Raw genomic sequence first — 1,153,433 nt, 5'->3', positions numbered from 1 at the left:
GAGAGACCAGTATTAGATTCCGATACACCAGTGCAGATTTACTGAATCCCTTGGACCTTGGCATTGCCGATCAAACATAGAAATCGCATCGAAAATGAATACAAAAGGCACAATGCCGACATAAGTATAAGAAGAGTGAATCTTCTAAGAGTTTGTGATTTGAGCGGCTCCTGGGAGACCAGTATTAGATTCCGATGCACCAGTGCAGGTTTACTGTATCCCTTGGACCTTCACATTGACGATGAAACATAGAAATCGCATCGGAATTAAATACAAAAGGCACAATGCCGACTTAAGTATAGGAAGAGTGAATCTTCTAAGAGTTTGTGGTTTGAGCGGCTCCTGGGATACCAGTATAAGATTCCGATGCACCAGTGCAGGTTTACTGTATCCCTTGGACTTTCACATTGACGATGAAACATAGAAATCGCATCGGAATTGAATATAAAAGGCACAATGCCGACTTAAGTACAAGAAGAAAGAATCTTCTAAGAGTTTGTGGTTTGAGCGGCTCCTGGGAGACCAGTATTAGATTCCGATCCACCGGTGCAAGTTTACTGTATCTCTTGGACCTTCACATTGACGATGAAACATAGAAATCGCATCGGAATTGAATACAAAAGGCACAATGCCGACTTCAGTTCTAGAAGAGTGAATCTTCTGAGAATTTGTGGTTTGAGCGGCTCCTGAGAGACCAGTATTGGATTCCGATGCACCAGTGCAGGTTTCCTGTATCCCTTGGACCTTCACATAGACGATGAAACATAGAAATCGCATCGGAATTGAATACAAAAGGCACAATGCCAACTTAAGTACAAGAAGAGTGAATCTTCTAAGAGTTTGTGGTTTGAGCGGCCCCTTGGATACCAGTATAAGATTCCGATGCACCAGTGCAGGTTTACTGTATCCCTTGGACCTTCACATAGACGATGAAACATAGAAATCGCATCGGAATTGAATATAAAAGGCACAATGCCGACTTAAGTACAAGAAGAAAGAATCTTCTAAGAGTTTGTGGTTTGAGCGGCTCCTGGGAGACCAGTATTAGATTCCGATCCACCGGTGCAGGTTTACTGTATCTCCTGGACCTTCAGATTGACGATGAAACATAGAAATCGCATCGGAATTGAATACAAAAGGAATAATGCCGACTTCAGTTCTAGAAGAGTGAATCTTCTAAGAGTTTGTGGTTTGAGCGGCTCCTGGGAGACCAGTATTGGATTCCGATGCACCAGAGCAGGTTTACTGTATCCCTTGGACCTTCACATTGACGATGAAACATAGAAATCGCATCGGAATTGAATACAATAGGCACAATGCCGACTTAAGTACAAGAAGAGTGAATCTTCTAAGAGTTTGTGGTTTGAGCGGCTCCTGGGAGACCAGTATTAGATTCCGATGCACCAGTGCAAGTTTACTGTATCCCTTGGATCCTCACATTGACGATGAAACATAGAAATCGTATCGGAATTGAATACAAAATGCACAATGCCGACTTAAGTACAAGAAGAGTGAATCTTCTAAGAGTTTGTGGTTTGAGCGGCTCCTGGGAGACCAGTATTAGATTCCGATGCACCAGTGCAGGTTTACTGTATCCCTTGCACCTTCAGATTGACGATGAAACATAGAAATCGCATCGGAATTGAATACAAAAGGCACAATGCCGACTTAAGTTCAAGAAGAGTGAATCTTCTAAGAGTTTGTGGTTTGCGCGGCTCCTGGGAGACCAGTGTTAGATTCCGATGCACCAGTGCAGGTTTCCTGTATCCCTTGGACTTTCACATTGACGATGAAACATAGAAATCGCATCGGAATTGAATACAAAAGGCACAATGCTGACTTAAGTACAAGAAGAGTGAATCTTCTAAGAGTTTGTGGTTTGAGACCCTTCTGGGAGACCAGTATTGGATTCCGATGCACCAGTGCAGGTTTACTGTATCCCTTGGACCTTCACATTGACGATGAAACATAGAAATCGCATCGGAATTGAATACAAAAGGCACAATGCCGACTTAAGTACAAGAAGAGTGAATCTTCTAAGAGTTTGTGGTTTGAGCGGCTCCTGGGGGACCAGTATTAGATTCCGATGCACCAGCGCATGTTTACTGTATCCCTTGGCCCTATTAATTGACGATGAAACATAGAAATCGCATCGGAATTGAATACAAAATGCACAATGCCGACTTAAGTACAAGAAGAGTGAATCTTCTAAGAGTTTGTGGTTTGAGCGGCTCCTGGGAGACCAGGATTAGATTCCGATGCACCAGTGCAAGTTTACTGTATCCCTTGGATCCTCACATTGACGATGAAACATAGAAATCGCATCGGAATTGAATACAAAAGGCACAATGCCGACATAAGTACAAGAAGAGTGAATCTTCTAAGAGTTTGTGGTTTGCGCGGCTCCTGGGAGACCAGTATTAGATTCCGATGCACCAGTGCAGGTTTACTGTATCCCTTGGCCCTTCACATTGACGATGAAACATAGAAATCGCATCGGAATTGAATACAAAAGGCACAATGCCGACTTAATTATAGGAAGAGTGTATCTTCTAAGTGTTTGTGGTTTGAGCAGCTCCTGGGAGACCAGTATTAGATTTCGATGCACCAGTGCAGGTTTACTGTATCCCTTGGACCTTCACATTGACGATGAAACATAGAAATCTTATCGGAATTGAATACAAAATGCACAATGACGACATAAGTACAAGAAGAGTGAATCTTCTAAGAGTTTGTGGTTTGCGCGGCTCCTGGGAGACCTGTATTAGATTCCGATGCACCAGTGCAGGTTTACTGTATCCCTTGGATCCTCACATTGACGATGAAACATAGAAATCGTATCGGAATTGAATACAAAATGCACAATGCCGACTTAAGTACAAGAAGAGTGAATCTTCTAAGTGTTTGTGGTTTGAGCGGCTCCTGGGAGACCAGTATTGGATTCCGATGCACCAGTGCAGGTTTACTGTATCCCTTGGACCTTCACATTGACGATGAAACATAGAAATCGCAACGGAATTGAATACAAAAGGCACAATGCTGACTTAAGTATAGGAAGAGTGTATCTTCTAAGAGTTTGTGCTTTGAGCGGCTCCTGGGAGACCAGTATTAGATTCAGATCCACCAGTGCAGGTTTACTGTATCCCTTGGACCTTCACATTGACGATGAAACATAGAAAACGCATCGGAATTGAATACATAAGGCACAATGCCGACTTCAGTACAAGATTAGTGAATCTTCTAAGAGTTTGTGGTTTGAGCGGCACCTGAGAGACCAGTATTAGATTCCGATACACCAGTGCAGGTTTACTGTATCCCTTGGACCTTCACATTGACGATGAAACATAGAAATCGCATCGGAATTAAATACAAAAGGCACAATGCCGACTTAAGTATAGGAAGAGTGATTCTTCTAAGAGTTTGTGATTTGAGCGGCTCCTGGGAGACCAGTATTAGATTCCGATGCACCAGTGCAGGTTTACTGTATCCCTTGGACCTTCACATTGACGATGAAACATAGAAATCGCATCGGAATTAAATACAAAAGGCACAATTCCGACTTATGTATAGGAAGAGTGAATCTTCTAAGAGTTTGTGGTTTGAGCGGCTCCTGGGATACCAGTATAAGATTCCGATGCACCAGTGCAGGTTTACTGTATCCCTTAGACTTTCACATTGACGATGAAACATAGAAATCGCATCGGAATTGAATATAAAAGGCACAACGCCGACTTAAGTACAAGAAGAAAGAATCTTCTAAGAGTTTGAGCGGCTCCTGGGAGACCAGTTTTAGATTACGATCCACCGGTGCAGGTTTACTGTATCTCTTGGACCTTCACATTGACGATGAAACATAGAAATCGCATCGGAATTGAATACAAAGGGCACAATGCCAACTTAAGTACAAGAAGAGTGAATCTTCTAAGAGTTTTCGGTTTGAGCGGCTCCTGGGAGACCAGTATTTGATTCCGATGCACCAGTGCAGGTTTCCTCTATCCCTTGGACTTTCACATTGACGATGAAACATAGAAATCGCATCGGAATTGAATACAAAAGGCACAATGCCGACATAAGTATAAGAAGAGTGAATCTTCTAAGAGTTTGTGGTTTGAGCGGCTCCTGGGAGACCAGTATTAGATTCCGATGCACCAGTGCAGGTTTACTGTATCCCTTGGACCTTCACATTGACGATGAAACATAGAAATCGCAACGGAATTAAATACAAAAGGCACAATGCCGACTTAAGCATAGGAAGAGTGAATCTTCTAAGAGTTTGTGCTTTGAGCGGCTCCTGGGATACCAGTATAAGATTCCGATGCACCAGTGCAGGTTTACTGTATCCCCTGGACTTTCACATTGACGATGAAACATAGAAATCGCATCGGAATTGAATATAAAAGGCACAATGCCGACTTCAGTACAAGAAGAAAGAATCTTCTAAGAATTTGTGGTTTGAGCGGCTCCTGGGAGACCAGTATTAGATTCCGATCCACCGGTGCAGGTTTACTGTATCTCTTGGACCTTCAGATTGACGATGAAACATAGAAATCGCATCGGAATTGAATACAAAAGGAATAATGCCGACTTCAGTTCTAGAAGAGTGAATCTTCTAAGAGTTTGTGGTTTGAGCTGCTCCTGGGAGACCAGTATTGGATTCCGATGCACAAGAGCTGGTTTACTGTATCCCTTGGACCTTCACACTGACGATGAAATATAGAAATCGCATAGGAATTGAATTCAAAAGGCACAATGCCGATTTAAGTACAAGAAGAGTGAATCTTCTAAGAGTTTGTGGTTTGAGCGGCCCCTGGGAGACCAGTATTGGATTCCGATGCACCAGTGCAGGTTTACGGTATCCCTTGGACCTTCACATTGACGATGAAACATAGAAATCGCATCGGAATTAAATACAAAAGGCACAATGCCGACTTAAGTATAGGAAGAGTGAATCTTCTAAGAGATTGTGGTTTGAGCGGCTCCTAGGATACCAGTATTAGATTCCGATGCACCAGTGCAGGTTTACTGTATCCCTTGGACTTTCACATTGACGATGAATCATAGAAATCGCATCGGAATTGAATATAAAAGGCACAATGCCGACTTAAGTACAAGAAGAAAGTTTGTGGTTTGAGCGGCTCCTGGGAGACCAGTATTAGATTCCGATGCACCAGTGCAGGTTTCCTGTATCCCTTGGACTTTCACATTGACGATGAAACATAGAAATCGCATCGAAATTGAATACAAAAGGCACAATGCCGACTTAAGTACAAGAAGAGAGAATCTTCTAAGAGTTTGTGGTTTGAGCGGCTCCTGGGAGACCAGTATTAGATTCCGATGCACCAGTGCAAGTTTACTGTATCCCTTGGATCCTCACATTGACGATGAAACATAGAAATCGTATCGGAATTGAAAACAAAATGCACAATGCCGACTTAAGTGCAAGAAGAGTGAATCTTCGAAGAGTTTGTGGTTTGAGCGGCTCCTGGGAGACCAGTATTAGATTCCGATGCACCAGTGCAGGTTTACTGTATCCCTTGGACCTTCACATTGACGATGAAACATAGAAATCGCATCGAAATTGAATACAAAAGGCACAATGCCGACTTAAGTACAAGAAGAGAGAATCTTCTAAGAGTTTGTGGTTTGCGCGGCTCCTGGGAGACCAGTATTAGATTCCGATGCACCAGTGCAGGTTTCCTGTATCCCTTGGACTTTCACATTGACGATGAAACATAGAAATCGCATCGAATTGAAAACAAATGGCACAATGCCGACTTAAGTACAAGAAGAGTGAATCTTCTAAGAGTTTGTGGTTTGAGCGGCTCCTGGGGGACCAGTATTAGATTCCGATGCACCAGCGCATGTTTACCGTATCCCTTGGCCCTATAAATTGACGATGAAACATAGAAATCGCATCGGAATTGAATACAAAATGCACAATGCCGACTTAAGTACAAGAAGAGTGAATCTTCTAAGAGTTTGTGGTTTGAGCGGCTCCTGGGAGACCAGTATTAGATTCCGATGCACCAGTGCAAGTTTACTGTAACCCTTGGATCCTCACATTGACGATGAAACATAGAAATCGTATCGGAATTGAATACAAAATGCACAATGCCGACTTAAGTACAAGAAGAGTGAATCTTCTAAGAGTTTGTGGTTTGAGCGGCTCCTGGGAGACCAGTATTAGATTCCGATGCACCAGTGCAGGTTTACTGTATCCCTTGGACCTTCACATTGACGATGAAACATAGAAATCGCATCGGAATTGAATACAAAAGGCACAATGCCGACTTAAGTACAAGAAGAGTGAATCTTCTAAGAGTTTGTGGTTTGCGCGGCTCCTGGGAAACCAGTATTAGAATCCGATGCACCAGTGCAGGTTTACTGTATCCCTTGGACCTTCACATTGACGATGAAACATAGAAATCGCATCGGAATTGTATACAAAAGGCACAATGCCGACCTAAGTATAGGAAGAGTGTATCTTCTAAGTGTTTGTGGTTTGAGCGGCTCCTGGGAGACCAGTATTAGATTTCGATGCACCAGTGCAGGTTTACTGTATCCCTTGGACCTTCACATTGACGATGAAACATAGAAATCGCATCGGAATTGAATACAAAAGGCACAATGACGACTTAAGTACAAGAAGAGTGAATCTTCTAAGAGTTTGTGGTTTGCGCGTCTCCTGGGAGACCAGTATTAGATTCCGATGCACCATTGCAAGTTTACTGTATCCCTTGGATCCTCACATTGACGATGAAACATAGAAATCGTATCGGAATTGAATACAAAATGCACAATGCCGACTTAAGTACAAGAAGAGTGAATCTTCTAAGAGTTTGTGGTTTGAGCGGCTCCTGGGAGACCAGTATTGGATTCCGATGCACCAGTGCAGGTTTACTGTATCCCTTGGACCTTGACATTGACGATGAAACATAGAAATCGCAACGGAATTGAATACAAAAGGCACAGTGCCGACTTAAGTATAGGAAGAGTGTATCTTCTAAGAGTTTGTGTTTTGAGCGGCTCCTGGGAGACCAGTATTAGATTCAGATCCACCAGTGCAGGTTTACTGTATCCCTTGGACCTTCACATTGACGATGAAACATAGAAATCGCATCGGAATTGAATACAAAAGGCACAGTGCCGACTTAAGTATAGGAAGAGTGTATCTTCTAAGAGTTTGTGTTTTGAGCGGCTCCTGGGAGACCAGTATTAGATTCAGATCCACCAGTGCAGGTTTACTGTATCCCTTGGACCTTCACATTGACGATGAAACATAGAAATCGCATCGGAATTGAATACAAAAGGCACAATGCCGACATAAGTAAAAGAAGAGTGAATCTTCTAAGAGTTTGTGATTTGAGCGGCTCCTGGGAGACCAGTATTAGATTCCGATGCACCAGTGCAGGTTTACTGTATCCCTTGGACCTTCACATTGACGGTGAAACATAGAAATCGCATCGGAATTAAATACAAAAGGAACAATGCCGACTTAAGTATAGGAAAAGTGAATCTTCTAAGAGTTTGTGGTTTGAGCGGCTCCTGGGATACCAGTATATGATTCCGATGCACCAGTGCAGGTTTACTGTATCCCTTGGACTTTCACATTGACGATGAAACATAGAAATCGCATCGGAATTGAATATAAAAGGCACAATGCCGACTTAACAACAAGAAGAAAGAATCTTCTAAGAGTTTGTGGTTTGAGCGGCTCCTGGGAGACCAGTTTTAGATTCCGATCCACCGGTGCAGGTTTACTGTACCTCTTGGACCTTCACATTGACGATGAAACATAGAAATCGCATCGGAATTGAATACAAAATGCACAATGCCGACTTCAGTTCTAGAAGAGTGAATCTTCTGAGAGTTTGTGGTTTGAGCGGCTGCTGAGAGACCAGTATTGGATTCCGATGCACCAGTGCAGGTTTACTGTATCCCTTGGACCTTCACATAGACGATGAAACATAGAAATCGCATCGGAATTGAATACAAAAGGCACAATGCCAACTTAAGTACAAGAAGAGTGAATCTTCTAAGAGTTTGTGGTTTGAGCGGCCCCTGGGATACCAGTATAAGATTCCGATGCACCAGTGCATTTTTACTGTATCCCTTGGACCTTCACATAGGCGATGAAACATAGAAATCGCATCGGAATTGAATATAAAAGGGACAACGCCGACTTAAGTACAAGAAGAAAGAATCTTCTAAGAGTTTGTGGTTTGAGCGGCTCCTGGGATACCAGTATAAGATTCCGATGCACCAGTGCAGGTTTACTGTATCCCTTGGACCTTCACATAGACGATGAAACATAGAAATCGCATCGGAATTGAATACAAAAGGCACAATGACAACTTAAGTACAAGAAGAGTGAATCTTCTAAGAGATAGCGGTTTGAGCAGCCCCTGGGAGACCAGTATTGGATTCCGATGCACCAGTGCAAGTTTCCGGTATCCCTTGGACCTTCACATTGACGATGAAACATAGAAATCGCATCGGAATTGAATACAAAAGGCACAATGCCGACATAAGTATAAGAAGAGTGAACCTTCAAAGAGTTTGTGGTTTGAGCGGCTCCTGGGAGACCAGTATTAGATTCCGATGCACCAGTGCAGATTTACTGTATCCCTTGGACCTTCACATTGACGATGAAACATAGAAATCGCATCGGAATTGAATACAAAATGCACAATGCCGACTTAAGTATAAGAAGAGTGATTCTTCTAAGAGTTTGTGGTTTGAGCGGCTCCTGGGAGACCAGTATTAGATTCCGATGCACCAGTGCAGGTTTACTGTATCCCTTGCACCTTCAGATTGACGATGAAACATAGAAATCGCATCGGAATTGAATACAAAAGGCACAATGCCGACTTAAGTACAAGAAGAGTGAATCTTCTAAGAGTTTGTGGTTTGAGCGGCTCCTGGGGGACCAGTATTAGATTCCGATGCACCAGCGCATGTTTACTGTATCCCTTGGCCCTATAAATTGACGATGAAACATAGAAATCGCATCGGAATTGAATACAAAATGCACAATGCCGACTTAAGTACAAGAAGAGTGAATCTTCTAAGAGTTTGTGGTTTGCGCGGCTCCTGGGAAACCAGTATTAGAATCCGATGCACCAGTGCAGGTTTACTGTATCCCTTGGACCTTCACATTGACGATGAAACATAGAAATCGCATCGGAATTGTATACAAAAGGCACAATGCCGACCTAAGTATAGGAAGAGTGTATCTTCTAAGTGTTTGTGGTTTGAGCGGCTCCTGGGAGACCAGTATTAGATTTCGATGCACCAGTGCAGGTTTACTGTATCCCTTGGACCTTCACATTGACGATGAAACATAGAAATCGCATCGAAATTGAATACAAAAGGCACAATGACGACTTAAGTACAAGAAGAGTGAATCTTCTAAGAGTTTGTGGTTTGCGCGGCTCCTGGGAGACCAGTATTAGATTCCGATGCACCATTGCAAGTTTACTGTATCCCTTGGATCCTCACATTGACGATGAAACATAGAAATCGTATCGGAATTGAATACAAAATGCACAATGCCGACTTAAGTACAAGAAGAGTGAATCTTCTAAGAGTTTGTGGTTTGAGCGGCTCCTGGGAGACCAGTATTGGATTCCGATGCACCAGTGCAGGTTTACTGTATCCCTTGGACCTTCACATTGACGATGAAACATAGAAATCGCAACGGAATTGAATACAAAAGGCACAGTGCCGACTTAAGTATAGGAAGAGTGTATCTTCTAAGAGTTTGTGTTTTGAGCGGCTCCTGGGAGACCAGTATTAGATTCAGATCCACCAGTGCAGGTTTACTGTATCCCTTGGACCTTCACATTGACGATGAAACATAGAAATCGCATCGGAATTGAATACAAAAGGCACAGTGCCGACTTAGGTATAGGAAGAGTGTATCTTCTAAGAGTGTGTGTTTTGAGCGGCTCCTGGGAGACCAGTATTAGATTCAGATCCACCAGTGCAGGTTTACTGTATCCCTTGGACCTTCACATTGACGATGAAACATAGAAATCGCATCGGAATTGAATACAAAAGGCACAATGCCGACATAAGTATAAGAAGAGTGAATCTTCTAAGAGTTTGTGATTTGAGCGGCTCCTGGGAGACCAGTATTAGATTCCGATGCACCAGTGCAGGTTTACTGTATCCCTTGGACCTTCACATTGACGGTGAAACATAGAAATCGCATCGGAATTAAATACAAAAGGAACAATGCCGACTTAAGTATAGGAAAAGTGAATCTTCTAAGAGTTTGTGGTTTGAGCGGCTCCTGGGATACCAGTATATGATTCCGATGCACCAGTGCAGGTTTACTGTATCCCTTGGACTTTCACATTGACGATGAAACATAGAAATCGCATCGGAATTGAATATAAAAGGCACAATGCCGACTTAACAACAAGAAGAAAGAATCTTCTAAGAGTTTGTGGTTTGAGCGGCTCCTGGGAGACCAGTTTTAGATTCCGATCCACCGGTGCAGGTTTACTGTACCTCTTGGACCTTCACATTGACGATGAAACATAGAAATCGCATCGGAATTGAATACAAAAAGCACAATGCCGACTTCAGTTCTAGAAGAGTGAATCTTCTGAGAGTTTGTGGTTTGAGCGGCTGCTGAGAGACCAGTATTGGATTCCGATGCACCAGTGCAGGTTTACTGTATCCCTTGGACCTTCACATAGACGATGAAACATAGAAATCGCATCGGAATTGAATACAAAAGGCACAATGCCAACTTAAGTACAAGAAGAGTGAATCTTCTAAGAGTTTGTGGTTTGAGCGGCCCCTGGGATACCAGTATAAGATTCCGATGCACCAGTGCATTTTTACTGTATCCCTTGGACCTTCACATAGGCGATGAAACATAGAAATCGCATCGGAATTGAATATAAAAGGGACAACGCCGACTTAAGTACAAGAAGAAAGAATCTTCTAAGAGTTTGTGGTTTGAGCGGCTCCTGGGATACCAGTATAAGATTCCGATGCACCAGTGCAGGTTTACTGTATCCCTTGGACCTTCACATAGACGATGAAACATAGAAATCGCATCGGAATTGAATACAAAAGGCACAATGCCAACTTAAGTACAAGAAGAGTGAATCTTCTAAGAGATAGCGGTTTGAGCGGCCCCTGGGAGACCAGTATTGGATTCCGATGCACCAGTGCAGGTTTCCGGTATCCCTTGGACCTTCACATTGACGATGAAACATAGAAATCGCATCGGAATTGAATACAAAAGGCACAATGCCGACATAAGTATAAGAAGAGTGAATCTTCAAAGAGTTTGTGGTTTGAGCGGCTCCTGGGAGACCAGTATTAGATTCCGACGCACCAGTGCAGATTTACTGTATCCCTTGGACCTTCACATTGACGATGAAACATAGAAATCGCATCGGAATTGAATACAAAATGCACAATGCCGACTTAAGTATAAGAAGAGTGATTCTTCTAAGAGTTTGTGGTTTGAGCGGCTCCTGGGAGACCAGTATTAGATTCCGATGCACCAGTGCAGGTTTACTGTATCCCTTGCACCTTCAGATTGACGATGAAACATAGAAATCGCATCGGAATTGAATACAAAAGGCACAATGCCGACTTAAGTACAAGAAGAGTGAATCTTCTAAGAGTTTGTGGTTTGAGCGGCTCCTGGGGGACCAGTATTAGATTCCGATGCACCAGCGCATGTTTACTGTATCCCTTGGCCCTATAAATTGACGATGAAACATAGAAATCGCATCGGAATTGAATACAAAATGCACAATGCCGACTTAAGTACAAGAAGAGTGAATCTTCTAAGGGTTTGTGGTTTGAGCGGCTCCTGGGAGGCCAGTATTAGATTACGATGCACCAGTGCAAGTTTACTGTATCCCTTGGATCCTCACATTGACGATGAAACATAGAAATCGTATCGGAATTGCATACAAAATGCACAATGCCGACTTAAGTATAAGAAGAGTGAATCTTCTAAGATTTTGTGGTTTGAGCGGCTCCTGGGAGACCAGTATTAGATTCCGATGCACCAGTGCAGGTTTACTGTATCCCTTGCACCTTCAGATTGACGATGAAACATAGAAATCGCATCGGAATTGAATACAAAAGGCACAATGCCGACTTAAGTACAAGAAGAGTGAATCTTCTAAGAGTTTGTGGTTTGCGCGGCTCCTGGGAGACCAGTATTAGATTCCGATGCACCAGTGCAGGTTTCCTGTATCCCTTGGACTTTCACATTGACGATGAAACATAGAAATCGCATCGGAATTGAATACAAAAGGCACAATGCCGACTTAAGCATAGGAAGAGTGAATCTTCTAAGAGTTTGTGGTTTGAGCTGCTCCTGGGAGACCAGTATTGGATTCCGATGCACCAGTCCAGGTTTACAGTATCCCTTGGACCTTCACATTGACGATGAAACATAGAAATCGCATCGGAATTGAATACAAAAGGCACAATGCCGACTTAAGTACAAGAAGAAAGAATCTTCTTAGAGTTTGTGGTTTGAGCGGCTCCTGGGAGACCAGTTTCAGATTCCGATCCACCAGTGCAGGTTTACTGTATCTCTTGGACCTTCACATTGACGATGAAACATAGAAATCGCATCGGAATTGAATACAAAAGGCACAATGCCGACTTCAGCTCTAGAAGAGTGTATCTTCTAAGAGTTTGTGTTTTGAGCGGCTCCTGGGAGACCAGTATTAGATTCAGATCCACCAGTGCAGGTTTACTGTATCCCTTGGACCTTCACATTGACGATGAAACATAGAAATCGCATCGGAATTGAATACAAAAGGCACAGTGCCGACTTAAGTATAGGAAGAGTGTATCTTCTAAGAGTTTGTGTTTTGAGCGGCTCCTGGGAGACCAGTATTAGATTCAGATCCACCAGTGCAGGTTTACTGTATCCCTTGGACCTTCACATTGACGATGAAACATAGAAATCGCATCGGAATTGAATACAAAAGGCACAATGCCGACATAAGTATAAGAAGAGTGAATCTTCTAAGAGTTTGTGATTTGAGCGGCTCCTGGGAGACCAGTATTAGATTCCGATGCACCAGTGCAGGTTTACTGTATCCCTTGGACCTTCACATTGACGGTGAAACATAGAAATCGCATCGGAATTAAATACAAAAGGAACAATGCCGACTTAAGTATGGGAAAAGTGAATCTTCTAAGAGTTTGTGGTTTGAGCGGCTCCTGGGATACCAGTATATGATTCCGATGCACCAGTGCAGGTTTACTGTATCCCTTGGACATTCACATTGACGATGAAACATAGAAATCGCATCGGAATTGAATATAAAAGGCACAATGCCGACTTAACAACAAGAAGAAAGAATCTTCTAAGAGTTTGTGGTTTGAGCGGCTCCTGGGAGACCAGTTTTAGATTCCGATCCACCGGTGCAGGTTTACTGTACCTCTTGGACCTTCACATTGACGATGAAACATAGAAATCGCATCGGAATTGAATACAAAAAGCACAATGCCGACTTCAGATCTAGAAGAGTGAATCTTCTGAGAGTTTGTGGTTTGAGCGGCTGCTGAGAGACCAGTATTGGATTCCGATGCACCAGTGCAGGTTTACTGTATCCCTTGGACCTTCACATAGACGATGAAACATAGAAATCGCATCGGAATTGAATACAAAAGGCACAATGCCAACTTAAGTACAAGAAGAGTGAATCTTCTAAGAGTTTGTGGTTTGAGCGGCCCCTGGGATACCAGTATAAGATTCCGATGCACCAGTGCATTTTTACTGTATCCCTTGGACCTTCACATAGGCGATGAAACATAGAAATCGCATCGGAATTGAATATAAAAGGGACAACGCCGACTTAAGTACAAGAAGAAAGAATCTTCTAAGAGTTTGTGGTTTGAGCGGCTCCTGGGATACCAGTATAAGATTCCGATGCACCAGTGCAGGTTTACTGTATCCCTTGGACCTTCACATAGACGATGAAACATAGAAATCGCATCGGAATTGAATACAAAAGGCACAATGCCAACTTAAGTACAAGATGAGTGAATCTTCTAAGAGATAGTGGTTTGAGCGGCCCCTGGGAGACCAGTATTGGATTCCGATGCACCAGTGCAGGTTTCCGGTATCCCTTGGACCTTCACATTGACGATGAAACATAGAAATCGCATCGGAATTGAATACAAAAGGCACAATGCCGACATAAGTATAAGAAGAGTGAATCTTCAAAGAGTTTGTGGTTTGAGCGGCTCCTGGGAGACCAGTATTAGATTCCGATGCACCAGTGCAGATTTACTGTATCCCTTGGACCTTCACATTGACGATGAAACATAGAAATCGCATCGGAATTGAATACAAAATGCACAATGCCGACTTAAGTATAAGAAGAGTGATTCTTCTAAGAGTTTGTGGTTTGAGCGGCTCCTGGGAGACCAGTATTAGATTCCGATGCACCAGTGCAGGTTTACTGTATCCCTTGCACCTTCAGATTGACGATGAAACATAGAAATCGCATCGGAATTGAATACAAAAGGCACAATGCCGACTTAAGTACAAGAAGAGTGAATCTTCTAAGAGTTTGTGGTTTGAGCGGCTCCTGGGGGACCAGTATTAGATTCCGATGCACCAGCGCATGTTTACTGTATCCCTTGGCCCTATAAATTGACGATGAAACATAGAAATCGCATCGGAATTGAATACAAAATGCACAATGCCGACTTAAGTACAAGAAGAGTGAATCTTCTAAGGGTTTGTGGTTTGAGCGGCTCCTGGGAGACCAGTATTAGATTACGATGCACCAGTGCAAGTTTACTGTATCCCTTGGATCCTCACATTGACGATGAAACATAGAAATCGTATCGGAATTGAATACAAAATGTACAATGCCGACTTAAGTATAAGAAGAGTGAATCTTCTAAGATTTTGTGGTTTGAGCGGCTCCTGGGAGACCAGTATTAGATTCCGATGCACCAGTGCAGGTTTACTGTATCCCTTGCACCTTCAGATTGACGATGAAACATAGAAATCGCATCGGAATTGAATACAAAAGGCACAATGCCGACTTAAGTACAAGAAGAGTGAATCTTCTAAGAATTTGTGGTTTGCGCGGCTCCTGGGAGACCAGTATTAGATTCCGATGCACCAGTGCAGGTTTCCTGTATCCCTTGGACTTTCACATTGACGATGAAACATAGAAATCGCATCGGAATTGAATACAAAAGGCACAATGCCGACTTAAGCATAGGAAGAGTGAATCTTCTAAGAGTTTGTGGTTTGAGCTGCTCCTGGGAGACCAGTATTGGATTCCGATGCACCAGTCCAGGTTTACAGTATCCCTTGGACCTTCACATTGACGATGAAACATAGAAATCGCATCGGAATTGAATACAAAAGGCACAATGCCGACTTAAGTACAAGAAGAAAGAATCTTCTTAGAGTTTGTGGTTTGAGCGGCTCCTGGGAGACCAGTTTCAGATTCCGATCCACCAGTGCAGGTTTACTGTATCTCTTGGACCTTCACATTGACGATGAAACATAGAAATCGCATCGGAATTGAATACAAAAGGCACAATGCCGACTTCAGCTCTAGAAGAGTGAATCTTCTGAGAGTTTGTGGTTTGAGCGGCTCCTGAGAGACCAGTATTGGATTCCGATGCACCAGTGCAGGTTTACTGTATCCTTTGGACATTCACATAGACGATGAAACATAGAAATCGCATCGGAATTGAATACAAAAGGCACAATGCCAACTTAAGTACAAGAAGAGTGAATCTTCTAAGAGTTTGTGGTTTGAGCGGCCCCTGGGATACCAGTATAAGATTCCGATGCACCAGTGCAGGTTTACTGTATCCCTTGGACCTTCACATAGACGATGAAACATAGAAATCGCATCGGAATTGAATATAAAAGGCACAATGCCGACTTAAGTACAAGAAGAAAGAATCTTCTAAGAGTTTGTGGTTTGAGCGGCTCCTGGGATACCAGTATAAGATTCCGATACACCAGTGCAGGTTTACTGTATCACTTGGACTTTCACATTGACGATGAAACATAGAAATTGCATCGGAATTGAATACAAAAGGCACAATGCCGACTTAAGTACAAGAAGAGTGAATCTTCTAAGAGTTTGTGGTTTGAGCGGCCCCTGGGAGACCAGTATTGGATTCCGATGCACCAGTGCAAGCTTATGGTATCCCTTGGACCTTCACATTGACGATGAAACATAGAAATCGCATCGGAATTGAATACAAAAGGCACAATGCCGACTTAAGTACAAGAAGAGTGAATCTTCTAAGAGTTTGTGGTTTGAGCGGCTCCTGGGAGACCAGTATTAGATTCTGATGCACCAGTGCAGGTTTACTGTATCCCTTGGACCTTCACATTGACGATGAAACATAGAAATCGCATCGGAATTGAATACAAAAGGCACAATGCCGACTTAAGTACAAGAAGAGTGAATCTTCTAAGAGTTTGTAAGTTGAGCTGCTCCTGGGAGGCCAGTATCACATTCGGATGCACCAGTGCAGGTTTACTGTACCCCTTGGACCCTCACATTGACGATGAAACATAGAAATCGCATCGGAATTGAATACAAATGGCACAATGCGGACTTAAGTACAAGAACAGTGAATCTTCTAAGAGTTTGTGGTTTGAGCGTCTCCTGGGAGACGAGTATTAGATTCCGATGCACCAGTACAGGTTTACTGTATCCCTTGGACGTTCACATTGACGATGAAACTTAGAAATCGCATCGGAATTGAATACAAAAGGCACAATGCCGACTTAAGTATAGGAAGAGTGAATCTTCTAAGAGTTTGTGGTTTGAGCGGCTCCTGGGAGACCAGTATTAGATTCAGATCCACCAGTGCAGGTTTACTGTATCCCTTGGACCTTCACATTGACGATGAAACATAGAAATCGCATCGGAATTGAATACAAAAGGCACAATGCCGACTTCAGTAAAAGATTAGTGAATCTTCTAAGAGTTTGTGGCTTGAGCGGCTCCTGAGAGACCAGTATTAGATTCCGATACACCAGTGCAGGTTTACTGTATCCCTTGGACCTTCACATTGACGATGAAACATAGAAATCGCATCGGAATTAAATACAAAAGGCACAATGCCGACTTAAGTATAGGAAGAGTGATTCTTCTAAGAGTTTGTGATTTGAGCGGCTCCTGGGAGACCAGTATTAGATTCCGATGCACCAGTGCAGGTTTACTGTATCCCTTGGACCTTCACATTGACGATGAAACATAGAAATCTCATCGGAATTAAATACAAAAGGCACAATGCCGACTTAAGTATAGGAAGAGTGAAACTTCTAAGAGTTTGTGGTTTGAGCGGCTCCTGGGATACCAGTTTAAGATTCCGATGCACCAGTGCAGGTTTACTGTATCCCTTGGACTTTCACATTGACGATGAAACATAGAAATCGCATCGGAATTGAATATAAAAGGCACAACGCCGACTTAAGTACAAGAAGAAAGAATCTTCTAAGAGTTTGTGGTTTGAGCGGCTCCTGGGAGACCAGTTTTAGATTACGATCTACCGGTTCAGGTTTACTGTATCTCTTGGACCTTCACATTGACGATGAAACATAGAAATCGCATCGGAATTGAATACAAAAGGCACAATGCCAACTTAAGTACAAGAAGAGTGAATCTTCTAAGAGTTTGCGGTTTGAGCGGCTCCTGGGAGACCAGTATTAGATTCCGATGCACCAGTGCAGGTTTCCTCTATCCCTTGGACTTTCACATTGACGATGAAACATAGAAATCGCATCGGAATTGAATACAAAGGGCACAATGCCGACATAAGTATAAGAAGAGTGAATCTTCTAAGAGTTTGTGGTTTGAGCGGCTCCTGGGAGACCAGTATTAGATTCCCATGCACCAGTGCAGGTTTACTGTATCCCTTGGACCTTCACATTGACGATGAAACATAGAAATCGCATCGGAATTAAATACAAAAGGCACAATGCCGACTTAAGCATAGGAAGAGTGAATCTTCTAAGAGTTTGTGCTTTGAGCGGCTCCTGGGATACCAGTATAAGATTCCGATGCACCAGTGCAGGTTTACTGTATCCCCTGGACTTTCACATTGACGATGAAACATAGAAATCGCATCGGAATTGAATATAAAAGGCACAATGCCGACTTCAGTACAAGAAGAAAGAATCTTCTAAGAATTTGTGGTTTGAGCGGCTCCTGGGAGACCAGTATTAGATTCCGATCCACCGGTGCAGGTTTACTGTATCTCTTGGACCTTCAGATTGACGATGAAACATAGAAATCGCATCGGAATTGAATACAAAAGGAATAATGCCGACTTCAGTTCTAGAAGAGTGAATCTTCTAAGAGTTTGTGGTTTGAGCTGCTCCTGGGAGACCAGTATCGGATTCCGATGCACAAGAGCTGGTTTACTGTATCCCTTGGACCTTCACACTGACGATGAAATAAAGAAATCGCATAGGAATTGAATTCAAATGCACAATGCCGATTTAAGTACAAGAAGAGTGAATCTTCTAAGAGTTTGTGGTTTGAGCGGCCCCTGGGAGACCAGTATTGGATTGCGATGCACCAGTGCAGGTTTACGGTATCCTTTGGACCTTCACATTGACGATGAAACATAGAAGTCGCATCGGAATTGAATACAAAAGGCACAATGCCGACATAAGTATAAGAAGAGTGAATCTTCTAAGAGTTTGTGGTTTGTGCGGCTCCTGGGAGACCAGTATTATATTCCGATGCACCAGTGCAGGTTTACTGTATCCCTTGGACCTTCACATTGACGATGAAACATAGAAATTGCATCGGAATTAAATACAAAAGGCACAATGCCGACTTAAGTATAGGAAGAGTGAATCTTCTCAGAGTTTGTGGTTTGAGCGGCTCCTAGGATACCAGTATTAGATTCCGATGCACCAGTGCAGGTTTACTGTATCCCTTGGACTTTCACATTGACGATGAATCATAGAAATCGCATCGGAATTGAATATAAAAGGCACAATGTCGACTTAAGTACAAGAAGAAAGAATCTTCTAAGAGTTTGTGGTTTGAGCGGCTCCTGGGAGACCAGTATTAGATTCCGATGCACCAGCGCATGTTTACCGTATCCCTTGGCCCTATAAATTGACGATGAAACATAGAAATCGCATCGGAATTGAATACAAAATGCACAATGCCGACTTAAGTACAAGAAGAGTGAATCTTCTAAGAGTTTGTGGTTTGAGCGGCTCCTGGGAGACCAGTATTAGATTCCGATGCACCAGTGCAAGTTTACTGTATCCCTTGGATCCTCACATTGACGATGAAACATAGAAATCGCATCGGAATTGAATACAAAAGGCGCAATGCCGACTTAAGTACAAGAAGAGAGAATCTTCTAAGAGTTTGTGGTTTGCGCGGCTCCTGGGAGACCAGTATTAGATTCCGATGCACCAGTGCAAGTTTACTTTATCCCTTGGATCCTCACATTGACGATGAAACATAGAAATCGTATCGGAATTGAATACAAAATGCACAATGCCGACTTAAGTACAAGAAGAGTGAATCTTCTAAGAGTTTGTGGTTTGAGCGGCTCCTGGGAGACCAGTATTGGATTCCGATGCACCAGTGCAGGTTTACTGTATCCCTTGGACCTTCACATTGACGATGAAACATAGAAATCGCAACGGAATTGAATACAAAAGGCACAATGCCGACTTAAGTATAGGAAGAGTGAATCTTCTAAGAGTTTGTGGTTTGAGCGGCTCCTGGGAGACCAGTATTAGATTCAGATCCACCAGTGCAGGTTTACTGTATCCCTTGGACCTTCACATTGACGATGAAACATAGAAATCGCATCGGAATTGAATACAAAAGGCACAATGCCGACTTCAGTAAAAGATTAGTGAATCTTCTAAGAGTTTGTGGCTTGAGCGGCTCCTGAGAGACCAGTATTAGATTCCGATACACCAGTGCAGGTTTACTGTATCCCTTGGACCTTCACATTGACGATGAAACATAGAAATCGCATCGGAATTAAATACAAAAGGCACAATGCCGACTTAAGTATAGGAAGAGTGATTCTTCTAAGAGTTTGTGATTTGAGCGGCTCCTGGGAGGCCAGTATTAGATTCCGATGCACCAGTGCAGGTTTACTGTATCACTTGGACCTTCACATTGACGATGAAACATAGAAATCTCATCGGAATTAAATACAAAAGGCACAATGCCGACTTAAGTATAGGAAGAGTGAATCTTCTAAGAGTTTGTGGTTTGAGCGGCTCCTGGGATACCAGTTTAAGATTCCGATGCACCAGTGCAGGTTTACTGTATCCCTTGGACTTTCACATTGACGATGAAACATAGAAATCGCATCGGAATTGAATATAAAAGGCACAACGTCGACTTAAGTACAAGAAGAAAGAATCTTCTAAGAGTTTGTGGTTTGAACGGCTCCTGGGAGACCAGTTTTAGATTACGATCTACCGGTGCAGGTTTACTGTATCTCTTGGACCTTCACATTGACGATGAAACATAGAAATCGCATCGGAATTGAATACAAAAGGCACAATGCCAACTTAAGTACAAGAAGAGAGAATCTTCTAAGAGTTTGTGGTTTGAGCGGCTCCTGGGAGACCAGTATTAGATTCCGATGCACCAGTGCAGGTTTCCTCTATCCCTTGGACTTTCACATTGACGATGAAACATAGAAATCGCATCGGAATTGAATACAAAGGGCACAATGCCGACATAAGTATAAGAAGAGTGAATCTTCTAAGAGTTTGTGGTTTGAGCGGCTCCTGGGAGACCAGTATTAGATTCCCATGCACCAGTGCAGGTTTACTGTATCCCTTGGACCTTCACATTGACGATGAAACATAGAAATCGCATCGGAATTAAATACAAAAGGCACAATGCCGACTTAAGCATAGGAAGAGTGAATCTTCTAAGAGTTTGTGCTTTGAGCGGCTCCTGGGATACCAGTATAAGATTCCGATGCACCAGTGCAGGTTTACTGTATCCCCTGGACTTTCACATTGACGATGAAAGATAGAAATCGCATCGGAATTGAATATAAAAGGCACAATGCCGACTTCAGTACAAGAAGAAAGAATCTTCTAAGAATTTGTGGTTTGAGCGGCTCCTGGGAGACCAGTATTAGATTCCGATCCACCGGTGCAGGTTTACTGTATCTCTTGGACCTTCAGATTGACGATGAAACATAGAAATCGCATCGGAATTGAATACAAAAGGAATAATGCCGACTTCAGTTCTAGAAGAGTGAATCTTCTAAGAGTTTGTGGTTTGAGCTGCTCCTGGGAGACCAGTATCGGATTCCGATGCACAAGAGCTGGTTTACTGTATCCCTTGGACCTTCACACTGACGATGAAATAAAGAAATCGCATAGGAATTGAATTCAAATGCACAATGCCGATTTAAGTACAAGAAGAGTGAATCTTCTAAGAGTTTGTGGTTTGAGCGGCCCCTGGGAGACCAGTATTGGATTGCGATGCACCAGTGCAGGTTTACGGTATCCCTTGGACCTTCACATTGACGATGAAACATAGAAGTCGCATCGGAATTGAATACAAAAGGCACAATGCCGACATAAGTATAAGAAGAGTGAATCTTCTAAGAGTTTGTGGTTTGTGCGGCTCCTGGGAGACCAGTATTATATTCCGATGCACCAGTGCAGGTTTACTGTATCCCTTGGACCTTCACATTGACGATGAAACATAGAAATTGCATCGGAATTAAATACAAAAGGCACAATGCCGACTTAAGTATAGGAAGAGTGAATCTTCTCAGAGTTTGTGGTTTGAGCGGCTCCTAGGATACCAGTATTAGATTCCGATGCACCAGTGCAGGTTTACTGTATCCCTTGGACTTTCACATTGACGATGAATCATAGAAATCGCATCGGAATTGAATATAAAAGGCACAATGTCGACTTAAGTACAAGAAGAAAGAATCTTCTAAGAGTTTGTGGTTTGAGCGGCTCCTGGGAGACCAGTATTAGATTCCGATGCACCAGCGCATGTTTACCGTATCCCTTGGCCCTATAAATTGACGATGAAACATAGAAATCGCATCGGAATTGAATACAAAATGCACAATGCCGACTTAAGTACAAGAAGAATGAATCTTCTAAGAGTTTGTGGTTTGAGCGGCTCCTGGGAGACCAGTATTAGATTCCGATGCACCAGTGCAAGTTTACTGTATCCCTTGGATCCTCACATTGACGATGAAACATAGAAATCGCATCGGAATTGAATACAAAAGGCGCAATGCCGACTTAAGTACAAGAAGAGAGAATCTTCTAAGAGTTTGTGGTTTGCGCGGCTCCTGGGAGACCAGTATTAGATTCCGATGCACCAGTGCAAGGTTACTGTATCCCTTGGATCCTCACATTGACGATGAAACATAGAAATCGTATCGGAATTGAATACAAAATGCACAATGCCGACTTAAGTACAAGAAGAGTGAATCTTCTAAGAGTTTGTGGTTTGAGCGGCTCCTGGGAGACCAGTATTGGATTCCGATGCACCAGTGCAGGTTTACTGTATCCCTTGGACCTTCACATTGACGATGAAACATAGAAATCGCAACGGAATTGAATACAAAAGGCACAATGCTGACTTAAGTATAGGAAGAGTGTATCTTCTAAGAGTTTGTGCTTTGAGCGGCTCCTGGGAGACCAGTATTAGATTCAGATCCACCAGTGCAGGTTTACTGTATCCCTTGGACCTTCACATTGACGATGAAACATAGAAATCGCATCGGAATTGAATACAAAAGGCACAATGCCGACTTCAGTACAAGATTAGTGAATCTTCTAAGAGTTTGTGGTTTGAGCGGCTCCTGAGAGACCAGTATTAGATTCCGATACACCAGTGCAGGTTTACTGTATCCCTTGGACCTTCACATTGACGATGAAACATAGAAATCGTATCGGAATTAAATACAAAAGGCACAATGCCGACTTAAGTATAGGAAGAGTGATTCTTCTAAGAGTTTGTGATTTGAGCGGCTCCTGGGAGACCAGTATTAGATTCCGATGCTCCAGTGCAGGTTTACTGTATCCCTTGGACCTTCACATTGACGATGAAACATAGAAATCGCATCGGAATTAAATACAAAAGGCACAATGCCGACTTAAGTATAGGAAGAGTGAATCTTCTAAGAGTTTGTGGTTTGAGCGGCTCCTGGGATACCAGTATAAGATTCCGATGCACCAGTGCAGGTTTACTGTATCCCTTGGACTTTCACCTTGACGATGAAACATAGAAATCGCATCGGAATTGAATATAAAAGGCACAACGCCGACTTAAGTACAAGAAGAAAGAATCTTCTAAGAGTTTGTGGTTCGAGCGGCTCCTGGGAGACCAGTTTTAGATTACGATCCACCGGTGCAGGTTTACTGTATCTCTTGGACCTTCACATTGACGATGAAACATAGAAATCGCATCGGAAGTGAATACAAAAGGCGCAATGCCAACTTAACTACAAGAAGAGTGAATCTTCTAAGAGTTTGCGGTTTGAGCGGCTCCTGGGAGACCAGTATTAGATTCCGATGCACCAGTGCAGGTTTCCTCTATCCCATGGACTTTCACATTGACGATGAAACATAGAAATCGCATCGGAATTGAATACAAAAGGCACAATGCCGACATAAGTATAAGAAGAGTGAATCTTCTAAGAGTTTGTGGTTTGAGCGGCTCCTGGGAGACCAGTATTAAATTCCGATGCACCAGTGCAGGTTTACTGTATCCCTTGGACCTTCACATTGACGATGAAACATAGAAATCGCATCGGAATTAAATACAAAAGGCACAATGCCGATTTAAGTATAGGAAGAGTGAATCTTCTAAGAGTTTGTGGTTTGAGCGGCTCCTAGGATACCAGTATTAGATTCCGATGCACCAGTGCAGGTTTACTGTATCCCTTGGACTTTCACATTGACGATGAATCATAGAAATCGCATCGGAATTGAATATAAAAGGCACAATGCCGACTTAAGTACAAGAAGAAAGAATCTTCTAAGAGTTTATGGTTTGAGCGGCTCCTGGGAGACCAGTATTAGATTCCGATGCACCAGTGCAGGTTTCCTGTATCCCTTGGACTTTCACATTGACGATGAAACATAGAAATCGCATCGAATTGTATACAAAAGGCACAATGCCGACTTAAGTACAAGAAGAGAGAATCTTCTAAGAGTTTGTGGTTTGCGCGGCTCCTCGGAGACCAGTATTAGATTCCGATGCACCAGTGCAGGTTTCCTTTATCCCTTGGACTTTCACATTGACGATGAAACATAGAAATCGCATCGAATTGAATACAAAAGGCACAATGCCGACTTAAGTACAAGAAGAGTGAATCTTCTAAGAGTTTGTGGTTTGAGCGGCTCCTGGGGGACCAGTATTAGATTCCGATGCACGAGCGCATGTTTACCGTATCCCTTGGCCCTATAAATTGACGATGAAACATAAAAATCGCATCGGAATTGAATACAAAATGCACAATGCCGACTTAAGTACAAGAAGAGTGAATCTTCTAAGAGTTTGTGGTTTGACCGGCTCCTGGGAGACCAGTATTAGATTCCGATGCACCAGTGCAAGTTTACTGTATCCCTTGGATCCTCACATTGACGATGAAACATAGAAATCGTATCGTAATTGAATACAAAATGCACAATGCCGACTTAAGTACAAAAAGAGTGAATCTTCTAAGAGTTTGTGGTTTGAGCGGCTCCTGGGAGACCAGTATTAGATTCCGATGCACCAGTGCAGGTTTACTGTATCCCTTGGACCTTCACATTGACGATGAAACATAGAAATCGCATCGGAATCGAATACAAAAGGCACAATGCCGACTTAAGTACAAGAAGAGTGAATCTTCTAAGAGTTTGTGGTTTGCGCGGCTCCTGGGAGACCAGTATTAGATTCCGATGCACCAGTGCAGGTTTACTGTATCCCTTGGACCTTCACATTGACGATGAAACATAGAAATCGCATCAAAATTGAATACAAAAGGCACAATGCCGACCTAAGTATAGGAAGAGTGTATCTTCTAAGTGTTTGTGGTTTGAGCGGCTCCTGGGAGACCAGTATTAGATTTCGATGCACCAGTGCAGGTTTACTGTATCCCTTGGACCTTCACATTGACGATGAAACATAGAAATCGCATCGGAATTGAATACAAAAGGCACAATGCCAACTTAAGTACAAGAAGAGTGAATCTTCTAAGAGTTTGTGGTTTGAGCGGCTCCTGGGGGACCAGTATTACATTCCGATGCACCAGCGCAGGTTTACTGTATCCCTTGGACCTTCACATTGACGATGAAACATAGAAATCGCATCGGAATTGAATACAAAAGGCACAATGCCGACCTAAGTATAGGAAGAGTGTATCTTCTAAGTGTTTGTGGTTTGAGCGGCTCCTGGGGGACCAGTATTAGATTCCGATGCACCAGCGCATGTTTACCGTATCCCTTGGCCCTATAAATTGACGATGAAACATAGAAATCACATCGGAATTGAATATAAAAGGCACAACGCCGACTTAAGTACAAGAAGAAAGAATCTTCTAAGAGTTTGTGGTTCGAGCGGCTCCTGGGAGACCAGTTTTAGATTACGATCCACCGGTGCAGGTTTACTGTATCTCTTGGACCTTCACATTGACGATGAAACATAGAAATCGCATCGGAATTGAATACAAAAGGCACAATGCCAACTTAAGTACAAGAAGAGTGAATCTTCTAAGAGTTTGCGGTTTGAGCGGCTCCTGGGAGACCAGTATTAGATTCCGATGCACCAGTGCAGGTTTCCTGTATCCCTTGGACTTTCACATTGACGATGAAACATAGAAATCGCATCGGAATTGAATACAAAAGGCACAATGCCGACATAAGTATAAGAAGAGTGAATCTTCTAAGAGTTTGTGGTTTGAGCGGCTCCTGGGAGACCAGTATTAGATTCCGATGCACCAGTGCAGGTTTACTGTATCCCTTGGACCTTCACATTGACGATGAAACATAGAAATCGCATCGGAATTAAATACAAAAGGCACAATGCCGACTTAAGTATAGGAAGAGTGAATCTTCTAAGAGTTTGTGGTTAGAGCGGCTCCTAGGATACCAGTATTAGATTCCGATGCACCAGTGCAGGTTTACTGTATCCCTTGGACTTTCACATTGACGATGAATCATAGAAATCGCATCGGAATTGAATATAAAAGGCACAATGCCGACTTAAGTACAAGAAGAAAGAATCTTCTAAGAGTTTGTGGTTTGAGCGGCTCCTGGGAGACCAGTATTAGATTCCGATGCACCAGTGCAGGTTTCCTGTATCCCTTGGACTTTCACATTGACGATGAAACATAGAAATCGCATCGAATTGAATACAAAAGGCACAATGCCGACTTAAGTACAAGAAGAGTGAATCTTCTAAGAGTTTGTGGTTTGAGCGGCTCCTCGGAGACCAGTATTGGATTCCGATGCACCAGTGCAGGTTTACTGTATCCCTTGGACCTTCACATTGACGATGAAACATAGAAATCGCATCGGAATTGAATACAAAAGGCACAATGCCGACTTAAGTACAAGAAGAATGAATCTTCTAAGAGTTTGTGGTTTGAGCGGCTCCTGGGGGACCAGTATTAGATTCCGATGCACCAGCGCATGTTTACCGTATCCCTTGGCCCTATAAATTGACGATGAAACATAGAACTCGCATCGGAATTGAATACAAAATGCACAATGCCGACTTAAGTACAAGAAGAGTGAATCTTCTAAGAGTTTGTGGTTTGAGCGGCTCCTGGGAGACCAGTATTAGATTCCGATGCACCAGTGCAAGTTTACTGTAGCCCTTGGATCCTCACATTGACGATGAAACATAGAAATCGCATCGGAATTGAATACAAAAGGCGCAATGCCGACTTAAGTACAAGAAGAGAGAATCTTCTAAGAGTTTGTGGTTTGCGCGGCTCCTGGGAGACCAGTATTAGATTCCGATGCACCAGTGCAAGTTTACTGTATCCCTTGGATCCTCACATTGACGATGAAACATAGAGATCGTATCGGAATTGAATACAAAATGCACAATGCCGACTTAAGTACAAGAAGAGTGAATCTTCTAAGAGTTTGTGGTTTGAGCGGCTCCTGGGAGACCAGTATTGGATTCCGATGCACCAGTGCAGGTTTACTGTATCCCTTGGACCTTCACATTGACGATGAAACATAGAAATCGCAACGGAATTGAATACAAAAGGCACAATGCTGACTTAAGTATAGGAAGAGTGTATCTTCTAAGAGTTTTTGCTTTGAGCGGCTCCTGGGAGACCAGTATTAGATTCAGATCCACCAGTGCAGGTTTACTGTATCCCTTGGACCTTCACATTGACGATGAAACATAGAAATCGCATCGGAATTGAATACAAAAGGCACAATGCCGACTTCAGTACAAGATTAGTGAATCTTCTAAGAGTTTGTGGTTTGAGCGGCTCCTGAGAGACCAGTATTAGATTCCGATACACCAGTGCAGGTTTACTGTATCCCTTGGACCTTCACATTGACGATGAAACATAGAAATCGTATCGGAATTAAATACAAAAGGCACAATGCCGACGTAAGTATAGGAAGAGTGATTCTTCTAAGAGTTTGTGATTTGAGCGGCTCCTGGGAGACCAGTATTAGATTCCGATGCACCAGTGCAGGTTTACTGTATCCCTTGGACCTTCACATTGACGATGAAACATAGAAATCGCATCGGAATTAAATACAAAAGGCACAATGCCGACTTAAGTATAGGAAGAGTGAATCTTCTAAGAGTTTGTGGTTTGAGCGGCTCCTGGGATACCAGTATAAGATTCCGATGCAACAGTGCAGGTTTACTGTATCCCTTGGACTTTCACCTTGACGATGAAACATAGAAATCGCATCGGAATTGAATATAAAAGGCACAACGCCGACTTAAGTACAAGAAGAAAGAATCTTCTAAGAGTTTGTGGTTCGAGCGGCTCCTGGGAGACCAGTTTTAGATTACGATCCACCGGTGCAGGTTTACTGTATCTCTTGGACCTTCACATTGACGATGAAACATAGAAATCGCATCGGAATTGAATACAAAAGGCACAATGCCAACTTAAGTACAAGAAGAGTGAATCTTCTAAGAGTTTGCGGTTTGAGCGGCTCCTGGGAGACCAGTATTAGATTCCGATGCACCAGTGCAGGTTTCCTCTATCCCTTGGACTTTCACATTGACGATGAAACATAGAAATCGCATCGGAATTGAATACAAAAGGCACAATGCCGACATAAGTATAAGAAGAGTGAATCTTCTAAGAGTTTGTGGTTTGAGCGGCTCCTGGGAGACCAGTATTAGATTCCGATGCACCAGTGCAGGTTTACTGTATCCCTTGGACCTTCACATTGACGATGAAACATAGAAATCGCATCGGAATTAAATACAAAAGGCACAATGCCGACTTAAGTATAGGAAGAGTGAATCTTCTAAGAGTTTGTGGTTTGAGCGGCTCCTAGGATACCAGTATTAGATTCCGATGCACCAGTGCAGGTTTACTGTATCCCTTGGACTTTCACATTGACGATGAATCATAGAAATCGCATCGGAATTGAATATAAAAGCACAATGCCGACTTAAGTACAAGAAGAAAGAATCTTCTAAGAGTTTGTGGTTTGAGCGGCTCCTGGGAGACCAGTATTAGATTCCGATGCACCAGTGCAGGTTTCCTGTATCCCTTGGACTTTCACATTGACGATGAAACATAGAAATCGCATCGAATTGAATACAAAAGGCACATGCCGACTTAAGTACCAGAAGAGAGAATCTTCTAAGAGTTTGTGGTTTGCGCGGCTCCTCGGAGACCAGTATTAGATTCCGATGCACCAGTGCAGGTTTCCTGTATCCCTTGGACTTTCACATTGACGATGAAACATAGAAATCGCATCGGAATTGAATACAAAAGGCACAATGCCGACTTAAGTACAAGAAGAGTAAATCTTCTAAGAGTTTGTGGTTTGAGCGGCTCCTGGGGGACCAGTATTAGATTCCGATGCACCAGCGCATGTTTACCGTATCCCTTGGCCCAATAAATTGACGATGAAACATAGAAATCGCATCGGAATTGAATACAAAATGCACAATGCCGACTTAAGTACAAGAAGAGTGAATCTTCTAAGAGTTTGTGGTTTGACCGGCTCCTGGGAGACCAGTATTAGATTCCGATGCACCAGTGCAAGTTTACTGTATCCCTTGGATCCTCACATTGACGATGAAACATAGAAATCGTATCGGAATTGAATACAAAAGGCACAATGCCGACTTAAGTACAAAAAGAGTGAATCTTCTAAGAGTTTGTGGTTTGAGCGGCTCCTGGGAGACCAGTATTAGATTCCGATGCACCAGTGCAGGTTTACTGTATCCCTTGGACCTTCACATTGACGATGAAACATAGAAATCGCATCGGAATTGAATACAAAAGGCACAATGCCGACTTAAGTACAAGAAGAGTGAATCTTCTAAGGGTTTGTGATTTGAGCGGCTCCTGGGAGACCAGTATTAGATTCCGATGCACCAGTGCAGGTTTACTGTATCCCTTGGACCTTCACATTGACGATGAAACATAGAAATCGCATCGGAATTAAATACAAAAGGCACAATGCCGACTTAAGTATAGGAAGAGTGAATCTTCTAAGAGTTTGTGGTTTGAGCGGCTCCTGGGATACCAGTATAAGATTCCGATGCACCAGTGCAGGTTTACTGTATCCCTTGGACTTTCACCTTGACGATGAAACATAGAAATCACATCGGAATTGAATATAAAAGGCACAACGCCGACTTAAGTACAAGAAGAAAGAATCTTCTAAGAGTTTGTGGTTCGAGCGGCTCCTGGGAGACCAGTTTTAGATTACGATCCACCGGTGCAGGTTTACTGTATCTCTTGGACCTTCACATTGACGATGAAACATAGAAATCGCATCGGAATTGAATACAAAAGGCACAATGCCAACTTAAGTACAAGAAGAGTGAATCTTCTAAGAGTTTGCGGTTTGAGCGGCTCCTGGGAGACCAGTATTAGATTCCGATGCACCAGTGCAGGTTTCCTCTATCCCTTGGACTTTCACATTGACGATGAAACATAGAAATCGCATCGGAATTGAATACAAAAGGCACAATGCCGACATAAGTATAAGAAGAGTGAATCTTCTAAGAGTTTGTGGTTTGAGCGGCTCCTGGGAGACCAGTGTTAGATTCCGATGCACCAGTGCAGGTTTACTGTATCCCTTGGACCTTCACATTGACGATGAAACATAGAAATCGCATCGGAATTAAATACAAAAGGCACAATGCCGACTTAAGCATAGGAAGAGTGAATCTTCTAAGAGTTTGTGCTTTGAGCGGCTCCTGGGATACCAGTATAAGATTCCGATGCACCAGTGCAGGTTTACTGTATCCCCTGGACTTTCACATTGACGATGAAACATAGAAATCGCATCGGAATTGAATATAAAAGGCACAATGCCGTCTTCAGTACAAGAAGAAAGAATCTTCTAAGAATTTGTGGTTTGAGCGGCTCCTGGGAGACCAGTATTAGATTCCGATCCACCGGTGCAGGTTTACTGTATCTCTTGGACCTTCAGATTGACGATGAAACATAGAAATCGCATCGGAATTGAATACAAAAGGAATAATGCCGACTTCAGTTCTAGAAGAGTGAATCTTCTAAGAGTTTGTGGTTTGAGCTGCTCCTGGGAGACCAGTATTGGATTCCGATGCACAAGAGCTGGTTTACTGTATCCCTCGGACCTTCACACTGACGATGAAATATAGAAATCGCATAGGAATTGAATTCAAAAGGCACAATGCCGATTTAAGTACAAGAAGAGTGAATCTTCTAAGAGTTTGTGGTTTGGGCGGCCCCTGGGAGACCAGTATTGGATTCCGATGCACCAGTGCAGGTTTACGGTATCCCTTGGACCTTCACATTGACGATGAAACATAGAAATCGCATCGGAATTGAATACAAAAGGCACAATGCCGACATAAGTATAAGAAGAGTGAATCTTCTAAGAGTTTGTGGTTTGAGCGGCTCCTGGGAGACCAGTATTAGATTCCGATGCACCAGTGCAGGTTTACTGTATCCCTTGGACCTTCACATTTACGATGAAACATAGAAATCGCATCGGAATTAAATACAAAAGGCACAATGCCGACTTAAGTATAGGAAGAGTGAATCTTCTAAGAGTTTGTGGTTTGAGCGGCTCCTAGGATACCAGTATTAGATTCCGATGCACCAGTGCAGGTTTACTGTATCCCTTGGACTTTCACATTGACGATGAATCATAGAAATCGCATCGGAATTGAATATAAAAGGCACAATGCCGACTTAAGTACAAGAAGAAAGAATCTTCTAAGAGTTTGTGGTTTGAGCGGCTCCTGGGAGACCAGTATTAGATTCCGATGCACCAGTGCAGGTTTCCTGTATCCCTTGGACTTTCACATTGACGATGAAACATAGAAATCGCATCGAATTGAATACAAAAGGCACAATGCCGACTTAAGTACAAGAAGAATGAATCTTCTAAGAGTTTGTGGTTTGAGCGGCTCCTCGGAGACCAGTATTGGATTCCGATGCACCAGTGCAGGTTTACTGTATCCCTTGGACCTTCACATTGACGATGAAACATAGAAATCGCATCGGAATTGAATACAAAAGGCACAATGCCGACTTAAGTACAAGAAGAATGAATCTTCTAAGAGTTTGTGGTTTGAGCGGCTCCTGGGAGACCAGTATTAGATTTCGATGCACCAGTGCAGGTTTACTGTATCCCTTGGACCTTCAAATTGACGATGAAACATAGAAATCGCATCGGAATTGAATACAAAAGGCACAGTGCCGACTTAAGTATAGGAAGAGTGTATCTTCTAAGAGTTTGTGTTTTGAGCGGCTCCTGGGAGACCAGTATTAGATTCAGATCCACCAGTGCAGGTTTACTGTATCCCGTGGACCTTCACATTGACGATGAAACATAGAAATCGCATCGGAATTTAATACAAAAGGCACAATGCCGACCTCAGTACAAGATTAGTGAATCTTCTAAGAGTTTGTGGTTTGAGCGGCTCCTGAGAGACCAGTATTAGATTCCGATACACCAGTGCAGATTTACTGAATCCCTTGGACCTTGCCATTGCCGATGAAACATAGAAATCGCATCGAAAATGAATACAAAAGGCACAATGCCGACATAAGTATAAGAAGAGTGAATCTTCTAAGAGTTTGTGATTTGAGCGGCTCCTGGGAGACCAGTATTAGATTCCGATGCACCAGTGCAGGTTTACTGTATCCCTTGGACCTTCACATTGATGATGAAACATAGAAATCGCATCGGAATTAAATACAAAAGGCACAATGCCGACTTAAGTATAGGAAGAGTGAATCTTCTAAGAGTTAGTGGTTTGAGCGGCTCCTGGGATACCAGTATATGATTCCGATGCACCAGTGCAGGTTTACTGTATCCCTTGGACTTTCACATTGACGATGAAACATAGAAATCGCATCGGAATTGAATATAAAAGGCACAATGCCGACTTCAGTACAAGAAGAAAGAATCTTCTAAGAGTTTGTTGTTTGAGCGGCTCCTGGGAGACCAGTTTTAGATTCCGATCCACCGGTGCAGGTTTACTGTATCTCTTGGACCTTCACATTGACGATGAAACATAGAAATCGCATCGGAATTGAATACAAAAGGCACAATGCCGACTTCAGTTCTAGAAGAGTGAATCTTCTGAGAGTTTGTGGTTTGAGCGGCTGCTGAGAGACCAGTATTGGATTCCGATGCACCAGTGCAGGTTTACTGTATCCCTTGGACCTTCACATAGACGATGAAACATAGAAATCGCATCGGAATTGAATACAAAAGGCACAATGCCAACTTAAGTACAAGAAGAGTGAATCTTCTAAGAGTTTGTGGTTTGAGCGGCCCCTGGGATACCAGTATAAGATTCCGATGCACCAGTGCATTTTTACTGTATCCCTTGGACCTTCACATAGGCGATGAAACATAGAAATCGCATCGGAATTGAATATAAAAGGGACAACGCCGACTTAAGTACAAGAAGAAAGAATCTTCTAAGAGTTTGTGGTTTGAGCGGCTCCTGGGATACCAGTATAAGATTCCGATGCACCAGTGCAGGTTTACTGTATCCCTTGGACCTTCACATAGACGATGAAACATAGAAATCGCATCGGAATTGAATACAAAAGGCACAATGCCAACTTAAGTACAAGAAGAGTGAATCTTCTAAGAGATAGCGGTTTGAACGGCTCCTGGGGGACCAGTATTAGATTCCGATGCACCAGTGCAGGTTTCCTGTATCCCTTGGACTTTCACATTGACGATGAAACATAGAAATCGCATCGGAATTGAATACAAAAGGCACAATGCCGACTTAAGTACAAGAAGAATGAATCTTCTAAGAGTTTGTGGTTTCAGCGGCCCCTGGGAGACCAGTATTAGATTCCGATGCACCAGTGCAGATTTACTGTATCCCTTGGACCTTCACATTGACGATGAAACATAGAAATCGCATCGGAATTAAATACAAAAGGCACAATGCCGACTTAAGTATAGGAAGAGTGAATCTTCTAAGAGTTTGTGGTTTGAGCGGCTCCTGGGATACCAGTATAAGATTCCGATGCACCAGTGCAGGTTTACTGTATCCCTTGGACTTTCACATTGACGATAAAACATAGAAATCGCATCGGAATTGAATATAAAAGGCACAATGCCGACTTAAGTACAAGAAGAAAGAATCTTCTAAGAGTTTGTGGTTTGAGCGGCCCCTGGGAGACCAGTATTAGATTCCGATCCACCGGTGCAGGTTTACTGTATCTCTTGGACCTTCAGATTGCCAATGAAACATAGAAATCGCATCGGAATTGAATACAAAAGGAATAATGCCGACTTCAGTTCTAGAAGAGTGAATCTTCTAAGAGTTTGTGGTTTGAGCGTCTCCTGGGAGACCAGTATTGGATTCCGATGCACCAGAGCTGGTTTATTGTATCCCTTGGACCTTCACATTGACGATGAAACATAGAAATCGCATCGGAATTGAATACAAAAGGCACAATGCCGACTTAAGTACAAGAAGAGTGAATCTTCTAAGAGTTTGTGGTTTGAGCGGCTCCTGGGGGACCAGTATTAGATTCCGATGCACCGGCGCATGTTTACTGTATCCCTTGGCCTTATAAATTGACGATGAAACATAGAAATCGCATCGGAATTGAATACAAAATGCACAATGCCGACTTAAGTACAAGAGAAGTGAATCTTCTAAGAGTTTGTGGTTTGAGCGGCTCCTGGGAGACCAGTATTAGATTACGATGCACCAGTGCAAGTTTACTGTATCCCTTGGATCCTCACATTGACGATGAAACATAGAAATCGTATCGGAATTGAATACAAAATGCACAATGCCGACTTAAGTATAAGAAGAGTGAATCTTCTAAGAGTTTGTGGTTTGAGCGGCTCCTGGGAGACCAGTATTAGATTCCGATGCACCAGTGCAGGTTTACTGTATCCCTTGCACCTTCAGATTGACGATGAAACATAGAAATCGCATCGGAATTGAATACAAAAGGCACAATGCCGACTTAAGTACAAGAAGAGTGAATCTTCTAAGAGTTTGTGGTTTGCGCGGCTCCTGGGAGACCAGTATTAGATTCCGATGCACCAGTGCAGGTTTCCTGTATCCCTTGGACTTTCACATTGACGATGAAACATAGAAATCGCATCGGAATTGAATACAAAAGGCACAATGCCGACTTAAGTACAAGAAGAGTGAATCTTCTAAGAGTTTGTGGTTTCAGCGGCTCCTGGGAGACCAGTATTGGATTCCGATGCACCAGAGCTGGTTTATTGTATCCCTTGGACCTTCACATTGACGATGAAACATAGAAATCGCATCGGAATTGAATACAAAAGGCACAATGCCGACTTAAGTACAAGAAGAGTGAATCTTCTAAGAGTTTGTGGTTTGAGCGGCTCCTGGGGGACCAGTATTAGATTCCGATGCACCGGCGCATGTTTACTGTATCCCTTGGCCTTATAAATTGACGATGAAACATAGAAATCGCATCGGAATTGAATACAAAATGCACAATGCCGACTTAAGTACAAGAGAAGTGAATCTTCTAAGAGTTTGTGGTTTGAGCGGCTCCTGGGAGACCAGTATTAGATTACGATGCACCAGTGCAAGTTTACTGTATCCCTTGGATCCTCACATTGACGATGAAACATAGAAATCGTATCGGAATTGAATACAAAATGCACAATGCCGACTTAAGTATAAGAAGAGTGAATCTTCTAAGAGTTTGTGGTTTGAGCGGCTCCTGGGAGACCAGTATTAGATTCCGATGCACCAGTGCAGGTTTACTGTATCCCTTGCACCTTCAGATTGACGATGAAACATAGAAATCGCATCGGAATTGAATACAAAAGGCACAATGCCGACTTAAGTACAAGAAGAGTGAATCTTCTAAGAGTTTGTGGTTTGCGCGGCTCCTGGGAGACCAGTATTAGATTCCGATGCACCAGTGCAGGTTTCCTGTATCCCTTGGACTTTCACATTGACGATGAAACATAGAAATCGCATCGGAATTGAATACAAAAGGCACAATGCCGACTTAAGTACAAGAAGAGTGAATCTTCTAAGAGTTTGTGGTTTGAGCGGCTCCTGGGAGACCAGTATTGGATTCCGATGCACCAGTGCAGGTTTACAGTATCCCTTGGACCTTCACATTGACGATGAAACATAGAAATCGCATCGGAATTGAATACAAAAGGCACAATGCCGACTTCAGTTCTAGAAGAGTGATTCTTCTGAGAGTTTGTGGTTTGAGCGGCTCCTGAGAGACCAGTATTGGATTCCGATGCACCAGTGCAGGTTTACTGTATCCCTTGGACCTTCACATAGACGATGAAACATAGAAATCGCATCGGAATTGAATATAAAAGGCACAATGCCGACTTAAGTACAAGAAGAAAGAATCTTCTAAGAGTTTGTGGTCTGAGCGGCTCCTGGGATACCAGTATAAGATTCCGATACACCAGTGCAGGTTTACTGCATCCCTTGGACCTTCACATAGACGATGAAACATAGAAATCGCATCGGAATTGAATACAAAAGGAATAATGCCAACTTAAGTACAAGAAGAGTGAATCTTCTAAGAGTTTGCGGTTTGAGCGGCTCCTGGGAGACCAGTATTAGATTCCGATGCACCAGTGCAGGTTTCCTGTATCCCTTGGACTTTCACATTGACGATGAAACATAGAAATTGCATCGGAATTGAATACAAAAGGCACAATGCCGACTTAAGTACAAGAAGAGTGAATCTTCTAAGAGTTTGTGGTTGGAGCGGCCCCTGGGAGACCAGTATTGGATTCCGATGCACCAGTGCAAGTTTATGGTATCCCTTGGACCTTCACATTGACGATGAAACATAGAAATCGCATCGGAATTGAATACAAAAGGCACTATGCCGACATAAGTATAAGAAGAGTGAATCTTCTAAGAGTTTGTGGTTTGAGCGGCTCCTGGGAGACCAGTATTAGATTCCGATGCATCAGTGCAGGTTTACGGTATCCCTTGGACCTTCACATTGACGATGAAACATAGAAATCGCATCGGAATTAAATACAAAAGGCACAATGCCGACTTAAGTATAGGAAGAGTGAATCTTCTAAGAGTTTGTGGTTTGAGCGGCTCCTGGGAGACCAGTATTAGATTCCGATGCATCAGTGCAGGTTTACGGTATCCCTTGGACTTTCACATTGACGATGAAACATAGAAATCGCATCGGAATTGAATATAAAAGGCACAATGCCGACTTAAGTACAAGAAGAAAGAATCTTATAAGAGTTTGTGGTTTGAGCGGCTCCTGGGAGACCAGTATTAGATTCCGATCCACCGGTGCAGGTTTACTGTATCTCTTGGACCTTCAGATTGACGATGAAATATAGAAATCGCATCGGAATTGAATACAAAAGGAATAATGCCGACTTCAGTTCTAGAAGAATGAATCTTCTAAGAGTTTGTGGTTTGAGCGGCTCCTGGGAGACCAGTATTGGATTCCGATGCATCAGAGCAGGTTTACTGTATCCCTTGGACCTTCACATTGACGATAAAACATAGAAATCGCATCGGAATTGAATACAAAAGGCACAATGCCGACTTAAGTACAAGAAGAGTGAATCTTCTAAGAGTTTGTGGTTTGAGCGGATCCTGGGGGACCAGTATTAGATTCCGATGCATCAGCGCATGTTTACTGTATCCCTTGGCCCAAAAATTGACGATGAAACGTAGAAATCGCATCGGAAATGAATACAAAATGCACAATGCCGACTTAAGTACAAGAAGAGTGAATCTTCTAAGAGTTTGTGGTTTGCGCGGCTCCTGGGAGACCAGTATTAGATTCCGATGCACCAGTGCAGGTTTCCTGTATCCCTTGGACTTTCACATTGACGATGAAACATAGAAATCGCATCGGAATTGAATACAAAAGGCACAATGCCGACTTAAGTACAAGAAGAGTGAATCTTCTAAGAGTTTGTGGTTTGAGCGGCTCCTGGGAGACCAGTATTGGATTCCGATGCACCAGTGCAGGTTTACAGTATCCCTTGGACCTACACATTGACGATGAAACATAGAAATCGCATCGGAATTAAATACAAAATGCACAATGCCGACTTAAGTATAGGAAGAGTGAATCTTCTAAGAGTTTGTGGTTTGAGCGGCTCCTGGGATACCAGTATATGATTCCGATGCACCAGTGCAGGTTTACTGTATCCCTTGGACTTTCACATTGACGATGAAACATAGAAATCGCATCGGAATTGAATATAAAAGGCACAATGCCAACTTAAGTACAAGAAGAGTGAATCTTCTAAGAGTTTGTGGTTGGAGCGGCCCCTGGGATACCAGTATAAGATTCCGATGCACCAGTGCATTTTTACTGTATCCCTTGGACCTTCACATAGGCGATGAAACATAGAAATCGCATCGGAATTGAATATAAAAGGGACAACGCCGACTTAAGTACAAGAAGAAAGAATCTTCTAAGAGTTTGTGGTTTGAGCGGCTCCTGGGATACCAGTATAAGATTCCGATGCACCAGTGCAGGTTTACTGTATCCCTTGGACCTTCACATAGACGATGAAACATAGAAATCGCATCGGAATTGAATACAAAAGGCACAATACCAACTTAAGTACAAGAAGAGTGAATCTTCTAAGAGATAGCGGTTTGAACGGCTCCTGGGGGACCAGTATTAGATTCCGATGCACCAGTGCAGGTTTCCTGTATCCCTTGGACTTTCACATTGACGATGAAACATAGAAATCGCATCGGAATTGAATACAAAAGGCACAATGCCGACTTAAGTACAAGAAGAGTGAATCTTCTAAGAGTTTGTGGTTTCAGCGGCCCCTGGGAGACCAGTATTAGATTCCGATGCACCAGTGCAGATTTACTGTATCCATTGGACCTTCACATTGACGATGAAACATAGAAATCGCATCGGAATTAAATACAAAAGGCACAATGCCGACTTAAGTATAGGAAGAGTGAATCTTCTAAGAGTTTGTGGTTTGAGCGGCTCCTGGGAAAGCAGTATAAGATTCCGATGCACCAGTTCAGGTTTACTGTATCCCTTGGACTTTCACATTGACGATGAAACATAGAAATCGCATCGGAATTGAATATAAAAGGCACAATGCTGACTTAAGTACAAGAAGAAAGAATCTTCTAAGAGTTTGTGGTTGAAGCGGCCCCTGGGAGACCAGTATTAGATTCCGATCCACCGGTGCAGGTTTACTGTATCTCTTGGACCTTCAGATTGCCAATGAAACATAGAAATCGCATCGGAATTGAATACAAAAGCAATAATGCCGACTTCAGTTCTAGAAGAGTGAATCTTCTAAGAGTTTGTGGTTTGAGCGGCTCCTGGGAGACCAGTATTGGATTCCGATGCACCAGAGCTGGTTTACTGTATCCCTTGGACCTTCACATTGACGATGAAACATAGAAATCGCATCGGAATTGAATACAAAATGCACAATGCCGACTTAAGTACAAGAAGAGTGAATCTTCTAAGAGTTTGTGGTTTGAGCGGCTCCTGGGGGACCAGTATTAGATTCCGATGCACCAGCGCATGTTTACTGTATCCCTTGGCCTTATAAATTGACGATGAAACATAGAAATCGCATCGGAATTGAATACAAAATGCACAATGCCGACTTAAGTACAAGAGAAGTGAATCTTCTAAGAGTTTGTGGTTTGAGCGGCTCCTGGGAGACCAGTATTAGATTACGATGCACCAGTGCAAGTTTACTGTATCCCTTGGATCCTCACATTGACGATGAAACATAGAAATCGTATCGGAATTGAATACAAAATGCACAATGCCGACTTAAGTATAAGAAGAGTGAATCTTCTAAGAGTTTGTGGTTTGAGCGGCTCCTGGGAGACCAGTATTAGATTCCGATGCACCAGTGCAGGTTTACTGTATCCCTTGCACCTTCAGATTGACGATGAAACATAGAAATCGCATCGGAATTGAATACAAAAGGCACAATGCCGACTTAAGTACAAGAAGAGTGAATCTTCTAAGAGTTTGTGGTTTGCGCGGCTCCTGGGAGACCAGTATTAGATTCCGATGCACCAGTGCAGGTTTCCTGTATCCCTTGGACTTTCACATTGACGATGAAACATAGAAATCGCATCGGAATTGAATACAAAAGGCACAATGCCGACTTAAGTACAAGAAGAGTGAATCTTCTAAGAGTTTGTGGTTTGAGCGGCTCCTGGGAGACCAGTATTGGATTCCGATGCACCAGTGCAGGTTTACAGTATCCCTTGGACCTTCACATTGACGATGAAACATAGAAATCGCATCGGAATTGAATACAAAAGGCACAATGCCGACTTAAGTACAAGAAGAAAGAATCTTCTAAGAGTTTGTGGTTTGAGCGGCTCCTGGGAGACCAGTTTTAGATTCCGATCCACCGGTGCAGGTTTACTGTATCTCTTGGACCTTCACATTGACGATGAAACATAGAAATCGCATCGGAATTGAATACAAAAGGCACAATGCCGACTTCAGTTCTAGAAGAGTGATTCTTCTGAGAGTTTGTGGTTTGAGCGGCTCCTGAGAGACCAGTATTGGATTCCGATGCACCAGTGCAGGTTTACTGTATCCCTTGGACCTTCACATAGACGATGAAACATAGAAATCGCATCGGAATTGAATACAAAAGGCACAATGCCAACTTAAGTACAAGAAGAGTGAATCTTTTAAGAGTTTGTGGTTTGAGCGGCCCCTGGGATACCAGTATAAGATTCCGATGCACCAGTGCAGGTTTACTGTATCCCTTGGACCTTCACATAGACGATGAAACATAGAAATCGCATCGGAATTGAATATAAATGCACAATGCCGACTTAAGTACAAGAAGAAAGAATCTTCTAAGAGTTTGTGGTCTGAGCGGCTCCTGGGATACCAGTATAAGATTCCGATACACCAGTGCAGGTTTACTGTATCCCTTGGACCTTCACATAGACGATGAAACATAGAAATCGCATCGGAATTGAATACAAAAGGAATAATGCCAACTTAAGTACAAGAAGAGTGAATCTTCTAAGAGTTTGCGGTTTGAGCGGCTCCTGGGAGACCAGTATTAGATTCCGATGCACCAGTGCAGGTTTCCTGTATCCCTTGGACTTTCACATTGACGATGAAACATAGAAATTGCATCGGAATTGAATACAAATGGCACAATGCCGACTTAAGTACAAGAAGAGTGAATCTTCTAAGAGTTTGTGGTTGGAGCGGCCCCTGGGAGACCAGTATTGGATTCCGATGCACCAGTGCAAGTTTATGGTATCCCTTGGACCTTCACATTGACGATGAAACATAGAAATCGCATCGGAATTGAATACAAAAGGCACTATGCCGACATAAGTATAAGAAGAGTGAATCTTCTAAGAGTTTGTGGTTTGAGCGGCTCCTGGGAGACCAGTATTAGATTCCGATGCATCAGTGCAGGTTTACGGTATCCCTTGGACCTTCACATTGACGATGAAACATAGAAATCGCATCGGAATTAAATACAAAAGGCACAATGCCGACTTAAGTATAGGAAGAGTGAATCTTCTAAGAGTTTGTGGTTTGAGCGGCTCCTGGGATACCAGTATAAGATTCCGATGCACCAGTGCAGGTTTACTGTATCCCTTGGACTTTCACATTGACGATGAAACATAGAAATCGCATCGGAATTGAATATAAAAGGCACAATGCCGACTTAAGTACAAGAAGAAAGAATCTTCTAAGAGTTTGTGGTTTGAGCGTCTCCTGGGAGACCAGTATTAGATTCCGATCCACCGGTGCAGGTTTACTGTATCTCTTGGACCTTCAGATTGACGATGAAATATAGAAATCGCATCGGAATTGAATACAAAAGGAATAATGCCGACTTCAGTTCTAGAAGAATGAATCTTCTAAGAGTTTGTGGTTTGAGCGGCTCCTGGGAGACCAGTATTGGATTCCGATGCACCAGAGCAGGTTTACTGTATCCCTTGGACCTTCACATTGACGATGAAACATAGAAATCGCATCGGAATTGAATACAAAAGGCACAATGCCGACTTAAGTACAAGAAGAGTGAATCTTCTAAGAGTTTGTGGTTTGAGCGGCTCCTGGGGGACCAGTATTAGATTCCGATGCACCAGCGCATGTTTACTGTATCCCTTGGCCCAAAAATTGACGATGAAACATAGAAATCGCATCGGAATTGAATACAAAATGCACAATGCCGACTTAAGTACAAGAAGAGTGAATCTTCTAAGAGTTTGTGGTTTGCGCGGCTCCTGGGAGACCAGTATTAGATTCCGATGCACCAGTGCAGGTTTCCTGTATCCCTTGGACTTTCACATTAACGATGAAACATAGATATCGTATCGGAATTGAATACAAAAGGCACAATGCCGACTTAAGTACAAGAAGAGTGAATCTTCTAAGAGTTTGTGGTTTGAGCGGCTCCTGGGAGACCAGTATTGGATTCCGAAGCACCAGTGCAGGTTTACAGTATCCCTTGGACCTTCACATTGACGATGAAACATAGAAATCGCATCGGAATTGAATACAAAAGGCACAATGCCGACGTAAGTACAAGAAGAGTGAATCTTCTAAGAGTTTGTGGTTTGCGCGGCCCCTGGGAGACCAATATTAGATTCCGATGCACCATTGCAGGTTTCCTGTATCCCTTGGACTTTCACATTGACGATGAAACATAGAAATCGCATCGGAATTGAATACAAAAGGAATAATGCCGACTTAAGTACAAGAAGAGTGAATCTTCTAAGAGTTTGTGGTTTGAGCGGCTCCTGGGAGACCAGTATTAGATTACGATGCACCAGTGCAAGTTTACTGTATCCCTTGGATCCTCACATTGACGATGAAACATAGAAATCGTATCGGAATTGAATACAAAATGCACAATGCCGACTTAAGTATAAGAAAAGTGAATCTTCTAAGAGTTTGTGGTTTGAGCGGCTCCTGGGAGACCAGTATTAGATTCCGATGCACCAGTGCAGGTTTACTGTATCCCTTGCACCTTCAGATTGACGATGAAACATAGAAATCGCATCGGAATTGAATACAAAAGGCACAATGCCGACTTAAGTACAAGAAGAGTGAATCTTCTAAGAGTTTGTGGTTTGCGCGGCTCCTGGGAGACCAATATTAGATTCCGATGCACCAGTGCAGGTTTCCTGTATCCCTTGGACTTTCACATTGACGATGAAACATAGAAATCGCATCGGAATTGAATACAAAAGGCACAATGCCGACTTAAGTACAAGAAGAGTGAATCTTCTAAGAGTTTGTGGTTTGAGCGGCTCCTGGGAGACCAGTATTGGATTCCGATGCACCAGTGCAGGTTTACAGTATCCCTTGGACCTTCACATTGACGATGAAACATAGAAATCGCATCGGAATTGAATACAAAAGGCACAATGCCGACTTAAGTACAAGAAGAATGAATCTTCTAAGAGTTTGTGGTTTGAGCGGCTCCTGGGAGACCAGTATTAGATTTCGATGCACCAGTGCAGGTTTACTGTATCCCTTGGACCTTCAAATTGACGATGAAACATAGAAATCGCATCGGAATTGAATACAAAAGGCACAATGCCGACTTAAGTACAAGAAGAGTGAATCTTCTAAGAGTTTGTGGTTTGCGCGGCTCCTGGGAGACCAGTATTGGATTCCGATGCACCAGTGCAGGTTTACTGTATCCCTTGGACCTTCACATTGACGATGAAACATAGAAATCGCAACGGAATTGAATACAAAAGGCACAGTGCCGACTTAAGTATAGGAAGAGTGTATCTTCTAAGAGTTTGTGTTTTGAGCGGCTCCTGGGAGACCAGTATAAGATTCCGATACACCAGTGCAGGTTTACTGTATCCCTTGGACCTTCACATAGACGATGAAACATAGAAATCGCATCGGAATTGAATACAAAAGGAATAATGCCAACTTAAGTACAAGAAGAGTGAATCTTCTAAGAGTTTGCGGTTTGAGCGGCTCCTGGGAGACCAGTATTAGATTCCGATGCACCAGTGCAGGTTTCCTGTATCCCTTGGACTTTCACATTGACGATGAAACATAGAAATTGCATCGGAATTGAATACAAAAGGCACAATGCCGACTTAAGTACAAGAAGAGTGAATCTTCTAAGAGTTTGTGGTTTGAGCGGCCCCTGGGAGACCAGTATTGGATTCCGATGCACCAGTGCAAGTTTATGGTATCCCTTGGACCTTCACATTGACGATGAAACATAGAAATCGCATCGGAATTGAATACAAAAATCACTATGCCGACATAAGTATAAGAAGAGTGAATCTTCTAAGAGTTTGTGGTTTGAGCGGCTCCTGGGAGACCAGTATTAGATTCCGATGCACCAGTGCAGGTTTACGGTATCCCTTGGACCTTCACATTGATGATGAAACATAGAAATCGCATCGGAATTAAATACAAAAGGCACAATGCCGACTTAAGTATAGGAAGAGTGAATCTTCTAAGAGTTTGTGGTTTGAGCGGCTCCTGGGATACCAGTATAAGATTCCGATGCACCAGTGCAGGTTTACTGTATCCCTTGGACTTTCACATTGACGATGAAACATAGAAATCGCATCGGAATTGAATATAAAAGGCACAATGCCGACTTAAGTACAAGAAGAAAGAATCTTCTAAGAGTTTGTGGTTTGAGCGGCTCCTGGGAGACCAGTATTAGATTCCGATCCACCGGTGCAGGTTTACTGTATCTCTTGGACCTTCAGGTTGACGATGAAATATAGAAATCGCATCGGAATTGAATACAAAAGGAATAATGCCGACTTCAGTTCTAGAAGAATGAATCTTCTAAGAGTTTGTGGTTTGAGCGGCTCCTGGGAGACCAGTATTGGATTCCGATGCACCAGAGCAGGTTTACTGTATCCCTTGGACCTTCACATTGACGATGAAACATAGAAATCGCATCGGAATTGAATACAAAATGCACAATGCAGACTTAAGTACAAGAAGAGTGAATCTTCTAAGAGTTTGTGGTTTGAGCGGCTACTGGGGGACCAGTATTAGATTCCGATGCACCAGCGCATGTTTACTGTATCCCTTGGCCCAAAAATTGACGATGAAACATAGAAATCGCATCGGAATTGAATACAAAATGCACAATGCCGACTTAAGTACAAGAAGAGTGAATCTTCTAAGAGTTTGTGGTTTGAGCGGCTCCTGGGAGACCAGTATTAGATTCCGATGCACCAGTGCAAGTTTACTGTATCCCTTGGATCCTCACATTGACGATGAAACATAGAAATCGTATCGGAATTGAATACAAAATGCACAATGCCGACTTAAGTACAAGAAGAGTGAATCTTCTAAGAGTTTGTGGTTTGAGCGGCTCCTGGGAGACCAGTATTAGATTCCGATGCACCAGTGCAGGTTTACTGTATCCCTTGGACCTTCACATTGACGATGAAATATAGAAATCGCATCGGAATTGAATAGAAAAAGCACAATGCCGACTTAAGTACAAGAAGAGTGAATCTTCTAAGAGTTTGTGGTTTGCGCGGCTCCTGGGAGACCAGTATCAGATTCCGATGCACCAGTGCTGGTTTACTGTATCCCTTGGACCTTCACATTGACGATGAAACACAGAAATCGCATCGGAATTGAATACAAAAATCACAATGCCGACTTAAGTATAGGAAGAGTGTGTCTTCTAAGTGTTTGTGGTTTGAGCGGCTCCTGGGAGACCAGTATTAGATTTCGATGCACCAGTGCAGGTTTACTGTATCCCTTGGACCTTCACTTTGACGATGAAACATAGAAATCGCATCGGAATTGAATACAACAGGCACAATGCCAACATAAGTACAAGGAGAGTGAACCTTCTAAGAGTTTGTGGTTTTAGCGGCTCCTGGGAGACCAGTATTAGTTTTCGATGCACCAGTGCAGGTTTACTGTATCCCTTGGACCTTCACATTGACGATGAAACATCGAAATCGCATCGGAATTGAATACAAAAGGCACAATGCGGACTTCAGTACAAGATTAGTGAATCTTCTAAGAGTTTGTGGTTTGAGCGGCTCCTGGGAGACCAGTATTAGATTCCGATGCACCAGTGCAGGTTTACTGTATCCCTTGGACTTTCACATTGACGATGAAACATAGAAATCGCATCGGAATTGAATACAAAAGGCACAATGCCGACTTAAGTACAAGAAGAGTGAATCTTCTAAGAGTTTGTGGTTTGAGCGGTTCCTGGGAGGCCAGTATTGGATTCCGATGCACCAGTGCAGGTTTACTGTATACCTTGGACCTTCACTTTGACGATGAAACATAGAAATCGCATCGGAATTGAATACAAAAGGCACAATGCCGACTTAAGTACAAGAAGGGTGAATCTTCTAAGAGGTTGTGGTTTGAGCGGCTCCTGGGAGACCAGTATTAGATTCCGATGCACCAGTGCAAGTTTACTGTATCCCTTGGATCCTCACATTGACGATGAAACATAGAAATCGTATCGGAATTGAATACAAAATGCACAATGCCGACTTAAGTACAAGAAGAGTGAATCTTCTAAGAGTTTGTGGTTTGAGCGGCTCCTGGGAGACCAGTATAAGATTCCGATGCACCAGTGCAGGTTTACTGTATCCCTTGGACCTTCACATTGACGATGAAACATAGAAATCGCATCGGAATTGAATACAAAAGGCACAATGCCGACTTAAGTACAACAAGAGTGAATCTTCTAAGAGTTTGTGGTTTGCGCGGCTCCTGGGAGACCAGTATTAGATTCCGATGCACCAGTGCAGGTTTACTGTATCCCTTGGACCTTCACATTGACGATGAAACATAGAAATCGCATCGGAATTGAATACAAAAGGCACAATGCCGACTTAAGTATAGGAAGAGTGTATCTTCTAAGAGTTTGTGTTTTGAGCGGCTACTGGGAGACCAGTATTACATTCAGATCCACCAGTGTAGGTTTACTGTATCCCTTGGACCTTCACATTGACGATGAAACATAGAAATCGCATCGGAATTGAATACAAAAGGCACAATGCCGACTTAAGTACAAGATCAGTGAATCTTCTAAGAGTTTGTGGTTTGAGCGGCTCCTGAGAGACCAGTATTAGATTCCGATACACCAGTGCAGATTTACTGAATCCCTTGGACCTTGACATTGCCGATGACACATAGAAATCGCATCGAAAATGAATACAATAGGCACAATGCCGACTTAAGTACAAGAAGACAGAATCTTCTAAGAGTTTGTTGTTTGAGCGGCTCCTGGGAGACCAGTATTAGATTCCGATCCACCGGTGCAGGTTTACTGTATCTCTTGGACCTTCAGATTGACGATGAAACATAGAAATCGCATCGGAATTGAACACAAAAGGAATAATTCCGACTTCAGTTCTAGAAGAGTGAATCTTCTAGGAGTTTGTGGATTGAGCGGCTCCTGGGAGACCAGTATTGGATTCCGATGCACCAGAGCAGGTTTACTGTATCCCTTGGACCTTCACATTGACGATGAAACATAGAAATCGCATCGGAATTGAATACAAAAGGCACAATGCCGACTTAAGTACAATAAGAGTGAATCTTCTAAGAGTTTGTAGTTTGAGCGGCTCCTAGGAGACCAGTATTAGATTCCGATGCACCAGTGCAAGTTTACTGTATCCCTTGGATCCTCACATTGACGATGAAACATAGATATCGTATCGGAATTGAATACAAAATGCACAATGCCGACTTAAGTACAAGAAGAGTGAATCTTCTAAGAGTTTGTGGTTTGTGCGGCTCCTGGGAGACCAGTATTAGATTCCAATGCACCAGTGCAGGTTTACTGTATCCCTTGGACTTTCACATTGACGATGAAACATAGAAATCGCATCGGAATTGAATATAAAAGGCACAATGCCGACTTAAGTACAAGAAGAAAGAGTCTTCTAAGAGTTTGTGGTTTGAGCGGCTCCTGGGAGACCAGTATTAGATTCCGATCCACCGGTGTAGGTTTACTGTATCTCTTGGACCTTCTCATTGACGATGAAACATAGAAATCGCATCGGAATTGAATACAAATGCCACAATGCCGACTTCAGTTCTAGAAGAGTGAATCTTCTGAGAGTTTGTGGTTTGAGCGGCTCCTGAGAGACCAGTATTGGATTCCGATGCACGAGTGCAGGTTTACTGTATCCCTTGGACCTTCACATAGACGATGAAACATAGAAATCGCATCGGAATTGAATACAAAAGGCACAATGCCAACCTAAGTACAAGAAGAGTGAATCTTCTAAGAGATTGTGGTTTGAGCGGCCCCTGGGATACCAGTATAAGATTCCGATGCACCAGTGCAGGTTTACTGTATCCCTTGGACCTTCACATAGACGATGAAACATAGAAATCCCATCGGAATTGAATATAAAAGGCACAATGCCGACTTAAGTACAAGAAGAAAGAATCTTCTAAGAGTTTTTGGTTTGAGCGGCTCCTGGGATACCAGTATAAGATTCCGATGCGCCAGTGCAGGTTTACTGTATCCCTTGGACCTTCACATAGACGATGAAAAATAGAAATCGCATCGGAATTGAATACAAAATTCACAATGCCGACTTAAGTATAGGAAGAGTGAATCTTCTAAGAGTTTGTGGTTTGAGCGGCTCCTGGGATACCAGTATAAGATTCCGATGCACCAGTGCAGGTTTACTGTATCCGTTGGACTTTCACATTGACGATGAAACATAGAAATCGCATCGGAATTGAATATAAAAGGCGCAATGCCGACTTAAGTACAAGAAGAAAGAATCTTCTAAGAGTTTGTGGTTTGAGCGGCTCCTGGGAGACCAGTATTAGATTCCAATCCACCGGTGCAGGTTTACTGTATCTCTTGGACCTTCAAATTGACGATGAAACATAGAAATCGCATCGGAATTGAATACAAAAGGAATAATGCCGACTTCAGTTCTAGAAGAGTGAATCTTCTAAGAGTTTGTGGTTTGTGCGGCTCCTGGGAGACCAGTATTGGATTCCGATGCACCAGAGCAGGTTTACTGTATCCCTTGGACCTTCACATTGACGATGAAACATAGAAATCGCATCGGAATTGAATACAAAAGGCACAATGCGGACTTCAGTACAAGATTAGTGAATCTTCTAAGAGTTTGTGGTTTGAGCGGCTCCTGGGAGACCAGTATTAGATTCCGATGCACCAGTGCAGGTTTACTGTATCCCTTGGACTTTCACATTGACGATGAAACATAGAAATCGCATCGGAATTGAATACAAAAGGCACAATGCCGACTTAAGTACAAGAAGAGTGAATCTTCTAAGAGTTTGTGGTTTGAGCGGTTCCTGGGAGACCAGTATTGGAATCCGATGCACCAGTGCAGGTTTACTGTATACCTTGGACCTTCACTTTGACGATGAAACATAGAAATCGCATCGGAATTGAATACAAAAGTCACAATGCCGACTTAAGTACAAGAAGAGTGAATCTTCTAAGAGGTTGTGGTTTGGGCGGCTCCTGGGAGACCAGTATTAGATTCCGATGCACCAGTGCAGGTTTACTGTATCCCTTGGATCCTCACATTGACGATGAAACATAGATATCGCATCGGAATTGAATACAAAATGAATAATTCCGACTTCAGTTCTAGAAGAGTGAATCATCTAAGAGTTTGTGGATTGAGCGGCTCCTGGGAGACCAGTATTGGATTCCGATGCACCAGAGCAGGTTTACTGTATCCCTTGGACCTTCACATTGACGATGAAACATAGAAATCGCATCGGAATTGAATACAAAAAGCACAATGCCGACTTAAGTACAAGAAGAGTGAATCTTCTAAGGGTTTGTGGTTTGAGCGGCTCCTGGGGGACCAGTATTAGATTCCGATGCACCAGCGCATGTTTACTGTATCCCTTGGCCGTATAAATTGACGATGAATCATAGAAATCGCATCGGAATTGAATACAAAATGAACAATGGCGACTTAAGTACAAGAAGAGTGAATCTTCTATGAGTTTGTGGTTTGAGCGGCTCCTGGGAGACCAGTATTAGATTCCGATGCACCAGTGCAAGTTTACTGTATCCCTTGGATCCTCACATTGACGATGAAACATCGATATCGTATCGGAATTGAATACAAAATGCACAATGCCGACTTAAGTACAAGAAGAGTGAATCTTCTAAGAGTTTGTGGTTTGAGCGGCTCCTGGGAGACCAGTATTAGATTCCGATGCACCAGTGCAGGTTTACTGTATCCCTTGGACTTTCACATTGACGATGAAACATAGAAATCGCATCGGAATTGAATATAAAAGGCACAATGCCGACTTAAGTACAAGAAGAAAGAGTCTTCTAAGAGTTTGTGGTTTGAGCGGCTCCTGGGAGACCAGTATTAGATTCCGATCCACCGGTGCAGGTTTACTGTATCTCTTGGACCTTCTCATTGACGATGAAACATAGAAATGGCATCGGAATTGAATACAAATGCCACAATGCCGACTTAAGTTCTAGAAGAGTCAATCTTCTGAGAGTTTGTGGTTTGAGCGGCTCCTGAGAGACCAGTATTGCATTCCGATGCACGAGTGCAGGTTTACTGTATCCCTTGGACCTTCACATAGACGATGAAACATAGAAATCGCATCGGAATTGAATACAAAAGGCACAATGCCAACCTAAGTACAAGAAGAGTGAATCTTCTAAGAGTTTGTGGTTTGAGCGGCCCCTGGGATACCAGTATAAGATTCCGATGCACCAGTGCAGGTTTACTGTATCCCTTGGACCTTCACATAGACGATGAAACATAGAAATCCCATCGGAATTGAATATAAAAGGCACAATGCCGACTTAAGTACAAGAAGAAAGAATCTTCTAAGGGTTTTTGGTTTGAGCGGCTCCTGGGATTCCAGTATAAGATTCCGATGCACCAGTGCAGGTTTACTGTATCCCTTGGACCTTCACATAGACGGTGAAACATAGAAATCGCATCGGAATTGAATACAAAAATCACAATGCCGACTTAAGTATAGGAAGAGTGTGTCTTCTAAGTGTTTGTGGTTTGAGCGGCTCCTGGGAGACCAGTATTAGATTTCGATGCACCAGTGCAGGTTTACTGTATCCCTTGGACCTTCACATTGACGATGAAACATAGAAATCGCATCGGAATTGAATACAACAGGCACAATGCCAACATAAGTACAAGGAGAGTGAACCTTCTAAGAGTTTGTGGTTTTAGCGGCTCCTGGGAGACCAGTATTAGTTTTCGATGCACCAGTGCAGGTTTACTGTATCCCTTGGACCTTCACATTGACGATGAAACATAGAAATCGCATCGGAATTGAATACAAAAGGCACAATGCGGACTTCAGTACAAGATTAGTGAATCTTCTAAGAGTTTGTGGTTTGAGCGGCTCCTGGGAGACCAGTATTAGATTCCGATGCACCAGTGCAGGTTTACTGTATCCCTTGGACTTTCACATTGACGATGAAACATAGAAATCGCATCGGAATTGAATACAAAAGGCACAATGCCGACTTAAGTACAAGAAGAGTGAATCTTCTAAGAGTTTGTGGTTTGAGCGGTTCCTGGGAGACCAGTATTGGATTCCGATGCACCAGTGCAGGTTTACTGTATACCTTGGACCTTCACTTTGACGATGAAACATAGAAATCGCATCGGAATTGAATACAAAAAGCACAATGCCGACTTAAGTACAAGAAGAGTGAATCTTCTAAGAGGTTGTGGTTTGAGCGGCTCCTGGGAGACCAGTATTAGATTCCGATGCACCAGTGCAAGTTTACTGTATCCCTTGGATCCTCACATTGACGATGAAACATAGAAATCGTATCGGAATTGAATACAAAATGCACAATGCCGACTTAAGTACAAGAAGAGTGAATCTTCTAAGAGTTTGTGGTTTGAGCGGCTCCTGGGAGACCAGTATTAGATTCCGATGCACCAGTGCAGGTTTACTGTATCCCTTGGACCTTCACATTGACGATGATACATAGAAATCGCATCGGAATTGAATACAAAAGGCACAATGCCGACTTAAGTACAACAAGAGTGAATCTTCTAAGAGTTTGTGGTTTGCGCGGCTCCTGGGAGACCAGTATTAGATTCCGATGCACCAGTGCAGGTTTACTGTATCCCTTGGACCTTCACATTGACGATGAAACATAGAAATCGCATCGGAATTGAATACAAAAGGCACAATGCCGACTTAAGTATAGGAAGAGTGTATCTTCTAAGAGTTTGTGTTTTGAGCGGCTACTGGGAGACCAGTATTACATTCAGATCCACCAGTGTAGGTTTACTGTATCCCTTGGACCTTCACATTGACGATGAAACATAGAAATCGCATCGGAATTGAATACAAAAGGCACAATGCCGACTTAAGTACAAGATCAGTGAATCTTCTAAGAGTTTGTGGTTTGAGCTGCTCCTGAGAGACCAGTATTAGATTCCGATACACCAGTGCAGATTTACTGAATCCCTTGGACCTTGACATTGCCGATGAAACATAGAAATCGCATCGAAAATGAATACAATAGGCACAATGCCGACATAAGTATAAGAAGAGTGAATCTTCTAAGAGTTTGTGATTTGAGCGGCTCTTGGGAGACCAGTATTAGATTCCGATGCACCAGTGCAGGTTTACTGTATCCCTTGGACCGTCAAATTGACGATGAAACATAGAAATCGCATCGGAATTAAATACAAAAGGCACAATGCCGACTTAAGTACAAGAAGAGTGAATCTTCTAAGAGTTTGTGGTTTGAGCGGCCCCTGGGAGACCAGTATTGGATTCCGATGCACCAGTGCAGGTTTACTGTATCCCTTGGACCTTCACATTGACGATGAAACATAGAAATCGCATCGGAATTGAATACAAAAGGCACAATGCCGACATAAGTATAAGAAGAGTGAATCTTCTAAGAGTTTGTGGTTTGAGCGGCTCCTGGGAGACCAGTATTAGATTCCGATGCACCAGTGCAGGTTTACTGTATCCCTTGGACCTTCACTTTGACGATGAAACATAGAAATCGCATAGGAATTAAATACAAAAGGCACAATGCCGACTTAAGTATAGGAAGAGTGAATCTTCTAAGAGTTTGTGGTTTGAGCGGCTCCTGGGATACCAGTATAAGATTCCGATGCACCAGTGCAGGTTTACTGTATCCCTTGGACTTTCACATTGACGATGAAACATAGAAATCGCATCGGAATTGAATATAAAAGGCACAATGCCGACTTAAGTACAAGAAGACAGAATCTTCTAAGAGTTTGTGGTTTGAGCGGCTCCTGGGAGACCAGTATTAGATTCCGATCCACCGGTGCAGGTTTACTGTATCTCTTGGACCTTCAGATTGACGATGAAACATAGAAATCGCATCGGAATTGAATACAAAAGGAATAATTCCGACTTCAGTTCTAGAAGAGTGAATCTTCTAAGAGTTTGTGGATTGAGCGGCTCCTGGGAGACCAGTATTGGATTCCGATGCACCAGTGCAGGTTTACTGTATCCCTTGGACCTTCACATTGACGATGAAACATAGAAATCGCATCGGAATTGAATACAAAAGGCACAATGCCGACTTAAGTACAAGAAGAGTGAATCTTCTAAGAGTTTGTGGTTTGAGCGGCTCCTAGGAGACCAGTATTAGATTCCGATGCACCAGTGCAAGTTTACTGTATCCCTTGGATCCTCACATTGACGATGAAACATAGATATCGTATCGGAATTGATTACAAAATGCACAATGCCGACTTAAGTACAAGAAGAGTGAATCTTCTAAGAGTTTGTGGTTTGAGCGGCTCCTGGGAGACCAGTATTAGATTCCAATGCACCAGTGCAGGTTTACTGTATCCCTTGGACTTTCACATTGACGATGAAACATAGAAATCGCATCGGAATTGAATATAAAAGGCACAATGCCGACTTAAGTACAAGAAGAAAGAGTCTTCTAAGAGTTTGTGGTTTGAGCGGCTCCTGGGAGACCAGTATTAGATTCCGATCCACCGGTGTAGGTTTACTGTATCTCTTGGACCTTCTCATTGACGATGAAACATAGAAATCGCATCGGAATTGAATACAAATGCCACAATGCCGACTTCAGTTCTAGAAGAGTGAATCTTCTGAGAGTTTGTGGTTTGAGCGGCTCCTGAGAGACCAGTATTGGATTCCGATGCACGAGTGCAGGTTTACTGTATCCCTTGGACCTTCACATAGACGATGAAACATAGAAATCGCATCGGAATTGAATACAAAAGGCACAATGCCAACCTAAGTACAAGAAGAGTGAATCTTCTAAGAGATTGTGGTTTGAGCGGCCCCTGGGATACCAGTATAAGATTCCGATGCACAGTGCAGGTTTACTGTATCCCTTGGACCTTCACATAGACGATGAAACATAGAAATCCCATCGGAATTGAATATAAAAGGCACAATGCCGACTTAAGTACAAGAAGAAAGAATCTTCTAAGAGTTTTTGGTTTGAGCGGCTCCTGGGATACCAGTATAAGATTCCGATGCGCCAGTGCAGGTTTACTGTATCCCTTGGACCTTCACATAGACGATGAAAAATAGAAATCGCATCGGAATTGAATACAAAATTCACAATGCCGACTTAAGTATAGGAAGAGTGAATCTTCTAAGAGTTTGTGGTTTGAGCGGCTCCTGGGATACCAGTATAAGATTCCGATGCACCAGTGCAGGTTTACTGTATCCGTTGGACTTTCACATTGACGATGAAACATAGAAATCGCATCGGAATTGAATATAAAAGGCGCAATGCCGACTTAAGTACAAGAAGAAAGAATCTTCTAAGAGTTTGTGGTTTGAGCGGCTCCTGGGAGACCAGTATTAGATTCCAATCCACCGGTGCAGGTTTACTGTATCTCTTGGACCTTCAGATTGACGATGAAACATAGAAATCGCATCGGAATTGAATACAAAAGGAATAATGCCGACTTCAGTTCTAGAAGAGTGAATCTTCTAAGAGTTTGTGGTTTGTGCGGCTCCTGGGAGACCAGTATTGGATTCCGATGCACCAAAGCAGGTTTACTGTATCCCTTGGACCTTCACATTGACGATGAAACATAGAAATCGCATCGGAATTGAATACAAAAGGCACAATGCGGACTTCAGTACAAGATTAGTGAATCTTCTAAGAGTTTGTGGTTTGAGCGGCTCCTGGGAGACCAGTATTAGATTCCGATGCACCAGTGCAGATTTAATGTATCCCTTGGACTTTCACATTGACGATGAAACATAGAAATCGCATCGGAATTGAATACAAAAGGCACAATGCCGACTTAAGTACAAGAAGAGTGAATCTTCTAAGAGGTTGTGGTTTGAGCGGCTCCTGGGAGACCAGTATTAGATTCCGATGCACCAGTGCAAGTTTACTGTATCCCTTGGATCCTCACATTGACGATGAAACATAGAAATCGTATCGGAATTTTATACAAAATGCACAATGCCGACTTAAGTACAAGAAGAGTGAATCTTCTAAGAGTTTGTGGTTTGCGCGGCTCCTGGGAGACCAGTATTAGACTCCGATGCACCAGTGCAAGTTTACTGTATCCCTTGGACCTTCACATTGACGATGAAACATAGAAATCGCATCGGAATTGAATACAAAAGGCACAATGCCGACTTAAGTATAGGAAGAGTGTATCTTCTAAGAGTTTGTGTTTTGAGCGGCTACTGGGAGACCAGTATTAGATTCAGATCCACCAGTGTAGGTTTACTGTATCCCTTGGACCTTCACATTGACGATGAAACATAGAAATCGCATCGGAATTGAATACAAAAGGCACAATGCCGACTTAAGTACAAGATTAGTGAATCTTCTAAGAGTTTGTGGTTTGTGCGGCTCCTGGGAGACCAGTATTGGATTCCGATGCACCAGAGCAGGTTTACTGTATCCCTTGGACCTTCACATTGACGATGAAACATAGAAATCGCATCGGAATTGAATACAAAAGGCACAATGCGGACTTCAGTACAAGATTAGTGAATCTTCTAAGAGTTTGTGGTTTGAGAGGCTCCTGGGAGACCAGTATTAGATTCCGATGCACCAGTGCAGGTTTACTGTATCCCTTGGACTTTCACATTGACGATGAAACATAGAAATCGCATCGGAATTGAATACAAAAGGCACAATGCCGACTTAAGTACAAGAAGAGTGAATCTTCTAAGAGTTTGTGGTTTGAGCGGTTCCCGGGAGACCAGTATTGGATTCCGATGCACCAGTGCAGGTTTACTGTATACCTTGGACCTTCACTTTGACGATGAAACATAGAAATCGCATCGGAATTGAATACAAAAGGCACAATGCCGACTTAAGTACAAGAAGAGTGAATCTTCTAAGAGGTTGTGGTTTGAGCGGCTCCTGGGAGACCAGTATTAGATTCCGATGCACCAGTGCAAGTTTACTGTATCCCTTGGATCCTCACATTGACGATGAAACATAGAAATCGTATCGGAATTTAATACAAAATGCACAATGCCGACTTAAGTACAAGAAGAGTGAATCTTCTAAGAGTTTGTGGTTTGCGCGGCTCCTGGGAGACCAGTATTAGACTCCGATGCACCAGTGCAAGTTTACTGTATCCCTTGGACCTTCACATTGACGATGAAACATAGAAATCGCATCGGAATTGAATACAAAAGGCACAATGCCGACTTAAGTATAGGAAGAGTGTATCTTCTAAGAGTTTGTGTTTTGAGCGGCTACTGGGAGACCAGTATTAGATTCAGATCCACCAGTGTAGGTTTACTGTATCCCTTGGACCTTCACATTGACGATGAAACATAGAAATCGCATCGGAATTAAATACAAAAGGCACAATGCCGACTTAAGTACAAGATTAGTGAATCTTCTAAGAGTTTGTGGTTTGAGCGGCTCCTGGGAGACCAGTATTAGATTCCGATACACCAGTGCAGATTTGCTGAATCCCTTGGACCTTGACATTGCCGATGAAACATAGAAATCGCATCGAAAATGAATACAATAGGCACAATGCCGACATAAGTATAAGAAGAGTGAATCTTCTAAGAGTTTGTGATTTGAGCGGCTCTTGGGAGACCAGTATTAGATTCCGATGCACCAGTGGAGGTTTACTGTATCCCTTGGACCGCCACATTGACGATGAAACATAGAAATCGCATCGGAATTAAATACAAAAGGCACAATGCCGACTTACGTATAGGAAGAGTGAATCTTCTAAGAGTTTGTGGTTTGAGCGGCTCCTGGGATACCAGTATAAGATTCCGATGCACCAGTGCAGGTTTACTGTATCCCTTGGACTTTCACATTGACGATGAAACATAGAAATCGCATCGGAATTGAATATAAAAGGTACAATGCCGACTTCAGTTCTAGAAGAGTGAATCTTCTGAGAGTTTGTGGTTTGAGCGGCTCCTGAGAGACCAGTATTGGATTCCGATGCACGAGTGCAGGTTTACTGTATCCCTTGGACCTTCACATAGACGATGAAACATGGAAATCGCATCGGAATTGAATACAAAAGGGACAATGCCAACTTAAGTACAAGAAGAGTGAATCTTCTAAGAGTTTGTGGTTTGAGCGGCCCCTGGGATACCAGTATAAGATTCCGATGCACCAGTGCAGGTTTACTGTATCCCTTGGACCTTCACATAGACGATGAAACATAGAAATCGCATCGGAATTGAATACAAAAGGCACAATGCCAACTTAAGTACAAGAAGAGTGAATCTTCTAAGCGTTTGTGGTTTGAGCGGCTCCTGGGAGACCAGTATTAGATTCCGATGCACCAGTGCAAGTTTACTGTATCCCTTGGATCCTCACATTGACGATGAAACATAGATATCGCATCGGAATTGAATACAAAAGGAATAATTCCGACTTCAGTTCTAGAAGAGTGAATCATCTAAGAGTTTGTGGATTGAGCGGCTCCTGGGAGACCAGTATTGGATTCCGATGCACCAGAGCAGGTTTACTGTATCCCTTGGACCTTCACATTGACGATGAAACATAGAAATCGCATCGGAATTGAATACAAAAAGCACAATGCCGACTTAAGTACAAGAAGAGTGAATCTTCTAAGAGTTTGTGGTTTGAGCGGCTCCTGGGGGACCAGTATTAGATTCCGATGCACCAGCGCATGTTTACTGTATCCCTTGGCCGTATAAATTGACGATGAAACATAGAAATCGCATCGGAATTGAATACAAAATGAACAATGGCGACTTAAGTACAAGAAGAGTGAATCTTCTATGAGTTTGTGGTTTGAGCGGCTCCTGGGAGACCAGTATTAGATTCCGATGCACCAGTGCAAGTTTACTGTATCCCTTGGATCCTCACATTGACGATGAAACATAGATATCGTATCGGAATTGAATACAAAATGCACAATGCCGACTTAAGTACAGGAAGAGTGAATCTTCTAAGAGTTTGTGGTTTGAGCGGCTCCTGGGAGACCAGTATTAGATTCCGATGCACCAGTGCAGGTTTACTGTATCCCTTGGACTTTCACATTGACGATGAAACATAGAAATCGCATCGGAATTGAATATAAAAGGCACAATGCCGACTTAAGTACAAGAAGAAAGAGTCTTCTAAGAGTTTGTGGTTTGAGCGGCTCCTGGGAGACCAGTATTAGATTCCGATCCACCGGTGCAGGTTTACTGTATCTCTTGGACCTTCTCATTGACGATGAAACATAGAAATGGCATCGGAATTGAATACAAATGCCACAATGCCGACTTCAGTTCTAGAAGAGTGAATCTTCTGAGAGTTTGTGGTTTGAGCGGCTCCTGAGAGACCAGTATTGCATTCCGATGCACGAGTGCAGGTTTACTGTATCCCTTGGACCTTCACATAGACGATGAAACATAGAAATCGCATCGGAATTGAATACAAAAGGCACAATGCCAACCTAAGTACAAGAAGAGTGAATCTTCTAGGAGTTTGTGGTTTGAGCGGCCCCTGGGATACCAGTATAAGATTCCGATGCACCAGTGCAGGTTTACTGTATCCCTTGGACCTTCACATAGACGATGAAACATAGAAATCCCATCGGAATTGAATATAAAAGGCACAATGCCGACTTAAGTACAAGAAGAAAGAATCTTCTAAGGGTTTTTGGTTTGAGCGGCTCCTGGGATACCAGTATAAGATTCCGATGCACCAGTGCAGGTTTACTGTATCCCTTGGACCTTCACATAGACGGTGAAACATAGAAATCGCATCGGAATTGAATACAAAAATCACAATGCCGACTTAAGTATAGGAAGAGTGTGTCTTCTAAGTGTTTGTGGTTTGAGCGGCTCCTGGGAGACCAGTATTAGATTTCGATGCACCAGTGCAGGTTTACTGTATCCCTTGGACCTTCACATTGACGATGAAACATAGAAATCGCATCGGAATTGAATACAACAGGCACAATGCCAACATAAGTACAAGGAGAGTGAACCTTCTAAGAGTTTGTGGTTTTAGCGGCTCCTGGGAGACCAGTATTAGTTTTCGATGCACCAGTGCAGGTTTACTGTATCCCTTGGACCTTCACATTGACGATGAAACATAGAAATCGCATCGGAATTGAATACAAAAGGCACAATGCGGACTTCAGTACAAGATTAGTGAATCTTCTAAGAGTTTGTGGTTTGAGCGGCTCCTGGGAGACCAGTATTAGATTCCGATGCACCAGTGCAGGTTTACTGTATCCCTTGGACTTTCACATTGACGATGAAACATAGAAATCGCATCGGAATTGAATACAAAAGGCACAATGCCGACTTAAGTACAAGAAGAGTGAATCTTCTAAGAGTTTGTGGTTTGAGCGGTTCCTGGGAGACCAGTATTGGATTCCGATGCACCAGTGCAGGTTTACTGTATACCTTGGACCTTCACTTTGACGATGAAACATAGAAATCGCATCGGAATTGAATACAAAAAGCACAATGCCGACTTAAGTACAAGAAGAGTGAATCTTCTAAGAGGTTGTGGTTTGAGCGGCTCCTGGGAGACCAGTATTAGATTCCGATGCACCAGTGCAAGTTTACTGTATCCCTTGGATCCTCACATTGACGATGAAACATAGAAATCGTATCGGAATTGAATACAAAATGCACAATGTCGACTTAAGTACAAGAAGAGTGAATCTTCTAAGAGTTTGTGGTTTGAGCGGCTCCTGGGAGACCAGTATTAGATTCCGATGCACCAGTGCAGGTTTACTGTATCCCTTGGACCTTCACATTGACGATGATACATAGAAATCGCATCGGAATTGAATACAAAAGGCACAATGCCGACTTAAGTACAACAAGAGTGAATCTTCTAAGAGTTTGTGGTTTGCGCGGCTCCTGGGAGACCAGTATTAGATTCCGATGCACCAGTGCAGGTTTACTGTATCCCTTGGACCTTCACATTGACGATGAAACATAGAAATCGCATCGGAATTGAATACAAAAGGCACAATGCCGACTTAAGTATAGGAAGAGTGTATCTTCTAAGAGTTTGTGTTTTGAGCGGCTACTGGGAGACCAGTATTACATTCAGATCCACCAGTGTAGGTTTACTGTATCCCTTGGACCTTCACATTGACGATGAAACATAGAAATCGCATCGGAATTGAATACAAAAGGCACAATGCCGACTTAAGTACAAGATCAGTGAATCTTCTAAGAGTTTGTGGTTTGAGCTGCTCCTGAGAGACCAGTATTAGATTCCGATACACCAGTGCAGATTTACTGAATCCCTTGGACCTTGACATTGCCGATGAAACATAGAAATCGCATCGAAAATGAATACAATAGGCACAATGCCGACATAAGTATAAGAAGAGTGAATCTTCTAAGAGTTTGTGATTTGAGCGGCTCTTGGGAGACCAGTATTAGATTCCGATGCACCAGTGCAGGTTTACTGTATCCCTTGGACCGTCAAATTGACGATGAAACATAGAAATCGCATCGGAATTAAATACAAAAGGCACAATGCCGACTTAAGTACAAGAAGAGTGAATCTTCTAAGAGTTTGTGGTTTGAGCGGCCCCTGGGAGACCAGTATTGGATTCCGATGCACCAGTGCAGGTTTACTGTATCCCTTGGACCTTCACATTGACGATGAAACATAGAAATCGCATCGGAATTGAATACAAAAGGCACAATGCCGACATAAGTATAAGAAGAGTGAATCTTCTAAGAGTTTGTGGTTTGAGCGGCTCCTGGGAGACCAGTATTAGATTCCGATGCACCAGTGCAGGTTTACTGTATCCCTTGGACCTTCACTTTGACGATGAAACATAGAAATCGCATCGGAATTGAATACAAATGCCACAATGCCGACTTCAGTTCTAGAAGAGTGAATCTTCTGAGAGTTTGTGGTTTGAGCGGCTCCTGAGAGACCAGTATTGGATTCCGATGCACGAGTGCAGGTTTACTGTATCCCTTGGACCTTCACATAGACGATGAAACATAGAAATCGCATCGGAATTGAATACAAAAGGCACAATGCCAACCTAAGTACAAGAAGAGTGAATCTTCTAAGAGATTGTGGTTTGAGCGGCCCCTGGGATACCAGTATAAGATTCCGATGCACCAGTGCAGGTTTACTGTATCCCTTGGACCTTCACATAGACGATGAAACATAGAAATCCCATCGGAATTGAATATAAAAGGCACAATGCCGACTTAAGTACAAGAAGAAAGAATCTTCTAAGAGTTTTTGGTTTGAGCGGCTCCTGGGATACCAGTATAAGATTCCGATGCGCCAGTGCAGGTTTACTGTATCCCTTGGACCTTCACATAGACGATGAAAAATAGAAATCGCATCGGAATTGAATACAAAATTCACAATGCCGACTTAAGTATAGGAAGAGTGAATCTTCTAAGAGTTTGTGGTTTGAGCGGCTCCTGGGATACCAGTATAAGATTCCGATGCACCAGTGCAGGTTTACTGTATCCGTTGGACTTTCACATTGACGATGAAACATAGAAATCGCATCGGAATTGAATATAAAAGGCGCAATGCCGACTTAAGTACAAGAAGAAAGAATCTTCTAAGAGTTTGTGGTTTGAGCGGCTCCTGGGAGACCAGTATTAGATTCCAATCCACCGGTGCAGGTTTACTGTATCTCTTGGACCTTCAGATTGACGATGAAACATAGAAATCGCATCGGAATTGAATACAAAAGGAATAATGCCGACTTCAGTTCTAGAAGAGTGAATCTTCTAAGAGTTTGTGGTTTGTGCGTCTCCTGGGAGACCAGTATTGGATTCCGATGCACCAGAGCAGGTTTACTGTATCCCTTGGACCTTCACATTGACGATGAAACATAGAAATCGCATCGGAATTGAATACAAAAGGCACAATGCGGACTTCAGTACAAGATTAGTGAATCTTCTAAGAGTTTGTGGTTTGAGCGGCTCCTGGGAGACCAGTATTAGATTCCGATGCACCAGTGCAGGTTTAATGTATCCCTTGGACTTTCACATTGACGATGAAACATAGAAATCGCATCGGAATTGAATACAAAAGGCACAATGCCGACTTAAGTACAAGAAGAGTGAGTCTTCTAAGAGTTTGTGGTTTGAGCGGTTCCTGGGAGACCAGTATTGGATTCCGATGCACCAGTGCAGGTTTACTGTATACCTTGGACCTTCACTTTGACGATGAAACATAGAAATCGCATCGGAATTAAATACAAAAGGCACAATGCCGACTTAAGTACAAGAAGAGTGAATCTTCTAAGAGGTTGTGGTTTGAGCGGCTCCTGGGAGACCAGTATTAGATTCCGATGCACCAGTGCAAGTTTACTGTATCCCTTGGATCCTCACATTGACGATGAAACATAGAAATCGTATCGGAATTTAATACAAAATGCACAATGCCGACTTAAGTACAAGAAGAGTGAATCTTCTAAGAGTTTGTGGTTTGCGCGGCTCCTGGGAGACCAGTATTAGACTCCGATGCACCAGTGCAAGTTTACTGTATCCCTTGGACCTTCACATTGACGATGAAACATAGAAATCGCATCGGAATTGAATACAAAAGGCACAATGCCGACTTAAGTATAGGAAGAGTGTATCTTCTAAGAGTTTGTGTTTTGAGCGGCTACTGGGAGACCAGTATTAGATTCAGATCCACCAGTGTAGGTTTACTGTATCCCTTGGACCTTCACATTGACGATGAAACATAGAAATCGCATCGGAATTGAATACAAAAGGCACAATGCCGACTTAAGTACAAGATTAGTGAATCTTCTAAGAGTTTGTGGTTTGAGCGGCTCCTGAGAGTCCAGTATTAGATTCCGATACACCAGTGCAGATTTGCTGAATCCCTTGGACCTTGACATTGCCGATGAAACATAGAAATCGCATCGAAAATGAATACAATAGGCACAATGCCGACTTAAGTATAGGAAGAGTGTATCTTCTAAGTTGTTTGTGGTTTGAGCGGCTCCTGGGAGACCAGTATTAGATTTCGATGCACCAGTGCAGGTTTACTGTATCCCTTGGACCGTCACATTGACGATGAAACATAGAAATCGCATCGGAATTGAATACAAAAGGCACAATGCCAACAGAAGTACAAGGAGAGTGAACCTTCTAAGAATTTGTGGTTTTAGCGGCTCCTGGGAGATCAGTATTAGTTTTCGATGCACCAGTGCAGTGTTACTGTATACCTTGGATCTTCACATTGACGATGAAATATAGAAGTCGCATCGGAATTTAATACAAAAGACACAATGCCGACTTAAGTACAAGAAGAGTGAATCTTCTAAGAGTTTGTGGTTTGAGCGGCTCCTGGGAGACCAGTATTGGATTCCGATGCACCAGTGCAGGTTTACTGTATCCCTTGGACCTTCACATTGACGATATAAACATAGAAATCGCAACGGAATTGAATACAAAAGGCACAATGCCGACATAAGTACAAGAAGAGTGAATCTTCTAAGAGTTTGTGGTTTGAGCGGCTCCTGGGAGACCAATATTAGATTACGATCCACCGGTGCAGGTTTACTGTATCTCTTGGACCTTCAGATTGACGATGAAACATAGAAATCGCATCGGAATTGAATACAAAAGGCACAATGCGGACTTCAGTACAAGATTAGTGAATATTCTATGAGTTTGTGGTTTGAGCGGCTCCTGGGAGACCAGTATTAGATTCCGATGCACCAGTGCAGGTTTACTGTATCCCTTGGACCTTCACATTGACGATGAAACATAGAAATCGCATCGGAATTGAATACAAAAGGCACAATGCCGACTTAAGTACAAAAAGAATGAATCTTCTAAGAGTTTGTGGTTTGCGCGGCTCCTGGGAGACCAGTATTAGATTCCGATGCACCAGTGCAGGTTTACTGTATCCCTTGGACCTTCACATTGACGATGAAACATAGAAATCGCATCGGAATTGAATACAAAAGGCACAATGCCGACTTAAGTATAGGAAGAGTGTATCTTCTAAGAGTTTGTGGTTTGAGCGGCTCCTGGGAGACCAGTATTAGATTTCGATGCACCAGTGCAGGTTTACTGTATCCCTTGGACCGTTACATTGACGATGAAACATAGAAATCGCATCGGAATTGAATACAAAAGGCACAATGCCAACAGAAGTACAAGGAGAGTGAACCTTCTAAGAATTTGTGGTTTTAGCGGCTCCTGGGAGACCAGTATTAGATTCCGATGCACCAGTGCAGGTTTACTGTATCCCTTGGACCTTCACATTGACGATGAAACATAGAAATCGCATCGGAATTGAATACAAAAGGCACAATGCCGACTTAAGTACAAAAAGAATGAATCTTCTAAGAGTTTGTGGTTTGCGCGGCTCCTGGGAGACCAGTATTAGATTCCGATGCACCAGTGCAGGTTTACTGTATCCCTTGGACCTTCACATTGATGATATAAACATAGAAATCGCAACGGAATTGAATACAAAAGGCACAATGCCGACTTAAGTACAAGAAGAGTGATAGTTCTAAGAGTTTGTGGTTTGAGCGGCTCCTGGGAGACCAGTATTAGATTCCGATCCACCGGTGCTTGTTTACTGTATCTCTTGGACCTTCAGATTGACGATGAAACATAGAAATCGCAACTGAATTGAATACAAAAGGCACAATGCGGACTTCAGTACAAGATTAGTGAATCTTCTAAGAGTTTGTGGTTTGAGCGGCTCCTGGGAGACCAGTGTTAGATTCCGATGCACCAGTGCAGGTTTCCTGTATCCCTTGGACTTTCACATTGACGATGAAACATAGAAATCGCATCGGAATTGAATATAAAAGGCGCAATGCCGACTTAAGTACAAGAAGAAAGAATCTTCTAAGAGTTTGTGGTTTGAGCGGCTCCTGGGAGACCAGTATTAGATTCCGATCCACCGGTGCAGGTTTACTGTATCTCTTGGACCTTCAGATTGACGATGAAACATAGAAATCGCATCGGAATTGAATACAAAAGGAATAATGCCGACTTCAGTACTAGAAGAGTGAATCTTCTAAGAGTTTGTGGTTTGAGCGGCTCCTGGGAGACCAGTATTGGATTCCGATGCACCAGAGCAGGTTTACTGTATCCCTTGGACCTTCACATTGACGATGAAACATAGAAATCGCATTGGAATTGAATACAAAATGCACAATGCCGACTTAAGTACAAGAAGAGTGAATCTTCTAAGAGTTTGTGGTTTGAGCGGCTCCTGGGGGACCAGTATTAGATTCCGATGCACCAGCGCAAGTTTACTGTATCCCTTGGCCCTATAAATTGACGATGAAACATAGAAATCGCATCGGAATTGAATACAAAATGAACAATGCCGACTTAAGTACAAGAAGAGTGAATCTTCTAAGAGTTTGTGGTTTGAGCGGCTCCTGGGAGACCAGTATTAGATTACGATGCACCAGTGCAGTTTACTTTATCCCTTGGATCCTCACATTGACGATGAAACATAGAAATCGTATCGGAATTGAATACGAAATGCACAATGCCGACTTAAGTACAAGGAGAGTGAATCTTCTAAGAGTTTGTGGTTTGAACGGCTCCTGTGAGACCAGTATTGGATTCCGATGCACCAGTGCAGGTTTACTGTATCCCTTGGACCTTCACATTGACGATGAAACATAGAAATCGCATCGGAATTGAATACAAGAGGCACAATGCCGACTTAAGTACAAGAAGAGTGAATCATCTAAGAGTTTGTGGTTTGAGCGGCTCCTGGGAGACCAGTATTAGATTCCGATGCACCAGTGCAAGTTTACTGTATCCCTTGGATCCTCACATTGACGATGAAACATAGAAATCGTATCGGAATTGAATACAAAATGCACAATGCCGACTTAAGTACAAGAAGAGTGAATCTTCTAAGAGTTTGTGGTTTGAGCGGCTCCTGGGAGACCAGTATTAGATTCCGATGCACCAGTGCAGGTTTACTGTATCCCTTGGACCTTCACATTGACGATGAAACATAGAAATCGCATCGGAATTGAATACAAAAGGCACAATGCCGACATAAGTACAAGAAGAGTGAATCTTCTAAGAGATTGTGGTTTGCGCGGCTCCTGGGAGACCAGTATTAGATTCCGATGCACCAGTGCAGGTTTCCTGTATCCCTTGGACTTTCACATTGACGATGAAACATAGAAATCACATCGGAATTGAATACAAAAGGCACAATGCCAACTTAAGTACAAGAAGAGTGAATCTTCGAAGAGTTTGTGGTTTGAGCGGCTCCTGGGAGACCAGTATTGGATTCCGATGCACCAGTGCAGGTTTACTGTATCCCTTGGACCTTCACATTGTCGATGAAACATAGAAATCGCATCGGAATTGAATACAAAAGGCACAATGCCGTCTTAAGTACAAGAAGAGTGAATCTTCTAAGAGTTTGGGGTTTGTGCGGCTCCTGGGGGACCAGTATTAGATTCCGATGCACCAGCGCATGTTTACTGTATCCCTTGGCCCTATAAATTGACGATGAAACACAGAAATCGCTTCGGAATTGAATACAAAATGCACAATGCCGACTTAAGTACAAGAAGAGTGAATCTTCTAAGAGTTTGTGGTTTGAGCGGCTCCTGGGAGACCAGTATTAGATTCCGATGCACCAGTGCAAGTTTACTGTATCCCTTGGATCCTCACATTGACGATGAAACATAGAAATCGTATCGGAATTGAATACAAAATGCACAATGCCGACTTAAGTACAAGAAGAGTGAATCTTCTAAGAGTTTGTGGTTTGAGCGGCTCCTGGGAGACCAGTATTAGATTCCGATGCACCAGTGCAGGTTTACTGTATCCCTTGGACCTTCACATTGACGATGAAACATAGAAATCGCATCGGAATTGAATACAAAAGGCACAATGCCGACTTAAGTATAGGAAGAGTGTATCTTCTAAGTGTTTGTGGTTTGAGCGGCTCCTGGGAGACCAGTATTAGATTTCGATGCACCAGTGCAGGTTTACTGTATCCCTTGGACCGTCACATTGACGATGAAACATAGAAATCGCATCGGAATTGAATACAAAAGGCACAATGCCAACAGAAGTACAAGGAGAGTGAACCTTCTAAGAATTTGTGGTTTTAGCGGCTCCTGGGAGATCAGTATTAGTTTTCGATGCACCAGTGCAGTGTTACTGTATACCTTGGATCTTCACATTGACGATGAAATATAGAAGTCGCATCGGAATTTAATACAAAAGACACAATGCCGACTTAAGTACAAGAAGAGTGAATCTTCTAAGAGTTTGTGGTTTGAGCGGCTCCTGGGAGACCAGTATTGGATTCCGATGCACCAGTGCAGGTTTACTGTATCCCTTGGACCTTCACATTGACGATATAAACATAGAAATCGCAACGGAATTGAATACAAAAGGCACAATGCCGACATAAGTACAAGAAGAGTGAATCTTCTAAGAGTTTGTGGTTTGAGCGGCTCCTGGGAGACCAATATTAGATTACGATCCACCGGTGCAGGTTTACTGTATCTCTTGGACCTTCAGATTGACGATGAAACATAGAAATCGCATCGGAATTGAATACAAAAGGCACAATGCGGACTTCAGTACAAGATTAGTGAATATTCTATGAGTTTGTGGTTTGAGCGGCTCCTGGGAGACCAGTATTAGATTCCGATGCAATAGTGCAGGTTTACTGTATCCCTTGGACCATCACATTGACGATGAAACATAGAAATCGCATCGGAATTGAATACAAAAGGCACAATGCCGACTTAAGTACAAAAAGAATGAATCTTCTAACAGTTTGTGGTTTGCGCGGCTCCTGGGAGACCAGTATTAGATTCCGATGCACCAGTGCAGGTTTACTGTATCCCTTGGACCTTCACATTGACGATGAAACATAGAAATCGCATCGGAATTGAATACAAAAGGCACAATGCCGACTTAAGTATAGGAAGAGTGTATCTTCTAAGTGTTTGTGGTTTGAGCGGCTCCTGGGAGACCAGTATTAGATTTCGATGCACCAGTGCAGGTTTACTGTATCCCTTGGACCGTTACATTGACGATGAAACATAGAAATCGCATCGGAATTGAATACAAAAGGCACAATGCCAACAGAAGTACAAGGAGAGTGAACCTTCTAAGAATTTGTGGTTTTAGCGGCTCCTGGGAGACCAGTATTAGTTTTCGATGCACCAGTGCAGGGTTACTGTATCCCTTGGATCTTCACATTGACGATGAAATATAGAAGTCGCATCGGAATTTAATACAAAAGACACAATGCCGACTTAAGTACAAGAAGAGTGAATCTTCTAAGAGTTTGTGGTTTGAGCGGCTCCTGGGAGACTAGTATTGGATTCCGATGCACCAGTGCAGGTTTACTGTATCCCTTGGACCTTCACATTGATGATATAAACATAGAAATCGCAACGGAATTGAATACAAAAGGCACAATGCCGACTTAAGTACAAGAAGAGTGAAAGTTCTAAGAGTTTGTGGTTTGAGCGGCTCCTGGGAGACCAGTATTAGATTCCGATCCACCGGTGCTTTTTTACTGTATCTCTTGGACCTTCAGATTGACGATGAAACATAGAAATCGCAACTGAATTGAATACAAAAGGCACAATGCGGACTTCAGTACAAGATTAGTGAATCTTCTAAGAGTTTGTGGTTTGAGCGGCTCCTGGGAGACCAGTGTTAGATTCCGATTCACCAGTGCAGGTTTCCTGTATCCCTTGGACTTTCACATTGACGATGAAACATAGAAATCGCATCGGAATTGAATAAAAAAGGCACAATGCCGACTTAAGTACAAGAAGAGTGAATCTTCTAAGAGTTTGTGGTTTGAGCGGTTCCTGGGAGACCAGTATTGGATTCCGATGCACCAGTGCAGGTTTACTGTATCCCTTGGACCTTCACATTGCCTATGAAACATAGAAAACGCATCGGAATTGAATACAAAAGGCACAATGCCGACTTAAGTACAAGTAGAGTGAATCTTCTAAGAGTTTGTGGTTTGAGCGGCTCCTGGGAGACCAGTATTAGATTTCGATGCACCAGTGCAGGTTTACTGTATCCCTTGGATCCTCACATTGACGATGAAACATAGAAATCGTATCGGAATTGAATACAAAATGCACAATGCCGACTTAAGTACAAGAAGAGTGAATCTTCTAAGAGTTTGTGGTTTGAGCGGCTCCTGGGAGACCAGTAATAGATTCCGATGCACCAGTGCAGGTTTACTGTATCCCTTGGACCTTCACATTGACGATGAAACATAGAAATCGCATCGGAATTGAATACAAAAGGCACAATGCCGACTTAAGTACAAGAAGAGTGAATCTTCTAAGAGTTTGTGGTTTGCGCGGCTCCTGGGAGACCAGTATTAGATTCCGATGCACCACTGCAGGTTTACTGTATCCCTTGGACCTTCACATTGACGATGAAACATAGAAATCGCATCGGAATTGAATACAAAAGGCACAATGCCGACTTAAGTATAGGAAGAGTGTATCTTCTAAGAGTTTGTGTTTTGAGCGGCTACTGGGAGACCAGTATTAGATTCAGATCCACCAGTGTAGGTTTACTGTATCCCTTGGACCTTCACATTGACGATGAAACATAGAAATCGTATCGGAATTGAATACAAAAGGCACAATGCCGACTTAAGTACAAGATTAGTGAATCTTCTAAGAGTTTGTGGTTTAAGCGGCTCCTGAGAGACCAGTATTAGATTCCGATACTCCAGTGCAGATTTACTGAATCCCTTGGACCTTGACATTGCCGATGAAACATATATATCGCATCGAAAATGTATACAATAGGCACAATGCCGACATAAGTATAAGAAGAGTGAATCTTCTAAGAGTTTGTGATTTGAGCGGCTCTTGGGAGACCAGTATTAGATTCCGATGCACCAGTGCAGGTTTACTGTATCCCTAGGACCGTCACATTGACGATGAAACATAGAAATCGCATCGGAATTAAATACAAAAGGCACAATGCCGACTTAAGTATAGGAAGAGTGAATCTTCTAAGAGTTTGTGGTTTGCGCGGCTCCTGGGAGACCAGTATTAGATTCCGATGCACCACTGCAGGTTTACTGTATCCCTTGGACCTTCACATTGACGATGAAACATAGAAATCGCATCGGAATTGAATACAAAAGGCACAATGCCGACTTAAGTATAGGAAGAGTGTATCTTCTAAGAGTTTGTGTTTTGAGCGGCTACTGGGAGACCAGTATTAGATTCAGATCCACCAGTGTAGGTTTACTGTATCCCTTGGACCTTCACATTGACGATGAAACATAGAAATCGTATCGGAATTGAATACAAAAGGCACAATGCCGACTTAAGTACAAGATTAGTGAATCTTCTAAGAGTTTGTGGTTTAAGCGGCTCCTGAGAGACCAGTATTAGATTCCGATACTCCAGTGCAGATTTACTGAATCCCTTGGACCTTGACATTGCCGATGAAACATATATATCGCATCGAAAATGTATACAATAGGCACAATGCCGACATAAGTATAAGAAGAGTGAATCTTCTAAGAGTTTGTGATTTGAGCGGCTCTTGGGAGACCAGTATTAGATTCCGATGCACCAGTGCAGGTTTACTGTATCCCTAGGACCGTCACATTGACGATGAAACATAGAAATCGCATCGGAATTAAATACAAAAGGCACAATGCCGACTTAAGTATAGGAAGAGTGAATCTTCTAAGAGTTTGTGGTTTGAGCGGCTCCTGGGATACCAGTATAAGATTCCGATGCACCAGTGCAGGTTTACTGTATCCCTTGGACTTTCACATTGACGATGAAACATAGAAATCGCATCGGAATTGAATATAAAAGGCACAATGCCGACATAAGTATAAGAAGAGTGAATCTTCTAAGAGTTTGTGGTTTGAGCGGCTCCTGGGAGACCAGTATTAGATTCCGATGCACCAGTGCAGGTTTACTGTATCCCTTGGACCTTCACATTGACGATGAAACATAGAAATCGCATCGGAATTACATACAAAAGGCACAATGCCGACTTAAGTATAGGAAGAGTGAATCTTCTAAGAGTTTGTGATTTGAGCGGCTCTTGGGAGACCAGTATTAGATTCCGATGCACCAGTGCAGGTTTACTGTATCCCTTGGACCGTCACATTGACGATGAAACATAGAAATCGCATCGGAATTAAATACAAAAGGCACAATGCCGACTTAAGTATAGGAAGAGTGAATCTTCTAAGAGTTTGTGGTTTGAGCGGCTCCTGGGATAACAGTATAAGATTCCGATGCACCAGTGCAGGTTTACTGTATCCCTTGGACTTTCACATTGACGATGAAACATAGAAATCGCATCGGAATTGAATATAAAAGGCACAATGCCGACTTAAGTACAAGAAGAGTGAATCTTCTAAGAGTTTGTGGTTTGAGCGGCTCCTGGGAGACCAGTATTAGATTCCGATCCACCGGCGCAGGTTTACTGTATCTCTTGGAGCTTCACATTGACGACGAAAAATAGAAATCGCATCGGAATTGAATACAAAAGCCACAATGCCGACTTCAGTTCTAGAAGAGTGAATCTTCAGAGAGTTTGTGGTTTGAGTGGCTCCTGAGAGACCAGTATTGGATTCCGATGCACGAGTGCAGGTTTACTGTATCCCTTGGACCTTCACATAGACGATGAAACATAGAAATCGCATCGGAATTGAATACAAAAGGCACAATGCCGACATAAGTATAAGAAGAGTGAATCTTCTAAGAGTTTGTGGTTTGAGCGGCTCCTGGGAGACCAGTATTAGATTCCGATGCACCAGTGCAGGTTTACTGTATCCCTTGGATCTTCACATTGACGATGAAATATAGAAGTCGCATCGGAATTTAATACAAAAGACACAATGCCGACTTAAGTACAAGAAGAGTGAATCTTCTAAGAGTTTGTGGTTTGAGCGGCTCCTGGGAGACCAGTATTGGATTCCGATGCACCAGTGCAGGTTTACTGTATCCCTTGGACCTTCACATTGACGATATAAACATAGAAATCGCAACGGAATTGAATACAAAAGGCACAATGCCGACTTAAGTACAAGAAGAGTGAATCTTCTAAGAGTTTGTGGTTTGAGCGGCTCCTGGGAGACCAGTATTAGATTCCGATCCACCGGTGCAGGTTTACTGTATCTCTTGGACCTTCAGATTGACGATGAAACATAGAAATCGCATCGGAATTGAATACAAAAGGCACAATGCAAACTTAAGTACAAGAAGAGTGAATCTTCTAAGAGTTTGTGGTTTGAGCGGCTCCTGGGAGACCAGTATTAGATTCCGATGCACCAGTGCAGGTTTACTGTATCCCTTGGACCCTCACATTGACGATGAAACATAGAAATCGCATCGGAATTGAATACAAAAGGCACAATGCCGACTTAAGTACAAGATTAGTGAATCTTCTAAGAGTTTGTGGTTTGAGCGGCTCCTGAGAGACCAGTATTAGATTCCGATACACCAGTGCAGATTTACTGAATCCCTTGGACCTTGACATTGCTGTTAAAACATAGAAATCGCATCGAAAATGAATACAATAGGCACAATGCCGACATAAGTATAAGAAGAGTGAATCTTCTAAGAGTTTGTGATTTGAGCGGCTCTTGGGAGACCAGTATTAGATTCCGATGCACCAGTGCAGGTTTACTGTATCTCTTGGACCTTCACATTGACGACGAAAAATAGAAATCGCATCGGAATTGAATACAAAAGGCACAATGCCGACTTATGTACAAAAAGAATGAATCTTCTAAGAGTTTGTGGTTTGCGCGGCTCCTGGGAGACCAGTATTAGATTCCGATGCACCAGTGCAGGTTTACTGTATCCCTTGGACCTTCACATTGACGATGAAACATAGAAATCGCATCGGAATTGAATACAAAGGCACAATGCCGACTTAAGTATAGGAAGTGTGTATATTCTAAGTGTTTGTGGTTTGAGCGGCTCCTGGGAGACCAGTTTTAGATTTCGATGCACCAGTGCAGGTTTACTGTATCCCTTGGACCGTCACATTGACGATGAAACATAGAAATCGCATCGGAATTGAATTCAAAAGGCACAATGCCAACAGAAGTACAAGGAGAGTGAACCTTCTAAGAATTTGTGGTTTTAGCGGCTCCTGGGAGACCAGTATTAGTTTTCGATGCACCAGTGCAGGGTTACTGTATCCCTTGGATCTTCACATTGACGATGAAATATAGAAGTCGCATCGGAATTTAATACAAAAGACACAATGCCGACTTAAGTACAAGAAGAGTGAATCTTCTAAGAGTTTGTGGTTTGAGCGGCTCCTGGGAGACCAGTATTGGATTCCGATGCACCAGTGCAGGTTTACTGTATCCCTTGGACCTTCACATTGACGATATAAACATAGAAATCGCAACGGAATTGAATACAAAAGGCACAATGCCGACTTAAGTACAAGAAGAGTGAATCTTCTAAGAGTTTGTGGTTTGAGCGGCTCCTGGGAGACCAGTATTAGATTCCGGTCCACCGGTGCTGGTTTACTGTATCTCTTGGACCTTCAGATTGACGATGAAACATAGAAATCGCATCGGAATTGAATACAAAAGGCACAATGCGGACTTCAGTACAAGATTTTTGAATCTTCTAAGAGTTTGTGGTTTGAGCGGCTCCTGGGAGACCAGTGTTAGATTCCGATGCACCAGTGCAGGTTTCCTGTATCCCTTGGACTTTCACATTGACGATGAAACATAGAAATCGCATCGGAATTGAATACAAAAGGCACAATGCCGACTTAAGTACAAGAAGAGTGAATCTTCTAAGAGTTTGTGGTTTGAGCGGTTCCTGGGAGACCAGTATTGGATTCCGATGCACCAGTGCAGGTTTACTGTATCCCTTGGACCTTCACATTGACTATGAAACATAGAAAACGCATCGGAATTGAATACAAAAGGCACAATGCCGACTTAAGTACAAGTAGAGTGAATCTTCTAAGAGTTTGTGGTTTGAGCGGCTCCTGGGAGAGCAGTATTAGATTCCGATGCACCAGTGCAGGTTTACTGTATCCCTTGGATCCTCACATTGACGATGAAACATAGAAATCGTATCGGAATTGAATACAAAATGCACAATGCCGACTTAAGTACAAGAAGAGTGAATCTTCTAAGAGTTTGTGGTTTGAGCGGCTCCTAAGAGACCAGTAATAGATTCCGATGCACCAGTGCAGGTTTACTGTATCCCTTGGACCTTCACATTGACGATGAAACATAGAAATCGCATCGGAATTGAATACAAAAGGCACAATGCCGACTTAAGTACAAGAAGAGTGAATCTTCTAAGAGTTTGTCGTTTGCGCGGCTCCTGGGAGACCAGTATTAGATTCCGATGCACCAGTGCAGGTTTACTGTATCCCTTGGACCTTCACATTGACGATGAAACATAGCAATCGCATCGGAATTGAATACAAAAGGCACAATGCCGACTTAAGTATAGGAAGAGTGTATCTTCTAAGAGTTTGTGTTTTGAGCGGCTACTGGGAGACCAGTATTAGATTCAGATCCACCAGTGTAGGTTTACTGTATCCCTTGGACCTTCACATTGACGATGAAACATAGAAATCGCATCGGAATTGAATACAAAAGGCACAATGCCGACTTAAGTACAAGATTAGTGAATCTTCTAAGAGTTTGTGGTTTGAGCGGCTCCTGAGAGACCAGTATTAGATTCCGATACTCCAGTGCAGATTCACTGAATCCCTTGGACCTTGACATTGCCGATGAAACATATAAAACGCATCGGAATTGAATACAAAAGGCACAATGCCGACCTAAGTACAAGTAGAGTGAATCTTCTAAGAGTTTGTGGTTTGAGCGGCTCCTGGGAGAGCAGTATTAGATTCCGATGCACCAGTGCAGGTTTACTGTATCCCTTGGATCCTCACATTGACGATGAAACATAGAAATCGTATCGGAATTGAATACAAAATGCACAATGCCGACTTAAGTACAAGAAGAAAGAATCTTCTAAGAGTTTGTGGTTTGAGCGGCTCCTGGGAGACCAGTATTAGATTCCAATCCACCGGTGCAGGTTTACTGTATCTCTTGGACCTTCAGATTGACGATGAAACATAGAAATCGCATCGGAATTGAATACAAAAGGAATAATGCCGACTTCAGTTCTAGAAGAGTGAATCTTCTAAGAGTTTGTGGTTTGTGCGGCTCCTGGGAGACCAGTATTGGTTTCCGATGCACCAGAGCAGGTTTACTGTATCCCTTGGACCTTCACATTGACGATAAAACATAGAAATCGCATCGGAATTGAATACAAAAGGCACAATGCGGACTTCAGTACAAGATTAGTGAATCTTCTAAGAGTTTGTGGTTTGAGCGGCTCCTGGGAGACCAGTATTAGATTCCGATGCACCAGTGCAGGCTTACTGTATCCCTTGGACTTTCACATTGACGATGAAACATAGAAATCGCATCGGAATTGAATACAAAAGGCACAATGCCGACTTAAGTACAAGAAGAGTGAATCTTCTAAGAGTTTGTGGTTTGAGCGGTTCCTGGGAGACCAGTATTGGATTCCGATGCACCAGTGCAGGTTTACTGTATACCTTGGACCTTCACTTTGACGATGAAACATAGAAATCGCATCGGAATTGAATACAAAAGTCACAATTCCGACTTAAGTACAAGAAGAGTGAATCTTCTAAGAGGTTGTGGTTTGAGCGGCTCCTGGGAGACCAGTATTAGATTCCGATTCACCAGTGCAGGTTTACTGTATCCCTTGGATCCTCACATTGACGATGAAACATAGATATCGCATCGGAATTGAATACAAAAGGAATAATTCCGACTTCAGTTCTAGAAGAGTGAATCATCTAAGAGTTTGTGGATTGAGCGGCTCCTGGGAGACCAGTATTGGATTCCGATGCACCAGAGCAGGTTTACTGTATCCCTTGGACCTTCACATTGACGATGAAACATAGAAATCGCATCGGAATTGAATACAAAAAGCACAATGCCGACTTAAGTACAAGAAGAGTGAATCTTCTAAGAGTTTGTGGTTTGAGCGGCTCCTGGGGGACCAGTATTAGATTCCGATGCACCAGCGCATGTTTACTGTATCCCTTGGCCGTATAAATTGACGATGAATCATAGAAATCGCATCGGAATTGAATACAAAATGAACAATGGCGACTTAAGTACAAGAAGAGTGAATCTTCTATGAGTTTGTGGTTTGAGCGGCTCCTGGGAGACCAGTATTAGATCCCGATGCACCAGTGCAAGTTTACTGTATCCCTTGGATCCTCACATTGACGATGAAACATAGATATCGTATCGGAATTGAATACAAAATGCACAATGCCGACTTAAGTACAAGAAGAGTGAATCTTCTAAGAGTTTGTGGTTTGAGCGGCTCCTGGGAGACCAGTATTAGATTCCGATGCACCAGTGCAGGTTTACTGTATCCCTTGGACTTTCACATTGACGATGAAACATAGAAATCGCATCGGAATTGAATATAAAAGGCACAATGCCGACTTAAGTACAAGAAGAAAGAGTCTTCTAAGAGTTTGTGGTTTGAGCGGCTCCTGGGAGACCAGTATTAGATTCCGATCCACCGGTGCAGGTTTACTGTATCTCTTGGACCTTCTCATTGACGATGAAACATAGAAATGGCATCGGAATTGAATACAAATGCCACAATGCCGACTTCAGTTCTAGAAGAGTGAATCTTCTGAGAGTTTGTGGTTTGAGCGGCTCCTGAGAGACCAGTATTGCATTCCGATGCACGAGTGCAGGTTTACTGTATCCCTTGGACCTTCACATAGACGATGAAACATAGAAATCGCATCGGAATTGAATACAAAAGGCACAATGCCAACCTAAGTACAAGAAGAGTGAATCTTCTAAGAGTTTGTGGTTTGAGCGGCCCCTGGGATACCAGTATAAGATTCCGATGCACCAGTGCAGGTTTACTGTATCCCTTGGACCTTCACATAGACGATGAAACATAGAAATCCCATCGGAATTGAATATAAAAGGCACAATGCCGACTTAAGTACAAGAAGAAAGAATCTTCTAAGGGTTTTTGGTTTGAGCGGCTCCTGGGATACCAGTATAAGATTCCGATGCACCAGTGCACGTTTACTGTATCCCTTGGACCTTCACATAGACGGTGAAACATAGAAATCGCATCGGAATTGAATACAAAAATCACAATGGCGACTTAAGTATAGGAAGAGTGTGTCTTCTAAGTGTTTGTGGTTTGAGCGGCTCCTGGGAGACCAGTATTAGATTTCGATGCACCAGTGCAGGTTTACTGTATCCCTTGGACCTTCACATTGACGATGAAACATAGAAATCGCATCGGAATTGAATACAACAGGCACAATGCCAACATAAGTACAAGGAGAGTGAACCTTCTAAGAGTTTGTGGTTTTAGCGGCTCCTGGGAGACCAGTATTAGTTTTCGATGCACCAGTGCAGGTTTACTGTATCCCTTGGACCTTCACATTGACGATGAAACATAGAAATCGCATCGGAATTGAATACAAAAGGCACAATGCCGACTTAAGTACAAGAAGAGTGAATCTTCTAAGAGTTTGTGGTTTGAGCGGTTCCTGGGAGACCAGTATTGGATTCCGATGCACCAGTGCAGGTTTACTGTATACCCTGGACCTTCACTTTGACGATGAAACATAGAAATCGCATCGGAATTGAATACAAAAAGCACAATGCCGACTTAAGTACAAGAAGAGTGAATCTTCTAAGAGGTTGTGGTTTGAGCGGCTCCTGGGAGACCAGTATTAGATTCCGATGCACCAGTGCAAGTTTACTGTATCCCTTGGATCCTCACATTGACGATGAAACATAGAAATCGTATCGGAATTGAATACAAAATGCACAATGCCGACTTAAGTACAAGAAGAGTGAATCTTCTAAGAGTTTGTGGTTTGAGCGGCTCCTGGGAGACCAGTATTAGATTCCGATGCACCAGTGCAGGTTTACTGTATCCCTTGGACCTTCACATTGACGATGATACATAGAAATCGCATCGGAATTGAATACAAAAGGCACAATGCCGACTTAAGTACAACAAGAGTGAATCTTCTAAGAGTTTGTGGTTTGCGCGGCTCCTGGGAGACCAGTATTGGATTCCGATGCACCAGTGCAGGTTTACTGTATCCCTTGGACCTTCACATTGACGATGAAACATAGAAATCGCATCGGAATTGAATACAAAAGGCACAATGCCGACTTAAGTATAGGAAGAGTGTATCTTCTAAGAGTTTGTGTTTTGAGCGGCTACTGGGAGACCAGTATTACATTCAGATCCACCAGTGTAGGTTTACTGTATCCCTTGGACTTTCACATTGACGATGAAACATAGAAATCGCATCGGAATTGAATACAAAAGGCACAATGCCGACTTAAGTACAACAAGAGTGAATCTTCTAAGAGTTTGTGGTTTGCGCGGCTCCTGGGAGACCAGTATTGGATTCCGATGCACCAGTGCAGGTTTACTGTATCCCTTGGACCTTCACTTTGACGATGAAACATAGAAATCGCATAGGAATTAAATACAAAAGGCACAATGCCGACTTAAGTATAGGAAGAGTGAATCTTCTAAGAGTTTGTGGTTTGAGCGGCTCCTGGGATACCAGTATAAGATTCCGATGCACCAGTGCAGGTTTACTGTATCCCTTGGACTTTCACATTGACGATGAAACATAGAAATCGCATCGGAATTGAATATAAAAGGCACAATGCTGACTTAAGTACAAGAAGACAGAATCTTCTAAGAGTTTGTGGTTTGAGCGGCTCCTGGGAGACCAGTATTAGATTCCGATCCACCGGTGCAGGTTTACTGTATCTCTTGGACCTTCACATTGACGATGAAACATAGAAATCGCATCGGAATTGAATACAAAAGGAATAATTCCGACTTCAGTTCTAGAAGAGTGAATCTTCTAAGAGTTTGTGGATTGAGCGGCTCCTGGGAGACCAGTATTGGATTCCGATGCACCAGAGCAGGTTTACTGTATCCCTTGGACCTTCACATTGACGATGAAACATAGAAATCGCATCGGAATTGAATACAAAAGGCACAATGCCGACTTAAGTACAAGAAGAGTGAATCTTCTAAGAGTTTGTGGTTTGAGCGGCTCCTAGGAGACCAGTATTAGATTCCGATGCACCAGTGCAAGTTTACTGTATCCCTTGGATCCTCACATTGACGATGAAACATAGATATCGTATCGGAATTGATTACAAAATGCACAATGCCGACTTAAGTACAAGGAGAGTGAATGTTCTAAGAGTTTGTGGTTTGAGCGGCTCCTGGGAGACCAGTATTAGATTCCAATGCACCAGTGCAGGTTTACTGTATCCCTTGGACTTTCACATTGACGATGAAACATAGAAATCGCATCGGAATTGAATATAAAAGGCACAATGCCGACTTAAGTACAAGAAGAAAGAGTCTTCTAAGAGTTTGTGGTTTGAGCGGCTCCTGGGAGACCAGTATTAGATTCCGATCCACCGGTGGAGGTTTACTGTATCTCTTGGACCTTCTCATTGACGATGAAACATAGAAATCGCATCGGAATTGAATACAAATGCCACAATGCCGACTTCAGTTCTAGAAGAGTGAATCTTCTGAGAGTTTGTGGTTTGAGCGGCTCCTGAGAGACCAGTATTGGATTCCGATGCACGAGTGCAGGTTTACTGTATCCCTTGGACCTTCACATAGACGATGAAACATAGAAATCGCATCGGAATTGAATACAAAAGGCACAATGCCAACCTAAGTACAAGAAGAGTGAATCTTCTAGGAGATTGTGGTTTGAGCGGCCCCTGGGATACCAGTATAAGATTCCGATGCACCAGTGCAGGTTTACTGTATCCCTTGGACCTTCACATAGACGATGAAACATAGAAATCCCATCGGAATTGAATATAAAAGGCACAATGCCGACTTAAGTACAAGAAGAAAGAATCTTCTAAGAGTTTTTGGTTTGAGCGGCTCCTGGGATACCAGTATAAGATTCCGATGCGCCAGTGCAGGTTTACTGTATCCCTTGGACCTTCACATAGACGATGAAAAATAGAAATCGCATCGGAATTGAATACAAAATTCACAATGCCGACTTAAGTATAGGAAGAGTGAATGTTCTAAGAGTTTGTGGTTTGAGCGGCTCCTGGGATACCAGTATAAGATTCCGATGCACCAGTGCAGGTTTACTGTATCCGTTGGACTTTCACATTGACGATGAAACATAGAAATCGCATCGGAATTGAATATAAAAGGCGCAATGCCGACTTAAGTACAAGAAGAAAGAATCTTCTAAGAGTTTGTGGTTTGAGCGGCTCCTGGGAGACCAGTATTAGATTCCAATCCACCGGTGCAGGTTTACTGTATCTCTTGGACCTTCAGATTGACGATGAAACATAGAAATCGCATCGGAATTGAATACAAAAGGAATAATGCCGACTTCAGTTCTAGAAGAGTGAATCTTCTAAGAGTTTGTGGTTTGTGCGGCTCCTGGGAGACCAGTATTGGATTCCGATGCACCAGAGCAGGTTTACTGTATCCCTTGGACCTTCACATTGACGATGAAACATAGAAATCGCATCGGAATTGAATACAAAAGGCACAATGCGGACTTCAGTACAAGATTAGTGAATCTTCTAAGAGTTTGTGGTTTGAGCGGCTCCTGGGAGACCAGTATTAGATTCCGATGCACCAGTGCAAGTTTACTGTATCCCTTGGATCCTCACATTGACGATGAAACATAGAAATCGTATCGGAATTTAATACAAAATGCACAATGCCGACTTAAGTACAAGAAGAGTGAATCTTCTAAGAGTTTGTGGTTTGCGCGGCTCCTGGGAGACCAGTATTAGACTCCGATGCACCAGTGCAAGTTTACTGTATCCCTTGGACCTTCACATTGACGATGAAACATAGAAATCGCATCGGAATTGAATACAAAAGGCACAATGCCGACTTAAGTATAGGAAGAGTGTATCTTCTAAGAGTTTGTGTTTTGAGCGGCTACTGGGAGACCAGTATTAGATTCAGATCCACCAGTGTAGGTTTACTGTATCCCTTGGACCTTCACATTGACGATGAAACATAGAAATCGCATCGGAATTGAATACAAAAGGCACAATGCCGACTTAAGTACAAGATTAGTGAATCTTCTAAGAGTTTGTGGTTTGTGCGGCTCCTGGGAGACCAGTATTGGATTCCGATGCACCAGAGCAGGTTTACTGTATCCCTTGGACCTTCACATTGACGATGAAACATAGAAATCGCATCGGAATTGAATACAAAAGGCACAATGCGGACTTCAGTACAAGATTAGTGAATCTTCTAAGAGTTTGTGGTTTGAGCGGCTCCTGGGAGACCAGTATTAGATTCCGATGCACCAGTGCAGGTTTACTGTATCCCTTGGACTTTCACATTGACGATGAAACATAGAAATCGCATCGGAATTGAATACAAAAGGCACAATGCCGACTTAAGTACAAGAAGAGTGAATCTTCTAAGAGTTTGTGGTTTGAGCGGTTCCCGGGAGACCAGTATTGGATTCCGATGCACCAGTGCAGGTTTACTGTATACCTTGGACCTTCACTTTGACGATGAAACATAGAAATCGCATCGGAATTGAATACAAAATGCACAATGCCGACTTAAGTACAAGAAGAGTGAATCTTCTAAGAGGTTGTGGTTTGAGCGGCTCCTGGGAGACCAGTATTAGATTCCGATGCACCAGTGCAAGTTTACTGTATCCCTTGGATCCTCACATTGACGATGAAACATAGAAATCGTATCGGAATTTAATACAAAATGCACAATGCCGACTTAAGTACAAGAAGAGTGAATCTTCTAAGAGTTTGTGGTTTGCGCGGCTCCTGGGAGACCAGTATTAGACTCCGATGCACCAGTGCAAGTTTACTGTATCCCTTGGACCTTCACATTGACGATGAAACATAGAAATCGCATCGGAATTGAATACAAAAGGCACAATGCCGACTTAAGTATAGGAAGAGTGTATCTTCTAAGAGTTTGTGTTTTGAGCGGCTACTGGGAGACCAGTATTAGATTCAGATCCACCAGTGTAGGTTTACAGTATCCCTTGGACCTTCACATTGACGATGAAACATAGAAATCGCATCGGAATTGAATACAAAAGGCACAATGCCGACTTAAGTACAAGATTAGTGAATCTTCTAAGAGTTTGTGGTTTGAGCGGCTCCTGGGAGACCAGTATTAGATTCCGATACACCAGTGCAGATTTGCTGAATCCCTTGGACCTTGACATTGCCGATGAAACATAGAAATCGCATCGAAAATGAATACAATAGGCACAATGCCGACATAAGTATAAGAAGAGTGAATCTTCTAAGAGTTTGTGATTTGAGCGGCTCTTGGGAGACCAGTATTAGATTCCGATGCACCAGTGGAGGTTTACTGTATCCCTTGGACCGCCACATTGACGATGAAACATAGAAATCGCATCGGAATTAAATACAAAAGGCACAATGCCGACTTACGTATAGGAAGAGTGAATCTTCTAAGAGTTTGTGGTTTGAGCGGCTCCTGGGATACCAGTATAAGATTCCGATGCACCAGTGCAGGTTTACTGTATCCCTTGGACTTTCACATTGACGATGAAACATAGAAATCGCATCGGAATTGAATATAAAAGGTACAATGCCGACTTAAGTACAAGAAGAGTCAATCTTCTAAGAGTTTGTGGTTTGAGCGGCTCCGGGGAGACCAGTATTAGATTCCGATCCACCGGTGCAGGTTTACTGTATCACTTAGACCTTCACATTGACAACAAAAAATAGAAATCGCATCGGAATTGAATACAAAAGCCACAATGCCGACTTCAGTTCTAGAAGAGTGAATCTTCTGAGAGTTTGTGGTTTGAGCGGCTCCTGAGAGACCAGTATTGGATTCCGATGCACGAGTGCAGGTTTACTGTATCCCTTGGACCTTCACATAGACGATGAAACATGGAAATCGCATCGGAATTGAATACAAAAGGGACAATGCCAACTTAAGTACAAGAAGAGTGAATCTTCTAAGAGTTTGTGGTTGAGCGGCCCCTGGGATACCAGTATAAGATTCCGATGCACCAGTTCAGGTTTACTGTATCCCTTGGACCTTCACATAGACGATGAAACATAGAAATCGCATCGGAATTGAATACAAAAGGCACAATGCCAACTTAAGTACAAGAAGAGTGAATCTTCTAAGCGTTTGTGGTTTGAGCGGCTCCTGGGAGACCAGTATTAGATTCCGATGCACCAGTGCAAGTTTACTGTATCCCTTGGATCCTCACATTGACGATGAAACATAGATATCGCATCGGAATTGAATACAAAAGGAATAATTCCGACTTCAGTTCTAGAAGAGTGAATCATCTAAGAGTTTGTGGATTGAGCGGCTCCTGGGAGACCAGTATTGGATTCCGATGCACCAGAGCAGGTTTACTGTATCCCTTGGACCTTCACATTGACGATGAAACATAGAAATCGCATCGGAATTGAATACAAAAAGCACAATGCCGACTTAAGTACAAGAAGAGTGAATCTTCTAAGAGTTTGTGGTTTGAGCGGCTCCTGGGGGACCAGTATTAGATTCCGATGCACCAGCGCATGTTTACTGTATCCCTTGGCCGTATAAATTGACGATGAAACATAGAAATCGCATCGGAATTGAATACAAAATGAACAATGGCGACTTAAGTACAAGAAGAGTGAATCTTCTATGAGTTTGTGGTTTGAGCGGCTCCTGGGAGACCAGTATTAGATTCCGATGCACCAGTGCAAGTTTACTGTATCCCTTGGATCCTCACATTGACGATGAAACATAGATATCGTATCGGAATTGAATACAAAATGCACAATGCCGACTTAAGTACAAGAAGAGTGAATCTTCTAAGAGTTTGTGGTTTGAGCGGCTCCTGGGAGACCAGTATTAGATTCCGATGCACCAGTGCAGGTTTACTGTATCCCTTGGACTTTCACATTGACGATGAAACATAGAAATCGCATCGGAATTGAATATAAAAGGCACAATGCCGACTTAAGTACAAGAAGAAAGAGTCTTCTAAGAGTTTGTGGTTTGAGCGGCTCCTGGGAGACCAGTATTAGATTCCGATCCACCGGTGCAGGTTTACTGTATCTCTTGGACCTTCTCATTGACGATGAAACATAGAAATGGCATCGGAATTGAATACAAATGCCACAATGCCGACTTCAGTTCTAGAAGAGTGAATCTTCTGAGAGTTTGTGGTTTGAGCGGCTCCTGAGAGACCAGTATTGCATTCCGATGCACGAGTGCAGGTTTACTGTATCCCTTGGACCTTCACATAGACGATGAAACATAGAAATCGCATCGGAATTGAATACAAAAGGCACAATGCCAACCTAAGTACAAGAAGAGTGAATCTTCTAAGAGTTTGTGGTTTGAGCGGCCCCTGGGATACCAGTATAAGATTCCGATGCACCAGTGCAGGTTTACTGTATCCCTTGGACCTTCACATAGACGATGAAACATAGAAATCCCATCGGAATTGAATATAAAAGGCACAATGCCGACTTAAGTACAAGAAGAAAGAATCTTCTAAGGGTTTTTGGTTTGAGCGGATCCTGGGATACCAGTATAAGATTCCGATGCACCAGTGCAGGTTTACTGTATCCCTTGGACCTTCACATAGACGGTGAAACATAGAAATCGCATCGGAATTGAATACAAAAATCACAATGCCGACTTAAGTATAGGAAGAGTGTGTCTTCTAAGTGTTTGTGGTTTGAGCGGCTCCTGGGAGACCAGTATTAGATTTCGATGCACCAGTGCAGGTTTACTGTATCCCTTGGACCTTCACATTGACGATGAAACATAGAAATCGCATCGGAATTGAATACAACAGGCACAATGCCAACATAAGTACAAGGAGAGTGAACCTTCTAAGAGTTTGTGGTTTTAGCGGCTCCTGGGAGACCAGTATTAGTTTTCGATGCACCAGTGCAGGTTTACTGTATCCCTTGGACCTTCACATTGACGATGAAACATAGAAATCGCATCGGAATTGAATACAAAAGGCACAATGCGGACTTCAGTACAAGATTAGTGAATCTTCTAAGAGTTTGTGGTTTGAGCGGCTCCTGGGAGACCAGTATTAGATTCCGATGCACCAGTGCAGGTTTACTGTATCCCTTGGACTTTCACATTGACGATGAAACATAGAAATCGCATCGGAATTGAATACAAAAGGCACAATGCCGACTTAAGTACAAGAAGAGTGAATCTTCTAAGAGTTTGTGGTTTGAGCGGTTCCTGGGAGACCAGTATTGGATTCCGATGCACCAGTGCAGGTTTACTGTATACCTTGGACCTTCACTTTGACGATGAAACATAGAAATCGCATCGGAATTGAATACAAAAAGCACAATGCCGACTTAAGTACAAGAAGAGTGAATCTTCTAAGAGGTTGTGGTTTGAGCGGCTCCTGGGAGACCAGTATTAGATTCCGATGCACCAGTGCAAGTTTACTGTATCCCTTGGATCCTCACATTGACGATGAAACATAGAAATCGTATCGGAATTGAATACAAAATGCACAATGCCGACTTAAGTACAAGAAGAGTGAATCTTCTAAGAGTTTGTGGTTTGAGCGGCTCCTGGGAGACCAGTATTAGATTCCGATGCACCAGTGCAGGTTTACTGTATCCCTTGGACCTTCACATTGACGATGATACATAGAAATCGCATCGGAATTGAATACAAAAGGCACAATGCCGACTTAAGTACAACAAGAGTGAATCTTCTAAGAGTTTGTGGTTTGCGCGGCTCCTGGGAGACCAGTATTAGATTCAGATGCACCAGTGCAGGTTTACTGTATCCCTTGGACCTTCACATTGACGATGAAACATAGAAATCGCATCGGAATTGAATACAAAAGGCACAATGCCGACTTAAGTATAGGAAGAGTGTATCTTCTAAGAGTTTGTGTTTTGAGCGGCTACTGGGAGACCAGTATTACATTCAGATCCACCAGTGTAGGTTTACTGTATCCCTTGGACCTTCACATTGACGATGAAACATAGAAATCGCATCGGAATTGAATACAAAAGGCACAATGCCGACTTAAGTACAAGATCAGTGAATCTTCTAAGAGTTTGTGGTTTGAGCTGCTCCTGAGAGACCAGTATTAGATTCCGATACACCAGTGCAGATTTACTGAATCCCTTGGACCTTGACATTGCCGATGAAACATAGAAATCGCATCGAAAATGAATACAATAGGCACAATGCCGACATAAGTATAAGAAGAGTGAATCTTCTAAGAGTTTGTGATTTGAGCGGCTCTTGGGAGACCAGTATTAGATTCCGATGCACCAGTGCAGGTTTACTGTATCCCTTGGACCGTGAAATTGACGATGAAACATAGAAATCGCATCGGAATTAAATACAAAAGGCACAATGCCGACTTAAGTACAAGAAGAGTGAATCTTCTAAGAGTTTGTGGTTTGAGCGGCCCCTGGGAGACCAGTATTGGATTCCGATGCACCAGTGCAGGTTTACTGTATCCCTTGGACCTTCACATTGACGATGAAACATAGAAATCGCATCGGAATTGAATACAAAAGGCACAATGCCGACATAAGTATAAGAAGAGTGAATCTTCTAAGAGTTTGTGGTTTGAGCGGCTCCTGGGAGACCAGTATTAGATTCCGATGCACCAGTGCAGGTTTACTGTATCCCTTGGACCTTCACTTTGACGATGAAACATAGAAATCGCATCGGAATTGAATACAAATGCCACAATGCCGACTTCAGTTCTAGAAGAGTGAATCTTCTGAGAGTTTGTGGTTTGAGCGGCTCCTGAGAGACCAGTATTGGATTCCGATGCACGAGTGCAGGTTTACTGTATCCCTTGGACCTTCACATAGACGATGAAACATAGAAATCGCATCGGAATTGAATACAAAAGGCACAATGCCAACCTAAGTACAAGAAGAGTGAATCTTCTAAGAGATTGTGGTTTGAGCGGCCCCTGGGATACCAGTATAAGATTCCGATGCACCAGTGCAGGTTTACTGTATCCCTTGGACCTTCACATAGACGATGAAACATAGAAATCCCATCGGAATTGAATATAAAAGGCACAATGCCGACTTAAGTACAAGAAGAAAGAATCTTCTAAGAGTTTTTGGTTTGAGCGGCTCCTGGGATACCAGTATAAGATTCCGATGCGCCAGTGCAGGTTTACTGTATCCCTTGGACCTTCACATAGACGATGAAAAATAGAAATCGCATCGGAATTGAATACAAAATTCACAATGCCGACTTAAGTATAGGAAGAGTGAATCTTCTAAGAGTTTGTGGTTTGAGCGGCTCCTGGGATACCAGTATAAGATTCCGATGCACCAGTGCAGGTTTACTGTATCCGTTGGACTTTCACATTGACGATGAAACATAGAAATCGCATCGGAATTGAATATAAAAGGCGCAATGCCGACTTAAGTACAAGAAGAAAGAATCTTCTAAGAGTTTGTGGTTTGAGCGGCTCCTGGGAGACCAGTATTAGATTCCAATCCACCGGTGCAGGTTTACTGTATCTCTTGGACCTTCAGATTGACGATGAAACATAGAAATCGCATCGGAATTGAATACAAAAGGAATAATGCCGACTTCAGTTCTAGAAGAGTGAATCTTCTAAGAGTTTGTGGTTTGTGCGGCTCCTGGGAGACCAGTATTGGATTCCGATGCACCAGAGCAGGTTTACTGTATCCCTTGGACCTTCACATTGACGATGAAACATAGAAATCGCATCGGAATTGAATACAAAAGGCACAATGCGGACTTCAGTACAAGATTAGTGAATCTTCTAAGAGTTTGTGGTTTGAGCGGCTCCTGGGAGACCAGTATTAGATTCCGATGCACCAGTGCAGGTTTAATGTATCCCTTGGACTTTCACATTGACGATGAAACATAGAAATCGCATCGGAATTGAATACAAAAGGCACAATGCCGACTTAAGTACAAGAAGAGTGAATCTTCTAAGAGTTTGTGGTTTGAGCGGTTCCTGGGAGACCAGTATTGGATTCCGATGCACCAGTGCAGGTTTACTGTATACCTTGGACCTTCACTTTGACGATGAAACATAGAAATCGCATCGGAATTGAATACAAAAGGCACAATGCAGACTTAAGTACAAGAAGAGTGAATCTTCTAAGAGGTTGTGGTTTGAGCGGCTCCTGGGAGACCAGTATTAGATTCCGATGCACCAGTGCAAGTTTACTGTATCCCTTGGATCCTCACATTGACGATGAAACATAGAAATCGTATCGGAATTTAATACAAAATGCACAATGCCGACTTAAGTACAAGAAGAGTGAATCTTCTAAGAGTTTGTGGTTTGCGCGGCTCCTGGGAGACCAGTATTAGACTCCGATGCACCAGTGCAAGTTTACTGTATCCCTTGGACCTTCACATTGACGATGAAACATAGAAATCGCATCGGAATTGAATACAAAAGGCACAATGCCGACTTAAGTATAGGAAGAGTGTATCTTCTAAGAGTTTGTGTTTTGAGCGGCTACTGGGAGACCAGTATTAGATTCAGATCCACCAGTGTAGGTTTACTGTATCCCTTGGACCTTCACATTGACGATGAAACATAGAAATCGCATCGGAATTGAATACAAAAGGCACAATGCCGACTTAAGTACAAGATTAGTGAATCTTCTAAGAGTTTGTGGTTTGAGCGGCTCCTGAGAGACCAGTATTAGATTCCGATACACCAGTGCAGATTTGCTGAATCCCTTGGACCTTGACATTGCCGATGAAACATAGAAATCGCATCGAAAATGAATACAATAGGCACAATGCCGACTTAAGTATAGGAAGAGTGTATCTTCTAAGTGTTTGTGGTTTGAGCGGCTCCTGGGAGACCAGTATTAGATTTCGATGCACCAGTGCAGGTTTACTGTATCCCTTGGACCGTCACATTGACGATGAAACATAGAAATCGCATCGGAATTGAATACAAAATGCACAATGCCAACAGAAGTACAAGGAGAGTGAACCTTCTAAGAATTTGTGGTTTTAGCGGCTCCTGGGAGATCAGTATTAGTTTTCGATGCACCAGTGCAGTGTTACTGTATACCTTGGATCTTCACATTGACGATGAAATATAGAAGTCGCATCGGAATTTAATACAAAAGACACAATGCCGACTTAAGTACAAGAAGAGTGAATCTTCTAAGAGTTTGTGGTTTGAGCGGCCCCTGGGAGACCAGTATTGGATTCCGATGCACCAGTGCAGGTTTACTGTATCCCTTGGACCTTCACATTGACGATGAAACATAGAAATCGCATCGGAATTGAATACAAAAGGCACAATGCCGACTTCAGTTCTAGAAGAGTGAATCTTCTGAGAGTTTGTGGTTTGAGCGGCTCCTGAGAGACCAGTATTGCATTCCGATGCACGAGTGCAGGTTTACTGTATCCCTTGGACCTTCACTTTGACGATGAAACATAGAAATCGCATCGGAATTGAATACAAATGCCACAATGCCGACTTCAGTTCTAGAAGAGTGAATCTTCTGAGAGTTTGTGGTTTGAGCGGCTCCTGAGAGACCAGTATTGGATTCCGATGCACGAGTGCAGGTTTACTGTATCCCTTGGACCTTCACATAGACGATGAAACATAGAAATCGCATCGGAATTGAATACAAAAGGCACAATGCCAACCTAAGTACAAGAAGAGTGAATCTTCTAAGAGATTGTGGTTTGAGCGGCCCCTGGGATACCAGTATAAGATTCCGATGCACCAGTGCAGGTTTACTGTATCCCTTGGACCTTCACATAGACGATGAAACATAGAAATCCCATCGGAATTGAATATAAAAGGCACAATGCCGACTTAAGTACAAGAAGAAAGAATCTTCTAAGAGTTTTTGGTTTGAGCGGCTCCTGGGATACCAGTATAAGATTCCGATGCGCCAGTGCAGGTTTACTGTATCCCTTGGACCTTCACATAGACGATGAAAAATAGAAATCGCATCGGAATTGAATACAAAATTCACAATGCCGACTTAAGTATAGGAAGAGTGAATCTTCTAAGAGTTTGTGGTTTGAGCGGCTCCTGGGATACCAGTATAAGATTCCGATGCACCAGTGCAGGTTTACTGTATCCGTTGGACTTTCACATTGACGATGAAACATAGAAATCGCATCGGAATTGAATATAAAAGGCGCAATGCCGACTTAAGTACAAGAAGAAAGAATCTTCTAAGAGTTTGTGGTTTGAGCGGCTCCTGGGAGACCAGTATTAGATTCCAATCCACCGGTGCAGGTTTACTGTATCTCTTGGACCTTCAGATTGACGATGAAACATAGAAATCGCATCGGAATTGAATACAAAAGGAATAATGCCGACTTCAGTTCTAGAAGAGTGAATCTTCTAAGAGTTTGTGGTTTGTGCGGCTCCTGGGAGACCAGTATTGGATTCCGATGCACCAGAGCAGGTTTACTGTATCCCTTGGACCTTCACATTGACGATGAAACATAGAAATCGCATCGGAATTGAATACAAAAGGCACAATGCGGACTTCAGTACAAGATTAGTGAATCTTCTAAGAGTTTGTGGTTTGAGCGGCTCCTGGGAGACCAGTATTAGATTCCGATGCACCAGTGCAGGTTTAATGTATCCCTTGGACTTTCACATTGACGATGAAACATAGAAATCGCATCGGAATTGAATACAAAAGGCACAATGCCGACTTAAGTACAAGAAGAGTGAATCTTCTAAGAGTTTGTGGTTTGAGCGGTTCCTGGGAGACCAGTATTGGATTCCGATGCACCAGTGCAGGTTTACTGTATACCTTGGACCTTCACTTTGACGATGAAACATAGAAATCGCATCGGAATTGAATACAAAAGGCACAATGCCGACTTAAGTACAAGAAGAGTGAATCTTCTAAGAGGTTGTGGTTTGAGCGGCTCCTGGGAGACCAGTATTAGATTCCGATGCACCAGTGCAAGTTTACTGTATCCCTTGGATCCTCACATTGACGATGAAACATAGAAATCGTATCGGAATTTAATACAAAATGCACAATGCCGACTTAAGTACAAGAAGAGTGAATCTTCTAAGAGTTTGTGGTTTGCGCGGCTCCTGGGAGACCAGTATTAGACTCCGATGCACCAGTGCAAGTTTACTGTATCCCTTGGACCTTCACATTGACGATGAAACATAGAAATCGCATCGGAATTGAATACAAAAGGCACAATGCCGACTTAAGTATAGGAAGAGTGTATCTTCTAAGAGTTTGTGTTTTGAGCGGCTACTGGGAGACCAGTATTAGATTCAGATCCACCAGTGTAGGTTTACTGTATCCCTTGGACCTTCACATTGACGATGAAACATAGAAATCGCATCGGAATTGAATACAAAAGGCACAATGCCGACTTAAGTACAAGATTAGTGAATCTTCTAAGAGTTTGTGGTTTGAGCGGCTCCTGAGAGACCAGTATTAGATTCCGATACACCAGTGCAGATTTGCTGAATCCCTTGGACCTTGACATTGCCGATGAAACATAGAAATCGCATCGAAAATGAATACAATAGGCACAATGCCGACTTAAGTATAGGAAGAGTGTATCTTCTAAGTGTTTGTGGTTTGAGCGGCTCCTGGGAGACCAGTATTAGATTTCGATGCACCAGTGCAGGTTTACTGTATCCCTTGGACCGTCACATTGACGATGAAACATAGAAATCGCATCGGAATTGAATACAAAATGCACAATGCCAACAGAAGTACAAGGAGAGTGAACCTTCTAAGAATTTGTGGTTTTAGCGGCTCCTGGGAGATCAGTATTAGTTTTCGATGCACCAGTGCAGTGTTACTGTATACCTTGGATCTTCACATTGACGATGAAATATAGAAGTCGCATCGGAATTTAATACAAAAGACACAATGCCGACTTAAGTACAAGAAGAGTGAATCTTCTAAGAGTTTGTGGTTTGAGCGGCTCCTGGGAGACCAGTATTGGATTCCGATGCACCAGTGCAGGTTTACTGTATCCCTTGGACCTTCACATTGACGATATAAACATAGAAATCGCAACGGAATTGAATACAAAAGGCACAATGCCGACATAAGTACAAGAAGAGTGAATCTTCTAAGAGTTTGTGGTTTGAGCGGCTCCTGGGAGACCAATATTAGATTACGATCCACCGGTGCAGGTTTACTGTATCTCTTGGACCTTCAGATTGACGATGAAACATAGAAATCGCATCGGAATTGAATACAAAAGGCACAATGCGGACTTCAGTACAAGATTAGTGAATATTCTATGAGTTTGTGGTTTGAGCGGCTCCTGGGAGACCAGTATTAGATTCCGATGCACCAGTGCAGGTTTACTGTATCCCTTGGACCTTCACATTGACGATGAAACATAGAAATCGCATCGGAATTGAATACAAAAGGCACAATGCCGACTTAAGTACAAAAAGAATGAATCTTCTAAGAGTTTGTGGTTTGCGCGGCTCCTGGGAGACCAGTATTAGATTCCGATGCACCAGTGCAGGTTTACTGTATCCCTTGGACCTTCACATTGACGATGAAACATAGAAATCGCATCGGAATTGAATACAAAAGGCACAATGCCGACTTAAGTATAGGAAGAGTGTATCTTCTAAGTGTTTGTGGTTTGAGCGGCTCCTGGGAGACCAGTATTAGATTTCGATGCACCAGTGCAGGTTTACTGTATCCCTTGGACCGTTACATTGACGATGAAACATAGAAATCGCATCGGAATTGAATACAAAAGGCACAATGCCAACAGAAGTACAAGGAGAGTGAACCTTCTAAGAATTTGTGGTTTTAGCGGCTCCTGGGAGACCAGTATTAGTTTTCGATGCACCAGTGCAGGGATACTGTATCCCTTGGATCTTCACATTGACGATGAAATATAGAAGTCGCATCGGAATTTAATACAAAAGACACAATGCCGACTTAAGTACAAGAAGAGTGAATCTTCTAAGAGTTTGTGGTTTGAGCGGCTCCTGGGAGACCAGTATTGGATTCCGATGCACCAGTGCAGGTTTACTGTATCCCTTGGACCTTCACATTGATGATATAAACATAGAAATCGCAACGGAATTGAATACAAAAGGCACAATGCCGACTTAAGTACAAGAAGAGTGAAAGTTCTAAGAGTTTGTGGTTTGAGCGGCTCCTGGGAGACCAGTATTAGATTCCGATCCACCGGTGCTTGTTTACTGTATCTCTTGGACCTTCAGATTGACGATGAAACATAGAAATCGCAACTGAATTGAATACAAAAGGCACAATGCGGACTTCAGTACAAGATTAGTGAATCTTCTAAGAGTTTGTGGTTTGAGCGGCTCCTGGGAGACCAGTGTTAGATTCCGATGCACCAGTGCAGGTTTCCTGTATCCCTTGGACTTTCACATTGACGATGAAACATAGAAATCGCATCGGAATTGAATATAAAAGGCGCAATGCCGACTTAAGTACAAGAAGAAAGAATCTTCTAAGAGTTTGTGGTTTGAGCGGCTCCTGGGAGACCAGTATTAGATTCCGATCCACCGGTGCAGGTTTACTGTATCTCTTGGACCTTCAGATTGACGATGAAACATAGAAATCGCATCGGAATTGAATACAAAAGGAATAATGCCGACTTCAGTACTAGAAGAGTGAATCTTCTAAGAGTTTGTGGTTTGAGCGGCTCCTGGGAGACCAGTATTGGATTCCGATGCACCAGAGCAGGTTTACTGTATCCCTTGGACCTTCACATTGACGATGAAACATAGAAATCGCATTGGAATTGAATACAAAATGCACAATGCCGACTTAAGTACAAGAAGAGTGAATCTTCTAAGAGTTTGTGGTTTGAGCGGCTCCTGGGGGACCAGTATTAGATTCCGATGCACCAGCGCATGTTTACTGTATCCCTTGGCCCTATAAATTGACGATGAAACATAGAAATCGCATCGGAATTGAATACAAAATGAACAATGCCGACTTAAGTACAAGAAGAGTGAATCTTCTAAGAGTTTGTGGTTTGAGCGGCTCCTGGGAGACCAGTATTAGATTCCGATGCACCAGTGCAGTTTACTTTATCCCTTGGATCCTCACATTGACGATGAAACATAGAAATCGTATCGGAATTGAATACGAAATGCACAATGCCGACTTAAGTACAAGGAGAGTGAATCTTCTAAGAGTTTGTGGTTTGAACGGCTCCTGTGAGACCAGTATTGGATTCCGATGCACCAGTGCAGGTTTACTGTATCCCTTGGACCTTCACATTGACGATGAAACATAGAAATCGCATCGGAATTGAATACAAAAGGCACAATGCCGACTTAAGTACAAGAAGAGTGAATCATCTAAGAGTTTGTGGTTTGAGCGGATCCTGGGAGACCAGTATTAGATTCCGATGCACCAGTGCAAGTTTACTGTATCCCTTGGATCCTCACATTGACGATGAAACATAGAAATCGTATCGGAAGCGAATACAAAATGCACAATGCCGACTTAAGTACAAGAAGAGTGAATCTTATAAGAGTTTGTGGTTTGAGCGGCTCCTGGGAGACCAGTATTAGATTCCGATGCACCAGTGCAGGTTTACTGTATCCCTTGGACCTTCACATTGACGATGAAACATAGAAATCGCATCGGAATTGAATACAAAAGGCACAATGCCGACATAAGTAGAAGAAGAGTGAATCTTCTAAGAGATTGTGGTTTGCGCGGCTCCTGGGAGACCAGTATTAGATTCCGATGCACCAGTGCAGGTTTCCTGTATCCCTTGGACTTTCACATTGACGATGAAACATAGAAATCACATCGGAATTGAATACAAAAGGCACAATGCCAACTTAAGTACAAGAAGAGTGAATCTTCGAAGAGTTTGTGGTTTGAGCGGCTCCTGGGAGACCAGTATTGGATTCCGATGCACCAGTGCAGGTTTACTGTATCCCTTGGACCTTCACATTGTCGATGAAACATAGAAATCGCATCGGAATTGAATACAAAAGGCACAATGCCGTCTTAAGTACAAGAAGAGTGAATCTTCTAAGAGTTTGGGGTTTGTGCGGCTCCTGGGGGACCAGTATTAGATTCCGATGCACCAGCGCATGTTTACTGTATCCCTTGGCCCTATAAATTGACGATGAAACACAGAAATCGCTTCGGAATTGAATACAAAATGCACAATGCCGACTTAAGTACAAGAAGAGTGAATCTTCTAAGAGTTTGTGGTTTGAGCGGCTCCTGGGAGACCAGTATTAGATTCCGATGCACCAGTGCAAGTTTACTGTATCCCTTGGATCCTCACATTGACGATGAAACATAGAAATCGTATCGGAATTGAATACAAAATGCACAATGCCGACTTAAGTACAAGAAGAGTGAATCTTCTAAGAGTTTGTGGTTTGAGCGGCTCCTGGGAGACCAGTATTAGATTCCGATGCACCAGTGCATGTTTACTGTATCCCTTGGACCTTCACATTGACGATGAAACATAGAAATCGCATCGGAATTGAATACAAAAGGCACAATGCCGACTTAAGTATAGGAAGAGTGTATCTTCTAAGTGTTTGTGGTTTGAGCGGCTCCTGGGAGACCAGTATTAGATTTCGATGCACCAGTGCAGGTTTACTGTATCCCTTGGACCGTCACATTGACGATGAAACATAGAAATCGCATCGGAATTGAATACAAAAGGCACAATGCCAACAGAAGTACAAGGAGAGTGAACCTTCTAAGAATTTGTGGTTTTAGCGGCTCCTGGGAGATCAGTATTAGTTTTCGATGCACCAGTGCAGTGTTACTGTATACCTTGGATCTTCACATTGACGATGAAATATAGAAGTCGCATCGGAATTTAATACAAAAGACACAATGCCGACTTAAGTACAAGAAGAGTGAATCTTCTAAGAGTTTGTGGTTTGAGCGGCTCCTGGGAGACCAGTATTGGATTCCGATGCACCAGTGCAGGTTTACTGTATCCCTTGGACCTTCACATTGACAATATAAACATAGAAATCGCAACGGAATTGAATACAAAAGGCACAATGCCGACATAAGTACAAGAAGAGTGAATCTTCTAAGAGTTTGTGATTTGAGCGGCTCCTGGGAGACCAATATTAGATTACGATCCACCGGTGCAGGTTTACTGTATCTCTTGGACCTTCAGATTGACGATGAAACATAGAAATCGCATCGGAATTGAATACAAAAGGCACAATGCGGACTTCAGTACAAGATTAGTGAATATTCTATGAGTTTGTGGTTTGAGCGGCTCCTGGGAGACCAGTATTAGATTCCGATGCACCAGTGCAGGTTTACTGTATCCCTTGGACCTTCACATTGACGATGAAACATAGAAATCGCATCGGAATTGAATACAAAAGGCACAATGCCGACTTAAGTACAAAAAGAATGAATCTTCTAAAAGTTTGTGGTTTGCGCGGCTCCTGGGAGACCAGTATTACATTCCGATGCACCAGTGCAGGTTTACTGTATCCCTTGGACCTTCACATTGACGATGAAACATAGAAATCGCATCGGAATTGAATACAAAAGGCACAATGCCGACTTAAGTATAGGAAGAGTGTATCTTCTAAGTGTTTGTGGTTTGAGCGGCTCCTGGGAGACCAGTATTAGATTTCGATGCACCAGTGCAGGTTTACTGTATCCCTTGGACCGTTACATTGACGATGAAACATAGAAATCGCATCGGAATTGAATACAAAAGGCACAATGCCAACAGAAGTACAAGGAGAGTGAACCTTCTAAGAATTTGTGGTTTTAGCGGCTCCTGGGAGACCAGTGTTAGTTTTCGATGCACCAGTGCAGGGTTACTGTATCCCTTGGATCTTCACATTGACGATGAAATATAGAAGTCGCATCGGAATTTAATACAAAAGACACAATGCCGACTTAAGTACAAGAAGAGTGAATCTTCTAAGAGTTTGTGGTTTGAGCGGCTCCTGGGAGACCAGTATTGGATTCCGATGCACCAGTGCAGGTTTACTGTATCCCTTGGACCTTCACATTGATGATATAAACATAGAAATCGCAACGGAATTGAATACAAAAGGCACAATGCCGACTTAAGTACAAGAAGAGTGAAAGTTCTAAGAGTTTGTAGTTTGAGCGGCTCCTGGGAGACCAGTATTAGATTCCGATCCACCGGTGCTTGTTTACTGTATCTCTTGGACCTTCAGATTGACGATGAAACATAGAAATCGCAACTGAATTGAATACAAAAGGCACAATGCGGACTTCAGTACAAGATTAGTGAATCTTCTAAGAGTTTGTGGTTTGAGCGGCTCCTGGGAGACCAGTGTTAGATTCCGATTCACCAGTGCAGGTTTCCTGTATCCCTTGGACTTTCACATTGACGTTGAAACATAGAAATCGCATCGGAATTGAATAAAAAAGGCACAATGCCGACTTAAGTACAAGAAGAGTGAATCTTCTAAGAGTTTGTGGTTTGAGCGGTTCCTGGGAGACCAGTATTGGATTCCGATGCACCAGTGCAGGTTTACTGTATCCCTTGGACCTTCACATTGCCTATGAAACATAGAAAACGCATCGGAATTGAATACAAAAGGCACAATGCCGACTTAAGTACAAGTAGAGTGAATCTTCTAAGAGTTTGTGGTTTGAGCGGCTCCTGGGAGACCAGTATTAGATTTCGATGCACCAGTGCAGGTTTACTGTATCCCTTGGATCCTCACATTGACGATGAAACATAGAAATCGTATCGGAATTGAATACAAAATGCACAATGCCGACTTAAGTACAAGAAGAGTGAATCTTCTAAGAGTTTGTGGTTTGAGCGGCTCCTGGGAGACCAGTAATAGATTCCGATGCACCAGTGCAGGTTTACTGTATCCCTTGGACCTTCACATTGACGATGAAACATAGAAATCGCATCGGAATTGAATACAAAAGGCACAATGCCGACTTAAGTACAAGAAGAGTGAATCTTCTAAGAGTTTGTGGTTTGCGCGGCTCCTGGGAGACCAGTATTAGATTCCGATGCACCAGTGCAGGTTTACTGTATCCCTTGGACCTTCACATTGACGATGAAACATAGAAATCGCATCGGAATTGAATACAAAAGGCACAATGCCGACTTAAGTATAGGAAGAGTGTATCTTCTAAGAGTTTGTGTTTTGAGCGGCTACTGGGAGACCAGTATTAGATTCAGATCCACCAGTGTAGGTTTACTGTATCCCTTGGACCTTCACATTGACGATGAAACATAGAAATCGTATCGGAATTGAATACAAAAGGCACAATGCCGACTTAAGTACAAGATTAGTGAATCTTCTAAGAGTTTGTGGTTTAAGCGGCTCCTGAGAGACCAGTATTAGATTCCGATACTCCAGTGCAGATTTACTGAATCCCTTGGACCTTGACATTGCCGATGAAACATATATATCGCATCGAAAATGTATACAATAGGCACAATGCCGACATAAGTATAAGAAGAGTGAATCTTCTAAGAGTTTGTGATTTGAGCGGCTCTTGGGAGACCAGTATTAGATTCCGATGCACCAGTGCAGGTTTACTGTATCCCTAGGACCGTCACATTGACGATGAAACATAGAAATCGCATCGGAATTAAATACAAAAGGCACAATGCCGACTTAAGTATAGGAAGAGTGAATCTTCTAAGAGTTTGTGGTTTGAGCGGCTCCTGGGATACCAGTATAAGATTCCGATGCACCAGTGCAGGTTTACTGTATCCCTTGGACTTTCACATTGACGATGAAACATAGAAATCGCATCGGAATTGAATATAAAAGGCACAATGCCGACATAAGTATAAGAAGAGTGAATCTTCTAAGAGTTTGTGGTTTGAGCGGCTCCTGGGAGACCAGTATTAGATTCCGATGCACCAGTGCAGGTTTACTGTATCCCTTGGACCTTCACATTGACGATGAAACATAGAAATCGCATCGGAATTACATACAAAAGGCACAATGCCGACTTAAGTATAGGAAGAGTGAATCTTCTAAGAGTTTGTGATTTGAGCGGCTCTTGGGAGACCAGTATTAGATTCCGATGCACCAGTGCAGGTTTACTGTATCCCTTGGACCGTCACATTGACGATGAAACATAGAAATCGCATCGGAATTAAATACAAAAGGCACAATGCCGACTTAAGTATAGGAAGAGTGAATCTTCTAAGAGTTTGTGGTTTGAGCGGCTCCTGGGATAACAGTATAAGATTCCGATGCACCAGTGCAGGTTTACTGTATCCCTTGGACTTTCACATTGACGATGAAACATAGAAATCGCATCGGAATTGAATATAAAAGGCACAATGCCGACTTAAGTACAAGAAGAGTGAATCTTCTAAGAGTTTGTGGTTTGAGCGGCTCCTGGGAGACCAGTATTAAATTCCGATCCACCGGCGCAGGTTTACTGTATCTCTTGGAGCTTCACATTGACGACGAAAAATAGAAATCGCATCGGAATTGAATACAAAAGCCACAATGCCGACTTCAGTTCTAGAAGAGTGAATCTTCTGAGAGTTTGTGGTTTGAGTGGCTCCTGAGAGACCAGTATTGGATTCCGATGCACAAATGCAGGTTTACTGTATCCCTTGGACCTTCACATAGACGATGAAACATAGAAATCGCATCGGAATTGAATACAAAAGGCACAATGCCGACATAAGTATAAGAAGAGTGAATCTTCTAAGAGTTTGTGGTTTGAGCGGCTCCTGGGACACCAGTATTAGATTCCGATGCACCAGTGCAGGTTTACTGTATCCCTTGGATCTTCACATTGACGATGAAATATAGAAGTCGCATCGGAATTTAATACAAAAGACACAATGCCGACTTAAGTACAAGAAGAGTGAATCTTCTAAGAGTTTGTGGTTTGAGCGGCTCCTGGGAGACCAGTATTGGATTCCGATGCACCAGTGCAGGTTTACTGTATCCCTTGGACCTTCACATTGACGATATAAACATAGAAATCGCAACGGAATTGAATACAAAAGGCACAATGCCGACTTAAGTACAAGAAGAGTGAATCTTCTAAGAGTTTGTGGTTTGAGCGGCTCCTGGGAGACCAGTATTAGATTCCGATCCACCGGTGCAGGTTTACTGTATCTCTTGGACCTTCAGATTGACGATGAAACATAGAAATCGCATCGGAATTGAATACAAAAGGCACAATGCAAACTTAAGTACAAGAAGAGTGAATCTTCTAAGAGTTTGTGGTTTGAGCGGCTCCTGGGAGACCAGTATTAGATTCCGATGCACCAGTGCAGGTTTACTGTATCCCTTGGACCCTCACATTGACGATGAAACATAGAAATCGCATCGGAATTGAATATAAAAGGCACAATGCCGACTTAAGTACAAGAAGAGTGAATCTTTTAAGAGTTTGTGATTTGCGCGGCTCCTGGGAGACCAGTATTAGATTCCGATGCACCAGTGCAGGTTTACTGTATCCCTTGGACCTTCACATTGACGATGAAACATAGAAATCGCATCGGAATTGAATACAAAAGGCACAATGCCGACATAAGTATAGAAAGAGTGTATCTTCTAAGAGTTTGTGTTTTGAGCGGCTACTGGGAGACCAGTATTAGATTCAGATCCACCAGTGTAGGTTTACTGTATCCCTTGGACCTTCACATTGACGATGAAACATAGAAATCGCATCGGAATTGAATACAAAAGGCACAATGCCGACTTAAGTACAAGATTAGTGAATCTTCTAAGAGTTTGTGGTTTGAGCGGCTCCTGAGAGACCAGTATTAGATTCCGATACACCAGTGCAGATTTACTGAATCCCTTGGACCTTGACATTGCTGTTAAAACATAGAAATCGCATCGAAAATGAATACAATAGGCACAATGCCGACATAAGTATAAGAAGAGTGAATCTTCTAAGAGTTTGTGATTTGAGCGGCTCTTGGGAGACCAGTATTAGATTCCGATGCACCAGTGCAGGTTTACTGTATCTCTTGGACCTTCACATTGACGACGAAAAATAGAAATCGCATCGGAATTGAATACAAAAGGCACAATGCCGACTTATGTACAAAAAGAATGAATCTTCTAAGAGTTTGTGGTTTGCGCGGCTCCTGGGAGACCAGTATTAGATTCCGATGCACCAGTGCAGGTTTACTGTATCCCTTGGACCTTCACATTGACGATGAAACATAGAAATCGCATCGGAATTGAATACAAAGGCACAATGCCGACTTAAGTATAGGAAGAGTGTATATTCTAAGTGTTTGTGGTTTGAGCGGCTCCTGGGAGACCAGTTTTAGATTTCGATGCACCAGTGCAGGTTTACTGTATCCCTTGGACCGTCACATTGACGATGAAACATAGAAATCGCATCGGAATTGAATTCAAAAGGCACAATGCCAACAGAAGTACAAGGAGAGTGAACCTTCTAAGAATTTGTGGTTTTAGCGGCTCCTGGGAGACCAGTATTAGTTTTCGATGCACCAGTGCAGGGTTACTGTATCCCTTGGATCTTCACATTGACGATGAAATATAGAAGTCGCATCGGAATTTAATACAAAAGACACAATGCCGACTTAAGTACAAGAAGAGTGAATCTTCTAAGAGTTTGTGGTTTGAGCGGCTCCTGGGAGACCAGTATTGGATTCCGATGCACCAGTGCAGGTTTACTGTATCCCTTGGACCTTCACATTGACGATATAAACATAGAAATCGCAACGGAATTGAATACAAAAGGCACAATGCCGACTTAAGTACAAGAAGAGTGAATCTTCTAAGAGTTTGTGGTTTGAGCGGCTCCTGGGAGACCAGTATTAGATTCCGGTCCACCGGTGCTGGTTTACTGTATCTCTTGGACCTTCAGATTGACGATGAAACATAGAAATCGCATCGGAATTGAATACAAAATGCACAATGCGGACTTCAGTACAAGATTTTTGAATCTTCTAAGAGTTTGTGGTTTGAGCGGCTCCTGGGAGACCAGTGTTAGATTCCGATGCACCAGTGCAGGTTTCCTGTATCCCTTGGACTTTCACATTGACGATGAAACATAGAAATCGCATCGGAATTGAATACAAAAGGCACAATGCCGACTTAAGTACAAGAAGAGTGAATCTTCTAAGAGTTTGTGGTTTGAGCGGTTCCTGGGAGACCAGTATTGGATTCCGATGCACCAGTGCAGGTTTACTGTATCCCTTGGACCTTCACATTGACTATGAAACATAGAAAACGCATCGGAATTGAATACAAAAGGCACAATGCCGACTTAAGTACAAGTAGAGTGAATCTTCTAAGAGTTTGTGGTTTGAGCGGCTCCTGGGAGAGCAGTATTAGATTCCGATGCACCAGTGCAGGTTTACTGTATCCCTTGGATCCTCACATTGACGATGAAACATAGAAATCGTATCGGAATTGAATACAAAATGCACAATGCCGACTTAAGTACAAGAAGAGTGAATCTTCTAAGAGTTTGTGGTTTGAGCGGCTCCTAAGAGACCAGTAATAGATTCCGATGCACCAGTGCAGGTTTACTGTATCCCTTGGACCTTCACATTGACGATGAAACATAGAAATCGCATCGGAATTGAATACAAAAGGCACAATGCCGACTTAAGTACAAGAAGAGTGAATCTTCTAAGAGTTTGTGGTTTGCGCGGCTCCTGGGAGACCAGTATTAGATTCCGATGCACCAGTGCAGGTTTACTGTATCCCTTGGACCTTCACATTGACGATGAAACATAGCAATCGCATCGGAATTGAATACAAAAGGCACAATGCCGACTTAAGTATAGGAAGAGTGTATCTTCTAAGAGTTTGTGTTTTGAGCGGCTACTGGGAGACCAGTATTAGATTCAGATCCACCAGTGTAGGTTTACTGTATCCCTTGGACCTTCACATTGACGATGAAACATAGAAATCGCATCGGAATTGAATACAAAAGGCACAATGCCGACTTAAGTACAAGATTAGTGAATCTTCTAAGAGTTTGTGGTTTTAGCGGCTCCTGAGAGACCAGTATTAGATTCCGATACTCCAGTGCAGATTCACTGAATCCCTTGGACCTTGACATTGCCGATGAAACATATAAATCGCATCGAAAATGAATACAATAGGCACAATGCCGACATAAGTTTAAGAAGAGTGAATCTTCTAAGAGTTTGTGATTTGAGCGGCTCTTGGGAGACCAGTATTAGATTCCGATGCACCTGTGCAGGTTTACTGTATCCCTTGGACCGTCACATTGACGATGAAACATAGAAATCGCATCGGAATTAAATTCAAAAGGCACAATGCCGACTTAAGTATAGGAAGAGTGAATCTTCTAAGAGTTTGTGGTTTGAGCGGCTCCTGGGATACCAGTATAAGATTCCGATGCACCAGTGCAGGTTTACTGTATCCCTTGGACTTTCACATTGACGATGAAACATAGAAATCGCATCGGAATTGAATATAAAAGGCACAATGCCGACTTAAGTACAAGAAGAGTGAATCTTCTAAGAGTTTGTGGTTTGAGCGGCTCCTGGGAGACCAGTATTAGATTCCGATCCACCGGCGCAGGTTTACTGTATCTCTTGGACCTTCACATTGACGACGAAAAATTGAAATCGCATCGGAATTGAATACAAAAGCCACAATGCCGACTTCAGTTCTAGAAGAGTGAATCTTCTGAGAGTTTGTGGTTTGAGCGGTTCCTGAGAGACCAGTATTGGATTCCGATGCACCAGTGCAGGTTTACTGTATCCCTTGGACCTTCACATTGACTATGAAACATAGAAAACGCATCGGAATTGAATACAAAAGGCACAATGCCGACTTAAGTACAAGTAGAGTGAATCTTCTAAGAGTTTGTGGTTTGAGCGGCTCCTGGGAGAGCAGTATTAGATTCCGATGCACCAGTGCAGGTTTACTGTATCCCTTGGATCCTCACATTGACGATGAAACATAGAAATCGTATCGGAATTGAATACAAAATGCACAATGCCGACTTAAGTACAAGAAGAGTGAATCTTCTAAGAGTTTGTGGTTTGAGCGGCTCCTAAGAGACCAGTAATAGATTCCGATGCACCAGTGCAGGTTTACTGTATCCCTTGGACCTTCACATTGACGATGAAACATAGAAATCGCATCGGAATTGAATACAAAAGGCACAATGCCGACTTAAGTACAAGAAGAGTGAATCTTCTAAGAGTTTGTGGTTTGCGCGGCTCCTGGGAGACCAGTATTAGATTCCGATGCACCAGTGCAGGTTTACTGTATCCCTTGGACCTTCACATTGACGATGAAACATAGCAATCGCATCGGAATTGAATACAAAAGGCACAATGCCGACTTAAGTATAGGAAGAGTGTATCTTCTAAGAGTTTGTGTTTTGAGCGGCTACTGGGAGACCAGTATTAGATTCAGATCCACCAGTGTAGGTTTACTGTATCCCTTGGACCTTCACATTGACGATGAAACATAGAAATCGCATCGGAATTGAATACAAAAGGCACAATGCCGACTTAAGTACAAGATTAGTGAATCTTCTAAGAGTTTTTGGTTTAGCGGCTCCTGAGAGACCAGTATTAGATTCCGATACTCCAGTGCAGATTCACTGAATCCCTTGGACCTTGACATTGCCGATGAAACATATAAATCGCATCGAAAATGAATACAATAGGCACAATGCCGACATAAGTATAAGAAGAGTGAATCTTCTAAGAGTTTGTGATTTGAGCGGCTCTTGGGAGACCAGTATTAGATTCCGATGCACCTGTGCAGGTTTACTGTATCCCTTGGACCGTCACATTGACGATGAAACATAGAAATCGCATCGGAATTAAATTCAAAAGGCACAATGCCGACTTAAGTATAGGAAGAGTGAATCTTCTAAGAGTTTGTGGTTTGAGCGGCTCCTGGGATACCAGTATAAGATTCCGATGCACCAGTGCAGGTTTACTGTATCCCTTGGACTTTCACATTGACGATGAAACATAGAAATCGCATCGGAATTGAATATAAAAGGCACAATGCCGACTTAAGTACAAGAAGAGTGAATCTTCTAAGAGTTTGTGGTTTGAGCGGCTCCTGGGAGACCAGTATTAGATTCCGATCCACCGGCGCAGGTTTACTGTATCTCTTGGACCTTCACATTGACGACGAAAAATTGAAATCGCATCGGAATTGAATACAAAAGCCACAATGCCGACTTCAGTTCTAGAAGAGTGAATCTTCTGAGAGTTTGTGGTTTGAGCGGTTCCTGAGAGACCAGTATTGGATTCCGATGCACGAGTGCAGGTTTACTGTATCCCTTGGACCTTCACATAGACGATGAAACATAGAAATCGCATCGGAATTGAATACAAAAGTCACAATGCCAACTTAAGTACAAGAAGAGTGAATCTTCTAAGAGTTTGTGGTTTGAGCGGCCCCTGGGATACCAGTATAAGATTCCGATGCACCAGTGCAGGTTTACTGTATCCCTTGGACCTTCACATAGACGATGAAACATAGAAATCGCATCGGAATTGAATATAAAACGCACAATGCCGACTTAAGTACAAGAAGAGTGAATCTTCTAAGAGTTTGTGGTTTGAGCGGATCCTGGGATACTAGTATAAGATTCCGATGCACCAGTGCATGTTTACTGTATCCCTTGGACCTTCACATTGACGATGAAACATAGAAATCGCATCGGAATTGAATACAAAAGGCACAATGCCAACTTAAGTACAAGAAGAGTGAATCTTCTAAGTGTTTGTGGTTTGAGCGGCTCCTGGGAGACCAGTATTAGATTCCGATGCACCAGTGCAGGTTTCCTGTATCCCTTGGACTTTCACATTGACGATGAAACATAGAAATCGCATCGGAATTGAATACAAAAGGCACAATGCCGACTTAAGTACAAGAAGAGTGAATCTTCTAAGAGTTTGTGTTTTGAGCGGCCCCTGAGAGACCAGTATTGGATTCCGATGCACCAGTGCAGGTTTACTGTATCCCTTGGACCTTCACATTGACGATGAAACATAGAAATCGCATCGGAATTGAATACAAAAGGCACAATGCCGACATAAGTATAAGAAGAGTGAATCTTCTAAGAGTTTGTGGTTTGAGCGGCTCCTGGGAGACCAGTATTAGATTCCGATGCACCAGTGCAAGTTTACTGTATCCCTTGGACCTTCACATTGACGATGAAACATAGAAATCGCATCGGAATTAAATACAAAAGGCACAATGCCGACTTAAGTATAGGAAGAGTGAATCTTCTAAGAGTTTGTGATTTGAGCGGCTCTTGGGAGACCAGTATTAGATTCCGATGCACCAGTGCAGGTTTACTGTATCCCTTGGACCGTCACATTGACGATGAAACATAGAAATCGCATCGGAATTAAATACAAAAGGCACAATGCCGACTTAAGTATAGGAAGAGTGAATCTTCTAAGAGTTTGTGGTTTGAGCGGCTCCTTTGATACCAGTATAAGATTCCGATGCACCAGTGCAGGTTTACTGTATCCCTTGGACTTTCACATTGACGATGAAACATAGAAATCGCATCGGAATTGAATATAAAAGGCACAATGCCGGCTTAAGTACAAGAAGAGTGAATCTTCTAAGAGTTTGTGGTTTGAGCGGCTCCTGAGAGACCAGTATTAGATTCCGATACACCAGTGCAGATTTACTGAATCCCTTGGACCTTGACATTGCTGTTAAAACATAGAAATCGCATCGAAAATGAATACAATAGGCACAATGCCGACATAAGTATAAGAAGAGTGAATCTTCTAAGAGTTTGTGATTTGAGCGGCTCTTGGGAGACCAGTATTAGATTCCGATGCACCAGTGCAGGTTTACTGTATCTCTTGGACCTTCACATTGACGACGAAAAATAGAAATCGCATCGGAATTGAATACAAAAGGCACAATGCCGACTTATGTACAAAAAGAATGAATCTTCTAAGAGTTTGTGGTTTGCGCGGCTCCTGGGAGACCAGTATTAGATTCCGATGCACCAGTGCAGGTTTACTGTATCCCTTGGACCTTCACATTGACGATGAAACATAGAAATCGCATCGGAATTGAATACAAAGGCACAATGCCGACTTAAGTATAGGAAGAGTGTATATTCTAAGTGTTTGTGGTTTGAGCGGCTCCTGGGAGACCAGTTTTAGATTTCGATGCACCAGTGCAGGTTTACTGTATCCCTTGGATCGTCACATTGACGATGAAACATAGAAATCGCATCGGAATTGAATTCAAAAGGCACAATGCCAACAGAAGTACAAGGAGAGTGAACCTTCTAAGAATTTGTGGTTTTAGCGGCTCCTGGGAGACCAGTATTAGTTTTCGATGCACCAGTGCAGGGTTACTGTATCCCTTGGATCTTCACATTGACGATGAAATATAGAAGTCGCATCGGAATTTAATACAAAAGACACAATGCCGACTTAAGTACAAGAAGAGTGAATCTTCTAAGAGTTTGTGGTTTGAGCGGCTCCTGGGAGACCAGTATTGGATTCCGATGCACCAGTGCAGGTTTACTGTATCCCTTGGACCTTCACATTGACGATATAAACATAGAAATCGCAACGGAATTGAATACAAAAGGCACAATGCCGACTTAAGTACAAGAAGAGTGAATCTTCTAAGAGTTTGTGGTTTGAGCGGCTCCTGGGAGACCAGTATTAGATTCCGGTCCACCGGTGCTGGTTTACTGTATCTCTTGGACCTTCAGATTGACGATGAAACATAGAAATCGCATCGGAATTGAATACAAAAGGCACAATGCGGACTTCAGTACAAGATTTTTGAATCTTCTAAGAGTTTGTGGTTTGAGCGGCTCCTGAGAGACCAGTATTAGATTCCGATACTCCAGTGCAGATTCACTGAATCCCTTGGACCTTGACATTGCCGATGAAACATATAAATCGCATCGAAAATGAATACAATAGGCACAATGCCGACATAAGTATAAGAAGAGTGAATCTTCTAAGAGTTTGTGATTTGAGCGGCTCTTGGGAGACCAGTATTAGATTCCGGTCCACCGGTGCTGGTTTACTGTATCTCTTGGACCTTCAGATTGACGATGAAACATAGAAATCGTATCGGAATTGAATACAAAATGCACAATGCCGACTTAAGTACAAGAAGAGTGAATCTTCTAAGAGTTTGTGGTTTGAGCGGCTCCTAAGAGACCAGTAATAGATTCCGATGCACCAGTGCAGGTTTACTGTATCCCTTGGACCTTCACATTGACGATGAAACATAGAAATCGCATCGGAATTGAATACAAAAGGCACAATGCCGACTTAACTACAAGAAGAGTGAATCTTCTAAGAGTTTGTGGTTTGCGCGGCTCCTGGGAGACCAGTATTAGATTCCGATGCACCAGTGCAGGTTTACTGTATCCCTTGGACCTTCACATTGACGATGAAACATAGCAATCGCATCGGAATTGAATACAAAAGGCACAATGCCGACTTAAGTATAGGAAGAGTGTATCTTCTAAGAGTTTGTGTTTTGAGCGGCTACTGGGAGACCAGTATTAGATTCAGATCCACCAGTGTAGGTTTACTGTATCCCTTGGACCTTCACATTGACGATGAAACATAGAAATCGCATCGGAATTGAATACAAAAGGCACAATGCCGACTTAAGTACAAGATTAGTGAATCTTCTAAGAGTTTGTGGTTTGAGCGGCTCCTGAGAGACCAGTATTAGATTCCGATACTCCAGTGCAGATTCACTGAATCCCTTGGACCTTGACATTGCCGATGAAACATATAAATCGCATCGAAAATGAATACAATAGGCACAATGCCGACATAAGTATAAGAAGAGTGAATCTTCTAAGAGTTTGTGATTTGAGCGGCTCTTGGGAGACCAGTATTAGATTCCGATGCACCTGTGCAGGTTTACTGTATCCCTTGGACCGTCACATTGACGATGAAACATAGAAATCGCATCGGAATTAAATTCAAAAGGCACAATGCCGACTTAAGTATAGGAAGAGTGAATCTTCTAAGAGTTTGTGGTTTGAGCGGCTCCTGGGATACCAGTATAAGATTCCGATGCACCAGTGCAGGTTTACTGTATCCCTTGGACTTTCACATTGACGATGAAACATAGAAATCGCATCGGAATTGAATATAAAAGGCACAATGCCGACTTAAGTACAAGAAGAGTGAATCTTCTAAGAGTTTGTGGTTTGAGCGGCTCCTGGGAGACCAGTATTAGATTCCGATCCACCGGCGCAGGTTTACTGTATCTCTTGGACCTTCACATTGACGACGAAAAATTGAAATCGCATCGGAATTGAATACAAAAGCCACAATGCCGACTTCAGTTCTAGAAGAGTGAATCTTCTGAGAGTTTGTGGTTTGAGCGGTTCCTGAGAGACCAGTATTGGATTCCGATGCACGAGTGCAGGTTTACTGTATCCCTTGGACCTTCACATAGACGATGAAACATAGAAATCGCATCGGAATTGAATACAAAATTCACAATGCCAACTTAAGTACAAGAAGAGTGAATCTTCTAAGAGTTTGTGGTTTGAGCGGCCCCTGGGATACCAGTATAAGATTCCGATGCACCAGTGCAGGTTTACTGTATCCCTTGGACCTTCACATAGACGATGAAACATAGAAATCGCATCGGAATTGAATATAAAACGCACAATGCCGACTTAAGTACAAGAAGAGTGAATCTTCTAAGAGTTTGTGGTTTGAGCGGCTCCTGGGATACTAGTATAAGATTCCGATGCACCAGTGCATGTTTACTGTATCCCTTGGACCTTCACATTGACGATGAAACATAGAAATCGCATCGGAATTAAATACAAAAGGCACAATGCCGACTTAAGTATAGGAAGAGTGAATCTTCTAAGAGTTTGTGGTTTGAGCGGCTCCTGGGAGACCAGTATTAGATTCCGATGCACCAGTGCAGGTTTCCTGTATCCCTTGGACTTTCACATTGACGATGAAACATAGAAATCGCATCGGAATTGAATACAAAAGGCACAATGCCGACTTAAGTACAAGAAGAGTGAATCTTCTAAGAGTTTGTGGTTTGAGCGGCCCCTGAGAGACCAGTATTGGATTCCGATGCACCAGTGCAGGTTTACTGTATCCCTTGGACCTTCACATTGACGATGAAACATAGAAATCGCATCGGAATTGAATACAAAAGGCACAATGCCGACATAAGTATAAGAAGAGTGAATCTTCTAAGAGTTTGTGGTTTGAGCGGCTCCTGGGAGACCAGTATTAGATTCCGATGCACCAGTGCAAGTTTACTGTATCCCTTGGACCTTCACATTGACGATGAAACATAGAAATCGCATCGGAATTAAATACAAAAGCCACAATGCCGACTTAAGTATAGGAAGAGTGAATCTTCTAAGAGTTTGTGATTTGAGCGGCTCTTGGGAGACCAGTATTAGATTCCGATGCACCAGTGCAGGTTTACTGTATCCCTTGGACCGTCACATTGACGATGAAACATAGAAATCGCATCGGAATTAAATACAAAAGGCACAATGCCGACTTAAGTATAGGAAGAGTGAATCTTCTAAGAGTTTGTGGTTTGAGCGGCTCCTTTGATACCAGTATAAGATTCCGATGCACCAGTGCAGGTTTACTGTATCCCTTGGACTTTCACATTGACGATGAAACATAGAAATCGCATCGGAATTGAATATAAAAGGCACAATGCCGACTTAAGTACAAGAAGAGTGAATCTTCTAAGAGTTTGTGGTTTGAGCGGCTCCTGGGAGACCAGTATTAGATTCCGATCCACCGGCGCAGGTTTACTGTATCTCTTGGAGCTTCACATTGACGACGAAAAATAGAAATCGCATCGGAATTGAATACAAAAGCCACAATGCCGACTTCAGTTCTAGAAGAGTGAATCTTCTGAGAGTTTGTGGTTTGAGTGGCTCCTGAGAGACCAGTATTGGATTCCGATGCACGAGTGCAGGTTTACTGTATCCCTTGGACCTTCACATAGACGATGAGACATAGAAATCGCATCGGAATTGAATACAAAAGGCACAAGGCCTACTTAAGTACAAGAAGAGTGAATCTTCTAAGAGTTTGTGGTTTGAGCGGCCCCTGGGATACCAGTATAAGATTCCGATGCACCAGTGCAGGTTTACTGTATCCCTTGGACCTTCACATAGACGATGAAACATAGAAATCGCATCGGAATTGAATATAAAACGCACAATGCCGACTTAAGTACAAGAAGAAAGAATCTTCTAAGAGTTTGTGGTTTGAGCGGCTCCTGGGATACTAGTATAAGATTCCGATGCACCAGTGCATGTTTACTGTATCCCTTGGACCTTCACATTGACGATGAAACATAGAAATCGCATCGGAATTGAATACAAAAGGCACAATGCCAACTTAAGTACAAGAAGAGTGAATCTTCTAAGAGTTTGTGGTTTGAGCGGCTCCTGGGAGACCAGTATTAGATTCCGATGCACCAGTGCAGGTTTCCTGTATCCCTTGGACTTTCACATTGACGATGAAACATAGAAATCGCATCGGAATTGAATACAAAAGGCACAATGCCGACTTAAGTACAAGAAGAGTGAATCTTCTAAGAGTTTGTGGTTTGAGCGGCCCCTGGGAGACCAGTATTGGATTCCGATGCACCAGTGCAGGTTTACTGTATCCCTTGGACCTTCACATTGACGATGAAACATAGAAATCGCATCGGAATTGAATACAAAAGGCACAATGCCGACATAAGTATAAGAAGAGTGAATCTTCTAAGAGTTTGTGGTTTGAGCGGCTCCTGGGAGACCAGTATTAGATTCCGATGCACCAGTGCAGGTTTACTGTATCCCTTGGACCTTCACATTGACGATGAAACATAGAAATCGCATCGGAATTAAATACAAAAGGCACAATGCCGTCTTAAGTATAGGAAGAGTGTATCTTCTAAGTGTTTGTGGTTTGAGCGACTCCTGGGAGACCACTATTAGATTTCGATGCACCAGTGCAGGTTTACTGTATCCCTTGGACCGTCACATTGACGATGAAACATAGAAATCGCATCGGAATCGAATACAAAAGGCACAATGCCAACAGAAGTACAAGGAGAGTGAACCTTCTAAGAGTTTGTGGTTTTAGCGGCTCCTGGGAGACCAGTATTAGATTCCGATGCACCAGTGCAGGTTTACTGTATCCCTTGGACCTTCACATTGACGATGAAACATAGAAATCGCATCGGAATTGAATACAAAAGGCACAATGCCGACTTAAGTATAGGAAGAGTGTATATTCTAAGTGTTTGTGGTTTGAGCGGCTCCTGGGAGACCAGTTTCAGATTTCGATGCACCAGTGCAGGTTTACTGTATCCCTTGGACCGTCACATTGACGATGAAACATAGAAATCGCATCGGAATTGAATTCAAAAGGCACAATGCCAACAGAAGTACAAGGAGAGTGAACCTTCTAAGAATTTGTGGTTTTAGCGGCTCCTGGGAGACCAGTATTAGTTTTCGATGCACCAGTGCAGGGTTACTGTATCCCTTGGATCTTCACATTGACGATGAAATATAGAAGTCGCATCGGAATTTAATACAAAAGACACAATGCCGACTTAAGTACAAGAAGAGTGAATCTTCTAAGAGTTTGTGGTTTGAGCGGCTCCTGGGAGACCAGTATTGGATTCCGATGCACCAGTGCAGGTTTACTGTATCCCTTGGACCTTCACATTGACGATATAAACATAGAAATCGCAACGGAATTGAATACAAAAGGCACAATGCCGACTTAAGTACAAGAAGAGTGAATCTTCTAAGAGTTTGTGGTTTGAGCGGCTCCTGGGAGACCAGTATTAGATTCCGATCCTCCGGTGCTGGTTTACTGTATCTCTTGGACCTTCAGATTGACGATGAAACATAGAAATCGCATCGGAATTGAATACAAAAGGCACAATGCGGACTTCAGTACAAGATTAGTGAATCTTCTAAGAGTTTGTGGTTTGAGCGGCTCCTGGGAGACCAGTGTTAGATTCCGATGCACCAGTGCAGGTTTCCTGTATCCCTTGGACTTTCACATTGACGATGAAACATAGAAATCGCATCGGAATTGAATACAAAAGGCACAATGCCGACTTAAGAACAAGAAGAGAGAATCTTCTAAGAGTTTGTGGTTTGAGCGGTTCCTGGGAGCCCAGTATTGGATTCCGATGCACCAGTGCAGGTTTACTGTATCCCTTGGACCTTCACATTGACTATGAAACATAGAAAACGCATCGGAATTGAATACAAAAGGCACAATGCCGACTTAAGTACAAGTAGAGTGAATCTTCTAAGAGTTTGTGGTTTGAGCGGCTCCTGGGAGACCAGTATTAGATTCCGATGCACCAGTGCAGGTTTACTGTATCCCTTGGATCCTCACATTGACGATGAAACATAGAAATCGTATCGGAATTGAATACAAAATGCACAATGCCGACTTAAGTACAAGAAGAGTGAATCTTCTAAGAGTTTGTGGTTTGAGCGGCTCCTAAGAGACCAGTAATAGATTCCGATGCACCAGTGCAGGTTTACTGTATCCCTTGGACCTTCACATTGACGATGAAACATAGAAATCGCATCGGAATTGAATACAAAAGGCACAATGCCGACTTAAGTACAAGAAGAGTGAATCTTCTAAGAGTTTGTGGTTTGCGCGGCTCCTGGGAGACCAGTATTAGATTCCGATGCACCAGTGCAGGTTTACTGTATCCCTTGGACCTTCACATTGACGATGAAACATAGAAATCGCAACGGAATTGAATACAAAAGGCACAATGCAGACTTAAGTATAGGAAGAGTGTATCTTTTAAGAGTTTGTGTTTTGAGCGGCTACTGGGAGACCAGTATTAGATTCAGATCCACCAGTGTAGGTTTACTGTATCCCTTGGACCTTCACATTGACGATGAAACATAGAAATCGCATCGGAATTGAATACAAAAGGCACAATGCCGACTTAAGTACAAGATTAGTGAATCTTCTAAGAGTTTGTGGTTTGAGCGGCTCCTGAGAGACCAGTATTAGATTCCGATACTCCAGTGCAGATTTACTGAATCCCTTGGACCTTGACATTGCCGATGAAACATATAAATCGCATCGAAAATGAATACAATAGGCACAATGCCGACATAAGTATAAGAAGAGTGAATCTTCTAAGAGTTTGTGATTTGAGCGGCTCTTGGGAGACCAGTATTAGATTCCGATGCACCTGTGCAGGTTTACTGTATCCCTTGGACCGTCACATTGACGATGAAACATAGAAATCGCATCGGAATTAAATTCAAAAGGCACAATGCCGACTTAAGTATAGGAAGAGTGAATCTACTAAGAGTTTGTGGTTTGAGCGGCTCCTGGGATACCAGTATAAGATTCCGATGCACCAGTGCAGGTTTACTGTATCCCTTGGACTTTCACATTGACGATGAAACATAGAAATCGCATCGGAATTGAATATAAAAGGCACAATGCCGACTTAAGTACAAGAAGAGTGAATCTCCTAAGAGTTTGTGGTTTGAGCGGCCCCTGAGAGACCAGTATTGGATTCCGATGCACCAGTGCAGGTTTACTGTATCCCTTGGACCTTCACATTGACGACGAAAAATTGAAATCGCATCGGAATTGAATACAAAAGGCACAATGCCGACTTAAGTACAAGAAGAGTGAATCTCCTAAGAGTTTGTGGTTTGAGCGGCCCCTGAGAGACCAGTATTGGATTCCGATGCACCAGTGCAGGTTTACTGTATCCCTTGGACCTTCACATTGACGATGAAACATAGAAATCGCATCGGAATTGAATACAAAAGGCACAATGCCGACATAAGTATAAGAAGAGTGAATCTTCTAAGAGTTTGTGGTTTGAGCGGCTCCTGGGAGACCAGTATTAGATTCCGATGCACCAGTGCAAGTTTACTGTATCCCTTGGGCCTTCACATTGACGATGAAACATAGAAATCGCATCGGAATTAAATACAAAAGGCACAATGCCGACTTAAGTATAGGAAGAGTGAATCTTCTAAGAGTTTGTGATTTGAGCGGCTCTTGGGAGACCAGTATTAGATTCCGATGCACCAGTGCAGGTTTACTGTATCCCTTGGACCGTCACATTGACGATGAAACATAGAAATCGCATCGGAATTAAATACAAAAGGCACAATGCCGACTTAAGTATAGGAAGAGTGAATCTTCTAAGAGTTTGTGGTTTGAGCGGCTCCTTTGATACCAGTATAAGATTCCGATGCACCAGTGCAGGTTTACTGTATCCCTTGGACTTTCACATTGACGATGAAACATAGAAATCGCATCGGAATTGAATATAAAAGGCACAATGCCGACTTAAGTACAAGAAGAGTGAATCTTCTAATAGTTTGTGGTTTGAGCGGCTCCTGGGAGACCAGTATTAGATTCCGATCCACCGGCGCAGGTTTACTGTATCTCTTGGAGCTTCACATTGACGACGAAAAATAGAAATCGCATCGGAATTGAATACAAAAGCCACAATGCCGACTTCAGTTCTAGAAGAGTGAATCTTCTGAGAGTTTGTGGTTTGAGTGGCTCCTGAGAGACCAGTATTGGATTCCGATGCACGAGTGCAGGTTTACTGTATCCCTTGGACCTTCACATAGACGATGAAACATAGAAATCGCATCGGAATTGAATACAAAAGGCACAATGCCAACTTAAGTACAAGAAGAGTGAATCTTCTAAGAGTTTGTGGTTTGAGCGGCCCCTGGGATACCAGTATAAGATTCCGATGCACCAGTGCAGGTTTACTGTATCCCTTGGACCTTCACATAGACGATGAAACATAGAAATCGCATCGGAATTGAATATAAAACGCACAATGCCGACTTAAGTACAAGAAGAAAGAATCTTCTAAGAGTTTGTGGTTTGAGCGGCTCCTGGGATACTAGTATAAGATTCCGATGCACCAGTGCATGTTTACTGTATCCCTTGGACCTTCACATTGACGATGAAACATAGAAATCGCATCGGAATTGAATACAAAAGTCACAATGCCAACTTAAGTACAAGAAGAGTGAATCTTCTAAGAGTTTGTGGTTTGAGCGGCTCCTGGGAGACCAGTATTAGATTCCGATGCACCAGTGCAGGTTTCCTGTATCCCTTGGACTTTCACATTGACGATGAAACATAGAAATCGCATCGGAATTGAATACAAAAGGCACAATGCCGACTTAAGTACAAGAAGAGTGAATCTTCTAAGAGTTTGTGGTTTGAGCGGCCCCTGGGAGACCAGTATTGGATTCCGATGCACCAGTGCAGGTTTACTGTATCCCTTGGACCTTCACATTGACGATGAAACATAGAAATCGCATCGGAATTGAATACAAAAGGCACAATGCCGACATAAGTATAAGAAGAGTGAATCTTCTAAGAGTTTGTGGTTTGAGCGGCTCCTGGGAGACCAGTATTAGATTCCGATGCACCAGTGCAGGTTTACTGTATCCCTTGGACCTTCACATTGACGATGAAACATAGAAATCGCATCGGAATTAAATACAAAAGGCACAATGCCGACTTAAGTATAGGAAGAGTGTATCTTCTAAGTGTTTGTGTTTTTAGCGGCTCCTGGGAGACCAGTATTAGATTTCGATGCACCAGTTCAGGTTTACTGTATCCCTTGGACCGTCACATTGACGATGAAACATAGAAATCGCTACGGAATTGAATACAAAAGGCACAATGCCGACTTAAGTACAAGAAGAGTGAATCTTCTAAGAGTTTGTGGTTTGAGCGGCTCCTGGGAGACCAGTATTAGATTCCGATCCACCGGTGCAGGTTTACTGTATGTCTTGGACCTTCAGATTGACGATGAAACATAGAAATCGCATCGGAATTGAATACAAAAGGCACAATGCGGACTTCAGTACAAGATTAGTGAATCTTCTAAGAGTTTGTGGTTTGAGCGGCTCCTGAGAGACCAGTATTAGATTGCGATACACCAGTGCAGATTTACTGAATCCCTTGGACCTTGACATTGCTGTTAAAACATAGAAATCGCATCGAAAATGAATACAATAGGCACAATGCCGACATAAGTATAAGAAGAGTGAATCTTCTAAGAGTTTGTGATTTGAGCGGCTCTTGGGAGACCAGTATTAGATTCCGATGCACCAGTGCAGGTTTACTGTATCTCTTGGACCTTCACATTGACGACGAAAAATAGAAATCGCATCGGAATTGAATACAAAAGCCACAATGCCGACTTAAGTACAAGAAGAGTGAATCTTCTAAGAGTTTGTGGTTTGAGCGGCTCCTGGGGGACCAGTATTAGATTCCGATGCACCAGCGCATGTTTACTGTATCCCTTGGCCCTATAAATTGACGATGAAACATAGAAATCGCTTCGGAATTGAATACAAAAGGCACAATGCCGACTTAAGTACAAGAAGAGTGAATCTTCTAAGAGTTTGTGGTTTGAGCGGCTCCTGGGAGACCAGTATTAGATTCCGACGCACCAGTGCAAGTTTACTGTATCCCTTGGATCCTCACATTGACGATGAAACATAGAAATCGTATCGGAATTGAATACAAAATGCACAATGCCGACTTAAGTACAAGAAGAGTGAATCTTCTAAGAGTTTGTGCTTTGAGCGGCTCCTGGGAGACCAGTATTAGATTCCGATGCACCAGTGCAGGTTTACTGTATCCCTTGGACCGTCACATTGACGATGAAACATAGAAATCGCATCGGAATTGAATACAAAAGGCACAATGCCAACAGAAGTACAAGGAGAGTGAACCTTCTAATAGTTTGTGGTTTTAGCGGCTCCTGGGAGACCAGTATTAGTTTTCGATGCACCAGTGCAGGGTTACTGTATCCCTTGGATCTTCACATTGACGATGAAATATAGAAGTCGCATCGGAATTTAATACAAAAGACACAATGCCGACTTAAGTACAAGAAGAGTGAATCTTCTAAGAGTTTGTGGTTTGAGCGGCTCCTGGGAGACCAGTATTGGATTCCGATGCACCAGTGCAGGTTTACTGTATCCCTTGGACCTTCACATTGACGCTATAAACATAGAAATCGCAACGGAATTGAATACAAAAGGCACAATGCCGACTTAAGTACAAGAAGAGTGAATCTTCTAAGAGTTTGTGGTTTGAGCGGCTCCTGGGAGTCCAGTATTAGATTCCGATCGACCGGTGCAGGTTTACTGTATCTCTTGGACCTTCAGATTGACGATGAAACATAGAAATCGCATCGGAATTGAATACAAAAGGCACAATGCGGACTTCAGTACAAGATTAGTGAATCTTCTAAGAGTTTGTGGTTTGAGCGGCTCCTGGGAGACCAGTATTAGATTCCGATGCACCAGTGCAGGTTTCCTGTATCCCTTGGACTTTCACATTGACGATGAAACATAGAAATCGCATCGGAATTGAATACAAGAGGCACAATGCCGACTTAAGTACAAGAAGACTGAATCTTCTAAGAGTTTGTGGTTTGAGCGGTTCCTGGGAGACCAGTATTGGATTCCGATGCACCAGTGCAGGTTTACTGTATCCCTTGGACCTTCACATTGACTATGAAACATAGAAAACGCATCGGAATTGAATACAAAAGGCACAATGCCGACTTAAGTACAAGAAGAGTGAATCTTCTAAGAGTTTGTGGTTTGAGCGGCTCCTGGGAGACCAGTATTAGATTCCGATGCACCAGTGCAGGTTTACTGTATCCCTTGGACATTCACATTGACGATGAAACATAGAAATCGCATCGGAATTGAATACAAAAGGCACAATGCCGACTTAAGTACAAGATTAGTGAATCTTCTAAGAGTTTGTGGTTTGAGCGGCTCCTGAGAGACCAGTATTAGATTCCGATACACCAGTGTAGATTTACTGAATCCCTTGGACCTTGACATTGCCGATGAAACATAGAAATCGCATCGAAAATAAATACAATAGGCACAATGCCGACATAAGTATAAGAAGAGTGAATCTTCTAAGAGTTTGTTTTTCGAGCGGCTCTTGGGAGACCAGTATTAGATTCCGATGCACCAGTGCATGTTTACTGTATCCCTTGGACCGTCATATTGACGATGAAACATAGAAATCGCATCGGAATTAAATACAAAAGGCACAATGCCGACTTAAGTATAGGAAGAGTGAATCTTCTAAGAGTTTGTGGTTTGAGCGGCTCCTGGGATACCAGTATAAGATTCCGATGCACCAGTGCAGGTTTACTGTATCCCTTGGACTTTCACATTGACGATGAAACATAGAAATCGCATCGGAATTGAATATAAAAGGCACAATGCCGACTTAAATACAAGAAGAGTGAATCTTCTAAGAGTTTGTGGTTTGAGCGGCTCCTGGGAGACCAGTATTAGATTCCGATCCACCGGTGCAGGTTTACTGTATCTCTTGGACCTTCACATTAACGACGAAAAATAGAAATCGCATCGGAATTGAATACAAAAGCCACATTGCCGACTTCAGTTCTAGAAGAGTGAATCTTCTGAGAGTTTGTGGTTTGAGCGGCTCCTGAGAGACCAGTATTGGATTCCGATGGACGAGTGCAGGTTTACTGTATCCCTTGGACCTTCACATAGACGATGAAACATAGAAATCGCAACGGAATTGAATACAAAAGCACAATGCCAACTTAAGTACAAGAAGAGTGAATCTTCTAAGAGTTTGTGGTTTGAGCGGCTCCTGGGAGACCAGTATTGGATTCCGATGCACCAGTGCAGGTTTACTGTATCCCTTGGACCTTCACATTGACGATATAAACATAGAAATCGCAACGGAATTGAATACAAAAGGCACAATGCCGACTTAAGTACAAGAAGAGTGAATCTTCTAAGAGTTTGTGGTTTGAGCGGCTCCTGGGAGACCAGTATTAGATTCCGATCCACCGGTGCAGGTTTACTGTATCTCTTGGACCTTCAGATTGACGATGAAACATAGAAATCGCATCGGAATTGAATACAAAAGGCACAATGCCAGCAGAAGTTCAAGGAGAGTGAACCTTCTAATAGTTTGTGGTTTTAGCGGCTCCTGGGAGACCAGTATTAGTTTTCGATGCACCAGTGCAGGGTTACTGTATCCCTTGGATCTTCACATTGACGATGAAATATAGAAGTCGCATCGGAATTTAATACAAAAGACACAATGCCGACCTAAGTACAAGAAGAGTGAATCTTCTAAGAGTATGTGGTTTGAGCGGCTCCTGGGAGTCCAGTATTAGATTCCGATCGACCGGTGCAGGTTTACTGTATCTCTTGGACCTTCAGATTGACGATGAAACATAGAAATCGCATCGGAATTGAATACAAAAGGCACAATGCGGACTTCAGTACAAGATTAGTGAATCTTCTAAGAGTTTGTCGTTTGAGCGGCTCCTGGGAGACCAGTATTAGATTCCGATGCACCAGTGCAGGTTTCCTGTATCCCTTGGACTTTCACATTGACGATGAAACATAGAAATCGCATCGGAATTGAATACAAAAGGCACAATGCCGACTTAAGTACAAGAAGAGTGAATCTTCTAAGAGTTTGTGGTTTGAGCGGTTCCTGGGAGACCAGTTTTGGATTCCGATGCACCAGTGCAGGTTTACTGTATCCCTTGGACCTTCACATTGACTATGAAACATAGAAATCGCATCGGAATTGAATACAAAAGGCACAATGCCGACTTAAGTACAAGAAGAGTGAATCTTCTAAGAGTTTGTGGTTTGAGCGGCTCCTGGGAGACCAGTATTAGATTCCGATGCACCAGTGCAGGTTTACTGTATCCCTTGGATCCTCACATTGACGATGAAACATAGAAATCGTATCGGAATTGAATACGAAATGCACAATGCCGACTTAAGTACAAGAAGAGTGAATCTTCAAAGAGTTTGTGGTTTGAGCGGCTCCTGGGAGACCAGTATTAGATTCCGATGCACCATTGCAGGTTTACTGTATCCCTTGGACCTTCACATTGACGATGAAACATAGAAATCGCATCGGAATTGAATACAAAAGGCACAATGCCGACTTAAGTACAAGATTAGTGAATCTTCTAAGAGTTTGTGGTTTGAGCGGCTCCTGAGAGACCAGTATTAGATTCCGATACACCAGTGCAGATTTACTGAATCCCTTGGACCTTGACATTGCCGATGAAACATAGAAATCGCATCGAAAATGAATACAATAGGCACAATGCCGACATAAGTATAAGAAGAGTGAATCTTCTAAGAGTTTGTTATTCGAGCGGCTCTTGGGGGACCAGTATTAGATTCCGATGCACCAGTGCATGTTTACTGTATCCCTTGGACCGTCACATTGACGATGAAACATAGAAATCGCATCGGAATTAAATACAAAAGGCACAATGCCGACTTAAGTATAGGAAGAGTGAATCTTCTAAGAGTTTGTGGTTTGAGCGGCTCCTGGGATACCAGTATAAGATTCCGATGCACCAGTGCAGGTTTACTGTATCCCTTGGACTTTCACATTGACGATGAAACATAGAAATCGCATCGGAATTGAATATAAAAGGCACAATGCCGACTTAAATACAAGAAGAGTGAATCTTCTAAGAGTTTGTGGTTTGAGCGGCTCCTGGGAGACCAGTATTAGATTCCGATCCACCGGTGCAGGTTTACTGTATCTCTTGGACCTTCACATTAACGACGAAAAATAGAAATCGCATCGGAATTGAATACAAAAACCACATTGCCAACTTCAGTTCTAGAAGAGTGAATCTTCTGAGAGTTTGTGGTTTGAGCGGCTCCTGAGAGACCAGTATTGGATTCCGATGCACGAGTGCAGGTTTACTGTATCCCTTGGACCTTCACATAGACGATGAAACATAGAAATCGCATCGGAATTGAATACAAAAGCACAATGCCAACTTAAGTACAAGAAGAGTGAATCTTCTAAGAGTTTGTGGTTTGAGCGGCCCCTGGGATACCAGTATAAGATTCCGATGCACCAGTGCAGGTTTACTGTATCTCTTGGACCTTCACATAGACGATGAAACATAGAAATCGCATCGGAATTGAATATAAAACACACAATGCCGACTTAAGTACAAGGAGAAAGAATCTTCTAAGAGTTTGTGGTTTGAGCGGCTCCTGGGATACTAGTATAAGATTCCGATGCACCAGTGCATGTTTACTGTACCCCTTGGACCTTCACATTGACGATGAAACATAGAAATCGCATCGGAATTGAATACAAAAGGCACAATGCCAACTTAAGTACATGAAGAGTGAATCTTCTAAGACTTTGTGGTTTGAGCGGCTCCTGGGAGACCAGTATTAGATTCCGATGCACCAATGCAGGTTTCCTGTATCCCTTGGACTTTCACATTGACGATGAAACATAGAAATCGCATCGGAATTGAATACAAAAGGCACAATGCCGACTTAAGTACAAGAAGAGTGAATCTTCTAAGAGTTTGTGGTTTGAGCGGCCCCTGGGAGACCAGTATTGGATTCCGATGCACCAGTGCAGGTTTACTGTATCCCTTGGACCTTCACATTGACGATGAAACATAGAAATCCCATCGGAATTGAATACAAAAGGCACAATGCCGACATAAGTATAAGAAGAGTGAATCTTCTAAGAGTTTGTGGTTTGAGCGGCTCCTGGGAGACCAGTATTGGATTCCGATGCACCAGTGCAGGTTTACTGTATCCCTTGGAGCTTCACATTGACGATGAAACATAGAAATCGCATCGGAATTAAATACAAAGGCACAATGCCGACTTAAGTATAGGAAGAGTGTATCTTCTAAGTGTTTGTGGTTTGAGCGGCTCCTGGGAGACCAGTATTAGATTTCGATGCACCAGTGCAGGTTTACTGTATCCCTTGGACCATCACATTGAAGATGAAACATAGAAATCGCATCGGAATTGAATACAAAAGGCACAATGCCAACAGAAGTACAAGGAGAGTGAACCTTCTAAGAGTTTGTGGTTTTAGCGGCTCCTGGGAGACCAGTATTAGTTTTCGATGCACCAGTGCGGGGTTACTGTATCCCTTGGATCTTCACATTGACGATGAAATATAGAAGTCGCATCGGAATTTAATACAAAAGACACAATGCCGACTTAAGTACTAGAAGAGTGAATCTTCTAAGAGTTTGTGGTTTGAGCGGCTCCTGGGAGACCAGTATTAGATTCCGATCCACCGGTGCAGGTTTACTGTATCTCTTGGACCTTCAGATTGACGATGAAACATAGAAATCGCATCGGAATTGAATACAAAATGCACAATGCGGACTTCAGTACAAGATTAGTGAATCTTCTAAGAGTTTGTGGTTTGAGCGGCTCCTGGGAGACGAGTATTAGATTCCGATGCACCAGTGCAGGTTTCCTGTATCCCTTGGACTTTCACATTGACGATGAAACATGGAAATCGCATCGGAATTGAATACAAAAGGCACAATGCAAACTTAAGTACAAGAAGAGTGAATCTTCTAAGAGTTTGTGGTTTGAGCGGCTCCTGGGAGACCAGTATTAGATTCCGATGCACCAGTGCAGGTTTACTGTATCCCTTGGACCCTCACATTGACGATGAAACATAGAAATCGTATCGGAATTGAATACAAAATGCACAATGCCGACTTAAGTACAAGAAGAGTGAATCTTCTAAGAGTTTGTGGTTTGAGCGGCTCCTGGGAGACCAGTATTAGATTCCGATGCACCAGTGCAGGTTTACTGTATCCCTTGGACCTTCACATTGACGATGAAACATAGAAATCGCATCGGAATTGAATACAAAAGGCACAATGCCGACTTAAGTACAAGAAGAGTGAATCTTTTAAGAGTTTGTGATTTGCGCGGCTCCTGGGAGACCAGTATTAGATTCCGATGCACCAGTGCAGGTTTACTGTATCCCTTGGACCTTCACATTGACGATGAAACATAGAAATCGCATCGGAATTGAATACAAAAGGCACAATGCCGACTTACGTATAGAAAGAGTGTATCTTCTAAGAGTTTGTGGTTTGAGCGGCTACTGGGAGACCAGTATTAGATTCAGATCCACCAGTGTAGGTTTACTGTATCCCTTGGACCTTCACATTGACGATGAAACATAGAAATCGCATCGGAATTGAATACAAAAGGCACAATGCCGACTTAAGTACAAGATTAGTGAATCTTCTAAGAGTTTGTGGTTTGAGCGGCTCCTGAGAGTCCAGTATTAGATTCAGATACACCAGTGCAGATTTACTGAATCCCTTGGACCTTGACATTGCTGTTAAAACATAGAAATTGCATCGAAAATGAATACAATAGGCACAATGCCGACATAAGTATAAGAAGAGTGTATCTTCTAAGAGTTTGTGATTTGAGCGGCTCTTGGGAGACCAGTATTAGATTCCGATGCACCAGTGCAGGTTTACTGTATCTCTTGGACCTTCACATTGACGACGAAAAATAGAAATCGCATCGGAATTGAATACAAAAGCCACAATGCCGACTTAAGTACAAGAAGAGTGAATCTTCTAAGAGTTTGTGGTTTGAGCGGCTCCTGGGGGACCAGTATTAGATTCCGATGCACCAGCGCATGTTTACTGTATCCCTTGGCCCTATAAACTGACGATGAAACATAGAAATCGCTTCGGAATTGAATACAAAATGCACAATGCCGACTTAAGTACAAGAAGAGTGAATCTTCTAAGAGTTTGTGGTTTGAGCGGCTCCTGGGAGACCAGTATTAGATTCCGATGCACCAGTGCAAGTTTACTGTATCCCTTGGATCCTCACATTGACGATGAAACATAGAAATCGTATCGGAATTGAATACAAAATGCACAATGCCGACTTAAGTACAAGAAGAGTGAATCTTCTAAGAGTTTGTGCTTTGAGCGGCTCCTGGGAGACCAGTATTTGATTCCGATGCACCAGTGCAGGTTTACTGTATCCCTTGTACCGTCACATTGACGATGAAACATAGAAATCGCATCGGAATTGAATACAAAAGGCACAATGCCAACAGAAGTACAAGGAGAGTGAACCTTCTAATAGTTTGTGGTTTTAGCGGCTCCTGGGAGACCAGAATTAGTTTTCGATGCACCAGTGCAGGGTTACTGTATCCCTTGGATCTTCACATTGACGATGAAATATAGAAGTCGCATCGGAATTTAATACAAAAGACACAATGCCGACTTAAGTACAAGAAGAGTGAATCTTCTAAGAGTTTGTGGTTTGAGCGGCTCCTGGGAGACCAGTATTGGATTCCGATGCACCAGTGCACGTTTACTGTATCCCTTGGACCTTCACATTGACGATATAAACATAGAAATCGCAACGGAATTGAATACAAAGGGCACAATGCCGACTTAAGTACAAGAAGAGTGAATCTTCTAAGAGTTTGTGGTTTGAGCGGCTCCTGGGAGTCCAGTATTAGATTCCGATGCACCAGTGCAGGTTTACTGCATGCCTTGGACCTTCAGATTGACGATGAAACATAGAAATCGCATCGGAATTGAATACAAAAGGCACAATGCGGACTTCAGTACAAGATTAGTGAATCTTCTAAGAGTTTGTGGTTTGAGCGGCTCCTGGGAGACCAGTATTAGATTCCGATGCACCAGTGCAGGTTTCCTGTATCCCTTGGACTTTCACATTGACGATGAAACATAGAAATCGCATCGGAATTGAATACAAAAGGCACAATGCAAACTTAAGTACAAGAAGAGTGAATCTTCTAAGAGTTTGTGATTTGATCGGCTCTTGGGAGACCAGTATTAGATTCCGATGCACCTGTGCAGGTTTACTGTATCCCTTGGACCGTCACATTGACGATGAAACATAGAAATCGCATCGGAATTAAATTCAAAAGGCACAATGCCGACTTAAGTATAGGAAGAGTGAATCTTCTAAGAGTTTGTGGTTTGAGCGGCTCCTGGGATACCAGTATAAGATTCCGATGCACCAGTGCAGGTTTACTGTATCCCTTGGACTTTCACATTGACGATGAAACATAGAAATCGCATCGGAATTGAATATAAAAGGCACAATGCCGACTTAAGTATAAGAAGAGTGAATCTTCTAAGAGTTTGTGGTTTGAGCGGCTCCTGGGAGACCAGTATTAGATTCCGATCCACCGGCGCAGGTTTACTGTATCTCTTGGACCTTCACATTGACGACGAAAAATTGAAATCGCATCGGAATTGAATACAAAAGCCACAATGCCGACTTCAGTTCTAGAAGAGTGAATCTTCTGAGAGTTTGTGGTTTGAGCGGCTCCTGAGAGACCAGTATTGGATTCCGATGCACGAGTGCAGGTTTACTGTATCCCTTGGACCTTCACATAGACGATGAAATATAGAAATCGCATCGGAATTGAATACAAAAGTCACAATGCCAACTTAAGTACAAGAAGAGTGAATCTTCTAAGAGTTTGTGGTTTGAGCGGCCCCTGGGATACCAGTATAAGATTCCGATGCACCAGTGCAGGTTTACTGTATCCCTTGGACCTTCACATAGACGATGAAACATAGAAATCGCATCGGAATTGAATATAAAACGCACAATGCCGACTTAAGTACAAGAAGAGTGAATCTTCTAAGAGTTTGTGGTTTGAGCGGCTCCTGGGATACTAGTATAAGATTCCGATGCACCAGTGCATGTTTACTGTATCCCTTGGACCTTCACATTGACGATGAAACATAGAAATCGCATCGGAATTGAATACAAAAGGCACAATGCCAACTTAAGTACAAGAAGAGTGAATCTTCTAAGAGTTTGTGGTTTGAGCGGCTCCTGGGAGACCAGTATTAGATTCCGATGCACCAGTGCAGGGTTACTGTATCCCTTGGACTTTCACATTGACGATGAAACATAGAAATCGCATCGGAATTGAATACAAAAGGCACAATGCCGACATAAGTATAGGAAGAGTGAATCTTCTAAGAGTTTGTGATTTGAGCGGCTCTTGGGAGACCAGTATTAGATTCCGATGCACCAGTGCAGGTTTACTGTATCCCTTGGACCGTCACATTGACGATGAAACATAGAAATCGCATCGGAATTAAATACAAAAGGCACAATGCCGACTTAAGTATAGGAAGAGTGAATCTTCTAAGAGTTTGTGGTTTGAGCGGCTCCTTTGATACCAGTATAAGATTCCGATGCACCAGTGCAGGTTTACTGTATCCCTTGGACTTTCACATTGACGATGAAACATAGAAATCGCATCGGAATTGAATATAAAAGGCACAATGCCGACTTAAGTACAAGAAGAGTGAATCTTCTAAGAGTTTGTGGTTTGAGCGGCTCCTGGGAGACCAGTATTAGATTCCGATCCACCGGCGCAGGTTTACTGTATCTCTTGGAGCTTCACATTGACGACGAAAAATAGAAATCGCATCGGAATTGAATACAAAAGCCACAATGCCGACTTCAGTTCTAGAAGAGTGAATCTTCTGAGAGTTTGTGGTTTGAGTGGCTCCTGAGAGACCAGTATTGGATTCCGATGCACGAGTGCAGGTTTACTGTATCCCTTGGACCTTCACATAGACGATGAAACATAGAAATCGCTTCGGAATTGAATACAAAAGGCACAATGCCAACTTAAGTACAAGAAGAGTGAATCTTCTAAGAGTTTGTGGTTTGAGCGGCCCCTGGGATACCAGTATAAGATTCCGATGCACCAGTGCAGGTTTACTGTATCCCTTGGACCTTCACATAGACGATGAAACATAGAAATCGCATCGGAATTGAATATAAAACGCACAATGCCGACTTAAGTACAAGAAGAAAGAATCTTCTAAGAGTTTGTGGTTTGAGCGGCTCCTGGGATACTAGTATAAGATTCCGATGCACCAGTGCATGTTTACTGTATCCCTTGGACCTTCACATTGACGATGAAACATATAAATCGCATCGGAATTGAATACAAAAGGCACAATGCCAACTTAAGTACAAGAAGAGTGAATCTTCTAAGAGTTTGTGGTTTGAGCGGCTCCTGGGAGACCAGTATTAGATTCCGATGCACCAGTGCAGGTTTCCTGTATCCCTTGGACTTTCACATTGACGATGAAACATAGAAATCGCATCGGAATTGAATACAAAAGGCACAATGCCGACTTAAGTACAAGAAGAGTGAATCTTCTAAGAGTTTGTGGATTGAGCGGTCCCTGGGAGACCAGTATTGGATTCCGATGCACCAGTGCAGGTTTACTGTATCCCTTGGACCTTCACATTGACGATGAAACATAGAAATCGCATCGGAATTGAATACAAAAGGCACAATGCAGACATAAGTATAAGAAGAGTGAATCTTCTAAGAGTTTGTGGTTTGAGCGGCTCCTGGGAGACCAGTATTAGATTCCGATGCACCAGTGCAGGTTTACTGTATCCCTTGGACCTTCACATTGACGATGAAACATAGAAATCGCATCGGAATTAAATACAAAAGGCACAATGCCGAATTAAGTATAGGAAGAGTGTATCTTCTAAGTGTTTGTGTTTTGAGCGGCTCCTGGGAGACCACTATTAGATTTCGATGCACCAGTGCAGGTTTACTGTATCCCTTGGACAGTCACATTGACGATGAAACATAGAAATCGCAACGGAATTGAATACAAAAGGCACAATGCCAACAGAAGTACAAGGAGAGTGAACCTTCTAAGAGTTTGTGGTTTTAGCGGCTCCTGGGAGACCAGTATTAGTTTTCGATGCACCAGTGCAGGGTTACTGTATCCCTTGGATCTTCACATTGACGATGAAATATAGAAGTCGCATCGGAATTTAATACAAAAGACAAAATGCCGACTTAAGTACAAGAAGAGTGAATCTTCTAAGAGTTTGTGGTTTGAGCGGCTCCTGGGAGACCAGTATTGGATTCCGATGCACCAGTGCAGGTTTACTGTATCCCTTGGACCTTCACATTGACGATATAAACATAGAAATCGCAACGGAATTGAATACAAAAGGCACAATGCCGACTTAAGTACAAGAAGAGTGAATCTTCTAAGAGTTTGTGGTTTGAGCGGCTCCTGGGAGACCAGTATTAGATTCCGATCCACCGGTGCAGGTTTACTGTATCTCTTGGACCTTCAGATTGACGATGAAACATAGAAATCGCATCGGAATTGAATACAAAAGGCACAATGCGGACTTCAGTACAAGATTAGTGAATCTTCTAAGAGTTTGTGGTTTGAGCGGCTCCTGGGAGACGAGTATTAGATTCCGATGCACCAGTGCAGGTTTCCTGTATCCCTTGGACTTTCACATTGACGATGAAACATAGAAATCGCATCGGAATTGAATACAAAAGGCACAATGCAAACTTAAGTACAAGAAGAGTGAATCTTCTAAGAGTTTGTGGTTTGAGCGGCTCCTGGGAGACCCGTATTAGATTCCGATGCACCAGTGCAGGTTTACTGTATCCCTTGGACCCTCACATTGACGATGAAACATAGAAATCGTATCGGAATTGAATACAAAATGCACAATGCCGACTTAAGTACAAGAAGAGTGAATCTTCTAAGAGTTTGTGGTTTGAGCGGCTCCTGGGAGACCAGTATTAGATTCCAATGCACCAGTGCAGGTTTACTGTATCCCTTGGACCTTCACATTGACGATGAAACATAGAAATCGCATCGGAATTGAATACAAAAGGCACAATGCCGACTTAAGTACAAGAAGAGTGAATCTTTTAAGAGTTTGTAATTTGCGCGGCTCCTGGGAGACCAGTATTAGATTCCGATGCACCAGTGCAGGTTTACTGTATCCCTTGGACCTTCACATTGACGATGAAACATAGAAATCGCATCGGAATTGAATACAAAAGGCACAATGCCGACTTAAGTATAGAAAGAGTGTATCTTCTAAGAGTTTGTGTTTTGAGCGGCTACTGGGAGACCAGTATTAGATTCAGATCCACCAGTGTAGGTTTACTGTATCCCTTGGACCTTCACATTGACAATGAAACATAGAAATCGCATCGGAATTGAATACAAAAGGCACAATGCCGACTTAAGTACAAGATTAGTGAATCTTCTAAGAGTTTGTGGTTTGAGCGGCTCCTGAGAGACCAGTATTAGATTGCGATACACCAGTGCATATTTACTGAATCCCTTGGACCTTGACATTGCTGTTAAAACATAGAAATCGCATCGAAAATGAATACAATAGGCACAATGCCGACATAAGTATAAGAAGAGTGAATCTTCTAAGAGTTTGTGATTTGAGCGGCTCTTGGGAGACCAGTATTAGATTCCGATGCACCAGTGCAGGTTTACTGTATCTCTTGGACCTTCACATTGACGACGAAAAATAGAAATCGCATCGGAATTGAATACAAAAGCCACAATGCCGACTTAAGTACAAGAAGAGTGAATCTTCTAAGAGTTTGTGGTTTGAGCGGCTCCTGGGGGACCAGTATTAGATTCCGATGCACCAGCGCATGTTTACTGTATCCCTTGGCCCTATGAATTGACGATGAAACATAGAAATCGCTTCGGAATTGAATACAAAAGGCACAATGCCGACTTAAGTACAAGAAGAGTGAATCTTCTAAGAGTTTGTGGTTTGAGCGGCTCCTGGGAGACCAGTATTAGATTCCGACGCACCAGTGCAAGTTTACTGTATCCCTTGGATCCTCACATTGACGATGAAACATAGAAATCGTATCGGAATTGAATACAAAATGCACAATGCCGACTTAAGTACAAGAAGAGTGAATCTTCTAAGAGTTTGTGCTTTGAGCGGCTCCTGGGAGACCAGTATTAGATTCCGATGCACCAGTGCAGGTTTACTGTATCCCTTGGACCGTCACATTGACGATGAAACATAGAAATCGCATCGGAATTGAATACAAAAGGCACAATGCCAACAGAAGTACAAGGAGAGTGAACCTTCTAATAGTTTGTGGTTTTAGCGGCTCCTGGGAGACCAGTATTAGTTTTCGATGCACCAGTGCAGGGTTACTGTATCCCTTGGATCTTCACATTGACGATGAAATATAGAAGTCGCATCGGAATTTAATACAAAAGACACAATGCCGACTTAAGTACAAGAAGAGTGAATCTTCTAAGAGTTTGTGGTTTGATCGGCTCCTGGGAGACCAGTATTGGATTCCGATGCACCAGTGCAGGTTTACCGTATCCCTTGGACCTTCACATCGACGATATAAACATAGAAATCGCAACGGAATTGAATACAAAAGGCACAATGCCGACTTAAGTACAAGAAGAGTGAATCTTCTAAGAGTTTGTGGTTTGAGCGGCTCCTGGGAGTCCAGTATTAGATTCCGATCGACCGGTGCAGGTTTACTGTATCTCTTTGACCTTCAGATTGACGATGAAACATAGAAATCGCATCGGAATTGAATACAAAAGGCACAATGCGGACTTCAGTACAAGATTAGTGAATCTTCTAAGAGTTTGTGGTTTGAGCGGCTCCTGGGAGACCAGTATTAGATTCCGATGCACCAGTGCAGGTTTCCTGTATCCCTTGGACTTTCACATTGACGATGAAACATAGAAATCGCATCGGAATTGAATACAAGAGGCACAATGCCGACTTAAGTACAAGAAGAGTGAATCTTCTAAGAGTTTGTGGTTTGAGCGGTTCCTGGGAGACCAGTATTGGATTCCGATGCACCAGTGCAGGTTTACTGTATCCCTTGGACCTTCACATTGACTATGAAACATAGAAAACGCATCGGAATTGAATACAAAAGGCACAATGCCGACTTAAGTACAAGAAGAGTGAATCTTCTAAGAGTTTGTGGTTTGAGCGGCTCCTGGGAGACCAGTATTAGATTCCGATGCACCAGTGCAGGTTTACTGTATCCCTTGGACCTTCACATTGACGATGAAACATAGATATCGCATCGGAATTGAATACAAAAGGCACAATGCCGACTTAAGTACAAGATTAGTGAATCTTCTAAGAGTTTGTGGTTTGAGCGGCTCCTGAGAGACCAGTATTAGATTCCGATACACCAGTGCAGATTTACTGAATCCCTTGGACCTTGACATTGCCGATGAAACATAGAAATCGCATCGAAAATGAATACAATAGGCACAATGCCGACATAAGTATAAGAAGAGTGAATCTTCTAAGAGTTTGTTTTTCGAGCGGCTCTTGGGAGACCAGTATTAGATTCCGATGCACCAGTGCATGTTTACTGTATCCCTTGGACCGTCACATTGACGATGAAACATAGAAATCGCATCGGAATTAAATACAAAAGGCACAATGCCGACTTAAGTATAGGAAGAGTGAATCTTCTAAGAGTTTGTGGTTTGAGCGGCTCCTGGGATACCAGTATAAGGTTCCGATGCACCAGTGCAGGTTTACTGTATCCCTTGGACTTTCACATTGACGATGAAACATAGAAATCGCATCGGAATTGAATATAAAAGGCACAATGCCGACTTAAATACAAGAAGAGTGAATCTTCTAAGAGTTTGTGGTTTGAGCGGCTCCTGGGAGACCAGTATTAGATTCCGATCCACCGGTGCAGGTTTACTGTATCTCTTGGACCTTCACATTAACGACGAAAAATAGAAATCGCATCGGAATTGAATACAAAAGCCACATTGCCGACTTCAGTTCTAGAAGAGTGAATCTTCTGAGAGTTTGTGGTTTGAGCGGCTCCTGAGAGACCAGTATTGGATTCCGATGGACGAGTGCAGGTTTACTGTATCCCTTGGACCTTCACATAGACGATGAAACATAGAAATCGCAACGGAATTGAATACAAAAGCACAATGCCAACTTAAGTACAAGAAGAGTGAATCTTCTAAGAGTTTGTGGTTTGAGCGGCTCCTGGGAGACCAGTATTGGATTCCGATGCACCAGTGCATGTTTACTGTATCCCTTGGACCTTCACATTGACGATATAAACATAGAAATCGCAACGGAATTGAATACAAAAGGCACAATGCCGACTTAAGTACAAGAAGAGTGAATCTTCTAAGAGTTTGTGGTTTGAGCGGCTCCTGGGAGACCAGTATTAGATTCCGATCCACCGGTGCAGGTTTACTGTATCTCTTGGACCTTCAGATTGACGATGAAACATAGAAATCGCATCGGAATTGAATACAAAAGGCACAATGCCAACAGAAGTACAAGGAGAGTGAACCTTCTAATAGTTTGTGGTTTTAGCGGCTCCTGGGAGACCAGTATTAGTTTTCGATGCACCAGTGCAGGGTTACTGTATCCCTTGGATCTTCACATTGACGATGAAATATAGAAGTCGCATCGGAATTTAATACAAAAGACACAATGCCGACTTAAGTACAAGAAGAGTGAATCTTCTAAGAGTTTGTGGTTTGAGCGGCTCCTGGGAGTCCAGTATTAGATTCCGATCGACCGGTGCAGGTTTACTGTATCTCTTGGACCTTCAGATTGACGATGAAACATAGAAATCGCATCGGAATTGAATACAAAAGGCACAATGCGGACTTCAGTACAAGATTAGTGAATCTTCTAAGAGTTTGTGGTTTGAGCGGCTCCTGGGAGACCAGTATTAGATTCCGATGCACCAGTGCAGGTTTCCTGTATCCCTTGGACTTTCACATTGACGATGAAACATAGAAATCGCATCAGAATTGAATACAAAAGGCACAATGCCGACTTAAGTACAAGAAGAGTGAATCTTCTAAGAGTTTGTGGTTTGAGCGGTTCCTGGGAGACCAGTATTGGATTCCGATGCACCAGTGCAGGTTTACTGTATCCCTTGGACCTTCACATTGACTATGAAACATAGAAAACGCATCGGAATTGAATACAAAAGGCACAATGCCGACTAAAGTACAAGAAGAAATAATCTTCTAAGAGTTTGTGGTTTGAGCGGCTCCTGGGAGACCAGTATTAGATTCCGATGCACCAGTGCAGGTTTACTGTATCCCTTGGATCCTCACATTGACGATGAAACATAGAAATCGTATCGGAATTGAATACGAAATGCACAATGCCGACTTAAGTACAAGAAGAGTGAATCTTCAAAGAGTTTGTGGTTTGAGCGGCTCCTGGGAGACCAGTATTAGATTCCGATGCACCAGTGCAGGTTTACTGTATCCCTTGGACCTTCACATTGACGATGAAACATAGAAATCGCATCGGAATTGAATACAAAAGGCACAATGCCGACTTAAGTACAAGATTAGTGAATCTTCTAAGAGTTTGTGGTTTGAGCGGCTCCTGAGAGACCAGTATTAGATTCCGATACACCAGTGCAGATTTACTGAATCCCTTGGACCTTGACATTGCCGATGAAACATAGAAATCGCATCGAAAATGAATACAATAGGCACAATGCCGACATAAGTATAAGAAGAGTGAATCTTCTAAGAGTTTGTTATTCGAGCGGCTCTTGGGGGACCAGTATTAGATTCCGATGCACCAGTGCATGTTTACTGTATCCCTTGGACCGTCACATTGACGATGAAACATAGAAATCGCATCGGAATTGAATACAAAAGGCACAATGCCAACTTAAGTACAAGAAGAGTGAATCTTCTAAGAGTTTGTGGTTTGAGCGGCCCCTGGGATACCAGTATAAGATTCCGATGCACCAGTGCAGGTTTACTGTATCTCTTGGACCTTCACATAGACGATGAAACATAGAAATCGCATCGGAATTGAATATAAAACACACAATGCCGACTTAAGTACAAGGAGAAAGAATCTTCTAAGAGTTTGTGGTTTGAGCGGCTCCTGGGATACTAGTATAAGCTTCCGATGCACCAGTGCATGTTTACTGTACCCCTTGGACCTTCACATTGACGATGAAACATAGAAATCGCATCGGAATTGAATACAAAAGGCACAATGCCAACTTAAGTACAAGAAGAGTGAATCTTCTAAGAGTTTGTGGTTTGAGCGGCTCCTGGGAGACCAGTATTAGATTCCGATGCACCAATGCAGGTTTCCTGTATCCCTTGGACTTCACATTGACGATGAAACATAGAAATCGCATCGGAATTGAATACAAAAGGCACAATGCCGACTTAAGTACAAGAAGAGTGAATCTTCTAAGAGTTTGTGGTTTGAGCGGCCCCTGGGAGACCAGTATTGGAATCCGATGCACCAGTGCAGGTTTACTGTATCCCTTGGAGCTTCACATTGACGATGAAACATGGAAATCGCATCGGAATTAAATACAAAGGCACAATGCCGACTTAAGTATAGGAAGAGTGTATCTTCTAAGTGTTTGTGGTTTGAGCGGCTCCTGGGAGACCAGTATTAGATTTCGATGCACCAGTGCAGGTTTACTGTATCCCTTGGACCATCACATTGAAGATGAAACATAGAAATCGCATCGGAATTGAATACAAAAGCCACAATGCCAACAGAAGTACAAGGAGAGTGAACCTTCTAAGAGTTTGTGGTTTTAGCGGCTCCTGGGAGACCAGTATTAGTTTTCGATGCACCAGTGCAGGGTTACTGTATCCCTTGGATCTTCACATTGACGATGAAATATAGAAGTCGCATCGGAATTTAATACAAAAGACACAATGCCGACTTAAGTACTAGAAGAGTGAATCTTCTAAGAGTTTGTGGTTTGAGCGGCTCCTGGGAGACCAGTATTAGATTCCGATCCACCGGTGCAGGTTTACTGTATCTCTTGGACCTTCAGATTGACGATGAAACATAGAAATCGCATCGGAATTGAATACAAAATGCACAATGCGGACTTCAGTACAAGATTAGTGAATCTTCTAAGAGTTTGTGGTTTGAGCGGCTCCTGGGAGACGAGTATTAGATTCCGATGCACCAGTGCAGGTTTCCTGTATCCCTTGGACTTTCACATTGACGATGAAACATAGAAATCGCATCGGAATTGAATACAAAAGGCACAATGCAAACTTAAGTACAAGAAGAGTGAATCTTCTAAGAGTTTGTGGTTTGAGCGGCTCCTGGGAGACCAGTATTAGATTCCGATGCACCAGTGCAGGTTTACTGTATCCCTTGGACCCTCACATTGACGATGAAACATAGAAATCGTATCGGAATTGAATACAAAATGCACAATGCCGACTTAAGTACAAGAAGAGTGAATCTTCTAAGAGTTTGTGGTTTGAGCGGCTCCTGGGAGACCAGTATTAGATTCCGATGCACCAGTGCAGGTTTACTGTATCCCTTGGACCTTCACATTGACGATGAAACATAGAAATCGCATCGGAATTGAATACAAAAGGCACAATGCCGACTTAAGTACAAGAAGAGTGAATCTTTTAAGAGTTTGTGATTTGCGCGGCTCCTGGGAGACCAGTATTAGATTCCGATGCACCAGTGCAGGTTTACTGTATCCCTTGGACCTTCACATTGACGATGAAACATAGAAATCGCATCGGAATTGAATACAAAAGGCACAATGCCGACTTACGTATAGAAAGAGTGTATCTTCTAAGAGTTTGTGTTTTGAGCGGCTACTGGGAGACCAGTATTAGATTCAGATCCACCATTGTAGGTTTACTGTATCCCTTGGACCTTCACATTGACGATGAAACATAGAAATCGCATCGGAATTGAATACAAAAGGCACAATGCCGACTTAAGTACAAGATTAGTGAATCTTCTAAGAGTTTGTGGTTTGTGCGGCTCCTGAGAGTCCAGTATTAGATTCAGATACACCAGTGCAGATTTACTGAATCCCTTGGACCTTGACATTGCTGTTAAAACATAGAAATCGCATCGAAAATGAATACAATAGGCACAATGCCGACATAAGTATAAGAAGAGTGAATCTTCTAAGAGTTTGTGATTTGAGCGGCTCTTGGGAGACCAGTATTAGATTCCGATGCACCAGTGCAGGTTTACTGTATCTCTTGGACCTTCACATTGACGACGAAAAATAGAAATCGCATCGGAATTGAATACAAAAGCCACAATGCCGACTTAAGTACAAGAAGAGTGAATCTTCTAAGAGTTTGTGGTTTGAGCGGCTCCTGGGGGACCAGTATTAGATTCCGATGCACCAGCGCATGTTTACTGTATCCCTTGGCCCTTATAGTACAAGAGTACAAGAAGAGTGAATCTTTTAAGAGTTTGTGATTTGCGCGGCTCCTGGGAGACCAGTATTAGATTCCGATGCACCAGTGCAGGTTTACTGTATCCCTTGGACCTTCACATTGACGATGAAACATAGAAATCGCTTCGGAATTGAATACAAAATGCACAATGCCGACTTAAGTACAAGAAGAGTGAATCTTCTAAGAGTTTGTGGTTTGAGCGGCTCCTGGGAGACCAGTATTAGATTCCGATGCACCAGTGCAAGTTTACTGTATCCCTTGGATCCTCACATTGACGATGAAACATAGAAATCGTATCGGAATTGAATACAAAATGCACAATGCCGACTTAAGTACAAGAAGAGTGAATCTTCTAAGAGTTTGTGCTTTGAGCGGCTCCTGGGAGACCAGTATTAGATTCCGATGCACCAGTGCAGGTTTACTGTATCCCTTGTACCGTCACATTGACGATGAAACATAGAAATCGCATCGGAATTGAATACAAAAGGCACAATGCCAACAGAAGTACAAGGAGAGTGAACCTTCTAATAGTTTGTCGTTTTAGCGGCTCCTGGGAGACCAGAATTAGTTTTCGATGCACCAGTGCAGGGTTACTGTATCCCTTGGATCTTCACATTGACGATGAAATATAGAAGTCGCATCGGAATTTAATACAAAAGACACAATGCCGACTTAAGTACAAGAAGAGTGAATCTTCTAAGAGTTTGTGGTTTGAGCGGCTCCTGGGAGACCAGTATTGGATTCCGATGCACCAGTGCACGTTTACTGTATCCCTTGGACCTTCACATTGACGATATAAACATAGAAATCGCAACGGAATTGAATACAAAGGGCACAATGCCGACTTAAGTACAAGAAGAGTGAATCTTCTAAGAGTTTGTGGTTTGAGCGGCTCCTGGGAGTCCAGTATTAGATTCCGATGCACCAGTGCAGGTTTACTGCATGCCTTGGACCTTCAGATTGACGATGAAACATAGAAATCGCATCGGAATTGAATACAAAAGGCACAATGCGGACTTCAGTACAAGATTAGTGAATCTTCTAAGAGTTTGTGGTTTGAGCGGCTCCTGGGAGACCAGTATTAGATTCCGATGCACCAGTGCAGGTTTCCTGTATCCCTTGGACTTTCACATTGACGATGAAACATAGAAATCGCATCGGAATTGAATACAAAAGGCACAATGCAAACTTAAGTACAAGAAGAGTGAATCTTCTAAGAGTTTGTGGTTTGAGCGGCTCCTGGGAGACCAGTATTAGATTCCGATGCACCAGTGCAGGTTTACTGTATCCCTTGGACCCTCACATTGACGATGAAACATAGAAATCGTATCGGAATTAAATACAAAATGCACAATGCCGACTTAAGTACAAGAAGAGTGAATCTTCTAAGAGTTTGTGGTTTGAGCGGCTCCTGGGAGACCAGTATTAGATTCCGATGCACCAGTTTAGGTTTACTGTATCCCTTGGACCTTCACATTGACGATGAAACATAGAAATCGCATCGGAATTGAATACAAAAGGCACAATGCCGACTTAAGTACAAGAAGAGTGAATCTTTTAAGAGTTTGTGATTTGCGCGGCTCCTGGGAGACGAGTATTAGATTCCGATGCACCAGTGCAGGTTTACTGTATCCCTTGGACCTTCACATTGACGATGAAACATAGAAATCGCATCGGAATTCAATACAAAAGGCACAATGCCAACTTAAGTACAAGAAGAGTGAATCTTCTAAGAGTTTGTGGTTTGAGCGGCCCCTGGGAGACCAGTATTAGATTCAGATCCACCAGTGTAGGTTTACTGTATCTCTTGGACCTTCACATAGACGATGAAACATAGAAATCGCATCGGAATTGAATATAAAACACACAATGCCGACTTAAGTACAAGGAGAAAGAATCTTCTAAGAGTTTGTGGTTTGAGCGGCTCCTGGGATACTAGTATAAGATTCCGATGCACCAGTGCATGTTTACTGTACCCCTTGGACCTTCACATTGACGATGAAACATAGAAATCGCATCGGAATTGAATACAAAAGGCACAATGCCAACTTAAGTACAAGAAGAGTGAATCTTCTAAGAGTTTGTGGTTTGAGCGGCTCCTGGGAGACCAGTATTAGATTCCGATGCACCAATGCAGGTTTCCTGTATCCCTTGGACTTCACATTGACGATGAAACATAGAAATCGCATCGGAATTGAATACAAAAGGCACAATGCCGACTTAAGTACAAGAAGAGTGAATCTTCTAAGAGTTTGTGGTTTGAGCGGCCCCTGGGAGACCAGTATTGGAATCCGATGCACCAGTGCAGGTTTACTGTATCCCTTGGACTTCACATTGACGATGAAACATAGAAATCGCATCGGAATTGAATACAAAAGGCACAATGCCGACTTAAGTACAAGAAGAGTGAATCTTCTAAGAGTTTGTGGTTTGAGCGGCCCCTGGGAGACCAGTATTGGAATCCGATGCACCAGTGCAGGTTTACTGTATCCCTTGGACCTTCACATTGACGATGAAACATAGAAATCGCATCGGAATTGAATACAAAAGGCACAATGCCGACATAAGTATAAGAAGAGTGAATCTTCTAAGAGTTTGTGGTTTGAGCGGCTCCTGGGAGACCAGTATTGGAATCCGATGCACCAGTGCAGGTTTACTGTATCCCTTGGACCTTCACATTGAAGATGAAACATAGAAATCGCATCGGAATTGAATACAAAAGCCACAATGCCAACAGAAGTACAAGGAGAGTGAACCTTCTAAGAGTTTGTGGTTTTAGCGGCTCCTGGGAGACCAGTATTAGTTTTCGATGCACCAGTGCAGGGTTACTGTATCCCTTGGATCTTCACATTGACGATGAAATATAGAAGTCGCATCGGAATTTAATACAAAAGACACAATGCCGACTTAAGTACTAGAAGAGTGAATCTTCTAAGAGTTTGTGGTTTGAGCGGCTCCTGGGAGACCAGTATTAGATTCCGATCGACCGGTGCAGGTTTACTGTATCTCTTGGACCTTCAGATTGACGATGAAACATAGAAATCGCATCGGAATTGAATACAAAATGCACAATGCGGACTTCAGTACAAGATTAGTGAATCTTCTAAGAGTTTGTGGTTTGAGCGGCTCCTGGGAGACGAGTATTAGATTCCGATGCACCAGTGCAGGTTTCCTGTATCCCTTGGACTTTCACATTGACGATGAAACATAGAAATCGCATCGGAATTGAATACAAAAGGCACAATGCAAACTTAAGTACAAGAAGAGTGAATCTTCTAAGAGTTTGTGGTTTGAGCGGCTCCTGGGAGACCAGTATTAGATTCCGATGCACCAGTGCAGGTTTACAGTATCCCTTGGACCCTCACATTGACGATGAAACATAGAAATCGTATCGGAATTGAATACAAAATGCACAATGCCGACTTAAGTACAAGAAGAGTGAATCTTCTAAGAGTTTGTGGTTTGAGCGGCTCCTGGGAGACCAGTATTAGATTCCGATGCACCAGTGCAGGTTTACTGTATACCTTGGACCTTCACATTGACGATGAAACATAGAAATCGCATCGGAATTGAATACAAAAGGCACAATGCCGACTTAAGTACAAGAAGAGTGAATCTTTTAAGAGTTTGTGATTTGCGCGGCTCCTGGGAGACCAGTATTTGATTCCGATGCACCAGTGCAGGTTTACTGTATCCCTTGGACCTTCACATTGACGATGAAACATAGAAATCGCATCGGAATTGAATACAAAAGGCACAATGCCGACTTACGTATAGAAAGAGTGTATCTTCTAAGAGTTTGTGTTTTGAGCGGCTACTGGGAGACCAGTATTAGATTCAGATCCACCATTGTAGGTTTACTGTATCCCTTGGACCTTCACATTGACGATGAAACATAGAAATCGCATCGGAATTGAATACAAAAGGCACAATGCCGACTTAAGTACAAGATTAGTGAATCTTCTAAGAGTTTGTGGTTTGTGCGGCTCCTGAGAGTCCAGTATTAGATTCAGATACACCAGTGCAGATTTACTGAATCCCTTGGACCTTGACATTGCTGTTAAAACATAGAAATCGCATCGAAAATGAATACAATAGGCACAATGCCGACATAAGTATAAGAAGAGTGAATCTTCTAAGAGTTTGTGATTTGAGCGGCTCTTGGGAGACAAGTATTAGATTCCGATGCACCAGTGCAGGTTTACTGTATCTCTTGGACCTTCACATTGACGACGAAAAATAGAAATCGCATCGGAATTGAATACAAAAGCCACAATGCCGACTTAAGTACAAGAAGAGTGAATCTTCTAAGAGTTTGTGGTTTGAGCGGCTCCTGGGGGACCAGTATTAGATTCCGATGCACCAGCGCATGTTTACTGTATCCCTTGGCCCTATAAACTGACGATGAAACATAGAAATCGCTTCGGAATTGAATACAAAATGCACAATGCCGACTTAAGTACAAGAAGAGTGAATCTTCTAAGAGTTTGTGGTTTGAGCGGCTCCTGGGAGACCAGTATTAGATTCCGATGCACCAGTGCAAGTTTACTGTATCCCTTGGATCCTCACATTGACGATGAAACATAGAAATCGTATCGGAATTGAATACAAAATGCACAATGCCGACTTAAGTACAAGAAGAGTGAATCTTCTAAGAGTTTGTGCTTTGAGCGGCTCCTGGGAGACCAGTATTAGATTCCGATGCACCAGTGCAGGTTTACTGTATCCCTTGTACCGTCACATTGACGATGAAACATAGAAATCGCATCGGAATTGAATACAAAAGGCACAATGCCAACAGAAGTACAAGGAGAGTGAACCTTCTAATAGTTTGTGGTTTTAGCGGCTCCTGGGAGACCAGAATTAGTTTTCGATGCACCAGTGCAGGGTTACTGTATCCCTTGGATCTTCACATTGACGATGAAATATAGAAGTCGCATCGGAATTTAATACAAAAGACACAATGCCGACTTAAGTACAAGAAGAGTGAATCTTCTAAGAGTTTGTGGTTTGAGCGGCTCCTGGGAGACCAGTATTGGATTCCGATGCACCAGTGCACGTTTACTGTATCCCTTGGACCTTCACATTGACGATATAAACATAGAAATCGCAACGGAATTGAATACAAAGGGCACAATGCCGACTTAAGTACAAGAAGAGTGAATCTTCTAAGAGTTTGTGGTTTGAGCGGCTCCTGGGAGTCCAGTATTAGATTCCGATGCACCAGTGCAGGTTTACTGCATGCCTTGGACCTTCAGATTGACGATGAAACATAGAAATCGCATCGGAATTGAATACAAAAGGCACAATGCGGACTTCAGTACAAGATTAGTGAATCTTCTAAGAGTTTGTGGTTTGAGCGGCTCCTGGGAGACCAGTATTAGATTCCGATGCACCAGTGCAGGTTTCCTGTATCCCTTGGACTTTCACATTGACGATGAAACATAGAAATCGCATCGGAATTGAATACAAAAGGCACAATGCAAACTTAAGTACAAGAAGAGTGAATCTTCTAAGAGTTTGTGGTTTGAGCGGCTCCTGGGAGACCAGTATTAGATTCCGATGCACCAGTGCAGGTTTACTGTATCCCTTGGACCCTCACATTGACGATGAAACATAGAAATCGTATCGGAATTAAATACAAAATGCACAATGCCGACTTAAGTACAAGAAGAGTGAATCTTCTAAGAGTTTGTGGTTTGAGCGGCTCCTGGGAGACCAGTATTAGATTACGATGCACCAGTTTAGGTTTACTGTATCCCTTGGACCTTCACATTGACGATGAAACATAGAAATCGCATCGGAATTGAATACAAAAGGCACAATGCCGACTTAAGTACAAGAAGAGTGAATCTTTTAAGAGTTTGTGATTTGCGCGGCTCCTGGGAGACGAGTATTAGATTCCGATGCACCAGTGCAGGTTTACTGTATCCCTTGGACCTTCACATTGACGATGAAACATAGAAATCGCATCGGAATTCAATACAAAAGGCACAATGCCGACTTAAGTATAGAAAGAGTGTATCTTCTAAGAGTTTGTGTATTGAGCGGCTACTGGGAGACCAGTATTAGATTCAGATCCACCAGTGTAGGTTTACTGTATCCCTTGGACCTTCACATTGACGATGAAACATAGAAATCGCATCGGAATTGAATACAAAAGGCACAATGCCGACTTAAGTACAAGATTAGTGAATCTTCTAAGAGTATGTGGTTTGAGCGGCTCCTGAGAGACCAGTATTAGATTCCGATACACCAGTGCAGATTTACTGAATCCCTTGGACCTTGACATTGCTGTTAAAACATAGAAATCGCATCGAAAATGAATACAATAGGCACAATGCCGACATAAGTATAAGAAGAGTGAATCTTCTAAGAGTTTGTGATTTGAGCGGCTCTTGGGAGACCAGTATTAGATTCCGATGCACCAGTGCAGGTTTACTGTATCTCTTGGACCTTCACATTGACGACGAAAAATAGAAATCGCATCGGAATTGAATACAAAAGCCACAATGCCGACTTAAGTACAAGAAGAGTGAATCTTCTAAGAGTTTGTGGTTTGAGCGGCTCCTGGGGGACCAGTATTAGATTCCGATGCACCAGCGCATGTTTACTGTATCCCTTGGCCCTATAAATTGACGATGAAACATAGAAATCGCTTCGGAATTGAATACAAAATGCACAATGCCGACTTAAGTACAAGAAGAGTGAATCTTCTAAGAGTTTGTGGTTTGAGCGGCTCCTGGGAGACCAGTATTAGATTCCGATGCACCAGTGCAAGTTTACTGTATCCCTTGGATCCTCACATTGACGATGAAACATAGAAATCGTATCGGAATTGAATACAAAATGCACAATGCCGACTTAAGTACAAGAAGAGTGAATCTTCTAAGAGTTTGTGCTTTGAGCGGCTCCTGGGAGACCAGTATTAGATTCCGATGCACCAGTGCAGGTTTACTGTATCCCTTGGACCGTCACATTGACGATGAAACATAGAAATCGCATCGGAATTGAATACAAAAGGCACAATGCCAACAGAAGTACAAGGAGAGTGAACCTTCTAATAGTTTGTGGTTTTAGCGGCTCCTGGGAGACCAGTATTAGTTTTCGATGCACCAGTGCAGGGTTACTGTATCCCTTGGATCTTCACATTGACGATGAAATATAGAAGTCGCATCGGAATTTAATACAAAAGACACAATGCCGACTTAAGTACAAGAAGAGTGAATCTTCTAAGAGTTTGTGGTTTGAGCGGCTCCTGGGAGACCAGTATTGGATTCCGATGCACCAGTGCAGGTTTACTGTATCCCTTGGACCTTCACATTGACGATATAAACATAGAAATCGCAACGGAATTGAATACAAAAGGCACAATGCTGACTTAAGTACAAGAAGAGTGAATCTTCTAAGAGTTTGTGGTTTGAGCGGCTCCTGGGAGTCCAGTATTAGATTCCGATGCACCAGTGCAGGTTTACTGCATGCCTTGGACCTTCAGATTGACGATGAAACATAGAAATCGCATCGGAATTGAATACAAAAGGCACAATGCGGACTTCAGTACAAGATTAGTGAATCTTCTAAGAGTTTGTGGTTTGAGCGGCTCCTGGGAGACCAGTATTAGATTCCGATGCACCAGGTCAGGTTTCCTGTATCCCTTGGACTTTCATATTGACGATGAAACATAGAAATCGCATCGGAATTGAATACAAAAGGCACAATGCCGACTTAAGTACAAGAAGAGTGAATCCTCTAAGAGTTTGTGGTTTGAGCGGTTCCTGTGAGACCAGTATTGGATTCCGATGCACCAGTGCAGGTTTACTGTATCCCTTGGACCTTCACATTGACTATGAAACATAGAAAACGCATCGGAATTGAATACAAAAGGCACAATGCCGACTTAAGTACAAGAAGAGTGAATCTTCTAAGAGTTTATGGTTTGAGCGGCTCCTGGGAGACCAGTATTAGATTCCGATGCACCAGTGCAGGTTTACTGTATCCCTTGGATCCTCACATTGACGATGAAACATAGAAATCGTATCGGAATTGAATACAAAATGCACAATGCCGACTTAAGTACAAGAAGAGTGAATCTTCTAAGAGTTTGTGGTTTGAGCGGCTCCTGGGAGACCAGTATTAGATTCCGATGCACCAGTGCAGGTTTACTGTATCCCTTGGACCTTCACATTGACGATGAAACATAGAAATCGCATCGGAATTGAATACAAAAGGCACAATGCCGACTTAAGTACAAGATTAGTGAATCTTCTAAGAGTTTGTGGTTTGAGCGGCTCGTGAGAGACCAGTATTAGATTCCGATACACCAGTGCAGATTTACTGAATCCCTTGGACCTTGACATTGCCGATGAAACATAGAAATCGCATCGAAAATGAATACAATAGGCACAATGCCGACATAAGTATAAGAAGAGTGAATCTTCTAAGGGTTTGTTATTCGAGCGGCTCTTGGGAGACCAGTATTAGATTACGATGCACCAGTGCATGTTTACTGTATCCCTTGGACCGTCACATTGACGATGAAACATAGAACTCGCATCGGAATTAAATACAAAAGGCACAATGCCGACTTAAGTATAGGAAGAGAGAATCTTCTAACAGTTTGTGGTTTGAGCGGCTCCTGGGATACCAGTATAAGATTCCGATGCACCAGTGCAGGTTTACTGTATCCCTTGGACTTTCACATTGACGATGAAACATAGAAATCGCATCGGAATTGAATATAAAAGGCACAATGCCGACTTAAATACAAGAAGAGTGAATCTTCTAAGAGTTTGTGGTTTGAGCGGCTCCTGGGAGACCAGTATTAGATTCCGATCCACCGGTGCAGGTTTACTGTATCTCTTGGACCTTCACATTAACGACGAAAAATAGAAATCGCATCGGAATTGAATACAAAAGCCACATTGCCGACTTCAGTTCTAGAAGAGTGAATCTTCTGAGAGTTTGTGGTTTGAGCGGCTCCTGAGAGACCAGTATTGGATTCCGATGCACGAGTGCAGGTTTACTGTATCCCTTGGACCTTCACATAGACGATGAAACATAGAAATCGCTTCGGAATTGAATACAAAAGCACAATGCAAACTTAAGTACAAGAAGAGTGAATCTTCTAAGAGTTTGTGGTTTGAGCGGCCCCTGGGATACCAGTATAAGATTCCGATGCACCAGTGAAGGTTTACTGTATCCCTTGGACCTTCACATAGACGATGAAACATAGAAATCGCATCGGAATTGAATATAAAACGCACAATGCCGACTTAAGTACAAGGAGAAAGAATCTTCTAAGAGTTTGTGGTTTGAGCGGCTCCTGGGGTACTAGTATAAGATTCCGATGCACCAGTGCATGTTTACTGTATCCCTTGGACCTTCACATTGACGATGAAACATAGAAATCGCATCGGGATTGAATACAAAAGGCACAATGCCAACTTAAGTACAAGAGGAGTGAATCTTCTAAGAGTTTGTGGTTTGAGCGGCTCCTGGGAGACCAGTATTAGATTCCGATGCACCAATGCAGGTTTCCTGTATCCCTTGGACTTTCACATTGACGATGAAACATAGAAATCGCATCGGAATTGAATACAAAAGGCACAATGCCGACTTAAGTACAAGAAGAGTGAATCTTCTAAGAGTTTGTGGTTTGAGCGGCCCCTGGGAGACCAGTATTGGATTCCGATGCACCAGTGCAGGTTTACTGTATCCCTTGGACCTTCACATTGACGATGAAACATAGAAATCGCATCGGAATTGAATACAAAAGGCACAATGCCGACATAAGTATAAGAAGAGTGAATCTTCTAAGAGTTTGTGGTTTGAGCGGCTCCTGGGAGACCAGTATTAGATTCCGATGCACCAGTGCAGGTTTACTGTATCCCTTGGACCTTCACATTGACGATGAAACATAGAAATCGCATCGGAATTAAATACAAAAGGCACAATGCCGACTTAAGTATAGGAAGAGTGTATCTTCTAAGTTTTTGTGGTTTGAGCGGCTCCTGGGAGACCAGTATTAGATTTCGATGCACCAGTGCAGGTTTACTGTATCCCTTGGACCATCACATTGACGATGAAACATAGAAATCGCATCGGAATTGAATACAAAAGGCACAATGCCAACAGAAGTACAAGGAGAGTGAACCTTCTAAGAGTTTGTGGTTTTAGCGGCTCCTGGGAGACCAGTATTAGTTTTCGATGCACCAGTGCAGGGTTACTGTATCCCTTGGATCTTCACATTGACGATGAAATATAGAAGTCGCATCGGAATTTAATACAAAAGGCACAATGCCGACTTAAGTACAAGAAGAGAGAATCTTCTAAGAGTTTGTGGTTTTAGCGGCTCCTGGGAGACCAGTATAAGATTCCGATGCACCAGTGCAGGTTTACTGTATCCCTTGGACCTTCACATTGACGATATAAACATAGAAATCGCAACGGAATTGAATACAAAAGGCACAATGCCGACTTAAGTACAAGAAGAGTGAATCTTCTAAGAGTTTGTGGTTTGAGCGGCTCCTGGGAGACCAGTATTAGATTCCGATCCACCGGTGCAGGTTTACTGTATCTCTTGGACCTTCAGATTGACGATGAAACATAGAAATCGCATCGGAATTGAATACAAAAGGCACAATGCGGACTTCAGTACAAGATTAGTGAATCTTCTAAGAGTTTGTGGTTTGAGCGGCTCCTGGGAGACCAGTATTAGATTCCGATGCACCAGTGCAGGTTTCCTGTATCCCTTGGACTTTCACATTGACGATGAAACATAGAAATAGCATCGGAATTGAATACAAAAGGCACAATGCAAACTTAAGTACAAGAAGAGTGAATCTTCTAAGAGTTTGTGGTTTGAGCGGCTCCTGGGAGACCAGTATTAGATTCCGATGCACCAGTGCAGGTTTACTGTATCCCTTGGACCCTCCCATTGACGATGAAACATAGAAATCGCATCGGAATTGAATACAAAATGCACAATGCCGACTTAAGTACAAGAAGAGTGAATCTTCTAAGAGTTTGTGGTTTGAGCGGCTCCTGGGAGACCAGTATTAGATTCCGATGCACCAGTGCAGGTTTACTGTATCCCTTGGACCTTCACATTGACGATGAAACATAGAAATCGCATCGGAATTTAATACAAAAGGCACAATGCCGACTTAAGTACAAGAAGAGTGAATCTTTTAAGAGTTTGTGGTTTGCGCGGCTCCTGGGAGACCAGTATTAGATTCCGATGCACCAGTGCAGGTTTACTGTATCCCTTGGACCTTCACATTGACGATGAAACATAGAAATCGCATCGGAATTGAATACAAAAGGCACAATGCCGACTTAAGTATAGAAAGAGTGTATCTTCTAAGAGTTTGTGTTTTGAGCGGCTACTGGGAGACCAGTATTAGATTCAGATCCACCAGTGTAGGTTTACTGTATCCCTTGGACCTTCACATTGACGATGAAACATAGAAATCGCATCGGAATTGAATACAAAAGGCACAATGCCGACTTAAGTACAAGATTAGTGAATCTTCTAAGAGTTTGTGGTTTGAGCGGCTCCTGAGAGACCAGTATTAGATTCCGATACACCAGTGCAGCTTTACTGAATCCCTTGGACCCTGACATTGCCGTTAAAACATAGAAATCGCATCGAAAATGAATACAATAGGCACAATGCCGACATAAGTAGAAGAAGAGTGAATCTTCTAAGAGTTTGTGATTTGAGCGGCTCTTGGGAGACCAGTATTAGATTCCGACGCACCAGTGCAGGTTTACTGTATCTCTTGGACCTTCACATTGACGACGAAAAATAGAAATCGCATCGGAATTGAATACAAAACCACAATGCCGACTTAAGTACAAGAAGAGTGAATCTTCTAAGAGTTTGTGGTTTGAGCGGCTCCTGGGGGACCAGTATTAGATTCCGATGCACCAGCGCATGTTTACTGTATCCCTTGGCCCTATAAATTGACGATGAAACATAGAAATCGCTTCGGAATTGAATACAAAATGCACAATGCCGACTTAAGTACAAGAAGAGTGAATCTTCTAAGAGTTTGTGGTTTGAGCGGCTCCTGGGAGACCAGTGTTAGATTCCGATGCACCAGTGCAAGTTTACTGTATCCCTTGGATCCTCACATTGACGATGAAACATAGAAATCGTATCGGAATTGAATACAAAATGCTCAATGCCGACTTAAGTACAAGATGAGTGAATCTTCTAAGAGTTTGTGCTATGAGCGGCTCCTGGGAGACCAGTATTAGATTCCGATGCACCAGTGCAGGTTTACTGTATCCCTTGGACCGTCACATTGACGATGAAACATAGAAATCGCATCGGAATTGAATACAAAAGGCACAATGCCAACAGAAGTACAAGGAGAGTGAACCTTCTAATAGTTTGTGGTTTTAGCGGCTCCTGGGAGACCAGTATTAGTTTTCGATGCACCAGTGCAGGGTTACTGTACCCCTTGGATCTTCACATTGACGATGAAATATAGAAGTCGCATCGGAATTTAATACAAAAGACACAATGCCGACTTAAGTACAAGAAGAGTGAATCTTCTAAGAGTTTGTGGTTTTAGCGGCTCCTGGGAGACCAGTATTGGTTTCCGATGCACCAGTGCAGGTTTACTGTATCCCTTGGACCTTCACATTGACGATATAAACATAGAAATCGCAACGGAATTGAATACAAAAGGCACAATGCCGACTTAAGTACAAGAAGAGTGAATCTTCTAAGAGTTTGTGGTTTGAGCGGCTCCTGGGAGACCAGTATTAGATTCCGATCGACCGGTGCAGGTTTACTGTATCTCTTGGACCTTCAGATTGACGATGAAACATAGAAATCGCATCGGAATTGAATACAAAAGGCACAATGCGGACTTCAGTACAAGATTAGTGAATCTTCTAAGAGTTTGTGGTTTGAGCGGCTCCTGGGTGACCAGTATTAGATTCCGATGCACCAGTGCAGGTTTCCTGTATCCCTTGGACTTTCACATTGACGATGAAACATAGAAATCGCATCGGAATTGAATACAAAAGGCACAATGCCGACTTAAGTACAAGAAGAGTGAATCTTCTAAGAGTTTGTGGTTTGAGCGGTTCCTGGGAGACCAGTATTGGATTCCGATGCACCAGTGCAGGTTTACTGTATCCATTGGACCTTCACATTGACTATGAAACATAGAAAACGCATCGGAATTGAATACAAAAGGCACAATACCGACTTAAGTACAAGAAGAGTGAATCTTCTAAGAGTTTGTGGTTTGAGCGGCTCCTGGGAGACCAGTATTAGATTCCGATGCACCAGTGCAGGTTTACTGTATCCCTTGGATCCTCACATTGACGATGAAACATAGAAATCGCATCGGAATTGAATACAAAAGGCACAATGCCGTCTTAAGTACATGAAGAGTGAATCTTCTAAGAGTTTGTGGTTTGAGCGGCTCCTGGGAGACCAGTATTAGATTCCTATCCACCGGTGCAGGTTTACTGTATCTCTTGGACCTTCAGATTGACGATGAAACATAGAAATCGCATCGGAATTGAATACAAAAGACACAATGCGGACTTCAGTACAAGATTAGTGAATCTTCTAAGAGTTTGTGGTTTGAGCGGCTCCTGGGAGACCAGTATTAGATTCCGATGCACCAGTGCAGGTTTCCTGTATCCCTTGGACCTTCACATTGACGATGAAACATAGAAATCGCATCGGAATTGAATACAAAATGCACAATGCCGACTTAAGTATAGAAAGAGTGTATCTTCTAAGAGTTTGTGTTTTGAGCGGCTACTGGGAGACCAGTATTAGATTCAGATCCACCAGTGTAGGTTTACTGTATCCCTTGGACCTTCACATTGACGATGAAACATAGAAATCGCATCGGAATTGAATACAAAAGGCACAATGCCGAATTAAGTACAAGATTAGTGAATCTTCTAAGAGTTTGTGGTTTGAGCGGCTCCTGAGAGACCAGTATTAGATTCCGATACACCAGTGCAGATTTACTGAATCCCTTGGACCTTGACATTGCCGTTAAAACATAGAAATCGAATCGAAAATGAATACAATAGGCACAATGCCGACATAAGTAGAAGAAGAGTGAATCTTCTAAGAGTTTGTGATTTGAGCGGCTCTTGGGAGACCAGTATTAGATTCCGACGCACCAGTGCAGGTTTACTGTATCTCTTGGACCTTCACATTGACGACGAAAAATAGAAATCGCATCGGAATTGAATACAAAAACCACAATGCCGACTTAAGTACAAGAAGAGAGAATCTTCTAAGAGTTTGTGGTTTGAGCGGCTCCTGGGGGACCAGTATTAGATTCCGATGCACCAGCGCATGTTTACTGTATCCCTTGGCCCTACAAATTGACGATGAAACATAGAAATCGCTTCGGAATTGAATACAAAATGCACAATGCCGACTTAAGTACAAGAAGAGTGAATCTTTTAAGAGTTTGTGGTTTGAGCGGCTCCTGGGAGTCCAGTATTAGATTCCGATGCACCAGTGCAAGTTTACTGTATCCCTTGGATCCTCACATTGACGATGAAACATAGAAATCGTATCGGAATTGAATACAAAATGCACAATGCCGACTTAAGTACAAGATGAGTGAATCTTCTAAGAGTTTGTGCTTTGAGCGGCTCCTGGGAGACCAGTATTAGATTCCGATGCACCAGTGCAGGTTTACTGTATCCCTTGGACCGTCACATTGACGATGAAACATAGAAATCGCATCGGAATTGAATACAAAAGGCACAATGCCAACAGAAGTACAAGGAGAGTGAACCTTCTAATAGTTTGTGGTTTTAGCGGCTCCTGGGAGACCAGTATTAGTTTTCGATGCACCAGTGCAGGGTTACTGTATCCCTTGGATCTTCACATTGACGATGAAATATAGAAGTCGCATCGGAATTTAATACAAAAGACACAATGCCGACTTAAGTACAAGAAGAGTGAATCTTCTAAGAGTTTGTGGTTTGAGCGGTTCCTGGGAGACCAGTATTCGATTCCGATGCACCAGTGCAGGTTTACTGTATCCCTTGGACCTTCACATTGACTATGAAGCATAGAAAACGCATCGGAATTGAATACAAAAGGCACAATGCCGACTTAAGTACAAGAAGAGTGAATCTTCTAAGGGTTTGTGGTTTGAGCGGCTCCTGGGAGACCAGTATTAGATTCCGATGCACCAGTGCAGGTTTACTGTATCCCTTGGATCCTCACATTGACGATGAAACATAGAAATCGTATCGGAATTGAATACAAAATGCACAATGCCGACTTAAGTACAAGATGAGTGAATCTTCTAAGAGTTTGTGGTTTGAGCGGCTCCTGGGAGACCAGTATTAGATTCCGATGCACCAGTGCAGGTTTACTGTATCCCTTGGACCTTCACATTGACGATTAAACATAGAAATCGCATCGGAATTGAATACAAAAGGCACAATGCCGACTTAAGTACAAGATTAGTGAATCTTCTAAGAGTTTGTGGTTTGAGCGGCTCCTGAGAGACCAGTATTAGATTCCGATACACCAGTGCAGATTTACTGAATCCCTTGGACCTTGACATTGCCGATGAAACATAGAAATCGCATCGAAAATGAATACAATAGGCTCAATGCCGACATAAGTATAAGAAGAGTGAATCTTCTAAGAGTTTGTTATTCGAGCGGCTCTTGGGAGACCAGTATTAGATTCCGATGCACCAGTGCATGTTTACTGTATCCCTTGGACCGTCACATTGACGATGAAACATAGAAATCGCATCGGAATTAAATACAAAAGGCACAATGCCGACTTAAGTATAGGAAGAGTGAATCTTCTAAGAGTTTGTGGTTTGAGCGGCTCCTGGGATACCAGTATAAGATTCCGATCCACCAGTGCAGGTTTACTGTATCCCTTGGACTTTCACATTGACGATGAAACATAGAAATCTAATCGGAATTGAATATAAAAGGCACAACGCCGACTTAAGTACAAGAAGAGTGAATCTTCTAAGAGTTTGTGGTTTGAGCGGCTCCTGGGAGACCAGTATTAGATTCCGATCCACCGGTGCAGGTTTACTGTATCTCTTGGACCTTCACATTGACGACGAAAAATAGAAATCGCATCGGAATTGAATACAAAAGCCACATTGCCGACTTCAGTTCTAGAAGAGTGAATCTTCTGAGAGATTGTGGTTTGAGCGGCTCCTGAGAGACCAGTATTGGATTCCGATGCACCAGTGCAGGTTTACTGTATCCCTTGGACCTTCACATAGACGATGAAACATCGAAATCGCATCGGAATTGAATACAAAAGGCACAATGCCAACTTAAGTACAAGAAGAGTGAATCTTCTAAGAGTTTGTGGTTTGAGCGGCCCCTGGGATACCAGTATAAGATTCCGATGCACCAGTGCAGGTTTACTGTATCCCTTGGACCTTCACATAGACGATTAAACATAGAAATCGCATCGGAATTGAATATAAAACGCACAATGCCGACTTAAGTACAAGAAGAAAGAATCTTCTAAGAGATTGTGGTTTGAGCGGCTCCTGGGATACTAGTATAAGATTCCGATGCACCAGTGCAGGTTTACTGTATCCCTTGGACCTTCACATAGACGATGAAACATAGAAATCGCATCGGAATTGAATACAAAAGGCACAATGCCAACTTAAGTACAAGAAGAGTGAATCTTCTAAGAGTTTGTGGTTTGAGCGGCTCCTGGGAGACCAGTATTAGATTCCGATGCACCAGTGCAGGTTTCCTGTATCCCTTGGACTCTCACATTGACGATGAAACATAGAAATCGCAACGGAATTGAATACAACAGGCAAAATGCCGACTTAAGTACAAGAAGAGTGAATCTGCTAAGAGTTTGTGGTTTGAGCGGCCCCCTGGAGACCAGTATTAGATTCCGATGCACCAGTGCAAGTTTACTTTATCCCTTGGACCTTCACATTGTCGATGAAACATAGAAATCGCATCGGAATTGAATACAAAAGGCACAATGCCGTCTTAAGTACAAGAAGAGTGAATCTTCTAAGAGTTTGTGGTTTGAGCGGCTCCTGGGGGACCAGTATTAGATTCCGATGCACCAGCGCATGTTTACTGTATCCCTTGGCCCTATAAATTGACGATGAAACATAGAAATCGCTTCGGAATTGAATACAAAATGCACAATGCCGACTTAAGTACAAGAAGAGTGAATCTTCTAAGAGTTTGTGGTTTGAGCGGCTCCTGGGAGACCAGTATTAGATTCCGATGCACCAGTGCAAGTTTACTTTATCCCTTGGATCCTCACATTGACGATGAAACATAGAAATCGTATCGGAATTGAATACAAAATGCACAATGCCGACTTAAGTACAAGAAGAGTGAATCTTCTAAGAGTTTGTGGTTTGAGCGGCTCCTGGGAGACCAGTATTAGATTCCGATCCACCGGTGCATGTTTACTGTATCTCTTGGACCTTCAGATTGACGATGAAACATAGAAATCGCATCGGAATTGAATACAAAAGGAATAATGCCGACTTCAGTTCTAGAAGAGTGAATCTTCTAAGAGTTTGTGGTTTGAGCGGCTCCTGGGAGACCAGTATTGGATTCCGATGCACCAGAGCAGGTTTACTGTATCCCTTGGACCTTCACATTGACGATGAAACATAGAAATCGCATCGGAATTGAATACAAAAGGCACAATGCCGACTTAAGTACAAGAAGAGTGAATCTTCTAAGAGTTTGTGGTTTGAGCGGCTCCTGGGGGACCAGTATTAGATTCCGATGCACCAGCGCATGTTTACTGTATCCCTTGGCCCTATAAATTTACGATGAAACATAGAAATCGCATCGGAATTGAATACAAAATGAACAATGCCGACTTAAGTACAAGAAGAGTGAATCTTCTAAGAGTTTGTGGTTTGAGCGGCTCCTGGGAGACCAGTATTAGATTCCGATGCACCAGTGAAAGTTTACTGTATCCCTTGGATCCTCACATTGACGATGAAACATAGAAATCGTATCGGAATTGAATACAAAATGCACAATGCTGACTTAAGTACAAGAAGAGTGAATCTTCTAAGAGTTTGTGGTTTGAGCGGCTCCTGGGAGACCAGTATTGGATTCCGATGCACTAGTGCAGGTTTACTGTATCCCTTGGAACTTCACATTGACGATGAAACATAGAAATCGCATCGGAATTGAATACAAAAGGCACAATGCCGACTTAAGTACAAGAAGAGTGAATCATCTAAGAGTTTGTGGTTTGAGCGGCTCCTGGGAGACCAGTATTAGATTCCGATGCACCAGTGCAAGTTTACTGTATCCCTTGGATCCTCACATTGACGATGAAACATAGAAATCGTATCGGAATTGAATACAAAATGCACAATGCCGACTTAAGTACAAGAAGAGTGAATCTTCTAAGAGTTTGTGGTTTGAGCGGCTCCTGGGAGACCAGTATTAGATTCCGATGCACCAGTGCAGGTTTACTGTATCCCTTGGACCTTCACATTGACGATGAAACATAGAAATCGCATCGGAATTGAATACAAAAGGCACAATGCCGACATAAGTACAAGAAGAGTGAATCTTCTAAGAGATTGTGGTTTGCGCGGCTCCTGGGAGACCAGTATTAGATTCCGATGCACCAGTGCAGGTTTCCTGTATCCCTTGCACTTTCACATTGACGATGAAACATAGAAATCACATCGGAATTGAATACAAAAGGCACTATGCCAACTTAAGTACAAGAAGAGTGAATCTTCGAAGAGTTTGTGGTTTGAGCGGCTCCTGGGAGACCAGTATTGGATTCCGATGCACCAGTGCAGGTTTACTGTATCCCTTGGACCTTCACATTGTCGATGAAACATAGAAATCGCATCGGAATTGAATACAAAATGCACAATGCCGTCTTAAGTACAAGAAGAGTGAATCTTCTAAGAGTTTGTGGTTTGAGCGGCTCCTGGGGGACCAGTATTAGATTCCGATGCACCAGCGCATGTTTACTGTATCCCTTGGCCCTATAAATTGACGATGAAACATAGAAATCGCTTCGGAATTGAATACAAAATGCACAATGCCGACTTAAGTACAAGAAGAGTGAATCTTCTAAGAGTTTGTGGTTTGAGCGGCACCTGGGAGACCAGTACTAGATTCCGATGCACCAGTGCAAGTTTACTGTATCCCTTGGATCCTCACATTGACGATGAAACATAGAAATCGCATCGGAATTTAATACAAAATGCACAATGCCGACTTAAGTACAAGAAGAGTGAATCTTCTAAGAGTTTGTGGTTTGAGCGGCTCCTGGGAGACCAGTATTAGATTCCGATGCACCAGTGCAGGTTTACTGTATCCCTTGGACCTTCACATTGACGATGAAACATAGAAATCGCATCGGAATTGAATACAAAAGGCACAATGCCGACTCAAGTACAAAAAGAATGAATCTTCTAAGAGATTGTGGTTTGCGCGGCTCCTGGGAGACCAGTATTAGATTCCGATGCACGAGTGCAGGTTTACTGTATCCCTTGGACCTTCACATTGACGATGAAACATAGAAATCGCATCGGAATTGAATACAAAAGGCACAATGCCGACTTATGTATAGGAAGAGTGTATCATCTAATTGTTTGTGGTTTGAGCGGCTCCTGGGAGACCAGTATTAGATTTCGATGCACCAGTGCAGGTTTACTGTATCCCTTGGACCGTCACATTGACGATGAAACATAGAAATCGCATCGGGATTGAATACAAAAGGCACAATGCCAACTTAAGTACAAGAAGAGTGAATCTTCTAAGAGTTTGTGGTTTGAGCGGCTCCTGGGAGACCAGTATTAGATTCCGATGCACCAGTGCAGGATTCCTGTATCCCTTGGACTTTCACATTGACGATGAAACATAGAAATCGCATCGGAATTGAATACAACAGGCACAATGCCGACTTAAGTACAAGAAGAGTGAATCTGCTAAGAGTTTGTGGTTTGAGCGGCCCCTGGGAGACCAGTATTAGATTCCGATTCACCAGTGCAAGTTTACTTTATCCCTTGGACCTTCACATTGTCGATGAAACATAGAAATCGCATCGGAATTGAATACAAAAGGCACAATGCCGTCTTAAGTACAAGAAGAGTGAATCTTCTAAGAGTTTGTGGTTTGAGCGGCTCCTGGGGGACCAGTATTAGATTCCGATGCACCAGCGCATGTTTACTGTATCCCTTGGCCCTATAAATGGACGATGAAACATAGAAATCGCTTCGGAATTGAATACAAAATGCACAATAACGACTTAAGTACAAGAAGAGTGAATCTTCTAAGAGTTTGTGGTTTGAGCGGCTCCTGGGAGACCAGTATTAGATTCCGATGCACAAGTGCAAGTTTACTTTATCCCTTGTATCCTCACATTGACGATGAAACATAGAAATCGTATCGGAATTGAATACAAAATGCACAATGCCGACTTAAGTACAAGAAGAGTGAATCTTCTAAGAGTTTGTGGTTTGAGCGGCTCCTGGGAGACCAGTATTAGATTCCGATCCACCGGTGCAGGTTTACTGTATCTCTTGGACCTTCAGATTGACGATGAAACATAGAAATCGCATCGGAATTGAATACAAAAGGAATAATGCCGACTTCAGCTCTAGAAGAGTGAATCTTCTAAGAGTTTGTGGTTTGAGCGGCTCCTGGGAGACCAGTATTGGATTCCGATGCACCAGAGCAGGTTTACTGTATCCCTTGGACCTTCACATTGACGATGAAACATAGAAATCGCATCGGAATTGAATACAAAAGGCACAATGCCGACTTAAGTACAAGAAGAGTGAATCTTCTAAGAGTTTGTGGTTTGAGCGGCTCCTGGGGGACCAGTATTAGATTCCGATGCACCAGCGCATGTTTACTGTATCCCTTGGCCCTATAAATTTACGATGAAACATAGAAATCGCATCGGAATTGAATACAAAATGAACAATGCCGACTTAAGTACAAGAAGAGTGAATCTTCTAAGAGTTTGTGGTTTGAGCGGCTCCTGGGAGACCAGTATTAGATTCCGATGCACCAGTGCAGGTTTACTGTATCCCCTGGACCTTCACATTGACGATGAAACATAGAAATCGCATCGGAATTGAATACAAAAGGCACAATGCCGACATAAGTACAAGAAGAGTGAATCTTCTAAGAGATTGTGGTTTGCGCGGCTCCTGCGAGACCAGTATTAGATTCCGATGCACCAGTGCAGGTTTCCTGTATCCCTTGGACCTTCACATTGTCGATGAAACATAGAAATCGCATCGGAATTGAATACAAAAGGCACAATGCCGTCTTAAGTACAAGAAGAGTGAATCTTCTAAGAGTTTGTGGTTTGAGCGGCTCCTGGGGGACCAGTATTAGATTCCGATGCACCAGCGCATGTTTACTGTATCCCTTGGCCCTATAAATTGACGATGAAACATAGAAATCGCTTCGGAATTGAATACAAAATGCACAATGCCGACTTAAGTACAAGAAGAGTTTGTGGTTTGAGCGGCTCCTGGGAGACCAGTATTAGATTCCGATGCACCAGTGCAAGTTTACTGTATCCCTTGGATCCTCACATTGACGATGAAACATAGAAATCGTATCGGAATTTAATACAAAATGCACAATGCCGACTTAAGTACAAGAAGAGTGAATCTTCTAAGAGTTTGTGGTTTGAGCGGCTCCTGGGAGACCAGTATTAGATTCCGATGCACCAGTGCAGGTTTACTGTATCCCTTGGACCTTCACATTGACAATGAAACATAGAAATCGCATCGGAATTGAATACAAAAGGCACAATGCCGACTTAAGTACAAAAAGGATGAATCTTCTAAGAGTTTGTGGTTTGCGCGGCTCCTGGGAGACCAGTATTAGATTCCGATGCACCAGTGCAGGTTTACTGTATCCCTTGGACCGTCACATTGACGATGAAACATAGAAATCGCATCGGAATTGAATACAAAAGGCACAATGCCGACTTATGTATAGGAAGAGTGTATCTTCTAAGTGTTTGTGGTTTGAGCGGCTCCTGGGAGACCAGTATTAGATTTCGATGCACCAGTGCAGGTTTACTGTATCCCTTGGACCGTCACATTGACGATGAAACATAGAAATCGCATCGGAATTGAATACAAAAGGCACAATGCCAACAGAAGTACAAGGAGAGTGAACCTTCTAAGAATTTGTGGTTTTAGCGGCTCCTGGGAGACCAGTATTAGTTTTCGATGCACCAGTGCAGGGTTACTGTATCCCTTGGACCTTCACATAGACGATGAAACATAGAAATCGCATCGGAATTGAATACAAAAGGCACAATGCCAACTTAAGTACAAGAAGAGTGAATCTTCTAAGAGTTTGTGGTTTGAGCGGCTCCTGGGAGACCAGTATTAGATTCCGATGCACCAGTGCAGGTTTCCTGTATCCCTTGGACTTTCACATTGACGATGAAACATAGAAATCGCATTGGAATTGAATACAACAGGCACAATGCCGACTTAAGTACAAGAAGAGTGAATCTGCTAAGAGTTTGTGGTTTGAGCGGCCCCTGGGAGACCAGTATTAGATTCCGATGCACCAGTGCAAGTTTACTTTATCCCTTGGACCTTCACATTGTCGATGAAACATAGAAATCGCATCGGAATTGAATACAAAAGGCACAATGCCGTCTTAAGTACAAGAAGAGTGAATCTTCTAAGAGTTTGTGGTTTGAGCGGCTCCTGGGGGCCCAGTATTAGATTCCGATGCACCAGCGCATGTTTACTGTATCCCTTGGCCCTATAAATGGACGATGAAACATAGAAATCGCTTCGGAATTGAATACAAAATGCACAATGCCGACTTAAGTACAAGAAGAGTGAATCTTCTAAGAGGTTGTGGTTTGAGCGGCTCCTGGGAGACCAGTATTAGATTCCGATGCACCAGTGCAAGTTTACTCTATCCCTTGGATCCTCACATTGACGATGAAACATAGAAATCGTATCGGAATTGAATACAAAATGCACAATGCCGACTTAAGTACAAGAAGAGTGAATCTTCTAAGAGTTTGTGGTTTGAGCGGCTCCTGGGAGACCAGTATTAGATTCCGATCCACCGGTGCAGGTTTACTGTATCTCTTGGACCTTCAGATTGACGATGAAACCTTGAAATCGCATCGGAATTGAATACAAAAGGAATAATGCCGACTTCAGTTCTAGAAGAGTGAATCTTCTAAGAGTTTATGGTTTGAGCGGCTCCTGGGAGACCTGTATTGGATTCCGATGCACCAGAGCAGGTTTACTGTATCCCTTGGACTTTCACATTGACGATGAAACATAGAAATCGCATCGGAATTGAATACAAAAGGCACAATGCCGACTTAAGTACAAGAAGAGTGAATCTTCTAAGAGTTTGTGGTTTGAGCGGCTCCTGGGGGACCAGTATTAGATTCCGATGCACCAGCGCATGTTTACTGTATCCCTTGGCCCTATAAATTTACGATGAAACATAGAAATCGCATCGGAATTGAATACAAAATGAACAATGCCGACTTAAGTACAAGAAGAGTGAATCTTCTAAGAGTTTGTGGTTTGAGCGGCTCCTGGGAGACCAGTATTAGATTCCGATGCACCAGTGCAGGTTTACTGTATCCCCTGGACCTTCACATTGACGATGAAACATAGAAATCGCATCGGAATTGAATACAAAAGGCACAATGCCGTCATAAGTACAAGAAGAGTGAATCTTCTAAGAGATTGTGGTTTGCGCGGCTCCTGGGAGACCAGCATTAGATTCCGATGCACCAGTGCAGGTTTCCTGTATCCCTTGGACTTTCACATTGACGATGAAACATAGAAATCACATCGGAATTGAATACAAAATGCACAATGCCAACTTAAGTACAAGAAGAGTGAATCTTCGAAGAGTTTGTGGTTTGAGCGGCTCCTGGGAGACCAGTATTGGATTCCGATGCACCAGTGCAGGTTTACTGTATCCCTTGGACCTTCACATTGTCGATGAAACATAGAAATCGCATCGGAATTGAATACAAAGGGCACAATGCCGTCTTAAGTACAAGAAGAGTGAATCTTCTAAGAGTTTGTGGTTTGAGCGGCTCCTGGGGGACCAGTATTAGATTCCGATGCACCAGCGCATGTTTACTGTATCCCTTGGCCCTATAAATTGACGATGAAACATAGAAATCGCTTCGGAATTGAATACAAAATGCACAATGCCGACTTAAGTACAAGAAGAGTTTGTGGTTTGAGCGGCTCCTGGGAGACCAGTATTAGATTCCGATGCACCAGTGCAAGTTTACTGTATCCCTTGGATCCTCACATTGACGATGAAACATAGAAATCGTATCGGAATTTAATACAAAATGCACAATGCCGACTTAAGTACAAGAAGAGTGAATCTTCTAAGAGTTTGTGGTTTGAGCGGCTCCTGGGAGACCAGTATTAGATTCCGATGCACCAGTGCAGGTTTACTGTATCCCTTGGACCTTCACATTGACGATGAAACATAGAAATCGCATCGGAATTGAATACAAAAGGCACAATGCCGACTTAAGTACAAAAAGAATGAATCTTCTAAGAGTTTGTGGTTTGCGCGGCTCCTGGGAGACCAGTATTAGATTTCGATGCACCAGTGCAGGTTTACTGTATCCCTTGGACCGTCACATTGACGATGAAACATAGAAATCGCATCGGAATTGAATACAAAAGGACCAATGCCAACAGAAGTACAAGGAGAGTGAACCTTCTAAGAATTTGTGGTTTTAGCGGCTCCTGGGAGACCAGTATTAGTTTTCGATGCACCAGTGCAGGGTTACTGTATCCCTTGGATCTTCACATTGACGATGATATATAGAAGTCGCATCGGAATTTAATACAAAAAACACAATGCCGACTTAAGTACAAGAAGAGTGAATCTTCTAAGAGTTTGTGGTTTGAGCGGCTCCTGGGGGACCAGTATTAGATTCCGATGCACCAGCGCATGTTTACTGTATCCCTTGGCCCTATAAATGGACGATGAAACATAGAAATCGCTTCGGAATTGAATACAAAATGCACAATAACGACTTAAGTACAAGAAGAGTGAATCTTCTAAGAGTTTGTGGTTTGAGCGGCTCCTGGGAGACCAGTATTAGATTCCGATGCACAAGTGCAAGTTTACTTTATCCCTTGTATCCTCACATTGACGATGAAACATAGAAATCGTATCGGAATTGAATACAAAATGCACAATGCCGACTTAAGTACAAGAAGAGTGAATCTTCTAAGAGTTTGTGGTTTGAGCGGCTCCTGGGAGACCAGTATTAGATTCCGATCCACCGGTGCAGGTTTACTGTATCTCTTGGACCTTCAGATTGACGATGAAACATAGAAATCGCATCGGAATTGAATACAAAAGGAATAATGCCGACTTCAGCTCTAGAAGAGTGAATCTTCTAAGAGTTTGTGGTTTGAGCGGCTCCTGGGAGACCAGTATTGGATTCCGATGCACCAGAGCAGGTTTACTGTATCCCTTGGACCTTCACATTGACGATGAAACATAGAAATCGCATCGGAATTGAATACAAAAGGCACAATGCCGACTTAAGTACAAGAAGAGTGAATCTTCTAAGAGTTTGTGGTTTGAGCGGCTCCTGGGGGACCAGTATTAGATTCCGATGCACCAGCGCATGTTTACTGTATCCCTTGGCCCTATAAATTTACGATGAAACATAGAAATCGCATCGGAATTGAATACAAAATGAACAATGCCGACTTAAGTACAAGAAGAGTGAATCTTCTAAGAGTTTGTGGTTTGAGCGGCTCCTGGGAGACCAGTATTAGATTCCGATGCACCAGTGCAGGTTTACTGTATCCCCTGGACCTTCACATTGACGATGAAACATAGAAATCGCATCGGAATTGAATACAAAAGGCACAATGCCGACATAAGTACAAGAAGAGTGAATCTTCTAAGAGATTGTGGTTTGCGCGGCTCCTGCGAGACCAGTATTAGATTCCGATGCACCAGTGCAGGTTTCCTGTATCCCTTGGACCTTCACATTGTCGATGAAACATAGAAATCGCATCGGAATTGAATACAAAAGGCACAATGCCGTCTTAAGTACAAGAAGAGTGAATCTTCTAAGAGTTTGTGGTTTGAGCGGCTCCTGGGGGACCAGTATTAGATTCCGATGCACCAGCGCATGTTTACTGTATCCCTTGGCCCTATAAATTGACGATGAAACATAGAAATCGCTTCGGAATTGAATACAAAATGCACAATGCCGACTTAAGTACAAGAAGAGTTTGTGGTTTGAGCGGCTCCTGGGAGACCAGTATTAGATTCCGATGCACCAGTGCAAGTTTACTGTATCCCTTGGATCCTCACATTGACGATGAAACATAGAAATCGTATCGGAATTTAATACAAAATGCACAATGCCGACTTAAGTACAAGAAGAGTGAATCTTCTAAGAGTTTGTGGTTTGAGCGGCTCCTGGGAGACCAGTATTAGATTCCGATGCACCAGTGCAGGTTTACTGTATCCCTTGGACCTTCACATTGACAATGAAACATAGAAATCGCATCGGAATTGAATACAAAAGGCACAATGCCGACTTAAGTACAAAAAGGATGAATCTTCTAAGAGTTTGTGGTTTGCGCGGCTCCTGGGAGACCAGTATTAGATTCCGATGCACCAGTGCAGGTTTACTGTATCCCTTGGACCGTCACATTGACGATGAAACATAGAAATCGCATCGGAATTGAATACAAAAGGCACAATGCCGACTTATGTATAGGAAGAGTGTATCTTCTAAGTGTTTGTGGTTTGAGCGGCTCCTGGGAGACCAGTATTAGATTTCGATGCACCAGTGCAGGTTTACTGTATCCCTTGGACCGTCACATTGACGATGAAACATAGAAATCGCATCGGAATTGAATACAAAAGGCACAATGCCAACAGAAGTACAAGGAGAGTGAACCTTCTAAGAATTTGTGGTTTTAGCGGCTCCTGGGAGACCAGTATTAGTTTTCGATGCACCAGTGCAGGGTTACTGTATCCCTTGGACCTTCACATAGACGATGAAACATAGAAATCGCATCGGAATTGAATACAAAAGGCACAATGCCAACTTAAGTACAAGAAGAGTGAATCTTCTAAGAGTTTGTGGTTTGAGCGGCTCCTGGGAGACCAGTATTAGATTCCGATGCACCAGTGCAGGTTTCCTGTATCCCTTGGACTTTCACATTGACGATGAAACATAGAAATCGCATTGGAATTGAATACAACAGGCACAATGCCGACTTAAGTACAAGAAGAGTGAATCTGCTAAGAGTTTGTGGTTTGAGCGGCCCCTGGGAGACCAGTATTAGATTCCGATGCACCAGTGCAAGTTTACTTTATCCCTTGGACCTTCACATTGTCGATGAAACATAGAAATCGCATCGGAATTGAATACAAAAGGCACAATGCCGTCTTAAGTACAAGAAGAGTGAATCTTCTAAGAGTTTGTGGTTTGAGCGGCTCCTGGGGGCCCAGTATTAGATTCCGATGCACCAGCGCATGTTTACTGTATCCCTTGGCCCTATAAATGGACGATGAAACATAGAAATCGCTTCGGAATTGAATACAAAATGCACAATGCCGACTTAAGTACAAGAAGAGTGAATCTTCTAAGAGGTTGTGGTTTGAGCGGCTCCTGGGAGACCAGTATTAGATTCCGATGCACCAGTGCAAGTTTACTCTATCCCTTGGATCCTCACATTGACGATGAAACATAGAAATCGTATCGGAATTGAATACAAAATGCACAATGCCGACTTAAGTACAAGAAGAGTGAATCTTCTAAGAGTTTGTGGTTTGAGCGGCTCCTGGGAGACCAGTATTAGATTCCGATCCACCGGTGCAGGTTTACTGTATCTCTTGGACCTTCAGATTGACGATGAAACCTTGAAATCGCATCGGAATTGAATACAAAAGGAATAATGCCGACTTCAGTTCTAGAAGAGTGAATCTTCTAAGAGTTTATGGTTTGAGCGGCTCCTGGGAGACCTGTATTGGATTCCGATGCACCAGAGCAGGTTTACTGTATCCCTTGGACTTTCACATTGACGATGAAACATAGAAATCGCATCGGAATTGAATACAAAAGGCACAATGCCGACTTAAGTACAAGAAGAGTGAATCTTCTAAGAGTTTGTGGTTTGAGCGGCTCCTGGGGGACCAGTATTAGATTCCGATGCACCAGCGCATGTTTACTGTATCCCTTGGCCCTATAAATTTACGATGAAACATAGAAATCGCATCGGAATTGAATACAAAATGAACAATGCCGACTTAAGTACAAGAAGAGTGAATCTTCTAAGAGTTTGTGGTTTGAGCGGCTCCTGGGAGACCAGTATTAGATTCCGATGCACCAGTGCAGGTTTACTGTATCCCCTGGACCTTCACATTGACGATGAAACATAGAAATCGCATCGGAATTGAATACAAAAGGCACAATGCCGTCATAAGTACAAGAAGAGTGAATCTTCTAAGAGATTGTGGTTTGCGCGGCTCCTGGGAGACCAGCATTAGATTCCGATGCACCAGTGCAGGTTTCCTGTATCCCTTGGACTTTCACATTGACGATGAAACATAGAAATCACATCGGAATTGAATACAAAATGCACAATGCCAACTTAAGTACAAGAAGAGTGAATCTTCGAAGAGTTTGTGGTTTGAGCGGCTCCTGGGAGACCAGTATTGGATTCCGATGCACCAGTGCAGGTTTACTGTATCCCTTGGACCTTCACATTGTCGATGAAACATAGAAATCGCATCGGAATTGAATACAAAGGGCACAATGCCGTCTTAAGTACAAGAAGAGTGAATCTTCTAAGAGTTTGTGGTTTGAGCGGCTCCTGGGGGACCAGTATTAGATTCCGATGCACCAGCGCATGTTTACTGTATCCCTTGGCCCTATAAATTGACGATGAAACATAGAAATCGCTTCGGAATTGAATACAAAATGCACAATGCCGACTTAAGTACAAGAAGAGTTTGTGGTTTGAGCGGCTCCTGGGAGACCAGTATTAGATTCCGATGCACCAGTGCAAGTTTACTGTATCCCTTGGATCCTCACATTGACGATGAAACATAGAAATCGTATCGGAATTTAATACAAAATGCACAATGCCGACTTAAGTACAAGAAGAGTGAATCTTCTAAGAGTTTGTGGTTTGAGCGGCTCCTGGGAGACCAGTATTAGATTCCGATGCACCAGTGCAGGTTTACTGTATCCCTTGGACCTTCACATTGACGATGAAACATAGAAATCGCATCGGAATTGAATACAAAAGGCACAATGCCGACTTAAGTACAAAAAGAATGAATCTTCTAAGAGTTTGTGGTTTGCGCGGCTCCTGGGAGACCAGTATTAGATTTCGATGCACCAGTGCAGGTTTACTGTATCCCTTGGACCGTCACATTGACGATGAAACATAGAAATCGCATCGGAATTGAATACAAAAGGACCAATGCCAACAGAAGTACAAGGAGAGTGAACCTTCTAAGAATTTGTGGTTTTAGCGGCTCCTGGGAGACCAGTATTAGTTTTCGATGCACCAGTGCAGGGTTACTGTATCCCTTGGATCTTCACATTGACGATGATATATAGAAGTCGCATCGGAATTTAATACAAAAAACACAATGCCGACTTAAGTACAAGAAGAGTGAATCTTCTAAGAGTTTGTGGTTTGAGCGGCTCCTGGGAGACCAGTATTGGATTCCGATGCACCAGTGCAGGTTTACTGTATCCCTTGGACCTTCACATTGACGATATAAACATAGAAATCGCATCGGAATTGAATATAAAACGCACAATGCCGACTTAAGTACAAGATGAAAGAATCTTCTAAGAGATTGTGGTTTGAGCGGCTCCTGGGATACTAGTATAAGATTCCGATGCACCAGTGCAGGTTTACTGTATCCCTTGGACCTTCACATAGACGATGAAACATAGAAATCGCATCGGAATTGAATACAAAAGGCACAATGCCAACTTAAGTACAAGAAGAGTGAATCTTCTAAGAGTTTGTGGTTTGAGCGGCTCCTGGGAGACCAGTATTAGATTCCGATGCACCAGTGCAAGTTTACTTTATCCCTTGGATCCTCACATTGACGATGAAACATAGAAATCGAATCGGAATTGAATACAAAATGCACAATGCCGACTTAAGTACAAGAAGAGTGAATCTTCTAAGAGTTTGTGGTTTGGGCGGCTCCTGGGAGACCAGTATTAGATTCCGATCCACCGGTGCAGGTTTACTGTATCTCTTGGACCTTCACATTGACGATGAAACATAGAAATCGCATCGGAATTGAATACAAAAGGCACAATGCCGACTTAAGTACAAGAAGAGTGAATCTTCTAAGAGTTTGTTGTTTGAGCGGCTCCTGGGGGACCAGTATTAGATTCCGATGCACCAGCGCATGTTTACTGTATCCCTTGGCCCTATAAATTTACGATGAAACATAGAAATCGTATCGGAATTGAATACAAAATGAACAATGCCGACTTAAGTACAAGAAGAGTGAATCTTCTAAGAGTTTGTGGTTTGAGCGTCTCCTGGGAGACCAGTATTAGATTCCGATGCACCAGTGAAAGTTTACTGTATCCCTTGGATCCTCACATTGACGATGAAACATAGATATCGTATCGGAATTGAATACAAAATGCACAATGCCGACTTAAGTACAAGAAGAGTGAATCTTCTAAGAGTTTGTGGTTTGAGCGGCTCCTGGGAGACCAGTATTGGATTCCGATGCACCAGTGCAGGTTTACTGTATCCCTTGGACCTTCACATTGACGATGAAACATAGAAATCGCATCGGAATTGAATACAAAAGGCACAATGCCGACTTAAGTACAAGAAGAGTGAATCATCTAAGAGTTTGTGGTTTGAGCGGCTCCTGGGAGACCAGTATTAGATTCCGATGCACCAGTACAAGTTTACTGTATCCCTTGGATCCTCACATTGACGATGAAACATAGAAATCGTATCGGAATTGAATACAAAATGCACAATGCCGACTTAAGTACAAGAAGAGTGAATCTTCTAAGAGTTTGTGGTTTGAGCGGCTCCTGGGAGACCAGTATTAGATTCCGATGCACCAGTGCAGATTTACTGTATCCCCTGGACCTTCACATTGACGATGAAACATAGAAATCGCATCGGAATTGAATACAAAAGGCACAATGCCGACATAAGTACAAGAAGAGTGAATCTTCTAAGAGATTGTGGTTTGCGCGGCTCCTGGGAGACCAGTATTAGATTCCGATGCACCAGTGCAGGTTTCCTGTATCCCTTGGACTTTCACATTGACGATGAAACATAGAAATCACATCGGAATTGAATACAAAAGGCACAATGCCAACTTAAGTACAAGAAGAGTGAATCTTCGAAGAGTTTGTGGTTTGAGCGGCTCCTGGGAGACCAGTATTGGATTCCGATGCACCAGTGCAGGTTTACTGTATCCCTTGGACCTTCACATTGTCGATGAAACATAGAAATCGCATCGGAATTGAATACAAAAGGCACAATGCCGTCTTAAGTACAAAAAGAGTGAATCTTCTAAGAGTTTGTGGTTTGAGCGGCTCCTGGGGGACCAGTATTAGATTCCGATGCACCAGCGCATGTTTACTGTATCCCTTGGCCGTATAAATTGACGATGAAACATAGAAATCGCTTCGGAATTGAATACAAAATGCACAATGCCGACTTAAGTACAAGAAGAGTTTGTGGTTTGAGCGGCTCCTGGGAGACCAGTATTAGATTCCGATGCACCAGTGCAAGTTTACTGTATCCCTTGGATCCTCACATTGACGATGAAACATAGAAATCGTATCGGAATTTAATACAAAATGCACAATGCCGACTTAAGTACAAGAAGAGTGAATCTTCTAAGAGTTTGTGGTTTGAGCGGCTCCTGGGAGACCAGTATTAGATTCCGATGCACCAGTGCAGGTTTACTGTATCCCTTGGACCTTCACATTGACGATGAAACATAGAAATCGCATCGGAATTGAATACAAAAGGCACAATGCCGACTTAAGTAGAAAAAGAATGAATCTTCTAAGAGTTTGTGGTTTGCGCGGCTCCTGGGAGACCAGTATTAGATTCCGATGCACCAGTGCAGGTTTACTGTATCCCTTGGACCGTCACATTGACGATGAAACATAGAAATCGCATCGGAATTGAATACAAAAGGCACAATGCCGACTTATGTATAGGAAGAGTGTATCTTCTAAGTGTTTGTGGTTTGAGCGGCTCCTGGGAGACCAGTATTAGATTTCGATGCACCAGTGCAGGTTTACTGTATCCCTTGGACCGTCACATTGACGATGAAACATAGAAATCGCATCGGAATTGAATACAAAAGGCACAATGCCGACTTAAGTACAAGAAGAGTGAATCTTCTAAGAGTTTGTGGTTTGAGCGGCTCCTGGGAGACCAGTATTAGATTCCGATGCACCAGTGCAAGTTTACTTTATCCCTTGGATCCTCACATTGACGATGAAACATAGAAATCGTATCGGAATTGAATACAAAATGCACAATGCCGACTTAAGTACAAGAAGAGTGAATCTTCTAAGAGTTTGTGGTTTGGGTGGCTCCTGGGAGACCAGTATTAGATTCCGATCCACCGGTGCAGGTTTACTGTATCTCTTGGACCTTCAGATTGACGATGAAACATAGAAATCGCATCGGAATTGAATACAAAAGGAATAATGCCGACTTCAGTTCTAGAAGAGTGAATCTTCTAAGAGTTTGTGGTTTGAGCGGCTCCTGGGAGACCAGTATTGGATTCCGATGCACCAGAGCAGGTTTACTGTATCCCTAGGACCTTCACATTGACGATGAAACATAGAAATCTCATCGGAATTGAATACAAAAGGCACAATGCCGACTTAAGTACAAGAAGAGTGAATCTTCTAAGAGTTTGTTGTTTGAGCGGCTCCTGGGGGACCAGTATTAGATTCCGATGCACCAGCGCATGTTTACTGTATCCCTTGGCCCTATAAATTTACGATGAAACATAGAAATCGCATCGGAATTGAATACAAAATGAACAATGCCGACTTAAGTACAAGAAGAGTGAATCTTCTAAGAGTTTGTGGTTTGAGCGTCTCCTGGGAGACCAGTATTAGATTCCGATGCACCAGTGAAAGTTTACTGTATCCCTTGGATCCTCACATTGACGATGAAACATAGAAATCGTATCGGAATTGAATACAAAATGCACAATGCCGACTTAAGTACAAGAAGAGTGAATCTTCTAAGAGTTTGTGGTTTGAGCGGCTCCTGGGAGACCAGTATTGGATTCCGATGCACCAGTGCAGGTTTACTGTATCCCTTGGACCTTCACATTGACGATGAAACATAGAAATCGCATCGGAATTGAATACAAAAGGCACAATGCCGACTTAAGTACAAGAAGAGTGAATCATCTAAGAGTTTGTGGTTTGAGCGGCTCCTGGGAGACCAGTATTAGATTCCGATGCACCAGTACAAGTTTACTGTATCCCTTGGATCCTCACATTGACGATGAAACATAGAAATCGTATCGGAATTGAATACAAAATGCACAATGCCGACTTAAGTACAAGAAGAGTGAATCTTCTAAGAGTTTGTGGTTTGAGCGGCTCCTGGGAGACCAGTATTAGATTCCGATGCACCAGTGCAGATTTACTGTATCCCCTGGACCTTCACATTGACGATGAAACATAGAAATCGCATCGGAATTGAATACAAAAGGCACAATGCCGACATAAGTACAAGAAGAGTGAATCTTCTAAGAGATTGTGGTTTGCGCGGCTCCTGGGAGACCAGTATTAGATTCCGATGCACCAGTGCAGGTTTCCTGTATCCCTTGGACTTTCACATTGACGATGAAACATAGAAATCACATCGGAATTGAATACAAAAGGCACAATGCCAACTTAAGTACAAGAAGAGTGAATCTTCGAAGAGTTTGTGGTTTGAGCGGCTCCTGGGAGACCAGTATTGGATTCCGATGCACCAGTGTAGGTTTACTGTATCCCTTGGACCTTCACATTGTCGATGAAACATAGAAATCGCATCGGAATTGAATACAAAAGGCACAATGCCGTCTTAAGTACAAGAAGAGTGAATCTTCTAAGAGTTTGTGGTTTGAGCGGCTCCTGGGGGACCAGTATTAGATTCCGATGCACCAGCGCATGTTTACTGTATCCCTTGGCCGTATAAATTGACGATGAAACATAGAAATCGCTTCGGAATTGAATACAAAATGCACAATGCCGACTTAAGTACAAGAGGAGTTTGTGGTTTGAGCGGCTCCTGGGAGACCAGTATTAGATTCCGATGCACCAGTGCAAGTTTACTGTATCCCTTGGATCCTCACATTGACGATGAAACATAGAAATCGTATCGGAATTTAATACAAAATGCACAATGCCGACTTAAGTACAAGAAGAGTGAATCTTCTAAGAGTTTGTGGTTTGAGCGGCTCCTGGGAGACCAGTATTAGATTCCGATGCACCAGTGCAGGTTTACTGTATCCCTTGGACCTTCACATTGACGATGAAACATAGAAATCGCATCGGAATTGAATACAAAAGGCACAATGCCGACTTAAGTAGAAAAAGAATGAATCTTCTAAGAGTTTGTGGTTTGCGCGGCTCCTGGGAGACCAGTATTAGATTCCGATGCACCAGTGCAGGTTTACTGTATCCCTTGGACCGTCACATTGACGATGAAACATAGAAATCGCATCGGAATTGAATACAAAAGGCACAATGCCGACTTATGTATAGGAAGAGTGTATCTTCTAAGTGTTTGTGGTTTGAGCGGCTCCTGGGAGACCAGTATTAGATTTCGATGCACCAGTGCAGGTTTACTGTATCCCTTGGACCGTCACATTGACGATGAAACATAGAAATCGCATCGGAATTGAATACAAAAGGCACAATGCCAACAGAAGTACAAGGAGAGTGAACCTTCTAAGAATTTGTGGTTTTAGCGGCTCCTGGGAGACCAGTATTAGTTTTCGATGCACCAGTGCAGGGTTACTGTATCCCTTGGATCTTCACATTGACGATGAAATTTAGAAGTCGCATCGGAATTTAATACAAAAAACACAATGCCGACTTAAGTACAAGAAGAGTGAATCTTCTAAGAGTTTGTGGTTTGAGCGGCTCCTGGGAGACCAGTATTGGATTCCGATGCACCAGTGCAGGTTTACTGTATCCCTTGGACCTTCACATTGACGATATAAACATAGAAATCGCATCGGAATTGAATATAAAACGCACAATGCCGACTTAAGTACAAGAAGAAAGAATCTTCTAAGAGATTGTGGTTTGAGCGGCTCCTGGGATACTAGTATAAGATTCCGATGCACCAGTGCAGGTTTACTGTATCCCTTGGACCTTCACATAGACGATGAAACATAGAAATCGCATCGGAATTGAACACAAAAGACACAATGCCAACTTAAGTACAAGAAGAGTGAATCTTCTAAGAGTTTGTGGTTTGAGCGGCTCCTGGGAGACCAGTATTGGATTCCGATGCACCAGAGCAGGTTTACTGTATCCCTTGGACCTTCACATTGACGATGAAACATAGAAATCGCATCGGAATTGAATACAAATGCACAATGCCGACTTAACTACAAGAAGAGTTTGTGGTTTGAGCGGCTCCTGGGAGACCAGTATTAGATTCCGATGCACCAGTGCAAGTTTACTGTATCCCTTGGATCCTCACATTGACGATGAAACATAGAAATCGTATCGGAATTTAATACAAAATGCACAATGCCGACTTAAGTACAAGAAGAGTGAATCTTCTAAGAGTTTGTGGTTTGAGCGGCTCCTGGAAGACCAGTATTAGATTCCGATCCACCGGTGCATGTTTACTGTATCTCTTGGACCTTCAGATTGACGATGAAACATAGAAATCGCATCGGAATTGAATACAAAAGGAATAATGCCGACTTCAGTTCTAGAAGAGTGAATCTTCTAAGAGTTTGTGGTTTGAGCGGCTCCTGGGAGACCAGTATTGGATTCCGATGCACCAGAGCAGGTTTACTGTATCCCTTGGACCTTCACATTGACGATGAAACATAGAAATCGCATCGGAATTGAATACAAATGCACAATGCCGACTTAAGTACAAGAAGAGTGAATCTTCTAAGAGTTTGTGGTTTGAGCGGCTCCGGGGGGACCAGTATTAGATTCCGATGCACCAGCGCATGTTTACTGTATCCCTTGGCCCTATAAATTTACGATGAAACATAGAAATCGCATCGGAATTGAATACAAAATGAACAATGCCGACTTAAGTACAAGAAGAGTGAATCTTCTAAGAGTTTGTGGTTTGAGCGGCTCCTGGGAGACCAGTATTAGATTCCGATGCACCAGTGAAAGTTTACTGTATCCCTTGGATCCTCACATTGACGATGAAACATAGAAATCATATCGGAATTGAATACAAAATGCACAATGCCGACTTAAGTACAAGAAGAGTGAATCTTCTAAGAGTTTGTGGTTTGAGCGGCTCCTGGGAGACCAGTATTGGATTCCGATGCACCAGTGCAGGTTTACTGTATCCCTTGGACCTTCACATTGACGATGAAACATAGAAAACGCATCGGAATTGAATACAAAAGGCACAATGCCGACTTAAGTACAAGAAGAGTGAATCATCTAAGAGTTTGTGGTTTGAGCGGCTCCTGGGAGACCAGTATTAGATTCCGATGCACCAGTGCAAGTTTACTGTATCCCTTGGATCCTCACATTGACGATGAAACATAGAAATCGTATCGGAATTGAATACAAAATGCACAATGCCGACTTAAGTACAAGAAGAGTGAATCTTCTAAGAGTTTGTGGTTTGAGCGGCTCCTGGGAGACCAGTATTAGATTCCGATGCACCAGTGCAGGTTTACTGTATCCCTTGGACCTTCACATTGACGATGAAACATAGAAATCGCATCGGAATTGAATACAAAAGGCACAATGCCGACATAAGTACAAGAAGAGTGAATCTTCTAAGAGATTGTGGTTTGCGCGGCTCCTGGGAGACCAGTATTAGATTCCGATGCACCAGTGCAGGTTTCCTGTATCCCTTGGACTTTCACATTGACGATGAAACATAGAAATCACATCGGAATTGAATACAAAAGGCACAATGCCAACTTAAGTACAAGAAGAGTGAATCTTCTAAGAGTTTGTGGTTTGAGCGGCTCCTGGGAGACCAGTATTGGATTCCGATGCACCAGTGCAGGTTTACTGTATCCCTTGGACCTTCACATTGTCGATGAAACATAGAAATCGCATCGGAATTGAATACAAAAGGCACAATGCCGTCTTAAGTACAAGAAGAGTGAATCTTCTAAGAGTTTGTGGTTTGAGCGGCTCCTGGGGGACCAGTATTAGATTCCGATGCACCAGCGCATGTTTACTGTATCCCTTGGCCCTATAAATTGACGATGAAACATAGAAATCGATTCGAAATTGAATACAAAATGCACAATGCCGACTTAAGTACAAGAAGAGTGAATCTTCTAAGAGTTTGTGGTTTGAGCGGCTCCTGGGAGACCAGTATTAGATTCCGATGCACCAGTGCAAGTTTGCTGTATCCCTTGGATCCTCACATTGACGATGAAACATAGAAATCGTATCGGAATTTAATACAAAATGCACAATGCCGACTTAAGTACAAGAAGAGTGAATCTTCTAAGAGTTTGTGGTTTGAGCGGCTCCTGGGAGACCAGTATTGGATTCCGATGCACCAGTGCAGGTTTACTGTATCCCTTGGACTTTCACATTGACGATGAAACATAGAAATCACATCGGAATTGAATACAAAAGGCACAATGCCAACTTAAGTACAAGAAGAGTGAATCTTCGAAGAGTTTGTGGTTTGAGCGGCTCCTGGGAGACCAGTATTGGATTCCGATACCCCAGTGCAGGTTTACTGTATCCCTTGGACCTTCACATTGTCGATGAAACATAGAAATCGCATCGGAATTGAATACAAAAGGCACAATGCCGTCTTAAGTACAAGAAGAGTGAATCTTCTAAGAGTTTGTGGTTTGAGCGGCTCCTGGGGGACCAGTATTAGATTCCGATGCACCAGCGCATGTTTACTGTATCCCTTGGCCCTATAAATTGACGATGAAACATAGAAATCGCTTCGGAATTGAATACAAAATGCACAATGCCGACTTAAGTACAAGAAGAGTTTGTGGTTTGAGCGGCTCCTGGGAGACCAGTATTAGATTCCGATGCACCAGTGCAAGTTTACTGTATCCCTTGGATCCTCACATTGACGATGAAACATAGAAATCGTATCGGAATTTAATACAAAATGCACAATGCCGACTTAAGTACAAGAAGAGTGAATCTTCTAAGAGTTTGTGGTTTGAGCGGCTCCTGGGAGACCAGTATTGGATTCCGATGCACCAGTGCAGGTTTACTGTATCCCTTGGACCTTCACATTGACGATATAAACATAGAAATCGCATCGGAATTGAATATAAAACGCACAATGCCGACTTAAGTACAAGAAGAAAGACTCTTCTAAGAGATTGTGGTTTGAGCGGCTCCTGGGATACTAGTATAAGATTCCGATGCACCAGTGCAGGTTTACTGTATCCCTTGGACCTTCACATAGACGATGAAACATAGAAATCGCATCGGAATTCAATACAAACGGCACAATGCCAACTTAAGTACAAGAAGAGTGAATCTTCTAAGAGTTTGTGGTTTGAGCGGCTCCTGGGAGACCAGTATTAGATTCCGATGCACCAGTGCAGGTTTCCTGTATCCCTTGGACTTTCACATTGACGATGAAACATAGAAATCGCATCGGAATTGAATACAACAGGCACAATGCCGACTTAAGTACAAGAAGAGTGAATCTGCTAAGAGTTTGTGGTTTGAGCGGCCCCTGGGAGACCAGTATTAGATTCCGATGCACCAGTGCAAGTTTACTTTATCCCTTGGACCTTCACATTGTCGATGAAACATAGAAATCGCATCGGAATTGAATACAAAAGGCACAATGTCGACATAAGTACAAGAAGAGTGAATCTTCTAAGAGATTGTGGTTTGCGCGGCTCCTGGGAGACCAGTATTAGATTCCGATGCACCAGTGCAGGTTTCCTGTATCCCTTAGACTTTCACATTGACGATGAAACATAGAAATCGTATCGGAATTGAATACAAAATGCACAATGCCGACTTAAGTACAAGAAGAGTGAATCTTCTAAGAGTTTGTGGTTTGAGCGGCTCCTGGGAGACCAGTATTAGATTCCGATGCACCAGTGCTGGTTTACTGTATCCCTTGGACCTTCACATTGACGATGAAACATAGAAATCGCATCGGAATTGAATACAAAAGGCACAATGCCGACTTAAGTACAAAAAGAATGAATCTTCTAAGAGTTTGTGGTTTGCGCGGCTCCTGGGAGACCAGTATTAGATTCCGATGCACCAGTGCAGGTTTACTGTATCCCTTGGACCGTCACATTGACGATGAAACATAGAAATCGCATCGGAATTGAATACAAAAGGCACAATGCCGACTTATGTATAGGAAGAGTGTATCTTCTAAGTGTTTGTGGTTTGAGCGGCTCCTGGGAGACCAGTATTAGATTTCGATGCACCAGTGCAGGTTTACTGTATCCCTTGGACCGTCACATTGACGATGAAACATAGAAATCGCATCGGAATTGAATACAAAAGGCACAATGCCAACAGAAGTACAAGGAGAGTGAACCTTCTAAGAATTTGTGGTTTTAGCGGCTCCTGGGAGACCAGTATTAGTTTTCGATGCACCAGTGCAGGGTTACTGTATCCCTTGGATCTTCACATTGACGATGAAATATAGAAGTCGCATCGGAATTTAATACAAAAAACACAATGCCGACTTAAGTACAAGAAGAGTGAATCTTATAAGAGTTTGTGGTTTGAGCGGCTCCTGGGAGACCAGTATTAGATTCCGATGCACCAGTGCTGGTTTACTGTATCCCTTGGACCTTCACATTGACGATGAAACATAGAAATCGCATCGGAATTGAATACAAAAGGCACAATGCCGACTTAAGTACAAAAAGAATGAATCTTCTAAGAGTTTGTGGTTTGCGCGGCTCCTGGGAGACCAGTATTAGATTCCGATGCACCAGTGCAAGTTTACTTTATCCCTTGGACCTTCACATTGTCGATGAAACATAGAAATCGCATCGGAATTGAATACAAAAGGCACAATGCCGTCTTAAGTACAAGAAGAGTGAATCTTCTAAGAGTTTGTGGTTTGAGCGGCTCCTGGGGGACCAGTATTAGATTCCGATGCACCAGCGCATGTTTACTGTATCCCTTGGCCCTATAAATTGACGATGAAACATAGAAATCGTTTCGGAATTGAATACAAAATGCACAATGCCGACTTAAGTACAAGAAGAGTTTGTGGTTTGAGCGGCTCCTGGGAGACCAGTATTAGATTCCGATGCACCAGTGCAAGTTTACTGTATCCCTTGGATCCTCACATTGACGATGAAACATAGAAATCGTATCGGAATTTAATACAAAATGCACAATGCCGACTTAAGTACAAGAAGAGTGAATCTTCTAAGAGTTTTTGGTTTGAGCGGCTCCTGGGAGACCAGTATTAGATTCCGATCCACCGGTGCAGGTTTACTGTATCTCTTGGACCTTCAGATTGACGATGAAACATAGAAATCGCATCGGAATTGAATACAAAAGGAATAATGCCGACTTCAGTTCTAGAAGAGTGAATCTTCTAAGAGTTTGTGGTTTGAGCGGCTCCTGGGAGACCAGTATTGGATTCCGATGCACCAGAGCAGGTTTACTGTATCCCTTGGACCTTCACATTGACGATGAAACATAGAAATCGCATCGGAATTGAATACAAATGCACAATGCCGACTTAAGTACAAGAAGAGTGAATCTTCTAAGAGTTTGTGGTTTGAGCGGCTCCTGGGGGACCAGTATTAGATTCCGATGCACCAGCGCATGTTTACTGTATCCCTTGGCCCTATAAATTTACGATGAAACATAGAAATCGCATCGGAATTGAATGCAAAATGAACAATGCCGACTTAAGTACAAGAAGAGTGAATCTTCTAAGAGTTTGTGGTTTGAGCGGCTCCTGGGAGACCAGTATTAGATTCCGATGCACCAGTGAAAGTTTACTGTATCCCTTGGATCCTCACATTGACGATGAAACATAGAAATCGTATCGGAATTGAATACAAAATGCACAATGCCGACTTAAGTACAAGAAGAGTGAATCTTCTAAGAGTTTGTGGTTTGAGCGGCTCCTGGGAGACCAGTATTGGATTCCGATGCACCAGTGCAGGTTTACTGTATCCCTTGGACCTTCACATTGACGATGAAACATAGAAATCGCATCGGAATTGAATACAAAAGGCACAATGCCGACTTAAGTACAAGAAGAGTGAATCATCTAAGAGTTTGTGGTTTGAGCGGCTCCTGGGAGACCAGTATTAGATTCCGATGCACCAGTGCAAGTTTACTGTTTCCCTTGGATCCTCACATTGACGATGAAACATAGAAATCGTATCGGAATTGAATACAAAATGCACAATGCCGACTTAAGTACAAGAAGAGTGAATCTTCTAAGAGTTTGTGGTTTGAGCGGCTCCTGGGAGACCAGTATTAGATTCCGATGCACCAGTGCAGGTTTACTGTATCCCCTGGACCTTCACATTGACGATGAAACATAGAAATCGCATCGGAATTGAATACAAAAGGCACAATGCCGACATAAGTACAAGAAGAGTGAATCTTCTAAGAGATTGTGGTTTGCGCGGCTCCTGGGAATCCAGTATTAGATTCCGATGCACCAGTGCAGGTTTCCTGTATCCCTTGGACTTTCACATTGACGATGAAACATAGAAATCACATCGGAATTGAATACAAAAGGCACAATGCCAACTTAAGTACAAGAAGAGTGAATCTTCTAAGAGTTTGTGGTTTGAGCGTCTCCTGGGAGACCAGTATTAGATTCCGATGCACCAGTGAAAGTTTACTGTATCCCTTGGATCCTCACATTGACGATGAAACATAGAAATCGTATCGGAATTGAATACAAAATGCACAATGCCGACTTAAGTACAAGAAGAGTGAATCTTCTAAGAGTTTGTGGTTTGAGCGGCTCCTGGGAGACCAGTATTGGATTCCGATGCACCAGTGCAGGTTTACTGTATCCCTTGGACCTTCACATTGACGATGAAACATAGAAATCGCATCGGAATTGAATACAAAAGGCACAATGCCGACTTAAGTACAAGAAGAGTGAATCATCTAAGAGTTTGTGGTTTGAGCGGCTCCTGGGAGACCAGTATTAGATTCCGATGCACCAGTACAAGTTTACTGTATCCCTTGGATCCTCACATTGACGATGAAACATAGAAATCGTATCGGAATTGAATACAAAATGCACAATGCCGACTTAAGTACAAGAAGAGTGAATCTTCTAAGAGTATGTGGTTTGAGCGGCTCCTGGGAGACCAGTATTAGATTCCGATGCACCAGTGCAGATTTACTGTATCCCCTGGACCTTCACAGTGACGATGAAACAAAGAAATCGCATCGGAATTGAATACAAAAGGCACAATGCCGACATAAGTACAAGAAGAGTGAATCTTCTAAGAGATTGTGGTTTGCGCGGCTCCTGGGAGACCAGTATTAGATTCCGATGCACCAGTGCAGGTTTCCTGTATCCCTTGGACTTTCACATTGACGATGAAACATAGAAATCACATCGGAATTGAATACAAAAGGCACAATGCCAACTTAAGTACAAGAAGAGTGAATCTTCGAAGAGTTTGTGGTTTGAGCGGCTCCTGGGAGACCAGTATTGGATTCCGATGCACCAGTGCAGGTTTACTGTATCCCTTGGACCTTCACATTGTCGATGAAACATAGAAATCGCATCGGAATTGAATACAAAAGGCACAATACCGTCTTAAGTACAAGAAGAGTGAATCTTCTAAGAGTTTGTGGTTTGAGCGGCTCCTGGGGGACCAGTATTAGATTCCGATGCACCAGCGCATGTTTACTGTATCCCTTGGCCGTATAAATTGACGATGAAACATAGAAATCGCTTCGGAATTGAATACAAAATGCACAATGCCGACTTAAGTACAAGAAGAGTTTGTGGTTTGAGCGGCTCCTGGGAGACCAGTATTAGATTCCGATGCACCAGTGCAAGTTTACTGTATCCCTTGGATCCTCACATTGACGATGAAACATAGAAATCGTATCGGAATTTAATACAAAATGCACAATGCCGACTTAAGTACAAGAAGAGTGAATCTTCTAAGAGTTTGTGGTTTGAGCGGCTCCTGGGAGACCAGTATTAGATTCCGATGCACCAGTGCAGGTTTACTGTATCCCTTGGACCTTCACATTGACGATGAAACATAGAAATCGCATCGGAATTGAATACAAAAGGCACAATGCCGACTTAAGTAGAAAAAGAATGAATCTTCTAAGAGTTTGTGGTTTGCGCGGCTCCTGGGAGACCAGTATTAGATTCCGATGCACCAGTGCAGGTTTACTGTATCCCTTGGACCGTCACATTGACGATGAAACATAGAAATCGCATCGGAATTGAATACAAAAGGCACAATGCCGACTTATGTATAGGAAGAGTGTATCTTCTAAGTGTTTGTGGTTTGAGCGGCTCCTGGGAGACCAGTATTAGATTTCGATGCACCAGTGCAGGTTTACTGTATCCCTTGGACCGTCACATTGACGATGAAACATAGAAATCGCATCGGAATTGAATACAAAAGGCACAATGCCAACAGAAGTACAAGGAGAGTGAACCTTCTAAGAATTTGTGGTTTTAGCGGCTCCTGGGAGACCAGTATTAGTTTTCGATGCACCAGTGCAGGGTTACTGTATCCCTTGGATCTTCACATTGACGATGAAATTTAGAAGTCGCATCGGAATTTAATACAAAAAACACAATGCCGACTTAAGTACAAGAAGAGTGAATCTTCTAAGAGTTTGTGGTTTGAGCGGCTCCTGGGAGACCAGTATTAGATTCCGATGCACCAGTGCAGGTTTCCTGTATCCCTTGGACTTTCACATTGACGATGAAACATAGAAATCGCATCGGAATTGAATACAACAGGCACAATGCCGACTTAAGTACAAGAAGAGTGAATCTGCTAAGAGTTTGTGGTTTGAGCGGCCCCTGGGAGACCAGTATTAGATTCCGATGCACCAGTGCAAGTTTACTTTATCCCTTGGACCTTCACATTGTCGATGAAACATAGAAATCGCATCGGAATTGAATACAAAAGGCACAATGCCGTCTTAAGTACAAGAAGAGTGAATCTTCTAAGAGTTTGTGGTTTGAGCGGCTCCTGGGGGACCAGTATTAGATTCCGATACACCAGCGCATGTTTACTGTATCCCTTGGCCCTATAAATTGACGATGAAACATAGAAATCGTTTCGGAATTGAATACAAAATGCACAATGCCGACTTAAGTACAAGAAGAGTTTGTGGTTTGAGCGGCTCCTGGGAGACCAGTATTAGATTCCGATACACCAGTGCAAGTTTACTGTATCCCTTGGATCCTCACATTGACGATGAAACATAGAAATCGTATCGGAATTTAATACAAAATGCACAATGCCGACTTAAGTACAAGAAGAGTGAATCTTCTAAGAGTTTGTGGTTTGAGCGGCTCCTGGGAGACCAGTATTAGATTCCGATCCACCGGTGCATGTTTACTGTATCTCTTGGACCTTCAGATTGACGATGAAACATAGAAATCGCATCGGAATTGAATACAAAAGGAATAATGCCGACTTCAGTTCTAGAAGAGTGAATCTTCTAAGAGTTTGTGGTTTGAGCGGCTCCTGGGAGACCAGTATTGGATTCCGATGCACCAGAGCAGGTTTACTGTATCCCTTGGACCTTCACATTGACGATGAAACATAGAAATCGCATCGGAATTGAATACAAATGCACAATGCCGACTTAAGTACAAGAAGAGTGAATCTTCTAAGAGTTTGTGGTTTGAGCGGCTCCTGGGGGACCAGTATTAGATTCCCATGCACCAGCGCATGTTTACTGTATCCCTTGGCCCTATAAATTTACGATGAAACATAGAAATCGCATCGGAATTGAATACAAAATGAACAATGCCGACTTAAGTACAAGAAGAGTGAATCTTCTAAGAGTTTGTGGTTTGAGCGGCTCCTGGGAGACCAGTATTAGATTCCGATGCACCAGTGAAAGTTTACTGTATCCCTTGGATCCTCACATTGACGATGAAACATAGAAATCGTATCGGAATTTAATACAAAATGCACAATGCCGACTTAAGTACAAGAAGAGTGAATCTTCAAAGTTTTGTGGTTTGAGCGGCTCCTGGGAGACCAGTATTGGATTCCGATGCACCAGTGCAGGTTTACTGTATCCCTTGGACCTTCACATTGACGATGAAACATAGAAAACGCATCGGAATTGAATACAAAAGGCACAATGCCGACTTAAGTACAAGAAGAGTGAATCATCTAAGAGTTTGTGGTTTGAGCGGCTCCTGGGAGACCAGTATTAGATTCCGATGCACCAGTGCAAGTTTACTGTATCCCTTGGATCCTCACATTGACGATGAAACATAGAAATCGTATCGGAATTTAATACAAAATGCACAATGCCAACTTAAGTACAAGAAGAGTGAATCTTCTAAGAGTTTGTGGTTTGAGCGGCTCCTGGGAGACCAGTATTAGATTCCGATGCACCAGTGCAGGTTTACTGTATCCCCTGGACCTTCACATTGACGATGAAACATAGAAATCGCATCGGAATTGAATACAAAAGGCACAATGCCGACATAAGTACAAGAAGAGTGAATCTTCTAAGAGATTGTGGTTTGCGCGGCTCCTGGGAGACCAGTATTAGATTCCGATGCACCAGTGCAGGTTTCCTGTATCCCTTGGACTTTCACATTGACGATGAAACATAGAAATCACATCGGAATTGAATACAAAAGGCACAATGCCAACTTAAGTACAAGAAGAGTGAATCTTCTAAGAGTTTGTGGTTTGAGCGGCTCCTGGGAGACCAGTATTGGATTCCGATGCACCAATGCAGGTTTACTGTATCCCTTGGACCTTCACATTGTCGATGAAACATAGAAATCGCATCGGAATTGAATACAAAAGGCACAATGCCGTCTTAAGTACAAGAAGAGTGAATCTTCTAAGAGTTTGTGGTTTGAGCGGCTCCTGGGGGACCAGTATTAGATTCCGATGCACCAGCGCATGTTTACTGTATCCCTTGGCCCTATAAATTGACGATGAAACATAGAAATCGCATCGGAATTGAATACAAAATGCACAATGCCGACTTAAGTACAAGAAGAGTGAATCTTCTAAGAGTTTGTGGTTTGAGCGGCTCCTGGGAGACCAGTATTAGATTCCGATGCACCAGTGCAAGTTTACTGTATCCCTTGGATCCTCACATTGACGATGAAACATAGAAATCGTATCGGAATTTAATACAAAATGCACAATGCCGACCTAAGTACAAGAAGAGTGAATCTTCTAAGAGTTTGTGGTTTGAGCGGCTCCTGGGAGACCAGTATTGGATTCCGATGCACCAGTGCAGGTTTACTGTATCCCCTGGACTTTCACATTGACGATGAAACATAGAAATCACATCGGAATTGAATACAAAAGGCACAATGCCAACTTAAGTACAAGAAGAGTGAATCTTCGAAGAGTTTGTGGTTTGAGCGGCTCCTGGGAGACCAGTATTGGATTCCGATACCCCAGTGCAGGTTTACTGTATCCCTTGGACCTTCACATTGTCGATGAAACATAGAAATCGCATCGGAATTGAATACAAAAGGCACAATGCCGTCTTAAGTACAAGAAGAGTGAATCTTCTAAGAGTTTGTGGTTTGAGCGGCTCCTGGGGGACCAGTATTAGATTCCGATGCACCAGCGCATGTTTACTGTATCCCTTGGCCCTATAAATTGACGATGAAACATAGAAATCGCTTCGGAATTGAATACAAAATGCACAATGCCGACTTAAGTACAAGAAGAGTTTGTGGTTTGAGCGGCTCCTGGGAGACCAGTATTAGATTCCGATGCACCAGTGCAAGTTTACTGTATCCCTTGGATCCTCACATTGACGATGAAACATAGAAATCGTATCGGAATTTAATACAAAATGCACAATGCCGACTTAAGTACAAGAAGAGTGAATCTTCTAAGAGTTTGTGGTTTGAGCGGCTCCTGGGAGACCAGTATTGGATTCCGATGCACCAGTGCAGGTTTACTGTATCCCTTGGACCTTCACATTGACGATATAAACATAGAAATCGCATCGGAATTGAATATAAAACGCACAATGCCGACTTAAGTACAAGAAGAAAGACTCTTCTAAGAGATTGTGGTTTGAGCGGCTCCTGGGATACTAGTATAAGATTCCGATGCACCAGTGCAGGTTTACTGTATCCCTTGGACCTTCACATAGACGATGAAACATAGAAATCGCATCGGAATTCAATACAAAAGGCACAATGCCAACTTAAGTACAAGAAGAGTGAATCTTCTAAGAGTTTGTGGTTTGAGCGGCTCCTGGGAGACCAGTATTAGATTCCGATGCACCAGTGCAGGTTTCCTGTATCCCTTGGACTTTCACATTGACGATGAAACATAGAAATCGCATCGGAATTGAATACAACAGGCACAATGCCGACTTAAGTACAAGAAGAGTGAATCTGCTAAGAGTTTGTGGTTTGAGCGGCCCCTGGGAGACCAGTATTAGATTCCGATGCACCAGTGCAAGTTTACTTTATCCCTTGGACCTTCACATTGTCGATGAAACATAGAAATCGCATCGGAATTGAATACAAAAGGCACAATGCCGACATAAGTACAAGAAGAGTGAATCTTCTAAGAGATTGTGGTTTGCGCGGCTCCTGGGAGACCAGTATTAGATTCCGATGCACCAGTGCAGGTTTCCTGTATCCCTTGGACTTTCACATTGACGATGAAACATAGAAATCGTATCGGAATTGAATACAAAATGCACAATGCCGACTTAAGTACAAGAAGAGTGAATCTTCTAAGAGTTTGTGGTTTGAGCGGCTCCTGGGAGACCAGTATTAGATTCCGATGCACCAGTGCTGGTTTACTGTATCCCTTGGACCTTCACATTGACGATGAAACATAGAAATCGCATCGGAATTGAATACAAAAGGCACAATGCCGACTTAAGTACAAAAAGAATGAATCTTCTAAGAGTTTGTGGTTTGCGCGGCTCCTGGGAGACCAGTATTAGATTCCGATGCACCAGTGCAGGTTTACTGTATCCCTTGGACCGTCACATTGACGATGAAACATAGAAATCGCATCGGAATTGAATACAAAAGGCACAATGCCGACTTATGTATAGGAAGAGTGTATCTTCTAAGTGTTTGTGGTTTGAGCGGCTCCTGGGAGACCAGTATTAGATTTCGATGCACCAGTGCAGGTTTACTGTATCCCTTGGACCGTCACATTGACGATGAAACATAGAAATCGCATCGGAATTGAATACAAAAGGCACAATGCCAACAGAAGTACAAGGAGAGTGAACCTTCTAAGAATTTGTGGTTTTAGCGGCTCCTGGGAGACCAGTATTAGTTTTCGATGCACCAGTGCAGGGTTACTGTATCCCTTGGATCTTCACATTGACGATGAAATATAGAAGTCGCATCGGAATTTAATACAAAAAACACAATGCCGACTTAAGTACAAGAAGAGTGAATCTTCTAAGAGTTTGTGGTTTGAGCGGCTCCTGGGAGACCAGTATTAGATTCCGATGCACCAGTGCTGGTTTACTGTATCCCTTGGACCTTCACATTGACGATGAAACATAGAAATCGCATCGGAATTGAATACAAAAGACACAATGCCGACTTAAGTACAAAAAGAATGAATCTTCTAAGAGTTTGTGGTTTGCGCGGCTCCTGGGAGACCAGTATTAGATTCCGATGCACCAGTGCAAGTTTACTTTATCCCTTGGACCTTCACATTGTCGATGAAACATAGAAATCGCATCGGAATTGAATACAAAAGGCACAATGCCGTCTTAAGTACAAGAAGAGTGAATCTTCTAAGAGTTTGCGGTTTGAGCGGCTCCTGGGGGACCAGTATTAGATTCCGATGCATCAGCGCATGTTTACTGTATCCCTTGGCCCTATAAATTGACGATGAAACATAGAAATCGTTTCGGAATTGAATACAAAATGCACAATGCCGACTTAAGTACAAGAAGAGTTTGTGGTTTGAGCGGCTCCTGGGAGACCAGTATTAGATTCCGATGCACCAGTGCAAGTTTACTGTATCCCTTGGATCCTCACATTGACGATGAGACATAGAAATCGTATCGGAATTGAATACAAAATGCACAATGCCGACTTAAGTACAAGAAAAGTGAATCTTCTAAGAGTTTGTGGTTTGAGCGGCTCCTGGGAGACCAGTATTAGATTCCGATCCACCGGTGCAGGTTTACTGTATCTCTTGGACCTTCAGATTGACGATGAAACATAGAAATCGCATCGGAATTGAATACAAAAGGAATAATGCCGACTTCAGTTCTAGAAGAGTGAATCTTCTAAGAGTTTGTGGTTTGAGCGGCTCCTGGGAGACCAGTATTGGATTCCGATGCACCAGAGCAGGTTTACTGTATCCCTTGGACCTTCACATTGACGATGAAACATAGAAATCGCATCGGAATTGAATACAAATGCACAATGCCGACTTAAGTACAAGAAGAGTGAATCTTCTAAGAGTTTGTGGTTTGAGCGGCTCCTGGGGGACCAGTATTAGATTCCGATGCACCAGCGCATGTTTACTGTATCCCTTGGCCCTATAAATTTACGATGAAACATAGAAATCGCATCGGAATTGAATACAAAATGAACAATGCCGACTTAAGTACAAGAAGAGTGAATCTTCTAAGAGTTTGTGGTTTGAGCGGCTCCTGGGAGACCAGTATTAGATTCCGATGCACCAGTGAAAGTTTACTGTATCCCTTGGATCCTCACATTGACGATGAAACATAGAAATCGTATCGGAATTGAATACAAAATGCACAATGCCGACTTAAGTACAAGAAGAGTGAATCTTCTAAGAGTTTGTGGTTTGAGCGGCTCCTGGGAGACCAGTATTGGATTCCGATGCACCAGTGCAGGTTTACTGTATCCCTTGGACCTTCACATTGACGATGAAACATAGAAATCGCATCGGAATTGAATACAAAAGGCACAATGCCAACAGAAGTACAAGGAGAGTGAACCTTCTAAGAATTTGTGGTTTTAGCGGCTCCTGGGAGACCAGTATTAGTTTTCGATGCACCAGTGCAGGGTTACTGTATCCCTTGGATCTTCACATTGACGATGAAATATAGAAGTCGCATCGGAATTTAATACAAAAAACACAATGCCGACTTAAGTACAAGAAGAGTGAATCTTCTAAGAGTTTGTGGTTTGAGCGGCTCCTGGGAGACCAGTATTAGATTCCGATGCACCAGTGCAAGTTTACTGTATCCCTTGGATCCTCACATTGACGATGAAACATAGAAATCGTATCGGAATTTAATACAAAATGCACAATGCCGACTTAAGTACAAGAAGAGTGAATCTTCTAAGAGTTTGTGGTTTGAGCGGCTCCTGGGAGACCAGTATTGGATTCCGATGCACCAGTGCAGGTTTACTGTATCCCTTGGACCTTCACATTGACGATATAAACATAGAAATCGCATCGGAATTGAATATAAAACGCACAATGCCGACTTAAGTACAAGAAGAAAGACTCTTCTAAGAGATTGTGGTTTGAGCGGCTCCTGGGATACTAGTATAAGATTCCGATGCACCAGTGCAGGTTTACTGTATCCCTTGGACCTTCACATAGACGATGAAACATAGAAATCGCATCGGAATTCAATACAAAAGGCACAATGCCAACTTAAGTACAAGAAGAGTGAATCTTCTAAGAGTTTGTGGTTTGAGCGGCTCCTGGGAGACCAGTATTAGATTCCGATGCACCAGTGCAGGTTTCCTGTATCCCTTGGACTTTCACATTGACGATGAAACATAGAAATCGCATCGGAATTGAATACAACAGGCACAATGCCGACTTAAGTACAAGAAGAGTGAATCTGCTAAGAGTTTGTGGTTTGAGCGGCCCCTGGGAGACCAGTATTAGATTCCGATGCACCAGTGCAAGTTTACTTTATCCCTTGGACCTTCACATTGTCGATGAAACATAGAAATCGCATCGGAATTGAATACAAAAGGCACAATGCCGACATAAGTACAAGAAGAGTGAATCTTCTAAGAGATTGTGGTTTGCGCGGCTCCTGGGAGACCAGTATTAGATTCCGATGCACCAGTGCAGGTTTCCTGTATCCCTTGGACTTTCACATTGACGATGAAACATAGAAATCGTATCGGAATTGAATACAAAATGCACAATGCCGACTTAAGTACAAGAAGAGTGAATCTTCTAAGAGTTTGTGGTTTGAGCGGCTCCTGGGAGACCAGTATTAGATTCCGATGCACCAGTGCTGGTTTACTGTATCCCTTGGACCTTCACATTGACGATGAAACATAGAAATCGCATCGGAATTGAATACAAAAGGCACAATGCCGACTTAAGTACAAAAAGAATGAATCTTCTAAGAGTTTGTGGTTTGCGCGGCTCCTGGGAGACCAGTATTAGATTCCGATGCACCAGTGCAGGTTTACTGTATCCCTTGGACCGTCACATTGACGATGAAACATAGAAATCGCATCGGAATTGAATACAAAAGGCACAATGCCGACTTATGTATAGGAAGAGTGTATCTTCTAAGTGTTTGTGGTTTGAGCGGCTCCTGGGAGACCAGCATTAGATTTCGATGCACCAGTGCAGGTTTACTGTATCCCTTGGACCGTCACATTGACGATGAAACATAGAAATCGCATCGGAATTGAATACAAAAGGCACAATGCCAACAGAAGTACAAGGAGAGTGAACCTTCTAAGAATTTGTGGTTTTAGCGGCTCCTGGGAGACCAGTATTAGTTTTCGATGCACCAGTGCAGGGTTACTGTATCCCTTGGATCTTCACATTGACGATGAAATATAGAAGTCGCATCGGAATTTAATACAAAAAACACAATGCCGACTTAAGTACAAGAAGAGTGAATCTTCTAAGAGTTTGTGGTTTGAGCGGCTCCTGGGAGACCAGTATTAGATTCCGATGCACCAGTGCTGGTTTACTGTATCCCTTGGACCTTCACATTGACGATGAAACATAGAAATCGCATCGGAATTGAATACAAAAGACACAATGCCGACTTAAGTACAAAAAGAATGAATCTTCTAAGAGTTTGTGGTTTGCGCGGCTCCTGGGAGACCAGTATTAGATTCCGATGCACCAGTGCAAGTTTACTTTATCCCTTGGACCTTCACATTGTCGATGAAACATAGAAATCGCATCGGAATTGAATACAAAAGGCACAATGCCGTCTTAAGTACAAGAAGAGTGAATCTTCTAAGAGTTTGCGGTTTGAGCGGCTCCTGGGGGACCAGTATTAGATTCCGATGCATCAGCGCATGTTTACTGTATCCCTTGGCCCTATAAATTGACGATGAAACATAGAAATCGTTTCGGAATTGAATACAAAATGCACAATGCCGACTTAAGTACAAGAAGAGTTTGTGGTTTGAGCGGCTCCTGGGAGACCAGTATTAGATTCCGATGCACCAGTGCAAGTTTACTGTATCCCTTGGATCCTCACATTGACGATGAGACATAGAAATCGTATCGGAATTGAATACAAAATGCACAATGCCGACTTAAGTACAAGAAGAGTGAATCTTCTAAGAGTTTGTGGTTTGAGCGGCTCCTGGGAGACCAGTATTAGATTCCGATCCACCGGTGCAGGTTTACTGTATCTCTTGGACCTTCAGATTGACGATGAAACATAGAAATCGCATCGGAATTGAATACAAAAGGAATAATGCCGACTTCAGTTCTAGAAGAGTGAATCTTCTAAGAGTTTGTGGTTTGAGCGGCTCCTGGGAGACCAGTATTGGATTCCGATGCACCAGAGCAGGTTTACTGTATCCCTTGGACCTTCACATTGACGATGAAACATAGAAATCGCATCGGAATTGAATACAAATGCACAATGCCGACTTAAGTACAAGAAGAGTGAATCTTCTAAGAGTTTGTGGTTTGAGCGGCTCCTGGGGGACCAGTATTAGATTCCGATGCACCAGCGCATGTTTACTGTATCCCTTGGCCCTATAAATTTACGATGAAACATAGAAATCGCATCGGAATTGAATACAAAATGAACAATGCCGACTTAAGTACAAGAAGAGTGAATCTTCTAAGAGTTTGTGGTTTGAGCGGCTCCTGGGAGACCAGTATTAGATTCCGATGCACCAGTGAAAGTTTACTGTATCCCTTGGATCCTCACATTGACGATGAAACATAGAAATCGTATCGGAATTGAATACAAAATGCACAATGCCGACTTAAGTACAAGAAGAGTGAATCTTCTAAGAGTTTGTGGTTTGAGCGGCTCCTGGGAGACCAGTATTGGATTCCGATGCACCAGTGCAGGTTTACTGTATCCCTTGGACCTTCACATTGACGATGAAACATAGAAATCGCATCGGAATTGAATACAAAAGGCACAATGCCGACTTAAGTACAAGAAGAGTGAATCATCTAAGAGTTTGTGGTTTGAGCGGCTCCTGGGAGACCAGTATTAGATTCCGATGCACCAGTGCAAGTTTACTGTTTCCCTTGGATCCTCACATTGACGATGAAACATAGAAATCGTATCGGAATTGAATACAAAATGCACAATGCCGACTTAAGTACAAGAAGAGTGAATCTTCTAAGAGTTTGTGGTTTGAGCGGCTCCTGGGAGACCAGTATTAGATTCCGATGCACCAGTGCAGGTTTACTGTATCCCCTGGACCTTCACATTGACGATGAAACATAGAAATCGCATCGGAATTGAATACAAAAGGCACAATGCCGACATAAGTACAAGAAGAGTGAATCTTCTAAGAGGTTGTGGTTTGCGCGGCTCCTGGGAGACCAGTATTAGATTCCGATGCACCAGTGCAGGTTTCCTGTATCCCTTGGACTTTCACATTGACGATGAAACATAGAAATCACATCGGAATTGAATACAAAAGGCACAATGCCAACTTAAGTACAAGAAGAGTGAATCTTCTAAGAGTTTGTGGTTTGAGCGGCTCCTGGGAGACCAGTATTGGATTCCGATGCACCAGTGCAGGTTTACTGTATCCCTTGGACCTTCACATTGTCGATGAAACATAGAAATCGCATCGGAATTGAATACAAAAGGCACAATGCCGTCTTAAGTACAAGAAGAGTGAATCTTCTAAGAGTTTGTGGTTTGAGCGGCTCCTGGGGGACCAGTATTAGATTCCGATGCACCAGCGCATGTTTACTGTATCCCTTGGCCCTATAAATTGACGATGAAACATAGAAATCGCTTCGGAATTGAATACAAAATGCACAATGCCGACTTAAGTACAAGAAGAGTTTGTGGTTTGAGCGGCTCCTGGGAGACCAGTATTAGATTCCGATGCACCAGTGCAAGTTTACTGTATCCCTTGGATCCTCACATTGACGATGAAACATAGAAATCGTATCGGAATTTAATACAAAATGCACAATGCCGACTTAAGTACAAGAAGAGTGAATCTTCTAAGAGTTTGTGGTTTGAGCGGCTCCTGGGAGACCAGTATTAGATTCCGATGCACCAGTGCAGGTTTACTGTATCCCTTGGACCTTCACATTGACGATGAAACATAGAAATCGCATCGGAATTGAATACAAAAGGCACAATGCCGACTTAAGTACAAAAAGAATGAATCTTCTAAGAGTTTGTGGTTTGCGCGGCTCCTGGGAGACCAGTATTAGATTTCGATGCACCAGTGCAGGTTTACTGTATCCCTTGGACCGTCACATTGACGATGAAACATAGAAATCGCATCGGAATTGAATACAAAAGGCACAATGCCAACAGAAGTACAAGGAGAGTGAACCTTCTAAGAATTTGTGGTTTTAGCGGCTCCTGGGAGACCAGTATTAGTTTTCGATGCACCAGTGCAGGGTTACTGTATCCCTTGGATCTTCACATTGACGATGAAATATAGAAGTCGCATCGGAATTTAATACAAAAAACACAATGCCGACTTAAGTACAAGAAGAGTGAATCTTCTAAGAGTTTGTGGTTTGAGCGGCTCCTGGGAGACCAGTATTGGATTCCGATGCACCAGTGCAGGTTTACTGTATCCCTTGGACCTTCACATTGACGATATAAACATAGAAATCGAATCGGAATTGAATATAAAACGCACAATGCCGACTTAAGTACAAGAAGAAAGAATCTTCTAAGAGATTGTGGTTTGAGCGGCTCCTGGGATACTAGTATAAGATTCCGATGCACCAGTGCAGGTTTACTGTATCCCTTGGACCTTCACATAGACGATGAAACATAGAAATCGCATCGGAATTGAATACAAAAGGCACAATGCCAACTTAAGTACAAGAAGAGTGTATCTTCTAAGAGTTTGTGGTTTGAGCGGCTCCTGGGAGACCAGTATTAGATTCCGATGCACCAGTGCAGGTTTCCTGTATCCCTTGGACTTTCACATTGACGATGAAACATAGAAATCGCATCGGAATTGAATACAACAGGCACAATGCCGACTTAAGTACAAGAAGAGTGAATCTGCTAAGAGTTTGTGGTTTGAGCGGCCCCTGGGAGACCAGTATTAGATTCCGATGCACCAGTGCAAGTTTACTTTATCCCTTGGACCTTCACATTGTCGATGAAACATAGAAATCGCATCGGAATTGAATTCAAAAGGCACAATGCCGTCTTAAGTACAAGAAGAGTGAATCTTCTAAGAGTTTGTGGTTTGAGCGGCTCCTGGGGGACCAGTATTAGATTCCGATGCACCAGCGCATGTTTACTGTATCCCTTGGCCCTATAAATGGACGATGAAACATAGAAATCGCTTCGGAATTGAATACAAAATGCACAATGCCGACTTAAGTACAAGAAGATTGAATCTTCTAAGAGTTTGTGGTTTGAGCGGCTCCTGGGAGACCAGTATTAGATTCCGATGCACCAGTGCAAGTTTACTTTATCCCTTGGACCTTCACATTGTCGATGAAACATAGAAATCGCATCGGAATTGAATTCAAAAGGCACAATGCCGTCTTAAGTACAAGAAGAGTGAATCTTCTAAGAGTTTGTGGTTTGAGCGGCTCCTGGGGGACCAGTATTAGATTCCGATGCACCAGCGCATGTTTACTGTATCCCTTGGCCCTATAAATGGACGATGAAACATAGAAATCGCTTCGGAATTGAATACAAAATGCACAATGCCGACTTAAGTACAAGAAGATTGAATCTTCTAAGAGTTTGTGGTTTGAGCGGCTCCCGGGAGACCAGTATTGGATTCCGATGCACCAGTGCAGGTTTACTGTATCCCTTGGACCTTCACATTGACGATGAAACATAGAAATCGCATCGGAATTGAATACAAAAGGCACAATGCCGACTTATGTATAGGAAGAGTGTATCTTCTAAGTGTTTGTGGTTTGAGCGGCTCCTGGGAGACCAGTATTAGATTTCGATGCACCAGTGCAGGTTTACTGTATCCCTTGGACCGTCACATTGACGATGAAACATAGAAATCGCATCGGAATTGAATACAAAAGGCACAATGCCAACAGAAGTACAAGGAGAGTGAACCTTCTAAGAATTTGTGGTTTTAGCGGCTCCTGGGAGACCAGTATTAGTTTTCGATGCACCAGTGCAGGGTTACTGTATCCCTTGGATCTTCACATTGACGATGAAATATAGAAGTCGCATCGGAATTTAATACAAAAAACACAATGCCGACTTAAGTACAAGAAGAGTGAATCTTCTAAGAGTTTGTGGTTTGAGCGGCTCCTGGGAGACCAGTATTAGATTCCGATGCACCAGTGCTGGTTTACTGTATCCCTTGGACCTTCACATTGACGATGAAACATAGAAATCGCATCGGAATTGAATACAAAAGGCACAATGCCGACTTAAGTACAAAAAGAATGAATCTTCTAAGAGTTTGTGGTTTGCGCGGCTCCTGGGAGACCAGTATTAGATTCCGATGCACCAGTGCAAGTTTACTTTATCCCTTGGACCTTCACATTGTCGATGAAACATAGAAATCGCATCGGAATTGAATACAAAAGGCACAATGCCGTCTTAAGTACAAGAAGAGTGAATCTTCTAAGAGTTTGCGGTTTGAGCGGCTCCTGGGGGACCAGTATTAGATTCCGATGCATCAGCGCATGTTTACTGTATCCCTTGGCCCTATAAATTGACGATGAAACATAGAAATCGTTTCGGAATTGAATACAAAATGCACAATGCCGACTTAAGTACAAGAAGAGTTTGTGGTTTGAGCGGCTCCTGGGAGACCAGTATTAGATTCCGATGCACCAGTGCAAGTTTACTGTATCCCTTGGATCCTCACATTGACGATGAAACATAGAAATCGTATCGGAATTGAATACAAAATGCACAATGCCGACTTAAGTACAAGAAGAGTGAATCTTCTAAGAGTTTGTGGTTTGAGCGGCTCCTGGGAGACCAGTATTAGATTCCGATCCACCGGTGCAGGTTTACTGTATCTCTTGGACCTTCAGATTGACGATGAAACATAGAAATCGCATCGGAATTGAATACAAAAGGAATAATGCCGACTTCAGTTCTAGAAGAGTGAATCTTCTAAGAGTTTGTGGTTTGAGCGGCTCCTGGGAGACCAGTATTGGATTCCGATGCACCAGAGCAGGTTTACTGTATCCCTTGGACCTTCACATTGACGATGAAACATAGAAATCGCATCGGAATTGAATACAAATGCACAATGCCGACTTAAGTACAAGAAGAGTGAATCTTCTAAGAGTTTGTGGTTTGAGCGGCTCCTGGGGGACCAGTATTAGATTCCGATGCACCAGCGCATGTTTACTGTATCCCTTGGCCCTATAAATTTACGATGAAACATAGAAATCGCATCGGAATTGAATACAAAATGAACAATGCCGACTTAAGTACAAGAAGAGTGAATCTTCTAAGAGTTTGTGGTTTGAGCGGCTCCTGGGAGACCAGTATTAGATTCCGATGCACCAGTGAAAGTTTACTGTATCCCTTGGATCCTCACATTGACGATGAAACATAGAAATCGTATCGGAATTGAATACAAAATGCACAATGCCGACTTAAGTACAAGAAGAGTGAATCTTCTAAGAGTTTGTGGTTTGAGCGGCTCCTGGGAGACCAGTATTGGATTCCGATGCACCAGTGCAGGTTTACTGTATCCCTTGGACCTTCACATTGACGATGAAACATAGAAATCGCATCGGAATTGAATACAAAAGGCACAATGCCGACTTAAGTACAAGAAGAGTGAATCATCTAAGAGTTTGTGGTTTGAGCGGCTCCTGGGAGACCAGTATTAGATTCCGATGCACCAGTGCAAGTTTACTGTTTCCCTTGGATCCTCACATTGACGATGAAACATAGAAATCGTATCGGAATTGAATACAAAATGCACAATGCCGACTTAAGTACAAGAAGAGTGAATCTTCTAAGAGTTTGTGGTTTGAGCGGCTCCTGGGAGACCAGTATTAGATTCCGATGCACCAGTGCAGGTTTACTGTATCCCCTGGACCTTCACATTGACGATGAAACATAGAAATCGCATCGGAATTGAATACAAAAGGCACAATGCCGACATAAGTACAAGAAGAGTGAATCTTCTAAGAGGTTGTGGTTTGCGCGGCTCCTGGGAGACCAGTATTAGATTCCGATGCACCAGTGCAGGTTTCCTGTATCCCTTGGACTTTCACATTGACGATGAAACATAGAAATCACATCGGAATTGAATACAAAAGGCACAATGCCAACTTAAGTACAAGAAGAGTGAATCTTCTAAGAGTTTGTGGTTTGAGCGGCTCCTGGGAGACCAGTATTGGATTCCGATGCACCAGTGCAGGTTTACTGTATCCCTTGGACCTTCACATTGTCGATGAAACATAGAAATCGCATCGGAATTGAATACAAAAGGCACAATGCCGTCTTAAGTACAAGAAGAGTGAATCTTCTAAGAGTTTGTGGTTTGAGCGGCTCCTGGGGGACCAGTATTAGATTCCGATGCACCAGCGCATGTTTACTGTATCCCTTGGCCCTATAAATTGACGATGAAACATAGAAATCGCTTCGGAATTGAATACAAAATGCACAATGCCGACTTAAGTACAAGAAGAGTTTGTGGTTTGAGCGGCTCCTGGGAGACCAGTATTAGATTCCGATGCACCAGTGCAAGTTTACTGTATCCCTTGGATCCTCACATTGACGATGAAACATAGAAATCGTATCGGAATTTAATACAAAATGCACAATGCCGACTTAAGTACAAGAAGAGTGAATCTTCTAAGAGTTTGTGGTTTGAGCGGCTCCTGGGAGACCAGTATTAGATTCCGATGCACCAGTGCAGGTTTACTGTATCCCTTGGACCTTCACATTGACGATGAAACATAGAAATCGCATCGGAATTGAATACAAAAGGCACAATGCCGACTTAAGTACAAAAAGAATGAATCTTCTAAGAGTTTGTGGTTTGCGCGGCTCCTGGGAGACCAGTATTAGATTTCGATGCACCAGTGCAGGTTTACTGTATCCCTTGGACCGTCACATTGACGATGAAACATAGAAATCGCATCGGAATTGAATACAAAAGGCACAATGCCAACAGAAGTACAAGGAGAGTGAACCTTCTAAGAATTTGTGGTTTTAGCGGCTCCTGGGAGACCAGTATTAGTTTTCGATGCACCAGTGCAGGGTTACTGTATCCCTTGGATCTTCACATTGACGATGAAATATAGAAGTCGCATCGGAATTTAATACAAAAAACACAATGCCGACTTAAGTACAAGAAGAGTGAATCTTCTAAGAGTTTGTGGTTTGAGCGGCTCCTGGGAGACCAGTATTGGATTCCGATGCACCAGTGCAGGTTTACTGTATCCCTTGGACCTTCACATTGACGATATAAACATAGAAATCGCATCGGAATTGAATATAAAACGCACAATGCCGACTTAAGTACAAGAAGAAAGAATCTTCTAAGAGATTGTGGTTTGAGCGGCTCCTGGGATACTAGTATAAGATTCCGATGCACCAGTGCAGGTTTACTGTATCCCTTGGACCTTCACATAGACGATGAAACATAGAAATCGCATCGGAATTGAATACAAAAGGCACAATGCCAACTTAAGTACAAGAAGAGTGTATCTTCTAAGAGTTTGTGGTTTGAGCGGCTCCTGGGAGACCAGTATTAGATTCCGATGCACCAGTGCAGGTTTCCTGTATCCCTTGGACTTTCACATTGACGATGAAACATAGAAATCGCATCGGAATTGAATACAACAGGCACAATGCCGACTTAAGTACAAGAAGAGTGAATCTGCTAAGAGTTTGTGGTTTGAGCGGCCCCTGGGAGACCAGTATTAGATTCCGATGCACCAGTGCAAGTTTACTTTATCCCTTGGACCTTCACATTGTCGATGAAACATAGAAATCGCATCGGAATTGAATTCAAAAGGCACAATGCCGTCTTAAGTACAAGAAGAGTGAATCTTCTAAGAGTTTGTGGTTTGAGCGGCTCCTGGGGGACCAGTATTAGATTCCGATGCACCAGCGCATGTTTACTGTATCCCTTGGCCCTATAAATGGACGATGAAACATAGAAATCGCTTCGGAATTGAATACAAAATGCACAATGCCGACTTAAGTACAAGAAGATTGAATCTTCTAAGAGTTTGTGGTTTGAGCGGCTCCTGGGAGACCAGTATTAGATTCCGATGCACCAGTGCAAGTTTACTTCATCCCTTGGATCCTCACATTGACGATGAAACATAGAAATCGTATCGGAATTGAATACAAAATGCACAATGCCGACTTAAGTACAAGAAGAGTGAATCTTCTAAGAGTTTGTGGTTTGGGCGGCTCCTGGGAGACCAGTATTAGATTCCGATCCACCGGTGCAGGTTTACTGTATCTCTTGGACCTTCAGATTGACGATGAAACATAGAAATCGCATCGGAATTGAATACAAAAGGAATAATGCCGACTTCAGTTCTAGAAGAGTGAATCTTCTAAGAGTTTGTGGTTTGAGCGGCTCCTGGGAGACCAGTTTGGATTCCGATGCACCAGAGCAGGTTTACTGTATCCCTTGGACCTTCACATTCACGATGAACAATAGAAATCGCATCGGAATTGAATACAAAAGGCACAATGCCGACTTAAGTACAAGAAGAGTGAATCTTCTAAGAGTTTGTTGTTTGAGCGGCTCCTGGGGGACCAGTATTAGATTCCGATGCACCAGCGCATGTTTACTGTATCCCTTGGCCCTATAAATTTACGATGAAACATAGAAATCGCATCGGAATTGAATACAAAATGAACAATGCCGACTTAAGTACAAGAAGAGTGAATCTTCTAAGAGTTTGTGGTTTGAGCGGCTCCTGGGAGACCAGTATTAGATTCCGATGCACCAGTGAAAGTTTACTGTATCCCTTGGATCCTCACATTGACGATGAAACATAGAAATCGTATCGGAATTGAATACAAAATGCACAATGCCGACTTAAGTACAAGAAGAGTGAATCTTCTAAGAGTTTGTGGTTTGAGCGGCTCCCGGGAGACCAGTATTGGATTCCGATGCACCAGTGCAGGTTTACTGTATCCCTTGGACCTTCACATTGACGATGAAACATAGAAATCGCATCGGAATTGAATACAAAAGGCACAATGCCGACTTAAGTACAAGAAGAGTGAATCATCTAAGAGTTTGTGGTTTGAGCGGCTCCTGGGAGACCAGTATTAGATTCCGATGCACCAGTGCAAGTTTACTGTATCCCTTGGATCCTCACATTGACGATGAAACATAGAAATCGTATCGGAATTGAATACAAAATGCACAATGCCGACTTAAGTACAAGAAGAGTGAATCTTCTAAGAGTTTGTGGTTTGAGCGGCTCCTGGGAGACCAGTATTAGATTCCGATGCACCAGTGCAGGTTTACTGTATCCCCTGGACCTTCACATTGACGATGAAACATAGAAATCGCATCGGAATTGAATACAAAAGGCACAATGCCGACATAAGTACAAGAAGAGTGAATCTTCTAAGAGTTTGTGGTTTGAGCGGCTCCTGGGGGACCAGTATTAGATTCCGATGCACCAGCGCATGTTTACTGTATCCCTTGGCCCTATAAATTGACGATGAAACATAGAAATCGCTTCGGAATTGAATACAAAATGCACAATGCCGACTTAAGTACAAGAAGAGTGAATCTTCTAAGAGTTTGTGGTTTGAGCGGCTCCTGGGAGACCAGTATTAGATTCCGATGCACCAGTGCAAGTTTACTGTATCCCTTGGATCCTCACATTGACGATGAAACAAGAAATCGTATCGGAATTTAATACAAAATGCACAATGCCGACTTAAGTACAAGAAGAGTGAATCTTCTAAGAGTTTGTGGTTTGAGCAGCTCCTGGGAGACCAGTATTGGATTCCGATGCACCAGTGCAGGTTTACTGTATCCCTTGGACTTTCACATTGACGATGAAACATAGAAATCACATCGGAATTGAATACAAAAGGCACAATGCCAACTTAAGTACAAGAAGAGTGAATCTTCGAAGAGTTTAAGGTTTGAGCGGCTCCTGGGAGACCAGTATTGGATTCCGATGCACCAGTGCAGGTTTACTGTATCCCTTGGACCTTCACATTGTCGATGAAACATAGAAATCGCATCGGAATTGAATACAAAAGGCACAATGCCGTCTTAAGTACAAGAAGAGTGAATCTTCTAAGAGTTTGTGGTTTGAGCGGCTCCTGGGGGACCAGTATTAGATTCCGATGCACCAGCGCATGTTTACTGTATCCCTTGGCCCTATAAATTGACGATGAAACATAGAAATCGCTTCGGAATTGAATACAAAATGCACAATGCCGACTTAAGTACAAGAAGAGTTTGTGGTTTGAGCGGCTCCTGGGAGACCAGTATTAGATTCCGATGCACCAGTGCAAGTTTACTGTATCCCTTGGATCCTCACATTGACGATGAAACATAGAAATCGTATCGGAATTTAATACTAAATGCACAATGCCGACTTAAGTACAAGAAGAGTGAATCTTCTAAGAGTTTGTGGTTTGAGCGGCTCCTGGGAGACCAGTATTAGATTCCGATGCACCAGTGCAGGTTTACTGTATCCCTTGGACCTTCACATTGACGATGAAACATAGAAATCGCATCGGAATTGAATACAAAAGGCACAATGCCGACTTAAGTACAAGAAGAGTGAATCATCTAAGAGTTTGTGGTTTGAGCGGCTCCTGGGAGACCAGTATTAGATTCCGATGCACCAGTGCAAGTTTACTGTATCCCTTGGATCCTCACATTGACGATGAAACATAGAAATCGTATCGGAATTGAATACAAAATGCACAATGCCGACTTAAGTACAAGAAGAGTGAATCTTCTAAGAGTTTGTGGTTTGAGCGGCTCCTGGGAGACCAGTATTAGATTCCGATGCACCAGTGCAGGTTTACTGTATCCCCTGGACCTTCACATTGACGATGAAACATAGAAATCGCATCGGAATTGAATACAAAAGGCACAATGCCGACATAAGTACAAGAAGAGTGAATCTTCTAAGAGATTGTGGTTTGCGCGGCTCCTGGGAGACCAGTATTAGATTCCGATGCACCAGTGCAGGTTTCCTGTATCCCTTGGACTTTCACATTGACGATGAAACATAGAAATCACATCGGAATTGAATACAAAAGGCACAATGCCAACTTAAGTACAAGAAGAGTGAATCTTCTAAGAGTTTGTGGTTTGAGCGGCTCCTGGGAGACCAGTATTGGATTCCGATGCACCAGTGCAGGTTTACTGTATCCCTTGGACCTTCACATTGTCGATGAAACATAGAAATCGCATCGGAATTGAATACAAAAGGCACAATGCCGTCTTAAGTACAAGAAGAGTGAATCTTCTAAGAGTTTGTGGTTTGAGCGGCTCCTGGGGGACCAGTATTAGATTCCGATGCACCAGCGCATGTTTACTGTATCCCTTGGCCCTATAAATTGACGATGAAACATAGAAATCGCATCGGAATTGAATACAAAATGCACAATGCCGACTTAAGTACAAGAAGAGTGAATCTTCTAAGAGTTTGTGGTTTGAGCGGCTCCTGGGAGACAAGTATTAGATTCCGATGCACCAGTGCAAGTTTACTGTATCCCTTGGATCCTCACATTGACGATGAAACATAGAAATCGTATCGGAAATTAATACAAAATGCACAATGCCGACCTAAGTACAAGAAGAGTGAATCTTCTAAGAGTTTGTGGTTTGAGCGGCTCCTGGGAGACCAGTATTGGATTCCGATGCACCAGTGCAGGTTTACTGTATCCCTTGGACTTTCACATTGACGATGAAACATAGAAATCACATCGGAATTGAATACAAAAGGCACAATGCCAACTTAAGTACAAGAAGAGTGAATCTTCGAAGAGTTTGTGGTTTGAGCGGCTCCTGGGAGACCAGTATTGGATTCCGATACCCCAGTGCAGGTTTACTGTATCCCTTGGACCTTCACATTGTCGATGAAACATAGAAATCGCATCGGAATTGAATACTAAAGGCACAATGCCGTCTTAAGTACAAGAAGAGTGAATCTTCTAAGAGTTTGTGGTTTGAGCGGCTCCTGGGGGACCAGTATTAGATTCCGATGCACCAGCGCATGTTTACTGTATCCCTTGGCCCTATAAATTGACGATGAAACATAGAAATCGCTTCGGAATTGAATACAAAATGCACAATGCCGACTTATGTACAAGAAGAGTTTGTGGTTTGAGCGGCTCCTGGGAGACCAGTATTAGATTCCGATGCACCAGTGCAAGTTTACTGTATCCCTTGGATCCTCACATTGACGATGAAACATAGAAATCGTATCGGAATTTAATACAAAATGCACAATGCCGACTTAAGTACAAGAAGAGTGAATCTTCTAAGAGTTTGTGGTTTGAGCGGCTCCTGGGAGACCAGTATTGGATTCCGATGCACCAGTGCAGGTTTACTGTATCCCTTGGACCTTCACATTGACGATATAAACATAGAAATCGCATCGGAACTGAATATAAAACGCACAATGCCGACTTAAGTACAAGAAGAAACACTCTTCTAAGAGATTGTGGTTTGAGCGGCTCCTGGGATACTAGTATAAGATTCCGATGCACCAGTGCAGGTTTACTGTATCCCTTGGACCTTCACATAGACGATGAAACATAGAAATCGCATCGGAATTCAATACAAAAGGCACAATGCCAACTTAAGTACAAGAAGAGTGAATCTTCTAAGAGTTTGTGGTTTGAGCGGCTCCTGGGAGACCAGTATTAGATTCCGATGCACCAGTGCAGGTTTCCTGTATCCCTTGGACTTTCACATTGACGATGAAACATAGAAATCGTATCGGAATTGAATACAAAATGCACAATGCCGACTTAAGTACAAGAAGAGTGAATCTTCTAAGAGTTTGTGGTTTGAGCGGCTCCTGGGAGACCAGTATTAGATTCCGATGCACCAGTGCTGGTTTACTGTATCCCTTGGACCTTCACATTGACGATGAAACATAGAAATCGCATCGGAATTGAATACAAAAGGCACAATGCCGACTTAAGTACAAAAAGAATGAATCTTCTAAGAGTTTGTGGTTTGCGCGGCTCCTGGGAGACCAGTATTAGATTCCGATGCACCAGTGCAGGTTTACTGTATCCCTTGGACCGTCACATTGACGATGAAACATAGAAATCGCATCGGAATTGAATACAAAAGGCACAATGCCGACTTATGTATAGGAAGAGTGTATCTTCTAAGTGTTTGTGGTTTGAGCGGCTCCTGGGAGACCAGTATTAGATTTCAATTCACCAGTGCAGGTTTACTGTATCCCTTGGACCGTCACATTGACGATGAAACATAGAAATCGCATCGGAATTGAATACAAAAGGCACAATGCCAACAGAAGTACAAGGAGAGTGAACCTTCTAAGAATTTGTGGTTTTAGCGGCTCCTGGGAGACCAGTATTAGTTTTCGATGCACCAGTGCAGGGTTACTGTATCCCTTGGATCTTCACATTGACGATGAAATATAGAAGTCGCATCGGAATTTAATACAAAAAACACAATGCCGACTTAAGTACAAGAAGAGTGAATCTTCTAAGAGTTTGTGGTTTGAGCGGCTCCTGGGAGACCAGTATTAGATTCCGATGCACCAGTGCTGGTTTACTGTATCCCTTGGACCTTCACATTGACGATGAAACATAGAAATCGCATCGGAATTGAATACAAAAGGCACAATGCCGACTTAAGTACAAAAAGAATGAATCTTCTAAGAGTTTGTGGTTTGCGCGGCTCCTGGGAGACCAGTATTAGATTCCGATGCACCAGTGCAAGTTTACTTTATCCCTTGGACCTTCACATTGTCGATGAAACATAGAAATCGCATCGGAATTGAATACAAAAGGCACAATGCCGTCTTAAGTACAAGAAGAGTGAATCTTCTAAGAGTTTGCGGTTTGAGCGGCTCCTGGGGGACCAGTATTAGATTCCGATGCACCAGCGCATGTTTACTGTATCCCTTGGCCCTATAAATTGACGATGAAACATAGAAATCGTTTCGGAATTGAATACAAAATGCACAATGCCGACTTAAGTACAAGAAGAGTTTGTGGTTTGAGCGGCTCCTGGGAGACCAGTATTAGATTCCGATGCACCAGTGCAAGTTTACTGTATCCCTTGGATCCTCACATTGACGATGAAACATAGAAATCGTATCGGAATTTAATACAAAATGCACAATGCCGACTTAAGTACAAGAAGAGTGAATCTTCTAAGAGTTTGTGGTTTGAGCGGCTCCTGGGAGACCAGTATTAGATTCCGATCCACCGGTGCAGGTTTACTGTATCTCTTGGACCTTCAGATTGACGATGAAACATAGAAATCGCATCGGAATTGAATACGAAAGGAATAATGCCGACTTCAGTTCTAGAAGAGTGAATCTTCTAAGAGTTTGTGGTTTGAGCGGCTCCTGGGAGACCAGTATTGGATTCCGATGCACCAGAGCAGGTTTACTGTATCCCTTGGACCTTCACATTGACGATGAAACATAGAAATCGCATCGGAATTGAATACAAATGCACAATGCCGACTTAAGTACAAGAAGAGTGAATCTTCTAAGAGTTTGTGGTTTGAGCGGCTCCTGGGGGACCAGTATTAGATTCCGATGCACCAGCGCATGTTTACTGTATCCCTTGGCCCTATAAATTTACGATGAAACATAGAAATCGCATCGGAATTGAATACAAAATGAACAATGCCGACTTAAGTACAAGAAGAGTGAATCTTCTAAGAGTTTGTGGTTTGAGCGGCTCCTGGGAGACCAGTATTAGATTCCGATGCACCAGTGAAAGTTTACTGTATCCCTTGGATCCTCACATTGACGATGAAACATAGAAATCGTATCGGAATTGAATACAAAATGCACAATGCCGACTTAAGTACAAGAAGAGTGAATCTTCTAAGAGTTTGTGGTTTGAGCGGCTCCTGGGAGACCAGTATTAGATTCCGATGCACCAGTGCAGGTTTACTGTATCCCCTGGACCTTCACATTGACGATGAAACATAGAAATCGCATCGGAATTGAATACAAAAGGCACAATGCCGACATAAGTACAAGAAGAGTGAATCTTCTAAGAGATTGTGGTTTGCGCGGCTCCTGGGAGACCAGTATTAGATTCCGATGCACCAGTGCAGGTTTCCTGTATCCCTTGGACTTTCACATTGACGATGAAACATAGAAATCACATCGGAATTGAATACAAAAGGCACAATGCCAACTTAAGTACAAGAAGAGTGAATCTTCTAAGAGTTTGTGGTTTGAGCGGCTCCTGGGAGACCAGTATTGGATTCCGATGCACCAGTGCAGGTTTACTGTATCCCTTGGACCTTCACATTGTCGATGAAACATAGAAATCGCATCGGAATTGAATACAAAAGGCACAATGCCGTCTTAAGTACAAGAAGAGTGAATCTTCTAAGAGTTTGTGGTTTGAGCGGCTCCTGGGGGACCAGTATTAGATTCCGATGCACCAGCGCATGTTTACTGTATCCCTTGGCCCTATAAATTGACGATGAAACATAGAAATCGCTTCGGAATTGAATACAAAATGCACAATGCCGACTTAAGTACAAGAAGAGTTTGTGGTTTGAGCGGCTCCTGGGAGACCAGTATTAGATTCCGATGCACCAGTGCAAGTTTACTGTATCCCTTGGATCCTCACATTGACGATGAAACATAGAAATCGTATCGGAATTTAATACAAAATGCACAATGCCGACTTAAGTACAAGAAGAGTGAATCTTCTAAGAGTTTGTGGTTTGAGCGGCTCCTGGGAGACCAGTATTAGATTCCGATGCACCAGTGCAGGTTTACTGTATCCCTTGGACCTTCACATTGACGATGAAACATAGAAATCGCATCGGAATTGAATACAAAAGGCACAATGCCGACTTAAGTACAAAAAGAATGAATCTTCTAAGAGTTTGTGGTTTGCGCGGCTCCTGGGAGACCAGTATTAGATTTCGATGCACCAGTGCAGGTTTACTGTATCCCTTGGACCGTCACATTGACGATGAAACATAGAAATCGCATCGGAATTGAATACAAAAGGCACAATGCCAACAGAAGTACAAGGAGAGTGAACCTTCTAAGAATTTGTGGTTTTAGCGGCTCCTGGGAGACCAGTATTAGTTTTCGATGCACCAGTGCAGGGTTACTGTATCCCTTGGATCTTCACAATGACGATGAAATATAGAAGTCGCATCGGAATTTAATACAAAAAACACAATGCCGACTTAAGTACAAGAAGAGTGAATCTTCTAAGAGTTTGTGGTTTGAGCGGCTCTTGGGAGACCAGTATTAGATTCCGATGCACCAGTGCAGGTTTACTGTATCCCTTGGACCTTCACATTGACGATGAAACATAGAAATCGCATCGGAATTGAATACAAAAGGCACAATGCCGACTTAAGTACAAAAAGAATGAATCTTCTAAGAGTTTGTGGTTTGCGCGGCTCCTGGGAGACCAGTATTAGATTCCGATGCACCAGTGCAGGTTTCCTGTATCCCTTGGACTTTCACATTGACGATGAAACATAGAAATCGCATCGGAATTGAATACAACAGGCACAATGCCGACTAAAGTACAAGAAGAGTGAATCTGCTAAGAGTTTGTGGTTTGAGCGGCCCCTGGGAGACCAGTATTAGATTCCGATGCACCAGTGCAAGTTTACTTTATCCCTTGGACCTTCACATTGTCGATGAAACATAGAAATCGCATCGGAATTGAATTCAAAAGGCACAATGCCGTCTTAAGTACAAGAAGAGTGAATCTTCTAAGAGTTTGTGGTTTGAGCGAATCCTGGGGGACCAGTATTAGATTCCGATGCACCAGCGCATGTTTACTGTATCCCTTGGCCCTATAAATGGACGATGAAACATAGAAATCGCTTCGGAATTGAATACAAAATGCACAATGCCGACTTAAGTACAAGAAGATTGAATCTTCTAAGAGTTTGTGGTTTGAGCGGCTCCTGGGAGACCAGTATTAGATTCCGATGCACCAGTGCAAGTTTACTTCATCCCTTGGATCCTCACATTGACGATGAAACATAGAAATCGTATCGGAATTGAATACAAAATGCACAATGCCGACTTAAGTACAAGAAGAGTGAATCTTCTAAGAGTTTGTGGTTTGGGCGGCTCCTGGAAGACCAGTATTAGATTCCGATCCACCGGTGCAGGTTTACTGTATCTCTTGGACCTTCAGATTGACGATGAAACATAGAAATCGCATCGGAATTGAATACAAAAGGAATAATGCCGACTTCAGTTCTAGAAGAGTGAATCTTCTAAGAGTTTGTGGTTTGAGCGGCTCCTGGGAGACCAGTTTGGATTCCGATGCACCAGAGCAGGTTTACTGTATCCCTTGGACCTTCACATTGACGATGAACAATAGAAATCGCATCGGAATTGAATACAAAAGGCACAATGCCGACTTAAGTACAAGAAGAGTGAATCTTCTAAGAGTTTGTTGTTTGAGCGGCTCCTGGGGGACCAGTATTAGATTCCGATGCACCAGCGCATGTTTACTGTATCCCTTGGCCCTATAAATTTACGATGAAACATAGAAATCGCATCGGAATTGAATACAAAATGAACAATGCCGACTTAAGTACAAGAAGAGTGAATCTTCTAAGAGTTTGTGGTTTGAGCGGCTCCTGGGAGACCAGTATTAGATTCCGATGCACCAGTGAAAGTTTACTGTATCCCTTGGATCCTCACATTGACGATGAAACATAGAAATCGTATCGGAATTGAATACAAAATGCACAATGCCGACTTAAGTACAAGAAGAGTGAATCTTCTAAGAGTTTGTGGTTTGAGCGGCTCCTGGGAGACCAGTATTGGATTCCGATGCACCAGTGCAGGTTTACTGTATCCCTTGGACCTTCACATTGACGATGAAACATAGAAATCGCATCGGAATTGAATACAAAAGGCACAATGCCGACTTAAGTACAAGAAGAGTGAATCATGTAAGAGTTTGTGGTTTGAGCGGCTCCTGGGAGACCAGTATTAGATTCCGATGCACCAGTGCAAGTTTACTGTATCCCTTGGATCCTCACATTGACGATGAAACATAGAAATCGTATCGGAATTGAATACAAAATGCACAATGCCGACTTAAGTACAAGAAGAGTGAATCTTCTAAGAGTTTGTGGTTTGAGCGGCTCCTGGGAGACCAGTATTAGATTCCGATGCACCAGTGCAGGTTTACTGTATCCCCTGGACCTTCACATTGACGATGAAACATAGAAATCGCATCGGAATTGAATACAAAAGGCACAATGCCGACATAAGTACAAGAAGAGTGAATCTTCTAAGAGTTTGTGGTTTGAGCGGCTCCTGGGGGACCAGTATTAGATTCCGATGCACCAGCGCATGTTTACTGTATCCCTTGGCCCTATAAATTGACGATGAAACATAGAAATCGCTTCGGAATTGAATACAAAATGCACAATGCCGACTTAAGTACAAGAAGAGTGAATCTTCTAAGAGTTTGTGGTTTGAGCGGCTCCTGGGAGACCAGTATTAGATTCCGATGCACCAGTGCAAGTTTACTGTATCCCTTGGATCCTCACATTGACGATGAAACAAGAAATCGTATCGGAATTTAATACAAAATGCACAATGCCGACTTAAGTACAAGAAGAGTGAATCTTCTAAGAGTTTGTGGTTTGAGCAGCTCCTGGGAGACCAGTATTGGATTCCGATGCACCAGTGCAGGTTTACTGTATCCCTTGGACTTTCACATTGACGATGAAACATAGAAATCACATCGGAATTGAATACAAAAGGCACAATGCCAACTTAAGTACAAGAAGAGTGAATCTTCGAAGAGTTTGTGGTTTGAGCGGCTCCTGGGAGACCAGTATTGGATTCCGATGCACCAGTGCAGGTTTACTGTATCCCTTGGACCTTCACATTGTCGATGAAACATAGAAATCGCATCGGAATTGAATACAAAAGGCACAATGCCGTCTTAAGTACAAGAAGAGTGAATCTTCTAAGAGTTTGTGGTTTGAGCGGCTCCTGGGGGACCAGTATTAGATTCCGATGCACCAGCGCATGTTTACTGTATCCCTTGGCCCTATAAATTGACGATGAAACATAGAAATCGCTTCGGAATTGAATACAAAATGCACAATGCCGACTTAAGTACAAGAAGAGTTTGTGGTTTGAGCGGCTCCTGGGAGACCAGTATTAGATTCCGATGCACCAGTGCAAGTTTACTGTATCCCTTGGATCCTCACATTGACGATGAAACATAGAAATCGTATCGGAATTTAATACAAAATGCACAATGCCGACTTAAGTACAAGAAGAGTGAATCTTCTAAGAGTTTGTGGTTTGAGCGGCTCCTGGGAGACCAGTATTAGATTCCGATGCACCAGTGCAGGTTTACTGTATCCCTTGGACCTTCACATTGACGATGAAACATAGAAATCGCATCGGAATTGAATACAAAAGGCACAATGCCGACTTAAGTACAAAAAGAATGAATCTTCTAAGAGTTTGTGGTTTGCGCGGCTCCTGGGAGACCAGTATTAGATTTCGATGCACCAGTGCAGGTTTACTGTATCCCTTGGACCGTCACATTGACGATGAAACATAGAAATCGCATCGGAATTGAATACAAAAGGCACAACGCCAACAGAAGTACAAGGAGAGTGAACCTTCTAAGAATTTGTGGTTTTAGCGGCTCCTGGGAGACCAGTATTAGTTTTCGATGCACCAGTGCAGGGTTACTGTATCCCTTGGATCTTCACATTGACGATGAAATATAGAAGTCGCACCGGAATTTAATACAAAAAACACAATGCCGACTTAAGTACAAGAAGAGTGAATCTTCTAAGAATTTGTGGTTTGAGCGGCTCCTGGGAGACCAATATTGGATTCCGATGCACCAGTGCAGGTTTACTGTATCCCTTGGACCTTCACATTGACGATATAAACATAGAAATCGCATCGGAATTGAATATAAAACGCACAATGCCGACTTAAGTACAAGAAGAAAGAATCTTCTAAGAGATTGTGGTTTGAGCGGCTCCTGGGATACTAGTATAAGATTCCGATGCACCAGTGCAGGTTTACTGTATCCCTTGGACCTTCACATAGACGATGAAACATAGAAATCGCATCGGAATTGAATACAAAAGGCACAATGCCAACTTAAGTACAAGAAGAGTGAATCTTCTAAGAGTTTGTGGTTTGAGCGGCTCCTGGGAGACCAGTATTAGATTCCGATGCACCAGTGCAGGTTTCCTGTATCCCTTGGACTTTCACATTGACGATGAAACATAGAAATCGCATCGGAATTGAATACAACAGGCACAATGCCGACTTAAGTACAAGAAGAGTGAATCTGCTAAGAGTTTGTGGTTTGAGCGGCCCCTGGGAGACCAGTATTAGATTCCGATGCACCAGTGCAAGTTTACTTTATCCCTTGGACCTTCACATTGTCGATGAAACATAGAAATCGCATCGGAATTGAATTCAAAAGGCACAATGCCGTCTTAAGTACAAGAAGAGTGAATCTTCTAAGAGTTTGTGGTTTGAGCGGCTCCTGGGGGACCAGTATTAGATTCCGATGCACCAGCGCATGTTTACTGTATCCCTTGGCCCTATAAATGGACGATGAAACATAGAAATCGCTTCGGAATTGAATACAAAATGCACAATGCCGACTTAAGTACAAGAAGAGTGAATCTTCTAAGAGTTTGTGGTTTGAGCGGCTCCTGGGAGACCAGTATTAGATTCCGATGCACCAGTGCAAGTTTACTTTATCCCTTGGATCCTCACATTGACGATGAAACATAGAAATCGTATCGGAATTGAATACAAAATGCACAATGCCGACTTAAGTACAAGAAGAGTGAATCTTCTAAGAGTTTGTGGTTTGGGCGGCTCCTGGGAGACCAGTATTAGATTCCGATTCACCGGTGCAGGTTTACTGTATCTCTTGGACCTTCAGATTGACGATGAAACATAGAAATCGCATCGGAATTGAATACAAAAGGAATAATGCCGACTTCAGTTCTAGAAGAGTGAATCTTCTAAGAGTTTGTGGTTTGAGCGGCTCCTGGGAGACCAGTATTGGATTCCGATGCACCAGAGCAGGTTTACTGTATCCCTTGGACCTTCACATTGACGATGAAACATAGAAATCGCATCGGAATTGAATACAAAAGGCACAATGCCGACTTAAGTACAAGAAGAATGAATCTTCTAAGAGTTTGTTGTTTGAGCGGCTCCTGGGGGACCAGTATTAGATTCCGATGCACCAGCGCATGTTTACTGTATCCCTTGGCCCTATAAATTTACGATGAAACATAGAAATCGCATCGGAATTGAATACAAAATGAACAATGCCGACTTAAGTACAAGAAGAGTGAATCTTCTAAGAGTTTGTGGTTTGAGCGGCTCCTGGGAGACCAGTATTAGATTCCGATGCACCAGTGAAAGTTTACTGTATCCCTTGGATCCTCACATTGACGATGAAACATAGAAATCGTATCGGAATTGAATACAAAATGCACAATGCCGACTTAAGTACAAGAAGAGTGAATCTTCTAAGAGTTTGTGGTTTGAGCGGCTCCTGGGAGACCAGTATTGGATTCCGATGCACCAGTGCAGGTTTACTGTATCCCTTGGACCTTCACATTGACGATGAAACATAGAAATCGCATCGGAATTGAATACAAAAGGCACAATGCCGACTTAAGTACAAGAGGAGTGAATCATCTAAGAGTTTGTGGTTTGAGCGGCTCCTGGGAGACCAGTATTAGATTCCGATGCACCAGTACAAGTTTACTGTATCCCTTGGATCCTCACATTGACGATGAAACATAGAAATCGTATCGGAATTGAATACAAAATGCACAATGCCGACTTAAGTACAAGAAGAGTGAATCTTCTAAGAGTTTGTGGTTTGAGCGGCTCCTGGGAGACCAGTATTAGGTTCCGATGCACCAGTGCAGGTTTACTGTATCCCCTGGACCTTCACATTGACGATGAAACATAGAAATCGCATCGGAATTGAATACAAAAGGCACAATGCCGACATAAGTACAAGAAGAGTGAATCTTCTAAGAGATTGTGGTTTGCGCGGCTGCTGGGAGACCAGTATTAGATTCCGATGCACCAGTGCAGGTTTACTGTATCCCTTGGACTTTCACATTGACGATGAAACATAGAAATCACATCGGAATTGAATACAAAAGGCACAATGCCAACTTAAGTACAAGAAGAGTGAATCTTCGAAGAGTTTGTGGTTTGAGCGGCTCCTGGGAGACCAGTATTGGATTCCGATGCACCAGTGCAGGTTTACTGTATCCCTTGGACCTTCACATTGTCGATGAAACATAGAAATCGCATCGGAATTGAATACAAAAGGCACAATGCCGTTTTAAGTACAAGAAGAGTGAATCTTCTAAGAGTCTGTGGTTTGAGCGGCTCCTGGGGGACCAGTATTAGATTCCGATGCACCAGCGCATGTTTACTGTATCCCTTGGCCCTATAAATTGACGATGAAACATAGAAATCGCTTCGGAATTGAATACAAAATGCACAATGCCGACTTAAGTACAAGAAGAGTTTGTGGTTTGAGCGGCTCCTGGGAGACCAGTATTAGATTCCGATGCACCAGTGCACGTTTACTGTATCCCTTGGATCCTCACATTGACGATGAAACATAGAAATCGTATCGGAATTTAAGACAAAATGCACAATGCCGACTTAAGTACAAGAAGAGTGAATCTTCTAAGAGTTTGTGGTTTGAGCGGCTCCTGGGAGACCAGTATTAGATTCCGATGCACCAGTGCAGGTTTACTGTATCCCTTGGACCTTCACATTGACGATGAAACATAGAAATCGCATCGGAATTGAATACAAAAGGCACAATGCCGACTTAAGTACAAAAAGAATGAATCTTCTAAGAGTTTGTGGTTTGCGCGGCTCCTGGGAGACCAGTATTAGATTCCGATGCACCAGTGCAGGTTTACTGTATCCCTTGGACCGTCACATTGACGATGAAACATAGAAATCGCATCGGAATTGAATACAAAAGGCACAATGCCGACTTATGTATGGGAAGAGTGTATCTTCTAAGTGTTTGTGGTTTGAGCGGCTCCTGGGAGACCAGTATTAGATTTCGATGCACCAGTGCAGGTTTACTGTATCCCTTGGACCGTCACATTGACGATGAAACATCGAAATCGCATCGGAATTGAATACAAAAGGCACAATGCCAACAGAAGTACAAGGAGAGTGAACCTTCTAAGAATTTGTGGTTTTAGCGGCTCCTGGGAGACCAGTATTAGTTTTCGATGCACCAGTGCAGGGTTACTGTATCCCTTGGATCTTCACATTGACGATGAAATATAGAAGTCGCATCGGAATTTAATACAAAAAACACAATGCCGACTTAAGTACAAGAAGAGTGAATCTTCTAAGAGTTTGTGGTTTGAGCGGCTCCTGGGAGACCAGTATTGGATTCCGATGCACCAGTGCAGGTTTACTGTATCCCTTGGACCTTCACATTGACGATATAAACATAGAAATCGCATCGGAATTGAATATAAAACGCACAATGCCGACTTAAGTACAAGAAGAAAGAATCTTCTAAGAGATTGTGGTTTGAGCGGCTCCTGGGATACTAGTATAAGATTCCGATGCACCAGTGCAGGTTTACTGTATCCCTTGGACCTTCACATAGACGATGAACCATAGAAATCGCATCGGAATTGAATACAAAAGGCACAATGCCAACTTAAGTACAAGAAGAGTGAATCTTCTAAGAGTTTGTGGTTTGAGCGGCTCCTGGGAGACCAGTATTAGATTCCGATGCACCAGTGCAGGTTTCCTGTATCCCTTGGACTTTCACATTGACGATGAAACATAGAAATCGCATCGGAATTGAATACAACAGGCACAATGCCGACTTAAGTACAAGAAGAGTGAATCTGCTAAGAGTTTGTGGTTTGAGCGGCCCCTGGGAGACCAGTATTAGATTCCGATGCACCAGTGCAAGTTTACTGTATCCCTTGGCCCTATAAATTGACGATGAAACATAGAAATCGTTTCGGAATTGAATACAAAATGCACAATGCCGACTTAAGTACAAGAAGAGTTTGTGGTTTGAGCGGCTCCTGGGAGACCAGTATTAGATTCCGATCCACCGGTGCAGGTTTACTGTATCTCTTGGACCTTCAGATTGACGATGAAACATAGAAATCGCATCGGAATTGAATACAAAAGGAATAATGCCGACTTCAGTTCTAGAAGAGTGAATCTTCTAAGAGTTTGTGGTTTGAGCGGCTCCTGGGAGACCAGTATTGGATTCCGATGCACCAGAGCAGGTTTACTGTATCCCTTGGACCTTCACATTGACGATGAAGCATAGAAATCGCATCGGAATTGAATACAAATGCACAATGCCGACTTAAGTACAAGAAGAGTGAATCTTCTAAGAGTTTGTGGTTTGAGCGGCTCCTGGGGGACCAGTATTAGATTCCGATGCACCAGCGCATGTTTACTGTATCCCTTGGCCCTATAAATTTACGATGAAACATAGAAATCGCATCGGAATTGAATACAAAATGAACAATGCCGACTTAAGTACAAGAAGAGTGAATCTTGTAAGAGTTTGTGGTTTGAGCGGCTCCTGGGAGACCAGTATTAGATTCCGATGCACCAGTGAAAGTTTACTGTATCCCTTGGATCCTCACATTGACGATGAAACATAGAAATCGTATCGGAATTGAATACAAAATGCACAATGCTGACTTAAGTACAAGAAGAGTGAATCTTCTAAGAGTTTGTGGTTTGAGCGGCTCCTGGGAGACCAGTATTGGATTCCGATGCACCAGTGCAGGTTTACTGTATCCCTTGGACCTTCACATTGACGATGAAACATAGAAATCGCATCGGAATTGAATACAAAAGGCACAATGCCGACTTAAGTACAAGAAGAGTGAATCATCTAAGAGTTTGTGGTTTGAGCGGCTCCTGGGAGACCAGTATTAGATTCCGATGCACCAGTGCAAGTTTACTGTATCCCTTGGATCCTCACATTGACGATGAAACATAGAAATCGTATCGGAATTGAATACAAAATGCACAATGCCGAATTAAGTACAAGAAGAGTGAATCTTCTAAGAGTTTGTGGTTTGAGCGGCTCCTGGGAGACCAGTATTAGATTCCGATGCACCAGTGCAGGTTTACTGTATCCCCTGGACCTTCACATTGACGATGAAACATAGAAATCGCATCGGAATTGAATACAAAATGCACAATGCCGACATAAGTACAAGAAGAGTGAATCTTCTAAGAGATTGTGGTTTGCGCGGCTCCTGGGAGACCAGTATTAGATTCCGATGCACCAGTGCAGGTTTCCTGTATCCCTTGGACTTTCACATTGACGATGAAACATAGAAATCGCATCGGAATTGAATACAAAAGGCACAATGCCGTCTTAAGTACAAGAAGAGTGAATCTTCTAAGAGTTTGTGGTTTGAGCGGCTCCTGGGGGACCAGTATTAGATTCCGATGCACCAGCGCATGTTTACTGTATCCCTTGGCCCTATAAATTGACGATGAAACATAGAAATCGCTTCGGAATTGAATACAAAATGCACAATGCCGACTTAAGTACAAGAAGAGTGAATCTTCTAAGAGTTTGTGGTTTGAGCGGCTCCTGGGAGACCAGTATTAGATTCCGATGCACCAGTGCAAGTTTACTGTATCCCTTGGATCCTCACATTGACGATGAAACATAGAAATCGTATCGGAATTGAATACAAAATGCACAATGCCGACTTAAGTACAAGAAGAGTGAATCTTCTAAGAGTTTGTGGTTTGAGCGGCTCCTGGGAGACCAGTATTAGATTCCGATGCACCAGTGCAGGTTTACTGTATCCCTTGGACCTTCACATTGACGATGAAACATAGAAATCGCATCGGAATTGAATACAAAAGGCACAATGCCGACTTAAGTACAAAAAGAATGAATCTTCTAAGAGTTTGTGGTTTGCGCGGCTCCTGGGAGACCAGTATTAGATTCCGATGCACCAGTGCAAGTTTACTGTATCCCTTGGACGGTCACATTGACGATGAAACATAGAAATCGCATCGGAATTGAATACAAAAGGCACAATGCCGACTTATGTATAGGAAGAGTGTATCTTCTAAGTGTTTGTGGTTTGAGCGGCTCCTGGGAGACCATTATTAGATTTCGATGCACCAGTGCAGGTTTACTGTATCCCTTGGACCGTCACATTGACGATGAAACATAGAAATCGCATCGGAATTGAATACAAAAGGCACAATGCCAACAGAAGTACAAGGAGAGTGAACCTTCTAAGAATTTGTGGTTTTAGCGGCTCCTGGGAGACCAGTATTAGTTTTCGATGCACCAGTGCAGGGTTACTGTATCCCTTGGATCTTCACATTGACGATGAAATATAGAAGTCGCATCGGAATTTAATACAAAAAACACAATGCCGACTTAAGTACAGGAAGAGTGAATCTTCTAAGAGTTTGTGGTTTGAGCGGCTCCTGGGAGACCAGTATTGGATTCCGATGCACCAGTGCAGGTTTACTGTATCCCTTGGACCTTCACATTGACGATATAAACATAGAAATCGCAACGGAATTGAATACAAAAGGCACAATGCCGACTTAAGTACAAGAAGAGTGAATCTTCTAAGAGTTTGTGGTTTGAGCGGCTCCTGGGAGACCAGTATTAGATTCCGATCCACCGGTGCAGGTTTACTGTATCTCTTGGACCTTCAGATTGACGATGAAACATAGAAATCGCATCGGAATTGAATACAAAAGGCACAATGCGGACTTCAGTACAAGATTAGTGAATCTTCTAAGAGTTTGTGGTTTGAGCGTCTCCTGGGAGACCAGTATTAGATTCCGATGCACCAGTGCAGGTTTCCTGTATCCCTTGGACTTTCACATTGACGATGAAACATAGAAATCGCATCGGAATTGAATACAAAAGGCACAATGCCGACTTAAGTACAAGAAGAGTGAATCTTCTAAGAGTTTGTGGTTTGAGCGGTTCCTGGGAAACCAGTATTGGATTCCGATGCACCAGTGCAGGTTTACTGTATCCCTTGGACCTTCACATTGACTATGAAACATAGAAAACGCATCGGAATTGAATACAAAAGGCACAATGCCGACTTAAGTACAAGTAGAGTGAATCTTCTAAGAGTTTGTGGTTTGAGCGGCTCCTGGGAGACCAGTATTAGATTCCGATGCACCAGTGCAGGTTTACTGTATCCCTTGGATCCTCACATTGACGATGAAACATAGAAATCGTATCGGAAATGAATACAAAATGCACAATGCCGACTTAAGTACAAGAAGAGTGAATCTCTAAGAGTTTGTGGTTTGAGCGGCTCCTGGGAGACCAGTATTAGATTCCGATGCACCAGTGCAGGTTTACTGTATCCCTTGGACCTTCACATTGACGACGAAACATAGAAATCGCATCGGAATTGAAAACAAAAGGCACAATGCCGACTTAAGTACAAGAAGAGTGAATCTTCTAAGAGTTTGTGGTTTGCGCGGCTCCTTGGAGACCAGTATTAGATTCCGATGCACAAGTGCAGGTTTACTGTATCCCTTGGACCTTCACATTGACGATGAAACATAGAAATCGCATCGGAATTGAATACAAAAGGCACAATGCCGACTTAAGTATAGGAAGAGTGTATCTTCTAAGAGTTTGTGTTTTGAGCGGCTACTGGGAGACCAGTATTAGATTCAGATCCACCAGTGTAGGTTTACTGTATCCCTTGGACCTTCACATTGACGATGAAACATAGAAATCGCATCGAAAATGAATACAATAGGCACAATGCCGACATAAGTACAAGAAGAGTGAATCTTCTAAGAGTTTGTGATTTGAGCGGCTCTTGGGAGACCAGTATTAGATTCCGATGCACCAGTGCAGGTTTACTGTATCCCTTGGACCGTCACATTGACGATGAAACATAGAAATCGCATCGGATTTAAATACAAAAGGCACTATGCCGACTTAAGTATAGGAAGAGTGAATCTTCTAAGAGTTTGTGGTTGGAGCGGCTCCTGGGATACCAGTATAAGATTCCGATGCACCAGTGCAGGTTTACTGTATCCCTTGGACTTTCACATTGACGATGAAACATAGAAATCGCATCGGAATTGAATATAAAAGGCACAATGCCGACTTAAGTACAAGAAGAGTGAATCTTCTAAGAGTTTGTGGTTTGAGCGGCTCCTGGGAGACCAGTATTAGATTCCGAACCACCAGTGCAGGTTTACTGTATCTCTTGGACCTTCACATTGACGAAGAAAAATAGAAATCGCATCGGAATTGAATACAAAAGCCACAATGCCGACTTCAGTTCTAGAAGAGTGAATCTTCTGAGAGTTTGTGGTTTGAGCGGCTCCTGAGAGACCAGTATTGGATTCCGATGCACGAGTGCAGGTTTACTGTATCCCTTGGACCTTCACATAGTCGATGAAACATAGAAATCGCATCGGAATTGAATACAAAAGGCACAATGCCAGCTTAAGTACAAGAAGAGTGAATCTTCTAAGAGTTTGTGGTTTGAGCGGCCCCTGGGATACCAGTATAAGATTCCGACGCACCAGTGCAGGTTTACTGTATCCCTTGGACCTTCACATAGACGATGAAACATAGAAATCGCATCGGAATTGAATATAAAACGCACAATGCCAACTTACGTACAAGAAGAGTGAACCTTCTAAGAGTTTGTGGTTTGAGCGGCTCCTGGGAGACCAGTATTAGATTCCGATGCACCAGTGAAAGTTTACTGTATCCCTTGGATCCTCACATTGACGATGAAACATAGAAATCGTATCGGAATTGAATACAAAATGCACAATGCCGACTTAAGTACAAGAAGAGTGAATCTTCTAAGAGTTTGTGGTTTGAGCGGCTCCTGGGAGACCAGTATTGGATTCCGATGCACCAGTGCAGGTTTACTGTATCCCTTGGACCTTCACATTGACGATGAAACATAGAAATCGCATCGGAATTGAATACAAAAGGCACAATGCCGACTTAAGTACAAGAAGAGTGAATCATCAAAGAGTTTGTGGTTTGAGCGGCTCCTGGGAGACCAGTATTAGATTCCGATGCACCAGTGCAAGTTTACTGTATCCCTTGGATCCTCACATTGACGATGAAACATAGAAATCGTATCGGAATTGAATACAAAATGCACAATGCCGAATTAAGTACAAGAAGAGTGAATCTTCTAAGAGTTTGTGGTTTGAGCGGCTCCTGGGAGACCAGTATTAGATTCCGATGCACCAGTGCAGGTTTACTGTATCCCATGGACCTTCACATTGACGATGAAACATAGAAATCGCATCGGAATTGAATACAAAAGGCACAATGCCGACATAAGTACAAGAAGAGTGAATCTTCTAAGAGATTGTGGTTTGCGCGGCTCCTGGGAGACCAGTATTAGATTCCAATGCACCAGTGCAGGTTTCCTGTATCCCTTGGACTTTCACATTGACGATGAAACATAGAAATCACATCGGAATTGAATACAAAAGGCACAATGCCAACTTAAGTACAAGAAGAGTGAATCTTCTAAGAGTTTGTGGTTTGAGCGGCTCCTGGGAGACCAGTATTGGATTCCGATGCACCAGTGCAGGTTTACTGTATCCCTTGGACCTTCACATTGTCGATGAAACATAGAAATCGCATCGGAATTGAATACAAAAGGCACAATGCCGTCTTAAGTACAAGAAGAGTGAATCTTCTAAGAGTTTGTGGTTTGAGCGGCTCCTGGGGGACCAGTATTAGATTCCGATGCACCAGCGCATGTTTACTGTATCCCTTGGCCCTATAAATTGACGATGAAACATAGAAATCGCTTCGGAATTGAATACAAAATGCACAATGCCGACTTAAGTACAAGAAGAGTGAATCTTCTAAGAGTTTGTGGTTTGAGCGGCTCCTGGGAGACCAGTATTAGATTCCGATGCACCAGTGCAAGTTTACTGTATCCCTTGGATCCTCACATTGACGATGAAACATAGAAATCGTATCGGAATTGAATACAAAATGCACAATGCCGACTTAAGTACAAGAAGAGTGAATCTTCTAAGAGTTTGTGGTTTGAGCGGCTCCTGGGAGACCAGTATTAGATTCCGATGCACCAGTGCAGGTTTACTGTATCCCTTGGACCTTCACATTGACGATGAAACATAGAAATCGCATCGGAATTGAATACAAAAGGCACAATGCCGACTTAAGTACAAAAAGAATGAATCTTCTAAGAGTTTGTGGTTTGCGCGGCTCCTGGGAGACCAGTATTAGATTCCGATGCACCAGTGCAGGTTTACTGTATCCCTTGGACCGTCACATTGACGATGAAACATAGAAATCGCATCGGAATTGAATACAAAAGGCACAATGCCGACTTATGTATAGGAAGAGTGTATCTTCTAAGTGTTTGTGGTTTGAGCGGCTCCTGGGAGACCAGTATTAGTTTTCGATGCACCAGTGCAGGGTTACTGTATCCCTTGGATCTTCACATTGAGGATGAAATATAGAAGTCGCATCGGAATTTAATACAAAAAACACAATGCCGACTTAAGTACAGGAAGAGTGAATCTTCTAAGAGTTTGTGGTTTGAGCGGCTCCTGGGAGACCAGTATTGGATTCCGATGCACCAGTGCAGGTTTACTGTATCCCTTGGACCTTCACATTGACGATATAAACATAGAAATCGCAACGGAATTGAATACAAAAGGCACAATGCCGACTTAAGTACAAGAAGAGTGAATCTTCTAAGAGTTTGTGGTTTGAGCGGCTCCTGGGAGACCAGTATTAGATTCCGATCCACCGGTGCAGGTTTACTGTATCTCTTGGACCTTCAGATTGACGATGAAACATAGAAATCGCATCGGAATTGAATACAAAAGGCACAATGCGGACTTCAGTACAAGATTAGTGAATCTTCTAAGAGTTTGTGGTTTGAGCGTCTCCTGGGAGACCAGTATTAGATTCCGATGCACCAGTGCAGGTTTCCTGTACCCCTTGGACTTTCACATTGACGATGAAACATAGAAATCGCATCGGAATTGAATACAAAAGGCACAATGCCGACTTAAGTACAAGAAGAGTGAATCTTCTAAGAGTTTGTGGTTTGAGCGGTTCCTGGGAAACCAGTATTGGATTCCGATGCACCAGTGCAGGTTTACTGTATCCCTTGGACCTTCACATTGACTATGAAACATAGAAAACGCATCGGAATTGAATACAAAAGGCACAATGCCGACTTAAGTACAAGTAGAGTGAATCTTCTAAGAGTTTGTGGTTTGAGCGGCTCCTGGGAGACCAGTATTAGATTCCGATGCACCAGTGTAGGTTTACTGTATCCCTTGGACCTTCACATTGACGATGAAACATAGAAATCGCATCGGAATTGAATACAAAATGCACAATGCCGACTTAAGTACAAGATTAGTGAATCATCTAAGAGTTTGTGGTTTGAGCGGCTCCTGAGAGACCAGTATTAGATTCCGATACTCCAGTGCAGATTTACTGAATCCCTTGGACCTTGACATTGCCGATGAAACATATAAATCGCATCGAAAATGAATACAATAGGCACAATGCCGACATAAGTACAAGAAGAGTGAATCTTCTAAGAGTTTGTGATTTGAGCGGCTCTTGGGAGACCAGTATTAGATTCCGATGCACCAGTGCAGGTTTACTGTATCCCTTGGACCGTCACATTGACGATGAAACATTGAAATCGCATCGGAATTAAATACAAAAGGCACTATGCCGACTTAAGTATAGGAAGAGTGAATCTTCTAAGAGTTTGTGGTTTGAGCGGCTCCTGGGATACCAGTATAATATTCCGATGCACCAGTGAAGGTTTACTGTATCCCTTGGACTTTCACATTGACGATGAAACATAGAAATCGCATCGGAATTGAATATAAAAGGCACAATGCCGACTTAAGTACAAGAAGAGTGAATCTTCTAAGAGTTTGTGGTTTGAGCGGCTCCTGGGAGACCAGTATTAGATTCCGAACCACCAGTGCAGGTTTACTGTATCTCTTGGACCTTCACATTGACGACGAAATATAGAAATCGCATCGGAATTGAATACAAAAGCCACAATGCCGACTTCAATTCTAGAAGAGTGAATCTTCTGACAGTTTGTGGTTTGAGCGGCTCCTGAGAGACCAGTATTAGATTCCGATACACCAGTGCAGGTTTCCTGTATCCCTTGGACTTTCACATTGACGATGAAACATAGAAATCGCATCGGAATTGAATACAAAAGGCACAATGCCGACTTAAGTACAAGAAGAGTGAATCTTCTAAGAGTTTGTGGTTTGAGCGGCCCCTGGGAGACCAGTATTGGATTCCGATGCACCAGTGCAGGTTTACTGTATCCCTTGGACCTTCACATTGACGATGAAACATAGAAATCGCATCGGAATTGAATACAAAAGGCACAATGCCGACATAAGTATAGGAAGAGTGTATCTTCTAAGTGTTTGTGGTTTGAGCGGCTCCTGGGGGACCAGTATTAGATTTCGATGCACCAGTGCAGGATTACTGTATCCCTTGGACCGTCACATTGACGATGAAACATAGAAATCGCATCGGAATTAATACAAAAGGCACAATGCCAACAAAAGTACAAGGAGAGTGAACCTTCTAAGAGTTTGTGGTTTTAGCGGCTCCTGGGAGACCAGTATTAGTTTTCGATGCACCAGTGCAGGGTTTCTGTATCCCTTGGATCTTCACATTGACGATGAAATATAGAAGTCGCATCGGAATTTAATACAAAAGACACAATGCCGACTTAAGTACAAGAAGAGTGAATCTTCAAAGAGTTTGTGGTTTGAGCGGCTCCTGGGAGACCAGTATTGGATTCCGATGCACCAGTGCAGGTTTACTGTATCCCTTGGACCTTCACATTGACGATATAAACATAGAAATCGCAACGGAATTGAATACAAAAGGCACAATGCCGACTTAAGTACAAGAAGAAAGAATCTTCTAAGAGTTTGTGGTTTGAGCGGCTCCTGGGATACTAGTATAAGATTGCGATGCACCAGTGCATGTTTACTGTATCCCTTGGACCTTCACATTGACGATGAAACATAGAAATCGCATCGGAATTGAATACAAAAGGCACAATGCCAACTTAAGTACAAGAAGAGTGAATCTTCTAAGAGTTTGTGGTTTGAGCGGCTCCTGGGAGACCAGTATTAGATTCCGATGCACCAGTGCAGGTTTCCTGTATCCCTTGGACTTTCACATTGACGATGAAACATAGAAATCGCATCGGAATTGAATACAAAAGGCACAATGCCGACTTAAGTACAAGAAGAGTGAATCTTCTAAGAGTTTGTGGTTTGAGCGGCTCCTGGGAGACCAGTATTAGATTCCGATGCACCAGTGCAGGTTTCCTGTATCCCTTGGACTTTCACATTGACGATGAAACATAGAAATCGCATCGGAATTGAATACAAAAGGCACAATGCCAAGTACAAGAAGAGTGAATCTTCTAAGAGTTTGTGGTTTGAGCGGCCCCTGGGAGACCAGTATTGGATTCCGATGCACCAGTGCAGGTTTACTGTATCCCTTGGACCTTCACATTGACGATGAAACATAGAAATCGCATCGGAATTGAATACAAAAGGCACAATGCCGACATAAGTATAAGAAGAGTGAATCTTCTAAGAGTTTGTGGTTTGAGCGGCTCCTGGGAGACCAGTATTAGATTCCGATGCACCAGTGCAGGTTTACTGCATCCCTTGGACCTTCACATTGACGATGAAACATAGAAATCGCATCGGAATTAAATACAAAAGGCACAATGCCGACTTAAGTATAGCAAGAGTGTATCTTCTAAGTGTTTGTGGTTTGAGCGGCTCCTGGGAGACCAGTATTAGATTTCGATGCACCAGTGCAGGTTTACTGTATCCCTTGGACCGTCACATTGATGATGAAACATAGAAATCGCATCGGAATTAATACAAAAGGCACAATGCCAACAGAAGTACAAGGAGAGTGAACCTTCTAAGAGTTTGTGGTTTTAGCGGCTCCTGGGAGACCTGTATTAGTTTTCGATGCACCAGTGCAGGGTTACTGTATCCCTTGGATCTTCACATTGACGATGAAATATAGAAGTCGCATCGGAATTTAATACAAAAGACACAATGCCGACTTAAGTACAAGAAGAGGGAATCTTCAAAGAGTTTGTGGTTTTAGCGGCTCCTGGGAGACCAGTATTGGTTTCCGATGCACCAGTGCAGGTTTACTGTATCCCTTGGACCTTCACATTGACGATATAAACATAGAAATCGCAACGGAATTGAATACAAAAGGCACAATGCCGACTTAAGTACAAGAAGAGTGAATCTTCTAAGAGTTTGTGGTTTGAGCGGCTCCTGGGAGACCAGTATTAGATTCCGATGCACCAGTGCAGGTTTACTGTATCCCTTGGATCCTCACATTGACGATGAAACATAGAAATCGTATCGGAATTGAATACAAAATGCACAATGCCGAGTTAAGTACAAGAAGAGTGAATCTCTAAGAGTTTGTGGTTTGAGCGGCTCCTGGGAGACCAGTATTAGATTCCGATGCACCAGTGCAGGTTTACTGTATCCCTTGGACCTTCACATTGACGACGAAACATAGAAATCGCATCGGAATTGAAAACAAAAGGCACAATGCCGACTTAAGTACAAGAAGAGTGAATCTTCTAAGAGTTTGTGGTTTGCGCGGCTCCTTGGAGACCAGTATTAGATTCCGATGCACCAGTGCAGGTTTACTGTATCCCTTGGACCTTCACATTGACGATGAAACATAGAAATCGCATCGGAATTGAATACAAAAGGCACAATGCCGACTTAAGTATAGGAAGAGTGTATCTTCTAAGAGTTTGTGTTTTGAGCGGCTACTGGGAGACCAGTATTAGATTCAGATCCACCAGTGTAGGTTTACTGTATCCCTTGGACCTTCACATTGACGATGAAACATAGAAATCGCATCGGAATTGAATACAAAATGCACAATGCCGACTTAAGTACAAGATTAGTGAATCTTCTAAGACTTTGTGGTTTGAGCGGCTCCTGAGAGACCAGTATTAGATTTCGATACTCCAGTGCAGATTTACTGAATCCCTTGGACCTTGACATTGCCGATGAAACATATAAATCGCATCGAAAATGAATACAATAGGCACAATGCCGACATAAGTACAAGAAGAGTGAATCTTCTAAGAGTTTGTGATTTGAGCGGCTCTTGGGAGACCAGTATTAGATTCCGATGCACCAGTGCAGGTTTACTGTATCCCTTGGACCGTCACATTGACGATGAAACATTGAAATCGCATCGGAATTAAATACAAAAGGCACTATGCCGACTTAAGTATAGGAAGAGTGAATCTTCTAAGAGTTTGTGGTTTGAGCGGCTCCTGGGATACCAGTATAAGATTCCGATGCACCAGTGCAGGTTTACTGTATCCCTTGGACTTTCACATTGACGATGAAACATAGAAATCGCATCGGAATTGAATATAAAAGGCACAATGCCGACTTAAGTACAAGAAGAGTGAATCTTCTAAGAGTTTGTGGTTTGAGCGGCTCCTGGGAGACCAGTATTAGATTCCGAACCACCAGTGCAGGTTTACTGTATCTCTTGGACCTTCACATTGACGACGAAATATAGAAATCGCATCGGAATTGAATACAAAAGCCACAATGCCGACTTCAATTCTAGAAGAGTGAATCTTCTGACATTTTGTGGTTTGAGCGGCTCCTGAGAGACCAGTATTGGATTCCGATGCACGAGTGCAGGTTTATTGTATCCCTTGGACCTTCACATAGACGATGAAACATAGAAATCGCATCGGAATTGAATACAAAAGGCACAATGCCAACTTAAGTACAAGAAGAGTGAATCTTCCAAGAGTTTGTGGTTTGAGCGGCCCCTGGGATACCAGTATAAGATTCCGACGCACCAGTGCAGGTTTACTGTATCCCTTGGACCTTCACATAGACGATGAAACATAGAAATTGCATCGGAATTGAATATAAAACGCACAATGCCGACTTAAGTACAAGAAGAAAGAATCTTCTAAGAGTTTGTGGTTTGAGCGGCTCCTGGGACACTAGTATAAGATTCCGATGCACCAGTGCATGTTTACTGTATCCCTTGGACCTTCACATTGACGATGAAACATAGAAATGTCATCGGAATTGAATACAAAAGGCACAATGCCAACTTAAGTACAAGAAGAGTGAATCTTCTAAGAGTTTGTGGTTTGAGCGGCTCCTGGGAGACCAGTATTAGATTCCGATGCACCAGTGCAGGTTTCCTGTATCCCTTGGACTTTCACATTGACGATGAAACAGAGAAATCGCATCGGAATTGAATACAAAAGGCACAATGCCGACTTAAGAACAAGAAGAGTGAATCTTCTAAGAGTTTGTGGTTTGAGCGGCCCCTGGGAGACCAGTATTGGATTCCGATGCACCAGTGCAGGTTTACTGTATCCCTTGGACCTTCACATTGACGATGAAACATAGAAATCGCATCGGAATTGAATACAAAAGGCACAATGCCGACATAAGTATAAGAAGAGTGAATCTTCTAAGAGTTTGTGGTTTGAGCGGCTCCTGGGAGACCAGTATTAGATTCCGATGCACCAGTGCAGGTTTACTGTATCCCTTGGACCTTCACATTGACGATGAAACATAGAAATCGCATCGGAATTAAATACAAAAGGCACAATGCCGACTTAAGTATAGGAAGAGTGTATCTTCTAAGTGTTTGTGGTTTGAGCGGCTCCTGGGGGACCAGTATTAGATTTCGATGCACCAGTGCAGGATTACTGTATCCCTTGGACCGTCACATTGACGATGAAACATAGAAATCGCATCGGAATTAATACAAAAGGCACAATGCCAACAAAAGTACAAGGAGAGTGAACCTTCTAAGAGTTTGTGGTTTTAGCGGCTCCTGGGAGACCAGTATTAGTTTTCGATGCACCAGTGCAGGGTTTCTGTATCCCTTGGATCTTCACATTGACGATGAAATATAGAAGTCGCATCGGAATTTAATACAAAAGACATAATGCCGACTTAAGTACAAGAAGAGTGAATCTTCAAAGAGTTTGTGGTTTGAGCGGCTCCTGGGAGACCAGTATTGGATTCCGATGCACCAGTGCAGGTTTACTGTATCCCTTGGACCTTCACATTGACGATATAAACATAGAAATCGCAACGGAATTGAATACAAAAGGCACGATGCCGACTTAAGTACAAGAAGAAAGAATCTTCTAAGAGTTTGTGGTTTGAGCGGCTCCTGGGATACTAGTATAAGATTCCGATGCACCAGTGCATGTTTACTGTATCCCTTGGACCTTCACATTGACGATGAAACATAGAAATCGCATCGGAATTGAATACAAAAGGCACAATGCCAACTTAAGTACAAGAAGAGTGAATCTTCTAAGAGTTTGTGGTTTGAGCGGCTCCTGGGAGACCAGTATTAGATTCCGATGCACCAGTGCAGGTTTCCTGTATCCCCTGGACTTTCACATTGACGATGAAACTTAGAAATCGCATCGGAATTGAATACAAAAGGCACAATGCCGACTTAAGTACAAGAAGAGTGAATCTTCTAAGAGTTTGTGGTTTGAGCGGCCCCTGGGAGACCAGTATTGGATTCCGATGCACCAGTGCAGGTTTACTGTATCCCTTGGACCTTCACATTGACGATGAAACATAGAAATCGCATCGGAATTGAATACAAAAGGCACAATGCCGACATAAGTATAAGAAGAGTGAATCTTCTAAGAGTTTGTGGTTTGAGCGGCTCCTGGGAGACCAGTATTAGATTCCGATGCACCAGTGCAGGTTTACTGTATCCCTTGGACCTTCACATTGACGATGAAACATAGAAATCGCATCGGAATTAAATACAAAATGCACAATGCCGACTTAAGTATAGGAAGAGTGTATCTTCTAAGTGTTTGTGTTTTGAGCGGCTCCTGGGAGACCAGTATTAGATTTCGATGCACCAGTGCAGGTTTACTGTATCCCTTGGACCGTCACATTGACGATGAAACATTGAAATCGCATCGGAATTAATACAAAAGGCACAATGCCAACAGAAGTACAAGGAGAGTGAACCTTCTAAGAGTTTGTGGTTTTAGCGGCTCCTGGGAGACCAGTATTAGTTTTCGATGCACCAGTGCAGGGTTACTGTATCCCTTGGATCTTCACATTGACGATGAAATATAGAAGTCGCATCGGAATTTAATACAAAAGACACAATGCCGACTTAAGTACAAGAAGAGTGAATCTTCAAAGAGTTTGTGGTTTGAGCGGCTCCTGGGAGACCAGTATTGGATTCCGATGCACCAGTGCAGGTTTACTGTATCCCTTGGACCTTCACATTGACGATATAAACATAGAAATCGCAACGGAATTGAATACAAAAGGCACAATGCCGACTTAAGTATAAGAAGAGTGAATCTTCTAAGAGTTTGTGGTTTGAGCGGCTCCTGGGAGACCAGTATTAGATTCCGATCCATCGGTGCAGGTTTACTGTATCTCTTGGACCTTCAGATTGACGATGAAACATAGAAATCGCATCGGAATTGAATACAAAAGGCACAATGCGGACTTCAGTACAAGATTAGTGAATCTTCTAAGAGTTTGTGGTTTGAGCGGCTCCTGTGAGACCAGTATTAGATTCCGATGCACCAGTGCAGGTTTCCTGTATCCCTTGGACTTTCACATTGACGATGAAACATAGAAATCGCATCGGAATTGAATACAAAATGCACAATGCCGACTTAAGTACAAGAAGAGTGAATCTTCTAAGAGTTTGTGGTTTGAGCGGCTCCTGGGAGACCAGTATTAGATTCCGATGCACCAGTGCAGGTTTACTGTATCCCTTGGACCCTCACATTGACGATGAAACATAGAAATCGTATCGGAATTGAATACAAAATGCACAATGCCGACTTAAGTACATGAAGAGTGAATCTTCTAAGAGTTTGTGGTTTGAGCGGCTCCTGGGAGACCAGTATTAGATTCCGATGCACCAGTGCAGGTTTACTGTATCCCTTGGACCTTCACATTGACGATGAAACATAGAAATCGCATCGGAGTTGAATACAAAAGGCACAATGCCGACTTAAGTACAAGAAGAGTGAATCTTTTAAGAGTTTGTGGTTTGCGCGGCTCCTGGGAGACCAGTATTAGATTCCGATGCACCAGTGCAGGTTTACTGTATCCCTTGGACCTTCACATTGACGATGAAACATAGAAATCGCATCGGAATTGAATACAAAAGGCACAATGCCGACTTAAGTATAGAAAGAGTGTATCTTCTAAGAGTTTGTGTTTTGAGCGGCTACTGGGAGACCAGTATTAGATTCAGATCCACCAGTGTAGGTTTACTGTATCCCTTGGACCTTCACATTGACGATGAAACATAGAAATCGCATCGGAATTGAATACAAAATGCACAATGCCGACTTAAGTACAAGAAGAGTGAATCTTCTAAGAGTTTGTGGTTTGAGCGGCTCCTGGGGGACCAGTATTAGATTCCGATGCACCAGCGCATGTTTACTGTATCCCTTGGCCCTATAAATTGACGATGAAACATAGAAATCGCTTCGGAATTGAATACAAAATGCACAATGCCGACTTAAGTACAAGAAGAGTGAATCTTCTAAGAGTTTGTGGTTTGAGCGGCTCCTGGGAGACCAGTATTAGATTCCGATGCACCAGTGCAAGTTTACTGTATCCCTTGGATCCTCACATCGACGATGAAAGAAATCGTATCGGAATTGAATACAAAATGCACAATGCCGACTTAATTACAAGAAGAGTGAATCTTCTAAGAATTTGTGCTTTGAGCGGTTCCTGGGAGACCAGTATTAGATTCCGATGCACCAGTGCAGGTTTCCTGTATCCCTTGGACTTTCACATTGACGATGAAACATAGAAATCGCATCGGAATTGAATACAAAAGGCACAATGCCAACAGAAGTACAAGGAGAGTGAACCTTCTAATAGTTTGTGGTTTTAGCGGCTCCTGGGAGACCAGTATCAGTTTTCGATGCACCAGTGCAGGGTTACTGTATCCCTTGGATCTTCACATTGACGATGAAATATAGTAGTCGCATCGGAATTTAATACAAAAGCCACAATGCCGACTTAAGTACAAGAAGAGTGAATCTTCTAAGAGTTTGTGGTTTGAGCGGCTCCTGGGAGACCAGTATTGGATTCCGATGCACCAGTGCAGGTTTACTGTATCCCTTGGACCTTCACATTGACGATATAAACATAGAAATCGCAACGGAATTGAATACAAAAGGCACAATGCCGACTTAAGTACAAGAAGAGTGAATCTTCTAAGAGTTTGTGGTTTGAGCGGCTCCTGGGAGACCAGTATTAGATTCCGATCGACCGGTGCAGGTTTACTGTATCTCTTGGACCATCAGATTGACGATGAAACATAGAAATCGCATCGGAATTGAATACAAAAGGCACAATGCGGACTTCAGTACAACATTAGTGAATCTTCTAAGAGTTTGTGGTTTGAGCGGCTCCTGGGAGACCAGTATTAGATTCCGATGCACCAGTGCAGGTTTCCTGTATCCCGTGGACTTTCACATTGACGATGAAACATAGAAATCGCATCGGAATTGAATACAAAAGGCACAATGCCGACTTAAGTACAAGAAGAGTGAATGTTCTAAGAGTTTGTGGTTTGAGCGGTTCCTGGGAGACCAGTATTGGATTCCGATGCACCAGTGCAGGTTTACTGTATCCCTTGGACCTTCACATTGACTATGAAACATAGAAAACGCATCGAAATTGAATACAAAAGGCACAATGCCGACTTAAGTACAAGAAGAAGGAATCTTCTAAGAGTTTGTGGTTTGAGCGGCTCCTGGGAGACCAGTATTAGATTCCGATGCACCAGTGCAGGTTTACTGTATCCCTTGGATCCTCACATTGACGATGAAACATAGAAATCGTATCGGAATTTAATACAAAATGCACAATGCCGACTTAAGTACAAGAAGAGTGAATCTTCTAAGGTTTTGTGGTTTGAGCGGCTCCTGGGAGACCAGTATTAGATTCCGATGCACCAGTGCAGGTTTACTGTATCCCTTGGACCTTCACATTGACGATGAAACATAGAAATCGCATCGGAATTGAATACAAAAGGCACAATGCCGACTTAAGTACAAGAAGAGTGAATCTTCTAAGAGTTTGTGGTTTGCGCGGCTCCTGGGAGACCAGTATTAGATTCCGATGCACCAGTGCAGGTTTACTGTATCCCTTGGACCTTCACATTGACGATATAAACATAGAAATCGCAACGGAATTGAATACAAAAGGCACGATGCCGACTTAAGTACAAGAAGAAAGAATCTTCTAAGAGTTTGTGGTTTGAGCGGCTCCTGGGATACTAGTATAAGATTCCGATGCACCAGTGCATGTTTACTGTATCCCTTGGACCTTCACATTGACGATGAAACATAGAAATCGCATCGGAATTGAATACAAAAGGCACAATGCCAACTTAAGTACAAGAAGAGTGAATCTTCTAAGAGTTTGTGGTTTGAGCGGCTCCTGGGAGACCAGTATTAGATTCCGATGCACCAGTGCAGGTTTCCTGTATCCCCTGGACTTTCACATTGACGATGAAACTTAGAAATCGCATCGGAATTGAATACAAAAGGCACAATGCCGACTTAAGTACAAGAAGAGTGAATCTTCTAAGAGTTTGTGGTTTGAGCGGCCCCTGGGAGACCAGTATTGGATTCCGATGCACCAGTGCAGGTTTACTGTATCCCTTGGACCTTCACATTGACGATGAAACATAGAAATCGCATCGGAATTGAATACAAAAGGCACAATGCCGACATAAGTATAAGAAGAGTGAATCTTCTAAGAGTTTGTGGTTTGAGCGGCTCCTGGGAGACCAGTATTAGATTCCGATGCACCAGTGCAGGTTTACTGTATCCCTTGGACCTTCACATTGACGATGAAACATAGAAATCGCATCGGAATTAAATACAAAATGCACAATGCCGACTTAAGTATAGGAAGAGTGTATCTTCTAAGTGTTTGTGGTTTGAGCGGCTCCTGGGAGACCAGTATTAGATTTCGATGCACCAGTGCAGGTTTACTGTATCCCTTGGACCGTCACATTGACGATGAAACATTGAAATCGCATCGGAATTAATACAAAAGGCACAATGCCAACAGAAGTACAAGGAGAGTGAACCTTCTAAGAGTTTGTGGTTTTAGCGGCTCCTGGGAGACCAGTATTAGTTTTCGATGCACCAGTGCAGGGTTACTGTATCCCTTGGATCTTCACATTGACGATGAAATATAGAAGTCGCATCGGAATTTAATACAAAAGACACAATGCCGACTTAAGTACAAGAAGAGTGAATCTTCAAAGAGTTTGTGGTTTGAGCGGCTCCTGGGAGACCAGTATTGGATTCCGATGCACCAGTGCAGGTTTACTGTATCCCTTGGACCTTCACATTGACGATATAAACATAGAAAAAGCAACGGAATTGAATACAAAAGGCACAATGCCGACTTAAGTATAAGAAGAGTGAATCTTCTAAGAGTTTGTGGTTTGAGCGGCTCCTGGGAGACCAGTATTAGATTCCGATCCATCGGTGCAGGTTTACTGTATCTCTTGGACCTTCAGATTGACGATGAAACATAGAAATCGCATCGGAATTGAATACAAAAGGCACAATGCGGACTTCAGTACAAGATTAGTGAATCTTCTAAGAGTTTGTGGTTTGAGCGGCTCCTGTGAGACCAGTATTAGATTCCGATGCACCAGTGCGGGTTTCCTGTATCCCTTGGACTTTCACATTGACGATGAAACATAGAAATCGCATCGGAATTGAATACAAAATGCACAATGCCGACTTAAGTACAAGAAGAGTGAATCTTCTAAGAGTTTGTGGTTTGAGCGGCTCCTGGGAGACCAGTATTAGATTCCGATGCACCAGTGCAGGTTTACTGTATCCCTTGGACCCTCACATTGACGATGAAACATAGAAATCGTATCGGAATTGAATACAAAATGCACAATGCCGACTTAAGTACATGAAGAGTGAATCTTCTAAGAGTTTGTGGTTTGAGCGGCTCCTGGGAGACCAGTATTAGATTCCGATGCACCAGTGCAGGTTTACTGTATCCCTTGGACCTTCACATTGACGATGAAACATAGAAATCGCATCGGAGTTGAATACAAAAGGCACAATGCCGACTTAAGTACAAGAAGAGTGAATCTTTTAAGAGTTTGTGGTTTGCGCGGCTCCTGGGAGACCAGTATTAGATTCCGATGCACCAGTGCAGGTTTACTGTATCCCTTGGACCTTCACATTGACGATGAAACATAGAAATCGCATCGGAATTGAATACAAAAGGCACAATGCCGACTTAAGTATAGAAAGAGTGTATCTTCTAAGAGTTTGTGTTTTGAGCGGCTACTGGGAGACCAGTATTAGATTCAGATCCACCAGTGTAGGTTTACTGTATCCCTTGGACCTTCACATTGACGATGAAACATAGAAATCGCATCGGAATTGAATACAAAATGCACAATGCCGACTTAAGTACAAGAAGAGTGAATCTTCTAAGAGTTTGTGGTTTGAGCGGCTCCTGGGGGACCAGTATTAGATTCCGATGCACCAGCGCATGTTTACTGTATCCCTTGGCCCTATAAATTGACGATGAAACATAGAAATCGCTTCGGAATTGAATACAAAATGCACAATGCCGACTTAAGTACAAGAAGAGTGAATCTTCTAAGAGTTTGTGGTTTGAGCGGCTCCTGGGAGACCAGTATTAGATTCCGATGCACCAGTGCAAGTTTACTGTATCCCTTGGATCCTCACATTGACGATGAAAGAAATCGTATCGGAATTGAATACAAAATGCACAATGCCGACTTAAGTACAAGAAGAGTGAATCCTCTAAGAATTTGTGCTTTGAGCGGTTCCTGGGAGACCAGTATTAGATTCCGATGCACCAGTGCAGGTTTACTGTATCCCTTGGACCGTCACATTGACGATGAAACATAGAAATCGCATCGGAATTGAATACAAAAGGCACAATGCCAACAGAAGTACAAGGAGAGTGAACCTTCTAATAGTTTGTGGTTTTAGCGGCTCCTGGGAGACCAGTATCAGTTTTCGATGCACCAGTGCAGGGTTACTGTATCCCTTGGATCTTCACATTGACGATGAAATATAGTAGTCGCATCGGAATTTAATACAAAAGCCACAATGCCGACTTAAGTACAAGAAGAGTGAATCTTCTAAGAGTTTGTGGTTTGAGCGGCTCCTGGGAGACCAGTATTAGATTCCGATCGACCGGTGCAGGTTTACTGTATCTCTTGGACCATCAGATTGACGATGAAACATAGAAATCGCATCGGAATTGAATACAAAAGGCACAATGCGGACTTCAGTACAACATTAGTGAATCTTCTAAGAGTTTGTGGTTTGAGCGGCTCCTGGGAGACCAGTATTAGATTCCGATGCACCAGTGCAGGTTTCCTGTATCCCGTGGACTTTCACATTGACGATGAAACATAGAAATCGCATCGGAATTGAATACAAAAGGCACAATGCCGACTTAAGTACAAGAAGAGTGAATGTTCTAAGAGTTTGTGGTTTGAGCGGTTCCTGGGAGACCAGTATTGGATTCCGATGCACCAGTGCAGGTTTACTGTATCCCTTATACCTTCACATTGACTATGAAACATAGAAAACGCATCGAAATTGAATACAAAAGGCACAATGCCGACTTAAGTACAAGAAGAAGGAATCTTCTAAGAGTTTGTGGTTTGAGCGGCTCCTGGGAGACCAGTATTAGATTCCGATGCACCAGTGCAGGTTTACTGTATCCCTTGGATCCTCACATTGACGATGAAACATAGAAATCGTATCGGAATTTAATACAAAATGCACAATGCCGACTTAAGTACAAGAAGAGTGAATCTTCTAAGGTTTTGTGGTTTGAGCGGCTCCTGGGAGACCAGTATTAGATTCCGATGCACCAGTGCAGGTTTACTGTATCCCTTGGACCTTCACATTGACGATGAAACATAGAAATCGCATCGGAATTGAATACAAAAGGCACAATGCCGACTTAAGTACAAGAAGAGTGAATCTTCTAAGAGTTTGTGGTTTGCGCGGCTCCTGGGAGACCAGTATTAGATTCCGATGCACCAGTGCAGGTTTACTGTATCCCTTGGACCTTCACATTGACGATGAAACATAGAAATCGCATCGGAATTGAATACAAAAGGCACAATGCCGACTTAAGTATAGGAAGAGTGTATCTTCTAAGAGTTTGTGCTTTGAGCGGCTACTGGGAGACCAGTATTAGATTCAGATCCACCAGTGTAGGTTTACTGTATCCCTTGGACCTTCACATTGACGATGAAACATAGAAATCGCATCGGAATTTAATACAAAAGGCACAATGCCGACTTAAGTACAAGATTAGTGAATCTTCTAAGAGTTTGTGGTTTGAGCGGCTCCTGAGAGACCAGTATTAGATTCCGATACACCAGTGCAGATTTACTGAATCCCTTGGACCATGACATTGACGATGAAACATAGAAATCGCATCGGAATTGAATACAACAGGCACAATGCCGACTTAAGTACAAGAAGAGTGAATCTGCTAAGAGTTTGTGGTTTGAGCGGACCCTGGGAGACCAGTATTGGATTCCGATGCACCAGTGCAGGTTTACTGTATCCCTTGGACCTTCACATTGACGATGAAACATAGAAATCGCATCGGAATTGAATACGAAAGGCACAATGCCGACATAAGTATAAGAAGAGTGAATCTTCTAAGAGTTTGTGGTTTGAGCGGCTCCTGGGAGACCAGTATTAGATTCCGATGCACCAGTGCAGGTTTACTGTATCCCTTGGACCTTCACATTGACGATGAAACATAGAAATCGCATCGGAATTGAATACAAAAGGCACAATGCCGACTTAAGTATAGGAAGAGTGTATCTTCTAAGTGTTTGTGGTTTGAGCGGCTCCTGGGAGACCAGTATTGGATTCCGACGCACCAGTGCAGGTTTACTGTATCCCTTGGACCTTCACATTGACGATGAAACATAGAAATCGCATCGGAATTGAATACAAAAGGCACAATGCCAACTTAAGTACATGAAGAGTGAATCTTCTAAGAGTTTGTGGTTTGAGCGGCTCCTGGGAGACCAGTATTAGATTCCGATGCACCAGTGCAGGTTTCCTGTATCCCTTGGACCTTCACATTGACGATATAAACATAGTAATCGCAACGGAATTGAATACAAAAGGCACAATGCCGACTTAAGTACAAGAAGAGTGAATCTTCTAAGAGTTTGTGGTTTGAGCGGCTCCTGGGAGACCAGTATTAGATTCCGATCCACCGGTGCAGGTTTACTGTATCTCTTGGACCTTCACATTGACGATGAAACATAGAAATCGCATCGGAATTGAATACAAAAGGCACAATGCGGACTTCAGTACAAGATTAGTGAATCTTCTAAGAGTTTGTGGTTTGAGCGGCTCCTGGGAGAGCAGTATTAGATTCCGATGCACCAGTGCAGGTTTCCTGTATCCCTTGGACTTTCACATTGACGATGAAACATAGAAATCACATCGGAATTGAATACAAAAGGCACAATGCCGACTTAAGTACAAGAAGAGTGAATCTTCTAAGAGTTTGTGGTTTGAGCGGCTCCTGGGATACCAGTATAAGATTCCGATGCACCAGTGCAGGTTTACTGTATCCCTGGACTTTCACATTGACGATGAAACATAGAAATCGCATCGGAATTGAATATAAAAGGCACAATGCCGACTTAAGTACAAGAAGAGTGAATCTTCTAAGAGTTTGTGGTTTGAGCGGCTCCTGGGAGACCAGCATTAGATTCCAATGCACCAGTGCAGGTTTACTGTATCACTTGGACCTTCACATTGACGATGAAACATAGAAAACGCATCGGAATTGAATACAAAAGGCACAATGCCGACTTAAGTAGAAGAAGAGTGAATCTTCTAAGAGTTTGTGGTTTGAGCGGCTCCTGGGAGACCAGTATTAGATTCCGATGCACCAGTGCAGGTTTACTGTATCCCTTGGATCCTCACATTGACGATGAAACATAGAAATCGTATCGGAATTGAATACAAAATGCACAATGCCGACTTAAGTACAAGAAGAGTGAATCTTCTAAGAGTTTGTGGTTTGAGCGGCTCCTGGGAGACCAGTATTAGATTCCGATGCACCAGTGCAGGTTTACTGTATCCCTTGGACCTTCACATTGACGATGAAACATAGAAATCGCATCGGAATTGAATACAAAAGGCACAATGCCGACTTAAGTAGAAGAAGAGTGAATCTTCTAAGAGTTTGTGGTTTGCGCGGCTCCTGGGAGACCAGTATTAGATTCCGATGCACCAGTGCAGGATTACTGCATCCCTTGGACCTTCACATTGACGATGAAACATAGAAATCGCATCGGAATTGAATACAAAAGGCACAATGCCGACTTAAGTACAAGATTAGTGAATCTTCTAAGAGTTTGTGGTTTGAGCGGCTCCTGAGAGACCAGTATTAGATTCCGATACACCAGTGCAGATTTACTGAATCCCTTGGACCTTGACATTGCCGATGAAACATAGAAATCGCATCGAAATTGAATACAATAGGCACAATGGCGTCATAAGTATAAGAAGAGTGAATCTTCTAAGGGTTTGTGGTTTGAGCGGCTCCTGGGATACCAGTATAAGATTCCGATGCACCAGTGCAGGTTTACTGTATCCCTGGACTTTCACATTGACGATGAAACATAGAAATCGCATCGGAATTGAATATAAAAGGCACAATGCCGACTTAAGTACAAGAAGAGTGAATCTTCTAAGAGTTTGTGGTTTGAGCGGCTCCTGGGAGACCAGTATTAGATTCCGATGCACCAGTGCAGGTTTACTGTATCACTTGGACCTTCACATTGACGATGAAACATAGAAAACGCATCGGAATTGAATACAAAAGGCACAATGCCGACTTAAGTACAAGAAGAGTGAATCTTCTAAGAGTTTGTGGTTTGAGCGGCTCCTGGGAGACCAGTATTAGATTCCGATGCACCAGTGCAGGTTTACTGTATCCCTTGGATCCTCACACTGACGATGAAACATAGAAATCGTATCGGAATTGAATACAAAATGCACAATGCCGACTTAAGTACAAGAAGAGTGAATCTTCTAAGGGTTTGTGGTTTGAGCGGCTCCTGGGAGACCAGTATTAGATTCCGATGCACCAGTGCAGGTTTACTGTATCCCTTGGACCTTCACATGGACGATGAAACATAGAAATCGCATCGGAATTGAATACAAAAGGCACAATGTCGACTTAAGTACAAGAAGAGTGAATCTTCTAAGAGTTTGTGGTTTGCGCGGCTCCTGGGAGACCAGTATTCGATTCCGATGCACCAGTGCAGGATTACTGTATCCCTTGGACCTTCACATTGACGATGAAACATAGAAATCGCATCGGAATTGAATACAAAAGGCACAATGCCGACTTAAGTACAAGATTAGTGAATCTTCTAAGAGTTTGTGGTTTGAGCGGCTCCTGGGAGACCAGTATTAGATTCCGATGCACCAGTGCAGGTTTACTGTATCCCTTGGACCTTCACATTGACGATGACACATAGAAATCGCATCGGAATTGAATACAAAAGGCACAATGCCGACATAAGTATAAGAAGAGTGAATCTTCTAAGAATTTGTGGTTTGAGCGGCTCCTGGGAAAACCAGTATTAGATTCCGATGCACCAGTGCAGGTTTACTGTATCCCTTGGACCTTCACATTGACGATGACACATAGAAATCGCATCGGAATTGAATACAAAAGGCACAATGCCGACATAAGTATAAGAAGAGTGAATCTTCTAAGAATTTGTGGTTTGAGCGGCTCCTGGGAAAACCAGTATTAGATTCCGATGCACCAGTGCAGGTTTACTGTATCCCTTGGACCTTCACATTGACGATGAAACATAGAAATCGCATCGGAATTAAATACAAAAGGCACAATGCCGACTTAAGTATAGGAAGAGTGAATCTTCTAAGAGTTTGTGGTTTGAGCGGCTCCTGGGATACCAGTATAAGATTCCGATGCACCAGTGCAGGTTTACTGTATCCCTTGGACTTTCACATTGACGATGAAACATAGAAATCGCATCGGAATTGAATATAAAAGGCATAATGCCGACTTAAGTACAAGAAGAAAGAATCTTCTAAGAGTTTGTGGTTTGAGCGGCTCCTGGGAGACCAGTATTAGATTCCGATCCACCGGTGCAGGTTTACTGTATCTCTTGGACCTTCAGATTGACGATGAAACATAGAAATCGCATCGGAATTGAATACAAAAGGAATAATTCCGACTTCAGTTCTAGAAGAGTGAATCTTCTAAGAGTTTGTGAATTGAGCGGCTCCTGGGAGACCAGTATTGGATTCCGATGCACCAGAGCAGGTTTACTGTATCCCTTGGACCTTCACATTGACGATGAAACATAGAAATCGCATCGGAATTGAATACAAAAGGCACAATGCCGACTTAAGTACAAGAAGAGTGAATCTTCTAAGAGTTTGTGGTTTGAGCGGCTCCTGGGGGACCAGTATTAGATTCCGATTCACCAGCGCATGTTTACTGTATCCCTTGGCCCTATAAATTGACGATGAAACATAGAAATCGCATCGGAATTGAATACAAAATGAACAATGCCGACTTAAGTACAAGAAGAGTGAATCTTCTAAGAGTTTGAGGTTTGAGCGGCTCCTGGGAGACCAGTATTAGATTCCAGTGCACCAGTGCAAGTTTACTGTATCCCTTGGATCCTCACATTGACGATGAAACATAGAAATCGTATCGGAATTGAATACAAAATGCACAATGCCGACTTAAGTACAAGAAGAGTGAATCTTCTAAGAGTTTGTGGTTTGAGCGGCTCGTGGGAGACCAGTATTAGATTCCGATGCACCAGTGCAGGTTTACTGTATCCCTTGGACTTTCACATTGACGATGAAACATAGAAATCGCATCGGAATTGAATATAAAAGGCACAATGCCGACTTAAGTACAAGAAGAAAGAGTCTTCTAAGAGTTTGTGGTTTGAGCGGCTCCTGGGAGACCAGCATTAGATTCCGATCCACCGGTGCAGGTTTACTGTATCTCTTGGACCTTCACATTGACGATGAAACATAGAAATCGCATCGGAATTGAATACAAAAGGCACAATGCCAACTTAAGTACAAGAAGAGTGAATCTTCTAAGAGTTTGTGGTTTGAGTGGCTCCTGGGAGAGCAGTATTAGATTCCGATGCACCAGTGCAGGTTTCCTGTATCCCTTGGACCTTCACATTGACGATGAAACATAGAAATCGCATCGGAATTGAATACAAAAGGCACAATGCCGACTTAAGTACAAGAAGAGTGAATCTTCTAAGAGTTTGTGGTTTGAGCGGCCCCTGGGAGACCAGTATTGGATTCCGATGCACCAGTGCAGGTTTACTGTATCCCTTGGCCCTATAAATTGACGATGAAACATAGAAATCGCATCGGAATTGAATACAAAATGAACAATGCCGACTTAAGTACAAGAAGAGTGAATCTTCTAAGAGTTTGTGGTTTGAGCGGCTCCTGGGAGACCAGTACTAGATTCTGATGCACCAGTGCAGGTTTACAGTATCCCACGCACCTTCACATTGGCGATGAAACATAGAAATCGCATCGGAATTGAATAGAAAAGGCACAATGCCGACATAAGTATAGGAAGAGTGAATCTTCTAAGAGTTTGTGGTTTGAGCGGGTCCTGGGAGACTAGTATTAGATTCCGATGCACCAGTGGAGGTTTACTGTATCCCTTGGACCTTCACATTGACGATGAAACATAGAAATCGCATCGGAATTGAATACAAAATGCACAATGCCGGCTTAAATACAATAAGAGTGAATCTTCTAAGAGTTTGTGGTTTGAGCGGCTCCTGGGAGTCCAGTATTAGTTTCCTCTGCACCAGTGCAGGTTTACTGTATCCCTCGCACCTTCACATTGGCGATGAAACATAGAAATCGCACCGGAATTGAATACAAAAGGCACAATGCCGACATAAGTATAGGAAGAGTGAATCTACTAAGTGTTTGTGGTTTGAGCGGCTCCTGGGAGACCAGTATTAGATTCCGATGTACCAGTGCAGGTTTACTGTATCCCTTGGACATTCACGTTGACGATGAAACATAGAAATCGCATCGGAATTGAATGCAAAAGGCAGAATGCCGTCTTAATTACAAGAAGAGTGAATCTTCTAAGAGTTTGTGGTTTGAGCGGCTCCTGGGAGACCAGTATTAGATTCCGAAGCACAAGTGCAGGTTTACTGTATCCCTTGGACCTTCACATTGACGAGAAAACATAGAAATCGCATCGGAATTGAATACAAAATGCACAATGCCGACTTAAGTACAATAAGAGTGAATCTTCTAAGAGATTGTGGTTTGAGCGGCTCCTGGGAGACCAGTACCAGATTCCGATGCACCAGTGGAGGTTTACTGTATCCCTTGGACCTTCACATTGGCAATGAAACATAGAAATCGCATCGGAATTGAATACAAATGGCACAATGCCGACTTAAGTATAGGAAGAGTAATTCTTCTAAGAGTTTGTGGTTTGAGCGGCTCCTGGGGGACCAGTATTAGATTCCGATGCACCAGTGCAGGTTTACTGTATTCCTTGTTCCTTCACATTTACGAAAAAGCATAGAAATCGCATCGGAATTCAATACAAACGGCACAATGCCGACTTAAGTACAAGAAGAGTGAATCTTCTAAGAGTTTGTGGTTTGAGCGGTTAATGGGAGACCAGTATTAGATTTCGATGCACCAGTGCAGGTTTACTGTATCCCTTGGACCTTCACATTCACGATGAAACATAGAAATCGCATCGGAATTGAATACAAAAGGCACAATGCCGACTTAAGTACAAGAAGAGTGAATCTTCTAAGAGTTTGTGGTTTGAGCGTCTCCTGGGAGACCAGTATTAAATTCCGAAGCACCAGTGCAGGTGTACTGTATCCCTTGGACCTTCAAATTGACGATGAAACATGGAAATCGCATCTGAATTGAATGCAAAAGGCACAATGCTGACTTAATTACAAGAAGAGTGAGTCTTCTAAGAGTTTGTGGTTTGAGCGGCTCCTGGGAGACCAGTTATAGATTCCGATACACCAGTGCAGGTTTACTGTATCCCCTGGACCTTCACATTCACGATGAAACATAGAAATCGCATCGGAATTGAATACAAAAGGCACAATGCCGACTTAAGTACAAGATTAGTGAATCTTCTAAGAGTTTGTGGTTTGAGCGGCTCCTGGGAGACCAGTATTAGATTCCGATCCACCGGTGCAGGTTTACTGTATCTCTTGGACCTTCACATTGACGACGAAAAATAGAAATCGCATCGGAATTGAATACAAAAGCCACAATGCCGACTTCAGTTCTAGAAGGGTGAATATTCTGAGAGTTTGTGGTTTGAGCGGCTCCTGGGATACTAGTATAAGATTCCGATGCACCAGTGCAGGTTTACTGTATCCCTTGGACCTTCACATAGACGATGAAACATAGAAATCGCATCGGAATTGAATACAAAGGGCACAATGCCAACTTAAGTACAAGAAGAGTGAATCTTCTAAGAGTTTGTGGTTTGAGCGGCTCCTGGGAGACCAGTATTAGATTCCGATGCACCAGTGCAGGTTTACTGTATCCCTTGGACCTTCACATTGACGATGACACATAGAGATCGCATCGGAATTGAATACAAAAGGCACAATGCCGACATAAGTATAAGAAGAGTGAATCTTCTAAGAATTTGTGGTTTGAGCGGCTCCTGGGAAAACCAGTATTAGATTCCGATGCACCAGTGCAGGTTTACTGTATCCCTTGGACCTTCACATTGACGATGAAACATAGAAATCGCATCGGAATTAAATACAAAAGGCACAATGCCGACTTAAGTATAGGAAGAGTGAATCTTCTAAGAGTTTGTGGTTTGAGCGGCTCCTGGGATACCAGTATAAGATTCCGATGCACCAGTGCAGGTTTACTGTATCCCTTGGACTTTCACATTGACGATGAAACATAGAAATCGCATCGGAATTGAATATAAAAGGCATAATGCCGACTTAAGTACAAGAAGAAAGAATCTTCTAAGAGTTTGTGGTTTGAGCGGCTCCTGGGAGACCAGTATTAGATTCCGATCCACCGGTGCAGGTTTACTGTATCTCTTGGACCTTCAGATTGACGATGAAACATAGAAATCGCATCGGAATTGAATACAAAAGGAATAATTCCGACTTCAGTTCTAGAAGAGTGAATCTTCTAAGAGTTTGTGAATTGAGCGGCTCCTGGGAGACCAGTATTGGATTCCGATGCACCAGAGCAGGTTTACTGTATCCCTTGGACCTTCACATTGACGATGAAACATAGAAATCGCATCGGAATTGAATACAAAAGGCACAATGCCGACTTAAGTACAAGAAGAGTGAATCTTCTAAGAGTTTGTGGTTTGAGCGGCTCCTGGGGGACCAGTATTAGATTCCGATTCACCAGCGCATGTTTACTGTATCCCTTGGCCCTATAAATTGACGATGAAACATAGAAATCGCATCGGAATTGAATACAAAATGAACAATGCCGACTTAAGTACAAGAAGAGTGAATCTTCTAAGAGTTTGAGGTTTGAGCGGCTCCTGGGAGACCAGTATTAGATTCCGATGCACCAGTGCAAGTTTACTGTATCCCTTGGATCCTCAGATTGACGAAGAAACATAGAAATCGTATCGGAATTGTATACAAAATGCACAATGCCGACTTAAGTACAAGAAGAGTGAATCTTCTAAGAGTTTGTGGTTTGAGCGGCTCGTGGGAGACCAGTATTAGATTCCGATGCACCAGTGCAGGTTTACTGTATCCCTTGGACCTTCACATTGACGATGAAACATAGAAATCGCATCGGAATTGAATACAAAATGCACAATGCCGGCTTAAATACAATAAGAGTGAATCTTCTAAGAGTTTGTGGTTTGAGCGGCTCCTGGGAGTCCAGTATTAGTTTCCTCTGCACCAGTGCAGGTTTACTGTATCCCTCGCACCTTCACATTGGCGATGAAACATAGAAATCGCACCGGAATTGAAAACAAAAGGCACAATGCCGACATAAGTATAGGAAGAGTGAATCTACTAATTGTTTGTGGTTTGAGCGGCTCCTGGGAGACCAGTATTAGATTCCGATGTACCAGTGCAGGTTTACTGTATCCCTTGGACATTCACATTGACGATGAAACATAGAAATCGCATCGGAATTGAATGCAAAAGGCAGAATGCCGTCTTAATTACAAGAAGAGTGAATCTTCTAAGAGTTTGTGGTTTGAGCGGCTCCTGGGAGACCAGTATTAGATTCCGAAGCACAAGTGCAGGTTTACTGTATCCCTTGGACCTTCACATTGACGAGAAAACATAGAAATCGCATCGGAATTGAATACAAAATGCACAATGCCGACTTAAGTACAATAAGAGTGAATCTTCTAAGAGATTGTGGTTTGAGCGGCTCCTGGGAGACCAGTACCAGATTCCGATGCACCAGTGGAGGTTTACTGTATCCCTTGGACCTTCACATTGGCAATGAAACATAGAAATCGCATCGGAATTGAATACAAATGGCACAATGCCGACTTAAGTATAGGAAGAGTAATTCTTCTAAGAGTTTGTGGTTTGAGCGGCTCCTGGGGGACCAGTATTAGATTCCGATGCACCAGTGCAGGTTTACTGTATTCCTTGTTCCTTCACATTTACGAAAAAGCATAGAAATCGCATCGGAATTCAATACAAACGGCACAATGCCGACTTAAGTACAAGAAGAGTGAATCTTCTAAGAGTTTGTGGTTTGAGCGGTTAATGGGAGACCAGTATTAGATTTCGATGCACCAGTGCAGGTTTACTGTATCCCTTGGACCTTCACATTCACGATGAAACATAGAAATCGCATCGGAATTGAATACAAAAGGCACAATGCCGACTTAAGTACAAGAAGAGTGAATCTTCTAAGAGTTTGTGGTTTGAGCGTCTCCTGGGAGACCAGTATTAAATTCCGATGCACCAGTGCAGGTGTACTGTATCCCTTGGACCTTCAAATTGACGATGAAACATGGAAATCGCATCTGAATTGAATGCAAAAGGCACAATGCTGACTTAATTACAAGAAGAGTGAGTCTTCTAAGAGTTTGTGGTTTGAGCGGCTCCTGGGAGACCAGTTATAGATTCCGATACACCAGTGCAGGTTTACTGTATCCCTTGGACCTTCACATTCACGATGAAACATAGAAATCGCATCGGAATTGAATACAAAAGGCACAATGCCGACTTAAGTACAAGATTAGTGAATCTTCTAAGAGTTTGTGGTTTGAGCGGCTCCTGGGAGACCAGTATTAGATTCCGATCCACCGGTGCAGGTTTACTGTATCTCTTGGACCTTCACATTGACGACGAAAAATAGAAATCGCATCGGAATTGAATACAAAAGCCACAATGCCGACTTCAGTTCTAGAAGGGTGAATATTCTGAGAGTTTGTGGTTTGAGCGGCTCCTGGGATACTAGTATAAGAATCCGATGCACCAGTGCAGGTTTACTGTATCCCTTGGACCTTCACATAGACGATGAAACATAGAAATCGCATCGGAATTGAATACAAAGGGCACAATGCCAACTTAAGTACAAGAAGAGTGAATCTTCTAAGAGTTTGTGGTTTGAGCGGCTCCTGGGAGACCAGTATTAGATTCCGATGCACCAGTGCAGGTTTACTGTATCCCTTGGACCTTCACATTGACGATGACACATAGAGATCGCATCGGAATTGAATACAAAGGGCACAATGCCGACATAAGTATAAGAAGAGTGAATCTTCTAAGAATTTGTGGTTTGAGCGGCTCCTGGGAAAACCAGTATTAGATTCCGATGCACCAGTGCAGGTTTACTGTATCCCTTGGACCTTCACATTGACGATGAAACATAGAAATCGCATCGGAATTAAATACAAAAGGCACAATGCCGACTTAAGTATAGGAAGAGTGAATCTTCTAAGAGTTTGTGGTTTGAGCGGCTCCTGGGATACCAGTATAAGATTCCGATGCACCAGTGCAGGTTTACTGTATCCCTTGGACTTTCACATTGACGATGAAACATAGAAATCGCATCGGAATTGAATATAAAAGGCATAATGCCGACTTAAGTACAAGAAGAAAGAATCTTCTAAGAGTTTGTGGTTTGAGCGGCTCCTGGGAGACCAGTATTAGATTCCGATCCACCGGTGCAGGTTTACTGTATCTCTTGGACCTTCAGATTGACGATGAAACATAGAAATCGCATCGGAATTGAATACAAAAGGAATAATTCCGACTTCAGTTCTAGAAGAGTGAATCTTCTAAGAGTTTGTGAATTGAGCGGCTCCTGGGAGACCAGTATTGGATTCCGATGCACCAGAGCAGGTTTACTGTATCCCTTGGACCTTCACATTGACGATTAAACATAGAAATCGCATCGGAATTGAATACAAAAGGCACAATGCCGACTTAAGTACAAGAAGAGTGAATCTTCTAAGAGTTTGTGGTTTGAGCGGCTCCTGGGGGACCAGTATTAGATTCCGATTCACCAGCGCATGTTTACTGTATCCCTTGGCCCTATAAATTGACGATGAAACATAGAAATCGCATCGGAATTGAATACAAAATGAACAATGCCGACTTAAGTACAAGAAGAGTGAATCTTCTAAGAGTTTGAGGTTTGAGCGGCTCCTGGGAGACCAGTATTAGATTCCGATGCACCAGTGCAAGTTTACTGTATCCCTTGGATCCTCACATTGACGAAGAAACATAGAAATCGTATCGGAATTGAATACAAAATGCACAATGCCGACTTAAGTACAAGGAGAGTGAACCTCCTAAGAGTTTGTGGTTTGAGCGGCTCGTGGGAGACCAGTATTAGATTCCGATGCACCAGTGCAGGTTTACTGTATCCCTTGGACTTTCACATTGACGATGAAACATAGAAATCGCATCGGAATTGAATATAAAAGGCACAATGCCGACTTAAGTACAAGAAGAAAGAGTCTTCTAAGAGTTTGTGGTTTGAGCGGCTCCTGGGAGACCAGCATTAGATTCCGATCCACCGGTGCAGGTTTACTGTATCTCTTGGACCTTCACATTGACGATGAAACATAGAAATCGCATCGGAATTGAATACAAAAGGCACAATGCCAACTTAAGTACAAGAAGAGTGAATCTTCTAAGAGTTTGTGGTTTGAGTGGCTCCTGGGAGAGCAGTATTAGATTCCGATGCACCAGTGCAGGTTTCCTGTATCCCTTGGACCTTCACATTGACGATGAAACATAGAAATCGCATCGGAATTGAATACAAAAGGCACAATGCCGACTTAAGTACAAGAAGAGTGAATCTTCTAAGAGTTTGTGGTTTGAGCGGCCCCTGGGAGACCAGTATTGGATTCCGATGCACCAGTGCAGGTTTACTGTATCCCTTGGCCCTATAAATTGACGATGAAACATAGAAATCGCATCGGAATTGAATACAAAATGAACAATGCCGACTTAAGTACAAGAAGAGTGAATCTTCTAAGAGTTTGTGGTTTGAGCGGCTCCTGGGAGACCAGTACTAGATTCTGATGCACCAGTGCAGGTTTACAGTATCCCACGCACCTTCACATTGGCGATGAAACATAGAAATCGCATCGGAATTGAATAGAAAAGGCACAATGCCGACATAAGTATAGGAAGAGTGAATCTTCTAAGAGTTTGTGGTTTGAGCGGGTCCTGGGAGACTAGTATTAGATTCCGATGCACCAGTGGAGGTTTACTGTATCCCTTGGACCTTCACATTGACGATGAAACATAGAAATCGCATCGGAATTGAATACAAAATGCACAATGCCGGCTTAAATACAATAAGAGTGAATCTTCTAAGAGTTTGTGGTTTAGGCGGCTCCTGGGAGTCCAGTATTAGTTTCCTCTGCACCAGTGCAGGTTTACTGTATCCCTCGCACCTTCACATTGGCGATGAAACATAGAAATCGCACCGGAATTGAATACAAAAGGCACAATGCCGACATAAGTATAGGAAGAGTGAATCTACTAAGTGTTTGTGGTTTGAGCGGCTCCTGGGAGACCAGTATTAGATTCCGATGTACCAGTGCAGGTTTACTGTATCCCTTGGACATTCACATTGACGATGAAACATAGAAATCGCATCGGAATTGAATGCAAAAGGCAGAATGCCGTCTTAATTACAAGAAGAGTGAATCTTCTAAGAGTTTGTGGTTTGAGCGGCTCCTGGGAGACCAGTATTAGATTCCGAAGCACAAGTGCAGGTTTACTGTATCCCTTGGACCTTCACATTGACGAGAAAACATAGAAATCGCATCGGAATTGAATACAAAATGCACAATGCCGACTTAAGTACAATAAGAGTGAATCTTCTAAGAGATTGTGGTTTGAGCGGCTCCTGGGAGACCAGTACCAGATTCCGATGCACCAGTGCAGGTTTACAGTATCCCACGCACCTTCACATTGGCGATGAAACATAGAAATCGCATCGGAATTGAATAGAAAAGGCACAATGCCGACATAAGTATAGGAAGAGTGAATCTTCTAAGAGTTTGTGGTTTGAGCGGGTCCTGGGAGACTAGTATTAGATTCCGATGCACCAGTGGAGGTTTACTGTATCCCTTGGACCTTCACATTGACGATGAAACATAGAAATCGCATCGGAATTGAATACAAAATGCACAATGCCGGCTTAAATACAATAAGAGTGAATCTTCTAAGAGTTTGTGGTTTGAGCGGCTCCTGGGAGACCAGTATTAGATTCCGAAGCACAAGTGCAGGTTTACTGTATCCCTTGGACCTTCACATTGGCAATGAAACATAGAAATCGCATCGGAATTGAATACAAATGGCACAATGCCGACTTAAGTATAGGAAGAGTGATTCTTCTAAGAGTTTGTGGTTTGAGCGGCTCCTGGGGGACCAGTATTAGATTCCGATGCACCAGTGCAGGTTTACTGTATTCCTTGTTCCTTCACATTTACGAAAAAGCATAGAAATCGCATCGGAATTCAATACAAACGGCACAATGCCGACTTAAGTACAAGAAGAGTGAATCTTCTAAGAGTTTGTGGTTTGAGCGGTTAATGGGAGACCAGTATTAGATTTCGATGCACCAGTGCAGGTTTACTGTATCCCTTGGACCTTCACATTCACGATGAAACATAGAAATCGCATCGGAATTGAATACAAAAGGCACAATGCCGACTTAAGTACAAGAAGAGTGAATCTTCTAAGAGTTTGTGGTTTGAGCGTCTCCTGGGAGACCAGTATTAAATTCCGATGCACCAGTGCAGGTGTACTGTATCCCTTGGACCTTCAAATTGACGATGAAACATGGAAATCGCATCTGAATTGAATGCAAAAGGCACAATGCTGACTTAATTACAAGAAGAGTGAGTCTTCTAAGAGTTTGTGGTTTGAGCGGCTCCTGGGAGACCAGTTATAGATTACGATGCTCCAGTGCAGGTTTACTGCATCCCTTGGACCTTCACATTGACGATGAAACATAGAAATCGCATCGGAATTGAATACGAAAGGCACAATGCCGACTTAAGTACAAGAATTGTGAATCTTCTAAGAGTTTGTGGTCTGAGCGGCTCCTGGGAGACCAGTATTAGATTCCGATGCACCAGTGCAGGTTTACTGTATCCCTTGGACCTTCACATTGACGATGAAACATAGAAATCGCATCGGAATTGAATACAAAAGGCACAATGCCGACTTAAGTACAAGAAGAGTGAATCTTCTAAGGGTTTGTGGTTTGAGCGTCTCCTGAGAGACCAGTATTAGATTCCGATGCACCAGTGCAGGTTTACTGTATCCCTTGGACCTTCACATTGACGATGAAGCATAGAAATCGTATCGGAATTGAATACAAAAAGCACAATGCCGACTTAAGTACAAGAAGAGTGAATCTTCTAAGAGTTTGTGGTTCGAGCGTCTCCTGGGAGACCGGTATTAGATTCCGATGCACCAGTGCAGGTTTACTGTATCCCTTGGACCTTCACATTGACGATGAAACATAGATATCGCATCGGAATTGAATACAAAAGGCACAATGCCGACTTAAGTACAAGAAGAAAGAATCTTCTAAGAGTTTGTGGTTTGAGCGGCTCCTGGGAGACCAGTATTAGATTCCGATGCACCAGTGCAGGTTTACTGTATCCCTTGGACCTTCACATTGACGATGAAACATAAAAATCGCATCGGAATAGAATACAAAAGGCACAATGCCGACTTAAGTACAAGAAGAGTGAATCTTCTAAGATTTTGTGGTTTGAGCGGCTCCTGGGAGATCGGTATTAGATTCCGATGCACCAGTGCAGGTTTACTGTATCCCTTGGACCTTCACATTGACGATGAAACATGGAAATCGCATCGAAATTGAATACAAAAGGCACAATGCCGACTTATGTACAAGAATTGTGAATCTTCTAAGAGTTTTTGGTTTGAGCGGCTCCTGGGAGACCAGTATTAGATTCCGATACACCAGTGCAGGTTTGCTGTATCCCTTGGACCTTCACATTGACGATGAAGCATAGAAATCGCATCGGAATTGAATACAAAATGCACAATGCCGACTTAAGTACAAGAAGAGTGAATCTTCTAAGAGTTTGTGGTTTGAGCGGCTTCTGGGAGACCAGTATTAGATTCCGATGCACCGGTGCAGGTTTACTGTATCCCTTGGACCTTCACATTGTCGATGAAACGTAGAAATCGCTTCGGAATTGAACACAAACGGCACAATGCCGACATAAGTATAAGAAGAGTGAATCTTCTAAGAGTTTGTGGTTTGAGCGGCTCCTGGGAGACCAGTATTAGATTCCGATGCACCAGTGCAGGTTTACTGCATCCCTTGGACCTTCACATTGACGATGAAACATAGAAATCGCATCGGAATTGAATACGAAAGGCACAATGCCGACTTAAGTACAAGAAGTGTGAATCTTCTAAGAGTTTGTGGTCTGAGCGCCTCCTGGGAGACCAGTATTAGATTCCGATGCACCAGTGCAGTTTTACTGTATCCCTTGGACCTTCACATTGACGATGAAACATAGAAATCGCATCGGAATTGAATACAAAAGGCACAATGCCGACTTAAGTACAAGAAGAGTGAATCTTCTAAGGGTTTGTGGTTTGAGCGTCTCCTGAGAGACCAGTATTAGATTCCGATGCACCAGTGCAGGTTTACTGTATCCCTTTGACCTTCACATTGACGATGAAGCATAGAAATCGTATCGGAATTGAATACAAAAAGCACAATGCCGACTTAAGTACAAGAAGAGTGAATCTTCTAAGAGTTTGTGGTTCGAGCGTCTCCTGGGAGACCGGTATTAGATTCCGATGCACCAGTGCAGGTTTACTGTATCCCTTGGACCTTCACATTGACGATGAAACATAGATATCGCATCGGAATTGAATACAAAAGGCACAATGCCGACTTAAGTACAAGAAGAAAGAATCTTCTAAGAGTTTGTGGTTTGAGCGGCTCCTGGGAGACCAGTATTAGATTCCGATGCACCAGTGCATTTTTACTGTATCCCTTGGACCTTCACATTGACGATGAAACATAAAAATCGCATCGGAATAGAATACAAAAGGCACAATGCCGACTTAAGTACAAGAAGAGTGAATCTTCTAAGATTTTGTGGTTTGAGCGGCTCCTGGGAGATCGGTATTAGATTCCGATGCACCAGTGCAGGTTTACTGTATCCCTTGGACCTTCACATTGACGATGAAACATGGAAATCGCATCGAAATTGAATACAAAAGGCACAATGCCGACTTATGTACAAGAATTGTGAATCTTCTAAGAGTTTGTGGTTTGAGCGGCTCCTGGGAGACCAGTATTAGATTCCGATACACCAGTGCAGGTTTACTGTATCCCTTGGACCTTCACATTGACGATGAAGCATAGAAATCGCATCGGAATTGAATACAAAATGCACAATGCCGACTTAAGTACAAGAAGAGTGAATCTTCTAAGAGTTTGTGGTTTGAGCGGCTTCTGGGAGACCAGTATTAGATTCCGATGCACCGGTGCAGGTTTACTGTATCCCTTGGACCTTCACATTGACGTTGAAACATAGAAATCGCATCGGAATTGAATACAAAATGCACAATGCCGACTTAAGTACTAGAAGAGTGAATCTTCTATGAGTTTGTGGTTTGAGCGGCTCCTGGGAGACCAGTATTAGATTCCGATGGACCAGTGCAGGTTTACTGTATCCCTCGCACCTTCACATTGGCGATGAAACATAGAAATCGCATCTGAATTGAATACAAAAGGCACAATGCCGACATAAGTATAGGAAGAGTGAATCTTCTATGAGTTAGTGGTTTGAGCGGCTCCTGGGAGACCAGTATTAGATTCCGATCCACCAGTGCAGGTTTACTGTATCCCTTGGACCTTCACATTTACGAAGAAGCATAGAAATCGCATCGGAATAGAATACAAAAGGCACAATGCCGACTTAAGTACAAGAAGAGTGAATCTTCTAAGAGTTTGTGGTTCGAGCGGCTCCTGGGAGACCAGTATTAGATTCCGATGCACCAGTGCAGGTTTACTGTATCCCTGGGACCTTCACATTGACGATGAAACATAGAAATCGCATCGGAATTGAATACGAAAGGCACAATGCCGACTTATGTACAAGAAGTGTGAATCTTCTAAGAGTTTGTGGTTTGAGTGGCTCCTGGGAGACCAGTATTAGATTCCGATGCACCAGTGCAGGTTTACTGTATCCCATGGACCTTCACATTGACGATGAAGCATAGAAATCGCATCGGAGTTGAATACAAAAGGCATAATGCCGACTTAAGTACAAGAAGAGTGAATCTTCTGTGAGTTTGTGTTTTGAGCGGCTCCTGGGAGACCAGTATTAGATTCCGATGCACCAGTGCAGGTTTACTGTATCCCTTGGACCTTCACATTGACGATGAAGCATAGAAATCGCATCGGAATTGAATACAAAATGCACAATGCCGACTTAAGTACAAGAAGAGTGAATCTTCTAAGAGTTTGTGGTTTGAGCGGCTTCTGGGAGACCAGTATTAGATTCCGATGCACCGGTGCAGGTTTACTGTATCCCTTGGACCGTCACATTGTCGATGAAACGTAGAAATCGCATCGGAATTGAACACAAACGGCACAATGCCAACTTAAGTATAGGAAGAGTGAATCTTCTCAGAGTTAGTGGTTTGAGCGGCTCCTGGGAGACCAGTATTAGATTCCGATGCACCACTGCAGGTTTACTGTATCCCTTGGACCTTCACATTGACGTTGAAACATAGAAATCGCATCGGAATTGAATACAAAATGCACAATGCCGACTTAAGTACTAGAAGAGTGAATCTTCTATGAGTTTGTGGTTTGAGCGGCTCCTGGGAGACCAGTATTAGATTCCGATGGACCAGTGCAGGTTTACTGTATCCCTCGCACCTTCACATTGGCGATGAAACATAGAAATCGCATCTGAATTGAATACAAAAGGCACAATGCCGACATAAGTATACGAAGAGTGAATCTTCTATGAGTTAGTGGTTTGAGCGGCTCCTGGGAGACCAGTATTAGATTCCGATCCACCAGTGCAGGTTTACTGTATCCCTTGGACCTTCACATTTACGAAGAAGCATAGAAATCGCATCGGAATAGAATACAAAAGGCACAATGCCGACTTAAGTACAAGAAGAGTGAATCTTCTAAGAGTTTGTGGTTCGAGCGGCTCCTGGGAGACCAGTATTAGATTCCGATGCACCAGTGCAGGTTTACTGTATCCCTGGGACCTTCACATTGACGATGAAACATAGAAATCGCATCGGAATTGAATACGAAAGGCACAATGCCGACTTATGTACAAGAAGTGTGAATCTTCTAAGAGTTTGTGGTTTGAGTGGCTCCTGGGAGACCAGTATTAGATTCCGATGCACCAGTGCAGGTTTACTGTATCCCATGGACCTTCACATTGACGATGAAGCATAGAAATCGCATCGGAGTTGAATACAAAAGGCATAATGCCGACTTAAGTACAAGAAGAGTGAATCTTCTGTGAGTTTGTGTTTTGAGCGGCTCCTGGGAGACCAGTATTAGATTCCGATGCACCAGTGCAGGTTTACTGTATCCCTTGGACCTTCACATTGACGATGAAGCATATAAATCGCATCGGAATTGAATACAAAAGGCACAATGCCGACTTAAGTACAAGAAGAGTGAATCTTCTAAGAGTTTGTGGTTTGAGCGGCTCCTGGGAGACCAGTATTAGATTCCGATGCACCAGTGCAGGTTTACTGTATCCCTTGGACCTTCACATTGACGATGAAACATAGAAATCGCATCGGAATTGAATACGAAAGGCACAATGCCGACTTAAGTAAAAGAAGTGTGAATCTTCTAAGAGTTTGTGGTTTGAGCGGCTCCTGGGAGACCAGTATTAGATTCCGATGCACCAGTGCAGGTTTACTGTATCCCTTGGACCTTCACATTCACGATGACACATAGAAATCGCATCGGAATTGAATACAAAAGGCACAATGCCGACTTAAGTAGAAGAAGAGTGAATCTTCTAAGAGTTTGTGGTTTGAGCGTCTCCTGGGAGACCAGTATTAGATTCCGATGCACCAGTGCAGGTTTACTGTATCCCTTGGACCTTCACATTGACGATGAAGCATAGAAATCGCATCGGAATTGAATACAAAAGGCACAATGCCGACTTAAGTACAAGAAGAGTGAAACTTCTAAGAGTTTGTGGTTTGAGCGGCTCCTGGGAGATCAGTATTAGATTCCGATGCACCAGTGCAGGTTCACTGTATCCCTTGGACCTTCACATTGACGATGAAACATAGATATCGCATCGGAATTGAATACAAAAGGCACAATGCCGACTTTAGTACAAGAAGAGTGAATCTTCTAAGAGTTTGTGGTTTGAGCGGCTCCTGGGACAACCGTATTAGATTCCGATGCACCACTGCAGGTTTACTGTATCCCTTGGACCTTCACATTGACGATGAAACATAAAAATCGCATCGGAATAGAATACAAAAGGCACAATGATGACTTAAGTACAAGAAGAGTGAGTCTTCTAAGTGTTTGTGGTTTGAGCGGCTCCTGGGAGACCAGTATTAGATTCCTCTGCACCAGTGCAGGTTTACTGTATCCCTTGGACCTTCACATTGACGATGAAACGTAGAAATCGCATCGGAATTGAATACGAAAGGCACAATGCCGACTTAAGTACAAGAAGTGTGAATCTTCTAAGAGATTGTGGTTTGAGCGGCTCCTGGGAGACCAGTACTAGATTCCGATGCACCAGTGGAGGTTTACTGTATCCCTTGGACCTTCACATTGGCAATGAAACATAGAAATCGCATCGGAATTGAATACAAATGGCACAATGCCGACTTAAGTATAGGAAGAGTGAATCTTCTAAGAGTTTGTGGTTTGAGCGGCTCCTGGGGGACCAGTATTAGATTCCGATGCAACAGTGCAGGTTTACTGTATCCCTTGTTCCTTCACATTTACGAAAAAGCATAGAAATCGCATCGGAATTCAATACAAACGGCACAATGCCGACTTAAGTACAAGAAGAGTGAATCTTCTAAGAGTTTGTGGTTTGAGCGGTTAATGGGAGACCAGTATTAGATTCCGATGCACCAGTGCAGGTTTACTGTATCCCTTGGACCTTCACATTCACGATGAAACATAGAAATCGCATCGGAATAGACTACAAAAGGCACAATGCCGACTTAAGTACAAGAAGAGTGAATCTTCTAAGAGTTTGTGGTTCGAGCGGCTCCTGGGAGACCAGTATTAGATTCCGGTGCACCAGTGCAGGTTTACTGTATCCCTGGGACCTTCACATTGACGATGAAACATAGAAATCGCATCGGAATTGAATACGAAAGGCACAATGCCGACTTATGTACAAGAAGTGTGAATCTTCTAAGAGTTTGTGGTTTGAGTGGCTCCTGGGAGACCAGTATTAGATTCCGATGCACCAGTGCAGGTTTACTGTATCCCATGGACCTTCACATTGACGATGAAGCATAGAAATCGCATCGGAGTTGAATACAAAAGGCATAATGCCGACTTAAGTACAAGAAGAGTGAATCTTCTGTGAGTTTGTGTTTTGAGCGGCTCCTGGGAGACCAGTATTAGATTCCGATGCACCAGTGCAGGTTTACTGTATCCCTTGGACCTTCACATTGACGATGAAGCATATAAATCGCATCGGAATTGAATACAAAAGGCACAATGCCGACTTAAGTACAAGAAGAGTGAATCTTCTAAGAGTTTGTGGTTTGAGCGGCTCCTGGGAGACCAGTATTAGATTCCGATGCACCAGTGCAGGTTTACTGTATCCCTTGGACCTTCACATTGACGATGAAACATAGAAATCGCATCGGAATTGAATACGAAAGGCACAATGCCGACTTAAGTAAAAGAAGTGTGAATCTTCTAAGAGTTTGTGGTTTGAGCGGCTCCTGGGAGACCAGTATTAGATTCCGATGCACCAGTGCAGGTTTACTGTATCCCTTGGACCTTCACATTCACGATGACACATAGAAATCGCATCGGAATTGAATACAAAAGCCACAATGCCGACTTAAGTACAAGAAGAGTGAATCTTCTAAGAGTTTGTGGTTTGCGCGTCTCCTGGGAGACCAGTATTAGATTCCGATGCACCAGTGCAGGTTTACTGTATCCCTTGGACCTTCACATTGACGATGAAACATAAAAATCGCATCGGAATAGAATACAAAAGGCACAATGATGACTTAAGTACAAGAAGAGTGAGTCTTCTAAGTGTTTGTGGTTTGAGCGGCTCCTGGGAGACCAGTATTAGATTCCTCTGCACCAGTGCAGGTTTACTGTATCCCTTGGACCTTCACATTGACGATGAAACGTAGAAATCACATCGGAATTGAATACGAAAGGCACAATGCCGACTTAAGTACAAGAAGTGTGAATCTTCTAAGAGATTGTGGTTTGAGCGGCTCCTGGGAGACCAGTACTAGATTCCGATGCACCAGTGGAGGTTTACTGTATCCCTTGGACCTTCACATTGGCAATGAAACATAGAAATCGCATCGGAATTGAATACAAATGGCACAATGCCGACTTAAGTATAGGAAGAGTGAATCTTCTAAGAGTTTGTGGTTTGAGCGGCTCCTGGGAGACCAGTATTAGATTCCGATGCACCAGTGCATGTTTACTGTATCCCTCGCACCTTCACATTGGCGATGAAACATAGAAATCGCACCAGAATTGAATACAAAAGGCACAATGCCGACATAAGTATAGGAAGAGTGAATATTCTAAGAGTTTGTGGTTTGAGCGGCTCCTGGGGGACCAGTATTAGATTCCGATGCACCAGTGCAGGTTTACTGTATCCCTTGTTCCTTCACATTTACGAAAAAGCATAGAAATCGCATCGGAATTCAATACAAACGGCACAATGCCGACTTAAGTACAAGAAGAGTGAATCTTCTAAGAGTTTGTGGTTTGAGCGGTTAATGGGAGACCAGTATTAGATTCCGATGCACCAGTGCAGGTTTACTGTATCCCTTGGACCTTCACATTCACGATGAAACATAGAAATCGCTTCGGAATTGAATACAAAAGGCACAATGCCGACTTAAGTACAAGAAGAGTGAATCTTCTAAGAGTTTGTGGTTTGAGCGTCTCCTGGGAGACCAGTATTAAATTCCGATGCACCAGTGCAGGTTTACTGTATCCCTTGGACCTTCACATTGACGATGAAACATAGAAATCGCATCTGAATTGAATGCAAAAGGCACAATGCTGACTTAATTACAAGAAGAGTGAATCTTCTAAGAGTTTGTGGTTTGAGCGTCTCCTGGGAGACCAGTATTAGATTCCGATGCACCAGTGCAGGTTTACTGTATCCCTTGGACCTTCACATTGACGATGAAACATAGAAATCGCATCTGAATTGAATACAAAAGGCACAATGCCGACATAAGTATAGGAAGAGTGAATCTTCTAAGGGTTTGTGGTTTGAGCGTCTCCTGAAAGACCAGTATTAGATTCCGATGCACCAGTGCAGGTTTACTGTATCCCTTGGACCTTCACATTGACGATGAAACATAGAAGTCGCATCGGAATTGAATACAAAAGGCACAATGCCGACTTAAGTACAAGAAGAGTGAATCTTCTAAGATTTGTGGTTTGAGCGGCTCCTGGGAGATCGGTATTAGATTCCGATGCACCAGTGCAGGTTTACTGTATCCCTTGGACCTTCACATTGACGATGAAACATGGAAATCGCATCGAAATTGAATACAAAAGGCACAATGCCGACTTATGTACAAGAATTGTGAATCTTCTAAGAGTTTGTGGTTTGACCGGCTCCTGGGAGACCGGTATTAGATTCCGATACACCAGTGCAGGTTTACTGTATCCCTTGGACCTTCACATTGACGATGAAGCATAGAAATCGCATCGGAATTGAATACAAAATGCACAATGCCGACTTAAGTACAAGAAGAGTGAATCTTCTAAGAGTTTGTGGTTTGAGCGGCTTCTGGGAGACCAGTATTAGATTCCGATGCACCGGTGCAGGTTTACTGTATCCCTTGGACCTTCACATTGTCGAATGAAACGTAGAAATCGCATCGGAATTGAACACAAACGGCACAATGCCGACTTAAGTATAGGAAGAGTGAATCTTCTCAGAGTTTGTGGTTTGAGCGGCTCCTGGGAGACCAGTATTAGATTCCGATGCACCACTGCAGGTTTACTGTATCCCTTGGACCTTCACATTGACGATGAAACATAGATATCGCATCGGAATTGAATACAAAAGGCACAATGCCGACTTAAGTACAAGAAGCGTGAATCTTCTATGAGTTTGTGGTTTGAGCGGCTCCTGGGAGACCAGTATTAGATTCCGATGCACCAGTGCAGGTTTACTGTATCCCTCGCACCTTCACATTGGCGATGAAACATAGAAATCGCATCGGAATTGAATACAAAAAGCACAATGCCGACATAAGTATAAGAAGAGTGAATCTTCTAAGAGTTTGTGGTTTGAGCGGCTCCTGGGAGACCAGTATTAGATTCCGATGCACCAGTGCAGGTTTACTGTATCCCTTGGACCTTCACATCTACGAAGAAGTATAGAAATCGCATCGGAATTGAATACAAAAGGCAAAATGCCGACTTAAGTACAAGAAGAGTGAATCTTCTAAGAGTTTGTGGTTTGAGCGGCTTCTGGGAGACCAGTATTAGATTCCGATGCACCGGTACAGGTTTACTGTATCCCTTTGACCTTCACATTGTCGATGAAACGTAGAAATCGCATCGGAATTGAATACAAAAGGCACAATGCCGACTTAAGTACAAGAAGAGTGAATCTTCTATGAGTTTGTGGTTTGAGCGGCTCCTGGGAGACCAGTATTAGATTCCGATGCACCAGTGCAGGTTTACTGTATCCCTCGCACCTTCACATTGGCGATGAAACATAGAAATCGCATCTGAATTGAATACAAAAGGCACAATGCCGACCTAAGTACAAGAAGTGTGAATCTTCTAAGTCTTTGTGGTTTGAGCGGCTCCTGGGAGACCAGTATTAGATTCCGATGGACCAGTGCAGGTTTACTGTATCCCTTGGACCTTCAAATTGACGATGAAACATAGAAATCGCATCGGAATTGAATACGAAAGGCACAATGCCGACTTAAGTACAAGAAGTGTGAATCTTCTAAGACATTGTGGTGTGAGCGGCTCCTGGGAGACCAGTATTAGATTCCGATGGACCATTTCAGGTTTACTGTATCCCTTGGACCTTCACATTCACGATGAAACATAGAAATCGCATCGGAATTGAATACAAAAGGCACAATGCCGACTCAAGTAGAAGAAGAGTGAATCTTCTAAGAGTTTGTGGTTTGAGCGGCTCCTGGGAGACCAGTATTAGATTCCGATGCACCAGTGCAGGTTTACTGTATCCCTTGGACCTTCACATTGACGATGAAACATAGAAATCGCATCGGAATTGAATACGAAAGGCACAGTGCCGACTTAAGTGCAAGAAGTGTGAATCTTCTAAGAGTTTGTGGTCTGAGCGGCTCCTGGGAGACCAGTATTAGATTCCGATGCACCAGTGCAGGTTTACTGTATCCCTTGGACCTTCACATTGACGATGAAACATAGAAATCGCATCGGAATTGAATACAAAAGGCACAATGCCGACTTAAGTACAAGAAGAGTGAATCTTCTAAGGGTTTGTGGTTTGAGCGTCTCCTGAAAGACCAGCATTAGATTCCGATGCACCAGTGCAGGTTTACTGTATCCCTTGGACCTTCACATTGACGATGAAACATAGAAATCGCATCGGAATTGAATACAAAAGGCACAATGCCGACTTAAGTACAAGAAGAGTGAATCTTCTAAGATTTGTGGTTTGAGCGGCTCCTGGGAGATCGGTATTAGATTCCGATGCACCAGTGCAGGTTTACTGTATCCCTTGGACCTTCACATTGACGATGAAACATGGAAATCGCATCGAAATTGAATACAAAAGGCACAATGCCGACTTATGTACAAGAATTGTGAATCTTCTAAGAGTTTGTGGTTTGAGCGGCTCCTGGGAGACCAGTATTAGATTCCGATACACCAGTGCAGGTTTACTGTATCCCTTGGACCTTCACATTGACGATGAAGCATAGAAATCGCATCGGAATTGAATACAAAATGCACAATGCCGCCTTATGTACAAGAAGAGTGAATCTTCTAAGAGTTTGTGGTTTGAGCGGCTTCTGGGAGACCAGTATTAGATTCCGATGCACCGGTGCAGGTTTACTGTATCCCTTGGACCTTCACATTGTCGATGAAACGTAGAAATCGCATCGGAATTGAACACAAACGGCACAATGCCGACTTAAGTATAGGAAGAGTGAATCTTCTCAGAGTTTGTGGTTTGAGCGGCTCCTGGGAGACCAGTATTAGATTCCGATGCACCACTGCAGGTTTACTGTATCCCTTGGACCTTCACATTGACGATGAAACATAGATATCGCATCGGAATTGAATACAAAAGGCACAATGCCGACTTAAGTACAAGAAGCGTGAATCTTCTATGAGTTTGTGGTTTGAGCGGCTCCTGGGAGACCAGTATTAGATTCCGATGCACCAGTGCAGGTTTACTGTATCCCTCGCACCTTCACATTGGCGATGAAACATAGAAATCGCATCGGAATTGAATACAAAAAGCACAATGCCGACATAAGTATAAGAAGAGTGAATCTTCTAAGAGTTTGTGGTTTGAGCGGCTCCTGGGAGACCAGTATTAGATTCCGATGCACCAGTGCAGGTTTACTGTATCCCTTGGACCTTCACATCTACGAAGAAGTATAGAAATCGCATCGGAATTGAATACAAAAGGCAAAATGCCGACTTAAGTACAAGAAGAGTGAATCTTCTAAGAGTTTGTGGTTTGAGCGGCTTCTGGGAGACCAGTATTAGATTCCGATGCACCGGTACAGGTTTACTGTATCCCTTTGACCTTCACATTGTCGATGAAACGTAGAAATCGCATCGGAATTGAATACAAAAGGCACAATGCCGACTTAAGTACAAGAAGAGTGAATCTTCTATGAGTTTGTGGTTTGAGCGGCTCCTGGGAGACCAGTATTAGATTCCGATGCACCAGTGCAGGTTTACTGTATCCCTCGCACCTTCACATTGGCGATGAAACATAGAAATCGCATCTGAATTGAATACAAAAGGCACAATGCCGACATAAGTATAGGAAGAGTGAATCTTCTATGAGTTAGTGGTTTGAGCGGCTCCTGGGAGACCAGTATTAGATTCCGATGGACCAGTGCAGGTTTACTGTATCCCTTGGACCTTCACATTTACGAAGAAGCATAGAAATCGCATCGGAATTGAATACAAAAGGCACAATGCCGACCTAAGTACAAGAAGTGTGAATCTTCTAAGACTTTGTGGTGTGAGCGGCTCCTGGGAGACCAGTATTAGATTCCGATGGACCATTTCAGGTTTACTGTATCCCTTGGACCTTCACATTCACGATGAAACATAGAAATCGCATCGGAATTGAATACAAAAGGCACAATGCCGACTCAAGTAGAAGAAGAGTGAATCTTCTAAGAGTTTGTGGTTTGAGCGGCTCCTGGGAGACCAGTATTAGATTCCGATGCACCAGTGCAGGTTTACTGTATCCCTTGGACCTTCACATTGACGATGAAGCATAGAAATCGCATCGGAGTTGAATACAAAAGGCATAATGCCGACTTAAGTACAAGAAGAGTGAATCTTTTGTGAGTTTGTGTTTTGAGCGGCTCCTGGGAGACCAGTATTAGATTCCGATGCACCAGTGCAGGTTTACTGTATCCCTTGGACCTTCACATTGACGATGAAGCATATAAATCGCATCGGAATTGAATACAAAAGGCACAATGCCGACTTAAGTACAAGAAGAGTGAATCTTCTAAGAGTTTGTGGTTTGAGCGGCTCCTGGAAGACCAGTATTAGATTCCGATGCACCAGTGCAGGTTTACTGTATCCCTTGGACCTTCACATTGACGATGAAACATAGAAATCGCATCGGAATTGAATACGAAAGGCACAATGCCGACTTAAGTACAAGAAGTGTGAATCTTCTAAGAGTTTGTGGTTTGAGCGGCTCCTGGGAGACCAGTATTAGATTCCGATGCACCAGTGCAGGTTTACTGTATCCCTTGGACCTTCACATTCACGATGAAACATAGAAATCGCATCGGAATTGAATACAAAAGGCACAATGCCTACTTAAGTAGAAGAAGAGTGAATCTTCTAAGAGTTTGTGGTTTGAGCGTCTCCTGGGAGACCAGTATTAGATTCCGATGCACCAGTGCAGGTTTACTGTATCCCTTGGACCTTCACATTGACGATGAAGCATAGAAATCGCATCGGAATTGAATACAAAAAGCACAATGCCGACTTAAGTAAAAGAAGAGTGAAACTTCTAAGAGTTTGTGGTTTGAGCGTCTCCTGGGAGATCAGTATTAGATTCCAATGCACCAGTGCAGGTTCACTGTATCCCTTGGACCTTCACATTGACGATGAAACATAGATATCGCATCGGAATTGAATACAAAAGGCACAATGCCGACTTTAGTACAAGAAGAGTGAATCTTCTAAGAGTTTGTGGTTTGAGCGGCTCCTGGGACAACCGTATAAGATTCCGATGCACCACAGCAGGTTTACTGTATCCCTTGGACCTTCACATTGACGATGAAACGTAGAAATCGCATCGGAATTGAATACGAAAGGCACAATGCCGACTTAAGTACAAGAAGTGTGAATCTTCTAAGAGTTTGTGGATTGAGCGGCTCCTGGGAGACCAGTATTAGATTCCTCTGCACCAGTGCAGGTTTACTGTGTCCCTTGGACTTTCACATTGACGATGAAACATACAAATCGCATCGGAATTGAATATAAAAGGCATAATGCCGACTTAAGTACAAGAAGAGTGAATCTTCTATGAGTTTGTGGTTTGAGCGGCTCCTGGGAAACCAGTATTAGATTCCGATGCACCAGTGCAGGTTTACTGTATCCCTTGGACCTTCACATTGACGATGAAACATAGAAATCGCATCGGAAATGAATACGAAATGCACAATGCCGACTTAAGTACAAGAAGTGTGAATCTTCAAAGAGTTTGTGGTTTGAGCGGCTAATGGGAGACCAGTATTAGATTCCGATGCACCAGTGCAGGTTTACTGTATCCCCTTGGACCTTCACATTGACGATGAAACATAGAAATCGCATCGGAGTTGAATAAAAAAGGCACAATGCCGACTTAAGTAGAAGAAGAGTGAATCTTCTAAGAGTTTGTGGTTTGAGCGGCTCCTGGGAGATCAGTATTAGATTCCGATGCACCAGTGCAGGTTCACTGTATCCCTTGGACCTTCACATTGACGATGAAACATTGATATCGCATCGGAATTGAATACAAAAGGCACAATGCCGACTTAAGTACAAGAAGAGTGAATCTTCTAAGAGTTTGTGGTTTGAGCGGCTCCTGGGAAACCAGTATTAGATTCCGATGCACCAGTGCAGGTTTACTGTATCCCTTGGACCTTCACATTGACGATGAAACATAGAAATCGCATCGGAAATGAATACGAAATGCACAATGCCGACTTAAGTACAAGAAGTGTGAATCTTCAAAGAGTTTGTGGTTTGAGCGGCTCCTGGGACACCCGTATTAGATTCCGATGCACCACTGCTGGTTTGCTGTATCCCTTTGACCTTCACATCGACGATGAAACATAAAAATCGCATCGGAATAGAATACAAAAGGCACAATGCCGTCTTAAGTACAAGAAGAGTGAGTCTTCTAAGTGTTTGTGGTTTGAGCGGCTCCTGGGAGACCAGTATTAGATTCCGATGCACCAGTGCAAGTTTACTGTATCCCTTGGACCTTCACATTGACGATGAAACATAGAAATCGCATCGGAATTGAATACGAAAGGCACAATGCCGACTTAAGTACTAGAAGTGTGATTCTTCTTAGAGTTTGTGGTTTGAGCGGCCCCTGGGAGACCAGTATTAGATTCCGATGCACCAGTGCAGGTTTACTGTATCCCTTGGACCTTCACATTGACGATGAAACACAGAAATCGCATCGGAATTGAATACAAAAGGCATAATGCCGACTTAAGTACAAGAAGAGTGAATCTTCTAAGAGTTTGTGGTTTGAGCGGCTCCTGGGAGACCAGTATAAGATTTCGATGCACCAGTGCAGGTTTACTGTATCCCTTGGACCTTCACATTGACGATGAAGCATAGTAATCGCATCGGAATTGAATACAAAAGGCACAATGCCGACTTAAATACAAGAAGAGTGAATCTTCTAAGAGTTTGAGGTTTGAGCGGCTCCTGGGAGACCAGTATTAGATTCCGATGCACCAGTGCGGGTTTACTGTATCCCTTCGACCTTCACATTGACGATGAAACAGAGATATCGCATCGGAATTGAATACAAAATGCGCAATGCCGACTTAAGTACAAGAAGAGTGAATCTTCAATGAGTTTGTGGTTTGAGCGGCTCCTGGGGGACCAGTATTAGATTCCGATGCACCAGTGCAGGTTTACAGTATCCCACGCACCTTCACATTGGCGATGAAACATAGAAATCGCATCGGAATTGAATAGAAATGGCACAATGCCGACAGAAGTATAGGAAGAGTGAATCTTCTAAGAGTTTGTGGTTTGAGCGGCTCCTGGGACACCCGTATTAGATTCCGAAGCACCACTGCAGGTTTACTATATCCCTTGGACCTTCACATTGACGATAAAACATAAAAATCGCATCGGAATAAAATACAAAAGGCACAATGCCGACTTAAGTACAAGAAGAGTGAATCTTCTAAGAGTTTGTGGTTCGAGCGGCTCCTGGGAGACCAGTATTAGATTCTGATGCATCAGTGCAGGTTTACTGTATCCCTGGGACCTTCACATTGACGATGAAACATAGAAATCGCATCGGAATTGAATACGAAAGGCACAATGCCGACTTAAGTACAAGAAGTGTGAATCTTCTAAGAATTTATGGTTTGAGTGGCTCCTGGGAGACCAGTATTAGATTCCTCTGCACCAGTGCAGGTTTACTGTATCCCTTGGACCTTCACATTGACGATGAAGCATAGAAATCGGATCGGAGTTGAATACAAAAGGCATAATGCCGACTTAAGTACAAGAAGAGTGAATCTTCTGTGAGTTTGTGTTTTGAGCGGCTCCTGGGAGACCAGTATTAGATTCCGATGCACCAGTGCAGGTTTACTGTATCCCTTGGACCTTCACATTGACGATGAAGCATATAAATCGCATCGGAATTGAATACAAAAGGCACAATGCCGACTTAAGTACAAGAAGAGTGAATCTTCTAAGAGTTTGTGGTTTGAGCGGCTCCTGGGAGACCAGTATTAGATTCCGATGCACCAGTGCAGGTTTACTGTATCCCTTGGACCTTCACATTGACGATGAAGCATAGAAATCGCATCGGAATTGAATACAAAAAGCACAATGCCGACTTAAGTACAAGAAGAGTGAAACTTCTAAGAGTTTGTGGTTTGCGCGGCTCCTGGGAGATCAGTATTAGATTCCGATGCACCAGTGCAGGTTCACTGTATCCCTTGGACATTCACATTGACGATGAAACATAGATATCGCATCGGAATTGAATACAAAAGGCACAATGCCGACTTTAGTACAAGAAGAGTGAATCTTCTAAGAGTTTGTGGTTTGAGCGGCTCCTGGGACAACCTTATTAGATTCCGATGCACCACTGCAGGTTTACTGTATCCCTTGGACCTTCAAATTGACGATGAAACACAGAAATCGCATCGGAATTGAATACAAAAGGCATAATGCCGACTTAAGTACAAGAAGAGTGAATCTTCTAAGAGTTTGTGGTTTGAGCGGCTCCTGGGAGACCAGTATAAGATTTCGATGCACCAGTGCAGGTTTACTGTATCCCTTGGACCTTCACATTGACGATGAAGCATAGTAATCGCATCGGAATTGAATACAAAAGGCACAATGCCGACTTAAATACAAGAAGAGTGAATCTTCTGAGAGTTTGAGGTTTGGGCGGCTCCTGGGAGACCAGTATAAGATTTCGATGCACCAGTGCAGGTTTACTGTATCCCTTGGACCTTCACATTGACGATGAAGCATAGTAATCGCATCGGAATTGAATACAAAAGGCACAATGCCGACTTAAATACAAGAAGAGTGAATCTTCTGAGAGTTTGAGGTTTGAGCGGCTCCTGGGTGACCAGTATTAGATTCCGATGCACCAGTGCGGGTTTACTGTATCCCTTCGACCTTCACATTGACGATGAAACAGAGATATCGCATCGGAATTGAATACAAAATGCGCAATGCCGACTTAAGTACAAGAAGAGTGAATCTTCTATGAGTTTGTGGTTTGAGCGGCTCCTGGGGGACCAGTATTAGATTCCGATGCACCAGTGCAGGTTTACAGTATCCCACGCACCTTCACATTGGCGATGAAACATAGAAATCGCATCGGAATTGAATAGAAAAGGCACAATGCCGACAGAAGTATAGGAAGAGTGAATCTTCTAAGAGTTTGTGGTTTGAGCGGCTCCTGGGACACCCGTATTAGTTTCCGAAGCACCACTGCAGGTTTACTATATCCCTTGGACCTTCACATTGACGATAAAACATAAAAATCGCATCGGAATAAAATACAAAAGGCACAATGCCGACTTAAGTACAAGAAGAGTGAATCTTCTAAGAGTTTGTGGTTCGAGCGGCTCCTGGGAGACCAGTATTAGATTCTGATGCACCAGTGCAGGTTTACTGTATCCCTGGGACCTTCACATTGACGATGAAACATAGAAATCGCATCGGAATTGAATACGAAAGGCACAATGCCGACTTAAGTACAAGAAGTGTGAATCTTCTAAGAATTTGTGGTTTGAGTGGCTCCTGGGAGACCAGTATTAGATTCCTCTGCACCAGTGCAGGTTTACTGTATCCCTTGGACCTTCACATCGACGATGAAGCATAGAGATCGCATCGGAGTTGAATACAAAAGGCATAATGCCGACTTAAGTACAAGAAGAGTGAATCTTCTGTGAGTTTGTGTTTTGAGCGGCTCCTGGGAGAACAGTATTAGATTCCGATGCACCAGTGCAGGTTTACTGTATCCCTTGGACCTTCACATTGACGATGAAGCATATAAATCGCATCGGAATTGAATACAAAAGGCACAATGCCGACTTAAGTACAAGAAGAGTGAATCTTCTAAGAGTTTGTGGTTTGAGCGGCTCCTGGGAGACCAGTATTAGATTCCGATGCACCAGTGCAGGTTTACTGTATCCCTTGGACCTTCACATTGACGATGAAGCATAGAAATCACATCGGAATTGAATACAAAAAGCACAATGCCGACTTAAGTACAAGAAGAGTGAAACTTCTAAGAGTTTGTGGTTTGCGCGGCTCCTGGGAGATCAGTATTAGATTCCGATGCACCAGTGCAGGTTCACTGTATCCCTTGGACATTCACATTGACGATGAAACATAGATATCGCATCGGAATTGAATACAAAAGGCACAATGCCGACTTTAGTACAAGAAGAGTGAATCTTCTAAGAGTTTGTGGTTTGAGCGGCTCCTGGGACAACCTTATTAGATTCCGATGCACCACTGCAGGTTTACTGTATCCCTTGGACCTTCACATTGACGATGAAACATGAAAATCGCATCGGAATAGAATACAAAAGGCACAATGCCGACTTAAGTACAAGAAGAGTGAGTCTTCTAAGTGTTTTTGGTTTGAGTGGCTCCTGGGAGACCAGTATTAGATTCCGATGCACCAGTGCAGGTTTACTGTATCCCTTGGACCTTCACATTGACGATGAAACGTAGAAATCGCATCGGAATTGAATACGAAAGGCACAATGCCGACTTAAGTACAAGAAGTGTGAATCTTCTAAGAGTTTGTGGTTTGAGCGGCTCCTGGGAGACCAGTATTAGATTCCTCTGCACCAGTGCAGGATTACTATGTCCCTTGGACATTCACATTGACGATGAAACATAGAAATCGCATCGGAATTGAATATAAAAGGCATAATGCCGACTTAAGTACAAGAAGAGTGAATCTTCTATGAGTTTGTGGTTTGAGTGGCTCCTGGGAGACCAGTATTACATTCCGATGCACCAGTGCAGGTTTACTGTATCCCTTGGACCTTCACATTGACGATGAATCATATAAATCGCATCGGAATTGAATACAAAAGGCACAATGCCGACTTAAGTACAAGAAGAGTGAATCTTCTAAGATTTTGTGGTTTTAGCGGCTCCTGGGAAACCAGTATTAGATTCCGATGCACCAGTGCAGGTTTACTGTATCCCTTGGACCTTCACATTGACGATGAAACATAGAAATCGCATCGGAAATGAATACGAAATGCACAATGCCGACTTAAGTACAAGAAGTGTGAATCTTCAAAGAGTTTGTGGTTTGAGCGGCTCCTGGGAGACCAGTATTAGATTCCGATTCACCAGTGCAGGTTTACTGTATCCCCTTGGACCTTCACATTGACGATGAAACATAGAAATTGCATCGGAATTGAATACAAAAGGCACAATGCCGACTTAAGTAGAAGAAGAGTGAATCTTCTAAGAGTTTGTGGTTTGAGCGGCTCCTGGGAGATCAGTATTAGATTCCGATGCACCAGTGCAGGTTTACTGTATCCCCTTGGACCTTCACATTGACGATGAAACATAGAAATCGCATCGGAATTGAATACAAAAGGCACAATGCCGACTTTAGTACAAGAAGAGTGAATCTTCTAAGAGTTTGTGGTTTGAGCGGCTCCTGGGACACCCGTATTAGATTCCGATGCACCACTGCTGGTTTACTGTATCCCTTTGAGCTTCACATCGACGATGAAACATAAAAATCGCATCGGAATAGAATACAAAAGGCACAATGCCGTCTTAAGTACAAGAAGAGTGAGTCTTCTAAGTGTTTGTGGTTTGAGCGGCTCCTGGGAGACCAGTATTAGATTCCGATGCACCAGTGCAAGTTTACTGTATCCCTTGGACCTTCACATTGACGATGAAACATAGAAATCGCATCGGAATTGAATAGGAAAGGCACAATGCCGACTTAAGTACAAGAAGTGTGAATCTTCGTAGAGTTTGTGGTTTGAGCGGCTCCTGGGAGACCAGTATTAGATTCCGATGCACCAGTGCAGGTTTAATGTATCCCTTGGACCTTCACATTGACGATGAAACATAGAAATCGCATCGGAATTGAATACAAAAGGCATAATGCCGACTTAAGTAAAAGAAGAGTGAATCTTCTAAGAGTTTGTGGTTTGAGCGGCTACTGGGAGACCAGTATAAGATTTCGATGCACCAGTGCAGGTTTACTGTATCCCTTGGACCTTCACATTGACGATGAAGCATAGAAATCGCATCGGAATTGAATACAAAATGCACAATGCCGACTTAAATACAAGAAGAGTGAATCTTCTAAGAGTTTGAGGTTTGAGCGGCTCCTGGGAGACCAGTATTAGATTCCGATGCACCAGTGCGGGTTTACTGTATCCCTTCGACCTTCACATTGACGATGAAACATAGATATCGCATCGGAATTGAATACAAAATACACAATGCCGACTTAAGTACAAGAAGAGTGAATCTTCTATGAGTTTGTGGTTTGAGCGGCTCCTGGGGGACCAGTATTAGATTCCGATGCACCAGTGCAGGTTTACAGTATCCCACGCACCTTCACATTGGCGATGAAACATAGAAATCGCATCGGAATTGAATAGAAAAGGCAGAATGCCGACAGAAGTATAGGAGGAGTGAATCTTCTAAGAGTTTGTGGTTTGAGCGGCTCCTGGGAGACCAGTATTAGATTCCGATGAACCAGTGCAGGTTTACTGTATCCCTTGGACCTTCACATTGACGATGAAACATAGTAATCGCATCGGAATTGAATACAAAAGGCACAATGCCGACTTAAGTACAAGAAGAGTGAATCTTCTAAGAGTTTGTGGTTTGAGCGGTTAATGGGAGACCAGTATTAGATTCCGATGCACCAGTGCAGGTTTACTGTATCCCTTGGACCTTCACATTGACGATGAAACATAGAAATCGCATCGGAATTGAATACAAAAGCCACAATGCCGACTTAAGTATAGGAAGAGTGAATCTTCTAAGAGGTTGTGGTTCGAGCGGCTCCTGGGAGACCAGTATTAGATTCCGATGCACAAGCGCAGGTTTACTGTATCCCTTGGACCTTCACATTGACGATGAAACATAGAAATCGCATCGGAATTGAATACAAAATGCACAATGCCGACTAAAGTACAATAAAATTGAATCTTCTAAGAGTTTGTGGTTTGAGCGGCTCCTGGGAGACCAGTATTAGATTCCGATGCACCAATGCAGGTTTACTGTATCCCTTGGACCTTCACATTGACAATGAAACATAGAAATCGCATCGGAATTGAATACAAAAGGCACAATGCCGACTCAAGTACAGGAAAAGTGAATCTTCTAAGAGTTTGTGGTTTGAGCGGCTCCTGGGAGACCAGTATTATATTCGGATGCACCAGTGCAGGTTTACTGTATCCCTCGCACCTTCACATTGGCGATGAAACATAGAAATCGCACCGGAATTGAATACAAAAGGCACAATGCCGACATAAGTATAGGAAGAGTGAATCTACTAAGAGTTTGTGGTTTGAGCGGCTCCTGTTAGACCAGTATTAGATTCCGATGTACCAGTGCAGGTTTACTGTATCCCTTGGACCTTCACATTGACGATGAAACATAGAAATCGCATCGGAATTGAATACAAAAGGCACAATGCCCACTTAAGTACAAGAAGAGTGAATCTTCTAAGAGTTTGTGGTTTGAGCGGTTAATGGGAGACCAGTATTAGATTCCGATGCACCAGTGCAGGTTTACTGTGTCCCTTGGACTTTAACATTGACGATGAAACATAGAAATCGCATCGGAATTGAATATAAAAGGCATAATGCCGACTTAAGTACAAGAAGAGTGAATCTTCTATGAGTTTGTGGTTTGAGCGGCTCCTGGGAGACCAGTATTAGATTCCGATGCACCAGTGCAGGTTTACTGTATCCCTAGGACCTTCACATTGACGATGAAGCATATAAATCGCATCGGAATTGAATACAGAAGGCACAATGCCGACTTAAGTACAAGAAGAGTGAATCTTCTAAGAGTGTGTGGTTTGAGCGGCTCCTGGGAAACCAGTATTAGATTCCGATGCACCAGTGCAGGTTTACTGCATCCCTTGGACCTTCACATTGACGATGAAACATAGAAATCGCATCGGAAATGAATACGAAATGCACAATGCCGACGTAAGTACAAGAAGTGTGAATCTTCAAAGAGTTTGTGGTTTGAGCGGCTCCTGGGAGACCAGTATAAGATTTCGATGCACCAGTGCAGTCTTACTGTATCCCTTGGACCTTCACATTGACGATGAAACATAGATATCGCATCGGAATTGAATACAAAAGGCACAATACCGACTTTAGTTAAAGAAGAGTGAATCTTTTAAGAGTTTGTGGTTTGAGCGGCTCCTGGGACACCCGTATTAGATTCCGATGCACCACTGCTGGTTTACTGCATCCCTTTGACCTTCACATCGACGATGAAACATAAAAATCGCATCGGCATAGAATACAAAAGGCACAATGCCGTCTTAAGTACAAGAAGAGTGAGTCTTCTAAGTGTTTGTGGTTTGAGCGGCTCCTGGGAGACCAGTATTAGATTCCGATGCACCAGTGCAGGTTTACTGTATCCCCTTGGACCTTCACATTGACGATGAAACATAGAAATTGCATCGGAATTGAATACAAAAGGCACAATGCCGACTTAAGTAGAAGAAGAGTGAATCTTCTAAGAGTTTGTGGTTTGAGCGGCTCCTGGGAGATCAGTATTAGATTCCGATGCACCAGTGCAGGTTTACTGTATCCCCTTGGACCTTCACATTGACGATGAAACATAGAAATCGCATCGGAATTGAATACAAAAGGCACAATGCCGACTTTAGTACAAGAAGAGTGAATCTTCTAAGAGTTTGTGGTTTGAGCGGCTCCTGGGACACCCGTATTAGATTCCGATGCACCACTGCTGGTTTACTGTATCCCTTTGACCTTCACATCGACGATGAAACATAAAAATCGCATCGGAATAGAATACAAAAGGCACAATGCCGTCTTAAGTACAAGAAGAGTGAGTCTTCTAAGTGTTTGTGGTTTGAGCGGCTCCTGGGAGACCAGTATTAGATTCCGATGCACCAGTGCAAGTTTACTGTATCCCTTGGACCTTCACATTGACGATGAAACATAGAAATCGCATCGGAATTGAATAGGAAAGGCACAATGCCGACTTAAGTACAAGAAGTGTGAATCTTCGTAGAGTTTGTGGTTTGAGCGGCTCCTGGGAGACCAGTATTAGATTCCGATGCACCAGTGCAGGTTCAATGTATCCCTTGGACCTTCACATTGACGATGAAACATAGAAATCGCATCGGAATTGAATACAAAAGGCATAATGCCGACTTAAGTAAAAGAAGAGTGAATCTTCTAAGAGTTTGTGGTTTGAGCGGCTACTGGGAGACCAGTATAAGATTTCGATGCACCAGTGCAGGTTTACTGTATCCCTTGGACCTTCACATTGACGATGAAGCATAGAAATCGCATCGGAATTGAATACAAAATGCACAATGCCGACTTAAATACAAGAAGAGTGAATCTTCTAAGAGTTTGAGGTTTGAGCGGCTCCTGGGAGACCAGTATTAGATTCCGATGCACCAGTGCGGGTTTACTGTATCCCTTCGACCTTCACATTGACGATGAAACATAGATATCGCATCGGAATTGAATACAAAATGCACAATGCCGACTTAAGTACAAGAAGAGTGAATCTTCTATGAGTTTGTGGTTTGAGCGGCTCCTGGGGGACCAGTATTAGATTCCGATGCACCAGTGCAGGTTTACAGTATCCCACGCACCTTCACATTGGCGATGAAACATAGAAATCGCATCGGAATTGAATAGAAAAGGCAGAATGCCGACAGAAGTATAGGAGGAGTGAATCTTCTAAGAGTTTGTGGTTTGAGCGGCTCCTGGGAGACCAGTATTAGATTCCGATGAACCAGTGCAGGTTTACTGTATCCCTTGGACCTTCACATTGACGATGAAACATAGTAATCGCATCGGAATTGAATACAAAAGGCACAATGCCGACTTAAGTACAAGAAGAGTGAATCTTCTAAGAGTTTGTGGTTTGAGCGGTTAATGGGAGACCAGTATTAGATTCCGATGCACCAGTGCAGGTTTACTGTATCCCTTGGACCTTCACATTGACGATGAAACATAGAAATCGCATCGGAATTGAATACAAAAGCCACAATGCCGACTTAAGTATAGGAAGAGTGAATCTTCTAAGAGGTTGTGGTTCGAGCGGCTCCTGGGAGACCAGTATTAGATTCCGATGCACAAGCGCAGGTTTACTGTATCCCTTGGACCTTCACATTGACGATGAAACATAGAAATCGCATCGGAATTGAATACAAAATGCACAATGCCGACTAAAGTACAATAAAATTGAATCTTCTAAGAGTTTGTGGTTTGAGCGGCTCCTGGGAGACCAGTATTAGATTCCGATGCACCAATGCAGGTTTACTGTATCCCTTGGACCTTCACATTGACAATGAAACATAGAAATCGCATCGGAATTGAATACAAAAGGCACAATGCCGACTCAAGTACAGGAAAAGTGAATCTTCTAAGAGTTTGTGGTTTGAGCGGCTCCTGGGAGACCAGTATTAGATTCGGATGCACCAGTGCAGGTTTACTGTATCCCTCGCACCTTCACATTGGCGATGAAACATAGAAATCGCACCGGAATTGAATACAAAAGGCACAATGCCGACATAAGTATAGGAAGAGTGAATCTACTAAGAGTTTGTGGTTTGAGCGGCTCCTGTTAGACCAGTATTAGATTCCGATGTACCAGTGCAGGTTTACTGTATCCCTTGGACCTTCACATTGACGATGAAACATAGAAATCGCATCGGAATTGAATACAAAAGGCACAATGCCCACTTAAGTACAAGAAGAGTGAATCTTCTAAGAGTTTGTGGTTTGAGCGGTTAATGGGAGACCAGTATTAGATTCCGATGCACCAGTGCAGGTTTACTGTGTCCCTTGGACTTTAACATTGACGATGAAACATAGAAATCGCATCGGAATTGAATATAAAAGGCATAATGCCGACTTAAGTACAAGAAGAGTGAATCTTCTATGAGTTTGTGGTTTGAGCGGCTCCTGGGAGACCAGTATTAGATTCCGATGCACCAGTGCAGGTTTACTGTATCCCTAGGACCTTCACATTGACGATGAAGCATATAAATCGCATCGGAATTGAATACAGAAGGCACAATGCCGACTTAAGTACAAGAAGAGTGAATCTTCTAAGAGTGTGTGGTTTGAGCGGCTCCTGGGAAACCAGTATTAGATTCCGATGCACCAGTGCAGGTTTACTGCATCCCTTGGACCTTCACATTGACGATGAAACATAGAAATCGCATCGGAAATGAATACGAAATGCACAATGCCGACGTAAGTACAAGAAGTGTGAATCTTCAAAGAGTTTGTGGTTTGAGCGGCTCCTGGGAGACCAGTATAAGATTTCGATGCACCAGTGCAGGTTTACTGTATCCCTTGGACCTTCACATTGACGATGAAACATAGATATCGCATCGGAATTGAATACAAAAGGCACAATACCGACTTTAGTTAAAGAAGAGTGAATCTTTTAAGAGTTTGTGGTTTGAGCGGCTCCTGGGACACCCGTATTAGATTCCGATGCACCACTGCTGGTTTACTGCATCCCTTTGACCTTCACATCGACGATGAAACATAAAAATCGCATCGGCATAGAATACAAAAGGCACAATGCCGTCTTAAGTACAAGAAGAGTGAGTCTTCTAAGTGTTTGTGGTTTGAGCGGCTCCTGGGAGACCAGTATTAGATTCCGATGCACCAGTGCAGGTTTACTGTATCCCTTGGACCTTCACATTGACGATGAAACATAGAAATCGCATCGGAATTGAATACAAAAGGCATAATGCCGACTTAAGTACAAGAAGAGTGAATCTTCTAAGAGTTTGTGGTTTGAGCGGCTCCTGGGAGACCAGTATAAGATTTCGATGCACCAGTGCAGGTTTACTGTATCCCTTGGACCTTCACATTGACGATGAAGCATAGAAATCGCATCGGAATTGAATACAAAAGGCAAAATGCCGACTTAAATACAAGAAGAGTTAATCTTCTAAGAGTTTGAGGTTTGAGCGGCTCCTGGGAGACCAGTATTAGATTCCGATGCACCAGTGCGGGTTTACTGTATCCCTTCGACCTTCACATTGACGATGAAACATAGATATCGCATCGGAATTGAATACAAAATGCACAATGCCGACTTAAGTACAAGAAGAGTGAATCTTCTATGAGTTTGTGGTTTGAGCGGCTCCTGGGGGACCAGTATTAGATTCCGATGCACCAGTGCAGGTTTACAGTATCCCACGCACCTTCACATTGGCGATGAAACATAGAAATCGCATCGGAATTGAATAGAAAAGGCACAATGCCGACAGAAGTATAGGAAGAGTGAATCTTCTAAGAGTTTGTGGTTTGAGCGGCTCCTGGGAGACCAGTATTAGATTCCGATGAACCAGTGCAGGTTTACTGTATCCCTTGGACCTTCACATTGACGATGAAACATAGAAATCGCATCGGAATTGAATACAAAAGGCACAATGCCGACTTAAGTACAAGAAGAGTGAATCTTCTAAGAGTTTGTGGTTTGAGCGGTTAATGGGAGACCAGTATTAGATTCCGATGCACCAGTGCAGGTTTACTGTATCCCTTGGACCTTCACATTGACGATGAAACATAGAAATCGCATCGGAATTGAATACAACAGCCACAATGCCGACTTAAGTATAGGAAGAGTGAATCTTCTAAGAGTTTGTGGTTTGAGCGGCTCCTGGGAGACCAGTATTAGATTCCGATGCACCAGTGCAGGTTTACTGTATCCCTTGGACCTTCACATTGACGATGAAACATAGAAATCGCATAGGAATTGAATGCAAAAGGCACATTGTCATCTTAATTACAAGAAGAGTGAATCTTCTAAGAGTTTGTGGTTTGAGCGGCTCCTGGGAGACCAGTATTAGATTCCGATGCACAAGTGCAGGTTTACTGTATCCCTTGGACCTTCACATTGACAATAAAACATAGAAATCGCATCGGAATTGAATACAAAATGGACAATGCCGACTTAAGTACAATAAGAGTGAATCTTCTAAGAGATTGTGGTTTGAGCGGCGCCTGGGAGACCAGTATTAGATTCCGATGCACTAGTGCAGGTTTACTGTATCCCTTGGACCTTCACATTGACGATGAAACGTAGAAATCGCATCGGAATTGAATACGAAAGGCACAATGCCGACTTAAGTACAAGAAGTGTGAATCTTCTAAGAGTTTGTGGTTTGAGCGGCTCCTGGGAGACCAGTATTAGATTCCTCTGCACCAGTGCAGGATTACTGTGTCCCTTGGACTTTCACATTGACGATGAAACATAGAAATCGCATCGGAATTGAATATAAAAGGCATAATGATGACTTAAGTACAAGAAGAGTGAATTTTCTATGAGTTTGTGGTTTGAGCGGCTCCTGGGAGACCAGTATTAGATTCCGATGCACCAGTGCAGGTTTACTGTATCCCCTTGGACCTTCACATTGACGATGAAACATAGAAATCGCATCGGAATTGAATACAAAAGGCACAATGCCGACTTAAGTAGAAGAAGAGTGAATCTTCTAAGAGTTTGTGGTTTGAGCGGCTCCTGGGAGATCAGTATTAGATTCCGATGCACCAGTGCAGGTTCACTGTATCCCTTGGACCTTCACATTGACGATGAAACATAGAAATCGCATCGGAATTGAATACAAAAGGCACAATGCCGACTTTAGTACAAGAAGAGTGAATCTTCTAAGAGTTTGTGGTTTGAGCGGCTCCTGGGACACCCGTATTAGATTCCGATGCACCACTGTTGGTTTACTGAATCCCTTTCACCTTCACATCGACGATGAAACATAAAAATCGCATCGGAATAGAATACAAAAGGCACAATGCCGTCTTAAGTACAAGAAGAGTGAGTCTTCTAAGTGTTTGTGGTTTGAGCGGCTCCTGGGAGACCAGTATTAGATTCCGATGCACCAGTGCAAGTTTACTGTATCCCTTGGACCTTCACATTGACGATGAAACATAGAAATCGCATCGGAATTGAATACGAAAGGCACAATGCCGACTTAAGTACAAGAAGTGTGAATCTTCGTAGAGTTTGTGGTTTGAGCGGCTCCTGGGAGACCAGTATTAGATTCCGATGCACCAGTGCAGGTTTACTGTATCCCTTGGACCTTCACATTGACGATGAAACATAGAAATCGCATCGGAATTGAATACAAAAGGCATAATGCCGACTTAAGTACAAGAAGAGTGAATCTTCTAAGAGTTTGTGGTTTGAGAGGCTCCTGGGAGACCAGTATAAGATTTCGATGCACCAGTGCAGGTTTACTGTACCCTTTGGACCTTCACATTGACGATGAAGCATAGAAATCGCATCGGAATTGAATACAAAAGGCACAATGCCGACTTAAATACAAGAAGAGTGAATCTTCTAAGAGTTTGTGGTTTGCGCGGCTCCTGGGAGACCAGTATTAGATTCCGATGCACCAGTGCGGGTTTACTGTATCCCTTCGACCTTCACATTGACGATGAAACATAGATATCGCATCGGAAATGAATACAAAATGCACAATGCCGACTTAAGTACAAGAAGAGTGAATCTTCTATGAGTTTGTGGTTTGAGCGGCTCCTGGGGGACCAGTATTAGATTCCGATGCACCAGTGCAGGTTTACAGTATCCCACGCACCTTCACATTGGCGATGAAACATAGAAATCGCATCGGAATTGAATAGAAAAGGCAGAATGCCGACAGAAGTATAGGAAGAGTGAATCTTCTAAGAGTTTGTGGTTTGAGCGGCTCCTGGGAGACCAGTATTAGATTCCGATGAACCAGTGCAGGTTTACCGTATCCCTTGGACCTTCACATTGACGATGAAACATAGAAATCGCATCGGACTTGAATACAAAAGGCACAATGCCGACTTAAGTACAAGAAGAGTGAATCTTCTAAGAGTTTGTGGTTTGAGCGGTTAATGGGAGACCAGTATTAGATTCCGATGCACCAGTGCAGGTTTACTGTATCCCTTGGACCTTCACATTGACGATGAAACATAGAAATCGCATCGGAATTGAATACAAAAGCCACAATGCCGACTTAAGTATAGGAAGAGTGAATCTTCTAAGAGTTTGTGGTTTGAGCGGCTCCTGGGAGATCAGTATTAGATTCCGATGCACCAGTGCAGGTTCACTGTATCCCTTGGACCTTCACATTGACGATGAAACATAGAAATCGCATCGGAATTGAATACAAAAGGCACAATGCCGACTTTAGTACAAGAAGAGTGAATCTTCTAAGAGTTTGTGGTTTGAGCGGCTCCTGGGACACCCGTATTAGATTCCGATGCACCACTGCTGGTTTACTGAATCCCTTTCACCTTCACATCGACGATGAAACATAAAAATCGCATCGGAATAGAATACAAAAGGCACAATGCCGTCTTAAGTACAAGAAGAGTGAGTCTTCTAAGTGTTTGTGGTTTGAGCGGCTCCTGGGAGACCAGTATTAGATTCCGATGCACCAGTGCAAGTTTACTGTATCCCTTGGACCTTCACATTGACGATGAAACATAGAAATCGCATCGGAATTGAATACGAAAGGCACAATGCCGACTTAAGTACAAGAAGTGTGAATCTTCGTAGAGTTTGTGGTTTGAGCGGCTCCTGGGAGACCAGTATTAGATTCCGATGCACCAGTGCAGGTTTACTGTATCCCTTGGACCTTCACATTGACGATGAAACATAGAAATCGCATCGGAATTGAATACAAAAGGCATAATGCCGACTTAAGTACAAGAAGAGTGAATCTTCTAAGAGTTTGTGGTTTGAGAGGCTCCTGGGAGACCAGTATAAGATTTCGATGCACCAGTGCAGGTTTACTGTACCCTTTGGACCTTCACATTGACGATGAAGCATAGAAATCGCATCGGAATTGAATACAAAAGGCACAATGCCGACTTAAATACAAGAAGAGTGAATCTTCTAAGAGTTTGTGGTTTGCGCGGCTCCTGGGAGACCAGTATTAGATTCCGATGCACCAGTGCGGGTTTACTGTATCCCTTCGACCTTCACATTGACGATGAAACATAGATATCGCATCGGAAATGAATACAAAATGCACAATGCCGACTTAAGTACAAGAAGAGTGAATCTTCTATGAGTTTGTGGTTTGAGCGGCTCCTGGGGGACCAGTATTAGATTCCGATGCACCAGTGCAGGTTTACAGTATCCCACGCACCTTCACATTGGCGATGAAACATAGAAATCGCATCGGAATTGAATAGAAAAGGCAGAATGCCGACAGAAGTATAGGAAGAGTGAATCTTCTAAGAGTTTGTGGTTTGAGCGGCTCCTGGGAGACCAGTATTAGATTCCGATGAACCAGTGCAGGTTTACCGTATCCCTTGGACCTTCACATTGACGATGAAACATAGAAATCGCATCGGACTTGAATACAAAAGGCACAATGCCGACTTAAGTACAAGAAGAGTGAATCTTCTAAGAGTTTGTGGTTTGAGCGGTTAATGGGAGACCAGTATTAGATTCCGATGCACCAGTGCAGGTTTACTGTATCCCTTGGACCTTCACATTGACGATGAAACATAGAAATCGCATCGGAATTGAATACAAAAGCCACAATGCCGACTTAAGTATAGGAAGAGTGAATCTTCTAAGAAGTTGTGGTTTGAGCGGCTCCTGGGAGACCAGTATTAGATTCCGATGCACCAGTGCAGGTTTACTGTATCCCTTGGTCCTTCACATTGACGATGAAACATAGAAATCGCATCGGAATTGAATACAAAATGCACAATGCCGACTTAAGTGCAATAAGAGTGAATCTTCTAAGAGTTTGTGGTTTGAGCGGCTCCTGGGAGACCAGTATTAGATTCCGATGCACCAATGCAGGTTTACTGTATCCCTTGGACCTTCACATTGACAATGAAACATAGAAATCGCATCGGAATTGAATACAAAAGGCACAATGCCGACTCAAGTACAGGAAAAGTGAATCTTCTAAGAGTTTGTGGTTTGAGCGGCTCCTGGGAGACCAGTATTAGATTCCGATGCACCAGTGCAGGTTTACTGTATCCCTCGCACCTTCACATTGGCGATGAAACATAGAAATCGCACCGGAATTGAATACAAAAGGCACAATGCCGACATAAGTATAGGAAGAGTGAATCTACTAAGAGTTTGTGGTTTGAGCGGCTCCTGGGAGACCAGTATTAGATTCCGATGTACCAGTGCAGGTTTACTGTATCCCTCGCACCTTCACATTGGCGATGAAACATAGAAATCGCATCGGAATTGAATACGAAAGGCACAATGCCGACTTAAGTACAAGAAGTGTGAATCTCCGTAGAGTTTGTGGTTTGAGCGGCTCCTGGGAGACCAGTATTAGATTCCGATGCACCAGTGCAGGTTTACTGTATCCCTTGGACCTTCACATTCACGATGAAACATAGAAATCGCATCGGAATTGAATACAAAAGGCACAATGCCTACTTAAGTAGAAGAAGAGTGAATCTTCTAAGAGTTTGTGGTTTGAGCGTCTCCTGGGAGACCAGTATTAGATTCCGATGCACCAGTGCAGGTTTACTGTATCCCTTGGACCTTCACATTGACGATGAAGCATAGAAATCGCATCGGAATTGAATACAAAAAGCACAATGCCGACTTAAGTAAAAGAAGAGTGAAACTTCTAAGAGTTTGTGGTTTGAGCGTCTCCTGGGAGATCAGTATTAGATTCCAATGCACCAGTGCAGGTTCACTGTATCCCTTGGACCTTCACATTGACGATGAAACATAGATATCGCATCGGAATTGAATACAAAAGGCACAATGCCGACTTTAGTACAAGAAGAGTGAATCTTCTAAGAGTTTGTGGTTTGAGCGGCTCCTGGGACAACCGTATAAGATTCCGATGCACCACAGCAGGTTTACTGTATCCCTTGGACCTTCACATTGACGATGAAACGTAGAAATCGCATCGGAATTGAATACGAAAGGCACAATGCCGACTTAAGTACAAGAAGTGTGAATCTTCTAAGAGTTTGTGGATTGAGCGGCTCCTGGGAGACCAGTATTAGATTCCTCTGCACCAGTGCAGGTTTACTGTGTCCCTTGGACTTTCACATTGACGATGAAACATACAAATCGCATCGGAATTGAATATAAAAGGCATAATGCCGACTTAAGTACAAGAAGAGTGAATCTTCTATGAGTTTGTGGTTTGAGCGGCTCCTGGGAAACCAGTATTAGATTCCGATGCACCAGTGCAGGTTTACTGTATCCCTTGGACCTTCACATTGACGATGAAACATAGAAATCGCATCGGAAATGAATACGAAATGCACAATGCCGACTTAAGTACAAGAAGTGTGAATCTTCAAAGAGTTTGTGGTTTGAGCGGCTCCTGGGAGACCAGTATTAGATTCCGATGCACCAGTGCAGGTTTACTGTATCCCCTTGGACCTTCACATTGACGATGAAACATAGAAATCGCATCGGAGTTGAATAAAAAAGGCACAATGCCGCCTTAAGTAGAAGAAGAGTGAATCTTCTAAGAGTTTGTGGTTTGAGCGGCTCCTGGGAGATCAGTATTAGATTCCGATGCACCAGTGCAGGTTCACTGTATCCCTTGGACCTTCACATTGACGATGAAACATTGATATCGCATCGGAATTGAATACAAAAGGCACAATGCCGACTTAAGTACAAGAAGAGTGAATCTTCTAAGAGTTTGTGGTTTGAGCGGCTCCTGGGAAACCAGTATTAGATTCCGATGCACCAGTGCAGGTTTACTGTATCCCTTGGACCTTCACATTGACGATGAAACATAGAAATCGCATCGGAAATGAATACGAAATGCACAATGCCGACTTAAGTACAAGAAGTGTGAATCTTCAAAGAGTTTGTGGTTTGAGCGGCTCCTGGGACACCCGTATTAGATTCCGATGCACCACTGCTGGTTTGCTGTATCCCTTTGACCTTCACATCGACGATGAAACATAAAAATCGCATCGGAATAGAATACAAAAGGCACAATGCCGTCTTAAGTACAAGAAGAGTGAGTCTTCTAAGTGTTTGTGGTTTGAGCGGCTCCTGGGAGACCAGTATTAGATTCCGATGCACCAGTGCAAGTTTACTGTATCCCTTGGACCTTCACATTGACGATGAAACATAGAAATCGCATCGGAATTGAATACGAAAGGCACAATGCCGACTTAAGTACTAGAAGTGTGATTCTTCTTAGAGTTTGTGGTTTGAGCGGCCCCTGGGAGACCAGTATTAGATTCCGATGCACCAGTGCAGGTTTACTGTATCCCTTGGACCTTCACATTGACGATGAAACACAGAAATCGCATCGGAATTGAATACAAAAGGCATAATGCCGACTTAAGTACAAGAAGAGTGAATCTTCTAAGAGTTTGTGGTTTGAGCGGCTCCTGGGAGACCAGTATAAGATTTCGATGCACCAGTGCAGGTTTACTGTATCCCTTGGACCTTCACATTGACGATGAAGCATAGTAATCGCATCGGAATTGAATACAAAAGGCACAATGCCGACTTAAATACAAGAAGAGTGAATCTTCTAAGAGTTTGAGGTTTGAGCGGCTCCTGGGAGACCAGTATTAGATTCCGATGCACCAGTGCGGGTTTACTGTATCCCTTCGACCTTCACATTGACGATGAAACAGAGATATCGCATCGGAATTGAATACAAAATGCGCAATGCCGACTTAAGTACAAGAAGAGTGAATCTTCTATGAGTTTGTGGTTTGAGCGGCTCCTGGGGGACCAGTATTAGATTCCGATGCACCAGTGCAGGTTTACAGTATCCCACGCACCTTCACATTGGCGATGAAACATAGAAATCGCATCGGAATTGAATAGAAATGGCACAATGCCGACAGAAGTATAGGAAGAGTGAATCTTCTAAGAGTTTGTGGTTTGAGCGGCTCCTGGGACACCCGTATTAGATTCCGAAGCACCACTGCAGGTTTACTATATCCCTTGGACCTTCACATTGACGATAAAACATAAAAATCGCATCGGAATAAAATACAAAAGGCACAATGCCGACTTAAGTACAAGAAGAGTGAATCTTCTAAGAGTTTGTGGTTCGAGCGGCTCCTGGGAGACCAGTATTAGATTCTGATGCATCAGTGCAGGTTTACTGTATCCCTGGGACCTTCACATTGACGATGAAACATAGAAATCGCATCGGAATTGAATACGAAAGGCACAATGCCGACTTAAGTACAAGAAGTGTGAATCTTCTAAGAATTTATGGTTTGAGTGGCTCCTGGGAGACCAGTATTAGATTCCTCTGCACCAGTGCAGGTTTACTGTATCCCTTGGACCTTCACATTGACGATGAAGCATAGAAATCGGATCGGAGTTGAATACAAAAGGCATAATGCCGACTTAAGTACAAGAAGAGTGAATCTTCTGTGAGTTTGTGTTTTGAGCGGCTCCTGGGAGACCAGTATTAGATTCCGATGCACCAGTGCAGGTTTACTGTATCCCTTGGACCTTCACATTGACGATGAAGCATATAAGTCGCATCGGAATTGAATACAAAAGGCACAATGCCGACTTAAGTACAAGAAGAGTGAATCTTCTAAGAGTTTGTGGTTTGAGCGGCTCCTGGGAGACCAGTATTAGATTCCGATGCACCAGTGCAGGTTTACTGTATCCCTTGGACCTTCACATTGACGATGAAGCATAGAAATCGCATCGGAATTGAATACAAAAAGCACAATGCCGACTTAAGTACAAGAAGAGTGAAACTTCTAAGAGTTTGTGGTTTGCGCGGCTCCTGGGAGATCAGTATTAGATTCCGATGCACCAGTGCAGGTTCACTGTATCCCTTGGACATTCACATTGACGATGAAACATAGATATCGCATCGGAATTGAATACAAAAGGCACAATGCCGACTTTAGTACAAGAAGAGTGAATCTTCTAAGAGTTTGTGGTTTGAGCGGCTCCTGGGACAACCTTATTAGATTCCGATGCACCACTGCAGGTTTACTGTATCCCTTGGACCTTCAAATTGACGATGAAACACAGAAATCGCATCGGAATTGAATACAAAAGGCATAATGCCGACTTAAGTACAAGAAGAGTGAATCTTCTAAGAGTTTGTGGTTTGAGCGGCTCCTGGGAGACCAGTATAAGATTTCGATGCACCAGTGCAGGTTTACTGTATCCCTTGGACCTTCACATTGACGATGAAGCATAGTAATCGCATCGGAATTGAATACAAAAGGCACAATGCCGACTTAAATACAAGAAGAGTGAATCTTCTGAGAGTTTGAGGTTTGGGCGGCTCCTGGGAGACCAGTATAAGATTTCGATGCACCAGTGCAGGTTTACTGTATCCCTTGGACCTTCACATTGACGATGAAGCATAGTAATCGCATCGGAATTGAATACAAAAGGCACAATGCCGACTTAAATACAAGAAGAGTGAATCTTCTGAGAGTTTGAGGTTTGAGCGGCTCCTGGGTGACCAGTATTAGATTCCGATGCACCAGTGCGGGTTTACTGTATCCCTTCGACCTTCACATTGACGATGAAACAGAGATATCGCATCGGAATTGAATACAAAATGCGCAATGCCGACTTAAGTACAAGAAGAGTGAATCTTCTATGAGTTTGTGGTTTGAGCGGCTCCTGGGGGACCAGTATTAGATTCCGATGCACCAGTGCAGGTTTACAGTATCCCACGCACCTTCACATTGGCGATGAAACATAGAAATCGCATCGGAATTGAATAGAAAAGGCACAATGCCGACAGAAGTATAGGAAGAGTGAATCTTCTAAGAGTTTGTGGTTTGAGCGGCTCCTGGGACACCCGTATTAGTTTCCGAAGCACCACTGCAGGTTTACTATATCCCTTGGACCTTCACATTGACGATAAAACATAAAAATCGCATCGGAATAAAATACAAAAGGCACAATGCCGACTTAAGTACAAGAAGAGTGAATCTTCTAAGAGTTTGTGGTTCGAGCGGCTCCTGGGAGACCAGTATTAGATTCTGATGCACCAGTGCAGGTTTACTGTATCCCTGGGACCTTCACATTGACGATGAAACATAGAAATCGCATCGGAATTGAATACGAAAGGCACAATGCCGACTTAAGTACAAGAAGTGTGAATCTTCTAAGAATTTGTGGTTTGAGTGGCTCCTGGGAGACCAGTATTAGATTCCTCTGCACCAGTGCAGGTTTACTGTATCCCTTGGACCTTCACATCGACGATGAAGCATAGAGATCGCATCGGAGTTGAATACAAAAGGCATAATGCCGACTTAAGTACAAGAAGAGTGAATCTTCTGTGAGTTTGTGTTTTGAGCGGCTCCTGGGAGAACAGTATTAGACTCCGATGCACCAGTGCAGGTTTACTGTATCCCTTGGACCTTCACATTGACGATGAAGCATATAAATCGCATCGGAATTGAATACAAAAGGCACAATGCCGACTTAAGTACAAGAAGAGTGAATCTTCTAAGAGTTTGTGGTTTGAGCGGCTCCTGGGAGACCAGTATTAGATTCCGATGCACCAGTGCAGGTTTACTGTATCCCTTGGACCTTCACATTGACGATGAAGCATAGAAATCACATCGGAATTGAATACAAAAAGCACAATGCCGACTTAAGTACAAGAAGAGTGAAACTTCTAAGAGTTTGTGGTTTGCGCGGCTCCTGGGAGATCAGTATTAGATTCCGATGCACCAGTGCAGGTTCACTGTATCCCTTGGACATTCACATTGACGATGAAACATAGATATCGCATCGGAATTGAATACAAAAGGCACAATGCCGACTTTAGTACAAGAAGAGTGAATCTTCTAAGAGTTTGTGGTTTGAGCGGCTCCTGGGACAACCTTATTAGATTCCGATGCACCACTGCAGGTTTACTGTATCCCTTGGACCTTCACATTGACGATGAAACATGAAAATCGCATCGGAATAGAATACAAAAGGCACAATGCCGACTTAAGTACAAGAAGAGTGAGTCTTCTAAGTGTTTTTGGTTTGAGTGGCTCCTGGGAGACCAGTATTAGATTCCGATGCACCAGTGCAGGTTTACTGTATCCCTTGGACCTTCACATTGACGATGAAACGTAGAAATCGCATCGGAATTGAATACGAAAGGCACAATGCCGACTTAAGTACAAGAAGTGTGAATCTTCTAAGAGTTTGTGGTTTGAGCGGCTCCTGGGAGACCAGTATTAGATTCCTCTGCACCAGTGCAGGATTACTATGTCCCTTGGACATTCACATTGACGATGAAACATAGAAATCGCATCGGAATTGAATATAAAAGGCATAATGCCGACTTAAGTACAAGAAGAGTGAATCTTCTATGAGTTTGTGGTTTGAGTGGCTCCTGGGAGACCAGTATTACATTCCGATGCACCAGTGCAGGTTTACTGTATCCCTTGGACCTTCACATTGACGATGAAGCATATAAATCGCATCGGAATTGAATACAAAAGGCACAATGCCGACTTAAGTACAAGAAGAGTGAATCTTCTAAGATTTTGTGGTTTTAGCGGCTCCTGGGAAACCAGTATTAGATTCCGATGCACCAGTGCAGGTTTACTGTATCCCTTGGACCTTCACATTGACGATGAAACATAGAAATCGCATCGGAAATGAATACGAAATGCACAATGCCGACTTAAGTACAAGAAGTGTGAATCTTCAAAGAGTTTGTGGTTTGAGCGGCTCCTGGGAGACCAGTATTAGATTCCGATTCACCAGTGCAGGTTTACTGTATCCCCTTGGACCTTCACATTGACGATGAAACATAGAAATTGCATCGGAATTGAATACAAAAGGCACAATGCCGACTTAAGTAGAAGAAGAGTGAATCTTCTAAGAGTTTGTGGTTTGAGCGGCTCCTGGGAGATCAGTATTAGATTCCGATGCACCAGTGCAGGTTTACTGTATCCCCTTGGATCTTCACATTGACGATGAAACATAGAAATCGCATCGGAATTGAATACAAAAGGCACAATGCCGACTTTAGTACAAGAAGAGTGAATCTTCTAAGAGTTTGTGGTTTGAGCGGCTCCTGGGACACCCGTATTAGATTCCGATGCACCACTGCTGGTTTACTGTATCCCTTTGACCTTCACATCGACGATGAAACATAAAAATCGCATCGGAATAGAATACAAAAGGCACAATGCCGTCTTAAGTACAAGAAGAGTGAGTCTTCTAAGTGTTTGTGGTTTGAGCGGCTCCTGGGAGACCAGTATTAGATTCCGATGCACCAGTGCAAGTTTACTGTATCCCTTGGACCTTCACATTGACGATGAAACATAGAAATCGCATCGGAATTGAATAGGAAAGGCACAATGCCGACTTAAGTACAAGAAGTGTGAATCTTCGTAGAGTTTGTGGTTTGAGCGGCTCCTGGGAGACCAGTATTAGATTCCGATGCACCAGTGCAGGTTTAATGTATCCCTTGGACCTTCACATTGACGATGAAACATAGAAATCGCATCGGAATTGAATACAAAAGGCATAATGCCGACTTAAGTAAAAGAAGAGTGAATCTTCTAAGAGTTTGTGGTTTGAGCGGCTACTGGGAGACCAGTATAAGATTTCGATGCACCAGTGCAGGTTTACTGTATCCCTTGGACCTTCACATTGACGATGAAGCATAGAAATCGCATCGGAATTGAATACAAAATGCACAATGCCGACTTAAATACAAGAAGAGTGAATCTTCTAAGAGTTTGAGGTTTGAGCGGCTCCTGGGAGACCAGTATTAGATTCCGATGCACCAGTGCGGGTTTACTGTATCCCTTCGACCTTCACATTGACGATGAAACATAGATATCGCATCGGAATTGAATACAAAATACACAATGCCGACTTAAGTACAAGAAGAGTGAATCTTCTATGAGTTTGTGGTTTGAGCGGCTCCTGGGGGACCAGTATTAGATTCCGATGCACCAGTGCAGGTTTACAGTATCCCACGCACCTTCACATTGGCGATGAAACATAGAAATCGCATCGGAATTGAATAGAAAAGGCAGAATGCCGACAGAAGTATAGGAGGAGTGAATCTTCTAAGAGTTTGTGGTTTGAGCGGCTCCTGGGAGACCAGTATTAGATTCCGATGAACCAGTGCAGGTTTACTGTATCCCTTGGACCTTCACATTGACGATGAAACATAGTAATCGCATCGGAATTGAATACAAAAGGCACAATGCCGACTTAAGTACAAGAAGAGTGAATCTTCTAAGAGTTTGTGGTTTGAGCGGTTAATGGGAGACCAGTATTAGATTCCGATGCACCAGTGCAGGTTTACTGTATCCCTTGGACCTTCACATTGACGATGAAACATAGAAATCGCATCGGAATTGAATACAAAAGCCACAATGCCGACTTAAGTATAGGAAGAGTGAATCTTCTAAGAGGTTGTGGTTCGAGCGGCTCCTGGGAGACCAGTATTAGATTCCGATGCACAAGCGCAGGTTTACTGTATCCCTTGGACCTTCACATTGACGATGAAACATAGAAATCGCATCGGAATTGAATACAAAATGCACAATGCCGACTAAAGTACAATAAAATTGAATCTTCTAAGAGTTTGTGGTTTGAGCGGCTCCTGGGAGACCAGTATTAGATTCCGATGCACCAATGCAGGTTTACTGTATCCCTTGGACCTTCACATTGACAATGAAACATAGAAATCGCATCGGAATTGAATACAAAAGGCACAATGCCGACTCAAGTACAGGAAAAGTGAATCTTCTAAGAGTTTGTGGTTTGAGCGGCTCCTGGGAGACCAGTATTAGATTCGGATGCACCAGTGCAGGTTTACTGTATCCCTCGCACCTTCACATTGGCGATGAAACATAGAAATCGCACCGGAATTGAATACAAAAGGCACAATGCCGACATAAGTATAGGAAGAGTGAATCTACTAAGAGTTTGTGGTTTGAGCGGCTCCTGTTAGACCAGTATTAGATTCCGATGTACCAGTGCAGGTTTACTGTATCCCTTGGACCTTCACATTGACGATGAAACATAGAAATCGCATCGGAATTGAATACAAAAGGCACAATGCCCACTTAAGTACAAGAAGAGTGAATCTTCTAAGAGTTTGTGGTTTGAGCGGTTAACGGGAGACCAGTATTAGATTCCGATGCACCAGTGCAGGTTTACTGTGTCCCTTGGACTTTAACATTGACGATGAAACATAGAAATCGCATCGGAATTGAATATAAAAGGCATAATGCCGACTTAAGTACAAGAAGAGTGAATCTTCTATGAGTTTGTGGTTTGAGCGGCTCCTGGGAGACCAGTATTAGATTCCGATGCACCAGTGCAGGTTTACTGTATCCCTAGGACCTTCACATTGACGATGAAGCATATAAATCGCATCGGAATTGAATACAGAAGGCACAATGCCGACTTAAGTACAAGAAGAGTGAATCTTCTAAGAGTGTGTGGTTTGAGCGGCTCCTGGGAAACCAGTATTAGATTCCGATGCACCAGTGCAGGTTTACTGCATCCCTTGGACCTTCACATTGACGATGAAACATAGAAATCGCATCGGAAATGAATACGAAATGCACAATGCCGACGTAAGTACAAGAAGAGTGAATATTCAAAGAGTTTGTGGTTTGAGCGGCTCCTGGGAGACCAGTATAAGATTTCGATGCACCAGTGCAGTCTTACTGTATCCCTTGGACCTTCACATTGACGATGAAACATAGATATCGCATCGGAATTGAATACAAAAGGCACAATACCGACTTTAGTTAAAGAAGAGTGAATCTTTTAAGAGTTTGTGGTTTGAGCGGCTCCTGGGACACCCGTATTAGATTCCGATGCACCACTGCTGGTTTACTGCATCCCTTTGACCTTCACATCGACGATGAAACATAAAAATCGCATCGGCATAGAATACAAAAGGCACAATGCCGTCTTAAGTACAAGAAGAGTGAGTCTTCTAAGTGTTTGTGGTTTGAGCGGCTCCTGGGAGACCAGTATTAGATTCCGATGCACCAGTGCAGGTTTACTGTATCCCCTTGGACCTTCACATTGACGATGAAACATAGAAATTGCATCGGAATTGAATACAAAAGGCACAATGCCGACTTAAGTAGAAGAAGAGTGAATCTTCTAAGAGTTTGTGGTTTGAGCGGCTCCTGGGAGATCAGTATTAGATTCCGATGCACCAGTGCAGGTTTACTGTATCCCCTTGGACCTTCACATTGACGATGAAACATAGAAATCGCATCGGAATTGAATACAAAAGGCACAATGCCGACTTTAGTACAAGAAGAGTGAATCTTCTAAGAGTTTGTGGTTTGAGCGGCTCCTGGGACACCCGTATTAGATTCCGATGCACCACTGCTGGTTTACTGTATCCCTTTGACCTTCACATCGACGATGAAACATAAAAATCGCATCGGAATAGAATACAAAAGGCACAATGCCGTCTTAAGTACAAGAAGAGTGAGTCTTCTAAGTGTTTGTGGTTTGAGCGGCTCCTGGGAGACCAGTATTAGATTCCGATGCACCAGTGCAAGTTTACTGTATCCCTTGGACCTTCACATTGACGATGAAACATAGAAATCGCATCGGAATTGAATAGGAAAGGCACAATGCCGACTTAAGTACAAGAAGTGTGAATCTTCGTAGAGTTTGTGGTTTGAGCGGCTCCTGGGAGACCAGTATTAGATTCCGATGCACCAGTGCAGGTTCAATGTATCCCTTGGACCTTCACATTGACGATGAAACATAGAAATCGCATCGGAATTGAATACAAAAGGCATAATGCCGACTTAAGTAAAAGAAGAGTGAATCTTCTAAGAGTTTGTGGTTTGAGCGGCTACTGGGAGACCAGTATAAGATTTCGATGCACCAGTGCAGGTTTACTGTATCCCTTGGACCTTCACATTGACGATGAAGCATAGAAATCGCATCGGAATTGAATACAAAATGCACAATGCCGACTTAAATACAAGAAGAGTGAATCTTCTAAGAGTTTGAGGTTTGAGCGGCTCCTGGGAGACCAGTATTAGATTCCGATGCACCAGTGCGGGTTTACTGTATCCCTTCGACCTTCACATTGACGATGAAACATAGATATCGCATCGGAATTGAATACAAAATACACAATGCCGACTTAAGTACAAGAAGAGTGAATCTTCTATGAGTTTGTGGTTTGAGCGGCTCCTGGGGGACCAGTATTAGATTCCGATGCACCAGTGCAGGTTTACAGTATCCCACGCACCTTCACATTGGCGATGAAACATAGAAATCGCATCGGAATTGAATAGAAAAGGCAGAATGCCGACAGAAGTATAGGAGGAGTGAATCTTCTAAGAGTTTGTGGTTTGAGCGGCTCCTGGGAGACCAGTATTAGATTCCGATGAACCAGTGCAGGTTTACTGTATCCCTTGGACCTTCACATTGACGATGAAACATAGTAATCGCATCGGAATTGAATACAAAAGGCACAATGCCGACTTAAGTACAAGAAGAGTGAATCTTCTAAGAGTTTGTGGTTTGAGCGGTTAATGGGAGACCAGTATTAGATTCCGATGCACCAGTGCAGGTTTACTGTATCCCTTGGACCTTCACATTGACGATGAAACATAGAAATCGCATCGGAATTGAATACAAAAGCCACAATGCCGACTTAAGTATAGGAAGAGTGAATCTTCTAAGAGGTTGTGGTTCGAGCGGCTCCTGGGAGACCAGTATTAGATTCCGATGCACAAGCGCAGGTTTACTGTATCCCTTGGACCTTCACATTGACGATGAAACATAGAAATCGCATCGGAATTGAATACAAAATGCACAATGCCGACTAAAGTACAATAAAATTGAATCTTCTAAGAGTTTGTGGTTTGAGCGGCTCCTGGGAGACCAGTATTAGATTCCGATGCACCAATGCAGGTTTACTGTATCCCTTGGACCTTCACATTGACAATGAAACATAGAAATCGCATCGGAATTGAATACAAAAGGCACAATGCCGACTCAAGTACAGGAAAAGTGAATCTTCTAAGAGTTTGTGGTTTGAGCGGCTCCTGGGAGACCAGTATTAGATTCGGATGCACCAGTGCAGGTTTACTGTATCCCTCGCACCTTCACATTGGCGATGAAACATAGAAATCGCACCGGAATTGAATACAAAAGGCACAATGCCGACATAAGTATAGGAAGAGTGAATCTACTAAGAGTTTGTGGTTTGAGCGGCTCCTGTTAGACCAGTATTAGATTCCGATGTACCAGTGCAGGTTTACTGTATCCCTTGGACCTTCACATTGACGATGAAACATAGAAATCGCATCGGAATTGAATACAAAAGGCACAATGCCCACTTAAGTACAAGAAGAGTGAATCTTCTAAGAGTTTGTGGTTTGAGCGGTTAATGGGAGACCAGTATTAGATTCCGATGCACCAGTGCAGGTTTACTGTGTCCCTTGGACTTTAACATTGACGATGAAACATAGAAATCGCATCGGAATTGAATATAAAAGGCATAATGCCGACTTAAGTACAAGAAGAGTGAATCTTCTATGAGTTTGTGGTTTGAGCGGCTCCTGGGAGACCAGTATTAGATTCCGATGCACCAGTGCAGGTTTACTGTATCCCTAGGACCTTCACATTGACGATGAAGCATATAAATCGCATCGGAATTGAATACAGAAGGCACAATGCCGACTTAAGTACAAGAAGAGTGAATCTTCTAAGAGTGTGTGGTTTGAGCGGCTCCTGGGAAACCAGTATTAGATTCCGATGCACCAGTGCAGGTTTACTGCATCCCTTGGACCTTCACATTGACGATGAAACATAGAAATCGCATCGGAAATGAATACGAAATGCACAATGCCGACGTAAGTACAAGAAGTGTGAATCTTCAAAGAGTTTGTGGTTTGAGCGGCTCCTGGGAGACCAGTATAAGATTTCGATGCACCAGTGCAGGTTTACTGTATCCCTTGGACCTTCACATTGACGATGAAACATAGATATCGCATCGGAATTGAATACAAAAGGCACAATACCGACTTTAGTTAAAGAAGAGTGAATCTTTTAAGAGTTTGTGGTTTGAGCGGCTCCTGGGACACCCGTATTAGATTCCGATGCACCACTGCTGGTTTACTGCATCCCTTTGACCTTCACATCGACGATGAAACATAAAAATCGCATCGGCATAGAATACAAAAGGCACAATGCCGTCTTAAGTACAAGAAGAGTGAGTCTTCTAAGTGTTTGTGGTTTGAGCGGCTCCTGGGAGACCAGTATTAGATTCCGATGCACCAGTGCAGGTTTACTGTATCCCTTGGACCTTCACATTGACGATGAAACATAGAAATCGCATCGGAATTGAATACAAAAGGCATAATGCCGACTTAAGTACAAGAAGAGTGAATCTTCTAAGAGTTTGTGGTTTGAGCGGCTCCTGGGAGACCAGTATAAGATTTCGATGCACCAGTGCAGGTTTACTGTATCCCTTGGACCTTCACATTGACGATGAAGCATAGAAATCGCATCGGAATTGAATACAAAAGGCAAAATGCCGACTTAAATACAAGAAGAGTTAATCTTCTAAGAGTTTGAGGTTTGAGCGGCTCCTGGGAGACCAGTATTAGATTCCGATGCACCAGTGCGGGTTTACTGTATCCCTTCGACCTTCACATTGACGATGAAACATAGATATCGCATCGGAATTGAATACAAAATGCACAATGCCGACTTAAGTACAAGAAGAGTGAATCTTCTATGAGTTTGTGGTTTGAGCGGCTCCTGGGGGACCAGTATTAGATTCCGATGCACCAGTGCAGGTTTACAGTATCCCACGCACCTTCACATTGGCGATGAAACATAGAAATCGCATCGGAATTGAATAGAAAAGGCACAATGCCGACAGAAGTATAGGAAGAGTGAATCTTCTAAGAGTTTGTGGTTTGAGCGGCTCCTGGGAGACCAGTATTAGATTCCGATGAACCAGTGCAGGTTTACTGTATCCCTTGCACCTTCACATTGACGATGAAACATAGAAATCGCATCGGAATTGAATACAAAAGGCACAATGCCGACTTAAGTACAAGAAGAGTGAATCTTCTAAGAGTTTGTGGTTTGAGCGGTTAATGGGAGACCAGTATTAGATTCCGATGCACCAGTGCAGGTTTACTGTATCCCTTGGACCTTCACATTGACGATGAAACATAGAAATCGCATCGGAATTGAATACAACAGCCACAATGCCGACTTAAGTATAGGAAGAGTGAATCTTCTAAGAGTTTGTGGTTTGAGCGGCTCCTGGGAGACCAGTATTAGATTCCGATGCACCAGTGCAGGTTTACTGTATCCCTTGGACCTTCACATTGACGATGAAACATAGAAATCGCATAGGAATTGAATGCAAAAGGCACATTGTCATCTTAATTACAAGAAGAGTGAATCTTCTAAGAGTTTGTGGTTTGAGCGGCTCCTGGGAGACCAGTATTAGATTCCGATGCACAAGTGCAGGTTTACTGTATCCCTTGGACCTTCACATTGACAATAAAACATAGAAATCGCATCGGAATTGAATACAAAATGGACAATGCCGACTTAAGTACAATAAGAGTGAATCTTCTAAGAGATTGTGGTTTGAGCGGCGCCTGGGAGACCAGTATTAGATTCCGATGCACTAGTGCAGGTTTACTGTATCCCTTGGACCTTCACATTGACGATGAAACGTAGAAATCGCATCGGAATTGAATACGAAAGGCACAATGCCGACTTAAGTACAAGAAGTGTGAATCTTCTAAGAGTTTGTGGTTTGAGCGGCTCCTGGGAGACCAGTATTAGATTCCTCTGCACCAGTGCAGGATTACTGTGTCCCTTGGACTTTCACATTGACGATGAAACATAGAAATCGCATCGGAATTGAATATAAAAGGCATAATGATGACTTAAGTACAAGAAGAGTGAATTTTCTATGAGTTTGTGGTTTGAGCGGCTCCTGGGAGACCAGTATTAGATTCCGATGCACCAGTGCAGGTTTACTGTATCCCCTTGGACCTTCACATTGACGATGAAACATAGAAATCGCATCGGAATTGAATACAAAAGGCACAATGCCGACTTAAGTAGAAGAAGAGTGAATCTTCTAAGAGTTTGTGGTATGAGCGGCTCCTGGGAGATCAGTATTAGATTCCGATGCACCAGTGCAGGTTCACTGTATCCCTTGGACCTTCACATTGACGATGAAACATAGAAATCGCATCGGAATTGAATACAAAAGGCACAATGCCGACTTTAGTACAAGAAGAGTGAATCTTCTAAGAGTTTGTGGTTTGAGCGGCTCCTGGGACACCCGTATTAGATTCCGATGCACCACTGCTGGTTTACTGAATCCCTTTCACCTTCACATCGACGATGAAACATAAAAATCGCATCGGAATAGAATACAAAAGGCACAATGCCGTCTTAAGTACAAGAAGAGTGAGTCTTCTAAGTGTTTGTGGTTTGAGCGGCTCCTGGGAGACCAGTATTAGATTCCGATGCACCAGTGCAAGTTTACTGTATCCCTTGGACCTTCACATTGACGATGAAACATAGAAATCGCATCGGAATTGAATACGAAAGGCACAATGCCGACTTAAGTACAAGAAGTGTGAATCTTCGTAGAGTTTGTGGTTTGAGCGGCTCCTGGGAGACCAGTATTAGATTCCGATGCACCAGTGCAGGTTTACTGTATCCCTTGGACCTTCACATTGACGATGAAACATAGAAATCGCATCGGAATTGAATACAAAAGGCATAATGCCGACTTAAGTACAAGAAGAGTGAATCTTCTAAGAGTTTGTGGTTTGAGAGGCTCCTGGGAGACCAGTATAAGATTTCGATGCACCAGTGCAGGTTTACTGTACCCTTTGGACCTTCACATTGACGATGAAGCATAGAAATCGCATCGGAATTGAATACAAAAGGCACAATGCCGACTTAAATACAAGAAGAGTGAATCTTCTAAGAGTTTGTGGTTTGCGCGGCTCCTGGGAGACCAGTATTAGATTCCGATGCACCAGTGCGGGTTTACTGTATCCCTTCGACCTTCACATTGACGATGAAACATAGATATCGCATCGGAAATGAATACAAAATGCACAATGCCGACTTAAGTACAAGAAGAGTGAATCTTCTATGAGTTTGTGGTTTGAGCGGCTCCTGGGGGACCAGTATTAGATTCCGATGCACCAGTGCAGGCTTACAGTATCCCACGCACCTTCACATTGGCGATGAAACATAGAAATCGCATCGGAATTGAATAGAAAAGGCAGAATGCCGACAGAAGTATAGGAAGAGTGAATCTTCTAAGAGTTTGTGGTTTGAGCGGCTCCTGGGAGACCAGTATTAGATTCCGATGAACCAGTGCAGGTTTACCGTATCCCTTGGACCTTCACATTGACGATGAAACATAGAAATCGCATCGGACTTGAATACAAAAGGCACAATGCCGACTTAAGTACAAGAAGAGTGAATCTTCTAAGAGTTTGTGGTTTGAGCGGTTAATGGGAGACCAGTATTAGATTCCGATGCACCAGTGCAGGTTTACTGTATCCCTTGGACCTTCACATTGACGATGAAACATAGAAATCGCATCGGAATTGAATACAAAAGCCACAATGCCGACTTAAGTATAGGAAGAGTGAATCTTCTAAGAGTTTGTGGTTTGAGCGGCTCCTGGGAGATCAGTATTAGATTCCGATGCACCAGTGCAGGTTCACTGTATCCCTTGGACCTTCACATTGACGATGAAACATAGAAATCGCATCGGAATTGAATACAAAAGGCACAATGCCGACTTTAGTACAAGAAGAGTGAATCTTCTAAGAGTTTGTGGTTTGAGCGGCTCCTGGGACACCCGTATTAGATTCCGATGCACCACTGCTGGTTTACTGAATCCCTTTCACCTTCACATCGACGATGAAACATAAAAATCGCATCGGAATAGAATACAAAAGGCACAATGCCGTCTTAAGTACAAGAAGAGTGAGTCTTCTAAGTGTTTGTGGTTTGAGCGGCTCCTGGGAGACCAGTATTAGATTCCGATGCACCAGTGCAAGTTTACTGTATCCCTTGGACCTTCACATTGACGATGAAACATAGAAATCGCATCGGAATTGAATACGAAAGGCACAATGCCGACTTAAGTACAAGAAGTGTGAATCTTCGTAGAGTTTGTGGTTTGAGCGGCTCCTGGGAGACCAGTATTAGATTCCGATGCACCAGTGCAGGTTTACTGTATCCCTTGGACCTTCACATTGACGATGAAACATAGAAATCGCATCGGAATTGAATACAAAAGGCATAATGCCGACTTAAGTACAAGAAGAGTGAATCTTCTAAGAGTTTGTGGTTTGAGAGGCTCCTGGGAGACCAGTATAAGATTTCGATGCACCAGTGCAGGTTTACTGTACACTTTGGACCTTCACATTGACGATGAAGCATAGAAATCGCATCGGAATTGAATACAAAAGGCACAATGCCGACTTAAATACAAGAAGAGTGAATCTTCTAAGAGTTTGTGGTTTGCGCGGCTCCTGGGAGACCAGTATTAGATTCCGATGCACCAGTGCGGGTTTACTGTATCCCTTCGACCTTCACATTGACGATGAAACATAGATATCGCATCGGAAATGAATACAAAATGCACAATGCCGACTTAAGTACAAGAAGAGTGAATCTTCTATGAGTTTGTGGTTTGAGCGGCTCCTGGGGGACCAGTATTAGATTCCGATGCACCAGTGCAGGTTTACAGTATCCCACGCACCTTCACATTGGCGATGAAACATAGAAATCGCATCGGAATTGAATAGAAAAGGCAGAATGCCGACAGAAGTATAGGAAGAGTGAATCTTCTAAGAGTTTGTGGTTTGAGCGGCTCCTGGGAGACCAGTATTAGATTCCGATGAACCAGTGCAGGTTTACCGTATCCCTTGGACCTTCACATTGACGATGAAACATAGAAATCGCATCGGACTTGAATACAAAAGGCACAATGCCGACTTAAGTACAAGAAGAGTGAATCTTCTAAGAGTTTGTGGTTTGAGCGGTTAATGGGAGACCAGTATTAGATTCCGATGCACCAGTGCAGGTTTACTGTATCCCTTGGACCTTCACATTGACGATGAAACATAGAAATCGCATCGGAATTGAATACAAAAAACCACAATGCCGACTTAAGTATAGGAAGAGTGAATCTTCTAAGAAGTTGTGGTTTGAGCGGCTCCTGGGAGACCAGTATTAGATTCCGATGCACCAGTGCAGGTTTACTGTATCCCTTGGTCCTTCACATTGACGATGAAACATAGAAATCGCATCGGAATTGAATACAAAATGCACAATGCCGACTTAAGTGCAATAAGAGTGAATCTTCTAAGAGTTTGTGGTTTGAGCGGCTCCTGGGAGACCAGTATTAGATTCCGATGCACCAATGCAGGTTTACTGTATCCCTTGGACCTTCACATTGACAATGAAACATAGAAATCGCATCGGAATTGAATACAAAAGGCACAATGCCGACTCAAGTACAGGAAAAGTGAATCTTCTAAGAGTTTGTGGTTTGAGCGGCTCCTGGGAGACCAGTATTAGATTCCGATGCACCAGTGCAGGTTTACTGTATCCCTCGCACCTTCACATTGGCGATGAAACATAGAAATCGCACCGGAATTGAATACAAAAGGCACAATGCCGACATAAGTATAGGAAGAGTGAATCTACTAAGAGTTTGTGGTTTGAGCGGCTCCTGGGAGACCAGTATTAGATTCCGATGTACCAGTGCAGGTTTACTGTATCCCTCGCACCTTCACATTGGCGATGAAACATAGAAATCGCATCGGAATTGAATACGAAAGGCACAATGCCGACTTAAGTACAAGAAGTGTGAATCTCCGTAGAGTTCGTGGTTTGAGCGGCTCCTGGGAGACCAGTATTAGATTCCGATGCACCAGTGCAGGTTTACTGTATCCCTTGGACCTTCACATTGACGATGAAACATAGAAATCGCATCGGAATTGAATACAAAAGGCATAATGCCGACTTAAGTACAAGAAGAGTGAATCTTCTAAGAGTTTGTGGTTTGAGCGGCTCCTGGGAGACCAGTATAAGATTTCGATGCACCAGTGCAGGTTTACTGTATCCTTTGGACCTTCACATTGACGATGAAGCATAGAAATCGCAACGGAATTGAATACAAAAGGCACAATGCCGACTTAAATACAAGAAGAGTGAATCTTCTAAGAGTTTGAGGTTTGAGCGGCTCCTGGGAGACCAGTATTAGATTCCGATGCACCAGTGCGTGTTTACTGTATCCCTTCGACCTTCACATTGACGATGAAACATAGATATCGCATCGGAATTGAATACAAAATGCACAATGCCGACTTAAGTACAAGAAGAGTGAATCGTCTATGAGTTTGTGGTTTGAGCGGCTCCTGGGGGACCAGTATTAGATTCCGATGCACCAGTGCAGGTTTACAGTATCCCACGCACCTTCACATTGGCGATGAAACATAGAAATCGCATCGGAATTGAATAGAAAAGGCAGAATGCCGACAGAAGTATAGGAAGAGTGAATCTTCTAAGAGTTTGTGTTTTGGGCGGCTCCTGGGAGACCAGTATTAGATTCCGATGAACCAGTGCAGGTTTACCGTATCCCTTGGACCTTCACATTGACGATGAAACATAGAAATCGCATCGGAAATGAATGCAAAAGGCACAATGCCGTCTTAATTACAAGAAGAGTGAATCTTCTAAGAGTTTGTGGTTTGAGCGGCTCCTGGGAGACCAGTATTAGATTCCGATGCACAAGTGCAGGTTTACTGTATCCCTTGGACCTTCACATTGACAATAAAACATAGAAATCGCATCGGAATTGAATACAAAATGGACAATGCCGACTTAAGTACAATAAGAGTGAATCTTCTAAGAGATTGTGGTTTGAGCGGCGCCTGGGAGACCAGTATTAGATTCCGATGCACTAGTGCAGGTTTACTGTATCCCTTGGACCTTCACATTGACGATGAAACGTAGAAATCGCATCGGAATTGAATACGAAAGGCACAATGCCGACTTAAGTACAAGAAGTGTGAATCTTCTAAGAGTTTGTGGTTTGAGCGGCTCCTGGGAGACCAGTATTAGATTCCTCTGCACCAGTGCAAGATTACTGTGTCCCTTGGACTTTCACATTGACGATGAAACATAGAAATCGCATCGGAATTGAATATAAAAGGCATAATGATGACTTAAGTACAAGAAGAGTGAATTTTCTATGAGTTTGTGGTTTGAGCGGCTCCTGGGAGACCAGTATTAGATTCCGATGCACCAGTGCAGGTTTACTGTATCCCCTTGGACCTTCACATTGACGATGAAACATAGAAATCGCATCGGAATTGAATACAAAAGGCACAATGCCGTCTTAAGTACAAGAAGAGTGAGTCTTCTAAGTGTTTGTGGTTTGAGCGGCTCCTGGGAGACCAGTATTAGATTCCGATGCACCAGTGCAAGTTTACTGTATCCCTTGGACCTTCACATTGACGATGAAACATAGAAATCGCATCGGAATTGAATACGAAAGGCACAATGCCGACTTAAGTACAAGAAGTGTGAATCTTCGTAGAGTTTGTGGTTTGAGCGGCTCCTGGGAGACCAGTATTAGATTCCGATGCACCAGTGCAGGTTTACTGTATCCCTTGGACCTTCACATTGACGATGAAACATAGAAATCGCATCGGAATTGAATACAAAAGGCATAATGCCGACTTAAGTACAAGAAGAGTGAATCTTCTAAGAGTTTGTGGTTTGAGAGGCTCCTGGGAGACCAGTATAAGATTTCGATGCACCAGTGCAGGTTTACTGTACCCTTTGGACCTTCACATTGACGATGAAGCATAGAAATCGCATCGGAATTGAATACAAAAGGCACAATGCCGACTTAAATACAAGAAGAGTGAATCTTCTAAGAGTTTGTGGTTTGCGCGGCTCCTGGGAGACCAGTATTAGATTCCGATGCACCAGTGCGGGTTTACTGTATCCCTTCGACCTTCACATTGACGATGAAACATAGATATCGCATCGGAAATGAATACAAAATGCACAATGCCGACTTAAGTACAAGAAGAGTGAATCTTCTATGAGTTTGTGGTTTGAGCGGCTCCTGGGGGACCAGTATTAGATTCCGATGCACCAGTGCAGGTTTACAGTATCCCACGCACCTTCACATTGGCGATGAAACATAGAAATCGCATCGGAATTGAATAGAAAAGGCAGAATGCCGACAGAAGTATAGGAAGAGTGAATCTTCTAAGAGTTTGTGGTTTGAGCGGCTCCTGGGAGACCAGTATTAGATTCCGATGAACCAGTGCAGGTTTACCGTATCCCTTGGACCTTCACATTGACGATGAAACATAGAAATCGCATCGGACTTGAATACAAAAGGCACAATGCCGACTTAAGTACAAGAAGAGTGAATCTTCTAAGAGTTTGTGGTTTGAGCGGTTAATGGGAGACCAGTATTAGATTCCGATGCACCAGTGCAGGTTTACTGTATCCCTTGGACCTTCACATTGACGATGAAACATAGAAATCGCATCGGAATTGAATACAAAAGCCACAATGCCGACTTAAGTATAGGAAGAGTGAATCTTCTAAGAAGTTGTGGTTTGAGCGGCTCCTGGGAGACCAGTATTAGATTCCGATGCACCAGTGCAGGTTTACTGTATCCCTTGGTCCTTCACATTGACGATGAAACATAGAAATCGCATAGGAATTGAATACAAAGGCACAATGTCGTCTTAATTACAAGAAGAGTGAATCTTCTAAGAGTTTGTGGTTTGAGCGGCTCCTGGGAGACCAGTATTAGATTCCGATGCACAAGTGCAGGTTTACTGTATCCCTTGGACCTTCACATTGACGATGAAACATAGAAATCGCATCCGAATTGAATACAAAATGCACAATGCCGACTTAAGTACAATAAGAGTGAATCTTCTAAGAGTTTGTGGTTTGAGCGGCTCCTGGGAGACCAATATTAGATTCCGATGCACCAATGCAGGTTTACTGTATCCCTTGGACCTTCACATTGACAATGAAACATAGAAATCGCATCGGAATTGAATACGAAAGGCACAATGCCGACTCAAGTACAGGAAAAGTGAATCTTCTAAGAGTTTGTGGTTTGAGCGGCTCCTGGGAGACCAGTATTAGATTCGGATGCACCAGTGCAGGTTTACTGTATCCCTCGCACCTTCACATTGGCGATGAAACATAGAAATCGCACCGGAATTGAATACAAAAGGCACAATGCCGACATAAGTATAGGAATAGTGAATCTACTAAGCGTTTGTGGTTTGAGCGGCTCCTGGGAGACCAGTATTAGATTCCGATGTACCAGTGCAGGTTTACTGTATCCCTTGGACCTTTACATTGACGATGAAACATAGAAATCGCATCGGAATTGAATACAAAAGGCACAATGCCGACTTAAGTACAAGAAGAGTGAATCTTCTAAGAGTTTGTGGTTTGAGCGGTTAATGGGAGACCAGTATTAGATTCCTCTGCACCAGTGCAGGTTTACTGTGTCCCTTGGACTTTCACATTGACGATGAAACATAGAAATCGCATCGGAATTGAATATAAAAGGCATAATGCCGACTTAAGTACAAGAAGAGTGAATCCTCTATGAGTTTGTGGTTTGAGCGGCTCCTGGGAGACCAGTATTAGATTCCGATGCACCAGTGCAGGTTTACTGTATCCCTTGGACCTTCACATTGACGATGAAGCATATAAATCGCATCGGAATTGAATACAAAAGGCACAATGCCGACTTAAGTACAAGAAGAATGAATCTTCTAAGAGTTTGTGGTTTGAGCGGCTCCTGGGAAACCAGTATTAGATTCCGATGCACCAGTGCAGGTTTACTGTATCCCTTGGACCTTCACATTGACGATGAAACATAGAAATCGCATCGGAAATGAATACGAAATGCACAATGGCGACTTAAGTACAAGAAGTGTGAATCTTCAAAGAGTTTGTGGTTTGAGCGGCTCCTGGGAGACCAGTATTAGATTCCGATGCAGCAGTGCAGGTTTACTGTATCCCCTTGGACCTTCACATTGACGATGAAACATAGAAATCGCATCGGAATTGAATACAAAAGGCACAATGCCGACTTAAGTAGAAGAAGAGTGAATCTTCTAAGAGTTTGTGGTTTGAGCGGCTCCTGGGAGATCAGTATTAGATTCCGATGCACCAGTGCAGGTTCACTGTATCCCTTGGACCTTCACATTGACGATGAAACATAGATATCGCATCGGAATTGAATACAAAAGGCACAATGCCGACTTTAGTACAAGAAGAGTGAATCTTTTAAGAGTTTGTGGTTTGAGCGGCTCCTGGGACACCCGTATTAGATTCCGATGCACCAGTGCAGGTTTACTGCGTCCCTTTGACCTTCACATCGACGATGAAACATAAAAATCGCATCGGAATAGAATACAAAAGGCACAATGCCGACTTAAGTACAAGAAGAGTGAATCTTCTAAGAGTTTGTGGTTTGAGCGGTTAATGGGAGACCAGTATTAGATTCCGATGCACCAGTGCAGGTTTACTGTATCCCTTGGACCTTCACATTGACGATGAAACATAGAAATCGCATCGGAATTGAATACAAAAGCCACAATGCCGACTTAAGTATAGGAAGAGTGAATCTTCTAAGAGTTTGCGGTTTGAGCGGCTCCTGGGAGACCAGTATTAGATTCCGATGCACCAGTGCAGGTTTACTGTATCCCTTGGACCGTCACATTGACGATGAAACATAGAAATCGCATAGGAATTGAATGCAAAAGGCACAATGTCGTCTTAATTACAAGAAGAGTGAATCTTCTAAGAGTTTGTGGTTTGAGCGGCTCCTGGGAGACCAGTATTAGATTCCGATGCACAAGTGCAGGTTTACTGTATCCCTTGGACCTTCACATTGACGATGAAACATAGAAATCGCATCGGAATTGAATACAAAATGCACAATGCCGACTTAAGTACAATAAGAGTGAATCTTCTAAGAGTTTGTGGTTTGAGCGGCTCCTGGGAGACCAGTATTAGATTCCGATGCACCAATGCAGGTTTACTGTATCCCTTGGACCTTCACATTGACAATGAAACATAGAAATCGCATCGGAATTGAATACAAAAGGCACAATGCCGACTCAAGTACAGGAAAAGTGAATCTTCTAAGAGTTTGTGGTTTGAGCGGTTCCTGGGAGACCAGTATTAGATTCCTCTGCACCAGTGCGGGTTTACTGTATCCCTCGCACCTTCACATTGGCGATGAAACATAGAAATCGCACCGGAATTGAATACAAAAGGCACAATGCCGACATAAGTATAGGAAGAGTGAATCTACTAAGAGTTTGTGGTTTGAGCGGCTCCTGGGAGACCAGTACTAGATTCCGATGTACCAGTGCAGGTTTACTGTATCCCTTGGACCTTCAAATTGACGATGAAACATAGAAATCGCATCGGAATTGAATACAAAAGGCACAATGCCGACTTAAGTACAAGAAGAGTGAATCTTCTAAGAGTTTGTGGTTTGAGCGGTTAATGGGAGACCAGTATTAGATTCCGATGCACCAGTGCAGGTTTTCTGTATCCCTTGGACCTTCACATTGACGATGAAACATAGAAATCGCATCGGAATTGAATACAAAATGCACAATGCCGACTTAAGTACAATAAGAGTGAATCTTCTAAGAGATTGTGGTTTGCGCGGCTCCTGGGAGACCAGTATTAGATTCCGATGCACCAGTGCAGGTTCACTGTATCCCTTGGACATTCACATTGACGATGAAACATAGAAATCGCATCGGAATTGAATGCAAAAGGCACAATGCCGTCTTAATTACAAGAAGAGTGAATCTTCTAAGAGTTTGTGGTTTGAGCGGCTCCTGGGAGACCAGTATTAGATTCCGATGCACAAGTGCAGGTTTACTGTATCCCTTGGACCTTCACATTGACAATAAAACATAGAAATCGCATCGGAATTGAATACAAAATGGACAATGCCGACTTAAGTACAATAAGAGTGAATCTTCTAAGAGATTGTGGTTTGAGCGGCTCCTGGGAGACCAGTATTAGATTCCGATGCACCAGTGCAGGTTTACTGTATCCCTTGGACCTTCACATTGACAATGAAACATAGAAATCGCATCGGAATTGAATACAAAAGGCACAATGCCGACTTAAGTATAGGAAGAGTGAATCTTCTAAGAGTTTGTGGTTTGAGCGGCTCCTGGGAGACCAGTATTAGATTCGGATTCACCAGTGCAGGTTTACTGTATCCCTCGCACCTTCACATTGGCGATGAAACATAGAAATCGCACCGGAATTGAATACAAAAGACACAATGCCGACTTAAGTACAAGAAGAGTGAATCTTCTATGAGTTTGTGGTTTGAGCGGCTCCTGGGAGACCAGTATTAAATTCCGATGCACCAGTGCAGGTTTACTGTATCCCTTGGACCTTCACATTGACGATGAAACATAGAAATCGCATCTGAATTGAATGCAAAAGGCACAATGCTGACTTAATTACAAGAAGAGTGAATCTTCTAAGGGTTTGTGGTTTGAGCGGCTCCTGCGAGACCAGTATTAGATTCCGATGCACTAGTGCACGTTTACTGTATCCCTTGGACCTTCACATTGACGATGAAACGTAGAAATCGCATCGGAATTGAATACGAAAGGCACAATGCCGACTTAAGTACAAGAAGTGTGAATCTTCTAAGAGTTTGTGGTCTGAGCGGCTCCTGGGAGACCAGTATTATATTCCGATGCACCAGTTCAGGTTTACTGAATCCCTTGGACCTTCACATTGACGATGAAACATAGAAATCGCATCGGAATTGAATACAAAAGGCACAATGCCGACTTAAGTACAAGAAGAGTGAATCTTCTAAGAGTTTGTGGTTTGAGCGTCTCCTGAGAGACCAGTATTACATTCCGATGCACCAGTGCAGGTTTACTGTATCCCTTGGACCTTCACATTGTCGATGAAGCATAGAAATCGCATCGGAATTGAATACAAAAAGCACAATGCCGACTTAAGTACAAGAAGAGTGAATCTTCTAAGAGTTTGTGGTTCGAGCGTCTCCTGGGAGACCAGTATTAGATTCCGATGCACCAGTGCAGGTTTACTGTATCCCTTGGACCTTCACATTGACGATGAAACATAGATATGGCATCGGAATTGAATACAAAAGGCACAATGCCGACTTAAGTACAAGAAGAGAGAATCTTCTAAGAGTTTGTGGTTTTAGCGGCTCCTGGGAGACCAGTATAAGATTCCGATGCACCAGTGCAGGTTTACTGTATCCCTTGGACCTTCACATTGACGATGAAACATAAAAATCGCATCGGAATAGAATACAAAAAGCACAATGCCGACTTAAGTACAAGAAGAGTGAATCTTCTAAGAGTTTGTGGTTTGAGCGGCTCCTGGGAGATCAGTATTAGATTCCGATGCACCAGTGCAGGTTCACTGTATCCCTTGGACCTTCACATTGACGATGAAACATAGATATCGCATGGGAATTGAATACAAAAGGCACAATGCCGACTTTAGTACAAGAAGAGTGAATCTTTTAAGAGTTTGTGGTTTGAGCGGCTCCTGGGACACCCGTATTAGATTCCGATGCACCAGTGCAGGTTTACTGCGTCCCTTTGATCTTCACATCGACGATGAAACATAAAAATCGCATCGGAATAGAATACAAAAGGCACAATGCCGACTTAAGTACAAGAAGAGTGAATCTTCTAAGAGTTTGTGGTTTGAGCGGTTAATGGGAGACCAGTATTAGATTCCGATGCACCAGTGCAGGTTTACTGTATCCCTTGGACCTTCACATTGACGATGAAACATAGAAATCGCATCGGAATTGAATACAAAAGCCACAATGCCGACTTAAGTATAGGAAGAGTGAATCTTCTAAGAGTTTGTGGTTTGAGCGGCTCCTGGGAGACCAGTATTAGATTCCGATGCACCAGTGCAGGTTTACTGTATCCCTTGGACCGTCACATTGACGATGAAACATAGAAATCGCATAGGAATTGAATGCAAAAGGCACAATGTCGTCTTAATTACAAGAAGAGTGAATCTCTTAAGAGTTTGTGGTTTGAGCGGCTCCTGGGAGACCAGTATTAGATTCCGATGCACAAGTGCAGGTTTACTGTATCCCTTGGACCTTCACATTGACGATGAAACATAGAAATCGCATCGGAATTGAATACAAAATGCACAATGCCGACTTAAGTACAATAAGAGTGAATCTTCTAAGAGTTTGTGGTTTGAGCGGCTCCTGGGAGACCAGTATTAGATTCCGATGCACCAATGCAGGTTTACTGTATCCCTTGGACCTTCACATTGACAATGAAACATAGAAATCGCATCGCAATTGAATACAAAAGGCACAATGCCGACTCAAGTACAGGAAAAGTGAATCTTCTAAGAGTTTGTGGTTTGAGCGGTTCCTGGGAGACCAGTATTAGATTCCTCTGCACCAGTGCGGGTTTACTGTATCCCTCGCACCTTCACATTGGCGATGAAACATAGAAATCGCACCGGAATTGAATACAAAAGGCACAATGCCGACATAAGTATAGGAAGAGTGAATCTACTAAGAGTTTGTGGTTTGAGCGGCTCCTGGGAGACCAGTACTAGATTCCGATGTACCAGTGCAGGTTTACTGTATCCCTTGGACCTTCACATTGACGATGAAACATAGAAATCGCATCAGAATTGAATACAAAAGGCACAATGCCGACTTAAGTACAAGAAGAGTGAATCTTCTAAGAGTCTGTGGTTTGAGCGGTTAATGGGAGACCAGTATTAGATTCCGATGCACCAGTGCAGGTTTTCTGTATCCCTTGGACCTTCACATTGACGATGAAACATAGAAATCGCATCGGAATTGAATACAAAATGCACAATGCCGACTTAAGTACAATAAGAGTGAATCTTCTAAGAGATTGTGGTTTGCGCGGCTCCTGGGAGACCAGTATTAGATTCCGATGCACCAGTGCAGGTTCACTGTATCCCTTGGACATTCACATTGACGATGAAACATAGAAATCGCATCGGAATTGAATGCAAAAGGCACAATGCCGTCTTAATTACAAGAAGAGTGAATCTTCTAAGAGTTTGTGGTTTGAGCGGCTCCTGGGAGACCAGTATTAGATTCCGATGCACAAGTGCAGGTTTACTGTATCCCTTGGACCTTCACATTGACAATAAAACATAGAAATCGCATCGGAATTGAATACAAAATGGACAATGCCGACTTAAGTACAATAAGAGTGAATCTTCTAAGAGATTGTGGTTTGAGCGGCTCCTGGGAGACCAGTATTAGATTCCGATGCACCAGTGCAGGTTTACTGTATCCCTTGGACCTTCACATTGACAATGAAACATAGAAATCGCATCGGAATAGAATACAAAAGGCACAATGCCGACTTAAGTATAGGAAGAGTGAATCTTCTAAGAGTTTGTGGTTTGAGCGGCTCCTGGGAGACCAGTATTAGATTCGGATTCACCAGTGCAGGTTTACTGCATCCCTCGCACCTTGACATTGGCGATGAAACATAGAAATCGCACCGGAATTGAATACAAAAGGCACAATGCCGACATAAGTATAGGAAGAGTGAATATTCTAAGAGTTTGTGGTTTGAGCGGCTCCTGGGAGACCAGTATTAAATTCCGATGCACCAGTGCAGGTTTACTGTATCCCTTGGACCTTCACATTGACGATGAAACATAGAAATCGCATCTGAATTGAATGCAAAAGGCACAATGCTGACTTAATTACAAGAAGAGTGAATCTTCTAAGGGTTTGTGGTTTGAGCGGCTCCTGCGAGACCAGTATTAGATTCCGATGCACTAGTGCAGGTTTACTGTATCCCTTGGACCTTCACATTGACGATGAAACGTAGAAATCGCATCGGAATTGAATACGAAAGGCACAATGCCGACTTAAGTACAAGATGTGTGAATCTTCTAAGAGTTTGTGGTCTGAGCGGCTCCTGGGAGACCAGTATTATATTCCGATGCACCAGTGCAGGTTTACTGAATCCCTTGGACCTTCACATTGACGATGAAACATAGAAATCGCATCGGAATTGAATACAAAAGGCACAATGCCGACTTAAGTACAAGAAGAGTGAATCTTCTAAGAGTTTGTGGTTTGAGCGTCTCCTGAGAGACCAGTATTACATTCCGATGCACCAGTGCAGGTTTACTGTATCCCTTGGACCTTCACATTGTCGATGAAGCATAGAAATCGCATCGGAATTGAATACAAAAAGCACAATGCCGACTTAAGTACAAGAAGAGTGAATCTTCTAAGAGTTTGTGGTTTGAGCGTCTCCTGGGAGACCAGTATTAGATTCCGATGCACCAGTGCAGGTTTACTGTATCCCTTGGACCTTCACATTGACGATGAAACATAGATATCGCATCGGAATTGAATACAAAAGGCACAATGCCGACTTAAGTACAAGAAGAGAGAATCTTCTAAGAGTTTGTGGTTTTAGCGGCTCCTGGGAGACCAGTATAAGATTCCGATGCACCAGTGCAGGTTTACTGTATCCCTTGGACCTTCACATTGACGATGAAACATAAAAATCGCATCGGAATAGAATACAAAAGGCACAATGCCGACTTAAGTACAAGAAGAGTGAATCTTCTAAGAGTTTGTGGTTTGAGCGGCTCCTGGGAGATCAGTATTAGATTCCGATGCACCAGTGCAGGTTCACTGTATCCCTTGGACCTTCACATTGACGATGAAACATAGATATCGCATCGGAATTGAATACAAAAGGCACAATGCCGACTTAAGTATAGGAAGAGTGAATCTTCTAAGAGTTTGTGGTTTGAGCGGCTCCTGGGAGACCAGTATTAGATTCCGATGCACCAGTGCAGGTTTACTGTATCCCTTGGACCGTCACATTGACGATGAAACATAGAAATCGCATAGGAATTGAATGCAAAAGGCACAATGTCGTCTTAATTACAAGAAGAGTGAATCTTCTAAGAGTTTGTGGTTTGAGCGGCTCCTGGGAGACCAGTATTAGATTCCGATGTACCAGTGCAGGTTTACTGTATCCCTTGGACCTTCACATTGACGATGAAACATAGAAATCGCATCGGAATTGAATACAAAAGGCACAATGCCGACTTAAGTACAAGAAGAGTGAATCTTCTAAGAGTTTGTGGTTTGAGCGGCTCCTGGGAGACCAGTATTAGATTCCGATGTACCAGTGCAGGTTTACTGTATCCCTCGCACCTTCACATTGGCGATGAAACATAGAAATCGCACCGGAATTGAATACAAAAGGCACAATGCCGACATAAGTATAGGAAGAGTGAATCTACTAAGAGTTTGTGGTTTGAGCGGCTCCTGGGAGACCAGTACTAGATTCCGATGTACCAGTGTAGGTTTACTGTATCCCTTGGACCTTCACATTGACGATGAAACATAGAAATCGCATCGGAATTGAATACAAAAGGCACAATGCCGACTTAAGTACAAGAAGAGTGAATCTTCTAAGAGTTTGTGGTTTGAGCGGTTAATGGGAGACCAGTATTAGATTCCGATGCACCAGTGCAGGTTTTCTGTATCCCTTGGACCTTCACATTGACGATGAAACATAGAAATCGCATCGGAATTGAATACAAAATGCACAATGCCGACTTAAGTACAATAAGAGTGAATCTTCTAAGAGATTGTGGTTTGCGCGGCTCCTGGGAGACCAGTATTAGATTCCGATGCACCAGTGCAGGTTCACTGTATCCCTTGGACATTCACATTGACGATGAAACATAGAAATCGCATCGGAATTGAATGCAAAAGGCACAATGCCGTCTTAATTACAAGAAGAGTGAATGTTCTAAGAGTTTGTGGTTTGAGCGGCTCCTGGGAGACCAGTATTAGATTCCGATACACAAGTGAAGGTTTACTGTATTCCTTGGACCTTCACATTGACAATAAAACATAGAAATCGCATCGGAATTGAATACAAAATGGACAATGCCGACTTAAGTACAATAAGAGTGAATCTTCTAAGAGATTGTGGTTTGAACGGCTCCTGGGAGACCAGTATTAGATTCCGATGCACCAGTGCAGGTTTACTGTATCCCTTGGACCTTCACATTGACAATGAAACATAGAAATCGCATCGGAATTGAATACAAAAGGCACAAAGCCGACTTAAGTATAGGAAGAGTGAATCTTCTAAGAGTTTGTGGTTTGAGCGGCTCCTGGGAGACCAGTATTAGATTCGGATTCACCAGTGCAGGTTTACTGTATCCCTCGCACCTTCACATTGGCGATGAAACATAGAAATCGCACCGGAATTGAATACAAAAGGCACAATGCCGACATAAGTATAGGAAGAGTGAATATTCTAAGAGTTTGTGGTTTGAGCGGCTCCTGGGAGACCAGTATTAAATTCCGATGCACCAGTGCAGGTTTACTGTATCCCTTGGACCTTCACATTGACGATGAAACATAGAAATCGCATCTGAATTGAATGCAAAAGGCACAATGCTGACTTAATTACAAGAAGAGTGAATCTTCTAAGGGTTTGTGGTTTGAGCGGCTCCTGCGAGACCAGTATTAGATTCCGATGCACTAGTGCGGGTTTACTGTATCCCGTGGACCTTCACATTGACGATGAAACGTAGAAATCGCATTGGAATTGAATACGAAAGGCACAATGCCGACTTAAGTACAAGAAGTGTGAATCTTCTAAGAGTTTGTGGTCTGAGCGGCTCCTGGGAGACCAGTATTATATTCCGATGCACCAGTGCAGGTTTACTGAATCCCTTGGACCTTCACATTGACGATGAAACATAGAAATCGCATCGGAATTGAATACAAAAGGCACAATGCCGACTTAAGTACAAGAAGAGTGAATCTTCTAAGAGTTTGTGGTTTGAGCGTCTCCTGAGAGACCAGTATTACATTCCGATGCACCAGTGCAGGTTTACTGTATCCCTTGGACCTTCACATTGTCGATGAAGCATAGAAATCGCATCGGAATTGAATATAAAAAGCACAATGCCGACTTAAGTACAAGAAGAGTGAATCTTCTAAGAGTTTGTGGTTCGAGCGTCTCCTGGGAGACCAGTATTAGATTCCGATGCACCAGTGCAGGTTTACTGTATCCCTTGGACCTTCACATTGACGATGAAACATAGATATCGCATCGGAATTGAATACAAAAGGCACAATGCCGACTTAAGTACAAGAAGAGAGAATCTTCTAAGAGTTTGTGGTTTTAGCGGCTCCTGGGAGACCAGTATAAGATTCCGATGCACCAGTGCAGGTTTACTGTATCCCATGGACCTTCACATTGACGATGAAACATAAAAATCGCATCGGAATAGAATACAAAAGGCACAATGCCGACTTAAGTACAAGAAGAGTGAATCTTCTAAGAGTTTGTGGTTTGAGCGGCTCCTGGGAGACCGGTATTAGATTCCGATGCACCAGTGCAGGTTTACTGTATCCCTTGGACCTTCACATTGACGATGAAACATAGAAATCGCATCGAAATTGAATACAAAAGGAACAATGCCGACTTATATACACGAAGTGTGAATCTTCTAAGAGTTTGTGGTTTGAGCGGCTCCTGGGAGACCAGTATTAGATTCCGATACACCAGTGCAGGTTTACTGTATCCCTTGGACCGTCACATTGACGATAAAACATAGAAATCGCATAGGAATTGAATGCAAAAGGCACAATGTCGTCTTAATTACAAGAAGAGAGAATCTTCTAAGAGTTTGTGGTTTTAGCGGCTCCTGGGAGACCAGTATAAGATTCCGATGCACCAGTGCAGGTTTACTGTATCCCTTGGACCTTCACATTGACGATGAAACATAAAAATCGCATCGGAATAGAATACAAAAGGCACAATGCCGACTTAAGTACAAGAAGAGTGAATCTTTTAAGAGTTTGTGGTTTGAGCGGCTCCTGGGACACCCGTATTAGGTTCCGATGCACCAGTGCAGGTTTACTGCGTCCCTTTGACCTTCACATCGACGATGAAACATAAAAATCGCATCGGAATAGAATACAAAAGGCACAATGCCGACTTAAGTACAAGAAGAGTGAATCTTCTAAGAGTTTGTGGTTTGAGCGGTTAATGGGAGACCAGTATTAGATTCCGATGCACCAGTGCAGGTTTACTGTATCCCTTGGACCTTCACATTGACGATGAAACATAGAAATCGCATCGGAATTGAATACAAAAGCCACAATGCCGACTTAAGTATAGGAAGAGTGAATCTTCTAAGAGTTTGTGGTTTGAGCGGCTCCTGGGAGACCAGTATTAGATTCCGATGCACCAGTGCAGGTTTACTGTATCCCTTGGACCGTCACATTGACGATGAAACATGGAAATCGCATAGGAATTGAATGCAAAAGGCACAATGTCGTCTTAATTACAAGAAGAGTGAATCTTCTAAGAGTTTGTGGTTTGAGCGGCTCCTGGGAGACCAGTATTAGATTCCGATGCACAAGTGCAGGTTTACTGTATCCCTTGGACCTTCACATTGACGATGAAACATAGAAATCGCATCGGAATTGAATACAAAATGCACAATGCCGACTTAAGTACAATAAGAGTGAATCTTCTAAGAGTTTGTGGTTTGAGCGGCTCCTGGGAGACCAGTATTAGATTCCGATGCACCAATGCAGGTTTACTGTATCCCTTGGACCTTCACATTGACAATGAAACATAGAAATCGCATCGGAATTGAATACAAAAGGCACAATGCCGACTCAAGTACAGGAAAAGTGAATCTTCTAAGAGTTTGTGGTTTGAGCGGTTCCTGGGAGACCAGTATTAGATTCCTCTGCACCAGTGCGGGTTTACTGTATCCCTCGCACCTTCACATTGGCGATGAAACATAGAAATCGCACCGGAATTGAATACAAAAGGCACAATGCCGACATAAGTATAGGAAGAGTGAATCTACTAAGAGTTTGTGGTTTGAGCGGCTCCTGGGAGACCAGTACTAGATTCCGATGTACCAGTGCAGGTTTACTGTATCCCTTGGACCTTCACATTGACGATGAAACATAGAAATCGCATCGGAATTGAATACAAAAGGCACAATGCCGACTTAAGTACAAGAAGAGTGAATCTTCTAAGAGTTTGTGGTTTGAGCGGTTAATGGGAGACCAGTATTAGATTCCGATGCACCAGTGCAGGTTTTCTGTATCCCTTGGACCTTCACATTGACGATGAAACATAGAAATCGCATCGGAATTGAATACAAAATGCACAATGCCGACTTAAGTACAATAAGAGTGAATCTTCTAAGAGATTGTGGTTTGCGCGGCTCCTGGGGGACCAGTATTAGATTCCGATGCACCAGTGCAGGTTCACTGTATCCCTTGGACATTCACATTGACGATGAAACATAGAAATCGCATCGGAATTGAATGCAAAAGGCACAATGCCGTCTTAATTACAAGAAGAGTGAATCTTCTAAGAGTTTGTGGTTTGAGCGGCTCCTGGGAGACCAGTATTAGATTCCGATGCACAAGTGAAGGTTTACTGTATCCCTTGGACCTTCACATTGACAATAAAACATAGAAATCGCATCGGAATTGAATACAAAAGGCACAATGCCTACTTAAGTACAATAAGAGTGAATCTTCTAAGAGATTGTGGTTTGAGCGGCTCCTGGGAGACCAGTATTAGATTCCGATGCACCAGTGCAGGATTACTGTATCCCTTGGACCTTCACATTGACAATGAAACATAGAAATCGCATCGGAATTGAATACAAAAGGCACAATGCCGACTTAAGTATAGGAAGAGTGAATCTTCTAAGAGTTTGTGGTTTGAGCGGCTCCTGGGAGACCAGTATTAGATTCGGATTCACCAGTGCAGGTTTACTGTATCCCTCGCACCTTCACATTGGCGATGAAACATAGAAATCGCACCGGAATTGAATACAAAAGCACAATGCCGACATAAGTATAGGAAGAGTGAATATTCTAAGAGTTTGTGGTTTGAGCGGCTCCTGGGAGACCAGTATTAAATTCCGATGCACCAGTGCAGGTTTACTGTATCCCTTGGACCTTCACATTGAAGATGAAACATAGAAATCGCATCTGAATTGAATGCAAAAGGCACAATGCTGACTTAATTACAAGAAGGGTGAATCTTCTAAGGGTTTGTGGTTTGAGCGGCTCCTGCGAGACCAGTATTAGATTCCGATGCACTAGTGCAGGTTTACTGTATCCCTTGGACCTTCACATTGACGATGAAACGTAGAAATCGCATCGGAATTGAATACGAAAGGCACAATGCCGACTTAAGTACAGGAAGTGTGAATCTTCTAAGAGTCTGTGGTCTGAGCGGCTCCTGATAGACCAGTATTATATTCCGATGCACCAGTGCCGGTTTACTGTATCCCTTGGACCTTCACATTGTCGATGAAGCATAGAAATCGCATCGGAATTGAATACAAAAAGCACAATGCCGACTTAAGTACAAGAAGAGTGAATCTTCTAAGAGTTTGTGGTTCGAGCGTCTCCTGGGAGACCAGTATTAGATTCCGATGCACCAGTGCAGGTTTACTGTATCCCTTGGACCTTCACATTGACGATGAAACATAGAAATCGCATCGGAATTGAATACAAAAGGCACAATGCCGACTTAAGTACAAGAAGAGAGAATCTTCTAAGAGTTTGTGGTTTTAGCGGCTCCTGGGAGACCAGTATAAGATTCCGATGCACCAGTGCAGGTTTACTGTATCCCTTGGACCTTCACATTGACGATGAAACATAAAAATCGCATCGGAATAGAATACAAAAGGCACAATGCCGACTTAAGTACAAGAAGAGTGAATCTTCTAAGAGTTTGTGGTTTGAGCGGCTCCTGGGAGACCGGTATTAGATTCCGATGCACCAGTGCAGGTTTACTGTATCCCTTGGACCTTCACATTGACGATGAAACATAGAAATCGCATCGAAATTGAATACAAAAGGAACAATGCCGACTTATGTACACGAAGTGTGAATCTTCTAAGAGTTTGTGGTTTGAGCGGCTCCTGGGAGACCAGTATTAGATTCCGATACACCATTGCAGGTTTACTGTATCCCTTTGACCGTCACATTGACGATGAAGCATAGAAATCGCATCGGAATTGAATACAAAATGCACAATGCCGACTTAAGTACAAGAAGAGTGAATTTTCTAAGAGTTTGTGGTTTGAGCGGCTTCTGGGAGACCAGTATTAGATTCCGATGCCCCAGTGCAGGTCTACTGTATCCCTTGGACCTTCACATTGTCGATGAAACGTAGAAATCGCATCGGAATTGAATACAAAATGCACAATGCCGACTTAAGTATAGGAAGAGTGAATCTTCTCAGAGTTTGTGGTTTTAGCGGCTCCTGGGAGACCAGTATTAGATTCCAATGCACCAGTGCAGGTTTACTGTATCCCTTGGACCTTCACATTGACGATGAAACATAGAAATCGCATCGGAATTGAATACAAAAGGCACAATGCCGACTTAAGTACAAGAAGAGTGAATCTTCTATGAGTTTGTGGTTTGAGCGGCTCCTGGGAGACCAGTATTAGATTCCGATGCACCAGTGCAGGTTTACTGTATCCCTCGCACTTTCACATTGACGATGAAACATAGAAATCGCATCGGAATTGAATACAAAAGGCACAATGCCGACTTAAGTACAAGAAGAGTGAATCTTCTAAGAGTTTGTGGTTTGAGCGGTTAATGGGAGACCAGTATTAGATTCCGATGCACAAGTGCAGGTTTACTGTATCCCTTGGACCTTCACATTGACGATGAAACATAGAAATCGCATCGGAATTGAATACAAAAGGCACAATGCCGACTTAAGTATAGGAAGAGTGAATCTTCTAAGAGTTTGTGGTTTGAGCGGCTCCTGGAAGACCAGTATTAGATTCAGATGCACCAGTGCAGGTTTACTGTATCCCTTGGACCTTCACATTGAAGATGAAACATAGAAATCACATCGGAATTGAATACAAAAAGCACAATGCCGACTTAAGTACAAGAGGAGTGAATCTTCTAAGAGTTTGTGGTTCGAGCGTCTCCTGGGAGACCAGTATTAGATTCCGATGCACCCGTGCATGTTTACTGTATCCCTTGGACCTTCACATCTACGAAGAAGCATAGAAATTGCATCGGAATTGAATACAAAAGGCAAAATGCCGACTTAAGTACAATAAGAGTGAATCTTCTAAGAGTTTGTGGTCTGAGCGGTTAATGGGAGACCAGTATTAGATTCCGATGCACCAGTGCAGGTTTACTGTATCCCTTGGACCTTCACATTGACGATGAAACATAGACATCGCATCGGAATTGAATACAAAAGGCACAATGCCGACTGAAGTATAGGAAGAGCGAAAATTCTAAGACTTTGTGGTTTGAGCGGCTCCTGGGAGACCAGTATTAGATTCCGATGCACCAGTGCAGGTTTACTGTATCCCTTGGACCTTCACATTGACGATGAAACATAGAAATCGCATCGGAATTGAATGCAAAAGGCACAATGCCGACATAAGTATAGGAAGAGTGAATCTTTTAAGAGTTTGTGATTTGAGCGGCTCCTGGGAGACCAGTATTAGATTCCGATGCACCAGTGCACGTTTACTGTATCCCTTGGACCTTCACATTTACGAAGAAGCATAGAAATCGCATCGGAATTGAATACAATAGCCACAATGCCGACTTAAGTACAAGAAGAGTGAATCTTCTAAGAGTTTGTGGTTTGAGCGGTTAATGGGAGACCAGTATTAGATTCCGATGCACCAGTGCAGGTTTACTGTATCCCTTGGACCTTCACATTGACGATGAAACATAGAAATCGCATCGGAATTGAATACAAAAGGCACAATGCCGACTTAAGTATAGGAAGAGTGAATCTTCTAAGAGTTTGTGGTTTGAGCGGCTCCTGGGAGACCAGTATTAGATTCCGATGCACCAGTGCAGGTTTACTGTATCCCTTGGACTTTCACATTGACGATGAAACATAGAAATCGCATCGGAAATGAATGCAAAAGGCACAATGCCGTCTTAATTACAAGAAGAGTGAATCTTCTAAGAGTTTGTGGTTTGAGCAGCTCCTGGGAGACCAGTATTAGATTCCGATGCACCAGTGCAGATTTACTGTATCCCTTGGACCTTCACGTTGACGATGAAACATAGAAATCGCATCGGAATTGAATACAAAAGGCACAATGCCGACTTAAGTACAAGAAGAGTGAATCTTCTATGAGTTTGTGGTTTGAGCGGCTCCTGGGAGACCAGTATTAGATTCCGATGCACCAGTGCAGGTTTACTGTATCCCTCGCACCTTCACATTGGCAACGAAACATAGAAATCGTATCTGAATTGAATACAAAAGGCACAATGCCGACATAAGTATAGGAAGAGTGAATCTTCTAAGACTTAGTGGTTTGAGCGGCTCCTGGGAGACCAGTATTAGATTCCGATGCACCAGTGCAGGTTTACTGTATCCCTTGGACCTTCACATTGACGATGAAGCATATAAATCGCATCGGAATTGAATACAAAAGGCACAATGCCGACTTAAGTACAAGAAGAGTGAATCTTCTAAGAGTTTGTGGTTTGAGCGGCACCTGGGAGACCAGTATTAGATTCCGATGCACCAGTGCAGGTTTACTGTATCCCTTGGACCTTCACATTGACGATGAAACATAGATATCGCATCGGAATTGAATACGAAAGGCACAATGCCGACTTAAGTACAAGAAGTGTGAATCTTCTAAGACTTTGTGGTTTGAGCGGCTCCTGGGAGACCAGTATTAGGTTCCGATGCACCAGTGCAGGTTTACTGTATCCCTTGGACCTTCACATTCACGATGAAACATAGAAATCGCATCGGAATTGCATACAAAATGCACAATACCGACTTAACTACAAGAAGAGTGAATTTTCTAGGAGTTTGTGGTTTGAGCGGCTTCTGGGAGACCAGTATTAGATTCCGATGCACCAGTGCAGGTTTACTGTATCCGTTGGACCTTCACATTGTCGATGAAACGTAGAAATCGCATCGGAATTGAATACAAAAGGCACAATGCCGACTTAAGTATAGGAAGAGTGAATCTTCTCAGAGTTTGTGGTTTGAGCGGCTCCTGGGAGACCAGTATTAGATTCCAATGCACCAGTGCAGGTTTACTGTATCCCTTGGACCTTCACATTGACGATGAAACATAGAAATCGCATCGGAATTGAATACAAAAGGCACAATGCCGACTTAAGTACAAGAAGAGTGAATCTTCTATGAGTTTGTGGTTTGAGCGGCTCCTGGGAGACCAGTATTAGATTCCGATGCACCAGTGCAGGTTTACTGTATCCCTCGCACTTTCACATTGGCGATGAAACATAGATATCGCATCTGAATTGAATACAAAAGGCACAATGCCGACATAAGTATAGGAAGAATGAATCTTCTAAAAGTTTGTGGTTTGAGCGGCTCCTGGGAGACCAGTATTAGATTCCGATGCACCAGTGCAGGTTTACTGTATCCCTTGGACCTTCACATTTACGAAGAAGCATAGAAATCGCATCGGAATTGAATACAAAAGGCACAATGCCGACTTAAGTACAAGAAGAGTGAATCTTCTAAGAGTTTGTGGTTTGAGCGGTTAATGGGAGACCAGTATTAGATTCCGATGCACCAGTGCAGGTTTACTGTATCCCTTGGACCTTCACATTGACGATGAAGCATAGAAATCGCATCGGATTTGAATACAAAAGGCACAATGCCGACTTAAGTATAGGAAGAGTGAATCTAATAAGAGTTTGTGGTTTGAGCGGCTCCTGGGAGACCAGTATTAGATTCAGATGCACCAGTGCAGGTTTACTGTATCCCTTGGACCTTCACATTCAAGATGAAACATAGAAATCACATCGGAATTGAATACAAAAAGCACAATGCCGACTTAAGTACAAGAAGAGTGAATCTTCTAAGAGTTTGTGGTTCGAGCGTCTCCTGGGAGACCAGTATTAGATTCCGATGCACCAGTGCAGGTTTACTGTATCCCTTGGACCTTCACATCTACGAAGAAGCATAGAAATCGCATCGGAATTGAATACAAAAGGCAAAATGCCGACTTAAGTACAATAAGAGTGAATCTTCTAAGAGTTTGTTGTCTGAGCGGTTAATGGGAGACCAGTATTAGATTCCGATGCACCAGTGCAGGTTTACTGTATCCCTTGGACCTTCACATTGACGATGAAACATAGAAATCGCATCGGAATTGAATACAAAAGGCACAATGCCGACTTAAGTATAGGAAGAGTGAATCTTCTAAGAGTTTGTGGTTTGAGCGGCTCCTGGGAGACCAGTATTAGATTCCGATGCACCAGTGCAGGTTTACTGTATCCCTTGGACTTTCACACTGACGATGAAACATAGAAATCGCATCGGAATTGAATGCAAAAGGCACAATGCCGTCTTAATTACAAGAAGAGTGAATCTTCTAAGAGTTTGTGGTTTGAGCAGCTCCTGGGAGACCAGTATTAGATTCCGATGCACCATTGCTGATTTACTGTATCCCTTGGACCTTCACGTTGACGATGAAACATAGAAATCGCATCGGAATTGAATACAAAAGGCACAATGCCGACTTAAGTACAAGAAGAGTGAATCTTCTATGAGTTTGTGGTTTGAGCGGCTCCTGGGAGACCAGTATTAGATTCCGATGCACCAGTGCAGGTTTACTGTATCCCTCGCACCTTCACATTGGCGACGAAACATAGAAATCGCATCTGAATTGAATACAAAAGGCACAATGCCGACATAAGTATAGGAAGAGTGAATCTTCTAAGACTTAGTGGTTTGAGCGGCTCCTGGGAGACCAGTATTAGATTCCGATGCACCAGTGCGGGTTTACTGTATCCCTTGGACCTTCACATTGACGATGAAACATAGAAACGCATCGGAATTGAAAACAAAAAGCATAAGGCCGAATTAAGTACAAGAAGAGTGAATCTTCTAAGAGTTTGTGGTCTGAGCGGCTCCTTGGAGACCAGTATTAGATTCCGATGCACCAATGCAGGTTTACTGTATCCCTTGGACCTTCACATTGACGATGAAGCATATAAATCGCATCGGAATTGAATACAAAAGGCACAATGCCGACTTAAGTACAAGAAGAGTGAATCTTCTAAGAGTTTGTGGTTTGAGCGGCTCCTGGGAGACCAGTATTAGATTCCGATGCACCAGTGCAGGTTTACTGTATCCCTTGGACCTTCACATTGACGATGAAACATAGAAATCGCATCGGAATTGAATACGAAAGGCACAATCCCGACTTAAGTACAAGATGTGTGAATCTTCTAAGGTTTACTGTATCACTTGGACCTTCACATTCACGATGAAACATAGAAATCGCATCGGAATTGAATACAAAAGGCACAATGCCAACATAAGTAGAAGAAGAGTGAATATTCTAAGAGTTTGTGGTTTGAGCGTCTCCTGGGAGACCGGTATTAGATTCCGATGCACCAGTGCAGGTTTACCGTATCCCTTGGTCCTTCAAATTGACGATGAAGCATAGAAATCGCATCGGAATTGAATACAAAAAGCACAATGCCGACTTAAGTACAAGGAGAGTGAAACTTCTAAGAGTTTGTGGTTTGAGCGGCTCCTGGGAGATCAGTATTAGATTCCGATGCACCAGTGCTGGTTTACTGTATCCCTTGGACATTCACATTGACGATGAAACATAGATATCGCATCGGAATAGAATACAAAAGGCACAATGCCGACTTAAGTACAAGAATAGTGAATCTTCTAAGAGTTTGTGGTTTGAGCGGCTCCTGGGACACCCGTATTAGATTCCGATGCACCACTGCAGGTTTACTGTATCCCTTGGACTTTCACATTGACGATGAAACATAAAAATCGCATCGGAATAGAATACAAAAGGCACAATGCCGACATAAGTACAAGAACAGTGAATCTTCTATGAGTTTGTGGTTTGAGCGGCTCCTGGGAGATAAGTATTAGATTCCGATGCACCAGTGCAGGTTTACAGTATCTCTCGCACCTTCACATTGGCGATGAAACATAGAAATCGCTTCGGAATTGAATACAAAAGGCACAATGCCGACATAAGTATAGGAAGAGTGAATCTTCTAAGAGTTTGTGGTTTGAGCGGCTCCTGGGAGACCAGTATTAGATTCCGATGCACCAGTGCAGGTTTACTGTATCCCTCGCACCTTCACATTGGCGATGAAACATAGATATCGCACCGGAATTGAATACAAAAGGCACAGTGCCGACATAAGTATAGGAAGAGTGAATATTCTAAGAGTTTGTGGTTTGAGCGGCTCCTGGGAGACCAGTATTAAATTCCGATGCACCAGTGCAGGTTTACTGTATCCCTTGGACCTTCACATTGACGATGAAACATAGAAATCGCATCTGAATTGAATTCAAAAGGCACAGTGCTGACTTAATTACAAGAAGAGTGAATCTTCTAAGAGTTTGTGGTTTGAGCGGCTCCTGGGAGACCAGTATTAGATTCCGATGCACTAGTGCAGGTTTACTGAATCCCTTGGACCTTCACATTGACGATGAAACATAGAAATCGCATCGGAATTGAATACAAAAGGCACAATGCCGACTTAAGTACAAGAAGAGTGAATCTTCTAAGAGTTTGTGGTTTGAGCGTCTTCTGAGAGACCAGTATTAGATTCCGATGCACCAGTGCAGGTTTACTGTATCCCTTGGACCTTCACATTGACGATGAAGCATAGAAATCGCATCGGAATTGAATACAAAAAGCACAATGCCGACTTAAGTACAAGAAGAGTGAATCTTCTAAGAGTTTGTGGTTCGAACGTCTCCTAGTGACCAGTATTAGATTCCGATGCACCAGTGCAGGTTTACTGTATCCCTTGGACCTTCACATTGACGATGAAACATAGATATCACATCGGAATTGAATACAAAAGGCACAATGCCGACTTAAGTACAAGAAGAGTGAATCTTCTAAGTGTTTGTGGTTTTAGCGGCTCCTGGGAGACCAGTATTAGATTCCGATGCACCAGTGCAGGTTTACTGTATCCCTTGGACCTTCACATTGACGATGAAACATAAAAATCGCATCGGAATAGAATACAAAAGGCACAATGCCGACTTAAGTACAAGAAGAGTGAATCTTCTAAGAGTTTGTGGTTTGAGCGGCTCCTGGGAGACCGGCATTAGATTCCGATGCACCAGTGCAGGTTTACTGTATCCCTTGGACCTTCACATTGACCATGAAACATAGAAATCGCATCGAAATTGAATACAAAAGGCACAATGCCGACTTATGTACACGAAGTGTGAATCTTCTAAGAGTTTGTGGTTTGAGCGGCTCCTGGGAGACCAGTATTAGATTCCGATGCACCAGTGCAGGTATACTGTATCCCTCGCACTTTCACATTGGCGATGAAACATAGAAATCGCATCTGAATTGAATACAAAAGGCACAATGCCGACATAAGTATAGGAAGAGTGAATCTTCTAAGAGTTTGTGGTTTGAGCGGCTCCTGGGAGACCAGTATTAGATTCCGATGCACCAGTGCAGGTTTACTCTATCCCTTGGACCTTCACATTTACGAAGAAGCATAGAAATCGCATCGGAATTGAATACAAAAGGCACAATGCCGACTTAAGTACAAGAAGAGTGAATCTTCTAAGAGTTTGTGGTTTGAGCGGTTAATGGGAGACCAGTATTACATTTCGATGCACCAGTGCAGGTTTACTGTCTCCCTTGGACCTTCACATTGACGATGAAACATAGAAATCGCATCGGAATTGAATACAAAAGGCACAATGCCGACTTAAGTATAGGAAGAGTGAATCTTCTAAGAGTTTGTGGTTTGAGCGGCTCCTGGGAGACCAGTATTAGATTCAGATGCACCAGTGCATGTTTACTGTATCCCTTGGAACTTCACATTGAAGATGAAACATAGAAATCACATCGGAATTGAATACAAAAAGCACAATGCCGACTTAAGTACAAGAAGAGTGAATCTTCTAAGAGTTTGTGGTTCGAGCGTCTCCTGGGAGACCAGTATTAGATTCCGATGCACCAGTGCAGGTTTACTGAATCCCTTGGACCTTCACATCTACGAAGAAGCATAGAAATCGCATCGGAATTGAATACTAAAGGCAAAATGCCGACTTAAGTACAATAAGAGTGAATCTTCTAAGAGTTTGTGGTCTGAGCGGTTAATGGGAGACCAGTATTAGATTCCGATGCACCAGTGCAGGTTTACTGTATCCCTTGGACCTTCACATTGGCGACGAAACATAGAAATCGCATCTGAATTGAATACAAAAAGCACAATGCCGACATAAGTATAGGAAGAGTGAATCTTCTAAGATTTAGTGATTTGAGCGGCTCCTGGGAGACCAGTATTAGATTCCGATGCACCAGTGCAGGTTTACTGAATCCCTTGGACCCTCACATTGACGATGAAATATAGAAATCGCATCGGAATTGAATACAAAAGGCATAAGGCCGAATTAAGTACAAGAAGAGTGAATCTTCTAAGAGTTTGTGGTTTGAGCGGCTCCTGGGAGACCAGTATTAGATTCCGATGCACCAGTGCAGGTTTACTGTATCCCTTGGACCTTCACATTGACGATGAAGCATAGAAATCGCATCGTAATAGAATACAAAAGGCACAATGCCGACTTAAGTACAAGAAGAGTGAATCTTCTAAGAGTTTGTGGTTTGAGCGGCTCCTGGGAGACCAGTATTAGATTCCGATGCACCAGTGTAGGTTTACTGTATCCCTTGGACCTTCACATTGACGATGAAACATAGAAATCGCATCGGAAGTGAATACAAAAGGCACAATGCCGACTTAATTATAGGAAGAGTGAATCTTCTAAGAGTTTGTGATTTGAGCGTCTCCTGGGAGACCAGTATTACATTCCGATGCACCAGTGCAGGTTTACTGTATCCCTTGGGCCTTCACATTGACGATGAAACATAGAAATCGCATCGGAATTGAATGCAAAAGGCACAATGCCGTCTTAATTACAAGAAGAGTGAATCTTCTAAGAGTTTGTGGTTTGAGCGGCTCTTGGGAGACCAGTATTAGATTCCGATGCACCAGTGCAGGTTTACTGTATCCCTTGGACCTTCACATTGACGATGAAGCATATAAATCGCATCGGAATTGAATACAAAAGGCACAATGCCGACTTAAGTACAAGAAGAGTGAATCTTCTAAGAGTTTGTGGTTTGAGCGGCTCCTGGGAGACCAGTATTAGATTCAGATGCACCAGTGCAGGTTTACTGTATCCATTGGACCTTCACATTGACGATGAAACATAGAAATCGCATCGGAATTGAATACGAAAGGCACAATGCCGACTTAAGTACAAGAAGTGTGAATCTTCTAAGACTTTGTGGTTTGAGCGGCTCCTGGGACACCAGTATTAGAATCCGATGCACCAGTGCAGGTTTACTGTATCCCTTGGACCTTCACATTCGCGATGAAACATAGAAATCGCATCGGAATTGAATACAAAAGGCACAATGCCGACTTAAGTAGAAGAAGAGTGAATCTTCTAAGAGTTTGTGGTTTGAGCGTCTCCTGGGAGACCGGTATTAGATTCCGATGCACCAGTGCAGGTTTACTGTATCCCTTGGACCTTCAAATTGACGATGAAGCATAGAAATCGCATCGGAATTGAATACAAAAAGTACAATGCCGACTTAAGTACAAGAAGAGTGAAACTTCTAAGAGTTTGTGGTTTGAGCGGCTCCTGGGAGATCAGTATTAGATTCCGATGCACCAGTGCAGGTTTACTGTATCCCTTGGACCTTCACATCTACGAAGAAGCATAGAAATCGCATCGGAATTGAATACAAAAGGCAAAATGCCGACTTAAGTACAATAAGAGTGAATCTTCTAAGAGTTTGTTGTCTGAGCGGTTAATGGGAGACCAGTATTAGATTCCGATGCACCAGTGCAGGTTTACTGTATCCCTTGGACCTTCACATTGACGATGAAACATAGAAATCGCATCGGAATTGAATACAAAAGGCACAATGCCGACTTAAGTATAGGAAGAGTGAATCTTCTAAGAGTTTGTGGTTTGAGCGGCTCCTGGGAGACCAGTATTAGATTCCGATGCACCAGTGCAGGTTTACTGTATCCCTTGGACTTTCACACTGACGATGAAACATAGAAATCGCATCGGAATTGAATGCAAAAGGCACAATGCCGTCTTAATTACAAGAAGAGTGAATCTTCTAAGAGTTTGTGGTTTGAGCAGCTCCTGGGAGACCAGTATTAGATTCCGATGCACCATTGCAGATTTACTGTATCCCTTGGACCTTCACGTTGACGATGAAACATAGAAATCGCATCGGAATTGAATACAAAAGGCACAATGCCGACTTAAGTACAAGAAGAGTGAATCTTCTATGAGTTTGTGGTTTGAGCGGCTCCTGGGAGACCAGTATTAGATTCCGATGCACCAGTGCAGGTTTACTGTATCCCTCGCACCTTCACATTGGCGACGAAACATAGAAATCGCATCTGAATTGAATACAAAAGGCACAATGCCGACATAAGTATAGGAAGAGTGAATCTTCTAAGACTTAGTGGTTTGAGCGGCTCCTGGGAGACCAGTATTAGATTCCGATGCACCAGTGCGGGTTTACTGTATCCCTTGGACCTTCACATTGACGATGAAACATAGAAACGCATCGGAATTGAAAACAAAAAGCACAATGCCGACTTAAGTACAAGGAGAGTGAAACTTCTAAGAGTTTGTGGTTTGAGCGGCTCCTGGGAGATCAGTATTAGATTCCGATGCACCAGTGCTGGTTTACTGTATCCCTTGGACATTCACATTGACGATGAAACATAGATATCGCATCGGAATAGAATACAAAAGGCACAATGCCGACTTAAGTACAAGAATAGTGAATCTTCTAAGAGTTTGTGGTTTGAGCGGCTCCTGGGACACCCGTATTAGATTCCGATGCACCACTGCAGGTTTACTGTATCCCTTGGACTTTCACATTGACGATGAAACATAAAAATCGCATCGGAATAGAATACAAAAGGCACAATGCCGACATAAGTACAAGAACAGTGAATCTTCTATGAGTTTGTGGTTTGAGCGGCTCCTGGGAGATAAGTATTAGATTCCGATGCACCAGTGCAGGTTTACAGTATCTCTCGCACCTTCACATTGGCGATGAAACATAGAAATCGCTTCGGAATTGAATACAAAAGGCACAATGCCGACATAAGTATAGGAAGAGTGAATCTTCTAAGAGTTTGTGGTTTGAGCGGCTCCTGGGAGACCAGTATTAGATTCCGATGCACCAGTGCAGGTTTACTGTATCCCTCGCACCTTCACATTGGCGATGAAACATAGATATCGCACCGGAATTGAATACAAAAGGCACAGTGCCGACATAAGTATAGGAAGAGTGAATATTCTAAGAGTTTGTGGTTTGAGCGGCTCCTGGGAGACCAGTATTAAATTCCGATGCACCAGTGCAGGTTTACTGTATCCCTTGGACCTTCACATTGACGATGAAACATAGAAATCGCATCTGAATTGAATTCAAAAGGCACAGTGCTGACTTAATTACAAGAAGAGTGAATCTTCTAAGAGTTTGTGGTTTGAGCGGCTCCTGGGAGACCAGTATTAGATTCCGATGCACTAGTGCAGGTTTACTGAATCCCTTGGACCTTCACATTGACGATGAAACATAGAAATCGCATCGGAATTGAATACAAAAGGCACAATGCCGACTTAAGTACAAGAAGAGTGAATCTTCTAAGAGTTTGTGGTTTGAGCGTCTTCTGAGAGACCAGTATTAGATTCCGATGCACCAGTGCAGGTTTACTGTATCCCTTGGACCTTCACATTGACGATGAAGCATAGAAATCGCATCGGAATTGAATACAAAAAGCACAATGCCGACTTAAGTACAAGAAGAGTGAATCTTCTAAGAGTTTGTGGTTCGAACGTCTCCTAGTGACCAGTATTAGATTCCGATGCACCAGTGCAGGTTTACTGTATCCCTTGGACCTTCACATTGACGATGAAACATAGATATCACATCGGAATTGAATACAAAAGGCACAATGCCGACTTAAGTACAAGAAGAGTGAATCTTCTAAGTGTTTGTGGTTTTAGCGGCTCCTGGGAGACCAGTATTAGATTCCGATGCACCAGTGCAGGTTTACTGTATCCCTTGGACCTTCACATTGACGATGAAACATAAAAATCGCATCGGAATAGAATACAAAAGGCACAATGCCGACTTAAGTACAAGAAGAGTGAATCTTCTAAGAGTTTGTGGTTTGAGCGGCTCCTGGGAGACCGGCATTAGATTCCGATGCACCAGTGCAGGTTTACTGTATCCCTTGGACCTTCACATTGACCATGAAACATAGAAATCGCATCGAAATTGAATACAAAAGGCACAATGCCGACTTATGTACACGAAGTGTGAATCTTCTAAGAGTTTGTGGTTTGAGCGGCTCCTGGGAGACCAGTATTAGATTCCGATGCACCAGTGCAGGTATACTGTATCCCTCGCACTTTCACATTGGCGATGAAACATAGAAATCGAATCTGAATTGAATACAAAAGGCACAATGCCGACATAAGTATAGGAAGAGTGAATCTTCTAAGAGTTTGTGGTTTGAGCGGCTCCTGGGAGACCAGTATTAGATTCCGATGCACCAGTGCAGGTTTACTCTATCCCTTGGACCTTCACATTTACGAAGAAGCATAGAAATCGCATCGGAATTGAATACAAAAGGCACAATGCCGACTTAAGTACAAGAAGAGTGAATCTTCTAAGAGTTTGTGGTTTGAGCGGTTAATGGGAGACCAGTATTACATTTCGATGCACCAGTGCAGGTTTACTGTCTCCCTTGGACCTTCACATTAACGATGAAACATAGAAATCGCATCGGAATTGAATACAAAAGGCACAATGCCGACTTAAGTATAGGAAGAGTGAATCTTCTAAGAGTTTGTGGTTTGAGCGGATCCTGGGAGACCAGTATTAGATTCAGATGCACCAGTGCATGTTTACTGTATCCCTTGGAACTTCACATTGAAGATGAAACATAGAAATCACATCGGAATTGAATACAAAAAGCACAATGCCGACTTAAGTACAAGAAGAGTGAATCTTCTAAGAGTTTGTGGTTCGAGCGTCTCCTGGGAGACCAGTATTAGATTCCGATGCACCAGTGCAGGTTTACTGAATCCCTTGGACCTTCACATCTACGAAGAAGCATAGAAATCGCATCGGAATTGAATACTAAAGGCAAAATGCCGACTTAAGTACAATAAGAGTGAATCTTCTAAGAGTTTGTGGTCTGAGCGGTTAATGGGAGACCAGTATTAGATTCCGATGCACCAGTGCAGGTTTACTGTATCCCTTGGACCTTCACATTGGCGACGAAACATAGAAATCGCATCTGAATTGAATACAAAAAGCACAATGCCGACATAAGTATAGGAAGAGTGAATCTTCTAAGATTTAGTGGTTTGAGCGGCTCCTGGGAGACCAGTATTAGATTCCGATGCACCAGTGCAGGTTTACTGAATCCCTTGGACCCTCACATTGACGATGAAATATAGAAATCGCATCGGAATTGAATACAAAAGGCGTAAGGCCGAATTAAGTACAAGAAGAGTGAATCTTCTAAGAGTTTGTGGTTTGAGCGGCTCCTGGGAGACCAGTATTAGATTCCGATGCACCAGTGCAGGTTTACTGTATCCCTTGGACCTTCACATTGACGATGAAGCATAGAAATCGCATCGTAATAGAATACAAAAGGCACAATGCCGACTTAAGTACAAGAAGAGTGAATCTTCTAAGAGTTTGTGGTTTGAGCGGCTCCTGGGAGACCAGTATTAGATTCCGATGCACCAGTGTAGGTTTACTGTATCCCTTGGACCTTCACATTGACGATGAAACATAGAAATCGCATCGGAAGTGAATACAAAAGGCACAATGCCGACTTAATTATAGGAAGAGTGAATCTTCTAAGAGTTTGTGATTTGAGCGGCTCCTGGGAGACCAGTATTACATTCCGATGCACCAGTGCAGGTTTACTGTATCCCTTGGGCCTTCACATTGACGATGAAACATAGAAATCGCATCGGAATTGAATGCAAAAGGCACAATGCCGTCTTAATTACAAGAAGAGTGAATCTTCTAAGAGTTTGTGGTTTGAGCGGCTCTTGGGAGACCAGTATTAGATTCCGATGCACCAGTGCAGGTTTACTGTATCCCTTGGACCTTCACATTGACGATGAAGCATATAAATCGCATCGGAATTGAATACAAAAGGCACAATGCCGACTTAAGTACAAGAAGAGTGTATCTTCTAAGAGTTTGTGGTTTGAGCGGCTCCTGGGAGACCAGTATTAGATTCCGATGCACCAGTGCAGGTTTACTGTATCCATTGGACCTTCACATTGACGATGAAACATAGAAATCGCATCGGAATTGAATACGAAAGGCACAATGCCGACTTAAGTACAAGAAGTGTGAATCTTCTAAGACTTTGTGGTTTGAGCGGCTCCTGGGACACCAGTATTAGAATCCGATGCACCAGTGCAGGTTTACTGTATCCCTTGGACCTTCACATTCGCGATGAAACATAGAAATCGCATCGGAATTGAATACAAAAGGCACAATGCCGACTTAAGTAGAAGAAGAGTGAATCTTCTAAGAGTTTGTGGTTTGAGCGTCTCCTGGGAGACCGGTATTAGATTCCGATGCACCAGTGCAGGTTTACTGTATCCCTTGGACCTTCAAATTGACGATGAAGCATAGAAATCGCATCGGAATTGAATACAAAAAGTACAATGCCGACTTAAGTACAAGAAGAGTGAAACTTCTAAGAGTTTGTGGTTTGAGCGGCTCCTGGGAGATCAGTATTAGATTCCGATGCACCAGTGCAGGTTTACTGTATCCCTTGGACCTTCACATTGACGATGAAACATAGATATCGCATCGGAATAGAATACAAAAGGCACAATGCCGACTTAAGTACAAGAAGAGTGAATCTTCTAAGAGTTTGTGGTTTGAGCGGCTCCTGGGACACCCGTATTAGATTCCGATGCACCACTGCAGTTTTACTGTATCCCTTGGACCTTCACATTGACGATGAAACATAATAATCGCATCGGAATAGAATACAAAATGCACAATGCCGACATAAGTATAGGAAGAGTGAATCTTCTAAGAGTTTGTGGTTTGAGCGGCTCCTGGGAGACCAGTATTAGATTCCGATGCACCAGTGCAGGTTTACTGTATCCCTTGGACCTTCACATTTACGAAGAAGCATAGAAATCGCATCGGAATTGAATACAAAAGGCACAATGCCGACTAAAGTACAAGAAGAGTGAATCTTCTAAGAGTTTGTGGTTTGAGCGGTTAATGGGAGACCAGTATTACATTTCGATGCACCAGTGCAGGTTTACTGTTTCCCTTGGACCTTCACATTGACGATGAAACATAGAAATCGCATCGGAATTGAATACAAAAGGCACAATGCCGACTTAAGTATAGGAAGAGTGAATCTTCTAAGAGTTTGTGGTTTGAGCGGCTCCTGGGAGACCAGTATTAGATTCAGATGCACCAGTGCAGGTTTACTGTATCCCTTGGACCTTCACATTGAAGATGAAACATAGAAATCAGATCGGAATTGAATACAAAAAGCACAATGCCGACTTAAGTACAAGAAGAGTGAATCTTCTAAGAGTTTGTGGTTCGAGCGTCTCCTGGGAGACCAGTATTAGATTCCGATGCACCAGTGCAGGTTTACTGAATCCCTTGGACCTTCACATCTACGAAGAAGCATAGAAATCGCATCGGAATTGAATACTAAAGGCAAAATGCCGACTTAAGTACGATAAGATTGAATCTTCTAAGAGTTTGTGGTCTGAGCGGTTAATGGGAGACCAGTATTAGATTCCGATGCACCAGTGCAGGTTTACTGTATCCCTTGGACCTTCACATTGACGATGAAACGTTGACATCGCATCGGAATTGAATACAAAAGGCACAATGCCGACTTAAGTATAGGAAGAGTGAATCTTCTAAGAGTTTGTGGTTTGAGCGGCTCCTGGGAGACCAGTATTAGATTCCGATGCACCAGTGCAGGTTTACTGTATCCATTGGACCTTCACATTGACGATGAAACATAGAAATCGCATCGGAATTGAATGCAAAAGGCACAATGCCGTCTTAATTACAAGAAGAGTGAATCTTCTAAGAGTTTGTGGTTTGAGCAGCTCCTGGGAGACCAGTATTAGATTCCGATGCACCAGTGCAGATTTACTGTATCCCTTGGACCTTCACATTGACGATGAAACATAGAAATCGCATCGGAATTGAATACAAAAGTCATAAGGCCGAATTAAGTACAAGAAGAGTGAATCTTCTAAGAGTTTGTGGTTTGAGCGGCTCCTGGGAAACCAGTATTAGATTCCGATGCACCAGTGCAGGTTTACTGTATCCCTTGGACCTTCACATTGACGATGAAGCATATAAATCGCATCGGAATTGAATACAGAAGGCACAATGCCGACTTAAGTACAAGAAGAGTGAATCTTCTAAGAGTTTGTGGTTTGAGCGGCTCCTGGGAGACCTGTATTAGATTCCGATGCACCAGTGCAGGTTTACTGTATCCCTTGGACCTTCACATTGACCATGAAACATAGAAATCGCATCGGAATTGAATACGAAAGGCACAATGCCGACTTAAGTACAAGAAGTGTGAATCTTCTAAGACTTTGTGGTTTGAGCGGCTCCTGGGAGACCAGTATTAGATTCCGATGCACCAGTGCAGGTTTACTGTATCCCTTGGACCTTCACATTCACGATGAAACATAGATATCGCATCGGAATTGAATACACAAGGCACAATGCCGACTTAAGTAGAAGAAGAGTGAATCTTCTAAGAGTTTGTGGTTTGAGCGTCTCCTGGGAGACCGGTATTAGATTCCGATGCACCAGTGCAGGTTTACTGTATCCCTTGGACCTTCAAATTGACGATGAAGCATAGAAATCGCATCGGAATTGAATACAAAAAGCACAATGCCGACTTAAGTAAAAGAAGAGTGAAACTTCTAAGAGTTTGTGGTTTGAGCGGCTCCTGGGAGATCAGTATTAGATTCCGATGCACCAGTGCAGGTTTACTGTATCCCTTGGACCTTCACATTGACGATGAAACATAGATATCGCATCGGAATAGAATACAAAAGGCACAATGCCGACTTAAGTACAAGAAGAGTGAATCTTCTAAGAGTTTGTGGTTTGAGCGGCTCCTGGGACACCCGTATTAGATTCCGATGCACCACTGCAGGTTTACTGTATCCCTTGGACCTTCACATTGGCGACGAAACATAGAAATCGCATCTGAATTGAATACAAAAGGCACAATGCCGACATAAGTATAGGAAGAGTGAATCTTCTAAGATTTAGTGGTTTGAGCGGCTCCTGGGAGACCAGTATTAGATTCCGATCCACCAGTGCAGGTTTACTGTATCCCTTGGACCTTCACATTGACGATGAAATATAGAAATCGATCGGAATTGAATACAAAAGGCATAAGGCCGAATTAAGTACAATAAGAGTGAATCTTCTAAGAGTTTGTGGTTTGAGCGGCTCCTGGGAGACCAGTATTAGATTCCGATGCACCAGTGCAGGTTTACTGTATCCCTTGGACCTTCACATTGACGATGAAGCATATAAATCGCATCGGAATTGAATACAAAAGGCACAATGCCGACTTAAGTATAGGAAGAGTGAATCTTCTAAGAGTTTGTGGTTTGAGCGGCTCCTGGGAGACCAGTATTAGATTCCGATGCACCAGTGCAGGTTTACTGTATCCCTTGGACCTTCACATTGACGATGAAGCATAGAAATCGCGTCGTAATAGAATACAAAAGGCACAATGCCGACTTAAGTACAAGAAGAGTGAATCTTCTAAGAGTTTGTGGTTTGAGTGGCTCCTGGGAGACCAGTATTAGATTCCGATGCACCAGTGCAGGTTTACTGTATCCCTTGGACCTTCACATTGACGATGAAAGATAGAAATCGCATCGGAAGTGAATACAAAAGGCACAATGCCGACTTAATTATAGGAAGAGTGAATCTTCTAAGAGTTTGTGATTTGAGCGGCTCCTGGGAGACCAGTATTACATTCCGATGCACCAGTGCAGGTTTACTGTATCCCTTGGGCCTTCACATTGACGATGAAACATAGAAATCGCATCGAAATTGAATGCAAAAGGCACAATGTCGTCTTAATTACAAGAAGAGTGAATCTTCTAAGAGTTTGTGGTTTGAGCGGCTCTTGGGAGACCAGTATTAGATTCCGATGCACCAGTGCAGGTTTACTGTATCCCTTGGACCTTCACATTGACGATGAAGCATATAAATCGCATCGGAAGTGAATACAAAAGGCACAATGCCGACTTAAGTACAAGAAGAGTGAATCTTCTAAGAGTTTGTGGTTTGAGCGGCTCCTGGGAGACCAGTATTAGATTCCGATGCACCAGTGCAGGTTTACTGTATCCCTTGGACCTTCACATTGACGATGAAACATAGAAATCGCATCGGAATTGAATACGAAAGGCACAATGCCGACTTAAGTACAAGAAGTGTGAATCTTCTAAGACTTTGTGGTTTGAGCGGCTCCTGGGAGACCAGTATTAGATTCCGATGCACCAGTGCAGGTTTACTGTATCCCTTGGACCTTCACATTCACGATGAAACATAGAAATCGCATCGGAATTGAATACAAAAGGCACAATGCCGACTTAAGTAGAAGAAGAGTGAATCTTCTAAGAGTTTGTGGTTTGAGCGTCTCCTGGGAGACCGGTATTAGATTCCGATGCACCAGTGCAGTTTTACTGTATCCCTTGGACCTTCAAATTTACGATGAAGCATAGAAATCGCATCGGAATTGAATACAAAAAGTACAATGCCGACTTAAGTACAAGAAGAGTGAAACTTCTAAGAGTTTGTGGTTTGAGCGGCTCCTGGGAGATCAGTATTAGATTCCGATGCACCAGTGCAGGTTTACTGTATCCCTTGGACCTTCACATTGACGATGAAACATAGATATCGCATCGGAATAGAATACAAAAGGCACAATGCCGACTTAAGTACAAGAAGAGTGAATCTTCTAAGAGTTTGTGGTTTGAGCGGCTCCTGGGACACCCGTATTAGATTCCGATGCACCACTGCAGGTTTACTGTATCCCTTGGACCTTCACATTGACGATGAAACATAATAATCGCATCGGAATAGAATACAAAAGGCACAATGCCGACTTAAGTATAGGAAGAGTGAATCTTCTAAGAGTTTGTGGTTTGAGCGGCTCCTGGGAGACCAGTATTAGATTCCGATGCACCAGTGCAGGTTTACTGTATCCCTTGGACCTTCACATTTACGAAGAAGCATAGAAACCGCATCGGAATTGAATACAAAAGGCACAATGCCGACTAAAGTACAAGAAGAGTGAATCTTCTAAGTGTTTGTGGTTTGAGCGGTTAATGGGAGACCAGTATTACATTTCGATGCACCAGTGCAGGTTTACTGTATCCCTTGGACCTTCACATTGACGATGAAACATAGAAATCGCATCGGAATTGAATACAAAAGGCACAATGCCGACTTAAGTACAAGAAGAGTGAATCTTCTATGAGTTTGTGGTTTGAGCGGCTCCTGGGAGACCAGTATTAGATTCCGATGCACCAGTGCAGGTTTACTGTATCCCTCGCACTTTCACATTGGCGATGAAACATAGAAATCGCATCTGAATTGAATACAAAAGGCACAATGCCGACATAAGTATAGGAAGAGTGAATCTTCTAAGAGTTTGTGGTTTGAGCGGCTCCTGGGAGACCAGTATTAGATTCCGATGCACCAGTGCAGGTTTACTGTATCCCTTGGACCTTCACATTGACGATGAAGCATATAAATCGCATCGGAATTGAATACGAAAGGCACAATGCCGACTTAAGTACAAGAAGAGTGAATCTTCTAAGAGTTTGTGGTTTGAGCGGCTCCTGGGAGACCAATATTAGATTCCGATGCACCAGTGCAGGTTTACTGTATCCCTTGGACCTTCACATTGACGATGAAACATAGAAATCGCATCGGAAGTGAATACAAAAGGCACAATGCCGACTTAATTATAGGAAGAGTGAATCTTCTAAGAGTTTGTGATTTGAGCGGCTCCTGGGAGACCAGTATTACATTCCGATGCACCAGTGCAGGTTTACTGTATCCCTTGGGCCTTCACATTGACGATGAAACATAGAAATCGCATCGGAATTGAATGCAAAAGGCACAATGCCGTCTTAATTACAAGAAGAGTGAATCTTCTAAGAGTTTGTGGTTTGAGCGGCTCTTGGGAGACCAGTATTAGATTCCGATGCACCAGTGCAGGTTTACTGTATCCCTTGGACCTTCACATTGACAATGAAGCATATAAATCGCATCGGAATTGAATACAAAAGGCACAATGCCGACTTAAGTACAAGAAGAGTGAATCTTCTAAGAGTTTGTGGTTTGAGCGGCTCCTGGGAGACCAGTATTAGATTCCGATGCACCACTGCAGGTTTACTGTATCCCTTGGACCTTCACATTGACGATGAAACATAGAAATCGCATCGGAATTGAATACGAAAGGCACAATGCCGACTTAAGTACAAGAAGTGTGAATCTTCTAAGACTTTGTGGTTTGAGCGGCTCCTGGGAGACCAGTATTAGATTCCGATGCACCAGTGCAGGTTTACTGTATCCCTTGGACCTTCACATTCACGATGAAACATAGAAATCGCATCGGAATTGAATACAAAAGGCACAATGCCGACTTAAGTAGAAGAAGAGTGAATCTTCTAAGAGTTTGTGGTTTGAGCGTCTCCTGGGAGACCGGTATTAGATTCCGATGCACCAGTGCAGGTTTACTGTATCCCTTGGACCTTCAAATTGACGATGAAGTATAGAAATCGCATCGGAATTGAATACAGAAAGTACAAATCCGACTTAAGTACAAGAAGAGTGAAACTTCTAAGAGTTTGTGGTTTGAGCGGCTCCTGGGAGATCAGTATTAGATTCCGATGCACCAGTGCAGGTTTACTGTATCCCTTGGACCTTCACATTGACGATGAAACATAGATATCGCATCGGAATAGAATACAAAAGGCACAATGCCGACTTAAGTACAAGAAGAGTGAATCTTCTAAGAGTTTGTGGTTTGAGCGGCTCCTGGGACACCCGTATTAGATTCCGATGCACCACTGCAGGTTTACTGTATCCCTTGGACCTTCACATTGACGATGAAACATAATAATCGCATCGGAATAGAATACAAAATGCACAATGCCGACATAAGTATAGGAAGAGTGAATCTTCTAAGAGTTTGTGGTTTGAGCGGTTAATGGGAGACCAGTATTACATTTCGATGCACCAGTGCAGGTTTACTGTATCCCTTGGACCTTCACATTGACGATGAAACATAGAAATCGCATCGGAATTGAATACAAAAGGCACAATGCCGACTTAAGTACAAGAAGAGTGAATCTTCTATGAGTTTGTGGTTTGAGCGGCTCCTGGGAGACCAGTATTAGATTCCGATGCACCAGTGCAGGTTTACTGTATCCCTCGCACTTTCACATTGGCGATGAAACATAGAAATCGCATCTGAATTGAATACAAAAGGCACAATGCCGACATAAGTATAGGAAGAGTGAATCTTCAAAGAGTTGGTGGTTTGAGCGGCTCCTGGGAGACCAGTATTAGATTCCGATGCACCAGTGCAGGTTTACTGTATCCCTTGTACCTTCACATTGACGATGAAGCATATAAATCGCATCGGAATTGAATACAAAAGGCACAATGCCGACTTAAGTACAAGAAGAGTGAATCTTCTAAGAGTTTGTGGTTTGAGCGGCTCCTGGGAGACCAGTATTAGATTCCGATGCACCAGTGCAGGTTTACTGTGTCCCTTGGACCTTCACATTGACGATGAAGCATATAAATCGCATCGGAATTGAATACAAAAGGCACAATGCCGACTTAAGTATAGGAAGAGTGAATCTTCTAAGAGTTTGTGGTTTGAGCGGCTCCTGGGAGACCAGTATTTGATTCCGATGCACCAGTGCAGGTTTACTGGATCCCTTGGACCTTCACATTGACGATGAAGCATAGAAATCGCATCGTAATAGAATACAAAAGGCACAATGCCGACTTGAGTACAAGAAGAGTGAATCTTCTAAGAGTTTGTGGTTTGAGCGGCTCCTGGGAGACCAGTATTAGATTCCGATGCATCAGTGCAGGTTTACTGTATCCCTTGGACCTTCACATTGACGATGAAACATAGAAATCGCATCGGAAGTGAATACAAAAGGCACAATGTCGACTTAATTATAGGAAGAGTGAATCTTCTAAGAGTTTGTGATTTGAGCGGCTCCTGTGAGACCAGTATTACATTCCGATGCACCAGTGCAGGTTTACTGTATCCCTTGGGCCTTCACATTGACGATGAAACATAGAAATCGCATCGGAATTGAATGCAAAAGGCACAATGCCGTCTTAATTACAAGAAGAGTGAATCTTCTAAGAGTTTGTGGTTTGAGCGGCTCTTGGGAGACCAGTATTAGATTCCGATGCACCAGTGCAGGTTTACTGTATCCCTTGGACCTTCACATTGACGATGAAGCATATAAATCGCATCGGAATTGAATACAAAAGGCACAGTGCCGACTTAAGTACAAGAAGAGTGAATCTTCTAAGAGTTTGTGGTTTGAGCGGCTCCTGGGAGACCAGTATTAGATTCCGATGCACCAGTGCAGGTTTACTGTATCCCTTGGACCTTCACATTGACGATGAAACATAGAAATCGCATCGGAATTGAATACGAAAGGCACAATGCCGACTTAAGTACAAGAAGTGTGAATCTTCTAAGACTTTGTGGTTTGAGCGGCTCCTGGGAGACCAGTATTAGATTCCGATGCACCAGTGCAGGTTTACTGTATCCCTTGGATCTTCACATTCACGATGAAACATAGAAATCGCATCGGAATTGAATACAAAAGCTACAATGCCGACTTAAGTAGAAGAAGAGTGAATCTTCTAAGAGTTTGTGGTTTGAGCGTCTCCTGGGAGACCGGTATTAGATTCCGATGCACCAGTGCAGGTATACTGTATCCCTTGGACCTTCAAATTGACGATGAAGCATAGAAATCGCATCGGAATTGAATACAAAAAGTACAATGCCGACTTAAGTACAAGAAGAGTGAATCTTCTAAGAGTTTGTGGTTTGAGCGTCTCCTGGGAGACCGGTATTAGATTCCGATGCACCAGTGCAGGTATACTGTATCCCTTGGACCTTCACATTTACGAAGAAGAATAGAAACCGCATCGGAATTGAATACAAAAGGCACAACGCCGACTAAAGTACAAGAAGAGTGAATCTTCTAAGAGTTTGTGGTTTGAGCGGTTAATGGGAGACCAGTATTACATTTCGATGCACCAGTGCAGGTTTACTGTATCCCTTGGACCTTCACATTGACGATGAAACATAGATATCGCATCGGAATTGAATACAAAAGGCACAATGCCGACTTAAGTACAAGAAGAGTGAATCTTCTATGAGTTTGTGGTTTGAGCGGCTCCTGGGAGACCAGTATTAGATTCCGATGCACCAGTGCAGGTTTACTGTATCCCTCGCACTTTCACATTGGCGATGAAACATAGAAATCGCATCTGAATTGAATACAAAAGGCACAATGCCGACATAAGTATAGGAAGAGTGAATCTTCTAAGAGTTTGTGGTTTGAGCGGCTCCTGGGAGACCAGTATTAGATTCCGATGCACCAGTGCAGGTTTACTGTATCCCTTGGACCTTCACATTTACGAAGAAGCATAGAAATCGCATCGGAATTGAATACAAAAGGCACAATGCCGACTTAAGTACAAGAAGAGTGAATCTTCTAAGAGTTTGTGGTTTGAGCGGCTCCTGGGAGACCAGTATTAGATTCCGATGCACCAGTGCAGGTTTACTGTATCCCTTGGACCTTCACATTGACGATGAAGCATAGAAATCGCATCGGAATTGAATACAAAAGGCACAATGCCGACTTAAGTATAGGAAGAGTGAATCTTCTAAGAGTTTGTGGTTTGAGCGGCTCCTGGGAGACCAGTATTAGATTCAGATGCACCAGTGCAGGTTTACTGTATCCCTTGGACCTTCCAATTGAAGATGAAACATAGAAATCACATCGGAATTGAATACAAAAAGCACAATGCCGACTTAAGTACAAGAAGAGTGAATCTTCTAAGAGTTTGTGGTTCGAGCGTCTCCTGGGAGACCAGTATTAGATTCCGATGCACCAGTGCAGGTTTACTGTATCCCTTGGACCTTCACATCTACGAAGAAGCATAGAAATCGCATCGGAATTGAATACAAAAGGCAAAATGCCGACTTAAGTACAATAAGAGTGAATCTTATAAGAGTTTGTTGTCTGAGCGGTTAATGGGAGACCAGTATTAGATTCCGATGCACCAGTGCAGGTTTACTGTATCCCTTGGACCTTCACATTGACGATGAAACATAGACATCGCATCGGAATTGAATACAAAAGGCACAATGCCGACTTAGGTATAGGAAGAGCGAAAATTCTAAGAGTTTGTGGTTTGAGCGGCTCCTGGGAGACCAGTATTAGATTCCGATGCACCAGTGCAGGTTTACTGTATCCCTTGGACCTTCACATTGACGATGAAACATAGAAATCGCATCGGAATTGAATGCAAAAGGCACAGTGCCGACATAAGTATAGGAAGAGTGAATCTTCTAAGAGTTTGTGGTTTGAGCGGCTCCTGGGAGACCAGTATTAGATTCCGATGCACCAGTGCACGTTTACTGTATCCCTTGGACCTTCACATTTACGAAGAAGCATAGAAATCGCATCGGAATTGAATACAATAGCCACAATGCCGACTTAAGTACAAGAAGAGTGAATCTTCTAAGAGTTTGTGGTTTGAGCGTCTCCTGGGAGACCGGTATTAGATTCCGATGCACCAGTGCAAGTTTACTGTATCCCTTGGACCTTCACATTGACGATGAAATATAGAAATCGCATCGGAATTGAATACAAAACCACAATGCCGACTTAAGTATAGGAAGAGTGAATCTTCTTAGAGTTTGTGGTTTGAGCGGCTCCTGGGAGACCAGTATTAGATTCCGATGCACCAGTGCAGGTTTACTGTATCCCTTGGACCTTCAAATTGATGATGAAGCATAGAAATCGCATCGGAATTGAATACAAAAAGCACAATGCCGACTTAAGTACAAGAAGAGTGAAACTTCTAAGAGTTTGTGGTTTGAGCGGCTCCTGGGAGATCAGTATTAGATTCCGATGCACCAGTGCAGGTTTACTGTATCCCTTGGACCTTCACATTGACGATGAAACATAGATATCGCATCGGAATAGAATACAAAAGGCACAATGCCGACTTAAGTACAAGAAGAGTGAATCTTCTAAGAGTTTGTGGTTTGAGCGGCTCCTGGGACACCCGTATTAGATTCCGATGCACCACTGCAGTTTTACTGTATCCCTTGGACTTTCACATTGACGATGAAACATAAAAATCGCATCGGAATAGAATACAAAAGGCACAATGCCGACTTAAGTACAAGAAGAGTGAATCTTCTATGAGTTTGTCGTTTGAGCGGCTCCTGGGAGACCAGTTTTAGATTCCGATGCACCAATGCAGGTTTACTGTATCCCTTGGACCTTCACATTGACGATGAAACATAGAAATCGCATCGGAATTGAATACGAAAGGCATAATGCCGACTTAAGTAGAAGAAGAGTGAATCTTCTAAGAGTTTGTGGTTTGAGCGGCTCCTAGGAGACCAGTATTAGATTCCGATGCCCCAGTGCAGGTTTACTGTATCCCTTGGACCTTCACATTGACGATGAAGCATAGAAATCGCATCGCAATTGAATACAAAAGGCACAATGCCGACTTAAGTACAAGAAGAGTGAATCTTCTAAGAGTTTGTGGTTTGAGCGGCTCCTGGGAGACCAGTATTAGGTTCCGATGCAAAAGTGCGGGTTTACTGTATCCCTTGGACCTTCACATTGACGATGAAACATAGATATCGCATCGGAATTGAATACAAAAGGCACAATGCCGACATAAGTACAAGAAGAGTGAATCTTCTAAGAGTTTGTGGTTTTAGCGGCTCCTGGGAGACCAGTATTAGATTCCGATGCACCAGTGCAGGTTTACTGTATCCCTTGGACCTTCACATTGACGATGAAACATAAAAATCGCATCGGAATAGAATACAAAAGGCACAATGCCGACTTAAGTACAAGAAGAGTGAATCTTCTAAGAGTTTGTGGTTTGAGCGGCTCCTGGGAGACCGGCATTAGATTCCGATGCACCAGTGCAGGTTTACTGTATCCCTTGTACCTTCACATTGACCATGAAACATAGAAATCGCATCGAAATTGAATACAAAAGGCACAATGCCGACTTATGTACACGAAGTGTGAATCTTCTAAGAGTTTGTGGTTTGAGCGGCTCCTGGGAGACCAGTATTAGATTCCGATGCACCAGTGCAGGTTTACTGTATCCCTCGCACTTTCACATTTTCGATGAAACATAGAAATCGCATCTGAATTGAATACAAAAGGCACAATGCCGACATAAGTATAGGAAGAGTGAATCTTCTAAGAGTTTGTGGTTTGAGCGGCTCCTGGGAGACCAGTATTAGATTCCGATGCACAAGTGCAGGTTTACTGTATCCCTTGGACCTTCACATTTACGAAGAAGCATAGAAATCGTATCGGAATTGAATACAAAAGGCACAATGCCGACTTAAGTACAAGAAGAGTGAATCTTCTAAGAGTTTGTGGTTTGAGCGGTTAATGGGAGACCAGTATTACATTTCGATGCACCAGTGCAGGTTTACTGTCTCCCTTGGGCCTTCACATTGACGATGAAACATAGAAATCGCATCGGAATTGAATACAAAAGGCACAATGCCGACTTAGGTATAGGAAGAGTGAATCTTCTAAGAGTTTGTGGTTTGAGCGGCTCCTGGGAGACCAGTATTAGATTCAGATGCACCAGTGCATGTTTACTGTATCCCTTGGACCTTCACATTGAAGATGAAACATAGAAATCACATCGGAATTGAATACAAAAAGCACAATGCCGACTTAAGTACAAGAAGAGTGAATCTTCTAAGAGTTTGTGGTTCGAGCGTCTCCTGGGAGACCAGTATTAGATTCCGATGCACCAGTGCAGGTTTACTGAATCCCTTGGACCTTCACATCTACGAAGAAGCATAGAAATCGCATCGGAATTGAATACTAAAGGCAAAATGCCGACTTAAGTACAATAAGAGTGAATCTTCTAAGAGTTTGTGGTCTGAGCGGTTAATGGGAGACCAGTATTAGATTCCGATGCACCAGTGCAGGTTTACTGTATCCCTTGGACCTTCACATTGGCGACGAAACATAGAAATCGCATCTGAATTGAATACAAAAGGCACAATGCCGACATAAGTATAGGAAGAGTGAATCTTCTAAGATTTAGTGGTTTGAGCGGCTCCTGGGAGACCAGTATTAGATTCCGATGCACCAGTGCAGGTTTACTGTATCTCTTGGACCTTCACATTGACGATGAAATATAGATATCGCATCGGAATTGAATACAAAAGGCATAAGGCCGAATTAAGTACAAGCAGAGTGAATCTTCTAAGAGTTTGTGGTTTGAGCGGCTCCTGGGAGACCAGTATTAGATTCCGATGCACCAGTGCAGGTTTACTGTATCCCTTGGACTTTCACATTGACGATGAAGCATATAAATCGCATCGGAATTGAATACAAAAGGCACAATGCCGACTTAAGTACAAGAAGAGTGAATCTTCTAAGAGTTTGTGGTTTGAGCGGCTCCTGGGAGACCAGTATTAGATTCCGATGCACCAGTGCAGGTTTACTGTATCCCTTGGACCTTCACATTAACGATGAAGCATAGAAATCGCATCGTAATAGAATACAAAAGGCACAATGCCGACTTAAGTACAAAAAGAGTGAATCTTCTAAGAGTTTGTGGTTTGAGCGGCTCCTGGGAGACCAGTATTAGATTCCGATGCACCAGTGCAGGTTTACTGTATCCCTTGGACCTTCACATTGACGATGAAACATAGAAATCGCATCGGAAGTGAATACAAAAGGCACAATGCCGACTTAATTATAGGAAGAGTGAATCTTCTAAGAGTTTGTGATTTGAGCGGCTCCTGGGAGACCAGTATTACATTCCGATGCACCAGTGCAGGTTTACTGTATCCCTTGGGCCTTCACATTGACGATGAAACATAGAAATCGCATCGGAATTGAATGCAAAAGGCACAATGCCGTCTTAATTACAAGAAGAGTGAATCTTCTAAGAGTTTGTGGTTTGAGCGGCTCTTGGGAGACCAGTATTAGATTCCGATGCACCAGTGCAGGTTTACTGTATCCCTTGGACCTTCACATTGACGATGAAGCATATAAATCGCATCGGAATTGAATACAAAAGGCACAATGCCGACTTAAGTACAAGAAGAGTGAATCTTCTAAGAGTTTGTGGTTTGAGCGGCTCCTGGGAGACCAGTATTAGATTCCGATGCACCAGTGCAGGTTTACTGTATCCCTTGGACCTTCACATTGACGATGAAACATAGAAATCGCATCGGAATTGAATACGAAAGGCACAATGCCGACTTAAGTACAAGAAGTGTGAATCTTCTAAGACTTTGTGGTTTGAGCGGCTCCTGGGAGACCAGTATTAGATTCCGATGCACCAGTGCAGGTTTACTGTATCCCTTGGACCTTCACATTCACGATGAAACATAGAAATCGCATCGGAATTGAATACAAAAGGCACAATGCCGACTTAAGTAGAAGAAGAGTGAATCTTCTAAGAGTTTGTGGTTTGAGCGTCTCCTGGGAGACCAGTATTAGATTCCGATGCAAAAGTGCGGGTTTACTGTATCCCTTGGACCTTCACATTGACGATGAAACATAGATATCGCATCGGAATAGAATACAAAAGGCACAATGCCGACATAAGTACAAGAAGAGTGAATCTTCTATGAGTTTGTGGTTTGAGCGGCTCCTGGGAGGTAAGTATTAGATTCCGATGCACCAGTGCAGGTTTACAGTATCTCTCGCACCTTCACATTGGCGATGAAACATAGACATCGCTTCGGAATTGAATACAAAAGGCACAATGCCGACATAAGTATAGGAAGAGTGAATCTTCTAAGAGTTTGTGGTTTGAGCGGCTCCTGGGAGACCAGTATTAGATTCCGATGCACCAGTGCAGGTTTACTGTATCCCTCGCACCTTCACATTGGCGATGAAACATAGAAATCGCACCGGAATTGAATACAAAAGGCACAGTGCCGACATAAGTATAGGAAGAGTGAATATTCTAAGAGTTTGTGGTTTGAGCGGCTCCTGGGAGACCAGTAATAAATTCCGATGCACCAGTGCAGGTTTACTGTATCCCTTGGACCTTCACATTGACGATGAAACATAGAAATCGCATCTGAATTGAATGCAAAAGGCACAGTGCTGACTTAATTACAAGAAGAGTGAATCTTCTAAGAGTTTGTGGTTTGAGCGGCTCCTGGGAGACCAGTATTAGATTCCGATGCACTAGTGCAGGTTTACTGAATCCCTTGGACCTTCACATTGACGATGAAACATAGAAATCGCATCGGAATTGAATACAAAAGGCACAATGCCGATTTAAGTACAAGAAGAGTGAATCTTCTAAGAGTTTGTGGTTTGAGCGTCTCCTGAGAGACCAGTATTAGATTCCGATGCACCAGTGCAGGTTTACTGTATCCCTTGGACCTTCACATTGACGATGAAGCATAGAAATCGCATCGGAATTGAATACAAAAAGCACAATGCCGACTTAAGTACAAGAAGAGTGAATCTTCTAAGAGTTTGTGGTTCGAGCGTCTCCTAGTGACCAGTATTAGATTCCGATGCACCAGTGCAGGTTTACTGTATCCCTTGGACCTTCACATTGACGATGAAACATAGATATCACATCGGAATTGAATACAAAAGGCACAATGCCGACTTAAGTACAAGAAGAGTGAATCTTCTAAGAGTTTGTGGTTTTAGCGGCTCCTGGGAGACCAGTATTAGATTCCGATGCACCTGTGCAGGTTTACTGTATCCCTTGGACCTTCACATTGACGATGAAACATAAAAATCGCATCGGAATAGAATACAAAAGGCACAATGCCGACTTAAGTACAAGAAGAGTGAATCTTCTAAGAGTTTGTGGTTTGAGCGGCTCCTGGGAGACGGGCATTAGATTCCGATGCACCAGTGCAGGTTTACTGTATCCCTTGGACCTTCACATTGACCATGAAACATAGAAATCGCATCGAAATTGAATACAAAAGGCACAATGCCGACTTATGTACACGAAGTGTGAATCTTCTAAGAGTTTGTGGTTTGAGCGGCTCCTGGGAGACCAGTATTAGATTCCGATGCACCAGTGCAGGTTTACTGTATCCCTCGCACTTTCACATTGGCGATGAAACATAGAAATCGCATCTGAATTGAATGCAAAAGGCACAATGCCGACATAAGTATAGGAAGAGTGATTCTTCTAAGAGTTTGTGGTTTGAGCGGCTCCTGGGAGACCAGTATTAGATTCCGATGCACAAGTGCAGGTCTACTGTATCCCTTGGACCTTCACATTTACGAAGAAGCATAGAAATCGCATCGGAATTGAATACAAAAGGCACAATGCCGACTTAAGTATAGGAAGAGTGAATCTTCTAAGAGTTTGTGGTTTGAGCGGCTCCTGGGAGACCAGTATTAGATTCCGAGGCACCAGTGCAGGTTTACTGTATCCCTTGGACCTTCACATTGACGATGAAGCATAGAAATCGCATCGTAATAGAATACAAATGGCACAATGCCGACTTAAGTACAAGAAGAGTGAATCTTCTAAGAGTTTGTGGTTTGAGCGGCTCCTGGGAGACCAGTATTAGATTCCGATGCACCAGTGCAGGTTTACTGTATCCATTGGACCTTCACATTGACGATGAAACATAGAAATCGCATCGGAAGTGAATACAAAAGGCACAATGCCGACTTAAGTATAGGAAGAGTGAATCTTCTAAGAGTTTGTGATTTGAGCGGCTCCTGGGAGACCAGTATTACATTCCGATGCACCAGTGCAGGTTTACTGTATCCCTTGGGCCTTTACATTGACGATGATACATAGAAATCGCATCGGAATTGAATGCAAAAGGCACAATGCCGTCTTAATTACAAGAAGAGTGAATCTTCTAAGAGTTTGTGGTTTGAGCGGCTCTTAGGAGACCAGTATTAGATTCCGATGCACCAGTGCAGGTTTACTGTATCCCTTGGACCTTCACATTGACGATGAAGCATATAAATCGCATCGGAATTGAATACAAAAGGCACAATGCCGACTTAAGTACAAGAAGAGTGAATCTTCTAAGAGTTTGTGGTTTGAGCGGCTCCTGGGAGACCAGTATTAGATTCCGATGCACCAGTGCAGGTTTACTGTATCCCTTGGACCTTCACATTGACGATGAAACATAGAAATCGCATCGGAATTGAATACGAAAGGCACAATGCCGACTTAAGTACAAGAAGTGTGAATCTTCTAAGACTTTGTGGTTTGAGCGGCTCCTGGGAGACCAGTATTAGATTCCGATGCACCAGTGCAGGTTTACTGTATCCCTTGGACCTTCACATTCACGATGAAACATAGAAATCGCATCGGAATTGAATACAAAAGGCACAATGCCGACTTAAGTAGAAGAAGAGTGAATCTTCTAAGAGTTTGTGGTTTGAGCGTCTCCTGGGAGACCGGTATTAGATTCCGATGCACCAGTGCAGGTTTACTGTATCCCTTGGACCTTCAAATTGACGATGAAGCATAGAAATCGCATCGGAATTGAATACAAAAAGTACAATGCCGACTTAAGTACAAGAAGAGTGAAACTTCTAAGAGTTTGTGGTTTGAGCGGCTCCTGGGAGATCAGTATTAGATTCCGATGCACCAGTGCAGGTTTACTGTATCCCTTGGACCTTCACATTGACGATGAAACATAGATATCGCATCGGAATAGAATACAAAAGGCACAATGCCGACTTAAGTACAAGAAGAGTGAATCTTCTAAGAGTTTGTGGTTTGAGCGGCTCCTGGGACACCCGTATTAGATTCCGATGCACCACTGCAGGTTTACTGTATCCCTTGGACCTTCACATTGACGATGAAACATAATAATCGCATCGGAATAGAATACAAAATGCACAATGCCGACATAAGTATAGGAAGAGTGAATCTTCTAAGAGTTTGTGGTTTGAGCGGCTCCTGGGAGACCAGTATTAGATTCCGATGCACCAGTGCAGGTTTACTGTATCCCTTGGACCTTCACATTTACGAAGAAGCATAGAAATCGCATCGGAATTGAATACAAAAGGCACAATGCCGACTAAAGTACAAGAAGAGTGAATCTTCTAAGAGTTTGTGGTTTGAGCGGTTAATGGGAGACCAGTATTACATTTCGATGCACCAGTGCAGGTTTACTGTTTCGCTTGGACCTTCACATTGACGATGAAACATAGAAATCGCATCGGAATAGAATACAAAAGGCACAATGCCGACTTAAGTTTTGGAAGAGTGAATCTTCTAAGAGTTTGTGGTTTGAGCGGCTCCTGGGAGACCAGTATTAGATTCAGATGCACCAGTGCAGGTTTACTGTATCCCTTGGACCTTCACATTGAAGATGAAACATAGAAATCACATCGGAATTGAATACAAAAAGCACAATGCCGACTTAAGTACAAGAAGAGTGAATCTTCTAAGAGTTTGTGGTTCGAGCGTCTCCTGGGAGACCAGTATTAGATTCCGATGCACCAGTGCAGGTTTACTGAATCCCTTGGACCTTCAAATCTACGAAGAAGCATAGAAATCGCATCGGAATTGAATACTAAAGGCAAAATGCCGACTTAAGTACGATAAGATTGAATCTTCTAAGAGTTTGTGGTCTGAGCGGTTAATGGGAGACCAGTATTAGATTCCGATGCACCAGTGCAGGTTTACTGTATCCCTTGGACCTTCACATTGACGATGAACGTTGACATCGCATCGGAATTGAATACAAAAGGCACAATGCCGACTTAAGTATAGGAAGAGTGAATCTTCTAAGAGTTTGTGGTTTGAGCGGCACCTGGGAGACCAGTATTAGATTCCGATGCACCAGTGCAGGTTTACTGTATCAATTGGACCTTCACATTGACGATGAAACATAGAAATCGCATCGGAATTGAATGCAGAAGGCACAATGCCGTCTTAATTACAAGAAGAGTGAATCTTCTAAGAGTTTGTGGTTTGAGCAGCTCCTGGGAGACCAGTATTAGATTCCGATGCACCAGTGCAGGTTTACTGTATCCCTTGGACCTTCACATTGACGATGAAACATAGATATCACATCGGAATTGAATACAAAAGGCACAATGCCGACTTAAGTACAAGAAGAGTGAATCTTCTAAGAGTTTGTGGTTTTAGCGGCTCCTGGGAGACCAGTATTAGATTCCGATGCACCAGTGCAGGTTTACTGTATCCCTTGGACCTTCACATTGACGATGAAACATAAAAATCGCATCGGAATAGAATACAAAAGGCACAATGCCGACTTAAGTACAAGAAGAGTGAATCTTCTAAGAGTTTGTGGTTTGAGCGGCTCCTGGGAGACCGGCATTAGATTCCGATGCACCAGTGCAGGTTTACTGTATCCCTTGGACCTTCACATTGACCATGAAACATAGAAATCGCATCGAAATTGAATACAAAAGGCACAATGCCGACTTATGTACACGAAGTGTGAATCTTCTAAGAGTTTGTGGTTTGAGCGGCTCCTGGGAGACCAGTATTAGATTCCGATGCACCAGTGCAGGTTTACTGTATCCCTCGCACTTTCACATTGGCGATGAAACATAGAAATCGCATCTGAATTGAATACAAAAGGCACAATGCCGACATAAGTATAGGAAGAGTGAATCTTCTAAGAGTTTGTGGTTTGAGCGGCTCCTGGGAGACCAGTATTAGATTCCGATGCACAAGTGCAGGTTTACTGTATCCCTTGGACCTTCACATTTACGAAGAAGCATAGAAATCGCATCGGAATTGAATACAAAAGGCACAATGCCGACTTAAGTACAAGAAGAGTGAATCTTCTAAGAGTTTGTGGTTTGAGCGGTTAATGGGAGACCAGTATTACATTACGATGCACCAGTGCAGGTTTACTGTCTCCCTTGGGCCTTCACATTGACGATGAAACATAGAAATCGCATCGGAATTGAATACAAAAGGCACAATGCCGACTTAAGTATAGGAAGAGTGAATCTTCTAAGAGTTTGTGGTTTGAGCGGCTCCTGGGAGACCAGTATTAGATTCAGATGCACCAGTGCATGTTTACTGTATCCCTTGGACCTTCACATTGAAGATGAAACATAGAAATCACATCGGAATTGAATACAAAAAGCACAATGCCGACTTAAGTACAAGAAGAGTGAATCTTCTAAGAGTTTGTGGTTCGAGCGTCTCCTGGGAGACCAGTATTAGATTCCGATGCACCAGTGCAGGTTTACTGAATCCCTTGGACCTTCACATCTACGAAGAAGCATAGAAATCGCATCGGAATTGAATACTAAAGGCAAAATGCCGACTTAAGTACAATAAGAGTGAATCTTCTAAGAGTTTGTGGTCTGAGCGGTTAATGGGAGACCAGTATTGGATTCCGATGCACCAGTGCAGGTTTACTGTATCCCTTGGACCTTCACATTGACGATGAACGTTGACATCGCATCGGAATTGAATACAAAAGGCACAATGCCGACTTAAGTATAGGAAGAGTGAATCTTCTAAGAGTTTGTGGTTTGAGCGGCACCTGGGAGACCAGTATTAGATTCCGATGCACCAGTGCAGGTTTACTGTATCAATTGGACCTTCACATTGACGATGAAACATAGAAATCGCATCGGAATTGAATGCAGAAGGCACAATGCCGTCTTAATTACAAGAAGAGTGAATCTTCTAAGAGTTTGTGGTTTGAGCAGCTCCTGGGAGACCAGTATTAGATTCCGATGCACCAGTGCAGGTTTACTGTATCCCTTGGACCTTCACATTGACGATGAAACATAGATATCACATCGGAATTGAATACAAAAGGCACAATGCCGACTTAAGTACAAGAAGAGTGAATCTTCTAAGAGTTTGTGGTTTTAGCGGCTCCTGGGAGACCAGTATTAGATTCCGATGCACCAGTGCAGGTTTACTGTATCCCTTGGACCTTCACATTGACGATGAAACATAAAAATCGCATCGGAATAGAATACAAAAGGCACAATGCCGACTTAAGTACAAGAAGAGTGAATCTTCTAAGAGTTTGTGGTTTGAGCGGCTCCTGGGAGACCGGCATTAGATTCCGATGCACCAGTGCAGGTTTACTGTATCCCTTGGACCTTCACATTGACCATGAAACATAGAAATCGCATCGAAATTGAATACAAAAGGCACAATGCCGACTTAAGTACAAGAAGAGTGAATCTTCTTAGAGTTTGAGGTTTGAGCGGCTCCTGGGACACCCGTATTAGATTCCGATGCACCACTGCAGGTTTACTGTATCCCTTGGACCTTCACATTGACGATGAAACATAATAATCGCATCGGAATAGAATACAAAATGCACAATGCCGACATAAGTATAGGAAGAGTGAATCTTCTAAGAGTTTGTGGTTTGAGCGGCTCCTGGGAGACCAGTATTAGATTCCGATGCACCAGTGCAGGTTTACTGTATCCCTTGGACCTTCACATTTACGAAGAAGCATAGAAATCGCATCGGAATTGAATACAAAAGGCACAATGCCGACTAAAGTACAAGAAGAGTGAATCTTCTAAGAGTTTGTGGTTTGAGCGGTTAATGGGAGACCAGTATTACATTTCGATGCACCAGTGCAGGTTTACTGTTTCGCTTGGACTTTCACATTGACGATGAAACATAGAAATCGCATCGGAATTGAATACAAAAGGCACAATGCCGACTTAAGTATAGGAAGAGTGAATCTTCTAAGAGTTTGTGGTTTGAGCGGCTCCTGGGAGACCAGTATTAGATTCAGATGCACCAGTGCAGGTTTACTGTATCCCTTGGACCTTCACATTGAAGATGAAACATAGAAATCACATCGGAATTGAATACAAAAAGCACAATGCCGACTTAAGTACAAGAAGAGTGAATCTTCTAAGAGTTTGTGGTTCGAGCGTCTCCTGGGAGACCAGTATTAGATTCCGATGCACCAGTGCAGGTTTACTGAATCCCTTGGACCTTCAAATCTACGAAGAAGCATAGAAATCGCATCGGAATTGAATACTAAAGGCAAAATGCCGACTTAAGTACGATAAGATTGAATCTTCTAAGAGTTTGTGGTCTGAGCGGTTAATGGGAGACCAGTATTAGATTCCGATGCACCAGTGCAGGTTTACTGTATCCCTTGGACCTTCACATTGACGATGAACGTTGACATCGCATCGGAATTGAATACAAAAGGCACAATGCCGACTTAAGTATAGGAAGAGTGAATCTTCTAAGAGTTTGTGGTTTGAGCGGCACCTGGGAGACCAGTATTAGATTCCGATGCACCAGTGCAGGTTTACTGTATCAATTGGACCTTCACATTGACGATGAAATATAGAAATCGCATCGGAATTGAATGCAGAAGGCACAATGCCGTCTTAATTACAAGAAGAGTGAATCTTCTAAGAGTTTGTGGTTTGAGCAGCTCCTGGGAGACCAGTATTAGATTCCGATGCACCAGTGCAGATTTACTGTATCCCTTGGACCTTCACATTGGCGACGAAACATAGAAATCGCATCTGAATTGAATACAAAAGGCACAATGCCGACATAAGTATAGGAAGAGTGAATCTTCTAAGATTTAGTGGTTTGAGCGGCTCCTGGGAGAGCAGTATTAGATTCCGATGCACCAGTGCAGGTTTACTGTATCCCTTGGACCCTCACATTGACGATGAAACATAGAAATCGCATCGGAATTGAATGCAAAAGGCATAAGGCCGAATTAAGTACAAGAAGAGTGAATCTTCTAAGAGTTTGTGGTTTCAACGGCTCCTGGGAAACCAGTATTAGATTCCGATGCACCAGTGCAGGTTTACTGTATCCCTTGGACCTTCACATTGACGATGAAGCATATAAATCGCATCGGAATTGAATACAAAAGGCACAATGCCGACTTAAGTACAAGAAGAGTGAATCTTCTAAGAGTTTGTGGTTTGAGCGGCTCCTGGGAGACCAGTATTAGATTCCGATGCACCAGTGCAGGTTTACTGTATCCCTTGGACCTTCACATTGACCATGAAACATAGAAATCGCATCGGAATTGAATACGAAAGGCACAATGCCGACTTAAGTAGAAGTAGTGTGAATCTTCTAAGAATTTGTGGTTTGAGCGGCTCCTGGGAGACCAGTATTAGATTCCGATGCACCAGTGCAGGTTTACTGTATCCCTTGGACCTTCACATTCACGATGAAACATAGAAATCGCATCGGAATTGAATACACAAGGCACAATGCCGACTTAAGTAGAAGAAGAATGAATCTTCTAAGAGTTTGTGGTTTGAGCGTCTCCTGGGAGACCGGTATTAGATTCCGATGCACCAGTGCAGGTTTACTGTATCCCTTGGACCTTCAAATTGAGGATGAAGCATAGAAATCGCATCGGAATTGAATACAAAAAGCACAATGCCGACTTATGTACAAGAAGAGTGAAACTTCTAAGAGTTTGTGGTTTGAGCGGCTCCTGGGAGATCAGTATTAGATTCCGATGCACCAGTGCAGGTTTACTGTATCCCTTGGACCTTCGTATTGACGATGAAACATGGATATCGCATCGGAATAGAATACAAAAGGCACAATGCCGACTTAAGTACAAGAAGAGAGAATCTTCTAAGAGTTTGTGGTTTGAGCGGCTCCTGGGACACCCGTATTAGATTCCGATGCACCACTGCAGGTTTACTGTATCCCTTGGACCTTCACATTGGCGACGAAACATAGAAATCGCATCTGAATTGAATACAAAAGGCACAATGCCGACATAAGTATAGGAAGAGTGAATCTTCTAAGATTTAGTGGTTTGAGCGGCTCCTGGGAGACCAGTATTAGATTCCGATGCACCAGTGCCGGTTTACTGTATCCCTTGGACCTTCACATTGACGATGAAATATAGAAATCGCATCGGAATTGAATACAAAAGGCATAAGGCCGAATTAAGTACAAGAAGAGTGAATCTTCTAAGAGTTTGTGGTTTGAGCGGCTCCTGGGAGACCAGTATTAGATTCCGATGCACCAGTGCAGGTTTACTCTATCCCTTGGACCTTCACATTGACGATGAAGCATATAAATCGCATCGGAATTGAATACAAAAGGCACAATGCCGACTTAAGTATAGGAAGAGTGAATCTTCTAAGAGTATGTGGTTTGAGCGGCTCCTGGGAGACCAGTATTAGATTCCGATGCACCAGTGCAGGTTTACTGTATCCCTTGGACCTTCACATTGACGATGAAGCATAGAAATCGCATCGTAATAGAATACAAAAGGCACAATGCCGACTTAAGTACAAGAAGAGTGAATCTTCTAAGAGTTTGTGGTTTGAGCGGCTCCTGGGAGACCAGTATTAGATTACGATGCACCAGTGCAGGTTTACTGTATCCCTTGGACCTTCACATTGACGATGAAACATAGAAATCGCATCGGAAATGAATACAAAAGGCACAATGCCGACTTAATTATAGGAAGAGTGAATCTTCTAAGAGTTTGTGATTTGAGCGGCTCCTGGGAGACCAGTATTACATTCCGATGCACCAGTGCAGGTTTACTGTATCCCTTGGGCCTTCACATTGACGATGAAACATAGAAATCGCATCGGAATTGAATGCAAAAGGCACAATGCCGTCTTAATTACAAGAAGAGTGGATCTTCTAAGAGTTTGTGGTTTGAGCGGCTCTTGGGAGACCAGTATTAGATTCCGATGCACCAGTGCAGGTTTACTGTATCCCTTGGACCTTCACATTGACGATGAAGCATATAAATCGCATCGGAATTGAATACAAAAGGCACAATGCCGACTTAAGTACAAGAAGAGTGAATCTTCTAAGAGTTTGTGGTTTGAGCGGCTCCTGGGAGACCAGTATTAGATTCCGATGCACCAGTGCAGGTTTACTGTATCCCTTGGACCTTCACATTGACGATGAAACATAGAAATCGCATCGGAATTGAATACAAAAGGCACAATGCCGACTTAAGTACAAGAAGTGTGAATCTTCTAAGACTTTGTGGTTTGAGCGGCTCCTGGGAGACCAGTATTAGATTCCGATGCACCAGTACAGGTTTACTGTATCCCTTGGACCTTCACATTCACGATGAAACATAGAAATCGCATCGGAATTGAATACATAAGGCACAATGCCGACTTAAGTAGAAGAAGAGTGAATCTTCTAAGAGTTTGTGGTTTGAGCGTCTCCTGGGAGACCGGTATTAGATTCCGATGCACCAGTGCAGGTTTACTGTATCCCTTGGACCTTCAAATTGACGATGAAGCATAGAAATCGCATCGGAATTGAATACAAAAAGTACAATGCCGACTTAAGTACAAGAAGAGTGAAACTTCTAAGAGTTTGTGGTTTGAGCGGCTCCTGGGAGATCAGTATTAGATTCCGATGCACCAGTGCAGGTTTACTGTATCCCTTGGACCTTCACATTGACGATGAAACATAGATATCGCATCGGAATAGAATACAAAAGGCACAATGCCGACTTAAGTACAAGAAGAGTGAATCTTCTAAGAGTTTGTGGTTTGAGCGGCTCCTGGGACACCCGTATTAGATTCCGATGCACCACTGCAGGTTTACTGTATCCCTTGGACCTTCACATTGACGATGAAACATAATAATCGCATCGGAATAGAATACAAAATGCACAATGCCGACATAAGTATAGGAAGAGTGAATCTTCTAAGAGTTTGTGGTTTGAGCGGCTCCTGGGAGACCAGTATTAGATTCCGATGCACCAGTGCAGGTTTACTGTATCCCTTGGACCTTCACATTTACGAAGAAGCATAGAAATCGCATCGGAATTGAATACAAAAGGCACAATGCCGACTAAAGTACAAGAAGAGTGAATCTTCTAAGAGTTTGTGGTTTGAGCGGTTAATGGGAGACCAGTATTACATTTCGATGCACCAGTGCAGGTTTACTGTTTTCCTTGTACCTTCACATTGACGATGAAACATAGAAATCGCATCGGAATTGAATACAAAAGGCACAATGCCGACTTAAGATTAGGAAGAGTGAATCTTCTAAGAGTTTGTGGTTTGAGCGGCTCCTGGGAGACCAGTATTAGATTCAGATGCACCAGTGCAGGTTTACTGTATCCGTTGGACCTTCACATTGAAGATGAAACATAGAAATCACATCGGAATTGAATACAAAAAGCACAATGCCGACTTAAGTACAAGAAGAGTGAATCTTCTAAGAGTTTGTGGTTCGAGCGTCTCCTGGGAGACCAGTATTAGATTCCGATGCACCAGTGCAGGTTTACTGAATCCCTTGGACCTTCACATCTACGAAGAAGCATAGAAATCGCATCGGAATTGAATACTAAAGGCAAAATGCCGACTTAAGTACGATAAGATTGAATCTTCTAAGAGTTTGTGGTCTGAGCGGTTAATGGGAGACCAGTATTAGATTCCGATGCACCAGTGCAGGTTTACTGTATCCCTTGGACCTTCACATTGACGATGAAACGTTGACATCGTATCGGAATTGAATACAAAAGGCACAATGCCGACTTAAGTATAGGAAGAGTGAATCTTCTAAGAGTTTGTGGTTTGAGCGGCTCCTGGGAGACCAGTATTAGATTCCGATGCACCAGTGCAGGTTTACTGTATCCATTGGACCTTCACATTGACGATGAAACATAGAAATCGCATCGGAATTGAATGCAAAAGGCACAATGCCGTCTTAATTACAAGAAGAGTGAATCTTCTAAGAGTTTGTGGTTTGAGCAGCTCCTGGGAGACCAGTATTAGATTCCGATGCACCAGTGCAGATTTACTGTATCCCTTGGACCTTCACATTGGCGACGAAACATAGAAATCGCATCTGAATTCAATACAAAAGGCACAATGCCGACATAAGTATAGGAAGAGTGAATCTTCTAAGATTTAGTGGTTTGATCGGCTCCTGGGAGACCAGTATTAGATTCTGATGCACCAGTGCAGGTTTACTGTATCCCTTGGACCTTCACATTGACGATGAAACATAGTAATCGCTTCGGAATTGAATACAAAAGGCATAAGGCCGAATTAAGTACAAGAAGAGTGAATCTTCTAAGAGTTTGTGGTTTGAGCGGCTCCTGGGAAACCAGTATTAGATTCCGATGCACCAGTGCAGGTTTACTATATCCCTTGGACCTTCACATTGACGATGAAGCATATAAATCGCATCGGAATTGAATACAAAAGGCACAATGCCGACTTAAGTACAAGAAGAGTGAATCTTCTAAGAGTTTGTGGTTTGAGCGGCTCCTGGGAGACCAGTATTAGATTCCGATGCACCAGTGCAGGTTTACTGTATCCCTTGGACCTTCACATTGACCATGAAACATAGAAATCGCATCGGAATTGAATACGAAAGGCACAATGCCGACTTAAGTACAAGAAGTGTGAATCTTCTAAGACTTTGTGGTTTGAGTGGCTCCTGGGAGACCAGTATTAGATTCCGATGCACCAGTGCAGGTTTACTGTATACCTTGCACCTTCACATTCACAATGAAACATAGAAATCGCATCGGAATTGAATACACAAGGCACAATGCCGACTTAAGTAGAAGAAGAGTGAATCTTCTAAGAGTTTGTGGTTTGAGCGTCTCCTGGGAGTCCGGTATTAGATTCCGATGCACCAGTGCAGGTTTACTGTATCCCTTGGACCTTCAAATTGACGATGAAGCATAGAAATCGCATCGGAATTGAATACAAAAAGCACAATGCCGACTTAAGTACAAGAAGAGTGAAACTTCTAAGAGTTTGTGGTTTGAGCGGCTCCTGGGAGATCAGTATTAGATTCCGATGCACCAGTGCAGGTTTACTGTATCCCTTGGACCTTCACATTGACGATGAAACATAGATATCGCATCGGAATAGAATACAAAAGGCACAATGCCGACTTAAGTACAAGAAGAGTGAATCTTCTAAGAGTTTGTGGTTTGAGCGGCTCCTGGGACACCCGTATTAGATTCCGATGCACCACTGCAGGTTTACTGTATCCCTTGGACCTTCACATTGACGATGAAACATAAAAATCGCATCGGAATAGAATACAAAAGGCACAATGCCGACTTAAGTACAAGAAGAGTGAATCTTCTAAGAGTTTGTGGTTTGAGCGGCTCCTGGGAGACCAGTATTAGATTCCGATGCACCAGTGCAGGTTTACTGTATCCCTTGGACCTTCACATTGACGATGAAACATAGGAATCGCATCGGAATTGAATACGAAAGGCATAATGCCGACTTAAGTAGAAGAACAGTGAATCTTCTAAGAGTTTGTGGTTTGAAAGGCTCCTCGGAGACCAGTATTAGATTCCGATGCACCAGTGCAGGTTTACTGTATCCCTTGGACCTTCACATTGACGATTAAGCATAGAAATCGCATCGGAATAGAATACAAAAGGCGCAATGCCGACTTAAGTACAAGAAGAGTGAATCTTCTAAGAGTTTGTGGTTTGAGCGGCTCCTGGGAGACCAGTATTAGATTCCGATGCACCAGTGCGGATTTACTGTATCCCTTGGACCTTCACATTGACGATGAAACATAGATATCGCATCGGAATTGAATACAAAAGGCACAATGCCGACATAAGTACAAGAAGAGTGAATCTTCTATGAGTTTGTGGTTTTAGCGGCTCCTGGGAGATAAGTATTAGATTCCGATGCACCAGTGCAGGTTTACAGTATCTCTCGCACCTTCACATTGGCGGTGAAACATAGAAATCGCTTCGGAATTGAATACAAAAGGCACAATGCCGACATAAGTATAGGAAGAATGAATCTTCTAAGAGTTTGTGGTTTGAGCGGCTCATGGGAGACCAGTATTAGATTCCGATGAACCAGTGCAGGTTTACTGTATCCCTTGGACCTTCAAATTGACGATGAAACATAGAAATCGCATCGGAAGTGAATACAAAATGCTCAATGCTGACTTAAGTACAAGAAGAGTGAATCTTCTAAGAGTTTGTGGTTTGAGCGGTTAATGGGAGACCAGTATTAGATTCCGATGCACCAGTGCAGGTTTACTGTATCCCTTGGACCTTCACATTGACGATGAAACATAGAAATCGCATCGGAAGTGAATACAAAAGGCACAATGCCGACTTAAGTATAGGAAGAGTGAATCTTCTAAGAGTTTGTGATTTGAACGGCTCCTGGGAGACCAGTATTACGTTCCGATGCACCAGTGCAGGTTTACTGTATCCCTTGGGCCTTCACATTGACGATGAAACATAGAAATCGCATCGGAATTGAATGCAAAAGGCACAATGCCGTCTTAATTACAAGAAGAGTGAATCTTCTAAGAGTTTGTGGTTTGAGCGGTTCCTGGGAGACCAGTATTAGATTCCGATGCACAAGTGCAGGTTTACTGTACCCCTTGGACCTTCACATTGACGATGAAGCATAGAAATCGCTTCGGAATTGAATACAAAAGGCACAATGCCGACACAAGTATAGGAAGAGTGAATCTTCTAAGAGTATGTGGTTTGAGCGGCTCCTGGGAGACCAGTATTAGATTCCGATGAACCAGTGCAGGTTTACTGTATCCCTTGGACCTTCACATTGACGATGAAACATAGAAATCGCATCGGAATTGAATACAAAAGGCACAATGCTGACTTAAGTACAAGAAGAGTGAATCTTCTAAGAGTTTGTGGTTTGAGCGGTTAATGGGAGACCATTATTAGATTCCGATGCACCAGTGCAGGTTTACTGTATCCCTTGGACCTTCACATTGACGATGAAACATAGAAATCGCATCGGAATTGAATACAAAAGGTACAATGCCGACTTAAGTATAGGATGAGTGAATCTTCTAAGAGTTTGTGGTTTGAGCGGCTCCTGGGAGACCAGTATTAGATTCCGATGCACCAGTGCAGGTTTACTGTATCCCTTGGACCTTCACATTGACGATGAAACATAGAAATCGCATCGGAATTGAATGCAAAAGGCACAATGCCGTCTTAATTACAAGAAGAGTGAATCTTCTAAGAGTTTGTGGTTTGAGCGGCTCCTGGGAGACCAGTATTAGGTTCCGATGCATAAGTGCAGGTTTACTGTATCCCTTGGACCTTCACATTGACGATGAAGCATAGAAATCGCACCGGAATTGAATACAAAAGGCACAATGCCGACTTAAGTACAAGAAGAGTGAATCTTCTAAGAGTATGTTGTTTGAGCGGCTCCTGGGAGACCAGTATTAGATTCCGATGCACCAGTGCGGGTTTACTGTATCCCTTGGACCTTCACATTGACGATGAAACATAGATATCGCATCGGAATTGAATACAAAAGGCACAATGCCGACTTTAGTACAAGAAGAGTGAATCTTCTATGAGTTTGTGGTTTGAGCGGCTCCAGGGAGACCAGTATTAGATTCCGATGCACCAGTGCAGGTTTACAGTATCCCTCGCACCTTCACATTGGCGATGAAACATAGAAATCGCTTCGGAATTGAATACAAAAGGCACAATGCAAAGTATTAGAAGAGTGAATCTTCTAAGAGTTTGTGGTTTGAGCGGCTCCTGGGAGACCAGTATTAGATTCCGATGAACCAGTGCAGGTTTACTGTATCCCTTGGACCTTCACATTGACGATGAAACATAGAAATCGCATCGGAATTGAATACAAAAGGCACAATGCTGACTTAAGTACAAGAAGAGTGAATCTTCTAAGAGTTTGTGGTTTGAGCTGTTAATGGGAGACCAGTATTAGATTCCGATGCACCAGTGCAGGTTTACTGTATCCCTTGGACCTTCACATTGACGATGAAACATGGAAATCGCATCGGAATTGAATACAAAAGGTACAATGCCGACTTAAGTACAAGAAGAGTGAATCTTCTAAGAGTTTGTGGTTTGAGCGGCTCCTAGGAGACCAGTATTAGATTCCGATGCACCAGTGCAGGTTTACTGTATCCCTTGGACCTTCACATTGACGATGAAGCATAGAAATCGCATCGGAATTGAATACAAAAGGCACAATGCCGACTTAAGTACAAGAAGAGTGAATCTTCTAAGAGTTTGTGGTTTGAGCGGCTCCTGGGAGACCAGTATTAGATTCCGATGCACCAGTGCGGGTTTACTGTATCCCTTGGACCTTCACATTGACGATGAAACATAGATATCGCATCGGAATTGAATACAAAAGGCACAATGCCGACATAAGTACAAGAAGAGTGAATCTTCTATGAGTTTGTGGTTTGAGCGGCTCCTGGGAGATAAGTATTAGATTCCGATGCAGCAGTGCAGGTTTACAGTATCTCTCGCACCTTCACATTGGCGATGAAACATAGAAATCGCTTCGGAAATGAATACAAAAAGCACAATGCCGACATAAGTATAGGAAGAGTGAATCTTCTAAGAGTTTGTGGTTTGAGCGGCTCCTGGGAGACCAGTATTATATTCCGATGCACCAGTGCAGGTTTACTGTATCCCTTGGACCTTCACATTGACGATGAAACATAGAAATCGCATCGGAATTGAATGCAAAAGGCACAATGCCGTCTTAATTATAAGAAGAGTGAATCTTCTAAGAGTTTGTGGTTTGAGCGGCTCCTGGGAGACCAGTATTAGATTCCGATGCACAAGTGCAGGTTTACTGTATCCCTTGGACCTTCACATTGACGATAAAACATAGAAATCGCATCGGAATTGAATACAAAATGCACAATGCCGACTTAAGTAGAATAAGAGTGAATCTTCTAAGAGTTTGTGGTTTGAGCGTCTCCTGGGAGACCAGTATTAGATTCCGATGCACCAGTGCAGGTTTACTGTATCCCTCGCACCTTCACATTGGCGATTAAACATAGAAATCGCACCGGAATTGAATACAAAAGGCACAATGCCGACATAAGTATAGGAAGAGTGAATCTTCTAAGAGTTTGTGGTTTGAGCGGCTCCTGGGAGACCAGTATTAGATTCCGATGCACCAGTGCAGGTTTACTGTATCCCTCGCACCTTCGCATTGGCAATGAAACATAGAAATCGCACCGGAATTGAATACAAAAGGCACAATGCCGACATAAGTATAGGAAGAGTGAATCTTCTAAGAGTTTGTGGTTTGAGCGGCTCCTGGGAGACCAGTATTAGATTCCGATGCACCAGTGCAGGTTTACTGTATCCCTTGGACCTTCACATTTACGAAGAAGCATAGAAATCGCATCGGAATTGAATACAGAAGGCACAATGCCGACTTAAGTACAAGAAGAGTGAATCTTCTATGAGTTTGTGGTTTGAGCGGCTCCTGGGAGACCAGTATTAGATTCCGATGCACCAGTGCAGGTTTACAGTATCCCTCGCACCTTCACATTGGCGATGAAAGATAGAAATCGCTTCGGAATTGTATACAAAAGGCACAATGCCGACATAAGTATAGGTAGAGTGAATCTTCTAAGCGTTTGTGGTTTGAGCGGCTCCTGGGAGACCAGTATTAGATTCCGATGAACCAGTGCAGGTTTACTGTATCCCTTGGACCTTCACATTGACGATGAAACATAGAAATCGCATCGGAATTGAATACAAAAAGCACAATGCTGACTTAAGTACAAGAAGAGTGAATCTTCTAAGAGTTTGTGGTTTGAGCTGTTAATGGGAGACCAGTATTAGATTCCGATGCACCAGTGCAGGTTTACTGTATCCCTTGGACCTTCACATTGACGATGAAACATGGAAATCGCATCGGAATTGAATACAAAAGGTACAATGCCGACTTAAGTACAAGAAGAGTGAATCTTCTAAGAGTTTGTGGTTTGAGCGGCTCCTAGGAGACCAGTATTAGATTCCGATGCACCAGTGCAGGTTTACTGTATCCCTTGGACCTTCACATTGACGATGAAGCATAGAAATCGCATCGGAATTGAATACAAAAGGCACAATGCCGACTTAAGTACAAGAAGAGTGAATCTTCTAAGAGTTTGTGGTTTGAGCGGCTCCTGGGAGACCAGTATTAGATTCCGATGCACCAGTGCGGGTTTACTGTATCCCTTGGACCTTCACATTGACGATGAAACATAGATATCGCATCGGAATTGAATACAAAAGGCACAATGCCGACATAAGTACAAGAAGAGTGAATCTTCTATGAGTTTGTGGTTTGAGCGGCTCCTGGGAGATAAGTATTAGATTCCGATGCAGCAGTGCAGGTTTACAGTATCTCTCGCACCTTCACATTGGCGATGAAACATAGAAATCGCTTCGGAAATGAATACAAAAAGCACAATGCCGACATAAGTATAGGAAGAGTGAATCTTCTAAGAGTTTGTGGTTTGAGCGGCTCCTGGGAGACCAGTATTATATTCCGATGCACCAGTGCAGGTTTACTGTATCCCTTGGACCTTCACATTGACGATGAAACATAGAAATCGCATCGGAATTGAATGCAAAAGGCACAATGCCGTCTTAATTATAAGAAGAGTGAATCTTCTAAGAGTTTGTGGTTTGAGCGGCTCCTGGGAGACCAGTATTAGATTCCGATGCACAAGTGCAGGTTTACTGTATCCCTTGGACCTTCACATTGACGATAAAACATAGAAATCGCATCGGAATTGAATACAAAATGCACAATGCCGACTTAAGTAGAATAAGAGTGAATCTTCTAAGAGTTTGTGGTTTGAGCGTCTCCTGGGAGACCAGTATTAGATTCCGATGCACCAGTGCAGGTTTACTGTATCCCTCGCACCTTCACATTGGCGATTAAACATAGAAATCGCACCGGAATTGAATACAAAAGGCACAATGCCGACATAAGTATAGGAAGAGTGAATCTTCTAAGAGTTTGTGGTTTGAGCGGCTCCTGGGAGACCAGTATTAGATTCCGATGCACCAGTGCAGGTTTACTGTATCCCTTGGACTTTCACATTTACGAAGAAGCATAGAAATCGCATCGGAATTGAATACAAAAGGCACAATGCCGACTTAAGTACAAGAAGAGTGAATCTTCTAAGAGTTTGTGGTTTGAGCGGTTAATGGGAGACCAGTATTAGATTCCGATGCACCATTGCAGGTTTACTGTATCCCTTGGACCTTCACATTCACGATGAAACATAGAAATCGCATCGGAATTGAATAGAAAAGGCACAATGCCGACATAAGTATGGGAAGAGTGAATCTTCTAAGAGTTTGTGGTTTGAGCGGCTCCTGGGAGACCAGTATTAGATTCCGATGCACCAGTGCAGGTTTACTGTATCCCTCGCACCTTCGCATTGGCAATGAAACATAGAAATCGCACCGGAATTGAATACAAAAGGCACAATGCCGACATAAGTATAGGAAGAGTGAATCTTCTAAGAGTTTGTGGTTTGAGCGGCTCCTGGGAGACCAGTATTAGATTCCGATGCACCAGTGCAGGTTTACTGTATCCCTTGGACCTTCACATTTACGAAGAAGCATAGAAATCGCATCGGAATTGAATACAGAAGGCACAATGCCGACTTAAGTACAAGAAGAGTGAATCTTCTATGAGTTTGTGGTTTGAGCGGCTCCTGGGAGACCAGTATTAGATTCCGATGCACCAGTGCAGGTTTACAGTATCCCTCGCACCTTCACATTGGCGATGAAAGATAGAAATCGCTTCGGAATTGTATACAAAAGGCACAATGCCGACATAAGTATAGGAAGAGTGAATCTTCTAAGCGTTTGTGGTTTGAGCGGCTCCTGGGAGACCAGTATTAGATTCCGATGAACCAGTGCAGGTTTACTGTATCCCTTGGACCTTCACATTGACGATGAAACATAGAAATCGCATCGGAATTGAATACAAAAGGCACAATACTGACTTAAGTACAAGAAGAGTGAATCTTCTAAGAGTTTGTGGTTTGAGCGGTTAATGGAAGACCATTATTAGATTCCGATGCACCAGTGCAGGTTTACTGTATCCCTTGGACCTTCACATTGACGATGAAACATAGAAATCGCATCGGAATTGAATACAAAAGGCACAATGCCAAGTATAGGATGAGTGAATCTTCTAAGAGTTTGCGGTTTGAGCGGCTCCTGGGAGACCAGTATTAGATTCCGATGCACCAGTGCAGGTTTACAGTATCCCTCGCACTTTCACATTGGCGATGAAACATAGAAATCGCTTCGGAATTGAATACAAAAGGCACAATGCCGACATAAGTATAGGAAGAGTGAATCTTCTAAGAGTTTGTGGTTTGAGCGGCTCCTGGGAGACCAGTATTAGATTCCGATGAACCAGTGCAGGTTTACTGTATCCCTTGGACCTTCACATTGTCGATGAAACATAGAAATCGCATCGGAATTGAATACAAAAAGCACAATGCTGACTTAAGTACAAGAAGAGTGAATCTTCTAAGAGTTTGTGGTTTGAGCGGTTAATGGGAGACCAGTATTAGATTCCGATGCACCAGTGCAGGTTTACTGTATCCCTTGGACCTTCACATTGACGATGAAACATAAAAATCGCATCGGAATTGAATACAAAAGGTACAATGCCGACTTAAGTATAGGAAGAGTGAATCTTCTAAGAGTTTGTGGTTTGCGCGCCTCCTGGGAGACCAGTATTAGATTCCGATGCACCAGTGCAGGTTTACTGTATCCCTTGGACCTTCACATTGACAATGAAACATAGAAATCGCATCGGAATTGAATACAAAAGGCACAATGCCGACTTAAGTATAGGAAGAGTTAATCTTCTAAGCATTTGTGGTTTGAGCGGCTCCTGGGAGACCAGTATTAGATTCCGATGCACCAGTGCAGGTTTACTGTATCCCTTGGACCTTCACATTTACGAAGAAGCATAGAAATCGCATCGGAAATCAATACTAAAGGCACAATGCCGACTTAAGTACAAGAAGAGTGAATCTTCTAAGAGTTTGTGGTTTGAGCGGCTCCTGGGAGACCAGTATTAGATTCCGATGCACCAGTGCAGGTTTACTGTATCCCATGGACCTTCACATTCACGATGAAACATAGAAATCGCATCGGAATTGAATACAAAAGGCACAATGCTGTCTTAAGTACAAGAAGAGTGAATCTTCTAAGAGTTTGTGGTTTGAGCGGCTCCTGGGAGACCAGTATTAAATTTCGATGCACCAGTGCAGGTTTACTGTATCCCTCGCACCTTCACATTGGCGATTAAACATAGAAATCGCACCGGAATTGAATACAAAAGGCACAATGCCGACATAAGTATAGGAAGAGTGAATCTTCTAAGAGTTTGTGGTTTGAGCGGCTCCTGGGAGACCAGTATTAGATTCCGATGCACCAGTGCAGGTTTACTGTATCCCTTGGACCTTCACATTTACGAAGAAGCATAGAAATCGCATCGGAATTGAATACAAAAGGCACAATGCCGACTTAAGTACAAGAAGAGTGAATCTTCTAAGAGTTTGTGGTTTGAGCGTTTAATGGGAGACCAGTATTAGATTCCGATGCACCATTGCAGGTTTACTGTATCCCTTGGACCTTCACATTCACGATGAAACTTAGAAATCGCATCGGAATTGAATACAAAAGGCACAATGCCGACATAAGTATAGGAAGAGTGAATCTTCTAAGAGTTTGTGGTTTGAGCGTCTCCTGGGAGACCAGTATTCGATTCCGATGCACCAGTGCAGGTTTACTGTATCCCTCGCACCTTCACATTGGCAATGAAACATAGAAATCGCACCGGAATTGAATACAAAAGGCACAATGCCGACATAAGTATAGGAAGAGTGAATCTCCTAAGAGTTTGTGGTTTGAGCGGCTCCTGGGAGACCAATATTAGATTCCGATGCACGAGTGCAGGTTTACTGTATACCTTGGACCTTCACATTTACGAAGAAGCATAGAAATCGCTTCGGAATTGAATACAAAAGGCACAATGCCGACTTAAGTACAAGAAGAGTGAATCTTCTATGAGTTTGTGGTTTGAGCGGTTCCTGGGAGACCAGTATTAGATTCCGATGCACCAGTGCAGGTTTACAGTATCCCTCGCACCTTCACATTGGCGATGAAACATAGAAATCGCTTCGGAATTGAATACAAAAGGCACAATGCCGACATAAGTATAGGAAGAGTGAATCTTCTAAGAGTTTGTGGTTTGCGCGGCTCCTGGGAGACCAGTATTAGATTCCGATGAACCAGTGCAGGTTTACTGTATCCCTTGGACCTCACATTGACGATGAAACATAGAAATCGCATCGGAATTGAATACAAAAGGCACAATGCTGACTTAAGTACAAGAAGAGTGAATCTTCTAAGAGTTTGTGGTTTGAGCGGTTAATGGGAGACCAGTATTAGATTCCGATGCACCAGTGCAGGTTTACTGTATCCCTTGGACCTTCACATTGACGATGAAACATAGAAATCGCATCGGAATTGAATACAAAAGGTACAATGCCGACTTAAGTATAGGAAGAGTGAATCTTCTAAGAGTTTGTGGTTTGCGCGGTTCCTGGGAGACCAGTATTAGATTCCGTTGCACCGGTGCAGGTTTACTGTATCCCTTGGACCTTCACATTGACAATGAAACATAGAAATCGCATCGGAATTGAATACAGAAGGCACATTGCGGACTTAAGTATAGGAAGAGTGAATCTTCTAAGAGTTTGTGGTTTGAGCGGCTCTTGGGAGACCAGTATTAGATTCCGATGCACCAGTGCAGGTTTACTGTATCACTCGCACCTTCACATTGGCGATGAAACATAGAAATCGCACCGGAATTGAATACAAAAGGCACAATGCCGACATAAGTATAGGAAGAGTTAATCTTCTAAGAGTTTGTGGTTTGAGCGGCTCCTGGGAGACCAGTATTAGATTCCGATGAACCAGTGCAGGTTTACTGTAACCCTTGGACCTTCAAATTTACGAAGAAGCATAGAAATCGTATCGGAAATCAATACAAAAGGCACAATGCCGACTTAAGTACAAGAAGAGTGAATCTTCTAAGAGTTTGTGGTTTGAGCGGCTCCTGGGAGACCAGTATTATATTCCGATGCACCAGTGCAGGTTTACTGTATCCCTTGGACCTTCAAATTTACGAAGAAGCATAGAAATCGCATCGGAATTGAATACAAAAGGCACAATGCCGACTTAAGTACAGGAAGAGTGAATCTTCTAAGAGTTTGTGGTTTGAGCGGCTCCTGGGAGACCAGTATTAGATTCCGATGCACCAGTGCGTGTTTACTGTATCCCTTGGACCTTCACATTGACGATGAAACATAGATATCGCATCGGAATTGAATACAAAAGGCACAATGCCGACTTAAGTACAAGAAGAGTGAATCTTCTATGAGTTTGTTGTTTGAGCGGCTCCTGGGAGACCAGTATTAGATTCCGATGCACCAGTGCAGGTTTACAGTATCCCTAGCACCTTCACATTGGCGATGAAACATAGAAATCGCTTCGGAATTGAATACAAAAGGCACAATGCCGACATAAGTATAGGAAGAGTGAATCTTCTAAGAGTTTGTGGTTTGAGCGGTTAATGGGAGACCAGTATTAGATTCCGATGCACCAGTGCAGGTTTACTGTATCCCTTGAACCTTCACATTGACGATGAAACATAGAAATCGCATCGGAATTGAATACAAAAGGTACAATGCCGACTTAAGTATAGGAAGAGTGAATCTTCTAAGAGTTTGTGGTTTGCGCGGCTCCTGGGAGACCAGTATTAGATTCCGATGCACCAGTGCAGGTTTACTGTATCCCTCGCACCTTCACATTGGCGATGAAACATAGAAATCCCATCGGAATTGAATACAGAAGGCACAATGCCGACTTAAGTATAGGAAGAGTGAATCTTCTAAGAGTTTGTGGTTTGAGCGGCTCCTGGGAGACCAGTATTAGATTCCGACGCACAAGTGCAGGTTTACTGTATCCCTCGCACCTTCACATTGGCGATGAAACATAGAAATCGCACCGGAATTGAATACAAAAGGCACAATGCCGACGTAAGTATAGGAAGAGTTAATCTTCTAAGAGTTTGTGGTTTGAGCGGCTCCTGGGAGACCAGTATTAGATTCCGATGCACCAGTGCAGGTTTACTGTATCCCTTGGACCTTCACATTTACGAAGAAGCATAGAAATCGCATCGGAAATCAATACAAAAGGCACAATGCCGACTTAAGTACAAGAAGAGTGAATCTTCTAAGAGTTTGTGGTTTGAGCGGCTCCTGGGAGACCAGTATTAGACTCCGATGCACCAGTGCTGGTTTACTGTATCCCTTGGACCTTCACATTCACGATGAAACATAGAAATCGCATCGGAATTGAATACAAAAGGCACAATGCCGACTTAAGTACAAGAAGAGTGAATCTTCTAAGAGTTTGTGGTTTGAGCGTCTCCTGGGAGACCAGTATTAAATTCCGATGCACCAGTGCAGGTTTACTGTATCCCTCGCACCTTCACATTGGCGATTAAACATAGAAATCGCACCGGAATTGAATACAAAAGGCACAATGCCGACATAAGTATAGGAAGAGTGAATCTTCTAAGAGTTTGTGGTTTGAGCGGCTCCTGGGAGACCAGTATTAGATTCCGATGCACCAGTGCAGGTTTACTGTATCCCTTGGACCTTTACATTTACGAAGAAGCATAGATATCGCATCGGAAATGAATACAAAAGGCACAATGCCGACTTAAGTACAAGAAGAGTGAATCTTCTAAGAGTTTGTGGTTTGAGCGGTTAATGGGAGACCAGTATTAGATTCCGATGCACCAGTGCAGGTTTACAGTATCCCTCGCACCTTCACATTGGCGATGAAACATAGAAATCGCTTCGGAATTGAATACAAAAGGCACAATGCCGACATAAGTATAGGAAGAGTGAATCTTCTAAGAGTTTGTGGTTTGAGCGGCTCCTGGGAGACCAGTATTAGATTCCGATGAACCAGTGCAGGTTTACTGTATCCCTTGGACCTTCACATTGACGATGAAACATAGAAATCGCATCGGAATTGAATACAAAAGGCACAATGCTGACTTAAGTACAAGAAGAGTGAATCATCTAAGAGTTTGTGGTTTGAGCGGTTAATGGGAGACCATTATTAGATTCCGATGCACCAGTGCAGGTTTACTGTATCCCTTGGACCTTAACATTGACGATGAAACATAGAAATCGCATCGGAATTGAATGCAAAAGGCACAATGCCGTCTTAATTACAAGAAGAGTGAATCTTCTAAGAGTTTGTGGTTTGAGCGGCTCCTGGGAGACCAGTATTAGATTCCGATGCACAAGTGCAGGTTTACTGTATCCCTTGGACCTTCACATTGACGATGAAGCATAGAAATCGCACCGGAATTGAATACAAAAGGCACAATGCCGACTTAAGTACAAGAGGAGTGAATCTTCTAAGAGTTTGTGGTTTGAGCGGCTCCTGGGAGACCAGTATTAGATTCCGATGCACCAGTGCGGGTTTACTGTATCCCTTGGACCTTCACATTGACGATGAAAAATAGATATCGCATCGGAATTGAATACAAAAGACACAATGCCGACTTAAGTACAAGAAGAGTGAATCTTCTATGAGTTTGTGGTTTGAGCGGCTCCTGGGAGACCAGTATTAGATTCCGATGCACCAGTGCAGGTTTACAGTATCCCTCGCACCTTCACATTGGCGATGAAACATAGTAATCGCTTCGGAATTGAATACAAAAGGCACAATGCCGACATAAGTATAGGAAGAGTGAATCTCCTAAGAGTTTGTGGTTTGAGCGGCTCCTGGGAGACCAGTATTAGATTCCGATGCACCAGTGCAGGTTTACTGTATCCCTTGGACCTTCACATTTACGAAGAAGCATAGAAATCGCTTCGGAATTGAATACAAAAGGCACAATGCCGACTTAAGTACAAGAAGAGTGAATCTTCTATGAGTTTGTGGTTTGAGCGGTTCCTGGGAGACCAGTATTAGATTCCGATGCACCAGTGCAGGTTTACAGTATCCCTCGCACCTTCACATTGGCGATGAAACATAGAAATCGCTTCGGAATTGAATACAAAAGGCACAATGCCGACATAAGTATAGGAAGAGTGAATCTTCTAAGAGTTTGTGGTTTGCGCGGCTCCTGGGAGACCAGTATTAGATTCCGATGAACCAGTGCAGGTTTACTGTATCCCTTGGACCTCACATTGACGATGAAACATAGAAATCGCATCGGAATTGAATACAAAAGGCACAATGCTGACTTAAGTACAAGAAGAGTGAATCTTCTAAGAGTTTGTGGTTTGAGCGGTTAATGGGAGACCAGTATTAGATTCCGATGCACCAGTGCAGGTTTACTGTATCCCTTGGACCTTCACATTGACGATGAAACATAGAAATCGCATCGGAATTGAATACAAAAGGTACAATGCCGACTTAAGTATAGGAAGAGTGAATCTTCTAAGAGTTTGTGGTTTGCGCGGTTCCTGGGAGACCAGTATTAGATTCCGTTGCACCGGTGCAGGTTTACTGTATCCCTTGGACCTTCACATTGACAATGAAACATAGAAATCGCATCGGAATTGAATACAAAAGGCACAATGCCGACTTAAGTATAGGAAGAGTGAATCTTCTAAGAGTTTGTGGTTTGAGCGGCTCTTGGGAGACCAGTATTAGATTCCGATGCACCAGTGCAGGTTTACTGTATCACTCGCACCTTCACATTGGCGATGAAACATAGAAATCGCACCGGAATTGAATACAAAAGGCACAATGCCGACATAAGTATAGGAAGAGTTAATCTTCTAAGAGTTTGTGGTTTGAGCGGCTCCTGGGAGACCAGTATTAGATTCCGATGCACCAGTGCAGGTTTACTGTAACCCTTGGACCTTCAAATTTACGAAGAAGCATAGAAATCGTATCGGAAATCAATACAAAAGGCACAATGCCGACTTAAGTACAAGAAGAGTGAATCTTCTAAGAGTTTGTGGTTTGAGCGGCTCCTGGGAGACCAGTATTATATTCCGATGCACCAGTGCAGGTTTACTGTATCCCTTGGACCTTCAAATTTACGAAGAAGCATAGAAATCGCATCGGAATTGAATACAAAAGGCACAATGCCGACTTAAGTACAGGAAGAGTGAATCTTCTAAGAGTTTGTGGTTTGAGCGGCTCCTGGGAGACCAGTATTAGATTCCGATGCACCAGTGCGTGTTTACTGTATCCCTTGGACCTTCACATTGACGATGAAACATAGATATCGCATCGGAATTGAATACAAAAGGCACAATGCCGACTTAAGTACAAGAAGAGTGAATCTTCTATGAGTTTGTTGTTTGAGCGGCTCCTGGGAGACCAGTATTAGATTCCGATGCACCAGTGCAGGTTTACAGTATCCCTAGCACCTTCACATTGGCGATGAAACATAGAAATCGCTTCGGAATTGAATACAAAAGGCACAATGCCGACATAAGTATAGGAAGAGTGAATCTTCTAAGAGTTTGTGGTTTGAGCGGTTAATGGGAGACCAGTATTAGATTCCGATGCACCAGTGCAGGTTTACTGTATCCCTTGAACCTTCACATTGACGATGAAACATAGAAATCGCATCGGAATTGAATACAAAAGGTACAATGCCGACTTAAGTATAGGAAGAGTGAATCTTCTAAGAGTTTGTGGTTTGCGCGGCTCCTGGGAGACCAGTATTAGATTCCGATGCACCAGTGCAGGTTTACTGTATCCCTCGCACCTTCACATTGGCGATCAAACATAGAAATCCCATCGGAATTGAATACTGAAGGCACAATGCCGACTTAAGTATAGGAAGAGTGAATCTTTTAAGAGTTTGTGGTTTGAGCGGCTCCTGGGAGACCAGTATTACATTCCGACGCACAAGTGCAGGTTTACTGTATCCCTCGCACCTTCACATTGGCGATGAAACATAGAAATCGCACCGGAATTGAATACAAAAGGCACAATGCCGACGTAAGTATAGGAAGAGTTAATCTTCTAAGAGTTTGTGGTTTGAGCGGCTCCTGGGAGACCAGTATTAGATTCCGATGCACCAGTGCAGGTTTACTGTATCCCTTGGACCTTCACATTTACGAAGAAGCATAGAAATCGCATCGGAAATCAATACAAAAGGCACAATGCCGACTTAAGTACAAGAAGAGTGAATCTTCTAAGAGTTTGTGGTTTGAGCGGCTCCTGGGAGACCAGTATTAGATTCCGATGCACCAGTGCAGGTTTACTGTATCCCTTGGACCTTCACATTCACGATGAAACATAGAAATCGCATCGGAATTGAATACAAAAGGCACAATGCCGACTTAAGTACAAGAAGAGTGAATCTTCTAAGAGTTTGTGGTTTGAGCGTCTCCTGGGAGACCAGTATTAAATTCCGATGCACCAGTGCAGGTTTACTGTATCCCTCGCACCTTCACATTGGCGATTAAACATAGAAATCGCACCGGAATTGAATACAAAAGGCACAATGCCGACATAAGTATAGGAAGAGTGAATCTTCTAAGAGTTTGTGGTTTGAGCGGCTCCTGGGAGACCAGTATTAGATTCCGATGCACCAGTGCAGGTTTACTGTATCCCTTGGACCTTTACATTTACGAAGAAGCATAGATATCGCATCGGAAATAAATACAAAAGGCACAATGCTGACTTAAGTACAAGAAGAGTGAATCTTCTAAGAGTTTGTGGTTTGAGCGGTTAATGGGAGACCAGTATTAGATTCCGATGCACCAGTGCAGGTTTACAGTATCCCTCGCACCTTCACATTGGCGATGAAACATAGAAATCGCTTCGGAATTGAATACAAAAGGCACAATGCCGACATAAGTATAGGAAGAGTGAATCTTCTAAGAGTTTGTGGTTTGAGCGGCTCCTGGGAGACCAGTATTAGATTCCGATGAACCAGTGCAGGTTTACTGTATCCCTTGGACCTTCACATTGACGATGAAACATAGAAATCGCATCGGAATTGAATACAAAAGGCACAATGCTGACTTAAGTACAAGAAGAGTGAATCATCTAAGAGTTTGTGGTTTGAGCGGTTAATGGGAGACCATTATTAGATTCCGATGCACCAGTGCAGGTTTACTGTATCCCTTGGACCTTCACATTGACGATGAAACATAGAAATCGCATCGGAATTGAATGCAAAAGGCACAATGCCGTCTTAATTACAAGAAGAGTGAATCTTCTAAGAGTTTGTGGTTTGAGCGGCTCCTGGGAGACCAGTATTAGATTCCGATGCACAAGTGCAGGTTTACTGTATCCCTTGGACCTTCACATTGACGATGAAGCATAGAAATCGCACCGGAATTGAATACAAAAGGCACAATGCCGACTTAAGTACAAGAGGAGTGAATCTTCTAAGAGTTTGTGGTTTGAGCGGCTCCTGGGAGACCAGTATTAGATTCCGATGCACCAGTGCGGGTTTACTGTATCCCTTGGACCTTCACATTGACGATGAAACATAGATATCGCATCGGAATTGAATACAAAAGACACAATGCCGACTTAAGTACAAGAAGAGTGAATCTTCTATGAGTTTGTGGTTTGAGCGGCTCCTGGGAGACCAGTATTAGATTCCGATGCACCAGTGCAGGTTTACAGTATCCCTCGCACCTTCACATTGGCGATGAAACATAGTAATCGCTTCGGAATTGAATACAAAATGCACAATGCCGACATAAGTATAGGAAGATTGAATCTACTAAGAGTTTGTGGTTTGAACGGCTCCTGGGAGACCAGTATTAGATTCCGATGAACCAGTGCAGGTTTACTGTATCCCTTGGACCTTCACATTGACGATGAAACATAGAAATCGCATCGGAATTGAATACAAAAGGCACAATGCTGACTTAAGTACAAGAAGAGTGAATCTTCTAAGAGTTTGTGGTTTGAGCGGTTAATGGGAGACCAGTATTAGATTCCGATGCACCAGTGCAGGTTTACTGTATCCCTTGGACCTTCACATTGACGATGAAACATAGAAATCGCATCGGAATTGAATACAAAAGGTACAATGCCGACTTAAGTATAGGAAGAGTGAATCTTCTAAGAGTTTGTGGTTTGCGCGGCTCCTGGGAGACCAGTATTAGATTCCGATGCACCAGTGCAGGTTTACTGTATCCCTTGGACCTTCACATTGACAATGAAACATAGAAATCGCATCGGAATTGAATACAAAAGGCACAATGCCGACTTAAGTATAGGAAGAGTGAATCTTCTAAGAGTTTGTGGTTTGAGCGGCTCCTGGGAGACCAGTATTAGATTCCGATGAACCAGTGCAGGTTTACTGTATCCCTTGGACCTTCAAATTGACGATGAAGCATAGAAATCGCATCGGAATTGAATACAAAAAGCACAATGCCGACTTAAGTAAAAGAAGAGTGAAACTTCTAAGAGTTTGTGGTTTGAGCGGCTCCTGGGAGATCAGTATTAGATTCCGATGCACCAGTGCAGGTTTACTGTATCCCTTGGACCTTCACATTCACGATGAAACATAGAAATCGCATCGGAATTGAATACAAAAGGCACAATGCCGACTTAAGTACAAGAAGAGTGAATCTTCTAAGAGTTTGTGGTTTGAGCGGCTCCTGGGAGACCAGTATTAGATTCCGATGCACCAGTGCAGGTTTACTGTATCCCTTGGACCTTCACATTCACGATGAAACATAGAAATCGCATCGGAATTGAATACAAAAGGCACAATGCCGACTTAAGTACAAGAAGAGTGAATCTTCTAAGAGTTTGTGGTTTGAGCGTCTCCTGGGAGACCAGTATTAAATTCAGATGCACCAGTGCAGGTTTACTGTATCCCTCGCACCTTCACATTGGCGATTAAACATAGAAATCGCACCGGAATTGAATACAAAAGGCACAATGCCGACATAAGTATAGGAAGAGTGAATCTTCTAAGAGTTTGTGGTTTGAGCGGCTCCTGGGAGACCAGTATTAGATTCCGATGCACCAGTGCAGGTTTACTGTATCCCTTGGACCTTTACATTTACGAAGAAGCATAGATATCGCATCGGAAATAAATACAAAAGGCACAATGCCGACTTAAGTACAAGAAGAGTGAATCTTCTAAGAGTTTGTGGTTTGAGCGGTTAATGGGAGACCAGTATTAGATTCCGATGCACCAGTGCAGGTTTACAGTATCCCTCGCACCTTCACATTGGCGATGAAACATAGAAATCGCTTCGGAATTGAATACAAAAGGCACAATGCCGACATAAGTATAGGAAGAGTGAATCTTCTAAGAGTTTGTGGTTTGAGCGGCTCCTGGGAGACCAGTATTAGATTCCGATGAACCAGTGCAGGTTTACTGTATCCCTTGGACCTTCACATTGACGATGAAACATAGAAATCGCATCGGAATTGAATACAAAAGGCACAATGCTGACTTAAGTACAAGAAGAGTGAATCATCTAAGAGTTTGTGGTTTGAGCGGTTAATGGGAGACCATTATTAGATTCCGATGCACCAGTGCAGGTTTACTGTATCCCTTGGACCTTCACATTGACGATGAAACATAGAAATCGCATCGGAATTGAATGCAAAAGGCACAATGCCGTCTTAATTACAAGAAGAGTGAATCTTCTAAGAGTTTGTGGTTTGAGCGGCTCCTGGGAGACCAGTATTAGATTCCGATGCACAAGTGCGGGTTTACTGTATCCCTTGGACCTTCACATTGACGATGAAGCATAGAAATCGCACCGGAATTGAATACAAAAGGCACAATGCCGACTTAAGTACAAGAGGAGTGAATCTTCTAAGAGTTTGTGGTTTGAGCGGCTCCTGGGAGACCAGTATTAGATTCCGATGCACCAGTGCGGGTTTACTGTATCCCTTGGACCTTCACATTGACGATGAAACATAGATATCGCATCGGAATTGAATACAAAAGACACAATGCCGACTTAAGTACAAGAAGAGTGAATCTTCTATGAGTTTGTGGTTTGAGCGGCTCCTGGGAGACCAGTATTAGATTCCGATGCACCAGTGCAGGTTTACAGTATCCCTCGCACCTTCACATTGGCGATGAAACATAGTAATCGCTTCGGAATTGAATACAAAATGCACAATGCCGACATAAGTATAGGAAGATTGAATCTACTAAGAGTTTGTGGTTTGAACGGCTCCTGGGAGACCAGTATTAGATTCCGATGAACCAGTGCAGGTTTACTGTATCCCTTGGACCTTCACATTGACGATGAAACATAGAAATCGCATCGGAATTGAATACAAAAGGCACAATGCTGACTTAAGTACAAGAAGAGTGAATCTTCTAAGAGTTTGTGGTTTGAGCGGTTAATGGGAGACCAGTATTAGATTCCGATGCACCAGTGCAGGTTTACTGTATCCCTTGGACCTTCACATTGACGATGAAACATAGAAATCGCATCGGAATTGAATACAAAAGGTACAATGCCGACTTAAGTATAGGAAGAGTGAATCTTCTAAGAGTTTGTGGTTTGCGCGGCTCCTGGGAGACCAGTATTAGATTCCGATGCACCAGTGCAGGTTTACTGTATCCCTTGGACCTTCACATTGACAATGAAACATAGAAATCGCATCGGAATTGAATACAAAAGGCACAATGCCGACTTAAGTATAGGAAGAGTGAATCTTCTAAGAGTTTGTGGTTTGAGCGGCTCCTGGGAGACCAGTATTAGATTCCGATGAACCAGTGCAGGTTTACTGTATCCCTTGGACCTTCAAATTGACGATGAAGCATAGAAATCGCATCGGAATTGAATACAAAAAGCACAATGCCGACTTAAGTAAAAGAAGAGTGAAACTTCTAAGAGTTTGTGGTTTGAGCGGCTCCTGGGAGATCAGTATTAGATTCCGATGCACCAGTGCAGGTTTACTGTATCCCTTGGACCTTCACATTCACGATGAAACATAGAAATCGCATCGGAATTGAATACAAAAGGCACAATGCCGACTTAAGTACAAGAAGAGTGAATCTTCTAAGAGTTTGTGGTTTGAGCGTCTCCTGGGAGACCAGTATTAAATTCCGATGCACCAGTGCAGGTTTACTGTATCCCTCGCACCTTCACATTGGCGATTAAACATAGAAATCGCACCGGAATTGAATACAAAAGGCACAATGCCGACATAAGTATAGGAGGAGTGAATCTTCTAAGAGTTTGTGGTTTGAGCGGCTCCTGGGAGACCAGTATTAGATTCCGATGCACCAGTGCATGTTTACTGTATCCCTTGGACCTTTACATTTACGAAGAAGCATAGATATCGCATCGGAAATAAATACAAAAGGCACAATGCCGACTTAAGTACAAGAAGAGTGAATCTTCTAAGAGTTTGTGGTTTGAGCGGTTAATGGGAGACCAGTATTAGATTCCGATGCACCAGTGCAGGTTTACAGTATCCCTCGCACCTTCACATTGGCGATGAAACATAGAAATCGCTTCGGAATTGAATACAAAAGGCACAATGCCGACATAAGTATAGGAAGAGTGAATCTTCTAAGAGTTTGTGGTTTGAGCGGCTCCTGGGAGACCAGTATTAGATTCCGATGAACCAGTGCAGGTTTACTGTATCCCTTGGACCTTCACATTGACGATGAAACATAGAAATCGCATCGGAATTGAATACAAAAGGCACAATGCTGACTTAAGTACAAGAAGAGTGAATCATCTAAGAGTTTGTGGTTTGAGCGGTTAATGGGAGACCATTATTAGATTCCGATGCACCAGTGCAGGTTTACTGTATCCCTTGGACCTTCACATTGACGATGAAACATAGAAATCGCATCGGAATTGAATGCAAAAGGCACAATGCCGTCTTAATTACAAGAAGAGTGAATCTTCTAAGAGTTTGTGGTTTGAGCGGCTCCTGGGAGACCAGTATTAGATTCCGATGCACAAGTGCAGGTTTACTGTATCCCTTGGACCTTCACATTGACGATGAAGCATAGAAATCGCACCGGAATTGAATACAAAAGGCACAATGCCGACTTAAGTACAAGAGGAGTGAATCTTCTAAGAGTTTGTGGTTTGAGCGGCTCCTGGGAGACCAGTATTAGATTCCGATGCACCAGTGCGGGTTTACTGTATCCCTTGGACCTTCACATTGACGATGAAACATAGATATCGCATCGGAATTGAATACAAAAGACACAATGCCGACTTAAGTACAAGAAGAGTGAATCTTCTATGAGTTTGTGGTTTGAGCGGCTCCTGGGAGACCAGTATTAGATTCCGATGCACCAGTGCAGGTTTACAGTATCCCTCGCACCTTCACATTGGCGATGAAACATAGTAATCGCTTCGGAATTGAATACAAAATGCACAATGCCGACATAAGTATAGGAAGATTGAATCTACTAAGAGTTTGTGGTTTGAACGGCTCCTGGGAGACCAGTATTAGATTCCGATGAACCAGTGCAGGTTTACTGTATCCCTTGGACCTTCACATTGACGATGAAACATAGAAATCGCATCGGAATTGAATACAAAAGGCACAATGCTGACTTAAGTACAAGAAGAGTGAATCTTCTAAGAGTTTGTGGTTTGAGCGGTTAATGGGAGACCAGTATTAGATTCCGATGCACCAGTGCAGGTTTACTGTATCCCTTGGACCTTCACATTGACGATGAAACATAGAAATCGCATCGGAATTGAATACAAAAGGTACAATGCCGACTTAAGTATAGGAAGAGTGAATCTTCTAGGAGTTTGTGGTTTGCGCGGCTCCTGGGAGACCAGTATTAGATTCCGATGCACCAGTGCAGGTTTACTGTATCCCTTGGACCTTCACATTGACAATGAAACATAGAAATCGCATCGGAATTGAATACAAAAGGCACAATGCCGACTTAAGTATAGGATGAGTGAATCTTCTAAGAGTTTGTGGTTTGAGCGGCTCCTGGGAGACGAGTATTAGATTCCGATGCACCAGTGCAGGTTTACTGTATCCCTCGCACCTTCACATTGGCGATGAAACATAGAAATCGCACCGGAATTGAATACAAAAGGCACAATGCCGACATAAGTATAGGAAGAGTTCATCTTCTAAGAGTTTGTGTTTTGAGCGGCTCCTGGGAGACTAGTATTAGATTCAATGCACCAGTGCAGGTTTACTGTATCCCTTGGACCTTCACAATTACGAAGAGGCATAGAAATCGCATCGGAAATCAATACAAAAGGCACAATGCCGACTTAAGTATAGGAAGAGTGAATCTTCTAAGAGTTTGTGGTTTGAGCGGCTCCTGGGAGACCAGTATTAGATTCCGATGCACCAGTGCAGGTTTACTGTATCCCTTGGACCTTCACATTCACGATGAAACATAGAAATCGCATCGGAATTGAATACAAAAGGCACAATGCCGACTTAAGTACAAGAAGAGTGAATCTTCTAAGAGTTTGTGGTTTGAGCGGCTCCTGGGAGACCAGTATTAAATTCCGATGCATAAGTGCAGGTTTACTGTATCCCTTGGACCTTCACATTGACGATGAAACATAGAAATCGCATCTGAATTGAATGCAAAAGGCACAATGCCGACTTAATTACAAGAAGAGTGAATCTTCTAAGAGTTTGGGGTTTGAGCGGATCCTGGGAGACCAGTATTAGATTCCGATGCACCAGTGCAGGTTTACTGTATCCCTTGCACCTTCACATTGACGATGAAACATAGAAATCGAATCGGAATTGAATACAAAAGTCACAATGCCGACTTAAGTACAATAAGAGTGAATCTTCTAAGAGTTTGTGGTTTGAGCGGCTCCTGGGAGACCAGTATTAGATTCCGATGCACCAGTGCAGGTTTACTGTATCCCTTGGACCTTCACATTGACGATGAAACATAGAAATCGCATCGGAATTGAATGCAAAAGGCACAATGCCAACTTAAGTATAGGAAGAGTGAATCTTCTAAGAGTTTGTGGTTTGAGCGGCTCCTGGGAGACCAGTATTAGATTCCGATGCACCAGTGCAGGTTTACTGTATCCCTTGGACCTTCACATTGACGATGAAGCATAGAAATCGCATCGGAATTGAATACAAAAAGCACAATGCCGACTTAAGTACAAAAAGAGTGAATCTTCTAAGAGTTTGTGGTTCGAGCGTCTCCTGGGAGACCAGTATTAGATTCCGATGCACCAGTGCAGGTTTACTGTATCCTTTGGACCTTCACATTGACGATGAAACATAGATATCGCATCGGAATTGAATACAAAAGGCACAATGCTGACTTAAGTACAAGAAGAGTGAATCTTCTAAGAGTTTGTGGTTTGAGCGGCTCCTGGGAGACCAGTATTAGATTCCGATGCACCAGTGCAGGTTTACTGTATCCCTTGGACCTTCAAATTGACGATGAAGCAAAGAAATCGCATCGGAATTGAATACAAAAAGCACAATGCCGACTTATGTACAAGAAGAGTGAAACTTCTAAGAGTTTGTGGTTTGAGCGGCTCCTGGGAGATCAGTATTAGATTCCGATGCACCAGTGCTGGTTTACTGTATCCCTTGGACCTTCACATTGACGATGAAACATAGAAATCGCATCGGAATTGAATACAAAAGGCACAACGCCGACTTAAGTACAAGAAGAGTGAATCTTCTAAGAGTTTGTGGTTTGAGCGGCTCCTGGGACACCCGTATTAATTTCCGATGCCCCACTGCAGGTTTACTGTATCCCTTGGACCTTCACATTGACGATGAAACATAAAAATCGCACCGGAATTGAATACAAAAGGCACAATGCCGACTTAAGTACAAGAAGAGTGAATCTTCTAAGAATTTGTGGTTTGAGCGGCTCCTGGGAAATCAGTGTTAGATTCCGATGCACCAGTGCAGGTTTACTGTATCCCTTGGACCTTCACATTGACGATGAAACATAGAAATCGCATCGGAATTGAATACAAAAGGCACAATGCCGACTTAAGTACAAGAAGAGTGAATCTCCTAAGAGTTTATGGTTTGAGCGGCTGCTGGGACACCCGTCTTAGATTCCGATGCCCCACTGCAGGTTTACTGTATCCCTTGGACATTCACATTGACGATGAAACATAAAAATCGCATCGGAATAGAATACAGAAGGCACAATGCCGACTTAAGTACAAGAAGAGTGAATCTTCTAAGAATTTGTGGTTTGAGCGGCTCCTGGGAGACCAGTATTAGATTCCGATGCACCAGTGCAGGTTTACTGTATCCCTTGGACCTTCACATTGACGATGAAACATAGAAATCGCATCGGAATTGAATACGAAAGGGACAATGCCGACTTAAGTACAAGAAGTGTGAATCTTCTAAGAGTTTGTGGTTTGAGCGGCTCCTGGGAGACCAGTATTAGATTCCTCTGCACCAGTGCAGGTTTACTGTATCCCTTGGACTTTCACATTGACGATGAAACATAGAAATCGCATCGGAAGTGAATACAAAAGGCACAATGCCGACTTAAGTACAAGAAGAGTGAATCTTCTAAGAGTTTGTGGTTTGAGCGGCTCCTGGGACACCCGTATTAGATTCCGCTGCCCCACTGCAGGTTTACTGTATCCCTTGGACCTTCACATTGACGATGAAACATAGAAATCGCATCGGAATTGGATACAAAAGGCACAATGCCGACTTAAGTACAAGAAGAGTGAATCTTCTAAGAGTTTGTGGTTTGAGCGGCTCCTGGGAGACCAGTATTAGATTCCGATGCACCAGTGCGGGTTTACTGTATCCCTTGGACCTTCACATTGACGATGAAACATAGATATCGCATCGGAATTGAATACAAAAGGCACAATGCCGACATAAGTACAAGAAGTGTGAATCTTCTATGAGTTTGTGGTTTGAGCGGCTCCTGGGAGATAAGTATTAGATTCCGATGCAGCAGTGCAGGTTTACAGTATCTCTCGCACCTTCACATTGGCGATGAAACATAGAAATCGCTTCGGAATTGAATACAAAAGGCACAATGCCGACATAAGTATAGGAAGAGTGAATCTTCTAAGAGTTTGTGGTTTGAGCGGCTCCTGGGAGACCAGTATTAGATTCCGATGAACCAGTGCAGGTTTACTGTATCCCTTGGACCTTCACATTGACGATGAAACATAGAAATCGCATCGGAATTGAATACATAATGCTCAATGCTGACTTAAGTACAAGAAGAGTGATTCTTCTAAGAGTTTGTGGTTGAGCGGTTAATGGGAGACCAGTATTAGATTCCGATGCACCAGTGCAGGTTTACTGTATCCCTTGGACCTTCACATTGACGATGAAACATAGAAATCGCATCGGAAGTGAATACAAAAGGCACAATGCCGACTTAAGTATAGGAAGAGTGAATCTTCTAAGAGTTTGTGGTTTGAGCGGCTCCTGGGAGACCAGTATTATATTCCGATGCACCAGTGCAGGTTTACTGTATCCCTTGGACCTTCACATTGACGATGAAACATAGAAATCGCATCGGAATTGAATGCAAAAGGCACTATGCCGTCTTAATTATAAGAAGAGTGAATCTTCTAAGAGTTTGTGGTTTGAGCGGCTCCTGGGAGACCAGTATTAGATTCCGATGCACAAGTGCAGGTTTACTGTATCCCTTGGACCTTCACATTGACGATAAAACATAGAAATCGCATCGGAATTGAATACAAAATGCACAATGCCGACTTAAGTAGAATAAGAGTGAATCTTCTAAGAGTTTGTGGTTTGAGCGTCTCCTGGGAGACCAGTATTAGATTCCGATGCACCAGTGCAGGTTTACTGTATCCCTCGCACCTTCACATTGGCGATTAAACATAGAAATCGCACCGGAATTGAATACAAAAGGCACAATGCCGACATAAGTATAGGAAGAGTGAATCTTCTAAGAGTTTGTGGTTTGAGCGGCTCCTGGGAGACCAGTATTAGATTCCGATGCACCAGTGCAGGTTTACTGTATCCCTTGGACTTTCACATTTACGAAGAAGCATAGAAATCGCATCGGAATTGAATACAAAAGGCACAATGCCGACTTAAGTACAAGAAGAGTGAATCTTCTAAGAGTTTGTGGTTTGAGCGGTTAATGGGAGACCAGTATTAGATTCCGATGCACCATTGCAGGTTTACTGTATCCCTTGGACCTTCACATTCACAATGAAACATAGAAATCGCATCGGAATTGAATAGAAAAGGCACAATGCCGACATAAGTATGGGAAGAGTGAATCTTCTAAGAGTTTGTGGTTTGAGCGGCTCCTGGGAGACAAGTATTAGATTCCGATGCACCAGTGCAGGTTTACTGTATCCCTCGCACCTTCGCATTGGCATTGAAACATAGAAATCGCACCGGAATTGAATACAAAAGGCACAATGCCGACATAAGTATAGGAAGAGTGAATCTTCTAAGAGTTTGTGGTTTGAGCGGCTCCTGGGAGACCAGTATTAGATTCCGATGCACCAGTGCAGGTTTACTGTATCCCTTGGACCTTCACATTTACGAAGAAGCATAGAAATCGCATCGGAATTGAATACAAAAGGCACAATGCCGACTTAAGTACAAGAAGAGTGAATCTTCTATGAGTTTGTGGTTTGAGCGGCTCCTGGGAGACCAGTATTAGATTCCGATGCACCAGTGCAGGTTTACAGTATCCCTCGCACCTTCACATTGGCGATGAAAGATAGAAATCGCTTCGGAATTGTATACAAAAGGCACAATGCCGACATAAGTATAGGAAGAGTGAATCTTCTAAGCGTTTGTGGTTTGAGCGGCTCCTGGGAGACCAGTATTAGATTCCGATGAACCAGTGCAGGTTTACTGTATCCCTTGGACCTTCACATTGACGATGAAACATAGAAATCGCATCGGAATTGAATACAAAAGGCACAATGCTGACTTAAGTACAAGAAGAGTGAATCTTCTAAGAGTTTGTGGTTTGAGCGGTTAATGGAAGACCATTATTAGATTCCGATGCACCAGTGCAGGTTTACTGTATCCCTTGGACCTTCACATTGACGATGAAACATAGAAATCGCATCGGAATTGAATACAAAAGGCACAATGCCAAGTATAGGATGAGTGAATCTTCTAAGAGTTTGCGGTTTGAGCGGCTCCTGGGAGACCAGTATTAGATTCCGATGCACCAGTGCAGGTTTACAGTATCCCTCGCACTTTCACATTGGCGATGAAACATAGAAATCGCTTCGGAATTGAATACAAAAGGCACAATGCCGACATAAGTATAGGAAGAGTGAATCTTCTAAGAGTTTGTGGTTTGAGCGGCTCCTGGGAGACCAGTATTAGATTCCGATGAACCAGTGCAGGTTTTCTGTATCCCTTGGACCTTCACATTGTCGATGAAACATAGAAATCGCATCGGAATTGAGTACAAAAAGCACAATGCTGACTTAAGTACAAGAAGAGTGAATCTTCTAAGAGTTTGTGGTTTGAGCGGTTAATGGGAGACCAGTATTAGATTCCGATGCACCAGTGCAGGTTTACTGTATCCCTTGGACCTTCACATTGACGATGAAACATAAAAATCGCATCGGAATTGAATACAAAAGGTACAATGCCGACTTAAGTATAGGAAGAGTGAATCTTCTAAGAGTTTGTGGTTTGCGCGCCTCCTGGGAGATCAGTATTAGATTCCGATGCACCAGTGCAGGTTTACTGTATCCCTTGGACCTTCACATTGACAATGAAACATAGAAATCGCATCGGAATTGAATACAAAAGGCACAATGCCGACTTAAGTATAGGAAGAGTTAATCTTCTAAGAGTTTGTGTTTTGAGCGGCTCCTGGGAGACCAGTATTAGATTCCGATGCACCAGTGCAGGTTTACTGTATCCCTTGGACCTTCACATTTACGAAGAAGCATAGAAATCGCATCGGAAATCAATACTAAAGGCACAATGCCGACTTAAGTACAAGAAGAGTGAATCTTCTAAGAGTTTGTGGTTTGAGCGGCTCCTGGGAGACCAGTATTAGATTCCGATGCACCAGTGCAGGTTTACTGTATCCCTCGCACCTTCACATTGGCGATTAAACATAGAAATCGCACCGGAATTGAATACAAAAGGCACAATGCCGACATAAGTATAGGAAGAGTGAATCTTCTAAGAGTTTGTGGTTTGAGCGGCTCCTGGGAGACCAGTATTAGATTCCGATGCACCAGTGCAGGTTTACTGTATCCCTTGGACCTTCACATTTACGAAGAAGCATAGAAATCGCATCGGAATTGAATACAAAAGGCACAATGCCGACTTAAGTACAAGAAGAGTGAATCTTCTAAGAGTTTGTGGTTTGAGCGTTTAATGGGAGACCAGTATTAGATTCCGATGCACCATTGCAGGTTTACTGTATCCCTTGGACCTTCACATTCACGATGAAACTTAGAAATCGCATCGGAATTGAATACAAAAGGCACAATGCCGACATAAGTATAGGAAGAGTGAATCTTCTAAGAGTTTGTGGTTTGAGCGTCTCCTGGGAGACCAGTATTCGATTCCGATGCACCAGTGCAGGTTTACTGTATCCCTCGCACCTTCACATTGGCAATGAAACATAGAAATCGCACCGGAATTGAATACAAAAGGCACAATGCCGACATAAGTATAGGAAGAGTGAATCTCCTAAGAGTTTGTGGTTTGAGCGGCTCCTGGGAGACCAGTATTAGATTCCGATGCACCAGTGCAGGTTTACTGTATCCCTTGGACCTTCACATTTACGAAGAAGCATAGAAATCGCTTCGGAATTGAATACAAAAGGCACAATGCCGACTTAAGTACAAGAAGAGTGAATCTTCTATGAGTTTGTGGTTTGAGCGGTTCCTGGGAGACCAGTATTAGATTCCGATGCACCAGTGCAGGTTTACAGTATCCCTCGCACCTTCACATTGGCGATGAAACATAGAAATCGCTTCGGAATTGAATACAAAAGGCACAATGCCGACATAAGTATATGAAGAGTGAATCTTCTAAGAGTTTGTGGTTTGCGCGGCTCCTGGGAGACCAGTATTAGATTCCGATGAACCAGTGCAGGTTTACTGTATCCCTTGGACCTCACATTGACGATGAAACATAGAAATCGCATCGGAATTGAATACAAAAGGCACAATGCTGACTTAAGTACAAGAAGAGTGAATCTTCTAAGAGTTTGTGGTTTGAGCGGTTAATGGGAGACCAGTATTAGATTCCGATGCACCAGTGCAGGTTTACTGTATCCCTTGGACCTTCACATTGACGATGAAACATAGAAATCGCATCGGAATTGAATACAAAAGGTACAATGCCGACTTAAGTATAGGAAGAGTGAATCTTCTAAGAGTTTGTGGTTTGCGCGGTTCCTGGGAGACCAGTATTAGATTCCGTTGCACCGATGCAGGTTTACTGTATCCCTTGGACCTTCACATTGACAATGAAACATAGAAATCGCATCGGAATTGAATACAAAAGGCACATTGCGGACTTAAGTATAGGAAGAGTGAATCTTCTAAGAGTTTGTGGTTTGAGCGGCTCTTGGGAGACCAGTATTAGATTCCGATGCACCAGTGCAGGTTTACTGTATCACTCGCACCTTCACATTGGCGATGAAACATAGAAATCGCACCGGAATTGAATACAAAAGGCACAATGCCGACATAAGTATAGGAAGAGTTAATCTTCTAAGAGTTTGTGGTTTGAGCGGCTCCTGGGAGACCAGTATTAGATTCCGATGCACCAGTGCAGGTTTACTGTAACCCTTGGACCTTCAAATTTACGAAGAAGCATAGAAATCGTATCGGAAATCAATACAAAAGGCACAATGCCGACTTAAGTACAAGAAGAGTGAATCTTCTAAGAATTTGTGGTTTGAGCGGCTCGTGGGAGACCAGTATTATATTCCGATGCACCAGTGCAGGTTTACTGTATCCCTTGGACCTTCAAATTTACGAAGAAGCATAGAAATCGCATCGGAATTGAATACAAAAGGCACAATGCCGACTTAAGTAAAGGAAGAGTGAATCTTCTAAGAGTTTGTGGTTTGAGCGGCTCCTGGGAGACCAGTATTAGATTCCGATGCACCAGTGCGTGTTTACTGTATCCCTTGGACCTTCACATTGACGATGAAACATAGATATCGCATCGGAATTGAATACAAAAGGCACAATGCCGACTTAAGTACAAGAAGAGTGAATCTTCTATGAGTTTGTTGTTTGAGCGGCTCCTGGGAGACCAGTATTAGATTCCGATGCACCAGTGCAGGTTTACAGTATACCTAGCACCTTCACATTGGCGATGAAACATAGAAATCGCTTCGGAATTGAATACAAAAGGCACAATGCCGACATAAGTATAGGAAGAGTGAATCTTCTAAGAGTTTGTGGTTTGAGCGGTTAATGGGAGACCAGTATCAGATTCCGATGCACCAGTGCAGGTTTACTGTATCCCTTGAACCTTCACATTGACGATGAAACATAGAAATCGCATCGGAATTGAATACAAAAGGTACAATGCCGACTTAAGTATAGGAAGAGTGAATCTTCTAAGAGTTTGTGGTTTGCGCGGCTCCTGGGAGACCAGTATTAGATTCCGATGCACCAGTGCAGGTTTACTGTATCCCTCGCACCTTCACATTGGCGATGAAACATAGAAATCCCATCGGAATTGAATACAGAAGGCACAATGCCGACTTAAGTATAGGAAGAGTGAATCTTCTAAGAGTTTGTGGTTTGAGCGGCTCCTGGGAGACCAGTATTAGATTCCGACGCACAAGTGCAGGTTTACTGTATCCCTCGCACCTTCACATTCGCGATGAAACATAGAAATCGCACCGGAATTGAATACAAAAGGCACAATGCCGACGTAAGTATAGGAAGAGTTAATCTTCGAAGAGTTTGTGGTTTGAGCGGCTCCTGGGAGACCAGTATTAGATTCCGATGCACCAGTGCAGGTTTACTGTATCCCTTGGACCTTCACATTTACGAAGAAGCATAGAAATCGCATCGGAAATCAATACAAAAGGCACAATGCCGACTTAAGTACAAGAAGAGTGAATCTTCTAAGAGTTTGTGGTTTGAGCGGCTCCTGGGAGACCAGTATTAGATTCCGATGCACCAGTGCAGGTTTACTGTATCCCTTGGACCTTCACATTCACGATGAAACATAGAAATCGCATCGGAATTGAATACAAAAGGCACAATGCCGACTTAAGTACAAGAAGAGTGAATCTCCTAAGATTTTGTGGTTTGAGCGTCTCCTGGGAGACCAGTATTAAATTCCGATGCACCAGTGCAGGTTTACTGTATCACTCGCACCTTCACATTGGCGATTAAACATAGAAATCGCACCGGAATTGAATACAAAAGGCACAATGCCGACATAAGTATAGGAAGAGTGAATCTTCTAAGAGTTTGTGGTTTGAGCGGCTCCTGGGAGACCAGTATTAGATTCCGATGCACCAGTGCAGGTTTACTGTATCCCTTGGACCTTTACATTTACGAAGAAGCATAGATATCGCATCGGAAATGAATACAAAAGGCACAATGCCGACTTAAGTACAAGAAGAGTGAATCTTCTAAGAGTTTGTGGTTTGTGCGGTTAATGGGAGACCAGTATTAGATTCCGATGCACCAGTGCAGGTTTACAGTATCCCTCGCACCTTCACATTGGCGATGAAACATAGAAATCGCTTCGGAATTGAATACAAAAGGCACAATGCCGACATAAGTATAGGAAGAGTGAATCTTCTAAGAGTTTGTGGTTTGAGCGGCTCCTGGGAGACCAGTATTAGATTCCGATGAACCAGTGCAGGTTTACTGTATCCCTTGGACCTTCACATTGACGATGAAACATAGAAATCGCATCGGAATTGAATACAAAAGGCACAATGCTGACTTAAGTACAAGAAGAGTGAATCATCTAAGAGTTTGTGGTTTGAGCGGTTAATGGGAGACCATTATTAGATTCCGATGCACCAGTGCAGGTTTACTGTATCCCTTGGACCTTCACATTGACGATGAAACATAGAAATCGCATCGGAATTGAATGCAAAAGGCACAATGCCGTCTTAATTACAAGAAGAGTGAATCTTCTAAGAGTTTGTGGTTTGAGCGGCTCCTGGGAGACCAGTATTAGATTCCGATGCACAAGTGCAGGTTTACTGTATCCCTTGGACCTTCACATTGACGATGAAGCATAGAAATCGCACCGGAATTGAATACAAAAGGCACAATGCCGACTTAAGTACAAGAGGAGTGAATCTTCTAAGAGTTTGTGGTTTGAGCGGCTCCTGGGAGACCTGTATTAGATTCCGATGCACCAGTGCGGGTTTACTGTATCCCTTGGACCTTCACATTCACGATGAAACATAGAAATCGCATCGGAATTGAATACAAAAGGCACAATGCTGACTTAAGTACAAGAAGAGTGAATCTTCTAAGAGTTTGTGGTTTGAGCGGTTAATGGGAGACCAGTATTAGATTCCGATGCACCAGTGCAGGTTTACTGTATCCCTTGGACCTTCACATTGACGATGAAACATAGAAATCGCATCGGAATTGAATACAAAAGGTACAATGCCGACTTAAGTATAGGAAGAGTGAATCTTCTAAGAGTTTGTGGTTTGCGCGGCTCCTGGGAGACCAGTATTAGATTCCGATGCACCAGTGCAGGTTTACTGTATCCCTTGGACCTTCACATTGACAATGAAACATAGAAATCGCATCGGAATTGAATACAAAAGGCACAATGCCGACTTAAGTATAGGAAGAGTGAATCTTCTAAGAGTTTGTGGTTTGAGCGGCTCCTGGGAGACCAGTATTAGATTCCGATGAACCAGTGCAGGTTTACTGTATCCCTTGGACCTTCAAATTGACGATGAAGCATAGAAATCGCATCGGAATTGAATACAAAAAGCACAATGCCGACTTAAGTAAAAGAAGAGTGAAACTTCTAAGAGTTTGTGGTTTGAGCGGCTCCTGGGAGATCAGTATTAGATTCCGATGCACCAGTGCAGGTTTACTGTATCCCTTGGACCTTCACATTCACGATGAAACATAGAAATCGCATCGGAATTGAATACAAAAGGCACAATGCCGACTTAAGTACAAGAAGAGTGAATCTTCTAAGAGTTTGTGGTTTGAGCGGCTCCTGGGAGACCAGTATTAGATTCCGATGCACCAGTGCAGGTTTACTGTATCCCTTGGACCTTCACATTCACGATGAAACATAGAAATCGCATCGGAATTGAATACAAAAGGCACAATGCCGACTTAAGTACAAGAAGAGTGAATCTTCTAAGAGTTTGTGGTTTGAGCGTCTCCTGGGAGACCAGTATTAAATTCCGATGCACCAGTGCAGGTTTACTGTATCCCTCGCACCTTCACATTGGCGATTAAACATAGAAATCGCACCGGAATTGAATACAAAAGGCACAATGCCGACATAAGTATAGGAAGAGTGAATCTTCTAAGAGTTTGTGGTTTGAGCGGCTCCTGGGAGACCAGTATTAGATTCCGATGCACCAGTGCAGGTTTACTGTATCCCTTGGACCTTTACATTTACGAAGAAGCATAGATATCGCATCGGAAATAAATACAAAAGGCACAATGCCGACTTAAGTACAAGAAGAGTGAATCTTCTAAGAGTTTGTGGTTTGAGCGGTTAATGGGAGACCAGTATTAGATTCCGATGCACCAGTGCAGGTTTACAGTATCCCTCGCACCTTCACATTGGCGATGAAACATAGAAATCGCTTCGGAATTGAATACAAAAGGCACAATGCCGACATAAGTATAGGAAGAGTGAATCTTCTAAGAGTTTGTGGTTTGAGCGGCTCCTGGGAGACCAGTATTAGATTCCGATGAACCAGTGCAGGTTTACTGTATCCCTTGGACCTTCACATTGACGATGAAACATAGAAATCGCATCGGAATTGAATACAAAAGGCACAATGCTGACTTAAGTACAAGAAGAGTGAATCATCTAAGAGTTTGTGGTTTGAGCGGTTAATGGGAGACCATTATTAGATTCCGATGCACCAGTGCAGGTTTACTGTATCCCTTGGACCTTCACATTGACGATGAAACATAGAAATCGCATCGGAATTGAATGCAAAAGGCACAATGCCGTCTTAATTACAAGAAGAGTGAATCTTCTAAGAGTTTGTGGTTTGAGCGGCTCCTGGGAGACCAGTATTAGATTCCGATGCACAAGTGCAGGTTTACTGTATCCCTTGGACCTTCACATTGACGATGAAGCATAGAAATCGCACCGGAATTGAATACAAAAGGCACAATGCCGACTTAAGTACAAGAGGAGTGAATCTTCTAAGAGTTTGTGGTTTGAGCGGCTCCTGGGAGACCAGTATTAGATTCCGATGCACCAGTGCGGGTTTACTGTATCCCTTGGACCTTCACATTGACGATGAAACATAGATATCGCATCGGAATTGAATACAAAAGACACAATGCCGACTTAAGTACAAGAAGAGTGAATCTTCTATGAGTTTGTGGTTTGAGCGGCTCCTGGGAGACCAGTATTAGATTCCGATGCACCAGTGCAGGTTTACAGTATCCCTCGCACCTTCACATTGGCGATGAAACATAGTAATCGCTTCGGAATTGAATACAAAATGCACAATGCCGACATAAGTATAGGAAGATTGAATCTACTAAGAGTTTGTGGTTTGAACGGCTCCTGGGAGACCAGTATTAGATTCCGATGAACCAGTGCAGGTTTACTGTATCCCTTGGACCTTCACATTGACGATGAAACATAGAAATCGCATCGGAATTGAATACAAAAGGCACAATGCTGACTTAAGTACAAGAAGAGTGAATCTTCTAAGAGTTTGTGGTTTGAGCGGTTAATGGGAGACCAGTATTAGATTCCGATGCACCAGTGCAGGTTTACTGTATCCCTTGGACCTTCACATTGACGATGAAACATAGAAATCGCATCGGAATTGAATACAAAAGGTACAATGCCGACTTAAGTATAGGAAGAGTGAATCTTCTAAGAGTTTGTGGTTTGCGCGGCTCCTGGGAGACCAGTATTAGATTCCGATGCACCAGTGCAGGTTTACTGTATCCCTTGGACCTTCACATTGACAATGAAACATAGAAATCGCATCGGAATTGAATACAAAAGGCACAATGCCGACTTAAGTATAGGAAGAGTGAATCTTCTAAGAGTTTGTGGTTTGAGCGGCTCCTGGGAGACCAGTATTAGATTCCGATGAACCAGTGCAGGTTTACTGTATCCCTTGGACCTTCAAATTGACGATGAAGCATAGAAATCGCATCGGAATTGAATACAAAAAGCACAATGCCGACTTAAGTAAAAGAAGAGTGAAACTTCTAAGAGTTTGTGGTTTGAGCGGCTCCTGGGAGATCAGTATTAGATTCCGATGCACCAGTGCAGGTTTACTGTATCCCTTGGACCTTCACATTCACGATGAAACATAGAAATCGCATCGGAATTGAATACAAAAGGCACAATGCCGACTTAAGTACAAGAAGAGTGAATCTTCTAAGAGTTTGTGGTTTGAGCGTCTCCTGGGAGACCAGTATTAAATTCCGATGCACCAGTGCAGGTTTACTGTATCCCTCGCACCTTCACATTGGCGATTAAACATAGAAATCGCACCGGAATTGAATACAAAAGGCACAATGCCGACATAAGTATAGGAGGAGTGAATCTTCTAAGAGTTTGTGGTTTGAGCGGCTCCTGGGAGACCAGTATTAGATTCCGATGCACCAGTGCATGTTTACTGTATCCCTTGGACCTTTACATTTACGAAGAAGCATAGATATCGCATCGGAAATAAATACAAAAGGCACAATGCCGACTTAAGTACAAGAAGAGTGAATCTTCTAAGAGTTTGTGGTTTGAGCGGTTAATGGGAGACCAGTATTAGATTCCGATGCACCAGTGCAGGTTTACAGTATCCCTCGCACCTTCACATTGGCGATGAAACATAGAAATCGCTTCGGAATTGAATACAAAAGGCACAATGCCGACATAAGTATAGGAAGAGTGAATCTTCTAAGAGTTTGTGGTTTGAGCGGCTCCTGGGAGACCAGTATTAGATTCCGATGAACCAGTGCAGGTTTACTGTATCCCTTGGACCTTCACATTGACGATGAAACATAGAAATCGCATCGGAATTGAATACAAAAGGCACAATGCTGACTTAAGTACAAGAAGAGTGAATCATCTAAGAGTTTGTGGTTTGAGCGGTTAATGGGAGACCATTATTAGATTCCGATGCACCAGTGCAGGTTTACTGTATCCCTTGGACCTTCACATTGACGATGAAACATAGAAATCGCATCGGAATTGAATGCAAAAGGCACAATGCCGTCTTAATTACAAGAAGAGTGAATCTTCTAAGAGTTTGTGGTTTGAGCGGCTCCTGGGAGACCAGTATTAGATTCCGATGCACAAGTGCAGGTTTACTGTATCCCTTGGACCTTCACATTGACGATGAAGCATAGAAATCGCACCGGAATTGAATACAAAAGGCACAATGCCGACTTAAGTACAAGAGGAGTGAATCTTCTAAGAGTTTGTGGTTTGAGCGGCTCCTGGGAGACCAGTATTAGATTCCGATGCACCAGTGCGGGTTTACTGTATCCCTTGGACCTTCACATTGACGATGAAACATAGATATCGCATCGGAATTGAATACAAAAGACACAATGCCGACTTAAGTACAAGAAGAGTGAATCTTCTATGAGTTTGTGGTTTGAGCGGCTCCTGGGAGACCAGTATTAGATTCCGATGCACCAGTGCAGGTTTACAGTATCCCTCGCACCTTCACATTGGCGATGAAACATAGTAATCGCTTCGGAATTGAATACAAAATGCACAATGCCGACATAAGTATAGGAAGATTGAATCTACTAAGAGTTTGTGGTTTGAACGGCTCCTGGGAGACCAGTATTAGATTCCGATGAACCAGTGCAGGTTTACTGTATCCCTTGGACCTTCACATTGACGATGAAACATAGAAATCGCATCGGAATTGAATACAAAAGGCACAATGCTGACTTAAGTACAAGAAGAGTGAATCTTCTAAGAGTTTGTGGTTTGAGCGGTTAATGGGAGACCAGTATTAGATTCCGATGCACCAGTGCAGGTTTACTGTATCCCTTGGACCTTCACATTGACGATGAAACATAGAAATCGCATCGGAATTGAATACAAAAGGTACAATGCCGACTTAAGTATAGGAAGAGTGAATCTTCTAGGAGTTTGTGGTTTGCGCGGCTCCTGGGAGACCAGTATTAGATTCCGATGCACCAGTGCAGGTTTACTGTATCCCTTGGACCTTCACATTGACAATGAAACATAGAAATCGCATCGGAATTGAATACAAAAGGCACAATGCCGACTTAAGTATAGGATGAGTGAATCTTCTAAGAGTTTGTGGTTTGAGCGGCTCCTGGGAGACGAGTATTAGATTCCGATGCACCAGTGCAGGTTTACTGTATCCCTCGCACCTTCACATTGGCGATGAAACATAGAAATCGCACCGGAATTGAATACAAAAGGCACAATGCCGACATAAGTATAGGAAGAGTTCATCTTCTAAGAGTTTGTGTTTTGAGCGGCTCCTGGGAGACTAGTATTAGATTCAATGCACCAGTGCAGGTTTACTGTATCCCTTGGACCTTCACAATTACGAAGAGGCATAGAAATCGCATCGGAAATCAATACAAAAGGCACAATGCCGACTTAAGTATAGGAAGAGTGAATCTTCTAAGAGTTTGTGGTTTGAGCGGCTCCTGGGAGACCAGTATTAGATTCCGATGCACCAGTGCAGGTTTACTGTATCCCTTGGACCTTCACATTCACGATGAAACATAGAAATCGCATCGGAATTGAATACAAAAGGCACAATGCCGACTTAAGTACAAGAAGAGTGAATCTTCTAAGAGTTTGTGGTTTGAGCGGCTCCTGGGAGACCAGTATTAAATTCCGATGCATAAGTGCAGGTTTACTGTATCCCTTGGACCTTCACATTGACGATGAAACATAGAAATCGCATCTGAATTGAATGCAAAAGGCACAATGCCGACTTAATTACAAGAAGAGTGAATCTTCTAAGAGTTTGGGGTTTGAGCGGATCCTGGGAGACCAGTATTAGATTCCGATGCACCAGTGCAGGTTTACTGTATCCCTTGCACCTTCACATTGACGATGAAACATAGAAATCGAATCGGAATTGAATACAAAAGTCACAATGCCGACTTAAGTACAATAAGAGTGAATCTTCTAAGAGTTTGTGGTTTGAGCGGCTCCTGGGAGACCAGTATTAGATTCCGATGCACCAGTGCAGGTTTACTGTATCCCTTGGACCTTCACATTGACGATGAAACATAGAAATCGCATCGGAATTGAATGCAAAAGGCACAATGCCAACTTAAGTATAGGAAGAGTGAATCTTCTAAGAGTTTGTGGTTTGAGCGGCTCCTGGGAGACCAGTATTAGATTCCGATGCACCAGTGCAGGTTTACTGTATCCCTTGGACCTTCACATTGACGATGAAGCATAGAAATCGCATCGGAATTGAATACAAAAAGCACAATGCCGACTTAAGTACAAAAAGAGTGAATCTTCTAAGAGTTTGTGGTTCGAGCGTCTCCTGGGAGACCAGTATTAGATTCCGATGCACCAGTGCAGGTTTACTGTATCCTTTGGACCTTCACATTGACGATGAAACATAGATATCGCATCGGAATTGAATACAAAAGGCACAATGCTGACTTAAGTACAAGAAGAGTGAATCTTCTAAGAGTTTGTGGTTTGAGCGGCTCCTGGGAGACCAGTATTAGATTCCGATGCACCAGTGCAGGTTTACTGTATCCCTTGGACCTTCAAATTGACGATGAAGCAAAGAAATCGCATCGGAATTGAATACAAAAAGCACAATGCCGACTTATGTACAAGAAGAGTGAAACTTCTAAGAGTTTGTGGTTTGAGCGGCTCCTGGGAGATCAGTATTAGATTCCGATGCACCAGTGCTGGTTTACTGTATCCCTTGGACCTTCACATTGACGATGAAACATAGAAATCGCATCGGAATTGAATACAAAAGGCACAACGCCGACTTAAGTACAAGAAGAGTGAATCTTCTAAGAGTTTGTGGTTTGAGCGGCTCCTGGGACACCCGTATTAATTTCCGATGCCCCACTGCAGGTTTACTGTATCCCTTGGACCTTCACATTGACGATGAAACATAAAAATCGCACCGGAATTGAATACAAAAGGCACAATGCCGACTTAAGTACAAGAAGAGTGAATCTTCTAAGAATTTGTGGTTTGAGCGGCTCCTGGGAAATCAGTGTTAGATTCCGATGCACCAGTGCAGGTTTACTGTATCCCTTGGACCTTCACATTGACGATGAAACATAGAAATCGCATCGGAATTGAATACAAAAGGCACAATGCCGACTTAAGTACAAGAAGAGTGAATCTCCTAAGAGTTTATGGTTTGAGCGGCTGCTGGGACACCCGTCTTAGATTCCGATGCCCCACTGCAGGTTTACTGTATCCCTTGGACATTCACATTGACGATGAAACATAAAAATCGCATCGGAATAGAATACAGAAGGCACAATGCCGACTTAAGTACAAGAAGAGTGAATCTTCTAAGAATTTGTGGTTTGAGCGGCTCCTGGGAGACCAGTATTAGATTCCGATGCACCAGTGCAGGTTTACTGTATCCCTTGGACCTTCACATTGACGATGAAACATAGAAATCGCATCGGAATTGAATACGAAAGGGACAATGCCGACTTAAGTACAAGAAGTGTGAATCTTCTAAGAGTTTGTGGTTTGAGCGGCTCCTGGGAGACCAGTATTAGATTCCTCTGCACCAGTGCAGGTTTACTGTATCCCTTGGACTTTCACATTGACGATGAAACATAGAAATCGCATCGGAAGTGAATACAAAAGGCACAATGCCGACTTAAGTACAAGAAGAGTGAATCTTCTAAGAGTTTGTGGTTTGAGCGGCTCCTGGGACACCCGTATTAGATTCCGCTGCCCCACTGCAGGTTTACTGTATCCCTTGGACCTTCACATTGACGATGAAACATAGAAATCGCATCGGAATTGGATACAAAAGGCACAATGCCGACTTAAGTACAAGAAGAGTGAATCTTCTAAGAGTTTGTGGTTTGAGCGGCTCCTGGGAGACCAGTATTAGATTCCGATGCACCAGTGCGGGTTTACTGTATCCCTTGGACCTTCACATTGACGATGAAACATAGATATCGCATCGGAATTGAATACAAAAGGCACAATGCCGACATAAGTACAAGAAGTGTGAATCTTCTATGAGTTTGTGGTTTGAGCGGCTCCTGGGAGATAAGTATTAGATTCCGATGCAGCAGTGCAGGTTTACAGTATCTCTCGCACCTTCACATTGGCGATGAAACATAGAAATCGCTTCGGAATTGAATACAAAAGGCACAATGCCGACATAAGTATAGGAAGAGTGAATCTTCTAAGAGTTTGTGGTTTGAGCGGCTCCTGGGAGACCAGTATTAGATTCCGATGAACCAGTGCAGGTTTACTGTATCCCTTGGACCTTCACATTGACGATGAAACATAGAAATCGCATCGGAATTGAATACATAATGCTCAATGCTGACTTAAGTACAAGAAGAGTGATTCTTCTAAGAGTTTGTGGTTGAGCGGTTAATGGGAGACCAGTATTAGATTCCGATGCACCAGTGCAGGTTTACTGTATCCCTTGGACCTTCACATTGACGATGAAACATAGAAATCGCATCGGAAGTGAATACAAAAGGCACAATGCCGACTTAAGTATAGGAAGAGTGAATCTTCTAAGAGTTTGTGGTTTGAGCGGCTCCTGGGAGACCAGTATTATATTCCGATGCACCAGTGCAGGTTTACTGTATCCCTTGGACCTTCACATTGACGATGAAACATAGAAATCGCATCGGAATTGAATGCAAAAGGCACTATGCCGTCTTAATTATAAGAAGAGTGAATCTTCTAAGAGTTTGTGGTTTGAGCGGCTCCTGGGAGACCAGTATTAGATTCCGATGCACAAGTGCAGGTTTACTGTATCCCTTGGACCTTCACATTGACGATAAAACATAGAAATCGCATCGGAATTGAATACAAAATGCACAATGCCGACTTAAGTAGAATAAGAGTGAATCTTCTAAGAGTTTGTGGTTTGAGCGTCTCCTGGGAGACCAGTATTAGATTCCGATGCACCAGTGCAGGTTTACTGTATCCCTCGCACCTTCACATTGGCGATTAAACATAGAAATCGCACCGGAATTGAATACAAAAGGCACAATGCCGACATAAGTATAGGAAGAGTGAATCTTCTAAGAGTTTGTGGTTTGAGCGGCTCCTGGGAGACCAGTATTAGATTCCGATGCACCAGTGCAGGTTTACTGTATCCCTTGGACTTTCACATTTACGAAGAAGCATAGAAATCGCATCGGAATTGAATACAAAAGGCACAATGCCGACTTAAGTACAAGAAGAGTGAATCTTCTAAGAGTTTGTGGTTTGAGCGGTTAATGGGAGACCAGTATTAGATTCCGATGCACCATTGCAGGTTTACTGTATCCCTTGGACCTTCACATTCACAATGAAACATAGAAATCGCATCGGAATTGAATAGAAAAGGCACAATGCCGACATAAGTATGGGAAGAGTGAATCTTCTAAGAGTTTGTGGTTTGAGCGGCTCCTGGGAGACCAGTATTAGATTCCGATGCACCAGTGCAGGTTTACTGTATCCCTCGCACCTTCGCATTGGCATTGAAACATAGAAATCGCACCGGAATTGAATACAAAAGGCACAATGCCGACATAAGTATAGGAAGAGTGAATCTTCTAAGAGTTTGTGGTTTGAGCGGCTCCTGGGAGACCAGTATTAGATTCCGATGCACCAGTGCAGGTTTACTGTATCCCTTGGACCTTCACATTTACGAAGAAGCATAGAAATCGCATCGGAATTGAATACAAAAGGCACAATGCCGACTTAAGTACAAGAAGAGTGAATCTTCTATGAGTTTGTGGTTTGAGCGGCTCCTGGGAGACCAGTATTAGATTCCGATGCACCAGTGCAGGTTTACAGTATCCCTCGCACCTTCACATTGGCGATGAAAGATAGAAATCGCTTCGGAATTGTATACAAAAGGCACAATGCCGACATAAGTATAGGAAGAGTGAATCTTCTAAGCGTTTGTGGTTTGAGCGGCTCCTGGGAGACCAGTATTAGATTCCGATGAACCAGTGCAGGTTTACTGTATCCCTTGGACCTTCACATTGACGATGAAACATAGAAATCGCATCGGAATTGAATACAAAAGGCACAATGCTGACTTAAGTACAAGAAGAGTGAATCTTCTAAGAGTTTGTGGTTTGAGCGGTTAATGGAAGACCATTATTAGATTCCGATGCACCAGTGCAGGTTTACTGTATCCCTTGGACCTTCACATTGACGATGAAACATAGAAATCGCATCGGAATTGAATACAAAAGGCACAATGCCAAGTATAGGATGAGTGAATCTTCTAAGAGTTTGCGGTTTGAGCGGCTCCTGGGAGACCAGTATTAGATTCCGATGCACCAGTGCAGATTTACAGTATCCCTCGCACTTTCACATTGGCGATGAAACATAGTAATCGCTTCGGAATTGAATACAAAAGGCACAATGCCGACATAAGTATAGGAAGAGTGAATCTTCTAAGAGTTTGTGGTTTGAGCGGCTCCTGGGAGACCAGTATTAGATTCCGATGAACCAGTGCAGGTTTTCTGTATCCCTTGGACCTTCACATTGTCGATGAAACATAGAAATCGCATCGGAATTGAGTACAAAAAGCACAATGCTGACTTAAGTACAAGAAGAGTGAATCTTCTAAGAGTTTGTGGTTTGAGCGGTTAATGGGAGACCAGTATTAGATTCCGATGCACCAGTGCAGGTTTACTGTATCCCTTGGACCTTCACATTGACGATGAAACATAAAAATCGCATCGGAATTGAATACAAAAGGTACAATGCCGACTTAAGTATAGGAAGAGTGAATCTTCTAAGAGTTTGTGGTTTGCGCGCCTCCTGGGAGACCAGTATTAGATTCCGATGCACCAGTGCAGGTTTACTGTATCCCTTGGACCTTCACATTGACAATGAAACATAGAAATCGCATCGGAATTGAATACAAAAGGCACAATGCCGACTTAAGTATAGGAAGAGTTAATCTTCTAAGAGTTTGTGGTTTGAGCGGCTCCTGGGAGACCAGTATTAGATTCCGATGCACCAGTGCAGGTTTACTGTATCCCTTGGACCTTCACATTTACGAAGAAGCATAGAAATCGCATCGGAAATCAATACTAAAGGCACAATGCCGACTTAAGTACAAGAAGAGTGAATCTTCTAAGAGTTTGTGGTTTGAGCGGCTCCTGGGAGACCAGTATTAGATTCCGATGCACCAGTGCAGGTTTACTGTATCCCTCGCACCTTCACATTGGCGATTAAACATAGAAATCGCACCGGAATTGAATACAAAAGGCACAATGCCGACATAAGTATAGGAAGAGTGAATCTTCTAAGAGTTTGTGGTTTGAGCGGCTCCTGGGAGACCAGTATTAGATTCCGATGCACCAGTGCAGGTTTACTGTATCCCTTGGACCTTCACATTTACGAAGAAGCATAGAAATCGCATCGGAATTGAATACAAAAGGCACAATGCCGACTTAAGTACAAGAAGAGTGAATCTTCTAAGAGTTTGTGGTTTGAGCGTTTAATGGGAGACCAGTATTAGATTCCGATGCACCATTGCAGGTTTACTGTATCCCTTGGACCTTCACATTCACGATGAAACTTAGAAATCGCATCGGAATTGAATACAAAAGGCACAATGCCGACATAAGTATAGGAAGAGTGAATCTTCTAAGAGTTTGTGGTTTGAGCGTCTCCTGGGAGACCAGTATTCGATTCCGATGCACCAGTGCAGGTTTACTGTATCCCTCGCACCTTCACATTGGCAATGAAACATAGAAATCGCACCGGAATTGAATACAAAAGGCACAATGCCGACATAAGTATAGGAAGAGTGAATCTCCTAAGAGTTTGTGGTTTGAGCGGCTCCTGGGAGACCAGTATTAGATTCCGATGCACCAGTGCAGGTTTACTGTATCCCTTGGACCTTCACATTTACGAAGAAGCATAGAAATCGCTTCGGAATTGAATACAAAAGGCACAATGCCGACTTAAGTACAAGAAGAGTGAATCTTCTATGAGTTTGTGGTTTGAGCGGTTCCTGGGAGACCAGTATTAGATTCCGATGCACCAGTGCAGGTTTACAGTATCCCTCGCACCTTCACATTGGCGATGAAACATAGAAATCGCTTCGGAATTGAATACAAAAGGCACAATGCCGACATAAGTATATGAAGAGTGAATCTTCTAAGAGTTTGTGGTTTGCGCGGCTCCTGGGAGACCAGTATTAGATTCCGATGAACCAGTGCAGGTTTACTGTATCCCTTGGACCTCACATTGACGATGAAACATAGAAATCGCATCGGAATTGAATACAAAAGGCACAATGCTGACTTAAGTACAAGAAGAGTGAATCTTCTAAGAGTTTGTGGTTTGAGCGGTTAATGGGAGACCAGTATTAGATTCCGATGCACCAGTGCAGGTTTACTGTATCCCTTGGACCTTCACATTGACGATGAAACATAGAAATCGCATCGGAATTGAATACAAAAGGTACAATGCCGACTTAAGTATAGGAAGAGTGAATCTTCTAAGAGTTTGTGGTTTGCGCGGTTCCTGGGAGACCAGTATTAGATTCCGTTGCACCGATGCAGGTTTACTGTATCCCTTGGACCTTCACATTGACAATGAAACATAGAAATCGCATCGGAATTGAATACAAAAGGCACATTGCGGACTTAAGTATAGGAAGAGTGAATCTTCTAAGAGTTTGTGGTTTGAGCGGCTCTTGGGAGACCAGTATTAGATTCCGATGCACCAGTGCAGGTTTACTGTATCACTCGCACCTTCACATTGGCGATGAAACATAGAAATCGCACCGGAATTGAATACAAAAGGCACAATGCCGACATAAGTATAGGAAGAGTTAATCTTCTAAGAGTTTGTGGTTTGAGCGGCTCCTGGGAGACCAGTATTAGATTCCGATGCACCAGTGCAGGTTTACTGTAACCCTTGGACCTTCAAATTTACGAAGAAGCATAGAAATCGTATCGGAAATCAATACAAAAGGCACAATGCCGACTTAAGTACAAGAAGAGTGAATCTTCTAAGAATTTGTGGTTTGAGCGGCTCCTGGGAGACCAGTATTATATTCCGATGCACCAGTGCAGGTTTACTGTATCCCTTGGACCTTCAAATTTACGAAGAAGCATAGAAATCGCATCGGAATTGAATACAAAAGGCACAATGCCGACTTAAGTAAAGGAAGAGTGAATCTTCTAAGAGTTTGTGGTTTGAGCGGCTCCTGGGAGACCAGTATTAGATTCCGATGCACCAGTGCGTGTTTACTGTATCCCTTGGACCTTCACATTGACGATGAAACATAGATATCGCATCGGAATTGAATACAAAAGGCACAATGCCGACTTAAGTACAAGAAGAGTGAATCTTCTATGAGTTTGTTGTTTGAGCGGCTCCTGGGAGACCAGTATTAGATTCCGATGCACCAGTGCAGGTTTACAGTATCCCTAGCACCTTCACATTGGCGATGAAACATAGAAATCGCTTCGGAATTGAATACAAAAGGCACAATGCCGACATAAGTATAGGAAGAGTGAATCTTCTAAGAGTTTGTGGTTTGAGCGGTTAATGGGAGACCAGTATCAGATTCCGATGCACCAGTGCAGGTTTACTGTATCCCTTGAACCTTCACATTGACGATGAAACATAGAAATCGCATCGGAATTGAATACAAAAGGTACAATGCCGACTTAAGTATAGGAAGAGTGAATCTTCTAAGAGTTTGTGGTTTGCGCGGCTCCTGGGAGACCAGTATTAGATTCCGATGCACCAGTGCAGGTTTACTGTATCCCTCGCACCTTCACATTGGCGATGAAACATAGAAATCCCATCGGAATTGAATACAGAAGGCACAATGCCGACTTAAGTATAGGAAGAGTGAATCTTCTAAGAGTTTGTGGTTTGAGCGGCTCCTGGGAGACCAGTATTAGATTCCGACGCACAAGTGCAGGTTTACTGTATCCCTCGCACCTTCACATTCGCGATGAAACATAGAAATCGCACCGGAATTGAATACAAAAGGCACAATGCCGACGTAAGTATAGGAAGAGTTAATCTTCGAAGAGTTTGTGGTTTGAGCGGCTCCTGGGAGACCAGTATTAGATTCCGATGCACCAGTGCAGGTTTACTGTATCCCTTGGACCTTCACATTTACGAAGAAGCATAGAAATCGCATCGGAAATCAATACAAAAGGCACAATGCCGACTTAAGTACAAGAAGAGTGAATCTTCTAAGAGTTTGTGGTTTGAGCGGCTCCTGGGAGACCAGTATTAGATTCCGATGCACCAGTGCAGGTTTACTGTATCCCTTGGACCTTCACATTCACGATGAAACATAGAAATCGCATCGGAATTGAATACAAAAGGCACAATGCCGACTTAAGTACAAGAAGAGTGAATCTTCTAAGAGTTTGTGGTTTGTGCGGTTAATGGGAGACCAGTATTAGATTCCGATGCACTAGTGCAGGTTTACAGTATCCCTCGCACCTTCACATTGGCGATGAAACATAGAAATCGCTTCGGAATTGAATACAAAAGGCACAATGCCGACATAAGTATAGGAAGAGTGAATCTTCTAAGAGTTTGTGGTTTGAGCGGCTCCTGGGAGACCAGTATTAGATTCCGATGAACCAGTGCAGGTTTACTGTATCCCTTGGACCTTCACATTGACGATGAAACATAGAAATCGCATCGGAATTGAATACAAAAGGCACAATGCTGACTTAAGTACAAGAAGAGTGAATCATCTAAGAGTTTGTGGTTTGAGCGGTTAATGGGAGACCATTATTAGATTCCGATGCACCAGTGCAGGTTTACTGTATCCCTTGGACCTTCACATTGACGATGAAACATAGAAATCGCATCGGAATTGAATGCAAAAGGCACAATGCCGTCTTAATTACAAGAAGAGTGAATCTTCTAAGAGTTTGTGGTTTGAGCGGCTCCTGGGAGACCAGTATTAGATTCCGATGCACAAGTGCAGGTTTACTGTATCCCTTGGACCTTCACATTGACGATGAAGCATAGAAATCGCACCGGAATTGAATACAAAAGGCACAATGCCGACTTAAGTACAAGAGGAGTGAATCTTCTAAGAGTTTGTGGTTTGAGCGGCTCCTGGGAGACCTGTATTAGATTCCGATGCACCAGTGCGGGTTTACTGTATCCCTTGGACCTTCACATTGACGATGAAACATAGATATCGCATCGGAATTGAATACAAAAGACACAATGCCGACTTAAGTACAAGAAGAGTGAATCTTCTATGAGTTTGTGGTTTGAGCGGCTCCTGGGAGACCAGTATTAGATTCCGATGCACCAGTGCAGGTTTACAGTATCCCTCGCACCTTCACATTGGCGATGAAACATAGTAATCGCTTCGGAATTGAATACAAAAGGCACAATGCCGACATAAGTATAGGAAGATTGAATCTACTAAGAGTTTGTGGTTTGAACGGCTCCTGGGAGACCAGTATTAGATTCCGATGAACCAGTGCAGGTTTACTGTATCCCTTGGACCTTCACATTGACGATGAAACATAGAAATCGCATCGGAATTGAATACAAAAGGCACAATGCTGACTTAAGTACAAGAAGAGTGAATCTTCTAAGAGTTTGTGGTTTGAGCGGTTAATGGGAGACCAGTATTAGATTCCGATGCACCAGTGCAGGTTTACTGTATCCCTTGGACCTTCACATTGACGATGAAACATAGAAATCGCATCGGAATTGAATACAAAAGGTACAATGCCGACTTAAGTATAGGAAGAGTGAATCTTCTAAGAGTTTGTGGTTTGCGCGGCTCCTGGGAGACCAGTATTAGATTCCGATGCACCAGTGCAGGTTTACTGTATCCCTTGGACCTTCACATTGACAATGAAACATAGAAATCGCATCGGAATTGAATACAAAAGGCACAATGCCGACTTAAGTATAGGAAGAGTGAATCTTCTAAGAGGTTGTGGTTTGAGCGGCTCCTGGGAGACGAGTATTAGATTCCGATGCACCAGTGCAGGTTTACTGTATCCCTCGCACCTTCACATTGGCGATGAAACATAGAAATCGCACCGGAATTGAATACAAAAGGCACAATGCCGACATAAGTATAGGAAGAGTTCATCTTCTAAGAGTTTGTGTTTTGAGCGGCTCCTGGGAGACTAGTATTAGATTCAATGCACCAGTGCAGGTTTACTGTATCCCTTGGACCTTCACATTTAGGAAGAGGCATAGAAATCGCATCGGAAATCAATACAAAAGGCACAATGCCGACTTAAGTATAGGAAGAGTGAATCTTCTAAGAGTTTGTGGTTTGAGCGGCTCCTGGGAGACCAGTATTAGATTCCGATGCACCAGTGCAGGTTTACTGTATCCCTTGGACCTTCACATTCACGATGAAACATAGAAATCGCATCGGAATTGAATACAAAAGGCACAATGCCGACTTAAGTACAAGAAGAGTGAATCTTCTAAGAGTTTGTGGTTTGAGCGGCTCCTGGGAGACCAGTATTAAATTCCGATGCATAAGTGCAGGTTTACTGTATCCCTTGGACCTTCACATTGACGATGAAACATAGAAATCGCATCTGAATTGAATGCAAAAGGCACAATGCCGACTTAATTACAAGAAGAGTGAATCTTCTAAGAGTTTGGGGTTTGAGCGGATCCTGGGAGACCAGTATTACATTCCGATGCACCAGTGCAGGTTTACTGTATCCCTTGCACCTTCACATTGACGATGAAACATAGAAATCGAATCGGAATTGAATACAAAAGTCACAATGCCGACTTAAGTACAATAAGAGTGAATCTTCTAAGAGTTTGTGGTTTGAGCGGCTCCTGGGAGACCAGTATTAGATTCCGATGCACCAGTGCAGGTTTACTGAATCCCTTGGACCTTCACATTGACGATGAAACATAGAAATCGCATCGGAATTGAATGCAAAAGGCACAATGCCAACTTAAGTATAGGAAGAGTGAATCTTCTAAGAGTTTGTGGTTTGAGCGGCTCCTGGGAGACCAGTATTAGATTCCGATGCACCAGTGCAGGTTTACTGTATCCCTTGGACCTTCACATTGACGATGAAGCATAGAAATCGCATCGGAATTGAATACAAAAAGCACAATGCCGACTTAAGTACAAAAAGAGTGAATCTTCTAAGAGTTTGTGGTTCGAGCGTCTCCTGGGAGACCAGTATTAGATTCCGATGCACCAGTGCAGGTTTACTGTATCCTTTGGACCTTCACATTGACGATGAAACATAGATATCGCATCGGAATTGAATACAAAAGGCACAATGCTGACTTAAGTACAAGAAGAGTGAATCTTCTAAGAGTTTGTGGTTTGAGCGGCTCCTGGGAGACCAGTATTAGATTCCGATGCACCAGTGCAGGTTTACTGTATCCCTTGGACCTTCAAATTGACGATGAAGCATAGAAATCGCATCGGAATTGAATACAAAAAGCACAATGCCGACTTATGTACAAGAAGAGTGAAACTTCTAAGAGTTTGTGGTTTGAGCGGCTCCTGGGAGATCAGTATTAGATTCCGATGCACCAGTGCTGGTTTACTGTATCCCTTGGACCTTCACATTGACGATGAAACATAGAAATCGCATCGTAATTGAATACAAAAGGCACAACGCCGACTTAAGTACAAGAAGAGTGAATCTTCTAAGAGTTTGTGGTTTGAGCGGCTCCTGGGACACCCGTATTAATTTCCGATGCCCCACTGCAGGTTTACTGTATCCCTTGGACCTTCACATTGACGATGAAACATAAAAATCGCATCGGAATAGAATACAAAAGGCACAATGCCGACTTAAGTACAAGAAGAGTGAATCTTCTAAGAATTTGTGGTTTGAGCGGCTCCTGGGAAATCAGTGTTAGATTCCGATGCACCAGTGCAGGTTTACTGTATCCCTTGGACCTTCACATTGACGATGAAACATAGAAATCGCATCGGAATTGAATACAAAAGGCACAATGCCGACTTAAGTACAAGAAGAGTGAATCTCCTAAGAGTTTATGGTTTGAGCGGCTGCTGGGACACCCGTCTTAGATTCCGATGCCCCACTGCAGGTTTACTGTATCCCTTGGACATTCACATTGACGATGAAACATAAAAATCGCATCGGAATAGAATACAGAAGGCACAATGCCGACTTAAGTACAAGAAGAGTGAATCTTCTAAGTATTTGTGGTTTGAGCGGCTCCTGGGAGACCAGTATTAGATTCCGATGCACCAGTGCAGGTTTACTGTATCCCTTGGACCTTCACATTGACGATGAAACATAGAAATCGCATCGGAATTGAATACGAAAGGGACAGTGCCGACTTAAGTACAAGAAGTGTGAATCTTCTAAGAGTTTGTGGTTTGAGCGGCTCCTGGGAGACCAGTATTAGATTCCTCTGCACCAGTGCAGGTTTACTGTATCCCTTGGACTTTCACATTGACGATGAAACATAGAAATCGCATCGGAAGTGAATACAAAAGGCACAATGCCGACTTAAGTACAAGAAGAGTGAATCTTCTAAGAGTTTGTGGTTTGAGCGGCTCCTGGGACACCCGTATTAGATTCCGCTGCCCCACTGCAGGTTTACTGTATCCCTTGGACCTTCACATTGACGATGAAACATAAAAATCGCATCGGAATAGAATACAAAAGGCACAATGCCGACTTAAGTACAAGAAGAATGAATCTTCTAAGAATTTGTGGTTTGAGCGGCTCCTGGGAGACCTGTATTAGATTCCGATGCACCAGTGCAGGTTTACTGTATCCCTTGGACCTTCACATTGACGATGAAACATAGAAATCGCATCGGAATTGAATACGAAAGGCACAATGCCGACTTAAGTACAAGAAGTGTGAATCTTCTAAGAGTTTGTGGTTTGAGCGGCTCCTGGGAGACCAGTATTAGATTCCTCTGCACCAGTGCAGGTTTACTGTATCCCTTGGACCTTCACATTGACGATGAAACATAGAAATCGCATCGGAAATGAATACAAAAGGCATAAGGCCGACTTAAGTACAAGAAGAGTATATCTTCTAAGAGTTTGTGGTATGAGCGGTTAATGGGAGACCAGTATTAGATTCCGATGCACCAGTGCAGGTTTACTGTATCCCTTGGACCTTCACATTGACGATGAAGCATAGAAATCGCATCGGAATTGAATACAAAAGGCACAATGCCGACTTAAGTACAAGAAGAGTGAATCCTCTATGCGTTTGTGGTTTGAGCGGCTCCTGGGAGACCAGTATTAGATTCCGATGCACCAGTGCAGGTTTACAGTATCCCTCGCACCTTCACATTGGCGATGAAACATAGAAATCGCATCGGAATAGAATACAAAAGGCACAATGCCGACTTAAGTACAAGAAGAGTGAATCTTCTAAGAATTTGTGGTTTGAGCGGCTCCTGGGAGACCTGTATTAGATTCCGATGCACCAGTGCAGGTTTACTGTATCCCTTGGACCTTCACATTGACGATGAAACATAGAAATCGCATCGGAATTGAATGCAAAAGGCACAATGCCGTCTTAATTACAAGAAGAGTGAATCTTCTAAGAGTTTGTGGTTTGAGCGGCTCCTGGGAGACCAGTATTAGATTCCGATGCACAAGTGCAGGTTTACTGTATCCCTTGGACCTTCACATTGACGATAAAACATAGAAATCGCATTGGAATTGAATACAAAATGCACAATGCCGACTTAAGTACAATAAGAGTGAATCTTCTAAGAGTTTGTGGTTTGAGCGTCTCCTGGGAGACCAGTATTAGATTCCGATGCACCAGTGCAGGTATACTGTATCCCTTGGACCTTCACATTGACAATGAAACATAGAAATCGAATCGGAATTGAATACAAAAGGCAGAATGCCGACTTAAGTATAGGAAGAGTGAATCTTCTAAGTGTTTGTGGTTTCAGCGGCTCCTGGGAGACGAGTATTAGATTCCGATGCACCAGTGCAGGTTTACTGTATCCCTCGCACCTTCACATTGGCGATGAAACATAGAAATCGCGCCGGAATGGAATACAAAAGGCACAATGCCGACTTTAGTATAGGAAGAGTGAATCTTCTAAGAGTTTGTGGTTTGAGCGGCTCCTGGGAGACCAGTATTAGATTCCGATGAACCAGTGCAGGTTTACTGTATCCCTTGGACCTTCACATTGACGATGAAACATAGAAATCGCATCGGAATTGAATACAAAAGGCACAATGCCGACTTAAGTACAAGAAGAGTGAATCTTCTGAGCGTTTGTGGTTTGAGCGGTTAATGGGAGACCAGTATTAGATTCCGATGCACCAGTGCAGGTTTACTGTATCCCTTGGACCTTCACATTGACGATGAAACATAGAAATCGCATCGGAATTGAATACAAAAGGCACAATGCCGACTTAAGTATAGGAAGAGTGAATCTTCTAAGAGTTTGTGGTTTGAGCGGCTCCTGGGAGACCAGTATTAGATTCCGATGCACCAGTGCAGGTTTACTGTATCCCTTGGACCTTCACATTGACGATGAAACATAGAAATCGCATCGGAATTGAATGCAAAAGGCACAATGCCGTCTTAATTACAAGAAGAGTGAATCTTCTAAGAGTTTGTGGTTTGAGCGGCTCCTGGGAGACCAGTATTAGATTCCGATGCACAAGTGCAGGTTTACTGTATCCCTTGGACCTCCACATTGACCATAAAACATAGAAATCGCATCGGAATTGAATACAAAATGCACAATGCCGACTTAAGTACAAGAAGAGTGAATCTTCTATGAGTTTGTGGTTTGAGCGGCTCCTGGGAGACCAGTATTAGATTCCGATGCACCAGTGCAGGTTTACTGTATCCCTCGCACCTTCACATTGGCGATGAAAAATAGAAAACGCATCGGAATTGAATACAAAAGGCACAATGCCGGCATAAGTATAGGAAGAGTGAATCCTCTAAGGGTGTGTGGTTTGATCGGCTCCTGGGAGACCAGTATTAGATTCCGATGCACCTGTGCACGTTTACTGTATCCCTTGGACTTTCACATTTACGAAGAAGCATAGAAATCGCATCGGAATTCAATACAAAAGGCACAATGCCGACATAAGTACAAGAAGAGTGAATCTTCAAAGAGTTTGCGGTTTGAGCAGTTCCTGGGAGACCAGTATTAAATTCCGATGCACCAGTGCAGGTTTACTGTATCCCTTGGACCTTCACATTGGCGATGAAACATAGAAATCGCATCTGAATTGAATGCAAAAGGCACAATGCCGACTTAATTACAAGAAGAGTGAATCTTCTAAGTGTTTGTGGTTTGAGCGGCTCCTGGGAGACCAGTATTAGATTCCGATGCACCAGTGCAGGTGTACTGTATCCCTTGGACCTTCACATTGACGATGAAACATAGAAATCGCATCGTTATTGAATACAAAAGGCACAATGCCGACTTAAGTACAATAAGAGTGAATCTTCTAAGAGTTTGTGGTTTGAGCGGCTCCTGGGAGACCAGTATTAGATTCCGATGCACCAGTGCAGGTTTACTGTTTCCCTTGGACCTTCACATTGACGATGAAACATAGAAATCGCATCGGAATTGAATGCAAAATGCACAATGCCAACTTAAGTATAGGAAGAGTGAATCTTCTAAGAGTTTGTGGTTTGAGGGGCTCCTGGGAGACCAGTATTAGATTCCGATGCACCAGTGCAGGTTTAATGTATCCCTTGGACCTTCACATTGACGATGAAACATAGAAATCGCATCGGAATTGAATACAAAATGCGCAATGCCGACTTAAGTACAAGAAGTGGGAATCTTCTAAGAGTTTGTGGTCTGAGCGGCTCCTGGGAGACCAGTATTAGATTCCGATGCACCAGTGCAGGTTTACTGTATCCCTTGGACCTTCACATTGACGATGAAACATAGAAATCGCATCGGAATTGAATACACAAGGCAAAATGCCGACTTAAGTACAATAAGAGTGAATCTTCTAAGAGTTTGTGGTTTGAGCGGCTCCTGGGAGACCAGTATTAGATTCCGATGCACCAGTGCAGGTTTACTGTATCCCTTGGACCTTCACATTGACGATGAAACATAGAAATCGCATCGGAATTGAATGCAAAATGCACAATGCCAACTTAAGTATAGGAAGAGTGAATCTTCTATGCGTTTGTGGTTTGAGGGGCTCCTGGGAGACCAGTATTAGATTCTGATGCACCAGTGCAGGTTTACAGTATCCCTCGCACCTTCACATTGGCGATGAAACATAGAAATCGCATCGGAATAGAATACAAAAGGCACAATGCCGACTTAAGTGTAGGAAGAGTGAATCTTCTAAGAGTTTGTGGTTTGAGCGGCTCCTGGGAGACCAGTATTAGATTCCGATGCACCAGTGCAGGTTTACTGTATCCCTTGGACCTTCACATTGACGATGAAACATAGAAATCGCATCGGAATTGAATGCAAAAGGCACAATGCCGTCTTAAGTACACGAAGAGTGAATCTTCTAAGAGTTTGTGGTTTGAGCGGCTCCTGGGAGACCAGTATTAGATTCCGATGCACAAGTGCAGGTTTACTGTATCCCTTGGACCTTCACATTGATGATAAAACATAGAAATCGCATTGGAATTGAATACAAAATGCACAATGCCGACTTAAGTACAATAAGAGTGAATCTTCTAAGAGTTTGTGGTTTGAGCGGCTCCTGGGAGACCAGTATTAGATTCCGATGCACCAGTGCAGGTTTACTGTATCCCTTGGACCTTCACATTGGCGATGAAATATAGAAATCGCGCCGGAATTGAATACAAAAGGCACAATGCCGACTTTAGTATAGGAAGAGTGAATCTTCTAAGAGTTTGTGGTTTGAGCGGCTCCTGGGAGACCAGTATTAGATTTCGATGAACCAGTGCAGGTTTACTGTATCCCTTGGACCTTCACATTGACGATGAAACATAGAAATAGCATCGGAATTGAATACAAAAGGCACAATGCCGACTTAAGTACAAGAAGAGTGAATCTTCTGAGAGTTTGTGGTTTGAGCGGTTAATGGGAGACCAGTATTAGATTCCGATGCACCAGTGCAGGTTTACTGTATCCCTTGGACCTTCACATTGACGATGAAACATAGAAATCGCATCGGAATTGAATACAAAAGGCACAATGCCGACTTAAGTATAGGGAGAGTGAATCTTCTAAGAGTTTGTGGTTTGAGCGGCTCCTGGGAGACCAGTATTAGATTCCGATGCACCAGTGCAGGTTTACTGTATCCCTTGGACCTTCACATTGACGATGAAACATAGAAATCGCATCGGAATTGAATGCAAAAGGCACAATGCCGTCTTAATTACAAGAAGAGTGAATCTTCTAAGAGTTTGTGGTTTGAGCGGCTCCTGGGAGACCAGTATTAGATTCCGATGCACAAGTGCAGGTTTACTGTATCCCTTGGACCTTCACATTGACCATAAAACATAGAAATCGCATCGGAATTGAATACAAAATGCACAATGCCGACTTAAGTACAAGAAGAGTGAATCTTCTATGAGTTTGTGGTTTGAGCGGCTCCTGGGAGACCAGTATTAGATTCCGATGCACCAGTGCAGGTTTACTGTATACCTTGGACCTTCACATTGACGATGAAACATAGAAATCGCATCGTTATTGAATACAAAAGGCACAATGCCGACTTAAGTACAATAAGAGTGAATCTTCTAAGAGTTTGTGGTTTGAGCGGCTCCTGGGAGTCCAGTATTAGATTCCGATGCACCAGTGCAGGTTTACTGTATCCCTTGGACCTTCACATTGACGATGAAACATAGAAATTGCATCATAATTGAATGCAAAATGCACAATGCCAACTTAAGTATAGGAAGAGTGAATCTTCTAAGAGTTTGTGGTTTGAGGGGCTCCTGGGAGACCAGTATTAGATTCCGATGCACCAGTGCAGGTTTAATGTATCCCTTGGACCTTCACATTGACGATGAAACATAGAAATCGCATCGGAATTGAATACAAAATGCGCAATGCCGACTTAAGTACAAGAAGTGGGAATCTTCTAAGAGTTTGTGGTCTGAGCGGCTCCTGGGAGAGCAGTATTAGATTCCGATGCACCAATGCAGGTTTACTGTATCCCTTGGACCTTCACATTGACGATGAAACATAGAAATCGCATCGGAATTGAATATACAAGGCAAAATGCCGATTTAAGTACAAGAAGAGTGAATCTTCGAAGAGTTTGTGGTTTGAGCGTCTCCTGGGAGAAGAGTATTAGATTCCGATGCACCAGTGTAGGTTTACTGTATCCCTTGGACCTTCACATTGACGATCAAGCATAGAAATCGCATCGGAATTGAATACAAAAAGCACAATGCCGACTTAAGTACAAGAAGAGTGAATCTTCTAAGAGTTTGTGGTTCGAGCGTCTCCTGGGAGACCAGTATTAGATTCCGATGCACCAGTGCAGGTTTACTGTATCCCTTGGACCTTCACATTGACGATGAAACATAGAAATCGCATCGGAGTTGAATGCAAAAGGCACAATGCCGTCTTAATTACAAGAAGAGTGAATCTTCTAAGAGTTTGTGGTTTGAGCGGCTCCTGGGAGACCAGTATTAGATTCCGATGCACCAGTGCAGGTTTACTGTATCCCTTGGACCTTCACATTGACCATGAAACATAGAAATCGCATCGGAATTGAATACAAAAGGCACAATTCCGACTTAAGTACAATAAGAGTGAATCTTCTAAGAGTTTGTGGTTTGAGCGGCTCCTGGGAGACCAGTATTAGATTCCGATGCACCAGTGCAGGTTTACTGTATCCCTTGGACCATCACATTGACGATGAGATAGAAATCGCATCGGAATTGAATACAAAAGGCACAATGCCGACTTAAGTACAAGAAGAGTGAATCTGATAGAGTTTGTGGTTTGAGCGGTTAATGGGAGACCAGTATTAGATTCCGATGCACCAGTGCAGGTTTACTGTATCCCTTGGACCTTCACATTGACGATGAAACATAATAATCGCCTCGGAATAGAATACAAAAGGCACAATGCCGACTTAAGTACAAGAAGAGTGAATCTTCTAAGAGTTTGTGGTTTGAGCGGCTCCTGGGAGACCAGTATTAAATTCCGATGCGCCAGTGCAGGTTTACTGTATCCCTTGGACCTTCACATTGACGATGAAATATAGAAATCGCATCAGAATTGAATGCAAAAGGCACAATGCCGACTTAATTACAAGAAGAGTGAATCTTCTAAGAGTTTGTGGTTTGAGCGGCTCCTGGGAGACCAGTATTAGATTCCGATGCACCAGTGCAGGTTTACTGTAACCCTTGGACCTTCACATTGACGATGAAACATAGAAATCGCATCGGAATTGAACACAAAAGGCACAATGCCGACTTAAGTACAATAAGAGTGAATCTTCTAAGAGTTTGTGGTTTGAGCGGCTCCTGGGAGACCAGTATTAGATTCCGATGCACCAGTGCAGGTTTACTGTATCCCTTGGACCTTCACATTGACGATGAAACATAGAAATCGCATCGGAATTGAATGCAAAAGGCACAATGCCAACTTAAGTATAGGAAGAGTGAATCTTCTAAGAGTTTGTGGTTTGTGCGGCTCCTGGGAGACCAGTATTAGATTCCGATGCACCAGTGCAGGTTTACTGTATCCCTTGGACCTTCACATTGACGATGAAACATAGAAATCGCATCGGAATTGAATACAAAAGGCACAATGCCGACTTAAGTACAAGAAGTGTGAATCTTCTAAGAGTTTGTAGTTTGAGCGGCTCCTGGGAGAACAGTATTAGATTCCGATACACCAGTGCAGGTTTACTGTATCCCTTGGACCTTCACATTGACGATGAAACATAGAAATCGCATCGGAATTGAATACAAAAGGCACAATGCCGACTTAAGTACAAGAAGAGTGAATCTTCTGAGAGTTTGTGGTTTGAGCGGTTAATGGGAGACCAGTATTAGATTCCGATGCACCAGTGCAGGTTTACTGTATCCCTTGGACCTTCACATTGACGATGAAACATAGAAATCGCATCGGAATTGAATACAAAAGGCACAATGCCGACTTAAGTATAGGGAGAGTGAATCTTCTAAGAGTTTGTGGTTTGAGCGGCTCCTGGGAGACCAGTATTAGATTCCGATGCACCAGTGCAGGTTTACTGTATCCCTTGGACCTTCACATTGACGATGAAACATAGAAATCGCATCGGAATTGAATGCAAAAGGCACAATGCCGTCTTAATTACAAGAAGAGTGAATCTTCTAAGAGTTTGTGGTTTGAGCGGCTCCTGGGAGACCAGTATTAGATTCCGATGCACAAGTGCAGGTTTACTGTATCCCTTGGACCTTCACATTGACCATAAAACATAGAAATCGCATCGGAATTGAATACAAAATGCACAATGCCGACTTAAGTACAAGAAGAGTGAATCTTCTATGAGTTTGTGGTTTGAGCGGCTCCTGGGAGACCAGTATTAGATTCCGATGCACCAGTGCAGGTTTACTGTATACCTTGGACCTTCACATTGACGATGAAACATAGAAATCGCATCGTTATTGAATACAAAAGGCACAATGCCGACTTAAGTACAATAAGAGTGAATCTTCTAAGAGTTTGTGGTTTGAGCGGCTCCTGGGAGTCCAGTATTAGATTCCGATGCACCAGTGCAGGTTTACTGTATCCCTTGGACCTTCACATTGACGATGAAACATAGAAATCGCATCATAATTGAATGCAAAATGCACAATGCCAACTTAAGTATAGGAAGAGTGAATCTTCTAAGAGTTTGTGGTTTGAGGGGCTCCTGGGAGACCAGTATTAGATTCCGATGCACCAGTGCAGGTTTAATGTATCCCTTGGACCTTCACATTGACGATGAAACATAGAAATCGCATCGGAATTGAATACAAAATGCGCAATGCCGACTTAAGTACAAGAAGTGGGAATCTTCTAAGAGTTTGTGGTCTGAGCGGCTCCTGGGAGAGCAGTATTAGATTCCGATGCACCAATGCAGGTTTACTGTATCCCTTGGACCTTCACATTGACGATGAAACATAGAAATCGCATCGGAATTGAATATACAAGGCAAAATGCCGATTTAAGTACAAGAAGAGTGAATCTTCGAAGAGTTTGTGGATTGAGCGTCTCCTGGGAGAAGAGTATTAGATTCCGATGCACCAGTGTAGGTTTACTGTATCCCTTGGACCTTCACATTGACGATCAAGCATAGAAATCGCATCGGAATTGAATACAAAAAGCACAATGCCGACTTAAGTACAAGAAGAGTGAATCTTCTAAGAGTTTGTGGTTCGAGCGTCTCCTGGGAGACCAGTATTAGATTCCGATGCACCAGTGCAGGTTTACTGTATCCCTTGGACCTTCACATTGACGATGAAACATAGAAATCGCATCGGAGTTGAATGCAAAAGGCACAATGCCGTCTTAATTACAAGAAGAGTGAATCTTCTAAGAGTTTGTGGTTTGAGCGGCTCCTGGGAGACCAGTATTAGATTCCGATGCACCAGTGCAGGTTTACTGTATCCCTTGGACCTTCACATTGACCATGAAACATAGAAATCGCATCGGAATTGAATACAAAAGGCACAATTCCGACTTAAGTACAATAAGAGTGAATCTTCTAAGAGTTTGTGGTTTGAGCGGCTCCTGGGAGACCAGTATTAGATTCCGATGCACCAGTGCAGGTTTACTGTATCCCTTGGACCATCACATTGACGATGAGATAGAAATCGCATCGGAATTGAATACAAAAGGCACAATGCCGACTTAAGTACAAGAAGAGTGAATCTGATAGAGTTTGTGGTTTGAGCGGTTAATGGGAGACCAGTATTAGATTCCGATGCACCAGTGCAGGTTTACTGTATCCCTTGGACCTTCACATTGACGATGAAACATAATAATCGCCTCGGAATAGAATACAAAAGGCACAATGCCGACTTAAGTACAAGAAGAGTGAATCTTCTAAGAGTTTGTGGTTTGAGCGGCTCCTGGGAGACCAGTATTAAATTCCGATGCGCCAGTGCAGGTTTACTGTATCCCTTGGACCTTCACATTGACGATGAAATATAGAAATCGCATCTGAATTGAATGCAAAAGGCACAATGCCGACTTAATTACAAGAAGAGTGAATCTTCTAAGAGTTTGTGGTTTGAGCGGCTCCTGGGAGACCAGTATTAGATTCCGATGCACCAGTGCAGGTTTACTGTAACCCTTGGACCTTCACATTGACGATGAAACATAGAAATCGCATCGGAATTGAACACAAAAGGCACAATGCCGACTTAAGTACAATAAGAGTGAATCTTCTAAGAGTTTGTGGTTTGAGCGGCTCCTGGGAGACCAGTATTAGATTCCGATGCACCAGTGCAGGTTTACTGTATCCCTTGGACCTTCACATTGACGATGAAACATAGAAATCGCATCGGAATTGAATGCAAAAGGCACAATGCCAACTTAAGTATAGGAAGAGTGAATCTTCTAAGAGTTTGTGGTTTGTGCGGCTCCTGGGAGACCAGTATTAGATTCCGATGCACCAGTGCAGGTTTACTGTATCCCTTGGACCTTCACATTGACGATGAAACATAGAAATCGCATCGGAATTGAATACAAAAGGCACAATGCCGACTTAAGTACAAGAAGTGTGAATCTTCTAAGAGTTTGTAGTTTGAGCGGCTCCTGGGAGAACAGTATTAGATTCCGATACACCAGTGCAGGTTTACTGTATCCCTTGGACCTTCACATTGACGATGAAACATAGAAATCGCATCGGAATTGAATACAAAAGGCACAATGCCGACTTAAGTATAGGAAGAGTGAATCTTCTCAGAGTTTGTGGTTTGTGCGGCTCCTGGGAGACCACTATTTGATTCCGATGCACCAGTGCAGGTTTACTGTATCCCTCGCACCTTCACATTGGCGATGAAACATAGAAATCCCATCGGAATTGAATACAAAAGGCACAATGCCGACATACGTATAGGAAGAGTGAATCTTCTAAGAGTTTGTGGTTTGAGCGGCTCCTGGGAGACCAGTATTAGATTCCGATGCACCAGTGCAGGTTGACTGTACCCCTTGGACCTTCACATTGACGATGAAAGATAGAAATCGCATCGGAATTGAATGCAAAAGGCACAATGCTGTCTTAATTACAAGAAGAGTGAATCTTCTAAGAGTTTGTGGTTTGAGGGGCTCCTGGGAGACCAGTATTAGATTCCGATGCACCAGTGCAGGTTTACTGTATTCCTTGGGCCTTCACATTGACCATGAAACATAGAAATCGCATCGGAATTGAATACAAAAGGCACAATGCCGACTTAAGTACAAGAAGAGTGAATCTTCTATGAGTTTGTGGTTTGAAGGCTCCTGGGAGACCAGTATTAGATTCCGATGCACCAGTGCAGGTTTACTGTATGCCTCGCACATTCACATTGGCGATGAAACAGAAATCGCATCTGAATAGAATACAAAAGGCACAATGCCGACATAAGTATAGGAAGAGTGAATCTACTACGAGTTTGTGGTTTGAGCGGCTCCTGGGAGACCAGTATTAGATTCCGATGCACCAGTGCAGGTTTACTGCATCCCTTGGACCTTCACATTTACGAAGAAGCATAGAAATCGCATCGGAATTGAATACAAAAGGCACAATGCCGACTTAAGTACAAGAAGAGTGAATCTGATAGAGTTTGTGGTTTGAGCGGTTAATGGGAGACCAGTATTAGATTCCGATGCACCAGTGCAGGTTTACTGTATCCCTTGGACCTTCACATTGACGATGAAACATAGAAATCGCATCGGAATTGAATACAAAAGGCACAATGCCGACTTAAGTATAGGAAGAGTGAATCTTCTAAGAGTTTGTGGTTTGAGCGGCTCCTGGGAGACCAGTATTAGATTCCGATGCACCAGTGCAGGTTTGCTGTATCCCTTGGACCTTCTCATTGACGATGAAACATAGAAATCGCATCGGAATTGAATGCAAAAGGCACAATGCCGTCTTAATTACAAGAACAGTGAATCTTCTTAGAATTTGTGGTTTGAGCGGCTCCTGGGAGACCAGTATTAGATTCCGATGCACAAGTGCAGGTTTACTGTATCCCTTGGACCTTCACATTGACGATAAAACATAGAAATCGCATCGGAATTGAATACAAAATGCACAATGCCGACTTAAGTACAAGAAGAGTGAATCTTCTATGAGTTTGTGGTTTGAGCGGCTCCTGGGAGACCAGTATTAGATTCCGATGCACCAGTGCTGCTTTACTGTATACCTTGGACCTTCACATTGACAATGAAACATAGAAATCGAATCGGAATTGAATACAAAAGGCACAATGCCGACTTAAGTATAGGAAGAGTGAATCTTCTAAGAGTTTGTGGTTTGAGCGGCTCCTGGGAGACCAGTATTAGATTCCGATGCACCAGTGCAGGTTTACTGTATCCCTCGCACCTTCACATTGGCGATGAAAAATAGAAATCGCATCGGAATTGAATACAAAAGGCACAATGCCGGCATAAGTATAGGAAGAGTGAATCCTCTAAGGGTGTGTGGTTTGAGCGGCTCCTGTGCAGGTTTACTGTATCCCTTGGACTTTCACATTTACGAAGAAGCATAGAAATCGCATCGCAATTCAATACAAAAGGCACAATGCCGACATAAGTACAAGAAGAGTGAATCTTCTAAGAGTTTGCGGTTTGAGCAGTTCCTGGGAGACCAGTATTAAATTCCGATGCACCAGTGCAGGTTTACTGTATCCCTTGGACCTTCACATTGGCGATGAAACATAGAAATCGCATCTGAATTGAATGCAAAAGGCACAATGCCGACTTAATTACAAGAAGAGTGAATCTTCTAAGTGTTTGTGGTTTGAGCGGCTCCTGGGAGACCAGTATTAGATTCCGATGCACCAGTGCAGGTTTACTGTATCCCTTGGACCTTCACATTGACGATGAAACATAGAAATCGCATCGTTATTGAATACAAAAGGCACAATGCCGACTTAAGTACAATAAGAGTGAATCTTCTAAGAGTTTGTGGTTTGAGCGGCTCCTGGGAGACCAGTATTAGATTCCGATGCACCAGTGCAGGTTTACTGTATCCCTTGGACCTTCACATTGACGATGAAACATAGAAATCGCATCGGACTTGAATGCAAAAGGCACAATGCCATCTTAATTACAAGAACAGTGAATCTTCTAAGAGTTTGTGGTTTGAGGGGCTCCTGGGAGACCAGTATTAGATTCCGATGCACCAGTGCAGGTTTAATGTATCCCTTGGACCTTCACATTGACGATGAAACATAGAAATCGCATCGGAATTGAATACAAAATGCGCAATGCCGACTGAAGTACAAGAAGTGGGAATCTTCTAAGAGTTTGTGGTCTGAGCGGCTCCTGGGAGACCAGTATTAGATTCCGATGCACCAGTGCAGGTTTACTGTATCCCTTGGACCATCACATTGACGATGAAATATAGAAATCGCATCGGAATTGAATACAAAAGGCACAATTCCGACTTAAGTACAATAAGAGTGAATCTTCTAAGAGTTTGTGGTTTGAGCGGCTCCTGGGAGACCAGTATTAGATTCCGATGCACCAGTGCAGGTTTACTGTATCCCTTGGACCTTCACATTGACGATGAAAGATAGAAATCGCATCGGAATTGAATACAAAAGGCACAATGCCGACTTAAGTACAAGAAGAGTGAATCTGATAGAGTTTGTGGTTTGAGCGGTTAATGGGAGACCAGTATTAGATTACGATGCACCAGTGCAGGTTTACTGTATCCCTTGGACCTTCACATTGACGATGAAACATAATAATCGCATCGGAATAGAATACAAAAGGCACAATGCCGACTTAAGTACAAGAAGAGTGAATCTTCTAAGAGTTTGTGGTTTGAGCGGCTCCTGGGAGACCAGTATTAAATTCCGATGCACCAGGGCAGGTTTACTGTATCCCTTGGACCTTCACATTGACGATGAAATATAGAATTCGCATCTGAATTGAATGCAAAAGGCACAATGCCGACTTAATTACAAGAAGAGTGAATCTTCTAAGAGTTTGTGGTTTGAGCGGCTCCTGGGAGACCAGTATTAGATTCCGATGCACCAGTGCAGGTTTACTGTATCCCTTGGACCTTCACATTGACGATGAAACATAGAAATCGCATCGGAATTGAACACAAAAGGCACAATGCCGACTTAAGTACAATAAGAGTGAATCTTCTAAGAGTTTGTGGTTTGAGCGGCTCCTGGGAGACCAGTATTAGATTCCGATGCACCAGTGCAGGTTTACTGTATCCCTTGGACCTTCACATTGACGATGAAACATAGAAATCGCATCGGAAGTGAATGCAAAAGGCACAATGCCAACTTAAGTATAGGAAGAGTGAATCTTCTAAGAGTTTGTGGTTTTAGCCGCTCCTGGGAGACCAGTATTAGATTCCGATGCACCAGTGCAGGTTTACTGTATCCCTTGGACCTTCACATTGACGATGAAACATAGAAATCGCATCGGAATTGAATACAAAAGGCACAATGCCGACTTAAGTACAAGAAGTGTGAATCTTCTAAGAGTTTGTAGTTTGAGCGGCTCCTGGGAGAACAGTATTAAATTCCGATACACCAGTGCAGGTTTACTGTATCCCTTGGCCCTTCACATTGACGATGAAACATAGAAATCGCATCGGAATTGAACACAAAAGGCACAATGCCGACTTAAGTATAGGAAGAGTGAATCTTCTCAGAGTTTGTGGTTTGTGCGGCTCCTGGGAGACCAGTATTAGATTCCAATGCACCAGTGCAAGTTACTGTATCCCTTGGACCTTCACATTGACGATGAAACATAGAAATCGCATCGGAATTGAATACAAAAGGCACAATGCCGACTTAAGTACAAGAAGAGTGAATCGTCTATGTGTTTGTGGTTTGAGCGGCTCCTGGGAGACCAGTATTAGATTCCGATGCACCACTGCAGGTTTACTGTATCCCTCGCACCTTCACATTGGCGATGAAACATAGAAACCGCATCGGAATTGAATACAAAAGGCAGAATGCCGACTTAAGTTCAAGAAGAGTGAATCTTCTATGAGTTTGTGGTTTGAGCGGCTCCTGGGAGACCAGTATTAGATTCCGATGCACCAATGCAGGTTTACTGTATCCCTCGCACATTCACATTGGCGATGAAACATAGAAATCCCATCGGAATTGAATACAAAAGGCACAATGCCGACATACGTATAGGAAGAGTGAATCTTCTAAGAGTTTGTGGTTTGAGCGGCTCCTGGGAGACTAGTATTAGATTCCGATACACCAGTGCAGGTTTACTGTATCCCTTGGACCTTCACATTTACGAAGAAGCATAGACATCGCATCGGAATTGAATACAAAAGGCACAATGCCGACTTAAGTATAGGAAGAGTGAATCTTCTAAGGGTTTGTGGTCTGAGCGGCTCCTGGGAGACCATTATTAGATTCCGATGCACCAGTGCAGGTTGACTGTACCCCTTGGACCTTCACATTGACGATGAAAGATAGAAATCGCATCGGAATTGAATGCAAAAGGCACAATGCTGTCTTAATTACAAGAAGAGTGAATCTTCTAAGAGTTTGTGGTTTGAGCGGCTCCTGGGAGACCAGTATTAGATTCCGATGCACCAGTGCAGGTTTACTGTATTCCTTGGACCTTCACATTGACCATGAAACATAGAAATCGCATCGGAATTGAATACAAAAGGCACAATGCCGACTTAAGTACAAGAAGAGTGAATCTTCTATGAGTTTGTGGTTTGAGGGCTCCTGGGAGACCAGTATTAGATTCCGATGCACCAGTGCAGGTTTACTGTATCCCTCGCACATTCACATTGGCGATGAAACAGAAATCGCATCTGAATAGAATACAAAAGGCACAATGCCGACATAAGTATAGGAAGAGTGAATCTACTACGAGTTTGTGGTTTGAGCGGCTCCTGGGAGACCAGTATTAGATTCCGATGCACCAGTGCAGGTTTACTGCATCCCTTGGACCTTCACATTTACGAAGAAGCATAGAAATCCCATCGGAATTGAATACAAAAGGCACAATGCCGACTTAAGTACAAGAAGAGTGAATCCTATAGAGTTTGGGGTTTGAGCGGTTAATGGGAGACCAGTATTAGATTCCGATGCACCAGTGCAGGTTTACTGTACCCCTTGGACCTTCACATTGACGATGAAACATAGAAATCGCATCGGAATTGAATACAAAAGGCACAATGCCGACTTAAGTACAAGAAGAGTGAATCTTCTAAGAGTTTGTGGTTTGAGCGGCTCCTGGGAGACCAGTATTAGATTCCGATGCACCAGTGCAGGTTTACTGTATCCCTCGCACCTTCACATTTGCGATGAAACATAGAAATCGCATCGGAATTGAATACAAAAGGCACTATGCCGACATAAGTATAGGAAGAGTAATCTTCTAAGAGTTTGTGGTTTGAGCGGCTCCTGGGAGACCAGTAAAAGATTCCGATGCAACAGTGCAGGTTTACTGTATCCCTTGGACCTTCACATTGACGATGAAACATAGAAATCGCATCGGAATTGAATACAAAAGGCACAATGCCGACTTAAGTACAATAAGAGTGAATCTTCTAAGAGTTTGTGGTTTGAGCGGCTCCTGGGAGACCAGTATTAGATTCCGATGCACCAGTGGAGGTTTACTGTATCCCTTGGACCTTCACATTGACGATGAAACATAGAAATCGCATCGGAATTGAATGCAAAAGGCACAATGCCAACTTAAGTATAGGAAGAGTGAATCTTCTATGAGTTTGTGGTTTGAGCGGCTCCTGGGAGACCAGTATTAGATTCCGATGCACCAGTGCAGGTTTACTGTATCCCTCGCACCTTCACATTGGCGATGAAACATAGAAATCCCATCGGAATTGAATACAAAAGGCACAATTCCGACATACGTATAGGAAGAGTGAATCTTCTAAGTGTTTGTGGATTGAGCGGCTCCTGGGAGACCAGTATTAGATTCCGATCCACCAGTGCAGGTTTACTGTATCCCTTGGACCTTCACATTTACGAAGATGCATAGACATCGCATCGGAATTGAATACAAAAGGCACAATGCCGACTTAAGTATAGGAAGAGTGAATCTTCTAAGGGTTTGTGGTCTGAGCGGTTCCTGGGAGACCAGTATTAGATTCCGATGCACCAGTGCAGGTTGACTGTACCCCTTGGACCTTCACATTGACGATGAAAGATAGAAATCGCATCGGAATTGAATGCAAAAGGCACAATGCTGTCTTAATTACAAGAAGAGTGAATCTTCTAAGAGTTTGTGGTTTGAGCGGCTCCTGGGAGACCAGTATTAGATTCCGATGCACCAGTGCAGGTTTACTGTATTCCTTGGACCTTCACATTGACCATGAAACATAGAAATCGCATCGGAATTGAATACAAAAGGCACAATGCCGACTTAAGTACAAGAAGAGTGAATCTTCTATGAGTTTGTGGTTTGAAGGCTCCTGGGAGACCAGTATTAGATTCCGATGCACCAGTGCAGGTTTACTGTATCCCTCGCACATTCACATTGGCGATGAAACAGAAATCGCATCTGAATAGAATACAAAAGGCACAATGCCGACATAAGTATAGGAAGAGTGAATCTACTACGAGTTTGTGGTTTGAGCGGCTCCTGGGAGACCAGTATTAGATTCCGATGCACCAGTGCAGGTTTACTGCATCACTTGGACCTTCACATTTACGAAGAAGCATAGAAATCGCATCGGAATTGAATACAAAAGGCACAATGCCGACTTAAGTACAAGAAGAGTGAATCTGATAGAGTTTGTGGTTTGAGCGGTTAATGGGAGACCAGTATTAGATTCCGATGCACCAGTGCAGGTTTACTGTATCCCTTGGACCTTCACATTGACGATGAAACATAGAAATCGCATCGGAATTGAATACAAAAGGCACAATGCCGACTTAAGTATAGGAAGAGTGAATCTTCTAAGAGTTTGTGGTTTGAGCGGCTCCTGGGAGACCAGTATTAGATTCCGATGCACCAGTGCAGGTTTACTGTATCCTTGGACCTTCACATTGACGATGAAACATAGAAATCGCATCGGAATTGAATGCAAAAGGCACAACGCCGTCTTAATTACAAGAAGAGTGAATCTTCTAAGAGTTTGTGGTTTGAGCGGCTCCTGGGAGACCAGTATTAGATTCCGATGCACAAGTGCAGGTTTACTGTATCCCTTGGACCTTCACATTGACGATAAAACATAGAAATCGCATCGGAATTGAATACAAAAGGCACAATGCCGACATAAGTACAAGAAGAGTGAATCTTCTAAGAGTTTGTGGTTCGAGCGTCTCCTGGGAGACCAGTATTAGATTCCGATGCACCAGTGCAGGTTTACTGTATCCCTTGGACCTTCACATTGACGATGAAATATAGAAATCGCATCGGAATTGAATACACAAGGCAAAATGCCGACTTAAGTACAAGAAGAGTGAATCTTCGAAGAGTTTGTGGTTTGAGCGTCTCCTGGGAGAAGAGAATTAGATTCCGATGCACCAGTGCAGGTTTACTGTATCCCTTGGACCTTCACATTGACGATGAAGCATAGAAATCGCATCGGAATTGAATACAAAAAGCACAATGCCGACTTAAGTACAAGAAGAGTGAATCTTCTAAGAGTTTGTGGTTCGAGCGTCTCCTGGGAGACCAGTATTAGATTCCGATGCACCAGTGCAGGTTTACTGTATCCCTTGGACCTTCACATTGACGATGAAGCATAGAAATCGCATCGGAATTGAATACAAAAAGCACAATGCCGACTTAAGTACAAGAAGAGTGAATCTTCTAAGAGTTTGTGGTTCGAGCGTCTCCTGGGAGACCAGTATTAGATTCCGATGCACCAGTGCAGGTTTACTGTATCCCTTGGACCTTCACATTGACGATGAAACATAGAAATCCCATCGGAATTGAATACAAAAGGCACAATGCCGACATACGTATAGGAAGAGTGAATCTTCTAAGTGTTTGTGGATTGAGCGGCTCCTAGGAGACCAGTATTAGATTCCGATCCACCAGTGCAGGTTTACTGTATCCCTTGGACCTTCACATTTACGAAGAAGCATAGACATCCCATCGGAATTGAATACAAAAGGCACAATGCCGACTTAAGTATAGGAAGAGTGAATCTTCTAAGGGTTTGTGGTCTGAGCGGCTCCTGGGAGACCAGTATTAGATTCCGATGCACCAGTGCAGGTTGACTGTACCCCTTGGACCTTCACATTGACGATGAAAGATAGAAATCGCATCGGAATTGAATGCAAAAGGCACAATGCTGTCTTAATTACAAGAAGAGTGAATCTTCTAAGAGTTTGTGGTTTGAGCGGCTCCTGGGAGACCAGTATTAGATTCCGATGCACCAGTGCAGGTTTACTGTATTCCTTGGACCTTCACATTGACCATGAAACATAGAAATCGCATCGGAATTGAATACAAAAGGCACAATGCCGACATAAGTATAGGAAGAGTGAATCTACTACGAGTTTGTGGTTTGAGCGGCTCCTGGGAGACCAGTATTAGATTCCGATGCACCAGTGCAGGTTTACTGCATCCCTTGGACCTTCACATTTACGAAGAAGCATAGAAATCGCATCGGAATTGAATACAAAAGGCACAATGCCGACTTACGTACAAGAAGAGTGAATCTGATAGAGTTTGTGGTTTGAGCGGTTAATGGGAGACCAGTATTAGATTCCGATGCACCAGTGCAGGTTTACTGTATCCCTTGGACCTTCACATTGACGATGAAACATAGAAATCGCATCGGAATTGAATACAAAAGGCACAATGCCGACTTAAGTATAGGAAGAGTGAATCTTCTAAGACTTTGTGGTTTGAGCGGCTCCTGGGAGACCAGTATTAGATTCCGATGTACCAGTGCAGGTTTACTGTATCCCTTGGACCTTCACATTGACGATGAAACATAGAAATCGCATCGGAATTGAATGCAATAGGCACAATGCCGTCTTAATTACAAGAAGAGTGAATCTTCTAAGAGTTTGTGGTTTGAGCGGCTCCTGGGAGACCAGTATTAGATTCCGATGCACAAGTGCAGGTTTACTGTATCCCTTGGACCTTCACATTGACGATAAAACATAGAAATCGCATCGGAATTGAATACAAAAGGCACAATGCCGACTTAAGTACAATAAGAGTGAATCTTCTAAGAGTTTGTGGTTTGAGCGGCTCCTGGGAGACCAGTATTAGATTCCGATGCACCAGTGCAGGTTTACTGTATCCCTCGCACCTTCACATTGGCGATGAAAGAGAAATCGCACCTGAATAGAATACAAAAGGCACAATGCCGACATAAGTATAGGAAGAGTGAATCTACTACGAGTTTGTGGTTTGAGCGGCTCCTGGGAGACCAGTATTAGATTCCGATGCACCAGTGCAGGTTTACTGCATCCCTTGGACCTTCACATTTACGAAGAAGCATAGAAATCGCATCGGAATTGAATACAAAAGGCACAATGCCGACTTACGTACAAGAAGAGTGAATCTGATAGAGTTTGTGGTTTGAGCGGTTAATGGGAGACCAGTATTAGATTCCGATGCACCAGTGCAGGTTTACTGTATCCCTTGGACCTTCACATTGACGATGAAACATAGAAATCGCATCGGAATTGAATACAAAAGGCACAATGCCGACTTAAGTATAGGAAGAGTGAATCTTCTAAGACTTTGTGGTTTGAGCGGCTCCTGGGAGACCAGTATTAGATTCCGATGTACCAGTGCAGGTTTACTGTATCCCTTGGACCTTCACATTGACGATGAAACATAGAAATCGCATCGGAATTGAATGCAATAGGCACAATGCCGTCTTAATTACAAGAAGAGTGAATCTTCTAAGAGTTTGTGGTTTGAGCGGCTCCTGGGAGACCAGTATTAGATTCCGATGCACAAGTGCAGGTTTACTGTATCCCTTGGACCTTCACATTGACGATAAAACATAGAAATCGCATCGGAATTGAATACAAAAGGCACAATGCCGACTTAAGTACAATAAGAGTGAATCTTCTAAGAGTTTGTGGTTTGAGCGGCTCCTGGGAGACCAGTATTAGATTCCGATGCACCAGTGCAGGTTTACTGTATCCCTCGCACCTTCACATTGGCGATGAAAAATAGAAATCGCATCGGAATTGAATACAAAAGGCACAATGCCGGCATAAGTATAGGAAGAGTGAATCCTCTAAGGGTGTGTGGTTTGAGCGGCTCCTGGGAGACCAGTATTAGATTCCGATGCACCAGTGCAGGTTTACTGTATCCCTTGGACTTTCACATTTACGAAGAAGCATAGAAATCGCATCGGAATTGAATACAAAAGGCACAATGCCGACTTAAGTATAGGAAGAGTGAATCTTCTAAGAGTTTGCGGTTTGAGCAGTTCCTGGGAGACCAGTATTAAATTCCGATGCACCAGTGCAGGTTTACTGTATCCCTTGGACCTTCACATTGGCGATGAAACATAGAAATCGCATCTGAATTGAATGCAAAAGGCACAATGCCGACTTAAGTACAATAAGAGTGAATCTTCTAAGTGTTTGTGGTTTGAGCGGCTCCTGGGAGACCAGTATTAGATTCTGATGCACCAGTGCAGGTTTACTGCATCCCTTGGACCTTCACATTGACGATGAAACATAGAAATCGCATCATTATTGAATACAAAAGGCACAATGCCGACATAAGTACAAGAAGAGTGAATCTTCGAAGAGTTTGTGGTTTGAGCGTCTCCTGGGAGAAGAGTATTAGATTCCGATGCACCAGTGCAGGTTTACTGTATCCCTTGGACCTTCACATTGACAATGAAGCATAGAAATCGCATCGGAATTGAATACAAAAAGCACAATGCCGACTTAAGTACAAGAAGAGTGAATCTTCTAAGAGTTTGTGGTTCGAGCGTCTCCTGGGAGACCAGTATTAGATTCCGATGCACCAGTGCAGGTTTACTGTATCCCTTGGACCTTCACATTGACGATGAAATATAGAAATCGCATCGGAATTGAATACACAAGGCAAAATGCCGACTTAAGTACAAGAAGAGTGAATCTTCGAAGAGTTTGTGGTTTGAGCGTCTCCTGGGAGAAGAGTATTAGATTCCGATGCACCAGTGCAGGTTTACTGTATCCCTTGGACCTTCACATTGACGATAAAGCATAGAAATCGCATCGGAATTGAATACAAAAAGCACAATGCCGACTTAAGTACAAGAAGAGTGAATCTTCTAAGAGTTTGTGGTTCGAGCGTCTCCTGGGAGACCAGTATTAGATTCCGATGCACCAGTGCAGGTTTACTGTATCCCTTGGACCTTCACATTGACGATGAAACATAGAAATCGCATCGGAGTTGAATGCAAAAGGCACAATGCCATCTTAATTACAAGAAGAGTGAATCTTCTAAGAGTTTGTGGTTTGAGCGGCTCCTGGGAGACCAGTATTAGATTCCGATGCACCAGTGCAGGTTTACTGTATCCCTTGGACCTTTACATTGATCATGAAACATAGAAATCGCATCGGAATTGAATACTAAAGGCACAATTCCGACTTAAGTACAATAAGAGTGAATCTTCTAAGAGTTTGTGGTTTGAGCGGCTCCTGGGAGACCAGTATTAGATTCCGATGCACCAGTGCAGGTTTACTGTATCCCTTGGACCTTCACATTGACGATGAAAGATAGAAATCGCATCGGAATTGAAAACAAAAGGCACAATGCCGATTTAAGTACAAGAAGAGTGAATCTGATAGAGTTTGTGGTTTGAGCGGTTAATGGGAGATCAGTATTAGATTCCGATGCACCAGTGCAGGTTTACTGTATCCCTTGGACCTTCACATTGACGATGAAACATAATAATCGCATCGGAATAGAATACAAAAAGCACAATGCCGACTTAAGTGCAAGAAGAGTTAATCTTCTTAGAGTTTGTGGTTTGAGCGGCTCCTGGGAGACCAGTATTAAATTCCGATGCACCAGTGCAGGTTTACTGTATCCCTTGGACCTTCACATTGACGATGAAATATAGAATTCGCATCTGAATTGAATGCAAAAGGCACAATGCCGACTTAATTACAAGAAGAGTGAATCTTCTAAGAGTTTGTGGTTTGAGCGGCTCCTGGGAGACCAGTATTAGATTCCGATGCACCAGTGCAGGTTTACTGTATCCCTTGGACCTTCACATTGACGATGAAACATAGAAATCGCATCGGAATTGAATACAAAAAGCACAATGCCGACTTAAGTACAAGAAGAGTGAATCTTCTAAGAGTTTGTGGTTCGAGCGTCTCCTGGGAGACCAGTATTAGATTCCGATGCACCAGTGCAGGTTTACTGTATCCCTTGGACCTTCACATTGACGATGAAATATAGAAATCGCATCGGAATTGAATACACAAGGCAAAATGCCGACTTAAGTACAAGAAGAGTGAATCTTCGAAGAGTTTGTGGTTTGAGCGTCTCCTGGGAGAAGAGTATTAGATTCCGATGCACCAGTGCAGGTTTACTGTATCCCTTGGACCTTCACATTGACGATAAAGCATAGAAATCGCATCGGAATTGAATACAAAAAGCACAATGCCGACTTAAGTACAAGAAGAGTGAATCTTCTAAGAGTTTGTGGTTCGAGCGTCTCCTGGGAGACCAGTATTAGATTCCGATGCACCAGTGCAGGTTTACTGTATCCCTTGGACCTTCACATTGACGATGAAACATAGAAATCGCATCGGAGTTGAATGCAAAAGGCACAATGCCATCTTAATTACAAGAAGAGTGAATCTTCTAAGAGTTTGTGGTTTGAGCGGCTCCTGGGAGACCAGTATTAGATTCCGATGCACCAGTGCAGGTTTACTGTATCCCTTGGACCTTTACATTGATCATGAAACATAGAAATCGCATCGGAATTGAATACTAAAGGCACAATTCCGACTTAAGTACAATAAGAGTGAATCTTCTAAGAGTTTGTGGTTTGAGCGGCTCCTGGGAGACCAGTATTAGATTCCGATGCACCAGTGCAGGTTTACTGTATCCCTTGGACCTTCACATTGACGATGAAAGATAGAAATCGCATCGGAATTGAAAACAAAAGGCACAATGCCGATTTAAGTACAAGAAGAGTGAATCTGATAGAGTTTGTGGTTTGAGCGGTTAATGGGAGATCAGTATTAGATTCCGATGCACCAGTGCAGGTTTACTGTATCCCTTGGACCTTCACATTGACGATGAAACATAATAATCGCATCGGAATAGAATACAAAAAGCACAATGCCGACTTAAGTGCAAGAAGAGTTAATCTTCTAAGAGTTTGTGGTTTGAGCGGCTCCTGGGAGACCAGTATTAAATTCCGATGCACCAGTGCAGGTTTACTGTATCCCTTGGACCTTCACATTGACGATGAAATATAGAATTCGCATCTGAATTGAATGCAAAAGGCACAATGCCGACTTAATTACAAGAAGAGTGAATCTTCTAAGAGTTTGTGGTTTGAGCGGCTCCTGGGAGACCAGTATTAGATTCCGATGCACCAGTGCAGGTTTACTGTATCCCTTGGACCTTCACATTGACGATGAAACATAGAAATCGCATCGGAATTGAACACAAAAGGCACAATGCCGACCTAAGTACAATAAGAGTGAATCTTCTAAGAGTTTGTGGTTTGAGCGGCTCCTGGGAGACCAGTATTAGATTCCGATGCACCAGTGCAGGTTTACTGTATCCCTTGGACCTTCACATTGACGATGAAACATAGAAATCGCATCGGAATTGAATGCAAAAGGCACAATGCCAACTTAAGTATAGGAAGAGTGAATCTTCTAAGAGTTTGTGGTTTGAGCCGCTCCTGGGAGACCAGTATTAGATTCCGATGCACCAGTGCAGGTTTACTGTATCCCTTGGACCTTCACATTGACGATGAAACATAGAAATCGCATCGGAATTGAATACAAAAGGCACAATGTCGACTTAAGTACAAGAAGTGTGAATCTTCTAAGAGTTTGTAGTTTGAGCGGCTCCTGGGAGAACAGTATTAAATTCCGATACACCAGTGCAGGTTTACTGTATCCCTTGGACCTTCACATTGACGATGAAACATAGAAATCGCATCGGAATTGAATACAAAAGGCACAATGCCGACTTAAGTATAGGAAGAGTGAATCTTCTCAGAGTTTGTGGTTTGTGCGGCTCCTGGGAGACCAGTATTAGATTCCTATGCACCAGTGCAAGTTTACTGTATCCCTTGGACCTTCACATTGACGATGAAACATAGAAATCGCATCGGAATTGAATACAAAAGGCACAATGCCGACTTAAGTACAAGAAGAGTGAATCGTCTATGAGTTTGTGGTTTGAGCGGCCCCTGGGAGACCAGTATTAGATTCCGATGCACCACTGCAGGTTTACTGTATCCCTCGCACCTTCACATTGGCGATGAAACATAGAAACCGCATCGGAATTGAATACAAAAGGCAGAATGCCGACTTAAGTTCAAGAAGAGTGAATCTTCTATGAGTTTGTGGTTTGAGCGGCTCCTGGGAGACCAGTATTAGATTCCGATGCACCAGTGCAGGTTTACTGTATCTCTCGCACCTTCACATTGGCGATGAAACATAGAAATCCCATCGGAATTGAATACAAAAGGCACAATGCCGACATACGTATAGGAAGAGTGAATCTTCTAAGAGTTTGTGGTTTGAGCGGCTCCTGGGAGACCAGTATTAGATTCCGATACACCAGTGCTGGTTTACTGTATCCCTTGGACCTTCACATTTACGAAGAAGCATAGACATCGCATCGGAATTGAATACAAAAGGCACAATGCCGACTTAAGTATAGGAAGAGTGAATCTTCTAAGGGTTTGTGGTCTGAGCGGCTCCTGGGAGACCAGTATTAGATTCCGATGCACCAGTGCAGGTTGACTGTACCCCTTGGACCTTCACATTGACGATGAAAGATAGAAATCGCATCGGAATTGAATGCAAAAGGCACAATGCTGTCTTAATTACAAGAAGAGTGAATCTTCTAAGAGTTTGTGGTTTGAGCGGCTCCTGGGAGACCAGTATTAGATTCCGATGCACCAGTGGAGGTTTACTGTATTCCTTGGACCTTCACATTGACCATGAAACATAGAAATCGCATCGGAATTGAATACAAAAGGCACAATGCCGACTTAAGTACAAGAAGAGTGAATCTTCTATGAGTTTGTGGTTTGAGGGCTCCTGGGAGACCAGTATTAGATTCCGATGCACCAGTGCAGGTTTACTGTATCCCTCGCACATTCATATTGGCGATGAAACAGAAATCGCATCTGAATAGAATACAAAAGGCACAATGCCGACATAAGTATAGGAAGAGTGAATCTACTACGAGTTTGTGGTTTGAGCGGCTCCTGGGAGACCGGTATTAGATTCCGATGCACCAGTGCAGGTTTACTGCATCCCTTGGACCTTCACATTTACGAAGAAGCATAGAAATCGCATCGGAATTGAATACAAAAGGCACAATGCCGACTTAAGTACAAGAAGAGTGAATCCTATAGAGTTTGTGGTTTGAGCGGTTAATAGGAGACCAGTATTAGATTCCGATGCACCAGTGCAGGTTTACTGTACGCCTTGGACCTTCACATTGACGATGAAACATAGAAATCGCATCGGAATTGAATACAAAAGGCACAATGCCGACTTAAGTACAAGAAGAGTGAATCTTCTAAGAGTTTGTGGTTTGAGCGGCTCCTGGGAGACCAGTATTAGATTCCGATGCACCAGTGCAGGTTTACTGTATCCCTCGCACCTTCACATTGGCGATGAAACATAGAAATCGCATCGGAATTGAATACAAAAGGCACTATGCCGACATAAGTATAGGAAGAGTAATCTTCTAAGAGTTTGTGGTTTGAGCGGTTCCTGGGAGACCAGTAAAAGATTCCGATGCAACAGTGCAGGTTTACTGTATCCCTTGGACCTTCACATTTACGAAGAAGCATAGAAATCGCATCGGAATTCAATATAAAAGGCACAATGCCGACTTAAGTACAAGAAGAGTGAATCTTCTAAGAGTTTGTGGTTTGAGCGGTTAATGGGAGACCAGTATTAGATTCCGATGCACCAGTGCAGGTTTACTGTATCCCTTGGACCTTCACATTCACGATGAAACACAGAAATTGCATCGGAATTGAATACAAAAAGCACAATGCCGACTTAAGTACAAGAAGAGTGAATCTTCTAAGAGTTTGTGGTTTGAGCGGCTCCTGGGAGACCAGTATTAAATTCCGATGAACCAGTGCAGGTTTACTGTATCCCTTGGACCTTCACATTGACGATGAAACATAGAAATCGCATCTGAATTGAATGCAAACGGCACAATGCTGACTTAATTACAAGAAGAGTGAATCTTCTGTTTGTGGTTTGAGCGGCTCCTGGGAGACCAGTATTATATTCCGATGCACCAGTGCAGGTTTACTGTATCCCTTGGACCTTCACATTGACGATGAAACATAGAAATCGCATCGGAATTGAATACAAAAGGCACAATGCCGACTTAAGTGCAATAGGAGTGAATCTTCTAAGAGTTTGTGGTTTGAGCGGCTCCTGGGAGACCAGTATTAGATTCCGATGCACCAGTGGAGGTTTACTGTATCCCTTGGACCTTCACATTGACGATGAAACATAGAAATCGCATCGGAATTGAATGCAAAAGGCACAATGCCAACTTAAGTATAGGAAGAGTGAATCTTCTAAGGGTTTGTGGTTTGAGCGGCTCCTGGGAGACCAGTATTAGATTCCGATGCACCAGTGCAGGTTTACTGTATCCCTTGGACCTTCACATTGACGATGAAACATAGAAATTGCATCGGAATTGAATACGAAAAGCACATTGCCGACTTATGTACAAGAAGTGTGAATCTTCTAAGAGTTTGTGGTCTGAGCGGCTCCTGGGAGACCAGTATTAGATTCCGATGCACAAGTGCAGGTTTACTGTATCCCTTGCACCTTCACATTGACCATGAAACATAGAAATCGCATCGGAATTGAATACAAAAGGCACAATGCCGACTTAAGTACAAGAAGAGTGAATCCTCTAAGAGTTTGTGGTTTGAGCGTCTCCTGGGAGACCAGTATTAGATTCCGATGCACCAGTGCAGGTTTATTGTATCCCTTGGACCTTCACATTGATTATGAAGAATGGAAATCGCATCGGAATTGAATACAAAAAGCACAATGCCGACTTAAGTACAAGAAGGGTGAATCTTCTAAGAGTTTGTGGTTCGAGCGTCTCCTGGGAGACCAGTATTAGATTCCGATGCACCAGTGCAGGTTTACTGTATCCCTTGGACCTTCACATTGACGATGAAACATAGATATCGCACCGGAATTGAATACAAAAGGCACAATGGCGACTTAAGTACAAGAAGAGTGAATCTTCTAAGAGTTTGTGGTTTGAGCGGCTCCTGGGTGACCAGTATTAGATTCCGATGCACCAGTGCAGGTTTACTGTATCCCTTGGACCTTCACATTGACGATGAAACATAAAAATCGCATCGGAATAGAATACAAAAGGCACAATGCCGACTTAAATACAATAAGAGTGAATCTTCTAAGAGTTTGTGGTTTGAGCGGCTCCTGGGAGACAAGTATTAGATTCCGATGCACCAGTGCAGGTTTACTGTATCCCTCGCACCTTCACATTGACGATGAAACATAGAAATCGCACCGGAATTGAATTCAAAAGGCACAATGCCGACATAAGTATAGGAAGAGTGAATCTTCTAAGAGTTTGTGGTTTGAGCGGCTCCTGGGAGACCAATATTAGATTCCGATGCACCGGTGCAGGTTTACTGTATCCCTTGGACCTTCACATTTACGAAGAAGCATAGAAATCGCATCGGAATTGAATACAAAAGGCACAATGCCGACTTAAATACAATAAGAGTGAATCTTCTAAGAGTTTGTGGTTTGAGCGGCTCCTGGGAGACAAGTATTAGATTCCGATACACCAGTGCAGGTTTACTGTATCCCTTGGACCTTCACATTGACGATGAAACACAGAAATCGCATCGGAATTGAATACAAAAGGCACAATGCCAACTTAAGTATAGCAAGAGTGAATCTTCTAAGAGTTTGTGGTTTGAGCGGCTCCTGGGAGACCAGTAGTAGATTCCGATGCACCAGTGCAGGTTTACTGTATCCCTTGGACCTTCACATTGTCGATGAAACGTAGAAATCGCATCGGAATTGAATACAAAAGGCACAATGCTGACCTAAGTACAAGAAGAGTGAATCTTCTATGAGTTTGTGGTTTGAGCGGCTCCTGGGAGACCAGTATTAGATTCCGATGCACCACTGCAGGTTTACTGTATCCCTCGCACCTTCACATTGGCGATGAAACATAGAAATCGCATCGGAATTGAATACAAAAGGCACAGTGCCGACATAAGTATAGGAAGAGTGAGTATTCTAAGAGTTTGTGGTTTGAGCGGCTCCTGGGAGACCAGTATTAGATTCCGATGCACCAGTACAGGTTTACTGTATCCCTTGGATCTTCACATTTACGAAGAAGCATAGAAATCGCATCGGAATTGAATACAAAAGGCACAATGCCGACTTAAGTACAAGAAGAGTGAATCTTCTATGAGTTTGTGGTTTGAGGGCTCCTGGGAGACCAGTATTAGATTCCGATGCACCAGTGCAGGTTTACTGTATCCCTCGCACATTCACATTGGCGATGAAACATAGAAATCGCATCTGAATTGAATACAAAAGGCACAATGCCGACATAAGTATAGGAAGAGTGAATCTTCTACGAGTTTGTGGTTTGAGCGGCTCCTCGGAGACCAGTATTAGATTCCGATGCACCAGTGCAGGTTTACTGTATCCCTTGGACCTTCACATTTACGAAGAAGCATAGAAATCGCATCGGAATTGAATACAAAAGATACAATGCCGACTTAAGTACAAGAAGAGTGAATCCTATAGAGTTTGTGGTTTGAGCGGTTAATGGAAGACCAGTGTTAGATTCCGATGCACCAGTGCAGGTTTACTGTATCCCTTGGACCTTCACATTGACGATGAAACATAGAAATCGCATCGGAATTGAATACAAAAGGCACAATGCCGACTTAAGTACAAGAAGAGTGAATCTTCTAAGAGTTTGTGGTTAGAGCGGCTCCTGGGAGACCAGTATTACATTCCGATGCACCAGTGCAGGTTTACTGTATCCCTCGCACCTTCACATTGGCGATGAAACATAGAAATCGCATCGGAATTGAATACAAAAGGCACAAGGCCGACATAAGTATAGGAAGAGTGAATCTTCTAAGAGTTTGTGGTTAGAGCGGCTTCTGGGAGACCAGTATTAGATTCCGATGCACCAGTGCAGGTTTACTGTATCCCTCGCACCTTCACATTGGCGATGAAACATAGAAATGGCATCGGAATTGAATACAAAAGGCACAATGCCGACTTAAGTACAAGAAGAGTGAATCTTCTAAGAGTTTGTGGTTTGAGCGGCTCCTGGGAGACCAGTATTAGATTCCGATGCACCAGTGCAGGTTTACTGTATCCCTCGCACCTTCACATTGGCGATGAAACATAGAAATCGCATCGGAATTGAATACAAAAGGCACAATGCCGACATAAGTATAGGAATAGTTAGTCTTCTAAGAGTTTGTGGTTTGAGCGGCTCCTGGGAGACCATTATTAGATTCCGATGCACCAGTGCTGGTTTACTGTATCCCTTGGATCTTCACATTTACGAAGAAGCATAGAAATCGCATCGGAATTGAATACAAAAGGCACAATGCCGACTTAAGTACAAGAAGAGTGAATCTTCTATGAGTTTGTGGTTTGAGGGCTCCTGGGAGACCAGTATTAGATTCCGATGCACCAGTGCAGGTTTACTGTATCCCTCGCACTTTCATATTGGCGATGAAACAGAAATCGCATCTGAATAGAATACAAAAGGCACAATGCCGACATAAGTATAGGAAGAGTAATCTTCTATGAGTTTGTGGTTTGAGCGGCTCCTGGGAGACCAGTAAAAGATTCCGATGCAACAGTGCAGGTTTACTGTATCCCTTGGACCTTCACATTTACGAAGAAGCATAGAAATCGCATCGGAATTCAATATAAAAGGCACAATGCCGACTTAAGTACAAGAAGAGTGAATCTTCTAAGAGTTTGTGGTTTGAGCGGTTAATGGGAGACCAGTATTAGATTCCGATGCACCAGTGCAGGTTTACTGTATCCCTTGGACCTTCACATTCACAATCAAACATAGAAATCGCATCGGAATTGAATACAAAAGGCACAATGCCGACTTAAGTACAAGAAGAGTGAATCTTCTAAGAGTTTGTGGTTTGAGCGGCTCCTGGGAGACCAGTATTAAATTCCGATGAACCAGTGCAGGTTTACTGTATCCCTTGGACCTTCACATTGACGATGAAACATAGAAATCGCATCTGAATTGAATGCAAACGGCACAATGCTGACTTAATTGCAAGAAGAGTGAATCTTCTAAGAGTTTGTTGTTTGAGCGGCTCCTGGGAGAACAGTATTAGATTCCGATGCACCAGTGCAGGTTTACTGTATCCCTTGGACCTTCACATTGACGATGAAACATAGAAATCGCATCGGAATTGAATACAAAAGGCACAATGCCGACTTAAGTACAAGAAGAGTGAATCCTCTAAGAGTTTGTGGTTTGAGCGTATCCTGGGAGACCAGTATTAGATTCCGATGCACCAGTGCAGGTTTACTGTATCCCTTGGACCTTCACATTGATTATGAAGCATGGAAATCGCATCGGAATTGAATACAAAAAGCACAATGCCGACTTAAGTACAAGAAGGGTGAATCTTCTAAGAGTTTGTGGTTCGAGCGTCTCCTGGGAGACCAGTAATAGATTCCGATGCACCAGTGCAGGTTTACTGAATCCCTTGGACCTTCACATTGACGATGAAACATAGATATCGCACCGGAATTAAATACAAAAGGCACAATGCCGACTTAAGTACAAGAAGAGTGAATCTTCTAAGAGTTTGTGGTTTGAGCGGCTCCTGGGTGACCAGTATTAGATTCCGATGCACCAGTGCAGGTTTACTGTATCTCTTGGACCTTCACATTGACGATGAAACATAAAAATCGCATCGGAATAGAATACAAAAGGCACAATGCCGACTTAAGTACAAGAAGAGTGAATCTTCTAAGAGTCTGTGGTTTGAGCGGCTCCTGGGAGACCGGTATTAGATTCCGATACACCAGTGCAGGTTTACTGTATCCCTTGGACCTCCACATTGACGATGAAACATAGAAATCGCATCGGAATTGTATACAAAAGGCACATTGCCGACTTAAGTATAGGAAGAGTGAATCTTCTCAGAGTTTGTGGTTTGAGCGGCTCCTGGGAGACCAGTATTAGATTCCCATGCACCAGTGCAGGTTTACTGTATCCCTTGGACCTTCACATTCACGATGAAACATAGAAATCGCATCGGAGTTGAATACAAAATGCACAATGCCGACTTAAGTACAAGAAGAGTGAATCTTCTATGAGTTTGTGGTTTGAGCGGCTCCTGGGAGACCAGTATTAGATTCCGATGCACCACTGCAGGTTTACTGTATCCCTCGCACCTTCACATTGGCGATGAAACATAGAAATCGCATCGGAATTGAATACAAAATGCACAATGCCGACATAAGTATAGGAAGAGTGAATCTTCTAAGAGTTTGTGGTTTGAGCGGCTCCTGGGAGACCAGTATTAGATTCCGATGCACCAGTGCAGGTTTACTGTATCCCTTGGATCTTCACATTTACGAAGAAGCATAGAATTCGCATCGGAATTGAATACAAAAGGCACAATGCCGACTTAAGTACAAGAAGAGTGAATCCTCTAAGAGTTTGTGGTTTGAGCGGTTAATGGGAGACCAGTATTAGATTCCGATGCACCAGTGCAGGTTTACTGTATCCCTTGGACATTCACATTGTCGATGAAACGTAGAAATCGCATCGGAATTGAATGCAAAAGGCACAATGTCGTCTTAATTACGAGAAGAGTGAATCTTCTAAGAGTTTGTGGTTTGAGCGGCTCCTGGGAGACCAGTATTAGATTCCGATGCACCAGTGCAGGTTTAGTGTATCCCTTGGACCTTCACATTGACGATGAAACAAAGAAATCGCATCGGAATTGAATACAAAATGCACAATGCCGACTTAAGTACAATAAGAGTGAATCTTCTAAGAGTTTGTGGTTTGAGCGGCTCCTGGGAGACCAGTATTAGATTCCGATGCACCAGTGAAGGTTTACTGTATCCCTTGGACCTTCACATTGACAATGAAACATAGAAATCGCATCGGAATTGAATACAAAAGGCACAATGCCGACTTAAGTATAGGAAGAGTGAATCTTCTAAGAGTTTGTGATTTGAGCGGCTCCTGGGAGACCAGTATTAGATTCCGATGCACCAGTGCAGGTTTACTGTATCCCTCGCACCTTCACATTGACGATGAAACATAGAAATCGCACCGGAATTGACTTCAAAAGGCACAATGCCGACATAAGTATAGGAAGAGTGAATCTTCTAAGAGTTTGTGGTTTGAGCGGCTCCTGGGAGACCAATATTAGATTCCGATGCACACGTGCAGGTTTACTGTATCCCTTGGACCTTCACATTTACGAAGAAGCATAGAAATCGCATCGGAATTGAATACAAAAGGCACAATGCCGACTTAAATACAATAAGAGTGAATCTTCTAAGAGTTTGTGGTTTGAGCGGCTCCTGGGAGACAAGTATTAGATTCCGATACACCAGTGCAGGTTTACTGTATCCCTTGGACCTTCACATTGACGATGAAACACAGAAATCGCATCGGAATTGAATACAAAAGGCACAATGCCAACTTAAGTATAGCAAGAGTGAATCTTCTAAGAGTTTGTGGTTTGAGCGGCTCCTGGGAGACCAGTAGTAGATTCCGATGCACCAGTGCAGGTTTACTGTATCCCTTGGACCTTCTCATTGTCGATGAAACGTAGAAATCGCATCGGAATTGAATACAAAAGGCACAATGCCGACTTAAGTATAGGAAGAGTGAATCTTCTCAGAGTTTGTGGTTTGAGCGGCTCCTGGGAGACCAGTATTAGATTCCCATGCACCAGTGCAGGTTTACTGTATCCCTTGGACCCTCACATTGACGATGAAACATAGAAATCGCATCGGAATTGAATACAAAAGGCAAAATGCTGACCTAAGTACAAGAAGAGTGAATCTTCTATGAGTTTGTGGTTTGAGCGGCTCCTGGGAGACCAGTATTAGATTCCGATGCACCACTGCAGGTTTACTGTATCCCTCGCACCTTCACATTGGCGATGAAACATAGAAATCGCATCGAAATTGAATACAAAAGGCACAATGCCGACATAAGTATAGGAAGAGTGAGTATTCTAAGAGTTTGTGGTTTGAGCGGCTCCTGGGAGACCAGTATTAGATTCCGATGCACCAGTGCAGGTTTACTGTATCCCTTGGATCTTCACATTTACGAAGAAGCATAGAAATCGCATCGGAATTGAATACAAAAGGCACAATGCCGACTTAAGTACAAGAAGAGTGATTCTTCTAAGAGTTTGTGGTTTGAGCGGATAATGGGAGACCAGTATTAGATTCCGATGCACCAGTGCAGGTTTACTGTATCCCTTGGACCTTCGCATTGAGGATGAAACATAGACATCGCATCGGAATTGAATTCAAAAGGCACAATGCCTTCTTAATTACAAGAATAGTGAATCTTCTAAGAGTTTTTGGTTTGAGCGGCTCCTGGGAGACCAGTATTAGATTCCGATGCACCAGTGCAGGTTTACTGTATTCCTTGGACCTTCACATTGACCATGAAACATAGAAATCGCATCGGAATTGAATACAAAAGGCACAATGGCGACTTAAGTACAAGAAGAGTGAATCTTCTATGAGTTTGTGGTTTGAGGGCTCCTGGGAGACCAGTATTAGATTCCGATGCACCAGTGCAGGTTAACTGTATCCCTCGCACATTCACATTGGCGATGAAACATAGAAATCGCATCTGAATTGAATACAAATGGCACAATGCCGACATAAGTATAGGAAGAGTGAATCTTCTACGAGTTTGTGGTTTGAGCGGCTCCTCGGAGACCAGTATTAGATTCCGATGCACCAGTGCAGGTTTACTGTATCCCTTGGACCTTCACATTTACGAAGAAGCATAGAAATCGCATCGGAATTGAATACAAAAGGCACAATGCCGACTTAAGTACAAGAAGAGTGAATCCTATAGAGTTTGTGGTTTGAGCGGTTAATGGGAGACCAGTGTTAGATTCCGATGCACCAGTGCAGGTTTACTGTATCCCTTGGACCTTCACATTGACGATGAAACATAGAAATCGCATCGGAATTGAATACAAAAGGCACAATGCCGACTTAAGTACAAGAAGAGTGAATCTTCTAAGAGTTTGTGGTTTGAGCGGCTCCTGGGAGACCAGTATTAGATTCCGATGCACCAGTACAGGTTTACTGTATCCCTCGCACCTTCACATTGGCGATGAAACATAGAAATCGCATCGGAATTAAATACAAAAGGCACAATGCCGACATAAGTATAGGAAGAGTGAATTTTCTAAGAGTTTGTGGTTAGAGCGGCTCCTGGGAGACCAGTATTAGATTCCGATGCACCAGTGCAGGTTTACTGTATCCCTCGCACCTTCACATTGGCGATGAAACATAGAAATCGCATCGGAATTGAATACAAAAGGCACAAGGCCGACATAAGTATAGGAAGAGTGAATCTTCTAAGAGTTTGTGGTTAGAGCGGCTCCTGGGAGACCAGTATTAGATTCCGATGCACCAGTGCAGGTTTACTGTATCCCTCGCACCTTCACATTGGCGATGAAACATAGAAATCGCATCGGAATTGAATACAAAAGGCACAATGCCGACTTAAGTACAAGAAGAGTGAATCTTCTAAGAGTTTGTGGTTTGAGCGGCTCCTGGGAGACCAGTATTAGATTCCGATGCACCAGTGCAGGTTTACTGTATCCCTCGCACCTTCACATTGGCGATGAAACATAGAAATCGCATCGGAATTGAATACAAAAGGCACAATGCCGACATAAGTATAGGAAGAGTGAATCTTCTAAGAGTTTGTGGTTAGAGCGGCTCCTGGGAGACCAGTATTAGATTCCGATGCACCAGTGCAGGTTTACTGTATCCCTCGCACCTTCACATTGGCGATGAAACATAGAAATCGCATCGGAATTGAATACAAAAGGCACAATGCCGACATAAGTATAGGAATAGTTAGTCTTCTAAGAGTTTGTGGTTTGAGCGGCTCCTGGGAGACCAGTATTAGATTCCGATGCACCAGTGCAGGTTTACTGTATCCCTTGGATCTTAATTTTTACGAAGAAGCATAGAAATCGCATCGGAATTGAATACAAAAGGCACAATGCCGACTTAAGTACAAGAAGAGTGAATCTTCTATGAGTTTGTGGTTTGAGGGCTCCTGGGAGACCAGTATTAGATTCCGATGCACCAGTGCAGGTTTACTGTATCCCTCGCACATTCATATTGGCGATGAAACAGAAATCACATCGAATAGAATACAAAAGGCACAATGCCGACATAAGTATAGGAAGGGTAATCTTCTAAGAGTTTGTGGTTTGAGCGGCTCCTGGGAGACCAGTAAAAGATTCCGATGCAACAGTGCAGGTTTACTGTATCCCTTGGACCTTCACATTTACGAAGAAGCATAGAAATCGCATCGGAATTCAATATAAAAGGCACAATGCCGACTTAAGTACAAGAAGAGTGAATCTTCTAAGAGTTTGTGGTTTGAGCGGTTAATGGGAGACCAGTATTAGATTCCGATGCACCAGTGCAGGTTTACTGTATCCCTTGGACCTTCACATTCACGATCAAACATAGAAATCGCATCGGAATTGAATACAAAAGGCACAATGCAGACTTAAGTACAAGAAGAGTGGATCTTCTAAGAGTCTGTGGTTTGAGCGGTTAATGGGAGACCAGTATTAGATTCCGATGCACCAGTGCAGGTTTACTGTATCCCTTGGACCTTCACATTGTCGATGAAACGTAGAAATCGCATCGGAATTGAATGCAAAAGGCACAATGTCGTCTTAATTACGAGAAGAGTGAATCTTCTAAGAGTTTGTGGTTTGAGCGGCTCCTGGGAGACCAGTATTAGATTCCGATGCACCAGTGCAGGTTTAGTGTATCCCTTGGACCTTCACATTGACGATGAAACAAAGAAATCGCATCGGAATTGAATACAAAATGCACAATGCCGACTTAAGTACAATAAGAGTGAATCTTCTAAGAGTTTGTGGTTTGAGCGGCTCCTGGGAGACCAGTATTAGATTCCGATGCACCAGTGAAAGTTTACTGTATCCCTTGGACCTTCACATTGACAATGAAACTTAGAAATCGCATCGGAATTGAATACACAAGGCACAATGCCAACTTAAGTATAGCAAGAGTGAATCTTCTAAGAGTTTGTGGTTTGAGCGGCTCCTGGGAGACCAGTATTAGATTCCGATGCACCAGTGAAAGTTTACTGTATCCCTTGGACCTTCACATTGACAATGAAACTTAGAAATCGCATCGGAATTGAATACAAAAGGCACAATGCCGACTTAAGTACAAGAAGAGTGATTCTTCTAAGAGTTTGTGGTTTGAGCGGTTAATGGGAGACCAGTATTAGATTCCGATGCACCAGTGCAGGTTTACTGTATCCCTTGGACCTTCGCATTGAGGATGAAACATAGACATCGCATCGGAATTGAATTCAAAAGGCACAATGCCTTCTTAATTACAAGAAGAGTGAATCTTCTAAGAGTTTGTGGTTTGAGCGGCTCCTGGGAGACCAGTATTAGATTCCGATGCACCAGTGCAGGTTTACTGTATTCCTTGGACCTTCACATTGACCATGAAACATAGAAATCGCATCGGAATTGAATACAAAAGGCACAATGCCGACTTAAGTACAAGAAGAGTGAATCTTCTATGAGTTTGTGGTTTGAGGGCTCCTCGGAGACCAGTATTAGATTGCGATGCACCAGTGCAGGTTTACTGTATCCCTCGCACATTCACATTGGCGATGAAACATAGAAATCGCATCTGAATTGAATACAAAAGGCACAATGCCGACATAAGTATAGGAAGAGTGAATCTTCTACGAGTTTGTGGTTTGAGCGGCTCCTCGGAGACCAGTATTAGATTCCGATGCACCAGTGCAGGTTTATTGTATCCCTTGGACCTTCACATTTACGAAGAAGCATAGAAATCGCATCGGAATTGAATACAAAAGGCACAATGCCGACTTAAGTACAAGAACAGTGAATCTTATAGAGTTTGTGGTTTGAGCGGTTAATGGGAGACCAGTGTTAGATTCCGATGCACCAGTGCAGGTTTACTGTATCCCTTGGACCTTCACATTGGCGATGAAACATAGAAATCGCATCGGAATTAAATACAAAAGGCACAATGCCGACATAAGTATAGGAAGAGTGAATCTTCTAAGAGTTTGTGGTTAGAGCGGCTCCTGGGAGACCAGTATTAGATTCCGATGCACCAGTGCAGGTTTACTGTATCTCTCGCACCTTCACATTGGCGATGAAACATAGAAATCGCATCGGAATTGAATACAAAAGGCACAAGGCCGACATAAGTATAGGAAGAGTGAATCTTCTAAGAGTTTGTGGTTTGAGCGGCTCCTGGGAGACCAGTATTAGATTCCGTTGCACCAGTGCAGGTTTACTGTATCCCTCGCACCTTCACATTGGCGATGAAACATAGAAATCGCATCGGAATTGAATACAAAAGGCACAATGCCGACTTAAGTACAAGAAGAGTGAATCTTCTAAGAGTTTGTGGTTTGAGCGGCTCCTGGGAGACCAGTATTAGATTCCGATGCAACAGTGCAGGTTTACTGTATCCCTCGCACCTTCACATTGGCGATGAAACATAGAAATCGCATCGGAATTGAATACAAAAGGCACAATGCCGACATAAGTATAGGAAGAGTGAATCTTCTAAGAGTTTGTGGTTAGAGCGGCTCCTGGGAGACCAGTATTACATTCCGATGCACCAGTGCAGGTTTACTGTATCCCTCGCACCTTCACATTGGCGATGAAACATAGAAATCGCATCGGAATTGAATACAAAAGGCACAATGCCGACATAAGTATAGGAATAGTTAGTCTTCTAAGAGTTTGTGGTTTGAGCGGCTCCTGGGAGACCAGTATTAGATTCCGATGCACCAGTGCAGGTTTACTGTATCCCTTGGATCTTCACATTTACGAAGAAGCATAGAAATCGCATCGGAATTGAATACAAAAAGCACAATGCCGACTTAAGTACAAGAAGAGTGATTCTTCTAAGAGTTTGTGGTTTGAGCGGTTAATGGGAGACCAGTATTTGATTCCGATGCACCAGTGCAGGTTTACTGTATCCCTTGGACCTTCGCATTGACGATGAAACATAGAAATCGCATCGGAATTGAATGCAAAAGGCACAATGCCGTCTTAATTACAAGAAGAGTGAATCTTCTAAGAGTTTGTGATTTGAGCGGCTCCTGGGAGACCAGTATTAGATTCCGATGCACCAGTGCAGGTTTACTGTATTCCCTGGACCTTCACATTGACCATGAAACATAGAAATCGCATCGGAATTGAATACAAAAGGCACAATGCCGACTTCAGTACAAGAAGAGTGAATCTTCTATGAGTTTGTGGTTTGAGGGCTCCTGGGAGACCAGTATTAGATTCCGATGCACCAGTGCAGGTTTACTGTATCCCTCGCACCTTCACATTGGCGATGAAACATAGAAATCGCGCCGGAATTGAATACAAAAGGCACAATGCCGACTTAAGTATAGGAAGAGTGAATCTTCTCAGAGTTTGTGGTTTGAGCGGCTCCTGGGAGACCAGTATTAGATTCCCATGCACCAGTGCAGGTTTACTGTATCCCTTGGACCCTCACATTGACGATGAAACATAGAAATCGCATCGGAATTGAATACAAAAGGCACAATGCCGACATAAGTATAGGAAGAGTGAATCTTCTACGAGTTTGTGGTTTGAGCGGCTCCTGGGAGACCAGTATTAGATTCTGATGCACCAGTGCAGGTTTACTGTATCCCTTTAACCTTCACATTGACGATGAAGCATAGAAATCGCATCGGAATTGAATGCAAAAGGCACAATGCCGTCTTAATTACAAGAAGAGTGAATCTTCTAAGAGTTTGTGGTTTGAGCGGTTCCTGGGAGACCAGTATTAGATTCCGATGCACCAGTGCAGGTTTACTGTATCCCTTGGACCTTCAAATTGACAATGAAACATAGAAATCGCATCGGAATTGAATACAAAAGGCAGAATGCCGACTTAAGTATAGGAAGAGTGAATCTTCAAAGAGTTTGTTGTTTGAGCGGCTCCTGGGAGACGAGTATTAGATTCCGATGCACCAGTGCAGGTTTACTGTATCCCTCGCACCTTCACATTGGCGATGAAACATAGAAATCGCGCCGGAATTGAATACAAAAGGCACAATGCCGACTTAAGTATAGGAAGAGTGAATCTTCTCAGAGTTTGTGGTTTGAGCGGCTCCTGGGAGACCAGTATTAGATTCCCATGCACCAGTGCAGGTTTACTGTATCCCTTGGATCTTCACATTTACGAAGAAGCATAGAAATCGCATCGGAATTGAATACAAAAGGCACAATGCCGACTTAAGTACAAGAAGAGTGATTCTTCTAAGAATTTGTGGTTTGAGCGGCTCCTGGGAGACCAGTATTAGATTCCGATGCACCAGTGCAGGTTTACTGTATCCCTTGGACCCTCACATTGACGATGAAACATAGAAATCGCATCGGAATTGAATACAAAAGGCACAATGCTGACCTAAGTACAAGAAGAGTGAATCTTCTATGAGTTTGTGGTTTGAGCGGCTCCTGGGAGACCAGTATTAGATTCCGATGCACCACTGCAGGTTTACTGTATCCCTCGCACCTTCACATTGGCGATGAAACATAGAAATCGCATCGGAATTGAATACAAAAGGCACAATGCCGACATAAGTATAGGAAGCGTGAGTATTCTAAGAGTTTGTGGTTTGAGCGGCTCCTGGGAGACCAGTATTAGATTCCGATGCACCAGTGCAGGTTTACTGTATCCCTTGGATCTTCACATTTACGAAGAAGCATAGAAATCGCATCGGAATTGAATACAAAAGGCACAATGCCGACTTAAGTACAAGAAGAGTATTTCTTCTAAGAATTTGTGGTTTGAGCGGTTAATGGGAGACCAGTATTAGATTCCGATGCATAAGTGCAGGTTTACTGTATCCCTTGGACCTTCGCATTGAGGATGAAACATAGACATCGCATCGGAATTGAATTCAAAAGGCACAATGCCTTCTTAATTACAAGGAGAGTGAATCTTCTAAGAGTTTGTGGTTTGAGCGGCTCCTGGGAGACCAGTATTAGATTCCGATGCACCAGTGCAGGTTTACTGTATCCCTTGGATCTTCACATTTACGAAGAAGCATAGAAATCGCATCGGAATTGAATACAAAAGGCACAATGCCGACTTAAGTACAAGAAGAGTGATTCTTCTAAGAGTTTGTGGTTTGAGCGGTTAATGGGAGACCAGTATTTGATTCCGATGCACCAGTGCAGGTTTACTGTATCCCTTGGACCTTCGCATTGACGATGAAACATAGAAATCGCATCTGAATTGAATACAAAAGGCACAATGCCGACATAAGTATAGGAAGAGTGAATCTTCTACGAGTTTGTGGTTTGAGCGGCTCCTGGGAGACCAGTATTAGATTCTGATGCACCAGTGCAGGTTTACTGTATCCCTTGGACATTCACATTGTCGATGAAACGTAGAAATCGCATCGGAATTGAATGCAAAAGGCACAATGTCGTCTTAATTACGAGAAGAGTGAATCTTCTAAGAGTTTGTGGTTTGAGCGGCTCCTGGGAGACCAGTATTAGATTCCGATGCACCAGTGCAGGTTTAGTGTATCCCTTGGACCTTCACATTGACGATGAAACAAAGAAATCGCATCGGAATTGAATACAAAATGCACAATGCCGACTTAAGTACAATAAGAGTGAATCTTCTAAGAGTTTGTGGTTTGAGCGGCTCCTGGGAGACCAGTATTAGATTTTGATGCACCAGTGAAGGTTTACTGTATCCCTTGGACCTTCACATTGACAATGAAACATAGAAATCGCATCGGAATTGAATACAAAAGGCACAATGCCGACTTAAGTATAGGAAGAGTGAATCTTCTAAGAGTTTGTGATTTGAGCGGCTCCTGGGAGACCAGTATTAGATTCCGATGCACCAGTGCAGGTTTACTGTATCCCTCGCACCTTCACATTGACGATGAAACATAGAAATCGCACCGGAATTGACTTCAAAAGGCACAATGCCGACATAAGTATAGGAAGAGTGAATCTTCTAAGAGTTTGTGGTTTGAGCGGCTCCTGGGAGACCAATATTAGATTCCGATGCACCCGTGCAGGTTTACTGTATCCCTTGGACCTTCACATTTACGAAGAAGCATAGAAATCGCATCGGAATTGAATACAAAAGGCACAATGCCGACTTAAATACAATAAGAGTGAATCTTCTAAGAGTTTGTGGTTTGAGCGGCTCCTGGGAGACAAGTATTAGATTCCGATACACCAGTGCAGGTTTACTGTATCCCTTGGACCTTCACATTGACGATGAAACACAGAAATCACATCGGAATTGAATACAAAAGGCACAATGCCAACTTAAGTATAGCAAGAGTGAATCTTCTAAGAGTTTGTGGTTTGAGCGGCTCCTGGGAGACCAGTAGTAGATTCCGATGCACCAGTGCAGGTTTACTGTATCCCTTGGACCTTCTCATTGTCGATGAAACGTAGAAATCGCATCGGAATTGAATACAAAAGGCACAATGCCGACTTAAGTATAGGAAGAGTGAATCTTCTCAGAGTTTGTGGTTTGAGCGGCTCCTGGGAGACCAGTATTAGATTCCCATGCACCAGTGCAGGTTTACTGTATCCCTTGGACCCTCACATTGACGATGAAACATAGAAATCGCATCGGAATTGAATACAAAAGGCAAAATGCTGACCTAAGTACAAGAAGAGTGAATCTTCTATGAGTTTGTGGTTTGAGCGGCTCCTGGGAGACCAGTATTAGATTCCGATGCACCACTGCAGGTTTACTGTATCCCTCGCACCTTCACATTGGCGATGAAACATAGAAATCGCATCGAAATTGAATACAAAAGGCACAATGCCGACATAAGTATAGGAAGAGTGAGTATTCTAAGAGTTTGTGGTTTGAGCGGCTCCTGGGAGACCAGTATTAGATTCCGATGCACCAGTGCAGGTTTACTGTATCCCTTGGATCTTCACATTTACGAAGAAGCATAGAAATCGCATCGGAATTGAATACAAAAGGCACAATGCCGACTTAAGTACAAGAAGAGTGATTCTTCTAAGAGTTTGTGGTTTGAGCGGTTAATGGGAGACCAGTATTAGATTCCGATGCACCAGTGCAGGTTTACTGTATCCCTTGGACCTTCGCATTGAGGATGAAACATAGACATCGCATCGGAATTGAATTCAAAAGGCACAATGCCTTCTTAATTACAAGAATAGTGAATCTTCTAAGAGTTTTTGGTTTGAGCGGCTCCTGGGAGACCAGTATTAGATTCCGATGCACCAGTGCAGGTTTACTGTATTCCTTGGACCTTCACATTGACCATGAAACATAGAAATCGCATCGGAATTGAATACAAAAGGCACAATGCCGACTTAAGTACAAGAAGAGTGAATCTTCTATGAGTTTGTGGTTTGAGGGCTCCTGGGAGACCAGTATTAGATTCCGATGCACCAGTGCAGGTTAACTGTATCCCTCGCACATTCACATTGGCGATGAAACATAGAAATCGCATCTGAATTGAATACAAAAGGCACAATGCCGGCATAAGTATAGGAAGAGTGAATCTTCTACGAGTTTGTGGTTTGAGCGGCTCCTCGGAGACCAGTATTAGATTCCGATGCACCAGTGCAGGTTTACTGTATCCCTTGGACCTTCACATTTACGAAGAAGCATAGAAATCGCATCGGAATTGAATACAAAAGGCACAATGCCGACTTAAGTACAAGAAGAGTGAATCCTATAGAGTTTGTGGTTTGAGCGGTTAATGGGAGACCAGTGTTAGATTCCGATGCACCAGTGCAGGTTTACTGTATCCCTTGGACCTTCACATTGACGATGAAACATAGAAATCGCATCGGAATTGAATACAAAAGGCACAATGCCGACTTAAGTACAAGAAGAGTGAATCTTCTAAGAGTTTGTGGTTTGAGCGGCTCCTGGGAGACCAGTATTAGATTCCGATGCACCAGTGCAGGTTTACTGTATCCCTCGCACCTTCACATTGGCGATGAAACATAGAAATCGCATCGGAATTAAATACAAAAGGCACAATGCCGACATAAGTATAGGAAGAGTGAATTTTCTAAGAGTTTGTGGTTAGAGCGGCTCCTGGGAGACCAGTATTAGATTCCGATGCACCAGTGCAGGTTTACTGTATCCCTCGCACCTTCACATTGGCGATGAAACATAGAAATCGCATCGGAATTGAATACAAAAGGCACAAGGCCGACATAAGTATAGGAAGAGTGAATCTTCTAAGAGTTTGTGGTTAGAGCGGCTCCTGGGAGACCAGTATTAGATTCCGATGCACCAGTGCAGGTTTACTGTATCCCTCGCACCTTCACATTGGCGATGAAACATAGAAATCGCATCGGAATTGAATACAAAAGGCACAATGCCGACTTAAGTACAAGAAGAGTGAATCTTCTAAGAGTTTGTGGTTTGAGCGGCTCCTGGGAGACCAGTATTAGATTCCGATGCACCAGTGCAGGTTTACTGTATCCCTCGCACCTTCACATTGGCGATGAAACATAGAAATCGCATCGGAATTGAATACAAAAGGCACAATGCCGACATAAGTATAGGAAGAGTGAATCTTCTAAGAGTTTGTGGTTAGAGCGGCTCCTGGGAGACCAGTATTAGATTCCGATGCGACAGTGCAGGTTTACTGAATCCCTCGCACCTTCACATTGGCGATGAAACATAGAAATCGCATCGGAATTGAATACAAAAGGCACAATGCCGACATAAGTATAGGAATAGTTAGTCTTCTAAGAGTTTGTGGTTTGAGCGGCTCCTGGGAGACCAGTATTAGATTCCGATGCACCAGTGCAGGTTTACTGTATCCCTTGGATCTTAATTTTTACGAAGAAGCATAGAAATCGCATCGGAATTGAATACAAAAGGCACAATGCCGACTTAAGTACAAGAAGAGTGAATCTTCTATGAGTTTGTGGTTTGAGGGCTCCTGGGAGACCAGTATTAGATTCCGATGCACCAGTGCAGGTTTACTGTATCCCTCGCACATTCATATTGGCGATGAAACAGAAATCACATCTGAATAGAATACAAAAGGCACAATGCCGACATAAGTATAGGAAGGGTAATCTTCTAAGAGTTTGTGGTTTGAGCGGCTCCTGGGAGACCAGTAAAAGATTCCGATGCAACAGTGCAGGTTTACTGTATCCCTTGGACCTTCACATTTACGAAGAAGCATAGAAATCGCATCGGAATTCAATATAAAAGGCACAATGCCGACTTAAGTACAAGATGAGTGAATCTTCTAAGAGTTTGTGGTTTGAGCGGTTAATGGGAGACCAGTATTAGATTCCGATGCACCAGTGCAGGTTTACTGTATCCCTTGGACCTTCACATTCACGATCAAACATAGAAATCGCATCGGAATTGAATACAAAAGGCACAATGCAGACTTAAGTACAAGAAGAGTGAATCTTCTAAGAGTTTGGGGTTTGAGCGCCTCCTGGGAGACCAGTATTAAATTCCGATGAACCAGTGCAGGTTTACTGTATCCCTTGGACCTTCACATTGACGATGAAACATAGAAATCGCATCTGAATTGAATGCAAACGGCACAATGCTGACTTAATTACAAGAAGAGTGAATCTTCTAAGAGTTTGTGGTTTGAGCGGCTCCTGGGAGAACAGTATTAGATTCCGATGCACCAGTGCAGGTTTACTGTATCCCTTGGACCTTCACATTGACGATGAAACATAGAAATCGCATCGGAATTAAATACGAAAGGCACAATGCCGACTTATGTACAAGAAGTGTGAATCTTCTAAGAGTTTGTGGTCTGAGCGGCTCCTGGGAGACCAGTATTAGATTCCGATGCACCAGTGCAGGTTTACTGTATCCCTTGGACCTTCACATTGATTATGAAGCATGGAAATCGCATCGGAATTGAATACAAAAAGCACAATGCCGACTTAAGTACAAGAAGGGTGAATCTTCTAAGAGTTTGTGGTTCGAGCGTCTCCTGGGAGACCAGTATTAGATTCCGATGCACCAGTGCAGGTTTACTGAATCCCTTGGACCTTCACATTGACGATGAAACATAGATATCGCACCGGAATTAAATACAAAATGCACAATGCCGACTTAAGTACAAGAAGAGTGAATCTTCTAAGAGTTTGTGGTTTGAGCGGCTTCTGGGTGACCAGTATTAGATTCCGATGCACCAGTGCAGGTTTACTGTATCCCTTGGACCTTCACATTGACGATGAAACATAAAAATCGCATCGGAATAGAATACAAAAGGCACAATGCCGACTTAAGTACAAGAAGAGTGAATCTTCTAAGAGTCTGTGGTTTGAGCGGTTAATGGGAGACCAGTATTAGATTCCGATGCACCAGTGCAGGTTTACTGTATCCCTTGGACCTTCACATTGTCGATGAAACGTAGAAATCGCATCGGAATTGAATGCAAAAGGCACAATGTCGTCTTAATTACGAGAAGAGTGAATCTTCTAAGAGTTTGTGGTTTGAGCGGCTCCTGGGAGACCAGTATTAGATTCCGATGCACCAGTGCAGGTTTAGTGTATCCCTTGGACCTTCACATTGACGATGAAACAAAGAAATCGCATCGGAATTGAATACAAAATGCACAATGCCGACTTAAGTACAATAAGAGTGAATCTTCTAAGAGTTTGTGGTTTGAGCGGCTCCTGGGAGACCAGTATTAGATTCCGATGCACCAGTGAAAGTTTACTGTATCCCTTGGACCTTCACATTGACAATGAAACTTAGAAATCGCATCGGAATTGAATACAAAAGGCACAATGCCGACTTAAGTATAGGAAGAGTGAATCTTCTAAGAGTTTGTGGTTTGAGCGGCTCCTGGGAGACCAGTATTAGATTCCGATGCACCAGTGCAGGTTTACTGTATCCCTCGCACCTTCACATTGACGATGAAACATAGAAATCGCACCGGAATTGAATTCAAAAGGCACAATGCCGTCTTTATTACAAGAAGAGTGAATCTTCTAAGAGTTTGTGGTTTGAGCGGCTCCTGGGAGACCAATATTAGATTCCGATGCACCGGTGCAGGTTTACTGTATCCCTTGGACCTTCACATTTACGAAGAAGCATAGAAATCGCATCGGAATTGAATACAAAAGGCACAACGCCGACTTAAATACAATAAGAGTGAATCTTCTAAGAGTTTGTGGTTTGAGCGGCTCCTGGGAGACCAGTATTAGATTCCGATACACCAGTGCAGGTTTACTGTATCCCTTGGACCTTCACATTGACGATGAAACACAGAAATCGCATCGGAATTGAATACACAAGGCACAATGCCAACTTAAGTATAGCAAGAGTGAATCTTCTAAGAGTTTGTGGTTTGAGCGGCTCCTGGGAGACCAGTAGTAGATTCCGATGCCTCAGTGCAGGTTTACTGTATCCCTTGGACCTTCACATTGTCGATGAAACGTAGAAATCGCAACGGAATTGAATAAAAAAGGCACAATGCCGACTTAAGTATAGGAAGAGTGAATCTTCTCAGAGTTTGTGGTTCGAGCGGCTCCTGGGAGACCAGTATTAGATTCCCATGCACCAGTGCAGGTTTACTGTATCCCTTGGACCATCACATTGACGATGAAACATAGAAATCGCATCGGAATTGAATACAAAAGGCACAATGCTTACCTAAGTACAAGAAGAGTGAATCTTCTATGAGTTTGTGGTTTGAGCGGCTCCTGGGAGACCAGTATTAGATTCCGATGCACCACTGCAGGTTTACTGTATCCCTCGCACCTTCACATTGGCGATGAAACATAGAAATCGCATCGGAATTGAATACAAAAGGCACAATGCCGACATAAGTATAGGAAGAGTGAGTATTCTAAGAGTTTGTGTTTTGAGCGGCTCCTGGGAGACCAGTATTAGATTCCGATGCACCAGTGCAGGTTTACTGTATCCCTTGGATCTTCACATTTACGAAGAAGCATAGAAATCGCATCGGAATTGAATACAAAAGGCACAATGCCGACTTAAGTACAAGAAGAGTGATTCTTCTAAGAGTTTGTGGTTTGAGCGGTTAATGGGAGACCAGTATTAGATTCCGATGCACCAGTGCAGGTTTACTGTATCCCTTGGACCTTCGCATTGAGGATGAAACATAGACATCGCATCGGAATTGAATTCAAAAGGCACAATGCCTTCTTAATTACAAGAAGAGTGAATCTTCTAAGAGTTTGTGGTTTGAGCGGCTCCTGGGAGACCAGTATTAGATTCCGATGCACCAGTGCAGGTTTACTGTATTCCTTGGACCTTCACATTGACCATGAAACATAGAAATCGCATCGGAATTGAATACAAAAGGCACAATGCCGACTTAAGTACAAGAAGAGTGAATCTTCTATGAGTTTGTGGTTTGAGGGCTCCTGGGAGACCAGTATTAGATTGCGATGCACCAGTGCAGGTTTACTGTATCCCTCGCACATTCACATTGGCGATGAAACATAGAAATCGCATCTGAATTGAATACAAAAGGCACAATGCCGACATAAGTATAGGAAGAGTGAATCTTCTACGAGTTTGTGGTTTGAGCGGCTCCTCGGAGACCAGTATTAGATTCCGATGCACCAGTGCAGGTTTACTGTATCCCTTGGACCTTCACATTTACGAAGAAGCATAGAAATCGCATCGGAATTGAATACAAAAGGCACAATGCCGACTTAAGTACAAGAACAGTGAATCTTATAGAGTTTGTGGTTTGAGCGGTTAATGGGAGACCAGTGTTAGATTCCAATGCACCAGTGCAGGTTTACTGTATCCCTTGGACCTTCACATTGGCGATGAAACATAGAAATCGCATCGGAATTAAATACAAAAGGCACAATGCCGACATAAGTATAGGAAGAGTGAATCTTCTAAGAGTTTGTGGTTAGAGCGGCTCCTGGGAGACCAGTATTAGATTCCGATGCACCAGTGCAGGTTTACTGTATCTCTCGCACCTTCACATTGGCGATGAAACATAGAAATCGCATCGGAATTGAATACAAAAGGCACAAGGCCGACATAAGTATAGGAAGAGTGAATCTTCTAAGAGTTTGTGGTTTGAGCGGCTCCTGGGAGACCAGTATTAGATTCCGTTGCACCAGTGCAGGTTTACTGTATCCCTCGCACCTTCACATTGGCGATGAAACATAGAAATCGCATCGGAATTGAATACAAAAGGCACAATGCCGACTTAAGTACAAGAAAGTGAATCTTCTAAGAGTTTGTGGTTTGAGCGGCTCCTGGGAGACCAGTATTAGATTCCGATGCAACAGTGCAGGTTTACTGTATCCCTCGCACCTTCACATTGGCGATGAAACATAGAAATCGCATCGGAATTGAATACAAAAGGCACAATGCCGACATAAGTATAGGAACAGTGAATCTTCTAAGAGTTTGTGGTTAGAGCGGCTCCTGGGAGACCAGTATTACATTCCGATGCACCAGTGCAGGTTTACTGTATCCCTCGCACCTTCACATTGGCGATGAAACATAGAAATCGCATCGGAATTGAATACAAAAGGCACAATGCCGACATAAGTATAGGAATAGTTAGTCTTCTAAGAGTTTGTGGTTTGAGCGGCTCCTGGGAGACCAGTATTAGATTCCGATGCACCAGTGCAGGTTTACTGTATCCCTTGGATCTTCACATTTACGAAGAAGCATAGAAATCGCATCGGAACTGAATACAAAAAGCACAATGCCGACTTAAGTACAAGAAGAGTGATTCTTCTAAGAGTTTGTGGTTTGAGCGGTTAATGGGAGACCAGTATTTGATTCCGATGCACCAGTGCAGGTTTACTGTATCCCTTGGACCTTCGCATTGACGATGAAACATAGAAATCGCATCGGAATTGAATGCAAAAGGCACAATGCCGTCTTAATTACAAGAAGAGTGAATCTTCTAAGAGTTTGTGATTTGAGCGGCTCCTGGGAGACCAGTATTAGATTCCGATGCACCAGTGCAGGTTTACTGTATCCCTCGCACCTTCACATTGGCGATGAAACATAGAAATCGCGCCGGAATTGAATACAAAAGGCACAATGCCGACTTAAGTATAGGAAGAGTGAATCTTCTCAGAGTTTGTGGTTTGAGCGGCTCCTGGGAGACCAGTATTAGATTCCCATGCACCAGTGCAGGTTTACTGTATCCCTTGGACCTTCACATTGACGATGAAACATAGAAATCGCATCGGAGTTGAATGCAAAAGGCACAATGCCGTCTTAATTACAAGAAGAGTGAATCTTCTAAGAGTTTGTGGTTTGAGCGGCTCCTGGGAGACCAGTATTAGATTCCGATGCACCAGTGCAGGTTTACTGTATTCCCTGGACCTTCACATTGACCATGAAACATAGAAATCGCTTCGGAATTGAATACAAAAGGCACAATGCCGACTTAAGTACAAGAAGAGTGAATCTTCTATGAGTTTGTGGTTTGAGGGCTCCTGGGAGACCAGTATTAGATTCCGATGCACCAGTGCAGGTTTACTGTATCCCTCGCATATTCACCTTGGCGATGAAACATAGAAATCGCATCTGAATTGAATACAAAAGGCACAATGCCGACATAAGTATAGGAAGAGTGAATCTTCTACGAGTTTGTAGTTTGAGCGGCTACTGGGAGATTAGTATTAGATTCCGATGCACCAGTGGGGGTTTACTGTATCCCGTGGACCTTCACATTTACGAAGAAGCATAGAAATAGCATCGGAATTGAATACAAAAGGCACAATGCCGACTTAAGTATAGGAAGAGTGAATCTTCTCAGAGTTTGTGGTTTGAGCGGCTCCTGGGAGACCAGTATTAGATTCCCATGCACCAGTGCAGGTTTACTGTATCCCTTGGACCCTCACATTGACGATGAAACATAGAAATCGCATCGGAATTGAATACAAAAGGCACAATGCTGACCTAAGTACAAGAAGAGTGAATCTTCTATGAGTTTGTGGTTTGAGCGGCTCCTGGGAGACCAGTATTAGATTCCGATGCACCACTGCAGGTTTACTGTATCCCTCGCACCTTCACATAGGCGATGAAACATAGAAATCGCATCGGAATTGAAAACAAAAGGCACAATGCCGACATAAGTATAGGAAGCGTGAGTATTCTAAGAGTTTGTGGTTTGAGCGGCTCCTGGGAGACCAGTATTAGATTCCGATGCACCAGTGCAGGTTTACTGCATCCCTTGGATCTTCACATTTACGAAGAAGCATAGAAATCGCATCGGAATTGAATACAAAAGGCACAATGCCGACTTAAGTACAAGAAGAGTGATTCTTCTAAGAATTTGTGGTTTGAGCGGTTAATGGGAGACCAGTATTAGATTCCGATGCATAAGTGCAGGTTTACTGTATCCCTTGGACCTTCGCATTGAGGATGAAACATAGACATCGCATCGGAATTGAATTCAAAAGGCACAATGGCTTCTTAATTACAAGGAGAGTGAATCTTCTAAGAGTTTGTGGTTTGAGCGGCTCCTGGGAGACCAGTATTAGATTCCGATGCACCAGTGCAGGTTTACTGTATCCCTTGGATCTTCACATTTACGAAGAAGCATAGAAATCGCATCGGAATTGAATACAAAAGGCACAATGCCGACTTAAGTACAAGAAGAGTGATTCTTCTAAGAGTTTGTGGTTTGAGCGGTTAATGGGAGACCAGTATTTGATTCCGATGCACCAGTGCAGGTTTACTGTATCCCTTGGACCTTCGCATTGACGATGAAACATAGAAATCGCATCGGAATTGAATGCAAAAGGCACAATGCCGTCTTAATTACAAGAAGAGTGAATCTTCTAAGAGTTTGTGATTTGAGCGGCTCCTGGGAGACCAGTATTAGATTCCGATGCACCAGTGCAGGTTTACTGTATTCCTTGGACCTTCACATTGACCATGAAACATAGAAATCGCATCGGAATTGAATACAATAGGCACAATGCCGACTTCAGTACAAGAAGAGTGAATCTTCTATGAGTTTGTGGTTTGAGGGCTCCTGGGAGACCAGTATTAGATTCCGATGCACCAGTGCAGGTTTACTGTATCCCTCGCACCTTCACATTGGCGATGAAACATAGAAATCGCATCTGAATTGAATACAAAAGGCACAATGCCGACATAAGTATAGGAAGAGTGAATCTTCTACGAGTTTGTGGTTTGAGCGGCTCCTGGGAGACCAGTATTAGATTCTGATGCACCAGTGCAGGTTTACTGTATCCCTTGAACCTTTACATTGACGATGAAGCATAGAAATCGCATCGGAATTGAATGCAAAATGCACAATGCCGTCTTAATTAGAAGAAGAGTGAATCTTCTAAGAGTTTGTGGTTTGAGCGGCTCCTGGGAGACCAGTATTAGATTCCGATGCACCAGTTCAGGTTTACTGTATTCCTTGGACCTTCACATTGACCATGAAACATAGAAATCGCATCGGAATTGAATACAAAAGGCACAATGCCGACTTAAGTACAAGAAGAGTGAATCTTCTATGAGTTTGTGGTTTGAGGGCTCCTGGGAGACCACTATTAGATTCCGGTGCACCAGTGCAGGTTTACTGTATCCCTCGCACATTCACATTGGCGATGAAACATAGAAATCGCATCTGAATTGAATACAAAAGGCACAATGCCGACATAAGTATAGGAAGAGTGAATCTTCTACGAGTTTGTGGTTTGAGCGGCTCCTGGGAGACCAGTATTAGATTCCGATGCACCAGTGCAGGTTTACTGTATCCCTTGGACCTTCACATTTACGAAGAAGCATAGAAATCGCATCGGAATTGAATACAAAAGGCACAATGCCGACTTAAGTACAAGAAGAGTGAATCTTATAGAGTTTGTGGTTTGAGCGGTTAATGGGAGACCAGTGTTAGATTCCGATGCACCAGTGCAGGTTTACTGTATCCCTCGCACCTTCACATTGGCGATGAAACATAGAAATCGCATCGGAATTGAATACAAAAGGCACAAGGCCGACATAAGTATAGGAAGAGTGAATCTTCTAAGAGTTTGTGGTTAGAGTGGCTCCTGGGAGACCAGTATTAGATTCCGATGCACCAGTGCAGGTTTACTGTATCCCTCGCACCTTCACATTGGCGATGAAACATAGAAATCGCATCGGAATTGAATACAAAAGGCACAATGCCGACTTAAGTACAAGAAGAGTGAATCTTCTAAGAGTTTGTGGTTTGAGCGGCTCCTGGGAGACCAGTATTAGATTCCGATGCACCAGTGCAGGTTTACTGTATCCCTCGCACCTTCACATTGGCGATGAAACATAGAATTCGCATCGGAATTGAATACAAAAGGCACAATGCCGACATAAGTATAGGAAGAGTGAATCTTCTAAGAGTTTGTGGTTAGAGCGGCTCCTGGGAGACCAGTATTAGATTCCGATGCACCAGTGCAGGTTTACTGTATCCCTCGCACCTTCACATTGGCGATGAAACATAGAAATCGCATCGGAATTGAATACAAAAGGCACAATGCCGACATAAGTATAGGAAGAGTTAGTCTTCTAAGAGTTTGTGTTTTGAGCGGCTCCTGGGAGACCAGTATTAGATTCCGATGCACCAGTGCAGGTTTACTGTATCCCTTGGATCTTCACATTTACGAAGAAGCATAGAAATCGCATCGGAATTGAATACAAAAGGCACAATGCCGACTTAAGTACAAGAAGAGTGATTCTTCTAAGAGTCTGTGGTTTGAGCGGTTAATGGGAGACCAGTATTTGATTCCGATGCACCAGTGCAGGTTTACTGTATCCCTTGGACCTTCGCATTGACGATGAAACATAGAAATCGCATCGGAATTGAATGCAAAAGGCACAATGCCGTCTTAATTACAAGAAAAGTGAATCTTCTAAGAGTTTGTGATTTGAGCGGCTCCTGGGAGACCAGTATTAGATTCCGATGCACCAGTGCAGGTTTACTGTATCCCTTGGATCTTCACATTTACGAAGAAGCATAGAAATCGCATCGGAATTGAATACAAAAGGCACAATGCCGACTTAAGTACAAGAAGAGTGAATCTTCTATGAGTTTGTGGTTTGAGGGCTCCTGGGAGACCAGTATTAGATTCCGATGCACCAGTGCAGGTTTACTGTATCCCTCGCACATTCACATTGGCGATGAAACATAGAAATCGCATCTGAATTGAATACAAAAGGCACAATGCCGACATAAGTATAGGAAGAGTGAATCTTCTACGAGTTTGTGGTTTGAGCGGCTCCTGGGAGACCAGTATTAGATTCTGATGCACCAGTGCAGGTTTACTGTATCCCTTGAACCTTCACATTGACGATGAAACATAGAAATCGCATCGGAATTGAATGCAAAAGGCACAATGCCGTCTTAATTACAAGAAGAGTGAATCTTCTAAGAGTTTGTGGTTTGAGCGGTTCCTGGGAGACCAGTATTAGATTCCGATGCACCAGTGCAGGTTTACTGTATCCCTTGGACCTTCAAATTGACAATGAAACATAGAAATCGTATCGGAATTGAATACAAAAGGCAGAATGCCGACTTAAGTATAGGAAGAGTGAATCTTCTAAGAGTTTGTGGTTTGAGCGGCTCCTGGGAGACGAGTATTAGATTCCGATGCACCAGTGTAGGTTTACTGTATCCCTCGCACCTTCACATTGGCGATGAAACATAGAAATCGCGCCGGAATTGAATACAAAAGGCACAATGCCGACTTAAGTATAGGAAGAGTGAATCTTCTCAGAGTTTGTGGTTTGAGCGGCTCCTGGGAGACCAGTATTAGATTCCCATGCACCAGTGCAGGTTTACTGTATCCCTTGGACCCTCACATTGACGATGAAACATATAAATCGCATCGGAATTGAATACAAAAGGCACAATGCTGTCCTAAGTACAAGAGGAGTGAATCTTCTATGAGTTTGTGGTTTGAGCGGCTCCTGGGAGACCAGTATTAGATTCAGATGCACCACTGCAGGTTTACTGTATCCCTCGCACCTTCACATTGGCGATGAAACATAGAAATCGCATCGGAATTGAATACAAAAGGCACAATGCCGACATAAGTATAGGAAGAGTGAGTATTCTAAGAGTTTGTGGTTTGAGCGGCTCCTGGGAGACCAGTATTAGATTCCGATGCACCAGTGCAGGTTTACTGTATCCCTTGGATCTTCACATTTACGAAGAAGCATAGAAATCGCATCGGAATTGAATACAAAAGGCACAATGCCGACTTAAGTACAAGAAGAGTGATTCTTCTAAGAAGTTGTGGTTAGAGCGGTTAATGGGAGACCAGTATTAGATTCCGATGCACCAGTGCAGGTTTACTGTATCCCTTGGACCTTCGCATTTAGGATGAAACATAGACATCGCATCGGAATTGAATTCAAAAGGCACAATGCCTTCTTAATTACAAGAAGAGTGAATCTTCTAAGAGTTTGTGGTTTGAACGGCTCCTGGGAGACCAGTATTAGATTCCGATGCACCAGTGCAGGTTTACTGTATTCCTTGGACCTTCACATTGACCATGAAACATAGAAATCGCATCGGAATTGAATACAAAAGGCACAATTCCGACTTAAGTACAAGAAGAGTGAATCTTCTAAGAGTTTGTGGTTTGAGCGGCTCCTGGGAGACCAGTATTAGATTCCGATGCACCAGTGCAGGTTTACTGTATCCCTCGCACCTTCACATTGGCGATGAAACATAGAAATCGCATCGGAATTGAATACAAAAGGCACAATGCCGACATAAGTATAGGAAGAGTGAATCTTCTAAGAGTTTGTGGTTAGAGCGGCCCCTGGGAGACCAGTATTAGATTCCGATGCACCAGTGCAGGTTTACTGTATTCCTTGGACCTTCACATTGACCATGAAACATAGAAATCGCATCGGAATTGAATACAAAAGGCACAATGCCGACTTAAGTACAAGAAGAGTGAATCTTCTATGAGTTTGTGGTTTGAGGGCTCCTGGGAGACCAGTATTAGATTCCGATGCACCAGTGCAGGTTTACTGTATCCCTCGCACATTCACATTGGCGATGAAACATAGAAATCGCATCTGAATTGAATACAAAAGGCACAATGCCGACATAAGTATAGGAAGAGTGAATCTTCTACGAGTTTGTGGTTTGAGCGGCTCCTGGGAGACCAGTATTAGATTCTGATGCACCAGTGCAGGTTTACTGTATCCCTTGAACCTTCACATTGACGATGAAACATAGAAATCGCATCGGAATTGAATGCAAAAGGCACAATGCCGTCTTAATTACAAGAAGAGTGAATCTTCTAAGAGTTTGTGGTTTGAGCGGTTCCTGGGAGACCAGTATTAGATTCCGATGCACCAGTGCAGGTTTACTGTATCCCTTGGACCTTCAAATTGACAATGAAACATAGAAATCGCATCGGAATTGAATACAAAAGGCAGAATGCCGACTTAAGTATAGGAAGAGTGAATCTTCTAAGAGTTTGTGGTTTGAGCGGCTCCTGGGAGACGAGTATTAGATTCCGATGCACCAGTGTAGGTTTACTGTATCCCTCGCACCTTCACATTGGCGATGAAACATAGAAATCGCGCCGGAATTGAATACAAAAGGCACAATGCCGACTTAAGTATAGGAAGAGTGAATCTTCTCAGAGTTTGTGGTTTGAGCGGCTCCTGGGAGACAAGTATTAGATTCCCATGCACCAGTGCAGGTTTACTGTATCCCTTGGACCCTCACATTGACGATGAAACATATAAATCGCATCGGAATTGAATACAAAAGGCACAATGCTGTCCTAAGTACAAGAGGAGTGAATCTTCTATGAGTTTGTGGTTTGAGCGGGTCCTGGGAGACCAGTATTAGATTCAGATGCACCACTGCAGGTTTACTGTATCCCTCGCACCTTCACATTGGCGATGAAACATAGAAATCGCATCGGAATTGAATACAAAAGGCACAATGCCGACATAAGTATAGGAAGAGTGAGTATTCTAAGAGTTTGTGGTTTGAGCGGCTCCTGGGAGACCAGTATTAGATTCCGATGCACCAGTGCAGGTTTACTGTATCCCTTGGATCTTCACATTTACAAAGAAGCATAGAAATCGCATCGGAATTGAATACAAAAGGCACAATGCCGACTTAAGTACAAGAAGAGTGAATCTTCTAAGAGTTTGTGGTTTGAGCGGTTAATGGGAGACCAGTATTAGATTCCGATGCACCAGTGCAGGTTTACTGTATCCCTTGGACCTTCGCATTGAGGATGAAACATAGAAATCGCATCGGAATTGAATACAAAAGGCACAATACCGACTTAAGTACAAGAAGAGTGAATCTTCTATGAGTTTGTGGTTTGAGCGGTTAATGGGAGACCAGTATTAGATTCCGATGCACCAGTGCAGGTTTACTGTATCCCTTGGACCTTCACATTTACGAAGAAGCATAGAAATCGCATCGGAATTGAATACAAAAGGCACAATGCCGACTTAAGTACAAGAAGAGTGAATCTTATAGAGTTTGTGGTTTGAGCGGTTAATGGGAGACCAGTGTTAGATTCCGATGCACCAGTGCAGGTTTACTGTATCCCTTGGACCTTCACATTGACGATGAAACATAGAAATCGCATCGGAATTGAATACAAAAGGCACAATGCCGACTTAAGTACAAGAAGAGTGAATCTTCTAAGAGTTTCTGGTTTGAGCGGCTCCTGGGAGACCAGTATTAGATTCCGATGCACCAGTGCAGGTTTACTGTATCCCTCGCACCTTCACATTGGCGATGAAACATAGAAATCGCATCGGAATTAAATACAAAAGGCACAATGCCGACATAAGTATAGGAAGAGTGAATCTTCTAAGAGTTTGTGGTTAGAGCGGCTCCTGGGAGACCAGTATTAGATTCCGATGCACCAGTGCAGGTTTACTGTATCCCTCGCACCTTCACATTGGCGATGAAACATAGAAATCGCATCGGAATTGAATACAAAAGGCACAAGGCCGACATAAGTATAGGAAGAGTGAATCTTCTAAGAGTTTGTGGTTAGAGCGGCTCCTGGGAGACCAGTAATAGATTCCGATGCACCAGTGCAGGTTTACTATATCCCTCGCACCTTCACATTGGCGATGAAACATAGAAATCGCATCGGAATTGAATACAAAAGGCTCAATGCCGACTTAAGTACAAGAAGAGTGAATCTTCTAAGAGTTTGTGGTTTGAACGGCTCCTGGGAGACCAGTATTAGATTCCGATGCACCAGTGCAGGTTTACTGTATCCCTCGCACCTTCACATTGGCGATGAAACATAGAAATCGCATCGGAATTGAATACTAAAGGCACAATGCCGACATAAGTATAGGAAGAGTGAATCTTCTAAGAGTTTGTGGTTAGAGCGGCTCATGGGAGACCAGTATTAGATTCCGATGCACCAGTGCAGGTTTACTGTATCCCTCGCACCTTCACATTGGCGATGAAACATAGAAATCGCATCGGAATTGAATACAAAAGGCTCAATGCCGACATAAGTATAGGAAGAGATAGTCTTCTAAGAGATTGTGGTTTGAGCGGCTCCTGGGAGACCAGTATTAGATTCAGATGCACCAGTGCAGGTTTACTGTATCCCTTGGATCTTCACATTTACGAAGAAGCATAGAAATCGCATCGGAATTGAATACAAAAGGCACAATGCCGACTTAAGTACAAGAAGAGTGATTCTTCTAAGAGTTTGTGGTTTGAGCGGTTAATGGGAGACCAGTATTAGATTCCGATGCACCAGTGGAGGTTTACTGTATTCCTTGGACCTTCACATTGACCATGAAACATAGAAATCGCATCGGAATTGAATACAAAAGGCACAATGCCGACTTAAGTACAAGAAGAGTGAATCTTCTATGAGTTTGTGGTTTGAGGGCTCCTGGGAGACCAGTATTAGATTCCGATGCACCAGTGCAGGTTTACTGTATCCCTCGCACATTCACATTGGCGATGAAACATAGAAATCGCATCTGAATTGAATACAAAAGGCACAATGCCGATATAAGTATAGGAAGAGTGAATCTTCTACGAGTTTGTGGTTTGAGCGGCTCCTGGGAGACCAGTATTAGATTCTGATGCACCAGTGTAGGCTTACTGTATCCCTTGAACCTTCACATTGATGATGAATCATAGAAATCGCATCGGAATTGAATGCAAAAGGCACAATGCCGTCTTAATTACAAGAAGAGTGAATCTTCTAAGAGTTTGTGGTTTGAGCGGTTCCTGGGAGACCAGTATTAGATTCCGATGCACCAGTGCAGGTATACTGTATCCCTTGGACCTTCAAATTGACAATGAAACATAGAAATCGCATCGGAATTGAATACAAAAGGCAGAATGCCGACTTAAGTATAGGAAGAGTGAATCTTCTAAGAGTTTGTGGTTTGAGCGGCTCCTGGGAGACGAGTATTAGATTCCGATGCACCAGTGCAGGTTTACTGTATCCCTCGCACCTTCACATTGGCGATGAAACATAGAAATCGCGCCGGAATTGAATACAAAAGGCACAATGCCGACTTAAGTACAAGAAGAGTGAATCTTCTAAGAGTTTGTGGTTTGAGCGGTTAATGGGAGACCAGTATTAGATTCCGATGCACCAGTGAAGGTTTACTGTTTCCCTTGGACCTTCACATTGACCATGAAACATAGAAATCGCATCGGAATTGAATACAAAATGCACAATGCCAACTTAAGTATAGGTAGAGTGAATCTTCTAAGAGTTTGTGGTTTGAGCGGCTCCTGGGAGACCAGTATTAGTTTCCGATGCACCAGTGCAGGTTTACTGTATCCCTTGGACCTTCACATTGACGATGAAACATAGAAATCGCATCGGAGTTGAATGCAAAAGGCACAATGCCGTCTTAATTACAAGAAGAGTGAATCTTCTAAGAGTTTGTGGTTTGAGCGGCTCCTGGGAGACCAGTATTAGATTCCGATGCACCAGTGCAGGTTTACTGTATTCCCTGGACCTTCACATTTACCATGAAACATAGAAATCGCTTCGGAATTGAATACAAAGGCACAATGCCGACTTAAGTACAAGAAGAGTGAATCTTCTATGAGTTTGTGGTTTGAGGGCTCCTGGAAGACCAGTATTAGATTCCGATGCACCAGTGCAGGTTTACTGTATCCCTCGCATATTCACCTTGGCGATGAAACATAGAAATCGCATCTGAATTGAATACAAAAGGCACAATGCCGACATAAGTATAGGAAGAGTGAATCTTCTACGAGTTTGTAGTTTGAGCGGCTACTGGGAGATTAGTATTAGATTCCGATGCACCAGTGGGGGTTTACTGTATCCCGTGGACCTTCACATTTACGAAGAAGCATAGAAATAGCATCGGAATTGAATACAAAAGGCACAATGCCGACATAAGTACAAGAAGTGTGAATTTTTTAAAGTTTGTGGTTTGTGCGGTTAATGGGAGACCAGTATTAGATTCCGATGCACCAGTGCAGGTTTACTGTATCCCTTGGACCTCCACATTGACGATGAAAGATAGAAATCGCATCGGAATTGAATACAAAAAGCACAATGCCGACATAAGTACAAGAAGAGTGAATCTTCTAAGAGTTTGTGGTTTGAGCGGCTCCTGGGAGGCCAGTATTAGATTCCGATGCACCAGTGCAGGTTTACTGTATCCCTCGCACCTTCACATTGGCGATGAAACATAGAAATCGCATCGGAATTGAATACAAAAGGCACAATGCCGACATAAGTATAGGAAGAGTGAATCTTCTAAGAGTTTGTGGTTTGAACGGCTCCTGGGAGACCAGTATTAGATTCCGATGCAACAGTGCAGGTTTACTGTATCCCTTGGACCTTCACATTTACGAAGATGCATAGAAATCGCATCGGAATTCAATACAAAAGGCACAATGCCGACTTAAGTACAAGAAGAGTGAATCTTCTAAGAGTTTGTTGTTTGAGCGGTTAATGGGAGACCAGTATTAGATTCCGATGCACCAGTGCAGGTTTACTGTATCCCTCGGACCTTCACATTCACGATGAAACATAGAAATCGCATCGGAATTGAATACAAAAGGCACAATGCCGACATAAGTACAAGAAGAGTGAATCTTCTAAGAGTTTGTGGTTTGAGCGGCTCCTGGGAGACCAGTATTAAATTCCGATGAACCAGTGCAGGTTTACTGTATCCCTTGGACCTTCACATTGACGATGAAACATAGAAATCGCATCTGAATTGAATGCAAACGGCACAATGCTGACTTAATTACAAGAAGAGTGAATCTTCTAAGAGTTTGTGGTTTGAGCGGCTCCTGGGAGACCAGTATTAGATTCCGATGCACCAGTGCAGGTTTACTGTATCCCTTGGACCTTCACATTGTCGATGAAACATAGAAATCGCATCGGAATTGAATACAAAAGGCACAATGCCGACTTAAGTACAATAAGAGTGAATCTTCTAAGAGTTTGTGGTTTGAGCGGCTCCTGGGAGACCAGTATTAGATTCCGATGCACCAGTGCAGGTTTACTGTATCCCTTGGACCTTCACATTGACGATGAAACATAGAAATCGCGCCGGAATTGAATACAAAAGGCACAATGCCGACTTAAGTACAAGAAGAGTGAATCTTCTAAGAGTTTGTGGTTTGAGCGGTTAATGGGAGACCAGTATTAGATTCCGATGCACCAGTGAAGGTTTACTGTTTCCCTTGGACCTTCACATTGACGATGAAACATAGAAATCGCATCGGAATTGAATACAAAAGGCACAATGCCGACTTAAGTATAGGAAGAGTGAATCTTCTAAGAGTTTGTGGTTTGAGCGGCTCCTGGGAGACCAGTATTAGATTCCGATGCACCAGTGCAGGTTTACTGTATCCCTTGGACCTTCACATTGACGATGAAACATAGAAATCGCATCGGAATTGAATGCAAAAGGCACAATGCCGTCTTAATTACAAGAAGAATGAATCTTCTAAGAGTTTGTGGTTTGAGCGGCTCCTGGGAGACCAGTATTAGATTCCGATGCACAACTGCGGGTATACTGTATCACTTGGACCTTCACATTGACGATAAAACATAGAAATCGCATCGGAATTGAATTCAAAATGCACAATGCCGACTTAAGTACAAGAAGAGTGAATCTTCTAAGAGTTTGTGGTTTGAGCGGCTCCTGGGAGACCAGTATTAGATTCCGATGCACCAGTGCAGGTTTACTGTATCCCTTGGACCTTCACATTGACAATGAAACATAGAAATCGGATCGGAATTGAATACAAAACGCACAATGCCGACTTAAGTATAGGAAGAGTGAATTTTCTAAGAGTTTGTGGTTTGAGCGGCTCCTGGGAGACCAGTATTAGATTCCGATGCACCAGTGCAGGTTTACTGTATCCCTTGGACCTTCACATTGACGATGAAACATAGAAATCGCATCGGAATTGAATGCAAAATGCACAATGCCAACTTAAGTATAGGTAGAGTGAATCTTCTAAGAGTTTGTGGTTTGAGCGGCTCCTGGGAGACCAGTATTAGTTTCCGATGCACCAGTGCAGGTTTACTGTATCCCTTGGACCTTCACATTGACGATGAAGCATAGAAATCGCATCGGAATTGAATATAAAAAGCACAATGCCGACTTAAGTACAAGAAGAGTGAATCTTCTAAGAGTTTGTGGTTCGAGCGTCTCCTGGGAGACTAGTATTAGATTCCGATGCACCAGTGCAGGTTTACTGTATCCCTTGGACCTTCACATTGACGATGAAACATAGAAATCGCATCGGAGTTGAATGCAAAAGGCACAATGCCGTCTTAATTACAAGAAGAGTGAATCTTCTAAGAGTTTGTGGTTTGAGCGGCTCCTGGGAGACCAGTATTAGATTCCGATGCACCAGTGCAGGTTTACTGTATTCCCTGGACCTTCACATTGACCATGAAACATAGAAATCGCTTCGGAATTGAATACAAAAGGCACAATGCCGACTTAAGTACAATAAGAGTGAATCTTCTATGAGTTTGTGGTTTGAGGGCTCCTGGGAGACCAGTATTAGATTCCGATGCACCAGTGCAGGTTTACTGTATCCCTCGCATATTCACCTTGGCGATGAAACATAGAAATCGCATCTGAATTGAATACAAAAGGCACAATGCCGACATAAGTATAGGAAGAGTGAATCTTCTACGAGTTTGTAGTTTGAGCGGCTACTGGGAGATTAGTATTAGATTCCGATGCACCAGTGGGGGTTTACTGTATCCCGTGGACCTTCACATTTACGAAGAAGCATAGAAATAGCATCGGAATTGAATACAAAAGGCACAATGCCGACATAAGTACAAGAAGAGTGAATTTTATAAAGTTTGTGGTTTGAGCGGTTAATGGGAGACCAGTATTAGATTCCGATGCACCAGTGCAGGTTTACTGTATCCCTTGGACCTCCACATTGACGATGAAAGATAGAAATCGCATCGGAATTGAATACAAAAGGCACAATGCCGACTTAAGTACAAGAAGAGTGAATCTTCTAAGAGTTTGTGGTTTGAGCGGCTCCTGGGAGGCCAGTATTAGATTCCGATGCACCAGTGCAGGTTTACTGTATCCCTCGCACCTTCACATTGGCGATGAAACATAGAAATCGCATCGGAATTGAATACAAAAGGCACAATGCCGACATAAGTATAGGAAGAGTGAATCTTCTAAGAGTTTGTGGTTTGAACGGCTCCTGGGAGACCAGTATTAGATTCCGATGCAACAGTGCAGGTTTACTGTATCCCTTGGACCTTCACATTTACGAAGATGCATAGAAATCGCATCGGAATTGAATACAAAAGGCACAATGCCGACTTAAGTACAAGAAGAGTGAATCTTCTAAGAGTTTGTTGTTTGAGCGGTTAATGGGAGACCAGTATTAGATTCCGATGCACCAGTGCAGTTTTACTGTATCCCTCGGACCTTCACATTCACGATGAAACATAGAAATCGCATCGGAATTGAATACAAAAGGCACAATGCCGACATAAGTACAAGAAGAGTGAATCTTCTAAGAGTTTGTGGTTTGAGCGGCTCCTGGGAGACCAGTATTAAATTCCGATGAACCAGTGCAGGTTTACTGTACCCCTTGGACCTTCACATTGACGATGAAACATAGAAATCGCATCTGAATTGAATGCAAACGGCACAATGCTGACTTAATTACAAGAAGAGTGAATCTTCTAAGAGTTTGTGGTTTGAGCGGCTCCTGGGAGACCAGTATTAGATTCCGATGCACCAGTGCAGGTTTACTGTATCCCTTGGACCTTCACATTGACGATGAAACATAGAAATCGCATCGGAATTGAATGCAAAATGCACAATGCCAACTTAAGTATAGGTAGAGTGAATCTTCTAAGAGTTTGTGGTTTGAGCGGCTCCTGGGAGACCAGTATTAGTTTCCGATGCACCAGTGCAGGTTTACTGTATCCCTTGGACCTTCACATTGACGATGAAGCATAGAAATCGCATCGGAATTGAATATAAAAAGCACAATGCCGACTTAAGTACAAGAAGAGTGAATCTTCTAAGAGTTTGTGGTTCGAGCGTCTCCTGGGAGACTAGTATTAGATTCCGATGCACCAGTGCAGGTTTACTGTATCCCTTGGACCTTCACATTGACGATGAAACATAGAAATCGCATCGGAGTTGAATGCAAAAGGCACAATGCCGTCTTAATTACAAGAAGAGTGAATCTTCTAAGAGTTTGTGGTTTGAGCGGCTCCTGGGAGACCAGTATTAGATTCCGATGCACCAGTGCAGGTTTACTGTATTCCCTGGACCTTCACATTGACCATGAAACATAGAAATCGCTTCGGAATTGAATACAAAAGGCACAATGCCGACTTAAGTACAAGAAGAGTGAATCTTCTATGAGTTTGTGGTTTGAGGGCTCCTGGGAGACCAGTATTAGATTCCGATGCACCAGTGCAGGTTTACTGTATCCCTCGCATATTCACCTTGGCGATGAAACATAGAAATCGCATCTGAATTGAATACAAAAGGCACAATGCCGACATAAGTATAGGAAGAGTGAATCTTCTACGAGTTTGTAGTTTGAGCGGCTACTGGGAGATTAGTATTAGATTCCGATGCACCAGTGGGGGTTTACTGTATCCCGTGGACCTTCACATTTACGAAGAAGCATAGAAATAGCATCGGAATTGAATACAAAAGGCACAATGCCGACATAAGTACAAGAAGAGTGAATTTTATAAAGTTTGTGGTTTGAGCGGTTAATGGGAGACCAGTATTAGATTCCGATGCACCAGTGCAGGTTTACTGTATCCCTTGGACCTCCACATTGACGATGAAAGATAGAAATCGCATCGGAATTGAATACAAAAGGCACAATGCCGACTTAAGTACAAGAAGAGTGAATCTTCTAAGAGTTTGTGGTTTGAGCGGCTCCTGGGAGGCCAGTATTAGATTCCGATGCACCAGTGCAGGTTTACTGTATCCCTCGCACCTTCACATTGGCGATGAAACATAGAAATCGCATCGGAATTGAATACAAAAGGCACAATGCCGACATAAGTATAGGAAGAGTGAATCTTCTAAGAGTTTGTGGTTTGAACGGCTCCTGGGAGACCAGTATTAGATTCCGATGCAACAGTGCAGGTTTACTGTATCCCTTGGACCTTCACATTTACGAAGATGCATAGAAATCGCATCGGAATTCAATACAAAAGGCACAATGCCGACTTAAGTACAAGAAGAGTGAATCTTCTAAGAGTTTGTTGTTTGAGCGGTTAATGGGAGACCAGTATTAGATTCCGATGCACCAGTGCAGTTTTACTGTATCCCTCGGACCTTCACATTCACGATGAAACATAGAAATCGCATCGGAATTGAATACAAAAGGCACAATGCCGACATAAGTACAAGAAGAGTGAATCTTCTAAGAGTTTGTGGTTTGAGCGGCTCCTGGGAGACCAGTATTAAATTCCGATGAACCAGTGCAGGTTTACTGTACCCCTTGGACCTTCACATTGACGATGAAACATAGAAATCGCATCTGAATTGAATGCAAACGGCACAATGCTGACTTAATTACAAGAAGAGTGAATCTTCTAAGAGTTTGTGGTTTGAGCGGCTCCTGGGAGACCAGTATTAGATTCCGATGCACCAGTGCAGGTTTACTGTATCCCTTGGACCTTCACATTGACGATGAAACATAGAAATCGCATCGGAATTGAATGCAAAAGGCACAATGTCAACTTAAGTATAGGAAGAGTGAATCTTCTAAGAGTTTGTGGTTTGAGCGGCTCCTGGGAGACCAGTATTAGATTCCTATGCACCAGTGCAGGTTTACTGTATCCCTTGGACCTTCACATTGACGATGAAACATAGAAATCGCATCGGAATTGAATACGAAAAGCACAATGCCGACTTAAGTACAAGAAGTGTGAATCTTCTAAGAGTTTGTGGTCTGAGCGGCTCCTGGGAGACCAGTATTAGATTCCGATGCACCAGTGCAGGTTTACTGTATCCCTTGGACCTTCACATTGACCATGAAACATAGAAATCGCATCGGAATTGAATACAAAAGGCACAATGCCGACATAAGTACAAGAAGAGTGAATATTCTAAGAGTTTGTGGTTCGAGCGTCTCCTGGGAGACCAGTATTAGATTCCGATGCACCAGTGCAGGTTTACTGTATCCCTTGGACCTTCACATTGACGATGAAACATAGATATCGCACCGGAATTGAATACAAAAGGCACAATGCCGACTTAAGTACAAGAAGAGTGAATCTTCTAAGAGTTTGTGGTTTGAGCGTCTCCTGGGTGACCAGTATTAGATTCCGATGCACCAGTGCAGGTTTACTGTATCCCTCGCACCTTCACATTGGCGATGAAACATAGAAATCGCATCGGAATTGAATACAAAATGCACAATGACGACATAAGTATAGGAAGAGTGAATCTTCTAAGAGTTTGTGGTTTGAGCGGCTCCTGGGAGACCAGTATTAGATTCCGATGCACCAGTGCAGGTTTACTGTATCCCTTGGATCTTCACATTTACGAAGAAGCATAGAATTCGCATCGGAATTGAATACAAAAGGCACAATGCCGACTTAAGTACAAGAAGAGTGAATCTTCTAAGAGTTTGTGGTTTGAGCGGTTAATGGGAGACCAGTATTAGATTCCGATGCACCAGTGCAGGTTTACTGTATCCCTTGGACCTTCACATTGACGATGAAACATAGACATCGCATCGGAATTGAATACAAACGGCACAATGCCGACTTAAGTATATGAAGAGTGAATCTTCTAAGAGTTCGTGGTTTGAGCGGCTCCTGGGAGACCAGTATTAGATTCCGATGCACCAGTGCAGGTTTACTGTATCCCTTGGACCTTCACATTGACGATGAAACATAGAAATCGCATCGGAATTGAATGCAAAAGGCACAATGTCGTGTTAATTACGAGAAGAGTGAATCTTCTAAGAGTTTGTGGTTTGAGCGGCTCCTGGGAGACCAGTATTAGATTCCGATGCACCAGTGCAGGTTTAGTGTATCTCTTGGACCTTCACATTGACGATGAAACAAAGAAATCGCATCGGAATTGAATACAAAATGCACAATGCCGACTTAAGTACAATAAGAGTGAATCTTCTAAGAGTTTGTGGTTTGAGCGGCTCCTGGGAGACCAGTATTAGATTCCGATGCACCAGTGAAGGTTTACTGTATCCCTTGGAGCTTCACATTGACAATGAAACATAGAAATCGGTTCGGAATTGAATACAAAATGCACAATGCCGACTTAAGTATAGGAAGAGTGAATCTTCTAAGAGTTTGTGGTTTGAGCGGCTCCTGGGAGACCAGTATTAGATTCCGATGCACCAGTGCAGGTTTACTGTATCCCTCGCACCTTCACATTGACGATGAAACATAGAAATCGCACCGGAAATGAATTCAAAAGGCACAATGCCGACTTAAGTATAGGAAGAGTGAATCTTCTAAGAGTTTGTGGTTTGAGCGGCTCCTGGGAGACCAATATTAGATTCCGATGCACCGGTGCAGGTTTACTGTATCCCTTGGACCTTCACATTTACGAAGAAGCATAGAAATCGCATCGGAATTGAATACAAAAGGCACAATGCCGACTTAAGTACAATAAGAGTGAATCTTCTAAGAGTTTGTGGTTTGAGCGGCTCCTGGGAGACCAGTATTAGATTCCGATACACCAGTGCAGGTTTACTGTATCCCTTGGACCTTCACATTGACGATGAAACACAGAAATCGCATCGGAATTGAATACAAAAGGCACAATGCCAACTTAAGTATAGGAAGAGTGAATCTTCTAAGAGTTTGCGGTTTGAGCGGCTCCTGGGAGACCAGTATTAGATTCCGATGCACCAGTGCAGGTTTACTGTATCCCTCGCACCTTCACATTGGCGATGAAACATAGAAATCGCATCGGAATTAAATACAAAAGGCACAATGCCGACATAAGTATGGGAAGAGTGAATCTTCTAAGAGTTTGTGGTTAGAGCGGCTCCTGGGAGACCAGTATTAGATTCCGATGCACCAATGCAGGTTTACTGTATCCCTCGCACCTTCACATTGGCGATGAAACATAGAAATCGCATCGGAATTGAATACAAAAGGCACAAGGCCGACATAAGTATAGGAAGAGTGAATCATCTAAGAGTTTGTGGTTAGAGCGGCTCCTGGGAGACCAGTATTAGATTCCGATGCACCAGTGCAGGTTTACTGTATCCCTCGCACCTTCACATTGGCGATGAAACATAGAAATCGCATCGGAATTGAATACAAAAGGCACAATGCCGACTTAAGTACAAGAAGAGTGAATCTTCTAAGAGTTTGTGGTTTGAGCGGCTCCTGGGAGACCAGTATTAGATTCCGGTGCACCAGTGCAGGTTTACTGTATCCCTCGCACCTTCACATTGGCGATGAAACATAGAAATCGCATCGGAATTGAATACAAAAGGCACTAGGCCGACATAAGTATAGGAAGAGTGAATCATCTAAGAGTTTGTGGTTAGAGCGGCTCCTGGGAGACCAGTATTAGATTCCGATGCACCAGTGCAGGTTTACTGTATCCCTCGCACCTTCACATTGGCGATGGAACATAGAAATCTCATCGGAATTGAATACAAAAGGCACAATGCCGACTTAAGTACAAGAAGAGTGAATCTTCTATGAGCTTGTGGTTTGAGCGGCTCCTGGGAGACCAGTATTAGATTCCGATGCACCACTGCAGGTTTACTGTATCCCTCGCACCTTCAAATTGGCGATGAAACATAGAAATCGCATCGGAATTGAATACAAAAGGCACAATGCCGACATAAGTATAGGAAGAGTGAGTCTTCTAAGAGTTTGTGGTTTGAGCGGCTCCTGGGAGACCAGTATTAGATTCCGATGCACCAGTGCAGGTTTACTGTATCCCTTGGACCTTCGCATTGACGATGAAACGTAGACATCGCATCGGAATTGAATGCAAAAGGCACAATGCCGTCTTAATTACAAGAAGAGTGAATCTTCTAAGAGTTTGTGATTTGAGCGGCTCCTGGGAGACCAGTATTAGATTCCGATGCACCAGTGCAGGTTTACTGTATTTCTTGGACCTTCACATTGACCATGAAACATAGAAATCGCATCGGAATTGAATACAAAAGGCACAATGCCGACTTAAGTACAAGAAGAGTGAATCTTCTATGAGTTTGTGGTTTGAGGGCTCCTGGGAGACCAGTATTAGATTCCGATGCACCAGTGCAGGTTTACTGTATCCCTCGCACATTCACATTGGCGATGAAACATAGAAATCGCATCGGAATTGAATACAAAAGGCACAATGCTGACTTAAGTACAAGAAGAGTGAATCTTCTAAGAGTTTGTGGTTTGAGCGGCTCCTGGGAGACCAGTATTAGATTCCGATGCAACAGTGCTGGTTTACTGTATCCCTTGGACCTTCACATTTACGAAGAAGCAAAGAAATCGCATCGGAATTCAATATAAAAGGCACAATGCCGACTTAAGTACAAGAAGAGTGAATCTTCTAAGAGTTTGTGGTTTGAGCGGTTAATGGGAGACCAGTATTAGATTCCGATGCACCAGTGCAGGTTTACTGTATCCCTTGGACCTTCACATTCACGATGAAACATAGAAATCGCATCGGAATTGAATACAAAGGCACAATGCCGACTTAAGTACAAGAAGAGTGAATCTTCTAAGAGTTTGTGGTTTGAGCGGCTCCTGGGAGACCAGTATTAAATTACGATGCACCAGTGCAGGTTTACTGTATCCCTTGGACCTTCACATTGACGATGAAACATAGAAATCGCATCTGAATTGAATGCAAACGGCACAATGCCGACTTAATTACAAGAAGAGTGAATCTTCTAAGAGTTTGTGGTTTGAGCGGTTCCTGGGAGACCAGTATTAGATTACGATGCACCAGTGCAGGTTTACTGTATCCCTTGGACCTTCACATTGACAATGAAACATAGAAATCGCATCGGAAGTGAATACAAAAGGCAGAATGCCGACTTAAGTATAGGAAGAGTGAATCTTCTAAGAGTTTGTGGTTTGAGCGCCTCCTGGGAGACGAGTATTAGATTCCGATGCACCAGTGCAGGTTTACTGTATCCCTCGCACCTTCACATTGGCGATGAAACATAGAAATCGCACCGGAATTGAATACAAAAGGCACAATGCCGACTTAAGTACAAGAAGAGTGAATCTTCTAAGAGTTTGTGGTTTGAGCGGTTAATGGGAGACCAGTATTAGATTCCGATGCACCAGTGCAGGTTCACTGTATCCCTTGGACCTTCACATTGACGATGAAACATAGAAATCGCATCGGGATTGAATACAAAAGGCACAATGCCGACTTAAGTATAGGAAGAGTGAATCTTCTGTGGTTTGAGAGGCTCCTGGGAGACCAGTATTAGATTCCGATGCACAACTGCGGGTTTACTGTATCCCTTGGACCTTCACATTGACGATAAAACATAGAAATCGCATCGGAATTGAATACAAAATGCACAATGCCGACTTAAGTACAAGAAGAGTGAATCTTCTAAGAGTTTGTGGTTTGAGCGGCTCCTGGGAGACCAGTATTAGATTCCGATGCACCAGTGAAGGTTTACTGTATCCCTTGGACCTTCACATTGACAATGAAACATAGAAATCGGATCGGAATTGAATACAAAACGCACAATGCCGACTTAAGTATAGTAAGAGTGAATTTTCTAAGAGTTTGTGGTTTGAGCGATTCTTGGGAGACCAGTATTACATTCCGATGCACCAGTGCAGGTTTACTGTATCCCTCGCACCTTCACATTGGCAATGAAAAATAGAAATCGCATCGGAATTGAATACAAAAGGCACAATGCCAGCATAAGTATAGGAAGAGTGAATCTTCTAAGAGTTTGTGGTTTGAGAGGCTCCTGGGAGACCAGTATTAGATTCCGATGCACCAGTGCAGGTTTACTGTTTCCCTTGGACTTTCACCTTTACGAAGAAGCATAGAAATCGCATCGGAATTCAATACAAAACGCACAATGCCGACTTAAGTACAAGAAGAGTGAATCTTCTAAGAATTTGTGGTTTGATCGGTTAATGGGAGACCAGTATTAGATTCCGATGCACCAGTGCAGGTTTACTGTATACCTTGGACCTTCACATTCACGATGAAACATAGAAATCGCATCGGAATTGAATACAAAAGGCACAATGCCGACTTAAGTACAAAAAGAGTGAATCTTCTAAGAGTTTGTGGTTTGAGGGGCTCCTGGGAGACCAGTATTAGATTCCGATGCTCCAGTGCAGGTTTACTGTATCCCTTGGACCTTCACATTGACGATGAAACATAGATATCGCATCGGAATTGAATGCAAAACGCACAATGCCAACTTAAGTATAGGTAGAGTGAATCTTCTAAGAGTTTGTGGTTTGAGCGGCTCCTGGGAGACCAGTATTAGATTCCGATGCACCAGTGCAGGTTTACTGTATCCCTTGGACCTTCACATTGACGATGAAGCATAGAAATCGCATCGGAATTGAATACAAAAAGCACAATGCCGACTTAAGTACAAGAAGAGTGAATCTTCTAAGAGTTTGTGGTTCGAGCGTCTCCTGGGAGACCAGTATTAGATTCCGATGCACCAGTGCAGGTTTACAGTATCCCTTGGACCTTCACATTGACGATGAAACATAGAAATCGCATCGGAGTTGAATGCAAAAGGCACAATGCCGTTTTAATTACAAGAAGAGTGAATCCTCTAAGAGTTTGTGGTTTGAGCGGCTCCTGGGAGACCAGTATTAGATTCCGATGCACCAGTGCAGGTTTACTGTATTCCCTGGATCTTCACATTGACCATGAAACATAGAAATCGCATCGGAATTGAATACAAAAGGCACAATGCCGACTTAAGTACAAGAAGAGTGAATCTTCTATGAGTTTGTGGTTTGAGGGCTCCTGGGAGACCAGTATTAGATTCCGATGCACCAGTGCAGGTTTACTGTATCCCTCGCATATTCACCTTGCCGATGAAACATAGAAATCGCATCTGAATTGAATACAAAAGGCACAATGCCGACATAAGTATAGGAAGAGTGAATCTTCTACGAGTTTGTGGTTTGAGCGGCTCCTGGGAGACCAGTATTAGATTCCGATGCACCAGTGCAGGTTTACTGTATCCCTTGGACCTTCACATTTACGAAGAAGCATAGAAATCGCATCGGAATTGAATACAAAAGGCACAATGCCGACATAAGTACAAGAAGAGTGAATCTTATAAAGTTTGTGGTTTGAGCGGTTAATGGGAGACCAGTATTAGATTCCGATGCCCCAGTGCAGGTTTACTGTATCCCTTGGACTTTCACATTCACGATGAAACATAGAAATCGCATCGGAATTGAATACAAAAGGCACAATGCCGACTTAAGTACAAGAAGAGTGAATCTTCTAAGAGTTTGTGGTTTGAGCGGCTCCTGGGAGGCCAGTATTAGATTCCGATGCACCAGTGCAGGTTTACTGTATCCCTCGCACCTTCACATTGGCGATGAAACATAGAAATCGCATCGGAATTGAATACAAAAGGCACAATGCCGACTTAAGTACAAGAAGAGTGAATCTTCTAAGAGTTTGTGGTTTGAGCGGCTCCTGGGAGACCAGTATTAGATTCCGATGCACCAGTGCAGGTTTACTGTATCCCTCGCACCTTCCCATTGGCGATGAAACATAGAAATCGCATCGGAATTGAATACAAAAGGCACAATGCCAACATAAGTATAGGAAGATCGAATCTTCTAAGAGTTTGTGGTTTGAGCGGCTCCTGGGAGACCAGTATTAGATTCCGATGCAACAGTCCAGGTTTACTGTATCCCTTGGACCTTCACATTTACGAAGAAGCATAGAAATCGCATCGGAATTCAATACAAAAGGCACAATGCCGACTCAAGTACAAGAAGAGTGAATCTTCTAAGAGTTTGTGGTTTGAGCGGTTCATGGGAGACCAGTATTAGATTCCGATGCACCAGTGCAGGTTTACCGTATCCCTTGGACCTTCAGATTCACGATGAAACATAGAAATCGCATCGGAATTGAATACGAAAGGCACAATGCCGACTTAAGTACAAGAAGAGTGAATCTTCTAAGAGTTTGTGGTTTGAGCGGCTCCTGGGAGACCAGTATTAAATTCCGATGCACCAGTGCAGGTTTACTGTATCCCTTGGACCTTCACATTGACGATGAAACATAGAAATCGCATCGGAATTGAATACGAAATGTGCAATGCCGACTTAAGTACAAGAAGTGTGAATCTACTAAGAGTTTGTGGTTTGAGCGGCTCCTGGGAGAACAGTATTAGATTCCGATACACCAGTGCAGGTTTACTGTATCCCTTGGACCTTCACATTGACGATGAAACATAGAAATCGCACCGGAATTGAATACAAAATGCACAATGCCGACTTAAGTACAAGAAGAGTGAATCTTCTAAGAGATTGTGGTTTGAGCGGCGTCTGGGAGACCAGTATTATATTCCGATGCACCAGTGCAGGTTTACTGTATCCCTTGGACCTTCACATTGTCGATGAAACGTAGATATCGCATCGGAATTGAATACAAAAGACACAATGCCGACTTAAGTACAAGAAGAGTGAATCTTCTAAGAGTTTGTGGTTTGAGCGGCTCCTGGGAGACCAGTATTAGATTCCGATGAAACAGTGCTGGTTTACTGTATCCCTTGGACCTTCACATTTACGAAGAAGCAAAGAAATCGCATCGGAATTCAATATAAAAGGCACAATGCCGACTTAAGTACAAGAAGAGTGAATCTTCTGAGAGTTTGTGGTTTGAGCGGTTAATGGGAGACCAGTATTAGATTCCGATGCACCAGTGCAGGTTTACTGTATCCCTTGGACCTTCACATTCACGATGAAACATAGAAATCGCATCGGAATTGAATACAAAAGGCACAATGCCGACTTAAGTACAAGAAGAGTGAATCTTCTAAGAGTTTGTGGTTTGAGCGGCTCCTGGGAGACCAGTATTAAATTACGATGCAACAGTGCAGGTTAACTGTATCCCTTGGACCTTCACATTGACGATGAAACATAGAAATCGCATCTGAATTGAATGCAAACGGCACAATGCCGACTTAATTACAAGAAGAGTGATTCTTCTAAGAGTTTGTGGTTTGAGCGGCTCCTGGGAGACCAGTATTAGATTCTGATGCACCAGTGCAGGTTTACTGTATCCCTTGAACCTTCACATTGACGATCAAACATAGAAATCGCATCGGAATTGAATGCAAAAGGCACAATGCCGTATTAATTACAAGAAGAGTGAATCTTCTAAGAGTTTGTGGTTTGAGCGGTTCCTGGGAGACCAGTATTAGATTCCGATGCACCAGTGCAGGTTTACTGTATCCCTTGGACCTTCACATTGCCAATGAAACATAGAAATCGCATCGGAATTGAATACAAAAGGCAGAATGCCGACTTAAGTATAGGAAGAGTGAATCTTCTAAGAGTTTGTGGTTTGAGCGCCTCCTGGGAGACGAGTATTAGATTCCGATGCACCAGTGCAGGTTTACTGTATCCCTCGCACCTTCACATTGGCGATGAAACATAGAAATCGCGCCGGAATTGAATACAAAAGGCACAATGCCGACTTAAGTACAAGAAGAGTGAATCTTCTAAGAGTTTGTGGTTGGAGCGGTTAATGGGAGACCAGTATTAGATTCCGATGCACCAGTGCAGTTTTACTGTATCCCTTGGACCTTCACATTGACGATGAAACATAGAAATCGCATCGGAATTGAATACAAAAGGCACAATGCCGACTTAAGTATAGGAAGAGTGAATCTTCTAAGAGTTTGTGGTTTGAGCGGCTCCTGGGAGACCAGTATAAGATTCCGATGCACCAGTGCAGGTTTACTGTATCCCTTGGACCTTCACATTGACGATGAAACATAGAAATCGCATCGGAATTGAATGCAAAAGGCACAATGCCGTCTTAATTACAAGAAGAGTGAATCTTCTAAGAGTTTGTGGTTTGAGCGTCTCCTGGGAGACCAGTATTAGATTCCGATGCACAACTGCGGGTTTACTGTATCCCTTGGACCTTCACATTGACGATAAAACATAGAAATCGCATCGGAATTGAATACAAAATGCACAATGCCGACTTAAGTACAAGAAGAGTGAATCTTCTAAGAGTTTGTGGTTTGAGCGGCTCCTGGGAGACCAGTATTAGATTCCGATGCACCAGTGCGGGTTTACTGTATCCCTTGGACCTTCACATTGACAATGAAACATAGAAATCGGATCGGAATTGAATACAAAACGCACAATGCCGACTTAAGTATAGGAAGAGTGAATTTTCTAAGAGTTTGTGGTTTGAGCGGCTCCTGGGAGACCAGTATTAGATTCCGATGCACCAGTGCAGGTTTACTGTATCCCTCGCACCTTCACATTGGCGATGAAAAATAGAAATAACATCGGAATTGAATACAAAAGGCACAATGCCGGCATAAGTATAGGAAGAGTGAATCTTCTAAGAGTTTGTGGTTTGAGCGGCTCCTGGGAGACCAGTATTAGATTCCGATGCACCAGTGCAGGTTTACTGTATCCCTTGGACTTTCACCTTTACGAAGAAGCATAGAAATCGCATCGGAATTCAATACAAAAGGCACAATGCCGACTTAAGTACAAGAAGAGTGAATCTTCTAAGAAATTGTGGTTTGATCGGTTAATGGGTGACCAGTATTAGATTCCGATGCACCAGTGCAGGTTTACTGTATACCTTGGACCTTCACATTCACGATGAAACATAGAAATCGCATCGGAATTGAATACAAAAGGCACAATGCCGACTTAAGTACAAAAAGAGTGAATCTTCTAAGAGTTTGTGGTTTGAGCGGCTCCTGGGAGACCAGTATTAGATTCCGATGCACCAGTGCAGGTTTACTGTATCCCTTGGACCTTCACATTGACGATGAAAGATAGAAATCGCATAGGAATTGAATACAAAAGGCACAATGCCGACTTAAGTACAAGAAGAGTGAATCTTCTAAGAGTTTGTGGTTTGAGCGGCTCCTGGGAGGCCAGTATTAGATTCCGATGCACCAGTGCAGGTTTACTGTATCCCTCGCACCTTCACATTGGCGATGAAACATAGAAATCGCATCGGAATTGAATACAAAATGCACAATGCCGACATAAGTATAGGAAGAGTGAATCATCTAAGAGTTTGTGGTTAGAGCGGCTCCTGGGAGACCAGTATTAGATTCCGATGCACCAGTGCAGGTTTACTGTATCCCTCGCACCTTCACATTGGCGATGAGACATAGAAATCGCATCGGAATTGAATACAAAAGGCACAATGCCGACTTAAGTACAGGAAGAGTGAATCTTCTATGAGTTTGTGGTTTGAGCGGCTCCTGGGAGACCAGTATTAGATTCCGATGCACCACTGCAGGTTTACTGTATCCCTCGCACCTTCAAATTGGCGATGAAACATAGAAATCGCATCGGAATTGAATACAAAAGGCACAATGCCGACATAAGTATAGGAAGAGTGAGTCTTCTAAGAGTTTGTGGTTTGAGCGGCTCCTGGGAGACCAGTATTAGATTCCGATGCACCAGTGCAGGTTTACTGTATCCCTTGGATCTTCACATTAACGAAGAAGCATAGAAATCGCATCGGAATTGAATACAAAAGGCACAATGCCGACTTAAGTACAAGAAGAGTGATTCTTCTAAGAGTTTGTGGTTTGAGCGGTTAATGGGAGACCAGTATTAGATTCCGATGCACCAGTGCAGGTTTACTGTATCCCTTGGAGCTTCGCATTGACGATGAAACATAGACATCGCATCGGAATTGAATGCAAAAGGCACAATGCCGTCTTAATTACAAGAAGAGTGAATCTTCTAAGAGTTTGTGATTTGAGCGGCTCCTGGGAGACCAGTATTAGATTTCGATGCACCAGTGCAGGTTTACTGTATTTCTTGGACCTTCACATTGACCATGAAACATAGAAATCGCATCGGAATTGAATACAAAAGGCACAATGCCGACTTAAGTACAAGAAGAGTGAATCTTCTAAGAGTTTGTGGTTTGAGCGGCTCCTGGGAGACCAGTATTAGATTCCGATGCAACAGTGCTGGTTTACTGTATCCCTTGGACCTTCACATTTACGAAGAAGCAAAGAAATCGCATCGGAATTCAATATAAAAGGCACAATGCCGACTTAAGTACAAGAAGAGTGAATCTTCTAAGAGTTTGTGGTTTGAGCGGCTCCTGGGAGACCAGTATTAAATTACGATGCACCAGTGCAGGTTTACTGTATCCCTTGGACCTTCACATTCACGATGAAACATAGAAATCGCATCGGAATTGAATACAAAAGGCACAATGCCGACTTAAGTACAAGAAGAGTGAATCTTCTAAGAGTTTGTGGTTTGAGCGGTTAATGGGAGACCAGTATTAGATTCCGATGCACCAGTGCAGGTTTACTGTATCCCTTGGACCTTCACATTCACGATGAAACATAGAAATCGCATCGGAATTGAATACAAAGGCACAATGCCGACTTAAGTACAAGAAGAGTGAATCTTCTAAGAGTTTGTGGTTTGAGCGGCTCCTGGGAGACCAGTATTAAATTACGATGCACCAGTGCAGGTTTACTGTATCCCTTGGACCTTCACATTCACGATGAAACATAGAAATCGCATCTGAATTGAATGCAAACGGCACAATGCCGACTTAATTACAAGAAGAGAGAATCTTCTAAGAGTTTGTGGTTTGAGCGGCTCCTGGGAGACCAGTATTAGATTCTGATGCACCAGTGCAGGTTTACTGTATCCCTTGAACCTTCACATTGACGATGAAACATAGAAATCGCATCGGAATTGAATGCAAAAGTCACAATGCCGTCTTAATTACAAGAAGAGTGAATCTTCTAAGAGTTTGTGGTTTGAGCGGCTCCTGGGAGACGAGTATTGGATTCCGATGCACCAGTGCAGGTTTACTGTATCCCTCGCACCTTAACATTGGCGATGACACATAGAAATCGCACCGGAATTGAATACAAAAGGCACAATGCCGACTTAAGTACAAGAAGAGTGAATCTTCTAAGAGTTTGTGGTTTGAGCGGTTAATGGGAGACCAGTATTAGATTCCGATGCACCAGTGCAGGTTTACTGTATCCCTTGGACCTTCACATTGACGATGAAACATAGAAATCGCATCGGGATTGAATACAAAAGGCACAATGCCGACTTAAGTATAGGAAGAGTGAATCTTCTAAGAGATTGTGGTTTGAGAGGCTCCTGGGAGACCAGTATTAGATTCCGATGCACAACTGCGGGTTTACTGTATCCCTTGGACCTTCACATTGACGATAAAACATAGAAATCGCATCGGAATTGAATACAAAATGCACAATGCCGACTTAAGTTCAAGAAGAGTGAATCTTCTAAGAGTTTGTGGTTTGAGCGGCTCCTGGGAGACCAGTATTAGATTCCGATGCACCAGTGCAGGTTTACTGTATCCCTTGGACCTTCACATTGACGATGAAACATAGAAATCGCATCGGGATTGAATACAAAAGGCACAATGCCGACTGCTGCATCGGAATCTAATACTGGTCTCCCATTAACCGCTCAAACCACAAACTCTTAGAAGATTCACTCTTCTTGTACTTAAGTCGGCATTGTGCCTTTTGTATTCAATTCCGGTGCGATTTCTATGTGTCATCGCCAATGTTAAGGTGCGAGGGATACAGTAAACCTGCACTGGTGGATCGGAATCTAATACTGGTCTCACAGGAGCCGCTCAAACCACAAACTCTTAGAAGATTCACTCTTCTTGTAGTTAAGTCGGCATTGTGCATTTTGAATTCAATTCCGATGCGATTTCTATGGTTTATCGTCAATGTGAGTGGCCGAGGGATACAGTAAACCTGCACTAGTGGATCGGAATCTAATACTGGTATCACAGGAGCCGCTCAAACCACAAACTCTTAGAAGATTCACTCTTCTTCACTTAAGTCGGCATTGTGCCTTTTGTATTCAATTCCGATGCGATTTCTATATTTCATCGTCAATGTGAAGGTCCAAGGGATACAGTAAACCTGCACTGGTGCATCGGAATCTAATACTGGTCTCCCAGGAGCCGCTCAAACCACAAACTCTTAGAAGATTCACTCTTCTTGTACTTAAGTCGGCATTGTGCCTTTTATATTGAATTCCGATGCGATTTCTTTGCTTCTTCGTAAATGTGAAGGTCCAAGGGATACAGTAAACCAGCACTGTTGCATCGGAATCTAATACTGGTCTCCCAGGAGCCGCTCAAACCACAAACTCTTAGAAGATTCACTCTTCTTGTACTTAAGTCGGCATTGTGCCTTTTGTATTCAATTCCGATGCGATTTCTATGTTTCATCGCCAATGTGAATGTGCGAGGGATACAGTAAACCTGCACTGGTGCATCGGAATCTAATACTGGTCTCCCAGGAGCCCTCAAACCACAAACTCATAGAAGATTCACTCTTCTTGTACTTAAGTCGGCATTGTGCCTTTTGTATTCAATTCCGATGCGATTTCTATGTTTCATGGTCAATGTGAAGGTCCAAGAAATACAGTAAACCTGCACTGGTGCATCGAAATCTAATACTGGTCTCCCAGGAGCCGCTCAAATCACAAACTCTTGGACCTTCACATTGACAATGAAACATAGAAATCGGATCGGAATTGAATACAAAACGCACAATGCCGACTTAAGTATAGTAAGAGTGAATTTTCTAAGAGTTTGTGGTTTGAGCGGCTCCTGGGGGACCAGTATTAGATTCCGATGCACCAGTGCAGGTTTACTGTATCCCTCGCACCTTCACATTGGCGATGAAAAATAGAAATCGCATCGGAATTGAATACAAAAGGCACAATGCCAGCATAAGTATAGGAAGAGTGAATCTTCTAAGAGTTTGTGGTTTGAGAGGCTCCTGGGAGACCAGTATTAGATTCCGATGCACCAGTGCAGGTTTACTGTTTCCCTTGGACTTTCACCTTTACGAAGAAGCATAGAAATCGCATCGGAATTCAATACAAAACGCACAATGCCGACTTAAGTACAAAAAGAGTGAATCTTCTAAGAGTTTGTGGTTTAAGCGGCTCCTGGGAGACCAGTATTAGATTCCGATGCACCAGTGCAGGTTTACTGTATCCCTTGGACCTTCACATTGACGATGAAACACAGAAATCGCATCGGAATTGAATGCAAAATGCACAATGCCAACTTAAGTATAGGTGGAGTGAATCTTCTAAGAGTTTGTGGTTTGAGCGGCTCCTGGGAGACCAGTATTAGATTCCGATGCACCAGTGCAGGTTTACTAAATCCCTTGGACCTTCACATTGACGATGAAGCATAGAAATCGCATCGGAATTGAATACAAAAAGCACAATGCCGACTTAAGTACAAGAAGAGTGAATCTTCTAAGAGTTTGTGGTTCGAGCGTCTCCTGGGAGACCAGTATTAGATTCCGATGCACCAGTGCAGGTTTACTGTATCCCTTGGACCTTCATATTGGCGATGAAACATAGAAATCGCATCGGAGTTGAATGCAAAAGGCACAATGCCGTCTTAATTACAAGAAGAGTGAATCTTCTAAGAGTTTGTGGTTTGAGCGGCTCCTGGGAGACCAGTATTAGATTCCGATGCACCAGTGCAGGTTTACTGTATCCCTTGGACCTTCATATTGACGATGAAACATAGAAATCGCATCTGAATTGAATACAAAAGGCACAATGCCGACATAAGTATAGGAAGAGTGAATCTTCTACGAGTTTGTGGTTTCAGCGGCTCCTGGGAGACAAGTATTAGATTCCGATGCACCAGTGCAGGTTTACTGTATCCCTTGGACCTTCACATTTACGAAGAAGCATAGAAATCGCATCGGAATTGAATACAAAAGGCACAATGCCGACATAAGTACAAGAAGAGTGAATCTTATAAAGTTTGTGGTTTGAGCGGTTAATGGGAGACCAGTATTAGATTCCGATGCACCAGTGCAGGTTTACTGTATCCCTTGGACCTTCACATTGACGATGAAAGATAGAAATCGCATAGGAATTGAATACAAAAGGCACAATGCCGACTTTAGTACAAGAAGAGTGAATCTTCTAAGAGTTTGTGGTTTGAGCGGCTCCTGGGAGGCCAGTATTAGATTCCGATGCACCAGTGCAGGTTTACTGTATCCCTCGCACCTTCACATTGGCGATGAAACATAGAAATCGCATCGGAATTCAATACAAAAGGCACAATGCCGACATAAGTATAGGAAGAGTGAATCTTCTAAGAGTTTGTGGTTTGAGCGGCTCCTGGGAGACCAGTATTAGATTCCGATGCACCAGTGCAGGTTTACTGTATCCCTCGCACCTTCACATTGGCGATGAAACATAGAAATCGCATCGGAATTGAATACAAAAGGCACAATGCCGACATAAGTATAGGAAGATCGAATCTTCTAAGAGTTTGTGGTTTGAGCGGCTCCTGGGAGACCAGTATTAGATTCCGATGCAACAGTCCAGGTTTACTGGATCCCTTGGACCTTCACATTTACGAAGAAGCATAGAAATCGCATCGGAATTCCATACAAAAGGCACAATGCCGACTTAAGTACAAGAAGAGTGAATCTTCTAAGAGTTTGTGGTTTGAGCGGTTAATGGGAGACCAGTATTAGATTCCGATGCACCAGTGCAGGTTTACTGTATCCCTTGGACCTTCAGATTCACGATGAAACATAGAAATCGCATCGGAATTGAATACGAAAGGCACAATGCCGACTTAAGTACAAGAAAAGTGAATCTTCTAAGAGTTTGTGGTTTGAGCGGCTCCTGGGAGACCAGTATTAAATTCCGATGCACCAGTGCAGGTTTACTGTATCCCTTGGACCTTCACATTGACGATGAAATATAGAAATCGCATCGGAATTGAATACAAAAGGCACAATGCCGACATAAGTATAGGAAGATCGAATCTTCTAAGAGTTTGTGGTTTGAGCGGCTCCTGGGAGACCAGTATTAGATTCCGATGCAACAGTCCAGGTTTACTGGATCAATTGGACCTTCACATTTACGAAGAACCATAGAAATCGCATCGGAATTGAATACAAAAGGCACAATGCCGACTTAAGTACAATAAGAGTGAATCTTCTAAGTGTTTGTGGTTTGAGCGGCTCCTGGGAGACCAGTATTAGATTCCGATGCACCAGTGCAGGTTTACTGTATCCCTTGGAGCTTCACATTGACGATGAAACATAGAAATCGCATCGGAATTGAATGCAAAAGGCACAATGCCAACTTAAGTATAGGAAGAGTGAATCTTCTAAGAGTTTGTGGTTTGAGCGGCTCCTGGGAGACCAGTATTAGAATCCGATGCACCAGTGCAGGTTTACTGTATCCCTTGGACCTTCACATTGACGATGAAACATAGAAATCGCATCGGAATCGAATACGAAATGTGCAATGCCGACTTAAGTACAAGAAGTGTGAATCTTCTAAGAGTTTGTGGTTTGAGCGGCTCCTGGGAGAACAGTATTAGATTCCGATACACCAGTGCAGGTTTACTGTATCCCTTGGACCTTCACATTGACGATGAATCATAGAAATCGCATCGGAATTGAATACAAAATGCACAATGCCGACTTAAGTACAAGAAGAGTGAATCTTCTAAGAGATTGTGGTTTGAGCGGCGTCTGGGAGACCAGTATTATATTCCGATGCACCAGTGCAGGTTTACTGTATCCCTTGGACCTTCACATTGTCGATGAAACGTAGAAATCGCATCGGAATTGAATACAAAAGGCACAATGCCGACTTAAGTATAGGGAGAGTGAATCTTCTCAGAGTTTGTGGTTTCTGCGGCTCCTGGGAGACCAGTATTAGATTCCCATGCACCAGTGCAGGTTTACTGTATCCCTTGGACCTTCACATTGACGAGGAAGCATAGAAATCGCATCGGAATTGAATACAAATGGCACAATGCCGACTTAAGTCCAAGAAGAGTGAATCTTCTAAGAGTTTGTGGTTTGAGCGGCTCCTGGGAGACCAGTATTAGATTCCGATACACCAGTGCAGGTTTACTGTATCCCTTGGACCTTCACATTGACAATGAAACATAGAAATCGCATCGGAATTGAATACAAAATGGACAATGCCGACTTAAGTACAAGAAGAGTGAATCTTCTAAGAGTTTGTGGTTTGAGCGGCGTCTGGGAGACCAGTATTATATTCCGATGCACCAGTGCAGGTTTACTGTATCCCTTGGACCTTCACATTGTCAATGAAACGTAGAAATCGCATCGGAATTGAATACAAAAGGCACAATGCCGACTTAAGTATAGGTAGAGTGAATCTTCTCAGAGTTTGTGGTTTGTGCGGCTCCTGGGAGACCAGTATTAGATTCCCATGCACCAGTGCAAGCTCACTGTATCCCTTGGACCTTCATATTGACGATGAAACATAGAAATCGCATCGGAGTTGAATGCAAAAGGCACAATGCCGTCTTAATTACAAGAAGAGTGAATCTTCTAAGAGTTTGTGGTTTGAGCGGCTCCTGGGAGACCAGTATTAGATTCCGATGCACCAGTGCAGGTTTACTGTATTCCCTGGACCTTCACATTGACCATGAAACATAGAAATCGCATCGGAATTGAATACAAAAGGCACAATGCCGACTTAAGTACGAGAAGAGTGAATCTTCTTTGAGTTTGTGGTTTGAGGGCTCCTGGGAGACCAGTATTAGATTCCGATGCACCAGTGCAGGTTTACTGTATCCCTCGCATATTCACCTTGGCGATGAAACATAGAAATCGCATCTGAATTGAATACAAAAGGCACAATGCCGACATAAGTATAGGAAGAGTGAATCTTCTACGAGTTTGTGGTTTCAGCGGCTCCTGGGAGACAAGTATTAGATTCCGATGCACCAGTGCAGGTTTACTGTATCCCTTGGACCTTCACATTTACGAAGAAGCATAGAAATCGCATCGGAATTGAATACAAAAGGCACAATGCCGACATAAGTACAAGAAGAGTGAATCTTATAAAGTTTGTGGTTTGAGCGGTTAATGGGAGACCAGTATTAGATTCCGATGCACCAGTGCAGGTTTACTGTATCCCTTGGACCTTCACATTGACGATGAAAGATAGAAATCGCATCGGAATTAAATACAAAAGGCACAATGCCGACTTAAGTATAGGGAGAGTGAATCTTCTCAGAGTTTGTGGTTTCTGCGGCTCCTGGGAGACCAGTATTAGATTCCCATGCACCAGTGCAGGTTTACTGTATCCCTTGGACCTTCACATTGACGATGAAACATAGAAATCGCATCGGAATTGAATACAATATGGACAATGCCGACTTAAGTACAAGAAGAGTGAATCTTCTAAGAGTTTGTGGTTTGAGCGGTGTCTGGGAGACCAGTATTATATTCCGATGCACCAGTGCAGGTTTACTGTATCCCTTGGACCTTCACATTGTCGATGAAACGTAGAAATCGCATCGGAATTGAATACAAAAGGCACAATGCCGACTTAAGTATAGGAAGAGTGAATCTTCTCAGAGTTTGTGGTTTGTGCGGCTCCTGGGAGACCAGTATTAGATTCCCATGCACCAGTGCAAGCTTACTGTATCCCTTGGACCTTCACATTTTCGATGAAACATAGAAATCGCATCGGAATTGAATACAAAAGGCACAATGCCGACTTAAGTACTAGAAGAGTGAATCTTCTATGAGTTTGTGGTTTGAGCGGCTCCTGGGAGACCAGTATTAGATTCCGATGCACCACTGCAGGTTTACTGTATCCCTCGCACCTTCACATTGGCGATGAAACATAGAAATCGCATCGGAATTGAATACAAAAGGCACAATGCCGACATACGTATAGGAAGAGTGAATCTTCTAAGAGTTTGTGGTTTGAGCGGCTCCTGGGAGACCAGTATTAGATTCCGATGCACCAGTGCAGGGTTACTGTATCCCTTGGACCTTCACATTTACGAAGAAGCATAGACATCGCATCGGAATTGAATACAAAAGGCACAATGCCGACTTAAGTATAGGAAGAGTGAATCTTCTAAGAGTTTGTGGTTTGAGCGGCTCCTGGGAGACCAGTATTAGATTCCGATGCACCAGTGCAGGTTTACTGTATCCCTCGCATATTCACCTTGGCGATGAAACATAGAAATCGCATCTGAATTGAATACAAAAGGCACAATGCCGACATAAGTATAGGAAGAGTGAATCTTCTACGAGTTTGTGGTTTCAGCGGCTCCTGGGAGACCAGTATTAGATACCGATGCACCAGTGCAGGTTTACTGTATCCCTTGGACCTTCACATTTACGAAGAAGCATAGAAATCGCATCGGAATTCCATACAAAAGGCACAATGCCGACTTAAGTACAAGAAGAGTGAATCTTCTAAGAGTTTGTGGTTTGAGCGGTTAATGGGAGACCAGTATTAGATTCCGATGCACCAGTGCAGGTTTACTGTATCCCTTGGACCTTCAGATTCACGATGAAACATAGAAATCGCATCGGAATTGAATACGAAAGGCACAATGCCGACTTAAGTACAAGAAAAGTGAATCTTCTAAGAGTTTGTGGTTTGAGCGGCTCCTGGGAGACCAGTATTAAATTCCGATGCACCAGTGCAGGTTTACTGTATCCCTTGGACCTTCACATTGACGATGAAATATAGAAATCGCATCTGAATTGAATGAAAAAGGCACAATGCCGACTTAATTACAAGAAGAGTGAATCTTCTAAGAGTTTGTGGTTTGAGCGGCTCCTGGGAGACCAGTATTAGATTCCGATGCACCAGTGCAGGTTTACTGTATCGCTTGGACCTTCACATTGACGATGAAACATAGAAATCGCATCGGAATTGAATACAAAAGGCACAATGCCGACTTAAGTACAATAAGAGTGAATCTTCTAATTGTTTGTGGTTTGAGCGGCTCCTGGGAGACCAGTATTAGATTCCGATGCACCAGTGCAGGTTTACTGTATCCCTTGGAGCTTCACATTGACGATGAAACATAGAAATCGCATCGGAATTGAATGCAAAAGGCACAATGCCAACTTAAGTATAGGAAGAGTGAATCTTCTAAGAGTTTGTGGTTTGAGCGGCTCCTGGGAGACCAGTATTAGAATCCGATGCACCAGTGCAGGTTTACTGTATCCCTTGGACCTTCACATTGACGATGAAACATAGAAATCGCATCGGAATCGAATACGAAATGTGCAATGCCGACTTAAGTACAAGAAGTGTGAATCTTCTAAGAGTTTGTGGTTTGAGCGGCTCCTGGGAGAACAGTATTAGATTCCGATACACCAGTGCAGGTTTACTGTATCCCTTGGACCTTCACATTGACGATGAATCATAGAAATCGCATCGGAATTGAATACAAAATGCACAAAGCCGACTTAAGTACAAGAAGAGTGAATCTTCTAAGAGATTGTGGTTTGAGCGGCGTCTGGGAGACCAGTATTATATTCCGATGCACCAGTGCAGGTTTACTGTATCCCTTGGACCTTCACATTGTCGATGAAACGTAGAAATCGCATCGGTTTTGAATACAAAAGGCACAATGCCGACTTAAGTATAGGGAGAGTGAATCTTCTCAGAGTTTGTGGTTTCTGCGGCTCCTGGGAGACCAGTATTAGATTCCCATGCACCAGTGCAGGTTTACTGTATCCCTTTGACCTTCACATTGACGAGGAAGCATAGAAATCGCATCGGAATTGAATACAAATGGCACAATGCCGACTTAAGTCCAAGAAGAGTGAATCTTCTAAGAGTTTGTGGTTTGAGCGGCTCCTGGGAGACCAGTATTAGATTCCGATACACCAGTGCAAGTTTACTGTATCCCTTGGACCTTCACATTGACGATGAAACATAGAAATCGCATCGGAATTGAATACAAAATGGACAATGCCGACTTAAGTACAAGAAGAGTGAATCTTCTAAGAGTTTGTGGTTTGAGCGGCGTCTGGGAGACCAGTATTATATTCCGATGCACCAGTGCAGGTTTACTGTATCCCTTGGACTTTAACATTGTCGATGAAACGTAGAAATCGCATCGGAATTGAATACAAAAGGCACAATGCCGACTTAAGTATAGGTAGAGTGAATCTTCTCAGAGTTTGTGGTTTGTGCGGCTCCTGGGAGACCAGTATTAGATTCCCATGCACCAGTGCAAGCTTACTGTATCCCTTGGACCTTCATATTGACGATGAAACATAGAAATCGCATCGGAGTTGAATGCAAAAGGCACAATGCCGTCTTAATTACAAGAAGAGTGAATCTTCTAAGAGTTTGTGGTTTGAGCGGCTCCTGGGAGACCAGTATTAGATTCCGATGCACCAGTGCAGGTTTACTGTATTCCCTGGACCTTCACATTGACCATGAAACATAGAAATCGCATCGGAATTGAATACAAAAGGCACAATGCCGACTTAAGTACGAGAAGAGTGAATCTTCTTTGAGTTTGTGGTTTGAGGGCTCCTGGGAGACCAGTATTAGATTCCGATGCACCAGTGCAGGTTTACTGTATCCCTCGCATATTCACCTTGGCGATGAAACATAGAAATCGCATCTGAATTGAATACAAAAGGCACAATGCCGACATAAGTATAGGAAGAGTGAATCTTCTACGAGTTTGTGGTTTCAGCGGCTCCTGGGAGACAAGTATTAGATTCCGATGCACCAGTGCAGGTTTACTGTATCCCTTGGACCTTCACATTTACGAAGAAGCATAGAAATCGCATCGGAATTGAATACAAAAGGCACAATGCCGACATAAGTACAAGAAGAGTGAATCTTATAAAGTTTGTGGTTTGAGCGGTTAATGGGAGACCAGTATTAGATTCCGATGCACCAGTGCAGGTTTACTGTATCCCTTGGACCTTCACATTGACGATGAAAGATAGAAATCGCATCGGAATTAAATACAAAAGGCACAATGCCGACTTAAGTATAGGGAGAGTGAATCTTCTCAGAGTTTGTGGTTTCTGCGGCTCCTGGGAGACCAGTATTAGATTCCCATGCACCAGTGCAGGTTTACTGTATCCCTTGGACCTTCACATTGTCGATGAAACGTAGAAATCGCATCGGAATTGAATACAAAAGGCACAATGCCGACTTAAGTATAGGAAGAGTGAATCTTCTCAGAGTTTGTGGTTTGTGCGGCTCCTGGGAGACCAGTATTAGATTCCCATGCACCAGTGCAAGCTTACTGTATCCCTTGGACCTTCACATTGACGATGAAACATAGAAATCGCATCGGAATTGAATACAAAAGGCACAATGCCGACTTAAGTACTAGAAGAGTGAATCTTCTATGAGTTTGTGGTTTGAGCGGCTCCTGGGAGACCAGTATTAGATTCCGATGCACCACTGCAGGTTTACTGTATCCCTCGCACCTTCACATTGGCGATGAAACATAGAAATCGCATCGGAATTGAATACAAAAGGCACAATGCCGACATACGTATAGGAAGAGTGAATCTTCTAAGAGTTTGTGGTTTGAGCGGCTCCTGGGAGACCAGTATTAGATTCCGATGCACCAGTGCAGGGTTACTGTATCCCTTGGACCTTCACATTTACGAAGAAGCATAGACATCGCATCGGAATTGAATACAAAAGGCACAATGCCGACTTAAGTAGAGGAAGAGTGAATCTTCTAAGAGTTTGTGGTTTGAGCGGCTCCTGGGAGACCAGTATTAGATTCCGATGCACCAGTGCAGGTTTACTGTATCCCTCGCATATTCACCTTGGCGATGAAACATAGAAATCGCATCTGAATTGAATACAAAAGGCACAATGCCGACATAAGTATAGGAAGAGTGAATCTTCTACGAGTTTGTGGTTTCAGCGGCTCCTGGGAGACCAGTATTAGATTCCGATGCACCAGTGCAGGTTTACTGTATCCCTTGGACCTTCACATTTACGAAGAAGCATAGAAATCGCATCGGAATTCCATACAAAAGGCACAATGCCGACTTAAGTACAAGAAGAGTGAATCTTCGAATAGTTTGTGGTTTGAGCGGTTAATGGGAGACCAGTATTAGATTCCGATGCACCAGTGCAGGTTTACTGTATCCCTTGGACCTTCAGATTCACGATGAAACATAGAAATCGCATCGGAATTGAATACGAAAGGCACAATGCCGACTTAAGTACAAGAAAAGTGAATCTTCTAAGAGTTTGTGGTTTGAGCGGCTCCTGGGAGACCAGTATTAAATTCCGATGCACCAGTGCAGGTTTACTGTATCCCTTGGACCTTCACATTGACGATGAAATATAGAAATCGCATCTGAATTGAATGAAAAAGGCACAATGCCGACTTAATTACAAGAAGAGTGAATCTTCTAAGTGTTTGTGGTTTGAGCGGCTCCTGGGAGACCAGTATTAGATTCCGATGCACCAGTGCAGGTTTACTGTATCGCTTGGACCTTCACATTGACGATGAAACATAGAAATCGCATCGGAATTGAATACAAAAGGCACAATGCCGACTTAAGTACAATAAGAGTGAATCTTCTAATTGTTTGTGGTTTGAGCGGCTCCTGGGAGACCAGTATTAGATTCCGATGCACCAGTGCAGGTTTACTGTATCCCTTGGAGCTTCACATTGACGATGAAACATAGAAATCGCATCGGAATTGAATGCAAAAGGCACAATGCCAACTTAAGTATAGGAAGAGTGAATCTTCTAAGAGTTTGTGGTTTGAACGGCTCCTGGGAGACCAGTATTAGAATCCGATGCACCAGTGCAGGTTTACTGTATCCCTTGGACCTTCACATTGACGATGAAACATAGAAATCGCATCGGAATCGAATACGAAATGTGCAATGCCGACTTAAGTACAAGAAGTGTGAATCTTCTAAGAGTTTGTGGTTTGAGCGGCTCCTGGGAGAACAGTATTAGATTCCGATACACCAGTGCAGGTTTACTGTATCCCTTGGACCTTCACATTGACGATGAATCATAGAAATCGCATCGGAATTGAATACAAAATGCACAATGCCGACTTAAGTACAAGAAGAGTGAATCTTCTAAGAGATTGTGGTTTGAGCGGCGTCTGGGAGACCAGTATTATATTCCGATGCACCAGTGCAGGTTTACTGTATCCCTTGGACCTTCACATTGTCGATGAAACGTAGAAATCGCATCGGAATTGAATACAAAAGGCACAATGCCGACTTAAGTATAGGGAGAGTGAATCTTCTCAGAGTTTGTGGTTTCTGCGGCTCCTGGGAGACCAGTATTAGATTCCCATGCACCAGTGCAGGTTTACTGTATCCCTTTGACCTTCACATTGACGAGGAAGCATAGAAATCGCATCGGAATTGAATACAAATGGCACAATGCCGACTTAAGTCCAAGAAGAGTGAATCTTCTAAGAGTTTGTGGTTTGAGCGGCTCCTGGGAGACCAGTATTAGATTCCGATACACCAGTGCAGGTTTACTGTATCCCTTGGACCTTCACATTGACGATGAAACATAGAAATCGCATCGGAATTGAATACAAAATGGACAATGCCGACTTAAGTACAAGAAGAGTGAATCTTCTAAGAGTTTGTGGTTTGAGCGGCGTCTGGGAGACCAGTATTATATTCCGATGCACCAGTGCAGGTTTACTGTATCCCTTGGACCTTCACATTGTCGATGAAACGTAGAAATCGCATCGGAATTGAATACAAAAGGCACAATGCCGACTTAAGTATAGGTAGAGTGAATCTTCTCAGAGTTTGTGGTTTGTGCGGCTCCTGGGAGACCAGTATTAGATTCCCATGCACCAGTGCAAGCTTACTGTATCCCTTGGACCTTCATATTGACGATGAAACATAGAAATCGCATCGGAGTTGAATGCAAAATGCACAATGCCGTCTTAATTACAAGAACAGTGAATCTTCTAAGAGTTTGTGGTTTGAGCGGCTCCTGGGAGACCAGTATTAGATTCCGATGCACCAGTGCAGGTTTACTGTATTCCCTGGACCTTCACATTGACCATGAAACATAGAAATCGCATCGGAATTGAATACAAAAGGCACAATGCCGACTTAAGTACGAGAAGAGTGAATCTTCTTTGAGTTTGTGGTTTGAGGGCTCCTGGGAGACCAGTATTAGATTCCGATGCACCAGTGCAGGTTTACTGTATCCCTCGCATATTCACCTTGGCGATGAAACATAGAAATCGCATCTGAATTGAATACAAAAGGCACAATGCCGACATAAGTATAGGAAGAGTGAATCTTCTACGAGTTTGTGGTTTCAGCGGCTCCTGGGAGACAAGTATTAGATTCCGATGCACCAGTGCAGGTTTACTGTATCCCTTGGACCTTCACATTTACGAAGAAGCATAGAAATCGCATCGGAATTGAATACAAAAGGCACAATGCCGACATAAGTACAAGAAGAGTGAATCTTATAAAGTTTGTGGTTTGAGCGGTTAATGGGAGACCAGTATTAGATTCCGATGCACCAGTGCAGGTTTACTGTACCCCTTGGACCTTCACATTGACGATGAAAGATAGAAATCGCATCGGAATTAAATACAAAAGGCACAATGCCGACTTAAGTATAGGGAGAGTGAATCTTCTCAGAGTTTGTGGTTTCTGCGGCTCCTGGGAGACCAGTATTAGATTCCCATGCACCAGTGCAGGTTTACTGTATCCCTTGGACCTTCACATTGACGATGAAACATAGAGATCGCATCGGAATTGAATACAAAATGGACAATGCCGACTTAAGTACAAGAAGAGTGAATCTTCTAAGAGTTTGTGGTTTGAGCGGCGTCTGGGAGACCAGTATTATATTCCGATGCACCAGTGCAGGTTTACTGTATCCCTTGGACCTTCACATTGTCGATGAAACGTAGAAATCGCATCGGAATTGAATACAAAAGGCACAATGCCGACTTAAGTATAGGAAGAGTGAATCTTCTCAGAGTTTGTGGTTTGTGCGGCTCCTGGGAGACCAGTATTAGATTCCCATGCACCAGTGCAAGCTTACTGTATCCCTTGGACCTTCACATTGACGATGAAACATAGAAATCGCATCGGAATTGAATACAAAAGGCACAATGCCGACTTAAGTACTAGAAGAGTGAATCTTCTATGAGTTTGTGGTTTGAGCGGCTCCTGGGAGACCAGTATTAGATTCCGATGCACCACTGCAGGTTTACTGTATCCCTCGCACCTTCACATTGGCGATGAAACATAGAAATCGCATCGGAATTGAATACAAAAGGCACAATGCCGACATACGTATAGGAAGAGTGAATCTTCTAAGAGTTTGTGGTTTGAGCGGCTCCTGGGAGACAAGTATTAGATTCCGATGCACCAGTGCAGGGTTACTGTATCCCTTGGACCTTCACATTTACGAAGAAGCATAGACATCGCATCGGAATATAATACAAAAGGCACAATGCCGACTTAAGTATAGGAAGAGTGAATCTTCTAAGAGTTTGTGGTTTGAGCGGCTCCTGGGAGACCAGTATTAGATTCCGATGCACCAGTGCAGGTTTACTGTATCCCTCGCATATTCACCTTGGCGATGAAACATAGAAATCGCATCTGAATTGAATACAAAAGGCACAATGCCGACATAAGTATAGGAAGAGTGAATCTTCTACGAGTTTGTGGTTTCAGCGGCTCCTGGGAGACCAGTATTAGATTCCGATGCACCAGTGCAGGTTTACTGTATCCCTTGGACCTTCACATTTACGAAGAAGCATAGAAATCGCATCGGAATTGAATACAAGAGGCACAATGCCGACATAAGTACAAGAAGAGTGAATCTTATAAAGTTTGTGGTTTGAGCGGTTAATGGGAGACCAGTATTAGATTCCGATGCACCAGTGCAGGTTTACTGTATCCCTTGGACCTTCACATTGACGATGAAAGATAGAAATCGCATAGGAATTGAATACAAAAGGCACAATGCCGACTTAAGTACAAGAAGAGTGAATCTTCTAAGAGTTTGTGGTTTGAGCGGCTCCTGGAAGGCCAGTATTAGATTCCGATGCACCAGTGCAGGTTTACTGTATCCCTCGCACCTTCACATTGGCGATGAGACATAGAAATCGCATCGGAATTGAATACAAAAGGCACAATGCCGACATAAGTATAGGAAGATCGAATCTTCTAAGAGTTTGTGGTTTGAGCGGCTCCTGGGAGACCAGTATTAGATTCCGATGCAACAGTCCAGGTTTACTGTATCCCTTGGACCTTCACATTTACGAAGAAGCATAGAAATCGCATCGGAATTCAATACAAAAGGCACAATGCCGACCTAAGTACAAGAAGAGTGAATCTTCAAAGAGTTTGTGGTTTGAGCGGTTAATGGGAGACCAGTATTAGATTCCGATGCACCAGTGCAGGTTTACTGTATCCCTTGGACCTTCAGATTCACGATGAAACATAGAAATCGCATCGGAATTGAATACGAAAGGCACAATGCCGACTTAAGTACAAGAAGAGTGAATCTTCTAAGAGTTTGTGGTTTGAGCGGCTCCTGGGAGACCAGTATTAAATTCCGATGCACCAGTGCAGGTTTACTGTATCCCTTGGACCTTCACATTGACGATGAAATATAGAAATCGCATCTGAATTGAATGCAAAAGGCACAATGCCGACTTAATTACAAGAAGAGTGAATCTTCTAAGAGTTTGTGGTTTGAGAGGCTCCTGGGAGACCAGTATTAGATTCCGATGCACCAGTGCAGGTTTACTGTATCCCTTGGACCTTCACATTGACGATGAAACATAGAAATCGCATCGAAATTGAATACAAAATGCACAATGCCGACTTAAGTACAATAAGAGTGAATCTTCTAAGTGTTTGTGGTTTGAGCGGCTCCTGGGAGACCAGTATTAGATTCCGATGCACCAGTGTAGGTTTACTGTATCCCTTGGACCTTCACATTGACGATGAAACATAGAAATCGCATCGGAATTGAATGCAAAAGGCACAATGCCAACTTAAGTATAGGAAGAGTGAATCTTCTAAGATTTTGTGGTTTGAGCGGCTCCTGGGAGACCAGTATTAGATTCCGATGCACCAGTGCAGGTTTACTGTATCCCTTGGACCTTCACATTCACGATGAAACATTGAAATCGCATTGGAATTGAATACGAAATGTGCAATGCCGACTTAAGAACAAGAAGTGTGAATCTTCTAAGAGTTTGTGGTTTGAGCGGCTCCTGGGAGAACAGTATTAGATTCCGATACACCAGTGCAGGTTTACTGTATCCCTTGGACCTTCACATTGACAATGAAACATAGAAATCGCATCGGAATTGAATACAAAAGGCACAATGCCGACTTAAGTACAAGAAGAGTGAATCTTCTAAGAGATTGTGGTTTGAGCGGCGTCTGGGAGACCAGTATTATATTCCGATGCACCAGTGCAGGTTTACTGTATCCCTTGGACCTTCACATTGTCGATGAAACGTAGAAATCGCATCGGAAATGAATACAAAAGGCACAATGCCGACTTAAGTATAGGAAGAGTGAATCTTCTCAGAGTTTGTGGTTTCTGCGGCTCCTGGGAGACCAGTATTAGATTCCCATGCACCAGTGCAGGTTTACTGTATCCCTTTGACCTTCACATCGACGAGGAAACATAGAAATCGCATCGGAATTGAATACAAAAGGCACAATGCCGACTTAAGTACAAGAAGAGTGAATCTTCTAAGAGTTTGTGGTTTGAGCGGCTCCTGGGAGACCAGTATTAGATTCCGATACACCAGTGCAGGTTTACTGTATCCCTTGGACCTTCACATTGACGATGAAACATAGAAATCGCATCGGAATTGAATACAAAATGGACAATGCCGACTTAAGTACAAGAAGAGTGAATCTTCTAAGAGTTTGTGGTTTGAGCGGCGTCTGGGAGACCAGTATTATATTCCGATGCACCAGTGCAGGTTTACTGTATCCCTTGGACCTTCACATTGTCGATGAATCGTAGAAATCGCATCGGAATTGAATACAAAAGGCACAATGCCGACTTAAGTATAGGAAGAGTGAATCTTCTCAGAGTTTGTGGTTTGTGCGGCTCCTGGGAGACCAGTATTAGATTCCCATGCACCAGTGCAAGCTTACAGTATCCCTTGGACCTTCACACTGACGATGAAACATAGAAATCGCATCGGAATTGAATACAAAAGGCACAATGCCGACTTAAGTACTAGAAGAGTGAATCTTCTATGAGTTTGTGGTTTGAGCGGCTCCTGGTAGACCAGTATTAGATTCCGATGCACCACTGCAGGTTTACTGTATCCCTCGCACCTTCACATTGGCGATGAAACATAGAAATCGCATCGGAATTGAATACAAAAGGCACAATGCCGACTTAAGTTCAAGAAGAGTGAATCTTCTATGAGTTTGTGGTTTGAGCGGCTCCTGGGAGACCAGTATTAGATTCCGATGCACCAGTGCAGGGTTACTGTATCCCTTGGACCTTCACATTTACGAAGAAGCATAGACATCGCATCGGAATTGAATACAAAATGCACAATGCCGACTTAAGTATAGGAAGAGTGAATCTTCTAAGAGTTTGTGGTTTGAGCGGCTCCTGGGAGACCAGTATTAGATTCCGATGCACCAGTGCAGGTTTACTGTATCCCTTGGACCTTCGCATTGACATTGAAACATAGAAATCGCATCGGAATTGAATGCAAAAGGCACAATGCCGTCTTAATTACAAGAAGAGAGAATCTTCTGAGAGTTTGTGGTTTGAGCGGCTCCTTGGAGACCAGTATTAGATTCCGATGCACAACTGCAGGTTTACTGTATCCGTTGGACCTTCACATTTACGATAAAACATAGAAATCGCATCGGAATTGAATACAAAATGCACAATGCCGACTTAAGTACAAGAAGAGTGAATCTTCTAAGAGTTTGTGGTTTGAGCGGCTCCTGGGAGACCAGTATTAGATTCCGATGCACCAGTGCAGGTTTACTGTATCCCTTGGACCTTCACATTGACAATGAAACATAGAAATCGGATCGGAATTGAATACAAAAGGCACAATGCCGAATTAAGTATAGGAAGAGTGAATTTTCTAAGAGTTTGTGGTTTGAGCGGCTCCTGGGAGACCAGTATTAGATTCCGATGCACCAGTGCAGGTTTACTGTATCCCTCGCTCCTTCACATTGGCGATGAAAAATAGAAATCGCATCGGAATTGAATACAAATGGCACAATGCCGGCATAAGTACAGGAAGAGTGAATCTTCTAAGAGTTTGTGGTTTGAGCGGCTCCTGGGAGACCAGTATTAGATTCCGATGCACCAGTGCAGGTTTACTGTATCCCTTGGACTTTCACATTTACGAAGAAGCATAGAAATCGCATCGGAATTCAATACAAAAGGCACAATGCCGACTTAAGTACAAGAAGAGTGAATCTTCTAAGAGTTTGTGGTTAGAGCGGCTCCTGGGAGTCCAGTATTAAATTCCGATGCACCAGTGCAGGTTTACTGTATTCCTTGGACCTTCACATTGACGATGAAACATAGAAATCGCATCTGAATTGAATGCAAAAGGCACAATGCCGACTTAATTTCAAGAAGAGTGAATCTTCTAAGAGTTTGTGGTTTGAGCGGCTCCTGGGAGACCAGTATTAGATTCCGATGCACCAGTGCAGGTTTACTGTATCCCTTGGACCTTCACATGGACGATGAAACATAGAAATCGCATCGGAATTGAATGCAAAATGCACAATGCCTACTTAAGTATAGGAAGAGTGAATCTTCTAAGAGTTTGTGGTTTGAGCGGCTCCTGGGAGACCAGTATTAGATTCCGATGCACCAGTGCAGGTTTACTGTATCCCTTGGACCTTCACATTGACGATGAAGCATAGAAATCGCATCGGAATTGAATACAAAAAGCACAATGCCGACTTAAGTACAAGAAGAGTGAATCTTCTAAGAGTTTGTGGTTTGAGCGGCTCCTGGGAGACCAGTATTAGATTCTGATGCACCAGTGCAGGTTTACTGTATTCCTTGGACCTTCACATTGACCATGAAACATAGAAATCGCATCGGAATTGAATACAAAAGGCACAATGCCGACTTAAGTACAAGAAGAGTGAATCATCTATGAGTTTGTGGTTTGAGGGCTCCTGGGAGACCAGTATTAGATTCCGATGCACCAGTGCAGGTTTACTGTATCCCTCGCATATTCACATTGGCGATGAAACATAGAAATCGCATCTGAATTGAATTCAAAAGGCACAATGCCGACATAAGTATAGGAAGAGTGAATCTTCTACGAGTTTGTGGTTTGAGCGGCTCCTGGGAGACCAGTATTAGATTCCGATGCACCAGTGCAGGTTTACTGTATCCCTTGGACCTTCACATTTACGAAGAAGCATAGAAATCGCATCGGAATTGAATACAAAAGGCACAATGCCGACATAAGTACAAGTAGAGTGAATCTTATAGAGTTTGTGGTTTGAGCGGTTAATGGGAGACCAGTATTAGATTCCGATGCACCAGTGCAGGTTTACTGTATCCCTTGGACCTTCACATTGACGATGAAAGATAGAAATCGCATCGGAATTGAATACAAAAGGCACAATGCCGACTTAAGTACAAGAAGAGTGAATCTTCTAAGAGTTTGTGGTTTGAGCGGCTCCTGGGAGACCAGTATTAAATTCCGATGCACCAGTGCAGGTTTACTGTATCCCTTGGACTTTCACATTGACGATGAAATATAGAAATCGCATCTGAATTGAATGCAAAAGGCACAATGCCGACTTAATTACAAGAAGAGTGAATCTTCTAAGAGTTTGTGGTTTGATCGGCTCCTGGGAGACCAGTATTAGATTCCGATGCACCAGTGCACGTTTACTGTATCCCTTGGACCATCACATTGACGATGAAACATAGAAATCGCATCGGAATTGAATACAAAAGTCACAATGTCGACTTATGTACAATAAGAGTGAATCTTCTAAGAGTTTGTGGTTTGAGCGGCTCCTGGGAGACCAGTATTAGATTCCGATGCTCCAGTGCAGGTTTACTGTATCCCTTGGACCTTCACATTGACGATGAAACATAGAAATCGCATCGGAATTGAATGCAAAAGGCACAATGCCAACTTAAGTATAGGAAGAGTGAATCTTCTAAGAGTTTGTGGTTTGTGCGGCTCCTGGGAGACCAGTATTAGATTCCGATGCACCAGTGCAGGTTTACTGTATGCCTTGGACCTTCACATTGACGATGAAACATAGAAATCGCATCGGAATTGAATACGAAATGTGCAACGCCGACTTAAGTACAAGAAGTGTGAATCTTCTAAGAGTTTGTGGTCTGAGCGGCTCCTGGGAGACCAGTATTAGATTCCGATGCACCAGTGCAGGTTTACTGTATCCCTTGGACCTTCACATTGACGATGAAACATAGAAATCGCATCGGAATTGAATACAAAAGGCACAATGCCGACTTAAGTACAAAAAGAGTGAATCTTCTAAGAGTTTGTGGTTTGAGCGGCTCCTGGGAGACCGGTATTAGATTCCGATGCACCAGTGCAGGCTTACTGTATCCCTTGGGCCTTCACATTGATGATGAAACATAGAAATCGCATTGGAATTGAATACAAAAGGCACAATGCCGACTTAAGTACAGAAAGTGTGAATCTTCTAAGAGTTTGTGGTTTGAGAGGCGCCTGGGAGAACAGTATTAGATTCCGATACACCAGTGCAGGTTTACTGTATCCCTTGGACCTTCACATTGACGATGAAACATAGAAATCGCATCGGAATTGAATACAAAATGCACAATGCCAACTTAAGTACAAGAAGAGTGAATCTTCTAAGAGTTTGTGGTTTGAGCGGCGTCTGGGAGACCAGTATTTTATTCCGATGCACCAGTGCAGGTTTACTGTATCCCTTGGACCTTCACATTGTCGATGAAACGTAGAAATCGCATCGGAATTGAATACAAAAGGCACAATGCCGACTTAAGTGTAGGAAGAGTGAATCTTCTCAGAGTTTGTGGTTTGTGCGGCTCCTGGGAGACCAGTATTAGATTCCCATGCACCAGTGCAGGTTTACTGTATCCCTTGGACCTTCTCATTGACGATGAAACATAGAAATCGCATCGGAATTGAATGCAAAAGGCACAATGCCAACTTAAGTATAGGAAGAGTGAATCTTCTAAGAGTTTCTGGTTTGTGCGGCTCCTGGGAGACCAGTATTAGATTCCGATGCACCAGTGCAGGTTTACTGTATCCCTTGGACCTTCACATTGACGATGAAACATAGAAATCGCATCGGAATTGAATACGAAATGTGCAATGCCGACTTAAGTACAAGAAGTGTGAATCTTCTAAGAGTTTGTGGTCTGAGCGGCTCCTGGGAGACCAGTATTAGATTCCGATGCACCAGAGCAGGTTTACTGTATCCCTTGGACCTTCACATTGACGATGAAACATAGAAATCGCATCGGAATTGAATACAAAAGGCACAATGCCGACTTAAGTACAAAAAGAGTGAATCTTCTAAGAGTTTGTGGTTTGAGCGGCTCCTCGGAGACCGGTATTAGATTCCGATGCACCAGTGCATGTTCACTGTATCCCTTGGGCCTTCACATTGATGATGAAACATAGAAATCGCATCGGAATAGAATACAAAAGGCACAATGCCGACTTAAGTACAAGAAGTGTGAATCTTCTAAGAGTTTGTGGTTTGAGCGGCTCCTGGTAGAACAGTATTAGATTCCGATACAACAGTGCAGGTTTACTGTATCCCTTGGACCTTCACATTGAAGATAAAACATAGAAATCGCATCGGAATTGAATACAAAATGCACAATGCCGACTTAAGTACAAGAAGAGTGAATCTTCTAAGAGTTTGTGGTTTGAGCGGCGTCTGGGAGACCAGTATTATATTCCGATGCACCAGTGCAGGTTTACTGTATCCCTTGGACCTTCACATTGTCGATGAAACGTAGAAATCGCATCGGAATTGAATACAAAAGGCACAATGCCGACTTAAGTATAGGAAGAGTGAATCTTCTCAGAGTTTGTGGTTTGTGCGGCTCCTGGGACACCAGTATTAGATTCCCATGCACCAGTGCAGGTTTACTGTATCCCTTGGACCTTCACATTGACGAGGAACCATAGAAATCGCATCGGAATTGAATACAAAAGGCACAATGCCGACTTAAGTACAAGAAGAGTGAATCTTCTAAGAGTTTGTGGTTTGAGCGGCTCCTGGGAGACCAGTATTAGATTCCGATACACCAGTGCACGTTTACTGTATCCCTTGGACCTTCACATTGACGATGAAACATAGAAATCGCATCGGAATTGAATACAAAATGCACAATGCCGACCTAAGTACAAGAAGAGTGAATCTTCTAAGGGTTTGTGGTTTGAGCGGCGTCTGGGAGACCAGTATTATATTCCGATGCACCAGTGCAGGTTTACTGTATCCCTTGGACTTTCACATTGTCGATGAAACGTAGAAATCGCATCGGAATTGAATACAAAAGGCACAATGCCGACTTAAGTATAGGAAGAGTGAATCTTCTCAGAGTTTGTGGTTTGTGCGGCTCCTGGGAGACCAGTATTAGATTCCGATGCACCAGTGCAGGTTTACTGTATCCCTCGCTCCTTCACATTGGCGATGAAAAATAGAAATCGCATCGGAATTGAATACAAATGGCACAATGCCGGCATAAGTATAGGAAGAGTGAATCTTCTAAGAGTTTGTGGTTTGAGCGGCTCCTGGGAGACCAGTATTAGATTCCGATGCACCAGTGCAGGTTTACTGTATCCCTTGGACTTTCACATTTACGAAGAAGCATAGAAATCGCATCGGAATTCAATACAAAAGGCACAATGCCGACTTAAGTACAAGAAGAGTGAATCTTCTAAGAGTTTGTGGTTTGAGCGGCTCCTGGAAGTCCAGTATTAAATTCCGATGCACCAGTGCAGGTTTACTGTATTCCTTGGACCTTCACATTGACGATGAAACATAGAAATCGCATCTGAATTGAATGCAAAAGGCACAATGCCGACTTAATTTCAAGAAGAGTGAATCTTCTAAGAGTTTGTGGTTTGAGCGGCTCCTGGGAGACCAGTATTAGATTCCGATGCACCAGTGCAGGTTTACTGTATCCCTTGGACCTTCACATGGACGATGAAACATAGAAATCGCATCGGAATTGAATGCAAAATGCACAATGCCTACTTAAGTATAGGAAGAGTGAATCTTCTAAGAGTTTGTGGTTTGAGCGGCTCCTGGGAGACCAGTATTAGATTCCGATGCACCAGTGCAGGTTTACTGTATCCCTTGGACCTTCACATTGACGATGAAGCATAGAAATCGCATCGGAATTGAATACAAAAAGCACAATGCCGACTTAAGTACAAGAAGAGTGAATCTTCTAAGAGTTTGTGGTTTGAGCGGCTCCTGGGAGACCAGTATTAGATTCTGATGCACCAGTGCAGGTTTACTGTATTCCTTGGACCTTCACATTGCCCATGAAACATAGAAATCGCATCGGAATTGAATACAAAAGGCACAATGCCGACTTAAGTACAAGAAGAGTGAATCATCTATGAGTTTGTGGTTTGAGGGCTCCTGGGAGACCAGTATTAGATTCCGATGCACCAGTGCAGGTTTACTGTATCCCTCGCATATTCACATTGGCGATGAAACATAGAAATCGCATCTGAATTGAATTCAAAAGGCACAATGCCGACATAAGTATAGGAAGAGTGAATCTTCTACGAGTTTGTGGTTTGAGCGGCTCCTGGGAGACCAGTATTAGATTCCGATGCACCAGTGCAGGTTTACTGTATCCCTTGGACCTTCACATTTACGAAGAAGCATAGAAATCGCATCGGAATTGAATACAAAAGGCACAATGCCGACATAAGTACAAGTAGAGTGAATCTTATAGAGTTTGTGGTTTGAGCGGTTAATGGGAGACCAGTATTAGATTCCGATGCACCAGTGCAGGTTTACTGTATCCCTTGGACCTTCACATTGACGATGAAAGATAGAAATCGCATCGGAATTGAATACAAAAGGCACAATGCCGACTTAAGTACAAGAAGAGTGAATCTTCTAAGAGTTTGTGGTTTGAGCGGCTCCTGGGAGACCAGTATTAAATTCCGATGCACCAGTGCAGGTTTACTGTATCCCTTGGACTTTCACATTGACGATGAAATATAGAAATCGCATCTGAATTGAATGCAAAAGGCACAATGCCGACTTAATTACAAGAAGAGTGAATCTTCTAATAGTTTGTGGTTTGAGCGGCTCCTGGGAGACCAGTATTAGATTCCGATGCACCAGTGCAGGTTTACTGTATCCCTTGGACCATCACATTGACGATGAAACATAGAAATCGCATCGGAATTGAATACAAAAGTCACAATGTCGACTTATGTACAATAAGAGTGAATCTTCTAAGAGTTTGTGGTTTGTGCGGCTCCTGGGAGACCAGTATTAGATTCCGATGCTCCAGTGCAGGTTTACTGTATCCCTTGGACCTTCACATTGACGATGAAACATAGAAATCGCATCGGAATTGAATGCAAAAGGCACAATGCCAACTTAAGTATAGGAAGAGTGAATCTTCTAAGAGTTTGTGGTTTGTGCGGCTCCTGGGAGACCAGTATTAGATTCCGATGCACCAGTGCAGGTTTACTGTATGCCTTGGACCTTCACATTGACGATGAAACATAGAAATCGCATCGGAATTGAATACGAAATGTGCAACGCCGACTTAAGTACAAGAAGTGTGAATCTTCTAAGAGTTTGTGGTCTGAGCGGCTCCTGGGAGACCAGTATTAGATTCCGATGCACCAGTGCAGGTTTACGGTATCCCTTGGACCTTCACATTGGCGATGAAACATAGAAATCGCATCGGAATTGAATACAAAAGGCACAATGCCGACTTAAGTACAAAAAGAGTGAATCTTCTAAGAGTTTGTGGTTTGAGCGGCTCCTGGGAGACCGGTATTAGATTCCGATGCACCAGTGCAGGCTTACTGTATCCCTTGGGCCTTCACATTGATGATGAAACATAGAAATCGCATCGGAATTGAATACAAAAGGCACAATGCCGACTTAAGTACAGAAAGTGTGAATCTTCTAAGAGTTTGTGGTTTGAGAGGCGCCTGGGAGAACAGTATTAGATTCCGATACACCAGTGCAGGTTTACTGTATCCCTTGGACCTTCACATTGACGATGAAACATAGAAATCGCATCGGAATTGAATACAAAATGCACAATGCCAACTTAAGTACAAGAAGAGTGAATCTTCTAAGAGTTTGTGGTTTGAGCGGCGTCTGGGAGACCAGTATTTTATTCCGATGCACCAGTGCAGGTTTACTGTATCCCTTGGACCTTCACATTGTCGATGAAACGTAGAAATCGCATCGGAATTGAATACAAAAGGCACAATGCCGACTTAAGTGTAGGAAGAGTGAATCTTCTCAGAGTTTGTGGTTTGTGCGGCTCCTGGGAGACCAGTATTAGATTCCCATGCACCAGTGCAGGTTTACTGTATCCCTTGGACCTTCTCATTGACGATGAAACATAGAAATCGCATCGGAATTGAATGCAAAAGGCACAATGCCAACTTAAGTATAGGAAGAGTGAATCTTCTAAGAGTTTCTGGTTTGTGCGGCTCCTGGGAGACCAGTATTAGATTCCGATGCACCAGTGCAGGTTTACTGTATCCCTTGGACCTTCACATTGACGATGAAACATAGAAATCGCATCGGAATTGAATACGAAATGTGCAATGCCGACTTAAGTACAAGAAGTGTGAATCTTCTAAGAGTTTGTGGTCTGAGCGGCTCCTGGGAGACCAGTATTAGATTCCGATGCACCAGAGCAGGTTTACTGTATCCCTTGGACCTTCACATTGACGATGAAACATAGAAATCGCATCGGAATTGAATACAAAAAGCACAATGCCGACTTAAGTACAAAAAGAGTGAATCTTCTAAGAGTTTGTGGTTTGAGCGGCTCCTCGGAGACCGGTATTAGATTCCGATGCACCAGTGCAGGTTCACTGTATCCCTTGGGCCTTCACATTGATGATGAAACATAGAAATCGCATCGGAATTGAATACAAAAGGCACAATGCCGACTTAAGTACAAGAAGTGTGAATCTTCTAAGAGTTTGTGGTTTGAGCGGCTCCTGGTAGAACAGTATTAGATTCCGATACAACAGTGCAGGTTTACTGTATCCCTTGGACCTTCACATTGAAGATAAAACATAGAAATCGCATCGGAATTGAATACAAAATGCACAATGCCGACTTAAGTACAAGAAGAGTGAATCTTCTAAGAGTTTGTGGTTTGAGCGGCGTCTGGGAGACCAGTATTATATTCCGATGCACCAGTGCAGGTTTACTGTATCCCTTGGACCTTCACATGGTCGATGAAACGTAGAAATCGCAACGGAATTGAATACAAAAGGCACAATGCCGACTTAAGTATAGGAAGAGTGAATCTTCTCAGAGTTTGTGGTTTGTGCGGCTCCTGGGACACCAGTATTAGATTCCCATGCACCAGTGCAGGTTTACTGTATCCCTTGGACCTTCACATTGACGAGGAACCATAGAAATCGCATCGGAATTGAATACAAAAGGCACAATGCCGACTTAAGTACAAGAAGAGTGAATCTTCTAAGAGTTTGTGGTTTGAGCGGCTCCTGGGAGACCAGTATTAGATTCCGATACACCAGTGCACGTTTACTGTATCCCTTGGACCTTCACATTGACGATGAAACATGGAAATCGCATCGGAATTGAATACAAAATGCACAATGCCGTCCTAAGTACAAGAAGAGTGAATCTTCTAAGGGTTTGTGGTTTGAGCGGCGTCTGGGAGACCAGTATTATATTCCGATGCACCAGTGCAGGTTTACTGTATCCCTTGGACTTTCACATTGTCGATGAAACGTAGAAATCGCATCGGAATTGAATACAAAAGGCACAATGCCGACTTAAGTATAGGAAGAGTGAATCTTCTCAGAGTTTGTGGTTTGTGCGGCTCCTGGGAGACCAGTATTAGATTCCCATGCACCAGTGCAAGTTTACTGTATCCCTTGGACCTTCACATTGACGATGAAACATAGAAATCGCATCGGAATTGAATACAAAAGGCACAATGCCGACTTAAGTACAAGAAGAGTGAATCTTCTATGAGTTTGTGGTTTGAGCGGCTCCTGGGAGACCAGTATTAGATTCCGATGCACCATTGCAGGTTTACTGTATCCCTCGCACCTTCACATTGGCAATGAAACATAGAAATCGCATCGGAATTGAATACAAAAGGCACAATGCCGACTTAAGTTCAAGAAGAGTGAATCTTCTATGTGGTTTGAGCGGCTCCTGGGAGACCAGTATTAGATTCCGATGCACCAGTGCAGGTTTACTGTATCCCTCGCACCTTCACATTTGCGATGAAACATAGAAATCCCATCGGAATTGAATACAAAAGGCACAATGCCGACATACGTATAGGAAGAGTGAATCTTCTAAGAGTTTGTGGTTTGAGCGGTTCCTGGGAGACCAGTATTAGCTTCCGATGCACCAGTGCAGGTTTACTGTATCCCTTGGACCTTCACATTTTCGAAGAAGCATAGACATCGCATCGGAATTGAATGCAAAAGACACAATGCCGACTTAAGTATAGGAAGAGTGAATCTTCTAAGAGTTTGTGGTTTGAGCGGCTCCTGGGAGACCAGTATTAGATTCCGATGCACCAGTGCAGGTTTACTGTATCCCTTGGACCTTCACATTGACGATGAAACATAGAAATCGCATCGGAATTGAATGCAAAAGGCACAATGCCGTCTTAATTACAAGAAGAGTGAATCTTCTAAGAGTTTGTGGTTTTAGCGGCTACTGGGAGACCAGTATTAGAGTCCGATGCACCAGTGCAGGTTTACTGTATCCCTTGGACCTTCACATTGACGATGAAACATAGAAATCGCATCGGAACTGAATACAAAAGGCACAATGCCGACTTCAATACAAGAAGAGTGATCTTCTAAGAGTTTGTGGTTTGAACGGCTCCTGGGAGACCAGTATTAGATTCCGATGCACCAGTGCAGGTTAACTGTATCCCTTGGACCTTCACATTGACGATGAAACATAGAAATCGCATCGGAATTGAATACAAAAGGCACAATGCCGACAAAAGTATAGGAAGAGTGAATCTTCTAAGGGTTTGTGGTCTGAGCGGCTCCTGGGAGACCAGTATTAGATTCCGATGCACCAGTGCAGGTTGACTGTATCCCTTGGACCTTCACATTGACGATGAAACGTAGAAATCGCATCGGAATTGAATGCAAAAGGCACAATGCTGTCTTAATTACAAGAAGAGTGAATTTTCTAAGAGTTTGTGGTTTGAGCGGCTCCTGGGAGACCAGTATTAGATTCCGATGCACCAGTGCAGGTTTACTGTATTCCTTGGACCTTCACATTGACCATGAAACATAGAAATCGCATCGGAATTGAATACAAAAGGCACAATGCCGACTTATGTACAAGAAGAGTGAATCTTCTATGAGTTTGTGGTTTGAGGGCTCCTGGGAGACCAGTATTAGATTCCGATGCACCAGTGCAGGTTTACTGTATCCCTCGCACATTCACATTGGCGATGAAACAGAAATCGCATCTGAATTGAATACAAAAGGCACAATGCCGACATAAGTATAGGAAGAGTGAATCTTCTACGAGTTTGTGGTTTGAGCGGCTCCTGGGAGACCAGTATTAGATTCCGATGCACCAGTGCAGGTTTACTGTATTCCTTGGACCTTCACATTGACCATGAAACATAGAAATCGCATCGGAATTGAATACAAAAGGCACAATGCCGACTTAAGTACAAGAAGAGTGAATCTTCTATGAGTTTGTGGTTTGAGGGCTCCTGGGAGACCAGTATTAGATTCCGATGCACCAGTGCAGGTTTACTGTATCCCTCGCACCTTCACATTGGCGATGAAACATAGAAATCGCGCCGGAATTGAATACAAAAGGCACAATGCCGACTTAAATACAAGAAGAGTGAATCTTCTAAGAGTTTGTGGTTTGAGCGGTTAATGGGAGACCAGTATTAGATTCCGATGCACCAGTGCAGGTTTACTGTATCCCTTGGACCTTCACATTGACGATGAAACATAGAAATCGCATCGGAATTGAATACAAAAGGCACAATGCCGACTTAAGTATAGGAAGAGTGAATCGTCTAAGAGTTTGTGGTTTGAGCGGCTCCTGGGAGACCAGTATTAGATTCCGATGCACCAGTGCAGGTTTACTGTATCCCTTGGACCTTCACATTGACGATGAAACATAGAAATCGCATCGGAATTGAATGCAAAAGGCACAATGCCGTCTTAATTACAAGAAGAGTGAATCTTCTAAGAGTTTGTGGTTTGAGCGTCTCCTGGGAGACCAGTATTAGATTCCGATGCACAACTGCGGGTTTACTGTATCCCTTGGACCTTCACATTGACGATAAAACATAGAAATCGCATCGGAATTGAATACAAAAGGCACAATGCCGGCATAAGTATAGGAAGAGTGAATCTTCTAAGAGTTTGTGGTTTGAGCGGCTCCTTCGAGACCAGTATTAGATTCCGATGCACCAGTGCAGGTTTACTGTATCCCTTGGACTTTCACCTTTACGAAGAAGCATAGAAATCGCATCGGAATTCAATACAAAAGGCACAATGCCGACTTAAGTACAAGAAGAGTGAATCTTCTAAGAATTTGTGGTTTGATCGGTAAATGTGTGACCAGTATTAGATTCCGATGCACCAGTGCAGGTTTACTGTATACCTTGGACCTTCACATTCACGATGAAACATAGAAATCGCATCGGAATTGAATACAAAAGGCACAATGCCGACTTAAGTACAAAAAGAGTGAATCTTCTAAGAGTTTGTGGTTTGAGCGGCTCCTGGGAGACCAGTATTAGATTCCGATGCACCAGTGCAGGTTTACTGTATCCCTTGGACCTTCACATTAACGATGAAACACAGAAATCGCATCGGAATTGAATGCAAAATGCACAATGCCAACTTAAGTATAGGTAGAGTGAATCTTCTAAGAGTTTGTGGTTTGAGCGGCTCCTGGGAGACCAGTATTAGATTCCGATGCACCAGTGCAGGTTTACTAAATCCCTTGGACCTTCACATTGACGATGAAGCATAGAAATCGCATCGGAATTGAATACAAAAAGCACAATGCCGACTTAAGTACAAGAAGAGTGAATCTTCTAAGAGTTTGTGGTTCGAGCGTCTCCTGGGAGACCAGTATTAGATTCCGATGCACCAGTGCAGGTTTACTGTATCCCTTGGACCTTCATATTGACGATGAAACATAGAAATCGCATCGGAGTTGAATGCAAAAGGCACAATGCCATCTTAATTACAAGAAGAGTGAATCTTCTAAGAGTTTGTGGTTTGAGCGGCTCCTGGGAGACCAGTATTAGATTCCGATGCACCAGTGCAGGTTTACTGTATCCCTTGGACCTTCATATTGACGATGAAACATAGAAATCGCATCTGAATTGAATACAAAAGGCACAATGCCGACATAAGTATAGGAAGAGTGAATCTTCTACGAGTTTGTGGTTTCAGCGGCTCCTGGGAGACAAGTATTAGATTCCGATGCACCAGTGCAGGTTTACTGTATCCCTTGGACCTTCACATTTACGAAGAAGCATAGAAATCGCATCGGAATTGAATACAAAAGGCACAATGCCGACATAAGTACAAGAAGAGTGAATCTTCTAAGAGTTTGTGGTTTGAGCGGCTCCTGGGAGGCCAGTATTAGATTCCGATGCACCAGTGCAGGTTTACTGTATCCCTTGGACCTTCACATTGACGATGAAAGATAGAAATCGCATAGGAATTGAATACAAAAGGCACAATGCCGACTTAAGTACAAGAAGAGTGAATCTTCTAAGAGTTTGTGGTTTGAGCGCCTCCTGGGAGGCCAGTATTAGATTCCGATGCACCAGTGCAGGTTTACTGTATCCCTCGCACCTTCACATTGGCGATGAAACATAGAAATCGCATCGGAATTCAATACAAAAGGCACAATGCCGACATAAGTATAGGAAGAGTGAATCTTCTAAGAGTTTGTGGTTTGAGCGGCTCCTGGGAGACCGGTTTTAGATTCCGATGCACCAGTGCAGGTTTACTGTATCCCTCGCACCTTCACATTGGCGATGAAACATAGAAATCGCATCGGAATTGAATACAAAAGGCACAATGCCGACATAAGTATAGGAAGATCGAATCTTCTAAGAGTTTGTGGTTTGAGCGGCTCCTGGGAGACCAGTATTAGATTCCGATGCAACAGTCCAGGTTTACTGGATCCCTTGGACCTTCACATTTACGAAGAAGCATAGAAATCGCATCGGAATTCCATACAAAAGGCACAATGCCGACTTAAGTACAAGAAGAGTGAATCTTCTAAGAGTTTGTGGTTTGAGCGGTTAATGGGAGACCAGTATTAGATTCCGATGCACCAGTGCAGGTTTACTGTATCCCTTGGACCTTCAGATTCACGATGAAACATAGAAATCGCATCGGAATTGAATACGAAAGGCACAATGCCGACTTAAGTACAAGAAGAGTGAATCTTCTAAGAGTTTGTGGTTTGAGCGGCTCCTGGGAGACCAGTATTAAATTCCGATGCACCAGTGCAGGTTTACTGTATCCCTTGGACCTTCACATTGACGATGAAATATAGAAATCGCATCTGAATTGAATGAAAAAGGCACAATGCCGACTTAATTACAAGAAGAGTGAATCTTCTAAGAGTTTGTGGTTTGAGCGGCTCCTGGGAGACCAGTATTAGATTCCGATGCACCAGTGCAGGTTTACTGTATCGCTTGGACCTTCACATTGACGATGAAACATAGAAATCGCATCGGAATTGAATACAAAAGGCACAATGCCGACTTAAGTACAATAAGAGTGAATCTTCTAAGTGTTTGTGGTTTGAGCGGCTCCTGGGAGACCAGTATTAGATTCCGATGCACCAGTGCAGGTTTACTGTATCCCTTGGAGCTTCACATTGACGATGAAACATAGAAATCGCATCGGAATTGAATGCAAAAGGCACAATGCCAACTTAAGTATAGGAAGAGTGAATCTTCTAAGAGTTTGTGGTTTGAGCGGCTCCTGGGAGACCAGTATTAGAATCCGATGCACCAGTGCAGGTTTACTGTATCCCTTGGACCTTCACATTGACGATGAAACATAGAAATCGCATCGGAATCGAATACGAAATGTGCAATGCCGACTTAAGTACAAGAAGTGTGAATCTTCTAAGAGGTTGTGGTTTGAGCGGCTCCTGGGAGAACAGTATTAGATTCCGATACACCAGTGCAGGTTTACTGTATCCCTTGGACCTTCACATTGACGACGAATCATAGAAATCACATCGGAATTGAATACAAAATGCACAATGCCGACTTAAGTACAAGAAGAGTGAATCTTCTAAGAGATTGTGGTTTGAGCGGCGTCTGGGAGACCAGTATTATATTCCGATGCACCAGTGCAGGTTTACTGTATCCCTTGGACCTTCACATTGTCGATGAAACGTAGAAATCGCATCGGAATTGAATACAAAAGGCACAATGCCGACTTAAGTATAGGGAGAGTGAATCCTCTCAGAGTTTGTGGTTTCTGCGGCTCCTGGGAGACCAGTATTAGATTCCCATGCACCAGTGCAGGTTTACTGTATCCCTTGGACCTTCACATTGACGAGGAAGCATAGAAATCGCATCGGAATTGAATAGAAATGGCACAATGCCGACTTAAGTCCAAGAAGAGTGAATCTTCTAAGAGTTTGTGGTTTGAGCGGCTCCTGGGAGACCAGTATTAGATTCCGATACACCAGTGCAGGTTTACTGTATCCCTTGGACCTTCACATTGACGATGAAACATAGAAATCGCATCGGAATTGAATACAAAATGGACAATGCCGACATAAGTACAAGAAGAGTGAATCTTCTAAGAGTTTGTGGTTTGAGCGGCGTCTGGGAGACCAGTATTATATTCCGATGCACCAGTGCAGGTTTACTGTATCCCTTGGACCTTCACATTGTCGGTGAAACGTAGAAATCGCATCGGAATTGAATACAAAAGGCACAATGCCGACTTAAGTATAGGAAGAGTGAATCTTCTCAGAGTTTGTGGTTTGTGCGGCTCCTGGGAGACCAGTATTAGATTCCCATGCACCAGTGCAAGCTTACTGTATCCCTTGGACCTTCATATTGACGATGAAACATAGAAATCGCATCGGAGTTGAATGCAAAAGGCACAATGCCGTCTTAATTACAAGAAGAGTGAATCTTCTAAGAGTTTGTGGTTTGAGCGGCTCCTGGGAGACCAGTATTAGATTCCGATGCACCAGTGCAGGTTTACTGTATTCCCTGGACCTTCACATTGACCATGAAACATAGAAATCGCATCGGAATTGAATACAAAAGGCACAATGCCGACTTAAGTACGAGAAGAGTGAATCTTCTTTGAGTTTGTGGTTTGAGGGCTCCTGGGAGACCAGTATTAGATTCCGATGCACCAGTGCAGGATTACTGTATCCCTCGCATATTCACCTTGGCGATGAAACATAGAAATCGCATCTGAATTGAATACAAAAGGCACAATGCCGACATAAGTATAGGAAGAGTGAATCTTCTACGAGTTTGTGGTTTCAGCGGCTCCTGGGAGACCAGTATTAGATTCCGATGCACCAGTGCAGGTTTACTGTATCCCTTGGACCTTCACATCTACGAAGAAGCATAGAAATCGCATCGGAATTGAATACAAGAGGCACAATGCCGACATAAGTACAAGAAGAGTGAATCTTATAAAGTTTGTGGTTTGAGCGGTTAATGGGAGACCAGTATTAGATTCCGATGCACCAGTGCAGGTTTACTGTATCCCTTGGACCTTCACATTGACGATGAAAGATAGAAATCGCATAGGAATTGAATACAAATGGCACAATGCCGACTTAAGTACAAGAAGAGTGAATCTTCTAAGAGTTTGTGGTTTGAGCGGCTCCTGGGAGGCCAGTATTAGATTCCGATGCACCAGTGCAGGTTTACTGTATCCCTCGCACCTTCACATTGGCGATGAAACATAGAAATCGCATCGGAATTGAATACAAAAGGCACAATGCCGACATAAGTATAGGAAGAGTGAATCTTCTAAGAGTTTGTGGTTTGAGCGGCTCCTGGGAGACCAGTATTAGATTCCGATGCACCAGTGCAGGTTTACTGTATCCCTCGCACCTTCACATTGGCGATGAGACATAGAAATCGCATCGGAATTGAATACAAAAGGCACAATGCCGACATAAGTATAGGTAGATCGAATCTTCTAAGAGTTTGTGGTTTGAGCGGCTCCTGGGAGACCAGTATTAGATTCCGATGCAACAGTCCAGGTTTACTGTATCCCTTGGACCTTCACATTTACGAAGAAGCATAGAAATCGCATCGGAATTCAATACAAAAGGCACAATGCCGACCTAAGTACAAGAAGAGTGAATCTTCAAAGAGTTTGTGGTTTGAGCGGTTAATGGGAGACCAGTATTAGATTCCGATGCACCAGTGCAGGTTTACTGTATCCCTTGGACCTTCAGATTCACGATGAAACATAGAAATCGCATCGGAATTGAATACGAAAGGCAAAATGCCGACTTAAGTACAAGAAGAGTGAATCTTCTAAGAGTTTGTGGTTTGAGCGGCTCCTGGGAGACCAGTATTAAATTCCGATGCACCAGTGCAGGTTTACTGTATCCCTTAGACCTTCACATTGACGATGAAATATAGAAATCGCATCTGAATTGAATGCAAAAGGCACAATGCCGACTTAATTACAAGAAGAGTGAATCTTCTAAGAGTTTGTGGTTTGAGAGGCTCCTGGGAGACCAGTATTAGATTCCGATGCACCAGTGCAGGTTTACTGTATATCTTGGACCTTCACATTGACGATGAAACATAGAAATCGCATCGAAATTGAATACAAAATGCACAATGCCGACTTAAGTACAATAAGAGTGAATCTTCTAAGTGTTTGTGGTTTGAGCGGCTCCTGGGAGACCAGTATTAGATTCCGATGCACCAGTGCAGGTTTACTGTATCCCTTGGACCTTCACATTGACGATGAAACATAGAAATCGCATCGGAATTGAATGCAAAAGGCACAATGCCAACTTAAGTATAGGAAGAGTGAATCTTCTAAGAGTTTGTGGTTTGAGCGGCTCCTGGGAGACCAGTATTAGATTCCGATGCACCAGTGCAGGTTTACTGTATCCCTTGGACCTTCACATTCACGATGAAACATTGAAATCGCATTGGAATTGAATACGAAATGTGCAATGCCGACTTAAGAACAAGAAGTGTGAATCTTCTAAGAGTTTGTGGTTTGAGCGGCTCCTGGGAGAACAGTATTAGATTCCGATACACCAGTGCAGGTTTACTGTATCCCTTGGACCTTCACATTGACAATGAAACATAGAAATCGCATCGGAATTGAATACAAAAGGCACAATGCCGACTTAAGTACAAGAAGAGTGAATCTTCTAAGAGATTGTGGTTTGAGCGGCGTCTGGGAGACCAGTATTATATTCCGATGCACCAGTGCAGGTTTACTGTATCCCTTGGACCTTCACATTGTCGATGAAACGTAGAAATCGCATCGGAATTGAATACAAAAGGCACAATGCCGACTTAAGTATAGGAAGAGTGAGTCTTCTCAGAGTTTGTGGTTTCTGCGGCTCCTGGGAGACCAGTATTAGATTCCCATGCACCAGTGCAGGTTTACTGTATCCCTTGGACCTTCACATCGACGAGGAAACATAGAAATCGCATCGGAATTGAATACAAAAGGCACAATGCCGACTTAAGTACAAGAAGAGTGAATCTTCTAAGAGTTTGTGGTTTGAGCGGCTCCTGGGAGACCAGTATTAGATTCCGATACACCAGTGCAGGTTTACTGTATCCCTTGGACCTTCACATTGACGATGAAACATAGAAATCGCATCGGAATTGAATACAAAATGGACAATGCCGACTTAAGTACAAGAAGAGTGAATCTTCTAAGAGTTTGTGGTTTGAGCGGCGTCTGGGAGACCAGTATTGTATTCCGATGCACCAGTGCAGGTTTACTGTATCCCTTGGACCTTCACATTGTCGATGAATCGCAGAAATCGCATCGGAATTGAATACAAAAGGCACAATGCCGACTTAAGTATAGGAAGAGTGAATCTTCTCAGAGTTTGTGGTTTGTACGGCTCCTGGGACACCAGTATTAGATTCCCATGCACCAGTGCAAGCTTACAGTATCCCTTGGACCTTCACACTGACGATGAAACATAGAAATCGCATCGGAATTGAATACAAAAGGCACAATGCCGACTTAAGTTCAAGAAGAGTGAATCTTCTATGAGTTTGTGGTTTGAGCGGCTCCTGGGAGACCAGTATTAGATTCCGATGCACCAGTGCAGGGTTACTGTATCCCTTGGACCTTCACATTTACGAAGAAGCATAGGCATCGCATCGGAATTGAATACAAAATGCACAATGCCGACTTAAGTATAGGAAGAGTGAATCTTCTAAGAGATTGTGGTTTGAGCGGCTCCTGGGAGACCAGTATTAGATTCCGATGCACCAGTGCAGGTTTACTGTATCCCTTGGACCTTCGCATTGACGATGAAACATAGAAATCGCATCGGAATTGAATGCAAAATGCACAATGCCGTCTTAATTACAAGAAGAGAGAATCTTCTGAGAGTTTGTGGTTTGAGCGGCTCCTTGGAGACCAGTATTAGATTCCGATGCACAACTGCAGGTTTACTGTATCCGTTGGACCTTCACATTGACGATAAAACATAGAAATCGCATCGGAATTGAATACAAAATGCACAATGGCGACTTAAGTACAAGAAGAGTGAATCTTCTAAGAGTTTGTGGTTTGAGCGGCTCCTGGGAGACCAGTATTAGATTCCGATGCACCAGTGCAGGTTTACTGTATCCCTTGGACCTTCACATTGACAATGAAACATAGAAATCGGATCGGAATTGAATACAAAAGGCACAATGCCGAATTAAGTATAGGAAGAGTGAATTTTCTAAGAGTTTGTGGTTTGAGCGGCTCCTGGGAGACCAGTATTAGATTCCGATGCACCAGTGCAGGTTTACTGTATCCCTCGCACCTTCACATTGGCGATGAAAAATAGAAATCGCATCGGAATTGAATACAAATGGCACAATGCCGGCATAAGTATAGGAAGAGTGAATCTTCTAAGAGTTTGTGGTTTGAGCGGCTCCTGGGAGACCAGTATTAGATTCCGATGCTCAGTGCAGGTTTACTGTATCCCTCGGACTTTCACATTTACGAAGAAGCATAGAAATCGCATCGGAATTCAATACAAAAGGCACAATGCCGACTTAAGTACAAGAAGAGTGAATCTTCTAAGAGTTTGTGGTTTGAGCGGCTCCTGGGAGTCCAGTATTAAATTCCGATGCACCAGTGCAGGTTTACTGTATTCCTTGGACCTTCACATTGACGATGAAACATAGAAATCGCATCTGAATTGAATGCAAAAGGCACAATGCCGACTTAATTACAAGAAGAGTGAATCTTCTAAGAGTTTGTGGTTTGAGCGGCTCCTGGGAGACCAGTATTAGATTCCGATGCACCAGTGCAGGTTTACTGTATCCCTTGGACCTTCACATGGACGATGAAACATAGAAATCGCATCGGAATTGAATGCAAAATGCACAATGCCTACTTAAGTATAGGAAGAGTGAATCTTCTAAGAGTTTGTGGTTTGAGCGGCTCCTGGGAGACCAGTATTAGATTCCGATGCACCAGTGCAGGTTTACTGTATCCCTTGGACCTTCACATTGACGATGAAGCATAGAAATCGCATCGGAATTGAATACAAAAAGCACAATGCCGACTTAAGTACAAGAAGAGTGAATCTTCTAAGAGTTTGTGGTTTGAGCGGCTCCTGGGAGACCAGTATTAGATTCTGATGCACCAGTGCAGGTTTACTGTATTCCTTGGACCTTCACATTGACCATGAAACATAGAAATCGCATCGGAATTGAATACAAAAGGCACAATGCCGACTTAAGTACAAGAACAGTGAATCTTCTATGAGTTTGTGGTTTGAGGGCTCCTGGGAGACCAGTATTAGATTCCGATGCACCAGTGCAGGTTTACTGTATCCCTCGCATATTCACATTGGCGATGAAACATAGAAATCGCATCTGAATTGAATACAAAAGGCACAATGCCGACATAAGTATAGGAAGAGTGAATCTTCTACGAGTTTGTGGTTTGAGCGGCTCCTGGGAGACCAGTATTAGATTCCGATGCACCAGTGCAGGTTTACTGTATCCCTCGGACTTTCACATTTACGAAGAAGCATAGAAATCGCATCGGAATTCAATACAAAAGGCACAATGCCGACTTAAGTACAAGAAGAGTGAATCTTCTAAGAGTTTGTGGTTTGAGCGGCTCCTGGGAGTCCAGTATTAAATTCCGATGCACCAGTGCAGGTTTACTGTATTCCTTGGACCTTCACATTGACGATGAAACATAGAAATCGCATCTGAATTGAATGCAAAAGGCACAATGCCGACTTAATTACAAGAAGAGTGAATCTTCTAAGAGTTTGTGGTTTGAGCGGCTCCTGGGAGACCAGTATTAGATTCCGATGCACCAGTGCAGGTTTACTGTATCCCTTGGACCTTCACATGGACGATGAAACATAGAAATCGCATCGGAATTGAATGCAAAATGCACAATGCCTACTTAAGTATAGGAAGAGTGAATCTTCTAAGAGTTTGTGGTTTGAGCGGCTCCTGGGAGACCAGTATTAGATTCCGATGCACCAGTGCAGGTTTACTGTATCCCTTGGACCTTCACATTGACGATGAAGCATAGAAATCGCATCGGAATTGAATACAAAAAGCACAATGCCGACTTAAGTACAAGAAGAGTGAATCTTCTAAGAGTTTGTGGTTTGAGCGGCTCCTGGGAGACCAGTATTAGATTCTGATGCACCAGTGCAGGTTTACTGTATTCCTTGGACCTTCACATTGACCATGAAACATAGAAATCGCATCGGAATTGAATACAAAAGGCACAATGCCGACTTAAGTACAAGAAGAGTGAATCTTCTATGAGTTTGTGGTTTGAGGGCTCCTGGGAGACCAGTATTAGATTTCGATGCACCAGTGCAGGTTTACTGTATCCCTCGCATATTCACATTGGCGATGAAACATAGAAATCGCATCTGAATTGAATACAAAAGGCACAATGCCGACATAAGTATAGGAAGAGTGAATCTTCTACGAGTTTGTGGTTTGAGCGGCTCCTGGGAGACCAGTATTAGATTCCGATGCACCAGTGCAGGTTTACTGTATCCCTTGGACCTTCACATTTACGAAGAAGCATAGAAATCGCATCGGAATTGAATACAAAAGGCACAATGCCGACATAAGTACAAGTAGAGTGAATCTTATAGAGTTTGTGGTTTGAGCGGTTAATGGGAGACCAGTATTAGATTCCGATGCACCAGTGCAGGTTTACTGTATCCCTTGGACCTTCACATTGACGATGAAAGATAGAAATCGCATCGGAATTGAATACAAAAGGCACAATGCCGACTTAAGTACAAGAACAGTGAATCTTCTAAGAGTTTGTGGTTTGAGCGGCTCCTGGGAGACCAGTATTAAATTCCGATGCACCAGTGCAGGTTTACAGTATCCCTTGGACTTTCACATTGACGATGAAATATAGAAATCGCATCTGAATTGAATGCAAAAGGCACAATGCCGACTTAATTACAAGAAGAGTGAATCTTCTAAGAGTTTGTGGTTTGAGCGGCTCCTGGGAGACCAGTATTAGATTCCGATGCTCCAGTGCAGGTTTACTGTATCCCTTGGACCTTCACATTTACGAAGAAGCATAGACATCGCATCGGAATTGAATACAAAATGCACAATGCCGACTTAAGTATAGGAAGAGTGAATCTTCTAAGAGATTGTGGTTTGAGCGGCTCCTGGGAGACCAGTATTAGATTCCGATGCACCAGTGCAGGTTTACTGTATCCCTTGGACCTTCGAATTGACGATGAAACATAGAAATCGCATCGGAATTGAATGCAAAATGCACAATGCCGTCTTAATTACAAGAAGAGAGAATCTTCTGAGAGTTTGTGGTTTGAGCGGCTCCTTGGAGACCAGTATTAGATTCCGATGCACAACTGCAGGTTTACTGTATCCGTTGGACCTTCACATTGACAATGAAACATAGAAATCGGATCGGAATTGAATACAAAAGGCACAATGCCGAATTAAGTATAGGAAGAGTGAATTTTCTAAGAGTTTGTGGTTTGAGCGGCTCCTGGGAGACCAGTATTAGATTCCGATGCACCAGTGCAGGTTTACTGTATCCCTCGCACCTTCACATTGGCGATGAAAAATAGAAATCGCATCGGAATTGAATACAAATGGCACAATGCCGGCATAAGTATAGGAAGAGTGAATCTTCTAAGAGTTTGTGGTTTGAGCGGCTCCTGGGAGACCAGTATTAGATTCCGATGCTCAGTGCAGGTTTACTGTATCCCTTGGACTTTCACATTTACGAAGAAGCATAGAAATCGCATCGGAATTCAATACAAAAGGCACAATGCCGACTTAAGTACAAGAAGAGTGAATCTTCTAAGAGTTTGTGGTTTGAGCGGCTCCTGGGAGTCCAGTATTAAATTCCGATGCACCAGTGCAGGTTTACTGTATTCCTTGGACCTTCTCATTGACGATGAAACATAGAAATCGCATCTGAATTGAATGCAAAAGGCACAATGCCGACTTAATTACAAGAAGAGTGAATCTTCTAAGAGTTTGTGGTTTGAGCGGCTCCTGGGAGACCAGTATTAGATTCCGATGCACCAGTGCAGGTTTACTGTATCCCTTGGACCTTCACATGGACGATGAAACATAGAAATCGCATCGGAATTGAATGCAAAATGCACAATGCCTACTTAAGTATAGGAAGAGTGAATCTTCTAAGAGTTTGTGGTTTGAGCGGCTCCTGGGAGACCAGTATTAGATTCCGATGCACCAGTGCAGGTTTACTGTATCCCTTGGACCTTCACATTGACGATGAAGCATAGAAATCGCATCGGAATTGAATACAAAAAGCACAATGCCGACTTAAGTACAAGAAGAGTGAATCTTCTAAGAGTTTGTGGTTTGAGCGGCTCCTGGGAGACCAGTATTAGATTCTGATGCACCAGTGCAGGTTTACTGTATTCCTTGGACCTTCACATTGACCATGAAACATAGAAATCGCATCGGAATTGAATACAAAAGGCACAATGCCGACTTAAGTACAAGAAGAGTGAATCTTCTATGAGTTTGTGGTTTGAGGGCTCCTGGGAGACCAGTATTAGATTCCGATGCACCAGTGCAGGTTTACTGTATCCCTCGCATATTCACATTGGCGATGAAACATAGAAATCGCATCTGAATTGAATACAAAAGGCACAATGCCGACATAAGTATAGGAAGAGTGAATCTTCTACGAGTTTGTGGTTTGAGCGGCTCCTGGGAGACCAGTATTAGATTCCGATGCACCAGTGCAGGTTTACTGTATCCCTTGGACCTTCACATTTACGAAGAAGCATAGAAATCGCATCGGAATTGAATACAAAAGGCACAATGCCGACATAAGTACAAGTAGAGTGAATCTTATAGAGTTTGTGGTTTGAGCGGTTAATGGGAGACCAGTATTAGATTCCGATGCACCAGTGCAGGTTTACTGTATCCCTTGGACCTTCACATTGACGATGAAAGATAGAAATCGCATCGGAATTGAATACAAAAGGCACAATGCCGACTTAAGTACAAGAACAGTGAATCTTCTAAGAGTTTGTGGTTTGAGCGGCTCCTGGGAGACCAGTATTAAATTCCGATGCACCAGTGCAGGTTTACAGTATCCCTTGGACTTTCACATTGACGATGAAATATAGAAATCGCATCTGAATTGAATGCAAAAGGCACAATGCCGACTTAATTACAAGAAGAGTGAATCTTCTAAGAGTTTGTGGTTTGAGCGGCTCCTGGGAGACCAGTATTAGATTCCGATGCTCCAGTGCAGGTTTACTGTATCCCTTGGACCTTCACATTTACGAAGAAGCATAGACATCGCATCGGAATTGAATACAAAATGCACAATGCCGACTTAAGTATAGGAAGAGTGAATCTTCTAAGAGATTGTGGTTTGAGCGGCTCCTGGGAGACCAGTATTAGATTCCGATGCACCAGTGCAGGTTTACTGTATCCCTTGGACCTTCGAATTGACGATGAAACATAGAAATCGCATCGGAATTGAATGCAAAATGCACAATGCCGTCTTAATTACAAGAAGAGAGAATCTTCTGAGAGTTTGTGGTTTGAGCGGCTCCTTGGAGACCAGTATTAGATTCCGATGCACAACTGCAGGTTTACTGTATCCGTTGGACCTTCACATTGACAATGAAACATAGAAATCGGATCGGAATTGAATACAAAAGGCACAATGCCGAATTAAGTATAGGAAGAGTGAATTTTCTAAGAGTTTGTGGTTTGAGCGGCTCCTGGGAGACCAGTATTAGATTCCGATGCACCAGTGCAGGTTTACTGTATCCCTCGCACCTTCACATTGGCGATGAAAAATAGAAATCGCATCGGAATTGAATACAAATGGCACAATGCCGGCATAAGTATAGGAAGAGTGAATCTTCTAAGAGTTTGTGGTTTGAGCGGCTCCTGGGAGACCAGTATTAGATTCCGATGCTCAGTGCAGGTTTACTGTATCCCTTGGACTTTCACATTTACGAAGAAGCATAGAAATCGCATCGGAATTCAATACAAAAGGCACAATGCCGACTTAAGTACAAGAAGAGTGAATCTTCTAAGAGTTTGTGGTTTGAGCGGCTCCTGGGAGTCCAGTATTAAATTCCGATGCACCAGTGCAGGTTTACTGTATTCCTTGGACCTTCTCATTGACGATGAAACATAGAAATCGCATCTGAATTGAATGCAAAAGGCACAATGCCGACTTAATTACAAGAAGAGTGAATCTTCTAAGAGTTTGTGGTTTGAGCGGCTCCTGGGAGACCAGTATTAGATTCCGATGCACCAGTGCAGGTTTACTGTATCCCTTGGACCTTCACATGGACGATGAAACATAGAAATCGCATCGGAATTGAATGCAAAATGCACAATGCCTACTTAAGTATAGGAAGAGTGAATCTTCTAAGAGTTTGTGGTTTGAGCGGCTCCTGGGAGACCAGTATTAGATTCCGATGCACCAGTGCAGGTTTACTGTATCCCTTGGACCTTCACATTGACGATGAAGCATAGAAATCGCATCGGAATTGAATACAAAAAGCACAATGCCGACTTAAGTACAAGAAGAGTGAATCTTCTAAGAGTTTGTGGTTTGAGCGGCTCCTGGGAGACCAGTATTAGATTCTGATGCACCAGTGCAGGTTTACTGTATTCCTTGGACCTTCACATTGACCATGAAACATAGAAATCGCATCGGAATTGAATACAAAAGGCACAATGCCGACTTAAGTACAAGAAGAGTGAATCTTCTATGAGTTTGTGGTTTGAGGGCTCCTGGGAGACCAGTATTAGATTCCGATGCACCAGTGCAGGTTTACTGTATCCCTCGCATATTCACATTGGCGATGAAACATAGAAATCGCATCTGAATTGAATACAAAAGGCACAATGCCGACATAAGTATAGGAAGAGTGAATCTTCTACGAGTTTGTGGTTTGAGCGGCTCCTGGGAGACCAGTATTAGATTCCGATGCTCAGTGCAGGTTTACTGTATCCCTTGGACTTTCACATTTACGAAGAAGCATAGAAATCGCATCGGAATTCAATACAAAAGGCACAATGCCGACTTAAGTACAAGAAGAGTGAATCTTCTAAGAGTTTGTGGTTTGAGCGGCTCCTGGGAGTCCAGTATTAAATTCCGATGCACCAGTGCAGGTTTACTGTATCCCTTGGACCTTCACATTTACGAAGAAGCATAGAAATCGCATCGGAATTGAATACAAAAGGCACAATGCCGACATAAGTACAAGTAGAGTGAATCTTATAGAGTTTGTGGTTTGAGCGGTTAATGGGAGACCAGTATTAGATTCCGATGCACCAGTGCAGGTTTACTGTATCCCTTGGACCTTCACATTGACGATGAAAGATAGAAATCGCATCGGAATTGAATACAAAAGGCACAATGCCGACTTAAGTACAAGAAGAGTGAATCTTCTAAGAGTTTGTGGTTTGAGCGGCTCCTGGGAGACCAGTATTAAATTCCGATGCACCAGTGCAGGTTTACAGTATCCCTTGGACTTTCACATTGACGATGAAATATAGAAATCGCATCTGAATTGAATGCAAAAGGCACAATGCCGACTTAATTACAAGAAGAGTGAATCTTCTAAGAGTTTGTGGTTTGAGCGGCTCCTGGGAGACCAGTATTAGATTCCGATGCTCCAGTGCAGGTTTACTGTATCCCTTGGACCTTCACATTGACGATGAAACATAGAAATCGCATCGGAATTGAATGCAAAAGGCACAATGCCAACTTAAGTATAGGAAGATTGAATCTTCTAAGAGTTTGTGGTTTGTGCGGCTCCTGGGAGACCAGTATTAGATTCCGATGCACCAGTGCAGGTTTACTGTATCCCTTGGACCTTCACATTGACGATGAAACATAGAAATCGCATCGGAATTGAATACGAAATGTGCAACGCCGACTTAAGTACAAGAAGTGTGAATCTTCTAAGAGTTTGTGGTCTGAGCGGCTCCTGGGAGACCAGTATTAGATTCCGATGCACCAGTGCAGGTTTACTGTATCCCTTGGACCTTCACATTGACGATGAAACATAGAAATCGCATCGGAATTGAATACAAAAGGCACAATGCCGACTTAAGTACAAAAAGAGTGAATCTTCTAAGAGTTTGTGGTTTGAGCGGCTCCTGGGAGACCGGTATTAGATTCCGATGCACCAGTGCAGGCTTACTGTATCCCTTGGGCCTTCACATTGATGATGAAACATAGAAATCGCATCGGAATTGAATACAAAAGGCACAATGCCGACTTAAGTACAAGAAGTGTGAATCTTCTAAGAGTTTGTGGTTTGAGAGGCTCCTGGGAGAACAGTATTAGATTCCGATACACCAGTGCAGGTTTACTGTATCCCTTGGACCTTCACATTGACGATGAAACATAGAAATCGCATCGGAATTGAATACAAAATGCACAATGCCAACTTAAGTACAAGAAGAGTGAATCTTCTAAGAGTTTGTGGTTTGAGCGGCGTCTGGGAGACCAGTATTTTATTCCGATGCACCAGTGCAGGTTTACTGTATCCCTTGGACCTTCACATTGTCGATGAAACGTAGAAATCGCATCGGAATTGAATACAAAAGGCACAATGCCGACTTAAGTATAGGAAGAGTGAATCTTCTCAGAGTTTGTGGTTTGTGCGGCTCCTGGGAGACCAGTATTAGATTCCCATGCACCAGTGCAGGTTTACTGTATCCCTTGGACCTTCACATTGACGATGAAACATAGAAATCGCATCGGAATTGAATGCAAAAGGCACAATGCCAACTTAAGTATAGGAAGAGTGAATCTTCTAAGAGTTTGTGGTTTGTGCGGCTCCTGGGACACCAGTATTAGATTCCGATGCACCAGTGCAGGTTTACTGTATCCCTTGGACCTTCACATTGACGATGAAACATAGAAATCGCATCGGAATTGAATACGAAATGTGCAATGCCGACTTAAGTACAAGAAGTGTGAATCTTCTAAGATTTTGTGGTCTGAGCGGCTCCTGGGAGACCAGTATTAGATTCCGATGCACCAGAGCAGGTTTACTGTATCCCTTGGACCTTCACATTGACGATGAAACATAGAAATCGCATCGGAATTGAATACAAAAGGCACAATGCCGACTTAAGTACAAAAAGAGTGAATCTTCTAAGAGTTTGTGGTTTGAGCGGCTCCTGGGAGACCGGTATTAGATTCCGATGCACCAGTGCAGGTTCACTGTATCCCTTGGGCCTTCACATTGATGATGAAACATAGAAATCGCATCGGAATTGAATACAAAAGGCACAATGCCGACATAAGTACAAGAAGTGTGAATCTTCTAAGAGTTTGTGGTTTGAGCGGCTCCTGGTAGAACAGTATTAGATTCCGATACACCAGTGCAGGTTTACTGTATCCCTTGGACCTTCACATTGAAGATAAAACATAGAAATCGCATCGGAATTGAATACAAAATGCACAATGCCGACTTAAGTACAAGAAGAGTGAATCTTCTAAGAGTTTGTGGTTTGAGCGGCGTCTGGGAGACCAGTATTATATTCCGATGCACCAGTGCAGGTTTACTGTATCCCTTGGACCTTCACATTGTCGATGAAACATAGAAATCGCATCGGAATTGAATACAAAAGGCACAATGCCGACTTAAGTATAGGAAGAGTGAATCTTCTCAGAGTTTGTGGTTTGTGCGGCTCCTGGGACACCAGTATTAGATTCCCATGCACCAGTGCAGGTTTACTGTATCCCTTGGACCTTCACATTGACGAGGAACCATAGAAATCGCATCGGAATTGAATACAAAAGGCACAATGCCGACTTAAGTACAAGAAGAGTGAATCTTCTAAGAGTTTGTGGTTTGAGCGGCTCCTGGGAGACCAGTATTAGATTCCGATACACCAGTGCACGTTTACTGTATCCCTTGGACCTTCACATTGACGATGAAACATAGAAATCGCATCGGAATTGAATACAAAATGCACAATGCCGACCTAAGTACAAGAAGAGTGAATCTTCTAAGTGTTTGTGGTTTGAGCGGCGTCTGGGAGACCAGTATTATATTCCGATGCACCAGTGCAGGTTTACTGTATCCCTTGGACCTTCACATTGTCGATGAAACGTAGAAATCGCATCCGAATTGAATACAAAAGGCACAATGCCGACTTAAGTATAGGAAGAGTGAATCTTCTCAGAGTTTGTGGTTTGTGCGGCTCCTGGGAGACCAGTATTAGATTCCCATGCACCAGTGCAAGTTTACTGTATCCCTTGGACCTTCACATTGACGATGAAACATAGAAATCGCATCGGAATTGAATACAAAAGGCACAATGCCGACTTAAGTTCAAGAAGAGTGAATCTTCTATGTGGTTTGAGCGGCTCCTGGGAGACCAGTATTAGATTCCGATGCACCAGTGCAGGTTTACTGTATCCCTCGCACCTTCACATTGGCGATGAAACATAGAAATCCCATCGGAATTGAATACAAAAGGCACAATGCCGACATACGTATAGGAAGAGTGAATCTTCTAAGAGTTTGTGGTTTGAGCGGTTCCTGGGAGACCAGTATTAGCTTCCGATGCACCAGTGCAGGTTTACTGTATCCCTTGGACCTTCACATTTTCGAAGAAGCATAGACATCGCATCGGAATTGAATACAAAAGACACAATGCCGACTTAAGTACAAGAAGTGTGAATCTTCTAAGAGTTTGTGGTCTGAGCGGCTCCTGGGAGACCAGTATTAGATTCCGATGCACCAGTGCAGGTTTACTGTATCCCTTGGACCTTCACATTGACGATGAAACATAGAAATCGCATCGGAATTGAATACAAAAGGAACAATGCCGACTTAAGTACAAAAAGAGTGAATCTTCTAAGAGTTTGTGGTTTGAGCGGCTCCTGGGAGACCGGTATTAGATTCCGATGCACCAGTGCAGGCTTACTGTATCCCTTCGGCCTTCACATTGATGATGAAACATAGAAATCGCATCGGAATTGAATACAAAAGGCACAATGCCGACTTAAGTACAAGAAGTGTGAATCTTCTAAGAGTTTGTGGTTTGAGAGGCTCCTGGGAGAACAGTATTAGATTCCGATACACCAGTGCAGGTTTACTGTATCCCTTGGACCTTCACATTGACGATGAAACATAGAAATCGCATCGGAATTGAATACAAAATGCACAATGCCAACTTAAGTACAAGAAGAGTGAATCTTCTAAGAGTTTGTGGTTTGAGCGGCGTCTGGGAGACCAGTATTTTATTCCGATGCACCAGTGCAGGTTTACTGTATCCCTTGGACCTTCACATAGTCGATGAAACGTAGAAATCGCATCGGAATTGAATACAAAAGGCACAATGCCGACTTAAGTATAGGAAGAGTGAATCTTCTCAGAGTTTGTGGTTTGTGCGGCTCCTGGGAGACCAGTATTAGATTCCCATGCACCAGTGCAGGTTTACTGTATCCCTTGGACCTTCACATTGACGATGAAACATAGAAATCACATCGGAATTGAATGCAAAAGGCACAATGCCAACTTAAGTATAGGAAGAGTGAATCTTCTAAGAGTTTGTGGTTTGTGCGGCTCCTGGGAGACCAGTATTAGATTCCGATGCACCAGTGCAGGTTTACTGTATCCCTTGGACCTTCACATTGACGATGAAACATAGAAATCGCATCGGAATTGAATACGAAATGTGCAATGCCGACTTAAGTACAAGAAGTGTGAATCTTCTAAGAGTTTGTGGTCTGAGCGGCTCCTGGGAGACCAGTATTAGATTCCGATGCACCAGAGCAGGTTTACTGTATCCCTTGGACCTTCTCATTGACGATGAAACATAGAAATCGCATCGGAATTGAATACAAAAGGCACAATGCCGACTTAAGTACAAAAAGATTGAATCTTCTAAGAGTTTGTGGTTTGAGCGGCTCCTGGGAGACCGGTATTAGATTCCGATGCACCAGTGCAGGTTCACTGTATCCCTTGGGCCTTCACATTGATGATGAAACATAGAAATCCCATCGGAATTGAATACAAAAGGCACAATGCCGACTTAAGTACAAGAAGTGTGAATCTTCTAAGAGTTTGTGGTTTGAGCGGCTCCTGGTAGAACAGTATTAGATTCCGATACACCAGTGCAGGTTTACTGTATCCCTTGGACCTTCACATTGAAGATAAAACATAGAAATCGCATCGGAATTGAATACAAAATGCACAATGCCGACTTAAGTACAAGAAGAGTGAATCTTCTAAGAGTTTGTGGTTTGAGCGGCGTCTGGGAGACCAGTATTATATTCCGATGCACCAGTGCAGGTTTACTGTATCCCTTGGACCTTCACATTGACGATGAAACGTAGAAATCGCATCGGAATTGAATACAAAAGGCACAATGCCGACTTAAGTATAGGAAGAGTGAATCTTCTCAGAGTTTGTGGTTTGTGCGGCTCCTGGGACACCAGTATTAGATTCCCATGCACCAGTGCAGGTTTACTGTATCCCTTGGACCTTCACATTGACGAGGAACCATAGAAATCGCATCGGAATTGAATACAAAAGGCACAATGCCGACTTAAGTACAAGAAGAGTGAATCTTCTAAGAGTTTGTGGTTTGAGCGGCTCCTGGGAGACCAGTATTAGATTCCGATACACCAGTGCACGTTTACTGTATCCCTTGGACCTTCACATTGACGATGAAACATAGAAATCGCATCGGAATTGAATACAAAGTGCACAATGCCGACCTAAGTACAAGAAGAGTGAATCTTCTAAGAGTTTGTGGTTTGAGCGGCTCCTGGGAGACCAGTATTATATTCCGATGCATCAGTGCAGGTTTACTGTATCCCTTGGACCTTCACATTGTCGATGAAACGTAGAAATCGCATCGGAATTGAATACAAAAGGCACAATGCCGACTTAAGTATAGGAAGAGTGAATCTTCTCAGAGTTTGTGGTTTGTGCGGCTCCTGGGAGACCAGTATTAGATTCCCATGCACCAGTGGAAGTTTACTGTATCCCTTGGACCTTCACATTGACGATGAAACATAGAAATCGCATCGGAATTGAATACAAAAGGCACAATGCCGACTTAAGTACAAGAAGAGTGAATCTTCTATGAGTTTGTGGTTTGAGCGGCTCCTGGGAGACCAGTATTAGATTCCGATGCACCATTGCAGCTTTACTGTATCCCTCGCACCTTCACATTGGCGATGAAACATAGAAATCGCATCGGAATTGAATACAAAAGGCACAATGCCGACTTAAGTTCAAGAAGAGTGAATCTTCTATGTGGTTTGAGCGGCTCCTGGGAGACCAGTATTAGATTCCGATGCACCAGTGAAGGTTTACTGTATCCCTCGCACCTTCACATTGGCGATGAAACATAGAAATCCCATCGGAATTGAATACAAAAGGCACAATGCCGACATACGTATAGGAAGAGTGAATCTTCTAAGAGTTTGTGGTTTGAGCGGTTCCTGGGAGACCAGTATTAGCTTCCGATGCACCAGTGCAGGTTTACTGTATCCCTTGGACCTTCACATTTTCGAAGAAGCATAGACATCGCATCGGAATTGAATACAAAAGACACAATGCCGACTTAAGTATAGGAAGAGTGAATCTTCTAAGAGTTTGTGGTTTGAGCGGCTCCTGGGAGACCAGTATTAGATTCCGATGCACCAGTGCAGGTTTACTGTATCCCTTGGACCTTCACATTGACGATGAAACATAGAAATCGCATCGGAATTGAATACGAAATGTGCAATGGCGACTTAAGTACAAGAAGTGTGAATCTTCTAAGATTTTGTGGTCTGAGCGGCTCCTGGGAGACCAGTATTAGATTCCGATGCACCAGAGCAGGTTTACTGTATCCCTTGGACCTTCTCATTGACGATGAAACATAGAAATCGCATCGGAATTGAATACAAAAGGCACAATGCAGACTTAAGTACAAAAAGATTGAATCTTCTAAGAGTTTGTGGTTTGAGCGGCTCCTGGGAGACCGGTATTAGATTCCGATGCACCAGTGCAGGTTCACTGTATCCCTTGGGCCTTCACATTGATGATGAAACATAGAAATCGCATCGGAATTGAATACAAAATGCACAATGCCGACCTAAGTACAAGAAGAGTGAATCTTCTAAGAGTTTGTGGTTTGAGCGGCGTCTGGGAGACCAGTATTATATTCCGATGCACCAGTGCAGGTTTACTGTATCCCTTGGACCTTCACATTGTCGATGAAACGTAGAAATCGCATCGGAATTGAATACAAAAGGCACAATGCCGACTTAAGTATAGGAAGAGTGAATCTTCTCAGAGTTTGTGGTTTGTGCGGCTCCTGGGAGACCAGTATTAGATTCCCATGCACCAGTGCAAGTTTACTGTATCCCTTGGACCTTCACATTGACGATGAAACATAGAAATCGCATCGGAATTGAATACAAAAGGCACAATGCCGACTTAAGTTCAAGAAGAGTGAATCTTCTATGTGGTTTGAGCGGCTCCTGGGAGACCAGTATTAGATTCCGATGCACCAGTGCAGGTTTACTGTATCCCTCGCACCTTCACATTGGCGATGAAACATAGAAATCCCATCGGAATTGAATACAAAAGGCACAATGCCGACATACGTATAGGAAGAGTGAATCTTCTAAGAGTTTGTGGTTTGAGCGGTTCCTGGGAGACTAGTATTAGCTTCCGATGCACCAGTGCAGGTTTACTGTATCCCTTGGACCTTCACATTTTCGAAGAAGCATAGACATCGCATCGGAATTGAATACAAAAGACACAATGTTGACTTAAGTACAAGAAGTGTGAATCTTCTAAGAGTTTGTGGTCTGAGCGGCTGCTGGGAGACCAGTATTAGATTCCGATGCACCAGTGCAGGTTTACTGTATCCCTTGGACCTTCACATTGACGATGAAACATAGAAATCGCATCGGAATTGAATACAAAAGCAACAATGCCGACTTAAGTACAAAAAGAGTGAATCTTCTAAGAGTTTGTGGTTTGAGCGGCTCCTGGGAGACCGGTATTAGATTCCGATGCACCAGTGCAGGCTTACTGTATCCCTTCGGCCTTCACATTGATGATGAAACATAGAAATCGCATCGGAATTGAATACAAAAGGCACAATGCCGACTTAAGTACAAGAAGTGTGAATCTTCTAAGAGTTTGTGGTTTGAGAGGCTCCTGGGAGAACAGTATTAGATTCCGATACACCAGTGCAGGTTTACTGTATCCCTTGGACCTTCACATTGACGATGAAACATAGAAATCGCATCGGAATTGAATACAAAATGCACAATGCCAACTTAAGTACAAGAAGAGTGAATCTTCTAAGAGTTTGTGGTTTGAGCGGCGTCTGGGAGACCAGTATTTTATTCCGATGCACCAGTGCAGGTTTACTGTATCCCTTGGACCTTCACATTGTCGATGAAACGTAGAAATCGCATCGGAATTGAATACAAAAGGCACAATGCCGACTTAAGTATAGGAAGAGTGAATCTTCTCAGAGTTTGTGGTTTGTGCGGCTCCTGGGAGACCAGTATTAGATTCCCATGCACCAGTGCAGGTTTACTGTATCCCTTGGACCTTCACATTGACGATGAAACATAGAAATCACATCGGAATTGAATGCAAAAGGCACAATGCCAACTTAAGTATAGGAAGAGTGAATCTTCTAAGAGTTTGTGGTTTGTGCGGCTCCTGGGAGACCAGTATTAGATTCCGATGCACCAGTGCAGGTTTACTGTATCCCTTGGACCTTCACATTGACGATGAAACATAGAAATCGCATCGGAATTGAATACGAAATGTGCAATGCCGACTTAAGTACAAGAAGTGTGAATCTTCTAAGAGTTTGTGGTCTGAGCGGCTCCTGGGAGACCAGTATTAGATTCCGATGCACCAGAGCAGGTTTACTGTATCCCTTGGACCTTCTCATTGACGATGAAACATATAAATCGCATCGGAATTGAATACAAAAGGCACAATGCCGACTTAAGTACAAAAAGATTGAATCTTCTAAGAGTTTGTGGTTTGAGCGGCTCCTGGTAGAACAGTATTAGATTCCGACACACCAGTGCAGGTTTACTGTATCCCTTGGACCTTCACATTGAAGATAAAACATAGAAATCGCATCGGAATTGAATACAAAATGCACAATGCCGACTTAAGTACAAGAAGAGTGAATCTTCTAAGAGTTTGTGGTTTGAGCGGCGTCTGGGAGACCAGTATTATATTCCGATGCACCAGTGCAGGTTTACTGTATCCCTTGGACCTTCACATTGACGATGAAACGTAGAAATCGCATCGGAATTGAATACAAAAGGCACAATGCCGACTTAAGTATAGGAAGAGTGAATCTTCTCAGAGTTTGTGGTTTGTGCGGCTCCTGGGACACCAGTATTAGATTCCCATGCACCAGTGCAGGTTTACTGTATCCCTTGGACCTTCACATTGACGAGGAACCATAGAAATCGCATCGGAATTGAATACAAAAGGCACAATGCCGACTTAAGTACAAGAAGAGTGAATCTTCTAAGAGTTTGTGGTTTGAGCGGCTCCTGGGAGACCAGTATTAGATTCCGATACACCAGTGCACGTTTACTGTATCCCTTGGACCTTCACATTGACGATGAAACATAGAAATCGCATCGGAATTGAATACAAAGTGCACAATGCCGACCTAAGTACAAGAAGAGTGAATCTTCTAAGAGTTTGTGGTTTGAGCGGCTCCTGGGAGACCAGTATTATATTCCGATGCATCAGTGCAGGTTTACTGTATCCCTTGGACCATCACATTGTCGATGAAACGTAGAAATCGCATCGGAATTGAATACAAAAGGCACAATGCCGACTTAAGTATAGGAAGAGTGAATCTTCTCAGAGTTTGTGGTTTGTGCGGCTCCTGGGAGACCAGTATTAGATTCCGATGCACCAGTGCAGGTTTACTGTATCCCTCGCACCTTCACATTGGCGATGAAACATAGAAATCCCATCGGAATTGAATACAAAAGGCACAATGCCGACATACGTATAGGAAGAGTGAATCTTCTAAGAGTTTGTGGTTTGAGCGGTTCCTGGGAGACCAGTATTAGCTTCCGATGCACCAGTGCAGGTTTACTGTATCCCTTGGACCTTCACATTTTCGAAGAAGCATAGACATCGCATCGGAATTGAATACAAAAGACACAATGCCGACTTAAGTATAGGAAGAGTGAATCTTCTAAGAGTTTGTGGTTTGAGCGGCTCCTGGGAGACCAGTATTAGATTCCGATGCACCAGTGCAGGTTTACTGTATCCCTTGGACCTTCACATTGACGATGAAACATAGAAATCGCATCGGAATTGAATACGAAATGTGCAATGGCGACTTAAGTACAAGAAGTGTGAATCTTCTAAGATTTTGTGGTCTGAGCGGCTCCTGGGAGACCAGTATTAGATTCCGATGCACCAGAGCAGGTTTACTGTATCCCTTGGACCTTCTCATTGACGATGAAACATAGAAATCGCATCGGAATTGAATACAAAAGGCACAATGCCGACTTAAGTACAAAAAGATTGAATCTTCTAAGAGTTTGTGGTTTGAGCGGCTCCTTGGAGACCGGTATTAGATTCCGATGCACCAGTGCAGGTTCACTGTATCCCTTGGGCCTTCACATTGATGATGAAACATAGAAATCGCATCGGAATTGAATACAAAAGGCACAATGCCGACTTAAGTACAAGAAGTGTGAATCTTCTAAGAGTTTGTGGTTTGAGCGGCTCCTGGTAGAACAGTATTAGATTCCGATACACCAGTGCAGGTTTACTGTATCCCTTGGACCTTCACATTGAAGATAAAACATAGAAATCGCATCGGAATTGAATACAAAATGCACAATGCCGACTTAAGTACAAGAAGAGTGAATCTTCTAAGAGTTTGTGGTTTGAGCGGCGTCTGGGAGACCAGTATTACATTCCGATGCACCAGTGCAGGTTTACTGTATCCCTTGGACCTTCACATTGACGATGAAACGTAGAAATCGCATCGGAATTGAATACAAAAGGCACAATGCCGACTTAAGTATAGGAAGAGTGAATCTTCTCAGAGTTTGTGGTTTGTGCGGCTCCTGGGACACCAGTATTAGATTCCCATGCACCAGTGCAGGTTTACTGTATCCCTTGGACCTTCACATTGACGAGGAACCATAGAAATCGCATCGGAATTGAATACAAAAGGCACAATGCCGACTTAAGTACAAGAAGAGTGAATCTTCTAAGAGTTTGTGGTTTGAGCGGCTCCTGGGAGACCAGTATTAGCTTCCGATGCACCAGTGCAGGTTTACTGTATCCCTTGGACCTTCACATTTTCGAAGAAGCATAGACATCGCATCGGAATTGAATACAAAAGACACAATGCCGACTTAAGTATAGGAAGAGTGAATCTTCTAAGAGTTTGTGGTTTGAGCGGCTCCTGGGAGACCAGTATTAGATTCCGATGCACCAGTGCAGGTTTACTGTATCCCTTGGACCTTCACATTGACGATGAAACATAGAAATCGCATCGGAATTGAATGCAAAAGGCACAATGCCGTCTTAATTACAAGAAGAGTGAATCTTCTAAGAGTTTGTGGTTTTAGCGGCTACTGGGAGACCAGTATTAGAGTCCGATGCACCAGTGCAGGTTTACTGTATCCCTTGGACCTTCACATTGACGATGAAACATAGCAATCGCATCGGAACTGAATACAAAAGGCACAATGCCGACTTCAATACAAGAAGAGTGATCTTCTAAGAGTTTGTGGTTTGAACGGCTCCTGGGAGACCAGTATTAGATTCCGATGCACCAGTGCAGGTTTACTGTATCCCTTGGACCTTCACATTGACGATGAAACATAGAAATCGCATCGGAATTGAATACAAAAGACACAATGCCGACTTAAGTATAGGAAGAGTGAATCTTCTAAGAGTTTGTGGTTTGAGCGGCTCCTGGGAGACCAGTATTAGATTCCGATGCACCAGTGCAGGTTTACTGTATCCCTTGGACCTTCACATTGACGATGAAACATAGAAATCGCATCGGAATTGAATGCAAAAGGCACAATGCCGTCTTAATTACAAGAAGAGTGAATCTTCTAAGAGTTTGTGGTTTTAGCGGCTACTGGGAGACCAGTATTAGAGTCCGATGCACCAGTGCAGGTTTACTGTATCCCTTGGACCTTCACATTGACGATGAAACATAGAAATCGCATCGGAATTGAATACAAAGTGCACAATGCCGACCTAAGTACAAGAAGAGTGAATCTTCTAAGAGTTTGTGGTTTGAGCGGCTCCTGGGAGACCAGTATTATATTCCGATGCATCAGTGCAGGTTTACTGTATCCCTTGGACCTTCACATTGTCGATGAAACGTAGAAATCGCATCGGAATTGAATACAAAAGGCACAATGCCGACTTAAGTATAGGAAGAGTGAATCTTCTCAGAGTTTGTGGTTTGTGCGGCTCCTGGGAGACCAGTATTAGATTCCCATGCACCAGTGCAAGTTTACTGTATCCCTTGGACCTTCACATTGACGATGAAACATAGAAATCGCATCGGAATTGAATACAAAAGGCACAATGCCGACTTAAGTACAAGAAGAGTGAATCTTCTATGAGTTTGTGGTTTGAGCGGCTCCTGGGAGACCAGTATTAGATTCCGATGCACCATTGCAGGTTTACTGTATCCCTCGCACCTTCACATTGGCGATGAAACATAGAAATCGCATCGGAATTGAATACAAAAGGCACAATGCCGTCTTAAGTTCAAGAAGAGTGAATCTTCTATGTGGTTTGAGCGGCTCCTGGGAGACCAGTATTAGATTCGGATGCACCAGTGCAGGTTTACTGTATCCCTCGCATCTTCACATTGGCGATGAAACATAGAAATCCCATCGGAATTGAATACAAAAGGCACAATGCCGACATACGTATAGGAAGAGTGAATCTTCTAAGAGTTTGTGGTTTGAGCGGTTCCTGGGAGACCAGTATTAGCTTTTGATGCACCAGTGCAGGTTTACTGTATCCCTTGGACCTTCACATTTTCGAAGAAGCATAGACATCGCATCGGAATTGAATACAAAAGACACAATGCCGACTTAAGTATAGGAAGAGTGAATCTTCTAAGAGTTTGTGGTTTGAGCGGCTCCTGGGAGACCAGTATTAGATTCCGATGCACCAGTGCAGGTTTACTGTATCCCTTGGACCTTCACATTGACGATGAAACATAGAAATCGCATCGGAATTGAATGCAAAAGGCACAATGCCGTCTTAATTACAAGAAGAGTGAATCTTCTAAGAGTTTGTGGTTTTAGCGGCTACTGGGAGACCAGTATTAGAGTCCGATGCACCAGTGCAGGTTTACTGTATCCCTTGGACCTTCACATTGACGATGAAACATAGAAATCGCATCGGAACTGAATACAAAAGGCACAATGCCGACTTCAATACAAGAAGAGTGATCTTCTAAGAGTTTGTGGTTTGAACGGCTCCTGGGAGACCAGTATTAGATTCCGATGCACCAGTGCAGGTTTACTGTATCCCTTGGACCTTCACATTGACGATGAAACATAGAAATCGCATCGGAATTGAATACAAAAGGCACAATGCCGACATAAGTATAGGAAGAGTGAATCTTCTAAGGGTTTGTGGTCTGAGCGGCTCCTGGGAGACCAGTATTAGATTCCGATGCACCAGTGCAGGTTGACTGTATCCCTTGGACCTTCACATTGACGATGAAACGTAGAAATCGCATCGGAATTGAATGCAAAAGGCACAATGCTGTCTTAATTACAAGAAGAGTGAATTTTCTAAGAGTTTGTGGTTTGAGCGGCTCCTGGGAGACCAGTATTAGATTCCGATGCACCAGTGCAGGTTTTCTGTATTCCTTGGACCTTCACATTGACCATGAAACATAGAAATCGCATCGGAATTGAATACAAAAGGCACAATGCCGACTTAAGTACAAGAAGAGAGAATCTTCTATGAGTTTGTGGTTTGAGGGCTCCTGGGAGACCAGTATTAGATTCCCATGCACCAGTGCAGGTTTACTGTATCCCTCGCACATTCACATTGGCGATGAAACAGAAATCGCATCTGAATTGAATACAAAAGGCACAATGCCGACATAAGTATAGGAAGAGTGAATCTTCTACGAGTTTGTGGTTTGAGCGGCTCCTGGGAGACCAGTATTGGATTCCGATGCACCAGTGCAGGTTTACTGTATTCCTTGGACCTTCACATTTACGAAGAAGCATAGAAATCGCATCGGAATTGAATACAAAAGGCACAATGCCGACTTAAGTACAAGAAGAGTGAATCTTATAGAGTTTGTGGTTTGAGCGGTTAATGGGAGACCAGTATTAGATTCCGATGCGCCAGTGCAGGTTTACTGTATCCCTTGGACCTTCACATTGACGATGAAACATTGAAATCGCATCGGAATTGAATACAAAAGGCACAATGCCGACTTAAGTACAAGAAGAGTGAATCTTCTAAGAGTTTGTGGTTTGAGCGGCTCCTGGGAGACCAGTATTAGATTCCGATGCACCAGTGCAGGTTTACTGTAACCCTCGCACATTCACATTGGCGATGAAACATAGAAATCGCATCGGAATTGAATACAAAAGGCACAATGCCGACATAAGTATAGGAAGAGTGAATCTTCTAAGAGTTTGTGGTTTGAGCGGCTCCTGGGAGACCAGTAATAGATTCCGATGCACCAGTGCAGGTTTACTGTATCCCTCGCACCTTCACATTGGCGATGAAACATAGAAATCGCATCGGAATTGAATACAAAAGGCACAATGCCGACATAAGTATAGGAAGAGTGAATCTTCTAAGAGTTTGTGGTTTGAGCGGCTCCTGGGAGACCAGTATTAAATTCCGATGCAACAGGGCAGGTCTTCTGTATCCCTTGGACCTTCACATTGACGATGAAACATAGAAATCGCATCGGAATTGAATACGAAAGGCACAATGCCGACTTAAGTACAAGAAGTGAGAATCTTCTAAGAGTTTGTGGTCTGAGCGTCCCCTTGGAGACCAGTATTAGATTCCGATGCACCAGTGCAGGTTTACTGTATCCCTTGGACCTTCACATTGACCATGAAACATAGAAATCGCATCGGAATTGAATACAAATGGCACAATGCCGACTTAAGTACAAGAAGAGTGAATCTTCTAAGAGTTTGTGGTTTGAGCGGCTTCTGGGAGACCAGTATTAGATTCCGATGCACCAGTGCAGGTTTACTGTATCCCTTGGATCTTCGCATTTACGAAGAAGCATAGAAATCGCATCGGAATTGAATACAAAAGGCACAATGCCGACTTAAGTACAAGAAGAGTGAATCTTCTAAGAGTTTGTGATTTGAGCGGTTAATGGGAGACCAGTATTAGATTCCGATGCACCAGTGCAGGTTGACTGTATCGCTTGGACCTTCACATTGACGATGAAACATAGACATCGCATCGGAATTGAATACAAAAGGCACAATGCCGACTTAAGTATAGGAAGAGTGAATCTTCTAAGAGTTTGTGGTTTGAGCGGCTCCTGGGAGACCAGTATTAGATTCCGATGCACCAGTGCAGGTTTACTGTATCCCTTGGACCTTCACATTGTCGATGAAACATAGAAATCGCATCAGAATTGAATGCCAAAGGCACAATGTCGTCTTAATTACAAGAAGAGTGAATCTTCTAAGAGTTTGTGGTTTGAGCGGCTCCTGGGAGACCAGTATTAGATTACGATGCACCAGTGCAGGTTTACTGTATCCCTCGCACCTTCACATTGGCGATGAAACATAGAAATCGCATCGGAATTGAATTCAAAAGGCACAATGCCGACATAAGTATAGGAAGAGTGAATCTTCTAAGAGTTTGTGGTTTGAGCGGCTCCTGGGAGACCAGTATTAGATTCCGATGCACCAGTGCAGGTTTACTGTATCCCTCACACCTTCACATTGGCGATGAAACATAGAAATCGCATCGGAATTCAATACAAAAGGCACAATGCCGACTTAAGTACAAAAAAGTGAATCTTCTAAGAGTTTATGGTTTGAGCGGTTAATGGAAGACCAGTATTAGATTCCGATGCACCAGTGCAGGTTTACTGTATCCCTTGGACCTTCACATTCACGATGAAACATAGAAATCGCTTCGGAATTGAATACAAAAGGCACAATGCCGACTTAAGTACAAGAAGAGTGAATCTTCTAAGAGTTTGTGGTTAGAGCGGCTCCTGGGAGACCAGTATTAGATTCCGATGCACCAGTGCAGGTTTACTGTATCCCTTGGATTTTCGCATTTACGAAGAAGCATAGAAATCGCATCGGAATTGAATACAAAAGGCACAATGCCGTCTTAATTACAAGAAGAGTGAATCTTCTAAGAGTTTGTGGTTTGAGCGGCTCCTGGGAGACCAGTATTAGATTCCGATGCACCAGTGCAGGTTTACTGTATTCCTTGGACATTCACATTGACCATGAACATAGAAATCGCATCGGAATTGAATACAAAAGGCACAATGCCGACTTAAGTACAAGAAGAGTGAATCTTCTATGAGTTTGTGGTTTGAGGGCTCCTGGGAGACCAGTATTAGATTCCGATGCACCAGTGCAGGTTTACTGTATCCCTCGCACATTCACGTTGGCGATGAAACATAGAAATCGCATCTGAATTGAATACAAAATCTGCAATGCCGACATAAGTATAGGAAGAGTGAATCTTCTACGAGTTTGTGGTTTGAGCGGCTCCTCGGAGACCAGTATTAGATTCCGATGCACCAGTGCAGGTTTACTGTATCCCTTGGACCTTCACATTGACGATGAAACATAGAAATCGCATCGGAATTGAATACAAAAGGCACAACGCCGACTTAAGTACGAGAAGAGTGAATCATCTAAGAGTTTGTGGTTATAGCGGCCCCTGGGAGACCAGTATTAGATTCCGATGCACCAGTGCAGGTTTACTGTATCCCTCGCACCTTCACATTGGCGATGAAACATAGAAATCGCATCGGAATTGAATACAAAAGGCATAAGGCCGACATAAGTATAGGAAGAGTGAATCTTCTAAGAGTTTGTGGTTTGAGCGGCTCCTGGGAGACCAGTATTAGATTCCGATGCACCAGTGCAGGTTTACTGTATCCCTCGCACCTTCACATTGGCGATGAAACATAGAAATCGCATCGGAATTGAATACAAAAGGCACAATGCCGACTTACGTACAAGAAGAGTGAATCTTCTAAGAGTTTGTGGTTAGAGCGGATCCTGGGAGACCAGTATTAGATTCCAATGCACCAGTGCAGGTTTACTGTATCCCTCGCACCTTCACATTGGCGATGAAACATCGAAATCGCATCGGAATTGAATACAAAAGGCACAAGGCCGACATAAGTATAGGAAGAGTGAATCTTCTAAGAGTGTGTGGTTAGTGCGGCTCCTGGGAGACCAGTATTAGATTCCGATGCACCAGCGCAGGTTTACTGTATCCCTCGCACCTTCACATTGGCGATGAAACATAGAAATCACAGCGGAATTGAATACAAAAGGCAGAATGCCGACTTAAGTACAAGAAAAGTGAATCTTCTAAGAGTTTGTGGTTTGAGCGGTTAATGGGAGACCAGTATTAGATTCCGATGCACCAGTGCAGGTTTACTGTATCCCTTGGACCTCCACATTCACGATGAAACATAGAAATCGCATCGGAATTGAATACAAAAGGCACAATGCCGACTTAAGTACAAGAAGAGTGAATCTTCTAAGAGTTTGTGGTTTGAGCGGCTCCTGGGAGACCAGTATTAAATTCCGATGCACCAGTGCAGCTTTACTGTATCCCTTGGACCTTCACATTGACGATGAAACATAGAAATCGCATGTGAATTGAATGCAAACGGCACAATGCCGACTTAAGTACAATAAGAGTGAATCTTCTAAGAGTTTGTGGTTTGAGCGGCTCCTGGGAGACCAGTATTAGATTCCGATGCACCAGTGCAGGTTTACTGTATCCCTTGGACTTCACATTGTCGATGAAACGTAGAAATCTCATCGGTATTGAATACAAAAGGCACATTGCCGACTTAAGTATAGGAAGAGTGAATCTTCTCAGAGTTTGTGGTTTGAGCGGCTCCTGGGAGACCAGTATTAGATTCCGATGCACCAGTGCAGGTTTACTGTATCCATTGGACCTTCACATTCACGATGAAACATAGAAATCGCATCGGAATTGAATACAAAAGGCACAATGCCGACTTAAGTACAAGAAGAGTGAATCTTCCATGTGTTTGTGGTTTGAGCGGCTCCTCGGAGACCAGTATTAGATTCCGATGCACCACTGCAGGTTTACTGTATCCCTCGCACCTTCACATTGGCAATGAAACATAGAAATCGCATCGGAATTGAATACAAAATGCACAATGCCGACATAAGTATAGGATGAGTGAATCTTCTAAGAGTTTGTGGTTTGAGTGGCTCCTGGGAGACCAGTATTAGATTCCGATGCACCAGTGCAGGTTTACTGTATCCCTTGGATTTTCGCATTTACGAAGAAGCATAGAAATCGCATCGGAATTGAACACAAAAGGCACAATGCCGACTTAAGTACAAGAAGAGTGAATCTTCTAAGAGTTTGTGGTTTGAGCGGTTAATGGGAGACCAGTATTAGATTCCGATGCACCAGTGCAGGTTTACTGTATCCCTTGGACCTTCACATTGACGATGAAACATAGACATCGCATCGGAATTGAATACAAAAGGCACAATGCCGACTTAAGTATAGGAAGAGTGAATCTTCTAAGAGTTTGTGGTTTGAGCGGCTCCTGGGAGACCAGTATTAGATTCCGATGCACCAGTGCAGGTTTACTGTATCCCTTGGACCTTACCATTGACGATGAAACAAAGAAATCGCATCGGAATTGAATACAAAATGCACAATGCCGACTTAAGTACAATAAGAGTGAATCTTCTAAGAGTTTGTGGTTTGAGCGGCTCCTGGGAGACCAGTATTAGATTCCGATGCACCAGTGCAGGTTTACTGTATTCCTTGGATATTCACGTTGACCATGAACATAGAAATCGCATCGGAATAGAATACAAAAGGCACAATGCCGACTTAAGTACAAGAAGAGTGAATCTTCTAAGAGTTTGTGGTTTGAGCGTCTCCTGGGAGACCAGTATTAGATTCCGATGCAACAGTGCAGGTTTACTGTATCCCTTGGACCTTCACATTTACGAAGAAGCATACAAATCGCATCGGAATTGAATACAAAAGGCACAATGCCGACTTAAGTACAAGAAAAGTGAATCTTCTAAGAGTTTGTGGTTTGAGCGGTTAATGGGAGACCAGTATTAGATTCCGATGCACCAGTGCAGGTTTACTGTATCCCTTGGACCTTCACATTCACGATGAAACATAGAAATCGCATCAGAATTGAATACAAAAGTCACAATGCCGACTTAAGTACAAGAAGAGTGAATCTTCTAAGAGTTTGTGGTTTGAGCGTCTCCTGGGAGGCCAGTATTAGATTCCGATGCAAGAGTGCAGGTTTACTGTATCCCTCGCACCTTCACATTGGCGATGAAACATAGAAATCGCATCGGAATTGAATACAAAAGGCACAAGGCCGACATAAGTATAGGAAGAGTGAATCTTCTAAGAGTTTGTGGTTTGAGCGGCTCCTGGGAGACCAGTATTAGATTCCGATGCACCAGTGCAGGTTTACTGTATCCCTCGCACCTTCACATTGGCGATCAAACATAGAAATCGCATCGGAATTGAATACAAAAGGCACAATACCAACTTAAGTACAAGAAGAGTGAATCTTCTAAGAGTTTGTGGTTAGAGCGGCTCCTGGGAGACAAGTATTAGATTCCAATGCACCAGTGCAGGTTTACTGTATCCCTCGCACCTTCACATTGGCGATGAAACATCGAAATCGCATCGGAATTGAATACAAAAGGCACAAGGCCGACATAAGTATAGGAAGAGTGAATCTTCTAAGAGTTTGTGGTTAGAGCGGCTCCTGGGAGACCAGTATTAGATTCCGATGCACCAGTGCAGGTTTACTGTATCCCTCGCACCTTCACATTGGCGATGAAACATAGAAATCGCAGCGGAATTGAATACAAAAGGCAGAATGCCGACTTAAGTACAAGAAAAGTGAATCTTCTAAGAGTTTGTGGTTTGAGCGGTTAATGGGAGACCAGTATTAGATTCCGATGCACCAGTGCAGGTTTACTGTATCCCTTGGACCTCCACATTCACGATGAAACATAGAAATCGCATCGGAATTGAATACAAAAGGCACAATGCCGACTTAAGTACAAGAAGAGTGAATCTTCTAAGAGTTTGTGGTTTGAGCGGCTCCTGGGAGACCAGTATTAAATTCCGATGCACCAGTGCAGCTTTACTGTATCCCTTGGACCTTCACATTGACGATGAAACATAGAAATCGCATCTGAATTCAATGCAAACGGCACAATGCCGACTTAATTACAAGAAGAGTGAATCTTCTAAGAGTTTGTGGTTTGAGCGGCTCCTGGGAGACCAGTATTAGATTCTGATGCACCAGTGCAGGTTTACTGTATCCCTTGAACATTCACATTGACGATGAAACATAGAAATCGCATCGGAATTGAATAAAAAAGGCACAATGCCGACTTAAGTACAAGAAGTGTGAATCTTCTAAGAGTTTGTGGTTTGAGCGGCTCCTGGGAGACCAGTATTAGATTCCGATGCACCAGTGCAGGTTTACTGTATCCCTTGGACCTTCACATTGACGATGAAACATAGAAATCGCATCGGAATTAAATGCAAAAGGCACAATGCCAACTTAAGTATACTAAGAGCGAATCTTCTAAGAGTTTGTGGTTTGAGCGGCTCCTGGGAGACCAGTATTAGATTCCGATGCACCAGTGCAGGTTTACTGTATCCCTTGGACCTTCACATTGACGATGAAACATAGAAATCTCATCGGAATTGAATACGAAAGGCACAATGCCGACTTAAGTACAAGAAGTGTGAATCTACTAAGAGTTTGTGGTCTGAGCGGCTCCTGGGAGACCAGTATTAGATTCCGATGCACCAGTGCAGGTTTACTGTATCCCTTGGACCTTCACATTGACCATGAAACATAGAAATCGCATCGGAATTGAATACAAAAGGCACAATGCCGACTTAAGTACAAGAAGTGTGAATCTTCTAAGAGTTTGTGGTTTGAGCGTCTCCTGGGAGACCAGTATTAGATTCCGATGCACCAGTGCAGGTTTACTGTATCCCTTGGACCTTCACATTGACGATGAAGCATAGAAATCGCTTCGGAATTGAATACAAAAAGCACAATGCCGACTTAAGTACAAGAAGAGTGAATCATCTAAGAGTTTGTGGTTCGAGCGTCTCCTGGGAGACCAGTATTAGATTCCGATGCACCAGTGCAGGTTTACTGTATCCCTTCGACCTTCACATTGACGATGAAACATAGATATCGCATCGGAATTGAATACAAAAGGCACAATGCCGACTTAAGTACAAGAAGAGTGAATCTTCTAAGAGTTTGTGGTTTGAGCGGCTCCTGGGAGACCAGTATTAGATTCCGATGCACTAGTGCAGGTTTACAGTATCCCCTGGACCTTCACATTGACGATGAAACAGAAAAATCGCATCGGAATAGAATACAAATGGCACAATGCCGACTTAAGTACAAGAAGAGTGAATCTTCTAAGAGTTTGTGGTTTGAGCGGCTCCTGGGAGACCGGTATTAGATTCCGATGCACCAGTGCCGGTTTACTGTATCCCTTGGACCTTCACATTGACGATGAAACATAGAAATCACATCGGAATTGAATACAAAAGGCACAATGCCGACTTAAGTACAAGAAGTGTGAATCTTCTAAGAGTTTGTGGTTTGAGCGGCTCCTGGGAGACCAGTATTAGATTCCGATACACCAGTGCAGGTTGACTGTATCCCTTGGACCTCCACATTGACGATGAAACATAGAAATCGCATCGGAATTGAATACAAAATGCACAATGCCGACTTAAGTACAAGAAGAGTGAATCTTCTAAGAGTTTGTGGTTTGAGCGGCTTCTGGGAGTCCAGTATTAGATTCCGATGCACCAGTGCAGGTTTACTGTATCCCTTGGACTTCACATTGACGATGAAACGTAGAAATCGCATCGGAATAGAATACAAAAGGCACAATGCCGACTTAAGTATAGGAAGAGTGAATCTTCTCAGAGTTTGTGGTTTGAGCGGCTCCTGGGAGACCAGTATTAGATTCCCATGCACCAGTGCAGGTTTGCTGTATCCCTTGGACCTTCACATTGACGATGAAACATAGAAATCGCATCGGAATTGAATACAAAAGGGACAATGCCGACTTAAGTACAAGAAGAGTGAATCTTCTATGAGTTTGTGGTTAGAGCGGCTCCTGGGAGACCAGTATTAGATTCCGATGCACCAGTGCAGGTTTACTGTATCCCTCGCACCTTCACATTGGCGATGAAACATAGAAATCGCAGCGGAATTGAATACAAAAGGCAGAATGCCGACTTAAGTACAAGAAAAGTGAATCTTCTAAGAGTTTGTGGTTTGAGCGGTTAATGGGAGACCAGTATTAGATTCCGATGCACCAGTGCAGGTTTACTGTATCCCTTGGACCTCCACATTCACGATGAAACATAGAAATCGCATCGGAATTGAATACAAAAGGCACAATGCCGACTTAAGTACAAGAAGAGTGAATGTTCTAAGAGTTTGTGGTTTGAGCGGCTCCTGACAGACCAGTATTAAATTCCGATGCACCAGTGCAGCTTTACTGTATCCCTTGGACCTTCACATTGACGATGAAACATAGAAATCGCATCGGAATTGAATGCAAACGGCATATTGCCGACTTAATTACAAGAAGAGTGAATCTTCTAAGAGTTTGTGGTTAGAGCGGCTCCTGGGAGACCAGTATTAGATTCTGATGCACCAGTGCAGGTTTACTGTATCCCTTGAACATTCACATTGACGATGAAACATAGAAATCGCATCGGAATTAAATAAAAAAGGCACAATGCCGACTTAAGTACAAGAAGTGTGAATCTTCTAAGAGTTTGTGGTTTGAGCGGCTCCTGGGAGACCAGTATTAGATTCCGATGCACCAGTGCAGGTTTACTGTATCCCTTGGACCTTCACATTGACGATGAAACATAGAAATCGCATCGGAATTAAATGCAAAAGGCACAATGCCAACTTAAGTATAGGAAGAGCGAATCTTCTAAGAGTTTGTGGTTTGAGCGGCTCCTGGGAGACCAGTATTAGATTCCGATGCACCAGTGCAGGTTTACTGTATCCCTTGGACCCTCACATTGACGATGAAACATAGAAATCTCATCGGAATTGAATACGAAAGGCACAATGCCGACTTAAGTACAAGAAGTGTGAATCTACTAAGAGTTTGTGGTCTGAGCGGCTCCTGGGAGACCAGTATTAGATTCCGATGCACCAGTGCAGGTTTACTGTATCCCTTGGACCTTCACATTGACGATGAAGCATAGAAATCGCTTCGGAATTGAATACAAAAAGCACAATGCCGACTTAAGTACAAGAAGAGTGAATCATCTAAGAGTTTGTGGTTCGAGCGTCTCCTGGGAGACCAGTATTAGATTCCGATGCACCAGTGCAGGTTTACTGTATCCCTTCGACCTTCACATTGACGATGAAACATAGATATCGCATCGGAATTGAATACAAAAGGCACAATGCCGACTTAAGTACAAGAAGAGTGAATCTTCTAAGAGTTTGTGGTTTGAGCGGCTCCTGGGAGACCAGTATTAGATTCCGATGCAACAGTGCAGGTTTACTGTATCCCTCGCACCTTCACATTGGCGATGAAACATAGAAATCGCATCGGAATTGAATACAAAAGGCACAAGGCCGACATAAGTATAGGAAGAGTGAATCCTCTAAGAGTTTGTGGTTTGAGCGGCTCCTGGGAGACCAGTATTAGATTCCGATGCACCAGTGCAGGTTTACTGTATCCCTCGCACCTTCACATTGGCGATCAAACATAGAAATCGCATCGGAATTGAATACAAAAGGCACAATACCAACTTAAGTACAAGAAGAGTGAATCTTCTAAGAGTTTGTGGTTAGAGCGGCTCCTGGGAGACAAGGATTAGATTCCAATGCAGCAGTGCAGGTTTACTGTATCCCTCGCACCTTCACATTGGCGATGAAACATCGAAATCGCATCGGAATTGAATACAAAAGGCACAAGGCCGACATAAGTATAGGAAGAGTGAATCTTCTAAGAGTTTGTGGTTTGAGCGGCTTCTGGGAGTCCAGTATTAGATTCCGATGCACCAGTGCAGGTTTACTGTATCCCTTGGACTTCACATTGACGATGAAACGTAGAAATCGCATCGGAATAGAATACAAAAGGCACAATGCCAACTTAAGTATAGGAAGATTGAATCTTCTAAGAGTTTGTGGTTTGTGCGGCTCCTGGGAGACCAGTATTAGATTCCGATGCACCAGTGCAGGTTTACTGTATCCCTTGGACCTTCACATTGACGATGAAACATAGAAATCGCATCGGAATTGAATACGAAATGTGCAACGCCGACTTAAGTACAAGAAGTGTGAATCTTCTAAGAGTTTGTGGTCTGAGCGGCTCCTGGGAGACCAGTATTAGATTCCGATGCACCAGTGCAGGTTTACTGTATCCCTTGGACCTTCACATTGACGATGAAACATAGAAATCGCATCGGAATTGAATACAAAAGGCACAATGCCGACTTAAGTACAAAAAGAGTGAATCTTCTAAGAGTTTGTGGTTTGAGCGGCTCCTGGGAGACCGGTATTAGATTCCGATGCACCAGTGCAGGCTTACTGTATCCCTTGGGCCTTCACATTGATGATGAAACATAGAAATCGCATCGGAATTGAATACAAAAGGCACAATGCCGACTTAAGTACAAGAAGTGTGAATCTTCTAAGAGTTTGTGGTTTGAGAGGCTCCTGGGAGAACAGTATTAGATTCCGATACACCAGTGCAGGTTTACTGTATCCCTTGGACCTTCACATTGACGATGAAGCATAGAAATCGCATCGGAATTGAATACAAAATGCACAATGCCAACTTAAGTACAAGAAGAGTGAATCTTCTAAGAGTTTGTGGTTTGAGCGGCGTCTAGGAGACCAGTATTTTATTCCGATGCACCAGTGCAGGTTTACTGTATCCCTTGGACCTTCACATTGTCGATGAAACGTAGAAATCGCATCGGAATTGAATACAAAAGGCACAATGCCGACTTAAGTATAGGAAGAGTGAATCTTCTCAGAGTTTGTGGTTTGTGCGGCTCCTGGGAGACCAGTATTAGATTCCCATGCACCAGTGCAGGTTTACTGTATCCCTTGGACCTTCACATTGACGATGAAACATAGAAATCGCATCGGAATTGAATGCAAAAGGCACAATGCCAACTTAAGTATAGGAAGAGTGAATCTTCTAAGAGTTTGTGGTTTGTGCGGCTCCTGGGAGACCAGTATTAGATTCCGATGCACCAGTGCAGGTTTACTGTATCCCTTGGACCTTCACATTGACGATGAAACATAGAAATCGCATCGGAATTGAATACGAAATGTGCAATGCCGACTTAAGTACAAGAAGTGTGAATCTTCTAAGATTTTGTGGTCTGAGCGGCTCCTGGGAGACCAGTATTAGATTCCGATGCACCAGAGCAGGTTTACTGTATCCCTTGGACCTTCACATTGACGATGAAACATAGAAATCGCATCGGAATTGAATACAAAAGGCACAATGCCGACTTAAGTACAAAAAGAGTGAATCTTCTAAGAGTTTGTGGTTTGAGCGGCTCCTGGGAGACCGGTATTAGATTCCGATGCACCAGTGCAGGTTCACTGTATCCCTTGGGCCTTCACATTGATGATGAAACATAGAAATCGCATCGGAATTGAATACAAAAGGCACAATGCCGACTTAAGTACAAGAAGTGTGAATCTTCTAAGAGTTTGTGGTTTGAGCGGCTCCTGGTAGAACAGTATTAGATTCCGATACACCAGTGCAGGTTTACTGTATCCCTTGGACCTTCACATTGAAGATAAAACATAGAAATCGCATCGGAATTGAATACAAAATGCACAATGCCGACTTAAGTACAAGAAGAGTGAATCTTCTAAGAGTTTGTGGTTTGAGCGGCGTCTGGGAGACCAGTATTATATTCCGATGCACCAGTGCAGGTTTACTGTATCCCTTGGACCTTCACATTGTCGATGAAACATAGAAATCGCATCGGAATTGAATACAAAAGGCACAATGCCGACTTAAGTATAGGAAGAGTGAATCTTCTCAGAGTTTGTGGTTTGTGCGGCTCCTGGGACACCAGTATTAGATTCCCATGCACCAGTGCAGGTTTACTGTATCCCTTGGACCTTCACATTGACGAGGAACCATAGAAATCGCATCGGAATTGAATACAAAAGGCACAATGCCGACTTAAGTACAAGAAGAGTGAATCTTCTAAGAGTTTGTGGTTTGAGCGGCTCCTGGGAGACCAGTATTAGATTCCGATACACCAGTGCACGTTTACTGTATCCCTTGGACCTTCACATTGACGATGAAACATAGAAATCGCATCGGAATTGAATACAAAATGCACAATGCCGACCTAAGTACAAGAAGAGTGAATCTTCTAAGAGTTTGTGGTTTGAGCGGCGTCTGGGAGACCAGTATTATATTCCGATGCACCAGTGCAGGTTTACTGTATCCCTTGGACCTTCACATTGTCGATGAAACGTAGAAATCGCATCGGAATTGAATACAAAAGGCACAATGCCGACTTAAGTATAGGAAGAGTGAATCTTCTCAGAGTTTGTGGTTTGTGCGGCTCCTGGGAGACCAGTATTAGATTCCCATGCACCAGTGCAAGTTTACTGTATCCCTTGGACCTTCACATTGACGATGAAACATAGATATCGCATCGGAATTGAATACAAAAGGCACAATGCCGACTTAAGTTCAAGAAGAGTGAATCTTCTATGTGGTTTGAGCGGCTCCTGGGAGACCAGTATTAGATTCCGATGCACCAGTGCAGGTTTACTGTATCCCTCGCACCTTCACATTGGCGATGAAACATAGAAATCCCATCGGAATTGAATACAAAAGGCACAATGCCGACATACGTATAGGAAGAGTGAATCTTCTAAGAGTTTGTGGTTTGAGCGGTTCCTGGGAGACCAGTATTAGCTTCCGATGCACCAGTGCAGGTTTACTGTATCCCTTGGACCTTCACATTTTCGAAGAAGCATAGACATCGCATCGGAATTGAATACAAAAGACACAATGCCGACTTAAGTACAAGAAGTGTGAATCTTCTAAGAGTTTGTGGTCTGAGCGGCTCCTGGGAGACCAGTATTAGATTCCGATGCACCAGTGCAGGTTTACTGTATCCCTTGGACCTTCACATTGACGATGAAACATAGAAATCGCATCGGAATTGAATACAAAAGGAACAATGCCGACTTAAGTACAAAAAGAGTGAATCTTCTAAGAGTTTGTGGTTTGAGCGGCTCCTGGGAGACCGGTATTAGATTCCGATGCACCAGTGCAGGCTTACTGTATCCCTTCGGCCTTCACATTGATGATGAAACATAGAAATCGCATCGGAATTGAATACAAAAGGCACAATGCCGACTTAAGTACAAGAAGTGTGAATCTTCTAAGAGTTTGTGGTTTGAGAGGCTCCTGGGAGAACAGTATTAGATTCCGATACACCAGTGCAGGTTTACTGTATCCCTTGGACCTTCACATTGACGATGAAACATAGAAATCGCATCGGAATTGAATACAAAATGCACAATGCCAACTTAAGTACAAGAAGAGTGAATCTTCTAAGAGTTTGTGGTTTGAGCGGCGTCTGGGAGACCAGTATTTTATTCCGATGCACCAGTGCAGGTTTACTGTATCCCTTGGACCTTCACATTGTCGATGAAACGTAGAAATCGCATCGGAATTGAATACAAAAGGCACAATGCCGACTTAAGTATAGGAAGAGTGAATCTTCTCAGAGTTTGTGGTTTGTGCGGCTCCTGGGAGACCAGTATTAGATTCCCATGCACCAGTGCAGGTTTACTGTATCCCTTGGACCTTCACATTGACGATGAAACATAGAAATCACATCGGAATTGAATGCAAAAGGCACAATGCCAACTTAAGTATAGGAAGAGTGAATCTTCTAAGAGTTTGTGGTTTGTGCAGCTCCTGGGAGACCAGTATTAGATTCCGATGCACCAGTGCAGGTTTACTGTATCCCTTGGACCTTCACATTGACGATGAAACATAGAAATCGCATCGGAATTGAATACGAAATGTGCAATGCCGACTTAAGTACAAGAAGTGTGAATCTTCTAAGAGATTGTGGTCTGAGCGGCTCCTGGGAGACCAGTATTAGATTCCGATGCACCAGAGCAGGTTTACTGTATCCCTTGGACCTTCTCATTGACGATGAAACATAGAAATCGCATCGGAATTGAATACAAAAGGCACAATGCCGACTTAAGTACAAAAAGATTGAATCTTCTAAGAGTTTGTGGTTTGAGCGGCTCCTGGGAGACCGGTATTAGATTCCGATGCACCAGTGCAGGTTCACTGTATCCCTTGGGCCTTCACATTGATGATGAAACATAGAAATCGCATCGGAATTGAATACAAAAGGCACAATGCCGACTTAAGTACAAGAAGTGTGAATCTTCTAAGAGTTTGTGGTTTGAGCGGCTCCTGGTAGAACAGTATTAGATTCCGATACACCAGTGCAGGTTTACTGTATCCCTTGGACCTTCACATTGAAGATAAAACATAGAAATCGCATCGGAATTGAATACAAAATGCACAATGCCGACTTAAGTACAAGAAGAGTGAATCTTCTAAGAGTTTGTGGTTTGAGCGGCGTCTGGGAGACCAGTATTATATTCCGATGCACCAGTGCAGGTTTACTGTATCCCTTGGACCTTCACATTGACGATGAAACGTAGAAATCGCATCGGAATTGAATACAAAAGGCACAATGCCGACTTAAGTATAGGAAGAGTGAATCTTCTCAGAGTTTGTGGTTTGTGCGGCTCCTGGGACACCAGTATTAGATTCCCATGCACCAGTGCAGGTTTACTGTATCCCTTGGACCTTCACATTGACGAGGAACCATAGAAATCGCATCGGAATTGAATACAAAAGGCACAATGCCGACTTAAGTACAAGAAGAGTGAATCTTCGAAGAGTTTGTGGTTTGAGCGGCTCCTGGGAGACCAGTATTAGATTCCGATACACCAGTGCACGTTTACTGTATCCCTTGGACCTTCACATTGACGATGAAACATAGAAATCGCATCGGAATTGAATACAAAGTGCACAATGCCGACCTAAGTACAAGAAGAGTGAATCTTCTAAGAGTTTGTGGTTTGAGCGGCTCCTGGGAGACCAGTATTATATTCCGATGCATCAGTGCAGGTTTACTGTATCCCTTGGACCTTCACATTGTCGATGAAACGTAGAAATCGCATCGGAATTGAATACAAAAGGCACAATGCCGACTTAAGTATAGGAAGAGTGAATCTTCTCAGAGTTTGTGGTTTGTGCGGCTCCTGGGAGACCAGTATTAGATTCCCATGCACCAGTGCAAGTTTACTGTATCCCTTGGACCTTCACATTGACGATGAAACATAGAAATCGCATCGGAATTGAATACAAAAGGCACAATGCCGACTTAAGTACAAGAAGAGTGAATCTTCTATGAGTTTGTGGTTTGAGCGGCTCCTGGGAGACCAGTATTAGATTCCGATGCACCATTGCAGGTTTACTGTATCCCTCGCACCTTCACATTGGCGATGAAACATAGAAATCGCATCGGAATTGAATACAAAAGGCACAATGCCGACTTAAGTTCAAGAAGAGTGAATCTTCTATGTGGTTTGAGCGGCTCCTGGGAGACCAGTATTAGATTCCGATGCACCAGTGCAGGTTTACTGTATCCCTCGCACCTTCACATTGGCGATGAAACATAGAAATCCCATCGGAATTGAATACAAAAGGCACAATGCCGACATACGTATAGGAAGAGTGAATCTTCTAAGAGTTTGTGGTTTGAGCGGTTCCTGGGAGACCAGTATTAGCTTCCGATGCACCAGTGCAGGTTTACTGTATCCCTTGGACCTTCACATTTTCGAAGAAGCATAGACATCGCATCGGAATTGAATACAAAAGACACAATGCCGACTTAAGTATAGGAAGAGTGAATCTTCTAAGAGTTTGTGGTTTGAGCGGCTCCTGGGAGACCAGTATTAGATTCCGATGCACCAGTGCAGGTTTACTGTATCCCTTGGACCTTCACATTGACGATGAAACATAGAAATCGCATCGGAATTGAATACGAAATGTGCAATGGCGACTTAAGTACAAGAAGTGTGAATCTTCTAAGATTTTGTGGTCTGAGCGGCTCCTGGGAGACCAGTATTAGATTCCGATGCACCAGAGCAGGTTTACTGTATCCCTTGGACCTTCTCATTGACGATGAAACATAGAAATCGCATCGGAATTGAATACAAAAGGCACAATGCCGACTTAAGTACAAAAAGATTGAATCTTCTAAGAGTTTGTGGTTTGAGCGGCTCCTGGGAGACCGGTATTAGATTCCGATGCACCAGTGCAGGTTCACTGTATCCCTTGGGCCTTCACATTGATGATGAAACATAGAAATCGCATCGGAATTGAATACAAAAGGCACAATGCCGACCTAAGTACAAGAAGAGTGAATCTTCTAAGAGTTTGTGGTTTGAGCGGCGTCTGGGAGACCAGTATTATATTCCGATGCACCAGTGCAGGTTTACTGTATCCCTTGGACCTTCACATTGTCGATGAAACGTAGAAATCGCATCGGAATTGAATACAAAAGGCACAATGCCGACTTAAGTATAGGAAGAGTGAATCTTCTCAGAGTTTGTGGTTTGTGCGGCTCCTGGGAGACCAGTATTAGATTCCCATGCACCAGTGCAAGTTTACTGTATCCCTTGGACCTTCACATTGACGATGAAACATAGAAATCGCATCGGAATTGAATACAAAAGGCACAATGCCGACTTAAGTTCAAGAAGAGTGAATCTTCTATGTGGTTTGAGCGGCTCCTGGGAGACCAGTATTAGATTCCGATGCACCAGTGCAGGTTTACTGTATCCCTCGCACCTTCACATTGGCGATGAAACATAGAAATCCCATCGGAATTGAATACAAAAGGCACAATGCCGACATACGTATAGGAAGAGTGAATCTTCTAAGAGTTTGTGGTTTGAGCGGTTCCTGGGAGACTAGTATTAGCTTCCGATGCACCAGTGCAGGTTTACTGTATCCCTTGGACCTTCACATTTTCGAAGAAGCATAGACATCGCATCGGAATTGAATACAAAAGACACAATGCCGACTTAAGTACAAGAAGTGTGAATCTTCTAAGAGTTTGTGGTCTGAGCGGCTCCTGGGAGACCAGTATTAGATTCCGATGCACCAGTGCAGGTTTACTGTATCCCTTGGACCTTCACATTGACGATGAAACATAGAAATCGCATCGGAATTGAATACAAAAGGAACAATGCCGACTTAAGTACAAAAAGAGTGAATCTTCTAAGAGTTTGTGGTTTGAGCGGCTCCTGGGAGACCGGTATTAGATTCCGATGCACCAGTGCAGGCTTACTGTATCCCTTCGGCCTTCACATTGATGATGAAACATAGAAATCGCATCGGAATTGAATACAAAAGGCACAATGCCGACTTAAGTACAAGAAGTGTGAATCTTCTAAGAGTTTGTGGTTTGAGAGGCTCCTGGGAGAACAGTATTAGATTCCGATACACCAGTGCAGGTTTACTGTATCCCTTGGACCTTCACATTGACGATGAAACATAGAAATCGCATCGGAATTGAATACAAAATGCACAATGCCAACTTAAGTACAAGAAGAGTGAATCTTCTAAGAGTTTGTGGTTTGAGCGGCGTCTGGGAGACCAGTATTTTATTCCGATGCACCAGTGCAGGTTTACTGTATCCCTTGGACCTTCACATTGTCGATGAAACGTAGAAATCGCATCGGAATTGAATACAAAAGGCACAATGCCGACTTAAGTATAGGAAGAGTGAATCTTCTCAGAGTTTGTGGTTTGTGCGGCTCCTGGGAGACCAGTATTAGATTCCCATGCACCAGTGCAGGTTTACTGTATCCCTTGGACCTTCACATTGACGATGAAACATAGAAATCACATCGGAATTGAATGCAAAAGGCACAATGCCAACTTAAGTATAGGAAGAGTGAATCTTCTAAGAGTTTGTGGTTTGTGCGGCTCCTGGGAGACCAGTATTAGATTCCGATGCACCAGTGCAGGTTTACTGTATCCCTTGGACCTTCACATTGACGATGAAACATAGAAATCGCATCGGAATTGAATACGAAATGTGCAATGCCGACTTAAGTACAAGAAGTGTGAATCTTCTAAGAGTTTGTGGTCTGAGCGGCTCCTGGGAGACCAGTATTAGATTCCGATGCACCAGAGCAGGTTTACTGTATCCCTTGGACCTTCTCATTGACGATGAAACATATAAATCGCATCGGAATTGAATACAAAAGGCACAATGCCGACTTAAGTACAAAAAGATTGAATCTTCTAAGAGTTTGTGGTTTGAGCGGCTCCTGGGAGACCGGTATTAGATTCCGATGCACCAGTGCAGGTTCACTGTATCCCTTGGGCCTTCACATTGATGATGAAACATAGAAATCGCATAGGAATTGAATACAAAAGGCACAATGCCGACTTAAGTACAAGAAGTGTGAATCTTCTAAGAGTTTGTGGTTTGAGCGGCTCCTGGTAGAACAGTATTAGATTCCGATACACCAGTGCAGGTTTACTGTATCCCTTGGACCTTCACATTGAAGATAAAACATAGAAATCGCATCGGAATTGAATACAAAATGCACAATGCCGACTTAAGTACAAGAAGAGTGAATCTTCTAAGAGTTTGTGGTTTGAGCGGCGTCTGGGAGACCAGTATTATATTCCGATGCACCAGTGCAGGTTTACTGTATCCCTTGGACCTTCACATTGACGATGAAACGTAGAAATCGCATCGGAATTGAATACAAAAGGCACAATGCCGACTTAAGTATAGGAAGAGTGAATCTTCTCAGAGTTTGTGGTTTGTGCGGCTCCTGGGAGACCAGTATTATATTCCCATGCACCAGTGCAGGTTTACTGTATCCCTTGGACCTTCACATTGACGAGGAACCATAGAAATCGCATCGGAATTGAATACAAAAGGCACAATGCCGACTTAAGTACAAGAAGAGTGAATCTTCGAAGAGTTTGTGGTTTGAGCGGCTCCTGGGAGACCAGTATTAGATTCCGATACACCAGTGCACGTTTACTGTATCCCTTGGACCTTCACATTGACGATGAAACATAGAAATCGCATCGGAATTGAATACAAAGTGCACAATGCCGACCTAAGTACAAGAAGAGTGAATCTTCTAAGAGTTTGTGGTTTGAGCGGCTCCTGGGAGACCAGTATTATATTCCGATGCATCAGTGCAGGTTTACTGTATCCCTTGGACCTTCACATTGTCGATGAAACGTAGAAATCGCATCGGAATTGAATACAAAAGGCACAATGCCGACTTAAGTATAGGAAGAGTGAATCTTCTCAGAGTTTGTGGTTTGTGCGGCTCCTGGGAGACCAGTATTAGATTCCCATGCACCAGTGCAAGTTTACTGTATCCCTTGGACCTTCACATTGACGATGAAACATAGAAATCGCATCGGAATTGAATACAAAAGGCACAATGCCGACTTAAGTACAAGAAGAGTGAATCTTCTATGAGTTTGTGGTTTGAGCGGCTCCTGGGAGACCAGTATTAGATTCCGATGCACCATTGCAGGTTTACTGTATCCCTCGCACCTTCACATTGGCGATGAAACATAGAAATCGCATCGGAATTGAATACAAAAGGCACAATGCCGACTTAAGTTCAAGAAGAGTGAATCTTCTATGTGGTTTGAGCGGCTCCTGGGAGACCAGTATTAGATTCCGATGCACCAGTGCAGGTTTACTGTATCCCTCGCACCTTCACATTGGCGATGAAACATAGAAATCCCATCGGAATTGAATACAAAAGGCACAATGCCGACATACGTATAGGAAGAGTGAATCTTCTAAGAGTTTGTGGTTTGAGCGGTTCCTGGGAGACCAGTATTAGCTTCCGATGCACCAGTGCAGGTTTACTGTATCCCTTGGACCTTCACATTTTCGAAGAAGCATAGACATCGCATCGGAAATGAATACAAAAGACACAATGCCGACTTAAGTATAGGAAGAGTGAATCTTCTAAGAGTTTTTGGTTTGAGCGGCTCCTGGGAGACCAGTATTAGATTCCGATGCACCAGTGCAGGTTTACTGTATCCCTTGGACCTTCACATTGACGATGAAACATAGAAATCGCATCGGAATTGAATACGAAATGTGCAATGGCGACTTAAGTACAAGAAGTGTGAATCTTCTAAGATTTTGTGGTCTGAGCGGCTCCTGGGAGACCAGTATTAGATTCCGATGCACCAGAGCAGGTTTACTGTATCCCTTGGACCTTCTCATTGACGATGAAACATAGAAATCGCATCGGAATTGAATACAAAAGGCACAATGCCGACTTAAGTACAAAAAGATTGAATCTTCTAAGAGTTTGTGGTTTGAGCGGCTCCTGGGAGACCGGTATTAGATTCCGATGCACCAGTGCCGGTTCACTGTATCCCTTGGGCCTTCACATTGATGATGAAACATAGAAATCGCATCGGAATTGAATACAAAAGGCACAATGCCGACTTAAGTACAAGAAGTGTGAATCTTCTAAGAGTTTGTGGTTTGAGCGGCTCCTGGTAGAACAGTATTAGATTCCGATACACCAGTGCAGGTTTACTGTATCCCTTGGACCTTCACATTGAAGATAAAACATAGAAATCGCATCGGAATTGAATACAAAATGCACAATGCCGACTTAAGTACAAGAAGAGTGAATCTTCTAAGAGTTTGTGGTTTGAGCGGCGTCTGGGAGACCAGTATTATATTCCGATGCACCAGTGCAGGTTTACTGTATCCCTTGGACCTTCACATTGACGATGAAACGTAGAAATCGCATCGGAATTGAATACAAAAGGCACAATGCCGACTTAAGTATAGGAAGAGTGAATCTTCTCAGAGTTTGTGGTTTGTGCGGCTCCTGGGACACCAGTATTAGATTCCCATGCACCAGTGCAGGTTTACTGTATCCCTTGGACCTTCACATTGACGAGGAACCATAGAAATCGCATCGGAATTGAATACAAAAGGCACAATGCCGACTTAAGTACAAGAAGAGTGAATCTTCTAAGAGTTTGTGGTTTGAGCGGCTCCTGGGAGACCAGTATTAGCTTCCGATGCACCAGTGCAGGTTTACTGTATCCCTTGGACCTTCACATTTTCGAAGAAGCATAGACATCGCATCGGAATTGAATACAAAAGACACAATGCCGACTTAAGTATAGGAAGAGTGAATCTTCTAAGAGTTTGTGGTTTGAGCGGCTCCTGGGAGACCAGTATTAGATTCCGATGCACCAGTGCAGGTTTACTGTATCCCTTGGACCTTCACATTGACGATGAAACATAGAAATCGCATCGGAATTGAATGCAAAAGGCACAATGCCGTCTTAATTACAAGAAGAGTGAATCTTCTAAGAGTTTGTGGTTTTAGCGGCTACTGGGAGACCAGTATTAGAGTCCGATGCACCAGTGCAGGTTTACTGTATCCCTTGGACATTCACATTGACGATGAAACATAGAAATCGCATCGGAACTGAATACAAAAGGCACAATGCCGACTTCAATACAAGAAGAGTGATCTTCTAAGAGTTTGTGGTTTGAACGGCTCCTGGGAGACCAGTATTAGATTCCGATGCACCAGTGCAGGTTTACTGTATCCCTTGGACCTTCACATTGACGATGAAACATAGAAATCGCATCGGAATTGAATACAAAAGACACAATGCCGACTTAAGTATAGGAAGAGTGAATCTTCTAAGAGTTTGTGGTTTGAGCGGCTCCTGGGAGACCAGTATTAGATTCCGATGCACCAGTGCAGGTTTACTGTATCCCTTGGACCTTCACATTGACGATGAAACATAGAAATCGCATCGGAATTGAATGCAAAAGGCACAATGCCGTCTTAATTACAAGAAGAGTGAATCTTCTAAGAGTTTGTGGTTTTAGCGGCTACTGGGAGACCTGTATTAGAGTCCGATGCACCAGTGCAGGTTTACTGTATCCCTTGGACCTTCACATTGACGATGAAACATAGAAATCGCATCGGAATTGAATACAAAGTGCACAATGCCGACCTAAGTACAAGAAGAGTGAATCTTCTAAGAGTTTGTGGTTTGAGCGGCTCCTGGGAGACCAGTATTATATTCCGATGCATCAGTGCAGGTTTACTGTATCCCTTGGACCTTCACATTGTCGATGAAACGTAGAAATCGCATCGGAATTGAATACAAAAGGCACAATGCCGACTTAAGTATAGGAAGAGTGAATCTTCTCAGAGTTTGTGGTTTGTGCGGCTCCTGGGAGACCAGTATTAGATTCCCATGCACCAGTGCAAGTTTACTGTATCCCTTGGACCTTAACATTGACGATGAAACATAGAAATCGCATCGGAATTGAATACAAAAGGCACAATGCCGACTTAAGTACAAGAAGAGTGAATCTTCTATGAGTTTGTGGTTTGAGCGGCTCCTGGGAGACCAGTATTAGATTCCGATGCACCATTGCAGGTTTACTGTATCCCTCGCACCTTCACATTGGCGATGAAACATAGAAATCGCATCGGAATTGAATACAAAAGGCACAATGCCGACTTAAGTTCAAGAAGAGTGAATCTTCTATGTGGTTTGAGCGGCTCCTGGGAGACCAGTATTAGATTCCGATGCACCAGTGCAGGTTTACTGTATCCCTCGCACCTTCACATTGGCGATGAAACATAGAAATCCCATCGGAATTGAATACAAAAGGCACAATGCCGACATACGTATAGGAAGAGTGAATCTTCTAAGAGTTTGTGGTTTGAGCGGTTCCTGGGAGACCAGTATTAGCTTCCGATGCACCAGTGCAGGTTTACTGTATCCCTTTGACCTTCACATTTTCGAAGAAGCATAGACATCGCATCGGAATTGAATACAAAAGACACAATGCCGACGTAAGTATAGGAAGAGTGAATCTTCTAAGAGTTTGTGGTTTGAGCGGCTCCTGGGAGACCAGTATTAGATTCCGATGCACCAGTGCAGGTTTACTGTATCCCTTGGACCTTCACATTGACGATGAAACATAGAAATCGCATCGGAATTGAATGCAAAAGGCACAATGCCGTCTTAATTACAAGAAGAGTGAATCTTCTAAGAGTTTGTGGTTTTAGCGGCTACTGGGAGACCAGTATTAGAGTCCGATGCACCAGTGCAGGTTTACTGTATCCCTTGGACCTTCACATTGACGATGAAACATAGAAATCGCATCGGAACTGAATACAAAAGGCACAATGCCGACTTCAATACAAGAAGAGTGATCTTCTAAGAGTTTGTGGTTTGAACGGCTCCTGGGAGACCAGTATTAGATTCCGATGCACCAGTGCAGGTTTACTGTATCCCTTGGACCTTCACATTGACGATGAAACATAGAAATCGCATCGGAATTGAATACAAAAGGCACAATGCCGACATAAGTATAGGAAGAGTGAATCTTCTAAGGGTTTGTGGTCTGAGCGGCTCCTGGGAGACCAGTATTAGATTCCGATGCACCAGTGCAGGTTGACTGTATCCCTTGGACCTTCACATTGACGATGAAACGTAGAAATCGCATCGGAATTGAATGCAAAAGGCACAATGCTGTCTTAATTACAAGAAGAGTGAATTTTCTAAGAGTTTGTGGTTTGAGCGGCTCCTGGGAGACCAGTATTAGATTCCGATGCACCAGTGCAGGTTTTCTGTATTCCTTGGACCTTCACATTGACCATGAAACATAGAAATCGCATCGGAATTGAATACAAAAGGCACAATGCCGACTTAAGTACAAGAAGAGTGAATCTTCTATGAGTTTGTGGTTTGAGGGCTCCTGGGAGACCAGTATTAGATTCCCATGCACCAGTGCAGGTTTACTGTATCCCTCGCACATTCACATTGGCGATGAAACAGAAATCGCATCTGAATTGAATACAAAAGGCACAATGCCGACATAAGTATAGGAAGAGTGAATCTTCTACGAGTTTGTGGTTTGAGCGGCTCCTGGGAGACCAGTATTGGATTCCGATGCACCAGTGCAGGTTTACTGTATTCCTTGGACCTTCACATTTACGAAGAAGCATAGAAATCGCATCGGAATTGAATACAAAAGGCACAATGCCGACTTAAGTACAAGAAGAGTGAATCTTATAGAGTTTGTGGTTTGAGCGGTTAATGGGAGACCAGTATTAGATTCCGATGCGCCAGTGCAGGTTTACTGTATCCCTCACACCTTCACATTGGCGATGAAACATAGAAATCGCATCGGAATTGAATACAAAAGGCACAATGCCGACTTAAGTACAAGAAGAGTGAATCTTCTAAGAGTTTGTGGTTTGAGCGGCTCCTGGGAGACCAGTATTAGATTCCGATGCACCAGTGCAGGTTTACTGTAACCCTCGCACATTCACATTGGCGATGAAACATAGAAATCGCATCGGAATTGAATACAAAAGGCACAATGCCGACATAAGTATAGGAAGAGTGAATCTTCTAAGAGTTTGTGGTTTGAGCGGCTCCTGGGAGACCAGTAATAGATTCCGATGCACCAGTGCAGGTTTACTGTATCCCTCGCACCTTCACATTGGCGATGAAACATAGAAATCGCATCGGAATTGAATACAAAAGGCACAATGCCGACATACGTATAGGAAGAGTGAATCTTCTAAGAGTTTGTGGTTTGAGCGGCTCCTGGGAGACCAGTATTAAATTCCGATGCAACAGGGCAGGTCTTCTGTATCCCTTGGACCTTCACATTGACGATGAAACATAGAAATCGCATCGGAATTGAATACGAAAGGCACAATGCCGACTTAAGTACAAGAAGTGAGAATCTTCTAAGAGTTTGTGGTCTGAGCGTCCCCTTGGAGACCAGTATTAGATTCCGATGCACCAGTGCAGGTTTACTGTATCCCTTGGACCTTCACATTGACCATGAAACATAGAAATCGCATCGGAATTGAATACAAATGGCACAATGCCGACTTAAGTACAAGAAGAGTGAATCTTCTAAGAGTTTGTGGTTCGAGCGTCTCCTGGGAGACCAGTATTAGATTCCGATGCACCAGTGCAGGTTTACTGTATCCCTTGGACCTTCATATTGACGATGAAACATAGATATCGCACCGGAATTGAATACAAAAGGCACAATGCCGACTTAAGTACAAGAAGAGTGAATCTTCTAAGAGTTTGTGGTTTGAGCGGCTCCTGGGAGACCAGTATTAGATTCCGATGCACCAGTGCAGGTTTACTGTATCCCTTGGACCTTCACATTGACGATGAAACATAAAAATCGCATCGGAATAGAATACAAAAGGCACAATGCCGACTTAAGTACAAGAAGAGTGAATCTTCTAAGAGTTTGTGGTTTGAGCGGCTCCTGGGAAACCGGTATTAGATTCCGATGCACCAGGGCAGGTTTACTGTATCCCTTGGACCTTCACATTGACGATGAAACATAGAAATCGCATCGGAATTCAATACAAAAGGCACAATGCCGACTTAAGTACAAGAAGTGTGAATCTTCTAAGAGTTTGTGGTTAGAGCGGCTCCTGGGAGACCAGTATTAGATTCCGATACACCAGTGCAGGTTTACTGTATCCCTTGGACCTCCACATTGACGATGTAACATAGAAATCGCATCGGAATTGAATACGAAATGCACAATGCCGACTTAAGTACAAGAAGAGTGAATCTTCTAAGAGTTTGTGGTTTGAGCGGCTTCTGGGAGACCAGTATTAGATTCCGATGCACCAGTGCAGGTTTACTGTATCCCTTGGACTTCACATTGTCGATGAAACGTAGAAATCGCATCGGTATTGAATACAAAAGGCACATTGCCGACTAAAGTATAGGAAGAGTGAATTTTCTCAGAGTTTGTGGTTTGAGCGGCTCCTGGGAGACCAGTATTAGATTCCCATGCACCAGTGCAGGTTTACTGTATCCCTTGGAACTTCGCATTCACGATGAAACATAGAAATCGCATCGGAATTGAATACAAAAGGCACAATGTCGACTTAAGCACAAGAAGAGTGAATCATCTATGAGTTTGTGGTTTGAGCGGCTCCTCGGAGACCAGCATTAGATTCCGATGCACCACTGCAGGTTTACTGTATCCCTCGCACCTTCACATTGGCGATGAAACATAGAAATCGCATCGGAATTGAATACAAAATGCACAATGCCGACATAAGTATAGGAAGAGTGAATCTTCTAAGAGTTTGTGGTTTGAGCGGCTTCTGGGAGACCAGTATTAGATTCCGATGCACCAGTGCAGGTTTACTGTATCCCTTGGATCTTCGCATTTACGAAGAAGCATAGAAATCGCATCGGAATTGAATACAAAAGGCACAATGCCGACTTAAGTACAAGAAGAGTGAATCTTCTAAGAGTTTGTGATTTGAGCGGTTAATGGGAGACCAGTATTAGATTCCGATGCACCAGTGCAGGTTGACTGTATCCCTTGGACCTTCACATTGACGATGAAACATAGACATCGCATCGGAATTGAATACAAAAGGCACAATGCCGACTTAAGTATAGGAAGAGTGAATCTTCTAAGAGTTTGTGGTTTGAGCGGCTCCTGGGAGACCAGTATTAGATTCCGATGCACCAGTGCAGGTTTACTGTATCCCTTGGACCTTCACATTGTCGATGAAACATAGAAATCGCATCAGAATTGAATGCCAAAGGCACAATGTCGTCTTAATTACAAGAAGAGTGAATCTTCTAAGAGTTTGTGGTTTGAGCGGCTCCTGGTTGACCAGTATTAGATTACGATGCACCAGTGCAGGTTTACTTTATCCCTTGGACCTTCACATTGTCGATGAAACGTAGAAATCGCATCGGAATTGAATACAAAAGGCACAATGCCGACTGAAGTATAGGAAGAGTGAATCTTCTCAGAGTTTGTGGTTTGAGCGGCTCCTGGGAGACCAGTGTTAGATTCCCATGCACCAGTGCAGGTTTACTGTATCCCTTGGACCTTCACATTGACGATGAAACATAGAAATCGCATCGGAATTGAATACAAAAGCCACAATGCCGACTTAAGTACAAGAAGAGTGAATCTTCTATGAGTTTGTGGTTTGAGCGTCTCCTGGGAGACCAGTATTAGATTCCGATGCACCACTGCAGGTTTACTGTATCCCTCGCACCTTCACATTGGCGATCAAACATAGAAATCGCATCGGAATTGAATACAAAAGGCACAATGCCGACATAAGTATAGGAAGAGTGAGTCTTCTAAGAGTTTGTGGTTTGAGCGGCTCCTGGGAGACCAGTATTAGATTCCGATGCACCAGTGCAGGTTTACTGTATCCCTTGGATCTTCACATTTACGAAGAAGCATAGAAATCGCATCGGAATTGAATACAAAAGGCACAATGCCGACTTAAGTACAAGAAGAGTGATTCTTCTAAGAGTTTGTGGTTTGAGCGGTTAATGGGAGACCAGTATTAGATTCCGATGCACCAGTGCAGGTTTACTGTATCCCTTGGACCTTCGCATTGACGATGAAACATAGACATCGCATCGGAATTGAATGCAAAAGGCACAATGCCGTCTTAATTACAAGAAGAGTGAATCTCCTAAGAGTTTGTGGTTTGAGCGGCTCCTGGGAGACCAGTATTAGATTCCGATGCACCAGTGCAGGTTTACTGTATCCCTCGCACCTTCACATTGGCGATGAAACATAGAAATCGCATCGGAATTGAATTCAAAAGGCACAATGCCGACATAAGTATAGGAAGAGTGAATCTTCTAAGAGTTTGTGGTTTGAGCGGCTCCTGGGAGACCAGTATTAGATTCCGATGCACCAGTGCAGGTTTACTGTATCCCTCACACCTTCACATTGGCGATGAAACATAGAAATCGCATCGGAATTCAATACAAAAGGCACAATGCCGACTTAAGTACAAGAAGAGTGAATCTTCTAAGAGTTTGTGGTTAGAGCGGCTCCTGGGAGACCAGTATTAGATTCCGATGCACCAGTGCAGGTTTACTGTATCCCTTGGATTTTCGCATTTACGAAGAAGCATAGAAATCGCATCGGAATTGAATACAAAAGGCACAATGCCGTCTTAATTACAAGAAGAGTGAATCTTCTAAGAGTTTGTGGTTTGAGCGGCTCCTGGGAGACCAGTATTAGATTCCGATGCACCAGTGCAGGTTTACTGTATTCCTTGGACATTCACATTGACCATGAACATAGAAATCGCATCGGAATTGAATACAAAAGGCACAATGCCGACTTAAGTACAAGAAGAGTGAATCTTCTATGAGTTTGTGGTTTGAGCTCTCCTGGGAGACCAGTATTAGATTCCGATGCACCAGTGCAGGTTTACTGTATCCCTCGCACATTCACGTTGGCGATGAAACATAGAAATCGCATCTGAATTGAATACAAAATCTGCAATGCCGACATAAGTATAGGAAGAGTGAATCTTCTACGAGTTTGTGGTTTGAGCGGCTCCTCGGAGACCAGTATTAGATTCCGATGCACCAGTGCAGGTTTACTGTATCCCTTGGACCTTCACATTGACGATGAAACATAGAAATCGCATCGGAATTGAATACAAAAGGCACAACGCCGACTTAAGTACGAGAAGAGTGAATCATCTAAGAGTTTGTGGTTATAGCGGCCCCTGGGAGACCAGTATTAGATTCCGATGCACCAGTGCAGGTTTACTGTATCCCTCGCACCTTCACATTGGCGATGAAACATAGAAATCGCATCGGAATTGAATACAAAAGGCATAAGGCCGACATAAGTATAGGAAGAGTGAATCTTCTAAGAGTTTGTGGTTTGAGCGGCTCCTGGGAGACCAGTATTAGATTCCGATGCACCAGTGCAGGTTTACTGTATCCCTCGCACCTTCACATTGGCGATGAAACATAGAAATCGCATCGGAATTGAATACAAAAGGCACAATGCCGACTTACGTACAAGAAGAGTGAATCTTCTAAGAGTTTGTGGTTAGAGCGGATCCTGGGAGACCAGTATTAGATTCCAATGCACCAGTGCAGGTTTACTGTATCCCTCGCACCTTCACATTGGCGATGAAACATCGAAATCGCATCGGAATTGAATACAAAAGGCACAAGGCCGACATAAGTATAGGAAGAGTGAATCTTCTAAGAGTGTGTGGTTAGTGCGGCTCCTGGGAGACCAGTATTAGATTCCGATGCACCAGCGCAGGTTTACTGTATCCCTCGCACCTTCACATTGGCGATGAAACATAGAAATCGCAGCGGAATTGAATACAAAAGGCAGAATGCCGACTTAAGTACAAGAAAAGTGAATCTTCTAAGAGTTTGTGGTTTGAGCGGTTAATGGGAGACCAGTATTAGATTCCGATGCACCAGTGCAGGTTTACTGTATCCCTTGGACCTCCACATTCACGATGAAACATAGAAATCGCATCGGAATTGAATACAAAAGGCACAATGCCGACTTAAGTACAAGAAGAGTGAATCTTCTAAGAGTTTGTGGTTTGAGCGGCTCCTGGGAGACCAGTATTAAATTCCGATGCACCAGTGCAGCTTTACTGTATCCCTTGGACCTTCACATTGACGATGAAACATAGAAATCGCATCTGAATTGAATGCAAACGGCACAATGCCGACTTAAGTACAATAAGAGTGAATCTTCTAAGAGTTTGTGGTTTGAGCGGCTCCTGGGAGACCAGTATTAGATTCCGATGCACCAGTGCAGGTTTACTGTATCCCTTGGACTTCACATTGTCGATGAAACGTAGAAATCTCATCGGTATTGAATACAAAAGGCACATTGCCGACTTAAGTATAGGAAGAGTGAATCTTCTCAGAGTTTGTGGTTTGAGCGGCTCCTGGGAGACCAGTATTAGATTCCGATGCACCAGTGCAGGTTTACTGTATCCATTGGACCTTCACATTCACGATGAAACATAGAAATCGCATCGGAATTGAATACAAAAGGCACAATGCCGACTTAAGTACAAGAAGAGTGAATCTTCCATGTGTTTGTGGTTTGAGCGGCTCCTCGGAGACCAGTATTAGATTCCGATGCACCACTGCAGGTTTACTGTATCCCTCGCACCTTCACATTGGCAATGAAACATAGAAATCGCATCGGAATTGAATACAAAATGCACAATGCCGACATAAGTATAGGATGAGTGAATCTTCTAAGAGTTTGTGGTTTGAGTGGCTCCTGGGAGACCAGTATTAGATTCCGATGCACCAGTGCAGGTTTACTGTATCCCTTGGATTTTCGCATTTACGAAGAAGCATAGAAATCGCATCGGAATTGAATACAAAAGGCACAATGCCGACTTAAGTACAAGAAGAGTGAATCTTCTAAGAGTTTGTGGTTTGAGCGGTTAATGGGAGACCAGTATTAGATTCCGATGCACCAGTGCAGGTTTACTGTATCCCTTGGACCTTCACATTGACGATGAAACATAGACATCGCATCGGAATTGAATACAAAAGGCACAATGCCGACTTAAGTATAGGAAGAGTGAATCTTCTAAGAGTTTGTGGTTTGAGCGGCTCCTGGGAGACCAGTATTAGATTCCGATGCACCAGTGCAGGTTTACTGTATCCCTTGGACCTTACCATTGACGATGAAACAAAGAAATCGCATCGGAATTGAATACAAAATGCACAATGCCGACTTAAGTACAATAAGAGTGAATCTTCTAAGAGTTTGTGGTTTGAGCGGCTCCTGGGAGACCAGTATTAGATTCCGATGCACCAGTGCAGGTTTACTGTATCCCTTGGACCTTCACATTGACAATGAAACATAGAAATCGCATCGGAATTGAATACAAAAGGCACAATGCCGACTTAAGTATAAGACGAGTGAATCTTCTAAGAGTTTGTGGTTTGAGCGGCTCCTGGGAGACCAGTATTAGATTCCGATGCACCGGTGCAGGTTTACTGTATCCCTTGGACCTTCACATTTACGAAGAAGCATAGAAATCGCATCGGAATTGAATACAAAAAGCACAATGCCGACTTAAGTATAGGAAGAGTGAATCTTCTAAGAGTTTGTGGTTAGAGCGGCTCCTGGGAGACCAGTATTAGATTCCGATGCACCAGTGCAGGTTTACTGTATCCCTCGCACATTCACATTGGCGATGAAACATAGAAATCGCAGCGGAATTGAATACAAAAGGCAGAATGCCGACTTAAGTACAAGAAAAGTGAATCTTCTAAGAGTTTGTGGTTTGAGCGGTTAATGGGAGACCAGTATTAGATTCCGATGCACCAGTGCAGGTTTACTGTATCCCTTGGACCTTCACATTTACGAAGAAGCATAGAAATCGCATCGGAATTGAATACAAAAAGCACAATGCCGACTTAAGTATAGGAAGAGTGAATCATCTATGAGTTTGTGGTTTGAGCGTCTCCTGGGAGACCAGTATTAGATTCCGATGCACCACTGCAGGTTTACTGTATCCCTCGCACCTTCACATTGGCGATCAAACATAGAAATCGCATCGGAATTGAATACAAAAGGAACAATGCCGACATAAGTATAGGAAGAGTGAGTCTTCTAAGAGTTTGTGGTTTTTAGCGGCTCCTGGGAGACCAGTATTAGATTCCGATGCACCAGTGCAGGTTTACTGTATCCCTTGGATCTTCACATTTACGAAGAAGCATAGAAATCGCATCGGAATAGAATACAAAAGGCACAATGCCGACTTAAGTACAAGAAGAGTGAATCTTCTATGAGTTTATGGTTTGAGGGCTCCTGGGAGACCAGTATTAGATTCCGATGCACCAGTGCAGGTTTACTGTATCCCTCGCACATTCACATTGGCGATGAAACATAGAAATCGCATCTGAATTGAATACAAAAGGCACAATGCCGACATAAGTATAGGAAGAGTTAATCTTCTACGAGTTTGTGGTTTGAGCGGCTCCTCGGAGACCAGTATTAGATTCCGATGCACCAGTGCAGGTTTACTGTATCCCTCGCACCTTCACATTGGCGATGAAACATAGAAATCGCATCGGAATTGAATACAAAAGGCACAAGGCCGACATAAGTATAGGAAGAGTGAATCTTCTAAGAGTTTGTGGTTAGAGCGGCTCCTGGGAGACCAGTATTAGATTCCGATGCACCAGTGCAGGTTTACTGTATCCCTCACACCTTCACATTTGCGATGAAACATAGAAATCGCATCGGAATTGAATACAAAAGCACAATTCCGACTTAAGTACAAGAAGAGTGAATCTTCTAAGAGTTTGTGGTTTGAGCGTCTCCTGGGAGACCAGTATTAGATTCCGATGCAACAGTGCAGGTTTACTGTATCCCTTGGACCTTCACATTTACGAAGAAGCATACAAATCGCATCGGAATTCAATACAAAAGGCACAATGCCGACTTAAGTACAAGAAAAGTGAATCTTCTAAGAGTTTGTGGTTTGAGCGGTTAATGGGAGACCAGTATTAGATTCCGATGCACCAGTGCAGGTTTACTGTATCCCTTGGACCTTCACATTCACGATGAAACATAGAAATCGCATCAGAATTGAATACAAAAGTCACAATGCCGACTTAAGTACAAGAAGAGTGAATCTTCTAAGAGTTTGTGGTTTGAGCGTCTCCTGGGAGACCAGTATTAGATTCCGATGCAAGAGTGCAGGCTTACTGTATCCCTCGCACCTTCACATTGGCGATGAAACATAGAAATCGCATCGGAATTGAATACAAAAGGCACAAGGCCGACATAAGTATAGGAAGAGTGAATCTTCTAAGAGTTTGTGGTTTGAGCGGCTCCTGGGAGACCAGTATTAGATTCCGATGCACCACTGCAGGTTTACTGTATCCCTCGCACCTTCACATTGGCGATCAAACATAGAAATCGCATCGGAATTGAATACAAAAGGAACAATGCCGACATAAGTATAGGAAGAGTGAGTCTTCTAAGAGTTTGTGGTTTTTAGCGGCTCCTGGGAGACCAGTATTAGATTCCGATGCACCAGTGCAGGTTTACTGTATCCCTTGGATCTTCACATTTACGAAGAAGCATAGAAATCGCATCGGAATAGAATACAAAAGGCACAATGCCGACTTAAGTACAAGAAGAGTGAATCTTCTATGAGTTTATGGTTTGAGGGCTCCTGGGAGACCAGTATTAGATTCCGATGCACCAGTGCAGGTTTACTGTATCCCTCGCACATTCACATTGGCGATGAAACATAGAAATCGCATCTGAATTGAATACAAAAGGCACAATGCCGACATAAGTATAGGAAGAGTTAATCTTCTACGAGTTTGTGGTTTGAGCGGCTCCTCGGAGACCAGTATTAGATTCCGATGCACCAGTGCAGGTTTACTGTATCCCTCGCACCTTCACATTGGCGATGAAACATAGAAATCGCATCGGAATTGAATACAAAAGGCACAAGGCCGACATAAGTATAGGAAGAGTGAATCTTCTAAGAGTTTGTGGTTAGAGCGGCTCCTGGGAGACCAGTATTAGATTCCGATGCACCAGTGCAGGTTTACTGTATCCCTCACACCTTCACATTTGCGATGAAACATAGAAATCGCATCGGAATTGAATACAAAAGCACAATGCCGACTTAAGTACAAGAAGAGTGAATCTTCTAAGAGTTTGTGGTTTGAGCGTCTCCTGGGAGACCAGTATTAGATTCCGATGCAACAGTGCAGGTTTACTGTATCCCTTGGACCTTCACATTTACGAAGAAGCATACAAATCGCATCGGAATTCAATACAAAAGGCACAATGCCGACTTAAGTACAAGAAAAGTGAATCTTCTAAGAGTTTGTGGTTTGAGCGGTTAATGGGAGACCAGTATTAGATTCCGATGCACCAGTGCAGGTTTACTGTATCCCTTGGACCTTCACATTCACGATGAAACATAGAAATCGCATCAGAATTGAATACAAAAGTCACAATGCCGACTTAAGTACAAGAAGAGTGAATCTTCTAAGAGTTTGTGGTTTGAGCGTCTCCTGGGAGACCAGTATTAGATTCCGATGCAAGAGTGCAGGCTTACTGTATCCCTCGCACCTTCACATTGGCGATGAAACATAGAAATCGCATCGGAATTGAATACAAAAGGCACAAGGCCGACATAAGTATAGGAAGAGTGAATCTTCTAAGAGTTTGTGGTTTGAGCGGCTCCTGGGAGACCAGTATTAGATTCCGATGCACCAGTGCAGGTTTACTGTATCCCTCGCACCTTCACATTGGCGATCAAACATAGAAATCGCATCGGAATTGAATACAAAAGGCACAATACCAACTTAAGTACAAGAAGAGTGAATCTTCTAAGAGTTTGTGGTTAGAGCGGCTCCTGGGAGACAAGTATTAGATTCCAATGCACCAGTGCAGGTTTACTGTATCCCTCGCACCTTCACATTGGCGATGAAACATCGAAATCGCATCGGAATTGAATACAAAAGGCACAAGGCCGACATAAGTATAGGAAGAGTGAATCTTCTAAGAGTTTGTGGTTAGAGCGGCTCCTGGGAGACCAGTATTAGATTCCGATGCACCAGTGCAGGTTTACTGTATCCCTCGCACCTTCACATTGGCGATGAAACATAGAAATCGCAGCGGAATTGAATACAAAAGGCAGAATGCCGACTTAAGTACAAGAAAAGTGAATCTTCTAAGAGTTTGTGGTTTGAGCGGTTAATGGGAGACCAGTATTAGATTCCGATGCACCAGTGCAGGTTTACTGTATCCCTTGGACCTCCACATTCACGATGAAACATAGAAATCGCATCGGAATTGAATACAAAAGGCACAATGCCGACTTAAGTACAAGAAGAGTGAATCTTCTAAGAGTTTGTGGTTTGAGCGGCTCCTGGGAGACCAGTATTAAATTCCGATGCACCAGTGCAGCTTTACTGTATCCCTTGGACCTTCACATTGACGATGAAACATAGAAATCGCATCTGAATTCAATGCAAACGGCACAATGCCGACTTAATTACAAGAAGAGTGAATCTTCTAAGAGTTTGTGGTTTGAGCGGCTCCTGGGAGACCAGTATTAGATTCTGATGCACCAGTGCAGGTTTACTGTATCCCTTGAACATTCACATTGACGATGAAACATAGAAATCGCATCGGAATTGAATAAAAAAGGCACAATGCCGACTTAAGTACAAGAAGTGTGAATCTTCTAAGAGTTTGTGGTTTGAGCGGCTCCTGGGAGACCAGTATTAGATTCCGATGCACCAGTGCAGGTTTACTGTATCCCTTGGACCTTCACATTGACGATGAAACATAGAAATCGCATCGGAATTAAATGCAAAAGGCACAATGCCAACTTAAGTATAGGAAGAGCGAATCTTTTAAGAGTTTGTGGTTTGAGCGGCTCCTGGGAGACCAGTATTAGATTCCGATGCACCAGTGCAGGTTTACTGTATCCCTTGGACCTTCACATTGACGATGAAACATAGAAATCTCATCGGAATTGAATACGAAAGGCACAATGCCGACTTAAGTACAAGAAGTGTGAATCTTCTAAGAGTTTGTGGTTTGAGCGTCTCCTGGGAGACCAGTATTAGATTCCGATGCACCAGTGCAGGTTTACTGTATCCCTTGGACCTTCACATTGACGATGAAGCATAGAAATCGCTTCGGAATTGAATACAAAAAGCACAATGCCGACTTAAGTACAAGAAGAGTGAATCATCTAAGAGTTTGTGGTTCGAGCGTCTCCTGGGAGACCAGTATTAGATTCCGATGCACCAGTGCAGGTTTACTGTATCCCTTCGACCTTCACATTGACGATGAAACATAGATATCGCATCGGAATTGAATACAAAAGGCACAATGCCGACTTAAGTACAAGAAGAGTGAATCTTCTAAGAGTTTGTGGTTTGAGCGGCTCCTGGGAGACCAGTATTAGATTCCGATGCACCAGTGCAGGTTTACAGTATCCCCTGGACCTTCACATTGACGATGAAACAGAAAAATCGCATCGGAATAGAATACAAATGGCACAATGCCGACTTAAGTACAAGAAGAGTGAATCTTCTAAGAGTTTGTGGTTTGAGCGGCTCCTGGGAGACCGGTATTAGATTCCGATGCACCAGTGCCGGTTTACTGTATCCCTTGGACCTTCACATTGACGATGAAACATAGAAATCACATCGGAATTGAATACAAAAGGCACAATGCCGACTTAAGTACAAGAAGTGTGAATCTTCTAAGAGTTTGTGCTTTGAGCGGCTCCTGGGAGACCAGTATTAGATTCCGATACACCAGTGCAGGTTGACTGTATCCCTTGGACCTCCACATTGACGATGAAACATAGAAATCGCATCGGAATTGAATACAAAATGCACAATGCCGACTTAAGTACAAGAAGAGTGAATCTTCTAAGAGTTTGTGGTTTGAGCGGCTTCTGGGAGTCCAGTATTAGATTCCGATGCACCAGTGCAGGTTTACTGTATGCCTTGGACTTCACATTGACGATGAAACGTAGAAATCGCATCGGAATAGAATACAAAAGGCACAATGCCGACTTAAGTATAGGAAGAGTGAATCTTCTCAGAGTTTGTGGTTTGAGCGGCTCCTGGGAGACCAGTATTAGATTCCCATGCACCAGTGCAGGTTTGCTGTATCCCTTGGACCTTCACATTGACGATGAAACATAGAAATCGCATCGGAATTGAATACAAAAGGGACAATGCCGACTTAAGTACAAGAAGAGTGAATCTTCTATGAGTTTGTGGTTAGAGCGGCTCCTGGGAGACCAGTATTAGATTCCGATGCACCAGTGCAGGTTTACTGTATCCCTCGCACCTTCACATTGGCGATGAAACATAGAAATCGCAGCGGAATTGAATACAAAAGGCAGAATGCCGACTTAAGTACAAGAAAAGTGAATCTTCTAAGAGTTTGTGGTTTGAGCGGTTAATGGGAGACCAATATCAGATTCCGATGCACCAGTGCAGGTTTACTGTATCCCTTGGACCTTCGCATTGACGATGAAACATAGACATCGCATCGGAATTGAATGCAAAATGCACAATGCCGTCTTAATTACAAGAAGAGTGAATCTTCTAAGAGTTTGTGGTTTGAGCGGCTCCTGGGAGACCAGTATTTGATTCCGATCCACCGGTGCAGGTTTACTGTATGTCTTGGACCTTCAGATTGACGATGAGACATAGAAATCGCATCGCAATTGAATATAAAAGGCACAATGCCGACTTAAGTACAAGAAGAAAGAATCTTCTAAGAGTTTGTGGTTTGAGCGGCTCCTGGGAGACCAGTATTAGATTCCGATGCACCAGTGCAGGTTTACTGTATTCCTTGGATATTCACGTTGACCATGAACATAGAAATCGCATCGGAATAGAATACAAAAGGCACAATGCCGACTTAAGTACAAGAAGAGTGAATCTTCTATGAGTTTATGGTTTGAGGGCTCCTGGGAGACCAGTATTAGATTCCGATGCACCAGTGCAGGTTTACTGTATCCCTCGCACATTCACATTGGCGATGAAACATAGAAATCGCATCTGAATTGAATACAAAAGGCACAAGGCCGACATAAGTATAGGAAGAGTGAATCTTCTAAGAGTTTGTGGTTAGAGCGGCTCCTGGGAGACCAGTATTAGATTCCGATGCACCAGTGCAGGTTTACTGTATCCCTCACACCTTCACATTTGCGATGAAACATAGAAATCGCATCGGAATTGAATACAAAAGCACAATGCCGACTTAAGTACAAGAAGAGTGAATCTTCTAAGAGTTTGTGGTTTGAGCGTCTCCTGGGAGACCAGTATTAGATTCCGATGCAACAGTGCAGGTTTACTGTATCCCTTGGACCTTCACATTTACGAAGAAGCATACAAATCGCATCGGAATTCAATACAAAAGGCACAATGCCGACTTAAGTACAAGAAAAGTGAATCTTCTAAGAGTTTGTGGTTTGAGCGGTTAATGGGAGACCAGTATTAGATTCCGATGCACCAGTGCAGGTTTACTGTATCCCTTGGACCTTCACATTCACGATGAAACATAGAAATCGCATCAGAATTGAATACAAAAGTCACAATGCCGACTTAAGTACAAGAAGAGTGAATCTTCTAAGAGTTTGTGGTTTGAGCGTCTCCTGGGAGACCAGTATCAGATTCCGATGCAAGAGTGCAGGTTTACTGTATCCCTCGCACCTTCACATTGGCGATGAAACATAGAAATCGCATCGGAATTGAATACAAAAGGCACAAGGCCGACATAAGTATAGGAAGAGTGAATCTTCTAAGAGTTTGTGGTTTGAGCGGCTCCTGGGAGACCAGTATTAGATTCCGATGCACCAGTGCAGGTTTACTGTATCCCTCGCACCTTCACATTGGCGATCAAACATAGAAATCGCATCGGAATTGAATACAAAAGGCACAATACCAACTTAAGTACAAGAAGAGTGAATCTTCTAAGAGTTTGTGGTTAGAGCGGCTCCTGGGAGACAAGTATTAGATTCCAATGCACCAGTGCAGGTTTACTGTATCCCTTGCACCTTCACATTGGCGATGAAACATCGAAATCGCATCGGAATTGAATACAAAAGGCACAAGGCCGACATAAGTATAGGAAGAGTGAATCTTCTAAGAGTTTGTGGTTAGAGCGGCTCCTGGGAGACCAGTATTAGATTCCGATGCACCAGTGCAGGTTTACTGTATCCCTCGCACCTTCACATTGGCGATGAAACATAGAAATCGCAGCGGAATTGAATACAAAAGGCAGAATGCCGACTTAAGTACAAGAAAAGTGAATCTTCTAAGAGTTTGTGGTTTGAGCGGTTAATGGGAGACCAGTATTAGATTCCGATGCACCAGTGCAGGTTTACTGTATCCCTTGGACCTCCACATTCACGATGAAACATAGAAATCGCATCGGAATTGAATACAAAAGGCACAATGCCGACTTAAGTACAAGAAGAGTGAATCTTCTAAGAGTTTGTGGTTTGAGCGGCTCCTGGGAGACCAGTATTAAATTCCGATGCACCAGTGCAGCTTTACTGTATCCCTTGGACCTTCACATTGACGATGAAACATAGAAATCGCATCTGAATTCAATGCAAACGGCACAATGCCGACTTAATTACAAGAAGAGTGAATCTTCTAAGAGTTTGTGGTTTGAGCGGCTCCTGGGAGACCAGTATTAGATTCTGATGCACCAGTGCAGGTTTACTGTATCCCTTGAACATTCACATTGACGATGAAACATAGAAATCGCATCGGAATTGAATAAAAAAGGCACAATGCCGACTTAAGTACAAGAAGTGTGAATCTTCTAACAGTTTGTGGTTTGAGCGGCTCCTGGGAGACCAGTATTAGATTCCGATGCACCAGTGCAGGTTTACTGTATCCCTTGGACCTTCACATTGACGATGAAACATAGAAATCGCATCGGAATTAAATGCAAAAGGCACAATGCCAACTTAAGTATAGGATGAGCGAATCTTCTAAGAGTTTGTGGTTTGAGCGGCTCCTGGGAGACCAGTATTAGATTCCGATGCACCAGTGCAGGTTTACTGTATCCCTTGGACCTTCACATTGACGATGAAACATAGAAATCTCATCGGAATTGAATACGAAAGGCACAATGCCGACTTAAGTACAAGAAGTGTGAATCTACTAAGAGTTTGTGGTCTCAGCGGCTCCTGGGAGACCAGTATTAGATTCCGATGCACCAGTGCAGGTTTACTGTATCCCTTGGACCTTCACATTGACCATGAAACATAGAAATCGCATCGGAATTGAATACAAAAGGCACAATGCCGACTTAAGTACAAGAAGTGTGAATCTTCTAAGAGTTTGTGGTTTGAGCGTCTCCTGGGAGAGCAGTATTAGATTCCGATGCACCAGTGCAGGTTTACTGTATCCCTTGGACCTTCACATTGACGATGAAGCATAGAAATCGCTTCGGAATTGAATACAAAAAGCACAATGCCGACTTAAGTACAAGAAGAGTGAATCATCTAAGAGTTTGTGGTTCGAGCGTCTCCTGGGAGACCAGTATTAGATTCCGATGCACCAGTGCAGGTTTACTGTATCCCTTCGACCTTCACATTGACGATGAAACATAGATATCGCATCGGAATTGAATACAAAAGGCACAATGCCGACTTAAGTACAAGAAGAGTGAATCTTCTAAGAGTTTGTGGTTTGAGCGGCTCCTGGGAGACCAGTATTAGATTCCGATGCACCAGTGCAGGTTTACAGTATCCCCTGGACCTTCACATTGACGATGAAACAGAAAAATCGCATCGGAATAGAATACAAATGGCACAATGCCGACTTAAGTACAAGAAGAGTGAATCTTCTAAGAGTTTGTGGTTTGAGCGGCTCCTGGGAGACCGGTATTAGATTCCGATGCACCAGTGCCGGTTTACTGTATCCCTTGGACCTTCACATTGACGATGAAACATAGAAATCACATCGGAATTGAATACAAAAGGCACAATGCCGACTTAAGTACAAGAAGTGTGAATCTTCTAAGAGTTTGTGTTTTGAGCGGCTCCTGGGAGACCAGTATTAGATTCCGATACACCAGTGCAGGTTGACTGTATCCCTTGGACCTCCACATTGACGATGAAACATAGAAATCGCATCGGAATTGAATACAAAATGCACAATGCCGACTTAAGTACAAGAAGAGTGAATCTTCTAAGAGTTTGTGGTTTGAGCGGCTTCTGGGAGTCCAGTATTAGATTCCGATGCACCAGTGCAGGTTTACTGTATCCCTTGGACTTCACATTGACGATGAAACGTAGAAATCGCATCGGAATAGAATACAAAAGGCACAATGCCGACTTAAGTATAGGAAGAGTGAATCTTCTCAGAGTTTGTGGTTTGAGCGGCTCCTGGGAGACCAGTATTAGATTCCCATGCACCAGTGCAGGTTTGCTGTATCCCTTGGACCTTCACATTGACGATGAAACATAGAAATCGCATCGGAATTGAATACAAAAGGGACAATGCCGACTTAAGTACAAGAAGAGTGAATCTTCTATGAGTTTGTGGTTAGAGCGGCTCCTGGGAGACCAGTATTAGATTCCGATGCACCAGTGCAGGTTTACTGTATCCCTCGCACCTTCACATTGGCGATGAAACATAGAAATCGCAGCGGAATTGAATACAAAAGGCAGAATGCCGACTTAAGTACAAGAAAAGTGAATCTTCTAAGAGTTTGTGGTTTGAGCGGTTAATGGGAGACCAGTATTAGATTCCGATGCACCAGTGCAGGTTTACTGTATCCCTTGGACCTCCACATTCACGATGAAACATAGAAATCGCATCGGAATTGAATACAAAAGGCACAATGCCGACTTAAGTACAAGAAGAGTGAATGTTCTAAGAGTTTGTGGTTTGAGCGGCTCCTGACAGACCAGTATTAAATTCCGATGCACCAGTGCAGCTTTACTTTATCCCTTGGACCTTCACATTGACGATGAAACATAGAAATCGCATCGGAATTGAATGCAAACGGCATATTGCCGACTTAATTACAAGAAGAGTGAATCTTCTAAGAGTTTGTGGTTTGAGCGGCTCCTGGGAGACCAGTATTAGATTCTGATGCACCAGTGCAGGTTTACTGTATCCCTTGAACATTCACATTGACGATGAAACATAGAAATCGCATCGGAATTAAATAAAAAAGGCACAATGCCGACTTAAGTACAAGAAGTGTGAATCTTCTAAGAGTTTGTGGTTTGAGCGGCTCCTGGGAGACCAGTATTAGATTCCGATGCACCAGTGCAGGTTTACTGTATCCCTTGGACCTTCACATTGACGATGAAACATAGAAATCGCATCGGAATTAAATGCAAAAGGCACAATGCCAACTTAAGTATAGGAAGAGCGAATCCTCTAAGAGTTTGTGGTTTGAGCGGCTCCTGGGAGACCAGTATTAGATTCCGATGCACCAGTGCAGGTTTACTGTATCCCTTGGACCTTCACATTGACGATGAAACATAGAAATCTCATCGGAATTGAATACGAAAGGCACAATGCCGACTTAAGTACAAGAAGTGTGAATCTACTAAGAGTTTGTGGTCTGAGCGGCTCCTGGGAGACCAGTATTAGATTCCGATGCACCAGTGCAGGTTTACTGTATCCCTTGGACCTTCACATTGACCAGGAAACATAGAAATCGCATCGGAATTGAATACAAAAGGCACAATGCCGACTTAAGTACAAGAAGTGTGAATCTTCTAAGAGTTTGTGGTTTGAGCGTCTCCTGGGAGACCAGTATTAGATTCCGATGCACCAGTGCAGGTTTACTGTATCCCTTGGACCTTCACATTGACGATGAAGCATAGAAATCGTTTCGGAATTGAATACAAAAAGCACAATGCCGACTTAAGTACAAGAAGAGTGAATCATCTAAGAGTTTGTGGTTCGAGCGTCTCCTGGGAGACCAGTATTAGATTCCGATGCACCAGTGCAGGTTTACTGTATCCCTTCGACCTTCACATTGACGATGAAACATAGATATCGCATCGGAATTGAATACAAAAGGCACAATGCCGACTTAAGTACAAGAAGAGTGAATCTTCTAAGAGTTTGTGGTTTGAGCGGCTCCTGGGAGACCAGTATTAGATTCCGATGCAACAGTGCAGGTTTACTGTATCCCTCGCACCTTCACATTGGCGATGAAACATAGAAATCGCATCGGAATTGAATACAAAAGGCACAAGGCCGACATAAGTATAGGAAGAGTGAATCTTCTAAGAGTTTGTGGTTTGAGCGGCTCCTGGGAGACCAGTATTAGATTCCGATGCACCAGTGCAGGTTTACTGTATCCCTCGCACCTTCACATTGGCGATCAAACATAGAAATCGCATCGGAATTGAATACAAAAGGCACAATACCAACTTAAGTACAAGAAGAGTGAATCTTCTAAGAGTTTGTGGTTAGAGCGGCTCCTGGGAGACAAGGATTAGATTCCAATGCAGCAGTGCAGGTTTACTGTATCCCTCGCACCTTCACATTGGCGATGAAACATCGAAATCGCATCGGAATTGAATACAAAAGGCACAAGGCCGACATAAGTATAGGAAGAGTGAATCTTCTAAGAGTTTGTGGTTTGAGCGGCTTCTGGGAGTTCAGTATTAGATTCCGATGCACCAGTGCAGGTTTACTGTATCCCTTGGACTTCACATTGACGATGAAACGTAGAAATCGCATCGGAATAGAATACAAAAGGCACAATGCCGACTTAAGTATAGGAAGAGTGAATCTTCTCAGAGTTTGTGGTTTGAGCGGCTCCTGGGAGACCAGTATTAGATTCCCATGCACCAGTGCAGGTCTGCTGTATACCTTGGACCTTCACATTGACGATGAAACATAGAAATCGCATCGGAATTGAATACAAAAGGCACAATGCCGACTTAAGTACAAGAAGAGTGAATCTTCTATGAGTTTGTGGTTTGAGGGGCTCCTGGGAGACCAGTATTAGATTCCGATGCACCACTGCAGGTTTACTGTATCCCTCGCACCTTCACATTGGCGATGAAACATAGAAATCGCATCGGAATTGAATACAAAATGCACAATGCCGAAATAAGAATGGGAAGAGTGAATGTTCTAAGAGTTTGTGGTTTGAGCTGCTCCTGGGAGACCAGTATTAGATTCCGATGCACAAGTGCAGGTTTACTGTATCCGTTGGATCTTCACATTTACGAAGAAGCATAGAAATCGCATCGGAATTGAATACAAAAGGCACAATGCCGACTTAAGTACAAGAAGAGTGAATCTTCTAAGAGTTTGTGGTTTGAGCGGTTAATGGGAGACCAGTATTAGATTCCGATGCACCAGTGCAGGTTTACTGTATCCCTTGGACCTTCACATTGTCGATGAAACGTAGAAATCGCATCGGAATTGAATACAAAAGGCACAATGCCGACTTAAGTATAGGAAGAGTGAATCTTCTCAGATTTTGTGGTTTGAGCGTCTCCTGGGAGACCAGTATTAGATTCCCATGCACCAGTGCAGGTTTACTGTATCCCTTGGACCTTCACATTGACGATGAAACATAGAAATCGCATCGGAATTGAATACAAAAGGCACAATGCCGACTTAAGTACAAGAAGAGTGAATCTTCTATGAGTTTGTTGTTTGAGCGGCTCCTGGGAGACCAGTATTAGATTCCGATGCACCACTGCAGGTTTACTGTATCCCTCGCACCTTCACATTGGCGATGAAACATAGAAATCGCATCGGAATTGAATACAAAAGGCACAATGCCGACTTAAGTACAAGAAGAGTGAATCTTCTAAGAGTTTGTGGTTTGAGCGGTTAATGGGAGACCAGTATTAGATTCCGATGCACCAGTGCAGGTTTACTGTATCCCTTGGACCTTCACATTGACGATGAAACATAGACATCGCATCGGATTTGAATGCAAAAGGCACAATGCCGACTTAAGTACAATAAGAGTGAATCTTATAAGAGTTTGTGGTTTGAGCGGCTCCTGGGAGACCAGTATTAGATTCCGATGCGCCAGTGCAGGTTTACTGTATACCTTGGACATTCACATTGACGATGAAACATAGAAATCGCATAGGAATTGATTGCAAAAGGCACAATGCCGTCTTAATTACAAGAAGAGTGAATCTTCTAAGAGTTTGTGGTTTGAGCGGCTCCTGGGAGACCAGTATTAGATTCCGAAGCAATAGTGCAGGTTTACTGTATCCCTTGGACCTTCACATTGACGATGAAACATAGAAATCGCATCGGAATTGAATACAAAAGGCACAATGCCGACTTAAGTACAAGAAGAGTGAATCTTCTAAGAGTTTGTGGTTTGAGCGGTTAATGGGAGACCAGTATTAGATTCCGATGCTCCAGTGCAGGTTTACTGTATCCCTTGGACCTTCACATTGACGATGAAACATAGAAATCGCATCGGAATTGAATACAAAAGGCACAATGCCGACTTAAGTACAAGAAGAGTGAATCTTCTAAGAGTTTGTGGTTTGAGCGGCTCCTGGGAGACCAGTATTAAATTCCGATGCACCAGTGCAGGTTTGCTGTATCCCTTGGACCTTCACATTGACGATGAAACATAGATATCGCATCGGAATTGAATACAAAAGGCACAATGCCGTCTTAAGTACAAGAAGAGTGAATCTTCTAAGAGTTTGTGGTTTGAGCGGCTCCTGGGAGACCAGTATTAAATTCCGATGAACCAGTGCAGGTTTACTGTATCCCTTGGACCTTCACATTGACGATGAAACATAGAAATCGCATCGGAATTGAATACGAAAGGCACAATGCCGACTTAAGTACAAGAAGTGTGAATCTTCTAAGAGTTTGTGGTCTGAGCGGCTCCTAGGAGACCAGTATTAGATTCCGATGCACCAGTGTAGGTTTACTGTATCCCTTGGACCTTCACATTGTCCATGAAACATAGAAATCGCATCGGAATTGAATACCAAAGGCACAATGCCGACTTAAGTACAAGAAGTGCGATTCTTCTATGAGTTTGTGGTTTGAGCGGCTTTTGGGAGACCAGTATTAGATTCCGATGCACCAGTGCAGGTTAACTGTATCCCTTGCACCTTCACATTGACGATGAAACATAGAAATCGCATCGGAATTGAATACAAAAGGCACAATGCCGACATAAGTATAGGAAGAGTGAGTCTTCTAAGAGTTTGTGGTTTTTAGCGGCTCCTGGGAGACCAGTATTAGATTCCGATGCACCAGTGCAGGTATACTGTATCCCTTGGATCTTCACATTTACGAAGAAGCATAGAAATCGCATCGGAATTGAATACAAAAGGCACAATGCCGACTTAAGTACAAGAAGAGTGATTCTTCTAAGAGTTTGTGGTTTGAGCGGTTAATGGGAGACCAATATTAGATTCCGATGCACCAGTGCAGGTTTACTGTATTCCTTGGATATTCACGTTGACCATGAACATAGAAATCGCATCGGAATAGAATACAAAAGGCACAATGCCGACTTCAGTACAAGAAGAGTGAATCTTCTATGAGTTTATGTTTTGAGGGCTCCTGGGAGACCAGTATTAGATTCCGATGCACCAGTGCAGGTTTACTGTATCCCTCGCACATTCACATTGGCGATGAAACATAGAAATCGCATCTGAATTGAATACAAAAGGCACAATGCCGACATAAGTATAGGAAGAGTTAATCTTCTACGAGTTTGTGGTTTGAGCGGCTCCTCGGAGACCAGTATTAGATTCCGATGCACCAGTGCAGGTTTACTGTATCACTTGGACCTTCACATTGACGATGAAACATAGAAATCGCAACGGAATTGAATACAAAAGGCACAATGCCGACTTAAGTACAAGAAGAGTGAATCATCTAAGAGTTAGTGGTTTGAGCGGCTCCTGGGAGACCAGTATTAGATTCCGATGCACCAGTGCAGGTTTACTGTATCCCTCGCACCTTCACATTGGCGATGAAACATAGAAATCGCATCGGAATTGAATACAAAAGCCACAATGCCGACATAAGTATAGGAAGAGTGAATCTTCTAAGAGTTTGTGGTTAGAGCGGCTCCTGGGAGACCAGTATTAGATTCCGATGCTCCAGTGCAGGTTAACTGTATCCCTCGCACCTTCACATTGGCGATGAAACATAGAAATCGCATCGGAATTGAATACAAAAGGCACAAGGCCGACATAAGTATAGGAGGAGTGAATCTTCTAAGAGTTTGTGGTTAGAGCGGCTCCTGGGAGACCAGTATTAGATTCCGATGCACCAGTGCAGGTTTACTGTTTCCCTCACACCTTCACATTGGCGATGAAACATAGAAATCGCATCGGAATTGAATACAAACGGCACAATGCCGACTTAAGTACAAGAAGAGTGAATCTTCTAAGAGTTTGTGGTTTGAGCGTCTCCTGGGAGACCAGTATTAGATTCCGATGCAACAGTGCAGCTTTACTGTATCCCTTGGACCTTCACATTGACGATGAAACATAGAAATCGCATCTGAATTGAATGCAAACGGCACAATGCCGACTTAATTACAAGAAGAGTGAATCTTCTAAGAGTTTGTGGTTTGAGCGGCTCCTGGGAGACCAGTATTAGATTCTGATGCACCAGTGCAGGTTTACTGTATCCCTTGAACATTCACATTGACGATGAAACATAGAAATCGCATCGGAATTGAATAAAAAAGGCACAATGCCGACTTAAGTACAAGAAGTGTGAATCTACTAAGATTTTGTGGTCTGAGCGGCTCCTGGGAGACCAGTATTAGATTCCGATGCACCAGTGCAGGTTTACTGTATCCCTTGGACCTTCACATTGACCATGAAACATAGAAATCGCATCGGAATTGAATACAAAAGGCACAATGCCGACTTAAGTACAAGAAGTGTGAATCTTCTAAGAGTTTGTGGTTTGAGCGTCTCCTGGGAGACCAGTATTAGATTCCGATGCACCAGTGCAGGTTTACTGTATCCCTTGGACCTTCACGTTGACGATGAAGCATAGAAATCGCTTCGGAATTGAATACAAAAAGCACAATGCCGACTTAAGTACAAGAAGAGTGAATCATCTAAGAGTTTGTGGTTCGAGCGTCTCCTGGGAGACCAGTATTAGATTCCGATGCACCAGTGCAGGTTTACTGTATCCCTTCGACCTTCACATTGACGATGAAACATAGATATCGCATCGGAATTGAATACAAAAGGCACAATGCCGACTTAAGTACAAGAAGAGTGAATCTTCTAAGAGTTTGTGGTTTGAGCGGCTCCTGGGAGACCAGTATTAGATTCCGATGCACCAGTGCAGGTTTACAGTATCCCCTGGACCTTCACATTGACGATGAAACAGAAAAATCGCATCGGAATAGAATACAAATGGCACAATGCCGACTTAAGTACAAGAAGAGTGAATCTTCTAAGAGTTTGTTGTTTGAGCGGCTCCTGGGAGACCGGTATTAGATTCCGATGCACCAGTGCCGGTTTACTGCATCCCTTGGACCTTCACATTGACGATGAAACATAGAAATCGCATCGGAATTGAATACAAAATGCGCAAAGCCGACTTAAGTACAAGAAGAGTGAATCTTCTAAGAGTTTGTGGTTTGAGCGGCTCCTGGGAGACCAGTATTAGATTCCGATGCAACAGTGCAGGTTTACTGTATCCCTCGCACCTTCACATTGGCGATGAAACATAGAAGTCGCATCGGAATTGAATACAAAAGGCACAAGGCCGACATAAGTATAGGAAGAGTGAATCTTCTAAGAGTTTGTGGTTTGAGCGGCTCCTGGGAGACCAGTATTAGATTCCGATGCACCAGTGCAGGTTTACTGTATCCCTCGCACCTTCACATTGGCGATCAAACATAGAAATCGCATCGGAATTGAATACAAAAGGCACAATACCAACTTAAGTACAAGAAGAGTGAATCTTCTAAGAGTTTGTGGTTAGAGCGGCTCCTGGGAGACAAGCATTAGATTCCAATGCACCAGTGCAGGTTTACTGTATCCCTCGCACCTTCACATTGGCGATGAAACATCGAAATCGCATCGGAATTGAATACAAAAGGCACAAGGCCGACATAAGTATAGGAAGAGTGAATCTTCTAAGAGTTTGTGGTTAGAGCGGCTCCTGGGAGACCAGTATTAGATTCCGATGCACCAGTGCAGGTTTACTGTATCCCTCGCACCTTCACATTGGCGATGAAACATAGAAATCGCAGCGGAATTGAATACAAAAGGCAGAATGCCGACTTAAGTACAAGAAAAGTGAATCTTCTAAGAGTTTGTGGTTTGAGCGGTTAATGGGAGACCAGTATTAGATTCCGATGCACCAGTGCAGGTTTACTGTATCCCTTGGACCTCCACATTCACGATGAAACATAGAAATCGCATCGGAATTGAATACAAAAGGCACAATGCCGACTTAAGTACAAGAAGAGTGAATCTTCTAAGAGTTTGTGGTTTGAGCGGCTCCTGGGAGACCAGTATTAAATTCCGATGCACCAGTGCAGCTTTACTGTATCCCTTGGACCTTCACATTGACGATGAAACATAGAAATCGCATCTGAATTGAATGCAAACGGCACAATGCCGACTTAATTACAAGAAGAGTGAATCTTCTAAGAGTTTGTGGTTTGAGCGGCTCCTGGGAGACCAGTATTAGATTCTGATGCACCAGTGCAGGTTTACTGTATCCCTTGAACATTCACATTGACGATGAAACATAGAAATCGCATCGGAATTGAATAAAAAAGGCACAATGCCGACTTAAGTACAAGAAGTGTGAATCTACTAAGATTTTGTGGTCTGAGCGGCTCCTGGGAGACCAGTATTAGATTCCGATGCACCAGTGCAGGTTTACTGTATCCCTTGGACCTTCACATTGACCATGAAACATAGAAATCGCATCGGAATTGAATACAAAAGGCACAATGCCGACTTAAGTACAAGAAGTGTGAATCTTCTAAGAGTTTGTGGTTTGAGCGTCTCCTGGGAGACCAGTATTAGATTCCGATGCACCAGTGCAGGTTTACTGTATCCCTTGGACCTTCACGTTGACGATGAAGCATAGAAATCGCTTCGGAATTGAATACAAAAAGCACAATGCCGACTTAAGTACAAGAAGAGTGAATCATCTAAGAGTTTGTGGTTCGAGCGTCTCCTGGGAGACCAGTATTAGATTCCGATGCACCAGTGCAGGTTTACTGTATCCCTTCGACCTTCACATTGACGATGAAACATAGATATCGCATCGGAATTGAATACAAAAGGCACAATGCCGACTTAAGTACAAGAAGAGTGAATCTTCTAAGAGTTTGTGGTTTGAGCGGCTCCTGGGAGACCAGTATTAGATTCCGATGCACCAGTGCAGGTTTACAGTATCCCCTGGACCTTCACATTGACGATGAAACAGAAAAATCGCATCGGAATAGAATACAAATGGCACAATGCCGACTTAAGTACAAGAAGAGTGAATCTTCTAAGAGTTTGTTGTTTGAGCGGCTCCTGGGAGACCGGTATTAGATTCCGATGCACCAGTGCCGGTTTACTGCATCCCTTGGACCTTCACATTGACGATGAAACATAGAAATCGCATCGGAATTGAATACAAAAGGCACAATGCCAACTTAAGTACAAGAAGTGTGAATCTTCTAAGAGTTTGTGGTTTGAGCGGCTCCTGGGAGACCAGTATTAGATTCCGATACAGCAGTGCAGGTTGACTGTATCCCTTGGACCTCCACATTGACGATGAAACATAGAAATCGCATCGGAATTGAATACAAAATGCACAATGCCGACTTAAGTACAAGAAGAGTGAATCTTCTAAGAGTTTGTGGTTTGAGCGGCTCCTGGGAGACCAGTATTAGATTCCCATGCACCAGTGCAGGTTTACTGTATCCCTTGGACCTTCACATTGACGATGAAACATAGAAATCGCATCGGAATTAAATACAAAAGGCACAATGCCGACTTAAGTACAAGAAGAGTGAATCTTCTATGAGTTTGTGGTTTGAGCGGCTCCTGGGAGACCAGTATTAGATTCCGATGCACCACTGCAGGTTTACTGTATCCCTCGCACCTTCACATTGGCGATGAAACATAGAAATCGCATCGGAATTGAATACAAAATGCACAATGCCGAAATAAGTATAGGAAGAGTGAATCTTCTATGAGTTTGTGGTTTGAGCGGCTCCTGGGAGACCAGTATTAGATTCCGATGCACCAGTGCAGGTTTACTGTATCCCTCGCACCTTCACATTGGCGATGAAACATAGATATCGCATCGGAATTGAATACAAAAGGCACAATGCCGACTTAAGTACAAGAGGTGTGAATCTTGTAAGAGTTTGTGGTTAGAGCGGCTCCTGGGAGACCAGTATTAGATTCCGATGCACCAGTGCAGGTTTACTGTATCCCTCGCACCTTCACATTGGCGATGAAACATAGAAATCGCATCGGAATTGAATACAAAATGCGCAAAGCCGACTTAAGTACAAGAAGAGTGAATCTTCTAAGAGTTTGTGGTTTGAGCGGCTCCTGGGAGACCAGTATTAGATTCCGATGCAACAGTGCAGGTTTACTGTATCCCTCGCACCTTCACATTGGCGATGAAACATAGAAGTCGCATCGGAATTGAATACAAAAGGCACAAGGCCGACATAAGTATAGGAAGAGTGAATCTTCTAAGAGTTTGTGGTTTGAGCGGCTCCTGGGAGACCAGTATTAGATTCCGATGCACCAGTGCAGGTTTACTGTATCCCTCGCACCTTCACATTGGCGATCAAACATAGAAATCGCATCGGAATTGAATACAAAAGGCACAATACCAACTTAAGTACAAGAAGAGTGAATCTTCTAAGAGTTTGTGGTTAGAGCGGCTCCTGGGAGACAAGCATTAGATTCCAATGCACCAGTGCAGGTTTACTGTATCCCTCGCACCTTCACATTGGCGATGAAACATCGAAATCGCATCGGAATTGAATACAAAAGGCACAAGGCCGACATAAGTATAGGAAGAGTGAATCTTCTAAGAGTTTGTGGTTAGAGCGGCTCCTGGGAGACCAGTAATAGATTCCGATGCACCAGTGCAGGTTTACTGTATCCCTCGCACCTTCACATTGGCGATGAAACATAGAAATCGCAGCGGAATTGAATACAAAAGGCAGAATGCCGACTTAAGTACAAGAAAAGTGAATCTTCTAAGAGTTTGTGGTTTGAGCGGTTAATGGGAGACCAGTATTAGATTCCGATGCACCAGTGCAGGTTTACTGTATCCCTTGGACCTCCACATTCACGATGAAACATAGAAATCGCATCGGAATTGAATACAAAAGGCACAATGCCGACTTAAGTACAAGAAGAGTGAATCTTCTAAGAGTTTGTGGTTTGAGCGGCTCCTGGGAGACCAGTATTAAATTCCGATGCACCAGTGCAGCTTTACTGTATCCCTTGGACCTTCACATTGACGATGAAACATAGAAATCGCATCTGAATTCAATGCAAACGGCACAATGCCGACTTAATTACAAGAAGAGTGAATCTTCTAAGAGTTTGTGGTTTGAGCGGCTCCTGGGAGACCAGTATTAGATTCTGATGCACCAGTGCAGGTTTACTGTATCCCTTGAACATTCACATTGACGATGAAACATAGAAATCGCATCGGAATTGAATAAAAAAGGCACAATGCCGACTTAAGTACAAGAAGTGTGAATCTACTAAGATTTTGTGGTCTGAGCGGCTCCTGGGAGACCAGTATTAGATTCCGATGCACCAGTGCAGGTTTACTGTATCCCTTGGACCTTCACATTGACCATGAAACATAGAAATCGCATCGGAATTGAATACAAAAGGCACAATGCCGACTTAAGTACAAGAAGTGTGAATCTTCTAAGAGTTTGTGGTTTGAGCGTCTCCTGGGAGACCAGTATTAGATTCCGATGCACCAGTGCAGGTTTACTGTATCCCTTGGACCTTCACATTGACGATGAAGCATAGAAATCGCTTCGGAATTGAATACAAAAAGCACAATGCCGACTTAAGTACAAGAAGAGTGAATCATCTAAGAGTTTGTGGTTCGAGCGTCTCCTGGGAGACCAGTATTAGATTCCGATGCACCAGTGCAGGTTTACTGTATCCCTTCGACCTTCACATTGACGATGAAACATAGATATCGCATCGGAATTGAATACAAAAGGCACAATGCCGACTTAAGTACAAGAAGAGTGAATCTTCTAAGAGTTTGTGGTTTGAGCGGCTCCTGGGAGACCAGTATTAGATTCCGATGCACCAGTGCAGGTTTACAGTATCCCCTGGACCTTCACATTGACGATGAAACAGAAAAATCGCATCGGAATAGAATACAAATGGCACAATGCCGACTTAAGTACAAGAAGAGTGAATCTTCTAAGAGTTTGTTGTTTGAGCGGCTCCTGGGAGACCGGTATTAGATTCCGATGCACCAGTGCCGGTTTACTGCATCCCTTGGACCTTCACATTGACGATGAAACATAGAAATCGCATCGGAATTGAATACAAAAGGCACAATGCCAACTTAAGTACAAGAAGTGTGAATCTTCTAAGAGTTTGTGGTTTGAGCGGCTCCTGGGAGACCAGTATTAGATTCCGATACAGCAGTGCAGGTTGACTGTATCCCTTGGACCTCCACATTGACGATGAAACATAGAAATCGCATCGGAATTGAATACAAAATGCACAATGCCGACTTAAGTACAAGAAGAGTGAATCTTCTAAGAGTTTGTGGTTTGAGCGGCTCCTGGGAGACCAGTATTAGATTCCCATGCACCAGTGCAGGTTTACTGTATCCCTTGGACCTTCACATTGACGATGAAACATAGAAATCGCATCGGAATTGAATACAAAAGGCACAATGCCGACTTAAGTACAAGAAGAGTGAATCTTCTATGAGTTTGTGGTTTGAGCGGCTCCTGGGAGACCAGTATTAGATTCCGATGCACCACTGCAGGTTTACTGTATCCCTCGCACCTTCACATTGGCGATGAAACATAGAAATCGCATCGGAATTGAATACAAAATGCACAATGCCGAAATAAGTATAGGAAGAGTGAATGTTCTAAGAGTTTGTGGTTTGAGCTGCTCCTGGGAGACCAGTATTAGATTCCGATGCACAAGTGCAGGTTTACTGTATCCGTTGGATCTTCACATTTACGAAGAAGCATAGAAATCGCATCGGAATTGAATACAAAAGGCACAATGCCGACTTAAGTACAAGAAGAGTGAATCTTCTAAGATTTTGTGGTTTGAGCGGTTAATGGGAGACCAGTATTAGATTCCGATGCACCAGTGCAGGTTTACTGTATCCCTTGGACCTTCACATTGTCGATGAAACGTAGAAATCGCATCGGAATTGAATACAAAAGGCACAATGCCGACTTAAGTATAGGAAGAGTGAATCTTCTCAGATTTTGTGGTTTGAGCGGCTCCTGGGAGACCAGTATTAGATTCCCATGCACCAGTGCAGGTTTACTGTATCCCTTGGACCTTCACATTGACGATGAAACATAGAAATCGCATCGGAATTGAATACAAAAGGCACAATGCCGACTTAAGTACAAGAAGAGTGAATCTTCTATGAGTTTGTTGTTTGAGCGGCTCCTGGGAGACCAGTATTAGATTCAGATGCACCAGTGCAGGCTTACTGTATCCCTCGCACCTTCACATTGGCGATGAAACATAGAAATCGCATCGGAATAGAATACAAAAGGCACAATGCCGACTTAAGTATAGGAAGAGTGAATCTTCTCAGAGTTTGTGGTTTGAGCGGCTCCTGGGAGACCAGTATTAGATTCCCATGCACCAGTGCAGGTTTACTGTATCCCTTGGACCTTCACATTGACGATGAAACATAGAAATCGCATCGGAATTGAATACAAAAGGCACAATGCCGACTTAAGTACAAGAAGAGTGAATCTTCTATGAGTTTGTGGTTTGAGCGGCTCCTGGGAGACCAGTATTAGATTCCGATGCACCACTGCAGGTTTACTGTATCCCTCGCACCTTCACATTGGCGATGAAACATAGAAATCGCATCGGAATTGAATACAAAATGCACAATGCCGACATAAGTATAGGAAGAGTGAATCTTCTAAGAGTTTGTGGTTTGAGCTGCTCCTGGGAGACCAGTATTAGATTCCGATGCACAAGTGCAGGTTTACTGTATCCCTTTGATCTTCACATTTACGAAGAAGCATAGAAATCGCATCGGAATTGAATACAAAAGGCACAATGCCGACTTAAGTACAAGAAGAGTGAATCTTCTAAGGGTTTGTGGTTTGAGCGGTTAATGGGAGACCAGTATTAGATTCCGATGCACCAGTGCAGGTTTACTGTATCCCTTGGACCTTCACATTGTCGATGAAACGTAGAAATCGCATCGGAATTGAATACAAAAGGCACAATGCCGACTTAAGTATAGGAAGAGTGAATCTTCTCAGATTTTGTGGTTTGAGCGGCTACTGGGAGACCAGTATTAGATTCCCATGCACCAGTGCAGGTTTACCGTACCCTTGGACCTTCACATTGACGATGAAACATAGAAATCGCATCGGAATTGAATACAAAAGGCACAATGCCGACATAAGTATAGGAAGAGTGAGTCTTCTAAGAGTTTGTGGTTTGAGCGGCTCCTGGGAGACCAGTATTAGATTCCGATGCACCAGTGCAGGTTTACTGTATCCCTTGGATCTTCACATTTACGAAGAAGCATAGAAATCGCAGCGGAATTGAATACAAAAGGCACAATGCCGACTTAAGTACAAGAAGAGTGAATCTTCTAAGAGTTTGTGGTTTGAGCGGTTAATGGGAGACCAGTATTAGATTCCGATGCACCAGTGCAGGTTTACTGTATCCCTTGGACCTTCACATTGACGATGAAACATAGACATCGCATCGGATTTGAATGCAAAAGGCACAATGCCGACTTAAGTACAATAAGAGTGAATCTTATAAGAGTTTGTGGTTTGAGCGGCTCCTGGGAGACCAGTATTAGATTCCGAAGCGCCAGTGCAGGTTTACTGTATACCTTGGACATTCACATTGACGATGAAACATAAAAATCGCATAGGAATTGATTGCAAAAGGCACAATGCCGTCTTAATTACAAGAAGAGTGAATCTTCTAAGAGTTTGTGGTTAGAGCGGCTCCTGGGAGACCAGTATTAGATTTCGATGCAACAGTGCAGGTTTACTGTATCCCTTGGACCTTCACATTGACGATGAAACATAGAAATCGCATCGGAATTGAATACAAAAGGCACAATGCCGACTTAAGTACAAGAAGAGTGAATCTTCTAAGAGTTTGTGGTTTGAGCGGTTAATGGGAGACCAGTATTAGATTCCGATGCTCCAGTGCAGGTTTACTGTATCCCTTGGACCCTCACATTGACGATGAAACATAGAAATCGCATCGGAATTGAATACAAAAGGCACAATGCCGACTTAAGTACAAGAAGAGTGAATCTTCTAAGAGTTTGTGGTTTGAGCGGCTCCTGGGAGACCAGTATTAAATTCCGATGCACCAGTGCAGGTTTGCTGTATCCCTTGGACCTTCACATTGACGATGAAACATAGATATCGCATCGGAATTGAATACAAAAGGCACAATGCCGACTTAAGTACAAGAAGAGTGAATCTTCTAAGAGTTTGTGGTTCGAGCGTCTCCTGGGAGACCAGTATTAGATTCCGATGCACAGGGGCAGGTTTACTGTATACCTTGGACCTTCACATTGACGATGAAACATAGATATCGCATCGGAATTGAATACAAACGGCACAATGCCGACTTAAGTACAAGATGAGTGAATCTTCTAAGAGTTTGTGGTTTGAGCGGCTCCTGGGAGACCAGTATTAGATTCCGATGCACCAGTGCAGGTTTACTGTATCCCCTGGACCTTCACATTGACGATGAAACATAAAAATCGCATCGGAATTGAATACAAAAGGCACAATGCCGACATAAGTACGAGAAGAGTGAATCTTCTAAGAGTTTGTGGTTTGAGCGGGTCCTGGGAGACTGGTATTAGATTCCGATGCACCAGTGCAGGTTTACTGTATCCCTTGGACCTTCACATTGACGATGAAACATAGAAATCGCATCGGAATTGAATACAAAAGGCACAATGCCGACTTAAGTACAAGATGAGTGAATCTTCTAAGAGTTTGTGGTTTGAGCGGCTCCTGGGAGACCAGTATTAGATTCCGATGCACTAGTGCAGGTTTACTGTATCCCCTGGACCTTCACATTGACGATGAAACATAAAAATCGCATCGGAATAGCATACAAAAGGCACCATGCCGACTTAAGTACAAGAAGAGTGAATCTTCCAAGAGTTTGTGGTTTGAGCGGCTTATGGGAGACCGGTATTAGATTCCGATGCACCAGTGCAGGTTTACTGTATCCCTTGGACCTTCACATTGACGATGAAACATAGAAATCGCATCGGAATTGAATACAAAAGGCACAATGCCGACTTAAGTACAAGAAGTGTGAATCTTCTAAGAGTTTGTGGTTTGAGCGGCTCCTGGGAGACCAGTATTAGATTCCGATACACCAGTGCAGGTTGACTGTATGCCTTGGACCTTCACATTGACGATGAAACATAGAAATCGCATCGGAATTTAATACAAATGGCACAATGCCGACTTAAGTACAAGAAGAGTGAATCTTCTATGAGTTTGTGGTTTGAGCGGCTCCTGGGAGACCAGTATTAGATTCCTATGCACCACTGCAGGTTTACTGTATCCCTCGCACCTTCACATTAGCGATGAAACATAGAAACCGCATCGGAATTGAATACAAAATGCACAATGCCGACATAAGTATAGGAAGAGTGAATCTTCTAAGAGTTTGTGGTTTGCGCGGCTCCTGGGAGACCAGTATTAGATTCCGATGCACCAGTGCAGGTTTACTGTATCCCTTGGATCTTCACATTTACGAAGAAGCATAGAAATCGCATCGGAATTGAATACAAAGGGCACAATGCCGACTTAAGTACAAGAAGAGTGAATCTTCTAAGAGTTTGTGGTTTGAGCGGTTAATGGGAGACCAGTATTAGATTCCGATGCACCAGTGCAGGTTTACTGTATCCCTTGGACCTTCACATTGTCGATGAAACGTAGAAATCGCATCGGAATTGAATACAAAAGGCACAATGCCGACTTAAGTATAGGATGAGTGAATCTTCTCAGATTTTGTGGTTTGAGCGGCTCCTGGGAGACGAGTATTAGATTCCGATGCACCAGTGCAGGTTTACTGTATCCCTTGGACCTTCACATTCATGATGAAACATAGAAATCGCATCGGAATTGAATACAAAAGGCACAATGCCGACTTAAGTACAAGAAGAGTGCATCTTCTATGAGTTAGTGGTTTGTGCGGCTCCTGGGAGACCAGTATTAGATTCCGATGCACCAGTGCAGGTTTACTGTATCCCTCGCACCTTCACATTGGCGATGAAACGTAGAAATCGCATCGGAATTGAATACAAAAGGCACAATGCCGACATAAGTATAGGAAGAGTGAGTCTTCTAAGAGTTTGTGGTTTGAGCGGCTCCTGGGAGACCAGTATTAGATTCCGATGCACCAGTGCAGGTTTACTGTATCCCTTGGATCTTAACATTTACGAAGAAGCATAGAAATCGCATCGGAATTGAATACAAAAGGCACAATGCCGACTTAAGTACAAGAAGAGTGAATCTTCTAAGAGTTTGTGGTTTGAGCGGTTAATGGGAGACCAGTATTAGATTCCGATGCACCAGTGCAGGTTTACTGTATCCCTTGGACCTTCACATTGACGATGAAACATAGACATCGCATCGGAATTGAATACAAAAGACGCAATACCGACTTAAGTATAGGAAGAGTGAATCTTATAAGAGTTTGTGGTTTGAGCGGCTCCTGGGAGACCAGTATTAGATTCCGATGCACCAGTGCAGGTTTACTGTATCCCTTGGACCTTCACATTGACGATGAAACATAGAAATCGCATCGGAATTGAATGCAAAAGGCACAATGCCGTCTTAACTACAAGAAGAGTGAATCTTCTAAGAGTTTGTGGTTTGAGCGGCTCCTGGGAGACCAGTATTAGATTCCGATGCACCAGTGCAGGTTTACTGTATCCCTTGGACCTTCACATTGACGATGAAACATAGATATCGCATCGGAATTGAATACAAAAGGCACAATGCCGACTTAAGTACAAGAAGAGTGAATCTTCTAAGAGTTTGTGGTTTGAGCGGTTAATGGGAGACCAGTATTAGATTCCGATGCTCCAGTCCAGGTTTACTGTATCCCTTGGACCTTCACATTGACGATGAAACATAGAAATCGCATCGGAATTGAATACAAAAGGCACAATGCCGACTTAAGTATAGGAAGAGTGAATCTTCTAAGGGTTTGTGGTTTGAGCGGCTCCTGGGAGACCAGTATTAGATTCCGATGCACCAGTGCAGGTTTACTGTATCCCTTGGACCTTCACATTCACGGTGAAACATAGAAATCGCATCGGAATTGAATAAAAAAGGCACAATGCCGCCTTAAGTACAAGAAGAGTGAATCTTCTAAGAGTTTGTGGTTTGAGCGGCTCCTGGGAGACCAGTATTAAATTCCGATGCACCAGTGCAGGTTTACTGTATCCCTTGGACCTTCACATTGACGATGAAACATAGAAATCGCATCTGAATTGAATGCAAACGGCACAATGCCGACTTAATTACAAGAAGAGTGAATCTTCTAAGAGTTTGTGGTTTGAGCGGCTCCTGGGAGACCAGTATTAGATTCTGATGCACCAGTGCAGGTTTACTGTATCCCTTGAACCTTCACATTGACGATGAAACATAGAAATCGCATCGGAATTGAATAAAAAAGGCACAATGCCGACTTAAGTACAATAAGAGTGAATCTTCTAAGAGTTTGTGGTTTGAGCGGCTCCTGGGAGACCAGTATTAGATTCCGATGCACCAGCGCAGGTTTACTGTATCCCTTGGACCTTCACATTGACGATGAAACATAGAAATCGCATCGGAATTGAATGCAAAAGGCACAATGCCAACTTAAGTATAGGAAGAGTGAATCTTCTAAGAGTTTGTGGTTTGAGCGGCTCCTGGGAGACCAGTATTAGATTCCGATGCACCAGTGCAGGTTTACTGTATCCCTTGAACCTTCACATTGACGATGAAACATAGAAATCGCATCGGAATTGAATACGAAGGGCACAATGTCGACTTAAGTACAAGAAGTGTGAATCTTCTAAGAGTTTGTGGTTTGAGCGTCTCCTGGGAGACCAGTATTAGATTCCGATGCACCAGTGCAGGTTTACTGTATCCCTTGGACCTTCACATTGACGATGAAGCATAGAAATCGCATCGGAATTGAATACAAAAAGCACAATGCCGACTTAAGTACAAGAAGAGTGAATCATCTAAGAGTTTGTGGTTCGAGCGTCTCCTGGGAGACCAGTATTAGATTCCGATGCACCAGTGCAGGTTTACTGTATCCCTTCGACCTTCACATTGACGATGAAACATAGATATCGCATCGGAATTGAATACAAAAGGCACAATGCCGACTTAAGTACAAGAAGAGTGAATCTTCTAAGAGTTTGTGGTTTGAGCGGCTCCTGGGAGACCAGTGTTAGATTCCGATGCACCAGTGCAGGTTTACAGTATCCCCTGGACTTTCACATTGACGATGAAACAGAAAAATAGCATCGGAATAGAATACAAAAGGGACAATGCCGACTTAAGTACAAGAAGTGTGAATCTTCTAAGAGTTTGTGGTTTGAGCGGCTCCTGGGAGACCGGTATTAGATTCCGATGCACCAGTGCAGGTTTACTGTATCCCTTGGACCTTCACATTGACGATGAAACATAGAAATCGCATCGGAATTGAATACAAAAGGCACAATGCCGACTTAAGTACAAGAAGTGTGAATCTTCTAAGAGTTTGTGGTTTGAGCGGCTCCTGGGAGACCAGTATTAGATTCCGATACACCAGTGCAGGTTGACTGTATCCCTTGGACCTCCACATTGACGATGAAACATAGAAATCGCATCGGAATTGAATACAAAATGCACAATGCCGACTTAAGTACAAGAAGAGTGCATCTTCTATGAGTTTGTGGTTTGTGCGGCTCTTGGGAGACCAGTATTAGATTCCGATGCACCAGTGCAGGTTTACTGTATCCCTCGCACCTTCACATTGGCGATGAAACGTAGAAATCGCATCGGAATTGAATACAAAAGGCACAATGCCGACATAAGTATAGGAAGAGTGAGTCTTCTAAGAGTTTGTGGTTTGAGCGGCTCCTGGGAGACCAGTATTAGATTCCGATGCACCAGTGCAGGTTTACTGTATCCCTTGGATCTTCACATTTACGAAGAAGCATAGAAATCGCATCGGAATTGAATACAAAAGGCACAATGCCGACTTAAGTACAAGAAGAGTGAATCTTCTAAGAGTTTGTGGTTTGAGCGGTTAATGGGAGACCAGTATTAGATTCCGATGCACCAGTGCAGGTTTACTGTATCCCTTGGACCTTCACATTGACGATGAAACATAGACATCGCATCGGAATTGAATACAAAAGACGCAATACCGACTTAAGTATAGGAAGAGTGAACCTTCTAAGGGTTTGTGGTTTGAGCGGCTCCTGGGAGACCAGTATTAGATTCCGATGCACCAGTGCAGGTTTACTGTATCCCTTGGACCTTCACATTCACGGTGAAACATAGAAATCGCATCGGAATTGAATACAAAAGGCACAATGCCGCCTTAAGTACAAGAAGAGTGAATCTTCTAAGAGTTTGTGGTTTGAGCGGCTCCTGGGAGACCAGTATTAAATTCCGATGCACCAGTGCAGGTTCACTGTATCCCCTGGACCTTCACATTGACGATGAAACATAGAAATCGCATCTGAATTGAATGCAAACGGCACAATGCCGACTTAATTACAAGAAGAGTGAATCTTCTAAGAGTTTGTGGTTCGAGCGTCTCCTGGGAGACCAGTATTAGATTCCGATGCACCAGTGCAGGTTTACTGTATCCCTTGGACCTTCACATTGACGATGAAACATAGATATCGCATCGGAATTGAATACAAAAGGCACAATGCCGACTTAAGTACAAGAAGAGTGAATCTTCTAAGAGTTTGTGGTTTGAGCGGCTCCTGGGAGACCAGTATTAGATTCCGATGCACCAGTGCAGGTTTACAGTATCCCCTGGACCTTCACATTGACGATGAAACAGAAAAATAGCATCGGAATAGAATACAAAAGGGACAATGCCGACTTAAGTACAAGAAGAGTGAATCTTCTAAGAGTTTGTGGTTTGAGCGGCTCCTGGGAGACCGGTATTAGATTCCGATGCACCAGTGCAGGTTTACTGAATCCCTTGGACCTTCACATTGACGATGAAACATAGAAATCGCATCGGAATTGAATACAAAAGGCACAATGCCGACTTAAGTACAAGAAGTGTGAATCTTCTAAGAGTTTGTGGTTTGAGCGGCTCCTGGGAGACCAGTATTAGATTCCGATACACCAGTGGAGGTTGACTGTATCCCTTGGACCTCCACATTGACGATGAAACATAGAAATCGCATCGGAATTGAATACAAAATGCACAATGCCGACTTAAGTACAAGAAGAGTTAATCTTCTAAGAGTTTGTGGTTTGAGCGGCTTCTGGGAGTCCAGTATTAGATTCCGATGCACCAGTGCAGGTTTACTGTATCCCTTGGACTTCACATTGACGATGAAACGTAGAAATCGCATCGGAATAGAATACAAAAGGCACAAAGCCGACTTAAGTATAGGAAGAGTGAATCTTCTCAGAGTTTGTGGTTTGAGCGTCTCCTGGGAGACCAGTATTAGATTCCGATGCACCAGTGCAGGTTTACTGTATCCCTTGGACCTTCACATTGACGATGAAGCATAGAAATCGCATCGGAATTGAATACAAAAAGCACAATGCCGACTTAAGTACAAGAAGAGTGAATCATCTAAGAGTTTGTGGTTCGAGCGTCTCCTGGGAGACCAGTATTAGATTCCGATGCACCAGTGCAGGTTTACTGTATCCCTTGGACCTTCACATTGACGATGAAACATAGATATCGCATCGGAATTGAATACAAAAGGCACAATGCCGACTTAAGTACAAGAAGAGTGAATCTTCTAAGAGTTTGTGGTTTGAGCGGCTCCTGGGAGACCAGTATTAGATTCCGATGCACCAGTGCAGGTTTACAGTATCCCCTGGACCTTCACATTGACGATGAAACAGAAAAATAGCATCGGAATAGAATACAAAAGGGACAATGCCGACTTAAGTACAAGAAGAGTGAATCTTCTAAGAGTTTGTGGTTTGAGCGGCTCCTGGGAGACCGGTATTAGATTCCGATGCACCAGTGCAGGTTTACTGTATCCCTTGGACCTTCACATTAACGATGAAACATAGAAATCGCATCGGAATTGAATGCAAAAGGCACAATGCCGACTTAAGTACAAGAAGTGTGAATCTTCTAAGAGTTTGTGGTTTGAGCGGCTCCTGGGAGACCAGTATTAGATTCCGATACACCAGTGCAGGTTGACTGTATCCCTTGGACCTCCACATTGACGATGAAACATAAAATCGCATCGGAATTGAATACAAAATGCACAATGCCGACTTAAGTACAAGAAGAGTGAATCTTCTAAGAGTTTGTGGTTTGAGCGGCTTCTGGGAGTCCAGTATTAGATTCCGATGCACCAGTGCAGGTTTACTGTATCCCTTGGACTTCACATTGACGATGAAACGTAGAAATCGCATCGTAATAGAATACAAAAGGCACAATGCCGACTTAAGTATAGGAAGAGTGAATCTTCTCAGAGATTGTGGTCTGAGCGGCTCCTGGGAGACCAGTATTAGATTCCCATGCACCAGTGCAGGTTTACTGTATCCCTTGGACCTTCACATTGACGATGAAACATAGAAATCGCATCGGAATTGAATACAAAAGGCACAATGCCGACTTAAGTACAAGAAGAGTGAATCTTCTATGAGTTTGTGGTTTGAGCGGCTCCTGGGAGACCAGTATTAGATTCCGATGCACCAGTGCAGGTTTACTGTATCCCTTGGATCTTCACATTTACGAAGAAGCATAGAAATCGCAGCGGAATTGAATACAAAAGGCACAATGCCGACTTAAGTACAAGAAGAGTGAATCTTCTAAGAGTTTGTGGTTTGAGCGGCTCCTGGGAGACCAGTATTAGATTCCCATGCACCAGTGCAGGTTTACTGTATCCCTTGGACCTTCACATTGACGATGAAACATAGAAATCGCATCGGAATTGAATACAAAAGGCACAATGCCGACTTAAGTACAAGAAGAGTGAATCTTCAATGAGTTTGTGGTTTGAGCGGCTCCTGGGAGACCAGTATTAGATTCCGATGCACCACTGCAGGTTTACTGTATCCCTCGTACCTTCACATTGGCGATGAAACATAGAAATCGCATCGGAATTGAATACAAATTGCACAATGCCGACATAAGTATAGGAAGAGTGAATCTTCTAAGAGTTTGTGGTTTGAGCTGCTCCTGGGAGACCAGTATTAGATTCCGATGCACAAGTGCAGGTTTACTGTATCCCTTGGATCTTCACATTTACGAAGAAGCATAGAAATCGCATCGGAATTGAATACAAAAGGCACAATGCCGACTTAAGTACAAGAAGAGTGAATCTTCTAAGAGTTTGTGGTTTGAGCGGTTAATGGGAGACCAGTATTAGATTCCGATGCACCAGTGCAGGTTTACTGTATCCCTTGGACCTTCACATTGTCGATGAAACGTAGAAATCGCATCGGAATTGAATACAAAAGGCACAATGCCGACTTAAGTATAGGAAGAGTGAATCTTCTCAGATTTTGTGGTTTGAGCGGCTCCTGGGAGACCAGTATTAGATTCCCATGCACCAGTGCAGGTTTACTGTATCCCTTGGACCTTCACATTGACGATGAAGCATAGAAATCGCATCGGAATTGAATACAAAAAGCACAATGCCGACTTAAGTACAAGAAGAGTGAATCATCTAAGAGTTTGTGGTTCGAGCGTCTCCTGGGAGACCAGTATTAGATTCCGATGCACCAGTGCAGGTTTACTGTATCCCTTGGACCTTCACATTGACGATGAAACATAGAAATCGCATCGGAATTGAATACAAAAGGCACAATGCCGACTTAAGTACAAGAAGTGTGAATCTTCTAAGAGTTTGTGGTTTGAGCGGCTCCTGGAAGACCAGTATTAGATTCCGATACACCAGTGCAGGTTGACTGTATCCCTTGGACCTCCACATTGACGATGAAACATAGAAATCGCATCGGAATTGAATACAAAATGCACAATGCCGACTTAAGTACAAGAAGAGTGAATCTTCTAAGTGTTTGTGGTTTGAGCGGCTTCTGGGAGTCCAGTATTAGATTCCGATGCACCAGTGCAGGTTTACTGTATCCCTTGGACTTCACATTGACGATGAAACGTAGAAATCGCATCGGAATAGAATACAAAAGGCACAATGCCGACTTAAGTATAGGAAGAGTGAATCTTCTCAGAGTTTGTGGTTTAAGCGGCTCCTGGGAGACCAGTATTAGATTCCCATGCACCAGTGCAGGTTTACTGTATCCCTTGGACCTTCACATTGACGATGAAACATAGAAATCGCATCGGAATTGAATACAAAAGGCACAATGCCGACTTAAGTACAAGAAGAGTGAGTCTTCTATGAGTTTGTGGTTTGAGCGGCTCCTGGGAGACCAGTATTAGATTCCGATGCACCACTGCAGGTTTACTGTATCCCTCGCACCTTCACATTGGCGATGAAACATAGAAATCGCATCGGAATTGAATACAAAATGCACAATGCCGACATAAGTATAGGAAGAGTGAATGTTCTAAGAGTTTGTGGTTTGAGCTGCTCCTGGGAGACCAGTATTAGATTCCGATGCACAAGTGCAGGTTTACTGTATCCGTTGGATCTTCACATTTACGAAGAAGCATAGAAATCGCATCGGAATTAAATACAAAAGGCACAATGCCGACTTAAGTACAAGAAGAGTGAATCTTCTAAGAGTTTGTGGTTTGAGCGGTTAATGGGAGACCAGTATTAGATTCCGATGCACCAGTGCAGGTTTACTGTATCCCTTGGACCTTCACATTGTCGATGAAACGTAGAAATCGCATCGGAATCGAATACAAAAGGCACAATGCCGACTTAAGTATAGGAAGAGTGAATCTTCTCAGATTTTGTGGTTTGAGCGGCTCCTGGGAGACCAGTATTAGATTCCCATGCACCAGTGCAGGTTTACTGTATCCCTTGGACCTTCACATTGACGATGAAACATAGAAATCGCATCGGAATTGAATACAAAAGGCACAATGCCGACTTAAGTACAAGAAGAGTGAATCTTCTATGAGTTTGTTGTTTGAGCGGCTCCTGGGAGACCAGTATTAGATTCAGATGCACCAGTGCAGGCTTACTGTATCCCTCGCACCTTCACATTGGCGATGAAACATAGAAATCGCATCGGAATAGAATACAAAAGGCACAATGCCGACTTAAGTATAGGAAGAGTGAATCTTCTCAGAGTTTGTGGTTTGAGCGGCTCCTGGGAGACCACTATTAGATTCCCATGCACCAGTGCAGGTTTACTGTATCCCTTGGACCTTCACATTGACGATGAAACATAGAAATCGCATCGGAATTGAATACAAAAGGCACAATGCCGACTTAAGTACAAGAAGAGTGAATCTTCTATGAGTTTGTGGTTTGAGCGGCTCCTGGGAGACCAGTATTAGATTCCGATGCACCACTGCAGGTTTACTGTATCCCTCGCACCTTCACATTGGCGATGAAACATAGAAATCGCATCGGAATTGAATACAAAATGCACAATGCCGACATAAGTATAGGAAGAGTGAATCTTCTAAGAGTTTGTGGTTTGAGCTGCTCCTGGGAGACCAGTATTAGATTCCGATGCACAAGTGCAGGTTTACTGTATCCCTTTGATCTTCACATTTACGAAGAAGCATAGAAATCGCATCGGAATTGAATACAAAAGGCACAATGCCGACTTAAGTACAAGAAGAGTGAATCTTCTAAGAGTTTGTGGTTTGAGCGGTTAATGGGAGACCAGTATTAGATTCCGATGCACCAGTGCAGGTTTACTGTATCCCTTGGACCTTCACATTGTCGATGAAACGTAGAAATCGCATCGGAATTGAATACAAAAGGCACAATGCCGACTTAAGTATAGGAAGAGTGAATCTTCTCAGATTTTGTGGTTTGAGCGGCTACTGGGAGACCAGTATTAGATTCCCATGCACCAGTGCAGGTTTACCGTACCCTTGGACCTTCACATTGACGATGAAACATAGAAATCGCATCGGAATTGAATACAAAAGGCACAATGCCGACATAAGTATAGGAAGAGTGAGTCTTCTAAGAGTTTGTGGTTTGAGCGGCTCCTGGGAGACCAGTATTAGATTCCGATGCACCAGTGCAGGTTTACTGTATCCCTTGGATCTTCACATTTACGAAGAAGCATAGAAATCGCAGCGGAAATGAATACAAAAGGCACAATGCCGACTTAAGTACAAGAAGAGTGAATCTTCTAAGAGTTTGTGGTTTGAGCGGTTAATGGGAGACCAGTATTAGATTCCGATGCACCAGTGCAGGTTTACTGTATCCCTTGGACCTTCACATTGACGATGAAACATAGACATCGCATCGGATTTGAATGCAAAAGGCACAATGCCGACTTAAGTACAATAAGAGTGAATCTTATAAGAGTTTGTGGTTTGAGCGGCTCCTGGGAGACTAGTATTAGATTCCGATGCGCCAGTGCAGGTTTACTGTATACCTTGGACATTCACATTGACGATGAAACATAGAAATCGCATAGGAATTGATTGCAAAAGGCACAATGCCGTCTTAATTACAAGAAGAGTGAATCTTCTAAGAGTTTGTGGTTTGAGCGGCTCCTGGGAGACCAGTATTAGATTCCGATGCAACAGTGCAGGTTTACTGTATCCCTTGGACCTTCACATTGACGATGAAACATAGAAATCGCATCGGAATTGAATACAAAAGGCACAATGCCGACTTAAGTACAAGAAGAGTGAATCTTCTAAGAGTTTGTGGTTTGAGCGGTTAATGGGAGACCAGTATTAGATTCCGATGCTCCAGTGCAGGTTTACTGTATCCCTTGGACCCTCACATTGACGATGAAACATAGAAATCGCATCGGAATTGAATACAAAAGGCACAATGCCGACTTAAGTACAAGAAGAGTGAATCTTCTAAGAGTTTGTGGTTTGAGCGGCTCCTGGGAGACCAGTATTAAATTCCGATGCACCAGTGCAGGTTTGCTGTATCCCTTGGACCTTCACATTGACGATGAAACATAGATATCGCATCGGAATTGAATACAAAAGGCACAATGCCGACTTAAGTACAAGAAGAGTGAATCTTCTAAGAGTTTGTGGTTTGAGCGGTTAATGGGAGACCAGTATTAGATTCCGATGCTCCAGTGCAGGTTTACAGTATCCCTTGGACCTTCACATTGACGATGAAACATAGAAATCGCATCGGAATTGAATACAAAAGGCACAATGCCGACTTAAGTATAGGAAGAGTGAATCTTCTTAGGGTTTGTGGTTTGAGCGGCTCCTGGGACACCAGTATTAGACTCCGATGCACCAGTGCAGGTTTACTGTATCCCTTGGACCTTCACATTCACGATGAAACATAGAAATCGCATCGGAATTGAATACAAAAGGCACAATGCCGCCTTAAGTACAAGAAGAGTGAATCTTCTAAGAGTTTGTGGTTTGAGCGGCTCCTGGGAGACCAGTATTAAATTCCGATGAACCAGTGCAGGTTTACTGTATCCCTTGGACCTTCACATTGACGATGAAACGTAGAAATCGCATCGGAATTGAATACGAAAAGCACAATGCCGACTTAAGTACAAGAAGTGTGAATCTTCTAAGAGTTTGTGGTCTGAGCGGCTCCTAGGAGACCAGTATTAGATTCCGATGCACCAGTGTAGGTTTACTGTATCCCTTGGACCTTCACATTGACCATGAAACATAGAAATCGCATCGGAATTGAATACCAAAGGCACAATGCCGACTTAAGTACAAGAAGTGCGAATCTTCTATGAGTTTGTGGTTTGAGCGTCTCCTGGGAGACCAGTATTAGATTCCGATGCACCAGTGCAGGTTTACTGTATCCCTTGGACCTTCACATTGACGATGAAGCATAGAAATCGCATCGGAATTGAATACAAAAAGCACAATGCCGACTTAAGTACAAGAAGAGTGAATCTTCTAAGAGTTTGTGGTTCGAGCGTCTCCTGGGAGACCAGTATTAGATTCCGATGCACAGGGGCAGGTTTACTGTATCCCTTGGACCTTCACATTGACGATGAAACATAGATATCGCATCGGAATTGAATACAAACGGCACAATGCCGACTTAAGTACAAGATGAGTGAATCTTCTAAGAGTTTGTGGTTTGAGCGGCTCCTGGGAGACCAGTATTAGATTCCGATGCACCAGTGCAGGTTTACTGTATCCCCTGGACCTTCACATTGACGATGAAACATAAAAATCGCATCGGAATAGCATACAAAAGGCACAATGCCGACTTAAGTACGAGAAGAGTGAATCTTCTAAGAGTTTGTGGTTTGAGCGGGTCCTGGGAGACCGGTATTAGATTCCGATGCACCAGTGCAGGTTTACTGTATCCCTTGGACCTTCACATTGACGATGAAACATAGAAATCGCATCGGAATTGAATACAAAAGGCACAATGCCGACTTAAGTACAAGATGAGTGAATCTTCTAAGAGTTTGTGGTTTGAGCGGCTCCTGGGAGACCAGTATTAGATTCCGATGCACTAGTGCAGGTTTACTGTATCCCCTGGACCTTCACATTGACGATGAAACATAAAAATCGCATCGGAATAGCATACAAAAGGCACCATGCCGACTTAAGTACAAGAAGAGTGAATCTTCCAAGAGTTTGTGGTTTGAGCGGCTTATGGGAGACCGGTATTAGATTCCGATGCACCAGTGCAGGTTTACTGTATCCCTTGGACCTTCACATTGACGATGAAACATAGAAATCGCATCGGAATTGAATACAAAAGGCACAATGCCGACTTAAGTACAAGAAGTGTGAATCTTCTAAGAGTTTGTGGTTTGAGCGGCTCCTGGGAGACCAGTATTAGATTCCGATACACCAGTGCAGGTTGACTGTATGCCTTGGACCTTCACATTGACGATGAAACATAGAAATCGCATCGGAATTTAATACAAATGGCACAATGCCGACTTAAGTACAAGAAGAGTGAATCTTCTATGAGTTTGTGGTTTGAGCGGCTCCTGGGAGACCAGTATTAGATTCCTATGCACCACTGCAGGTTTACTGTATCCCTCGCACCTTCACATTGGCGATGAAACATAGAAACCGCATCGGAATTGAATACAAAATGCACAATGCCGACATAAGTATAGGAAGAGTGAATCTTCTAAGAGTTTGTGGTTTGCGCGGCTCCTGGGAGACCAGTATTAGTTTCCGATGCACCAGTGCAGGTTTACTGTATCCCTTGGATCTTCACATTTACGAAGAAGCATAGAAATCGCATCGGAATTGAATACAAAGGGCACAATGCCGACTTAAGTACAAGAAGAGTGAATCTTCTAAGAGTTTGTGGTTTGAGCGGTTAATGGGAGACCAGTATTAGATTCCGATGCACCAGTGCAGGTTTACTGTATCCCTTGGACCTTCACATTGTCGATGAAACGTAGAAATCGCATCGGAATTGAATACAAAAGGCACAATGCCGACTTAAGTATAGGATGAGTGAATCTTCTCAGATTTTGTGGTTTGAGCGGCTCCTGGGAGACCAGTATTAGATTCCGATGCACCAGTGCAGGTTTACTGTATCCCTTGGACCTTCACATTCATGATGAAACATAGAAATCGCATCGGAATTGAATACAAAAGGCACAATGCCGACTTAAGTACAAGAAGAGTGCATCTTCTAAGAGTTAGTGGTTTGTGCGGCTCCTGGGAGACCAGTATTAGATTCCGATGCACCAGTGCAGGTTTACTGTATCCCTCGCACCTTCACATTGGCGATGAAACGTAGAAATCGCATCGGAATTGAATACAAAAGGCACAATGCCGACATAAGTATAGGAAGAGTGAGTCTTCTAAGAGTTTGTGGTTTGAGCGGCTCCTGGGAGACCAGTATTAGATTCCGATGCACCAGTGCAGGTTTACTGTATCCCTTGGATCTTAACATTTACGAAGAAGCATAGAAATCGCATCGGAATTGAATACAAAAGGCACAATGCCGACTTAAGTACAAGAAGAGTGAATCTTCTAAGAGTTTGTGGTTTGAGCGGTTAATGGGAGACCAGTATTAGATTCCGATGCACCAGTGCAGGTTTACTGTATCCCTTGGACCTTCACATTGACGATGAAACATAGACATCGCATCGGAATTGAATACAAAAGACGCAATACCGACTTAAGTATAGGATGAGTGAATCTTATAAGAGTTTGTGGTTTGAGCGGCTCCTGGGAGACCAGTATTAGATTCCGATGCACCAGTGCAGGTTTACTGTATCCCTTGGACCTTCACATTGACGATGAAACATAGAAATCGCATCGGAATTGAATGCAAAAGACACAATGCCGTCTTAACTACAAGAAGAGTGAATCTTCTAAGAGTTTGTGGTTTGAGCGGCTCCTGGGAGACCAGTATTAGATTCCGATGCACCAGTGCAGGTTTACTGTATCCCTTGGACCTTCACACTGACGATGAAACATAGATATCGCATCGGAATTGAATACAAAAGGCACAATGCCGACTTAAGTACAAGAAGAGTGAATCTTCTAAGAGTTTGTGGTTTGAGCGGTTAATGGGAGACCAGTATTAGATTCCGATGCTCCAGTCCAGGTTTACTGTATCCCTTGGACCTTCACATTGACGATGAAACATAGAAATCGCATCGGAATTGAATACAAAAGGCACAATGCCGACTTAAGTATAGGAAGAGTGAATCTTCTAAGGGTTTGTGGTTTGAGCGGCTCCTGGGAGACCAGTATTATATTCCGATGCACCAGTGCAGGTTTACTGTATCCCTTGGACCTTCACATTCACGGTGAAACATAGAAATCGCATCGGAATTGAATAAAAAAGGCACAATGCCGCCTTAAGTACAAGAAGAGTGAATCTTCTAAGAGTTTGTGGTTTGAGCGGCTCCTGGGAGACCAGTATTAGATTCCGATGCACCAGTGCAGGTTTACTGTATCCCTTGGACCTTCACATTGACGATGAAACATAGAAATCGCATCTGAATTGAATGCAAACGGCACAATGCCGACTTAATTACAAGAAGAGTGAATCTTCTAAGAGTTTGTGGTTTGAGCGGCTCCTGGGAGACCAGTATTAGATTCTGATGCACCAGTGCAGGTTTACTGTATCCCTTGAACCTTCACATTGACGATGAAACATAGAAATCGCATCGGAATTGAATAAAAAAGGCACAATGCCGACTTAAGTACAATAAGAGTGAATCTTCTAAGAGTTTGTGGTTTGAGCGGCTCCTGGGAGACCAGTATTAGATTCCGATGCACCAGCGCAGGTTTACTGTATCCCTTGGACCTTCACATTGACGATGAAACATAGAAATCGCATCGGAATTGAATGCAAAAGGCACAATGCCAACTTAAGTATAGGAAGAGTGAATCTTCTAAGAGTTTGTGGTTTGAGCGGCTCCTGGGAGACCAGTATTAGATTCCGATGCACCAGTGCAGGTTTACTGTATCCCTTGAACCTTCACATTGACGATGAAACATAGAAATCGCATCGGAATTGAATACGAAGGGCACAATGCCGACTTAAGTACAAGAAGTGTGAATCTTCTAAGAGTTTGTGGTTTGAGCGTCTCCTGGGAGACCAGTATTAGATTCCGATGCACCAGTGCAGGTTTACTGTATCCCTTGGACCTTCACATTGACGATGAAGCATAGAAATCGCATCGGAATTGAATACAAAAAGCACAATGCCGACTTAAGTACAAGAAGAGTGAATCATCTAAGAGTTTGTGGTTTGAGCGGCTCCTGGGAGACCAGTATTAGATTCCGATGCAACAGTGCAGGTTTACTGTATCCCTTGGACCTTCACATTGACGATGAAACATAGAAATCGCATCGGAATTGAATACAAAAGGCACAATGCCGACTTAAGTACAAGAAGAGTGAATCTTCTAAGAGTTTGTGGTTTGAGCGGTTAATGGGAGACCAGTATTAGATTCCGATGCTCCAGTGCAGGTTTACTGTATCCCTTGGACCCTCACATTGACGATGAAACATAGAAATCGCATCGGAATTGAATACAAAAGGCACAATGCCGACTTAAGTACAAGAAGAGTGAATCTTCTAAGAGTTTGTGGTTTGAGCGGCTCCTGGGAGACCAGTATTAAATTCCGATGCACCAGTGCAGGTTTGCTGTATCCCTTGGACCTTCACATTGACGATGAAACATAGATATCGCATCGGAATTGAATACAAAAGGCACAATGCCGACTTAAGTACAAGAAGAGTGAATCTTCTAAGAGTTTGTGGTTTGAGCGGTTAATGGGAGACCAGTATTAGATTCCGATGCTCCAGTGCAGGTTTACAGTATCCCTTGGACCTTCACATTGACGATGAAACATAGAAATCGCATCGGAATTGAATACAAAAGGCACAATGCCGACTTAAGTATAGGAAGAGTGAATCTTCTTAGGGTTTGTGGTTTGAGCGGCTCCTGGGACACCAGTATTAGACTCCGATGCACCAGTGCAGGTTTACTGTATCCCTTGGACCTTCACATTCACGATGAAACATAGAAATCGCATCGGAATTGAATACAAAAGGCACAATGCCGCCTTAAGTACAAGAAGAGTGAATCTTCTAAGAGTTTGTGGTTTGAGCGGCTCCTGGGAGACCAGTATTAAATTCCGATGAACCAGTGCAGGTTTACTGTATCCCTTGGACCTTCACATTGACGATGAAACGTAGAAATCGCATCGGAATTGAATACGAAAAGCACAATGCCGACTTAAGTACAAGAAGTGTGAATCTTCTAAGAGTTTGTGGTCTGAGCGGCTCCTAGGAGACCAGTATTAGATTCCGATGCACCAGTGTAGGTTTACTGTATCCCTTGGACCTTCACATTGACCATGAAACATAGAAATCGCATCGGAATTGAATACCAAAGGCACAATGCCGACTTAAGTACAAGAAGTGCGAATCTTCTATGAGTTTGTGGTTTGAGCGTCTCCTGGGAGACCAGTATTAGATTCCGATGCACCAGTGCAGGTTTACTGTATCCCTTGGACCTTCACATTGACGATGAAGCATAGAAATCGCATCGGAATTGAATACAAAAAGCACAATGCCGACTTAAGTACAAGAAGAGTGAATCTTCTAAGAGTTTGTGGTTCGAGCGTCTCCTGGGAGACCAGTATTAGATTCCGATGCACAGGGGCAGGTTTACTGTATCCCTTGGACCTTCACATTGACGATGAAACATAGATATCGCATCGGAATTGAATACAAACGGCACAATGCCGACTTAAGTACAAGATGAGTGAATCTTCTAAGAGTTTGTGGTTTGAGCGGCTCCTGGGAGACCAGTATTAGATTCCGATGCACCAGTGCAGGTTTACTGTATCCCCTGGACCTTCACATTGACGATGAAACATAAAAATCGCATCGGAATAGCATACAAAAGGCACAATGCCGACTTAAGTACGAGAAGAGTGAATCTTCTAAGAGTTTGTGGTTTGAGCGGGTCCTGGGAGACCGGTATTAGATTCCGATGCACCAGTGCAGGTTTACTGTATCCCTTGGACCTTCACATTGACGATGAAACATAGAAATCGCATCGGAATTGAATACAAAAGGCACAATGCCGACTTAAGTACAAGATGAGTGAATCTTCTAAGAGTTTGTGGTTTGAGCGGCTCCTGGGAGACCAGTATTAGATTCCGATGCACTAGTGCAGGTTTACTGTATCCCCTGGACCTTCACATTGACGATGAAACATAAAAATCGCATCGGAATAGCATACAAAAGGCACCATGCCGACTTAAGTACAAGAAGAGTAAATCTTCCAAGAGTTTGTGGTTTGAGCGGCTTATGGGAGACCGGTATTAGATTCCGATGCACCAGTGCAGGTTTACTGTATCCCTTGGACCTTCACATTGACGATGAAACATAGAAATCGCATCGGAATTGAATACAAAAGGCACAATGCCGACTTAAGTACAAGAAGTGTGAATCTTCTAAGAGTTTGTGGTTTGAGCGGCTCCTGGGAGACCAGTATTAGATTCCGATACACCAGTGCAGGTTGACTGTATGCCTTGGACCTTCACATTGACGATGAAACATAGAAATCGCATCGGAATTTAATACAAATGGCACAATGCCGACTTAAGTACAAGAAGAGTGAATCTTCTATGAGTTTGTGGTTTGAGCGGCTCCTGGGAGACCAGTATTAGATTCCTATGCACCACTGCAGGTTTACTGTATCCCTCGCACCTTCACATTGGCGATGAAACATAGAAACCACATCGGAATTGAATACAAAATGCACAATGCCGACATAAGTATAGGAAGAGTGAATCTTCTAAGAGTTTGTGGTTTGCGCGGCTCCTGGGAGACCAGTATTAGTTTCCGATGCACCAGTGCAGGTTTACTGTATCCCTTGGATCTTCACATTTACGAAGAAGCATAGATATCGCATCGGAATTGAATACAAAGGGCACAATGCCGACTTAAGTACAAGAAGAGTGAATCTTCTAAGAGTTTGTGGTTTGAGCGGTTAATGGGAGACCAGTATTAGATTCCGATGCACCAGTGCAGGTTTACTGTATCCCTTGGACCTTCACATTGTCGATGAAACGTAGAAATCGCATCGGAATTGAATACAAAAGGCACAATGCCGACTTAAGTATAGGATGAGTGAATCTTCTCAGATTTTGTGGTTTGAGCGGCTCCTGGGAGACCAGTATTAGATTCCGATGCACCAGTGCAGGTTTACTGTATCCCTTGGACCTTCACATTCATGATGAAACATAGAAATCGCATCGGAATTGAATACAAAAGGCACAATGCCGACTTAAGTACAAGAAGAGTGCATCTTCTATGAGTTAGTGGTTTGTGCGGCTCCTGGGAGACCAGTATTAGATTCCGATGCACCAGTGCAGGTTTACTGTATCCCTCGCACCTTCACATTGGCGATGAAACGTAGAAATCGCATCGGAATTGAATACAAAAGGCACAATGCCGACATAAGTATAGGAAGAGTGAGTCTTCTAAGAGTTTGTGGTTTGAGCGGCTCCTGGGAGACCAGTATTAGATTCCGATGCACCAGTGCAGGTTTACTGTATCCCTTGGATCTTAACATTTACGAAGAAGCATAGAAATCGCATCGGAATTGAATACAAAAGGCACAATGCCGACTTAAGTACAAGAAGAGTGAATCTTCTAAGAGTTTGTGGTTTGAGCGGTTAATGGGAGACCAGTATTAGATTCCGATGCACCAGTGCAGGTTTACTGTATCCCTTGGACCTTCACATTGACGATGAAACATAAACATCGCATCGGAATTGAATACAAAAGACGCAATACCGACTTAAGTATAGGAAGAGTGAATCTTATAAGAGTTTGTGGTTTGAGCGGCTCCTGGGAGACCAGTATTAGATTCCGATGCACCAGTGCAGGTTTACTGTATCCCTTGGACCTTCACATTGACGATGAAACATAGAAATCGCATCGGAATTGAATGCAAAAGGCACAATGCCGTCTTAACTACAAGAAGAGTGAATCTTCTAAGAGTTTGTGGTTTGAGCGGCTCCTGGGAGACCAGTATTAGATTCCGATGCACCAGTGCAGGTTTACTGTATCCCTTGGACCTTCACATTGACGATGAAACATAGATATCGCATCGGAATTGAATACAAAAGGCACAATGCCGACTTAAGTACAAGAAGAGTGAATCTTCTAAGAGTTTGTGGTTTGAGCGGTTAATGGGAGACCAGTATTAGATTCCGATGCTCCAGTCCAGGTTTACTGTATCCCTTGGACCTTCACATTGACGATGAAACATAGAAATCGCATCGGAATTGAATACAAAAGGCACAATGCCGACTTAAGTATAGGAAGAGTGAATCTTCTAAGGGTTTGTGGTTTGAGCGGCTCCTGGGAGACCAGTATTATATTCCGATGCACCAGTGCAGGTTTACTGTATCCCTTGGACCTTCACATTCACGGTGAAACATAGAAATCGCATCGGAATTGAATAAAAAAGGCACAATGCCGCCTTAAGTACAAGAAGAGTGAATCTTCTAAGAGTTTGTGGTTTGAGCGGCTCCTGGGAGACCAGTATTAGATTCCGATGCACCAGTGCAGGTTTACTGTATCCCTTGGACCTTCACATTGACGATGAAACATAGAAATCGCATCTGAATTGAATGCAAACGGCACAATGCCGACTTAATTACAAGAAGAGTGAATCTTCTAAGAGTTTGTGGTTTGAGCGGCTCCTGGGAGACCAGTATTAGATTCTGATGCACCAGTGCAGGTTTACTGTATCCCTTGAACCTTCACATTGACGATGAAACATAGAAATCGCATCGGAATTGAATAAAAAAGGCACAATGCCGACTTAAGTACAATAAGAGTGAATCTTCTAAGAGTTTGTGGTTTGAGCGGCTCCTGGGAGACCAGTATTAGATTCCGATGCACCATTGCAGGTTTACTGTATCCCTTGGACCTTCACATTGACGATGAAACATAGAAATCGCATCGGAATTGAATGCAAAAGGCACAATGCCAACTTAAGTATAGGAAGAGTGAATCTTCTAAGAGTTTGTGGTTTGAGCGGCTCCTGGGAGACCAGTATTAGATTCCGATGCACCAGTGCAGGTTTACTGTATCCCTTGAACCTTCACATTGACGATGAAACATAGAAATCGCATCGGAATTGAATACGAAGGGCACAATGCCGACTTATGTACAAGAAGTGTGAATCTTCTAAGAGTTTGTGGTTTGAGCGTCTCCTGGGAGACCAGTATTAGATTCCGATGCACCAGTGCAGGTTTACTGTATCCCTTGGACCTTCACATTGACGATGAAGCATAGAAATCGCATCGGAATTGAATACAAAAAGCACAATGCCGACTTAAGTACAAGAAGAGTGAATCATCTAAGAGTTTGTGGTTCGAGCGTCTCCTGGGAGACCAGTATTAGATTCCGATGCACCAGTGCAGGTTTACTGTATCCCTTCGACCTTCACATTGACGATGAAACATAGATATCGCATCGGAATTGAATACAAAAGGCACAATGCCGACTTAAGTACAAGAAGAGTGAATCTTCTAAGAGTTTGTGGTTTTAGCGGCTCCTGGGAGACGAGTATTAGATTCCGATGCACCAGTGCAGGTTTACAGTATCCCCTGGACTTTCACATTGACGATGAAACAGAAAAATAGCATCGGAATAGAATACAAAAGGGACAATGCCGACTTAAGTACAAGAAGAGTGAATCTTCTAAGAGTTTGTGGTTTGAGCGGCTCCTGGGAGACCGGTATTAGATTCCGATGCACCAGTGCAGGTTTACTGTATCCCTTGGACCTTCACATTGACGATGAAACATAGAAATCGCATCGGAATTGAATACAAAAGGCACAATGCCGACTTAAGTACAAGAAGTGTGAATCTTCTAAGAGTTTGTGGTTTGAGCGGCTCCTGGGAGACCAGTATTAGATTCCGATACACCAGTGCAGGTTGACTGTATCCCTTGGACCTCCACATTGACGATGAAACATAGAAATCGCATCGGAATTGAATACAAAATGCACAATGCCGACTTAAGTACAAGAAGAGTGCATCTTCTATGAGTTTGTGGTTTGTGCGGCTCCTGGGAGACCAGTATTAGATTCCGATGCACCAGTGCAGGTTTACTGTATCCCTCGCACCTTCACATTGGCGATGAAACGTAGAAATCGCATCGGAATTGAATACAAAAGGCACAATGCCGACATAAGTATAGGAAGAGTGAGTCTTCTAAGAGTTTGTGGTTTGAGCGGCTCCTGGGAGACCAGTATTAGATTCCGATGCACCAGTGCAGGTTTACTGTATCCCTTGGATCTTCACATTTACGAAGAAGCATAGAAATCGCATCGGAATTGAATACAAAAGGCACAATGCCGACTTAAGTACAAGAAGAGTGAATCTTCTAAGAGTTTGTGGTTTGAGCGGTTAATGGGAGACCAGTATTAGATTCCGATGCACCAGTGCAGGTTTACTGTATCCCTTGGACCTTCACATTGACGATGAAACATAGACATCGCATCGGAATTGAATACAAAAGACGCAATACCGACTTAAGTATAGGAAGAGTGAACCTTCTAAGGGTTTGTGGTTTGAGCGGCTCCTGGGAGACCAGTATTAGATTCCGATGCACCAGTGCAGGTTTACTGTATCCCTTGGACCTTCACATTCACGGTGAAACATAGAAATCGCATCGAAATTGAATACAAAAGGCACAATGCCGCCTTAAGTACAAGAAGAGTGAATCTTCTAAGAGTTTGTGGTTTGAGCGGCTCCTGGGAGACCAGTATTAAATTCCGATGCACCAGTGCAGGTTCACTGTATCCCCTGGACCTTCACATTGACGATGAAACATAAAAATCGCATCTGAATTGAATGCAAACGGCACAATGCCGACTTAATTACAAGAAGAGTGAATCTTCTAAGAGTTTGTGGTTCGAGCGTCTCCTGGGAGACCAGTATTAGATTCCGATGCACCAGTGCAGGTTTACTGTATCCCTTGGACCTTCACATTGACGATGAAACATAGATATCGCATCGGAATTGAATACAAAAGGCACAATGCCGACTTAAGTACAAGAAGAGTGAATCTTCTAAGAGTTTGTGGTTTGAGCGGCTCCTGGGAGACCAGTATTAGATTCCGATGCACCAGTGCAGGTTTACAGTATCCCCTGGACCTTCACATTGACGATGAAACAGAAAAATAGCATCGGAATAGAATACAAAAGGGACAATGCCGACTTAAGTACAAGAAGAGTGAATCTTCTAAGAGTTTGTGGTTTGAGCGGCTCCTGGGAGACCGGTATTAGATTCCGATGCACCAGTGCAGGTTTACTGTATCCCTTGGACCTTCACATTGACGATGAAACATAGAAATCGCATCGGAATTGAATACAAAAGGCACAATGCCGACTTAAGTACAAGAAGTGTGAATCTTCTAAGATTTTGTGGTTTGAGCGGCTCCTGGGAGACCAGTATTAGATTCCGATACACCAGTGGAGGTTGACTGTATCCCTTGGACCTCCACATTGACGATGAAACATAGAAATCGCATCGGAATTGAATACAAAATGCACAATGCCGACTTAAGTACAAGAAGAGTGAATCTTCTAAGACTTTGTGGTTTGAGCGGCTTCTGGGAGTCCAGTATTAGATTCCGATGCACCAGTGCAGGTTTACTGTATCCCTTGGACTTCACATTGACGATGAAACGTAGAAATCGCATCGGAATAGAATACAAAAGGCACAATGCCGACTTAAGTATAGGAAGAGTGAATCTTCTCAGAGTTTGTGGTTTGAGCGTCTCCTGGGAGACCAGTATTAGATTCCGATGCACCAGTGCAGGTTTACTGTATCCCTTGGACCTTCACATTGACGATGAAGCATAGAAATCGCATCGGAATTGAATACAAAAAGCACAATGCCGACTTAAGTACAAGAAGAGTGAATCATCTAAGAGTTTGTGGTTCGAGCGTCTCCTGGGAGACCAGTATTAGATTCCGATGCACCAGTGCAGGTTGACTGTATCCCTTGGACCTTCACATTGACGATGAAACATAGATATCGCATCGGAATTGAATACAAAATGCACAATGCCGACTTAAGTACAAGAAGAGTGAATCTTCTAAGAGTTTGTGGTTTGAGCGGCTTCTGGGAGTCCAGTATTAGATTCCGATGCACCAGTGCAGGTTTACTGTATCCCTTGGACTTCACATTGACGATGAAACGTAGAAATCGCATCGGAATAGAATACAAAAGGCACAATGCCGACTTAAGTATAGGAAGAGTGAATCTTCTCAGAGTTTGTGGTTTGAGCGGCTCCTGGGAGACCAGTATTAGATTCCCATGCACCAGTGCAGGTTTACTGTATCCCTTGGACCTTCACATTGACGATGAAACATAGAAATCGCATCGGAATTGAATACAAAAGGCACAATGCCGACTTAAGTACAAGAAGAGTGAGTCTTCTATGAGTTTGTGGTTTGAGCGGCTCCTGGGAGACCAGTATTAGATTCCGATGCACCACTGCAGGTTTACTGTATCCCTCGCACCTTCACATTGGCGATGAAACATAGAAATCGCATCGGAATTGAATACAAAATGCACAATGCCGACATAAGTATAGGAAGAGTGAATGTTCTAAGAGTTTGTGGTTTGAGCTGCTCCTGGGAGACCAGTATTAGATTCCGATGCACAAGTGCAGGTTTACTGTATCCGTTGGATCTTCACATTTACGAAGAAGCATAGAAATCGCATCGGAATTAAATACAAAAGGCACAATGCCGACTTAAGTACAAGAAGAGTGAATCTTCTAAGAGTTTGTGGTTTGAGCGGTTAATGGGAGACCAGTATTAGATTCCGATGCACCAGTGCAGGTTTACTGTATCCCTTGGACCTTCACATTGTCGATGAAACGTAGAAATCGCATCGGAATTGAATACAAAAGGCACAATGCCGACTTAAGTATAGGAAGAGTGAATCTTCTCAGATTTTGTGGTTTGAGCGGCTCCTGGGAGACCAGTATTAGATTCCCATGCACCAGTGCAGGTTTACTGTATCCCTTTGACCTTCACATTGACGATGAAACATAGAAATGGCATCGGAATTGAATACAAAAGGCACAATGCCGACTTAAGTACAAGAAGAGTGAATCTTCTATGAGTTTGTGGTTTGAGCGGCTCCTGGGAGACCAGTATCAGATTCCGATGCACCAGCGCAGGCTTACTGTATCCCTCGCACCTTCACATTGGCGATGAAACATAGAAATCGCATCGGAATAGAATACAAAAGGCACAATGCCGACTTAAGTATAGGAAGAGTGAATCTTCTCAGAGTTTGTGGTTTGAGCGGCTCCTGGGAGACCACTATTAGATTCCCATGCACCAGTGCAGGTTTACTGTATCCCTTGGACCTTCACATTGACGATGAAACATAGAAATCGCATCGGAATTGAATACAAAAGGCACAATGCCGACTTAAGTACAAGAAGAGTGAATCTTCTATGAGTTTGTGGTTTGAGCGGCTCCTGGGAGACCAGTATTAGATTCCGATGCACCACTGCAGGTTTACTGTATCCCTCGCACCTTCACATTGGCGATGAAAAATAGAAATCGCATCGGAATTGAATACAAAATGCACAATGCCGACATAAGTATAGGAAGAGTGAATCTTCTAAGAGTTTGTGGTTTGAGCTGCTCCTGGGAGACCAGTATTAGATTCCGATGCACAAGTGCAGGTTTACTGTATCCCTTGGATCTTCACATTTACGAAGAAGCATAGAAATCGCATCGGAATTGAATACAAAAGGCACAATGCCGACTTAAGTACAAGAAGAGTGAATCTTCTAAGAGTTTGTGGTTTGAGCGGTTAATGGGAGACCAGTATTAGATTCCGATGCACCAGTGCAGGTTTACAGTATCCCTTGGACCTTCACATTGTCGATGAAACGTAGAAATCGCATCGGAATTGAATACAAAAGGCACAATGCCGACTTAAGTATAGGAAGAGTGAATCTTCTCAGATTTTGTGGTTTGAGCGGCTCCTGGGAGACCAGTATTAGATTCCCATGCACCAGTGCAGGTTTACTGTATCCCTTGGACCTTCACATTGACGATGAAACATAGAAATCGCATCGGAATTGAATACAAAAGGCACAATGCCGACATAAGTATAGGAAGAGTGAGTCTTCTAAGAGTTTGTGGTTTGAGCGGCTCCTGGGAGACCAGTATTAGATTCCGATGCACCAGTGCAGGTTTACTGTATCCCTTGGATCTTCACATTTACGAAGAAGCATAGAAATCGCACCGAAATTGAATACAAAAGGCACAATGCCGACTTAAGTACAAGAAGAGTGAATCTTCTAAGAGTTTGTGGTTTGAGCGGTTAATGGGAGACCAGTATTAGATTCCGATGCGCCAGTGCAGGTTTACTGTATACCTTGGACCTTCACATTGACGATGAAACATAGAAATCGCATAGGAATTGAATGCAAAAGGCACAATGCCGTCTTAATTACAAGAAGAGTGAATCTTCTAAGAGTTTGTGGTTTGAGCGGCTCCTGGGAGACCAGTATTAGATTCCGATGCAACAGTGCAGGTTTACTGTATCCCTTGGACCTTCACATTGACGATGAAACATAGAAATCGCATCGGAATTGAATACAAAAGGCACAATGCCGACTTAAGTACAAGAAGAGTGAATCTTCTAAGAGTTGGTGGTTTGAGCGGTTAATGGGAGACCAGTATTAGATTCCGATGCTCCAGTGCAGGTTTACTGTATCCCTTGGACCTTCACATTGACGATGAAACATAGAAATCGCATCGGAATTGAATACAAAAGGCACAATGCCGACTTAAGTACAAGAAGAGTGAATCTTCTAAGAGTTTGTGGTTTGAGCGGCTCCTGGGAGACCAGTATTAAATTCCGATGCACCAGTGCAGGTTTACTGTGTCCCTTGGACCTTCACATTGACGATGAAACATAGATATCGCATCGGAATTGAACACAAAAGGCACAATGCCGACTTAAGTACAAGAAGAGTGAATCTTCTAAGAGTTTGTGGTTTGAGCGGTTAATGGGAGACCAGTATTAGATTCCGATGCTCCAGTGCAGGTTTACAGTATCCCTTGGACCTTCACATTGACGATGAAACATAGAAATCGCATCGGAATTGAATACAAAAGGCACAATGCTGACTTAAGTATAGGAAGGGTGAATCTTCTTAGGGCTTGTGGTTTGAGCGGCTCCTGGGAGACCAGTATTAGACTCCGATGCACCAGTGCAGGTTTACTGTATCCCTTGGACCTTCACATTGACCATGAAACATAGAAATCGCATCGGAATTGAATACCAAAGGCACAATGCCGACTTAAGTACAAGAAGTGTGAATCTTCTATGAGTTTGTGGTTTGAGCGTCTCCTGGGAGACCAGTATTAGATTCCGATGCACCAGTGCAGGTTTACTGTATCCCTTGGACCTTCACATTGACGATGAAGCATAGATATCGCATCGGAATTGAATACAAAAAGCACAATGCCGACTTAAGTACAAGAAGAGTGAATCTTCTAAGAGTTTGTGGTTCGAGCGTCTCCTGGGAGACCAGTATTAGATTCCGATGCACAGGGGCAGGTTTACTGTATCCTTTGGACCTTCACATTGACAATGAAACATAGATATCGCATCGGAATTGAATACAAAAGGCACAATGCCGACTTAAGTACAATATGAGTGAATCTTCTAAGAGTTTGTGGTTTGAGCGGCTCCTGGGAGACCAGTATTAGATTCCGATGCACCAGTGCAGGTTTACTGTATCCCCTGGACCTTCACATTGACGATGAAACATAAAAATCGCATCGGAATAGCATACAAAAGGCACAATGCCGACTTAAGTACGAGAAGAGTGAATCTTCTAAGAGTTTGTGGTTTGAGCGGGTCCTGGGAGACCGGTATTAGATTCCGATGCACCAGTGCAGGTTTACTGTATCCCTTGGACCTTCACATTCTCGATGAAACATAGAAATCGCATCGGAATTGAATACAAAAGGCACAATGCCGACTTAAGTACAAGATGAGTGAATCTTCTAAGAGTTTGTGGTTTGAGCGGCTCCTGGGAGACCAGTATTAGATTCCGATGCACTAGTGCAGGTTTACTGTATCCCCTGGACCTTCACATTGACGATGAAACATAAAAATCGCATCGGAATAGCATACAAAAGGCACCATGCCGACTTAAGTACAAGAAGTGTGAATCTTCTAAGAGTTTGTGGTTTGAGCGGCTCCTGGGAGACCAGTATTAGATTCCGATACACCAGTGCAGGTTGACTGTATCCCTTGGACCTTCACATTGACGATGAAACATAGAAATCGCAACGGAATTGAATACAAAAGGCACAAAGCCGACTTAAGTACAAGAAGAGTGAATCTTCTATGAGTTTGTGGTTAGAGCGGCTCCTGGGAGACCAGTATTAGATTCCTATGCACCACTGCAGGTTTACTGTATCCCTCGCACCTTCACATTGGCGATGAAACATAGAAACCGCATCGGAATTGAATACAAAATGCACAATGCCGACATAAGTATAGGAAGAGTGAATCTTCTAAGAGTTTGTGGTTTGCGCGGCTCCTGGGAGACCAGTATTAGATTCCGATGCACCAGTGCAGGTTTACTGTATCCCTTGGATCTTCACATTTACGGAGATGCATAGAAATCGCATCGGAATTGAATACAAAAGGCACAATGCCGACTTAAGTACAAGAAGAGTGAATCTTCTAAGAGTTTGTGGTTTGAGCGGTTAATGGGAGACCAGTATTAGATTCCGATGCACCAGTGCAGGTTTACTGTATCCCTTGGACCTTCACATTGTCGATGAAACGTAGAAATCGCATCGGAATTGAATACAAAAGGCACAATGCCGACTTAAGTATAGAAAGAGTGAATCTTCTCAGATTTTGTGGTTTGAGCGGCTCCTGGGAGACGAGTATTAGATTCCGATGCACCAGTGCAGGTTTACTGTATCCCTTGGACCTTCACATTCACGATGAAACATAGAAATCGCATCGGAATTGAATACAAAAGGCACAATGCCGACTTAAGTACAAGAAGAGTGCATCTTCTATGAGTTTGTGGTTTGTGCGGCTCCTGGGAGACCAGTATTAGATTCCGATGCGCCAGTGCAGGTTTACTGTATCCCTCGCACCTTCACATTGGCGATGAAACGTAGAAATCGCATCGGAATTGAATACAAAAGGCACAATGCCGACATAAGTATAGGAAGAGTGAGTCTTCTAAGAGTTTGTGGTTTGAGCGGCTCCTGGGAGACCAGTATTAGATTCCGATGCACCAGTGCAGGTTTACTGTATCCCTTGGATCTTCACATTTACGAAGAAGCATAGAAATCGCATCGGAATTGAATACAAAAGGCACACTGCCGACTTAAGTACAAGAAGAGTGAATCTTCTAAGAGTTTGTGGTTTGAGCGGTTAATGGGAGACCAGTATTAGATTCCGATGCACCAGTGCAGGTTTACTGTATCCCTTGGACCTTCACATTGACGATGAAACATAGACATCGAATCGGAATTGAATACAAAAGACGCAATACCGACTTAAGTATAGGAAGAGTGAATCTTATAAGAGTTTGTGGTTTGAGCGTCTCCTGGGAGACCAGTATTAGATTCCGATGCACCAGTGCAGTTTTACTGTATCCCTTGGACCTTCACATTGACGATGAAACATAGAAATCGCATCGGAATTGAATACAAAAGGCACAATGCCGTCTTAACTACAAGAAGAATGAATCTTCTAAGAGTTTGTGGTTTGAGCGGCTCCTGGGAGACCAGTATTAGATTCCGATGCACCTGTGCAGGTTTACTGTATCCCTTGGACCTTCACATTGACGATGAAACATAGATATCGCATCGGAATTGAATACAAAAGGCACAATGCCGACTTAAGTACAAGAAGAGTGAATCTTCTAAGAGTTTGTGGTTTGAGCGGTTAATGGGAGACCAGTATTAGATTCCGATGCTCCAGTCCAGGTTTACTGTATCCCTTGGACCTTCACATTGACGATGAAACATAGAAATCGCATCGGAATTGAATACAAAAGGCACAATGCCGACTTAAGTATAGGAAGAGTGAATCTTCTAAGGGTTTGTGGTTTGAGCGGCTCCTGGAAGACCAGTATTAGATTCCGATGCACCAGTGCAGGTTTACTGTATCCCTTGGACCTTCACATTCACGGTGAAACGTAGAAATCGCATCGGAATTGAATACAAAAGGCACAATGCCGCCTTAAGTACAAGAAGAGTGAATCTTCTAAGAGTTTGTGGTTTGAGCGGCTCCTGGGAGACCAGTATTAAATTCCGATGCACCAGTGCAGGTTTACTGTATCCCTTGGACCCTCACATTGACGATGAAACATAGAAATCGCATCTGAATTGAATGCAAACGGCACAATGCCGACTTAATTACAAGAAGAGTGAATCTTCTAAGAGTTTGTGGTTTGAGTGGCTCCTGGGAGACCAGTATTAGATTCTGATGCACCAGTGCAGGTTTACTGTATCCCTTGAACCTTCACATTGACGATGAAACATAGAAATCGCATCGGAATTGAATAAAAAAGGCACAATGCCGACTTAAGTACAATAAGAGTGAATCTTCTAAGAGTTTGTGGTTTGAGCGGCTCCTGGGAGACCAGTATTAGAATCCGATGCACCAGCGCAGGTATACTGTATCCCTTGGACCTTCACATTGACGATGAAACATAGAAATCGCATCGGAATTGAATGCAAAAGGCACAATGCCAACTTAAGTATAGGAAGAGTGAATCTTCTAAGAGTTTGTGGTTTGAGCGGCTCCTGGGAGACCAGTATTAGATTCCGATGCACCAGTGCAGGTTTACTGTATCCCTTGGACCTTCACATTGACGATGAAACATAGAAATCGCATCGGAATTGAATACGAAGGGCACAATGCCGACTTAAGTACAAGAAGTGTGAAACTTCTAAGAGTTTGTGGTCTGAGCTGCTCCTGGGAGACCAGTATTAGATTCCGATGCACCAGTGCAGGTTTACTGTATCCCTTGGACCTTCACATTGACCATGAAACAAAGAAATCGCATCGGAATTGAATACAAAAGGCACAATGCCGACTTAAGTACAAGAAGTGTGAATCTTCTAAGAGTTTGTGGTTTGAGCGTCTCCTGGGAGACCAGTATTAGATTCCGATGCACCAGTGCAGGTTTACTGTATCCCTTGGACCTTCACATTGACGATGAAGCATAGAAATCGCATCGGAATTGAATACAAAAAGCACAATGCCGACTTAAGTACAAGAAGAGTGAATCTTCTAAGAGTTTGTGGTTCGAGCGTCTCCTGGGAGACAAGTATTAGATTCCGATGCACCAGTGCAGGTTTACTGTATCCCTTGGACTTTCACATTGACGATGAAACATAGATATCGCATCGGAATTGAATACAAAAGGCACAATGCCGACTTAAGTACAAGAAGAGTGAATCTTCTAAGAGTTTCTGGTTTGAGCGGCTCCTGGGAGACCAGTATTAGATTCCGATGCACCAGTGCAGGTTTACTGTATCCCCTGGACTTCACATTGACGATGAAACGTAGAAATCGCATCGGAATTGAATACAAAAGGCACAATGCCGACTTAAGTATAGGAAGAGTGAATCTTCTCAGAGTTTGTGGTTTGAGCGGCTCCTGGGAGACCAGTATTAGATTCCCATGCACCAGTGCAGGTTTACTGTATCCCTTGGACCTTCACATTGACGATGAAACATAGAAATCGCATCGGAATTGAATACAAAAGCACAATGCCGACTTAAGTACAAGAAGAGTGAATCTTCTATGAGTTTGTGGTTTGAGCGGCTCCTGGGAGACCAGTATTAGATTCCGATGCACCACTGCAGGTTTACTGTATCCCTCGCACCTTCACTTTGGCGATGAAACATAGATATCGCATAGGAATTGAATACAAAATGCACAATGCCGACATAAGTATATGAAGAATGAATCTTCTAAGAGTTTGTGGTTTGAGCGGCTCCTGGGAGACCAGTATTAGATTCCGATGCACCAGTGCAGGTTTACTGTATCCCTTGGATCTTCTCATTTACGAAGAAGCATAGAAATCGCATCGGAATTGAATACAAAAGGCACAATGCCGACTTAAGTACAAGAAGAGTGAATCTTCTAAGAGTTTGTGGTTTGAGCGGCTCCTGGGAGACCAGTATTAGATTCCGATGCACCAGTGCAGGTTTACTGTATCCCTTGGACCTTCACATTGACGATGAAACATAGAAATCGCATCGGAATTGAATACAAAAGGCACAATGCCGACTTAAGTACAAGAAGAGTGAATCTTCTAAGAGTTTTTGGTTTGAGCGGTTAATGGGAGACCAGTATTAGATTCCGATGCTCCAGTGCAGGTTTACTGTATCTCTTGGACCTTCACATTGACGATGAAACATAGAAATCGCATCGGAATTGAATACAAAAGGCACAATTCTGACTTAAGTATAGGAAGAGTGAATCTTCTAAGGGTTTGTGGTTTGAGCGGCTCCTGGGAGACCAGTATTAGATTCCGATGTACCAGTGCAGGTTTACTGTATCCCTTGGACCTTCACATTCACGATGAAACATAGAAATCGCATCGGAATTGAATACAAAAGGCACAATGCCGACTTAAGTACAAGAAGAGTGAATCTTCTAAGAGTTTGTGGTTTGAGCGGTTAATGGGAGACCAGTATTAGATTCCGATGCTCCAGTGCAGGTTTACTGTATACCTTGGACCTTCACATTGACGATCAAACATAGAAATCGCATCGGAATTGAATACAAAAGGCACAATGCCGACTTAAGTATAGGAAGAGTGAATCTTCTAAGGGTTTGTGGTTTGAGCGGCTCCTGGGAGACCAGTATTAGATTCCGATGCACCATTGCAGGTTTATTGTATCCCTTGGACCTTCACATTCACGATGAAACATAGAAATCACATCGGAATTGAATACAAAAGGCACAATGCCGCCTTAAGTACAAGAAGAGTGAATCTTCTAAGAGTTTGTGGTTTGAGCGGCTCCTGGGAGACCAGTATTAAATTCCGATGCACCAGTGCTGGTTTTCTGTATCCCTTGGACCTTCACATTGACGATGAAACATAGAAATCGCATCTGAATTGAATGCAAACGGCACAATGCCGACTTAATTACAAGAAGAGTGAATCTTCTAAGAGTTTGTGGTTTGAGCGGCTGCTGGGAGACCAGTATTATATTCTGATGCACCAGTGCAGGTTTACTGTATCCCTTGAACCTTCACATTGACGATGAAACATAGAAATCGCATCGGAATTGAATAAAAAAGGCACAATGCCGACTTAAGTACAATAAGAGTGAATCTTCTAAGAGTTTGTGGTTTGCGCGGCTCCTGGGAGACCAGTATTAGATTCCGATGCACCAGTGCAGGTTTACTGTATTTCTTGGACCTTCAAATTGACGATGAAACATAGAAATCGCATCGGAATTGAATGCAAAAGGCACAATGCCAACTTAAGTATAGGAAGAGTGAATCTTCTAAGAGTTTGTGGTTTGAGCAGCTCCTGCGAGACCAGTATTATATTCCGATGCACCAGTGCAGGTTTACTGTATCCCTTGGACCTCCACATTGACGATGAAACATAGAAATCGCATCGGAATTGAATACAAAATGCACAATGCCGACTTAAGTACAAGAAGACTGAATCTTCTAAGAGTTTGTGGTTTGAGCGGCTTCTGGGAGACCAGTATTAGATTCCGATGCACCAGTGCAGGTTTACTGTACCCCTTGGATTTCACATTGACGATGAAACATAGAAATAGCATCGGAATTGAATACAAAAGGCACAATGCCGACTTAAGTATAGGAAGAGTGAATCTTCTCAGAGTTTGTGGTTTGAGCGGCTCCTTTGAGACCAGTATTAGATTCCCATGCACTAGTGCAGGTTTACTGTATCCCTTGGACCTTCACATTGACGATGAAACATAGAAATTGCATCGGAATTGAATACATAAGGCACAATGCCGACTTAAGTACAAGAAGAGTGAATCTTCTATGAGTTTGTGGTCTGAGCGGCTCCTGGGAGACCAGTATTAGATTCCGATGCACCACTGCAGGTTTACTGTATCCCTCGCACCTTCACATTGGCGATGAAACATAGAAATCGCATCGGAATTGAATACAAAATGCACAATGCCGATATAAGTATAGGAAGAGTGAATCTTCTAAGAGTTTGTGGTTTTAGCGGCTCCTGGGAAACCAGTATTAGATTCCGATGCACCAGTGCAGGTTTACTGTATCCCTTGGATCTTCACATTTACGAAGAAGCATAGAAATCGCATCGGAATTGAATACAAAAGGCACAATGCCGACTTAAGTACAAGAAGAGTGAATCTTCTAAGAGTTTGTGATTTGAGCGGTTAATGGGAGACCAGTATTAGATTCCGATGCACCAGTGCATGTTTACTGTATCCCTTGGACCTTCACATTGTCGATGAAACGAAGAAATCGCATCGGAATTGAATACAAAAGGCACAATGCCGATTTAAGTATAGGAAGAGTGAATCTTCTATGAGTTTGTGGTTTGAGCGGCTCCTGGGAGACCAGTATTAGATTCCCATGCACCAGTGCAGGTTTACTGTATCCCTTGGACCTTCACATTGACGATGAAACATGGAAATCGAATCGGAATTGAATACAAAAGGCACAATGCCGACTTAAGTACAAGAAGAGTGAATCTTCTATGAGTTTGTGGTTTGAGCGGCTCCTGGGAGACCAGTATTAGATTCCGATGCACCAGTGCAGGTTTACTGTATCCCTCGCACCTTCACATTAGCGATGAAACATAGAAATCGCATCTGAATTGAATGCAAACGGCACAATGCCGACTTAATTACAAGAAGAGTGAATCTTCTAAGAGTTTGTGGTTTGAGCTGCTGCTGGGAGACCAGTATTAGATTCTGATGCACCAGTGCAGGTTTACTGTATCCCTTGAACCTTCACATTGACGATGAAACATAGAAATCGCATCGGAATTGAATAAAAAAGGCACAATGCCGACTTAAGTACAATAAGAGTGAATCTTCTAAGAGTTTGTGGTTTGTGCGGCTCCTGGGAAACCAGTATTAGATTCCGATGCACCAGTGCAGGTTTACTGTATCCCTTGGACTTTCACATTGACGATGAAACATAGAAATCGCATCGGAATTGAATACAAAAGGCACAATGCCGACTTAAGTACAAGAAGAGTGAATCTTCTAAGAGTTTGTGGTTTGAGCGGTTCCCGGGAGACCAGTATTGGATTCCGATGCACCAGTGCAGGTTTACTGTATACCTTGGACCTTCACTTTGACGATGAAACATAGAAATCGCATCGGAATTGAATACAAAAGGCACAATGCCGACTTAAGTACAAGAAGAGTGAATCTTCTAAGAGTTTGTGGTTTGAGCGGCTCCTGGGAAACCAGTATTAGATTCCGATGCACCAGTGCAGGTTTACTGTATCCCTTGGATCTTCACATTTACGAAGAAGCATAGAAATCGCATCGGAATTGAATACAAAAGGCACAATGCCGACTTAAGTACAAGAAGAGTGAATCTTCTAAGAGTTTGTGATTTGAGCGGTTAATGGGAGACCAGTATTAGATTCCGATGCACCAGTGCATGTTTACTGTATCCCTTGGACCTTCACATTGTCGATGAAACGAAGAAATCGCATCGGAATTGAATACAAAAGGCACAATGCCGATTTAAGTATAGGAAGAGTGAATCTTCTATGAGTTTGTGGTTTGAGCGGCTCCTGGGAGACCAGTATTAGATTCCCATGCACCAGTGCAGGTTTACTGTATCCCTTGGACCTTCACATTGACGATGAAACATAGAAATCGAATCGGAATTGAATACAAAAGGCACAATGCCGACTTAAGTACAAGAAGAGTGAATCTTCTATGAGTTTGTGGTTTGAGCGGCTCCTGGGAGACCAGTATTAGATTCCGATGCACCAGTGCAGGTTTACTGTATCCCTCGCACCTTCACATTAGCGATGAAACATAGAAATCGCATCTGAATTGAATGCAAACGGCACAATGCCGACTTAATTACAAGAAGAGTGAATCTTCTAAGAGTTTGTGGTTTGAGCTGCTGCTGGGAGACCAGTATTAGATTCTGATGCACCAGTGCAGGTTTACTGTATCCCTTGAACCTTCACATTGACGATGAAACGTAGAAATCGCATCGGAATTGAATACAAAAGGCACAATGCCGACTTAAGTATAGGAAGAGTGAATCTTCTCAGAGTTTGTGGTTTGAGCGGCTCCTGGGAGACCAGTATTAGATTCCCATGCACCAGTGCAGGTTTACTGTATCCCTTGGACCTTCACATTGACGATGAAACATAGAAATCGCATCGGAATTGAATACATAAGGCACAATGCCGACTTAAGTACAAGAAGAGTGAATCTTCTATGAGTTTGTGGTTTGAGCGGCTCCTGGGAGACCAGTATTAGATTCCGATGCACCACTGCAGGTTTACTGTATCCCTCGCACCTTCACATTGGCGATGAAACATAGAAATCGCATCGGAATTGAATACAAAATGCACAATGCCGACATAAGTATAGGAAGAGTGAATCTTCTAAGAGTTTGTGGTTTGAGCGGCTCCTGGGAGACCAGTATTAGATTCCGATGCACCAGTGCTGGTTTACTGTATCCCTTGGACCTTCACATTGACGATGAAACATAGAAATCGCATCGGAATTGAATACAAAAGGCACAATGCCGACTTAAGTACAAGAAGAGTGAATCTTCTAAGAGTTTGTGGTTTGAGCGGTTAATGGGAGACCAGTATTAGATTCCGATGCTCCAGTGCAGGTTTACTGTATCCATTGGACCTTCACATTGACGATGAAACATAGAAATCGCATCGGAATTGAATACAAAAGGCACAATGCCGACTTAAGTATAGGAAGAGTGAATCTTCTAAGGGTTTGTGGTTTTAGCGGCTCCAATGAGACCAGTATTTGATTCCGATACACCAGTGCAGGTTTACTGTATCCCTTGGACCTTCACATTGACGATGAAACATAGAAATCGCATCGGAATTGAATACAAAATTCACAATGCCGCCTTAAGTACAAGAAGAGTGAATCTTCTAAGAGTTTGTGGTTTGAGCGGCTCCTGGGAGACCAGTATTAGATTCCGATGCACCAGTGCAGGTTTACTGTATCCCTTGGACCTTCACATTGACGATGAAACATAGAAATCGCATCGGAATTGAATACATAAGGCACAATGCCGACTTAAGTACAAGAAGAGTGAATCTTCTATGAGTTTGTGGTTTGAGCGGCTCCTGGGAGACCAGTATTAGATTCCGAAGCACCACTGCAGGTTTACTGTATCCCTCGCACCTTCACATTGGCGATGAAACATAGAAACGCATCGGAATTGAATACAAAATGCACAATGCCGACATAAGTATAGGAAGAGTGAATCTTCTAAGAGTTTGTGGTTTGAGCGGCTCCTGGGAGACCAGTATTAGATTCCGATGCACCAGTGCAGGTTTACTGTATCCCTTGGACTTTCACATTGACGATGAAACATAGACATCGCATCGGAATTGAATACAAAAGGCACAATGCCGACTTAAGTATAGGAAGAGTGAATCTTATAACAGTTTGTGGTTTGAGCGGCTCCTGGGAGACCAGTATTAGATTCCGATGCACCAGTGCAGGTTTACTGTATCCCTTGGACCTTCACATTGACGATGAAACATAGAAATCGCATCGGAATTGAATGCAAAAGGCACAATGCCGTCTTAATTACAAGAAGAGTGAATCTTCTAAGAGTTTGTGGTTTGAGCGGCTCCTGGGAGACCAGTATTAGATTCCGATGCACCAGTGCAGGTTTACTGTATCCCTTGGACCTTCACATTGACGATGAAACATAGAAATCGCATCGGAATTGAATACAAAAGGCACAATGCCGACTTAAGTACAAGAAGAGTGAATCTTCTAAGAGTTTGTGGTTTGAGCGGTTAATGGGAGACCAGTATTAGATTCCGATGCTCCAGTGCAGGTTTACTGTATCCCTTGGACCTTCACATTGACGATGAAACATAGAAATCGCATCGGAATTGAATACAAAAGGCACAATGCCGACTTAAGTATAGGAAGAGTGAATCTTCTAAGGGTTTGTGGTTTTAGCGGCTCCTGGGAGACCAGTATTAGATTCCGATGCACCAGTGCAGGTTTACTGTATCCCTTGGACCTTCACATTGGCGATGAAACATAGAAATCGCATCGGAATTGAATACAAAATTCACAATGCCGCCTTAAGTACAAGAAGAGTGAATCTTCTAAGAGTTTGTGGTTTGAGCGGCTCCTGGGAGACCAGTATTAGATTCCGATGCACCAGTGCAGGTTTACTGTATCCCTTGGACCTTCACATTGACGATGAAACATAGAAATCGCATCGGAATTGAATACAAAAGGCACAATGCCGACTTAAGTACAAGAAGAGTGAATCTTCTAAGAGTTTGTGATTTGAGCGGTTAATGGGAGACCAGTATTAGATTCCGATGCACCAGTGCAGGTTTACTGTATCCCTTGGACCTTCACATTGTCGATGAAACGAAGAAATCGCATCGGAATTGAATACAAAAGGCACAATGCCGAGTTAAGTATAGGAAGAGTGAACCTTCTATGAGTTTGTGGTTTGAGCGGCTCCTGGGAGACCAGTATTAGATTCCCATGCACCAGTGCAGGTTTATTGTATACCTTGGACCTTCACATTGACGATGAAACATAGAAATCGCATCGGAATTGAATACAAAAGGCACAATGCCGACTTAAGTACAAGAAGAGTGAATCTTCTATGAGTTTGTGGTTTGAGCGGCTCCTGGTAGACCAGTATTAGATTCCGATGCACCAGTGCAGGTTTACTGCATCCCTCGCATATTCACATTAGCGATGAAACATAGAAATCGCATCGGAATTGAATACAAAAGGCACAATGCCGACTTAAGTACAAGTGGAGTGAATCTTCTAAGAGTTTGTGGTTTGAGCGGTTAATGGGAGACCAGTATTAGATTCCGATGCACCAGTGCAGGTTTACTGTATCCCTTGGACCTTCACATTGACGATGAAACATAGACATCGCATCGGAATTGAATACAAAAGGCACAATGCCGACTTAAGTATAGGAAGAGTGAATCTTATAACAGTTTGTGGTTTGAGCGGTTCCTGGGAGACCAGTATTAGATTCCGATGCACCAGTGCAGGTTTACTGTATCCCTTGGACCTTCACATTGACGATGAAACATAGAAATCGCATCGGAATTGAATGCAAAAGGCACAATGCCGTCATAATTACAAGAAGAGTGAATCTTCTAAGAGTTTGTGGTTTGAGCGGTTAATGGGAGACCAGTATTAGATTCCGATGCTCCAGTGCAGGTTTACTGTATCCCTTGGACCTTCACATTGACGATGAAACATAGAAATCGCATCGGAATTGAATACAAAAGGCACAATGCCGACTTAAGTATAGGAAGAGTGAATCTTCTAAGGGTTTGTGGTTTTAGCGGCTCCTGGGAGACCAGTATTAGATTCCGATGCACCAGTGCAGGTTTACTGTATCCCTTGGACCTTCACATTGACGATGAAACATAGAAATCGTATCGGAATTGAATACAAAATTCACAATGCCGCCTTAAGTACAAGAAGAGTGAATCTTCTAAGAGTTTGTGGTTTGAGCGGCTCCTGGGAGCCCAGTATTAAATTCCGATGCACCAGTGCAGGTTTACTGTATCCCTTGGACCTTCACATTGACGATGAAACATAGAAATCGCATCTGAATTGAATGCAAACGGCACAATGCCGACTTAATTACAAGAAGAGTGAATCTTCTAAGAGTTTGTGGTTTGAGCGGCTCCTGGGAGACCAGTATTAGATTCTGATGCACCAGTGCAGGTTTACTGTATCCCTTGAACCTTCACATTGACGATGAAACATAGAAATCGCATCGGAATTTAATAAAAAAGGCACAATGCCGACTTAAGTACAATAAGAGTGAATCTTCTAAGAATTTGTGGTTTGAGCGGCTCCTGGGAGACCAGTATTAGATTCCGATGCACCAGTGCAGGTTTACTGTATCCCTTGGACCTTCACATTGACGATGAAACATAGAAATCGCATCGGAATTTAATGCAAAAGGCACAATGCCAACTTAAGTACAAGAAGAGTGAAACTTCTAAGAGTTTGTGGTTTGAGCTGTTAATGGGAGACCTGTATTAGATTCCGATGCACCAGTGCAGGTTTACTGTATCCCTTGGACCTTCACATTGACGATGAAACATAGAAATCGCATCGGAACTGAATACAAAAGGCACAATGCCGACTTAAGTATAGGAAGAGTGAATCTTCTAAGTGTTTGTGGTTTTAGCGGCTCCTGGGAGACCAGTATTAGATTCCGATGCACCAGTGCAGGTTTACTGTATCCCTTGGACCTTCACATTGACGATGAAACATAGAAATCGCATCGGAATTGAATACAATATTCACAATGCCGCCTTAAGTACAAGAAGAGTGAATCTTCTAAGAGTTTGTGGTTTGAGCGGCTCCTGGGAGAACAGTATTAGATTCTGATGCACCAGTGCAGGTTTACTGTATCCCTTGAACCTTCACATTGACGATGAAACATAGAAATCGCATCGGAATTGAATAAAAAAGGCACAATGCCGACTTAAGTACAATAAGAGTGAATCTTCTAAGAGTTTGTGTTTTGAGCGGCTCCTGGGAGACCAGTATTAGATTCCGATGCACCAGTGCAGGTTTACTGTATCCCTTGGACCTTCACATTGACGATGAAACATAGAAATCGCATCTGAATTGAATGCAAACGGCACAATGCCGACTTAATTACAAGAAGAGTGAATCTTCTAAGAGTTTGTGGTTTGAGCGGCTCCTGGGAGACCAGTATTAGATTCTGATGCACCAGTGCAGGTTTACTGTATCCCTTGAACCTTCACATTGACGATGAAACATAGAAATCGCATCGGAATTGAATAAAAAAGGCACAATGCCGACTTAAGTACAATAAGAGTGAATCTTCTAAGAGTTTGTGTTTTGAGCGGCTCCTGGGAGACCAGTATTAGATTCCGATGCACCAGTGCAGGTTTACTGTATCCCTTGGACCTTCACATTGACGATGAAACATAGAAATCGCATCGGAATTGAATACGAAAGGCACAATGCCGACTTAAGTACAAAACGTGTGAATCTTCTAAGAGTTTGTGGTCTGAGCGGCTCCTGGGAGACCAGTATTAGATTCCGATGCACCAGTGCAGGTTTAATGTATCCCTTGGACCTTCACATTGACCATGAAAAATAGAAATCGCATCGGAATTGAATGCAAAAGGCACAATGCCAACTTAAGTATAGGAAGAGTGAATCTTCTAAGAGTTTGTGGTTTGAGCGGCTCCTGGGAGACCAGTATTAGATTCTGATGCACCAGTGCAGGTTTACTGTATCACTTGAACCTTCACATTGACGATGAAACATAGAAATCGCATCGGAATTGACTAAAAAAGGCCCAATGCCGACTTAAGTACAATAAGAGTGAATCTTCTAAGAGTTTGTGGTTTGAGCGGCTCCTGGGAGACCAGTATTAGATTCCGATGCACCAGTGCAGGTTTACTGTATCCCTTGGACCTTCACATTGACGATGAAACATAGAAATCGCATCGGAATTGAATGCAAAAGGCACAATGCCAACTTAAGTACAAGAAGAGTGAATCTTCTAAGAGTTTGTGGTTTGAGCGGTTAATGGGAGACCTGTATTAGATTCCGATGCACCAGTGCAGGTTTACTGTATCCCTTGGACCTTAACATTGACGATGAAACATAGAAATCGCATCGGAATTGAATACAAAAGGCACAATGCCGACTTAAGTATAGGAAGAGTGAATCTTCTAAGGGTTTGTGGTTTTAGCGGCTCCTGGGAGACCAGTATTAGATTCCGATGCACCAGTGCAGGTTTACTGTATCCCTTGGACCTTCACATTGACGATGAAACATAGAAATCGCATCGGAATTGAATACAAAATTCACAATGCCGCCTTAAGTACAAGAAGAGTGAATCTTCTAAGAGTTTGTGGTTTGAGCGGCTCCTGGGAGACCAGTATTAAATTCCGATGCACCAGTGCAGGTTTACTGTATCCCTTGGACCTTCACATTGACGATGAAACATAGAAATCGCATCTGAATTGAATGCAAACGGCATAATGCCGACTTAATTACAAGAAGAGTGAATCTTCTAAGAGTTTGTGGTTTGAGCGGCTCCTAGGAGACCAGTATTAGTTTCTGATGCACCAGTGCAGGTTTACTGTATCCCTTGAACCTTCACATTGACGATGAAACATAGAAATCGCATTGGAATTGAATAAAAAAGGCACAATGCCGACTTAAGTACAATAAGAGTGAATCTTCTAAGAGTTTGTGTTTTGAGCGGCTCCTGGGAGACCAGTATTAGATTCCGATGCACCAGTGCAGGTTTACTGTATCCCTTGGACCTTCACATTGACCATGAAACATAGAAATCGCATCGGAATTGAATACAAAAGGCACAATGCCGACTTAAGTACAAGAAGTGTGAATCTTCTAAGAGTTTGTGGATTGAGAGTCTCCTGGGAGACCAGTATTAGATTCCGATGCACCAGTGCAGGTTTACTGTATCCCTTGGACCTTCACATTGACGATGAAGCATAGAAATCGCATCGGAATTGAATACAAAAAGCACAATGCCGACTTAAGTACAAGAAGAGTGAATCTTCTAAGAGTTTGTGGTTCGAGCATCTCCTGGGAGACAAGTATTAGATTCCGATGCACCAGTGCAGGTTTACTGTATCCCTCGCACCTTCACATTGGCGATGAAACATAGAAATCGCATCGGAATTGAATACAAAATGCACAATGCCGACATAAGTATAGGAAGAGTGAATCTTCTAAGAGTTTGTGGTTTGAGCGGCTCCTGGGAGACCAGTATTAGATTCCGATGCACCAGTGCACGTTTACTGTACCCCTTGGACTTCACATTTACGAAGAAACGTAGAAATCGCATCGGAATTGAATACAAAAGGCACAATGCCGACTTAAGTATAGGAGGAGTGAATCTTCGAAGGGTTTGTGGTTTGAGCGGCTTCTGGGAGACCAGTATTAGATTCCGATGCACCAGTGCAGGTTTACTGTATCCCTTGGACCTTCACATTCACGATGAAACATAGAAATCCCATCGGAATTGAATACAAAAGGCAGAATGCCGACTTAAGTACAAGAAGAGTGAATCTTCTATGAGTTTGTGGTTTGAGCGGCTCCTGGGAGACCAGTATTAGATTCCGATGCACCAGTGCAGGTTTACTGTATCCCTTGGACCTTCACATTGACGATGAAGCATAGAAATCGCATCGGAATTGAATACAAAAGGCACAATGCCGACTTAAGTACAAGAAGAGTGAATCTTCTAAGAGTTTGTGGTTTGAGCGGTTAATGGGAGACCAGTATTAGATTCCGATGCACCAGTGCAGGTTTACTGTATCCCTTGGACCTTCACATTGACGATGAAACAAAGACATTGCATCGGAATTGAATGCAAAAGGCACAATGCCGACTTAATTACAAGAAGAGTGAATCTTCTAAGAGTTTGTGGTTTGAGCGGCTCCTGGGAGAGCAGTATTAGATTCCGATGCACCAGTGCAGGTTTACTGTATCCCTTGGACCTTCACATTGACGATGAAACATAGAAATCGCATCGGAATTGAATACAAAATGCACAATGTGACTTAAGTACAATAAGAGTGAATCTTCTAAGAATTTGTGGTTTGAGCTGCTCCTGGGAGACCAGTATTACATTCCGATGCACCAGTGCAGGTTTACTGTATCCCTTTGACCTTCACATTGACGATGAAACATAGAAATCGCATCGGAATTGAATGCAAAAGGCACAATACCAACTTAAGTATAGGAAGAGTGAATCTTCTAAGTGTTTGTGGTTTGAGCGGCTCCTGGGAGACCAGTATTAGATTCCGATGCACCAGTGCAGGTTTACTGTATCCCCTGGACCTTCACATTGACGATGAAATATAGAAATCGCATCGGAATTGAATACGAAAGGCACAATGCCGTCTTAAGTACAAGAAGTGTGAATCTTCTAAGAGTTTGTGGTTTGAGCGGCTCCTGGGAGACCAATATTAGATTCCGATGCACCAGTGCAGGTTTACTGTATCCCTTGGACCTTCACATTGACGATGAAACATAGAAATCGCATCGGAATTGAATACAAAAGGCACAATGCCGACTTAAGTACAAGAAGAGTGAATCTTCTAAGAGTTTGTGGTTTGAGCGAGTCCTGGGAGACCAGTATTAGATTCCGATGCACCAGTGCAGGTTTACTGTATCCCTTGGACCTTCACATTGACGATGAAGCATAGAAATCGCATCGGAATTGAATACAAAAGGCACAATGCCGACATAAGTACAAGAAGTGTGAAACTTCAAAGAGTTTGTGGTTTGAGCGGCTCCTTGGAGACCAGTATTAGATTCCGATGCACCAGTGCAGGTTTACTGTATCCCTTGAACCTTCACATTGACGATGAAACATAGAAATAGCATCGGAATTGAATACAAAATGCACAATGCCGACTTAAGTACAATAAGAGTGAATCTTCTAAGAGTTTGTGGTGTGAGCGGCTCCTGGGAGAAAAGTATTAGATTCCGATGCACCAGTGCTGGTTTACTGTATCATTTCTACTTCACATTGACGATGAAACACAGAAATCGCATCGGAATTGAATGCAAAAGGCACAATGCCAACCTAAGTATAGGAAGAGTGAATCTTCTAAGAGTTTGTGGTTTGAGCGGCTCCTGGGAGACCAGTATTAGATTCCGATGCACCAGTGAAGGTTTACTGTATCCCTTGGACCTTCACATTGACGATGAAACATAGAAATCGCATCGGAATTGAATACGAACTGCACAATGCCGACTTAAGTACAAGAAGTGTGAATCTTCTAAGAGTTTGTGGTTTGAGCGGCTCCTGGGAGACCAGTATTAGATTCCGATGCACCAGTGCAGGTTTACTGTATCGCTTGGACCTTCACATTGACGATGAAACATAGAAATCGCATCGGAATTGAATACGAAAGGCACAATGCCGACATAAGTATAGGAAGAGTGAGTCTTCTAAAAGTTTGTGGTTTGAGCGGCTCCTGGGAGACCAGTATTAGATTCCGATGCACCAGTGCAGGATTACTGTATCCCTTTCATCTTCACATTTACGAAGAAGCATAGAAATCGCATCGGAATTGAATACAAAAGGCACAATGCGGACTTAAGTACAAGAAGAGTGAATCTTCTAAGAGTTTGTGGTTTGAGCGGTTAATGGGAGACCAGTATTAGATTCCGATGCACCAGTGCAGGCTTACTGTATCCCTTGGACCTTCACATTGACGATGAAACATAGACATTGCATCGGAATTGAATACAAAAGGCACAATGCCGACTTAAGTATAGGAAGAGTGAATCTTATAAGAGTTTGTGGTTTGAGCGGCTCCTGGGAGACCAGTATTAGATTCCGATGCACCAGTGCAGGTTTACTGTATCACTTGGACATTCACATTGACGATGAAACATAGAAATCGCATCGGAATTGAATGCAAATGGCACAATGCCGTCTTAATTACAAGAAGAGTGAATCTTCTAATAGTTTGTGGTTTGAGCGGCTCCTGGGAGAGCAGTATTAGATTCCGATGCACCAGTGCAGGTTTACTGTATCCCTTGGAGCTTCACATTGACGATGAGACATTGAAATCGCATCGGAATTGAATACAAAAGGAACAATGCCGACTTAAGTACAAGAAGAATGAATCTTCTAAGAGTTTGTGGTTTGAGCGGTTAATGGGAGACCAGTATTAGATTCCGATGCTCCAGTGCAGGTTTACTGTATCCCTTGGACCTCCACATTGACGATGAAACATAGAAATCGAATCGGAATTGAATACAAAAGGCACAATGCCGACTTAAGTATAGGCAGAGTGAATCTTCTAAGGGTTTGTGGTTTGAGCGGCTCCTGGGAGACCAGTATTAGATTCCGATGCACCAGTGCAGGTTTACTGTATCCCTTGGACCTTCACATTGACGATGAAACATAGAAATCGCATCGGAATTGAATGCAAAAGGCACAATGCCGTCTTAATTACAAGAAGAGTGAATCTTCTAAGAGTTTGTGGTTTGAGCGGCTCCGGGGAGACCAGTATTAGATTCCGATGCACCAGTGCAGGTTTACTGTATCCCTTGGACCGTCACATTGACCATGAAACATAGAAATCGCATCGGAATTGAATACAAAAGGCACAATGCCGACTTAAGTACAAGAAGAGTGAATCTTCTATGAGTTTGTGGTTTGAGCGGCTCCTGGGAGACCAGTATTAGATTCCGATGCACCAGTGCAGGTTTACTGTATCCCTCGCAACTTCACATTGGCGATGAAACATAGAAATCGCATCTGAATTGAATACAAAAGGCACAATGCCGACATAAGTATTGGAAGAGTGAATCTTCTAAAAGTTTGTGGTTTGGGCGGCTCTTGGGAGACCAGTATTAGATTCCGATGCACCAGTGCAGGTTTACTGTATCCCTTGGACCTTCACATTTACGAAGAAGCATAGAAATCGCATCGGAATTGAATACAAAATGCACAATGCCGACTTAAGTACCAGAAGTGTGAAACTTCAAAGACTTTGTGGTTTGAGCGGCTCCTGGGATACCAGTATTAGATTCCGATGCACCAGTGCAGGTTTACTGTATCCCTTGGACCTTCACATTGACGATGAAACATAGAAATCGCATCGGAATTGAATGCAAAAGGCACAATGCCAACCTAAGTATAGGAAGAGTGAATCTTCTAAGAGTTTGTGGTTTGAGAGGCTCCTGGGAGACCAGTATTAGATTCCGATGCACCAGTGCAGGTTTACAGTATCCCTTGGACCTTCACATTGACGATGAAACATAGAAATCGCATCGGAATTGAATACAAAAGGCACAATGCCGTCTTAAGTACAAGAAGAGTGAATCTTCTAAGAGTTTGTGGTTTGAGCGGCTCCTGGGAGACCAATATTAGATTCCGATGCACCAGTGCAGGTTTACTGTATCCCTTGGACCTTCACATTGACGATGAAACATAGAAATCGCATCGGAATTGAATGCAAAAGGCACAATGCCAACTTAAGTATAGGAAGAGTGAATCTTCTAAGAGTTTGTGGTTTGAGCGGTTAATGGGAGACCAGTATTAGATTCCGATGCACCAGTGCAGGTTTACTGTATCCCTTGGACCTTCACATTGACGATGAAACATAGAAATCGCATCGGAGTTGAATACAAAAGGCACAATGCCGACTTAAGTACAAGAAGAGTGAATCTTCTAAGAGTTTGTGGTTTGAGCGTCTCCTTGGAGACCAGTATTAGATTCCGATGCACCAGTGCAGGTTTACTGTATCCCTTGGACCTTCACATTGACGATGAAACATAGAAATCGCATCGGAATAGAATACAAAAGGCACAATGCCAACTTAAGTACAAGAAGAGTGAATCTTCTAAGAGTTTGTGGTTTGAGCGGTTAATGGGAGACCTGTATTAGTTTCCGATGCACCAGTGCAGGTTTACTGTATCCCTTGGACCTTCACATTGACGATGAAACATAGAAATCGCATCGGAATTGAATACAAAAGGCACAATGCCGACTTAAGTATAGGAAGAGTGAATCTTCTAAGGGTTTGTGGTTTTAGCGGCTCCTGGGAGACCAGTATTAGATTCCGATGCACCAGTGCGGGTCTACTGTATCATTTGGACTTCACATTGACGATGAAACATAGAAATCGCATCGGAATTGAATGCAAAAGGCACAATGCCAACCTAAGTATAGGAAGAGTGAATCTTCTAAGAGTTTGTGGTTTGAGCGGCTCCTGGGAGACCAGTATTAGATTCCGATGCCCCAGTGAAGGTTTACTGTATCCCTTGGACCTTCACATTGACGATGAAACATAGAAATCGCATCGGAATTGAATACGAAATGCACAATGCCGACTTAAGTACAAGAAGTGTGAATCTTCTAAGAGTTTGTGGTTTGAGCGGCTCCTGGGAGACCAGTATTAGATTCCGATGCACCAGTGCAGGTTTACTGTATCGCTTGGACCTTCACATTGACGATGAAACATAGTAATCGCATCGGAATTGAATACAAAAGGCACAATGCCGACTTAAGTACAAGAAGAGTGAATCTTCTAAGAGTTTGTGGTTTGAGCGTCTCCTTGGAGACCAGTATTAGATTCCGATGAACCAGTGCAGGTTTACTGTATCCCTTGGACCTTCACATTGACGATAAAGCATAGAAATCGCGTCGGAATTGAATACAAAAGGCACAATGCCGACTTAAGTACAAGAAGTGTGAAACTTCAAAGAGTTTGTGGTTTGAGCGGCTCCTGGGAGACCAGTATTAGATTCCGATGCACCAGTGCAGGTTTACTGTATCCCTTGGACCTTCACATTGACGATGAACGATAGAAACCGCATCGGAATTGAATACAAAATGCAAAATGCCGACTTAAGTACAAGAAGTGTGAATCTTCTAAGAGTTTGCGGTTTGAGCGGCTCCTGGGAGACCAGTATTAGATTCCGATGCACCAGTGCAGGTTTACTGTATCCCTCGGACCTTCACATTGACGATGAAACATACAAATCGCATCGGTATTGAATACAAAAGGCACAATGCCAACTTAAGTATAGGAAGAGTGAATCTTCTAAGAGTTTGTGGTTTGAGCGGCTCCTGGGAGACCAGTATTAGATTCCGATGCACCAGTGCAGGTTTAATGTATCCCTTGGACCTTCTCATTGACGATGAAACATAGAAATCGCATCGGAATTGAATACAAATGGCACAATGCCGACTTAAATACAAGAAGAGTGAATCTTCTAAGAGGTTGTGGTTTGAGTGTCTCCTGGGAGACCAGTATTAGATTCCGATGCACCAGTGCAGATTTACTGTATCCCTTGGACCTTCACATTGACGATGAAGCAAAGAAATCGCATCGGAATTGAATACAAAAGGCACAATGCCGACTTAAGTACAAGAAGAGTGAATCTTCTAAGAGTTTGTGGTTTGAGCGGCTGCTGGGAGACCAGTATTAGATTCCGATGCACCAGTGCAGGTTTACTGTATCCCTTGGACCTTCACATTGACGATGAAACATAGATATCGCATCGGAATTAAATACAAAAGGCACAATGCCGACTTAAGTACAAGAAGAGTGAATCTTCTAGGAGTTTGTGGTTTGAGCGGCTCCTGGGAGACCAGTATTAGATTCCGATGCACCAGTGCAGGTTTACTGTATCCCTTGGACCTTCACATTGACGATGAAACATAGAAATCGCATCGGAATTGAATACAAATGGCACAATGCCGACTTAAGTACAAGAAGAGTGAATCTTCTATGAGTTTGTGGTTTGAGCGGCCCCTGGGAGACCAGTATTAGATTCCGATGCACCAGTGCAGGTTTACTGTATCCCTCGCACCTTCACATTGGCCATGAAACATAGAAATCGCATCGGAATTGAATACAAAAGGCACAATGCCGACATAAGTATAGGAAGAGTGAATCTTCTAAGAGTTTGTGGTTTGAGCGGCTCCTGGGAGACCAGTATTAGATTCCGATGCACCAGTGCAGGTTTACTGTATCCCTTGGACCTTCTCATTGACGATGAAATATAGAAATCCCATCGGAATTTATTACGAAAGGCACTATGCCGACTTAAGTAGAAGAAGTGTGAATTTTCTAAGAGTTTGTGGTTTGCGCGGTTAATGGGAGACCAGTATTAGATTCCGATGCTCCAGTGCAGGTTTACTGTATCCCTTGGACCTTCAAATTCACGATGAAACATAGAAATCGCATCGGAATTGAATACAAAAGGCACAATGCCGACTTAAGTACAAGAAGAGTGAATCTTCTAAGAGTTTGTGGTTTGAGCGGCTCCTGGGACACCAGTATTAGATTCCGATGCACCAGTGCAGGTTTACTGTATCCCTTGGACCTGCACATTGACGATGAAACATAGAAATCGCATCGGAATTGAATGCAAAAGGCACAATGCCGACTTTATTACAAGAAGAGTGAATCTTCTAAGAGTTTGTGGTTTGAGCGGTTCCTGGAAGACCAGTATTAGATTCCGATGCACCAGTGCAGGTTTAATGTATCGCTTGGACCTTCACATTGACGATGAAATATAGAAATCCCATCGGAATTTATTACGAAAGGCACTATGCCGACTTAAGTAGAAGAAGTGTGAATTTTCTAAGAGTTTGTGGTTTGAGCGGTTAATGGGAGACCAGTATTAGATTCCGATGCTCCAGTGCAGGTTTACTGTATCCCTTGGACCTTCACATTCACGATGAAACATAGAAATCGCATCGGAATTGAATACAAAAGGCACAATGCCGACTTAAGTACAAGAAGAGTGAATCTTCAAAGAGTTTGTGGTTTGAGCGGCTCCTGGGAGACCAGTATTAGATTCCGATGCACCAGTGCAGGTTTAATGTATCCCTTGGACCTTCACATTGACGATGAAATATAGAAATCGCATCGTAATTGAATACAAAAGGCACAATGCCGACTTAAGTAGAAGAAGTGTGAATCTTCTAAGAGTTTGTGGTTTGAGCGGCTCCTGGGAGACCAGTATTAGATTCCGATGCACCAGTGCAGGTTTACTGTATCCCTTGGACCTTCTCATTGACCATGAAACATAGAAATCACATAGGAATTGACTACAAAAGGCACAATGACGACTTAAGTACAAGAAGAGTGAATCTTCTAAGAGTTTGTGGTTTGAGTGTCTCCTGGGAGACCAGTATTAGATTCCGATGCACCAGTGCAGATTTACTGTATCCCTTGGACCTTCACACTGACTATGAAACATAGAAATCGCATCGGAATTGAATACAAAAGGCACAATGCCGACTCAAGTATAGGTAGAGTGAATCCTCTCAGAGTTTGTGGTTTGAGCGGCTCCTGGGAGACCAGTATTAGGTTCCGATGCACCAGTGCAAATTTACTGTATCACTTGGACCTTCACATTGTCGATGAAACACAGAAATCGCATCGGAATTGAATACAAAATGCACAATGCCGACTTAAGTACAATAAGAGTGAATCTTCTAAGAGTTTTTGGTTTGAGCGGCTCCTGGGAGACCAGTATTAGATTCCGATGCACCAGAGCAGGTTTACTGTATCCCTTGGACCTTCACATTCACGATGAAACATAGAAATCGCATCGGAATTGAATACAAAAGGCACAATGCCGACTTAAGTACAAGAAGAGTGAATCTTCTAAGAGTTTGTGGTTTGAGCGGCTCCTGGGACACCAGTATTAGATTCCGATGCACCAGTGCAGGTTTACTGTATCCCTTGGACCTACACATTGACGATGAAACATAGAAATCGCATCGGAATTGAATGCAAAAGGCACAATGCCGACTTAATTACAAGAAGAGTGAATCTTCTAAGAGTTTGTGGTTTGAGCGGTTCCTGGGAGACCAGTATTAGATTCCGATGCACCAGTGCAGGTTTACTGTATCCCTTGGACCTTCACATTGACGATGAAATATAGAAATCGCATCGGAATTTATTACGAAAGGCACAATGCCGACTTAAGTAGAAGAAGTGTGAATTTTCTAAGAGTTTGTGGTTTGAGCGGCTCCTGGGAGACCAGTATTAGATTCCGATGCACCAGTGCAGGTTTACTGTATCCCTTGGACCTTCTCATTGACGATGAAACATAGAAATCGCATCGGAATTGAATACAAAAGGCACAATGCCGACTTAAGTACAAGAAGAGTGAATCTTCTAAGAGTTTGTGGTTTGAGTGTCTCCTGGGAGACCAGTATTAGATTCCGATGCACCAGTGCAGATTTACTGTATCCCTTGGACTTTCACATTGACGATGAAGCAAAGAAATCGCATCGGAATTGAATACAAAGGCACAATGCCGACTTAAGTACAAGAAGAGTGAATCTTCTAAGAGTTTGCGGTTAGAGCGGCTCCGGGGAGACCAGTATTAGATTCCGATGCACCAGTGCAGGTTTACTGTATCCCTTGGACCTTCACATTGAAGATGAAACATAGATATCGCATCGGAATAGAATACAAAAGGCACAATGCCGACTTGAGTACAAGAAGAGTGAATCTTCTAGGAGTTTGTGGTTTGAGCGGCTCCTGGGAGACCAGTATTAGATTCCGATGCACCAGTCCAGGTTTACTGTATCCCTTGGACCTTCACATTGACGATGGAACATAAAAATCGCATCGGAATAGAATACAAAAGGCACAATGCCGACATAAGTACAAGAAGAGTGAATCTTCTAAGAGTATGTGGTTTGATCATCTCCTGGGAGACCAGTATTAGGTTCCGATGCTCCAGTGCAGGTTTACTGTATCCCTTGGACCTTCACACTGACGATGAAACATAGAAATCGCATCGGAATTGAATACAAAAGGCACAATGCCGACTCAAGTATAGGTAGAGTGAATCCTCTCAGAGTTTGTGGTTTGAGTGGCTCGTGGGAGACCAGTATTAGGTTCCGATGCACCAGTGCAGGTTTACTGTATCCCTTGGACCTTCACATTGACGATGAAACATAGAAATCGCATCGGAATTGAATACAAAATGCACAATGCCGACTTAAGTACAATAAGAGTGAATCTTCTAAGGGTTTGTGGTTTGAGCGTCTCCTTGGAGACCAGTATTAGATTCCGATGCACCAGTGCAGGTTTACTGTATCCCTTGGACCTTCACATTGACGATGAAACATAGAAATCGCATCGGAATAGAATACAAAAGGCACAATGCCGACTTAAGTACAAGAAGTGTGAAACTTCAAAGAGTTTGTGGTTTGAGCGGTTCCTGGGAGACCAGTATTAGATTCCGATGCACCAGTGCAGATTTACTGTATCCCTTGGACCTTCACATTGACGATGAAACATAGAAATCGCATCGGAATTGAATACAAAATGCACAATGCCGACTTAAGTACAATAAGAGAGAATCTTCTAAGAGTTTGTGGTGTGAGCGGCTCCTGGGAGACCAGTATTAGATTCCGATGCACCAGTGCGGGTTTACTGTATCATTTGGACTTCACATTGACGATGAAACATAGAAATCGCATCGGAATTGAATGCAAAAGGCACAATGCCAACCTAAGTATAGGAAGAGTGAATCTTCTAAGAGTTTGTGGTTTGAGCGGCTCCTGGGAGACCAGTATTAGATTCCGATGCCCCAGTGAAGGTTTACTGTATCCCTTGGACCTTCACATTGACGATGAAACATAGAAATCGCATCGGAATTGAATACGAAATGCACAATGCCGACTTAAGTACAAGAAGTGTGAATCTTCTAAGAGTTTGTGGTTTGAGCGGCTCCTGGGAGACCAGTATTAGATTCCGATGCACCAGTGCAGGTTTACTGTATCGCTTGGACCTTCACATTGATGATGAAACATAGAAATCGCATCGGAATTGAATACAAAAGGCACAATGCCGACTTAAGTACAAGAAGAGTGAATCTTCTAAGAGTTTGTGGTTTGAGCGTCTCCTGGGAGACCAGTATTAGATTCCGATGCACCAGTGCAGGTTTACTGTATCCCTTGGACCTTCACATTGACGATAACGCATAGAAATCGCATCGGAATTGAATACAAAAGGCACAATGCCGACTTAAGTACAAGAAGTGTGAAACTTCAAAGAGTTTGTGGTTTGAGCGGCTCCTGGGAGACCAGTATTAGATTCCGATGCACCAGTGCAGGTTTACTGTATCCCTTGGACCTTCACATTGACGATGAACGATAGAAACCGCATCGGAATTGAATACAAAATGCAAAATGCCGACTTAAGTACAAGAAGTGTGAATCTTCTAAGAGTTTGTGGTTTGAGCGGCTCCTGGGAGACCAGTATTAGATTCCGATGCACCAGTGCAGGTTTACTGTATCCCTCGGACCTTCACATTGACGATGAAACATACAAATCGCATCGGAATTGAATACAAAAGGCACAATGCCAACTTAAGTATAGGAAGAGTGAATCTACTAAGAGTTTGTGGTTTGAGCGGCTCCTGGGAGACCAGTATTAGATTCAGATGCACCAGTGCAGGTTTACTGTATCCCTTGGACCTTCACATTGACGATGAAACATAGAAATCGCATCGGAATTGAATACGAAAGGCACAATGCCGATTTAAGTACAAGAAGTGTGAATCTTCTAAGAGTTTGTGGTTTGAGCGGCTCCTGGGAGACCAATATTAGATTCCGATGCGCCCGTGCAGGTTTACTGTATCCCTTGGACCTTCACATTGACGATGAAACATAGAAATCGCAACGGAATTGAATACAAAAGGCACAATGCCGACTTAAGTACAAGAAGAGTGAATCCTCTAAGATTTTGTGGTTTGAGCGTCTCCTGGGAGACCAGTATTAGATTCCGATGCACCAGTGCAGGTTTACTGTATCCCTTGGACCTTCACATTGACGATGAAACATAGAAATCGCATCGGAATTGGATACAAAAGGCACAATGCCGACTTAAGTACAATAAGAGTGATTCTTCTAAGAGTTTGTGGTTTGAGCGGCTCCTGGGAGACCAGTATTAGATTCCGATGCACCAGTACAGGTTTACTGTATCCCTTGGACCTTCACATTGTCGATGAAACGTAGATATCGCATCGGAATTGAATACAAAAGGCACAATGCCGCCTTAATTATAGGAAGAGTGAATCTTCTATGAGTTTGTGGTTTGAGCGGCCCCTGGGAGACCAGTATTAGATTCCGATGCACAAGTGCAGGTTTACTGTATCCCTCGCACCTTCACATTGGCGATGAAACATAGAAATCGCATCGGAATTGAATACAAAAGGCACAATGCCGACATAAGTATAGGAAGAGTGAATCTTCTAAGAGTTTGTGGTTTGAGCGGCTCCTGGGAGACCAGTATTAGATTCCGATGCACCAGTGCAGGTTTACTGTATCCCTTAGACCTTCACATTTACGAAGAAGCATAGAAATCGCATCGGAATTGAATACAAAAGGCACAATGCCGACTTAAGTACCAGAAGAGTGAATCCTCTAAGATTTTGTGGTTTGAGCGTCTCCTGGGAGACCAGTATTAGATTCCGATGCACCAGTGCAGGTTTACTGTATCCCTTGGACCTTCACATTGACGATGAAACATAGAAATCGCATCGGAATTGGATACAAAATGCACAATGCCGACTTAAGTACAATAAGAGTGAATCTTCTAAGAGTTTGTGGTTTGAGCGGCTCCTGGGAGACCAGTATTAGATTCCGATGCACCAGTGCAGGTTTACTGTATCCCTTGGACCCTCACATTGACGATGAAACATAGAAATCGCATCGGAATTGAATGCAAAAGGCACAATGCCAACTTAAGTATAGGAAGAGTGAATCTTCTAAGAGTTTGTGGTTTGAGCGGCTCCTGGGAGACCAGTATTAGATTCCGATGCACCAGTGCAGGTTTAATGTATCCCTTGGACCTTCTCATTGACGATGAAACATAGAAATCGCATCGGAATTGAATACAAAAGGCACAATGCCGACTTAAGTACAAGAAGAGTGAATCTTCTAAGAGGTTGTGGTTTGAGTGTCTCCTGGGAGACCAGTATTAGATTCCGATGCACAAGTGCAGATTTACTGTATCCCTTGGACCTTCACATTGACGATGAAGCAAAGATATCGCATCGGAATTGAATACAAAAGGCACAATGCCGACTTAAGTACAAGAAGAGTGAATCTTCTAAGAGTTTGTGGTTTGAGCGGCTGCTGGGAGACCAGTATTAGATTCCGATGCACCAGTGCAGGTTTACTGTATCCCTTGGACCTTCACATTGACGATGAAACATAGATATCGCATCGGAATTAAATACAAAAGGCACAATGCCGACTTAAGTACAAGAAGAGTGAATCTTCTAGGAGTTTGTGGTTTGAGCGGCTCCTGGGAGACCAGTATTAGATTCCGATGCACCAGTGCAGGTTTACTGTATCCCTTGGACCTTCACATTGACGATGAAACATAGAAATCGCATCGGAATTGAATACAAATGGCACAATGCCGACTTAAGTACAAGAAGAGTGAATCTTCTATGAGTTTGTGGTTTGAGCGGCCCCTGAGAGACCAGTATTAGATTCCGATGCACCAGTGCAGGTTTACTGTATCCCTCGCACCTTCACATTGGCCATGAAACATAGAAATCGCATCGGAATTGAATACAAAAGGCACAATGCCGACATAAGTTTAGGAAGAGTGAATCTTCTAAGAGTTTGTGGTTTGAGCGGCTCCTGGGAGACCAGTATTAGATTCCGATGCACCAGTGCAGGTTTACTGTATCCCTTGGACCTTCTCATTGACGATGAAACATAGAAATCGCATCGGAATTGAATACAAAAGGCACAATGCCGACTTAAGTACAAGAAGAGTGAATCTTCTAAGAGGTTGTGGTTTGAGTGTCTCCTGGGAGACCAGTATTAGATTCCGATGCACCAGTGCAGATTTACTGTATCCCTTGGACCTTCACATTGTCGATGAAGCAAAGAAATCGCATCGGAATTGAATACAAAAGGCACAATGCCGACTTAAGTACAAGAAGAGTGAATCTTCTAAGAGTTTGTGGTTTGCGCGGCTCCTGGGAGACCAGTATTAGATTCCGATGCACCAGTGCAGGTTTACTGTATCCCTTGGACCTTCATATTGACGATGAAACATAGATATCGCATCGGAATTGAATACAAAAGGCACACAGAGTGAATCTTCTAGGAGTTTGTGGTTTGAGCGGCTCCTGGGAGACCACTATTAGATTCCGATGCACCAGTGCAGGTTTACTGTATCCCTTGGACCTTCACATTGACGATGAAACATAGAAATCGCATCGGAATTGAATACAAATGGCACAATGCCGACTTAAGTACAAGAAGAGTGAATCTTCTATGAGTTTGTGGTTTGAGCGGCCCCTGGGAGACCAGAATTAGATTCCGATGCACCAGTGCAGGTTTACTGTATCCCTCGCACCTTCACATTGGCGATGAAACATAGAAATCGCATCGGAATTGAATACAAAAGACACAATGCCGACATAAGTATAGGAAGAGTGAATCTTCTAAGAGTTTGTGGTTTGAGCGGCTCCTGGGAGACCAGTATTAGATTCCGATGCACCAGTGCAGGTTTACTGTATCCCTTAGACATTCACATTTACGAAGAAGCATAGAAATCGCATCGGAATTGAATACAAAAGGCACAATGCCGACATAAGTATAGGAAGAGTGAATCTTCTAAGAGTTTGTGGTTTGAGCGGTTAATGGGAGACCAGTATTAGATTCCGATGCTCCAGTGCAGGTTTATTGTATCCCTTGGACCTTCACATTCACGATGAAACATAGAAATCGCATCGGAATTGAATACAAAAGGCACAATGCCGACTTAAGTACAAGAAGAGTGAATCTTCTAAGAGTTTGTTATTTGAGCGGCTCCTGGGACACCAGTATTAGATTCCGATGCACCAGTGCAGGTTTACTGTATCCCTTGGACCTACACATTGACGATGAAACATAGAAATCGCATGGGAATTGAATGCAAAAGGCACAATGCCGACTTAATTACAAGAAGAGTGAATCTTCAAAGAGTTTGTGGTTTGAGCGGCTCTTGGGAGACCAGTATTAGATTCCGATGCACCAGTGCAGGTTTAATGTATCCCTTGGACCTTCACATTGACGATGAAACATAGAAATCGCATCGGAATTGAATACAAAAGGCACAATGCCGACTTAAGTACAATAAGAGTGAATCTTCAAGAGTTTGTGGTTTGAGCGGCTCCTGGGAGACCAGTATTAGATTCCGATGCACCAGTGCAGGTTTACTGTATCCCTTGGACCCTCACATTGACGATGAAACATAGAAATCGCATCGGAATTGAATGCAAAAGGCACAATGCCAACTTAAGTATAGGAAGAGTGAATCTTCTAAGAGTTTGTGGTTTGAGCGTCTCCTGGGAGACCAGTATTAGATTCCGATGCACCAGTGCAGGTCTACTGTATCCCTTGGACCTTCACATTGACGATGCAACATAGAAATCGCATCGGAATTGAATACGAATGGCACAATGCCGACTTAAGTACAAGAAGTGTGAATGTTCTAAGAGTTTGTGGTTTGAGCAGGTCCTGGGAGACCAGTATTAGAATCCGATGCACCAGTGCAGGTTTACTGTATCCCTTGGATCTTCACATTGACGATGAAACATAGAAATCGCATCGGAATTGAATACAAAAGGCACAATGCCGTCTTAAGTACAAGAAGAGTGAATCTTCTAAGAGTTTGTGGTTTGAGCGTCTCCTGGGAGACCAGTATTAGATTCCGATGCACCAGTGCAGGTTTACTGTATACCTTGGACCTTCACATTGACGATGAAGCATAGGAATCGCATCGGAATTGAATACAAAGTGCACAATGCCTACTTAAGTACAAGAAGAGTGAATCTTCTAAGAGTTTGTGGTTTGAGCGGCTTCTGGGAGACCAGTATTAGATTCCGATGCACCAGTGCAGGTTTAATGTATCCCTTGGACCTTCTCATTGACGATGAAACATAGAAATCGCATCGGAATTGAATACAAAAGGCACAATGCCGACTTAAGTACAAGAAGAGTGAATCTTCTAAGAGGTTGTGGTTTGAGTGTCTCCTGGGAGACCAGTATTAGATTCCGATGCACAAGTGCAGATTTACTGTATCCCTTGGACCTTCACATTGACGATGAAGCAAAGATATCGCATCGGAATTGAATACAAAAGGCACAATGCTGACTTAAGTACAAGAAGAGTGAATCTTCTAAGAGTTTGTGGTTTGAGCGGCTGCTGGGAGACCAGTATTAGATTCCGATGCACCAGTGCAGGTTTACTGTATCCCTTGGACCTTCACATTGACGATGAAACATAGATATCGCATCGGAATTAAATACAAAAGGCACAATGCCGACTTAAGTACAAGAAGAGTGAATCTTCTAGGAGTTTGTGGTTTGAGCGGCTCCTGGGAGACCAGTATTAGATTCCGATGCACCAGTGCAGGTTTACTGTATCCCTTGGACCTTCACATTGACGATGAAACATAGAAATCGCATCGGAATTGAATACAAATGGCACAATGCCGACTTAAGTACAAGAAGAGTGAATCTTCTATGAGTTTGTGGTTTGAGCGGCCCCTGGGAGACCAGTATTAGATTCCGATGCACCAGTGCAGGTTTACTGTATCCCTCGCACCTTCACATTGGCCATGAAACATAGAAATCGCATCGGAATTGAATACAAAAGGCACAATGCCGACATAAGTTTAGGAAGAGTGAATCTTCTAAGAGTTTGTGGTTTGAGCGTCTCCTGGGAGACCAGTATTAGATTCCGATGCACCAGTGCAGGTTTACTGTATCCCTTGGACCTTCACATTGACGATGAAACATAGAAATCGCATCGGAATTGGATACAAAAGGCACAATGCCGACTTAAGTACAATAAGAGTGAATCTTCTAAGAGTTTGTGGTTTGAGCGGCTCCTGGGAGACCAGTATTAGATTCCGATGCACCAGTGCAGGTTTACTGTATCCCTTGGACCCTCACATTGACGATGAAACATAGAAATCGCATCGGAATTGAATGCAAAAGGCACAATGCCAACTTAAGTATAGGAAGAGTGAATCTTCTAAGAGTTTGTGGTTTGAGCGGCTCCTGGGAGACCAGTATTAGATTCCGATGCACCAGTGCAGGTTTAATGTATCCCTTGGACCTTCTCATTGACGATGAAACATAGAAATCGCATCGGAATTGAATACAAAAGGCACAATGCCGACTTAAGTACAAGAAGAGTGAATCTTCTAAGAGGTTGTGGTTTGAGTGTCTCCTGGGAGACCAGTATTAGATTCCGATGCACAAGTGCAGATTTACTGTATCCCTTGGACCTTCACATTGACGATGAAGCAAAGATATCGCATCGGAATTGAATACAAAAGGCACAATGCCGACTTAAGTACAAGAAGAGTGAATCTTCTAAGAGTTTGTGGTTTGAGCGGCTGCTGGGAGACCAGTATTCGATTCCGATGCATCAGTGCAGGTTTACTGTATCCCTTGGACCTTCACATTGACGATGAAACATAGATATCGCATCGGAATTAAATACAAAAGGCACAATGCCGACTTAAGTACAAGAAGAGTGAATCTTCTAGGAGTTTGTGGTTTGAGCGGCTCCTGGGAGACCAGTATTAGATTCCGATGCACCAGTGCAGGTTTACTGTATCCCTTGGACCTTCACATTGACGATGAAACATAGAAATCGCATCGGAATTGAATACAAATGGCACAATGCCGACTTAAGTACAAGAAGAGTGAATCTTCTATGAGTTTGTGGTTTGAGCGGCCCCTGGGAGACCAGTATTAGATTCCGATGCACCAGTGCAGGTTTACTGTATCCCTCGCACCTTCACATTGGCCATGAAACATAGAAATCGCATCGGAATTGAATACAAAAGGCACAATGCCGACATAAGTTTAGGAAGAGTGAATCTTCTAAGAGTTTGTGGTTTGAGCGGCTCCTGGGAGACCAGTATTAGATTCCGATGCACCAGTGCAGGTTTACTGTATCCCTTGGACCTTCTCATTGACGATGAAACATAGAAATCGCATCGGAATTGAATACAAAAGGCACAATGCCGACTTAAGTACAAGAAGAGTGAATCTTCTAAGAGGTTGTGGTTTGAGTGTCTCCTGGGAGACCAGTATTAGATTCCGATGCACCAGTGCAGATTTACTGTATCCCTTGGACCTTCACATTGTCGATGAAGCAAAGAAATCGCATCGGAATTGAATACAAAAGGCACAATGCCGACTTAAGTACAAGAAGAGTGAATCTTCTAAGAGTTTGTGGTTTGCGCGGCTCCTGGGAGACCAGTATTAGATTCCGATGCACCAGTGCAGGTTTACTGTATCCCTTGGACCTTCATATTGACGATGAAACATAGATATCGCATCGGAATTGAATACAAAAGGCACACAGAGTGAATCTTCTAGGAGTTTGTGGTTTGAGCGGCTCCTGGGAGACCACTATTAGATTCCGATGCACCAGTGCAGGTTTACTGTATCCCTTGGACCTTCACATTGACGATGAAACATAGAAATCGCATCGGAATTGAATACAAATGGCACAATGCCGACTTAAGTACAAGAAGAGTGAATCTTCTATGAGTTTGTGGTTTGAGCGGCCCCTGGGAGACCAGAATTAGATTCCGATGCACCAGTGCAGGTTTACTGTATCCCTCGCACCTTCACATTGGCGATGAAACATAGAAATCGCATCGGAATTGAATACAAAAGACACAATGCCGACATAAGTATAGGAAGAGTGAATCTTCTAAGAGTTTGTGGTTTGAGCGGCTCCTGGGAGACCAGTATTAGATTCCGATGCACCAGTGCAGGTTTACTGTATCCCTTAGACATTCACATTTACGAAGAAGCATAGAAATCGCATCGGAATTGAATACAAAAGGCACAATGCCGACATAAGTATAGGAAGAGTGAATCTTCTAAGAGGTTGTGGTTTGAGCGGTTAATGGGAGACCAGTATTAGATTCCGATGCTCCAGTGCAGGTTTATTGTATCCCTTGGACCTTCACATTCACGATGAAACATAGAAATCGCATCGGAATTGAATACAAAAGGCACAATGCCGACTTAAGTACAAGAAGAGTGAATCTTCTAAGAGTTTGTTATTTGAGCGGCTCCTGGGACACCAGTATTAGATTCCGATGCACCAGTGCAGGTTTACTGTATCCCTTGGACCTACACATTGACGATGAAACATAGAAATCGCATGGGAATTGAATGCAAAAGGCACAATGCCGACTTAATTACAAGAAGAGTGAATCTTCAAAGAGTTTGTGGTTTGAGCGGCTCCTGGGAGACCAGTATTAGATTCCGATGCACCAGTGCAGGTTTAATGTATCCCTTGGACCTTCACATTGACGATGAAACATAGAAATCGCATCGGAATTGAATACAAAAGGCACAATGCCGACTTAAGTACAATAAGAGTGAATCTTCAAGAGTTTGTGGTTTGAGCGGCTCCTGGGAGACCAGTATTAGATTCCGATGCACCAGTGCAGGTTTACTGTATCCCTTGGACCCTCACATTGACGATGAAACATAGAAATCGCATCGGAATTGAATGCAAAAGGCACAATGCCAACTTAAGTATAGGAAGAGTGAATCTTCTAAGAGTTTGTGGTTTGAGCGTCTCCTGGGAGACCAGTATTAGATTCCGATGCACCAGTGCAGGTCTACTGTATCCCTTGGACCTTCACATTGACGATGCAACATAGAAATCGCATCGGAATTGAATACGAATGGCACAATGCCGACTTAAGTACAAGAAGTGTGAATGTTCTAAGAGTTTGTGGTTTGAGCAGGTCCTGGGAGACCAGTATTAGAATCCGATGCACCAGTGCAGGTTTACTGTATCCCTTGGATCTTCACATTGACGATGAAACATAGAAATCGCATCGGAATTGAATACAAAAGGCACAATGCCGTCTTAAGTACAAGAAGAGTGAATCTTCTAAGAGTTTGTGGTTTGAGCGTCTCCTGGGAGACCAGTATTAGATTCCGATGCACCAGTGCAGGTTTACTGTATACCTTGGACCTTCACATTGACGATGAAGCATAGAAATCGCATCGGAATTGAATACAAAGTGCACAATGCCTACTTAAGTACAAGAAGAGTGAATCTTCTAAGAGTTTGTGGTTTGAGCGGCTTCTGGGAGACCAGTATTAGATTCCGATGCACCAGTGCAGGTTTACTGTATCCCTTGGACCTTCACATTGTCGATGATACGTAGAAATCGCATCGGAAGTGAATACAAAAGGCACAGTGCCGCCTTAATTATAGGAAGAGTGAATCTTCTATGAGTATGTGGTTTGAGCGGCCCCTGGGAGACCAGTATTAGATTCCGATGCACAAGTGCAGGTTTACTGTATCCCTCGCACCTTCACATTGGCGATGAAACATAGAAATCGCATCGGAATTGAATACAAAAGGCACAATGCCGACATAAGTATAGGAAGAGTGAATCTTCTAAGAGTTTGTGGTTTGAGCGGCTCCTGGGAGACCAGTATTAGATTCCGATGCACCAGTGCAGGTTTACTGTATCCCTTGGACCTTCACATTTACGAAGAAGCATAGAAATCGCATCGGAATTGAATACAAAAGGCACAATGCCGACTTAAGTACAAGAAGAGTGAATCTTCTAAGAGTTTGTGGTTTGAGCGGATCCTGGGAGACCAGTATTAGATTCCGATGCACCAATGCAGGTTTACTGTATCCCTTGGACCTACACATTGACGATGAAACATAGAAATCGCATCGGAATTTAATGCAAAAGGCACAATGCCGACTTAATTACAAGAAGAGTGAATCTTCTAAGAGTTTGTGGTTTGAGCGGCTCCTGGGAGACAAGTATTAGATTCCGATGCACCAGTGCATGTTTAATGTATCCCTTGGACCTTCTCATTGACGATGAAACATAGAAATCGCATCGGAATTGAATACAAAAGGCACAATGCCGACTTAAGTACAAGAAGAGTGAATCTTCTAAGAGGTTGTGGTTTGAGTGTCTCCTGGGAGACCAGTATTAGATTCCGATGCACCAGTGCAGATTTACTGTATCCCTTGGACCTTCACATTGACGATGAAGCAAAGATATCGCATCGGAATTGAATACAAAAGGCACAATGCCGACTTAAGTACAAGAAGAGTGAATCTTCTAAGAGTTTGTGGTTTGAGCGGCTGCTGGGAGACCAGTATTAGATTCCGATGCACCAGTGCAGGTTTACTGTATCCCTTGGACCTTCACATTGACGATGAAACATAGATATCGCATCGGAATTAAATACAAAAGGCACAATGCCGACTTACGTACAAGAAGAGTTAATCTTCTATGAGTTTGTGGTTTGAGCGGCTCCTGGGAGACCAGTATTAGATTCCGATGCACCAGTGCAGGTTTACTGTATCCCTTGGACCTTCACATTGACGATGAAACATAGAAATCGCATCGGAATTGAATACAAATGGCACAATGCCGACTTAAGTACAAGAAGAGTGAATCTTCTATGAGTTTGTGGTTTGAGCGGCCCCTGGGAGACCAGTATTAGATTCCGATGCACCAGTGCAGGTTTACTGTATCCCTCGCCCCTTCACATTGGCCATGAAACATAGAAATCGCATCGGAATTGAATACAAAAGGCACAATGCCGACATAAGTTTAGGAAGAGTGAATCTTCTAAGAGTTTGTGGTTTGAGCGGCTCCTGGGAGACCAGTATTAGATTCCGATGCACCAGTGCAGGGTTACTGTATCCCTTGGACCTTCTCATTGACGATGAAACATAGAAATCGCATCGGAATTGAATACAAAAGGCACAATGCCGACTTAAGTACAAGAAGAGTGAATCTTCTAAGAGGTTGTGGTTTGAGTGTCTCCTGGGAGACCAGTATTAGATTCCGATGCACCAGTGCAGATTTACTGTATCCCTTGGACCTTCACATTGTCGATGAAGCAAAGAAATCGCATCGGAATTGAATACAAAAAGCACAATGCCGACTTAAGTACAAGAAGAGTGAATCTTCTAAGAGTTTGTGGTTTGAGCGGCTCCTTAGAGACCAGTATTAGATTCCGATGCACCAGTGCAGGTTTACTGTATCCCTTGGACCTTCATATTGACGATGAAACATAGATATCGCATCGGAATTGAATACAAAAGGCACACAGAGTGAATCTTCTAGGAGTTTGTGGTTTGAGCGGCTCCTGGGAGACCACTATTAGATTCCGATGCACCAGTGCAGGTTTACTGTATCCCTTGGACCTTCACATTGACGATGAAACATAGAAATCGCATCGGAATTGAATACAAATGGCACAATGCCGACTTAAGTACAAGATGAGTGAATCTTCTATGAGTTTGTGGTTTGAGCGGCCCCTGGGAGACCAGAATTAGATTCCGATGCACCAGTGCAGGTTTACTGTATCCCTCGCACCTTCACATTGGCGATGAAACATAGAAATCGCATCGGAATTGAATACAAAAGGCACAATGCCGACATATGTATAGGAAGAGTGAATCTTCTAAGAGTTTGTGGTTTGAGCGGCTCCTGGGAGACCAGTATTAGATTCCGATGCACCAGTGCAGGTTTACTGTATCCCTTAGACATTCACATTTACGAAGAAGCATAGAAATCGCATCGGAATTGAATACAAAAGGCACAATGCCGACATAAGTATAGGAAGAGTGAATCTTCTAAGAGTTTGTGGTTTGAGCGGTTAATGGGAGACCAGTATTAGATTCCGATGCTCCAGTGCAGGTTTACTGTATCCCTTGGACCTTCACATTCACGATGAAACATAGAAATCGCATCGGAATTGAATACAAAAGGCACAATGCCGACTTAAGTACAAGAAGAGTGAATCTTCTAAGAGTTTGTTATTTGAGCGGCTCCTGGGACACCAGTATTAGATTCCGATGCACCAGTGCAGGGTTACTGTATCCCTTGGACCTTCTCATTGACGATGAAACATAGAAATCGCATCGGAATTGAATACAAAAGGCACAATGCCGACTTAAGTACAAGAAGAGTGAATCTTCTAAGAGGTTGTGGTTTGAGTGTCTCCTGGGAGACCAGTATTAGATTCCGATGCACCAGTGCAGATTTACTGTATCCCTTGGACCTTCACATTGTCGATGAAGCAAAGAAATCGCATCGGAATTGAATACAAAAAGCACAATGCCGACTTAAGTACAAGAAGAGTGAATCTTCTAAGAGTTTGTGGTTTGAGCGGCTCCTTAGAGACCAGTATTAGATTCCGATGCACCAGTGCAGGTTTACTGTATCCCTTGGACCTTCATATTGACGATGAAACATAGATATCGCATCGGAATTGAATACAAAAGGCACACAGAGTGAATCTTCTAGGAGTTTGTGGTTTGAGCGGCTCCTGGGAGACCACTATTAGATTCCGATGCACCAGTGCAGGTTTACTGTATCCCTTGGACCTTCACATTGACGATGAAACATAGAAATCGCATCGGAATTGAATACAAATGGCACAATGCCGACTTAAGTACAAGATGAGTGAATCTTCTATGAGTTTGTGGTTTGAGCGGCCCCTGGGAGACCAGAATTAGATTCCGATGCACCAGTGCAGGTTTACTGTATCCCTCGCACCTTCACATTGGCGATGAAACATAGAAATCGCATCGGAATTGAATACAAAAGGCACAATGCCGACATATGTATAGGAAGAGTGAATCTTCTAAGAGTTTGTGGTTTGAGCGGCTCCTGGGAGACCAGTATTAGATTCCGATGCACCAGTGCAGGTTTACTGTATCCCTTAGACATTCACATTTACGAAGAAGCATAGAAATCGCATCGGAATTGAATACAAAAGGCACAATGCCGACATAAGTATAGGAAGAGTGAATCTTCTAAGAGTTTGTGGTTTGAGCGGTTAATGGGAGACCAGTATTAGATTCCGATGCTCCAGTGCAGGTTTACTGTATCCCTTGGACCTTCACATTCACGATGAAACATAGAAATCGCATCGGAATTGAATACAAAAGGCACAATGCCGACTTAAGTACAAGAAGAGTGAATCTTCTAAGAGTTTGTTATTTGAGCGGCTCCTGGGACACCAGTATTAGATTCCGATGCACCAGTGCAGGTTTACTGTATCCCTTGGACCTACACATTGACGATGAAACATAGAAATCGCATGGGAATTGAATGCAAAAGGCACAATGCCGACTTAATTACAAGAAGAGTGAATCTTCAAAGAGTTTGTGGTTTGAGCGGCTCCTGGGAGACCAGTATTAGATTCCGATGCACCAGTGCAGGTTTAATGTATCCCTTGGACCTTCACATTGACGATGAAATATAGAAATCGCATCGGAATTTATTACGAAAGGCACAATGCCGACTTAAGTAGAAGAAGTGTGAATCTTCTAAGAGTTTGTGGTTTGAGCGGCTCCTGGGAGACCAGTATTAGATTCCGATGCACCAGTGCAGGTTTACTGTATCCCTTGGACCTTCTCATTGACCATGAAACATAGAAATCACATAGGAATTGACTACAAAAGGCACAATGAAGACTTAAGTACAAGAAGAGTGAATCTTCTAAGAGTTTGTGGTTTGAGTGTCTCCTGGGAGACCAGTATTAGATTCCGATGCACCAGTGCAGATTTACTGTATCCCTTGGACCTTCACATTGACGATGAAGCAAAGAAATCGCATCGGAATTGAATACAAAATTCACAATGCCGACTTAAGAACAAGAAGAGTGAATCTTCTAAGAGTATGTGGTTTGATCGTCTCCTGGGAGACCAGTATTAGGTTCCGATGCTCCAGTGCAGGTTTACTGTATCCCTTGGACCTTCACACTGACTATGAAACATAGAAATCGCATCGTAATTGAATACAAAAGGCACAATGCCGACTCAAGTATAGGTAGAGTGAATCCTCTCAGAGTTTGTGGTTTGAGCGGCTCCTGGGAGACCAGTATTAGGTTCCCATGCACCAGTGCAAATTTACTGTATCACTTGGACCTTCACATTGTCGATGAAACATAGAAATCGCATCGGAATTGAATACAAAATGCACAATGCCGACTTAAGTACAATATGAGTGAATCTTCTAAGAGTTTTTGGTTTGAGCGGCTCCTGGGAGACCAGTATTAGATTCCGATGCACCAGTGCAGGTTTACTGTATCCCTTGGACCTTCACATTCACGATGAAACATAGAAATCGCATCGGAATTGAATACAAAAGGCACAATGCCGACTTAAGTTCAAGAAGAGTGAATCTTCTAAGAGTTTGTGGTTTGAGCGGCTCCTGGGACACCAGTATTAGATTCCGATGCACCAGTGCAGGTTTACTGTATCCCTTGGACCTACACATTGACGATGAAACATAGAAATCGCATCGGAATTGAATGCAAAAGGCACAATGCCGACTTAATTACAAGAAGAGTGAATCTTCTAAGAGTTTGTGGTTTGAGCGGTTCCTGGGAGAACAGTATTAGATTCCGATGCACCAGTGCAGGTTTACTGTATCCCTTGGACCTTCTCATTGACGATGAAGCATAGAAATCGCATCGGAATTGAATACAAAATGCACAATGCCGACTTAAGTACAACAAGAGTGAATCTTCTAAGAGTTTGTGGTTTGAGCGGCTTCTGGGAGACCAGTATTAGATTACGATGCACCAGTGCAGGTTTACTGTATCCCTTGGACCTTCACATTGACGATGAAACATAGCAATCGCATCGGAATTGAATACAAAAGGCACAATGCCGACTTAAGTACAAGAAGAGTGAATCTCCTAAGAGTTTGTGGTTTGAGCGGCTCCTGGGACACCAGTATTAGATTCCGATGCACCAGTGCAGGTTTACTGTATCAATTGGACCTTCACATTGACGATGAAACATAGAAATCGCATCGGAATTGAATACAAAAGGCACAATGCCGACTTAAGTATAGGTAGAGTGAATCTTCTCAGAGTTTGTGGTTTGAGCTGCTCCTGGGAGACCAGTATTAGATTCCGATGCACCAGTGCAGGTTTACTGAATCCCTTGGACCTTTACATTGACGATGAAACATAGAAATCGCATCGGAATTGAATACAAAAGGCACAATGCCGACATAAGTATAGGAAGAGTGAATCTTCTAAGAGTTTGTGGTGTGAGCGGTTAATGGGAGACCAGTATTAGATTCCGATGCTCCAGTGCAGGTTTACTGTATCCCTTGGACCTTCACATTCACGATGAAACATAGAAATCGCATCGGAATTGAATACAAAAGGCACAATGCCGACTTAAGTACAAGAAGAGTGAATCTTCTAAGAGTTTGTTATTTGAGCGGCTCCTGGGACACCAGTATTAGATTCCGATGCACCAGTGCAGGTTTACTGTATCCCTTGGACCTACACATTGACGATGAAACATAGAAATCGAATCGGAATTGAATGCAAAAAGCACAATGCCGACTTAATTACAAGAAGAGTGAATCTTCAAAGAGTTTGTGGTTTGAGCGGCTCCTGGGAGACCAGTATTAGATTCCGATGCACCAGTGCAGGTTTAATGTATCCCTTGGACCTTCACATTGACGATGAAATATAGAAATCTCATCGGAATTTATTACGAAAGGAACAATGCCGACTTAAGTAGAAGAAGTGTGAATCTTTTAAGAGTTTGTGGTTTGAGCGGCTCCTGGGAGACCAGTATTAGATTCCGATGCACCAGTGCAGGTTTACTGTATCCCTTGGACCTTCTCATTGACCATGAAACATAGAAATCACATAGGAATTGAATACAAAAGGCACAATGACGACTTAAGTACAAGAAGAGTGAATCTTCTAAGAGTTTGTGGTTTGAGTGTCTTCTGGGAGACCAGTATTAGATTCCGATGCACCAGTGCTGATTTACTGTATCCCTTGGACCTTCACATTGACGATGAAGCAAAGAAATCGCATAGGAATTGAATACAAAATTCACAATGCCGACTTAAGTACAAGAAGAGAGAATCTTCTAAGAGTTTGTGGTTTGAGCGGCTCCTGGGAGACCAGTATTAGATTCCGATGCACCAGTGCAGGTTTACTGAATCCCTTGGACCTCCACATTGACGATGAAACATAGATATCGCATCGGAATTGAATACAAAATGCACAATGCCGACTTAAGTACAAGAAGAGTGAATCTTCTAGGAATTTGTGGTTTGAGCGGCTCCTGGGAGACCAGTTTTAGATTCCGATGCACCAGTGCAGGTATACTGTATCCCTTGGACCTTCACATTGACGATGAAACATAAAAATCGCATCGGAATTGAATACAAAAGGCACAATGCCGACTTAAGTACAAGAAGAGTGAATCTTCTAGGAGTTTGGGGTTTGAGCGGCTCCTGGGAGACCAGTATTAGATTCCGATGCACCAGTGCAGGTTTACTGTATCCCTTGGACCTTTACAATGACGATGAAACATAGAAATCGCATCGGAATTGAATGCAAAAGGCACAATGCCGACTTAATTACAAGAAGAGTCAATCTTCTAAGAGTTTGTGGTTTGAGCGGTTCCTGGGATACCAGTATTAGATTCCGATGCACCAGTGCAGGTTTAATGTATCCCTTGGACCTTCACATTGACGATGAAATATAGAAATCGCATCGGAATTTGTTACGAAAGGCACAATGCCGACTTAAGTAGAAGAAGTGTGAATCTTCTAAGAGTTTGTGGTTTGAGCGGCTCCTGGGAGACCAGTATTAGATTCCGATGCACCAGTGCTGGTTTACTGTATCCCTTGGACCGTATCATTGACGATGAAACATAAAAATCGCATCGGAATTGAATACAAAAGGCACAATGCCGACTTAAGTACAAGAAGAGTGAATCTTCTAAGAGTTTGTGGTTTGAGCGGCTCCTGGTAGACCAGTATTAGATTCCGATGCACCAGTGCAGGTTTACTGTATCCCTTGGACCTTCACATTGACGATGAAACGTAGAAATCGCATCGGAATTGAATGCAAAAGGCACAATGCCAACTTAAGTATAGGAAGAGTGAATCTTCTAAGCGTTTGTGGTTTGAGCGGCTCCTGGGAGACCAGTATTAGATTCCGATGCACCAGTGCAGGTTTACTGTATCCCTTGGACCTTCACATTGATGATGAAACACAGAAATCGCATCGGAATTGAATACGAAAGACACAATGCCGACTTAACTACAAGAAGAGTGAATCTTCTAAGAGTTTGTGGTTTGAGCGTCTCCTGGGAGACCAGTATTAGATTCCGATGCACCAGTGCAGGTTTACTGTATCCCTTGGACCTTCACATTGACGATGAAGCATAGAAATCGCATCGGAATTGAATACAAAATGCACAATGCCGACTTAAGTACAAGAAGAGTGAATCTCCTAAGAGTTTGTGGTTTGAGCGGCTCCTGGGAGACCAGTATTAGATTCCGATGAACCAGTGCAGGTTTACTGTATCACTTGGACCTTCACATTGACGATGAAACATAGAAATCGCATCGGAATTGAATACAAAAGGCACAATGCCGACTTAAGTATAGGTAGAGTGAATCTTCTCAGAATTTGTGGTTTGAGCTGCTCCTGGGAGACCAGTATTAGATTCCGATGCACCAGTGCAGGTTTACTGTATCCCTTGGACCTTTACATTGACGATGAAACATAGAAATCGCATCGGAATTGAATACAAAAGACACAATGCCGACTTAAGTACAAGAAGACTGAATCTTCTATGAGTTTGTGGTTTGAGCGGCTCCTGGGAGACCAGGATTAGATTTCGATGCACCAGTGCAGGTTTACTGTATCCCTTGGACCTTCACATTGACGATGAAACATAGAAATCGCATCGGAATTGAATGCAAAAGGCACAATGCCAACTTAAGTATAGGAAGAGTGAATCTTCTAAGAGTTTGTGGTTTGAGCGGCTCCTGGGAGACCAGTATTAGATTCCGATGCACCAGTGCACGTTTACTGTATCCCTTGGACCTTCACATTGACGATGAAACATAGAAATCGCATCGGAATTGAATACGAAAGGCACAATGCCGACTTAAGTACAAGAAGTTTGAATCTTCTAAGAGTTTGTGGTTTGAGCGGCTCCTGGGAGACCAGTATTAGATTCCGATGCACCAGTGCAGGTTTACTGTATCCCTTGGACCTTCACATTGACGATGAAACATAGAAATCGCATCGGAATTGAATACAAAAGGCACAATGCAATCTTAAGTGCAAGAAGAGTGAATCTTCTAAGAGTTTGTGGTTTGAGCGTCTCCTGGGAGACCAGTATTAGATTCCGATGCACCGGTGCAGGTTTACTGTATCCCTTGGACCTTCACATTGACGATGAAACATAAAAATCGCATCGGAATAGAAAGCAAAAGGCACAATGCCGACTTATGTACAAGAAGAGCGAATCTTCTAAGGGTTTGTGGTTTGAGCGGCTCCTGGGAGACCAGTATTAGATTCCGATGCACCAGTGCAGGTTTACTGTATCCCTTGGACATTCACATTGAAGATGAATCATAGAAATCGCATCGGAATTGAATACAAAGGCACAATGCCGACTTAAGTACAAGAAGAGTGAATCTTCTATTAGTTTGTGGTTTGAGCGGCTCCTGGGAGACCAGTATTAGATTCCGATGCACCAGTGCAGGTTCACTGTATCCCTTGGACCTTCACTTGACGATGAAACATAGAAATCGCATCGGAATTGAATGCAAAAGGCACAATGCCAACTTAAGTATAGGAAGAGTGAATCTTCTAAGAGTTTGTGGTTTGAGGGGCTCCTGGGAGACCAGTATTAGATTCCGATGCACCAGTGCAGGTTTACTGTATCCCTTGGACCTTCACATTGACGATGAAACATAGAAATCGAATCGGAATAAAATACAAAAGGCACAATGCCGACTCAAGTACAGGAAGAGTGAATCTTCTAAGAGTTTGTGGTTTGAGCGGCTCCTGGGAGACCAGTATGAGATTCCGATGCACCAGTGCAGGTTTACTGTATCCCTTGGACCTTCACATTGACGATGAAACATAGCAATCGCATCGGAATTGAATACAAAAGGCACAATGCCGACTTAAGTACAAGAAGAGTGAATCTCCTACGAGTTTGTGGTTTGAGCGGCTCCTGGGAGACCAGTCTTAGATTCCGATGCACCAGTGCAGGTTTACTGTATCACTTGGACCTTCACATTGACGATGAAACATAGAAATCGCATCGGAATTGAATACAAAAGGCACAATGCCGACTTAAGTATAGGTAGAGTGAATCTTCTCAGAGTTTGTGGTTTGAGCGGCTCCTGGGAGACCAGTATTAGATTCCGATGCACCAGTGCAGGTTTACTGTATCCCTTGGACCTTTACATTGACGATGAAACATAGAAATCGCATCGGAATTGAATACAAAAGGCACAATGCCGACTTAAGTACAAGAAGACTGAATCTTCTATGAGTTTGTGGTTTGAGCGGCTCCTGGGAGACCAGTATTAGATTTCGATGCACCAGTGCAGGTTTACTGTATCCCTTGGACCTTCACATTATCGATGAAACATAGATATCGCATCGGAATTGAATGCAAAAGGCACAATGCCAACTTAAGTATAGGAAGAGTGAATCTTCTAAGAGTTTGTGGTTTGAGCGGCTCCTGGAAGACCAGTATTAGATTCCGATGCACCAGTGCAGGTTTACTGTATCCCTTGGACCTTCACATTGACGATGAAACATAGAAATCTCATCGGAATTGAATACGAAAGGCACAATGCCGACTTAAGTAAAAGAAGTGTGAATCTTCTAAGAGTTTGTGGTTTGAGCGGCTCCTGGGAGACCAGTATTAGATTCCGATGCACCAGTGCAGGTTTACTGTATCCCTTGGACCTTCACATTGACGATGATTCATAAAAATCGCATCGGACTAGAATACAAAAGGCACAATGCCGACTTAAGTACAAGAAGAGTGAATCTTCTAAGAGTTTGTGGTTTGAGCGGCTCCTGGGAGACCAGTATTAGATTCCGATGCACCAGTGCAGGTTTACTGTATCCCTTGGACCTACACATTGACGATGAAACATTGAAATCGCATCGGAATTCAATGCAAAATGCACAATGCCGACTTAATTACAAGAAGAGTGAATCTTCTAAGAGTTTGTGGTTTGAGCGGCTCCTGGGAGACCAGTATTAGATTCCGATGCACCAGTGCAGGTTTACTGTATCCCTTGGACCTACACATTGACGATGAAACATTGAAATCGCATCGGAATTCAATGCAAAATGCACAATGCCGACTTAATTACAAGAAGAGTGAATCCTCTAAGAGTTTGTTGTTTGAGCGGCTCCTGGGAGACCAGTATTAGATTCCGATGCACCAGTGCAGGTTTACTGTATCCCTTGGACATTCACATTGACGATGAAACATAGAAATCGCATCGGAATTGAATACAAAAGGCACAATGCCCTCTTAAGTACAAGAAGAGTGAATCTTCTAAGAGTTTGTGGTTTGAGCGGCTCCTGGGAGACCAGTATTAGATTCCGATGCACCAGTGCAGGTATACTGTATCCCTTGGACCTTCTCATTGACGATGAAACATAGAAATCGCATCGGAATTGAATACAAAAGACACAATGCCGACTTAAGTACAAGAAGACTGAATCTTCTATGAGTTTGTGGTTTGAGCGGCTCCTGGGAGACCAGGATTAGATTTCGATGCACCAGTGCAGGTTTACTGTATCCCTTGGACCTTCACATTGACGATGAAACATAGAAATCGCATCGGAATTGAATGCAAAAGGCACAATGCCAACTTAAGTATAGGAAGAGTGAATCTTCTAAGAGTTTGTGGTTTGAGCGGCTCCTGGGAGACCAGTATTAGATTCCGATGCACCAGTGCACGTTTACTGTATCCCTTGGACCTTCACATTGACGATGAAACATAGAAATCGCATCGGAATTGAATACGAAAGGCACAATGCCGACTTAAGTACAAGAAGTTTGAATCTTCTAAGAGTTTGTGGTTTGAGCGGCTCCTGGGAGACCAGTATTAGATTCCGATGCACCAGTGCAGGTTTACTGTATCCCTTGGACCTTCACATTGACGATGAAACATAGAAATCGCATCGGAATTGAATACAAAAGGCACAATGCAATCTTAAGTGCAAGAAGAGTGAATCTTCTAAGAGTTTGTGGTTTGAGCGTCTCCTCGGAGACCAGTATTAGATTCCGATGCACCGGTGCAGGTTTACTGTATCCCTTGGACCTTCACATTGACGATGAAACATAAAAATCGCATCGGAATAGAAAGCAAAAGGCACAATGCCGACTTATGTACAAGAAGAGCGAATCTTCTAAGGGTTTGTGGTTTGAGCGGCTCCTGGGAGACCAGTATTAGATTCCGATGCACCAGTGCAGGTTTACTGTATCCCTTGGACATTCACATTGAAGATGAATCATAGAAATCGCATCGGAATTGAATACAAAGGCACAATGCCGACTTAAGTACAAGAAGAGTGAATCTTCTATTAGTTTGTGGTTTGAGCGGCTCCTGGGAGACCAGTATTAGATTCCGATGCACCAGTGCAGGTTCACTGTATCCCTTGGACCTTCACTTGACGATGAAACATAGAAATCGCATCGGAATTGAATGCAAAAGGCACAATGCCAACTTAAGTATAGGAAGAGTGAATCTTCTAAGAGTTTGTGGTTTGAGGGGCTCCTGGGAGACCAGTATTAGATTCCGATGCACCAGTGCAGGTTTACTGTATCCCTTGGACCTTCACATTGACGATGAAACATAGAAATCGAATCGGAATAAAATACAAAAGGCACAATGCCGACTCAAGTACAGGAAGAGTGAATCTTCTAAGAGTTTGTGGTTTGAGCGGCTCCTGGGAGACCAGTATGAGATTCCGATGCACCAGTGCAGGTTTACTGTATCCCTTGGACCTTCACATTGACGATGAAACATAGCAATCGCATCGGAATTGAATACAAAAGGCACAATGCCGACTTAAGTACAAGAAGAGTGAATCTCCTACGAGTTTGTGGTTTGAGCGGCTCCTGGGAGACCAGTCTTAGATTCCGATGCACCAGTGCAGGTTTACTGTATCACTTGGACCTTCACATTGACGATGAAACATAGAAATCGCATCGGAATTGAATACAAAAGGCACAATGCCGACTTAAGTATAGGTAGAGTGAATCTTCTCAGAGTTTGTGGTTTGAGCGGCTCCTGGGAGACCAGTATTAGATTCCGATGCACCAGTGCAGGTTTACTGTATCCCTTGGACCTTTACATTGACGATGAAACATAGAAATCGCATCGGAATTGAATACAAAAGGCACAATGCCGACTTAAGTACAAGAAGACTGAATCTTCTATGAGTTTGTGGTTTGAGCGGCTCCTGGGAGACCAGTATTAGATTTCGATGCACCAGTGCAGGTTTACTGTATCCCTTGGACCTTCACATTATCGATGAAACATAGATATCGCATCGGAATTGAATGCAAAAGGCACAATGCCAACTTAAGTATAGGAAGAGTGAATCTTCTAAGAGTTTGTGGTTTGAGCGGCTCCTGGAAGACCAGTATTAGATTCCGATGCACCAGTGCAGGTTTACTGTATCCCTTGGACCTTCACATTGACGATGAAACATAGAAATCTCATCGGAATTGAATACGAAAGGCACAATGCCGACTTAAGTAAAAGAAGTGTGAATCTTCTAAGAGTTTGTGGTTTGAGCGGCTCCTGGGAGACCAGTATTAGATTCCGATGCACCAGTGCAGGTTTACTGTATCCCTTGGACCTTCACATTGACGATGATTCATAAAAATCGCATCGGACTAGAATACAAAAGGCACAATGCCGACTTAAGTACAAGAAGAGTGAATCTTCTAAGAGTTTGTGGTTTGAGCGGCTCCTGGGAGACCAGTATTAGATTCCGATGCACCAGTGCAGGTTTACTGTATCCCTTGGACCTACACATTGACGATGAAACATTGAAATCGCATCGGAATTCAATGCAAAATGCACAATGCCGACTTAATTACAAGAAGAGTGAATCTTCTAAGAGTTTGTGGTTTGAGCGGCTCCTGGGAGACCAGTATTAGATTCCGATGCACCAGTGCAGGTTTACTGTATCCCTTGGACCTACACATTGACGATGAAACATTGAAATCGCATCGGAATTCAATGCAAAATGCACAATGCCGACTTAATTACAAGAAGAGTGAATCCTCTAAGAGTTTGTTGTTTGAGCGGCTCCTGGGAGACCAGTATTAGATTCCGATGCACCAGTGCAGGTTTACTGTATCCCTTGGACATTCACATTGACGATGAAACATAGAAATCGCATCGGAATTGAATACAAAAGGCACAATGCCCTCTTAAGTACAAGAAGAGTGAATCTTCTAAGAGTTTGTGGTTTGAGCGGCTCCTGGGAGACCAGTATTAGATTCCGATGCACCAGTGCAGGTATACTGTATCCCTTGGACCTTCTCATTGACGATGAAACATAGAAATCGCATCGGAATTGAATACAAAAAGCACAATGCCGACTTAAGTACAAGAAGAGTGAATCTTCTAAGAGGTTGTGGTTTGAGCGGCTCCTGGGAGACCAGTATTAGATTCCGATGCACCAGTGCAGGTTTACTGTATCCCTTGGACCTTCACATTGACGATGAAGCAAAGAAATCGCATCGGAATTGAATACAAAAGGCACAATGCCCACTTAAGTACAAGAAGTGTGAATCTTCTAAGAGTTTGTGGTTTGAGCGGCTCCTGGGAGACCAGTATTAGATTCCGATGCACCAGTGCAGGTTTACTGAATCCCTTGGACCTTCACATTGACGATGATTCATAAAAATCGCATCGGACTAGAATACAAAAGGCACAATGCCGACTTAAGTACAAGAAGAGTGAATCTTCTAAGAGTTTGTGGTTTGAGCGGCTCCTGGGAGACCAGTATTAGATTCCGATGCACCAGTGCAGGTTTACTGTATCCCTTGGACCTACACATTGACGATGAAACATTGAAATCGCATCGGAATTCAATGCAAAAGGCACAATGCCGACTTAATTACAAGAAGAGTGAATCCTCTAAGAGTTTGTGGTTTGAGCGGCTCCTGGGAGACCAGTATTAGATTCCGATGCACCAGTGCAGGTTTACTGTATCCCTTGGACCTTCACATTGACGATGAAACATAGAAATCGCATCGGAATTGAATAGAAAAGGCACAATGCCGTCTTAAGTACAAGTAGAGTGAATCTTGAAAGAGTTTGTGGTTTGAGCGGCTCCTGGGAGACCAGTATTAGATTCCGATGCACCAGTGCAGGTATACTGTATCCCTTGGACCTTCTCATTGACGATGAAACATAGAAATCGCATCGGAATTGAATACAAAAGGCACAATGCCGATTTAAGTACAAGAAGAGTGAATCTTCTAAGAGGTTGTGGTTTGAGCGGCTCCTGGGAGACCAGTATTAGATTCCGATGCACCAGTGCAGGTTTACTGTATCCCTTGGACCTTCACATTGACGATGAAGCAAAGAAATCGCATCGGAATTGAATACAAAAGGCACAATGCCGACTTAAGTACAAGAAGTGTGAATCTTCTAAGAGTTTGTGGTTTGAGCGGCTCCTGGGAGACCAGTATTAGATTCCGATGCACCAGTGCAGGTTTACTGAATCCCTTGGACCTTCACATTGACGATGATTCATAAAAATCGCATCGGACTAGAATACAAAAGGCACAATGCCGACTTAAGTACAAGAAGAGTGAATCTTCTAAGAGTTTGTGGTTTGAGCGGCTCCTGGGAGACCAGTATTAGATTCCGATGCACCAGTGCAGGTTTACTGAATCCCTTGGACCTACACATTGACGATGAAACATTGAAATCGCATCGGAATTCAATGCAAAAGGCACAATGCCGACTTAATTACAAGAAGAGTGAATCCTCTAAGAGTTTGTGGTTTGAGCGGCTCCTGGGAGACGAGTATTAGATTCCGATGCACCAGTGCAGGTTTACTGTATCCCTTGGACCTACACATTGACGATGAAACATTGAAATCGCATCGGAATTCAATGCAAAAGGCACAATGCCGACTTAATTACAAGAAGAGTGAATCCTCTAAGAGTTTGTGGTTTGAGCGGCTCCTGGGAGACCAGTATTAGATTCCGATGCACCAGTGCAGGTTTACTGTATCCCTTGGACCTTCACATTGACGATGAAACATAGAAATCGCATCGGAATTGAATACAAAAGGCACAATGCCGTCTTACGTACAAGAAGAGTGAATCTTCTAAGAGTTTGTGGTTTGAGCGTCTCCTGGGAGACCAGTATTAGATTCCGATGCACCAGTGCAGGTTTACTGTATCCCTTGGACCTTCACATTTACGAAGAAGCATAGAAATCGCATCGGAATTGAATACAAAAGGCACAATGCCGTCTTAAGTACAAGAAGAGTGAATCTTCTAAGAGTTTGTGGTTTGAGCGGCTCCTGGGAGACCAGTATTAGATTCCGATGCACCAGTGCAGGTATACTGTATCCCTTGGACCTTCCCATTGACGATGAAACATAGAAATCGCATCGGAATTGAATACAAAAGGCACAATGCCGACTTAAGTACAAGAAGAGTGAATCTTCTAAGAGGTTGTGGTTTGAGCGGCTCCTGGGAGACCAGTATTAGATTCCGATGCACCAGTGCAGGTTTACTGTATCCCTTGGACCTTCACATTGACGATGAAGCAAAGAAATCGCATCGGAATTGAATACAAAAGGCACAATGCCGACTTAAGTACAAGAAGTGTGAATCTTCTAAGAGTTTGTGGTTTGAGCGGCTCCTGGGAGACCAGTATTAGATTCCGATGCACCAGTGCAGGTATACTGTATCCCTTGGACCATCTCATTGACGATGAAACATAGAAATCGCATCGGAATTGAATACAAAAGGCACAATGCCGACTTAAGTACAAGAAGAGTGAATCTTCTAAGAGGTTGTGGTTTGAGCGGCTCCTGGGAGACCAGTATTAGATTCCGATGCACCAGTGCTGGTTTACTGTATCCCTTGGACCTTCACATTGACGATGAAGCAAAGAAATCGCATCGGAATTGAATACAAAAGGCACAATGCCGACTTAAGTACATGAAGTGTGAATCTTCTAAGAGTTTGTGGTTTGAGCGGCTCCTGGGAGACCAGTATTAGATTCCGATGCACCAGTGCAGGTTTACTGAATCCCTTGGACCTTCACATTGACGATGAAACATAGATATCACATCGGAATTGAATACAAATGGCACAATGCCGACTTAAGTACAAGAAGAGTGAATCTTCTAGGAGTTTGTGGTTTGAGCGGCTCCTGGGAGACCAGTATTAGATTCCGATGCACCAGTGCAGGTTTACTGTATCCCTTGGACCTACATATTGACGATGAAACATTGAAATCGCATCGGAATTCAATGCAAAAGGCACAATGCCGACTTAATTACAAGAGGAGTGAATCCTCTAGGAGTTTGTGGTTTGAGCGGCTCCTGGGAGACCAGTATTAGATTCCGATGCACCAGTGCAGGTTTACTGTATCCCTTGGACCTTCACATTGACGATGAAACATAGAAATCGCATCGGAATTGAATACAAAAGGCACAATGCCGTCTTAAGTACAAGAAGAGTGAATCTTCTAAGATTTTGTGGTTTGAGCGTCTCCTGGGAGACCAGTATTAGATTCCGATGCACCAGTGCAGGTTTACTGTATCCCTTGGACCTTCACATTTACGAAGAAGCATAGAAATCGCATCGGAATTGAATACAAAAGGCACAATGCCGTCTTAAGTAGAAGAAGAGTGAATCTTCTAAGAGTTTGTGGTTTGAGCGGCTCCTGGGAGACCAGTATTAGTTTCCGATGCACCAGTGCAGGTTTACTGTATCCCTTGGACCTTCACATTGACGATGAAGCAAAGAAATCGCATCGGAATTGAATACAAAAGGCACAATGCCGACTTAAGTACAAGAAGTGTGAATCTTCTAAGAGTTTGTGGTTTGAGCGGCTCCTGGGAGACCAGTATTAGATTCCGATGCACCAGTGCAGGTTTACTGAATCCCTTGGACGTTCACATTGACGATGAAACATAGATATCGCATCGGAATTGAATACAAATGGCACAATCCCGACTTAAGTACAAGAAGAGTGAATCTTCTAGGAGTTTGTGGTTTGAGCGGCTCCTGGGAGACCAGTATTAGATTCCGATGCACCAGTGCAGGTTTACTGTATCCCTTGGACCTTCACATTGACGATGGAACATAAAAATCGCATCGGAATAGAATACAAAAGGCACAATGCCGACATAAGTACAAGAAGAGTGAATCTTCTAAGAGTATGTGGTTTGATCGTCTCCTAGGAGACCAGTATTAGATTCCGATGCACCAGTGCAGGTTTACTGTATCCCTTGGACCTTCACACTGACGATGAAACATAGAAATCGCATCGGAATTGAATACAAAAGGCACAATGCCGACTCAAGTATAGGTAGAGTGAATCCTCACAGAGTTTGTGGTTTGAGCGGCTCCTGGGAGACCAGTATTAGATTCCGATGCACCAGTGCAGGTTTACTGTATCCCTTGGACCTTCACATTGACGATGAAACATAGAAATCGCATCGGAATTGAATACAAAAGGCACAATGCCGTCTTAAGTACAAGAAGAGTGAATGTTCTAAGAGTTTGTGGTTTGAGCGTCTCCTGGGAGACCAGTATTAGATTCCGATGCACCAGTGCAGGTTTACTGTATCCCTTGGACCTTCACATTGACGATGAAACATAAAAATCTTATCGGAATTGAATGCAAAAGGCACAATGCCGACTTAATTACAAGAAGAGTGAATCCTCTAAGAGTTTGTGGTTTGAGCGGCTCCTGGGAGACCAGTATTAGATTCCGATGCACCAGTGCAGGTATACTGTATCCCTTGGACCTTCACATTGACGATGAAACATAGAAATCGCATCGGAATTGAATACAAAAGGCACAATGCCGTCTTAAGTACAAGAAGAGTGAATCTTCTAAGAGTTTGTGGTTTGAGCGTCTCCTGGGAGACCAGTATTAGATTCCGATGCACCAGTGCAGGTTTACTGTATCCCTTGGCCCTTCACATTTATGAAGAAGCATAGAAATCGCATCGGAATTGAATACAAAAGGCACAATGCCGTCTTAAGTACAAGAAGAGTGAATCTTCTAAGAGTTTGTGGTTTGAGCGGCTCCTGGGAGACCAGTATTAGATTCCGATGCACCAGTGCAGGTTTACTGTATCCCTTGGACCTTCTCATTGACGATGAAACATAGAAATCGCATCGGAATTGAATACAAAATGCACAATGCCGACATAAGTACAAGAAGAGTGAATCTTCTAAGAGGTTGTGGTTTGAGCGGCTCCTGGGAGACCAGTATTAGATTCCGATGCACCAGTGCAGGTTTACTGTATCTCTTGGACCTTCACATTGACGATGAAGCAAAGAAATCGCATCGGAATTGAATACAAAAGGCACAATGCCGACATAAGTACAAGAAGTGTGAATCTTCTAAGAGTTTGTGGTTTGAGCGGCTCCTGGGAGACCAGTATTAGATTCCGATGCAACGGTGCAGGTTTACTGAATCCCTTGGAGCTTCACATTGACGATGAAACATAGCAATCGCATCGGAATTGAATACAAAAGGCACAATGCCGACTTAAGTATAGGTAGAGTGAATCTTCTCAGAGTTTGTGGTTTGAGCGGCTCCTGGGAGACCAGTATTAGATTCCGATGCACCAGTGCAGGTTTACTGTATCCCTTGGACCTTCACATTGACGATGAAACATAGCAATCGCATCGGAATTGAATACAAAAGGCACAACGCCGACTTAAGTACAAGAAGAGTGAATCTCCTAAGAGTTTGTGGTTTGAGCGGCTCCTGGGAGACCAGTATTAGATTCCGATGCACCAGTGCAGGTTTACTGTATCACTTGGACCTTCACATTGACGATGAAACATAGAAATCGCATCGGAATTGAATACAAAAGGCACAATGCCGACTTAAGTATAGGTAGAGTGAATCTTCTCAGAGTTTGTGGTTTGAGCGGCTCCTGGGAGACCAGTATTAGATTTCGATGCACCAGTGCAGGTTTACTGTATCCCTTGGACCTTCACATTGACGATGAAACATAGAAATCGCATCGGAATTGAATGCAAAAGGCACAATGCCAACTTAAGTATAGGAAGAGTGAATCTACTAAGAGTTTGTGGTTTGAGCGGCTCCTGGGAGACCAGTATTAGATTCCGATGCACCAGTGCAGGTTTACTGTATCCCTTGGACCTTCACATTGACGATGAAACATAGAAATCGCATCGGAATTGAATACAAAAGTCACAATGCCGTCTTAAGTACAAGAAGAGGGAATCTTCTAAGAGTTTGTGGTTTGAGCGTCTCCTGGGAGACCAGTATTAGATTCCGTTGCGCCAGTGCAGGTTTACTGTATTCCTTGGACCTTCACATTGACGATGAAACATAAAAATCGCATCGGAATAGAATACAAAAGACACAATGCCGACTTAAGTACAAGAAGAGCGAATCTTTTAAGAGTTTGTGGTTTGAGCGGCTCCTGGGAGACCAGTATTAGATTCCGATGCACCAGTGCAAGTTTACTGTATCCCTTGGACCTTCACATTGAAGATGAATCATATAAATCGCATCGGAATTGAATACAAAAGGCACAATGCCGACTTAAGTACAAGAGGAGTGAATCTTCTAAGAGTTTGTGGTTTGAGCGGCTCCTGGGAGACCAGTATTAGATTCCGATGCACCAGTGCAGGTTCACTGTATCCCTTGGACCTTCACATTGACAATGAAACATGGATATCGCATCGGAATTGAATAAAAAAGGCACAATGCCAACTTAAGTATAGGAAGAGTGAATCTTCTAAGAGTTTGTGGTTTGAGCGGCTCCTGGGAGACCAGTATTAGATTCCGATGCACCAGTGCAGGTTTACTGTATCCCTTGGACCTTCACATTGACGATGAAACATAGAAATCGAATCGGAATAGAATACAAAAGGCACAATGCCGACTTAAGTACAAGAAGAGTGAATCTTCTAAGAGTTTGTGGTTTGAGCGGCTCCTGGGAGACCAATATTAGATTCCGATACACCAGTGCAGGTTTACTGTATCCCTTGGACCTTCACATTGACGATGAAACATAGCAATCGCATCGGAATTGAATACAAAAGGCACAATGCCGACTTAAGTACAAGAAGAGTGAATCTCCTAAGAGTTTGTGGTTTGAGCGGCTCCTGGGAGACCAGTATTAGATTCCGATGCACCAGTGCTGGTTTACTGTATCACTTGGACCTTCACATTGACGATGAAACATAGAAATCGCATCGGAATTGAATACAAAAGGCACAATGCCGACTTAAGTATAGGTAGAGTGAATCTTCTCAGAGTTTGTGGTTTGAGCGGCTCCTGGGAGACCAGTATTAGATTCCGCTGCACCAGTGCAGGTTTACTGTATCCCTTGGACCTTTACATTGACGATGAAACATAGAAATCGCATCGGAATTGAATACAAAAGGCACAATGCCGACTTAAGTACATGAAGACTGAATCTTCTATGAGTTTGTGGTTTGAGCGGCTCCTGGGAGAGCAGTATTAGATTTCGATGCACCAGTGCAGGTTTACTGTATCCCTTGGATATTCACATTGACGATGAAACTTAGAAATCGCATCGGAATTGAATGCAAAAGGCACAATGCCAACTTAAGTATAGGAAGAGTGAATCTTCTAAGAGTTTGTGTTTTGAGCGGCTCCTGGGAGACCAGTATTAGATTCCGATGCACCAGTGCAGGTTTACTGTATCCCTTGGACCTTCACATTGACGATGAAACATAGAAATCGCATCGAAATTGAATACGAAAGACACAATGCCGACATAAGTACAAGAAGTGTGAATCTTCTAAGAGTTTGTGGTTTGAGCGGCTCCTGGGAGACCGGTATTAGATTCCGATGCACCAGTGCAGGTTTACTGTATCCCTTGGACCTTTACATTGACGATGAAAATAGAAATCGCATCGGAATAGAATACAAAAGGCACAATGCCGACATAAGTACAAGAAGAGTGAATCTTCTAAGGGTATGTGGTTTGATCGTCTCCTGGGAGACCAGTATTAGATTCCGATACACCAGTGCAGGTTTACTGTATCCCTTGGACCTTCACATTGACGATGAAACATAGCAATCGAATCGGAATTGAATACAAAAGGCACAATGCCGACTTAAGTACAAGAAGAGTGAATCTCCTAAGAGTTTGTGGTTTGAGCGGCTCCTGGGAGACCAGTATTAGATTCCGATACACCAGTGCAGGTTTACTGTATCACTTGGACCTTCACATTGACGATGAAACATAGAAATCGCATCGGAATTGAATACAAAAGGCACAATGCCGACTTAAGTATAGGTAGAGTGAATCTTCTCAGAGTTTGTGGTTTGAGCGGCTCCTGGGAGACCAGTATTAGATTTCGATGCTCCAGTGCAGGTTTACTGTATCCCTTGGACCTTCACATTGACGATGAAACATAGAAATCGCATCGGAATTGAATGCAAAAGGCACAATGCCAACTTAAGTATAGGAAGAGTGAATCTACTAAGAGTTTGTGGTTTGAGCGGCTCCTGGGAGACCAGTATTAGATTCCGATGCACCAGTGCAGGTTTACTGTATCCCTTGGACCTTCACATTGACGATGAAACATAGAAATCGCATCGGAATTGAATACAAAAGTCACAATGCCGTCTTAAGTACAAGAAGAGGGAATCTTCTAAGAGTTTGTGGTTTGAGCGTCTCCTGGGAGACCAGTATTAGATTCCGATGCACCAGTGCAGGTTTACTGTATCCCTTGGACCTTCACATTGACGATGAAACATAAAAATCGCATCGGAATAGAATACAAAAGACACAATGCCGACTTAAGTACAAGAAGAGCGAATCTTTTAAGAGTTTGTGGTTTGAGCGGCTCCTGGGAGACCAGTATTAGATTCCGATGCACCAGTGCAGGTTTACTGTATCCCTTGGACCTTCACATTGAAGATGAATCATAGAAATCGCATCGGAATTGAATACAAAAAACACAATGCCGACTTAAGTACAAGAAGAGTGAATCTTCTAAGAGTTTGTGGTTTGAGCGGCTCCTGGGAGACCAGTATTAGATTCCGATGCACCAGTGCAGGTTCACTGTATACCTTGGACCTTCACATTGACAATGAAACATAGATATCGCATCGGAATTGAATAAAAAAGGCACAATGCCAACTTAAGTATAGGAAGAGTGAATCTTCTAAGAGTTTGTGGTTTGAGCGGCTCCTGGGAGACCAGTATTAGATTCCGATGCACCAGTGCAGGTTTACTGTATCCCTTGGACCTTCACATTGGCGATGAAACATAGAAATCGAATCGGAATAGAATACAAAAGGCACAATGCCGACTTAAGTACAAGAAGAGTGAATCTTCTAAGAGTTTGTGGTTTGAGCGGCTCCTGGGAGACCAGTATTAGATTCCGATACACCAGTGCAGGTTTACTGTATCCCTTGGACCTTCACATTGACGATGAAACATAGCAATCGCATCGGAATTGAATACAAAAGGCACAATGCCGACTTAAGTACAAGAAGAGTGAATCTCCTAAGAGTTTGTGGTTTGAGCGGCTCCTGGGAGACCAGTATTAGATTCCGATGCACCAGTGCTGGTTTACTGTATCACTTGGACCTTCACATTGACGATGAAACATAGATATCGCATCGGAATTGAATACAAAAGGCACAATGCCGACTTAAGTATAGGTAGAGTGAATCTTCTCAGAGTTTGTGGTTTGAGCGGCTCCTGGGAGACCAGTATTAGATTCCGCTGCACCAGTGCAGGTTTACTGTATCCCTTGGACCTTTACATTGACGATGAAACGTAGAAATCGCATCGGAATTGAATACAAAAGGCACAATGCCGACTTAAGTACATGAAGACTGAATCTTCTATGAGTTTGTGGTTTGAGCGGCTCCTGGGAGAGCAGTATTAGATTTCGATGCACCAGTGCAGGTTTACTGTATCCCTTGGACCTTCACATTGACGATGAAACATAGAAATCGCATCGGAATTGAATGCAAAAGGCACAATGCCAACTTAAGTATAGGAAGAGTGAATCTTCTAAGAGTTTGTGTTTTGAGCGGCTCCTGGGAGACCAGTATTAGATTCCGATGCACCAGTGCAGGTTTACTGTATCCCTTGGACCTTCACATTGACGATGAAACATAGAAATCGCATCGAAATTGAATACGAAAGGCACAATGCCGACATAAGTACGAGAAGTGTGAATCTTCTAAGAGTTTGTGGTTTGAGCGGCTCCTGGGAGACCGGTATTAGATTCCGATGCACAAGTGCAGGTTTACTGTATCCCTTGGACCTTTACATTGACGATGAAAATAGAAATCGCGTCGGAATAGAATACAAAAGGCACAATGCCGACATAAGTACAAGAAGAGTGAATCTTCTAAGAGTATGTGGTTTGATCGTCTCCTGGGAGACCAGTATTAGATTCCGATACACCAGTGCAGGTTTACTGTATCCCTTGGACATTTACATTGACGATGAAACATAGCAATCGCATCGGAATTGAATACAAAAGGCACAATGCCGACTTAAGTACAAGAAGAGTGAATCTCCTAAGAGTTTGTGGTTTGAGCGGCTCCTGGGAGACCAGTATTAGATTCCGATGCACCAGTGCAGGTTTACTGCATCACGTGGACCTTCACATTGACGACGAAACATAGAAATCGCATCGGAATTGAATACAAAATGCACAATGCCGACTTAAGTATAGGTAGAGTGAATCTTCTCAGAGTTTGTGGTTTGAGCGGCTCCTGGGAGACCAGTATTAGATTCCGATGCACCAGTGCAGGTTTACTGTATCCCTTGGACCTTCACATTGACGATGAAACATAGCAATCGCATCGGAATTGAATACAAAAGGCACAATGCCGACTTAAGTACAAGAAGAGTGAAACTCCTAAGAGTTTGTGGTTTGAGCGGCTCCTGGGAGACCAGTATTAGATTCCGATGCACCAGTGCAGGTTTACTGTATCACTTGGACCTTCACATTGACGATGAAACATAGAAATCGCATCGGAATTGAATACAAAAGGCACAATGCAGACTTAAGTATAGGTAGAGTGAATCTTCTCAGAGTTTGTGGTTTGAGCGGCTCCTGGGAGACCAGTATTAGATTTCGATGCTCCAGTGCAGGTTTACTGTATCCCTTGGACCTTCACATTGACGATGAAACATAGAAATCGCATCGGAATTGAATGCAAAAGGCACAATGCCAACTTAAGTATAGGAAGAGTGAATCTACTAAGAGTTTGTGGTTTGAGCGGCTCCTGGGAACCCAGTATTAGATTCCGATGCACCAGTGCAGGTTTACTGTATCCCTTGGACCTTCACATTGACGATGAAACATAGAAATCGCATCGGAATTGAATACAAAAGTCACAATGCCGTCTTAAGTACAAGAAGAGGGAATCTTCTAAGAGTTTGTGGTTTGAGCGTCTCCTGGGAGACCAGTATTAGATTCCGATGCACCAGTGCAGGTTTACTGTATCCCTTGGACCTTCACATTGACGATGAAACATAGAAATCGCATCGAAATTGAATACGAAAGACACAATGCCGACATAAGTACAAGAAGTGTGAATCTTCTATAAGTTTGTGGTTTGAGCGGCTCCTGGGAGACCGGTGTTAGATTCCGATGCACCAGTGCAGGTTTACTGTATCCCCTGGACCTTCACATTGACGATGAAACAAAGAAATCGCATCGGAATTGAATACAAAAGGCACAATGCCAACTTAAGTATAGGAAGAGTGAATCTTCTAAGAGTTTGTAGTTTGAGCGTCTCCTGGGAGACCAGTATTAGATTCCGATGCACCAGTGCAGGTTTACTGTATCCCTTGGACCTTCACATTGACGATGAAACATAAAAATCGCATCGGAATAGAATACAAAAGGCACAATGCCGACTTAAGTACAAGAAGAGTGAATCTTCTAAGAGTTTGTGGTTTGAGCGGCTCCTGTGAGACCAGTATTAGATTCCGATGCACCAGTGCAGGTTTACTGTATCCCTTGGACCTACACATTGACGATGCAACATTGAAATCGCATCGGAATTCAATGCAAAAGGCACAGTGCTGACTTAATTACAAGAAGAGTGAATCCTCTAAGAGTTTGTGGTTTGAGCGGCTCCTGGGAGACAAGTATTAGATTCCGATGCACCAGTGCAGGTTTACTGTATCCCTTGGACCTTCACATTGACGATGAAACATAGAAATCGCAACGGAATTGAATACAAAAGGCACAATGCCGTCTTAAGTACAAGAAGAGGGAATCTTCTAAGAGTTTGTGGTTTGAGCGTCTCCTGGGAGACCACTATTAGATTCCGATGCACCAGTGCAGGTTTACTGTATCCCTTGGACCTTCACATTTACGAAGAAGCATAGAAATCGCATCGGAATTGAATACAAAAGGCACAATGCCGTCTTAAGTACAAGAAGAGTGAATCTTCTAAGAGTTTGTGGTTTGAGCGGCTCCTGGGAGACCAGTATTAGATTCCGATGCACCAGTGCAGGTTTACTGTATCCCTTGGACCTTCACATTGACGATGAAACATAGAAATCGAATCGGAATAGAATACAAAAGGCACAATGCCGACTTAAGTACAAGAAGAGTGAATCTTCTAAGAGTTTGTGGTTTGAGCGGCTCCTGGGAGACCAGTATTAGATTCCGATACACCAGTGCAGGTTTACTGTATCCCTTGGACCTTCACATTGACGATTAAACATAGCAATCGCATCGGAATTGAATACAAAAGGCACAATGCCGACTTAAGTACAAGAAGAGTGAATCTCCTAAGAGTTTGTGGTTTGAGCGGCTCCTGGGAGACCAGTATTAGATTCCGATGCACCAGTGCTGGTTTACTGTATCACTTGGACCTTCACATTGACGATGAAACATAGAAATCGCATCGGAATTGAATACAAAAGGCACAATGCCGACTTAAGTATAGGTAGAGTGAATCTTCTCAGAGTTTGTGGTTTGAGCGGCTCCTGGGAGACCAGTATTAGATTCCGATGCACCAGTGCAGGTTTACTGTAACCCTTGGACCTTTACATTACGATGAAACATAGAAATCGCATCGGAATTGAATACAGAAGGCACAATGCCGACTTAAGTACATGAAGACTGAATCTTCTATGAGTTTGTGGTTTGAGCGGCTCCTGGGAGACCAGTATTAGATTTTGATGCACCAGTGCAGGTTTACTGTATCCCTTGGACCTTCACATTGACGATGAAACATAGAAATCGCATCGGAATTGAATGCAAAAGGCACAATGCTAACTTAAGTATAGGAAGAGTGAATCTTCTAAGAGTTTGTGTTTGAGCGGCTCCTGGGAGACCAGTATTAGATTCCGATGCACCAGTGCAGGTTTACTGTATCCCTTGGACCTTCACATTGACGATGAAACATAGAAATCGCATCGAAATTGAATACGAAAGACACAATGCCGACATAAGTACAAGAAGTGTGAATCTTCTAAGAGTTTGTGGTTTGAGCGGCTCCTGGGAGACCGGTGTTAGATTCCGATTCACCAGTGCAGGTTTACTGTATCCCTTGGACCTTCACATTGACGATGAAACATAGAAATCGCATCGGAATTGAATACAAAAGGCACAATGCCAACTTAAGTATAGGAAGAGTGAATCTTCTAAGAGTTTGTAGTTTGAGCGTCTCCTGGGAGACCAGTATTAGATTCCGATGCACCAGTGCAGGTTTACTGTATCCCTTGGACCTTCACATTGACGATGAAACATAAAAATCGCATCGGAATAGAATACAAAAGGCACAATGCCGACTTAAGTACAAGAAGAGTGAATCTTCTAAGAGTTTGTGGTTTGAGCGGCTCCTGTGAGACCAGTATTAGATTCCGATGCACCAGTGCAGGATTACTGTATCCCTTGGACCTACACATTGACGATGAAACATTGAAATCGCATCGGAATTCAATGCAAAAGGCACAATGCCGACTTAATTACAAGAAGAGTGAATCCTCTAAGAGTTTGTGGTTTGAGCGGCTCCTGGGAGACCAGTATTAGATTCCGATGCACCAGTGCAGGTTTACTGTATCCCTTGGACCTTCACATTGACGATGAAACATAGAAATCGCATCGGAATTGAATACAAAAGGCACAATGCCGTCTTAAGTACAAGAAGAGTGAATCTTCTAAGAGTTTGTGGTTTGAGCGTCTCCTGGGAGACCACTATTAGATTCCGATGCACCAGTGCAGGTTTACTGTATCCCTTGGACCTTCACATTTACGAAGAAGCATAGAAATCGCATCGGAATTGAATACAAAAGGCACAATGCCGTCTTAAGTACAAGAAGAGTGAATCTTCTAAGAGTTTGTGGTTTGAGCGGCTCCTGGGAGACCAGTATTAGATTCCGATGCACCAGTGCAGGTTTACTGTATCCCTTGGACCTTCTCATTGACGATGAAACATAGAAATCGCATCGGAATTGAATACAAAAGGCACAATGCCGACTTAAGTACAAGAAGAGTGAATCTTCTAAGAGGTTGTGGTTTGAGCGGCTCCTGGGAGACCAGTATTAGATTCCGATGCACCTGTGCAGGTTTACTGTATCCCTTGGACCTTCACATTGACGATGAAGCAAAGAAATCGCATCGGAATTGAATACAAAAGGCACAATGCCGACTTAAGTACAAGAAGTGTGAATCTTCTAAGAGTTTGTGGTTTGAGCGGCTCCTGGGAGACCAGTATTTGATTCCGATGCACCAGTGCAGGTTTACTGAATCCCTTGGACCTTCACATTGACGATGAAACATAGATATCGCATCGGAATTGAATACAAATCGCACAATGCCGACTTAAGTACAAGAAGAGTGAATCTTCTAGGAGTTTGTGGTTTGAGCGGCTCCTGGGAGACCAGTATTAGATTCCGATGCACCAGTGCAGGTTTACTGTATCCCTTGGACCTTCACATTGACGATGGAACATAAAAATCGCATCGGAATAGAATACAAAAGGCACAATGCCGACATAAGTACAAGAAGAGTGAATCTTCTAAGAGTATGTGGTTTGATCGTCTCCTGGGAGACCAGTATTAGATTCCGATGCACCAGTGATGGTTTACTGTATCCCTTGGACCTTCACATTGACGATGAAACATAGAAATCGCATCGGAATTGAATACAAAATGCACAATGCCGACATAAGTACAATAAGAGTGAATCTTCTAAGAGTTTGTGGTTTGAGCGGCTCCTGGGAGACCAGTATTAGATTCCGATGCACCAGTGCAGGTTTACTGTATCCCTTGGACCTTCACACTGACGATGAAGCAAAGAAATCGCATCGGTATTGAATACAAAAGGCACAATGCCGACTTAAGTACAAGAAGTGTGAATTTTCTAAGAGTTTGTGGTTTGAGCGGCTCCTGGGAGACCAGTATTAGATTCCGATGCACCAGTGCAGGTTTACTGAATCCCTTGGACTTTCACATTGACGATGAAACATAGATATCGCATCGGAATTTAATACAAATGGCACAATGCCGACTTAAGTACAAGAAGAGTGAATCTTCTAGGAGTTTGTGGTTTGAGCTGCTCCTGGGAGACCAGTATTAGATTCCGATGCACCAGTGCAGGTTTACTGTATCCCTTCGACCTTCACATTGACGATGGAACATAAAAATCGCATCGGAATAGAATACAAAAAGCACAATGCCGACATAAGTACAAGAAGAGTGAATCTTCTAAGAGTTTGTGGTTTGAGCGGCTCCTGGGAGACCAGTATTAGATTCCGATACACCAGTGCAGGTTTACTGTATCCCTTGGACCTACACATTGACGATGAAACATAGAAATCGCATCGGAATTGAATGCAAAAGGCACAATGCCGACTTAATTACAAGAAGAGTGAATCCTCTAAGAGTTTGTGGTTTGAGCGGCTCCTGGGAGACCAGTATTAGATTTCGATGCACCAGTGCAGGTTTACTGTATCCCTTGGACCTTCACATTGACGATGAAGTGTAGAAATCGCATCGGAATTGAATACAAAAGGCACAATGCCGTCTTAAGTACAAGAAGAGTGAATCTTCTAAGAGTTTGTGGTTTGAGCGTCTCCTGGGAGACCACTATTAGATTCCGATGCACCAGTGCAGGTTTACTGTATCCCTTGGACCTTCACATTTACGAAGAAGCATAGAAATCGCATCGGAATTGAATACAAAAGGCACAATGCCGTCTTAAGTACAAGAAGAGTCAATCTTCTAAGAGTTTGTGGTTTGAGCGGCTCCTGGGAGACCAGTATTAGATTCCGATGCACCAGTGCAGGTTTACTGTATCCCTTGGACCTTCTCATTGACGATGACACATAGAAATCGCATCGGAATTGAATACAAAAGGCACAATGCCGACTTAAGTACAAGAAGAGTGAATCTTCTAAGAGGTTGTGGTTTGAGCGGCTCCTGGGAGACCAGTATTAGATTCCGATGCACCAGTGCAGGTTTACTGTATCCCTTGGACCTTCACATTGACGATGAAGCAAAGAAATCGCATCGGAATTGAATACAAAAGGCACAATGACGACTTAAGTACAAGAAGTGTGAATTTTCTAAGAGTTTGTGGTTTGAGCGGCTCCTGGGAGACCAGTATTAGATTCCGATGCACCAGTGCAGGTTTACTGAATCCCTTGGACCTTCACATTGACGATGAAACATAGATATCGCATCGGAATTTAATACAAATGGCACAATGCCGACTTAAGTACAAGAAGAGTGAATCTTCTAGGAGTTTGTGGTTTGAGCGGCTCCTGGGAGACCAGTATTAGATTCCGATGCACCAGTGCAGGTTTACTGTATCCCTTGGACCTTCACATTGACGATGGAACATAAAAATCGCATCGGAATAGAATACAAAAGGCACAATGCCGACATAAGTACAAGAAGAGTGAGTCTTCTAAGAGTATGTGGTTTGATCGTCTCCTGGGAGACCAGTATTGGATTCCGATGCACCATTGCAAGTTTACTGTATCCCTTGGAACTTCACATTGACGATGAAACATAGAAATCGCATCGGAATTGAATACAAAATGCACAATGCCGACTTAAGTACAATAAGAGTGAATCTTCTAAGAGTTTGTGGTTTGAGCGGCTCCTGGGAGACCAGTATTAGATTCCGATGCACCAGTGCAGGTTTACTGTATCCCTTGGACCTTCACACTGACGATGAAACATAGAAATCGCATCGGAATTGAATACAAAAGGTACAATGCCGACTCAAGTATAGGTAGAGTGAATGCTCACAGAGTTTGTGGTTTGAGCGGCTCCTGGGAGACCAGTATTAGATTCCGATGCACCAGTGCAGGTTTACTGTATCCCTTGGACCTTCACATTTACGAAGAAGCATAGAAATCGCATCGGAATTGAATACAAAAGGCACAATGCCGTCTTAAGTACAAGAATAGTGAATCTTCTAAGAGTTTGTGGTTTGAGCGGCTCCTGGGAGACCAGTATTAGATTCCGATGCACCAGTGCAGGTTTACTGTATCCCTTGGACCTTCTCATTGACGATGAAAAATAGAAATCGCATCGGAATTGAATACATAAGGCACAATGCCGACTTAAGTACAAGAAGAGTGAATCTTCTAAGATGTTGTGGTTTGAGCGGCTCCTGGGAGACCAGTATTAGATTCCGATGCACCAGTGCAGGTTTACTGTATCCCTTGGACCTTCACACTGACGATGAAACATAGAAATCACATCGGAATTGAATACAAAAGGCACAATGCCGACTCAAGTATAGGTAGAGTGAATCCTCACAGAGTTTGTGGTTTGAGCGGCTCCTGGGAGACGAGTATTAGATTCCGATGCACTAGTGCAGGGTTACTGTATCCCTTGGACCTTCACATTGACGATGAAACATCGAAATCGCATCGGAATTGAATACAAAATGCACAATGCCGACTTAAGTACAATAAGAGTGAATCTTCTAAGAGTTTGTGGTTTGAGCGGCTCCTGGGAGACCAGTATTAGATTCCGATGCACCAGTGCAGGTTTACTGTATCCCTTGGACCTTCACATTGACGATGAAACATAGAAATCGCATCGGAATTGAATACAAAATGCACAATGCCGACTTAAGTACAATAAGAGTGAATCTTCTAAGAGTTTGTGGTTTGAGCGGCTCCTGGGAGACCAGTATTAGATTCCGATGCACCAGTGCAGGTTTACTGTATCCCTTGGACCTTCACATTGACGATGAAACATAGAAATCGCATCGGAATTGAATACAAAATGCACAATGCCGACTTAAGTACAATAAGAGTGAATCTTCTAAGAGTTTGTGGTTTGAGCGGCTCCTGGGAGACCAGTATTAGATTCCGATGCACCAGTGCAGGTTTACTGTATCCCTTGGACCTTCACACTGACGATGAAACATAGAAATCGCATCGGAATTGAATACAAAAGGCACAATGCCGACTCAAGTATAGGTAGAGTGAATCTTCACAGAGTTTGTGGTTTGAGCGGCTCCTGGGAGACGAGTATTAGATTCCGATGCACTAGTGCAGGGTTACTGTATCCCTTGGACCTTCACATTGACGATGAAACATAGAAATCGCATCGGAATTGAATACAAAAGGCACAATGCCGTCTTAAGTACAAGAAGAGTGAATCTTCTAAGAGTTTGTGGTTTGAGCGTCTCCTGGGAGACCAGTAATAGATTCCGATGCACCGGTGCAGGTATACTGTATCCCTTGGACCTTCACATTGACGATGAAACATAAAAATCGCATCGGAATAGAATACAAAAGGCACAATGCTGACTTAAGTACAAGAAGAGTGAATCTTCTAAGAGTTTGTGGTTTGAGCGGCTCCTGGGAGACCAGTATTAGATTCCGATGCACCAGTGCAGGTTTACTGTATCCCTTGGACCTTCACATTGACGATGGAACATAAAAATCGCATCGGAATAGAATACAAAAAGCACAATGCCGACATAAGTACAAGAAGAGTGAATCTTCTAAGAGTTTGTGGTTTGAGCGGCTCCTGGGAGACCAGTATTAGATTCCGATACACCAGTGCAGGTTTACTGTATCCCTTGGACCTACACATTGACGATGAAACATAGAAATCGCATCGGAATTGAATGCAAAAGGCACAATGCCGACTTAATTACAAGAAGAGTGAATCCTCTAAGAGTTTGTGGTTTGAGCGGCTCCTGGGAGACCAGTATTAGATTTCGATGCACCAGTGCAGGTTTACTGTATCCCTTGGACCTTCACATTGACGATGAAACGTAGAAATCGCATCGGAATTGAATACAAAAGGCACAATGCCGTCTTAAGTACAAGAAGAGTGAATCTTCTAAGAGTTTGTGGTTTGAGCGTCTCCTGGGAGACCACTATTAGATTCCGATGCACCAGTGCAGGTTTACTGTATCCCTTGGACCTTCACATTTACGAAGAAGCATAGAAATCGCATCGGAATTGAATACAAAAGGCACAATGCCGTCTTAAGTACAAGAAGAGTGAATCTTCTAAGAGTTTGTGGTTTGAGCGGCTCCTGGGAGACCAGTATTAGATTCCGATGCACCAGTGCAGGTTTACTGTATCCCTTGGACCTTCTCATTGACGATGACACATAGAAATCGCATCGGAATTGAATACAAAAGGCACAATGCCGACTTAAGTACAAGAAGAGTGAATCTTCTAAGAGGTTGTGGTTTGAGCGGCTCCTGGGAGACCAGTATTAGATTCCGATGCACCAGTGCAGGTTTACTGTATCCCTTGGACCTTCACATTGACGATGAAGCAAAGAAATCGCATCGGAATTGAATACAAAAGGCACAATGACGACTTAACTACAAGAAGTGTGAATTTTCTAAGAGTTTGTGGTTTGAGCGGCTCCTGGGAGACCAGTATTAGATTCCGATGCACCAGTGCAGGTTTACTGAATCCCTTGGACCTTCACATTGACGATGAAACATAGATATCGCATCGGAATTTAATACAAATGGCACAATGCCGACTTAAGTACAAGAAGAGTGAATCTTCTAGGAGTTTGTGGTTTGAGCGGCTCCTGGGAGACCAGTATTAGATTCCGATGCACCAGTGCAGGTTTACTGTATCCCTTGGACCTTCACATTGACGATGGAACATAACAATCGCATCGGAATAGAATACAAAAGGCACAATGCCGACATAAGTACAAGAAGAGTGAGTCTTCTAAGAGTATGTGGTTTGATCGTCTCCTGGGAGACCAGTATTGGATTCCGATGCACCAGTGCAGGTTTACTGTATCCCTTGGACCTTCACATTGACGATGAAACATAGAAATCGCATCGGAATTGAATACAAAATGCACAATGCCGACTTAAGTACAATAAGAGTGAATCTTCTAAGAGTTTGTGGTTTGAGCGGCTCCTGGGAGACCAGTATTAGATTCCGATGCACCAGTGCAGGTTTACTGTATCCCTTGGACCTTCACACTGACGATGAAACATAGAAATCGCATCGGAATTGAATACAAAAGGTACTATGCCGACTCAAGTATAGGTAGAGTGAATGCTCACAGAGTTTGTGGTTTGAGCGGCTCCTGATAGACCAGTATTAGATTCCGATGCACCAGTGCAGGTTTACTGTATCCCTTGGACCTTCACATTTACGAAGAAGCATAGAAATCGCATCGGAATTGAATACAAAAGGCACAATGCCGTCTTAAGTACAAGAAGAGTGAATCTTCTAAGAGTTTGTGGTTTGAGCGGCTCCTGGGAGACCAGTATTAGATTCCGATGCACCAGTGCAGGTTTACTGTATCCCTTGGACCTTCTCATTGACGATGAAACATAGAAATCGCATCTGAATTGAATACATAAGGAACAATGACGACTTAAGTACAAGAAGAGTGAATCTTCTAAGAGGTTGTGGTTTGAGCGGCTCCTGGGAGACCAGTATTAGATTCCGATGCACCTGTGCAGGTTTACTGTATCCCTTGGACCTTCACATTGACGATGAAGCAAAGAAATCGCATCGGAATTGAATGCAAAAGGCACAATGCCGACTTAATTACAAGAAGAGTGAATCCTCTAAGAGTTTGTGGTTTGAGCGGCTCCTGGGAGACCAGTATTAGATTTCGATGCACCAGTGCAGGTTTACTGTATCCCTTGGACCTTCACATTGACGATGAAACATAGATATCGCATCGGAATTTAATACAAATGGCACAATGCCGACTTAAGTACAAGAAGAGTGAATCTTCTAGGAGTTTGTGGTTTGAGCTGCTCCTGGGAGACCAGTATTAGATTCCGATGCACCAGTGCAGGTTTACTGTATCCCTTGGACCTTCACATTGACGATGGAACATAAAAATCGCATCGGAATAGAATACAAAAAGCACAATGCCGACATAAGTACAAGAAGAGTGAATCTTCTAAGAGTTTGTGGTTTGAGCGGCTCCTGGGAGACCAGTATTAGATTCCGATACACCAGTGCAGGTTTACTGTATCGCTTGGACCTACACATTGTCGATGAAACGTAGAAATCGCATCGGAATTGAATGCAAAAGGCACAATGCCGACTTAATTACAAGAAGAGTGAATCTTCTAAGAGTTTGTGGTTTGAGCGTCTCCTGGGAGACCACTATTAGATTCCGATGCACCAGTGCAGGTTTACTGTATCCCTTGGACTTTCACATTTACGAAGAAGCATAGAAATCGCATCGGAATTGAATACAAAAGGCACAATGCCGTCTTAAGTACAAGAAGAGTGAATCTTCTAAGAGTTTGTGGTTTGAGCGGCTCCTGGGAGACCAGTATTAGATTCCGATGCACCAGTGCAGGTTTACTGTATCCCTTGGACCTTCTCATTGACGATGACACATAGAAATCGCATCGGAATTGAATACAAAAGGCACAATGCCGACTTAAGTACAAGAAGAGTGAATCTTCTAAGAGGTTGTGGTTTGAGCGGCTCCTGGGAGACCAGTATTAGATTCCGATGCACCAGTGCAGGTTTACTGTATCCCTTGGACCTTCACATTGACGATGAAGCAAAGAAATCGCATCGGAATTGAATACAAAAGGCACAATGACGACTTAAGTACAAGAAGTGTGAATTTTCTAAGAGTTTGTGGTTTGAGCGGCTCCTGGGAGACCAGTATTAGATTCCGATGCACCAGTGCAGGTTTACTGAATCCCTTGGACCTTCACATTGACGATGAAACATAGATATCGCATCGGAATTTAATACAAATGGCACAATGCCGACTTAAGTACAAGAAGAGTGAATCTTCTAGGAGTTTGTGGTTTGAGCGGCTCCTGGGAGACCAGTATTAGATTCCGATGCACCAGTGCAGGTTTACTGTGTCCCTTGGACCTTCACATTGACGATGGAACATAAAAATCGCATCGGAATAGAATACAAGAGGCACAATGCCGACATAAGTACAAGAAGAGTGAGTCTTCTAAGAGTATGTGGTTTCATCGTCTCCTGGGAGACCAGTATTGGATTCCGATGCACCAGTGCAGGTTTACTGTATCCCTTGGAACTTCACATTGACGATGAAACATAGAAATCGCATCGGAATTGAATACAAAATGCACAATGCCGACTTAAGTACAATAAGAGTGAATCTTCTAAGAGTTTGTGGTTTGAGCGGCTCCTGGGAGACCAGTATTAGATTCCGATGCGCCAGTGCAGGTTTACTGTATCCCTTGGACCTTCACACTGACGATGAAACATAGAAATGGCATCGGAATTGAATACAAAAGGTACAATGCCGACTCAAGTATAGGTAGAGTGAATGCTCACAGAGTTTGTGGTTTGAGCGGCTCCTGGGAGACCAGTATTAGATTCCGATGCACCAGTGCAGGTTTACTGTATCCCTTGGACCTTCACATTTACGAAGAAGCATAGAAATCGCATCGGAATTGAATACAAAAGGCACAATGCCGTCTTAAGTACAAGAAGAGTGAATCTTCTAAGAGTTTGTGGTTTGAGCGGCTCCTGGGAGACCAGTATTAGATTCCGATGCACCAGTGCAGGTTTACTGTATCCCTTGGACCTTCTCATTGACGATGAAACATAGAAATCGCATCGGAATTGAATACATAAGGCACAATGCCGACTTAAGTACAAGAAGAGTGAATCTTCTAAGAGGTTGTGGTTTGAGCGGCTCCTGGGAGACCAGTATTAGATTCCGATGCACCAGTGCAGGTTTACTGTATCCCTTGGACCTTCACACTGACGATGAAACATAGAAATCGCATCGGAATTGAATACAAAAGGCACAATGCCGACTCAAGTATAGGTAGAGTGAATCCTCACAGAGTTTGTGGTTTGAGCGGCTCCTGGGAGACGAGTATTAGATTCCGATGCACTAGTGCAGGGTTACTGTATCCCTTGGACCTTCACATTGACGATGAAACATAGAAATCGCATCGGAATTGAATACAAAATGCACAATGCCGACTTAAGTACAATAAGAGTGAATCTTCTAAGAGTTTGTGGTTTGCGCGGCTCCTGGGAGACCAGTATTAGATTCCGATGCACCAGTGCAGGTTTACTGTATCCCTTGGACCTTCACATTGACGGTGAAACATAGAAATCGCATCGGAATTGAATACAAAATGTACAATGCCGACTTAAGTACAATAAGAGTGAATCTGCTAAGAGTTTGTGGTTTGAGCGGCTCCTGGGAGACCAGTATTAGATTCCGATGCACCAGTGCAGGTTTACTGTATCCCTTGGACCTTCACATTGACGATGAAACATAGAAATCGCATCGGAATTGAATACAAAATGCACAATGCCGACTTAAGTACAATAAGAGTGAATCTTCTAAGAGTTTGTGGTTTGAGCGGCTCCTGGGAGACCAGTATTAGATTCCGATGCACCAGTGCAGGTTTACTGTATCCCTTGGACCTTCACACTGACGATGAAACATAGAAATCGCATCGGAATTGAATACAAAAGGCACAATGCCGACTCAAGTATAGGTAGAGTGAATCTTCACAGAGTTTGTGGTTTGAGCGGCTCCTGGGAGACGAGTATTAGATTCCGATGCACTAGTGCAGGGTTACTGTATCCCTTGGACCTTCACATTGACGATGAAACATAGAAATCGCATCGGAATTGAATACAAAAGGCACAATGCCGTCTTAAGTACAAGAAGAGTGGATCTTCTAAGAGTTTGTGGTTTGAGCGTCTCCTGGGAGACCAGTAATAGATTCCGATGCGCCGGTGCAGGTTTACTGTATCCCTTGGACCTTCACATTGACGATGAAACATAAAAATCGCATCGGAATAGAATACAAAAGGCACAATGCCGACTTAAGTACAAGAAGAGTGAATCTTCTAAGAGTTTGTGGTTTGAGCGGCTCCTGGGAGACCAGTATTAGATTCCGATGCACCAGTGCAGGTTTACTGTATCCCTTGGACCTTCTCATTGACGATGACACATAGAAATCGCATCGGAATTGAATACAAAAGGCACAATGCCGACTTAAGTACAAGAAGAGTGAATCTTCTAAGAGGTTGTGGTTTGAGCGGCTCCTGGGAGACCAGTATTAGATTCCGATGCACCAGTGCAGGTTTACTGTATCCCTTGGACCTTCACATTGACGATGAAGCAAAGAAATCGCATCGGAATTGAATACAAAAGGCACAATGCCGTCTTAAGTACAAGAAGAGTGAATCTTCTAAGAGTTTGTGGTTTGAGCGTCTCCTGGGAGACCAGTAATAGATTCCGATGCACCGGTGCAGGTTTACTGTATCCCTTGGACCTTCACATTGACGATGAAACATAAAAATCGCATCGGAATAGAATACAAAAGGCACAATGCCGACTTAAGAACAAGAAGAGTGAATCTTCTAAGAGTTTGTGGCTTGAGCGGCTCCTGGGAGACCAGTAGTAGATTCCGATGCACCAGTGCAGGTTTACTGTATCCCTTGGACCTTCACATTGACGATGGAACATAAAAATCGCATCGGAATAGAATACAAAAAGCACAATGCCGACATAAGTACAAGAAGAGTGAATCTTCTAAGAGTTTGTGGTTTGAGCGGCTCCTGGGAGACCAGTATTAGATTCCGATACACCAGTGCAGGTTTACTGTATCCCTTGGACCTACACATTGACGATGAAACATAGAAATCGCATCGGAATTGAATGCAAAAGGCACAATGCCGCCTTAATTACAAGAAGAGTGAATCCTCTAAGAGTTTGTGGTTTGAGCGGCTCCTGGGAGACCAGTATTAGATTTCGATGCACCAGTGCAGGTTTACTGTATCCCTTGGACCTTCACATTGACGATGAAACATAGAAATCGCATCGGAATTGAATACAAAAGGCACAATGCCGTCTTAAGTACAAGAAGAGTGAATCTTCTAAGAGTTTGTGGTTTGAGCGTCTCCTGGGAGACCACTATTAGATTCCGATGCACCAGTGCAGGTTTACTGTATCCCTTGGACCTTCACATTTACGAAGAAGCATAGAAATCGCATCGGAATTGAATACAAAAGGCACAATGCCGTCTTAAGTACAAGAAGAGTGAATCTTCTAAGTGTTTGTGGTTTGAGCGGCTCCTGGGAGACCAGTATTAGATTCCGATGCACCAGTGCAGGTTTACTGTATCCCTTGGACCTTCTCATTGACGATGACACATAGAAATCGCATCGGAATTGAATACAAAAGGCACAATGCCGACTTAAGTACAAGAAGAGTGAATCTTCTAAGAGGTTGTGGTTTGAGCGGCTCCTGGGAGACCAGTATTAGATTCCGATGCACCAGTGCAGGTTTACTGTATCCCTTGGACCTTCACATTGACGATGAAGCAAAGAAATCGCATCGGAATTGAATACAAAAGGCACAATGACGACTTAACTACAAGAAGTGTGAATTTTCTAAGAGTTTGTGGTTTGAGCGGCTCCTGGGAGACCAGTATTAGATTCCGATGCACCAGTGCAGGTTTACTGAATCCCTTGGACCTTCACATTGACGATGAAACATAGATATCGCATCGGAATTTAATACAAATGGCACAATGCCGACTTAAGTACAAGAAGAGTGAATCTTCTAGGAGTTTGTGGTTTGAGCGGCTCCTGGGAGACCAGTATTAGATTCCGATGCACCAGTGCAGGTTTACTGTATCCCTTGGACCTTCACATTGACGATGGAACATAAAAATCGCATCGGAATAGAATACAAAAGGCACAATGCCGACATAAGTACAAGAAGAGTGAGTCTTCTAAGAGTATGTGGTTTGATCGTCTCCTGGGAGACCAGTATTGGATTCCGATGCACCAGTGCAGGTTTACTGTATCCCTTGGAACTTCACATTGACGATGAAACATAGAAATCGCATCGGAATTGAATACAAAATGCACAATGCCGACTTAAGTACAATAAGAGTGAATCTTCTAAGAGTTTGTGGTTTGAGCGGCTCCTGGGAGAATAGTATTAGATTCCGATGCACCAGTGCAGGTTTACTGTATCCCTTGGACCTTCACACTGACGATGAAACATAGAAATCGCATCGGAATTGAATACAAAAGGTACAATGCCGACTCAAGTATAGGTAGAGTGAATGCTCACAGAGTTTGTGGTTTGAGCGGCTCCTGGGAGACCAGTATTAGATTCCGATGCACCAGTGCAGGTTTACTGTATCCCTTGGACCTTCACATTTACGAAGAAGCATAGAAATCGCATCGGAATTGAATACAAAAGGCACAATGCCGTCTTAAGTACAAGAAGAGTGAATGTTCTAAGAGTTTGTGGTTTGAGCGTCTCCTGGGAGACCAGTATTAGATTCCGATGCACCAGTGCAGGTTTACTGTATCCCTTGGACCTTCTCATTGACGATGAAACATAGAAATCGCATCGGAATTGAATACATATGGCACAATGCCGACTTAAGTACAAGAAGAGTGAATCTTCTAAGAGGTTGTGGTTTGAGCGGCTCCTGGGAGACCAGTATTAGATTCCGATGCACCAGTGCAGGTTTACTGTATCCCTTGGACCTTCACACTGACGATGAAACATAGAAATCGCATCGGAATTGAATACAAAAGGCACAATGCCGACTCAAGTATAGGTAGAGTGAATCTGCACAGAGTTTGTGGTTTGAGCGGCTCCTGGGAGACGAGTATTAGATTCCGATGCACTAGTGCAGGGTTACTGTATCCCTTGGACCTTCACATTGACGATGAAACATAGAAATCGCATCGGAATTGAATACAAAAGGCACAATGCCGTCTTAAGTACAAGAAGAGTGAATCTTCTAAGAGTTTGTGGTTTGAGCGTCTCCTGGGAGACCAGTAATAGATTCCGATGCACCGGTGCAGGTATACTGTATCCCTTGGACCTTCACATTGACGATGAAACATAAAAATCGCATCGGAATAGAATACAAAAGGCACAATGCTGACTTAAGTACAAGAAGAGTGAATCTTCTAAGAGTTTGTGGTTTGAGCGGCTCCTGGGAGACCAGTATTAGATTCCGATGCACCAGTGCAGGTTTACTGTATCCCTTGGACCTTCACATTGACGATGGAACATAAAAATCGCATCGGAATAGAATACAAAAAGCACAATGCCGACATAAGTACAAGAAGGGTGAATCTTCTAAGAGTTTGTGGTTTGAGCGGCTCCTGGGAGACCAGTATTAGATTCCGATACACCAGTGCAGGTTTACTGTATCCCTTGGACCTACACATTGACGATGAAACATAGAAATCGCATCGGAATTGAATGCAAAAGGCACAATGCCGACTTAATTACAAGAAGAGTGAATCCTCTAAGAGTTTGTGGTTTGAGCGGCTCCTGGGAGACCAGTATTAGATTTCGATGCACCAGTGCACGTTTACTGTATCCCTTGGACCTTCACATTGACGATGAAACGTAGAAATCGCATCGGAATTGAATACAAAAGGCACAATGCCGTCTTAAGTACAAGAAGAGTGAATCTTCTAAGAGTTTGTGGTTTGAGCGTCTCCTGGGAGACCACTATTAGATTCCGATGCACCAGTGCAGGTTTACTGTATCCCTTGGACCTTCACATTTACGAAGAAGCATAGAAATCGCATCGGAATTGAATACAAAAGGCACAATGCCGTCTTAAGTACAAGAAGAGTGAATCTTCTAAGAGTTTGTGGTTTGAGCGGCTCCTGGGAGACCAGTATTAGATTCCGATGCACCAGTGCAGGTTTACTGTATCCCTTGGACCTTCTCATTGACGATGACACATAGAAATCGCATCGGAATTGAATACAAAAGGCACAATGCCGACTTAAGTACAAGAAGAGTGAATCTTCTAAGAGGTTGTGGTTTGAGCGGCTCCTGGGAGACCAGTATTAGATTCCGATGCACCAGTGCAGGTTTACTGTATCCCTTGGCCCTTCACATTGACGATGAAGCAAAGAAATCGCATCGGACTTGAATACAAAAGGCACAATGACGACTTAACTACAAGAAGTGTGAATTTTCTAAGAGTTTGTGGTTTGAGCGGCTCCTGGGAGACCAGTATTAGATTCCGATGCACCAGTGCAGGTTTACTGAATCCCTTGGACCTTCACATTGACGATGAAACATAGATATCGCATCGGAATTTAATACAAATGGCACAATGCTGACTTAAGTACAAGAAGAGTGAATCTTCTAGGAGTTTGTGGTTTGAGCGGCTCCTGGGAGACCAGTATTAGATTCCGATGCACCAGTGCAGGTTTACTGTATCCCTTGGACCTTCACATTGACGATGGAACATAAAAATCGCATCGGAATAGAATACAAAAGGCACAATGCCGACATAAGTACAAGAAGAGTGAGTCTTCTAAGAGTATGTGGTTTGATCGTCTCCTGGGAGACCAGTATTGGATTCCGATGCACCAGTGCAGGTTTACTGTATCCCTTGGACCTTCACATTGACGATGAAACATAGAAATCGCATCGGAATTGAATACAAAATGCACAATGCCGACTTAAGTACAATAAGAGTGAATCTTCTAAGAGTTTGTGGTTTGAGCGGCTCCTGGGAGACCAGTATTAGATTCCGATGCACCAGTGCAGGTTTACTGTATCCCTTGGACCTTCACACTGACGATGAAACATAGAAATCGCATCGGAATTGAATACAAAAGGTACAATGCCGACTCAAGTATAGGTAGAGTGAATGCTCACAGAGTTTGTGGTTTGAGCTGCTCCTGGGAGACCAGTATTAGATTCCGATGCACCAGTGCAGGTTTACTGTATCCCTTGGACCTTCACATTTACGAAGAAGCATAGAAATCGCATCGGAATTGAATACAAAAGGCACAATGCCGTCTTAAGTACAAGAAGAGTGAATCTTCTAAGAGTTTGTGGTTTGAGCGGCTCCTGGGAGACCAGTATTAGATTCCGATGCACCAGTGCAGGTTTACTGTATCCCTTGGACCTTCTCATTGACGATGAAACATAGAAATCGCATCGGAATTGAATACATAAGGAACAATGACGACTTAAGTACAAGAAGAGTGAATCTTCTAAGAGGTTGTGGTTTGAGCGGCTCCTGGGAGACCAGTATTAGATTCCGATGCACCTGTGCAGGTTTACTGTATCCCTTGGACCTTCACATTGACGATGAAGCAAAGAAATCGCATCGGAATTGAATACAAAAGGCACAATGACGACTTAAGTACAAGATGTGTAAATTTTCTAAGAGTTTGTGGTTTGAGCGGCTCCTGGGAGACCAGTATTAGATTCCGATGCACCAGTGCAGGTTTACTGAATCCCTTGGACCTTCACATTGACGATGAAACATAGATATCGCATCGGAATTTAATACAAATGGCACAATGCCGACTTAAGTACAAGAAGAGTGAATCTTCTAGGAGTTTGTGGTTTGAGCGGCTCCTGGGAGACCAGTATTAGATTCCGATGCACCAGTGCAGGTTTACTGTATCCCTTGGACCTTCACATTGACGATGGAACATAAAAATCGCATCGGAATAGAATACAAGAGGCACAATGCCGACATAAGTACAAGAAGAGTGAGTCTTCTAAGAGTATGTGGTTTGATCGTCTCCTGGGAGACCAGTATTGGATTCCGATGCACCAGTGCAGGTTTACTGTATCCCTTGGAACTTCACATTGACGATGAAACATAGAAATCGCATCGGAATTGAATACAAAATGCACAATGCCGACTTAAGTACAATAAGAGTGAATCTTCTAAGAGTTTGTGGTTTGAGCGGCTCCTGGGAGCTAAGTATTAGATTCCGATGCACCAGTGCAAGTTTACTGTATCCCTTGGACCTTCACACTGACGATGAAACATAGAAATCGCATCGGAATTGAATACAAAAGGTACAATGCCGACTCAAGTATAGGTAGAGTGAATGCTCACAGAGTTTGTGGTTTGAGCGGCTCCTGGGAGACCAGTATTAGATTCCGATGCACCAGTGCAGGTTTACTGTATCCCTTGGACCTTCACATTTACGAAGAAGCATAGAAATCGCATCGGAATTGAATACAAAAGGCACAATGCCGTCTTAAGTACAAGAAGAGTGAATCTTCTAAGAGTTTGTGGTTTGAGCGGCTCCTGGGAGACCAGTATTAGATTCCGATGCACCAGTGCAGGTTTACTGTATCCCTTGGACCTTCTCATTGACGATGAAACATAGAAATCGCATCGGAATTGAATACATAAGGCACAATGCCGACTTAAGTACAAGAAGTGTGAATCTTCTAAGAGGTTGTGGTTTGACCGGCTCCTGGGAGACCAGTATTAGATTCCGATGCACCAGTGCAGGTTTACTGTATCCCTTGGACCTTCACACTGACGATGAAACATAGAAATCGCATCGGAATTGAATACAAAAGGCACAATGCCGACTCAAGTATAGGTAGAGTGAATCCTCACAGAGTTTGTGGTTTGAGCGGCTCCTGGGAGACGAGTATTAGATTCCGATGCACTAGTGCAGGGTTACTGTATCCCTTGGACCTTCACATTGACGATGAAACATAGAAATCGCATCGGAATTGAATACAAAATGCACAATGCCGACTTAAGTACAATAAGAGTGAATCTTCTAAGAGTTTGTGGTTTGAGCGGCTCCTGGGAGACCAGTATTAGATTCCGATGCACCAGTGCAGGTTTACTGTATCCCTTGGACCTTCACATTGACGATGAAACATAGAAATCGCATCGGAATTGAATACAAAATGCACAATGCCGACTTAAGTACAATAAGAGTGAATCTTCTAAGATTTTGTGGTTTGAGCGGCTCCTGGGAGACCAGTATTAGATTCCGATGCACCAGTGCAGGTTTACTGTATCCCTTGGACCTTCACATTGACGATGAAACGTAGAAATCGCATCGGAATTGAATACAAAATGCACAATGCCGACTTAAGTACAATAAGAGTGAATCTTCTAAGAGTTTGTGGTTTGAGCGGCTCCTGGGAGACCAGTATTAGATTCCGATGCACCAGTGCCGGTTTACTGTATCCCTTGGACCTTCTCATTGACGATGACACATAGAAATCGCATCGGAATTGAATACAAAAGGCACAATGCCGACTTAAGTACAAGAAGAGTGAATCTTCTAAGAGGTTGTGGTTTGAGCGGCTCCTGGGAGACCAGTATTAGATTCCGATGCACCAGTGCAGGTTTACTGTATCCCTTGGACCTTCACATTGACGATGAAGCAAAGAAATCGCATCGGAATTGAATACAAAAGGCACAATGCCGTCTTAAGTACAAGAAGAGTGAATCTTCTAAGAGTTTGTGGTTTGAGCGTCTCCTGGGAGACCAGTAATAGATTCCGATGCACCGGTGCAGGTTTACTGTATCCCTTGGACCTTCACATTGACGATGAAACATAAAAATCGCATCGGAATAGAATACAAAAGGCACAATGCCGACTTAAGTACAAGAAGAGTGAATCTTCTAAGAGTTTGTGGTTTGAGCGGCTCCTGGGAGACCAGTAGTAGATTCCGATGCACCAGTGCAGGTTTACTGTATCCCTTGGACCTTCACATTGACGATGGAACATAAAAATCGCATCGGAATAGAATACAAAAAGCACAATCCCGACATAAGTACAAGAAGAGTGAATCTTCTAAGAGTTTGTGGTTTGAGCGGCTCCTGGGAGACCAGTATTAGATTCCAATACACCAGTGCAGGTTTACTGTATCCCTTGGACCTACACATTGACGATGAAAAATAGAAATCGCAACGGAATTAAATGCAAAAGGCACAATGCCGACTTAATTACAAGAAGAGTGAATCCTCTAAGAGTTTGTGGTTTGAGCGGCTCCTGGGAGACCAGTATTAGATTTCGATGCACCAGTGCAGGTTTACTGTATCCCTTGGACCTTCACATTGACGATGAAACGTAGAAATCGCATCGGAATTGAATACAAAAGGCACAATGCCGTCTTAAGTACAAGAAGAGTGAATCTTCTAAGAGTTTGTGGTTTGAGCGTCTCCTGGGAGACCACTATTAGATTCCGATGCACCAGTGCAGGTTTACTGTATCCCTTGGACCTTCACATTTACGAAGAAGCATAGAAATCGCATCGGAATTGAATACAAAAGGCACAATGCCGTCTTAAGTACAAGAAGAGTGAATCTTCTAAGAGTTTGTGGTTTGAGCGGCTCCTGGGAGACCAGTATTAGATTCCGATGCACCAGTGCAGGTTTACTGTATCCCTTGGACCTTCTCATTGACGATGACACATAGAAATCGCATGGGAATTGAATACAAAAGGCACAATGCCGACTTAAGTACAAGAAGAGTGAATCTTCTAAGAGGTTGTGGTTTGAGCGGCTCCTGGGAGACCAGTATTAGATTCCGATGCACCAGTGCAGGTTTACTGTATCCCTTGGACCTTCACATTGACGATGAAGCAAAGAAATCGCATCGGAATTGAATACAAAAGGCACAATGACGACTTAACTACAAGAAGTGAGAATTTTCTAAGAGTTTGTGGTTTGAGCGGCTCCTGGGAGACCAGTATTAGATTCCGATGCACCAGTGCAGGTTTACTGAATCCCTTGGACCTTCACATTGACGATGAAACATAGATATCGCATCGGAATTTAATACAAATGGCACAATGCCGACTTAAGTACAAGAAGAGTGAATCTTCTAGGAGTTTGTGGTTTGAGCGGCTCCTGGGAGACCAGTATTAGATTCCGATGCACCAGTGCAGGTTTACTGTATCCCTTGGACCTTCACATTGACGATGGAACATAAAAATCGCATCGGAATAGAATACAAAAGGCACAATGCCGACATAAGTACAAGAAGAGTGAGTCTTCTAAGAGTATGTGGTTTGATCGTCTCCTGGGAGACCAGTATTGGATTCCGATGCACCAGTGCAGGTTTACTGTATCCCTTGGAACTTCACATTGACGATGAAACATAGAAATCGCATCGGAATTGAATACAAAATGCACAATGCCGACTTAAGTACAATAAGAGTGAATCTTCTAAGAGTTTGTGGTTTGAGCGGCTCCTGGGAGAATAGTATTAGATTCCGATGCACCAGTGCAGGTTTACTGTATCCCTTGGACCTTCACACTGACGATGAAACATAGAAATCGCATCGGAATTGAATACAAAAGGTACAATGCCGACTCAAGTATAGGTAGAGTGAATGCTCACAGAGTTTGTGGTTTGAGCGGCTCCTGGGAGACCAGTATTAGATTCCGATGCACCAGTGCAGGTTTACTGTATCCCTTGGACCTTCACATTTACGAAGAAGCATAGAAATCGCATCGGAATTGAATACAAAAGGCACAATGCCGTCTTAAGTACAAGAAGAGTGAATCTTCTAAGAGTTTGTGGTTTGAGCGGCTCCTGGGAGACCAGTATTAGATTCCGATGCACCAGTGCAGGTTTACTGTATCCCTTGGACCTTCTCATTGACGATGAAACATAGAAATCGCATCGGAATTGAATACATAAGGCACAATGCCGACTTAAGTACAAGAAGAGTGAATCTTCTAAGAAGTTGTGGTTTGAGCGGCTCCTGGGAGACCAGTATTAGATTCCGATGCACCAGTGCAGGTTTACTGTATCCCTTGGACCTTCACACTGACGATGAAACGTAGAAATCGCATCGGAATTGAATACAAAAGGCACAATGCCGACTCAAGTATAGGTAGAGTGAATCCTCACAGAGTTTGTGGTTTGAGCGGCTCCTGGGAGACGAGTATTAGATTCCGATGCACTAGTGCAGGGTTACTGTATCCCTTGGACCTTCACATTGACGATGAAACATAGAAATCGCATCGGAATTGAATACAAAATGCACAATGCCGACTTAAGTACAATAAGAGTGAATCTTCTAAGAGTTTGTGGTTTGAGCGGCTCCTGGGAGACCAGTATTAGATTCCGATGCACCAGTGCAGGTTTACTGTATCCCTTGGACCTTCACATTGACGATGAAACATAGAAATCGCATCGGAATTGAATACAAAATGCACAATGCCGACTTAAGTACAATAAGAGTGAATCTTCTAAGAGTTTGTGGTTTGAGCGGCTCCTGGGAGACCAGTATTAGATTCCGATGCACCATTGCAGGTTTACTGTATCCCTTGGACCTTCACATTGACGATGAAACATAGAAATCGCATCGGAATTGAATACAAAATGCACAATGCCGACTTAAGTACAATAAGAGTGAATCTTCTAAGAGTTTGTGGTTTGAGCGGCTCCTGGGAGACCAGTATTAGATTCCGATGCACCAGTGCAGGTTTACTGTATCCCTTGGACCTTCACACTGACGATGAAACATAGAAATCGCATCGGAATTGAATACAAAAGGCACAATGCCGACTCAAGTATAGGTAGAGTGAATCTTCACAGAGTTTGTGGTTTGAGCGGCTCCTGGGAGACGAGTATTAGATTCCGATGCACTAGTGCAGGGTTACTGTATCCCTTGGACCTTCACATTGACGATGAAACATAGAAATCGCATCGGAATTGAATACAAAAGGCACAATGCCGTCTTAAGTACAAGAAGAGTGGATCTTCTAAGAGTTTGTGGTTTGAGCGTCTCCTGGGAGACCAGTAATAGATTCCGATGCGCCGGTGCAGGTTTACTGTATCCCTTGGACCTTCACATTGACGATGAAACATAAAAATCGCATCGGAATAGAATACAAAATGCACAATGCCGACTTAAGTACAAGAAGAGTGAATCTTCTAAGAGTTTGTGGTTTGAGCGGCTCCTGGGAGACCAGTATTAGATTCCGATGCACCAGTGCAGGTATACTGTATCCCTTGGACCTTCTCATTGACGATGACACATATAAATCGCATCGGAATTGAATACAAAAGGCACAATGCCGACTTAAGTACAAGAAGAGTGAATCTTCTAAGAGGTTGTGGTTTCAGCGGCTCCTGGGAGACCAGCATTAGATTCCGATGCACCAGTGCTGGTTTACTGTATCCCTTGGACCTTCACATTGACGATGAAGCAAAGAAATCGCATCGGAATTGAATACAAAAGGCACAATGCCGTCTTAAGTACAAGAAGAGTGAATCTTCTAAGAGTTTGTGGTTTGAGCGTCTCCTGGGAGACCAGTAACAGATTCCGATGCAGCGGTGCAGGTTTACTGTATCCCTTGGACCTTCACATTGACGATGAAACATAAAAATCGCATCGGAATAGAATGCAAAAGGCACAATGCCGACATAAGTACAAGAAGAGTGAATCTTCTAAGAGTTTGTGGTTTGCGCGGCTCCTGGGAGACCAGTATTAGATTCCGATACACCAGTGCAGGTTTACTGTATCCCTTGGACCTACACATGACGATGAAACATAGAAATCGCATCGGAATTGAATGCAAAAGGCACAATGCCGACTTAATTACAAGAAGAGTGAATCCTCTAAGAGTTTGTGGTTTGAGCGGCTCCTGGGAGACCAGTATTAGATTTCGATGCACCAGTGCAGGTTTACTGTATCCCTTGGACCTTCACATTGACGATGAAACGTAGAAATCGCATCGGAATTGAATACAAAAGGCACAATGCCGTCTTAAGTACAAGAAGAGTGAATCTTCTAAGAGTTTGTGGTTTGAGCGTCTCCTGGGAGACCACTATTAGATTCCGATGCACCAGTGCAGGTTTACTGTATCCCTTGGACCTTCACATTTACGAAGAAGCATAGAAATCGCATCGGAATTGAATACAAAAGGCACAATGCCGTCTTAAGTACAAGAAGAGTGAATCTTCTAAGAGTTTGTGGTTTGAGCGGCTCCTGGGAGACCAGTATTAGATTCCGATGCACCAGTGCAGGTTTACTGTATCCCTTGGACCTTCTCATTGACGATGACACATAGAAATCGCATCGGAATTGAATACAAAAGGCACAATGCCGACTTAAGTACAAGAAGAGTGAATCTTCTAAGAGGTTGTGGTTTGAGCGGCTCCTGGGAGACCAGTATTAGATTCCGATGCACCAGTGCAGGTTTACTGTATCCCTTGGACCTTCACATTGACGATGAAGCAAAGAAATCGCATCGGAATTGAATACAAAAGGCACAATGACGACTTAACTACAAGAAGTGTGAATTTTCTAAGAGTTTGTGGTTTGAGCGGCTCCTGGAAGACCAGTATTAGATTCCGATGCACCAGTGCAGGTTTACTGAATCCCTTGGACCTTCACATTGACGATGAAACATAGATATCGCATCGGAATTTAATACAAATGGCACAATGCCGACTTAAGTACAAGAAGAGTGAATCTTCTAGGAGTTTGTGGTTTGAGCGGCTCCTGGGAGACCAGTATTAGATTCCGATGCACCAGTGCAGGTTTACTGAATCCCTTGGACCTTCACATTGACGATGGAACATAAAAATCGCATCGGAATAGAATACAAAAGGCACAATGCCGACATAAGTACAAGAAGAGTGAGTCTTCTAAGAGTATGTGGTTTGATCGTCTCCTGGGAGACCAGTATTGGATTCCGATGCACCAGTGCAGGTTTACTGTAGCCCTTGGACCTTCACATTGACGATGAAACATAGAAATCGCATCGGAATTGAATACAAAATGCACAATGCCGACTTAAGTACAATAAGAGTGAATCTTCTAAGAGTTTGTGGTTTGAGCGGCTCCTGGGAGACCAGTATTAGATTCCGATGCACCAGTGCAGGTTTACTGTATCCCTTGGACCTTCACACTGACGATGAAACATAGAAATCGCATCGGAATTGAATACAAAAGGTACAATGCCGATTCAAGTATAGGTAGAGTGAATGCTCACAGAGTTTGTGGTTTGAGCGGCTCCTGGGAGACCAGTATTAGATTCCGATGCACCTGTGCAGGTTTACTGTATCCCTTGGACCTTCACATTGGCGATGAAGCAAAGAAATCGCATCGGAATTGAATGCAAAAGGCACAATGCCGACTTAATTACAAGAAGAGTGAATCCTCTAAGAGTTTGTGGTTTGAGCGGCTCCTGGGAGACCAGTATTAGATTTCGATGCACCAGTGCAGGTTTACTGTATCCCTTGGACCTTCACATTGACGATGAAACATAGATATCGCATCGGAATTTAATACAAATGGCACAATGCCGACTTAAGTACAAGAAGAGTGAATCTTCTAGGAGTTTGTGGTTTGAGCTGCTCCTGGGAGACCAGTATTAGATTCCGATGCACCAGTGCAGGTTTACTGTATCCCTTGGACCTTCACATTGACGATGGAACATAAAAATCGCATCGGAATAGAATACAAAAAGCACAATGCCGACATAAGTACAAGAAGAGTGAATCTTCTAAGAGTTTGTGGTTTGAGCGGCTCCTGGGAGACCAGTATTAGATTCCGATACACCAGTGCAGGTTTACTGTATCCCTTGGACCTACACATTGACGATGAAACATAGAAATCGCATCGGAATTGAATGCAAAAGGCACAATGCCGACTTAATTACAAGAAGAGTGAATCCTCTAAAAGTTTGTGGTTTGAGCGGCTCCTGGGAGACCAGTATTAGATTTCGATGCACCAGTGCAGGTTTACTGTATCCCTTGGACGTTCACATTGACGATGAAACGTAGAAATCGCATCGGAATTGAATACAAAGGGCACAATGCCGTCTTAAGTACAAGAAGAGTGAATCTTCTAAGAGTTTGTGGTTTGAGCGTCTCCTGGGAGACCACTATTAGATTCCGATGCACCAGTGCAGGTTTACTGTATCCCTTGGACCTTCACATTTACGAAGAAGCATAGAAATCGCATCGGAATTGAATACAAAAGGCACAATGCCGTCTTAAGTACAAGAAGAGTGAATCTTCTAAGAGTTTGTGGTTTGAGCGGCTCCTGGGAGACCAGTATTAGATTCCGATGCACCAGTGCAGGTTTACTGTATCCCTTGGACCTTCTCATTGACGATGACACATAGAAATTGCATCGGAATTGAATACAAAAGGCACAATGCCGACTTAAGTACAAGAAGAGTGAATCTTCTAAGAGGTTGTGGTTTGAGCGGCTCCTGGGAGACCAGTATTAGATTCCGATGCACCAGTGCAGGTTTACTGTATCCCTTGGACCTTCACATTGACGATGAAGCAAAGAAATCGCATCGGAATTGAATACAAAAGGCACAATGACGACTTAAGTACAAGAAGTGTGAATTTTCTAAGAGTTTGTGGTTTGAGCGGCTCCTGGGAGACCAGTATTAGATTCCGATGCACCAGTGCAGGTTTACTGAATCCCTTGGACCTTCACATTGACGATGAAACATAGATATCGCATCGGAATTTAATACAAATGGCACAATGCCGACTTAAGTACAAGAAGAGTGAATCTTCTAGGAGTTTGTGGTTTGAGCGGCTCCTGGGAGACCAGTATTAGATTCCGATGCACCAGTGCAGGTTTACTGTATCCCTTGGCCCTTCACATTGACGATGGAACATAAAAATCGCATCGGAATAGAATACAAAATGCACAATGCCGACATAAGTACAAGAAGAGTGAGTCTTCTAAGAGTATGTGGTTTGATCGTCTCCTGGGAGACCAGTATTGGATTCCGATGCACCAGTGCAGGTTTACTGTATCCCTTGGAACTTCACATTGACGATGAAACATAGAAATCGCATCGGAATTGAATACAAAATGCACAATGCCGACTTAAGTACAATAAGAGTGAATCTTCTAAGAGTTTGTGGTTTGAGCGGCTCCTGGGAGACCAGTATTAGATTCCGATGCACCAGTGCAGGTTTACTGTATCCCTTGGACCTTCACACTGACGATGAAACATAGAAATCGCATCGGAATTGAATACAAAAGGCACAATGCCGACTCAAGTATAGGTAGAGTGAATCTTCACAGAGTTTGTGGTTTGAGCGACTCCTGGGAGACGAGTATTAGATTCCGATGCACTAGTGCAGGGTTACTGTATCCCTTGGACCTTCACATTGACGATGAAACATAGAAATCGCATCAGAATTGAATACAAAAGGCACAATGCCGTCTTAAGTACAAGAAGAGTGAATCTTCTAAGAGTTTGTGGTTTGAGCGTCTCCTGGGAGACCAGTAATAGATTCCGATGCGCCGGTGCAGGTTTACTGTATCCCTTGGACCTTCACATTGACGATGAAACATAAAAATCGCATCGGAATAGAATACAAAAGGCACAATGCCGACTTAAGTACAAGAAGAGTGAATCTTCTAAGAGTTTGTGGTTTGAGCGGCTCCTGGGAGACCAGTATTAGATTCCGATGCACCAGTGCAGGTTTACTGTATCCCTTGGACCTTCACATTGACGATGGAACATAAAAATCGCATCGGAATAGAATACAAAAAGCACAATGCGGACATAAGTACAAGAAGAGTGAATCTTCTAAGAGTTTGTGGTTTGAGCGGCTCCTGGGAGACCAGTATTAGATTCCGATACACCAGTGCAGGTTTACTGTATCCCTTGGACCTACACATTGACGATGAAACATAGAAATCGCATCGGAATTGAATGCAAAAGGCACAATGCCGACTTAATTACAAGAAGAGTGAATCCTCTAAGAGTTTGTGGTTTGAGCGGCTCCTGGGAGACCAGTATTAGATTTCGATGCACCAGTGCAGGTTTACTGTATCCCTTGGACCTTCACATTGACGATGAAACGTAGAAATCGCATCGGAATTGAATACAAAAGGCACAATGCCGTCTTAAGTACAAGAAGAGTGAATCTTCTAAGAGTTTGTGGTTTGAGCGTCTCCTGGGAGACCACTATTAGATTCCGATGCACCAGTGCAGGTTTACTGTATCCCTTGGACCTTCACATTTACGAAGAAGCATAGAAATCGCATCGGAATTGAATACAAAAGGCACAATGCCGTCTTAAGTACAAGAAAGGTGAATCTTCTAAGAGTTTGTGGTTTGAGCGGCTCCTGGGAGACCAGTATTAGATTCCGATGCACCAGTGCAGGTTTACTGTATCCCTTGGACCTTCTCATTGACGATGACACATAGAAATCGCATCGGAATTGAATACAAAAGGCACCATGCCGACTTAAGTACAAGAAGAGTGAATCTTCTAAGAGGTTGTGGTTTGAGCGGCTCCTGGGAGACCAGTATTAGATTCCGATGCACCAGTGCAGGTTTACTGTATCCCTTGGACCTTCACATTGACGATGAAGCAAAGAAATCGCATCGGAATTGAATACAAAAGGCACAATGACGACTTAACTACAAGAAGTGTGAATTATCTAAGAGTTTGTGGTTTGAGCGGCTCCTGGGAGACCAGTATTAGATTCCGATGCACCAGTGCAGGTTTACTGAATCCCTTGGACCTTCACATTGACGATGAAACATAGATATCGCATCGGAATTTAATACAAATGGCACAATGCCGACTTAACTACAAGAAGAGTGAATCTTCTAGGAGTTTGTGGTTTGAGCGGCTCCTGGGAGACCAGTATTAGATTCCGATGCACCAGTGCAGGTTTACTGTATCCCTTGGACCTTCACATTGACGATGGAACATAAAAATCGCATCGGAATAGAATACAAAAGGCACAATGCCGACATAAGTACAAGAAGAGTGAGTCTTCTAAGAGTATGTGGTTTGATCGTCTCCTGGGAGACCAGTATTGGATTCCGATGCACCAGTGCAGGTTTACTGTATCCCTTGGACCTTCACATTGACGATGAAACATAGAAATCGCATCGGAATTGAATACAAAATGCACAATGCCGACTTAAGTACAATAAGAGTGAATCTTCTAAGAGTTTGTGGTTTGAGCGGCTCCTGGGAGACCAGTATTAGATTCCGATGCACCAGTGCAGGTTTACTGTATCCCTTGGACCTTCACACTGACGATGAAACATAGAAATCGCATCGGAATTGAATACAAAAGGTACAATGCCGACTCACGTATAGGTAGAGTGAATGCTCACAGAGTTTGTGGTTTGAGCGGCTCCTGGGAGACCAGTATTAGATTCCGATGCACCAGTGCAGGTTTACTGTATCCCTTGGACCTTCACATATACGAAGAAGCATAGAAATCGCATCGGAATTGAATACAAAAGGCTCAATGCCGTCTTAAGTACAAGAAGAGTGAATCTTCTAAGAGTTTGTGGTTTGAGCGGCTCCTGGGAGACCAGTATTAGATTCCGATGCACCAGTGCAGGTTTACTGTATCCCTTGGACCTTCTCATTGACGATGAAACATAGAAATCGCATCGGAATTGAATACATAAGGAACAATGACGACTTAAGTACAAGAAGAGTGAATCTTCTAAGAGGTTGTGGTTTGAGCGGCTCTTGGGAGACCAGTATTAGATTCCGATGCACCTGTGCAGGTTTACTGTATGCCTTGGACCTTCACATTGACGATGAAGCAAAGAAATCGCATCGGAATTGAATACAAAAGGCACAATGCCGACTTAAGTACAAGAAGTGTGCATCTTCTAAGAGTTTGTGGTTTGAGCGGCTCCTGGGAGACCAGTATTAGATTCCGATGCACCAGTGCAGGTTTACTGAATCCCTTGGACCTTCACATTGACGATGAAACATAGATATCGCATCGGAATTGAATACAAATGGCACAATGCCGACTTAAGTACAAGAAGAGTGAATCTTCTAGGAGTTTGTGGTTTGAGCGGCTCCTGGGAGACCAGTATTAGATTCCGATGCACCAGTGCAGGTTTACTGTATCCCTTGGACCTTCACATTGACGATGAAACATAGAAATCGCATCGGAATTGAATACAAAATGCACAATGCCGACTTAAGTACAATAAGAGTGAATCTTCTAAGAGTTTGTGGTTTGAGCGGCTCCTGGGAGACCAGTATTAGATTCCGATGCACCAGTGCAGGTTTGCTGTATCCCTTGGACCTTCACATTGACGATGAAACATAGAAATCGCATCGGAATTGAATACAAAATGCACAATGCCGACTTAAGTACAATAAGAGTGAATCTTCTAAGAGTTTGTGGTTTGAGCGGCTCCTGGGAGACCAGTATTAGATTCCGATGCACCAGTGCAGGTTTACTGTATCCCTTGGACCTTCACACTGACGATGAAACATAGAAATCGCATCGGAATTGAATACAAAAGGCACAATGCCGACTCAAGTATAGGTAGAGTGAATCCTCACAGAGTTTGTGGTTTGAGCGGCTCCTGGGAGACGAGTATTAGATTCCGATGCACTAGTGCAGAGTTACTGTATCCCTTGGACCTTCACATTGACGATGAAACATAGAAATCGCATCGGAATTGAATACAAAAGGCACAATGCCGTCTTAAGTACAAGAAGAGTGAATCTTCTAAGAGTTTGTGGTTTGAGCGTCTCCTGGGAGACCAGTAATAGATTCCGATGCACCAGTGCAGGTTTAGTGTATCCCTTGGACCTTCACATTGACGATGAAACATAAAAATCGCATCGGAATAGAATACAAAAGGCACAATGCCGACTTAAGTACAAGAAGAGTGAATCTTCTAAGAGTTTGTGGTTTGAGCGGCTCCTGGGAGACCAGTATTAGATTCCGATACACCAGTGCAGGTTTACTGTATCCCTTGGACCTACACATTGACGATGAGTCATAGAAATCGCATCGGAATTGAATGCAAAAGGCACAATGCCGACTTAATTACAAGAAGAGTGAATCCTCTAAGAGTTTGTGGTTTGAGCGGCTCCTGGGAGACCAGTATTAGATTCCGATGCACCAGTGCAGGTTTACTGTATCCCTTGGACCTTCACATTGACGATGAAACATAGAAATCGCATCGGAATTGAATACAAAAGGCACAATGCTGTCTTAAGTACAAGAAGAGTGAATGGTCTAAGAGTTTGTGGTTTGAGCGTCTCCTGGGAGACCACTATTAGATTCCGATGCACCAGTGCAGGTTTACTGTATCCCTTGGACCTTCACATTTACGAAGAAGCATAGAAATCGCATCGGAATTGAATACAAAAGGCACAATGCCGTCTTATGTACAAGAAGAGTGAATCTTCTAAGAGTTTGTGGTTTGAGCGGCTCCTGGGAGACCAGTATTAGATTCCGATGCACCAGTGCAGGTTTACTGTATCCCTTGGACCTTCTCATTGACGATGAAACATAGAAATCGCATCGGAATTGAATACAAAAGACTCAATGCCGACTTAAGTACAAGAAGAGTGAATCTTCTAAGAGGTTGTGGTTTGAGCGGCTCCTGGGAGACCAGTATTAGATTCCGATGCACCTGTGTAGGTTTACTGTATCCCTTGGACCTTCACATTGACGATGAAGCAAAGAAATCGCATCGGAATTGAATACAAAGGGCACAATGCCGACATAAGTACAAGAAGAGTGAGTCTTCTAAGAGTATTTGGTTTGATCGTCTCCTGGGAGAACAGTATTGGATTCCGATGCACCAGTGCAGGTTTACTGTATCCCTTGGACCTTCACATTGACGATGAAACATAGAAATCGCATCGGAATTGAATACAAAATGCACAATGCCGACTTAAGTACAATAAGAGTGAATCTTCTAAGAGTTTGTGGTTTGAGCGGCCCCTGGGAGACCAGTATTAGATTCCGATGCACCAGTGCAGGTTTACTATATCCCTTGGACCTTCACAAAGACGATGAAACATAGAAATCGCATCGGAATTGAATACAAAAGGCACAATGCCGACTCAAGTATAGGTAGAGGGAATCCTCACAGAGTTTGTGGTTTGAGCGGCTCCTGGGAGACCAGTATTAGATTCCGATGCACCAGTGCAGGTTTACTGTATCCCTTGGACCTTCACATTGATGATGAAACATAGAAATCACATCGGAATTGAATACAAAAGGCACAATGCCGTCTTAAGTACAAGAAGAGTGAATCTTCTAAGAGTTTGTGGGTTGAGCGTCTCCTGGGAGACCAGTATTAGATTCCAATGCACCAGTGCAGGTTTACTGTATCCCTTGGACCTTCACATTGACGATGAAACATAAAAATCGCATCGGAATAGAATACAAAAGGCACAATGCCGACTTAAGTACAAGAAGAGTGAATCTTCTAAGAGTTTGTGGTTTGAGCGGCTCCTGGGAGACCAGTATTAGATTCCGATGCACCAGTGCAGGTTTACTGTATCCCTTGGACCTACACATTGACGATGAAACATAGAAATCGCATCGGAATTGAATGCAAAAGGCACAATGCCGACTTAATTACAAGAAGAGTGAATCCTCTAAGAGTTTGTGGTTTGAGCGTCTCCTGGGAGACCAGTATTAGATTCCGATGCACCAGTGCAGGTTTACTGTATCCCGTGGACCTTCACATTGACGATGAAACATAGAAATCGCATCTGAATTGAATACAAAAGGCACAATGCCGTCTTAAGTACAAGAAGAGTGTATTTCTAAGAGTTTGTGGTTTGAGCGTCTCCTGGGAGACCAGTATTAAATTCCGATGCACCAGTGCAGGTTTACTGTATCCCTTGGGCCTTCACATTTACGATGAAGCATAGAAATCTCATCGGAATTGAATACAAAAGGCACAATGCCGTCTTAAGTACAAGAAGAGTGAATCTTCTAAGAGTTTGTGGTTTGAGCGGCTCCTGGGAGACCAGTATTAGATTCCGATGCACCAGTGCAGGTTTACTGTATCCCTTGGACCTTCTCATTGACGATGAAACATAGAAATCGCATCGGAATTGAATCCAAATGGCACAATGCCGACTTAAGTACAAGAAGAGTGAATCTTCTAAGAGGTTGTGGTTTGAGCGGCTCCTGGGAGACCAGTATTAGATTCCGATGCACCAGTGCAGGTTTACTGTATCCCTTGCACCTTCACATTGACGATGAAGCAAAGAAATCGCATCGGAATTGAATACAAAAGGCACAATGCCGACTTAAGTACAAGAAGTGTGAATCTTCTAAGAGTTTGTGGTTTCAGCGGCTCCTGGGAGACCAGTATTAGATTCCGATGCACCAGTGCAGGTTTACTGAATCCCTTGGACCTTCACATTGACGATGAAACATAGATATCGCATCGGAATTGAATACAAATGGCACAATGCCGACTTAAGTACAAGAAGAGTGAATCTTCAAGGAGTTTGTGATTTGAGCGGCTCCTGGGAGACCAGTATTAGATTCCGATGCACCAGTGCAGGTTTACTGTATCCCTTGGACCTTCACATTGACGATGGAACATAAAAATCGCATCGGAATAGAATACAAAAGGCACAATGCCGACATAAGTACAAGAAGAGTGAATCTTCTAAGAGTATGTGGGTTGATCGTCTCCTGGGAGACCAGTATTAGATTCCGATGCACCAGTGCAGGTTTACTGTATCCCTTGGACCTTCACATTGACGATGAAACATAGAAATCGCATCGGAATTGAATACAAAATGTACAATGCCGACTTAAGTACAATAAGAGTGAATCTTCTAAGAGTTTATGGTTTGAGCGGCTCCTGGGAGACCAGTATTAGATTCCGATGCACCAGTGCTGGTTTACTGTATCCCTTGGATCTTCACATTGACGATGAAACATAGAAATCGCATGGGAATTGAATACAAAAGGCACAATGCCGTCTTAAGTACAAGAAGAGTGAATCTTCTAAGAGTTTGTGGTTTGAGCGGCTCCTGGGAGACCAGTATTAGATTCCGATGCACCAGTGCAGGTTTACTGTATCCCTTGGACCTTCACATTGACGATGAAGCATAGAAATCGCATCGGAATTGAAAACAAAATGCACAATGCCGACTTAAGTACATGAAGAGTGAATCTTCTAAGAGTTTGTGGGTTGAGCGGCTTCTGGGAGACCAGTATTAGATTCCGATGCACCAGTGCAGGTTTACTGTATCCCTTGGACCTTCACATTGTCGATGAAACGTAGAAATCGCATCGGAATTGAATGCAAAAGCCACAATGCCAACTTAAGTATATTAAGAGTGAATCTTGTAAGAGTTTGTGGTTTGAGCGGCTCCTGGGAGACCAGTATTAGATTCCGATGCACCAGTGCAGGTTTACTGTATCCCTTGGAACTTCACATTGACGATGAAACATAGTAATCGCATCGGAATAGAATACAAAAGGCACAATGCCGACTTAAGTACAAGAAGAGTGAAACTTCTAAGAGTTTGTGGTTTGAGCGGCTCCTGGGAGACCAGTATTAGATTCCGATGCACCAGTGCAGGTTTACTGTATCCCTTGGACCTTCTCATTGACGATGAAACATAGAAATCGCATCGGAATTGAATGCAAAAGGCACAATGCCGACTTAAGTACAAGAAGAGTGAATCTTCTAAGAGTTTGTGGTTTGAGCGTCTCCTGGGAGACCAGTATTAGATTCCGATGCACCAGTGCAGGTTTACTGTATCCCTTGGACCTTCACATTGACGATGAAGCATAGAAATCGCATCGGAATTGAATACAAAAGGCACAATGCCGACTTAAGTGCAAGAAGTGTGTATCTTCTAAGAGTTTGTGGTATGAGCGGCTCCTGGGAGACCAGTATTAGGTTCCGATGCACCAGTGCAGGTTTACTGTATCCCTTGGACCCTTCACATTGACGATGAAACATAGAAATCGCATCGGAATTGAATACAAAATGCACAATGCCGACTTAAGTACAATAAGAGTGAATCTTCTAAGAGTTTGTGGTTTGATCGTCTCCTGGGAGACCAGTATTAGATTCCGATGCACCAGTGCAGGTTTACTGTATCCCTTGGACCTTCACATTGACGATGAAGCATAGAAATCGCATCGGAATTGAATACAAAAGGCACAATGCCGACTTAAGTGCAAGAAGTGTGTATCTTCTAAGAGTTTGTGGTATGAGCGGCTCCTGGGAGACCAGTATTAGATTCCGATGCACCAGTGCAGGTTTACTGAATCCCTTGGACCTTCACATTGACGATGAAACATAGATATCGCATCGGAATTGAATACAAATGGCACAATGCCGACTTAAGTACAAGAAGAGTGAATCTTCAAGGAGTTTGTGATTTGAGCGGCTCCTGGGAGACCAGTATTAGATTCCGATGCACCAGTGCAGGTTTACTGTATCCCTTGGACCTTCACATTGACGATGGAACATAAAAATCGCATCGGAATAGAATACAAAAGGCACAATGCCGACATAAGTACAAGAAGAGTGAATCTTCTAAGAGTTTGTGGTTTGAGCGTCTCCTGGGAGACCAGTATTAGATTCCGATGCACCAGTGCAGGTTTACTGTATCCCTTGGACCTTCACATTGACGATGAAGCATAGAAATCGCATCGGAATTGAATACAAATGCACAATGCCGACTTAAGTACATGAAGAGTGAATCTTCTAAGAGTATGTGGTTTGAGCGGCTTCTGGGAGACCAGTATTAGATTCCGATGCACCAGTGCAGGTTTACTGTATCCCTTGGACCTTCACATTGTCGATGAAACGTAGAAATCGCATCGGAATTGAATGCAAAAGCCACAATGCCAACTTAAGTATATTAAGAGTGAATCTTCTAAGAGTTTGTGGTTTGAGCGGCTCCTGGGAGACCAGTATTAGATTCCGATGCACCAGTGCAGGTTTACTGTATCCCTTGGAACTTCACATTGACGATGAAACATAGTAATCGCATCGGAATAGAATACAAAAAAGCACAATGCCGACTTAAGTACAAGAAGAGTGAAACTTCTAAGAGTTTGCGGTTTGAGCGGCTCCTGGGAGACCAGTATTAGATTCCGATGCACCAGTGCAGGTTTACTGTATCCCTCGGACCTTCACATTGACGATGAAACATAGAAATCGCATCGGAATTGAATACAAAAGGCACAATGCCGACTTAAGTACAAGAAGAGTGAATCCTCTAAGAGTTTGTGGTTTGAGCGTCTCCTGGGAGACCAGTATTAGATTCCGATGCACCAGTGCAGGTTTACTGTATCCCTTGGACCTTCACATTGACGATGAAGCATAGAAATCGCATCGGAATTGAATACAAAAGGCACAATGCCGACTTAAGTGCAAGAAGTGTGTATCTTCTAAGAGTTTGTGGTATGAGCGGCTCCTGGGAGACCAGTATTAGGTTCCGATGCACCAGTGCAGGTTTACTGTATCCCTTGGACCCTTCACATTGACGATGAAACATAGAAATCGCATCGGAATTGAATACAAAATGCACAATGCCGACTTAAGTACAATAAGAGTGAATCTTCTAAGAGTTTGTGGTTTGATCGTCTCCTGGGAGACCAGTATTAGATTCCGATGCACCAGTAAAGTTTTACTGTATCCCTTGAACATTCACATTGACGATGAAACATAGAAATCGCATCGGATTTGAATGCAAAAGGCACAATGCCAACTTAAGTATAGGAAGAGTGAATCTTCTAAGAGTTTGTGGTTTGAGCGTCTCCTGGGAGACCAGTATTAGATTCCGATGCACCAGTGCAGGTTTACTGTATCCCTTGGACCTTCACATTGACGATGAAACATAGAAATCGCATCGGAATTGAAAGCAAAAGGCACAATGCCAACTTAAGTATAGGAAGAGTGAATCTTCTAAGAGTTTGTGGTTTGAGCGGCTCCTGGGAGACCAGTATTAGATTCCGATGCACCAGTGCAGGTTTACTGTATCCCTTGGACCTTCACATTGACGATGAATCATAGAAATCGCATCGGAATTGAATACAAAAGGCACAATGCTGTCTTAAGTACAAGAAGAGTGAATCTTCTAAGAGTTTGTGGTTTGAGCGTCTCCTGGGAGACCAGTATTAGATTCCGATGCACCAGTGCAGGTTAACTGTATCCCTTGGACCTTCACATTGACGATGAAACATAGAAATCGCATCGGAATTGAATGCAAAAGGCACAATGCCAACTTAAGTATAGGAAGAGTGAATCTTCTAAGAGTTTGTGGTTTGAGCGGCTCCTGGGAGACCAGTATTAGATTCCGATGCACCAGTGCAGGTTTACTGTATCCCTTGGACCTTCACATTGACGATGAAACATAGAAATCGAATCGGAATAGAATACAAAAGGCACAATGCCGACTTAAGTACAAGAAGAGTGAATCTTCTAAGAGTTTGTGGTTTGAGCGTCTCCTGGGAGACCAGTATTAGATTCCGATGCACCAGTGCAGGTCTACTGTATCCCTTGGACCTTCACATTGACGATGAAACATAGAAATCGCATCGGAATTGAATACAAAAGGCACAATGCCTCCTTAAGTACAAGAAGAGTGAATCTCCTAATTGTTTGTGGTTTGAGCGGCTCCTGGGAGACCAGTATTAGATTCCGATGCACCAATGCAGGTTTACTGTATCCCTTGGACCTTTACATTGACGATGAAACATAGAAATCGCATCGGAATTGAATACAAAAAGCACAATGCCGACTTAAGTACAAGAAGACTGAATATTCTATGAGTTTGTGGTTTGAGCGGCTCCTGGGAGACCAGTATTAGATTTCGATGCACCAGTGCAGGTTTACTGTATCCCTTGGACCTTCACATTGACGATGAAACATAGAAATCGCATCGGAATTGAATGCAAAAGGCACAATGCCAACTTAAGTATAGGAAGAGTGAATCTTCTAAGAGTTTGTGGTTTGAGCGGCTCCTGGGAGACCAGTATTAGATTCCGATGCACCAGTGCAGGTTTACTGTATCCCTTGGACCTTCACATTGACGTTGAAACATAGAAATCGCATCGGAATTGAATACAAAAGGCACAATGCCGACTTAAGTACAAGAAGAGTGAATCTTCTAAGAGTTTGTGGTTTGAGCGGCTTCTGGGAGACCAGTATTAGATTCCGATGCACCAGTGCAGGTTTACTGTATCCCTTGGACCTTCTCATTGACGATGAAACATAGAAATCGCATCGGAATTGAATACAAAAGGCACAATGCCGACTTAAGTACAAGAAGAGTGAATCTTCTAAGAGTTTGTGGTTTGAGCGTCTCCTGGGAGACCAGTATTAGATTCCGATGCACCAGTGCAGGTTTACTGTATCCCTTGGACCTTCACATTGACGATGAAGCATAGAAATCGCATCGGAATTGAATACAAAAGGCACAATGCCGACTTAAGTGCAAGAAGTGTGTATCTTCTAAGAGTTTGTGGTATGAGCGGCTCCTGGGAGACCAGTATTAGGTTCCGATGCACCAGTGCAGGTTTACTGTATCCCTTGGACCCTTCACATTGACGATGAAACATAGAAATCGCATCGGAATTGAATACAAAATGCACAATGCCGACTTAAGTACAATAAGAGTGAATCTTCTAAGAGTTTGTGGTTTGATCGTCTCCTGGGAGACCAGTATTAGATTCCGATGCACCAGTGCAGGTTTACTGTATCCCTTGGACCTTCACATTGACGATGAAGCATAGAAATCGCATCGGAATTGAATACAAAAGGCACAATGCCGACTTAAGTGCAAGAAGTGTGTATCTTCTAAGAGTTTGTGGTATGAGCGGCTCCTGGGAGACCAGTATTAGATTCCGATGCACCAGTGCAGGTTTACTGAATCCCTTGGACCTTCACATTGACGATGAAACATAGATATCGCATCGGAATTGAATACAAATGGCACAATGCCGACTTAAGTACAAGAAGAGTGAATCTTCAAGGAGTTTGTGATTTGAGCGGCTCCTGGGAGACCAGTATTAGATTCCGATGCACCAGTGCAGGTTTACTGTATCCCTTGGACCTTCACATTGACGATGGAACATAAAAATCGCATCGGAATAGAATACAAAAGGCACAATGCCGACATAAGTACAAGAAGAGTGAATCTTCTAAGAGTTTGTGGTTTGAGCGTCTCCTGGGAGACCAGTATTAGATTCCGATGCACCAGTGCAGGTTTACTGTATCCCTTGGACCTTCACATTGACGATGAAGCATAGAAATCGCATCGGAATTGAATACAAAATGCACAATGCCGACTTAAGTACATGAAGAGTGAATCTTCTAAGAGTATGTGGTTTGAGCGGCTTCTGGGAGACCAGTATTAGATTCCGATGCACCAGTGCAGGTTTACTGTATCCCTTGGACCTTCACATTGTCGATGAAACGTAGAAATCGCATCGGAATTGAATGCAAAAGCCACAATGCCAACTTAAGTATATTAAGAGTGAATCTTCTAAGAGTTTGTGGTTTGAGCGGCTCCTGGGAGACCAGTATTAGATTCCGATGCACCAGTGCAGGTTTACTGTATCCCTTGGAACTTCACATTGACGATGAAACATAGTAATCGCATCGGAATAGAATACAAAAGGCACAATGCCGACTTAAGTACAAGAAGAGTGAAACTTCTAAGAGTTTGCGGTTTGAGCGGCTCCTGGGAGACCAGTATTAGATTCCGATGCACCAGTGCAGGTTTACTGTATCCCTTGGACCTTCACATTGACGATGAAACATAGAAATCGCATCGGAATTGAATACAAAAGGCACAATGCCGACTTAAGTACAAGAAGAGTGAATCCTCTAAGAGTTTGTGGTTTGAGCGTCTCCTGGGAGACCAGTATTAGATTCCGATGCACCAGTGCAGGTTTACTGTATCCCTTGGACCTTCACATTGACGATGAAGCATAGAAATCGCATCGGAATTGAATACAAAAGGCACAATGCCGACGTAAGTGCAAGAAGTGTGTATCTTCTAAGAGTTTGTGGTATGAGCGGCTCCTGGGAGACCAGTATTAGGTTCCGATGCACCAGTGCAGGTTTACTGTATCCCTTGGACCCTTCACATTGACGATGAAACATAGAAATCGCATCGGAATTGAATACAAAATGCACAATGCCGACTTAAGTACAATAAGAGTGAATCTTCTAAGAGTTTGTGGTTTGATCGTCTCCTGGGAGACCAGTATTAGATTCCGATGCACCAGTAAAGTTTTACTGTATCCCTTGAACATTCACATTGACGATGAAACATAGAAATCGCATCGGATTTGAATGCAAAAGGCACAATGCCAACTTAAGTATAGGAAGAGTGAATCTTCTAAGAGTTTGTGGTTTGAGCGTCTCCTGGGAGACCAGTATTAGATTCCGATGCACCAGTGCAGGTTTACTGTATCCCTTGGACCTTCACATTGACGATGAAACATAGAAATCGCATCGGAATTGAAAGCAAAAGGCACAATGCCAACTTAAGTATAGGAAGAGTGAATCTTCTAAGAGTTTGTGGTTTGAGCGGCTCCTGGGAGACCAGTATTAGATTCCGATGCACCAGTGCAGGTTTACTGTATCCCTTGGACCTTCACATTGACGATGAATCATAGAAATCGCATCGGAATTGAATACAAAAGGCACAATGCCGTCTTAAGTACAAGAAGAGTGAATCTTCTAAGAGTTTGTGGTTTGAGCGTCTCCTGGGAGACCAGTATTAGATTCCGATGCACCAGTGCAGGTTAACTGTATCCCTTGGACCATCACATTGACGATGAAACATAGAAATCGCATCGGAATTGAATGCAAAAGGCACAATGCCAACTTAAGTATAGGAAGAGTGAATCTTCTAAGAGTTTGTGGTTTGAGCGGCTCCTGGGAGACCAGTATTAGATTCCGATGCACCAGTGCAGGTTTACTGTATCCCTTGGACCTTCACATTGACGATGAAACATAGAAATCGAATCGGAATAGAATACAAAAGGCACAATGCCGACTTAAGTACAAGAAGAGTGAATCTTCTAAGAGTTTGTGGTTTGAGCGTCTCCTGGGAGACCAGTATTAGATTCCGATGCACCAGTGCAGGTCTACTGTATCCCTTGGACCTTCACATTGACGATGAAACATAGAAATCGCATCGGAATTGAATACAAAAGGCACAATGCCTCCTTAAGTACAAGAAGAGTGAATCTCCTAATTGTTTGTGGTTTGAGCGGCTCCTGGGAGACCAGTATTAGATTCCGATGCACCAGTGCAGGTTTACTGTATCACTTGGACCTTCACATTGACGATGAAACATAGAAATCGCATCGGAATTGAATACAAAAGGCACAATGCCGACTTAAGTGTAGGTAGAGTGAATCTTCTCAGAGTTTGTGGTTTGAGCGGCTCCTGGGAGACCAGTATTAGATTCCGATGCACCAGTGCAGGTTTACTGTATCCCTTGGACCTTCACATTGTCGATGAACCGTAGGAATCGCATCGGAATTGAATACAAAAGGCACAATGCCGACTTAAGTACAAGAAGACTGAATATTCTATGAGTTTGTGGTTTGAGCGGCTCCTGGGAGACCAGTATTAGATTTCGATGCACCAGTGCAGGTTTACTGTATCCCTTGGACCTTCACATTGACGATGAAACATAGAAATCGCATCGGAATTGAATGCAAAAGGCACAATGCCAACTTAAGTATAGGAAGAGTGAATCTTCTAAGAGTTTGTGGTTTGAGCGGCTCCTGGGAGACCAGTATTAGATTCCGATGCACCAGTGCAGGTTTACTGTATCCCTTGGACCTTCACATTGACGTTGAAACATAGAAATCGCATCGGAATTGAATACAAAAGGCACAATGCCGACTTAAGTACAAGAAGAGTGAATCTTCTAAGAGTTTGTGGTTTGAGCGGCTTCTGGGAGACCAGTATTAGATTCCGATGCACCAGTGCAGGTTTACTGTATCCCTTGGACCTTCACATTGTCGATGAACCGTAGGAATCGCATCGGAATTGAATACAAAAGGCACAATGCCGACTTAAGTATAGGAAGAGTGAATCTTCTAAGAGTTTGTGGTTTGAGCGGCTCCTGGGAGACCAGTATTTGATTCCGATGCACCAGTGCAGGTTTACTGTATCCCTTGGACCTCCACATTGACGATGAAACATAAAAATCGCATTGGAATTGATTACAAAAGGCACAATGCCGACCTAAGTACAAGAAGAGTGAATCTTCTATGAGTTTGTGGTTTGAGCGGCTCCTGGGAGACCAGTATTAGATTCCGATGCACCAGTGCAGGTTTATTGTATCCCTTGGACCTTCACATTGACGATGAAACATAGAAATCGCATCGGAATTGAATGCAATAGGCACAATGCCGTCTTAAGTACAAGAAGAGTGAATCTTCTAAGAGTTTGTGGTTTGAGCGTCTCCTGGGAGACCAGTATTAGATTCCGATGCACCAGTGCAGGTTTACTGTATACCTTGGACCTTCACATTGACGATGAAACATAAAAATCGCATCGGAATAGAATACAAAAGGCACAATGCCGACTTAAGTACAAGAAGAGTGAATCTTCTAAGAGTTTGTGGTTTGAGCGGCTCCTGTGAGACCAGTATTACATTCCGATGCACCAGTGCAGGTTTACTGTATCCCTTGGACCTACACATTGACGATGAAACATAGAAATGGCATCGGAATTGAATGCAAAAGGCACAATGCCGACTTAATTACAAGAAGAGTGAATCCTCTAAGAGTTTGTGGTTTGAGCGGCTCCTGGGAGACCAGTATTAGATTCCGATGCACCAGTGCAGGTTTACTGTATCCCTTGGACCTTCATATTGACGATGAAACATAGAAATCGCATCGGAATTGAATACAAAAGGCACAATGCCGTCTTAAGTACAAGAAGAGTGAATCTTCTAAGAGTTTGTGGTTTGAGCGTCTCCTGTGAGACCAGTATTAGATTCCGATGCACCAGTGCAGGTTTACTGTATCCCTTGGACCTTCACATTTAAGAAGAAGCATAGAAATCGCATCGGAATTGAATACAAAAGGCACAATTCCTCCTTAAGTACAAGAAGAGTTAATCTTCTAAGAGTTTGTGGTTTGAGCGGCTCCTGGGAGACCAGTATTAGATTCCGATGCACCAATGCAGGTTTACTGTATCCCTTGGACCTTCTCATTGACGATGAAACATAGAAATCGCATCGGAATTGAATACAAAAGGCACAATGCCGACTTAAGTACAAGAAGAGTGAATCTTCTAAGAGTTTGTGGTTTTTTGCGGCTCCTGGGAGACCAGTATTAGATTCCGATGCACCAGTGCAGGTTTACTGTATTCCTTGGACATTCACATTGACGATGAAGCAAAGAAATCGCATCGGAATTGAATACAAAAGGCACAATGCCGACTTAAGTATAAGAAGTGTGAATCTTCTAAGAGTTTGTGGTTTGAGCGGCTCCTGGGAGATCAGTATTAGATTCCGATGCACCAGTGCAGGTTTACTGAATCCCTTGGACCTTCACATTGACGATGAAACATAGATATCGCATCGGAATTGAATACAAATGGCACAATGCCGACTTAAGTACAAGAAGAGTGAATCTTCAAGGAGTTTGTGGTTTGAGCGGCTCCTGGGAGACCAGTATTAGATTCCGATGCACCAGTGCAGGTTTACTGTATCCCTTGGACCTTCACATTAACGATGAAACATAGAAATCGCATCGGAATTGAATACAAAAGGCACAATGCCGTCTTAAGTACAAGTAGAGTGAATCTTCTAAGAGTTTGTGGTTTGAGCGTCTCCTGGGAGACCAGTATTAGATTTCGATGCACCAGTGCAGGTTTACTGTATCCCTTGGACCTTCACATTTACGAAGAAGCATAGAAATCGCATCGGAATTGAATACAAAAGGCACAATGCCGTCTTAAGTACAAGAAGAGTGAATCTTCTAAGAGTTTGTGGTTTGAGCGGCTCCTGGGAGACCAGTATTAGATTCCGATGCACCAGTGCAGGTTTACTGTATCCCTTGGACCTTCGCATTGACGATGGAACATAAAAATCGCATCGGAATAGAATACAAAAGTCACAATGCCGACATAAGTACAAGAAGTGTGAATCTTCTAAGAGTATGTGGTTTGATCGTCTCCTGGGAAACCAGTATTAGATTCCGATGCACCAGTGCAGTTTTACTGTATCCCTTGGACATTCACATTGACGATGGAACATAGAAATCGCATCGGATTTGAATGCAAAAGGCACAATGCCAACTTAAGTATAGGAAGAGTGAATCTTCTAAGAGTTTGTGGTTTCAGCGTCTCCTGGGAGACCAGTATTAGATTCCGATGCACCAGTGCAGGTTTACTGTCTCGCTTGGACCTTCACATTGACGATGAAACATAGAAATCGCATCGGAATTGAATACAAAAGGCACAATGCCGTCTTAAATACAAGAAGAGTGAATCTTCTAAGAGTTTGTGGTTTGAGCGTCTCCTGGGAGACCAGTATTAGATTCCGATGCACCAGTGCAGGTTTACTGTATCCCTTGGACCTTCACATTTACGAAGAAGCATAGAAATCGCATCGGAATTGAATACAAAAGGCACAATGACGTCTTAAGTACAAGAAGAGTGGATCTTCTAAGATTTTGTGGTTTGAGCGGCTCCTGGGAGACCAGTATTAGATTCCGATGCACCAGTGCAGGTTTACTGTATCCCTTGGACCTTCGCATTGACGATGGAACATAAAAATCGCATCGGAATAGAATACAAAAGTCACAATGCCGACATAAGTACAAGAAGTGTGAATCTTTTAAGAGTATGTGGTTTGATCGTCTCCTGGGAAACCAGTATTAGATTCCGATGCACCAGTGCGGTTTTACTGTTTCCCTTGGACATTCACATTGACGATGAAACATAGAAATCGCATCGGAATTGAATACAAAAGGCACAATGCCGACTTAAGTGTATATAGAGTGAATCTTCTCAGAGTTTGTGGTTTGAGCGGCTCCTGGGAGACCAGTATTAGATTCCGATGCACCAGTGCAGGTTTACTGTATCCCTTGGACCTTTACATTGACGATGAAACATAGAAATCGCATCGGAATTGAATACAAAAACACAATGCCGACTTAAGTACAAGAAGACTGAATATTCTATGAGTTAGTGGTTTGAGCGGCTCCTGGGAGACCATTATTAGATTTCGATGCACCAGTGCATGTTTACTGTATCCCTTGGACATTCACATTGACGATGAAACATAGAAATCGTATCGGAATTGAATGCAAAAGGCACAATGCCAACTTAAGTATAGGAAGAGTGAATCTTCTAAGAGTTTGTGGTTTGAGCGGCTCCTGGGAGACCAGTATTAGATTCCGATGCCCCAGTGCAGGTTTACTGTATCCCTTGGAACTTCACATTGACGATGAAACATAGAAATCGCATCGGAATTGAATACAAAAGGCACAATGCCGACTTAAGTACAAGAAGAGTGAATCTTCTAAGAGTTTGTGGTTTGAGCGGCTTCTGGGAGACCAGTATTAGATTCCGATGCACCAGTGCAGGTTTACTGTATCCCTTGGACCTTCACATTGTCGATGAAACGTAGGAATCGCATCGGAATTGAATACAAAAGGCACAATGCCGACTTAAGTATAGGAAGAGTGAATCTTCTAAGAGTTTGTGGTTTGAGCGGCTCCTGGGAGACCAGTATTTGATTCCGATGCATCAGTGCAGGTTTACTGTATCCCTTGGACCTCCACATTGACGATGAAACATAAAAATCGCATCGGAATTGAATACAAAAGGCACAATGCCGACCTAAGTACAAGAAGAGTGAATCTTCTATGAGTTTGTGGTTTGAGCGGCTCCTGGGAGACCAGTATTAGATTCCGATGCACCAGTGCAGGTTTATTGTATCCCTTGGACCTTCACATTGACGATGAAACATAGAAATCGCATCGGAATTGAATACAAACTGCAGAATGCCGTCTTAAGTACAATAAGAGTGAATCCTCTAAGAGTTTGTGGTTTGAGCGGCTCCTGGGAGACCAGTATTAGATTCCGATGCACCAGTGCAGGTTTACTGTATCCCTTGGACCTTCACATTGACGATGAAACATAGAAATCGCATCGGAATTGAATACAAAATGCACAATGCCGTCTTAAGTACAAGAAGAGTGAATCTTCTAAGAGTTTGTGGTTTGAGCGGCTCCTGGGAGACAAGTATTAGATTCCGATGCACCAGTGCTGGTTTACTGTATTCCTTGGACATTCACATTGACGATGAAACATAGAAATCGCATCGGAATAGAATGCAAAAGGCACAATGCCGACTTAAGTACAAGAAGAGTGACTCTTCTAAGAGTTTGTGGTTTGAGCGGCTCCTGGGAGACAAGTATTAGATTCCGATGCACCAGTGCTGGTTTACTGTATTCCTTGGACATTCACATTGACGATGAAGCAAAGAAATCGCATCGGAATTGAATACAAAAGGCACAATGCCGACTTAAGTACAAGAAGTGTGAATCTTCTAAGAGTTTGTGGTTTGAGCGGCTCCTGGGAGACCAGTATTAGATTCCGATGCACCAGTGCAGGTTTACTGAATCCCTTGGACCTTCAGGTTTACTGTATCCCTTGGACCTTCGCATTGACGATGAAACATAAAAATCGCATCGGAATAGAATACAAAAGGCACAATGCCGACTTAAGTACAAGAAGAGTGAATCTTCTAAGAGTTTGTGGTTTGAGCGGCTCCTGGGAGACCAGTATTAGATTCAGATGCACCAGTGCAGGTTTACTGTATCCCTTGGACCTACACATTGACGATGAAACACAGAAATTGCATCGGAATTGAATGCAAAAGGCACAATGCCGACTTAATTACAAGAAGAGTGAATCCTCTAAGAGTTTGTGGTTTGAGCGGCTCCTGGGAGACCAGTATTAGATTCCGATGCACCAGTGCAGGTTTATTGTATCCCTTGGACCTTCACATTGACGATGAAACATAGAAATCGCATCGGAATTGAATACAAACTGCACAATGCCGTCTTAAGTACAATAAGAGTGAATCTTCTAAGAGTTTGTGGTTTGAGCGTCTCCTGGGAGACCAGTATTAGATTCCGATGCACCAGTGCAGGTTTACTGTATCCCTTGGACCTTCACATTGACGATGAAACATAAAAATCGCATCGGAATAGAATACAAAAGGCACAATGCCGACTTAAGTACAAGAAGAGTGAATCTTCTAAGAGTTTGTGGTTTGAGCGGCTCCTGGGAGACCAGTATTACATTCCGATGCACCAGTGCAGGTTTACTGTATCCCTTGGACCTACACATTGACGATGAAACATAGAAATCGCATCGGAATTGAATGCAAAAGGCACAATGCCGACTTAATTACAAGAAGAGTGAATCCTCTAAGAGTTTGTGGTTTGAGCGGCTCCTGGGAGACCAGTATTAGATTCCGATGCACCAGTGCAGGTTTACTGTATCCCTTGGACCTTCACATTGACGATGAAACATAGAAATCGCATCGGAATTGAATACAAAAGGCACAATGCCGTCTTCAGTACAAGAGGAGTGAATCTTCTAAGAGTTTGTGGTTTGAGCGTCTCCTGGGAGACCAGTATTAGATTCCGATGCACCAGTGCAGGTTTACTGTATCCCTTGGACCTTCACATTTAAGAAGAAGCATAGAAATCGCATCGGAATTGAATACAAAAGGCACAATGCCTCCTTAAGTACAAGAAGAGTGAATCTTCTAAGAGTTTGTGGTTTGAGCGGCTCCTGGGAGACCAGTATTAGATTCCGATGCACCAATGCAGGTTTACTGTATCCCTTGGACCTTCTCATTGACGATGAAACATAGAAATCGCATCGGAATTGAATACAAAAGGCACAATGCCGACTTAAGTACAAGAAGAGTGAATCTTCTAAGAGTTTGTGGTTTGAGCGGCTCCTGGGAGACCAGTATTAGATTCCGATGCACCAGTGCAGGTTTACTGTATTCCTTGGACATTCACATTGACGATGAAGCAAAGAAATCGCATCGGAATTGAATACAAAAGGCACAATGCCGACTTAAGTATAAGAAGTGTGAATCTTCTAAGAGTTTGTGGTTTGAGCGGCTCCTGGGAGACCAGTATTAGATTCCGATGCACCAGTGCAGGTTTACTGAATCCCTTGGACCTTCACATTGACGATGAAACATAGATATCGCATCGGAATTGAATACAAATGGCACAATGCCGACTTAAGTACAAGAAGAGTGAATCTTCAAGGAGTTTGTGGTTTGAGCGGCTCCTGGGAGACCAGTATTAGATTCCGATGCACCAGTGCAGGTTTACTGTATCCCTTGGACCTTCACATTAACGATGAAACATAGAAATCGCATCGGAATTGAATACAAAAGGCACAATGCCTTCTTAAGTACAAGTAGAGTGAATCTTCTAAGAGTTTGTGGTTTGAGCGTCTCCTGGGAGACCAGTATTAGATTTCAATGCACCAGTGCAGGTTTACTGTATCCCTTGGACCTTCACATTTACGAAGAAGCATAGAAATCGCATCGGAATTGAATACAAAAGGCACAATGCCGTCTTAAGTACAAGAAGAGTGAATCTTCTAAGAGTTTGTGGTTTGAGCGGCTCCTGGGAGACCAGTATTAGATTCCGATGCACCAGTGCAGGTTTACTGTATCCCTTGGACCTTCGCATTGACGATGGAACATAAAAATCGCATCGGAATAGAATACAAAAGTCACAATGCCGACATAAGTACAAGAAGTGTGAATCTTCTAAGAGTATGTGGTTTGATCGTCTCCTGGGAAACCAGTATTAGATTCCGATGCACCAGTGCAGTTTTACTGTATCCCTTGGACATTCACATTGACGATGAAACATAGAAATCGCATCGGATTTGAATGCAAAAGGCACAATGCCAACTTAAGTATAGGAAGAGTGAATCTTCTAAGAGTTTGTGGTTTCAGCGTCTCCTGGGAGACCAGTATTAGATTCCGATGCACCAGTGCAGGTTTACTGTATCCCTTGGACCTTCACATTGACGATGAAACATAGAAATCGCATCGGAATAGAATGCAAAAGGCACAATGCCGACTTAATTACAAGAAGAGTGAATCCTCTAAGAGTTTGTGCTTTGAGCGGCTCCTGGGAGACCAGTATTAGATTCCGATGCACCAGTGCAGGTTTACTGTATCGCTTGGACCTTCACATTGACGATGAAACATAGAAATCGCATCGGAATTGAATACAAAAGGCACAATGCCGTCTTAAATACAAGAAGAGTGAATCTTCTAAGAGTTTGTGGTTTGAGCGTCTCCTGGGAGACCAGTATTAGATTCCGATGCACCAGTGCAGGTTTACTGTATCCCTTGGACCTTCACATTTACGAAGAAGCATAGAAATCGCATCGGAATTGAATACAAAAGGCACAATGACGTCTTAAGTACAAGAAGAGTGGATCTTCTAAGAGTTTGTGGTTTGAGCGGCTCCTGGGAGACCAGTATTAGATTCCGATGCACCAGTGCAGGTTTACTGTATCCCTTGGACCTTCGCATTGACGATGGAACATAAAAATCGCATCGGAATAGAATACAAAAGTCACAATGCCGACATAAGTACAAGAAGTGTGAATCTTTTAAGAGTATGTGGTTTGATCGTCTCCTGGGAAACCAGTATTAGATTCCGATGCACCAGTGCGGTTTTACTGTTTCCCTTGGACATTCACATTGACGATGAAACATAGAAATCGCATCGGAATTGAATACAAAAGGCACAATGCCGACTTAAGTGTATATAGAGTGAATCTTCTCAGAGTTTGTGGTTTGAGCGGCTCCTGGGAGACCAGTATTAGATTCCGATGCACCAGTGCAGGTTTACTGTATCCCTTGGACCTTTACATTGACGATGAAACATAGAAATCGCATCGGAATTGAATACAAAAACACAATGCCGACTTAAGTACAAGAAGACTGAATATTCTATGAGTTAGTGGTTTGAGCGGCTCCTGGGAGACCATTATTAGATTTCGATGCACCAGTGCATGTTTACTGTATCCCTTGGACCTTCACATTGACGATGAAACATAGAAATCGTATCGGAATTGAATGCAAAACGCACAATGCCAACTTAAGTATAGGAAGAGTGAATCTTCTAAGAGTTTGTGGTTTGAGCGGCTCCTGGGAGACCAGTATCAGATTCCGATGCACCAGTGCAGGTTTACTGTATCCCTTGGAACTTCACATTGACGATGAAACATAGAAATCGCATCGGAATTGAATACAAAAGGCACAATGCCGACTTAAGTACAAGAAGAGTGAATCTTCTAAGAGTTTGTGGTTTGAGCGGCTTCTGGGAGACCAGTATTAGATTCCGATGCACCAGTGCAGGTTTACTGTATCCCTTGGACCTTCACATTGTGGATGAAACGTAGGAATCGCATCGGAATTGAATACAAAAGGCACAATGCCGACTTAAGTATAGGAAGAGTGAATCTTCTAAGAGTTTGTGGTTTGAGCGGCTCCTGGGAGACCAGTATTTGATTCCGATGCACCAGTGCAGGTTTACTGTATCCCTTGGACCTCCACATTGACGATGAAACATAAAAATCGCATCGGAATTGAATACAAAAGGCACAATGCCGACCTAAGTACAAGAAGAGTGAATCTTCTATGAGTTTGTGGTTTGAGCGGCTCCTGGGAGACCAGTATTAGATTCCGATGCACCAGTGCAGGTTTATTGTATCCCTTGGACCTTCACATTGACGATGAAACATAGAAATCGCATCGGAATTGAATACAAACTGCACAATGCCGTCTTAAGTACAATAAGAGTGAATCCTCTAAGAGTTTGTGGTTTGAGCGGCTCCTGGGAGACCAGTATTAGATTCCGATGCACCAGTGCAGGTTTACTGTATCCCTTGGACCTTCACATTGACGATGAAACATAGAAATCGCATCGGAATTGAATACAAAAGGCACAATGCCGTCTTAAGTACAAGAAGAGTGAATCTTCTAAGAGTTTGTGGTTTGAGCGGCTCCTGGGAGACAAGTATTAGATTCCGATGCACCAGTGCTGGTTTACTGTATTCCTTGGACATTCACATTGACGATGAAACATAGAAATCGCATCGGAATAGAATGCAAAAGGCACAATGCCGACTTAAGTACAAGAAGAGTGACTCTTCTAAGAGTTTGTGGTTTGAGCGGCTCCTGGGAGACAAGTATTAGATTCCGATGCACCAGTGCTGGTTTACTGTATTCCTTGGACATTCACATTGACGATGAAGCAAAGAAATCGCATCGGAATTGAATACAAAAGGCACAATGCCGACTTAAGTACAAGAAGTGTGAATCTTCTAAGAGTTTGTGGTTTGAGCGGCTCCTGGGAGACCAGTATTAGATTCCGATGCACCAGTGCAGGTTTACTGAATCCCTTGGACCTTCAGGTTTACTGTATCCCTTGGACCTTCGCATTGACGATGAAACATAAAAATCGCATCGGAATAGAATACAAAAGGCACAATGCCGACTTAAGTACAAGAAGAGTGAATCTTCTAAGAGTTTGTGGTTTGAGCGGCTCCTGGGAGACCAGTATTAGATTCAGATGCACCAGTGCAGGTTTACTGTATCCCTTGGACCTACACATTGACGATGAAACACAGAAATTGCATCGGAATTGAATGCAAAAGGCACAATGCCGACTTAATTACAAGAAGAGTGAATCCTCTAAGAGTTTGTGGTTTGAGCGGCTCCTGGGAGACCAGTATTAGATTCCGATGCACCAGTGCAGGTTTACTGTATCCCTTGGACCTTCACATTGACGATGAAACATAGAAATCGCATCGGAATTGAATACAAAAGGCACAATGCCGACTTAAGTGTATATAGAGTGAATCTTCTCAGAGTTTGTGGTTTGAGCGTCTCCTGGGAGACCAGTATTAGATTCCGATGCACCAGTGCAGGTTTACTGTATCCCTTGGACCTTCACATTGACGATGAAACATAAAAATCGCATCGGAATAGAATACAAAAGGCACAATGCCGACTTAAGTACAAGAAGAGTGAATCTTCTAAGAGTTTGTGGTTTGAGCGGCTCCTGGGAGACCAGTATTACATTCCGATGCACCAGTGCAGGTTTACTGTATCCCTTGGACCTTCACATTTAAGAAGAAGCATAGAAATCGCATCGGAATTGAATACAAAAGGCACAATGCCTCCTTAAGTACAAGAAGAGTGAATCTTCTAAGAGTTTGTGGTTTGAGCGGCTCCTGGGAGACCAGTATTAGATTCCGATGCACCAATGCAGGTTTACTGTATCCCTTGGACCTTCTCATTGACGATGAAACATAGAAATCGCATCGGAATTGAATACAAAAGGCACAATGCCGACTTAAGTATAAGAAGTGTGAATCTTCTAAGAGTTTGTGGTTTGAGCGGCTCCTGGGAGACCAGTATTAGATTCCGATGCACCAGTGCAGGTTTACTGTATCCCTTGGACCTTCACATTGACGATGAAACATAAAAATCGCATCGGAATAGAATACAAAAGGCACAATGCCGACTTAAGTACAAGAAGAGTGAATCTTCTAAGAGTTTGTGGTTTTTTGCGGCTCCTGGGAGACCAGTATTAGATTCCGATGCACCAGTGCAGGTTTACTGTATTCCTTGGACATTCACATTGACGATGAAGCAAAGAAATCGCATCGGAATTGAATACAAAAGGCACAATGCCGACTTAAGTATAAGAAGTGTGAATCTTCTAAGAGTTTGTGGTTTGAGCGGCTCCTGGGAGACCAGTATTAGATTCCGATGCACCAGTGCAGGTTTACTGAATCCCTTGGACCTTCACATTGACGATGAAACATAGATATCGCATCGGAATTGAATACAAATGGCACAATGCCGACTTAAGTACAAGAAGAGTGAATCTTCAAGGAGTTTGTGGTTTGAGCGGCTCCTGGGAGACCAGTATTAGATTCCGATGCACCAGTGCAGGTTTACTGTATCCCTTGGACCTTCACATTAACGATGAAACATAGAAATCGCATCGGAATTGAATACAAAAGGCACAATGCCGTCTTAAGTACAAGTAGAGTGAATCTTCTAAGAGTTTGTGGTTTGAGCGTCTCCTGGGAGACCAGTATTAGATTTCGATGCACCAGTGCAGGTTTACTGTATCCCTTGGACCTTCACATTTACGAAGAAGCATAGAAATCGCATCGGAATTGAATACAAAAGGCACAATGCCGTCTTAAGTACAAGAAGAGTGAATCTTCTAAGAGTTTGTGGTTTGAGCGGCTCCTGGGAGACCAGTATTAGATTCCGATGCACCAGTGCAGGTTTACTGTATCCCTTGGACCTTCGCATTGACGATGGAACATAAAAATCGCATCGGAATAGAATACAAAAGTCACAAAGCCGACATAAGTACAAGAAGTGTGAATCTTCTAAGAGTATGTGGTTTGATCGTCTCCTGGGAAACCAGTATTAGATTCCGATGCACCAGTGCAGTTTTACTGTATCCCTTGGACATTCACATTGACGATGAAACATAGAAATCGCATCGGATTTGAATGCAAAAGGCACAATGCCAACTTAAGTATAGGAAGAGTGAATCTTCTAAGAGTTTGTGGTTTCAGCGTCTCCTGGGAGACCAGTATTAGATTCCGATGCACCAGTGCAGGTTTACTGTATCCCTTGGACCTTCACATTGACGATGAAACATAGAAATCGCATCGGAATTGAATGCAAAAGGCACAATGCCGACTTAATTACAAGAAGAGTGAATCCTCTAAGAGTTTGTGCTTTGAGCGGCTCCTGGGAGACCAGTATTAGATTCCGATGCACCAGTGCAGGTTTACTGTATCGCTTGGACCTTCACATTGACGATGAAACATAGAAATCGCATCGGAATTGAATACAAAAGGCACAATGCCGTCTTAAATACAAGAAGAGTGAATCTTCTAAGAGTTTGTGGTTTGAGCGTCTCCTGGGAGACCAGTATTAGATTCCGATGCACCAGTGCAGGTTTACTGTATCCCTTGGACCTTCACATTTACGAAGAAGCATAGAAATCGCATCGGAATTGAATACAAAAGGCACAATGACGTCTTAAGTACAAGAAGAGTGGATCTTCTAAGAGTTTGTGGTTTGAGCGGCTCCTGGGAGACCAGTATTAGATTCCGATGCACCAGTGCAGGTTTACTGTATCCCTTGGACCTTCGCATTGACGATGGAACATAAAAATCGCATCGGAATAGAATACAAAAGTCACAATGCCGACATAAGTACAAGAAGTGTGAATCTTTTAAGAGTATGTGGTTTGATCGTCTCCTGGGAAACCAGTATTAGATTCCGATGCACCAGTGCGGTTTTACTGTTTCCCTTGGACATTCACATTGACGATGAAACATAGAAATCGCATCGGAATTGAATACAAAAGGCACAATGCCGACTTAAGTGTATATAGAGTGAATCTTCTCAGAGTTTGTGGTTTGAGCGGCTCCTGGGAGACCAGTATTAGATTCCGATGCACCAGTGCAGGTTTACTGTATCCCTTGGACCTTTACATTGACGATGAAACATAGAAATCGCATCGGAATTGAATACAAAAACACAATGCCGACTTAAGTGCAAGAAGACTGAATATTCTATGAGTTAGTGGTTTGAGCGCCTCCTGGGAGACCATTATTAGATTTCGATGCACCAGTGCATTTTTACTGTATCCCTTGGACATTCACATTGACGATGAAACATAGAAATCGTATCGGAATTGAATGCAAAAGGCACAATGCCAACTTAAGTATAGGAAGAGTGAATCTTCTAAGAGTTTGTGGTTTGAGCGGCTCCTGGGAGACCAGTATTAGATTCCGATGCACCAGTGCAGGTTTACTGTATCCCTTGGAACTTCACATTGACGATGAAACATAGAAATCGCATCGGAATTGAATACAAAAGGCCCAATGCCGACTTAAGTACAAGAAGAGTGAATCTTCTAAGAGTTTGTGGTTTGAGCGGCTTCTGGGAGACCAGTATTAGATTCCGATGCACCAGTGCAGGTTTACTGTATCCCTTGGACCTTCACATTGTCAATGAAACGTAGGAATCGCATCGGAATTGAATACAAAAGGCACAATGCCGACTTAAGTATAGGAAGAGTGAATCTTCTAAGAGTTTGTGGTTTGAGCGGCTCCTGGGAGACCAGTATTTGATTCCGATGCACCAGTGCAGGTTTACTGTATCCCTTGGACCTCCACATTGACGATGAAACATAAAAATCGCATCGGAATTGAATACAAAAGGCACAATGCCGACCTAAGTACAAGAAGAGTGAATCTTCTATGAGTTTGTGGTTTGAGCGGCTCCTGGGAGACCAGTATTAGATTCCGATGCACCAGTGCAGGTTTATTGTATCCCTTGGACCTTCACATTGACGATGAAACATAGAAATCGCATCGGAATTGAATACAAACTGCACAATGCCGTCTTAAGTACAATAAGAGTGAATCCTCTAAGAGTTTGTGGTTTGAGCGGCTCCTGGGAGACCAGTATTAGATTCCGATGCACCAGTGCAGGTTTACTGTATCCCTTGGACCTTCACATTGACGATGAAACATAGAAATCGCATCGGAATTGAATACAAAAGGCACAATGCCGTCTTAAGTACAAGAAGAGTGAATCTTCTAAGAGTTTGTGGTTTGAGCGGCTCCTGGGAGACAAGTATTAGATTCCGATGCACCAGTGCTGGTTTACTGTATTCCTTGGATATTCACATTGACGATGAAACATAGAAATCGCATCGGAATAGAATGCAAAAGGCACAATGCCGACTTAAGTACAAGAAGAGTGACTCTTCTAAGATTTTGTGGTTTGAGCGGCTCCTGGGAGACAAGTATTAGATTCCGATGCACCAGTGCTGGTTTACTGTATTCCTTGGACATTCACATTGACGATGAAGCAAAGAAATCGCATCGGAATTGAATACAAAAGGCACAATGCCGACTTAAGTACAAGAAGTGTGAATCTTCTAAGAGTTTGTGGTTTGAGCGGCTCCTGGGAGACCAGTATTAGATTCCGATGCACCAGTGCAGGTTTACTGAATCCCTTGGACCTTCAGGTATTGCTGTATCCCATGGACCTTCGCACTGACGATGAAACATAAAAATCGCATCGGAATAGAATACAAAAGGCACAATGCCGACTTAAGTACAAGAAGAGTGAATCTTCTAAGAGTTTGTGGTTTGAGCGGCTCCTGGGAGACCAGTATTAGATTCAGATGCACCAGTCCAGGTTTACTGTATCCCTTGGACCTACACATTGACGATGAAACACAGAAATTGCATCGGAATTGAATGCAAAAGGCACAATGCCGACTTAATTACAAGAAGAGTGAATCCTCTAAGAGTTTGTGGTTTGAGCGGCTCCTGGGAGACCAGTATTAGATTCCGATGCACCAGTGCAGGTTTATTGTATCCCTTGGACCTTCACATTGACGATGAAACATAGAAATCGCATCGGAATTGAATACAAACTGCACAATGCCGTCTTAAGTACAATAAGAGTGAATCTTCTAAGAGTTTGTGGTTTGAGCGGCTCCTGGGAGACCAGTATTAGACTCCGATGCACCAGTGCAGGTTTACTGTATCCCTTGGACCTTCACATTGACGATGAAACATAGAAATCGCATCGGAATTGAATGCAATAGGCACAATGCCGTCTTAAGTACAAGAAGAGTGAATCTTCTAAGAGTTTGTGGTTTGAGCGTCTCCTGGGAGACCAGTATTAGATTCCGATGCACCAGTGCAGGTTTACTGTATCCCTTGGACCTTCACATTGACGATGAAACATAAAAATCGCATCGGAATAGAATACAAAAGGCACAATGCCGACTTAAGTACAAGAAGAGTGAATCTTCTAAGAGTTTGTGGTTTGAGCGGCTCCTGGGAGACCAGTATTACATTCCGATACACCAGTGCAGGTTTACTGTATCCCTTGGACCTACACATTGACGATGAAACATAGAAATCGCATCGGAATTGAATGCAAAAGGCACAATGCCGACTTAATTACAAGAAGAGTGAATCCTCTAAGAGTTTGTGGTTTGAGCGGCTCCTGGGAGACCAGTATTAGATTCCGATGCACCAGTGCAGGTTTACTGTATCCCTTGGACCTTCACATTGACGATGAAACATAGAAATCGCATCGGAATTGAATACAAAAGGCACAATGCCGTCTTAAGTACAAGAAGAGAGAATCTTCTAAGAGTTTGTGGTTTGAGCGTCTCCTGGGAGACCAGTATTAGATTCCGATGCACCAGTGCAGGTTTACTGTATCCCTTGGACCTTCACATTTAAGAAGAAGCATAGAAATCGCATCGGAATTGAATACAAAAGGCACAATGCCTCCTTAAGTACAAGAAGAGTGAATCTTCTAAGAGTTTGTGGTTTGAGCGGCTCCTGGGAGACCAGTATTAGATTCCGATGCACCAATGCAGGTTTACTGTATCCCTTGGACCTTCTCATTGACGATGAAACATAGAAATCGCATCGGAATTGAATACAAAAGGCACAATGCCGACTTAAGTACAAGAAGAGTGAATCTTCTAAGAGTTTGTGGTTTGAGCGGCTCCTGGGAGACCAGTATTAGATTCCGATGCACCAGTGCAGGTTTACTGAATCCCTTGGACCTTCACATTGACGATGAAACATAGATATCGCATCGGAATTGAATACAAATGGCACAATGCCGACTTAAGTACAAGAAGAGTGAATCTTCAAGGAGTTTGTGGTTTGAGCGGCTCCTGGGAGACCAGTATTAGATTCCGATGCACCAGTGCAGGTTTACTGTATCCCTTGGACCTTCACATTAACGATGAAACATAGAAATCGCATCGGAATTGAATACAAAAGGCACAATGCCGTCTTAAGTACAAGTAGAGTGAATCTTCTAAGAGTTTGTGGTTTGAACGTCTCCTGGGAGACCAGTATTAGATTTCAATGCACCAGTGCAGGTTTACTGTATCCCTTGGACCTTCACATTTACGAAGAAGCATAGAAATCGCATCGGAATTGAATACAAAAGGCACAATGCCGTCTTAAGTACAAGAAGAGTGAATCTTCTAAGAGTTTGTGGTTTGAGCGGCTCCTGGGAGACCAGTATTAGATTCCGATGCACCAGTGCAGGTTTACTGTATCCCTTGGACCTTCGCATTGACGATGGAACATAAAAATCGCATCGGAATAGAATACAAAAGTCACAATGCCGACATAAGTACAAGAAGTGTGAATCTTCTAAGAGTATGTGGTTTGATCGTCTCCTGGGAAACCAGTATTAGATTCCGATGCACCAGTGCAGTTTTACTGTATCCCTTGGACATTCACATTGACGATGAAACATAGAAATCGCATCGGATTTGAATGCAAAAGGCACAATGCCAACTTAAGTATAGGAAGAGTGAATCTTCTAAGAGTTTGTGGTTACAGCGTCTCCTAGGAGACCAGTATTAGATTCCGATGCACCAGTGCAGGTTTACTGTATCCCTTGGACCTTCACATTGACGATGAAACATAGAAATCGCATCGGAATTGAATGCAAAAGGCACAATGCCGACTTAATTACAAGAAGAGTGAATCCTCTAAGAGTTTGTGGTTTGAGCGGCTCCTGGGAGACCAGTATTAGATTCCGATGCACCAGTGCAGGTTTACTGTATCGCTTGGACCTTCACATTGACGATGAAACATAGAAATCGCATCGGAATTGAATACAAAAGGCACAATGCCGTCTTAAATACAAGAAGAGTGAATCTTCTAAGAGTTTGTGGTTTGAGCGTCTCCTGGGAGACCAGTATTAGATTCCGATGCACCAGTGCAGGTTTACTGTATCCCTTGGACCTTCACATTTACGAAGAAGCATAGAAATCGCATCGGAATTGAATACAAAAGGCACAATGACGTCTTAAGTACAAGAAGAGTGGATCTTCTAAGAGTTTGTGGTTTGAGCGGCTCCTGGGAGACCAGTATTAGATTCCGATGCACCAGTGCAGGTTTACTGTATCCCTTGGACCTTCGCATTGACGATGGAACATAAAAATCGCATCGGAATAGAATACAAAAGTCACAATGCCAACATAAGTACAAGAAGTGTGAATCTTTTAAGAGTATGTGGTTTGATCGTCTCCTGGGAAACCAGTATTAGATTCCGATGCACCAGTGCGGTTTTACTGTTTCCCTTGGACATTCACATTGACGATGAAACATAGAAATCGCATCGGAATTGAATACAAAAGGCACAATGCCGACTTAAGTGTATATAGAGTGAATCTTCTCAGAGTTTGTGGTTTGAGCGGCTCCTGGGAGACCAGTATTAGATTCCGATGCACCAGTGCAGGTTTATTGTATCCCTTGGACCTTCACATTGACGATGAAACATAGAAATCGCATCGGAATTGAATACAAACTGCACAATGCCGTCCTAAGTACAATAAGAGTGAATCCTCTAAGAGTTTGTGGTTTGAGCGGCTCCTGGGAGACAAGTATTAGATTCCGATGCACCAGTGCTGGTTTACTGTATTCCTTGGACATTCACATTGACGATGAAACATAGAAATCGCATCGGAATAGAATGCAAAAGGCACAATGCCGACTTAAGTACAAGAAGAGTGACTCTTCTAAGAGTTTGTGGTTTGAGCGGCTCCTGGGAGACAAGTATTAGATTCCGATGCACCAGTGCTGGTTTACTGTATTCCTTGGACATTCACATTGACGATGAAGCAAAGAAATCGCATCGGAATTGAATACAAAAGGCACAATGCCGACTTAAGTACAAGAAGTGTGAATCTTCTAAGAGTTTGTGGTTTGAGCGGCTCCTGGGAGACCAGTATTAGATTCCGATGCACCAGTGCAGGTTTACTGAATCCCTTGGACCTTCAGGTTTACTGTATCCCTTGGACCTTCGCATTGACGATGAAACATAAAAATCGCATCGGAATAGAATACAAAAGGCACAATGCCGACTTAAGTACAAGAAGAGTGAATCTTCTAAGAGTTTGTGGTTTGAGCGGCTCCTGGGAGACCAGTATTAGATTCAGATGCACCAGTGCAGGTTTACTGTATCCCTTGGACCTACACATTGACGATGAAACACAGAAATTGCATCGGAATTGAATGCTAAAGGCACAATGCCGACTTAATTACAAGAAGAGTGAATCCTCTAAGAGTTTGTGGTTTGAGCGGCTCCTGGGAGACCAGTATTAGATTCCGATGCACCAGTGCAGGTTTACTGTATCCCTTGGACCTTCACATTGACGATGAAACATAGAAATCGCATCGGAATTGAATACAAAAGGCACAATGCCGACTTAAGTGTATATAGAGTGAATCTTCTCAGAGTTTGTGGTTTGAGCGGCTCCTGGGAGACCAGTATTAGATTCCGATGCACCAGTGCAGGTTTACTGTATCCCTTGGACCTTTACATTGACGATGAAACATAGAAATCGCATCGGAATTGAATACAAAAACACAATGCCGACTTAAGTACAAGAAGACTGAATATTCTATGAGTTAGTGGTTTGAGCGGCTCCTGGGAGACCATTATTAGATTTCGATGCACCAGTGCATGTTTACTGTATCCCTTGGACCTTCACATTGACGATGAAACATAGAAATCGTATCGGAATTGAATGCAAAAGGCACAATGCCAACTTAAGTATAGGAAGAGTGAATCTTCTAAGAGTTTGTGGTTTGAGCGGCTCCTGGGAGACCAGTATTAGATTCCGATGCACCAGTGCAGGTTTACTGTATCCCTTGGAACTTCACATTGACGATGAAACATAGAAATCGCATCGGAATTGAATACAAAAGGCACAATGCCGACTTAAGTACAAGAAGAGTGAATCTTCTAAGAGTTTGTGGTTTGAGCGGCTTCTGGGAGACCAGTATTAGATTCCGATGCACCAGTGCAGGTTTACTGTATCCCTTGGACCTTCACATTGTCGATGAAACGTAGGAATCGCATCGGAATTGAATACAAAAGGCACAATGCCGACTTAGGTATAGGAAGAGTGAATCTTCTAAGAGTTTGTGGTTTGAGCGGCTCCTGGGAGACCAGTATTTGATTCCGATGCACCAGTGCAGGTTTACTGTATCCCTTGGACCTCCACATTGACGATGAAACATAAACATCGCATCGGAATTGAATACAAAAGGCACAATGCCGACCTAAGTACAAGAAAAGTGAATCTTCTATGAGTTTGTGGTTTGAGCGGCTCCTGGGAGACCAGTATTAGATTCCGATGCACCAGTGCAGGTTTATTGTATCCCTTGGACCTTCACATTGACGATGAAACATAGAAATCGCATCGGAATTGAATACAAACTGCACAATGCCGTCTTAAGTACAATAAGAGTGAATCCTCTAAGAGTTTGTGGTTTGAGCGGCTCCTGGGAGACCAGTATTAGATTCCGATGCACCAGTGCAGGTTTACTGTATCCCTTGGACCTTCACATTGACGATGAAACATAGAAATCGCATCGGAATTGAATACAAAAGGCACAATGCCGTCTTAAGTACAAGAAGAGTGAATCTTCTAAGAGTTTGTGGTTTGAGCGGCTCCTGGGAGACAAGTATTAGATTCCGATGCACCAGTGCTGGTTTACTGTATTCCTTGGACATTCACATTGACGATGAAACATAGAAATCGCATCGGAATAGAATGCAAAAGGCACAATGCCGACTTAAGTACAAGAAGAGTGACTCTTCTAAGAGTTTGTGGTTTGAGCGGCTCCTGGGAGACAAGTATTAGATTCCGATGCACCAGTGCTGGTTTACTGTATTCCTTGGACATTCACATTGACGATGAAGCAAAGAAATCGCATCGGAATTGAATACAAAAGGCACAATGCCGACTTAAGTACAAGAAGTGTGAATCTTCTAAGAGTTTGTGGTTTGAGCGGCTCCTGGGAGACCAGTATTAGATTCCGATGCACCAGTGCAGGTTTACTGAATCCCTTGGAACTTCAGGTTTACTGTATCCCTTGGACCTTCGCATTGACGATGAAACATAAAAATCGCATCGGAATAGAATACAAAAGGCACAATGCCGACTTAAGTACAAGAAGAGTGAATCTTCTAAGAGTTTGTGGTTTGAGCGGCTCCTGGGACACCAGTATTAGATTCAGATGCACCAGTGCAGGTTTACTGTATCCCTTGGACCTACACATTGACGATGAAACACAGAAATTGCATCGGAATTCAATGCAAAAGGCACAATGCCGACTTAATTACAAGAAGAGTGAATCCTCTAAGAGTTTGTGGTTTGAGCGGCTCCTGGGAGACCAGTTTTAGATTCCGATGCACCAGTGCAGGTTTACTGTATCCCTTGGACCTTCACATTGACGATGAAACATAGAAATCGCATCGGAATTGAATGCAAAAGGCACAATGCCGACTTCATTACAAGAAGAGTGAATCCTCTAAGAGTTTGTGGTTTGAGCGTCTCCTGGGAGACCAGTATTAGATTCCGATGCACCAGTGCAGGTTTACTGTATCCCTTGGACCTTCACATTTACGAAGAAGCATAGAAATCGCATCGGAATTGAATACAAAAGGCACAATGCCGTCTTAAGTACAAGAAGAGTGAATCTTCTAAGAGTTTGTGGTTTGAGCGGCTCCTGGGAGACCAGTATTAGATTCCGATGCACCAGTGCAGGTTTACTGTATCCCTTGGACCTTCGCATTGACGATGGAACATAAAAATCGCATCGGAATAGAATACAAAAGTCACAATGCCGACATAAGTACAAGAAGTGTGAATCTTCTAAGAGTATGTGGTTTGACCGTGTCCTGGGAAAAAAGTATTAGATTCCGATGCACCAGTGGAGTTTTACTGTATCCCTTGGACATTCACATTGACGATGAAACATAGAAATCGCATCGGATTTGAATGCAAAAGGCACAATGCCAACTTAAGTATAGGAAGAGTGAATCTTCTAAGAGTTTGTGGTTTGAGCGTCTCCTGGGAGACCAGTATTAGATTCCGATGCACCAGCGAGGTTTACTGTATCCCTTGGACCTTCACATTGACGATGAAACATAGAAATCGCATCGGAATTGAATACAAAGTGCACAATGCCGACCTAAGTACAAGAAAAGTAAATCTTCTAAGAGTTTGTGGTTTGAGCGTCTACTGGGAGACCAGTATTAGATTCCGATGCACCAGTGCAGGTCTACTGTATCCCTTGGACCTTCACATTGACGATGAAACATAGAAATCGCATCGGAATTGAATACAAAAGGCACAATGCCGACTTAAGTACAAGAAGAGTGAATCTCCTAAGAGTTTGTGGTTTGAGCGGCTCCTGGGAGACCAGTATTAGATTCCGATGCACCAGTGCAGGTTTACTGTATCACTTGGACCTTCACATTGACGATGAAACATAGAAATCGCATCGGAATTGAATACAAAAGGCACAATGCCGATTTAAGTGTAGGTAGAGTGAATCTTCTCAGAATTTGTGGTTTGAGCGGCTCCTGGGAGACTAGTATTAGATTCCGATGCACCAGTGCAGGTTTACTGTATCCCTTGGACCTTTTCATTGACGATGAAACATAGAAATCGCATCGGAATTGAATACAAAAAGCTCAATGCCGACTTAAGTACAAGAAGACTGAATATTCTATGAGTTTGTGGTTTGAGCGGTTCCTGGGAGACCAGTATTAGATTTCGATGCTCCGGTGCAGGTTTACTGTATCCCTTGGACCTTCACATTGACGATGAAACATAGAAATCGCATCGGAATTGAATGCAAAAGGCACAATGCCAACTTAAGTATAGGAAGAGTGAATCTTCTAAGAGTTTGTGGTTTGAGCGGCTCCTGGGAGACCAGTATTAGATTCCGATGCACCAGTGCAGGTTTACTGTATCCCTTGGACCTTCACATTGACGATGAAACATAGAAATCGCATCGGAATTGAATACAAAAGGCACAATGCCGACTTAAGTACAAGAAGAGTGAATCTTCTAAGAGTTTGTGGTTTGAGCGGCTTCTGGGAGACCAGTATTAGATTCCGATGCACCAGTGCAGGTTTACTGTATCCCTTGGACCTTCACATTGACGATGAAACATAGAAATCGCATCGGAATTGAATACAAACTGCACAATGCCGTCTTAAGTACAATAAGAGTGAATCTTCTAAGTGTTTGTGGTTTGAGCGGCTCCTGGGAGACCAGTATTAGATTCCGATGCACCAGTGCAGGTTTACTGTATCCCTTGGACCTTCACATTGACGATGAAACATAGAAATCGCATCGGAATTGAATGCAATAGGCACAATGCCGTCTTAAGTACAAGAAGAGTGAATCTTCTAAGAGTTTGTGGTTTGAGCGTCACCTGGGAGACCAGTATTAGATTCCGATGCACCAGTGCAGGTTTACTGTATCCATTGGACCTTCACATTGACGATGAAACATAAAAATCGCATCGGAATAGAATACAAAATGCACAATGCCGACTTAAGTACAAGAAGAGTGAATCTTCTAAGAGTTTGTGGTTTGAGCGTCTCCTGGGAGACCAGTATTAGATTCCGATGCACCAGTGCAGGTTTACTGTATCCCTTGGACCTACACATTGACGATGAAACATAGAAATCGCATCGGAATTGAATGCAAAAGGCACAATGCCGACTTAATTACAAGAAGAGTGAATCCTCTAAGAGTTTGTGGTTTGAGCGGCTCCTGGGAGACCAGTATTAGATTCCGATGCACCAGTGCAGGTTTACTGTATCCCTTGGACCTTCACATTGACGATAAAACATAGAAATCGCATCGGAATTGAATACAAAAGGCACAATGCCGTCTTAAGTACAAGAAGAGTGAATCTTCTAAGAGTTTGTGGTTTGAGCGTCTCCTGGGAGACCAGTATTAGATTCTGATGCACCAGTGCAGGTTTACTGTATCCCTTGGACTTCACATTTACGAAGAAGCATAGAAATCGCATCGGAATTGAATACAAAGTGCACAATGCCGTCTTAAGTACAAGAAGAGTGAATCTTCTAAGAGTTTGTGGTTTGAGCGGCTCCTGGGAGACCAGTATTAGATTCCGACGCACCAATGCAGGTTTACTGTATCTCTTGGACCTTCTCATTGACGATGAAACATAGAAATCGCATCGGAATTGAATACAAAAGGCACAATGCCGACTAAAGTACAAGAAGAGTGAATCTTCTAAGAGTTTGTGGTTTGAGCGGCTCCTGGGAGACCAGTATTAGATTCCGATGCACCAGTGCAGGTTTACTGTATTCCTTGGACTTTCACATTGACGATGAAGCAAAGAAATCGCATCGGAATTGAATACAAAAGGCACAATGCCGACTTAAGTACAAGAAGAGTGAATCTTCTAAGAGTTTGTGGTTTGAGCGGCTTCTGGGAGACCAGTATTAGATTTCGATGCTCCGGTGCAGGTTTACTGTATCCCTTGGACCTTCACATTGACGATGAAACATAGAAATCGCATCGGAATTAAATGCAAAAGGCACAATGCCAACTTAAGTATTGGAAGAGTGAATCTTCTAAGAGTTTGTGGTTTGAGCGGCTCCTGGGAGACCAGTATTAGATTCCGATGCACCAGTGCAGGTTTACTGTATCCCTTGGACCTTCACATTGACGATGAAACATAGAAATCGCATCGGAATTGAATACAAAAGGCACAATGCCGACTTAAGTACAAGAAGAGTGAATCTTCTAAGAGTTTGTGGTTTGAGCGGCTTCTGGGAGACCAGTATTAGATTCCGATGCACCAGTGCAGGTTTACTGTATCCCTTGGACCTTCACATTGACGATGAAACATAGAAATCGCATCGGAATTGAATACAAACTGCACAATGCCGTCTTAAGTACAATAAGAGTGAATCTTCTAAGTGTTTGTGGTTTGAGCGGCTCCTGGGAGACCAGTATTAGATTCCGATGCACCAGTGCAGGTTTACTGTATCCCTTGGACCTTCACATTGACGATGAAACATAGAAATCGCATCGGAATTGAATGCAATAGGCACAATGCCGTCTTAAGTACAAGAAGAGTGAATCTTCTAAGAGTTTGTGGTTTGAGCGTCACCTGGGAGACCAGTATTAGATTCCGATGCACCAGTGCAGGTTTACTGTATCCCTTGGACCTTTACATTGACGATGAAACATAGAAATCGCATCGGAATTGAATACAAAAAGCTCAATGCCGACTTAAGTACAAGAAGACTGAATATTCTATGAGTTTGTGGTTTGAGCGGTTCCTGGGAGACCAGTATTAGATTTCGATGCTCCGGTGCAGGTTTACTGTATCCCTTGGACCTTCACATTGACGATGAAACATAGAAATCGCATCGGAATTGAATGCAAAAGGCACAATGCCAACTTAAGTATAGGAAGAGTGAATCTTCTAAGAGTTTGTGGTTTCAGCGGCTCCTGGGAGACCAGTATTAGATTCCGATGCACCAGCGCAGGTTTACTGTATCCCTTGGACCTTCACATTGACGATGAAACATAGAAATCGCATCGGAATTGAATACAAAAGGCACAATGCCGACTTAAGTACAAGTAGAGTGAATCTTCTAAGAGTTTGTGGTTTGAGCGGCTTCTGGGAGACCAGTATTAGATTCCGATGCACCAGTGCAGGTTTACTGTATCCCTTGGACCTTCACATTGACGATGAAACATAGAAATCGCATCGGAATTGAATACAAACTGCACAATGCCGTCTTAAGTACAATAAGAGTGAATCTTCTAAGTGTTTGTGGTTTGAGCGGCTCCTGGGAGACCAGTATTAGATTCCGATGCACCAGTGCAGGTTTACTGTATCCCTTGGACCTTCACATTGACGATGAAACATAGAAATCGCATCGGAATTGAATGCAATAGGCACAATGCCGTCTTAAGTACAAGAAGAGTGAATCTTCTAAGAGTTTGTGGTTTGAGCGTCACCTGGGAGACCAGTATTAGATTCCGATGCACCAGTGCAGGTTTACTGTATCCATTGGACCTTCACATTGACGATGAAACATAAAAATCGCATCGGAATAGAATACAAAATGCACAATGCCGACTTAAGTACAAGAAGAGTGAATCTTCTAAGAGTTTGTGGTTTGAGCGTCTCCTGGGAGACCAGTATTAGATTCCGATGCACCAGTGCAGGTTTACTGTATCCCTTGGACCTACACATTGACGATGAAACATAGAAATCGCATCGGAATTGAATGCAAAAGGCACAATGCCGACTTAATTACAAGAAGAGTGAATCCTCTAAGAGTTTGTGGTTTGAGCGGCTCCTGGGAGACCAGTATTAGATTCCGATGCACCAGTGCAGGTTTACTGTATCCCTTGGACCTTCACATTGACGATAAAACATAGAAATCGCATCGGAATTGAATACAAAAGGCACAATGCCGTCTTAAGTACAAGAAGAGTGAATCTTCTAAGAGTTTGTGGTTTGAGCGTCTCCTGGGAGACCAGTATTAGATTCTGATGCACCAGTGCAGGTTTACCGTATCCCTTGGACTTCACATTTACGAAGAAGCATAGAAATCGCATCGGAATTGAATACAAAAGGCACAATGCCGTCTTAAGTACAAGAAGAGTGAATCTTCTAAGAGTTTGTGGTTTGAGCGGCTCCTGGGAGACCAGTATTAGATTCCGACGCACCAATGCAGGTTTACTGTATCTCTTGGACCTTCTCATTGACGATGAAACATAGAAATCGCATCGGAATTGAATACAAAAGGCACAATGCCGACTAAAGTACAAGAAGAGTGAATCTTCTAAGAGTTTGTGGTTTGAGCGGCTCCTGGGAGACCAGTATTAGATTCCGATGCACCAGTGCAGGTTTACTGTATTCCTTGGACTTTCACATTGACGATGAAGCAAAGAAATCGCATCGGATTTGAATACAAAAGGCACAATGCCGACTTAAGTACAAGAAGTGTGAATCTTCTAAGAGTTTGTGGTTTGAGCGGCTCCTGGGAGACCAGTATTAGATTCCGATGCACCAGTGCAGGTTTACTGAATCCCTTGGACCTTCACATTGACGATGAAACATAGATATCGCATCGGAATTGAATGCAAAAGGCACAATGCCGACTTAATTACAAGAAGAGTGAATCCTCTAAGAGTTTGTGGTTTGAGCGGCTCCTGGGAGACCAGTATTAGATTCCGATGCACCAGTGCAGGTCTACTGTATCCCTTGGACCTTCACATTGACGATGAAACATAGAAATCGCATCGGAATTGAATACAAAAGGCACAATGCCGACTTAAGTACAAGAAGAGTGAATCTCCTAAGAGTTTGTGGTTTGAGCGGCTCCTGGGAGACCAGTATTAGATTCCGATGCACCAGTGCAGGTTTACTGTATCACTTGGACCTTCACATTGACGATGAAACATAGAAATCGCATCGGAATTGAATACAAAAGGCACAATGCCGATTTAAGTGTAGGTAGAGTGAATCTTCTCAGAATTTGTGGTTTGAGCGGCTCCTGGGAGACTAGTATTAGATTCCGATGCACCAGTGCAGGTTTACTGTATCCCTTGGACCTTTACATTGACGATGAAACATAGAAATCGCATCGGAATTGAATACAAAAAGCTCAATGCCGACTTAAGTACAAGAAGACTGAATATTCTATGAGTTTGTGGTTTGAGCGGCTCCTGGGAGACCAGTATTAGATTTCGATGCTCCAGTGCAGGTTTACTGTATCCCTTGGACCTTCACATTGACGATGAAACATAGAAATCGCATCGGAATTGAATGCAAAAGGCACAATGCCAACTTAAGTATAGGAAGAGTGAATCTTCTAAGAGTTTGTGGTTTGAGCGGCTCCTGGGAGACCAGTATTAGATTCCGATGCACCAGTGCAGGTTTACTGTATCCCTTGGACCTTCACATTGACGATGAAACATAGAAATCGCATCGGAATTGAATACAAAAGGCACAATGCCGACTTAAGTACAAGAAGAGTGAATCTTCTAAGAGTTTGTGGTTTGAGCGGCTTCTGGGAGACCAGTATTAGATTCCGATGCACCAGTGCAGGTTTACTGTATCCCTTGGACCTTCACATTGACGATGAAACATAGAAATCGCATCGGAATTGAATACAAACTGCACAATGCCGTCTTAAGTACAATAAGAGTGAATCTTCTAAGTGTTTGTGGTTTGAGCGGCTCCTGGGAGACCAGTATTAGATTCCGATGCACCAGTGCAGGTTTACTGTATCCCTTGGACCTTCACATTGACGATGAAACATAGAAATCGCATCGGAATTGAATGCAATAGGCACAATGCCGTCTTAAGTACAAGAAGAGTGAATCTTCTAAGAGTTTGTGGTTTGAGCGTCACCTGGGAGACCAGTATTAGATTCCGATGCACCAGTGCAGGTTTACTGTATCCATTGGACCTTCACATAGACGATGAAACATAAAAATCGCATCGGAATAGAATACAAAATGCACAATGCCGACTTAAGTACAAGAAGAGTGAATCTTCTAAGAGTTTGTGGTTTGAGCGTCTCCTGGGAGACCAGTATTAGATTCCGATGCACCAGTGCAGGTTTACTGTATCCCTTGGACCTACACATTGACGATGAAACATAGAAATCGCATCGGAATTGAATGCAAAAGGCACAATGCCGACTTAATTACAAGAAGAGTGAATCCTCTAAGAGTTTGTGGTTTGAGCGGCTCCTGGGAGACCAGTATTAGATTCCGATGCACCAGTGCAGGTTTACTGTATCCCTTGGACCTTCACATTGACGATAAAACATAGAAATCGCATCGGAATTGAATACAAAAGGCACAATGCCGTCTTAAGTACAAGAAGAGTGAATCTTCTAAGAGTTTGTGGTTTGAGCGTCTCCTGGGAGACCAGTATTAGATTCTGATGCACCAGTGCAGGTTTACTGTATCCCTTGGACTTCACATTTACGAAGAAGCATAGAAATCGCATCGGAATTGAATACAAAAGGCACAATGCCGTCTTAAGTACAAGAAGAGTGAATCTTCTAAGAGTTTGTGGTTTGAGCGGCTCCTGGGAGACCAGTATTAGATTCCGACGCACCAATGCAGGTTTACTGTATCCCTTGGACCTTCTCATTGACGATGAAACATAGAAATCGCATCGGAATTGAATACAAAAGGCACAATGCCGACTAAAGTACAAGAAGAGTGAATCTTCTAAGAGTTTGTGGTTTGAGCGGCTCCTGGGGGACCAGTATTAGATTCCGATGCACCAGTGCAGGTTTACTGTATTCCTTGGACTTTCACATTGACGATGAAGCAAAGAAATCGCATCGGAATTGAATACAAAAGGCACAATGCCGACTTAAGTACAAGAAGTGTGAATCTTCTAAGAGTTTGTGGTTTGAGCGGCTCCTGGGAGACCAGTATTAGATTCCGATGCACCAGTGCAGGTTTACTGAATCCCTTGGACCTTCACATTGACGATGAAACATAGATATCGCATCGGAATTGAATACAAATGGCACAATGCCGACTTAAGTACAAGAAGAGTGAATCTTCAAGGAGTTTGTGGTTTGAGCGGCTCCTGGGAGACCAGTATTAGATTCCGATGCACCAGTGCAGGTTTACTGTATCCCTTGGACCTTCGCATTGACGATGAAACATAAAAATCGCATCGGAATAGAATACAAAAGGCACAATGCCGACCTAAGTACAAGAAGAGTGAATGTTCTAAGAGTTTGTGGTTTGAGCGGCTCCTGGGAGACCAGTATTAGATTCCGATGCACCAGTGCAGGTTTACTGTATCCCTTGGACCTACACATTGACGATGAAACATAGAAATCGCATCGGAATTGAATGCAAAAGGCACAATGCCGACTTAATTACAAGAAGAGTGAATCCTCTAAGAGTTTGTGGTTTGAGCGGCTCCTGGGAGACCAGTATTAGATTCCGATGCACCAGTGCAGGTTTACTGTATCCCTTGGACCTTCACATTGACGATGAAACATAGAAATCGCATCGGAATTGAATACAAAAGGCACAATGGCGTCTTAAGTACAAGAAGAGTGAATCTTCTAAGAGTTTGTGGTTTGAGCGTCTCCTGGGAGACCAGTATTAGATTCCGATGCACCAGTGCAGGTTTACTGTATCCCTTGGACATTCACATTTACGAAGAAGCATAGAAATCGCATCGGAATTGAATACAAAAGGCACGATGCCGTCTTAAGTACAAGAAGAGTGAATCTTCTAAGAGTTTGTGGTTTGAGCGGCTCCTGGGAGACCAGTGTTAGATTCCGATGCACCAGTGCAGGTTTACTGTATCCCTTGGACCTTCGCATTGACGATGGAACATAAAAATCGCATCGGAATAGAATACAAAAGTCACAATGCCGACATAAGTACAAGAAGTGTGAATCTTCTAAGAGTATGTGGTTTGATCGTCTCCTGGGAAACCAGTATTAGTTTCCGATGCACCAGTGCAGGTTTACTGTATCCCTTGGACCTTCACATTGACGATGAAACATAGAAATCGCATCGGAATTGAATACAAAATGCACAATGCCGACTTAAGTACAATAAGAGTGAATCTTCTAAGAGTTTGAGGTTTGAGCGGCTCCTGGGAGACCAGTATTAGATTCCGATGCACCAGTGCAGGTTTACTGTATCCCTTGGACCTTTACATTGACGATGAAACATAGAAATCGCATCGGAATTGAATACAAAAAGCTCAATGCCGACTTAAGTACAAGAAGATTGAATATTCTATGAGTTTGTGGTTTGAGCGGCTCCTGGGAGACCAGTATTAGATTCCGATGCACCAGTGCAGGTTTACTGTATCCCTTGGACCTTCACATTGACGATGAAACATAGAAATCGCATCGGAATTGAATACAAAAGGCACAATGCCGACTTAAGTACAAGAAGAGTGAATCTTCTAAGAGTTTGTGGTTTGAGCGGCTCCTGGGAGACCAGTATTAGATTCCGATGCACCAGTGCAGGTTTACTGTATTCCTTGGACTTTCACATTGACGATGAAGCAAAGAAATCGCATCGGAATTGAATACAAAAGGCACAATGCCGACTTAAGTACAAGAAGTGTGAATCTTCTAAGAGTTTGTGGTTTGAGCGGCTCCTGGGAGACCAGTATTAGATTCCGATGCACCAGTGCAGGTTTACTGTATCCCTTGGACCTTCACATTGACGATGAAACATAGAAATCGCATCGGAATTGAATACAAAAGGCACAATGCCGACTTAAGTACAAGAAGAGTGAATCTTCTAAGAGTTTGTGGTTTGAGCGGCTCCTGGGAGACCAGTATTAGATTCCGATACACCAGTGCAGGTTTACTGTATTCCTTGGACTTTCACATTGACGATGAAGCAAAGAAATCGCATCGGAATTGAATACAAAAGGCACAATGCCGACTTAAGTACAAGAAGTGTGAATCTTCTAAGAGTTTGTGGTTTGAGCGGCTCCTGGGAGACCAGTATTAGATTCCGATGCACCAGTGCAGGTTTACTGAATCCCTTGGACCTTCACATTGACGATGAAACATAGATATCGCATCGGAATTGAATACAAATGGCACAATGCCGACTTAAGTACAAGAAGAGTGAATCTTCAAGGAGTTTGTGGTTTGAGCGGCTCCTGGGAGACCAGTATTAGATTCCGATGCACCAGTGCAGGTTTACTGTATCCCTTGGACCTTCGCATTGACGATGAAACATAAAAATCGCATCGGAATAGAATACAAAAGGCACAATGCCGACCTAAGTACAAGAAGAGTGAATGTTCTAAGAGTTTGTGGTTTGAGCGGCTCCTGGGAGACCAGTATTAGATTCCGATGCACCAGTGCAGGTTTACTGTATCCCTTGGACCTACACATTGACGATGAAACATAGAAATCGCATCGGAATTGAATGCAAAAGGCACAATGCCGACTTAATTACAAGAAGAGTGAATCCTCTAAGAGTTTGTGGTTTGAGCGGCTCCTGGGAGACCAGTATTAGATTCCGATGCACCAGTGCAGGTTTACTGTATCCCTTGGACCTTCACATTGACGATGAAACATAGAAATCGCATCGGAATTGAATCCAAAAGGCACAATGGCGTCTTAAGTACAAGAAGAGTGAATCTTCTAAGAGTTTGTGGTTTGAGCGTCTCCTGGGAGACCAGTATTAGATTCCGATGCACCAGTGCAGGTTTACTGTATCCCTTGGACCTTCACATTGACGATGAAACATAGAAATCGCATCGGAATTGAATACAAAAGGCACAATGCCGACTTAAGTACAAGAAGAGTGAATCTTCTAAGAGTTTGTGGTTTGAGCGGCTCCTGGGAGACCAGTATTAGATTCCGATGCACCAGTGCAGGTTTACTGTATTCCTTGGACTTTCACATTGACGATGAAGCAAAGAAATCGCATCGGAATTGAATACAAAAGGCACAATGCCGACTTAAGTACAAGAAGTGTGAATCTTCTAAGAGTTTGTGGTTTGAGCGGCTCCTGGGAGACCAGTATTAGATTCCGATGCACCAGTGCAGGTTTACTGAATCCCTTGGACCTTCACATTGACGATGAAACATAGATATCGCATCGGAATTGAATACAAATGGCACAATGCCGACTTAAGTACAAGAAGAGTGAATCTTCAAGGAGTTTGTGGTTTGAGCGGCTCCTGGGAGACCAGTATTAGATTCCGATGCACCAGTGCAGGTTTACTGTATCCCTTGGACCTTCGCATTGACGATGAAACATAAAAATCGCATCGGAATAGAATACAAAAGGCACAATGCCGACCTAAGTACAAGAAGAGTGAATGTTCTAAGAGTTTGTGGTTTGAGCGGCTCCTGGGAGACCAGTATTAGATTCCGATGCACCAGTGCAGGTTTACTGTATCCCTTGGACCTACACATTGACGATGAAACATAGAAATCGCATCGGAATTGAATGCAAAAGGCACAATGCCGACTTAATTACAAGAAGAGTGAATCCTCTATGAGTTTGTGGTTTGAGCGGCTCCTGGGAGACCAGTATTAGATTCCGATGCACCAGTGCAGGTTTACTGTATCCCTTGGACCTTCACATTGACGATGAAACATAGAAATCGCATCGGAATTGAATACAAAAGGCACAATGGCGTCTTAAGTACAAGAAGAGTGAATCTTCTAAGAGTTTGTGGTTTGAGCGTCTCCTGGGAGACCAGTATTAGATTCCGATGCACCAGTGCAGGTTTACTGTATCCCTTGGACCTTCACATTGACGATGAAACATAGAAATCGCATCGGAATTGAATACAAAATGCACAATGCCGACTTAAGTACAATAAGAGTGAATCTTCTAAGAGTTTGAGGTTTGAGCGGCTCCTGGGAGACCAGTATTAGATTCCGATGCACCAGTGCAGGTTTACTGTATCCCTTGGACCTTCACACTGACGATGAAACATAGAAATCGCATCGGAATTGAATACAAAAGGCACAATGCCGATTTAAGTGTAGGTAGAGTGAATCTTCTCAGAATTTGTGGTTTGAGCGGCTCCTGGGAGACTAGTATTAGATTCCGATGCACCAGTGCAGGTTTACTGTATCCCTTGGACCTTTACATTGACGATGAAACATAGAAATCGCATCGGAATTGAATACAAAAAGCTCAATGCCGACTTAAGTACAAGAAGACTGAATATTCTATGAGTTTGTGGTTTGAGCGGCTCCTGGGAGACCAGTATTAGATTTCGATGCTCCAGTGCAGGTTTACTGTATCCCTTGGACCTTCACATTGACGATGAAACATAGAAATCGCATCGGAATTGAATGCAAAAGGCACAATGCCAACTTAAGTATAGGAAGAGTGAATCTTCTAAGAGTTTGTGGTTTGAGCGGCTCCTGGGAGACCAGTATTAGATTCCGATGCACCAGTGCAGGTTTACTGTATCCCTTGGACCTTCACATTGACGATGAAACATAGAAATCGCATCGGAATTGAATACAAAAGGCACAATGCCGACTTAAGTACAAGAAGAGTGAATCTTCTAAGAGTTTGTGGTTTGAGCGGCTTCTGGGAGACCAGTATTAGATTCCGATGCACCAGTGCAGGTTTACTGTATCCCTTGGACCTTCACATTGACGATGAAACATAGAAATCGCATCGGAATTGAATACAAACTGCACAATGCCGTCTTAAGTACAATAAGAGTGAATCTTCTAAGTGTTTGTGGTTTGAGCGGCTCCTGGGAGACCAGTATTAGATTCCGATGCACCAGTGCAGGTTTACTGTATCCCTTGGACCTTCACATTGACGATGAAACATAGAAATCGCATCGGAATTGAATGCAATAGGCACAATGCCGTCTTAAGTACAAGAAGAGTGAATCTTCTAAGAGTTTGTGGTTTGAGCGTCACCTGGGAGACCAGTATTAGATTCCGATGCACCAGTGCAGGTTTACTGTATCCATTGGACCTTCACATTGACGATGAAACATAAAAATCGCATCGGAATAGAATACAAAATGCACAATGCCGACTTAAGTACAAGAAGAGTGAATCTTCTAAGAGTTTGTGGTTTGAGCGTCTCCTGGGAGACCAGTATTAGATTCCGATGCACCAGTGCAGGTTTACTGTATCCCTTGGACCTACACATTGACGATGAAACATAGAAATCGCATCGGAATTGAATGCAAAAGGCACAATGCCGACTTAATTACAAGAAGAGTGAATCCTCTAAGAGTTTGTGGTTTGAGCGGCTCCTGGGAGACCAGTATTAGATTCCGATGCACCAGTGCAGGTTTACTGTATCCCTTGGACCTTCACATTGACGATAAAACATAGAAATCGCATCGGAATTGAATACAAAAGGCACAATGCCGTCTTAAGTACAAGAAGAGTGAATCTTCTAAGAGTTTGTGGTTTGAGCGTCTCCTGGGAGACCAGTATTAGATTCTGATGCACCAGTGCAGGTTTACTGTATCCCTTGGACTTCACATTTACGAAGAAGCATAGAAATCGCATCGGAATTGAATACAAAAGGCACAATGCCGTCTTAAGTACAAGAAGAGTGAATCTTCTAAGAGTTTGTGGTTTGAGCGGCTCCTGGGAGACCAGTATTAGATTCCGACGCACCAATGCAGGTTTACTGTATCCCTTGGACCTTCTCATTGACGATGAAACATAGAAATCGCATCGGAATTGAATACAAAAGGCACAATGCCGACTAAAGTACAAGAAGAGTGAATCTTCTAAGAGTTTGTGGTTTGAGCGGCTCCTGGGAGACCAGTATTAGATTCCGATGCACCAGTGCAGGTTTACTGTATTCCTTGGACTTTCACATTGACGATGAAGCAAAGAAATCGCATCGGAATTGAATACAAAAGGCACAATGCCGACTTAAGTACAAGAAGTGTGAATCTTCTAAGAGTTTGTGGTTTGAGCGGCTCCTGGGAGACCAGTATTAGATTCCGATGCACCAGTGCAGGTTTACTGAATCCCTTGGACCTTCACATTGACGATGAAACATAGATATCGCATCGGAATTGAATACAAATGGCACAATGCCGACTTAAGTACAAGAAGAGTGAATCTTCAAGGAGTTTGTGGTTTGAGCGGCTCCTGGGAGACCAGTATTAGATTCCGATGCACCAGTGCAGGTTTACTGTATCCCTTGGACCTTCGCATTGACGATGAAACATAAAAATCGCATCGGAATAGAATACAAAAGGCACAATGCCGACCTAAGTACAAGAAGAGTGAATGTTCTAAGAGTTTGTGGTTTGAGCGGCTCCTGGGAGACCAGTATTAGATTCCGATGCACCAGTGCAGGTTTACTGTATCCCTTGGACCTACACATTGACGATGAAACATAGAAATCGCATCGGAATTGAATGCAAAAGGCACAATGCCGACTTAATTACAAGAAGAGTGAATCCTCTAAGAGTCTGTGGTTTGAGCGGCTCCTGGGAGACCAGTATTAGATTCCGATGCACCAGTGCAGGTTTACTGTATCCCTTGGACCTTCACATTGACGATGAAACATAGAAATCGCATCGGAATTGAATACAAAAGGCACAATGGCGTCTTAAGTACAAGAAGAGTGAATCTTCTAAGAGTTTGTGGTTTGAGCGTCTCCTGGGAGACCAGTATTAGATTCCGATGCACCAGTGCAGGTTTACTGTATCCCTTGGACATTCACATTTACGAAGAAGCATAGAAATCGCATCGGAATTGAATACAAAAGGCACGATGCCGTCTTAAGTACAAGAAGAGTGAATCTTCTAAGAGTTTGTGGTTTGAGCGGCTCCTGGGAGACCAGTGTTAGATTCCGATGCACCAGTGCAGGTTTACTGTATCCCTTGGACCTTCGCATTGACGATGGGACATAAAAATCGCATCGGAATAGAATACAAAAGTCACAATGCCGACATAAGTACAAGAAGTGTGAATCTTCTAAGAGTATGTGGTTTGATCGTCTCCTGGGAAACCAGTATTAGTTTCCGATGCACCAGTGCAGGTTTACTGTATCCCTTGGACCTTCACATTGACGATGAAACATAGAAATCGCATCGGAATTGAATACAAAATGCACAATGCCGACTTAAGTACAATAAGAGTGAATCTTCTAAGAGTTTGAGGTTTGAGCGGCTCCTGGGAGACCAGTATTAGATTCCGATGCACCAGTGCAGGTTTACTGTATCCCTTGGACCTTCACACTGACGATGAAACATAGAAATCGCATCGGAATTGAATACAAAAGGCACAATGCCGACTCATGTATAGGTAGAGTGAATCCTCACAGAGTTTGTGGTTTGAGCGGCTCCTGGCAGACCAGTATTAGATTCCGATGCACCAGTGCAGGTTTACTGTATCCCTTGGACCTTCACATTGACGATGAAACATAGAAATCGCATCGGAATTGAATACAAAAGGCACAATGCCGTCTTAAGTACAAGGAGAGTGAATCTTCTAAGAGTTTGTGGTATTAGCGGCTCCTGGGAGACCAGTATTAGATTCCGATGCACCAGTGCAGGTTTACTGTATCCCTTGGACCTTCACATTGACGATGAAACATAGATATCGCATCGGAATTGAATGCAAAAGCCACAATGCCAACTTAAGTATAGGAAGAGTGAATCTTCTAAGAGTTCGTGGTTTGAGCGGCTCCTGGGAGACCAGTATTAGATTCCGATGCACCAGTGCAGGTTTACTGTATCCCTTGGAACTTCACATTGACGATGAAACATAGAAATCGCATCGGAATAGAATACAAAAGGCACAATGCCGACTTCAGTACAAGAAGAGTGAATCTTCTAAGAGTTTGTGGTTTGAGCGGCTCCTGGGAGACCAGTATTAGATTCCGATGCACCAGTGCAGGTTTACTGTATCCCTTGGACCTTCACATTTACGAAGAAGCATAGAAATCGCATCGGAATTGAATACAAAAGGCACAATGCCGTCTTAAGTACAAGAAGAGTGAATCTTCTAAGAGTTTGTGGTTTGAGCGTCTCCTGGGAGACCAGTATTAGATTCCGATGCACCAGTGCAGGTTTACTGTATCCCTTGGACCTTCACATTTACGAAGAAGCATAGAAATCGCATCGGAATTGAATACAAAAGGCACAATGCCGTCTTAAGTACAAGAAGAGTGAATCTTCTAAGAGTTTGTGGTTTGAGCGTCTCCTGGGAGACCAGTATTAGATTCCGATGCACCAGTGCAGGTTTACTGTATCCCTTGGACCTTCACATTTACGAAGAAGCATAGAAATCGCATCGGAATTGAATACAAAAGGCACAATGCCGTCTTAAGTACAAGAAGAGTGAATCTTCTAAGAGTTTGTGGTTTGAGCGGCTCCTGGGAGACCAGTATTAGATTCCGATGCACCAGTGCAGGTTTACTGTATCCCTTGGACCTACACATTGACGATGAAACATAGAAATCGCATCGGAATTGAATGCAAAAGGCACAATGCCGACTTAATTACAAGAAGAGTGAATCCTCTAAGAGTTTGTGTTTTGAGCGGCTCCTGGGAGACCAGTATTAGATTCCGATGCACCAGTGCAGGTTTACTGTATCCCTTGGACCTTCACATTGACGATGAAACATAGAAATCGCATCGGAATTGAATACAAAAGGCACAATGGCGTCTTAAGTACAAGAAGAGTGAATCTTCTAAGAGTTTGTGGTTTGAGCGTCTCCTGGGAGACCAGTATTAGATTCCGATGCACCAGTGCAGGTTTACTGTATCCCTTGGACATTCACATTTACGAAGAAGCATAGAAATCGCATCGGAATTGAATACAAAAGGCACAATGCCGTCTTAAGTACAAGAAGAGTGAATCTTCTAAGAGTTTGTGGTTTGAGCGGCTCCTGGGAGACCAGTGTTAGATTCCGATGCACCAGTGCAGGTTTACTGTATCCCTTGGACCTTCGCATTGACGATGGAACATAAAAATCGCATCGGAATAGAATACAAAAGTCACAATGCCGACATAAGTACAAGAAGTGTGAATCTTCTAAGAGTATGTGGTTTGATCGTCTCCTGGGAAACCAGTATTAGTTTCCGATGCACCAGTGCAGGTTTACTGTATCCCTTGGACCTTCACATTGACGATGAAACATAGAAATCGCATCGGAATTGAATACAAAATGCACAATGCCGAGTTAAGTACAATAAGAGTGAATCTTCTAAGAGTTTGAGGTTTGAGCGGCTCCTGGGAGACCAGTATTAGATTCCGATGCACCAGTGCAGGTTTACTGTATCCCTTGGACCTTCACACTGACGATGAAACATAGAAATCGCATCGGAATTGAATACAAAAGGCACAATGCCGACTCATGTATAGGTAGAGTGAATCCTCACAGAGTTTGTGGTTTGAGCGGCTCCTGGCAGACCAGTATTAGATTCCGATGCACCAGTGCAGGTTTACTGTATCCCTTGGACCTTCACATTGACGATGAAACATAGAAATCGCATCGGAATTGAATACAAAAGGCACAATGCCGTCTTAAGTACAAGGAGAGTGAATCTTCTAAGAGTTTGTGGTTTTAGCGGCTCCTGGGAGACCAGTATTAGATTCCGATGCACCAGTGCAGATTTACTGTATCCCTTGGACCTTCACATTGACGATGAAACATAGATATCGCATCGGAATTGAATGCAAAAGCCACAATGCCAACTTAAGTATAGGAAGAGTGAATCTTCTAAGAGTTCGTGGTTTGAGCGGCTCCTGGGAGACCAGTATTAGATTCCGATGCACCAGTGCAGGTTTACTGTATCCCTTGGAACTTCACATTGACGATGAAACATAGAAATCGCATCGGAATAGAATACAAAAGGCACAATGCCGACTTAAGTACAAGAAGAGTGAATCTTCTAAGAGTTTGTGGTTTGAGCGGCTCCTGGGAGACCAGTATTAGATTCCGATGCACCAGTGCAGGTTTACTGTATCCCTTGGACCTTCACATTGACGATGAAACATAGAAATCGCATCGGAATTGAATACAAAAGGCACAATGCCGACTTAAGTACAAGAAGAGTGAATCTTCTAAGAGTTTGTGGTTTGAGCGTCTCCTGGGAGACCAGTATTAGATTCCGATGCACCAGTGCAGGTTTACTGTATCCCTTGGACCTTCACATTGACGATGAAGCATAGAAATCGCATCGGAATTGAATACAAAAGGCACAATGCCGACTTAAGTACAAGAAGTGTGTATCTTCTAAGAGTTTGTGGTTTGAGCGGCTCCTGGGAGAGCAGTATTAGGTTCCGATGCACCAGTGCAGGTTTACTGTATCCCTTGGACCTTCACATTGACGATGAAACATAAAAATCGCATCGGAATAGAATACAAAAGGCACAATGCCGACTTAAGTACAAGAAGAGTGAATCTTCTAAGAGTTTGTGGTTTGATCGGCTCCTGGGAGACCAGTATTAGATTCCGATGCACCAGTGCAGGTTTACTGTATCCCTTGGACCTACACATTGACGATGAAACATAGAAATCGCATCGGAATTGAATGCAAAAGGCACAATGCCGACTTAATTACAAGAAGAGTGAATCCTCTAAGAGTTTGTGGTTTGAGCGGCTCCTGGGAAACCAGTATTAGATTCCGATGCACCAGTCCAGGTTTACTGTATCCCTTGGACATTCACATTGACGATGAAACATAGAAATCGCATCGGAATTGAATACAAAAGGCACAATGCCGTCTTAAGTACAAGAAGAGTGAATCTACTAAGAGTTTGTGGTTTGAGCGTCTCCTGGGAGACCAGTATTAGATTCCGATGCACCAGTGCAGGTTTACTGTATCCCTTGGACCTTCACATTTACGAAGAAGCATAGAAATCGCATCGGAATTGAATACAAAACGCACAATGCCGTCTTAAGTACAAGAAGAGTGAATCTTCTAAGAGTTTGTGGTTTGAGCGGCTCCTGGGAGACCAGTATTAGATTCCGATGCACCAGTGCAGGTTTACTGTATCCCTTGGACCTTCGCATTGACGATGGAACATAAAAATCGCATCGGAATAGAATACAAAAGTCACAATGCCGACATAAGTACAAGAAACGTGAATCTTCTAAGAGTATGTGGTTTGATCGTCTCCTGGGAAACCAGTATTAGATTCCGATGCACCAGTGCAGGTTTACTGTATCCCTTGGACCTTCACATTGACGATGAAACATAGAAATCGCATCGGAATAGAATGCAAAAGTCACAATGCCAACTTAAGTATACGAAGAGTGAATCTTCTAAGAGTTTGTGGTTTGAGCGGCTCCTGGGAGACCAGTATTAGATTCTGATGCACCAGTGCAGGTTTACTGTAACCCTTGGACCTTCACACTGACGATGAAACATAGAAATCGCATCGGAATTGAATACAAAAGGCACAATGCCGACATAAGTACAAGAAGTGTGAATCTTCTAAGAGTATGTGGTTTGATCGTCTCCTGGGAAACCAGTATTAGATTCCGATGCACCAGTGCAGGTTTACTGTATCCCTTGGACCTTCACATTGACGATGAAACATAGAAATCGCATCGGAATAGAATGCAAAAGTCACAATGCCAACTTAAGTATAGGAAGAGTGAATCTCCTAAGAGTTTGTGGTTTGAGCGGCTCCTGGGAGACCAGTATTAGATTCTGATGCACCAGTGCAGAATTACTGTATCCCTTGGACCTTCACACTGACGATGAAACATAGAAATCGCATCGGAACTGAATACAAAAGGCACAATGCCGACTCATGTATAGGTAGAGTGAATCCTCACAGAGTTTGTGGTTTGAGCGGCTCCTGGGAGACCAGTATTAGATTCCGATGCACCAGTGCAGGATTACTGTATCCCTTGGACCTTCACATTGACGATGAAACATAGAAATCGCATCGGAATTGAATACAAAAGGCACAATGCCGTCTTAAGTACAAGGAGAGTGAATCTTCTAAGAGTTTGTGGTTTGAGCGGCTCCTGGGAGACCAGTATTAGATTCCGAAGCACCAGTGCAGGTTTACTGTATCCCTTGGACCTTCACATTGACGATGAAACATAGAAATCGCATCGGAATTGAATACAAAAGGCACAATGCCGTCTTAATTACAAGAAGAGGGAATCTACTAAGAGTTTGTGGTTTGAGCGTCTCCTGGGAGACCAGTATTAGATACCGATGCACCAGTGCAGGTTTACTGTATCCCTTGGACCTTCACATTTACGAAGAAGCATAGAAATCACATCGGAATTGAATACAAAAGGCACAATGCCGTCTTAAGTACAAGAAGAGTGAATCTTCTAAGAGTTTGTGGTTTGAGCGGCTCCTGAGAGACCAGTATTAGATTTCGATGCACCAGTGCAGGTTTACTGTATCCCTTGGACCTTCGCATTGACGATGGAACATAAAAATCGCATCGGAATAGAATACAAAAGTCACAATGCCGACATAAGTACAAGAAGTGTGAATCTTTTAGGAGTATGTGGTTTGATCGTCTCCTGGGAAACCAGTATTAGATTCCGATGCACCAGTGCAGGTTTACTGTATCCCTTGGACCTTCACATTGACGATGAAACATAGAAATCGCATCGGAATTGAATGCAAAAGGCACAATGCCAACTTAAGTATAGGATGAGTGAATCTTCTAAGAGTTTGTGGTTTGAGCGGCTCCTGGGAGACCAGTATTAGATTCCGATGCACCAGTGCAGGTTTACTGTATCCCTTGGACCTTCACATTGACGATGAAACATAGAAATCGCATCGGAATTGAATACAAAAGGCACAATGCCGACTTAAGTTCAAGAAGAGTGAATCTTCTAAGAGTTTGTGGTTTGAGCGGCTTCTGGGAGACCAGTATTAGATTCCGATGCACCAGTGCAGGTTTACTGTATCCCTTGGACCTTCACATTGACGATGAAACATAGAAATCGCATCGGAATTGAATACAAACTGCACAATGCCGTCTTAAGTACAATAAGAGTGAATCTTCTAAGAGTTTGTGGTTTGAGCGGCTCCTGGGAGACCAGTATTAGATTCCGATGCACCAGTGCAGGTTTACTGTATCCCTTGGACCTTCACATTGACGATGAAACATAGAAATCGCATCGGAATTGAATGCAATAGGCACAATGCCGTCTTAAGTACAAGACGAGTGAATCCTCTAAGAGTTTGTGGTTTGAGCGTCTCCTGGGAGACCAGTATTAGATTCCGATGCACCAGTGCAGGTTTACTGTATCCCTTGGACCTTCACATTGACGATGAAACATAAAAATCGCATCGGAATAGAATACAAATGCACAATGCCGACTTAATTACAAGAAGAGTGAATCCTCTAAGAGTTTGTGGTTTGAGCGGTTCCTGGGAGACCAGTATTAGATTCCGATGCACCAGTGCAGGTTTACTGTATCCCTTGGACCTTCACATTGACGATGAAACATAGAAATCGCATCGGAATTGAATACAAAAGGCACAATGCCGTCTTAAGTACAAGAAGAGTGAATCTTCTAAGAGTTTGTGGTTTGAGCGTCTCCTGGGAGACCAGTATTAGATTCCGATGCACCAGTGCAGGTTTACTGTATCCCTTGGACTTCACATTTACGAAGAAGCATAGAAATCGCATCGGAATTGAATACAAAAGGCACAATGCCGTCTTAAGTACAAGAAGAGTGAATCTTCTAAGAGTTTGTGGTTTGAGCGGCTCCTGGGAGACCAGTATTAGATTCCGACGCACCAATGCAGGTTTACTGTATCCCTTGGACCTTCCCATTGACGATGAAACATAGAAATCGCATCGGAATTGAATACAAAAGGCACAATGCCGACTTAAGTACAAGAAGAGTGAATCTTCTAAGAGTTTGTGGTTTGAGCGGCTCCTGGGAGACCAGTATTAGATTCCGATGCACCAGTGCAGGTTTACTGTATTCCTTGGACTTTCACATTGACGATGAAGCAAAGAAATCGCATCGGAATTGAATACAAAAGGCACAATGCCGACTTAAGTACAAGAAGTGTGAATCTTCTAAGAGTTTGTGGTTTGAGCGGCTCCTGGGAGACCAGTATTAGATTCCGATGCACCAGTGCAGGTTTACTGAATCCCTTGGACCTTCACATTGACGATGAAACATAGATATCGCATCGGAATTGAATACAAATGGCACAATGCCGACTTAAGTACAAGAAGAGTGAATCTTCAAGGAGTTTGTGGTTTGAGCGGCTCCTGGTAGACCAGTATTAGATTCCGATGCACAAGTGCAGGTTTACTGTATCCCTTGGACCTTCGCATTGACGATGGAACATAAAAATCTCATCGGAATAGAATACAAAAGTCACAATGCCGACATAAGTACAAGAAGTGTGAATCTTCTAAGAGTATGTGGTTTGATCGTCTCCTGGGAAACCAGTATTAGTTTCCGATGCACCAGTGCAGGTTTACTGTATCCCTTGGACCTTCACATTGACGATGAAACATAGAAATCGCATCGGAATAGAATACAAAAGGCACAATGCCGACTTAAGTACAAGAAGAGTGAATCTTCTAAGAGTTTGTGGTTTGAGCGGCTCCTGGGAGACCAGTATTAGATTCCGATGCACCAGTGCAGGTTTACTGTATCCCTTGGACCTACACATTGACGATGAAACATAGAAATCGCATCGGAATTGAATGCAAAAGGCACAATGCCGACTTAATTACAAGAAGAGTGAATCCTCTAAGAGTTTGTGGTTTGAGCGGCTCCTGGGAAACCAGTATTAGATTCCGATGCACCAGTGCAGGTTTACTGTATCCCTTGGACCTTCACATTGACGATGAAACATAGAAATCGCATCGGAATTGAATACAAAAGGCACAATGCCGTCTTAAGTACAAGAAGAGTGAATCTTCTAAGAGTTTGTGGTTTGAGCGGCTCCTGGGAGACCAGTATTAGATTCCGATGCACCAGTGCAGGTTTACTGTATCCCTTGGACCTTCGCATTGACAATGGAACATAAAAATCGCATCGGAATAGAATACAAAAGTCACAATGCCGACATAAGTACAAGAAGTGTGAATCTTCTAAGAGTATGTGGTTTGATCGTCTCCTGGGAAACCAGTATTAGATTCCGATGCACCAGTGCAGGTTTACTGTATCCCTTGGATCTTCACATTGACGATTAAACATAGAAATCGCATCGGAATTGAATACAAAATGCACAATGCCGACTTAAGTACAATAAGAGTGAATCTTCTAAGAGTTTGTGGTTTGAGCGGCTCCTGGGAGACCAGTATTAGATTCCGATGCACCAGTGCAGGTTTACTGTATCCCTTGGACCTTCACACTGACGATGAAACATAGAAATCGCATCGGAATTGAATACAAAAGGCACAATGCCGACTCAAGCATAGGTAGAGTGAATCCTCACAGATTTTGTGGTTTGAGCGGCTCCTGGGAGACCAGTATTAGATTCCGATGCACCAGTGCAGGTTTACTGTATCCCTTGGACCTTCACATTGACGATGAAACATAGAAATCGCATCGGAATTGAATACAAAAGGCACAATGCCGGCTTAAGTACAAGAAGAGTGAATCTTCTAAGAGTTTGTGGTTTGAGCGGCTCCTGGGAGACCAGTATTAGATTCCGATGCACCAGTGCAGGTTTACTGTATCCCTTGAACCTTCACATTGACGATGAAACATAGAAATCGCATCGGAATTGAATGCAAAAGCCACAATGCCAACTTAAGTATAGGAAGAGTAAATCTTCTAAGAGTTTGTGGTTTGAGCGGCTCCTGGGAGACCAGTATTAGATTCCGATGCACCAGTGCAGGTTTACTGTATCCCTTGGAACTTCACATTGACGATGAAACATAGAAATCGCATCGGAATAGAATACAAAAGGCACAATGCGGACTTAAGTACAAGAAGAATGAATCTTCTAAGAGTTTGTGGTTTGAGCGTCTCCTGGGAGACCAGTATTAGATTCCGATGCACCAGTGCAGGTTTACTGTATCCCTTGGACCTTCACATTGACGATGAAGCATAGAAATCGCATCCGAATTGAATACAAAAGGCACAATGCCGACTTAAGTACAAGAAGTCTGTATCTCCTAAGAGTTTGTGGTTTGAGCGGCTCCTGGGAGACCAGTATTAGGTTCCGATGCACCAGTGCAGGTTTACTGTATCCCTTGGACCTTAACATTGACGATGAAACATAGAAATCGCATCGGAATTGAATACAAAATGCACAATGCCGACTTAAGTACAATAAGAGTGAATCTTCTAAGAGTTTGTGGTTTGAGCGGCTCCTGGGAGACCAGTATTAGATTCCGATGCACCAGTGCAGGTTTACTGTATCCCTTGGACATTCACATTGACGATGAAACATAGAAATCGCATCGGATTTGAATGCAAAAGGCACAATGCCAACTTAAGTATAGGAAGAGTGAATCTTCTAAGAGTTTGTGGTTTGAGCGGCTCCTGGGAGACCAGTATGAGATTCCGATGCACCAGTGCAGGTTTACTGTATCCCTTGGACCTTCACATTGACGATGAAACATAGAAATCGCATCGGAATTGAATACAAAAGGCACAATGCATTCTTAAGTATAAGAAGAGTGAATCTTCTAAGAGTTTGTGGTTTGAGCGTCTCCTGGTAGACCAGTATTAGATTCCGATGCACCAGTGCAGGTTTACTGTATCCCTTGGACCTTCACATTGACGATGAAGCATAGAAATCGCAACGGAATTGAATACAAAGTGCACAATGCCAACTGAAGTACAAGAAGAGTGAATCTTCTAAGAGTTTGTGGTTTGAGCGGCTCCTGGGAGACCAGTATTAGATTCCGATGCACCAGTGCAGGTTTACTGTATCCCTTGGACATTCACATTGACGATGAAACATAGAAATCGCATCGGATTTGAATGCAAAAGGCACAATGCCAACTTAAGTATAGGAAGAGTGAATCTTCTAAGAGTTTGTGGTTTGAGCGGCTCCTGGGAGACCAGTATGAGATTCCGATGCACCAGTGCAGGTTTACTGTATCCCTTGGACCTTCACATTGACGATGAAACATAGAAATCGCATCGGAATTGAATACAAAAGGCACAATGCATTCTTAAGTATAAGAAGAGTGAATCTTCTAAGAGTTTGTGGTTTGAGCGTCTCCTGGTAGACCAGTATTAAATTCCGATGCACCAGTGCAGGTTTACTGTATCCCTTGGACCTTCACATTGTCGATGAAACGTAGAAATCGCATCGGAATAGAATACAAAAGTCACAATGCCGACATAAGTACAAGAAACAAGAATCTTCTAAGAGTATGTGGTTTGATCGTCTCCTGGGAAACCAGTATTAGATTCCGATGCACCAGTGCAGGTTTACTGTATCCCTTGGACCTTCACATTGACGATGAAACATAGAAATCGCATCGGAATAGAATGCAAAAGTCACAATGCCAACTTAAGTATAGGAAGAGTGAATCTTCTAAGAGTTTGTGGTTTGAGCGGCTCCTGGGAGACCAGTATTAGATTCTGATGCACCAGTGCAGGTTTACTGTATCCCTTGGACCTTCACACTGACGATGAAACATAGAAATCGCATCGGAATTGAATACAAAAGGCACAATGCCGACATAAGTACAAGAAGTGTGAATCTTCTAAGAGTATGTGGTTTGATCGTCTCCTGGGAAACCAGTATTAGATTCCGATGCACCAGTGCAGGTTTACTGTATCCCTTGGACCTTCACATTGACGATGAAACATAGAAATCGCATCGGAATAGAATGCAAAAGTCACAATGCCAACTTAAGTATAGGAAGAGTGAATCTCCTAAGAGTTTGTGGTTTGAGCGGCTCCTGGGAGACCAGTATTAGATTCTGATGCACCAGTGCAGAATTACTGTATCCCTTGGACCTTCACACTGACGATGAAACATAGAAATCGCATCGGAACTGAATACAAAAGGCATAATGCCGACTCATGTATAGGTAGAGTGAATCCTCACAGAGTTTGTGGTTTGAGCGGCTCCTGGGAGACCAGTATTAGATTCCGATGCACCAGTGCAGGATTACTGTATCCCTTGGACCTTCACATTGACGATGAAACATAGAAATCGCATCGGAATTGAATACAAAAGGCACAATGCCGTCTTAAGTACAAGGAGAGTGAATCTTCTAAGAGTTTGTGGTTTGAGCGGCTCCTGGGAGACCAGTATTAGATTCCGAAGCACCAGTGCAGGTTTACTGTATCCCTTGGACCTTCACATTGACGATGAAACATAGAAATCGCATCGGAATTGAATACAAAAGGCACAATGCCGTCTTCATTACAAGAAGAGGGAATCTACTAAGAGTTTGTGGTTTGAGCGTCTCCTGGGAGACCAGTATTAGATACCGATGCACCAGTGCAGGTTTACTGTATCCCTTGGACCTTCACATTTACGAAGAAGCATAGAAATCGCATCGGAATTGAATACAAAAGGCACAATGCCGTCTTAAGTACAAGAAGAGTGATTCTTCTAAGAGTTTGTGGTTTGAGCGGCTCCTGAGAGACCAGTATTAGATTTCGATGCACCAGTGCAGGTTTACTGTATCCCTTGGACCTTCGCATTGACGATGGAACATAAAAATCGCATCGGAATAGAATACAAAAGTCACAATGCCGACATAAGTACAAGAAGTGTGAATCTTTTAGGAGTATGTGGTTTGATCGTCTCCTGGGAAACCAGTATTAGATTCCGATGCACCAGTGCAGGTTTACTGTATCCCTTGGACCTTCACATTGACGATGAAACATAGAAATCGCATCGGAATTGATTGCAAAAGGCATAATGCCAACTTAAGTATAGGATGAGTGAATCTTCTAAGAGTTTGTGGTTTGAGCGGCTCCTGGGAGACCAGTATTAGATTCCGATGCACCAGTGCAGGTTTACTGTATCCCTTGGACCTTCACATTGACGATGAAGCATAGAAATCGCATCGGAATTGAATACAAAAGGCACAATGCCGACTTAAGTTCAAGAAGAGTGAATCTTCTAAGAGTTTGTGGTTTGAGCGGCTTCTGGGAGACCAGTATTAGATTCCGATGCACCAGTGCAGGTTTACTGTATCCCTTGGACCTTCACATTGACGATGAAACATAGAAATCGCATCGGAATTGAATACAAACTGCACAATGCCGTCTTAAGTACAATAAGAGTGAATCTTCTAAGAGTTTGTGGTTTGAGCGGCTCCTGGGAGACCAGTATTAGATTCCGATGCACCAGTGCAGGTTTACTGTATCCCTTGGACCTTCACATTGACGATGAAACATAGAAATCGCATTGGAATTGAATGCAATAGGCACAATGCCGTCTTAAGTACAAGACGAGTGAATCTTCTAAGAGTTTGTGGTTTGAGCGTCTCCTGGGAGACCAGTATTAGATTCCGATGCACCAGTGCAGGTTTACTGTATCCCTTGGACCTTCACATTGACGATGAAACATAAAAATCGCATCGGAATAGAATACAAATGCACAATGCCGACTTAATTACAAGAAGAGTGAATCCTCTAAGAGTTTGTGGTTTGAGCGGTTCCTGGGAGACCAGTATTAGATTCCGATGCACCAGTGCAGGTTTAGTGTATCCCTTGGACCTTCACATTGACGATGAAACATAGAAATCGCATCGGAATTGAATACAAAAGGCACAATGCCGTCTTAAGTACAAGAAGAGTGAATCTTCTAAGAGTTTGTGGTTTGAGCGTCTCCTGGGAGACCAGTATTAGATTCCGATGCACCAGTGCAGGTTTACTGTATCCCTTGGACTTCACATTTACGAAGAAGCATAGAAATCGCATCGGAATTGAATACAAAAGGCACAATGCCGTCTTAAGTACAAGAAGAGTGAATCTTCTAAGAGTTTGTGGTTTGAGCGGCTCCTGGGAGACCAGTATTAGATTCCGACGCACCAATGCAGGTTTACTGTATCCCTTGGACCTTCTCATTGACGATGAAACATAGAAATCGCATCGGAATTGAATACAAAAGGCACAATGCCGACTTAAGTACAAGAAGAGTGAATCTTCTAAGAGTTTGTGGTTTGAGCGGCTCCTGGGAGACCAGTATTAGATTCCGATGCACCAGTGCAGGTTTACTGTATTCCTTGGACTTTCACATTGACGATGAAGCAAAGAAATCGCATCGGAATTGAATACAAAAGGCACAATGCCGACTTAAGTACAAGAAGTGTGAATCTTCTAAGAGTTTGTGGTTTGAGCGGCTCCTGGGAGACCAGTATTAGATTCCGATGCACCAGTGCAGGTTTACTGAATCCCTTGGACCTTCACATTGACGATGAAACATAGATATCGCATCGGAATTGAATACAAATGGCACAATGCCGACTTAAGTACAAGAAGAGTGAATCTTCAAGGAGTTTGTGGTTTGAGCGGCTCCTGGTAGACCAGTATTAGATTCCGATGCACCAGTGCAGGTTTACTGTATCCCTTGGACCTTCGCATTGACGATGGAACATAAAAATCTCATCGGAATAGAATACAAAAGTCACAATGCCGACATAAGTACAAGAAGTGTGAATCTTCTAAGAGTATGTGGTTTGATCGTCTCCTGGGAAACCAGTATTAGTTTCCGATGCACCAGTGCAGGTTTACTGTATCCCTTGGACCTTCACATTGACGATGAAACATAGAAATCGCATCGGAATAGAATACAAAAGGCACAATGCCGACTTAAGTACAAGAAGAGTGAATCTTCTAAGAGTTTGTGGTTTGAGCGGCTCCTGGGAGACCAGTATTAGATTCCGATGCACCAGTGCAGGTTTACTGTATCCCTTGGACCTACACATTGACGATGAAACATAGAAATCGCATCGGAATTGAATGCAAAAGGCACAATGCCGACTTAATTACAAGAAGAGTGAATCCTCTAAGAGTTTGTGGTTTGAGCGGCTCCTGGGAAACCAGTATTAGATTCCGATGCACCAGTGCAGGTTTACTGTATCCCTTGGACTTTCACATTGACGATGAAACATAGAAATCGCATCGGAATTGAATACAAAAGGCACAATGCCGTCTTAAGTACAAGAAGAGTGAATCTTCTAAGAGTTTGTGGTTTGAGCGGCTCCTGGGAGACCAGTATTAGATTCCGATGCACCAGTGCAGGTTTACTGTATCCCTTGGACCTTCGCATTGACAATGGAACATAAAAATCGCATCGGAATAGAATACAAAAGTCACAATGCCGACATAAGTACAAGAAGTGTGAATCTTCTAAGAGTATGTGGTTTGATCGTCTCCTGGGAAACCAGTATTAGATTCCGATGCACCAGTGCAGGTTTACTGTATCCCTTGGATCTTCACATTGACGATTAAACATAGAAATCGCATCGGAATTGAATACAAAATGCACAATGCCGACTTAAGTACAATAAGAGTGAATCTTCTAAGAGTTTGTGGTTTGAGCGGCTCCTGGGAGACCAGTATTAGATTCCGATGCACCAGTGCAGGTTTACTGTATCCCTTGGACCTTCACACTGACGATGAAACATAGAAATCGCATCGGAATTGAATACAAAAGGCACAATGCCGACTCAAGCATAGGTAGAGTGAATCCTCACAGAGTTTGTGGTTTGAGCGGCTCCTGGGAGACCAGTATTAGATTCCGATGCACCAGTGCAGGTTTACTGTATCCCTTGGACCTTCACATTGACGATGAAACATAGAAATCGCATCGGAATTGAATACAAAAGGCACAATGCCGGCTTAAGTACAAGAAGAGTGAATCTTCTAAGAGTTTGCGGTTTGAGCGGCTCCTGGGAGACCAGTATTAGATTCCGATGCACCAGTGCAGGTTTACTGTATCCCTTGAACCTTCACATTGACGATGAAACATAGAAATCGCATCGGAATTGAATGCAAAAGGCACAATGCCAACTTAAGTATAGGAAGAGTAAATCTTCTAAGAGTTTGTGGTTTGAGCGGCTCCTGGGAGACCAGTATTAGATTCCGATGCACCAGTGCAGGTTTACTGTATCCCTTGGAACTTCACATTGACGATGAAACATAGAAATCGCATCGGAATAGAATACAAAAGGCACAATGCGGACTTAAGTACAAGAAGAATGAATCTTCTAAGAGTTTGTGGTTTGAGCGTCTCCTGGGAGACCAGTATTAGATTCCGATGCACCAGTGCAGGTTTACTGTATCCCTTGGACCTTCACATTGACGATGAAGCATAGAAATCGCATCCGAATTGAATACAAAAGGCACAATGCCGACTTAAGTACAAGAAGTCTGTATCTCCTAAGAGTTTGTGGTTTGAGCGGCTCCTGGGAGACCAGTATTAGGTTCCGATGCACCAGTGCAGGTTTACTGTATCCCTTGGACCTTCACATTGACGATGAAACATAGAAATCGCATCGGAATTGAATACAAAATGCACAATGCCGACTTAAGTACAATAAGAGTGAATCTTCTAAGAGTTTGTGGTTTGAGCGGCTCCTGGGAGACCAGTATTAGATTCCGATGCACCAGTGCAGGTTTACTGTATCCCTTGGACATTCACATTGACGATGAAACATAGAAATCGCATCGGATTTGAATGCAAAAGGCACAATGCCAACTTAAGTATAGGAAGAGTGAATCTTCTAAGAGTTTGTGGTTTGAGCGGCTCCTGGGAGCCAGTATTAGATTCCGATTCACCAGTGCAGGTTTACTGTATCCCTTGGACCTTCACATTCACGATGAAACATAGAAATCGCATCGGAATTGAATACGAAAGGCACAATGCCGACTTAAGTACAAGAAGTGTGAATCTGCTAAGAGTTTGTGGTTTGAGCGGCTCCTGGGAGACCAGTATGAGATTCCGATGCACCAGTGCAGGTTTACTGTATCCCTTGGACCTTCACATTGACGATGAAACATAGAAATCGCATCGGAATTGAATGCAAAAGGCACAATGCATTCTTAAGTATAAGAAGAGTGAATCTTCTAAGAGTTTGTGGTTTGAGCGTCTCCTGGTAGACCAGTATTAGATTCCGATGCACCAGTGCAGGTTTACTGTATCCCTTGGACCTTCACATTGACGATGAAGCATAGAAATCGCAACGGAATTGAATACAAAGTGCACAATGCCAACTGAAGTACAAGAAGAGTGAATCTTCTAAGAGTTTGTGGTTTGAGCGGCTTCTGGGAGACCAGTATTAAATTCCGATGCACCAGTGCAGGTTTACTGTATCCCTTGGACCTTCACATTGTCGATGAAACGTAGAAATCGCATCGGAATTGAATACAAACGGCACAATGCCGACTTAAGTACAAGAAGAGTGAATCTTCTATGAGTTTGTGGTTTGAGCGGCTCCTGGGAGACCAGTATTAGATTCCGATGCACCAGTGCAGGTTTACTGTATCCCTTGGACCTTCACATTGACGATGAAACATAGAAATCGCATCGGAATTGAATACAAAAGGCACAATGCCGGCTTAAGTACAAGAAGAGTGAATCTTCTAAGAGTTTGTGGTTTGAGCGGCTCCTGGGAGACCAGTATTAGATTCCGATGCACCAGTGCAGGTTTACTGTATCCCTTGAACCTTCACATTGACGATGAAACATAGAAATCGCATCGGAATTGAATGCAAAAGCCACAATGCCAACTTAAGTATAGGAAGAGTAAATCTTCTAAGAGTTTGTGGTTTGAGCGGCTCCTGGGAGACCAGTATTAGATTCCGATGCACCAGTGCAGGTTTACTGTATCCCTTGGACCTACATATTGACGATGAAACATAGAAATCGCATCGGAATTGAATGCAAAAGGCACAATGCCGACTTAATTACAAGAAGAGTGAATCCTCTAAGAGTTTGTGGTTTGAGCGGCTCCTGGGAAACCAGTATTAGATTCCGATGCACCAGTGCAGGTTTACTGTATCCCTTGGACCTTCACATTGACGATGAAACATAGAAATCGCATCGGAATTGAATACAAAAGGCACAATGCCGTCTTAAGTACAAGAAGAGTGAATCTTCTAAGAGTTTGTGGTTTGAGCGGCTCCTGGGAGACCAGTATTAGATTCCGATGCACCAGTGCAGGTTTACTGTATCCCTTGGACCTTCGCATTGACAATGGAACATAAAAATCGCATCGGAATAGAATACAATAGTCACAATGCCGACATAAGTACAAGAAGTGTGAATCTTCTAAGAGTATGTGGTTTGATCGTCTCCTGGGAAACCAGTATTAGATTCCGATGCACCAGTGCAGGTTTACTGTATCCCTTGGACCTTCACATTGACGATTAAACATAGAAATCGCATCGGAATTGAATACAAAATGCACAATGCCGACTTAAGTACAATAAGAGTGAATCTTCTAAGAGTTTGTGGTTTGAGCGGCTCCTGGGAGACCAGTATTAGATTCCGATGCACCAGTGCAGGTTTACTGTATCCCTTGGACCTTCACACTGACGATGAAACATAGAAATCGCATCGGAATTGAATACAAAAGGCACAATGCCGACTCAAGCATAGGTAGAGTGAATCCTCACAGAGTTTGTGGTTTGAGCGGCTCCTGGGAGACCAGTATTAGATTCCGATGCACCAGTGCAGGTTTACTGTATCCCTTGGACCTTCACATTGACGATGAAACATAGAAATCGCATCGGAATTGAATACAAAAGGCACAATGCCGGCTTAAGTACAAGAAGAGTGAATCTTCTAAGAGTTTGTGGTTTGAGCGGCTCCTGGGAGACCAGTATTAGATTCCGATGCACCAGTGCAGGTTTACTGTATCCCTTGAACCTTCACATTGACGATGAAACATAGAAATCGCATCGGAATTGAATGCAAAAGCCACAATGCCAACTTAAGTATAGGAAGAGTAAATCTTCTAAGAGTTTGTGGTTTGAGCGGCTCCTGGGAGACCAGTATTAGATTCCGATGCACCAGTGCAGGTTTACTGTATCCCTTGGAACTTCACATTGACGATGAAACATAGAAATCGCATCGGAATACAATACAAAAGGCACAATGCGGACTTAAATGCAAGAAGAATGAATCTTCTAAGAGTTTGTGGTTTGAGCGTCTCCTGGGAGACCAGTATTAGATTCCGATGCACCAGTGCAGGTTTACTGTATCCCTTGGACCTTCACATTGACGATGAAGCATAGAAATCGCATCCGAATTGAATACAAAAGGCACAATGCCGACTTAAGTACAAGAAGTCTGTATCTCCTAAGAGTTTGTGGTTTGAGCGGCCCCTGGGAGACCAGTATTAGGTTCCGATGCACCAGTGCAGGTTTACTGTATCCCTTGGACCTTCACATTGACGATGAAACATAGAAATCGCATCGGAATTGAATACAAAATGCACAATGCCGACTTAAGTACAATAAGAGTGAATCTTCTAAGAGTTTGTGGTTTGAGCGGCTCCTGGGAGACCAGTATTAGATTCCGATGCACCAGTGCAGGTTTACTGTATCCCTTGGACATTCACATTGTCGATGAAACATAGAAATCGCATCGGATTTGAATGCAAAAGGCACAATGCCAACTTAAGTATAGGAAGAGTGAATCTTCTAAGAGTTTGTGGTTTGAGCGGCTCCTGGGAGCCAGTATTAGATTCCGATTCACCAGTGCAGGTTTACTGTATCCCTTGGACCTTCACATTGACGATGAAACATAGAAATCGCATCGGAATTGAATACGAAAGGCACAATGCCGACTTAAGTACAAGAAGTGTGAATCTTCTAAGAGTTTGTGGTTTGAGCGGCTCCTGGGAGACCAGTATGAGATTCCGATGCACCAGTGCAGGTTTACTGTATCCCTTGGACCTTCACATTGACGATGAAACATAGAAATCGCATCGGAATTGAATACAAAAGGCACAATGCATTCTTAAGTATAAGAAGAGTGAATCTACTAAGAGTTTGTGGTTTGAGCGTCTCCTGGTAGACCAGTATTAGATTCCGATGCACCAGTGCAGGTTTACTGTATCCCTTGGACCTTCACATTGACGATGAAGCATAGAAATCGCAACGGAATTGAATACAAAGTGCACAATGCCAACTGAAGTACAAGAAGAGTGAATCTTCTAAGAGTTTGTGGTTTGAGCGGCTTCTGGGAGACCAGTATTAAATTCCGATGCACCAGTGCAGGTTTACTGTATCCCTTGGACCTTCACATTGTCGATGAAACGTAGAAATCGCATCGGAATTGAATACAAACGGCACAATGCCGACTTAAGTACAAGAAGAGTGAATCTTCTATGAGTTTGTGGTTTGAGCGGCTCCTGGGAGACCAGTATTAGATTCCGATGCACCAGTGCAGGTTTACTGTATCCCTTGGACCTTCACATTGACGATGAAACATAGAAATCGCATCGGAATTGAATGCAAAAGGCACAATGCCAACTTAAGTATAGGAAGAGTGAATCTTCTAAGAGTTTGTGGTTTGAGCGGCTCCTGGGAGACCAGTATTAGAATCCGATGCACCAGTGCAGGTTTACTGTATCCCTTGGACCTTCACATTGACGATGAAACATAGAAATCGAATCCGAATAGAATACAAAAGGCACAATGCCGACTTAAGTACAAGAAGTGTGAATCTTCTAAGAGTTTGTGGTTTGAGCGGCTCCTGGGAGACCAGTATTAGATTCCGATGCACCAGTGCAGGTTTACTATATCCCTTGGACCTTCACATTGACGATGAAGCATAGAAATCGCATCGGAATTGAATACAAAATGCACAGTGCCGACTTAAGTACAAGAAGAGTGAATCTTCTAAGAGTTTGTGGTTTGAGCGGCTTCTGGGAGACCAGTATTAGATTCCGATGCAGCAGTGCAGATTTACTGTATCCCTTGGACCTTCACATTGTCGATGAAACGTAGGAATCGCATCGGAATTGAATACAAAAGGCACAATGCCGAATTAAGTATAGGAAGAGTCAATCTTCTAAGAGTTTGTGGTTTGAGCGGCTCCTGGGAGACCAGTATTAGATTACGATGCACCAGTGCTGGTTTACTGTATGCCTTGGACCTTCACATTGACGATGAAATATAGAAATCGCATCGCAATTGAATGCAAAAGGCACAATGCCAACTTAAGTATAGGAAGAGTGAATCTTTTAAGAGTTTGTGGTTTGAGCGGCTCCTGGGATACCAGTATTATATTCCGATGCACCAGTGCAGGTTTACTGTATCCCTTGGACCTTCACGTTGACGATGAAACATAAAAATCGCATCGGAATTGAATACGAAAGGCACAATGCCGACTTAAGTACAAGAAGTGCGAATCTTCTAAGAGTTTGTGGTTTGAGCGGCTCCTGGGAGACCAGTATTAGATTCCGATGCACCAGTGCAGGTTTACTGCATCCCTTGGACCTTCACATTGACGATCAAACATAGAAATCGCATCAGAATTGAATACAAAAGGCACAATGCCGACTTAAGTACAAGAAGAGTGAATCTTCTAAGAGTTTGTGGTTTGAGCGTCTCCTGGGAGACCAGTATTAGATTCCGATGCACCAGTGCAGGTTTACTGTATCCCTTGGACCTTCACATTGACGATGAAACACAGAAATCGCATCGGAATAGATTACAAAAGCACAATGCCGACTTAAGTACAAGAAGATTGATCTTCTAAGAGTTTGTGGTTTGAGCGGCTCCTGGGAGACCAGTATTAGATTCCGATGCACCAGTGCAGGTTTACTGTATCCCTTGGACCTTCACATTGACGATGAAACATAGAAATCGCATCGGAATTGAATACAAAAGGCACAATGCCGACTTAAGAACAAGAAGAGTGAATCTTCTAAGAGTTTGTGGTTTGAGCGTCTCCTGGGAGACCTGTATTAGATTCCGATGCACCAGTGCAGGTTTACTGTATCCCTTGGACCTTCACATTGACGATGAAGCATAGAAATCGCATCGGAATTGGATACAAAAGGCACAATGCCGACTTAAGTACAAGAAGTGTGCATCTTCTAAGAGTTTGTGGTTTGAGCGGCTCCTGGGAGACCAGTTTTAGATTCGGATGCACCAGTGCAGGTTTACTGTATCCCTTGGACATTCACATTGACGATGAAACATAGAAATCGCATCGGAATTGAATACAAAATGCACAATGCCGACTTAAGTACAATAAGAGTGAATCTTCTAAGAGTTTGTGGTTTGAGCGGCTCCTGGGAGACCAGTATTAGATTCCGATGCACCAGTGCAGGTTTACTGTATCCCTTGGACCTTCACACTGACGATGATACATAGAAATCGCATCGGAATTGAATACAAAAGGCACAATGCCGACTTAAGTACAATAAGAGTGAATCTTCTAAGTGTTTGTGGTTTGAGCGGCTCCTGGGAGACCAGTATTAGATTCCGATGCACCAGTGCAGGTTTACTGTATCCCTTGGACCTTCACATTGACGATGAAACATAGAAATCGCATCGGAATTGAATGCAAAAGCCAAAATGCCAACTTAAGTACAAGAAGAGTGAATCTTCTAAGAGTTTGTGGTTTGAGCGGCTCCTGGGAGACCAGTATTAGATTCCGATGCACCAGTGCAGGTTTACTGTATCCCTTGGACCTTCACATTGACGATGAAACATAGAAATCGCATCGGAATTGAATACAAAAGGCACAATGCCGTCTTAAGTACAAGAAGAGTGAATCTTCTAAGAGTTTGTGGTTTGAGCGGCTCCTGGGAGACCAGTATTAGATTCCGATGCACCAGTGCAGGTTTACTGTATCCCTTGGACCTTCACATTGACGATGAAACATAGAAATCGCATCGGAATTGAATGCAAAAGCCACAATGCCAACTTAAGTATAGGAAGAGTGAATCTTCTAAGAGTTTGTGGTTTGAGCGGCTCCTGGGAGACCAGTATTAGATTCCGATGCACCAGTGCAGGTTTACTGTATCCCTTGGACCTTCACATTGACGATGAAACATAGAAATCGCATCCGAATTGAATACAAAAGGCACAATGCCGACTTAAGTACAAGAAGAGTGAATCTTCTTAGAGTTTGTGGTTTGAGCGTCTCCTGGGAGACCAGTATTAGATTCCGATGCACCAGTGCAGGTTTACTGTATCCCTTGGACCTTCACATTGACGATGAAGCATAGAAATCGCATCGGAATTGAATACAAAAGGCACAATGCCGACTTAAGTACAAGAAGTGTGTATCTTTTAAGAGTTTGTGGTTTGAGCGGCTCCTGGGAGACCTGTATTAGATTCCGATGCACCAGTGCAGGTTTACTGTATCCCTTGGAACTTCACATTGACGATGAAACATATAAATCGCATCGGAATAGAATACAAAAGGCACAATGCCGACTTAAGTACAAGAAGAGTGAATCTTCTAAGAGTTTGTGGTTTGAGCGGCTCCTGGGAGACCAGTATTAGATTCCGATGCAACAGTGCAGGTTTACTGTATCCCTTGGACCTTCACATTGACGATGAAACATAGAAATCGCATCGGAATTGAATACAAAAAGCACAATGCCGACTTAAGTACAAGAAGAGTGAATCTTCTAAGAGTTTGTGGTTTGAGCGTCTCCTGGGAGACCAGTATTAGATTCCGATGCACCAGTGCAGGTTTACTGTATCCCTTGGACCTTCACATTGACGATGAAGCATAGAAATCGCATCGGAATTGAATACAAAAGGCACAATGACGACTTAAGTACAAGAAGTGTGTATCTTCTAAGAGTTTGTGGTTTGAGCGGCTCCTGGGAGACCAGTATTAGGTTCCGATGCACCAGTGCAGGTTTACTGTATCCCTTGGACCTTCACATTGACGATGAAACATAAAAATCGCATCGGAATAGAATACAAAAGGCACAATGCCGACTTAAGACAAGAAGAGTGAATCTTCTAAGAGTTTGTGGTTTGAGCGGCTCCTGGGAGACCAGTATTAGATTCCGATGCACCAGTGCAGGTTTACTGTATCCCTTGGACCTACACATTGACGATGAAACATAGAAATCGCATCGGAATTGAATGCAAAAGGCACAATGCCGACTTAATTACAAGAAGAGTGAATCCTCTAAGAGTTTGTGGTTTGAGCGGCTCCTGGGAAACCAGTATTAGATTCCGATGCACCAGTGCAGGTTTACTGTATCCCTTGGACCTTCACATTGACGATGAAACATAGAAATCGCATCGGAATTGAATACAAAAGGCACAATGCCGTCTTAATTACAAGAAGAGGGAATCTACTAAGAGTTTGTGGTTTGAGCGTCTCCTGGGAGACCAGTATTAGATACCGATGCACCAGTGCAGGTTTGCTGTATCCCTTGGACCTTCACATTTACTAAGAAGCATAGAAATCGCATCGGAATTGAATACAAAAGGCACAATGCCGTCTTAAGTACAAGAAGAGTGAATCTTCTAAGAGTTTGTGGTTTGAGCGGCTCCTGGGAGACCAGTATTAGATTCCGATGCACCAGTGCAGGTTTACTGTATCCCTTGGACCTTCACATTGACGATGAAACATAGAAATCGCATCGGAATTGAATGCAAAAGGCACAATGCCAACTTAAGTATAGGAAGAGTGAATCTTCTAAGAGTTTGTGGTTTGAGCGGCTCCTGGGAGACCAGTATTAGAATCCGATGCACCAGTGCAGGTTTACTGTATCCCTTGGACCTTCACATTGACGATGAAACATAGAAATCGAATCCGAATAGAATGCAAAAGGCACAATGCCGACTTAAGTACAAGAAGTGTGAATCTTCTAAGAGTTTGTGGTTTGAGCGGCTCCTGGGAGACCAGTATTAGATTCCGATGCACCAGTGCAGGTTTACTATATCCCTTGGACCTTTACATTGACGATGAAACATAGAAATCGCATCGGAAATGAATACAAAAGGCACAATGCCGACTTAAGTACAAGAAGACTGAATCTTCTATGAGTTTGTGGTTTGAGCGGCTCCTGGGAGACCAGTATTAGATTTCGATGCACCAGTGCAGGTTTACTGTATCCCTTGGACCTTCACATTGACGATGAAACATAGAAATCGCATCGGAATTGAATGCAAAAGGCACAATGCCAACTTAAGTATAGGAAGAGGGAATCTTCTAAGAGTTTGTGGTTTGAGCGGCTCCTGGGAGACCAGTATTAGATTCCGATGCACCAGTGCAGGTTTACTGTATCCCTTGGACCTTCACATTGACGATGAAGCATAGAAATCGCATCGGAATTGAATACAAAATGCACAGTGCCGACTTAAGTACAAGAAGAGTGAATCTTCTAAGAGTTTGTGGTTTGAGCGGCTTCTGGGAGACCAGTATTAGATTCCGATGCAGCAGTGCAGATTTACTGTATCCCTTGGACCTTCACATTGTCGATGAAACGTAGGAATCGCATCGGAATTGAATACAAAAGGCACAATGCCGAATTAAGTATAGGAAGAGTGAATCTTCTAAGAGTTTGTGGTTTGAGCGGCTCCTGGGAGACCAGTATTAGATTACGATGCACCAGTGCTGGTTTACTGTATGCCTTGGACCTTCACATTGACGATGAAATATAGAAATCGCATCGCAATTGAATGCAAAAGGCACAATGCCAACTTAAGTATAGGAAGAGTGAATCTTCTAAGAGTTTGTGGTTTGAGCGGCTCCTGGGATACCAGTATTATATTCCGATGCACCAGTGCAGGTTTACTGTATCCCTTGGACCTTCACGTTGACGATGAAACATAAAAATCGCATCGGAATTGAATACGAAAGGCACAATGCCGACTTAAGTACAAGAAGTGCGAATCTTCTAAGAGTTTGTGGTTTGAGCGGCTCCTGGGAGACCAGTATTAGATTCCGATGCACCAGTGCAGGTTTACTGCATCCCTTGGACCTTCACATTGACGATCAAACATAGAAATCGCATCAGAATTGAATACAAAAGGCACAATGCCGACTTAAGTACAAGAAGAGTGAATCTTCTAAGAGTTTGTGGTTTGAGCGTCTCCTGGGAGACCAGTATTAGATTCCGATGCACCAGTGCAGGTTTACTGTATCCCTTGGACCTTCACATTGACGATGAAACATAGAAATCGCATCGGAATAGATTACAAAAGCACAATGCCGACTTAAGTACAAGAAGATTGATCTTCTAAGAGTTTGTGGTTTGAGCGGCTCCTGGGAGACCAGTATTAGATTCCGATGCACCAGTGCAGGTTTACTGTATCCCTTGGACCTTCACATTGACGATGAAACATAGAAATCGCATCGGAATTGAATACAAAAGGCACAATGCCGACTTAAGAACAAGAAGAGTGAATCTTCTAAGAGTTTGTGGTTTGAGCGTCTCCTGGGAGACCTGTATTAGATTCCGATGCACCAGTGCAGGTTTACTGTATCCCTTGGACCTTCACATTGACGATGAAGCATAGAAATCGCATCGGAATTGGATACAAAAGGCACAATGCCGACTTAAGTACAAGAAGTGTGTATCTTCTAAGAGTTTGTGGTTTGAGCGGCTCCTGGGAGACCAGTTTTAGATTCGGATGCACCAGTGCAGGTTTACTGTATCCCTTGGACATTCACATTGACGATGAAACATAGAAATCGCATCGGAATTGAATACAAAATGCACAATGCCGACTTAAGTACAATAAGAGTGAATCTTCTAAGAGTTTGTGGTTTGAGCGGCTCCTGGGAGACCAGTATTAGATTCCGATGCACCAGTGCAGGTTTACTGTATCCCTTGGACCTTCACACTGACGATGATACATAGAAATCGCATCGGAATTGAATACAAAAGGCACAATGCCGACTTAAGTACAATAAGAGTGAATCTTCTAAGTGTTTGTGGTTTCAGCGGCTCCTGGGAGACCAGTATTAGATTCCGATGCACCAGTGCAGGTTTACTGTATCCCTTGGACCTTCACATTGACGATGAAACATAGAAATCGCATCGGAATTGAATGCAAAAGCCAAAATGCCAACTTAAGTACAAGAAGAGTGAATCTTCTAAGAGTTTGTGGTTTGAGCGGCTCCTGGGAGACCAGTATTAGATTCCGATGCACCAGTGCAGGTTTACTGTATCCCTTGGACCTTCACATTGACGATGAAACATAGAAATCGCATCGGAATTGAATACAAAAGGCACAATGCCGTCTTAAGTACAAGAAGAGTGAATCTTCTAAGAGTTTGTGGTTTGAGCGGCTCCTGGGAGACCAGTATTAGATTCCGATGCACCAGTGCAGGTTTACTGTATCCCTTGGACCTTCACATTGACGATGAAACATAGAAATCGCATCGGAATTGAATACAAAAGGCACAATGCCGACTTAAGAACAAGAAGAGTGAATCTTCTAAGAGTTTGTGGTTTGAGCGTCTCCTGGGAGACCTGTATTAGATTCCGATGCACCAGTGCAGGTTTACTGTATCCCTTGGACCTTCACATTGACGATGAAGCATAGAAATCGCATCGGAATTGGATACAAAAGGCACAATGCCGACTTAAGTACAAGAAGTGTGTATCTTCTAAGAGTTTGTGGTTTGAGCGGCTCCTGGGAGACCAGTTTTAGATTCGGATGCACCAGTGCAGGTTTACTGTATCCCTTGGACATTCACATTGACGATGAAACATAGAAATCGCATCGGAATTGAATACAAAATGCACAATGCCGACTTAAGTACAATAAGAGTGAATCTTCTAAGAGTTTGTGGTTTGAGCGGCTCCTGGGAGACCAGTATTAGATTCCGATGCACCAGTGCAGGTTTACTGTATCCCTTGGACCTTCACACTGACGATGATACATAGAAATCGCATCGGAATTGAATACAAAAGGCACAATGCCGACTTAAGTACAATAAGAGTGAATCTTCTAAGTGTTTGTGGTTTCAGCGGCTCCTGGGAGACCAGTATTAGATTCCGATGCACCAGTGCAGGTTTACTGTATCCCTTGGACCTTCACATTGACGATGAAACATAGAAATCGCATCGGAATTGAATTCAAAAGCCAAAATGCCAACTTAAGTACAAGAAGAGTGAATCTTCTAAGAGTTTGTGGTTTGAGCGGCTCCTGGGAGACCAGTATTAGATTCCGATGCACCAGTGCAGGTTTACTGTATCCCTTGGACCTTCACATTGACGATGAAACATAGAAATCGCATCGGAATTGAATACAAAAGGCACAATGCCGTCTTAAGTACAAGAAGAGTGAATCTTCTAAGAGTTTGTGGTTTGAGCGGCTCCTGGGAGACCAGTATTAGATTCCGATGCACCAGTGCAGGTTTACTGTATCCCTTGGACCTTCACATTGACGATGAAACATAGAAATCGCATCGGAATTGAATGCAAAAGCCACAATGCCAACTTAAGTATAGGAAGAGTGAATCTTCTAAGAGTTTGTGGTTTGAGCGGCTCCTGGGAGACCAGTATTAGATTCCGATGCACCAGTGCAGGTTTACTGTATCCCTTGGACCTTCACATTGACGATGAAACATAGAAATCGCATCCGAATTGAATACAAAAGGCACAATGCCGACTTAAGTACAAGAAGAGTGAATCTTCTTAGAGTTTGAGGTTTGAGCGTCTCCTGGGAGACCAGTATTAAATTCCGATGCACCAGTGCAGGTTTACTGTATCCCTTGGACCTTCACATTGACGATGAAGCATAGAAATCGCATCGGAATTGAATACAAAAGGCACAATGCCGACTTAAGTACAAGAAGTGTGTATCTTCTAAGAGTTTGTGGTTTGAGCGGCTCCTGGGAGACCTGTATTAGATTCCGATGCACCAGTGCAGGTTTACTGTATCCCTTGGAACTTCACATTGACGATGAAACATATAAATCGCATCGGAATAGAATACAAAAGGCACAATGCCGACTTAAGTACAAGAAGAGTGAATCTTCTAAGAGTTTGTGGTTTGAGCGGCTCCTGGGAGACCAGTATTAGATTCCGATGCAACAGTGCAGGTTTACTGTATCCCTTGGACCTTCACATTGAGGATGAAACATAGAAATCGCATCGGAATTGAATACAAAAAGCACAATGCCGACTTAAGTACAAGAAGAGTGAATCTTCTAAGAGTTTGTGGTTTGAGCGTCTCCTGGGAGACCAGTATTAGATTCCGATGCACCAGTGCAGGTTTACTGTATCCCTTGGACCTTCACATTGACGATGAAGCATAGAAATCGCATCGGAATTGAATACAAAAGGCACAATGCCGACTTAAGTACAAGAAGTGTGTATCTTCTAAGAGTTTGTGGTTTGAGCGGCTCCTGGGAGACCAGTATTAGGTTCCGATGCACCAGTGCAGGTTTACTGTATCCCTTGGACCTTCACATTGACGATGAAACATAAAAATCGCATCGGAATAGAATACAAAAGGCACAATGCCGACTTAAGACAAGAAGAGTGAATCTTCTAAGAGTTTGTGGTTTGAGCGGCTCCTGGGAGACCAGTATTAGATTCCGATGCACCAGTGCAGGTTTACTGTATCCCTTGGACCTACACATTGACGATGAAACATAGAAATCGCATCGGAATTGAATGCAAAAGGCACAATGCCGACTTAATTACAAGAAGAGTGAATCCTCTAAGAGTTTGTGGTTTGAGCGGCTCCTGGGAAACCAGTATTAGATTCCGATGCACCAGTGCAGGTTTACTGTATCCCTTGGACCTTCACATTGACGATGAAACATAGAAATCGCATCGGAATTGAATACAAAAGGCACAATGCCGTCTTAATTACAAGAAGAGGGAATCTACTAAGAGTTTGTGGTTTGAGCGTCTCCTGGGAGACCAGTATTAGATACCGATGCACCAGTGCAGGTTTGCTGTATCCCTTGGACCTTCTCATTTACGAAGAAGCATAGAAATCGCATCGGAATTGAATACAAAAGGCACAATGCCGTCTTAAGTACAAGAAGAGTGAATCTTCTAAGAGTTTGTGGTTTGAGCGGCTCCTGGGAGACCAGTATTAGATTCCGATGCACCAGTGCAGGTTTACTGTATCCCTTGGACCTTCACATTGACGATGAAACATAGAAATCGCATCGGAATTGAATGCAAAAGGCACAATGCCAACTTAAGTATAGGATGAGTGAATCTTCTAAGAGTTTGTGGTTTGAGCGGCTCCTGGGAGACCAGTATTAGATTCCGATGCACCAGTGCAGGTTTACTGTATCCCTTGGACCTTCACATTGACGATGAAACATAGAAATCGCATCGGAATTGAATACAAAAGGCACAATGCCGACTTAAGTTCAAGAAGAGTGAATCTTCTAAGAGTTTGTGGTTTGAGCGGCTTCTGGGAGACCAGTATTAGATTCCGATGCACCAGTGCAGGTTTACTGTATCCCTTGGACCTTCACATTGACGATGAAACATAGAAATCGCATCGGAATTGAATACAAAAGGCACAAAGCCGACTTAAGTACAAGAAGAGTGAATCTTCTAAGAGTTTGTGGTTTGAGCGGCTCCTGGGAGACCAGTATTAGATTCCGATGCACCAGTGCAGGTTTACTGTATTCCTTGGACTTTCACATTGACGATGAAGCAAAGAAATCGCATCGGAATTGAATACAAAAGGCACAATGCCGACTTAAGTACAAGAAGTGTGAATCTTCTAAGAGTTTGTGGTTTGAGCGGCTCCTGGGAGACCAGTATTAGATTCCGATGCACCAGTGCAGGTTTACTGAATCCCTTGGACCTTCACATTGACGATGAAACATAGATATCGCATCGGAATTGAATACAAATGGCACAATGCCGACTTAAGTACAAGAAGAGTGAATCTTCAAGGAGTTTGTGGTTTGAGCGGCTCCTGGTAGACCAGTATTAGATTCCGATGCACCAGTGCAGGTTTACTGTATCCCTTGGACCTTCGCATTGACGATGGAACATAAAAATCTCATCGGAATAGAATACAAAAGTCACAATGCCGACATAAGTACAAGAAGTGTGAATCTTCTAAGAGTATGTGGTTTGATCGTCTCCTGGGAAACCAGTATTAGTTTCCGATGCACCAGTGCAGGTTTACTGTATCCCTTGGACCTTCACATTGACGATGAAACATAGAAATCGCATCGGAATAGAATACAAAAGGCACAATGCCGACTTAAGTACAAGAAGAGTGAATCTTCTAAGAGTTTGTGGTTTGAGCGGCTCCTGGGAGACCAGTATTAGATTCCGATGCACCAGTGCAGGTTTACTGTATCCCTTGGACCTACACATTGACGATGAGACATAGAAATCGCATCGGAATTGAATGCAAAAGGCACAATGCCGACTTAATTACAAGAAGAGTGAATCCTCTAAGAGTTTGTGGTTTGAGCGGCTCCTGGGAAACCAGTATTAGATTCCGATGCACCAGTGCAGGTTTACTGTATCCCTTGGACCTTCACATTGACGATGAAACATAGAAATCGCATCGGAATTGAATACAAAAGGCACAATGCCGTCTTAAGTACAAGAAGAGTGAATCTACTAAGAGTTTGTGGTTTGAGCGTCTCCTGGGAGACCAGTATTAGATTCCGATGCACCAGTGCAGGTTTACTGTATCCCTTGGACCTTCACATTTACGAAGAAGCATAGAAATCGCATCGGAATTGAATACAAAAGGCACAATGACGTCTTAAGTACAAGAAGAGTGAATCTTCTAAGAGTTTGTGGTTTGAGCGGCTCCTGGGAGACCAGTATTAGATTTCGATGCACCAGTGCAGGTTTACTGTATCCCTTGGACCTTCGCATTGACAATGGAACATAAAAATCGCATCGGAATAGAATACAAAATTCACAATGCCGACATAAGTACAAGAAGTGTGAATCTTCTAAGAGTATGTGGTTTGATCGTCTCCTGGGAAACCAGTATTAGATTCCGATGCACCAGTGCAGGTTTACTGTATCCCTTGGACCTTCACATTGACGATGAAACATAGAAATCGCATCGGAATTGAATACAAAATGCACAATGCCGACTTAAGTACAATAAGAGTGAATCTTCTAAGAGTTTGTGGTTTGAGCGGCTCCTGGGAGACCAGTATTAGATTCCGATGCACCAGTGCAGGTTTACTGTATCCCTTGGACCTTCACACTGACGATGAAACATAGAGAGCGCATCGGAATTGAATACAAAAGGCACAATGCCGACTCAAGCATAGGTAGAGTGAATCCTCACAGAGTTTGTGGTTTGAGCGGCTCCTGGGAGACCAGTATTAGATTCCGATGCACCAGTGCAGGTTTACTGTATCCCTTGGACCTTCACATTGACGATGAAACATAGAAATCGCATCCGAATTGAATACAAAAGGCACAATGCCGGCTTAAGTACAAGAAGAGTGAATCTTCTAAGAGTTTGTGGTTTGAGCGGCTCCTGGGAGACCAGTATTAGATACCGATGCACCAGTGCAGGTTTACTGTATCCCTTGAACCTTCACATTGACGATGAAACATAGAAATCGCATCGGAATTGAATGCAAAAGCCACAATGCCAACTTAAGTATAGGAAGAGTGAACCTTCTAAGAGTTTGTGGTTTGAGCGGCTCCTGGGAGACCAGTATTAGATTCCGATGCACCAGTGCAGGTTTACTGTATCCCTTGGAACTTCACATTGACGATGAAACATAGAAATCGCATCGGAATAGAATACAAAAGGCACAATGCGGACTTAAGTACAAGAAGAATGAATCTTCTAAGAGTTTGTGGTTTGAGCGTCTCCTGGGAGACCAGTATTAGATTCCGATGCACCAGTGCAGGTTTACTGTATCCCTTGGACCTTCACATTGACGATGAAGCATAGAAATCGCATCCGAATTGAATACAAAAGGCACAATGCCGACTTAAGTACAAGAAGTCTGTATCTCCTAAGAGTTTGTGGTTTGAGCGGCTCCTGGGAGACCAGTATTAGGTTCCGATGCACCAGTGCAGGTTTACTGTATCCCTTGGACCTTCACATTGACGATGAAACATAGAAATCGCATCGGAATTGAATACAAAATGCACAATGCCGACAAAAGTACAATAAGAGTGAATCTTCTAAGAGTTTGTGGTTTGAGCAGCTCCTGGGAGACCAGTATTAGATTCCGATGCACCAGTGCAGGTTTACTGTATCCCTTGGACATTCACATTGACGATGAAACATAGAAATCGCATCGGATTTGAATGCAAAAGGCACAATGCCAACTTAAGTATAGGAAGAGTGAATCTTCTAAGAGTTTGTGGTTTGAGCGGCTCCTGGGAGCCAGTATTAGATTCCGATTCACCAGTGCAGGTTTACTGTATCCCTTGGACCTTCACATTGACGATGAAACATAGAAATCGCATCGGAATTGAATACGAAAGGCACAATGCCGACTTAAGTACAAGAAGTGTGAATCTTCTAAGAGTTTGTGGTTTGAGCGGCTCCTGGGAGACCAGTATGAGATTCCGATGCACCAGTGTAGGTTTACTGTATCCCTTGGACCTTCACATTGACGATGAAACATAGAAATCGCATCGGAATTGAATACAAAAGGCACAATGCATTCTTAAGTATAAGAAGAGTGAATCTTCTAAGAGTTTGTGGTTTGAGCGTCTCCTGGTAGACCAGTATTAGATTCCGATGCACCAGTGCAGGTTTACTGTATCCCTTGGACCTTCACATTGACGATGAAGCATAGAAATCGCAACGGAATTGAATACAAAGTGCACAATGCCAACTGAAGTACAAGAAGAGTGAATCTTCTAAGAGTTTGTGGTTTGAGCAGCTTCTGGGAGACCAGTATTAAATTCCGATGCACCAGTGCAGGTTTACTGTATCCCTTGGACCTTCACATTGTCGATGAAACGTAGAAATCGCATCGGAATTGAATACAAACGGCACAATGCCGACTTAAGTACAAGAAGAGTGAATCTTCTATGAGTTTGTGGTTTGAGCGGCTCCTGGGAGACCAGTATTAGATTCCGATGCACCAGTGCAGGTTTACTGTATCCCTTGGACCTTCACATTGACGATGAAACATAGAAATCGCATCGGAATTGAATGCAAAAGGCACAATGCCAACTTAAGTATAGGAAGAGTGAATCTTCTAAGAGTTTGTGGTTTGAGCGGCTCCTGGGAGACCAGTATTAGAATCCGATGCACCAGTGCAGGTTTACTGTATCCCTTGGACCTTCACATTGACGATGAAACATAGAAATCGAATCCGAATAGAATACAAAAGGCACAATGCCGACTTAAGTACAAGAAGTGTGAATCTTCTAAGAGTTTGTGGTTTGAGCGGCTCCTGGGAGACCAGTATTAGATTCCGATGCACCAGTGCAGGTTTACTATATCCCTTGGACCTTTACATTGACGATGAAACATAGAAATCGCATCGGAAATGAATACAAAAGGCACAATGCCGACTTAAGTACAAGAAGACTGAATCTTCTATGAGTTTGTGGTTTGAGCGGCTCCTGGGAGACCAGTATTAGATTTCGATGCACCAGTGCAGGTTTACTGTATCCCTTGGACCTTCACATTGACGATGAAACATAGAAATCGCATCGGAATTGAATGCAAAAGGCACAATGCCAACTTAAGTATAGGAAGAGTGAATCTTCTAAGAGTTTGTGGTTTGAGCGGCTCCTGGGAGACCAGTATTAGATTCCGATGCACCAGTGCAGGTTTACTGTATCCCTTGGACCTTCACATTGACGATGAAGCATAGAAATCGCATCGGAATTGAATACAAAATGCACAGTGCCGACTTAAGTACAAGAAGAGTGAATCTTCTAAGAGTTTGTGGTTTGAGCGGCTTCTGGGAGACCAGTATTAGATTCCGATGCAGCAGTGCAGATTTACTGTATCCCTTGGACCTTCACGTTGACGATGAAACATAAAAATCGCATCGGAATTGAATACGAAAGGCACAATGCCGACTTAAGTACAAGAAGTGCGAATCTTCTAAGAGTTTGTGGTTTGAGCGGCTCCTGGGAGACCAGTATTAGATTCCGATGCACCAGTGCAGGTTTACTGCATCCCTTGGACCTTCACATTGACGATCAAACATAGAAATCGCATCAGAATTGAATACAAAAGGCACAATGCCGACTTAAGTACAAGAAGAGTGAATCTTCTAAGAGTTTGTGGTTTGAGCGTCTCCTGGGAGACCAGTATTAGATTCCGATGCACCAGTGCAGGTTTACTGTATCCCTTGGACCTTCACATTGACGATGAAACATAGAAATCGCATCGGAATAGATTACAAAAGCACAATGCCGACTTAAGTACAAGAAGATTGAATCTTCTAAGAGTTTGTGGTTTGAGCGGCTCCTGGGAGACCAGTATTAGATTCCGATGCACCAGTGCAGGTTTACTGTATCCCTTGGACCTTCACATTGACGATGAAAAATAGAAATCGCATCGGAATTGAATACAAAATGCACAATGCCGACTTAAGTACAATAAGAGTGAATCTTCTAAGAGTTTGTGGTTTGAGTGGCTCCTGGGAGACCAGTATTAGATTCCGATGCACCAGTGCAGGTTTACTGTATCCCTTGGACCTTCACACTGACGATGAAACATAGAAATCGCATCGGAATTGAATACAAAAGGCACAATGCCGACTCAAGTATAGGTAGAGTGAATCCTCACACAGTTTGTGGTTTGAGCGGTTCCTGGGAGACCAGTATTAGATTCCGATGCACCAGTGCAGGTTTACTGTATCCCTTGGACCTTCACATTGACGATGAAACATAGAAATCGCATCGGAATTGAATGCAAAAGCCAAAATGCCAACTTAAGTACAAGAAGAGTGAATCTTCTAAGAGTTTGTGGTTTGAGCGGCTCCTGGGAGACCAGTATTAGATTCCGATGCACCAGTGCAGGTTTACTGTATCCCTTGGACCTTCACATTGACGATGAAACATAGAAATCGCATCGGAATTGAATACAAAAGGCACAATGCCGTCTTAAGTACAAGAAGAGTGAATCTTCTAAGAGTTTGTGGTTTGAGCGGCTCCTGGGAGACCAGTATTAGATTCCGATGCACCAGTGCAGGTTTACTGTATCCCTTGGACCTTCACATTGACGATGAAACATAGAAATCGCATCGGAATTGAATGCAAAAGCCACAATGCCAACTTAAGTATAGGAAGAGTGAATCTTCTAAGAGTTTGTGGTTTGAGCGGCTCCTGGGAGACCAGAATTAGATTCCGATGCACCAGTGCAGGTTTACTGTATCCCTTGGACCTTCACATTGACGATGAAACATAGAAATCGCATCGGAATTGAATACAAAAGGCACAATGCCGACTTAAGTACAAGAAGAGTGAATCTTCTTAGAGTTTGTGGTTTGAGCGTCTCCTGGGAGACCAGTATTAGATTCCGATGCACCAGTGCAGGTTTACTGTATCCCTTGGACCTTCACATTGACGATGAAGCATAGAAATCGCATCGGAATTGAATACAAAAGGCACAATGCCGACTTAAGTACAAGAAGTGTGTATCTTCTAAGAGTTTGTGGTTTGAGCGGCTCCTGGGAGACCAGTATTAGATTCCGATGCACCAGTGCAGGTTTACTGTATCCCTTGGACCTTCACATTGACGATGAAACATAGAAATCGAATCGGAATAGAATACAAAAGGCACAATGCCGACTTAAGTACAAGAAGAGTGAATCTTCTAAGAGTTTGTGGTTTGAGCGGCTCCTGGGAGACCAGTATTAGATTCCGATGCACCAGCGCAGGTCTACTGTATCCCTTGGACCTTCACATTGACGATGAAACATAGAAATCGCATCGGAATTGAATACAAAAGGCACAATGCCGACTTAAGTATAGGAAGAGTGAATCTTCTAAGAGTTTGTGGTTTGAGCGGCTCCTGGGAGACCAGTATTTGATTCCGATGCACCAGTGCTGGTTTACTGTATCCCTTGGACCTTCACATTGACGATGAAACATAAAAATCGCATCGGAATTGAATACAAAAGGCACAATGCCGTCTTAAGTACAATAAGAGTGAATCTTCTAAGAGTTTGTGGTTTGAGCGGCTCCTGGGAGACCAGTATTAGATTCCGATGCACCAGTGCAGGTTTACTGCATCCCTTGGACCTTCACATTGACGATCAAACATAGAAATCGCATCAGAATTGAATACAAAAAGCACAATGCCGACTTAAGTACAAGAAGAGTGAATCTTCTAAGAGTTTGTGATTTGAGCGTCTCCTGGGAGACCAGTATTAGATTCCGATGCACCAGTGCAGGTTTACTGTATCGCTTGGACCTTCACATTGACGATGAAGCATAGAAATCGCATCGGAATTGAATACAAAAGGCACAATACCGACTTAAGTACAAGAAGTGTGAAACTTCAAAAAGTTTGTGGTTTGAGCGGCTCCTGGGAGACCAGTATTAGATTCCGATGCACCAGTGCAGGTTTACTGTATCCCTTGGACCTTCACATTGGCGATGAATCATAGAAATCGCATCGGAATTGAATACAAAAGGCACAATGCCGACTTAAGTACAAGAAGAGTGAATCTTCTATGAGTTTCTGGTTTGAGCGGCTCCTGGGAGACCAGTATTAGATTCCGATGCACCAGTGCAGGTTTACTGTATCCCTTGGACCTTCACATTGACGATGAAGCATAGAAATCGCATCGGAATTGAATACAAAAGGCACAATGCCGACTTAAGTACAAGAAGTGTGAAACTTCAAAAAGTTTGTGGTTTGAACGGCTCCTGGGAGACCAGTATTAGATTCCGATGCACCAGTGCAGGTTTACTGTATCCCTTGGACCTTCACATTGACGATGAATCACAGAAATCGCATCGGAATTGAATACAAAAGGCACAATGCATTCTTAAGTATAAGAAGAGTGAATCTTCTAAGAGTTTGTGGTTTGAGCGTCTCCTGGGAGACCAGTATTAGATTCCGATGCACCAGTGCAGGTTTACTGTATCCCTTAGACCTTCACATTGACGATGAAGCATAGAAATCGCATCGGAATTGAATACAAAGTGCACAATGCCAACTTAAGTACAAGAAGAGTGAATCTTCTAAGAGTTTGTGGTTTGAGCGGCTTCTGGGAGACCAGTATTAAATTCCGATGCACCAGTGCAGGTTTACTGTATCCCTTGGACCTTCACATTGTCGATGAAACGTAGAAATCGCATCGGAATTGAATACAAACGGCACAATGCCGACTTAAGTACAAGAAGAGTGAATCTTCTATGAGTTTGTGGTTTGAGCGGCTCCTGGGAGACCAGTATTAGATTCCGATGCACCAGTGCAGGTTTACTGTATCCCTTGGACCTTCACATTGACGATGAAACATAGAAATCGCATCGGAATTGAATGCAAAAGGCACAATGCCAACTTAAGTATAGGAAGAGTGAATCTTCTAAGAGTTTGTGGTTTGAGCGGCTCCTGGGAGACCAGTATTAGATTCCGATGCACCAGTGCAGGTTTACTGTATCCCTTGGACCTTCACATTGACGATGAAACATAGAAATCGAATCGGAATAGAATACAAAAGGCACAATGCCGACTTAAGTACAAGAAGTGTGAATCTTCTAAGAGTTTGTGGTTTGAGCGGCTCCTGGGAGACCAGTATTAGATTCCGATGCACCAGTGCAGGTCTACTGTATCCCTTGGACCTTCACATTGACGATGAAACATAGAAATCGCATCGGAATTGAATGCAAAAGCCAAAATGCCAACTTAAGTACAAGAAGAGTGAATCTTCTAAGAGTTTGTGGTTTGAGCGTCTCCTGGGAGACCAGTATTAGATTCCGATGCACCAGTGCAGGTTTACTGTATCCCTTGGACATTCACATTGACGATGAAGCATAGAAATCGCATCGGAATTGAATACAAAGTGCACAATGCCAACTTAAGTACAAGAAGAGTGAATCTTCTAAGAGTTTGTGGTTTGAGCGGCTTCTGGGAGACCAGTATTAAATTCCGATGCACCAGTGCAGGTTTACTGTATCCCTTGGACCTTCACATTGTCGATGAAACGTAGAAATCGCATCGGAATCGAATACAAACGGCACAATGCCGACTTAAGTACAAGAAGAGTGAATCTTCTATGAGTTTGTGGTTTGAGCGGCTCCTGGGAGACCAGTATTAGATTCCGATGCACCAGTGCAGGTTTACTGTATCCCTTGGACCTTCTCATTGACGATGAAACATAGAAATCGCATCGGAATTGAATGCAAAAGGCACAATGCCAACTTAAGTATAGAAAGAGTGAATCTTCTAACAGTTTGTGGTTTGAGCGGCTCCTGGGAGACCAGTATTAGATTCCGATGTACCAGTGCAGGTCTACTGTATCACTTGGACATTCACATTGACGATGAAGCATAGAAATCGCATCGGAATTGAATACAAAATGCACAATGCCGACTTAAGTACAAGAAGAGTGAATCTTCTAAGAGTTTGTGGTTTGAGCGGCTTCTGGGAGACCTGTATTAGATTCCGATGCACCAGTGCAGGTTTACTGTATCCCTTGGACCTTCACATTGTCGATGAAACGTAGAAATCCCATCGGAATTGAATACAAAAGGCACAATGCCGACTTAAGTATAGGAAGAGTGAATCTTCTAAGAGTTTGTGATTTGAGCGGCTCCTGGGAGACCAGTATTAGATTCCGATGCACCAGTGCAGGTTTACTATATCCCTTGGACCTTTACATTGACGATGAAACATAGAAATCGCATCGGAAATGAATACAAAAGGCACAATGCCGACTTAAGTACAAGAAGACTGAATCTTCTATGAGTTTGTGGTTTGAGCGGCTCCTGGGAGACCAGTATTAGATTTCGATGCACCAGTGCAGGTTTACTGTATCCCTTGGACCTTCACATTGACGATGAAACATAGAAATCCCGTCGGAATTGAATGCAAAAGGCACAATGCCAACTTAGGTATAGGAAGAGTGAATCTTCTAAGAGTTTGTGGTTTGAGCGGCTCCTGGGAGACCAGTATTAGATTCCGATGCACCAGTGCAGGTTTACTGTATCCCTTGGACCTTCACATTGACGATGAAACATAGAAATCGCATCGGATTTGAATACAAAAGGCACAATGCCAACTTAAGTACAAGAAGAGTGAATCTTCTAAGAGTTTGTAGTTTGAGCGTCTCCTGGGAGACCAGTATTAGATTCCGATGCACCAGTGCAGGTTTACTGTATCCCTTGGACATTCACATTGACGATGAAACATAGAAATCGCACCGGAATTGAATGCAAAAGCCAAAATGCCAACTTAAGTATAGGAAGAGTGAATCTTCTGAGAGTTTGTGGTTTGAGCGGCTCCTGGGAGACCAGTATTAGATTCCGATGCACCAGTGCAGGTTTACTGTATCCCTTGGACCTTCACATTGACGATGAAACATAGAAATCGCATCGGAATTGAATACAAAAGGCACAATGCCGACTGAAGTACAAGAAGAGTGAATCTTCTTAGAGTTTGTGGTTTGAGCGTCTCCTGGGAGACCAGTATTAGATTCCGATGCACCAGTGCAGGTTTACTGTATCCCTTGGACCTTCACATTGACGATGAAGCATAGAAATCGCATCGGAATTGAATACAAAAGGGACAATGCCGACTTAAGTACAAGAAGTATGTATCTTCTAAGAGTTTGTGGTTTGAGCGGCTCCTGGGAGACCAGTATTAGATTCCGATGCACCAGTGCAGGTTTACTGTATCCCTTGGACCTTCACATTTACGATGAATCATAGAAATCGCATCGGAATTGAATACAAAAGGCACAATGCCGACTTAAGTACAAGAAGAGTGAATCTTCTATGAGTTTGTGGTTTGAGCGGCTCCTGGGAGACCAGTATTAGATTCCGATGCACCAGTGCAGGTTTACTGTATCCCTTGGACCTTCACATTGACGATGAAACATAGAAATCGAATCGGAATAGAATACAAAAGGCACAATGCCGACTTAAGTACAAGAAGAGTGAATCTTCTAAGAGTTTGTGGTTTGAGCGGCTCCTGGGAGACCAGTATTAGATTCCGATGCACCAGTGCAGGTCTACTGTATCCCTTTGGACCTTCACATTGACGATGAAACATAGAAATCGCATCGGAATTGAATACAAAAGGCACAATGCCGACTTAAGTACAAGAAGAATGAATCTCCTAAGAGTTTGTGGTTTGAGCGGCTCCTGGGAGACCAGTATTAGATTCCGATGCACCAGTGCAGGTTTACTATATCCCTTGGACCTTTACATTGACGATGAAACATAGAAATCGCATCGGAAATGAATACAAAAGGCACAATGCCGACTTAAGTACAAGAAGACTGAATCTTCTATGAGTTTGTGGTTTGAGCGGCTCCTGGGAGACCAGTATTAGATTCCGATGCACCAGTGCAGGTTTACTGTATCCCTTGGACATTCACATTGACGATGAAGCATAGAAATCGCATCGGAATTGAATACAAAATGCACAATGCCGACTTAAGTACAAGAAGAGTGAATCTTCTAAGAGTTTGTGGTTTGAGCGGCTCCTGGGAGACCAGTATTAGATTCCGATGCAGCAGTGCAGGTTTACTGTATCCCTTGGACATTCACATTGACGATGAAACATAGAAATCGCACCGGAATTGAATGCAAAAGCCAAAATGCCAACTTAAGTATAGGAAGAGTGAATCTTCTGAGAGTTTGTGGTTTGAGCGGCTCCTGGGAGACCAGTATTAGATTCCGATGCACCAGTGCAGGTTTACTGTATCCCTTGGACCTTCACATTGACGATGAAACATAGAAATCGCATCGGATTTGAATACAAAAGGCACAATGCCAACTTAAGTACAAGAAGAGTGAATCTTCTAAGAGTTTGTAGTTTGAGCGTCTCCTGGGAGACCAGTATTAGATTCCGATGCACCAGTGCAGGTTTACTGTATCCCTTGGACATTCACATTGACGATGAAACATAGAAATCGCACCGGAATTGAATGCAAAAGCCAAAATGCCAACTTAAGTATAGGAAGAGTGAATCTTCTGAGAGTTTGTGGTTTGAGCGGCTCCTGGGAGACCAGTATTAGATTCCGATGCACCAGTGCAGGTTTACTGTATCCCTTGGACCTTCACATTGACGATGAAACATAGAAATCGCATCGGAATTGAATACAAAAGGCACAATGCCGACTTAAGTACAAGAAGAGTGAATCTTCTTAGAGTTTGTGGTTTGAGCGTCTCCTGGGAGACCAGTATTAGATTCCGATGCACCAGTGCAGGTTTACTGTATCCCTTGGACCTTCACATTGACGATGAAGCATAGAAATCGCATCGGAATTGAATACAAAAGGGACAATGCCGACTTAAGTACAAGAAGTATGTATCTTCTAAGAGTTTGTGGTTTGAGCGGCTCCTGGGAGACCAGTATTAGATTCCGATGCACCAGTGCAGGTTTACTGTATCCCTTGGACCTTCACATTTACGATGAATCATAGAAATCGCATCGGAATTGAATACAAAAGGCACAATGCCGACTTAAGTACAAGAAGAGTGAATCTTCTATGAGTTTGTGGTTTGAGCGGCTCCTGGGAGACCAGTATTAGATTCCGATGCACCAGTGCAGGTTTACTGTATCCCTTGGACCTTCACATTGACGATGAAACATAGAAATCGAATCGGAATAGAATACAAAAGGCACAATGCCGACTTAAGTACAAGAAGAGTGAATCTTCTAAGAGTTTGTGGTTTGAGCGGCTCCTGGGAGACCAGTATTAGATTCCGATGCACCAGTGCAGGTCTACTGTATCCCTTTGGACCTTCACATTGACGATGAAACATAGAAATCGCATCGGAATTGAATACAAAAGGCACAATGCCGACTTAAGTACAAGAAGAATGAATCTCCTAAGAGTTTGTGGTTTGAGCGGCTCCTGGGAGACCAGTATTAGATTCCGATGCACCAGTGCAGGTTTACTATATCCCTTGGACCTTTACATTGACGATGAAACATAGAAATCGCATCGGAAATGAATACAAAAGGCACAATGCCGACTTAAGTACAAGAAGACTGAATCTTCTATGAGTTTGTGGTTTGAGCGGCTCCTGGGAGACCAGTATTAGATTCCGATGCACCAGTGCAGGTTTACTGTATCCCTTGGACATTCACATTGACGATGAAGCATAGAAATCGCATCGGAATTGAATACAAAATGCACAATGCCGACTTAAGTACAAGAAGAGTGAATCTTCTAAGAGTTTGTGGTTTGAGCGGCTCCTGGGAGACCAGTATTAGATTCCGATGCAGCAGTGCAGGTTTACTGTATCCCTTGGACCTTCACATTGTCGATGAAACGTAGGAATCGCATCGGAATTGAATACAAAAGGCACAATGCCGACTTAAGAATAGGAAGAGTGAATCTTCTAAGAGTTTGTGGTTTGAGCGGCTCCTGGGATACCAGTATTAGATTCCGATTCACGAGTGCAGGTTTACTGTATCCCTTGGACCTTCACGTTGACGATGAAACATAAAAATCCCATCGGAATTGAATACGATAGGCACAATGCCGACTTAAGTACAAGAAGTGCGAATCTTCTAAGAGTTTGTGGTTTGAGCGGCTCCTGGGAGACCAGTATTAGATTCCGATGCACCAGTGCAGGTTTACTGCATCCCTTGGACCTTCACATTGACGATCAAACATAGAAATCGCATCAGAATTGAATACAAAAGGCACAATGCCGACTTAAGTACAAGAAGAGTGAATGTTCTAAGAGTTTGTGGTTTGAGCGTCTCCTGGGAGACCAGTATTAGATTCCGATGCACCAGTGCAGGTTTACTGTATCCCTTGGACCTTCACATTGACGATGAAACATAGAAATCACATCGGAATAGATTACAAAAGCACAATGCCGACTTAAGTACAAGAAGAGTGAATCTTCTAAGAGTTTGTGGTTTGAGCGGCTCCTGGGAGACCAGTATTAGATTCCGATGCACCAGTGCAGGTTTACTGTATCCCTTGGACCTTCACATTGACGATGAAACATAGAAATCGCATCGGAATTGAATACAAAAGGCACAATGCCAACTTAAGTACAAGAAGAGTGAATCTTCTAAGACAAAATTGTTGAGGCTTTCGTGGCCACTTGTTGACAAACTGCCTATTGGCTTCTGTCTCGGGTTCTTCGGCCGACGTTCATCTAATGATTTTTCTGACGTTTCGCCAGCACGAGTGGCTGGCATTGTCAAAGCTTCACCCTCCATTGCCGGCAATGGAGGGTGAAGCTTTGACAATGCCAGCCACTCGTGCTGGCGAAACGTCAGAAAAATCATTAGATGAACGTCGGCCGAAGAACCCGAGACAGAAGCCAATAGGCGGTAATCTTCTAAGAGTTTGTAGTTTGAGCGTCTCCTGGGAGACCAGTATTAGATTCCGATGCACCAGTGCAGGTTTACTGTATCCCTTGGACCTTCACATTGACGATGAAACATAGAAATCGCATCGGAATTGAATACAAAAGGCACAATGCCGACTTAAGTACAAGAAGTGTGTATCTTCTAAGAGTTTGTGGTTTGAGCGGCTCCTGGGAGACCAGTATTAGATTCGGATGCACCAGTGCAGGTTTACTGTATCCCTTGGACATTCACATTGACGATGAAACATAGAAATCGCATCGGAATTGAATACAAAATGCACAATGCCGACTTAAGTACAATAAGAGTGAATCTTCTAAGAGTTTGTGGTTTGAGCGGCTCCTGGGAGACCAGTATTAGATTCCGATGCACCAGTGCAGGTTTACTGTATCCCTTGGACCTTCACACTGACGATGAAACATAGAAATCGCATCGGAATTGAATACAAAAGGCACAATGACGACTCAAGTATAGGTAGAGTGAATCCTCACAGAGTTTGTGGTTTGAGCGGCTCCTGGGAGACCAGTATTAGATTCCGATGCACCAGTGCAGGTTTACTGTATCCCTTGGACGTTCACATTGACGATGAAACATAGAAATCGCACCGGAATTGAATGCAAAAGCCAAAATGCCAACTTAAGTATAGGAAGAGTGAATCTTCTATGAGTTTGTGGTTTGAGCGGCTCCTGGGAGACCAGTATTAGATTCCGATGCACCAGTGCAGGTTTACTGTATCCCTTGGACCTTCACATTGATGATGAAACATAGAAATCGCATCGGAATTGAATGCAAAAGCCAAAATGCCAACTTAAGTATAGGAAGAGTGAATCTTCTAAGAGTTTGTGGTTTGAGCGGCTCCTGGGAGACCAGTATTAGATTCCGATGCACCAGTGCAGGTTTACTGTATCCCTTGGACCTTCACATTGACGATGAAACATAGAAATCGAAACGGAATAGAATACAAAAGGCACAATGCCGACTTCAGTACAGGAAGAGTGAATCTTCTAAGAGTTTGAGCGGCTCCTGGGAGACCAGTATTAGATTCCGATGCACCAGTGCAGGTCTACTGTATCCCTTGGACCTTCACATTCACGATGAAACATAGAAATTGCATCGGAATTGAATACAAAAGGCACAATGCCGACTTAAGTATAGGAAGAGTGAATCTTCTAAGAGTTTGTGGTTTGAGCGGCTCCTGGGAGACCAGTATTTGATTCCGATGCACCAGTGCTGGTTTACTGTATCCCTTGGACCTTCACATTGACGATGAAACATAAAAATCGCATCGGAATTGAATACAAAAGGCACAATGCCAACTTAAGTATAGGAAGAGCGAATCTTCTAAGAGTTTGTGGTTTGAGCGGCTCCTGGGAGACCAGTATTAGATTCCGATGCACCAGTGCAGGTTTACTGTATCCCTTGGACCTTCACGTTGACGATGAAACATAAAAATCGCATCGGAATTGAATACGAAAGGCTCAATGCCGACTTAAGTACAAGAAGTGTGAATCTTCTAAGAGTTTGTGGTTTGAGCGGCTCCTGGGAGACCAGTATTAGATTCCGATGCACCAGTGCAGGTTTACTGCATCCCTTGGACCTTCACATTGACGATCAAACATAGAAATCGCATCAGAATTGAATACAAAAAGCACAATGCCGACTTAAGTACAAGAAGAGTGAATCTTCTAAGAGTTTGTGGTTTGAGCGTCTCCTGGGAGACCAGTATTAGATTCCGATGCACCAGTGCAGGTTTACTGTATCCCTTGGACCTTCACATTGACGATGAAGCATAGAAATCGCATCGGAATTGAATACAAAAGGCACAATACCGACTTAAGTACAAGAAGTGTGAAACTTCAAAAAGTTTGTGGTTTGAGCGGCTCCTGGGAGACCAGTATTAGATTCCGATGCACCAGTGCAGGTTTACTGTATCCCTTGGACCTTCACATTGGCGATGAATCATAGAAATCGCATCGGAATTGAATACAAAAGGCACAATGCCGACTTAAGTACAAGAAGAGTGAATCTTCTATGAGTTTGTGTTTTGAGCGGCTCCTGGGAGACCAGTATTAGATTCAGTTGCACCAGTGCAGGTTTACTGTATCCCTTGGACCTTTACATTGACGATGAAGCATAGAAATCGCATCGGAATTGAATACAAAAGGCACAATGCCGACTTAAGTACAAGAAGTGTGAAACTACAAAAAGGTTGTGGTTTGAGCGGCTCCTGGGAGACCAGTATTAGATTCCGATGCACCAGTGCAGGTTTACTGTATCCCTTGGACCTTCACATTGACGATGAAACATAGAAATCGCATCGGAATTGAATGCAAAAGGCACAATGCCAACTTAAGTATAGGAACAGTGAATCTTCTAAGAGTTTGTGGTTTGAGCGGCTCCTGGGAGACCAGTATTAGATTCCGATGCACCAGTGCAGGTTTACTGTATCCCTTGGACCTTCACATTGACGATGAAACATAGAAATCGCATCGGAATTGAATGCAAAAGGCACAATGCCAACTTAAGTATAGGAACAGTGAATCTTCTAAGAGTTTGTGGTTTGAGCGGCTCCTGGGAGACCAGTATTAGATTCCGATGCACCAGTGCAGGTTTACTGTATCCCTTGGACCTTCACATTGACGATGAATCATAGAAATCGCATCGGAATTGAATACAAAAGGCACAATGCCGACTTAAGTACAAGAAGAGTGAATCTCCTAAGATTTTGTGGTTTGAGCGGCTCCTGGGAGAACAGTATTAGATTCCGATGCACCAGTGCAGGTTTACTGTATCACTTGGACCTTCACGTTGACGATGAAACATAGAAATCGCATCGTAATTGAATACAAAAGGCACAATGCCGACTTAAGTATAGGTGGAGTGAATCTTCTCAGAGTTTGTGGTTTGAGCGCCTCCTGGGAGACCAGTGTTAGATTCCGATGCACCAGTGCAGGTTTACTGTATCCCTTGGACCTTTACATTGACGATGAAACATAGAAATCGCATCGGAATTGAATACAAAAGGCACAATGCCGACTTTAGTACAAGAAGACTGAATCTTCTATGAGTTTGTGGTTTGAGCGGCTCATGGGAGACCAGTATTAGATTTCGATGCACCAGTGCAGGTTTACTGTATCCCTTGGACCTTCACATTGACGATGAAGCATAGAAATCGCATCGGAATTGAATACAAAAGGCACAATGCCGACTTAAGTACTAGAAGTGTGTATCTTCTAAGAGTTTGTGGTTTGAGCGGCTCCTGGGAGACCAGTATTAGATTCGGATGCACCAGTGCAGGTTTACTGTATCCCTTGGACACTCACATTGACGATGAAACATATAAATCGCATCGGAATTGAATACAAAATGCACAATGCCGACTTAAGTACAATAAGAGTGAATCTTCTAAGAGTTTGTGGTTTGAGCGGCTCCAGGGAGACCAGTATTAGATTCCGATGCACCAGTGCAGGTTTACTGTATCCCTTGGACCTTCACACTGACGATGAAACAGAAATCGCATCGGAATTGAATACAAAAGGCACAATGCCGACTCAAGTATAGGTAGAGTGAATCCTCACAGAGTTTGTGGTTTGAGCGGCTCCTGGGAGACCAGTATTAGATTCCGATGCACCAGTGCAGGTTTACTGTATCCCTTGGACCTTCACATTGACGATGAAACATAGAAATCGCATCGGAATTGAATACAAAAGGCACAATGCCGTCTTAAGTACAAGAAGAGTGAATCTTCTAAAAGTTTGTGGTTTGAGCGGCTCCTGGGAGACCAGTATTAGATTCCGATGCACCAGTGCAGGTTTACTGTATCCCTTGGACCTTCACATTGACGATGAAACATAGAAATCGCATCGGAATTGAATACAAAAGGCACAATGCCGTCTTAAGTACAAGAGGAGTGAATCTTCTAAGAGTTTGTGGTTTGAGCGGCTCCTGGGAGACCAGTATTAGATTCCGATGCAGCAGTGCAGGTTTACTGTATCCCTTGGACCTTCACATTGTCGATGAAACGTAGGAATCGCATCGGAATTGAATACAAAAGGCACAATGCCGACTTAAGTATAGGAAGAGTGAATCTTCTAAGAGTTTGTGGTTTGAGCGGCTCCTGGGATACCAGTATTAGATTCCGATTCACGAGTGCAGGTTTACTGTATCCCTTGGACCTTCACGTTGACGATGAAACATAAAAATCGCATCGGAATTGAATACGATAGGCACAATGCCGACTTAAGTACAAGAAGTGCGAATCTTCTAAGAGTTTGTGGTTTGAGCGGCTCCTGGGAGACCAGTATTAGATTCCGATGCACCAGTGCAGGTTTACTGCATCCCTTGGACCTTCACATTGACGATCAAACATAGAAATCGCATCAGAATTGAATACAAAAGGCACAATGCCGACTTAAGTACAAGAAGAGTGAATGTTCTAAGAGTTTGTGGTTTGAGCGTCTCCTGGGAGACCAGTATTAGATTCCGATGCACCAGTGCAGGTTTACTGTATCCCTTGGACCTTCACATTGACGATGAAACATAGAAATCACATCGGAATAGATTACAAAAGCACAATGCCGACTTAAGTACAAGAAGAGTGAATCTTCTAAGAGTTTGTGGTTTGAGCGGCTCCTGGGAGACCAGTATTAGATTCCGATGCACCAGTGCAGGTTTACTGTATCCCTTGGACCTTCACATTGACGATGAAACATAGAAATCGCATCGGAATTGAATACAAAAGGCACAATGCCAACTTAAGTACAAGAAGAGTGAATCTTCTAAGACAAAATTGTTGAGGCTTTCGTGGCCACTTGTTGACAAACTGCCTATTGGCTTCTGTCTCGGGTTCTTCGGCCGACGTTCATCTAATGATTTTTCTGACGTTTCGCCAGCACGAGTGGCTGGCATTGTCAAAGCTTCACCCTCCATTGCCGGCAATGGAGGGTGAAGCTTTGACAATGCCAGCCACTCGTGCTGGCGAAACGTCAGAAAAATCATTAGATGAACGTCGGCCGAAGAACCCGAGACAGAAGCCAATAGGCGGTAATCTTCTAAGAGTTTGTAGTTTGAGCGTCTCCTGGGAGACCAGTATTAGATTCCGATGCACCAGTGCAGGTTTACTGTATCCCTTGGACCTTCACATTGACGATGAAACATAGAAATCGCATCGGAATTGAATACAAAAGGCACAATGCCGACTTAAGTACAAGAAGTGTGTATCTTCTAAGAGTTTGTGGTTTGAGCGGCTCCTGGGAGACCAGTATTAGATTCGGATGCACCAGTGCAGGTTTACTGTATCCCTTGGACATTCACATTGACGATGAAACATAGAAATCGCATCGGAATTGAATACAAAATGCACAATGCCGACTTAAGTACAATAAGAGTGAATCTTCTAAGAGTTTGTGGTTTGAGCGGCTCCTGGGAGACCAGTATTAGATTCCGATGCACCAGTGCAGGTTTACTGTATCCCTTGGACCTTCACACTGACGATGAAACATAGAAATCGCATCGGAATTGAATACAAAAGGCACAATGACGACTCAAGTATAGGTAGAGTGAATCCTCACAGAGTTTGTGGTTTGAGCGGCTCCTGGGAGACCAGTATTAGATTCCGATGCACCAGTGCAGGTTTACTGTATCCCTTGGACGTTCACATTGACGATGAAACATAGAAATCGCACCGGAATTGAATGCAAAAGCCAAAATGCCAACTTAAGTATAGGAAGAGTGAATCTTCTATGAGTTTGTGGTTTGAGCGGCTCCTGGGAGACCAGTATTAGATTCCGATGCACCAGTGCAGGTTTACTGTATCCCTTGGACCTTCACATTGATGATGAAACATAGAAATCGCATCGGAATTGAATGCAAAAGCCAAAATGCCAACTTAAGTATAGGAAGAGTGAATCTTCTAAGAGTTTGTGGTTTGAGCGGCTCCTGGGAGACCAGTATTAGATTCCGATGCACCAGTGCAGGTCTACTGTATCCCTTGGACCTTCACATTCACGATGAAACATAGAAATTGCATCGGAATTGAATACAAAAGGCACAATGCCGACTTAAGTATAGGAAGAGTGAATCTTCTAAGAGTTTGTGGTTTGAGCGGCTCCTGGGAGACCAGTATTTGATTCCGATGCACCAGTGCTGGTTTACTGTATCCCTTGGACCTTCACATTGACGATGAAACATAAAAATCGCATCGGAATTGAATACAAAAGGCACAATGCCAACTTAAGTATAGGAAGAGCGAATCTTCTAAGAGTTTGTGGTTTGAGCGGCTCCTGGGAGACCAGTATTAGATTCCGATGCACCAGTGCAGGTTTACTGTATCCCTTGGACCTTCACGTTGACGATGAAACATAAAAATCGCATCGGAATTGAATACGAAAGGCTCAATGCCGACTTAAGTACAAGAAGTGTGAATCTTCTAAGAGTTTGTGGTTTGAGCGGCTCCTGGGAGACCAGTATTAGATTCCGATGCACCAGTGCAGGTTTACTGCATCCCTTGGACCTTCACATTGACGATCAAACATAGAAATCGCATCAGAATTGAATACAAAAAGCACAATGCCGACTTAAGTACAAGAAGAGTGAATCTTCTAAGAGTTTGTGGTTTGAGCGTCTCCTGGGAGACCAGTATTAGATTCCGATGCACCAGTGCAGGTTTACTGTATCCCTTGGACCTTCACATTGACGATGAAGCATAGAAATCGCATCGGAATTGAATACAAAAGGCACAATACCGACTTAAGTACAAGAAGTGTGAAACTTCAAAAAGTTTGTGGTTTGAGCGGCTCCTGGGAGACCAGTATTAGATTCCGATGCACCAGTGCAGGTTTACTGTATCCCTTGGACCTTCACATTGGCGATGAATCATAGAAATCGCATCGGAATTGAATACAAAAGGCACAATGCCGACTTAAGTACAAGAAGAGTGAATCTTCTATGAGTTTGTGTTTTGAGCGGCTCCTGGGAGACCAGTATTAGATTCAGTTGCACCAGTGCAGGTTTACTGTATCCCTTGGACCTTTACATTGACGATGAAGCATAGAAATCGCATCGGAATTGAATACAAAAGGCACAATGCCGACTTAAGTACAAGAAGTGTGAAACTACAAAAAGTTTGTGGTTTGAGCGGCTCCTGGGAGACCAGTATTAGATTCCGATGCACCAGTGCAGGTTTACTGTATCCCTTGGACCTTCACATTGACGATGAAACATAGAAATCTCATCGGAATTGAATGCAAAAGGCACAATGCCAACTTAAGTACAGGAAGAGTGAATCTTCTAAGAGTTTGTGGTTTGAGCGGCTCCTGGGAGACCAGTATTAGATTCCGATGCACCAGTGCAGGTTTACTGTATCCCTTGGACCTTCACATTGACGATGAATCATAGAAATCGCATCGGAATTGAATACAAAAGGCACAATGCCGACTTAAGTACAAGAAGAGTGAATCTCCTAAGATTTTGTGGTTTGAGCGGCTCCTGGGAGAACAGTATTAGATTCCGATGCACCAGTGCAGGTTTACTGTATCACTTGGACCTTCACGTTGACGATGAAACATAGAAATCGCATCGTAATTGAATACAAAAGGCACAATGCCGACTTAAGTATAGGTGGAGTGAATCTTCTCAGAGTTTGTGGTTTGAGCGCCTCCTGGGAGACCAGTGTTAGATTCCGATGCACCAGTGCAGGTTTACTGTATCCCTTGGACCTTTACATTGACGATGAAACATAGAAATCGCATCGGAATTGAATACAAAATGCACAATGCCGACTTTAGTACAAGAAGACTGAATCTTCTATGAGTTTGTGGTTTGAGCGGCTCATGGGAGACCAGTATTAGATTTCGATGCACCAGTGCAGGTTTACTGTATCCCTTGGACCTTCACATTGACGATGAAGCATAGAAATCGCATCGGAATTGAATACAAAAGGCACAATGCCGACTTAAGTACTAGAAGTGTGTATCTTCTAAGAGTTTGTGGTTTGAGCGGCTCCTGGGAGACCAGTATTAGATTCGGATGCACCAGTGCAGGTTTACTGTATCCCTTGGACACTCACATTGACGATGAAACATATAAATCGCATCGGAATTGAATACAAAATGCACAATGCCGACTTAAGTACAATAAGAGTGAATCTTCTAAGAGTTTGTGGTTTGAGCGGCTCCAGGGAGACCAGTATTAGATTCCGATGCACCAGTGCAGGTTTACTGTATCCCTTGGACCTTCACATTGACGATGAAACAGAAATCGCATCGGAATTGAATACAAAAGGCACAATGCCGACTCAAGTATAGGTAGAGTGAATCCTCACAGAGTTTGTGGTTTGAGCGGCTCCTGGGAGACCAGTATTAGATTCTGATGCACCAGTGCAGGTTTACTGTATCCCTTGGACCTTCACATTGACGATGAAACATAGAAATCGCATCGGAATTGAATACAAAAGGCACAATGCCGTCTTAAGTACAAGAAGAGTGAATCTTCTAAGAGTTTGTGGTTTGAGCGGCTCCTGGGAGACCAGTATTAGATTCCGATGCACCAGTGCAGGTTTACTGTATCCCTTGGACCTTCACATTGACGATGAAACATAGAAATCGCATCGGAATTGAATACAAAAGGCACAATGCCGTCTTAAGTACAAGAAGAGTGAATCTTCTAAGAGTTTGTGGTTTGAGCGGCTCCTGGGAGACCAGTATTAGATTCCGATGCACCAGTGCAGGTTTACTGTATCCCTTGGACCTTCACATTGACGATGAAACATAGAAATCGCATCTGAATTGAATGCAAAAGCCACAATGCCAACTTAAGTATAGGAAGAGTGAATCTTCTAAGAGTTTGTGGTTTGAGCGGCTCCTGGGAGACCAGTATTAGATTCCGATGCACCAGTGCAGGTTTACTGTATCCCTTGGACCTTCAGATTGACGATGAAACATAGAAATCGCATCGGAATTGAATACAAAAGGCACAATGCCGACTTAAGTACAAGAAGAGTGAATCTTCTTAGAGATTGTGGTTTGAGCGTCTCCTGGGAGACCAGTATTAGATTCCGATGCACCAGTGCAGGTTTACTGTATCCCTTGGACCTTCACATTGACGATGAAGCATAGAAATCGCATCGGAATTGAATACAAAAGTAACAATGCCGACTTAAGTACAAGAAGTGTGTATCTTCTAAGAGTTTGTGGTTTGAGCGGCTCCTGGGAGACCAGTATTAGATTCCGATGCACCAGTGCAGGTTTACTGTATCCCTTGGACCTTCACCTTGACGATGAATCATAGAAATCGCATCGGAATTGAATACAAAAGGCACAATGCCGACTAAAGTACAAGAAGAGTGAATCTTCTATGAGTTTGTGGTTTGAGCGGCTCCTGGGAGACCAGTATTAGATTCCGATGCACCAGTGCAGGTTTACTGTATCCCTTGGACCTTCACATTGACGATGAAACATAGAAATCGCATCGGATTTGAATGCAAAAGGCACAATGCCAACTTAAATATAGGAAGAGTGAATCTTCTAAGAGTTTGTGGTTTGAGCGGCTCCTGGGAGACCAGTATTAGATTCCGATGCACCAGTGCAGGTTTACTGTATCCCTTGGACCTTCACATTGACGATGAAACATAGAAATCGAATCGGAATAGAATACAAAAAGCACAATGCCGACTTAAGTACAAGAAGAGTGAATCTTCTAAGAGTTTGTGGTTTGATCGGCTCCTGGGAGACCAGTATTAGATTCCGATGCACCAGTGCAGGTCTACTGTATCCCTTGGACCTTCACATTGACGATGAAACATAGAAATCGCATCGGAATTGAATACAAAAGACACAATGCCGTCTTAAGTACAATAAGAGTGAATCTTCTAAGAGTTTGTGGTTTGAGCGGCTCCTGGGAGACCAGTATTAGATTCCGATGCACCAGTGCTGGTTTACTGTATCCCTTGGACCTTCACGTTGACGATGAAACATAAAAATCGCATCGGAATTGAATACGAAAGGCACAATGCCGACTTAAGTACAAGAAGTGTGAATCTTCTAAGAGTTTGTGGTTTGAGCGGCTCCTGGGAGACCAGTATTAGATTCCGATGCACCAGTGCAGGTTTACTGCATCCCTTGGACCTTCACATTGACGATCAAACATAGAAATCGCATCAGAATTGAATACAAAAAGCACAATGCCGACTTAAGTACAAGAAGAGTGAATCTTCTAAGAATTTGTGGTTTGAGCGTCTCCTGGGAGACCAGTATTAGATTCCGATGCACCAGTGCAGGTTTACTGTATCCCTTGGACCTTCACATTGACGATGAAGCATAGAAATCGCATCGGAATTGAATACAAAAGGCACAATGCCGACTTAAGTACAAGAAGTGTGAAACTTCAAAAAGTTTGTGGTTTGAGCGGCTCCTGGGAAACCAGTATTAGATTCCGATGCACCAGTGCAGGTTTACTGTATCCCTTGGACCTTCACATTGACGATGAAACATAGAAATCGCATCGGAATTGAATGCAAAAGGCACAATGCCAACTTAAGTATAGGAAGAGTGAATCTTCTAAGAGTTTGTGGTTTGAGCGGCTCCTGGGAGACCAGTATTAGATTCCGATGCACCAGTGCAGGTTTACTGTATCCCTTGGACCTTCACATTGACGATGAATCATAGAAATCGCATCGGAATTGAATACAAAAGGCACAATGCCGACTTAAGTACAAGAAGAGTGAATCTTCTATGAGTTTGTGGTTTGAGCGGCTCCTGGGAGACCAGTATTAGATTCCGATGCACCAGTGCAGGCTTACTGTATCCCTTGGACCTTCACATTGACGATGAAACATAGAAATCGCATCGGAATTGAATGCAAAAGGCACAATGCCAACTTAAGTATAGGAAGAGTGAATCTTCTAAGAGTTTGTGGTTTGAGCGGCTCCTGGGAGACCGGTATTAGATCCCGATGCACCAGTGCAGGTTTACTGTATCCCTTGGACCTTCACATTGACGATGAAACATAAATATCGAATCGGAATAGAATACAAAAGGCACAATGCCAACTTAAGTACAAGAAGAGTGAATCTTCTAAGAGTTTGTGGTTTGAGCGGCTCCTGGGAGACCAGTATTAGATTCCGATGCACCAGTGCAGGTCTACTGTATCCCTTGGACCTTCACATTGACGATGAAACATAGAAATCGCATCGGAATTGAATACAAAAGGCACAATGCCGACTTAAGTACAAGAAGAGTGAATCTCCTAAGAGTTTGTGGTTTGAGCGGCTCCTGGGAGAACAGTATTAGATTCCGATGCACCAGTGCAGGTTTACTGTATCACTTGGACCTTCACATTGACGATGAAACATAGAAATCGCATCGGAATTGAATACAAAAGGCACAATGCCGTCTTAAGTACAAGAAGAGTGAATCTTCTAAGAGTTTGTGGTTTGAGCGGCTCCTGGGAGACCAGTATTAGATTCCGATGCACCAGTGCAGGTTTACTGTATCCCTTGGACCTTCACATTGACGATGAAACATAGAAATCGCATCGGAATTGAATACAAAAGGCACAATGCCGTCTTAAGTACAAGAAGAGTGAATCTTCTAAGAGTTTGTGGTTTGAGCGGCTCCTGGGAGACCAGTATTAGATTCCGATGCACCAGTGCAGGTTTACTGTATCCCTTGGACCTTCACATTGACGATGAAACATAGAAATCGCATCGGAATTGAATGCAAAAGCCACAATGCCAACTTAAGTATAGGAAGAGTGAATCTTCTAAGAGTTTGTGGTTTGAGCGGCTCCTGGGAGACCAGTATTAGATTCCGATGCACCAGTGCAGGTTTACTGTATCCCTTGGACCTTCAGATTGACGATGAAACATAGAAATCGCATCGGAATTGAATACAAAAGGCACAATGCCGACTTAAGTACAAGAAGAGTGAATCTTCTTAGAGTTTGTGGTTTGAGCGTCTCCTGGGAGACCAGTATTAGATTCCGATGCACCAGTGCAGGTTTACTGTATCCCTTGGACCTTCACATTGACGATGAAGCATAGAAATCGCATCGGAATTGAATACAAAAGTAACAATGCCGACTTAAGTACAAGAAGTGTGTATCTTCTAAGAGTTTGTGGTTTGAGCGGCTCCTGGGAGACCAGTATTAGATTCCGATGCACCAGTGCAGGTTTACTGTATCCCTTGGACCTTCACCTTGACGATGAATCATAGAAATCGCATCGGAATTGAATACAAAAGGCACAATGCCGACTAAAGTACAAGAAGAGTGAATCTTCTATGAGTTTGTGGTTTGAGCGGCTCCTGGGAGACCAGTATTAGATTCCGATGCACCAGTGCAGGTTTACTGTATCCCTTGGACCTTCACATTGACGATGAAACATAGAAATCGCATCGGATTTGAATGCAAAAGGCACAATGCCAACTTAAATATAGGAAGAGTGAATCTTCTAAGAGTTTGTGGTTTGAGCGGCTCCTGGGAGACCAGTATTAGATTCCGATGCACCAGTGCAGGTTTACTGTATCCCTTGGACCTTCACATTGACGATGAAACATAGAAATCGAATCGGAATAGAATACAAAAAGCACAATGCCGACTTAAGTACAAGAAGAGTGAATCTTCTAAGAGTTTGTGGTTTGATCGGCTCCTGGGAGACCAGTATTAGATTCCGATGCACCAGTGCAGGTCTACTGTATCCCTTGGACCTTCACATTGACGATGAAACATAGAAATCGCATCGGAATTGAATACAAAAGACACAATGCCGTCTTAAGTACAATAAGAGTGAATCTTCTAAGAGTTTGTGGTTTGAGCGGCTCCTGGGAGACCAGTATTAGATTCCGATGCACCAGTGCTGGTTTACTGTATCCCTTGGACCTTCACGTTGACGATGAAACATAAAAATCGCATCGGAATTGAATACGAAAGGCACAATGCCGACTTAAGTACAAGAAGTGTGAATCTTCTAAGAGTTTGTGGTTTGAGCGGCTCCTGGGAGACCAGTATTAGATTCCGATGCACCAGTGCAGGTTTACTGCATCCCTTGGACCTTCACATTGACGATCAAACATAGAAATCGCATCAGAATTGAATACAAAAAGCACAATGCCGACTTAAGTACAAGAAGAGTGAATCTTCTAAGAATTTGTGGTTTGAGCGTCTCCTGGGAGACCAGTATTAGATTCCGATGCACCAGTGCAGGTTTACTGTATCCCTTGGACCTTCACATTGACGATGAAGCATAGAAATCGCATCGGAATTGAATACAAAAGGCACAATGCCGACTTAAGTACAAGAAGTGTGAAACTTCAAAAAGTTTGTGGTTTGAGCGGCTCCTGGGAAACCAGTATTAGATTCCGATGCACCAGTGCAGGTTTACTGTATCCCTTGGACCTTCACATTGACGATGAAACATAGAAATCGCATCGGAATTGAATGCAAAAGGCACAATGCCAACTTAAGTATAGGAAGAGTGAATCTTCTAAGAGTTTGTGGTTTGAGCGGCTCCTGGGAGACCAGTATTAGATTCCGATGCACCAGTGCAGGTTTACTGTATCCCTTGGACCTTCACATTGACGATGAATCATAGAAATCGCATCGGAATTGAATACAAAAGGCACAATGCCGACTTAAGTACAAGAAGAGTGAATCTTCTATGAGTTTGTGGTTTGAGCGGCTCCTGGGAGACCAGTATTAGATTCCGATGCACCAGTGCAGGCTTACTGTATCCCTTGGACCTTCACATTGACGATGAAACATAGAAATCGCATCGGAATTGAATGCAAAAGGCACAATGCCAACTTAAGTATAGGAAGAGTGAATCTTCTAAGAGTTTGTGGTTTGTGCGGCTCCTGGGAGACCGGTATTAGATTCCGATGCACCAGTGCAGGTTTACTGTATCCCTTGGACCTTCACATTGACGATGAAACATAAATATCGAATCGGAATAGAATACAAAAGGCACAATGCCGACTTAAGTACAAGAAGAGTGAATCTTCTAAGAGTTTGTGGTTTGAGCCGCTCCTGGGAGACCAGTATTAGATTCCGATGCACCAGTGCAGGTCTACTGTATCCCTTGGACCTTCACATTGACGATGAAACATAGAAATCGCATCGGAATTGAATACAAAAGGCACAATGCCGACTTAAGTACAAGAAGAGTGAATCTCCTAAGAGTTTGTGGTTTGAGCGGCTCCTGGGAGAACAGTATTAGATTCCGATGCACCAGTGCAGGTTTACTGTATCACTTGGACCTTCACATTGACGATGAAACATAGAAATCGCATCGGAATTGAATACAAAAGGCACAATGCCGACTTAAGTGTAGGTGGAGTGAATCTTCTCAGAGTTTGTGGTTTGAGCGGCTCCTGGGAGACCAGTATTAGATTCCGATGCACCAGTGCAGGTTTACTGTATCCCTTGGACCTTCACATTGACGATGAAACATAGAAATCGCATCGGAATTGAATGCAAAAGGCACAATGCCAACTTAAGTATAGGAAGAGTGAATCTTCTAAGAGTTTGTGGTTTGAGCGGCTCCTGGGAGACCAGTATTAGATTCCGATGCACCAGTGCAGGTTTACTGTATCCCTTGGACCTTCACATTGACGATGAAACATAGAAATCGCATCGGAATTGAATGCAAAAGGCACAATGCCAACTTAAGTATAGGAAGAGTGAATCTTCTAAGAGTTTGTGGTTTGAGCGGCTCCTGGGAGACCAGTATTAGATTCCGATGCACCAGTGCAGGTTTACTGTATCCCTTGGACCTTCACATTGACGATGAATCATAGAAATCGCATCGGAATTGAATACAAAAGGCACAATGCCGACTTAAGTACAAGAAGAGTGAATCTTCTATGAGTTTGTGGTTTGAGCGGCTCCTGGGAGACCAGTATTAGATTCCGATGCACCAGTGCAGGCTTACTGTATCCCTTGGACCTTCACATTGACGATGAAACATAGAAATCGCATCGGAATTGAATGCAAAAGGCACAATGCCAACTTAAGTATAGGAAGAGTGAATCTTCTAAGAGTTTGTGGTTTGAGCGGCTCCTGGGAGACCGGTATTAGATCCCGATGCACCAGTGCAGGTTTACTGTATCCCTTGGACCTTCACATTGACGATGAAACATAAATATCGAATCGGAATAGAATACAAAAGGCACAATGCCGACTTAAGTACAAGAAGAGTGAATCTTCTAAGAGTTTGTGGTTTGAGCGGCTCCTGGGAGACCAGTATTAGATTCCGATGCACCAGTGCAGGTCTACTGTATCCCTTGGACCTTCACATTGACGATGAAACATAGAAATCGCATCGGAATTGAATACAAAAGGCACAATGCCGACTTAAGTACAAGAAGAGTGAATCTCCTAAGAGTTTGTGGTTTGAGCGGCTCCTGGGAGAACAGTATTAGATTCCGATGCACCAGTGCAGGTTTACTGTATCACTTGGACCTTCACATTGACGATGAAACATAGAAATCGCATCGGAATTGAATACAAAAGGCACAATGCCGACTTAAGTGTAAGTGGAGTGAATCTTCTCAGAGTTTGTGGTTTGAGCGGCTCCTGGGAGACCAGTATTAGATTCCGATGCACCAGTGCAGGTTTACTGTATCCCTTGGACCTTCACGTTGACGATGAAACATAAAAATCGCATCGGAATTGAATACGAAAGGCACAATGCCGACTTAAGTACAAGAAGTGTGAATCTTCTAAGAGTTTGTGGTTTGAGCGGCTCCTGGGAGACCAGTATTAGATTCCGATGCACCAGTGCAGGTTTACTGCATCCCTTGGACCTTCACATTGACGATCAAACATAGAAATCGCATCAGAATTGAATACAAAAAGCACAATGCCGACTTAAGTACAAGAAGAGTGAATATTCTAAGAGTTTGTGGTTTGAGCGTCTCCTGGGAGACCAGTATTAGATTCCGATGCACCAGTGCAGGTTTACTGTATCCCTTGGACCTTCACATTGACGATGAAGCATAGAAATCGCATCGGAATTGAATACAAAAGGCAAAATGCCGACTTAAGTACAAGAAGTGTGAAACTTCAAAAAGTTTGTGGTTTGAGCGGCTCCTGGGAAACCAGTATTAGATTCCGATGCACCAGTGCAGGTTTACTGTATCCCTTGGACCTTCACATTGACGATGAAACATAGAAATCGCATCGGAATTGAATGCAAAAGGCACAATGCCAACTTAAGTATACGAAGAGTGAATCTTCTAAGAGTTTGTGGTTTGAGCGGCTCCTGGGAGACCAGTATTAGATTCCGATGCACCAGTGCAGGTTTACTGTATCCCTTGGACCTTCACATTGACGATGAATCATAGAAATCGCATCGGAATTGAATACAAAAGGCACAATGCCGACTTAAGTACAAGAAGAGTGAATCTTCTATGAGTTTGTGGTTTGAGCGGCTCCTGGGAGACCAGTATTAGATTCCGATGCACCAGTGCAGGTTTACTGTATCCCTTGGACCTTCACATTGACGATGAAACATAGAAATCGCATCGGAATTGAATACAAAAGGCACAATGCCGACTTAAGTACAAGAAGTGTGAAACTTCAAAAAGTTTGTGGTTTGAGCGGCTCCTGGGAGAGCAGTATTAGATTGCGATGCACCAGTGCAGGTTTACTGTATCCCTTGGACCTTCACATTGACGATGAAACATAGAAATCACATCGGAATTGAATTCAAAATGCACAATGCCGACTTAAGTACAATAAGAGTTAATCTTCTAAGAGTTTGTGGTTTGAGCGGCTCCTGGGAGAACAGTATTAGATTCCGATGCACCAGTGCAGGTTTACTGTATCCCTTGGACCTTCACATTGACGATGAAACATAGAAATCGCATCGGAATTGAATGCAAAATGCACAATGCCAACTTAAGTATAGGAAGAGTGAATCTTCTAAGAGTTTGTGGTTTGAGCGGCTCCTGGGAGACCAGTATTAGATTCCGATGCACCAGTGCAGGTTTACTGTATCCCTTGGACCTTCGCATTGGCGATGAATCATAGAAATCGCATCGGAATTGAATACAAAAGGCACAATGCCGACTTAAGTACAAGAAGAGTGAATCTTCTATGAGTTTGTGGTTTGAGCGGCTCCTGGGAGACCAGTATTAGATTCCGATGCACCAGTGCAGGTTTACTGCATCCCTTGGACCTTCACATTGACGATCAAACATAGAAATCGCATCAGAATTGAATACAAAAAGCACAATGCCGACTTAAGTACAAGAAGAGTGAATCTTCTAAGAGTTTGTGGTTTGAGCGTCTCCTGGGAGACCAGTATTAGATTCCGATGCACCAGTGCAAGTTTACTGTATCCCTTGGACCTTCACATTGACGATGAAGCATAGAAATCGCATCGGAATTGAATACAAAAGGCACAATGCCGACTTAAGTACAAGAAGTGTGCAACTTCAAAAAGTTTGTGGTTTCAGCGGCTCCTGGGAAACCAGTATTAGATACCGATGCACCAGTGCAGGTTTACTGTATCCCTTGGACCTTCACATTGACGATGAAACATAGAAATCGCATCGGAATTGAATGCAAAAGGCACAATGCCAACTTAAGTATAGGAAGAGTGAATCTTCTAAGAGTTTGTGGTTTGAGCGGCTCCTGGGAGACCAGTATTAGATTCCGATGCACCAGTGCAGGTTTACTGTATCCCTTGGACCTTCACATTGACGATGAATCATAGAAATCGCATCGGAATTGAATACAAAAGGCACAATGCCGACTTAAGTACAAGAAGAGTGAATCTTCTATGAGTTTGTGGTTTGAGCGGCTCCTGGGAGACAAGTATTAGATTCCGATGCACCAGTGCAGGTTTACTGTATCCCTTGGACCTTCACATTGACGATGAAACATAGAAATCGCATCGGAATTGAATGCAAAAGGCACAATGCCAACTTCAGTATAGGAAGAGTGAATCTTCTAAGAGTTTGTGGTTTGAGCGGCTGCTGGGAGACCGGTATTAGATTCCGATGCACCAGTGCAGGATTACTGTATCCCTTGGACCTTCACATTGACGATGAAACATAGATATCGAATCGGAATAGAATACAAAAGGCACAATGCCGACTTAAGTACAAGAAGAGTGAATCTTCTAAGAGTTTGTGGTTTGAGCGGCTCCTGGGAGACCAGTATTAGATTCCGATGCACCAGTGCAGGTCCACTGTATCCCTTGGACCTTCACATTGACGATGAAACATAGAAATCGCATCGGAATTGAATACAAAAGGCACAATGCCGACTTCAGTACAAGAAGAGTGAATCTCCTAAGAGTTTGTGGTTTGAGCGGCTCCTGGGAGAACAGTATTAGATTCCGATGCACCAGTGCAGGTTTACTGTATCACTTGGACCTTCACATTGACGATGAAGCATAGAAATCGCATCGGAATTGAATACAAAAGGCACAATGCCGACTTAAGTGTAGGTGGAGTGAATCTTCTCAGAGTTTGTGGTTTGAGCGGCTCCTGGGAGACCAGTTTTAGATTACGATGCACCAGTGCAGGTTTACTGTATCCCTTGGACCTTTACATTGACGATGAAACATAGAAATCGCATCGGAATTGAATACAAAAGGCACAATGCCGACTTTAGTACAAGAAGACTGAATCTTCTATGAGTTTGTGGTTTGAGCGGCTTCTGGGAGACCAGTATTAGATTCCGATGCACCAGAGCAGGTTTACTGTATCCCTTGGACCTTCACATTGTCGATGAAACGTAGGAATCGCATCGGAATTGAATACAAAAGGCACAATGCCGACTTAAGTATAGGAATAGTGAATCTTCTAAGAGTTTGTGGTTTGAGCGGCTCCTGGGAGACCAGTATTTGATTCCGATGCACCAGTGCTGGTTTACTGTATCCGTTGGACCTTCACATTGACGATGAAACATAAAAATCGCATCGGAATTGAATACAAAAGGCACAATGCCGACTTAAATACAAGAAGAGTGAATCTTCTATGAGTTTGTGGTTTGAGCGGCTCCTGGGAGACCAGTATTAGATTCCGATGCACCAGTGCAGGTTTACTGTATCCCTTGGACCTTCACATTGACGATGAAACATAGAAATCGCATCGGAATTGAATACAAACTGCACAATGCCGTCTTAAGTACAATAAGAGTGAATCTTCTAAGAGTTTGTGGTTTGAGCGGCTCCTGGGAGACCAGTATTAGATTCCGATGCACCAGTGCAGGTTTACTGTATCCCTTGGACCTTCACATTGACGATGAAACATTGAAATCGCATCGGAATTGAATACAAAAGGCGCAATGCCGACTTAAGTACAAGAAGTGTGAAACTTCAAAAAGTTTGTGGTTTGAGCGACTCCTGGGAGAGCAGTATTAGATTCCGATGCACCAGTGCAGGTTTACTGTATCCCTTGGACCTTCACATTGACGATGAAACATAGAAATCACATCGGAATTGAATTCAAAATGCACAATGCCGACTTAAGTACAATAAGAGTGAATCTTCTAAGAGTTTGTGGTTTGAGCGGCTCCTGGGAGACCAGTATTAGATTCCGATGCACCAGTGCAGGTTTACTGTATCCCTTGGACCTTCACATTGACGATGAAACATAGAAATCGAATCGAAATAGAATAAAAAAGGCACAATGAGGACTTAAGTACAAGAAGAGTGAATCTTCTAAGAGTTTGTGGTTTGAGCGGCTCCTGGGAGAACAGTATTAGATTCCGATGCACCAGTGCAGGTTTACTGTATCCCTTGGACCTTCACATTGACGATGAAACATAGAAATCGCATCGGAATTGAATGCAAAATGCACAATGCCAACTTAAGTATAGGAAGAGTGAATCTTCTAAGAGTTTGTGGTTTGAGCGGCTCCTGGGAGACCAGTATTAGATTCCGATGCACCAGTGCAGGTTTACTGTATCCCTTGGACCTTCGCATTGGCGATGAATCATAGAAATCGCATCGGAATTGAATACAAAAGGCACAATGCCGACTTAAGTACAAGAAGAGTGAATCTTCTATGAGTTTGTGGTTTGAGCGGCTCCTGGGAGACCAGTATTAGATTCCGATGCACCAGTGCAGGTTTACTGCATCCCTTGGACCTTCACATTGACGATCAAACATAGAAATCGCATCAGAATTGAATACAAAAAGCACAATGCCGACTTAAGTACAAGAAGAGTGAATCTTCTAAGAGTTTGTGGTTTGAGCGTCTCCTGGGAGACCAGTATTAGATTCCGATGCACCAGTGCAAGTTTACTGTATCCCTTGGACCTTCACATTGACGATGAAGCATAGAAATCGCATCGGAATTGAATACAAAAGGCACAATGCCGACATAAGTACAAGAAGTGTGCAACTTCAAAAAGTTTGTGGTTTCAGCGGCTCCTGGGAAACCAGTATTAGATACCGATGCACCAGTGCAGGTTTACTGTATCCCTTGGACCTTCACATTGACGATGAAACATAGAAATCGCATCGGAATTGAATGCAAAAGGCACAATGCCAACTTAAGTATAGGAAGAGTGAATCTTCTAAGAGTTTGTGGTTTGAGCGGCTCCTGGGAGACCAGTATTAGATTCCGATGCACCAGTGCAGGTTTACTGTATCCCTTGGACCTTCACATTGACGATGAATCATAGAAATCGCATCGGAATTGAATACAAAAGGCACAATGCCGACTTAAGTACAAGAAGAGTGAATCTTCTATGAGTTTGTGGTTTGAGCGGCTCCTGGGAGACAAGTATTAGATTCCGATGCACCAGTGCAGGTTTACTGTATCCCTTGGACCTTCACATTGACGATGAAACATAGAAATCGCATCGGAATTGAATGCAAAAGGCACAATGCCAACTTAAGTATAGGAAGAGTGAATCTTCTAAGAGTTTGTGGTTTGAGCGGCTGCTGGGAGACCGGTATTAGATTCCGATGCACCAGTGCAGGATTACTGTATCCCTTGGACCATCACATTGACGATGAAACATAGATATCGAATCGGAATAGAATACAAAAGGCACAATGCCGACTTAAGTACAAGAAGAGTGAATCTTCTAAGAGTTTGTGGTTTGAGCGGCTCCTGGGAGACCAGTATTAGATTCCGATGCACCAGTGCAGGTCCACTGTATCCCTTGGACCTTCACATTGACGATGAAACATAGAAATCGCATCGGAATTGAATACAAAAGGCACAATGCCGACTTCAGTACAAGAAGAGTGAATCTCCTAAGAGTTTGTGGTTTGAGCGGCTCCTGGGAGAACAGTATTAGATTCCGATGCACCAGTGCAGGTTTACTGTATCACTTGGACCTTCACATTGACGATGAAGCATAGAAATCGCATCGGAATTGAATACAAAAGGCACAATGCCGACTTAAGTGTAGGTGGAGTGAATCTTCTCAGAGTTTGTGGTTTGAGCGGCTCCTGGGAGACCAGTTTTAGATTACGATGCACCAGTGCAGGTTTACTGTATCCCTTGGACCTTTACATTGACGATGAAACATAGAAATCGCATCGGAATTGAATACAAAAGGCACAATGCCGACTTTAGTACAAGAAGACTGAATCTTCTATGAGTTTGTGGTTTGAGCGGCTTCTGGGAGACCAGTATTAGATTCCGATGCACCAGAGCAGGTTTACTGTATCCCTTGGACCTTCACATTGTCGATGAAACGTAGGAATCGCATCGGAATTGAATACAAAAGGCACAATGCCGACTTAAGTATAGGAATAGTGAATCTTCTAAGAGTTTGTGGTTTGAGCGGCTCCTGGGAGACCAGTATTTGATTCCGATGCACCAGTGCTGGTTTACTGTATCCGTTGGACCTTCACATTGACGATGAAACATAAAAATCGCATCGGAATTGAATACAAAAGGCACAATGCCGACTTAAATACAAGAAGAGTGAATCTTCTATGAGTTTGTGGTTTGAGCGGCTCCTGGGAGACCAGTATTAGATTCCGATGCACCAGTGCAGGTTTACTGTATCCCTTGGACCTTCACATTGACGATGAAACATAGAAATCGCATCGGAATTGAATACAAACTGCACAATGCCGTCTTAAGTACAATAAGAGTGAATCTTCTAAGAGTTTGTGGTTTGAGCGGCTCCTGGGAGACCAGTATTAGATTCCGATGCACCAGTGCAGGTTTACTGTATCCCTTGGACCTTCACATTGACGATGAAACATTGAAATCGCATCGGAATTGAATACAAAAGGCGCAATGCCGACTTAAGTACAAGAAGTGTGAAACTTCAAAAAGTTTGTGGTTTGAGCGGCTCCTGGGAGAGCAGTATTAGATTCCGATGCACCAGTGCAGGTTTACTGTATCCCTTGGACCTTCACATTGACGATGAACATAGAAATCACATCGGAATTGAATTCAAAATGCACAATGCCGACTTAAGTACAATAAGAGTGAATCTTCTAAGAGTTTGTGGTTTGAGCGGCTCCTGGGAGACCAGTATTAGATTCCGATGCACCAGTGCAGGTTTACTGTATCCCTTGGACCTTCACATTGACGATGAAACATAGAAATAGAATCGAAATAGAATAAAAAAGGCACAATGCCGACTTAAGTACAAGAAGAGTGAATCTTCTAAGAGTTTGTGGTTTGAGCGGCTCCTGGGAGACCAGTATTAGATTCTGATGCACCAGTGCATGTTTACTGTATCCCTTGGACCTTCACATTGACGATGAAACATAGAAATCGCATCGCAATTGAATACAAAAGGCACAATGCCGACTTAAGTACAAGAAGAGTGAATCTCCTAAGAGTTTGTGGTTTGAGCGGCTCCTGGGAGACCAGTATTAGATTCCGATGCACCAGTGCAGGTTTACTGTATCACTTGGACCTTCACATTGACGATGAAACATAGAAATCGCATCGGAATTGAATACAAAAGGCACAATGCCGACTTAAGTATAGGTAGAGTGAATCTTCTCAGAGTTTGTGTTTTGAGCGGCTCCTGGGAGACCAGTATGAGATTCCGATGCACCAGTGCAGGTTTACTGTATCCCTTGGACCTTCACATTGACGATGTAAGATAGAAATCGCATCGGAATTGAATACAAAAGGCACAATGCATTCTTAAGTATAAGAAGAGTGAATCTTCTAAGAGTTTGTGGTTTGAGCGGCTCCTGGGAGACCAGTATTAGATTCCGATGCACCAGTGCAGGTTTACTGTATCCCTTGGACCTTCACATTGACGATGAAGCATAGAAATCGCATCGGAATTGAATACAAAGTGCACAATGCCGACTTAAGTACAAGAAGAGTGAATCTTCTAAGAGTTTGTGGTTTGAGCGGCTTCTGGGAGACCAGTATTAAATTCCGATGCACCAGTGCAGGTTTACTGTATCCCTTGGACCTTCACATTGTCGATGAAACGTAGAAATCGCATCGGAATTTAATACAAAAGGCACAATGCCGACTTAAGTATAGGAAGAGTGAATCTTCTAAGAGTTTGTGGTTTGAGCGGCTCCTGGGAGACCAGTATTAGATTCCGATGCACCAGTGCAGGTTTACTGTATCCCTTGGACCTTCACATTGACGATGAATCATAGAAATCGCATCGGAATTGAATACAAAAGGCACAATGCCGACTTAAGTACAAGAAGAGTGAATCTTCTATGAGTTTGTGGTTTGAGCGGCTCCTGGGAGACCAGTATTAGATTCCGATGCACCAGTGCAGGTTTACTGTATCACTTGGACCTTCACATTGACGATGAAACATAGATTTCGCATCGGAATTGAATACAAAAGGCACAATGCCGACTTAAGTATAGGTAGAGTGAATCTTCTCAGAGTTTGTGGTTTGAGCGGCTCCTGGGAGACCAGTATTAGATTCCGATGCACCAGTGCAGGTTTACTGTATCCCTTGGACCTTCACATTGACGATCAAACATAGAAATCGCAACAGAATTGAATACAAAAGGCACAGTGCCGATTTAAGTACAAGAAGAGTGAATCTTCTAAGAGTTTGTGGGTTGAGTGTCTCCTGGGAGACCAGTATCAGATTCCGATGCACCAGTGCAGATTTACTGTATTCCTTGGACCTTCACATTGACGATGAAGCATAGAAATCGCATCGGAATTGAATACAAAAGGCACAATGCCGACTTAAGTACGAGAAGTGTGAAACTTCAAAAAGTTTGTTGTTTGAGCGGCTCCTGGGAGACCAGTATTAGATTCCGATGCACCAGTGCAGGTTTACTGTATCCCTTGGACCTTCACATTGACGATGAAACATAGAAATCACATCGGAATTGAATACAAAATGCACAATGCCGACTTAAGTACAATAAGAGTGAATCTTCTAAGAGTTTGTGGTTTGAGCGGCTCCTGGGAGACCAGTATTAGATTCCGATGCACCAGTGCAGGTTTACTGTATCCCTTGGACCTTCACATTGACGATGAAACATAGAAATCGCATCGGAATTGAATGCAAAAGGCACAATGCCAACTTAAGTATAGGAAGAGTGAATCTTCTAAGAGTTTGTGGTTTGAGCGGCTCCTGGGAGACCAGTATTAGATTCCGATGCACCAGTGCCGGTTTACTGTATCCCTTGGACCTTCACATTGACGATGAAACATAGAAATCGCATCGCAATTGAATACGAAAGGCACAATGCCGACTTAAGTACAAGAAGTGTGAATCTTCTAAGAGTTTGTGGTTTGAGCGGCTCCTGGGAGACCAGTATTAGATTCCGATGCACCAGTGCAGGTTTACTGTATCCCTTGGACCTTCACATTGACGATGAAACATAGAAATCGCATCGGAATTGAATACAAAATGCACAATGCCGTCATAAGTACAAGAAGAGTGAATCTTCTAAGAGTTTGTGGTTTCAGCGGCTCCTGGGAGACCAGTATTAGATTCCGATGCACCAGTGCAGCTTTACTGTATCCCTTGGACCTTCACATTGACGATGAAACATAGAAATCGCATCGGAATTGAATACAAAAGGCACAATGCCGACTTAAGTACAAGAAGAGTGAATCTTCTATGAGTTTGTGGTTTGAGCGGCTCCTGGGAGACCAGTATTAGATTCCGATGCACCAGTGCAGGTTTACTGTATCCCTTGGACCTTCACGTTGACGATGAAACATAGAAATCGCATCGGAATTGAATACAAAAGGCACAATGCCGACTTAAGTACAAGAAGAGTGAATCTCCTAAGAGTTTGTGGTTTGAGCGGCTCCTGGGAGACCAGTATTAGATTCCGATGCACCAGTGCAGGTTTACTGTATCCCTTGGACCTTCACATTGACGATGAAACATAGAAATCGCATCGGAATTGAATACAAGAAGCACAATGCCGACGTAAGTACAAGAAGAGTGAAACTCCTATCAGTTTGTGGTTTGAGCGGCTCCTGGGAGACCAGTATTAGATTCCGATGCACCAGTGCAGGTTTACTGTATCCCTTGGACCTTTACATTGACGATGAAACATAGAAATCGCATCGAAATAGAATACGAAAGGCACAATTCCGACTTAAGTACAAGAAGAGTGAATCTTCTAAGAGTTTGTGGTTTGAGCGGCTCCTGGGAGACCAGTATTAGATTCCGATGCACCAGTGCAGGTTTACTGTATCCCTTGGACCTTCACATTGACGATGAAACATAGAAATCGCATCAGAATTGAATGCAAAAGGCACAATGCCAACTTAAGTATAGGAAGAGTGAATCTTCTAAGAGTTTGTGGTTTGAGCGGCTCCTGGGAGACCAGTATTAGATTCCGATGCATCAGTGCAGGTTTACTGTATCCCTTGGACCTTTATATTGACGATGAAACATAGAAATCGCATCGGAATTGAATACAAAATGCACAATGCCGACTTAAGTACAAGAAGACTGAATCTTCTATGAGTTTGTGGTTTGAGCGGCTCCTGGTAGACCAGTATTAGATTCCGATGCACCAGTGCAGGTTTACTGTATCCCTTGGACCTTCACATTGACGATGAAACATAGAAATCGCATCGGAATTGAATGCAAAAGGCACAATGCCAACTTAAGTATAGGAAGAGTGAATCTTCTAAGAGTTTGTGGTTTGAGCGGTTCCTGAGAGACCAGTATTAGATACCGATGAACCAGTGCAGGTTTACTGTATCCCTTGGACCTTCACATTGACGATGAAACATAGAAATCGCATCGCAATTCAATACGAAAGGCACAATGCCGACATAAGTACAAGAAGTGTGAATCTTCTAAGAGTTTGTGGTTTGAGCGGCTCCTGGGAGACCAGTATGAGATTCCGATGCACCAGTGCAGGTTTACTGTATCCCTTGGACCTTCACATTGACGATGTAAGATAGAAATCGCATCGGAATTGAATACAAAAGGCACAATGCATTCTTAAGTATAAGAAGAGTGAATCTTCTAAGAGTTTGTGGTGTGAGCGGCTCCTGGGAGACCAGTATTAGATTCCGATGCACCAGTGCAGGTTTACTGTATCCCTTGGACCTTCACATTGACGATGAAGCATAGAAATCGCATCGGAATTGAATACAAAGTGCACAATGCCGACTTAAGTACAAGAAGAGTGAATCTTCTAAGAGTTTGTGGTTTGAGCGGCTTCTGGGAGACCAGTATTAAATTCCGATGCACCAGTGCAGGTTTACTGTATCCCTTGGACCTTCACATTGTCGATGAAAAGTAGAAATCGCATCGGAATTTAATACAAAAGGCACAATGCCGACTTAAGTATAGGAAGAGTGAATCTTCTAAGAGTTTGTGGTTTGAGCGGCTCCTGGGAGACCAGTATTAGATTCCGATGCACCAGTGCAGGTTTACTGTATCCCTTGGACCTTCACATTGACGATGAAACATAGAAATCGCATCGGAATTGAATACAAAAGGCACAATGCCGACGTAAGTCCAAGAAGAGTGAATCTCCTAAGAGTTTGTGGTTTGAGCGGCTCCTGGGAGACCAGTATTAGATTCCGATGCTCCAGTGCAGGTTTACTGTATCACTCTTACCTTCACATTGACGATGAAACATAGAAATCGCATCGGAATTGAATACAAAAGGCACAATGCCGACTTAAGTATAGGTAGAGTGAATCTTCTAAGAGTTTATGGTTTGAGCGGCTCCTGGGAGACCAGTATTAGATTCCGATGCACCAGTGCAGGTCTACTGTATCCCTTGGACCTTCACATTGACGATGAAACATAGAAATCGCATCGGAATTGAATACAAAAGGCACAATGCCGACGTAAGTCCAAGAAGAGTGAATCTCCTAAGAGTTTGTGGTTTGAGCGGCTCCTGGGAGACCAGTATTAGATTCCGATGCACCAGTGCAGGTTTACTGTATCCCTTGGACCTTCACATTGACGATGAAACATAGAAATCGCATCGGAATTGAATACAAAAGGCACAATGCCGACGTAAGTCCAAGAAGAGTGAATCTCCTAAGAGTTTGTGGTTTGAGCGGCTCCTGGGAGACCAGTATTAGATTCCGATGCACCAGTGCAGGTTTACTGTATCACTTGGACCTTCACATTGACGATGAAACATAGAAATCGCATCGGAATTGAATACAAAAGGCACAATGCCGACTTAAGTATAGGTAGAGTGAATCTTCTCAGAGTTTGTGGTTTGAGCGGCTCCTGGGAGACCAGTATTAGATTCCGATGCACCAGTGCAGGTTTACTGTATCCCTTGGACCTTCACATTGACGATGAAACATAGAAATCGCATCGGAATTGAATACAAAAGGCACAATGCCGACTTAAGTACAAGAAGACTGAATCTTCTATGAGTTTGTGGTTTGAGCGGCTCCTGGGAGACCAGTATTAGATTCCGATGCACCAGTGCAGGTTTACTGTATCCCTTGGACCTTGACATTGACGATGAAACATAGAAATCGCATCGGAATTGAATACAAAAGGCACAATGCCGACTTAAGTATAGGTAGAGTGAATCTTCTCAGAGTTTGTGGTTTGAGCGGCTCCTGGGAGACCAGTATTAGATTCCGATGCACCAGTGCAGGTTTACTGTATCCCTTGGACCTTCACATTGACGATGAAACATAGAAATCGCATCGGAATTGAATACAAAAGGCACAATGCCGACTTAAGTACAAGAAGACTGAATCTTCTAAGAGTTTGTGGTTTGAGCGGCTCCCGTGAGACCAGTATTAGATTTCGATGCACCAGTGCAGGTTTACTGTATCCCTTGGACCTTCACATTGACGATGAAACATAGAAATCGCCTCGGAATTGAATGCAAAAGGCACAATCCCAACTTAAGTATAGGAAGAGTGAATCTTCTAAGAGTTTGTGGTTTGAGCGGCTCCTGGGAGACCAGTATTAGATTCCGATGCACCAGTGCAGGTTTACTGTATCCCTTGGACCTTCACATTGACGATGAAACATAGAAATCGCATCGGAATTGAATGCAAAAGGCACAAAGCCAACTTAAGTATAGGAAGAGTGAATCTTCTAAGAGTTTGTGGTTTGAGCGGCTCCTGGGAGACCAGTATTAGATTCCGATGCACCAGTGCAGGTTTACTGTATCCCTTGGACCTTCACTTTGACGATGAACCATAGAAATCGCAATTGAATTGAATGCAAAAGGCACAATGCCGACTTAATTACAAGAAGAGTGAATCTTCTAAGAGTTTGTGGTTTGAGCGGCTCCTGGGAGACCAGTATTAGATTGCGATGCACCAGTGCAGGTTTACTGTATCCCTTGGACCTTCACATTGACGATGAAACATAGAAATCGCATCGGAATTGAATGCAAAAGGCACAATGACAACTTAAGTATAGGAAGAGTGAATCTTCTAAGAGTTTGTGGTTTGAGCGGCTCCTGGGAGACCAGTATTAGATTCCGATGCACCAGTGCAGGTTTACTGTATCCCTTGGACATTCACATTGACGATGAAACATAGAAATCGCATCGGAATTGAATACGAAAGGCACAATGCCGACTTAAGTACAAGAAGTGTGAATCTTCTAAGAGTTTGTGGTTTGAGCGGCTCCTGGGAGACCAGTATTAGATTCCGATGCACCAGTGCAGGTTTACTGTATCCCTTGGACCTTCACGTTGACGATGAAACATAAAAATCGCATCGGAATTGAATACGAAAGGCACAATGCCGACTTAAGTACAAGAAGTGTGAATCTTCTAAGAGTTTGTGGTTTGAGCGGCTCCTGGGAGACCAGTATTAGATTCCGATGCACGAGTGCAGGTTTACTGCATCCCTTGGACCTTCACATTGACGATCAAACATAGAAATCGCATCAGAATTGAATACAAAAGGTACAATGCCGACTTAAGTACAAGAAGAGTGAATCTTCTAAGAGTTTGTGGTTTGAGCGTCTCCTGGGAGACCAGTATTAGATTTCGATGCACCAGTGCAGGTTTACTGTATCCCTTGGACCTTCACATTGACGATGAAGCATAGAAATCGCATCGGAATTGAATACAAAATGCACAATGCCGACTTAAGTACAAGAAGTGTGAAACTTCAAAAAGTTTGTGGTTTGAGCGGCTCCTGGGAGACCAGTACTAGATTCCGATGCACCAGTGCAGGTTTACTGTATCCCTTGGACCTTCACATTGACGATGAATCATAGAAATCGCATCGAAATTGAATACAAAAGGCACAATGCCGACTTAAGTACAAGAAGAGTGAATCTTCTATGAGTTTGTGGTTTGAGCGGCTCCTGGGAGACCAGTATTTGATTCCGATTCACCAGAGCAGGTTTACTGTATCCCTTGGACCTTCACATTGACGATGAAACATAGAAATCGCATCGAAATTGAATGCAAAATGCACAATGCCAACTTAAGTATAGGAAGAGTGAATCTTCTAAGAGTTTGTGGTATGAGCGGCTCCTGGGAGACCAGTATTAGATTCCGATGCACCAGTGCAGGTTTACTGTATCCCTTGGACCTTCACATTGACGATGAAACATAGAAATCGAATCGAAATAGAATACAAAAGGCACAATGCCGACTTAAGTACAAGAAGAGTGAATCTTCTAAGAGTTTATGGTTTGAGCGGCTCCTGGGAGACCAGTATTAGATTCCGATGCACCAGTGCAGGTTTACTGTATCCCTTGGACCTTCACATTGACGATGAAACATAGAAATCGCATCGGAATTGAATACAAAAGGCACAATGCCGACTTAAGTACAAGAAGAGTGAATCTCCTAAGAGTATGTGGTTTGAGCGGCTCCTGGGAGACCAGTATTAGATTCCGATGCACCAGTGCAGGTTTACTGTATCACTTGGACCTTCACATTGACGATGAAACATAGAAATCGCATCGGAATTGAATACAAAAGGCACAATGCTGACTTAAGTATAGGTAGAGTGAATCTTCTCAGAGGTTGTGGTTTGAGCGGCTCCTGGGAGACCAGTATTAGATTCCGATGCACCAGTGCAGGTTTACTGTATCCCTTGGACCTTCACATTGACGATGAAACATATAAATCGCATCCGAATTGAATGAAAAAGGCACAATGCCAACTTAAGTATAGGAAGAGTGAATCTTCTAAGAGTTTGTGGTTTGAGCGGCTCCTGTGAAACCAGTATTAGATTCCGATGCACCAGTGCAGGTTTACTGTATCCCTTGGACCTTCACATTGACGATGAAACATAGAAATCGCATCGGAATTGAATGCAAAAGGCACAATGCCAACTTAAGTATAGGAAGAGTGAATCTTCTAAGATTTTGTGGTTTGAGCGGCTCCTGGGAGGCCAGTATTAGATTCCGATGCACCAGTGCAGGTTAACTGTATCCCATGGACCTTCACATTGACGATGAAACATAGAAATCGTATCGCAATTGAATACGAAAGGCACAATGCCGACTTAAGTACAAGAAGTGTGAATCTTCTAAGAGTTTCTGGTTTGAGCGGCACCTGGGAGACCAGTATTAGATTCCGATGCACCAGTGCAGGTTTACTGTATCCCTTGGACCTTCACATTGACGATGAAACATAGAAATCGCATCGGAATTGAATACAAAAGGCACAATGCCGTCATAAGTACAAGAAGAGTGAATCTTCTAAGAGTTTGTGGTTTGAGCTGCTCCTGGGAGACCAGTATTAGATTCCGATGCACCAGTGCAGCTTTACTGTATCCCTTGGACCTTCACATTGACGATGAAACATAGAAATCGCATCGGAATTGAATACAAAAGGCACAATGCCGACTTAAGTACAAGCAGAGTGAATCTTCTAAGAGTTTGTGGTTTGAGCGGCTCCAGGGAGACCAGTATTAGATTCCGATGCACCAGTGCAGGTTTACTGTATCCTTTGGACCTACACATTGACGATGAAACATAGAAATCGCAATTGAATTGAATGCAAAAGGCACAATGCCGACTTAATTACAAGAAGAGTGAATCTTCTAAGAGTTTGTGGTTTGAGCGTCTCCTGGGAGACCAGTATTAGATTCCGATTCACCAGTGCTGGTTTACTGTATCCCTTGGACATTCACATTGACGATGAAGCATAGAAATCGCATCGGAATTGAATACAAAATGCACAATGCCGACTTAAGTGCAAGAAGAGTGAATCTTCTAAGAGTTTGTGGTTTGAGCGGCTTCTGGGAGACCAGTGTTAGATTCCGATGCACCAGTGCAGGTTTACTGTATCCCTTGGACCTTCACATTGTCGATGAAACGTAGAAATCGCATCGGAATTGAATACAAAATGCACAATGCCGACTTAAGTATAGGAAGAGTGACTCTTCTAAGAGTTTGTGGTTTGAGCGGCTCCTGGGAGACCAGTATTAGATTCCGATGCACCAGTGCAGGTTTACTGTATCCCTTGGACCTTCACATTGTCGATGAAACATAGAAATCGCATCGGAATTGAATACAAAATGCACAATGCCGACTTAACTACAAGAAGAGTGAATCTTCTATGAGTTTGTGGTTTGAGCGGCTCCTGGGAGACCAGTATTAGATTCCGATGCACCAGTGCAGGTTTACTGTATCCCTTGGACCTTCACATTGACGATGAAACATAGAAATCGCATCGGAATTGAATACAAACGGCACAATGCCGTCTTAAGTACAATAAGAGTGAATCTTCTAAGAGTTTGTGGTTTGAGCGGCTCCTCGGAGACCAGTATTAGATTCCGATGCACCAGTGCAGGTTTACTGTATCCCTTGGACCTTCACGTTGACGATGAAACATAAAAATCGCATCGGAATTAAATACGAAAGTCACAATGCCGACTTAAGTACAAGAAGTGTGAATCTTCTAAGAGTTTGTGGTTTGAGCGGCTCCTGGGAGACCAGTATTAGATTCCGATGCACCAGTGCAGGTTTACTGTATCCCTTGGACCTTCACATTGACGATGAAACATAGAAATCGCATCGGAATTGAATACAAAAGGCACAATGCCGACGTAAGTCCAAGAAGAGTGAATCTCCTAAGAGTTTGTGGTTTGAGCGGCTCCTGGGAGACCAGTATTAGATTCCGATGCACCAGTGCAGGTTTACTGTATCACTTGGACCTTCACATTGACGATGAAACATAGAAATCGCATCGGAATTGAATACAAAAGGCACAATGCCGACTTAAGTATAGGTAGAGTGAATCTTCTCAGAGTTTGTGGTTTGAGCGGCTCCTGGGAGACCAGTATTAGATTCCGATGCACCAGTGCAGGTTTACTGTATCCCTTGGACCTTCACATTGACGATGAAACATAGAAATCGCATCGGAATTGAATACAAAAGGCACAATGCCGACTTAAGTACAAGAAGACTGAATCTTCTATGAGTTTGTGGTTTGAGCGGCTCCTGGGAGACCAGTATTAGATTCCGATGCACCAGTGCAGGTTTACTGTATCCCTTGGACCTTGACATTGACGATGAAACATAGAAATCGCATCGGAATTGAATACAAAAGGCACAATGCCGACTTAAGTATAGGTAGAGTGAATCTTCTCAGAGTTTGTGGTTTGAGCGGCTCCTGGGAGACCAGTATTAGATTCCGATGCACCAGTGCAGGTTTACTGTATCCCTTGGACCTTCACATTGACGATGAAACATAGAAATCGCATCGGAATTGAATACAAAAGGCACAATGCCGACTTAAGTACAAGAAGACTGAATCTTCTAAGAGTTTGTGGTTTGAGCGGCTCCCGTGAGACCAGTATTAGATTTCGATGCACCAGTGCAGGTTTACTGTATCCCTTGGACCTTCACATTGACGATGAAACATAGAAATCGCCTCGGAATTGAATGCAAAAGGCACAATCCCAACTTAAGTATAGGAAGAGTGAATCTTCTAAGAGTTTGTGGTTTGAGCGGCTCCTGGGAGACCAGTATTAGATTCCGATGCACCAGTGCAGGTTTACTGTATCCCTTGGACCTTCACATTGACGATGAAACATAGAAATCGCATCGGAATTGAATGCAAAAGGCACAAAGCCAACTTAAGTATAGGAAGAGTGAATCTTCTAAGAGTTTGTGGTTTGAGCGGCTCCTGGGAGACCAGTATTAGAATCCGATGCACCAGTGCAGGTTTACTGTATCCCTTGGACCTTCACTTTGACGATGAACCATAGAAATCGCAATTGAATTGAATGCAAAAGGCACAATGCCGACTTAATTACAAGAAGAGTGAATCTTCTAAGAGTTTGTGGTTTGAGCGGCTCCTGGGAGACCAGTATTAGATTGCGATGCACCAGTGCAGGTTTACTGTATCCCTTGGACCTTCACATTGACGATGAAACATAGAAATCGCATCGGAATTGAATGCAAAAGGCACAATGACAACTTAAGTATAGGAAGAGTGAATCTTCTAAGAGTTTGTGGTTTGAGCGGCTCCTGGGAGACCAGTATTAGATTCCGATGCACCAGTGCAGGTTTACTGTATCCCTTGGACATTCACATTGACGATGAAACATAGAAATCGCATCGGAATTGAATACGAAAGGCACAATGCCGACTTAAGTACAAGAAGTGTGAATCTTCTAAGAGTTTGTGGTTTGAGCGGCTCCTGGGAGACCAGTATTAGATTCCGATGCACCAGTGCAGGTTTACTGTATCCCTTGGACCTTCACGTTGACGATGAAACATAAAAATCGCATCGGAATTGAATACGAAAGGCACAATGCCGACTTAAGTACAAGAAGTGTGAATCTTCTAAGAGTTTGTGGTTTGAGCGGCTCCTGGGAGACCAGTATTAGATTCCGATGCACGAGTGCAGGTTTACTGCATCCCTTGGACCTTCACATTGACGATCAAACATAGAAATCGCATCAGAATTGAATACAAAAGGTACAATGCCGACTTAAGTACAAGAAGAGTGAATCTTCTAAGAGTTTGTGGTTTGAGCGTCTCCTGGGAGACCAGTATTAGATTTCGATGCACCAGTGCAGGTTTACTGTATCCCTTGGACCTTCACATTGACGATGAAGCATAGAAATCGCATCGGAATTGAATACAAAATGCACAATGCCGACTTAAGTACAAGAAGTGTGAAACTTCAAAAAGTTTGTGGTTTGAGCGGCTCCTGGGAGACCAGTACTAGATTCCGATGCACCAGTGCAGGTTTACTGTATCCCTTGGACCTTCACATTGACGATGAATCATAGAAATCGCATCGAAATTGAATACAAAAGGCACAATGCCGACTTAAGTACAAGAAGAGTGAATCTTCTATGAGTTTGTGGTTTGAGCGGCTCCTGGGAGACCAGTATTTGATTCCGATTCACCAGAGCAGGTTTACTGTATCCCTTGGACCTTCACATTGACGATGAAACATAGAAATCGCATCGAAATTGAATGCAAAATGCACAATGCCAACTTAAGTATAGGAAGAGTGAATCTTCTAAGAGTTTGTGGTATGAGCGGCTCCTGGGAGACCAGTATTAGATTCCGATGCACCAGTGCAGGTTTACTGTATCCCTTGGACCTTCACATTGACGATGAAACATAGAAATCGAATCGAAATAGAATACAAAAGGCACAATGCCGACTTAAGTACAAGAAGAGTGAATCTTCTAAGAGTTTATGGTTTGAGCGGCTCCTGGGAGACCAGTATTAGATTCCGATGCACCAGTGCAGGTTTACTGTATCCCTTGGACCTTCACATTGACGATGAAACATAGAAATCGCATCGGAATTGAATACAAAAGGCACAATGCCGACTTAAGTACAAGAAGAGTGAATCTCCTAAGAGTATGTGGTTTGAGCGGCTCCTGGGAGACCAGTATTAGATTCCGATGCACCAGTGCAGGTTTACTGTATCACTTGGACCTTCACATTGACGATGAAACATAGAAATCGCATCGGAATTGAATACAAAAGGCACAATGCTGACTTAAGTATAGGTAGAGTGAATCTTCTCAGAGGTTGTGGTTTGAGCGGCTCCTGGGAGACCAGTATTAGATTCCGATGCACCAGTGCAGGTTTACTGTATCCCTTGGACCTTCACATTGACGATGAAACATATAAATCGCATCCGAATTGAATGAAAAAGGCACAATGCCAACTTAAGTATAGGAAGAGTGAATCTTCTAAGAGTTTGTGGTTTGAGCGGCTCCTGTGAAACCAGTATTAGATTCCGATGCACCAGTGCAGGTTTACTGTATCCCTTGGACCTTCACATTGACGATGAAACATAGAAATCGCATCGGAATTGAATGCAAAAGGCACAATGCCAACTTAAGTATAGGAAGAGTGAATCTTCTAAGATTTTGTGGTTTGAGCGGCTCCTGGGAGGCCAGTATTAGATTCCGATGCACCAGTGCAGGTTAACTGTATCCCATGGACCTTCACATTGACGATGAAACATAGAAATCGTATCGCAATTGAATACGAAAGGCACAATGCCGACTTAAGTACAAGAAGTGTGAATCTTCTAAGAGTTTCTGGTTTGAGCGGCACCTGGGAGACCAGTATTAGATTCCGATGCACCAGTGCAGGTTTACTGTATCCCTTGGACCTTCACATTGACGATGAAACATAGAAATCGCATCGGAATTGAATACAAAAGGCACAATGCCGTCATAAGTACAAGAAGAGTGAATCTTCTAAGAGTTTGTGGTTTGAGCTGCTCCTGGGAGACCAGTATTAGATTCCGATGCACCAGTGCAGCTTTACTGTATCCCTTGGACCTTCACATTGACGATGAAACATAGAAATCGCATCGGAATTGAATACAAAAGGCACAATGCCGACTTAAGTACAAGCAGAGTGAATCTTCTAAGAGTTTGTGGTTTGAGCGGCTCCAGGGAGACCAGTATTAGATTCCGATGCACCAGTGCAGGTTTACTGTATCCTTTGGACCTACACATTGACGATGAAACATAGAAATCGCAATTGAATTGAATGCAAAAGGCACAATGCCGACTTAATTACAAGAAGAGTGAATCTTCTAAGAGTTTGTGGTTTGAGCGTCTCCTGGGAGACCAGTATTAGATTCCGATTCACCAGTGCTGGTTTACTGTATCCCTTGGACATTCACATTGACGATGAAGCATAGAAATCGCATCGGAATTGAATACAAAATGCACAATGCCGACTTAAGTGCAAGAAGAGTGAATCTTCTAAGAGTTTGTGGTTTGAGCGGCTTCTGGGAGACCAGTGTTAGATTCCGATGCACCAGTGCAGGTTTACTGTATCCCTTGGACCTTCACATTGTCGATGAAACGTAGAAATCGCATCGGAATTGAATACAAAATGCACAATGCCGACTTAAGTATAGGAAGAGTGACTCTTCTAAGAGTTTGTGGTTGGAGCGGCTCCTGGGAGACCAGTATTAGATTCCGATGCACCAGTGCAGGTTTACTGTATCCCTTGGACCTTCACATTGTCGATGAAACATAGAAATCGCATCGGAATTGAATACAAAATGCACAATGCCGACTTAACTACAAGAAGAGTGAATCTTCTATGAGTTTGTGGTTTGAGCGGCTCCTGGGAGACCAGTATTAGATTCCGATGCACCAGTGCAGGTTTACTGTATCCCTTGGACCTTCACATTGACGATGAAACATAGAAATCGCATCGGAATTGAATACAAACGGCACAATGCCGTCTTAAGTACAATAAGAGTGAATCTTCTAAGAGTTTGTGGTTTGAGCGGCTCCTCGGAGACCAGTATTAGATTCCGATGCACCAGTGCAGGTTTACTGTATCCCTTGGACCTTCACGTTGACGATGAAACATAAAAATCGCATCGGAATTAAATACGAAAGTCACAATGCCGACTTAAGTACAAGAAGTGTGAATCTTCTAAGAGTTTGTGGTTTGAGCGGCTCCTGGGAGACCAGTATTAGATTCCGATGCACCAGTGCAGGTTTACTGCATCCCTTGGACCTTCACATTGACGATCAAACATAGAAATCGCATCAGAATTGAATACAAATGGCACAATGCCAACTTAAGTACAAGAAGAGTGAATCTTCTAAGAGTTTGTGGTTTGAGCGTCTCCTGGGATACCAGTATTAGATTCCGATGCACCAGTGCAGGTTTACTGTATCCCTTGGACCTACACATTGACGATGAAGCATAGAAATCGCATCGGAATTGAATACAAACGGCACAATGCCGTCTTAAGTACTATAAGAGTGAATCTTCTAAGAGTTTGTGGTTTGAGCGGCTCCTCGGAGACCAGTATTAGATTCCGATGCACCAGTGCAGGTTTACTGTATCCCTTGGACCTTCACATTGACGATGAAACATATAAATCGCATCCGAATTGAATGAAAAAGGCACAATGCCAACTTAAGTATAGGAAGAGTGAATCTTCTAAGAGTTTGTGGTTTGAGCGGCTCCTGGGAAACCAGTATTAGATTCCGATGCACCAGTGCAGGTTTACTGTATCCCTTGGACCTTCACATTGACGATGAAACATAGAAATCGCATCGGAATTGAATGCAAAAGGCACAATGCCAACTTAAGTATAGGAAGAGTGAATCTTCTAAGATTTTGTGGTTTGAGCGGCTCCTGGGAGGCCAGTATTAGATTCCGATGCACCAGTGCAGGTTAACTGTATCCCTTGGACCTTCACATTGACGATGAAACATAGAAATCGTATCGCAATTGAATACGAAAGGCACAATGCCGACTTAAGTACAAGAAGTGTGAATCTTCTAAGAGTTTGTGGTTTGAGCGGCACCTGGGAGACCAGTATTAGATTCCGATGCACGAGTGCAGGTTTACTGTATCCCTTGGACCTTCACATTGACGATGAAACATAGAAATCGCATCGGAATTGAATACAAAAGGCACAATGCCGTCATAAGTACAAGAAGAGTGAATCTTCTAAGAGTTTGTGGTTTGAGCGGCTCCTGGGAGACCAGTATTAGATTCCGATGCACCAGTGCAGCTTTACTGTATCCCTTGGACCTTCACATTGACGATGAAACATAGAAATCTCATCGGAATTGAATACAAAAGGCACAATGCCGACTTAAGTACAAGAAGAGTGAATCTTCTAAGAGTTTGTGGTTTGAGCGGCTCCAGGGAGACCAGTATTAGATTCCGATGCACCAGTGCAGGTTTACTGTATCCTTTGGACCTACACATTGACGATGAAACATAGAAATCGCAATTGAATTGAATGCAAAAGGCACAATGCCGACTTAATTACAAGAAGAGTGAATCTTCTAAGAGTTTGTGGTTTGAGCGTCTCCTGGGAGACCAGTATTAGATTCCGATGCACCAGTGCAGGTTTACTGTATCCCTTGGACCTTCACATTGACGATGAAACATAGAAATCGCATCGGAATTGAATACGAAAGGCACAATGCCGACTTAAGTACAAGAAGTGTGAATCTTCTAAGAGTTTGTGGTTTGAGCGGCTCCTGGGAGACCAGTATTAGATTCCGATGCACCACTGCAGGTTTACTGTATCCCTTGGACCTTCACATTGACGATGAAGCATAGAAATCGCATCGGAATTGAATACAAAAGGCACAATGCCGACTTAAGTACAAGAAGTGTGAAACTTCAAAAAGTTTGTGGTTTGAGCGGCTCCTGGGAAACCAGTATTAGATTCCGATGCACCAGTGCAGGTTTACTGTATCCCTTGGACCTTCACATTGACGATGAAACATAGAAATCGCATCGGAATTGAATACAAAAGGCACAATGCCGTCTTAAGTACAAGAAGAGTGAATCTTCTAAGAGTTTGTGGTTTGAGCGTCTCCTGGGAGACCAGTATTAGATTCCGATTCACCAGTGCTGGTTTACTGTATCCCTTGGACATTCACATTGACGATGAAGCATAGAAATCGCATCGGAATTGAATACAAAATGCACAATGCCGACTTAAGTGCAAGAAGAGTGAATCTTCTAAGAGTTTGTGGTTTGAGCGGCTTCTGGGAGACCAGTGTTAGATTCCGATGCACCAGTGCAGGTTTACTGTATCCCTTGGACCTTCACATTGACGATGAAACATAGAAATCGCATCGGAATTGAATACAAAAGGCACAATGACGTCTTAAGTACAAGAAGAGTGAATCTTCTAAGAGTTTGTGGTTTGAGCGGCTCCTGGGAGACCAGTATTAGATTCCGATGCACCAGTGCAGGTTTACTGTATCCCTTGGACCTTCACATTGACGATGAAACATAGAAATCGCATCGCAATTGAATACGAAAGGCACAATGCCGACTTAAGTACAAGAAGTGTGAATCTTCTAAGAGTTTGTGGTTTGAGCGGCTCCTGGGAGACCAGTATTAGATTCCTATGCACCAGTGCAGGTTTACTGTATCCCTTGGACCTTCACATTGACGATGAAACATAGATATCGCATCGGAATTGAATACAAAAGGCACAAGGCCTTCATAAGTACAAGAAGAGTGAATCTTCTAAGAGTTTGTGGTTTGAGCGGCTCCTGGGAGACCAGTATTAGATTCCGATGCACCAGTGCAGGTTTACTGTATCCCTTGGACCTTCACATTGACGATGAAACATAGAAATCGCATCGGAATTGAATACAAAAGGCACAATGCCATCATAAGAACAAGAAGAGTGAATCTTATAAGAGTTTGTGGTTCGAGCGGCTCCTGGGAGACCAGTATTAGATTCCGATGCACCAGTGCAGCTTTACTGTATCCCTTGGACCTTCACATTGACGATGAAACATAGAAATCGCATCGGAATTGAATACAAAAGACACAATGCCGACTTAAGTACAAGAAGAGTGAATCTTCTAAGAGTTTGTGGTTTGAGCGGCTCCTGGGAGACCAGTATTAGATTCCGATGCACCAGTGCAGGTATACTGTATCCCTTGGACCTACACATTGACGATGAAACATAGAAATCGCAATTGAATTGAATGCAAAAGGCACAATGCGGACTTAATTACAAGAAGAGTGAATCCTCTAAGAGTTTGTGGTTTGAGCGGCTCCTGGGAGACCAGTATTAGATTCCGATGCACCAGTGCAGGTTTACTGTATCCCTTGGACCTTCACATTGACGATGAAACATAGAAATCGCATCGGAATTGAATGCAAAAGGCACAATGCCAACTTAAGTATAGGAAGAGTGAATCTTCTAAGAGTTTGTGGTTTGAGCGGCTCCTGGGAGACCAGTATTAGATTCCGATGCACCAGTGCAGGTTTACTGTATCCCTTGGACCTTCACATTGACGATGAAACATAGAAATCGCATCGGAATTGAATACGAAAGGCACAATGCCGACTTAAGTACAAGAAGTGTGAATCTTCTAAGAGTTTGTGGTTTGAGCGGCTCCTGGGAGACCAGTATTAGATTCCGATGCACCACTGCAGGATTACTGTATCCCTTGGACCTTCACATTGACGATGAAACATAGAAATCGCATCGGAATTGAATACGAAAGGCACAATGCCGGCTTAAGTACAAGAAGTGTGAATCTTCTAAGAGTTTGTAGTTTGAGCGGCTCCTGGGAGACCAGTATTAGATTCCGATGCACCAGTGCAGGTTTACTGTATCCCTTGGACCTTCACATTGACGATGAAACATAGAAATCGCATCGGAATAGAATACAAAATGCACAATGCCGTCTTAAGTACAAGAAGAGTGAATCTTCTAAGAGTTTGTGGTTTGAGCGTCTCCTGGGAGACCAGTATTAGATTCCGTTGCACCAGTGCTGGTTTACTGTATCCCTTGGACATTCACATAGACGATGAAGCATAGAAATCGCATCGGAATTGAATATAAAATGCACAATGCCGACTTAAGTACAAGAAGAGTGAATCTTCTAAGAGTTTGTGGTTTGAGCGGCTTCTGGGAGACCAGTGTTAGATTCCGATGCACCAGTGCAGGTTTACTGTATCCCTTGGACCTTCACATTGTCGATGAAACGTAGAAATCGCATCGGAATTGAATACAAAAGGCACAATGCCGACTTAAGTATAGGAAGAGTGACTCTTCTAAGAGTTTGTAGTTTGAGCGGCTCCTGGGAGACCAGTATTAGATTCCGATGCACCAGTGCAGGTTTACTGTATCCCTTGGACCTTCACATTGTCGATGAAACATAGAAATCGCATCGGAATTGAATACAAAATGCACAATGCCGACTTAAGTACCAGAAGAGTGAATCTTCTATGAGTTTGTGGTTTGAGCGGCTCCTGGGAGACCAGTATTAGATTCCGATGCACCAGTGCAGGTTTACTGTATCCCTTGGACCTTGACATTGACGATGAAACATAGAAATCGCATCGCAATTGAATATAAACGGCACAATGCCGTCTTAAGTACAATAAGAGTGAATCTTCTAAGAGTTTGTGGTTTGAGCGGCTCCTGGGAGACCAGTATTAGATTCCGATGCACCAGTGCAGGTTTACTGTATCCCTTGGACCTTCACATTGACGATGAAACATAGAAATCGCATCGGAATTGAATGCAAAAGGCACAATGCCAACTTAAGTATAGGAAGAGTGAATCTTCTAAGGGTTTGTGGTTTGAGCGGCTCCTCGGAGACCAGTATGAGATTCCGATGCACCAGTGCAGGTTTACTGTATCCCTTGGACCTACACATTGACGATGAAGCATAGAAATCGCATCGGAATTGAATACAAAAGGCACAATGCCGACTTAAGTACAAGAAGTGTGAAAATTCAAAAATTTTGTGGTTTGAGCGGCTCCTGGGAGACCAGTATTAGATTCCGATGCACCAGTGCAGGTTTACTGTATCCCTTGGACCTTCACATTGACGATGAAACATAGAAATCACATCGGAATTGAATGCAAAATGCACAATGCCGACTTAAGTACAATAAGAGTGAATCTTCTAAGAGTTTGTGGTTTGAGCGGCTCCTGGGAGACCAGTATTAGATTCCGATGCACCAGTGCAGGTTTACTGTATCCCCTGGACCTTCACATTGACGATGAAACATAGAAATCGCATCGGAATTGAATACAAAGGGCACAATGCCGACTTAAGTACAAGAAGAGTGAATCTCCTAAAAGTTTGTGGTTTGAGCGGCTCCTTGGAGACCAGTATTAGATTCCGATGCACCAGTGTAGGTTTACTGTATCACTTGGACCTTCACATTGACGATGAAACATAGAAATCGCATCGGAATTGAATACAAAAGGCACAATGCCGACTTAAGTATAGGTAGAGTGAATCTTCTCAGAGTTTGTGGTTTGAGCGGCTCCTGGGAGACCAGTATTAGATTCCGATGCACCAGTGCAGGTTTACTGTATCCCTTGGACCTTCACATTGACGATGAAACATAGAAAACGCATCGGAATTGAATACGAAAGGCACAATGCCGACTTAAGTACAAGAAGTGTGAATCTTCTAAGAGTTTGTGGTTTGAGCGGCTCCTGGGAGACCAGTATTAGATTCCGACGCACCAGTGCAGGTTTACTGTATCCCTTGGACCTTCACATTGACGATGAAACATAGAAATCGCATCGGAATTGAATACAAAAGGCACAATGCCGTCTTAAGTACAAGAAGAGTGAATCTTCTATGAGTTTGTGGTTTGAGCGGCTCCTGGGAGACCAGTATTAGATTCCGATGCACCAGTGCAGGTTTACTGTATCCCTTGGACCTTCACATTTACGAAGAAGCATAGAAATCGCATCGGAATTGAATACAAAAGGCACAATGCCGACACAAGTATAGGAAGAGTGAATCTTCTAAGAGTTTGTGGTTTGAGCGGTTAATGGGAGACCAGTATTAGATTCCGATGCACCAGTGAAGGTTTACTGTATCCCTAGGACCTTCACATTCACGATGAAACATAGAAATCGCATCGGAATTGAATACAAACGGCACAATGCCGTCTTAAGTACAATAAGAGTGAATCTTCTAAGAGTTTGTGGTTTGAGCGGCTCCTGGGAGATCAGTATTAGATTCCGATGCACCAGTGCAGGTTTACTGTATCCCTTGGACCTTCACATTGACGATGAAACATAGAAATCGCATCTGAATTAAATACGAAAGTCACAATGCCGACTTAAGTACAAGAAGTGTGAATCTTCTAAGAGTTTGTGGTTTGAGCGGCTCCTGGGAGACCAGTATTAGATTCCGATGCACCAGTGCAGGTTTACTGCATCCCTTGGACCTTCACATTGACGATCAAACATAGAAATCGCATCAGAATTGAATACAAAAGGCACAATGCCAACTTAAGTACAAGATGAGTGAATCTTCTAAGAGTTTGTGGTTTGAGCGTCTCCTGGGATACCAGTATTAGATTCCGATGCGCCAGTGCAGGTTTACTGTATCCCTTGGACCTACACATTGACGATGAAGCATAGAAATCGCATCGGAATTGAATACAAAAGGCACAATGCCGACTTAAGTACAAGAAGTGTGAAAATTCAAAAAGTTTGTGGTTTGAGCGGCTCCTGGGAGACCAGTATTAGATTCCGATGCACCAGTGCGGGTTTACTGTATCCCTTGGAGCTTCACATTGACGATGAAACATAGAAATCACATCGGAATTGAATGCAAAATGCACAATGCCGACTTAAGTACAATAAGAGTGAATCCTATAAGAGTTTGTGGTTTGAGCGGCTCCTGGGAGACCCGTATTAGATTCCGATGCACCAGTGCAGGTTTACTGTATCCCTTGGACCTTCACATTGACGATGAAACATAGAAATCGCATCGGAATTGAATGCAAAAGGCACAATGCCTACTTAAGTATAGGAAGAGTGAATCTTCTAAGAGTTTGTGGTTTGAGCGGCTCCTGGGAGACCAGTATTAGATTCCGATGCACCAGTGCAGGTTTACTGTATCCCTTGGACCTTCACATTGACGATGAAACATAGAAATCGAATCGGAATAGAATACAGAATGCACAATGCCGACTTAAGTAAAAGAAGAGTGAATCTTCTAAGAGTTTGTGGTTTGAGCGGCTCCTGGGAGACCAGTATTAGATTCCGATGCACCAGTGCAGGTTTACTGTATCCCTTGGACCTTTACATTGACGATGAAACATAGAAATCGCATCGGAATTGAATACGAAAGGCACAATGCCGACTTAAGTACAAGAAGACTGAATCTTCTATGAGTTTGTGGTTTGAGCGGCTCCTGGGAGACCAGTATTAGATTCCGATGCACCAGTGCAGGTTTACTGTATCCCTTGGAACTTCACATTGACGATGAAACATAGAAATCGCATCGGAATTGAATACAAAAGGCACAATGCCGTCATAAGTACAAGAAGAGTGAATCTTATAAGAGTTTGTGGTTTGAGCGGCTCCTGGGAGACCAGTATTAGATTCCGATGCACCAGTGCAGCTTTACTGTATCCCTTGGACCATCACATTGACGATGAAACATAGAAATCGCATCGGAATTGAATACAAAAGGCACAATGCCGACTTAAGTACAAGAAGAGTGAATCTTCTAAGAGTTTGTGGTTTGAGCGGCTCCTGGGAGACCAGTATTAGATTCCGATGCACCAGTGCAGGTATACTGTATCCCTTGGACATACACATTGACGATGAACCATAGAAATCGCAATTGAATTGAATGCAAAAGGCACAATGCCGACTTAATTACAAGAAGAGTGAATCTTCTAAGAGTTTGTGGTTTGAGCGGCTCCTGGGAGACCAGTATTAGATTGCGATGCACCAGTGCAGGTTTACTGTATCCCTTGGACCTTCACATTGACGATGAAACATAGAAATCGCATCGGAATTGAATGCAAAAGGCACAATGCCAACTTAAGTATAGGAAGAGTGAATCTTTTAAGAGTTTGTGGTTTGAGCGGCTCCTGGGAGACCAGTATTAGATTCCGATGCACCAGTGCAGGTTTACTGTATCCCTTGGACCTTCACATTGACGATGAAACATAGAAATCGCATCGGAATTGAATACGAAAGGCACAATGCCGACTTAAGTACAAGAAGTGTGAATCTTCTAAGAGTTTGTGGTTTGAGCGGCTCCTGGGAGACCAGTATTAGATTCCGATGCACCACTGCAGGTTTACTGTATCCCTTGGACCTTCACATTGACGATGAAACATAGAAATCGCATCGGAATTGAATACAAACGGCACAATGCCGACTTAAGTACAAGAAGTGTGAAAATTCAAAAAGTTTGTGGTTTGTGCGGCTCCTGGGAGACCAGTATTAGATTCCGATGCACCAGTGCAGGTTTACTGTATTTCTTGGACCTTCACATTGACGATGAAACATAGAAATCACATCGGAATTGAATGCAAAATGCACAATGCCGACTTAAGTACAATAAGAGTGAATCTTCTAAGATTTTGTGGTTTGAGCGGCTCCTGGGAGACCAGTATTAGATTCCGATGCACCAGTGCAGGTTTACTGTATCCCTTGGACCTTCACATTGACGATGAAACATAGAAATCGCATCGGAATTGAATACAAAGGGCACAATGCCGACTTAAGTACAAGAAGAGTGAATCTCCTAAGAGTTTGTGGTTTGAGCGGCTCCTGGGAGACCAGTATTAGATTCCGATGCACCAGTGCAGGTTTACTGTATCACTTGGACCTTCACATTGACGATGAAACATAGAAATCGCATCGGAATTGAATACAAAAGGCACAATGCCGACTTAAGTATAGGTAGAGTGAATCTTCTCAGAGTTTGTGGTTTGAGCGGCTCCTGGGAGACCAGTATTAGATTCCGATGCACCAGTGCAGGTTTACTGTATCCCTTGGACCTTTACATTGACGATGAAACATAGAAATCGCATCGGAATTGAATAGGAAAGGCACAATGCCGACTTAAGTACAAGAAGACTGAATCTTCTATGAGTTTGTGGTTTGAGCGGCTCCTGGGAGACCAGTATTAGATTTCGATGCACCAGTGCAGGTTTACTGTATCCCTTGGACCTTCACATTGACGATGAAACATAGAAAACGCATCGCAATTGAATACGAAAGGCACAATGCCGACTTAAGTACAAGAAGTGTGAATCTTCTAAGAGTTTGTGGTTTGAGCGGCTCCTGGGAGACCAGTATTAGATTCCGACGCACCAGTGCAGGTTTACTGTATCCCTTGGACCTTCACATTGACGATGAAACATAGAAATCGCATCGGAATTGAATACAAAAGGCACAATGCCGTCTTAAGTACAAGAAGAGTGAATCTTCTATGAGTTTGTGGTTTGAGCGGCTCCTGGGAGACCAGTATTAGATTCCGATGCACCAGTGCAGGTTTAATGTATCCCTTGGACATTCACATTGACGATGAAGCATAGAAATCGCATCGGAATTGAATACAAAATGCACAATGCCGACTTAAGTACAAGAAGAGTGAATCTTCTAAGAGTTTGTGGTTTGAGCGGCTTCTGGGAGACCAGTATGAGATTCCGATGCACCAGTGCAGGTTTACTGTATACCTTGGACCTTCACATTGACGATGAAACATAGAAATCGCATCGGAATTGAATGCAAAAGGCACAATGCCAACTTAAGTATAGGAAGAGTGAATCTTCTAAGAGTTTGTGGTTTGAGCGGCTCCTGAGAGACCAGTATTAGATTCCGATGCACCAGTGCAGGTTTACTGTATCCCTTGGACCTTCACGTTGACGATGAAACATAAAAATCACATCGGAATTGAATACGAAAGGCACAATGCCGACTTAAGTACAAGAAGTGTGAATCTTCTAAGAGTTTGTGGTTTGAGCGGCTCCTGGGAGACCAGTATTAGATTCCGATGCACCAGTGCAGGTTTACTGCATCCCTGGGACCTTCACATTGACGATCAAACATAGAAATCGCATCGGAATTGAATACAAAAGGCACAATGCCGACTTAAGTACAAGAAGAGTGAATCTTCTAAGAGTTTGTGGTTTGAGCGTCTCCTGGGAGACCAGTATTAGATTCCGATGCACCAGTGCAGGTTTACTGTATCCCTTGGACCTTCACATTGACGATGAAGCATAGAAATCGCATCGGAATTGAACACAAAAGGCACAATGCCGACTTAAGTACAAGAAGTGTGAAACTTCAAAAAGTTTGTGGTTTGAGCGGCTCCTGGGAGACCAGTATTAGATTCCGATGCACCAGTGCAGGTTTACTGTATCCCTTGGACCTTCACATTGACGATGTAACATAGAAATCGCATCGGAATTGAATACAAAAGGCACAATGCCGTCTTAAGTACAAGAAGAGTGAATCTTCTAAGAGTTTGTGGTTTGAGCGGCTCCTGGGTGACCAGTATTAGATTCCGATGCACCAGTGCAGGTTTACTGTATCCCTTGGACCTTCAAATTGACGATGAAGCATAGATATCGCATCGGAATTGAATACAAAATGCACAATGCCGACTTAAGTACATGAAGAGTGAATCTTCTAAGGGTTTGTGGTGTGGGCGGCTTCTGGGAGACCAGTATTAGATTCCGATGCACCAGTGCAGGTTTACTGTATCCCTTGGACCTTCACATTGTCGATGAAACGTAGAAATCGCATCGGAATCGAATACAAAAGGCACAATGCCGACTTAAGTACAAGAAGAGTGAATCTTCTATGAGTTTGTGGTTTGAGCGGCTCCTGGGAGACCAGTATTAGATTCCGATGCACCAGTGCAGGTTTACTGTATCCCTTGGACCTTCACATTTACGAAGAAGCATAGAAATCGCATCGGAATTGAATACAAAAGGCACAATGACGACACAAGTATAGGAAGAGTGAATCTTCTAAGAGTTTGTGGTTTGAGCGGTTAATGGGAGACCAGTATTAGATTCCGATGCACCAGTGAAGGTTTACTGTATCCCTTGGACCTTCACATTCCCGATGAAACATAGAAATCGCATCGGAATTGAATACAAAAGGTACAATGCCGACTTAAGTACAAGAAGAGTGAATCTTCTAAGAGTTTGTGGTTTGAGCGGCTCCTGGGAGACCAGTATTAGATTCCGATGCACCAGTGCAGGTTTACTGTATCCCTTGGACATACACATTGACGATGAAACATAGAAATCCCAATTGAATTGAATGCAAAAGGCACAATGCCGACTTAATTACAAGAAGAGTGAATCTTCTAAGAGTTTTTGGTTTGAGCGGCTCCTGGGAGACCAGTATTAGATTCCGATGCACCAGTTCAGGTTTACTGTATCCCTTGGACCTTCAAATTGACGATGAAACATAGAAATCGCATCGGAATTGAATGCAAAAGGCACAATGCCAACTTAAGTTTAGGAAGAGTGAATCTTTTAAGAGTTTGTGGTTTGAGCGGCTCCTGGGAGACCAGTATTAGATTCCGATGCACCAGTGCAGGTTTACTGTATCCCTTGGACCTTCACATTGACGATGAAACATAGAAATCGCATCGGAATTGAATACGAAAGGCACAATGCCGACTTAAGTACAAGAAGTGTGAATCTTCTAAGAGTTTGTGGTTTGAGCGGCTCCTGGGAGACCAGTATTAGATTCCGATGCACCACTGCAGGTTTACTGTATCCCTTGGACCTTCACATTGACGATGAAACATAGAAATCGCATCGGAATTGAATACAAACGGCACAATGCCGACTTAAGTACAAGAAGTGTGAAAATTCAAAAAGTTTGTGGTTTGTGCGGCTCCTGGGAGACCAGTATTAGATTCCGATGCACCAGTGCAGGTTTACTGTATTTCTTGGACCTTCACATTGACGATGAAACATAGAAATCACATCGGAATTGAATGCAAAATGCACAATGCCGACTTAAGTACAATAAGAGTGAATCTTCTAAGATTTTGTGGTTTGAGAGGCTCCTGGGAGACCAGTATTAGATTCCGATGCACCAGTGCAGGTTTACTGTATCCCTTGGACCTTCACATTGACGATGAAACATAGAAATCGCATCGGAATTGAATACAAAGGGCACAATGCCGACTTAAGTACAAGAAGAGTGAATCTCCTAAGAGTTTGTGGTTTGAGCGGCTCCTGGGAGACCAGTATTAGATTCCGATGCACCAGTGCAGGTTTACTGTATCACTTGGACCTTCACATTGACGATGAAACATAGAAATCGCATCGGAATTGAATACAAAAGGCACAATGCCGACTTAAGTATAGGTAGAGTGAATCTTCTCAGAGTTTGTGGTTTGAGCGGCTCCTGGGAGACCAGTATTAGATTCCGATGCACCAGTGCAGGTTTACTGTATCCCTTGGACCTTTACATTGACGATGAAACATAGAAATCGCATCGGAATTGAATAGGAAAGGCACAATGCCGACTTAAGTACAAGAAGACTGAATCTTCTATGAGTTTGTGGTTTGAGCGGCTCCTGGGAGACCAGTATTAGATTTCGATGCACCAGTGCAGGTTTACTGTATCCCTTGGACCTTCACATTGACGATGAAACATAGAAAACGCATCGCAATTGAATACGAAAGGCACAATGCCGACTTAAGTACAAGAAGTGTGAATCTTCTAAGAGTTTGTGGTTTGAGCGGCTCCTGGGAGACCAGTATTAGATTCCGACGCACCAGTGCAGGTTTACTGTATCCCTTGGACCTTCACATTGACGATGAAACATAGAAATCGCATCGGAATTGAATACAAAAGGCACAATGCCGTCTTAAGTACAAGAAGAGTGAATCTTCTATGAGTTTGTGGTTTGAGCGGCTCCTGGGAGACCAGTATTAGATTCCGATGCACCAGTGCAGGTTTAATGTATCCCTTGGACATTCACATTGACGATGAAGCATAGAAATCGCATCGGAATTGAATACAAAATGCACAATGCCGACTTAAGTACAAGAAGAGTGAATCTTCTAAGAGTTTGTGGTTTGAGCGGCTTCTGGGAGACCAGTATGAGATTCCGATGCACCAGTGCAGGTTTACTGTATACCTTGGACCTTCACATTGACGATGAAACATAGAAATCGCATCGGAATTGAATGCAAAAGGCACAATGCCAACTTAAGTATAGGAAGAGTGAATCTTCTAAGAGTTTGTGGTTTGAGCGGCTCCTGAGAGACCAGTATTAGATTCCGATGCACCAGTGCAGGTTTACTGTATCCCTTGGACCTTCACGTTGACGATGAAACATAAAAATCACATCGGAATTGAATACGAAAGGCACAATGCCGACTTAAGTACAAGAAGTGTGAATCTTCTAAGAGTTTGTGGTTTGAGCGGCTCCTGGGAGACCAGTATTAGATTCCGATGCACCAGTGCAGGTTTACTGCATCCCTGGGACCTTCACATTGACGATCAAACATAGAAATCGCATCGGAATTGAATACAAAAGGCACAATGCCGACTTAAGTACAAGAAGAGTGAATCTTCTAAGAGTTTGTGGTTTGAGCGTCTCCTGGGAGACCAGTATTAGATTCCGATGCACCAGTGCAGGTTTACTGTATCCCTTGGACCTTCACATTGACGATGAAGCATAGAAATCGCATCGGAATTGAACACAAAAGGCACAATGCCGACTTAAGTACAAGAAGTGTGAAACTTCAAAAAGTTTGTGGTTTGAGCGGCTCCTGGGAGACCAGTATTAGATTCCGATGCACCAGTGCAGGTTTACTGTATCCCTTGGACCTTCACATTGACGATGTAACATAGAAATCGCATCGGAATTGAATACAAAAGGCACAATGCCGTCTTAAGTACAAGAAGAGTGAATCTTCTAAGAGTTTGTGGTTTGAGCGGCTCCTGGGTGACCAGTATTAGATTCCGATGCACCAGTGCAGGTTTACTGTATCCCTTGGACCTTCAAATTGACGATGAAGCATAGATATCGCATCGGAATTGAATACAAAATGCACAATGCCGACTTAAGTACATGAAGAGTGAATCTTCTAAGGGTTTGTGGTGTGGGCGGCTTCTGGGAGACCAGTATTAGATTCCGATGCACCAGTGCAGGTTTACTGTATCCCTTGGACCTTCACATTGTCGATGAAACGTAGAAATCGCATCGGAATCGAATACAAAAGGCACAATGCCGACTTAAGTACAAGAAGAGTGAATCTTCTATGAGTTTGTGGTTTGAGCGGCTCCTGGGAGACCAGTATTAGATTCCGATGCACCAGTGCAGGTTTACTGTATCCCTTGGACCTTCACATTTACGAAGAAGCATAGAAATCGCATCGGAATTGAATACAAAAGGCACAATGACGACACAAGTATAGGAAGAGTGAATCTTCTAAGAGTTTGTGGTTTGAGCGGTTAATGGGAGACCAGTATTAGATTCCGATGCACCAGTGAAGGTTTACTGTATCCCTTGGACCTTCACATTCCCGATGAAACATAGAAATCGCATCGGAATTGAATACAAAAGGTACAATGCCGACTTAAGTACAAGAAGAGTGAATCTTCTAAGAGTTTGTGGTTTGAGCGGCTCCTGGGAGACCAGTATTAGATTCCGATGCACCAGTGCAGGTTTACTGTATCCCTTGGACATACACATTGACGATGAAACATAGAAATCCCAATTGAATTGAATGCAAAAGGCACAATGCCGACTTAATTACAAGAAGAGTGAATCTTCTAAGAGTTTTTGGTTTGAGCGGCTCCTGGGAGACCAGTATTAGATTCCGATGCACCAGTTCAGGTTTACTGTATCCCTTGGACCTTCAAATTGACGATGAAACATAGAAATCGCATCGGAATAGAATGCAAAAGGCACAATGCCAACTTAAGTATAGGAAGAGTGAATCTTCTAAGAGTTTGTGGTTTGAGCGGCTCCTGGGAGACCAGTATTAGATTACGATGCACCAGTGCAGGTTTACTGTATCCCTTGGACCTTCACATTGACGATGAAACATAGAAATCGCATCGGAATTGAATACGAAAGGCACAATGCCGACTTCAGTACAAGAAGTGTGAATCTTCTAAGAGTTTGTGGTTTGAGCGGCTCCTGGGAGACCAGTATTAGATTCCGATGCACCACTGCAGGTTTACTGTATCCCTTGGCCCTTCACATTGACGATGAAACATAGAAATCGCATCGGAATTGAATACAAAAGGCACAATGCCGACTTAAGTATAGGAAGAGTGAATCTTCTAAGAGTTTGAGGTTTGAGCGGCTCCTGGGAGACCAGTATTAGATTCCGATGCACCAGTGCAGGTTTACTGTATCCCTTGGACCTTCACATTGACGATGAAATATAGAAATCGCATCGGAATTGAATACAAAGGGCACAATGCCGACTTAAGTACAAGAAGATTGAATCTTCTATGAGTTTGTGGTTTGAGCGGCTCCTGGGAGACCAGTATTAGATTCCGATGCACCAGTGCAGGTTTACTGTATCCCTCGCACTTTCACATTGGCGATGAAACATAGAAATCGCATCGGAATTGAATACAAAAGGCACAATGCCGACATAAGTATAGGAAGAGTGAATCTTCTAAGAGTTTGTGGTTTGAGCGGCTCCTGGGAGACCAGTATTAGATTCCGATGCACCAGTGCAGGTTTACTGCATCCCTTGGACCTTCACATTTACGAAGAAGCATAGATATCGCATCGGAATTGAATACAAAAGTCACAATGCCGACATAAGTATAGGAAGATCGAATCTTCTAAGAGTTTGTGGTTTGAGCGGTTAATGGGAGACCAGTATTAGATTCCGATGCACCAGTGCAGGTTTACTGTATCCCTTGGACCTTCACATTGACGATGAAACATAGAAATCGCATCGGAATTGAATACGAAAGGCACAACGCCGACTTAAGTACAAGAAGTGTGAATATTCTAAGAGTTTGTGGTTTGAGCGGCTCCTGGGACACCAGTATTAGATTCCGATGCTCCAGTGCAGGTTTACTGTATCCCTTGGACCTTCACATTGACGATGAAACATAGAAATCGCATCGGAATTGAATACAAAAGGCACAATGCCGACTTAAGTATAGGAAGAGTGAATCTTCTAAGAGTTTGAGGTTTGAGCGGCTCCTGGGAGACCAGTATTAGATTCCGATGCACCAGTGCAGGTTTACTGTATCCCTTGGACCTTCACATTGACGATGAAACATAGAAATGGCGTCGGAATTGAATACAAAAGGCACAATGCCGACTTAAGTACAAGAAGAGTGAATCTTCTATGAGTTTGTGGTTTGAGCGGCTCCTGGGAGACCAGTATTAGATTCCGATGCACCAGTGCAGGTTTACTGTATCCCTCGCACTTTCACATTGGCGATGAAACATAGAAATCGCATCGGAATTGAATACAAAAGGCACAATGCCGACATAAGTATAGGAAGAGTGAATCTTCTAAGAGATTGTGGTTTGAGCAGCTCCTGGGAGACCAGTATTAGATTCCGATGCACCAGTGCAGGTTTACTGTATCCCTTGGACCTTCACATTGACGATGAAACATAGAAATCGCATCGGAATTGATTACAAAATGCACAATTCCAACATAAGTACAAGAAGAGTGAATCTTCTAAGAGTTTGTGGTTTGAGCGGCTCCTGGGAGACCAGTATTAGATTCCGATGCACCAGTGCTGGTTTACTGTATCCCTTGGACCTTCACACTGACGATGAAACATAGAAATCGCATCGGAATTGAATACAAAAGGCACAATGCCGACATAAGTATAGGAAGAGTGAATCTTCTAAGAGTTTGTGGATTGAGCGGCTCCTGGGAGACCAGTATTAGATTTCGATGCACCTGTGCAGGTTTACTGTATCCCTTGGACCTTCACATTGACGATGAAACATAGAAATCGCATCGGAATTGAATACAAAGGGCACAATGCCGACTTAAGTACAAGAAGAGTGAATCTTCTAAGAGATTGTGGTTTGAGCAGCTCCTGGGAGACCAGTATTAGATTCCGATGCACCAGTGCAGGTTTACTGTATCCCTTGGACCTTCACATTGACGATGAAACATAGAAATCGCATCGGAATTGAATAAAAAATGCACAATTCCAACATAAGTACAAGAAGAGTGAATCTTCTAAGAGTTTGTGGTTTGAGCGGCTCCTGGGAGACCAGTATTAGATTCCGATGCACCAGTGCTGGTTTACTGTATCCCTTGGACCTTCACACTGACGATGAATCATAGAAATCGCATCGGAATTGAATACAAAAGGCACAATGCCGACATAAGTATAGGAATAGTGAATCTTCTAAGAGTTTGTGGATTGAGCGGCTCCTGGGAGACCAGTATTAGATTTCGATGCGCCAGTGCAGGTTTACTGTATCCCTTGGACCTTCACATTGACGATGAAACATAGAAATCGCATCGGAATTGAATGCAAAAAGCACAATGCCAACTTAAGTATAGGAAGAGTGAATCTTCTAAGAGTTTGTGGTTTGAACGGCTCCTGGGAGACCAGTATTAGATTCCGATGCACCAGTGCAGGTTTACTGTATCCCTTGGACCTTCACATTGACGATGAAACATAGAAATCGAATCGGAATAGAATACAAAATGCACAATGCCGACATAAGTACAAGAAGAGTGAATCTTCTAAGAGTTTGTTGTTTGAGCGGCTCCTGGGAGACCAGTATTAGATTCCGATGCATCAGTGCAGGTTTACTGTATCCCTTGGACCTTCACATTGACGATGAAACATAGAAATCGCATCGGAATTGAATACAAAGGGCACAATGCCGACTTAAGTACAAGAAGAGTGAATCTCCTAAGAGTTTGTGGTTTGAGCGGCTCCTGGGAGACCAGTATTAGATTCCGATGCACCAGTGCAGGTTTACTGTATCCCTTGGACCTTTACATTGACGATGAAACAAAGAAATCGCATCGGAATTGAATACAAAAGGCACAATGCCGACTTAAGTACAAGAAGACTGAATCTTCTATGAGATTGTGGTTTGAGCGGCTCCTGGGAGACCAGTATTAGATTCCGATGCACCAGTGCAGCTTTACTGTATCCCTTGGACCTTCACATTGACGATGAAACATAGAAATCGCATCGGAATTGAATACAAAAGGCACAATGCCGACTTAAGTACAAGAAGAGTGAATCTTCTAAGAGTTTGTGGTTTGAGCGGCTCCTGGGAGACCAGTATTAGATTCCGATGCACCAGTGCAGGTATACTGTATCCCTTGGACCTACACATTGACGATGAACCATAGAAATCGCAATTGAATTGAATGCAAAAGGCACAATGCCGACTTAATTACAAGAAGAGTGAATCTTCTAAGAGTTTGTGGTTTGAGCGGCTCCTGGGAGACCAGTATTAGATTGCGATGCACCAGTGCAGGTTTACTGTATCACTTGGACCTTCACATTGACGATGAAACATAGAAATCGCATCGGAATTGAATGCAAAAGGCACAATGACAACTTAAGTATAGGAAGAGTGAATCTTCTAAGAGTTTGTGGTTTGAGCGGCTCCTGGGAGACCAGTATTAGATTCCGATGCACCAGTGCAGGTTTACTGTATCCCTTGGACATTCACATTGACGATGAAACATAGAAATCGCATCGGAATTGAATACGAAAGGCACAATGCCGACTTAAGTACAAGAAGTGTGAATCTTCTAAGAGTTTGTGGTTTGAGCGGCTCCTGGGAGACCAGTATTAGATTCCGATGCACCAGTGCAGGTTTACTGTATCCCTTGGACCTTCACATTGACGATGAAACATAGAAATCGCATCGGAATTGAATACAAACGGCACAATGCCGACTTAAGTACAAGAAGTGTGAAAATTCAAAAAGTCTGTGGTTTGAGCGGCTCCTGGGAGACCAGTATTAGATTCCGATGCACCAGTGCAGGTTTACTGTATCCCTTGGACCTTCACATTGACGATGAAACATAGAAATCACATCGGAATTGAATGCAAAATGCACAATGCCGACTTAAGTACAATAAGAGTGAATCTTCTAAGAGTTTGTGGTTTGAGCGGCTCCTGGGAGACCAGTATTAGATTCCGATGCACCAGTGCAGGTTTACTGTATCCCTTGGACCTTCACATTGACGATGAAACATAGAATTCGCATCGGAATTGAATACAAAGGGCACAATGCCGACTTAAGTACAAGAAGAGTGAATCTTCTATGAGTTTGTGGTTTGAGCGGCTCCTGGGAGACCAGTATTAGATTCCGACGCACCAGTGCAGGTTTACTGTATCCCTTGGACCTTCACATTGACGATGAAACATAGAAATCGCATCGGAATTGAATACAAAAGGCACAATGCCGTCTTAAGTACAAGAAGAGTGAATCTTCTATGAGTTTGTGGTTTGAGCGGCTCCTGGGAGACCAGTATTAGATTCCGATGCACCAGTGCAGGTTTAATGTATCCCTTGGACATTCACATTGACGATGAAGCATAGAAATCGCATCGGAATTGAATACAAAATGCACAATGCCGACTTAAGTACAAGAAGAGTGAATCTTCTAAGAGGTTGTGGTTTGAGCGGCTTCTGGGAGACCAGTATGAGATTCCGATGCACCAGTGCAGGTTTACTGTATCCCTTGGACCTTCACATTGACGATGAAACATAGAAATCGCATCGGAATTGATGCAAAAGGCACAATGCCAACTTAAGTATAGGAAGAGTGAATCTTCTAAGAGTTTGTGGTTTGAGCGGCTCCTGGGAGACCAGTATTAGATTCCGATGCACCAGTGCAGGTTTACTGTATCCCTTGGACCTTCACGTTGACGATGAAACATAAAAATCACATCGGAATTGAATACGAAAGGCACAATGCCGACTTAAGTACAAGAAGTGTGAATCTTCTAAGAGTTTGTGGTTTGAGCGGCTCCTGGGAGACCAGTATTAGATTCCGATGCACCAGTGCAGGTTTACTGCATCACTGGGTCCTTCACATTGACGATCAAACATAGAAATCGCATCGGAATTGAATACAAAAGGCACAATGCCGACTTAAGTACAAGAAGAGTGAATCTTCTAAGAGTTTGTGGTTTGAGCGTCTCCTGGGAGACCAGTATTAGATTCCGATGCACCAGTGCAGGTTTACTGTATCCCTTGGACCTTCACATTGACGATGAAGCATAGAAATCGCATCGGAATTGAATACAAAAGGCACAATGCCGACTTAAGTACAAGAAGTGTGAAACTTCAAAAAGTTTGTGGTTTGAGCGGCTCCTGGGAGACCAGTATTAGATTCCGATGCACCAGTGCAGGTTTACTGTATCCCTTGGACCTTCACATTGACGATGAAACATAGAAATCACATCGGAATTGAATACAAAATGAACAATGCCGACTTAAGAACAATAAGAGTGACCTTCTAAGAGTTTGTGGTTTGAGCGGCTCCTGCGAGACCAGTATTAGATTCCGATGCACCGGTGCAGGTTTACTGTATCCCTTGGACCTTCACATTGACGATGAAACATAGAAATCGCATCGGAATTGAATGCGAAAGGCACAATGCCAACTTAAGTATAGGAAGAGTGAATCTTCTAAGAATTTGTGGTTTGAGCGGCTCCTGGGAGACGAGTATTAGGTTCCGATGCACCAGTGCAGGTTTACCGTATCCCTTGGACCTTCACATTGACGATGAAACATAGAAATCGCATCGCAATTGAATACGAAAGGCACAATGCCGACTTAAGTACAAGAAGTGTGAATCTTGTAAGGGTTTGTGGTTTGAGCGGCTCCTGGGAGACCAGTATTAGATTCCGATGCACCAGTGCAGGTTTACTGTATCCCTTGGACATTCACATTGACGATGAAACATAGAAATCGCATCGGAATTGAATACAAAAGGCACAATGCCGTCTTAAGTACAAGAAGAGTGAATCTTCTAAGAGTTTGTGGTTTGAGCGGCTCCTGGGTGACCAGTATTAGATTCCGATGCACCAGTGCAGGTTTACTGTATCCCTTGGACCTTCAAATTGACGATGAAGCATAGATATCGCATCGGAATTGAATACAAAATGCACAATGCCGACTTAAGTACATGAAGAGTGAATCTTCTAAGGGTTTGTGGTGTGAGCGGCTTCTGGGAGACCAGTATTAGATTCCGATGCACCAGTGCAGGTTTACTGCATCCCTTGGACCTTCACATTGTCGATGAAACGTAGAAATCGCATCGGAATCGAATACAAAAGGCACAATGCCGACTTAAGTACAAGAAGAGTGAATCTTCTATGAGTTTGTGGTTTGAGCGGCTCCTGGGAGACCAGTATTAGATTCCGATGCACCAGTGCAGGTTTACTGTATCCCTTGGACCTTCACATTTACGAAGAAGCATAGAAATCGCATCGGAATTGAATACAAAAGGCACAATGCCGACACAAGTATAGGAAGAGTGAATCTTCTAAGAGTTTGTGGTTTGAGCGGTTAATGGGAGACCAGTATTAGATTCCGATGCACCAGTGAAGGTTTACTGTATCCCTAGGACCTTCACATTCACGATGAAAAATAGAAATCGCATCGGAATTGAATACAAAATGCACAATGCCGACTTAAGTACAAGAAGAGTGAATCTTCTAAGAGTTTGTGGTTTGAGCGGCTCCTGGGAGACCAGTATTAGATTCCGATGCACCAGTGCAGGTTTACTGTATCCCTTGGACATACACATTGACGATGAAACATAGAAATCCCAATTGAATTGAATGCAAAAGGCACAATGCCGACTTAATTACAAGAAGAGTGAATCTTCTAAGAGTTTGTGGTTTGAGCGGCTCCTGGGAGACCAGTATTAGATTCCGATGCACCAGTGCAGGTTTACTGTATCCCTTGGACCTTCAAATTGACGATGAAACATAGAAATCGCATCGGATTTGAATGCAAAAGGCACAATGCCAACTTAAGTATAGGAAGAGTGAATCTTCTAAGAGTTTGTGGTTTGAGCGGCTCCTGGGAGACCAGTATTAGATTACGATGCACCAGTGCAGGTTTACTGTATCCCTTGGACCTTCACATTGACGATGAAACATAGAAATCGCATCGGAATTGAATACGAAAGGCACAATGCCGACTTCAGTACAAGAAGTGTGAATCTTCTAAGAGTTTGTGGTTTGAGCGGCTCCTGGGAGACCAGTATTAGATTCCGATGCACCACTGCAGGTTTACTGTATCCCTTGGCCCTTCACATTGACGATGAAACATAGCAATCGCATCGGAATTGAATACAAAAGGCACAATGCCGACTTAATTACAAGAAGAGTGAATCTTCTAAGAGTTTGTGGTTTGAGCGGCTCCTGGGAGACCAGTATTAGATTGCGATGCACCAGTGCAGGTTTACTGTATCCCTTGGACCTTCACATTGACGATGAAACATAGAAATCGCATCGGAATTGAATGCAAAAGGCACAATGACAACTTAAGTATAGGAAGAGTGAATCTTCTAAGAGTTTGTGGTTTGAGCGGCTCCTGGGAGACCAGTATTAGATTCCGATGCACCAGTGCAGGTTTACTGTATCCCTTGGACATTCACATTGACGATGAAACATAGAAATCGCATCGGAATTGAATACGAAAGGCACAATGCCGACTTAAGTACAAGAAGTGTGAATCTTCTAAGAGTTTGTGGTTTGAGCGGCTCCTGGGAGACCAGTATTAGATTCCGATGCACCACTGCAGGTTTACTGTATCCCTTGGACCTTCACATTGACGATGAAACATAGAAATCGCATCGGAATTGAATACAAACGGCACAATGCCGACTTAAGTACAAGAAGTGTGAAAATTCAAAAAGTTTGTGGTTTGAGCGGCTCCTGGGAGACCAGTATTAGATTCCGATGCACCAGTGCAGGTTTACTGTATCCCTTGGACCTTCACATTGACGATGAAACATAGAAATCACATCGGAATTGAATGCAAAATGCACAATGCCGACTTAAGTACAAGAAGAGTGAATCTTCTAAGAGTTTGTGGTTTGAGCGGCTCCTGGGAGACCAGTATTAGATTCCGATGCACCAGTGCAGGTTTACTGTATCCCTTGGACCTTCACATTGACGATGAAACATAGAATTCGAATCGGAATTGAATACAAAGGGCACAATGCCGACTTAAGTACAAGAAGAGTGAATCTCCTAAGAGTTTGTGGTTTGAGCGGCTCCTGGGAGAGCAGTATTAGATTCCGATGCACCAGTGCAGGTTTACTGTATCCCTTGGACCTTTACATTGACGATGAAACATAGAAATCGCATCGGAATTGAATACGAAAGGCACAATGCCGACTTAAGTACAAGAAGACTGAATCTTCTATGAGTTTGTGGTTTGAGCGGCTCCTGGGAGACCAGTATTAGATTTCGATGCACCAGTGCAGGTTTACTGTATCCCTTGGACCTTCACATTGACGATGAAACATAGAAAACGCATCGGAATTGAATACTAAAGGCACAATGCCGACTTAAGTACAAGAAGTGTGAATCTTCTAAGAGTTTGTGGTTTGAGCGGCTCCTGGGAGACCAGTATTAGATTCCGACGCACCAGTGCAGGTTTACTGTATCCCTTGGACCTTCACATTGACGATGAAACATAGAAATCGCATCGGAATTGAATACAAAAGGCACAATGCCGTCTTAAGTACAAGAAGAGTGAATCTTCTATGAGTTTGTGGTTTGAGCGGCTCCTGGGAGACCAGTATTAGATTCCGATGCACCAGTGCAGGTTTAATGTATCCCTTGGACATTCACATTGACGATGAAGCATAGAAATCGCATCGGAATTGAATACAAAATGCACAATGCCGACTTAAGTACAAGAAGAGTGAATCTTCTAAGAGGTTGTGGTTTGAGCGGCTTCTGGGAGACCAGTATGAGATTCCGATGCACCAGTGCAGGTTTACTGTATCCCTTGGACCTTCACATTGACGATGAAACATAGAAATCGCATCGGAATTGATGCAAAAGGCACAATGCCAACTTAAGTATAGGAAGAGTGAATCTTCTAAGAGTTTGTGGTTTGAGCGGCTCCTGGGAGACCAGTATTAGATTCCGATGCACCAGTGCAGGTTTACTGTATCCCTTGGACCTTCACGTTGACGATGAAACATAAAAATCACATCGGAATTGAATACGAAAGGCACAATGCCGACTTAAGTACAAGAAGTGTGAATCTTCTAAGAGTTTGTGGTTTGAGCGGCTCCTGGGAGACCAGTATTAGATTCCGATGCACCAGTGCAGGTTTACTGCATCACTGGGTCCTTCACATTGACGATCAAACATAGAAATCGCATCGGAATTGAATACAAAAGGCACAATGCCGACTTAAGTACAAGAAGAGTGAATCTTCTAAGAGTTTTTGGTTTGAGCGTCTCCTGGGAGACCAGTATTAGATTCCGATGCACCAGTGCAGGTTTACTGTATCCCTTGGACCTTCACATTGACGATGAAGCATTGAAATCGCATCGGAATTGAATACAAAAGGCACAATGCCGACTTAAGTACAAGAAGTGTGAAACTTCAAAAAGTTTGTGGTTTGAGCGGCTCCTGGGAGACCAGTATTAGATTCCGATGCACCAGTGCAGGTTTACTGTATCCCTTGGACCTTCACATTGACGATGAAACATAGAAATCACATCGGAATTGAATACAAAATGAACAATGCCGACTTAAGAACAATAAGAGTGACCTTCTAAGAGTTTGTGGTTTGAGCGGCTCCTGCGAGACCAGTATTAGATTCCGATGCACCAGTGCAGGTTTACTGTATCCCTTGGACCTTCACATTGACGATGAAACATAGAAATCGCATCGGAATTGAATGCGAAAGGCACAATGCCAACTTAAGTATAGGAAGAGTGAATCTTCTAAGAATTTGTGGTTTGAGCGGCTCCTGGGAGACCAGTATTAGGTTCCGATGCACCAGTGCAGGTTTACCGTATCCCTTGGACCTTCACATTGACGATGAAACATAGAAATCGCATCGCAATTGAATACGAAAGGCACAATGCCGACTTAAGTACAAGAAGTGTGAATCTTGTAAGGGTTTGTGGTTTGAGCGGCTCCTGGGAGACCAGTATTAGATTCCGATGCACCAGTGCAGGTTTACTGTATCCCTTGGACCTTCACATTGACGATGAAACATAGAAATCGCATCGGAATTGAATACAAAAGGCACAATGCCGTCTTAAGTACAAGAAGAGTGAATCTTCTAAGAGTTTGTGGTTTGAGCGGCTCCTGGGAGACCAGTATTAGATTCCGATGCACCACTGCAGGTTTACTGTATCCCTTGGCCCTTCACATTGACGATGAAACATAGCAATCGGATCGGAATTGAATACAAAAGGCACAATGCCGACTTAAGTATAGGAAGAGTGAATCTTCTAAGAGTTTGAGGTTTGAGCGGCTCCTGGGAGACCAGTATTAGATTCCGATGCACCAGTGCAGGTTTACTGTATGTCTTGGACCTTCACATTGACGATGAAATATAGAAATCGCATCGGAATTGAATACAAAGGGCACAATGCCGACTTAAGTACAAGAAGAGTGAATCTTCTATGAGTTTGTGGTTTGAGCGGCTCCTGGGAGACCAGTATTAGATTCCGATGCACCAGTGCAGGTTTACTGTATCCCTCGCACTTTCACATTGGCGATGAAACATAGAAATCGCATCGGAATTGAATACAAAAGGCACAATGCCGACATAAGTATAGGAAGAGTGAATCTTCTAAGAGTTTGTGGTTTGAGCGGCTCCTGGGAGACCAGTATTAGATTCCGATGCACCAGTGCAGGTTTACTGTATCCCTTGGAACTTCACATTTACGAAGAAGCATAGAAATCGCATCGGAATTGAATACAAAAGTCACAATGCCGACATAAGTATAGGAAGATCGAATCTTCTAAGAGTTTGTGGTTTGAGCGGTTAATGGGAGACCAGTATTAGATTCCGATGCACCAGTGCAGGTTTACTGTATCCCTTGGACCTTCACATTGACGATGAAACATAGAAATCGCATCGGAATTGAATACGAAAGGCACAATGCCGACTTAAGTACAAGAAGTGTGAATATTCTAAGAGTTTGTGGTTTGAGCGGCTCCTGGGAGACCAGTATTAGATTCCGATGCTCCAGTGCAGGTTTACTGTATCCCTTGGACCTTCACATTGACGATGAAACATAGAAATCGCATCGGCATTGAATACAAAAGGCACAATGCCGACTTAAGTATAGGAAGAGTGAATCTTCTAAGAGTTTGAGGTTTGAGCGGCTCCTGGGAGACCAGTATTAGATTCCGATGCACCAGTGGAGGTTTACTATATCCCTTGGACCTTCACATTGACGATGAAACATAGAAATCGCATCGGAATTGAATACAAAAGGCACAATGCCGACTTAAGTACAAGAAGAGTGAATCTTCTATGAGTTTGTGGTTTGAGCGGCTCCAGGGAGACCAGTATTAGATTCCGATGCACCAGTGCAGGTTTACTGTATCCCTCGCACTTTCACATTGGCGATGAAACATAGAAATCGCATCGGAATTGAATACAAAAGGCACAATGCCGACATAAGTATAGGAAGAGTGAATCTTCTAAGAGATTGTGGTTTGAGCAGCTCCTGGGAGACCAGTATTAGATTCCGATGCACCAGTGCAGGTTTACTGTATCCCTTGGACCTTCACATTGGCGATGAAACATAGAAATCGCATCGGAAGTGAATACAAAATGCACAATTCCAACATAAGTACAAGAAGAGTGAATCTTCTAAGAGTTTGTGGTTTGAGCGGCTCCTGGGAGACCAGTATTAGATTCCGATGCACCAGTGCTGGTTTACTGTATCCCTTGGAACTTCACATTTACGAAGAAGCATAGAAATCGCATCGGAATTGAATACAAAAGTCACAATGCCGACATAAGTATAGGAAGATCGAATCTTCTAAGAGTTTGTGGTTTGAGCGGTTAATGGGAGACCAGTATTAGATTCCGATGCACCAGTGCAGGTTTACTGTATCCCTTGGACCTTCACATAGACGATGAAACATAGAAATCGCATCGGAATTGAATACAAAAGGCACAATGCCGACATAAGTATAGGAAGAGTGAATCTTCTAAGAGTTTGTGGATTGAGCGGCTCCTGGGAGACCAGTATTAGATTTCGATGCACCAGTGCAGGTTTACTGTATCCCTTGGACCTTCACACTGACGATGAAACATAGAAATCGCATCGGAATTGAATACAAAAGGCACAATGCCGACTTAAGTACAAGAAGAGTGAATCTTCTATGAGTTTGTGGTTTGAGCGGCTCCTGGGAGACCAGTATTAGATTCCGATGCACCAGTGCAGGTTTACTGTATCCCTTGGACCTTCACATTGACGATGAAACATAGAAATCGCATCGGAATTGAATACAAAAGGCACAATGCCGTCTTAAGTACAAGAAGAGTGAATCTTCTATGAGTTTGTGGTTTGAGCGGCTCCTGGGAGACCAGTATTAGATTCCGATGCACCAGTGCAGGTTTAATGTATCCCTTGGACATTCACATTGACGATGAAGCATAGAAATCGCATCGCAATTGAATACAAAATGCACAATGCCGACTTAAGTACAAGAAGAGTGAATCTTCTAAGAGTTTGTGGTTTGAGCGGCTTCTGGGAGACCAGTATGAGATTCCGATGCACCAGTGCAGGTTTACTGTATCCCTTGGACCTTCACATTGACGATGAAACATAGAAATCGCATCGGAATTGATGCAAAAGGCACAATGCCAACTTAAGTATAGGAAGAGTGAATCTTCTAAGAGTTTGTGGTTTGAGCGGCTCCTGGGAGACCAGTATTAGATTCCGATGCACCAGTGCAGGTTTACTGTATCCCTTGGACCTTCACGTTCACGATGAAACATAAAAATCACATAGGAATTGAATACGAAAGGCACAATGCCGACTTAAGTACAAGAAGTGTGAATCTTCTAAGAGTTTGTGGTTTGAGCGGCTCCTGGGAGACCAGTATTAGATTCCGATGCACCAGTGCAGGTTTACTGCATCCCTGGGTCCTTCACATTGACGATCAAACATAGAAATCGCATCGGAATTGAATACAAAAGGCACAATGCCGACTTAAGTACAAGAAGAGTGAATCTTCTAAGAGTTTGTGGTTTGAGCGTCTCCTGGGAGACCAGTATTAGATTCCGATGCACCAGTGCAGGTTTACTGTATCCCTTGGACCTTCACATTGACGATGAAGCATAGAAATCGCATCGGAATTGAATACAAAAGGCACAATGCCGACTAAAGTACAAGAAGTGTGAAACTTCAAAAAGTTTGTGGTTTGAGCGGCTCCTGGGAGACCAGTATTAGATTCCGATGCACCAGTGCAGGTTTACTGTATCCCTTGGACCTTCACATTGACGATGAAACATAGAAATCGCATCGGAATTGAATGCGAAAGGCACAATGCCAACTTAAGTATAGGAAGAGTGAATCTTCTAAGAATTTGTGGTTTGAGCGGCTCCTGGGAGACCAGTATTAGGTTCCGATGCACCAGTGCAGGTTTACTGTATCCCTTGGACCTTCACATTGACGATGAAACATAGAAATCGCATCGCAATTGAATACGAAAGGCACAATGCCGACTTAAGTACAAGAAGTGTGAATCTTGTAAGGGTTTGTGGTTTGAGCGGCTCCTGGGAGACCAGTATTAGATTCCGATGCACCAGTGCAGGTTTACTGTATCCCTTGGACCTTCACATTGACGATGAAACATAGAAATCGCATTGGAATTGAATACAAAAGGCACAATGCCGTCTTAAGTACAAGAAGAGTGAATCTTCTAAGAGTTTGTGGTTTGAGCGGCTCCTGGGTGACCAGTATTAGATTCCGATGCACCAGTGCAGGTTTACTGTATCCCTTGGACCTTCAAATTGACGATGAAGCATAGATATCGCATCGGAATTGAATACAAAATGCACAATGCCGACTTAAGTACATGAAGAGTGAATCTTCTAAGGGTTTGTGGTGTGAGCGGCTTCTGGGAGACCAGTATTAGATTCCGATGCACCAGTGCAGGTTTACTGCATCCCTTGGACCTTCACATTGTCGATGAAACGTAGAAATCGCATCGGAATCGAATACAAAAGGCACAATGCCGACTTAAGTACAAGAAGAGTGAATCTTCTATGAGTTTGTGGTTTGAGCGGCTCCTGGGAGACCAGTATTAGATTCCGATGCACCAGTGCAGGTTTACTGTATCCCTTGGACCTTCACATTTACGAAGAAGCATAGAAATCGCATCGGAATTGAATACAAAAGGCACAATGCCGACACAAGTATAGGAAGAGTGAATCTTCTAAGAGTTTGTGGTTTGAGCGGTTAATGGGAGACCAGTATTAGATTCCGATGCATCAGTGAAGGTTTACTGTATCCCTAGGACCTTCACATTCACGATGAAACATAGAAATCGCATCGGAATTGAATACAAAAGGCACAATGCCGACTTAAGTACAAGAAGAGTGAATCTTCTAAGAGTTTGTGGTTTGAGCGGCTCCTGGGAGACCAGTATTAGATTCCGATGCACCAGTGCAGGTTTACTGTATCCCTTGGACATACACATTGACGATGAAACATAGAAATCCCAATTGAATTGAATGCAAAAGGCACAATGCCGACTTAATTACAAGAAGAGTGAATCTTCTAAGAGTTTGTGGTTTGAGCGGCTCCTGGGAGACCAGTATTAGATTCCGATGCACCAGTGCAGGTTTACTGTATCCCTTGGACCTTCAAATTGACGATGAAACGTAGAAATCGCATCGGAATTGAATGCAAAAGGCACAATGCCAACTTAAGTATAGGAAGAGTGAATCTTCTAAGAGTTTGTGGTTTGAGCGGCTCCTGGGAGACCAGTATTAGATTACGATGCACCAGTGCAGGTTTACTGTATCCCTTGGACCTTCACATTGACGATGAAATATAGAAATCGCATCGGAATTGAATACAAAAGGCACAATGCCGACATAAGTATAGGAAGAGTGAATCTTCTAAGAGTTTGTGGTTTGAGCGGCTCCTGGGAGACCAGTATTAGATTCCGATGCACCAGTGCAGGTTTACTGTATCCCTTGGAACTTCACATTTACGAAGAAGCATAGAAATCGCATCGGAATTGAATACAAAAGTCACAATGCCGACATAAGTATAGGAAGATCGAATCTTCTAAGAGTTTGTGGTTTGAGCGGTTAATGGGAGACCAGTATTAGATTCCGATGCACCAGTGCAGGTTTACTGTATCCCTTGGACCTTCACATTGACGATGAAACATAGAAATCGCATCGGAATTGAATACGAAAGGCACAATGCCGACTTAAGTACAAGAAGTGTGAATATTCTAAGAGTTTGTGGTTTGAGCGGCTCCTGGGAGACCAGTATTAGATTCCGATGCTCCAGTGCAGGTTTACTGTATCCCTTGGACCTTCACATTGACGATGAAACATAGAAATCGCATCGGAATTGAATACAAAAGGCACAATGCCGACTTAAGTATAGGAAGAGTGAATCTTCTAAGAGTTTGAGGTTTGAGCGGCTCCTTGGAGACCAGTATTAGATTCCGATGCACCAGTGCAGGTTTACTGTATCCCTTGGACCTTCACATTGACGATGAAACATAGAAATCGCATCGGAATTGAATACAAAAGGCACAATGCCGACTTAAGTACAAGAAGAGTGAATCTTCTATGAGTTTGTGGTTTGAGCGGCTCCAGGGAGACCAGTATTAGATTCCGATGCACCAGTGCAGGTTTACTGTATCCCTCGCACTTTCACATTGGCGATGAAACATAGAAATCGCATCGGAATTGAATACAAAATGCACAATTCCAACATAAGTACAAGAAGAGTGAATCTTCTAAGAGTTTGTGGTTTGAGCGGCTCCTGGGAGACCAGTATTAGATTCCGATGCACCAGTGCTGGTTTACTGTATCCCTTGGACCTTCACACTGACGATGAAACATAGAAATCGCATCGGAATTGAATACAAAAGGCACAATGCCGACATAAGTATAGGAAGAGTGAATCTTCTAAGAGTTTGTGGATTGAGCGGCTCCTGGGAGACCAGTATTAGATTTCGATGCACCAGTGCAGGTTTACTGTATCCCTTGGACCATCACATTGACGATGAAACATAGAAATCGCATCGGAATTGAATACAAAAGGCACAATGCCGGCTTAAGTATAGGAAGAGTGAATCTTCTAAGAGTTTGAGGTTTGAGCGGCTCCTGGGAGACCAGTATTAGATTCCGATGCACCAGTGCAGGTTTACTGTATCCCTTGGACCTTCACATTGACGATGAAATATAGAAATCGCATCGGAATTGAATACAAAGGGCACAATGCCGACTTAAGTACAAGAAGAGTGAATCTTCTATGAGTTTGTGGTTTGAGCGGCTTCTGGGAGACCAGTATTAGATTCCGATGCACCAGTGCAGGTTTACTGTATCCCTTGGACCTTCACATTGACGATGAAACATAGAAATCGCATCGGAATTGAATGCGAAAGGCACAATGCCAACTTAAGTATAGGAAGAGTGAATCTTCTAAGAATTTGTGGTTTGAGCGGCTCCTGGGAGACCAGTATTAGGTTCCGATGCACCAGTGCAGGTTTACTGTATCCCTTGGACCTTCACATTGACGATGAAACATAGAAATCGCATCGCAATTGAATACGAAAGGCACAATGCCGACTTAAGTACAAGAAGTGTGAATCTTGTAAGGGTTTGTGGTTTGAGCGGCTCCTGGGAGACCTGTATTAGTTTCCGATGCACCAGTGCAGGTTTACTGTATCCCTTGGACCTTCACATTGACGATGAAACATAGAAATCGCATCGGAATTGAATACAAAAGGCACAATGCCGTCTTAAGTACAAGAAGAGTGAATCTTCTAAGAGTTTGTGGTTTGAGCGGCTCCTGGGTGACCAGTATTAGATTCCGATGCACCAGTGCAGGTTTACTGTATCCCTTGGACCTTCAAATTGACGATGAAGCATAGATATCGCATCGGAATTGAATACAAAATGCACAATGCCGACTTAAGTACATGAAGAGTGAATCTTCTAAGGGTTTGTGGTGTGAGCGGCTTCTGGGAGACCAGTATTAGATTCCGATGCACCAGTGCAGGTTTACTGCATCCCTTGGACCTTCACATTGTCGATGAAACGTAGAAATCGCATCGGAATCGAATACAAAAGGCACAATGCCGACTTAAGTACAAGAAGAGTGAATCTTCTATGAGTTTGTGGTTTGAGCGGCTCCTTGGAGACCAGTATTAGATTCCGATGCACCAGTGCAGGTTTACTGTATCCCTTGGACCTTCACATTTACGAAGAAGCATAGAAATCGCATCGGAATTGAATACAAAAGGCACAATGCCGACACAAGTATAGGAAGAGTGAATCTTCTAAGAGTTTGTGGTTTGAGCGGTTAATGGGAGACCAGTATTAGATTCCGATGCATCAGTGAAGGTTTACTGTATCCCTAGGACCTTCACATTCACGATGAAACATAGAAATCGCATCGGAATTGAATACAAAAGGCACAATGCCGACTTAAGTACAAGAAGAGTGAATCTTCTAAGAGTTTGTGGTTTGAGCGGCTCCTGGGAGACCAGTATTAGATTCCGATGCACCAGTGCAGGTTTACTGTATCCCTTGGACATACACATTGACGATGAAACATAGAAATCCCAATTGAATTGAATGCAAAAGGCACAATGCCGACTTAATTACAAGAAGAGTGAATCTTCTAAGAGTTTGTGGTTTGAGCGGCTCCTGGGAGACCAGTATTAGTTTCCGATGCACCAGTGCAGGTTTACTGTATCCCTTGGACCTTCAAATTGACGATGAAACGTAGAAATCGCATCGGAATTGAATGCAAAAGGCACAATGCCAACTTAAGTATAGGAAGAGTGAATCTTCTAAGAGTTGGTGGTTTGAGCGGCTCCTGGGAGACCAGTATTAGATTACGATGCACCAGTGCAGGTTTACTGTATCCCTTGGACCTTCACATTGACGATGAAACATAGAAATCACATCGGAATTGAATACGAAAGGCACAATGCCGACTTCAGTACAAGAAGTGTGAATCTTCTAAGAGTTTGTGGTTTGAGCGGCTCCTGGGAGACCAGTATTAGATTCCGATGCACCACTGCAGGTTTACTGTATCCCTTGGCCCTTCACATTGACGATGAAACATAGAAATCGCATCGGAATTGAATACAAAAGGCACAATGCCGACTTAAGTATAGGAAGAGTGAATCTTCTAAGAGTTTGAGGTTTGAGCGGCTCCTGGGAGACCAGTATTAGATTCCGATGCACCAGTGCAGGTTTACTGTATCCCTTGGACCTTCACATTGACGATGAAATATAGAAATCGCATCGGAATTGAATACAATAGACACAATGCCGACTTAAGTACAAGAAGAGTGAATCTTCTATGAGTTTGTGGTTTGAGCGGCTCCTGGGAGACCAGTATTAGATTCCGATGCACCAGTGCAGGTTTACTGTATCCCTCGCGCTTTCACATTGGCGATGAAATATAGAAATCGCATCGGAATTGAATACAAAAGGCACAATGCCGACATAAGTATAGGAAGAGTGAATCTTCTAAGAGTTTGTGGTTTGAGCGGCTCCTGGGAGACCAGTATTAGATTCCGATGCACCAGTGCAGGTTTACTGTATCCCTTGGAACTTCACATTTACGAAGAAGCATAGAAATCGCATCGGAATTGAATACAAAAGTCACAATGCCGACATAAGTATAGGAAGATCGAATCTTCTAAGAGTTTGTGGTTTGAGCGGTTAATGGGAGACCAGTATTAGATTCCGATGCACCAGTGCAGGTTTACTGTATCCCTTGGACCTTCACATTGACGATGAAACATAGAAATCGCATCGGAATTGAATACGAAAGGCACAATGCCGACTTAAGTACAAGAAGTGTGAATATTCTAAGAGTTTGTGGTTTGAGCGGCTCCTGGGAGACCAGTATTAGATTCCGATGCTCCAGTGCAGGTTTACTGTATCCCTTGGACCTTCACATTGACGATGAAACATAGAAATCGCATCGGAATTGAATACAAAAGGCACAATGCCGACTTAAGTATAGGAAGAGTGAATCTTCTAAGAGTTTGAGGTTTGAGCGGCTCCTGGGAGACCAGTATTAGATTCCGATGCACCAGTGCAGGTTTACTGTATCCCTTGGACCTTCACATTGACGATGAAACATAGAAATCGCATCGGAATTGAATACAAAAGGCACAATGCCGACTTAAGTACAAGAAGAGTGAATCTTCTATGAGTTTGTGGTTTGAGCGGCTCCAGGGAGACCAGTATTAGATTCCGATGCACCAGTGCAGGTTTACTGTATCCCTCGCACTTTCACATTGGCGATGAAACATAGAAATCGCATCGGAATTGAATACAAAATGCACAATTCCAACATAAGTACAAGAAGAGTGATTCTTCTAAGAGTTTGTGGTTTGAGCGGCTCCTGGGAGACCAGTATTAGATTCCGATGCACCAGTGCTGGTTTACTGTATCCCTTGGACCTTCACACTGACGATGAAACATAGAAATCGCATCGGAATTGAATACAAAAGGCACAATGCCGACATAAGTATAGGAAGAGTGAATCTTCTAAGAGTTTGTGGATTGAGCGGCTCCTGGGAGACCAGTATTAGATTTCGATGCACCAGTGCAGGTTTACTGTATCCCTTGGACCTTCACATTGACGATGAAACATAGAAATCGCATCGGAATTGAATACAAAAAGCACAATGCCGACTTAAGTATAGGAAGAGTGAATCTTCTAAGAGTTTGAGGTTTGAGCGGCTCCTGGGAGACCAGTATTAGATTCCGATGCACCAGTGCAGGTTTACTGTATCCCTTGGACCTTCACATTGACGATGAAATATAGAAATCGCATCGGAATTGAATACAAAGGGCACAATGCCGACTTAAGTACAAGAAGAGTGAATCTTCTATGAGTTTGTGGTTTGAGCGGCTCCTGGGAGGCCAGTATTAGATTCCGATGCACCAGTGCAGGTTTACTGTATCCCTCGCGCTTTCACATTGGCGATGAAATATAGAAATCGCATCGGAATTGAATACAAAAGGCACAATGCCGACATAAGTATAGGAAGAGTGAATCTTCTAAGAGTTTGTGGTTTGAGCGGCTCCTGGGAGACCAGTATTAGATTCCGATGCACCAGTGCAGGTTTACTGTATCCCTTGGAACTTCACATTTACGAAGAAGCATAGAAATCGCATCGGAATTGAATACAAAAGTCACAATGCCGACATAAGTATAGGAAGATCGAATCTTGTAAGAGTTTGTGGTTTGAGCGGTTAATGGGAGACCAGTATTAGTTCCGATGCACCAGTGCAGGTTTACTGTATCCCTTGGACCTTCACATTGACGATGAAACATAGAAATCGCATCGGAATTGAATACGAAAGGCACAATGCCGACTTAAGTACAAGAAGTGTGAATATTCTAAGAGTTTGTGGTTTGAGCGGCTCCTGGGAGACCAGTATTACATTCCGATGCTCCAGTGCAGGTTTACTGTATCCCTTGGACCTTCACATTGACGATGAAACATAGAAATCGCATCGGAATTGACTACAAAAGGCACAATGCCGACTTAAGTATAGGAAGAGTGAATCTTCTAAGAGTTTGAGGTTTGAGCGGCTCCTGGGAGACCAGTATTAGATTCCGATGCACCAGTGCAGGTTTACTGTATCCCTTGGACCTTCACATTGACGATGAAACATAGAAATCGCATCGGAATTGAATACAAAAGGCACAATGCCGACTTAAGTACAAGAAGAGTGAATCTTCTATGAGTTTGTGGTTTGAGCGGCTCCAGGGAGACCAGTATTAGATTCCGATGCACCAGTGCAGGTTTACTGTATCCCTCGCACTTTCACATTGGCGATGAAACATAGAAATCGCATCGGAATTGAATACAAAATGCACAATTCCAACATAAGTACAAGAAGAGTGAATCTTCTAAGAGTTTGTGGTTTGAGCGGCTCCTGGGAGACCAGTATTAGATTCCGATGCACCAGTGCTGGTTTACTGTATCCCTTGGACCTTCACACTGACGATGAAACATAGAAATCGCATCGGAATTGAATACAAAAGGCACAATGCCGACATAAGTATAGGAAGAGTGAATCTTCTAAGAGTTTGTGGATTGAGCGGCTCCTGGGAGACCAGTATTAGATTTCGATGCACCAGTGCAGGTTTACTGTATCCCTTGGACCTTCACATTGACGATGAAACATAGAAATCGCATCGGAATTGAATACAAAAGGCACAATGCCGACTTAAGTACAAGAAGAGTGAATCTTCTATGAGTTTGTGGTTTGAGCGGCTCCTGGGAGACCAGTATTAGATTCCGATGCACCAGTGCAGGTTTACTGTATCCCTTGGACCTTCACATTGACGATGAAACATAGAAATCGCATCGGAATTGAATGCAAAAGGCACAATTCCAACTTAAGTATAGGAAGAGTGAATCTTCTAAGAGTTTGTGTTTTGAGCGGCTCCTGGGAGACCAGTATAAGATTCCGATGCACCAGTGCAGGTTTACTGTATCCCTTGGACCTTCACATTGACGATGAAACATAGAAATCGAATCGGAATAGAATACAAAATGCACAATGCCGACATAAGTACAAGAAGAGTGAATCTTCTAAGAGTTTGTGGTTTGAGCGGCTCCTCGGAGACCAGTATTAGATTCCGATGCACCAGTGCAGGTTTACTGTATCCCTTGGACCTTCACATTGACGATGAAACATAGAAATCGCATCGGAATTGAATACAAAGGGCACAATGCCGACTTAAGTACAAGAAGAGTGAATCTCCTAAGAGTTTATGGTTTGAGCGGCTCCTGGGAGACCAGTATTAGATTCCGATGCACCAGTGCAGGTTTACTGTATCACTTGGACCTTCACATTGACGATGAAACATAGAAATCGCATCGGAATTGAATACAAAAGGCACAATGCCGACTTAACTACAAGAAGAGTGAATCTTCTAAGAGTTTGAGGTTTGAGCGGCTCCTGGGAGACCAGTATTAGATTCCGATGCACCAGTGCAGGTTTACTGTATCCCTTGGACCTTCACATTGACGATGAAACATAGAAATCGCATCGGAATTGAATACAAAGGGCACAATCCCGACTTAAGTACAAGAAGAGTGAATCTTCTATGAGTTTGTGGTTTGAGCGGCTCCTGGGAGACCAGTATTAAATTCCGATGCACCAGTGCAGGTTTACTGTATCCCTCGCACTTTCACATTGGCGATGAAACATAGAAATCGCATCGGAATTGAATACAAAAGGCACAATGCCGACATAAGTATAGGAAGAGTGAATCTTCTAAGAGTTTGTGGTTTGAGCGGCTCCTGGGAGACCAGTATTAGATTCCGATGCACCAGTGCTGGTTTACTGTATCCCTTGGACCTTCACATTTACGAAGAAGCATAGAAATCGCATCGGAATTGAATACAAAAGTCACAATGCCGACATAAGTATAGGAAGAGTGAATCTTCTAAGAGTTTGTGGATTGAGCTGTTAATGGGAGACCAGTATTAGATTCCGATGCACCAGTGCAGGTTTACTGTATCCCTTGGACCTTCACATTGACGATGAAACATAGAAATCGCATCGGAATTGAATACGAAAGGCACAATGCCGACTTAAGTACAAGAAGTGTGAATATTCTAAGAGTTTGTGGTTTGAGCGGCTCCTGGGAGACCTGTATTAGATTCCGATGCTCCAGTGCAGGTTTACTGTATCCCTTGGACCTTCACATTGACGATGAAACATGGGAATCGCATCGGAATTGAATACAAAAGGCACAATGCCGACTTAAGTATAGGAAGAGTGAATCTTCTAAGAGTTGAGGTTTGAGCGGCTCCTGGGAGACCAGTATTAGATTACGATGCACCAGTGCAGGTTTACCGTATCCCTTGGACCTTCACATTGACGATGAAACATAGAAATCGCATCGGAATTGAATACAAAGGGCACAATGCCGACTTAAGTACAAGAAGAGTGAATCTTCTATGAGTTTGTGGTTTGAGCGGCTCCTGGGAGACCAGTATTAGATTCCGATGCACCAGTGCAGGTTTACTGTATCCCTCGCACTTTCACATTGGCGATGAAACATAGAAATCGCATCGGAATTGAATACAAAAGGCACAATGCCGACATAAGTATAGGAAGAGTGAATCTTCTATGAGTTTGTGGTTTGAGCGGCTCCTGGGAGACCAGTATTAGATTCCGATGCACCAGTGCAGGTTTACTGTATCCCTCGCACTTTCACATTGGCGATGAAACATAGAAATCGCATCGGAATTGAATACAAAAGGCACAATGCCGACATAAGTATAGGAAGAGTGAATCTTCTAAGAGATTGTGGTTTGAGCAGCTCCTGGGAGACCAGTATTAGATTCCGATGCAACAGTGCAGGTTTACTGTATCCCTTGGACCTTCACATTGACGATGAAACATAGAAATCGCATCGGAATTGAATACAAAATGCACAATTCCAACATAAGTACAAGAAGAGTGAATCTTCTAAGAGTTTGTGGTTTGAGCGGCTCCTGGGAGACCAGTATTAGATTCCGATGCACCAGTGCTGGTTTACTGTATCCCTTGGACCTTCACACTGACGATGAATCATAGAAATCGCATCGGAATTGAATACAAAAGGCACAATGCCGACATAAGTATAGGAATAGTGAATCTTCTAAGAGTTTGTGGATTGAGCGGCTCCTGGGAGACCAGTATTAGATTTCGATGCGCCAGTGCAGGTTTACTGTATCCCTTGGACCTTCACATTGACGATGAAACATAGAAATCGCATCGGAATTGAATACAAAAGGCACAATGCCGACTTAAGTACAAGAAGAGTGAATCTTCTAAGAGTTTGTGGTTTGAGCGGCTCCTGGGAGACCAGTATTAGATTCCGATGCACCAGTGCAGGTTTACTGTATCCCTTGGACCTTCACATTGACGATGAAACATAGAAATCGCATCGGAATTGAATACAAAGGGCACAATGCCGACTTAAGTACAAGAAGAGTGAATCTCCTAAGAGTTTGTGGTTTGAGCGGCTCCTGGGAGACCAGTATTAGATTCCGATGCACCAGTGCAGGTTTACTGTATCACTTGGACCTTCACATTCACGATGAAACATAGAAATCGCATCGGAATTGAATACAAAAGGCACAATGCCGACTTAAGTATAGGTAGAGTGAATCTTCTCAGAGTTTGTGGTTTGAGCGGCTCCTGGGAGACCAGTATTAGATTCCGATGCACCAGTGCAGGTTTACTGTATCCCTTGGACCTTTACATTGACGATGAAACAAAGAAATCGCATCGGAATTGAATACTAAAGGCACAATGCCGACTTAAGTACAAGAAGACTGAATCTTCTATGAGATTGTGGTTTGAGCGGCTCCTGGGAGACCAGTATTTGATTCCGATGCACCAGTGCAGGTTTACTGTATCCCTTGGACCTTCACATTGACGATGAAACATAGAAATCGCATCGGAATTTAATACAAACGGCACAATGTCGTATTAAGTACAATAAGAGTGAATCTTCTAAGAGTTTGTGGTTTGAGCGGCTCCTGGGAGACCAGTATTAGATTCCGATGCACCGGTGCAGGTTTACTGTATCCCTTGGAGCTTCACATTGACGATGAAACATAGAAATCGCATCGGAATTGAATGCAAAAGGCACAATGCCAACTTAAGTATAGGAAGAGTGAATCTTCTAAGAGTTTGTAGTTTGAGCGGCTCCTGAGAGACCAGTATTAGATTCCGATGCACCAGTGCAGGTTTACTGTATCCCTTGGACCTTCACGTTGACGATGAAACATAAAAATCGCATCGGAATTGAATACGAAAGGCACAATGCCGACTTAAGTACAAGAAGTGTGAATCTTCTAAGAGTTTGTGGTTTGAGCGGCTCCTGGGAGACCAGTATTAGATTCCGACGCACCAGTGCAGGTTTACTGTATCCCTTGGACCTTCAAATTGACGATGGAGCATAGATATCGCATCGGAATTGAATACAAAATGCACAATGCCGACTTAAGTACATGAAGAGTGAATCTTCTAAGAGTTTGTGGTGTGAGCGGCTTCTGGGAGACCAGTATTAGATTCCGATGCACCAGTGCAGGTTTACTGTATCCCTTGGACCTTCACATTGTCGATGAAACGTAGAAATCGCATCGGAATTGAATACAAAATGCACAATGCCGACTTAAGTACAAGAAGAGTGAATCTTCTATGAGTTTGTGGTTTGAGCGGCTCCTGGGAGACCAGTATTAGATTCCGATGCACCAGTGCAGGTTTACTGTATCCCTTGGACCTTCACATTTACGAAGAAGCATAGAAATCGCATCGGAATTGAATACAAAACGCACAATGCCGACACAAGTATAGGAAGAGTGAATCTTCTAAGAGTTTGTGATTTGAGCGGTTAATGGGAGACCAGTATTAGATTCCGATGCACCTGTGCAGGTTTACTGTATCCCTTGGACCTTCACATTCACAATGAAACATAGAAATCGCATCGGAATTGAATACAAAGGGCACAATGCCGACTTAAGTACAAGAAGAGTGAATCTTCTAAGAGTTTGTGGTTTGAGCGGCTCCTGGGAGACCAGTATTAGATTCCGATGCACCAGTGCAGGTTTACTGTATCCCTTGGACCTACACATTGACGACGAAACATAGAAATCGCAATTGAATTGAATGCAAAAGGCACAATGCCGACTTAATTACAAGAAGAGTGAATCTTCTAAGAGTTTGTGGTTTGAGCGGCTCCTGGGAGACCAGTATTAGATTCCGATGCACCAGTGCAGGTTTACTGTATCCCTTGGACCTTCACATTGACGATGAAACATAGAAATCGTATCGGAATTGAATGCAAAAGGCACAATGCCAACTTAAGTATAGGAAGAGTGAATCTTCTAAGAGTTTGTGGTTTGAGCGGCTCCTGGAAGACCAGTATTAGATTCCGATGCACCAGTGCAGGTTTACTGTATCCCTTGGACCTTCACATTGACGATGAAACATAGAAATCGCATCGGAATTGAATACGAAAGGCAAAATGCCGACTTAAGTACAAGAAGTGTGAATATTCTAAGAGTTTGTGGTTTGAGCGGCTCCTGGGAGACCAGTATTAAATTCCGATGCACCAGTGCAGGTTTACTGTATCCCTTGGACCTTCAAATTGACGATGGAGCATAGATATCGCATCGGAATTGAATACAAAATGCACAATGCCGACTTAAGTACATGAAGAGTGAATCTTCTAAGAGTTTGTGGTGTGAGCGGCTTCTGGGAGACCAGTATTAGATTCCGATGCACCAGTGCAGGTTTACTGTATCCCTTGGACCTTCACATTTACGAAGAAGCATAGAAATCGCATCGGAATTGAATACAAAACGCACAATGCCGACACAAGTATAGGAAGAGTGAATCTTCTAAGAGTTTGTGATTTGAGCGGTTAATGGGAGACCAGTATTAGATTCCGATGCACCAGTGCAGGTTTACTGTATCCCTTGGACCTTCACATTCACGATGAAACATAGAAATCGCATCGGAATTGAATACAAAGGGCACAATGCCGACTTAAGTACAAGAAGAGTGAATCTTCTAAGAGTTTGTGGTTTGAGCGGCTCCTGGGAGACCAGTATTAGATTCCGATGCACCAGTGCAGGTTTACTGTATCCCTTGGACCTACACATTGACGATGAAACATAGAAATCGCATCGGAATTGAATACGAAAGGCACGATGCCGACTTAAGTACAAGAAGTGTGAATATTCTAAGAGTTTGTGGTTTGAGCGGCTGCTGGGAGACCAGTATTAGATTCCGATGCACCAGTGCAGGTTTACTGTATCCCTTGGACCTTCACATTGACGATGAAACATAGAAATCGCATCGGAATTGAATACAAAAGGCACAATGCCGACTTAAGTATAGGAAGAGTGAATCTTCTAAGAGTTTGAGGTTTGAGCGGCTCCTGGGAGACCAGTATTAGATTCCGATGCACCAGTGCAGGTTTACTGTATCCCTTAGACCTTCACATTGACGATGAAACATAGAAATCGCATCGGAATTGAATACAAAAGGCACAATGCCGACTTAAGTACAAGAAGAGTGAATCTTCTATGAGTTTGTGGTTTGAGCGGCTCCTGGGAGACCAGTATTAGATTCCGATGCACCCGTGCAGGTTTACTGTATCCCTCGCACTTTCACATTGGCGATGAAACATAGAAATCGCATCGGAATTGAATAAAAAGGGCACAATGCCGACATATGTATAGGAAGAGTGAATCTTCTAAGAGTTTGTGGTTTGAGCAGCTCCTGGAAGACGAGTATTAGATTCCGATGCACCAGTGCAGGTTTACTGTATACCTTGGACCTTCACATTGACGATGCAACATAGAAATCGCATCGGAATTGAATACAAAATGCACAATTCCGACATAAGTACAAGAAGAGTGAATCTTCTAAGAGTTTGTGGTTTGAGCGGCTCCTGGGAGACCAGTATTAGATTCCGATGCACCAGTGCTGGTCTACTGTATCCCTTGGACCTTCACACTGACGATGAAACATAGAAATCGCATCGGAATTGAATACAAAAGGCACAATGCCGACTCAAGTATAGGTAGAGTGAATCCTCTCAGAGTTTGTGGTTTGAGCGGCTCCTGGGAGACCAGTATTAGATTCCGATGCACCAGTGCAAGTTTACTGTATCCCTTGGACCTTCACATTGACGATGAAACATAGAAATCGCATCGGAATTGAATACAAAAGGCACAATGCCGTCTTAAGTACAAGAAGAGTGAATCTTCTATGAGTTTGTGGTTTGAGCGGCTCCTGGGAGACCAGTATTAGATTCCGATGCACCAGTGCAGGTTTACTGTATCCCTCGCACCTTCACATTGGCGATGAAACATAGAAATCGCATCGTAATTGAATACAAAAGACACAATGCCGACATAAGTGTAGCAAGAGTGAATCTTCTAAGAGTTTGTGGATTGAGCGGCTCCTGGGAGACCAGTATTAGATTCCGATGCACCAGTGCAGGTTTACTGTATCCCTTGGACCTTCACATTCACGATGAAACATAGAAATCGCATCGGAATTGAATACAAATGCACAATGCCGACTTAAGTACAAGAAGAGTGAATCTTCTAAGAGTTTGTTGTTTGAGCGGCTTCTGGGAGACCAGTATTAGATTCCGATGCACCAGTGCAGGTTTACTGTATCCCTTGGACCTTCACATTCACGATGAAACATACAAATCGCATCGGAATTGAATGCATAAGGCACAATGCCGACTTAATTACAAGAAGAGTTAATCTTCTAAGAGTTTGTGGTTTGAGCGGCTCCTGGGAGACCAGTATTAGATTCCAATGCAGCAGTGCAGGTTTACTGTATCCCTTGGACCTTCACATTGACGATGAAACATAGAAATCGCATCGGAATTGAATACAAACGGCACAATGCCGTCTTAAGTACAATAAGAGTGAATCTTCTAAGAGTTTGTGGTTTGAGCGGCTCCTGGGAGCCCAGTATTAGATTCCGATGCACCAGTGCAGGATTACTGTATCCCTTGGACCTTCACATTGACGATGAAACATAGAAATCGCATCGGAATTGAATGCAAAAGGCACAATGCCAACTTAAGTATAGGAGGAGTGAATCTTCTAAGAGTTTGTGGTTTGAGCGGCTCCTGGGAGACCAGTATTAGATTCCGATGCACCAGTGCAGGTTTACTGTATCCCTTGGACCTTCACGTTGACGATGAAACATAAAAATCGCATCGGAATTGAATACGAAAGGCACAATGCCGACTTAAGTACATGAAGTGTGAATCTTCTAAGAGTTTGTGGTTTGAGCGGCTCCTGGGAGACCAGTATTAGATTCCGATGCACCAGTGCAGGTTTACTGCATCCCTTGGACCTTCACATTGACGATCTAACATAGAAATCGCATCAGATTTGAATACAAAAGCACAATGCCGACTTAAGTACAAGAAGAGTGAATCTTCTAAGAGTTTGTGGTTTGAGCGTCTCCTGGGAGACCAGTATTAGATTCCGATGCACCAGTGCAGGTTTACTGTATCCCTTGGACCTTCACATTGACGATGAAGCATAGAAATCGCATCGGAATTGAATACAAAAGGCACAATGCCGACTTAAGTACAAGAAGTGTGAAACTTCAAAAAGTTTGTGGTTTGAGCGGCTCCTGGGAGACCAGTATTAGATTCCGATGCACCAGTGCAGGTTTACTGTATCCCTTGGACCTTCACATTGACGATGAAACATAGAAATCACATCGGAATTGAATACAAAATGCACAATGCCGACTTAAGTACAATAAGAGTGAATCTTCTAAGAGTTTGTGGCTTGAGCGGCTCCTGGGAGACCAGTATTAGATTCCGATGCACCAGTGCAGGTTTACTGTATCCCTTGGACCTTCACATTGACGATGAAACATAGAAATCGCATCGGAATTGAATGCAAAATGCACAATGCCAACTTAAGTATAGGAAGAGTGAATGTTCTAAGAGTTTGTGGTTTGAGCGGCTCCTGGGAGACCAGTATTAGATTCCGATGCACCAGTGCAGATTTACTGTATCCCTTGGACCTTCACATTGACGATGAAACATAGAAATCGAATCGGAATAGAATACAAAATGCACAATGCCGACTTAAGTACAAGCAGAGTGAATCTTCTAAGAGTTTGTGGTTTGAGCGGCTCCTGGGAGACCAGTATTAGATTCCGATGCACCAGTGCAGGTTTACTGTATCCCTTGGACCTTCACATTGACGATGAAACATAGAAATCGCATCGGAATTGAATGCAAAGGGCACAATGCCAACTTAAGTATAGGAGGAGTGAATCTTCTAAGAGTTTGTGGTTTGAGCGGCTCCTGGGAGACCAGTATTAGATTCCGATGCACCAGTGCAGGTTTACTGTATCCCTTGGACCTTCTCGTTGACGATGAAACATAAAAATCGCATCGGAATTGAATACGAAAGGCACAATGCCGACTTAAGTACAAGAAGTGTGAATCTTCTAAGAGTTTGTGGTTTGAGCGGCTCCTGGGAGACCAGTATTAGATTCCGATGCACCAGTGCAGGTTTACTGCATCCCTTGGACCTTCACATTGACGATGAAACATAGAAATCGCATCGGAATTGAAAACAAAATGCACAATGCCGACTTAAGTACATGAAGAGTGAATCTTCTATGAGTTTGTGGTTTGAGCGGCTCCTGGGAGACCAGTATTAGATTCCGATGCACCAGTGCAGGTTTACTGTATCCCTCGCACTTTCACATTGGCGATGAAACATAGAAATCGCGTCGGAATTGAATACAAAGGGCACAATGCCGACATAAGTATAGGAAGAGTGAATCTTCTAAGAGTTTGTGGTTTGAGCAGCTCCTGGAAGACGAGTATTAGATTCCGATGCACCAGTGCAGGTTTACTGTATACCTTGGACCTTCACATTGACGATGAAACATAGAAATCGCATCGGAATTGAATGCAAAATGCACAATGCCAAATTAAGTATAGGAAGAGTGAATGTTCTAAGAGTTTGTGGTTTGAGCGGCTCCTGGGAGACCAGTATTAGATTCCGATGCACCAGTGCAGATTTACTGTATCCCTTGGACCTTCACATTGACGATGAAACATAGAAATCGAATCGGAATAGAATACAAAATGCACAATGCCGACTTAAGTACAAGAAGAGTGAATCTTCTAAGATTTTGTGGTTTGAGCGGCTCCTGGGAGACCAGTATTAGATTCCGATGCACCAGTGCAGGTTTACTGTATCCCTTGGACCTTCACATTGACGATGAAACATAGAAATCGCATCGGAATTGAATGCAAAGGGCACAATGCCAACTTAAGTATAGGAGGAGTGAATCTTCTAAGAGTTTGTGGTTTGAGCGGCTCCTGGGAGACCAGTATTAGATTCCGATGCACCAGTGCAGGTTTACTGTATCCCTTGGACCTTCTCGTTGACGATGAAACATAAAAATCGCATCGGAATTGAATACGAAAGGCACAATGCCGACTTAAGTACAAGAAGTGTGAATCTTCTAAGAGTTTGTGGTTTGAGCGGCTCCTGGGAGACCAGTATTAGATTCCGATGCACCAGTGCAGGTTTACTGCATCCCTTGGACCTTCACATTGACGATGAAACATAGAAATCGCATCGGAATTGAAAACAAAAGGCACAATGCCGACTTAAGTACTTGAAGAGTGAATCTTCTATGAGTTTGTGGTTTGAGCGGCTCCTGGGAGACCAGTATTAGATTCCGATGCACCAGTGCAGGTTTACTGTATCCCTCGCACTTTCACATTGGCGATGAAACATAGAAATCGCGTCGGAATTGAATACAAAGGGCACAATGCCGACATAAGTATAGGAAGAGTGAATCTTCTAAGAGTTTGTGGTTTGAGCAGCTCCTGGAAGACGAGTATTAGATTCCGATGCACCAGTGCAGGTTTACTGTATACCTTGGACCTTCACATTGACGATGCAACATAGAAATCGCATCGGAATTGAATACAAAATGCACAATTCCGACATAAGTACAAGAAGAGTGAATCTTCTAAGAGTTTGTGGTTTGAGCGGCTCCTGGGAGACCAGTATTAGATTCCGATGCACCAGTGCTGGTTTACTGTATCCCTTGGACCTTCACACTGACTATGAAACATAGAAATCGCATCGGAATTGAATACAAAAGGCACAATGCCGACTCAAGTATAGGTAGAGTGAATCCTCTCAGAGTTTGTGGTTTGAGCGGCTCCTGGGAGACCAGTATTAGATTCCGATGCACCAGTGCAGGTTTACTGTATCCCTTGGACCTTCACATTGACGATGAAACATAGAAATCGCATCGGAATTGAATACAAAAGGCACAATGCCGTCTTAAGTACAAGAAGAGTGAATCTTCTATGAGTTTGTGGTTTGAGCGGCTCCTGGGAGACCAGTATTAGATTCCGATGCACCAGTGCAGGTTTACTGTATCCCTCGCACCTTCACATTGGCGATGAAACATAGAAATCGCATCGTAATTGAATACAAAAGACACAATGCCGACATAAGTGTAGCAAGAGTGAATCCTCTAAGAGTTTGTGGATTGAGCGGCTCCTGGGAGACCAGTATTAGATTCCGATGCACCAGTGCAGGTTTACTGTATCCCTTGGACCTTCACATTTACGAAGAAGCATAGAAATCGCATCGGAATTGAATACAAAAGGCACAATGCCGACTTAACTACAAGAAGAGTGAATCTTCTAAGAGTTTGAGGTTTGAGCGGTTAATGGCAGACCAGTATTAGATTCCGATGCACCAGTGCTGGATTACTGTATCCCTTGGACCTTCACATTCACGATGAAACATAGAAATCGCATCGGAATTGAATACAAATGCACAATGCCGACTTAAGTACAAGAAGAGTGAATCTTCTAAGAGTTTGTTGTTTGAGCGGCTTCTGGGAGACCAGTATTAGATTCCGATGCACCAGTGCAGGTTTACTGTATCCCTTGGACCTTCACATTCACGATGAAACATACAAATCGCATCGGAATTGAATGCAAAAGGCACAATGCCGACTTAATTACAAGAAGAGTTAATCTTCTAAGAGTTTGTGGTTTGAGCGGCTCCTGGGAGACCAGTATTAGATTCCAATGCACCAGTGCAGGTTTACTGTATCCCTTGGACCTTCACATTGACGATGAAACATAGAAATCGCATCGGAATTGAATACAAAGGGCACAATGCCGACTTAAGTACAAGAAGAGTGAATCTCCTAAGAGTTTGTGGTTTGAGCGGCTCCTGGGAGACCAGTATTAGATTCCGATGCACCAGTGCAGGTTTACTGTATCACTTGGACCTTCACATTGACGATGAAACATAGAAATCGCATCGGAATTGAATACAAAGGGCACAATGCCGACTTAAGTACAAGAAGAGTGAATCTTCTATGAGTTTGTGGTTTGAGCGGCTCCTGGGAGACCAGTATTAAATTCCGATGCACCAGTGCAGGTTTACTGTATCCCTCGCACTTTCACATTGGCGATGAAACATAGAAATCGCATCGGAATTGAATACAAAAGGCACAATGCCGACATAAGTACAGGAAGAGTGAATCTTCTAAGAGTTTGTGGTTTGAGCGGCTCCTGGGAGACCAGTATTAGATTCCGATGCACCAGTGCAGGTTTACTGTATCCCTTGGACCTTCACATTTACGAAGAAGCATAGAAATCGCATCGGAATTGAATACAAAAGTCACAATGCCGACATAAGTATAGGAAGAGTGAATCTTCTAAGAGTTTGTGGTTTGAGCGGTTAATGGGAGACCAGTATTAGATTCCGATGCACCAGTGCAGGTTTACTGTATCCCTTGGACCTTCACATTGACGATGAAACATAGAAATCGCATCGGAATTGAATACGAAAGGCACAATGCCGACTTAAGTACAAGAAGTGTGAATATTCTAAGAGTTTGTGGTTTGAGCGGCTCCCGGGAGACCAGTATTAGATTCCGATGCTCCAGTGCAGGTTTACTGTATCCCTTGGACCTTCACATTGACGATGAAACATAGAAATCGCATCGGAATTGAATACAAAAGGCACAATGCCGACTTAAGTATACGTAGAGTGAATCTTCTAAGAGTTTGAGGTTTGAGCGGCTCCTGGGAGACCAATATTATATTACGATGCACCAGTGCAGGTTTACTGTATCCCTTGGACCTTCACATTGACGATGAAACATAGAAATCGCATCGGAATTGAATACAAAAGGCACAATGCCGACTTAAGTACAAGAAGAGTGAATCTTCTATGAGTTTGTGGTTTGAGCGGCTCCTGGGAGACCAGTATTAGATTCCGATGCACCAGTGCAGGTTTACTGTATCCCTCGCAGTTTCACATTGACGATGAAACATAGAAATCGAATCGGAATAGAATACAAAATACACAATGCCGACATAAGTACAAGAAGAGTGAATCTTCTAAGAGTTTGTGGTTTGAGCGGCTCCTGGGAGACCAGTATTAGATTCCGATGCACCAGTGCAGGTTTACTGTATCCCTTGGACCTTCACATTGACGATGAAACATAGATATCGCATCGGAATTGAATACAAAGGGCACAATGCCGACTTAAGTACAAGAAGAGTGAATCTCCTAAGAGTTTGTGGTTTGAGCGGCTCCTGGGAGACCAGTATTAGATTCCGATGCACCAGTGCAGCTTTACTGTATCACTTGGACCTTCACATTGACGATGAAACATAGAAATCGCATCGGAATTGAATACAAAAGGCACAATGCCGACTTAAGTATAGGTAGAGTGAATCTTCTCAGAGTTTGTGGTTTGAGCGGCTCCTGGGAGACCAGTATTAGATTCCGATGCACCTGTGCAGGTTTACTGTATCCCTTGGACCTTTACATTGACGATGAAACAAAGAAATCGCATCGGAATTGAATACAAAAGGCACAATGCCGACTTAAGTACAAGAAGACTGAATCTTCTATGAGTTTGTGGTTTGAGCGGCTCCTGGGAGACCAGTATTAGATTTCGAAGCACCAGTGCAGGTTTACTGTATCCTTTGGACCTTCACATTGAGGATGAAACATAGAAATCGCATCGGAATAGAATGCAAAAGGCATAATGCCAACTTAAGTATAGGAAGAGTGAATCTTCTAAGAGTTTGTGGTTTGAGCGGCTCCTCGGAGACCAGTATTAGATTCCGATGCACCAGTGCAGGTTTACTGTATCCCTTGGACCTTCACATTGACGATGAAACATAGAAATCGCATCGGAATTGAATACAAAGGGCACAATGCCGACTTAAGTACAAGAAGAGTGAATCTCCTAAGAGTTTATGGTTTGAGCGGCTCCTGGGAGACCAGTATTAGATTCCGATGCACCAGTGCAGGTTTACTGTATCACTTGGACCTTCACATTGACGATGAAACATAGAAATCGCATCGGAATTGAATACAAAAGGCACAATGCCGACTTAACTACAAGAAGAGTGAATCTTCTAAGAGTTTGAGGTTTGAGCGGCTCCTGGGAGACCAGTATTAGATTCCGATGCACCAGTGCAGGTTTACTGTATCCCTTGGACCTTCACATTGACGATGAAACATAGAAATCGCATCGGAATTGAATACAAAGGGCACAATCCCGACTTAAGTACAAGAAGAGTGAATCTTCTATGAGTTTGTGGTTTGAGCGGCTCCTGGGAGACCAGTATTAAATTCCGATGCACCAGTGCAGGTTTACTGTATCCCTCGCACTTTCACATTGGCGATGAAACATAGAAATCGCATCGGAATTGAATACAAAAGGCACAATGCCGACATAAGTATAGGAAGAGTGAATCTTCTAAGAGTTTGTGGTTTGAGCGGCTCCTGGGAGACCAGTATTAGATTCCGATGCACCAGTGCTGGTTTACTGTATCCCTTGGACCTTCACATTTACGAAGAAGCATAGAAATCGCATCGGAATTGAATACAAAAGTCACAATGCCGACATAAGTATAGGAAGAGTGAATCTTCTAAGAGTTTGTGGATTGAGCGGTTAATGGGAGACCAGTATTAGATTCCGATGCACCAGTGCAGGTTTACTGTATCCCTTGGACCTTCACATTGACGATGAAACATAGAAATCGCATCGGAATTGAATACGAAAGGCACAATGCCGACTTAAGTACAAGAAGTGTGAATATTCTAAGAGTTTGTGGTTTGAGCGGCTCCTGGGAGACCTGTATTAGATTCCGATGCTCCAGTGCAGGTTTACTGTATCCCTTGGACCTTCACATTGACGATGAAACATAGAAATCGCATCGGAATTGAATACAAAAGGCACAATGCCGACTTAAGTATAGGAAGAGTGAATCTTCTAAGAGTTGAGGTTTGAGCGGCTCCTGGGAGACCAGTATTAGATTACGATGCACCAGTGCAGGTTTACTGTATCCCTTGGACCTTCACATTGACGATGAAACATAGAAATCGCATCGGAATTGAATACAAAGGGCACAATGCCGACTTAAGTACAAGAAGAGTGAATCTTCTATGAGTTTGTGGTTTGAGCGGCTCCTGGGAGACCAGTATTAGATTCCGATGCACCAGTGCAGGTTTACTGTATCCCTCGCACTTTCACATTGGCGATGAAACATAGAAATCGCATCGGAATTGAATACAAAAGGCACAATGCCGACATAAGTATAGGAAGAGTGAATCTTCTATGAGTTTGTGGTTTGAGCGGCTCCTGGGAGACCAGTATTAGATTCCGATGCACCAGTGCAGGTTTACTGTATCCCTCGCACTTTCACATTGGCGATGAAACATAGAAATCGCATCGGAATTGAATACAAAAGGCACAATGCCGACATAAGTATAGGAAGAGTGAATCTTCTAAGAGATTGTGGTTTGAGCAGCTCCTGGGAGACCAGTATTAGATTCCGATGCAACAGTGCAGGTTTACTGTATCCCTTGGACCTTCACATTGACGATGAAACATAGAAATCGCATCGGAATTGAATACAAAATGCACAATTCCAACATAAGTACAAGAAGAGTGAATCTTCTAAGAGTTTGTGGTTTGAGCGGCTCCTGGGAGACCAGTATTAGATTCCGATGCACCAGTGCTGGTTTACTGTATCCCTTGGACCTTCACAGTGACGATGAATCATAGAAATCGCATCGGAATTGAATACAAAAGGCACAATGCCGACATAAGTATAGGAATAGTGAATCTTCTAAGAGTTTGTGGATTGAGCGGCTCCTGGGAGACCAGTATTAGATTTCGATGCGCCAGTGCAGGTTTACTGTATCCCTTGGACCTTCACATTGACGATGAAACATAGAAATCGCATCGGAATTGAATACAAAAGGCACAATGCCGACTTAAGTACAAGAAGAGTGAATCTTCTAAGAGTTTGTGGTTTGAGCGGCTCCTGGGAGACCAGTATTAGATTCCGATGCACCAGTGCAGGTTTACTGTATCCCTTGGACCTTCACATTGACGATGAAACATAGAAATCGCATCGGAATTGAATACAAAGGGCACAATGCCGACTTAAGTACAAGAAGAGTGAATCTCCTAAGAGTTTGTGGTTTGAGCGGCTCCTGGGAGACCAGTATTAGATTCCGATGCACCAGTGCAGGTTTACTGTATCACTTGGACCTTCACATTCACGATGAAACATAGAAATCGCATCGGAATTGAATACAAAAGGCACAATGCCGACTTAAGTATAGGTAGAGTGAATCTTCTCAGAGTTTGTGGTTTGAGCGGCTCCTGGGAGACCAGTATTAGATTCCGATGCACCAGTGCAGGTTTACTGTATCCCTTGGACCTTTACATTGACGATGAAACAAAGAAATCGCATCGGAATTGAATACTAAAGGCACAATGCCGACTTAAGTACAAGAAGACTGAATCTTCTATGAGATTGTGGTTTGAGCGGCTCCTGGGAGACCAGTATTTGATTCCGATGCACCAGTGCAGGTTTACTGTATCCCTTGGACCTTCACATTGACGATGAAACATAGAAATCGCATCGGAATTGAATACAAACGGCACAATGTCGTATTAAGTACAATAAGAGTGAATCTTCTAAGAGTTTGTGGTTTGAGCGGCTCCTGGGAGACCAGTATTAGATTCCGATGCACCGGTGCAGGTTTACTGTATCCCTTGGAGCTTCACATTGACGATGAAACATAGAAATCGCATCGGAATTGAATGCAAAAGGCACAATGCCAACTTAAGTATAGGAAGAGTGAATCTTCTAAGAGTTTGTAGTTTGAGCGGCTCCTGAGAGACCAGTATTAGATTCCGATGCACCAGTGCAGGTTTACTGTATCCCTTGGACCTTCACGTTGACGATGAAACATAAAAATCGCATCGGAATTGAATACGAAAGGCACAATGCCGACTTAAGTACAAGAAGTGTGAATCTTCTAAGAGTTTGTGGTTTGAGCGGCTCCTGGGAGACCAGTATTAGATTCCGACGCACCAGTGCAGGTTTACTGTATCCCTTGGACCTTCAAATTGACGATGGAGCATAGATATCGCATCGGAATTGAATACAAAATGCACAATGCCGACTTAAGTACATGAAGAGTGAATCTTCTAAGAGTTTGTGGTGTGAGCGGCTTCTGGGAGACCAGTATTAGATTCCGATGCACCAGTGCAGGTTTACTGTATCCCTTGGACCTTCACATTGTCGATGAAACGTAGAAATCGCATCGGAATTGAATACAAAATGCACAATGCCGACTTAAGTACAAGAAGAGTGAATCTTCTACGAGTTTGTGGTTTGAGCGGCTCCTGGGAGACCAGTATTAGATTCCGATGCACCAGTGCAGGTTTACTGTATCCCTTGGACCTTCACATTTACGAAGAAGCATAGAAATCGCATCGGAATTGAATACAAAACGCACAATGCCGACACAAGTATAGGAAGAGTGAATCTTCTAAGAGTTTGTGATTTGAGCGGTTAATGGGAGACCAGTATTAGATTCCGATGCACCTGTGCAGGTTTACTGTATCCCTTGGACCTTCACATTCACAATGAAACATAGAAATCGCATCGGAATTGAATACAAAGGGCACAATGCCGACTTAAGTACAAGAAGAGTGAATCTTCTAAGAGTTTGTGGTTTGAGCGGCTCCTGGGAGACCAGTATTAGATTCCGATGCACCAGTGCAGGTTTACTGTATCCCTTGGACCTACACATTGACGACGAAACATAGAAATCGCAATTGAATTGAATGCAAAAGGCACAATGCCGACTTAATTACAAGAAGAGTGAATCTTCTAAGAGTTTGTGGTTTGAGCGGCTCCTGGGAGACCAGTATTAGATTCCGATGAACCAGTGCAGGTTTACTGTATCCCTTGGACCTTCACATTGACGATGAAACATAGAAATCGTATCGGAATTGAATGCAAAAGGCACAATGCCAACTTAAGTATAGGAAGAGTGAATCTTCTAAGAGTTTGTGGTTTGAGCGGCTCCTGGAAGACCAGTATTAGATTCCGATGCACCAGTGCAGGTTTACTGTATCCCTTGGACCTTCACATTGACGATGAAACATAGAAATCGCATCGGAATTGAATACGAAAGGCAAAATGCCGACTTAAGTACAAGAAGTGTGAATATTCTAAGAGTTTGTGGTTTGAGCGGCTCCTGGGAGACCAGTATTAAATTCCGATGCACCAGTGCAGGTTTACTGTATCCCTTGGACCTTCAAATTGACGATGGAGCATAGATATCGCATCGGAATTGAATACAAAATGCACAATGCCGACTTAAGTACATGAAGAGTGAATCTTCTAAGAGTTTGTGGTGTGAGCGGCTTCTGGGAGACCAGTATTAGATTCCGATGCACCAGTGCAGGTTTACTGTATCCCTTGGACCTTCACATTTACGAAGAAGCATAGAAATCGCATCGGAATTGAATACAAAACGCACAATGCCGACACAAGTATAGGAAGAGTGAATCTTCTAAGAGTTTGTGATTTGAGCGGTTAATGGGAGACCAGTATTAGATTCCGATGCACCAGTGCAGGTTTACTGTATCCCTTGGACCTTCACATTCACGATGAAACATAGAAATCGCATCGGAATTGAATACAAAAGGCACAATGCCGACTTAAGTACAAGAAGAGTGAATCTTCTAAGAGTTTGTGGTTTGAGCGGCTCCTGGGAGACCAGTATTAGATTCCGATGCACCAGTGCAGGTTTACTGTATCCCTTGGACCTACACATTGACGATGAAACATAGAAATCGCATCGGAATTGAATACGAAAGGCACGATGCCGACTTAAGTACAAGAAGTGTGAATATTCTAAGAGTTTGTGGTTTGAGCGGCTGCTGGGAGACCAGTATTAGATTCCGATGCACCAGTGCAGGTTTACTGTATCCCTTGGACCTTCACATTGACGATGAAACATAGAAATCGCATCGGAATTGAATACAAAAGGCACAATGCCGACTTAAGTATAGGAAGAGTGAATCTTCTAAGAGTTTGAGGTTTGAGCGGCTCCTGGGAGACCAGTATTAGATTCCGATGCACCAGTGCAGGTTTACTGTATCCCTTAGACCTTCACATTGACGATGAAACATAGAAATCGCATCGGAATTGAATACAAAAGGCACAATGCCGACTTAAGTACAAGAAGAGTGAATCTTCTATGAGTTTGTGGTTTGAGCGGCTCCTGGGAGACCAGTATTAGATTCCGATGCACCCGTGCAGGTTTACTGTATCCCTCGCACTTTCACATTGGCGATGAAACATAGAAATCGCATCGGAATTGAATAAAAAGGGCACAATGCCGACATATGTATAGGAAGAGTGAATCTTCTAAGAGTTTGTGGTTTGAGCAGCTCCTGGAAGACGAGTATTAGATTCCGATGCACCAGTGCAGGTTTACTGTATACCTTGGACCTTCACATTGACGATGCAACATAGAAATCGCATCGGAATTGAATACAAAATGCACAATTCCGACATAAGTACAAGAAGAGTGAATCTTCTAAGAGTTTGTGGTTTGAGCGGCTCCTGGGAGACCAGTATTAGATTCCGATGCACCAGTGCTGGTCTACTGTATCCCTTGGACCTTCACACTGACGATGAAACATAGAAATCGCATCGGAATTGAATACAAAAGGCACAATGCCGACTCAAGTATAGGTAGAGTGAATCCTCTCAGAGTTTGTGGTTTGAGCGGCTCCTGGGAGACCAGTATTAGATTCCGATGCACCAGTGCAAGTTCACTGTATCCCTTGGACCTTCACATTGACGATGAAACATAGAAATCGCATCGGAATTGAATACAAAAGGCACAATGCCGTCTTAAGTACAAGAAGAGTGAATCTTCTATGAGTTTGTGGTTTGAGCGGCTCCTGGGAGACCAGTATTAGATTCCGATGCACCAGTGCAGGTTTACTGTATCCCTCGCACCTTCACATTGGCGATGAAACATAGAAATCGCATCGTAATTGAATACAAAAGACACAATGCCGACATAAGTGTAGCAAGAGTGAATCTTCTAAGAGTTTGTGGATTGAGCGGCTCCTGGGAGACCAGTATTAGATTCCGATGCACCAGTGCAGGTTTACTGTATCCCTTGGACCTTCACATTCACGATGAAACATAGAAATCGCATCGGAATTGAATACAAATGCACAATGCCGACTTAAGTACAAGAAGAGTGAATCTTCTAAGAGTTTGTTGTTTGAGCGGCTTCTGGGAGACCAGTATTAGATTCCGATGCACCAGTGCAGGTTTACTGTATCCCTTGGACCTTCACATTCACGATGAAACATACAAATCGCATCGGAATTGAATGCATAAGGCACAATGCCGACTTAATTACAAGAAGAGTTAATCTTCTAAGAGTTTGTGGTTTGAGCGGCTCCTGGGAGACCAGTATTAGATTCCAATGCAGCAGTGCAGGTTTACTGTATCCCTTGGACCTTCACATTGACGATGAAACATAGAAATCGCATCCGAATTGAATACAAACGGCACAATGCCGTCTTAAGTACAATAAGAGTGAATCTTCTAAGAGTTTGTGGTTTGAGCGGCTCCTGGGAGCCCAGTATTAGATTCCGATGCACCAGTGCAGGTTTACTGTATCCCTTGGACCTTCACATTGACGATGAAACATAGAAATCGCATCGGAATTGAATGCAAAAGGCACAATGCCAACTTAAGTATAGGAGGAGTGAATCTTCTAAGAGTTTGTGGTTTGAGCGGCTCCTGGGAGACCAGTATTAGATTCCGATGCACCAGAGCAGGTTTACTGTATCCCTTGGACCTTCACGTTGACGATGAAACATAAAAATCGCATCGGAATTGAATACGAAAGGCACAATGCCGACTTAAGTACATGAAGTGTGAATCTTCTAAGAGTTTGTGGTTTGAGCGGCTCCTGGGAGACCAGTATTAGATTCCGATGCACCAGTGCAGGTTTACTGCATCCCTTGGACCTTCACATTGACGATCTAACATAGAAATCGCATCAGATTTGAATACAAAAGCACAATGCCGACTTAAGTACAAGAAGAGTGAATCTTCTAAGAGTTTGTGGTTTGAGCGTCTCCTGGGAGACCAGTATTAGATTCCGATGCACCAGTGCAGGTTTACTGTATCCCTTGGACCTTCACATTGACGATGAAGCATAGAAATCGCATCGGAATTGAATACAAAAGGCACAATGCCGACTTAAGTACAAGAAGTGTGAAACTTCAAAAAGTTTGTGGTTTGAGCGGCTCCTGGGAGACCAGTATTAGATTCCGATGCACCAGTGCAGGTTTACTGTATCCCTTGGACCTTCACATTGACGATGAAACATAGAAATCACATCGGAATTGAATACAAAATGCACAATGCCGACTTAAGTACAATAAGAGTGAATCTTCTAAGAGTTTGTGGCTTGAGCGGCTCCTGGGAGACCAGTATTAGATTCCGATGCACCAGTGCAGGTTTACTGTATCCCTTGGACCTTCACATTGACGATGAAACATAGAAATCGCATCGGAATTGAATGCAAAATGCACAATGCCAACTTAAGTATAGGAAGAGTGAATGTTCTAAGAGTTTGTGGTTTGAGCGGCTCCTGGGAGACCAGTATTAGATTCCGATGCACCAGTGCAGATTTACTGTATCCCTTGGACCTTCACATTGACGATGAAACATAGAAATCGAATCGGAATAGAATACAAAATGCACAATGCCGACTTAAGTACAAGCAGAGTGAATCTTCTAAGAGTTTGTGGTTTGAGCGGCTCCTGGGAGACCAGTATTAGATTCCGATGCACCAGTGCAGGTTTACTGTATCCCTTGGACCTTCACATTGACGATGAAACATAGAAATCGCATCGGAATTGAATGCAAAGGGCACAATGCCAACTTAAGTATAGGAGGAGTGAATCTTCTAAGAGTTTGTGGTTTGAGCGGCTCCTGGGAGACCAGTATTAGATTCCGATGCACCAGTGCAGGTTTACTGTATCCCTTGGACCTTCTCGTTGACGATGAAACATAAAAATCGCATCGGAATTGAATACGAAAGGCACAATGCCGACTTAAGTACAAGAAGTGTGAATCTTCTAAGAGTTTGTGGTTTGAGCGGCTCCTGGGAGACCAGTATTAGATTCCGATGCACCAGTGCAGGTTTACTGCATCCCTTGGACCTTCACATTGACGATGAAACATAGAAATCGCATCGGAATTGAAAACAAAATGCACAATGCCGACTTAAGTACATGAAGAGTGAATCTTCTATGAGTTTGTGGTTTGAGCGGCTCCTGGGAGACCAGTATTAGATTCCGATGCACCAGTGCAGGTTTACTGTATCCCTCGCACTTTCACATTGGCGATGAAACATAGAAATCGCGTCGGAATTGAATACAAAGGGCACAATGCCGACATAAGTATAGGAAGAGTGAATCTTCTAAGAGTTTGTGGTTTGAGCAGCTCCTGGAAGACGAGTATTAGATTCCGATGCACCAGTGCAGGTTTACTGTATACCTTGGACCTTCACATTGACGATGAAACATAGAAATCGCATCGGAATTGAATGCAAAATGCACAATGCCAACTTAAGTATAGGAAGAGTGAATGTTCTAAGAGTTTGTGGTTTGAGCGGCTCCTGGGAGACCAGTATTAGATTCCGATGCACCAGTGCAGATTTACTGTATCCCTTGGACCTTCACATTGACGATGAAACATAGAAATCGAATCGGAATAGAATACAAAATGCACAATGCCGACTTAAGTACAAGAAGAGTGAATCTTCTAAGATTTTGTGGTTTGAGCGGCTCCTGGGAGACCAGTATTAGATTCCGATGCACCAGTGCAGGTTTACTGTATCCCTTGGACCTTCACATTGACGATGAAACATAGAAATCACATCGGAATTGAATGCAAAGGGCACAATGCCAACTTAAGTATAGGAGGAGTGAATCTTCTAAGAGTTTGTGGTTTGAGCGGCTCCTGGGAGACCAGTATTAGATTCCGATGCACCAGTGCAGGTTTACTGTATCCCTTGGACCTTCTCGTTGACGATGAAACATAAAAATCGCATCGGAATTGAATACGAAAGGCACAATGCCGACTTAAGTACAAGAAGTGTGAATCTTCTAAGAGTTTGTGGTTTGAGCGGCTCCTGGGAGACCAGTATTAGATTCCGATGCACCAGTGCAGGTTTACTGCATCCCTTGGACCTTCACATTGACGATGAAACATAGAAATCGCATCGGAATTGAAAACAAAAGGCACAATGCCGACTTAAGTACTTGAAGAGTGAATCTTCTATGAGTTTGTGGTTTGAGCGGCTCCTGGGAGACCAGTATTAGATTCCGATGCACCAGTGCAGGTTTACTGTATCCCTCGCACTTTCACATTGGCGATGAAACATAGAAATCGCGTCGGAATTGAATACAAAGGGCACAATGCCGACATAAGTATAGGAAGAGTGAATCTTCTAAGAGTTTGTGGTTTGAGCAGCTCCTGGAAGACGAGTATTAGATTCCGATGCACCAGTGCAGGTTTACTGTATACCTTGGACCTTCACATTGACGATGAAACATAGAAATCGCATCGGAATTGAATGCAAAATGCACAATGCCAACTTAAGTATAGGAAGAGTGAATGTTCTAAGAGTTTGTGGTTTGAGCGGCTCCTGGGAGACCAGTATTAGATTCCGATGCACCAGTGCAGATTTACTGTATCCCTTGGACCTTCACATTGACGATGAAACATAGAAATCGAATCGGAATAGAATACAAAATGCACAATGCCGACTTAAGTACAAGAAGAGTGAATCTTCTAAGATTTTGTGGTTTGAGCGGCTCCTGGGAGACCAGTATTAGATTCCGATGCACCAGTGCAGGTTTACTGTATCCCTTGGACCTTCACATTGACGATGAAACATAGAAATCACATCGGAATTGAATGCAAAGGGCACAATGCCAACTTAAGTATAGGAGGAGTGAATCTTCTAAGAGTTTGTGGTTTGAGCGGCTCCTGGGAGACCAGTATTAGATTCCGATGCACCAGTGCAGGTTTACTGTATCCCTTGGACCTTCTCGTTGACGATGAAACATAAAAATCGCATCGGAATTGAATACGAAAGGCACAATGCCGACTTAAGTACAAGAAGTGTGAATCTTCTAAGAGTTTGTGGTTTGAGCGGCTCCTGGGAGACCAGTATTAGATTCCGATGCACCAGTGCAGGTTTACTGCATCCCTTGGACCTTCACATTGACGATGAAACATAGAAATCGCATCGGAATTGAAAACAAAAGGCACAATGCCGACTTAAGTACTTGAAGAGTGAATCTTCTATGAGTTTGTGGTTTGAGCGGCTCCTGGGAGACCAGTATTAGATTCCGATGCACCAGTGCAGGTTTACTGTATCCCTCGCACTTTCACATTGGCGATGAAACATAGAAATCGCGTCGGAATTGAATACAAAGGGCACAATGCCGACATAAGTATAGGAAGAGTGAATCTTCTAAGAGTTTGTGGTTTGAGCAGCTCCTGGAAGACGAGTATTAGATTCCGATGCACCAGTGCAGGTTTACTGTATACCTTGGACCTTCACATTGACGATGCAAAATAGAAATCGCATCGGAATTGAATACAAAATGCACAATTCCGACATAAGTACAAGAAGAGTGAATCTTCTAAGAGTTTGTGGTTTGAGCGGCTCCTGGGAGACCAGTATTAGATTCCGATGCACCAGTGCTGGTTTACTGTATCCCTTGGACCTTCACACTGACTATGAAACATAGAAATCGCATCGGAATTGAATACAAAAGGCACAATGCCGTCTTAAGTACAAGAAGAGTGAATCTTCTATGAGTTTGTGGTTTGAGCGGCTCCTGGGAGACCAGTATTAGATTCCGATGCACCAGTGCAGGTTTACTGTATCCCTCGCACCTTCACATTGGCGATGAAACATAGAAATCGCATCGTAATTGAATACAAAAGACACAATGCCGACATAAGTGTAGCAAGAGTGAATCCTCTAAGAGTTTGTGGATTGAGCGGCTCCTGGGAGACCAGTATTAGATTCCGATGCACCAGTGCAGGTTTACTGTATCCCTTGGACCTTCACATTTACAAAGAAGCATAGAAATCGCATCGGAATTGAATACAAAAGGCACAATGCCGACTTAACTACAAGAAGAGTGAATCTTCTAAGAGTTTGAGGTTTGAGCGGTTAATGGCAGACCAGTATTAGATTCCGATGCACCAGTGCTGGATTACTGTATCCCTTGGACCTTCACATTCACGATGAAACATAGAAATCGCATCGGAATTGAATACAAATGCACAATGCCGACTTAAGTACAAGAAGAGTGAATCTTCTAAGAGTTTGTTGTTTGAGCGGCTTCTGGGAGACCAGTATTAGATTCCGATGCACCAGTGCAGGTTTACTGTATCCCTTGGACCTTCACATTCACGATGAAACATACAAATCGCATCGGAATTGAATGCAAAAGGCACAATGCCGACTTAATTACAAGAAGAGTTAATCTTCTAAGAGTTTGTGGTTTGAGCGGCTCCTGGGAGACCAGTATTAGATTCCAATGCACCAGTGCAGGTTTACTGTATCCCTTGGACCTTCACATTGACGATGAAACATAGAAATCGCATCGGAATTGAATACAAAGGGCACAATGCCGACTTAAGTACAAGAAGAGTGAATCTCCTAAGAGTTTGTGGTTTGAGCGGCTCCTGGGAGACCAGTATTAGATTCCGATGCACCAGTGCAGGTTTACTGTATCACTTGGACCTTCACATTGACGATGAAACATAGAAATCGCATCGGAATTGAATACAAAGGGCACAATGCCGACTTAAGTACAAGAAGAGTGAATCTTCTATGAGTTTGTGGTTTGAGCGGCTCCTGGGAGACCAGTATTAAATTCCGATGCACCAGTGCAGGTTTACTGTATCCCTCGCACTTTCACATTGGCGATGAAACATAGAAATCGCATCGGAATTGAATACAAAAGGCACAATGCCGACATAAGTATAGGAAGAGTGAATCTTCTAAGAGTTTGTGGTTTGAGCGGCTCCTGGGAGACCAGTATTAGATTCCGATGCACCAGTGCAGGTTTACTGTATCCCTTGGACCTTCACATTTACGAAGAAGCATAGAAATCGCATCGGAATTGAATACAAAAGTCACAATGCCGACATAAGTATAGGAAGAGTGAATCTTCTAAGAGTTTGTGGTTTGAGCGGTTAATGGGAGACCAGTATTAGATTCCGATGCACCAGTGCAGGTTTACTGTATCCCTTGGACCTTCACATTGACGATGAAACATAGAAATCGCATCGGAATTGAATACGAAAGGCACAATGCCGACTTAAGTACAAGAAGTGTGAATATTCTAAGAGTTTGTGGTTTGAGCGGCTCCCGGGAGACCAGTATTAGATTCCGATGCTCCAGTGCAGGTTTACTGTATCCCTTGGACCTTCACATTGACGATGAAACATAGAAATCGCATCGGAATTGAATACAAAAGGCACAATGCCGACTTAAGTATACGTAGAGTGAATCTTCTAAGAGTTTGAGGTTTGAGCGGCTCCTGGGAGACCAATATTAGATTACGATGCACCAGTGCAGGTTTACTGTATCCCTTGGACCTTCACATTGACGATGAAACATAGAAATCGCATCGGAATTGAATACAAAAGGCACAATGCCGACTTAAGTACAAGAAGAGTGAATCTTCTATGAGTTTGTGGTTTGAGCGGCTCCTGGGAGACCAGTATTAGATTCCGATGCACCAGTGCAGGTTTACTGTATCCCTCGCAGTTTCACATTGACGATGAAACATAGAAATCGAATCGGAATAGAATACAAAATGCACAATGCCGACATAAGTACAAGAAGAGTGAATCTTCTAAGAGTTTGTGGTTTGAGCGGCTCCTGGGAGACCAGTATTAGATTCCGATGCACCAGTGCAGGTTTACTGTATCCCTTGGACCTTCACATTGACGATGAAACATAGATATCGCATCGGAATTGAATACAAAGGGCACAATGCCGACTTAAGTACAAGAAGAGTGAATCTCCTAAGAGTTTGTGGTTTGAGCGGCTCCTGGGAGACCAGTATTAGATTCCGATGCACCAGTGCAGCTTTACTGTATCACTTGGACCTTCACATTGACGATGAAACATAGAAATCGCATCGGAATTGAATACAAAAGGCACAATGCCGACTTAAGTATAGGTAGAGTGAATCTTCTCAGAGTTTGTGGTTTGAGCGGCTCCTGGGAGACCAGTATTAGATTCCGATGCACCTGTGCAGGTTTACTGTATCCCTTGGACCTTTACATTGACGATGAAACAAAGAAATCGCATCGGAATTGAATACAAAAGGCACAATGCCGACTTAAGTACAAGAAGACTGAATCTTCTATGAGTTTGTGGTTTGAGCGGCTCCTGGGAGACCAGTATTAGATTTCGAAGCACCAGTGCAGGTTTACTGTATCCTTTGGACCTTCACATTGAGGATGAAACATAGAAATCGCATCGGAATAGAATGCAAAAGGCATAATGCCAACTTAAGTATAGGAAGAGTGAATCTTCTAAGAGTTTGTGGTTTGAGCGGCTCCTGGGAGACCAGTATTAGATTCCGATGCACCAGTGCAGGTTTACTGTATCCCTTGGACCTTCACATAGACGATGAAACATAGAAAACGCATCGGAATTGAATACGAAAGGCACAATGCCGACTTAAGTACAAGAAGTGTGAATCTTCTAAGAGTTTGTGGTTTGAGCGGCTCCTGGGAGACCAGTATTAGATTCCGACGCACCAGTGCAGGTTTACTGTATCCCTTGGACCTTCACATTGACGATGAAACATAGAAATCGCATCGGAATTGAATACAAAAGGCACAATGCCGTCTTAAGTACAAGAAGAGTGAATCTTCAATGAGTTTGTGGTTTGAGCGGCTCCTGGGAGACCAGTATTAGATTCCGATGCACCAGTGCAGGTTTACTGTATCCCTTGGACATTCACATTGACGATGAAGCATAGAAATCGCATCGGAATTGAATACAAAATGCACAATGCCGACTTAAGTACAAGAAGAGTGAATCTTCTAAGAGTTTGTGGTTTGAGCGGCTTCTGGGAGACCAGTATTAGATTCCGATGCACCAGTGCAGGTTTACTGTATCCCTTGGACCTTCACATTGTCGATGAAACGTAGAAATCGCATCGGAATTGAATACAAAAGGCACAATGCCGACTTAAGTATAGGAAGAGTGAATCTTCTAAGAGTTTGTGATTTGAGCGGCTCCTGGGAGACCAGTATTAGATTCCGATGCACCAGTGCAAGTTTACTGTATCCCTTGGACCTTCACACTGACGATGAAATATAGAAATCGCATCGGAATTGAATACAAAAGGCACATTGCCGACTTAAGTACAAGAAGAGTGAATCTTCTATGAGATTGTGGTTTGAGCGGCTCCTGGGAGACCAGTATTTGATTCCGATGCACCAGTGCAGGTTTACTGTATCCCTTGAACCTTCACATTGACGATGAAACATAGAAATCGCATCGGAATTGAATACAAATGCACAATGTCGTATTAAGTACAATAAGAGTGAATCTTCTAAGAGTTTGTGGTTTGAGCGGCTCCTGGGAGACCAGTATTAGATTCCGATGCACCGGTGCAGGTTTACTGTATCCCTTGGAGCTTCACATTGACGATGAAACATAGAAATCGCATCGGAATTGAATGCAAAAGGCACGATGCCAACTTAAGTATAGGAAGAGTGAATCTTCTAAGAGTTTGTAGTTTGAGCGGCTCCTGAGAGACCAGTATTAGATTCCGATGCACCAGTGCAGGTTTACTGTATCCCTTGGACCTTCACGTTGACGATGAAACATAAAAATCGCATCGGAATTGAATACGAAAGGCACAATGCCGACTTAAGTACAAGAAGTGTGAATCTTCTAAGAGTTTGTGGTGTGAGCGGCTTCTGGGAGACCAGTATTAGATTCCGATGCACCAGTGCAGGTTTACTGTATCCCTTGGACCTTCACATTGTCGATGAAACGTAGAAATCGCATCGGAATTGAATACAAAGTGCACAATGCCGACCTAAGTACAAGAAGAGTGAATCTTCTATGAGTTTGTGGTTTGAGCGGCTCCTGGGAGACCAGTATTAGATTCCGATGCACCAGTGCAGGTTTACTGTATCCCTCGCACCTTCACATTGGCGATGAAACATAGAAATCGCATGGTAATTGAATACAAAAGACACAATGCCGACATAAGTGTAGCAAGAGTGAATCTTCTAAGAGTTTGTGGATTGAGCGGCTCCTGGGAGACCAGTATTAGATTCCGATGCACCAGTGCAGGTTTACTGTATCCCTTGGACCTTCAAATTGACGATGGAGCATAGATATCGCATCGGAATTGAATACAAAATGCACAATGCCGACTTAAGTACATGAAGAGTGAATCTTCTAAGAGTTTGTGGTGTGAGCGGCTTCTGGGAGACCAGTATTAGATTCCGATGCACCAGTGCAGGTTTACTGTATCCCTTGGACCTTCACATTGTCGATGAAACGTAGAAATCGCATCGGAATTGAATACAAAGTGCACAATGCCGACTTAAGTACAAGAAGAGTGAATCTTCTATGAGTTTGTGGTTTGAGCGGCTCCTGGGAGACCAGTATTAGATTCCGATGCACCAGTGCAGGTTTACTGTATCCCTTGGACCTTCACATTTACGAAGAAGCATAGAAATCGCATCGGAATTGAATACAAAGCGCACAATGCCGACACAAGTATAGGAAGAGTGAATCTTCTAAGAGTTTGTGATTTGAGCGGTTAATGGGAGACCAGTATTAGATTCCGATGCACCAGTGCAGGTTTACTGTATCCCTTGGACCTTCACATTCACGATGAAACATAGAAATCGCATCGGAATTGAATACAAAGGGCACAATGCCGACTTAAGTACAAGAAGAGTGATTCTTCTAAGAGTTTGTGGTTTGAGCGGCTCCTGGGAGACCAGTATTAGATTCCGATGCACCAGTGCAGGTTTACTGTATCCCTTGGACCTACACATTGACGTTGAAACATAGAAATCGCAATTGAATTGAATGCAAAAGGCACAATGCCGACTTAATTACAAGAAGAGTGAATCTTCTAAGAGTTTGTGGTTTGAGCGGCTCCTGGGAGACCAGTATTAGATTCCGATGCACCAGTGCAGGTTTACTGTATCCCTTGGACCTTCACATTGACGATGAAACATAGAAATCGTATCGGAATTGAATGCAAAAGGCACAATGCCAACTTAAGTATAGGAAGAGTGAATCTTCTAAGAGTTTGTGGTTTGAGCGGCTCCTGGGAGACCAGTATTAGATTCCGATGCACCAGTGCAGGTTTACTGTATCCCTTGGACCTTCACATTGGCGATGAAACATAGAAATCGGATCGGAATTGAATACGAAAGGCACAATGCCGACTTAAGTACAAGAAGTGTGAATATTCTAAGAGTTTGTGGTTTGAGCGGCTCCTGGGAGACCAGTATTAGATTCCGATGCACCAGTGCAGGTTTACTGTATCCCTTGGACCTTCAAATTGACGATGGAGCATAGATATCGCATCGGAATTGAATACAAAATGCACAATGCCGACTTAAGTACATGAAGAGTGAATCTTCTAAGAGTTTGTGGTGTGAGCGGCTTCTGGGAGACCAGTATTAGATTCCGATGCACCAGTGCAGGTTTACTGTATCCCTTGGACCTTCACATTGTCGATGAAACGTAGAAATCGCATCGGAATTGAATACAAAATGCACAATGCTGACTTAAGTACAAGAAGAGTGAATCTTCTATGAGTTTGTGGTTTGAGCGGCTCCTGGGAGACCAGTATTAGATTCCGATGCACCAGTGCAGGTTTACTGTATCCCTTGGACCTTCACATTTACGAAGAAGCATAGAAATCGCATCGGAATTGAATACAAAACGCACAATGCCGACACAAGTATAGGAAGAGTGAATCTTCTAAGAGTTTGTGATTTGAGCGGTTAATGGGAGACCAGTATTAGATTCCGATGCACCAGTGCAGGTTTACTGTATCCCTTGGACCTTCACATTCACGATGAAACATAGAAATCGCATCGGGATTGAATACAAAGGGCACAATGCCGACTTAAGTACAAGAAGAGTGAATCTTCTAAGAGTTTGTGGTTTGAGCGGCTCCTGGGAGACCAGTATTAGATTCCGATGCACCAGTGTAGGTTTACTGTATCCCTTGGACCTACACATTGACGATGAAACATAGAAATCGCAATTGAATTGAATGCAAAAGGCACAATGCCGACTTAATTACAAGATGAGTGAATCTTCTAAGAGTTTGTGGTTTGAGTGGCTCCTGGGAGACCAGTATTAGATTCCGATGCACCAGTGCAGGTTTACTGTATCCCTTGGACCTTCACATTGACGATGAAACATAGAAATCGTATCGGAATTGAATGCAAAAGGCACAATGCCAACTTAAGTATAGGAAGAGTGAATCTTCTAAGAGTTTGTGGTTTGAGCGGCTCCTGGGAGACCAGTATTAGATTCCGATGCACCAGTGCAGGTTTACTGTGTCCCTTGGACCTTCACATTGACGATGAAACATAGAAATCGCATCGGAATTGAATACGAAAGGCACGATGCCGACTTAAGTACAAGAAGTGTGAATATTCTAAGAGTTTGTGGTTTGAGCGGCTGCTGGGAGACCAGTATTAGATTCCGATGCACCAGTGCAGGTTTACTGTATCCCTTGGACCTTCACATTGACGATGAAACATAGAAATCGCATCGGAATTGAATACAAAAGGCACAATGCCGACTTAAGTACTTGAAGAGTGAATCTTCTAAGAGTTTGAGGTTTGAGCGGCTCCTGGGAGACCAGTATTAGATTCCGATACACCAGTGCAGGTTTACTGTATCCCTTAGACCTTCACATTGACGATGAAACATAGAAATAGCATCGGAATTGAATACAAAAGGCACAATGCCGACTTAAGTACAAGAAGAGTGAATCTTCTATGAGTTTGTGGTTTGAGCGGCTCCTGGGAGACCAGTATTAGATTCCGATGCACTAGTGCAGGTTTACTGTATCCCTCGCACTTTCACATTGGCGATGAAACATAGAAATCGCATCGGAATTGAATAAAAACGGCACAATGCCGACATAAGTATAGGAAGAGTGAATCTTCTAAGAGTTTGTGGTTTGAGCAGCTCCTGGAAGACGAGTATTAGATTCTGATGCACCAGTGCAGGTTTACTGTATACCTTGGACCTTCACATTGGCGATGCAACATAGAAATCGCATCGGAATTGAATACAAAATGCACAATTCCGACATAAGTACAAGAAGAGTGAATCTTCTAAGAGTTTGTGGTTTGAGCGGCTCCTGGGAGACCAGTATTAGATTCCGATGCACCAGTGCTGGTTTACTGTATCCCTTGGACCTTCACACTGACGATGAAACATGGAAATCGCATCGGAATTGAATACAAAAGGCACAATGCCGACTGAAGTATAGGTAGAGTAAATCCTCTCAGAGTTTGTGGTTTGAGCGGCTCCTGGGAGACCAGTATTAGATTCCGATGCACCAGTGCAGGTTTACTGTATCCCTTGGACCTTCACATTGACGATGAAACATAGAAATCGCATCGGAATTGAATACAAAAGGCACAATGCCGTCTTAAGTACAAGAAGAGTGAATCTTCTATGAGTTTGTGGTTTGAGCGGCTCCTGGGAGACCAGTATTAGATTCCGATGCACCAGTGCAGGTTTACTGTATCCCTCGCACCTTCACATTGGCGATGAAACATAGAAATCGCATCGTAATTGAATACAAAAGACACAATGCCGACATAAGTGTAGCAAGAGTGAATCTTCTAAGAGTTTGTGGATTGAGCGGCTCCTGGGAGACCAGTATTAGATTCCGATGCACCAGTGCAGGTTTACTGTATCCCTTGGACCTTCACATTTACGAAGAAGCATAGAAATCGCATCGGAATTGAATACAAAAGGCACAATGCCGACTTAACTACAAGAAGAGTGAATCTTCTAAGAGTTTGAGGTTTGAGCGGTTAATGGCAGACCAGTATTAGATTCCGATGCACCAGTGCAGCTTTACTGTATCCCTTGGACCTTCACATTCACGATGAAACATAGAAATCGCATCGGAATTGAATACAAATGCACAATGCCGACTTAAGTACAAGAAGAGTGAATCTTCTAAGAGTTTGTTGTTTGAGCGGCTTCTGGGAGACCAGTATTAGATTCCGATGCACCAGTGCAGGTTTACTGTATCCCTTGGACCTTCACATTCACGATGAAACATACAAATCGCATCGGAATTGAATGCAAAAGGCACAATGCCGACTTAATTACAAGAAGAGTTAATCTTCTAAGAGTTTGTGGTTTGAGCGGCTCCTGGGAGACCAGTATTAGATTCCAATGCACCAGTGCAGGTTTACTGTATCCCTTGGACCTTCACATTGACGATGAAACATAGAAATCGCATCGGAATTGAATACAAACGGCACAATGCCGTCTTAAGTACAATAAGAGTGAATCTTCTAAGAGTTTGTGGTTTGAGCGGCTCCTGGGAGACCAGTATTAGATTCCGATGCACCAGTGCAGGTTTACTGTATCCCTTGGACCTTCACATTGACGATGAAACATAGAAATCGCATCGGAATTGAATGCAAAAGGCACAATGCCAACTTAAGTATAGGAGGAGTGAATCTTCTAAGAGTTTGTGGTTTGAGCGGCTCCTGGGAGACCAGTATTAGATTCCGATGCACCAGTGCAGGTTTACTGTATCCCTTGGACCTTCACGTTGACTATGAAACATAAAAATCGCATCGGAATTGAATACGAAAGGCACAATGCCGACTTAAGTACAAGAAGTGTGAATCTTCTAAGAGTTTGTGGTTTGAGCGGCTCCTGGGAGACCAGTATTAGATTCCGATGCACCAGTGCAGGTTTACTGCATCCCTTGGACCTTCACATTGACGATCTAACATAGAAATCGCATCAGAATTGAATACAAAAGCACAATGCCGACTTAAGTACAAGAAGAGTGAATCTTCTAAGAGTTTGTGGTTTGAGCGTCTCCTGGGAGACCAGTATTAGATTCCGATGCACCAGTGCAGGTTTACTGTATCCCTTGGACCTTCACATTGACGATGAAGCATAGAAATCGCATCGGAATTGAATACAAAAGGCACAATGCCGACTTAAGTACAAGAAGTGTGAAACTTCAAAAAGTTTGTGGTTTGAGCGGCTCCTGGGAGACCAGTATTAGATTCCGATGCACCAGTGCAGGTTTACTGTATCCCTTGGACTTTCACATTGACGATGAAACATAGAAATCACATCGGAATTGAATACAAAATGCACAATGCCGACTTAAGTACAATAAGAGTGAATCTTCTAAGAGTTTGTGGCTTGAGCGGCTCCTGGGAGACCAGTATTAGATTCCGATGCACCAGTGCAGGTTTACTGTATCCCTTGGACCTTCACATTGACGATGAAACATAGAAATCGCATCGGAATTGAATGGAAAAGGCACAATGCCAACTTAAGTATAGGAAGAGTGAATCTTCTAAGAGTTTGTGGTTTGAGCGGCTCCTGGGAGACCAGTATTAGATTCCGATGCACCAGTGCAGGTTTACTGTATCCCTTGGACCTTCACATTGACGATGAATCATAGAAATCGCATCGGAATTGAATACAAAAGGCACAATGCCGACTTAAGTACAAGAAGAGTGAATCTTCTATGAGTTTGTGGTTTGAGCGGCTCCTGGGAGACCAGTATTAGATTCCGATGCACCAGTGCAGGTTTACTGTATCCCTTGGACCTTCACATTGACGATGAAACATAGAAATCGCATCGGAATTGAAAGCAAAATGCACAATGCCGACTTAAGTACAAGAAGAGTGAATCTTCTAAGAGTTTGTGGTTTGAGCGGCTCCTGGGAGACCAGTATTAGATTCCGATGCACCAGTGCAGGTTTACTGTATCCCTTGGACCTTCACATTGACGATGAAACATAGAAATCGCATCGGAATTGAATGCAAAGGGCACAATGCCAACTTAAGTATAGGAGGAGTGAATCTTCTAAGAGTTTGTGGTTTGAGCGGCTCCTGGGAGACCAGTATTAGATTCCGATGCACCAGTGCAGGTTTACTGTATCCCTTGGACCTTCTCGTTGACGATGAAACATAAAAATCGCATCGGAATTGAATACGAAAGGCACAATGCCGACTTAAGTACAAGAAGTGTGAATCTTCTAAGAGTTTGTGGTTTGAGCGGCTCCTGGGAGACCAGTATTAGATTCCGATGCACCAGTGCAGGTTTGCTGCATCCCTTGGACCTTCACATTGACGATGAAACATAGAAATCGCATCGGAATTGAATACAAAAGGCACAATGCCGACTTAAGTATAGGAAGAGTGAATCTTCTAAGAGTTTGAGGTTTGAGCGGCTCCTGGGAGACCAGTATTAGATTCCGATGCACCAGTGCAGGTTTACTGTATCCCTTAGACCTTCACATTGACGATGAAACATAGAAATCGCATCGGAATTGAATACAAAAGGCACAATGCCGACTTAAGTACAAGAAGAGTGAATCTTCTATGAGTTTGTGGTTTGAGCGGCTCCTGGGAGACCAGTATTAGATTCCGATTCACCAGTGCAGGTTTACTGCATCCCTTGGACCTTCACATTGACGATCTAACATAGAAATCGCATCAGAATTGAATACAAAAGCACAATGCCGACTTAAGTACAAGAAGAGTGAATCTTCTAAGAGTTTGTGGTTTGAGCGTCTCCTGGGAGACCAGTATTAGATTCCGATGCACCAGTGCAGGTTTACTGTATCCCTTGGACCTTCACATTGACGATGAAGCATAGAAATCGCATCGGAATTGAATACAAAAGGCACAATGCCGACTTAAGTACAAGAAGTGTGAAACTTCAAAAAGTTTGTGGTTTGAGCGGCTCCTGGGAGACCAGTATTAGATTCCGATGCACCAGTGCAGGTTTACTGTATCCCTTGGACCTTCACATTGACGATGAAACATAGAAATCACATCGGAATTGAATACAAAATGCACAATGCCGACTTAAGTACAATAAGAGTGAATCTTCTAAGAGTTTGTGGCTTGAGCGGCTCCTGGGAGACCAGTATTAGATTCCGATGCACCAGTGCAGGTTTACTGTATCCCTTGGACCTTCACATTGGCGATGAAACATAGAAATCGCATCGGAATTGAATGGAAAAGGAACAATGCCAACTTAAGTATAGGAAGAGTGAATCTTCTAAGAGTTTGTGGTTTGAGCGGCTCCTGGGAGACCAGTATTAGATTCCGATGCACCAGTGCAGGTTTACTGTATCCCTTGGACCTTCACATTGACGATGAATCATAGAAATCGCATCGGAATTGAATACAAAAGGCACAATGCCGACTTAAGTACAAGAAGAGTGAATCTTCTATGAGTTTGTGGTTTGAGCGGCTCCTGGGAGACCAGTATTAGATTCCGATGCACCAGTGCAGGTTTACTGTATCCCTTGGACCTTCACATTGACGATGAAACATAGAAATCGCATCGGAATTGAAAGCAAAAGGCACAATGCCAACTTAAGTATAGGAAGAGTGAATCTTCTAAGAGTTTGTGGTTTGAGCGGCTCCTGGGAAACCAGTATTAGATTCCGATGCACCAGTGCAGATTTACTGTATCCCTTGGACCTTCACATTGACGATGAAACATAGAAATCGAATCGGAATAGAATACAAAATGCACAATGCCAACTTAAGTACAAGAAGAGTGAATCTTCTAAGAGTTTGTGGTTTGAGCGGCTCCTGGGAGACCAGTATTAGATTCCGATGCACCAGTGCAGTTTTACTGTATCCCTTGGACCTTCACATTGACGATGAAACATAGAAATCGCATCGGAATTGAATGCAAAGGGCACAATGCCAACTTAAGTATAGGAGGAGTGAATCTTCTAAGAGTTTGTGGTTTGAGCGGCTCCTGGGAGACCAGTATTAGATTCCGATGCACCAGTGCAGGTTTACTGTATCCCTTGGACCTTCTCGTTGACGATGAAACATAAAAATCGCATCGGAATTGAATACGTAAGGCACAATGCCGACTTAAGTACAAGAAGTGTGAATCTTCTAAGAGTTTGTGGTTTGAGCGGCTCCTGGGAGACCAGTATTAGATTCCGATGCACCAGTGCAGGTTTACTGCATCCCTTGGACCTTCACATTGACGATGAAACATAGAAATCGCATCGGAATTGAATACAAAAGGCACAATGCCGACTTAAGTATAGGAAGAGTGAATCTTCTAAGAGTTTGAGGTTTGAGCGGCTCCTGGGAGACCAGTATTAGATTCCGATGCACCAGTGCAGGTTTACTGTATCCCTTAGACCTTCACATTGACGATGAAACATAGAAATCGCATCGGAATTGAATACAAAAGGCACAATGCCGACTTAAGTACAAGAAGAGTGAATCTTCTATGAGTTTGTGGTTTGAGCGGCTCCTGGGAGACCAGTATTAGATTCCGATGCACCAGTGCAGGTATACTGTATCCCTCGCACTTTCACATTGGCGATGAAACATAGAAATCGCATCGGAATTGAATGCAAAGGGCACAATGCCGACATAAGTATAGGAAGAGTGAATCTTCTAAGAGTTTGTGGTTTGAGCAGATCCTGGAAGACGAGTATTAGATTCCGATGCACCAGTGCAGGTTTACTGTATACCTTGGACCTTCACATTGACGATGCAACATAGAAATCGCATCGGAATTGAATACAAACGGCACAATGCCGTCTTAAGCACAATAAGAGTGAATCTTCTAAGAGTTTGTGGTTTGAGCGGCTCCTGGGAGACCAGTATTAGATTCCGATGCACCAGTGTAGGTTTACTGTATCCCTTGGACCTTCACATTGACGATGAAACATAGAAATCGCATCGGAATTGAATGCAAAAGGCACAATGCCAACTTAAGTATAGGAGGAGTGAATCTTCTAAGAGTTTGTGGTTTGAGCGGCTCCTGGGAGACCAGTATTAGATTCCGATGCACCAGTGCAGGTTTACTGTATCCCTTGGACCTTCACATTGACGATGAAACATAGAAATCGCATCGGAATTGAATGCAAAGGGCACAATGCCAACTTAAGTATAGGAGGAGTGAATCTTCTAAGAGTTTGTGGTTTGAGCGGCTCCTGGGAGACCAGTATTAGATTCCGATGCACCAGTGCAGGTTTACTGTATCCCTTGGACCTTCTCGTTGACGATGAAACATAAAAATCGCATCGGAATTGAATACGAAAGGCACAATGCCGACTTAAGTACAAGAAGTGTGAATCTTCTAAGAGTTTGTGGTTTGAGCGGCTCCTGGGAGACCAGTATTAGATTCCGATGCACCAGTGCAGGTTTACTGCATCCCTTGGACCTTCACATTGACGATGAAACATAGAGATCGCATCGGAATTGAATACAAAAGGCACAATGCCGACTTAAGTATAGGAAGAGTGAATCTTCTAAGAGTTTGAGGTTTGAGCGGCTCCTGGGAGACCAGTATTAGATTCCGATGCACCAGTGCAGGTTTACTGTATCCCTTAGACCTTCACATTGACGATGAAACATAGAAATCGCATCGGAATTGAATACAAATGCACAATGCCGACTTAAGTACAAGAAGAGTGAATCTTCTAAGAGTTTGTTGTTTGAGCGGCTTCTGGGAGACCAGTATTAGATTCCGATGCACCAGTGCAGGTTTACTGTATCCCTTGGACCTTCACATTCACGATGAAACATACAAAACGCATCGGAATTGAATGCAAAAGGCACAATGCCGACTTAATTACAAGAAGAGTTAATCTTCTAAGAGTTTGTGGTTTGAGCGGCTCCTGGGAGACCAGTATTAGATTCCAATGCACCAGTGCAGGTTTACTGTATCCCTTGGACCTTCACATTGACGATGAAACATAGAAATCGCATCGGAATTGAATACAAACGGCACAATGCCGTCTTAAGCACAATAAGAGTGAATCTTCTAAGAGTTTGTGGTTTGAGCGGCTCCTGGGAGACCAGTATTAGATTCCGATGCACCAGTGTAGGTTTACTGTATCCCTTGGACCTTCACATTGACGATGAAACATAGAAATCGCATCGGAATTGAATGCAAAAGGCACAATGCCAACTTAAGTATAGGAGGAGTGAATCTTCTAAGAGTTTGTGGTTTGAGCGGCTCCTGGGAGACCAGTATTAGATTCCGATGCACCAGTGCAGGTTTACTGTATCCCTTGGACCTTCACATTGACGATGAAACATAGAAATCGCATCGGAATTGAATGCAAAGGGCACAATGCCAACTTAAGTATAGGAGGAGTGAATCTTCTAAGAGTTTGTGGTTTGAGCGGCTCCTGGGAGACCAGTATTAGATTCCGATGCACCAGTGCAGGTTTACTGTATCCCTTGGACCTTCTCGTTGACGATGAAACATAAAAATCGCATCGGAATTGAATACGAAAGGCACAATGCCGACTTAAGTACAAGAAGTGTGAATCTTCTAAGAGTTTGTGGTTTGAGCGGCTCCTGGGAGACCAGTATTAGATTCCGATGCACCAGTGCAGGTTTACTGCATCCCTTGGACCTTCACATTGACGATGAAACATAGAGATCGCATCGGAATTGAATACAAAAGGCACAATGCCGACTTAAGTATAGGAAGAGTGAATCTTCTAAGAGTTTGAGGTTTGAGCGGCTCCTGGGAGACCAGTATTAGATTCCGATGCACCAGTGCAGGTTTACTGTATCCCTTAGACCTTCACATTGACGATGAAACATAGAAATCGCATCGGAATTGAATACAAAAGGCACAATGCCGACTTAAGTACAAGAAGAGTGAATCTTCTATGAGTTTGTGGTTTGAGCGGCTCCTGGGAGACCAGTATTAGATTCCGATGCACCAGTGCAGGTATACTGTATCCCTCGCACTTTCACATTGGCGATGAAACATAGAAATCGCATCGGAATTGAATGCAAAGGGCACAATGCCGACATAAGTATAGGAAGAGTGAATCTTCTAAGAGTTTGTGGTTTGAGCAGATCCTGGAAGACGAGTATTAGATTCCGATGCACCAGTGCAGGTTTACTGTATACCTTGGACCTTCACATTGACGATGCAACATAGAAATCGCATCGGAATTGAATACAAAATGCACAATTCCGACATAAGAACAAGAAGAGTGAATCTTCTAAGAGTTTGTGGTTTGAGCGGCTCCTGGGAGACCAGTATTAGATTCCGATGCACCAGTGCTGGTTTACTGTATCCCTTGGACCTTCACACTGACGATGAAACATAGAAATCGCATCGGAATTGAATACAAAAGGCACAATGCCGACTCAAGTATAGGTAGAGTGAATCCTCTCAGAGTTTGTGGTTTGAGCGACTCCTGGGAGACCAGTATTAGATTCCGATGCACCAGTGCAGGTTTACTGTATCCCTTGGACCTTCACATTGACGATGAAACATAGAAATCGCATCGGAATTGAATACAAAAGGCACAATGCCGTCTTAAGTACAAGAAGAGTGAATCTTCTATGAGTTTGTGGATTGAGCGGCTCCTGGGAGACCAGTATTAGATTCCGATGCACCAGTGCAGGTTTACTGTATCCCTTGGACCTTCACATTTACGAAGAAGCATAGAAATCGCATCGGAATTGAATACAAAAGGCACAATGCCGACTTAACTACAAGAAGAGTGAATCTTCTAAGAGTTTGAGGTTTGAGCGGTTAATGGCAGACCAGTATTAGATTCCGATGCACCAGTGCAGCTTTACTGTATCCCTTGGACCTTCACATTCACGATGAAACATAGAAATCGCATCGGAATTGAATACAAATGCACAATGCCGACTTAAGTACAAGAAGAGTGAATCTTCTAAGAGTTTGTTGTTTGAGCGGCTTCTGGGAGACCAGTATTAGATTCCGATGCACCAGTGCAGGTTTACTGTATCCCTTGGACCTTCACATTCACGATGAAACATACAAAACGCATTGGAATTGAATGCAAAAGGCACAATGCCGACTTAATTACAAGAAGAGTTAATCTTCTAAGAGTTTGTGGTTTGAGCGGCTCCTGGGAGACCAGTATTAGATTCCAATGCACCAGTGCAGGTTTACTGTATCCCTTGGACCTTCACATTGACGATGAAACATAGAAATCGCATCGGAATTGAATACAAACGGCACAATGCCGTCTTAAGCACAATATGAGTGAATCTTCTAAGAGTTTGTGGTTTGAGCGGCTCCTGGGAGACCAGTATTAGATTCCGATGCACCAGTGTAGGTTTACTGTATCCCTTGGACCTTCACATTGACGATGAAACATAGAAATCGCATCGGAATTGAATGCAAAAGGCACAATGCCAACTTAAGTATAGGAGGAGTGAATCTTCTAAGAGTTTGTGGTTTGAGCGGCTCCTGGGAGACCAGTATTAGATTCCGATGCACCAGTGCAGGTTTACTGTATCCCTTGGACCTTCACGTTGACGATGAAACATAAAAATCGCATCGGAATTGAATACGAAAGGCACAATGCCGACTTAAGTACAAGAAGTGTGAATCTTCTAAGAGTTTGTGGTTTGAGCGGCTCCTGGGAGTCCAGTATTAGATTCCGATGCACCAGTGCAGGTTTACTGCATCCCTTGGACCTTCACATTGACGATCTAACATAGAAATCGCATCAGAATTGAATACAAAAGCACAATGCCGACTTAAGTACAAGAAGAGTGAATCTTCTAAGAGTTTGTGGTTTGAGCGTCTCCTGGGAGACCAGTATTAGATTCCGATGCACCAGTGCAGGTTTACTGTATCCCTTGGACCTTCACATTGACGATGAAGCATAGAAATCGCATCGGAATTGAATACAAAAGGCACAATGCCGACTTAAGTACAAGAAGTGTGAAACTTCAAAAAGTTTGTGGTTTGAGCGGCTCCTGGGAGACCAGTATTAGATTCCGATGCACCAGTGCTGGTTTACTGTATCCCTTGGACCTTCACATTGACGATGAAACATAGAAATCACATCGGAATTGAATACAAAATGCACAATGCCGACTTAAGTACAATAAGAGTGAATCTTCTAAGAGTTTGTGGCTTGAGCGGCTCCTGGGAGACCAGTATTAGATTCCGATGCACCAGTGCAGGTTTACTGTATCCCTTGGACCTTCACATTGACGATGAAACATAGAAATCGCATCGGAATTGAATGCAAAAGGCACAATGCCAACTTAAGTATAGGAAGAGTGAATCTTCTAATAGTTTGTGGTTTGAGCGGCTCCTGGGAGACCAGTATTAGATTCCGATGCACCAGTGCAGGTTTACTGTATCCCTTGGACCTTCACATTGACGATGAATCATAGATATCGCATCGGAATTGAATACAAAAGGCACAATGCCGACTTAAGTACAAGAAGAGTGAATCTTCTATGAGTTTGTGGTTTGAGCGGCTCCTGGGAGACCAGTATTAGATTCCGATGCACCAGTGCAGGTTTACTGTATCCCTTGGACCTTCACATTGACGATGAAACATAGAAATCGCATCGGAATTGAATGCAAAAGGCACAATGCCAACTTAAGTATAGGAAGAGTGAATGTTCTAAGAGTTTGTGGTTTGAGCGGCTCCTGGGAGACCAGTATTAGATTCCGATGCACCAGTGCAGATTTACTGTATCCCTTGGACCTTCACATTGACGATGAAACATAGAAATCGAATCGGAATAGAATACAAAATGCACAATGCCGACTTAAGTACAAGAAGAGTGAATCTTCTAAGAGTTTGTGGTTTGAGCGGCTCCTGGGAGACCAGTATTAGATTCCGATGCACCAGTGCAGGTTTACTGTATCCCTTGGACCTTCACATTGACGATGATACATAGAAATCGCATCGGAATTGAATGCAAAGGGCACAATGCCAACTTAAGTATAGGAGGAGTGAATCTTCTAAGAGTTTGTGGTTTGAGCGGCTCCTGGGAGACCAGTATTAGATTCCGATGCACCAGTGCAGGTTTACTGTATCCCTTGGACCTTCTCGTTGACGATGAAACATAAAAATCGCATCGGAATTGAATACGAAAGGCACAATGCCGACTTAAGTACAAGAAGTGTGAATCTTCTAAGAGTTTGTGGTTTGAGCGGCTCCTGGGAGACCAGTATTAGATTCCGATGCACCAGTGCAGATTTACTGTATCCCTTGGACCTTCACATTGACGATGAAACATAGAAATCGAATCGGAATAGAATACAAAATGCACAATGCCGACTTAAGTACAAGAAGAGTGAATCTTCTAAGAGTTTGTGGTTTGAGCGGCTCCTGGGAGACCAGTATTAGATTCCGATGCACCAGTGCAGGTTTACTGTATCCCTTGGACCTTCACATTGACGATGAAACATAGAAATCGCATCGGAATTGAATGCAAAGGGCACAATGCCAACTTAAGTATAGGAGGAGTAAATCTTCTAAGAGTTTGTGGTTTGAGCGGCTCCTGGGAGACCAGTATTAGATTCCGATGCACCAGTGCAGGTTTACTGTATCCCTCGCACTTTCACATTGGCGATGAAACATAGAAATCGCATCGGAATTGAATACAAAGGGCACAATGCCGACATAAGTATAGGAAGAGTGAATCTTCTAAGAGTTTGTGGTTTGAGCGGCTCCTGGGAGACCAGTATTAGATTCCGATGCACCAGTGCAGGTTTACTGTATCCCTTGGACCTTCACATTGACGATGAATCATAGAAATCGCATCGGAATTGAATACAAAAGGCACAATGCCAACTTAAGTACAAGAAGAGTGAATCTTCTATGAGTTTGTGGTTTGAGCGGCTCCTGGGAGACCAGTATTAGATTCCGATGCACCAGTGCAGGTTTACTGCATCCCTTGGACCTTCACATTGACGATGAAACATAGAAATCGCATCGAAATTGAATACAAAAGGCACAATGCCGACATAAGTATAGGAAGAGTGAATCTTCTAAGAGTTTGAGGTTTGAGCGGCTCCTGGGAGACCAGTATTAGATTCCGATGCACCAGTGCAGGTTTACTGTATCCCTCGCACTTTCACATTGGCGATGAAACATAGAAATCGCATCGGAATTGAATACAAAGGGCACAATGCCGACATAAGTATAGGAAGAGTGAATCTTCTCAGAGTTTGTGGTTTGAGCGGCTCCTGGGAGACCAGTATTAGATTCCGATGCACCAGTGCAGGTTTACTGTATCCCTTGGACCTTCACATTGACGATGAATCATAGAAATCGCATCGGAATTGAATACAAAAGGCACAATGCCGACTTAAGTACAAGAAGAGTGAATCTTCTATGAGTTTGTGGTTTGAGCGGCTCCTTGGAGACCAGTATTAGATTCCGATGCACCAGTGCAGGTTTACTGTATCCCTTGGACCTTCACATTGACGATGAAACATAGAAATCGCATCGGAATTGAATGCAAAACGCACAATGCCAACTTAAGTATAGGAAGAGTGAATCTTCTAAGAGTTTGTGGTTTGAGCGGCTCCTGGGAGACCAGTATTAGATTCCGATGCATCAGTGCAGGTTTACTGTATCCCTTGGACCTTCACATTGACGATGAATAATAGAAATCGCATCGGAATTGAATACAAAAGGCACAATGCCGACTTAAGTACAAGAAGAGTGAATCTTCTATGAGTTTGTGGTTTGAGCGGCTCCTGGGAGACCAGTATTAGATTCCGATGCACCAGTGTAGGTTTACTGTATCCCTTGGACCTTCACATTGACGATGAAACATAGAAATCGCATCGGAATTGAATGCAAAAGGCACAATGCCAACTTAAGTATAGGAAGAGTGAATGTTCTAAGAGTTTGTGGTTTGAGCGGCTCCTGGGAGACCAGTATTAGATTCCGATGCACCAGTGCAAATTTACTGTATCCCTTGGACCTTCACATTGACGATGAAACATAGAAATCGAATCGGAATAGAATACAAAATGCACAATGCCGACTTAAGTACAAGAAGAGTGAATGTTCTAAGAGTTTGTGGTTTGAGCGGCTCCTGGGAGACCAGTATTAGATTCCGATGCACCAGTGAAGGTTTACTGTATCCCTTGGACCTTCACATTGACGATGAAACATAGAAATCGCATCGGATTTGAATGCAAAGGGCACAATGCCAACTTAAGTATAGGAGGAGTGAATCTTCTAAGAGTTTGTGGTTTGAGCGGCTCCTGGGAGACCAGTATTAGATTCCGATGCACCAGTGCAGGTTTACTGTATCCCTTGGACCTTCTCGTTGACGATGAAACATAAAAATCGCATCGGAATTGAATACGAAAGGCACAATGCCGACTTAAGTACAAGAAGTGTGAATCTTCTAAGAGTTTGTGGTTTGAGCGGCTCCTGGGAGACCAGTATTAGATTCCGATGCACCAGTGCAGGTTTACTGCATCCCTTGGACCTTCACATTGACGATGAAACATAGAAATCGCATCGGAATTGAATACAAAAGGCACAATGCCGACTTAAGTATAGGAAGAGTGAATCTTCTAAGAGTTTGAGGTTTGAGCGGCTCCTGGGAGACCAGTATTAGATTCCGATGCACCAGTGCAGGTTTACTGTATCCCTTAGACCTTCACATTGACGATGAAACATAGAAATCGCATCGGAATTGAATACAAAAGGCACAATGCCGACTTAAGTACAAGAAGAGTGAATCTTCTATGAGTTTGTGGTTTGAGCGACTCCTGGGAGACCAGTATTAGATTCCGATGCACCAGTGCAGGTTTACTGTATCCCTCGCACTTTCACATTGGCGATGAAACATAGAAATCGCATCGGAATTGAATACAAAGGGCACAATGCCGACATAAGTATAGGAAGAGTGAATCTTCTAAGAGTTTGTGGTTTGAGCAGCTCCTGGAAGACGAGTATTAGATTCCGATGCACCAGTGCAGGTTTACTGTATACCTTGGACCTTCACATTGACGATGCAACATAGAAATCGCATCGGAATTGAATACAAAATGCACAATTCCGACATAAGTACAAGAAGAGTGAATCTTCTAAGAGTTTGTGGTTTGAGCGGCTCCTGGGAGACCAGTATTAGATTCCGATGCACCAGTGCTGGTTTACTGTATCCCTTGGACCTTCACACGGACGATGAAACATAGAAATCGCATCGGAATTGAATACAAAAGGCACAATGCCGACTCAAGTATAGGTAGAGTGAATCCTCTCAGAGTTTGTGGTTTGAGCGGCTCCTGGGAGACCAGTATTAGATTCCGATGCACCAGTGCAGGTTTACTGTATCCCTTGGACCTTCACATTGACGATGAAACATAGAAATCGCATCGGAATTGAATACAAAAGGCACAATGCCGTCTTAAGTACAAGAAGAGTGAATCTTCTATGAGTTTGTGGTTTGAGCGGCTCCTGGGAGACCAGTATTAGATTCCGATGCACCAGTGCAGGTTTACTGTATCCCTCGCACCTTCACATTGGCGATGAAACATAGAAATCGCATGGTAATTGAATACAAAAGACACAATGCCGACATAAGTGTAGCAAGAGTGAATCTTCTAAGAGTTTGTGGATTGAGCGGCTCCTGGGAGACCAGTATTAGTTTCCGATGCACCAGTGCAGGTTTACTGTATCCCTTGGACCTTCACATTTACGAAGAAGCGTAGAAATCGCATCGGAATTGAATACAAAAGGCACAATGCCGACTTAACTACAAGAAGAGTGAATCTTCTAAGAGTTTGAGGTTTGAGCGGTTAATGGCAGACCAGTATTAGATTCCGATGCACCAGTGCAGCTTTACAGTATCCCTTGGACCTTCACATTCACGATGAAACATAGAAATCGCATCGGAATTGAATACAAATGCACAATGCCGACATAAGTACAAGAAGAGTGAATCTTCTAAGAGTTTGTTGTTTGAGCGGCTTCTGGGAGACCAGTATTAGATTCCGATGCACCAGTGCAGGTTTACTGTATCCCTTGGACCTTCACATTCACGATGAAACATACAAATCGCATCGGAATTGAATGCAAAAGGCACAATGCCGACTTAATTACAAGAAGAGTTAATCTTCTAAGAGTTTGTGGTTTGAGCGGCTCCTGGGAGACCAGTATTAGATTCCAATGCACCAGTGCAGGTTTACTGTATCCCTTGGACCTTCACATTGACGATGAAATATAGAAATCGCATCGGAATTGAATACAAACGGCACAATGCCGTCTTAAGTACAATAAGAGTGAATCTTCTAAGAGTTTGTGGTTTGAGCGGCTCCTGGGAGACCAGTATTAGATTCCGATGCACCAGTGCAGGTTTACTGTATCCCTTGGACCTTCACATTGACGATGAAACATAGAAATCGCATCGGAATTGAATGCAAAAGGCACAATGCCAACTTAAGTATAGGAGGAGTGAATCTTCTAAGAGTTTGTGGTTTGAGCGGCTCCTGGGAGACCAGTATTAGATTCCGATGCACCAGTGCAGGTTTACTATATCCCTTGGACCTTCACGTTGACGATGAAACATAAAAATCGCATCGGAATTGAATACGAAAGGCACAATGCCGACTTAAGTACAAGAAGTGTGAATCTTCTAAGAGTTTGTGGTTTGAGCGGCTCCTGGGAGACCAGTATTAGATTCCGATGCACCAGTGCAGGTTTACTGCATCCCTTGGACCTTCACATTGACGATCTAACATAGAAATCGCATCAGAATTGAATACAAAAGCACAATGCCGACTTAAGTACAATAAGAGTGAATCTTCTAAGAGTTTGTGGTTTGAGCGGCTCCTGGGAGACCAGTATTAGATTCCGATGTACCAGTGCAGGTTTACTGTATCCCTTGGACCGTCACATTGACGATGAAACATAGAAATCGCATCGGAATTGAATGCAAAAGGCACAATGCCAACTTAAGTATAGGAAGAGTGAATCTTCTAAGAGTTTGTGGTTTGAGCGGCTCCTGGGAGACCAGTATTAGATTCCGATGCACCAGTGCAGGTTTACTGTATCCCTTGGACCTTCACATTGACGATGAATCATAGAAATCGCATCGGAATTGAATACAAAAGGCACAATGCCGACTTAAGTACAAGAAGAGTGAATCTTCTATGAGTTTGTGGTTTGAGCGGCTCCTGGGAGACCAGTATTAGATTCCGATGCACCAGTGCAGGTTTACTGTATCCCTTGGACCTTCACATTGACGATGAAACATAGAAATCGCATCGGAATTGAATGCAAAAGGCACAAAGCCAACTTAAGTATAGGAAGAGTGAATGTTCCAAGAGTTTGTGGTTTGAGCGGCTCCTGGGAGACCAGTATTAGATTCCGATGCACCAGTGCAGATTTACTGTATCCCTTGGACATTGCCGGCCGGAGTGGCCGTGCGGTTCTGGGCGCTACAGTCTGGAGCCGAGCGACCGCTACGGTCGCAGGTTCGAATCCTGCCTCGGGCATGGATGTGTGTGATGTCCTTAGGTTAGTTAGGTTTAATTAGTTCTAAGTTCTAGGCGACTGATGACCTCAGACGTTAAGTCGCATAGTCCTCAGAACCATTTTTGAACCTTGGACATTCACATTGACGATGAAACATAGAAATCGAATCGGAATAGAATACAAAATGCACAATGCCGACTTAAGTACAAGAAGAGTGAATCTTCTAAGAGTTTGTGGTTTGAGCGGCTCCTGGGAGACCAGTATTAGATTCCGATGCACCAGTGCAGGTTTACTGTATCCCTTGGACCTTCACATTGACGATGAAACATAGAAATCGCATCGGAATTGAATGCAAAGGGCACAATGCCAACTTAAGTATAGGAGGAGTGAATCTTCTAAGAGTTTGTGGTTTGAGCGGCTCCTGGGAGACCAGTATTAGATTCCGATGCACCAGTGCAGGTTTACTGTATCCCTTGGACCTTCTCGTTGACGATGAAACATAAAAATCGCATCGGAATTGAATACGAAAGGCACAATGCCGACTTAAGTACAAGAAGTGTGAATCTTCTAAGAGTTTGTGGTTTGAGCGGCTCCTGGGAGACCAGTATTAGATTCCGATGCACCAGTGCAGGTTTACTGCATCCCTTGGACCTTCACATTGACGATCAAACATAGAAATCGCATCAGAATTGAATACAAAAGGCACAATGCCGACTTAAGTACAAGAAGAGTGAATCTTCTAAGAGTTTGTGGTTTGAGCGTCTCCTGGGAGACCAGTATTAGATTCCGATGCACCAGTGCAGGTTTACTGTATCCCTTGGACCTTCACATTGACGATGAAGCATAGAAATCGCATCGGAATTGAATACAAAAGGCACAATGCCGACTTAAGTACAAGAAGTGTGAAACTTCAAAAAGTTTGTGGTTTGAGCGGCTCCTGGGAGACCAGTATTAGATTCCGATGCACCAGTGCAGGTTTACTGTATCCTTTGGACCTTCACATTGACGATGAAACATAGAAATCACATCGGAATTGAATACAAAATGCACAATGCCGACTTAAGTACAATAAGAGTGAATCTTCTAAGAGTTTGTGGCTTGAGCGGCTCCTGGGAGACCAGTATTAGAATCCGATGCACCAGTGCAGGTTTACTGTATCCCTTGGACCTTCACATTGACGATGAAACATAGAAATCGCATCGGAATTGAATGCAAAAGGCACAATGCCAACTTAAGTATAGGAAGAGTGAATCTTCTAAGAGTTTTTGGTTTGAGCGGCTCCTGGGAGACCAGTATTAGATTCCGATGCACCAGTGCAGGTTTACTGTATCCCTTGGACCTTCACATTGACGATGAATCATAGAAATCGCATCGGAATTGAATACAAAAGGCACAATGCCGACTTAAGTACAAGAAGAGTGAATCTTCTATGAGTTTGTGGTTTGAGCGGCTCCTGGGAGACCAGTATTAGATTCCGATGCACCAGTGCAGGTTTACTGTATCCCTTGGACCTTCACATTGACGATGAAACATAGAAATCGCAAAGGAATTGAAATCAAATGGCACAATGCCAACTTAAGTATAGGAAGAGTGAATCTTCTAAGAGATTGTGGTTTGAGCGGCTCCTGGGAGACCAGTATTAGATTCCGATGCACCAGTGCAGGTTTACAGTATCCCTTGGACCTTCACACTGACGATGAAACATAGAAATCGCATCGGAATTGAATACAAAAGGCACAATGCCGACTTAAGTACAAGAAGTGTGAATCTTCTAAGAGTTTGTGGTTTGAGCGGCTCCTGGGAGACCAGTATTAGATTCCGATGCACCAGTGCAGGTTTACTGCATCCCTTGGACCTTCACATTGACGATCAAACATAGAAATCGCATCAGAATTGAATACAAAAGGCACAATGCCGACTTAAGTACAAGAAGAGTGAATCTTCTAAGAGTTTGTGGTTTGAGCGTCTCCTGGGAGACCAGTATTAGATTCCGATGCACCAGTGCAGGTTTACTGTATCCCTTGGACCTTCACATTGACGATGAAGCATAGAAATCGCATCGGAATTGAATACAAAAGGCACAATGCCGACTTAAGTACAAGAAGTGTGAAACTTCAAAAAGTTTGTGGTTTGAGCGGCTCCTGGGAGACCAGTATTAGATTCCGATGCACCAGTGCAGGTTTACTGTATCCTTTGGACCTTCACATTGACGATGAAACATAGAAATCACATCGGAATTGAATACAAAATGCACAATGCCGACTTAAGTACAATAAGAGTGAATCTTCTAAGAGTTTGTGGCTTGAGCGGCTCCTGGGAGACCAGTATTAGATTCCGATGCACCAGTGCAGGTTTACTGTATCCCTTGGACCTTCACATTGACGATGAAACATAGAAATCGCATCGGAATTGAATGCAAAAGGCACAATGCAAACTTAAGTATAGGAAGAGTGAATCTTCTAAGAGTTTTTGGTTTGAGCGGCTCCTGGGAGACCAGTATTAGATTCCGATGCACCAGTGCAGGTTTACTGTATCCCTTGGACCTTCACATTGACGATGAATCATAGAAATCGCATCGGAATTGAATACAAAAGGCACAATGCCGACTTAAGTACAAGAAGAGTGAATCTTCTATGAGTTTGTGGTTTGAGCGGCTCCTGGGAGACCAGTATTAGATTCCGATGCACCAGTGCAGGTTTACTGTATCCCTTGGACCTTCACATTGACGATGAAACATAGAAATCGCAAAGGAATTGAAATCAAATGGCACAATGCCAACTTAAGTATAGGAAGAGTGAATCTTCTAAGAGATTGTGGTTTGAGCGGCTCCTGGGAGACCAGTATTAGATTCCGATGCACCAGTGCAGGTTTACAGTATCCCTTGGACCTTCACACTGACGATGAAACATAGAAATCGCATCGGAATTGAATACAAAAGGCACAATGCCGACTTAAGTACAAGAAGAGTGAATCTCCTAAGAGTTTGTGGTTTGAGCGGCTCCTGGGAGACCAGTATTAGATTCCGATGCACCAGTGCAGGTTTACTGTATCACTTGGACCTTCACATTGACGATGAAACATAGAAATCGCATCGGAATTGAATACGAAAGGCACAATGCCGACTTAAGTACAAGAAGTGTGAATCTTCTAAGAGTTTGTGGTTTGAGCGGCTCCTGGGAGACCAGTGTGAGATTCCGATGCACCAGTGCAGGTTTACTGTATCCCTTGGACTTTCACATTGACGATGAAACATAGAAATCGCATCGGAATTGAATACAAAAGGCACAATGCCGACTTAAGTACAAGAAGACTGAATCTTCTATGAGTTTGTGGTTTGAGCGGCTCCTGGGAGACCAGTATTAGATTTCGATGCACCAGTGCAGGTTTACTGTATCCCTTGGACCTTCACATTGACGATGAAACATAGAAATCGCATCGGAATTGAATGCAAAAGGCACAATGCCAACTTAAGTATAGGAAGAGTGAATCTTCTAAGAGTTTGTGGTTTGAGCGGCTCCTGGGAGACCAGTATTACATTCCGTAGCACCAGTGCAGGTTTACTGTATCCCTTGGACCTTCACATTGACGATGAAACATAGAAATCGCATCGGAATTGAATACAAAATGCACAATTCCGACATAAGTACAAGAAGAGTGAATCTTCTAAGAGTTTGTGGTTTGAGCGGCTCCTGGGAGACCAGTATTAGATTCCGATGCACCAGTGCTGGTTTACTGTATCCCTTGGACCTTCACACTGACGATGAAACATAGAAATCGCATCGGAATAGAATACAAAAGGCACAATGCCGACTCAAGTATAGGTAGAGTGAAACCTCTCAGAGTTTGTGGTTTGAGCGGCTCCTGGGAGACCAATATTAGATTCTGATGCACCTGTGCAGGTTTACTGTATCCCTTGGACCTTCACATTGACGATGAAACACAGAAATCGCATCGGAATTGAATACAAAAGGCACAATGCCGTCTTAAGTACAGGAAGAGTGAATCTTCTATGAGTTTGTGGTTTGAGCGGCTCCTGGGAGACCAGTATTAGATTCCGATGCACCAGTGCAGGTTTACTGTATCCCTCGCACATTCACATTGGCGATGAAACATAGAAATCGCATCGTAATTGAATACAAAAGACACAATGCCGACATAAGTGTAGCAAGAGTGAATCTTCTAAGAGTTTGTGGATTGAGCGGCTCCTGGGAGACCAGTATTAGATTCCGATGCACCAGTGCAGGTTTACTGTATCCCTTGGACCTTCACATTTACGAAGAAGCATAGAAATCGCATCGGAATTGAATACAAAAGGCACAATGCCGACTTAACTACAAGAAGAGTGAATCTTCTAAGAGTTTGAGGTTTGAGCGGTTAATGGCAGACCAGTATTAGATTCCGATGCACCAGTGCAGCTTTACTGTATCCCTTGGACCTTCACATTGACGATGAAACATAGAAATCGCATCGGAATTGAATACAAATGCACAATGCCGACTTAAGTACAAGAAGAGTGAATCTTCTAAGAGTTTGTTGTTTGAGCGGCTTCTGGGAGACCAGTATTAGATTCCGATGCACCAGTGCAGGTTTACTGTATCCCTTGGACCTTCACATTGACGATGAAACATAGAAATCGCATCGGAATTGAATGCAAAAGGCACAATGCCAACTTAAGTATAGGAGGAGTGAATCTTCTAAGAGTTTGTGGTTTGAGCGGCTCCTGGGAGACCAGTATTAGATTCCGATGCACCAGTGCAGGTTTACTGTATCCCTTGGACCTTCACGTTGACATGAAACATAAAAATCGCATCGGAATTGAATACGAAAGGCACAATGCCGACTTAAGTACAAGAAGTGTGAATCTTCTAAGAGTTTGTGGGTTGAGCGGCTCCTGGGAGACCAGTATTAGATTCCGATGCACCAGTGCAGGTTTACTGCATCCCTTGGACCTTCACATTGACGATCTAACATAGAAATCGCATCAGAATTGAATACAAAAGCACAATGCCGACTTAAGTACAAGAAGAGTGAATCTTCTAAGAGTTTGTGGTTTGAGCGTCTCCTGGGAGACCAGTATTAGATTCCGATGCACCAGTGCAGGTTTACTGTATCCCTTGGACCTTCACATTGACGATGAAGCATAGAAATCGCATCGGAATTGAATACAAAAGGCACAATGCCGACTTAAGTACAAGAAGTGTGAAACTTCAAAAAGTTTGTGGTTTGAGCGGCTCCTGGGAGACCAGTATTAGATTCCGATGCACCAGTGCAGGTTTACTGTATCCCTTGGACCTTCTCATTGACGATGAAACATAGAAATCACATCGGAATTGAATACAAAATGCACAATGCCGACTTAAGTACAATAAGAGTGAATCTTCTAAGAGTTTGTGGCTTGAGCGGCTCCTGGGAGACCAGTATTAGATTCCGATGCACCAGTGCAGGTTTACTGTATCCCTTGGACCTTCACATTGACGATGAAACATAGAAATCCCATCGGAATTGAATGCAAAAGGCACAATGCCAACTTAAGTATAGGAAGAGTGAATCTTCTAAGAGTTTGTGGTTTGAGCGGCTCCTGGGAGACCAGTATTAGATTCCGATGCACCAGTGCCGGTTTACTGTATCCCTTGGACCTTCACATTGACGATGAATCATAGAAATCGCATCGGAATTGAATACAAAAGGCACAATGCCGACTTAAGTACAAGAAGAGTGAATCTTCTATGAGTTTGTGGTTTGAGCGGCTCCTGGGAGACCAGTATTAGATTCCGATGCACCAGTGCAGGTTTACTGTATCCCTTGGGCCTTCACATTGACGATGAAACATAGAAATCGCATCGGAATTGAATGCAAAGGGCACAATGCCAACTTAAGTATAGGAGGAGTGAATCTTCTAAGAGTTTGTGGTTTGAGCGGCTCCTGGGAGACCAGTATTAGATTCCGATGCACCAGTGCAGGTTTACTGTATCCCTTGGACCTTCTCGTTGACGATGAAACATAAAAATCGCATCGGAATTGAATACGAAAGGCACAATGCCGACTTAAGTACAAGAAGTGTGAATCTTCTAAGAGTTTGTGGTTTGAGCGGCTCCTGGGAGACCAGTATTAGATTCCGATGCACCAGTGCAGGTTTACTGCATCCCTTGGAACTTCACATTGACGATCAAACATAGAAATCGCATCTGAATTGAATACAAAAGGCACAATGCCGACTTAAGTACAAGAAGAGTGAATCTTCTAAGAGTTTGTGGTTTGAGCGTCTCCTAGGAGACCAGTATTAGATTCCGATGCACCAGTGCAGGTTTACTGTATCCCTTGGACCTTCACATTGACGATGAAGCATAGAAATCGCATCGGAATTGAATACAAAAGGCACAATGCCGACTTAAGTACAAGAAGTGTGAAACTTCAAAAAGTTTGTGGTTTGAGCGGCTCCTGGGAGACCAGTATTAGATTCCGATGCACCAGTGCAGGTTTACTGTATCCTTTGGACCTTCACATTGACGATGAAACATAGAAATCACATCGGAATCGAATACAAAATGCACAATGCCGACTTAAGTACAATAAGAGTGAATCTTCTAAGAGTTTGTGGCTTGAGCGGCTCCTGGGAGACCAGTATTAGATTCCGATGCACCAGTGCAGGTTAACTGTATCCCTTGGACCTTCACATTGACGATGAAACATAGAAATCGCATCGGAATTGAATGCAAAAGGCACAATGCCAACTTAAGTATAGGAAGAGTGAATCTTCTAAGAGTTTTTGGTTTGAGCGGCTCCTGGGAGACCAGTATTAGATTCCGATGCACCAGTGCAGGTTTACTGTATCCCTTGGACCTTCACATTGACGATGAATCATAGAAATCGCATCGGAATTGAATACAAAAGGCACAATGCCGACTTAAGTACAAGAAGAGTGAATCTTCTATGAGTTTGTGGTTTGAGCGGCTCCTGGGAGACCAGTATTAGATTCCGATGCACCACTGCAGGTTTACTGTATCCCTTGGACCTTCACATTGACGATGAAACATAGAAATCGCAAAGGAATTGAATGCAAAAGGCACAATGCCAACTTAAGTATAGGAAGAGTGAATCTTCTAAGAGTTTGTGGTTTGAGCGTCTCCTGGGAGACCAGTATTAGATTCCGATGCACCAGTGCAGGTTTACTGTATCCCTTGGACCTTCACATTGACGATGAAGCATAGAAATCGCATCGGAATTGAATACAATAGGCACAATGCCGACTTAAGTACAAGAAGTGTGAAACTTCAAAAAGTTTGTGGTTTGAGCGGCTCCTGGGAGACCAGTATTAGATTCCGATGCACCAGTGCAGGTTTACTGTATCCTTTGGACCTTCACATTGACGATGAAACATAGAAATCACATCGGAATCGAATACAAAATGCACAATGCCGACTTAAGTACAATAAGAGTGAATCTTCTAAGAGTTTGTGGCTTGAGCGGCTCCTGGGAGACCAGTATTAGATTCCGATGCACCAGTGCAGGTTAACTGTATCCCTTGGACCTTCACATTGGCGATGAAACATAGAAATCGCATCGGAATTGAATGCAAAAGGCACAATGCCAACTTAAGTATAGGAAGAGTGAATCTTCTAAGAGTTTTTGGTTTGAGCGGCTCCTGGGAGACCAGTATTAGATTCCGATGCACCAGTGCAGGTTTACTGTATCCCTTGGACCTTCACATTGACGATGAATCATAGAAATCGCATCGGAATTGAATACAAAAGGCACAATGCCGACTTAAGTACAAGAAGAGTGAATCTTCTATGAGTTTGTGGTTTGAGCGGCTCCTGGGAGACCAGTATTAGATTCCGATGCACCACTGCAGGTTTACTGTATCCCTTGGACCTTCACATTGACGATGAAACATAGAAATCGCAAAGGAATTGAATGCAAAAGGCACAATGCCAACTTAAGTATAGGAAGAGTGAATCTTCTAAGAGTTTGTGGTTTCAGCGGCTCCTGGGAGACCGGTATTAGATTCCGATGCACCAGTGCAGGTTTACTGTATCCCTTGGACCTTCACATTGACGATGAAACTTAGAAATCGAATCGGAATAGAATACAAAATGCACAATGCCGACTTAAGTACAAGAACAGTGAATCTTCTAAGAGATTGTGGAATGAGCGGCTCCTGGGAGACCAGTATTAGATTCCGATGCACCAGTGCAGGTTTACTGTATCCCTTGGACCTTCACACTGACGATGAAACATAGAAATCGCATCGGAATTGAATACAAAAGGCACAATGCCGACTTAAGTACAAGAAAGGTGAATCTCCTAAGAGTTTGTGGTTTGAGCGGCTCCTGGGAGACCAGTATTAGATTCCGATGCACCAGTGCAGGTTTACTGTATCACTTGGACCTTCACATTGACGATGAAACATAGAAATCGCATCGGAATTGAATACGAAAGGCACAATGCCGACTTAAGTACAAGAAGAGTGAATCTTCTAAGAGTTTGTGGTTTGAGCGGCTCCTGGGAGACCAGTATGAGATTCCGATGCACCATTGCAGGTTTACTGTATCCCTTTTACTTTCACATTGACGATGAAACATAGAAATCGCATCGGAATTGAATACAAAAGGCACAATGCCGACTTAAGTACAAGAAGACTGAATCTTCTATGAGTTTGTGGTTTGAGCGGCTCCTGGGCGACCAGTATTAGATTTCGATGCACCAGTGCAGGTTTACTGTATCCCTTGGACCTTCACATTGACGATGAAACATAGAAATCGCATCGGAATTGAATGCAAAAGGCACAATGCCAACTTAAGTATAGGAAGAGTGAATCTTCTAAGAGTTTGTGGTTTGAGCGGCTCCTGGGAGACCAGTATTAGATTCCGATGCACCAGTGCAGGTTTACTGTATCCCTTGGACCTTCACATTGACGATGAAACAATAAAATCGCATCGGAATTGAATACGAAAGGCACAATGCCGACTTAAGTACAAGAAGTGTGAATCTTCTAAGAGTTTGTGGTTTGAACGGCTCCTGGGAGACCAGTATTAGATTCCGATGCACCAGTGCAGGTTTACTGTATCCCTTGGACCTTCACATTGACGATGAAACATAGAAATCGCGTCGGAATTGAATACAAAAGGCACAATGCCGTCTTAAGTACAAGTAGAGTGAATCTTCTAAGAGTTGGTGGTTTGAGCGTCTCCTGGGAGACCAGTATTAGATTCCGATGCACCAGTGCAGGTTTACTGTATCCCTTGGACATTCACATTGACGATGAAGCATAGAAATCGCATCGGAATTGAATACAAAATGCACAATGCCGACTTAAGTACAAGAAGAGTGAGTCTTCTAAGGGTTTGTGGTTTGAGCGGCTTCTGGGAGACCAGTATTAGATTCCGATGCACCAGTGCAGAATTACTGCATCCCTTGGACCTTCACATTGTCGATGAAACGTAGAAATCGCATCGGAATTGAATACAAAAGGCACAATGCCGACTTAAGTATAGGAAGAGTGAATCTTCTAAGAGTTTGTGATTTGAGCGGCTCCTGGGAGACCAGTATTAGATTCCGATGCACCAGTGCAGGTTTACTGTATCCCTTGGACCTTCACATTGACGATGAAACATAGAAATCGCATCGGAATTGAATACAAAAGGCACAATGCCGACTTAAGTACAAGAAGAGTGAATCTTCTATGAGTTTGTGGTTTGAGCGGCTCCTGGGAGACCAGTATTAGATTCCGATGCACCAGTGCAGGTTTACTGTACCCCTTGGACCTTCACATTGACGATGAAACATAGAAATCGCATCGGAATTGAATACAAACGCCACAATGCCGTCTTAAGTACAATAAGAGTGAATCTTCTAAGAGTTTGTGGTTTGGGCGGCTCCTGGGAGACCAGTATTAGATTCCGATGCACCAGTGCAGGTTTACTGTATCCCTTGAACCTTCACATTGACGATGAAACATAGAAATCGCATCGGAATTGAATCCAAAAGGCACAATGCCAACTTAAGTATAGGAAGAGTGAATCTTCTAAGAGTTTGTGGTTTGAGCGGCTCCTGGGAGACCAGTATTAGATTCCGATGCACCAGTGCAGGTTTACTGTATCCCTTGGACCTTCACATTGCCGATGAAACATAGAAATCGCATCGGAATTGAATACAAAAGGCACAATGCCGACTTAAGTACAAGAAGAGTGAATCTTCTATGAGTTTGTGGTTTGAGCGGCTCCTGGGAGACCAGTATTAGATTCCGATGCACCACTGCAGGTTTACTGTATCCTTTGGACCTTCACATTGACGATGAAACATAGAAATCGCATCGGAATTGAATACAAACGGCACAATGCCGTCTTAAGTACAATAAGAGTGAATCTTCTAAGAGTTTGTGGTTTGAGCGGCTCCTGGGAGACCAGTATTAGATTCCGATGCACCAGTGCAGGTTTACTGTATCCCTTGGACCTTCACATTCACGATGAAACATAGAAATCGCATCGGAATTGAATACAAAAGGCCCAATGCCGACTTAAGTACAAGAAGATTGAATCTTCTAAGAGTTTGTGGTTTGAGCGGCTCCTGGGAGACCAGTATTAGATTCCGATGCACCAGTGCAGGTTTACTGTATCCCTTGGACCTACACATTGACGATGAAACATAGAAGTCGCAATTGAATTGAATGCAAAAGGCACAATGCCGACTTAATTACAAGAAGAGTTAATCTTCTAAGAGTTTGTGGTTTGAGCGGCTCCTGGGAGACCAGTATTAGATTCCGATGCACCAGTGCAGGTTTACTGTATCCCCTGGACCTTCACATTGACGATGAAACATAGAAATCGCATCGGAATTGAATGCAAAAGGCACAATGCCAACTTAAGTATAGGAAGAGTGAATCTTCTAAGAGTTTGTGGTTTGAGCGGCTCCTGGGAGACCAGTATTAGATTCCGATGTACCAGTGCAGGTTTACTGTATCCCTTGGACCTTCACATTCACGATGAAACATAAAAATCGCATCGGAATTGAATACGAAAGGCACAATGCCGACTTAAGTACAAGAAGTGTGAATCTTCTAAGAGTTTGTGGTTTGAGCGGCTCCTGGGAGACCAGTATTAGATTCCGATGCACCACTGCAGGTTTACTGTATCCCTTGGCCCTTCACATTGACGATGAAACATAGAAATCGCATCGGAATTGAATACAAAAGGCACAATGCCGACTTAAGTGTAGGAAGAGTGAATCTTCTAAGAGTTTGAGGTTTGAGCGGCTCCTGGGAGACCAGTATTAGATTCCGATGCACCAGTGCAGGTTTACTGTATCCCTTGGACCTTCACATTGACGATGAAACATAGAAATCGCATCGGAATTGAATGCAAAAGGCACAATGCCAACTTAAGTATAGGAAGAGTGAATCTTCTAAGAGTTTGTGGTTTGAGCGGCTCCTGGGAGACCAGTATTAGATTCCGATGTACCAGTGCAGGTTTACTGTATCCCTTGGACCTTCACATTCACGATGAAACATAAAAATCGCATCGGAATTGAATACGAAAGGCACAATGCCGACTTAAGTACAAGAAGTGTGAATCTTCTAAGAGTTTCTGGTTTGAGCGGCTCCTGGGAGACCAGTATTAGATTCCGATGCACCAGTGCAGGTTTACTGCATCCCTGGGACCTTCACATTGACGATGAAACATAGAAATCGCATCAGAACTGAATACAAAAGGCACAATGCCGACTTAAGTACAAGAAGAGTGAATCTTCTAAGAGTTTGTGGTTTGAGCGTCTCCTGGGAGACCAGTATTAGATTTCGATGCACCAGTGCAGGTTTACTGTATCCCTTGGACCTTCACATTTACGAAGAAGCATAGAAATCGCATCGCAATTGAATACAAATGGCACAATGCCGACACAAGTATAGGAAGAGTGAATCTTCTAAGAGTTTGTGGATTGAGCGGTTAATGGGAGACCAGTATTAGATTCCGATGCACCAGTGCAGGTTTACTGTATCCCTTGGACCTTCACATTGACGATGAAGCATAGAAATCGCATCGGAATTGAATACAAAAGGCACAATGCCGACTTAAGTACAAGAAGGGTGAAACTTCAAAAAGTTTGTGGTTTGAGCGGCTCCTGGGAGACCAGTATTAGATTCCGATGCACCAGTGCAGGTTTACTGTATCCCTTGGACCTTCACATTGACGATGAAACATAGAAATCACATCGGAATTGAATAGAAAATGCACAATGCCGACTTAAGTACAATAAGAGTGAATCTTCTAAGAGTTTGTGGCTTGAGCGGCTCCTGGGAGACCAGTATTAGATTCCGATGCACCAGTGCAGGTTTACTGTATCCCTTGGACCTTCACATTCACGATGAAACATAGAAATCGCATCGGAATTGAATACAAAAGGCCCAATGCCGACTTAAGTACAAGAAGATTGAATCTTCTAAGAGTTTGTGGTTTGAGCGGCTCCTGGGAGACCAGTATTAGATTCCGATGCACCAGTGCAGGTTTACTGTATCCCTTGGACCTACACATTGACGATGAAACATAGAAGTCGCAATTGAATTGAATGCAAAAGGCACAATGCCGACTTAATTACAAGAAGAGTTAATCTTCTAAGAGTTTGTGGTTTGAGCGGCTCCTGGGAGACCAGTATTAGATTCCGATGCACCAGTGCAGGTTTACTGTATCCCCTGGACCTTCACATTGACGATGAAACATAGAAATCGCATCGGAATTGAATGCAAAAGGCACAATGCCAACTTAAGTATAGGAAGAGTGAATCTTCTAAGAGTTTGTGGTTTGAGCGGCTCCTGGGAGACCAGTATTAGATTCCGATGTACCAGTGCAGGTTTACTGTATCCCTTGGACCTTCACATTCACGATGAAACATAAAAATCGCATCGGAATTGAATACGAAAGGCACAATGCCGACTTAAGTACAAGAAGTGTGAATCTTCTAAGAGTTTGTGGTTTGAGCGGCTCCTGGGAGACCAGTATTAGATTCCGATGCACCACTGCAGGTTTACTGTATCCCTTGGCCCTTCACATTGACGATGAAACATAGAAATCGCATCGGAATTGAATACAAAAGGCACAATGCCGACTTAAGTGTAGGAAGAGTGAATCTTCTAAGAGTTTGAGGTTTGAGCGGCTCCTGGGAGACTAGTATTAGATTCCGATGCACCAGTGCAGGTTTACTGTATCCCTTGGACCTTCACATTGACGATGAAACATAGAAATCGCATCGGAATTGAATGCAAAAGGCACAATGCCAACTTAAGTATAGGAAGAGTGAATCTTCTAAGAGTTTGTGGTTTGAGCGGCTCCTGGGAGACCAGTATTAGATTCCGATGTACCAGTGCAGGTTTACTGTATCCCTTGGACCTTCACATTCACGATGAAACATAAAAATCGCATCGGAATTGAATACGAAAGGCACAATGCCGACTTAAGTACAAGAAGTGTGAATCTTCTAAGAGTTTCTGGTTTGAGCGGCTCCTGGGAGACCAGTATTAGATTCCGATGCACCAGTGCAGGTTTACTGCATCCCAGGGACCTTCACATTGACGATGAAACATAGAAATCGCATCAGAACTGAATACAAAAGGCACAATGCCGACTTAAGTACAAGAAGAGTGAATCTTCTAAGAGTTTGTGGCTTGAGCGGCTCCTGGGAGACCAGTATTAGATTCCGATGCACCAGTGCAGGTTTACTGTATCCCTTGGACCTTCACATTGACGATGAAACATAGAAATCGCATCGGAATTGAATGCAAAAGGCACAATGCCAACTTAAGTATAGGACGAGTGAATCTTCTAAGAGTTTGTGGTTTGAGCGGCTCCTGGGAGACCAGTATTAGATTCCGATGCACCAGTGCCGGTTTACTGTATCCCTTGGACCTTCACATTGACGATGAATCATAGAAATCGCATCGGAATTGAATACAAAAGGCACAATGCCGACTTAAGTACAAGAAGAGTGAATCTTCTATGAGTTTGTGGTTTGAGCGGCTCCTGGGAGACCAGTAATTGATTCCGATGCACCAGTGCAGGTTTACTGTACCCCTTGGACCTTCACATTGACGATGAAACATAGAAATCGCATCGGAATTGAATGCAAAAGGCACAATGCAAACTTAAGTATAGGAAGAGTGAATGTTCTAAGAGTTTGTGGTTTGAGCGGCTCCTGGGAGACCAGTATTAGATTCCGATGCACCAGTGCAGATTTACTGTATCCCTTGGACCTTCACATTGACGATGAAACATAGAAATCGAATCGGAATAGAATACAAAATGCACAATGCCGACTTAAGTACAAGAAGAGTGAATCTTCTAAGAGTTTGTGGTTTGAGCGGCTCCTGGGAGACCAGTATTAGATTCCGATGCACCAGTGCAGGTTTACTGTATCCCTTGGACCTTCACATTGACGATGAAACATAGAAATCGCATCGGAATTGAATGCAAAGGGCACAATGCCAACTTAAGTATAGGAGGAGTTAATCTTCTAAGAGATTGTGGTTTGAGCGGCTCCTGGGAGACCAGTATTAGATTCCGATGCACCAGTGCAGGTTTACTGTATCCCTTGGACCTTCACACTGACGATGAAACATAGAAATCGCATCGGAATTGAATACAAAAGGCACAATGCCGACTTAAGTACAAGAAAGGTGAATTTCCTAAGAGTTTGTGGTTTGAGCGGCTCCTGGGAGACCAGTATTAGATTCCGATGCACCAGTGCAGGTTTACTGTATCACTTGGACCTTCACATTGACGATGAAACATAGAAATCGCATCGGAATTGTATACGAAAGGCACAATGCCGACTTAAGTACAAGAAGTGTGAATCTTCTAAGAGTTTGTGGTTTGAGCGGCTCCTGGGAGACCAGTATGAGATTCCGATGCACCAGTGCAGGTTTACTGTATCCCTTTTACTTTCACATTGACGATGAAACATAGAAATCGCATCGGAATTGAATACAAAAGGCACAATGCCGACTTAAGTACAAGAAGACTGAATCTTCTATGAGTTTGTGGTTTGAGCGGCTCCTGGGCGACCAGTATTAGATTTCGATGCACCAGTGCAGGTTTACTGTATCCCTTGGACCTTCACATTGACGATGAAACATAGAAATCGCATCGGAATTGAATGCAAAAGGCACAATGCCAACTTAAGTATAGGAAGAGTGAATCTTCTAAGAGTTTGTGGTTTGTGCGGCTCCTGGGAGACCAGTATTAGATTCCGATGCACCAGTGCAGGTTTACTGTATCCCTTGGACCTTCACATTGACGATGAAACAATAAAATCGCATCGGAATTGAATACGAAAGGCACAATGCAGACTTAAGTACAAGAAGTGTGAATCTTCTAAGAGTTTGTGGTTTGAGCGGCTCCTGGGAGACCAGTATTAGATTCCGATGCACCAGTGCAGGTTTACTGTATCCCTCGGACCTTCACATTGACGATGAAACATAGAAATCGCATCGGAATTGAATACAAAAGGCACAATGCCGTCTTAAGTACAAGTAGAGTGATTCTTCTAAGAGTTTGTGGTTTGAGCGTCTCCTGGGAGACCAGTATTAGATTCCGATGCACCAGTGCAGGTTTACTGTATCCTTTGGACCTTCACATTGACGATGAAACATAGAAATCGCATCGGAATTGAATACAAACGGCACAATGCCGTCTTAAGTACAATAAGAGTGAATCTTCTAAGAGTTTGTGGTTTGAGCGGCTCCTGGGAGACCAGTAATAGATTCCGATGCTCCAGTGCAGGTTTACTGTATCCCTTGGACTTGCACATTCACGATGAAACATAGAAATCGCATCGGAATTGAATACAAAAGGCACAATGCCGACTTAAGTTCAAGAAGAGTGAATCTTCTAAGAGTTTGTGGTTTGAGCGGCTCCTGGGAGACCAGTATTAGATTCCGATGCACCAGTGCAGGTTTACTGTATCCCTTGGACCTACACATTGACGATGAAACATAGAAGTCGCAATTGAATTGAATGCAAAAGGCACAATGCCGACTTAATTACAAGAAGAGTTAATCTTCTAAGAGTTTGTGGTTTGAGCGGCTCCTGGGAGACCAGTATTAGATTCCGATGCACCAGTGCAGGTTTACTGTATCCCTTGGACCTTCACATTGACGATGAAACATAGAAATCGCATCGGAATTGAATGCAAATGGCACAATGCCAACTTAAGTATAGGAAGAGTGAATCTTCTAAGAGTTTGTGGTTTGAACGGCTCCTGGGAGACCAGTATTAGATTCCGATGTACCAGTGCAGGTTTACTGTATCCCTTGGACCTTCACATTCACGATGAAACATAAAAATCGCATCGGAATTGAATACGAAAGGCACAATGCCGACTTAAGTACAAGAAGTGTGAATCTTCTAAGAGTTTGTGGTTTGAGCGGCTCCTGGGAGACCAGTATTAGATTCCGATGCACCACTGCAGGTTTACTGTATCCCTTGGCCCTTCACATTGACGATAAAACATAGAAATCGCATCGGAATTGAATAAAAAAGGCACAATGCCGACTTAAGTGTAGGAAGAGTGAATCTTCTAAGAGTTTGAGGTTTGAGCGGCTCCTGGGAGACCATTATTAGATTCCGATGCACCAGTGCAGGTTTACTGTATCCCTTGGACCTTCACATTGACGATGAAACATAGAAATCGCATCGGAATTGAATGCAAAAGGCACAATGCCAACTTAAGTATAGGAAGAGTGAAGCTTCTAAGAGTTTGTGGTTAGAGCGGCTCCTGGGAGACCAGTATTAGATTCCGATGTACCAGTGCAGGTTTACTGTATCCCTTGGACCTTCACATTCACGATGAAACATAAAAATCGCATCGGAATTGAATACGAAAGGCACAATGCCGACTTAAGTACAAGAAGTGTGAATCTTCTAAGAGTTTCTGGTTTGAGCGGCTCCTGGGAGACCAGTATTAGATTCCGATGCACCAGTGCAGGTTTACTGTATCCCTTGGACCTACACATTGACGATGAAACATAGAAGTCGCAATTGAATTGAATGCAAAAGGCACAATGCCGACTTAAATACAAGAAGAGTTAATCTTCTAAGAGTTTGTGGTTTGAGCGGCTCCTGGGAGACCAGTATTAGATTCCGATGCACCAGTGCAGGTTTACTGTATCCCTTGGACCTTCACATTGACGATGAAACATAGAAATCGCATCGGAATTGAATGCAAATGGCACAATGCCAACTTAAGTATAGGAAGAGTGAATCTTCTAAGAGTTTGTGGTTTGAGCGGCTCCTGGGAGACCAGTATTAGATTCCGATGTACCAGTGCAGGTTTACTGTATCCCTTGGACCTTCACATTCACGATGAAACATAAAAATCGCATCGGAATTGAATACGAAAGGCACAATGCCGACCTAAGTACAAGAAGTGTGAATCTTCTAAGAGTTTGTGGTTTGAGCGGCTCCTGGGAGACCAGTATTAGATTCCGATGCACCACTGCAGGTTTACTGTATCCCTTGGCCCTTCACATTGACGATAAAACATAGAAATCGCATCGGAATTGAATAAAAAAGGCACAATGCCGACTTAAGTGTAGGAAGAGTGAATCTTCTAAGAGATTGAGATTTGAGCGGCTCCTGGGAGACCATTATAAGATTCCGATGCACCAGTGCAGGTTTACTGTATCCCTTGGACCTTCACATTGACGATGAAACATAGAAATCGCATCGGAATTGAATGCAAAAGGCACAATGCCAACTTAAGTATAGGAAGAGTGAAGCTTCTAAGAGTTTGTGGTTAGAGCGGCTCCTGGGAGACCAGTAATAGATTCCGATGCTCCAGTGCAGGTTTACTGTATCCCTTGGACCTTCACATTCACGATGAAACATAGAAATCGCATCGGAATTGAATACAAATGGCACAATGCCGACTTAAGTACAAGAAGAGTGAATCTTCTAAGAGTTTGTGGTTTGAGCGGCTCCTGGGAGACCAGTATTAGATTCCGATGCACCAGTGCAGGTTTACTGTATCCCTTGGACCTACACATTGACGATGAAACATAGAAGTCGCAATTGAATTGAATGCAAAAGGCACAATGCCGACTTAATTACAAGAAGAGTTAATCTTCTAAGAGTTTGTGGTTTGAGCGGCTCCTGGGAGACCAGTATTAGATTCCGATGCACCAGTGCAGGTTTACTGTATCCCTTGGACCTTCACATTGACGATGAAACATAGAAATCGCATCGGAATTGAATGCAAATGGCACAATGCCAACTTAAGTATAGGAAGAGTGAATCTTCTAAGGGTTTGTGGTTTGAGCGGCTCCTGGGAGACCAGTATTAGATTCCGATGTACCAGTGCAGGTTTACTGTATCCCTTGGACCTTCACATTCACGATGAAACATAAAAATCGCATCGGAATTGAATACGAAAGGCACAATGCCGACTTAAGTACAAGAAGTGTGAATCTTCTAAGAGTTTGTGGTTTGAGCGGCTCCTGGGAGACCAGTATTAGATTCCGATGCACCACTGCAGGTTTACTGTATCCCTTGGCCCTTCACATTGACGATAAAACATAGAAATCGCATCGGAATTGAATACAAAAGGCACAATGCCGACTTAAGTGTAGGAAGAGTGAATCTTCTAAGAGTTTGAGGTTTGAGCGGCTCCTGGGAGACCATTATTAGATTCCGATGCACCAGTGCAGGTTTACTGTATTCCTTGGACCTTCACATTGACGATGAAACATAGAAATCGCATCGGAATTGAATGCAAAAGGCACAATGCCAACTTAAGTATAGGAAGAGTGAAGCTTCTAAGAGTTTGTGGTTAGAGCGGCTCCTGGGAGACCAGTATTAGATTCCGATGTACCAGTGCAGGTTTACTGTATCCCTTGGACCTTCACATTCACGATGAAACATAAAAATCGCATCGAAATTGAATACGAAAGGCACAATGCCGACTTAAGTACAAGAAGTGTGAATCTTCTAAGAGTTTCTGGTTTGAGCGGCTCCTGGGAGACCAGTATTAGATTCCGATGCACCAGTGCAGGTTTACTGCATCCCTGGGACCTTCACATTGACGATGAAACATAGAAATCGCATCAGAACTGAATACAAAAGGCACAATGCCGACTTAAGTACAAGAAGAGTGAATCTTCTAAGAGTTTGTGGTTTGAGCGTCTCCTGAGAGACCAGTATTAGATTTCGATGCACCAGTGCAGGTTTACTGTATCCCTTGGACCTTCACATTGACGATGAAGCATAGAAATTGCATCGGAATTCAATACAAAAGGCACAATGCCGACTTAAGTACAAGAAGTGTGAAACTTCAAAAAGTTTGTGGTTTGAGCGTCTCCTGGGAGACCAGTATTAGATTCCGATGCACCAGTGCAGGTTTACTGTATCCCTTGGACCTTCACATTTACGAAGAAGCATAGAAATCGCATCGCAATTGAATACAAATGGCACAATGCCGACACAAGTATAGGAAGAGTGAATCTTCTAAGAGTTTGTGGATTGAGCGGTTAATGGGAGACCAGTATTAGATTCCGATGCACCAGTGCAGGTCTACTGTATCCCTTGGACCTTCACATTCACGATGAAACATAGAAATCGCATCGGAATTGAATACAAAAGGCACAATGCCGACTTAAGTACAAGAAGTGTGAATCTTCTAAGAGTTTGTGGTTTGAGCGGCTCCTGGGAGACCAGTATTAGATTCCGATGCACAACTGCGGGTTTACTGTATCCCTTGGACCTTCACATTGACGATAAAACATAGAAATCGCAATTGAATTGAATGCAAAAGGCACAATGCCGACTTAATTACAAGAAGAGTGAATCTTCTAAGAGTTTGTGGTTTGAGCGGCTCCTGGGAGACCAGTATTAGTTTCCGATGCACCAGTGCAGGTTTACTGTATCCCTTGGACCTTCACATTGACGATGTAACATAGAAATCGCATCGGAATTGAATGCAAAAGGCACACTGCCAACTTAAGTATAGGAAGATTGAATCTTCTAAGAGTTTGAGGTTTGAGCGGCTCCTGGGAGACCAGTATTAGATTCCGAAGCACCAGTGCAGGTTTACTGTATCCCTTGGACCTTCACATTGACGATGAAACATAGAAATCGCATCGGAATTGAATACAAAAGGCACAATGCCGACTTAAGTACAAGAAGAGTGAATCTTCTATGAGTTTGTGGTTTGAGCGGCTCCTGGGAGACCAGTATTAGATTCCGATGCACCAGTGCTGGTTTACTGTATCCCTTGGACCTTCACATTGACGATGAAACATAGAAATCGCATCGCAATTGAATACGAATGGCGCAATGCCGACTTAAGTACAAGAAGTGTGAATCTTGTAAGAGTTTGTGGTTTGAGCGGCTCCTGGGAGACCAGTATTAGATTCCGATGCACCAGTGCAGGTTTACTGTATCCCTCGCACCTTCACATTGGCGATGAAACATAGAAATCGCATCGGAATTGAATACAAAAGGCACAATGCCGAGATAAGTATAGGAAGAGTGAATCTTCTAAGAGTTTGTGGATTGAGCGGCTCCTGGGAGACCAGTATTAGATTCCGATGCACCAGTGCAGGTTTACTGTATCCCTTGGCCCTTCACATTGACGATGAAACATACAAATCGCATCGGAATTGAATGCAAAAGGCACAATGCCGACTTAATTACAAGAAGAGTGAATCTTCTAAGAGTTTGTGGTTTGAGCGGCTCCTGGGAGACCAGTATTAGATTCCGATGCACCAGTGCAGGTTTACTGTATCCCTTGGACCTTCACATTCACGATGAAACATACAAATCGCATCGGAATTGAATACAAAAGGCACAATGCCGACTTAAGTACAAGAAGAGTGAATCTTCTAAGAGTTTGTGGTTTGAGCGGCTCCTGGGAGACCAGTATTATATTCCGATGCACCAGTGCAGGTTTACTGTATCCCTTGGACCTTCACATTGACGATAAAACATAGAAATCGCATCGGAATTGAATACAAAAGGCTCAATGCCAACTTAAGTATAGGAAGAGTGAATCATCTAAGAGTTTGTGGTTTGAGCGGCTCCTGTGACACCAGTATTGGATTCCGATGCACCAGTGCAGGTTTACTGTATCCCTTGGACCTTCACATTGACGATGAAACATAGATATCGCATCGGATTTGAATACAAAAGCACAATGCCGACTTAAGTACAAGAAGAGTGAATCTTCTAGGAGTTTGTGGTTTGAGCGGCTCCTGGGAGACCAGTATTAGATTCCGATGCACCAGTGCAGGTTTACTGTATCCCTTGGACCTTCACATTTACGAAGAAGCATAGAAATCGCATCGGAATTGAATACAAAAGCCACAATGCATTCTTATGTACTAGAAGAGTGAATCTTCTAAGAATTTGTGGATTGAGCGGTTAATGGGAGACCAGTATTAGATTCCGATGCACCAGTGCAGGTTTACTGTATCCCTTGGCCCTTCACATTGACGATGAAACATAGAAATCGCATCGAATTGAATACAAAATGCACAATGCCGACTTAAGTATAGGAAGAGTGAATCTTCTAAGAGTTTGAGGTTTGAGCGGCTCCTGGGAGACCAGTATTAGATTCCGATGCACCAGAGCAGGTTTACTGTATCCCTTGGACCTTCACATTGACGACGAAACATAGAAATCGCATCGGAATTGAATACAAAAGGCACAATGCCGACTTAAGTACAAGAAGAGTGAATCTTCTATGAGTTTGTGGTTTGAGCGGCTCCTGTGAGACCAGTATTAGATTCCGATGCACCAGTGCAGGTTTACTGTATCCCTCGCACTTTCACATTGGCGATGAAACATAGAAATCGCATCGGAATTGAATACAAAAGGCACAATGCCGACATAAGTATAGGAAGAGTGAATCGTCTAAGAGTTTGTGGTTTGAGCGGCTCCTGGGAGACCAGTATTAGATTCCGATGCACCAGTGCAGGTTTACTGTATCCCTTGGACCTTCACATTTACGAAGAAGCATAGAAATCGCATCGGAATTGAATACAAATGTCACAATGCCGACATAAGTATAGGAAGAGTGAATCTTCTAAGAGTTTGTGGTTTGAGCGGTTAATGGGAGACCAGTATTAGATTCCGATACACCAGTGCAGGTTTATTGTATCCCTTGGACCTTCACATTGACGATGAAACATAGAAATCGCACCGGAATTGAATACGAAAGGCACAATGCCGACTTAAGTACAAGAAGTGTGAATATTCTAAGAGTTTGTGGTTTGAGCGGTTCCTGGGAGACCAGTATTAGATTCCGATGCACCAGTGCAGGTTTAATGTATCCCTTGGACCTTCACATTGACGATGAAACATAGAAATCGCATCGGAATTGAATACAAAAGGCACAATGCCGACTTAAGTACAGGAAGAGTGAATCTTCTAAGAGTTTGAGGTTTGAGCGGCTCCTGGGAGACCAGTATTACATTCCGATGCACCAGTGCTGGTTTTCTGTATCCCTTGGACCTTCACATTGACGATGAAACATATAAATCGCATCGGAATTGAATACAAAAGGCACAATGCCGACTTAAGTACAAGAAGAGTGAATCTTCTATGAGTTTGTGGTTTGAGCGGCTCCTGGGAGACCAGTATTAGATTCCGATGCACCAGCGCTGGTTTACTGTATCCCTTGGACCTTCACACTGACGATGAAACATAGAAATCGCATCGGAATTGAATACAAAAGGCACAATGCCGACTCAAGTATAGGTAGAGTGAATCCTCTCAGAGTTTGTGGTTTGAGCGGCTCCTGGGAGACCAGTATTAGATTCCGATGCACCAGTGCAGGTTTACTGCATCCCTTGGACCTTCACATTGACGATGAAACATGGAAATCGCATCGGAATTGAATACAAAAGGCACAATGCCGACTTAACTACAAGAAGAGTGAATCTTCTAAGAGTTTGAGGTTTGAGCGGTTAATGGCAGACCAGTATTAGATTCCGATGCACCAATGCAGGTTTACTGTATCCCTTGGACCTTCACATTCACGATGAAACATAGAAATCGCATCGGAATTGAATACAAATGCACAATGCCGACTGAAGTACAAGAAGAGTGAATCTTCTAAGAGTTTGTGGTTTGAGCGGCTTCTGGGAGACCAGTATTAGATTCCGATGCACCAGTGCAGGTTTACTGTATCCCTTGGACCTTCACATTGACGATGAAACATACAAATCGCATCGGAATTGAATGCAAAAGGCACAATGCCGACTTAATTACAAGAAGAGTGAATCTTCTAAGAGTTTGTGGTTTGAGCGGCTCCTGGGAGACCAGTATTAGATTCCGATGCACCAGTGCAGGTTTACTGTATCCCATGGACGTTCACATTGACGATGAAACATAGAAATCGCATCGGAATTGAATACAAAATGCACAATGCCGACTTTAGTACAATAAGAGTGAATCTTCTAAGAGTTTGTGGTTTGAGCGGCTCCTGGGAGACCAGTATTATATTCCGATGCACCAGTGCAGGTTTACTGTAATCCTTGGACCTTCACATTGACGATAAAACATAGAAATCGCATCGGAATGGAATACAAAAGGCTCAATGCCAACTTAAGTATAGGAAGAGTGAATCATCTACGAGTTTGTGGTTTGAGCGGCTCCTGTGAGACCAGTATTAGATTCCGATGCACCAGTGCAGGTTTACTGTATCCCTTGGACATTCACATTGACGATGAAACATAGATATCGCATCGGAATTGAATACAAAAGGCAAAATGCCGACTTAAGTACAAGAAGAGTGAATCTTCTAGGAGTTTGTGGTTTGAGCGGCTCCTGGAAGACCAGTATTAGATTCCGATGCACCAGTGCAGGTTTACTGTATCCCTTGGACCATCACATTGACGATGAAACATAGAAATCGCAACGGAATTGAATACAAAAGGCACAATGCCAACTTAAGTATAGGAAGAGTGAATCTTCTAAGAGTTTGTGGTTTTAGCGGCTCCTGGGAGACCAGTATTAGATTCCGATGCACCCGTGCTGGTTTACTGTATCCCTTGGACCTTCACATTGACGATGAAATATAGAAATCGCATCGGAATTTATTACCAAAGGCACAATGCCGACTTAAGTAGAAGAAGTGTGAATCTTCTAAGAGTTTGTGGTTTGAGTGGCTCCTGGGAGACCAGTATTAGATTCCGATGCACCAGTGCAGGTTTACTGTATCCCTTGGACCTTCACATTGACGATGAAACATAGAAATCGCATCGGAATTGAATACAAAAGGCACAATGCCGACTTAAGTACTAGAAGAGTGAATCGTCTAAGAGTTTGGGGTTTGAGCGGCTCCTGGGAGACCAGTATTAGATTCCGATGCACCAGTGCAGGTTTACTGTATCCCTTAAGACCTTCACATTGACGATGAAACATAGAAATCGCATCGGAATTGAATCCAAAAGGCACAATGCCGACTTAAGTACAAGAAGAGTGAATCTTCTAGGAGTTCGTGGTTTGAGCGGCTCCTGGGAGACCGGTATTAGATTCCGATGCACCAGTGCAGGTTTACTGTATCCCTTGGACCTTCTCACTGACGATGAAACATATAAATCGCATCGGAATTGAATACAAAAGGCACAATGCCGACTTAAGTATAGGTAGAGTGAATCCTCTCAGTGTTTGTGGTTTGAGTGGCTCCTGGGAGACCAGTATTACATTCCGATGCACCAGTGCAGGTTTACTGTATCCCACGGACCTTCACATTGACGATGAAACATAGAAATCGCATCGGAATTGAATACAAAAGGCACAATGCCGACTTAAGTACAAGAAGAGTGAATCTTCTAAGAGTTTGTGGTTTGAGCGTCTCCTGGGAGACCAGTATTAGATTCCGATGCACCAGTGCAGGTTTACTGTATCCCTCGCACCTTCACATTGGCGATGAAACATAGAAATCGCATCGGAATTGAATACAAAAGGCACAATGCCGACGTAAGTATAGGAAGAGTGAATCTTCTAAGAGTTTGTGGATTGAGCGGCTCCTGGGAGACCAGTATTAGATTCCGATGCACCAGTGCAGGTTTACTGTATCCCTTGGACCTTCACATTTACGAAGAAGCATAGAAATCGAATCGGAATTGAATACAAAAGGCACAATGCCGACTTAACTACAAGAAGAGTGAATCTTCTAAGAGTTTGTGGTTTGAGCGGCTCCTGGGAGACCAGTATTAGATTCCGATGCACCAGTGCAGGTTTACTATATCCCTTGGACCTTCACATTGACGATGAAACATAGAAATCGCATCGGAATTGAATACAAAATGCACAATGCCGACTTAAGTACAATAAGAGTGAATCTTCTAAGAGTTTGTGGTTTGAGCGGCTCCTGGGAGACCAGTATTATATTCCGATGCACCAGTGCAGGTTCACTGTAATCCTTGGTCCTTCACATTGACGATAAAACATAGAAATCGCATCGGAATTGAATACAAAAGGCTCAATGCCAACTTAAGTATAGGAAGAGTGAATCATCTAAGAGTTTGTGGTTTGAGCGGCTCCTGTGAGACCAGTATTAGATTCCGATGCACCAGTGCAGGTTTACTGTATCCCTTGGACCTTCACATTGACGATGAAACATAGATATCGCATCGGAATTGAATACAAAAGGCACAATGCCGACTTAAGTACAAGAAGAGTGAATCTTCTAGGAGTTTGTGGTTTGAGCGGCTCCTGGAAGACCAGTATTAGATTCCGATGCACCAGTGCAGGTTTACTGTATCCCTTGGACCATCACATTGACGATGAAACATAGAAATCGCAACGGAACTGAATACAAAAGGCTCAATGCCAACTTAAGTATAGGAAGAGTGAATCTTCTAAGAGTTTGTGGTTTTAGCGGCTCCTGGGAGACCAGTATTAGATTCCGATGCACCAGTGCAGGTTTACTGTATCCCTTGGACCTTCACATTGACGATGAAATATAGATATCGCATCGGAATTGATTACCAAAGGCACAATGCCGACTTAAGTAGGAGAAGTGTGAATCTTCTAAGAATTTGTGGTTTGAGTGGCTCCTGGGAGACCAGTATTAGATTGCGATGCACCAGTGCAGGTTTACTGTATCCCTTGGACCTTCACATTGACGATGAAACATAGAAATCGCATCGGAATTGAATGCAAAAGGCACAATGCCAACTTAAGTATAGGAAGAGTGAATCTTCTAAGAGATTGTGGTTTGAGCGGCTCCTGGGAGACCAGTATTAGATTCCGATGCACCAGTGCAGGTTTACTGTATCCCTTGGACCTTCACATTGACGATGAAACATAGAAATCGCATCGCAATTGAATACGAAAGGCACAATGCCGACTTAAGTACAAGAAGTGTGAATCTTCTAAGAGTTTGTGGTTTGAGCGGCTCCTGGGAGACCAGTATTAGATTCCGATGCACCACTGCAGGTTTACTGTATCCCTTGGACTTTCACATTGACGATGAAACATAGAAATCGCATCGGAATTGAATACAAAAGGCACAATGCCGACTTAAGTACAAGAAGAGTGAATCTTCTATGAGTTTGTGGTTTGAGCGGCTCCTGGGAGATCAGTATTAGATTTCGATGCACCAGTGCTGGTTTACTGTATCCCTTGGACATTCACATTGACGATGAAACATAGAAATCGCATCGGAATTGAATGCAAAAGGCACAATGCCAACTTAAGTATAGGAAGAGTGAATCTTCTAAGAGTTTGTGGTTTGAGCGGCTCCTGGAAGACCAGTATTAGATTCCGATGCACCAGTGCAGGTTTACTGTATCCCTTGGATCTGCACATTGACGATGAAACGTAGAAATCGCATCGGAATTGAATACAAATGCACAATGCCGACTTAAGTATAGGTAGAGTGAATCCTCTCAGTGTTTGTGGTTTGAGTGGCTCCTGGGAGACCAGTATTACATTCCGATGCACCAGTGCAGGTTTACTGTATCCCACGGACCTTCACATTGACGATGAAACATAGAAATCGCATCGGAATTGAATACAAAAGGCACAATGCCGACTTAAGTACAAGAAGAGTGAATCTTCTAAGAGTTTGTGGTTTGAGCGTCTCCTGGGAGACCAGTATTAGATTCCGATGCACCAGTGCAGGTTTACTGTATCCCTCGCACCTTCACATTGGCGATGAAACATAGAAATCGCATCGGAATTGAATACAAAAGGCACAATGCCGACGTAAGTATAGGAAGAGTGAATCTTCTAAGAGTTTGTCGATTGAGCGGCTCCTGGGAGACCAGTATTAGATTCCGATGCACCAGTGCAGGTTTACTGTATCCCTTGGACCTTCACATTTACGAAGAAGCATAGAAATCGAATCGGAATTGAATACAAAAGGCACAATGCTGACTTAACTACGAGAAGAGTGAATCTTCTAAGAGTTTGTGGTTTGAGCGGCTCCTGGGAGACCAGTATTAGATTCCGATGCACCAGTGCAGGTTTACTATATCCCTTGGACCTTCACATTGACGATGAAACATAGAAATCGCATCGGAATTGAATACAAAATGCACAATGCCGACTTAAGTACAATAAGAGTGAATCTTCTAAGAGTTTGTGGTTTCAGCGGCTCCTGGGAGACCAGTATTATATTCCGATGCACCAGTGCAGGTTAACTGTAATCCTTGGTCCTTCACATTGACGATAAAACATAGAAATCGCATCGGAATTGAATACAAAAGGCTCAATGCCAACTTAAGTATAGGAAGAGTGAATCATCTAAGAGTTTGTGGTTTGAGCGGCTCCTGTGAGACCAGTATTAGATTCCGATGCACCAGTGCAGGTTTACTGTATCCCTTGGACCTTCACATTGACGATGAAACATAGATATCGCATCGGAATTGAATACAAAAGGCACAATGCCGACTTAAGTACAAGAAGAGTGAATCTTCTAGGAGTTTGTGGTTTGAGCGGCTCCTGGAAGACCAGTATTAGATTCCGATGCACCAGTGCAGGTTTACTGTATCCCTTGGACCATCACATTGACGATGAAACATAGAAATCGCAACGGAACTGAATACAAAATGCTCAATGCCAACTTAAGTATAGGAAGAGTGAATCTTCTAAGAGTTTGTGGTTTTAGCGGCTCCTGGGAGACCAGTATTAGATTCCGATGCGCCAGTGCAGGTTCACTGTATCCCTTGGACCTTCACATTGACGATGAAATATAGATATCGCATCGGAATTGATTACCAAATGCACAATGCCGACTTAAGTAGGAGAAGTGTGAATCTTCTCAGAATTTGTGGTTTGAGTGGCTCCTGGGAGACCAGTATTAGATTCCGATGCACCAGTGCAGGTTTACTGTATCCCTTGGACCTTCACATTGACGATGAAACATAGAAATCGCATGGGAATTGAATGCAAAAGGCACAATGCCAACTTAAGTATAGGAAGAGTGAATCTTCTAAGAGATTGTGGTTTGAGCGGCTCCTGGGAGACCAGTATTAGATTCCGATGCACCAGTGCAGGTTTACTGTATCCCTTGGACCTTCACATTGACGATGAAACATAGAAATCGCATCGCAATTGAATACGAAAGGCACAATGCCGACTTAAGTACAAGAAGTGTGAATCTTCTAAGAGTTTGTGGTTTGAGCGGCTCCTGGGAGACCAGTATTAGATTCCGATGCACCAGTGCAGGTTTATTGTATCCCTCGCACCTTCACATTGGCGATGAAACATAGAAATCGCATCGGAATTGAATACAAAAGGCACAATGCCAACTTAAATACAGGAAGAGTGAATCTTCCAAGAGTTTGTGGTTTGAGCGGCTCCTGGGAGACCAGTATTAGATTCCGATGCACCAGTGCAGGTTTACTGTATCCCTTGGACCTTCACATTTACGAAGAAGCATAGAAATCGAATCGGAATTGAATACAAAAGGCACAATGCTGACTTAACTACAAGAAGAGTGAATCTTCTAAGAGTTTGTGGTTTGAGCGGCTCCTGGGAGACCAGTATTAGATTCCGATGCACCAGTGCAGGTTTACTATATCCCTTGGACCTTCACATTGACGATGAAACATAGAAATCGCATCGGAATTGAATACAAAATGCACAATGCCGACTTAAGTACAATAAGAGTGAATCTTCTAAGAGTTTGTGGTTTCAGCGGCTCCTGGTAGACCAGTATTATATTCCGATGCACCAGTGCAGGTTTACTGTAATCCTTGGTCCTTCACATTGACGATAAAACATAGAAATCGCATCGGAATTGAATACAAAAGGCTCAATGCCAACTTAAGTATAGGAAGAGTGAATCATCTAAGAGTTTGTGGTTTGAGCGGCTCCTGTGAGACCAGTATTAGATTCCGATGCACCAGTGCAGGTTTACTGTATCCCTTGGACCTTCACATTGACGATGAAACATAGATATCGCATCGGAATTGAATACAAAAGGCACAATGCCGACTTAAGTACAAGAAGAGTGAATCTTCTAGGAGTTTGTGGTTTGAGCGGCTCCTGGAAGACCAGTATTAGATTCCGATGCACCAGTGCAGGTTTACTGTATCCCTTGGACCATCACATTGACGATGAAACATAGAAATCGCAACGGAACTGAATACAAAATGCTCAATGCCAACTTAAGTATAGGAAGAGTGAATCTTCTAAGAGTTTGTGGTTTTAGCGGCTCCTGGGAGACCAGTATTAGATTCCGATGCACCAGTGCAGGTTCACTGTATCCCTTGGACCTTCACATTGACGATGAAATATAGATATCGCATCGGAATTGATTACCAAATGCACAATGCCGACTTAAGTAGGAGAAGTGTGAATCTTCTCAGAATTTGTGGTTTGAGTGGCTCCTGGGAGACCAGTATTAGATTCCGATGCACCAGTGCAGGTTTACTGTATCCCTTGGACCTTCACATTGACGATGAAACATAGAAATCGCATGGGAATTGAATGCAAAAGGCACAATGCCAACTTAAGTATAGGAAGAGTGAATCTTCTAAGAGATTGTGGTTTGAGCGGCTCCTAGGAGACCAGTATTAGATTCCGATGCACCAGTGCAGGTTTACTGTATCCCTTGGACCTTCACATTGACGATGAAACATAGAAATCGCATCGCAATTGAATACGAAAGGCACAATGCCGACTTAAGTACAAGAAGTGTGAATCTTCTAAGAGTTTGTGGTTTGAGCGGCTCCTGGGAGACCAGTATTAGATTCCGATGCACCAGTGCAGGTTTATTGTATCCCTCGCACCTTCACATTGGCGATGAAACATAGAAATCGCATCGGAATTGAATACAAAAGGCACAATGCCAACTTAAATATAGGAAGAGTGAATCTTCCAAGAGTTTGTGGTTTGAGCGGCTCCTGGGAGACCAGTATTAGATTCCGATGCACCAGTGCAGGTTTACTGTATCCCTTGGACCTTCACATTGACGATGAAACATAGAAATCGCATCGGAATTGAATACAAAAGGCACAATGCCGACTTAAGTACAAGAAGAGTGAATCTTCTATGTGTTTGTGATTTGAGCGGCTCCTCGGAGACCAGTATTAGATTCCGATGCACCAGTGCAGGTTTACTGTATCCCTTGGACCTTCACATTGTCGATGAAACGTAGAATTCGCATCGGAATTGAATACAAAAGGCACAATGCCGACTTAAGTATAGGAAGAGTGAATCTTTTAAGAATTTGTGGTTTGAGCGGTTAATGGGAGACCAGTATTAGATTTCGATGCACCAGTGCAGGTTTACTGTATCCCTTGGCCCTTCACATTGACGATGAAACATAGAAATCGCATCGGAATTGAATACAAAAGGCACAATGCCGACTTAAGTATAGGAAGAGTGAATCTTCTAAGAGTTTGAGGTTTGAGCGGCTCCTGGGAGACCAGTATTAGATTCCGATGCACCAGTGCCGGTTTACTGTATCCCTTGGACCTTCTCATTGACGATGAAACATAGAAATCGCATCGGAATTGAATACAAAAGGCACAATGCCGACTTAAGTACAAGAAGAGTGAATCTTCTATGAGTTTGTGGTTTGAGCGGCTCCTGGGATACCAGTATTAGATTCCGATGCACCAGTGCAGGTTTACTGTATCCCTCGCACTTTCACATTGGCGATGAGACATAGAAATCGCATTGGAATTGAATACAAAAGGCACAATGCCGACATAAGTAAAGGAAGAGTGAATCGTCTAAGAGTTTGTGGTTTGAGCGGCTCCTGGGAGACCAGTATTAGATTCCGATGCACCAGTGCAGGTTTACTGTATCCCTTGGACCTTCACATTTACGAACAAGCATAGAAATCGCATCGGAATTGAATACAAAAGTCACAATGCCGACATAAGTATAGGAAGAGTGAATCTTCTAAGAGTTTGTGGTTTGAGCGGTTAATGGGAGACCAGTATTAGATTCCGATGCACCAGTGCAGGTTTACTGTATCCCTTGGACCTTCACATTGACGATGAAACATAGAAATCGCATCGGAATTGAATACGAAAGGCACAATGCCGACTTAAGTACAAGAAGTGTGAATATTCTAAGAGTTTGTGGTTTGAGCGGCTCCTGGGAGACCAGTATTAGATTCCGATGCACCAGTGCAGGTTTACTGTATCCCTTGGACCTTCACATTGACGATGAAACATAGAAATCGCATCGGAATTGAATACAAAAGGCACAATGCCGACTTAAGTACAGGAAGAGTGAATCATCTAAGAGTTTGAGGTTTGAGCGACTCCTGGGAGACCAGTATTAGATTCCGATGCACCAGTGCTGATTTTCTGTATCCCTTGGACCTTCACATTGACGATGAAACATAGAAATCGCATCGGAATTGTATACAAAAGGCACAATGCCGACTTAAGTACAAGAAGAGTGAATCTTCTATGAGTTTGTGGTTTGAGCGGCTCCTGGGAGACCAGTATTAGATTCCGATGCACCAGCGCTGGTTCACTGTATCCCTTGGACCTTCACACTGACGATGAAACATAGAAATCGCATCGGAATTGAATACAAAAGGCACAATGCCGACTCAAGTATAGGTAGAGTGAATCCTCTCAGAGTTTGTGGTTAGAGCGGCTCCTGGGAGACCAGTATTAGATTCCGATGCACCAGTGCAGGTTTACTGTATCCCTTGGACCTTCACATTGACGATGAAACATAGAAATCGCATCGGAATTGAATACAAAAGGCACAATGCCGTCTTAAGTACAAGAAGAGTGAATCTTCTATGAGTTTGTGGTTTAAGCGCCTCCTGGGACACCAGTATTTGATTCCGATGCACCATTGCGGGTTTACTGTATCCCTCGCACCTTCACATTGGTGATGAAACATAGAAATCGCATCGGAATTGAATACAAAAGGCACAATGCCGACATAAGTATAGGAAAAGTGAATCTTCTAAGAGTTTGTGGTTTGAGCGGTTCCTGGTAGACCAGTATTTGATTCCGATGCACCAGTGCAGGTTTACTGTATCCCTTGGACCTTCACATTTACGAAGAAGCATAGAAATCGCATCGGAATTGAATACAAAAGGCACAATGCCGACTTAACTACAAGAAGAATGAATCTTCTAAGAGTTTGAGGTTTGAGCGGTTAATGGCAGACCAGTATTAGATTCCGATGCACCAGTGCAGGTTTACTGTATCCCTTGGACCTTCACATTGACGATGAAACATACAAATCGCATCGGAATTGAATGCAAAAGGCACAATGCCGACTTAATTACAAGAAGAGTGAATCTTCTAAGAGTTTGTGGTTTGAGCGGCTCCTGGGAGACCAGTATTAGATTCCGATGCACCAGTGCAGGTTTACTGTATCCCCTGGACCTTCACATTGACGATGAAACATAGAAATCGCATCGGAATTGAATACAAAATGCACAATGCCGACTTAAGTACAATAAGAGTGAATCGTCTAAGAGTTTGTGGTTTGAGCGGCTCCTGTGAGACCAGTATTAGATTCCGATGCACCAGTGCAGGTTTACTGTATCACTTGGACCATCACATTGACGATGAAACATAGAAATCGCAACGGAATTGAATACAAAAGGCTCAATGCCAACTGAAGTATAGGAAGAGTGAATCTTCTAAGAGTTTGTGGTTTTAGCGGCTCCTGGGAGACCAGTATTAGATTCCGATGCACCAGTGCAGGTTTACTGTATCCCTTGGACCTTCACATTGACGATGAAATATAGAAATCGCATCGGAATTGATTACCAAAGGCACAATGCCGACTTAAGTAGAAGATGTGTGAATCTTCTAAGAATTTGTGGTTTGAGTGGCTCCTGGGAGACCACTATTAGATTCCGATGCACCAGTGCAGGTTTACTGTATCCCTTGGACTTTCACATTGACGATGGAACATAGAAATCGCATCGGAATTGAATACAAAAGGCACAATGCCGACTTAAGTACAAGAAGAGTGAATCGTCTAAGAGTTTGTGGTTTGAGCGGCTCCTGGGAGACCAGTATTAGATTCCGATGCACCAGTGCAGGTTTACTGTATCCCTTGGACCTTCACACTGACGATTAAACATATAAATCGCATCGGAACTGAATACAAAAGGCACAATGCCGACTTAAGTATAGGTAGAGTGAATCCTCTCAGTGTTTGTGGTTTGAGTGGCTCCTGGGAGACCAGTATTAGATTCCGATGCACCAGTGCAGGTTTACTGTATCCCTTGGACCTTCACATTGACGATGAAACATAGAAATCGCATCGGACTTGAATACAAAAGGCACAATGCCGACTTAAGTACAAGAAGGGTGAATCTTCTATGAGTTTGTGGTTTGAGCGGCTCCTGGGAGACCAGTATTAGATTCCGATGCACCAGTGCAGGTTTACTGTATCCCTCGCACCTTCACATTGGCGATGAAACATAGAAATCGCATCGGAATTGAATACAAAAGGCACAATGCCGACGTAAGTATAGGAAGAGTGAATCTTCTAAGAGGTTGTGGATTGAGCGGCTCCTGGGAGACCAGTATTAGATCAGATGCACCAGTGCAGGTTTACTGTATCCCTTGGACCTTCACATTTACGAAGAAGCATAGAAATCGAATCGGAATTGAATACAAAAGGCACAATGCCGACTTAACTATAAGAAGAGTGAATCTTCTAAGAGTTTGTGGTTTGAGCGGCTCCTGGGAGACCAGTATTAGATTCCGATGCACCAGTGCAGGTTTACTGTATCCCTTGGACCTTCACATTGACCATGAAACATAGAAATCGCATCGGAATTGAATACAAAATGCACAATGCCGACTTAAGTACAATAAGAGTGAATCTTCTAAGAGTTTGTGGTTTGAGCGGCTCCTGGGAGACCAGTATTAGATTCCGATGCACCAGTGCAGGTTTACTGTAATCCTTGTACCTTCACATTGACGATAAAACATAGAAATCGCATCGGAATTGAATACAAAAGGCTCAATGCCAACTTAAGTATAGGAAGAGTGAATCATCTAAGAGTTTGTGGTTTGAGCGGCTCCTGTGAGACTAGTATTAGATTCCGATGCACCAGTGCAGGTTTACTGTATCCCTTGGACCTTCACATTGACGATGAAACATAGATATCGCATCGGAATTGAATACAAAAGGCACAATGCCGACTTAAGTACAAGAAGAGTGAATCTTCTAGGAGTTTGTGGTTTGAGCGGCTCCTGGAAGACCAGTATTAGATTCCGATGCACCAGTGCAGGTTTACTGTATCCCTTGGACCATCACATTGACGATGAAACATAGAAATCGCAACGGAACTGAATACAAAAGGCTCAATGCCAACTTAAGTATAGGAAGAGTGAATCTTCTAAGATTTTGTGGTTTTAGCGGCTCCTGGGAGACCAGTATTAAATTCCGATGCACCAGTGCAGGTTTACTGTATCCCTTGGACCTTCACATTGACTATGAAATATAGATATCGCATCGGAATTGATTACCAAAGGCACAATGCCGACTTAAGTAGAAGAAGTGTGAATCTTCTAAGAATTTGTGGTTTGAGTGGCTCCTGGGAGACCAGTATTAGATTCCGATGCACCAGTGCAGGTTTACTGTAATCCTTGGACCTTCACATTGACGATAAAACATAGAAATCGCATCGGAATTGAATACAAAAGGCTCAATGCCAACTTAAGTATAGGAAGAGTGAATCATCTAAGAGTTTGTGGTTTGAGCGGCTCCTGTGAGACCAGTATTAGATTCCGATGCACCAGTGCAGGTTTACTGTATCCCTTGGACCTTCACATTGACGATGAAACATAGATATCGCATCGGAATTGAATACAAAAGGCACAATGCCGACTTAAGTACAAGAAGAGTGAATCTTCTAGGAGTTTGTGGTTTGAGCGGCTCCTGGAAGACCAGTATTAGATTCCGATGCACCAGTGCAGGTTTACTGTATCCCTTGGACCATCACATTGACGATGAAACATAGAAATCGCAACGGAACTGAATACAAAAGGCTCAATGCCAACTTAAGTATAGGAAGAGTGAATCTTCTAAGATTTTGTGGTTTTAGCGGCTCCTGGGAGACCAGTATTAAATTCCGATGCACCAGTGCAGGTTTACTGTATCCCTTGGACCTTCACATTGACTATGAAATATAGATATCGCATCGGAATTGATTACCAAAGGCACAATGCCGACTTAAGTAGAAGAAGTGTGAATCTTCTAAGAATTTGTGGTTTGAGTGGCTCCTGGGAGACCAGTATTAGATTCCGATGCACCAGTGCAGGTTTACTGTATCCCTTGGACCTTCACATTGACGATGAAACATAGAAATCGCATCGGAATTGAATGCAAAAGGCACAATGCCAACTTAAGTATAGGAAGAGTGAATCTTCTAAGAGTTTGTGGTTTGAGCGGCTCCTGGGAGACCAGTATTAGATTCCGATGCACCAGTGCTGGTTTACTGTATCCCTTGGACCTTCACATTGACGATGAAACATAGAAATCGCATCGCAATGGAATACGAAAGGCACAATGCCGACATAAGTACAAGAAGAGTGAATCTTCTAAGAGTTTGTGGTTTGAGCGGCTCCTGGGAGACCAGTATTAGATTCCGATGCACCAGTGCAGGTTTACTGTATCCCTTGGACCTTCACATTGACGATGAAACATAGAAATCGCATCGGAATTGAATACAAAAGGCACAATGCCGTCTTAAGTACAAGAAGAGTGAATCTTCTAAGAGTTTGTGGTTTGAGCGGCTCCTGGGAGACCAGTATTAGATTCCGATGCACCAGTGCAGCTTTACTGTATCCCTTGGACCTTCACATTGACGATGAAACATAGAAATCGCATCGGAATTGAATGCAAAAGGCACAATGCCAACTTAAGTATAGGAAGAGTGAATCTTCTAAGAGTTTGTGGTTTGAGCGGCTCCTGGGAGACCAGTATTAGATTCCGATGCACCAGTGCTGGTTTACTGTATCCCTTGGACCTTCACATTGACGATGAAACATAGAAATCGCATCGCAATTGAATACGAAAGGCACAATGCCGACTTAAGTACAAGAAGTGTGAATCTTCTAAGAGTTTGTGGTTTGAGCGGCTCCGGGGAGACCAGTATTAGATTCCGATGCACCAGTGCAGGTTTTCTGTATCCCTTGGACCTTCACATTGACGATGAAACATAGAAATCGCATCGGAATTGAATACAAAAGGCACAATGCCGTCTTAAGTACAAGAAGAGTGAATCTTCTAAGAGTTTGTGGTTTGAGCGGCTCCTGGGAGACCAGTATTAGATTCCGATGCACCAGTGCAGCTTTACTGTATCCCTTGGACCTTCACATTGACGATGAAACATAGAAATCGCATCGGAATTGAATACAAAAGGCACAATGCAGACTTAAGTACAAGAAGAGTGAATCTTCTAAGAGTTTGTGGTTTGAGCGGCTCCTGGGAGACCAGTAATAGATTCCGATGCACCAGTGCTGGTTTACTGTATCCCTTGGACCTTCACATTGACGATGAAACATAGAAATCGCATCGCAATTGAATACGAAAGGCACAATGCCGACTTAAGTACAAGAAGTGTGTATCTTCTAAGAGTTTGTGGTTTGAGCGGCTCCGGGGAGACCAGTATTAGATTCCGATGCACCAGTGCAGGTTTTCTGTATCCCTTGGACCTTCACATTGACGATGAAACATAGAAATCGCATCGGAATTGAATACAAAAGGCACAATGCCGACTTAAGTACAAGAAGTGTGAATCTTCTAAGAGTTTGTGGTTTGAGCGGCTCCTGGGAGACCAGTATTAGATTTCGATGCACCAGTGCTGGTTTACGGTATCCCTTGGACTTTCACATTGACGATGAAACATAGAAATCGCATCGGAATTGAATGCAAAAGGCACAATGCAACTTAAGTATAGGAAGAGTGAATCTTCTAAGATTTTGTGGTTTTAGCGGCTCCTGGGAGACCAGTATTAAATTCCGATGCACCAGTGCAGGTTTACTGTATCCCTTGGACCTTCACATTGACTATGAAATATAGATATCGCATCGGAATTGATTACCAAAGGCACAATGCCGACTTAAGTAGAAGAAGTGTGAATCTTCTAAGAATTTGTGGTTTGAGTGGCTCCTGGGAGACCAGTATTAGATTCCGATACACCAGTGCAGGTTTACTGTAATCCTTGGACCTTCACATTGACGATAAAACATAGAAATCGCATCGGAATTGAATACAAAAGGCTCAATGCCAACTTAAGTATAGGAAGAGTGAATCATCTAAGAGTTTGTGGTTTGAGCGGCTCCTGTGAGACCAGTATTAGATTCCGATGCACCAGTGCAGGTTTACTGTATCCCTTGGACCTTCACATTGACGATGAAACATAGATATCGCATCGGATTTGAATACAAAAGGCACAATGCCGACTTAAGTACAAGAAGAGTGAATCTTCTAGGAGTTTGTGGTTTGAGCGGCTCCTGGGAGACCAGTATTAGATTCCGATGCACCAGTGCTGGTTTACTGTATCCCTCGCACCTTCACATTGGTGATGAAACATAGAAATCGCATCGGAATTGAATACAAAAGGCACAATGCCGACATAAGTATAGGAAAAGTGAATCTTCTAAGAGTTTGTGGTTTGAGCGGTTCCTGGTAGACCAGTATTTGATTCCGATGCACCAGTGCAGGTTTACTGTATCCCTTGGACCTTCACATTTACGAAGAAGCATAGAAATCGCATCGGAATTGAATACAAAAGGCACAATGCCGACTTAACTACAAGAAGAATGAATCTTCTAAGAGTTTGAGGTTTGAGCGGTTAATGGCAGACCAGTATTAGATTCCGATGCACCAGTGCAGGTTTACTGTATCCCTTGGACCTTCACATTGACGATGAAACATACAAATCGCATCGGAATTGAATGCAAAAGGCACAATGCCGACTTAATTACAAGAAGAGTGAATCTTCTAAGAGTTTGTGGTTTGAGCGGCTCCTGGGAGACCAGTATTAGATTCCGATGCACCAGTGCAGGTTTACTGTATCCCCTGGACCTTCACATTGACGATGAAACATAGAAATCGCATCGGAATTGAATACAAAATGCACAATGCCGACTTAAGTACAATAAGAGTGAATCGTCTAAGAGTTTGTGGTTTGAGCGGCTCCTGTGAGACCAGTATTAGATTCCGATGCACCAGTGCAGGTTTACTGTATCACTTGGACCATCACATTGACGATGAAACATAGAAATCGCAACGGAATTGAATACAAAAGGCTCAATGCCAACTGAAGTATAGGAAGAGTGAATCTTCTAAGAGTTTGTGGTTTTAGCGGCTCCTGGGAGACCAGTATTAGATTCCGATGCACCAGTGCAGGTTTACTGTATCCCTTGGACCTTCACATTGACGATGAAATATAGAAATCGCATCGGAATTGATTACCAAAGGCACAATGCCGACTTAAGTAGAAGATGTGTGAATCTTCTAAGAATTTGTGGTTTGAGTGGCTCCTGGGAGACCACTATTAGATTCCGATGCACCAGTGCAGGTTTACTGTATCCCTTGGACTTTCACATTGACGATGGAACATAGAAATCGCATCGGAATTGAATACAAAAGGCACAATGCCGACTTAAGTACAAGAAGAGTGAATCGTCTAAGAGTTTGTGGTTTGAGCGGCTCCTGGGAGACCAGTATTAGATTCCGATGCACCAGTGCAGGTTTACTGTATCCCTTGGACCTTCACACTGACGATTAAACATATAAATCGCATCGGAACTGAATACAAAAGGCACAATGCCGACTTAAGTATAGGTAGAGTGAATCCTCTCAGTGTTTGTGGTTTGAGTGGCTCCTGGGAGACCAGTATTAGATTCCGATGCACCAGTGCAGGTTTACTGTATCCCTTGGACCTTCACATTGACGATGAAACATAGAAATCGCATCGGACTTGAATACAAAAGGCACAATGCCGACTTAAGTACAAGAAGGGTGAATCTTCTATGAGTTTGTGGTTTGAGCGGCTCCTGGGAGACCAGTATTAGATTCCGATGCACCAGTGCAGGTTTACTGTATCCCTCGCACCTTCACATTGGCGATGAAACATAGAAATCGCATCGGAATTGAATACAAAAGGCACAATGCCGACGTAAGTATAGGAAGAGTGAATCTTCTAAGAGGTTGTGGATTGAGCGGCTCCTGGGAGACCAGTATTAGATCAGATGCACCAGTGCAGGTTTACTGTATCCCTTGGACCTTCACATTTACGAAGAAGCATAGAAATCGAATCGGAATTGAATACAAAAGGCACAATGCCGACTTAACTATAAGAAGAGTGAATCTTCTAAGAGTTTGTGGTTTGAGCGGCTCCTGGGAGACCAGTATTAGATTCCGATGCACCAGTGCAGGTTTACTGTATCCCTTGGACCTTCACATTGACCATGAAACATAGAAATCGCATCGGAATTGAATACAAAATGCACAATGCCGACTTAAGTACAATAAGAGTGAATCTTCTAAGAGTTTGTGGTTTGAGCGGCTCCTGGGAGACCAGTATTAGATTCCGATGCACCAGTGCAGGTTTACTGTAATCCTTGTACCTTCACATTGACGATAAAACATAGAAATCGCATCGGAATTGAATACAAAAGGCTCAATGCCAACTTAAGTATAGGAAGAGTGAATCATCTAAGAGTTTGTGGTTTGAGCGGCTCCTGTGAGACTAGTATTAGATTCCGATGCACCAGTGCAGGTTTACTGTATCCCTTGGACCTTCACATTGACGATGAAACATAGATATCGCATCGGAATTGAATACAAAAGGCACAATGCCGACTTAAGTACAAGAAGAGTGAATCTTCTAGGAGTTTGTGGTTTGAGCGGCTCCTGGAAGACCAGTATTAGATTCCGATGCACCAGTGCAGGTTTACTGTATCCCTTGGACCATCACATTGACGATGAAACATAGAAATCGCAACGGAACTGAATACAAAAGGCTCAATGCCAACTTAAGTATAGGAAGAGTGAATCTTCTAAGATTTTGTGGTTTTAGCGGCTCCTGGGAGACCAGTATTAAATTCCGATGCACCAGTGCAGGTTTACTGTATCCCTTGGACCTTCACATTGACTATGAAATATAGATATCGCATCGGAATTGATTACCAAAGGCACAATGCCGACTTAAGTAGAAGAAGTGTGAATCTTCTAAGAATTTGTGGTTTGAGTGGCTCCTGGGAGACCAGTATTAGATTCCGATGCACCAGTGCAGGTTTACTGTAATCCTTGGACCTTCACATTGACGATAAAACATAGAAATCGCATCGGAATTGAATACAAAAGGCTCAATGCCAACTTAAGTATAGGAAGAGTGAATAATCTAAGAGTTTGTGGTTTGAGCGGCTCCTGTGAGACCAGTATTAGATTCCGATGCACCAGTGCAGGTTTACTGTATCCCTTGGACCTTCACATTGACGATGAAACATAGATATCGCATCGGAATTGAATACAAAAGGCACAATGCCGACTTAAGTACAAGAAGAGTGAATCTTCTAGGAGTTTGTGGTTTGAGCGGCTCCTGGAAGACCAGTATTAGATTCCGATGCACCAGTGCAGGTTTACTGTATCCCTTGGACCATCACATTGACGATGAAACATAGAAATCGCAACGGAACTGAATACAAAAGGCTCAATGCCAACTTAAGTATAGGAAGAGTGAATCTTCTAAGATTTTGTGGTTTTAGCGGCTCCTGGGAGACCAGTATTAAATTCCGATGCACCAGTGCAGGTTTACTGTATCCCTTGGACCTTCACATTGACTATGAAATATAGATATCGCATCGGAATTGATTACCAAAGGCACAATGCCGACTTAAGTAGAAGAAGTGTGAATCTTCTAAGAATTTGTGGTTTGAGTGGCTCCTGGGAGACCAGTATTAGATTCCGATGCACCAGTGCAGGTTTACTGTATCCCTTGGACCTTCACATTGACGATGAAACATAGAAATCGCATCGGAATTGAATGCAAAAGGCACAATGCCAACTTAAGTATAGGAAGAGTGAATCTTCTAAGAGTTTGTGGTTTGAGCGGCTCCTGGGAGACCAGTATTAGATTCCGATGCACCAGTGCTGGTTTACTGTATCCCTTGGACCTTCACATTGACGATGAAACATAGAAATCGCATCGCAATGGAATACGAAAGGCACAATGCCGACATAAGTACAAGAAGAGTGAATCTTCTAAGAGTTTGTGGTTTGAGCGGCTCCTGGGAGACCAGTATTAGATTCCGATGCACCAGTGCAGGTTTACTGTATCCCTTGGACCTTCACATTGACGATGAAACATAGAAATCGCATCGGAATTGAATACAAAAGGCACAATGCCGTCTTAAGTACAAGAAGAGTGAATCTTCTAAGAGTTTGTGGTTTGAGCGGCTCCTGGGAGACCAGTATTAGATTCCGATGCACCAGTGCAGCTTTACTGTATCCCTTGGACCTTCACATTGACGATGAAACATAGAAATCGCATCGGAATTGAATGCAAAAGGCACAATGCCAACTTAAGTATAGGAAGAGTGAATCTTCTAAGAGTTTGTGGTTTGAGCGGCTCCTGGGAGACCAGTATTAGATTCCGATGCACCAGTGCTGGTTTACTGTATCCCTTGGACCTTCACATTGACGATGAAACATAGAAATCGCATCGCAATTGAATACGAAAGGCACAATGCCGACTTAAGTACAAGAAGTGTGAATCTTCTAAGAGTTTGTGGTTTGAGCGGCTCCGGGGAGACCAGTATTAGATTCCGATGCACCAGTGCAGGTTTTCTGTATCCCTTGGACCTTCACATTGACGATGAAACATAGAAATCGCATCGGAATTGAATACAAAAGGCACAATGCCGTCTTAAGTACAAGAAGAGTGAATCTTCTAAGAGTTTGTGGTTTGAGCGGCTCCTGGGAGACCAGTATTAGATTCCGATGCACCAGTGCAGCTTTACTGTATCCCTTGGACCTTCACATTGACGATGAAACATAGAAATCGCATCGGAATTGAATACAAAAGGCACAATGCAGACTTAAGTACAAGAAGAGTGAATCTTCTAAGAGTTTGTGGTTTGAGCGGCTCCTGGGAGACCAGTAATAGATTCCGATGCACCAGTGCTGGTTTACTGTATCCCTTGGACCTTCACATTGACGATGAAACATAGAAATCGCATCGCAATTGAATACGAAAGGCACAATGCCGACTTAAGTACAAGAAGTGTGTATCTTCTAAGAGTTTGTGGTTTGAGCGGCTCCGGGGAGACCAGTATTAGATTCCGATGCACCAGTGCAGGTTTTCTGTATCCCTTGGACCTTCACATTGACGATGAAACATAGAAATCGCATCGGAATTGAATACAAAAGGCACAATGCCGACTTAAGTACAAGAAGTGTGAATCTTCTAAGAGTTTGTGGTTTGAGCGGCTCCTGGGAGACCAGTATTAGATTTCGATGCACCAGTGCTGGTTTACGGTATCCCTTGGACTTTCACATTGACGATGAAACATAGAAATCGCATCGGAATTGAATGCAAAAGGCACAATGCAACTTAAGTATAGGAAGAGTGAATCTTCTAAGATTTTGTGGTTTTAGCGGCTCCTGGGAGACCAGTATTAAATTCCGATGCACCAGTGCAGGTTTACTGTATCCCTTGGACCTTCACATTGACTATGAAATATAGATATCGCATCGGAATTGATTACCAAAGGCACAATGCCGACTTAAGTAGAAGAAGTGTGAATCTTCTAAGAATTTGTGGTTTGAGTGGCTCCTGGGAGACCAGTATTAGATTCCGATGCACCAGTGCAGGTTTACTGTATCCCTTGGACCTTCACATTGACGATGAAACATAGAAATCGCATCGGAATTGAATGCAAAAGGCACAATGCCAACTTAAGTATAGGAAGAGTGAATCTTCTAAGAGTTTGTGGTTTGAGCGGCTCCTGGGAGACCAGTATTAGATTCCGATGCACCAGTGCTGGTTTACTGTATCCCTTGGACCTTCACATTGACGATGAAACATAGAAATCGCATCGCAATGGAATACGAAAGGCACAATGCCGACATAAGTACAAGAAGAGTGAATCTTCTAAGAGTTTGTGGTTTGAGCGGCTCCTGGGAGACCAGTATTAGATTCCGATGCACCAGTGCAGGTTTACTGTATCCCTTGGACCTTCACATTGACGATGAAACATAGAAATCGCATCGGAATTGAATACAAAAGGCACAATGCCGTCTTAAGTACAAGAAGAGTGAATCTTCTAAGAGTTTGTGGTTTGAGCGGCTCCTGGGAGACCAGTATTAGATTCCGATGCACCAGTGCAGCTTTACTGTATCCCTTGGACCTTCACATTGACGATGAAACATAGAAATCGCATCGGAATTGAATGCAAAAGGCACAATGCCAACTTAAGTATAGGAAGAGTGAATCTTCTAAGAGTTTGTGGTTTGAGCGGCTCCTGGGAGACCAGTATTAGATTCCGATGCACCAGTGCTGGTTTACTGTATCCCTTGGACCTTCACATTGACGATGAAACATAGAAATCGCATCGCAATTGAATACGAAAGGCACAATGCCGACTTAAGTACAAGAAGTGTGAATCTTCTAAGAGTTTGTGGTTTGAGCGGCTCCGGGGAGACCAGTATTAGATTCCGATGCACCAGTGCAGGTTTTCTGTATCCCTTGGACCTTCACATTGACGATGAAACATAGAAATCGCATCGGAATTGAATACAAAAGGCACAATGCCGTCTTAAGTACAAGAAGAGTGAATCTTCTAAGAGTTTGTGGTTTGAGCGGCTCCTGGGAGACCAGTATTAGATTCCGATGCACCAGTGCAGCTTTACTGTATCCCTTGGACCTTCACATTGACGATGAAACATAGAAATCGCATCGGAATTGAATACAAAAGGCACAATGCAGACTTAAGTACAAGAAGAGTGAATCTTCTAAGAGTTTGTGGTTTGAGCGGCTCCTGGGAGACCAGTAATAGATTCCGATGCACCAGTGCTGGTTTACTGTATCCCTTGGACCTTCACATTGACGATGAAACATAGAAATCGCATCGCAATTGAATACGAAAGGCACAATGCCGACTTAAGTACAAGAAGTGTGTATCTTCTAAGAGTTTGTGGTTTGAGCGGCTCCGGGGAGACCAGTATTAGATTCCGATGCACCAGTGCAGGTTTTCTGTATCCCTTGGACCTTCACATTGACGATGAAACATAGAAATCGCATCGGAATTGAATACAAAAGGCACAATGCCGACTTAAGTACAAGAAGTGTGAATCTTCTAAGAGTTTGTGGTTTGAGCGGCTCCTGGGAGACCAGTATTAGATTTCGATGCACCAGTGCTGGTTTACGGTATCCCTTGGACTTTCACATTGACGATGAAACATAGAAATCGCATCGGAATTGAATGCAAAAGGCACAATGCAACTTAAGTATAGGAAGAGTGAATCTTCTAAGATTTTGTGGTTTTAGCGGCTCCTGGGAGACCAGTATTAAATTCCGATGCACCAGTGCAGGTTTACTGTATCCCTTGGACCTTCACATTGACTATGAAATATAGATATCGCATCGGAATTGATTACCAAAGGCACAATGCCGACTTAAGTAGAAGAAGTGTGAATCTTCTAAGAATTTGTGGTTTGAGTGGCTCCTGGGAGACCAGTATTAGATTCCGATACACCAGTGCAGGTTTACTGTAATCCTTGGACCTTCACATTGACGATAAAACATAGAAATCGCATCGGAATTGAATACAAAAGGCTCAATGCCAACTTAAGTATAGGAAGAGTGAATCATCTAAGAGTTTGTGGTTTGAGCGGCTCCTGTGAGACCAGTATTAGATTCCGATGCACCAGTGCAGGTTTACTGTATCCCTTGGACCTTCACATTGACGATGAAACATAGATATCGCATCGGAATTGAATACAAAAGGCACAATGCCGACTTAAGTACAAGAAGAGTGAATCTTCTAGGAGTTTGTGGTTTGAGCGGCTCCTGGGAGACCAGTATTAGATTCCGATGCACCAGTGCTGGTTTACTGTATCCCTTGGACCTTCACATTGACGATGAAACATAGAAATCGCATCACAATTGAATACGAAAGGCACAATGCCGACTTAAGTACAAGAAGAGTGAATCTTCTAAGAGTTTGTGGTTTGAGCGGCTCCTGGGAGACCAGTATTAGATTCCGATGCACCAGTGCAGGTTTACTGTATCCCTTGGACCTTCACATTGACGATGAAAAATAGAAATCGCATCGGAATTGAATACAAAAGGCACAATGCCGTCTTAAGTACAAGAAGAGTGAATCTTCTAAGAGTTTGTGGTTTGAGCGGCTCCTGGGAGACCAGTATTAGATTCCGATGCACCAGTGCAGCTTTACTGTATCCCTTGGACCTTCACATTGACGATGAAACATAGAAATCGCATCGGAATTGAATGCAAAAGGCACAATGCCAACTTAAGTATCGGAAGAGTGAATCTTCTAAGAGTTTGTGGTTTGAGCGGCTCCGGGGAGACCAGTATTAGATTCCGATGCACCAGTGCAGGTTTTCTGTATCCCTTGGACCTTCACATTGACGATGAAACATAGAAATCGCATCGGAATTGAATACAAAAGGCACAATGCCGTCTTAAGTACAAGAAGAGTGAATCTTCTAAGAGTTTGTGGTTTGAGCGGCTCCTGGGAGACCAGTATTAGATTCCGATGCACCAGTGCAGCTTTACTGTATCCCTTGGACCTTCACATTGACGATGAAACATAGAAATCGCATCGGAATTGAATACAAAAGGCACAATGCAGACTTAAGTACAAGAAGAGTGAATCTTCTAAGAGTTTGTGGTTTGAGCGGCTCCTGGGAGACCAGTAATAGATTCCGATGCACCAGTGCAGGTTTACTGTATCCCTTGGACCTACACATTGACGATGAAACATAGAAATCGCAATTGAATTGAATGCAAAAGGCACAATGCCGACTTAATTACAAGAAGAGTGAATCTTCTAAGAGTTTGTGGTTTGGGCGGCTCCTGGGAGACCAGTATTAGATTCCGATGCACCAGAGCAGGTTTACTGTATCCCTTGGACCTTCACATTGACGATGAAACATAGAAATCGCATCGGAATTGAATGCAAAAGGCACAATGCCAACTTAAGTATAGGAAGAGTGAATCTTCTAAGAGTTTGTGGTTTGAGCGGCTCCTGGGAGACCAGTATTAGATTCCGATGCACCAGTGCAGGTTTACTGTACCCTTGGACCTTCACATTGACGATGAAACATAGAAATCGCATCGGAATTGAATACGAAAGGCACAATGCCGACTTAAGTACAAGAAGTGTGAATCTTCTAAGAGTTTGTGGTTTGAGCGGCTCCTGGGAGACCAGTATTAGATTCCGATGCACCACTGCAGGTTTACTGTATCCCTTGGACCTTCACATTGACGATGAAACATAGAAATCGCATCGGAATTGAATACGAAAAGCACAATGCCGACTTAAGTACAAGAAGAATGAATCTTCTATGAGTTTGTGGTTTGAGCGGCTCCTGGGAGACCAGTATTAGATTTCGATGCACCAGTGCTGGTTTACGGTATCCCTTGGACTTTCACATTGACGATGAAACATAGAAATCGCATCGGAATTGAATGCAAAAGGCACAATGCAACTTAAGTATAGGAAGAGTGAATCTTCTAAGAGTTTGTGGTTTGAGCGGCTCCTGGAAGACCAGTATTAGATTCCGATGCACCAGTGCAGGTTTACTGTATCCCTTGGACCTTCACATTGACGATGAAACATAGAAATCGCATCGGAATTGAATACGAAAGGCACAATGCCGACTTAAGTACAAGAAGTGTGAATCTTCTAAGAGTTTGTGGTTTGAGCGGCTCCTGGGAGACCAGTATTAGATTCCGATGCACCAGTGCAGGTTTACTGTATCCCTTGGACCTTCACATTGACGATGAAACATAGAAATCGCATCGGAATTGAATACAAAAGGCACAATGCCGTCTTAAGTACAAGAAGAGTGAATCTTCTAAGAGTTTGTGGTTTGAGCGTCTCCTGGGAGACCAGTATTAGATTCCGATGCACCAGTGCTGGTTTACTGTATCCCTTGGACATTCACATTGACGATGAAGCATAGAAATGGCATCGGAATTGAATACAAAATGCACAATGCCGACTTAAGTACAAGAAGAGTGAATCTTCTAAGAGTTTGTGGTTTGAGCGGCTTCTGCGAGACCAGTGTTAGATTCCGATGCACCAGTGCAGGTTTTCTGTATCCCTTTGACCTTCATATTGACGATGAATCATAGAAATCGCATCGGAATTGAATACAAATGGCACAATGCCGACTTAAGTACAAGAAGTGTAAATCTTCTAAGAGTTTGTGGTTTGAGCGGCTCCTGGCAGACCAGTATTAGATTCCGATGCACCAGTGCAGGTTTACTGTATCCCTTGGACCTTCACATTGACGATGAAACATAGAAATCGCATCGCAATTGAATGCAAAAGGCACAATGCCAACTTAAGTATAGGAAGAGTGAATCTTCTAAGAGTTTGTGTTTTGAGCGGATCCTGGGAGACCAGTATTAGATTCCGATGCACCAGTGCTGGTTTACTGTATCCCTTGGACCTTCACATTGACGATGAAACATAGAAATCGCATCGCAATTGAATACGAAAGGCACAATGCCGACTTAAGTACAAGAAGTGTGAATCTTCTAAGAGTTTGTGGTTTGAGCGGCTCCGGGGAGACCAGTATTAGATTCCGATGCACCAGTGCTGGTTTTCTGTATCCCTTTGACCTTCACATTGACGATGAATCATAGAAATCGCATCGGAATTGAATACAAAAGGCACAATGCCGTCTTAAGTACAAGAAGAGTGAATCTTCTAAGAGTTTGTGGTTTGAGCGGCTCCTGGGAGACCAGTATTAGATTCCGATGCACCAGTGCAGCTTTACTGTATCCCTTGGACCTTCACATTGACGATGAAACATAGAAATCACATCGGAATTGAATACAAAAGGCACAATGCCGACTTAAGTACAAGAAGAGTGAATCTTCTAAGAGTTTGTGGTTTTGGCGGCTCCTGGGAGACCAGTATTAGATTCCGATGCACCAGTGCAGGTTTACTGTATCCCTTGGACCTACACATTGACGATGAAACATAGAAATCGCAATTGAATTGAATGCAAAAGGCACAATGCCGACTTCATTACAAGAAGAGTGAATCTTCTAAGAGTTTGTGGTTTGGGCGGCTCCTGGGAGACCAGTATTAGATTCCGATGCACCAGTGCAGGTTTTCTGTATCCCTTTGACCTTCACATTGACGATGAATCATAGAAATCGCATCGGAATTGAATGCAAAAGGCACAATGCCAACTTAAGTATAGGAAGAGTGAATCTTCTAAGAGTTTGTGGTTTGAGCGGCTCCTGGGAGACCAGTAGTAGATTCCGATGCACCAGTGCAGGTTTACTGTACCCTTGGACCTTCACATTGACGATGAAACATAGAAATCACATCGCAATTGAATACGAAAGGCACAATGCCGACTTAAGTACAAGAAGTGTGAATCTTCTAAGAGTTAGTGGTTTGAGCGGCTCCGGGGAGACCAGTATTAGATTCCGATGCACCAGTGCAGGTTTTCTGTATCCCTTGGACTTTCACATTGACGATGAAACATAGAAATCGCATCGGAATTGAATACAAAAGGCACAATGCCGTCTTAAGTACAAGAAGAGTGAATCTTCTAAGAGTTTGTGGTTTGAGCGGCTCCTGGGAGACCAGTATTAGATTCCGATGCACCAGTGCAGCTTTACTGTATCCCTTGGACCTTCACATTGACGATGAAACATAGAAATCGCATCGGAATTGAATACAAAAGGCACAATGCAGACTTAAGTACAAGAAGAGTGAATCTTCTAAGAGTTTGTGGTTTGAGCGGCTCCTGGGAGACCAGTAATAGATTCCGATGCACCAGTGCAGGTTTACTGTATCCCTTGGACCTACACATTGACGATGAAACATAGAAATCGCAATTGAATTGAATGCAAAAGGCACAATGCCGACTTAATTACAAGAAGAGTGAATCTTCTAAGAGTTTGTGGTTTGGGCGGCTCCTGGGAGACCAGTATTAGATTCCGATGCACCAGAGCAGGTTTACTGTATCCCTTGGACCTTCACATTGACGATGAAACATAGAAATCGCATCGGAATTGAATGCAAAAGGCACAATGCCAACTTCAGTATAGGAAGAGTGAATCTTCTAAGAGTTTGTGGTTTGAGCGGCTCCTGGGAGACCAGTATTAGATTCCGATGCACCAGTGCAGGTTTACTGTACCCTTGGACCTTCACATTGACGATGAAACATAGAAATCGCATCGGAATTGAATACGAAAGGCACAATGCCGACTTAAGTACAAGAAGTGTGAATCTTCTAAGAGTTTGTGGTTTGAGCGGCTCCTGGGAGACCAGTATTAGATTCCGATGCACCACTGCAGGTTTACTGTATCCCTTGGACCTTCACATTGACGATGAAACATAGAAATCGCATCGGAATTGAATACGAAAGGCACAATGCCGACTTAAGTACAAGAAGAATGAATCTTCTATGAGTTTGTGGTTTGAGCGGCTCCTGGGAGACCAGTATTAGATTTCGATGCACCAGTGCTGGTTTACGGTATCCCTTGGACTTTCACATTGACGATGAAACATAGAAATCGCATCGGAATTGAATGCAAAAGGCACAATGCAACTTAAGTATAGGAAGAGTGAATCTTCTAAGATTTTGTGGTTTTAGCGGCTCCTGGGAGACCAGTATTAAATTCCGATGCACCAGTGCAGGTTAACTGTATCCCTTGGACCTTCACATTGACTATGAAATATAGATATCGCATCGGAATTGATTACCAAAGGCACAATGCCGACTTAAGTAGAAGAAGTGTGAATCTTCTAAGAATTTGTGGTTTGAGTGGCTCCTGGGAGACCAGTATTAGATTCCGATACACCAGTGCAGGTTTACTGTAATCCTTGGACCTTCACATTGACGATAAAACATAGAAATCGCATCGGAATTGAATACAAAAGGCTCAATGCCAACTTAAGTATAGGAAGAGTGAATCATCTAAGAGTTTGTGGTTTGAGCGGCTCCTGTGAGACCAGTATTAGATTCCGATGCACCAGTGCAGGTTTACTGTATCCCTTGGACCTTCACATTGACGATGAAACATAGATATCGCATCGGAATTGAATACAAAAGGCACAATGCCGACCTAAGTACAAGAAGAGTGAATCTTCTAGGAGTTTGTGGTTTGAGCGGCTCCTGGAAGACCAGTATTAGATTCCGATGCACCAGTGTAGGTTTACTGTATCCCTTGGACCATCACATTGACGATGAAACATAGAAATCGCAACGGAACTGAATACAAAAGGCTCAATGCCAACTTAAGTATAGGAAGAGTGAATCTTCTAAGATTTTGTGGTTTTAGCGGCTCCTGGGAGACCAGTATTAAATTCCGATGCACCAGTGCAGGTTTACTGTATCCCTTGGACCTTCACATTGACTATGAAATATAGATATCGCATCGGAATTGATTACCAAAGGCACAATGCCGACTTAAGTAGAAGAAGTGTGAATCTTCTAAGAATTTGTGGTTTGAGTGGCTCATGGGAGACCAGTATTAGATTCCGATGCACCAGTGCAGGTTTACTGTATCCCTTGGACCTTCACATTGACGATGAAACATAGAAATCGCATCGGAATTGAATGCAAAAGGCACAATGCCAACTTAAGTATAGGAAGAGTGAATCTTCTAAGAGTTTGTGGTTTGAGCGGCTCCTGGGAGACCAGTATTAGATTCCGATGCACCAGTGCTGGTTTACTGTATCCCTTGGACCTTCACATTGACGATGAAACATAGAAATCGCATCGCAATTGAATACGAAAGGCACAATGCCGACTTAAGTACAAGAAGAGTGAATCATCTAAGAGTTTGTGGTTTGAGCGGCTCCTGGGAGACCAGTATTAGATTCCGATGCACCAGTGCAGGTTTACTGTATCCCTTGGACCTTCACATTGACGATGAAACATAGAAATCGCATCGGAATTGAATACAAAAGGCACAATGCCGTCTTAAGTACAAGAAGAGTGAATCTTCTAAGAGTTTGTGGTTTGAGCGGCTCCTGGGAGACCAGTATTAGATTCCGATGCACCAGTGCAGCTTTACTGAATCCCTTGGACCTTCACATTGACGATGAAACATAGAAATCGCATCGGAATTGAATGCAAAAGGCACAATGCCAACTTAAGTATAGGAAGAGTGAATCTTCTAAGAGTTTGTGGTTTGAGCGGCTCCTGGGAGACCAGTATTAGATTCTGATGCACCAGTGCTGGTTTACTGTATCCCTTGGACCTTCACATTGACGATGAAACATAGAAATCGCATCGCAATTGAATACGAAAGGCACAATGCCGACTTAAGTACAAGAAGTGTGAATCTTCTAAGAGTTTGTGGTTTGAGCGGCTCCGGGGAGACCAGTATTAGATTCCGATGCACCAGTGCAGGTTTTCTGTATCCCTTGGACCTTCACATTGACGATGAAACATTGAAATCGCATCGGAATTGAATACAAAAGGCACAAAGCCGTCTTAAGTACAAGAAGAGTGAATCTTCTAAGAGTTTGTGGTTTGAGCGGCTCCTGGGAGACCAGTATTAGATTCCGATGCACCAGTGCAGCTTTACTGTATCCCTTGGACCTTCACATTGACGATGAAACATAGAAATCGCATCGGAATTGAATACAAAAGGCACAATGCAGACTTAAGTACAAGAAGAGTGAATCTTCTAAGAGTTTGTGGTTTGAGCGGCTCCTGGGAGACCAGTAATAGATTCCGATGCACCAGTGCAGGTTCACTGTATCCCTTGGACCTACACATTGACGATGAAACATAGAAATCGCAATTGAATTGAATGCAAAAGGCACAATGCCGACTTAATTACAAGAAGAGTGAATCTTCTAAGAGTTTGTGGTTTGGGCGGCTCCTGGGAGACCAGTATTAGATTCCGATGCACCAGAGCAGGTTTACTGTATCCCTTGGACCTTCACATTGACGATGAAACATAGAAATCGCATCGGAATTGAATGCAAAAGGCACAATGCCAACTTAAGTATAGGAAGAGTGAATCTTCTAAGAGTTTGTGGTTTGAGCGGCTCCTGGGAGACCAGTATTAGATTCCGATGCACCAGTGCAGGTTTACTGTACCCTTGGACCTTCACATTGACGATGAAACATAGAAATCGCATCGGAATTGAATACGAAAGGCACAATGCCGACTGAAGTACAAGAAGTGTGAATCTTCTAAGAGTTTGTGGTTTGAGCGGCTCCTGGGAGACCAGTATTAGATTCCGATGCACCACTGCAGGTTTACTGTATCCCTTGGACCTTCACATTGACGATGAAACATAGAAATCGCATCGGAATTGAATACGAAAAGCACAATGCCGACTTAAGTACAAGAAAAATGAATCTTCTATGAGTTTGTGGTTTGAGCGGCTCCTGGGAGACCAGTATTAGATTTCGATGCACCAGTGCTGGTTTACGGTATCCCTTGGACTTTCACATTGACGATGAAACATAGAAATCGCATCGGAATTGAATGCAAAAGGCACAATGCAACTTAAGTATAGGAAGAGTGAATCTTCTAAGAGTTTGTGGTTTGAGCGGCTCCTGGAAGACCAGTATTAGATTCCGATGCACCAGTGCAGGTTTACTGTATCCCTTGGACCTTCACATTGACGATGAAACATAGAAATCGCATCGGAATTGAATACGAAAGGCACAATGCCGACTTAAGTACAAGAAGTGTGAATCTTCTAAGAGTTTGTGGTTTGAGCGGCTCCTGGGAGACCAGTATTAGATTCCGATGCACCAGTGCAGGTTTACTGTATCCCTTGGACCTTCACATTGACGATGAAACATAGAAATCGCATCGGAATTGAATACGAAAGGCACAATGCCGTCTTAAGTACAAGAAGAGTGAATCTTCTAAGAGTTTGTGGTTTGAGCGTCTCCTGGGAGACCAGTATTAGATTCCGATGCACCAGTGCTGGTTTACTGTATCCCTTGGACATTCACATTGACGATGAAGCATAGAAATCGCATCGGAATTGAATACAAAATGCACAATGCCGACTTAAGTACAAGAAGAGTGAATCTTCTAAGAGTTTGTGGTTTGAGCGGCTTCTGCGAGACCAGTGTTAGATTCTGATGCACCAGTGCAGGTTTTCTGTATCCCTTTGACCTTCATATTGACGATGAATCATAGAAATCGCATCGGAATTGAATACAAAAGGCACAATGCCGACTTAAGTACAAGAAGTGTAAATCTTCTAAGAGTTTGAGGTTTGAGCGGCTCCTGGGAGACCAGTATTAGATTCCGATGCACCAGTGCAGGTTTACTGTATCCCTTGGACCTTCACATTGACGATGAAACATAGAAATCGCATCGGAATTGAATGCAAAAGGCACAATGCCAACTTAAGTATAGGAAGAGTGAATCTTCTAAGAGTTTGTGGTTTGAGCGGATCCTGGGAGACCAGTATTAGATTCCGATGCACCAGTGCTGGTTTACTGTATCCCTTGGACTTTCACATTGACGATGAAACATAGAAATCGCATCGCAATTGAATACGAAAGGCACAATGCCGACTTAAGTACAAGAAGTGTGAATCTTCTAAGAGTTTGTGGTTTGAGCGGCTCCGGGGAGACCAGTATAAGATTCCGATGCACCAGTGCAGGTTTTCTGTATCCCTTTGACCTTCACATTGACGATGAATCATAGAAATCGCATCGGAATTGAATACAAAAGGCACAATGCCGTCTTAAGTACAAGAAGAGTGAATCTTCTAAGAGTTTGTGGTTTGAGCGGCTCCTGGGAGACCAGTATTAGATTCCGATGCACCAGTGCAGCTTTACTGTATCCCTTGGACCTTCACATTGACGATGAAACATAGAAATCACATCGGAATTGAATACAAAAGGCACAATGCCGACTTAAGTACAAGAAGAGTGAATCTTCTAAGAGTTTGTGGTTTTGGCGGCCCCTGGGAGACCAGTATTAGATTCCGATGCACCAGTGCAGGTTTACTGTATCCCTTGGACCTACACATTGACGATGAAACATAGAAATCGCAATTGAATTGAATGCAAAAGGCACAATGCCGACTTCATTACAAGAAGAGTGAATCTTCTAAGAGTTTGTGGTTTGGGCGGCTCCTGGGAGACCAGTATTAGATTCCGATGCACCAGTGCAGGTTTTCTGTATCCCTTTGACCTTCACATTGACGATGAATCATAGAAATCGCATCGGAATTGAATGCAAAAGGCACAATGCCAACTTAAGTATAGGAAGAGTGAATCTTCTAAGAGTTTGTGGTTTGAGCGGCTCCTGGGTGACCAGTAGTAGATTCCGATGCACCAGTGCAGGTTTACTGTACCCTTGGACCTTCACATTGACGATGAAACATAGAAATCGCATCGGAATTGAATACGAAAGGCACAATGCCGACTTAAGTACAAGAAGTGTGAATCTTCTAAAAGTTTGTGGTTTGAGCGGCTCCTGGGAGACCAGTATTAGATTCCGATGCACCACTGCAGGTTTACTGTATCCCTTGGACCTTCACATTGACGATGAAACATAGATATCGCATCGGAATTGAATACAAAAGGCACAATGCCGACTTAAGTACAAGAAGACTGAATCTTCTATGAGTTTGTGGTTTGAGCGGCTCCTGGGAGACCAGTATTAGATTTCGATGCACCAGTGCTGGTTTACTGTATCCCTTGGACTTTCACATTGACGATGAAACATAGAAATCGCATCGGAATTGAATGCAAAAGGCACAATGCCAAATTAAGTATAGGAAGAGTGAATCTTCTAAGAGTTTGTGGTTTGAGCGGCTCCTGGAAGACCAGTATTAGATTCCGATGCACCAGTGCAGGTTTACTGTATCCCTTGGACCTTCACATTGACGATGAAACATAGAAATCGCATCGGAATTGAATACGAAAGGCACAATGCCGACTTAAGTACAAGAAGTGTGAATCTTCTAAGAGTTTGTGGTTTGAGCGGCTCCTGGGAGACCAGTATTAGATTCCGATGCACCAGTGCAGGTTTACTGTATCCCTCGGACCTTCACATTGACGATGAAACATAGAAATCGCATCGGAATTGAATACAAAAGGCACAATGCTGTCTTAAGTACAAGAAGAGTGAATCTTCTAAGAGTTTGTGGTTTGAGCGGCTTCTGGGAGACCAGTGTTAGATTCCGATGCACCAGTGCAGGTTTACTGTTTCCCTTGGACATTCACATTGTCGATGAAACGTAGAAATCGCATCGGAATTGAATACAAAAGGCACAATGCCGACTTAAGTATAGGAAGAGTGAATCTTCTAAGAGTTTGTGGTTTGAGCGGCTCCTGGGAGACCAGTATTAGATTCCGATGCACCAGTGCAGGTTTACTGTATCCCTTGGACCTTCACATTGGCGATGAAACATAGAAATCGCATCGGAATTGAATACAAAAGGCACAATGCCGACTTAAGTACAAGAAGAGTGAATCTTCTAAGAGTTTGTGGTTTGAGCGGCTCCTGGGACACCCGTATTAGATTCCGATGCACCAGTGCAGGTTTACTGTAGCCCTTGGACCTTCACGTTGACGATGAAACATAAAAATCGAATCGGAATAGAATACAAAAGGCACAATGCCGACTTAAGTACAAGAAGAGTGAATCTTCTAAGAGTTTGTGGTTTGAGCGGCTCCTGGGAGACCAGTATTACATTCCGATGCACCAGTGCGGGTTTACTGTATCCCTTGGACCTTCACATTGACGATGAAACATAGATATCGCATTGGAATTGAATACAAAAGGCACAATGCCGACTTAAGTACAAGAAGAGTGAATCTTCTATGTGTTTGTGATTTGAGCGGCTCCTGGGAGACCAGTATTAGATTCCGATGCACCAGTGCAGGTTTATTGTATCCCTCGCACCTTCACATTGGCGATGAAACATAGAAATCGCATCGGAATTGAATACAAAAGGCACAATGCCAACTTAAGTATAGGAAGAGTGAATCTTCCAAGAGTTTGTGGTTTGAGCGGCTCCTGGGAGACCAGTATTAGATTCCGATGCACCAGTGCAGGTTTACTGTATCCCTTGGACCTTCACATTGACGATGAAACATAGAAATCGCATCGGAATTGAATACAAAAGGCACAATGCCGACTTAAGTACAAGAAGAGTGAATCTCCTATGTGTTTGTGATTTGAGCGGCTCCTGGGAGACCAGTATTAGATTCCGATGCACCAGTGCAGGTTTACTGTATCCCTTGGACCTTCACATTGACAATGAAATATAGATATCGCATCGGAATTGATTACCAAAGGCACAATGCCGACTTAAGTAGAAGAAGTGTGAATCTTCTAAGAATTTGTTGTTTGAGTGGCTCCTGGGAGACCAGTATTAGATTCCGATGCACCAGTGCAGGTTTACTGTATCCCTTGGACCTTCACATTGACGATGAAACATAGAAATAGCATCGGAATTGAATGCAAAAGGCACAATGCCAACTTAAGTATAGGTAGAGTGAATCTTCTAAGAGTTAGTGGTTTGAGCGGCTCCTGGGAGGCCAGTATTAGATTCCGATGCACCAGTGCAGGTTTACTGTATCCCTTGGACCTTCACATTGACAATGAAACATAGAAATCGCATCTGAATTGAATACAAAAGGCATTATGCCGTCTTAAGTACAAGAAGAGTGAATCTTCTAAGAGTTTGTGGTTTGAGCGGCTCCTGGGAGACCAGTATTAGATTCCGATGCACGAGTGCAGCTTTACTGTATCCCTTGGACCTTCACATTGACGATGAAACATAGAAATCGCATCGGAATTAAATACAAAAGGCACAATGCCGACTTAAGTACAAGAAGAGTGAATCTTCTAAGAGTTTGTGGTTTGAGCGGCTTCTGGGAGACCAGTATTAGATTCCGTTGCACCAGTGCAGGTTTACTGTATCCCTTGGACCTACACATTGACGATGAAACATAGAAATCGCAATTGAATTGAATGCAAAAGGCACAATGCCGACATAATTACAAGAAGAGTGAATCTTCTAAGAGTTTGTGGTTTGAGCGGCTCCTGGGAGACCAGTATTAGATTCCGATGCACCAGTGCAGGCTTACTGTATCCCTTGGACCTTCACATTGACGATGAAACATAGAAATCGCATCGGAATTGAATGCAAAAGGCACAATGCCAACTTAAGTATAGGAAGAGTGAATATTCTAAGAGTTTGAGGTTTGAGCGGCTCCTGGGGGACCAGTATTAGATTCCGATGCACCAGTGCAGGTTTACTGTACCCTTGGACCCTCACATTGACGATGAAACATAGAAATCGCATCGGAATTGAATACAAAAGGCACAATGCCGACTTAAGTACAATAAGTGTGAATCTTCTAAGAGTTTGTGGTTTGAGCGGCTCCTGGGAGACCAGTATTAGATTCCGATGCACCACTGCAGGTTTATGTATCCCTTGGACCTTCACATTGACGATGAAACATAGAAATCGCATCGGAATTGAATACAAAAGGCACAATGCCGACTTAAGTACAAGAAGACTGAATCTTCTATGAGTTTGTGGTTTGAGCGGCTCCTGGGAGACCAGTATTAGATTTCGATGCACCAGTGCTGGTTTACTGTATCCCTTGGACCTTCACATTGACGATGAAATATAGAAGTCGCATCGGAATTGAATGCAAAAGGCACAATGCCAACTTAAGTATAGGAAGAGTGAATCTTCTAAGAGTTTGTGGTTTGAGCGGCTCCTGGAAGACCAGTATTAGATTCCGATGCACCAGTGCAGGTTTACTGTATCCCTTGGACCTTCACATTGACGATGAAACATAGAAATCGCATCGGAATTGAATACGAAAGGCACAATGCCGACTTAAGTACAAGAAGTGTGAATCTTCTAAGAGTTTGTGGTTTGAGCGGCTCCTGGGAGACCAGTATTAGATTCCGATGCACCAGTGCAGGTTTACTGTATCCCTTGGACCTTCACATTGACGATGAAACATAGAAATCGCATCGGAATTGAATACAAAAGGCACAATGCCGTCTTAAGTACAAGAAGAGTGAATCTTCTAAGAGTTTGTGGTTTGAGCGTCTCCTGGGAGACCAGTATTAGATTCCGATGCACCAGTGCTGGTTTACTGTATCCCTTGGACATTCACATTGACGATGAAGCATAGATCGCATCGGAATTGAATACAAAATGCACAATGCCGACTTAAGTACAAGAAGAGTGAATCTTCTAAGAGTTTGTGGTTTGAGCGTCTCCTGGGAGACCAGTATTAGATTCCGATGCACCAGTGCAGGTTTACTGTATCCCTTGGACCTTCACATTGACGATGAAACATAGAAATCGCATCGGAATTGAATACGAAAGGCACATTGCCGACTTAGGTACAAGAAGTGTGAATCTTCTAAGAGTTTGTGGTTTGAGCGGCTCCTGGGAGACCAGTATTAAATTCCGATGCACCAGTGCAGGTTTACTGTATCCCTTGGACCTTCACATTGACGATGCAACATAGAAATCGCATCGGAATTGAATACAAAAGGCACTATGCCATCTTAAGTACAAGAAGAGTGAATCTTCTAAGAGTTTGTGGTTTGAGCGGCTCCTGGGAGACCAGTATTAGATTCCGATGCACCAGTGCAGCTTTACTGTATCCCTTGGACCTTCACATTGACGATGAAACATAGAAATCGCATCGGAATTGAATACAAAAGGCACAATGCCGACTTAAGTACAAGAAGAGTGAATCTTCTAAGAGTTTGTGGTTTGAGCGGCTCCTGGGAGACCAGTATTAGATTCCGATGCACCAGTGCATTTTTACTGTATCCCTTGGACCTACACATTGACGATGAAACAATAAATCGCAATTGAATTGAATGCACAGGGCACAATGCCGACTTAATTACAAGAAGAGTGAATCTTCTAAGAGTTTGTGGTTTGAGCGGCTCCTGGGAGACCAGTATTAGATTCCGATGCACCAGTGCAGGTTTACTGTATCCCTTGGACCTTCACATTGACGATGAAACATAGAAATCGCATCGGAATTAAATGCAAAAGGCACAATGCGAACTTAAGTATAGGAAGAGTGAATCTTCTAAGAGTTTGTGGTTTGAGCGGCTCCTGGGAGACCAGTATTAGATTCCGATGCACCAGTGCAGGTTTACTGTACCCTTGGACCTTCACATTGACGATGAAACATAGAAATCGCATCGGAATTGAATACGAAAGGCACAATGCCGACTTAAGTACAAGAAGTGTGAATCTTCTAAGAGTTTGTGGTTTGAGCGGCTCCTGGAAGACCAGTATTAGATTCCGATGCACCACTGCAGGTTTACTGTATCCCTTGGACCTTCACATTGACGATGAAACATAGAAATCGCATCGGAATTGAATACAAAAGCACAATGCCGACTTAAGTACAAGAAGACTGAATCTTCTATGAGTTTGTGGTTTGAGCGGCTCCTGGGAGACCAGTATTAGATTTCGATGCACCAGTGCTGGTTTACTGTATACCTTGGACCTTCACATTGGCGATGAAACATAGAAATCGCATCGGAATTGAATGCAAAAGGCACAATGCCGACTTAAGTATAGGAAGAGTGAATCTTCTAAGAGTTTGTGGTTTGAGCGGCTCCTGGAAGACCAGTATTAGATTCCGATGCACCAGTGCAGGTTTACTGTATCCCTTGGACCTTCACATTGACGATGAAACATAGAAATCGCATCGGAATTGAATACGAAAGGCACAATGCCGACTTAAGTACAAGAAGTGTGAATCTTCTAAGAGTTTGTGGTTTGAGCGGCTCCTGGAAGACCAGTATTAGATTCCGATGCACCAGTGCGGGTTTACTGTATCCCTTGGACCTTCACATTGACGATGAAACATAGATATCGCATTGGAATTGAATACAAAAGGCACAATGCCGACTTAAGTACTAGAACAGTGAATCTTCTATGTGTTTGTGATTTGAGCGGCTCCTGGGAGACCAGTATTAGATTCCGATGCACCAGTGCAGGTTTATTGTATCCCTCGCACCTTCACATTGGCGATGAAACATAGAAATCGCATCGGAATTAAATACAAAAGGCACAATGCCAACTTAAGTATAGGAAGAGTGAATCTTCCAAGAGTTTGTGGTTTGAGCGGCTCCTGGGAGACCAGTATTAGATTCCGATGCACCAGTGCAGGTTTACTGTATCCCTTGGAGCTTCACATTGACGATGAAACATAGAAATCGCATCGGAATTGAATACAAAAGGCACAATGCTGTCTTAAGTACAAGAAGAGTGAATCTTCTAAGAGTTTGTGGTTTGAGCGGCTTCTGGGAGACCAGTGTTAGATTCCGATGCACCAGTGCAGGTTTACTGTTTCCCTTGGACATTCACATTGTCGATGAAACGTAGAAATCGCATCGGAATTGAATACAAAAGGCACAATGCCGACTTAAGTATAGGAAGAGTGAATCTTCTAAGAGTTTGTGGTTTGAGCGGCTCCTGGGAGACCAGTATTAGATTCCGATGCACCAGTGCAGGTTTACTGTATCCCTTGGACCTTCACATTGGCGATGAAACATAGAAATCGCATCGGAATTGAATACAAAAGGCACAATGCCGACTTAAGTACAAGAAGAGTGAATCTTCTAAGAGTTTGTGGTTTGAGCGGCTCCTGGGACACCCGTATTAGATTCCGATGCACCAGTGCAGGTTTACTGTAGCCCTTGGACCTTCACGTTGACGATGAAACATAAAAATCGAATCGGAATAGAATACAAAAGGCACAATGCCGACTTAAGTACAAGAAGAGTGAATCTTCTAAGAGTTTGTGGTTTGAGCGGCTCCTGGGAGACCAGTATTACATTCCGATGCACCAGTGCGGGTTTACTGTATCCCTTGGACCTTCACATTGACGATGAAACATAGATATCGCATTGGAATTGAATACAAAAGGCACAATGCCGACTTAAGTACAAGAAGAGTGAATCTTCTATGTGTTTGTGATTTGAGCGGCTCCTGGGAGACCAGTATTAGATTCCGATGCACCAGTGCAGGTTTATTGTATCCCTCGCACCTTCACATTGGCGATGAAACATAGAAATCGCATCGGAATTGAATACAAAAGGCACAATGCCAACTTAAGTATAGGAAGAGTGAATCTTCCAAGAGTTTGTGGTTTGAGCGGCTCCTGGGAGACCAGTATTAGATTCCGATGCACCAGTGCAGGTTTACTGTATCCCTTGGACCTTCACATTGACGATGAAACATAGAAATCGCATCGGAATTGAATACAAAAGGCACAATGCCGACTTAAGTACAAGAAGAGTGAATCTCCTATGTGTTTGTGATTTGAGCGGCTCCTGGGAGACCAGTATTAGATTCCGATGCACCAGTGCAGGTTTACTGTATCCCTTGGACCTTCACATTGACAATGAAATATAGATATCGCATCGGAATTGATTACCAAAGGCACAATGCCGACTTAAGTAGAAGAAGTGTGAATCTTCTAAGAATTTGTTGTTTGAGTGGCTCCTGGGAGACCAGTATTAGATTCCGATGCACCAGTGCAGGTTTACTGTATCCCTTGGACCTTCACATTGACGATGAAACATAGAAATAGCATCGGAATTGAATGCAAAAGGCACAATGCCAACTTAAGTATAGGTAGAGTGAATCTTCTAAGAGTTAGTGGTTTGAGCGGCTCCTGGGAGGCCAGTATTAGATTCCGATGCACCAGTGCAGGTTTACTGTATCCCTTGGACCTTCACATTGACAATGAAACATAGAAATCGCATCGGAATTGAATACAAAAGGCATTATGCCGTCTTAAGTACAAGAAGAGTGAATCTTCTAAGAGTTTGTGGTTTGAGCGGCTCCTGGGAGACCAGTATTAGATTCCGATGCACCAGTGCAGCTTTACTGTATCCCTTGGACCTTCACATTGACGATGAAACATAGAAATCGCATCGGAATTAAATACAAAAGGCACAATGCCGACTTAAGTACAAGAAGAGTGAATCTTCTAAGAGTTTGTGGTTTGAGCGGCTCCTGGGAGACCAGTATTAGATTCCGTTGCACCAGTGCAGGTTTACTGTATCCCTTGGACCTACACATTGACGATGAAACATAGAAATCGCAATTGAATTGAATGCAAAAGGCACAATGCCGACATAATTACAAGAAGAGTGAATCTTCTAAGAGTTTGTGGTTTGAGCGGCTCCTGGGAGACCAGTATTAGATTCCGATGCACCAGTGCAGGCTTACTGTATCCCTTGGACCTTCACATTGACGATGAAACATAGAAATCGCATCGGAATTGAATGCAAAAGGCACAATGCCAACTTAAGTATAGGAAGAGTGAATATTCTAAGAGTTTGAGGTTTGAGCGGCTCCTGGGAGACCAGTATTAGATTCCGATGCACCAGTGCAGGTTTACTGTACCCTTGGACCTTCACATTGACGATGAAACATAGAAATCGCATCGGAATTGAATACAAAAGGCACAATGCCGACTTAAGTACAATAAGTGTGAATCTTCTAAGAGTTTGTGGTTTGAGCGGCTCCTGGGAGACCAGTATTAGATTCCGATGCACCACTGCAGGTTTATGTATCCCTTGGACCTTCACATTGACGATGAAACATAGAAATCGCATCGGAATTGAATACAAAAGGCACAATGCCGACTTAAGCACAAGAAGACTGAATCTTCTATGAGTTTGTGGTTTGAGCGGCTCCTGGGAGACCAGTATTAGATTTCGATGCACCAGTGCTGGTTTACTGTATCCCTTGGACCTTCACATTGACGATGAAATATAGAAGTCGCATCGGAATTGAATGCAAAAGGCACAATGCCAACTTAAGTATAGGAAGAGTGAATCTTCTAAGAGTTTGTGGTTTGAGCGGCTCCTGGAAGACCAGTATTAGATTCCGATGCACCAGTGCAGGTTTACTGTATCCCTTGGACCTTCACATTGACGATGAAACATAGAAATCGCATCGGAATTGAATACGAAAGGCACAATGCCGACTTAAGTACAAGAAGTGTGAATCTTCTAAGAGTTTGTGGTTTGAGCGGCTCCTGGGAGACCAGTATTAGATTCCGATGCACCAGTGCAGGTTTACTGTATCCCTTGGATCTTCACATTGACGATGAAACATAGAAATCGCATCGGAATTGAATACAAAAGGCACAATGCCGTCTTAAGTACAAGAAGAGTGAATCTTCTAAGAGTTTGTGGTTTGAGCGTCTCCTGGGAGACCAGTATTAGATTCCGATGCACCAGTGCTGGTTTACTGTATCCCTTGGACATTCACATTGACGATGAAGCATAGATCGCATCGGAATTGAATACAAAATGCACAATGCCGACTTAAGTACAAGAAGAGTGAATCTTCTAAGAGTTTGTGGTTTGAGCGTCTCCTGGGAGACCAGTATTAGATTCCGATGCACCAGTGCAGGTTTACTGTATCCCTTGGACCTTCACATTGACGATGAAACATAGAAATCGCATCGGAATTGAATACGAAAGGCACATTGCCGACTTAGGTACAAGAAGTGTGAATCTTCTAAGAGTTTGTGGTTTGAGCGGCTCCTGGGAGACCAGTATTAAATTCCGATGCACCAGTGCAGGTTTACTGTATCCCTTGGACCTTCACATTGACGATGCAACATAGAAATCGCATCGGAATTGAATACAAAAGGCACTATGCCGTCTTAAGTACAAGAAGAGTGAATCTTCTAAGAGTTTGTGGTTTGAGCGGCTCCTGGGAGACCAGTATTAGATTCCGATGCACCAGTGCAGCTTTACTGTATCCCTTGGACCTTCACATTGACGATGAAACATAGAAATCGCATCGGAATTGAATACAAAAGGCACAATGCCGACTTAAGTACAAGAAGAGTGAATCTTCTAAGAGTTTGTGGTTTGAGCGGCTCCTGGGAGACCAGTATTAGATTCCGATGCACCAGTGCATTTTTACTGTATCCCTTGGACCTACACATTGACGATGAAACAATAAATCGCAATTGAATTGAATGCACAGGGCACAATGCCGACTTAATTACAAGAAGAGTGAATCTTCTAAGAGTTTGTGGTTTGAGCGGCTCCTGGGAGACCAGTATTAGATTCCGATGCACCAGTGCAGGTTTACTGTATCCCTTGGACCTTCACATTGACGATGAAACATAGAAATCGCATCGGAATTAAATGCAAAAGGCACAATGCGAACTTAAGTATAGGAAGAGTGAATCTTCTAAGAGTTTGTGGTTTGAGCGGCTCCTGGGAGACCAGTATTAGATTCCGATGCACCAGTGCAGGTTTACTGTACCCTTGGACCTTCACATTGACGATGAAACATAGAAATCGCATCGGAATTGAATACGAAAGGCACAATGCCGACTTAAGCACAAGAAGTGTGAATCTTCTAAGAGTTTGTGGTTTGAGCGGCTCCTGGAAGACCAGTATTAGATTCCGATGCACCACTGCAGGTTTACTGTATCCCTTGGACCTTCACATTGACGATGAAACATAGAAATCGCATCGGAATTGAATACAAAAGCACAATGCCGACTTAAGTACAAGAAGACTGAATCTTCTATGAGTTTGTGGTTTGAGCGGCTCCTGGGAGACCAGTATTAGATTTCGATGCACCAGTGCTGGTTTACTGTATACCTTGGACCTTCACATTGGCGATGAAACATAGAAATCGCATCGGAATTGAATGCAAAAGGCACAATGCCGACTTAAGTATAGGAAGAGTGAATCTTCTAAGAGTTTGTGGTTTGAGCGGCTCCTGGAAGACCAGTATTAGATTCCGATGCACCAGTGCAGGTTTACTGTATCCCTTGGACCTTCACATTGACGATGAAACATAGAAATCGCATCGGAATTGAATACGAAAGGCACAATGCCGACTTAAGTACAAGAAGTGTGAATCTTCTAAGAGTTTGTGGTTTGAGCGGCTCCTGGAAGACCAGTATTAGATTCCGATGCACCAGTGCGGGTTTACTGTATCCCTTGGACCTTCACATTGACGATGAAACATAGATATCGCATTGGAATTGAATACAAAAGGCACAATGCCGACTTAAGTACTAGAACAGTGAATCTTCTATGTGTTTGTGATTTGAGCGGCTCCTGGGAGACCAGTATTAGATTCCGATGCACCAGTGCAGGTTTATTGTATCCCTCGCACCTTCACATTGGCGATGAAACATAGAAATCGCATCGGAATTAAATACAAAAGGCACAATGCCAACTTAAGTATAGGAAGAGTGAATCTTCCAAGAGTTTGTGGTTTGAGCGGCTCCTGGGAGACCAGTATTAGATTCCGATGCACCAGTGCAGGTTTACTGTATCCCTTGGAGCTTCACATTGACGATGAAACATAGAAATCGCATCGGAATTGAATACAAAAGGCACAATGCCGACTTAAGTACAAGAAGAGTGAATCTTCTATGTGTTTGTGATTTGAGCGGCTCCTGGGAAACCAGTATTAGAATCCGATGCACCAGTGCAGGTTTACTGTATCCCTTGGACCTTCACATTGACGATGAAATATAGATATCGCATCGGAATTGATTACCAAAGGCACAATGCCGACTTAAGTAGAAGAAGTGTGAATCTTCTAAGAATTTGTGGTTTGAGTGGCTCCTGGGAGACCAGTATTAGATTCCGATGCACCAGTGCAGGTTTACTGTATCCCTTGGACCTTCACATTGACGATGAAACATAGAAATCGCATCGGAATTGAATGCAAAAGGCACAATGCCAACTTAAGTATAGGAAGAGTGAATCTTCTAAGAGTTTGTGGTTTGATCGGCTCCTGGGAGACCAGTATTAGATTCCGATACACCAGTGCAGGTTTACTGTATCCCTTGGACCTTCACATTTACGATGAAACATAGAAATCGCATCGGAATTGAATACAAAAGGCACAATGCTATCTTAAGTACAAGAAGAGTGAATCTTCAAAGAGTTTGTGGTTTGAGCGGCTCCTGGGAGACCAGTATTAGATTCAGATGCACCAGTGCAGCTTTACTGTATCCCTTGGACCTTCACATTGACGATGAAACATAGAAATCGCATCGGAATTGAATACAAAAGGCACAATGCCGACTTAAGTACAAGAAGAGTGAATCTTCTAAGAGTTTGTGGTTTGAGCGGCTCCTGGGAGACCAGTATTAGATTCCGATGCACCAGTGCAGGTTAACTGTATCCCTTGGACCTACACATTGCCGATGAAACATAGAAATCGCAATTGAATTGAATGCAAAAGGCACAATGCCGACTTAATTACAAGAAGAGTGAATCTTCTAAGAGTTTGTGGTTTGAGCGGCTCCTGGGAGACCAGTATTAGATTCCGATGCACCAGTGCAGGTTTTCTGTATCCCTTGGACCTTCACATTGACGATGAAACATAGAAATCGCATCGGAATTGAATGCAAAAGCACAATGCCAACTTAAGTATAGGAAGAGTGAATCTTCTAAGAGTTTGTGGTTTGAGCGGCTCCTGGAAGACCAGTATTAGATTCCGATGCACCAGTGCAGGTTTACTGTATCCCTTGGACCTTCACATTCACGATGAAACATAGAAATCGCATCGGAATTGAATACGAAAGGCACAATGCCGACTTAAGTACAAGAAGTGTGAATCTTCTAAGAGTTTGTGGTTTGAGCGGCTCCTGGGAGACCAGTATTAGATTCCGATGCACCAGTGCAGGTTTACTGTATCCCTTGGACCTTCACATTGACGATGAAACATAGAAATCGCATCGGAATTGAATACAAAAGGCACAATGCCGTCTTAAATACAAGAAGAATGAATCTTCTAAGAGTTTGTGGTTTGAGCGGCTCCTGGGAGACCAGTATTAGATTCCGATGGACCAGTGCTGGTTTACTGTATCCCTTGGACATTCACATTGACGATGAAGCATAGAAATCGCATCGGAATTGAATACAAAATGCACAATGCCGACTTAAGTACAAGAAGAGTGAATCTTCTAAGAGTTTGTTGTTTGAGCGGCTTCCGGGAGACCAGTGTTAGATTCCGATGCACCAGTGCAGGTTTACTGTATCCCTTGAACCTTCACATTGTCGATGAAACGTAGAAATCGCATCGGAATTGAATACAAAAGGCACAATGCCGACTTAAGTATAGGAAGAGTGAATCTTCTAAGGGTTTGTGGTTTTAGCGGCTCCTGGGAGACCAGTATTAGATTCCGATGCACCAGTGCAGGTTTACTGTATCCCTTGGACCTTCACATTGTCGATGAAACATAGATATCACATCGGAATTGAATACAAAAGGCACAATGCCGACTTAAGTACAAAAAGAGTGAATCTTCTAAGAGTTTGTGGTTTGAGCGGCGCCTGGGACACCCGTATTAGATTCCGATGCACCATTGCAGGTTTACTGTATCCCTTGGACCTTCACGTTGACGATGAAACATAAAAATCGAATCGGAATAGAATAGAAAAGGCACAATGCCGACTTAAGTACAAGAAGAGTGAATCTTCTATGAGTTTGTGGTTTGAGCGGCTCCTGGGAGACCAGTATTAGATTCCGATGCACCAGTGCGGGTTTACTGTACCCCTTGGACCTTCACATTGACGATGAAACATAGATATCGCATTGGAATTGAATACAAAAGGCACAGTGCCGACTTAAGTACAAGAAGAGTGAATCTTCTATGTGTTTGTGATTTGAGCGGCCCCTGGGAGACCAGTATTAGATTTCGATGCACCAGTGCAGGTTTAATGTATCCCTCGCACCTTCACATTGGCGATGAAACATAGAAATCGCATCGGAATTGAATACAAAAGGCACAATGCCAACTTAAGTATAGGAAGAGTGAATCTTCCAAGAGTTTGTGGTTTGAGCGGCTCCTGGGAGATCAGTATTAGATTCCGATGCACCAGTGCAGGTTTACTGTATCCCTTGGACCTTCACATTGACGATGAAACATAGAAATCGCATCGGAATTGAATACAAAAGGCACAATGCCGACTTAAGTACAAGAAGAGTGAATCTTCTATGTGTTTGTGATTTGAGCGGCTCCTGGGAGACCAGTATTAGATTCCGATGCACCAGTGCAGGTTTACTGTATCCCTTGGACCTTCACATTGACGATGAAGCAAAGAAATCGCATCGGAATTGAATACAAAAGGCACAATGCCGACTTAAGTACAAGAAGAGTGAATCTTCTATGTGTTTGTGATTTGAGCGGCTCCTGGGAGACCAGTATTAGATTCCGATGCACCAGTGCAGGTTTACTGTATCCCTTGGACCTTCACATTGACGATGAAACATAGAAATCGCATCGGAATTGAATACAAAATGCACAATGCCGACTTTAGTACAAGAAGTGTGAATCTTCTAAGAGTTTGTGGTTTGAGCGGCTCCTGGGAGACCAGTATTAGATTCCGATGCACCAGCGCAGGTTTACTGTATCCCTTGGACCTTCACATTGACGATGAAACATAGAAATCGCATCGGAATTGAATACAAAAGGCACAATGCCGACTTAAGTAAGAGAAGAGTGAATCTTATAAGGATTTGTGGTTTGAGCGTCTCCTGGGAGACCAGTGTTAGATTCCGATGCACCAGTGCAGGTTTACTGTATCCCTTGGACCTTCACATTGTCGATGAAACGTAGAAATCGCATCGGAATTGAATACAAAAGGCACAATGCCGACTTAAGTTTAGGAAGAGTGAATCTTCTAAGGGTTTGTGGTTTTAGCGGCTCCTGGGAGACCAGTATTAGATTCCGATGCACCAGTGCAGGTTTTCTGTATCCCTTGGACCTTCACATTGTCGATGAAACATAGAAATCACATCGGAATTGAATACAAAAGGCACAATGCCGACTTAAGTACAAGAAGAGTGAATCTTCTAAGAGTTTGTGGTTTGAGCGGCTCCTGGGACACCCGTATTAGATTCCGATGCACCAGTGCAGGTTTACTGTATCCCTTGGACCTTCACGTTGACGATGAAACATAAAAATCGATTCGGAATAGAATAGAAAAGGCACAATGCCGACTTAAGTACAAGAAGAGTGAATCTTCTATGTGTTTGTGGTTTGAGCGGCTCCTGGGAGACCAGTATTAGATTCCGATGCACCAGTGCGGGTTTACTGTATCCCTTGGACCTTCACATTGACGATGAAACATAGATATCGCATTAGAATTGAATACAAAAGGCACAATGCCGACTTAAGTACAAGAAGAGTGAATCTTCTATGTGTTTGTGATTTGAGCGGCTCCTGGGAGACCAGTATTAGATTCCGATGCACCAGTGCAGGTTTAATGTATCCCTCGCACCTTCACATTGGCGATGAAACATAGAAATCGCATCGGAATTGAATACAAAAGCACAATGCCAACTTAAGTATAGGAAGAGTGAATCTTCCAAGAGTTTGTGGTTTGAGCGGCTCCTGGGAGACCAGTATTAGATTCCGATGCACCAGTGCAGGTTTACTGTATCCCTTGGACCTTCACATTGACGATGAAACATAGAAATCGCATCGGAATTGAATACAAAAGGCACAATGCCGACTTAAGTACAAGAAGAGTGAATCTTCTATGTGTTTGTGATTTGAGCGGCTCCTGGGAGACCAGTATTAGATTCCGATGCACCAGTGCAGGTTTACTGTATCCCTTGGACCTTCACATTGACGATGAAGCAAAGACATCGCATCGGAATTGAATACAAAAGGCACAATGCCGACTTAAGTACAAGAAGAGTGAATCTTCTATGTGTTTGTGTTTTGAGCGGCTCCTGGGAGACCAGTATTAGATTCCGATGCACCAGTGCAGGTTTACTGTATCCCTTGGACCTTCACATTGACGATGAAACATAGAAATCGCATCGGAATTGAATACAAAATGCACAATGCCGACTTTAGTACAAGAAGTGTGAATCTTCTAAGAGTTTGTGGTTTGAGCGGCTCCTGGGAGACCAGTATTAGATTCCGATGCACCAGCGCAGGTTTACTGTATCCCTTGGACCTTCACATTGACGATGAAACATAGAAATCGCATCGGAATTGAATTCAAAATGCACAATGCCGACTTAAGTACAAGAAGAGTGAATCTTCTAAGTGCTTGTGGTTTGAGCGGCTCCTGGGAGACCAGTATTAGATTCCGATGCACCAGTGCGGGTTTACTGTAAAACTTGGACCTTCACATTGACGATGAAACATAGATATCGCATCGGAATTGAATACAAAAGCCATAATGCCGACTTATCTACGAGAAGAGTGAATCTTCTAAGAGTTTGAGGTTTGAGCGGTTAATGGGAGACCAGTATTAGATTCCGATGCACCAGTGCAGGTTTACTGTATCCCTTGGACCTTCACATTGACGATGAAATATAGAAATTGCATCGGAATTGAATGCAAAAGGCACAATGCCTACTTAATTACAAGAACAGTGAATCTTCTATGAGTTTGTGGTTTGAGCGGCTCCTGGGAGACCAGTATTAGATTCCGATGCACCAGTGCAGGTTTACTGTATCCCTCGCACGTTCACATTGGCGATGAAACATAGAAATCGCACCGGAATTGAATACAAAAGGCACAATGCCGACATAAGTATAGGAAGAGTGAATCTTCTAAGAGTTTGTGGTTTGAGCGGCTCCTGGGAGACCAGTATTAGATTCCGATGCACCAGTGCAGGTTTACCGTATCCTTTGGACCTTCACATTTATGAAGAAGCATAGAAATCGCATCGGAATTGAATAGAAAATGCACAATGTCGACTTAAGTACAAGAAGAGTGAATCTTCTATGGGTTTGTGGTTTCAGCGGCTCCTGGGAGACCAGTATTAGATTCCGATGCACCAGTGCACGTTTACTGTATCCCTTGGACCTTCACATTGACGATGAAACATAGAAATCGCATCGGAATTGAATGCAAAAGGCACAATGCCGTCTTAAGACCAGAAGTGTGAATCTTCTAAGAGTTTGTGGTTTGAGCGGCTCCTGGGAGACCAGTATTAGATTACGATGCACCAGAGCAGGTTTGCTGTATCCCTTGGACCTTCACATTGACGATGAAACATAGAAATCGCATCGGAATTGAATACAAAAGGCACAATGCCGACTTAAGTACAAGAAGAGTGAATCTTCTAAGAGTTTGTGGTTTGAGCGGCTCCTGGGAGACCAGTATTAGATTCCGATGCACCAGAGCAGGTTAGCTGTATACCTTGGACCTTCACAATGACGATGAAACATAGAAATCGCAACGGAATTGAATGCAAAAGGCACAATGCCGACTTAATTACAAGAAGAGTGAATCTTCTAAGAGTTTGAGGTTTGAGCGTCTCCTGGGAGACCAGTATTAGATTCCGATGCACCAGTGCAGGTTTACTGTATCCCTTGGACCTTCACATTGACGATGAAACATAGAAATCGCATCGGAATTGAATACAAAATGCACAATGCCGACTTAAGTACAATAAGAGTGAATCTTCTAAGAGTTTGTGGTTTGAGCGGCTCCTGGGAGACCAGTATTAGATTCCGATGCACCAGTGCAGGTTTACTGTATCACTTGGACCTTCACATTGACGATGAAACATAGATATCGCATCGGAATTGAATACAAAAGGCACAATGCCGACTTAAGTACAAGAAGAGTGAATCTTCAAGGAGTTTGTGGTTTGAGCGGCTCCTGGAAGACCAGTATTAGATTCCGATGCACCAGTGCAGGTTTTCTGTATCCCTTGGACCATCACATTGATGATGAAACATAGAAATCGCAACGGAATTGAATACAATAGGCTCAATGCCAACTTAAGTATAGGAAGAGTGAATCTTCTAAGAGTTTGTGGTTTTAGCGGCTCCTGGGAGACCAGTATTAGATTCCGATGCACCAGTGCAGGTTTACTGTATCCGTTGGACCTTCACATTCACGATGAAATATAGAAATCGCATCGGAATTGATTACCAAAGGCACAATGCCGACTTAAGTAGAAGAAGTGTGAATCTTCTAAGAATTTGTGGTTTGAGTGGCTCCTGGGAGACCAGTATTAGATTCCGATGCACCAGTGCAGGTTTACTGTATCCCTTGGACCTTCACATTGACGATGAAACATAGAAATCGCATCGGAATTGAATACAAAAGGCACAATGCCGACTTAAGTACAAGAAGAGTGAATCTTCTAAGAGTTTGTGGTTTGAGCGGCTCCTGGGAGACCAGTATTAGATTCCGATGCACCAGTGCAGGTTTACTGTATCCCTTGGACCTTCACATTGACGATGAAACATAGAAATCGCATCGGAATTGAATACAAAATGCACAATGCCGACTTAAGTACAAGAAGAGTGAATCTTCTAAGAGTTCGTGGTTTGAGCGGCTCCTGGGAGACCGGTATTAGATTCCGATGCACCAGTGCAGGTTTACTGTATCCCTTGGACTTTCACACTGACGATGAAACATATAAATCGCATCGGAACTGAATACAAAAGGCATAATGCCGACTTAAGTACAAGAAGAGTGAATCTTCTAAGAGTTTGTGGTTTGAGCGGCTCCTGGGAGACCAGTATTAGATTCCGACGCACCAGTGCGGGTTTACTGTATCCGTTGGACCTTCACATTGACGATGAAACATAGATATCGCATCGGAATTGAATACAAAAGGCACAATGCCGACTTAAGTACAAGAAGAGTAAATCTTCTATGAGTTTGTGGTTTGAGCGGCTCCTGGGAGACCAGTATTAGATTCCAATGCACCAGTGCAGGTTTACAGTATCCCTTGCACCTTCACATTGGCGATGAAACAAAGAAATCGCATCGGAATTGAATACAAAAGGCACAATGCCGACATAAGTATAGGAAGAGTGAATCTTCTAAGAGTTTGTGGTTTGAGCGGCTCCTGGGAGACCAGTATTAGATTCCGATGCACCAGTGCAGGTTTACTGTATCCCTTGGACCTTCACATTACCGATGAAATATAGAAATCGCATCAGAATTGAATACAAAAGGCACAATGCCGACTTAAGTACAAGAAGAGTGAATCTTCTAAGAGTTTGTGGTTTGAGCGGCTCCTGGGAGACCAGTATTAGATTCCGATGCACCAGTGCAGGTTTACTGTATCCCTTGGACCTTCACATTGACGATGAAACATAGAAATCGCATCGGAATTGAATACAAAAGGCACAATGCCGACTTAAGTATAGGAAGAGTGAATCTTCTAAGAGTTTGTGGTTTGAGCGTCTCCTGGGAGACCAGAATTAGATTCCGATGCACCAGTGCAGGTTTACTGTATTCCTTGGACCTTCACATTGACGAAGAAGCAAAGAAATCGCATCGGAATTGAATACAAAAGGCACAATGCCGACTTAATTACAAGAAGAGTGAATCTTCTATGAGTTTGTGGTTTGAGCGGCTCTTGGGAGACCAGTATTTGATTCCGATGCACCATTGCGGGTTTACTGTATCCCTCGCACCTTCACATTGGTGATGAAACATAGAAATCGCATCGGAATTGAATACAAAAGGCACAATGCCGACATAAGTATAGGAAGAGTGAATCTTCTAAGAGTTTGTGGATTGAGTGGCTCCTGGGAGACCAGTATTAGATTCCGATGCACCAGTGCAGGTTGACTATAACCCTCGCACCTTCACATTGCTGATGAAACATAGAAATCGCATCGGAATTGAATACAAAAGGCACAATGCCGACTTAAGTACAAGAAGAGTGAATCTTCTAAGAGTTTGTGGTTTGAGCGGTTAATGGGCGACCAGTATTAGATTCCGATGCACCAGTGCAGGTTTACTGTATCCCTTGGACCTTTACATTGACGATGAAATATAGAAATCGCATCGGAATTGATTACGAAAGCCACAATGACGACCTAAGTATAAGAAGTGTGAATCTTCTAAGAGTTTGTGGTTTGAGCGGTTCCTGGGAGACCAGTATTAGTTTCCGATGCACCAGTGCAGGTTTACTGTATCCCTTGGACCTTCACATTGACGATGAAACATAGAAATCGCATCGGAATTGAATACAAAATGCACAATGCCGACTTAAGTACAAGAAGAGTGAATCTTTTAAGAGTTTGTGGTTTGAGCGGCTCCTGGGACACCCGTAATAGATTCCGATGCACCAGTGCAGTTTTACTGTATCCCTTGGACCTTCCCACTGACGATGAAACATAGAAATCGCATCGGAATTGAATACAAAAGGCACAATGCCGACTTAAGTATTGGTAGAGTGTATCCTCTCAGGGTTTGTGGTTTGAGCGGCTCCTGGGAGACCAGTATTAGATTCCGATGCACCAGTGCAGGTTTACTGTATCCCTTGGACCTTCACATTGCTGATGAAACATAGAAATCGCATCGGAATTGAATACAAAAGGCACAATGCCGACTTAAGTACAAGAAGAGTAAATCTTCTATGAGTTTGTGGTTTGAGCGGCTCCTGGGAGACCAGTATTAGATTCCGATGCACCAGTGCAGGTTTACTGTATCCCTCGCACCATCACATTTTCGAAGAAGCATAGAAAACGCATCCTGAATAGAATACAAAAGGCACAATGCCGACTTAACTACAAGAAGAGTGAATCTTCTAAGTGTTTGAGGTTTGAGCGGTTAATGGGAGACCAGTAATAGATTCCGATGCACCAGTGCAGGTTTACTGTATCCCTTGGACCTTCACATTCACGAAGAAACATAGAAATCGCATCGGAATTGAATACAAATGCACAATGCCGACTTAAGTACAAGAAGAGTGAATCTTCTAAGAGTTTGTGGTTTGAGCGGCTCCTGGGAGACCAGTATTAGATTCCGATGCACCAGTGCAGGTTTACTGTATCCCTTGGACCTTCACATTGACGATGAAACATAGAAATCGCATCGGAATTGAATCCAAAAGGCACAATGCCAACTTAATTACAAGAAGAGTGAATCTTCTATGAGTTTGTGGTTTGAGCGGCTCCTGGGAGACCAGTATTAAATTCCGATGCACCAGTGCAGGTTTACTGTATCCCTTGGACCTTCACATTGACGATGAAACATAGAAATCGCATCGGAATTGAATACAAAATGCACAATGCCGTCTTAATTAAAAGAAGAGTGAATCTTCTAAGAGTTTGTGGTTTGAGCGGCTCCTGGGAGACCAGTATTAGATTCCGATGCACCAGTGCAGGTTTACTGTATCCCTTGGATCTTCACATTGACGATGAAACATAGAAATCGCATCGGAATTGAATAAAAAATGCACAATGCCGACTTAAGTACAATGAGAGTGAATCTTCTAAGAGTTTGTGGTTTGAGCGGCTCCTGGGAGACCAGTATTAGATTCAGATGCACCAGTGCAGGTTTACTGTATCCCCTGGACCTTCACATTGACGATGATACATTGAAATCGCATCGGAATTGAATACAAAAGGCTCAATAGGAAGAGTGAATCTTCTAAGAGTTTGTGGTTTGAGCGGCTCCTGGGAGACCAGTATTAGATTCCGAAGCACCATTGCAGGTTTACTGTATCCCTTGGACCTTTACATTGACGATGAAATATAGAAAACGCATCGGAATTGATTACGAAAGCCACAATGCCGACTTAAATAGAAGAAGTGTGAATCTTCTAAGGGTTTGTGGTTTGAGCGGCTCCTGGGAGACCAGTATTAGATTCCGATGCACCAGTGGAGGTTTACTGTATCCCTTGGACCTTCACATTTACGAAGAAGCATAGAAATCGCATCGGAATTGAATACAAAAGGCACAATGCCGACTTAAGTACAAGAAGAGCGAATCTCCTAAGAGTTTGTGGTTTGAACGGCTCCTGGGAGACCAGTATTAGATTCCGATGCAGCAGTGCAGTTTTACTGTATCCCTTGGACCTTTACATTGACGAAGAAATATAGAAATCACATCGGAATTGATTACGAAAGCCACAATGCCGACTTAAGTAGAAGAAGTGTGAATCTTCTAAGAGTTTGTAGTTTGAGCGGCTCCTGGGAGACCAGTATTAGATTCCGATGCACCAGCGCAGGTTTACTGTATCCCTTGGTCCTTCACAATCACGATGAAACATAGAAATCGCATCGGAATTGAATACAAATGCACAATCCCGACTTAAGCACAAGAAGAGTGAATCTTCTAAGAGTTTGTGGTTTGAGCGGCTCCTGGGAGACCAGTATTAGATTCCGATGCACCAGTGCAGGTTTACTGTATCCCTTGGACCTTCACATTGACGATGAAACATAGAAATCGCATCGGAATTGAATGCAAAAGGCACAATGCTTCCTTAATTACAAGAACAGTGAATCTTATATGAGTTTGTGGTTTGAGCGGCTCCTGGGAGACCAGTATTAGATTCCGATGCACCAGTGCAGCTTTACTGTATCCCTCGCACGTTCACATTGGCGATGAAACATAGAAATCGCACCGGAATTGAATACAAAAGGCACAATGCTGACATAAGTATAGGAAGAGTGAATCTTCTAAGAGTTTGTGGTTTGAGCGGCTCCTGGGAGACCAGTATTAGATTCCGATGCACCAGTGCAGGTTTACCGTATCCTTTGGACCTTCACATTTATGAAGAAGCATAGAAATCGCATCGGAATTGAATAGAAAATGCACAATGTCGACTTAAGTACAAGAAGAATGAATCTTCTATGGGTTTGTGGTTTCAGCGGCTCCTGGGAGACCAGTATTAGATTCCGATGCATCAGTGCAGGTTTACTGTATCACTTGGACCTTCACATTGACGATGAAACATAGAAATCGCATCGGAATTGAATGCAAAAGGCACAATGCCGTCTTAAGTACAAGAAGTGTGAATCTTCTAAGAGTTTGTGGTTTGAGCGGCTCCTGGGAGACCAGTATTAGATTACGATGCACCAGAGCAGGTTTGCTGTATCCCTTGGACCTTCACATTGACGATGAAACATAGAAATCGCATCGGAATTGAATACAAAAGGCACAATGCCGACTTAAGTACAAGAAGAGTGAATCTTCTAAGAGTTTGTGGTTTGAGCGGCTCCTGGGAGACCAGTATTAGATTCCGATGCACCAGAGCAGGTTTGCTGTATACCTTGGACCTTCACATTGACGATGAAACATAGAAATCGCAACGGAATTGAATGCAAAAGGCACAATGCCGACTTAATTACAAGAAGAGTGAATCTTCTAAGAGTTTGAGGTTTGAGCGTCTCCTGGGAGACCAGTATTAGATTCCGATGCACCAGTGCAGGTTTACTGTATCCCTTGGACCTTCACATTGACGATGAAACATAGAAATCGCATCGGAATTGAATACAAAATGCACAATGCCGACTTAAGTACAATAAGAGTGAATCTTCTAAGAGTTTGTGGTTTGAGCGGCTCCTGGGAGACCAGTATTAGATTCCGATGCACCAGTGCAGGTTTACTGTATCCCTTGGACCTTCACATTGACGATGAAACATAGAAATCGCATCGGAATTGAATACAAAAGGCACAATGCCGTCTTAAATACAAGAAGAGTGAATCTTCTAAGAGTTTGTGGTTTGAGCGTCTCCTGGGAGACCAGTATTAGATTCCGATGGACCCGTGCTGGTTTACTGTATCCCTTGGACATTCACATTGACGATGAAGCATAGAAATCGCATCGGAATTGAATACAAAATGCACAATGCCGACTTAAGTACAAGAAGAGTGAATCTTCTAAGAGTTTGTTGTTTGAGCGGCTTCTGGGAGACCAGTGTTAGATTCCGATGCACCAGTGCAGGTTTACTGTATCCCTTGGACCTTCACATTGTCGATGAAACGTAGAAATCGCATCGGAATTGAATACAAAAGGCACAATGCCGACTTAAGTATAGGAAGAGTGAATCTTCTAAGGGTTTGTGGTTTTAGCGGCTCCTGGGAGACCAGTATTAGATTCCGATGCACCAGTGCAGGTTTACTGTATCCCTTGGACCTTCACATTGTCGATGAAACATAGAAATCACATCGGAATTGAAAACAAAAGGCACAATGCCGACTTAAGTACAAGAAGAGTGAATCTTCTAAGAGTTTGTGGTTTGAGCGGCTCCTGGGACACCCGTATTAGATTCCGATGCACCATTGCAGGTTTACTGTATCCCTTGGACCTTCACGTTGACGATGAAACATAAAAATCGAATCGGAATAGAATAGAAAAGGCACAATGCCGACTTAAGTACAAGAAGAGTGAATCTTCTATGAGTTTGTGGTTTGAGCGGCTCCTGGGAGACCAGTATTAGATTCCGATGCACCAGTGCGGGTTTACTGTACCCCTTGGACCTTCACATTTTCGATGAAACATAGATATCGCATTGGAATTGAATACAAAAGGCACAATGCCGACTTAAGTACAAGAAGAGTGAATCTTCTATGTGTTTGTGATTTGAGCGGCTCCTGGGAGACCAGTATTAGATTCCGATGCACCAGTGCAGGTTTAATGTAACCCCCGCACCTTCACATTGGCGATGAAACATAGAAATCGCATCGGAATTGAATACAAAAGGCACAATGCCAACTTAAGTATAGGAAGAGTGAATCTTCCAAGAGTTTGTGGTTTGAGCGGCTCCTGGGAGACCAGTATTAGATTCCGATGCACCAGCGCAGGTTTACTGTATCCCTTGGACCTTCACATTGACGATGAAACATAGAAATCGCATCGGAATTGAATACAAAAGGCACAATGCCGACTTAAGTAAGAGAAGAGTGAATCTTATAAGGATTTGTGGTTTGAGCGGCTCCTGGGAGACCAGTGTTAGATTCCGATGCACCAGTGCAGGTTTACTGTATCCCTTGGACCTTCACATTGTCGATGAAACGTAGAAATCGCATCGGAATTGAATACAAAAGGCACAATGCCGACTTAAGTTTAGGAAGAGTGAATCTTCTAAGGGTTTGTGGTTTTAGCGGCTCCTGGGAGACCAGTATTAGATTCCGATGCACCAGTGCAGGTTTTCTGTATCCCTTGGACCTTCACATTGTCGATGAAACATAGAAATCACATCGGAATTGAATACAAAAGGCACAATGCCGACTTAAGTACAAAAAGAGTGAATCTTCTAAGAGTTTGTGGTTTGAGCGGCTCCTGGGACACCCGTATTAGATTCCGATGCACTAGTGCAGGTTTAATGTATCCCTCGCACCTTCACATTGGCGATGAAACATAGAAATCGCATCGGAATTGAATACAAAAGCACAATGCCAACTTAAGTATAGGAAGAGTGAATTTTCCAAGAGTTTGTGGTTTGAGCGGCTCCTGGGAGACCAGTATTAGATTCCGATGCACCAGTGCAGGTTTACTGTATCCCTTGGACCTTCACATTGACGATGAAACATAGAAATCGCATCGGAATTGAATACAAAAGGCACAATGCCGACTTAAGTACAAGAAGAGTGAATCTTCTATGTGTTTGTGATTTGAGCGGCTCCTGGGAGACCAGTATTAGATTCCGATGCACCAGTGCAGGTTTACTGTATCCCTTGGACCTTCACATTGACGATGAAGCAAAGACATCGCATCGGAATTGAATACAAAAGGCACAATGCCGACTTAAGTACAAGAAGAGTGAATCTTCTATGTGTTTGTGTTTTGAGCGGCTCCTGGGAGACCAGTATTAGATTCCGATGCACCAGTGCAGGTTTACTGTATCCCTTGGACCTTCACATTGACGATGAAACATAGAAATCGCATCGGAATTGAATACAAAATGCACAATGCCGACTTTAGTACAAGAAGTGTGAATCTTCTAAGAGTTTGTGGTTTGAGCGGCTCCTGGGAGACCAGTATTAGATTCCGATGCACCAGCGCAGGTTTACTGTATCCCTTGGACCTTCACATTGACGATGAAACATAGAAATCGCATCGGAATTGAATTCAAAATGCACAATGCCGACTTAAGTACAAGAAGAGTGAATCTTCTAAGTGCTTGTGGTTTGAGCGGCTCCTGGGAGACCAGTATTAGATTCCGATGCACCAGTGCGGGTTTACTGTAAAACTTGGACCTTCACATTGACGATGAAACATAGATATCGCATCGGAATTGAATACAAAAGCCATAATGCCGACTTATCTACGAGAAGAGTGAATCTTCTAAGAGTTTGAGGTTTGAGCGGTTAATGGGAGACCAGTATTAGATTCCGATGCACCAGCGCAGGTTTACTGTATCCCTTGGTCTTTCACAATCACGATGAAACATAGAAATCGCATCGGAATTGAATACAAATGCACAATCCCGACTTAAGTACAAGAAGAGTGAATCTTCTAAGAGTTTGTGGTTTGAGCGGCTCCTGGGAGACCAGTATTAGATTCCGATGCACCAGTGCAGGTTTACTGTATCCCTTGGACCTTCACATTGACGATGAAACATAGAAATTGCATCGGAATTGAATGCAAAAGGCACAATGCCTACTTAATTACAAGAACAGTGAATCTTCTATGAGTTTGTGGTTTGAGCGGCTCCTGGGAGACCAGTATTAGATTCCGATGCACCAGTGCAGGTTTACTGTATCCCTCGCACGTTCACATTGGCGATGAAACATAGAAATCGCACCGGAATTGAATACAAAAGGCACAATGCCGACATAAGTATAGGAAGAGTGAATCTTCTAAGAGTTTGTGGTTTGAGCGGCTCCTGGGAGACCAGTATTAGATTCCGATGCACCAGTGCAGGTTTACCGTATCCTTTGGACCTTCACATTTATGAAGAAGCATAGAAATCGCATCGGAATTGAATAGAAAATGCACAATGTCGACTTAAGTACAAGAAGAGTGAATCTTCTATGGGTTTGTGGTTTCAGCGGCTCCTGGGAGACCAGTATTAGATTCCGATGCACCAGTGCAGGTTTACTGTATCCCTTGGACCTTCACATTGACGATGAAACATAGAAATCGCATCGGAATTGAATGCAAAAGGCACAATGCCGTCTTAAGTACAAGAAGTGTGAATCTTCTAAGAGTTTGTGGTTTGAGCGGCTCCTGGGAGACCAGTATTAGATTACGATGCACCAGAGCAGGTTTGCTGTATCCCTTGGACCTTCACATTGACGATGAAACATAGAAATCGCATCGGAATTGAATACAAAAGGCACAATGCCGACTTAAGTACAAGAAGAGTGAATCTTCTAAGAGTTTGTGGTTTGAGCGGCTCCTGGGAGACCAGTATTAGATTCCGATGCACCAGAGCAGGTTTGCTGTATACCTTGGACCTTCACAATGACGATGAAACATAGAAATCGCAACGGAATTGAATGCAAAAGGCACAATGACGACTTAATTACAAGAAGAGTGAATCTTCTAAGAGTTTGAGGTTTGAGCGTCTCCTGGGAGACCAGTATTAGATTCCGATGCACCAGTGAAGGTTTACTGTATCCCTTGGACCTTCACATTGACGATGAAACATAGAAATCGCATCGGAATTGAATACAAAATGCACAATGCCGACTTAAGTACAAGAAGAGTGAATCTTCTAAGAGTTTGTGGTTTGAGCGGCTCCTGGGAGACCAGTATTAGATTCCGATGCACCAGTGCAGGTTTACTGTATCACTTGGACCTTCACATTGACGATGAAACATAGATATCGCATTGGAATTGAATACAAAAGGCACAATGCCGACTTAAGTACAAGAAGAGTGAATCTTCTAGGAGTTTGTGGTTTGAGCGGCTCATGGAAGACCAGTATTAGATTCCGATGCACCAGTGCAGGTTTTCTGTATCCCTTGGACCATCACATTGATGATGAAACATAGAAATCGCAACGGAATTGAATACAAAAGGCTCAATGCCAACTTAAGTATAGGAAGAGTGAATCTTCTAAGAGTTTGTGGTTTTAGCGGCTTCTGGGAGACCAGTATTAGATTCCGATGCACCAGTGCAGGTTTACTGTATCCGTTGGACCTTCACATTGACGATGAAATGTAGAAATCGCATCGGAATTGATTACCAAAGGCACAATGCCGACTTAAGTAGAAGAAGTGTGTATCTTCTAAGAATTTGTGGTTTGAGTGGCTCCTGGGAGACCAGTATTAGATTCCGATGCACCAGTGCAGGTTTACTGTATCCCTTGGACCTTCACATTGACGATGAAACATAGAAATCGCATCGGAATTGAATACAAAAGGCACAATACCGACTTAAGTACAAGAAGAGTGAATCTTCTAAGAGTTTGTGGTTTGAGCGGCTCCTGGGAGACCAGTATTAGATTCCGATGCACCAGTGCAGGTTTACTGTATCCCTTGGACCTTCACATTGACGATGAAACATAGAAATCGCATCGGAATTGAATACAAAATGCACAATGCCGACTTAAGTACAAGAAGAGTGAATCTTCTAAGAGTTCGTGGTTTGAGCGGCTCCTGGGAGACCGGTATTAGATTCCGATGCACCAGTGCAGGTTTACTGTATTCCTTGGACTTTCACACTGACGATGAAACATATAAATCGCATCGGAACTGAATACAAAAGGCATAATGCCGACTTAAGTACAAGAAGAGTGAATCTTCTAAGAGTTTGTGGTTTGAGCGGCTCCTGGGAGACCAGTATTAGATTCCGACGCACCAGTGCGGGTTTACTGTATCCGTTGGACCTTCACATTGACGATGAAACATAGATATCGCATCGGAATTGAATACAAAAGGCACAATGCCGACTTAAGTACAAGAAGAGTGAATCTTCTATGAGTTTGTGGTTTGAGCGGCTCCTGGGAGACCAGTGTTAGATTCCAATGCACCAGTGCAGGTTTACAGTATCCCTTGCACCTTCACATTGGCGATGAAACAAAGAAATCGCATCGGAATTGAATACAAAAGGCACAATGCCGACATAAGTATAGGAAGAGTGAATCTTCTAAGAGTTTGTGGTTTGAGCGGCTCCTGGGAGACCAGTATTAGATTCCGATGCACCAGTGCAGGTTTACTGTATCCCTTGGACCTTCACATTGACGATGAAACATAGAAATCGCATCGGAATTGAATACAAAAGGCACAATGCCGACTTAAGTATAGGAAGAGTGAATCTTCTAAGAGTTTGTGGTTTGAGCGTCTCCTGGGAGACCAGTATTAGATTCCGATGCACCAGTGCAGGTTTACTGTATTCCTTGGACCTTCACATTGACGAAGAAGCAAAGAAATCGCATCGGAATTGAATACAAAAGGCACAATGCCGACTTAATTACAAGAAGAGTGAATCTTCTCTGAGTTTGTGGTTTGAGCGGCTCTTGGGAGACCAGTATTTGATTCCGATGCACCATTGCGGGTTTACTGTATCCCTCGCACCTTCACATTGGTGATGAAACATAGAAATCGCATCGGAATTGAATACAAAAGGCACAATGCCGACATAAGTATAGGAAGAGTGAATCTTCTAAGAGTTTGTGGATTGAGTGGCTCCTGGGAGACCAGTATTAGATTCCGATGCACCAGTGCAGGTTGACTATAACCCTCGCACCTTCACATTGCTGATGAAACATAGAAATCGCATCGGAATTGAATACAAAAGGCACAATGCCGACTTAAGTACAAGAAGAGTGAATCTTGTAAGAGTTTGTGGTTTGAGCGGTTAATGGGAGACCAGTATTAGATTCCGATGCACAAGTGCAGGTTTACTGTATCCCTTGGACCTTTACATTGACGATGAAATATAGAAATCGCATCGGAATTGATTACGAAAGCCACAATGACGACCTAAGTAGAAGAAGTGTGAATCTTCTAAGAGTTTGTGGTTTGAGCGGTTCCTGGGAGACCAGTATTAGATTCCGATGCACCAGTGCAGGTTTACTGTATCCCTTGGACCTTCACATTGACGATGAATCATAGAAATCGCATCGGAATTGAATACAAAAGGCACAATGCCGACTTAAGTACAAGAAGAGTGAATGTTCTAAGAGTTTGTGGTTTGAGCGGCTCCTGGGAGACCAGTATTAGATTCCGATGCACCAGTGCAGGTTTACTGTATCCCTTGGACCTTCACATTGACGATGAAACATAGAAATCGCATCGGAATTGAATACAAAATGCACAATGCCGACTTAAGTACAAGAAGAGTGAATCTTCTAAGAGTTTGTGGTTTGAGCGGCTCCTGGGACACCCGTAATAGATTCCGATGCACCAGTGCAGTTTTACTGTATCCCTCGCACCATCACATTTTCGAAGAAGCATAGAAAACGCATCCTGAATAGAATACAAAAGGCACAATGCCGACTTAACTACAAGAAGAGTGAATCTTCTAAGTGTTTGAGGTTTGAGCGGTTAATGGGAGACCAGTAATAGATTCCGATGCACCAGTGCAGGTTTACTGTATCCCTTGGACCTTCACATTCACGAAGAAACATAGAAATCGCATCGGAATTGAATACAAATGCACAATGCCGACTTAAGTACAAGAAGAGTGAATCTTCTAAGAGTTTGTGGTTTGAGCGGCTCCTGGGAGACCAGTATTAGATTCCGATGCACCAGTGCAGGTTTACTGTATCCCTTGGACCTTCACATTGACGATGAAACATAGATATCGCATCGGAATTGAATACAAAAGGCACAATGCCAACTTAATTACAAGAAGAGTGAATCTTCTATGAGTTTGTGGTTTGAGCGGCTCCTGGGAGACCAGTATTAAATTCCGATGCACCAGTGCAGGTTTACTGTATCCCTTGGACCTTCACATTGACGATGAAACATAGAAATCGCATCGGAATTGAATACAAAATGCACAATGCCGTCTTAATTAAAAGAAGAGTGAATCTTCTAAGAGTTTGTGGTTTGAGCGGCTCCTGGGAGACCAGTATTAGATTCCGATGCACCAGTGGAGGTTTACTGTATCCCTTGGACCTTCAGATTTACGAAGAAGCATAGAAATCGCATCGGAATTGAATACAAAAGGCACAATGCCGACTTAAGTCCAAGAAGAGCGAATCTCCTAAGAGTTTGTGGTTTGAACGGCTCCTGGGAGACCAGTATTAGATTCCGATGCAGCAGTGCAGTTTTACTGTATCCCTTGGACCTTTACATTGACGAAGAAATATAGAAATCACATCGGAATTGATTACGAAAGCCACAATGCCGACTTAAGTAGAAGAAGTGTGAATCTTCTAAGAGTTTGTGGTTTGAGCGGCTCCTGGGAGACCAGTATTAGATTCCGATGCACCAGCGCAGGTTTACTGTATCCCTTGGTCCTTCACAATCACGATGAAACATAGAAATCGCATCGGAATTGAATACAAATGCACAATCCCGACTTAAGCACAAGAAGAGTGAATCTTCTAAGAGTTTGTGGTTTGAGCGGCTCCTGGGAGACCAGTATTAGATTCCGATGCACCAGTGCAGGTTTACTGTATCCCTTGGACCTTCACATTGACGATGAAACATAGAAATCGCATCGGAATTGAATGCAAAAGGCACAATGCTTCCTTAATTACAAGAACAGTGAATCTTCTATGAGTTTGTGGTTTGAGCGGCTCCTGGGAGACCAGTATTAGATTCCGATGCACCAGTGCAGGTTTACTGTATCCCTCGCACGTTCACATTGGCGATGAAACATAGAAATCGCACCGGAATTGAATACAAAAGGCACAATGCCGACATAAGTATAGGAAGAGTGAATCTTCTAAGAGTTTGTGGTTTGAGCGGCTCCTGGGAGACCAGTATTAGATTCCGATGCACCAGTGCAGGTTTACCGTATCCTTTGGACCTTCACATTTATGAAGAAGCATAGAAATCGCATCGGAATTGAACAGAAAATGCACAATGTCGACTTAAGTACAAGAAGAATGAATCTTCTATGGGTTTGTGGTTTCAGCGGCTCCTGGGAGACCAGTATTAGATTCCGATGCACTAGTGCAGGTTTACTGTATCCCTTGGACCTTCACATTGACGATGAAACATAGAAATCGCATCGGAATTGAATGCAAAAGGCACAATGCCGTCTTAAGTACAAGAAGTGTGAATCTTCTAAGAGTTTGTGGTTTGAGCGGCTCCTGGGAGACCAGTATTAGATTACGATGCACCAGAGAAGGTTTGCTGTATCCCTTGGACCTTCACATTGACGATGAAACATAGAAATCGCATCGGAATTGAATACAAAAGGCACAATGCCGACTTAAGTACAAGAAGAGTGAATCTTCTAAGAGTTTGTGGTTTGAGCGGCTCCTGGGAGACCAGTATTAGATTCCGATGCACCAGAGCAGGTTTGCTGTATACCTTGGACCTTCACATTGACGATGAAACATAGAAATCGCAACGGAATTGAATGCAAAAGGCACAATGCCGACTTAATTACAAGAAGAGTGAATCTTCTAAGAGTTTGAGGTTTGAGCGTCTCCTGGGAGACCAGTATTAGATTCCGATGCCCCAGTGCAGGTTTACTGTATCCCTTGGACCTTCACATTGACGATGAAACATAGAAATCGCATCGGAATTGAATACAAAATGCACAATGCCGACTTAAGTACAATAAGAGTGAATCTTCTAAGAGTTTGTGGTTTGAGCGGCTCCTGGGAGACCAGTATTAGATTCCGATACACCAGTGCAGGTTTACTGTATCACTTGGACCTTCACATTGACGATCAAACATAGATATCGCATCGGAATTGAATACAAAAGGCACAATGCCGACTTAAGTACAAGAAGAGTGAATCTTCTAAGAGTTTGTGGTTTGAGCGGCTCCTGGGAGACCAGTATTAGATTCCGATACACCAGTGCAGGTTTACTGTATCCCTTGGACATTCACATTTACGATGAAACATAGAAATCGCATCGGAATTGAATACAAAAGGCACAATGCCGACTTAAGTACAAGAAGAGTGAATCTTCTAAGAGTTTGTGGTTTGAGCGGCTCCTGGGAGACCAGTATTAGATTCCGATGCACCAGTGCAGGTTAACTGTATCCCTTGGACCTACACATTGACGATGAAACATAGAAATCGCAATTGAATTGAATGCAAAAGGCACAATGCCGACTTAATTACAAGAAGAGTGAATCTTCTAAGAGTTTGTGGTTTGAGCGGCTCCTGGGAGACCAGTATTAGATTCCGATGCACCAGTGCAGGTTTACTGTATCCCTTGGACCTTCACATTGACGATGAAACATAGAAATCGCATCGGAATTGAATGCAAAAGCACAATGCCAACTTAAGTATAGGAAGAGTGAATCTTCTAAGAGTTAGTGGTTTGAGCGGCTCCTGGAAGACCAGTATTACATTCCGATGCACCAGTGCAGGTTAACTGTATCCCTTGGACCTTCACATTCACGATGAAACAAAGAAATCGCATCGGAATTGAATACGAAAGGCACAATGCCGACTTAAGTACAAGAAGTGTGAATCTTCTAAGAGTTTGTGGTTTGAGCGGCTCCTGGGAGACCGGTATTAGATTCCGATGCACCAGTGCAGGTTTACTGTATCCCTTGGACCTTCACATTGACGATGAAACATAGAAATCGCATCGGAATTGAATACAAAAGGCACAATGCCGTCTTAAATACAAGAAGAGTGAATCTTCTAAGAGTTTGTGGTTTGAGCGTCTCCTGGGAGACCAGTATTAGATTCCGATGGACCAGTGCTGGTTTACTGTATCCCTTGGACATTCACATTGACGATGAAGCATAGAAATCGCATCGGAATTGAATACAAAATGCACAATGCCGACTTAAGTACAAGAAGAGTGAATCTTCTAAGAGTTTGTTGTTTGAGCGGCTTCTGGGAGACCAGTGTTAGATTCCGATGCACCAGTGCAGGTTTACTGTATCCCTTGGACTTTCACATTGTCGATGAAACGTAGAAATCCCATCGGAATTGAATACAAAGGCACAATGCCGACTTAAGTATAGGAAGAGTGAATCTTCTAAGGGTTTGTGGTTTTAGCGGCTCCTGGGAGACCAGTATTAGATTCCGATGCACCAGTGCAGGTTTACTGTATCCCTTGGACCTTCACATTGTCGATGAAACATAGAAATCACATCGGAATTGAATACAAAAGCACAATGCCGACTTAAGTACAAGAAGAGTGAATCTTCTAAGAGATTGTGGTTTGAGCGGCTCCTGGGACACCCGTATTAGATTCCGATGCACCAGTGCAGGTTTACTGTATCCCTTGGACCTTCACGTTGACGATGAAACATAAAAATCGAATCGGAATAGAATAGAAAAGGCACAATGCCGACTTAAGTACAAGAAGAGTGAATCTTCTATGAGTTTGTGGTTTGAGCGGCTCCTGGGAGACCAGTATTAGATTCCGATGCACCAGTGCGGGTTTACTGTATCCCTTGGACCTTCACATTGACGATGAAACATTGATATCGCATTGGAATTGAATACAAAAGGCACAATGCCGACTTAAGTACAAGAAGAGTGAATCTTCCATGTGTTTGTGATTTGAGCGGCTCCTGGGAGACCAGTATTAGATTCCGATGCACCAGTGCAGGTTTAATGTACCCTTCGCACCTTCACATTGGCGATGAAACATAGAAATCGCATCGGAATTGAATACAAAAGGCACAATGCCAACTTAAGTATAGGAAGAGTGAATCTTCCAAGAGTTTGTGGTTTGAGCGGCTCCTGGGAGACCAGTATTAGATTCCGATGCACCAGTGCAGGTTTACTGTATCCCTTGGACCTTCACATTGACGATGAAACATAGAAATCGCAACGGAATTGAATACAAAAGGCACAATGCCGACTTAAGTACAAGAAGAGTGAATCTTCTATGTGTTTGTGATTTGAGCGGCTCCTGGGAGACCAGTATTAGATTCCGATGCTCCAGTGCAGGTTTACTGTATCTCTTGGACCTTCACATTGACGATGAAGCAAAGAAATCGCATCGGAATTGAATACAAAAGGCACAATGCCGACTTAAGTACAAGAAGAGTGAATCTTCTATGTGTTTGTGATTTGAGCGGCTCCTGGGAGACCAGTATTAGATTCCGATGCACCAGTGCAGGTTTACTGTATCCCTTGGACCTTCACATTGACGATGAAACATAGAAATCGCATCGGAATTGAATACAAAATGCACAATGCCGACTTTAGTACAAGAAGTGTGAATCTTCTAAGAGTTTGTGGTTTGAGCGGCTCCTGGGAGACCAGTATTAGATTCCGATGCACCAGCGCAGGTTTACTGTATCCCTTGGACCTTCACATTGACGATGAAACATAGAAATCGCATCGGAATTGAATACAAAAGGCACAAAGCCGACTTAAGTAAGAGAAGAGTGAATCTTATAAGGATTTGTGGTTTGAGCGTCTCCTGGGAGACCAGTGTTAGATTCCGATGCACCAGTGCAGGTTTACTGTATCCCTTGGACCTTCACATTGTCGATGAAACGTAGTAATCGCATCGGAATTGAATACAAAAGGCACAATGCCGACTTAAGTTTAGGAAGAGTGAATCTTCTAAGGGTTTGTGGTTTTAGCGGCTCCTGGGAGACCAGTATTAGATTCCGATGCACCAGTGCAGGTTTACTGTATCCCTTGGACCTTCACGTTGACGATGAAACATAAAAATCGATTCGGAATAGAATAGAAAAGGCACAATGCCGACTTAAGTACAAGAAGAGTGAATCTTCTATGAGTTTGTGGTTTGAGCGGCTCCTGGGAGACCAGTATTAGATTCCGATGCACCAGTGCGGGTTTACTGTATCCCTTGGACCTTCACATTGACGATGAAACATAGATATCGCATCGGAATTGAATACAAAAGGCACAATGCCGACTTAAGTACAAGAAGAGTGAATCTTCTATGTGTTTGTGATTTGAGCGGCTCCTGGGAGACCAGTATTAGATTCCGATGCACCAGTGCAGGTTTAATGTATCCCTCGCACCTTCACATTGGCGATGAAACATAGAAATCGCATCGGAATTGAATACAAAAGCACAATGCCAACTTAAGTATAGGAAGAGTGAATCTTCCAAGAGTTTGTGGTTTGAGCGGCTCCTGGGAGACCAGTATTAGATTCCGATGCACCAGTGCAGGTTTACTGTATCCCTTGGACCTTCACATTGACGATGAAACATAGAAATCGCATCGGAATTGAATACAAAAGGCACAATGCCGACTTAAGTTCAAGAAGAGTGAATCTTCTATGTGTTTGTGATTTGAGCGGCTCCTGGGAGACCAGTATTAGATTCCGATGCACCAGTGCAGGTTTACTGTATCCCTTGGACCTTCACATTGACGATGAAGCAAAGACATCGCATCGGAATTGAATACAAAAGGCACAATGCCGACTTAAGTACAAGAAGAGTGAATCTTCTATGTGTTTGTGTTTTGAGCGGCTCCTGGGAGACCAGTATTAGATTCCGATGCACCAGTGCAGGTTTACTGTATCCCTTGGACCTTCACATTGACGATGAAACATAGAAATCGCATCGGAATTGAATACAAAATGCACAATGCCGACTTTAGTACAAGAAGTGTGAATCTTCTAAGAGTTTGTGGTTTGAGCGGCTCCTGGGAGACCAGTATTAGATTCCGATGCAACAGCGCAGGTTTACTGTATCCCTTGGACCTTCACATTGACGATGAAACATAGAAATCGCATCGGAATTGAATTCAAAATGCACAATGCCGACTTAAGTACAAGAAGAGTGAATCTTCTAAGTGCTTGTGGTTTGAGCGGCTCCTGGGAGACCAGTATTAGATTCCGATGCACCAGTGCGGGTTTACTGTAAAACTTGGACATTCACATTGACGATGAAACATAGATATCGCATCGGAATTGAATACAAAAGCCATAATGCCGACTTATCTACGAGAAGAGTGAATCTTCTAAGAGTTTGAGGTTTGAGCGGTTAATGGGAGACCAGTATTAGATTCCGATGCACCAGCGCAGGTTTACTGTATCCCTTGGTCTTTCACAATCACGATGAAACATAGAAATCGCATCGGAATTGAATACAAATGCACAATCCCGACTTAAGTACAAGAAGAGTGAATCTTCTAAGAGTTTGTGGTTTGAGCGGCTCCTGGGAGACCAGTATTAGATTCCGATGCACCAGTGCAGGTTTACTGTATCCCTTGTACCTTCACATTGACGATGAAACATAGAAATTGCATCGGAATTGAATGCAAAAGGCACAATGCTTACTTAATTACAAGAACAGTGAATCTTCTATGAGTTTGTGGTTTGAGCGGCTCCTGGGAGACCAGTATTAGATTCCGATGCACCAGTGCAGGTTTACTGTATCCCTCGCACGTTCACATTGGCGATGAAACATAGAAATCGCACCGGAATTGAATACAAAAAGCACAATGCCGACATAAGTATAGGAGGAGTGAATCTTCTAAGAGTTTGTGGTTTGAGCGGCTCCTGGGAGACCAGTATTAGATTCCCATGCACCAGTGCAGGTTTACCGTATCCTTTGGACCTTCACATTTATGAAGAAGCATAGAAATCGCATCGGAATTGAATACAAAAGGCACAATGCCGACATAAGTATAGGAAGAGTGAATCTTCTAAGAGTTTGTGGTTTGAGCGGCTCCTGGGAGACCAGTATTAGATTCCGATGAACCAGTGCAGGTTTACTGTATCCCTTGGACCTTCACATTGACGATGAAATATAGAAATCGCATCAGAATTGAATACAAAAGGCACAATGCCGACTTAAGTACAAGAAGAGTGAATCTTCTAAGAGTTTGTGGTTTGAGCGGCTCCTGGGAGACCAGTATTAGATTCCGATGCACCAGTGCAGGTTTACTGTATCCCTTGGACCTTCACATTGACGATGAAACATAGAAATCGCATCGTAATTGAACACAAAAGGCACAATGCCGACATAAGTATAGGAAGAGTGAATCTTCTAAGAGTTTGTGGTTTGAGCGTCTCCTGGGAGACCAGTATTAGATTCCGATGCACCAGTGCAGGTTTACTGTATTCCTTGGACCTTCACATTGACGAAGAAGCAAAGAAATCGCATCGGAATTGAATACAAAAGGCACAATGCCGACTTAATTACAAGAAGAGTGAATCTTCTATGAGTTTGTGGTTTGAGCGGCTCCTGGGAGACCAGTATTTGATTCCGATGCACCATTGCGGGTTTACTGTATCCCTCGCACCTTCACATTGGTGATGAAACATAGAAATCGCATCGGAATTGAATACAAAAGGCACAATGCCGACATAAGTATAGGAAGAGTGAATCTTCTAAGAGTTTGTGGATTGAGTGGCTCCTGGGAGACCAGTATTAGATTCCGATGCACCAGTGCAGGTTGACTGTAACCCTCGCACCTTCACATTGCTGATGAAACATAGAAATCGCATCGGAATTGAATACAAAAGGCACATTGCCGACTTAAGTACAAGAAGAGTGAATCTTCTAAGAGTTTGTTTTTTGAGCGGTTAATGGGAGACCAGTATTAGATTCCGATGCACCAGTGCAGGTTTACTGTATCCATTGGACCTTTACATTGACGATGAAATATAGAAATCGCATCGGAATTGATTACGAAAGCCACCTTGACGACCTAAGTAGAAGAAGTGTGAATCTTCTAAGAGTTTGTGGTTTGAGCGGTTCCTGGGAGACCAGTATTAGATTCCGATGCACCAGTGCAGGTTTACTGTATCCCTTGGACCTTCACATTGACGATGAATCATAGAAATCGCATCGGAATTGAATACAAAAGGCACAATGCCGACTTAAGTACAAGAAGAGTGAATGTTCTAAGAGTTTGTGGTTTGAGCGGCTCCTGGGAGACCAGTATTAGATTCCGATGCACCAGTGCAGGTTTACTGTATCCCTTGGACCTTCACATTGACGATGAAACATAGATATCGCATCGGAATTGAATACAAAATGCACAATGCCGACTTAAGTACAAGAAGAGTGACTCTTCTAAGAGTTTGTGGTTTGAGCGGCTCCTGGGACACCCGTAATAGATTCCGATGCACCAGTGCAGGTTTGCTGTATCCCTCGCACCATCACATTTTCGAAGAAGCATAGAAAACGCATCCTGAATATAATACAAAAGGCACAATGCCGACTTAACTACAAGAAGAGTGAATCTTCTAAGTGTTTGAGGTTTGAGCGGTTAATGGGAGACCAGTAATAGATTCCGATGCACCAGTGCAGGTTTACTGTATTCCTTGGACCTTCACATTCACGAAGAAACATAGAAATCGCATCGGAATTGAATACAAATGCACAATGCCGACTTAAGTACAAGAAGAGTGAATCTTCTAAGAGTTTGTGGTTTGAGCGGCTCCTGGGAGACCAGTATTAGTTTCCGATGCACCAGTGCAGGTTTACTGTATCCCTTGGACCTTCACATTGACGATGAAACATAGAAGTCGCATCGGAATTGAATCCAAAAGGCACAATGCCAACTTAATTACAAGAAGAGTGAATCTTCTATGAGTTTGTGGTTTGAGCGGCTCCTGGGAGACCAGTATTAAATTCCGATGCACCAGTGCAGGTTTACTGTGTCCCTTGGACCTTCACATTGACGATGAAACATAGAAATCGCATCGGAATTGAATACAAAATGCACAATGCCGTCTTAATTAAAAGAAGAGTGAATCTTCTAAGAGTTTGTGGTTTGAGCGGCTCCTGGGAGACCAGTATTAGATTCCGATGCACCAGTGCAGGTTTACTGTATCCCTTGGATATTCACATTGACGATGAAACATAGAAATCGCATCGGAATTGAATACAAAATGCACAATGCCGACTTAAGTACAATGAGAGTGAATCTTCTAAGAGTTTGTGGTTTGAGCGGCTCCTGGGAGACCAGTATTAGATTCAGATGCACCAGTGCAGGTTTACTGTATCCCTTGGACCTTCACATTGACGATGATACATTGAAATCGCATCGGAATTGAATACAAAAGGCTCAATAGGAAGAGTGAATCTTCTAAGAGTTTGTGGTTTGAGCGGCTCCTGGGAGACCAGTATTAGATTCCGATGCACCATTGCAGGTTTACTGTATCCCTTGGACCTTTACATTGACGATGAAATATAGAAATCGCATCGGAATTGATTACGAAAGCCACAATGCCGACTTAAATAGAAGAAGTGTGAATCTTCTAAGGGTTTGTGGTTTGAGCGGCTCCTGGGAGACCAGTATTAGATTCCGATGCACCAGTGGAGGTTTACTGTATCCCTTGGACCTTCACATTTACGAAGAAGCATAGAAATCGCATCGGAATTGAATACAAAAGGCACAATGCCGACTTAAGTACAAGAAGAGCGAATCTCCTAAGAGTTTGTGGTTTGAACGGCTCCTGGGAGACCAGTATTAGATTCCGATGCACCAGTGCAGTTTTACTGTATCCCTTGGACCTTTACATTGACGAAGAAATATAGAAATCACATCGGAATTGATTACGAAAGCCACAATGCCGACTTAAGTAGAAGAAGTGTGAATCTTCTAAGAGTTTGTGGTTTGAGCGGCTCCTGGGAGACCAGTATTAGATTCCGATGCACCAGCGCAGGTTTACTGTATCCCTTGGTCCTTCACAATCACGATGAAACATAGAAATCGCATCGGAATTGAATACAAATGCACAATCCCGACTTAAGTACAAGAAGAGTGAATCTTCTAAGAGTTTGTGGTTTGAGCGGCTCCTGGGAGACCAGTATTAGATTCCGATGCACCAGTGCAGGTTTACTGTATCCCTTGGACCTTCACATTGACGATGAAACATAGAAATCGCATCGGAATTGAATGCAAAAGGCACAATGCCTACTTAATTACAAGAACAGTGAATCTTCTATGAGTTTGTGGTTTGAGCGGCTCCTGGGAGACCAGTATTAGATTCCGATGCACCAGTGCAGGTTTACTGTATCCCTCGCACGTTCACATTGGCGATGAAACATAGAAATCGCACCGGAATTGAATACAAAAGGCACAATGCCGACATAAGTATAGGAAGAGTGAATCTTCTAAGAGTTTGTGGTTTGAGCGGCTCCTGGGAGACCAGTATTAGATTCCGATGCACCAGTGCAGGTTTACCGTATCCTTTGGACCTTCACATTTATGAAGAAGCATAGAAATCGCATCGGAATTGAATGGAAAATGCACAATGTCGACTTAAGTACAAGAAGAGTGAATCTTCTATGGGTTTGTGGTTTCAGCGGCTCCTGGGAGACCAGTATTAGATTCCGATGCACCAGTGCAGGTTTACTGTATCCCTTGGACCTTCACATTGACGATGAAACATAGAAATCGCATCGGAATTGAATGCAAAAGGCACAATGCCGTCTTAAGTACAGGAAGTGTGAATCTTCTAAGAGTTTGTGGTTTGAGCGGCTCCTGGGAGACCAGTATTAGATTACGATGCACCAGAGCAGGTTTGCTGTATCCCTTGGACCTTCACATTGACGATGAAACATAGAAATCGCATCGGAATTGAATACAAAAGGCACAATGCCGACTTAAGTACAAGAAGAGTGAATCTTCTAAGAGTTTGTGGTTTGAGCGGCTCCTGGGAGACCAGTATTAGATTCCGATGCACCAGAGCAGGTTTGCTGTATACCTTGGACCTTCACATTGACGATGAAACATAGAAATCGCAACGGAATTGAATGCAAAAGGCACAATGCCGACTTAATTACAAGAAGAGTGAATCTTCTAAGAGTTTGAGGTTTGAGCGTCTCCTGGGAGACCAGTATTAGATTCCGATGCACCAGTGCAGGTTTACTGTATCCCTTGGACCTTCACATTCACGATGAAACATACAAATCGCATCGGAATTGAATACAAAATGCACAATGCCGACTTAAGTACAATAAGAGTGAATCTTCTAAGAGTTTGTGGTTTGAGCGGCTCCTGGGAGACCAGTATTAGATTCCGATGCACCAGTGCCGGTTTACTGTATCACTTGGACCTTCACATTGACGATGAAACATAGATATCGCATCGGAATTGAATACAAAAGGCACAATGCCGACTTAAGTACAAGAAGAGTGAATCTTCTAGGAGTTTGTGGTTTGAGCGGCTCCTGGAAGACCAGTATTAGATTCCGATGCACCAGTGCAGGTTTTCTGTATCCCTTGGACCATCACATTGACGATGAAACATAGAAATCGCAACGGAATTGAATACAAAAGGCTCAATGCCAACTTAAGTATAGGAAGAGTGAATCTTCTAAGAGTTTGTGGTTTGAGCGGCTCCTGGGAGACCAGTATTAGATTCCGATGCACCAGTGCAGGTTTACTGTATCCCTTGGACCTTCACATTGACGATGAAATATAGAAATCGCATCGGAATTGATTACCAAAGGCACAATGCCGACTTAAGTAGAAGAAGTGTGAATCTTCTAAGAATCTGTGGTTTGAGTGGCTCCTGGGAGACCAGTATTAGATTCCGATGCACCAGTGCAGGTTTACTGTATCCCTTGGACCTTCACATTGACGATGAAACATAGAAATCGCATCGGAATTAAATACAAAAGGCACAATGCCGACTTAAGTACAAGAAGAGTGAATCTTCTAAGAGTTTGTGGTTTGAGCGGCTCCTGGGAGACCAGTATTAGATTCCGATGCACCAGTGCAGGTTTACTGTATCCCTTGGACCTTCACATTTACGAAGAAGCATAGAAATCGCATCGGAATTGAATACAAATGCACAATGCCGACTTAAGTACAAGAAGAGTGAATCTTCTAAGAGTTTGTGGTTTGAGCGGCTCCTGGGAGACCAGTATTAGATTCCGATGCACCAGTGCAGGTTTACTGTATCCCTTGGACCTTCACATTGACGATGAAACATAGAAATCGCATCGGAATTGAATCCAAAAGGCACAATGCCAACTTAATTACAAGAAGAGTGAATCTTCTATGAGTTTGTGGTTTGAGCGGCTCCTGGGAGACCAGTATTAAATTCCGATGCACCAGTGCAGGTTTACTGTATCCCTTGGACCTTCACATTGACGATGAAACATAGAAATCGCATCGGAATTGAATACAAAATGCACAATGCCGTCTTAATTAAAAGAAGAGTGAATCTTCTAAGAGTTTGTGGTTTGAGCGGCTCCTGGGAGACCAGTATTAGATTCCGATGCACCAGTGCAGGTTTACTGTATCCCTTGGATCTTCACATTGACGATGAAACATAGAAATCGCATCGGAATTGAATACAAAATGCACAATGCCGACTTAAGTACAATGAGAGTGAATCTTCTAAGAGTTTGTGGTTTGAGCGGCTCCTGGGAGACCAGTATTAGATTCAGATGCACCAGTGCAGGTTTACTGTATCCCTTGGACCTTCACATTGACGATGATACATTGAAATCGCATCGGAATTGAATACAAAAGGCTCAATAGGAAGAGTGAATCTTCTAAGAGTTTGTGGTTTGAGCGGCTCCTGGGAGACCAGTATTAGATTCCGATGCACCATTGCAGGTTTACTGTATCCCTTGGACCTTTACATTGACGATGAAATATAGAAATCGCATCGGAATTGATTACGAAAGCCACTATGCCGACTTAAATAGAAGAAGTGTGAATCTTCTAAGGGTTTGTGGTTTGAGCGACTCCTGGGAGACCTGTATTAGATTCCGATGCACCAGTGCAGGTTTACTGTATCCCTTGGACCTTCACATTTACGAAGAAGCATAGAAATCGCATCGGAATTGAATACAAAAGGCACAATGCCGACTTAAGTACAAGAAGAGCGAATCTCCTAAGAGTTTGTGGTTTGAACGGCTCCTGGGAGACCAGTATTAGATTCCGATGCACCAGTGCAGTTTTACTGTATCCCTTGGAACTTTACATTGACGAAGAAATATAGAAATCGCATCGGAATTGATTACGAAAGCCACAATGCCGACTTAAGTAGAAGAAGTGTGAATCTTCTAAGAGTTTGTGGTTTGAGCGGCTCCTGGGAGACCAGTATTAGATTCCGATGCACCAGCGCAGGTTTACTGTATCCCTTGGTCCTTCACAATCACGATGAAACATAGAAATCGCATCGGAATTGAATACAAATGCACAATCCCGACTTAAGTACAAGAAGAGTGAATCTTCTAAGAGTTTGTGGTTTGAGCGGCTCCTGGGAGACCAGTATTAGATTCCGTTGCACCAGTGCAGGTTTACTGTATCCCTTGGACCTTCACATTGACGATGAAACATAGAAATCGCATCGGAATTGAATGCAAAAGGCACAATGCCTACTTAATTACAAGAACAGTGAATCTTCTATGAGTTTGTGGTTTGAGCGGCTCCTGGGAGACCAGTATTAGATTCTGATGCACCAGTGCAGGTTTACTGTATCCCTCGCACGTTCACATTGGCGATGAGACATAGAAATCGCACCGGAATTGAATACAAAAGGCACAATGCCGACATAAGTATAGGAAGAGTGAATCTTCTAAGAAGTTGTGGTTTGAGCGGCTCCTGGGAGTCCGGTATTAGATTCCGATGCACCAGTGCAGGTTTACCGTATCCTTTGGACCTTCACATTTATGAAGAAGCATAGAAATCGCATCGGAATTGAATAGAAAATGCACAATGTCGACTTAAGTACAAGAAGAGTGAATCTTCTATGGGTTTGTGGTTTCAGCGGCTCCTGGGAGACCAGTATTAGATTCCGATGCACCAGTGCAGGTTTACTGTATCCCTTGGACCTTCACATTGACGATGAAACATAGAAATCGCATCGGAATTGAATGCAAAAGGCACAATGCCGTCTTAAGTACAAGAAGTGTGAATCTTCTAAGAGTTTGTGGTTTGAGCGGCTCCTGGGAGACCAGTATTAAATTACGATGCACCAGAGCAGGTTTGCTGTATCCCTTGGACCTTCACATTGACGATGAAACATAGAAATCGCATCGGAATTGAATACAAAAGGCACAATGCCGACTTAAGTACAAGAAGAGTGAATCTTCTAAGAGTTTGTGGTTTGAGAGGCTCCTGGGAGACCAGTATTAGATTCCGATGCACCAGAGCAGGTTTGCTGTATACCTTGGACCTTCACATTGACGATGAAACAGAGAAATCGCAACGGAATTGAATGCAAAAGGCACAATGTCGACTTAATTACAAGAAGAGTGAATCTTCTAAGAGTTTGAGGTTTGAGCGTCTCCTGGGAGACCAGTATTAGATTCCGATGCACCAGTGCAGGTTTACTGTATCCCTTGGACCTTCACATTGACGATGAAACATAGAAATCGCATCGGAATTGAATACAAAATGCACAATGCCGACTTAAGTACAATAAGAGTGAATCTTCTAAGAGTTTGTGGTTTGAGCGGCACCTGGGAGACCAGTATTAGATTCCGATGCACCAGTGCAAGTTTACTGTATCACTTGGACCTTCACATTGACGATGAAACATAGATATCGCATCGGAATTGAATACAAAAGGCACAATGCCGACTTAAGTACAAGAAGAGTGAATCTTCTAGGAGTTTGTGGTTTGAGCGGCTCCTGGAAGACCAGTATTAGATTCCGATGCACCAGTGCAGGTTTTCTGTATCCCTTGGACCATCAATTGACGATGAAACATAGAAATCGCAACGGAATTGAATACAAAAGGCTGAATGCCAACTTAAGTATAGGAAGAGTGAATATTCTAAGAGTTTGTGGTTTTAGCGGCTCCTGGGAGACCAGTATTAGATTCCGATGCACCAGTGCAGGTTTACTGTATCCCTTGGACCTTCACATTGACGATGAAATATAGAAATCGCATCGGAATTGATTACCAAAGGCACAATGCCGACTTAAGTAGAAGAAGTGTGTATCTTCTAAGAATTTGTGGTTTGAGTGGCTCCTGGGAGACCAGTATTAGATTCCGATGCACCAGTGCAGGTTTACTGTATCCCTTGGACCTTCACATTGACGATGAAACATAGAAATCGCATCGGAATTGAATACAAAAGGCACAATGCCGACTTAAGTACAAGAAGAGTGAATCTTCTAAGAGTTTGTGGTTTGAGCGGCTCCTGGGAGACCAGTATTAGATTCCGATGCACCAGTGCAGGTTTACTGTATCCCTTGGACCTTCACATTGACGATGAAACATAGAAATCGCATCGGAATTGAATACAAAATGCACAATGCCGACTTAAGTACAAGAAGAGTGAATCTTTTAAGAGTTTGTGGTTTGAGCGGCTCCTGGGAGACCGGTATTAGATTCCGATGCACCAGTGCAGGTTTACTGTATCCCTTGGACTTTCACACTGACGATGAAACATATAAATCGCATCGGAACTGAATACAAAAGGCATAATGCCGACTTAAGTACAAGAAGAGTGAATCTTCTAAGAGTTTGTGGTTTGAGCGGCTCCTGGGAGACCAGTATTAGATTCCGACGCACCAGTGCGGGTTTACAGTATCCGTTGGACCTTCATATTGACGATGAAACATAGATATCGCATCGGAATTGAATACAAAAGGCACAATGCCGACTTAAGTACAAGAAGAGTGAATCTTCTATGAGTTTGTGGTTTGATCGGCTCCTGGGAGACCAGTATTAGATTCCAATGCACCAGTGCAGGTTTACAGTATCCCTTGCACCTTCACATTGGCGATGAAACAAAGAAATCGCATCGGAATTGAATACAAAAGGCACAATGCCGACATAAGTATAGGAAGAGTGAATCTTCTAAGAGTTTGTGGTTTGAGCGGCTCCTGGGAGACCAGTATTAGATTCCGAAGAACCAGTGCAGGTTTACTGTATCCCTTGGACCTTCACATTGACGATGAAATATAGAAATCGCATCAGAATTGAATACAAAAGGCACAATGCCGACTTAAGAACAAGAAGAGTGAATCTTCTAAGAGTTTGTGGTTTGAGCGGCTCCTGGGAGACCAGTATTAGATTCCGATGCACCAGTGCAGGTTTACTGTATCCCTTGGACCTTCACATTGACGATGAAACATAGAAATCGCATCGGAATTGAATACAAAAGCCACAATGCCGACTTAAGTATAGGAAGAGTGAATCTTCTAAGAGTTTGTGGTTTGAGAGTCTCCTGGGAGACCAGTATTAGATTCCGATGCACCAGTGCAGGTTTACTGTATTCCTTGGACCTTCACATTGACGAAGAAGCAAAGAAATCGCATCGGAATTGAATACAAAAGGCACAATGCCGACTTAATTACAAGAAGAGTGAATCTTCTATGAGTTTGTGGTTTGAGCGGCTCCTAGGAGACCAGTATTTGATTCCGATGCACCATTGCGGGTTTACTGTATCCCTCGCACCTTCACATTGGTGATGAAACATAGAAATCGCATCGGAATTGAATACAAAAGGCACAATGCCGACATAAGTATAGGGAGAGTGAATCTTCTAAGAGTTTGTGGATTGAGTGGCTCCTGGGAGACCAGTATTAGATTCCGATGCACCAGTGCAGGTTGACTGTAACCCTCGCACCTTCACATTGCTGATGAAACATAGAAATCGCATCGGAATTGAATACAAAAGGCACAATGCCGACTTAAGTACAAGAAGAGTGAATCTTCTAAGAGTTTGTGGTTTGAGCGGTTAATGGGAGACCAGTATTAGATTCCGATGCACCAGTGCAGGTTTACTGTATCCCTTGGACCTTTACATTGACGATGAAATATAGAAATCGCATCGGAATTGATTACGAAAGCCACAATGACGACCTAAGTAGGAGAAGTGTGAATCTTCTAAGAGTTTGTGGTTTGAGCGGTTCCTGGGAGACCAGTATTAGATTCCGATGCACCAGTGCAGGTTTACTGTATCCCTTGGACCTTCACATTGACGATGAATCATAGAAATCGCATCGGAATTGAATACAAAAGGCACAATGCCGACTTAAGTACAAGAAGAGTGAATGTTCTAAGAGTTTATGGTTTGAGCGGCTCCTGTGAGACCAGTATTAGATTCCGATGCACCAGTGCAGGTTTACTGTATCCCTTGGATCTTCACATTGACGATGAAACATAGAAATCGCATCGGAATTGAATACAAAATGCACAATGCCGACTTAAGTACAAGAAGAGTGAATCTTCTAAGAGTTTGTGGTTTGAGCGGCTCCTGGGACACCCGTAATAGATTCCGATGCACCAGTGCAGTTTTACTGTATCCCTTGGACCTTCACACTGACGATGAAACATAGAAATCGCATCGGAATTGAATACAAAAGGCACAATGCCGACTTAAGTATAGGTAGAGTGTATCCTCTCAGAGTTTGTGGTTTGAGCGGCTCCTGGGAGACCAGTATTAGATTCCGATGCACCAGTGCAGGTTTACTGTATCCCTTGGACCTTCACATTGACGATGAAACATAGAAATCGCATCGGAATTGAATACAAAAGGCACAATGCCGACTTAAGTACAAGAAGAGTGAATCTTCTATGAGTTTATGATTTGAGCGGCTCCTGGGAGACCAGTATTAGATTCCGATGCACCAGTGCAGGTTTACTGTATCCCTCGCACCATCACATTTTCGAAGAAGCATAGAAAACGCATCCTGAATAGAATACAAAAGGCACAATGCCGACATAAGTACAAGAAGAGTGAATCCTCTAAGAGTTTGTGGTTTGAGCGGCTCCTGGGAGACCAGTATTAGATTCCGATGCACCAGTGCAGGTTTACTGTATCCCTTGGACCTTCACATTGACGATGAAACATAGAAATCGCATCGGAATTGAATCCAAAAGGCACAATGCCAACTTAATTACAAGAAGAGTGAATCTTCTATGAGTTTGTGGTTTGAGCGGCTCCTGGGAGACCAGTATTAAATTCCGATGCACCAGTGCAGGTTTACTGTATCCCTTGGACCTTCACATTGACGATGAAACATAGAAATCGCATCGGAATTGAATACAAAATGCACAATGCCGACTTAAGTACAATGAGAGTGAATCCTCTAAGAGTTTGTGGTTTGAGCGGCTCCTGGGAGACCAGTATTAGATTCAGATGCACCAGTGCAGGTTTACTGTATCCCTTGGACCTTCACATTGACGATGATACAATGAAATCGCATCGGAATTGAATACAAAAGACTCAATAGGAAGAGTGAATCTTCTAAGAGTTTGTGGTTTGAGCGGCTCCTGGGAGACCAGTATTAGATTCCGATGCACCAGTGCAGTTTTACTGTATCCCTTGGACCTTTACATTGACGACGAAATATAGAAATCGCATCGGAATTGATTACGAAAGCCACAATGCCGACTTAAGTAGAAGAAGTGTGAATCTTCTAAGAGTTTGTGGTTTGAGCGGCTCCTGGGAGACCAGTATTAGATTCCGATGCACCAGTGCAGGTTTACTGTATCCCTTGGACCTTCACATTTACGAAGAAGCATAGAAATCGCATCGGAATTGAATACAAAAGGCACAATGCCGACTTAAGTACAAGAAGAGCGAATCTCCTAAGAGTTTGTGGTTTGAACGGCTCCTGGGAGACCAGTATTAGATTCCGATGCACCAGTGCAGGTTTACTGTATCCCTTGGACCTTTACATTGACGATGAAATATAGAAACCACATCGGAATTGATTACGAAAGCCACAATGCCGACTTAAGTAGAAGAAGTGTGAATCTTCTAAGAGTTTGTGGTTTGAGCGGCTCCTGGGAGACCAGTATTAGATTCCGATGCACCAGTGCAGGTTTACTGTATCCGTTGGACCTTCACATTGACGATGAATCATAGAAATCGCATCGGAATTGAATACAAAAGGCACAATGCCGACTTAAGTACAAGAAGAGTGAATCTTCTAAGAGTTTGTGGTTTGAGCGGCTCCTGGGAGACCAGTATTAGATTCCGATGCACCAGTGCAGTTTTACTGTATCCCTTGGACCTTCACATTGACGATGAAACATAGAAATCGCATCGGAATTGAATACAAAATGCACAATGCCGACTTAAGTACAAGAAGAGTGAATCTTCTAAGAGTTTGTGGTTTGAGCGGCTCCTGGGACACCCGTATTAGATTCCGATGCACCAGTGCAGTTTTACTGTATCCCTTGGACCTTCACACTGACGATGAAACATAGAAATCGCATCGGAATTGAATACAAAAGGCACAATGCCGACATAAGTATAGGAAGAGTGAATCTTCTAAGAGTTTGTGGTTTGAGCGGCTCCTGGGAGACCAGTATTAGATTCCGATGAACCAGTGCAGGTTTACTGTATCCCTTGGACCTTCACATTGACGATGAAATATAGAAATCGCATCAGAATTGAATACAAAAGGCACAATGCCGACTTAAGTACAAGAAGAGTGAATCTTCTAAGAGTTTGTGGTTTGAGCGGCTCCTGGGAGACCAGTATTAGATTCCGATGCACCAGTGCAGGTTTACTGTATCCCTTGGACCTTCACATTGACGATGAAACATAGAAATCGCATCGGAATTGAATACAAAAGCCACAATGCCGACTTAAGTATAGGAAGAGTGAATCTTCTAAGAGTTTGTGGTTTGAGAGTCTCCTGGGAGACCAGTATTAGATTCCGATGCACCAGTGCAGGTTTACTGTATTCCTTGGACCTTCACATTGACGAAGAAGCAAAGAAATCGCATCGGAATTGAATACAAAAGGCACAATGCCGACATAAGTATAGGAAGAGTGAATCTTCTAAGAGTTTGTGGATTGAGTGGCTCCTGGGAGACCAGTATTAGATTCCGATGCACCAGTGCAGGTTGACTGTAACCCTCGCACCTTCACATTGCTGATGAAACATAGAAATCGCATCGGAATTGAATACAAAAGGCACAATGCCGACTTAAGTACAAGAAGAGTGAATCTTCTAAGAGTTTGTGGTTTGAGCGGTTAATGGGAGACCAGTATTAGATTCCGATGCACCAGTGCAGGTTTACTGTATCCCTTGGACCTTTACATTGACGATGAAATATAGAAATCGCATCGGAATTGATTACGAAAGCCACAATGACGACCTAAGTAGAAGAAGTGTGAATCTTCTAAGAGTTTGTGGTTTGAGCGGTTCCTGGGAGACCAGTATTAGATTCCGATGCACCAGTGCAGGTTTACTGTATCCCTTGGACCTTCACATTGACGATGAATCATAGAAATCGCATCGGAATTGAATACAAAAGGCACAATGCCGACTTAAGTACAAGAAGAGTGAATCTTCTAAGAGTTTGTGGTTTGAGCGGCTCCTGTGAGACCAGTATTAGATTCCGATGCACCAGTGCAGGTTTACTGTATCCCTTGGACCTTCACATTGACGATGAAACATAGAAATCGCATCGGAATTGAATACAAATGCACAATGCCGACTTAAGTACAAGAAGAGTGAATCTTCTAAGAGTTTGTGGTTTGAGCGGCTCCTGGGAGACCAGTATTAGATTCCGATGCACCAGTGCTGGTTTACTGTATCCCTTGGACCTTCACATTGACGATGAAACATAGAAATCGCATCGGAATTGAATCCAAAAGGCACAATGCCGACTTAAGTATAGGTAGAGTGTATCCTCTCAGAGTTTGTGGTTTGAGCGGCTCCTGGGAGACCAATATTAAATTCCGATGCACCAGTGCAGGTTTACTGTATACCTTGGACCTTCACATTGACGATGAAACATAGAAATCGCATCGGAATTGAATACAAAGGGCACAATGCCGACTTAAGTACAATGAGAGTGAATCCTCTAAGAGTTTGTGGTTTGAGCGGCTCCTGGGAGACCAGTATTAGATTCAGATGCACCAGTGCAGGTTACTGTATCCCTTGGACCTTCACATTGACGATGATACATTGAAATCGCATCGGAATTGAATACAAAAGACTCAATAGGAAGAGTGAATCTTCTAAGAGTTTGTGGTTTGAGCGGCTCTTGGGAGACCAGTATTAGATTCCGATGCACCAGTGCAGTTTTACTGTATCCCTTGGACCTTTACATTGACGAAGAAATATAGAAATCGCATCGGAATTGATTACGAAAGCTACAATGGCGACTTAAGTAGAAGAAGTGTGAATCTTCTAAGAGTTTGTGGTTTGAGCGGCTCCTGGGAGACCAGTATTAATTTCCGATGCACCAGTGCAGGTTTACTGTATCCCTTGGACCTTCACATTTACGAAGAAGCATAGAAATCGCATCGGAATTGAATACAAAAGGCACAATGCCGACTTAAGTACAAGAAGAGCGAATCTCCTAAGAGTTTGTGGTTTGAACGGCTCCTGGGAGACCAGTATTAGATTCCGATGCACCAGTGCAGGTTTACTGTATCCCTTGGACCTTTACATTGACGATGAAATATAGAAACCACATCGGAATTGATTACGAAAGCCACAATGCCGACTTAAGTAGAAGAAGTGTGAATCTTCTAAGAGTTTGTGGTTTGAGCGGCTCCTGGGAGACCAGTATTAGATTCCGATGCACCAGTGCAGGTTTACTGTATCCCTTGGACCTTCACATTGACGATGAATCATAGAAATCGCATCGGAATTGAATACAAAAGGCACAATGCCGACTTAAGTACAAGAAGAGTGAATCTTCTAAGAGTTTGTGGTTTGAGCGGCTCCTGGGAGACCAGTATTAGATTCCGATGCACCAGTGCAGTTTTACTGTATCCCTTGGACCTTCACATTGACGATGAAACATAGAAATCGCATCGGAATTGAATACAAAATGCACAATGCCGACTTAAGTACAAGAAGAGTGAATCTTCTAAGAGTTTGTGGTTTGAGCGGCTCCTGGGACACCCGTAATAGATTCCGATGCACCAGTGCAGTTTTACTGTATCCCTTGGACCTTCACACTGACGATGAAACATAGAAATCGCATCGGAATTGAATACAAAAGGCACAATGCCGACTTAAGTATAGGTAGAGTGTATCCTCTCAGAGTTTGTGGTTTGAGCGGCTCCTGGGAGACCAGTATTAGATTCCGATGCACCAGTGCAGGTTTACTGTATCCCTTGGACCTTCACATTGACGATGAAACATAGAAATCGCATCGGAATTGAATACAAAAGGCACAATGCCGACTTAAGTACAAGAAGAGTGAATCTTCTATGAGTTTATGATTTGAGCGGCTCCTGGGAGACCAGTATTAGATTCCGATGCACCAGTGCAGGTTTACTGTATCCCTCGCACCATCACATTTTCGAAGAAGCATAGAAAACGCATCCTGAATAGAATACAAAAGGCACAATGCCGACTTAACTACAAGAAGAGTGAATCTTCTAAGTGTTTGAGGTTTGAGCGGTTAATGGGAAACCAGTAATAGATTCCGATGCACCAGTGCAGGTTTACTGTATCCCTTGGACCTTCACATTCACGAAGAAACATAGAAATCGCATCGGAATTGAATACAAATGCACAATGCCGACTTAAGTACAAGAAGAGTGAATCTTCTAAGAGTTTGTGGTTTGAGCGGCTCCTGGGAGACCAGTATTAGATTCCGATGCACCAGTGCAGGTTTACTGTATCCCTTGGACCTTCACATTGACGATGAAACATAGAAATCGCATCGGAATTGAATCCAAAAGGCACAATGCCAACTTAATTACAAGAAGAGTGAATCTTCTATGAGTTTGTGCTTTGAGCGGCTCCTGGGAGACCAGTATTAAATTCCGATGCACCAGTGCAGGTTTACTGTATCCCTTGGACCTTCACATTGACGATGAAACATAGAAATCGCATCGGAATTGAATACAAAATGCACAATGCCGTCTTAATTAAAAGAAGAGTGAATCTTCTAAGAGTTTGTGGTTTGAGCGGCTCCTGGGAGACCAGTCTTAGATTCCGATGCACCAGTGCAGGTTTACATTATCCCTTGGATCTTCACATTGACGATGAAACATAGAAATCGCATCGGAATTGAATACAAAATGCACAATGCCGACTTAAGTACAATGAGAGTGAATCCTCTAAGAGTTTGTGGTTTGAGCGGCTCCTGGGAGACCAGTATTAGATTCAGATGCACCAGTGCAGGTTTACTGTATCCCTTGGACCTTCACATTGACGATGATACATTGAAATCGCATCGGAATTGAATACAAAAGACTCAATAGGAAGAGTGAATCTTCTAAGAGTTTGTGGTTTGAGCGGCTCCTGGGAGACCAGTATTAGATTCCGATGCACCAGTGCAGTTTTACTGTATCCCTTGGACCTTTACATTGACGACGAAATATAGAAATCGCATCGGAATTGATTACGAAAGCCACAATGCCGACTTAAGTAGAAGAAGTGTGAATCTTCTAAGAGTTTGTGGTTTGAGCGGCTCCTGGGAGACCAGTATTAGATTCCGATGCACCAGTGCAGGTTTACTGTATCCCATGGACCTTCACATTTACGAAGAAGCATAGAAATCGCATCGGAATTGAATACAAAAGGCACAATGCCGACTTAAGTACAAGAAGAGCGAATCTCCTAAGAGTTTGTGGTTTGAACGGCTCCTGGGAGACCAGTATTAGATTCCGATGCACCAGTGCAGGTTTACTGTATCCCTTGGACCTTTACATTGACGATGAAATATAGAAACCACATCGGAATTGATTACGAAAGCCACAATGCCGACTTAAGTAGAAGAAGTGTGAAACTTCTAAGAGTTTGTGGTTTGAGCGGCTCCTGGGAGACCAGTATTAGATTCCGATGCACCAGTGCAGGTTTACTGTATCCGTTGGACCTTCACATTGACGATGAATCATAGAAATCGCATCGGAATTGAATACAAAAGGCACAATGCCGACTTAAGTACAAGAAGAGTGAATCTTCTAAGAGTTTGTGGTTTGAGCGGCTCCTGGGAGACCAGTATTAGATTCCGATGCACCAGTGCAGTTTTACTGTATCCCTTGGACCTTCACATTGACGATGAAACATAGAAATCGCATCGGAATTGAATACAAAATGCACAATGCCGACTTAAGTACAAGAAGAGTGAATCTTCTAAGAGTTTGTGGTTTGAGCGGCTCCTGGGACACCCGTATTAGATTCCGATGCACCAGTGCAGTTTTACTGTATCCCTTGGACCTTCACACTGACGATGAAACATAGAAGTCGCATCGGAATTGAATACAAAATGCACAATGCCGACATAAGTATAGGAAGAGTGAATCTTCTAAGAGTTTGTGGTTTGAGCGGCTCCTGGGAGACCAGTATTAGATTCCGATGAACCAGTGCAGGTTTACTGTATCCCTTGGACCTTCACATTGACGATGAAATATAGAAATCGCATCAGAATTGAATACAAAAGGCACAATGCCGACTTAAGTACAAGAAGAGTGAATCTTCTAAGAGTTTGTGGTTTGAGCGGCTCCTGGGAGACCAGTATTAGATTCCGATGCACCAGTGCAGGTTTACTGTATCCCTTGGACCTTCACATTGACGATGAAACATAGAAATCGCATCGGAATTGAATACAAAAGCCACAATGCCGACTTAAGTATAGGAAGAGTGTGTCTTCTAAGAGTTTGTGGTTTGAGAGTCTCCTGGGAGACCAGTATTAGATTCCGATGCACCAGTGCAGGTTTACTGTATTCCTTGGACCTTCACATTGACGAAGAAGCAAAGAAATCGCATCGGAATTGAATACAAAAGGCACAATGCCGACTTAATTACAAGAAGAGTGAATCTTCTATGAGTTTGTGGTTTGAGCGGCTCCTAGGAGACCAGTATTTGATTCCGATGCACCATTGCGGGTTTACTGTATCCCTCGCACCTTCACATTGGTGATGAAACATAGAAATCGCATCGGAATTGAATACAAAAGGCACAATGCCGACATAAGTATAGGAAGAGTGAATCTTCTAAGAGTTTGTGGATTGAGTGCCTCCTGGGAGACCAGTATTAGATTCCGATGCACCAGTGCAGGTTGACTGTAACCCTCGCACCTTCACATTGCTGATGAAACATAGAAATCGCATCGGAATTGGATACAAAAGGCACAATGCCGACTTAAGTACAAGAAGAGTGAATCTTCTAAGAGTTTGTGGTTTGAGCGGTTAATGGGAGACCAGTATTAGATTCCGATGCACCAGTGCAGGTTTACTGTATCCCTTGGACCTTTACATTGACGATGAAATATAGAAATCGCATCGGAATTGATTACGAAAGCCACAATGACGACCTAAGTAGAAGAAGTGTGAATCTTCTATGAGTTTATGATTTGAGCGGCTCCTGGGAGACCAGTATTAGATTCCGATGCACCAGTGCAGGTTTACTGTATCCCTCGCACCATCACATTTTCGAAGAAGCATAGAAAACGCATCCTGAATAGAATACAAAAGGCACAATGCCGACTTAACTACAAGAAGAGTGAATCTTCTAAGTGTTTGAGGTTTGAGCGGTTAATGGGAGACCAGTAATAGATTCCGATGCACCAGTGCAGGTTTACTGTATCCCTTGGACCTTCACATTCACGAAGAAACATAGAAATCGCATCGGAATTGAATACAAATGCACAATGCCGACTTAAGTACAAGAAGAGTGAATCTTCTAAGAGTTTGTGGTTTGAGCGGCTCCTGGGAGACCAGTATTAGATTCCGATGCACCAGTGCAGGTTTACTGTATCCCTTGGACCTTCACATTGACGATGAAGCATAGAAATCGCATCGGAATTGAATCCAAAAGGCACAATGCCAACTTAATTACAAGAAGAGTGAATCTTCTATGAGTTTGTGGTTTGAGCGGCTCCTGGGAGACCAGTATTAAATTCCGATGCACCAGTGCAGGTTTACTGTATCCCTTGGACCTTCACATTGACGATGAAACATAGAAATCGCATCGGAATTGAATACAAAATGCACAATGCCGTCTTAATTAAAAGAAGAGTGAATCTTCTAAGAGTTTGTGGTTTGAGCGGCTCCTGGGAGACCAGTCTTAGATTCCGATGCACCAGTGCAGGTTTACATTATCCCTTGGATCTTCACATTGACGATGAAACATAGAAATCGCATCGGAATTGAATACAAAATGCACAATGCCGACTTAAGTACAATGAGAGTGAATCCTCTAAGAGTTTGTGGTTTGAGCGGCTCCTGGGAGACCAGTATTAGATTCAGATGCACCAGTGCAGGTTTACTGTATCCCTTGGACCTTCACATTGACGATGATACATTGAAATCGCATCGGAATTGAATACAAAAGACTCAATAGGAAGAGTGAATCTTCTAAGAGTTTGTGGTTTGAGCGGCTCCTGGGAGACCAGTATTAGATTCCGATGCACCAGTGCAGTTTTACTGTATCCCTTGGACCTTTACATTGACGACGAAATATAGAAATCGCATCGGAATTGATTACGAAAGCCACAATGCCGACTTAAGTAGAAGAAGTGTGAATCTTCTAAGAGTTTGTGGTTTGAGCGGCTCCTGGGAGACCAGTATTAGATTCCGATGCACCAGTGCAGGTTTACTGTATCCCTTGGACCTTCACATTTACGAAGAAGCATAGAAATCGCATCGGAATTGAATACAAAAGGCACAATGCCGACTTAAGTACAAGAAGAGCGAATCTCCTAAGAGTTTGTGGTTTGAACGGCTCCTGGGAGACCAGTATTAGATTCCGATGCACCAGTGCAGGTTTACTGTATCCCTTGGACCTTTACATTGACGATGAAATATAGAAACCACATCGGAATTGATTACGAAAGCCACAATGCCGACTTAAGTAGAAGAAGTGTGAAACTTCTAAGAGTTTGTGGTTTGAGCGGCTCCTGGGAGACCAGTATTAGATTCCGATGCACCAGTGCAGGTTTACTGTATCCGTTGGACCTTCACATTGACGATGAATCATAGAAATCGCATCGGAATTGAATACAAAAGGCACAATGCCGACTTAAGTACAAGAAGAGTGAATCTTCTATGAGTTTGTGGTTTGAGCTGCTCCTGGGAGACCAGTATTAGATTCCGATGCACCAGTGCAGTTTTACTGTATCCCTTGGACCTTCACATTGACGATGAAACATAGAAATCGCATCGGAATTGAATACAAAATGCACAATGCCGACTTAAGTACAAGAAGAGTGAATCTTCTAAGAGTTTGTGGTTTGAGCGGCTCCTGGGACACCCGTATTAGATTCCGATGCACCAGTGCAGTTTTACTGTATCCCTCGGACCTTCACACTGACGATGAAACATAGAAGTCGCATCGGAATTGAATACAAAAGGCACAATGCCGACATAAGTATAGGAAGAGTGAATCTTCTAAGAGTTTGTGGTTTGAGCGGCTCCTGGGAGACCAGTATTAGATTCCGATGAACCAGTGCAGGTTTACTGTATCCCTTGGACCTTCACATTGACGATGAAATATAGAAATCGCATCAGAATTGAATACAAAAGGCACAATGCCGACTTAAGTACAAGAAGAGTGAATCTTCTAAGAGTTTGTGGTTTGAGCGGCTCCTGGGAGACCAGTATTAGATTCCGATGCACCAGTGCAGGTTTACTGTCTCCCTTGGACCTTCACATTGACGATGAAACATAGAAATCGCATCGGAATTGAATACAAAAGCCACAATGCCGACTTAAGTATAGGAAGAGTGAGTCTTCTAAGAGTTTGTGGTTTGAGAGTCTCCTGGGAGACCAGTATTAGATTCCGATGCACCAGTGCAGGTTTACTGTATTCCTTGGACCTTCACATTGACGAAGAAGCAAAGAAATCGCATCGGAATTGAATACAAAAGGCACAATGCCGACTTAATTACAAGAAGAGTGAATCTTCTATGAGTTTGTGGTTTGAGCGGCTCCTAGGAGACCAGTATTTGATTCCGATGCACCATTGCGGGTTTACTGTATCCCTCGCACCTTCACATTGGTGATGAAACATAGAAATCGCATCGGAATTGAATACAAAAGGCACAATGCCGACATAAGTATAGGAAGAGTGAATCTTCTAAGAGTTTGTGGATTGAGTGGCTCCTGGGAGACCAGTATTAGATTCCGATGCACCAGTGCAGGTTGACTGTAACCCTCGCACCTTCACATTGCTGATGAAACATAGAAATCGCATCGGAATTGAATACAAAAGGCACAATGCCGACTTAAGTACAAGAAGAGTGAATCTTCTAAGAGTTTGTGGTTTGAGCGGTTAATGGGAGACCAGTATTAGATTCCGATGCACCAGTGCAGGTTTACTGTATCCCTTGGACCTTTACATTGACGATGAAATATAGAAATCGCATCGGAATTGATTACGAAAGCCACAATGACGACCTAAGTAGAAGAAGTGTGAATCTTCTATGAGTTTATGATTTGAGCGGCTCCTGGGAGACCAGTATTAGATTCCGATGCACCAGTGCAGGTTTACTGTATCCCTCGCACCATCACATTTTCGAAGAAGCATAGAAAACGCATCCTGAATAGAATACAAAAGGCACAATGCCGACTTAACTACAAGAAGAGTGAATTTTCTAAGTGTTTGAGGTTTGAGCGGTTAATGGGAGACCAGTAATAGATTCCGATGCACCAGTGCAGGTTTACTGTATCCCTTGGACCTTCACATTCACGAAGAAACATAGAAATCGCATCGGAATTGAATACAAATGCACAATGCCGACTTAAGTACAAGAAGAGTGAATCTTCTAAGAGTTTGTGGTTTGAGCGGCTCCTGGGAGACCAGTATTAGATTCCGATGCACCAGTGCAGGTTTACTGTATCCCTTGGACCTTCACATTGACGATGAAACATAGAAATCGCATCGGAATTGAATCCAAAAGGCACAATGCCAACTTAATTACAAGAAGAGTGAATCTTCTATGAGTTTGTGGTTTGAGCGGCTCCTGGGAGACCAATATTAAATTCCGATGCACCAGTGCAGGTTTACTGTATACCTTGGACCTTCACATTGACGATGAAACATAGAAATCGCATCGGAATTGAATACAAAATGCACAATGCCGTCTTAATTAAAAGAAGAGTGAATCTTCTAAGAGTTTGTGGTTTGAGCGGCTCCTGGGAGACCAGTCTTAGATTCCGATGCACCAGTGCAGGTTTACATTATCCCTTGGATCTTCACATTGACGATGAAACATAGAAATCGCATCGGAATTGAATACAAAATGCACAATGCCGACTTAAGTACAATGAGAGTGAATCCTCTAAGAGTTTGTGGTTTGAGCGGCTCCTGGGAGACCAGTATTAGATTCAGATGCACCAGTGCAGGTTTACTGTATCCCTTGGACCTTCACATTGACGATGATACATTGAAATCGCATCGGAATTGAATACAAAAGACTCAATAGGAAGAGTGAATCTTCTAAGAGTATGTGGTTTGAGCGGCTCCTGGGAGACCAGTATTAGATTCCGATGCACCAGTGCAGTTTTACTGTATCCCTTGGACCTTTACATTGACGAAGAAATATAGAAATCGCATCGGAATTGATTACGAAAGCCACAATGCCGACTTAAGTAGAAGAAGTGTGAATATTCTAAGAGTTTGTGGTTTGAGCGGCTCCTGGGAGACCAGTATTAGATTCCGATGCACCAGTGCAGGTTTACTGTATCCCTTGGACCTTCACATTTACGAAGAAGCATAGAAATCGCATCGGAATTGAATACAAAAGGCACAATGCCGACTTAAGTACAAGAAGAGCGAATCTCCTAAGAGTTTGTGGTTTGAACGGCTCCTGGGAGACCAGTATTAGATTCCGATGCACCAGTGCAGGTTTACTGTATCCCTTGGACCTTTACATTGACGATGAAATATAGAAACCACATCGGAATTGATTACGAAAGCCACAATGCCGACTTAAGTAGAAGAAGTGTGAATCTTCTAAGAGTTTGTGGTTTGAGCGGCTCCTGGGAAACCAGTATTAGATTCCGATGCACCAGTGCAGGTTTACTGTATCCCTTGGACCTTCACATTGACGATGAATCATAGAAATCGCATCGGAATTGAATACAAAAGGCACAATGCCGACTTAAGTACAAGAAGAGTGAATCTTCTAAGAGTTTGTGGTTTGAGCGGCTCCTGGGAGACCAGTATTAGATTCCGATGCACCAGTGCAGTTTTACTGTATCCCTTGGACCTTCACATTGACGATGAAACATAGAAATCGCATCGGAATTGAATACAAAATGCACAATGCCGACTTAAGTACAAGAAGAGTGAATCTTCAAAGAGTTTGTGGTTTGAGCGGCTCCTGGGACACCCGTATTAGATTCCGATGCACCAGTGCAGTTTTACTGTATCCCTTGGACCTTCACACTGACGATGAAACATAGAAATCGCATCGGAATTGAATACAAAAGGCACAATGCCGACTTAAGTATAGGTAGAGTGAATCCTCTCAGAGTTTGTGGTTTGAGCGGCTCCTGGGAGACCAGTATTAGATTCCGATGCACCAGTGCAGGTTTACTGTATCCCTTGGACCTTCACATTGACGATGAAACATAGAAATCGCATCGGAATTGAATAGAAAAGGCACAATGCCGACTAAAGTACAAGAAGAGTGAATCTTCTATGAGTTTATGATTTGAGCGGCTCCTGGGAGACCAGTATTAGATTCCGATGCACCAGTGCAGGTTTACTTTATCCCTCGCACCTTCACATTTTCGAAGAAGCATAGAAAACGCATCCTGAATAGAATACAAAAGGCACAATGCCGACTTAACTACAAGAAGAGTGAATCTTCTATGTGTTTGAGGTTTGAGCGGTTAATGGGAGACCAGTAATAGATTCCGATGCACCTGTGCAGGTTTAGTGTATCCCTTGGACCTTCACATTCACGATGAAACATAGAAATCGCATCGGAATTGAATACAAATGCACAATGCCGACTTAAGTACAAGAAGAGTGAATCTTCTAAAAGTTTGTGGTTTGAGCGGCTCCTGGGAGACGAGTATTAGATTCCGATGCACCAGTGCAGGTTTACTGTATCCCTTGGACCTTCACATTGACGATGAAACATAGAAATCGCATCGGAATTGAATCCAAAAGGCACAATGCCAACTTAATTACAAGAAGAGTGAATCTTCTATGAGTTTGTGGTTTGAGCGGCTCCTGGGAGACCAGTACTAAATTCCGATGCACCAGTGTAGGTTTACTGTATCCCTCGCACCTTCACATTTGGCGATGAAACATAGAAATCGCACCGGAATTGAATACAAAAGGCACAATGCAGACATAAGTATAGGAAGAGTGAATCTTCTAAGAGTTTGTGGTTTTAGCGGCTCCTGGGAGAGCAGTATTAGATTCCGATGCACCGGTGCAGGTTTACTGTACCCTTGGACCTTCACATTTACGAAGAAGCATAGAAATCGCATCGGAATTGAATACAAAAGGCACAATGACGACTTAAGTACAAGAAGAGTGAATCTCCTAAGAGTTTGTGGTTTGAACGGCTCCTGGGAGACCAGTATTAGATTCCGATGCACCAGTGCAAGTTTACTGTATCCCTTGGACCTTCTCATTCACGATGAAACATACAAATCGCATCGGAATTGAATACAAAAGGCACAATGCCGACTTAAGTACAAGAAGAGTGAATCTTCTAAGAGTTTGTGGTTTGAGCGGCTCCTGGGAGACCAGTATTAGATTCCGATGCACCAGTGCAGGTTTACTGTATCCCTTGGACCTTCATATTGACGATGAAACATAGAAATCGCATCGGAATTGAATGCAAAAGGCACAATGCCGACTTAATTACAAGAAGAGTGAATCTTCTAAGAGTTTGTGGTTTGAGCGTCTCCTGGGAGACCAGTATTAGATTGCGATGCACCAGTGCAGGTTTACTGTATCCCTTGGATCTTCACATTGACGATGAAACATAGAAATCGCATCGGAATTGAATACAAAATGCACAATGCCGACTTAAGTACAATAAGAGTGAATCTTCTAAGAGTTTGTGGTTTGAGCGGCTCCTGGGAGACCAGTATTAGATTCCGATGCACCAGTGCAGGTTTACTGTATCCCTTGGACCTTCACATTGACGATGAAACATAGAAATCGCATCGGAATCGAAATCGAAATGCACAATGCCGACTTAAGTACTAGAAGTGTGAATCTTCTAAGAGTTTGTGGTTTGAGCGGCTCCTGGGAGACCAGTATTAGATTCCGATGCACCAGTGCAGGTTTACTGTATCCCTTAGACCTTCACATTAACGATGAAACATAGAAATCGCATCGGAATTGAATACAAAAGGCACAATGCCGTCTTAAATACACGAAGAGTGAATCTTCTAAGAGTGTATGGTTTGAGCGGCTCCTGGGAGACCATTATTAGATTCCGATGCACCAGTGCAGGTTTACTGTATCCCTTGGATCTTCACATTGACGATGAAACATAGAAATCGCATCGGAATTGAATACAAAATGCACAATGCCGACTTAAGTACAATAAGAGTGAATCTTCTAAGAGTTTGTGGTTTGAGCGGCTCCTGGGAGACCAGAATTAGATTCAGATGCACCAGAGCAGGTTTACTGTCTCCCTTGGACCTTCACATTGACGATGATACATAGAAATCGCATCGGAATTGAATACAAAAGGCTCAATGCCAACTTAAGTATAGGAAGAGTGAATCTTCTAAGAGTTTGTGGTTTGAGCGGCTCCTGGGAGACCAGTATTAGATTCCGATGCACCAGTGCAAGTTTACTGTATCACTTGGACCTTTACATTGACGATGAAATATAGAAATCGCATCGGAATTGATTATGAAAGCCACAATGCCGACTTAAGTAGAAGAAGTGTGAATCTTCTAAGAGTTTGTGGTTTGAGCGGCTCCTGGGAGACCAGTATTAGATTCCGATGCACCAGTGCAGGTTTACTGTATCCCTTGGACCTTCACATTGACGATGAAACATAGAAATCGCATCGGAATTGAATACAAAAGGCACAATGCCGACTTAAGTACAAGAAGAGTGAATCTTCTAAGAGTTTGTGGTTTGAGCGGCTCCTGGGAGACCAGTATTAGATTCCGATGCACCAGTGCAGGTTAACTGTATCCCTTGGACCTGCACATTGACGATGAAACATAGAAAACGCAATTGAATTGAATGCAAAAGGCACAATGCCGACTTAATTACAAGAAGAGTGAATCTTCTAAGAGTTTGTGGTTTGAGCGGCTCCTGGGAGACCAGTATTAGATTCCGATGCACCAGTGCAGGTTTACTGTATCCCTTGGACCTTCACATTGACGATGAAACATAGAAATCGCATCGGAATTGAATGCAAAAGCACAATGCCAACTTAAGTATAGGAAGAGTGAATCTTCTAAGAGTTTGTGGTTTGAGCGGCTCCTGGAAGACCAGTATTAGATTCCGATGCACCAGTGCAGGTTTACTGTATCCCTTGGACCTTCACATTCACGATGAAACATGGAAATCGCATCGGAATTGAATACGAAAGGCACAATGCCGACTTAAGTACAAGAAGTGTGAATCTTCTAAGAGTTTGTGGTTTGAGCGGCTCCTGGGAGACCAGTATTAGATTCCGATGCACCAGTGCAGGTTTACTGTATCCCTTGGACCTTCACATTGACGATGAAACATAGAAATCGCATCGGAATTGAATACAAAAGGCACAATGCCGTCTTAAATACAAGAAGAGTGAATCTTCTAAGAGTTTGTGGTTTGAGCGTCTCCTGGGAGACCAGTATTAGATTCCGATGGACCAGTGCTGGTTTACTGTATCCCTTGGACATTCACATTGACGATGAAGCATAGAAATCGCATCGGAATTGAATACAAAATGCACAATGCCGACTTAAGTACAAGAAGAGTGAGTCTTCTAAGAGTTTGTTGTTTGAGCAGCTTCTGGGAGACCAGTGCTAGATTCCGATGCACCAGTGCAGGTTTACTGTATCCCTTGGACCTTCACATTGTCGATGAAACGTAGAAATCGCATCGGAATTGAATACAAAAGGCACAATGCCGACTTAAGTATAGGAAGAGTGAATCTTCTAAGGGTTTGTGGTTTTAGCGGCTCCTGGGAGACCAGTATTAGATTCCGATGCACCAGTGCAGGTTTACTGTATCCCTTGGACCTTCACATTGTCGATGAAACATAGAAATCACATCGGAATTGAATACAAAAGCACAATGCCGACTTAAGTACAAGAAGAGTGAATCTTCTAAGAGTTTGTGGTTTGAGCGGCTCCTGGGACACCCGTATTAGATTCCGATGCACCAGTGCAGGTGTACTGTATCCCTTGGACCTTCACGTTGACGATGAAACATAAAAATCGAATCGGAATAGAATAGAAAAGGCACAATGCCGACTTAAGTACAAGAAGAGTGAATCTTCTCTGAGTTTGTGGTTTGAGCGGCTCCTGGGAGACCAGTATTAGATTCCGATGCACCAGTGCGGGTTTACTGTATCCCTTGGACCTTCACATTGACGATGAAACATTGATATCGCATTGGAATTGAATACAAAAGGCACAATGCCGACTTAAGTACAAGAAGAGTGAATCTTCTATGTGTTTGTGATTTGAGCGGCTCCTGGGAGACCAGTATTAGATTCCGATGCACCAGTGCAGGTTTAATGTATCCCTCGCACCTTCACATTGGCGATGAAACATAGAAATCGCATCGGAATTGAATACAAAAGGCACAATGCCAACTTAAGTATAGGAAGAGTGAATCTTCCAAGAGTTTGTGGTTTGAGCGGCTCCTGGGAGACCAGTATTAGATTCCGATGCACCAGTGCAGGTTTACTGTATCCCTTGGACCTTCACATTGACGATGAAACATAGAAATCGCAACGGAATTGAATACAAAAGGCACAATGCCGATTTAAGTACAAGAAGAGTGAATCTTCTAAGAGTTTGTGGTTTGAGCGGCTCCTGGGACACCCGTATTAGATTCCGATGCACCAGTGCAGGTTTACTGTATCCCTTGGACCTTCACATTGACGATGAAACATAGAAATCGCATCGGAATTGAATACAAAAGGCACAATGCCGACTAAAGTACAAGAAGAGTGAATCTTCTATGAGTTTATGATTTGAGCGGCTCCTGGGAGACCAGTATTAGATTCCGATGCACTAGTGCAGGTTTACTGTATCCCTCGCACCTTCACATTTTCGAAGAAGCATAGAAAACGCATCCTGAATAGAATACAAAAGGCACAATGCCGACTTAACTACAAGAAGAGTGAATCTTCTATGTGTTTGAGGTTTGAGCGGTTAATGGGAGACCAGTAATAGATTCCGATGCACCTGTGCAGGTTTAGTGTATCCCTTGGACCTTCACATTCACGATGAAACATAGAAATCGCATCGGAATTGAATACAAATGCACAATGCCGACTTAAGTACAAGAAGAGTGAATCTTCTAAAAGTTTGTGGTTTGAGCGGCTCCTGGGAGACCAGTATTAGATTCCGATGCACCAGTGCAGGTTTACTGTATCCCTTGGACCTTCACATTGACGATGAAACATAGAAATCGCATCGGAATTGAATCCAAAAGGCACAATGCCAACTTAATTACAAGAAGAGTGAATCTTCTATGAGTTTGTGGTTTGAGCGGCTCCTGGGAGACCAGTACTAAATTCCGATGCACCAGTGTAGGTTTACTGTATCCCTCGCACCTTCACATTGGCGATGAAACATAGAAATCGCACCGGAATTGAATACAAAAGGCACAATGCAGACATAAGTATGGGAAGAGTGAATCTTCTAAGAGTTTGTGGTTTTAGCGGCTCCTGGGAGAGCAGTATTAGATTCCGATGCACCGGTGCAGGTTTACTGTACCCTTGGACCTTCACATTTACGAAGAAGCATAGAAATCGCATCGGAATTGAATACAAAAGGCACAATGCCGACTTAAGTACAAGAAGAGTGAATCTCCTAAGAGTTTGTGGTTTGAACGGCTCCTGGGAGACCAGTATTAGATTCCGATGCACCAGTGCAGGTTTACTGTATCCCTTGGACCTTCATATTGACGATGAAACATAGAAATCGCATCGGAATTGAATGCAAAAGGCACAATGCCGACTTAATTACAAGAAGAGTGAATCTTCTAAGAGTTTGTGGTTTGAGCGTCTCCTGGGAGACCAGTATTAGATTGCGATGCACCAGTGCAAGTTTACTGTATCCCTTGGATCTTCACATTGACGATGAAACATAGAAATCGCATCGGAATTGAATACAAAATGCACAATGCCGACTTAAGTACAATAAGAGTGAATCTTCTAAGAGTTTGTGGTTTGAGCGGCTCCTGGGAGACCAGTATTAGATTCCGATGCACCAGTGCAGGTTTACTGTATCCCTTGGACCTTCACATTGACGATGAAACATAGAAATCGCATCGGAATCGAATACGAAATGCACAATGCCGACTTAAGTACTAGAAGTGTGAATCTTCTAAGAGTTTGTGGTTTGAGCGGCTCCTGGGAGACCAGTATTAGATTCCGATGCACCAGTGCAGGTTTACTGTATCCCTTAGACCTTCACATTAACGATGAAACATAGAAATCGCATCGGAATTGAATACAAAAGGCACAATGCCGTCTTAATTACACGAAGAGTGAATCTTCTAAGAGTGTATGGTTTGAGCGGCTCCTGGGAGACCATTATTAGATTCCGATGCACCAGTGCAGGTTTACTGTATCCCTTGGATCTTCACATTGACGATGAAACATAGAAATCGCATCGGAATTGAATACAAAATGCACAATGCCGACTTAAGTAGAAGAAGTGTGAATCTTCTAAGAGTTTGTGGTTTGAGCGGCTCCTGGGAGACCAGTATTAGATTCCGATGCACCAGTGCAGGTTTACTGTATCCGTTGGACCTTCACATTGACGATGAATCATAGAAATCGCATCGGAATTGAATACAAAAGGCACAATGCCGACTTAAGTACAAGAAGAGTGAATCTTCTAAGAGTTTGTGGTTTGAGCGGCTCCTGGGAGACCAGTATTAGATTCCGATGCACCAGTGCAGTTTTACTGTATCCCTTGGACCTTCACATTGACGATGAAACATAGAAATCGCATCGGAATTGAATACAAAATGCACAATGCCGACTTAAGTACAAGAAGAGTGAATCTTCTAAGAGTTTGTGGTTTGAGCGGCTCCTGGGAGACCAGTATTAGATTCCGATGCACCAGTGCAGGTTTACTGTATCCCTTGGACCTTCACATTGACGATGAAACATAGAAATCGCATCGGAATTGAATACAAAAGGAACAATGCCGACTTAAGTACAAGAAGAGTGAATCTTCTAAGAGTTTGTGGTTTGAGCGGCTCCTGGGAGACCAGTATTAGATTCCGATGCACCAGTGCAGGTTAACTGTATCCCTTGGACCTACACATTGACGATGAAACATAGAAATCGCAATTGAATTGAATGCAAAAGGCACAATGCCGACTTAATTACAAGAAGAGTGAATCTTCTAAGAGTTTGTGGTTTGAGCGGCTCCTGGGAGACCAGTATTAGATTCCGATGCACCAGTGCAGGTTTACTGTATCCCTTGGAGCTTCACATTGACGATGAAACATAGAAATCGCATCGGAATTGAATGCAAAAGCACAATGCCAACTTAAGTATAGGAAGAGTGAATCTTCTAAGAGTTTGTGGTTTGAGCGGCTCCTGGAAGACCAGTATTAGATTCCGATGCACCAGTGCAGGTTTACTGTATCCCTTGGACCTTCACATTCACGATGAAACATAGAAATCGCATCGGAATTGAATACGAAAGGCACAATGCCGACTTAAGTACAAGAAGTGTGAATCTTCTAAGAGTTTGTGGTTTGAGCGGCTCCTGGGAGACCAGTATTAGATTCCGATGCACCAGTGCAGGTTTACTGTATCCCTTGGACCTTCACATTGACGATGAAACATAGAAATCGCATCGGAATTGAATACAAAAGGCACAATGCCGTCTTAAATACAAGAAGAGTGAATCTTCTAAGAGTTTGTGGTTTGAGCGTCTCCTGGGAGACCAGTATTAGATTCCGATGGACCAGTGCTGGTTTACTGTATCCCTTGGACATTCACATTGACGATGAAGCATAGAAATCGCATCGGAATTGAATACAAAATGCACAATGCCGACTTAAGTACAAGAAGAGTGAGTCTTCTAAGAGTTTGTTGTTTGAGCGGCTTCTGGGAGACCAGTGTTAGATTCCGATGCACCAGTGCAGGTTTACTGTATCCCTTGGACCTTCACATTGTCGATGAAACGTAGAAATCGCATCGGAATTGAATACAAAAGGCACAATGCCGACTTAAGTATAGGAAGAGTGAATCTTCTAAGGGTTTGTGGTTTTAGCGGCTCCTGGGAGACCAGTATTAGATTCCGATGCACCAGTGCAGGTTTACTGTATCCCTTGGACCTTCACATTGTCGATGAAACATAGAAATCACATCGGAATTGAATACAAAAGCACAATACCGACTTAAGTACAAGAAGAGTGAATCTTCTAAGAGTTTGTGGTTTGAGCGGCTCCTGGGACACCCGTATTAGATTCAGATGCACCAGTGCAGGTTTACTGTATCCCTTGGACCTTCACGTTGACGATGAAACATAAAAATCGAATCGGAATAGAATAGAAAAGGCACAATGCCGACTTAAGTACAAGAAGAGTGAATCTTCTATGAGTTTGTGGTTTGAGCGGCTCCTGGGAGACCAGTATTAGATTCCGATGCACCAGTGCGGGTCTACTGTATCCCTTGGACCTTCACATTGACGATGAAACATTGATATCGCATTGGAATTGAATACAAAAGGCACAATGCCAACTTAAGTATAGGAAGAGTGAATCTTCCAAGAGTTTGTGGTTTGAGCGGCTCCTGGGAGACCAGTATTAGATTCCGATGCACCAGTGCAGGTTTACTGTATCCCTTGGACCTTCACATTGACGATGAAACATAGAAATCGCAACGGAATTGAATACAAAAGGCACAATGCCGACTTAAGTACAAGAAGAGTGAATCTTCTATGTGTTTGTGATTTGAGCGGCTCCTGGGAGACCAGTATTAGATTCCGATGCACCAGTGCAGGTTTACTGTATCCCTTGGACCTTCACATTGACGATGAAGCAAAGAAATCGCATCGGAATTGAATACAAAAGGCACAATGCCGACTTAAGTACAAGAAGAGTGAATCTTCTATGTGTTTGTGATTTGAGCGGCTCCTGGGAGACCAGTATTAGATTCCGATGCACCAGTGCAGGTTTACTGTATCCCTTGGACCTTCACATTGACGATGAAACATAGAAATCGCATCGGAATTGAATACAAAATGCACAATGCCGACTTTAGTACAAGAAGTGTGAATCTTCTAAGAGTTTGTGGTTTGAGCGGCTCCTGGGAGACCAGTATTAGATTCCGATGCACCAGCGCAGGTTTACTGTATCCCTTGGACCTTCACATTGACGATGAAACATAGAAATCGCATCGGAATTGAATACAAAAGGCACAATGCCGACTTAAGTAAGTGAAGAGTGAATCTTATAAGGATTTGTGGTTTGAGCGTCTCCTGGGAGACCAGTGTTAGATTCCGATGCACCAGTGCAGGTTTACTGTATCCCTTGGACCTTCACATTGTCGATGAAACGTAGAAATCGCATCGGAATTGAATACAAAAGGCACAATGCCGACTTAAGCTTAGGAAGAGTGAATCTTCTAAGGGTTTGTGGTTTTAGCGGCTCCTGGGAGACCAGTATTAGATTCCGATGCACCAGTGCAGGTTTACTGTATCCCTTGGACCTTCACATTGTCGATGAAACATAGAAATCACATCGGAATTGAATACAAAAGGCACAATGCCGACTTAAGTACAAGAAGAGTGAATCTTCTAAGAGTTTGTGGTTTGAGCGGCTCCTGGGACACCCGTATTAGATTCCGATGCACCAGCGCAGGTTTACTGTATCCCTTGGACCTTCACATTGACGATGAAACATAGAAATCGCATCGGAATTGAATACAAAAGCCATTATGCCGACTTATCTACGAGAAGAGTGAATCTTCTAAGAGTTTGAGGTTTGAGCGGTTAATGGGAGACCAGTATTAGATTCCGATGCACCAGCGCAGGTTTACTGTATCCCTTGGTCTTTCACAATCACGATGAAACATAGAAATCGCATCGGAATTGAATACAAATGCACAATCCCGACTTAAGTACAAGAAGAGTGAATCTTCTAAAAGTTTGGGGTTTGAGCGGCTCCTGGGAGACCAGTATTAGATTCCGATGCACCAGTGCAGGTTTACTGTATCCCTTGGACCTTCACATTGACGATGAAACATAGAAATCGCATCGCAATTGAATCCAAAAGGCACAATGCCAACTTAATTACAAGAAGAGTGAATCTTCTATGAGTTTGTGGTTTGAGCGGCTCCTGGGAGACCAGTACTAAATTCCGATGCACCAGTGTAGGTTTACTGTATCCCTCGCACCTTCACATTGGCGATGAAACATAGAAATCGCACCGGAATTGAATACAAAAGGCACAATGCAGACATAAGTATAGGAAGAGTGAATCTTCTAAGAGTTTGTGGTTTTAGCGGCTCCTGGGAGAGCAGTATTAGATTCCGATGCACCGGTGCAGGTTTACTGTACCCTTGGACCTTCACATTTACGAAGAAGCATAGAAATCGCATCGGAATTGAATACAAAAGGCACAATGCCGACTTAAGTACAAGAAGAGTGAATCTCCTAAGAGTTTGTGGTTTGAACGGCTCCTGGGAGACCAGTATTAGATTCCGATGCACCAGTGCAAGTTTACTGTATCCCTTGGACCTTCACATTCACGATGAAACATACAAATCGCATCGGAATTGAATACAAAAGGCACAATGCCGACTTAAGTACAAGAAGAGTGAATCTTCTAAGAGTTTGTGGTTTGAGCGGCTCCTGGGAGACCAGTATTAGATTCCGATGCACCAGTGCAGGTTTACTGTATCCCTTGGACCTTCATATTGACGATGAAACATAGAAATCGCATCGGAATTGAATGCAAAAGGCACAATGCCGACTTAATTACAAGAAGAGTGAATCTTCTAAGAGTTTGTGGTTTGAGCGTCTCCTGGGAGACCAGTATTAGATTGCGATGCACCAGTGCAGGTTTACTGTATCCCTTGGATCTTCACATTGACGATGAAACATAGAAATCGCATCGGAATTGAATACAAAATGCACAATGCCGACTTAAGTACAATAAGAGTGAATCTTCTAAGAGTTTGTGGTTTGAGCGGCTCCTGGGAGACCAGTATTAGATTCCGATGCACCAGTGCAGGTTTACTGTATCCCTTGGACCTTCACATTGACGATGAAACATAGAAATCGCATCGGAATCGAATACGAAATGCACAATGCCGACTTAAGTACTAGAAGTGTGAATCTTCTAAGAGTTTGTGGTTTGAGCGCCTCCTGGGAGACCAGTATTAGATTCCGATGCACCAGTGCAGGTTTACTGTATCCCTTAGACCTTCACATTAACGATGAAACATAGAAATCGCATCGGAATTGAATACAAAAGGCACAATGCCGTCTTAATTACACGAAGAGTGAATCTTCTAAGAGTGTATGGTTTGAGCGGCTCCTGGGAGACCATTATTAGATTCCGATGCACCAGTGCAGGTTTACTGTATCCCTTGGATCTTCACATTGACGATGAAACATAGAAATCGCATCGGAATTGAATACAAAATGCACAATGCCGACGTAAGTACAATAAGAGTGAATCTTCTAAGAGTTTGTGGTTTGAGCGGCTCCTGGGAGACCAGTATTAGATTCAGATGCACCAGTGCAGGTTTACTGTATCCCTTGGACCTTCACATTGACGATGATACATAGAAAACGCATCGGAATTGAATACAAAAGGCTCAATGCCAACTTAAGTATAGGAAGAGTGAATCTTCTAAGAGTTTGTGGTTTGAGCGGCTCCTGGGAGACCAGTATTAGATTCCGATGCACCAGTGCAGGTTTACTGTATCCCTTGGACCTTCACATTGACGATGAAACATAGAAATCGCATCGGAATTGAATACAAAAGCCACAATGCCGTCTTAAATACAAGAAGAGTGAATCTTCTAAGAGTTTGTGGTTTGAGCGTCTCCTGGGAGACCAGTATTAGATTCCGATGGACCAGTGCTGGCTTACTGTATCCCTTGGACATTCACATTGACGATGAAGCATAGAAATCGCATCGGAATTGAATACAAAATGCACAATGCCGACTTAAGTACAAGAAGAGTGAGTCTTCTAAGAGTTTGTTGTTTGAGCGGCTTCTGGGAGACCAGTGTTAGATTCCGATGCACCAGTGCAGGTTTACTGTATCCCTTGGACCTTCACATTGTCGATGAAACGTAGAAATCGCATCGGAATTGAATACAAAAGGCACAATGCCGACTTAAGTATAGGAAGAGTGAATCTTCTAAGGGTTTGTGGTTTTAGCGGCTCCTGGGAGACCAGTATTAGATTCCGATGCACCAGTGCAGGTTTACTGTATCCCTTGGACCTTCACATTGTCGATGAAACATAGAAATCACATCGGAATTGAATACAAAAGCACAATGCCGACTTAAGTACAAGAAGAGTGAATCTTCTAAGAGTTTGTGGTTTGAGCGGCTCCTGGGACACCCGTATTAGATTCCGATGCACCAGTGCAGGTTTACTGTATCCCTTGGACCTTCACGTTGACGATGAAACATAAAAATCGAATCGGAATAGAATAGAAAAGGCACAATGCCGACTTAAGTACAAGAAGAGTGAATCTTCTATGAGTTTGTGGTTTGAGCGGCTCCTGGGAGACCAGTATTAGATTCCGATGCACCAGTGCGGGTTTACTGTATCCCTTGGACCTTCACATTGACGATGAAACATTGATATCGCATTGGAATTGAATACAAAAGGCACAATGCCGACTTAAGTACAAGAAGAGTGAATCTTCTATGTGTTTGTGATTTGAGCGCCTCCTGGGAGACCAGTATTAGATTCCGATGCACCAGTGCAGGTTTAATGTGTCCCTCGCACCTTCACATTGGCGATGAAACATAGAAATCGCATCGGAATTGAATACAAAAGGCACAATGCCAACTTAAGTATAGGAAGAGTGAATCTTCCAAGAGTTTGTGGTTTGAGCGGCTCCTGGGAGACCAGTATTAGATTCCGATGCACCAGTGCAGGTTTACTGTATCCCTTGGACCTTCACATTGACGATGAAACATAGAAATCGCAACGGAATTGAAAACAAAAGGCACAATGCCGACTTAAGTACAAGAAGAGTGAATCTTCTATGTGTTTGTGATTTGAGCGGCTCCTGGGAGACCAGTATTAGATTCCGATGCACCAGTGCAGGTTTACTGTATCCCTTGGACCTTCACATTGACGATGAAGCAAAGAAATCGCATCGGAATTGAATACAAAAGGCACAATGCCGACTTAAGTACAAGAAGAGTGAATCTTCTATGTGTTTGTGATTTGAGCGGCTCCTGGGAGACCAGTATTAGATTCCGATGCACCAGTGCAGGTTTACTGTATCCCTTGGACCTTCACATTGACGATGAAACATAGAAATCGCATCGGAATTGAATACAAAATGCACAATGCCGACTTTAGTACAAGAAGTGTGAATCTTCTAAGAGTTTGTGGTTTGAGCGGCTCCTGGGAGACCAGTATTAGATTCCGATGCACCAGCGCAGGTTTACTGTATCCCTCGGACCTTCACATTGACGATGAAACATAGAAATCGCATCGGAATTGAATACAAAAGGCACAATGCCGACTTAAGTAAGAGAAGAGTGAATCTTATAAGGATTTGTGGTTTGAGCGTCTCCTGGGAGACCAGTGTTAGATTCCGATGCACCAGTGCAGGTTTACTGTATCCCTTGGACCTTCACATTGTCGATGAAACGTAGAAATCGCATCGGAATTGAATACAAAAGGCACAATGCCGACTTAAGTTTAGGAAGAGTGAATCTTCTAAGGGTTTGTGGTTTTAGCGGCTCCTGGGAGACCAGTATTAGATTCCGATGCACCAGTGCAGGTTTACTGTATCCCTTGGACCTTCACATTGTCGATGAAACATAGAAATCACATCGGAATTGAATACAAAAGGCACAATGCCGACTTAAGTACAAGAAGAGTGAATCTTCTAAGAGTTTGTGGTTTGAGCGGCTCCTGGGACACCCGTATTAGATTCCGATGCACCAGTGCAGGTTTACTGTATCCCTTGGACCTTCACGTTGACGATGAAACATAAAAATCGATTCGGAATAGAGTAGAAAAGGCACAATGCCGACTTAAGTACAAGAAGAGTGAATCTTCTATGAGTTTGTTGTTTGAGCGGCTCCTGGGAGACCAGTATTAGATTCCGATGCACCAGTGCGGTTTTACTGTATCCCTTGGACCTTCACATTGACGATGAAACATAAATATCGCATTGGAATTGAATACAAAAGGCACAATGCCGACTTAAGTACAAGAAGAGTGAATCTTCTATGTGTTTGTGATTTGAGCGGCTCCTGGGAGACCAGTATTAGATTCCGATGCACCAGTGCAGGTTTAATGTATCCCTCGCACCTTCACATTGGCGATGAAACATAGAAATCGCATCGGAATTGAATACAAAAGCTCAATGCCAACTTAAGTATAGGAAGAGTGAATCTTTCAAGAGTTTGTGGTTTGAGCGGCTCCTGGGAGACCATTATTAGATTCCGATGCACCAGTGCAGGTTTACTGTATCCCTTGGACCTTCACATTGACGATGAAACATAGAAATCGCATCGGAATTGAATACAAAAGGCACAATGACGACTTAAGTACAAGAAGAGTGAATCTTCTATGTGTTTGTGATTTGAGCGGCTCCTGGGAGACCAGTATTAGATTCCGATGCACCAGTGCAGGTTTACTGTATCCCTTGGACATTCACATTGACGATGAAGCAAAGACATCGCATCGGAATTGAATACAAAAGGCACAATGCCGACTTAAGTACAAGAAGAGTGAATCTTCTATGTGTTTGTGTTTTGAGCGGCTCCTGGGTGACCAGTATTAGATTCCGATGCACCAGTGCAGGTTTACTGTATCCCTTGGACCTTCACATTGACGATGAAACATAGAAATCGCATCGGAATTGAATACAAAATGCACAATGCCGACTCTAGTACAAGAAGTGTGAATCTTCTAAGAGTTTGTGGTTTGAGCGGCTCCTGGGAGACCAGTATTAGATTCCGATGCACCAGCGCAGGTTTACTGTATCCCTTGGACCTTCATATTGACGATGAAACATAGAAATCGCATCGGAATTGAATTCAAAATGCACAATGCCGACTTAAGTACAAGAAGAGTGAATCTTCTAAGTGCTTGTGGTTTGAGCGGCTCCTGGGAGACCAGTATTAGATTCCGATGCACCAGTGCGGGTTTACTGTAAAACTTGGACCTTCACATTGACGATGAAACATAGATATCGCATCGGAATTGAATACAAAAGCCATAATGCCGACTTATCTACGAGAAGAGTGAATCTTCTAAGAGTTTGAGGTTTGAGCGGTTAATGGGAGACCAGTATTAGATTCCGATGCACCAGCGCAGGTTTACTGTATCCCTTGGTCTTTTACAATCACGATGAAACATAGAAATCGCATCGGAATTGAATACAAATGCACAATCCCGACTTAAGTACAAGAAGAGTGAATCTTCTAAGAGTTTGTGGTTTGAGCGGCTCCTGGGAGACCAGTATTAGATTCCGATGCACCAGTGCAGGTTTACTGTATCCCTTGGACCTTCACATTGACGATGAAACATAGAAATTGCATCGGAATTGAATGCAAAAGGCACAACGCTTACTTAATTACAAGAACAGTGAATCTTCTATGAGTTTGTGGTTTGAGCGGCTCCTGGGAGACCAGTATTAGATTCCGATGCACCAGTGCAGGTTTACTGTATCCCTCGCACGTTCACATTGGCGATGAAACATAGAAATCGCACCGGAATTGAATACAAAAGGCACAATGCCGACATAAGTATAGGAGGAGTGAATCTTCTAAGAGTTTGTGGTTTGAGCGGCTCCTGGGAGACCAGTATTAGATTCCGATGCACCAGTGCAGGTTTACCGTATCCTTTGGACCTTCACATTTATGAAGAAGCATAGAAATCGCATCGGAATTGAATAGAAAATACACAATGTCGACTTAAGTACAAGAAGAGTGAATCTTCTATGGGTTTGTGGTTTCAGCGGCTCCTGGGAGACCAGTATTAGATTCCGATGCACCAGTGCAGGTTTACTGTATCCCTTGGACCTTCACATTGACGATGAAACATAGAAATCGCATCGGAATTGAATGCAAAAGGCACAATGCCGTCTTAAGTACAAGAAGTGTGAATCTTCTAAGAGTTTGTGGTTTGAGAGGCTCCTGGGAGACCAGTATTAGATTACGATGCACCAGAGGAGGTTTGCTGTATCCCTTGGACCTTCACATTGACGATGAAACATAGAAATCGCATCGGAATTGAATACAAAAGGCACAATGCCGACTTAAGTACAAGAAGAGTGAATCTTCTAAGAGTTTGTGGTTTGAGCGGCTCCTGGGAGACCAGTATTAGATTCCGATGCACCAGAGCAGGTTTGCTGTATACCTTGGACCTTCACATTGTCGATGAAACATAGAAATCACATCGGAATTGAATACAAAAGGCACAATGCCGACTTAAGTACAAGAAGAGTGAATCTTCTAAGAGTTTGTGGTTTGAGCGGCTCCTGGGACATCCGTATTAGATTCCGATGCACCAGTGCAGGTTTACTGTATCCCTTGGACCTTCACGTTGACGATGAAACATAAAAATCGATTCGGAATAGAGTAGAAAAGGCACAATGCCGACTTAAGTACAAGAAGAGTGAATCTTCTATGAGTTTGTGGTTTGAGCGGCTCCTGGGAGACCAGTATTAGATTCCGATGCACCAGTGCGGGTTTACTGTATCCCTTGGACCTTCACATTGACGATGAAACATAAATATCGCATTGGAATTGAATACAAAAGGCACAATGCCGACTTAAGTACAAGAAGAGTGAATCTTCTATGTGTTTGTGATTTGAGCGGCTCCTGGGAGACCAGTATTAGATTCCGATGCACCAGTGCAGGTTTAATGTATCCCTCGCACCTTCACATTGGCGATGAAACATAGAAATCGCATCGGAATTGAATACAAAAGCACAATGCCAACTTAAGTATAGGAAGAGTGAATCTTTCAAGAGTTTGTGGTTTGAGCGGCTCCTGGGAGACCAGTATTAGATTCCGATGCACCAGTGCAGGTTTCTGTATCCCTTGGACCTTCACATTGACGATGAAACATAGAAATCGCATCGGAATTGAATACAAAAGGCACAATGCCGACTTAAGTACAAGAAGAGTGAATCTTCTATGTGTTTGTGTTTTGAGCGGCTCCTGGGTGACCAGTATTAGATTCCGATGCACCAGTGCAGGTTTACTGTATCCCTTGGACCTTCACATTGACGATGAAACATAGAAATCGCATCGGAATTGAATACAAAATGCACAATGCCGACTCTAGTACAAGAAGTGTGAATCTTCTAAGAGTTTGTGGTTTGAGCGGCTCCTGGGAGACCAGTATTAGATTCCGATGCACCAGCGCAGGTTTACTGTATCCCTTGGACCTTCACATTGACGATGAAACATAGAAAACGCATCGGAATTGAATTCAAAATGCACAATGCCGACTTAAGTACAAGAAGAGTGAATCTTCTAAGTGCTTGTGGTTTGAGCGGCTCCTGGGAGACCAGTATTAGATTCCGATGCACCAGTGCGGGTTTACTGTAAAACTTGGACCTTCACATTGACGATGAAACATAGATATCGCATCGGAATTGAATACAAAAGCCATAATGCCGACTTATCTACGAGAAGAGTGAATCTTCTAAGAGTTTGAGGTTTGAGCGGTTAATGGGAGACCAGTATTAGATTCCGATGCACCAGCGCAGGTTAGCTGTATCCCTTGGTCTTTCACAATCACGATGAAACATAGAAATCGCATCGGAATTGAATACAAATGCACAATCCCGACTTAAGTACAAGAAGAGTGAATCTTCTAAGAGTTTGTGGTTTGAGCGGCTCCTGGGAGACCAGTATTAGATTCCGATGCACCAGTGCAGGTTTACTGTATCCCTTGGACCTTCACATTGACGATGAAACATAGAAATTGCATCGGAATTGAATGCAAAAGGCACAATGCTTACTTAATTACAAGAACAGTGAATCTTCTATGAGTTTGTGGTTTGAGCGGCTCCTGGGAGACCAGTATTAGATTCCGATGCACCAGTGCAGGTTTACTGTATCCCTCGCACGTTCACATTGGCGATGAAACATAGAAATCGCACCGGAATTGAATACAAAAGGCACAATGCCGACATAAGTATAGGAGGAGTGAATCTTCTAAGAGTTTGTGGTTTGAGCGGCTCCTGGGAGACCAGTATTAGATTCCGATGCACCAGTGCAGGTTTACCGTATCCTTTGGACCTTCACATTTATGAAGAAGCATAGAAATCGCATCGGAATTGAATAGAAAATACACAATGTCGACTTAAGTACAAGAAGAGTGAATCTTCTATGGGTTTGTGGTTTCAGCGGCTCCTGGGAGACCAGTATTAGATTCCGATGCACCAGTGCAGGTTTACTGTATCCCTTGGACCTTCACATTGACGATGAAACATAGAAATCGCATCGGAATTGAATGCAAAAGGCACAATGCCGTCTTAAGTACAAGAAGTGTGAATCTTCTAAGAGTTTGTGGTTTGAGCGGCTCCTGGGAGACCAGTATTAGATTACGATGCACCAGAGCAGGTTTGCTGTATCCCTTGGACCTTCACATTGACGATGAAACATAGAAATCGCATCGGAATTGAATACAAAAGGCACAATGCCGACTTAAGTACAAGAAGAGTGAATCTTCTAAGAGTTTGTGGTTTGAGCGGCTCCTGGGAGACCAGTATTAGATTCCGATGCACCAGAGCAGGTTTGCTGTATACCTTGGACCTTCACATTGACGATGAAACATAGAAATCGCAACGGAATTGAATGCAAAAGGCACAATGCCGACTTAATTACATGAAGAGTGAATCTTCTAAGAGTTTGAGGTTTGAGCGTCTCCTGGGAGACCAGTATTAGATTCCGATGCACCAGTGCAGGTTTACTGTATCCCTTGGACCTTCACATTGACGATGAAACATAGAAATCGCATAGGAATTGAATACAAAATGCACAATGCCGACTTAAGTACAATAAGAGTGAATCTTCTAAGAGTTTGTGGTTTGAGCGGCTCCTGGAAGACCAGTATTAGATTCCGATGCACCAGTGCAGGTTTTCTGTATCCCTTGGACCATCACATTGACGATGAAACATAGAAATCGCAACGGAATTGAATACAAAAGGCTCCATGCCAACTTAAGTATAGGAAGAGTGAATCTTCTAAGAGTTTGTGGTTTTATCGGCTCCTGGGAGACCAGTATTAGATTCCGATGCACCAGTGCAGGTTTACTGTATCCCTTGGACCTTCACATTGACGATGAAATATAGAAATCGCATCGGAATTGATTACCAAAGGCACAATGCCGACTTAAGTTGAAGAAGTGTGAATCTTCTAAGAATTTGTGGTTTGAGTGGCTCCTGGGAGACCAGTATTAGATTCCGATGCACCAGTGCAGGTTTACTGTATCCCTTGGACCTTCACATTGACGATGAAACATAGAAATCGCATCGGAATTGAATACAAAAGGCACAATGCCGACTTAAGTACAAGAAGAGTGAATCTTCTAAGAGTTTGTGGTTTGAGCGGCTCCTGGGAGACCAGTATTAGATTCCGATGCACCAGTGCAGGTTTACTGTATCCCTTGGACCTTCACATTGACGATGAAACATAGAAATCGCATCGGAATTGAATACAAAATGCACAATGCCGACTTAAGTACAAGAAGAGTGAATCTTCTAAGAGTTTGTGGTTTGAGCGGCTCCTGGGAGACCAGTATTAGATTCCAATGCACCAGTGCAGGTTTACAGTATCCCTTGCACCTTCACATTGGCGATGAAACAAAGAAATCGCATCGGAATTGAATACAAAAGGCACAATGCCGACATAAGTATAGGAAGAGTGAATCTTCTAAGAGTTTGTGGTTTGAGCGGCTCCTGGGAGACCAGTATTAGATTCCGATGAACCAGTGCAGGTTTACTGTATCCCTTGGACCTTCACATTGACGATGAAATATAGAAATCGCATCAGAATTGAATACAAAAGGCACAATGCCGACTTAAGTACAAGAAGAGTGAATCTTCTAAGAGTTTGTGGTTTCAGCGGCTCCTGGGAGACCAGTATTAGATTCCGATGCACCAGTGCAGGTTTACTGTATCCCTTGGACCTTCACATTGACGATGAAACATAGAAATCGCATCGGAATTGAATACAAAAGGCACAATGCCGACTTAAGTATAGGAAGAGTGAATCTTCTAAGAGTTTGTGGTTTGAGCGTCTCCTGGGAGACCAGTATTAGATTCCGATGCACCAGTGCAGGTTTACTGTATTCCTTGGACCTTCACATTGACGAAGAAGCAAAGAAATCGAATCGGAATTGAATACAAAAGGCACAATGCCGACTTAATTACAAGAAGAGTGAATCTTCTATGAGTTTGTGGTTTGAGCGGCTCCTGGGAGACCAGTATTTGATTCCGATGCACCATTGCGGGTTTACTGTATCCCTCGCACCTTCACATTGGTGATGAAACATAGAAATCGCATCGGAATTGAATACAAAAGGCACAATGCCGACATAAGTATAGGAAGAGTGAATCTTCTAAGAGTTTGTGGATTGAGTGGCTCCTGGGAGACCAGTATTAGATTCCGATGCACCAGTGCAGGTTGACTGTAACCCTCGCACCTTCACATTGCTGATGAAACATAGAAATCGCATCGGAATTGAATACAAAAGGCACAATGCCGACTTAAGTACAAGAAGAGTGAATCTTCTAAGAGTTTGTGGTTTGAGCGGTTAATGGGAGACCAGTATTAGATTCCGATGCACCAGTGCAGGTTTACTGTATCCCTTGGACCTTTACATTGACGATGAAATATAGAAATCGCATCGGAATTGATTACGAAAGCCACAATGACGACCTAAGTAGAAGAAGTGTGAATCTTCTAAGAGTTTGTGGTTTGAGCGGTTCCTGGGAGACCAGTATTAGATTCCGATGCACCAGTGCAGGTTTACTGTATCCCTTGGACCTTCACATTGACGATGAATCATAGAAATCGCATCGGAATTGAATACAAAAGGCACAATGCCGACTTAAGTACAAGAAGAGTGAATGTTCTAAGAGTTCGTGGTTTGAGCGGCTCCTGGGAGACCAGTATTAGATTCCGATGCACCAGTGCAGGTTTACTGTATCCCTTGGACCTTCACATTGACGATGAAACATAGATATCGCATCGGAATTGAATACAAAATGCACAATGCCGACTTAAGTACAAGAAGAGTGAATCTTCTAAGAGTTTGTGGTTTGAGCGGCTCCTGGGACACCCGTAATAGATTCCGATGCACCAGTGCAGTTTTACTGTATCCCTTGGACCTTCACACTGACGATGAAACATAGAAATCGCATCGTAATTGAATACAAAAGGCACAATGCCGACTTAAGTATAGGTAGAGTGTATCCTCTCAGAGTTTGTGGTTTGAGCGGCTCCTGGGAGACCAGTATTAGATTCCGATGCACCAGTGCAGGTTTACTGTATCCCTTGGACCTTCACATTGACGATGAAACATAGAAATCGCATCGGAATTGAATACAAAAGGCACAATGCCGACTTAAGTACAAGAAGAGTGAATCTTCTATGAGTTTATGATTTGAGCGGCTCCTTGGAGACCAGTATTAGATTCCGATGCACCAGTGCAGGTTTACTGTATCCCTCGCACCATCACATTTTCGAAGAAGCATAGAAAACGCATCCTGAATATAATACAAAAGGCACAATGCCGACTTAACTACAAGAAGAGTGAATCTTCTAAGTGTTTGAGGTTTGAGCGGTTAATGGGAGACCAGTAATAGATTCCGATGCACCAGTGCAGGTTTACTGTATCCCTTGGACCTTCACATTCACGAAGAAACATAGAAATCGCATCGGAATTGAATACAAATGCACAATGCCGACTTAAGTACAAGAAGAGTGAATCTTCTAAGAGTTTGTGGTTTGAGCGGCCCCTGGGAGACCAGTATTAGTTTCCGATGCACCAGTGCAGGTTTACTGTATCCCTTGGACCTTCACATTGACGATGAAACATAGAAATCGCATCGGAATTGAATCCAAAAGGCACAATGCCAACTTAATTACAAGAAGAGTGAATCTTCTATGAGTTTGTGGTTTGAGCGGCTCCTGGGAGACCAGTATTAAATTCCGATGCACCAGTGCAGGTTTACTGTATCCCTTGGACCTTCACATTGACGATGAAACATACAAATCGCATCGGAATTGAATACAAAATGCACAATGCCGTCTTAATTAAAAGAAGAGTGAATCTTCTAAGAGTTTGTGGTTTGAGCGGCTCCTGGGAGACCAGTATTAGATTCCGATGCACCAGTGCAGGTTTACTGTATCCCTTGGATCTTCACATTGACGATGACACATAGAAATCGCATCGGAATTGAATACAAAATGCACAATGCCGACTTAAGTACAATGAGAGTGAATCTTCTAAGAGTTTGTGGTTTGAGCGGCTCCTGGGAGACCAGTATTAGATTCAGATGCACCAGTGCAGGTTTACTGTATCCCTTGGACCTTCACATTGACGTTGATACTTTGAAATGGCATCGGAATTGAATACAAAAGGCTCAATAGGAAGAGTGAATCTTCTAAGAGTTTGTGGTTTGAGCGGCTCCTGGGAGACCAGTATTAGATTCCGATGCACCATTGCAGGTTTACTGTATCCCTTGGACCTTTACATTGACGATGAAATATAGAAATCGCATCGGAATTGATTACGAAAGCCACAATGCCGACTTAAATAGAAGAAGTGTGAATCTTTTAAGGGTTTGTGGTTTGAGCGGCTCCTGGGAGACCAGTATTAGATTCCGATGCACCAGTGGAGGTTTACTGTATCCCTTGGACCTTCACATTTACGAAGAAGCATAGAAATCGCATCGGAATTGAATACAAAAGGCACAATGCCGACTTAAGTACAAGAAGAGCGAATCTCCTAAGAGTTTGTGGTTTGAACGGCTCCTGGGAGACCAGTATTAGATTCCGATGCACCAGTGCAGTTTTACTGTATCCCTTGGACCTTTACATTGACGAAGAAATATAGAAATCACATCGGAATTGATTACGAAAGCCACAATGCCGACTTAAGTAGAAGAAGTGTGAATCTTCTAAGATTTTGTGGTTTGAGCGGCTCCTGGGAGACCAGTATTAGATTCCGATGCACCAGCGCAGGTTTACTGTATCCCTTGGTCCTTCACAATCACGATGAAACATAGAAATCGCATCGGAATTGAATACAAATGCACAATCCCGACTTAAGTACAAGAAGAGTGAATCTTCTAAGAGTTTGTGGTTTGAGCGGCTCCTGGGAGACCAGTATTAGATTCCGATGCACCAGTGCAGGTTTACTGTATCCCTTGGACCTTCACATTGACGATGAAACATAGAAATCGCATCGGAATTGAATGCAAAAGGCACAATGCCTACTTAATTACAAGAACAGTGAATCTTCTATGAGTTTGTGGTTTGAGCGGCTCCTGGGAGACCAGTATTAGATTCCGATGCACCAGTGCAGGTTTAATGTATCCCTCGCACGTTCACATTGGCGATGAAACATAGAAATCGCACCGGAATTGAATACAAAAGGCACAATGCCGACATAAGTATAGGAAGAGTGAATCTTCTAAGAGTTTGTGGTTTGAGCGGCTCCTGGGAGACCAGTATTAGATTCCGATGCACCAGTGCAGGTTTACCGTATCCTTTGGACCTTCACATTTATGAAGAAGCATAGAAATCGCATCGGAATTGAATAGAAAATGCACAATGTCGACTTAAGTACAAGAAGAGTGAATCTTCTATGGGTTTGTGGTTTCAGCGGCTCCTGGGAGACCAGTATTAGATTCCGATGCACCAGTGCAGGTTTACTGTATCCCTTGGACCTTCACATTGACGATGAAACATAGAAATCGCATCGGAATTGAATGCAAAAGGCACAATGCCGTCTTAAATACAAGAAGTGTGAATCTTCTAAGAGTTTGTGGTTTGAGCGGCTCCTGGGAGACCAGTATTAGATTACGATGCACCAGAGCAGGTTTGCTGTATCCCTTGGACCTTCACATTGACGATGAAACATAGAAATCGCATCGGAATTGAATACAAAAGGCACAATGCCGACTTAAGTACAAGAAGAGTGAATCTTCTAAGAGTTTGTGGTTTGAGCGGCTCCTGGGAGACCAGTATTAGATTCCGATGCACCAGAGCAGGTTTGCTGTATACCTTGGACCTTCACATTGACGACGAAACATAGAAATCGCAACGGAATTGAATGCAAAAGGCACAATGCCGACTTAATTACAAGAAGAGTGAATCTTCTAAGAGTTTGAGGTTTGAGCGTCTCCTGGGAGACCAGTATTAGATTCCGATGCACCAGTGCAGGTTTACTGTATCCCTTGGACCTTCACATTCACGATGAAACATACAAATCGCATCGGAATTGAATACAAAATGCACAATGCCGACTTAAGTACAATAAGAGTGAATCTACTAAGAGTTTGTGGTTTGAGCGGCTCCTGGGAGACCAGTATTAGATTCCGATGCACCAGTGCAGGTTTACTGTATCACTTGGACCTTCACATTGACGATGAAACATAGATATCGCATCGGAATTGAATACAAAAGGCACAATGCCGACTTAAGTACAAGAAGAGTGAATCTTCTAGGAGTTTGTGGTTTGAGCGGCTCCTGGAAGACCAGTATTAGATTCCGATGCACCAGTGCAGGTTTTCTGTATCCCTTGGACCATCACATTGACGATGAAACATAGAAATCGCAACGGAATTGAATACAAAAGGCTCAATGCCAACTTAAGTATAGGAAGAGTGAATCTTCTAAGAGTTTGTGGTTTGAGCGGCTCCTGGGAGACCAGTATTAGATTCCGATGCACCAGTGCAGGTTTACTGTATCCCTTGGACCTTCACATTGACGATGAAATATAGAAATCGCATCGGAATTGATTACCAAAGGCACAATGCCGACTTAAGTAGAAGAAGTGTGAATCTTCTAAGAATCTGTGGTTTGAGTGGCTCCTGGGAGACCAGTATTAGATTCCGATGCACCAGTGCAGGTTTACTGTATCCCTTGGACCTTCACATTGATGATGAAACATAGAAATCGCATCGGAATTAAATACAAAAGGCACAATGCCGACTTAAGTACAAGAAGAGTGAATCTTCTAAGAGTTTGTGGTTTGAGCGGCTCCTGGGAGACCAGTATTAGATTCCGATGCACCAGTGCAGGTTTACTGTATCCCTTGGACCTTCACATTTACGAAGAAGCATAGAAATCGCATCGGAATTGAATACAAATGCACAATGCCGACTTAAGTACAAGAAGAGTGAATCTTCTAAGAATTTGTGGTTTGAGCGGCTCCTGGGAGACCAGTATTAGATTCCGATGCACCAGTGCAGGTTTACTGTATCCCTTGGACCTTCACATTGACGATGAAACATAGAAATCGCATCGGAATTGAATCCAAAAGGCACAATGCCAACTTAATTACAAGAAGAGTGAATCTTCCATGAGTTTGTGGTTTGAGCGGCTCCTGGGAGACCAGTATTAAATTCCGATGCACCAGTGCAGGTTTACTGTATCCCTTGGACCTTCACATTGACGATGAAACATAGAAATCGCATCGGAATTGAATACAATATGCACAATGCCGTCTTAATTAAAAGAAGAGTGAATCTTCTAAGAGTTTGTGGTTTGAGCGGCTCCTGGGAGACCAGTATTAGATTCCGATGCACCAGTGCAGGTTTACTGTATCCCTTGGCTCTTCACATTGACGATGAAACATAGAAATCGCATCGGAATTGAATACAAAATGCACAATGCCGTCTTAAGTACAATGAGAGTGAATCTTCTAAGAGTTTGTGGTTTGAGCGGCTCCTGGGAGACCAGTATTAGATTCAGATGCACCAGTGCAGGTTTACTGTATCCCTTGGACCTTCACATTGACGATGATACATTGAAATCGCATCGGAATTGAATACAAAAGGCGCAATAGGAAGAGTGAATCTTCTAAGAGTTTGTGGTTTGAGCGGCTCCTGGGAGACCAGTATTAGATTCCGATGCACCATTGCAGGTTTACTGTATCCCTTGGACCTTTACATTGACGATGAAATATAGAAATCGCATCGGAATTGATTACGAAAGCCACTATGCCGACTTAAATAGAAGAAGTGTGAATCTTCTAAGGGTTTGTGGTTTGAGCGGCTCCTGGGAGACCAGTATTAGATTCCGATGCACCAGTGCAGGTTTACTGTATCCCTTGGACCTTCACATTTACGAAGAAGCTTAGAAATCGCATCGGAATTGAATACAAAAGGCACAATGCCGACTTAAGTACAAGAAGAGCGAATCTCCTAAGAGTTTGTGGTTTGAGCGGCTCCTGGGAGACCAGTATTAGATTCCGATGCACCAGTGCAGGTTTACTGTATCCCTTGGACCTTCACATTTACGAAGAAGCATAGAAATCGCATCGGAATTGAATACAAAAGGCACAATGCCGACTTAAGTACAAGAAGAGCGAATCTCCTAAGAGTTTGTGGTTTGAACGGCTCCTGGGAGACCAGTATTAGATTCCGATGCACCAGTGCAGTTTTACTGTATCCCTTGGAACTTTACATTGACGAAGAAATATAGAAATCGCATCGGAATTGATTACGAAAGCCACAATGCCGACTTAAGTAGAAGAAGTGTGAATCTTCTAAGAGTTTGTGGTTTGAGCGGCTCCTGGGAGACCAGTATTAGATTCCGATGCACCAGCGCAGGTTTACTGTATCCCTTGGTCCTTCACAATCACGATGAAACATAGAAATCGCATCGGAATTGAATACAAATGCACAATCACGACTTAAGTACAAGAAGAGTGAATCTTCTAAGAGTTTGTGGTTTGAGCGGCTCCTGGGAGACCAGTATTTGATTCCGTTGCACCAGTGCAGGTTTACTGTATCCCTTGGACCTTCACATTGACGATGAAACATAGAAATCGCATCGGAATTGAATGCAAAAGGCACAATGCCTACTTAATTACAAGAACAGTGAATCTTCTATGAGTTTGTGGTTTGAGCGGCTCCTGGGAGACCAGTATTAGATTCCGATGCACCAGTGCAGGTTTACTGTATCCCTCGCACGTTCACATTGGCGATGAAACATAGAAATCGCACCGGAATTGAATACAAAAGGCACAATGCCGACATAAGTATAGGAAGAGTGAATCTTCTAAGAGTTTGTGGTTTGAGCGGCTCCTGGGAGACCAGTATTAGATTCCGATGCACCAGTGCAGGTTTACCGTATCCTTTGGACCTTCACATTTATGAAGAAGCATAGAAATCGCATCGGAATTGAATAGAAAATGCACAATGTCGACTTAAGTACAAGAAGAGTGAATCTTCTATGGGTTTGTGGTTTCAGCGGCTCCTGGGAGACCAGTATTAGATTCCGATGCACCAGTGCAGGTTTACTGTATCCCTTGGACCTTCACATTGACGATGAAACATAGAAATCGCATCGGAATTGAATGCAAAAGGCACAATGCCGTCTTAAGTACAAGAAGTGTGAATCTTCTAAGAGTTTGTGGTTTGAGCGGCTCCTGGGAGACCAGTATTAGATTACGATGCACCAGAGCAGGTTTGCTGTATCCCTTGGACCTTCACATTGACGATGAAACATAGAAATCGCATCGGAATTGAATACAAAAGGCACAATGCCGACTTAAGTACAAGAAGAGTGAATCTTCTAAGAGTTTGTGGTTTGAGCGGCTCCTGGGAGACCAGTATTAGATTCCGATGCACCAGAGCAGGTTTGCTGTATACCTTGGACCTTCACATTGACGATGAAACATAGAAATCGCAACGGAATTGAATGCAAAAGGCACAATGTCGACTTAATTACAAGAAGAGTGAATCTTCTAAGAGTTTGAGGTTTGAGCGTCTCCTGGGAGACCAGTATTAGATTCCGATGCACCAGTGCAGGTTTACTGTATCCCTTGGACCTTCACATTGACGATGAAACATAGAAATCGCATCGGAATTGAATACAAAATGCACAATGCCGACTTAAGTACAATAAGAGTGAATCTTCTAAGAGTTTGTGGTTTGAGCGGCACCTGGGAGACCAGTATTAGATTCCGATGCACCAGTGCAGGTTTACTGTATCACTTGGACCTTCACATTGACGATGAAACATAGATATCGCATCGGAATTGAATACAAAAGGCACAATGCCGACTTAAGTACAAGAAGAGTGAATCTTCTAGGAGTTTGTGGTTTGAGCGGCTCCTGGAAGACCAGTATTAGATTCCGATGCACCAGTGCAGGTTTTCTGTATCCCTTGGACCATCACATTGACGATGAAACATAGAAATCGCAACGGAATTTAATACAAAAGGCTCAATGCCAACTTAAGTATAGGAAGAGTGAATATTCTAAGAGTTTGTGGTTTTAGCGGCTCCTGGGAGACCAGTATTAGATTCCGATGCACCAGTGCAGGTTTACTGTATCCCTTGGACCTTCACATTGACGATGAAATATAGAAATCGCATCGGAATTGATTACCAAAGGCACAATGCCGACTTAAGTAGAAGAAGTGTGAATCTTCTAAGAATTTGTGGTTTGAGTGGCTCCTGGGAGACCAGTATTAGATTCCGATGCACCAGTGCAGGTTTACTGTATCCCTTGGACCTTCACATTGACGATGACACATAGAAATCGCATCGGAATTGAATACAAAAGGCACAATGCCGACTTAAGTACAAGAAGAGTGAATCTTCTAAGAGTTTGTGGTTTGAGCGGCTCCTGGGAGACCAGTATTAGATTCCGATGCACCAGTGCAGGTTTACTGTATCCCTTGGACCTTCACATTGACGATGAAACATAGAAATCGCATCGGAATTGAATACAAAATGCACAATGCCGACTTAAGTACAAGAAGAGTGAATCTTTTAAGAGTTTGTGGTTTGAGCGGCTCCTGGGAGACCGGTATTAGATTCCGATGCACCAGTGCAGGTTTCCTGTATCCCTTGGACTTTCACACTGACGATGAAACATATAAATCGCATCGGAACTGAATACAAAAGGCATAATGCCGACTTAAGTACAAGAAGAGTGAATCTTCTAAGAGTTTGTGGTTTGAGCGGCTCCTGGGAGACCAGTATTAGATTCCGACGCACCAGTGCGGGTTTACAGTATCCGTTGGACCTTCATATTGACGATGAAACATAGATATCGCATCGGAATTGAATACAAAAGGCACAATGCCGACTTAAGTACAAGAAGAGTGAATCTTCTATGAGTTTGTGGTTTGAGCGGCTCCTGGGAGACCAGTATTAGATTCCAATGCACCAGTGCAGGTTTACAGTATCCCTTGCACCTTCACATTGGCGATGAAACAAAGAAATCGCATCGGAATTGAATACAAAAGGCACAATGCCGACATAAGTATAGGAAGAGTGAATCTTCTAAGAGTTTGTGGTTTGAGCGGCTCCTGGGAGACCAGTATTAGATTCCGATGAACCAGTGCAGGTTTACTGTATCCCTTGGACCTTCACATTGACGATGAAATATAGAAATCGCATCAGAATTGAATACAAAAGGCACAATGCCGACTTAAGTACAAGAAGAGTGAATCTTCTAAGAGTTTGTGGTTTGAGCGGCTCCTGGGAGACTAGTATTAGATTCCGATGCACCAGTGCAGGTTTACTGTATCCCTTGGACCTTCACATTGACGATGAACCATAGAAATCGCATCGGAATTGAATACAAAAGGCACAATGCCGACTTAAGTATAGGAAGAGTGAATCTTCTAAGAGTTTGTGGTTTGAGAGTCTCCTGGGAGACCAGTATTAGATTCCGATGCACCAGTGCAGGTTTACTGTATTCCTTGGACCTTCTCATTGACGAAGAAGCAAAGAAATCGCATCGGAATTGAATACAAAAGGCACAATGCCGACTTAATTACAAGAAGAGTGAATCTTCTATGAGTTTGTGGTTTAAGCGGCTCCTAGGAGACCAGTATTTGATTCCGATGCACCATTGCGGGTTTACTGTATCCCTCGCACCTTCACATTGGTGATGAAACATAGAAATCGCATCGGAATTGAATACAAAAGGCACAATGCCGACATAAGTATAGGAAGAGTGAATCTTCTAAGAGTTTGTGGATTGAGTGGCTCCTGGGAGACCAGTATTAGATTCCGATGCACCAGTGCAGGTTGACTGTAACCCTCGCACCTTCACATTGCTGATGAAACATAGAAATCGCATCGGAATTGAATACAAAAGGCACAATGCCGACTTAAGTACAAGAAGAGTGAATCTTCTAAGAGTTTGTGGTTTGAGCGGTTAATGGGAGACCAGTATTAGATTCCGATGCACCAGTGCAGGTTTACTGTATCCCTTGGACCTTTGCATTGACGATGAAATATAGAAATCGCATCGGAATTGATTACGAAAGCCACAATGACGACCTAAGTAGAAGAAGTGTGAATCTTCTAAGAGTTTGTGGTTTGAGCGGTTCCTGGGAGACCAGTATTAGATTCCGATGCACCAGTGCAGGTTTACTGTATCCCTTGGACCTTCTCATTGACGATGAATCATAGAAATCGCATCGGAATTGAATACAAAAGGCACAATGCCGACTTAAGTACAAGAAGAGTGAATCTTCTAAGAGTTTGTGGTTTGAGCGGCTCCTGGGACACCCGTAATAGATTCCGATGCACCAGTGCAGTTTTACTGTATCCCTTGGACCTTCACACTGACGATGAAATATAGAAATCGTATCGGAATTGAATACAAAAGGCACAATGCCGACTTAAGTATAGGTAGAGTGTATCCTCTCAGAGTTTGTGGTTTGAGCGGCTCCTGGGAGACCAGTATTAGATTCCGATGCACCAGTGCAGGTTTACTGTATCCCTTGGACCTTCACATTGACGATGAAACATAGAAATCGCCTCGGAATTGAATACAAAAGGCACAATGCCGACTTAAGTACAAGAAGAGTGAATCTTCTATGAGTTTATGATTTGAGCGGCTCCTGGGAGACCAGTATTAGATTCCGATGCACCAGTGCAGGTTTACTGTATCCCTCGCACCATCACGTTTTCGAAGAAGCATAGAAAACGCATCCTGAATAGAATACAAAAGGCACAATGCCGACTTAACTACAAGAAGAGTGAATCTTCTAAGTGTTTGAGGTTTGAGCGGTTAATGGGAGACCAGTAATAGATTCCGATGCACCAGTGCAGGTTTACTGTATCCCTTGGACCTTCACATTCACGAAGAAACATAGAAATCGCATCGGAATTGAATACAAATGCACAATGCCGACTTAAGTACAAGAAGAGTGAATCTTCTAAGAGTTTGTGGGTTGAGCGGCTCCTGGGAGACCAGTATTAGATTCCGATGCACCAGTGCAGGTTTACTGTATCGCTTGGACCTTCACATTGACGATGAAACATAGAAATCGCATCGGAATTGAATCCAAAAGGCACAATGCCAACTTAATTACAAGAAGAGTGAATCTCCTATGAGTTTGTGGTTTGAGCGGCTCCTGGGAGACCAGTATTAAATTCCGATGCACCAGTGCAGGTTTACTGTATCCCTTGGACCTTCACATTGACGATGAAACATAGAAATCGCATCGGAATTGAATACAAAATGCACAATGCCGTCTTAATTAAAAGAATAGTGAATCTTCTAAGAGTTTGTGGTTTGAGCGGCTCCTGGGAGACCAGTCCTAGATTCCGATGCACCAGTGCAGGTGTACATTATCCCTTGGATCTTCACATTGACGATGAAACATAGAAATCGCATCGGAATTGAATACAAAATGCACAATGCCGACTTAAGTACAATGAGAGTGAATCCTCTAAGAGTTTGTGGTTTGAGCGGCTCCTGGGAGACCAGTATTAGATTCAGATGCACCAGTGCAGGTTTACTGTATCCCTTGGACCTTCACATTGACGATGATACATTGAAATCGCATCGGAATTGAATACAAAAGACTCAATAGGAAGAGTGAATCTTCTAAGAGTTTGTGGTTTGAGCGGCTCCTGGGAGACCAGTATTAGATTCCGATGCACCAGTGCAGTTTTACTGTATCCCTTGGACCTTCACATTGACGATGAAACATAGAAATCGCATCGGAATTGAATACAAAAGGCACAATGCCGACTAACGTACAAGAAGAGTGAATCTTCTATGAGTTTATGATTTGAGCGGCTCCTGGGAGACCAGTATTAGATTCCGATGCACCAGTGCAGGTTTACTGTATCCCTCGCACCTTCACATTTTCGAAGAAGCATAGAAAACGCATCCTGAATAGAATACAAAAGGCACAATGCCGACTTAACTACAAGAAGAGTGAATCTTCTATGTGTTTGAGGTTTGAGCGGTTAATGGGAGACCAGTAATAGATTCCGATGCACCAGTGCAGGTTTAGTGTATCCCTTGGACCTTCACATTCACGATGAAACATAGAAATCGCATCGGAATTGAATACAAATGCACAATGCCGACTTAAGTACAAGAAGAGTGAATCTTCTAAGAGTTTGTGGTTTGAGCGGCTCCTGGGAGACCAGTATTAGATTCCGATGCACCAGTGCAGGTTTACTGTATCCCTTGGACCTTCACATTGACGATGAAACATAGAAATCGCATCGGAATTGAATCCAAAAGGCACAATGCCAACTTAATTAGAAGAAGAGTGAATCTTCTATGAGTTTGTGGTTTGAGCGGCTCCTGGGAGACCAGTACTAAATTCCGATGCACCAGTGTAGGTTTACTGTATCCCTCGCACCTTCACATTGGCGATGAAACATAGAAATCGCACCGGAATTGAATACAAAAGGCACAATGCAGACATAAGTATAGGAAGAGTGAATCTTCTAAGAGTTTGTGGTTTTAGCGGCTCCTGGGAGAGCAGTATTAGATTCCGATGCACCGGTGCAGGTTTACTGTACCCTTGGACCTTCACATTTACGAAGAAGCATAGAAATCGCACGGAATTGAATACAAAAGGCACAATGCCGACTTAAGTACAAGAAGAGTGAATCTCCTAAGAGTTTGTGGTTTGAACGGCTCCTGGGAGACCAGTATTAGATTCCGATGCATCAGTGCAAGTTTACTGTATCCCTTGGACCTTCACATTCACGAAGAAACATACAAATCGCATCGGAATTGAATACAAAAGGCACAATGCCGACTTAAGTACAAGAAGAGTGAATCTTCTAAGAGTTTGTGGTTTGAGCGGCTCCTGGGAGACCAGTATTAGATTCCGATGCACCAGTGCAGGTTTACTGTATCCCTTGGATCTTCACATTGACGATGAAACATAGAAATCGCATCGGAATTGAATACAAAATGCACAATGCCGACTTAAGTACAATAAGAGTGAATCTTCTAAGAGTTTGTGGTTTGAGCGGCTCCTGGGAGACCATTATTAGATTCCGATGCACCAGTGCAGGTTTACTGTATCCCTTGGACCTTCACATTGACGATGAAACATAGAAATCGCATCGGAATCGAATACGAAATGCACAATGCCGACTTAAGTACTAGAAGTGTGAATCTTGTAAGAGTTTGTGGTTTGAGCGGCTCCTGGGAGACCAGTATTAGATTCCGATGCACCAGTGCAGGTTTACTGTATCCCTTAGACCTTCACATTAACGATGAAACATAGAAATCGCATCGGAATTGAATACAAAAGGCACAATACCGTCTTAATTACACGAAGAGTGAATCTTCTAAGAGTGTATGGTTTGAGCGGCTCCTGGGAGACCATTATTAGATTCCGATGCACCAGTGCAGGTTTACTGTATCCCTTGGATCTTCACATTGACGATGAAACATAGAAATCGCATCGGAATTGAATACAAAATGCACAATGCCGACTTAAGTACAATAAGAGTGAATCTTCTAAGAGTTTGTGGTTTGAGCGGCTCCTGGGAGACCAGTATTAGATTCAGATGCACCAGTGCAGGTTTACTGTATCCCTTGGACCTTCACATTGACGATGATACATAGAAATCGCATCGGAATTGAATACAAAAGGCTCAATGCCAACTTAAGTATAGGAAGAGTGAATCTTCTAAGAGTTTGTGGTTTGAGCGGCTCCTGGGAGACCAGTATTAGATTCCGATGCACCAGTGCAGGTTTACTGTATCCCTTGGACCTTTACATTGACGATGAAATATAGAAATCGCATCGGAATTGATTACGAAAGCCACAATGCCGACTTAAGTAGAAGAAGTGTGAATCTTCTAAGAGTTTGTGGTTTGAGCGGCTCCTGGGAGACCAGTATTAGATTCCGATGCACCAGTGCAAGTTTACTGTATCCCTTGGACCTTCACATTGACGATGAATCATAGAAATCGCATCGGAATTGAATACAAAAAGCACAATGCCGACTTAAGTACAAGAAGAGTGAGTCTTCTAAGAGTTTGTGGTTTGAGCTTCTCCTGGGAGACCAGAATTAGATTCCGATGCACCAGTGCAGGTTTACTGTATCCCTTGGACCTTCACATTGACGATGAAGCAAAGAAATCGCATCGGAATTGAATACAAAAGGCACAATGCCGACTTAATTACAAGAAGAGTGAATCTTCTAAGATTTTGTGGTTTGAGCGGCTCCTGGGAGACCAGTGTTAGATTCCGATGCACCAGTGCAGGTTTACTGTATCCCCTGGACCTTCACATTGACGATGAAACATAGAAATCACATCGGAATTGAATACAAAATGCACAATGCCGACTTATGTACAAGAAGAGTGAATCTTCTAAGAGTTTGTGGTTTGAGCGGCTCCTGGGAGAATAGTATTAGATTCCGATGCACCAGTGCAGGTTTACTGTATCCCTTGGACCTACACACTGACGATGAAACATAGAAATCGCATCGGAATTGAATACAAAAGGCACAATGCCGACTTAAGTATAGGTAGAGTGAATCCTCTCAGAGTTTGTGGTTTGAGCGGCTCCTGGGAGACCAGTATTAGATTCCGATGCACCAGTGCAGGTTTACTGTATCCCTTGGACCTTCACATTGACGATGAAACATAGAAATCGCATCGGAATTGAATACAAAAGGCACAATGCCGACTTAAGTACAAGAAGAGTGAATCTTCTATGAGTTTATGATTTGAGCGGCTCCTGGGAGACCAGTATTAGATTCCGATGCACCAGTGCAGGTTTACTGTATCCCTCGCACCTTCACATTTTCGAAGAAGCATAGAAACCGCATCCTGAATAGAATACAAAAGGCACAATGCCGACTTAACTACAAGAAGAGTGAATCTTCTATGTGTTTGAGGTTTGAGCGGTTAATGGGAGACCAGTATTAGATTCCAATGCACCAGTGCAGGTTTACTGTATCCCTTGGACCTTCACATTCACGATGAAACATAGAAATCGCATCGGAATTGAATACAAATGCACAATGCCGACTTAAGTACAAGAAGAGTGAATCTTCTAAGAGTTTGTGGTTTGAGCGGCTCCTGGGAGATCAGTATTAGATTCCGATGCACCAGTGCAGGTTTACTGTATCCCTTGGACCTTCACATTGACGATGAAACATAGACATCGCATCGGACTTGAAACCAAAAGGCACAATGCCAACTTAATTACAAGAAGAGTGAATCTTCTATGAGTTTGTGGTTTGAGCGGCTCCTGGGAGACCAGTACTAAATTCCGATGCACCAGTGTAGGTTTACTGTATCCCTCGCACCTTCACATTGGCGATGACACATAGAAATCGCACCGGAATTGAATACAAAAGGCACAATGCAGACATAGGTATAGGAAGAGTGAATCTTCTAAGAGTTTGTGGTTTGAGCGGCTCCTGGGAGAGCAGTATTAGATTCCGATGCACCGGTGCAGGTTTACTGTACCCTTGGACCTTCACATTTACGAAGAAGCATAGAAATCGCATCGGAATTGAATACAAAAGGTACAATGCCGACTTAAGTACAAGAAGAGTGAATCTCCTAAGAGTTTGTGGTTTGAACGGCTCCTGGGAGACCAGTATTAGATTCCGATGCACCAGTGCAGGTTTACTGTATCCCTTGGACCTTCATATTGACGATGAAACATAGAAATCGCATCGGAATTGAATGCAAAAGGCACAATGCCGTCTTAATTACAAGAAGAGTGAATCTTCAAAGAGTTTGTGGTTTGAGCGTCTCCTGGGAGACCAGTATTAGATTGCGATGCACCAGTGCAGGTTTACTGTATCCCTTGGATCTTCACATTGACGATGAAACATAGAAATCGCATCGGAATTGAATACAAAATGCACATGCCGACTTAAGTACATTAAGAGTGAATCTTCTAAGAGTTTGTGGATTGAGCGGCTCCTGGGAGACCAGTATTAGATTCCGATGCACCAGTGCAGGTTTACTGTATCCCTTGGACCTTCACATTGACGATGAAACATAGAAATCGCATCGGAATTGAATACGAAATGCACAATGCCGACTTAAGTACTAGAAGTGTGAATCTTCTAAGAGTTTGTGGTTTGAGCGGCTCCTGGGAGACCAGTATTAGATTCCGATGCACCAGTGCAGGTTTACTGTATCCCTTGGACCTTCACATTAACGATGAAACATAGAAATCGCATCGGAATTGAATACAAAAGGCACAATGCCGTCTTAAATACACGAAGAGTGAATCTTCTAAGAGTGTATGGTTTGAGCGGCTCCTGGGAGACCATTATTAGATTCCGATGCACCAGTGCAGGTTTACTGTATCCCTTGGATCTTCACATTGACGATGAAACATAGAAATCGCATCGGAATTGAATACAAAATGCACAATGCCGACTTAAGTACCATAAGAGTGAATCTTCTATGAGTTTGTGGTTTGAGCGGCTCCTGGGAGACCAGTATTAGATTCAGATGCACCAGTGCAGGTTTACTGTATCCCTTGGTCCTTCACATTGACGATGATACATAGAAATCGCATCGGAATTGAATACAAAAGGCTCAATGCCAACTTAAGTATAGGAAGAGTGAATCTTCTAAGAGTTTGTGGTTTGAGCGGCTCCTGGGAGACCAGTATTAGATTCCGATGCACCAGTGCTGGTTTACTGTATCCCTTGGACCTTTACATTGACGATGAAATATAGAAATCGCATCGGAATTGATTACGAAAGCCACAATGCCGACTTAAGTAGAAGAAGTGTGAATCTTCTAAGAGTTTGTGGTTTGAGCGGCTCCTGGGAGACCAGTATTAGATTCCGATGCACCAGTGCAGGTTTACTGTATCCCTTGGACCTTCACATTGACGATGAATCATAGAAATCGCATCGGAATTGAATACAAAAGGCACAATGCCGACTTAAGTACAAGAAGAGTGAGTCTTCTAAGAGTTTGTGGTTTGAGCGTCTCCTGGGAGACCAGTATTAGATTCCGATGCACCAGTGCAGGTTAACTGTATCCCTTGGACCTTCACATTGACGATGAAGCAAAGAAATCGCATCGGACTTGAATACAAAAGGCACAATGCCGACTTAATTACAAGAAGAGCGAATCTTCTAAGAGTTTGTGGTTTGAGCGGCTCCTGGGAGACCAGTATTAGATTCCGATGCACCAGTGCAGGTTTACTGTATCCCTTGGACCTTCACATTGACGATGAAACAATGAAATCACATCGGAATTGAATACAAAATGCACAATGCCGACTTAAGTACAAGAAGAGTGAATCTTCTAACAGTTTGTGGTTTGAGCGGCTCCTGGGAGAATAGTATTAGATTCCGATGCACCAGTGCAGGTTTACTGTATCCCTTGGACCTACACACTGACGATGAAACATAGAAATCGCATCGGAATGAATACAAAAGGCACAATGCCGACTTAAGTATAGGTAGAGTGAATCCTCTCAGAGTTTGTGGTTTGAGCGGCTCCTGGGAGACCAGTATAAGATTCCGATGCACCAGTGCAGGTTTACTGTATCCCTTGGACCTTCACATTGACGATGAAACATAGAAATCGCATCGGAATTGAATACAAAAGGCACAATGCCGACTTAAGTACAAGAAGAGTGAATCTTCTATGAGTTTATGATTTGAGCGGCTCCTGGGAGACCAGTATTAGATTCCGATGCACCAGTGCAGGTTTACTGTATCCCTCGCACCTTCACATTTTCGAAGAAGCATAGAAACCGCATCCTGAATAGAATACAAAAGGCACAATGCCGACTTAACTACAAGAAGAGTGAATCTTCTATGTGTTTGAGGTTTGAGCGGTTAATGGGAGACCAGTAATAGATTCCGATGCACCAGTGCAGGTTTACTGTATCCCTTGGACCTTCACATTCACGATGAAACATAGAAATCGCATCGGAATTGAATACAAATGCACAATGCCGACTTAAGTACAAGAAGAGTGAATCTTCTAAGAGTTTGTGGTTTGAGGGGCTCCTGGGAGACCAGTATTAGATTCCGATGCACCAGTGCAGGTTTACTGTATCCCTTGGACCTTCACATTGACGATGAAACATAGAAATCGCATCGGAATTGAATCCAAAAGGCACAATGCCATCTTAATTACAAGAAGAGTGAATCTTCTATGAGTTTGTGGTTTGAGCGGCTCCTGGGAGACCAGTATTAAATTCCGATGCACCAGTGCAGGTTTACTGTATCCCTCGCACCTTCACATTGGCGATGAAACATAGAAATCGCACCGGAATTGAATACAAAAGCCACAATGGCGACATAAGTATAGGAAGAGTGAATCTTCTAAGAGTTTGTGGTTTGAGCGGCTCCTGGGAGACCAGTATTAGATTCCGATGCACCGGTGCAGGTTTACTGTATCCCTTGGACCTTCACATTTACGAAGAAGCATAGAAATCGCATCGGAATTGAATACAAATGCACAATGCCGACTTATGTACAAGAAGAGTGAATCTTCTAAGAGTTTGTGGTTTGAGCGGCTCCTGGGAGAATAGTATTAGATTCCGATGCACCAGTGCAGGTTTACTGTATCCCTTGGCCCTACACACTGACGATGAAACATAGAAATCGCATCGGAATTGAATACAAAAGGCACAATGCCGACTTAAGTATAGGTAGAGTGAATCCTATCAGAGTTTGTGGTTTGAGCGGCTCCTGGGCGACCAGTATTAGATTCCGATGCACCAGTGCAGGTTTACTGTATCCCTTGGACCTTCACATTGACGATGAAACATAGAAATCGCATCGGAATTGAATACAAAAGGCACAATGCCGACTTAAGTACAAGAAGAGTGAATCTTCTATGAGTTTATGATTTGAGCGGCTCCTGGGAGACCAGTATTAGATTCCGATGCACCAGTGCAGGTTTACTGTATCCCTCGCACCTTCACATTTTCGAAGAAGCATAGAAACCGCATCCTGAATAGAATACAAAAGGCAAAATGCCGACTTAACTACAAGAAGAGTGAACCTTCTATGTGTTTGAGGTTTGAGCGGTTAATGGGAGACCAGTAATAGATTCCGATGCACCAGTGCAGGTTTACTGTATCCCTTGGACCTTCACTTTCACGATGAAACATAGAAATCGCATCGGAATTGAATACAAATGCACAATGCCGACTTAAGTACAAGAAGAGTGAATCTTCTAAGAGTTTGTGGTTTGAGCGGCTCCTGGGAGATCAGTATTAGATTCCGATGCACCAGTGCAGGTTTACTGTATCCCTTGGACCTTCACATTGACGATGAAACATAGAAATCGCATCGGACTTGAATCCAAAAGGCACAATGCCAACTTAATTACAAGAAGAGTGAATCTTCTATGAGTTTGTGGTTTGAGCGGCTCCTGGGAGAGCAGTATTAGATTCCGATGCACCGGTGCAGGTTTACTGTACCCTTGGACCTTCACATTTACGAAGAAGCATAGAAATCGCATCGGAATTGAATACAAAAGGTACAATGCCGACTTAAGTACAAGAAGAGTGAATCTCCTAAGAGTTTGTGGTTTGAACGGCTCCTGGGAGACCAGTATTAGATTCCGATGCACCAGTGCAGGTTTACTGTATCCCTTGGACCTTCATATTGACGATGAAACATAGAAATCGCATCGGAATTGAATGCAAAAGGCACAATGCCGTCTTAATTACAAGAAGAGTGAATCTTCTAAGAGTTTGTGGTTTGAGCGTCTCCTGGGAGACCAGTATTAGATTGCGATGCACCAGTGCAGGTTTACTGTATCCCTTGGATCTTCACATTGACGATGAAACATAGAAATCGCATCGGAATTGAATACAAAAGGCTCAATGCCAACTTAAGTATAGGAAGAGTGAATCTTCTAAGAGTTTGTGGTTTGAGCGGCTCCTGGGAGACCAGTATTAGATTCCGATGCACCAGTGCAGGTTTACTGTATCCCTTGGACCTTTACATTGACGATGAAATATAGAAATCGCATCGGAATTGATTACGAAAGCCACAATGCCGACTTAAGTAGAAGAAGTGTGAATCTTCTAAGAGTTTGTGGTTTGAGCGGCTCCTGGGAGACCAGTATTAGATTCCGATGCACCAGTGCAGGTTTACTGTATCCCTTGGACCTTCACATTGACGATGAATCATAGAAATCGCATCGGAATTGAATACAAAAGGCACAATGCCGACTTAAGTACAAGAAGAGTGAGTCTTCTAAGAGTTTGTGGTTTGAGCGTCTCCTGGGAGACCAGTATTAGATTCCGATGCACCAGTACAGGTTAACTGTATCCCTTGGACCTTCACATTGACGATGAAGCAAAGAAATCGCATCGGACTTGAATACAAAAGGCACAATGCCGACCTAATTACAAGAAGAGCGAATCTTCTAAGAGTTTGTGGTTTGAGCGGCTCCTGGGAGACCAGTATTAGATTCCGATGCACCAGTGCAGGTTTACTGTATCCCTTGGACCTTCACATTGACGATGAAACAATGAAATCACATCGGAATTGAATACAAAATGCACAATGCCGACTTAAGTACAAGAAGAGTGAATCTTCTAACAGTTTGTGGTTTGAGCGGCTCCTGGGAGAATAGTATTAGATTCCGATGCACCAGTGCAGGTTTACTGTATCCCTTGGACCTACACACTGACGATGAAACATAGAAATCGCATCGGAATTGAATACAAAAGGCACAATGCCGACTTAAGTATAGGTAGAGTGAATCCTCTCAGAGTTTGTGGTTTGAGCGGCTCCTGGGAGACCAGTATAAGATTCCGATGCAACAGTGCAGGTTTACTGTATCCCTTGGACCTTCACATTGACGATGAAACATAGAAATCGCATCGGAATTGAATACAAAAGGCACAATGCCGACTTAAGTACAAGAAGAGTGAATCTTCTATGAGTTTATGATTTGAGCGGCTCCTGGGAGACCAGTATTAGATTCCGATGCACCAGTGCAGGTTTACTGTATCACTCGCACCTTCACATTTTCGAAGAAGCATAGAAACCGCATCCTGAATAGAATACAAAAGGCACAATGCCGACTTAACTACAAGAAGAGTGAATCTTCTATGTGTTTGAGGTTTGAGCGGTTAATGGGAGACCAGTAATAGATTCCGATGCACCAGTGCAGGTTTACTGTATCCCTTGGACCTTCACATTCACGATGAAACATAGAAATCGCATCGGAATTGAATACAAATGCACAATGCCGACTTAAGTACAAGAAGAGTGAATCTTCTAAAGTTTGTGGTTTGAGGGGCTCCTGGGAGACCAGTATTAGATTCCGATGCACCAGTGCAGGTTTACTGTATCCCTTGGACCTTCACATTGACGAAGAAACATAGAAATCGCATCGGAATTGAATCCAAAAGGCACAATGCCATCTTAATTACAAGAAGAGTGAATCTTCTATGAGTTTGTGGTTTGAGCGGCTCCTGGGAGACCAGTATTAAATTCCGAGGCACCAGTGCAGGTTTACTGTATCCCTCGCACCTTCACATTGGCGATGAAACATAGAAATCGCACCGGAATTGAATACAAAAGCCACAATGGCGACATAAGTATAGGAAGAGTGAATCTTCTAAGAGTTTGTGGTTTGAGCGGCTCCTGGGAGACCAGTATTAGATTCCGATGCACCGGTGCAGGTTTACTGTATCCCTTGGACCTTCACATTTACGAAGAAGCATAGAAATCGCATCCGAATTGAATACAAAAGGCACAATGCCGACTTAAGTACAAGAAGAGTGAATCTCCTAAGAGTTTGTGGTTTGAACGGCTCCTGGGAGACCAGTATTAGATTCCGATGCACCAGTGCAGGTTTACTGTATCCCTTGGACCTTCACATTCACGATGAAACATACAAATCGCATCGGAATTGAATACAAATGCACAATGCCGACTTAAGTACAAGAAGAGTGAATCTTCTAGGAGTTTGTGGTTTGAGCGGCTCCTGGGAGACCAGTATTAGATTCCGATGCACCAGTGCAGGTTTACTGTATCCCTTGGACCTTCACATTCACGATGAAACATACAAATCGCATCGGAATTGAATACAAAAGGCACAATGCCGACTTAATTACAAGAAGAGTGAATCTTCTATGTGTTTGAGGTTTGAGCGGTTAATGGGAGACCAGTAATAGATTCCGATGCACCAGTGCAGGATTACTGTATCCCTTGGACCTTCACATTCACGATGAAACATAGAAATCGCATCGGAATTGAATACAAATGCACAATGCCGACTTAAGTACAAGAAGAGTGAATCTCCTAAGAGTTTGTGGTTTGAACGGCTCCTGGGAGACCAGTATTAGATTCCGATGCACCAGTGCAAGTTTACTGTATCCCTTGGACCTTCACATTCACGATGAAACATACAAATCGCATCGGAATTGAATACAAAAGGCACAATGCCGACTTAAGTACAAGAAGAGTGAATCTTCTAAGAGTTTGTGGTTTGAGCGGCTCCTGGGAGACCAGTATTAGATTCCGATGCACCAGTGCAGGTTTACTGTATCCCTTGGACCTTCATATTGACGATGAAACATAGAAATCGCATCGGAATTGAATGCAAAAGGCACAATGCCGACTTAATTACAAGAAGAGTGAATCTTCTAAGAGTTTGTGGTTTGAGCGTCTCCTGGGAGACCAGTATTAGATTGCGATGCACCAGTGCAGGTTTACTGTATCCCTTGGATCTTCACATTGACGATGAAACATAGAAATCGCATCGGAATTGAATACAAAATGCACAATGCCGACTTAAGTACAATAAGAGTGAATCTTCTAAGAGTTTGTGGTTTGAGCGGCTCCTGGGAGACCAGTATTAGATTCCGATGCACCAGTGCAGGTTTACTGTATCCCTTGGACCTTCACATTGATGATGAAACATAGAAATCGCATCGGAATCGAATACGAAATGCACAATGCCGACTTAAGTACTAGAAGTGTGAATCTTCTAAGAGTTTGTGGTTTGAGCGGCTCCTGGGAGACCAGTATTAGATTCCGATGCACCAGTGCAGGTTTACTGTATCCCTTAGACCTTCACATTAACGATGAAACATAGAAATCGCATCGGAATTGAATACAAAAGGCACAATACCGTCTTAATTACAGGAAGAGTGAATCTTCTAAGAGTGTATGGTTTGAGCGGCTCCTGGGAGACCATTATTAGATTCCGATGCACCACTGCAGGTTTACTGTATCCCTTGGATCTTCACATTGACGATGAAACATAGAAATCGCATCGGAATTGAATACAAAATGCACAATGCCGACTTAAGTACAATAAGAGTGAATCTTCTAAGAGTTTGTGGTTTGAGCGGCTCCTGGGAGACCAGTATTAGATTCAGATGCACCAGTGCAGGTTTACTGTATCCCTTGGACCTTCACATTGACGATGATACATAGAAATCGCATCGGAATTGAATACAAAAGGCTCAATGCCAACTTAAGTATAGGAAGAGTGAATCTTCTAAGAGTTTGTGGTTTGAGCGGCTCCTGGGAGACCAGTATTAGATTCCGATGCACCAGTGCAGGTTTACTGTATCCCTTGGACCTTTACATTGACGATGAAATATAGAAATCGCATCGGAATTGATTACGAAAGCCACAATGCCGACTTAAGTAGAAGAAGTGTGAATCTTCTAAGAGTTTGTGGTTTGAGCGGCTCCTGGGAGACCAGTATTAGATTCCGATGCACCAGTGCAGGTTTACTGTATCCCTTGGACCTTCACATTGACGATGAATCATAGAAATCGCATCGGAATTGAATACAAAAAGCACAATGCCGACTTAAGTACAAGAAGAGTGAGTCTTCTAAGAGTTTGTGGTTTGAGCGTCTCCTGGGAGACCAGAATTAGATTCCGATGCACCAGTGCAGGTTTACTGTATCCCTTGGACCTTCACATTGACGATGAAGCAAAGAAATCGCATCGGAATTGAATACAAAAGGCACAATGCCGACTTAATTACAAGAAGAGTGAATCTTCTAAGAGTTTGTGGTTTGAGCGGCTCCTGGGAGACCAGTATTAGATTCCGATGCACCAGTGCAGGTTTACTGTATCCCCTGGACCTTCACATTGACGATGAAACATAGAAATCACATCGGAATTGAATACAAAATGCACAATGCCGACTTATGTACAAGAAGAGTGAATCTTCTAAGAGTTTGTGGTTTGAGCGGCTCCTGGGAGAATAGTATTAGATTCCGATGCACCAGTGCAGGTTTACATTATCCCTTGGACCTACACACTGACGATGAAACATAGAAATCACATCGGAATTGAATACAAAAGGCACAATGCCGACTTAAGTATAGGTAGAGTGAATCTTCTCAGAGTTTGTGGTTTGAGCGGCTCCTGGGAGACCAGTATTAGATTCCGATGCACCAGTGCAGGTTTACTGTATCCCTTGGACCTTCACATTGACGATGAAACATAGAAATCGCATCGGAATTGAATACAAAAGGCTCAATGCCGACTTAAGTACAAGAAGAGTGAATCTTCTATGAGTTTATGATTTGAGCGGCTCCTGGGAGACCAGTATTAGATTCCGATGCACCAGTGCAGGTTTACTGTATCCCTCGCACCTTCACATTTTCGAAGAAGCATAGAAACCGCATCCTGAATAGAATACAAAAGGCACAATGCCGACTTAACTACAAGAAGAGTGAATCTTCTATGTGTTTGAGGTTTGAGCGGTTAATGGGAGACCAGTAATAGATTCCGATGCACCAGTGCAGGTTTACTGTATCCCTTGGACCTTCACATTCACGATGAAACATAGAAATCGCATCGGAATTGAATACAAATGCACAATGCCGACTTAAGTACAAGAAGAGTGAATCTTCTAAGAGTTTGTGGTTTGAGCGGCTCCTGGGAGATCAGTATTAGATTCCGATGCACCAGTGCAGGTTTACTGTATCCCTTGGACCTTCACATTGACGATGAAACATAGAAATCGCATCGGACTTGAATCCAAAAGGCACAATGCCAACTTAATTACAAGAAGAGTGAATCTTCTATGAGTTTGTGGTTTGAGCGGCTCCTGGGAGACCAGTACTAAATTCCGATGCACCAGTGTAGGTTTACTGTATCCCTCGCACCTTCACATTGGCGATGAAACATAGAAATCGCATCGGAATTGAATACAAAAGGCACAATGCAGACATAAGTATAGGAAGAGTGAATCTTCTAAGAGTTTGTGGTTTGAGCGGCTCCTGGGAGAGCAGTATTAGATTCCGATGCACCGGTGCAGGTTTACTGTACCCTTGGACCTTCACATTTACGAAGAAGCATAGAAATCGCATCGGAATTGAATACAAAAGGTACAATGCCGACTTAAGTACAAGAAGAGTGAATCTCCTAAGAGTTTGTGGTTTGAACGGCTCCTGGGAGACCAGTATTAGATTCCGATGCACCAGTGCAGGTTTACTGTATCCCTTGGACCTTCATATTGACGATGAAACATAGAAATCGCATCGGAATTGAATGCAAAAGGCACAATGCCGTCTTAATTACAAGAAGAGTGAATCTTCTAAGAGTTTGTGGTTTGAGCGTCTCCTGGGAGACCAGTATTAGATTGCGATGCACCAGTGCAGGTTTACTGTATCCCTTGGATCTTCACATTGACGATGAAACATAGAAATCGCATCGGAATTGAATACAAAATGCACAATGCCGACTTAAGTACATTAAGAGTGAATCTTCTAAGAGTTTGTGGATTGAGCGGCTCCTGGGAGACCAGTATTAGATTCCGATGCACCAGTGCAGGTTTACTGTATCCCTTGGACCTTCACATTGACGATGAAACATAGAAATCGCATCGGAATTGAATACGAAATGCACAATGCCGACTTAAGTACTAGAAGTGTGAATCTTCTAAGAGTTTGTGGTTTGAGCGGCTCCTGGGAGACCAGTATTAGATTCCGATGCACCAGTGCAGGTTTACTGTATCCCTTGGACCTTCACATTAACGATGAAACATAGAAATCGCATCGGAATTGAATACAAAAGGCACAATGCCGTCTTAATTACACGAAGAGTGAATCTTCTAAGAGTGTATGGTTTGAGCGGCTCCTGGGAGACCATTATTAGATTCCGATGCACCAGTGCAGGTTTACTGTATCCCTTGGATCTTCACATTGACGATGAAACATAGAAATCGCATCGGAATTGAATACAAAATGCACAATGCCGACTTAAGTACAATAAGAGTGAATCTTCTATGAGTTTGTGGTTTGAGCGGCTCCTGGGAGACCAGTATTAGATTCAGATGCACCAGTGCAGGTTTACTGTATCCCTTGGTCCTTCACATTGACGATGATACATAGAAATCGCATCGGAATTGAATACAAAAGGCTCAATGCCAACTTAAGTATAGGAAGAGTGAATCTTCTAAGAGTTTTTGGTTTGAGCGGCTCCTGGGAGACCAGTATTAGATTCCGATGCACCAGTGCAGGTTTACTGTATCCCTTGGACCTTTACATTGACGATGAAATATAGAAATCGCATCGGAATTGATTACGAAAGCCACAATGCCGACTTAAGTAGAAGAAGTGTGAATCTTCTAAGAGTTTGTGGTTTGAGCGGCTCCTGGGAGACCAGTATTAGATTCCGATGCACCAGTGCAGGTTTACTGTATCCCTTGGACCTTCACATTGACGATGAATCATAGAAATCGCATCGGAATTGAATGCAAAAGGCACAATGCCGACTTAAGTACAAGAAGAGTGAGTCTTCTAAGAGTTTGTGGTTTGAGCGTCTCCTGGGAGACCAGTATTAGATTCCGATGCACCAGTGCAGGTTAACTGTATCCCTTGGACCTTCACATTGACGATGAAGCAAAGAAATCGCATCGGACTTGAATACAAAAGGCACAATGCCGACTTAATTACAAGAAGAGCGAATCTTCTAAGAGTTTGTGGTTTGAGCGGCTCCTGGGAGACCAGTATTAGATTCCGATGCACCAGTGCAGGTTTACTGTATCCCTTGGACCTTCACATTGACGATGAAACAATGAAATCACATCGGAATTGAATACAAAATGCACAATGCCGACTTAAGTACAAGAAGAGTGAATCTTCTAAGAGTTTGTGGTTTGAGCGGCTCCTGGGAGAATAGTATTAGATTCCGATGCACCAGTGCAGGTTTACTGTATCCCTTGGACCTACACACTGACGATGAAACATAGAAATCGCATCGGAATTGAATACAAAAGGCACAATGCCGACTTAAGTATAGGTAGAGTGAATCCTCTCAGAGTTTGTGGTTTGAGCGGCTCCTGGGAGACCAGTATAAGATTCCGATGCACCAGTGCAGGTTTACTGTATCCCTTGGACCTTCACATTGACGATGAAACATAGAAATCGCATCGGAATTGAATACAAAAGGCACAATGCCGACTTAAGTACAAGAAGAGTGAATCTTCTATGAGTTTATGATTTGAGCGGCTCCTGGGAGACCAGTATTAGATTCCGATGCACCAGTGCAGGTTTACTGTATCCCTCGCACCTTCACATTTTCGAAGAAGCATAGAAACCGCATCCTGAATAGAATACAAAAGGCACAATGCCGACTTAACTACAAGAAGAGTGAATCTTCTATGTGTTTGAGGTTTGAGCGGTCAATGGGAGACCAGTAATAGATTCCGATGCACCAGTGCAGGTTTACTGTATCCCTTGGACCTTCACATTGACGATGAAACATAGAAATCGCATCGGAATTGAATACAAAATGCACAATGCCGACTTAAGTACATTAAGAGTGAATCTTCTAAGAGTTTGTGGATTGAGCGGCTCCTGGGAGACCAGTATTAGATTCCGATGCACCAGTGCAGGTTTACTGTATCCCTTGGACCTTCACATTGACGATGAAACATAGAAATCGCATCGGAATTGAATACGAAATGCACAATGCCGACTTAAGTACTAGAAGTGTGAATCTTCTAAGAGTTTGTGGTTTGAGCGGCTCCTGGGAGACCAGTATTAGATTCCGATGCACCAGTGCAGGTTTACTGTATCCCTTGGACCTTCACATTAACGATGAAACATAGAAATCGCATCGGAATTGAATACAAAAGGCACAATGCCGTCTTAATTACACGAAGAGTGAATCTTCTAAGAGTGTATGGTTTGAGCGGCTCCTGGGAGACCATTATTAGATTCCGATGCACCAGTGCAGGTTTACTGTATCCCTTGGATCTTCACATTGACGATGAAACATAGAAATCGCATCGGAATTGAATACAAAATGCACAATGCCGACTTAAGTACAATAAGAGTGAATCTTCTATGAGTTTGTGGTTTGAGCGGCTCCTGGGAGACCAGTATTAGATTCAGATGCACCAGTGCAGGTTTACTGTATCCCTTGGTCCTTCACATTGACGATGATACATAGAAATCGCATCGGAATTGAATACAAAAGGCTCAATGCCAACTTAAGTATAGGAAGAGTGAATCTTCTAAGAGTTTGTGGTTTGAGCGGCTCCTGGGAGACCAGTATTAGATTCCGATGCACCAGTGCAGGTTTACTGTATCCCTTGGACCTTTACATTGACGATGAAATATAGAAATCGCATCGGAATTGATTACGAAAGCCACAATGCCGACTTAAGTAGAAGAAGTGTGAATCTTCTAAGAGTTTGTGGTTTGAGCGGCTCCTGGGAGACCAGTATTAGATTCCGATGCACCAGTGCAGGTTTACTGTATCCCTTCGACCTTCACATTGACGATGAATCATAGAAATCGCATCGGAATTGAATGCAAAAGGCACAATGCAGACTTAAATACAAGAAGAGTGAGTCTTCTAAGAGTTTGTGGTTTGAGCGTCTCCTGGGAGACCAGTATAAGATTCCGATGCACCAGTGCAGGTTTACTGTATCCCTTGGACCTTCACATTGACGATGAAACATAGAAATCGCATCGGAATTGAATACAAAAGGCACAATGCCGACTTAAGTACAAGAAGAGTGAATCTTCTAAGAGTTTGTGGTTTGAGCGGCTCCTGGGAGAATAGTATTAGATTCCGATGCACCAGTGCAGGTTTACTGTATCCCTTGGACCTACACACTGACGATGAAACATAGAAATCGCATCGGAATTGAATACAAAAGGCACAATGCCGACTTAAGTATAGGTAGAGTGAATCCTCTCAGAGTTTGTGGTTTGAGCGGCTCCTGGGAGACCAGTATAAGATTCCGATGCACCAGTGCAGGTTTACTGTATCCCTTGGACCTTCACATTGACGATGAAACATAGAAATCGCATCGGAATTGAATACAAAAGGCACAATGCCGACTTAAGTACAAGAAGAGTGAATCTTCTATGAGTTTATGATTTGAGCGGCTCCTGGGAGACCAGTATTAGATTCCGATGCACCAGTGCAGGTTTACTGTATCCCTCGCTCCTTCACATTTTCGAAGAAGCATAGAAACCGCATCCTGAATAGAATACAAAAGGCACAATGCCGACTTAACTACAAGAAGAGTGATTCTTCTATGTGTTTGAGGTTTGAGCGGTCAATGGGAGACCAGTAATAGATTCCGATGCACCAGTGCAGGTTTACTGTATCCCTTGGACCTTCACATTCACGATGAAACATAGAAATCGCATCGGAATTGAATACAAATGCACAATGCCGACTTAAGTACAAGAAGAGTGAATCTTCTAAGAGTTTGTGGTTTGAGGGGCTCCTGGGAGACCAGTATTAGATTCCGATGCACCAGTGCAGGTTTACTGTATCCCTTGGACCTTCACATTGACGATGAAACATAGAAATCGCATCGGAATTGAATCCAAAAGGCACAATGCCATCTTAATTACAAGAAGAGTGAATCTTCTATGAGTTTCTGATTTGAGCGGCTCCTGGGAGACCAGTATTAAATTCCGATGCACCAGTGCAGGTTTACTGTATCCCTCGCACCTTCACATTGGCGATGAAACATAGAAATCGCACCGGAATTGAATACAAAAGCCACAATGGCGACATAAGTATAGGAAGAGTGAATCTTCTAAGAGTTTGTGGTTTGAGCGGCTCCTGGGAGACCAGTATTAGATTCCGATGCACCGGTGCAGGTTTACTGTATCCCTTGGACCTTCACATTTACGAAGAAGCATAGAAATCGCATCGGAATTGAATACAAAAGGCACAATGCCGACTTAAGTACAAGAAGAGTGAATCTCCTAAGAGTTTGTGGTTTGAACGGCTCCTGGGAGACCAGTATTAGATTCCGATGCACCAGTGCAGGTTTACTGTATCCCTTGGACCTTCACATTCACGATGAAACATACAAATCGCATCGGAATTGAATACAAATGCACAATGCCGACTTAAGTACAAGAAGAGTGAATCTTCTAGGAGTTTGTGGTTTGAGCGGCTCCTGGGAGACCAGTATTAGATTCCGATGCACCAGTGCAGGTTTACTGTATCCCTTGGACCTTCACATTCACGATGAAACATACAAATCGCATCGGAATTGAATACAAAAGGCACAATGCCGACTTAATTACAAGAAGAGTGAATCTTCTATGTGTTTGAGGTTTGAGCGGTTAATGGGAGACCAGTAATAGATTCCGATGCACCAGTGCAGGTTTACTGTATCCCTTGGGCCTTCACATTCACGATGAAACATAGAAATCGCATCGGAATTGAATACAAATGCACAATGCCGACTTAAGTACAAGAAGAGTGAATCTTCTAAGAGTTTGTGGTTTGAGCGGCTCCTGGGAGACCAGTATTAGATTCCGATGCACCAGTGCAGGTTTACTGTATCCCTTGGACCTTCACATTGACGATGAAACATAGAAATCGCATCGGAATTGAATCCAAAAGGCACAATGCCATCTTAATTACAAGAAGAGTGAATCTTCTATGAGTTTGTGGTTTGAGCGGCTCCTGGGAGACCAGTATTAAATTCCGATGCACCAGTGCAGGTTTACTGTATCCCTCGCACCTTCACATTGGCGATGAAACATAGAAATCGCACCGGAATTGAATACAAAAGCCACAATGGCGACATAAGTATAGGAAGAGTGAATCTTCTAAGAGTTTGTGGTTTGAGCGGCTCCTGGGAGACCAGTATTAGATTCCGATGCACCGGTGCAGGTTTACTGTATCCCTTGGACCTTCACATTTACGAAGAAGCATAGAAATCGCATCGGAATTGAATACAAAACGCACAATGCCGACTTAAGTACAAGAAGAGTGAATCTCCTAAGAGTTTGTGGTTTGAACGGCTCCTGGGAGACCAGTATTAGATTCCGATGCACCAGTGCAGGTTTACTGTATCCCTTGGACCTTCACATTCACGATGAAACATACAAATCGCATCGGAATTGAATACAAAAGGCACAATGCCGACTTAAGTACAAGAAGAATGAATCTTCTAGGAGTTTGTGGTTTGAGGGGCTCCTGGGAGACCAGTATTAGATTCCGATGCACCAGTGCAGGTTTACTGTATCCCTTGGACCTTCACATTCACGATGAAACATACAAATCGCATCGGAATTGAATACAAAAGGCACAATGCCGACTTAATTACAAGAAGAGTGAATCTTCTATGTGTTTGAGGTTTGAGCGGTTAATGGGAGACCAGTAATAGATTCCGATGCACCAGTGCAGGTTTACTGTATCCCTTGGACCTTCACATTCACGATGAAACATAGAAATCGCATCGGAATTGAATACAAATGCACAATGCCGACTTAAGTACAAGAAGAGTGAATCTTCTAAGAGTTTGTGGTTTGAGCGGCTCCTGGGAGACCAGTATTAGATTGCGATGCACCAGTGCAGGTTTACTGTATCCCTTGGACCTTCACATTGACGATGAAACATAGAAATCGCATCGGAATTGAATCCAAAAGGCACAATGCCATCTTAATTACAAGAAGAGTGAATCTTCTATGAGTTTGTGGTTTGAGCGGCTCCTGGGAAACCAGTATTAAATTCCGATGCACCAGTGCAGGTTTACTGTATCCCTCGCACCTTCACATTGGCGATGAAACATAGAAATCGCACCGGAATTGAATACAAAAGGCACAATGCCGACATAAGTATAGGAAGAGTGAATCTTCAAAGAGTTTGTGGTTTGAGCGGCTCCTGGGAGACCAGTATTAGATTCCGATGCACCGGTGCAGGTTTACTGTATCCCTTGGACCTTCACATTTACGAAGAAGCATAGAAATCGCATCGGAATTGAATACAAAAGCTACAATGCCGACTTAATTACAAGAAGAGTGAATCTCCTAAGAGTTTGTGGTTTGAACGGCTCCTGGGACACCAGTATTAGATTCCGATGCACCAGTGCAGGTTTACTGTTTCCCTTGGACCTTCACATTCACGATGAAACATACAAATCGCATCGGAATTGAATACAAAAGGCACAATGCCGACTTAAGTACAAGAAGAGTGAATCTTCTAAGAGTTTGTGGTTTGAGCGGCTCCTGGGAGACCAGTATTAGATTCCAATGCACCAGTTCAGGTTTACTGTATCCCTTGGACCTTCATATTGACGATGAAGCATAGAAATCGCATCGGAATTGAATGCAAAAGGCACAATGCCGACTTAATTACAAGAAGAGTGAATCTTCTAAGAGTTTGTGGTTTGAGCGGCTCCTGGGAGACCAGTATTAGATTGCGATGCACCAGTGCAGGTTTACTGTATCCCTTGGATCTTCACATTGACGATGAAACATAGAAATCGCATCGGAATTGAATACAAAATGCACAATGCCGACTTACGTACAATAAGAGTGAATGTTCTAAGAGTTTGTGGTTTGAGCGGCTCCTGGGAGACCAGTATTAGATTCCGATGCACCAGTGCAGCTTTACTGTATCCCTATGGACCTTCACATTGACGATGAAACATAGAAATCGCATCGGAATTGAATACGAAATGCACAATGCCGACTTAAGTACTAGAAGTGTGAATCTTCTAAGAGTTTGTGGTTTGAGCGGCTCCTGGGAGACCAGTATTAGATTCCGATGCACGAGTGCAGGTTTACTGTATCCCTTGGACCTTCACATTGACGATGAAACATAGAAATCGCATCGGAATTGAATACAAAAGGCACAATGCCGTCTTAATTACAAGAAGAGTGAATCTTCTAAGAGTGTATGGTTTGAGCGGCTCCTGGGAGACCATTATTAGATTCCGATGCACCAGTGCAGGTTTACTGTATCCCTTGGATCTTCACATTGACGATGAAACATAGAAATCGCATCGGAATTGAATAAAAAATGCACAATGCCGACTTAAGTACAATAAGAGTGAATCTTCTAAGAGTTTGTGGTTTGAGCGGCTCCTGGGAGACCAGTATTAGATTCAGATGCACCAGTGCAGGTTTACTGTATCCCTTGGACCTTCACATTGACGATGATACATAGAAATCGCATCGGAATTGAATACAAAAGGCTCAATGCCAACTTAAGTATAGGAAGAGTGAATCTTCTAAGAGTTTGTGGTTTGAGCGGCTCCTGGGAGACCAGTATTAGATTCCGATGCACCAGTGCAGGTTTACTGTATCCCATTGACCTTTACATTGACGATGAAATATAGAAATCGCATCGGAATTGATTACGAAAGCCACAATGCAGACTTAAGTAGAAGAAGAGTAAATCTTCTAAGAGTTTGTGGTTTGAGCGGCTCCTGGGAGACCAGTATTAGATTCCGATGCACCAGTGCAGGTTTACTGTATCCCTTGGACCTTCACATTGACGATGAATCATAGAAATCGCATCGGAATTGAATACAAAAGGCACAATGAAGACTTAAGTACAAGAAGAGTGAGTCTTCTAAGAGTTTGTGGTTTGAGCGTCTCCTGGGAGACCAGTATTAGATTCCGATGCACCAGTGCAGGTTTACTGTATCCCTTGGACCCTCACATTGACGATGAAGCAAAGAAATCGCATCAGAATTGAATACAAAAGGCACAATGCCGACTTAATTACAAGAAGAGTGAATCTTCTAAGAGTTTGTGGTTTGAGCGGCTCCTGGGAGACCAGTATTAGATTCCGATGCACCAGTGCAGGTTTACTGTATCCCTTGGACCTTCACATTGACGATGAAACATGGAAATCGCATTGGAATTGAATACAAAATGCACAATTTCGACTTAAGTATAGGTTGAGTGAATCCTCTCAGAGTTTGTGGTTTGAGCGTCTCCTGGGAGACCAGTATTAGATTCCGATGCACCAGTGCAGGTTTACTGTATCCCATTGACCTTTACATTGACGATGAAATATAGAAATCGCATCGGAATTGATTACGAAAGCCACAATGCAGACTTAAGTAGAAGAAGAGTAAATCTTCTAAGAGTTTGTGGTTTGAGCGGCTCCTGGGAGACCAGTATTAGATTCCGATGCACCAGTGCAGGTTTACTGTATCCCTTGGACCTTCACATTGACGATGAATCATAGAAATCGCATCGGAATTGAATACAAAAGGCACAATGAAGACTTAAGTACAAGAAGAGTGAGTCTTCTAAGAGTTTGTGGTTTGAGCGTCTCCTGGGAGACCAGTATTAGATTCCGATGCACCAGTGCAGGTTTACTGTATCCCTTGGACCTTCACATTGACGATGAAGCAAAGAAATCGCATCAGAATTGAATACAAAAGGCACAATGCCGACTTAATTACAAGAAGAGTGAATCTTCTAAGAGTTTGTGGTTTGAGCGGCTCCTGGGAGACCAGTATTAGATTCCGATGCACCAGTGCAGGTTTACTGTATCCCTTGGACCTTCACATTGACGATGAAGCAAAGATATCGCATCAGAATTGAATACAAAAGGCACAATGCCGACTTAATTACAAGAAGAGTGAATCTTCTAAGAGTTTGTGGTTTGAGCGGCTCCTGGGAGACCAGTATTAGATTCCGATGCACCAGTGCAGGTTTACTGTATCCCTTGGACCTTCACATTGACGATGAAACATAGAAATCGCATCGGAATTGAATACAAAAGGCACAATGCAGACTTAAGTAGAAGAAGAGTGAATCTTCTAAGAGTTTGTGGTTTGAGCGGCTCCTGGGAGACCAGTATTAGATTCCAATGCACCAGTTCAGGTTTACTGTATCCCTTGGACCTTCATATTGACGATGAAGCATAGAAATCGCATCGGAATTGAATGCAAAAGGCACAATGCCGACTTAATTACAAGAAGAGTGAGTCTTCTAAGAGTTTGTGGTTTGAGCGGCTCCTGGGAGACCAGTATTAGATTGCGATGCACCAGTGCAGGTTTACTGTATCCCTTGGATCTTCACATTGACGATGAAACATAGAAATCGCATCGGAATTGAATACAAAATGCACAATGCCGACTTACGTACAATAAGAGTGAATGTTCTAAGAGTTTGTGGTTTGAGCGGCTCCTGGGAGACCAGTATTAGATTCCGATGCACCAGTGCAGGTTTACTGTATCCCTATGGACCTTCACATTGACGATGAAACATAGAAATCGCATCGGAATTGAATACGAAATGCACAATGCCGACTTAAGTACTAGAAGTGTGAATCTTCTAAGAGTTTGTGGTTTGAGCGGCTCCTGGGTGACCAGTATTAGATTCCGATGCACGAGTGCAGGTTTACTGTATCCCTTGGACCTTCACATTGACGATGAAACATAGAAATCGCATCGGAATTGAATACAAAATGCACAATGCCGACTTAAGTACAAGAAGAGTGAATCTTCTAAGAGTTTGTGGTTTGAGCGGCTCCTGGGAGACCAGTATTAGATTCCGATGCACCAGTGCAGGTTTACTGTATCCCTTGGACCTTCACATTGACGATGAAACATGGAAATCGCATTGGAATTGAATACAAAATGCACAATTTCGACTTAAGTATAGGTAGAGTGAATCCTCTCAGAGTTTGTGGTTTGAGCGTCTCCTGGGAGACCAGTATTAGATTCCGATGCACCAGTGCAGGTTTACTGTATCCCTTGGACCTTCACATTGACGATGAAACATAGAAATCGCATCGGAATTGAATACAAAAGGCACAATGCCGACTTAATTACAAGAAGAGTGAATCTTCTAACAGTTTGTGGATTGAGCGGCTCCTGGGAGACCAGTATTAGATTCCGATGCACCAGTGAAGGTTTACTGTATCCCTCGCACCTTCACATTTACGAAGAAGCATAGAAAACGCATCCTGAATAGAATACAAAAGGCACAATGCCGACTTAACTACAAGAAGAGTGAATCTTCTAAGAGTTTGAGGTTTGAGCGGTTAATGGGAGACCAGTAACAGATTCCGATGCACCAGTGCAGGTTTACTGTATCCCTTGGACCTTCACATTCACGATGAAACATAGAAATCGCATCGGAATTGAATACAAATGCACAATGCCGACTTAAGTACAAGAAGAGTGAATCTTCTAAGAGTTTGTGGTTTGAGCGGCTCCTGGGAGACCAGTATTAGATTCCGATGCACCAGTGCAGGTTTACTGTATCCCTTGGATCTTCACATTGACGATGAAACTTAGAAATCGCATCGGAATTGAATACAAAATGCATAATGCCGTCTTAAGTACAATATGATTGAATCTTGTAAGAGTTTGGGGTTTGAGCGGCTCCTGGGAGACCAGTATTAGGTTCAGATGCACCAGTGCAGGTTCACTGTATCCCTTGGACCTTCACATTGACGATGATACATAGAAATCGCATCGGAATTGAATACAAAAGGCTCAATGCAAACTTAAGTATAGGAAGAGTGAATCTTCTAAGAGTTTGTGGTTTGAGCGGCTCCTGGGAGACCAGTATTAGATTCCGATGCACCAGTGCAGGTTTACTGTATCCCTTGGACCTTCACATTGACGATGAATCATAGAAATCGCATCGGAATTGAATACAAAAGGCACAATGCCGACTTAAGGACAAGAAGAATGAGTCTTCTAAGAGTTTGTGGTTTGAGCGGCTCCTGGGAGACCAGTATTAGATTCCGATGCACCAGTGCAGGTTTACTGTATCCCTTGGACCTTCACATTGACGATGAAGCAAAGAAATCGCATCGGAATTGAATACAAAAGGCACAATGCCGACTTAATTACAAGAAGAGTAAATCTTCTAAGAGTTTGTGGTTTGAGCGGCTCCTGGGAGACCAGTATTAGATTCCGATGCACCAGTGCAGGTTTACTGTATCCCTTGGACCTTCACATTGACGATGAAACATAGAAATCGCATCGGAATTGAATACAAAAGGCACAATGCCGACTTAAGTACAAGAAGAGTGAATCTTCTAAGAGTTTGTGGTTTGAGCGGCTCCTGGGAGAATAGTATTAGATTCCGATGCACCAGTGCAGGTTTACTGTATCCCTTGGACCTTCACATTGACGATGAAACATAGAAATCGCATCGGAATTGAATACAAAAGGCACAATGCCGACTTAAGTATAGGTAGAGTGAATCCTCTCAGAGTTTGTGATTTGAGCGGCTCCTGGGAGACCAGTATTAGATTCCGATGCACCAGTGCAGGTTTACTGTATCCCTTGGACCTTCACATTGACGATGAAACATAGAAATCGCATCGGAATTGAATACAAAAGGCACAATGCCGACTTAAGTACAAGAAGAGTGAATCTTCTATGAGTTTATGATTTGAGCGGCTCCTGGGAGACCAGTATTAGATTCCGATGCACCAGTGCAGGTTTACTGTATCCCTCGCACCTTCACATTTTCGAAGAAGCATAGAAAACGCATCCTGAATAGAATACAAAAGGCACAATGCCGACTTAACTACAAGAAGAGTGGATCTTCTAAGAGTTTGAGGTTTGAGCGGTTAATGGGAGACCAGTAACAGATTCCGATGCACCAGTGCAGGTTTACTGTATCCCTTGGACCTTCACATTCACGATGAAACATAGAAATCGCATCGGAATTGAATACAAATGCACAATGCCGACTTAAGTACAAGAAGAGTGAATCTTCTATGAGTTTGTGGTTTGAGCGGCTCCTGGGAGACCAGTATTAAATTCCGATGCACCAGTGCAGGTTTACTGTATCCCTCGCACCTTCACATTGGCGATGAAACATAGAAATCGCATCGGAATTGATTACAAAAGGCACAATGCCGACTTAAGTACAAGAAGAGTGAATCTTCTAAGAGTTTGTGGTTTGAGCGGCTCCTGGGAGACCAGTATTAGATTCCGATGCACCAGTGCAAGTTTACTGTATCCCTTGGACCTTCATATTGACGATGAAACATAGAAATCGCATCGGAATTGAATGCAAAAGGCACAATGCCGACTTAATTACAAGAAGAGTGAATCTTCTAAGAGTTTGTGGTTTGAGCGGCTCCTGGGAGACCAGTATTAGATTCCGATGCACCAGTGCAGGTTTACTGTATCCCTTGGACCTTCACATTGACGATGAAACATAGAAATCACATCGGAATTGAATACAAAAGGCACAATGCCGACTTAAGTACAAGAAGAGTGAATCTTCTAAGAGTTTGTGGTTTGAGCGGCTCCTGGGAGAATAGTATTAGATTCCGATGCACCAGTGCAGGTTTACTGTATCCCTTGGACCTTCACACTGACGATGAAACATAGAAATCGCATCGGAATTGAATACAAAAGGCACAATGCCGACTTAAGTATAGGTAGAGTGAATCCTCTCAGAGTTTGTGATTTGAGCGGCTCCTGGGAGACCAGTATTAGATTCCGATGCACCAGTGCAGGTTTACTGTATCCCTTGGACCTTCACATTGACGATGAAACATAGAAATCGCATCGGAATTGAATACAAAAGGCACAATGCCGACTTAAGTACAAGAAGAGTGAATCTTCTATGAGTTTATGATTTGAGCGGCTCCCGGGAGACCAGTATTAGATTCCGATGCACCAGTGCAGGTTAACTGTATCCCTCGCACCTTCACATTTTCGAAGAAGCATAGAAAACGCATCCTGAATAGAATACAAAAGGCACAATGCCGACTTAACTACAAGAAGAGTGAATCTTCTATGTGTTTGAGGTTTGAGCGGTTAATGGGAGACCAGTAATAGATTCCGATGCACCAGTGCAGGTTTACTGTATCCCTTGGACCTTCACATTCACGATGAAACATAGAAATCGCATCGGAATTGAATGCAAATGCACAATGCCGACTTAATTACAAGAAGAGTGAATCTTCTATGAGTTTGTGGTTTGAGCGGCTCCTGGGAGACCAGTATTAAATTCCGATGCACCAGTGCAGGTTTACTGTATCCCTCGACCTTCACATTGGCGATGAAACATAGAAATCGCATCGGAATTGATTACAAAAGGCACAATGCCGACTTAAGTACAAGAAGAGTGAATCTTCTAAGAGTTTGTGGTTTGAGCGGCTCCTGGGAGACCAGTATTAGATTCCGATGCACCAGTGCAAGTTTACTGTATCCCTTGGACCTTCATATTGACGATGAAACATAGAAATCGCATCGGAATTGAATGCAAAAGGCACAATGCCGACTTAATTACAAGAAGAGTGAATCTTCTAAGAGTTTGTGGTTTGAGCGGCTCCTGGGAGACCAGTATTAGATTCCGATGCACCAGTGCAGGTTTACTGTATCCCGTGGATCTTTACATTGACGATGAAACATAGAAATAGCATCGGAATTGAATACAAAATGCACAATGCCGACTTAAGTACAATAAGAGTGAATCTTCTAGGAGTTTGTAGTTTGAGCGGCTCCTGGGAGACCAGTATTAGATTCCGATGCACCAGTGCAGGTTTACTGTATCCCTTGGACCTTCACATTGACGATGAAACATAGAAATCGCATCGGAATTGAATACGAAATGCACAATGCCGACTTAAGTACTAGAAGTGTGAATCTTCTAAGAGTTTGTGGTTTGAGCGGCTCCTGGGAGACCAGTATTAGATTCCGATGCACCAGTGCAGGTTTACTGTATCCCTTGGACCTTCACATTGACGATGAAACATAGAAATCGCATCGGAATTGAATACAAAAGGCACAATGCCGTCTTAATTACAAGAAGAGTGAATCTTCTAAGAGTGTATGGTTTGAGCGGCTCCTGGGAGACCATTATTAGATTCCGATGCACCAGTGCAGGTTTACTGTATCCCTTGGATCTTCACATTGACGATGAAACATAGAAATCGCATCGGAATTGAATACAAAATGCACAATGCCGACTTAAGTACAATAAGAGTGAATCTTCTAAGAGTTTGTGGTTTGAGCGGCTCCTGGGAGACCAGTATTAGATTCAGATGCACCAGTGCAGGTTTACTGTATCCCTTGGACCTTCACATTGACGATGATTCATAGAAATCGCATCGGAATTGAATACAAAAGGCTCAATGTCAACTTAAGTATAGGAAGAGTGAATCTTCTAAGAGTTTGTGGTTTGAGCGGCTCCTGGGAGACCAGTATTAGATTCCGATGCACCAGTGCAGGTTTACTGTATCCCTTGGACCTTTACATTGACGATGAAATATAGAAATCGCATCGGAAATGATTACGAAAGCCACAATGCCGACTTAATTACAAGAAGAGTGAATCTTCTAAGAGTTTGTGGTTTGAGCGGCTCCTGGGAGACCAGTATTAGATTGCGATGCACCAGTGCAGGTTTACTGTATCCCTTGGATCTTCACATTGACGATGAAACATAGAAATCGCATCGGAATTGAATACAAAATGCACAATGCCGACTTACGTACAATAAGAGTGAATGTTCTAAGAGTTTGTGGTTTGAGCGGCTCCTGGGAGACCAGTATTAGATTCCGATGCACCAGTGCAGGTTTACTGTATCCCTATGGACCTTCACATTGACGATGAAACATAGAAATCGCATCGGAATTGAATACGAAATGCACAATGCCGACTTAAGTACTAGAAGTGTGAATCTTCTAAGAGTTTGTGGTTTGAGCGGCTCCTGGGAGACCAGTATTAAATTCCGATGCACGAGTGCAGGTTTACTGTATCCCTTGGACCTTCACATTGACGATGAAACATAGAAATCGCATCGGAATTGAATACAAAAGGCACAATGCCGTCTTAATTACAAGAAGAGTGAATCTTCTAAGAGTGTATTTTTTGAGCGGCTCCTGGGAGACCATTATTAGATTCCGATGCACCAGTGCAGGTTTACTGTATCCCTTGGATCTTCACATTGACGATGAAACATAGAAATCGCATCGGAATTGAATAAAAAATGCACAATGCCGACTTAAGTACAATAAGAGTGAATCTTCTAAGAGTTTGTGGTTTGAGCGGCTCCTGGGAGACCAGTATTAGATTCAGATGCACCAGTGCAGGTTTACTGTATCCCTTGGACCTTCACATTGACGATGATACATAGAAATCGCATCGGAATTGAATACAAAAGGCTCAATGCCAACTTAAGTATAGGAAGAGTGAATCTTCTAAGAGTTTGTGGTTTGAGCGGCTCCTGGGAGACCAGTATTAGATTCCGATGCACCAGTGCAGGTTTACTGTATCCCTTTGACCTTTACATTGACGATGAAATATAGAAATCGCATCGGAATTGATTACGAAAGCCACAATGCAGACTTAAGTAGAAGAAGAGTAAATCTTCTAAGAGTTTGTGGTTTGAGCGGCTCCTGGGAGACCAGTATTAGATTCCGATGCACCAGTGCAGGTTTACTGTATCCCTTGGACCTTCACATTGACGATGAATCATAGAAATCGCATCGGAATTGAATACAAAAGGCACAATGAAGACTTAAGTACAAGAAGAGTGAGTCTTCTAAGAGTTTGTGGTTTGAGCGTCTCCTGGGAGACCAGTATTAGATTCCGATGCACCAGTGCAGGTTTACTGTATCCCTTGGACCTTCACATTGACGATGAAGCAAAGAAATCGCATCGGAATTGAATACAAAAGGCACAATGCCGACTTAATTACAAGAAGAGTAAATCTTCTAAGAGTTTGTGGTTTGAGCGGCTCCTGGGAGACCAGTATTAGATTCCGATGCACCAGTGCAGGTTTACTGTATCCCTTGGACCTTCACATTGACGATGAAACATAGAAATCGCATCGGAATAGAATACAAAAGGCACAATGCCGACTTAAGTACAAGAAGAGTGAATCTTCTAAGAGTTTGTGGTTTGAGCGGCTCCTGGGAGAATAGTATTAGATTCCGATGCACCAGTGCAGGTTTACTGTATCCCTTGGACCTTCACATTGACGATGAAACATAGAAATCGCATCGGAATTGAATACAAAAGGCACAATGCCGACTTAAGTATAGGTAGAGTGAATCCTCTCAGAGTTTGTGATTTGAGCGGCTCCTGGGAGACCAGTATTAGATTCCGATGCACCAGTGCAGGTTTACTGTATCCCTTGGACCTTCACATTGACGATGAAACATAGAAATCGCATCGGAATTGAATACAAAAGGCACAATGCCGACTTAAGTACAAGAAGAGTGAATCTTCTATGAGTTTATGATTTGAGCGGCTCCTGGGAGACCAGTATTAGATTCCGATGCACCAGTGCAGGTTTACTGTATCCCTCGCACCTTCACATTTTCGAAGAAGCATAGAAAACGCATCCTGAATAGAATACAAAAGGCACAATGCCGACTTAACTACAAGAAGAGTGGATCTTCTAAGAGTTTGAGGTTTGAGCGGTTAATGGGAGACCAGTAACAGATTCCGATGCACCAGTGCAGGTTTACTGTATCCCTTGGACCTTCACATTCACGATGAAACATAGAAATCGCATCGGAATTGAATACAAATGCACAATGCCGACTTAAGTACAAGAAGAGTGAATCTTCTATGAGTTTGTGGTTTGAGCGGCTCCTGGGAGACCAGTATTAAATTCCGATGCACCAGTGCAGGTTTACTGTATCCCTCGCACCTTCACATTGGCGATGAAACATAGAAATCGCATCGGAATTGATTACAAAAGGCACAATGCCGACTTAAGTACAAGAAGAGTGAATCTTCTAAGAGTTTGTGGTTTGAGCGTCTCCTGGGAGACCAGTATTAGATTCCGATGCACCAGTGCAGGTTTACTGTATCCCTTGGACCTTCACATTGACGATGAAGCAAAGAAATCGCATCAGAATTGAATACAAAAGGCACAATGCCGACTTAATTACAAGAAGAGTGAATCTTCTAAGAGTTTGTGGTTTGAGCGGCTCCTGGGAGACCAGTATTAGATTCCGATGCACCAGTGCAGGTTTACTGTATCCCTTGGACCTTCACATTCACGATGAAACATGGAAATCGCATTGGAATTGAATACAAAATGCACAATTTCGACTTAAGTATAGGTAGAGTGAATCCTCTCAGAGTTTGTGGTTTGAGCGTCTCCTGGGGGACCAGTATTAGATTCCGATGCACCAGTGCAGGTTTACTGTATCCCTTGGACCTTCACATTGACGATGAAACATAGAAATCGCATCGGAATTGAATACAAAAGGCACAATGCTGACTTAAGTACAAGAAGAGTGAATCTTCTATGAGTTTGTGGTTTGAGCGGCTCCTGGGAGACCAGTATTAGATTCCGATGCACCAGTGCAGGTTTACTGTATCACTCGCACATTCACATTGGCGATGAAACATAGAAATCGCATCGGAATTGAATACAAAAGGAACAATGCCGACATAAGTATAGGAAGAGTGAATCTTCTAACAGTTTGTGGATTGAGCGGCTCCTGGGAGACCAGTATTAGATTCCGATGCACCAGTGAAGGTTTACTGTATCCCTCGCACCTTCACATTTACGAAGAAGCATAGAAAACGCATCCTGAATAGAATACAAAAGGCACAATGCCGACATAACTACAAGAAGAGTGAATCTTCTAAGAGTTTGAGGTTTGAGCGGTTAATGGGAGACCAGTAACAGATTCCGATGCACCAGTGCAGGTTTACTGTATCCCTTGGACCTTCACATTCACGATGAAACATAGAAATCGCATCGGAATTGAATACAAATGCACAATGCCGACTTAAGTACAAGAAGAGTGAATCTTCTAAGAGTTTGTGGTTTGAGCGGCTCCTGGGAGACCAGTATTAGATTCCGATGCACCAGTGCAGGTTTACTGTATCCCTTGGATCTTCACATTGACGATGAAACTTAGAAATCGCATCGGAACTGAATACAAAATGCATAATGCCGTCTTAAGTACAATATGATTGAATCTTGTAAGAGTTTGGGGTCTGAGCGGCTCCTGGGAGACCAGTATTAGGTTCAGATGCACCAGTGCAGGTTCACTGTATCCCTTGGACCTTCACATTGACGATGATACATAGAAATCGCATCGGAATTGAATACAAAAGGCTCAATGCAAACTTAAGTATAGGAAGAGTGAATCTTCTAAGAGTTTGTGGTTTGAGCGGCTCCTGGGAGACCAGTATTAGATTCCGATGCACCAGTGCAGGTTTACTGTATCCCTTGGACCTTCACATTGACGATGAATCATAGAAATCGCATCGGAATTGAATACAAAAGGCACAATGCCGACTTAAGGACAAGAAGAGTGAGTCTTCTAAGAGTTTGTGGTTTGAGCGTCTCCTGGGAGACCAGTATTAGATTCCGATGCACCAGTGCAGGTTTACTGTATCCCTTGGACCTTCACATTGACGATGAAGCAAAGAAATCGCATCGGAATTGAATACAAAAGGCACAATGCCGACTTAATTACAAGAAGAGTAAATCTTCTAAGAGTTTGTGGTTTGAGCGGCTCCTGGGAGACCAGTATTAGATTCCGATGCACCAGTGCAGGTTTACTGTATCCCTTGGACCTTCACATTGACGATGAAACATAGAAATCACATCGGAATTGAATACAAAATGCACAATGCCGACTTAAGTACAAGAAGAGTGAATCTTCTAAGAGTTTGTGGTTTGAGCGGCTCCTGGGAGAATAGTATTAGATTCCGATGCACCAGTGCAGGTTTACTGTATCCCTTGGACCTTCACACTGACGATGAAACATAGAAATCGCATCGGAATTGAATACAAAAGGCACAATGCCGACTTAAGTATAGGTAGAGTGAATCCTCTCAGAGTTTGTGATTTGAGCGGCTCCTGGGAGACCAGTATTAGATTCCGATGCACCAGTGCAGGTTTACTGTATCCCTTGGACCTTCACATTGACGATGAAACATAGAAATCGCATCGGAATTGAATACAAAAGGCACAATGCCGACTTAAGTACAAGAAGAGTGAATCTTCTTTGAGTTTATGATTTGAGCGGCTCCTGGGAGACCAGTATTAGATTCCGATGCACCAGTGCAGGTTTACTGTATCCCTCGCACCTTCACATTTTCGAAGAAGCATAGAAAACGCATCCTGAATAGAATACAAAAGGCACAATGCCGACTTAACTACAAGAAGAGTGAATCTTCTATGTGTTTGAGGTTTGAGCGGTTAATGGGAGACCAGTAATAGATTCCGAGGCACCAGTGCAGGTTTACTGTATCCCTTGGACCTTCACATTCACGATGAAACATAGAAATCGCATCGGAATTGAATACAAATGCACAATGCCGACTTAATTACAAGAAGAGTGAATCTTCTATGAGTTTGTGGTTTGAGCGGCTCCTGGGAGACCAGTATTAAATTCCGATGCACCAGTGCAGGTTTACTGTATCCCTCGCACCTTCACATTGGCGATGAAACATAGAAATCGCATCGGAATTGATTACAAAAGGCACAATGCCGACTTAAGTACAAGAAGAGTGAATCTTCTAAGAGTTTGTGGTTTGAGCGGCTCCTGGGAGACCAGTATTAGATTCCGATGCACCAGTGCAAGTTTACTGTATCCCTTGGACCTTCATATTGACGATGAAACATAGAAATCGCATCGGAATTGAATGCAAAAGGCACAATGCCGACTTAATTACAAGAAGAGTGAATCTTCTAAGAGTTTGTGGTTTGAGCGGCTCCTGGGAGACCAGTATTAGATTCCGATGCACCAGTGCAGGTTTACTGTATCCCGTGGATCTTCACATTGACGATGAAACATAGAAATAGCATCGGAATTGAATACAAAATGCACAATGCCGACTTAAGTACAATAAGAGTGAATCTTCTAGGAGTTTGTGGTTTGAGCGGCTCCTGGGAGACCAGTATTAGATTCCGATGCACCAGTGCAGGTTTACTGTATCCCTTGGACCTTCACATTGACGATGAAACATAGAAATCGCATCGGAATTGAAAACGAAATGCACAATGCCGACTTAAGTACTAGAAGTGTGAATCTTCTAAGAGTTTGTGGTTTGAGCGGCTCCTGGGAGACCAGTATTAGATTCCGATGCACCAGTGCAGGTCTACTGTATCCCTTGGACCTTCACATTGACGATGAAACATAGAAATCGCATCGGAATTGAATACAAAAGGCACAATGCCGTCTTAATTACAAGAAGAGTGAATCTTCTAAGAGTGTATGGTTTGAGCGGCTCCTGGGAGACCAGTATTAGATTCCGATGCACCAGTGCAGGTTTACTGTATCCCTTGGACCTTCACATTGACGATGAATCATAGAAATCGCATCGGAATTGAATACAAAAGGCACAATGCCGACTTAAGGACAAGAAGAGTGAGTCTTCTAAGAGTTTGTGGTTTGAGCGTCTCCTGGGAGACCAGTATTAGATTCCGATGCACCAGTGCAGGTTTACTGTATCCCTTGGACCTTCACATTGACGATGAAGCAAAGAAATCGCATCGGAATTGAATACAAAAGGCACAATGCCGACTTAATTACAAGAAGAGTAAATCTTCTAAGAGTTTGTGGTTTGAGCGGCTCCTGGGAGACCAGTATTAGATTCCGATGCACCAGTGCAGGTTTACTGTATCCCTTGGACCTTCACATTGACGATGAAACATAGAAATCACATCGGAATTGAATACAAAATGCACAATGCCGACTTAAGTACAAGAAGAGTGAATCTTCTAAGAGTTTGTGGTTTGAGCGGCTCCTGGGAGAATAGTATTAGATTCCGATGCACCAGTGCAGGTTTACTGTATCCCTTGGACCTTCACACTGACGATGAAACATAGAAATCGCATCGGAATTGAATACAAAAGGCACAATGCCGACTTAAGTATAGGTAGAGTGAATCCTCTCAGAGTTTGTGATTTGAGCGGCTCCTGGGAGACCAGTATTAGATTCCGATGCACCAGTGCAGGTTTACTGTATCCCTTGGACCTTCACATTGACGATGAAACATAGAAATCGCATCGGAATTGAATACAAAAGGCACAATGCCGACTTAAGTACAAGAAGAGTGAATCTTCTTTGAGTTTATGATTTGAGCGGCTCCTGGGAGACCAGTATTAGATTCCGATGCACCAGTGCAGGTTTACTGTATCCCTCGCACCTTCACATTTTCGAAGAAGCATAGAAAACGCATCCTGAATAGAATACAAAAGGCACAATGCCGACTTAACTACAAGAAGAGTGAATCTTCTATGTGTTTGAGGTTTGAGCGGTTAATGGGAGACCAGTAATAGATTCCGAGGCACCAGTGCAGGTTTACTGTATCCCTTGGACCTTCACATTCACGATGAAACATAGAAATCGCATCGGAATTGAATACAAATGCACAATGCCGACTTAATTACAAGGAGAGTGAATCTTCTATGAGTTTGTGGTTTGAGCGGCTCCTGGGAGACCAGTATTAAATTCCGATGCACCAGTGCAGGTTTACTGTATCCCTCGCACCTTCACATTGGCGATGAAACATAGAAATCGCATCGGAATTGATTACAAAAGGCACAATGCCGACTTAAGTACAAGAAGAGTGAATCTTCTAAGAGTTTGTGGTTTGAGCGGCTCCTGGGAGACCAGTATTAGATTCCGATGCACCAGTGCAAGTTTACTGTATCCCTTGGACCTTCATATTGACGATGAAACATAGAAATCGCATCGGAATTGAATGCAAAAGGCACAATGCCGACTTAATTACAAGAAGAGTGAATCTTCTAAGAGTTTGTGGTTTGAGCGGCTCCTGGGAGACCAGTATTAGATTCCGATGCACCAGTGCAGGTTTACTGTATCCCGTGGATCTTCACATTGACGATGAAACATAGAAATAGCATCGGAATTGAATACAAAATGCACAATGCCGACTTAAGTACAATAAGAGTGAATCTTCTAGGAGTTTGTGGTTTGAGCGGCTCCTGGGAGACCAGTATTAGATTCCGATGCACCAGTGCAGGTTTACTGTATCCCTTGGACCTTCACATTGACGATGAAACATAGAAATCGCATCGGAATTGAAAACGAAATGCACAATGCCGACTTAAGTACTAGAAGTGTGAATCTTCTAAGAGTTTGTGGTTTGAGCGGCTCCTGGGAGACCAGTATTAGATTCCGATGCACCAGTGCAGGTCTACTGTATCCCTTGGACCTTCACATTGACGATGAAACATAGAAATCGCATCGGAATTGAATACAAAAGGCACAATGCCGTCTTAATTACAAGAAGAGTGAATCTTCTAAGAGTGTATGGTTTGAGCGGCTCCTGGGAGACCAGTATTAGATTCCGATGCACCAGTGCAGGTTTACTGTATCCCTTGGACCTTTACATTGACGATGAAATATAGAAATCGCATCGGAAATGATTACGAAAGCCACAATGCAGACTTAAGTAGAAGAAGTGTGAATCTTCTAAGACTTTGTGGTTTGAGCGGCTCCTGGGAGACCAGTATTAGATTCCGATGCACCAGTGCAGGTTTACTGTATCCCTTGGACCTTCACATTGACGATGAATCATAGAAATCGCATCGGAATTGAATACAAAAGGCACAATGCCGACTTAAGTACAAGAAGAGTGAGTCTTCTAAGAGTTTGTGGTTTGAGCGTCTCCTGGGAGACCAGTATTAGACTCCGATGCACCAGTGCAGGTTTACTGTATTCCCTTGGACCTTCACATTGACGATGAAGCAAAGAAATCGCATCGGAATTGAATACAAAATGCACAATGCCGACTTAAGTACAAGAAGAGTGAATCTTCTAAGTGTTTGTGGTTTGAGCGGCTCCTGGGAGACCAGTATTAGATTCCGATGCACCAGTGCAGGTTTACTGTATCCCTTGGACCTTCACATTGACGATGATACATAGAAATCGCATCGGAATTGAATACAAAAGGCTCAATGCAAACTTAAGTATAGGAAGAGTGAATCTTCTAAGAGTTTGTGGTTTGAGCGGCTCCTGGGAGACTAGTATTAGATTCCGATGCACCAGTGCAGGTTTACTGTATCCCTTGGACCTTCACATTGACGATGAATCATAGAAATCGCATCGGAATTGAATACAAAAGGCACAATGCCGACTTAAGTACAAGAAGAGTGAGTCTTCTAAGAGTTTATGGTTTGAGCGTCTCCAGGGAGACCAGTATTAGATTCCGATGCACCAGTGCAGGTTTACTGTATCCCTTGGACCTTCACATTGACGATGAATCATAGAAATCGCATCGGAATTGAATACAAAAGGCACAATGCCGACTTAAGTACAAGAAGAGTGAGTCTTCTAAGAGTTTATGGTTTGAGCGTCTCCAGGGAGACCAGTATTAGATTCCGATGCACCAGTGCAGGTTTACTGTATCACTCGCACATTCACATTGGCGATGAAACATAGAAATCGCATCGGAATTGAATACAAATGCACAATGCCGACTTAAGTACAAGAAGAGTGAATCTTCTAAGTGTTTGTGGTTTGAGCGGCTCCTGGGAGACCAGTATTAGATTCCGATGCACCAGTGCAGGTTTACTGTATCCCTTGGACCTTCACATTGACGATGATACATAGAAATCGCATCGGAATTGAATACAAAAGGCTCAATGCAAACTTAAGTATAGGAAGAGTGAATCTTCTAAGAGTTTGTGGTTTGAGCGGCTCCTGGGAGACTAGTATTAGATTCCGATGCACCAGTGCAGGTTTACTGTATCCCTTGGACCTTCACATTGACGATGAATCATAGAAATCGCATCGGAATTGAATACAAAAGGCACAATGCCGACTTAAGTACAAGAAGAGTGAGTCTTCTAAGAGTTTATGGTTTGAGCGTCTCCAGGGAGACCAGTATTAGATTCCGATGCACCAGTGCAGGTTTACTGTATCCCTTGGACCTTCACATTGACGATGAAGCAAAGAAATCGCATCGGAATTGAATACAAAAGGCACAATGCCGACTTAATTACAAGAAGAGTGAATCTTCTAAGAGTTTGTGGTTTGAGCGGCTCCTGGGAGACCAGTATTAGATTCCGATGCACCAGTGCAGGTTTACTGTATCCCTTGGACCTTCACATTGACGATGAAACATAGAAATCACATCGGAATTGATTACAAAATGCACAATGCCGCCTTAAGTACAAGAAGAGTGAATCTTCTAAGAGTTTGTGGTTTGAGCGGCTCCTGGGAGAATAGTATTAGATTCCGATGCACCAGTGCAGGTTTACTGTATCCCTAGGACCTTCACACTGACGATGAAACATAGAAATCGCATCGGAATTGAATACAAAAGGCACAATGCCGACTTAAGTATAGGTAGAGTGAATCCTCTCAGAGTTTGTGGTTTGAGCGGCTCCTGGGAGACCAGTATTAGATTCCGATGCACCAGTGCAGGTTTACTGTATCCCTTGGATCTTCACATTGACGATGAAGCATAGAAATCGCATCGGAATTGAATACAAAAGGCACAATGCCGACATAAGTACAAGAAGGGTGAATCTTCTAAGAGTTTGTGGTTTGAGCGGCTCCTGGGGGAATAGTATTAGATTCCGAAGCACCAGTGCAGGTTTACTGTATCCCTTGGACCTTCACACTGACGATGAAACATAGAAATCGCATCGGAATTGAATACAAAAGGCACAATGCCGAGTTAAGTATAGGTAGAGTGAATCCTCTCAGAGTTTGTGGTTTGAGCGGCTCCTGGGAGACCAGTATTAGATTCCGATGCACCAGTGCAGGTTTACTGTATCCCTTGGACCTTCACATTGACGATGAAACATAGAAATCGCATCGGAATTGAATACAAAAGGCACAATGCCGACTTAAGTACAAGAAGAGTGAATCTTCTATGAGTTTGTGGTTTGAGCGGCTCCTGGGAGACCAGTATTAGATTCCGATGCACCAGTGCAGGTTTACTGTATGACTCGCACATTCACATTGGCGATGAAACATAGAAATCGCATCGGAATTGAATACAAAAGGCACATTGCCGACATAAGTATAGGAAGAGTGAATCTTCTAACAGTTTGTGGATTGAGCGGCTCCTGGGAGACCAGTATTAGATTCCGATGCACCAGTGCAGGTTTACTGTATCCCTCGCACCTTCACATTTACGAAGAAGCATAGAAAACTCATCCTGAATAGAATACAAAAGGCACAATGCCGATTTAACTACAAGAAGGGTGAATCTTCTAAGAGTTTGAGGTTTGAGCGGTTAATGGGAGACCAGTAACAGATTCCGATGCACCAGTGCAGGTTAACTGTATCCCTTGGCCTTCACATTCACGATGAAACATAGAAATCGGATCGGAATTGAATACAAATGCACAATGCCGACTTAAGTACAATAAGATTGAATCTTGTAAGAGTTTGTGGTTTGAGCGGCTCCTGGGAGACCAGTATTAGGTTCAGATGCACCAGTGCAGGTTCACTGTATCCCTTGGACCTTCACATTGACGATGATACATAGAAATCGCATCGGAATTGAATACAAAAGGCTCAATGCAAACTTAAGTATAGGAAGAGTGAATCTTCTAAGAGTTTGTGGTTTGAGCGGCTCCTGGGAGACCAGTATTAGATTCCGATGCACCAGTGCAGGTTTACTGTATCCCTTGGACCTTCACATTGACGATGAATCATAGAAATCGCATCGGAATTGAATACAAAAGGCACAATGCCGACTTAAGTACAAGAAGAGTGAGTCTTCTAAGAGTTTGTAGTTGGAGCGTCTCCTGGGAGACCAGTATTAGATTCCGATGCACCAGTGCTGGTTTACTGTATCCCTTGGACCTTCACATTGACGATGAAGCGAAGAAATCGCATCGGAATTGAATACAAATGCACAATGCCGACTTAATTACAAGAAGAGTGAATCTTCTAAGAGTTTGTGGGTTGGGCGGCTCCTGGGAGACCAGTATTAGATTCCGATGCACCAGTGCAGGTTTACTGTATCCCTTGGACCTTCACATTGACGATGAAACATAGAAATCACATCGGAATTGAATACAAAATGCACAATGCCGACTTAAGTACAAGAAGAGTGAATCTTCTAAGAGTTTGTGGTTTGAGCGGCTCCTGGGAGAATAGTATTAGATTCCGATGCACCAGTGCAGGTTTACTGTATCCCTTGGACCTTCACACTGACGATGAAACATAGAAATCGCATCGGAATTGAATACAAAAGGCACAATGCCGACTTAAGTATAGGTAGAGTGAATCCTCTCAGAGTTTGTGGTTTGAGCGGCTGCTGGGAGACCAGTATTAGATTCCGATGCACCAGTGCAGGTTTACTGTATCCCTTGGACCTTCACATTGACGATGAAACATAGAAATCGCATCGGATTTGAATACAAAAGGCACAATGCCGACTTAAGTACAAGAAGAGTGAATCTTCTATGAGTTTATGATTTGAGCGGCCCCTGGGAGACCAGTATTAGATTCCGATGCACCAGTGCAAGTTTACTGTATCCCTCGCACCTTCACATTTTCGAAGAAGCATAGAAAACGCATCCTGAATAGAATACAAAAGGCACAATGCCGACTTAACTACAAGAAGAGTGAATCTTCTATGTGTTTGAGGTTTGAGCGGTTAATGGGAGACCAGTAATAGATTCCGATGCACCTGTGCAGGTTTACTGTATCCCTTGGACCTTCACATTCACGATGAAACATAGAAATCGCATCGGAATTGAATACAAATGCACAATGCCGACTTAATTACAAGAAGAGTGAATCTTCTAAGAGTTTGTGGTTTGGGCGGCTCCTGGGAGACCAGTATTAGATTCCGATGCACCAGTGCAGGTTTACTGTATCCCTTGGACCTTCACATTGACGATGAAACATAGAAATCACATCGGAATTGAATACAAAATGCACAATGCCGACTTAAGTACAAGAAGAGTGAATCTTCTAAGAGTTTGTGGTTTGAGCGGCTCCTGGGAGAATAGTATTAGATTCCGATGCACCAGTGCAGGTTTACTGTATCCCTTGGACCTTCACGTTGACGATGAAACATAAAAATCGATTCGGAATAGAATAGAAAAGGCACAATGCCGACTTAAGTACAAGAAGAGTGAATCTTCTATGAGTTTGTGGTTTGAGCGGCTCCTGGGAGACCAGTATTAGATTCCGATGCACCAGTGCGGGTTTACTGTATCCCTTGGACCTTCACATTGACGATGAAACATAGATATCGCATTAGAATTGAATACAAAAGGCACAATGCCGACTTAAGTACAAGAAGAGTGAATCTTCTATGTGTTTGTGATTTGAGCGGCTCCTGGGAGACCAGTATTAGATTCCGATGCACCAGTGCAGGTTTAATGTACCCCCCCACCTTCACATTGGCGATGAAACATAGAAATCGCATCGGAATTGAATACAAAAGCACAATGCCAACTTAAGTATAGGAAGAGTGAATCTTCCAAGAGTTTGTGGTTTGAGCGGCTCCTGGGAGACCAGTATTAGATTCCGATGCACCGGTGCAGGTTTACTGTATCCCTTGGACCTTCACATTTACGAATAAGCATAGAAATCGCATCGGAATTGAATACAAAAGGCACAATGCCGACTTAAGTACAAGAAGAGTGAATCTCCTAAGAGTTTGTGGTTTGAACGGCTCCTGGGAGACCAGTATTAGATTCCGATGCACCAGTGCAGGTTTACTGTATCCCTTGGACCTTCACATTCACAATGAAACATAGAAATCGCATCGGAATTGAATACAAAAGGCACAATGCCGACTTAAGTACAATAAGAGTGAATCTTCTAAGACCTTGTGGTTTGAGCGGTATCCTGGGAGACCAGTATTAGATTCCGATGCACCAGTGCAGGTTTACTGTATCCCTTGGACCTTCACATTCACGATGAAACATACAAATCGCATCGGAATTGAATACAAAAGGCACAATGCCGACTTAACTACAAGAAGAGTGAATCTTCTATGAGTTTGAGGTTTGAGCGGTTAATGGGAGACCAGTAATAGATTCCGATGCACCAGTGCAGGTTTACTGTATCCCTTGGACCTTCACATTCACGATGAAACATAGAAATCGCATCGGAATTGAATACAAATGCACAATGCCGACTTAAGTACAAGAAGAGTGAATCTTCTAAGAGTTTGTGGTTTGAGCGGCTCCTGGGAGACCAGTATTAGATTCCGATGCACCAGTGCAGGTTTACTGTATCCCTTGGACCTTCACATTGACGATGAAACATAGAAATCGCATCGGAATTGAATCCAAAAGGCACAATGCCTTCTTAATTACAAGAAGAGTGAATCTTCTATGAGTTTGTGGCTTAAGCGGCTCCTGGGAGACCAGTATTAAATTCCGATGCACCAGTGCAGGTTTACTGTATCCCTCGCACCTTCACATTGGCGATGAAACATAGAAATCGCACCGCAATTGAATACAAAAGGCACAATGCCGACATAAGTATAGGAAGAGTGAATCTTCTAAGAGTTTGTTGTTTGAGCGGCTCCTGGGAGACCAGTATTAGATTCCGATGCACCGGTGCAGGTTTACTGTATCCCTTGGACCGTCACATTTACGAAGAAGCATAGAAATCGCATCGGAATTGAATACAAAAGGCACAATGCCGACATAAGTACAAGAAGGGTGAATCTTCTAAGAGTTTGTGGTTTGAGCGGCTCCTGGGGGAATAGTATTAGCTTCCGAAGCACCAGTGCAGGTTTACTGTATCCCTTGGACCTTCACACTGACGATGAAACATAGAAATCGCATCGGAATTGAATACAAAAGGCACAATGCCGACTTAAGTATAGGTAGAGTGAATCCTCTCAGAGTTTGTGGTTTGAGCGGCTCCTGGGAGACCAGTATTAGATTCCGATGCACCAGTGCAGGTTTACTGTATCCCTTGGACCTTCACAATTACGATGAAACATAGAAATCGCATCGGAATTGAATACAAAAGGCACCATGCCGACTTAAGTACAAGAAGAGTGAGTCTTCTATGAGTTTGTGGTTTGAGCGGCTCCTGGGAGACCAGTATTAGATTCCGATGCACCAGTGCAGTTTTACTGTATCACTCGCACATTCACATTGGCGATGAAACATAGAAATCGCATCGGAATTGAATACAAAAGGCACATTGCCGACATAAGTATAGGAAGAGTGAATCTTCTAACAGTTTGTGGATTGAGCGGCTCCTGGGAGACCAGTATTAGATTCCGATGCACCAGTGCAGGTTTACTGTATCCCTCGCACCTTCACATTTACGAAGAAGCATAGAAAACTCATCCTGAATAGAATACAAAAGGCACAATGCCGATTTAACTACAAGAAGAGTGAATCTTCTAAGAGTTTGAGGTTTGAGCGGTTAATGGGAGACCAGTAACAGATTCCGATGCACCAGTGCAGGTTAACTGTATCCCTTGGACCTTCACATTCACGATGAAACATAGAAATCGGATCGGAATTGAATACAAATGCACAATGCCGACTTAAGTACAATAAGATTGAATCTTGTAAGAGTTTGTGGTTTGAGCGGCTCCTGGGAGACCAGTATTAGGTTCAGATGCACCAGTGCAGGTTCACTGTATCCCTTGGACCTTCACATTGACGATGATACATAGAAATCGCATCGGAATTGAATACAAAAGGCTCAATGCAAACTTAAGTATAGGAAGAGTGAATCTTCTAAGAGTTTGTGGTTTGAGCAGCTCCTGGGAGACCAGTATTAGATTCCGATGCACCAGTGCAGGTTTACTGTATCCCTTGGACCTTCACATTGACGATGAATCATAGAAATCGCATCGGAATTGAATACAAAAGGCACAATGCCGACTTAAGTACAAGAAGAGTGAGTCTTCTAAGAGTTTGTGGTTTGAGCGTCTCCTGGGAGACCAGTATTAGATTCCGATGCACCAGTGCTGGTTTACTGTATCCCTTGGACCTTCACATTGACGATGAAGCAAAGAAATCGCATCGGAATTGAATACAAAAGGCACAATGCCGACTTAATTACAAGAAGAGTGAATCTTCTAAGAGTTTGTGGTTTGGGCGGCTCCTGGGAGACCAGTATTAGATTCCGATGCACCAGTGCAGGTTTACTGTATCCCTTGGACCTTCACATTGACGATGAAACATAGAAATCACATCGGAATTGAATACAAAATGCACAATGCCGACTTAAGTACAAGAAGAGTGAATCTTCTAAGAGTTTGTGGTTTGAGCGGCTCCTGGGAGAATAGTATTAGATTCCGATGCACCAGTGCAGGTTTACTGTATCCCTTGGACCTTCACACTGACGATGAAACATAGAAATCGCATCGGAATTGAATACAAAAGGCACAATGCCGACTTAAGTATAGGTAGAGTGAATCCTCTCAGAGTTTGTGGTTTGAGCGGCTGCTGGGAGACCAGTATTAGATTCCGATGCACCAGTGCAGGTTTACTGTATCCCTTGGACCTTCACATTGACGATGAAACATAGAAATCGCATCGGATTTGAATACAAAAGGCACAATGCCGACTTAAGTACAAGAAGAGTGAATCTTCTATGAGTTTATGATTTGAGCGGCCCCTGGGAGACCAGTATTAGATTCCGATGCACCAGTGCAAGTTTACTGTATCCCTCGCACCTTCACATTTTCGAAGAAGCATAGAAAACGCATCCTGAATAGAATACAAAAGGCAAAATGCCGACTTAACTACAAGAAGAGTGAATCTTCTATGTGTTTGAGGTTTGAGCGGTTAATGGGAGACCAGTAATAGATTCCGATGCACCTGTGCAGGTTTACTGTATCCCTTGGACCTTCACATTCACGATGAAACATAGAAATCGCATCGGAATTGAATACAAATGCACAATGCCGACTTAAGTACAAGAATAGTGAATCTTCTAAGAGTTTGTGGTTTGCGCGGCTCCTGGGACACCAGTATTAGATTCCGATGCACCGGTGCAGGTTTACTGTATCCCTTGGACCTTCACATTTACGAAGAAGCATAGAAATCGCATCGGAATTGAATACAAAAGGCACAATGCCGACTTAAGTACAAGAAGAGTGAATCTCCTAAGAGTTTGTGGTTTGAACGGCTCCTGGGAGACCAGTATTAGATTCCGATGCACCAGTGCAGGTTAACTGTATCCCTTGGACCTTCACATTCACAATGAAACATACAAATCGCATCGGAATTGAATACAAAAGGCACAATGCCGACTTAAGTACAAGAAGAGTGAATCTTCTAAGAGTTTGTGGTTTGAGCGGCTCCTGGGAGACCAGTATTAGATTCCGATGCACCAGTGCAGGTTTACTGTATCCCTTGGACCTTCATATTGACGATGAAACATAGAAATCGCATCGGAATTGAATGCAAAAGGCACAATGCCGACTTAATTACAAGAAGAGTGAATCTTCTAAGAGTTTGTGGTTTGAGCGGCTCCTGGGAGACCAGTATTAGATTGCGATGCACCAGTGCAGGTTTACTGTATCCCTTGGATCTTCACATTGACGATGAAACATAGAAATCGCATCGGAATTGAATACAAATGCACAATGCCGACTTAAGTACAAGAAGAGTGAATCTTCTAAGAGTTTGTGGTTTGCGCGGCTCCTGGGAGACCAGGATTAGATTCCGATGCACCGGTGCAGGTTTACTGTATCCCTTGGACCTTCACATTTACGAAGAAGCATAGAAATCGCATCGGAATTGAATACAAAAGGCACAATGCCGACTTAAGTACAAGAAGAGTGAATCTCCTAAGAGTTTGTGGTTTGAACGGCTCCTGGGAGACCAGTATTAGATTCCGATGCACCAGTGCAGGTTTACTGTATCCCTTGGACCTTCACATTCACAATGAAACATACAAATCGCATCGGAATTGAATACAAAAGGCACAATGCCGACTTAAGTACAATAAGAGTGAATCTTCTAAGACTTTGTGGTTTGAGCGGCTCCTGGGAGACCAGTATTAGATTCCGATGCACCAGTGCAGGTTTACTGTATCCCTTGGACCTTCACATTCACGATGAAACATACAAATCGCATCGGAATTGAATACAAAAGGCACAATGCCGACTTAACTACAAGAAGAGTGAATCTTCTATGTGTTTGAGGTTTGAGCGGTTAATGGGAGACCAGTAATAGATTCCGATGCACCAGTGCAGGTTTACTGTATCCCTTGGACCTTCACATTCACGATGAAACATAGAAATCGCATCGGAATTGAATACAAATGCACAATGCCGACTTAAGTACAAGAAGAGTGAATCTTCTAAGAGTTTGTGGTTTGAGCGGCTCCTGGGAGACCAGTATTAGATTCCGATGCACCAGTGCAGGTTTACTGTATCCCTTGGACCTTCACATTGACGATGAAACATAGAAATCGCATCGGAATTGAATCCAAAAGGCACAATGCCTTCTTAATTACAAGAAGAGTGAATCTTCTATGAGTTTGTGGCTTAAGCGGCTCCTGGGAGACCAGTATTAAATTCCGATGCACCAGTGCAGGTTTACTGTATCCCTCGCACCTTCACATTGGCGATGAAACATAGAAATCGCACCGCAATTGAATACAAAAGGCACAATGCCGACATAAGTATAGGAAGAGTGAATCTTCTAAGAGTTTGTTGTTTGAGCGGCTCCTGGGAGACCAGTATTAGATTCCGATGCACCGGTGCAGGTTTACTGTATCCCTTGGACCGTCACATTTACGAAGAAGCATAGAAATCGCATCGGAATTGAATACAAAAGGCACAATGCCGACTTAAGTACAAGAAGAGTGAATCTCCTAAGAGTTTGTGGTTTGAACGGCTCCTGGGAGACCAGTATTAGATTCCGATGCACCAGTGCAGGTTTACTGTATCCCTTGGACCTTCACATTGACGATGAAACATACAAATCGCATCGGAATTGAATACAAAAGACACAATGCCGACTTAAGTACAAGAAGAGTGAATCTTCTAAGAGTGTGTGGTTTGAGCGGCTCCTGGGAGACCAGTATTAGATTCCGATGCACCAGTGCAGGTTTACTGTATCCCTTGGACCTTCATAATGACGATGAAACATAGAAATCGCATCGGAATTGAATGCAAAAGGCACAATGCCGACTTAATTACAAGAAGAGTGAATCTTCTAAGAGTTTGTGGTTTGAGCGGCTCATGGGAGACCAGTATTAGATTCCGATGCACCAGTGCAGGTTTACTGTATCCCTTGGATCTTCACATTGACGATGAAACATAGAAATCGCATCGGAATTGAATACAAAATGCACAATGCCGACTTAAGTACAATAAGAGTGAATCTTCTAAGAGTTTGTGGTTTGAGCGGCTCCTGGGAGACCAGTATTAGATTCCGATGCACCAGTGCAGGTTTACTGTATCCCTTAGGCCTTCACATTGACGATGAAACATAGAAATCGCATCGGAATTTAATACGAAATGCACAATGCCGACTTAAGTACTAGAAGTGTGAATCTTCTAAGAGTTTGTGGTTTGAGCGCCTCCTGGGAGACCAGTATTAGATTCCGATGCACCAGTGCAGGTTTACTGTATCCCTTGGACCTTCACATTGACGATGAAACATAGAAATCGCATCGGAATTGAATACAAAAGGCACAATGCCGTCTTAATTACAAGAAGAGTGAATCTTCTAAGAGTGTATGGTTTGAGCGGCTCCTGGGAGACCATTATTAGATTCCGATGCACCAGTGCAGGTTTACTGTATCCCTTGGATCTTCACATTGATGATGAAACATAGAAATCGCATCGGAATTGAATACAAAATGCACAATGCCGACTTAAGTACAATAAGAGTGAATCTTCTAAGAGTTTGTGGTTTGAGCGGCTCCTGGGAGACCAGTATTAGATTCAGATGCACCAGTGCAGGTTTAATGTATCCCTTGGACCTTCACATTGACGATGATACATAGAAATCGCATCGGAATTGAATACAAAAGGCTCAATGCCAACTTAAGTATAGGAAGAGTGAATCTTCTAAGAGTTTGTGGTTTGAGCGGCTCCTGGGAGACCAGTATTAGATTCCAATGCACCAGTGCAGGTTTACTGTATCCCTTGGACCTTTACATTGACGATGAAATATAGAAATCGCATCGGAATTGATTACGAAATCCACAATGCAGACTTAAGTAGAAGAAGTGTGAATCTTCTAAGAGTTTGTGGTTTGAGCAGCTCCTGGGAGACCAGTATTAGATTCCGATGCACCAGTGCAGGTTTACTGTATCCCTTGGACCTTCACATTGACGATGAATCATAGAAATCGCATCGGAATTGAATACAAAAGGCACAATGCCGACTTAAGTACAAGAAGAGTGAGTCTTCTAAGAGGTTGTGGTTTGAGCGGCTCCTGGGAGACCAGTATTAGATTCCGATGCACCACTGCAGGTTTACTGTATCCCTTGGACCTTCACATTGACGATGAAGCAAAGAAATCGCATCGGAATTGAATACAAAAGGCACAATGCCGACTTAATTACAAGAAGAGTGAATCTTCTAAGAGTTTGTGGTTTGAGCGGCTCCTGGGAGACCAGTATTAGATTCAGATGCACCAGTGCAGGTTTACTGTATCCCTTGGATCTTCACATTGACGATGAAACATAGAAATCGCATCGGAATTGAATACAAAATGCACAATGCCGACTTAAGTACAATAAGAGTGAATCTTCTAAGAGATTGTGGTTTGAGCGGCTCCTGGGAGACCAGTATTAGATTCCGATGCACCAGTGCAGGTTTACTGTATCCCTTGGACCTTCACATTCACGATGAAACATACAAATCGCATCGGAATTGAATACAAAAGGCACAATGCCGACTTAACTACAAGAAGAGTGAATCTTGTATGTGTTTGAGGTTTGAGCGGTTAATGGGAGACCAGTAATAGATTCCGATGCACCTGTGCAGGTTTACTGTATCCCTTGGACCTCCACACGATGAAACATAGAAATCGCATCGGAATTGAATACAAATGCACAATGCCGACTTAAGTACAAGAAGAGTGAATCTTCTAAGTGTTTGTGGTTTGAGCGGCTCCTGGGAGACCAGTATTAGATTCCGATGCACCAGTGCAGGTTTACTGTATCCCTTGGACCTTCACATTGACGATGAAACATAGAAATCGCATCGGAATTGAATCCAAAAGGCACAATGCCATCTTAATTACAAGAAGAGTGAATCTTCTATGAGTTTGTGGTTTGAGCGGCTCCTGGGAGACCAGTATTAAATTCCGATGCACCAGTGCAGGTTTACTGTACCCCTCGCACCTTCACATTGGCGATGAAACATAGAAATCACACCGGAATTGAATACAAAAGGCACAATGCCGACATAAGTATAGGAAGAGTGAATCTTCTAAGAGTTTGTGGTTTGCGCGGCTCCTGGGAGACCAGTATTAGATTCCGATGCACCGGTGCAGGTTTACTGTATCCCTTGGACCTTCACATTTACGAAGAAGCATAGAAATCGCATCGGAATGGAATACAAAAGGCACAATGCCGACTTAAGTACAAGAAGAGTGAATCTCCTAAGAGTTTGTGGTTTGAACGGCTCCTGGGAGACCAGTATTAGATTCCGATGCACCAGTGCAGGTTTACTGTATCCCTTGGACCTTCACATTCACGATGAAACATACAAATCGCATCGGAATTGAATACAAAAGGCACAATGCCGACTTAAGTACAAGAAGAGTGAATCTTCTAAGAGTTTGTGGTTTGAGCGGCTCCTGGGAGACCAGTATTAGATTCCGATGCACCAGTGCAGGTTTACTGTATCCCTTGGACCTTCATATTGACGATGAAACATAGAAATCGCATCGGAATTGAATGCAAAGGGCACAATGCCGACTTAATTACAAGAAGAGTGAATCTTCTAAGAGTTTGTGGTTTGAGCGGCTCCTGGGAGACCAGTATTAGATTGCGATGCACCAGTGCAGGTTTACTGTATCCCTTGGATCTTCACATTGACGATGAAACATAGAAATCGCATCGGAACTGAATACAAAATGCACAATGCCGACTTAAGTACAATAAGAGTGAATCTTCTAAGAGTTTGTGGTTTGAGCGGCTCCTGGGAGACCAGTATTAGATTCCGATCCACCAGTGCAGGTTTACTGTATCCCTTGGACCTTCACATTCACGATGAAACATACAAATCGCATCGGAATTGAATACAAAAGGCACAATGCCGACTTAACTAAAAGAAGAGTGAATCTTCTATGTGTTTGAGGTTTGAGCGGTTAATGGGAGACCGGTAATAGATTCCGATGCACCAGTGCAGGTTTACTGTATCCCTTGGACCTTCACATTCACGATGAAACATAGAAATCGCATCGGAATTGAATACAAATGCACAATGCCGACTTAAGTACAAGAAGAGTGAATCTTCTAAGAGTTTGTGGTTTGAGCGGCTCCTGGGAGACCAGTATTAGATTCCGATGCACCAGTGCAGGTTTACTGTATCCCTTGGACCTTCACATTGACGATGAAACATAGATATCGCATCGGAATTGAATCCAAAAGGCACAATGCCATCTTAATTACAAGAAGAGTGAATCTTCTATGAGTTTGTGGTTTGAGCGGCTCCTGGGAGACCAGTATTAGATTCCGATGCACCAGTGCAGGTTTACTGTATCCCTTAGGCCTTCACATTGACGATGAAACATAGAAATCGCATCGGAATTTAATACGAAATGCACAATGCCGACTTAAGTACTAGAAGTGTGAATCTTCTAAGAGTTTGTGGTTTGAGCGCCTCCTGGGAGACCAGTATTAGATTCCGATGCACCAGTGCAGGTTTACTGTATCCCTTGGACCTTCACATTGACGATGAAACATAGAAATCGCATCGGAATTGAATACAAAAGGCACAATGCCGTCTTAATTACAAGAAGAGTGAATCTTCTAAGAGTGTATGGTTCGAGCGGCTCCTGGGAGACCATTATTAGATTCCGATGCACCAGTGCAGGTTTACTGTATCCCTTGGATCTTCACATTGATGATGAAACATAGAAATCGCATCGGAATTGAATACAAAATGCACAATGCCGACTTAAGTACAATAAGAGTGAATCTTCTAAGAGTTTGTGGTTTGAGCGGCTCCTGGGAGACCAGTATTAGATTCAGATGCACCAGTGCAGGTTTAATGTATCCCTTGGACCTTCACATTGACGATGATACATAGAAATCGCATCGGAATTGAATACAAAAGGCTCAATGCCAACTTAAGTATAGGAAGAGTGAATCTTCTAAGAGTTTGTGGTTTGAGCGGCTCCTGGGAGACCAGTATTAGATTCCGATGCACCAGTGCAGGTTTACTGTATCCCTTGGACCTTTACATTGACGATGAAATATAGAAATCGCATCGGAATTGATTACGAAATCCACAATGCAGACTTAAGTAGAAGAAGTGTGAATCTTCTAAGAGTTTGTGGTTTGAGCGGCTCCTGGGAGACCAGTATTAGATTCCGATGCACCAGTGCAGGTTTACTGTATCCCTTGGACCTTCACATTGACGATGAATCATAGAAATCGCATCGGAATTGAATACAAAAGGCACAATGCCGACTTAAGTACAAGAAGAGTGAGTCTTCTAAGAGGTTGTGGTTTGAGCGGCTCCTGGGAGACCAGTATTAGATTCCGATGCACCACTGCAGGTTTACTGTATCCCTTGGACCTTCACATTGACGATGAAGCAAAGAAATCGCATCGGAATTGAATACAAAAGGCACAATGCCGACTTAATTACAAGAAGAGTGAATCTTCTAAGAGTTTGTGGTTTGAGCGGCTCCTGGGAGACCAGTATTAGATTCAGATGCACCAGTGCAGGTTTACTGTATCCCTTGGATCTTCACATTGACGATGAAACATAGAAATCGCATCGGAATTGAATACAAAATGCACAATGCCGACTTAAGTACAATAAGAGTGAATCTTCTAAGAGATTGTGGTTTGAGCGGCTCCTGGGAGACCAGTATTAGATTCCGATGCACCAGTGCAGGTTTACTGTATCCCTTGGACCTTCACATTGACTATGAAACATAGAAATCGCATCGGAATTGAATACAAAAGGCACAATGCCGACTTAACTACAAGAAGAGTGAATCTTGTATGTGTTTGAGGTTTGAGCGGTTAATGGGAGACCAGTAATAGATTCCGATGCACCTGTGCAGGTTTACTGTATCCCTTGGACCTTCACACGATGAAACATAGAAATCGCATCGGAATTGAATACAAATGCACAATGCCGACTTAAGTACAAGAAGAGTGAATCTTCTGAGTGTTTGTGGTTTGAGCGGCTCCTGGGAGACCAGTATTAGATTCCGATGCACCAGTGCAGGTTTACTGTATCCCTTGGACCTTCACATTGACGATGAAACATAGAAATCGCATCGGAATTGAATCCAAAAGGCACAATGCCATCTTAATTACAAGAAGAGTGAATCTTCTATGAGTTTGTGGTTTGAGCGGCTCCTGGGAGACCAGTATTAAATTCCGATGCACCAGTGCAGGTTTACTGTACCCCTCGCACCTTCACATTGGCGATGAAACATAGAAATCACACCGGAATTGAATACAAAAGGCACAATGCCGACATAAGTATAGGAAGAGTGAATCTTCTAAGAGTTTGTGGTTTGCGCGGCTCCTGGGAGACCAGTATTAGATTCCGATGCACCGGTGCAGGTTTACTGTATCCCTTGGACCTTCACATTTACGAAGAAGCATAGAAATCGCATCGGAATGGAATACAAAAGGCACAATGCCGACTTAAGTACAAGAAGAGTGAATCTCCTAAGAGTTTGTGGTTTGAACGGCTCCTGGGAGACCAGTATTAGATTCCGATGCACCAGTGCAGGTTTACTGTATCCCTTGGACCTTCACATTCACGATGAAACATACAAATCGCATCGGAATTGAATACAAAAGGCACAATGCCGACTTAAGTACAAGAAGAGTGAATCTTCTAAGAGTTTGTGGTTTGAGCGGCTCATGGGAGACCAGTATTAGATTCCGATGCACCAGTGCAGGTTTACTGTATCCCTTGGACCTTCATATTGACGATGAAACATAGAAATCGCATCGGAATTGAATGCAAAAGGCACAATGCCGACTTAATTACAAGAAGAGTGAATCTTCTAAGAGTTTGTGGTTTGAGCGGCTCCTGGGAGACCAGTATTAGATTGCGATGCACCAGTGCAGGTTTACTGTATCCCTTGGATCTTCACATTGACGATGAAACATAGAAAGCGCATCGGAACTGAATACAAAATGCACAATGCCGACTTAAGTACAATAAGAGTGAATCTTCTAAGAGTTTGTGGTTTGAGCGGCTCCTGGGAGACCAGTATTACATTCCGATGCACCAGTGCAGGTTTACTGTATCCCTTGGACCTTCACATTCACGATGAAACATACAAATCGCATCGGAATTGAATACAAAAGGCACAATGCCGACTTAACTACAAGAAGAGTGAATCTTCTATGTGTTTGAGGTTTGAGCGGTTAATGGGAGACCGGTAATAGATTCCGATGCACCAGTGCAGGTTTACTGTATCCCTTGGACCTTCACATTCACGATGAAACATAGAAATCGCATCGGAATTGAATACAAATGCACAATGCCGACTTAAGTACAAGAAGAGTGAATCTTCTAAGAGTTTGTGGTTTGAGCGGCTCCTGGGAGACCAGTATTAGATTCCGATGCACCAGTGCAGGTTTACTGTATCCCTTGGACCTTCACATTGACGATGAAACATAGAAATCGCATCGGAATTGAATCCAAAAGGCACAATGCCATCTTAATTACAAGAAGAGTGAATCTTCTATGAGTTTGTGGTTTGAGCGGCTCCTGGGAGACCAGTATTAAATTCCGATGCACCAGTGCAGGTTTACTGTATCCCTCGCACCTTCACATTGGCGATGAAACATAGAAATCGCACCGGAATTGAATACAAAAGGCACAATGCCGACATAAGTATAGGAAGAGTGAATCTTCTAAGAGTTTGTTGTTTGAGCGGCTCCTGGGAGACCAGTATCAGATTCCGATGCACCGGTGCAGGTTTACTGTAGCCCTTGGACCTTCACATTTACGAAGAAGCATAGAAATCGCATCGGAATTGAATACAAAAGGCACAATGCCGACTTAAGTACAAGAAGAGTGAATCTCCTAAGAGTTTGTGGTTTGAACGGCACCTGGGAGACCAGTATTAGATTCCGATGCACCAGTGCAGGTTTACTGTATCCCTTGGACCTTCACATTCACGATGAAACATACAAATCGCATCGGAATTGAATACAAAAGGCACAATGCCGACTTAAGTACAAGAAGAGTGAATCTTCTAAGAGTTTGTGGTTTGAGCGGCTCCTGGGAGACCAGTATTAGATTCCGATGCACCAGTGCAGGTTTACTGTATCCCTTGGACCTTCATATTGACGATGAAACATAGAAATCGCATCGGAATTGAATGCAAAAGGCACAATGCCAACTTAATTACAAGAAGAGTGAATCTTCTAAGAGTTTGTGGTTTGAGCGGCTCATGGGAGACCAGTATTAGATTGCGATGCACCAGTGCAGGTTTACTGTATCCTTTGGATCTTCACATTGACGATGAAACATAGAAATCGCATCGGAATTGAATACAAAATGCACAATGCCGACTTAAGTACAATAAGAGTGAATCTTCTAAGAGTTTGTGGTTTGAGCGGCTCCTGGGAGACCAGTATTAGATTCCGATGCACCAGTGCAGGTTTACTGTATCCCTTGGACCTTCACATTGACGATGATACATAGAAATCGCATCGGAATTGAATACAAAAGGCACAATGCCGTCTTAATTACAAGAAGAGTGAATCTTCTAAGAGTGTATGGTTTGAGCGGCTCCTGGGAGACCATTATTAGATTCCGATGCACCAGTGCAGGTTTACTGTATCCCTTGGATCTTCACATTGACGATGAAACATAGAAATCACATCGGAATTGAATACAAAATGCACAATGCCGACTTAAGTACAATAAGAGTGAATCTTCTAAGAGTTTGTGGTTTGAGCGGCTCCTGGGAGACCAGTATTAGATTCCGATGCACCAGTGCAGGTTTACTGTATCCCTTGGACCTTCACATTGACGATGATACACAGAAATCGCATCGGAATTGAATACAAAAGGCTCAATGCCAACTTAAGTATAGGAAGAGTGAATCTTCTAAGAGTTTGTGGTTTGAGCGGCTCCTGGGAGACCAGTATTAGATTCCGATGCACCAGTGCAGGTTTACTGTATCCCTTGGACCTTTACATTGACGATGAAATATAGAAATCGCATCGGAATTGATTACGAAAACCACAATGCAGACTTAAGTAGAAGAAGTGTGAATCTTCTAAGAGTTTGTGGTTTGAGCGGCTCCTGGGAGACCAGTATTAGATTCCGATGCACCAGTGCAGGTTTACTGTATCCCTTGGACCTTCACATTGACTATGAATCATAGAAATCTTATCGGAATTGAATACAAAAGGCACAATGCCGACTTAAGTACAAGAAGAGTGAGTCTTCTAAGAGGTTGTGGTTTGAGCGGCTCCTGGAAGACCAGTATTAGATTCCGATGCACCAGTGCAGGTTAACTGTATCCCTTGGACCTTCACATTGACGATGAAGCAAAGAAATCGCATCGGAATTGAATACAAAAGGCACAATGCCGACTTAATTACAAGAAGAGTGAATCTTCTAAGAGTTTGTGGTTTGAGCGCCTCCTGGGAGACCAGTATTAGATTCAGATGCACCAGTGCAGGTTTACTGTATCCCTTGGACCTTCACATTGACGATGATACATAGAAATCGCATCGGAATTGAATACAAAAGGCTCAATGCCAACTTAAGTATAGGAAGAGTGAATCTTCTAAGAGTTTGTGGTTTGAGCGGCTCCTGGGAGACCAGTATTAGATTCCGATGCACCAGTGCATGTTTACTGTATCCCTTGGACCTTTACATTGACGATGAAATATAGAAATCGCATCGGAATTGATTACGAAAGCCACAATGCAGACTTAAGTAGAAGAAGTGTGAATCTTCTAAGAGTTTGTGGTTTGAGCGGCTCCTGGGAGACCAGTATTAGATTCCGATGCACCAGTGCAGCTTTACTGTATCCCTTGGACCTTCACATTGACGATGAATCATAGAAATCGCATCGGAATTGAATACAAAAGGCACAATGCCGACTTAAGTACAAGAAGAGTGAGTCTTCTAAGAGGTTGTGGTTTGAGCGGCTCCTGGGAGACCAGTATTAGATTCCGATGCACCAGTGCAGGTTTACTGTATCCCTTGGACCTTCGCATTGACGATGAAGCAAAGAAATCGCATCGGAATTGAATGCAAAAGGCACAATGCCGACTTAATTACAAGAAGAGTGAATCTTCTAAGAGTTTGTGGTTTGAGCGGCTCCTGGGAAACCAGTATTAGATTCCGATGCACCAGTGCAGGTTTACTGTATCCCTTGGACCTTCACATTGACGATGAATCGTAGAAATCGCATTGGAATTGAATACAAAATGCACAATTTCGACTTAATTACAATAAGAGTGAATCTTCTAAGAGTTTGTGGTATGAGCGTCTCCTGGGAGACCAGTATTAGATTCCGATGCACCAGTGCAAATTTACTGTATCCCTTGGACCTTCACATTGACGATGAAACATAGAAATCACATCGGAATTGAATACGAAAGGCACAATGCCGACTTAAGTACAAGAAAAGTGAATCTTCTAAGAGTTTGTGGTTTGAGCGGCTCCTGGGAGACCAGTATTAAATTCCGATGCACCAGTGCAGGTTTACTGTATCCCTTGGACCTTCACATCGACGATGAAACATAGAAATCACATCGGAATTGAATACAAAATGCACAATGCCGACGTAAGTACAAGAAGGGTGAATCTTCTAAGAGTTTGTGGTTTGAGCGGCTCCTGGGAGAATAGTATTAGATTCCGAAGCACCAGTGCAGGTTTACTGTATCCCTTGGACCTTCACACTGACGATGAAACATAGAAATCGCATCGGAATTGAATACAAAAGGCACAATGCCGACTTAAGTATAGGTAGAGTGAATCCTCTCAGAGTTTGTGGTTTAAGCGGCTCCTGGGAGACCAGTATTAGATTCCGATGCACCAGTGCAGGTTTACTGTATCCCTCGCACCTTCACATTTACGAAGATGCATAGAAAACGCATCCTGAATAGAATACAAAAGGCACAATGCCGACTTAACTACAAGAAAAGTGAATCTTCTAAGAGTTTGAGGTTTGAGCGGTTAATGGGAGACCAGTAACAGATTCCGATGCACCAGTGCAGGTTCACTGTATCCCTTGGACCTTCACATTGACGATGATACATAGAAATCGCAACGGAATTGAATACAAAAGGCTCAATGCAAACTTAAGTAGAGGAAGAGTGAATCTTCTAAGAGTTTCTGGTTTGAGCGGCTCCTGGGAGACCAGTATTAGATACCGATGCACCAGTGCAGGTTTACTGTATCCCTTGGATCTTCACATTGACGATGAAATATAGAAATCGCATCGGAATTGATTACGAAAGGCACAATGCCGACTTAAGTAGAAGAAGTGTGAATCTTCTAAGAGTTTGTGGTTTGAGCGGCTCCTGGGAGACCAGTATTAGATTGCGATGCACCAGTGAAGGTTACTGTATCCCTTGGATCTTAGCATTGACGATGAAACATAGAAATCGCATCGGAATTGAATACAAAATGCACAATGCCGACTTAAGTACAATAAGTGTGAATCTTCTAAGAGTTTGTGGTTTGAGCGGCTCCTGGGAGACCAGTATTAGATTCCGATGCACCAGTGCAGGTTTACTGTATCCCTTGGACCTTCACATTGACGATGAAACATTGAAATCGCATCGGAATTGAATACGAAATGCACAATGCCGACTTAAGTACTAGAAGTGTGATTCTTCTAAGAGTTTGTGGTTTGAGCGGCTCCTGGGAGACCAGTATTAGATTCCGATGCACCAGTGCAGGTTTACTGTATCCCTTGGACCTTCACATTGACGATGAAACATAGAAATCGCATCGGAATCGAATACAAAAGGCACAATGCCGTCTTAATTACAAGAAGAGTGAATCTTCTAAGAGTGTATGGTTTGAGCGGCTCCTGGGAGACCATTATTAGATTCCGATGCAACAGTGCAGGTTTACTGTATCCCTTGGATCTTCACATTGACGATGAAACATAGAAATCGCATCGGAATTGAATACAAAATGCACAATGCCGACTTAAGTACAATAAGAGTGAATCTTCTAAGAGTTTGTGGTTTGAGCGGCTCCTGGGAGACCAGTATTAGATTCCGATGCACCAGTGCAGGTTTACTGTATCCCTTGGACCTTCACATTGACGATGATACATAGAAATCGCATCGGAATTGAATACAAAAGGCTCAATGCCAACGTAAGTATAGGAAGAGTGAATCTTCTAAGTGTTTGTGGTTTGAGCGGCTCCTGGGAGACCAGTATTAGATTCCGATGCACCAGTGCAGGTTTACTGTATCCCTTGGACCTTTACATTGACGATGAAATATAGAAATCGCATCGGAATTGATTACGAAAGCCACAATGCAGACTTAAGTAGAAGAAGTGTGAATCTTCTAAGAGTTTGTGGTTTGAGCGGCTCCTGGGAGACCAGTATTAGATTCCGATGCACCAGTGCAGGTTTACTGTATCCCTTGGACCTTCACATTGACGATGAATCATAGAAATCGCATCGGAATTGAATACAAAAGGCACAATGCCGACTTACGTACAAGAAGAGTGAGTCTTCTAAGAGGTTGTGGTTTGAGCGGCTCCTGGGAGACCAGTATTAGATTCCGATGCACCAGTGCAGGTTTACTGTATCCCTTGGACCTTCACATTGACGATGAATCAAAGAAATCGCATCGGAATTGAATACAAAAGGCACAATGCCGACTTAATTACAAAAAGAGTGAATCTTCTAAGAGTTTGTGGTTTGAGCGGCTCCTGGGAGACCAGTATTAGATTCCGATGCACCAGTGCAGGTTTACTGTATCCCTTGGACCTTCACATTGACGATGAAACATAGAAATCGCATTGGAATTGAATACAAAATGCACAATTTCGACTTAATTACAATAAGAGTGAATCTTCTAAGAGTTTGTGGTATGAGCGTCTCCTGGTAGACCAGTATTAGATTCCGAAGCACCAGTGCAAATTTACTGTATCCCTTGGACCTTCACATTGACGATGAAACATAGAAATCACATCGGAATTGAATACGAAAGGCACAATGCCGACTTAAGTACAAGAAGTGTGAATCTTCTAAGAGTTTGTGGTTTGAGCGGCTCCTGGGAGACCAGTATTAGATTCCGATGCACCAGTGCAGGTTTACTGTATCCCTTGGACCTTCACATTGACGATGAAACATAGAAATCACATCGGAATTGTATACAAAATGCACAATGCCGACTTAAGTACAAGAAGGGTGAATCTTCTAAGAGTTTGTGGTTTGAGCGGCTACTTGGAGAATAGTATTAGATTCCGAAGCACCAGTGCAGGTTTACTGTATCCCTTGGACCTTCACACTGACGATGAAACATAGAAATCGCAACGGAATTGAATACAAAAGGCACAATGCCGACTTAAGTATAGGTAGAGTGAATCCTCTCAGAGTTTGTGGTTTGAGCGGCTCCTGGGAGACCAGTTATAGATTCCGATGCACCAGTGCAGGTTTACTGTATCCCTTGGACCTTCACATTGACGATGAAACATAGAAATCGCATCGGAATTGAATACAAAAGGCACAATGCCGACTTAAGTACAAGAAGAGTGAATCTTCTATGAGTTTGTGGTTTCAGCGGCTCCTGGGAGACCAGTATTAGATTCCGATGCACCAGTGCAGGTTTACTGTATCCCTTGGACCTTTACATTGACGATGAAATATAGAAATCGCATCGGAATTGATTACGAAAGCCACAATGCAGACTTAAGTAGAAGAAGTGTGAATCTTCTAAGAGTTTGTGGTTTGAGCGGCTCCTGGGAGACCAGTATTAGATTCAGATGCACCAGTGCAGGTTTACTGTATCCCTTGGACCTTCACATTGACGATGAAACATAGAAATCGCATTGGAATTGAATACAAAATGCACAATTTCGACTTAATTACAATAAGAGTGAATCTTCTAAGAGTTTGTGGTATGAGCGTCTCCTGGGAGACCAGTATTAGATTCCGAAGCACCAGTGCAAATTTACTGTATCCCTTGGACCTTCACATTGACGATGAAACATAGAAATCACATCGGAATTGAATACGAAAGGCACAATGCCGACTTAAGTACAAGAAGTGTGAATCTTCTAAGAGTTTGTGGTTTGAGCGGCTCCTGGGAGACCAGTATTAGATTCCGATGCACCAGTGCAGGTTTACTGTATCCCTTGGACCTTCACATTGACGATGAAACATAGAAATCACATCGGAATTGTATACAAAATGCACAATGCCGACTTAAGTACAAGAAGGGTGAATCTTCTAAGAGTTTGTGGTTTGAGCGGCTACTTGGAGAATAGTATTAGATTCCGAAGCACCAGTGCAGGTTTACTGTATCCCTTGGACCTTCACACTGACGATGAAACATAGAAATCGCAACGGAATTGAATACAAAAGGCACAATGCCGACTTAAGTATAGGTAGAGTGAATCCTCTCAGAGTTTGTGGTTTGAGCGGCTCCTGGGAGACCAGTATTAGATTCCGATGCACCAGTGCAGGTTTACTGTATCCCTTGGACCTTCACATTGACGATGAAACATAGAAATCGCATCGGAATTGAATACAAATGCACAATGCCGACTTAAGTACAAGAAGAGTGAATCTTCTATGAGTTTGTGGTTTCAGCGGCTCCTGGGAGACCAGTATTAGATTCCGATGCACCAGTGCAGGTTTACTGTATCCCTTGGACCTTTACATTGACGATGAAATATAGAAATCGCATCGGAATTGATTACGAAAGCCACAATGCAGAATGAAGTGGAAGAAGTGTGAATCTTCTAAGAGTTTGTGGTTTGAGCGGCTCCTTGGAGACCAGTATTAGATCAGATGCACCAGTGCAGGTTTACTGTATCCCTTGGACCTTCACATTGACGATGATACATAGAAATCGCATCGGAATTGAATACAAAAGGCTCAATGCCAACTTAAGTATAGGAAGAGTGAATCTTCTAAGAGTTTGTGGTTTGAGCGGCTCCTGGGAGACCAGTGTTAGATTCCGATGCACCAGTGCAGGTTTACTGTATCCCTTGGACCTTTACATTGACGATGAAATATAGAAATCGCATCGGAATTGATTACGAAAGCCACAATGCAGACTTAAGTAGAAGAAGTGTGAATCTTCTAAGAGTTTGTGGTTTGAGCGGCTCCTGGGAGACCAGTATTAGATTCCGATGCACCAGTGCAGGTTTATTGTATCCCTTGGACCTTCACATTGACGATGAATCATAGAAATCGCATCGGAATTGAATACAAAAGGCCCAATGCCGACTTAAGTACAAGAAGAGTGAGTCTTCTAAGAGTTTGTGGTTTGATCGTCTCCTGGGAGACCAGTATTAGATTCCGATGCACCAGTGCAGGTTTACTGTATCCCTTGGACCTTCACATTGACGATGAAGCAAAGAAATCGCATCGGAATTGAATACAAAAGGCACAATGCCGACTTAATTACAAGAAGAGTGAATCTTCTAAGAGTTTGTGGTTTGAGCGGCTCCTGGGAGACCAGTATTAGATTCCGATGCACCAGTGCAGGTTTACTGTATCCCTTGGACCTTCACATTGACGATGAAACATAGAAATCACATCGGAATTGAATACAAAATGCACAATGCCGACTTCAGTACAAGAAGGGTGAATCTTCTAAGAGTTTGTGGTTTGAGCGGCTCCTGGGAGAATTGTATTAGATTCCGAAGCACCAGTGCAGGTTTACTGTATCCCTTGGACCTTCACACTGACGATGAAACATAGAAATCGCAACGGAATTGAATACAAAAGGCACAATGCCGACTTAAGTATAGGTAGAGTGAATCCTCTCAGAGTTTGTGGTTTGAGCGGCTCCTGGGAGACCAGTATTAGATTCCGATGCACCAGTGCAGGTTTACTGTATCCCTTAGACCTTCACATTGACGATGAAACATAGAAATCGCATCGGAATTGAATACAAAAGGCACAATGCCGACTTAAGTACAAGAAGAGTGAATCTTCTATGAGTTTGTGGATTGAGCGGCTCCTGGGAGACCAGTATTAGGTTCCGATGCACCAGTGCAGGTTTACTGTATCACTCGCACATTCACATTGGCGATGAAACATAGAAATCGCATCGGAATTGAATACAAAAGGCACAATGCCGACATAAGTATAGGAAGAGTGAATCTTCTAACAGTTTGTGGATTGAGCGGCTCCTGGGAGACCAGTATTAGATTCCGACGCACCAGTGCAGGTTTACTGTATCCCTCGCACCTTCACATTTACGAAGAAGCATAGAAAACGCATCCTGAATAGAATACAAAAGGCACAATGCCGACTTAACTACAAGAAGAGTGAATCTTCTAAGAGTTTGAGGTTTGAGCGGTTAATGGGAGACCAGTAACAGATTCCGATGCACCAGTGCAGGTTTACTGTATCCCTTGGACCTTCACATTCACGATGAAACATAGAAATCGCATCGGAATTGAATACAAATGCACAATGCCGACTTAAGTACAAGAAGAGTGAATCTTCTAAGAGTTTGTGGTTTGAGCGGCTCCTGGGAGACCAGTATTAGATTCCGATGCACCAGTGCAGTTTTACTGTATCCCTTGGATCTTCACATTGACGATGAAACTTAGAAATCGCATCGGAATTGAATACAAAATGCATAATGCCGACTTAAGTACAATAAGATTGAATCTTGTAAGAGTTTGTGGTTTGAGAGGCTCCTGTGAGACCAGTATTAGGTTCAGATGCACCAGTGCAGGTTCACTGTATCCCTTGGACCTTCACATTGACGATGATACATAGAAATCGCATCGGAATTGAATACAAAAGGCTCAATGCAAACTTAAGTATAGGAAGAGTGAATCTTCTAAGAGTTTCTGGTTTGAGCGGCTCCTGGGAGACCAGTATTAGATTCCGATGCACCAGTGCAGGTTTACTGTATCCCTTGGATCTTCACATTGACGATGATATATAGAAATCGCATCGGAATTGATTACGAAAGGCACAATGCCGACTTAAGTAGAAGAAGTGTGAATCTTCTAAGAGTTTGTGGTTTGAGCGGCTCCTGGGAGACCAGTATTAGATTCCGATGTACCAGTGCAGGTTTACTGTATCCCTTGGACCTTCACATTGACGATGAAACATAGAAATCGCATCGGAATTGAATACAAATGGCACAATGCCGACTTAAGTACAAGAAGAGTGAATCTTCTAAGAGTTTGTGGTTTGAGCGTCTCCTGGGAGACCAGTTTTAGATTCCGATGCACCAGTGCAGGTTAACTGTATCCCTTGGACCTTCACATTGACGATGAAACGTAGAAATCGCATTGGAATTGAATACAAAATGCACAATTTCGACTTAATTACAATAAGAGTGAATCTTCTAAGAGTTTGTGGTATGAGCGTCTCCTGGGAGACCAGTATTAGATTCCGATGCACCAGTGCAAATTTACTGTATCCCTTGGACCTTCACATTGACGATGAAACATAGAAATCACATCGGAATTGAATACGAAAGGCACAATGCCGACTTAAGTACAAGAAATGTGAATCTTCTAAGAGTTTGTGGTTTGAGCGGCTCCTGGGAGACCAGTATTAGATTCCGATGCACCAGTGCAGGTTTACTGTATCCCTTGGACCTTCACATTGACGATGAAACATAGAAATCACATCGGAATTGAATACAAAATGCACAATGCCGACTTAAGTACAAGAAGGGTGAATCTTCTAAGAGTTTGTGGTTTGAGCGGCTCCTGGGAGAATAGTATTAGATTCCGAAGCACCAGTGCAGGTTTACTGTATCCCTTGGACCTTCACACTGACGATGAAACATAGAAATCGCATCGGAATTGAATACAAAAGGCACAATGCCGACTTAAGTATAGGTAGAGTGAATCCTCTCAGAGTTTGTGGTTTGAGCGGCTCCTGGGAGACCAGTATTAGATTCCGATGCACCAGTGCAGGTTTACTGTATCCCTTGGACCTTCACATTGACGATGAAACATAGAAATCGCATTGGAATTGAATACAAAATGCACAATTTCGACTTAATTACAATAAGAGTGAATCTTCTAAGAGTTTGTGGTATGAGCGTCTCCTGGTAGACCAGTATTAGATTCCGAAGCACCAGTGCAAATTTACTGTATCCCTTGGACCTTCACATTGACGATGAAACATAGAAATCACATCGGAATTGAATACGAAAGGCACAATGCCGACTTAAGTACAAGAAGTGTGAATCTTCTAAGAGTTTGTGGTTTGAGCGGCTCCTGGGAGACCAGTATTAGATTCCGATGCACCAGTGCAGGTTTACTGTATCCCTTGGACCTTCACATTGACGATGAAACATAGAAATCACATCGGAATTGTATACAAAATGCACAATGCCGACTTAAGTACAAGAAGGGTGAATCTTCTAAGAGTTTGTGGTTTGAGCGGCTACTTGGAGAATAGTATTAGATTCCGAAGCACCAGTGCAGGTTTACTGTATCCCTTGGACCTTCACACTGACGATGAAACATAGAAATCGCAACGGAATTGAATACAAAAGGCACAATGCCGACTTAAGTATAGGTAGAGTGAATCCTCTCAGAGTTTGTGGTTTGAGCGGCTCCTGGGAGACCAGTATTAGATTCCGATCCACCAGTGCAGGTTTACTGTATCCCTTGGACCTTCACATTGACGATGAAACATAGAAATCGCATCGGAATTGAATACAAAAGGCACAATGCCGACTTAAGTACAAGAAGAGTGAATCTTCTATGAGTTTGTGGTTTCAGCGGCTCCTGGGAGACCAGTATTAGATTCCGATGCACCAGTGCAGGTTTACTGTATCCCTTGGACCTTTACATTGACGATGAAATATAGAAATCGCATCGGAATTGATTACGAAAGCCACAATGCAGACTTAAGTAGAAGAAGTGTGAATCTTCTAAGAGTTTGTGGTTTGAGCGGCTCCTGGGAGACCAGTATTAGATTCAGATGCACCAGTGCAGGTTTACTGTATCCCTTGGACCTTCACATTGACGATGAAACATAGAAATCGAATTGGAATTGAATACAAAATGCACAATTTCGACTTAATTACAATAAGAGTGAATCTTCTAAGAGTTTGTGGTATGAGCGTCTCCTGGGAGACCAGTATTAGATTCCGAAGCACCAGTGCAAATTTACTGTATCCCTTGGACCTTCACATTGACGATGAAACATAGAAATCACATCGGAATTGAATACGAAATGCACAATGCCGACTTAAGTACAAGAAGTGTGAATCTTCTAAGAGTTTGTGGTTTGAGCGGCTCCTGGGAGACCAGTATTAGATTCCGATGCACCAGTGCAGGTTTACTGTATCCCTTGGATCTTCACATTGACGATGAAACATAGAAATCACATCGGAATTGTATACAAAATGCACAATGCCGACTTAAGTACAAGAAGGGTGAATCTTCTAAGAGTTTGTGGTTTGAGCGGCTACTTGGAGAATAGTATTAGATTCCGAAGCACCAGTGCAGGTTTACTGTATCCCTTGGACCTTCACACTGACGATGAAACATAGAAATCGCAACGGAATTGAATACAAAAGGCACAATGCCGACTTAAGTATAGGTAGAGTGAATCCTCTCAGAGTTTGTGGTTTGAGCGGCTCCTGGGAGACCAGTATTAGATTCCGATGCACCAGTGCAGGTTTACTGTATCCCTTGGACCTTCACATTCACGATGAAACATACAAATCGCATCGGAATTGAATACAAAAGGCACAATGCCGACTTAACTACAAGAAGAGTGAATCTTCTATGTGTTTGAGGTTTGAGCGGTTAATGGGAGACCGGTAATAGATTCCGATGCACCAGTGCAGGTTTACTGTATCCCTTGGACCTTCACATTCACGATGAAACATAGAAATCGCATCGGAATTGAATACAAATGCACAATGCCGACTTAAGTACAAGAAGAGTGAATCTTCTAAGAGTTTGTGGTTTGAGCGGCTCCTGGGAGACCAGTATTAGATTCCGATGCACCAGTGCAGGTTTACTGTATCCCTTGGACCTTCACATTGACGATGAAACATAGATATCGCATCGGAATTGAATCCAAAAGGCACAATGCCATCTTAATTACAAGAAGAGTGAATCTTCTATGAGTTTGTGGTTTGAGCGGCTCCTGGGAGACCAGTATTAGATTCCGATGCACCAGTGCAGGTTTACTGTATCCCTTAGGCCTTCACATTGACGATGAAACATAGAAATCGCATCGGAATTTAATACGAAATGCACAATGCCGACTTAAGTACTAGAAGTGTGAATCTTCTAACAGTTTGTGGTTTGAGCGCCTCGTGGGAGACCAGTATTAGATTACGATGCACCAGTGCAGGTTTACTGTATCCCTTGGACCTTCACATTGACGATGAAACATAGAAATCGCATCGGAATTGAATACAAAAGGCACAATGCCGTCTTAATTACAAGAAGAGTGAATCTTCTAAGAGTGTATGGTTTGAGCGGCTCCTGGGAGACCATTATTAGATTCCGATGCACCAGTGCAGGTTTACTGTATCCCTTGGATCTTCACATTGATGATGAAACATAGAAATCGCATCGGAATTGAATACAAAATGCACAATGCCGACTTAAGTACAATAAGAGTGAATCTTCTAAGAGTTTGTGGTTTGAGCGGCTCCTGGGAGACCAGTATTAGATTCAGATGCACCAGTGCAGGTTTAATGTATCCCTTGGACCTTCACATTGACGATGATACATAGAAATCGCATCGGAATTGAATACAAAAGGCTCAATGCCAACTTAAGTATAGGAAGAGTGAATCTTCTAAGAGTTTGTGGTTTGAGCGGCTCCTGGGAGACCAGTATTAGATTCCGATGCACCAGTGCAGGTTTACTGTATCCCTTGGACCTTTACATTGACGATGAAATATAGAAATCGCATCGGAATTGATTACGAAATCCACAATGCAGACTTAAGTAGAAGAAGTGTGAATCTTCTAAGAGTTTGTGGTTTGAGCGGCTCCTGGGAGACCAGTATTAGATTCCGATGCACCAGTGCAGGTTTACTGTATCCCTTGGACCTTCACATTGACGATGAATCATAGAAATCGCATCGGAATTGAATACAAAAGGCACAATGCCGACTTAGGTACAAGAAGAGTGAGTCTTCTAAGAGGTTGTGGTTTGAGCGGCTCCTGGGAGACCAGTATTAGATTCCGATGCACCACTGCAGGTTTACTGTATCCCTTGGACCTTCACATTGACGATGAAGCAAAGAAATCGCATCGGAATTGAATACAAAAGGCACAATGCCGACTTAATTACAAGAAGAGTGAATCTTCTAAGAGTTTGTGGTTTGAGCGGCTCCTGGGAGACCAGTATTAGATTCAGATGCACCAGTGCAGGTTTACTGTATCCCTTGGATCTTCACATTGACGATGAAACATAGAAATCGCATCGGAATTGAATACAAAATGCACAATGCCGACTTAAGTACAATAAGAGTGAATCTTCTAAGAGATTGTGGTTTGAGCGGCTCCTGGGAGACCAGTATTAGATTCCGATGCACCAGTGCAGGTTTACTGTATCCCTTGGACCTTCACATTCACGATGAAACATACAAATCGCATCGGAATTGAATACAAAAGGCACAATGCCGACTTATCTACAAGAAGAGTGAATCTTGTATGTGTTTGAGGTTTGAGCGGTTAATGGGAGACCAGTAATAGATTCCGATGCACCTGTGCAGGTTTACTGTATCCCTTGGACCTTCACACGATGAAACATAGAAATCGCATCGGAATTGAATACAAATGCACAATGCCGACTTAAGTACAAGAAGAGTGAATCTTCTAAGTGTTTGTGGTTTGAGCGGCTCCTGGGAGACCAGTATTAGATTCCGATGCACCAGTGCAGGTTTACTGTATCCCTTGGACCTTCACATTGACGATGAAACATAGAAATCGCATCGGAATTGAATCCAAAAGGCACAATGCCATCTTAATTACAAGAAGAGTGAATCTTCTATGAGTTTGTGGTTTGAGCGGCTCCTGGGAGACCAGTATTAAATTCCGATGCACCAGTGCAGGTTTACTGTACCCCTCGCACCTTCACATTGGCGATGAAACATAGAAATCACATTGGAATTGAATACAAAAGGCACAATGCCGACATAAGTATAGGAAGAGTGAATCTTCTAAGAGTTTGTGGTTTGCGCGGCTCCTGGGAGACCAGTATTAGATTCCGATGCACCGGTGCAGGTTTACTGTATCCCTTGGACCTTCACATTTACGAAGAAGCATACAAATCGCATCGGAATTGAATACAAAAGGCACAATGCCGACTTAAGTACAAGAAGAGTGAAACTTCTAAGAGTTTGTGGTTTGAGCGGGTCCTGGGAGACCAGTATTAGATTCCGATGCACCAGTGCAGGTTTTCTGTATCCCTTGGACCTTCATATTGACGATGAAACATAGAAATCGCATCGGAATTGAATGCAAAAGGCACAATGCCGACTTAATTACAAGAAGAGTGAATCTTCTAAGAGTTTGTGGTTTGAGCGGCTCCTGGGAGACCAGTATTAGATTGCGATGCACCAGTGCAGGTTTACTGTATCCCTTGGATCTTCACATTGACGATGAAACATAGAAATCGCATCGGAACTGAATACAAAATGCACAATGCCGACTTAAGTACAATAAGAGTGAATCTTCTAAGAGTTTGTGGTTTGAGCGGCTCCTGGGAGACCAGTATTAGATTCCGATGCACCAGTGCAGGTTTACTGTATCCCTTGGACCTTCACATTCACGATGAAACATACAAATCGCATCGGAATTGAATACAAAAGGCACAATGCCGACTTAACTACAAGAGGAGTGAATCTTCTATGTGTTTGAGGTTTGAGCGGTTAATGGGAGACCGGTAATAGATTCCGATGCACCAGTGCAGGTTTACTGTATCCCTTGGACCTTCACATTCACGATGAAACATAGAAATCGCATCGGAATTGAATACAAATGCACAATGCCGACTTAAGTACAAGAAGAGTGAATCTTCTAAGAGTTTGTGGTTTGAGCGGCTCCTGGGAGACCAGTATTAGATTCCGATGCACCAGTGCAGGTTTACTGTATCCCTTGGACCTTCACATTGACGATGAAACATAGAAATCGCATCGGAATTGAATCCAAAAGGCACAATGCCATCTTAATTACAAGAAGAGTGAATCTTCTATGAGTTTGTGGTTTGAGCGGCTCCTGGGAGACCAGTATTAAATTCCGATGCACCAGTGCAGGTTTACTGTATCCCTCGCACCTTCACATTGGCGATGAAACATAGAAATCGCACCGGAATTGAATACAAAAGGCACAATGCCGACATAAGTATAGGAAGAGTGAATCTTCTAAGAGTTTGTTGTTTGAGCGGCTCCTGGGAGACCAGTATCAGATTCCGATGCACCGGTGCAGGTTTACTGTAGCCCTTGGACCTTCACATTTACGAAGAAGCATAGAAATCGCATCGGAATTGAATACAAAAGGCACAATGCCGACTTAAGTACAAGAAGAGTGAATCTCCTAAGAGTTTGTGGTTTGAACGGCTCCTGGGAGACCAGTATTAGATTCCGATGCACCAGTGCAGGTTTACTGTATCCCTTGGACCTTCACATTCACGATGAAACATACAAATCGCATCGGAATTGAATACAAAAGGCACAATGCCGACTTAAGTACAAGAAGAGTGAATCTTCTAAGAGTTTGTGGTTTGAGCGGCTCCTGGGAGACCAGTATTAGATTC

The sequence above is a fragment of the Schistocerca nitens genome, chromosome 3 (genome assembly GCF_023898315.1).
Source record: "Schistocerca nitens isolate TAMUIC-IGC-003100 chromosome 3, iqSchNite1.1, whole genome shotgun sequence".
In the NCBI taxonomy this organism is placed as follows: Eukaryota; Metazoa; Arthropoda; class Insecta; order Orthoptera; family Acrididae; genus Schistocerca; species Schistocerca nitens.
The sequence above is the reverse complement of the archived record's forward strand: the minus strand, read 5'-3'. Positions refer to the sequence as shown.